The sequence below is a fragment of the Temnothorax nylanderi genome, unplaced genomic scaffold (assembly GCF_030848795.1).
Source record: "Temnothorax nylanderi isolate EJ_2023f unplaced genomic scaffold, tnyl_v1.0 TNYL_tig0007_pilon, whole genome shotgun sequence".
NCBI classification, from domain to species: Eukaryota; Metazoa; Arthropoda; class Insecta; order Hymenoptera; family Formicidae; genus Temnothorax; species Temnothorax nylanderi.
The window spans coordinates 1,451,908-2,526,221 of NW_027249069.1; the positions used below are offsets into that span (position 1 = coordinate 1,451,908).

Sequence of the window (1,074,314 nt, forward strand, 5' to 3'; positions counted from 1 at the left end):
ATACACATAATTTTACGCGCATCTAAATTCGTCTTTCAATTAGATTCACTGATATAATTATCTATTTTCCGGAAAAAATATTTACAAAAATAAATTTTTATAAAATTTTGAATAATTTCTTTTTTTCTAATTAGTTTTAGCTTATCGAAATAAAACTCCGAATAAATGAGGAAAAACTATTAATTTTATGCAGATAAAAGGTGATACTTACCCCAAGGTTGCTCCGCCGGGGCCCGATGTCTCTCTCAGACCTCCTCCTCCTCTCAGGACGTCAGGCCTCCTTCTCTCACCGCACAGGACACTCGCGAGAAACACTCGCGGATAATAAACTACAATCGCGCGCGGACTAATTTTAGTAAAAGTCTTTCTCGCGCGATACTGTACGGCACTCCCGTTTAAAAAAGTCCTTTAGTCCGATTACTTGAACGGCACTCCCGAAGCAAACGCGACGAACCGGCTGCGGTTCGTTCATTCAATTAAATCGGCGGACGAGGGTACGTTAGCTTCCCCGTCTTTAGATTTTTATCCAAGCAGAACGAGAGTTTTGCTTGGGTAAAATCCTCGTACTGGGTACTGAGCCTTCCCACCTCGCCAAGGTTGTACCCATGGGAAGGAAGTACTTTACTCTGTAACATAAAAGCAGGTAATAAACAAATAAAAAGTATAAAATATTTGTATAATTTTATACATATAAAAAATTATACAAATATTTTATACTTTCTATTTGTTGATCACGAGATATAAATACGATTGATAAACTTAAATAAGAACAGTAAATTAAAAAGGTTTAACATTTTAATTGTTGTGAAAAGAAATTTCCTTTTACGCATCTATAGGTTGTGGCACAATACGCATATACGTTCTGCCGGAAGGCAACATCACAGTCTTGATACTGTTATAGGAAGCTTTAGCTTCACTGTCCGACACACTCGGATCGATCATTACGTCGTCCCCCTTCCGCCAGTCTACAGGAGTCGCTACTTTGTACTTTTGCGTGAGCTGAAGAGATTCAATTACCCTTATTATTTCGTCAAAATTGCGGCCAGTCGTAGCTGGGTATAAAATTGATAGTCGCATCTTCTTAGCCGGGTCGATTATGAACGAGGTGAAAAGAATCTTAACGACATATTTTATTTTACAATTGTACGCAAGCAGTGGTATCATTTATAATAATAATAATAATCTATATCTTATTTTGCTCACCGTTAACAAAAAGTCTGGATTATCGTTTTGTGCAGTGAATTATGTTTCTTATGATCATATCGAACTATTGTAACAAAACGTTAGTTATATCTAACTACACCAACTTGAAATCAATCTCAGTTTTGTTTAATAATTATTTATTATTTCCAGAATAATTTTTAAACTTGCATGACTAACCCAAATTAAAGTGTTTAAAGATATTTTATTTTAAATTATTACACACAATCCGTTTAGTCTAATTATGAATGTATTTCAGTACGTTATAAGAATTGTATAATCCTTATATATTATGAGCTTTGTATTTATCAAGGTTTCCGCAGGTAGATTTCGAATGGGCAGTGAAACTAAACCGTTTTACTTTAAATTTAATTGGACTTTGGCCTAATGTCGCACGAAATCCTCGGCAGAAATTAATGTGTAATTTTCGAGTGCTGGTAACTTTGTTGGGATTAATCAGCGTTCTTATTCCCTCTATACATTCCTTGATAAAAGTTTTCGGAAACAGTTTGCTAATGTTAGATAATTTACAATTTACTTTACCGTTCATAAGCTGCTTGATTAGAATCGTGATTTTTTGGTGGAAAAAAGAAGGTAGAGATCATTTGATCTTATTTATAAGCTATAAAAGTATGGTAAATAACTTATATAATTGCATAAATTCAGTGTTTAGAGATTAATATTAATAATTTTAAATACATATCGCATAACTTACATAAATAAAATAAATTCATATTAAAATACATTTTCTTTCTATATAGATAGTAGACCATGTACTTATTAAATAATTCATGAGTTATTTTTATTTTAAGTGTTTTTTATATTTTATTAAATTTTAAACAACCTTTTAATTAAAATATTTTTCACAAAATTTGATTTTGTTAATTATTTTTCATATAAAAATATAATGACAAATTATAATAAATTTACCTTTATATAAATAATAGAGTTTATACGATATTTAGATGCATTAAAATTCGTAGATTACGGAATTAATGTTTTTACTGATGATTTATAATTTTTTTATAATATATACTTTTTTAATTACGAAAATATGGTGATGTTGTTTCGATATCTTGTTAAATTATTTTTCTGTGCTTTTTACTGTTTAGGGTTGAACTTAACATATTTTAATTCAGCAACGCTGTAAATTGTTTACTTTTAAGCTATTGTACCGATTATGAATATGATCGCAAAGGATTGGATAAAGTTAAAGAGTGATCAAGAGAGAAGCTTGATGATTCGAAGAGCGCAAAGTGCACGTATAATTATTATTTGCTCCTACTGTGTAATGGGATTAGCGTGCTTCTTTGTCGCAGTACTGCCTGCTTTTGGAATATTGATGAGACTTACTCCCAACATTACTGACCCAGGAAGGCCACTGCCTTTACAAACTCATTACAATTACGATATAACAAAAAGGCCACAATACGAACTGACATTTATTAATCAAACCATCTATACAGCTATCGCCATGATAGCCTATACTGCAATAGACAATTTTCTGAGTCTTCTGGTTTTTCATATATGCGGTCAGTTAGACATTCTTAAGAATCATTTGCAATATTTGGATAAAAACATAAATTACCACGAAGTTCTAAAGTGCTGCATAGTAAAGCATATCCGTCTGCTTAGGTTTGTTTTCTATAAGATATAACTAAATAGAATCTATATGAAATATGTGATAGAATATATTTAATACATAAAATATCTTTTACAGGGCTATTGGTGTTATTGAAGATACATATAACACAATACTTCTCTGCTTAGTTACATATTTTACGGTACTTTTTGCTTTCTACGGATTTCGGATGATTAATGTAAGTATTTTAAAACTCAAAGTTTAAATAAGACACGGTTTAAAAAAATTGACCTGAATTAATACATATATTAGTATTAAATACATTCTGATACAATATTACTATATTCATATGGCACATTATTATAAAATTCCAAATTAGTGTTAAGGTCGTTCTCCGGCTTCAGTCGTGCTCAACTTGTATTCATGCTTAAAAAGGAAATTTATTTTACTGAAGTTAATTGTTTATATACAAAATATTACATATAATAACATCTAAAAAATAAGAAGTTAACTTTAGGCGTGAGAACTCATGCAGCGTTGCCAAGTAACTGACGCCTCTCCTCTTCTCAAATCGCGTACTTTACGCAAGTATTTCTCGAAAACGAGTACCGCAAGGGTATTGACACTTAATTGCATATTATTTTTATTTTTATGGAGCATCATATAGTAATTTTTCAAAAACATTTAGAGAAAACTTTTTTCACAATTTATTATAATGTCTCTTTTACAATAACTCGGAATAGGAATTACATGTTAAAAGTTGAAACTTTAAAACTCAGTATCTCGATTTTTAATACCGCAAGAGGTATTGAAATTTATACCATCGCATAAAGCACACCTAAATTAACGTATATTCACAGTTTCAAGAAAATCTAGAGAAAATCGATTTTCCGGAGAACGACTTTAATAAAAATAACTATGTCTTTTCATTTATTTCATAAATTAATTAGCTATTCGACGAAGGAAACGATATGTCCTTCGCTCACATAGTATATTTTGTTTCTGTCGTTTTTAACATATTTGCAAATATGTGTTTATATTGCGCTCTCGGTGAAATTTTGATGTCCCAGGTTAGTTGCATACATTTTCTTTATGTGTAAATTAAATGTTGTGTAATTAACTCTATACGGACTATTATATGGTAGTGACAAATTTTTATTTAGATGTGTAATAATGTATACATATATACCATTTGCTTTAATTTCTTATTTACAGAAAAATTAAGAGAATTGCAGGTGACAACTCGTCGAAATCTGACGACTTTAAAGGCAGGAATAGAAAGCCTTTAACAAGATTAAGATATAGTTGGATTATAAAAAATCGTGCTCTTATGAACGCGTGGGACAGATTAGACGATGGCCTCTCTATAGAAGATTTTTTGTCATTGACAAGTTCATTACTATAAAAAATTATTAGATAATAACAAACAATTTAAATAAATAATTCGTATAAACTGTTTACTAAAATGTTTTAGCTTCAATAAATTTTTAAAATAAAATAAAGATATGCGTTCCGTATTTACTTCTGTACATTTTTTAATATTTCTTAAATATTCTATATAGGGGAGACCGGGGCTATCTGTTTACGGGGGCTATGTGCATGTCCACAGCACTGCTATCTCAAGTTTTAAGAGACAGATGTCTCTACCATTGTAACAAAGTAATTGAAAAATGCCCTACGTAAGATATTTAAATGTTGTTTGTTTTCTTGCGATGCCTTTTGCAGACGCTATATACGTTAAATGAAATAGGTCAGTCATATTACACATCGAATTGTCCAATTAATCTTCCCAGGTTGCAACCACCATGAATCGCTTTGATTTGAGGTGCTATAAGTGGGATTTATTTTGCTTCGCAAAATTATCACGGAATAAAAAGTTATTAACAATATTATCAACAAAAAACGCGATTTTTTTTATTTTTTCTCAAATATCTCGAAAACTAAGCAAAATAGGGTAACTATATAACTATTCGTACCTTTTTTGTATAGAGCGTAAAATTATCTACAATAATGATCTGAACAACATTGATCGTCAAGTCAGTCGTTTAGCTTGCACGCGCCGTCAAAGTCCGAGACTCGGATCCCAAAAACCCTCAATTTCATCGTTTTCTTGATGTTGCGCCGGTGATTTTTTTCCGTCATTTAAAATGGAATTAAAAATCACCAAAAAATCACACATCATCTGAGAACTACAAAGAATACTTTTCATGGTGCAACCAATTTTTTAGACCCTTTTTCTTTAGTTTGTAGCTATGTAAGCAAAATGATTTTTTTGAATAGTTTTTCGCTGTTTTCAGGCCTTAGAATTTATTTGAGACGAATTTTATCGTATGCATCTTGTTGTGGACGAAATTTGCAACAAAAAAGGACCCTTGTTTTTTTTCGTACGCGTGAACGCTGATTTTTTTATTGACGCGCAAAGTTATCCAATATTGCGCAGTCAGATAACGCTTAACTTTGCGCGTCAATAAAAAATCAACGTTCGTCGTACGAAAAAAATACAAGGGTCCTTTTTTGTTGCAAATTTTGTCCACACTTCAATGACGAATTGTTCTTTTTTAAATAGATAATGGTGCGTAACACTACAAAAGAAAGACTTTCCTTAAGACGGATAAGGTAGACATATCCAATAAAATTATATTTAGGCTACGGTCAACGTGACGCTACAAATGCTTCGAAGCATTCCTCTTCTCTTTTCTTTCAATCTTCTTCTTCTTCTTCTTTGATTTGCATTGGCACCTGCCTCTAGTACGAGGTCAATATGGCCAGCATTTTCCCCTGTTTGCGTAAAAGTCTGAATGACTGTTAGCGTGGCAAAGTCTAAATGGAAATCACTAAAAAACTGAGTGAGGATCAATGCAGACAGTATCAGTCGCAATACTTAAAAAATTTTCGTTCCGGACAAAACACGTCCGAACAGGTCCGCGCACGTTGAGCGAATCGTCTTTTCTTTCAATGAAGAAGATAGTTCGGACACGAACCACCAAAGACCGACAATATCGAAAAGTGGATGTATACATAGCACGGACATGAACCAAATTCATCGACAGTATCGAAAAGTGGATGTGACTCGTAGTTCCAATTCCTGAAAGTGGATGTGTGGCGCTACTGTACGGCCTGGCAAAAGCGTCCCAAGAAAATCGCCGTCATTGCGCCTCTCATACTCTCATCCTTCTCTCTGGCTACGTTCGTTATCGAGTGTATCGGGATCGGGTTAGGTTAGGTTATGTTAAATTTTATTTTTTGACGTGCGAGCATACAATGAACGAGTGCGGTTGAACCACATATTCGTATATGATGCGATTCGAGAGATATATTGTCCTATTCTAAATCTTTCCAAGTTCGAAACACTTTTGTCTCGAACGGCAAGCACAAGTGGATAAATGGTCTCAAGAGTGAAACAGTTGAATTGATTATTTCGCGAGATTATATAAGTGTTCAAGTAACTGTATGTTTTTACTCGAAGCATACAATCGACAAGGTACTATTAAAAACCGACATCTTATGGAAATTTGCTCGACTGCCACAATTTGGATGGTTAGTTCATGATATAATATTAATTTTGTGATCTATTAATCTCTCCTGATGTTTCCTAGTTTTATAGACACATACATATGTACATATACATGTATTGTATATGCATAAAAAGTAGAAAACAAAATTAATATTATATTATGAACTCACCATCCATATGTATGTATGCATGTATGTATGTATATGACGTACGTATATATGACTAGGCTTGTTCGTTTTCGCTGCGCTCCTGACCTAGTGCAATAAGTTAGAATGAGAATAAATATATTTGTTTCATTCCAACTTATTGTACTAGTTCACAAGTGCAGCGAAAACGAACAGGCCTATGATAATATTTAATTTTTTTATTCAGAGCTGCACCTCTGTGTTAATTATCCATAGGCATGTTTGTTTTAGCTGAACTTCTTTGCACGGTTCATCTTTCCTCTTTTCCTTGTCACGTTGGAGAAAAAAAGAGAAAAGATGAACTGTACAAGAAGTTGAGCTAAAACGAATGTTCATATAATAATCAAACTCATGTTTGATTATTTGTACAAAACTATATATGGAAGAAGATGTAATGTCGCAGCAATGTATATAATATTGCGTCGTAAATATATATGCTTACACATAATGCATCCATATAATAATAAAAAATCATGACTTATTGCATTAGAAGTTAATTAATAGATATTTTTATCAGATACTTTTATCGGTTGAAACAGTCGAGAAAATAAATTCTCCCCCAATTATCCCTGGGTTCATCGAGCCCCCCTTGATAGTCACAAAAATTTACTCAGGATTGGTAATTTTTAACAGCATTTCGTCGATGCTCGAAAGGAAAAGAAGAACGAATGTTGTTAAGCTGCATACGTACATCTCGTCGAATAAAATACTTCAAAGAAGTAACCAGGCAAAATATATTTTGGTAAGGAATTATGAATAATAATGTATTATATTTAAAAAAATGTTTTCTTATGTTTTACTTTGTTATATCGTTAGACAAATTCCCATCGAATTAAATTATTCCAAATATAGTTTTAATTGTACAGAAAATAATATAAATAATTTACATTTATATAATTAATAATTAAATAAATTTACTTCAATGTATATATATATGTACATGCACATATATATTGTCTTCCTATTACAAGAGTATACTTTTCTCTAGCTAAAAAATTGTGTTATTTTCACGTTATTGAAAATATCATAAATGATGTAATTTAATTAAATCATCCTAATGGTAAAAATGTGTAATCTGTATGTAATATTTATAAAATTGTGGCAATATATGATATAACAGAAAAAAGAGTGACTCAAAATAAGTCGAAATAATACAATAAATTGTTTAAAATTAAGCTTTGTTTTCGAAAAAAAAAAGAAATTATATCACTTAGACTATATTATTTTAATTTAAAAAAAAACACTCCTAAATTATTTAACAAATTTGTAAAATTGTGAAAAGTATTTTTCTATTTATAGAAAGTTAATATGATTCGTGTAAACGAGAATAATTTATTTTAGAGTAAGAAGAGAAAAAATTGCTATTGTTTGGAATGCTTTAAGTTTTGAAGATAAAATATTCGCAACTGATCTCACGATTAATATATCGTTAATTCTCGATATAACGTCGATCACCCATGAGACTAGGATATATATGCGATCTAATTTTGCTATCGAGTCGATATTGCGCAATGTATCTGACGAATATAGGCGCTTCCTCGAAACGTTCGCCGATTGGTGAAAATAGAGTGACATAGAAGTGGTTCAGTGATAATATAGGAGCGCGTCAAATTTTCAGACTATATTCCACGAAGTAGACGTCACCGCTGTGCAGTGCCGTCGTTATCGTCTGGCGTACCGATCCTTGCCAAAAATGTTTTTCTACGAATTCCTATTTCGATACACAGAGTCGAAGTCTTCCAACGGTGTAGAACTCTTACATTACATTTAATGACTGAAGATACATTTTCATTGACCATGCAGAATAATAAAAAGAATTGATTTACAGTAAAAAATAAAAGTAAAGTTTCATTTTTTAACAAATTAAATTAACTTTAAAGTACTTCCATGCTTAAAATCTGATATGCAGCATAGTTTTCCTCGAAACAATATAATTCCTGTGCTACTTCTTTTGCCATGCTTTCAAAGATAAATCTATTTATTAATTATAACGGACTACCTTGTATAATCAATACTTGGCTAATTATACTGATTTTACGTTTGCTTTTAGACAGTTATTTTTAAATAGACTTTTATATGGTCCTTTTTATAAACACATTTTTATTAAAGAATATCTTTTTAAACTCTTTTTAAACTCTATCCTATACGTTTTGCGGATATTGTCTATGTATTTGGCGTATCTTTTTTATCCTTATATCCAACCTCGGTGAAACGCATATTTTCTCCGTCTTTTGCCAACCTTCGATTTGCAGCTGTTGGGAGTAAAAATAAGTTTAACATACAGTATGCAAAACTTTATTTTTAATATTTTTTTTTTAACGCCTATGATACGTATGATCAGTTTTTGATAAAAGATTATTGACTTGGATTATATCATTTATAATGTTTTATGATTAAAATATTTTTGCCAAAATGCACCTACATTTATCGTAAATATGTATACAAATAATTAAGTTCATAATTTTGCTATTTATGCTTAGAGTAACTTAATATTCGTTTTATTATTTCAGACCGGAGTGCTATGTTGATTGTGGCGATTCAATTGCGAGTACACATACATGATGCTGAGAATGATGTGTCCAAAATGCCACCATCGCTTTCCAGTGGTAGGATGCTGTTTAAAGTCGAGCGATGAAACTAGCCAAAAGAAAATGAAAGAGGAGGAAGACAAGGAAAAGAAGGATGAAGAGGAAGAGGAAGAAAAGGAGGAGGAGGAAGAAGAAGAAGAGGAGGAAGAAGAAGAGGAAGAGGAGGAAGAAGAGGAGGAGGAGGAAGAGAAAAATGGAGAGTACATGAAAAAAATGATTGCTAATACTATCTGTTCAACGGCACCTCATTACGTTAGTGGTCTCCCAGTGTCACGTGGCTACACCAGTGGCAGCAGTTGTTTCATAAACCCATCCACAAATATTCACGAGCCCACCATTTTCAAGCCACGTGCAGTCAACTACGGCTCCAATGTCGGAATTACCAGCTCCGATACAATGGAACTTTTTTATGACATTGAGGCCTCGTCGATGAAACAAAATCACCATCCGCTATTAAGATCGCCAATATATCAGTCGAATGATCAAGATTCTTTCATTGTGGTAACAGAGAATCTTAACCATGATGATATGGAACCTTCAGAGCAATATGTCGCAACTACGTGCGAGCTGACTGGTGGCAACGTTACAATTGCTACACCCGATATACAATCAGGTGGTTGCCTTGTACAAAATACAGAAACGGATATTCTGGTACAAGCCTCGCAAATCAAAATTCAACCGAAGCTTACTGGCGGCGGTTGCCTTGTGCAAAAAAAATTGTCCGCTGAAGATGAGCGATCGACGACATCCAAACACACGAAAAACTTCGCGCTCGTCAATAATAATGCTCGTCGGACGTTTGTTACGACTCCCAACGGTTGTTCGGAATTGCCGGGAAACATAAAGGTGTTGTCATGTGGAATGATAAGGGATAATGAGAATAACAAAATAACGAACGCTGGATCAAGGCAGCAAAAGATACCGATGATCAAAACGAATGGTTGCGATTGTAAAGGTACGTTTCAGCAAAATCACTGTCAGTATCAAAGACGGCTGCTTGATGCATCTCTCGCGGATGATCGTGACTCCTTGCTGCTGGAGCCTGTCGGTAATAGCGTGCAATTCCGAGTGAACGCCACTGTGCAGCTACCCGCGAACCTGGGTCAGTGTACGGTAAACATTACAGCGACAACGACGACGCCGCCGAAGCAGGTCATGACGACGAAGTTGCCAGATCGTGGTAGAAATAACTTTCATGGAGGTGGTATCGTGCAACCGAACGAATTGGACTGTGCAACGGTGAATCAAATTGTTGCAATCGGAAACAACAAGGATTGTAATAACGTCGAGCAAAGGGACAATGCGACAACCACTCCGGTGTCCTGGATAATGCCGACTTCCTGGGGCCTGGATTCAGACGTAAATAGATTACGCGAGGTAAAGAGATTGCTGCAGATTTGTGGTTGGTACCATGAGGGCATCAGTTGGCAACAGAGCGAAAACCTTTTGAAGGACGCGTCCATCGGTCGATGGCTAATGAGAGACAGTTCGGATAGCAGATACACTTTCGCGGTATCTGTGAAAACATCCAGAGGCCCCGCTTCTATTAGAGTACACTATTTCCTCGAACAGTTTCGGCTCGATGCCGAACCGAAACTAGCATCGGCGATGCCATTTTTCGATTGTCCTATCAAAATGTTGGAGCACTACGTTGAGTATTCAAAGAGAATGGATGAGCATCGTAGGGAAGTCTGGGTCGACTACAGTGGACAACTATACAGCCAGATCTATTTGACCAGCCCTCTTGTTAAGGAAGTTAGATCACTGTCGCATTTGGCCAGACTCGCTGTGAATCGAAGCAAATTGCCTACTGAACGTTTACCACTCTTAATTAAAAATTATATCGAGGAATATCCGTATACGCTTTGACTGTGTAATCACATCACATGATGCGTTTATCTTCCGATATATATATATATATATACGTATATTTGCTTATATATATAATATATATGTGTATGTATGTGTACGTATATACATATATGTGTGTATATATAAGCAAAAATTTATTTTTATATACCGTAGTACGGATTTCTCCGATGGCTTATTTTTCGATAATGAACCGATTATGCCTTGAATTGCACCAATTACAGACATTGCGCAAATGCAAAAAAGAATTGTGGTTTGCGAATGTAATTATACGAAGAAATATATACACAAAATGTGCGCGCGCGTGCGCGTGTGTATAATAATGTGTACATATGCGTGTGTAATAAATAAGTTTTATTGATAAATATAATAGAATTTATTTTATATATATATATATATATGTATGATAAATATCTATAAATTCTATTGTAATAATTACTTATGTTATTATCACGCATATTTAGTTTAAATAATTTAAATATAATAAATTTGAAGTTTCACTAATGTTTTATTTCTTGAGATAAAGTATTTTTTGCATAATGAACGATGAAATATCGTGCTTATTTATATTCTTTGTACATTGCAGTACTGTATGTTTATGGAAATATTTTTTTATATTTGACCTGATCTCGCTATATTATGTAAATCGAGCAATTTTTTTTAAATTTCTATTTTATTATACAAAAAGAAGAAACATTAAACCATAATATTTGTACTATTAAATTTGCACCAAATGTGTAACAAAGATATTAGTTAAAAATATATCATTCAGATGCGAAATTAATTCTTTATGACAGAAATTAATATATTTTTAAAATCTGCCGAATTCATTAAAAATAAATTTTTAATATCAACTTTGAAATACTTCGAGTTAATAATCAAACAGAAAGACAATAATATGGTGATGTAATCTCTTGAAAGTTAAAGAGAACATTTAGAACTTTAAAGAATATAATACTGTTATGTTAGCAAAAACAAATAGATTTAATACATTATATTAAAAGCAACTAACACGACATGATACAATTTTATTTTGATCGCCGATCGATCTATTGCATCAGACTTACTCACTGTCATTTGTTTTATTGCTGTAGTAATTAAATTAATGTGAAATTCAGTGCCCCCCATTTCACATTTTCAAACGATCAATAACAGTTTATTTTTCAACCACCAAAACAATTTATTTTTATTTTTTCTTATGCCTTGTTTTATTTTTTAATTATTCTGCTAGAAATATAAACGCTTTCTAGCGCGTTCGCGCATATATACGTTTTTGCAAGACAGACAATAATACATTATTGCAATATGAGCCACTTGTAAATCTACAAAGACTTCTCGATACTTCCAAATTGAATTTACTTGTTGTTCATATCATCTCCACAAATAATACTGCCTCTCCTTATCTATCCCCTGGGGATAGATAAGGAGAGGCAGTATTATTTGTGGAGATGATATGAACAACAAGTAAATTCAATTTCAAAACTGCAATTTCGGAGTACTAGCCAATCGGTGGAATTGCAATCCATAATATTACAGCAGCTCTAATTAATCTTATAAGAACCTTAACTATCAGTATCACCATACATGCTGCTAAAATCGATAATCTGGGATCAAAAATTAGCTTAACTCCTTGAATGCTAGAATGCAGCAATGCTGAAGGAATAATGGTCCCAGTTTAATGATACAAAGTTCGCAACTGATTATCTGACATCGACGGTTAAGGACCCTGCGACTGATGACTGTGTATCCTAATTGTAAGTATATTATTGTACTTCCTTGAAACGCTGCACTTCTTTGAAGAAATCTAGCTATTTTAGCCAATGTGACTCCATGATCTGCTAAAGTACTAAACAACGTGGGATTCAGAGGATGTTTTCGCTCATTTAAATAGATATGAACGCGAGTAAAAGGACAATGAAATCATTTTTCATTTGCCAAACATCTAGCGAGAAAATAAATTTGATATTTTTTTCTCTTACTGCCTCTTGCCTTGGTTCGTTTCTCTTCACAGCTGATTTGAGCTCGAACTGTCATTGTGATTGACAGTTTGTTGACAGCTGCGAAGCAACGTTGTCAGACTTCAATAGTCATGTAGAAATATTTATATGCGATACGTCTGCCTGAAAAGCCGCAGCTAATTATTTTAAGACGGAAGGTACTAAGTTTAAATTGAATCAGCAATCACAATCGGAGCATTTTCCTCCAATTGTGATTCGTTGATGTCTTTACTGCTTATTATACTTATATTTTCTCAGCTTTTTACGATTAAGTCAAAATTAAAACCAAATCGAAAGAGTAAACTCGAATAAACAAAGAAAATCACATACAATCCATTTTTAAAGCTATAGATTTGAGAATAAATATTAATATCTTACGAGGGATTTAAATGTCGCCCGCGTTGCCTCTACATTAGACATCCGAAACACAGATTAATAGACAGATAGCCAATGGCCCCTCAAAAGTCGAGACCAGCATTTCCGTGCTTTGATTACCGACAGACTTTGCCCCTAGGATTGAGTCCGGACTAAATCACATTACAGACTTTGCCCCTGGTGCGAGTCCGGACCACCTACGCTTATTTCTCCACACTTCCCTACGCTAAAACTCACCGACACCGATGCGCAGCAGCGGAGCTGTATCTGCAACGTCGCTACGATGATTCTGTAACAATCAAACATATAATCCAGATTAGAGCAGGGAAGAAAAGAGACAGTCTGTATTTCAAAAATAATTACCGAACGTAAAACACGGAATTCTATATTTTATTTCGTTAAATCAATTTAATAAAAATATAACGTTTAATTTCTTGAAAGTATACTCTATTTATTGAACACAAGAATTCAAAATAGAATTTAAAAAATTAAACTCTTTTTTAATTTCTACTCTCTGACTATCTTTACTATTCGATTGAAAAACCGATTGGTTAAACTTTCCGCGAAAGACACAATATGTATAAACCAATTATATTTACCGCATGTTGTTCCGCCGGCGCCTGATGCCTCTTCCAGGCCTCCACCTCCTCTCAGGCTGCTCGGGATGTCACTCGTGGTTCCTCGATGCGAAGATGATGCTCCTTCCAGCGCGGATATTTTCTGTAACATAAAAATAATCGAATCGATTAAATACGTGTCACGCGCATCGAACATCTTATTTGTTATTCAGATTAATATTATATTTTAAAGTACATCTTCGAAAAAGGTTTCTACGTTAGAATCAACTTGAATCAAATTTTTCAAAATATTTCTTTTTACTAATTTATATTTTAAAACACGGTTTAATGTAGGAACTGAATAAGCACAAAGAGGGATTCTATAATATCTTTAAAAAAAATAAAAAGTAACACTTACCAGAAGTGTTGGTACGCCGATGCCCGATGCCTATCCTAGGCCTCCTCCTCCTCTCAGGCTGCTCGGGATGTCAGCTTCGCAGGATTCCCTCGCGGCTCCGATGTCACCTTCTGCGTCGTTATTTTCTGAAACATTCAAATGAACGATTCGATTAAGTAAAGACAGAAGAAATAGAAAATTTGTGACATAAATGACATAGTACGTGAAAATCAATTACACTCACCACCTTCTTTTAGGCTGCTCGGGATGTCCCTCGTGTTCCCTCGATGCGAAGCAACGTTGCTCCTTCCCGCGTGGATATTTTCTGTAACATAAAAATAATCGAATCGATTAAATAATTGTCACGCGCATCGAACATCTTATTCGTTATTCAGATTAATATTATATTTTAAATTACTTCTTCGAAAAAGGTTTCTACGTTAGAATCAACTTGAATCAAATTTTTCAAAACATCTTTTTTTACTAATTTAAATTCCGAAACACGGTTTAATGTAGGAACTGAATAAGCACAAAGAGGGATTCTATAATATCTTAAAAAAAAAATGAAAAGTAACACTTACCAGAAGTGTTGGTACGCCGATGCCCGATGCCTATCCTAGGCCTCCTCCTCCTCTCAGGCTGCTCGGGATGTCAGCTTCGCAGGATTCCCTCGCTGCTCCGATGTCATCTTCTGCGTCGTTATTTTCTGAAACATTCAAATGAACGATTCGATTAAAGGTGCGTTCGGGGAGACGCTATTAGCGCTGACAACGTCATTCTATCTCTGTTACTTACTGAAAGTTGAACAAAGACAGAGCACGCTTATAGCGCTAAAAGCGCGCTCCCCGTAAGTAACTTTGTAAGCGTGGTGTCGTTCCGCAGACAACGCGACGCGATAAGTTTGTAGCCTAACTAACTTTCGAAGCCGGGGGTGTCGCTAAGCAGACAATAACGCGACGCGATAAGTTTGTAGCCTAACTAACTTTCGAAGCCCGTGGGTGTCGCTAAGCAGACACGATGCGACGCGACGCGATTACTTAATATTAGCCTAACTAGCCCGTGGGTGTCGCTAAGCAGACACGATGCGACGCGACGCGATTACTTAATATTAGCCTAACTAGCCCGTGGGTGTCGCTAAGCAGACACGATGCGACGCGACGCGATTACTTAATATTAGCCTAACTAGCCCGTGGGTGTCGCTAAGCAGACACGATGCGACGCGACGCGATTACTTAATATTAGCCTAACTAGCCCGTGGGTGTCGCTAAGCAGACACGATGCGACGCGACGCGATTACTTAATATTAGCCTAACTAGCCCGTGGGTGTCGCTAAGCAGACACGATGCGACGCGACGCGATTACTTAATATTAGCCTAACTAGCCCGTGGGTGTCGCTAAGCAGACACGATGCGACGCGACGCGATTACTTAATATTAGCCTAACTAGCCCGTGGGTGTCGCTAAGCAGACACGATGCGACGCGACGCGATTACTTAATATTAGCCTAACTAGCCCGTGGGTGTCGCTAAGCAGACACGATGCGACGCGACGCGATTACTTAATATTAGCCTAACTAGCCCGTGGGTGTCGCTAAGCAGACACGATGCGACGCGACGCGATTACTTAATATTAGCCTAACTAGCCCGTGGGTGTCGCTAAGCAGACACGATGCGACGCGACGCGATTACTTAATATTAGCCTAACTAGCCCGTGGGTGTCGCTAAGCAGACACGATGCGACGCGACGCGATTACTTAATATTAGCCTAACTAGCCCGTGGGTGTCGCTAAGCAGACACGATGCGACGCGACGCGATTACTTAATATTAGCCTAACTAGCCCGTGGGTGTCGCTAAGCAGACACGATGCGACGCGACGCGATTACTTAATATTAGCCTAACTAGCCCGTGGGTGTCGCTAAGCAGACACGATGCGACGCGACGCGATTACTTAATATTAGCCTAACTAGCCCGTGGGTGTCGCTAAGCAGACACGATGCGACGCGACGCGATTACTTAATATTAGCCTAACTAGCCCGTGGGTGTCGCTAAGCAGACACGATGCGACGCGACGCGATTACTTAATATTAGCCTAACTAGCCCGTGGGTGTCGCTAAGCAGACACGATGCGACGCGACGCGATTACTTAATATTAGCCTAACTAGCCCGTGGGTGTCGCTAAGCAGACACGATGCGACGCGACGCGATTACTTAATATTAGCCTAACTAGCCCGTGGGTGTCGCTAAGCAGACACGATGCGACGCGACGCGATTACTTAATATTAGCCTAACTAGCCCGTGGGTGTCGCTAAGCAGACACGATGCGACGCGACGCGATTACTTAATATTAGCCTAACTAGCCCGTGGGTGTCGCTAAGCAGACACGATGCGACGCGACGCGATTACTTAATATTAGCCTAACTAGCCCGTGGGTGTCGCTAAGCAGACACGATGCGACGCGACGCGATTACTTAATATTAGCCTAACTAGCCCGTGGGTGTCGCTAAGCAGACACGATGCGACGCGACGCGATTACTTAATATTAGCCTAACTAGCCCGTGGGTGTCGCTAAGCAGACACGATGCGACGCGACGCGATTACTTAATATTAGCCTAACTAGCCCGTGGGTGTCGCTAAGCAGACACGATGCGACGCGACGCGATTACTTAATATTAGCCTAACTAGCCCGTGGGTGTCGCTAAGCAGACACGATGCGACGCGACGCGATTACTTAATATTAGCCTAACTAGCCCGTGGGTGTCGCTAAGCAGACACGATGCGACGCGACGCGATTACTTAATATTAGCCTAACTAGCCCGTGGGTGTCGCTAAGCAGACACGATGCGACGCGACGCGATTACTTAATATTAGCCTAACTAGCCCGTGGGTGTCGCTAAGCAGACACGATGCGACGCGACGCGATTACTTAATATTAGCCTAACTAGCCCGTGGGTGTCGCTAAGCAGACACGATGCGACGCGACGCGATTACTTAATATTAGCCTAACTAGCCCGTGGGTGTCGCTAAGCAGACACGATGCGACGCGACGCGATTACTTAATATTAGCCTAACTAGCCCGTGGGTGTCGCTAAGCAGACACGATGCGACGCGACGCGATTACTTAATATTAGCCTAACTAGCCCGTGGGTGTCGCTAAGCAGACACGATGCGACGCGACGCGATTACTTAATATTAGCCTAACTAGCCCGTGGGTGTCGCTAAGCAGACACGATGCGACGCGACGCGATTACTTAATATTAGCCTAACTAGCCCGTGGGTGTCGCTAAAGCCCGTATCAGACTATGGATTGGGATTGAGATTGGATTGAAATTTAATCAATCAGAACAGAGAAAACTAATCTCAAGTTTAGTAAACTTTGCTCTGATTGGTCAAATTTCAATCCAATCTCAATCCCAATCCGTAGTCTGATACGGGCATAAGCAGACACGACGCGACGCGATTACTTACACGCCTAACTTTCTAAGCGTGGGGTGTCGCTACGCAGACAACGCGACGGGAGCGCCGGACCCCATTGTACCCTTCACTCCCAGCGAACTGGGAGGAGGGTACGGTGTGCTCTTAGACCCTGTACCTCCCCACCGGGCCCTCCCTTCGGTAAAGCCGAAGGTACTGCCCCAGTGGATCGTTGATACAGGGAGCCCTCTCACCACGGGCAAGGTGGCACACCACGAGAGGGAGATTTTTTGACAAAACTTCTGTGGGTGATTAGGACATGAGTAGGATTATTATAAGCTAGTTCAAATTGTCCCATTCATAGTTTATGAGATACTTTACGTTGTACGTGAAGATATTTTGCAGTAATTTTTCATATTTAAAATTGTTACGATATTGTTTAAAGAATTATAAGTACATTCAGGATAAAAGTATCTTCATTTTACAATTTTATTAAATAACGCACGCAACAGATATTTTTTTAAATAAGAGATGCAAAAATAAATAAATTTTTGAAAAATTATTCGTTGCGGTTAAATACACATAAATGTTCTTATTATAAAACTTTGCACACATGTAGGAGGGCAGGGGGGGGGTAAAAAGATGAATTTATAAATTTTTTGTTGCTGCCAAAAAATGGTTCTAAAGGGTGAAATCACCCTTTATATGTAGAGCGGCTTTTTGTTTTTCTCGATATATTTTGGAAAGTATTCAAGATATCAAAAAATGTTTCAAATAAAAGTTTTATGGTAAAAACATCTTTATTCAACCACATTAATAAAATTTCAAAAAAAAATTTTTTTTTTAATTTTTAATCAAAATTTTGTTTAAAAAATTATTTTTAAAAAATATTATTAATGTTGTCGAATAGAGGAGATTTTACTGTAAAACTTTTATGAGAAACATTTTTTGATATCTCAAATATTTTTCGAGATATATCGAGAAAAGCAAAAAACCGCTCTACATATAAGCAGTGGTTTCACCCCTTAAAACCGTTTTTGGGCAGCTACAAAAAATATCTAAATTCATCTTTTTACTCCCCCTACATGTGTGGAAAGTTTCATTAAAATCAGAATTTTCCAGTTCGCGAGGTTCCCTTGTAAGTAATAGATATCTTTTTTTTTAGGCTTTAAATCTTACTTCTAATTGCACGATATTATTCCTGACAGTTTTTTGTAGAGGGCTGCATCACTATTTTCTATAGAAAAACTGCAGAATTTTTGTATAAAGCAAATATTGTCGTCAGGTGAAGACAATATTTATAAAAATAATTTTTTTAGTTTATCAGATATAATCATGTACAGCCCTCTACATTTTTGTGCGTACTTTAATCGTGTAAAAGGATTTTCCATTCTGTTCAGCCAATTCAAAGATATTGCTTAGACCGATTATGCCTTGTCGCTGTCACTCCAGGATCCCCTTGGTTATAAGACAGACATTCTGCTTAGGCCCTAAGATTGTACTTAAGATGGTCTTAAACACAAGAACCGACTATGAATACCGGCCAAAGACCGACAATAGTTGCTTTCCATTTACATCAAAACTCAGATAATTCTCACTTGTGATGTCATTCTGTCTTTATTATTCATTAATTCCCAAAAAGGATAGAACGACGTCACAAGTGAGAATTATCTGAGTTTTGATGTAAATGGAAAGCACCTAATATCGAAAAGTGGATGTATACATAGCACGGACATGAATCAAATTCATCGACAGTATCGAAAAGTGGATGTGACTCGTAGTTCCAATTCCTGAAAGTGGATGTGTGGCGCTACAAAGCGTCCCAAGAAAATCGCCGTCATTGCGCCTCTCATCCTTCTCTCTGTCCGAAACAGTCCAAATTTGCCTTTATTAATAATTATCAGAATTTGAACAAATACGTCACGTGCGTTTAAATAATTTATTAAATCTGAAAAAAATTATGCTATAGCTCGCGTGTCGAATATACCGTGTGTTTAATTTTTCCCGTATCAAATTTTACAGACATGACGGTCCAAATTGCAGCATGACGTGTCTTGTCAGCATGTGTCGGACGCATGCGCGATGCCGCCTTACGTGGCATCGGCACTCAGTCCAGTTGGAGTGGTCAGTTACATCGAGTCACATCGACGTATATTTCTCGTACGTTTCGCGTAAACATTTTTCGCGATAGATTCAGATTTGTTATGATTCAGACACATTTTACGATATAACGTAAGTGTACTGTGTGTTTAGGATATTGTGTGTAAAGTCCAGCAGTGTCTTCACGTGTAATAATTTTCGGGGTTTGAAACGTCGCATACGCATTCACCGTTTCTAGTCGCTAATATTTAATTTCTCACTGTATTTTACGTTTTATTTCAACGAAGGTTTACATGGAAGGTTTACGCGTACACATGGAACATATTCACGCTTTATACTTACATTGTAAAGCATGACATTTTTTCCATATAGGTTACCTTTCACTTCTTGAGATTTTAAAGCCTTATTTTTTTTGTTATTTATTTAATCTTGTTTGTATCGCGTACATTATATGTATATCACATATGTTATTAATTCTAGATTATAGTAACAAAACTATAGCAATGTTAGTATTTTAATATATTTTCTTTGTTAATTCTCTTTATGCTATTTTTATTTAAATTGGATATCTGTATGATAGTTTTAGTACGCTTTCAATATATTTACAGTTTGTATTCGTAATGAATCTTGTTATAACAGATGCAGCATATTCCAGATATAGGAAGGCAGCATCCATATGCTGCGCCTGTGCCTCCAATAAACAATCAACAAAACTTTATAAAGCCGCCGATTGTGGGAGAACAGAATCTGTCGAATTCACAAATGCATTCTAACTTAATGTCGGCGCCGCCTGTGGAACACCCTCAAGTAATGGGACCTCCGACGACAGGCGTTCCTGGCTCTCAAATACCTTCGCGTTTACCTACAGGTTTTCACAGACATGGGCAAGCTCCTGTAGGTTATCAAACTCAGGGGACTAATCTCCCAAACGCTAACCTACTCCAATCTGGAATGCCGCCGTATAATCCTGTACCACCATTACCGGCGCAAGTGCAAGGAAGGCCAACAGATCAAGATTTGTCACAATTTGCTCCCCCTCTTTCAACAACGGGACAGACTATAGCGAGTCCTCCAGCGACCGGTTATTCTCAAGCTCGGCAAAAGCAATATTTACCACCAATGCCGGGCCAAACTATAACGAGTCCTGTAGGGCCAGGGCCAGGGCCAGGTTTAGGGCCGCAACCTGCTCAAAGACAATATGGCTCTACTATGCCTCCATTACCAGGGCAAGCCTTATCCAGTCCTTTAGGAGTAAACCGTACATCGCCTGGTATCCCTTCAAACTATCAACAACCAACGTACCAACAGCCTGGATATCATAACCAAATGGTACAATTATATATTTACAAAAATTTCTATTTTGTGAGTAATTAAGATTTTTTATTATACAGAAAAGAGTGACCGTTATTTTCTTTTCGCAGGATATGTATAATAATCAAAGGAACATATATCAGACTAATGCACCTAATGCTACAGGATATCAACCAGGATTGCAACCTCAACAAGCTAGACGACTTGACCCAGAACAAATGCCGAGTCCGGTATGAGTTTAATTTTTTCAATCCAATTTATGTACCAATATTGTTTTTTTTTTTTTGTTTCCCATAGGAAGAGGGGAAATGCCTCGCGCAATATTGTTTATTATCTCGAGTCAAGCTAAGCTATGTCTTTGATACACAGATTCAAGTGATGCAAGATGATCAAAATATGAGAGGTGGAGTATTCATAACGAGTCAGAAAGGACTGGTACCACCTTTGGTGACGACAAATTTTGTAACTCAGGATCAAGGAAATGCCTCTCCCAGATATATCAGGTCTACTATGTATACCGTTCCCACTACTACTGATATCATAAAACAGGTATATTGGAATAGACAAAGAATCAATTTGTTATTTAACTGTTTTCTTTCACATGTTTTGATACATTTGTATCTTACATAGACTAATGTTCCCTTTGGACTTGTGATAAGTCCAATGGCTCGTATCGTGCAAGGAGAATGTGAACCACCAATTGTAGATATGGGCGAAATTGGGCCAGTGCGTTGCGTACGTTGTAAAGCTTACATGTGTCCGTTTATGCAATTTATTGACGCCGGTCGAAGATTTCAATGCATGTTCTGTAAAGCGACGACAGAAGGTAACGATCAAAAATTATTTTGTAAGCACTCGCAAGTTTGTTTGGATCAAATATACATATTTCTATGTTTTCGGCGTTTAGTTCCAAATGAATATTTCCAACACTTAGACCATACAGGACAACGTTTAGATCGTTACGAGAGACCTGAATTAACATTGGGTACATTCGAATATATGGCCACAAAAGATTATTGCAGGGTAACATCCAATAAAATTATCCTCAACTTTTTCGGCAATATGAAATAATTACATTCATCAATATTTTAGAAAGAGCTTAAGATAAAAGTCGAAATTATTTATCTAAGCTTTATAAGCGTTAAAATTATAAATTTATATGCTGATTTCCATTTGTTTATTCTTTTCATAGGACAATGTTTTTCCAAAATCACCAGCCATTGTGTTCATAATCGACGTATCGTACAATACAGTTAAATCTGGATTAGTGAACTTATTGTGTACAAATATAAAATCCATAATAAAGAATCTACCTATTGACGCAGGGCAAACCAAAAGTAAAATGAAAGTTGGCTTTATAACATATAATAATACCGTGCATTTTTATAACATCAATTCTTGTCTTGCTCAACCACAAATGATGGTTGTTGGAGATATTCAAGATGTATTTATGCCGCTTTTGGACGGATTTCTGTGCGACGTCGAAGAGAGTGAGGCAGTTATCGATAGTCTTATGATACAAATTCCTCAAATGTTTGCGGATACTCGAGAAACAGAAACAATTCTTGCTCCTGCCATACAAGCTGGATTAGAAGCATTAAAGGTACTCGAATAAAGCGCGAATTATATATATATATATATATATATATATATATATATATAATCTCGAAAAAAAACTAAACCTATAGAATTTATATATATATATATATATATATACACATTTTTTTTCTTGTTAAGTAATAAACACAAGTTTAATTACAGTGAGTAAATCCATTCGGTGGGATTCAATAAAAATACACATAATTTTACTTGTGATTCCAGGCGTCCCAACGTTCTGGCAAATTATTGATATTCCATTCATCTTTACCAATTGCCGAAGCACCTGGGAAATTGAAAAACCGTGATGACCGTAAAGTACTTGGAACTGATAAAGAAAAAACGGTATTAGGTATGTATTTTATAGTATTTAGAGTACCTACTCACGTTAAGTTAGTTACTAAGTTATGTAAAATGATTTTGTTTTTTTATAGTTCCGCAGAATAATGTCTATAATAATTTGGGTCAAGAATGTGTCGGTGCAGGTTGCAGTGTAGATTTGTTTATCTTTAATAATTCATATGTAGATATAGCAACAATTGGTCAAATTTGTCGTCTTACTGGAGGAGAGATTTATAAATACACTTATTTCCAGGTGAGCTATACTATTGTAATAGAAATGTATATAAATACTAATTAGATGCTTATTAGAATAATATTTTATGAAAAGTACTTTTAATATACTTTATCTTCACAAAGCAAAAATATTCAAGAATATAGTCTTGCGATTTCTATTGCAGGCCGATATCGATGGTGAAAGATTAATTGCAGATGTTATTAATAATATTAGTAGGCCAATCGCTTTTGACGCTGTTATGCGAGTACGTACATCTACAGGTGTTAGAGCGACCGACTTCTATGGTCATTACTTTATGTCCAATACAACTGATATGGAATTAGCCAGCATAGACTGCGATAAGGTATACTAAGTTATGTTATTTAGTTAATTGCTATAATTATGTACTTTAATTTTATTTTACTTAATTAACTTTTTTTAACTTACAAGGCTGTTGGAATAGAAATCAAACATGACGACAAACTAACAGAGGATGAAGGTGTATACATTCAAGCGGCTCTGCTATATACTTCTTGCAGTGGTATTAGAAGATTGCGAATCATAAACCTGAGCCTGAAAACCTCATCGCAAATGGTCGAATTATATCGCGCGTGCGATTTGGATGCTATTATAAATTTCTTCTCTAAGCAAAGTAAGATATGCCGTATAAAATTATAAAAATTATGAAAATATATTTGTGTAAATAATAATATGTGCTCATTCTCACTTAGATATTTTTAAATTACTGGAGTCTACTCCAAAAACGGTAAAAGATAATTTGATTGCACGATGTGCAAATATGCTGGCTATATATCGAAAACATTGTGCAACACCATCCAGTGCTGGACAATTAATACTACCAGAATGCATGAAGTTACTTCCACTTTACATAAACTGTTTGTTGAAAAGCGATGCATTAACAGGAGGTATGCTCTATATGGATGTACATTCAACTAATGATTTATATTATTTCACATTGAATATATTTTTTTTCTTTTTATTCTAGGAGCTGATATGACCATTGATGATAGATCTTATGTAATGCAAGCGGTTGCAACAATGCCTATTTCCATATCCGTTGCATATGTTTATCCCAGATTATTTCCTTTGCACGATGTTGATCCTCAAGATTCGGAACTGCCTCCAATGTTGCGTTGCTCTATTGACAAATTTACAGACGATGGCGCTTATTTACTTGGTAATATCAAAATTACATATTATTAACATATATAATCAAAAATATTCACATTTTAAATAATATAAAATTATAAATAACGAATTTTTTACAACTTTAATCTCAAATTTCTTAAAATCATGGCATTGGAGTATTTTTGATGCCAAAATCATATTGAGTATCGAAAAAGCTGCATAGTTTACAATCTTTTTTCTTGGTGTGTGTTTATATACATAACTTGTAATTGTTATATGTTCTTTATTTTTTGAAAAACGATATCAGTATTTTTTATATATTTCATATTTTATTTTGTAGAAAACACCATCCATATGTTCTTATGGTTGGGCATGGCACTTTCTTCCCAATGGGTACAGAGTGCCTTTGGAGTACCTTCGGTGGTCCAAGTCGATACAGATCGTGCAACACTACCGATCTTAGATACTCCTTTAAATAATAGAATCAGGAATATTATTAATCGGTTACGTGCCGAAAGACATCGCTGTGTGAAAGTAAATCGCTTTATATAATGCATGAGTAAATTACACTAGAGCGCAATATAATTTTGTTTTTCTGTTGCAGTTAACGATAGTAAGACAACGTGAAAAATTAGAAATGGTGTTACGTCATTTCTTGGTTGAAGATAGAGGAAATGATGGAAGTCCTAGCTACGTCGATTTCCTATGCCACATGCACAAAGAAATAAGAACACTTCTTAGTCAATAAATAATTTTTTAAGTACTCAGCTAACTTGTATTCGAACTCTGGCTCTTTTGCATCGATGATTTGTTATCTCGTTGCCTAAAGAAATTCAAGCAAGGCATTGTCCTCGATCATTGTATTTTTATGCATCCAAACATGCATTAAACATTACACACACACACACACATATAAGATGGCCCATTTGTGCATTTTAAATATCTTATTTTGAATAATAGAAAAAAAATTAAAGTAGAGGTTTATAGTTTCGAGGAACATATGTAGTGGTAATACTTTCATTATTCATAGAGGCATAAAGAAGATTTCAAAAGCAACTTGATTTTTTAAAATAAAATCAAAATAATTTTTCTTATATAAACATGGTTTCCTTAGTTATTCTGCATATTAAAGTATTAAAGTAAGGATATCACAAAAAAATACTTTATTTTATACTTTATTCTGGTATATTTTGACACAAAATATAAAATATCTGTAAATAAATATTTTTATATTCAGAATATAATGAGATGAATTAATTGGTGTAAAGAAAATAATTTTCTTAAAAAATTAGTGTAATTTGCAATATACGCATATATATTATTTCTTTAAATATAATTATATATTATATATTATATATCTACAATTATATATTAATTTTATTAATTGATTTCTTTTATTATACTGTGCATAAAAATATTAAAGTAGGATAATATTGATGGATATTTATAATCTTACTATTGTCACATACCGAGTAATCAGAGGAATTATATTACAAAAGAGAAATTATATGGTTTTAAAAAATCAAGTCATTGAAATCTCCAAGTCTTCGTGCACATTGAAAGTATTGTCACTACGTTACTCTATATCTTTCGAAATTGTAAAACTTGGTAACTTTAATTTTTTGATCATTTTTTTCTATTATTCAAAACAGCGAAGATGTGCAAGATGCATAAGTTAAATAAATAGATCATCCTGTATATGTATGTATGTATGTGTACGCGCGCGCGCGCGCGCGCGTGCGTGTATATGTATAATGTGTGTTCTTGGATTTGGATAAGGGAGACTCAAAAAAGTACAAATGTATTCTCCAATAAATATATAATCGCTCTTTTTCTTGAAAAGAAAAATTGAATTACCAAGTAATAGAACGTTATAGAATGAACTATTTCAATAAATTATGATCACAAAAGTTAATGTTTATTTATAAAGTTATGTCTTTATATGTACACCTGAGTAGCCGTTTAAGTAGCCGTTAAGCTGCAGATCGACTATCATCATCATTTAAACTTTTGATATAAAAGATTGCTCGGTAATTAAGTCTCCATTTATCAATTTAGAATAAAGAGAACTTGATTTAAAACTGGAACGAATACATTTGTACTTCTCGTCAATCTTTGTTTTAAGCTTGTTTCACTTTATACGGACACAGACAGACAGATGTGAAGAAACACAATTAATCATTCCGACAGATACCGATACGTACGAGAGAATAGCCACGTTTACATTTTTCAGTCATATAGAAAACACAAGAATATCTATAAAATTGTATTACTTTATATTTTAGACCATTAATGTTATCACCGTATTATGTTAATAAAGTATATTAAATCATATAAATTCATATGTCAATTAATATTTGTGTTAGTTTTGTTAATAATACCACAATTTATATAGAAAATTATATATTAATATTATTTAAGATTAAACTGTATTTGCGAAAAGTTGAATCTTTGTTTCTAACTATACTAAATAAACAAAAAATATGAGTGAAATAAATTGTAATCATTATAACGAAATAGATAAAACAATTGAAAATAATTTGTAGTGATTGAATTTATGAATTTTCGAAATAATATTACCCAAAGAGAGAGATTCTCGATATGTAAAAGTAAAATAATTGTATATTTGTATTTTCTCAATGAAGTTTTTGGTTTTATTTATGTATTATAGACAGAAAAATGCACGGGATATATTATCCCAGGTAGCAATTAATGTCTAAAAGACATCATAAAGACATCTTTAAGATTTCTGGCATCTTAAAGACATCTTTATGATGTCTTTTAGACATTAATGCTACCTGGGATAGCATAACAGTATCGTTAGAACGTAAGATTTATATACCAAGGCTGTATTCCAAAATTGCCAGCGCTGAAAATCTATAGTATACGTTACGTGTACTATAGATTTCCAGCGCTGGCAGTGAATTTTGGAACACAGCCCAAGTGATTAAATTTTGAGCTTAAAAATTAAATTCTGTAAAAACGATTATATTGTACGCGCGCGCACACTCACACATGCGAAAGCAAGAGTAGATTTAATTCTCCATGACAATTTGCATAAATATCCGAACTAACATAATTTTAATAAGTCTTTTAATATTAAAAAATTTTGGTAAAAAAGAACATGCAATATATTGTACAAGCTGTCTCTGAAATAAATGAACAAATTAAGGCAACGTGTTCTTTAATTAATTTATATAATTGATTTGTCCTCGATATATCTTCTCACTTTTACCAAAAGGTTACACTCAGACGCAACGGTGTGAGTGATCAATATAGGTCTTCACTTTCACTCTTCAGCCATTCGTGTTTACCACTTGATGTAATCGCATTCCGATATTTTGCGATATTAAGAAAAGTCGTTTTGTTGCTTCAGTCAGACGTCGCTATCATCGTGTAAACCTAAGCTTTATCGACTACTACACAAATGTACGGAACAATACCGATCTCGAAAGATTTTTCAAAAGTGGTATTTATCTGAAATCTGAGATGCATGTTGTGAGGAAATAGACACCGATGCCACGAGGCACTTCGATACACGAATTTTACATATGTTAGTTGCCCAAACGTGTGTTCTATAACTGTCAACCACGAATACATACCTATATGTTATTGGAATCTAAATACAGTTTTATTTTATAATAAGATATTAGCAATGAACGAATTTAATTGCTCTTACGAAAGTTTAAAGTTTGACGAAGCCTGCGTAAGTGTAATATCTGACAATGGAAACTTTGATAAGTGGCTCTATTCGCTCTCTACGGATTGCTTATCAGTAAGTATAATCATGATATGCATAATTTTTAAAATTCAATTTATATAATATAATAAATAATTATATTATTTTGTGATTGACGCTAAATTTTTCGTAGTAATTTATAACGGTAATAAAATTGTGCGGTATAAAACAAAAAGTAAGGTTTAAACGGTCCTTATTAATAAACCACGATACACGTACTGGAGAATGTGACAAGTAGACTTCAGCAAAATATGGACTTTTTAAACAGAATATTATAAATTGCGAGAATGCGATGAAATCGATTTTTAAAGAGAAAAGCACAATATAGACTAATCAATAGATAAATTTTACATTTAATACAAAACCTTTTTGGATAGTTTACGACGTTTTAACATAATGACCAATATATTTCTAACTTTCTGTCTTCATTAGTGTCCATATAAACGAATAGCGCAGATTTCGAGCAATGCCAGCTTGAAATTCAGTACGATTAAAACAATAAAATGGAGAGTATTAAATAATAGCGGAAGCGACGAATATGTATCTGCCAAAATTAAAAGGTATAAACTTATTATTTAACATTATTTCTTTGTATATTGCTTTTCTTTTATAAATTATATTAATAAAAGATACATATACAATATGCATGCATGCATACCTGCATATAAACACACGTGTACCATTTTAACGTATTACTCCGGATGAAAATTTAGTGTCTTTTTTCATTAAAAAAAAGTTTTAAACAGATTGGTGTTAGAATATGATGCATACAAATATGTTGCATGCAACGTCATGATTTTTTATATATTTTGATTCTTCTAATTATTCTACATGTAAAAATATTTGAGATTAAGATTATAAATAAACACATCGATAGCTTATAAAACATTTTATATTTTATTCTAACATATATTGATATAAAAATATGAAATATCTCGTAAAATAATTAATTTTTAATAAATTTATATTAATATTTTTACACAGAATAATAAGATAAATCAATTAATGAAAAAAGATGATTACGTTAAAGAAAAAAATGTTGTAATGATACGTATCATGTCCAATTATCAAGTTAAAGTGTGTTTAATTATAAGTTATTTTACAAATCCATTTATTCTGCCAACGCATGTTCTATCTTATTTTAACGTTTCTCAAATCTTATCTTTTAGCAATATTGTTTGCGACCTGTCGCCAAATCTCGGGCAATATGGTTTATACGAATTGGCGGTACAAAATAATACTTGTAACTTTAGAACTGTGAAGAATCCAACATATCCGTACACAGGTATATTTCTAAATATTCTCATGTTTTTGTATAAATATTTTAATTGTGATATAAATAACTACAGAAATATCACGTCACCTTAGAATTATGCAATTTGAGCGTATAACATATCAATTGATAAGCGTATCGTATATTAGTGGCTTTATCATTTTATTTATCCATTGAACTCGATAAATGGCAAGATTGATATCACGATATCAATAATATCGAAAAGAGAATTATCGTACATAAGATTATAATGATCAATTAAAAAATCGATTTACATATTTTGATAAACTTTTGATAAACAGGAAATTTAATGTACATAATTTTATACATTGCGAAACATTTTTTAAAGTTAAAGCAAATATTGTTTGCAGAACTCTTCATTATTTTGGGAATAATTGTATTTATCTTATGTGGTATATCTGCTGGAAGATCTTTATGGTACATCTTTAAAAGACGATGCGTAAAAAACGTCAGGAATGAATCAAATAATAAACCGACAAAACGTCGCATAAAAGCTATCGACGCATTCAGAGGGTAATATGCATATATTATTAGATGAGTTAAAAAATGTTATAGCGATGTAAGATCATCGAAAACGATGGAGACTATTTGATTGAAAAATATTTATTTATCATAAATATATTAGATTATTTGTGTAAATAAATTCTTTTAAATACACAATTAATTAATGTTTATTTAGTGATTTTTTGAACATAAAGTGGTTGACTTTTTTATGGTAAAAGACCGTCGAACTTTTTTACTCAACTTTTTTACTACGAAGAGATCAAACAAATACAAAACTCTATTCAGAAACCAATATTTCCATGAATTTCTTACAATATTAACACAATTGTTCATATGATGCAGGGCCAGTACTCTTTTCATGATTTTTGTTAATGATGGCTCCGGTAGTTATACCATATTGGGACACACAACTTGGAATGGCATGTTACTGGGAGATCTAGTATTTCCTTGTTTTATATGGATCATGGGTGTTTGCGTTCCCATAGCCTTGTCGGTGCAGTTAAAACGTGGAGTTTCCAAGCTTCAAATCAGTTATTCCATTTTAAAGGTAAGTAATTGGTTAAAGAAAAAACGATCTACATACGCTAGAGCATATTATTGATCTGCCTAAAAAAAAGATATTAATAAAAATGTAAAAAAAAGTATCGGCAAAGTATTAATATTGATATATATATATCTTAATATATCTGCTTTCTTTCGCAGAGAAGTTTTCTTCTATTTCTGATAGGTGTTGCGCTGAATACATTAGGAACAAACGCGCAATTAGAAAACATACGTATATTCGGAGTTCTTCAACGATTCGGAGTTATATATCTGGTCGTTGGCCTAGTGTATCTCTGTTTTCCACCCCGACAGTCAAAAACTCTTCAGGTATGGAAATATTAAACAATATTTTTAAAAATCTTATAATATAGATGTGTTACATTCTGCATTCATGTAGTCATATGTTTCAAATCTTTGAAGGTACTTTTAGTATGATAAAGTTTTGCAAGTGTAATTTAATAATACATGAATTACAGTTAGTGACATAAATTCTCCGTGTACTTTTATAGAATTCATCATCGACTTGGATAATACGTGAAATGCAAGACATATTAAGCCTTTTGCCACATTTTTTCGTAATGTTGTGTCTAATATTTGTACATTGCGCTCTAACGTTTGGTCTTCCAGTTCCCGAATGCCCCACGTATGTACATTGCTCTTAATTTTGAATTCTATTTTCTTAATGCTACGATTTGTTGTTAATAAATAAAAATAAATTTACGTGTGTTACAGGGGGTATCTTGGACCAGGCGGAAGACACGAAGATGGTAAATATTTTAACTGTACCGGAGGTGTGGCTGGATATATTGATAAAACTATACTGACTTTGAATCATATTTACCAAAATCCAACTATCAAATCCGTTTACGGATCCGGTCCTTTCGATCCCGAAGGAATTTTAGGTAATATTTGTTGCTTTATTATTACAGTTAAATACATATACTTATTGGAATATTCAACTTTATATTTTATGCGTTTAAAACATAGAACGTCCCCTAAAGCCACTGGATATTCTTTTAATGATAGCAAATACGAAACCAATTTTTTCGTAGCAAATATGTTAAAGAAAATTATAATTTGTTGCAACTCTTTTTATGTTTTAATTGATAGACTTTTGTTATCAATATCTCAATATTTTCAGTGAAAAAATCCGACTTTAAATTAATCAAGGACTCTGTCATGTATGAAAAGCACCCGATAGGTTTAAGACACTTTATATATTTATAAAGTGTATTCAATGATACATTTTTATAATTTTATGACGTTATCTAAACCTGTAAAAAGTGTGATAACTGAACTTATGTACCTTTATAAAGAAAGAAACATTAATTTCAACTGTTATTTGAAATTATAATTACATAATAAATACTATATATTTTTCTAGGATGTCTCACAGCGATATTTCAAGTATATCTAGGTGTACATGCTGGTGTAATTCTGATGATATATAAAGACTGGAAAGAACGTGTTATCAGATGGCTTTTGTGGGCAATGTTTTATGGTTGTCTGGGTTGCGCCTTTCATTTCACCAACATTATACCCGTTAATAAAAATTTGTGGTAAAGTATTAATAAAGTCTATTTCTATATATTATACTTATTGCTGTATAAACATTAGTTCGCGTAATATTATTTTAATACAGGATTATAAAAATGATTATTATAATGACAATTCCTCTGTAAATCGATATAATTACGCAGGTCTTTGTCATTCGTATTTGTTTCAACTTCTTTTGCTCTGGCTTTCCTTTCTGGCTGTTACTTGCTAATTGACGTTATCAAAGTTTGGCGAGGTGGTCCTTTCAGAATTCCCGGTGAGTGGAAACACATTTTATTTAATCTGCTCTAAAATTTCGTCATTAAATATTGATAGTTAGAAATAACGTCCAAAAGGACATGAAACTATGAAATAAAGATTTAAAGACACATTAGATAAATTAGACAAAAATTCTCTCTATGTTAAACAAAATAAAAATCACAATTTTATTTAGTTATAAAATTATAAAATTAAACTTTAAATCATATTAGTGGCAAATTAAATATAATGTTTAAATATAAATTAAATATAGAGTACAATATAAAGAAAAATGCGAACGTGTTTGAATTTTTAGCACTTTTGTACAGTAAATAATTTGAGCTGCATTTGTATTAATCTTTTAACATTGCTCAAATATGAATTCAGGCATAAATGCACTGGTATTATACGTGGGTCACAGCGTGTGTTATCAAATTTTCCCGTTCCATTGGAGGATCGGCGCCATGGACAGTCGTGCTTTATGTTTAATTGAATCAATTTGGGTGGTAACTCTCTGGGCGATTATAGCGTATATTATGCATCGTAAACGAACATACATCACACTTTGAATTATACCTATTCATAGCGTATTATTATACTACATCGTATTTTCAATTTAGTTAACATATAAACGATATATGCTGTTATATGTTTGAGATCACGATTATATATATTCGCATGTATTAATCGTCGAAATTCGACGATCACATTTTTCACGCCACTTCCGACGTTTTGAGTGATCTATCACATTTTCTGTTATACTGACAAATAAAATGTTATTCGGTAAAAATAGGCTATTCTGTAGAGGCCCTCCACCACCCCCGCCGATTCCAATCAGCGGTCCTCTTTTTTGTTTTTTTTTTGTTTTTTACTTTTTTATTTATATTTCTTATTTTCATATTTTTTAATTTTGTTATTATCCATACATATATTCGCTTCAAAATATAATTTAGAAATATTCTAAATACAATTTTAAAATATTTATAAATGTAATTTAGAAATATTCATTAAATATTCATATCGAATACTTAACTCGTCGCGAAAATCACAGAAATGTTTGACGAAAAACGAGATATAAGTTTAATTTCGCGATCGTGGAAATTTTATTTTTTATTATATGTCATTTAATTTGCAGGATTTAAATTTTAAAAATTTTAAGTTATTACGTTTAGTCCCTACCTACCCGTATGTCTATTCGTATATTTTCCTACCTGTTTTTACTAATTTGTGCCTACTAATTCGTGTACTCCTACCCCACCCGTATTCTTACTTACTGCACAAATATGAAGTGAAACCGCGGATAGGATGGATACCTAACTGTGTCCCTAATTGTGTGTTAGTTTTAAGTCCAGCAGAATCACCTAATCGTGATTATACAGAGTATGAGAAATGGACAATAATATTTTGAAAAATATGGGCGCTCGCAATTTAATGCGAGCAAGTTAATTATAGCTTTTAATCGAAAAAATTTTCTACATTTTAGTAAATATTAGTTTGCATACAACTGTGATGCCATGTACTGAAATAAAGAAAATTTTCCTTTTTATTAGTATTTTTTTCTCAGTACACATATACTAATAAAAAGGAAAATTTTTACTAAAATGCAGACAATTTTTTTCCCAGTGCATAATTTACACAACATAAGTTACACTTTTATTTTGGTCAATGTAGACTTTACGTTATATGAATCGTAATTCTCGTAGTTTTTTCTGGCCAGGTTAGACCTACCTATTGCGTTATTCCTGGCCAAATCCATTCTGGCTGATGTATATTAGCCAGAGAATGAGAAGGAAACAAACTCCTTCGATATACCGGCTGATTTTCAGAGCCAGCAGATTATAGTCGATTACGAATCGTTACGATCGTTAACAAAAGCGCGTTATTAATTATATAAAAAAAAGATAAATAATCACGTTCGTTAATTAAATATTAATTAAATTTAAATTGAATTTAATTTTGCATTTAATTTCTTAGCAATACGCGTAATTAACTTTTTCGACCAAGAAATATATTGAAGCGAGACAATATATAGAAAGCGAGAAAGAATTATATTATCAAAGAATTTTATGTCAACCGCGTTCTAATCAAAATCGTCGCGATTATATCTCGATCGCAAATATTTGAATTTGAATAGCATAATATAAAAACACGAAACAACCGAAATTTAAAAATCAGTCGATGAATTGATCAATAAATCAATGAATAGCCAAGCAAACCGCGTCGCGAACCGAACCGCGAACCATTATTTGATCTCACCTCAGATATCAAGTGAGATATACAGAATGAATGACGTAAGATCCAAAAGGGACGATAATTTCCTAAGCAATATATTTACGAAATAAGTATATATAATATCATATTCTCACGCATGTGACATTTGTCTTTATAAATTTTCACATGTACATATATTTATATTTATATGAACATCTCGTTATTTTATTGAAAAATGTTATTAAAATTATGTTTACTACGACATATAAAATATGTATCATTTCAAATTATATTATGCATTTTTATATAATTGATATAAAAAGTATCAATTTCTATATAAAAAAATTATTCTGTCCCGCGACAAAATATTCACTGGATCTCACGTCATTTTATTTCACTTATTGTTAGAATAAAGTCAAGCTACTAGATGGATAGACTATAAAAGATTAGGATAAAATTGGTATATTTTATATATGTATATATGATAAAAATAAATATGCAGTTAACAATCATTAATATGATTTATATATAATAAGATTCACGAAGAATATATGTGCAACGTGAATTAAAATATCTTTTGATCTTTTGATCTTTTTCTTTTGCATGTTAAATTTGTTTATACATTTTACTTTCTTGAACCAATTTATATAATATTTAATCCTGGAGAAAAGAAAAAGGAAAAGAAAAAGGAAAAAGAAAAAGAAAATATACATTTGTGAAAAAAATACAAATTGCTGCAATAAACTTCTTTTTATAAGTAATGATTTGATTTATTTCATTTTATTGAACCTATCTATTCCTATCTACAAATATTTCTCTTATTATTTTTTATTTCTTTAATTACAAGCAAACTATCTCTATCTATTGCCTATCTATAGAAAATTATTTTTACTTATTATTATTATTATATGTATATATCTAAAACAATATCTAGAAATATTTTTAAAACTTTATTGTCCGAAAAATAAAGCGTTAAGAAAAAACTCAAGTAATGAGACAGCTTATATAAAAAAAATATTCTATTTCTCGTAGATTCAAATTTTATTTTAATTCTTTGTCTCTTTCTATGTCTATTTCTCAATAAATATTTTAAAAACAAATTTAAAAATGTAATTAACTTGTTAATAAATTTAGTTAATCAGTACTAATATTAAGAATAATTATAACTAATATAGACACTTGATAATAAAATATATTTACCAAATTCCAATAAATCGCCTATTTCAGGCTGGTATACTTCGCGATTAGTGTTCCATGCAAAAAACATTAGACGCATCAAATAAATAATAAATAATGCGTCGACATAACGAGCTCTATTGTGAACTCGATGCGTGCTTTCGCGAGAGCATTCTCCCGTAAGCACAATAAATCGATAAATGATACAGGTCCAGGATTAATTATTTAGCCTAATCTAATTTAGTCTATCCATTTTAGGGTAACGGATCTGTGACAAGTCGCATTTATCTGCATTATTAGACAGGAATAATACATAAATATATAATATAATATTCACAGATTCGTTACCCCATTATACAAAATTGATCGTCACTCACCGACCGATGCGCAACGGGCGGAGTTATTCGGCCACGGAGCTACGATGATTCTGTAACACAAGAAAGAAAGATTCAAATTAAAGCAGGCGCTCAAAATGATGACGTTCCAAAAAATAATTTTTACGCGCGTCTAATTCGTCTTTTAATTAGATTTACTACTTAATATAATTATATCTATATTCCGGGGAAAATCTTTACGAGAATAAACTTTTATAAAATTTTAGATGGTTTCTCCTTCTCAAATTATTTTTAATTTATCGAGATAACGGCTCGAATAAATGAGAAATAACTAAATTAATTTTAAGAAATACTCACCCCAAGGTTGCTCCGCCGGTGCCCGATGTCTCTGCCAGACCTCCTCCTCCTCCTCCTCTCAGGATGGGGTTGTCAGGCCGTCTCCTCCTCCTTCCGTTGCACAGGACACTCACAGAACCACTGTCCGATATTCCGCGATCGAGAGCGAATAAGTAACTGTCAACACGTACGATCGCGATACTTAATTTATTAGACGGCACTCCCGAGATGAAACGACCGACGTACTGCGGCGCACTTCCATTATTTAAATCCGACAACTTACCGAGATGCTTTCTGAAGTTGGCTGAACGCAGCCAACTTCGTACCGACGCGCGACGCCGCGTCGCACTGCGCGGATACAACGCGAGTCGAGTCAACAGCCGAAGAGAGAGAGAGAGAGAGAGAGAGAGAGAGAGAGAGAGAGAGAGAGAGAGAGAGAGAGAGAGAGAGAGAGAGAGAGAGAGAGAGACACGCTTGCGACCATACTTGCGACACAGTTCGAGCACGTAAAATTCCGCGAGATGCAAACGCAATTAAACGGTCGACACATCACCGCGCCTCGTCATTTCAAATCGCACGATTCGCGTACTCCGTCACATTAACTCCCACGATGATCCGACGATACGCGTATTATTCCGCCTTCCCGAAACGCGAAAGCGGTGGCCAAATTCTCTAATCCATTCACATGAGTTCCTTTGAGAGGCAATCGCGTCCGGCGTTAAATAAATCGCGACGAAACGTTAGTCGAGCACTCGATCCGATCGTCCTCTCACTCCCGTGGGCGATAATGGTCCATTCACAACACAAGAAATTTATTATATTCGGCGTATATTTAATTCTGTGTTCACTTTGACTCCGATTCCCGTAAATCGCGCGAGACGCGTGCGCAACGACCAGCGGCTTCAGCCATGTTCGTGAATCGGCGCGAACGATGAAAATCAGTCTGTCGCGCAAACGGGACAATCCGACGACCGACGATTAATATAGATAATATGCTGCACCTTATTTCTAGTACCTGCGATGGCTGCGATATCATCGTGATACTTGTCGCGGCACATCTCGCGATGTAATAGCGCTACGCACGGAGCTCGGCTGCCTGTCGGTTCGAGCGTCGGGACGTGAATGATCCTCGACCTACCGCAACCTGCGCCGCTTGCGCCGCTTGCGCCGCCTGCGAATATCGCGGCGACCGTTTTTGTAAACATTAGGCGGCGCGGGGCGCGGATACAACGCAAGTCGAGTCAACAGCCGAAAAGAGAGAGACACACGCTTGCGACACAGTTCAAGCACGTAAAATTCCGCGAGATGCAAACGCAATTAAACGGTCGACACATCACCGCGCCTCGTCATTTCAAATCACGCACGATTCGCGTACTCCGTCAGTCCGTCACATTAACTCCCACGATGATTCGACGATTCGCGTATTATTCCGCGTTCCCGAAACGCGAAAGGGGTGGCCAAATTCTCAAATCCATTCAAATGAATTCTTTCGAGAGGTAATCGAGTCCGGCGTTAAATAAATCGCGACGAAACGTTAGTCGAGCACTCGATCCGATCGTCCTCTCACTCCCGTGGACGATAATGGTCCATTTACAACACAAGAAACTTATATTCACATTTAATTATGTATTTACTTGACTCCGATTGCCGTATAAACCGCGCGAGACGTGTGCCGCGCAACGACGCCAACGACCGCAGCGACTTCAGCCATGTTCGTGAATCGGCGCATACGACGAAAATTAATCGGCCGTGCAAACGGGATAATCCTACGGTTAACAGATAATGCTGCATCTTTCTGTAGTACCTGCGATGGCTGCGATATCATCGTGATACTTGCCGCGGCACATCTCGCGATGTATATGGCGCTAACGCACGGAGCAGCACGGAGACGGAGTCCGGCTGCCTGTAGTGCCTGCCTGTGGCTGCCTGTTCAAGCGTCGGCCGGCGTCGGGATCAGTCGGGACCAGTCGGGACGTGATATCGATTGATATAGCGCGACTGCGCAGTGCGCGACCATCGCGGCGCCGCTCCCCCTCCAACGCCGCCAGCCGCGGCAACCGTTGAACCGTTTTCGTAAACATCGCGAGGTATAACGGGCCGCGACGTGTAATGCCGGCGTTCGCGAAAACAAAAAAGAAAGTCGAGCACCCGCGCGCGTGCCAACGATCTCGCCCGCGCCGCCGGCAATATTTAATTATTTATACTTGACAATATATTAACGTTTCGTCGCGATTTATTTAACGGGGGACGATTACTTCTCGAAGGATTCATTTGAATGGATTTGGGAATATTATTTGGTCACCGCTTTCATGTTTCGAGAACGCGGCGTACGCGTAATAGGTACGCGAATCGTCGAGATCATCGTGTGATTTAAAATAACGAAACGCGATGATGTATCGACCGTTTAATCGTATTCGCGGAATTTTACGTGCTCGAACTGTATCTCAAATTCATTCAAGTGAATCTTTCGAGAGAAGTAATTAATCGTCCCCCGTTAAATAAATAATCTAGCACTCCGATCGTCTTCTCACTCCTGTGCGCGATAATAGTCCATTCATCGAAATATATACAAGAAACGGAATATTGAACCAGAGAGAAGAATCTCTGATTGAACGTACATTAATACTGTATTTACCTCACTCGACTCTTGTAAACCGCTCGAGGCGTGTGCTGCGCAACGACGAATTCCATAATTCGGAATAAAGAAATTAGCGCGGAGTGCCGCGGAGCAAAGAGCCAATCACGCGAAAGTTCGCGAGCTCACGTTACTATTTTTCATTTGTGAATCGTTTCTTCCTCAGATCGAAATACTATTGAGAGGGGAATTATCGTTTCGCGCAACGTGCTAATATCCGTGATAAAACGCGGTAGATATGCGATAATAGCCTCTTCATCGAAATACGATAAATAGAATAATTGGCGTACGCTAATTCTGTTTAATATACCGCTAGGTATATTAAACGTTATTGTCAAGTGAATAATTAAATATTGCCGACGGCGAGACTGTTGACACGCGGGTGCTCGACTTGTTAATTTTTTGTTTTCGCGAACGCCGGCATTGTTACGCCGCGCCCCGCTCCGCCTAATGTTTACAAAAACGGTCGCCGCGATGGTCATGCAGCGCGCAGGTCGCGGTAGGATCATTCACGTCCCGACGCCGACGCCCGAACCGACAGGCAGCCGAGCTCCGTGCGTAGCGCTATTTCGTCTCGAGATGTGCCGCGACAAGTATCACGATGATATCGCAGCCATCGCAGGTACCAGAAAGGTGCAGCATATTATCTATTAACCGTCGGATTGTCCCGTTTGCGCGACCGACTGACTTTCGCCGTTCGCGCCGAATCACGAACATGGCTGAAGTCGCTGGTCGTTGCGCACGCGTCTCGCGCGATTTACGGGAATCGGAGTCAAAGTGAACACAGAATTAAATATACGCCGAATATAATAAATTTCTTGTGTTGTGAATGGACCATTATCGCCCACGGGAGTGAGAGGACGAAGGATCGAGTGCTCGACTAACGTTTCGTCGCGATGTATTTAACGCCGGACTCGATTGCCTCTCGAAGGAATTCATTTGAACGGATTTGAGAATTTGGCCACCGCTTTCGCGTTTCGGGAACGCGGAATAATACGCGAATCGTCGGATCATCGTGGGAGTTAATGTGACGGAGTACGCGAATCGTGCGATTTGAAATGACGAGGCGCGGTGATGTGTCGACCGTTTAATTGCGTTTGCATCTCGCGGAATTTTACGTGCTCGAACTGTGTCGCAAGTATGGTCGCAAGCGTGTGTCTCTCTTTCTCTTTTCGGCTGTTGATTCGACTCGCGTTGTATCCGCGCAGTGCGACGCGGCGTCGCGCGTCGGTACGAAGTTGGCTGCGTTCAGCGGAGAAAGCAGCTCGGTAAGTTGTCGGATTTAAATAATGGAAGTGCGCCGCAGTACGTCGGTCGTTTCATCCCGGGAGTGTTGTCTAATAAATTAAGTATCGCGATCGTACGTGTTATGACAGTTACTTATTCGCTCTCGATCGCGGAATATCGGACAGTGATTCTGTGAGTCTCCTGTGCAACGGAAGGAGCAGGAGACGGCCTGACAACCCCATCCTGAGAGGAGGAGGAGGCCTGGCAGAGACATCGGGCACCGCCGCCGGCGGAGCAACCTGGGGTGAGTATTTCTTAAAATTAATTTAGTTATTTCTCATTTATTCGAGCCGTTATCTCGATAAATTAAAAATAATTTGAGAAGGAGAAACCATCTAAAATTTTATAAAAGTTTATTCTCGTAAAGATTTTCCCCGGAATATAGATATAATTATATTAAGTAGTAAATCTAATTAAAAGACGAATTAGACGCGCGTAAAAATTATTTTTTGAAACGTTCTTCATTTTGAGCGCCTGCTTTCATTTGAATCTTTCTTTCTTGTGTTACAGAATCATCGTAGCTACGCGGCCGTATAACTCCGCCCGTTGCGCATCGATCGGTGAGTGATGATCAATTTTGTATAATGGTAACAAATCTGTGAATATTAGATTGTATATTTATGCATTATTCCCGTCTAATAGTAAAGATAAATACGACTTGTCACAGATTAAAATAATAATGTATAGAAACTTGTTTACAATAAAGCAGAACTGTTAAATTTAAATTAATAACATGTTATATAATATGTAATATGTATTATTTCAATAATACATTATATTATAATATAATGTGTACGTTTGGTATATAAAACTGGTCGTATTGCGATAAATAATTAGATAGTTATTTATTAGCATTATCAATTTTATAAATAATTTATTTTACATCTTGGATAAGTAATACAGTGATAGATTCAGGTAACAAGATTAACAATACATATATGTATACACATGTACGTTTACACATATACTTTTAAATTATGATTAATATTTTTAAAGAGAGTGTTATTACAATTTCTATAACGATCCATTCATCTTTAAACAAACGTGTTTGTGCTTACATAATATTTTATATATATATATATATATATATATATATATATATATATATATATATATAATTGCAACATGTAGACAACAGGCAACCAGTCTCTTAATAAGACTGTTCAAGTACTTTTTTCTTAGGAAATTGATTAAAAAATCTTGAAAATTAATGCTTATTATAGTTAATTGAAATTTTAAAAGCGAATTTAAATTAATTACTTACAGAATATTACACAGAATACAAATATTCAACATCATTATATAATAACGATTAAAAACAAAATTCAATATTTTCATATTGTTGGAAAAATTATATGGGGCGAAGTCCCATTCAACGCGCAAGCATCAGATACTAAATCCAAATAATTTATAAGCGATTTACAGCCCACTTTGAAGACAACCTTTGATTAATTTTTCGTTGATGGATCGGCAAGCGGCGACGTAAGTACTATGGATTATTGTAAACAAAATAGAAAAAAAGCGCACTAAATAATCCGACTCTGTCTAAGCAGAATTTCATCAATCCTCAGTAATCAGTTGTATCGGGACCTGAAAAATAACGAATTATATTTCTCAAGGAGCAATCTTTATATTGTCTACAGTCTACATACAAAAAAAACAAAATTTAAAAAGTATATACATATATTATAGATCATGTATACTTTGTTTAAGTAAAATTTAAGTATTGTGTGTGTTGTATGTGTTTGGAATTGTGTGTGTGAGTGAACGAACGAGTGTGCGAGTGTACATATGCTTATATGTATACATGTAATATATACATATAAATATGTTTTATATGTATATGTTGTGTGTATACACAATATATACATATATACACATATGTATATGTTTCGGTTATATCAATCTTCGTCGCTATTCCTTTCTCTTATAATTTTCTTATTTTGTACATTTATATAAAATTTAATATTAAACAACTACAATAGTTATTGTACTTGATATACGTGAACTTTATCAAATTATCAAATAATTTCTTCCGTGACGTTGTTTATTTTCGTTTTTCGAATTTTTTGGAACTTCAATTTTGTGTTTCTTAATCAGTATTAGTCACAAACATGCATAAAGCAATCAAGCGTTGGTATCTAATAATTAAGGCTTTTTGCGAAATGTAAAAAAAAAGGAGAAAGAGAGAGAAAGAGAGAGAAAGAGAGAGAGAGAGAACTAAAGAAAAAGAGGGAATAGATTTTACATGCGTCTATAATTGAATTATTGATAAGTACAGAAAAAAAAGAAAATAACAGTCAAATCTCCGTATTCTTAACACTTTTTGCGTCCCCTCCTGTCCCCTCTCCGCCTACAACTTTACATTTCTCAGGTAAACATGTGACCATACGCAACTAGTGTGAAATCCGCGAGTGAAAAATAAAAGATATTACGCGTGTCCATCTGTCAATAACTATTTTCATTCTGCGCATGTAAGAATGGATATAAAAAGAAGTATTAAAAATAGGAAGTATTAAAAATAGGACGATTGTTCGATCGCGATATGTTACAAATATAGAGGTTCAACTGTAAATGACAAAAAAAAAACGAAAAAAAGGAAAGTGGGAAATATGGAGAAGAAATCAAGAATGATACACGAATATATGGAAACGATATGTACCGATAGAAAAAAAAATCACGTAGCCCGTAGAGCGCCTTGGGCACACTCAGCCCTGTCTTGTGAAGAGAATCGAGAAAAAAATATGTCCCGTGGATCGGTTGGAGAGCGGTTGTTCGCAGCGGCAAAATGGCCCCCATTCTACCCTAAGGCCGTCAGCAATAGTTGGTTTGGCGTTCGCACAAGGTTGTCGGGAAATAGGAGGAGATCACCGACGGAATCGTTAGTTCTTGTCGATTTGCCGTGCCAGCAAGGCTTGCGGCACGCTTTTCGTACTCTTGATTCTCGGGCACAGTACGTTCACCTTGTAGGTCCATAGGGGCGTCTTACTGTTGAGGATCTTGAAAGCTAAAGAGGGTATAACATCGTGCTCGTGTAGATTAGGCAACTTCGCGTTCTTCCAGGACAGAAAATACGAATTGTCTTTCGAGGGGATCTGTTCCGAATGGTGAAGCTTAACGTCCGGTAAGCTCGTGGCATTTCCGCTCGTCGCCGCGTCGTGAAACTTTCGACAGGACTGCTCGTGAATAGGCGAATATTCGGGGGACGTTAAACCGCTGGAATAGTTGGAGCAATAACTGTCGTCGTAGTTGAACGCGTTCGTCTTAAGCGGCAAGCTGAGATACTCCTTCCTGGAACCAGGATCTGTGCTGGTTTTACAATCGGATAAATTGGAGTCGTCGTTCAGAAGCCGAAAGAGTCGCGAGTGCGTTTGCGTTCGTTGATACTTCTTTTGCTTTTTCGAAGTGGCACATTCCGAATCCGTGTCGATCTCGCGACACTCCGTGTCGATCTCAGATATCATCCGGCTTATATCGGAAGTAACTCCACTATCCTCGTCATCGGTGTCTTCACGAGAGTCTTGGACACTCAGCAAGTATTTCGTGTCTGTCTGATAGAGTTCCGGGTCGACACATCGATCATCATTGTTATCCGCAATTACGCAACAGTTCTTCTGACTTGTTTGATTTGTATCGACGACGGGAATTTGGAGCGTTTCGAAATTTCGCATCCAAGAACGTTCGGACGTGACGAGTTTCGACTCGGCGGTCGTTCCGCTGACATCGATGTCTCCGAAATTGTTACAAGCGGATTCCGCTTGGATACAATTTCCATCGTTTACTAATGTATCTCGCGTAGCTGTTACCGATTCGGAATCAGTGATACAGTCACCGGCATTCTTCGACGCTGATTCCTTAAAGTTTATTCCATGAGATCCCGTGGTTTTTGTAACTGAAAATCCCGTCTCTGTATTCTGTTCTTTGCAGTTAGTTTCGCTAACATTCGTCGGATCTTTCTTGAAAGTGAAGTCTACGTGCGGTACCGCGGTATCAATACTCGCCTTATCTCTTGTGCTCGCAGTTGCGCACGTTTCATCTGACGTGTGTCTCTTCACAGTAAAATCCACGCTAGTGTCGTTGCCAATATGGTAATTGACGCAAACGTCGTCATTATTATTATTTTTCACGGAATATCCGCCGCAGGATCTTTCTGCCTTTATTTCGCTATTGCCAACTGTCACGGTAGTGATATCCTCATTGTCTTCAGACACAGAAAACTTGAATTTCAGGGGTAAACTCACGCTGACCATCGTAGCTTCGGCGTCGTCAGGCGGATCATCGATCACCTCGAGAGAAGTTTCATTTCGTCCATCGATTTTCTTTTTACTTTCGCTATAAAGACTCTCAGAACTCAATCGTTCCACATCCTCGTAAATTATACTCAACTGATGAGGAACGATGTTGTCAGTTACCGGGTTCTCTTGATCGCGCTGTTCCGTATTCGATACGCTGTTGCCTATAGAATTCGTCTTACTGGAACAAGAGTCGAGATTACCTTGATTATCGGTGTGATCCTCCTCGTTGCATCCCTGCGTCGCGAGATCTTGTTTCAACGTTACGCAAGAATTTCGATCGTTCGAATAATCGATATGATTCTTCTTAGGAAGTATCTTGTCGTTACTATTCTCGGAATCGTTTTGCGAATGTCCGCATGAATTATCAACATTATCAACATTAGTCGAGCATTCCGAATGAGCAGTGGGGTCAGTACTATTCTTATCAGAAGAAATAGCACGCGGATTTCTCTTTAGTTTCTCGTAAGTGTTTAAATCCATAGAATAACCCTCGTATGAATCCGAATCACTATTCGATAATGTATTATTGGACATGGTATCGTTACAATATTTCCGGCAAGAATCCGAAAAGTGCTCGTTATCGGAGATAGAATCGCTGGAGTCGCTCGAATCATTGGAATCGCTGCAATCGCTGGAATCACTAGAATCGCTAGTGTCTACATATGTGTAATTAGGCACATTAATATGCAGGCCAAATGTCTTTTTTGATTTTTCGATGTTATTAGAGATTATAGTTTCGTTGGGTTTGTCCGATGAGCCGTCTTCCTCGACTATGTTCATCGCCGTCATAAGATAATTTCTGTCACTGTTGTAGCTCTCGCAAACATTTTTGGGATTGTACCCCTCATTTGACTGTGCATCCAAGTGATTAATCTCGTCGGGCAAGGTGTTTCCTGATTCATTGACCGAGCCGTTTTGCACAAAATATCTATCGTCCTGAGCGGGAGACGAATGGATAGTGTTACAGCGATTGTAGTTGTAGTTATTTGTATCAACGTCCGATTGAGCATGGTGACCCGGTTGAGGGCAAATCACGGCAACATAACCGTATTGGTCTGAGGAATTTTCTCGGTCTACAGCTCTTATCCGTGCCACGTCGGCAAAGTTCTCGTCATAAACCGGATAAAAAAATTCATATCCAACGCACGCGTTTTCGTCTGGATATCGTAGGTAAGGAAAGGAGCGTTCGTCCGCTTCGTTCGCGGGCTTTTTGGATGGAGCATTATACGTCACAGGATAATAGCCCCACCAACCTTCGGAATGCGACCAGAAGGGAACGGGTCGAGGAGAGAAGAATGCATCTTGCTGATTGCCCGGCAAGTTATTCTCTGTTCGACAGGTGTAATCTGCTTGACGATTTTCTTGTGTGGCTACAACAAACAGCACAATCCATTCAGAAGAAAGTTAAATTCTTTACACACACAGAGCGTAAGACAGAGCCGTGCGTGTCGTCATTTTTTTCTGCCTGAATTCCCTTCTCTTAATCGTATTACGTATTGCATTGATTTACGAACGACTTAAATAAAAATTTGCCTAGATCGAAAATACGTCTAATTTTATCCGCGCTTTTAATTATATTTCGCTTTCCCCTTTTCCTTTATATATATATATATATATATATATATGCCTAGTCGATTTTACTTCGGTAAAATTGGTATATTAATACGGAATAAAGCGAAATTATTTAGCTAAGAAAATGAGAAAATTTAATTATCCTGTGTTCAAAGGAAAACATTAAATATCAATGACTTGGTTAATGGTTGTAGCGAATCAACGCGACAAATTTCGCCAATATTTAGTTAATTGTAATCGTACTTGAGAAAGGATAAATGTTTGAAGATAAATAAAGTTTCATTTCAATATTTTCAACAAATTAGTGTATATGTAAAGTAGATTGAAGCTAATAATTGTTATAGAGAAAAGTTTTTCTTTCATATGTCTTTATAATAACAAACGACAGCATCATAAAAAAGTGACATTGTCAAAAGAACAATGCCACCAATAATGCCTTAATGATTTCATAATCTTCGTTAAGTTATTTCGACAGGTATCTTTCATTTTTTACAATCAACAGTTGAATAAAACTGTATCAGATTACCATCACATCTCTACTATTGTAATAAACTAATGATATGATTAAATAAACTTATTTGTTTGACTTGTCAACATACAACTGTAGTTACAATTCGATTGCCAGTGCGAATCTGGGCCGGGGTTGTACGTGCGATAAGTCCATAGTACAAATAATTATATCGTAATTGCAATTTCTAAAACCGATCTTTACTGACAAATACGTTGCATAAAATACAATAATAGATAAAAATAAAAAATATAAGATATTGTAAATAAATATTAATTTTGTATATAAATTTTTATATTCTATTTCTCTCTCTCTCTCTCTCTCTCTCTCTCTCTCTCTCTCTCTCTCTCTCTCTCTCTCTCTCTCTCTCTCTCTCTGTCTCTCTCCTTTTCTCTGACCGTAAAGGACTAGTACCATAAGGATTTATCCAATAATTTTGCTAAAATTATACACGCGTTCATAGATACTCAATTTGATAAATAATGAATTGAACAATACAAGACTTGTTTAGTAGCTTTTACGTTCACCTAAACTTTCGCTCTTAGGATTTTTTTTATGAAGCAAAAAACAATTTAATTTTATATCTATAATCAATTGATCCTACTATCAATAAATTCTTAATTATTAAGGTCGATAACTTTTGATTGGTGTTTTTAGAAAAAAATATTTTAAGTAAAAGTTGCTTAGTTTCTGACGTTTATAATTCTTTTTAAAATAGATACTATTTTTGAAATTATCATTATATTGCTTCCCCTCTTCCCAAGAAAATTTTCAGAAATCAATTGTAGTACATTTAAAAGATCTTCGAGTTGCCATCATATTTATCATATTATTTTTATTTAGCAGTTTCTCAGATATTAATCTGTGTAACACTTTGCTTAGTCTGCTGTGTGTGTGTGTGTGCGTGCGTGTGTGTATGCGTGCGTGCGTGCGTACGTGCGTGCGTGCGTGCGTGCGTAGATGTATGTGTACATATATAAATATATTTATCAGTAGCCAAGAGAATTTTATTATTCCTGTGAACACAGGATTGGGAAATTTGAGCAATGTGACGTATGTTATGTCAATAAAGTAGTAATTAGAATATAAAGCACTTATTATGATATATTAATGTACACAGATAAATAAGCTTCTACAATTAATTTATGAACAAAGAATGTCAATGATAAATTATTAATTCGTATAATATATGTTAAATATCACGTAAAAAGGTTATAAAATAACGTAAATACTTTTCGAAAACTGGAACTTTGGACTTCATCTTGTATGTAAAAAATGAATAAAAGTGCAAAAGAAACTATTTGAGGAATATCCATAATATTTTCAAAAATATTTTATAAACAAGATAACTTTGTAAAAGATAAATGTTTCAATTTAGCATATTTACCATCGTTTTCCGATGCTGTCATCGCTTGTAATATCCTGAAGGATCGAGAAGGAATTGCACTACCCGTGTATTTCTTCGGTTCTGGTACTTGTTGTTCACTAGGTGGCAAGTTTGCCTGTATCTCTTCTGTAGAAGAATTATCGCAAGCCAAATTTATTATATTTCAATTATTTTTATCGAGTTGAGAAAGCAAAACTTGTTTTTACGCGTACTTACCGAACGACTTAGAATTTCTATTTTGCCTCTTATTCGCAATGTTTTGTACATTATGTGGCGCTGTAACATATACATATAATGCTCCTATTGTTTATATTTGCTATATCTAATCTTTATTATTTAGGCATCAGGTTTGATTGATTTAAGAAACAAGAGATTATGACGTGTTTTTGCATTCTTGATGAAATTCAGCATAAAAGTAAAATTTTTTAACAAAAATATCCTGCATATAAAACAATCTTACCAGCGCAAACTGAGTTATCATTCGCTTCTGTCATATTTTGTAAAAAACGGAAAGCTCGTGAAGGTATTGCCGCACCACGATATCTCGGATCTTTCTCTTGATGGAGATAAGTCTCATGATCGACTGTAAAATACAATATAAATATTTTTAAGCGATGATTTAATTTGAAAAGTTAAATAATCTATCCTTTAAAAAATACTTAACGTTACTGATAGTTAGCATTATTATTTAACGAAAATCTTTCCATGTGCGTTACGTATATCGATATATCATTAAATACGGATATAACAAAAAATCAAAATAATAGACGGATAAATAATATTATTTTACCTTGTTCTTTAAATTTGCTCATGAGTAGCTTTTCATCTTCGCTTAATTCCATTTTACGTATTTGTTCTGAACCAACATCATTGAATTCATCCGTGTCCGTAATTTTTTGAAGGACACGAAATGATCGCGATTGAATCGGGCCAGGCTCTTGTTGTTGATTAATATCGGGACTCCGCTGCTGCACCCTGTCCCAAGAATTTCACTTGTAATTAATAATCAAAATAAAATTGCAAACGTTACAAATACATGAGCGACAAATTCGTTAAAAGTTTTTTAAAACGTGACTTATTTGAAATTATTTTTTAGATAAATATAAACTTTAAGGTACTCATCCTCAGTTGTGTGGATATTCTTGTTAACGGATAAAGGAATAAGTTAGATTGAGGCAGATTAATAATTTTAATTTAAAGATATACGTTGGTTAAAACTTGTGCCACGCGATACTTGATAAAATAGGCTCGATTGCATATGTCAAGTTCATCATATAGTATATTGAAGTACATATTTATTCTTCTTTAATAATTATAATCAACTTACACTCTTGCTGCTATATTTGGTGGCATCGTTCTCTTCTCGCTACCTTCCACTACAAGGGGGATAATATAAGTTGTTCCAACCGGTTGTTCTGGCCGAGATGTGGCATAAATCTGAGGCTGTTTTTGATTCTGCGGATAATTCTGCGTCTGATTCTCCACGGTATGTTGCGCGGGCATTTGACCCCATCGTTGCTGATGATGCATAGTTGAAGGTTGTTTAAACTGATGATGACCAGATTCACGCTTCACATCAAATACCGATGGTCTGTCATCGATCTAAAGAATATCGTAGCGTTAAAAAAAATAATGGATATATTTTCGAAAAGTAAATGTATTTTAGAAAGAGAGAGAGAGAGGGAGATGGTAGGCATACGCAAGAAATTAACTTTATCCTCCAACTTACTCGGATGGGTACAACGCGTTCGTGTTGCGATTGAGAATTAGTTTGGGGTGACATTACAGGTTCGGCATTCCGCCTCTGCTGCTGCGGCTGTTGAGGTAACTGTTGCGGTCTCGTTTGTTGATGCTGCGGAATCGAATATTGCTTTTGCTCTTGCTTTTGTTTCGGTTGCGAACATTGCGGAGACAATTGCTGAACTTGGACGTAAACCGGAGAAACTACGTCCTCTGAAAGATCGTTGCCAACCGTTTTATTGCCATTCGTGCGTTTAGCCCATTCGGGCAATTCTTCTTGGGGCTTGTTTTTATTTTGCAGCCAAGGTGTAGGGGCTTTAGCTAAAGTAACTTGGGTCGGGGTGCTCGGACTTTCAGGAGTGCTCGACTGACTCGACGTGACTGCGACTGGCACTACTTTCGTATCCACTTTCATAATGTTTCTTGCTGGTTCCGCTTGCTTGTCTACAGCTATAGGAGAACCATTTAAATACTTCTTACTTTCATTATAATTTCATTAAATATGTATAGAGTGGTTCCATGAAATAGCGATTGGTATAAAAAATCCTAATAGAAGAAACAATATCATAATAGATTTCGAATTATAAACTGATCAAAATTTTCATTATACACTTGCATGATATGTGCAATGTATAATATTGTATAATATTTTGTTTTTTACCTGAATGCGCATATATTACACTGCAACACCGATCATTTATAACTCAAATCAGATTGTGACTTTGATTGATCTTTGTTTTAAAATTTTTGATACATTAATTGACATTCGGAACACGCCGTTATTAAAGTATTGTGAGACACTCCGTATATCGTACAATCATTTTCAGTGAAAGAGATGGGAGAAAAGACATAAATGAATAATTACCGTTCGACAATGTTCTATTGACTGAAGGTGATTGTGACATCCTATTGGGAGGCTGAGGTGGCACATTGGAAGGAAAAACAGGTACCGCGACCTGAGGCACCAAGAGATTCGCTGCGGGAGAAACTGCGGGCGATTGCTTTGGTTGCTCGATAGCAGATTTTGGTGGTCCCTCTATACCTTCGTCATTAGCATTCTTCGCCACTCTTCTCGCCATTCGTGGACTGCGAATCTGCGAGAGATCTAATTTGCCACCCATACCCGGGGTATAAGTGAAGGGTTTCTTATCCTTCGTTAGCATGGCATTCTGGATGGCTGCTGGCGGCTCATAAACATCGTTGCTAACCACTTGCGGCCTCTTTACTGTTGCATTCTGTGTGTTCCGAATCGAACAGTGTCATCGGATAAGTTATTAGCTAATAGTTAGGAAATATAACTAAATTTTTACTGTTACCAAATACATTATGTTAACAACAAATCTAAATTCAAATATCAACATATTTACATAATTTCGATTTTAGACAAACAAGCTTAAAGCCCAGTTTCACAAACGTCAGTTAACTTTTAACCTTAAGTTAGAAGTTAACCGACGTTTGTGAAACTGGGCCTAAGTTTGAGGGAAGATTCTATCGAAATTATTTATTTAATTCGCAATCTTTTTTCACGTATATAGAATTTGGAATTTTTGTGATCATTTCGATGATATATAACGAACTACGTTAGTGTTTAGATTTAATTTCAACTTTTGGCTTGATTTCGTAGTTGATAAAATTATTGCTTTTCATGTTCGCGTTTTAGCAATAAGCTGCCGAGTGCTTCTTATCTCTTCTAAACAACTTAATTTTAACTATAAATATAATAAAAATTAAAAAAAAACTATTTGAATAAATACTTTGGTAATATTCAGGGATTTCAATAGATACAATATTATAATATATTTGTTCTGCAAAAATTATATATTTTATAATTTCATCTTACTTGGGCAGTATTTATCCTCATAGCCGGTAATTGACCAGGCACGGGAGGTGGAGGAGGTGGCGGTGGAGGTGGCCCTGAAATCATGCTACAGATTAGGGATAGTACACAATATGATTAAAGAAGCGATGTAATTAATTGACTTTGCTCTACTAATTGTAAACTTACAATTAGTAAATGTAACTTTACTAATGCTTAACGCGCGTGTCAATAGTTAATTTTATTATTTTCTACCATGGTATTTGCTACGTGAAGACGATTCTCTGTCATTTGTGGATATAGCACTTTTAATTCTGATATAAAGAATTTATATTTATTTCTTTCTATCATAGAAAGAAGACATGTGTACATACCTGCGACCATGACATTCGGATTTCTGTAAATAAAAATTAAACAATTTATTAAATTGAATAAAGTATAAGTTACGTAATATGTTTTTTTAGCTAAAGATATAATGGAGAGTCCACTTTAGCATAAAGTTCACTTCTGAATAGACAGAGATATCAAATGTATCATAAAATAGCCTCTTTAAATCAATATCTTTATTACATAAACCTAGTTTCCGAATTATTTCGTATAATTTTAATACATTTCTTTTACAAAATAAAAATATAATTTTATAGTATTATACAATGCGTGATAATATTTCTTTTTCGTGTAACACAACCTGTAATTTTACTATAATTTAAACATATTAATCGACACATTTAGGCTAAAACCTGCTTCCTATGCAATACATAAAATGGAACACTATAAAATACATTCAGATAAAATAAAAATCGTTTTCTCGTGATATTTTTTTTTCTCGTATTTGGAAGGAATAATTAATCCACTCTTATTCGTTCGCATGAAGTGCTATCTTATCACTGGAATGCAACTACTTGAAAGATGAATCATCTTGTGTGTATTCATGCTTTGCGCACGTACGTACATTCACGTTTCATATATACGTACAAATTTAATATATAATTTAACATGATTTATACAAATTGTAGTAATTAATTGCGATTGAATTTTCAAACAATTGAATTTGAGAGTTTACAAAAAAATCTTTAATTACTTCATAAAATCATTAATTTACATGATAATAGCAAGATTTGCCGGCGCTTTTGTTTTCTATGTGTGAAACCGTCGCGATAATTAATTTGACGAAATTGATGAAAAAATATTTGATTAGTCATTCATGTTTCTTCTGTCGATCGAAAACTACGTGCAATTCGACGAAAGCTGATTAAAATGTCTTTTAGGATAATACGGTCAGACATACCTTTAAAAGGATTAAACAACATTGACTACTGAGAAATCTTAGTGTGATCAGAAAGTATCTTACAGTTGTGTAAATGTAGGTCGTTATATGTACACCATCGACAATATTACTGTTGAAGAATTAAGAGAAAAAGTTACAAAAAATTTTTCAAAATTCCACATACGAAAAATAATGAAAAAAAAGATTGCGAATTAAATATAGGCAATTTCATTGAAAACCTTCTTTAGACCCGAAATTATATGTATATTTTGTCGATTTATTTTTATACTGTAAACTCAGTGTGATTTCTGAGTAAAATCGTGTTAATTCTTAAAATAATAAATCCTTTCAAAGAAATACGATAAAATCGGAGCGATAATGATCAAAAATGTATTTATAATAATTTAACACGTATGTATATTTTATACGTCTGGGAATAGTAAAACATATGTATAGATAGTTTTTTATATGCAAATTTATCAACAAGATATTAGATAAAGAGTCTATAACATAAAATTCAAATTACAAAGTATCGAAAGCGAATAATATGCAGAATACATTAATTTCATTGATAGTTACATATGACTATGCAAATAATTCATTCACGAATCAAGCAAAACTCTTCTCTAGCAATGAATAGAAGAAGCTGAAAATTTTAATAATAGAATTTTGGAGTCGAATCTAATACTGTGTCGGAGCGCGGGCGTTTTTATCTTGGCACGACCATTACGACACGTGACTCGCGATTTCAGCAGATTCAGAGATGCTTCGTTGAAAAAGGTAGTGCTTCTCGTGGAAAATTTGCCAGCTTCTTCTACGTTACTTTGGCATAAATAAACTACTCACGATATGCTGTATACCGGCCTTACTTTTATCAGAAAAGTATCGCTGACTAATATGATTACTAAGAAATAAATGTTTGTTTTTAATTTTCTATTTTAATCACCGTGAGGTTTATGGAATCTCAGTAATTTACTGCTTTAATAAATTTAACATTTTTTTGTGGATTATCGCTTCTTACAATTAGTAAAAATCTTTTTAAAAAGACTGATTTTGCCTGAAATATTTCTTTTATTCTCTTCCGCGGCATGTTGTCACAAACTGTGCAAAGTTTGCTTGGAGCGTAAGTTTCTCGGAAAAGTTTCGGTCATGGCGAATCAAATCGGTTATGCCGATGGCGGCCACACCGTAACGCTCGGAACCCAGCCAATGAGCCGCAGCAAGTAGAAGTGTATTTAGGTAGATACACGAGCGAGAGTAATTTTAGCACGGGCGGACTTGCGCAGTGGAGCCTCGCATATTAAAACGCTTACAATCATTTTATTTTTAGGATTTCTAACACCGCGGTAAATGTGTGATCGTCTCACAATCGACGTATCGAATAAAAAGACTTTTCGAAATTCACTAAAGGGTATAACGAAGACGAAAAACTCGGGCTTTAAAAACGTTAGCTGCACAAGAATTAAAATACTATTGTAAAATACTATGTAATGTAAGAAAGTATTATCGTGAGTACCTATAGCCCGATCTAAGCGATTTTCTTTGCCCGAGAAAAGAAGAGATATCTCTTTGCCTGAAATGTGTGCCGAAGCGCGCGCGAAGCATTTTTCTGACTGGGCGCAAAAATGCGCCGACTCGCGAAAAAGCTGCGCTTCAAATCAAATCTTTTCGTCGAACGAGCATCACTCGTTTCTTCACGGTGAAATATGTGTCCTCCTTGGAACACGACACGGCAAGGCCGATCTGGCCTTGCGACGCTCGATTCAATACAGACGATCGAAAAACGAGTTCCATCTCTCCATGCTTCCACGAGGTCTGCCTCTCTTTCAATTTTGTGTGTATGTGTGTGTGTGTTTTGAGATAAAATATAAACATTATATAAAATAATTTTTAACTTTTAATGTAACTAAGATTTTAATCATAATTCCAATAGTTTATAGTATCAAATTGAGGATAATTCAATTCGGTGCTGGGGGAAATAAGCTTGAACTTAATACTAATTGTAAGACCAGCTAAATTTTAAGTACTCCGCTGTTCCGACAATTTTTTTTCTTTTTTTCGTTTCTCTTACGTAGCGAGCACTCCCATTGTTCCTCCTTCTTTCTTCTCCAACGTATACTCATCCTTGTTGGAATAAGTTTTTATTTCTAGCGATTTGAAGAGTACAAGAAGGATGTCAGGCCGCTCGAGAAGTCGCGCGCGTTTCAACGACGGATTCGCAATTCGGAATAAATGATAAAATCTTACCCGACGAGTGTCGAAGAGTTCATATCCAGGATAATTTCGTAATTCACTGACTGTCGATTCCGTACGCTGGCTTATGCCGCTACTCACTAGTCGAGGGAGAAAAAGGAAGAGAGAGAAAGAGAAAGAGAGAGAGAGAGAGAGAGAAAGAGAAACCGGTTCTCTATACTACTTTTGGGATTCCAAAAGTTGGAGGAGAAGGCGGATATTAAAAGGTATACGACCAGCAACGATGCCGACACTAGCGCGCGCCCGCAGCTACTACAGACCGTCGCTTCGATTCGCTTGGTGCTCAGACCTCGTCGTGACTTTACAGACTGGCACGCAAGAGCTGACGATGTGACTCCACGGTCTTACATCTTTACCGATTTGATCGCCGCATTGCGTTGCTCTCGCGCGCTGGTCCACCGCGCGCCGACCGACCGTCTTTCGCCGCTCGCCGGCCGTCCGCCGCTGCTCGCCAAAATAGCTCGTGTCTATTTTAAGATCGCGATATATACGAGACAACGTATTTCCTATTATTCGCGATACCGTCAGTCAGGTATGCTGAATAATCTCAACCCACTTGTCATTGATCCACAAAGATCATCATATATATTATATGAATATTAAAAATGCATATATATATAGAGTGTATAACTTATCCTTGAGAGAAACATATGTAAGTCCAATTTGAAATTGTCGATTAATTTTCACTGCTCCATAATTTCTTTTCACGGCTTTTAGAGACTGTATTCTTGATGTATTCCGAATATAAAATATCATAACTAGAAAAACAGCTTCTGGACCATATGAAATTATTTTGTATTTCGAATATTTTTATGCAAACAAGAAGTGGGGATAGATAGGTTTGTACGAAAAGTTGAAAACTTTAAACACAGAATTTTTCAATTTTAAATATTTCGCAAGCATCGTCAAGTCTGTTCTTACGACTTATACTAATTACGACAGACTCTATTGGATGTTTAATTAGAAATAATTACGGCAATCGCGATATTAAATTCGTGATGCAATGCTTTAGCAAGCTATAATTATATAAACTAAATAATTACATTGCATCGATAAGTATTTGTTTAATTATAAATATCAAGTCATGTATACTCAAATAAATTCTAAATGCTATAAACTAGATAACGAAGATATAATGCTAATATTCTCAAGTACAATGAAAACGCTGGAGTAGAATGTCTTGTACCGAGAAATTTCCTATTTGAAGATAAAGGGTAACGGTATACGTAATGATAAGAAGAAGCAATAATAGTGCCAACGAATGCCTAATTATCATTATGGCTGGAAGCTACGATCTCGTCAAACGCCGCTTCGTGTTCCGAAGTACTAAACATGTACGCCGGAAGAGTTAATTTAAGGACCTTGTCGTATTTAGCTCTTGTTTCCGACGTGTAATCATACGGTTCGGCCTCCTTCGTCTCCTCCCCCGCGGCCGTATACGACGCTTCGTCAGGATATTCATTGTCCGGCTTCTCCAGTCTAACATAAGTATTTCTACTAGCTGACGCGCTGGGCTCCAAAGACTCTACCGCCTTCGTTTTCCTCGAGCTTGTAGGCTTGAAGTCGCGAATATTTCGCGACGGTGCGGCATCAACTTGAAATTCTTTCGTCTCGTGAAACACGAGCTGATCCTTGTCAGGTTCGCGTCCGGTGACAAATGCGCATTCCTCTTTCTGAAAGCCTTCGTCGTCGACGCACTGGTAGCAAGTCATTTTATCGCGCGTGATCTTTTTACACTTCGATCGATCCTCCTTTCGAAAGTTGTGCATGAACTCCTCGATCTCGGCCTTCTTTTTCACAGTGTCCAAGTATCCGGCGTCCACTCCTTTCTTGCCTTCCGCATCATCCTTGGACCTTGTTTCATCCGCTGTCGAAGCTTCGTAAGCTTGTCCTGGAACGTATTCGCCGTAAGACTTCTTCGTAGTCTCGGAACTGTCTGACGGGTGCTCGTCTTCGTGCGACGTTTGCTCGGATTTATCATTCTTTGGATTGCCAAACGAGCTGGATTTACTATAAGAGTAGAGCTTGTCACTGGGCTGATACGAGTACGAACACTGTTCGAAATCGTTGCCCGTTTCCGGATCCTTGCAAACCTTGCACGTCATCGAATCCTTCTGAATCGTTTTACAATTATCCGCGCCGATATTTTCGGAGTAATGTTCCGAAACAGGTTTTGAGGAAGGTGTCTTTTGGCTTTCGTAAGATTCGTGGTCGTTGTTACGCGATGGAAATTGATAATCACTCGATTTTTCAGGAATAGAATAATCGCTATTGTAGTCAGATGAATCGTGAGATGTACCGTCGGACTCATTCGGGACTTGTTGAGCTTCTCCGGCTCTGTCGGATCTCCGTGGATAAGTAGAGGGTTCCGATTTCTCTGTAAAATCAGTGCATATGTAGATACATACATTCTCTAAAATACCATTGCAGTAGAAAATTTCTATAATTTATAAATCGAATAATTTATCCTATAGCTGTATCCGTTTGCATAAATAATTGATAAGTTATTTTAGTTCGCGAAGTTTTCTTGTCAACATTAAAATAATTACGCGGAATGTTATTCGAGAAAATAAATTACTTAAAAAAAAATTTGTTGAACTGTGTAATTAGGAATTAACATAAAATAAAAACTCTTATACCTGAATAATCATGCGTAGACTCGGAGCTTTGCGGATAATCGTAATTTTTCGATTTGTCCAATGTTTGAGTCTTGTTTAAATCCCGAATGGATTCCGATTTCTTATCCGGATGTCCAAAGCTTTTCGATCTGCTGTATTTATATAACTTATCGCTGGGTTGATAATTATACGTGCATTTTTCATAAGTACCGCCTGTCTTCGAGTCCTTGCACACTGTGCAGGTCTTGGAATCCTTTTCTATCTGTTTACAATCTGCTGAAGGAGCATCCTGTGCTTCTTCTCGTTTATCCACTGTCGAAGCCTTCTCGGAATAATCCTCGCTAGGATAAGAGTATTCACGAGGCTCTACAGTACTCGGACTACGATCTGTTTGCTCATTAGATTCCTCGTCATCTTCGGAATGAGAAGTTGACTCGGGACGTTCGTCGCTATCGTTTTCCCGAGGTTTTCCAAATGAACTGGATTTGGCATAGGAGTATGCTTTCTCATGTGGCTGCCGTACATACGAGCACTGCTCGTATTTGCCATTGGTCTTAGGATCCTTGCACACCATGCACACCATGGAATCTTTCACGACCTTATCGCATTTTTCTCCCTTGTTTTTGTACGCAGCCGGTACGTCATGACTGGCATCAGTGAAATATTCATCAGTGAACCGGTAAGGACTCCCTAATTGTCCATAATTATTTTTATTTCTTTCGAAATTGGACCTACGATAGTAAATAATAGTAATAATAGTGATAGTAGAAATTAACTGGGTGGATTAAGTTTCTTTTAAATGTCAGTTCAAACGTCTTATTGACGCCGTGCACTTGACACCTTTCCTTTATCTTTTTTTTTTAATATACAAATTAAGTTCCGAATGGGATAAGACTTTTCGAACACGTAACTATAGCATCATAAATATTGAATTGATAAAATTGTCCTTTCAAATGCAAATATTAAGTTTTAATAAACTTTTAATAAATTGTTGAGTATGACATTTTTATGTGCGTTCGAAGAATACTTTAATATCATTACCTTCGATATCTGAAGCCAGCAGGCGCGGATAGGTAACGTTCTACCTTCGTATTAGCGGATGTGCTCTCTTCTGGATTACTACTATATAAACAACGTTCGTATGTGGATTTAGTTTTGGGATCCTTGCAATTGTAGCAAGTCGTAATGCCTTTCCTTGATTCGCCATTCTTTCCGGCCGATTTCACCTTAATCTCTTGACAATGCGCAACTCCAAAGTTAGGAGTCAATTCCTTGTACCTTGTGGAATCTTTGTTAGCGAACGCATAAAATGGAATCTTTTTCAAGTTTTTCTCTTCGATGGGTTCTTTCTTAGTAATCGGGAAAGGCTCAGATGGACTTCCGGAATAACCTACAGGTCGATCTTTAAATCCATAAAAATTATAATGAGGCAAAATCTCAGAAGGAGCACTCTCGTAAACCTCATACTGCTTATACCAAGGATGCGATGTACTCTCTGGGCTCAAACTTTTCGCACGCTCGTACTCATAATTTGCACTCACGTGACAAGTAATTAGAGCTGATAACGTTAGATATATCTGCAAATGTGTGTATAAGAAAATATTTACTTGATTTATTAAAATAATAATAGCAATAAAAATATTAATTTTGTTTAGTAGAACAATAATAAATTCCTAGACATTATACATGCAAAATATCCTAAGAAATAATCTTATGTACCTTTTTCCCGCTTGAAGTGTTTATCACTACGAACAATAAACGAATAACTTATTTTATATTTTATATATATTTTAATGGTAATAAGTTTGATGAGTATTTTGAAAAATTTTCTTTGTCTAAAAAGAAATAAGACAAAAGACAACTGCAAATTTTGTATCTTTAATTATGTTATATTATATATAATATACATAGTATAATTTTTTAATAGAATTTGATTCTTCCCTTCTCCTCATCTCTCAATCATTTTATATATAAAAGTTATCAAAGAACTAAGCATTTACGAAAAATATTATATTGTGATATAAAATATAAGATATTTCGTTGCAAATTAACAATTTTATTGAAAATACTTGTAAAATAATGAGATAAATTAATTGATGTAAAAAAACAATTGCATCTAAGAAAATATATACAATTGCACGTACAAGCGAAAGAAATGTTATTATGCGAATACAATTAATTAAATGCAATATTGAATCTATATTCCATACAAACTATTTTCTTTCACTGACCTTGCAACAAGCCATTTTCGAAGACCATCGATCGTTTTCTATGGAACTCGCGAATGGATTTGTATTTTCGATTCCAATAGGATAACCACGATCTACATCACTTTCTCATCAAGTGATCGCGTCTTCGTGTGAAAGCCTTTATATTGACTTGCGGTAAATAACAGTTTATTCCCTACCTAGCATAAACCTGTATTCTTTTGTTAGAAAAATTCACCAACCGTGACGCGCTCCGATCGAAGTGATCGAAACAATTGACCGATTACCTAAACTACTTTTGCTTTTATATTTACGTAACTCGGCGCTCGGCGCTTACGACGAAAACCAGTGAAAATAATGAGATTATAGGATATGTACAATTACATCGATGGAAAAAGAAAGATAGAGCAATGCTTTTACTAATAATGAATTCACAATCACAACCGTTTGCTTTAAGGCATTTACATTGTATTACAAATTTGGGTAATTTATCATGTATCATAATATAAGAAAATTACAATCTCGCTTCTGTATAAATATAAATTCATCAATATGAATTAGTATTTGCGATTATTATTAACTGAATATTTGCTTAAGAAACGACAGATTTATTATTTATCAGCAATGTTAAACTATAAATGATTAGACTCAAATGATATTTTCGAAAATTTGAACAAAATAATAAAAAATAAAAGTGATATTAAATTGTTAATTAAATGAATATTATCGTTTTTGCCTATCCTTATGCTCAAGAAGCAAAGCTATATACAATGTGAAAGTATTCGTGGATCATTGACCGCGCATAACATTGTAAATATTCCTGTGCAACAGTTTGTCAAAATATATAGTATACCACCTAAAAGACATTATACAAGCTTCTTTACTCGCGTCAAATCTGTTATAAAGATAAAATTTTTATTTGTTATTTAGTATTTGCTATAAGGTCTTTTGTGCGATATATGAGATACCGCTGTCGAATTTCTTGATGAAATGACAGGTAGAGTAAGCATTCCATCTTTTTTTAATGTTTTCTTTATTCGAATCTATCGCCTTTATTATTCTATTCTGTGTGAAAGCTAAACTAAGGTCATTACCCGAAAGACCGTGGCGATTTTAGAAGATGTTTCGTACCTTACTCAGGTAGAACAGCAAGTCACAATGGAGTCAAAATAACGTCAAAATGTGATGATTTTTTATCATTTTACCATCATTTTAACGTTATTTTATTTTAGTACTTTAATTAATTGTACGTAAAATGATAAGAATAATCGATTAATGTAAAAAGGACACAGAGCTGTATTTAAAGATAAGGCACCAGAGAACATTAAAATGCTAAAAATTACTTTGTTTCTATTTTTAATAGTCTCAAAGGAAAAAAAAATAAACAGAATAATTTGCATATTTATTTAATATTTTTTAAATGGTATAAACATTTTGAAAAGAAGCATATTGTATATCCGTTTTTAATAAATAGATATTATATTTAATTAAAAACATGGACTAATTCAACATTATATGATCAGTGACAATTAATTAATATTGAATTATTTTAATATAACAAAGCATAATATTTATTTATCAGTGTAACTGGAACACAGTTCAAACATAATTTTGAGAATTTTATGTCATATAATTTTTAACAAATATAATCAATCATTTAAATTCAATTTTCTGCACGATATTTCATTAATTAACAATGATTTTATAATGAAACAATATTGTCTAAATCCAACTAACTTTTGACAAATACACTAATCGTAATGCGATTAATTCGTCTTAAAATCTACTTATTGACTTTTGTGATAGATTCTAAGTGTTAAAAGTGATTATAAAAGGAGAAAACTCTGAAAAACATATAAGGATTAACCAGAAATGATTTGCGAGTCCGTAATACGATGGATCGTCGAGTGAAAATTTGGTTCACTCTTTAGGGAAATGCCGTGGATAAACAGAAATGTGTGAAACACGGGGCGTGTGGCTAAGCTGTTTGCCAAAAAGTGCGTCAGTAGGCGCAGGCTTCATTTGAAGCTTCGATGCGATTTTCTGCATGATCTTGTCGTTCTCAGCATCCTTCATCGTCCTTTTGTCATTCGGCTTTCCTTTCTGAGAAGCGCCGCGTTTGCGATAGTAAAGAACTTCACCGGCCAAAGTGATCATCGCTAATGCCAGTCCAAACAAAGTCGCAATAAATACACCTCCTATATATAAAAATATTAGTTAGATATAAAATTTGAGTCAATTAGAAAAAATAAATATCAAATATATAATATTATAATAATATAATAGCCAACTGGAATATTATTATAATTGTTTCGAATAATAATTTCATTATTCGAAAAATTGTAATTACAATTGTTTCGAATAATAATTTTAATTAAATTTATGTATATATATCTTCTTTTGTGTTAATATATTATATTTATATAATATCTAATTTAGTAATGTATATATAAGAAATGACGACGAACCCAAACTCTCTAACGTAATTCCCTCATTGTCATCGGAATTCGGACATTGGGCTTTCAACGTTTGATTCCAATACTTGGCTGCCAATGTCTCAAAGTATCTATCTTTCTGTAAATCGAGTATCCTGAAAGTAATATTATTTATGTCGGACATTTGTCGCATAAAATGACGATTTCGAGAAAACAATATTACATTTATGCATAATCTGTGCTGCTTAATCCATTCCCTCCAAATATAATCATTAATAACTATACATGAAAAAATTTTTTGCTGTTATAGATTGTTACTATATGTATGTACATATCATGTTTGCTGTTCTAGATCTGTCAACTATAGGTATTTACAGTTGTATAAAAACTTGTGAGTTAGAAATATTCAACGGCAATAAAACATACAAATACAACACGCAACTACAATATGTTCACGATAATCGAAAGTATTTAATTGGAAAGTGAATGAATTAAGCGCAACAGAAAAATAGAAAAAAATCGATCAAAGACTTTCTGCTTATTTCTTCCTGCAAATGACTGCCTTGCTGCACGGCAATAGCATACGGTTGCTCGGCAAATACTTCGCCTACTTCCGTTAAATTGCAGTTCTTCGTTACTTCATATTTTATCTCCGACGAATCATGAATGAACGCAAACTCGGCATTTTCGCTTTCTATCACCTGAAAAATATCGGATGCACTCCAACTAAATATTTACTGTTGCGTCTCACAATTCCTCAAGATTTTTCTTTTTTTTTGTACCTTCTTGAAACCATCCTCGGTAGTCTTGACCGGTCCGACTTGAGTAATGGCTTGCAAAATATGACCGTATTGTTCCTTTATCGGATAATCCCAGACGCGGTATTCTACTTGATCGCTGGTGCTATTTAATGTAATTTCTTTCCATACTCTACAAGCAAGTAATATACATAATATTGTTGATCTTAACTATTATATATTTCATAAGAAAATGACATTCGTTTTACACACGTATAAAGCTTATCCTCGGCATTTTTCATGTTTATGAAATATTGATGAGCACTAGAATTGGCCAGAACGGTATAATTTATGCGTGATTGCCTTGCCAATTGCTCCAATGATTGCACAGGTGACTATGTAATGAAACATACACGAATATTAGAGCGAGGGGAAATAATATGTCTTATTAGAAGATCAATATTTTGAGCAATTTCTGCTGTCTAAATTAAATAAAAGAAAATCTTCGATAAATATAATATGTAATAAGGGAGATATACCTGCATTCTTTCCACAGTAAGGAAAGCAGCTAAGTTTGCAGTAAAAGTCGCAAGCATCAGTACAACGAATAGCCAATAAGCTGCAACCAGTGTTCTGCTTGATAACGCTTTTGGAGCTTCGCCACCGCCCTGCGGCGTAAAAGATGTCAATGCGAACCAAAAGCTCTCCTTTAATGTGAATTCTCTGAAAAGTAGAATCTGCCTGTTAGACACGACAAGACGGGAGAAGAAATATAAAATTTTCAGATATATATTAAAAGTCAAATTACTGCCCCGCTAAATATGGCAAAGTACATTTAATATATGAAATAGCTGCTAGTTTGTAATATACAGTATAACAGAGAAAATAAGGCAGCAGAAATAAAAATATTATGAGATACATACCGACAAGGATAGGGGTAAAGTCGTTTATTGTTTCTCGCACTGTATGGTGAATATTTATCTAATATCCAAATCATGATACCGGTCAAAGTTAAAGCTCCCACGATACTTAGCCAGACTTCCAGTCTTAGTACCGTCATGAACTTAAATAAGGATGTTTTACGGACTGGCTTTCTCATTACTTGAAAATAAAAACTAACATAAATTATCCGTTCCATATTCAATTATCTACGTGCATCTTGAGTTAACCCCTCCCCCTTCCCTACGCCTCAAATAGAGCTTGTATCATAAAGTGAAAAAAAGAAAGAAAAACAAATAAAATAAGAATCGAAATGTACTATTCACTACTGAAAAAAGGAACATAAACGTTTGTTAAAACACTAATATTTTATTTGCAAGTAATATTTATATAAAATACAAAACGTATTGTGTTATTAAAAAAAGATCTAAATTGCTTACCGATTAATATACCGGACTGTTCAAAATAGGGTGCAACAAAATCGATGACTTCTTCTCGCTCCGACGTCATTGTTAATGCCGCCACAGCAATATCAGTTTCCTGTTAATAAATAAATACCCTTGCTATAGTCAGAGAATGTTGTCAAGTTACTTTAACTTTTAAAACCGTTTTCGGATTTGCACAATTTTAGAAGACCGAAACTATTGCTAATACTGTAAATATTGCGTATACGAATACTGACATTTGCACTGGTTTAAATATTTTTTTAGTTTAAATAATTTTTTATTTTTCTTTAATTATTAAACTATATAACTGCATTGTAATAAAAATAATAGAAATTATTAGAAACTACAGTTAAAACTGGCTTATACATTGTACCTGTATAGAACATATATAATAGTGTTCTAAATTGTATATACCTGTATTCCGATATACATTGTCAGCGTTAAAAATCTATAGTATAAGTGCATTCTAGATTTTCAACAGAATATCGGGAAGCAGCTAACAACATAATAAAACAAAATAAGAAAAAATTCCTGCGTTCTATCAATTTGAACAAAACTTAACATTCTTGAAGCAATTAATTGCAAATGATTCAAAGTGATATTGAAAGAAAAGTGATATTCAAAGAAAAACGTGTTAAATGTGAACAGAAAATTTTGAAAAAGTTATAGACATACTCCTTTAGCCAGATCACCTATCAGACCGTTCCATTCGCCATTAGGCAATTTTCTGCCAAACTCGTGATCTTCAGGGATAACAAGATCGTAATCGAACTGCATCTCCTCGGATAATTTTCTCACAAAATCTATACAGTAACCTTCCCAGATTTCCTTTCCGTCGTCGTCACGCATTTCATGGCCTGTCACTGGGTCTTTCTTAACTACAGTCCATGGTACTGCCTATTCCAGATTAATCAGAACAACATTAAATTAACTTTTGCTACACTCGCGTTTACGTGTCTCTTGATTAACTGGTGAAATACCAAAATAATTCTGGAAACTATATGAATTATCCTCTATATATAAATAAAGTTATAAATTAACTTATATACGATTAAAAGAATAATTAATTATTAAATTAATTTTAAATTAAATAAAATCAACGATAAAATTAACAATGCATCTGATTATCGTTTAACGTTACAAAATACTTTGAGTATATAATCATTTTGTAATTATTTCTTGTCTAAATGTATAACGTTATTTCTTCTTAATAGAACGCAACGAAACGAAGCTTTAGCGAAATGTGGTTCTTACTGGTGCCGTTCCAATCCGGAAGAATCGCCTGGCTGGTTCTATTTTCCTCCCGTCTGCTTCTTTAATTTTTGTACGTCTCGTCCAAGTTGCGAGCGCATCTACATAGCCATGACTAACCGATTGTAACTCGATTTCTGCCTTGTAAGTGATCATCGCCTTCTCTGTCAAATATTCGAAAGTGTCGTTACTGTCCAATCTCTAGAACGTAGACAAGTAGACTTATTTAAGCACATGTTTAATTACCTTTGCGTTTAATTCTAAATAAAAAATACTTTAATATAAACGTAATATGATTTAGACAGACTTTATTCTTTTAACAGATTTCACTTTGGCAATACTTACTGTCATTAAAATTTTGTTAAACGTTTCCGCTGTAATGTTCGAAGCTGAAGTGGAATTAACGGGTTTATCACACTGACCTGTCTTTGGAGTTACACTTACACCCGCCCTTTGAACATCGCTCATCAAACTTACGATCAAGCCGATCAAACGTTTGAAATAATGTGGGAATATCTAACGTAACATAACTTTTTAATCATTTTAATTCTTCTCTATAGATTATAAACGCATTTATTGGAAAAGAATATTTTTCTTAGTAAAAGAAAATACAAAAGAATTTACTTCAATATTTGCCAATACATTAATTACATTAATGACAGCTTTCATATTTGCTAGATAATAAATTTTTTCGTATAAGATAGCAAATATTTGCAGAATAATTCCATAAAAATTTTCATCCTATTGAAACTTACCTTGAAATTTTGGGGGCAGTTGCAGGTCACGTCACCCATTAAACGACAACAAATGTCAGTCTTCATACTAAGAACGGTGAATGAAACATTTAACTGAAGATTACCGGTAATATATCGAAACTCGTGATAATTATTGTCTGTAAATACTAAATTCCAAATACCCTCCCTTCTAACGAGTCCTCCACCAATGGCCTGAAAAATTGTTTCCACTTTATACCTGTTTACACTTAGACACAATGTGTTTTAAAGATTTATAAAATATAAACATTCAATTACCTTATCATATATATTAAAATGTTAGGAACAATTAATTAAAAACCAAAACCGATACAAATATATCGCTCACCGTTTTAAACAGTTCTTCCATTTTTTGGGTACTAGCATAAATGACATAATAAGACGGTGACGGTCGCATACTCCGTATTTTCGACACAGTTCTTTCCGTCAATTCGTCGATAACCACCAATCTAATTATCGAATTTCCGATAAGATAATAAAGGCTCTGATTTAGCTCTAAAATCATTATTACATCTGATGTAGTCAATATTAAAAAATTAAATTGTCTAATTTTTATTTTAACAATATACTTTAACAACAAATAACTTCTTCTCAAACTCAAAGAAAAAGGGCAATTGTTTCTGACAGACTTTTGTGCTAAACAAATTTTTGCACATTAGTTTGAACACTAGTAAAATATCATATTATTTAATGGAAAAATAACTTTGAGAAATTCGGGATTAAAGTTGCAAAAAAGCTATATTTTAACGTAATTCGTCATACTGCTCAATTTTGTTCTTATCCCTAAAAAGAATTGTTTTCTACAAATACGTTGGATACTATGAAAGTAGATTCTCTTTTAAGATCAAACCATTAGATTTATTCAAAATGAACTATGTTTAGACCATTTCAGATAGACAGATGTACTAGATTCGATCCATTGATTAGATTAAATCTTGTGATTAGGTAATTCTGTTTTATTTAAAATAATCCAGCTATATATATACATGTTTTGTGTTGAGGACAGTAACATGCAACATTGAATATGTTTGAACATCATATATGATGTATTTTAATATCTGATTTTATTCGTTTGGCTCGGCTGAGTCTCTGCATTATATATTGTCATAGCAAAGAAATTCAAAATTAAATAATCCGTGATTATCTACATTCTATGACACTTCTGATATCCATTTTGAAAGGAAAAGATATATCAATCAAAAAGATTCTACTGACATCGGATAACTCTGACTTCAACAGAATTGTCAGCTAAAGTGACATTGTTTATTATTAATTTTGAAGAAAAGAAATACTTGAGAAGACGTGCTTTGAACCAGATATCATCGAAATGTTGAAGCCATAAGCCATCAGATTTTTTCAAAAGAAACGCGTAGCTAAGATAAAGCACTAACTATATTTTCTTATGCATGGAATTGTTGAAGTTCTACAGAATTGTTCGCGATTTTGTCAGAAAGCAAAGTTTGCCATCAGATTATCCGACTATCTCTCTATTAAACTTCGAAGAACTTCGAAAAACTTCACGTACCTAAAACCTAAATATACATCGGATGTCCTACAGATCGGTTCTGTTTTGAATACGGATTAAATGATCTTTATTTCTACATTCTGCAGAACTCACTGTATAATAAGTTGCATTAGATTCCACGTAAATTCTATATATAATATATTTGAAACGGAGCAGATCAATATAATAGATTCGTTAAGGAATATAATGCAGCGAAATCAGTCAACCAACTTGGATTTCTTTGAAGAGCTCGATGACATTACGATTGAATCATACCGGCATAAACAAAAACCAAGTCAATTACTCAATGCTCTGCTATAAAAGAATGAAAAACAGCACTTGCAATTTATTTATCCAAGTTGAGGATATTAACAACGTTTTTTTATCATAGTACAATCCTTTGCTTATATCCAAAGTAAAGAATGTTCGATTAAAAGATTTTGTATACCGCGACATTTAGAATTTGATAACTTTATCAGAAAACAGAAAATCATACGAACTTGCAAGTTGATACTTTCTAAGCGTATTAGCGATATATTTATCAACTTGGATAGCTCTGATGAAAAGCCGCAAAAAAAAAGAAAGAAAAAGAAAGGTGGGGAAGAGAGTGGAGTTTCATGTCAGAATGAAACGAATTTTGACCACCTATATAAAACTATTGAACTATTCCATTATTAATTTCTCCATCATTCTCTAAGAATTGATGTACGAATAATGGCTGTCGCAAGTAAGATATGGATCAAGTTCTTTTGAAAAATTATAACGTGATAAAGCATTTTTGAAATTATAAAAAAATTGCAAGAAATGACTTTTTTCCCCTGATACTTTTGATTAAGCTACATAATTTGCAAAAGAAGATACTATATATGTGCAATGCAGAGTACAATAAAACAAGTTGTGCAGAATATTCACGTGTAGCATCATAGTAATGTAAATAATCGCTAGTCTGTGCGCACCTCTTTCATCTTCAAAGATCAAACCAACGTCCGTTGCGTTTTTCATAATCAAAAGATCATCAATCGCTTGAACGTATGGGCATATACTGCAGTCGCCACGTTTGTATACTATTCCCCTCTCATCCGCGACATTTCGCAGTTTGTCCCAACCTGTCCACGTCATATCTAGTATGATACTTATTCCTTTATACAGAACGGCGCAGACTGTCGGGAAAATAAAGAAGAATATTTTTGAATTGTGCAACCCACCTCATTACAAAAGATTACTTTTTAATAGTAAAGAATAAAGAAATGGTTTGCACTTTACACATACGTGCATGTAAAAGACAACAATACTTTGAAAGTAAAAATCGGATAACAATATTTTCTAATTTGTACGATACACAAGAATACCTTTCTCGAAACTTGCGTCTACGTTCTCGCGATTCACCATGACAGTAGAAACGTGAACGGTGATCATATCATTAGCAAAAATTCGTTCTGCCTCTGGAACCGCGTCGTTTAATATGCCCAAAATAGACGAATCGGATTCCTCTATCACGACCACTTGGAAATAAGAAAGAAGTATCAGCCTCGTTAATCACATCGAGGAATCATCACTATTATTGCGCTTTATTATATTTTTTTATATTATGGACTATACTGTTTTAAAATTGTTATTTCGCAACGAAACAGACTTATACGGCTAAGGCTAAGGCACCCATTGGTTTAACGTTAGAAGTAAAAATTATAGAATTATAGAAACCTAAGAGAGAACAGATCTTGTCAAACGTAATGTTGACAGACAAATTGGTAAATACAGTTGAAAGAAAAAATGAAAAAAGATATCTCGTTTGTATATTATACTAGCTCCCGCGTGTAAAACTACTTTGTACTTACCCAAATCCATTGGCGTTTGACAAAGCACAAATGGCAGGAAGAAAACGAGAGTCAACATGGACGACGTTCTCGTTGACATAGCGAAATGGAGTAAGGTCGCACGAATGAACGAGGAATATTTTTGTCTCGTTTCGGCCAGCAGGTACCAGAACAATGTGATATGAACGGCATGGCGCAATGAAGCGACTACGGTCACGCCTGCGCCGATGCCAGTGGCACGACGTTTTGCTTATGAATATTATATATCAGTACCCATCGAATCTCTCATGAATCCTTTTTTCCTGCCCAGCACGACCATTGGCCGTCGGACCATCGATTTATCGTGCGGTACGTAAAGTCCGCGTGCACAATTCTGCGTCCAGATCGATGAGTATCAGAAAACGACAGATTCGGTTATATTCATATATGCCCCTTAAGAATCACCGCACTACTTTGAACGGATGTGATTTCACTTCCAGAACATTTCATTAGATTTCTATTGTTATCTAATACATTTTTGTGTCTTTCCAATAGACAAATGATAATGTTATCCAAATTATATTAATCCGAGGCAAATCAAGTACAATTATTGTCTATTTGTTGTCACAATTATTATTCTCGTTTATCACATAATCGATCATTATCAACAGCAACAGTTAAAAGAGCAGCGAAGATGACGACTGAGATATCGACCGGATCCATTAGCATTACAATTATTTTTGATGACGCAATGAGGGTAGTTTTCAAAAGTATTGTATTTTAAACAAGAATAAGATAATATAGTATAAATATGAAGTTATAGAAGAAATTTAACTTTAATGTTAATATTTATTTAATACATGTGACACGCGACTAATGAAAATTAAAGTAAGTTAATAAGTCAGATAAAATTTAATTCCGAATAAGTTATAATGTAATTTTAATAGACGTGCTTTTATCACAATTTCCTATTTTCTATATTTATTAATGCTCACGATTTAAATACTAGACATTCTAGAATCTTTCGCATCGTTTTTGCTGGAAGAATTAAGGCGATCGTTAAATTGCGTCACCAAAGTCGTCGTAATCGTGCAATATGTCACTAACTCAGTTATGTTCTAATTATTGTAACGACTATATGTATCTAATTACAGTGAAAAATTATCTTTTATAGCGTGTTATTAATCAGATATATTGTTAAATGTAGGTATATTATATTGTAGTTATTATTATAACTGTCTATATGTCTTTCAAAGCCTTTAACAACCTTTAATAAATAATGAAACGACGATATTAAGCTTCCATAACACTGTCCACTACGACAAAATGATCGATACGCATATTATTGATTCACTGTATAATACATATGTCATACACCACATCGTTACTGCAGGTAATCGCAAGTCGTTCGCTGAAAATTCCAAGCACCTAATCGATAGTACGCTACGCCACACTGACATTCCAGAACCTAGCATACGAAAGATATACATTTTTTATAACATTTTCCCTTTCTTTGTAACGTGAGATACGTAGTGAAAAAATAAATAGTCATAATTTACTGAAAATTAAGTAGATTTACTAGAAAATGCAGACGTAATAATGCGAGTTTGTCGGGATTCTATTTTCATGGATGATGTATACGTGTGTGTATATCTTTGTCTTTCTAACACGCAAACAGTAATGATAACAGATAATATGTATATTCCTTATGATGTACGGACAGAGAACGGTTGCTAAAGTATATCTAAAATTTAGCTAAATACATATTGCTATAGATCTAAAAATAACGTTAAAGCTGGTTGCTAGAATGTCAAAACTTTTTGCAGCTTATCATCATGCTTGAGCGTCCTACATAATTATTTTGATGGTCCAAAGAAATTTATTTCAGATCTGTATCCAACTAAAACTTTCATTTATTAAAACTTTTAAAAATTTCAAATAACATTCAAAACAATTTGTATCATTATATATGATTAAATTATTTAGGAACTTTCTAAAGAAGTATTTAAAAGAAAAACGGGTTCATTATTAATTATAATATGCTATTATATTATGAAACAACTGTATAAAATTGTACAATCGATATTGCATTTGTTCAAGTCACGGTACTGTCCACAAAATATTCCGAGATCGTGCTCCGAGGCTGATCAGTTTCCACTTGGACAGACAGTGACTCGATGATGCGCGGTCACGAGAAACAATGGTGTCTTAAATCTTAAATCAAGATCGCATGGATGACATCGCAGATGTTTAGACGGACGGCGCGAATCGCGGCAGGTGCAAGAACGAGATGATTCGATAATTCTTGCGTTATTTTTAGATTCCAAAGTCCATGTAGTTTAGAATTTTTTATTCCAAAAATTAAGAAAAAGGGTATTATAATTGAAAACTAATGCTGAAAGAATTTTTTTATCATTGAAGCAATCATGTGCGGGTGGCTGAGTTATCTTTTGAATCGCTCACGCGACGGGGCTCACATCGCTCACACATATAATTATTATACAATCGATTATCTCATCCATTATTCTGATTCAATTAACGATTAATTGCGGAACAGATAAATGTACATGGTCGAGTCATAAATTCTATTCCTAAGTAAACTGGATTTATTTTATAACTAAAATAAAAAGCAAGCATGAAAGAAATATATACACATTTTATTAATTAAAATTATAAACTAATCATATAAAAACGATCATAACTATTGAAGATGTCCACTTTTTTACTTCAATTTAATTTCTTCACACGGTTGGACTTCTAACTGTCGCAGCGTACGGAATCTTGACGCTGCTGCCAAACCAGCCTTCAGAGCCTCGATATTTCGGTGAGGCTTAGAACAAATCTTTTCGTCTAAATCGAATCGATGTTCTAAAAATGGTGACTTGGTGAAGGCAGCGTCGATATTCATATGAGTCATGAGAGTTTGAAGAATATTTTGTAAAAGGTGGACATTTTTAATAATTATAATTACTTTTATATTATCTATAATTGATTAAATCAATATAAAATAAGCATACATTTTATGTTGCTTTTTAGTTTAGTTATGAAATAAATTTTTTTTAGGGACAGAACTTATAAAATGACTATACCTTTAGAAAAATATATATATATTTTTATAAGTATCATTTATAAGTATCATAATTTTAAATCAAAAGAAATGTTTGATCTTTTTTATATCAAAATATTGAATCGCGAGTATTGAAATATAGGAATGAAGAATGTAATTTATATTGAATCCTGAAATTTATATTAAATATTTTGTTTTCTCTAACGGAAAAACCAGGAGGAGTCAAAACTCCCGAGCGTTCGATTATATGACTGTGACAACGAATGTCATCGTGCAAATGGGAAAGAGAAGAAGAAATATTTATTTTCTATTATTTTCTTTTTTTATTTGCCTTTTTACTAAACATTGGGGGGAGGGAGAACAATCATTTTTATTATGTTTATGAATAAAATGTAAAAATGCAAATGTATACACATAAAAGTTTATCATCGATAATTGATAAGATCACAATTTATTTTACCAACTACTGATATGATGTATTTATATACATAAATTTGTATATATTTTATAATATACATATATATATCAGTATAAGTTACCCATAATATATTTTATTTAATAGTTTATTTATATTATAATTTGCAGATAAAATTTAATTTAAGAAATTAATTATTACACAAACAATTATAAATCATAGATATAAATAAGAATTATTGCAACGTGCTATAACTCTTGCGTAAAATTAATTCGTTTACAATTATTTATATCAGTAAAATAATATATATTAAAAGGAAAAGATTTACCTACTTTTCAAGAAACGCCTTTGGCTTAATTTTCTTCTCGTCAGATGTCATCAATGTGCATCAAGTAATCATATTGAGGAAATCCTAAAGCAACGACCTCGCTTCGACGCCATTTTTGCCTCCAAGAATGGGGAACGCCATTAAAAGTTGCGTATAAATCACACAGCAGTCATATGAATCATTTTGTATATATTTTATAATATATATCAGTATAATTTATACATATAATAATTTATTTAATAATTTATTTGCATTACAATTTGCAGATAAATTTTAATTGAAGAAATTAACTTTAATTAATATACAAACAATCCGTAATCACTCACAGACAGTACGCATACATGTGCGGATTAACTTTAATCTCGGTTTAACTCACTTATAATTTTTTTCTAACTTTTACAAAAGAATAAAAGTTTACGATATATAAGAATTTAAACCGAGATTAAAGTTAACGCGCATTGATAGAAATGGATATCACACACAGCCGACCAGTGGTTGAAGTTTTTCTTCCATTGGCTCGACCAATCTGAAATTTTTACGTTAAACTGGCCAATTGGCGACGCGAAGTATGTAATTCGGATGCCGCTCGGGTCGAACGCAGTCGAACGAGCGCTCGCGAGACCGACCAATCGCGCGTGCGCCTCGCGGAGCGAGCGGAAGGTGAGATCACGTGCCTCGCTAGAGAGCGTGGTAACTGTCAATGGACGATCGCTCGGGCCAATCGCAGGCGCGCCGCGGGTGACCCGACAACGTCAACGTCGCCCGTTGGGTCGCGAAACAGTGGCCTCGACACTCTCGACAGTCGTCGCTCGTCGCTCGGCTGTTCTTTCCGTAGTCGGTAGTCGGTAGCGGTTTCGCGTTTGACAGTGTGGCGCGGTCGGACTGTCGTGCGATCGTATATATCCACGAGGGGGCCCGTTCGGGGCCCAGGCGAGAGAGGAACGACGTCGGGATCGCGCGCGCAACATATAACAGCCTACAACCACGATGACACATTCGGTAACGTCGTCGACAACGAGCGTACCTGGGACAAGCGCGGCTACGGCGATCGCGACTGCGACCGAAACGACAACAACGACGGCGTTACAACAGCGTATTCGTTTACCACGATAGTGCGTCGCTGTGGCCCAACGACGGGGGAAAGGCAGGGAAAGGGGAAGAGCGCGCCGAGTTCCCCGTTCTCGGACGCGGATGCGTCGCGTCCTGCACTTTAAACGAGAGATACACATGCCCGTTCGAGTTCCAGGAAACGCTTAGAAAAAGAATATTTCGTCGCCGCGAGAGCGATACACGTGAAGGAAGAACGAGAGAGAGAAAGAGAACGCGACTGTCGAAGGAATACAAGTGAATCCGCGAATTGATCGTACGTATCGGCGCGACGCGGGGAAAGCGAGTGAAAGACAGAGAAAGAGAGAGAGAGAGAGAGAGAGAGAGAGAGAGAGAGAGAGAGAGAGAGAGAGAGAGAGAGAGAGAGAGAGAGAGAGAGAGGGAAAAAAAGAACAGGGTTACGAGGCAGGCGGGCGCCATTCGGAAGTAACAGTGTCAAAGCACACTCGGCGCTCGCGATTTCTTTTCGCGTTCGCGCGAACCCGTCGTGCGCGGGCATATCTGGAACGCGCGATGGGACGAGCGAGCGCGCGTGCCGTCGTCGACGTACGTCAACGTGCGTGAAGTGGCCTGGTGCGGAGTGTGAAAGAGTCCAGCCAGACAGACGGCCCCGTCCCGTCCCGTGTCGCTTGGCGCGCGCGAGCGAGCGAGCGAGCGAGCGCCGTCTCCGTCTCCGTCCAACCAGTCGTCGTCGGGCCCGCGGCGCGCCTCTCTCGCTCCTGCCTTCGCGACGCGAGCGGCGACCGCCCCGCGTTCCGCCTGTTCGCCCAGCGGAGTTTTCACCGCGGCGACACGCGTTACATTCCGCGTACGTGTGCGGCCCGCGGCCCCAGGCCCCAGGAGGAGATTACGCGCTCCGCGACGGGGGGACGCGCGACCGGCCCCGCCGTACGTGCCTTCGGAGGTGGGCCACCGAATCCGGGACCCGAGGAAAGAAGGAAAAGAGGAAATTCCCAGATAATGGAGGGTCCCGCGTGTACCGTCGACTGAGGTGATCGGTCGCGAAAATTTTTCCCGTGTCTCGTATCTCTGCGGGAAAGACAGAAGTGGAGAAGGTGGCGGAACGGAAGGAGGAGGAGGAAGAGACAGCAGCGAGAGAAGGAGAAAGAGAAAGAGAGAGAGAGAGAAAAGACAGATTAGGTTAGGCTGAACTCACGTTCCCCCCTCCCTCTCCATTCCTCTGCTGTGCAGTGTGCGGCAGCAGACCAGGGCGCTCCATCTCGCTTCGATGTGCACGCCCGTTTCCATCTGATTTGTGCACGCTCGAGGGACGAGGACGGCATGACGGAGAGGGAAGAGAAGAGATCGAGGAAAGAGTGGTGCGAGGATCCGCGGAGAAACGCTGGAAAAATACAAATGCCGATCGCCGATGGAATTTCGGTCGCTGAATCGACGGCGGCGGTCCACCACGTACCCCTCACCGTCACCGGCATGTCTCGTCTCGTCGACAGACTTTCAGGTTAGTGCGCTCGAGGTTACACGATTGTTATAATATACGCGAGTCGTACATCTGCATCCGCGCTCGCGCTCGCGAGCGCGCTCGTGAATTTAGTCGGCGCGAAGTCGCATAGTCGCGTGTCGCGACAGTTCGCACGAACGTTTCCACTCTGGGGACCCTCCCCTCCCCCCTCCGACCAGACGAGACGGTCTTTCTGTTCCCAGACGGAGGTGTCGTCGGAGGAATTTGTCTGCGATTTTTATGCGATTTTCTATACGCGCCTCTAAATTGCACGGCTCTTTATTCGTTACGGAAGATATTTAGCTTTAGAAGTTCAAATATAATCAAATATTGCGTATCTCCCGATCGTTATTTGATTATATTTGAACTTCTAAAGCATGTGCGTGCTTCGTTAACGTTAAGAAGGGCCAAATATCTTTCGTAACGATAAAGAGCCGTGCATTTAAAAGGCGCGTATAAAAATTCCTCAGACGACACCTTCGTCTGGAAGTGGGAACAGAAAGACCGTCTCGTCTTGTCGGGGAACATGTAATATTATGTCACGTGTTGCAAAAGTAGAAAGAAAAGCGTTTCAAGATCGCGCCTATGTATTTTTATCGTTTATAAAAACGTCAACGTTTTTAACCGTCGTCAACGATAGCTCGCAGAGGTTGTCTAAAAAAAAACGTTATTATATATAATATAAAATGATGGGTTTAATTCGATCCAACTGGCCACATTTACTGAATCGTAATCCTCACTCCGTGAATTACGATTCAATAAATGTGGCCAGTTGAGTCGAATTAAACAATCGTTTTTGTTAGTTATTACTGACGAAGCAAAGGGTTTTATTTTCTAGTTATTATAATCTTCGAAATTTGAAGGTATCGGTACGCGAGAGCTGTACGATCTACCGCGCGGTGTTAAATGGAAATGTATGTAGCGAGCGGAGTAGACAGAATAAAAAAGGCAGAACCGTAGACGACGACACTGTAGAGTTTGTGCGAGACACCAGTGTTCCCATACGTCTAACGATCTTTTTTTTTCTTCTACCTTCTCTTTACTTCCTCGGATATTCGCGGTACAAGGCGCCAGCCATCGCTTTTTTTTATATATGTAAATGGCCCGATTCGAGTATAAAAAAGTGTGATGATGACCGATGCATCCTGAATATTTGAAGTATAAAAAGAATTTAAAAAAAATTATATCAAGTATCTATATTCTGTGATTTTTGATTAAGTACATTAACGCAGAGAGAGAGAGAAAGAGAGAAACGTAGGCACGCACATATGTACGTATATATCAATGCACGTTCGTATATTACACGTACATGACAGCAGACAGACAAATGCCGACAGACCGATAGGTACCGGATAGACAGAGAAAGAGAGAGTGTGTGAGAATGTTTCAGAATTCATAGTTTAATCCAAAGGGAATGATTCATACGTAAAAAAAGTAAGTTTAAATTTTAAAATACATTTTTTTTTATAGAAAACTGTTTTCAAGAAAAATGACTTTTAAAGTTTGCCGAGTATAAATTCTGAAGACTACATAAAAAGACATTTCGTCAGAAACTTTTGGACGTAAAATATTTCTAATGTAAGGAATAATATATGTATATAGAAAAACATAACTTTGCATCTGAAATCGGATTGTATCTGATGCATTTTGGGACACTTGTGTGCATAGTCGTATTACAAAATTAGAAAAAAAAAAAGGATTTTCTGATGTAATCCTTTGGAAAGTTTGACTTCCTCGAAATATCGGGTTTGACGGATTTTGAAAGGTTTCTTTCATCGACAGAAAAAAATGTGCGATATTTTCTCGTATACATCTCTAAAAAGGTATATGTGCATTAAAAATTAGAAAAATGAATAACAAAATGTTTCCTATGAGCGAATTGACACGGATCAAACTGTTTACATAATATTATATCATATATAGTATTATGTATTACATATATTGAAATAAAAGTTTTATATTGCATGCTATTTGACAAATTTAAACAGAATGTCCGAATATAAAGCCGAGCAGAGTTCAAATTGCTGAAAATCCGCTTACGCACATACGCACGCACGCACACACACTTGCGAGAATTGACTATAATAATAATACAGTAAAGAGTACTAAAACAAAATTGCGTAATATTTATAACGATTTATTGGTAATTCTATGATTTTGCCCATCCATTTTTGTATTTAATTCAAATAGATTCAAGATTAACCAAACTACTTAAAAATTTATAGAACCAGTATTAAGATCGGAGAGAAAAAATTGCGCTAATAATTTGTGACACTTTACATTGTCGCAAAATCGAATAATACGATTTTTCTACAACGGCAAATTCTTTTTCTCCGTGATAGAAAGTTGCAACGTCATACAATTTTTCGTTGTTGGCTACGTTTCGATTTCAAATGGATTGTAAGTACATGTAAAAATTAATTCCTAAACCCTTCTTTATTTTCATCTCCACATTATCGCATGAATTCTCCAGCACGGTCACCCCGGGCTATGGTTCCCCATACTCAACTGCTAAAAAATTCCAACATTTTTCGGGCTTCCGTATCATCACACACCCACCATCTCGATTTTATTGAGAATCGATATTTGGCGCGAGTCCAGTTATTCAAACGTTTCACAGTTTTCATATTTTGCCTCTATGAATTAATCGCTCGTCGTAATATTTTTTTTCAATGACATCTTTAATTCTCATTCTGATCTTATGTTGGCTTATAAATATAGTAGATATGTCTCTCTCTCTTATTTAAAAAATCGGAAACACGTTCTCTTCTGTTCTACTTATTACAGTCTAAAACGCACACAGGATTTGAATAATCGGTTAACAAGTTTCTTTTTATGTAATTCGTCGCGTAATATTTTGATATAAATTAAAGCCAGCATTAAATACGTGTGTAATAATTCATGTGCTACATGCTATCGAGGATTGCTCCAGACATCTCCGCGAAAATTTCAAACTATCGTTCGTGCGTGCTAGCGTGAAATATATTTCTCCTGTCCCTATCGAGCTAATCTTGCCGTTAAAATATATTATAAAGAATACATAGTAATAAAGAATACATATATTTTGTTCAATGTTTTTAAATATTATTTTTATATACTAGATCTTTATATTTTTTAGGATGTGGATTATATTTTTAATTTAGTGTTAAATGATATTATTCACTGACCATTGGAGGAGTTTTGTGCTGGATTGCATATAGTAAAATTTATAGTTTTATTCAGTTAATGATTCAGCTGACGAGGGCCTTGGCAAAAATCGAAACTAGTATCACGCGAATATCATATCTATGAATGTGATCGTTCTCTCCTTCCACTCTTCCGCATACATACAGAAAACTATACAATGTAAATATTTTATTGCACGGACACCTGCGCTTATATCGGTCTTTTTACAAACAAATAATTCTTCAGTTTAATTTATATTTATAAATGTTTTCTTTTAAAACTAAAAACTAATTTTATTTTTACAAATCGGTAATGCATGGAATAGATGAATAAGCCAATGGAGTACGCATAAATTGCACACGTCGTTTCGTTTCGTCAGATCAAGATTCTCGATAAATACTCGCGATATGAGGTTTGCAAAGCGAAAAAAAATTCTTATCAATAATATTTTCTTACATACTATGTACGTAGTGACACAAAAATAAATTCGGTCGCGTATTGTTTGCAATGCATCATCATTTATTTTAACTCACTCTCGATTGATATCTATTATGTGTTTGTGCTGTGCGCGTAAGCGAGTAGAAATGTGATCGATAAATAGGAATTTGGATAGGATGAAATATCGTAAAAGCGCTTAGCGGAATTTATGGATAGACCAGGAAAAGGAGACGCGCGAGTCGTGCCGACCCAAGCCGAACGGTTGGCCCCTTAAGGAGGGAGTAAAGAGGCAGGCATGAGGGGGTGGTCTCGTCCTATGCCACACGAAACACCTGGCTTTTCTATGTCTGTCCATACTCTCGCCCTCTATCGTCTCGTGCCTCCCGATCTTTGTCATATTATCCCAAACTGCACCGGCACCCTCCTGTGTGCCCATCCGCCTTCCCCATTGGCGTCTTTACACATCAAGCGGCTCGTTATGCGCTGCTATGAAGCAAATATCTATATCCGACAGTACTACTCAATTAATCCGGCTGGCTGACGGAAACGGAATGAAGTAGTCGAATTGGATCTATATTTTCTACCCACTGCCATTCATAAGGAAAAAAGTGTAATATTTCGTCAGAATGAGGCAACGATACCGAATGATTCTAATTAACATATCGTTGATCGATGTATTATGTTTTGAAAAACGATCAGATAAGTTTGCAAATATTTTTAATATTTGTTTAACGTTAAGAAATGTAGAAATAATATATATCTACGTATTTATCTTACATACAATCTTATATGTCACGATTTTCATAAACATATTTTCATCGCTGCTTTTATAGGCCACGACACCAATGCAGTTTCGAACAGTCAGAAAAACGTAGCACGATATGTCTCGCTCGCGTCGGATCACGATTTCTCGATTGTCGATTACACTGTTACTTGTAGGTTACGGCTTTTGCATTGGGGAGGGACGGGAGGGGGGAGCTATGCATATAAACGCGTAGGCGCAGCTCTAAAAAACAGGCTTTGAGCGATGAGAACTTGATGAAATCAAGGCTGGTCACGCGATGCTTCGGAAAGATCGATTTAACAGTACGTATGCGGATCTTTTATTGATTTATTTATCTGCATATCGAAGCAACCTGCCGAGTTTTAAAAATCAATGAGGATCCTTACGTTGACTTTACATTATAACTCCAGTAATTAAATATTGAAGATATGTGTCCTCATAATATTATTTACATTGTACTTATTACAAAAGAATGCAATAACTAGCCGAACGAAAAGATAAATAAAATATAAAGTTGACTATTATTTTATCTTTTTGTTCAGATAATTTAATAATCGTAAAAAGACTGGCAATTTGTGTAACTCGATGGCGATACGATGGAATTTTGCATATAGAGAGCCGCGAAACTGGCAGAAATAATAAGAAGGCATGTTGTTTACTTAAAAAAATTTCAAATATATATAATCGATACAGTATATTGAACATTTAACTGTTTAATGTACTATATACTGATATAAAAGCATCACGGTAAAATCTGCAACTTTACATTACAGTGAAATATTTCGAATATTACATTAAAAGATCTTGAAAATTTAGAAAATGTTGAAAGTCTTGATCGTTTAGAAATAAAAAACATTTTTAAATTCTTTAAAATATTTGCCCTTTTTTATATTTTTATATTATTTCAATTTATACTTTATTTTATAAAGATAGATAAAAATCTTAGTTTGTAGAATTTTGAGATATTCAAGATTTTTATCAAGATTGAAGAATTTCCGACTTTGAATTATATTCGAAGGAACTAAGTTGAATACTACTTGAAATTTTTGATACGGAGAATTGCGAAATTTTTGGAGAGATAGCACAGGACACCGTTTACATTCTTGCTTGGTCCGCAGAGAATCGAGTTCTTAGGGAGTTCTCTCTTTAATCTTTCTACCGTCCAATTATTTCAGGTTGATTGTACCGCAGTAATATCTATAGTAGCAGGTATGCGCTTAACTGACCAAAATCTTTCCATCATAATTTTTCGGTTTTTTTTCCGTTCAACGATAAGTCTAATTTGATTTATCGGTAAGCAACTCTTGTTTCTTGTTTTTTATACAATGTTTATACAAATGTGTTTTACAGTTATTAAGTAATTTTAAATAATTTTAAAACATGTTCAGATCGCTGATTTATAACATATTAATATAAAAGCATGAAATCTATATAGCTAAAATATTTTTTGTTATTTTATTCAGGGTATTTAAATTCGAAATAAAGTAACTTTGTTTTCAGTAAAAACAGAATATCGTTAAAAATCTGATGTCTTTGTATAAACTCGTTATCTCACTTTTAATCAAGTTTTCAAAATAGAAGTCTGTAATATGTTGTTTGTATTTATTCAGTAACAATTTTGTAAGTAATTTATTTATGATGAATAAAATTTTTATTCGGAATCGCACCGTTTAAAAATTACGGTATTTTAGACAATTTATGAAGGATGAAATTTGAGCAACTTTTAAGATACCTAGAATTCACTTTACCTAAGGAAAAATTATAACAATCACACATGATTCTGAAACATATCAGATTTTCTGTACTTCATAGTCAGGCGCGATTATTTCTTCAAAATATTACATTCTTTTATGGCTAGAAATACAAACAAGATTATTGCTATTACAAACTACTACAAGCAAAGTTATTAACATTTTCTTCATTAAACTTTTTTGAAAACGAGGTGGCGAGTTTATGACGGTAAAATCTGACGACGAGCGACGAGAGAAATTGACATTTCTAAAAGCACAGGAATTCCGGCAAACAAACTTGAACGCGAAATTGGAAATTTGATTGTTTTATGAGACTATGCGATCGCCGTCATTTGCATCGTTTGTATTGTGAAAAATAGCTGAAATGGAAAGCATGAACAAGTTACCTACATCACACCGGAATATCTTACTTTCGCCCATAGCACAGCTGGCTATCGTTATTGTAGCAAACCGACCGAAGTCTCATTCTCTCTCTGCTGCCGTTTATCAGTTTTGGTCCTCGTGATTCTTTTCTTTCTCTCGACCGAAACGATTACCGTCCGCTTTGTGATGATTGTTGAAATACTTAGAAAAGAATGTTTTTGCCAGTCGAGAGTTATTATTATTAACGCTTTGAAGTCGCCGGTGGTTCGATCAGTTGAATTTTGACGATCAACTGTATTAAAATGCGTGGGAAATTTGATCGTTAAGCAAATATTGTTATCATTGATAATTAAACTGATATTTATAATGTCATAATTTACGTATTGTTTAAAAATAAATATATATATTCAGTTTTGACTGAACTTTTTGAAATAACCGATATTGGTAGTAAATAAAGTTACGATTATACGAATTATGAATCGCGATGTAGCAAGTGGCGCGTGGCGCGTGCCGCGTTATATTTTGTAGCGCGTAAATGATAGGATAGCGACGCTGTCGCATACGCGGACGGACATTTTAGGTAAACCGATCAATTTTGTGATGAAAAAATGATCGAGAAGGTACACGTGTTTTACCGCCTGTACGGGCGCGGCATGCACGACAAAAAAAAACTATAATCGCGCACAGGAGGAACCATCTGCGGCTTCGAAAAGCATGATGCGGACCATGTGCCGGCTGCCAACGATACTCAGCTTGCGTAGCCCACCGCGTTAAGTCGACTGCTCCAAATCCGCCTTCTTGTATATTATACGTTACATTGACGGAAAATAAAAGAAATACGAAGGAAATTTTATGATAAACGCGGTGACGCTCTGAAATCATTCGCCTAATCGCCTCGCACATCGTTGCCATATTGAAAGATCGATTTTACCATTCGGTTTTCTTTTCCGCGAGTTTACGCCGACAAATCGATAGCTCGTCAAATTAAAATTTTGCAGCGGACTATGAACAAACAAGTTAAAGCTGTTTAACTCCAGCGATTGTATTAAACATAGAATATTTTTAATTAATATGTACACGCACGCACGCATAAGCATTCGCGCATTTGACCTGAAATTAACTGAAAAATGTTTCGTCATCCAGTCATTTCTCAAAATTTAATTCGCAAAAAATTCAACTCGGACATTTTTGTTAAGAAAAAGTTTAATTTTAAATTGACCAAAGAGTTTGTCATCCGATAGTTTTGAGGAACTTCCTCTCCTCCTCCCTTTCCCTTTCTCCCCTTGTTCCTCTTCCCTCTTCTCTTTCTCTCTCTTCTCCCTCCTCTCTCTTTAAGTTTAGGGTTGAGAGGGGGGAGGAAGGTCGATGCGTACATAGCAAGATTTGAGATCTCATTGAGATCCACTTCCACATCCGCAGAAAACTTTATTCGGTTTATTGAATGGCATGTTTCCAGCTTTCGGATTTAATACCGTACGCGGCGGGCAGAAACATTTGCGTGAGAATATAGTGAAATCCGGAAGTAATTATCACGCAGTAACCGGCTTCGACGCAATCGCGCCAACGTGAGTGACGTATCGCTCATGCATTTTCAGCGATTCCGTCAATCTTGCTCCCGATTACCATTTTTTCGCCATTCATATCACTTTACTACGATAAACGTGTATGAAAAATGATATCGCAACGTGTAATACGTTAAATCTAAAAAGTACGTTTTACAGTTGCGTGTATCTCCTCTCCTGTTGGCTCGGCTGCTTAATTTTCATTTTTAAATATTCCGAGCATTTGATGATATTTTATTCCGATTTGATACTTTCCAAATATATGGAATTCTAGAAGGAAAACGACTTTCCCAATCAGCTACACAATCACGTTTTCACAGACATACGACACACGTGTGCTCGCCTCGCAAAAGGAAATTGCGCGTTCCACTCGGCCGTTCTACGTCGCAGCTATTACAATTTCGATCGAAGATCGCGAACAATATCGCGGAGAGCTAATTGATCGTGCGACACGATTGCAAAACGATATTACTGGCGGTATACGTAAAAAAAAAAAAGAAAGAGGTGGTAGAAGCGGGCGCGTGCCAGGGCCGCGGTCGGGGCCCATAATCGCCTCCGCGATGCGAGCGTTGCGAAAAAGCAGGTAATGGCGTTGAAGTGCATTCGGCAGCTGCTCGCCATGAATACCGACATGAATACCCGAGGTGGACGAGGTGGACATGTGCGATCCCGTCTTCTTTAGACACATGGCCCCGCCTATGAGTGCCCCCGAGCTCCTATCGAGTGGAAAAGATACGTCCTGCTCTAGTCCGGCATTATATTATCGAGAGCGCGTTGCTTTTTTATCTATATCATCGATCAGCACGACCCTTCCACTCCTCTCGATACGCGTTTCGATTACTATCCCTCATTGAGAAAGGAGAAAAGAGAGAGAAAGAGTTGAAGGATCCTCGAGAGGGAGAGTATGACCTTTCTCGTATCCTTTTTTTTTTTTTCTTTTTAGAATTCCAGCAAACGTGTATTTGCCAAAAAAAAAACACGCGGAAATCACGGAGACTACGAATGATCGTAAACAGTTTTCTTCCGGCTCGCGGGCGGACGATGATCGATCGAGATACGGATTAACGTAGCGTGAAAAGCGATAATAACCGAATGGCAATTACGGATCACTTCCAATCCGACGATTTCTGTCGCGATGGTATCGTTGAACGTAGATCCGTCAGCCACCTGGCAGAAACCGGCTGCGCGTTTGCGCGTTTTCTGCCTCGTACTTTGAAAACTGCGATATTAAGGACTTCGCCATTGTGCCTGAATTTTATCACGGGACACGAGTCTCGAGTATCTGTTCGAATGCTTAGTTCAAAGTTTGGAGCTTGACCAGAGTAGCTAAAGCTCTCACTAGCTAAGCGTTGGGTAAACGGGAGCGTTCTTGTTTCTTCGTCGACACACACACATATCTTTCGGAACTTATAAATTTCCGTGTTTGGACGAGTCGCAGCTGGTGCCGGACCGGTCTCGCTGCTATTCGGGACCCTTCTCTATCCGGAAAATTTCCGCTTCCCCCCTCTGTCCCGTCTTTCTTCCTTCATCCATCGGTAGCTGCAGCTTTCAAAAGACACGTGACTCTAGACACACCCAAGATTTCTCGCGCATATATACTGTCTTTAAGGATCTTGAGGATCGTTGTCCGATGATGTACGATATAACACGCGTGATACAACAGAGCGCGTTTTCAAATGGTTGAACAGTTTCGCCACGACTGATCACGATTAGGGATAAAATCAAGTTCAATATGTACTTAAATATCAGAAATGTCTTTCAAATCCAATAATCAAGTTTTATTTTCTAGGATTCGAATAATATTTACAAGAAATAATATTTTATATACTGTATCTGCGAAGTAATCGATCTCGATTGGTTAGTTTCGAATTTTAGAATGAGCACCTGTATAGAATTTGAGCAAAAGAAACGGATGTCAAGAAGCAAAGGATTATAAATGTTTGATGGTTAATCCTTCGATGGTTGATCCTCACTTGCTTACGTTAAATCTAATCTTGAATCTCCTTGTCGATTACTACTATATTGTCAGAGTCCATAATTTGAAACAATTTTTAGTATATAGGTACTTTCGATTGATTCTTTGCTCGCGTAATTAAGCTTATTATGGAATTTGGTATTTTGAATTCTAAATTTTTTAATTGAGATGAATTTTTTCGAGATGGAAATATTGCACCAAAATAAAATCGCACGTTATCCATTAAAATAATGTTCGCCGCTCGTAGCTGAAGCGCGCGCGAGTCTGCGTGAGCGGACGTTACGCTGAAAAGCATGCAATTAGAAAATAACCTAAATTCAAGGCGGTTCGCGATTCGCGTTAAGAATTATTTCACCAGTCGGTCGAAACGAGGAGAAACTTGAGCTCGAGAGGCGACACGACCGGCAGGGAAATGGCCAATTATTAGAAGGAACGTGGGTCGTACTTAAAGTCACTACTGGTTAGGGCAGAGTACGTTTTTATCTCGGTCTCTCTCCCTCCCTCCCCGTTGACATCGTCTATTTCCTCCGAAGTTGAGCTTCGTGTACGCTTCGCGAGGAAAACGTAACGTTACGTGTAAATACGTCCTTTTCCCTCGTTTCATTCGACATGAGAAATTGCTCCGCATCACGGAGCAAAGGCTCGGAGATAACGAGATATCGCGGTAATGTAAGGTAAGGTAAGGTGCATTCGCGCGCAACTGCATACCGGATATCTCTCGCGCATTAATTCATCTATAATGTACACGATGCCGGGACGATCTCCTGACTGCTTTCGATCTGCTATCGAACCTTGAAAGGTACGTGAAAAGTGTCGGTAACAGAGTGACTAGTCGCGATTGAATATTTGAACGGCGATTGACGTCATATACTCTTTGACGTAGGATTTCGCGCTCGTGCGTGTCGTGAATAGGCACACGTCGCGTGTTGTGTGCGATACTTAGAAAAATTACTTCAATAGTTTTCTCCCGCGATGACAAAGATAGAACGGTACCACCTATTACTTACGCAGTCCGTATCGTCCGTAAATTAAACCGTGATGAATCACGATAGAAACACGTACGTGCGATAAGATTCGAGAAAAGGTGCGTCGCCGACGGTGCTTATAGATCCGATTGCTTGACTTCTTACCTTACTTAATTGTAATTCTCGGATAAGTTAGCGGAATATACTTGCACCTTTTACAACCTTTTTTCAGGACAAAAGAAGTAAATCGGATCTATTTACTTACCGTGTTCACGGCAATGTGTTTATTGGGACAAGGCCATTGTGTAAATATCATTAGCTATAATTGTTTTTCAAGTCTACTAATGTATTTATACATGTTTTTTTGTGTGTGTATATATAATGAAGTTTGGTATGCGCACATTGTTTCTGTGAAAAATATGTTTATTTATATTTATTTTATATTTATTTTTATATTACATCTCTGCATGCGATGTCAGATACAATATGCGTATATCACATCTTATTTAATTGCTAATATATAGCAGTATAAAAATCAAGATACGCATTTGTAAAATATTCGACAGTGTTTATTTAATTAAGTCAGCATTTGTGCACTGATTGGGCATCAGAATCTGAGTAGAGTCGAAATTAATAACTCTCAATCATTGTCAATACTATACTCTGAATAGATACTATTAGATTATTGCACGTATACACCTAATGTGATTTTTTAAGTAAAATTTTAAATTGTAACTTTGTTTACAACAAATTTCATTAATTGAGATAAGCCAATAAAACGCAATATGCTTTTCCTAACATGATACAAACGCGCTTGTATCCTCATTAATCTGAATTTCTGGAAACAATCAATTGTCCCTAAAGACGCTTTTGACTGAAGTAAAGAAGTTTCATATTATAATTGGTTCAATATTATGACTGTTGTTACGACGTGCGATCGAGCGTTGTCACAAAGTAGTGCAACGCCATTGACTGATGTGGGTCGTCTCGCATATAATTTTTCATTGCATTTGCTGATGTTCCGCACGATATATCTCTGTATTCTTTTATTGGTTTCGCCCCATTTGAGGAAAAAATAGTGAATAACACCGGCCGCAGGCCACCAACAGTCACCTTTCAGTAATCTTTCTTGAGGAGTTCGCTTCGGCATGCGTTTCGGTGTTTCGTCAGCAAGCCATTAAGCGTGTCTCGACGATTGTCGTGTAGAATCGACTTTTCATCACGTATTACAATCCACAAAAAAAAAGAATCCCTTTTGTGCGAGAAGAGAGCTGCAAACTTCCAATTGGCATGCTATATTTCTTTCCGTTAATTCATGGGGGATCCATTTATGCAACTTTTTTCACTTTCTCAACGGCTTGCAGGTGACGGGAAAACAGTTGAGTAATGCACGCCTAGTTTTTCTGCGATATCTCGCATAGTTTGACGTGTGTCGGATTCCACTAAAATTCACGACTCATCACTGTCAATGATGAACTTCTCGGAGTCGATTCGTTTTTCGAGGCTCATTTTCTGATCGAAATTTTTCGAACCAACACTATCTTGCTCGTCCGCTAATCGTATCTTCTGTAAATACCGCATTGATATTTATCGCGTATTAACTGGGCTATATCGTATCTAAGTTGAAACTCGTACAAGAAAAATTACGCGTTTTTATTGTTATCCATGCATTATGTTATCTTTTTATTATAATTCGTTTTGCATCAAATTCAGAGGTGAAATAGCCTAGAGGTTTCTTTTTCGCAGTAGAATCGATCGATCACATCTATAAACATTAACTTTGCGTATTCATATTTCAAATATATTTAAAATTTCTTATTTATATCTCTTATTTTTTTTTTGCTTTGATTAAATTGTTTATAAAAATGGAAAATCACAGAATTTACTAAAAAAACAAAGTTATTATATTAATTGATATGACCTGACACGAATAGAAAAAGAGAAAGATTGTCATTTCTCCACTGTATTAAAAATATGTTGAAATGTAAGTATAGGAATATGATATTTAAATTGGGAAATATGCTTTCTATAAACTCTAAAATTTACCGCGAACTTAAAGTATCACTGATTGCTATACAAAATTGATTCAACACACGTCATCAATCATTTCACTATTTATGCATCAGATATTATATTTACATGTATAGGTGTATGTATATGTGTGTATACTACAAGCGTGACACGTGTGATTCAATTTTCAACGTGTGACGATCTCGTACACTCTTATCATATTCTCTGCGAAAACTTACGCATATCAACTACAAGTATGCGAGGCTTGATCGCTAACTCTTACATCAGAATTTGCAGAAGGACCTCGCATGGACGACGTTTCTTACATATATTCTTACAAATTCAGACCTTGCGGTATAATATCTCTAAACGAAGAGCAAAACTAAAGACGCTTTTCTTATGCAATATAGGATCCTAAACAATCGTTAAGCCCCGTTATAAATTTAATTGATCCAGCTATTATTGAGATCCGATAAGCATATATCGGCTCAATTAAGCGGCTCGCGTATAGATACTCGGTCTGTCTTGCTGTTGCCGCGCGTGATACGATCGTGTCTCTTGGTGTATTTTCAATCGTTTAATTTGCAACTTTACCACGATAAACCCAATATTTGATTGCGTCGACATTTTTGTTCTTTCTAAAATCTTTATCTCGACTCAAATTCCTTTTAAACAATTGAAAATATTGAGCTTTAAACGGAATAAAACTTTTTACATTAAGTATATTAAAATAGTTTTCTTCACGATTTTAATTCGAAAAAATTGTGACGTAAGAAACCATGTGGGATTCCAGAGTTATACCCGATTTTAAAAACTTTGAGGAATGATTATTTTATTTCTCGGGTTTGAAAAGGCATTATTTACCATTGAATTGTTTTTTTTTTCTAATGATTATAGGTATATATAATAACGCTTGATAGAAGCATAAGATCGTGGCGCGTTTTCACTCGTACACTTACTCATATTTTCTCTTTTTCTCTCTCTCGCGCGCATAATTTTTTTTTCTCAAAAAAGAATCCGTGCGAAACTGTTAAAGGCGACAGCGAGCGATCGAATCGAAAAGAGCGTACTCCACATTGTAAAGCGAATCCAACAGTCCTCACGCGGCCCAACAGCCGTCCCATCCTGCCTGTCATCGGCCTGGTGGGCCCGGTGAGGCCTGGTGGGGCTCGCTAGATCCCGAAGTCTTCACCCGAGATAAAACACATTATAAACGGCCGCCCGGGACGGGTATCTGGTTTCAGGGAAGCGGCGGCACGTGCGCCGGAGTTCGGGCCCAGGTGGTGTCGCTCGCGCTGCCGAGGAAACGCAAGAAGGAGAGGTCAACCATAGAGGATGCCGCGAGGCGGGCGGGGTATCAATCGAGGAGATTAGCTCGTCGGTGGCGAGGAGCAAAGTCCCCTGCGACGACGACGACGGCGTCGCCGGCCACCGTCATACGCCGCCTTACCTCTGCCATCTCCGTTATCGTAGTCATCGTCATTCGTCGTCGCGTCAACGATACCACCATCGAAGGGACATCGGCGACGGGGGCAGCGACGGCGACGGCAACGATAACGGCGACGACGATGGCGGCGATGACGAGAGAGACGAGAACGATGAGAATGACGAGAATGACGACGACGACGACGACGACGACGACGACGACGACGAAGAAGAAGAGAAGGAGGAAGACGATAAGATGTGTCTCGAACGTCTCCATCCTCGCCTTCATCGGTTCTACGATCGGCGGTCTCCCGGAAGCAGCGGCGACGTCGATGCCGAAGTCGAGGTCCATCGAACCGAGACGACGACCGTCCATCCTCTCGCACGAACCTCCTCGCCTAACGCGACCACCGCCGTCGCTAACCCCTCTGTCGTCACTGCCATGGCGAGAGGATGCAAAATTCCGCCTTACCTCACGACTATACTACTTCTTTCCTACACTCTCTTCGGTATAGCAGGTTGGTATTGGCACGCATTATACTCGGACTCGTACTCGCGCACCTCGTGTTCGTGTATATATAGACAGACGCGACGCGGCTTACAATTAGAGGAACGAGCTACATTTTAACAGAATATCTTTAAAATTGCGTTTATACCCCTTATTTGCATTTATAAGCCACGTTACAATTTGGCGGTCGTCCATATTATCGGGAACAAGAGAAGCAGGAGAAACGCCCACGGAAATAACGTGTACTTAAAGAGGATAAATTATCGTTTCGCATTACACGGTGAATCAGTCGCCCGTGTTACGTTCTTCGCCACTTGTTACGCTCGTTGCGCCACAATCTTACAATCTGTCGTTTTTCTCTTCTTTTTTCTCTCTCTCTCTTTTTTTTTTGTGAACAAGGCAGACAAAAGTGCTGCCGTACAGGAATATTTCCGTGCCGAGCGAAGCCTTCGCCCTCGCGACAAAGCGCTCATTTTATGCGCGACTTATACCAGACGATACGAGCAAATGTGTGTAATGTAATAGTACTCGCGCGTCACGTTGCACCTGGTCCCGACGTAAAACCGTCGAGATAATCGACGTGGAGTATCGTTATCCGTTTCCCTGTTCCTCACGCCTCTCGCGTCGCGCTGCAATTACAAAGGCGCTCCGCCAACTTTAGCGTATGCCTGTCAAACACGCTTATCTTCCCCGCACACATCTGCACTCGCGTATCTATCTCTCGGTATACCGTAAAGACGAAGCGACTGGTACAATGGACAAATCTGAATCGCCAACCGAATAACAATGATGTAACGAGATGTAATTTTTAATCGTAAAACTCAAAGATGATTTTTAACTGTAAAATGTTTACTATGGGTAAAGTCAAAACGGTAAGAGAGGAAGAGGGGCGAGAGAGAGAGAGAGAGAGAGAGGAGAGAGAGATTGCACGCGAGTTTCTCGTAAGGAAAAGATAAAACGCCGCGCCTGCTCGATAAACTGGAGCGTACGGAGCGTGAAGCGTTGTCGGGGTGTGGAAACGGCAGATTGTAAAATTACAACAGGTGACGGACAGCAGCCACGCGCGGGACAGATGCAACCATCACCGCCTTAGCTGTACTTTGCAGCTTTGTGTACAGTCTCGCGCCTGCGAGATGCACGCGCTCTCATCCCCCTCCGTCCTCCCCCGCCTCGCCTCACCTCACCTCGCCTCGCCTCACCTCACCTCGCCTGGACTCGACTCGACTCGACTCGACTCGCCTCATCTCGCCTCGCCTCGCCTCACCTTACCTCAACTCAACTCAGCTTACCTTACCTCACCTCAGCTTACCTTACCTCACCTCACCTCACCTCACCTCACCTCACCTCTCCTCTCTTCATCTAGCCTCTCCTCCTTTCCTCTCCTCATCTCACCTTGCCACACCTCGCTTCACCTCGCATCTCCTCTCCTCACTTCGCCACACCTCGCCTCATCTCGGCTTTTCGCTAGGGTGGCCACCGCCACCGAAGCCGCGTGCGTAGATCTTTGGAAAAAAAGCGAGGGTGTGAGTAAAAGAGCGAGGAAGAGCACGGCCCCTGTCCATTGTGTTCAACGAACCTGGAAAAACCGACAAAATTCCTGAAGCACCTTCAGTAGTTTATCCGGTTATTCGCTCGCTCTCAATAATGGAACGCTCGTCGGTCGTTAATTATCTTCGATACAACTGATTATCTGTATGGAATGCGAAATGATACACTTTATCATATAGTCTCTAGTAATAATAATAGTAATGAAAGAAGTAAACTGTAATATGTAGTATATATAGTATACAAGGTAATACTATTGAAGTGGGCAAATTTGAAATTGTTAAACTTGAAATGTTCTCTGGTAAAACGTTTGCGCGAAAGGAAAAAAGCGTTATACACGATGTAATCGCGATGCAATGTAAATGTAAGAGAGGACCTAATGACTTTTATATGTTTTATCAACAGATGCCTGCTCGTCGCGTTCAACGCCGAAACCTAGGCCGCCGACGCCGACGGATCGGCCGAATATCACATTCCACATGTACGCGTGTCCGCCGGATTACGCAGAGTGGTATTGCTTGAACGGCGCCACGTGTTTCACCGTAAAAATCGTCGACTCCCTCCTGTACAACTGTCTGTGAGTACGGCTCCGTCTCGAAACTATGCGCCCACCCAACAAACGTCGGCCGGCAATAAATTCGCCATGAAAATTCCATTCCGCGGATTTTCCTGCGGCAAAAAAAAAATTCCGCAGACTACGGCGTGACAATCGAAATCTTTGAAAATGTCCTGACATTTGTGCGAGAGCACGTACGGGAGTATTGTGACCCCGGTCTCCATCGGGCGCCTCACTGTGCGACGCGACCACGAACAATCGCGGCGGTTCCGGGCGAAAGAGCCACCGAGGGAGAGACGGCACCACTCGCGTCGTTTAGCCGTTAATCTGTGACTACGCGACCTCGGCACGTACGTTGAAATTCCTGTCGGCTCGTGTTCGACTGACATTTTTCTCGAACTCGCTACCAACGCTTCTTTCGACTCGATCTGTATCGACGATTTCTCTTTTTTTTTCCTCTCCTTTTTGCTTTTTTTTTACGAATACGGTAACTATCGTTCGATCGCGATTCGATGCATTTGCAAAATTAATGCTGGAGGTTGCAGCGAGGTTGAATTTAAATATCGCGATAGGTAAAAAAGTGTATCGAGTAATCGGATTAACATCGGGATAGCATCGCGAGGAGTGCGGAGCACATCGTGCTCACTCAACCGTACTATTTCCCACGGTGTTTGCTTTGTCGACCGCGATCTGCCGCTTGAACCGAAGTCCGTCTCTCATCTCGCGCTTGTCGCGTCCGATTTCAATTAATCTAACAGTTATATTTTCTCGTGAATTTTTAAATACCGCATAACAAATTTTATCAAATGCGGTCTAGTAATAAAAAGAGCCTGTAAACTGCAAACGATACGTAGCACGCGATTACTTAATTGTAAAAACTAAACAGTTGAAGTTGACTGCCTACAAGTATAAATGAAAATTGAATAAAATCGACAAGAAATTTGTTGAATTTGCGAGAGATATTGATTGACGAAATCGATAAATTAAGAGAGAAAGAAAAAAAAAGAAAGATAAGTGTCAGTTTCTCTTTCTTTGGAAATGCTTTGAAGCACTTTGCACGAAGAAAAAAAGGGCAATGTATATATAACTATAACTTATTTTTCTTTTTTTTTCGCACAAAATCATCTTTGATTAAAAAAGATCCTCGAGACGAATTAAAAAATGTATCAAGAGGACATTTTAAGTCCATTTATATATTTGCTTTGGACAAGCAACAAATAAAAATGCAAAAAAATAAGGTATATTTTTGACATATGTTTCATTGAGGATGCTGTTAAACGATCGGTTAATTTTGGTTTGCAAAGTAAGTTTTTCATGCAAGAAATTTGTCTATCGGAGGTGCTCCACACTCTGGCCAATTAGCGTCATGTATTACGATCTTACCAAGTTAACACTTAATTTCGATCGATAAATATTACTCGCAACTGGACAAACTAAAGGCAATAATCGAGAATCATCCTGTCGAATAGACAATAGAAAAAGCATTCTGTTCCGAGATGCCAAATTTTATGTTTCTTTGACTAATCACCAAAAATTGTTGAAACTATTTTAGAATATCGCGCTTTCCCCGTTGTATTCATCGGATCTTGTATTATCAGAGAGATTACCACTTATTTTTTATTCTTGCAAAATTCTCTTAATGAAAAAAAATTCGAAAATCTAGAGACCTATAAAATCCATCTAGACAAAATTTTCCGAGAAAAACTTTTCTGAGAAAAGTAGAAAGTTCTTCAAGGATTGAATATAATGAAGCTACCTGAAAGATGGTGGAAAATGATCGAACAAAATGGTCAATGCATTGTTTAAGTTAATATTAGTTATATTTGCGTGATTTCATAACAAAACTGAGAAACAGAGCTTAAGGGCGGTACTCGTGGTCCGATCTTATTCAAAATCGTCTCAAGTTTGGTCATGGGCGGTCTTAAGATTTCATCCAGCCAATCAAGTGACCCGTCTTGAGATTGTACTAAGGGGGGTGTTCGCTTAAAATTACCTGAAAAATAGGCAATTATTTGAAATTTTTTTCTTATAAACAAAAAAATCTAGAAACTTGTAGTTTTGCATGCGTATTTGTTACTGTTTTATTATTATTTTTATATGAAAATAATTAATATTTATTAAACTATAAGGCGCGATCGTTTCGAAATGTTTGTCCTCGATGGTTGCCATAATATGTCAAAAACTAATAAACCGATTAACTTCAAATTTTATACAAAGATATTCTATATATATATGTATCTTTATATCTCCTACATAAATTATAAAAATATTATTAGTATTTCTATTTTTTATAATAATCAGAGTAAAAAAATTTGGTAAAAAATTAATTTTTTTCTTTAACATGCCATTATTTTTTTTGCTTAGCTTTTTATGAACGATTGAGATACGGGATATAGTGACAAGCCTACTGATTAAAATAAATTTTAATTTTCTTCTTTATTTTTTTATTCAATTAGAACGGGCAATCATCGAGGGTAAACAATTCGAAACGGTCGCACATTGCACCTTACATTTTAATAAATATTAGTTACTTTTTATATAAAACGTGGTAGAGAGAAAAATTATAAAATAGTAACAAATGCGTATGCAAAACTACAAGTTTCTAGGTTTTTTCATTTATGAGAAAAAAATCCTAAAAATTGCTTATTTTTCAGGCTTTGAACGAAAGTTTTTTAACCTTTTTAAAAGACCCTTTTAAAATCTTAAATAAGATCAAGCTATAAATGAGTTTTTTCTTTTCTTTTTACGAGCAGTAACGCGTGAAATTGCGATCGAGTTGAGCGGTAAAGAGATATATCGGAAGGATGTCGATCGTCAATCGATAATCTTAAAGTAAATTTCAAAACGTGAATGGAGGATTAATCGATCAATGCCATCTTTGTGAAAAAAACGAAGGGGATAATACATCGAATAATGTTGCGTACGATCGAGCATCAATACACTGCCGGTCAAAAGTTTCAGGCCATTTATTGGAAATGTTTACTATATAAAATGAAATCAAACTTACAAATTATAATTTAATATACTTTTATTATTTTATTCATTATTTTATAATAAAATAAAAAATAATATAAAATAAAAATTCTACAGAAAATATTTTTTACAAGATGAAGAGTATTAGACACTAAAAAAGGATAGGCTATATTTATTTATTCAAAACTCGTAAACGTAAATGTTCGTGTTTTCTTTTCAATCTTGTTCGATTAATTGTACTGGCGAGGCTCAGATTATCTGAGTATTATTTAAAATTGATTACATCACATAATCACGCACTCGGTAAACCAATCTACTTGATCAACTAACGATTTTTTAACTCTCGCTTATAATTAAGTTCAATTAAATATTCATTAATTGGCTACTTTCGATATAAATACATTTATCTGATATTACCGGTATTTGGAGTTTAAACAGTTGGAGTTTAAAGAGCATGCTTCATATCTTTCCGTTATGCGTATAACCACGCATTTGTGATACTTCGATAATATCAATTAATGAAGTTATGATATTTTGCTTCGCAGATGCGCCAATGGATATATCGGGCAAAGATGCGAGTTTAAAGATTTGGATGGTTCCTATTTACGTAAGTAGACTCTTACTGTTCTTGATTCTTTGGATAACTTTGGCGACGCGATACGGGGATAGTTTCCGAAAATATTCCAGTACTGAAATGTAAATGACAGTAAAAAATATATTTCGTTAATGATAGATATTTCCAGAGGAAATTACACCTTCCTCTTACATCTTTTATAATTTAACAATGTTTATAATTCGAAAACTAAAAACTCATGCTCTAAAATTTTTTTCCAAAAAGTTAACTCTACTCGCATAGGTGCAAGATACATCCCAGCCTTAGAAATTTAATAAAATTACAGTATAAAACTTTTTTATGGATCGAATGCTGCACAAAATGTTTCACAATTAAAGATAATTTTAACCCTTATCTTTATCTAGAAGATATATAGAATATTATCAACCTTTATTTAATTGTAAATTATCCAAGAGAAGAATGAAAGTTGAGATATGACGTTTGAATATAAAGTACACTCCATACGAATAATTACGTTAAAAAACCAAGCAAATAACGTAGTGTTAAGAGCGATTATTGAAGTTATTGGAATATTTTATCCTTCTTCCGAATATTATTTAATAAAATATATTATTTAATAAAATGAGAAATAAAAATGTCATCCTTTTTCTTGACAGCCTCACGGCAACGAGTAATGTTGGAGACAGCCAGCATCGCCGGTGGTGCTACAATAGCAGTATTCCTCGTCGTTATCATTTGTATAACAGCTTACATCCATTGTAAGCGGAAACAGAAGGAATTACGGTCGAGGTAATTAATTGTTCATTATCCATTATCATTATTTCATTTGTAGCAAGGAACTCGGTCGCAGCTTTGACTTCTCAGATGGAATTCGCGACCTTATTGATACGGATTCTTTACGGACTCCCAGCAAATATTACATTCGGCTTTTTTCTTCTCGTTGCAGCAATAACTGCGTCGACACGGTGGATGGTCCTGGCCGAGATCTGGAGCTAAGGCCGTTTAGCAACCGCTCTCTTATCTTCATGGCCAAGAATACTAACAGCTCGGTAAGATAAAGCTCGAGTCTCTATCGAGGCACTATCAATATATTAACGCCGTATAAATACGAAATGCAGATAATTTGCAACGATCACAGTAATAATAATACATCATCCGAAATATATCTCCTCTTAGGCGACGATAGAGCAGACGAGAATGCCCAACAGATATTGTCCAGAAACGGAGTCGATGAGGATGGCATCCATCAGCGAGAGCAAGCACTCGAGCCAATAGCGAATTACGTGACGCGTCGTCTGTATACAACGTTTTGCCGCGATGATTCGTTATCGGCGACGTACTCGAGATGTACGAATGATCGTCGAGTGAACTGCTCGATTAGCTGAAGGTAGTTTGAGACAGCAGCGGCCTTTAGTAGCCTTTATTAGCGAACTTGTTGGGAATATACCAACTGTTTGATTCAGCGAGTGATGAACCATCTTAACGCGGTGCTGAAAAAAAAATCGAGCACGTAAATCAAGCACGTTAATAATTTCTCTGAGCTGATGGCACGCACCGGCACGACGATGCCGGGCTTTCTTCGATTATTATATCGTTATGTCGAGACATTCCCGTATTGTCGCACTCGTGTCCTCCGTTTGATCGAACGTTTGACGCTCGTCGATTATCATGTATTCCTTCTACGAACGAACATCCCGATGAACGATTTGCGAAGAATAAATTTTTCATCCAAGTCTAAAAACGAAAAGGGACTTTGCACGAATAATGTGACGTTCGAAGACAAAACATTTCCGTAGATTCTTCTGTGAAGGTGACAGATTCGCGACCATTCAATGTTGTTTTTATAGCAAACGTTTGTATAGTATCGCGTCTTATTGTCATCACTCACTATCAACGAAGAGAAAGAGAAAGAAAAAAATAATACACGCATCAGTTGCAAAAGTAGTGCCTTTCTGCTCTCGTTTGTAAGAAAACAAATAGTTGTGGTACACCTGATCAAGAGAGATCAAATAGGAAAGGGGGGATAGAGAACGAGAAAATCGCCCGTCTATTTCTCTCACTAAAAATTCGCGACGAGCGTCGTTCAATTTGCTAACCGTGTTATGAGCGCAGGACGCTGATACACGCTAGTGACGAAATCTTCTTGTAAAACACGAAAATTAATAGCTGTAAAGCGCTGATAGTAGACAAGGTAATTGTCCTTTGATACTTGGTACGTATGATATTCACGCTCGATCCTAACTCCGTTTGTTATTCGTGAAAGACATTAATCTGATATATCTCCGGATATATATGACGATGATAAACATAAATGCATTCTGTGAGATATTTCATATGTTCTTGTGTCGCAGAGGTCTAATACATTGCGAGTAGATCAACAGCAACTTGCATTGTACTTTCACCGGGCTCTTCCAAAGAATGTTCGCGAACGCGATTGAACGTACCATTAGTATCAAAGGGTTAATGAACATATGTGTCTTATGTAGAAGTATCTAAGATTTAAATCTAGATTAAATCCGATGTCTTACCAGAAAGCAATAGTTCCCTAAGCACATATGAAGTACATTTTGCCGCTAAAAATAGAGATGCTATTTATTACTAATCAGTTAGAAAGTCTATTGACGTCAGATCGCCATCCGGCGTTGTACTGTTACATATTGACAAATATTTTCTCAAGACGTTTTGCTCCTGTAACGCGAAATATCGTTTACCAAATCTTAGGCACACAAAAATGACGTACTTATAGTGAATCAATTTTCATTTCCACATCTGTAAGCGGTAAAAATAAAAAGCGGAATTTAAAGCGCCGTTAGCTATTATTATAAAGTAGAGCAACAAATAAAGTAGAAGACGGTAAATTCAATGACTTTGTAAGCGCAGGGTTATAATTTGCTAACCTCGTGATAGAAAAACTGCAACTACATAATTTACCTCGTCTGTTTACACGGAAGAAAGTTAAATATGAAATTCAAAGAATTTCTAGCACTTTTTCGTCCTATTTATCTCGATTCCAGAACAATGAAATGAATACCGAATGATATACGCGTATATCATTTTAGATATTAATTCCGATTAATTATCATTTCTCATTAGCATTCGTCTCATACGTAAAATAAAGGAGTAAACATGCCGGCATTGTTAAATTATTTGGCAAACTCAAGGAAACTGCTATATCGTCTAATATTAAATTATATATTGATCATGCGCATCGTTCTCTCTTGTTTCGTTACTTATTTATTTATTTAGATGAAAGGCTTGGTCTCCAATTACATACACAATTGCAACCAGATTTATCATTTTTCTCACATTTCACTTTTCTATTCGAACCTTTCCAACTTTCCCTGATTTATGTAGCCTTAAAAGTGTTTTGTTAACAATGCAATAGAGTGGAATTGATGTGTATATTTGGAGATATCTCATCGCGTAGAAAGCTGAGCCTCCTTGTCACTTTGTCTCAGCTTCTTGTAAATAGTAAGTTATTTTATGTTAAAGAAAATCCCGAATCGTAAACTATATTAATTATTAAAATGAAAGCAACGTTTTCGTCGCGCCACGTCGTATTACGCTGTACTACGTTCCATCAGCCTGATACCTCATCGTACTACGATGCACTGCGCTTCAAAATAAAAACCAAAATGCATATTTTTATAATTATATAATTCGTTAAAAGAACATACCTGATGGGGTGACAGAAAAGGTACTGAAGATATTGAACGATGATTCAATAGTAATTTGTATATTTGTAGATACTCTCGAGTAAAAAAAAAAGAAAAGCTTCCAAACATCTTGTTTCATCTTTTTCACATTAATCACCCACCCGTCGCTCGTCGCTTTGAGACACATTTAATAATGATAATTATGACAACAAACGGCTTTCTCTATACAAACTACTCAATATTTCTGCTTACTACAAAGAGAAAGAGAGAGAAAAAGCTTAAAGTGTAAGAAACGAAAGCGTGGCCTAAACATTTATAAAAGCGAATACAAATGGTATTTTTATTATTTATAAATAGTCCTCATTAACAAAATGTATTCTAATTTAATTTCCCATATTTCATATTGTACGTGGTTCCTAATTTATTATTACTATATATATATATATATATATATATATATATATATATATATATATACATATATATATAATATACTATATAATAATAATGATGTATATTGTTGTTATTATTATTAGTATTATTAACTAATGTAATTATGACTATTTGTTTACTATTAGAAATTATTCTTATTATTTCAATAGAACTATTTAATAAGGACCTGTTTGTGAAAAGGAATGTATGAAATACACAGTATCGAAACGAGTGCTGAGAATAGAATGTGTGATTGTGTGCACTGTGTCAACATCCAAATCCAGAATGCGTATTTAAAGCGGAACCATCGGATGACACGAGAGGAAAAAAAAATAGCATTTGCTTCTAATTTCGTGCGTTTGATGCTATTTCTAAAGAACTTTGTCAGTAAAATATTCGCTGTAATACGTCAATATCTTGGAACTGGTACCTCCATTGTACGCATACATGTATAGCTAAACAGTAAAATTGACTGCCCTATATTTTGCACATGTTATGTTTCCTTCTGTTTCCAAATCGAACACGACAATATTAATTGTTCCATAAACACAAATTAGACATATGCGTAATTTGTTTCATTTGTATATCTGTGTATATGTAAGAAATAATCTTGAGTTTCTTTTAAAAAGAGCTGGATGTATGTTTCATTATATTAAAAAACATTTTGTTACGTATAAAATAGATGTACTATCGATGATCTTAGAGTTAAAAATCTCGGCGATATAAATCTAAGAAACATTTGTATTAGAAATTTTACATCTGTATTCAAGAGTAACGATTTTTTTGCTAATTAAACTATCATAGTTAACGGCAAAAAATTTCTCAAATATTCTAGGAATTTCATTAAAAGGAAACGATGTTTTATAATAAAAAGAAACAAAAGAAATAACGATCAAAGTTAAGTAATTACAATATTTGATATATTTATAGCAAATATGATGTACTTTGAAATACATTTTCCGTTAAAAATTATATAATATATTGTCGATTGCTAAATTCTGATACGTTGCAGGTTTGTCAATGAATATGTCGCATAATTGTTTTGTCATTGAACAATTTATTGTTGGAAGAATATTAGTTTGTGACATTGTAATTAAAAATACTCTATGATATTGACGAATTTGAAATCCTTGTCTCTTTCATGTCACCCGATGGTTAACTAGTATTTTCTACTAATCTAACGCTTTTCCCCGACTCGGCCGAATCCAGGCCGGTCAAAACGAGAGCCTTATTACGATTTGTATTTTGTAAATTGTCGTCGACAGAGATGATAAACGAAGCACTATGCTAACCAGCTTCGAGAGGGTAGCTAATTAATGTACCAGTGATGAAATTTTATTACATCAGGCAGCGTCGCGTATTGTATTCCGCGCGAAGATCACACAGATATTATAAAATAACGACACCAAAATATCATCCAAAAACAATGATACAAATGCCGTTTCCACCGCACCATCGATAATTATCTCTTACGATATAGTTGAGGTAAATAGTATTATTTAAATTATATCATGTTGAGTTAATTGTAATTTTAGACGTGTAAAATAACGCTATTAAACGATGTCACGCGGTTTCTTCTAGCCGAACAAAATATATTCGTCGGTCAAAATTACTTTATCACTCAAAATTGCTAATTAATTATTAGAATTCAACAGTTTCAACAGATTCGAGTACAAACTTCCCGTTTCGAAACTTTACAACTCGACTTTAATATATGACAAAATAAATTATGATATACTTTCCTTATTCTCCTTATTCCAAATTATACTTCTCGTCGACTTTTACATCGTAATTATGGATCTTGGCCCTGCGAAACTGCTAAGAGTCAGAATAAACTACGGTACAATCAATATTTCCGTAACGTTATCACTCTCAGTTTGCAATAGTAATGTGTGATATCGCTCGTTACATTGATGAACACCTATTAGATATAGTGATTAGTCAATATCAAAGCAATAACGTTCGTCATCATCATCATCAGCCAATGGCACCGTTTTAGAGTCTTATTCGAAATTTGCGAATTCTCGAAGGGAGAGATGTATTCTGATCTTTATTCCGCGTCACCATCCGATGGCTGGCTCTTAGAAATGACAATCTTCTTCGTGCAATGCTCGTTCTTTTGAGCATTTTATGACCAAGTGGATAATAGCGGGTACCCTCATCCAACGTACTAAGCCTCCATAGTATACTATATATCTTGACGTTAACATACCAAAGACATCAATTAATTTTGGACAAATTAGTTGTTTAGAAGGGTGAGAACAAGCGCGCGCGCGCGAAAGACAGAGGAAAGGAAAACGGCTGACAAATTGATCTAAAGTTACTAAACAGCATTTTAACGAAAATAAAAAAAAAAGAGATACCGATCGGCAATGTTGCATCAGAACATTGTTATTATTTTTGTAAAGACACCTTGTACATGTACTAACTTAGCGTGCTCTGTGGATGGAAACTTACGATATGTTAAATATTATCTATTATTATTAATATTATTATTGTATTATTATATTATATATTATTATTGCTACTATAATTACTTTTATCTCATCATTATTATATTAAAATAAAAACTATGAAATCTTGTTTGGAAATTTTTAAACAGCGTGAGTATTAATGTTTCACGCGTTTCACTCATTATATCTTTTTTTTTTTTTAATATTTATTCTGACACACACACACACACGTATCCAGTGACGTTATTCTTGTGATATATTCGGATAATACATTACAAAGTAGAAATAATACTCATTGAAACGATTTTATATCAACGTTTCTCCCGCAATGCCATTTTAGGAATGAAATTCAATTCAATATACCGTTTATTGTGTAACTGATCGGAACGTTATAGATATTCATCATTTAGATATCTCGTTTTACTACACTTTTCGCTGGATAGCAACAAAGAGTTTAAGAAATATAAAATGTAATTTTGGTAAAATCAAGTAAAAGAGACTGACAAAATGATCTGTATCTGTTATGTGTAATTCTTTTTGCAAAGAATCGACTCTAATTATGTTTTAATTCACGATCTATTTAAGTTACTATTTAGCTTAGTTATTTAGAAATGTTATTTCAAGCCTCTCTTTAAATGGAAATCGGGATTATCTTTGGGACATATAGCAGAGGAATTTCATACAAAAATAAGCGATATCAGAGACGTAATTTTACAATATTTATAAATAATATATATTATAAAATTATTTATATTTATAATTTTATAATATATAATGTATTGTTACAAAAGGAGATATTTGTTTCGAATCAAGGAAATATTTTAATATTTTATAACAAAACAAAATACGATTCTCTTCTAGCAACACTAAAACTAAAAAACAATTTTTTTACAACGTGCAGAATTATATAGCGTTTAAAAGAAAAAAAATTAATTCACATTTTAAAAATAAATATATATTAATATGTGAATTAATAGAATTAAATAAAATCAATTAGATTTGTATGAATCAAACGTTTAACAACAAATTATTGTAAATCGTAAAATTACACATCATGTAAACTATAATTCTGCTAAAACAATATAATACATGAATTGGACTATATCGAAAATTTGTAAGCATTAAGTGTTACATTCGTAACTGATACTTCATTTCTTATTGTAATTCTGCTTGATTTTCTGTTAGCAGATTACACAATGATCAAAAGATATATGTTACATTTATTCAATTCAATCGACATCTCATGTTTCATTTTGGATGTTTATTTAGCGTTTTGGTTCAGGTTATGAAAGATCTATAAGTAATTATTCCAAAACTTCGAATTACGTGCTTTTATAAACGCTTGTAACTGCGTGTTAACATTTGGCCTTAACGGTTTATTCGGCTCCCATTTTAACACACACGGTGCGACAACGTTGAATTTTTGTCTGGAAAGGCTGAGCAATGCAGATATTATGCCCTCTTGTTGATCGTGTGAACCTGTTTAAAAATGAATCAGATCACATATGTATATTATAAACACACACACACACACACACACACACACACACACACACACACACACACACACACACGTTATGTTGCATAATGAAAACTAGCTTTTCATAGAAAACGAAGGTGTATCACCTTGGCCAGATTTGATGAGGTCACAGAGCTGTTCACTAATCTCACTAATCTTCACGGCATTGTCTTCATTTTCTGATGTAAATGCGCGCAGAAGCCTTCCTGTAAATATATAATATAATATCAGTGAGATACATTAGTATTCTTTCGTCAAAAAGTAGTACAATAAACGAAAAAAATAAGTGTACCGAGTAAAGAAAGTGCACTATATATACAGGGATGCTCATTTCTTATGATCATTGGCAATAGAGAAGGTTCAATAATATTTTTATATGTCCAAGACGAGCCTCCTTTCTTCGCAACAAGTATAATAGCCGTATCTAAGCCATCGACTCGTTCAGCTAAACATAATAAAATATAATTTGCAATTAATTAATATAATTCCGTAGAGAAACGTGACGCGAAAAATGTTCTTACCTTTAAGAGTAGTTATAAGTTCCTTAACAATATCACTTGTTGTTTCTTGGCTAAAATTATATTTATAAAATCTTGATAGGTAGTCTTTTAATACGTTTAATTTCTGTACTGACGGCTTCTGAACTGAATAAGGATTTTCAATTTGCAGCGAGCTGATGAGAAAGGCTATACACTTCGGTAATATTCCTGTAAGAATTCGACATTTATAAGAATAAATTTACATCGTGTATCACAAGAGATGTAATTTTGTGCATAGAGATTTAAATGATCAGAGCCGAAAATATTCATCATTGCTCAGTGATGTGAATCAGAATTTATCATTATTTCTCTCGACAAGATAAATAGTTTGTCTTGCATCCTAGGACGTACGATACCTTTGTTAGCCTCGGCGTTTGGAAGAACTTCAGGCCAGCACGTTAATACTGTATACAAAACCCCTATTGACTTGAGACCCATGCAATAGAGAGCATTGCAGCACATCATGCGTACTTTTTCTCTGTCCTTCTGAAGACGTGACAGGACGACATAAATCCGCGTGAGCAAGCTAACTGGGATCTACATGTGCGAAAGTGTTAACATTAATTTGTGAATCGAAAGTATCGCTTTGCTATTGTAACAACCTAATTTAATTTGTTATATTATATTAGACAAATAAAATATAAACCTTCATCATAGACTTATCAACGATAAGTCTAAACAGATTGTATTCGATGGCGGCTTGTACGAAATAAATCACCGTTGGTTTCGACACCTCCAAATCGATCAATAACGCTATGATCTTCTGCTCAAATTTTGTCATCAATGGTGCCGGAGGAGTAAATGACTTATCCAAAGCTTCATCATAATCGACCTCCTCCAATAAAAACTCTACTATGCATCTAAAATGATCACAAGAGAAATATTATTTTCTTGTCTCTTTTTTTAACAAGCAAACTTCTAACTTAATTAAATTTTTTAAATGACGGATATCTAATACATACATAACACATATTATATTACATTATATTAATTCATATATTATATATTATAATTCATTGTATATACATTTATTATATATTTTTTATAGATATATATGTAATATATACATATATATTATATGTATGTAAAATATGTATTATATTTAGTCCACAAAAAGCTTTTCTTTTTCAATCGTTTATACAAGGTATATCTGAAATAAGCCGCAATATTTTAAATATATTTATTTTTAAAAACAAAAAAAGCTTTGTGTAAACATCCTAAAATCTTTAAATTTTCTACTATTGCTATCTTATTTCAAGCTTCTTATTTCATTAGAACATCAGACATATCGATGCTATATCAGAAATACAGTAGTATTCAATCTAAACAGCCAATTTCTACAAAATGCATTATTTTGGAATATTATTCTTTGTATAACTAGAATTAGAAAATTAAAGTTGCAATAATGGAAAATCAAAAGATTTTAGAGTTTTTTTGTTTATATAAAAATTTTCTTTGTTTTCATTTATTAAACATATATCTAAAATACTGCCACTAATTTTAGGTTCTTTCTGTATATATATTACTAATTTAAACAATATAATATTTCTATCCTATTGAACATAATTAAATATATATACAATTTCGTCTGAACATTTGCATATTTAATAGATCACAAAATGTCATACTAACTTGGCTATGATACGAGGTCCGCATGTACTTCCTAATTTTTTTATTATATCGTCATGTATAGCCTCTTCCCAGGCACTGCTTATAAGTCTTCGTAGTTGCTTTTTAACAAATCGGTCTGAAACATATATAGAATTATATTAGTAATCTTGTTCAGCAATTAAAGGGGCAATGTATTTTAGGAGAAAGCATTTAAATTTAAGCGTTTTTTTTTAACTTTTTTAAGAAAATACATATTGATCTCTCTTTATAAAACTTTATGTACATGTTTATCAATTATTTACATGTATTAAAAGTCTATTATATGAATCTAAAATATAGACCATTAGACAATTTGGACATAAATGTAAATATACATATATAGCAACCGTTGCTTCAAAGAAAATCAAACAAGAAACATTCAAAAATTATTTTTGTCAAGTCAATATGTATTTTTATTTAAAAAAAATACTTGCTCTTTCATGCGTTTTGAGAACTACTACTTCTTTAAGTCATATTTTTGTTACGTACCTGTTATTTTAATGACGCCTTCTATTTGTACATGTGTCATCTTGTATTTTTTGACACGTTTCTGGTTAATATATTTAATTAATTGTAACTTTGGCGTCTGGAGTTTCTCCTCGACTTCATGAGTGGCATCGATAAATTTCGTTTCTTTATCTCCATTTGTTTCATTATTAACGCATGTTTCTTCCTTTATTTCAACGAAAAATTCTTTCGTATCATTTGTATCATTTGTATAATCAACAATGATACCACTATCTCTTGGTGATGGTGAACGTAGAACTTCAGTAGCTCCGTCAGATACATTGCTATTATTATGACTTTTATTTCGCGTTGCTTCCGACACGTTTGATCGGTCGTGTAGAACTGACGACTCGCATTTCGAAATCACATCCTTTGATATTTTGTGATCGTCATGACTCTCATTTCCAAGCGTTTCCAAATCTTCATAAGCGGTCGGCGTTATCTCTTTTTTAATTTTTCGCATTGCTTCCGACACGTTTGATCGGTCGTGTAGAACTGACGACTCGCCATTCGAAATCACATCCTTTGATATTTTGTGATCGTCATGACTCTTATTTCCAAGTGTTTCCAAATCTTCATTAGCGGTCGGCGTTATCTCTTTTTTATTTTTATTTGTTTTCAATGCTTTGGTAAGCCTATCTTTTTTACAGAGGATACTGGAGTTTGACTGAGCTTTGAGTCGCAACGTCAATGGAACTGATTCTGAATCGTCCGAATCGTCTGCATCGTTTGCGATATTATTATGTAATACGTTCGGCTCGTCATTGTTGTTCGATGTCTCTCCTATTACTCTATCCATTGAGATACTTCTGTTGTTTGTATCTTTAATCAAGACGTCATCACATTTTTCAAATTTAGAAAGACGCTTGGTATTGATAGCAGACAGAGCGATATCATTATTTTGAAGACAATTTTCAGTACTCGTCAAATCTTCGTCTTTTACAGGCCTTCCGTCAATACTATTTGTTTCGGTAGACTTGACGTTTTTCTCATCACATTTCTCATTTATTGTACTTTTTTTGCTTTTAGTTAATAAATTACTTTTCCGAATACCTAGTTGTGGAATTCCATTACTTTTTTGAGTCATTAAGCTAGCTATATTTCTTATTGTGCTATGTGTAATATTATTTTCGTTGATGCTGAATTGAGAAACTGACGTTTTTGGAGTATGCGCAATTCGTAATTTTTTCACCGGTTCATAATCGTCAGAGCATAATTTATTGTCTTCTTGTTTATTTATGGACTCTATTCGTGTATTCAATTTCTTCTTTAAATCATTTATACTATTTTCTAATGAGCGACCGCCACTCTCCTCCTCATTTTCAATTCGCGATTTTTTCGCTAAATTATTGTACTCAAAGCCATGGTCGGAATATGATTCAATATTCTCATGCTTATTTATGGGCAAATTTGCTCGCGTTTTTCTTTTTAAGTTTCGAATTTTCTTTAATAGGCGATTTTCCTTAATATCGGTAACTTTACCTTTTTGTATATTTTTTCTCTTTATTTTATTTTCCTCTGCATTAATATCAATAATTTTGCTATCGGCATGGTTAATGGAATTTTCGTCTTTAGATAAGGATGTTCTTTCGGTTATTGTTTGGTTATCCATAGCTTCTATATTATCTTTGCTTAAGAGATTATCACTCGCGTATATTTCGCCAATCTTATCTTTATGTATATTTTGGCCCTTATTTATTTTATTTTTTTCTGCATTAATATCGACGATTTTGCCATCAGCATGATCAGTAGAATTTTCATTCTTAGATAAGAATATCGTTCCAGTTTTCGTTTGATTATCCATATCGCTAGCTTTTATATTAGGTTTGTTTAAAAGATTATTGCTTGCGTGTATTTCGCCAACCTTATCTTTTATATGTATATTTTGGCCCTTATTTTTTATTTTATTTTTTTCTGCATTAATATCGACGATTTTGCCAGCAGTATGATAAGTGGAATGTTTATCGTTAGATAAAAATATCGTTCCAGTTTTCGTTTGATTATCCATGCCGATAGTTTTTAAATCTTCTTTGTTTAAAAGATTGTCCACACTTGCGTATATTTCATCAACCTTATCCTCGTGTATATTTTTTCCCTTATTTCTCATTTCAATTTCTTCTGGATTAATTTCAACGATTTTGCTATAAGTATGATCGGTGTAATTTTCATCGCTAAATAATATCGTTTCAGTTCCTGTTTTATTATCCACATCCATAGCTTCTACATTATCTTTATCTAAGGAATTGTCGTTTACAGATTCATCGGCACTTAAATATGATGTTAAACTATCTTCGACAGATGCAACTTCTGTTGAATGCAATGTACTTTTTTCGTGAGAAACAAACTCTCTTTTGTCAAATTCATCAGTGTCGTTAAGAGACGTATTGGATGTATCCGAAAATAAATTATTTTTATGTACAGACAACGTATGCTCACATTGTGAAATATCAATCGTCTTCGCAGCATTCTCAGTGTTATTACAAAACGTATCTCGTAGTTGATACTTTTCATTGCGATTTTCAATTTTGCACAAACATGTGTTTTTGCACGCATTACTGTTGTGCAGTTGTTGTCTCCTATTCAGCTTTGCCTTTTTCATACTACAGATAAACGGTTCCGAATCGATATTTCGTTTGTTTCTAGAACACGTCTCTCTTTTCTCATCGTAATATTCTGCCATACTTTTACAGATTATAGATATCAGATTCGTGTTTAATGAGATATCATCCTTACAATTTTTACTGCAACGACAACAAGAATTGTTATCTACTTTCTCCTTCAGTCTTCGAAACTTCTTCATTTTACTTTCTAATAACTGAATTTTTTTCTCCATTTCTTTGATAGACGAAGAGTGTTTGACTAGTAAATTGTCAGAGCAGAAATTTTCCCTTGCATAATTACTTTTTTGAGGCAAAGTAAGTGTTGTAGGAATTGAGCCGAGATTATTGGGTGAACTGCCTACAACTGGTATATGTAAAATGTCCATATTGCTTAATTCAACATTTTCACAAATTTGCGCCATCGCGGATGACTGTTCTGATTGAAATTTTGAATTGTCAACTATTGAATTGCTATATGAACTGGGTTGTGGCACAGATGTCCTAGAGAGAGCGTCTTCATTCATTTTATTTGTAGAGTCCGGGTACGTACCTAAAGATTTTAAAAAATATAAAAAAGTATATACATATATATATCTATATATATATATATATATATATATATATATATATATATAATAGTGTAATGCAATATATGTAAATAATGTAACATAGATATAATATAAAAGAATATACATGTAGAAATGTATTTTAATGTATTATGTTTATATATATGTATATATACGAGTAATATGACAATGCATTAAAATCATTGCTACTTACTGGGTAATGAACACAGCGGCGAAAAAATCTTTTTCGATAGAGGAGACAAATCTCTCTCAATTAATTCTGGGAATGTGCTCATGGTTTTGCATATCTTTTCAGGAGTTAAATCCGGGGACAAATGAGCTTCACATTTTGCACAAAACAATGGATGTGGATCGTCTTTTATGTTATAAAATTCGTCAGTCAAAATGCTTTTGTCTTGGACTTTGCGTTTTACGCTCAATTCGTTATCGCCCAATGATACATTAATACCGATATCTGAAGTTGATTTAGTACCTGGGAATATTAATTCACACAGTAAGAATATAACAGAATAGAGAAAACATTTGCTTTTAGTTTTGTACTTACCTATACTTGGTTTAGCTATATCAGAGTCTGTAGAAATTATCTTTTTCTCCTTTTTCTTGGGTGTGGATACTGCTTTTGACTTTTTAAATTCATGTTCTAAATCTTTAATTTTGCCTGTAAAGAAAGAATGGATCTTATCTTTAAACGTGAATGAACAAATTTAATATTCTGTATTTATCAAATAATAAATAATAATAAAAAATGTACGAAAGAAATATTTATTTGGTCGCTACCTTCAAAATCTGACTTTTGCACCTCGTATTCCACAACTTTAGCAGAACATTCGTCCTCCAGCTCTTTTATTTTACATTCTAATTGTTGTATAGTCTGTTTATCTGCAGCTGTTTTTATCTCATATTCATTTATCTTGTTTCCTAACTCTTGTTCTCTTTTTTTGTCTTCTCCAATTTTCTGAATTTTTAAAAATATTATTGCCAACATATAAAACACGACAATAAATAAAATAAAAAACGACTCGCTTATAGAAAAATCTAATCAGAGACATTCACGTCAATATGAGCAGTCAGTATGAGCAAACAAGCGCAGATATATAAAGCGACATAATTATACACTAATATAACATTCATATTTTTAATCTCTACCAGTCTGATATTATAGCTAACATTTATTTACAAAGAATTAAAAAAAGAAACCAAAATTAATACTATAAATAACTATACATATGTTACAAACATATATATCTGTTCATTGTAAATTTTGTATAGTACTAAAATCTGCGCTCGCCGGTACATATTGATGTAAAATGATTTTTCCAGACAAAATTAAAGCGTATCAGTTAACAAAAACAATAGAAACAATTAACCTTTCAAGCCAATAGTCACCGAAACTTGCTTAGTCATACATAAAAAATTTCATTATCCGCAACATCCCAAAAATGATTTTGCAAGCGTTACCTCTTAATAAGTTATCACTGTGATTTTATCTGATAAAATTTACTTAATAGAACCTATGAACCTGTTTCTTTTTCTCTCCTTTTTTACTACTTAGCATGATGTATGCTTGTCAAAAGCACAGTGAACTTCATTAATGTGATCTAACAAGATCACAGGATTTTCCGAGAGCCGAATTTGAATAATCATCAATATTAAACATGATTATCAAAATTGACTACTTTAGAATTCAAATCGTGAATAAACATAACAAAATTTGTAATACGTGCCACAAATGGATACAACGCTTACACGTCGATACTCAGTTTTATAATTTTGCATGTTTCTAAATATCAGCTTGAAAAGTTGCAATTCTTTTGTATTTACAGAAGGCCATTATTAAATTATTTTATGAATAATTTAAAAGTATACTAATAATAAATAAATAATCTAGAATATTATATTATTTACAAGTTCCAACTCCCTTATTTTGTACATAGAAGATGTATAGTTTGTTATCATGTGTTTAGTGTCCTTCTTCGCATTTTCCAAATCTGATTTCAAATCATCAATTTGCTTCGTATTTTTAGTATACTGCTTAATTAAATCACTGAAATAGATAAAAATTCTATTAAACTTCTTCATGATATTTGTATCATATATATTGATAGCATATCAAAATTAATCTAATAAAAAAACACAGGAAACACTTACTGCGTCTTACACATTTTCTGTTTCAATAAAAAAATTGAATCTTTTTCTCTCTTTATCTTATAATCGTCTTCCTGAAAATCATTTCTTGATTAAATCATGTCCCTCAAACGATTGACAAAAAAATGTTGCAAAAATAGCCCGGAAAACACAGAAATCCCATAGTACATAAAATGTTTTTTAATACGCTTGTACTTTAATCGACATAAAAATAAAGCGAAAGATAAGGAGAAGAAAACAGCAATAATAATTATAATCACCATTGATTTTTCTCAGTAAGTAGTATAAAATCAATTCTTTCTGACAGAATTATGTTGCACTTTCTGCACTCCAAAAAAAAAATATAAGTACAATTAGACACTAAAGAAAAAGAAAAGAAAGATGAAAAATACATGATATTCAGTTAAATTTGCAAAAAAGCAAATCTACAGGAAGACAAAAACGACCACGCTACCGGCATGTCAGCGTGATCGCGAAAGCTTTCCGGCCGTTGAAAAAGTTTTGAGGGACAAAATATATGCTTTATCTGTTTATAAGCTTGACAATTCGGATTAGGAGAAATTTTTAAAAAATATTTAAAAAGAGTAGTTGTGCTTTTCATACACATAGAATTAGAATCTAATGTTACAACCTAACCTAACTTAACCTCACATTGTCGAACGTGCGTCCTCGCGCGATTAAAGTCGCTTAAGAAAATGCACCGTTTCTTATACTCACGATGTCCGTGATATTGTGAAAATCCGTGATGTTGTTGTCCATATTGCATTAAAGGGTAGCACGTAATACTTATTTCGGAAAACTGTCGATTCTCGCACATTACTCCACGCGAAATACCGACACTTTTCCCGCTGTTAATTTTCATGTGCTTGCACCTTTTGCACTCAGAATCTGTACTTTCTCTCTCTCTCTCTCTCTCTCTCTCTCTCTCTCTCTCTCTCTCTCTCTCTCTCTCTCTCTCTCTCTCTCTCTCTCTCTCTCTCTCTCTCTCTCTCTCTCTCTCTCTCTCTCTCTCTCTCTCTCTCTCTCTCTCTCTCTCTCTCTCTCTCTCTCTCTCTCTCTCTCTCTCTCTCCCTCTCCCTCTCCCTCTCCCTCTCCCTCTCCCTCTCCCTCTCTCTCTCTCTCTCTCTCTCTCTCTCTCTCTCTCTCTCTCCTTTTTCCCAGCACCCGAATATATATTTATCTCGTTTTACATTAATCCCGTGCAAACAATTTTTGGATTTCAAGCAACAAACAATTGTGCTACCACAAATAGAGCTGTACAATAGCCAATCAACGCTTGATGCTTTTTTTAATGAAATTGATTAGTTTTTCAATGCTTTTAGATTCGATTAATCGAATCTAATTTCAGACTCGATTAATCTCCATATCGATAATTTTTTTGTTCAATATTACAACAAATTTCGATATCTGAGCATATGACAAATGTAAATATATTTATATTAATATAAATATATATTTATAGATTAAAACATAACTTTCTATATGTCGAAATTAATTCCTTGTTCCACGTTCTTATTTCCCAATTACATTTCTTAAATTCTGAATGAAATGGTCTGAATTAAAATGCATGGAGTATACTGACACACAGATTGCTGTAAAAAAAAAATAACGAAATATCAAATTTTGACTCTAAAAGAAATACATACTGTCCTCTCATAGAAACAATGCTAGGAATAGCATTCACATCACTTTGTTAACAATCTTCTTCAACCAATATTCCAAATATTAATTTTATTATATCTTTATTAATGAAAGAATCGTGACAACAATAAATAAAAATTTGAAAAAAACATTTTTCTTTAAACACCCGTTTCTTGAAAAGATTAAAATAATAGAGTCCTTGATAAGAACTTGTGTACAATTCGTACTAATGGCAACGGCATGTTTATTAATCAATTCTATAAGGATTAAGATAAGAGTAAGATATTAAGTGATCTGAAGTTATGTTACCTATTTATCATGATTTAGAGAATATGTAGTATTTATGTAACGTACAATAAAGTGTATGTGAGTGCGAGTGTGATAAAGCTATTTCCTTATACATAGATCGGCGTTTTTTAATGAGCGCACATTGTTAAATTAAAATAGAATTTTTCTCTAATTGGGTTTATTGTCTATATTCAGCCGTCTCACCACCACTCTAGCACCCTCTGTGATGTCCTGAATAAACTTTAACATTTCTATACGCACTTTACCGCCACTTTTAATGTCGTCGAGATTGTTCAAAGACCTTTGTTTTTGCCTGAGGCATCTCTGTCGAATGGCATTGTCTTTGTTATGTACATGCAATAGGTCGTAATAAAATTCCTCTGTGATATCCTGCAATTTTCTTGGCGAACCATGCTTTGATGACGAACTCCTTCGTAAAGTGCGATGAGTCTCGTTTTTTCCCTTTGAATTCTTCACGCGTGCATCTCTACTAGTCTCTGGAACATCCTTATCGATCGTTACACGAGATTTATCGTTGTCGCGCTTTAGTCTTTCAGAATCAATTGCTAATTTGATAGACAATGAGTTATTCGCTATATTGGGATCCATATATTTATCCTCTAACAAGACATCCGCTTCGGAAATTGTGTCCCCTGCCAATGCCATGTGTTGCATTTTCTGTTCGTCCTGCTGCAACATTCCACTGCCGATTGTTGACGAAAACCTACGTGCTCTACATGTGTGTCGCAGGGCCTTCTGCAAGGCGGGTGGCATTTGCTCAGTGGTGATAGCCTTGTCCGAAACTATCCTGGGTAAATTTGCCTCCTGTTGAAATAAGTTAATCAAACTAGATTCTTTAGAGATTACAGAAGTTGTTTTCGTAGACATTCCATTTGGATCTAATGAGGAATATAGCGCAGAATTACGTCCATCCGTTAATTTATCACGTTTGTCTATCTCTTTGATATTTCTGATCAGTGAATTTGTATCTCGCAGTTCTGCATTCATTTTCTTAAATGATGAAATCTCGGGAATAATATCGTCTTCTTGTTTTCTCATTTTGGTGTTATTTTTATAATTTTTGTCCCGTCCATTGTCATCGTCTTGCCACTCCATTAATTGTTCGCGTTTTTCTGTCGATATTCCTGACGAGCAACTATCGCTATTATTCTTAATGTTAGAGGGGACGCATTGATGCTGCCATTGCGGCTGATACAGATTTAAATGATTCATCGCATTATGCCTATCATAATTAGAAACACTTGATTTGTCCATTCCTACATCTATATAATTAGTATTTACATTATGTACAGCGTCACTAGGAAAAGCATTAAATGGCGATAGATTTGCACCGTTGTTGATTGCTTGCTGATTTTTATGCTGTTTGTCTCTATTGCGTGGAGAGTCGATCATGGTTACCAAGTTCTCCAACCTCAGTAAGCTTGAATTTAATAGACATTTTTCTCCAGCTTTCGTTTCAACTTTCTCCGAATTTTCTAAGACTTCATCCACTTCTAATTTGGTCTTCTGTTCAATGACGGCCACGCTATCCTGATCTTGTCGTATAGTAAACATTAGGCCCTCCATCACTAAATCGGTAATATTAGAGGAACGCAAAACCTTGTCGGGTATGGTTTTTCTCTCGGACTCTCTACTTTTTTGTTTACGAATTTTGTACGACTTACTGTGCACATTATCTTCTGATTGTTTATCGTCAATATTCATTGTAGTTTTAGTATGTTGCCTATCATTCTCTTGGACTTCTAAGTTTGCCATCTCATTGCAAATCTCTTTTTGTTTTGTGTGTACAGACTTGTTGTTCCCTTTAATCATTTTTTGAACACAATCTTTATTTATATCCTTTATCTCAGTCTGCAGATTCTTTTGTACCGGTTGATCCATAATCAAGTTAGATTTTGCACCCTCTGTCTCTTTCTCAATGAAAGATTGATACGTTAGTACATTACTAGGATCTACAATATTTTCACCCTTGGTCATCTCTTTGTCATCTAAACTGTCTAACTCATCACTACCTTTTGTTATTTCTGTAAGACAAGGTTTTAACGAAGAAGATATTTTGTATTTCTGAACATCTTGTGTATGTCGATTTTGTTTCTGTATTTCTACCAATTCTATTTCTTTCTCCTCTTCTATTCTATGTGCCTTTTCAATTTCAATTTCATCTGTCTTCTTTGCTCTTAAAGACTGTTCTTGTACACACTCAGTGGAACATTGTTCTATGTTTTTCTCACATCTTTCAGTAATACAATTTATAGACTTACTTTCTTGTATATTATTATGGCACTCTGTATTATGTTTATCAACAAGATGCATTTCAGCTGTAGTTGCGCCACTTCCAATTCTCTCATCCAGATTTTCACGAAAGATTGCAGAGTCCCTCATGTCGTCATCTTGAAAAGAATCGATTGTTGTTTTCAAAGCTTGATCCAATACATCCTCGAAAGCATTATATTTTGAAATTTGATCTATTTTTTTAATTTGACATATTGCAGCATTTCTTGGGGGTACTTTGTCAGTGGTGGATATCGCGGTATTGATCATTTTCTCTTCAGTATCCAAAGAGGCATTCAAATCTTTAAATGTGGTACCGGCGTCAGCTTCTTTAACAATGGGGTATTTTAAATCAAACAACGAGTTTTCCGTTGACGACAAAGTTCTTATAGTTAATACAAACGCGTGTGAAAACGCCGCAGCATTAGTTCGCTGCTGGAATTTCATTATTGCAAACATTTTGTCTTGACGAGTCCAAGATGTACAGTCTGCATTTTTTAATTGTGCTAGAGTAAAGGAATTTATTCTTTTTAAAAGTCTTACTTATCTAGAAAGGAATATCAGTAACAATAAGAAAAGGATACTGTAAGTAACAAGAAGGTGTTGCGTGCCAAATTGTTGACCTTGCGTTGGATGACACTTTATGATTCTTCTAATAATTTTTAATAATTCTCGTCCGTATGAAAATTGCATGGTATTTCTGAAAATACATGTAAGTGAAGTTTTCGAAAATTAACAGTAAGGCGATATCAAATCTTCTTACTTCACCGTACGGTGATATCTAAAGATAAACTTGTATATGTTCTTTTTGTGACACAGCCAATAAGAGCCAGGAACGGTTAACAGAGACTCTTTCTCTTTTTCGAGCCAATCAAGTTGGCTAAGCGTTCGTACATATATTCCAGGCATTTTCTTTCAGGCAATAGATCTTGGAACACTGGAACTAATCTTCTTGAGTCCTGTCTACCGACTGATCCTTTCACGATAAACGCAAGACAATAAAGCACCCTTTGCTAAAAACAATCATTTAGAAGTTTGAATTATTTTCTCTCTACAGTGCATACAAATGCAGATGTATGAACTTACTCCTTTTATGACTTCATTAATAAATATATCTTCCACTATGTCCCATGGTAAAAATTCTGTCGATGTAAAAATGCCAAATCCTCTCTTACTTTCGATATGTACACCTACTGATTCTACAACCAATAGCGTATCTGTAAGACAATATATATGTATTAACAAACATAATTTTATCTCTTTAAAAAATGGTTTCTGTTAAAAAACTTCATTTTTTATTAAAAATTAAAATTTACCCTGCTTGATAGAGGTGACGAATGATTTACACTGTTGTATCAGAATACACGCCGATACGATGAGAGAAACTGAAGCTCCCGATACAACCCATGTAAAGAGAATTGCACAGACTAACGTTAAACACAGACTGACATTAAAATGCCTTCCGCTTCGCAACGCAAAGTTTATGATGTTGGCATTTGACAGATTCGAGCTTGCTTTCTCTTCCAGTGTTAACTGTATCCCATTGGCATTTCTAAAGGATACTTCGGTGGTAAGTGCTGGTATCAGAAAATTCGACGACATCAATGATGATTCTGTGTACAAACACTTCGGTGAACATCAAGTTTGCTTAACAATATACATAAAATAGTAGAACTCTGTTCGAAAATAAGATTTGCTTACTCGTTGTATTTTTGTCACTTTTTGAAGCATATTTAAGCGATCCGATATATTCGTCGCTTATTTTTTCAATTATATCCTAAGTGATAAAATGTCAGTGCCTATTCATAATGTCGAACTTGCATTCTTGTACAATGTACAAAATATAAAAACTTCGACTAGAGAAAGAGAGAGAAAAAGTGGTAATTGAACAAACACAGATGTAACTCTTCATCCACCTCCTCCTCCATACAGGAATGTTCGTGGATCGCCTAATGTCCGCGTGGCGCTAGTGACAGTCACTATCCGGTCCATAGACCTAGTAAACATAGATTGCCTATGAACAGTCAAGATTTGACTCCCCACCCCCCTGAAGCCGGCATTTAATAAGAAAAAACTAGAGTACCTATAATTATATAACTTACGATAATTCCTTCGTGTAAACAGGATTTTATAGTAACTTACGATAATTTAGGCTGCATCCCCATGGAGAGAGAAATAGCGGAACGGAATTAAGGCCCAGTTCAACAGTGGCCAGTTAGCTTAACTAGTAGTTAACTTTCACTCTCTGTCTCTTTCTAACCTCAAAGGTTAGAAAGAGACGGAGAGTGAGAATTAACTACTAGTTAAGCTAACTGGCCACTGTTGAACTGGGCCTAAAACGGAATTACTCTGATTGGCTAATCTCCAGGTTGAGGCTCTCTAGGTAGGATATTAGCTAATCAGAGTGTTTCCGTTTTAATTCCGTTCCGCTATTTCTTCCTCCATGGGGATGCACCCTTATCCTTATACCACATCCCGGCGTCCAATAGTAGAGTTTGTTGTCTAGAGTTTTTAGCTAGTGACATTTTTGTTTCTAACAGCTCCTGCACAGTGCACACTTTCCGCTCCGCTATTCCGCTGGAGAAATCTGTTCTTTCGTTCTTTTATTGTTGTTCTTTGGCGTGAGTCTCTTCTCCGTATAAAGAGCAAAAATGGCTGAGGTAGGTTTTCGTAATTTAATAATCCGAGAAATTCTCACACATCGATTATGCGAATCGTAATTGCACGAATTATACGGTTTACTTGGTTCTTTAAGTATATCGGTAAAATAATATTTAAGTACCACATGGGATTATCACGCATCTAACGAATATTAAATTATTATTTTTTCTATGTATTCTTCATAGACAGATGAAACTCAGAAGAAGAAGAGGACCTTCAGGAAGTTTACCTTCCGGGGGGTCGATCTCGACCAACTCCTGGACATGCCAAAGTAATATTGATTGTCAGAACATAACCTATATAACAATTTTTTAACCTTCCAATAAATAGTATTGCAATTTACACTCTTAGATTTCTTTTAACAAGTTTGAGATAGATCAAGATTTATTTAATTTTACGTAAACGCAGCTTATTTTTATGATACATCCTTTAAATTGTTTGAACATGGAGAAATGATAAAGGAAAAGTTATCATTTTGACAAATATTTTTTCCAGTGAACAGCTGATGGATTTGATGCATGCGAGAGCACGTAGGCGCTTCTCTCACGGTCTGAAAAGAAAATCTATGGCTCTTGTCAAGAAGTTGCGCAAGGCAAAGAAGGAGACTCCGCCTAACGAAAAGCCTGAGATTGTCAAGACGCACTTGCGGAATATGATTATCGTTCCAGAAATGGTTGGCTCGATTGTTGGCGTATATAATGGCAAGACCTTTAACCAGGTTGAAATCAAACCAGAAATGATTGGCCATTATCTTGGAGAATTCTCCGTTACGTACAAACCTGTTAAACACGGTAGACCTGGTATCGGTGCCACTCATTCTTCACGATTTATTCCACTTAAATAAAATGTATTTCTCTATGCATCAATAAATCATCAAAAGTGTAACAAAAGAGTTAATTTCTTTTTTTTTTGCGAGTATTTGCACAAATAAATTTGTAACATTGTGAGAACAAAAACTCATATATTTGCAAGTTTTAAAGAAAATGATTTATGTGTGGTAGATTTCTCAACATTTAATTTATAAGTATGGGAAAAAAGTAATTTTGATGAACACGAAAACTAGAAGGAACATGATGTATAAGGAATCTTTATATCGAAATATCTTGCAGATTATATTCTTGTATATTTAATTATGTTTGAGTATTTATTCATTATATAATGCGTGCTCTAAGATTTTGATTCAAGAAGGTTTTTATTAAATACTTTGCAAATTAATAGGTAACACACTGTAGAAGAATTCAACATTTTACATGCCAAAGTGTAAGAAATGTGCTATTCGAATATGTCTACCCGTCATTACTATTACTTTGTGTCATAGCAAAGTAGGCACTTTGAAGTTCTCGAAGATTGTTCTCTAGCGTTGCGACCTCGTCGTACTTGCAATCGTCGCGGGCTTGTTTAATGTACGCGCGAAGATTGCTCATTTGTTCAATTATTGGATCCATGGAGGAAGACATGATGGGTGTAATATGAGACGGACCCCAGCCTTGAGATTGAGTCACCATCGCTTGTGCCTAAAAATTTGAAAACTTATAACAAAACTTGAATGAGTCAACAAATAGTATCAACAAATGATTAATCGATAATTTGACAACGAAATCTTAGCCTATGCAAATTTATCTTTTTTAGAAAGAAATAGATATCTTGTATTTTGAAAAATATCAGATATTAATTAATAATTATACTACGTAAAAAAAGCTAAGAGTATAAAATAAATACTGGATCGGATATTAAGTTTTTCGTGTGACTTTGACATTAGATCTGACTATAATTTCGAATTTGTGTCCTCAATTATCTACTAATTTGTTAGTATATGTTACCTGACTGGTTTTCAAAGCTGGACTGCTGTCTAAATTCCATGTATCTTTCTTGCGTTGTTCTTTCGGCTTCTCTCGTTGTTCTTCCTCCAATTGCCGCTCGTACGCTATTCGGGCCTCTATCCTTTTCTGACGTTCTTCTTGTAAAGCTGCATATTCTTCTACCGAGGGCAAGGGCTGTAGAGCTAACAACTCCTCTTTCAGAAATATCATTGCCGATGTTCTAACCATCTGATATAGCCTCAATTCTTGTCCCAATGCCTCCTGCGAATCCTCTGTACCTTTCTTCACGCCAAGGACTAGAATTCTTTTACTGGTCGCATCTATGTTTTCCCCCAACTTTGCCAGTTTGACCCGTAACGATTGCGCATCTTCTAAACCGTATATAGTCTCGCCTTCTCTAAAATAGTTTTATAAGCATTCTAATATAAAGTTCCTTCGCGATACTAGGTTTTACAACTGATAAGTTGCACATGAAGGTAATCGCTCGGTGTATTTTTTTAATACAGTATATTATATTGTGCAGATAAAGATAGATTATCTTAAATACAAGTTGACATACTTCAACGATTCCCACATTTTGTTGTACATCGCTAAATACTGCGACGCTTCGTTCATGTATTCCCTCATTTTCTCGTAGAATACGCAAATGATCGGTTTGTCGAATTGCTTCGCTTTCTGCATCTCCCTTGCATCGAGCAAGTTTATGCAGTGAGTACAAACTCTAAAATGCTGTTCACCGCTAGCCGGATCATTGACCAGCGACAGAACGCTGTTCAGGCTACCGTTGGAAGGTGAACGCGCTAATTTTGTGAGACCAATACCCGCACGTGTTACCCTCTCGGTGAATGCTCGTTCCGACGTAGGAGACAGAACGGAATCATCTTGTATCGATACAGGACTAGTCATTTTTCCTGTTAAAAAAAAAAACATTTTGGCCAAGTGTAACGTTAGGAATACATTTAAATCATTTCGTAAATGATAATGCTACACGTGTTACATACGTGCATCGATCAGGGACAAAAATATTGTACAATTATGGCACATAACCGCCCCACATAATCTACAGTGATGTTTTCGTCTTGCCAAATGAAAGCTCTTAGCACAATTGGGACACAATTTCACATCCTTTTCATCGATCCACGGTACGATGGTGCGTTCGTGAGCTGTTGAAAAATTTTATTTACGTCACGCATCAATTGTACAAGCGAGATACAAGTGGAATATATTAGTAGATTCGATAAGTAAGAATTTATATAAATTTTCTCACCTTTTCTATCGACCGGATCAGACGGTAAGTTATTTAATAATTTGTCTAGCCTTATGAGAAGCTTATTTGTTTCATACGCGTATCTCTCTAGCCGAGCGTTTCTCACATCCTTAAAATACTTTGTGTGAGATGTAATTGCACCTGGAATAGTTTTCAAGGAAATCGATTACGATAAATTAAATTCAATCGCGTATCTCGCCACTTGCAAATGCTGCACGCAATTTCCAAATACTGATCTTAGGAAACTGAAGAGCTAAATCTGACTGTTTGGGAACTTTAATAAGAAAACTTTTTCTCATGAAAAATAGCTTCTTGGCCCGTACAAGTACCACAGCGATACCTATTTCTTGTGGTCCCCAATTGATCTCAGGACTCCGTCTCTTGTCCTGCGGTATCGCGCTTGGAAACGCCTCCGGGATATCGTCCTGCTTCAAGATCTTCTTCTTGGCTTTGCCAAACAGATCTAAAATAAAAATCGATACTCCGACATTCGTTCCGTGCATCTCACGGTGACTTAACACGACGAAGGCGGGCCGCTAGAAATCCGCGAGCTCGTTCCACTTGTCCAAGCGCGTTGTCAAGAGGTACTACGTGCACGCGCGTACGTACCTTTCAGCGATCTCAGGATCTCCGGATCGTCGTTGTGAACCTCCTCGAAGTGTTTGGTCAGGTGATGGGGCGCCTTGAAATCGGTCATGCATATAGGGCATATAAATCCCTCCAGCACTACGTCGTTGCCCGCCATCGCGAATATCCTCGCCGGGATATTCCTCGCGATTCACAGTACGGAGGAGTCCCTCGATCGCGTTCGACCACGTTTACGTCCTAATCGTCCTGATGTAGGCGTCTCTCCAGCGCTGCGGAGGAAAGCGCGTCTCGCGGGCAGCCATATTGAGCGCGACAGCTGATATAAGAAATGTCAAATGCGTTAACCTCGCGCGCAACCGGGTCGTATCTTTTATCCTCGATGGGTCAGCCGTCCTCGAAATATTGAACGATAACGCTTTTACGTGACTCGCTTTCTTCCCGAGGCAACGATGCGTCTTGCTGAGGCAGATTTTATCGCGTCATACGTTATCGGTATTCCTTTATGACGAAAAAAACCCTGATTTTTATCGGTGTGTCATTATCTGTTTAGCGCATTTTGCCGGAATCGAAGATAAGTGTGTGAAAAGCATCAATAACTTTGTGAAAGATTAAACTGGCTTGAGAAAAGTAACGCGCTTTACTTATTTGAATCGTAGATTATTGAGAATTGAATTGGCAATTAGGCGTTTTTTTTTTTGTTGTTGCACTGGATTTTAAAACTTCCCTTCTCGCTTTCGTCAAATTTCAGACAAGAAGAATTAGATAAGTTTAATATAAAGAGAAGCCTTTGCTATGTAAAGACTAGTTCAGAGTTTTAAGTTTTTATTAATAATGTAGTAAAAATTCCAATATCTTACTTTAACATTACAAAAAAGTAACGCTAACGTGTTTTAATAAAATAAAAACTATCACGGTAGTAAAATTATACTAGAAAAAGTAACAGAACTGTTACAAATTATAGTAAACATTTTATTTTGTAAAATACTTAATATTTTATAACGTTAGTCAGGCATATGTCAAAAAGCAAATAAATTGAAAGATGTGTATTTTTTCACAGTTTTTACCTGAGACAGAGTATGAATAAAATTATTGTATAAACGTATATTTACTGTGTTGTGTATCATTACAATCAATACGTATACACATGTATACAAATGTAATTGCATTAATCACATACAGACACATAAATAAAAAAGCTACTAACTAACCTGATGACGTATGGTAATGATGGTATCTGTGTTTCTTTTTACAAACTATAGGTTCTTTGATCTATCTGTGACAGCATGGATAGAATTATTAATTTTTCATCATCTAATTATCTAGTACATGGAAAGGAGACCTAGGAATGACAAATTGTAGTTAGAAATCCTGCTGTAAACAATTTTGTATGTACGTTGATTAATTTATCAAGTTAACGTCTGCAATATCTTTTTAACGTGAATAGAATCATTAATTTTTTATTTGACGCACGGAAAGAAAAATCAGATCAGAGAAACAACAAATAATATAGTCGAAAATTTTGCAATTTAAATTAATAGCTGATTAAATTAATTAGAGCTTGGTCAAAGTTGCCATAAGTTAAGAAATAAACAAGAGTGTATTGTTCAAAAATTGTACGAATGTTTATTTAATTTTTAACAGTTTAAATACTTAGATATATGCTCTACATGTTACGAGGGATACGAAAAGTATGAAGTATTGATACATTATAGGTATAGAGTGTATAGAGTGTTGGATCTCAAGATCATTGAATATTCTTTTAATAACAGATTCTTTGGCTAATTTATACACGATATCACGATAATTTATATTTTAACGATCAGAAAGGAGAAAAAAGTCGTGAGTTATGTTTTTTTTAATGTTTATTCGTCTCACACATTCCAGAACATTTACATAAATTAGTATACAAGTCAATAACACAGGTATAATAAGGATCTCACGTAAATGTAAAAAAAAATGAAGCTATTATACGCGTGATTGATCCGTAACAGCATTGAATTCAGACAAACTTACAGGCCGTCCTTTGATGGTTCCTCTAAAATTCTCATCGCACAAGACTGAACGCATCGTTTCAGCGAGAAACGACAGACATATAAAAATTATCTCAAAAATCAGTGTTTTATACAATGTTATGTACCATGCCCGGAAGTAACGTTGTATATTCCGTTAAAAAATATCTTACAGGATGGACTCTACATTTATACTCTACGTCTGCATGAGAGATCAATAAAATTGATTGTATAAAATCATGAAAAGTGTGCAAATAGATATCCCATTAAAGCAAATATATCTATTGTGTAAGATTAACTTATAACAATATCATGTGCGATATAAAATTATGATCGTATATGTCACAAATTAAAAATAAAAACGTAAGATAAACGGAAGTGAAAAAGTTGTGCATTATGGCATGCTTGTGCCTTATTGCAGCTTAAGCACGTCATGAACATTTTCAAATCAAGCGTCTTCTAAAACTGTAGTCGTTTCGTTTCAGGAGCCCTATTCTCGAATCGTTTTCATGAACCTCGCATGCGAAATTCAATGCTTTTCAAATAGAAAGTCGCATACGAAAATCATTAGGGCAGGCTCGAGAATACGGTCCCTGATGTGTTTCATATATACACATTACATTAATATATACATAATCGTTTTGTATTCTAATTACAGTAATAATTACCGACTTATTTGATATACGTACTAATATGCATTTAATTTACAATATATATTGTCAATAATAATTGCTATTGTTACTACTAATTTAGAGATTTGGTACTTAGGTATAGGGTATCCGTACCGATATCATGAGCATATTAATATTAAATCAAGGCAAAATGATTTAGGTTTGCCTAGATGCATGCAAAACTTGCATAAAGCGTATATGCGTGTGAAAATTATACTTATTTAATAATATAAATGTAAATTAAAAGATATTTTTTATAATTTAGTAAATTCAGTTCGATATCGGGATTGTTATCAAACTTACGGAACGCATTGTCATAACGCATACTGCATTTTTTTTCTATCTGGATCCAATGCTTACTTAACATATTAATGACGATAGTGGACGGAATGAAGGAATGCACACAAGCAAAAATGAAAAAAAAAAAAAAAGTACTATAACACCTTAAATGTACTGTAAAACGAGATCTCTCAAGTCGCACTTGTGCCTAAGTCTAAAAATAAAAATTTCTATAAACTATACAAAAAGTGGGAATAGAATTTCTGAATCACAAGATCCGTGTCAATGAATCGGGCATAAATGCCGTGACTTTCCGAATTTTAAATGAAACCCTTGCAAAACCGTAATCAAAACGATAATAAATCTTTTGGAATATGTTAGAAAATTTATAAAACGAAAGCTATGTCCGTGTTACACGCGCGCTTGTACGCGCGTACGGGAGCGATCGATTTACTCAACCTGGGATTTGATTAGCGATGGCGTTAGATCCAACGGACACCGACGGCGGGCTCGCCGAGTCCTGCATTAGCGTGTGCATTTCCTCCTCTTGGTCGGAAAGCGGTATGGCCGGCATGTCATGCGCGTTGGCTTGCTTTATCTTCAGCTGGCTTGGCACCTCTGTGAGTACTGGCCCGTACTGCGAAGTGGAACCCACCAGCAAGTCAGTCGATGGATTCAAACCGCCCAACATCTTTCCTCATAGCAACGCGTACATAAGATAAAGAAATAAATGTACGAAAACGTACCAGAGAGCGGATGGCTTCCGGTAAAATAAAATCAGACGTAAAACATTGTTAACGGCTGGAAACCTGTTTGCTTACCTGACCACTGCTACTCGTCATGCCGTTCCTCGGCGATTTGCTGTGGTGGAAGAAGCTAAGCCATGTCCAAACAAAGCCGAGCAATACACCGACCAGCATTATCCCAGCGCCCAACGCTATAGAACTTTTTCCCGTATTTTCCACGTGTTGCTGTACGTCCGGAGCCGTCGTCGATTGTCCTTCTGGCTTCACCTGTAGTTGTCACATCATTCGGTATCAATTATTAAAGTAAATAAAATAGAGTTAAAGCCCAGTAACAACAGAGCTCTAAGAAAAATAACAACAATGCTTAATAATCCTTTTGTACTAGTTTTGTTTTAATCTTTATAGGCAAATTTATGTATTTCATTAGCACAATCGGGGAAGATTTTTAAACATCTCAGAAGGAAAAGTCTATACAAAAAAGAACGAAATACGCTTCGTTCGAGCCAAATATGAAATACGAGCTTGGAAAATCTCACAAACGGGAGTTCTATGGGAGTTTAGAGGGTTTACGGTGCGAGAATCACAATGTTTGTACCTCCGGTGCAGGATCGTCGCAGGGGACGAGGCTGACTAACATCGTCGTGAGGCCGGCGACGAAGAAGCAGAGCGCGACCGACAGCAGCGTCCACTCGAGCCACTTCCTGGAGCTGAGCTTGTGCCTGGACATGACGCGCCAGAAGCCGTGCCTGAGCCCGGCGGCGCCGCCGCCGCCACCGCCGCCGCCGCCGCCGCTGCCGTCGCCGCCGCTGTCGTACGTGTAGCCGACGGTGGTCGGCTGGTAGACGGCCCCGCTGTCCGGCATACCCTCCCGCGACACGTACGACGGTATCTTTCCCTCCTTAGCCTCCTCTCGGACCGGAAGGAACGCCGCAGCGAGGAGCGCGGACTCCTGGACGATCTCGGGCGCCGCTCCCTCGACTCGACGGGGGAGAAACGAGTCGCGACGTCACGTCGCGTCCGGTGGAGACCCTGGGCCGCACTCGCGACTCACCTCTCCGAGGGGGGAAAAAAAAAAACCACCCGCCTCTGCTTCTCTCGCGTAGCGCAACGACGCGGCTGGCGAACTCTCAACTGCTGCTCACTGCGCCTCCAGCCTCCTCGGCCTCCTCGCTCGGTCTCTCGGTCTCGGTTGGCCTCGGTGTGGCCGCTGGCAGCAGCGTGTTCGTGTGTAATATGCCGTACGCACAATTACAACGCGCGGCTACGTGAGTCCGTCATTCGTGTCGTTCGTGAATACGTGCGAAGGCATGCGAAGATTGCGAAGGATGCCGCGTACGTGACACGCGCAGACGCGCACACTGCACCGTGCCCGTGCATACCCGCACCGACGCGCGTGACCTGCGCAGTGCGCGCGCTCGGACGTTCCTTTTCAATTTTAAAGGATGCAGCATCGGCAGCGCATCACCCCCCTCCCCCTTTTTATTTCTTATTTCTCCGCTTTCGTCCGATAATTCCTTATAAGCTTTGATTTATTCGTCGCATCCCCGTGTCCTTTTCTAAATTCTCTTGAAACATTTTTATAGGATATGTAAAGCGGTCTCGACATTGCAAGCGGGCTTCATAATTCGCTGTATTCGGCGCGAGCCTGTGTATTGTCAAATGATGCAGCGTCACGATCGATCGACATTTATTTTTACGAACCGATAGATACGCGCACGACGCGTGCAAGGTTAGATTTTCACCCGCATCGAATCAAGGATAAATATTAATTACTCAGTAGATGACGGAATAAAAGAATGAATTATGAATATTGATGTTTTCAGTCGCTGTGCGGGAATTTTTGTTCTCAAGCTACATCGCAAGTGCCTGTAAGATCGTCGCAATTAACATCTCGTAAATTCTTGCAAAGAAAGTACAGTCTGAACATTTTTTAATTTTGACACTCGCCGTATGTAAGTATTTGTTTTACAAGTTCAATTACTTTAAATAATTTCAGATATTTAAAAAATTTTTCAAATATCCAGAGCTTTACTTATATAATCAAACTTTATTTTAAAAATTTCATCATTTTTGCTTCATTATGTATACACACACTATATATATGTAATAAAAAGAATATATATGTATTTATATATAAGCTATAACTCTGTCCAGCGAGAGAACCCACGAACTCGTCTGTTTCAGGCAGATCTCCGCTCCATGCCCCATAGCTCCGCCCACAGAACGTCTAGGAAGCCCTCCCTTCCTCCGTACCTCCGTACTCCGTAGTACCCAGACCCCAGAGCATCAGACTACCTGGTAATGACTTGCAGTCATTTATTCCCGAAATAAATATCAAACAGTTTGGTTTAATATAACGAGTGTTTTTCTGCCAGTAAAGTGTTTACAAAGTCTTACACGGTACGATGAAAGAAGAGGCTATTGATGAAATGACATTGGAGGATATTAAAATACCGCCAATATCACCTCCTTTGAGGAAAAACAAGCGAGGCCAGGTAAACAATGATGAATAAAAATTATCAATTTGTTTGTCGTATATCGGAGGCTGTATAGTTTTAAAGTTTAAAGTATCCTTTTTAATATGAGTTTACTGCGAGAAGAAAATGTTGAAATTTAATAAATTGTTTGAATAATAACCGAGTGAATATCTTTTTGATACAAACGTATTTTATTTATATAGTACAAATAAGGGGAGGCTCAAGCTCCCTCCCCCGCGTTTTCGCACCCGTGAAGAACCGTGCGAGAGAGATAGAGCTAAAATTTTGAACAGGTTTTTCTTTTGAGGTTATGTTGACCTGACGCTTCGCCTTTTAACACCAACATTTGCTTCTACGAAGTAAAATTTATATGTATCAAGTGAATATTTACTCGTGACTATATTTAAACAAATTTTTATTAAATTTCAACATATTTTTCTCGCAGTGTTGAAATTTTAAACAAAAAAATGCTACGGCAATTGAATGTAGCTTTCTCTCTCCCATCAGCCATCAAATCACTGACTATGCTTGTACTTTTTAACTGAACTTCTTGGACGGTTCATCTTTCCTCTTTTTCTTTTCACGTTGAAGAGAAAAAGAGAAAAGATGAACTGTGCAAAAAATTCAGCTAAACAGAACAGACTTAATGTATAAAATTTGTTTTGATTGAAATTTGAATTTATGCAAAAGGAAGTAAATTTTGAAGTATTTAAATCCGCACAATTCAATAATAACGTCATGTTTATGAAAAAATGATATGCCCACTAAAACGATAGAAATTAAAAATTACATATTCAAAGTTTGTTTATTGCTTCTTTTCGTAACATATATTTTTCATTTGTACTTTCAGATGGTCCACAAAAGCCAGAAGCTCGTAATTATTAATTTACATAAAAAATTGATAAAAGACAATCCAACAACTTTAATAAAAGATGTTATTAAACAATTGGCAGAACAGACGGGTATTGGTACTCTCACCATAAAAAAAACATTGTTGGAGTATAAGAAGACGGGTACGGTTACTTCCCCGAATACAAAGAAGCGTCGTCTAACTTTTAAAGAAAAAATCGACGACATTGACAAGAGCGCTATTCGTAGAAAAGTTCACGAATTTTATACCAATGAAAAATGTCCAACGTTGAGAACAGTTCTGCAAGCCGTAAACACTGACGAAAATCTCCCAAATTTTAAACGATCGACCTTTCACTCATTGTTGAAGGAACTATATTTTACATACACTACCCGGCTCCGACATAGCATCCTGACAGAGAGAGAAGATCTAATTGTTTGGAGGAGAAAATATCTGAGGACTATTGAGAGATACCGAGAAGAGGGTCGGCAAATTTATTACCTGGACGAGACTTGGATTGACGCCGATGACGCCACGAATATAGTTTGGGTGGACGAAATAGTTAAATCCGACGAGGACGCATCTTCTCCGTTGACTACGAGGCGAACTAATCCAAGCGGAAAAGGCAAACGATTTATTGTTCTGCATATTGGAAGTGCTGCCGGTTTCGTTCCTGGCGGGCTTCTACGCATCGAATCGAAGAAACACACGGGGGATTATCTTGACGAAATAAACGGCGACACATTTCACGAATGGTTCAAAAGTATTTTACCATCGCTAGACGACAATGCTGTTATCGTCATGGACAACGTTCCGTATCATTCCGTGAAAGTGGAAGAACTGCCGAATGCTTCCTGGAGAAAAGACGAAATAATAAAATGGTTAGAGGGTAAAGGAAAAGAAATATCAGAGACTATGGTAAAGGCCGAACTCTTGCAAATTGTTACACTACACAAAGACAGATTTGATAAATATGTCATAGACGAAATGGCAAAACGGGCCAATAAAACGGTTCTCAGGCTACCTCCGTATCATTGCGAACTTAATCCGATTGAAATGGTATGGTCAATGGTTAAGGGATACGTTAAGATTAATAACAACACTTTTAAAACTCAAGATGTGAAACTATTACTTGAACAAGGTATCAAACAGGTAACCGCTGAACATTGGAGTAATTTTATTAAGCAAGTTAGAGATAAAGAGAAAAAGATGTGGGAGATCGACCATATAGCCGATAGACTGATTGACAGGACATCTTTACATGTCACAGGCGAAACAGATTCTGAAACCTCTGATAGCGGTTATTAATCCTGTGTGTCAAGCTCGTGTGTAATATTACCATTTCGTATAACTTCTATGTGATATTATAATTTTATATCATCTTTGTATATTTATTATTAGAATATTTCATATTCTGCTGACTTACCTCAGAAAACGTGCCGTATTTACGTACACGGTACTTAGCAGCATGTCACGCTCTCCTCACTTTGCTCGCCTATGCGCCGACCGTGGATGGTGCTCTCGTTGGAGTAAGGTAAATGTACCAATGCCTGGACACGTATCTATGCTGGACATTTTTATCATTTAGTCCTTAAATAAGTTATATTGCAAATTAAAATCGAAGAATCAAAGATACAAATATTTTTCTTGTTGTATATTTTTATCTTTGATTTTGATTCGCGTTATATTTATTTAAAAATTAAAATGATACAGGTGTTCGGACATAGGTTTTAAGTGTCCCGGCATTTACCTTATAGATAAGTATTATATTATACAACATACACGCACACAGAGAGAGAATCCTATAATTGATATAAACAACATGATCCTACACAAGAATATGCTGAACAAAGCTTTTTTGTATTGTGTTGTATTATTTATTTTTTAAAAAGTTAATTTTAGAGAAATTTATTGAGCGTACTCAACTCGAGTACTCAAGTTCGCATATTGTTAATTACAAAATATGTATAATTTTACACGACGATACAAATTGTGAAATATATTATTTGATTTGCAGTTAAATATGTGACGTAGCATATGACGGAAAAATAAAAATATATTCGCAAGCAATTTATCCTTCACATTACACGAATAAAACTTGTCTCCATTACATTACATTCTTCAATTTTGTAAAAAGATACTTCACACACTTGCTAAGAATGAATAATATAAATATTATATCATTTCATTTAGTATATCTTCACATAGTACACCTCGTTATCATAAATAATAATTGTACAGTCGCGCTACTAATCAACTTGAATTTATATTGAATAATTATTAATCGGCTTTTCATTATTTATATCTCTAACGCTAACTCTCAGCCCCCGAATAGTTTGAGCTATCTTCGATACTTATCGTATATGGAATATATTCCTGTCCAGATTCCTGAAAGAGATAAAGATAGATTATGCGATAAAGATAAGAGTCAATCAATCTGCTATTGAAAGTTTGTAAACCCGTCAGAAATGCAAGAAATTCATACCGAATTTACAATAATTTGCCTGCCTCCCTCCAGATTCAGTTCGTCCATGTCCTCCGTTGTTAAGATTATCACGGAATCCTCAGGTATACTATCCTCATCTATGTAAGTTATAGGTATTTCCGATGCAACCTGCGCAACCCGCGAGTCCGTCAGCAACGAAATTTATGCCGAAGAGATTCGTAAATTGCAATCAATGTATTACCTCACAATAACTGAAATTGGATGTTTCTTGCGTCTTCGCCTGAGCGTCGTGCACCACTGGCGTATCGGGCAATCGTTGTTTCTTCTTCGCATTCGACGACCTTTCCACCTTCTTCCCTTCCTGTTGAAGCCTTCGCCATATCGTAGTTTTTGGAATGCGATACGTCATGGATGCCGCGGCTTGCGACATTCTGCCACCCTTGCAAGCAGCCACAGCTTCTTCCAATCGCGACTTCTTTAATTCCTCATTCTCAGATTTGCGTTTCTTCCAAAACGATAACGGCAATTTACCTTGATCTACCAGCCGTGCCTTTTCTCTAAACAATGTAGTCTTTGGTATCTAGACATTATATTGATATCTTAAGTTACATTCGGTTAACAATTCGGTTAAATCTGTTTGTAATAAAATCCAAAAATTTTTTAATGTGATAATAAAATTGTAATGAAATTTACTTTAAATTGCAGAGCAACTTTCGTCAAATTTTCCCCTCTTTCTAAAGCTTTAACAGCGGCCTGTCTCGTGTCCAAACCATACGACCTCTTCATTTCAGGACGTAGGGTCTGATAGCCTTCCTTTTGTATACGCCTCCATAACACGGTTTTAGGTATTCTAAATATCTCTGATGCATGCTGCAAGCTCGAGCCATCTATGGTGAAATCAGCACAAGTTAAACGATTTAAATATAAATAAATAATTGTAGATACATGTCGCGTATAATCTAAATCTAAAAACATACATAATTAAAATCTAAAAGAAGAATAAACGAAGTATAAGAGAAACCACTAACTGATCACGGAATTTATAGCTGCATTCATGCACTCTGCGGGATATCCGTTTCTTGATGCGTTTAGATGTATGCCTAATGCTTTCGCCCGCATATACAACGTTGAGCGTGGTATATTGTGCTTAGTAGCAGCCTCTATTAAAGTCTGTCCTAATTTCAAGTCATTAATCGCAGACGCCAACATGTCGTCGTTGTAATCTTTCTTCACAGTCTCGCGGCGACGTTTCTTCTTCTTATTTGATATACAATTTTCAACAGTGCTCGCTTCAAGCGAGTCATTCTCCAAGGCTTCAGCATTGTCTCCAATTTTTCCTACCTCCGTCGCAGTCTCTTCTGCAGAATCCTTTCTGCTTTTAACAATTACGTTCTCTCCAATTCCATTTATCTGTTGAAGATACAAGCGACAATTATATAAATTTGTAAATATCAAATGTGTAATGAAGCCTCACAACAAATTAAAACTTGATAAGTCTATAACAGAAAATATAATTAACAGTGAACAATAATTTGATACTAACGTTGATGAGACCGTTTATTTTTAACGATCGTGCAGCTTCAAGTAAACTACTGATATTTTCAACGGGAACACGGATCTCGCCGTGATACATGAATTCGATAATTGATTTTATATCCTGAGGTGATATATCACTTAGAATAATCGTTGGACAATCTTCTGTCACTTGACTGAGCACTTCCTATAAATTACATTATACATTAAGGCTGCGGTCCACTTGACGCTACAAATGCTTCGAAGCATTCCTTTTCTCCTTTCTTTCAATGAAGACAGAAGGAGAAGAAGAACGCTTCGAAGCATTTGTAGCGTCAAATGGACCGCGGCCTAAATCTCATATCAATTACTGTATATATCAAGTGGCAATGTACATGGTTATTATTATTATGCGTTGTGCAAGCTAGAGTTACTTTGTGAATAAACATGCGTTATATTACTCTGGCAATACGGTTTATACAATACCGTAATAAAGTAATTAAAAACAAATTTTCAAGAGAATATTGCTCTAGCAAAGAGCAGTCGTTATCGCCACTACTAAACACAATATGCAACTGTATTTCTAATCGTTTAATCGTGAGATCTCCCCAAGTTGGCGGAACCACTCTGTACGTGTAACAAGTTCCTGGAGGCGAAGCTGCTTACTTGAAACAAAATGCTACACGCGCATAGTACAATGCGATGCGCGTGAATACGTTGACCAGCCGCGGACAGAGTGACATCCACCATGCAGTCCTCCTTCAAGAGCTGCCGCACGACGTCGGACAGATGATTCTGATAGTTGTTCCATTTAAAGCGATAACTCTGATTGACTTTACATTGGCCAGCGTCGGTCATGCTGTCTCGGTTTTATCTCCTTTCCACTCTTTTCGAGACGAACATTCGAGGCGAATGAAATTCAGAAATGCAGGACTGTATTGTCGAGCTTGAGTATTGTTAATTCTCTTCTAAAACAAGCCGTGCACCCGCATCGCTATCAAATCTGAAATCTGACTGGGTTGTAGCAGAACAAATCTGACTGATGATGAGCAGAACAGAGAATACTCGGGAGGACGGAGTGAAGTCCCATGTCCCATGGAGCCAGCATACGACGTACGTACCGATGTATGGCGTAAAGAAACTTGGCCAATCACAGGCTTCGTTTTCATTACGCCAACGAGTGGGACTCAATTGACCACGTCGTCAATTGGCTGATTGAAAATAAAAATATCCGATTGGCTGGTCCAGTGGAAAAACTCCAGGCACCCGGGGCTGTGAGTGGCTGTGGTCAAACGGGACGCTCCCGGCTCCCCCCGCAGGCTTTTCATGGGACTTGAACGAAAACGAAATGAAACTGGAGAACTCCCTAGTGCAGATCGAATATATCGGTTGGCTTCCTGCGAGGCATCAGTTAGGTTAGGTCATCGGTTTGAAAGCGTTTAAATCGGAGGGAACTGTTGAATTGTATCTTTGTTGATATCAAAACCAATCCATTGTACCGTAACGTGGTATCTTACTACTGATTTAACATGTATATCAGATCGATGGTGCTGGAAGGATTCAAATCTTATGGCAAACGAATCGAAATAAATGGTTTCGATAAGGAATTCAATGCGATTACGGGATTCAACGGCAGCGGAAAGTCGAACATCCTGGACGCGATATGCTTCGTTTTGGGAATTACGAATCTCAGCCAGGTGAATTTTGTTTGTCTATCGCACGCGTGCATTTTACACTTCATGAGAGATTTACTTCAAATTAATCTACTGAATTATGTAACTAACAACATTGTTTCTATTTAATATAGGTACGTGCCACTTCCCTGCAAGACTTGGTCTACAAGTCAGGTCAAGCAGGGATAAAGAAGGCCAGCGTTACGATAACTTTTGACAATCGTGACAGAGAATCGTCTCCCATGGGTTATGAACAGCACGAAGAGATTGTGATCACGAGACAGGTGGTGATCGGCGGTAAAAACAAGTACATGATCAACGGGACGAATGTACCAAATAAACGGGTGCAAGATCTGTTCTGTTCCGTCCAATTAAATGTGAACAATCCACACTTTTTAATCATGCAAGGTAGAATAACGAAAGTGTTGAATATGAAACCGGTGGAAATTTTGTCTATGCTCGAAGAAGCAGCAGGGACAAAAATGTACGAGAAGAAGAAGCAATCGGCACTAATCACCATAGAAAAAAAGGATAGTAAATTAAAAGAAATAAATACTGTATGTATTTTTTGTTGATACTATGTTTGGCACTTTTGTATCTCGACATCTTGATTTCCTGATATATTCTATTCGCTGTATTTTAGATCTTGAAAGAAGACATTGGTCCAAAATTGAACAAATTGAAAGAAGAGAGAACAAGATATGTAGAATTTCAAGGAATAGAAAGAGAACTTGAACACAGCAAACGAATTCATCTTGCGTGGAAGTATGTTGCTGCTTTCAATAATAGTCAGAAGATAGAAGAAAATGTCAAGATTGTACAAAGTAAGATAGATTCAAAATTGGAGAGCATAGCTGCTGGCGAAGAAGAAATCAAGAATATAGAAGCAAAGTGTGCCGAATTGCTGATTAAAAAGGAAGCGGTATGGTTTCTTGTTTTTTGTTTTATTTCTTTAGTAACTCTATAACATAGACAACTTATAACTTACATATTATGTATTTCCAACAATGTGCGTACAATATGCCTGATAAGACTAAAAGAATATGTCTTCAACTTGTATCTATTGATATACATCGTGCATCATTAGATGTATTAAATTTTCATTATATTTATCTAGCATATTATTTTGATAACAAACAAAATAATATGACACTACTATACATAATAATATAATCTTCAATAATAGTATTGAACTTACAATTAGTATGGATAATATTAAAAATATTACTATTTAATATCTATTAAATAATCTCTTAACAGGAAAAAGGTAGCGTGTTGGAATCTTTAGAGAAAGAGCTGCAAGAATATGAGAAGAAGCAATATAAATTATCAGCTGAAGTGAACAGTAATAAGGAAAATATTAAAGCTCTGAAAAAAACATTGGAGCAAATACAGATTAATATAACAGAAGAAAACAATGCGCTCATCTTAAAGGAGAAGGAATTGGAGAAAGTTGGAGGGCTTTTTCATAATTTGAAAGAAATGTGTCGGAAAGACGTCGAGGCTCTATTAGATGCACAAGAGAAATACCAAAAGGTCAGTGCGGGTCTGCTGGAGAGTGAAGACGGTGAAAATGCAACATTGGAACAACAACTGATAAATGCCAAGCAAAATGTGACGCAAGCGCAAACCGAGCTTAGGCAATGTGAGATGACGCTAAATCACAATAGGCAACAGTTGAATAAAAATCAGAAAGACATGTATAATACCGAGAATGAATATAAGAAATGTGACACGGATTTGGAAAAGAAAGAAAAAGAATTGAAGTGCTTGGAGAATGAAATGCAAAAGTTGAATTACAAGGATGGTTATTCGGAAGACTTGAAAAAGCAAAGAAGTAACTTGCTCGCAGAAATAAAGCCACTACGTGAGAAACTAGATCAGTTTGAGTCAAGATATCCTCGCACGAGGTTCCAGTATCAGAATCCTGAACCTAATTTTAATGCAAAATCTGTAAAAGGTGTCGTGTGCAAATTGATTGATGTGAAGGACAAAAAAGCTGCGTACGCCTTGGAAGTTGCCGCAGGTGGAAAGGTAACACTTTCTCTAATTTATACTTTATTTTCATGAAAATTTTTAATTCATTAATATTAAATAATCTTTGAATGTAATGATGTTCCAGCTTTATAATGTGATAGTTGACACTGATATCACCAGCAAGAAAATTCTCCAACATGGGCAATTACAGCAACGAGTTACGATTATCCCACTCAATCGAGTGGCCGGTAAATTTATGGATCAACAAACAATCAGTTTGGCAGAAAGATTGGTTGGGAAAGAGAACGTTCAACCCGCTTTGTCTCTTATAGATTTTCCAGATGAGATTAGGTCGGCAATGACCTGGATATTCGGTCAAATATTTGTATGCAAAGATATGGAAACTGCCAAGAAAATAGCTTTCCACGAAAGGATTATGAAGAAGTGCGTTACTTTAGAAGGCGATCTTTTTGATCCGGTTGGTACGTTATCCGGCGGTGCTCCAGCACAATCTGGATCAGTTATATTAAAACTGGAAGAATTGAAAGAAATTCGGAATGAACTGAACCACAAAGAACAGCTCTTGAGAGACATAGAAACTGCTTTATCAAATATTGTACAAACCGCGGAAAAGTATGCATCGTTGAAACAGAAACATGATCTGTTGACTTATGAAATTAGTATGATACGACAAAAATTGCAACAAACGAGTTACCATAAAATCAAGGAAGAGGTACGCATACATATGTAATCTGTAAATATTTTATATGTGCATTTATATTATGTATAAATTGATAATTGTATTTAAATACAAGCAACATGAGAATAAGCAAGAAATTTTTCCTCATAAGTAAACTAGATGTCTAACTTTAAACTCTTCTTTGTATAATATATATATGTATATATATATTTATTTTCAGGTGGATTCTCTGAATGCAGCTATTGAAGAGCTTACACAACGAATGGCCGCAGCAAAGAATTTAGAAAAGGAAAGTGCAAAACGTGCAAAAGACATAGAAATTCAATTAAAGGATGCAGTAAATATTCGTGAAAGACAATTAAAGGACGCTGAGAATCAATTGAATATCTTAAAGAAAAAAGCGGAACAAAGTCGCAAGGAATGGCAAAAGAGAGAACAAGAGTCGGAAACGCTCGAATTGGAAATAAAAGAATTCAAGAAAAGCATTGAAAATGGTAATAAACAATTGCTTCAGGCAAATGAGGAAAGCAATATGTTTGAAGAAAAAGGAGAAACTCTTCGGCGAGAATTGGAAGAAACCAAAACTCGAGTTACAGAATTGCAGAATAATGTTAAAAAGCAAAAAGACATTATTAATCAGCAGAATAAAGATATACAAAGGTTGACAGCGAAAAAGGAAGATATTATTAAACAAAATAGAGATCAGGAATTGGACATTAAAAAATTGAATCATGAAATTAATGATATCAAAAAAAGTGCGGCGGAATGTAAGCAAAAAGTTTTGGAACTCACACGAAGATATGAGTGGATTGAGCAAGAGAAACCTTACTTTGGAAAAAAAGGTATTTACAGAAATAAACATTGCTCGATAATGTGATATATCATATCATTGTATGCTTTTAGGTGGTATATATGATTTTGAAGTTAATAAACCGGAGGAAATGGAACAAAAGGTACATTATCTACAAGGAATGCGTGAAAAATTAAGTCGCAATATAAATACGCGGGCAATCAATCTTCTTGATAAAGAAGAAGAACAATATAATGACACGTTAAAAAAGAAAAGAATAGTCGAGAATGATAAGAATAAAATTCTCGAGACGATTAAGCACTTGGATGAAAAGAAAAAACAAACCTTACTTAAAGCTTGGAAACAGGTAATAATTCTTTGAGAAATTTGTTTCACATATACGTATAATTGTATACGTATAAATCTACAAAGTCCGAAATATATCAATTTTCTATTTTATCAGGTTAATAGGGACTTTGGCTCCATATTTAGTACTTTATTACCTGGAGCCGCGGCCAAGTTACAACCCCCGGAAAACGAAACGATAACAGATGGTTTAGAAGTAAAAGTTGGATTCTCAGGTGTCTGGAAAGAGTCGTTAGGAGAATTATCTGGTGGTCAGAGATCTCTAGTTGCTTTGTCATTAGTCTTGGCTATGCTTCTTTATAAACCTGCACCGCTTTATATTCTGGACGAAGTAGATGCCGCCTTGGATCTTTCACATACAGAAAACATAGGTACAATGTTAAAGAGACATTTTAAACATTCGCAATTTATTGTTGTGTCCTTAAAGAACGGTATGTTCAACAATGCCAATGTTTTATTTACAACTAGATTTATTGATGGTATGTCAACGATAAGTAGAAGTGAAAAAGTAAGATCTAAATAATTATCTAACATAAGTTTTATTATTATGACAAAATTGACATTTTTATATGTATAATTTAAGTCAAACTAGTTTTATAATATTGAAATACATTTTTGTCCGCAAAATAAATTTGTACCTTCATTATTTAATAATAAATATTTATAGAGAGTTGCGTTAATATTTTACGGTAAAGGTAAATAATTATTAATATATCAATATGTGGTTGAAAAACAGGAAAATAGTTGTAATATTGAGGTAGAGGTAGGGATAAAGAAAAAGAGAGAGAATTATGTTTTGTAGTTTTAAGATTAGGCTTTGAGTTGCGCACGTAGAAGTTATGGAAGATATGAGTTTAAAGTATATGATAGGTTCTGGAGTATAAGGTTTATAGAGAGAATGCATTGATTTAGAATTCAAGTTTTTATAAGTTTTAGGATGCAAAGAATATTATTTTAGAGATGAAGCGAGATAAAGGAGATTTGAGAAGAATGGAATATTAATATTAGTTGTTGCGCGTTGTTGTATGAAGGTATGTGTGTGTGTGTATAGGTGAATAATGTCCGTTTCTTGGCCACTGCTGAAGCGGACTAGGTTCAAATATTTGAGTTTAGGTTTAACGTGCAAATAATGGGTTTAGTCGTTTAGGGTTTAAGGGATGGCTGTTCTAAAAAATTTAAGAAAGTACGGAATAATGAATTAACAGTTGCACGCGTTAAGATAAAAAAGTTGGTATGAGTGTGTCTAAGGTATATTATAAACCAAGTCCATTTCTTGGCTTTTTGTAGCTGAAATTAAATAAATCTATCTAATAATAAATATTTATGCTATAACTATTATAACAAATGTAAAATTGATTAATTTCTTAATAATGTTAGCATTAAGTTTGCGAATTGATCATGTTCAACCAATCAGTTCTTGCAAAAAATGAATGACGCTTTATTTCATTTACTGTTAGTCGTTCTTCTGGATGATATTTCAGCATCTGCAACAATAATTTTATAAATAACATTATAATTTATCACTTTTTATAATTATGTACACATGTGCGAGTGCATAGCAAATATTGATGGCAACAAAAAGTTTTATTAAACAAAATAGAGTTCTGAAATTGCACATCATAAAGTTAAATCAAGAGACTAATGTCAAAAAGTACGACAGAATGTAGACTTACGCCGCCTAGTAAAGATCTTGCACTTTCCGATAATCTACTAGGAATGTTAATTGTGGAATGTGAATGAAATGATCCTGGATGGTTCCTGCTAAACATCTGTGAAACAAAATTGAACTTTATTATTGTTAAAGTATTGTTAAACTATATTGTTAAAGTATATAATTTTTTATATCTAATTTTTTTTTACGTACGGTGCCGGTAAGTAGCTCGTACAAAATAACTCCGAAACTCCAAACATCTGTGGCGGACGTAACGGGAATAGTCGGAGAAAACATTACTGACTCGGGTGACGAATACGGATATATTAGTTTAGATAATTCAACATTGTGTCGCGGTATGGTATAAGTAAGCCGGATATGTCCTGCGTCGTCGAGAAGAATATCATCGGGTTTGAAATCGAGAATCAGGATATTCTGTTGATGAAGTGCTTCTAAAGCTAAAAGAATTTCCGCTGCCCATGATCGAATTACACTTTCCGGCACTCGCCAAAACTCCTGCTCTTCATCTACATTATTCTCTTTACACAAATGCGAATATTGTGTTTTATCTGTGCTAAAATTAATGTTTGATGAATTTATGTGATTGGATATGCTTTCAGTATTATTATTCTCACAGATGTGTATTGTATTATTGGTCGAAACGTTCTGCATTGAAATAATCTTCGAAGTAGAGTTGTTACGCAATAAATTATCCATTTTATTATTTTTCAGTGAATCGCGAGCCATACTTCCATTTAATATAGATGCACAAATGTTTCTCGACATATTTGAATCTTGTTTACTGTTCGTTAATGAAGAATTATCGCCTTTCGGATCTTTGTTCTCTACAAAACTGTTTTTCGAAGGCTTTTCTGCAACAATAATGTCATCTATCTTCATATTATTAAGATTTGGTGACTTGTTGCGATGAGTATTAGATAATGTAAGATCTGTTTTCTTATAGATCTGTGTGACAGTTTTTGTATTCAGCGATGGTATACTTTCTGAATGTCTCAATTCTTTATATTCATTTAATCGATTTGCGATAGAGTTGCTTTTCCTCAATGTTGCGTTAACAGATTGTAATAATTCTTGCGACTTTTCTAACAATTGTATAGTAGGCATATTTATATAGTTATCACTTTGAATATCCGTCGCGTATTGATGATCTCCCTGTACTTTGTTTTCTGTAACTTCATCTGCTTTATTTGGTCCACGAATATTTTCATTGCTATTGGCATGTCCACTGATATCTCTATTATACGTGCGATTTGAAATTACATTACACGAACTGTCAGATACTTTGTAATGTAGTCTTACAAAGTCCCACAGTTTTCCACAACTGTAACACAATATAAAAAAAAAAATATATATATATATATATATATAAGTCAATGATATTGTAGCCCGTATCAGACTACCGACTGCAAAGGCCTGTATCAAACTATCGACTGCCGACTCGAAAAATAGATTCCAATTTAAACGCGAGTTGGCCGATCCAGTCAGTCGGCAGTCGGGTCGGCCTTTGCAGTCAGTAGTCCGATACGGGCTCGTGCAAAATATCACAGATAAAATTATCATACTGTACCTTGCATATTGGAGGACTAAAAATACAGAAGTCTCAGTTTCAATACACGCGCATAAATATACCATGTAAGGTACTTGGTTGCGCAACACATAATTGCTTATGTTGTCTTCATAAATACAAGATTTTTCTACAGTCTGAAATTATGAATTATACTTATAAATTAAAATTTTCTCAAGCTACATGTATTACTGCATTTAATCACTATCATAAAATGTTCTTTTATATAAATGTTTTTTGTTCATAATAAAATTATTTAAAAAATAATACTTGTATGAAACATAACTAAAGTAACTTTGTATCTCAAACATGTAGCCAAGATCTTTTACCTTGATTATTCTGTTACAATTTGAACGTATATCCATTACAAGCATCACGGATTTCATTATTTTAAGCACTTTATAATATTGAAGCTCTGATATCGGTTTGTGTATTACTGAAATGTTACAATTTAAATGCTTGTTATATAATTGTTCAGCTCGTGCCAAGTATTTTGATATTTTATCCTTTATGCTTGGTACTCTTGTACTGTCTGTGTCAAACTGTACACCGTTTATCAGACACGATATTCCCAATTTGTACTGTGCGAAAGCTTCCTTGTATTCCGCGATGGATTCATGCCTGAAGGCTGCACTTATATGAGCGGCAGCTATCAAAAGATATTGCGCAGAATCTGTCCGCGCCTGGGAAACATTTACTTCCTTATGTAATATTACAGAGTGTGTATCGTAATTTGAAATAAGTTTACTGATATTGTTGTTCAGACAATCAAATCCTGATGCATCGCCGAGCGTCGCCGCATCACTTTTATCTAAATTTTTGTTTTGATGCGCGTCACAATGTTTAACGATAGCATCTTGCGTTTGCAATTTTGACGTTTTACAGTTTTGCTCCTCTCTACTAACGTTGGCATTCTGTAGATTAATACTGCCATGAGATTCACGGATCTTTCTCCGATACACCGTCAATTCGTTCTTGTTCGTACAATTAACGCTTGACAAAGTGGAACATGGATTTGTCGATACATTGCGAGATGCTTTCAATGGAGCCGGAAGGATGCTTTGCACTGTATTATCATTTACAAGCACAGAATCGCCGAGAGCAGCAATACGATCGTCTTCGGACGTATCGGAACTCAGGGAATGCGCGCAATCATTAATATAATTGTCTACGTGACTAGTTTCGAAGAACGTTATAAAGATATCGCTCGAATATAAGTACGAGTATCGTCCTACAAATTCCAAAAACTTAAGAGCGTATCTCTTCCTCTCCTCCACAACTTCGGCCTCAAATCTGCCAAAGTATTTCGACTTGGGGAAAGTTGGGAAGGTCTCCTTTGTTCCCAAACGCTTGTGCAAGTGACTGAGTTCCGAGTGCAGCTTTTTAAAATCATTGTAACGCTTCCATACAGATACCTTCGACACCTCCTCGTGAGAGGATTTCAGAAATACCTATAAAAAAAAAAAAAAAAAAAAAGATAAGAAACTTAATATCAAACTCCAGAAAGAAAATACAATATTACCAAGTATACATACTATAGAAGTAACTTTGTAAATTGTAAAGCCCTTCTTGTGCCGTCTCGTTTCGGTAATTATAAAACGTCTGATCCATTTGTCCTTTGCAGGTGCCATCACTTAATTCATATTGATCGATGAGGTCTTTCTTACTTTAACAAATACTGAGATTCCTCGTCTGTTGTAATTATGTAAAATATAAACAAACGTAATATAATTTGTCTGCTCCCACGTCTCATTATACACATGTTACACTCGCAGAGCTAATGCTGACAATATTTTCGTTGACACCCGTGAAATCGTGTGCCCTATCATTTTATATTGTTTGCATTTTCATACGAATTTTAACTCAGTATCACCATTACTCAACTGAAACTGTAAACGACAGGATGTGTATTTTTTTTTTATATATGGAAATAAATAATAGCGTTTTCGATTTGCTGCAATTTGTTGACTCGACCGTCTCGACCCGACACTGAATTGAGTTGGGTCGGGTCAGATCGAAAGTTCGATTTGGAACTTGTTTAGCTGCACTGACTGAACTGGTGCACACTGGTGCAGTAAGTTAGAGTGAAACAAAATATACTTGTCTCACTCCAACTTATTGCACCTGTTCAGCCTGGTTCAGCTCTCTAGTGCAGCTAAAAAGAAACAGACCCATAACCTTCATCCTCTATCAAAGATTCTTTTTGATTGTTTTACTGTCTGCTTTTATATTTCAGAGATATCTTCGCAAGTTTTGATATTATTATTTGAAATGAGTCAAATAAGAGAAATCGATGAAGGAGAGACGCGCACAGTTATGGAACCTAACGAGAGACTTCGCAATGAAGTCAGGTAAAATGAACGGAGTGTGTTTGTGCAATATAAATACATGTGAATATTTTTTTATTGTACGTACAATTTATAAATTATCTGCAAGAATAATTGGTGCGTTTAAATTTGAATGTATTTAACGTTATTTGCTCTCTGTTTCTTTTGCTTGGTTTTAACATCGACGAGACTACTGTTAAAGATCGGCGACCCTGGGCAGATGATAAAAAATGAAAAAAATTTAAATTTTTTGCAGTAATTTTCTTCCACGGATTACCGATAGAAGTTCGAAAGAGAAAATTACATTGGCAGATATAATGCCACAGGTAAGTCCTCAATATTTTCACAGGCGTAGCAAAATACACGGGCACGGCAAATTTACGAATGCTATAAATCGCGTAACAGAATCTAGTTGACTAATACAGCGGCTAACATAGATAATAAATAAATTATTATGTATCATCTTTTAGATTATTGCAAGCTGTATGATTCAGTGTATAAACATAAAGGCTGGTATAAACATGGCTTACAGTACCATTTTATTAGATGGATTAGAATCAGATAATTCTGATATAAAAGTAACCGAGAGCGAAGGATCTTGGATCGGTTAGTCTTTGAAATTATTTGCGCTTAAGGAACACAGTAGATGTTTAATAGAAAATTAGTGCTGTTTATAGAGCGCTATGTGGCTTGTGCTGTACAGTAATCGATAGACAATTAGAATTGTAGTTAGTAATATTGTGTATTATTTTGCATTTTTATTTTGTTCTACAGCAAGTCTAGTTACAATAACATTGCCAATAGGATCTATCATTGCTGGGCCTCTGATGGATAAATTTGGACGCAAAACAATTTGTTTGCTATCTTGCGTTCCCGCAGCAGTATCGTGGGTTTCTTTGTTATTTGCCAACTCCTTAATTACTATTTATGCGGCTCGAGTTGTAGCCGGAATCGCAGCAGGGTTAACAACCGTCGCTTTGGTTTACATATCAGAACTTACACATCCGCAAGTCAGACCGATGCTTCTATGCCTTACTTCTGTGTTTGTGTCGTTAGGTATATTGATTACCTGCTGTCTGGCCGTGATGCTAGACTGGCGCAAAATGACTATAATTTTCCTCGCATTAGAGTGTTGTATTTTCTTAATACTTTACTTCATACCTGAAAGTCCCTACTGGCTTATGTGCTTTCAAAATGGCATGTTTAATGAGAAACGAATTTCCAAAATGAAACACAGTTTGAAACGGCTTAACAGAAGGCAAACAGTGAGTACAATACAGTGTTTTGCAATGTCCATTCAGAATTTCAGAGTATCAACGAATAAATTAAATTTTCTAGATATATGAGGAAGAATATTCGCGAATTATGGAGACTTGCGGAAGTCGTGTGGCGAGTGACGAAGCGCCAAAAAGTATAGCAGTAGCCATAAAAAATTATTACCACATGTTTACATCCCCGGCAGCCTATAAGCCTATGCTGATACTTTTCTTCCTTTTTTTACTGCAGCAACTATCCGGCTCATATGTGATCATATTTTATGCCATTTCCGTTTTTCGCGAAATGGGTGGAACATTTGGCAAGAATTTTAACGAACACAGCGCGCTCGTTATGCTAGGTATCATTCGATTCGTTATAAGTATAGTGACAGTTTTTTGTAGTAGAAAATACGGCAGGAGAGTTCTTTGCATCTTGAGCGGGATTGGAATGGCCATTTCTATGTTTCTTTCTGGAATGTATATGCATTTTGCGCTGTCGTACGATGAAAATGGTAATACGGAGGAAACCACGGTGGATCAAAAGTGGCTATTATTATTCTTCGTATTGGCTTACATCTGCACTAGCTCGCTTGGATTTATAGTCATACCGTGGACAATGATCGGGGAACTATTACCCGTGTCCATACGTGGTATTGGTGGGGGTCTCATGGTTTCTCTCGCTTACATAATGATGTTTGCTGTGATAAAGAGCTATCCGTACCTTTTGAAAAGCATGACTATCGAGGGTATTTTTTTCTCTTTTAGCTTCATATCTCTAACTGGTACAGCTTTTGTATATTTTTTTCTGCCTGAAACTCTGGGCAAATCATTTTCCGATATTGAAAAGTTCTTCTCCTCTACTAAAGAGAGAAAAACGCGGAATGCTAATTCTAGAAATCCTTAATTTTGCTGCTTTCACTTTGGTTTTATTTGTGTGTGTGTGTGTGGGTGTGTTGCATGATATATTTACAAAGGGGACTATTAGAAGAGATGGGACTGCTAATATTATGTACAGGAAACATTTTAGTGTTTCAATCTTGACAATAAATTAGAAGAAATTGTAGAATAATTTTGCATTTAGAATGTTGTAATTCTTCCCTTATGTGTGTAAACAAGTATCGTAATTTATTTATGGAGATTTCTCGACGTTATTGGATATTATTTTAATAATAGATTTCTCGGCCGAACTAATATCAATTTGTCTTTAACAAAAATATTGAGGCATCAATAATTTTCGAATTACAAATAATTGAGAAAAAAAGGGTATTTTGCAAATTACATCTGAAAAAGCCAAATGGTTAACAAAGGTGCATTCTTAACTGATTTCGGATGGAATTTGCTTTAATTCGAATTTCAGGCTTACAAAAATATAAAATACAAAGGATTAGAGAAAGTTGCAATAGATAATGATCTTCCTCGACATTCCGGCCAAGGAAAACTCTACCTCAGATTAAAAGCGTTTAGCCAAAGAGCCTGTTATTAAAAAGACATCCAGTGATTTTGGGACACTCTCTATAGTTACGATAATTTTCGCTCTAATAACATTTACTCTGTTGCATGGAATTAAATACAAGTTTAACTTATATAAACGTGCATATATATGTACATGTACATTTAGAAAGTTCTTTTACCCAGCAAAATGTAAATAGTATTGATTTTATGTACGAATTTTACAAAATTTTTACTTTTCCTTCTTTCTAATATAAGGAGCAAGAGAATTTCAATGCTCGAGATTCTCAGTGAGCAAAATATGTTAGCGGGTATATCATCAGTTTGTCAACAGATACGAATAGCAGATTATCGCGGATTGACTGACGTCAATCTACATTGAGCCTGATCGAGCAGAAGCCGTCGTTTCGTAACCGTCATTTACACGGGATATATTATTCGAATGATTACGAAATTGGGGATGGCAGATTTCGCACAATTTCTGCCGTTATCATTTTATTAGCAGATTTCGTCGTACTTGGCGTTGTTTTTGTTGCACTTGCAGCAGTTCACAGTCCATTATATGACAGATCTGGCTATCAGCTGAGTTGATATCACCCACACCCATATGCTCAATTCCGCAAACTTATCTGAAAGAAGGAGAGGAAGAAAACGAGTGATAGACACGCGTATATTAAATGTTACAACCGGTTAGAGCGGTTCCATTACAGGCGCTGATACATGCTTAAATTTAGCCTTATCCTCTCTTTCGTCCTTTTTTCCTTACGTTCGTTAAGCGAGTGAGCATATCCGGCACACGTTGCGTTAATATCGCAGCATATGTGACGTCTCCGCCGCATTAATGCGATATCTTACGAATGTACGTACAAAGTGGCTCGCTTTCACGCTGTACTTTAATTCACCTGTTGCAGATCTGCACGTGATATGAGCGGAGTATATACCTCGCTCATCCGACAAGTGTTGCTCCGCCATAACCTAGCGCAACTGACAGTGTCTTATCAACAATAATTACAACAGCTGGCATGCCGCCGGTTGTTCGGTAGTTGACGTCAGGATGGTGTATTCTGACGGTACATCTGACGATACATCCGATGGTATATTCCTGAAGGAGAGAGAGAATGGCGCTTACCCGCCGCAAGTCTCTGGTGAAATTGTCATTTTGCACATTGTACATAATCGGTATTCTGATCATTGCCAAGCAATTGTTTCGTGCCAGTGACAATCCCAGGGTTTACAAGGAGCAGCCTCCATTCCCGCGGGATGGCAATAACTCTCGGAGGCAGAAAGATGTGGACATTGCATTACAGAGGTTGCAGGTGGAGAGGTAATTTTGTTTGACCTGACCTAGAGACCCTATAATAAGAGACCGGCCAGTTTTAGTCAGAATCCTGCGAGGGAGAAGGATATACATTCATATCTCTTTCTCTTTCTGTTTCTCTTACTTTTGACAGAACTGGCGGGCCAATAAGAACTGGCTGTCTTATGGCCAGGCTCTAATTCAAGGGTCTCTAGTTTGACCCTACTTTTCTCAACTCTATTGCAATTGCAATCTGTTTATCTGTAAATCTTGCATTGATTATTTTATTTTATTTTAAATCAAAATAATATACTAGAGTTAAAATAATATACTAGTTAGTAATATTTTAGATATGAGCAGCAGATATCAAAATTGGAACGCAACGTTGTACCTGGACTCGGGGACGACGGAGAACCCGCTTATCTATACGGAAGAGATAAGGTTCTAGGTGAAGCGGCACTTGCGAAAAAAGCGTTGAATGTCGTCCTCTCAAATAAGATATCGTTGACCAGAAAATTACCAGATGTACGCAACCCCCTGTAAGATTTTAATATGCATAGTACGCATAGCGTTTTTGAAAAGATATTTTTACATAAATATAATATATGTAGATGTACGTAGAATATCCTTTCTCTTTTGTATTTCTAAATGGATGTGATATTTACTGATTCCAGATGTGCAAATCTCACATACGATAGATTATTACCAAGTGCTAGTATAATAATTATTTTTTATAACGAACCATGGAGTGTTCTGTTACGCACGGTGCATAGTGTCTTGAAGGGTTCTCCGCCAAATCTATTAAAAGAGATTATTTTAGTGGACGATCACAGCGAGGAAGGTATCGAAATTAATGTAACTAATATATAAATCAACATATTGGTGATTTCTTAAACTGTATATCTGCTATTTGTGTTACATTATTAGACATTATTTTAGGTCTAGCAATGATATTCGCAAATGCCATAAAATGCTCTTTTTATAAAATATAATCGTTACACAAGATAAATTATTACATAAGAATGATGTAACCATTTGGCAGAATGCAGTGTGTTAAATAATTAATGTTGTATGTAAAATATATTTTCTGATTGTGTTAATTTGTAGAGGAACTTCAGGGACAATTGGATTATTATCTTTCGACGCGTTTACCTGCCAAAGTAAAGCTACTGAGATTACCGTATAGACAAGGATTGATACGTGCTCGTCTACATGGGGCTAAAATTGCTAGAGGCGATGTTCTCGTCTTCCTGGATGCACATTGCGAAGTTATTAAAGACTGGTATTTTGACCTGTGACATCAATTTAATTAGAAGATACTGTTTTTTCGTGTATCTGATTTTTTAAATCAGAAATATTGAAATAACTTTACATAAAAGAGAAAGAGAACTTCATTAATACATGCATTTTAACATAATGCAGGTTACAACCTCTGCTACAGCGAATAAAGGAGAATAAAAGTGCTGTACTAATGCCAATAATTGATAACATTTCCGAGGAGACATTAGAATACTTCCACGATAACGAGGCGTTTTTCTTTCAAGTTGGTGGTTTTACATGGTCGGGACATTTCACGTGGATAAATATTCAGAAACACGAGATCGAGTCGCGTTCCTCTCCTATATCGCCAACTAGGTCTCCTACTATGGCAGGCGGTCTATTTGCTATTGATAAAAGATATTTTTGGGAAATTGGTAGTTATGACGATAAGATGGATGGTTGGGGAGGCGAAAACTTGGAGATATCCTTCAGAGTGAGTAAAATTTCTCCAAGTATATTAAAATTAAGACGTAGGTTTATTACTACAAGTATGTACGCTAAAAATTTTATATTGGTTTAATGAGATTTGATATTCTTTGATAAATTGATATTCTTCAACAGATTTGGCAGTGCGGTGGTACGCTAGAAATCATTCCTTGCTCTCGCGTTGGCCATATATTTCGAAACTTTCATCCATATAAATTCCCAAACGATAAAGATACTCACGGAATAAATACTGCCCGTTTAGCATTTGTATGGATGGATGAATATAAACGATTATTTTTACTTCATCGTAGTGAATTCAAGGTAACATTAAATATTATGTAATCAAGATCTTTGCATCTGTATAGATAAATAATATCCGTAGGACAATCCAAAACTCATTGGCGACATAAGCAAACGTTTGGAATTGCGGAGAAAGCTCAAGTGTAAAAGTTTTAAATGGTATCTCGATAATGTTTATCCGGAAAAATTCATCCCCGATGAAAACGCAATAGCCTACGGCCGTGTCAAATTGCGCAATAGACGACTGTGTTTAGATAATCTGCAACGTGAAGAAGATAAACCGTACAATTTAGGTTTATATAATTGCCACACTAAGTTATATCCAAGTCAGGTATGTAAATACAGATTACATTAACGTTAACGTATCTGTGCTCGAGTTTAAATCTAAAGATTTGTTATATTTGGGCAATTTAGTTTTTCTCGTTGAGCAAGTCCGGTGAATTACGTAGAGAAGAAACATGTGGGAGAATATTGGATATTGATTCAAAACCGTATGCGCAAATTCAAATGTCTGACTGCAACAGTGAAAAAGGTGGAAAGGAATGGGTATTATCGAAGGTACATTGATTTCCGATATTGATAAGCGCAGTACGATTCACGAGTGATTAAAATGTATTATTTTTAACCATAGGACGGCAGGATAATACATGTGGAAACTGGTCTCTGTCTCGACGGTACTAAACTACATAACGATGAGAACGTACGAGCGACTCGTTGTAGTAATGTACCAGATCAATTCTGGAAATTTGATTTCCACTCTAATAAAGTGCTATCTGCATAGCGTATCGTGCACTGTGTATTCGTTACTTACCATATACTTTGTTGCTCGTATGTTAAGAAAGAAACATTTTTTTTACCCTTTTTACAAAATATATTCAAATTGTCTGCAAATGTTTAAGAGATCTTTATTATGTTATATTTATTGTCATTAGGAAAATTAGTTTTACAGACTATATATTTTAGATTTAGAAAAAACCTGCGACATAAATTATAACTGACTGACCATGATCAGAAAGAAATAATATATATTTGAGATATACCGATGTTCGATTTTGATGCCACTGTATATAATAAAAAACTGAGAGAATCTAGCAGGCAAAAATATATCAGACAAAAGTTGTATGGTCTAGAGGGGAACAAATAATAGTAAAATCCACTTTTTTTTAGAGAATGATCTTTAGTTCAAGCGAGGGACTGTACGCGGGGTTTCGGTTACGAGGATAGACACGTGTGGGTATTGCTTTTCCCACTGCTTCGTCAAGTAGGGTCTAATGCCGCAGTACACAAGATGAAATTTTTGCAATTCGAGACATTGCTCGAAAATGCTAGAATATGTTAGAAATGCATTACGCGTTATCTTACATCTATAAAGATATAACTGTTTCAAGTTTTTGCACTGCGCTAGTAATCCCAAACCGTAATCGGTGAACCGAATCCTGCTCAAATGGACTTCTTCCAAGGACTCTCGACAGGAGGAAAATAACCTCCAGTAGTTATTCTCAAGAATGCTGTACGGGATTCTGTAACAAAATCATATAAGTATTACAGTACTCCAATCGCAAATAGAAAATCAATGTAACTTTTTAAAGATGCTTGCTAGAAAAGCAAACATACAAATTTCAATAAAGAATATGGTAATATGTACTTCAAAAGAAAATGTAGCACATACTTACCGAAGGTTCACTTTTCGTAAATTCTTACAGCCACCAAGGATTTTAATACTTTGCGGTGTAATATTAAATACGCCTGCTAAATTAATTTTTTCTAAGTCTCGACACGAATTTCTCAACTCTAATGTGACTCTTTCGAAATATATCTCGGCTTCTTCCGAAATTTCAAATGGAAATATAAGATCACCTTCGAACCGTTCCAAATTTAATTCACGCATTCCTTGATTTTTTTGCAGTATTTTACAAAGAGTTTGATATGTTATACATGTAACGCCAAGACTTAAATGTTCCAGCCGGCCCTCTAGATTCTCGAGATATGAAAAGCCTTCTTCCGTAATGTCTCGACACCCCCTGAGATCTAATTCTAAGAAAAATATGTATTGGTCAGACACAATTGACTTATAATCTTGATAATCGCGCGCGCGCGTACATACCTTTTAATTTTTTGCATATTGTTGAAATTTTGAGTAGGACATGATCATTAACAGATCTGCATTGACCTAATCGTAAGTGTGTTAAATGCTTCCCGCAATTCTCAAGAAATTCTTCGAAAAGCGAAACAGAAAAGTCGCTATGTGTAAGATCTAGCCGTTGCAAATATTTACATCTAGGCATAAAGTAATAAAATATATTATTAATATACGCAATAGGCATATCGCGGGTATTTCGCACGTTCAAACGTATATAAAGTTCAGAGTCCTGTGCTATATTATTTAAGCGCTTATTTACGCAGCTCATGCTGTATAACGTCATTAAATCCAAGTTCTTCAATATTTTTAGTATTATTTCATCCTGCAAAAATAAAATATAAAACTTTAATACATGAGATAGCATTACAATAAATATTATTATGAGAAATAGACTTCTTAGGATAATTTACAGGAAAGATAGATAAACTGTAATGTGACAGCTTTCTGGATTCATCCGAAGAGAGTTTCATATGCTTTGAAGAACTAAGATTATTTAATAATTTTTGATTATGATATTCTGGAGATAATATCCCGAAAACATAATCAGGGATTCTTTTCCAAGATACTTTTGTACGTTTGTAATCATGATAACATTTTCTCCCATACCATTTTCTGGAAACCTCTTCTATATTCCTGCAAATAAAGTCAAAACAAATTTATTTTTATCATTAAGAAAATAAAAAAAACATTGAATATTACTTATAATGTCGACGATTGTAATACCTTTCATAAATAATACAATATTCAGAAACATTCTTTCGAAGAGTGCATATATCCGAGTGTGCATTTTTATAATCTGCTGTCAAATTATAAGCATCCTCCTGATGAAGACCTGTGCAGTTTATTCTTTTTAGCAGACTAGTTAAACTCTCTCCAAAGTTTTTGGAATAGATCTTTTTTGATGTTCCAATAAACATCACAGCATCTATCGCTGTGTCATAATTCACTATGGTGTTCTTAAATTCCAGTCTGAACGTTCTGGTTTTGAAGTTACACGCTTGTAATGGTGGCGAAAATAGTCTTGATGTCTGGGGCACAATCTGAGGCGATCCCTTCCACAATAGATCCCATTGACCATTAGGTTTTTGAGCCCAAATTTTAATTACATTTCCAGGATTATATATTTCGTATATAGAAATTCTGATTGGATATGCACATGTATCAAACGCGATGTCTTTAAAATAGAAAATATAATTATAATTTCTTTTCCACAGAAGCGTATCTTCTTTAACAATATCTGATTTTTATCAATTCAAATATTACCGATATAATTACTGATCTTTTTGTTCCTATTATCCCTTGGTGTATAATCAACTTCTGCTTCCTCTTGCCATGAAGATATTGAGATATCCACGCCATAATTTTTCTGTATTAAAGAATCAGAAAGTGTCAAATGTTACAAAATTTTGTAGCACAAAGATAGATTGCAATTACTTTCTACAGGACAATTAATAACAGAAAATATAAGGAAATTCATATACATACCATAACGAACGTTTGTGGAAAATCTGCTCCATAGTTTGGAAAATTTTTAGGTATCCCAGATATATAGTCGGCATACTTATATATGTTAGGATTATTGTCGGCGCAATTGTCAAGACCACAAGATTTCTTCACAAATTGATACCTGAAAGTAATATCTGCATCCTTTCTTGCGACGAATCTGCCGAGGTAGGGATATTCGGTGCAATGTGAAGGATAACATTTTAGTATATCATTCTTATCATGTATCATCTCTGAAAGAAAATGAAAGATATGGAGAATAATAACTTTTGAATAATAACTTTTGTAGATTCTTGAGATTAATTTGAAATGAAAATATTAAATAAGTTAATATTAAAGAAAATATTAATTAAAAACGCCGAAGCTCTTATAATTTTATACATGAAGGATATTTAGAATTGATCAATCAACTTGTTCAAAATTCGCGCACTTATGGCTCCTGTACGCGGAACGCGGAAAGCGGAAACGCTTGCCGCGCGGCAAGGAGCCATAACATATTCATAATATGAATATAGCGAATAAAGGAAATTATCAAAACTTTGACGGAAGCTGAATTAAAAATTAATCGGAAAAACTAATTGATTTTTATACTCACCCATTATTTATGCGAAGCAGGTTTGATGTTTTTCTGTATAAAATAAAAAAATCAAGAAAGAGAGAACATGCGGGAACACGTGGTGAGCACACACTTCTACAGACTTCTATACAACGTACCAGACTGCGTGCGGGTGCTGCGAGCAATGAGCAATGCGAGCACACACAGGCAACAGGGCACAGTTCATGGGGTTGATGGGGTTGAAAGGCTGTGAACTAGAGTGGAGGGGGCGATTGGGAGAGTGAAGCACTGGTGGGGACTGGGGACCACGTGGGGACTTGGGGAGGGAGATCCAGGGAAATTATGATGGGCGTTATGGGCCACTCGTGGTGCCACCTATCGATACTTAGCTGTATCATCTGCTTAATAATTTGGTAATACAGAAGAGACATTTTAAAATAAAGTATGAGAAATAATATACAGCTTTTCTAAAGAGAGCTATATACAGTTAACTCCGCTGTACAAACAGCTTTAGTTTAGCTCCAAAATTGTTGCTAATACTGATGATGCTTATTACGCACTTTTTCTGCTTACATTCGGACTTGACTACTTACCATGTGTGTACTTGGATCATTGGATTGACTTGAAAATTCCAAATAATGTCCAGTAGACAGCAGCACGAGTGGTCCATAAAAACATGGCCGACGACTCAATCCCCCTCCCCACCAGTGCCTCAACCCCGCGCCGACAAGTTGACCCTGATGGTGTTTACTCCTTTACCTCCATGGATTGTCTCAATGTATACTGTGCTTTTTTATTATTCTAATGCAGTCTAGTGTTAAAACACAAACCTCGTGGTTGAAGCTCAGATGTGGCCGACGTGGGTGATGTTCAGACGGATTTTAATTTGAATCCTTTCGAAAAAGGGTGAGATATTACAATTTTCTGACATTTCAGTAAATGTGAGGCATGGCTATATGAAATATCTATATAAAATACTTATTATTATAAAGAATTACTTAATTCTAATTAATCTAATTTTTGTTTTATCTCTATTTTAGGCAAAACTGTCGACTGTAATTAAACAACATCCCTAACACCATTAATCAGTCCTCATGATTTTCAAAGATTTGATTTAAATCATTCAAATTGCTGGAGTACATGTGCACAAGCTAATATAGATTTGCTAATTAGATATTTTTGAGAAAAGTTGTTTGTATTTACGTGTATCGAGAACAATTGATACTATACTATGTCGAGATGGAATTGGCGAAGGAAATTATCGACGGCGTAGCAAACATTCAAAATAGCAATGTCTTGCCCGAAGAAACGTTTCTACAGTTATTAGATATTATAATGTTGCATATTTCTAAGAACGTTAGCAACGGAAAAAGTAAGTAGGGATCTCACTATATGGTTTATCTCAATATAGAAGTATTTGAAATACAAATGTTTATATAATTAATTATATCTTTTGTAGCAGCTGTCGCTAATGTATATCCATCCAAGTCGGATCTGATAAAAGCTGCCTTTGCCAATATATCTTGCCTCTTCGTAGAGGCTGCTCGACACGACTATGATGAAGAAAGCCTGAAACATTTCCTACACAATGAACATATCAATGGGCAAAGAATTGAAACGCTATGTAGTAGGTACATGAACAATAAGGAAAATATCCAGACTCAATTGGAATTGACAGGAAATAACTTACCGCACGTAGTGGACATAGATTGGCGTTTACATCATTGCGTTAGGGTAAATTCACTATCCTTTAACAATGTTACACGTCGATCCTATTACTTCGTACAATGTAATTTCATCGATATAAACATTTTACGTGAATTACATTATGTAATCTGTATATATGTATAATTAAATATTGTTTGCAGATGAGCACTCGTTTTACCAACGTGCCAATTTATAACATACGAATGAGTACAAAAGAGTGCAATCAAATGAGACATGTAACATTTACGTGTACCGTACAACAGCTGCAAGAGTTGGTGCACAAGCTGAAGGATGTTGTAAGACACATTGAAAAAATATCCAATATATAAATCTGATAGACGATTATAATGTGCAATTTAGAGATTCTTCAACTTTGCTTTGACAGTGATTTGTATATATGAAGGATAAATGTTCTATATTAATAATACAGTTTTATGTAGGTGCAGTCAATTATATTTTTGCATTATTAGCGAAGAGAATATCTTCTAATTCCATATAGAATTATTACTTTTATATGTTTATACATGTATATGCACACACATGTACACATATATAAAAACTGATTAAAAATACAATATATTTTCTATTCTGCAGCCCAGTATTTATCTAAAAATTTGTTTTTGTTTCGACGGAAAGATACATGCTGTGGTTATATCCTTTTAATTAAATATATAATTATATTAATTAGTAATTCTTTCTCTATTACTATGTAATATATATTTTATAATCGTAGTACACTATATACAAATAAAATTAGCATATCTAAGAGAAATTGATCTCCAACCATTAAAATTATTTAAAACTTCACTTTGTTGATGCTTCTCTCAATTCACGTTTGTTTGCTTTTTCATCGATGCACACAATCGTATAAACGGACAACGCAATCCATAAATATACTATTAAAAATGAAGAAACATATGGATTAGATAAATAGAGTTGAAAGAAAATAGAGAGATAGAGGGAGAAATAAAACGCAGAAAGAACAGATAAGAAGGGGGAAAAGGAAGAGGGAAAGGAAAGACAGAAAGAGAGAGAGAGAGAGACACAGAAAAATATTATGCATTTACGACTAATAATTTTGCTTTGTTAAAATATCTTTTTCATCTAGGATGAAAGTAACGTAATGATCACAGTATTTAATTGTCAACTAATTTTTTTTGTCGTAATCATATCGCATACATTTTATCATTTTTATTGTTCCATATTAATTATTCGATATATGACAGGATAAGGCCTCGGACATTTCACTACCATTAGCAGTCTCTTCGAATATTTTCAAAATTACCCTAAAAAATTATATTACTTTCGTTTTGATACTGGATTGGTCTGAAAGTGAGAAACCTAAAATTTAATCAAAATAGAGTGTGCTCTAGTAATTATGAATACTCTAACTGATAACATTTTATATAGCTGTATAACTTCGATAACAGGAGTAATCTTAAATCGTGAATTCCATTTCAATTTTCGTTTTTCCAAAATTATTATCATTTACAGATCACTAATAGATACGGTGGAAAGCAAAAATGCTATCGATTCAAATAGCAAATAGAAGTGCTTTTGAACTTTTTCCTCTACTAGTCTCTTTTTCTTCTCGCTGTGCTTTTTTATTCAGTGATTGATCTACTGAAGAGAAAAAAAGCTCGATGCAAGTGCAATTCAATCTCTCTACGTCGAAAAAAAGATAGCATTTTGGCTCTCGATTGTACAAAATGACATGTAAACTGAATTTTATTTTCACATACTTTAACCGATATTGCATTAAATACACATTAAGGATGTTCTGGAGGCACCGTCCCAACCAAAAGCATACAGGAAATATTAAAAACACCGATATTAATTCTCCAGGGATCTAAAGACAAAAAAATGTATATAAATAGTTACGGCAAATCTAATAGAATGTAAAAGACGTAGATTTAGTGACCGTAACTAACTGTTAGGTTTTTTTCCAAAAAAATCTCGAAAAAAAGAATTTTGTAAATCGTTTCAAATTTTGTTGCTACTTGTGTGTAAAATATCATTATATTGGTAGCATTTTTAATGTTTACACTTTTCTCTGTAAAACTCGGATATTAAACAATTGATAAACTTTTTATCTAAATTGTGAATCGATCTGAAATTTGGCCCCGAATTTTGAAAGAGGATACAGAACTTGATATTAAATTTTCATCAACTTCGTAGGATTTTGACAAACCATCCAGAACATCCTTAATGTTGTACAAAGATGTATTATCTCAAAAAATATTAAAATTGGAAATAAAATTGTTTCTCAGAAACATTATTGCATCATATATATAAATATAGTACAATCCTACATAATCCCTTTTAATATACATAAATAAAGGGTCTTTCAAAAATATTCAACGCTGCCAGACTATATAAATTTTTTTCATCAATCTTATATGATATAAAAATGTATAATTTAAATTTAGGTAACATTATTATTAATTTAATTAGATCAACTATACTTAATACTTTTTTATACACATATCTAATGTGCTCGTGTGTATGGGTACTCTCTTCCTACTATGAATAATTATATGCGTTCACACGTTCCATAAACATGTTTTTTTTTCCGTAATTACATTATTTATCGAAAAAGTGATTGCAACACTTTTAGTTACTTAACGCTAAGGAATAACTTGCATCCGTTTAATATGCACAAGAACGCATATTATATGTTATTAAGACATTATAATGCATTATACATAACGCTATTAACAAATTAACAGCAAGCATATGCACTAAAAGATACAAATCATATAGTTGATTTAAATATATAACTTTACAGATAACCTGTTTTCCAAGTGCTCAGTGCACAACTTGTATTCGTATCTGTGAAAAAAAAAAAATTATATATATGCTTCGTTATGTTGCAATATGTAATATATGTGTAACGAAGTAAGAAAAAGATGACATAGAGACTGTCCCACTTGAAACATATTTCACTGCTTTTTTCATACTATGACACGATATATATGATCGTGGCGTATTAAAATAATTTCACATATTTTGATAAAATACCGTTTAATAATTTAATCATTGTATTCAATATTGAATAATATCATAGAAATGGCTAAAGATCGCGGTGGCAAAGAGTTACGAACGTCCGTTAAACAGAAATCGGTTTGAAATTCATTTGAAATAAAAAACAATATATATGGGAGAGACATAGGGAATAAAAGTGGGATCTTAGATACACATCTATACATGTATGCAAGTACAGTAACAATGGTGGATTAACGTCAATAACGTTAATATCAGTGTTAGATATGCGTATGAAAATTCAGACGACCTCATAATTATATCATTAACGTACACCTATAAAATAATATATTCAACATATTTGTCATAATAACTCATTTATAATATAAAATAATTAGATCTTTTGCGATTGCTATTTACAGAAATATACAGATTTCTAACACGTCGTGAAACATCTTCAACAATGGTCATAAGTGCTCTTTGCTCCTTACATGATGCACATGTTGTAAAAACTTATCAGCATCCAGCTTCATAACCAGCTTATCTTCTGACATTTTTCGTAATGCGCCGGCAGAGATGTCATAAGCACAATTTTTACAAATATCCAAGTGTGTGTATGTGTGTGTGTGTATATATATATATATATATATATATATATATATATACACCTCGAATGACCTTTAATGTCCTCATATAGTAATCATTAAACTTATCTTAAAAAGGGCTATTAGACTATAAAATAAAAAGCATTCCATTAAAAAAATAATAATAATAAAATTAACAGTAATCGTTTCCACTATATCGCATCCCGATAAGAATACTGTCACTACTCAAAAATTCACGATTTTCAGGGGAAAGAAAAAACAAATTTAATTCACTTTTTTTGAATTGTGAGATAACTAACGCAATTTCAGTTATGATATTTTGTTATAATATAGGTCTATTTTCTATTGCTTACTAGTGAACACTCTCTGTACTTGAAGTGAAATAGGTATACGTTTGCAATTTGGCGAAAGCGAGAAGGGAAGTTCTAGTGCAGTCCAGCGCAGCAATAAAAAACAGACCTAATATAACTTATACCGTTTCTTGAAGTGGTCTACCGTGATTCACTTGTCAATTAGCTTACGATACTATTATCCAAGAAATCGCCAATATAACCGGCTCAAAAGAAGAAAACGACACTTCAGCCCCGTGCAACGGATTTCGCATGCAGACTTGTGACACTATTATAACACATAGATAATTTTAGGCACTTTTTATGTGCTTAACTCAAAATCAAAATTTTTTTTAGTTACGACAGTATTCTTTCGGGTTACTTTTTCATACGTCTTCAAATTTTGCTAATAATCAAATCGGTTACTTTATACGAATCACTCTCTGTATATATACATGTATCATGTATACAATATGCATACGCATACACACACTCAATCGTGCGGTTGGAAATGCTAGATTCACCGGCAGTAAACGTCAGAACATGGGCCGTGTATAAGCTTGTTACAGGATTCATTCTACACTTAAGCCGCACTGTGCCGAATTAAATGCAACCGAATACGCGTAGCGAGACCTTTTGCAACTCGCACCTAAAGATGATTAATCCTTCTTATCTCACGATCACGTCTCTGCTTTACTTTTTTGTACTTCAGATTTATTACCCTGTATCTGCTCACCGCTCTTGCCGAGATCTTCATTCTTGGAATCATCCGCCGGCGAGTCGTTGATATTGGCTTCAGTGCTATTCTTCGGAATATTATTCCGTTCTTTGGACGAGGACCGTTCTACCTGGCCGTCTCGTTCGGTCGCCTCCGCCTTCGTCGCCGTCACGTCGCTACTACCGTCCTCCTTAGATTTCTTACTCGCGATTTGTTCCGTTGTAACGTCGCCGTTGATCTTGGCCGCTTGGCTCCTCTCCCTTTTGTCATGCAGGCTCGCAGCGTTCTCAGCGGTCTCGACGCTGCACCTCGTCTCCGTAAGCTTCGCTTTGGAATTGTCCTCTTTACATCGCGCGGTCTCCTGTGCCTTTCGCGCTTCCGTCTCCTTACCCTGCTTTCGTTCATTGGTGCCGTTCGACGAGTTCTCGGGTGTCTCCGCGCTCGTCGGCAAATTGAGCGACATCGACATCGACATCGACATCGAGGAGGAGTTCGGCTTCGGCTGCGCCTCGACGTCAGCGTCGCTCGCGGTTGACGTCTTGACGACGTTGGAAGTCGAACTCGGCGACAAGCCGCCGGTCTTGGATAGATTGAACGCGTTTAGCTCGCGTTGCAGCGACACGGACACCGGCACCGGCATCGATACCGGCACGGCCACGCTCTTGGAGAGCAGCAGCGCGACGCTGTCCACCGTCGACGTGATCGGCGACTGTGACTCCGTTTTCCCGAGATTGAACGACGCGGAGGAGATCGAGCTCGGCGAGGAGGCCTTGGGCGACTTCGGCGAGGACGAGTGCGTGCTAGGTGGTATTCTCTGTACCGTCGGCGGCTGGCCGACAACCGGCGCGTAACCGGTCGTCTGCGGGATGTAGCTCGACCGCTGGTACAGCTTGTTGATCGAGGGCGGTAGACTGCTGTGAAAGGCACTGGGAGGCGGGATGCCGATGGGCGACCGTATCAGGGGATTCGGGAATCGGCTGGCATCTGGGAACGGGGGTGGAAAGTGAGAATATATGATCCGGGGATTCGTGTTGGGCGTGGGAGACGGTATGAATGGATTGGTCGACAGCATATTTACCGGGGAGTTCCTCGGCGATATGGGCGAGCCGGTGTTCCGGCATATGTCCCGCGAGAACGGGGTGTTCTGATAGCTCCGTGCGTTCGGCGAGTAAGGCGGCGGCGAGACGATGGGCGACAGGGTCTTGGGATCGATCTTCATCATGTTGAGGGTGGCGCTCTTCGCGTTGGCCGCCGACTGCTCCTTCTCCTTCGTGTCGTTCGTCACCCCGTACATGGGTTTCACGCCTGACGCGGGATTACCCAGGTACCGCGGCATGTTTCGCATCTTGAAGATCTTGGCCGGCTTAGACGGGATCTGCTTGTTCGCGCCGTCGGATACGGAGGCCTGTGCCTGATTCTGCATCTCCTTCGCCTGATTCTTCGCCGCCACGTAGTTGTTTTTCGACAACGTGGGATTCCAGGACTTGGGCGGGTCGCGCAGGGTCTTGTACCCGATCGAGTGGCTCTGCTTCTTGAGGGGCGCCAGTCTCTGGGTCGCGTGGGACGGCGCCGGTGCCGACGACGTCGGCACCGCCAGCGCGCCGGCGGACGTCGACGTAGGTAAGACGGGTTTGGCGCTCTTATTTTCCATCGTCGCCGCGTTGCTGCTCGGTGTATACACCGGAACATTCGGGATGTTCGGTATATGCTTGATCGCCGTGTCCGAATTGGGCAATAACGGCGTAGGGTTCTTCTTACCGCTTATTCTAAGCAGATCCGGCACGTCCGCTTTACCGTGCGCGTCCGTTCTGCTCTTCTCCTTCGAGTTCTCCCCTATCTTCGCGCAGATATCGTTGATCTTCGAGCCAATCGTGTTGGAGCCGATTTTCGCGCAAATCTCATTCAGATTGGTACCTTTCGCGGTCACGTCCTGCTTGCGCATGGACATCTGCTTCATCAGCGATATAGGGATCGCGTCCGGACACGGAGGTATCGGGCACGATGTTGACATCGGTTTCGACATTGCCGTCGTTGTGATCGTTGCCGTTGACATGGCCGTCACGGTATTTACATCCTGACCGACGTTACCGTAGTTATTCTTCAGCGACGTGGGTATGGAATACACATTTATGGATGACGTTTGCACGTTGAACTGAGGCAACGGGCACATTTGGTTGTTGGACGTTGAACAAGCAATGGAAGGCGTCCCTAACGGTTTCTGAGGTATGCTGCTGGAATTTAGTGCTGATTTCAGAACGGCCGAGTTGGTCACGATGTCGTGAAGCGTGTAAGGGAACGTCGACGTCGTCTGACTGATCGTGGATGTGGAAACGTTCGGTACGGTGGACGCGATATTCTCATTCATCGCCGCTATATTGTTGCTCTGTAATCTCTGATTGGCCACATCGGCGGCGTGACTCGTTCTCGGGACAGATTCCGTCGACGTTTGTACGGGTGAGTTTCTTTGCTCCAGCAAATTCAAAGCTTGCTGCAAATCGATATTTATACTTGGATTATCCCTCTCGTCGGGAGCTTTTTGCTTGTCAGATCCGGACGAAGAGTTCGAAGTATTTTGAGGCGCCACCGCGGACGCGGACGCTGACTTCTGCGAAGGAGTCGCCGTCGAAATTGATACTTTATCCGTTACACTCCCGCAGTTCGTTTGCGCTTTCGCGTCAGTAAGCTTTGCGTCTTCGGTCGATGACTTTACGTCAGACTTTTTCGCACTTTGTTGTTGAAGAGTCGCTCGCTTCTCCTTCGGCGCTCTCTTGGAGTAAGTGTTATTAACTTGACCCATTTTCGGTTGAAATTGCAATTTTACGCTCAACGCGTCAATTTTCGATCCAGCACTTCCCATCTTTGCCTCGTTCGAACTTTTTATGCATTCCTTCTGAGTCTCAGCCTGGAAATCTGCGTTATTGTTGTTGTTATTTATCGACATTTTTCTCGCATGCGCATCTGTCTTTTCCGTGTCTTCAATAACAATTACGTTCTCCTCCGTAAATTGCGTCGCTGAGTGACCAATGCCTTTTTGCCCCTGCGAAACCGTCTCCGATTTATCTTCGACTTTAACGCTTTGATTGGGGATTTTTACTTCTTGTGCGTCCTGTTGCAGTTTTGCAGAAGCGGTGCAATTTCTCGTTTCACTCGTCTGCCTCGTTGCAGTCCCATTCTGCTGATTAGTTAGCGACGTACAATTCGAGTTGGTCGATAAATTGTCGCTTGTAAACTTAATGTCATTTGTAACGAGGAATGCGTTGCTCGTTTCAGAAAATATTGGAGTTTTTGTCATTTGTGCGTCAATAATCAAAGTAGATGGTATTATTTCTACAGAAGACTTAGATACACCACAATTTTCTATTTTCACTGAATCCGCTTTATTAATTTCCGCAACGGAAGTTATAGTCTCCCCTCCAGTTTTTTCACCTTCCAAATTCTCAATTCCTGCCTCCCTCTTGAGTACTGTACTCGATATATCGGTTATGCTCATCACACCTGTTTCCGATATTTTTAATTGCACCTCTTTCCACTCGCGCTTCACCGACTTCTCGTCCTTCAGATCTATGGAATCGATATCAGCGTCCATTAACGATTTATTATAGTTCGCATTGTCTTCCGATAATTTCAGGCGTTTCGAAGATGTTTCAAATATCCTATAGCTTAAATGTAACGGTACTTTCTGCAATATAATAAATATAGTATTAGCGTGGATAAGTATGCCTCTTAATGAAATTAAGTAACGTTAAATGAATTGAATACATACCCGCCTCCAATGATAGATATACATCACATCCATTAATGTATAACTACTGCATAACAGCTCCTCTTCGTACATTATATCGACTCTATTTGCATCACCAAGGCCGTACTTGGCCCTTATTAGTTTTTGTAAATGGAATATAGTAACTGCTGCAGGACACCGAAAGTATCGCCTTAAAAGGGATTTCCCAGCATTCGTCTCATTCAAATCTTTTGTACAAGGATTATAGTATTCCAGGGACAAGCTGAGAGATTCGTCCGGAGAATATATGTGCGAGTCTGCAGGTTCTCCACGAGCTTCCGGAGGCATCGCATCTTGACTACATGCTTCTGGATGTTTCGCATAAAATTCTCTCCGACATCGCATCTCGTCTAAAACAATATTTTTCGTCATCGTTATCATAACCTAATGTGATAAGAAAGTCGAGTCTCTTCCCATTAAAGAAAAAGCATACTTTGATAACATCCAGGTACCAGTTTATAAACAATATCCTGTAACATATAGTCGGGACGTATATTTAATAGCGGCCTACTTTTGTGAACCTGTACCTCGCAGATCGGGCAATACTTGTTATTCGCCAAATATTTAACGATGCAACTTCTGCAAACTGTAAAAAAAAAAACATTAGAAATCTTATAGTAATATTATATATCCAGCTATTAGTTACAGCTCGAATGCACGTAGCGTTATAAAAAAGATACTGTACATGAGTGTAAACATTCTATGATGGTAGTCGCATCGATAAAATATCCACCGCATAATTTGCATGTCAAATGTTCGTTAAGTTTGGCCAAGCACACTCGACGTCCACCGCTCTGCCCTGACATTCTACAACACAATATTCAAAAATATACATCAAATATATCACCCTTAGTACATGAGTAAAATTTAACAAAATGTCAAGCATACCATCAATTATAATATAGATAACAGAATTTAATCACTAAATCAATGTAATAACATAATACATGATCTTAATTATTATCTACGACACATTTCCATATTTATTTATTTATAATTAAAGGAATGTATAACCAAATTACTAATAAGTACTCTCCGAACTCTCGTCAGCATATAATATGTATAAGTACTTTTTGAACAATCTACAAGTAACTTATATTTAATATGAGACTTGGATTTTTATAAAATGTTCCAGTGTTCGAAATCGTGTCGTTCGAGATAGCAAGTAAGTCAATAGCGGAAAGCGGAAAGTCACAGAAAAGAATAAAAAAGTTGAAAAATTAAATCTAACGTAACATGTAGTAAGATTTTTTTCTATTTTCCTTTATGCAAAAGTGCAAAAAGACAGTGTTATGATAAAACAACTATTTCTTCAACCATTAGGTGAATCCACTTAACTGCAGTGTTACATGAGAACTTTTATCTAATATTACCCAATATTACGGTAAAATTGTGTTATAAAAGTATCTTGTTGTACGACAGTGTCATCCACGTATACTCTCTATACACGAATATACAAATTATTACAAATCTATTCATGTACAATAAGCGTACGATTAACATGTTATCATCAAATTAACAGGCGTGAATCGGTGTACCTTAATTTTATTATACAAAATATGCGTAGCTGATACATAAACTTGTACCGTCAACGTAACCAAACTAAAAGGAGTACGGTAAAACAGCTGCTAAGCGCAATCGACATGATTGATCGGAGCAAACGCGAAGGATATACAACCAGATTAATAGGATTAACGGATTCAGTTATGACACCATTTCTTTTCGACGGGAACGGCGATCGGATAACGGTTCACAAAATTGAGGAAAAAAACATACACACACACACACACACACATAAAGTAGTACAACCGTGATACGGGTCGATCCGAGATCACTTTTCCGACGTCTCGCAAGCGTCGAACAAAAATATTTAATTACTCGGCGTCGCTCGGCGCGTACACACGCCGCTAATGCTCCGGACGGACTTACGTGACGAACGAGGCGAAGAATCGTCCGTTTTATTTAGTGATCGTCATTTGGCCTCAAAAGTCAGGAAAGTTGGGTCGGACGTAACTTGTCACGGGTTGCCATCACGGGTACATCCTTTCGAGACCCCCCCTCCACGGGTTTTTCACATTATTCGCGCGACGAACACTTCTCGCGGAGGAACGTAACGGAGGAACGGCAAGGCGGCGAGACGATTCGCAGATCGAATTCGCCCTCAGCGGCTTGTATTCATCTTGAAGTGGACCACCGTGCCGAAAACTGCGCGTACGACGGCAGAACAAAATGGCGGATAAACAATCGTACTACGTGCAGTACGTGCGACACTCGGGAAAAACATTGCGCAGCGCCGCGCAAATACAGACCGGGGATCCGGCATCGAAACTTCCGATGGTCTGGCCGATAGAGAGAGAGAGAACGAGCACACGGCACAAAATGGCCGTGCGTAATTATTCGCATAATTAGCGCGATTAACCAATCGCGAAATCAATTTGGAAGAGCCACATTTGCCGCATCCGCGTTGCATATATATATCGGGATTTTCGCGGTTACCTGCACTATTTTGCGTAATGGCTGTTACACATGAAGTTTATCTGAGAGTCCAATTTTTAATATGGGACATTTGAAAATATTTAATATATATATTTCGATAAGTAGCGCGATTGTATATCAATGTTAAGAATTTTATCAAGATATTTATGTAATTTTACATTTAAATATAATATTTAAATAATTTTATGTGTAGTAGCCTTTAGTGATATGGCACGGTATGTAAAGCGCGAAATTATGAATTCGATTGAATGCGGACTAATGCGCTTTACTATAGTCGCGTCACAGTCTATGTATATAGAAATCTAAACCATAAATATATAAAATATAATAATTTTATAATTATATATAATATAATAATTATATAATATATATAAATATACATGTTAATATTTTATATAATATAATAATTTTTTAATTTATAAAATAATGTATAAAAAATTATTAATAAATATATATTTTTAAAAACGTAAAAAACATTAAAAATGAATATAATTATAAAATGTATCTAGTACATATCATCTATGCTCAAAACCGATGACTTGCAATGTAGAAACGGCGGTAAACTGATATGCCTGCTTCGTGGAAACACAAATTATAATTGTAGATTGGTACGCAATTTAAAACAATTAATAATATCAAAAAAGTTTAATAATCTTTGCTTTGTAATTCTTTAAGTTTCTCGGATGTAAAAGTCAGCTGAAAGGGAATAAGAATTTGGAAAAAGAATTACAGTATGGAGAAAGACCGATAAAATCGATTAACGAGGTGAATATAATATTTAAACGTCGAGAAAGAATAAAAAATCCAGGTGCAAAAGGTGTAAAACAATCGGATCCCAAAAGTAGCATATTCATTGAGAGCCAATCAGATTACTGGACAACTAAAGTTCGGCCAACGTAATATTTGGCTTCGATAGGTTCCTTTCTACGCATCGTTCATAACTCATGCCTATTCGTGAACAAGTTCCCTCTTCCCTCGTTCATTTTTTCAGCGTCTGTCTCGTCGGAAGGTACGTAAGATCTAATTAGGGTTCCAAACGTACATATTGTTGCGCGCATATTAATTATTTGAACGTATAAAGGATTAATAATCGCGAATATTGTTGCAGCCGCGAGAAGAACCGCCGATCGCAAAAATGGTGGCTCAGAAGAAACAGGTAATTTTACCGCTGCACCCACGTGCTCGGCCACGAATATTCTCGTAGCGAAGTTTAACGTTAAATTATTTCAATACATTTATTATAAATATGTATTCTATTATAATATTATTATTACAATTATTGTGATGCGCGCGAATCGTATTTGTGGTTATTCTCCAATTAAATGGATCGATGGAACGAAGCTCCACGTGTAGTCACGGCAGTTTGGAACGAGTTGCCTTACGTACATGAATAGCATTCATATTGTTCCTTCTAAACTTTATTTCCGTCTAATGCTGAAGATTTAAAAAAAAAAATCGATTTTCCAAATGTAGCGAGTACATCAGCGTTCTAATTGACAATTTGTGATCCAACTTCGTGTTATCTCTATGACGCTAAGCGTATTTAATAAAATTTTATCGCTCGATTATACAGAAAAAGGCTCAGGAGAGCATCAACACCAGATTAGCACTTGTCATGAAATCTGGTAAATACGTCCTTGGTTATAAGCAGACTCTGAAGTCTCTTCGTCAAGGCAAAGCGAAATTGGTCATCATTGCCAGTAACACGCCGCCGTTGAGGTGAGACTGAGAAGTAGCACTCCTTTTGTACTCAGCAAATTGACATGTGTAACAAAGACATGGTTTCTCTTAAATCGATGAATTTGGTAAATTTATAAGTATAAAATTTTCTCAGTATATCTAGATATATATTTCTTGAGAATTAATGGAATATCAATTAAATGAATAGTCCATATTGGAATTGCATAAGGTTTAGTGATACGATTGTCAATTTGTGGATCATAAATCGAATAGGAGTACTATGGAGTAGTCTCCTGCCCCTGCTTGTAAGTGCGTGGGGTTTTTAAACCGTAACTCTCTAATGTTCTAAGCACACTTTGTCTGAATTTAACAGGAAATCGGAGATCGAATACTACGCGATGTTGGCGAAAACTGGCGTGCATCATTACACGGGGAATAACATCGAATTAGGTACAGCCTGCGGTAAATATTTCCGTGTCTGTACGCTCTCGATCACAGATCCGGGCAATTCTGACATTATAAAGTCCATGCCGACTGGTGATCAGGCGTAATGTAAATTTTTAATCTAATAAATAATACGAAAACATCTTGAAAAATTATTTTCTATTTATTTTCGTCCTCAAAATGCAATTTATATATACACAAAATAATTCTTAATTTTGTACAAAATAATAACATTTTATATTAGTTTATATTAAGCCAAAATATTTTATATAAAAGATTCATGTACCGTAGGTATATGTTGACCATCGTTCAACTTGCTCGCACATAGTTCTTCCAAGTGATTCGGTTTGTTATAATGACGATGTATTTGACCCTGCGCCGGACACGTCGATGCCGCATGATTCGTACCACATTTTGAGCAACTTGTGGAGGGGCATTTCAACGAGAAATGATTTCTCTCGCCGCACTTTGTACACAGTTCGCCATATGCCGGACAATGTAAATCAAGATGATCCATTCCACATTTAGCACAATTGTATATGTACTTAGCTTTATATCTATCCGTGAAATAATTTAATTGTTTACACTTGTTGCATCGGGCACAAAACAACAGGTGTAAACAATTTCTCCAAGCCGGGCATCGGTTTCGTTTGTGTTCCATACTCAATCGAGTATGTTCTATTCCAGTGGGCTCGGCATAGGGAGAGTCTCTCTTCGGTGTTTCCTCGATTTTTTGTGCCATTAAATCTTCACACTGTTTCCAGAACAGAATAATATCGTTGAGACCCAACGATTGCAAGTACGGTATGAAATTTTCTCCTTTACTTTCTATGAGAAGCGCAGCTTTTCCCGTGAAACGTTGAGCACATATATCTTGTATAATTTTCTCCTTCACAATTTCTGCGGGATCATCGTGATTCCACGTAACAGCGATAAACTGCAAAAGTTAAATGTACAAATAACTACAAGAATTGCATTCGATAGTATACGGTCATTACACAGGTACTTCCATACATACTATCAAATCATTGATGTATCTGTCGATGTCTTCGCCGCCTCTTTTTGCATCTCCATACATGCAGTAGATATCAAATCTTTTAATTAACGCAGTTATATCTTCCTGCTCGTTCTTGTCGTAGAAAGTGAATGTCCTATGAATTTTTTGCCCAACGGGACCCATACGATTTAGAAGCATGATACCCCACAAGTGTCTGTTGTCTCCGGCTTTGTCGATCATCTTCAAGTAAGCAAGGAATTCGTTCTTCCATGAAAACCAGTTTGCAATTAGATGATCCTTCGTAGGAAATATAGGTGGTACTGTTACAGCTGTGACCGTAGATTCATTAGGAAATTCTGCTTGCTCACTGTTAACGGGCTCTTCCACTTGACTAGACGAACTACCTAAAAATTTGTAATGATACTTTTATTACAAAAGGAAAACAGTATTAAACGTTGTCTTACGCATCTTATGTATAATTACCTATTTTTTCCATAATCACTCCAATATTTATACGTATAAAAGAGATTTTATATTCAACTTTTTTGCAGAGAGAGAGAGAAGAGAACTTGCAAACAAATGTTTTTAAAATTTGTCAACAAAAAAAAATAAATTATCTTCACTACGATAGATACAGATAAGCGTGATAAGATAAAAGAAAAAAAATGGTAAATCCCATTACAGATAGGCAAAAGTCTGCATATGTCGGTAAATTTACGGATCGTCGAATCACCTGCGAATAACTGCAAAACACTGATTTTAGTTGCTCTTGATATACATACAAAGAGATAATTAGATTATTACTAATTATGTGTAATGGATATTGCGTTTAAAATATGGACAAAGAAACGCGGCGGCCAATGGCTTTCCGAGTATTCGTTTTACCGGGGAAACTGAAGAACGATTGACCATCAGTGACGACTCATCCTTAGGTCTCGTGGTCTGGATTTAACAGGAAATTGGAGATCGAATACTACGCGATGTTGGCGAAAACTGACGTGCATCATTACACGGGGAATAACATCGAATTAATTAGGTACAGCCTGCGGTAAATATTTCCGTGTCTGTACGCTATCGATCACAGATCCTGGCAATTCTGACATTATAAAAGTCCATGCCGACTGATATATGGTAATCAAGCGTAATGTAAATTTTTAATCTAATAAATAATACAAAAATATCTTGAAAAACGTTTTCTATTTATTTTTATCCTCAAATTGCAATATATATATGTATATATATATATACATAAAATAATTCTTAATTTTATACAAAATAATAACAATAACAATTAATATTAGTTTATATTAAGATAAGATATTTTATACGAAAGATTCATGTATTGTAGGTATACATTGACCATCGTTCAACTTGCTCGCACATTGTTCTTCCAAGTTTCCTCGATTGCTTTTATGTTATTAAATCTTCACACAGTTTCCAGTACAGAATAATTTCGTTGAGACTCAACGATTGTAAGTACGGTATCAAATTTTCTCCTTTACTTTCTATGAGAAGCACAGCGTTTCCCGTGAAACGTTGAGTACTTATATCTTGTATAATTTTCTCCTTTACAATCCCTATGGGATCAACATGATTCCATGTAACAGCGATAAACTGCAAAAGTTAAGTGTACAAATAACTACAAGAATTGCATTCGAAGATATATAGTCATTACATATAGGTGCTTTTATACATACTATCAAATCACTTGTGTATCTGTTGATGTCTTTACAGCCTCTTTTTTCATTTCTATACATGCAGTAGATATCAAATTTCTTAATTAACACATTTATATCTTCCTGCGCATTCTTGTTGTAGAAAGGAAATGTTCTATGGATCTCTTGGCCAACAGGACCCATACGATTTAAAAGCATAATACCCCACAATTGTTTCTTGTCTTCGGCTTTGTCAATCTTCTTCAAATAAGCAAGAAATTTGTTCTTCCATGAAAACCAGTTTGCAATAAAATGATCCTTCGTAACGAATGCAGGCGGTACTGTCACATCTGTGACCATAAATTCATTAGGTAATTCTGTTTGTTCACTGTTAACAGGTTTTTCCAATTCACTAGATGAACTACCTAAAAGTTCGTAACAATTATACTTTTATTATAAAAGAAAAACAATATCAAAACATGTCTACATATCTTATATATAATTACCCATTTTTTAAATAATTACTCTAATATTTATACGCATAAAACGGATTTTATATTAAACTTCTTTACAAAGAGAGGGAAGAGAACTTGCAAACAAATGTTTTTAACATTGGCCGCGTTCAGTCGTCTTATCAACACGCTACGTTGATTTCTTGGGTCTAGAAGTAAGAGTCAATCACGTTCGATTGCTACTGAGCGGTTTGTTCTGCTGAACGCGGTCATTGTCTGCAAAAAAAATTAATTATCTTCACTACGATAATATAACACAGATAAGCGTGATAGCAAAAAGAAAGGTGAATCCCCCAATGTTCACTGCAGACGTGAGACAAAGGTCCGCATATGTCGATAAATTAACGGATCGTCGAAGCACCTGCGAATAACTGCGAAAAACACTGATTTTAGTTGCTCTTGATATACATACAAAGAGATAATTATATTATTACTAATTACTAATTATGTGTAATGGATTGTGTGTATTGCATTCGAAATACGGACAGAGAAACGCGGCGGCCAATCGCTTTCCGAGTATTCGTTTTACTGGGGAAACTGAAGGATGATTGGCCACCAGCGACGACTCATCCTCGTGTCTCGTCTCGTGTATGATGGTTCAGAATCAGCTGGTTGTTCTCTCCCGTGAATCCGCTCGCGCATTTTCGTTGATTTCGTGTTCCTGCGGCGTGATCGAAGGTAGGTTTTGACTTAACTTTCTGTGATTTAGAAAAAAAGAAAATAAGTAATCGAATTTGGATATCTTTGATTTGGACTGGTTAAGCACGTGCAGCACGTGGTTCCGATGCAATTGCGTGCTCACCACACGGCACACGTGTTGTGAATGCTGTGATTAGCGATTGCGTTTAATTGCAATTTATTTTCGCGGTGATTACACTCGACAGAGACAATACTCAGACGAATATATTCGTTAAGGTAAATATTACTTAACGTTTTTTAAATTCGCGAATAGCCTCTATTTTCTTTCGTCGTTCTTAACCTCTTTTCAAAGTTACACGATGTCATTGATCATAAATGCCAATATCTTGTAAATACTTGGAGACTGCCTTTTCGAGAAGGATAAATTCTTAAAAAGAGTACAGAGGTTATTTCACTTATCTAAATGTGCACACGTTTTAAAACACTTATATTAAAATCCTTGTTGTTGTAATTATTTTAAGTAACTTTCTTTATCAAGCTGAATTTGTAGGTAATATATATGTCTTTATAACAACTTGTGGTAGTTACAAAAATTTATTAAAAATTCAACAAAATTATTTTTATATTTAATACTGTAAATCAACTGTAAGAAATTTATATTATGAAATAGAAGAATCTATTATACAAATGAAATTATCTTTCAATTGGATGTCATTTTTTCTACAGCGTTAAATGCAATAAGGATATACAGCTATATCATCATTGTACAGTTATCATTGTAGGAAATTTATGTATTTATTATAAGTATAACATATATTTAAAATGTTATTTATTATATAAGAGGATTAATTATATAAGTTTACAATAGGTCAATATTAAATCATTTAATTTTTTTTTCAGGAAGGTTGAATTCCATGGGAGTACAGAAACCCACGTAGAAAAATGCCGCAGAACGAATATATTGAGAGGCACCGTAAGCTCTACGGTCGCCGTCTGGACTATGAGGAGAGAAAGAGGAAGAGAGAGGCCCGTGCGCCTCACAAACGAGCGGAGCAAGCCCGCAGTTTACGCGGCATAAAGGCTAAGATATTCAATAAGGAGCGACGCAACGAGAAGATCCAAATGAAAAAGAAGATTAAAGCTCACGAAGAGAAGAAAGTCAAGGAGAAGTCCGACAAGCTACCGGAGGGAGCGTTGCCCGTATACCTGCTGGATCGTGACGTCACGAAGCGCGCGAAAGTGCTGTCGAATATGATAAAACAGAAGCGCAAGGAGAAAGCTGGCAAATGGGACGTTCCGATACCGAAGGTTCGCGCGCAATCGGAGTCCGAGGTTTTCAAAGTGGTGAGAAGCGGCAAGACGAAACGGAAATCGTGGAAACGGATGGTGACCAAGGTGACCTTCGTCGGGGAGAACTTCACGAGGAAACCGCCGAAATTCGAGAGATTCATCAGACCGATGGCGTTGAGATTCAGAACCGCGCACGTCACTCATCCCGAACTCAAGGCGACCTTCTCCCTGCCGATCATTGGCGTCAAGAAAAATCCAAGCTCGCCCATGTACACAAATTTAGGTGTTATTACTAAGGGAACCATTATTGAAGTAAATATCTCGGAATTGGGTCTCGTAACGCAGTCGGGCAAAGTAGTGTGGGGAAAGTTCGCTCAAGTTACGAATAATCCTGAGAATGATGGATGTATCAATTCCGTTTTGCTCGTATAGACTTTTTAGTGCTTGTGTTATAATTCCTAAGTTGTGACGCTACTGATCATTTCTAAAATTCTTGATTGTACGTAACGGTACGTACGGTAACGGTAACATATGCAGTATATATTAAATTATAAGGATAAGTTATCTTGTAAGTACATGTATACATATTTTTTGGACATATATATTAGTAAAGATAAAGCATGTTGTTTTAATACTTATTATTATCATCTAATTTGTTCGCGCGTTGCTCAAATGATTTGATTTATTAATCTTGACAATGTACTACTACGTTGTATTACTGTATCAATGATGCAAAAAATTTGAAAACACATGCTGTCGAACGATGTCTTTGTCGTAAGTATGACAATAACATAATTTTGCATTTACGTGAAATAAAAACCCATTTTATATAATTTTTTTTAATGAATAGATTTATGTTTATTTCTATCAATATAAGGTTTGTTTTTAGGTCTGTTCTTTTTAGCTGAACTTCTTGCACGGTTCATCTTTTCTCTTTTTCTCTCCAATGTGAAAAAAAGCAGAATGTAGTATGCTTATGTTCTAAAAACTACTCTTTTTTCCTTAACAGTTAATAAACAACCGTAAAATGAAAATTGGCCGCGTTCAACAGACACAACTGTTGAGTTCGTCTTATCAATACTCTGCGTTAATTGGTTGGTTCTAAAAGTAAGAGCCAATCACGTTCGACTGCTACTCGGCGGCTTATCTGCTGAACGCGCCCATTTTATTGCTACTTTTTAGCAGCTCCGTGAGCGGTCGTGCTCCTGGATGCACCCAATGAGCGTGCGGCGATGAGCGGAAAAGCTGTACGTTCATTGGATGTCGCGCGCGACGTTATCGCGTTGATCTGCCAGAACCATCGTTTCTATATCTATGATACATGCATACTCTCGGGTTTTGTTTCCCATAGATCCGCTCGTTCTTTTTCGTGTTCTCGCAGCGTGGTCGGAGGTACGTTCTGCCTTGATTTTCTATAATTTAGAAAAGAAGATAGGATCAAACGCGAAGCTGCCGTATTCATTTTCGCATTTTGTTACGCTAAACGTCAAATATTTCCGATTTATGACATTTTACGTTGTTTTGTGTCCGTGACGCGGCGAGAAAATATCTGCGGGACACATGGCGTGATGAACGTGATTCCCCGAGACGATTGTTCGCCTATTTATGTAGCGCGTAGTTATTATTGACGGACCATATTGTAGCGATTGCACGGGATCGCTATTTGCCCCAATAATTGCACTCGATCGGAATGATACTTGGACGGGCGTTCGCCAAGGTTAACGATTCTTTTCGCTCTTTTGACTGATACGTTGGTTAAGTAGTCTCCATTTTTATTCGCGTCTAACCTCTAACCTCTCTTCGGTTTACCACCCGGTGGAACCTACCGAGAAAAAAGATATTGATATTACGTGCAAAATCTTGCGGACACTTTCAATACCGACTTTTCAGAAGCGCTAAAACGTCTCTTGAAAAAATGTAAAAATCAACTCTTTCAGCAAAGCATGTGTGTTTTATGACATCGAGGTTTTTTCCCACTGCTCTGTATTTATTTTTACATATCTTTAATTTATTTTAACGTTATGATATATTTTTGAATTGCCATTAAGAAATTCTTGGTCAAAATAATTAGTGAATTGTTTTCTTAATGGAGATCATCCAGCAAATGTGTGTCGCATGCTCCAAATATTTCTCCTAGCCTGCAATCCTAATGTTACATATATTTGCATTGTTTAATTTGGTGATGTTTTTAGATTTGTATGAAATTCGTTAAAAATATTATATCCTATAGTTTTAATATTTAAAATTTAATATCCTAGTTTTATGCTTCTTGTGTATGAATAGGAAGAAGTTTCGGAACATACCACAATATCTATGATCTTTTTAGTTAATTCTCGAAATTAATTTTAGGATTTAAAGTTTAATTTGACCAATTGAAATACAGAAATCAATGTAACGTGTTATAGAATCGCTGATCATGCAGATCTTTGTGAAAACTCTTACGGGGAAGACCATCACCCTCGAGGTCGAGGCGTCCGATACGATCGAAAATGTAAAGGCGAAAATTCAGGATAAGGAAGGTGAGAAAATTCTCGATATGCAGGAAGAATCAATCTTGGAGAATAACTAAAAATTTACGTTAAATTGATCGTTAAATAAGATCTATTTAAAATTAAATTAAAAAATATTCATTTACTCCTTTAAAATTTAATTTAAAAAAAAATCTCGATATTTCGTCTTTTTTATTTCGAGAGAACCAACTGTTGAATATTTGTATTTTTATCCGACAAAAATCGGCTTTTTGATCCAAACGTATTATCTGATGAACGTTTCGTAAATGGAACAGATCGTAAATGTTATACGTTTTTATTAATATTAAGTGAATTAGTATGTAAATTACTTTCAATTGCTAAGTGGGATATTTTATCGTTTCAGGAATTCCACCGGATCAGCAAAGGCTGATCTTTGCCGGTAAGCAATTGGAGGATGGCAGGACCTTGTCAGACTACAACATCCAGAAAGAATCCACTTTGCACTTGGTGCTGCGCTTGCGAGGCGGTGCTAAGAAACGCAAGAAGAAGAACTACTCTACCCCCAAGAAAATCAAGCACAAGAAGAAGAAGGTTAAGCTTGCTGTGCTCAAATATTATAAGGTAAATTGTCTTCTTATTTCTTACCATCCATTCTCGAGTTTTCCCTTTTTTATTTTCGTCATAATTTTTAGCGGTACATATCTTAAATCGAAAAATGATTTTGCAGGTAGATGAAAACGGAAAAATCCACCGTTTGAGACGAGAATGCCCCATGGAGCAGTGTGGCGCCGGTGTATTCATGGCGGCAATGGAAGACCGTCATTATTGCGGCAAATGCGGATACACGCTTGTATTCAATAAACCAGAGGATAAATAAATTCCCGGGATATATTTCTACGTACGGATTTTTGCAAATGTTACGTCCTTGTTATCCAATTTGATTTGATTAAATAATTTAATCAAAATACGTAACGATTATTCTGTCCCCGAACACTCTTTCACGTTACACCGGTCCTGTAAATGTCACGTTAAGAGTCATTTACTCTTGGAAAAATGCAAAGAATCTCGATCTCACAAAGGGTTGTTCTAAAAATTATCTATTATTTTCCATAACATTATTTCACAATGCCTAAATAGAAAGCGCGTTTACACATTTAGTATAACTATACAATTCAAGTTAAATATTCATGTTAACTTTAACATAATGCCCTATAATTAATTCATTTTGTACACATAGTATATGGAGAGCAATAATCGCGAACTCCAAAATAATGGTAGGAAGAATACATATACATAATAATAGTTCCTAAATGCTATCGCGCAAAAAGATTTACCGATAAATTTCGAATTAATATTTTATACACAAAATACGTTCGTACAATTACTTAACGTATATAGATTTTTACATTTCCGACTTGCCTCGTCGTTCTGTATGTGCATTAAGACTCTTTAAGTTCGGCTTTAATACGGAGAACATCTTTTCCGTTGCAGTGGGATGAATGCTCATTTGTAGCTCCGTTAAAGATTCTTCTGTCTTTTAAAGCAAGCATAAAATATGAATGTCAAGAACAGTCTATAGAATATACAGAATGCGGAAAAATTATTCGGATAAATTTCGAACTTATTCAAATCTAAGAGAAAACTAAAGGGCACAAAAAAATTGTCATCTCTGTTAAAAAAATCTGTGTGTATATATTGTATCAATAGATTTAGATTTGAGAAAAAAAAATTTTTTTTTGTCTGAATTGAATATTGTTTTGCACTTTGTGACTCTAATTTTTCCGCACGCGATATTTGTATCGTTAAATTCATTATACTTTTTTTAAGTCATCGTCTGAGCCTTACTTGTCTAAGCAATTGTGCAGCTGTGTGCAAAACCCTTTGCCATTTTCTCATCTCTACGTTGTGCAAGCTCTCCTGCTGTTGCAAAAGGTTAATCCAATCTTCTTCAGTCTTTGGCGTATTTCTGAAAAGCAGGAAGGCACATTATAACACATATAAAAGAATGGTACTCTCCCCTATGTAAAAGAAATCGACAATACATACTTGAGTACGTGTAAGTCCATGATGGTGTACGCAGCAGCTTCTTCCAATCCCCATAGTTTATAATATAGCAAACCATTAATCACCATTAAACATAGTACAGCGACTAGCAGCATTGAGCTGAGAATTATGTTAGTATCGCTCCTAGTATTAGCAGCTGTACGGAAGAGAAAACATGTACATTGAATTCACACTATATAACATTGCGAATATAATAGAAAAATATTGTGTTATTACTGTGTAGTATCGTAGATAACGTATAATAGAAAAATATTGTATTATTACTGTGAACGTGCGGCAAGTTAGAGGGAGAAATTTGATGATTCGCAGATATATGCTCGGACACGTGTGTCTGCAATGTAGCGCCTACACCCGCCGCGCGTCGTCGTTTTCTCGTTTTTCTCTTTAAACCTCCGTTTCCATTACCTTCCTCGGACTCCACCATCAACGCTTTTATCAAACTGTTGGTATATTCTTCAAAGCCCGCCCAACAATTCTTTTCAATCACACCTATTTTTTCAGAAATAAAATACGCCAGTTCATTCTTCAATATCTTATCGTGCCAAATATTTCGCGTCTTGGAGTAGCGAGTATTATAATTCAAGAAACGCAAACTTTTGATAAATATAAGAAATCGAAAAGCTCAACTAAAATAAAACTATAAGAAAATAATGTTTACGTGTCAAGGAATTATCACGTCGGCAAGCTGATTAGACTATCTTTCATAGACAATAATCAATGTCTTTAGTATAACAACAAAAAAACAGATAAGATTCCAGATAAGATGCATAACGCTAAATCATATCCGCGAAAATAATTTAAATACAAGTTCGTACCTTCAATTTTTAAATCCGTATCTAATTTGCAATCTTCTAGAAATTTTATCGAATTATAATACTCTCTTTTTCCTCAAACTGCGATTTATAGTCTTTAATTTTGAAACTTACTTTTCACAAAACCCCATACACTCTTTTTATATTTGATTTGTGAATAAATCACAAGACTTGTCTCGTTATCGGAAATACTGTTCATACAATAGTGCGTGGAAACACTGAAGGAATCGGCATAAGGTATTCCAGCATTAGCGCTGTCTACATCGATGCAATAAAGATGACCTGGTCTACTACATGGTAACATCACCTGTATAAAATGTCATATTAAAAAAAGCATAATATGAAATAACATAAAATTATTAGATAGAATTTTATTTTTACCTGCGTCTCTGTAACTTGGCAAGTTCTCGGACCAATAGCTTGGGTTAAGCACATCGTGTACGAAAGAGTTCTCATCTTTTGTCCAGTTTGATTGTTTTGCGTCCAGGCAGATTGTATTAAATCTACGCAAGTGAAAACATTAGAAACAGGCAATAGAAATGAATTTATATTATTTATACGGTGCATATATACATATATGTACATATATAACGTTATACATATAAATAATATGTTAGCAACTATGAATTAAAGTTTATTTTTACAAACCATTTTAAGTCCACATTTGAAAAAGACGGAGATTGTATTAACAAAGTGGAGAGGGAGAGAAAGAGAAAGAGAGAGAAAGAGTGAGGAAAGATTATATAATATATAGGCTGCTTCCGATATTCACTATCAGTACTGAAAATCTATATTTTTTTATATTTCACGTCACATATACCATACATTTTCAGTACTGACAGTTGCTGGCAGTAAATATCGGAATGCAGCCATAATCTCTATTTTAAAAACGTGGCTTCAAAACGATTTTGGAACAAGCTTTTTAATATACTTTGAAATATCTGAAATGGATGCATTCTTTAACGTGACAGACGTGATAACGGAATTATTATCTTGTTACCAATAGTTTTGCGAGAGGTATGAAAATCTAAGAAGAATTTCGAATTCGTGAAGAGCAGAGTGAACAGCTGGTCGATGTAGATAGGCAATGTTGCTTTGTTAACTTGCCGACCTTCATGCAGAGAGGTACAGACCATGGTGCTCCGTATGTTCATTTTCACTGGAACAAGCATTATCATGACCGCGTTACGTGCTGTCATTCGTAATTCAACAAGATGAATAGCATTTATATATTTTCAGACAGGTCCCGATTTCTTATCAAACGATGTCACACGACACATCTTGTTTCCATTTTCGCATTATATATCTTATTATCAGCGGTTTAAGAGTTAGTTCGCCAGAAAAATAAATTTAATGTTAATATTTACAAAAGAGCCTAAAAGTAATGCAGATGCACACAATATTTATTTACTAAACTACTTAGATTGGGAAGATATTTTTATAATTAAGTTGAAGACTCGTCTGAGACTACTTACAGGCATGTTTCTCAGCCTCGCTTTCCGTTGTGTCACTTAAATCCGTTGGATCGAGAACAGGTTCCGGCTTAGGTATTGACGGAGCTGGTGGCTGAACCTGGGGTTCAGTAATTGAAGAATTCTCAGCGGGAACAGGATCCGCGGTTGGAGATGATGTATTTTCCATAGCGACTGCTTCGGTCTTTATTTTTATTAAATAGAAAAGGAATTCAAAATAATGTTGATGTTTAGAAACTAGATATTTTTAATCGTACACATTTCGGTTTATACACAGATATATAAGTTTATCTTCTTCAATTTACGTTAAGAGTTCATTGATCTACGAGATGCAAAATCAGTTCAAAATATTAAGCTGTAATACAAAAAAAATTTGTTGCATTTATCAAATACAATTTAGATCATTTTAACGATTTTTGTTAATCAAATTTGCCATCGTTGTTTCAATACATTTTCTCCATAGAAATTTTTTCAGTAGATAAACGAAAATGGAGCTATTATCCTCTCAATATACATTAATAACATAACACATGACAATCTCTCAAAAAAACAATATTATTTAACAGTTTATAAATATTGTCAGACTTACCTCGGAAAAAGAGTCTACAGAAAGGCGAGTTGCTAACTTGTCGTCGTCTCCCACAGGTAACGGCGGCACATAATCTTCGTCATCAGACGTCAAGCCTAATTCATCACCGTAGCAGGTATGCACAAGCTGCCACATTTCAGCCATACTCATTGGCTGAAAATATAGCAATAGTAGAATTTTTTGTTTAGAAAAACGTACATTTTAAGAGTACGAAATATGCATGTCTTCATAACGTCCGATTAATGCTCACAGAAATAGGTTCTTAGAAATAGAACAAAATATTGATGGCTTTTTCTAGCGATTGCAGATAAAAAGACAAATGTCGTTTCTCAAATAATACATATACACTCAATAACTGAAATGTACCTCGTATGAAGTACATCGAATTACTAAAGCAGACTCGGTATACTCAGTGTTATCAATGTTATTGTAGCCAAAGTGTACTGAGAATTATTAAAGGTGTTCCAAGAAAATATCAGCTTACCAAGTGTTAGCAAAAACGCGCTATAACGCGAGACAATTCAATGGGATAACACAAACCCAGGTCTTACTACATAGTCCATTCAAAGTATCTCTACTTTAATTTTCTTTAATTAAGAAATAAATTCTCTGAAAATCTAAAGGTTTTTTATCCAATGTCATGCTAAAATTTCCAGATATTATTTATGAATGTATCTCGACATAAGAATATTTTTTTCGAGATAAAGATTTTCTCAAAATAAAATCTTACAGTAAAAAATCTTGAGTTAAGTCCACCTTTATATAGATGATATATAATTCCCTTTTTACGTACATATCTTTCAATTCTTCTAACATTTTTCGTCTTACGCGCGACATGTAAAATTATAAATAAGAATTCTAACGCAAATCATCTAAAGTGGACTTCAGTTTAATACAATATACGCATACCTCGCCAATAAGAGCATTTTGCCAAACACGAAATAACATCACATATGTTTTATCTCTCGCTCCAAACGATGTTAGGAAGAACTTGTCAGTCACGGTGCATATCAGGATGGCATTTGGAATGACAAGCGCAGTTTTCTCTTTGGTAATAGATGTAACGTCTTTCCAACGTAGGGAGACCAGTGTCTCCCACATAAAGATATTTGCATAAAAACACACATAATTCTGAGACACATAAAGTCTACCGTGTACCAATATCTCACGCTGCAGGGCACAAGAATAATCTAAAAGTCACAAAACTAGATTAATTAAATCGTGGAATGTTAAGTATTGTGTTTCACAATCGCGTGGACGTAAACGGACGTAAAGTTAGTTCGAGTACAAGTGTCTCGTAAGGAATACAAATGTCCCATAATACATTCCTCGTAGGAGAGAACATTCTTAAAGCATTACTTACCTACCACCAATCTCTCATCGTCGGGCACATCTTTAAATATTCGCTTAAAGTCCTCGGAGCGAGATTTATAAGTTGGATAAAGTACATTGTACCATGAAGACTTTTTTTTGCTCCGATCGCTGCTACGTGCCTCTTTTTTACTCTCATGAGTCAAACTCTTGTTGAGATCGGCTGAGTCGGACGATCTACTTATTATATCCTGTAACATTTATACGAAATATATTATACGAGTCCTCGTCAGAAATGCATCAGGTGTCGTCGGTATGTGTACCTGCTGATCGTCTGACTTGTTTGCGCGGAACGACTCCTTAATGGCAGAGTCGGAGTTCAATCTGGAATACTCCCGCCTGGAGTGGGCTCTCGGGCTGGGACGCGGGGACAGATTGGGACTGGACACGGGGCTGTTACGATCGACTCCAGTGTTAGCGGACGTCTCCTGTGCATTCTCGTTTCCTAAATTTGTCGAGCCCTGATTGCTCAGACCGGAAGAATTGATGCTGCTGATCACTTCGTGACTGGACATCAACAGATTCTCCACGGATTTGTTCCTGTTTACAACAAACAGAGAAAAAGAAGCAGTGTCAGGGATTAAATGAATAACGCTTTGCGGCCGGGTATTCTCGCGGTGCATCATGCGAAATTTACTGCTCGGGAAGTCGACGATTAGGTACGTACATGCTTGACGCCGAGTGCCTCTGCGCCGTCTCCGTCTCGTAGTGCATAACAAATCACGCGGCGTTAGCGTCCACGCATTCGTGGCCGGAGCTGTCAAACATCGAAAGCTTTTGAGAGAGTGGCTCCTCTGGGACGCGAGGTCTAGGTCGAATAGGCGTTAACACGAAAAGGGGGTGGGCTTCACCGGGTTACTGGGGGGGAAGGGGGCAGACGGAATAGTAGCGGCAATTTGTAGCGTGATACAAGCGTTGTGCGTGTTCGGTTAGTTATGCGTTTAGTTGGCGGCGAGGAGGAGCGTTTTTTATCCGCGCGCTGGACTATTGGTGCTTGCGCCTACCGCGATAAGAGCGACACATTTCAGATAAGGGGCGGCCGCGCGTCGTCGCCGTGTCAGGCATCACCCGCTTCATATCGCGGCGGCGGTCGCACGACCGCGGCCGTCGGACATCGTCGTCACTGGTCGTCACTTGCGTTTCGTCGGACCTTGGTCTTTCTCCTCCCGCGTTATCGGTTATCGCGTGAGGAAAAAAATAGAGTCTCTCCCTCCCTCGTCCGCGTACACACACGCCACAAAGGCACTGTCGTCACGCACGTCGCGCACGAAAGTGCTGCGGTACCGTACTGTCGATCACGGAGCATGGAATTACATGCATGGAATGACGGGGGATGTCGGGGATGACGGCGATGACCAAGCGCACGCTCGCTACAGACGCTACATTCAAAAAAGCGCAACGGTCGAGCGATCGGCGCTCCAATTGGCGCGCGCGCGTGCCGGCGGCCGACCAATCGGATACCTCGTCGGGTACCGAGACGCAACGTGCGACCGACGCCGATTGGCCGATCTCGCGTAGACGCGACGGATTGGCGGGTCAGATCGCCGCCGAATGCGACTTGAATCCACGGCGAAATGCTCCGATTCTATTTTCTAAATTCTGAATTTCCTCCTGCATTCTATACTGGTAATTACACAACGTATTCTTTTTTTATAGAGCTCAGAAATTTTATATATTTTTTTTAAACTGGCACCGCGATCCTGGTGGTTGGAAATTCAAAATGAAGAATTTCCGTTAAAAAGTCAAATATCTTTAATTAGTACGCTATATTATTACACTTTTATATCGCCTAATTTCTCAGTTGCTTCCGCTACCGCATTCCCGTCCTTCTCTTCCTTCTCCTCTTCGGATTCCGTATCGCTTTGCGGAAAATCAGGAAGCGCTAAGAACAAATGTATAATGATATCAAGATAAAAATAAATCGACAGAGGACGGAAAGAGGATTGTCAAATATCCTTACCAAGTCTATCTAATTTCTCTTGCCGGGCATTCTTCAGATACTCCTCCTGTGCAGCGATCACTTCTTTGCTGCTCGCGCAGCGAGCATACTTCTCCAACAGCTCGCCGTTCAACTCGAGAAACGCGTGTCCCCACGAGAACTTTCCGAGATAGAGATTGGCCTCGTCCGGAAATCCCGTTATAATCAAAGTAGCCGCTATAGCTTCGACGCAGCTCAGCTGACAAGGTTTTCCGTAGTTTATCGGGTTGGCGGCGACTAAGAATGGCAGTAGGCGAGGATGGGGTGTCTTCATTTTGTTGAAGGGAGTGTCGTCTAGGCGCGCCCAGCTGCAATCCACGACCGCGCAGCCGTACTCCCGTACAATGTCGCAGTCCGTCGGGCTCACGCACTGTAACGTCACGCAAAACAACATTGTCGTCAAAGGCCTTTACAACAAGGCCAAGTATCAGTAACATTTGTCCGTTCGTTCACTACCTTATCGCTGATCGGAGTGAGACACAAGCCTGGGAAACGAGCGCCCAGTCGCAGGATCTTTATCAATCCGTGTCTGGCGAGCTTCCTTCCGGAACACTTCTTGGGATCGCAGTGCTCCATGTCCCACATAGCCACGGGAAACTGGACCGACTGCTCGTTGACCTCTGCAAATTCAACCGAGGTCGTTAAAGCGCCAAATCCCGGCAAGGGTTGCGAACCCGCCTAACCTGCCTTGTCGTCTTCGTCGAGTTCCTCGGATTCCTCGCCGCTCTCCCGATAGTACTTTTGCTCCTTGCCGAGTACACGACGGGGTCTCCTCTCCAACAATTTGTTCTTGTTCCTCTTCCTACGTCCCGACATCTTTCCGATCGGGAGTGCTCAGGAATACGCTGGATTACGCCGGATATGTTATTTCTCCAACATATGAGCGTAACGTAACCTATAACCAGCGCATGTGCGATAAGATTAAAAAGAGCAAGAGTGAGACCGAGGGCCAAAGTTTGAAACAATTTAACGGGTTTTAAAAGTTTGATTCCAAATTAAGAAGAAGGCTCGATTATGACGTTTGTATTATTTATAACATATGTCTGGTCAACAACGCAGTCAATTTCCTCGTACGCGACACGTGACCACGCCGATTCATACGAACGCGGCTTTAAACTGCGCTTCGCGTGAAGTCAGGCGCAATCGATACGTACAATACATACTCGAAATGTATATGCATACATACATACATACTCACGCGTCGCATACATACTCCTACGTCGACTCGAAAAATCGAGACTTTTTTCGATTTCTCTTTTTTTCTAATTCTTTAGAATTAGAAAGGGATAAAAAGTTGTGCCGAGATCAAGATTAATCTACGTCGAATAAAAATGAACATATTTCTATCGATGTAGATTAACTTAAATCTCGCTTAACTTACCTAATTTTTTTTTTTTATAAGAGTTAGAAAAAGATAAAAAGTAAGTTAATAAACCGCGATGTAAATTAATCCACGTTGGTAGAAGTGGACATAAAAAACAAAAAGGCGTATCGCGCACCTGAGTAAGCAAGGGATCATTAACGCAAATCTAAAAAATAACGACCGCGTTCCTTGACGCTTGGCTAATATATAATTAAGGAAAGACCCACGCCGCGCGCGGGTTTGCAGATATTGCGTCGCCGTGAAAAACGCGGTACACCGCAGAGAACGCGGAAACGCGAGGTGCCCGCGTGTGCGTGACGAAACAGCCGATCGGACGACGATCGGTCCCTTTCACCCGCGCGATTGGCCCCCCCGTCTTACGTAAAAGCACGATCGAGTTTTATCAACTGGTTTCAAGTGTTCACCTCTCTCGCGTATGTACACAAATAAAATACACATACAGACTGCGCGCAACACGCACACGTAATCATTGACAGCAGCCCGCAGGCGCACCGCCGACGCGACGACTTGTCATGTCAGTTCGCTCGAAATCGCAACGGCGCGAGCGTTTGCGTTCACGTCTTCTCTCTCTCTTTTCTTCCTAACAGGTAAATACATATCCCTTTAAACTGCTTTAAACTGCGAAACGGCGCGCCGGAGATGACAGGTCGCGAATGCTCGCGGATTCATCTCGAATTTATCTCGCCGCGGAGAGGAGACTCGCGCGCGTCACACGCGTACGTCTCGTCTCGTCTACGAGACGAGCTCGAGGAGTCGCAGTACTTACCCCCTCGCGAGGGAGAGAGCGAAAAGCTTCGCATCCCTTCTACCCCTTCGAGGGATCCTTCTTGCGAATCGCTTCTCATTCCGGGCGCACTCGACGTCCTTCGTCGTCCCCTCCCGGTGCGCAACAATATGTTGTCACCCGAGTTACACAATCCGCTCACCTGGCAAAGGCCTCGAGCGATAAACGTGCGCTATGTGTGGGACACCAGGATCAGGTGACAGTGGATGCGCGTACGCATCCACTTTCTTTAATGTTTTCGAAACAGGTAGTGGGTTATTTTTTTCCTCCTACGTGCGTTTCCCCGTTTCGACTTCTCGTTACGATCCTTGAGAGAGGAACAGAGCTGGTCGGAGCGATACGATCGGCGATCGCGTTACGCCAAATGAGGCAACGATCGTCGAGTCGTGTGAATCGTATATGAGTTCGGGGCTGATGAAATCCTTGTCGCTCGTTGTGGTTCAAGGGCGAGTGTTATCTTAATGCTCGATGTGTTGTTGCAGATGACGAGGATGGGCCGGAGCGTCTGAGCGTCGGATCCCCCCCCGAAGCGAAATTTCCAAGTGCCACAGTTATGTACATGCGAGTGCTGGCGGTCTATGGGAAAAGATTCGGATTTAAATACTGGAAGATGTCCGATACGTGTATACAGGAGCGATAGATAATCGGACGAGCTGCTACGAGGAAATTATACGGACTGTTAAACTTATCGGTGTGTTCACCCCCGCTGGATACTATGTCGGGCGCTGGGCCTATCATATCGCAAACCATCGCTCGTCTGCCGGAGAAGGAGCACGGGCCTGTCCCGACCGCAGATTACTCCACCATCAGAGGCAAGGTATGTCCGGGACGCTTATCTTATCCTAAATCACCTCTCCTGATAAGTTTTACAGTATCTCTTGAGAATGTAGATTACTGTGAATTCTAGAACGTCTTGGTCAGTCCATCTGAGGATCAGTACGAACTGTTGCTGAGGAGGCTGAAAGAAAGGATTCAGGATGGAGGCAGCGAGACGATCTTTGACATCGGTATCGCTGAAGGTCAGTACCGGAAAAGATATATTAAAAAAAAAAAAAGAGATATGCGTGATCAATGCTGGATACATTGTTGCATTAAACTTTTTTGTCTATGCGATGCTCTCAGATGGATCCGAGGATGGATTGAAGGAAGATGAGTACGAAGCATCAGTTGCCACTTTACAGTCTCTTGCCGCGACATTGGAGGCAGACTGCGTGCTTCTACGTCAGAGTAAAGCAGACCACGGTCTAACGGGACAGTATCTAGTGAGGAGACGTTTAGATCGACAGGATTTCTTAGAGATCAGGTTTGTAGTTAATAATATAGTTTTTGGATCGCTGCTCGTGTACAACTAGCTGTAAGATGAATTATATATGCTGTAAAATAACTGTTCATAGGGTTGCTGTGGTCGGTAATGTGGATGCTGGTAAATCCACTCTATTGGGAGTACTGACTCACGGTGAACTTGACAATGGACGAGGATTGGCGCGTCAGAAATTATTCCGCCACAAGCACGAGGCTGAAACGGGACGGACTAGCTCTGTTGGCAATGATATACTTGGATTCGATAGCGTTGGTGAGTGATCGGCTCTCCGTTACGCACTTTATGTGATTATTCATCTATACTATTAGTGTCATTATATATTTACAGGTAACGTAGTTAATAAGCCTGAGCACGGGTCATTGGATTGGGTGAAGATATGTGAGAAATCCTCCAAAGTAATTACATTTATCGATCTCGCCGGTCACGAGAGATATTTGAAGACAACTGTCTTTGGAATGACGGGACACGCTCCAGATTTCGGTAAAAATACATATTGTATAGTTACTGTAACTACAGTAAAATCCGGAAGCGAGTCAGAATAAGTTAATGAAGATATTTCCTTTATTCCAGGTATGCTAATGATCGGAGCAAACGCCGGTATTGTAGGGATGACTAAAGAACATTTGGGACTTGCCTTAGCGTTGTCCGTACCGGTATTCGTTGTCGTGACGAAAATCGATATGTGCCCGCCGAATGTTCTGCAAGAAAATCTGAAGCTGTTGATAAGGATTCTGAAATCTCCTGGTTGCAGGAAGGTCCCGGTTACAGTGAAGACTCCCGACGACGTGGTAGTTAGCGCTACTAATTTTGTCTCAGAACGGTTAGTTCGATATAGCATCAGAATTCTATGTGAAAAAAGGAAGAAAAGTACTAGAATGATATTCATAAAATAATGCGATATTTGTTTCATACAGGTTGTGCCCAATATTTCAAGTGTCCAACGTGTCTGGCGAAAATCTAAATCTTCTTAAGATGTTTCTCAACTTATTGACTGCGAGAATTACTAGTCATGATGATGAACCTGCTGAGTTTCAAATAGACGATACATATTCCGTGCCGGTACGTACGTCATATTACATAAATCTTTTTCGAGTATACGACAAGAATGTATTATGAAAATTGAAAATTACAGGGAGTCGGTACAGTAGTGTCCGGCACAACTTTAAAGGGTATCATAAAGTTAAATGACACGTTGCTATTGGGACCCGATCCGCTCGGTCGTTTTACACCTATAACCGTCAAAAGTATCCATCGAAAGAGGATGCCTGTCCGCGAAGTGAGAGGTGGGCAGACGGCTAGTTTTGCTCTGAAAAAGATTAAACGATCGCACATTCGCAAGGGAATGGTAATGGTCGCACCTGCACTTAATCCACAGGCCTGTTGGGAATTCGAAGGTGAAATTTTGGTCCTGCATCATCCTACAACAATTAGCTCCCGTTATCAAGCTATGGGTAATTATCGTTTTGGATGATTATTGTTATACCCTCATCTCGTATAAATAAATTATTCCCAAAATTATTGCAGTACATTGCGGCAGTATAAGGCAAACTGCTTCTATATTGTCAATGTCTCAGGATTGTCTAAGAACAGGCGACAAAGCCTTAGTACACTTTAGATTTATCAAACATCCTGAGTACATAAAACCTGGACAGAGAATGGTCTTCAGAGAAGGTCGTACTAAAGCAGTAGGAAATGTAGTGAAACTTATACCGCATTCGAATAGTATAACTACGCAGGCATCCAGAATTAATAAGCCGAATAAAACATCGCAGAGTCGGCAGAATGCGAACTTGCAGGTATCTATGCTGTACTTGATATAAAAATTTATATGATTATTGTCTAACATTTTATTTATCGTTCTTTCAATTCGCATAATTATGTAAAAACTTTTACTATTTTTATTAGTTTTACAGAAATATAACAACGAATAATTTTGCTGTTTTAGGCACTGGAAATAACCGAAACTGATTCAATGATTGAAGCACAGACAGCTAAACAGGAGAACATGCCGCAGAAATCTGGGCTGAATCAGAATAAGAAAGGCAGAGGTCGAAGAGGGGGACGATCTCATAACGCTATTAACAGTATTCAGCCTTTAACAGAGCAGAACCCTCCTGCAAAAGTGTAAGAGCCGTCAGTGTACAAAGAACACATAATTATAGTGTTCTTATAACTTTCTGCTACATATGAGTTTCTCAAAATGTGATCTATAACATAAGATATGAAATTATCGTATTCTTTAACAAATTTTCTTTTTCCTGATAGAAAAAAAACTACACCCTATAGACTGTGTAGGAACCTATTCTCTATAAACTTATTAGAACACATCAGATACTACAAATTTATTGCAGTACAATTTTTGTCATGTCTCGACTACTTTAATCATATTAAAAAGATATTCTTTTAATAACGTGACAAGATATAAATCGGTATTTAAAAATTATAAATTATTTATAAATTATTTTTGTAAAAGGCGTATGCGTATCTTAAGCCAATATCATACACAGATGAAATCAATATCAGGAAATACATGACACACGTGTGTATCGATACATATACATTTGTACAAGAGATTATGCAAACTCCTTTCATTAACGCTTCTAGAATTTAATAAAGATAAAACTTGAAATATGGCCAATGCTGTGTATATCGTAATAATCCATCTTGTATGATAATTGATTAATATCAAGGGAATCTAATCACATTATACTTCGTTCAACCTTGTAATACATTTTGCAATTTTAGGCAGAGCTGTATCATACTATATTTCAAATATATAAAAAAAAGAAAATTTTTCCCATTGTATCAGACATGTCTATATTCCCTAATAAATCACTCACGTGCTGCTGATTACGGAGAGAAAATACATTTCTTTCACAAATTCAAGTCATTTCTATATAATTGAGCATATAATTGAACACTTATTTATTATAAGTTGTACATATTGCTAAAACATTGTGATCGGAAATGTATTAAATAAATGAAAATCTTGTTTTACTACATAGAAAATTTTACAAATTTCATTATCCTTCACAGTGACAAAAATTACTTAACAATTCTCATCGCTGTTCAATCTGAATACAGGAACCATATGCAAGGTTTGTCAAATAAATTTATACGATCTACAAATCGGCTATTTCTTAAACTTATTTCTTTCTTCTTCTAATTGTCGCTTTAATTGGTTTGCGATATCTCTCAGCTGTTTAATAAAGTCTTGTGGACTAGAGATAGGGCGGCGCGTCCCATTAATCATACCTGCTCTAATCAGTACGTACACTACAAATTGTGCGGTTTGTCTTATTGGTTTAGATTCTGCTAACTTATTAATCAAGTTTTCATTATTTAATAGGTACCGGAAGAGAGCTCTTAGAGGCATCCTCGAAAATTATTTTTCTATATATCCTCGCAGACACATTCGCTTTACACTTTCGGTATCTCGAACGTGCACGTGTTACGATATTTCAATAGAAGTTCACGCTTCAGTCTTAATTGCTTGCGCAAAGTCTCGAGCTTTTGCAACTGTTCTTCCTTGCTATATTCTATCCCAGGTAATCTCTTAATCTGCAAAAAGTGCAACAGTGTCATATCGAGCATCTCTCGTGCAGAAGAATACGACTCTTACCTGCGACCTTGCGGAGTCTAGCTTCTTCTGTAATTCTAAGATCTTGTGGCTGGTGTCCTGCGACTCCTTTGCCTTTTGCGTAGTGTCATGCGGATCTTTCTCGACGCTAAAAATCACAACTAACAGCACCATCTTACGTAAATACATCAGAGATATAAACATTCATGTATCCACATTTAATTGACAATCCACGTATCGTTTCTATCCGTTGCGCATTATTGCACAGAGCCCACACAGCACACTTTATCTGAGGGACGTCCTACAGACATTTGGGATATCTCAATAACCGGTGGATATCCAGTGGATGCACAAATGTCCCTCAGGATATCCTGTGCTGTGTGGGAGCGTTCCTAAAATGCTTGGATAAACCTCTCAGGAATTTCAGTTATATAGTTTCTCAAAATCCACTCTCGTACTTGAGTATTGTCAAGTAAGAGAACAAGTGTTTGCAGATTTACGCTCATGTGACATCACTCTAATTAATGGAATATATTGATGGAGTTTGATCAAACATTTCAGAAACAGCCTATGTTTGGTGACTCAACCATCATTCTTATGAATTTTTTTACAATTATTTGATATCTTTGAGTATGTATATAGCTATAGTATTCTCTACATATAACACGAGTGCAGATAATGCGGAATACAAACTGAATCGCTACGAGAATGTTTGCCCTTTTCCTCTTGAAGCTACGTCTCAATTTATAGCCGCTTGCGCAACCACCGTTATGTATTTTGCATTTATTTTTTACGAGTAGGTATAATTGTTTCCACATTGCGGCGAATAACTCGAATATGAAGAAGCGACAGAAATGCAATAAAAAACGCGGTTAATATCTTGGCTAGAAGTCCTCAAAGGGAAAAAAAAGAAACTTTTTTTTTCGAAACTTTATAAAAGCGACGCTGAGAAAATTTGGATCCAGGTCGATTTGAGGTTATGTGATCATCTTGGACGTTGACGACTCGCCCGAGCATCGAAACCAGGAGGGATCGTCGGGAATACGTACCTGCGAATAATCTCGTAAATGAGCGGCAATATTTCTACGTCTAGATCGTCAACGGTGAACTGCGTCCTCAGCGAAACGTCCTCCGACTCCACCGCCTCCATTATGTCGGGAACATGACAGATAAGAGATGTGTTCTTTGTAGCTGCACTACGTCATACTTTCTGCACTTGAGGTACAAACAGACACGTGATTGGACGTCGGAAAAAAATCTGAACAATTTGACGTTAGATTTGTTCTGATTTGTTCCTTGCACTTATATAATGTTGCACTTTCTGCATTAAAAAAGGAATAGTGTAACATATGCATAATTAGACGTCAGAGAGAAGAAGAGGGAGGAACAAAAAAGAACAAGCTGCTTCTTCTTTAGCAGTGACGTCTCTTCGGGGATTCTCGCGCGATAATCATGTGAACGGGGCTTGAGCCTGCTGACGTTCTGCCGCTACGTTCACTCCGTTCGACAACGCAGCGACGCAGCCGCTGTCCGCGCTTATGCTCCGATATTTCCGACGGGTTCTCTCTCCATGGAGATGGAGTAACTGCAAATAAATTGACAGGGAGAGAGTCCGCGAGTTGTACGCGAACGGCGTACGCCCAGAGGAATATTCTACTCGGGAATTTCAGCATCGACATCGAGCGATAAAATGGACGAAGCGAAATTTCTGAAGAGGTAAGGGAAGGCTGTCTGCTTCTGCATCTGTCAAACGATCTGTCAGTCGTCTGTCAAATATGATTCTTTCACGTAGGATGTGCCTTAAAACGTTCGATAAACGATAATCTCGCGTAAATGTTGAAAATATCTCGTGGAATTGAATTGTAACGCGGCAGATTTATGTAATTCTCATATTCGACGTTTAGGAAAGTGAGATCCGGGACTTTGGACGTCCACCCAACGGAGAAGGCTCTGGTGGTGAATTATGACGTCGAGGCATTGATATTGGGGGAACTGGGAGATCCTATGCTTGGCGACCGCAAGGCACGTATTTTCTTATTTCGCTTATGTGAAGAGATAATTGACTCGCAATTGACCTGAGCTCTATTGATACATTTGCCCTTGCGTACAGGAATGCCAGAAGATAATCAGGCTAAAGAGCTTGAACGCGGACACGAATGTTTCTCTCTTGGCGAAGGAGGTGATGGAAAAGTGCTCGTTGATACACGAATCCAAGTTGCACGAGGTTGAGCAGTTGATTTACTATCTACAAAATCGTCGGACCAATGACATCAGCGCAGGTAACGTAACGTGGTTTTTACGTTTGCAGCACCCTAGAAGTTTACTTGAACTTTTAATTGTCGTAGGTAGCGGTAGTAATTCTCAGCCGCCAAGACCGGCGTCGACGAATTCAATGATCATGGAGAATAGCGAGATTGAACGTGCGGTCATTAGTAACGTCGATAGTTATATCGAGTTATTGTACGAGGAAATACCGGGCAAGATTAAAGGTTCATCGTTAATTTTACAATTAGCGAGGGTACCTGATAATCTTTTGGAATTGACCAAAAATGGTAATCCTCGCGTTATGTACCTTCTTCTATAAATAATAATTCTTTCTGGATAATAATTTTAATTTTTGACTCATGTGGCGATGAGAATATTATATACCGTTGAAAATATTTCATTGGTTATAATAATGTTATAATGAAATTATTTTTTGTTCTCATACAGAATCATTGTTAAGTGCATTAGCTCGAGTCCTGAGAGAGGATTGGCGGCGCAGCATAGAATTGTCTACGAACATCATTTATATTTTCTTTTGCTTCTCAACGTATAGCCAGTTTCATAATATCGTGCTCGAATACAGAGTAAGTTGCGAATGCTGATGAAACTTAGATAATCAAGTATTTCTAGAACTACATTCGTATTTCTTTTTTCCTGTACAGATTGGCTCTCTTTGTATGGATATAATCGATTTCGAATTACGTCGCTATGACCAGTGGAAGGAGGACATGGAGAAACGCCGGAAACAATTTGAGAACACCACCGGTCTAACGTTTTTCCCGGCGAGCAATAATGACAACTGTGACAGGAAGATCAGGATCATCGACGATATTTGGAATATGGAGGGTCCGTTGGATTATGAGGTGAAGAGACGATCTGCGGAGGTGTCTGTAACTGTATCCGAGAGTGACGTTAAGAAGCTGAAGGAGGAACTTGAGAAAAGTCGCAAGAAGTTCAAGAGTTTGTCTAAGAAGCAAGAGCAGCTGCTGCGAGTTGCATTTTATCTACTCTTAAATATTGCTGAGAATGCTATGGAAGTCGAAAGGAAAATGCGTAAAAAGAATGTCATCGGTATGCTGATTAAAACGTTAGACAGGACGAATACTGATCTGTTGATCCTGGTTGTCACATTTTTGAAGAAACTATCGATCTTTCGCGAAAACAAAGATCTTATGGTAAATATTAAATAATATTTTATATAAATCTCCAAATATCTGCGTTATATAACATTATAAATTTTTCATATATCACTTACAGGCAGAAGAAAATATTATAGACAAATTACCGAGGCTCTTACAAAACAATAATCCCGATCTTATATTAAGTACCTTAAAATTGTTATTTAATCTCTCTTTCGATGCTAAATTGAGAGCCAGAATGATTAGAGTTGGTATGTTACCAAAATGGATAAAATTACTTAGCCAAGGTAAGATTTATTTAAAAAGTAACTAAGGAGATGTATATAATTTCTTTTTTAATATGAGAATGTGTAAAATAAAATTTCTACATGATATCTGTTCAATATATTTATGTGTCGTCAATATTATGTTCACAGCTGACATAAAAAATAAGAGCACGATTGTGGGACTACTCTATCATGCAAGTATGGACGACAAAGTGAAAGCAATGTTCACAAATACAGATTGCATTCCTATGGTATATAAAAATCTATGAAATTTTGATATAAACTTAATAAGCTTGAAATTTACTTCACGACATTTGTACGTTTTGTTTAGATAACAAACATGATATTAAATTCCGAGGACGAACACGTAAGATCTGAATTAATAGCGCTCGGCATAAATTTAGCCATCAACAATAAGAATGCGCAACTGATGGTGGAAAACAATCGTTTGCAAGGTCTCATAAAAATCGCATTTAGAAATCAAGACGCCCTCGTGATGAAGATGATTAGAAATATTTCCCAGCACGATTCGACGAAAGAAAACTTTGTCGTGAGTTGAAACATTAACGTTAAGGATTAATACAATAAATATCGATCATCATAATTTGCTCGTGTGCATTTAATAGGAATTTGTCGGTGATTTCGCTATGGCCCTGACTCAGTCTGATTCTCAAGACTTTGTACTGGAAGTAATCGGCGTGTTAGGCAATTTAGAATTGCCTGATTTGGATTACTCTCAAATCATTCAACGCTGCAATCTTATACCATGGATACGCAATAATCTGGTTCCAGGTACGATCTTTTTTTTATCTCACATTGCTCTTTTTTTAAATTTAATGTTAATAAGTAGAATTGAGATAATATTAAATCTTACTCTAGTTAGTTTGTTATACACGTTGTCTTTTATATCTACAGGTAAGGCACAAGATGATATAGTTCTTGAGATTGTCATATTTCTGGGTACTGCAGCTTACGATGAAGATTGTGCTCGTTTGTTATGTAAAGCTGATATACTTCTCTCTCTTATCGAACTCCTTAAAGGTATGTATTGAAACGCAAAAATCGTGCAGAAAGCCGTATTTCCAAATACAATAAGTATTCACAATAAATCATATCATTACAGCCAAACAAGAGGATGATGAAATGGTTTTGCAAATTATTTATGTTTTTTATCAAATTGCAAAACATGATTCAACCCGAGATTATTTGATTCGCGAGACTGGTAATGGTAATATATAGTCAATTTTCTCAATCGTTGGATCCGTTAAAGACACACAAAATAACACGGCAAATATACTTTGCGAATATCTTTAAACTACATGAATAAATTGTGATATTATTTGCAGAAGCCCCGGGATATCTAATCGATCTGATGCACGACAAAAATCCTGCAATTCGAAAAGTCTGTGATACGTGCTTAGATGTTATTGCCGTAAGTAACTAAAAACGCGAATGCAAATAATTCATTTTTTCGTTTTCGTATAAATAACATGCCAATTATTCGAACTATCCTAGATGTGCGACAAGAATTGGGCGGCCCGCATAAAGGTGGAAAAGTTCCGATCGCACAATCAGCAATGGCTTGAAATGGTCGAGTCTATCGGAACAGATTCAATCAATCATATGCTACCGGACGATGACGATAGTCTATCTCCGTTCATTAGCGGTGACCTACTAAAACATACTATATTATTTCCCTCTGGTAATATATTTTTTTATATTTTCTTTTTTTTACGAAGTTATTATCTATCACAGCTATATAATAGACTATCATGCTCGCATAGGTAACGCGGTGTCATTTAATGCAGATGACGGATTTTCAACTATGAAAAATTCATCGGAATCATCTGAAAATCCCAGTCGGCCTGTCAGTAGGTACGTACCCGATGACGCATATATACTTGACCCAACGGTGCGGCATTAATTCTAAATAAATGAATTACGATTACGCGAGAAACTACTTATATTTTAGGTATCGAGATCTCGATGAAATAGGCGAACTCGTGGCTCGTTCTAAGTCTCGCATGTCCGTTGCTTCAGGTATAGAGGATTTGTATTATAATTCTAGAATGAAATTCGGTGATTCGGATAGTTCCCACATTTTAATCTGAAGATTAATTCAAACGTTCTGATATAGATATGTGACTTAACTTTTGACAAAAGATGCCTAGGACATTTTTCATTATGTTAACGTCATATATATGTTCAATGTAAAAAAAAAAAAACAAAGAAACGTTTGCTACTATTTACAGAGACATGCCTGCTTAAACTAAAGATTTTATTATATATAGACTGCTTTGATCTCATAGTCAAATATCTTAGTTTAGCCTTTTATTTTTTTACGTATTATCTTTTTACATATTTATTTATTTATAAGCGTCAGCTTTACACTGATGCGCATAATTTTATTACGTTGCAAAATAATAGTATTAAATTTATTCGAATTTATCTTGTGATAGGCTTTGAGGCAGTCAAAATAGTGTGGTAATGTATATGTGGTTAATGTAAAATTAGTATTTATGATAGTTCAGAGGTCTCTCGTAGTATTTATATTGTTAATATCGGTTAATAAAAAGACAAGTGGTGTATGAAAATACCGAACAGTTTAGAGCAACGGTAGAGATGGAATTACCTATATTCTGAGAGTGAAACGTTTTCTTATTCATTGCGTGCAGAATATTGTGCAATAAATATAGGCGTATTTAACTTCTATATATATCTTTTTCACTTTCTTTAGAGACTAATCAAATATGTGTACATTCTTTGTTGTCTTTCATTTTTCATTGCACCTCTTGTCCCTTCGTTATTAACTTATCACATTTATATTAATGTAAGATGGTATTTTACTATATCAACCAAATGCATGACTTATAGCCATCAATTATCCTCTACGTGATAAAATAAAATTATGATTGAATCTCGTAGATTGTCAGTGTATGCTGATTTATTTAAAAACATTTTCCTTATAATCCGATTCCTTATTCAATACGAAACTCTCTTCTGCTTGATATTGACTTTCGATTGTCAGAGTCTCAATACTATGCTTTAGCAAAAAAATAAACTCAGATGGATCTAGTGTAAAATACATATTTATTGACAATTTAACGATTTACCTGACCTTGTTATTAGAGCTTAAATTTCTTCGTATAACGGCTTCACCTTTAGGTCGAAATACGATAGTATAACTATTGTCTCCGTCAGTGAAGAACATGTGCTCTTTCAAATCGAAACTAGCGGGACTGTCTGCAAATCCTTGTACGTCTAAACTAACCCACTGCAAAGTATTTCGCGATAACACATATTGTTTTAACACATTATACACTTCTTGTATCTTTTTTCGTGTAAAGAATCCAGTCCACTGCAAATACTGCACCTGTCCGACATATATAGAAGGAGAAGGACACCGGTATGCGTTCGCATAATCGTCCTCTTTTTCAGTAGACCTAAAAATATTATAACTATCATTGTCATATTCCTTCAGTCTTACCATTCGTGAAAAAATATTTAAAAACGCGAACAAACATACAGATCACCATCAATGCTGAAGACTCCAAGCCATTCGAAGAAATCGGTATCAGTCTTACTGCATCTGTCTGCGTAAGTAGGAATTGTTAATGAATATTTAGTCCTTTGCGAAAGTTTCTGGTGACAAAGACAGACGTTATAATTGCGGGTATGAAACCACGCCGCTACAGATGACGGGCATACGTTGATCTCTGAAATATTTAAATAATTGTGTAAGAAAGGAAATGTATATGTAAATACTGTAATACGTTATTTATTATAGAAAGGCAGAAGTATGTACCTGGTGAATCCCATGATACTATGACGTCAAATGTCTGTTTGAGTCGTTCTTCCAATGCTACTCGAACTCTTTCATAATTCTTCTTACCAGGAATGAAACTATCATTTGTTAAATCGATTCTCACTACTTTTGATTTATATAAAAAAGAAACGTTCAAGTTTATATAAAAAGAAATATACATTCGATTAAAATAGACTATAAATAATACATATGTTATATTGTACAATGTAATTGTAGGATGTAATTCATTGCTCAATTATAACTAAGACTTACTGTAGCGTGTATGAGGTTTGTGGCTGAAGGCAGAGGGTTTCCCTTCTAAACCAAGTGCTTGGTAATCATCTGCCAGCAAAGAGAGTACCAAGCGTCCAGTCGGAGTTAGACAAACGGAATTCTGCAAGTCTATTTTATTTTCTATTGTCAGAAGATTAATTTCTCCTGAAATTTGAAATGCAGATGTTAGTAGAAATATAAGAATATAATTAAGAGAAGAATATATGTGTATCTTGACAACTTGACATATTACGTACTGCATATAATTCCATATCAATCCTTAAACTTAAAATTGACAGACAAGAATTCTCATTAAGTGTAAAAGTAAGATATTCTGTATCATGTTTTTTTTTATTTTGATTAGCTTGAAGAAAAAAATGATTTTTTTTCTGTAGGCAAGTATGTACTACGTGTATTTTATTTCGCAATTAGTAGACACTACGCAAATAATGTAAGATACACACAAATATGTAAAGGAAATCAATAATAAACTTGCCTTTCTTTACAAAAGCCTCGATGAACTCTATGTTTAAGAGATCACTGACACGCAGCTTATTTATTCGATAATAATCTGTATCCTCCGACAGACAATTGTGTAAACTTTGAGGAACGGTAACGGTGTCGGGAAGTGCCACGGATATCTGGTGACACAGAAAACACTTATTGCCATCAAGTTATTGCCTATCGTCTTGCGAGCCGAATCTTGAAAGAAGTTATTAACAAGTTTACCGAATGATTGAAGTAATGATTCTTCACTGCCACAGGCACGTCTGCTTTCCTATAATTTATCGTTTCCACGGAAGTGTGGTGCGGCGGTGGCTCGAGATTCCATATCTCTGGATATAACATGTTTCTTTTTTTCTATCGTAGCTTTTCTTTTCCTAGAATATAACAATCATTACAATTAGATTTAATAAAAAATTCATGATTCAATATTTTTCCTCTTAAAATTCCTAATAATATGTGACAAGATTGAGAATTCGAATCTTTCGTTTGACATGCAACTGTCTTACCATTAAACCATCTACCGTTTCGAATAAAGTACAACAATGTAATGGTCAGAATTATGATGTAAAAAGACATCAATATAATGTAATGAATGAAATGTAATGAATAGAAAGAAGTGCACTTTAATGAAAAATGATATAATGTAGTATTATAATGTGACGTAATGTAATAGGTCATAATGTAAAAAAACTTTTTACATCTAAACACAACACAAAGTATCCGACACAACACGTGGTCGTCTCGCGTGCATATATACCTAACCTAATCTTCAATCGAAGCTATGATGCGTGGTGGGGAGTGGGGGGCCATTTTTTTCTATTTTTCGTGAATATTATACTAGTGTCCACTGAACTCTTTACATGCTGCAATAAGTGATCTATTATTCTGGCTGTCGCCAGTGAGAGGTGTTTTTGAGGGTAGTCTTCTATCCTTCTAGCACTATTGATTAATCAATCGCACTGAGAATGTCATTTTTATGTTTTACCTAATATTGACGGACTTGGACTAAGTAGCACAAGAGCCTCGGTAGCGCAGTAGGCAGCGCGTAAGTCTCATAATCTTAAGGTCGTGAGTTCGATCCTCACCCGGGGCATTTTTTTTGTCAATGTAATTTTTGCAAAAACAAACATGATAATTGCCAAATAAAGTTTTTATTACGTATATAATAAACTGTTATAAAATTTATGTTATAAAAATTATAATTATGTGACATAATTAAGTAGGTAGGTACTCTTAAATGCAGAAATGCAAATATTTACAGGAACATCTAACATAAGGATAAAGGATAATCGTGAATTCTCGAAATGACAACGTTGACTTAACAATTAAATAGTTTTTATTTTCGTCTCTTTTTAGATTCATTAGGGTTTCTCTTCATCCAGTACTTGACGGCACCGTCCGGTCTTATGCCCAGCATAGCCGACTTCGAGTTTACGTCGCGCATAACAAATGGAGAGTATCCAGCTATGTAATCGTCGTCGAGGGGATCATTTTTTACGCGCGCCAAACGTGACGGGCGTTGATCCGGCATCGGTTGATCGTCGCATAAAATGGGATTGTTGGCGTGTTTTCCACCCTTCGGCATCGGTAGCGAGAACTGAAAAATTTCGTCAATTTTACTTTTGCCACCTTTCGCATTCGCATAACTCGGTGGATTACATCGGAAACTGGTGCAGCATACCTTCTTTCCCTTGGCCGAGAGAGGTTTCCGAAAATTGATGTGAATCTGTTGTTTCCCATTCTCATCTAACGTGACCTCGACTTTCTTCAGCGTCCTGTTACCGCAGTGCGGGCAGAAAATCTTTGTCATGACGCTGGTAGTCTTGAAACAGGCGTAACATCTGAATATGAACGTTCGCATCTGTTTAATCACTCTGCCATCCAGTGCGACCACATTCAGTCCCATTTGCATGAGCACATTTTGCATCGCGAAATCCATCGTTAAGCATGCGACGGTTGCAGCTTTTTCTTCGAGAATCTCCGAGTCCATTTGCTTCTTTATATTGGAAACATTTGCTGTCAAAAGAGAAATTATTAAAAATTAACTGTTTGAATATATGTATATATGAGATCGGTTGATTAATAGTCGCGGCAGATCTTGAGTTCGATTTACATTCTTATCTCATGTATGTCTTAGTTTTATACAAGGTTGATTGGAGATTTTAAAGATTGTAAATGACAATACAAGATTAATGGTAATTAATTTCAAAAATCCATATTTTAATTGTATATACTTAAGCATTAATTCTTATTTAAAAAAGTTAATTGATAAAATTAAATTTACCTGGTGTGATCCAACCACTGTCATCGTCGTCATCATCATCGTCATCATCCTCGTCATCCTCATCTTCATCCTCAGACGATTCGTCACTTTTGGACGTATCGACAGGAGCAAGAACGTCATCCACAACACACTTGCCCTCGCTCTCACCCTCTACTTCTAAATCAGTTGGATTGCACTTTAATTTGGAAAACTTATCAGCTAAATCAACCGTTTTATCTTCGTCATCCGACGCAGCCGTTTCATAATCTGACTGTGATTCGTCTGAAGATGCAGATGCATAAGGAGTACATTGTTTTTCCGTGTCATTTATCTCTGCATCATTCGTTGCATTATCTACCGCCGAATTACTTATAATCTGTATGTGCGTGATATCTTTTTCAACATCTATCTTTTCCGTATTATTTGATGCTTCTGCATTGTTATCCACGTCCGATTCTTTTCTCTCCTAGATACAGAATATAAATTTAGATTAATAAAGTATATGTATACAGAATTAAAATATCTTACCCTTTTCTTCGGCATGTAGAAACCAACTGGCAGTTTAGGATCATCTCCGCTTGGTTTATCTTCCGCAGATTTAATGGCCCTTATCGTTGGAACGTCCTTTAAATGTGCTGTCCCGACTTTCTCTTTTTCCAACTGATACGTGAGCGCAATTACTTTGATGTCAGTAGCAGACAAGCTGATGTAGTCGCCGCTTTTCTTTGAAAATTCAGTTACTGTAAATATATTAAAAATATTAGTAACACAAGTACATAGAAATACAATAGAGTATATATATTGTTTGCTGCGTGTATGATACATACAGCGCTTTCGTTCCTCGCGTTAGTGATAAACTGTCTTAAGTGGAAAGAGAATTTGAAACAAAGAAATGACTACTGCGCAACAGTGAATATACGCTGTATTCAATCATATGTCTTCTCGCACATACTTTCGACAACCACAAAGATGCTAATGAGCTTTATTTACCAAATTTAATGTTTTCAGCAAAAGCCTCCTGAATCTTCAAGTCGTACGGCAGTACGACCAATCTTCTCAACTGCCTCTTGCTCGTGATCTCGTCGACGACAGCCTGTTCGGTCAAAATGTTGACTCCAATGTCCTACAAGTAAATTTTTTAAATTAAAATTTCGTTAGAAACGGAGGAGCTAGAATATATTTATACGTTGTATTTTCAATAAAGCGATACTTTTGAACAAAATTATATCTTAGTTGCAAATACATTGATGAAACACACATGTACACAGCTTCTTGGTTAGAATTAAATATCTTCGCCTTCATTTATACGCGATTTATATAAATTTATATCTCACTCAATAATTACCTGCAAGGCAGCATTTCTTATGAAAGCGCTTGTATCGACAATAAGATATTCAACTTTATTCCTATTTTCCATGATTACACGTGGCCCACGTGAGTAATGCCTCGTACAACGTGTGTATACAACCGGGAATACGGGAATGCGGCAAAGCGCCCAAAGCGGTGACCGTATTTTATATCGGGCAAATGCGATTGGTCATTTCCAATGGACTAATCAACGATTAAGTTAATCGGAGTTTGGTCGAAGTGGCCCGAATTCGATCAATTGAATAACCTCAATCTTGATTTGGTTCTGATTGATTGAGTTCTAATTTCCAATTTGCAATTAATTAGGCGGAATCTTTGACTTTGATCACCCGTTGAATGATTTCTCGCTAGACGCTTCTCTAAACCAAAAAGAAAGGCTTTACGAACGCGGTATCAGTTGTGACTTACGGGAAGAACAAGTACGATTGAGGAAAAAACCTGTCAATCTGTCATTAACTGAGGCTAATCTGGGCTTCCCGGAACTTTTACAATAATTTTGATTGTCGAGCGCCGATGTTCGCAGTTTCGAATTTAAGTTGTCACAAGTTCAATGATTACGCTTCACATGCATTATATTATGAGTATTAAATACTTTATTCGAGAATTAATTATTTGGAATTAAAAATATTTTGTGAATAAATCAAGTGCTGCAGATTATATGAACCTGAGAACTTGGCAGGATGCCAAAATTAAACAGCCTGGTGATAGAGCCTTTCAAAGAAGACACATCGTGAAACAAGGTGTAAAATACGTAAGGTATAATGTTTATAAAGTTTTTAATAAAATATTTATTCTGAGTATTTAGATGCATTATTGTGCATTGTACTGAAAGTATCCGTTCGAATATTCTTTCAGACTGTTGTACTCTTATTTGTGCATATATATTATTTGCCGCAGAAATCTGGCTTGAAAAACTGAGTGTCTCTTTGAAAGGACGAGATGCTCGAGAGGTATAAGCTGCTTCGTCACGACTTCCTTAGTGTAGCTGAGCCTTTCATTGACAGTGATGCCTTAGATCAACTGAAACGCAATTACGCATTTGAGATCGATTCAAAACGTAAATTGAGCCAGGTGAAGGATCTGAACATGTTTATAAGATTACTGGAGAAACGGGATATTATAAGTTACAGCGACATAGAGCCATTTCGGTACATGTCAAAGAAATATATTCACAAGCCTGACTTAGAAAGCAAGTTGGAAGATTACGACAATTGGCTGAAGACTGCGCCATTGTTACCTTCATATAAGTATCAAAGTGACGAAAGTGAGTATTTTTTAATTAATTGTGTGCTTTTGCACACTTCTGCAATTTAGAGCTAATACGTTACCTCTCTACAATAGCCTCGGTACTGCCATCAACTTCAGAGTCTACATGCTCAGAGTCCACGTGTAATTCTATGTACGATTTGTCTCAGTCATCGATAGAAAGCTCAGCTAAGTTATTCAGGAATAGTACGCAGACGTTACAGTGTAATTCTGAACACGAAGAACAATATAATCTTTACAAAAGAAAAAAATTGCTACAAGAAACAGGTATTTTTTAAGATCTTAAGTTACAATATTCTTAATTTTTCTTTTCGTATATATAAATATCTTTTTTTTTTTAAGTGTTGCTGCAAGTCAGAGATAGGCTGGGTCGATCTTGGCGAGATGTAGCTAGACATTTAGGTATTAGAGAATATGAAATTGATGCTGTACAAAGTAAATATCCTTATGATTTGAAGGAGCAAAGCTACGAGGTAAGATTATGCGTTTAGAATAAAGATTTTGCATATATATGGATGTATATATATACTATGTAGGCAGATATCTGAAATATAAACTTATATTGAACTTGAGACAATAATTTCTGTTTGTAGATTCTGAAAATGTATATGTCGCAATGCAACACGGAGCAATGGGCCATAAATTTGATACGTGCTTTAGAAAAAGGTAGACGGAGAGATCTTAAGGAACTTGTAGAGGAATTAATATTGAAAGATAAGAATATATGATATCAATACGAAATCTTTCTACGCAAGTCTTCCGCCAGAGCTTGCCGAATTTGTGCCTTAACTTACCCTCTTTGTTAATCAAATGTGATATAATGGGTGATAAAAGAAACTCGATAGTATATCGAGTAGATAATTTAATGTAGAAGTTATAGGTGATATAAATAAAGGTACGAGAGCATATATGCCAGTACACCTTTTTGATATTTATAAGAAAATCTCGAGTATAATTGCATGTGCCTTACTACTGTACAGAAATATTACAAGAGGTTACAAGGATTTATTCTGTTGAAAAATGAGAGGTTGCACAAATTATATCGAAACATATAAATTTGTCCTAGCCATACAGTGTTATCAGCCACAAAAAATACAGCAGCCCGCGCGTATCTCTCATAAATTATATCTGTTAACTATATACGCTATATTCCTTAAACTAAATTTCTATATTAATAATATGCTTATCTATTTCGCTTCAATATATGATTTATTGATTTTCATTTAGTCTCTGTCGTTATTACGGAAACATAACTACAACGACGACGTAACGTGCTTTCGAAAATGAAATTTTATTAATTTCTTTCCTTCAACATAATGCAAAGATATAGTTCCACACAATTATATCAATATCTAATCCGGTGACTTTTGAATCAACATATTTTAATGAACTCAGGGGGTGATATCATAAATTTAGCGAAATTTAAAGTGTATAAGTATTTTTTGTTTGACTGCCAGCTTTGGCCGCGGTATCTTTATGTACCTGGTATCCCATGGTCGTTTTAGACGTAATCCTTAATCTTTCCTTCAGTTTTCGGCTAAAATCATAAGAGTGTCGATAAGCTCAAAAAATTCACAAGAGTCCTGCAAGTAGTTTGCCCAATTCCCTTACCCAATTTCCATAACACTATCCGCACAATCCGCATTCGATGTCCAGACACCGAGTTTGTCTCCCTTTGGCCTGACATTTACAACAGCTCCGCGAACGTCGTCGGAAAACTCGTTGAAGGCTTCCCCGATCATACAAAGCAGAATTTCTAACCAAAAATTATCTAGATCCGTAGCCCTTTGCTTCTTATCTAGATTTATTAGCCATCGTCCGCCGTCCTTGTTCTGATCGTCCTCCCACATAGGCCGAATTCCTTGCTTAAACATGCTATAGTCACAACCTTGCCTTAACTCGGACGCTGTCTTTATGTGGTTGTATAAGCTGTACATAAAAAAAAAAACAGTTCCTTTGTTGTAATTCACGTTCGTAAGTTTTTGACGTTTTTTTTTTATACGCCGAAGAAAGGAGGAAAGAAAGAAAGAGAAGAGAAACATAGAGCTACCTCCAGAAATCCTCAGCTGTATCGAAGCTCGTTATCTCCCGCTGGCTCTCCTCCCATGATTTATTCCTGTCGGGCTCGTAATACCATAAAGTCCATGTGTTTTGCAGCGGATGCTTGATTAAGTATTCGGGTGGGAACTCGCCGGTGCTCGCTACTTCCGTATTCTGCTTACGATCGATTTCCTGAAAAAGATGTTTACGTTTAGATCGCTGTTCATCCCTCGACATCCCCGCAGAATCACGATGGAAGGGTCGACTCCAGCGGTCACGCTGGGGGGAGAGGGGAAGGGGGGGGGACCTTACGCGTGGCCGGGCTAACCTGTACGGCGGATCGCGTATCGCGTGCGCATCGTCTCGCCGGGTCGGTTTCACACCGCCTTTCGCGATCGCCCGGCGGTATTTCGTAACGGCGATTATTCATAGATGACGAGGGGGGGCGACCGGCTGCGGCGGGGCACCTTCGCGAGCGTGAAAAGCGTCGCGGAACTCGCGGCTCTAGGACACTTTCTACACGGCGAACATTCGGAGTAACGTGGAGGCCCGAGGCGGTGGAATGGAAGAGGCAGAGAGGGACGCGGAGGGAGAAGGATACGAGAAGGATCCGCCGGGAAGGTATCGCCGCCCGCACGCGGGCGGGAACGCCGTCCCCGGGCGCGCCGTATCCCGCGGTGCGAGATCGGCGTTCCCACGCGACGCGTTCCGTCGCGCGCCACGCTTTCGAAATACTTGCCTCGATTTCCTCCGTGATGCTCGTAGCCATGTCACTCCAATATGCACGCTCGCTCGGCTCGCTCTGTGAATTGTGAAAGCCGCGAACTGGCAGCGGAGCATCCGTGAGCATATGTCCGTTAGCAGCGCTCCCCGTTGGCGCTGCTCGGCACTGCTCAGTGCTCGACCGAGAGTCGGATGCTTCAAGCGATTTTATTATTTTATAGATAAGAGGGATGGTTCTCTCTTGTCATCTGATGGTACGAGCACGCACAGGATTTACCCTCACAAAGTTACCTGGAACAAGGCTCGCCAGACTTGTATCCAGGACGGAGATAAAGAAAATAATTCATGATATACTATGTATATTAAGCTATCGTCATTGAATGGACGTGTATTTGTATAATCAGCTCAAAGTCGCTTGTATCAGAGAAATTAGAAAAATTAGCAGAGAGGATTTCTCATCGTATTTCACACGTGATTAGGTCATTTGGCTATTATCAATTCGAATTCCGAGGAAAGGATTCTTTCGCGTATGTTACAAGAAATAAACGCGAACGCGACTTGGCTCGGTCTTAACGATTTTTATGAAGAAGGCGACTGGGTTACCGTCAAGGACCAGGCCATACAAGACACTGTAGACCCAGCATAAGAATGCAGTCGCGCTAGTTTCTCAGCAAGTGACGATAATCAATAATGCCAAAAGTCACGCTGCGCTATGTAATCGATCGCTAATAACTCTCCACGAGATATAAAACCCGTAATTGCAGTTGCGTCCGTGTCACTCGGTTAGGCGTGTCGACTGATTCGAACTCTCTCGCCATGTCGCGGTTTCTTCTGCTCTTTTCGCAAGTCGTTATCCTGTTTCTCTCGGTGAGGGCCTCGTCGGAGGTGAAGGAGACGACCTGCCGGGATAACGATGGTTACAACGTTTGCCACTACAAGGGGGTCCTCGTCGAAGTTACGCAAAGCCTTTTCGAGGAGGATCGATTGTTCCTCTGGGACCTGGACCTCTTGGAGATTCGAGAGAACGCCTTCAAGAACGTGTCGACGATGACCTTGTATCTGAATCGAGGCAACCGGATATCCGTGCTGAAGAGGGAATCCTTCCGCGGTTTGCCCAACTTGAAGGTCCTCTACTTGGGCGGCAATGTGGTACCGTTATCGGGGTACTTGTTCGCGGATTTGAGACACCTGACGTCGCTGAATTTGAAAGACAACAAGATCAATTCGATACCGAAGGACTCGTTCGCCGGGCTGTCAAGCTTGGGAATTCTCGAACTGGAACACAACGATATCGAAGCGATCGAGGCGGAATATTTCTCGAGTCTTAATCCCGGACGACTGATATTCCTTTGGCTCAGCAGCAATAAAATCTCTCGCGTCGCGCCGGATTCCTTCGCTGGGTTAACCGAACTGAATTACCTCTACTTGGACTACAATCGGCTAGAGGACTTGCCGAGCGGTGCCTTTCGAGGATTAAACAAGCTGGAGTATCTTTACTTAAATGACAATCGGATAAAAAGCGTCTCCAGGTCGCTCCTTCGCGACTTGGTCGGTCTGGAGAGACTCTATCTTCAGCGGAACGAGATCAGCGCTCTCGAGCCGGATACGTTCAGGGATCTGTCTCAGTTGAAACGACTGGACTTGAGGGGAAACAAACTGTCTCACATTGTAGTCGGCACTTTTGCCGGGCTCTCCAATCTGGAAGACATCGCGCTGGGGTCCTCGTCGGAGTTATGCAAAGCCATTTCGAGGATCGATTGCCCGTTTTCTGGCAAAGCGCCTTGGAACAATTGGGTATCCGAGAGAACGGCTTTAAGAACGTGTCAGCGCACTTGTTTTTGAATAAAGCAACCGAATATCCGTGCTGAAGAGGGAATCCTTCCGTGGTTTGCCCAACTTGGAGCTCCTTCTAAACAATAAAATCTCCCACATCGCGCCGGGATCCTTCGCCGGGTTAACCGAACTGAATTACCTCTACTTGGACTACAATCGGCTAGAGGACTTGCCGAGTGGTGCCTTTCGAGGATTGAACAAGCTGGAGAATTTTTACTTAAATGACAATCGGATAACAAGCGTCTCCAGGTCGGTCCTCCGCGACTTGATCGGTCTGAAGAGACTCTATTTTCAGCAGAACGAGATCAGCGCTCTCGAGCCGGATACGTTCAGGGATCTATCTCAGCTGGAACAACTGGACCTGAGCGGAAACAAACTGTCTCACATTTTGTAGTCGGCACTTTTGCCGGGCTCTTCAATCTGGAATACATCAAGCTGTCCGACAATGGCATCCACACGGTGGACAATGGCACTTTCGCTGATCTCGTCAAACTGCGATATCTCTACTTCCGTGGCAACAACTTCACTGAAATCTACACAGAAGTCAGCGGCCTCCCAAATGTCATAGTTAATTATTCATAAAGTCTTAAATATCTGTTTATATTTCACAAAGGGACAAAACCTTGACCTCTTGAATTTTGCAAAATTTTTAGTATGTTACAGTATACTTTATTCACTAATACAAGGTACAGCAACGGTCCAATGCGCAATAGTTTATTAAATACTAATGTTGAAAATGTTTTTTTTCGATATTAATAATAAATAAACCATGCTTATGCAAAGAAGTCGCGTTCATTAAATGTGCAAATTAGTAATGTGTCTTAATTGTTTCTATATGATAGATATTCTTCAAAAACATGTACAGATTGTGATCTGAATCGATAGTGCACAAATTGAGAGTTCCGACACCGAAGATTAATTGTCATGGAATGTATTTTTGTTGCCGTGTGTGCGAACAATTACAACGAAAGTTTTAAACATTAATATTTTATAAACTGTTGCGCACTGGACAGAGTTACTGTAGGTACTTTATATTAATGATCGAATAAGGTGTACAGTAAAATATTAAAAATTTAAGAGGTCAAGGGTTGGTCCCCTTATTATGAATTCCTTCGCGGCATAAAAAAAATTAATAAATTCTTTAATCACAACTTCATGCGTTATTTTATTCAATCTATTTGACGCATCCGCCCGCGTCGTCACGTGTGCGCGACGCGTCGCGGATCGATGGCTTGAAAAACAAAGAGAGAGAGAGAGAAAGAGAAAGAGAGAGAGAGAGAGAGAGAGGAGAAAGAGTAAAAACTCCGGGAAAACGTGTCTCCGGTGTCTCATGGACGCGAACGCGCTCGTGTTTTCGCGTGTACAATAACGATTTGCATAACATGTAATTTCCCGTTGTGAAGTCGTCAAGGTCGGGTCAGGGTCGTCCCGTTTACTTCGCATTTCGTATCTTATAAAAATTTGTAAGATTTTGCGCGCGCGCGCGCGCGCGGAAGGGTTGGCATTCCTGGCGTCATCCGAGTGATTACGCTTGTCACTTCGGTCACTCGTGTGTACGCGCTACGATGTGTTTACATTGTAACTCACGCGACGCTGCTATGTTGTGAGGAGGGAGAAGCGTCGATTCCTCGGCAGGATGAAGCGCACGGTAATGCCGAAGCTACGTCCCTCGCTTTCAGTGCGACACTCGGCGACGCGTCGCGCTCTTTTCCCTCTCGACTCGTGACAAATTTTTTTAGGTTATTCTAGGTTAATTTGTCCACGCTCAGCAATATTTACACCCGCGATTGCATCGACGCTGCTCGCGCGCCGAAATAATTGCCGCTCCGACGAAGCAGCGTCCGATCGTGCGCGTTATAAAATTCGCGAATCACCGCGCGAGCGCTCCGTTTTAATTCATATTTTCTCGGTGTTCAGGTGTCCGAGGAGAACAGCGAGAGCAAACGGACCTTCGTCAAGCATGAGTCCATCAACTTCGGATACGATGCAGCAGCCTCGTACGCTAATTACTCGCAGTCGTCCACACCTTCCACCATCGCTCAGCCCTTACCCGGGCAGCCACCCTTGCCTCCCATGCCTCCGCCGCCCAGCGGAGTCCCACCTCCGCCACATGTATTCGGACCAGTGCCTTCCCAAGTAACTCCCATTCAAGCGTGGGCGCATCCACCGTGGCAGTGGATAGCGTCGCAGCCGTCTCTGCCACCTCCAACTCCGCGCGAGATTACTAATACAATTCAGAGAGAGATGCCGCTGAGGGGTAACTACGTACGTCACGAGAGGTTCGCTCACAACAGGAGCAACGTGTATGTCCAGAGAAATAATTTTCATCGTAGAAACAAAAGGCCCATGCGTTTCGGGCAGTCGCAGGGTCAGTTCGATCATAATACATACTTCGGCGCGGCCTTGACCGGTAGTCTCGGGTTGGAGTGGCAAAGAAATAATTATACCGCGGCGGCGAACGACGGTATAATAAACCACATGACTGTTCCTCTTTCTTCCCATTCCGTACCTTCCATTCTGCCGGGAATCGTGAGCAATCGGCATGGCGAGGAAACGGAGGATCAGGATGTGAAAATTGTACTATAGTGAACATATTTCAAGCAGTTTTCACGACGTTTGTCATACGGACAGCTAATGCGATTGAATTTTTCCCAGGAAAAGGTAGTAAAGAAGAACAAACAGAGGAAGCCGATGTCTCAGAGCTATCCTAGTAAGCCGTGGAATAGGGAGGATGCGGAGAGAGCTCTGATGACTGAAAACGAATACAATATGAAGAACAAAGTTAATGCGCAGAGCTTAATAATTAAGTTTCCCGATCCGGATCTAAACAAGGACATTGTTAGACTGTTTCACCCCGGTATACGGAATATACACTTTCAAAATCCGAGCGGTCCGAGATACTGCTTCATTCAGATGGCGAAGAGCGTGAATATTGACGAAGCTATAAAAGAACTGGAGAAGGTTAAATTTGGTACGGGACACCTGAAAGTCGAGAAGAAAGCGGTGAGAAACGAGGATGTCCGAAACACGAAGCCCGAGGATATAAATCCTTACAATTTGTACATAGGAAATTTGCCCACATTTGTTAAAGCAAACGAGATAAAAAGCAAATTTCCAAAGGCACGAGTGGATGTATCGAGAGCACGGAAGTTAAAGAACACGCAGTGAGTTGTAGATACCTTATAAATATTTATATATCTTTGACTGTATTGTGCTTATCTTATCTTTACATTTTGTTGTAGATTTGCTTTTATGAGATATAATAGTGTAGATGACGCGATAGCGGATTACAAAAAGGCGTACGGTTTAATGTGGGACACGAGGAGTATCATTGTTAAATTTAGACGAAAGGAAGGTAACGCTTACCTTCCCGAGATACTTAAGCCTGACGTTAAGAAAGTTAAAGACGAACCGAGTAACGCTGCACAACTGGTGAAGGAACAGAATTCGAATCACGTTGAATTTAAGCCTAATGTTAACGAGTCGAAGGAAGAGGATAACACTGGTAAAACGAAGGAGAATAAAGCCAACCACGCGGATAAATCGTCGACGAGTCAAGATGTGGACAGCGTGGAAATGCGGTTACAAGATAATTCCGGTAAAGCGCAAAATAAATTGGCCTCGCAAGTTCAGGAAAATGTGAACTCTCATTCCTCTTTGTTGCCAACCTCAATCACGTCAGACAAGACAATGCAAGAGCAACAACGACAACCCTTGGTAACATATATAAAATCAGTATTGTTAAGCTGCATAATGTTGTGTTGCAATTGTATGCAAATAATCAATTCTTACATTACCTGTTGGAAAAACAATTTATATTCATTGATATTCATTACATTTCAGTATTATAGACCTTTAAAAACGGGCATTACGAAACCGTGTAATGCTTCGCGCGATTTATATATCACGATCGTCTTGAAGAGCTAATAATGCTTCTATTTGTCATATGTATGTAGATGTCACAGTCTTCTCAAGTACCTTCAACATCGGAAAATCCATCATCGCGTCCGCAGGCCGATGTCGAGGAAATGGTGATGCTCACGCAAATCAAAACGGAGCCTATAGATTACGATGACGAGGATGAAGATGATGATGATGATGATGACGACGACGACGATGACGATGACGATGACGACGATGTTGAGGAACCGGACGATACTGACGACGACGAGGATAATAATGAGGAAGATTTCGAAGAGGACGATGAAGATGAAGTTGATAATGGACATATAGCGTTTGCGGCGAGACCGTCGAAAGCAGTACAAGATAAAGAAGAACCAACGGATGTAAGTACAACGCACGATTAATTGTTGATTACATTATATCTACTTAAAGTCCTTTTTAACTTTACTAAGAACACAAAATATCTCGTATCTTATTTCAGCACCTTGACCAGATGTTCAGCGATTTGGAGAATATGACGAGCGACATTGGTTTCTTGAAAAACGCTTGAATTTTAATATTTGGACACGCACCGTCACACTCGAATCCGAGGTTCTTTTCATGAAATGTAATTCCACATATAATGTGTATAAATCAGTAACTGCGTAATATAAACGAATAAGACTGCATGTGTTTAAATACAGTAGCGTAAGCGATTATAAAGCCGTATTTAAGCGTTTTGTAATTATTTTTTTCAAAGAATTTCAAACACCATGCTTAAGTGCATGATTATGTAAGCTCTATTGTATCATTAAAGTTATTATTTTGTGTATCCTTCGTGGTCAATTAATCTGTGTATGTATCGTTTAATCCTTTTTTTTTTACACAAAGAAAGTTAGGGAGAGCCAGTAGTATACACGAGAAACCACCTCGACTCTCACTCATAATTACAAATTGATGTCAATTATAATTAAAAATTGCGAGCTTGCTACATATTGTAAAAATAAAACAGTATATAATAATAATTCTATAAGCTATAATTCTCTTTACGTTGAAGTCTCTCTTTACAGTGTCATCTCTGCGATTTTATTCGCGCGTTTGAACTTTAAACGACGCGATACTTTCGCGTCCGCGTCGTCACGTGCGCGCAACGCGTGCGGATCGATATCGATAGTTTAAAAAAAAAAAAAGAGCGCGAAAAAGAAAGCGGGAATGTTCGGCATCTCGCGGATGCAAACATTGCAAACGACGCGCTCGCAAATTGCGTGACGCTACGATGAATTGCGTAACAACGCAATTTCGCCTCGTCACCTCGTCGGGATCGGGTCAGGGTCGTTTCTGTTTACCTCTCGCGAAAGATCGTCGCACGCGCGCGCGCGGAAGGGGGTTGGCACCCCTGGCGCCTCCTCGTCGCGGCCAGTCGCGGCTACGCTTGTCACACATGCTCGCGCTACGATGTTGTTTACGTTGTAACTCAGGAAATGCTGCTACCCTGTAAGGCGAGTCACGTTCAGCCTGGCAGCATGAAGCGCGCGGTAATGCCCGAGCTTACGTCCTCCTACGTCGTTTCCCCGTCGTGCGATAGTCGGTGGACGCGCAGTGGCCCCTCTCGTTTCGCTCGCGCGCGTTTCCCAATCTTCTAGGTTATTCTAGGTTAATTTGTCTAATGCCAAAACAATGTTTACACACGCGACCGCAATGTTTACACCGACGTCCGTTCGAAATGATCGCTCCCTCCAACGAGCGGCAGCGGCCGATCCGTGCGCGTCGTAAAATTCACCGAGTCACGGCGCGCCCGCTCCGTTTTTAATTCATGCTTTCTTGATCCTCAGGTGCCCGAGGAAAACAGCGAGAGCAAACGGAACTATTTTAAGCACGAGTCCATCAGCTTCGGATACGATGCCTCCCCGTACGCCAATTACTCGTCGTCGTCCACACCCTCCACCATCGCTCAGCCCTTACCCGGGCAGCCACCCTTGCCTCCTATGCCTCCGCCGAGCGGAGTCCCACCTCCGCCGCACGTATTCGGACCAGTGCCTTCCCAAGTGGCTCCCATTCAATGGACCCACGCGCACACCCCCTGGCAGTGGATAGCGCCGCAAACGTCCCCCTTGCCGCATCCGACTCCGCACGATATCGCTAATACGATTCAGAGGGAGATTCCGCTCAGGGGTAACTACGTACGTCGCGAGAGATTTCACAATAGGAACAATATGTATGTTCAGAGAAATAATTTTCGTAAAAATAGAAGGGTGGTGCGGTTCGGACAGCCGCAGGGTCAGTTTGATCAAGCTGCATATTTCGGGGCGACGCTGGCGGGTAATCTCGGATTGGACTGGCGAAGGAATAATTATCCCGCGGCGACCAATGACGCTATAATGAGTCACATGACCGTTCCTCTACCTAATCATCCCATCCCTTCCATCCCACCGGGAATCGTGAGCAACCGACGTACCGAGGAGACGGAGGATCAGGATGTGAAAATTGTACTGTTACGAACATATTTCATACGGTATATGTGTTCGTTGCGAGGATGGCTAATGCGATTGAATTTTTTCAGGAAAAGGTAGTGAAGAAGAATAAACAGAGGAAGCCGATGTCTCAGAGTTATGTCAACAAGCCGTGGAATAGGGAAGATGCGGAAAGGGCTCTGAAAATTGAAAGCGAATATAACATGAAGAACAAAGTTAATGCGCAGAGCTTAATAATCAAGTTTCCCGATACGGATCTGGACAAGGACATTGTTGGCCAGTTTCATCCAGAGATACTGAACATACATTTTCAAAATCCGTGTGGGCCGAGATATTGCTTCATTCAAATGGCGGAAGATGTGAATATTGACGAGGCGATAAAAGAATTGGAGAAAATCAAGTTTGGTGTCGGGCACTTGAAAGTCGAGAAAAAGTCATTAAGAGACGAGGATAATCCCGAGGAGATAGATCCCTATACCTTGTTTATAGGAAATCTGCCGGAATCTGTTAAGACGAGCGAAATAAAAAGTAAATTTCCAAAGGCGCAAGACGAAGAAACGCGAAAGATGAAGAACACACGGTGAGTTATAGATATCTTATTAACTTGCTTTATTTGCTATGCTAAATCTAGCGGAATTATTAAGTTGTTTTTTTTTTTACAATTTTATCATATTATCCCTACATTTTGTTGCAGAAATATTCTTATGAGATACAATAGCGTAGACGACGCGATATCAGATTACAAACAAGCATACGGTTTAATGTGGGACAAGAGAAGTATTAACGTTAGATTTAGACGGAAGAGAGGTAACACTTGTCTTTCCGAAGAACCTAAGCTTGACGCTAAGAAAGTTAAGGAGGAGCCAAGCAACGCTGCACAAGTGGAGAAGGAACGGAATGCGAATCACGTTGAACTTAAGCTCAATGTTAACGAGTTGAAAGAAGAAGAAAGTAACACTGACGAAACGAAGGAAGACAAGATCAATCGCGCGAATAAGTCGTCGGCAAATCAAAATGTGGACAGCGCGGAAGCGCGATTGCAAGATAATTCCAATAAAGCACAAAGAAAACCAGCCTCGCAAGTTCAGGAAAACACAAACTCTCATTTGCCTGGATTATCGACGCAAGAAGAACAACCTTTGGTAATACATATAAAATCAATATCGTTATGTTGTGTATTGTTGTATCGCACAATTGTGCGTACTTATTGTATCGCTTGGAAAAACTACTTAACATATTTCGTTATGCTTGATCTTTAAGATCAGGCAAAATGATACTACATAGTGTTTTGCGTGTTTAATATATATTACAATCATTCCAAAGAGATTAATAATGCTTTTATTTTCCTATGTAGACGTCACAGTTTCTTCAAATACCTTCGGCGTCGAAAGTTAACCCACCATGTCCAACCGAGGCGAACACCGTCGAGGAAATGGTGATGCTTACGGAGATCAAACAGGAACCCATAGATTACGATGAGATGTTCAAGATGAAGCACAATGACAGTGATACCGACGATGATGATGATGATGATGATGACGACGATGACGATGACGATGACGACGACGACGATGACGATGACGATAATGTCGAGGAGCCGGATGATTCTGATGATGATGAGGATATCAATGCGGGAGACTTCGACGATGAAGATGAAGATATCGACGATGATGGAAATATAGCGTTTAGGGCTAAGCCGTCGAGAACAACGCGAAATGACGAGGAACCGTCAGACGTGAGTGTTGCGCATGATTAATTGCATATTGTTAAAATATCTCGATAATATTTTGTATACAACATTGACATTCGACTTCTTGTTCCAGCACCTCGATAAAATGTTCAGCGAATTGGAGAACATGACAGGCGACATCGGTTTCTTAAAACAATGAACGAAACATCGTCTTAATACTCGCCGACCCAGTTCTTTTTATGAGATTTTGATTCCGTATATAACGTGTAAATATCACAGTAGCTGCGTAATCTAAACAAATGAGACTGCATGCATTTAGATATAGTAGCGTAAGCGATTGTAGCCGTATTTAAGCATTTTGTAACTATTATTTCTTCCGATGAATTTCAATGAATATCAGGCTTAAGCGAAGCATTATATAAGCTCTATTATATCATTAAAGTTATTATTTTACGTATATTCTTTCGTGATAAATCTGTTCACCCAGTTCACCGTTCGTGCGTTTTTCTATTCAGTAGTTCTTTTTAACAAAGAAAATTACAGAGAATAAACTGTAACTCGAAAAACCGCGATCAGTACATCTTTTATCAACAAATCCACGTGTCAATTATAATTGAATGACTGCAAATCTGGTACATTGCGGAAATATATAACACAGTTAATGCTTTAACGATTAATAACAATTCTTTTCGTATGCGTAATCGTAAGTTAAATAATTGCCTTTTTTAAATATAAATTATATATGTTTCACGTGTCGCATATCGCGGAATATTTGAATACCGGATACATTAACCGACGGTCAACTTTTCGGTCAGAATAGCGAATATAGAAATTAGCTATTTTGAAAATTAACCGTCGTGGGTTACTATTTCCAAAACGTTTGTTAACCTTTAATTTACGGTTAATTTTCGAAATAGCCAATTTCTATTCGCTATTCTGAAAAGTTTTATAAACTTTCGAGAAAGCGAATTAGAACTTTTCGAGTTTCGAGAAACTCGAGGATGCCATCTACTTCCGGCCTACTTACGAGCGCGCGACAGAAGCGCGGGTAAACCCATCCTCCACTCCACTTTCTAAAAGGGCAGCGAGGACAGCAAACTTGTTGCTCCGGACGAATTTTCACCGCTTGCGGCTTGCGGCACGTTGAGTTTTGCTTATTTGAGCACGTTGAATTTGTCGGCGCGTGAGCAGCAGCGGCACGATGTTCGAGGCACGCCTGACGCAGAGCGCGATCCTGAAGAAGGTGCTGGACGCGGTGAAGGACCTCCTGACCGAGGCGACTTTCGAATGCTCGGACTCGGGGATTCAGGTCCAGGCGATGGACAACGCGCACGTTTCCCTCGTCTCGTTGAATCTCAGGAGCGACGGCTTCGACAAGTACCGTTGCGATCGCAATCTGTCGATGGGAATGAGCATCAATTGGTGAGACACGTTAATTTGAAGGTTATGCGCCGGGCCGGCTGTCCCTTCGAACAAAGGGACGGTGATGTGTTCTTTTTGGCTGCGCTATATTCCTTTTCCTTCACGCTTTTCGCTCCGCGAAATGCAAATAAACACGCGAGCGCTTTGTGAGATTTAAAGTCGAAGAGGGAGGGGGGGGGGGATTTTTGAGACACGTCAAAAAGAGCAGGTCTAGAGCCGGTGGATTGCGATAATTAATGCTTGACACGATGCTAATCGATCATGAAACCCTTTCAGCATGTCGAAGATACTGCGATGCGCCGGTGCGGACGACACGGTGACCCTCAGGGCGTGGGACAATCCTGAATCTATCGTCTTTATATTTGAGTCGCCGAACAAGGACAAGCTAGCCGAGTACGAGATGAAGCTGATCAATATGGATCAGGAACATCTGGGCATACCCGTGAGTTACTTGCGTAAAGAGTAACGAGGCGATATTAAGATTGTTCTCTCATAAAACAATTGCTTTACAGGAAACGTCGTACTCGTGCGTCGTGAAAATGCCGACTACAGAATTTACTCGCATATGTAGGGACTTGAGCCAGTTTGGAGAATCCATAACTTTCGCGTGTACCAAGGAAGGTATAAAATTCAGCGCGTCCGGCGATTACGGTTCAGGTAAATTAACCACATGTATTCTCGAGATAAATTAATAATACACGTAATTTGTTCTCTTTACTTACGTTGAAGTAAAATAAAATGTCATTTGCACCAATGCTATTTTCTTGAATGCTGTTCCGCGTCCGTCCAGTAATAGATTGAGACTAACTTGCAGGGTTACGGTCCTCGAGAGCCTTAACTGAAACTATGTTAAAATTCTTGTTTTTCTAATCTCGTCAGCAAAGGTCATGTTATTTGTACATTCTTCCTTGTTTACGTTTTCACTTCCACGAGATATAAGTACTTACCATCAGGAGATATTTGATCGCTAAATAAAATTGTATAGAACAAGCTTGGTAGATGCATTTACACAGATTTAATCAAAGCAAGAGTTGAAAACGCTATGATGTTCATAAATGTTACACAGAATATATTCAAGATTAAAGAAAGTGATCATTTACATACAGGGACATTCTGTATATACGTTAAATAAGTGGCTTACATGCTGCCTCTGTTTCTTTGCAGCCAACATCAAATTGGCACAGACTGCGGATGCGGATAAAGAAGAGGAAGCGGTAATAGTTAATATGCAGGAACCAGTAAAGTTAACGTTTTCTTGTCGTTATCTGAATTGCTTTGTGAAAGCTGGTCCTCTTTGCAACCAAGTTACACTGTCCATGTCCGACGATGTGCCTTTAGTATGTGAATACAAGATCGGCGATATTGGACACATTAGGTATTACCTGGCACCCAAAATCGACGACGAGGATGGAAACTAAAAACGATGATAGAAATAGAACTCGTACATATTGAACGGTCATTAACGGTATTGCATCACGTTACTGATTGTTTTTGAAAAATTTTGTCCTGTTAGCGTTCGATATGTTTATTTCAATAGAAAACGATTAATTGGTTTGACATAATTTCAAGGAGATGATACCATACATATTTGCTGATCGAGAAAACTAAATACTCCGTTATTCGATATTGAGGTACAAGTAAGGCAAAGCTAAAGGTACTTTTAAGGTAATATATTATTTTAATTTTACATTTAAAAGTTATTTGGCTCGTCACAGTGCTAGCGCAATGCAGAATTGACACTAAAATTTATAGTAGAGTGACACAATGATTAGTAGGTATAGCAAAATGGTGTCATCCTCTTAATCAATATTCACATTATTAACGTTCCAGAGACTGTGACAGTATTTTGATAATATCGCATTTTCTTTTTTATATGTAAGAACTCAATATATTTTCAAAAAATTTGATAAATTTTGAATGTTATACGTTATTCTTATACCCTAGCCTAGATCGAAATTTCAAGTTTTGCTTAATGCAATCTTACTTCGTATATGTTTGTGTGTATACGCTACTTTAATATAAAAATACATAATTAACTTACGAGCTGAGGGAATAAGAGGGCTATCATGGATGGAATAGCCTAGAAGTAGTATACAGTTAAATCTTACATAATTTGGATTTATCCTATAATTACTCTAAATAATTAAGTTAATAATTAATCATTAAATATTGATTTATACTATAGAATTATTTTACACGCAAGCACTCCTCGTCAGATCTCTATAAATAGTAAAATCATTCATCATTTGTCCTCTTCGTCTTTAAACAAAAATCTTTTTAAACAAGTAACTTTTTTTTATATATACGTGCACTACATTAAGAGGAAGAAAAGAAGTTTTAAAACATTCAAATGAGACGTTTTGGCAATATTAATCAGCCTCTTTGGTATTAAGACCCTGATATTGCTTTCTTGTTTCAACTCAATCGAAAGTTATTTAATGAGAGGGAGGAGATCTATTATTTTATACATTATTAAAAAGAAGATTATTATATAAAGAATGCGACAACTACTCTTTAGAAAAAATAGTTTGTATAGATTTCTCTCCAATATGCGTTGTGAATTTTTAAAATGCGCTCAGTTATGCTTTCTCTCGGTGGAGATTCACACAGATCTTGACTCGGTTAGTTCGTCATGTCGTGCTCCGATTTGGCATCCTTTTTATACGTTATAGATACACGTTCAGTCTACGTAGTCAATATTGAATATACATAAGATACTGTATGGTCTCTCCACGACTGAAACGCTATGCAAAACAATATATATATATACATATACATATATATTGTTGCGTCGGAAAGAAATGTGAAAGGTCTTTAAGCGTTCGTGCTACCGTTACTCCCGTATAAGCTAGGGTGTACGTATTTGTCATGCAGTGTCCTTAAATGCCTCAGTAAGTTGCTCTTTACGTTGAAGCCTTTTTTACAGTAGGAGCAAAGAAAAGGCTTTTCGCCCGTATGCGTTCTTTGGTGGATGACCATCGAGGCGTGACTCGGGAATTCCTTTTGACATATGTTGCATAACTTTTGGTGATTGTGAACCCTTTTCGGCTTGGGGGGCGCCGAATTGTTCATCAAGGCCAACTGCTCCTCCGTGTGCTCCGTCTGTATGTGACGCACCCATTCCTGCGGCGTGGAATACATGTTGCCGCATAGATCGCACTTGAGAGGCGGGAAATCCTTGCTGTCGTCGTTTATATCGTCCTGAAACCGCCGCGTTTTTTTTTAATTTTTTGTTTATTTCACGATCTCTCATCGTGTGCATATATATACGCCATAAAGAATTCGCGACACAGTACCTTTCGTTTCTTTCTCCGATTCTCAGTCATGTCAGCATGCGTGAATTCTATATGCCTCACCCAGTCCGACGGTCTGTTAAACGTTTGACTGCACATGTCGCACGTCAGTGGTGTATATTCCTCCTCCTCCATGTCTCCATCCTCGTCCGCGCTATGTACGATCTCCTGCGATGAGAATAAGGAAAACGTTATTGTTTTTTGCTATGTTAAAAGAAACAACTACCGTCCGTAGTAACTTTTTATTTTACGCACTGGTTTGATATCGATCTCATGGTCTATCGTAAGCGATTCCGACGGATCGATCGACTCTTCCCAATCGATCGGCTCGTCCTTCACCAACAGTTCCAGATTTAGTTCGCTCTAAAAGGGAGGAAGAACATTTTAGACTTTACGTCGTTGAACGAGTGCCTTTTTTTTAAATTGCATTATTACTAAACCTAAAAAAAAAACTAGCTCACGTTTTCGCCTTCGCTCTTCGACTTGTTCGACTCGACGTCGCTGCTAACGGCTTTCTTCTTTTTGCCATTTGTCTCAAGATTCTCCTTGTTCTTGCTCTGCTCGTTACTTTTCTCCTCCGAGACCTTTTTGGTCTCGGATTCGTTGGCCTTGTCCTCGATCTTCTCGGTGCTCTTCCTCTCGACCGGCTTCGCCGGCTGTATATTATTTTGGCAGGCCGCGGCCGCCTGTTGCACGTTCTCGATTACCTTCTCGGCGGTCGGTTGTACCAGTTTGATCTTCTGTATCTGCCCGGCCAGCTGCGACGTTTCCCGCTTGTCGCGCTCGATCTTCTGATTGTTCGACTGTATGTTCTCTTTCTTGCTGCTGCCGGTATTCGATCTCCACAGTCCACGCACACGTAGGATGTCGCCGGCCTTCAGGACTCCCTCCAGCTGATCGTTCGTCACAGTGGCCTCGCCGCTGTACATGTACTGTATCAGGATTTTTAGGGTGCGGTATCCGATCTCCGTGGGCAATACCTGAAAGCATAAAATAACATTATCGGATCGTCTCTGTATCACGCTGTTTCGAATTGGCCGTCTATTTGATAGAACAGGCGAAAGGAACGTTTAACGCAATGAGGATCTGGAGGTTTGATTACCGACCACGATTATCGGTGCATTGGTGTTCGCGCCGAAATGGCACGTCTGGAAAATGTGACTGAGATAGGACGAGCAGGCCGCGAGGACGAATCGATGGGCCGCCACGTGCCGTCCGCAGGACGTGGCCAGCAGAACGTCCGCGAAGGATTCCGAGTGGAGCAGAGTCGCGACGGAGCTGTGCAGATGCGCCCCGTAGCTGTGCCACTTGAGCTGGTAATTCTCCGAGGCGGCGATGGCCATCTTTTCTGTATCGGACAAAAGCGATGTCGGATTATTGTTGGGACGTAAAATTCAAAGACATTGTTTGTCATACCGCGCGCTGCGATAAAATAAACAGTTCCGTTCGGTTTAATTTATTTAAGCACATTAGCGATCGCGAACGGAGGATCCCGGATGACGTCTAGAATTTTGCATAGTGTTCGTGGAATTTCAACGCGTCTCTGTTACAAAACGAGCCTGTTGCGCGGGTAAAACGATAGATAACAATTAAATTGTACAGTTCGCGGCGGGATATCGCAGCACCGAATTTCCTTCGGTCGGCTTCAGCGTCTTGCGCATTTTTATCCGTATCGATCTATCATCGCGATTGCGGACAGTCATCCGCAGAGGCGGCCGAGAGAAGCTATAGAAATCGTTCCCCTTCCCTCCCCCACCCTCGCGATGATCTCGCCTCGCGATCTAGCGATTCCTCCTTCTCTCAACTTTATCCTTCACCGCGATCGTATCAATCGTCAGCGTCGCTACTCCAAAGAGAACAAAGCCGTTAATTGCAAATCGTTGCAGATCGATCGGGGGAGAGACACGGCGAGCGCTTATCCCGAAATACGATATTTTTCGAGCTCGCGGGATCGCGTTAGTCCTCCCGCACGCGAGGTCGAGACGTCAAGTGTGTTTCCTTGGTCACGTTTGCGGCCACGATCCAATTTGCTCCGATCGCTGCTTCGCCGTCGCCGTCGCCGCCCGTATACAAGATCAATGCAGGCCGATAAGTCGCGCAACGTGATAACTCGCGCGGCCGCGTATCACTCTCTCTCTCTCTCTCTCTCTCTCTCGCCGTGTTGCGGCCGCAATTTTCCTTCGTATCCCGCCGCGCGAGTTCAATCAAACTCGCAAATTCAATCAGGACGCACGAGGCGAGGCTCCAGGTCGTCCGTCTCCTTTGCCGCGGTAAACGATGTTTACTCGACACCCTCTTTCCGTCGACGTCGGGGATGCGCGTGCCGTTTAGGTCGGATACGCGATCACCCCGGGATCACACTTGGCCGTGTCGATACACCAAAGAACCGCATTTATTACGACCGCTCGTACATGACGTGTAGCTCGTGAATCATCTACGGGGAAGAGAATGCGTCGAGCACCCTCGCGATCGCTCCCTCTCTCTCTCTCTCCCTCTCCCTCTCTCTCTCTCTCCGGCCAGACGTCGTCTTCGCCGCCGCCGCGATTTACCTGAGAACATCGGCGCACCAGATTAATGATTCGAGGATCCACTCCTGAACAGTGCACCCGAATCGCGCGACTTTACGCGACGATAAATCCGAAACTTATATATCGGGGGAACAACGAGGACAACGGCAACGTCGACGGGGACGAGGTGCTGCGTGCACGAGCGCGGCGTAGCTCGCGCGCGTCGTCGGTGTTTTGAAAGGCGCTTGGCGCGGACAGGGACAAGGGGCACGGGGCAGATACGAGCATCGAACGAACCGCCGCGTAGGGGCCTAAAAATCGATATTTCGGTCTTTGCTCCATCCTCTCCGCGCGCCGTGCGGCGCGGCGCGGCACGGCGCGGCTCGCCTCGCCGGCTTTCGCCGGCTAGAGGAGGTAGGGTATGCCCCCCTGCGTTCATCATCGATTTTCCCGGCTACCAATCGCACGCATCCATTTATCGCATCGATCGCCCGAGCTGATTTCAGCGTTTGCGTCCGTCCGTCCATCCGCCCGCCTCGCTCCACGACGATTCATACACCCTCCCAACGAATCCCCTCCGCCTCTCTCCCTCCCTCGCGCGCTCTCTCTCTGCCCGTGCGACCTCCCTTCCTATCGTCCTCACACCTCACACCGTCGGTACCCTTCTTCCCGCGACCCCTATCCCCTCGTCGAGACGAGAGACCCTCGCCGCCATCGCCGCCGCCGCCGTCACCGTCGCCGTTTCGGCTGTACCTTCGATTATGGATACGACTCGACTCGAGGAGATTCTCCTCGAGGGTCGCGTCCCGAGAGGGAGGCTGGAACCTCGATGGACTTCCGTCCGCCGACTTCTTCACGCCTGTTGATATCCTACGCCGCGCCGGGTCCGTCCGTGGCGTTCTCTCACGCGAGAGAGAGAAAGAGAGAGAGAGCGAGAGAGAGAGCTGTGAGCTTTTCTCCCGAGGCGCATGTAGAATATATACCCCGAGCAGCGGCGTACGTCACTCCGATTTGTTGCAGGCTTATCGATTACCTGCCGCTCGATGATCTACCCCGTCCAGACGAGGGATCACGTCCTCCTCCTACTCCTCCCGCTCGCTCGCGCGAGTCGCGGTATATATGTATACCTACAGACGTGTGGGACGTCTAGAAAATTTCGTAAACTTCAGCGAAACTCGTCGCTCGACATAACGATCGCCGATGTCCCTCATCTCTCGTTTCGAGCCGGTCGCGGCCTCGGCTTTTTCAAGTAGCGCCGGCTGACGCTGGGCCTACGATCAACATATAAATGTAATAAATTGTACGAAACGGTAGATATTAAAAGGCGTTATAAATTGCGAGATTAATACGATCGGTACGGCCGACGTGTGTCTAATCGAAGGATATGCGCTCTCGCGTCGCCTGGACGACCTGCAAGCTGAATCCCAGCATCCATTATGGAATTGATAAACAAAATGTTTTGTCAATATATGTAATAGATATGCAATAATAATACCTCTTGACGCGCGCATATCTGCGTACGACGGACGCGCTATACATATTCCCGTGCCATCAATGCACCCGTGTCGCACGAGGAATCGACGCGATGCGTCACCGAGGGGATCTATAGATCGGCCCGGGGCTTCGTCGTCGTCCGCTCCGCGGTCCTGCCTGGCGCAAAAATCCTATACAATCGAGATACCGCGTCGGGGGTCGGGCTCGTGCCCGAAGATGGCGCCGGTGGTGGGATTGTTCGATTTTCAGGATTTCCCTCGGTGTCCCTACACCTCCGCGTGCGTGTGTCATATGTGTGTGTATATGTGCGGTGCGCGGCACGACGTGCCGCATTGCGTCGACGACCCATTTTGCAACGGGGGCGATAAGTCGCGCGCTCGCCGCTCGCCGCCCTCCCCCCGCCGTATTAAATAATCAATCTCGCGCGACGCCCGCTGATCGAGGGGCACCCTCGAAAACGTCTCTCCTTTCCTTCCTTCTCTCTTTTTTGTTTGTTTTTGTTTACCTGCCGGTGCCGCGGGGAAGCGGTTAAGGCACGCCGCGTCCGTCGTCTCGAGTAGCCCCTGCATCCGTCGATCGCCCCCCTCGCTTTTTCTTTCAATCGAGCTGCGGGGGCTTTGCATTTTTGCAATCTCCGGTCTCCGGTCGCCGAGGAACGTGCCAGAACGTGCGAAGGTGTCGCGAAGCCGCGAAGGAAGGAACGACTCGGGGGTCGCGACGGGGGGACGCACGGAAGTTCCGATGATCGATGATCGACCCGCGCGCGAAAGGGACGAACGTTTGAATCGCGATCGCTCGGGTCGGCCCTCGGGTCACGTGGTGCCGAGTCACGTGGCGCTTTCGCGCGAGCCGCTTGGGGGCGCTGCGCGCGAGTTTCGCGAGCGACGGCGACGGCGAGAGAGCGAGCGAGCAGCGAGCACGTCGTACGCGCGGCGTACTTCACGGCGGTGTGCGTGTCTTCGATAAATAATGCGCGTTACCGTCGTCGTCCGTGGGCACATCGCGACCGCTACGGGGACGACGACGACGGGCACGATGACGGTTGCTTGAAGGAGGGGAACGTCGACGGCGCTGGGAAACCCCGAGTGGCGCGTTGTCCGACGGTGCTTCGCGTACGTACCCCCTCGTGAGTGGCCTCGTTGACCCAATTCCGACGAGCGAGGGCCCTTCCTTCGCGTCCGCGACCCTCTCGGCGATCTTTGTTGTTTCTTCGGACACTTCGGAGTCGGTGGCCTCCCCCCTCCCCCTCCCCCCCCCAAGACGGACGACGACGATGACGTCGACGTCGCGCTGGTAGCCGAAGTTTTACACCGAACTCGCCAGGCAGAACTCGTGGAGCAAGGCTGGCTTGTCCGCGAGGATGCCGTGGACTCCTGTGGACTTTGAGAGATAACCGTGCGCAGGAAGGATTAGGTTAAGTCGACGAACGCGAGCTTGATCCTGAACGTGTCCTCGTGGCGCGATCTCGATCGCAGGTAGAACCGCGAGCTCAACAGGCGACGGACAATCGCGGGAGGTTAGTGATTGATAATTGATATATGGATGCTGCCGTTCGCAGCTTCCGCGTTTTCACTCCGGCACCGGGCGACGCGGGCGAGATGAGACATGTCTGTCCGAGTTCACGTGCGGGAACGTCCGAGGGACACGATTGCACGATTGTGATAAATCGCCAGCCTGTCGCCGGGATCCGTACGTTCATATATGGCAGTACGTGAGAGAGGCTTCACCCCGGAGCAAGATGCCGCACGTCACGCGAAAATGGGAACTCTTCCCGGGCAGGAATCGCTTCTGTTGCGACGGCAGAGTGATGATGGCACCGCAGACTGGAGTGTTCTACGTCACCGTGTGCCTCATCGTCGGGACAAGTGGATTGTTTTTCGGTTTTGAGTAAGCGACGCGCTCCGTTACGCTTGTCTTTGAAAGCTAAACCTCGGTATAATTGTTAGTAACACTCAATGTACCGTAATCGAAGGTGCATTGGATCATTCGTGAGATTAGGATGGTATACCTAGTCCAATCTGGTCCAGTCTTATGTTCAAGATTGTCTTAGATTTGATCCCGGACGATCCTAAGATTCTGTCCAACCAATGAGACAATTATACACCATCCCGAGATCACGTTGGACCATATAATTATATACGTGCAACCATATACATATGCTTGAATCTTAAATACAAGATTAGACTGTGAATATCGTCCTTAATCTATTAGTACATTGTGTGCCTTATCATCAGAACAAATAGATGGTTCTTCGGTTTTGAGTAAGCATTCACTTGATTTTAAGGGTAAACCTCAGTAGAGATAGAGTTGCTATAGCAACTTATGTATCCCAATCAAAGGTACATGAGATACTTTGTTAGATTAGGATGGTATTTTTTCGTAGACCAATCTTGTATTTAGGAGTCACAGATGATTTTAAGCTACCGTGCAACCAGTGAAACAATTATACAGCATCGCAGGATCATACTCGAGATTATCTTAAATACAGGATTGGACTACGAATACCATCCTTAACCTTTAGAGGCCGGGGGTGGTCGAAATATCGACCACCCAAAAAACACAAGCTATTTGATGTTTTCAGGCAAAATTTGTGTGTTGAATAAGGGAAAAATGGTAAAAAAAAAAAAAAAACTTCAAATCCTTTTCCCGGCCTCTAAAGGTTAATCTATTAATATATTGTGTACCTTATTATTAGAATAAGTGGATTGTTTTTCGGTACCGAGTAAGCATTGTTACATTTGACGTTAAGGATAACCTCAGAGTTAAGAATAAACCTCGGTATAATTATCATATAACTCTTGTATGGTAACGAAAAGTACACTGGATACTTTATGAGATTAAGATGGTCTTTTTTTTCATAGTCCAATCTTGTATTCAAGAACATCTGACCCTAGGTGGTCTTGAGATTCTATCCAGCCAATGAAACGATTATATAACGTCACAAGATCATCCTCGAGATGACCTTAAATACAAGATTGGACTATGAATACCGTCCTTAATCTATTAGCACACTGTACGCCTCATTGTCGGAACAAGTGGATTATTCTTCGATTCTGAGTAAGCGTTACATACGCTACGTTTGACTTTAAAGATAAGCCTCAGTAGAATTAGAGTTGTGAGAGATTAGGGTACTGTTTACCGTTAGTCTGATCTTATATTTGAAATCGTCTTATGTCTAGTGTTGAAATTCCATCCAGCAAATTGTACAGAATCTCGAGATCATATACGCAGGACGATAGTATATTAAGTACAAGATTAGACTCTGTAAATATCGTTCTCGGTCTATCAGCGGGAAAATTAGCTTTTATATACAACAGGATGAAATTTTGTGGACAATGGTTTTCTTTTTCTTTTTCAGCTGTCCGTATCTGGCACTACATGTAACACCAGCAATACCAGTAATAGGAGCTTTATTATTTATATTCGTAATGTCTGCTTTGTTCCGCACAAGCTTTAGCGATCCTGGAGTAATTCCAAGAGCAACACCTGACGAGGCAGCTTACATCGAAAAACAAATCGGTACAAATATGATCATAGAGTATTTACAGACAATAGCGATTGCGCTGTTTCGTTTAGCTACTTTAAAAGACCAGTAATGTTTTAATTCAGAGATAATAAGTGTTTATTATAAAAATTTCAAATGCTGAATCGAAAAATTTTTTTATATGGATTGTAGAAGTACCGAACAATGATAACTCCAAGACATACAGGCCCCCTCCTAGGACGAAAGAAGTCTTGATCAGAGGGCAACCAGTAAAATTAAAATATTGCTTTACGTGCAAGATATTTAGGCCGCCAAGAGCCTCTCACTGTAGTTTATGCGACAATTGCGTAGGTATGTATGCTTTATCAAAATTAGATATCTGAGGTGTTCGTCCTCCTTTCCACTCTCGCGTTATCAGACACTTGTCAGAATTAATCTTGAATACGATACTAATTTAATCACAGATATTGGGCGAGGGTCTTAAAGATAACTATTGTTGCAGAGAGATTTGATCATCACTGTCCATGGGTGGGTAATTGCGTGGGCAGAAGAAATTATAGATATTTTTATGCTTTTATAGTATCCCTCGCATTCCTTTGCGTTTTTATATTTATATGTGCAGTCACACATATGATTATGCGTGAGTAATCTTGATTTCCGGATCATTATAAATGAATGTACGGCAAATGCAATTATGATAAAATTAGAACGTAACGTTTCAATGTCTGTTTACCCACTTGTGATTTTAGTTACGAAAGATAATAAGCCGTTTTTAGAAGTTGTAAAACTATCTCCAAGCAGCGTTATTGTGGGAGTCGTATGTTTCTTCTCTCTTTGGAGTATCTTGGGCCTCGCTGGTTTTCACACGTATTTAACTAGCAGCAATCAAACGACTAACGAAGATGTAAGTACGTTAGACAAAATCACGTATCAATTATGTCTCGGCATTTTTCCTCAATTGCTGCTGCTGCTGCTCGTAGATTAAAGGGTCGTTCACGAATAGAAGAGGACAGGACAATTTTAATCCTTACAGTCAAGGAAATATCTGTGGGAATTGTTTTTATGTGTTATGTGGACCAGCTCCACCTAGTTTAATCGGTAAGATCTTTCGCGCGCACAAGTTGCATAATAATTCGTCTATGTGAATATGCAAGTCATAGAAGCTCAGGATATAGCTATGACGTCAGCCTTTGATTGTGCATTGAATTCATTCTCGAATCATATCGTTCCAGATCGAAGGGGGATAGTTACGCCTGAATATCGCGCGGAACACGAACGAGTTGGTGATGATAATGTGATTACTAATAATAAGACATATGGTACTGCCAAAATTGTGCAGCCTCAGGTAATTACAAATTTATAACTTTATTATAGTGTTATAGGCCTAATAAGCCTACTTTAATCGTGCATTTGAATGCAGTAGGATATTTTTCAGTAGGCAATATACGATATATAAGTATAATATAAAATATATATTTTTCGTTATTTTTATTTATTTTAACAGTCGAACGGTACGACGGTTCAGACAAGCCCCAGCACGGATCTCACGGGCTCGATGAACAACTTGATCAGCGGTCAACATTCTCCAAGAATAGAGTCAATAAACGGTGAGTTGACCCTCTTGAGACATCCTACACGTTGTCCCGAGGACCTACCAAAATATCCGCGGCAATACATAAACGATACTTACGTGCCGCCGTATCCGGCGCAGCATTGCCCCGAGGATTCTATGAAGCATATTAATTACACCGAGGTAGATCGGTTAAATCCGGACTTTCAGAAATATCCGTGTAGATGCGAGGACGGCTTGCACAAGTATCCTCATAGGTGTAGGGAGGAATATCATAGGTGCTCGGATAATAATCTTATATACGACCAGTGCATAGGGGAGCAGAAATACGGCATTGATCTTCAGAAATATCCTCAAAGATACTCCGAGGATCCCTTGCGTTACAAGATAAGCGAGAGAAACGGTTATACCGATCTGCAAAAGTTCCCCCAGTGCTATTCCGAAGATCCATTACGGCTCTCGCAGTCGCCGCATATGCTTAAATATAACAATTTGAGATGTGCCGAACACAGCTTAAAATATCCGATAACGAAGAACATTCTGCCGGCGCGTATATTAGGCACGGGTGGCATACCGATTATCGGGCAGACCGCGATTGGCCTCGTGGTAAACAGATTCGGTTCCGGACCGCTAACTAATAATTTATCATACGCGGAGAATTCGTTATGCCCGAGCGATAGTACGGAAGAGGATCTCTTGAATCGTCGCTTCATTATGAGTTCACTCAGTGACAATGAGGACATTTAACGTCTATTATCAACCGACAACACATTTTTGAATTATAAAATTCATTTATAGTAGAAAATGAACAATAAAATAATTATTATTGTTACATTCTTACTAAAGAAATCTTGAATTTATTGGAAAGTTTTAACGATTAGACTCGTGATTCGTCCTATTCTAAAAAAAAAAAAAAATCTTTCATGTTGAGAAAATGTACTGATTTGTATATACATATACATATAAATGGTTATTGATTGTTCTTGATTCCTTTAATTGGGAATTTTTAAAAATTATATATACAAATGCCAAGTTGAATTTAATTGTTGAAAAAAGAGATCTATCTATTTATTTTTGAAAGTACCGTTTTGCATTACGCATAGATGTTTATTTTAAAAATATATTATAGTGGTATATAAATGAATTAAGGTATATACGATACCCATTATGTTTAATTGATGTGACCTTAATGATATTCTTTTTAATTAATATTTTACATATTACTTATTATATAAATAAATATTATATGCTAAACTTTTATTGCTCTTACACATATTCAATATTCCCGTTTAAAAAAATTATTTCGTATTTCTTTCATGAATTTTGCCAATGTTGCATAAGTTCCTTTCGCTATTATAAAAACGATGAAAGTGCATAATGCAAAGATATGGGTTTTTTTTTAATTCTGACATTAGAATGTAAATGTATTTGTATATATATTTATCTAAGTTTCTTAGTAATTAGTAAAATTTCGACATAATTCAATAAATTGTATTTCTCTGTTGTTTAAAATTACGTCCTGTTATCGAGGGCTCAGAGCGTACTACTCGGTAAGTTCACTTCAAACATTTTGATCGTCATTGAGTGTATGTTTTAATATACGAATGATCTGATTATTTCTTTTCACTAGCATTAATAAATCACCATACACGTGACATGTTTCTTTTATATTTTTACGAGACTAATTTTGGAGCGATACAATTAATTACAGGGTTTATGGCTTGTGACTAATCGGTTTTAATTCGATTTTATATTATAGGCACAAGATAAGATCTTATATGTAAATACTTACGTTAGTAAACATACGCGTGAAAATACCTCGATTTTTTTGCTTTTTATTCGAAGGGAAAATTTCAATTCAATGTAATATTTTATTTTTCAACGTGCGTATGCTCTCTTTACAAATTTACCAAATTTGATAAGACGCTTTGTAATACCAAAGAATGTGACGAATATGGTTTGATATACTCTTTTTTTTGTCTTTACGCATAAATGAAAGCAGTGTCCAAAAAAATTTTTGCAATGCTATGTTTAATGTAAGATGTTAACTTTACGGAATGTAGGAATGTGTATTGAGGATTAGTGCATTATTAAGTGGGTTAATTGAAATTACGATGAAGCTTGTATCGCTGATATACTGTGTGTAAGAAAAACACAAGGCCAACGCTGCACCTTTCTGATAATTGTACAATATAATTTTTTTTCCTTTTTCTATCGATACTAAGGAGGTTTCATAACAGCTTGTACCCCTTCACGGTTTAATAGCAATTTATTTATATTTTAATGCTGTATGTGCACTCTTTTTTTCTTGTACAAGTTGTCCATGCAACACCACCGAAACGAGATATACTTATCTGGCATTACGAACTTTGCTTTTAGGTAGTACCACAAACAGTATAAGTCAACTTGTTACCAACGAAATACCGCTAGCGTCTCTCAATATAGCACCAATTGATATCGACGAAATCGCACCGCTGCCTTCTCGTCAGAGTGTCGTGGTCTCTTCCGCTCTGGATACATCTTCCATACCAACAGTAACTGTAACGACCCCTTTATCTGCATCTAGACTTAGACTATTGCAGGACACGACGATGATAGAGTCCGCCTTAGACTTGGATTCGTTGGAAGATGCGAGCGTCGGTAGAGGAAGCCAGTCGGGGCTTATAAAAATGGGCGTAGTATAAAGTTTCCGGCTGCAAGCCGTACAGATTAAGAATAATCGATTTCTGTCCGGGGACTAGTGCAGTTTCAACGTTGCGTATTGAAATAAGGAACGCAATTTGCATTTTCATCGAGAAGCGTTCACGCATATGATAATTAAGTGCAAATGTAAATTGTTGTCATTAATTGCAACGGGATAGACATTTACAACGTTTATACTTTTTCTTGGGAGAAAAAGTGATTTCGAGAAATTTTTAAAATTAGAAAATTAAGTCACAAACGAAATGGCCGAATTCACATTGCTATGATTAAAGTACAAATATGATTATTTTGATAATTAAATTTGTATAATTGCATAATTGTGTTGCAATAATGTGTATTTAAATCATAATTTCGTGTATGACTACTATTTATTATATTATATTCACACATTGAACTATAATAATCATATGCCAGAAAGGTGTCGATGATATATTCCATTTTTTCAAATAATTCTGCGTTAAAATTTAAAATGTAGAATCGTCATTGAGAATGTAGAATCTGCCTAGAAGGTTTTAGAAAAATTTTTGGAAAGTATTATTAACGAGTTAATTAATTTATTATATACATTAGATTATTCACACAATTCTATAAAGTACTCAAGATTCTATAAAAAACAAAATAATGTTTGCTCGAAAGAAGATATTATATAGTGATATAAAAAAAATCATATGCTACTTAATTTCGTTTATGCAAATTTATATGTATAAGTTACGTCACACATAAGAAAATTTATTTTTTCAACTTATGGCATCTCTAATTGTTAGAAATACATACATTTTGCATTATTTTATATGTATATATACGATATTATAAAAACTCAATGATTTTGCAATAGATGTAAAAAGTCGATAGCTACGTGTGTACAAACCATATTTCTGGCACTTGTTCGTGCTTATACTCAATGAGAGAAAAAGAATCAAAGTTGCACTATAGAGACTGGAATAAATATGTTTTAACGGGATGAAAGTAAAAATGAAGGAAAAGAGGAACGTTGCTTTCAGTACGAGTAAACGATATTTATTGCAGAAAAATGTTAAGAACTACGATATTTTTTCTGTTACGTTTTCCCAACATTCTTAGAGATATTGTCTTTTCGAAGGAATTTGTCGTGTACAGTGTAAAAAGTTTTGTAAATAAAATTTTCATACACGTTAGCATAAAGAATTTTACAGAATATTTACAAAATTTATTAAAGCAATGCAGTTGATAGCGAGCATTTAAATATTAGGATTATCACTGCCTAATTTATTAACAAATTTTGTATCAAAATTGCATGTTTTTACCTAATTTGACATTTATTATGCGATATATTTTTCATATATGAGTAATATTAAAGACTATATTAATAACAGAGCAGTTGACATACTAAAGATATCAAGGATTGCCATTACGAAGACTAAAAATTCTAAGGTTACTATTATTTTGTATATAAAAGTACGTGTGTATGATATGGTATATGTATATATTATGTAGATGTTATAATAAAATCCGTATATAATATAAAGCAAGTTAAAGACATTTTGCAATATTTTTATTGTAATTCCTCGAAATATATTAATAAAAAGGAACAACGCATGCGTGTGTGAGCTAAACAAATTATACATAAGAAGAACGTAATGTTGGTTGGATTAAAGAAATTTGTATATACGTTAACTTTCAAAACGTGCATATTAAATAATTTTAAAATTTTTACATCAAAATTTACACGACATCAAATATTATTTATTACTACTTTAAAATGGACATTTGTATGTTACATGATATATATAATTATTTAAACAAATTGCTACGTTTTACGCGCACTGTGAGTAAAACGCAAATGCATATATTACATCATGACGAAGTGCACGAGGATACCACACATCATTACCGTAAACGCAACGCCTAATAATAGCGTAGTATGAATGGCCGCTTGATAATTTTCAATTGTATCGGCATTATTGTCCAACTGTTTAGTATTGACATCGCTTTGGCAGTAGAATTCTGTAGGATCTGCATCAACATATTCGGTTGTAAAACAATGTATGTGACTTCGAGTTGCTTACAATGATACTTAACATTTTTTTTTCTTCACTTACCAGCTTGTAGCTCGACCTCTTTTTGAACCTGACTTTCTTGCACTTTGAGATCTAGAAGTTCTTGCAACGACAATAACGCCTCTTGCGGCCCTTCGCCGGGAAACAGATAATCCGATAACGTGACTTTATTTTCCGGTAATGCTATTAATACTCGTCTCGGTGGTTCATGCAACGTGATATTCTCTGAAACCACAAGTTTGCGGAATATAAGTATCAAATTCTACTATTTATATCACACATGTCCTTCAGTCATGAACTTTACCTTCGGGAGAACCGTTTTCCTCCTCTATCAAACTATCCCAATGCATTTCCAATCTACTCGCCAGAGATCTCACTATATCTTCTTTCACAGCCGTATTGGCCTCTGCGATACTGGCTTTCTGATGTACAAATGTTCTGCTGACTAATTGTCCAATTAATCGTATCAACGCGCTGCACGACGTCGTTTTTACATCCATATTACTGTTATCTTGTGACTAATAATAAGATAAATTGTGCTTAATTTTTTATTATCTCTTTTCGTAAACTTTAAAATAAATGTACTCATACTCACGCAAGGAATATATAGGCTAACTTGAAGTGAATTACTGCTATCATTTGTCTTACTTTTACACTCCTTATTGTTCTTCTTTTTCTTGCCAAATATTTCTAATGTGTCATCCGGAGATCTGACCTCTCCCTCGATAACGATGAGCGAAGACTCGATTAAATCTACCACGTTTGTCAAGATATTCTGTAAAATTTATACTATACTTAATACTATATTTAATGGTATTGTAAAAGAAAAATAAATTGTTTACTTGTTAATACCTGTAATTGCTTCTTGAGAGTTTCGGGATCCTTGTCTGCGTCAATGAGGTACAATTTGTCAAAGTCTACTAGAGCTTCAAGTTGATACCACCTGGTTGCTTTTTCTTGGAATTTCCAATCGGCCGGTTTCAACATACTGTCCTTAGCGATGTCTATAGACTTGCAAATATATCTGAAAGTAAAAAAAACCCTAATTACTAAATTAGTTAAGATATAGCGTGGAACTTGCGTCTGCTTGAGGAACCCAGGGCAACGTACTTTTGCTTGACACTGTTGAAACTTAATATAAGCTTCTCATCCTGATTATTTCCACAGAGGTATTTGTTATTCCACGACAAAGTTTTGTGAATTGCACCAAGAACCGACTTGAGCTTTTGCACATTGCTAGTATTGTCTAAGGTATCCTCGGGTCCGACAATAAATATGCCAAGTACCCACATTCCGCCAGGCAGCATTCTTGTGACCTGTGAATAAAACACAAAAAAAAAACAATGTGTGATTAGCTTTATGCAATATGCTAGGTTGCTTCAATGTACATTAATTCCTTATCTTTCAAATTGTTTATATATTTAGGTATATCTGTATAGTCATTTTTGTCAAAATATTCATGTATCATTGTGAAATGTCATTGAACTTGACATTTATAAAAAAGATACCATGAAAATTATTGACATATCACATTGATAATTTTATTAGATTGGAAACAAGTTTTATATTTCTTTTGTCTTTACTCATTCTCATAATAATTGAACAGTCCATAAAAATAAGGAATTAAATATCCTATTTCGTAATTATGCCACAAAGACAGTAACACACATGTTTAGCGTGATCGGCAACCCAGCTCATAGGTATATCTTTAACAGATCTGATATACGTATTCGCTACATCCTGTTCTGCGGGCGCTGAGGAACCAATCAATGTTTCTTCCACGACATTTTTACTAAGAGGAGGCGGTGACTTCGCCAAGTGCACAATGTAGTCCTTTTGCCCGGAACTCTGTAATATCAAATAGAGGACAGTCAAGCAATGTCACGTACGACTTACCGTTAAATTTAATACCACACGATTGCAGGATTAAATTAAATATTTTGCCTTCAGTTCCAACGATCAAAGAGAAAAAAAAAAATAAAGAATGTAACAGTCGTTGCTCGACTTCTGTTAATTTTAAATAACTTGGAACACGCTGAAATACGTTGCGTGTTTTCCATTTCTTATCGCGTATATTAAAAACGAGAGCGTTATTAACATGCGACGCGGAGAAAATACTGAAAAACTGGAATCACCTGTCCTAAAATCAATCCTATCACGTATCCATCGGGCTTAGCTAAGGCTGCTAGATATGTGCGAAGGTGCTCCTCAGCATAAATTGTCCGTCCCATTTCTTCCGCGTGCTATCCTCTTTGATTTTTCTTAACTCCTCTTAACACTCTTGACAGGAATGACAGGACAGGATCGCGACTCGCTTCTTCTTCTTCTTCCTATGTTATGGCCTTCAAGTAGAGAGCTGCTCCGAAAACGGCCAGGACGAACCACTTGTCGAATGATCGATCGCGACCCGCAACAATGCGCGAGCGCAAATCGTGCGCGACAGTCGCGACACTGGCACACCCCACGAAGTAAAGGTGGAAGCACATAAAATTGCAGGAGCCATGAGCAGAATGCAGAAGCCATATGCGCATGCGTTCAGCAGACACAACTGTTGAGTTCGTCTTATCAACACTCTGCGTTGATTGATTGGTTCTAAAAGTAAGAGCCAATCACGTTCGACTGCTACTCAGCTGCTTGGTCTGCTGAACGCGCCCTTTATTGATTTTCAGCTCTTTTGTAAAAATGTTGCCTTCCACAGTTGAACACGTTAAATAACGGTTTGGTTCGATCTCCACTTGGCCTAGTTTACACCGTGCATTTAGGCCGCGACCTATAATACCTTATATTCAACCCAACCAAACACGATAGGTCGCGACGATGTAAACAGTTGCGACCTCGCTTGGGTCAGGTCTCTTTTTCGCGTGCCCTGACCTAAATTAGGCCACATGACGTAACGCGTGTAAACGCAGGTGACCTAAAGATCGCCTAAAGTGCAGAGAGTGTACCAACAGATACTAATAGATAATTTTTACTTATATTTGACCCAAAAGTATCATAGGTCTACATGGTGTAAACGTTTTGTTTAGAAGCCTATTTTAGGTCAGGGTATAGGTCAGGTCGCGATCAGGTCGCACGGTGTAAACTAGGTCATTGTCTGCTCATATGTAAGAGCTCCTCGCAGCGTATCGCCTGCCCCAGGCCAAATTGTAAACGTATTATTATCGATCTGGCACAGAGCCCCATTACGCCGCCAGTTCTGTCAATGCCGGGCATGTGCAGGGTGGGATGCGCCCATTGCCATGACACATTCTTGGTAAGTCATCAGAGATTATAGTTATTTTGTTTTATTGATCTTCAGCTCTTTTGTCTTAAAATGTTGCCTTCCACAGTTCAACACGTTAAATAGCGGTTTGATTCAATTGGTTCGATGTCCACATTGCCGTAAGATATCTTCCGTTGGTCCAAATGGTCCAAACTTTGCTAGAAGAAGAGGGATTGTATTAATTATCTTTGGGATTATAGTCTTAGTAATTACTACTACTATGGCTGTAACGGTAAGTGTACAAACTCAATTTCTTGTTTGTATTGTTGGTGATCTCTATAATATCAATTTTATACCGTACATAATTATAGGTCGGGACCCATATATATGCAGTAAACGGAACAATTTATTTAGTTTATTTTTGTGAGTATAAGCGGTATATCAGATTTCTACTATTCAGTCGCTATTAAAAAAATTCGTCCATCACATTTTTGGATCATTTCCAGGTGGATTTCTCATGGGGCTCGTAAGCTTGGGTCACGGCATTTATTACTGTACGATGAAGAACAGTTTGATAGAGGATCCCGTGTAGTCTCCCAAACAGCAGTGAGCAACCGGTAATATAAATCAAAACCCATTGAGATGAATGTCATGTAACCTATTTAGAACAAATGTTAATAGTAATGTGACATTTCAAGCCCTTCTGAGGCAAGAACGAGTATATAGGTATATACACATGGCTATATGCAGATCTGTATTGTTTATTATAATGCATGTATACATTCTTATATAATACGCATACACATATGAATGTGTTTCACAATCGGGAAGAAAGCATACGTTTGCGACGCTTTCCCCAGGTAAGATAACGATCGTAGGAAATCTCTCTCGGAAGCCTGTATTTTACGAAGAATAAATTGTTCCTACGCACTTTTATATGTGCAAGCATAAAAGCAATAGCTATCGGCTCTCCGAGTTTTATTTTACTTACTGACTAGAGAATACGCTATATATTAAAATATACGTACGTACATACATGCTTTCCATAGCACATTACGCGTATTAAGTGTACACAAATAGAATCAAAGTGCAAATGTGCTCATATTCCAATTGTACGTACGAAGTAAGTTTTAAAACTCATATACGAGTCTGTACGAATCTGTTTTTAAATTTATTCCTACATTCTATATAAAAGCATCTATATTAAAAACAAAATCGCATTGTTTCCAATAAATTTCTGGGTTTATATCGATTTTGTAGCAACACATGAATGAAACTACGTGGAAGATACTAATGTATATATTAATAATATAAATAATGCACTTATATATATATATATATACATAGTGATACAAATCCAAATATAGAATTTCCCTGGTTATTACGTGAAGAATACTGTAAGATGTTTTCAGTTTTCGCTGTAAAGTACACGTGATATCATCGGTCATGAAAATATAGTCTTATTGATTAGGTGTGTTTTCGTCATATACTTTTTATAATCTGCAATACTCTTTCAAATGCAACTCTTCTTTCTAGGCAACTCTTTCTACAGCAACTATTCTCAACTCTATACATATAAGTTTCCTTATCACATAATGGAAGATATGTTATACTTGTTGAAAAAATAAATTCCGTTTGGTAAAAAACTAACAGCTGTATTTATTACATAACATGTAGATAAATTTGTCGACCCGAGAAAAAATGGGCAAATATTTAATCGCCATACGAAACATTATTTATATATATATATATAAATATATCTGTATATATATATATATATATCTTCTGCACACAGGACGCGGAAACGCTTGCCGCGCGGCAAGAAGCGACGCGGTAGTCAATAAACATTTGGTTCTTACGGAAAAGCAACACGTTGATTGGCTACCGCGTCGCTTCTTGCCGCGCGGCAAGCGTTTCCGCGTCCTGTGTGCAGACGCCATATGGCTTTTTTCTTACGTAATTTTATATTCAAAACTGGAACGAATTCAAACTCGAGCTCGATAAAAAGAATTTATTATTGTCACCTTTCTGCGGAGAACCTATAAGTATGAAATTAACATTAAGCTACAAAGCTTACAGTAAAATTTCCTTCTGTATATAAGAAATATTTTTATGCATTTGTATATTGCTTATCATTGCTTCAGAAAAATGAATTTATAAATGACCAAAATATCAATTTAAAACAATTTTTTTGTTTAAAAAAGTAGATTACATTCTGTACATTTTGAGTTGATGTTAGTCGGAATGATTTTTAAATATCTATGTATTGAAAGAGATTGAAAACAGTTTTTCCGCGGTTAATGGTTGAAACAGATGATTAAGAAATAACCAACAAATCTTGCTTTAAATTTTTATTTATTTTCTCACCTAGTGACATCCTCTATTTATAGTTAAAAATATCAAATGTTTAGGCATTTTTGCAGAATTAACTGATAAAAAAATTTTAACATAAGTTTGACGAGTGTCAAGTATCTATCAAAATAAATAAATAGCTAGGTTAATTTTTGATCACGTGGGCAAGCACGTTACTCCCAGCGCCATGGAGTCAACCGAAGCTTCATACATTCACTCCCCTGTTGTTGACGCATTGCATTTTATCTCCCTAAAAATTTTCTCTTTTACTTATTGATTCTTTTAAAGATTATAAATAATGCTTTGCAGTAGCAAAATAATACTTTACTTTTTGTCATTTAATGTACAAATTATTAATTTATAAATAATAAGATATTAATTGAAAGATAAAGGTATACTGATTTTACCTGTTGATTACGTGACAGTGCAGGCGTCATATAAGGTGTTGCTGTATGTCCATCAGGTATACGGAACAATATAATAGGTTGTTCCCGTGATGAATAAGAACCAATGGTGGCATACGGAACGTCACAAATAAAAAATCCCTTCTTCTGCAGTTGAATTATCTCTCCCTTCTTCACGCGTTTGAGTTCCACTTCACCCAGCATTTGAACCTCTTTCTAAAATAAGAATTTTTATATACAATTAACGATACACACAGTAATTGCCAGTTTACTTGTTTGTAAGTAAAATTCTTTACTCTTGTATCCTTGGTAACAAAGTTTTTAAAATCGTCGTCTTCACCCAAAATTGGCACGCTCAAAATGTGATCAAAGTAAATTTAGAAGAAGTAAATAAATATTGGTTAGAAGAAAATTGTAAAAAATGTATTTTGTGCGGTGAGGGCAGTGACTGTATGGAACATTATGTAAAGGAATGTAAGAGGGCAAGTGTGTGGTTTAAGGATTTAGGTAGGAATGAGGCGGAGAAGTGGAAAAGGCTGTGGAGCGATGAACTAGATTTAGATAAGGGTAAGATGCTGAGGAAATTATGGAAAGAGAGGGAGAAGGAACTAAAGAAGCGCAAGGAATTAAATAAGACTAAAGATATGACTGTGATATGACTGTGAGAAATAGTTTAGTTTAAGGTAGTTGTAGGTTATTTTAGGCTATAACGGATAGTATACGCAAGGTATGGATGGATGAGTGTGGTTAAGTTTTATTTTGTAAACCAAGTCCCTTCCTGGCTATTATGTAAAGCTGAAGTAAATAAATATCTATCTATGTGATCAAAGTAAACAGCACAGCATTTTATTGGATTTGACTTTTCCGCATTTGGATCAGATCTGGGTAACGACTCAGCCAGCCATGTGATCTTCAAGGTGTTTTTGTAATTTTTGTCCTCCAAATTTAGTCGTGCTTCCACATCTACTATGTTGCCAGCCTGCTTATTTATCTTTAGTATCATCAAATTACCCCAGTTGATAAAGGTTGCATTCTGTCCTTCGATTAATCTTTCAGCATCCTCCTTTTCTATCAATATTTTAGGGCCCACTCGCACTCGTTTGGTACCTTTAGATGAATCTTTAGGATGATTTTGCACACTCAGCCACTCTTCCTTAGCATCTACTACATTTACTAGTATCATTTCATTACAATCCAATGCGGTATACCTAAAATTATAGATATTTTTAAAAAATATCGACATACTATACTAATCCATCAAACTCTTAATAACATTTTTAATATTTTTATTACCTGACCGCGACATGGTCGGCGATTATCTTGTTAAAAGCCCATATTTTTTCCCATTCAATTGCGCTATCATCTGAGAAGACAAATTGTTCTAGAACCTCAAATTTCATTCCTCGTCTCAGAATGCCTCTCACTGTCGGAAAGCGTGGATCGTCCCAGCCATCGACTAGACCTTCATTTACGAACCAGGTTAACTTTCGTTTAGATAAAACCGTATGAGTCATGTTTAACCGACGAAATACGAGGAAATTGCACGGGTCACGCAATCCCAAATTCAGGCTTATCCAATTAAAAACAGCATCTCTATCGTGATACTCCGTTGTAGGCAGAGTAACGTTATTCAATGAAGAATCTATATCATGATCCCCGATTAGTGTTTTTATAGAGTAAATAAGGTCTTGGGATTGAGCGTCTCCAACATGAACCTCCTCCATTACACTCGGAGCGTGAGTAACGTTCTCAATATCGTCGACAATTGGACAGGCAAAATCATATGTAGGATACACCCTAATATAAACAAGTAAAAGCAATAATTCTATAATTAAATTGTAATTTTTAGGCTGTACCGTAGCTCGTATTAATACTGATATAAAACAGTATTGTCAACCAAATTTATATATTATAATACGAATAGTACATAAAATAACTAGTTTATTAACATCAACAAAGTAATTCAATATTAAAAATTTTTTTTCAATTATAACTAAACCTTTCAAGCTATTGTTAGATTAATAATATATAAATAGGTCTTGCGAAAATATTTAAAAATATTAATACTTGTATTTGTTTCCAGTACGTGGATGAGATTCTGGCTTGCAACGGTAAATTGTTGGATCGCGCCTGCATCTGTTTGCCGACTGATAATCGATCTTTGCTCTGACACAGTACTTTTGACCCTCCTCGGTACCGCGTTTCATTTCTTTCCACAATGCCAGATTATTGTCAACGGCTGTAAAGGCGGAATATTGTTATTACAATAAATCGAGACAGAAAATTAATACGACGTTTCTTCTCAACATAATTATTTACAGTTATCTCGATATGTAGATTTCAATCTTTGATCGCGTTGTTCTTTCATAAGACTCGGCGGGGTGCCATCCACGTATGCCTTTCCCTTCTTAATTAATGTAGTACAATAGTCTTGTAATATCTCAAAGTAATCCGAGGTATGCGTTAAACGATCAGGCTTAATTTGCAGTAATCTTAAATCTTCCAATATAGCGTCCTCAAATTCTACGGTCTCCTTCGCTGGATTTGTGTCGTCAAATCGCATGATGAACTGTCCTCGATATATCTTGGCACAATAATGATTAAAGAAAGCTGCTCTGGCATGACCAATGTGCAGGTAGCCACTTGCTGGTTCCGTTGAGAATCTTACCACTACCTGCAGAAGATAAATAAAAAATTTTTTGAAGTTACAAAAGTTGAAAAATCAAACTAAATCTACTTCTCATTGTACTGCGTGACATTACTTTGCCCATTTCTGCTCCGGGTAGAGTCGCATTGTTCAACAGATCATTATTTTCTATATTTTCCGATAGGTTGGCATAGGAGATCCAGTGGTCAATTTTAATTCTTTTATGAGGACAGATATCACCTAATAATAATAATACAAATTAAGTCATGTAATTCAGTAGAATATAAATCCTTATTCCAAGTTTTGTCGCACGATATGTATTGTTATATCTTTATTTTCAGATTTAATTACGGCCATCACTACCAGCACATCGGTACAAAATTTAACATTCAGATAAGTGACAAACAAAACCAGGATATTTTTACATCTTTATCATCGATATTAATTCACGGACGAAACCTAGTATCTATGCCTACAACTAATTTGTAACTAATTTGTTTAATAAAAAAGATACTCATACAACAGCATGAAACCTATAATTTAAAACGATAATTATTACAATATTACACTGCATTATTCCGTAATTAAATTTTACGTCATTACATTATTTTATATAGAATAAAATACTAGTACATTTTATGCTAAATTAAACTTTATGATAAATTTTCTAGAATATCGATATCTAGATAATTGTTAAAAAATTAGAAATTATGACGCAATTCTCAATTCAACTAGTTTTACAGAAAAGTCTGTTTGATATCTAGTTTCGACATTTCCTAAGTAATATATAACAGTTTAAAAAAAAAAACGGACAATCTCGCATTATGCAGCATGTGATGTAACTAAGCTGAACAAGTATGATGAAGTTATCGAACGAGTTTCACTAACCGTTCCACAGTAAAATCGTGTATTTTCCACGTCGCACTTAATATGTAACATGTGACGCGCTACTTGCATGGTATTATTATCGAAAGCGTCTTTATTCATCGCACTTGAAAAAACATCTGGAATATTTGAATTGCTACACGACTCGACGTGACATGACGCAACAAACGTGAGAAATGTCGATAAACGCATGAATACAGAAGAATACAGAAAGTAGGTAAGTATAAATTATGAAAACTTTTAAAAAACCTGGAAATCTATTAAAAAAAAGAGGGGAACATTTGCCTCAACAATTATTTGTCTCCCCTCTGTTCCAGAAAGAGAACGCTCTTCGTAGAACGTTCCGCGAGGCCTCATTCTCGAAAAATATCGCATACGATATTTTATCAGTGTCACTAGAAAATCACACTTTGCAAGTGTGCTATTGGTTGCAAAGTGTGATATGCATAACACGTATGGGATATTTTTCGAGAAGTAGGCCCCAGGGGAAGCTAAAAAATGATGAAACCGACGTTCAGATTCCGAACCGCGCGTTGATCGCATGAATTTTACCTCGTGAAGGACGCGCTGGGTCAAGGGCAATTTTAAACGCCATTGTCTTCGTACGTTCACTCCAAGCGAAACAGATTCAGTGTCAGCATGCGCCGATAAAAGTTAATATTGTTAATAATCACACTCCACACGGCAGATCCAGCGTTGAAGTTAAGCTCCCGACGCTCCCGAGTCCCGGCAGAATCCGGAGTGGCAATAGTAGCACGTGGCTCGTGGCTCGGGAAAGGCTGGGTCGGCTGGAAAAAGCTCGCGCATGCGCAGCAAGCGCATCCCGGCCACGTCACGTAGATTAAGCCTAGAGCACACGATGCTTTTTTACCTGCTGGATTGCTTGCTCGTACCTGTGCTACGCGTCCTGATTGGTTTTTATTGGTTCTTACAATCATAAGAGCCAATCAGGGGCCTTTTCATGCTGACGCTCAACGCTTGATTTGGGCGTCAAAACTGGTCACGTGACCAACTTCATCGGTAGAAGGCGAAATAGCATCAAATATGCGAGCGTCAAAACAAGCAATTAGGAATGTTCAGTGTAAAACTCGGGGCAGATGGCGCCATGGCGTTCTGTCCTGTCATGGCGGCGTCACTAACACTAACTCAATATACATGTGTGTGTTGGTGTATCTGTGAGCACATCCGTGAGATATAAGGTCTGTTTTCTGTTGCTGCACTGCTGAACTAGTGTACTAGAGTGCACTAGTTCAGCAGTGCAGCAACAGAAAACAGACCTTATATCTCACGGATGTGCTCACAGATACACCAACACACACATGTATATTGAGTTAGTGTTGGTGACGCCGCCATGACAGGACTGGACGCCATGGCGCCATCTGCCCCGAGTTTTACACCAAACATTCCTAATTGGCTGTGTGGCTTCACAGAAGATAGCCAATGGCCCCTCAAAAGTCGAGACCAGCATTTCCGTGCTTTGATTACCGACAGACTTTGCCCCTTACCGACAGACTTTGCCCCTAGGATTGAGTCCGGACTAACCAGAGAGAAGGATGAGAGGCGCAATGACGGCGATTTTCTTGGGACGCTTTTGCTAGGCCGTACAGTAGCGCCACACATCCACTTTCAGGAATTGGAACTACGAGTCACATCCACTTTTCGATAGTGTCGATGAATTTGGTTCAAGTCCGTGCTATGTATACATCCACTTTTCGATATTGTCGGTCTTTGATGGTTCGTGTACGAACTACCCAGCTGGAGGGGATATGCTGCCGCAGCGGCGGCACGCGCCGGCTATGCGACGTTGCCACGATGCCACGCAGGTAATTCTTCAGTTTAGCTACCTCAGCACAGAAATCGATGAAATTAGGCTTATTCGACGCGTTTTTGCACGAAACGAAAGAATCTGGCAGAAAAAAGTGTCGCTCTGCCCCGCGAAGCGAGATATTAATCGTTAAAGTTGACATGAATCAGGTTATGATTCCTGTCATACCGACGAGATGTAGCGACTACGGACATGCCCCGCGGCCACATGCGCATGCAAAAGTGCGCCAATTTTAAATATGATGACTGGTCAATCATGCAGAATAATCAAGCGTCTTCATTCAAGCAGTTAGGTATCACGCTGAGAGTTTTGTTTAGTTTTATTATATGCTGCGGCGGAGCCCCTCCCCCGCCTATTTATGTACTGTTTATACACGTGTACTATTATACACATGTGTATAAAGCGCGTCAACTAACCTATGTAGGTTAGTGACGCGCTTTAAAAGTATTTAAGTGTTTAAAGCGCGTCATCTAACCTACATAGGTTAGTTGACGCGCTTTAAAAGTATTTAAGTGTTTAAAGCGCGTCAACTAACCTATGTAGGTTAGATGACGCGCTTTAAACACTTATGGCGTTTTCGATTTGTGATGAACCTGGCTCGGGTTAGCTCATAGACATAGAATACATACATAATATGTATATGTGTTCTATGTCCATGAGCTAACCCGAGCCAGGTTCGTCATAAATCGAAAACGCCATTAAATACTTTTAAAGCGCGTCACTAACCTACATAGGTTAGTTGACGCGCTTTAAACACTTAAATACTTTTAAAGCGCGTCACTAACCTACATAGGTTAGTTGACGCGCTTTATACACATGTGTATAATAGTACACGTGTATAAACAGTACATAAATAGGCGGGGAAGGGGCTCCGCCGCAGCATAATAAAACTAAACAAAACTCCCAGCGTGATACCTAACTGCTTGAATGAAGACGCTTGATTATTCTGCATGATTGACCAGTCATCATATTTAAAATTGGCGCACTTTTGCATGCGCGTGCGGCCACTGAGCATGCGCATGTGGCCACAGGGCATGTTCAGTGTTGCTACATGTCGTCGGTATGACAGGAATCATAACCTGATTCCTGTCAACTTTAACGATTAATATCTCGCGTCGCGGGGCAGAGCGACACTTCTTTCTGCCAGATTCTTTCGTTTCGTGCAAAAACGCGTCGAATAAGCCTAATTTCATCGATTTCTGTGCTGAGGTAGCTAAACTGAAGAATTACCATTTATTTAATCATATTTACAATTTTTATATTTATAACTTTTAAATATGCATATATATATATGGAGGGGTTAAAGCCATAGTGATGGTGTAAGTCACTTTTTTTAACTTATCGAGTTAAGTTCATAGATGCAGTCTACACATGCAGATATGTTGAAAAAAGAAGAAAAAAAAGTGGTCAAAAAAATTGACTTACACCACTATGGCTTTAACCCCTCCATATATATATATGCATATTAAAAAAAATATATATATATATTTATTTATAAATGTAAAAATTATAAATAAAATGAAATAAATATTTATAAACACTAATTCAGGAAGGCAAAAATTTAGGAGTTAGCTTTAGGAGTAGAGAGAGCTATGTATAAATGAAATATATATTAATTGTTACTTTATTATTTATTGAAGATTATTTTTGGTAATAATATGTTGATGCCCGATATATTTTTTTCTTCACCAGCTCCGCCTCTTCCTATTCTTCTGCCTCTGCCTCTTTCTCGGCCTCTACCTCTCCCTCGCATCGCGATAAAACAAGACAAAAAGAAAAAGAAAAGGAAATATGTGTGTGTGTGTGTGTGTATGTGTGCGCAGCGTTACAGCGTAACATATGTCTTAGATCTTAGATTGTTATCTATACTAATTTATTTTGTAAATATACATATACATAAAAAAAATATGTTTTACGCTGTTATATATTATTTATCATATATATAGAATATTTAAAAAATATTAAAAAATGTACAAAAGTAAATACGAAACGCACATATTTATTTTATTTTAAAAATTTATTGAAGCAAAAACATTTTAGTAAACAGTTTATACGAATTATTTATTCAAATTGTTTGTTATTATCTAATAATTTTTGATAGTATATAATCTTGATAAGACTTTCTTGCCTTGCCCCCTTGCCTTGACATGCCCCTTGCCAAGCCTTGCCATGCCCCCTTGCCGTGCCATGCCCATCCCTCGCTCCCTCGCTCCCACGCTCCTCGCTCACTATCTCTCTCTCTCTCTCTCTCTCTCTCTCTCTCTCTCTCTCTCTCTCTCTCTCTCTCTCTCTCTCTCTCTCTCTCTCTCTCTCTCTCTCTCTCTCTCTCTCTCTCTCTCTCTCTCTCTCTCTCTCTCTCTCTCTCTCTCTTTCTCTCTCTCTCTCGCTCTTTCTCGCTCTGCTCCTCGGGCGGTTTATTCGTGGCCGCTCCTTCGCCGGCCATCCTCCGGCATGCGTTTAATCCATCGGCCATCCACCAGCCATCCTCCGGCGTGCGTTTAATCCACCGGCCATTCTCCGCCGAGCGTTTAATCCATCGGCCATCCACCAGCCATCCTCCGGCGTGCGTTTAATCCATCGGCCTTCCACCAGCCATCGTCCGGCGTGCGTTTAATCCACCGGCCATCCTCCGGCGTGCGTTGAATCCATCGGCCATCCTCCGGCGTGCGTTTAATCCACCGGCCATCCTCCGCCGAGCGTTTAATCCATCGGCCATCCACCAGCCATCCTCCGGCGTGCGTTTATTTCATCGGCCATCCACCAGCCATCCTCCGGCGTGCGTTTAATCCACCGGCCATCCTCCGGCGTGCGTTGAATCCATCGGCCATCCACCAGCCATCCTCCGGCGTGAGTTCAATCCACCGGCCATCCTCCGGCGTGCGTTTAATCCACCGGCCATCCTCCGGCATGCGTTTAATCCATCGGCCATCCACTAGCCATCCTCCGGCGTGCGTTTAATCCACCGGCCATCCTCCGGCGTGCGTTGAATCCATCGGCCATCCACCAGCCATTCTCCGGCGTGCGTTTAATCCACCGGCCATCCTCCGGCGTGCGTTTAATCCATCAGCCATCCACCAGCCTTCCTCCGGCGTGCGTTTAATCCACCGGCCATCCTCCGGCGTGCGTTTAATCACTCAGCCATCCACCAGCCATTCTCCGGCGTGCGTTTAATCCATCGGGCATCCACCAGCCATCCTCCGGCGTGCGTTTAATCCATCGGCCATCCACCACCCATTTTCCGGCGTGCGTTCAATCCACCGGCCATCCTCCGGCGTGCGTTTAATCCACCGGCCATCCTCCGGCGTGCGTTGAATCCATCGGCCATCCACCAGCCATTCTCCGGCGTGCGTTCAATCCACCGGCCATCCTCCGGCGTGCGTTTAATCCACCAGCCATCCTCCGGCGAGCGTTTAATCCATCGGCCATCCACCAGCCATCCTCAGGCGTGCGTTTAATCCACCGGCCATCCTCCGGCGTGCGTTGAATCCATCGGCCATCCACCAGCCATCCTCCGGCGAGCGTTTAATCCACCGGCCATCCTCCGCCGAGCGTTTAATCCATCGGCCATCCACCAGCCATCCTCCGGCGTGCGTTTAATCCATCGGCCATCCACCAGCCATCCTCCGGCGTGCGTTTAATCCACCGGCCATCCTCCGGCGTGCGTTGAATCCATCGGCCATCCACCAGCCATTCTCCGGCGTGCGTTCAATCCACCGGCCATCCTCCGGCGTGCGTTTAATCCACCAGCCATCCTCCGGCGAGCGTTTAATCCATCGGCCATCCACCAGCCATCCTCCGGCGTGCGTTTAATCCATCGGCCATCCTCCGTCGTGCGTTTAATCCATCGGCTATCCACCAGCCATCCTCCGGCGTGCGTTTAATCCACCGGCCATCCTCCGGCGTGCGTTTAATCCATCGGCCATCCACCAGCCATCCTCCGGCGTGCGTTCAATCCACCGGCCATCCTCCGGCGTGCGTTTAATCCATCGGCCATCCTCCGGCGTGCGTTTAATCCATCGGCCGTCCATCAGCCATCCTCCGTCTTTCGTTTAATCCATCGGTCATCCACCAGCCATCCTCCAGCGTGCGTTTAATCCATCGGCCATCCACCAGCTATCCTCCGGCGTGCGTTTAATCCATCGGCCATCCACCAGCCATACTCCGGCTTTCGTTTAATCCATCGGTCATCCACCAGCCATCCTCCGGGGTGCGTTTAATCCATCGGCCATCCATCAGTCCTCCTCCTTACTTACTCGGTTAGGAGGAGCGCGTGCCCCGAGGTCGTGCCCCGGCGGTCACGGTGTTCTACAGCCAAGCGTGTCAGAGTGGCGTGAGGCCTCGCGGCCGATCGCCGTTAATACTCCCGCGTGATCCGATTCGAGGGACGCCAGGGTTTTGTTTTAATGTCTGCACTATAGTGTAGACATTATGTGTAGCCATGGCTCGGTGTTTGGATAACTTTATGGGACCAGTATAACATGCAGCGTCAATGAAATTAGAAGTTGTATCGTTAGATAATGAAGATATGGAAGGTGTTGAAGATGTTGTGGATTGACAATTTGTTGCATTGAAAGAACCACTTTTGTAGCAGTATCTTTAAGAATGCTCTGTAAATTAGGTATGAATAAAATTTAGTTTATTATTAGATAACTGATTAAAATTAGTTAAATATTTCCGCCAATGGCTGCCGAGCCATAGTTACAATAGGCGGCCGATAAGTGGCGGCGGCGTCACTTGTGAAATGATTAATTTGTTAATTTTTCAATAAAAATGCAATAAATCATTAAAATAATGATGGAGCAATAAGGAGCAATCGTTCTATGCCGGATTTAGTTGCATAGAGTTATTAGAAATATGTTTTTGAGTGAAAGTTATAACTTTTACGTTTTTTTTAAATATCTTAAAAAATAATAATTTTAAAAGGAGAGCAATTGTTGATTCTGAGGGAGCAATTAGGGAGCAATCGTTTGAGCTATAGTTTATTAAAAAATATGAACTTCCAGCGCCAACTTATTTCCGGTGATTTCAGCAGTGATGTCAGATGCTCGACGCTCGGTCAGCCGCGAGCCGGCGAGAATCGTGCTAGGCTTCTCGACGCTCACGCTCGCGCGCGCGCACCTAGGTCTTGTCGTACTTATTAATTACTTATAATATTTATTGATTTTATATATATACATATAAAATAAATAAATAAATAAATAAATAAATATAAATATATATAATATATAATATAAAAAAAAAATATATATATATATATGAAGCCGAGACCGAGGATTAATGAACAATACTATTGTTATTATATAATAATAAAGAAAACTTATTTTGTAATTTGAAAATAATTTCTAATTTTTTTATTAGCAAATCGTTAATTTTCCTAAAGTTGTTAGAAAATATGCGAATAATTTTAATGATTGTCAAATAATTTTCCTAGTTTATATGTATTACATAACAACTTATTGCGAAAAAACCCTGACTGAGATAATATTTTTTCGCAATAAATTCTTTACAGTAATATTCGGGGAAAGAGGGGATGTTAGATACGATTTGTATCAGCATCAAAAATTAAATCGATTTGCGATTTATTTAAGTAAATTTACTGTTCTAACGAAAAAACTGTGTTTCAAGACCGACAATTCGTTGGCGCGCAGTTTAGTTCGAAATAGTATTAGAAATTCACACGGAAATTATTTGCTACTTAGATCCTAGCTCGGACTTGATGGCGTTCTTATATTATATTAATTTAATGTCAAATATACAGTCTTAATAACTAATTTTTGAAGAAAATTTATAGTTTTTAGAGAAAGAAAATTCTCGAAATTATCGATGATTATACGTGATATAAAATTTGAATATCCCATTTGTTTTCAAACTTTGTGCGCTCGCCGCAGTGACTATTGTTAAAATGCAATGCATTCTGCGCTCGCCGCAGTGACTACTGTCAAAATGCATTCTGCGCTCGCCGCAGTGACTACTGTCAAAATGCATTCTGCTCTTAGCGCTGTTTATAATGTGCAAATAAAATATACGCTCGCTCATCTATCTGCATTAGTGTCATCTTGTGCACTGTGTTCATACAAGAATTCGTGCAAATGGAGTAAATTGCTACCCATATGTGCACATGGGTGCATTTATATCTTACCGTTTAGAGTACAAAATATCTATTCTCTAATGGGTAGATATGATTGCAACCCGTCTGTAATACACAGCAGCGTGTTTATAATCCAGTAAGTAAATTAATAGCAAATTGTTGCCAATTTGGCATTAAACTCACTTACAAAGAACTTTGCCCATTTTTATAAAGGTTTTAGGCCCCTCGCGTTTAGTAACGAGATTTAAAATGAAAGATTATTGTTAGAAGATCGAAATATTTCTATATAAACATAATCCTTTATTGTAAGTTAATACCGTTCAGAGATACACTCTTTGAAAAATTAGAAAAATGTACGAAATGGCTTTGTTTCATTCGATTTTTCGACGTCCTAGGCACCTCCCTGTGATGACGGATAATAAACTATTTTAATATATCAATTGAAGTACTTTATACAAATAAATTTGTTACTACTGATCCAGCTAATTGCAAGTTTCTGGATGTGAGTCAGGGATATTCAAAATAATTGATTGTAACCATTACCACTATCACCACGGAAAAAAGTCCTGGATGCCGAGAAATCGAATGAAAGAATGCTATATAGTATATTTTTCTAATGTTTCAGAAAGTGTATCTCTAAACAATGTCGACTTAGAGGATTATGTCTGTAGAATATTCTGATCCTCTAACAATAATTTTTTATTTTAGCAAAGTCTCGTTGTTAGACGCGAGGGTTCTAAAATAGACAGGGTTTTTTGTGGCAAATCCAATTATTAATAAAGTGAAACGTGATATAAAATAATGTAAAATCTCATAAAGTGAGAGAATGTAAATGTAATGTTTTATTATAAAATAACAATAAATATTTTAAAATTGAAAAATCTTCCTATACTTATCTTCCCTATAATCATGTAATGGTCATCACCTGCGATGACGTTTAAAATTTCCAAAGAACTTTGTTCCCAATTGCAAATAACACTTATATAATACTAAAAAGCAACGTACATTAAAATATGTTTAACGCATTACATTTGTTTTGCTTTTTCACTTAACTTTTGCATATACCCTACAATAGATTAGGCAGTAAAAATAATCAATAACTCAATAACATAAATGTTTTGTCGTTTATAGATCTTCACAAGTTCGAATTCCATTTCAACGATGACAAAATCTTTTCCTGTTCATATTTTTTATTGTTTCTATCGTATATCGACTGATATCTTTCGGGAGGTCGTATCTTAAAAACTGTCACTTTACAGGATTCGTAAATTTTTGTTTTGTTGATAAGCAACAAACAAGATAGTTTGCTTTACTTTCAAAAGTATAGTGATTTGGAATTAAAATACAGCTTTATTGTTTAATTTGATATTATTCGTGGAAAACAAACGCAAAAACGCAATTTTTATAGATACGACGTACTTTAAAATTGTAATCAAATAAACAAGTTACGACATATTTAGTTTTAAATAACATTTATTATTGTTATTTAAAAATAAATATGTCGTATCTTGTTCATTATTTGATTATAATTTTGAAGTGCAAATTTGTCGTATCTACAAATACGAGAAAATACGAGAAAATTTTGACAACCAATTCATTTTTGGTAATCTATTTTAAGATAGGATGTAGACACTTAGCTTCGGGGTTGCCTGACTAAGCGTTTAAGCAGAAAAACCGGAAATTGTGTAAAATCGACCTCGAATTGTGTAAGATACGACCTCACAGCTTCGCAGGATTCCCTCGCTGCTCCGATGTCACCTTCTGCGTCGTTATTTTCTGAAACATTCAAATGAACGATTCGATTAAGTAAAGACAGAAGAAATAGAAAATTTGTGACATAAATGACATAGTACGTGAAAATCAATTACACTCACCACCTTCTTTTAGGCTGCTCGGGATGTCCCTCGTGTTCCCTCGATGCGAAGCAACGTTGCTCCTTCCCGCGTGGATATTTTCTGTAACATAAAAATAATCGAATCGATTAAATAATTGTCACGCGCATCGAACATCTTATTCGTTATTCAGATTAATATTATATTTTAAATTACTTCTTCGAAAAAAATTTTTACGTTAGAATCAACTTGAATCAAATTTTTCAAAATATTTCTTTTTACTAATTTAAATTTCGAAACACGATTTAATGTAACAACTGAATAAGCACAAACAAAAAAAGAGATTCTATATCTTTAGAAAAAATAAAAAGTAACATTTACCAGAAGTGTTGGTACGCCGATGCCCGATGCCTATCCTAGGCCTCCTCCTCCTCTCAGGCTGCTCGGAATGTCAGCTACGCAGGATTCCCTCGCTGCTCCGATGTCACCTTCTGCGTCGTTATTTTCTGAAACATTCAAATAAACGATTCGATTAAGTAAAGACAGAAGAGATAGAAAATTTTTGGACATAAGTGACATAGTACGTGAAAATCAATTAAACTCACCACTTTCTTTCATGCTGTTCCGGTCTCGAGCCACATTGAGACTCGTGGCAATGCAGTGTGACTTCATCCCTTAAGCAAGAAAAATCAAGAAGCATTTCAGCTATATTGCATTAATTTTACAACGTTTTTGCAATATAGTCGAAATGTTTCTTGACTGTTCTTGCTTAATGGAAATGTAATTGCTGAAAGGAATTAAAAATTATTCCCTACCTACGTTTTAACTAGGTCCCTTTTTTTTTTTTTTTTTTTTACGTGGTGGAAATCTTCCATCACTGGAATCCCCACGACGTCCTGGAGGCAACCCGTCAGCAGTGGCAACCAGTCACGGTGGCTATGCCACCGATCGGGGAGCACCACTGGTCGGGGAGTGCCTCCATTCTTCCGGGGTTTGAGTGACCAGTGACCCCCCTTTCGGGAGGAAGACCCCCCTTCCCCGGGGCGGGGCGGGGGGAGTGCCGGATTCTGCGGAGAGCAGAACATTAAAGTTCCGCCATTTCCCCGCAGCCTACCGGCTAAAACCACCACGAGTGACCCTAACAGAGGATTTATTTATTACACGCTCACTACTGGAGAAAAGCGTGATGTCGCCGAAGGCAGACAGGAGGAGGATTTACTTATTACACGCTCACTACTGGAGAAAAGCGTGATGTCGCCGAAGGCAGACAGGAGGAGGATTTACTTTTTACACGCTCACTACTGGAGAAAAGCGTGATGTCGCCGAAGGCAGACAGGAGGAGGATTTACTTATTACACGCTCACTACTGGAGAAAAGCGTGATGTCGCCGAAGGCAGACAGGAGGAGGATTTACTTTTTACACGCTCACTACTGGAGAAAAGCGTGATGTCGCCGAAGGCAGACAGGAGGAGGATTTACTTATTACACGCTCACTACTGGAGAAAAGCGTGATGTCGCCGAAGGCAGACAGGAGGAGGATTTACTTTTTACACGCTCACTACTGGAGAAAAGCGTGATGTCGCCGAAGGCAGACAGGAGGAGGATTTACTTTTTACACGCTCACTACTGGAGAAAAGCGTGATGTCGCCGAAGGCAGACAGGAGGAGGATTTACTTTTTACACGCTCACTACTGGAGAAAAGCGTGATGTCGCCGAAGGCAGACAGGAGGAGGATTTACTTTTTACACGCTCACTACTGGAGAAAAGCGTGATGTCGCCGAAGGCAGACAGGAGGAGGATTTACTTTTTACACGCTCACTACTGGAGAAAAGCGTGATGTCGCCGAAGGCAGACAGGAGGAGGATTTACTTTTTACACGCTCACTACTGGAGAAAAGCGTGATGTCGCCGAAGGCAGACAGGAGGAGGATTTACTTTTTACACGCTCACTACTGGAGAAAAGCGTGATGTCGCCGAAGGCAGACAGGAGGAGGATTTACTTATTACACGCTCACTACTGGAGAAAAGCGTGATGTCGCCGAAGGCAGACAGGAGGAGGATTTACTTTTTACACGCTCACTACTGGAGAAAAGCGTGATGTCGCCGAAGGCAGACAGGAGGAGGATTTACTTTTTACACGCTCACTACTGGAGAAAAGCGTGATGTCGCCGAAGGCAGACAGGAGGAGGATTTACTTTTTACACGCTCACTACTGGAGAAAAGCGTGATGTCGCCGAAGGCAGACAGGAGGAGGATTTACTTTTACACGCTCACTACTGGAGAAAAGCGTGATGTCGCCGAAGGCAGACAGGAGGAGGATTTACTTTTTACACGCTCACTACTGGAGAAAAGCGTGATGTCGCCGAAGGCAGACAGGAGGAGGATTTACTTATTACACGCTCACTACTGGAGAAAAGCGTGATGTCGCCGAAGGCAGACAGGAGGAGGATTTACTTTTTACACGCTCACTACTGGAGAAAAGCGTGATGTCGCCGAAGGCAGACAGGAGGAGGATTTACTTATTACACGCTCACTACTGGAGAAAAGCGTGATGTCGCCGAAGGCAGACAGGAGGAGGATTTACTTTTTACACGCTCACTACTGGAGAAAAGCGTGATGTCGCCGAAGGCAGACAGGAGGAGGATTTACTTATTACACGCTCACTACTGGAGAAAAGCGTGATGTCGCCGAAGGCAGACAGGAGGAGGATTTACTTATTACACGCTCACTACTGGAGAAAAGCGTGATGTCGCCGAAGGCAGACAGGAGGAGGATTTACTTTTTACACGCTCACTACTGGAGAAAAGCGTGATGTCGCCGAAGGCAGACAGGAGGAGGATTTACTTATTACACGCTCACTACTGGAGAAAAGCGTGATGTCGCCGAAGGCAGACAGGAGGAGGATTTACTTATTACACGCTCACTACTGGAGAAAAGCGTGATGTCGCCGAAGGCAGACAGGAGGAGGATTTACTTATTACACGCTCACTACTGGAGAAAAGCGTGATGTCGCCGAAGGCAGACAGGAGGAGGATTTACTTATTACACGCTCACTACTGGAGAAAAGCGTGATGTCGCCGAAGGCAGACAGGAGGAGGATTTACTTATTACACGCTCACTACTGGAGAAAAGCGTGATGTCGCCGAAGGCAGACAGGAGGAGGATTTACTTTTTACACGCTCACTACTGGAGAAAAGCGTGATGTCGCCGAAGGCAGACAGGAGGAGGATTTACTTTTACACGCTCACTACTGGAGAAAAGCGTGATGTCGCCGAAGGCAGACAGGAGGAGGATTTACTTTTACACGCTCACTACTGGAGAAAAGCGTGATGTCGCCGAAGGCAGACAGGAGGAGGATTTACTTATTACACGCTCACTACTGGAGAAAAGCGTGATGTCGCCGAAGGCAGACAGGAGGAGGATTTACTTTTTACACGCTCACTACTGGAGAAAAGCGTGATGTCGCCGAAGGCAGACAGGAGGAGGATTTACTTATTACACGCTCACTACTGGAGAAAAGCGTGATGTCGCCGAAGGCAGACAGGAGGAGGATTTACTTATTACACGCTCACTACTGGAGAAAAGCGTGATGTCGCCGAAGGCAGACAGGAGGAGGATTTACTTTTACACGCTCACTACTGGAGAAAAGCGTGATGTCGCCGAAGGCAGACAGGAGGAGGATTTACTTATTACACGCTCACTACTGGAGAAAAGCGTGATGTCGCCGAAGGCAGACAGGAGGAGGATTTACTTTTACACGCTCACTACTGGAGAAAAGCGTGATGTCGCCGAAGGCAGACAGGAGGAGGATTTACTTTTTACACGCTCACTACTGGAGAAAAGCGTGATGTCGCCGAAGGCAGACAGGAGGAGGATTTACTTATTACACGCTCACTACTGGAGAAAAGCGTGATGTCGCCGAAGGCAGACAGGAGGAGGATTTACTTTTACACGCTCACTACTGGAGAAAAGCGTGATGTCGCCGAAGGCAGACAGGAGGAGGATTTACTTTTTACACGCTCACTACTGGAGAAAAGCGTGATGTCGCCGAAGGCAGACAGGAGGAGGATTTACTTATTACACGCTCACTACTGGAGAAAAGCGTGATGTCGCCGAAGGCAGACAGGAGGAGGATTTACTTATTACACGCTCACTACTGGAGAAAAGCGTGATGTCGCCGAAGGCAGACAGGAGGAGGATTTACTTTTACACGCTCACTACTGGAGAAAAGCGTGATGTCGCCGAAGGCAGACAGGAGGAGGATTTACTTATTACACGCTCACTACTGGAGAAAAGCGTGATGTCGCCGAAGGCAGACCCTTAGGAGGATTTACTTATTACACGCTCACTACTGAGAAAAGCGTGGTGTCGTTCCGCAGACAACGCGACGCGATTTCTTACACGCTTAACGTTCTAAGCGTGGTGTCGTTCCGCAGACAACGCGACGCGGGAGTCTGGGTGGCCGAAGCCAACGACAGACTCCTAAGCAGGGCAGCCGGACCCCCGGTTTTCTGTCAGGGTTTTCCTTCCCTTAGGTCGGTTAGGAGAGCCTAAGCTCCTCCCTCACGGCTCCGACCAGCCGAGCGGACTTTTTATAGAGGCCGCTTACCTCGCGAGTCCTTAAAAGGACTCCCCGGTCCACGACAGACCCGTAGGGCTGCCGTAGATTGCGGTACTGGTGTGCTCGGGTACTCCGGGTGCGCAAAACCCGTAGTGGAGGGCTCCCCCGTGCCCCTAAAGGGTCCGGGAGGACTCCCCCCACCCCCTGGAGGGAAGATTTATTACACGCTTAACTTTATCAGCGTGATGTCTTTAGCAGACAAAATTTTTTACACGCTTAATTTTTTTCAAGCGTGATGTCTTTTGCAGACAAGATTTTTTACACGCTTAACTTTATAAGCGTGATGTCATTCATAGACAAGATTTTTTACACGCTTAACTTTATAAGCGTGACGTCGTTTATAGACAAGATTTTTTACACGCTTAATTTTTTCGAGCGTAATGTCATGAGTGCCGGATTCTGCAGAGAGCAGAACATTAAAGTTCCGCCATTTCCCCGCAGCCTACCGGCTAAAACCACCACGAGTGACCGTAACACCGCGTCGAGCGAGCAAGGGGGGAAGTCGCGCCGCGTGTCACTGCCGCCGGTAGACAACGCGCCTATTTATACGGTCGAGCGAGCAAGGGGGGAAGTCGCGCCGCGTGTCACTGCCGCCGGTAGACAACGCGCCTATTTATACGGTCGAGCGAGCAAGGGGGGAAGTCGCGCCGCGTGTCACTGCCGCCGGTAGACAACGCGCCTATTTATACGGTCGAGCGAGCAAGGGGGGAAGTCGCGCAGTCGCGCCGCGTGTCACTGCCGCCGGTAGACAACGCGCGTATTTATACGGTCGAGCGAGCAAGGGGGGAAGTCGCGCCGCGTGTCACTGCCGCCGGTAGACAACGCGCCTATTTATACGGTCGAGCGAGCAAGGGGGGAAGTCGCGCCGCGTGTCACTGCCGCCGGTAGACAACGCGCCTATTTATACGGTCGAGCAAGCAAGGGGGGAAGTCGCGCCGCGTGTCACTGCCGCCGGTAGACAACGCGCCTATTTATACGGTCAAGCGAGCAAGGGGGGAAGTCGCGCCGCGTGTCACTGCCGCCGCGAGACTCGTTACCTCAATAAAAAAAAATTTTTGACTCACCAACTCGATGCGCAACGGACGGAGTTATGCAGCCACGTAGCTACGATGATACTGTAACATACAAACATAAGATTCAAATTTTAAAAATGCTCCAAATAATCAACATTTCAAAAGATAATTTTTACGCCTTTCTAATTCGTCTTTTAATGAGATATTTAGCAATAATTAGTTATTTTCTGAAAACGATTTTTATAAGAATAAAATTTTGAATAATTTCTCTTTTTGTAATTATTTCTAATTTATCGAGATAACAATTCGAATAAATAAAAAAGAACTATTAATTTTTATCAGATAAGAGATGATACTCACCCCAAGGTTGCTCCGCCGATGCTCGATGTCTCTCTCAGACCTCCTCCTCCTCTCAGGACGTCAGGCCTCCTCCTCTCACCGCACAGGACACTCGCGAGAAACTCGCGGATAACAAACTACAATCGCGCGCGGACTAATTTCAGTAAAAGTCTTTCTCGCGCGATACTGTACGGCACTCCCGTTTAAAAAAGTCCTTTAGTCCGATTACTTGTACGGCACTCCTGAAGCAAACGCGACGAACCGGTTGCGGTTCGTTCATTCAATAAAATTGGCGGACGAGGGTACGTTAGCTTCCCCGTCTTTGGATTTTTATCCAAGCAGAACAAGAGTTTTGCTCGGGTAAAATCCTCGTACTGGGTACTGGGCCTTCCCACCTCGCCAAGGTCGTACCCATGGGAAGGAAGTACTTTACTCTGCAGTAATATAAAAGCAGGTAACATAGATTTTTCGTGCATATTTGAAGGAGTCGCAACGCCGATTGCCCCAATTCGTCCCGCGTTTCATCACTGCCGACCGTGTGGCTGTCGCGTTAATGGCGATGAAATGTTGGAAGATCTTGACGCGAGATACTACGCGAATAAAGTGGACGGTTAGTAAAGACACGTGCAGTTGATTAAACAAAACCACAATTAAGATTAAATATCGTACGCACATTACGTATCGAGCACGTAAATCTCGCGTATGTAAGTACTATATTAATGCATGCTTTGCACAACGAGGAGCCGCGGATTACGCGGCACGAAATACACGAAAATAAGAAATATTCATGAACGAGCGTTGTATGTTATGTTGTATCACAGCGTGCTATTACTTGAATCACGATACGATTTCACGTTGTCACTCGGCCCTCTTTCCGCTCTTCGAAAAGAATCGGGGATAATCGCACGACAATTCCGGCACAGCACACAGCACGTTCAAAGCACGACACGATTCGAGATATGCCGCGTAAATGAATGCCATGCACATTCGATACTTTCGATAGTCCAGACATATGGCGGCCCGGGGCGGGACGAGCGATTATCGCCCGCGAATATCACGATGAGACTGCAAATCACTCACAACTCACAATTGCCGTCACAGGTACCTTCGCCTCGACATCTCCGCCTCGAGCGAGGGATTCAATTCGCGCGATACATTCATTCACGACACTTGATACACTTGATCTTGATGCAAATTATTGAGCGCGTCGTCGATTATTCCCGCGAAATCGAGGAGCAGGAATGCCAATCGCGCGAACGAGCGCGCATTCCGAATAACAGCACCAACGGCACGGAGCACAAACACTTCACACCTGTCCGAAATTCATCGGGAGAATGATTGAGTAACATATCCGCGGGTAACGGTATTCCGAGCGTCGACGAAAACAAGTTAGCAAGGCCGTCTCGCCGATGGAAACAATCGTCCGCGCGCCGACTTTGAACGTACGCTGCTCCGAAATCGGCGGATTCATTCAACGATCGTGGCATCGTGACAACGCGACGTGACTGACTGCGACAGCCGAACTGCCGAGTACCGCAGTGCCACGTGCCGCGTGCCGCGCCGGGCGCCGGCGCGCGGCGGCGGGCGGCGAGAGCGACTGAACGTGATTCGGCCGGATTCGGGGGCTCCTGGCTCGACTCGCCGCGCGGCGCGCGCGAAAGTAATACGTTACTCGTTGTACGTCGGTACGAGTCGCGGCACTCGCGGCGAGACGTCATTGTTGCTCGTGTAATTTCTTTCTCGTGAAAGAAAAGAAATCCTCCGGTTACAGAGTGTGTGTGTGTGTGTGTGTGTGTGTGTGTGTTGCAAGCTGAATGTACGCCGAATATTCTGTATTCTGTTTCTTCTCGTGTCGACTGCAACGTCTGCAACGAGTGGGATGGCCGAAAGGACGCCCGTACGTCGTATCACCCTCCCGTTCCTCCCGGCTGTGATTTGACGGGTCTCCTGCAATGTGCCGTGATCGGTAAGTGAATTGTGCATGAGAGACAAATGATTCGAAGCGCGACACATCCGAATCTTTAATAGAATCGTTGTCCCGCGTGTCGCAGCGAGACGATAACCTCGGAATTCGTGTCGTGTCTCTTGCCTCCGTTTCGATTTCTACTTCGAATGAGTGAATCGCGTGGAAAGACGCTTCGGTGAATAGCTCGAATCTCTCACTAAGCACGGGAATTAATAATCTATTAAGTAATTAAAGAGAATGATCGCGCGTTTGGCGTTATGTCACTTTGCTCGTCGCGATCGCGAACGATCGTGAACGAAGGAGCGAGCTTGCTCCAAAATGCGTATGAGCGTCGAGAGTGCTAATTAACAAGCTCAAACGTGTGTATGCGAATACAATTGCGTTTTTCGTTCAAGAACAGACACGTAATTTGCTCGTTCACGTAATTCACGTAATTCGTTACGTTTACAAATGTTTCAAATTTATTTGTATGTGCTCCTAATCTAACTTTGTAGAAAATTAACATTAATATGTATCGTTTGTAAAAATTTCGTCGCGATCGTTCTTGCAGCGCGGTGATCGCGCATACCATAAATTCCATAAAAGACGATAAACCGTCGTCAAGATACTTAAAAATTATAAAACATTCCCTGTTGCTTGTTCCCCAAATATTATTCGTTTTGCTTACAAAATTGTCCATAAAGGCCTATATTGTCTCGTATTCGGATCTTTAAATTGATAGGAGATACATATATCTTGAAATAACTCAGACAACATACATGTCCAAAAGCGGGTCTTTCAGATGTCTTACGAAAAGATGGCTAAAAGACGTCTAAAAGACGTCTTATGTCCTGATTTTGGATATTGTGCTGTCTGGGAAGTGTGAAAGTGAAAGAAGAGAAAAAGTGAGAGAGGGAGAGATGAGGGCTATTAGATATTTAACATATAATATAAATATTTAAAATAAGTTAATATTTATCGATACATGTAAGATATTCTCGATTGTAATTGGTCGAGGATCAGTTTAATATTTATATCTTACATGTATCGATAAATGTTAACTTATTTTATATATTTATATTATCTGTATGTTTAATATCTAATAGTGATAGCCCTCTCTCCCTCTCACACTTTTTCTCTTTCCGACACTGCCGATAAAACATCATTCTAGTGCGCGTCCGTGCTACATCGCAAATGTTATGTAATATAGATTATATATATATATATATACAACAAAATGATGTTTTATCGGCAGTATCGGAAAATGAACGTGGCTACGTAGTACCAATTTCGATAATGGATGTACTGGCGGTAGTGTACAGGGGCTTTCGACGGTCCCAGGAAAAAGGCCGGGATGGCCTCTCTCAGGCTTCTCTCTGGTTGAGCTTTTGCCATTTGACGCTGGAATTAAAAAGATTATCATGTGACCTATCACGTGATCAAGTTTGACGCCCAAATCGAGCGTCGAGCGTCAGCATGAAAAGGCACCTTTACAATTATAGGGGCACACCACGGTTCTCTTTCGAAAAGTTTCGGAACGCACTCGTGAGAAACTCCCGTTCCGAAACGCATTATAAAAAAAGCCGTCCTGCGTTTCAAATGCGTTCCAAAACTTATCAGAAAAATTGCATCACTCTAATCCGACTGCATCGCGTTCCGAAACTTATGGAAAAATGGCGTTTCAATTTCCATGCATCTTTCTCTCTCGCTATCTCTTATTGAAATGTATACTCTCCTGATAGCTATAATATGATATCTCAAGTATTCTTCGAAAGACGCGTGTTGCAATCACGGTCTATGCAACTATACCCGAATGCTCCTCTTATCACATATAAGTACATATTGCTTAAATTTCTTTGGAAAAAAGAAACTTGAAATGCTTTAACATTTATCTGGAATTAATTGTCAACAGCTCCGAAAATGTTATCGTATTATTGCAGACTTTTTCTCAAGGACAATCTGCATATCACGAATTTGGACTATGATAATGTATTCAACCCGGAGAAACAGCTATTTGGGCTTATATACGTGTTCCAATATTTAGTTTACATCACGTGTAAAGTTCTCAGTATTGGCAATCGAACATCGGAACGTAGCCTTAATCGCGAAGGCATTCCTGAACTACGCCGAGCGATAGTTCAATAATTGACTGTAATCGTCTGTGGAATGAACTAGCGCGGTATGCTTGATTATTGATCATTTATAACAGTGGATGCTTTCCAGCAAGGAAACATAAATGGAAACATAAAATAGTATATCAAGCTAGAACACAGCTGTGTAAAACTGTTTCGTTAGAACATCATTTTATCATCAAAAATGTTGGCCATTGCGGCAATTCTCGTTTCATAACTAAATGTACGATAAACGATGTTTTATCTATTCTCAAGCTTGTATATATTTTAGAGCGCACATTTTCAATTTGATATCATAAGATCTTAATTGTAATTATTTAATTAGCTTATGGAAGGCCGTGAGAAGAACTATATATAGGTCCCTCTCTGCTGAAAGCTGAAACCGCACCGCAATTAACATTTAACACACACGCTTCGCACACGCTGCCACGCATGCGCGAAGAATGTGATGGCACGTCTAATAACACTGTTCACTAACGTGTTTCTGATAAAGGTCACGATAAAGGTGATAAATGAGAGACACCAAATATCTAATCCGCCGTTGCTATTAGCCGCAGATAAATGTATACGTCCGGTGATGAGTCTATTTTAAATAAGGAACGAATCAAATCTATATATAGGTGAAATAGTGCTTGCTAACCGCAACGCGATACCGCATGTAGCATTTAAAAAAGTGGCATTTTTTTAAATAAAGCAAGGAAGAATAAAATGCATGGTATCATTCTTCTCCTATTTATTCTGAGTGTTCAGGCAGATGGAGAATTTTCGAAAAACTGGATATCTCCGTGTGATGTGAGTTACACAACAAATTATACTCGAAAATAAATACGTTCCGTGTATTTTTGTGTATTACATGTATATAATATATATATATATATATTAGGTACACATATGTATATATCGTCGTGTATTTTATTTTTCAGTATATATTCAAACAGAAATACCCTAAGGATAAAAACGTTTCTAACACAACAGTTGGATTTGTCGATTCTACGCATATTATGTACTGCCCCCTTGAAGAGGTTAATAAGTCTGTACACTATGTTGTAAATTATAGTGACGAAGATGAAAGAATCTGGCCCGGTATGTGCTTCTGGAGAATTGAGTAATCAATTTCTAAAATAATTACATGTAATTGCATTCATTAATTATATTTTTGTCTTATCTAAGATATGGTGGAGGTTCAGTTTACACTTCCTAAAAGAGAATGCTTTTACGGAGTAGCCTTATTATTTAATCCTTCGATCCAAGATGAAGATGAGTGTTTCGATTATGAGTTTGGTGATGCGTACTACGACTGGCAAGTACACACCCCAGACAAGACTATTGATACGTACGACGACTGGCAAGTACACACCCCAGACAGGACTACGTGTGTTTTCAAGCACGATAATCCATTTGTAGAATATAAAAATTACTCGACAGGCGTCCTGTATGAGGTAATATAAACAATGCTAATCTGATATATATATATATATATATATATATATATATGAAATGGTTATACAAAATGTTGCAAAGTCATATATTGAGCACTAGTTGTACACGCAATATCTGTATACACATGCTAATTAAAGGGAAACTTATTTTAAAAATCACAAATAATTCCAGGATAAGATCGGGGTGTGGTTCAACTATATATTTAAAGGATGCTACGTGGTTCGTTTTAACGTAAATCATAATCCAAGATATGTAATGAGCAATCCTGCATTTGCGAACACTACTTATAAACGAAGGGAAGTGCGGGAACCGCAGTTCATCTGCAGATATAAATACCGTCCTAATCCTGAGGAAAGGTATAAAGATAAGATAATCCTTCCATTGTAATACATTTCCTATCGGAATATTTTTGATAATGGTATGTTTCTCGAGAAACTTAGAGATGATCTGACGTAAAATTAAATGAAAATTGCATATCTATATTTACAGAAGAAAGACGAATTTCACGTTAGATGTTACGTTACCGGCAGATACAGGAATTGCCCTTGAAGTAGTTTTGATATCGCAGGAGAATAAAGATCGAAGTAAAGGTTGTTTATGGCAAGGAGAACTGCCATTATTCGTATGGACAATTGACCTGGTAATATTTAATTATTAAAATGCGCTTTTTTCCTGTTTTTAGCAGCTGACATTCTTTAAATTTTTATTGTTACAGAAGGTTGATAGTGGATGGAAAGAACTCTCAGATCAATATTGCGATGTAAAATTCGTAAATATTATTTTTCTTAGTTATCTTGGAATTGTATATTATTTTAAAGTCATCAAAATATTCATTTTTTATCTATATTCAGATATGTAAATTATATTAAAAAGAAAAAACTTTTAAATAGGTGGAGGCGGTAAAGGGGAGGTATGAGAAGCGCGTAAAATGTAATTTTCTAATAGAAGTGCCAGCTGCAAATTCTTGTTTTGTATACGGTTTGAATGACGAGCGATGTGCGAAAAATACCATGTGGAAGCCGCCATCGACAAGTAAATATAACAGGACACGGTGTGTGTGGGTAAAGCGTAAGTATAAATTAAGGATGGACATGTAATATTACATTACAAAGTAGAATTAATAAGATAATAGTAGCAGTTTTTTCTAACTGATGTACCGTATCAATTGGCGTATTAGGAATAGTAGCTTAAACTTTGCATGTAAATATTAATTTTGCAAAATAGATTTTTCGTTCAGACACGAAATAATAGTTTTAACAAATTATATTTGTAGATTGCGGAGTAACTTACGAATATGGGCAATACGTTGGGACACACAGACCACTGATACAATCAGACACGTTACTCAGCGCAGGTTCATACCTGTTGGTGCCAATTATTGCCATTTTATTAATCATATTGGCAGTAATTGGAATATTATGTTTCCGGCGTTATTTGCGTATTCGAAGGGAGGAAATCGATTTATACGTAAACCCGCAACACGATGATTCCAATTGTCTAAAATCCAACGATCTCGGTATTATTGATGACAGTGAAAAGGAAATCGCTCACGATAATCCTTCGTGCGACAATATCGTTCTTCTTTACACCAACAGTTCACCATTTTTCATGGCATTGATGAAAAATTTTCGTAAAACACTTGCCAAGATGTGCTCTTGTCCCGTAAGTTTCGCGTTAATAATATATTGTACACATAACACAAAATTCTGAAATTTCTAAAATTAAAGTATCTTTCTCCGTTACAGTTTTCGAATTTATATTATGTGAAGTAATGCAACTTGAATGTTAAGAACGTTTCTCACGATTGTTGTTCTTAAAGGTGCATGACTGGCATGACGGAGCTATATGGAACGAAGTGGCCAAGGTTGGTGCTGTTTCATGGTTTACCGAGTTGCTTAATAATGGATGCCGCGTCGTTTGGATGGATACACCGGCTACGAGATCCGCCGTTATATCAAACTCGAGGGACGACGAGTCGAGCACGGACAAGCTCAGTAAATATTATGAGATACACGATTTCCGCGATATGGCATTTCGCGTGGTGCTCGAGGTGGCAAAAAGCAAAGTAAACGTAAACGACGTCGAGCGGCAGTACCGCAGGCACTTCATCGTAAGGTGAGCTCCATTATTAGATAATTATTTTCGATATCCAAAGTGCGTAAGTTCAACTATTCGTGACACCGCAGGTTCGAAGGATTAGAGAGCACGGCAAATGTGGACGATCCATTTTTAGATCTCTCCCCTCACGCGCGATATTACATGCCGCAGCATCTCGTGCACTTGTGTTCGGACTTGTAAGTATGTCGCGTAATCCTCCCCAGTGTTCTGTAAGGAAATTGTAATTGGAACGCTTTTAGGTCGGTGACGAAACCAAAAATTTCAAAATCCAAGATGAAGATAGACGAAGATGTTTGCCGTCTTTTCGTACACCAACTTTATAAGTCTCAGACGCAGCAACGCTTAAAATCTATGAAGATGGACTCGACGATATGAAATGACCATTTATTTTTAAGATCTCATTATCCAAATCAACGACTGTCCAATGCAACGAGACCTCATTCGTGTTTTTTCTTTAACGTGAAATGTGATTGCGAAAGCACAAATTTGTTGTAATAACAAAGATACTACCTCAAAATGCGTATAAAAATTATATAGGGCAATATATATATATATATGTCTACAGGATGTCCTCCGTCAGAACAGAATTAATATTCGCAGCAAATGTAAATCTAGCAATTTATATTTGCTACTTATCTGATTAGTTCTTCAGCGATATTGATGATAAGGATGATTGTTGTCCCGTTACTCTTAGGATTAATTGTTTGTAAATCATTGAATTCGATTTCACACAATCGCGCGTAGTTTAAGTTTTAACTGAACTTTACACATTTATTACGTTAACAGAGATGTATATTTGACGTATATATTTATAATATATATTTTTAATAAAAAAAGACTAGAAAAAAAACAAAAATCTGTTATTTAATTGATCCTTATGATAACGTTTCTTATTTCGTGCTACCATACGACCATATTTATAAAGATTATTCGTAATTGTTATTGCGATCTAAGAAAATATAGCGTTATCAAAGATGCGATCTTAGTGAAAAATTTGTGATTTATTACTGTTTCGATTTATATTCCCTCCTCTTAACCGCACGCGTTATTTTATATCTCTGCGCACTAATAGAAATGGTTGCCTAGTCATAGGCACGCGTTTCAAAAATCGCAATTAAATCATGCTATAAAGTGTGATCTTGACCTTTATACTTTATAGCACGTGTATCAAAAGCATTCGCAAATGTCGCTATATATACATACATATAGGGTGTTCCTACCGTATCGGCACCTAATGGCATATTCTTACAATTGGAATAAATTTTTTCCTGCGCGAAAACGTCGAGTCCGACACCGTTATTCGTCGCGATTTGCCCATCTTTGACGTATTTTTCTACAATTAATTGAGAAACATGATCTTGTCATTTATTCGCACCCTTAAAATCTTAAGCTGGCGCTAGATTATGCGCGATTCGTGGTTCGTGATTCGCGATTCGCCATTCGCACCGATTCGCCAGCGGAGCGGTGCGCGGTTTTTTGACGAAATCAATGAGATGAATTTCATCTCGCGAATGGCGAATTACGAACTACGAATCGCGCATAGTCAAGGACTGGTTCATTTCCAGCCGCTAGTTATTTTAAGACTATCAACGCTTGGATGCAGTCGTGTAGGAAAAATCGACGCCAAATTGATTAAAAAATCGATAGCGCCAGGACCTACTTTATATAAAACATACATATATATATATATATATATACATAATATATAATATATTAAATATAATATTTAATAATAATTAATAATATAAAAAAATATATATATTAAACACACACACACACACACACACACACACACACACACACACACACACACACACACACACACACACACACACACACACACACACACACACACACACATATATATATATATATGTACACATACAAACACAATTATTTTCAAAATGTAAAATTGTTCCTGTGTGAAATATTTTATATAATAAAGATGTATGTGTATATGTATTTATATATCGAGAAACAATTAACTTCGAATAAGGTATCAATATTTGATAAAGTATTAATGGACGTGTGACACGCACAAATTATCCGCTCATTCTTCATTTAATGGATTCTAATGAACGCACGTATATTGTTCCACGTGGTCACGCGCATGTCGTCGGACCGGTCGGGCCTCACACACACATACACACACACGCGCACACACACACACACACACACACACACACACACACTCGCACAAAATGACGAGATGTTTTATTTGAAATTGCGCGTAACGAAAGGCCATTTCATGCAATCTGTCACACAAAAGAGTTGTGTCTCGTCCGCGTTGCCCTGAAAGAGAGCTAATTACCGCGGAGGAGTAACGTACACACATTTCCGCGCGAACGGATCGGGACTCTGGAAATATTACGTCCGGCGAATTAATAACTTGTTACATTGCGCGTTTTAACGAGCGGCCGATGAAAACATATATGTTAAAACGGCCCAACAATCTCATCCATTGTTAGCCGAGGATAATTTTGTAACTGGCGCCTTTCGGGCACCTTCGCGGCCGGCGCCGCCCGTAAAATTCGTGGTAACGACCTCGATACCGCTGACGAAATCCAAATTTGACGGCACAGCTGTTTTAGCGCGAACTCGACCACTTTCCGGGGTCTCCGGGGCTTCGTCTTCTTGGCGATTGACCGCATATTTCGGATCGCTCACGGATCGGGTTCGCGGACGTTGAGATAAATTTCAGCGCGAACGGCGAAATATTACCGCGTCGCGGCGGCTAATAAAAACGGAGAATACGGACGTCGCGCGCGCGTAGAATACGAGTTAACATATACTACGTTTACGCGAGCGTTACTTATTCTGTAGTAACTTACGATAATTCACTCGTTTACGCGGGGTAAATTATCGTAAAAGTTACTACAAAATCCCGTTTACGCGAAAGAAAATCGCGTTTATATACGCGGAGGAATTATTGTATGTTACTGCAGAAGTAACGCTCGCGTGAACGTAGTAATATTGTTCGCGCGTTGGCCGCGTTATCCTCTCTCAAAATGTTATTTTCGCGTGAATTAACTCGGAACGAAGAAGCTTCTTCCTTCCGAGAAAGAGCAATGATCGAGACGATCCGCGAGGAATGTCCCGAGCCGGCACGCATGTCCAAAATCGAGACATAACATGTCTTATGTATGATATAATGTTTAAAAGATGATCCAAAAGACCGACGTCTTGTATCTCGATCTTGAATATATAGTCTGGATCCCTTCCAAATCAATTAAAAGCCGCGTCCACGTGGATCGCCGGCCGTCGCTCTTAAAAGAAAAAAAGAAAAAAAAAAGGGAGAAAAGCCGCGACGAGCGAAATGCCGCGGTGAAATAATATAAAAATATTTCCACACGCGAGACGGTGGCGGCGGTCCTGGCCGGATAATTGGAGTCATCTTCCTCTCGATACGATCGTTCTTTCAATAAAAGTAATTATCGTGTCGTCCTTTTGAGATAAAAATCGATTCGGGAGGGTGGGGTGAGAGCGAGAGAGCGAGAGAGCGAGAGAGCGAGAGACAGTGCCTAGATGAGGGTGGAGGAAACAAATTGGGGAGATATCTATTACGCGCCGTACAAACGACCGCGGTGGCGGATAATGAATTCGATTGTTTGCCGGTGGTATTATCGCCCTACTCCCCGATAATAACGGCCAATCGGGTAAAGGGAAGGGCGCCCACTGTTACATTCGAAATATATAAATGGACCAATAACTGTTACACCGCCGTTCAGTCGGGTCCCTCGATTCACCAGTTGATAAACCGCCGGCCGTCTCTCTTTCCCCCGTATACTTTTTTTCCTTCACCCCGTCTCCATCTCTCCGGGGCCCACCGAGCCGTCCGCACCGTCGTCTGGAAAATCGTGACCGCCCAGTTGCCGCAGCGGAAGGTAAGTCACCCTGGCGTGACTCACACCCCACGCCGGGGGCCACCTGACTCCTCTTCCTCCCTTCACCTGCGAACCCGGTCCCGACCTAGACCTGGCCGGAAATTATCTCCCGGAGAGCCGCGGCGCGGCGGCGGCGGCGGCGGCGGCGGCGGCAGCGCGCCGCGGCTCCCGGAGAAGAGAAAAGGAGCACGTGGTCGTACCTCCCGAAATAATTAACGGAAGACTCTCCGTCTTCTCTTCTCCGCGCGGAGGCGATTTATCGGCTCGATACCTCTCCGGCTTTCGGATTCCCTCCGCGTGAATCTTCATATCCGAAATAAACGTGCCTGTTAAAGCGTTTCGGCGCTCTTCGAGACGCGCTTGGTTTCGCAGAAAATTCCTTAAAGGAGCGTAAAAATTCCTTCAATTTGTTTCGAGTAGTTACATACATTATAGATATTTTTCCCGACAGAAAACTATTTCTCTCTCTCTCTCTCTCTCTCTCTCTCTCTCTCTCTCTCTCTCTCTCTTACGAATCCCTCGTGAGGATCCAATTTCGAAACCCAGGTAGAACGTGAAACTCGTAATGACATCATGTTGACGTCATCGCGAGTTTATTCATCAATCATCACTCGAAGACCGCTTGAACGTCACTTGAACGTCACTCCGACCTGATCGTGACTCTTTCCGTTCTGCCTGGGTCCGCGAACGGTTTCGTGGAAAGAAAAAAGAAAATTGAGGATTCCGCATCGTAAAGGAACGTGCCTCCGCGCACGTGTCGTCCCGATCCGCTTTCCCCTCTCCGTCGCAAGAGCGGCGGCTAAAGGCAAACCAATCCGGGCCGAAGCGGCTGATGCAACCGCGGCAAAATCGCGCATCTGTCGCTCTCGCTCTCCACGCGCGCGGGGTACCCTTTTTCTCTTTTAGCCGGGCCGGCTGACACGCGAGACATCGAGACACGGCTCGATGGTTGAATTAATCTACCCGGCCTATTCGCGCGTTAACATACGAGGGTGTTCCCTCGCGGCGAGCGCGCGTCGCGTCTCTGAGTCAGCTCTCTTCCCTCCTTTCGCGAGGAAAGGTATCTGGTAGTTCTCGAGCCGCGAGCGATCGAGGAGGTCTTTTGCCGAGCTATGCGGGGGACGAGCGGACGATAAAAGTTTCCTTCTACAGTTAATTTGACAGGTAGAAACCCCGCCCGAGAACAGATTTTTTTAACGCGAGACGGCGTTCGCGGACGGGCTTTGCGATAACAAATAATCGGGCTCGCGCTTTGGCAAAAGGGTCGTGTCGCGCGATAAAACGACGGCCCGCCTTGACCGCGTTAAGGAAAATCGATTCGGACCGAAGGATTTTGATGTTCGACTCCGGGAGGATCCGTTCAGCGCGTGAGACCACCATATGCTACGCGTGGAAATAATAAGCGACATCCGCGAACGTTTCTTCAGCGCGAGATCTATGCGAGACCTATGCGTTTCATCATCTATTCCCCCCCTCCCCACCCCCGACAAAATTACATCAAATCGGCGTTGATTAATTCGATTAACGCGTTATCCGGTTTGCAAAGTCGCGCGCCTAAAACAAGCCCGTGTCCTCCGTCCTTCGCTATCTCGGAGAAAATCTCGTAATTTCTTGAATGCGTGCCCGATAATTCCGACACGTGCCCGAATCCAGACCATGTCCAGCAATCGTGTCCAAAATCGTGACGTAAGACGTCTTAAAGATGTCTTTAACAACTGATTCTTTGACTCTCTTTCCAGATGCGGCTGTGTCTCTCGAGTCTCGCGCACCTCCTGGTGCTCGTCGCCCTGGCCGACGTGGCCCTCGGAAGCTACTTGACGCTCTTCCTGACGAACGCGTCGTCGCGGGCGAACGCCGATCAATCCGGCACGGCGAACAGAGTGAAATACAACGCCAAGCCAGCTGCCTGGAAAAAGGTATATTCATCGATCGTGCAAACTTAAATTTCGATTTCTCTTTTGTATTTTGACATTCGGCTGTACGGCCTCTCGACTCCGTTTTTTAGCTCTACAAACCGTTAAGAGACTTTTTCTCCGCTTTACATTATAGTCCTTCTCCTTTCGTAATTTTTAGAAAAACTTGAGGACAACGTGGACCAAAATTTTGCAGTACCCGCCGGATTCCATGGAAGTTGCCGTCGGGTAAATATATACATCGATATATAAAGTAACTTTAGTGCGCACACATAGACGCGGAAGTAATGTGATCGCATTCCGCTCGTGTTCATTTAGGAGCCGCGTCGAACTGCATTGCGAAGTAATTGGAAATCCGCCGCCCCAGGTCTATTGGCTAACAGGAAACGAGCCGGAAAGGCAGGTCGGTCTCGTAATTAACGCTTAGAAAGAAATCCATCGGATGATTTATGATAGGCCATTATGTGTGAGCGACGCTCCTTGTTATACCCGTTTATCTTTCCTCTTGCAGAGTCAAGAGCTGCTCGCGGGGTCCGAGGAAGCGAGCGGCGTGTCCACACAATGGGAAGGGCTCAGTCAGGTCTCCTCCACATACGTGATCGATTGCGTCAGAGCTGAGGATCAGGGTCTAAAATATTGTATGTCTTTGTCGAAAAATATAGTCCAAACGGCGGCGACGGCACTCCTGGTCAATAGTAAGCGAGACAATAGACAATATCTCACCGTTGGACCCAACAGACATTGTCCGCGGGATTGTCTGATATCATTGTATTGTCCACAGGTACCAAAGTTGCCGAGTGCAACAAGGAGAGCCAGCCCACCATCACCCTGTACCACTCCTGGCGATTGGCGCTTGAAGGGACCACGGTAATTCTTCCGTGTAGGGTCGTGGGCCAGCCGACGCCCTATCTGTTCTGGATGGACAACTCGGGCAAGACCGTAAGCCCCGCCACGCACGCGAGACACACCGTTCTACCTAGTGGCGACCTGCAGATAACGGATATTAAGTGGGAAGATATGGGTGACTTCACTTGCAAGGTGCAGTCGGGATACACGGAGAAGAGCGTGACCACGTTTCTGTATCCCGTATGTTCCGTACGTACATTAATTAATTTTCGCAACATTACCTGGTATAACTTGTATCTAACGTGTTAAAAACGTACCAATAATTGACGTCGTTAACATGATATTCTCGCGAGATACATCCAATCTAATTAATTCCCTTTTTTTTAACTGCAAAATGGGGGTATGCATAAATCCTTCGTAATTTTTTGTTTCAGGAGGACACGGAAGAGTGACAAGTTCCGTGTAAAAAGGCTTGAAAAGATTCCTGCATTTCCAACGCCTTTTGCTATAAGAATAAGTGACCAAAAAAACTATTACACTTATTATTTGTCTATAAAAATAGAATGTAATTTAATTAGAAATATTATGTATTAGAGAAAAGTACTTATTTCTTTTTGTTACATTTACGATACCAGTGCTACTTGTCCTCGAAAGCTCGATATTTGAGCGACAGAATCGCTTTTCACGTTGGATCGACGCACAAAAAAAGAAAGTCTTCTCTTGTACTCGCATCGAAGAAAGTTTGTAAACGAATTGAAAACAGTTTTAATAAATGCGACCTATACCACATCTATACTTTTGTAAGAAATGTTTACTCCCGCTATTTGCCGCAAAAGTGTTGAAATATAGATTTTCGGCAGGCTAACGTTCTTTGGTTTATCGACATCCACAACGTGTATCTTAAACTATTTTAATTTTATTACATATGCAATTTAATTGTATTTACATTTCGTACAAGGTTTATAATTTATAAACTTGTGATGGAATTTACAATAAGAATTAATTCATTAATTAATGCGAATTATACGTTACTTACCACTCGTGGTTGTCCGTTAACTCCAAATAAGAATTACATTCGATCAGTCCACATCAGAATAAAACGTAAGCTCTTTTTACAGCTTCCACTCCTTCTTCCCGCCTCGCAGTTTCTTATTAGTTATAATGTGAAGTATAAACAGACGGAACGCATACTTATTAAATCGGTTTATTAAGCAGAAACAATATTTCCGATTCGAAGTTGTGTCGCTGTTTGTCAAAATGATAATAATAAAAAATGATTTATTCTAAGCGGAATCACAAGTTGAATATTGCATCTGTTGCAAAGGCCATCAATAAATACTATTGTTCTATATAGAAATGTATTTATGACGATACAGAGTAAAGTCTAAAAATTATATGGGAAAAATAGTATGTGAAACACACGTAGTATCACGCATCCCATTATCGAGTAAAGTCACGTAACGTACGGAACATCTGCTCAAAAGATGTTCGGAGATGCACACGGGGTAGGAGTAAGAGGAGAGGGTAAGACGAGAGTGGTGAGCGTTAACGCTTTACGAGGGGTTTAGAATCACATCTCCATATTACGGGTACGGCTCTCTAATTAGTGTAATAGTCGCAACGAAGAGTAAGTGTAAATTACTCAATTACACGTACACGCACAGGCGTACACACACTCTTTTTACTCATTTACCTTTAGTGGCTCGTATCGCCTTGCATATTTCGATCCACGGGTGTCCGTAGGAACTGCAAACGTCACACACGTTATTAGTCGAGCTCGAGGATGGTTTTTGTTGACTAGCTTGATGCCCGGGTGTACTCGGCGACGAGGAGCCCTCTCTTTTTGATTTGCACGTGGTCGACGAGAAACGACGAGGGAAATCGATCGTGGAGGAAGGCGGCGGGGAGGCCGGCGCGCGGGTCTTGCGCGACGGCAACGTTGCTGAATTGTACGGCAAATTCGACGTGGGTTGACCGGTGGAGGGCGATCGTTCCGACGACGGCGACGACGATTTCGTCGTCGATCGGATCGACCGGCAGGATGGTGAGGACAGGCGCAGACACCGCAGCAGGTTGAGTCAATCGTTGACCAATCCTTGAGATACGCTCATCAGCTGCTCCTTCAGAACGCGGAAGGACGGTCGCACTTCCGGACTGTGTGCCCAGCACTTACGCATCACCTGAAATTCGAATCGATTTATGGATTCTGTACATCGTGAGACGCGCGATCGAGAACGGAAGGAAAAAACGCTAATTTACCTCGTATACTTCCTTGAAACACGCCTTAGGTCGTTCCAGGATGATTCCTCGCTGCACCCGCTCGACGACTTCCGTATTCTTTAGGCGACCGTAAGGCATCTTTCCGCACGTGAATACTTCCCACATAAGTACTCCGTATGCCCACACATCCGACTTCGAGCTGAAGCGCGTGTAGTTTAGCACTTCCGGCGGCGCCCATTTGATGGGAAATTTAGTGCCACCGCTACTGGTATACTGATCATCGAGTACGTACCTGGAAATATTCACAATCACTCATTTACGTATCTTCTAAATATCTTCTGTTTTAATTAATCCTTCTAATTTCGTAAAAAATGTAAGAATATAAAGGTATAAAATAAAGTGGCTTACCTAGCTAAACCAAAATCTGCAACTTTTACTACATTTTCCGATCCCACCAGACAGTTACGTGCTGCAAGATCTCTGTGTATATAGTTATGCCTCTCTAAATATGCCATTCCTTTGCAAACCTGCACGAAGAAATACAATTATCATGAAAAATTCAGAAAACCTCGTTTGTATTATCTTGACAGCCACACGTTCTACCGTCTGCAGGACGGAATTTGCATTACCTGTATACACATATCTAACAAGAGGCCAACGTTTGCACCTAATGAGGTTTCGTGACGGCGGAGGTAGTTGAGGAGAGATCCATGTCGCATGTATTCCGTGACAATGTATATTGGCCTATCTTTACTGCAAACGCCGTATAGCTGGACTAGGTTTTGATGTTGCAGTTTTCTGCACAAACGAATAAAACTCGTTATAATAAACGTATTTTAACTAGATCTACCGATATTACTTAGAGAACAAGTTGTACACTGTACAGTTTCTTATTTAATTAGAGAATAATTCCAGTCGAACGCTTGATTGTTGATCGAAGGGCTCGATACGGAAACTAGATTGAGACTTACGTCATTACTTTAGCTTCTTCTATAAAATCGTCCTCGGACATGGTTCCCTCTTTCATCATCTTCACGGCGACGTCGATGGAGCCGCGCCACTTTCCTCTCCGCACGACTCCAAATTGACCGGACCCGAGCTCCTCCAGCAAATGTAATTCCGCCGGGTCAATCTCCCATTTGTCTGTGAAAAAGTCGTCCGCCGTTAAGTGACGTCGTATACCCGATAGAGTTTCTATATACTCTATGTGCGCGTTTTATATATTTTACACATATTAAGGAATAGGAGAAAGTTGCACATATACAAATTTTACGAACCGTGACTGAGGCCGGCGGTCGGGGGCACGGGACGATCGCAGGGGCTGGTCTTCAATCGACTGGCCAGACCGCCGCTGTTGTGTCTATGGTAATTAACCAGATCGGGAATGGAGCCGCAGCAGTGTTTTTCCGATAAATAAAATTCTCCGCGGGTATTCTGTTTGATGTGGTAATGCTTCACGTGGGGATGTGGCCTGCGGCAGAACGGAAAATCATAAATTATCGAAGCGAGGCGGCCGCTACGCCGAAGGGCGCGAGACAATTTAAGAGTTAAAGCCAGTCGGCGGAAGCCACTTGTAATCGTCTCGATAATATTAACTTACACTTTCGTGTAAAGAGAAAGCGTGTAAAGCCCTTTCGTCGAGGAGTTACGAACGACAAAACAGCCCTCCTTATCTTCTTGCTTCAGCAGCGACTCGGCGCGTTGTCTTGACATATCACCTACGTACCATCTACAACAGCAAGTGGACCCATTTTTTTTTATCTTTATCACGTGCGAGTACCTTGCGATTTATGTGAAGTCTCTGCCAGAACTTTGTTCTAGTGGAAAAACGGTTGGCTGATAATTCGAAAAATGGGGAAAGGCAACAAGGCGTTATCGAATCCGCAAGATACTAAATTCAGTGATTTGTAGGAAAAGAAGATTATACGGCGGACTTACTCGTATTTCTGTAGGCCCAACAGCTCCTTCTCTTTAACGTAGTTGCTGGGAATATAGCCGATCGATCTGCAATTAAATGCGCGCCGTATGACTTTCTGCAAACCCGTTTTTCACCGCGCGTATACGTATTTTGCCGCATAAGTAAACAATCCGGCTATTCACGAATAATCATCGCTGATTATACAAGAGTACTACTGTGATTACTGTTTGCGCACCGTACAACCGATTATTTTTTTACGATTGAACGCCGGTTGATCGCCGCCACCGCGACGTAAGCGTGAGATAAAAAAAAAACTACAGATAAGACGTCGCGGCTCGTTCGTCGTAAAGAAGTTTCGGAAGAGTTAAATATCGTGAAGCAATTTTTAAAGCTTGTTTTGGGAGGAATTATGTACCCATTCTCGTCCTTAACTTTCCACCAGTGCTCCTGGGAATCGTCCAAGACCTCGTACTCTGCACCCTGGACTCGTAAAAATAGAGACAATAAATATTCTGCGTTTAATTCAATATATTATATGCAATATTATATATTATAATAATTTGTCACTTTTTCTCTCTTTATAATATTTATTACTGCGCTTCGTCTTTACCTTCTCGAGAGACAAATCGCCGCCTTCGATGGCTCGGAAAGGATACAGTGCCACCACAACTTTCGCCCGCAGCATTATCTTTTCCTGCGAAACAAAATTAATTTGCGTGGATTACGTAAAAAAAAAAAAAAATACTAAGAGCGAGGAAGTTTCCATTTCAACGGAACGTGGACTTACCTTCGCTTTGGAGGATGGTGTGCCGGGTGTACCACCTGGCATTATCGGGGTCGAGGGCGTTCCTGTAAAAAAGAAAAAAAAAAGAAATTAGAGCGAGCGGAAGATTTATAGTATTATTTTAACATGACATTTTTTGATCTGTCTATTACGCGGGTCATTTCTTTTTCAAATAACGCTTTAAGCACGCCACATTTTTCATGTTTATACGCAAACAATCGTTCTTCACATATTATCGCGTCAGGATAATTGTTGCAACAAATAAGAGTTTCTGACGATTTTGCAGCTAATAATTACTATTTTATCAAAACGCGTCCGTCGTTCGATTTCACAGAAAAGAGGACCGGGACGCGTTCCTCCTCGCATGGCAACGCACGGCGGGAGCTAAGCGGAACATCTCGACCGACGAGACGGCACCACGCCGGACTGACAGCATACCAAACCGGTGGACGCGGAGGAACGATACCACGAGAGCAGTCTCCACCCTGTCTAGACAAAATCAATGCGACCTCAAACCTCCTCCTACATCCCCACCCCGGCTACATCCTCTCTTCAGCACCGTCCTGCGTTTCGCACGTGCACGCTCGTCGCGTGCCCTGCAGCTGCGTGCGCGCCGCGCCGCATCCACCGCTGGTGCGCGCAAATGCCGCAAATATATATTACACACCCACCGTGAAATCTAGAAACTCTGCGCGCGGAATTGGTGGCTTCTAACTGAACTGCCGGCACGAAGTTCGTGCGTGGACGATCTGATATTTTATTACGAAATAAGCGCTCTCTCGAGCAACGAACCCTTACACGCTGTTGCTTAAGCCGCGGTGAATCAGCCTCCCTCGTCGCGTGACATCTTGTATTTCAGAATGCTCGTTTCCTTCGAGCGGCCCTTCTTTTCTCCCTTTCTGTCCCTCCTTCTGGCCGAGATTTATTACCCGGGGCAATCCCGCGGCAACGCGAGTAGAGGCTTCCCCGCTTGAGAGTTTCTCTTTGCGAAAAATATTTGGAGTATCTTCGCCATGCTCGGGCAGTTCTCTGCCCGTTGGAAAAAAAATTTCCCGTGCAGACGGAATGCTGTGTACCTTTTTGACCGGGGGCAGAATTAAGGGAAAAGGAGATTCACTCGTTGGAGATACTCCGTGCGAGTCGGTACACGTAATATTTTAATCCTTCAGCTTTAATTCCGCTCTACGTATTCCCGAAGTCTATTTCTCGGTTTATCACGCCCATAGGATAAAGGAAATGAAATAAAGCGAATATGTGAGAGATGCTCCATCGAGCGACGAGATTAACCGAAGGAAGAGATATTTCTCCTTTAAAAAGCGCCGTTAATTTTTCGCACAATGATACCCCTCGAATTTTGCGCGCAATTTCTCGGTGAATGGGGTAGCACAGATTCGCGCGGAGAAGCTTTTACAGGAGGCGACGGAAGAATCTCAAGGAGGATATCTCGGTAATGAAAGTCTCGCCGGGACACAAGGCCCCGCGACGTGAAAAGAGGGTAACAAAATCCGCCGGAGGCGACGCGCGTCTCTTCTCGGTGCATCTCCGAAAATATTCCGACTTTCGCAGAAATTCAATAAGTGGGAGAGCCTTAAAAAGGAGAGACGGTAAGGTAAACGTCACGTCTGAAATAGCGACGTCGTGATATTGAATCCGACTCTCAACATTGATTCAGATATATATATATATATATATACATATATATATATAAAACGCGAAGTATTGTTAAGTAAAGAAATATCTCGGTGCAATACCACCTGCGTTTTCATCGTCTCTTTTCTCCGTATATGTCTTCAGCGAGACATTGCTGCACGTACCTAGGCGAAAAAATCGTTGTAGGTTTACTTAACGTTTATCCACGAGCTGAGTCAGAGTCTCATTAATTTTGGCACGTGTTTTTCAATATAAGGAATATAAATCATATTATAACATAGAATAATACATCAAATCGCGATCAAAGCATCTATTTACTTCTTTCTAATACCGCGAAAGAATTCAACGCTGATAAGGGGACAACTCTTGACTCTTTAAATTTTATTAAATTTTTTTAATACGATACAGTACACCCCATTCACTAATATAAAGTACAGTAATTCTGTTCGCAATAGTTAAAATATTAACGTTTAAAACTTTTCGCGGGCGTAACTATTTATGCACACGACACAACAAAAATACATTCCATAATAATTAATCTTTCGTGTCGAAACTTTCAATTTGTACACTATCAATATTATGGTTACAATATGTACACGTTCTTGGATGGTATCTATCACAGAAACATTTAAAACACACTATTAATTTGCACCAAGCACATTTTATGAGTGCAACTTCTTTGCATAAACATGGTTCATTTATTATTAATATCGAAAAAAACATTTTAAACATTAATATTTCATAAATCATTGCGCATTGAACAGAGTTACTATACTCTGTATCAGTGAATGGAATGTATTGTAATATACTAATAATTTTGCAAAATTCAAAGGTTGATTGCCCCTTGCGATATATAAATAGATCCCTAAAGTTTCGTAATAACAGTGACACGTGGGAGGCCGCTGATCTCCTTGTCGATTTCGAAGTTGTTGCCGCCGAAGTAGAGATACCGTAATTTGACGGAATCAGCGAAAGTGCCGTTATCTATCGCGTGGATATTATTGCCGGCCAGCACGATATCTTTTAGATTGGAGAGTCCTGTAAAAGTGCCGACTACAATGTGAGACAGTTTGTTTTCGTCCAGTCGCAGTAGTTCCAGCTGAGACAGCTCCAGGAACGTTCCCGGCTCTAGAACGCTGATCTCGTTCTGTTGAAGATAGAGTCTCTTCAGACCGACCAAGTCACGGAGAAGCAACCTGGAGACGCTCGTTATCCGATTGTCATTTAAGTAGAGATACTGCAGCTTGTTCAATCCTCGAAAGGCACCGCTCGGTAATCCCTCTAGCCGATTGTAACCCAAGTCGAGGCTATTCAATTCGGTTAACCCGGCGAAGGAACCCGGCGCGACGCGGGAGATTTTATTGCTGTTGAGCCACATGTACAACAATCTGGGATTGAGATTCGAGAAGGATTTCGTCTCGACTGCCTCGATATCGTTTTGACCCAGGTCGAGAATTATCAAGCTTGACAGCCCGGCGAACGAGTCCCTCGGTATCGAACCGATCTTGTTGAAGACCAACGACAAGTACCGTAGGTGTCCCAATTCCGCGAACAAGTGCTTTGACAACGATACCACATTGCTGTCTAAGAGAAGGATCTTCAAGTTGGGCAAACCGCGAAAGGATCTCCTCTTCAGCACGGATATCCGGTTTCCTTGAGACAGGAGCAAGATCGTCGCCGTCACGTTTTTGAAAGCGTCCTCTCGAATCTCCAGGAGGTCTAAGTCGCTGAAGTCCAAGCGGAACTTCTTGAAACGACGTTGCATGACTTCGACGAGGATCCCCTTATAGTGGCAGACCTTGTAACCATTGACGTTTTGGCAGGTCGGCTCTTTCACCTCCGACGAGGCTCTCGTCAAGAGAAGCAGGATAAAGACTTGCGAAAAGAGCAGAAGAAACATCGCCGAAAGAGACCGAAAGAGGCCGACGCGCCTAATCGAGTGATACGGATGCTACTGCAATTATGTGTTCTGTATCCCGTGGAGAGTTAGCGATTAGATAGCGCAGCGTGACTTTTGGCATTGATTATCGTCACTTGCCGAGATACTATCGTGACACTGCATTCTTGGAAGTAGAGTCAATTACGAAATGTCAAAGTTGAAGAAATAGGAGATGCGTAATTTTGATTCACGGACGACGATGACGACGATGCGAAGATAGATATCTCGTGTTATTAAATGCTGGACTTGACGTTTTCCTCCAGCATCGACATATACCGACCGAGCGGCTTCATCGGAGTAAATCAAAGGATACGAATTATTACGAATTGCGCAATTTTGCGCTACCTTTAATCGTACGAGCAATGGAAGAGACCTCGCTGGAGGAGCAGATCAATTGGCTGACCGAACGCGATATCGCTACGGATGATTCGCCTTATTTTCTACGTTAGCATAATCGATTTAATTGAGTTTCAAATCATAACATCGAATATGATAACGCATGAAGTTGCGATTAAAAAATTTATTTATTTATTTCTTATGTCAGGAAGCATTCAACGCTGAGAAAAAGATAACCAACCCTTGACCTCTTCAATTTTTATGTTACACTACACCCCATTCACTGATACAATGTATACTAACTCTGTCCAATGCGCAATAGTTTATGAAATTGTTTAAATTTCTCCTGTCCGTAATTGTTTACATACACAGCAACAAAAATACATTTCATGACAATTAATCTTCGGTGTCGGAACTTTCAATTTGTACACTATCGATTATGATCACAATCTGTACATGTTTTCAAAGAATATCTATCATAGAAACATTTAAAACACACTATTAATTTGCACCAAGCACATTTTATGAATGCAACTTCTTTGCATAAACATGGTTCATTTATAATTAATATCGAAAAAAACATTTTAAACATTAATATTTCATAAATTATTGCGCATTGAACAGAGTTACTATCATCTGTATCAGTGAATGGAATGTATTGTAATATATAAAAAATTTAGCAAAATTCAAGGGTTGGTTGCCCCTTGCGATATATAAATAGATCCCTAAAGTTTCGTAATAACAGTGACATGTGGGAGGCCGCTGACCTCCTTGTCGATTTCGAAGTTGTTGCCACCGAAGTAAAGATATCGCAGTTTGACGAGATCAGCGAAAGTGCCATTGTCCACCGTGTGGATGCCATTGTCGGACAGCGTGATGTCTTCCAGATTGGAGAGTCCGGCAAAAGTGCCGACTACAATATGAGACAGTTTGTTTCCGCTCAGGTTCAGATGTTTCAGCTGAGACAGATCCCTGAACGTATCCGGCTCGAGAGCGCTGATCTCGTTCTGCTGAAGATAGAGCCTCTCCAGACCGACCAAGTCGCGAAGGAGCGACCTGGAGACGCTTGTTATCCGATTGTCATTTAAGTAAAGTTTCTTCAGCTTGTTCAATCCTCGAAAGGCACCGCTCGGCAAGTCCTCTAGCTGATTGTAGTCCAAGTAGAGGTAATTTAGTTCGGTTAACCCGGCGAAGGAATCCGGCGCGACGCGAGAGATTTTATTCTTGTCGAGATAAAGGCTCTCCACTCCGGGATTAAGATTCGAGAAGGATTCCGCCTCAATCGCTTCGATATCGTTGTAACCTAGGTAGAGCCAAATCAGGCTTGACAAGCCGGCGAACGAGTCCTTCGGTATCGAATCGATCTTGTTGAACATCAACGACAGCAACTGCAGGTGTCTCAAATCCGCGAACAAGTGCCCCGATAACGGTACCACATTGCTGTCCAAGTAGAGGACCTTCAAGTTGGGCAAACCGCGGAAGGATTCCCTCTTCAGCACGGATATCCGGTTGCCTAGATCCAAATGCAAGGTGTCCGTCGACACGTTCTTGAAGGCGTTCTCTCGAATCTCCAAGAGGTCCAGGTCACAGAGGTCCAATAGGGACAATTGGTCCTCGAAACGGCTTTGCGTAACTTCGACGAGGACCCCCTTGTAGTGGCAAACGTTGTAACCAAAACGTTGTAACGTTGTAACGTTGCCGTTGTCCTGGCAGGTCGGCTCCTTCACCTCCGACGAGGCCCTCGCCGAGAGAAACAGGATAACGACTTGCGAAAAGAGCGGAAGAAACCGCGACATGGCGAGAGATTTCGAATCAGTCAACGCGCCTATGAGTGACACGGACGTAACTGCAATTACGGGTTTTGTATCTCGTGGAGAGTTAGCGATTAGATAGCGCAGCGTGACTTTTGGCATTGATTATCACTTGCTGAGAAACTAGCGCGACTGCATTCTTAGAAGAGGAGTCGATTATGAAGTGTCAAAGTTTCAAATATACGAAAAGTGTGGTTCACAGACGACGACGACGACCGGATGTACTGGATTAAAAAAAAAATTATCTCGGTAGCGTCAAAACGCCTGAATTAATCGCGTCAATTAAAACGAACGCGCAGCTGAATATCTTGCATTAAACGCGGCCCTTAATAATCGCAAGTCGGCTTTTAGCGAACCGCGCGCATCACCGATGGCAGGTTATTCGCCACTGATTGTCTGTAACGAGCGGTAGAAAGTACGTAATAGTCCAGTGAGCACCCGGGACGAGTGAGGCGATCACGGAAAGTGGAGTGAAACAGTAGAAAAATAATACTCGTTGTATAAGAACTAAGAACGCGAGCATCCCCGAGATGGATAATCCGTTTTGCTGTACGTTTTACCCGAGGCAATTCGTATTTTTCAATAATTCCACGTTATATTTGTCATTGTACACACGTGCGTTATTAAATGTTTACCAACGTAAATAAATTCTCCCCTCAAAAATTGCAGCGTGTGTTTATCTCACGCTGCGCTGCGCTTTTACCGTCAAAGTTTAAAATCGTGTTAATTCCAAGACCTCTAAAAGATTAGGATTAGGAGATCCGCGGTTGATCTTGAATTTTCCAGCGAGTATATGAATTTTTCCGGACGAGTAATGACTCCGGAATGAACGACGAACGATCCGTGCAACGAAATACGTGCAACCCGGTCGAGAAATGCGACAAATATGTACCGCGGCGAGCGATTTTCAAGGCTAGCGGCGTCTCGCGAGCGGTGCCGAGGAACTTTCTAAGGTATTGGTGAAAACATCAGAAGAGCGATTCGCCTCTCGCTCGCGAGGTCATCGAACGATGTTACATCCCACTCGCTCACTTGCTCGCTCGGTTTCTCGATCCGCGAGCACTCCGCGATCTCGTTCGGTCTGCGGTTAATGACAAACCCGAGTCGTTAATGTGACGAAGGCGCATAAATATCAGCCGAACGAGGGAGAAGAGAATCGAGTATTCGCGTTGCTCGTCGCGGCGGAATCTCGCGCTTTGCGTAGCTCGACATTTTTCTCAAGAGCCAGCTTCGGCTGGCGACTTCATTTAATTGCTTCTCGGAGAGGACGATGACGAGCCACGGTCTATTATCGCGCGAAGAAAAAAAGAAAGAAAGAAAACGCACGCGATAATAAATACGCGAGCATAATTGCAGCTAACTACTCGCCTCGACGTGTTCCGGGTAGTCGGTTAGCAAACTCACGATTATTGTAACAATTTCCACGTCGTGGTCGCTTTGTCAGAGCCTTGTTCTTCTTCGACAACCTCGTCGTCGATCGGGCTTTTATTGAGATTCGTCATGTATCTCCTCCGCTCGGAGGGGAACGCTCGTGCAACCGGTGCGCAAATACAATGACCGCGTTACAGCGGCCCGACCGACGTGTCGACGTCTATGCAGCCGGTGAATGTCACCTGTAATGGCCAGCATTACGCCTCGCCGCCGCGGTAAGTACGCGCGCAAGTAATTGACATTTGCCCAGGTATACTCTTAATCGACTTTTAATACGTGGAAAATCGCCTTAACAGGATGTGGTGGTACGTCGAACTCCGCACGAGAAGTCGCTACGCGGAGCACTCTATTTTACATAAGAGCCGCCTGGGCTTTTTACCGAGTTCGTACGATCAAGTTTGGAACGGAGCGAGAAACATTTGCCTCAACCTCTCTCGACTCTCGGCGAGTCGAGTTCGTTGACAATTTCTTATCGCAATTCCCCTGCTCTCGCGTAACCGCGACTCTGTAATTGGACCTGTACTTCGCGATCGCGGACGCAGATTTTTTTTATTTTACTTTATTTGTTAAAGATTGTATTACTGGCGCGTCCCCGCAGGGGGTGTACGCACGCTTCTCCGCAAAATGCGTGATGCAAAATGATCCACATGTCGATCGACGTTGCGATCTTGACATTAGGCGTGGCAAGAAAGTTACACGCCGTCGTGGTACCGTTTCTTATGAAACCGATGGAGGTCGGTCGTGCTCGCGCGCGCTCGCTCCTCCGTGTAACCTTTTACATTTTGCGCAAGCGATATTTCTCCGCGCGCGGAGATAATAAAGAAATGTATACGCGGATGCTTTCCACGGTGCGAGCTGAACCGAAAAGCTGAAAAATAAGGAGCGAGCGTGGGAGAAGATTTAGGAGCGAGGAAGGGGGGAAAGAGAGAGAGAGAGAGAGAGAGAGAGAGAGAGAGAGAGAGAGAACGCGATAGGCACTGGATCGTTTCACCTGCGTGTATAGCGTTCTTACAAATCCCACGTTACGAATGGAGAACGCGAGTTTCCACGGCGGACTGTTCTACGAATTTTTCACGTTATCCTCTCAAACGCGTTGAGCGTACTTTTTTTAATCGCGACAGAGCGATTTTAACTTCTCATTTCATTAAAACGAAAGTGGCTCGCTGCAAAATATGCTAATAGCTCCGTGTTTTAAAGGCCATCGGTCTCGCGTCGACTGGACTGAACCAGAAGAAAATCGAAACCGATACCAGGCGCAGCCTGGTGGCGTTATCGGCGAGCGGATCGAACTTCGAATTCCAAAAGGCGAAGGAAAGTTTCCGAAAAGGTCCAGCCGACTCACCGGAATTACTGTGTCCAGTAACGTTGCCGGTGGCCGAGTGTACCGCGTTGGTAGCGGCGTTCGCGACCTGCTTTAAGGCGCTTATCACCAGCATAGCTCCCGTTGGCCGGCTAATTGCCCGTCGCAATTAGCATCTGGCAGCGCGCGAGACGAACGACACACACACAGACCGGGGCACACGCGACGGGGATCGCTCTCTCGACCACCGAGGCTTTGCGAGAGACGTGGACGGCCTCGGAGAGGAAAGGCGCGGAAGCGGCCGTGGAAGCGGCTCGACGCGGACTGGGCTCGGCTCGAGAACGTCTAAGCGCGCGCGACTGGTCGCTCGCGCCGAGCAGCAACGCGAAAGGGAACCGAGCCCGTCGTCGTCGTCGTCGTCGTCCCCGTCGTCCCCGTCGTCCCCGTCTCGCTTGGTCCCCTTCCTTTCGGAGTTTCACCTTCACGGAAGTCTTCCCTCGCCGCCGATTAATGCCGCCGACCGTAGACCGAAGACGACTCTTCGACACGCGCTGTGACGCGCGCGATGCGTTACGTGGACGTTGTTCCTGTCCGTACTCTAACCCGGAAACTAATATCGCTGATACATCCGGAGACCAATTACGCCAGGAAGCGTTGAACGAGGTGCGAGATTCTCTGATTTATCGTGGGAAATTAATATAATATATCAGGGAATAAAGTAAAAAAAAGGAGACTTGTACAGTGAGAGATAACGATAAATTCGATTGGGAATCAAATATTTATGGGGCGATATTTTTCGCAATAAATTCTTTATAGTGATATGATATAAAATAGTAATGAAAAATGCTTAAATCAATAATATAAAACAATATTTTATAATTTAATATAAAATAATATAAAAAATGCTTAAATCGATAATCAATTTAACCGGATTTATGTGGATTTACTGTTCCAACAATAAGTTGTGTTTTAAAACTGAAAAATATTCGGCGCACGGGTTTTTTTTTACTGATTGTGAGTGGGAATAAATATACAAAAATTCACATAAAAGTATTATTAACGACATGAACTCCCTATTGCTCTGAGCTCCTTCTTTATCAGTCGATTTATTAATCGTACGAGTACCCTCTCGGTCCTTATCTCTTCCTCGTAACTCGATAAAGAAAGAAATCTAGAAGAAAAAATCAAAAGATTTTGTCGGGACTTGTTTTCGAATAAACTAAAATAATTCACCGTGCGCTTTTTTTGGTCGCAGTCACTCGGGAAGGGGGAAAATTAAAATAAGGATGTTCGCTACGACGGACCATTTCTGCGCGCGACATCGAATTGACGAATATCGATATCGGCTCGCGTCAATTCCTCTCGGGTAACCGGAGTGCGCCGTGTAGAAGTTATAGAACCTGGGAAAATGGCTGGTGACGTTGTAGACCAGCTTACCAGCAAACTCAGCACTTTGCGACAAGCACCTATCTGGTACCGGTCTCTCGGCGATGTCCAATTAAGTGTGCGCTAAGATTGCCACGGGAAGCAGCAACTTAAAACACAGGCGGTAGGCGCGGAGGAGGGGAGGGAAACGTGTAAGCCCGGCGACAAATAAAGCGCGTTTTTTAGCGCAACGCGGATAAATAAACTTCCCGGGTCTAATGAAGATAAAAGGACGTAATAAAGCGTCGGCGAACACGGCGACGGGAGGGAGGGAGGGAGGGGAAAAACGACGAAGAGAAGGAAGCGAGGTGGAGGCCGCGGGACGGTATGCGCGACGACGTCGTTATCGGGCCTCACGCTAAATCGAATTTCGTGCCCGTCTCCTTGGCTTCCGTCACCGTATACTTGAGAGCTCAATGATACATCTTGTCGAGTTTTCCGAGCACGAACGACAGCGGCGGAATACCGCCGTATCGACGACAGGCTCGACGGCACCTCTCGAGACGTTTTTCCGGACGTTCTCGCGCGCATTTAAATCAGCTCGGCACGGCTGACGCTGTTACAGGCGTCGAGGGAACAATGTTATTACGCGGCGGATAGAGCCGGCGAGGATGCTGCACGGAAGTTTTTGGCTCGTTAGGGAATCCACGGACTCTCGGCTCATGGAATTTGCGCGAATCCCTCGCCGCGCCGTACAGACACTCGCTCCGCTCCGGCGCGGCCGCGGCCACGGCGCAGCGAGTGGAATATCGATTCCGCCTCTTCCGAATTTGCTGCAAAATCCTCGGCGGCTCACCATTATGCATTCGGGCTCTTCGGGCCCGGGAGGAGTCTTCCGACCCCACCGTCGGCCGTCGTAACAAAAGCCTGAGCGCGATACGCCGGCGTGTACGACCCGAATCGCGAAAATAGAGAGCCGTGAGTCGAACAAGAGGCGTCTGTCACAGGCAGAGCCGCTACCAGCGCGTCTCGCGACCGTTTTCCCGAAGAATCAGTCCGTCAAAACGCAAAGAAAAGAGGTACCTGTTCCAACTGGGCACTCTCGAGCCAAATGCGTAACTGGGTTTCCGGAGCGAGCGTAATTTCACCGCGCATATAAGTGCAAGGCCGATTTTCGGGTCCTTATTTTTATTGCGAATCTATCGCGAGTTTCTAACGCCAGACTATATTCCTGGTTCGCTATGAAATTCGTGAATAGCGTGAATGAACATACTCGTCGAGTTTGAATTCGTGCCAATTGGTCAATGGATCGGCTTTTTCGGAAAAAACGAAAGAGCGTGAGTCATAACGAATTGCGCAATCTGGCGGTAGCTTTAATCGTACGAAGAGTCGCGAGACCTCGTGGGAGGAACAGATCAACTGGCTGACCGAACGCGATATCGTTACGGACAATTCACTTATTCGCCACATTAGCACGGTCGATCGAGTTTCAAATAATATTATAACATCGAATAGGATAACGCATGAAGTTGTGATTAAAGGATTTATTTATTTTTTTTATGCCGCGAAGGAATTCATGATAAGGGGACCAACCCTTGAGTTTTTAAATTTTTTATATCTTATTGTACACCCCATTCATTAATATAAAGTACAGTAACTCTGTCTAGTGCGCAACAGTTTATCAAACATTAATGTTTAAAACTTTTCGTGTCGGTAATTGTTTACACGCACGACAAGAAAAATACATTCCATGGCAATTAATCTTCGGGGTCGGAACTTTCAATTTGTGCACTATCAATATGGTCACAATATGTACACGTTTTTTGAATGGTATCTATCAAAGAAATATTTAAAACACATTACTAATTTGCATCAAATGCGTTTTATGAATGCAACTTCCTCTCATAAGCATGGTCAATTTATTATTGATATCGAAAAAAACAACATATCAAAAATTTAACAAAATGTAAGGGATCAAGGGTTTGTTGTCCCTTTATGAGATATAAACAGATCCCTAGGGCGTCGTCCTGACAATGACTTCAGGAAGGTCGCTGAACTCCTTGTCGATTTCGGTGAAGTTGTTGCCACCGAAGTAAAGATTTCGCAGTTTGACGAGATCAGCGAAAGCGCCATTATCCACAGCGCTGATGTTATTGTCCGACAGCTTGATGTCTTCCAGATTGGAGAGTCCGGCAAAAGTGCCGACTACAATGTGAGACAATTTGTTTCCGTCCAGTCGCAGTAGTTCCAGCTGAGACAGCTCCCGGAAAGTTCCCGGGTCGAGAGCGCTGATCTCGTTCTGCTGAAGATAGAGTCTCTTCAGACCGACCAAGTCGCGAAGGAGCGACCTGGAAATGCTTGTTATCCGATTGTCATTTAAGTAAAGATCCTCCAGCTTGTTCAATCCTCGAAAGGCACCGCTCGGCAAGTCCTCTAGCCGATTGTAGTCCAAGTGAAGGCGACTCAGTTCGGTTAACCCGGCGAAGGAATCCGGCGCGACGCGAGAGATTTTATTCCAGTTGAGCCAAAGGTACAGCAGTCCGGGATTAAGATTCGAGAAGGATTCCGCCTCGATCGCTTCGATATCGTTGTGACCTAGGTAGAGCCAAATCAGGCTTGACAAGCCGGCGAACGAGTCCTTCGGTATCGAATCGATCTTGTTGAAGATCAACGACAGCGATTGCAGGTGTCCCAAATCCGCGAACAAGTGTCCCGATAACGGTACCACATTGCCGTCCAAGTGGAGGCGCTCCAAGTTGGGCAAACCGCGGAAAGATTCCCTCTTCAACACGGATATCCGGTTGCCTTGATTCAGATACAAGTGCGTCGCCGACACGTTCTTGAAGGCGTTCTCTCGAATCGCCAAAAGGTCCAGGTCGCTGAGGTCCAATCGGTCCTCGAAACGGCTTTGCGTAACTTCGACGAGGACCCCCTTGTAGTGGCAAACGTTGTAACCATCGTTATCCCGGCAGGTCGGCTCCTTCACCTCCGACGAGGCCCTCGCCGAGAGAAACAGGATAACGACTTGCGAAAAGAGCAGAAGAAACCGCGACATGGCGAGAGAGTTCGAGTCAGTCGACGCGCCTAACCGAGTGACACGGACGCAACTGCAATTACGGGTTTTGTATCTCGTGGAGAGTTAGCGATTAGATAGCGCAGCGTGACTTTTGGCATTGATTATCGTCACTTGCTGAGAAACTAGCGCGATTGCATTCTCCCCCATCGACCTATACCGATCGAGCGGCTTTTTCGGACGAAATTGCAGAGCGCGAATCATCACTAATTGCGCAATCTGGCGCTAGCTTTAATCGTACGAGCAATCGAAGAGTCGAGAGACCCTCGCTGGAGGAGCAGATTAGCCGGCTGACCGAACGTGATATCGCCACGAACGATTCGTTTATTCGCCACATTAGCGCGGTCGATTTCATTGAGTTTCATGGAGTCGTCCCGGATTCCTGCAGGCTCCAATCGATTTCTCTCCGTGGCCGCGTCGCGCGGACACAGCGTATTCCCGTAAAGCGGTTTACATCCCTCTGCGTTTTTGTACAGACGAGAAGGAAAACAGGCTTCCGAGCGTGAGGAGGATAAATGCTGGCACGAATCCATGTCGCGAGTCCACCGATCGACTATCGAGTCCCTCTCCCGAGATTCGCGTCGACCGATCTCGCGAATCGGTGCGGGAACGTAAGAAATAGGAAACGGGCGCTGGAAGTTTCTATCCAGTCGTGGCAATATGCGGAAGAATCGTGCTCGCCGATTCACCGCGCCAATCGATACACGAAGAGCAGGTACGGAGAGGTTTGAAATGCTTTTTACGACGGTTTTCCATTTGCGGTTTCCGTGGTCGCGGACGAATCTCCATTGAGACACAATTGCGCGCTATAGAACATCTCTGACAGTCCAATATATTCAAATATGCATTTGGATTTATGCGCAGGCCTCCCCGGAGTGCCTCAAATACTCCATGGTACGTCTTGATGATGCGTGACAGTAATTAACTCGTTATTGATTGTACGATATCTATTATATATTTCAACGCGTACACTTTTCCTAATTATTTTATATTCATACGACGAGTAATGGTAATCTTTTTCGCAAAATGCAGCAGTGTATCACATATTTTGTAAATATATACATATAATTGTAATTATTATATATATATAATATATATATATATAAAATATATATAATTCACTAATTATTATATATACCTAATAATTATAATTAAGTATATTTATTATATATATTCACTATAAAATAAAAAGCGAGCAGGATTCACTCAATGTGTCCGTGAGCATGTCGAGTTCCTTTTATTTCCCCGTCATCCGTATTACCCTTGCAGTTAAATACTTCTTTTGCACCGTCTCTCGTGTGGCAAAACGGTATACACAATTTATTTGTCGGAGGCTATTAGACCAGCAGCTACGAGTACGTCCAATCTCGTCTCGCCACACCAGTCGCTCCTCTCTTATTGAATCTACATTTGCCAATACCGTCACGCGCGCGTACGAGTCGGCCTTATTTGTTGCGGTAGTCGGAAACATTGTGTTCTCTGAAGAGGACTCTGCTCCGCCGCAGAAACTAGACTTTGCGAAACGCGTCCCAGGGATAAGCGGATTATTTTGAGAAACGAAGGTGAGGCGAAAAGAGAAAAGTCACGGCAGGGAACAGAAAATTCAATAATATTAAATTCAATAATATACGATGGATGCCGAATAAGACACCCATGTAAGCTAAAGTTGAAAGTTAATGCAATTAACAGACGACAAGATGTCACACTCGTCGAGTATGACATGTTTTACCGAATAAAAGATAGAAAAAGGATGATCGAGATGTTCGATGGAATGTATTTTATTACACTTGAAAATTACTTGAAGAATATATGGAGGCTTTAGAACTTCTATATATTACCTAACTGTGAGCTGTATAATAATTAATAAAGCCTAATAAGCGTGTAAAAATCGAATACAGAAAAATATTGACCGTCCGGTGATAATATATCGAAATTTGTAGCGAAATTTCAGAACGTCCATCGGCAACCGGAGTTTTGTCGCACTTTCCTTCATCTCCAACAGCTTGTTCAAACACAATCGTCTTCATTCGTCTTCATTCGTAAACCCGATTACCCGCCATTCAAGTAAACTGAATAGTGTCCACGCGGTTGTATAATATCGCGCGTGACACCTTCCATCCGTCCTTCTGTACTCGAATAATTCAAATACGACGATATATACATTTGCCAGTTCAACCGTGCACTATCATCGCGCTTCAGCCGCCGATCGCGTAGACAAACCGATCGTTCAGTTGAATGAAACTCCTAATGTCAGTAGGGGGAATAATGGGGAACTGAGTCTAATTCTCGCAGTGTCACTTCGCGATTAATTCAATCCTTCCTCGCGCCTTCGACGTTTAGCGTAAGGGAAAATCAAGCTTGCGACAACGCAGCAAACATTTTGATATCAGCGCCGTTCGCGAAAGTAAGATGTCCTCTAAAAATGTTAATCAATTCAGAATACAAAAATCACGCGAAAATACAGTCTTATTTATTTGTATCATTATAAATATATATTCACGCGCGATTTATATCTGCGGACACACCGATAAACTCTTAACGTAACGTTTTACGTTACGTAGAGATTTCGCAAACGAAATAATGCACAGTGTTATAGTTTACATTGTCCATTCCCTGAATCTTAATTAGAATTGCGCAATTCTGATCCTTATCCTTGTTATCGGGTATGCATTGTCATCTTTTTACTCATCTGATATACTCTGTGTCTTGTATAGCCTGGTCCGTGATGGTAACCCAGTCGCCTTCTTCGTAAAGATCGTTAAGACCGAGCCAAGTCGCGTTCGCGTTTATCTCTTGTAACATACGCGAAAGAATCCTTTCCTCGGAATTCGAATTGATAATAGCCAAATGACCTAATCACGTGTGAAATACGATGAGAAATCCTCTCTGCTAATTTTTCTAATTTCTCTGATACAAGCGACTTTGAGCTGATTATACAAATACACGTAATGTTATCCATTCAATGACGATCGCTCAATATACACGGTATATCATGAATTATTTTCTCTATCTCCGTCCTGGATACAAGTCTGGCGAGCCTTGTTCCAGGAAACTTTGTGAGGGTAAACCCTGTGCGTGCTCGTACTATCAGATGACAAAAGAGAACCATCCCTCTTATCTAACAATAATCGCTTAAAGAACTGACTGTCGTTTATATAAAATATTTGCTGGCCCACGTTGTGTAGTTAGTCCGCTCGTTCATGATCACGGATTTCTTGCTCGACTCCTCTGACGGATAAATAAATAAAGTCATTCAATACTCCTCGAGTCACATAAAGCAATGGTCCGTCTCTTAGTCTAGAAATACTTATTTATTTATGTAATACATCTTATCTAAAAAAAGCAAGTAAATCTCGGGCAAATAAGTCGCGGGAAATCCCACGAATGTCAACATGTCTGATAAGTCCCACTATCTTTGAGGAAACATGGTCTGGATAGGAAGTTTTTCTGTCTCTAAATCGAGAACACCAAGCGGTTGCAAAATTAGAAGGAAAAAAATAGTAGGATAAAAAGTTTAAATTTTAAAAGACTCCGTACGTTTTGTACCCTCTTTTCCGAATGAAAGACCACTAAATATAAATTTACCTACAAACCGTACTATTTCGCTTATTTAGATTAATTTACCTGTGCTGTTTTGCTTATCTGAATTTAGCAACGAGGCCGGCGGACACGGCAAAAAATATTCCGGCGGCTTTAGACCGATGTCAGTGTCAGTTTGAGCGTATACACATCGTATCCTCGAATTTCGCACCAAAAAACGAGAGCAATTAGGTGATGCTTGAACATTGTTAAACTTTGTTGCTGTCGAGCAGTTTCGTGAAGCAATGTCATGACGGATGGTCGACGTTTATCTTTTATTTATGCTTATTCGATAAGATAACCGAGTCGGGTCATGAACGAAGACTAAATTAAACGCTGATTCGTCTCTGCGTGACAAAGAAGGTACAGATGAACGTATCAGAATTGCATACGAAAAAATATTTAATAAGAGAATTGAGGTCGGCATATATTCGTTTATTTATTTGTATTGTGATATAAATATATATAAAATTATACAAAACTAATAAGCCCGGAACGTTATATGAATAATAAACGTCCGCCTTTTATATTCATACAGTGAGGTAATTTAAAAATATATGACGGAATTAAATGAAAAAATCGATATAACCAAATTGTATTTTTTGTTCATAATATAAGAGTTTTTTTCATAATGTAACACATTTCAAAATTCTATAATAAATAACTTGTCTTAAAAATTTGCTATCTCTCCTCGCAAATTCACCTAAGACAAAAATAGACTTGTATCCAAAAGAGAGAAGGATAATTCGCGAGATACACCATATATATCGAGCGATCATTAGTCATCAATATTCCGATGAGCACAGGTAGGCGTTCGTGTAATTGTATATCCAATTGTTTCTTAACGAATTAATAATATCGCATCCCTGTCTCATTAATATCACATTTCTCATCGAATTTCTGATAATTGTAACAATAACAATGCTTCAGGGATGTATAACAATGCGAGAAGGACGGTAATTGGCCGGCAGCGTGGGCAATCTCTCCCGTCATGTGTTATAGCTCGATCGGCACGATCTAATGAAATTTTGAAGAAGAGCGAGGCACAGAATAAGCGGTCCGGGAGAGTGATGTAGGAGGTGGTGCGTAGGAAAGTAATCTGGCTTGCAGTAATAACGCGGCACGCATCGCTGACTAAACTTGCCTTTTAACAGTGAGAGGGGTCGGCGGCGCGGCGCGGGCGGCTAGAGGCACTTTTACGACGGGAACGAAACCGGTATGCCGAAGTAGCGGTTAGGGACCGGCTATCTTTGTGTTAAAACGTGCTATAATCCTATTTGCGAAACGCGAATCAAATTGGCAAGGACTTCATCGGATCGTTCCGTGTATCTTGGGCACGTTTAGTATAATGAGGGAGAGAAGAGGGAAGGAGAGATGTTGCCGTGACGATAATCTCGTGGGAAGACCGACGATCTGCGTTTGTAATCGGAGTCACCGGAGTTGTGGTCCTTCGAATAACTTAACTTCCGTCTCTGCTGCATTGTATATACGCGGCTTGCGTGCGGACGAACAACTGCGGCAGTCAGACCGAAGTTCGTAGTCATTGTAGTCAAACTTCCAGGCGGGAGGTGATGTCAGGACCGACCTGGATCGCAATCAAGACCGCAGGAGTTATCGAAATCGTTTGGCAACTTTCTCGCTCGCTTCTTCTGTCGAAAGAAGGGAAGCGGGAGGGGGGCAGCTTTTAGCGAGGAATTTTCACGAACCTCTGTCGAATCTGTGGGTCTATTCTGTAACTCTTAACGACAGTTTCGTTATCGTTATATTTGCGTTGCGCAGATTTTATATATGGTAAAAAAGCTGCGCAACGCCAATATAACGATAACGAGACTGTCGTTAAGAGTTACAGAATAGGCCCACTGGGAGACAATTGATACCTCTATATACATATATTCCTCGGATCACAACATCAGGACATTTGAGAGTTATCCTCGTGGCACTCATTCACTGACAAATAACGGCGTATCGCGAGAAACAGAATCTCGGAGTCGTCCGTCTCGACGGGCGCGAGTCCCTCCCGCTTGAAAGAACCCTCCCGACTTAATTGGCACTTACTACTTTCGGATCAGCCATCGTGATCATCCGAGAGCTCCGCTCGACGGCATTCGCCTCGCGTCTCGCGTCTCCGGGAAGGCAAACTGGCCAGAACTGGCGAGCGATTCTTTCCGCGAGCGAGAGCCCTTCTCGCGGATTCATTCAAGGCCGCGGGGATTTGACAGAACCGCGAGGAGGAGAGTGGCAAGAAGGAAACGGTTCTGTGCACGCGGTTGCATCGACTGAACGGTTCGCTCGGGAGGCACCTCTCGGAGACACTCTCTCGGGCAACCTTTAGCTCGCCGTCGCCGCGCTACATTCTCATCTTTTTTTCTCCGTTTTCTTTCCTCCCCGCCCTGTAATACCTCCCTTGATCAAAACTACCTTCGGGGGAGGGAATTTCGAACCGGTTGCGCACTATCGGTTATTTAATCAAATCTCTCGCTATATTTATTGATTATCCGCCGTATTCTCGCGTCGCGCTCCGCTCGTTTGATTTTTATTTTACGCCACGCTTCGGCGTGCAGATTGTTCGACGGCCTCCTCGGATATATATCCCCCTCGATAACCGGCCGTGAGGAGCAATCGCTCGGAAAGACGCGAAACGGAAGCGGCTGAAAAGCCGCGCTTTGAACGTAAAAATAATCGATCGCGAAGAGGCGAGTCGATTCGATCGACATTCGATGAAAGGATTCAATTAGCGGAAGGCATCGACGACTCGGAATGTCGCGGATCCGCGTCCGCGTGATCGCCCTGGCGCAGAGGAAATCTCGTCTCCCGGGCGAAAATGGAAAAAGGCAGGAGAAAAGAAAACGGCGGCGGGGATGAAGCGAAAGGGGGGCTCGTCGCAGTTCGCGCTATGTACTCCCGTCGCTCGACGACGGAGTCAAGGATCCTCGAGGAAAGAAAGGCCGACTGCATTTCACGATGCGCCCCCCGCGCGCTATTGCAACGTCAGAGGTAGTTAAGATTTAGCTCTCGGCTGCATTCATTTGCTAACTGTAGCGCCTCGTCGCGCGCTCCGGTCTCAAGCAAACTTGTTAATTGCGTGCTCGACCTACTCGACGTTCATATAATGGAGTCGTGTCACGTCTGATATCGCGGCGAGGCAAATTAAAGCGGCAGGTTCCGAAGGATAAAAGGCGAAGCCCGCGTCGCGTCGCGAACGAACGGCGAAGGATATTCAAGGGGGGGGCGGGGGGCAGGAGGCGGGAGACGCGAGAGACCCGTTGCCCGTCAAAGGGTAAAGGAGTAACAAGCGGGTAAAGCGCGGAGAGACGTTATCCGGGCCCATTCAAATCCACTTGTTAAATCTCTGTGTCGCTTTGAAATCTCACGTGTGGCACACGCGATCGTTCGCTCCAGATTTGTGAAATTTTCGACGACGACGCGTCGCCGTTGCTCCTGCAAATCCCGGGATCGCCGTGTCATAAATTAAGACGCGGGTCCTGAGTCGCGTCCTACACCGCGTCTGCAGAAGCGCCGAGGATATCGAATATTGCATGCATAAATGCAAGCCTATCAGCCGTGGAAATAATGCGGAGGTCGGCGCTACGTTGCGAATATCAATTTGGATGCACAGGAAAAAAAAGGAGTGTCAAATCAAAACTTATATACACGTGTGTACGCAACAATCTATGTTCTTCTTATCTTGTAAGAATAGAATTTCAATCGTTGAGTTGAGGCTCTGTTAGAAATCCAAAATTGGAAGGAAACCGGCCTAATTAAGAGCCATTCGCTGATCACGATGCGAAAGATATATTTATTCTGTATTTATAAATGTTCGAACGTTACGGTCAGGTAGAATTTCAAGTTCCTTTTTTTGGTTTAACTGTGTAAATAATTCCATTGAAGCAAATTTTTTTCGTTTAATCGCAATATATATCTCATTTCAAGATTACAGATTGTTGCGTATATACGAGTATATAAGTCTTGATTTGACACTTCTTTTTTTTTCTATGTGAACGCGAGGTCTTCTCCGTCGAATCGCCGCGATTTCAAATGAACGGGATGATCGCAATTTAAACGAAGTATTATACAACGCTGGAACTTTATTTCGGGCAATTTATCGAGAAACGCCCTGAGCGATTACTCCGGCCGAAGTTGGGATAATTGTTAACTGGATAGTGGTCGTTACGTAACGCCATTAAGTTCGGCGAAACTATCGGAAGTGATGAAAAAGAAAAAAAAACCTGACAAACGATAACGTGATGAAATCCGGCGAGAGAGGCGTGCGTGCGTGAAAATGCTTCTTTAGCAAATTAATTGGATTAATTTGCCGACGCGCCCGCTGGCTCCGGCGCGTCGAAATAAATTTGACTAATCAGGATTAAATTTATATTTTCGATACACGCGCGGCGCGGCCCGGCCGCGCATTGAGCGCATTTCAATGCTCGAATTTGCAATTAAAATGTCTTGAAATTCAATTTGCCGTTAAGTAGGTCGACCTCGTCTTCGCGTCTTCGAAGATAATCGCAAGTTCCTCTCGCGCGGTTCATCGCCGCCAATATATTCGCTCGAGACTTTAACGCAAATGGATGACGGACCGGCTTGAGGAAGATAAACCTCTGGCGCGTGGAAAGAGACCGCGCCGTCAAAAATATCATCCCAGGAAATGACAGAGTCGTCCAACAATTTAAGCACATTAATATTCGCGGATTATACGAGCGATACGTAAGGCAAAGGGATATGCAGGCATCTATATTTTACGCGATCGTTCAATGGCGTGTATTGATTTTTAATATAAAAGGCTATCTAATAATAAGTTTTCCTTCGTAAAAACTGTCATCTGCGTCACTTGCCCCTGGGTAGAATGTCAGGCATCTGGATATTTGCGAATGAGAGTTACGCAAAGTACGAACTCGTGCTCCAATATATCTTTCGCACCGCGCGGCTCTCTCTCTCTCTCTTTCTCTGTGACCGTCATATATCTCATCGGCGACAACTCTATTTCCTCAAGTTCGCGTTTACCCTTGATCCGAGTAATGAGCTTTATAATCAGATTAATCTCCACGTCGGGGAAGAGTTCGCGATTTCTTTCTCCCGTCCCGAATTCCATTTTCCGTCGGATGGAAATGCGTTCATTACGCGAAGTCACATAGATACGAAATTTCAATTACCGATACGCGACATCGGCGGGGGGGGGGGGGGGGGGAGACATTATTGGCGAAATCGGAAGGCTGTCTTCTTGCCTTCGAGCGATAAAGGAACTGGAGCGCTCGGGTTATTGGGGAAGAATGACACTTGACCGGGACGATTTTTACGGTTGCGCGACTCGAGTTTCGGGTTTGCCGTTCGAGAGAAGTCAGGATGTTTCAACGGTTACAGAAAAATGTCACGCTTCCGCTGTCTAAGAGAAAAGTTTTCGTGACAGACGCCAGAGGCTCCGACATTGCCGCCGGTTCGGATACCGTTCTGTTTACAGCAAAGCTTTCTGTTTCATTGTTTTCCGTCTCATCCTCGAAGAGAGATCGACACAAAAGGCTCTCAAAAACGAAAAAACACGTACATCAGCGTATATCGATGGACACGTTACATGTAACTTATCAATCGTGCTTGTTTGCGAAACGAAATCACTCGGATCAAATAAGAACTAATTTTCTTTGCTCGATGACTTAAAAATGTAGTCCCCAGTTCTTCTTCCATTATGTAAACGTGCAAGTTTCGCGAGATCAATGCGAAAATTCGTTTTGAATGTCTGCTCTTACATAAATACGTCAAGCTTTAAGTACGTTCCGCCTTTGGAAATGCATGAGCTTTTCCAAGTTATATAGAGATTCCGAGCCGTTGGGCAAGATATAAGAAATCCGGATTCAGAAAATCAATCGCTCGGAAACAAATTCTTTTCTACCGTCCTTACACACTAGTCCAACGGGGGAAAATAAGATTTTCCTTCGTAGAGGGATCCGCTGCTTAATCCGCAATATGGATAATCTCGCTCAGTGGCAATATAGAATGAGTTATAACGCTCCAGCGAACGGGGTATCGGTCGATCTTGAAACAAGATAGACTCGTTATTACGCGCGTTACTAAATATTTAACGATAAAGCTGCGACCAGTTAATTACACCTTGCTGCATTCGCATGCACCATTGACCGGCTATTCGTTTTATGCGTTATTTCAATACGCTCGGACAATATCTCTTCTGCGATAACCCAAACATTCATATACATCGCGATTGTTTATAAATCCAATTGAGTCGTAATCAGCTCGTTTGATAGCTGCATAGCTGCAAAGTGCGATGTTTTGGCAGGCATATCGTATATAACAGAAATGACCGATATATCGAGAATGAAAAAAATTCGATGGAAGTAAATAAATAAAATTTTGTCGGATCAATTTTTTTACCCGACAATTGACGAATCCATTATTGAACGACGTTAATCTCGGAACTTCCGTGGAATCGGACATTGAAACGAGAAGCGTATCGATTTCATCAGTAGCCAATTACGGCTTTGCAAAAGACGAGGACGAAAGCGTGTAAATATAGTAGATGTAATGTACGAACCGATTGTTGAGCGGGTCTGCGATTGGACGATCGGATTGTTATTCGCCTCGGCGTTCGTCGATTGTGAGCGATGATCGGACGTGACGGTGGTCGTTGAAATGGTGTTGTTAACTGTGCTGCCGGACGTCGATGTTGTCGAGGCCGACGTTGTTGTCGAGGACGGATTCGTAGCGTTCGTAGCTGGCTTCGAGGACCAGGAGCTGCAAGTGTCGCAGCCTTCGGCGGAGCGTGTCGATAATCGGCAGCAGGACCAACGTTTTCCGCTCCACAGGCCCGCGTGGTAACGTCCGCTCAACCCCGAATTCTCACTGCACACTACACAAAAAAAAAGTATACTCTTAATTTGAAAAAATCTTTAGTTTCAACGTGGAAATCTTGAAATGAGATTATATTGCGTTAAATGAAGAAAACTTGCTTGAATGAAGTCATTTTATTAGTTTAACTAAGAACAGATTATCAAATATATTATCAAATTTTTACAAGAAGATTATAGATTGTTGTGTGTATACGAAACAATGAACACATTAATTCGAGTATACAAGATTTGACACTTCTTTTTTTCTCTCTGTGTAAAAATGAGTGTTGCTCGCGAATCGTCCTTAAGAATGATATATCGCGCTTCAAATGACAGATTGCGGCAGCGTATATGACCGAGTGCGCTAGAACTTAATTCTCGGAATTCGACATTGACTGAATGGGCGCTATCCATTATAATGAATACTAATTTTACAGTAATTTATATTTTAAAAGAGGAAATACTTAAGTATATTGTATGTACAGTATCACATAATGTCAGAAGTTCTTAGGGATTCTTATGAAAATCATGTCGTCTACAAACATTATCCTTGTATTTAAATATACGATATATAAAGGTTCTTTTTATTTGTAAAAGTTGGGCCGAGAGCTGCTCACCGTTAATGCTACTTAATTCCTAGTTGTAAGATATCAAATATAGTGCAATCAAAAGAGACATGAGCGCAAAATCCGGACTCGAGTAGCGACGTGAAAAAAAAGGGGGACGTAAGGAAGACGCAGGGGTGGAAGAAGAGGAATACTTACCAGCGCGTATGGCACGTATCCATTCGGCGCGATCCTGCTCGCGAGCGGCGAGAAGGTAGAGCGTGTACTCCTGACCAGCTTCCCGATATCCCACTTGGAACGGCAGCCCGGATGGTATCCCGCCGCCCCCGCCGGCCGCGTCGCCGCCGCCCGCCGCGTCGCCGACGGCACCGCCTCCAGCACCGGTGCTACCATTATTCCCGAGGCTGGCCGTCTCCACCACGTGGACACTCTCCACGGCGATCCGTCCGCGTTCCTTGCGGCGCTGCAACGAGCAACGATTTCTGATTAACATTTAACAATTTATTAAAAATCAAATCGCGCCGACCTCCGGATCCGGGCGCTACCAACAACTTTCACTGAGCGGAGCTTAGAGAAAGAGAGAAAGAGAGAGGGGGGGGGGGAAGAGGTACGTAGGGTCTCGAGAACAACAGGAATGTTTACATAATAACATTATTTTCAAAATTAGAAATTTTAGATATCAAAATGTGTCAAGCGTCGGACCGACGTCGAGATGCTCGTTGTCGAAGGATGTTCCAATTGTACTTAGAAATGAGACAGCCTTAACACACATGGATGTTGATTTCTGAAGACAAAACCAAAATGCAATAAGACATCAGTACCGTAATAGCAGCGGATCTATCTTTGGAGTACTGGGGGGTACAATATATATCTACATATGATATATCTAGACTTCAGACGTGGAAAAGCAATTTACGAGCGCGAACGGCATCGAGCGACCCTCTCCGGGGACATTCCTAGCGGAATTTATACGAGTTCGCGCAACATGGATTTTCCATCCGACGACGGACGGTCTAATCAAACAAAAGAGAGAAGCGGAGGGAAAATGTGTCCAAACTCAGACTCCCTTTTACCTCCACGTTGTACGTTGTAGATCTCACGACGCGGTGAACGAGACGAGTCCGACGAAGTCGGTGTTACGGAGGATCCGCACGTGGACCACCGTGTCCAGGTCCGAGATCAGTATGACGACGCACGGAACGTCTAGAACGGAAGCGATCCTCTCGAAGCGATGAGAGAAAAGATCAAGAGATCGCAGCTGATCTTCGTCTACTCGCGACGTCGTACGACTCCCAAGACCGAGGAAGGTATTCTCGATCTCGCAACCCAAGATCGGGATCAAACGAGGCTCGAGATTCGTCAGAACAGCTGAGTTACGTTGTGGGACCAGGTCGCGTGTCGTCCTTCCTCCGTCTTCCGGCGCTGCCCCCGGGAGACCAGGGATCAAAGCGTCATAGACTCGTCCGAGGGATCGTCAACTCGCGGAAGGGTGCCGAGTGCTCGGAACGAGGTACCGGAAGATCAGCTTGATCCGTGCTTCGTCGAGACCGAGCTCGAACGACGGCCACTGACTGAGCGAGCGAGCAGCATCGGGAACCCAACGACGACGAAGCGGAAGGAAGGACGAGGAGGGCGCCTGCGCCACCGATTTTACACACGGTATCACGGGGCGCACGTTATCCGCCACCCCCTACCGAAAGCAGCCCGGTCCACCTAACGGTTCGCTTAACAACGGAGATAGCTAGTGGCGGTAGTGGCACTAGTCACGATCGCACGCGGTTACCGAGCCGTTAGTTACCGGTCACCACCCCGTTCGCCGTCGCAAGATTAAAGGGACCCTACGCGACAAAGAGGAGATCTCCTCCCCCCCCCCCCTTCCTCCTCTCCTCCCACCTGTCCCGAATGCTTTTGTTTGATGGAAATAACATCGGGCGTATATTACGATTGCGTCGAATTAATTATAATTACCATGTTTTGTTATTAATAGCTAATTAAATTTACAATTATATTAATAATTAAAATAATTTAATAATTAAAAATATCTTTGGAATTTAAAATTATTCATATTTGCAATTAAAAGAAATTAACTAATATTACTTTTGTGCCTGTATGTGTGTGTGTGTGTGTGTGTTGTGTAAATTTTGTGTAATTGTAAAGAAAGTTTCAAAATAAGTATTTCTGATAACTCATGGAATTATAGTTGCTCGTCCATGTAACTGCATTCAGTTGTTATTTGTTACAATTTTTCTTTACAATAATAGCAAAGTTTTTTTCTTTTTAATAACAGCAATCCCTATTATAAAAACAAATTTTGTTAGAACACAATATCGTTTGTTAATTTTTCTTTAAAATAACAAAATTTTCTTTTCAATAATAGCAATCCCTTTCAGTGAAACAAAAATTTTAGAACACAATAACGCTGACAAAATAAATTGCCTCGACAATGACACGCGTGTCTCATTAGAATTTTGTAAACGAGGGAAAGCCGGCGGGAGGCACGTCGAGTTTGACTTCGTCACAGAAAAGAAAAGATATACATTCACAGAGAGAATCCGGAGCAACTCACCTCACCATCTCCGTCGTAGTAAATGAGATAATGCTTCGTCAGGACGAACCATCGTTGCTTGTAATTGACCGGGGTGAAGCGCTTCTTGTTCTGGGACCGTTTCACCATGAATCCCTGCCGAATAACGTCTCCACCTTTTGACTCTAGCTTCCCATCTTTCCCTGCCATCACCGGTGGGCCTCCCTAGCAACAATGAAACCATCATTTTTCCCGCACGACAAAACTGTGCTCCCCCGTCGTCGTCGTCGGGGAGGAGCCGTCAGCCGTCAATATTTCGCGTCGCGCGTTAACGAGCGGCTAGAATTGATACTTGTTGCACAATATCCTAATTTGACACCTTTCTCTACGGAGCGACACAACAAAACAGAATGCATTCGAGAGCTCTTTATCTCTCTCTCTCGTTCTCTCTCGCTCTCCCTCTTTCTCCCAACGCCAATCCGGCTTATCCGGTCCGCTCGAGATAAGTAAGGACGCGAAGGAGATATCTAAATATAGCACACCGGAGTCTTTTTCCTCGTCCCATAACCCGCCCGCGGACTCACGTGTCCGGTGCAATTAACGACGGGCGACCGTCGGCGGTCGCGGCAGCAACCGATCCTCGCCCGTCCGCTCCGGTCCGAGGCGGAGTCGGGGGAGGCGCGCCGACGGGCCCGAGGACGGCGCGTCGCGCGCCGGGAAGCGACCGCGACGGCGACGGCGACGGCGCGTCGCGCGGTCGTCGCCCACGACCGTTTTCGGTCGCGATTCGAATTCCACGGGGGCGACGCCGATGCGGGGTCTCCCCCGCCCGTCGCCGCGCCGCGCCGCGCGGATATATCGGCGATCGCGCCGCTGGTACCGGACACGCTCGCGCCGGACGGTACCGCGCGACTCTTACCATGCGAAACGAAAACGTGCGGCTACCACCCCGCGGTCGTCCCGGCGCCCGTCGCCGTCGGATGCATGACCGCCCCGGCCCGGCGCCCCAAACAAAGAGTTCACGTGGAACGGGCGCGTACGCGCACACCGACAATCTGTCAAAACGGGCGACGTTGCGGGGAATTCGCGAGATATCAGGAAATGCCTGACTACGCTGGTCGGCGCGGCGGCCGGCGCGGCACGGGCGAGGCGCGCGCGTCGCCGGTCCCGCGGGTCGCGCGAATATCCCGGGGGACGCGAAACGGCGAGCGGGCCACCGGAGGTCCCGGATCTCGCGAGGGGAAAACCGACGCGCCGGAGTCGCTCGCCGACCCGCGTAGGACCGCGATGTAGCAAGATGGCGGACTAAGCACCGCGCGCGCGACCGTCCGTCTCGCCGTCTCATCGTCGTGTCTGTTGTTTTGCCTCGCTCGCGTGTGCGTTTCAACCCGTTTACCTTGCCGGGCCTCGTCGCGGGCGTGACGCGGGAGGAGCGGCCTCGCGGCGACGTCCGCGTTGGCCACGCGACGACGAAAGTGGACCGTCCGCCGAAAGGCGAGCGAGGTTTCCGGAGGAAAGCGCGCGACATAACCTCTCCGCCCGTCGCGCTTCTTCGCTCGACCTCGTCGTCGATGTGAGCTCGCCGAGCCGAGCTGTCGTTCCGCCGTTGCTCGCCGACGACGTCCCCAGGTATGGCGGCCCCCGAGGCGATACAGGTGAGCTCCCTGCCGCTGCCGCCCGTCCAGTACATCAATCTGTACACGGACGAGAACGTGCGGCGCGGACGTGTCCCGCGACCGCCGCCGCCGATCCACGACAGCTACTCTATGTTCGGCAACGTGTTCAACGCCGATGACACGATCATCCGGCCGCTCGAGGCCCAGGGCATCAAGAGGCTGTACCCGCAGCACTTCGACCGCCGGCGCGAGCTGAAGAAGCTCAATCACTCGCTCCTCGTCAACTTCCTGGATCTGATCGACCTGCTCGTCCAGTGCCCCGACAGTCCGAGGCGCGCGGAGAAGGTACGTGTAATTTGAGCAAAGCTTCTTTGTTATTTTTATTTGGACGTCGAGCCCGGAGACGCTGTAGAGAGATCATGATTATACTTTGTAATTGAACGGTCAACGTTCTTGCAGGTCGAGGACCTTAGTCTGTTGTTCATACACATTCATCACCTGCTAAATGAATTTCGACCGCACCAGGCCAGAGAGACGCTGCGAGTCATGATGGAACTGCAGCGAAGGCAACGTCACGAGACAGCGCTGCGTTTTCAGAAACATCTTGAAAAGGTATACTTACATATCGGATTTTGGAATCTTCGTAATGTTATCGCCAATGTTGAACTTGTGGCTGACGTTGAAATCGAATTCTCCAGGTTCAAGAAATACTGCAGCACGCCTTACAGATGCTTCCCGATACGGAACTGGACTCCAAACTCGCGATAAACACAGAAGCCATGGAATCCATGGACAGCTTAGGCTTCGAGCAACAGACCCAGGATCCTTGCAGCCCGAGCGATCGTATTATGTGCAAAGTGATAGACGATATGCTTTCCTCGAATGGACTGTTCTGAGGTATCGCTCTTTATACTCCCGTGTGTAAATTGATCTACCAATGAGTACTTCGAATTAACTGCGTCTGTAAATCATGCTAGATAACGATAAAATGTGATCTTTTTTTAAATGTTATTAGTTATTTAATAAAATGACAATATTTAAAGAAATATATCCTTTGGACAAAGAACTGCTGCTGGTATCTGAAGCGTACCTATATCGCTCGTTCATCTACAAACAGGATTCCAATTGTTTAAAAATTTACGTTTTATTCTTTATACATTAATTATACATAAGTTTGACACAAAAATTATATATATATATATATATATATATATATATAAAAACTCGTAAATTCTAGATTTAAGAAGACTGAGATTACATCCATGTGATTGTGCAAATCTAAGCGCATTTAACACAATTATTCTACCGGTTCTTACATAGACGTGTCTGTTCTAGACATATTAATGCGACATTAAAGCTTAAATGTTGGACAGATTAGATATAGATGTAAACATGTGCGTACAAATAATGTACCTACTTGTTTCAAAATCAGTTGTTACTAAATCGGTCACTCTTCTTTTTTAATCATTTTCTCACTTGCTTTTACTAGGTAAAAAAACACCACATAGTATTAAATAATGTTATTTATTGAAATAATTAGAACATATTTACGAATTTTTTAATAGATAACACGAAATGTTTCTACATAATGATGATGGATAGAGGGAAAGGAAAGATGGAAGAATAGTTTTTAAACTCACCTCACAAACAGCAATCACATGAAGGAGATATATACAATATACATATATGATAATAAACATAATAATATCCATTCTGAGCTCCTGAAAGAAAAATATTAATTAGTTTCTCCAAGCAGCAGCATCCCTCCCTCCTGCTCCTGCATTCATTTCTGTAATGGAAAGAATTCTGTAATGGAAAAGAAATATATATATAAGTATTTATATGGTGCTGGAGCCCAGTTCTACCAATTTCCAAGCCTCTCACTAACACGAGCTTCCTGCAAAAGAAAAATAATGTACACAATGCAAACAATGTAATAATTGCTGCTCCAATTGCTATTCATCTCATTTATCGAAGAAACACAGAAACATGAAACCATTGTTTTCATAATTGAAAGTAAAATATGTAAGAATATTAAAAATATGTACTTTAAGAATATAATTTTGTTAGTGTAATAATTATATAATTTTGTATAATATTTAAAAAAAAAAAAAAACATTTTTAAGGTAGATATATACAACATATGAGAAGCGATATCTGTATTTGTTAAATTTTATATATATTTGAAAATTTTGAAGTAGAAAATGCCCAAATTGTATATATATACATAAAAGTGTGTGTGTACATATATATGCGCATACGCATAGACATGTATACATACATACATAGATATATATACATATTTCTCTTGTCAATAAAAAATTATTTATTATATCTGGTGTTTCTTCGATCAAACTATTCTTGCATGGCTGGTTTCAAACTCCCTGTTATGCACGGCTCAACCCTGTCAACAGATAAATATTAACAAGTATCAATAAATATAGAGGTTCGGAGGAGGGAAAGTTAATTTAGGAATGGATATGGGAGATTATATTTTTGTAATCTTGAAGTTTCTTTTTGATAAGGAAGGGACTGTTTTCATCTCCATAACCATGCTTCTGTAACTGTGATCGGTGTATTGATGTTGGTCTCGTGACTCAATTGCGTGGTTTCAGGTTTCAATTTGGTAACAGCGTGGCATTTTCATTTTCATATCTCTTCGTCAGATCCCTTCTTCAATTTCTTCAAATAATACCATCTTGTTAAGTCTCGTGTCCCGAAATTGTCTTCTTTCTTCATTTTCTCGTATATATAGTTCCAATCCCTTCATGCAATCCGCCAATAACAGTGTTCTTTCTTAATCTTCTTAATACATACGCGTCATATTGTTTGTATACGTTTCATTTTCTCCACAATTTTGCACGTCTGAACTATTTTGGATTTTCACTGCAATTCATATTATAAGAATTAAACAAGTACAATATTCGTGTAATGCTACAGTTGCATTCTATCCAAATCTCCTTCCCGTGTCATTCAGATATTAATGAATGTTTGGAAAAGTATTGATTCTCTGATTCCCCTGTTTTACATATCTGGGAATTTATCAAAGTCAACCTATCAAAATCATTTCTGTTATATGTTAGTCATAAAGGCTAACAAAGATTTTATGATTTCTTTGAGAGCGCTTTGTTGGAACTGGAAAGCAAGTAGGCGCTTAATTTTATATTTCAATTTTAGCTGTTTTCAAGTGTAATGAATTTCAAAATTAATAAAAATTCTTTCGCCACGGACCACGACCTCTAGTCCTGAATCCACCTCTTCCTCGAGGTCTGTTACCTTTGAATCTACCGCGGCCTAAAAACAATAAGTAAAATTAATGATAATTATGGCTGTAAACTAAAATTTGTCTCTTTTCAAGTTTCAACACATTCGCCTAACTCACCATAATTTGATATGTTTGAACTGTATTTGCCACTAGGAGGTGTATATATTTCTCTTTTGTTGTTTTTATCTTCCTTATTACGTTTATTCGGACTGCTGTCATTTCCAAATGTAATCGGTGTATGTCTCTTCTGAGCAGAATTCTTCTCGCTCTAAAACAGACACGAAATTAATAAAATCAAACTATTGCAAGTCAAAGCACTCACGAATGTAAATTGTAGATACATTTATTTATTTGCGCGAAAAACACTGTTAGAATTTATAACGGTTGTATTGAGAATTAATTACCTTTTTGTCATTGCATGGCGTTTTCCATGAGAGATGTATAATGCTTTTAAAGCTAGGAGGCGAATGAAACAGATCCTTGATTAAAGTATTGATGTTGTTAGTTGTTTTTAGTGCCACAACTTTTAACTGATTTTCCTCAGATTTCAATTCCTCTTCTGTCTTTCCACTGATAGCTTCACGTAATTTCTTTATGTAACCTTGAATGCCCCTCGCAAAATATTGCAATCTTAGTCGAAATTCTTTGAGCTGCTCTGGATCTTTTATCAAAAATTCAGGCGTCTGCTTACACAGTTTATGAAAAGCGTACATTAAACATTCCACGTGACTAAATTGTAACTTTGGTACATCAGTAATTTCTGTAGCTGGAGGAAGTGGCATATAGGTCTGAAATAAATGAAGTGAAAAATCAACAATAACGATAAGCAATATGCAATCATTTTGATCAATGAAATATGAATATTAGATATCAGGTGCGAAAATATATGAGATTATCAAAATATCTGAGAATAAAGAGTACTTACAATAAGAGTATTGTAAAGCTGTTGAACTTTATCTTCGGGTTTTTCAATAGTTCCACAAAACACAGTTAATTCAGCAAGCAACTTTAACAGTTCCAGTTGAATATCTCTACCATCGGGAGAAGTCATCAGGGAAAGATGGGGTAGAACTTGCACGCAAATGTATGAAACGAATTTTGACGAGTCTATCTGTGACTGAAAAGGGATAAGAATATCGAAATATAAATAAAATATTAATTATAAACAAATATATGTAAGACATTTATGTTGTATAAAATATTAAATCGCGTTTGAATATTGAGAATATGTATATACATACGCTGAAAAATGGAAGAGCATGCTTAACACATTGAACTAATCTGTTCCACTGTTCGACATTAGTATGTTTAAAAGGTACAGATAATTCAGCTTGTTCTATTGTAATATCAATCAATTCTTGTTGACCAGTGACGGTAGATCCCAATCTAGTCCATGCAAGGATCTCCATAATACTGTGGAATTCGTCAGCAGTCACATCCTATAAATAAAAGATATTAATTAAAGAAAAGAGCGCATGTATGCATTATTATAATATTAGAAATCATAGAACATTACCTGTAATACTTTTTTACATTCTGCAATCAACAAATCTTCTGGTTCCTTCGTGATAATGTCACGTCCTATTGCTTTAAGTTTGGTAGCCAAAAATTTTATACAACGTTCTCTCGTTCCATCGTCGCCATTAATGATCTGGCTAAAAAATCCGCTCAAAGTACCTATAAATCCAAAGTTGTTTTTATCCAACAATTAAACATACAGTCACAAACTGACAAATGCCAAACTGAATCCAAATCGAATGAATTTGTAGGCTTTATTGTAACCCGTCGAATAATACCTTTCGGATCACTCTTCATAAGCGACATAATACTGTTATGTACAACTGCTAGCTCTGAAGTATCCTCGGCTTGCAGTAATTGTGCTAAGATATCTGCAATTCTCGCCGTATGTTCCTTATTATCTTTACAAAGTGCTGGTAAATCCTTAATAGCTTGCTTTCGAATCTGTAAAGAAAATAAGGATCGTATATACGCAATTTATTACTTCGGCTACTAAAGCACGTTCAAAGCTGGAAGTGGCTTGAGCTTCATTTGAAAACTTACAGCCATATCTTCATCTTCGCATAGGTCCAAGTGAGCTTCTATAGCTTGATCCGCTAGTTTCGGGAAATGCTTGAAGAACCTAGCAATGAATTGCGACGCTAGTCGTTTTTCCTTAGGCGATCCTTTAACTGCCGTTAGTATTTCCAGGTATTCTTTTTCATGCTACAATAAACGGTATTCAAGATAACTCGCAAGTACGACGAGATGTTTTCTTGGTAAATTTATACTATAACGCTTTGAAAGATTTAAAGAAATAACAGGACTTGATGGGTGCAAGCTAAACATGCTATTATTGGAACAAATCTATATATATATATATATATATATAAGCTTGAAAACACAGTATATATTTAATATACATATGTATTCTGGATTGGAGCCAATCTTCTTCTATCTAATTTCTATCCTTCACCTCTTCCAGATAAATAATAGAAATGTAAAAGATCAGCTCCAATTTGATTTTATACGTGGGAAGAATTTGCGGAAGAGAATTCTTTATTATCTGACTTTACAGAAGAGAATTCTTTATTCAGATGAATAAAGAATTCTCTTCCGCAAATTCTTTCCACGTATAAAATCAAAGTACGCAACTGGATCGCATGCATAACTACGTTCACGCGAATCATTATAAGTCAACATTAAGAAACAATTTCCGCTTAGTGAACAATCAATCGCTCTATGTCGCAATGTCTATTATACTCCAGACTTTCAGCGAATGACTACAGTGGCTCTTCGTACACGGTAACAGTTTTCGACGAGCCACTATAGTACCAAGACTTTTATAGTGAAAATATAAACAGTATACAACAAAAAAAAAAGAGCTCCGATCTTGATGGTTCGGATTGTGCGACGCTCAGACGCGCGGCAGGACGCCACATGTATCTCCGGCATTTCGGAATGCGTCCGATATCTCCGGGCGGCAGTTTGCACGAAGAACGCTTGTCGCGGTGAAGCGTAGCCTTCGATCGAAGGCAAGGGAACAAAGTCCCGACGTATACATTTTCAACCGAAACGTGGCCGGTGCCGGATGTAACCAACCAACGTTGCCGCGTATGTACCTGTACGAGTTTATCCTTAGCGTCGGCGAGGATGCCGAAGTTCTTGTACAGCTTCTCAATACTGTCGGTACTCATCGTGAAGCTTACACGCGACTTGGACGCGATCGTCGACGCGAGATCGTGCACAGAAAACGCAAATTCAGCCTGAGATCCCAGAGCCAAAACACGCCGAACGGGAGCACGCGAGAGTCGAGACGACAAAGATGGCAGCGTGGTGGGTGGTGGGTCCCTCGTCCCTCTCCGAGAAGAAAAAAAAAGAAGGAGAGCGGACGAGTTTCAGCGCCACCTGTCCGGCGGCGGGGCCAATTAAAATGGATCACGTGACGACCGTCGGACAATCGTCGCCGGATTTGAATCTGTGCGTTGCGATCCGTTTGTTATTTCATTTCGCAATTGTGATATCGAACCCCTGACATTGATACTTAACTTAACATTTGATTCGAAAATTATTTGCCGATTATATTTATCTTTTAGGAACGACGCTTGACGTTCGAATGTTATATTCGATAGAAAATAAATCGGTAAAGTCATTCGCGAATGCGAAGAACGAATTTTGGATTCGGGGGAGGATTAAGGGATAAATTACGATTTTCTGTCTCTTTTTTTTCATACGTCGAATAACAAAAAAAAGTAATACAATTCTATCCATGTTAAAAAAATAATTAACAAATGAACATTTAGTAAAAGAAAATGGGGTATTAATTTGATGATGCTCCAAAAGTGCTCAACCCTCCAGTGAGTGCGTGGGGTGTATTTTACATCTCACAGCAGCTCGTAAAAAATAAACGTTCTGAACTCATTTCAATACAGAATCGATTATTATCGAAAAAAAAACATTACAACTACTTTAAGATATGTGCAACAATGAATAATATTAAACAGAAAATTAAAAAATATTAATTGGTTTGTCACTTACAGCATAAATAATGTGGAGTGTAATTTACACCCACGTACCCCTTCTACGTTTCAAATTTTCACGCGCCCCTTGAAGGGTTAAGGAACTTTATTCTCATATTAAAAAGACAATAAAAATTATAACAAATAAGGCACAATATATACATATATAAAAGTTATTCTTTATTCTACATTTATTCTACATTTCTACTCTTTCCCCTTAAGTGTAATAATCAGTTACCCAGGTAGCAAGCACTCGTCATTTTGACGTCAAATGACGTCAAAAGACGTCAAAATGACAGACTTTTGACGTCAATTGACGTCAAAATGACGAGTCTTGCTACCTGGGTTAGCGATGGTGGCACAGAAAGATATGCGCTGCTTCTAATGGTCGAATTCTAATAGCGAATTCGGGCGCTTGCACTAGTGCACGCTGAGTGCGCACTAAGGCTTGTTTATAATCTATTCTTATTTTAAAGTCGCTTAAATACATATTTAAAAACTTTTTAGCTAATAAAACAATCTGTAATATCTATATGGATGCTGTACAAATAATTTTACAGGCTAAGAAGTATTTAAGATGATCTGTAAATATAACAATTGATTCAGAATAAGCGTTTGTGCGCATTCAGTATGCACTAGTACAAGCGCTCGAATTCGCTATAAATGACTAGAAAGATTCGAAAGTAGACGTGAACGTACGTCAGAGAACTTCGCCTATTTTCATAAGGATTTTGGGCTATCCAGTCATCAACTATACATAATTTTGTAGATATATAATAATGGTAATATTAAGTAAAAAATAGTTTTAAAGTTTGTACTTAATGCGTTTTTAATATCTGTAAGGGAAATAGTTCCCAAAACTGATTATCCATTTACCACATTGTCTCTTTACTCATAATGTTCAATCCCCTTTATGAAATCAAGGTATAATACATGGGATGACAGGCTTTAATATTCGCCTACCAATTTGTAATCGCATGTACGATTCTATCTATAATTTTTTTGTTTTTTTCACCTTTTGTGAAGTCCAACAGAGGATTCGTCATCTTGGCCGTTAACAATCTCGCCAAGTTCTCTCTCATAAATGCCAAATGGTTTCCTACCTACAAGACCATAACAAATATACGATATTTGTACGGTTAAAATGTTACGTCAGAATCATTCATATGAAGATATATATTTGTAACTTTAATCTTACCTCCTCATCCACTGTAAATGTAAACCAGTTATGATTCAGAGAAATAATAAAATTTCCATCGGGTGAGTTTTGGAAATTCGGGAGACCAGAGAATAGTATTACAGCCAAAACTGGGATCATGGACACCTCCAAGATGAAAACTTGGCTGGTCTTGAGCTTCTGCTGGTACGCCAGAAACGGACTTGAGAAGGATTTGGCATGAAAATTCACGGACGACGGATGGATTTTAACAAAATCACCGCCTTGTGTCTCGAACACGGTATTCTGCGGGTCGAAGGCATTAGTTTGATCCCTTTTGAGCTTTGCGATGTTGGGATACAAAGCCGCGCAGATAAGACCCTGCAACAGCTTGTCGTTCGAATTGTTTTTATTCAGTTCCTTTCCGGTAATTATGAAAATATTGTCGACGTTAGGCTGCCTCCTCGGTAAATCGATATGCACGAAACCGTTCGATACCAGCAGCTCCAAAAATTGATACTTTAGGCCCACTAAGGTGTGCAGCGTATGTACGGACAAAAAATTTTCTTTGGCAAACTCTTTACCGGCCTTTTTACCTTCCTTATACGTAATATTTTGCCATTCCTATGGAAATAAAAACTTTATTTAAAAAATCGGACATTGTTGTTAGATTAATTATCAGAAATTACTTTACAAATCTATACCCTATAAGCCTGAAGAATGGTCAGGTGGTCCGAGTTCTCCTTGAAGAATTTCATCTTGGGATCGACTCTTTCCTTCGACTCAAGCGATACGCTAAACGGGCTCCTGTGCGACATACACGCGGCGATGGTAAGCACAGAGTCCAAGCAACAGAAGATCGCGCCGCACAATATCAACTTTCCAATTCCTACGTTTACAGGTAACTTGGCTAAATGATGACCGAGGGGCGTTAACTTGCATTCCGAATCGAACGCGTCGACATCCTGCAAACGTTTTATCGTGCCCGTAACCTGATGGTGCGACGGTGAATCCAGCATTCTCTCTGTTGAGGAGAATTTGAGCAGGGACGTAAATTATTATTATGTTCGAAAGAGACAACGCGGGACGTATGCAAGACGTGTAAAGGTGAAGTTTTCTTACGCGTTATCGCGTACATATCTACTTTCCTCCCTCCGTGCATAAGCGCGATATGTAGGAGTAGCGATTCCAAAGAAACTCTTAGTATTTCTGGTACCGGACGTGCAGCGAAATGTTCGTATCTACAAAAGTAGATGTATCTCTGTCACGTATATTATACATTGTACTTTATTCGACTAGAGTTTTGGTACGTACCTATGCGAGGTGTATAAATGGATGCATACTCCGGGCGTTACTCGACCCGCGCGGCCTTTCCTTTGCACGACATTCGCCTGCGTCACCCAGCAGGTCTCCAAACACTCCACGTTTTTGTCCGAATTAAATCTGGATTCCTTCATCCTTCCCGAATCGATCACGAAAACGCAATCGTCTATAGTGATAGACGTTTCGGCCAGATTTGTACTGATCACAATTTTACAAACGCCTTTGGTTTTCTGAAATACGCGGCTCTGTTCCTCAATCGAAAGGCTCGAATGTAACGGAAGAATCATGATTTCATTCCTTGATAGAATACAGTTTCCCTTCAACTGCTCCATCAATGTAATTATTTCATACAAGCCTGGTAAGAATATCTGAAATATATGGTCATATGTATCATGATCGATGCAACTCGAGGTCGAGCCACGGCCCCCTGAAGTTTGGCCCCTCACCTTGGAGGACCAGTAATCACTTATAGGGGTGATATACATAGCAGTTGCTAATGTGCGGACCAACGGTTTAACGTCTCTTCCGAAAGACGAAGTTTCTCCGCACGAGAGTTCCCACTTTATTTCTCGTACGGAAACACACTTTGCTCACACTTTACCAATATAATAGGCAACTGCTACGCCAGAAAAAAAATATAGACATACGAACATATAGAATATACGAACAAATAGATGCAGAGTCGAAAAATGAATACACTTACTAAAATAGAACCCTTTTTGGGATAGTTATGTTCTCCAGTAATAATCCACTCCAAGATATGTTCTATTAGATCATAATTAATTTTATCGTAATTCATAAGGTACAAATTTTTATACGTTTGTTTGGAACGATCAGGATATCTATTAATAAGTTGCGTCATCGTCAAGTCCTCGTCCTTAGTAGATTTCTCAGCAATACAATCGACGCGGATGGTGCCTTTGATTTCAATATCCAAATCAGTATGCCTCTTAGAAAGCACCTCTTCGTTCTTCTTGTGTCTGCAAATATATTTAGAATGTTCGTCGAGAATGTATCCCGTTTCTTCGAGCGCGTCCTCGAGAAAGATCTGCTTCACTGAGAAGAAAGTTCCTGGAATATTTAAGACTAGCGCATGTTCGAAATACGAGGAAAACACCTCGGCATTGATCGTCGCGCTCATCAGTATTATTTTCAACGACGGCCTTTTCGGTAACAAATCCTTGAGAAGCATTAGTAGAAAATCACTGGTAGAAAAAGAATAAAAATTAACATGTACTGGGAAAGATCTCAAAGGTAGAAATAAAGTTTTATCTTATTTTACCTTTCAGCACTTCTTTCGTGCACTTCATCGATTATAACGTGAGTTATATCCGTTAAATTAAGATCCCCCATTAATTCCTGCAGTAGTATCCCTATGGTGCAAAACGTCACTCGCGTCTTACTCGACAATTTTTTTCCTAGACGTACGTGATATCCAACTGTATCACCAATTTTTTCGGTTCTCTCAGCTGCTACTCTTTCCGCAAGTACTATAGTACTTATCTTACGAGGTTGAGTGCATATTATATTAATATGCGGATTATCTCCATTCTGTATTATACTGTTAACAATCCAATCATCCAAAACAAACTGTGGTATCTGTAATATTTTTATGGAGATTATATATTTCATCCTGTTATATCTACACAATTAATCAAGAAATAGTGCAACATACCTGAGTGCTTTTACCACATCCAGTTTCACCAGAAATGATAACAACTTGATTCTTATGTATAGCTTCCAAAATTTCGTTCCTTTGAGACCATACAGGAAGTTCTTTTCGTACTTCTCGCATCTTTTTATATGTAGGGTCTTTTTGTTTAGCCATAAATCTTTTTTTTATCAAATTGTTTTCTTCATTAATATGTAAGGTATTATAATATTTCTTGATGCTATGCTTGAGTTTGGTCACATCATTGGAAAGGGGTAACCAATCGATCATATTTTCTTCTCGCTCTTCTGCTCCGCCTACATGCAGCGGGTTAATTGCACAAGGATTGATCACATTCTCTTCCCTTTTTTCTAGTCCCCCTGCACACGGTGGGTCAGGGACGTTAGATTTGAACATATTTCCTCCTCTCTTCTCTGGTCCCATTGTGTACGATGGCACAAATCCGGAATAGACCATACTTTCTTCTCGCTTTTCTAGTCCTCCTGGATACAGTGGCTCAACTGCTTGATGATTGAATATATTCTCTCCTCTCTTCTCTGGTTCCTTTGCACGATACGATGGCTCAAGTACGTAATGATTGACCGCACTTCCTCCTGGTTTTTCTGGTCCCCCTGGATATGATGGTATAGATACGTTAGAATTGAACATATTTCCTTCTCTCTTCTCTGGTTCCATTGTGTACGATGGCACAAATCCAGGATAGACCAGACTTTCTTCTCGCTTTTCTGGTCCTCCTGGATACAGTGGCTCAACTGCTTGAGAATTGAATATATTCTCTCCTCTGTTTTCTGGTTCCTCTGCACGATACGATGGCTCAAGTACGTAATGATTGACCGCACTTCCTTCTTGCTTTTCTAGTCCCCCTGGATATGATGGTATAGGTACATTAGAATAGACAATACTGTCTTCTCGGTTTTCTTGCCTCCCTGGCACAAGTACGAAACAATTGATTATATTCACATCTGGTTCCACTACATATAATGGTATAGGTGGGTTAGGATAGACCATACTTTCTTCTCGCTTTTCTGGTCCCCCTGAATATGATGGTATAGGTACATTAGGATAGACAATACTTTCTTCTCGCCTTTCTTGCCTCCCTGCACACACTGGCACAAGTACGAAACAATTGATTATATTCACATCAATCACACCTGGTACCCCTGCATATAATGGCATAGGTACGTTAGGATAGACCATACTTTCTTCTCGCTTTTCTGGTGTTCCAACATACAGTAACTCAACTGCTTGAGGATTGAATATATTCCCTCTATTTTCTGGTTGCCCTATATACGATGACTTATTAAGCATCCAAGGATAGACTATACTTTCTCCTCGCTTTTCTGGTCCTTCTGCGTACAGTGGTCCAACTGCTTGAGAATGGAATATATTATCTCCTGTATTTTCTGGTTGCTCTACATATAATGGCTCAAGTACATCAGAATTGACCATATTTTCTTCTTGCTTTTCTGCTCCTTCTGCGTACAGTGGTCCAACTGCTTGAGAATAGAATATATTATCTCCTGTATTTTCTGGTTGCTCTGCATATAATGGCTCAAGTACATCAGAATTGACCATATTTTCTCCTCGCTTTTCTGGTCCTTCTGCGTACAGTGGTCCAACTGCTTGAGAATAGAATATATTATCTCCTGTATTTTCAGGTTGCTCTGCATACGACGACTTAAGCTCGTAAGGATAGACCATATTTTCTTCTTGCTTTTCTGGTCCTTCTGCGTACAGTGGTCCAACTGCTTGAGAATAGAATATATTATCTCCTCTCTTCTCTGGTTCCCATGCATATAATGGCTCAAGTACATCAGAATTGACCATATTTTCTTCTCGCTTTTCTGGTCCTTCTGCGTACAGTGGTCCAACTGCTTGAAAATAGAATATATTATCTCCTGTATTTTCTGGTTGCTCTGCATATAATGACTCAAGTACATCAGAATTGACCATATTTTCTTCTCGCTTTTCTGGTCCTTCTGCGTACAGTGGTCCAACTGCTTGAGAATAGAATATATTATCTCCTGTATTTTCTGGTTGCTCTGCATATAATGGCTCAAGTACATCAGAATTGACCATATTTTCTTCTCGCTTTTCTGGTCCTTCTGCGTACAGTGGTCTAACTGCTTGAGAATAGAACATATTCCCTCCTCTCTTCTCTGGTTCCCATGCATATAATGGCTCAAGGACATCAGAATTGACCATATTTTCTTCACTTTTTTCTAGTCTCCCCTCATATAATGGCTCAAGTACGTGAAGATTGATCATATTTTTTTCTTGCTTTTCTGATTCTCTTGGCATATTCACGTGATAATAAGTCATCGAATAATTTTTTTCAGTATTATGTTCCGAAGTATCAGTTCTCTTGATGCTATCAAACTCATGAAGATTGTTTGCTTTTTCCTGTTGTCCCCTTGCATACAGTGGTTCGTGTACGTAAGAATTTGCCATACTCTCTTCTCTGTTCTCTCGTGCCTCTGAATACGATGTTGGCTTAACCAAACGCTCTTTCTCTCGTTCCATCGTACCTTTCACGATAATCTCAAATTCTCTCATATCTTTGTCTTTTTTTTCTCCCTCCTCTCTTCTCCTTTTAAACAGTGACTCAGATGGCTTCAAAAGTGGTTCCCTTATATATGCTTCCAAGTAAACTTATATAGCATGTCCATTTTTCAATAGTAAAGTCATTAAATATATTGACGGAGTCAGTCCTTTAAGAGAGTATTCTAACGCATGATTGTATAATTTTTTTACTATTCTTATACATTGTACATGTGAAAAAGAGCTTTTGTTTTTACGAAAGTAAATATATGGTGGTTCATATGGATATTTACATTCTACAATCAAAATAGAAAGATTAATGTTTTTTACTACTTCTTGTTAATCAATATTAAATGTTATTATCAAAATAATTATAATATTATGATTAATATGTATTTTGTTTGTTATACAGGGTGTCCTATTTTTAACGATTATTCCCCAAATTTTCATTCTTTTTAATTTTAGAAGAAAATAAAAATTGTAGGGGTGATTATTTAAAATAGCACACCCTATATACACAACTATTTATTACTTAGCCAAATGATCTTACCCACCCCCCAAAATTTTCATTTTTTTCAATTTTAGAAGAAAATGTTTTCGACAAAAGTTGTATCTGGAAGGGGACAAATAATGATAAAATCAATTTTATAAAAAATCTATTTTTTAAGTAAAAGTCACTTTCAATTTTTAAAATAAAATACCCCATTTTTGATAACAGAATTTTATAGCTAATGTTGAGACGTTTCCAAAGACCTATACATAATAATCAACAAAAATATTAACTATTATAGGTCTTTGGAAACGTCTCAACATCAGCTACAAAATTCTGTTATCAAAAATGGGATGTCCCATTTAAAAAATTAAAGATGATTTTCACGTAACCTTGAAAAATATATTTTTTTTTCGGTAATTAATTTCAGCATTATTTGTCCCCCTCGAGATCATACAACTTTTGTCTAAAACATTTTCTTCTAAAATTTAAGAAAAAATAAAAATTTTGGAGGATAATCGTTTAAAATAGGATACCTTTAGAAAATGTTATTTCTGAAGTAAAATATGAATCTTCTAACATTGATGTACTCAATGTTAAATATTTTAGCTCTAATATCAGTATTCAAATGCGGTTTTCTATTTTTTCAACGAACGCATCGTGAAATATGGATTCAAGTTTCTGCTTTTCTTCGTGTCGTATCTTTAATAATTCCGCGGCACTCGAAATCTCGGAATCTTCAATTTTTACATTATCTTTTATAACTTTATAATATTCATAGAATAAGATTTTGGAAGTAGCTTCAAAATCGTCGTCTGTATATTTAAATGCTTCCTCGCAATGTGACCTATAAAACCTATATAAAAAGTGTTAATAAAAATTATAGAAAGACCACGATTTGTGAAACGTTATATAGAAAAAGATATGTATGATGCAATGTATAATTTTTCGTGCAATACCCGTATCTTTTTAATTTAGATGTTGCGGACTGCCATGTTTCGTGATCTCGGAATTTCCAAGGTGTATCTTCAGAGGGACAAGCTATTACTTGTTTTGCAGTTAAATTACCCTGCTTTTTATTTTAGTTATTACCAGAAAGTTGGAAATCCTGCAAAAAATGTATCGATTTAGAAACTTAACGTTTATTCATGGCAGACATATTAGTGCACTGTTTAATATGTACATGTAGTTTATATATATATATATATATATATATATGTTCATAAATATAAACGAAATTATTGTACCTGTTGCTTCCGTTTTTCCGATATTCGCAGCTCGTTTAACTAATGTTCGAAATTTATAAAACGTTGATAAATGTCATCTCCAGATGTTTCTCTATTATGTATATGCATATTAAAAAGTCATTAATTTAATATTCTTATGATAGAGTTTTAAAAATATACATAGATTTATCTTACGTATTTGTGTAACGTACTCGCATCATTTGTGTAACACCCTCCTCCTCTAAGGAAAAAGGAGTCGCTTGTTGTATATTACCGAAATTTATCGCGTTCGAACAGAACGTTTATATCCTCTCGTTTCTTCAAATATCCTTAAAGTTTCGAAATGATATAACGTATAACGCCTAATGTCCCTTCACTCTATTAATACAGATTACAGTCGGTAATGCGCGAGTTTACACAACTCAGCATCATCTCTTTCGTTTTTTTTTAATACGATGTAGTACGACGCACAGATTCACTGTGGAGATTGTTCCTTTTTTTTATTTAAATGGATAATATTGTTACACCAAGCACATTTATTCACAAGCGGGTACGGAATCGATCATAGATGCGAGCACGTTCACACGAGTCGAAGACGCGGCGGACAATTAATCGTGACCAATCAATAACTAATCGATAAGTTGTCAAGGACGCTTCGCGACTTCTTTGCAAGGGCGTCTCGGCACGGGCACAATAATATTATTATTATTACCGTTTCTGTTCAATGTGGAATAAATTTATTTATATAATCAATGCTTTTCCCAATCCACGTGTAGACAAAGTTATGACCTTTTTCCGTCTGAACTTCCGGCGTTACGAAGCCTTTCTCAACTCAGGTAGCACGTGGTTGCGATTGGGCCGGACGTCCTTTTCGGCAAATCGATGTTATTTCTCGATATATGACGTCATTTAACTCGACTCGGTCAAAAACGTTATAAATATATAAATGAAAGAATTTATCCACTCTCTTCTCCTCTCCATTCTCATCACGCTGTCCCGCTTGTACTTTATAGATGAAATGTTGGGCTTTTTTAGAGCTTACATTTTTAATATATATCTATATATATATTTTTCTTACTAATATTAATGACTTTATTTAATTATAAGATATATTCAAAAATACTCAACTTATAATATATTAAAATATATCAAATATTGTATTGTGTGGACACGTGTATAGATATTATGTTACATTTACGTAATAATAGAATTTTGTAAAAACAAAGAAATCAGTAAATCAATTTTGTATAGCGTATACAATGGATAGAATGTCATTTTCTTTGTATGCGCTTTTTTTAAATTTTTAATGAAATTGGAGTTGTAGTTGCTAAATTTTAGAATTGTAAATGTTTTATATAATTTTATATTTTTGATGGAGTACTGGCGCAATTATTTACAATTTTCTCTACTTTTATAGCAATTGCATTGATTATTCGTGTGATAAGTCGATTATAGAAGCGCAACGTTAATCAAATGCGTAAAAATGTTTTCTGAACTCATCTATGAAGACTTAAAATATCCAAAATTAATCTGGGCTACACTTGAGATATCTAATATCGATAACTCTGGGCAATAAGCGGGCAAAAAATAACTTTTATATTACATATATAGATATATATAACTTTTATATATTGTTATTACAAATATCAATTAATGAGTTAATGGTTACTATTTTTAAGTCAGCCAAAACATTATATCAATTTCTGTGCTATGAACACATTTCCCGCTTATTGCCCAGAGCTATGTATATATGCGCGTATTGAAATCTTCAAACTTGAAATTCGAAGAAGTACAAGTCTCAGAAGTTTAGTGAGGATTGATAAAAATGAGAATAAAAAATAAGGATAAAAAATTTTTATCTTTATTTTTTATCTGTTCTTTTGCCGCTTGGGCGAAACGCTTTGAACACAGTTTTTACGAGACATTGCTCTAGTATGGGACATATATCCTTGTGAGTATCGTTCAAAAGATCCATGGAACGTTCAATGGTGTCCATTTCGATGCTGCCCATCACGAACATTTCGGAAATTTGGCCGTGCTGTGGAAGAGCGGCTTGCACGATGATTCCGTGATCGTCCGCCGTGCCTGGCACAGCCTTTGTGGAACAAAAAGTTTCTTCCGCATCCGTTGGGTCCACTAAATATGTCCGATCGCATATGCCCTGTTGAGAGACACATAAAATTTGTCATCATACATTGTCGTTACTTGATGAAAATTCCCACAGACGTTTACTCACAACGGTGGATGCAGTGACTAAACCAAACATCGGCACTCCAGCGTTTGCCAAAGCTAGACTAGCTGCCATTATCGCCGCGGCCAGCGCGGATCCCCCGTTGTCAAGGACTGTCGCGTAGACGTCGACTTGAAAATTGGGGAACTCTTGCTGAAATGAGAGCGCGACAATTGATAATTATAGACACAGTCTTGATGTTGCACAAGTTATCGGTGTTCGCAATGATTTTGTGCATATTATTCTGAGTTTGAACCCTCGATTGGAAAAAAAAAAAAAAACTGGAAGATACGTACCAGACACACCGCTGGTTCTAAAGCCCTTTGCAGTATTAAGCTGTACTCCTTCTCCTCTGCATCTTGCTGATGTAATTTCCGTTTGCGATGAGAGAAGGGTGCGAATTTGAATTCGCAAAACAGTTCCCCCTGCACGCAGTAGCCAGTTTTGTTCGGCACCTCTCTAGGATCGAATACCGAGCAGATGACCTTGGTGTCGCCCGTCTCGATATACGCGGAACCTTTTGCCTGACTAACTATGCCTGTTTTCACAACTATCAACAAAGTTTCAACAAAGTTTACTTCACGCATTCTTTTTATAAAACTAACTAAGACTAACTAAGAAATTTGACTCTTAACGGTGACCAGACTCCGGTTGATTTTATCGGTGATTAATTTAGCTAGAGAATCACCTGAAATAAACTTCTAACTACGAATTCCTCATTTAACTTAATCTTTGTCTCTATTGAACAAAGAAAGTTAATAATTTTGTCCACTTTGACAAAATACTGTAGATATTTCCTGACAAGTTGAACGTCGATTAAATTAACCAGACTTTAATCAAAGTTGTTCTAAATGGAACTTGTTGTACATGTGACATAACCTCAACCTTACATATATTTCTAAGCTCCTTATTTGAACGGCCGTCGTGCCTTTTCGGGGCACCAGGTTGTATCTCATCTTCTTTCACTTCGGAGTGAATATAAATATCATACGGCGTAGAAGCGTCTGGACCGTTGATACGTTTCTGGTCGATCGGCATTGTGCACTCGTGTTGTACACACAGCTGACACAGCACCTATAAACACATTATGCCGGCTCTCAGCTCCACGTGGTATCGGTGGTATGTACATATGTAACATCCAAAATATACCAAAAATCTATAGTTCACGTAACGTTTACTATAGATTTGCAGCACTCAGTACATTTCGGATCATGCTTCTCTGTACAGGGTGCCTTATTTAATTATAATGAGGTTTATAAACTGGTCGATTTGAAGCAAAATTTTTTTATCTCGTGACGCTCGTGAACATCATTTGTCGATTAGAGACATGATAAGAGACATGGAGAAACTCAGTTGTGTGCACACAATATATTTTTTAAGAAAAGTAGTACAAAAATATATTTAAACATTTCAGATTTTCTAAAGTAGAACGGATGTTACATTATAATAATATTGATAGCAATTACTATCCAGTGTAACATTTAGACTATCTACACGTTGATAATACGATAAGGTCTTTTTCTATATTTGTTTTGATTTAATATCCTATCTATAGATTGCTTGTGCATTATTCGTTCCGTGTCAGCTCTCACTTTGGCGAGACTCTCTTTCACATTGTCCATCTGCAAAATAGTTTTGCGTAACATTGTTATTAAGCGTAAAACAAATTAACTAAATAGATCGACGCAACTGGAGCTTAGAAAAAACACAATTTAAAAGTACATACAATTATACTTACATCAACTTTTATATTGTACTCTTTACACAAAGAACATAGCTCTTTGATCGACCATTTGTTCTCGTCTGGCTTGTTGAATCTAACAAACGGACAGATCAATGGATACTCCTTCATATGCTTGCGCCTGTAAATTTCAAGTCTTTGCTGAAAAATATATGATAATACGTCTACACACACACGCAAGTCACATTGTCGCGACTCGCGACGTACTTATACGTACCATGGATCGTCGTCCGGTTTCCAACCACTGAATTGTCCCCCGCACATGAAACATTCGACCAAGTCCGGCTCGTTGCTGTCTCCAACAACGTAAAATCCAGCGTCAGCCATGCGTTCGGCGTTGCATTTGTCAGAGTCCTTAAAAGGCCAGCTGCTATATGTTGCGCTTCTGTTTCGCTTCCAGAAGTAGGAGGTAGTGTTCCTGAGAAGACGCGGGAGATGAAGTAATCTAGCTTATCGTGTCGAGAAGGACGCTATAAGAACTCGTAGCGTCCGCGATTGCGAATCAAATAGAACACGATTCGAAAATGACGAGTGGAAGATGAGTCGGAGGGTCCTTTCAATAAGTGTATTGCTCCAATCATTTCGAGACTGTTATCGAACTTCCGTTCATTTTCAAGAGTGCCGAAAACACTTACGGTATCTCCGCGATGATCATCTCGAACGCTCGATTGACTCTCTCGACAATTATGAAAGAAAATGACAGCCTTGTCAAATTCAACGAGATTCAACGGCGTCCCGGCGAAGAACGAAAATATTCTTATTTTTCTTTTTTCATAGCTGGCTGCGTTCAATTGCGTTCCGTAATGTTCAGCGTCTCATGCCTGAAAACCAACTGGAGTTAGTGGAGTTTACTGGAAAAATGACGAATCTTCCCGGAAAGACTCCTGCACACGTGTGTCATTACGTCATCAATTCACGTGGCCACGTCTGATAGGCTCGTATTTAGAGACGCAATGCCAGGCACTTTTCTCGGGGTCCGTATACAGTTTTTTAAATTTATTGCTTTTTATTTACTACTACCGTGTTATATTGATATATAAAGTAATTTATTATATGTAAAATATTAATCAGAAAATGATAATAAAGAAACATTTATTAAACAAACAATTTGATAAAATTATTCAGTAACATAATTTATGCAGCAGAAGAATTGGTTAATAGTTTTAAATAATGATACCATTATTGTATGCTTAAAATATTAATGTTCAAATGTTGGTGTTTTTATAAGTTGGCGGACGCAACAAATAAATTTAATAAATTTACTTAATTTTCTATAAGCTGTTATTTATCTATTTATTAAAAATTTTTTATTTTGTTTAATATCGTTTCTATCTTTGCTCGGAGGGATCTGACGATACCTTTAAATATAACATATTATGTACGCGACTAATGAGCATTTTAGCGGCTGCTGGAATATTCTATAACGCGCAAGCGCGAGTTTTTCCCTCCATATCATAGCAACCAAGCACAACAGCACGTGGTGAAAAATCTTAGTTCACGTTACGTATATCCTATAGATTTTCAGTACTATTGTTGTATATAATGACACAGGGTGTCCTATTTGTCTGTTGAATATCTTTGTAACTAACGCTTAAATTAATAATTAATAATCAAAAAGTGAAATTTGATTGCTTATACGCAATATATTTCTTAAGCATTACAAAATATATTTAATTAGTTCTCAAAATAGGGCAGACATATCGTACAAAATCTATAATTAACCGATGCTCTTCTTATTATCGTACAAAATCTATAATAATTAACCGGTGCTCTTCTTATTCTTGTGTGATGATCTATGTACAAACAGCTCGTTCGTTAACTGTGCCGCTTTATCTTTCAGAGTCTCGACCATTTTTTTCACTTCGTCCTTCTGCGAAATAGATTTGCGTGATACTGTTATTAAGTATAATGTAAACTAAATAGGTATCGACAATCAAATATAATTTAGAGTACATACAATTACACTTACTAATTCTTTCGTCTTGTACTTTCTGTATAAATCATATAATTCATCCACTGTCCATTCCTTTTCGTCTTGCTTGTTTAATTTAACAAACGGACAATCCGTCTGATGCTTCTCATGCTCGCTCCTACAAATTCTCGGTTTTATAGTTTTTGTTGACAAAAATAACAATAGTAAATCTGTATACAAATCATGTCGTTGCTTGACCTACCACGGATCATCGTTCGGCTCCCAACCATCCAGCTGCTTGCCGCAAATGAAACATTCGACCAAGTCTGGCTCCTTGTTATCCCCAATAACGTAAAATCCAGCTGCAGCCATGCGCTCCGCGTTGCACTTATCGGAGTCCTTGAAAGGCCAGGTACCGTACGTTGCCCTTCTGTTCTTCGTCCAGAAGTAGGCGGTAGTCTCCCTGAAAATAAGATGGGAGGTGAAATAACCTAACTTCTTGCAATCTTGTCCTGAAACCCCAAGTACGAATTACGAAGTTCGAAATTACATTGTTGAAGACAAATGAGAATCTTTTAAATAAATACGTTGCATGTGCATCGTTCTGGTCTCATTTCGATATTGTTGTTGAGATCTATGTTTATCTTATCAATACTTACGGTAACCCCATGAAGACCATGTTGAACGCTCGATTGACTTTCTCGACAATTACGAAAGAAAAGGACCACTTTATCAAATTCGACGGTGTTCAGCGGCATCCGCTACGAAACCGAATATTCAAACGTTCAAACGTCACTCTTATCTCTCGTTTGCAGCTGTTGGTGTTCGGGAAACAATCCCCACGTGTCCTCGCAGAGCACCTACATGAAGCTAGCCGACAGAAATGATCAAATTTGATTATTTTTAACTTTTCCGAGTGTATTTTGTTTGTAAATCGTTTACGATTATTGCGAGCCTATTTTTTAACGTTGGTGACAAATTAGTTTCACAAAATTGATATCGGAATTAAAGTTTTGAATTATTCAACCAAAATTGACGCGATGTGAATTGAGAGACGCAAGTTGTCCGATTGGTCGAATCAACTTCGGACTCGCAGCCCGCTGATGTTCAACGCGCGAGTCCGTCTGAACGGACTTTAAGCTAATCGCCAATCGCGCACCGATCGAGCCTGCGCGACGACGCTCATGGTCGCGTTCTCGCTGTTTTTGTTATGAAAACGATCAGCTGTGAGAGCTCCCGAGGATTTTCGTCGTACCGGCTGCACGTCCGCGGCGAGGCAGGTTTCGGCTTCGGTTGAAACCGGCGACGAGACGGTAACGCGTTCTCCTCCCGCGCGAATGACGTGCGTCGCGACGCCGAGGGCGCCGACGATCCGCGTCCCGTCCGCGACGTCCGACGTCCGAGCCGCGCGCGTCGGTCCGCCGACGTGATCGTGCGGCGATTTGAACGCGGGGGTCCTCGCGAGCGATTTGGGAGGTTCGCCTCCGAGGAGGTTTCCCACCGTAGGCCGTAGGCTCTCGGGGGAGGGGCTTGGAGTCGCGCGACTCTCCACACGAATTCGCGGGGCAGCCTCCGACGGCACCGATTCCCCCCTCACGGTGCCCCGTCGTGGGAAAGGTAAACGTCAACGTCGACAGACAGATGATAACCGCGTACACGCTCGTCCTGCGTCGAGTCCCACGAAAATGGCCTCCTCGGAGATTGACGATTTCTTGGCGGGGCCGCTGGTCACCTGGGTGAGTCTTCTCGACTGAGAAACTCGGATCTTTCCTTGCCGATGCATGAGGATGTGTGACGAGATCATTGAAGTATGTATCGACTCGATTGGGTGAGATTTTGATCAAGAATGTTCTTTGGTTTGCTTCAGTTTGCTAGCTGTTTGGAAGATCCCAATGTATTGGCGAACTACGAGGACTTAGTGGACGGTGTCTTGTTGCATAGTGTCTTCCTGCAGATGTGAGTCCTTTAGTGTACGAGAGGAGATGTTGAGTTATCAGTTAGCGATTGTGGAACATTGAGATGTTAAAGTGTAATATTAATATTTACTTTCGTTACTTGTAGCAATCCAGAACCACTGCACGATGAAGTGGTGCCGTCCAACAACAATCCCGTTATCCGTACGAAAAACTTGAGGACCGTGATACAGAACATAAAACAATTTTACGAAGAGGAGTTAGATCATGTGATTTTAAAATTGCCCGACGTTACGAATTTAGGAAAGGAGCCAGAATTGTACATAGCGGATATGAAGTTGTTGCTGTTGTTGCTTCTCGGATGTGCTGTCCAGTGTCCGAATAAGGAGAAGTTTATTACCAAGATAAAGACTCTGCACGTCGACATTCAGCTCGCGATAGTGGAGTGCATTAAGCAGGTATTGTTACCACTGAAAGTAATTACTAATAAAGATAGATATTACAGAAATAAATTATATTAACATAGCTGAAAAAATGATATTAGTGAAATTTATGTATAAATATGTATGTATCCAGGTTACGGATCACCAAGACATAGTTATTACGCAAGATGCTATGGAGAATGCAAATATGGGTTACCTGTTTGTCCAAATAAAAAAATGGATCCAAGAATTGGATTTATATCGGGAGGTACGCTTTTAATTAGATAATTGTGTTATTTGTACATTTGAAAGAGTATGCACAGTTTGATATTACAATTATTATAATATTACATTTTGTAAAAGCAGAAGTGGAGGGACACAGTGCTGGACGATAGCGTTGAGCGAAACGATTCGTCTATCAGTGCAGAATCTGAAGATATAAGTAAAGTGCAGCAGTCTCATCCTGTCGCTAAAACGGAAAGAGAAGATAATCATCATTACGCGGTTGAATTGGCTGACTGGAAGTCTAAGGTTCGGAAACAGCGCCAGGAATTGTACGTATTTTTTTGAAAAATCCAACTTTCTCTTATAGATACTACTACTTTCATGTCTAAAATAATTTTGTTTGAGAACAGTTAAAACTGAGAAAATTTATTTTATATTTTTTAATATATATTTTCTCGTGAAGAATTGTTATAAATTTCCATGTGTATAATTTTTACAGGGAAGAAAAAACGGAAGCTCTACTCGAATGTAAGGAAGAACTGGAGCATAATAAAACATTGCTTGTAAAACTAAGGCAAGAGGTAATACATCGAGTAATTTGCATGTTTGTAGTGTGGAGTACATAAAGTTTATAATTTTAGAATCAAGAGTTGATGCACGAAGCTCGTACTGCTAAATCGTACAGAGATGAATTGGATGCTGTGATTGAAAGAGCGGACAGAGCAGACCGTTTAGAAATAGAGGTCACACGTTATAGAGAAAAACTTACGGACATCGAATTTTATAAGACTCGGATAGAAGAGTTACGTGAGGATAATAGGTAATATACTTTTAACGTTATATGTTCTGTAATATTTTAACAGTATAATGAGTAAAGTAATTATTATACATTTAATAATTGTTATATATATACATTTAAGAGTTTTAATGGAGACCAGAGAAATGCTTGAAGAACAATTAAGCTCGTCAAGAAACAGAGCAGACAAAGTATTGGAGCTCGAATCAGAAATTATTAAGTATAAGCAGTTGCTTAACGATATGGCATTGGTAAGAATTTCTAGGAATTTTATAGTATCACGAAACTGATGGTATCCGTAATAAGATGTAAATAGGAAATTAAAAATAATTTACAGGAACGTGCTGCTGACAAAGAAAAATATCAAGAGCTCGTTGAGGAAAATACACAACTGCATCAATTAACGAAAGCTGCTGCTAGTGAGGCTGCATTAGCTGGCTCTAGCGACTCCGAAGAACCAGGTAATCTTGCATTTAAAAAAATATTAGTAAAATTATTTTTTATTTAAATGAAGACAACTAAATGACATTTAATTAATGTTTTTAGTGCACAATGATAACAGACTGTCCGAACAATTAACGAGCAACGCTCAGACACGAGCATTAAAATTAGAACTGGAAAATCGCCGTTTAAATACTTTAATCGATTCACTGAAAGAGAGTTCTTTCCATGAAAATTCCTCTCGCGTTTTGGAACTGGAGAAGGAGAAAAAGAAACTCTCCTTGAAGATTGAATCATTGAACGATAATAAAGAAAGACTCACGCAACAAAATACCGACTTGGAATTAGTCTGCAAGCAGGCATTGGAAGAAAACAAGAAACTTCAGAATACTATTAAAAATCAACGAACCTCTTTCGAGAAGCAGCAACAAGAAGTCCAAGTATGTTAGATCAAATTATGCTTTTCTGAATACTTTGTTTCAATATTGATGTGTTTATCTAATTATTATGTCTTTTTTTCGTGCCATATTTAGACTCACCATGTAAAAATGATGGAACTGGAAAAAAATTATGATACCGCGGTGAAAGAGAAACAACGTGTTCAGCTATTATTAGAGAGCGTGCAACGACGTGCCGATGATTTAGAACGCACTCTGGAAACGACAAATCAAAAGGTTGAGGAATTGAAGCTCATCGAAAACAATATCAACGATATTAACTCCAAGTGCCTCGATCTCGAAGCAAGACTAACGGCGACAGAGAAAGAGAAAGATGCCGCACAACGCGATATTCACAAATATAGAGAAACAATTGAGGTGAATATTAATCGCATATTATGAATACTTAATATAGACGTAAACAATCTTGCGTGATATTTTAGGAGAAAGATGTAGCCTTAGATAAAGCAACAAATACAATTGAAGTCTTGGAGAGGAAAGTAGTACAACTTGAGCAGGAGTTGCAGGAGTGTGTTACACAGATATCGAGGTGTGTTTGAAGAAATCCATTGTTTGTATAATAAGTTAATTATTTTTAATAACTTTGAATATGGCCTTTATCAAAATATCAAAAATGGCTTTTTTTCTAGATTGCAAGAAATTGAGCGGTCCAGCAAAGAGCTCGACTCACGAGCTGCGATTGATAGAGAAACTTTAGAGATACTTCAATCTAATCTCGTCGCAGAAAAGCTAAGTAATCAACAGTTGTACACGGTTTTGGAGAAACTCGGCCTTAGCGATAATATATTGCTGTCCCAACCTGTGGAAACTATATTGGAAAGGTATGGATAACCATTATGTATGGATAACAGAGAAATCAATGCGGAAATAAATTTGCTCTTGCTAGTTTGTAATTATGTATATAAATTTAATTGTTGTAGAATTGCTCAAATACCAGAAGTGATCAATCTTATTAAAAAATCCTTCGTATCGGAGAGTAGTGAAGAAACGACATCCGAGTCCACAGCTTGCACCGACAAAGAAAGCGATGTTAATAAGACCTTAGAGATCGTGATAGAACCTCTAAAGGTATTTGCATTTAACAGATGTCACCATTGTTATTTGCACTTTATATTATATTTTATTCTCCAATTTTAGAGAGAATTGAAACATTTGCAAATAAAGGCATCTATGTCTGAAACGGCAGTGGAGCATCTATTGTCCGAGAATGCGAAACTCCAGGTTCACATAACAACGTTACAATCGCAAAGCAATTCGTTAACCGCGCAGCATACCGCATTGCAATTGGCCAATTCGCAACTTGTTGCGGAAAAAGAAGAGGTATTTATGTTTTCGTGCAATTTTTATTTTGTTTCTTTTATTATGCTCTATATATCTTGAAATTTCTATATACTTAACCATTATGTATGCACATATAGCTTTTGAAAGAACGTAGCACACAGCAGAACGTATATTCCGCGCTACTTCACGATCAAAACACCTTGCAATCCTTGCACGAACAACTGAACAACGAGTATGAGAATCTGCGTCGCGAACGGGACTCTCTTAAATCGAATTTAAGAGACGTGAAGAATGAAAATAGAACGTTGCGCGAGACCTGTGAGAGATTAGAGGCGAGAAGTGAAACACTGCAATCTGAACGGGAAGCCCTGATTAATAACACGAAAAGCTTAAATAATTTGCGAGGAGAACATTCCAAGTTGAAGGTATCTATTTGTAAGAAATATGACTGAAACATCTGATATATTGTATATAAATCTCGTTTTATCGATAATTTAAAATATAGATTTTAATTACCCTGCAAATATTCTAGGATGACTTTAGAAACCTATATACTGCGAGTGAAAGATTGAAAGCAGAGTATAGAAATTTGCAGGATGATTATAGGAAGAATAAAATCGAGATGAACCGCCTCAGCTTAAAGCAGACTGAAATGCAGGGCGAACTCAGTGTCAAAGACGAACAATGCTCGGATCTGAAGTTAGAGGTCAATAGCCTTCATGAACGATGCGATGTATGTATATGATTTTATAACAATATATTACAGTTTATTGATTATGAGAAAAACTAGAATGCATGTTATTTCCTTTTTTTTTTAAGAGGCTACTAGAAATGAACTCTGGGTTGGACAATGATAGACGTTCTTTAATGGAACATATAAGTTTATTATTTACACAATACCACGAACTTTTAACACATTCGCTTCAAGACAAGGAGCATTATCACATGGAAGAGAAATTATTCGCGTTAGTATGACAGCTCATTATTTTTTTATAACATTATATTTCGAGTCTTTTAATGCATTAATTATATTAATTCAGTTTTTATTCAGCAACTTATTTTATTAACGTATGTGTTACAGGGATAAAGTTAATCATTTGTACAGACAAAAAGAAAAGTTGGAAGACAAGATTATGGAGCACTACAGAAAATTGAACAGCTGCACTACCAAGAAGTACGTTTACCAGAAAATCATAATTTTATGATTCATATTTTCTTTAAATTTTATATATAATACAACTTGCTTCTTATCGAAACTTACACATGTATGTTTTTAATACAGGAAAGGTTTTGGGGCCAGTTTAGTTCGCAGAGTCAGAAAAGCCGGGTCGGAACTTCTCAATAAGGTAAATAATTATACCTAATAAAATATACTATGTTTACTTCATAGATAAAACTTGCTTATCTATTGTAGAATCGACGTTCATGGGCCGAAGATTCCAAGCAGTCAGACAGTAAAACATACGAGTCGGACACAGGCGGGAACGATTCAGATGCGAGCACCGACGACTATCGTTTACCCGGTAAATGATTTCTTAGAATAAGAGATGTTTAATTAATTGATTATGACAATATCAGCAATGTAGCTACTATTTTTTTTTTCCAGGACCGAGCAGAGTTTTCGGATCGGACGCGCTTGGACACGCTGGAACCAGAAGAACGGTGTACTATACTGATGATTCCCCACCATCGTCCGCTTCTTTACCTGTAAGGAATAATTATATAATAACAAAAATAATAACAATCTGTCACAAGAATGCAATGTTTATCAAGGAAATCTTTGAAACACAGGCAGACAGGTTGCTGAGCGAATCCTTCCAGGAACAAGGAGACAACGTGCACGCCGCGCCGATGGAAACGAAACCGGAAGCGCAAGTCGAGTCACGCCCCTTTTTGATCTACAATAAAGTATCGGCAGTCATAAACGAGTCGAAGAACATTGGCAGTCCGATAAAGGATGCAGCGCAAGATGAAGCGCTCGCAGAACCTCCCGCTGAGAAAGAGCCAAAGACTGGCAGTCCGATATGGTACGAGTATGGTTGTGTATAAACTTCCACATCCCTGATGCTTCCATTAATATGTCTGAAAACAAGAAGAGAGAGAGAAAAAGAACGTGTTTTTATATGTATATTCTCAATAGTTTACATATGCTTTCTAGAAAGCATACGTATAAGCATCCCTCCGCCGATTTCGATGCATTTTTCCCTTGTTAGTACATTAATCCGCACTATTTTGTAATTTTATAACGTACGAAAGCTAACGCAATACAAGTATATACTTGTTCAAAAAGAATCGCAAAACCGTCACAGAAAGTATTATATATACTAAAGATTTATATTTTGTAGCTTTAGTAAACGAACTACCATAATTGTCGACGCATCGCTCCCGAAATTACAAAGTAGCCTTAAGAATAGAGCGCCTACGAGTTCCTAAAAAGCTGTTTGTGTTAAGATCAGTCGAAAAATATTTTTATCGTCGACTCGATTTGAAAATCTATCGTGTGATGTGTTCTTTTTATCTCATGTACTTTTAATCCAAATCTTTTCGCAGATAAGATTTTGATAATAAATTTCATTCTATTCGCGAGTAGAAGAGACTGGATGGATATGATTTGTAACTAATTTATTAACGATCCTCCGTGAATAATTACGAAAACATGAGATAATCAGATTGAAGCAATTAATTATAGTGTGCTTGATTTTATTTAATGTTTAACCGGTTTTCTTTTTACATATTTACGTGTATAATACATACTCGTCGAAGTTCTCTGTTACGTTATTGTTCACAGCTGTTCAATGCCACGTACCTACTGTTGACGCGTAGGTAGAATTCTTATGTTTATATTCTTCAGAATGTAAGATATAACTGTTCAGTTTTCTCTTAGACGCCAAGACTAATATAGAGACAAGATACACTATGGTGACAAGAGCTTATGCTGATAATAATGGCATAAGCATGCATTTGCTTTTGCAGTTACACCGATTACCTCTTTATCGCTCGACTTATCGCATCGATGTAAGCTAATAGGCTATTTTCTACATTTTGATAACTTATACTTTTATAACGATTGTGTATGTGTTAAGTATATATAGATATAGTGTCTATATGTCTTCTGTGTCTTAAAAGTTTTGTCAAGCAGAGATTTTTGCACAGGAACATAATCGAGTACTTAAGAATTCAGTATTAAATAATGTCTTATCATGTTCTTGCTATTCCCAAGCACTGCCTTCTAAATGGTTGTCTTCCCGCAAAACGAAATACGATCATCGCGATCGGTGCGTGATACAATTTGTAATTCCAATTCCGTTACATCATTGCATATTAAATAAAAAGAAGTACAATACTTAAGTGATACCAATATTCCCGCTTGGGCTCGTAATTTATTTTTAATAAATAACGGTAAGTTAAAACATTAAAAACGTAAAAAAGAACATTTTTGTTTTAAAAAATGTTATTGCACAAAAGATGACAACGCTTAATAATTATTTAATTAAAAAGATGAAAAACAAAAAAGAGCATAAAATAATGTGTTTTGCAAAATTAAAATTATTATTTCAAGTAATTTGTAGAAATAATTATTTCTCATAATTACAGTATATTTTATGCAACTCTTTTGAATTATGTTTTGACAGCCGTCAAAAATATGGGCGCCGCCATATTATATGTATATCGTTTATCCATGCTTTACCGTTTTGTTAAAGAACTTATTATTAATTATGTACACTTGTTTATCAAATTTCCGAAACCAATCGTCACACAAATGGCATATCTGATACGATAATGTGATACTACTTTGTTACTATTATTAATATTATTGCTGCTATTATTAATTGCTAATTATTAACGAGATATAAATTTTCGACACTATGTAACGCGGACATCGATTTATTTTGTGACGTTGAAATCTGAGTTCCAATTGTTTGTAAATTACATTCTAGAAACAACTTCGCAGCATTTGTATCTTGTAACTGATGCAATTAGGAATATTAATGGAACGGAAAGGTTCTCAAAATGGGTACACAACAAAATAATTTGCTTTTTTGAGTTGTGAAATATTTGAAGAACTATTTCAAAGCTAATAAAATTATGCTAATTTACAATCTCATTTTTTAAAATCTTACTTCATTATTGTAACATAGTGTAAACACATATCGGCTAAAGGTACAAACACCTATGTATATATTTGAGCAGTTTTTCATTTTCTACGCAATAGTCATATTTCTAAAATTATTTATAAGTTTATTATCTTCCAAAATTCCGTTTTTTTTCCTAAGAAAACTAAAAAAAAATATATGACTAGTTTTTCTCAGATATTTTCGATTCTATATTACATTTCTTAGTCAGTCGCGGGTACTACATGATTCGACAGTAAAAATTGTAGTTGTGAATCTCGTATATTTCATTATAATAATGATTTCTCAAATTCCAAAAAGCAAATTATAAACGGTAATTGATGCATCACGATTCATTGAGAGAGTTTTGTATTTTTTCCTTTTTTCTTAATATTACATTCGAGAAAGTTTCCGAATCTTGAAATGAAGTTCTGGAGGTGGATTTTGTGTCTCTTGAAACGAGGCGAAAATTATAAAAGTGAATAGATTTACTAGATTTCGACAAATGAAATTGTAGCTACTCTAGTGAATTTCCTCAATTTTGTAATTTTTACCTCGTTCCAAGACACACAATCGACCCCCTGATCCTCGCGTAATTTCCACGAGAAATAAAGCAGCTGCGATATACTACGGCATCTCGAACGAAAATCTCACGCATAGTAATGTTCGCCGGTTGCCTATCCCTTCGTTTTTCTGTCGGTTTTTCTACGGTTGACATTAGTATGCTCTGGTCAAAAAATTGTCCATCGCGCGACCCCTTTCCCAAGTGTTTCTCAGGCCCCTCTCTCCCTCTCCCTCTCCCTCTCCCTCTCGTTCTTGTAAATTTGCATATTTCCAGCCAAGGAACCGTGCTACTTCGTTAAGCACGTTCCGTTAAACCCTTTTTTCTCGCGAACGGAGATATTAAGATCCTAAAATCCACGCGTAGCTCCAAAGACCTAGCTATTCCTTTTCCAAATAAAATATCATCGCAAAAATGGACATTTTTGAAAGAGAGATGATGAAACTCGAAGGCAATGAGATATCGCGTGTTATATTGAAACAATAATTTTTATATTGAGATTATCCTGAATTTTATTGCATTTATTGAAACCGGAAGTCGCGGAACCAATCTCGTGTCCTGACCTCTTCGAGACAAGTCAACGTCTTTCGACGTTTGTAGCAAATAATTAAGATCGTAGAGATCAATATCCAGAAAATCCGGTCCAAGAATATAGCGCGCTATATACTGACAAAACGATATCTTCGTACACGAGATTTTGTGTAAATGTTTTCTCGCGTGGGAATGACCGATCCGCACAGTTATTTGGATTTAGCAAACCCAGCAAATTGACAGTGTGGGCACTCACATACGAGGGACAGTGCAATGTAAACATTCGAGAAAAAGAGGAAAACAAGATACAACCTAACATAAGCGTAATAAGATGAATAAGAATTTTTATTAACTAGTTTTTTAACTGAGCTCGTATAATTTTTTTATGCAGACGCAGCAGGCGACGGTTGAATTCTTTTATAAATTTACATCCCTTGATTAAAAAAGAAAGGTAATTCGATCCCCTCGAACGCACTCCTCCCTTACGTGAAATCGTAAATGGGATTGACGATTTTAACGTAAAATCATCCCTCTTCCCAGTACCAATAATATGGACTGTATCCCGTATAGCGATGAAATCGAATTATCTAACAATTAACCGGCGCATCCGCCTTATAACTCGCTCGTGCAATCGCGCGACGTAAAGCGATCGCCGGTCTCGCCGGTCTCACCGGAGCCAGAGCGTCCGGATCGTTCTATGCAAATCGCGAATGAGCGAGCGAGCGAGCGGACGGACGGATGAAGCGAGCGAGCGAGCGAGCGTCGCGCGGCGCGGCGCGGCGCGGCGCCTTTGGCTTCTCCCGGCGCTCTCTCACCCTTTCACGGATTACGGAGCTGTCGCAAAAAACGTCCGCCTCGCAGTAACGGTCTGCCGGCAAAACCTCCCTTTCCGCCTTGCTTTTTCTACGTGCGAAAATAAAAGTCTCTCGCGCTTTTCCTACCGGTCCGGAGAAAGGCCGCAGGAGTGGGGGGATGGAACGGGGGCAGGGGGAGAAAGGGGGCAAAAATAAGAGCGGTGGGAGGGTACACGAGGGTTGGCGGCGGTCTGGCGATCGGTGGAGGGGGGCGGCAAAAAGAATCGTAGCGATGTCGGCGAAGGAGGAAAAAGAGCAGTCCGCGCGAGAGGCGACGAAGGGGTGGCGAAAGGAAAGGGTTGAGCGAAGAGAGAGAGAGAGAGAGAGAGAGAGAGAGAGAGAGAGAGAGAGAGAGAGAGAGAGAGAGAGAGAGAGAGAGAGAGAGAGAGAGAGAGAGAGAGAAGAGCGAGCGGTCCGGAGGAAAAACCGAGATTCCGGGATGTGAGATTTCGAGAAATATATGTTCCCGGTCGTTGCGCGATCAAATGTCATCACGCTGCGTATTACGTCATATGATATTACGCGCCCGGAAACTATTGGTATAAATTCGGTAAAGGGGGTATCGTTTTACATTGTCACCGTCACATGTTTTTTGAGACATATATGAAAAATTAATTCTATATTTTTTCGAAATACATTAATAATGAGATCCCTTTATCTATATTTTAATTCCGAGATCGTAAATCTGGCCGCGTTACCCCCCCCCCCCCACCCCGAAGACACGATCACCCCTAGGTGAGCATGTGCCATCGCGGTTTCCCTTCTGGGCCCACCCTTTAACGTCCAAATGCCAAAACGTGCGCGCCAAGGAAGAAGCGGAGGGGTGGGGAGGAAGACTGTGGGGGTAGGACGTGTACTTCGCCAGGGTACCGCATGCCGGGAGGGTTTCGGGTACCACCCTGCAAAAATGTCGGTTCCTCGGGGCCGCAGACAGCGGGGTAAGGAGGTCGCGCATCCACAGGGGTTGCGCGGTGCAGCGGTTGAGAGGGGAAGGGAGAGAGGGGGACACGAGGGAAGATGGGTTTTTACGGCGCGCCCTCCCCGTCGTTCCGTGCCCTCCTCTCCGCCCCTCCGCCCCTCTTCAGCCACGGCGGCAGGGGCGGCGTGAGGCAGGGGCGCGTTTTTACGACGACCACGGCGAGGCGAGGGCCAGGGAGGAGCTTATGTACACCACGACGACACCGGTAAGACGAGCGGTTGGGGACGAATGGCGGGAAGGAGGGAGGGAGGGAGGGGGGGACATCACGGGTTTTCGCATCATTCTCTTCTGGACCCCCGCGTGCCGGAGCCCGCACGGAATGCGACCTCCGGCCGATCCGCGAGGCCACGCCTCTCACGTGGCTGACGATGGCTCGGGTCCGTGGGTTCGGCGTGCCCTAGCATCAGCAGCGGATTTTAACCCCCCCGCCGGATGCGCCGGGGTACGAGCCGCGCTCCGGGGCAACGATGCTGATTATCCGTCGCGCGGGAGAGATCGCCTCCTGCTCCTCGATTCCGTAACGTATGTCGTACGTTAATTTTTAAATCTATCCGCCGTACCCTCGCATGGCGAGCCATATTTATACTGACGAACGGAACGAATGTGTGTGTGTGTGTGTGTGTGTGTGTGTGTTCGTATGTACGTTGAGAGAGAGAGAGAGAGAGAGAGAGAGAGAGAGAGAGAGAGAAGCTAAACGATCCTTCCTCTAAAAATTTAATTAGATGCGCTATGGTTCTTACAGCTTGTATTGCCCGTTAACGAGTTGTAACTTTTAGTTTTTTCGCGCTAGAAGATTTATTATCGATAAAATAATTTTAGTAAGACGATGAAACGTGATTTCGACTTTTTAGTATCTTATTTCCAAGCATATTACGATCTTCGAAAAAGGTCGTGAAATATATCTAAAACGTTTTATGTTCTTCGAGGAATTAGAATCGATAATTTTCTTGACGTTGAAAGAAATTCAAGAACACGATGTAATAATTAATATAAGATTCTAAATTAATATGCGACATTGAAAGGGGCGGGATGTTCTTTGTCGTTATTCTATTAACGCTTTAAAGCCACGACAACATAAAAGTCGAACAAAAGCAACACGTCCGTCGCCCATATCTAAGGTCTCGATCATTGACGCAATTAGTCTTGTTTACTACGCTTCGTCCATGACATACAGGGTGTCCCAGTTTTACAACCTTTTCTTCTGACCGCGCATATCCCTCTTAGATCTGCATTTTTTAAATATAATCATTAAAAAGATAATAAATTCTTTATTTATACATATATTCTAGTGATAGTATATTTGCACACTTTTTATCGAAAGATCAGGAGTAATTTTCACGTTATAAATTCTTTCAAAACCGAAGGATTAATACCCAGATAGCACAGCTGATCTTTATGAATTGAAAAAGATCTGAATCTGATCCTTATGAATTCATAAAGATCAGCTGTGCTATCTGGGTATACTTTAGTTATCTTTAAAGCTAACATGTATTAATATAAATAATTCGACGCTACCAAATTACGAATAAAAGATTTCAATGTTAAATTGTAAAAAATAATAGAAAGCATTAAAATTTCAAATAATCGTCATTTACAGAGAGTATCAAGATATATCTCCGTTCTCTGTCTTATTTTTTAAAACAAATTATATCTTTATCAATATTTTATAAATGCTGTTAAAAAAAATTTGTCGATTTCTTTAAACAAATTCTATTTTTATTAATATTTTATAAATTCTGTTCAAATGAATTTATCGATTTGTGGAACAATACAATCAAGAGAGATGGGACAAACTTCCTTTAGCTTCCGATTTTATTCTCTCAAAAGAACGGAACATTGCATGAGGAAATTTTACATTTACGATTCGTTTCTCGTGTAGATTTCATTTAAGCATCTCAATTAAGCAATAACGAAGCTAAGCTAGGAATTAACAAGTTAAGCGATCCCCCGATCTTCGGTGTCGATGTTTCCGCGGCGGCGGCGGCTGCGGCGGTAGTGGCGGGGCAGAGGGAGGGAAGCGTCGGTGTCGCGCCGCGCGCGGCGTGCCGCGGTGGTGGGGGAAAGCGCGAAAGGAACGGCCGCGTATTCGCCGCGCGACGCGCAATGTGCGCCGCGCCATCGTTCGAAACGCGTCGGTGTCGCTCTCTCGCGCGCGAGTCGCACAGGGTGGACGATCGCGCTGCACGATTCCGCGGGAGGAGAAACAGGTGCGAGAGACTCAACGTTCGCGCTTATATCCTCTCCCCTGTTCCGCGGGGGGAGTAAGTCGCAAAGTTTGTTTACGTTCTTTCATACGGACCGGGACCGGCGGGACCGTCTCTCGTCGCGAGACGATGACTCGCGCGATCCGCGTCGCGACGCGATAGCGCGCGCGATCGAGGGAGGGATAGAGGAAGAGGTGAGAGCGCGAGAACGAGATCTTTAAGGACGTCCGTCTCGCGGACTCGCGGCGTTCGTCCGTAAAACGTTCCACTTTCTTTCGGGGGGCGAGAAACGCAAGCGCGGCGATCGAATGCGCCTCGTTGGATGCTGCCGGCAGCGCGCGTCGTCGACCTGGAAGCCGCTGCCGTGAACGGGTGCCGCTGCTACTGCTGCTGCTGCTGTTGCCGTTGCCGTTGCCGCTGTCCTAGGTAGCACTGGTGGCCGCGATGGACGCGCGCGTGGTCGTCGGTGCGCCGGCTGGTGCCGCGGAAGAGACGCCGGTGGCGGTGGCGACGCGGGGCGTCGCGACGCCCTCGCCGGTGCCTTCGGCGCCGAGCACCACCGGTACCGGCGGCAACGGCGGCGGCGGCGGCGGCGGTGGCAGTTCTACCGCTGTCGCGACCCTCGCGTCCGGCCCCTGCACCCCGCAGACTCCGGTCGTCGTCGTCGCGAATCCCTCCAGCAACCATCAGCAGCCGACCGGGGTGCCGGTCGCCGCCGTCCCCAGGATATTCAGCAGGAACGTCAACGGCACGCGTAAGTTTTCCAGAAAACTGTCCAATTGTCTAATTGTCTGTCCAAGTGTCGCGATCGCAACAGTTTTGATGTCTTACGTTCATTTCTGTCGATGTAGATTAACCTTAATCTCGGTTCAACTTACTTTTTATCTCTTTTCTTAGGCCTGTTCGTTTTCGCTGCACTAGTTCAGAAGTGCAGCGAAAACGAACAGGCCTCTTGTTCTAAGAATTAGAAAAAAATAAAAAGTAAGTCAAACCGAGATTGAAGTTAATCTACATTGGTAAAAATGGACATTAATCATTAAACTGCTCAAAACTCATATAACGCAATGCACAGAGAAAAGAAAAGTGACGAATCAAAACTTATGTACTAACACGTTATAAATTATTAACACATTTATTTTTTCGCATATATGCAACAATCTATAATCTTCTTATAACTGCAACTTTTTATTTCAACTTTTTATTTTAACTTTTTTTCTTGGTTGAATTATATAAAATAGCTTTATTCAGGCAAGTTTTTTTTCCGTTTAACGCAATATTATTTCTCATTTCAAGATTTCCACGAAGCTAAAGATATTTTTAATTTTTAAATCAAGAATATTCTTTTCTTTTCTGTGTATTAACCGCTCGATAATTAAAACAGAGAGAATTTGCATTTGAATCTATAATATGCATTGTTCCAAATTTTTGCGTGCAATCTACCGCGAAAAATCAAGATTCATTGTCCTCGGAGTACATTTCGCTGTACGAATAAAAACTCGACACAATTCAGTAGTTTTACGTTAGAAGATATAGCGTGTTTCTATTTGTAAGCGAATGGAGTAATCGAGAAAAGAATTGTAATGTGGGATACCTTGAAATTTTCAATTTATAAAATAAGTTCTTAATTATCTCTTTTAATTATAATCCTTAGTTATAATAAAAAAATATTCAATTTTATTTAAATTACGTTTATCATATTTCTCATTTTACGTAAAAGCAAATTGTGCAAAGTTATTCGCTCAAAAATTTATCTCTTTCCGCACGCTCCTAAGCATCTTACATCTCTACTCCATCTTCCATTCATATTTTTTTTTCTCTGGGAATTAATGAGTGACTATATCCCGTTATTGCATTAGTTCCAGCTCGGATAACACCGTTAATCTTTCGGCTAATGTCTCTAACCGTCGAGAATCGATTTAAGAGTAAAATCCGCCCGTTAAGGCCCCTCGTAAACTCAAACGGCCAACAAGCGGCGTGGTTTACATGTGTAGGGTAAAATGCGATAAGAAGCGCGCTATACCGTTAATTTTTTGCATGCTCGGGGTATAAAGAATGGTGTGCTACCTCGAGGTTATCTATCGGCGAACGCGCGCTCACGGTGTATTTTGCCACAGGCTGATGAAGGAGAGCCGGTTAATCCTGCCCGCGCTCGCACAATCAGCTGATCCATTGACGAAATATAGAGCTCGTTTAACAGCCATCCTTCTTACAAAGAGTGACAATCACGCGTAACGTATACCTTTGCATGCGGACTTGTGCTCGATTTATGAATTGAATCACGCGGTGTCCGATCGATTTCACGCGTACCGATGGGTATGAAATCGCTCGTTAATTACATCCAGCCCCCGTGCACACCGCGATCGCGTGCGTGTCGCAAATATAAACGTTATATCTTGACAACCGCATTCTTCGAAGCTCGCTTTAGACGATCCCAGAACGGAAATCGACGCATCTCTATAATTTACAATTGTACCGTGCATGTTGTATTTTAATGTATATTTTTATGTGTGTGTATATTTTCCAATTCTTGAATTGTCTTTCAAATTGTACGATACATAAAATTATAAATAGAATATTAGTCTGAATTCTCGATTATAGAGCATCTTTACTAATTTACTAATATTTGCATATGATGAAATAATATATCCATACTTTTAATCTACTTATTTTAAAAAAATTCTTTATATGTATATACACGCGTGCTTTAATATAAAGTTATTAAGATACTTTAAAGATGTATATATTAATTTACTGAATCGATATAATCGATTTTTGATTACTGATTATTCAATCACGATTCATGCAATTAGACTTGATTGAACTTAATTCTATTATTTGTTCGTGATTACTGAATGCTCCGTAATCATAATTATTAATTTTATTATCATTGACAATAATTGGCCATCAAGTTGATTACGTTCTATTTAAAATCGTTTGGAGATATTCGGACGTTCCGTTCTTTAAGTAGGTACTCTTTTACTTTATCCCTTTGCTTTTCGTGAAGGTAGAGTTATATGCCAGTTCCATTCTCCAAGGTTTTGAGAAAAATGAGAGGAAAGTTTAAAATTTCAACAATTCTCGGTGGTGTAATCTTTACATTTGATATATAAACTTTTGAAAACCCTTATTTAAAAAAAAGTACAAAATAAAAATAATCCGATAACATTGCGATCCAGAAAGTATGGACTCGGAAGCATTTACCGGTTCATTTATCGAGGAAAGCGAGGAGGCCATTGGATTTTGACGTGAGGGATTCTCGCCAGAGGCCAGTTTATTTTCTTGTTTCTTGCAGATCGATCCGCTATCGCACTCGTATATCCGCGAGCTCGTTTCTAAACCGCGCGCGCGACTCGCATCTCGATAGCGAGGCGCTGGCTCTCTCTCGCCGGGCGGCGAGTTTACGCAAGAAACGTAATCGCCAGCAGTTACCTCCCGGCGAAGCGAAGAAGTTTCGACCGAGGAGCTACCATGGGCCATCTCGCTTTTGTGTGTGTGTGTGTGTGTTTGTATACGTATGTGTACATGTGCGCGCGCGTGCGTCTCTTTCTCTCCCTCTTACGCCCGCGCCGAGAAACTGGATGAGTCACGCCAGCGATAAAAAGCTCCGCAGCTCCCGTCAGAAAAAGCGGGCTTTTTCTTCCTCTATCTCGACGAAACCGCGGCCGAGCTCTCTCGTCTTCGTCTACTTCCAGGCGTTTCACTTGTGCCCGAACTCGGTGCATCGCGCGGCAAAAAGCGCGCGACCGAGTTCGATATGTCGCTTGTGTTTCGAAAAATTCTCTTCGGCCACGCGAAGCTTCTTATCCGTCGCTATTTGTCCCCCTTTTCCGTAATTTTCTCGATTTTCGTCCTCGACGGGCGTCCTGGAGCGGGCGAGAGGCGTTATCTCGTCCTCGGGGTGGCCACCGCACCGGTACGATTCGGCGGAGACGGATTCCCCTCAATAGGACGCAATTACATCGCTTCGCGTGACACCATTAAAACCAATGCAATGTAATTTCATGGAAGCTATGATTAGAAGTAGTATATTACAACACGATACTGTGTAACGCCCCTCGGACGCTTTTTGCGGGAAATGTTTACCGTTTCTACTAGCAACATTAACGTGACAAAGCGAGCAGCAAGCGAAGCAAATAATTAGTAAACAGCAAAAACATACTCATTAAAAACACAATATTTTTATCCCGCGAGGTATATTTCAACGAGAGAGAGAGGCACGACATTTTATTTACGGGACGTAATTTTTATCGTTATTGATAATTGTCGTATTTTTATCGATTGATCATTATAATTGATATCGGAGTATCGGGTATTCGATACCGCGTATCTCTGGATACTTCGTCACGCCGTGGATACTTCGCGCCGAGGTACTTTTGGCACGGACGCCGAGAGCCTCGCCGAATTTCACTTCTTACACTTCGACAGGGTTCCCGTATTTCCGAAGATCTCCGCTCCCGCTTCTCTCCGCGAATTATCCGCGATGCCCCCGGCATATCGCCAGGCATTTCTCGGTGCGTCCCGCCGCGCTTTGTCCGCTTCGTTCGCGATGCGGCATGACTCACGGGGCCGCCCGCAAGAAACGGCGCGGCGGGCGTCGCGCAAAACCGTGCCGTTTCTTCCGTGCCGGCTTGGCCGGCGTGCAACTATTGCACGCTGCGTTTTTGCCGGCTTCTTACGAGCGGCCGGCGCGGTCGTGTAAGCGCGTTGACCACCACGAGACGGCCGACGGCGACGATGTACGCGGCAAAAAGCACCGCGCTTTTGCCCCCGCGATATTTCTGCGAAAGGCGAAATTGCGAAACCGAAAGAGTCGCTCGCCGCGAGAGCGGTCCTCTCGTTCCTTATGGCCTTACGTTCTTTTATTAATTACTTTAATTTGGTTAAATAGTCATTTTTTGCAGTGGTAAAAATGTAACGTTCAATTATATCGCCCGGAAATGTCGGAATATTATCGGATCATTGTTATTTTATTGTTGCAATTTTTTTTTTTAGATAAACAGACTTCGAACACAACTGAAGGCACTAAGCAGACCGAAGTTACCGTAACACGCCGCGTTATTACGCGGCTGTTTGATAGGCGACATTATACATTTTACACTGGATAAAAAGAGGCTCTCTCTCCATCTTCCTCTCTTCCCTTTCTCGTCTTCCCTTTCTTTCTCTCTCTATCGATGACGGCGCTGGCGCTGATGCACGGCGAAAAAGCTCTCGCTTTTTTGCGATAAGTTTGCCGTGTGCTCGTGCCCTCGCTTAAGAAAACTTGGCGAGCGTAGCTTTTTTGCGTCGGACGCGAGAGAGCTCGGCCGGTCTCGCATGTTCGCCTCGCATTCTCTCCTCCATCTCTCTCTCTCTCTCTCTCTCTCTCTCTCTCTCTCTCTCTCTCTCTCTGGCGCGCGCGCGCGCGCGCGCGTTACGTATTACACGTCGGAAAATTTGCGCCGCTGATGCACGCGGATTCCTATAAAAAGGGGGAAAGAAGAACAAAGTCAAACGCGGCGCGGTTAATCGCATCAAGAACTCGTCTGCATATACTTAATTACGTTGTACCTTTTGCATCGGGATATTTTACTTTCGATGCTGATTGCACGGTACATTAATTATTCTTTATCAGTAATCTTAAGGAAGCTGCTAATTATATCCCATTGCAGAAATCGCAACAAAAGGTTCTCTCCGAGGTTCTCTCATTATTTTTGCGCGGCTCTGAAAACGTGCTTAAGAATCATCTATATTATCTATGTATCATAACTGTAGATATTCATAAAGTTCACATCAAATCGGAAAGGAGCATATTCGTATCATGTCGTAAATCTACGTATAATATGGAAATTATACGACTGTTGCACACGCTGTTCGGATAAATTTTAAGTCCCACATACTACGTTTACGCGAGCGTTACTTCTGTAATAACTTACGATAATTCACTCATTTACGCGGAGTAAATTATCGTAAGTTACTATAAAATCCCGTTTACGCGAACGAATTATCGTAAGTTACTACAGAAGTAACGCTCGCGTAAACGTAGTAACAGTTGGAAATTTATTATCGAATTTAAAGATATTACGAAACCTCTTGACGAGGTATAAAATCGTGATTCTCCCTGAAAACGTTAACGACAGGTCGGTACATCGTATTTTATTTATGCGGACGGAGCTCGAAACTCTCCTGGTTAGCACGAGCAAACGTCGGGGATTATTGCGCTCATTACGGACGTTCGCTCGGCGGTCATTAATATTTTCACCTTATCGTTTGCTGCTTTACAGCCCAGTTTTGTCCACGGGGCAATAACTGTCTCGCCCTAATAGCGCGGCCCGCGCACTGGCGATTTTGTAATCGTTTCTCGATGTCTCTCTTCTTACTCGACTCTCCTTGCGCTCGCGTACTTAATGGGTACGGCGATATCTATAAAAAGGAAGTACCAATTCACATTTATACAAACTGCCAAGTATAGACGCAATTTTCTGAATAAGTTTGAAATAACGCGCTACCTTTTACGTCCAGAAATAAGATAGAATTAATAAGAAGAAAATAAGAAGAGTTAATGTTAAACTTATTTTTTGCCATGAGATTATCGTTTCTTTTTTTAAATTAGAGTAAAAGAGTTCAAAAAGTCGAGCTATATGCAATTACAATAGAGATATTTCACTACGTTAAGCATGCAACAAATTTTCTCATTTTTACTCATTAGTATAGTGATAACGGCATTTCGAGACCGCGTTACCTGGTCTTAATAGCGCGACACGACACGAAGCTGGCGTGACGTGATAATACACGTGCTCTTAGCTTTACGCAATCGAGGAGAGCGGGAAGGGAGGGACCACCGCAGCTGCTTATCCTGGGCTTTCCTCCTGATCGAATCGCCCCGAGTTTTGTGTACGTTCACGCCCGGTGGACGACCGCCGCTCGCGACCCGAAATCAAAAAGGGAGTCCTCGTAGTAGAGCCTAATCTGAATACGATCACCGTGCCCGGGTACGGACCGGTGGGTGGCTGCACTCGAATAAGCGCCTAATTCGAGCAACGAATATGAATGGGTTCGCGTTCTGGGCGCTCGCCGGTACAAAGACGAGACGGTACGCTTCCGTTTGTACATCTTGCCGCTGACCGACCGTTGCGGGCGAGAGAGAGACCGCTGCGAGGTTTCCTCACCCTTTCGTGAAGGCTTCATCTGCCTGGGCGAGCGAGTCTGGAACCCACACGAACGATTCCCGCCGCGACTGCGAACGCGTTAGGAATCCCTCGTCTTGCTTCCCGTCTTTTTTTCTATCTATTGTCTGTTACCTGGAGTTCGTATTTTTTACTCGATGGAATTTTATTTAATTTCCCACCCCCGCTGGACTTTGCACCGAAATTGTGTCATTTAAGTTCAATAACGAAAGCGGAAAACACAGATCGACGAAGTTAACGACAATAAACTCTAAGTTTTAGTAAATATTCTTGGGTTTTAAAAAAAAAGAACTTTATCTGCGTATCCCGTACATCGTGGTATTATTTTTTATTTAGTATAATCGACAAGAATAATGAAATAACGCAGACGGATCGTTAAATTAATTCCGGCATTCGTCGAAATTCGAATTGACGCGATAACCCTTACAGTCTCAGGTACGCTAACGATATAGGTAACGATCATCCCTTATTCTCATCGCCACCTTGCCGCGTCGGTCTCGTTTCTTTTTTCGTTTCTTGGATCCGCCACGCCGTTCCCACAGGAGCGCGTCGAGGCGCGCGAATAAATTAAAAGGCTTGCGGGCCTCAGTTCCACACACACACACACCCCATCGGCGGACAAAGGGCGACGAGCCTCCCCGTTTGTCTGCATTTTTTTTGTTCTAAGCGATAATCCGGCAGGGCGATGCTCGGATGCGCCCGCGCCTGTCCGTATCTGTTTTCGGGGTCCACCCGAAAGCCCCCGATGACCCCGCGGGCTTTCTCTCTCTTTCCCTCTCGTCTTTCCCTCCTCGCTCGACGCATATGCATATCATCGTCCCTTGGTGCGAGATAGCGAGCGAAAAGAAAAAAAGGAGAACCGGCTGTGGAAGAAAGAGAAAAAGAGAGAAAGAGAGAGGGAGGGAAAGAAAAAAAAGGTGGAGACCTCGGGAGGAATTCCGGCGCGCTGGCTGCCTCCTCTCCGCTCCATTCCCAGCGAGTTTTTGCCCCCGTGGAGGACGTTCTTTCGACTTTTTTGCCACCGTGGGGGCCCCTCGCGACGACGACGGCGACGACTGCGACGGGGGCAACTTTTTCTCCGTTCTATCTTCGGGGCCGTTCGATCTGCATGAGTCACACACGAAGACATTACGCTCGTCGGGATGAAGGACGATATCTTTCTAGAGTATCCCACGATCAGTCACTTCCTCCAGGTGACGCGGCTACTATCTCGGCAAGGAATTCGCTCGCGCCATTTCGTATAAAAATGGATACTTGTAAATGTTTTATTGTAGAGATTATATTTTCATTACTGAATTATGTGTCTCACTCGATTATTATCGGAAAAAAATAACGTCTTGTTCAACTTGATATTAATTTATACTCGTTTCTTAACCGAACTGTTTCTCGTATCTTATTACGATTCCCGTTTATAATAGTTTTCCGTTTAAATATTCGATACACGTGTTTCTAATTGAATTGGCGATCGATTCGTAATTGCCGACGTATTCCTGCCATTTCTGGCTTAGTTTTCGGAGGAAGCATGCGTGAGCGACGATGAGGCCTGCGCCGCATAGTCGACTACAGGTGTAGATACAGATTAACGATGACAATGGACACGTCGATTAGTTCCCGCAGGTGATGAGCTCGTCCACTGAAAAAAGAACCCCTCAGTTCCGCGGCTAACCCTTTCGCTTCTACGGTCAAAAAAGGGTCTTCCGTAAAAGAAAAAAAAAACCATTTATTCAAAAGAGGTCTGTGGGAAACCAGTTTTTTACAGTCTCTCAATAACATTTTTATCTAAACAAACGCTCGTCTATACCTACAAGACTGCAGAGCAAAACGTGATAACTTGAAAAGGATAAGACAATGTATGGTTTTTTTCCCAGTAGAGCATTACTTAAATAAAAAATTTTATTTTTCTAATACAATGTTAGTTATGGTAACGATATTGCTTTGAATTTAAAATCAATTTTTTTCTAAATGCACGAAAGATATATAAATGGAAATATAATTAGACTAATATTGTGGAGAAAATACTATTAGACAAATTAGACATTGTTAATCTTGAAAATGATGAAGTACCTATTAGTGCATAATTATAAATAAATATTTACATGTAAAATATTTATGAAAATTGGTATTAATAAAGTTACATCAATAATTGTTAGCTAATTATAAAATCACATTAAAGATTACATTAAAAATCATTAAGACAATACATTTTGAAACGCACGGTTGATTTCGTGATATTTCGTAATTGTATAAATGATTCATTCTCTCAAGCTCCGAGAAACACTTTATGAGAAACAAAAAGCTTTGACGCTGACAACTATTGCTGAGATATCTCGAAATTTGTTCGCATTATAATGAACTTGTCTCATTAATTTTTTACAGGGTTTTTATGGTATTCTTAAGCTCCCAAATGCCTTTATTCTTTTATCTCGTGTATTATCATCCATCGATCGTTTTGCATGCGTCAAAATCGATAAAAACTAAACGTAGTTAAATATTATAAATATTAAATATTATAAATTTATAATATTTAATTTAATTTAAGTAAAAAGGAGCTTAGAATATTTTTGTATCTATTTGAAAAATTGTAAATATTTTAAATTCTTAGCATATTAATAGTGCCTCTGTATATTAATTAGATGTTACTAGCAATCTTAATTATTTAAGATATATTAAACGCGTTTTGACTCTTTAATAATTATTACGTTAAAAAATGTTGTATTTTGCAAATCGAATATTGAATTAATATTCGATAATTAATTGCATTGATATTCGCAAAATTGTCATATTTCTTCTGCATAATTTATTATAAGATTTTCTTGATTTTATTAAAATATTTGAATTAACGCAGAAATTGACTAGATGTAGTAAATTTAAGCTACCTTAATTTTGAGATTAAGAAAATTATCGTCGCACGATGGCATCCTTAAAATGGCGCGAATTGTACCCTCGTAACAATTCGACCGGCCGGCTCAACGGCAATCGGAGAACCGCGACATGAGGTAGGGCTTAACCCCTCATCGAGGGGTTGGGATATGGGCTGCACCCTTGGGACCTAAGATCACTCATCCAACCAATACCAATGACGTTTTTAAACGACCTCCATTCGAAGACCATTTAATACTCCCAACTAGGGCAGTGATCTTCCTGCAAAACAGGGCACGACAAATCACGTTCATATACAACGCAATCGTTCATATTTATTTATTTTATTCTTTTAATCTGTTTTTATTTCTCGATCTATTAAACTATCGCTGATTTTAAATCTCTGCGGATTTTCTTGAGAAAATTTAAATTCTTTGATTTACATCGTCTTGCCTCTCTGAATATACGCGTGCAAAATATATGTATATCAGTGTATTCCTTACAATATGATATATTTTTTTGGTGTATATCGCAACAATTAATATTAAAAATTGAGAATTTTTCGCTGAAAAACATTTTTTATTTCATTGATCGGTAATTTACGGTAATCCCGCGTCTCTTCTCGTACCTATGCTTCCTTTATCATTTTGGCGTTTTCTCGTCTCTCGCTGATCGAGCGAAAATCCGCTTTTTCTCTAACGCTCTTTCGAGGGGTGAATCGCTCGTTGACCGTCCTGCGGGAATTTTTGGCGCGGCTTGAACGAAGCGATGAGAGAGAGTCAAGAAAGAAAGGAAGAAAGAGAGAAGATTAGGAGAAACCGAACAAAGACACATACTATAAGAAATACAAGGTATAGAGAAATCATGAGAGGAAAAGGGAGACAGAGACATGGGGGGGCAAGGAACGACAAGCGCGCACGAGCGGTGGTGCAAAGTGGCACAAAGTATAAAAAGGAGAATCGGGCGTGTTAGGGGGCTGCGCTGCTGTGGCGAAGCGGGGGTAAAAGGACACGAAGGATAAGGAGAACAAGGCCGAGGAACGGAGCCGCGTAGAGAAGCGCGAAGGATACGAGAAGGGGAGGAGGGAAAGATTCGAACGGCGAGTCAGTCCATCTGCCCGGTGTTTTGTCCGAGGAGGAGAGCAGGAGGGACGAAGGGGTGGCGCGCGGCGGGGCGACAAAAACTCACCTAACCCTTCCTTGATTACAATGCCGGCAAAAAGCGAAATACTAACCGCCGTCGCGCCGCGCCGCGCCACATCGCGCTGAGGAGAGGAGAGCAGAGCAAGGCAAGAGAGAAAGAGAGAGAGAGAGAGAGGGAGGGAGTGCGCGCTCCTAAGAAACTAGACTCGTTTTTGCGCGACCAGAGGCAGCGGAGGAGAGCGTCCGTTCTCCGTGAAGTATCGGACAAAGAACGTGCACCACACTAACTTCCCCTCCCTCTCCCTCGCTCCCCGTCTCTCGCCACTCCGATGAACCTTCTTGGTTCCATCGCCCGTGATCCGGGCGCCCGTAACCCGCCCCCGTTTACCCTACGTCTCTTCTCCGGCCTGACCTTTCGCCCCCTCCCGCCCTTCCACCTACCCACCCACCGCCCTCTCCCTTCACATCTTTCCTTCTTTTCCTCTTTCCGCCCCATTATCTTCGTTTTCCTTGTCCGTGAACCCGGGTCCACTTTGGTATTTCGCGGTGCCCTCGGAACGAGGGCAAGTTTGCTTTTCGAGGCCCGCGGTGAGCTAGTCTGGACGTTTTGCAATTAAAATGAATTTTTTTAGTTTGGTATTTGAATATAATTTGATTTGTTAGTTTCACATTATTCCTTACAATTTACATACTCTCCCTGCTCGCTCTATTGGCATTATTATTCGCGTTGATCGTCATTTTATCTGACAGAGATCACAGTGATTCTGTTCCAGCAATCTAGTTAAAACAAGAATGTAGGTATAATTATTGTAAAAACCTGGCACAAAAAGAAATTTTTTGTGCATCAGTACGTGTGTGGGTATATTTTCTACAAACTCAACACGAAGATTACTCGTATTGATAAAATCCGAATAAAACCGTTTCGAATGCAATATATAAAACACATTTAGATACCATATTCATTTAGCGCACGAATAAGTTTTTATTCGAACAGCGGATTACTTTACTTACAATACCTCACAGAGCTTTCTTCGTACATTTACCCAACTTTGATGCGAGTCGGATCGATGGTCGATTTCGTCGTGAAACGGCGCCATTCTACCCGGGACGAAGTAATTTCGCGCGGTCATCGACGGCGCCGCGAGATTTCCTGACCTTTGGCGCGACGAGATCGTTGAGGCAGTTTCCGCGAGTCCCTCGAGATCCGGAACCGTAATGCGAAATGTTACGGACTGGAATTTTTGCGTCGACGTTCGCCGACGTTTGCCGATACTGCCACGAATAAAATCTTTCCATTTTATAAAAGATTCCTTGACGATTTCCCACGCGTTTCAATAGCGATAATTCTTTTGCATAATCGTGAACTTTAATACGCGTCTCTGCGAAGATTACAAGTCTAAATGCAAAGAGCTTAAAAAGTAATAAAAACTACGAATTTTGTTTTATTCGGATAGAAACTCTTATAATTTAAACGATTAAAGGACTTGAATCATTATACATATTGTGGAACAACATCATCGTCGAATGTTGCCCGATGTGTTATCTCACTGCATCTTTCAGGCGTCGCCATTAATTGGAGTTGATCCCGGGTGGGTCATTAGCCCTTGATAACCTTTCGCATTGGACGCGATGCAAAAAGGACACGATTATCTCGCACCTCTGGTGCCACTGTCTGCCACGAACATTGCGTCTTCTTGTCGACGGAAGATATAATAAAAATGGTAGTCGCGCGCGCGCTTGTGACGAAATCGACACGGTCCAGCGACGTTCTACTTTTCTATCTATATATCTCTTTCTCGCAATCGCTGTCATCTATCGTGACCTTGATACAGCGATATCCATTATCCGCGGCACGAGGAAAACCCGATAGAAACCGACGGATTTCGGCGAAAAGTCCCAAGACAACTCAATATACTGCGAAATTATATGTCTCGATTGATTTTCCGATACTCGAACAAGCTTTCTGTTTGAATTCTAGAATTATTCGAGTTGATTTGACTGTCGAATACTCGTAGTTGACTCGTATAGGTAGTAATGTTATAGATATCAGCTGTTTGCCGATTCGATTTTTTGGACGGAGAAATAAAAGTTTTACTTAATAAAAAATGAATATAATTAAGTATGTTAAGATAAATACAGCATATTAAATAGACATATAGTAAGCATATTAAAATAATATGCTATGTTAAATAATTATCTATTATAGCGTATTAAAATAGCATATTTTATAAGTACATTAAAATAATATGCTATATGCTAAATAATAATCTAGTGTAGCATATTAAAATAATGTGCTGCTATAAAAATGGAGGCAAAATTACCTATAAATTGCACAGTAGTAGTCAATATATTAATATCTAAAGCTTTTTTTTTTTATTTCTCTTCATTTCGTTTCCATCTCGAACGCACCGATCGCACAGTTTGATTTCATTTGGACCTTTTGTCCGCGACCTAGTCTCCGTCTCGATCCGTGGCAATCGTCCGTCGCACCGTTGTCATTTGACTCCCGTAGCGACAATTCGGTCCCCTCTCGCCGCGGGATACCGTCACGGCGATTTCCTTAGGAATCATCATCTTCCATCGCGCGCGTAATCACGAATCGAATTCGCGCGAAAAGAGGATAATCTATCTGACGACCTTCTCCCCTGCGGGATTCTCGAAGCGTTTTTCTTTCGCCGATTAGCTGAACGGACGATCTTCTCTGAATCTAATTCGTTCGGACAATCGCGTCGACGACACGTTTGCGAAATTAGCGTTCCAATTTTATTTGTTATTCCGACTTGATTGTAATTTTATTAATAATCAATATCGATCTTATCTCTAGTCTTTTTCTCGCAATCCACCGATTAATCTATCATCTATCAAACCATCCAGAAGCTTAGAGCGATAAAAGGGTGCTCACTCGCATGGGCAAATCCGCGAAAGAAACTCCGCGTTTGTTTCTTGCGGAATTTCTCTTGTTTCGCGAAATCGGGCGACGGAGAGGTGTCTTCCTCTTGCATTTTGTCGCGGTTCCATCTCGGTCTCTTCTCTCTAATTGTAGGACAGCGTCACACGTGTGGGGTGTCGTGAATCGGTGGGTGACTCTTCCATACTCGTTTCTCAATATTACAATTATATTATTATATAGGAAAAATACAATTAACGCCCCCCGGCTTTTTGCGCGCATTCGTTCGCATCACGCGAACTATGACGGTTACGCGCATCGGCGCGGCGCGTCCATCGGGGTTCGGATTCGCTTCTGATTTAGCGCGCCGCCGCGTTTCTTTTTCGGCGGCCGCGTCTAATCTGGTTTCTCCTTCGCGAATCGTGGGCCGCGCGCCACGCCGTTTTTCTCCGCTCCCCAGTGGCATCGGAGAACCCGAGTTAATTCTCGGCACAATGATCGTAAAACATATCCAAGGATAGAAAACAATGGTAATCCCGGGGCTGTCGGCACCGGCCGCGGCGATCCCGCCGTTTGGGCCCCTTGCGGGAATTTTTCCGCTTTCGGAAATCCGCATGCGAGATTCGTGTTTCTCTTTTTCCATTGTCGCTACATTTTTTACTATTTATTTAACGTATGTGAGTAAAATTGTCGCGACACTCCATTTTAACGTTGTATCAAAGGTAATTAATCACGGTTCATCTTAATTCTTTCGAGATTATATAACGTAAAGAAATTATCGCGTTATACTTGTTAGACGTTACCGGATATTAATATTACTACATTATTTATCAAACGTATCCTTTCGAAATATATCAGATATTTGAATAAGGATACCTGATATTTTCCGGCATAGAACCAAAGCACCTAATATAACGCTCGATTTGCGCGCAGTACCCCGTCAGTTGGAGAACGGCAGAGTTTAGGCGCGAATCAAAAATAGCACGACGATTAATGCAAACAACGGATAGATCTTACCAACAGGTAATGTACGAACAAAATTTTTATTGAATGATGAACGAATGACAAAAATTCATCCGAATAACGCCCGTCTCTGAACTTGCCCACGTGCCCTCTCCCCTTTATGGCCGCTCTTTTTTTTCCTCCCCTCGAAAAGCGCCGGACCGGTCGAGCACCGTCCCGTCCATAAAGAACGCGCGGATCCGCGATGACGACGACGACGACGACGACGGCGACGAGGACCCGGGTAGCCGCGCGAGCCTTCGGGGGTTCCGCCGCCGCGCCGCCGGTGGGATCAGGTTTTTCTCGCCGTCGCGACGCGCCTCTCCGCCTCCGGGCCGCGTTCGCGTTCCCGGCCGACAAAAACGAGCCACCCCGTGCCAAAAAAGTCGTTATGTAAATGCGCCGCGAGAGCCTGGCCTAGAGCCGCACCGCTGTTCTGTCGGTCACAGGTATACAGGGTGAGTCGCGCGACTCGAATGACAACTCGATGACGATTTCCAGTTCGAAGGACCGCGAGGACGAACAATGGGAAAATAATCGGCTGAATAATCCTGAGAAACCTAGCGACCAATTTTGCGGCACGTAGGCTCTCGGATGAACGAAAGATCGGTTGCTTGAATCGAGGGTGAGATTTCGGTAACTGTAAGCAGAATCCGATCGATATGAGTGGTATTATGGATATTTTTATAATTATGGACCATTCAAATTTTTTAATATTATATTTCCCTCGAGAGATAGGATCGGCTGCACGAAATTGTATACAATTGCTCTAATGAGTATTTTGAAGATTATCCCACGTCCGATTCTCAAATTAGGTCGAGTAAATATACGGAATAAAAATGCAGGATGAAAAATTATTAATAAATTCAGTTAATGCGGCGTGAAGTTGATGATGAGCGGACGATTGCGCGTGGTTTTATTTTTTAACAAAAGCTCGATCGAAGTGTTATCGCGCGGATGACAGGCTCGGCTAGATGATCAACAACGTGTATATCACATACACGGCGGTATTAATAAAGTCGTGAAAACGTGAATAAGATGTCAGCCACGGCGATATAAATAAATGGCGGGCGGCAATAATAATGGGAGCGAAGCGTAAAGCGCGGGAATCGATGCAAAAACCGTGGGGTGGAGTCCGCGTACTGCGGTTTCACGCCTATATAGGAATTTTTCGAGATTTCGCGAAAATGCAAGATTTGCGAAAACGGGAACTGAATATTTGACTCTGTGCGAATGACCCGCACATTTTTGCTCGATAATTATATCAAAAAATTTAAAAACAGACGAAAAATACAATAGGATACGAAAAACGTTATATTTTCACCCGGCGAATACTTTTTACAAGATTCGCTGATACTCTCTGGAATCTGTTTTCTTCTTGCGAAAATACCGGTATTTTACCAATGGTTTTCGAGTATTTAGCGATTAAAAATAAAGTGTCTTTTTTTTGCAGATTATGCTTCAGAGAAATAAATAAATAACAAGAGATTTTTTTACTTAGGTAATTCCAAGTGGATTCCAATAGAATTTTAATTTCAAAATGAAAGAATATCCACGGATCAGAAAAAGCTCGATTAATATAAAATACTCCAAATATTTAAAAAAGTAAAGATTTGATAAGGAATAGATCGTAATATAACTCAGTGACAAATGAATCATAATTCAATCAACGTATCAATTTCTGAAACCAAACTAATCCACTGGTATTCTTTATTTGAGTGAATGCACGATTACTTCGTCAATTTTCTCTTTTAATTTCATGAAGTTGATATCAATTTGGTCTTTTAAAGGCTTAACTATCTTGCATAAGTGCTCTCTTCGCATGCTTCGGTCGACGATGAGCGCGCTTTCCCTCTTCATTCGCCCTCCTATCGCTCCGCCGATCCTGCTGACCCAAGGCACGGACTCTTCCACGTAGATCCTTTTTTCGCAGGTCGCGGTTCGCGCTAGAAAAATCTCGCGGAACGAGTCGCCGTCGCCGTCGCTGTCGCCGTCGACGGCGGGGACTTATTCGCGGGCCCGAGAGGCCGCGATGCACGAGCGTGAGACCGGGACCCGGGCTCGTAATAAGACCCGCCGGCCAGTTTTTTTTCCGGCTCCTCTCGCTCTCTCTCTTTCTCTCCGTCTCTTCCTCTCCTCTACCAGTCTTTCTCTACCTCTACGGCCTCTTTCTTCGGCTTTACCCCGCGCCTCTCCCTCTCCCTTACCGCCTCCTTTCTCTCCAACGGCGGCACCGGTATTAATTTATACGCGGTACGTGTGTGCACGCCGCTTTTTCTCGCAGTTCCTCGAAATTTGCAAGAAACTAGTCGGACACTCTGGCGTCCGAGGAGGCGAACTCGCGCGATCGTTCCAGCACACGGCGCGGAAGATCGAGGGTGATCGACGCGAGGGTAGTGATTGCGATTACTGACAGACTGAATTAACCCTTTCTCTAATTTACCCAAACCTATATGGTGTCAATAACGATAATTTTATAATTTACAAATATGTAATAAAAGGTAGATATTAGAGATATTTTAATGACACAATTCCGCAAGGGTACGTTTTATCTTGAAAAAATTAAGTAACGGAGAGATCTGATATTTTCAGCTGTTTCCTGAAAAAGTATCCGATTCTCCGGAGTAGTGATTAATAAATGTCGTCGATAAAACGGTGAACATTGAGCGGTTCTTGATTCCCTTCATGTCGCTTCGTGTATTGTTCCACGCCCTGGTTTTATTTTGTATTACTTGAGTCAAAGAGAATGGTAAGCGTCATGTTAGAATTCGAGAAGCCCGTGAGAATAACGCGTGATATATTCGTCGTTCTTCAGTTTAATCCAATCGGTCCTTGCGTCCGTCGGACTGTCTAATTACAACGTAATTGATTGTCGAGATCGCGAACGAGGTGGGTGAGAGAGAGAGAGAGAGAGAGCGGGGCAGACGACTTACCAATTATTACTGTTGTCGATGATAAATTCTGAAAAGACGAAAAACCGCCGATCGGTCGGAACCGATCCTTTGCCGCTAATTGCACCGCGGCTCTCTCTCTTAATGAATCTCCTTAACGAATGCGGTGTGCGATTTCCAGTGGTGCAGACGTCCGTGCCGCAAAACGAGGCCGAGCTGCAGCTGTACAGGGTGATGCAGCGCGCCTCGCTGCTGGGATACTACGACACGCTCCTCGAAATGGGTAAGCACGCAACCGGAGACACGTATCTATGGGCGCGCACGTGGGCCGTAAAACATTTTAATGCGTAGTTGCCAGATCCCGGGATCATATAAGTATTTCATATAAGTATTTCAGAAGAACACGATTTTATATGTAATGAATTTGTTCGTCTGAAATTAAGTTTTCAAAAAGTTTCTCCCTTTGAATCGTTTATAACTTAAAAACTGTGGCGAACTCCGATGTTTCCACGAGGAGAAAAGAGCGATTCGAAATTAGAATCTGCAGTTTAAAGGGAATGCACTTAATGAATGTCACCTTCTCTGCAAAGAGTGACTCGCTGATATCGCTGATGACGCGTTACAGGAGGCGACGACGTGCAACAGCTGTGCGACGCGGGCGAAGAGGAGTTCCTGGAGATCATGGCTCTGGTCGGCATGGCGAGCAAGCCGCTTCACGTCAGGAGGCTTCAGAAAGCTTTGCAGGAGTGGCTCACTAATCCCTGTAAAGTATCACGCTTTACGCGCTCTGCGCGATTTCGACTCTCGAGTCCAAGCCTCTTGGTCACTGGCGGATCCTAGGGGAGTGTTTTGGTGTTAAAACATCCCCCTTCTAAATAAAAAAAATCAGTTTTGTGGGATCTGTTTAAAAAATCTAGGGAAAAAACGAAAAAAAAAAAAATACAAAAAGATTTTGTTAAAGTAAAAATGGGATCAGAAGTATCACCACGTCCTCGTCGTTGATCCTGGAATGAAAGCTAAGCGTGATACTAAGAAGAATATCAAATCAAATAATTTTTGCCGGAACACTCATTATCAACGTCAGGATCCGCTAGTGCTCATGTAGCTTCATGTGACATTTAAACGTATAAGCGTCCACATCGCGCGAAACGTGATGAGATCTCGGCGCGTGACGAAATCTGAAATTCTGCATCTCGCAGCGTTGTTTCAAACACCGGTCGTGCCGACGAACGCCGCTGCAGCCGCTGCCGCCGTCGTCGCCGCCGCGGCGGCCGCCAAGAGCCCGGTCGCCGCCGCCGCCGCTGTGGGTTTCGCCTGTGCGAGTCCGAGGCCGCAGATGCAAAGCCTGCCGACCGGCTTCGCCGCGACCTCCCAGGCCACCCTGACGCCGACGTCCTACGTGTCGACGACGCCCCACATGCCGCTGACGCCGTTGCCCTGCCGAAGCGCCAGCCCGGTCGTGCCGGTCACCAGCGTCTCCTCGGCGTCGGCATCCTCCACGACCTTCCGCCAGAGTCCGAGCCCGAACACGTCCTTACCTTACGTGACCACTCATAGCCCTAATGTGTTACAGGTAAACTGTTAAATATTTAAAGATGAAATTTAAACCAACATTTTGAGTAAAATAACATATTGTTATTTTTAACTACCACGTGTGTCGAAATTTATTATTCTAACACAAAATAGTATTATTTAAATCCATTAGTTTAGTACTTTAGTTAAATTAACATGTTTTGAATAGAAGCAGTGGCGACTTATAGAAATGATTAAAAATGATTCAAATTAGGTATAATTTGACACTAAAAATTTAACAGGAAAGGAACTAAATTGTGAGTGACGTTTGAACATTTATTGGCTATATTTATCGAGTTATATACGAACAATTGTGTAATCATCCGAATCTTTGCTCGCGTCGCTTTCTCGCTATTTTTATGCGCTTCATCGCGCACTTTTGTTGTGCGTACAGGTAGGAACGTGCGAGTCTTCGTGCGGTAGCGGAACCACGCCGAGCCCGAGCGGCGGCGGCGGCGGCGGCGGTGGTGCACCTGCAAGCCCGACGCAACCGACGCCGACCCTCCTGCAGTCACAGGTGCAGCGGCTCGCCGAGGCCGCGGAGAGGCTCGTCGCCACCATAAGGCCCCTCGATCCCAAGCCCCACAACGTGAAGAAAAAACTCTGCAAGAACCTGGAGGTGATTCGTTAATTTCGACCGGCAGCCGCGTGCTCGAAATACGAAGGCCTCGTATGCTCCCTACGCGGGACCGGCAACCGCGCTCGCTTTCAACCGCTAGATACCATATCCGTGAAAAATTTGACGTCTGCTTTAAAACGCGATCGCTTAATAAGACGTCACGCGGCGGTGGCCCTCGCTTTCGATTTAATTCTAACGCGAACAATGAAATATTGCAAAAACGGATTTTATAAAGCGGATTGCATTTCGTTGCAGATGGTAATGACGATGTCCGACAGTGATCCGCGCAAAATGGACGAGATCCGGAAGTACGCGGCGATCTACGGCAGATTCGATTGCAAGAGAAAGCCGGAGAAGCCTCTCACGTTGCACGAGGTGTCGGTGAACGAAGCGGCGGCGCAAATCTGCAGATTCGTGCCTGCCCTCCTCACCAGGAGGGATGAGTTATTTCCTTTAGCGCGTCGAGTCGTCCGTGATTCCGGCTACCACTACTCGAAAAGTCAATAGTAAGTAACGCAGGCTCGCGTCTACCTCGTGGAATCTGCGAATTCTTAGGCTCAAAATTCAAATTTGTTCTAATCCTAATTCTGCAAGATATCAGGGGGTCAGAATCTAACTAGAGAATGATATTGATAGATGCGAGTATAATGTCGTAATTGAAGTTGCAATCAAGCGTATCCTCTTGAATAAAGTTCCAGCTAAATCAGTAAATAAACTGTTAGCAATATGCAGATTGAAGCAAAATACCGCGGTGAACTGATATCATTTGTGTCTGCATCAAGCTCGTGTTCCCCGGCGGAGCCTATCGTTTAATAACGTATTATTTAAATAGTTACGAAACGTGTGTGGTAAATTCTGCTCGGTTCTGTAATCAATCCGTCATCATATATCTCTATCAAATTGTGTCATATTTCTATTTATATTCCACCGATAAAATTCTCAGCACTTTGGAAAATATATTTTCGATTTGACTGAGGATGCGGTCCAACTTACAAATTCTTATTTAGCCCTGGCATCTGATGTTCTTGCAGCTTGTCGATGTCGAGGCCGCGCGAGAACGGGGAGGAGACCGACGGCGAGCGCACGAAACGCCGGAAGCTCGAGCTGGAGGGTGAGGGTGAGGACGCGACGCAGGTTAGATCACCCCGGCCACAGAAATAGATCGTTCACTGTGCACTGTGACCTGCTGCACTCGCATGGCCGCTAATCATTAACCGTACGCCCATCGCGTAGAGATCGCCTCGCACTAACCGTCTGCACTAATTTAGATGCGCGAAACAGAACGGATGCAAAAAAAGGTCAAGTATAGTTGCAAAAGCACGTGCATGGCTTGCGCTTCTTCTGATTGAATCGAATTCGCGTGATCTGTCCTTTGATCGCAGTAGAGATCTGCCTAGATCTTTCTTTCGCAATTTGCAACTGTGTGGTGTGCACTAAAACGCGCGTTTACTTATTAAAACTTGTAAAATATAATTCTCGCTTTTTAAAAACATTTCAAATTTTTTGATATTTTGGTAACTAAATCTGAAATTTAAATTTTAATATAAATTAGCCCAAAAAGTTCATTTTAGATTAAACCATAAATAATGTTTCATTTATTTATACCTAAATTTAATTTGCGCTTGTCTTTTAATGACTCAACAGCATGCAAACTATTAATGTCTTAACATTTTTGCTAATAAAAATTTGTACAAGAAAGTTTTGTTTCTTTCCTCGTCAAATTCTGAGGGCCACTCTATAAATGCAATCATTTTTAGCAAAACTGAATTAGTTATGGTTTATTTTTGCTTATATTGCATGTCTTGCTTATATCTTACTAAATCGTCAATGTGCATGTTGAATGAATATTTGAAATTACGATACGCATGGAATTCTTCGTGGAAAGATAAAACTGGAAGGTCTTACTTCGTACTACGTGTTTATTAGATTTGCTGGCTCGGTCGTTTCGAAGGTTGATTCATTCGACACGACTTGCTTGGACTCTATGCTTTGCGCCTGGTATCCCAAGTCGTGTTTATATGTTCGCTTATCTGGCCTATCCGTATATATCATATTCCCGCGCCTCTCCTCCGTTATTTTCCTCATTTCTTTCACGCATCCAATTTGCTACTCCTACTGTCTGTAGCAGTTCACTGTTTCAGGAGGAATTGGATCTACGCTGTTCTGGAACGGATATTAATAATTCTATCACGAGAAGACCCAGGTCGTCGAGGTGATTATCCTTAACTTTAATTGCGATACTTTTATCTCAATGTATTAGAAAGATTCAAGCGGAAATCATGACCAAGAAAAAATGTATGAATATGGACAAGTCATATTTACGTCATTCCTTTCTTAGTAAATTAAAATTAATTGATGATTCTATATTATTAATATAAGAATATGTAACGAATTAAAATATGTAATTAATTAATTAAAATGTACGAAAGAAGTATCCGACTTCCGTTGTAACGCCACATACTCTTTAATCTATGTACTTTAATTCGAAAAATATCCTAATTGCTCTATCAACGTCCACACGACATTTTTTGCTTACTTTGGATTCACTTTTTATACTAATAATAAAAAATTATTCTTTAGATTGCCGCTTATATTTTATACATAAATTATGTCTAATAATATAAGGATGTAGAAGCAACATTCTTGATTTTCGAAAGTTCATGTCTCCTTCCTCATTTCAATTTCGATTTACAAATATATTCGCGTTGTTGCATTTATCATTACATATGCAGTAAGAGTGCACATTGACGTTCGCATTGTTTCAGTCCAGTCTGGAGGAAGAAGAGTAATAACGGCATATTCAGCGCCAGCGTGGAGGAAATCAGCGACTCGGATAGCCAATTCTCCTTCTCTAACGAGGAATCATCGTCTATGCACGTACGTGTGATACTCAGAAAAACGATCTACCTGTGCCGTAGAAGCTCTTAACGATAGAAAGCTAAGAACGGAGTGAACGGCAATATAATGTCCGTGTATGTTTCAGGACACAAACGAGGCGGAGGCTGAGAACACTGACAAAGAAGGCGACTTCAATCTAAAGGTGAGCGACAAACAGGCGATTCAACGTCCTCGTCTCTTATCTCTCGTCATTCTTGCTCGTTCTTGCTCAGACATTAGAAAAACCGTTTACAAAAACCGCTGAATGCGCCGCGCAAGTCTTTTTTTCCCTATACGTTATGCCCGTTCTCTTTTTTTATAGCTCTTGAATAATATATGCTTCTTTAGAACGGTAGGAAAAACAGATGTCGCCTATTTTACTACAGGCCGTTAATGGCTCGCACATAAATTATGTGTAGGTGATAGCCTCGCGCGGAGACAACATAATCGCCGTGGCGAATCCTGCGCTAATGGAATGCAGTCATCCCATAAAAGAGGAGCCCGCGGACGAAAAACCCACACTGTGATATTATTACTTAGCGTTTACTGCCGCTACCGACGTCACGGCGACGTGAACGACGCTCGTCCCCGCCGGTCGTCGCCGTTGTCACCGATCATCATCCGCGCAAACATCGTCCACGTGTGCTATTGATCACGATAGCACTCACGGCAGCGCTCGTCGGAATAATACAACACTTACTCGCTAGGATTTTACATCGGCTGGAGCGACCTGTCTCGCTCATCCTTGTCCGAACGAGAGACACTTGACGACGTTATCTAGTTTTAATAACAAAGTACGAGAAAACACGATACTGTATAGCGATTACGATGAACGTTTCTAGAAGGCGATAGATGAATAAAAGTAAGCCGTTTAAATCAAAAGACCGTCGACTGAAGTATGTAGCATTATAAAATGTACATTATAAGCAAATGTAAATATAGGTAAATATATAGGGTCCGTTTTTTTACATGCGCCGTTGCGTCGCAGCTTCATTTGAAAGATACGAAATCACCTTTCGCAGAGCGATCGATCGATTTGTCCCGTGTCCTCTGTATATTTTTTAATAGAATACGTTAATTTACGTTTAATATTCACGTTAATTATTTTATTAAATAACAACTCCCTGTTGCTCTCACGAAAAGATTATAAAGAAGATAAACGATTCTTTTACGTTTATGATACGTTTATTCGTCAAAAATAGTCGTCCCTACACAGCATTAAATATTTAAAAGAAACGTTTCAGAAATCATCTTTCCTATAATGTTCTTTGTTCGAGGCAACAGTTAGCAGAAATAGATGGACTAATAGATTTCGCGGAATTATGATATAGTTTCAGCTGCATCGCTATAGCAATCGTCTCTCGTCTAAATATTGATCGCCGAAAAGGCTGTGCCGACGAAGTTCCGAGAACGACTCGAGTTCGCAATGATATATAAACACAGAGAAGAGAATTGATAAGATTGTCGCGATATTTTTGTTGAGTCTAGCGCTAATTTTTAAGTTATAAATATATAAATAATGAAACTCGTAATCTCGAACATTTTCAAAAGATTTTTTTTTACAATTCGACGTATTTAATGCTGTGTTATCACAGGATGCACGAATACAAAAAGTTAAACACCTTTAAATTATACTCCGTTTTAAAATAAAGTTTTCTAAATTTAATTTTTTTTATTGCTACTTTTTATTTAAAATATAGGGGTGTAGGTCGAAGAAGAAGTCAAGAGTGCATCACGGGTTTCATCAATTCGTTTTCCAACGGTTTTATCAATTGTTTAATGTTAGTTTCTTTATCAGTATATATTAGAATATTATGGCAAATTACGACGCAGGCGACAATACAAGAGCGAGGGAAATCTCGCGTATGCGCAGTAACTCCTTTAACACGCAGTAGCGTACGTATCTCAACAAAATAAATGATATCGACGGCATCATGAAAAAGAAATGGTATCCGGAGTATACCGGATGCATAAGCTCACTTTTGTTCGTTATTCATGAATCTTCGTTTTGGATCCGCAAAAAGAAATTTGCATCTTCCGAGGCTTTCTGATATTTATATATCTGCAAGTTTTTTATTTTGTTCTATCCAAAAATCTGTTTCAGATGAAATATGAAATATGTGGAGAGAAAAATAGGATTTTATCAATTTCAGTACACTTGTTCGTTTGAATTTTTACAAAATTAATAAATATTCTGTTACTATTTATATATGGCGATTTTAATATGTGTATGTATTCAACATGGCACTTAATGTATTTCGTATATTATTAAGAGGATGCGAAAACTTGAAACGCGACAAATATAAACGAGTTTATTTTTCAACAATAATTATTGCTCTGTCTACAAAAAACATATGACGTCGAATATTACAGAAACGTTTTTTTTTAAATATAGATTTATAAATTTAATAATAACAATTTAATCATAAATAATAAATAAAAAAAAACATACATGGGTCCTAAAAAGCGGCCTGCGTTGCGCTACTGTAAAAATAATCACGTGACCGATGACGTGCTACGCATGCACAAAGAAAGTCCCGCCGGGAAGATTTGCCCATTGTCCCTCTTGTGCCTTGTGCCTTCCTGTTACGTATTCCGACCTCGACCCTCGACTTCCCGTGTGCCAGGGAAGAACGGTGTAAGAAGCTAAAGAACTCTCCGGCGACGTGCGTCAACTTGACAATCACGAATCACGATCGGTCGTCGGCGGGTCGGCGAGACGAGACTGACGAGAGCGACGAACACGTGGGAGTCACGCGACAAGCGACAAGAACGAACACGAACGAACGAACGGATTCGCGTCATTCGCGACGAGGTAAGGCTTCGAATTGAAGTCGCGAGCGAGCGGTGGATTCGAGGCGATCGAAATCCAAGGAGGTCAACGGTCAACGTATCGAGAAAACTCACTTCGGCTCGCTTTGCCACTTACGACGCACCACGTGTCGTCATCGCGGTATAACCTAACATAACCTAACCTAACCTGAGCTGCGCGCGAGGAGAGGTCTAAATATCGTCGTTGACGCCTGCTGGGAAAGCTTCGCGCCGCGCTCGAGCCTCGAGATCTCGACCAGACGACGCGGAGGCGCGAAGTGGGGAGTAGCTTATTCCGCATTGCCGATTGCCGCATTGTGTCTTGGAGCGCGCGAGAAAAAGCCGCTACTACGGTCGGCTGGACTAACCTGTGTATGATCTGTACGTCGAGCAGCTCGAACAAGTGAGTAAAGACAACGGCCTGTTTTTCTTAAGCCTTTACTCTCCGTTTTCTCCTTCAACTTATGCTTTTCTTGTGCCTCTTGCGTTCGCGCTATGTTCTGTTCCAGTTTGAGTGAATAGAAAGATTGGGTGATTTATTGAGAAGAGTCAATATGTCAATATATAAGTTAACGCAGGAATAAATGCATGACTCATCGGCGGCGAATGGATCCCTCGGCGAGTTTCGAGTCAGTTTTCTTCAGTATGTCGAGATATCGATGACGTTTTAGGTTATGAGGAAGCTGCAAGTAAATAACAATACGATTTTCTAACCCTTGGAAGTAGTGAGCTGAATTTTTCTTCGTTCCTTACACGGAGCAAAAAAGTTTTGAATGTATCCCTTTTAATGTAACAAAATTTGCCGACATTTTTTTGTGGTTTTTGCGTAGTTAGAGTTGTGACGAAAGATTTGTCGAAAGGTAGCAATATTAAGTGGTGATTGGCTTTTACAAAATAGAGCATAAGGTGTTGATTGTTTTTATGTCAATTGCTCAGTTGTATTTCTAGCTACTCATTCCAATCCTGCTTATAAGTATTTTCTTTAACATCTTAATAGATTGATTAACCTAGGTTGTACATTCAGACCGAGAAGGTCATTAACACTAAGAAAATATTTTAACCAAGTTTGTAAGTAGACTTTGAATAGGTTAACTAATGCAATAATACAGGCAGCGTTCCGATATATGTTACACTATATATTTGTATTACTAGCAGTGAATATCGTAACGCAGCTACAGTTTAATTGTTTGTGTGTAAAAGTAAATGTGTTCCATGTACAAAAGATACAAAAAAGTTCAAGTAAATGTTATTATGATTTATTCCATTTAAACTTTATTTACATTTAAGCTGAGAAAGGTCTTCTTTTGTCTCTTTCAAAGTGTCCGAAGACAATGTTCCGTCTGTTATGTCCATAAAGAGCAAAATTCCATGTTTGATAAAAATTGCCATGTTTAGTGATTTTAGAGAAAACAATTTGATTACTATTACACTTTTTATGCAAGATATAATGCGTATTTTAAGAAGACTTATAATCTACACTAAATATATTACAGATGGACTCCGACGAGGAACTGTTTGATGCGACACCGAGTTGTAGTATTTCAACGAACACGAGTTTGAACTTGACGCAGCAAGCAAAGGATTTAACGCTGGATTCAACCCAAGAGAGAGATTCCAATAATGTAACAACTAAAAATATTTCGGTAAAGCTTACACGTTTACCAGATGCAAAGACAGAGGAAGAGCAGACAAATTTGCATTTAGCTAAAAAGAAAAGGCGTTATTTATGGAAATTTGGACAGGTTTCGACAAAAGGGAGGTTTGAGAAAAACGAAAAACGAAAAAAAGTCTCTTTTATACCTTCGAGATCTCTACAATTCCAAAAGATGGAACCTACTACCGAAGATATATCGATACTGTCGAAAGATAGAGAAAATGAAGAAAATACGCAGGTGACCGAATCGTATGATGTAGAAGTATTATCCGAAGGAGATCAGGAGGGTGAGCAAGATGCACAGAGCGAGACTAAAAGTTTTATTTCATCAACGAGTCAAGCGCAGAAAGAAGTAGAGGAAGAAGAAGACTCGTATGCCGCTAAAACTTTTGTATGCGCACGTACTTTACCTTACGAATTTCACCGGAAAAGTGGCAAAATATTTGACGATGGAACCATTGTAAAAAGTACCACTCCTTCATTTTTGTTGGATGGAAATACCACTCCTTCATCAAATAGCAAGAACACAGAGCCGAGTTTGCACAGCAACAGATCCTATCTGTCTGAGTGTTCGTCTTCAAATAGTGCAAACGCGACGAAAAGACTGATTCATTCAAAATTGAAATTTATGGCCAAAAGAGTGAAGGGAAAACAGTTGGATGAATGGAAATTTAAAAGAAAATATACTTCATCTGACAGTGAAATTGAAGAGATACCTTTACAAAAAAAATGTCGAAGAATATTATCGAATGAATCTGATAGTGAAGATTCATCTGTAAGTAATGCGGAAGCGATTGATAATAATAATAAAGATAACAAAGATAATAATCGGAGTAAATCTCATTTGTCTCTTGAAAAGATTGATAAAAAGGAAACGGATATACAGATTAAATCGGCTCGGGTTATTTTAACAAGATTGGAAGAAATGGAAGATGAGGATGTTATCAAGTGGCGAGAGAGGAAAACGAAGCCTTTAGATATTACCGCATTTGAACCAGTAGAAGAACAACAATTGGACCGACTGGAGCTAGTACGAAATTTGGTAACTTTAGAATCTCGAGATAAATTAATTTTGCCGAAAGAAGACGGGTTGTTGGAAACAAAAGAGCCTCCTATTTCTAAGGATTCTCCATTATCTAGGAACGTTGAAAGACGCCTTGCGCTAAAGTTAAGGTGGAATAAGCTAAGGAAGAAATATAAGTTGTTCAGGAAGCCTAGAGTTCTAATGATAGATCTGGATACTTTATGTTCTTCCAAGGATGGCAGATATTCGGCGACCGAGGTCGATCGTTTAACGAAGAAATATGTGACCTTTGTGATAAATTCTAATAACCAACATAAAACTCGTAGGTCAAAGACGTATAGACCCGCGCACTTACAAAAGAGAAGTACGCAGAGAATACCAATAGACGCAGAAAATACCGCAGAAGATCATAATACAAGTCCTACTTTGTCCAGAAGACAAAGTACGAACGAAATTTTTAAATCACGGTTTACAGAAAAAAGTTCAATAAAAGGTACAATTCTCTTCAAAGTAATCTTACTTAATTTTATTTTTTTTATAATAATTTATGTTTAATACGATTTTGTTAATTTCAATTTTTTGTTCCAGACGTTCAAACCATACAAAACAGCGATGAGAATGTGCCGTTCAAGACCCACCGAAAGTTCATCCAAAATCAGAGTAAATCTTCATCATCAGGGACGTCCGAGAAGAGTGGTCCTTCGTCACAGAAACGTTTAGAAATATGGCGAAATGCATTTCGCGTATTGATGACCTCGGAAAAACCGCAAAAGAAAACCACTTCTACGCAGTCAACGTCAACATCACAAACGCCCCCCATTTCGCGAAACTCGCCGGAGAAATCGGTGGTTGCGAGATGTGAGAGTGTTTTCACTTTGCCTTCCACATCTACGTCTTCCCCAAAACACAGTACACTGGTCGGATCTCCTAGAAAACTCGCTTCGCCGAAGAAACAAACAAAACCCTCAGCAAAGCCGACGAAGTGTAACACATCCAAGTCCGAGTCATCAGTCAGCAGTAAGAATCTTCCAAATGTTGAAAAGAACATCTCCAATAGCGATTTTACTCAATCTAAGGCAAAGACTGTTTCTAAAAGCCCATGTAAAAACGCAAAAGAGATAGACGTTGCTATATCAGACGCTTTCTTAAACTCGAGCAAGAAGATATCAAACACGACACGGAAATCTCATCAGAAAGCGATCAAACTTGAATCAAGATTGCTTAAGGATATGTCTATAAAATCGAAGATCTCAAAAATGCGCGGCGTTGAACGGTCTCTACGCAGAAGGGGGCAGACATACAAATGTACCGTGTGCAACGAGTTGTTCGAGAATCAGGAAGAGTTGGTAAAACACATGTTGATTACCAATTTCCATAATACATGTAGACCTGGGTGGGCATTTAGCAATGCATCGAAATCTGAGGAAGCCTCGATGTTAGACAAAACAGTCGTGAATAAGAACAGTCAAAATTTGGAAAAGTCGAAACCGTCGACATCGCAAGAGCAATGTTCTTCTGTTAATGGAGAAGGTAGTTCGCATCAATCGGCTAAATCTATCGTTGATTCTGACATGGAAATCTCGTCCTCTTCCTCCACGTTATCATCGAGAGTCGTCAAAACGCACCACGAACGTTCCAAGATGCCACATAAGAAAACCAAGGCTAAATCAACTACGAAGTCAAAGTCCAATCTGAAACTGGATTCGTCAAATAGGGCGAAAAGTTTAGAATCCAAGAATGTGAAATTGAATCGTACGAGGAACTCTAGAATAAGACGGAAATGCACGATTTGTTTACAGGTCTTTGATACTTCTTATCAATTGTTTCGGCATACGTTTAAGCATATGGCCCACGATCTCAAGAGTATGTACACGACGATTAAAAAGATTAAGATTGCTACTTCGCAAGAGTCTAACGAGAATAACGATCAGGTCGATGATGTAGGAGCAAATGCTACTTCGCAAGAGTCTATCGAGAATAACGATCAGGTCGATGATATAGGAGAAAATTCGGTAGAAGCAGTTATGGAAGAGGTCGAAGTAGCCAAAAACGGTGTCAATGGTCAAGAGAAGAAATCAGAAAATACAAACAAATCAAGTGCGGAGAATCCTGTTGCTTCAAGAGTAACACAGCCCGATGCAACTAAGGGAAGAAGCGATGCTTCGAATGTGTCGGCGGCAAACACTGTAGAACGAGACTCACAAAGACAGTCGACACCTATAGCGAACAACGTCGAGCAGAATGTACAAATTGCGGAGAAAGAAAGAACGTGTGTCGCTGAATCGTCTTCGGAACAATCGACGAAGTCCTTCACCATCTGCGGATGCCACAGGCCCAAGACGAGCAACGAATCACCGGTTCAGATCGAGATAGTTTTGTTGTGCACCATTTGCCAGACCCTGTTTCGACGCTTCGAATGCTTCGAGGCGCACTGTGCGCAGCGTTCTGCGGAAGGCACGCTCTGTAACAAAAACCGACGGAACGGTAGGAAGTCCACGTTGCTCTGTGTCAACTGTCAGCAGACACTGAACTCTGTCCAGGAGCTGGGCATTCACTTGGTGATGCATTCTCGGCTCTATCGCGCAAGCACGGCGACTTTTTGGTGCAACATATGCAGGGTGATTTTTCATGGTCTCGGACAGCTCTTCACCAACCATTTCCAGAATCACGCGAAGAACCCGTTCTTCCTGGCTAGTCGTCTTTCGTTCCCGAGGCCTTCCTTTATCGGCTCGAAACTTATTAAGTTTCGGTCGACGGACAACGACAATGACCAGTTGACAGAGTTTTATATGCAGATAGCCGACCATGTGTGTCAAGATTGTAGAACACCCTTCATGACATTGCAGGCTCTGAAATCGCACAAGATGATCTGTCCAAACGCCACTACCACGTCTGCCGATCCTCGTAGTGGATCATCGAACTCGATCACATCCGCTAAAATGCCAGTTCTGCTGATATGCGGATTCTGCAACAAGACGTTTTACAGTAGGATGTCTTTTGAAGTGCACTCATTGGAGCATACGCAGAAACGGGATGTGCATCTGCACTATACTTGCGTGGCTGTCACCGCCGTAACTAAAGTATATATCTGCAAAGTGTGCACAACCATGTGGCAATCTTTGCAGAGCTTCGAGGAACATTGGCAGACTCATGCTGCGCTGCAGGAGGACTATATATGCTCCCGCTGCCGTAATCATTACAATAGTATCGATCTGTTTCAGAGGCATGCGATCGTGCACAGGAGCACCAACGAGATGCAACAGATGCCGATCACGTGCGAGGTAATCTATCGCGATACCAGTAACCTGAACTCTACGAATCCGCAAAAAGACGCTGCTGGAGACGATTTACCTTATATGGATTTGAGTTGTTTCAACAACGATCTCAACGTTGAAAAGACTGTGAACGGCAAATCACGCGAAATAGAAGAGCTGACTCAATCAGTGCTGGAGAAAATCTTGTTTGGGAATCGACCCGCACAAGAGGCGGTAATATCGCCAGAATTATCAGTAGGCTCCAATAAAGAATTACAAGCAACCAAGAATGCTTCGCAGGTTCCGGTACAAGTTCCCTCGCCCAATGTCGCAGTCACGCAGTCGAGACGAAGTAACAACAGCAATTTGAGGAATTTTGATGATGATTCTGATGAGGAAGAGGACCTAACGATAGTGTTGTCGGAAAGTGAAGAGAGTTCGGTTTCGAGAAATATCGACAGCACGCCTTCCACTAAGCATCAGAATATGCAAGAGAACGCGAAATCAACATCTAATTCTGCTGTTACTGATGAGCAAATACAATGTTCCAACGACGCGGATTCAGCCGTCGCATCAACCTCGAACGACGTGAGTATAAGTGCGAATTCAAATGCCCGACATAGCGTAATAACTCCGGGGGAATCCGCGAACACGCAGCTGAACACAAATGTGAGTAATTCAAAGGATGACAAGATATCTGATGCAAATAAGACTCTCGAGAATTGTGTAAATCACTCAGACGCGAACTCTTCGAAAGAATTGTTGCCGAAGAACGCCATGAGCTCCGTGCCAAAGTCCTTCTTGCGCGTCAAGTCCTTGGCGGAACTCACAAATAATCAGTTCTGCCGGTTGTGCGGTATGTCGTTCGAATCCCGGCACAAATTGAGAGGACATGTGACGGCATGTACACATATACACAACATGCAGTTGGCTCGCCAAGGCAAACAAGATGGTCAAACATCTTCATCCGATAACGCGCAAGCCCGGCCGGCGAAACCGATTAATCCCGTGGTATCCGTTCCTACGACATCGACCCAGGATTGTCCCGTTCCTTCTGTAGCGTCGACCGCCAACGTGCCTCCATCCATTAGCGTGCGTCTGAGTACACCCACCCGAGTAATTGATACCGCCAACTCTCGACAATACCAAGTGATCGGTGTGAAGCCACTGCATTCGGTCAAGTTTAACACGATTGCAGATGTATCAAAACCGAAAGAGACGCTACCTCGTGAAGTGACGCGTCCATTGAACAATGTCAGTGCTACGCCGCATAGCTCGCAGAAGACAGCTTATCATCAAAACTTGCCGGCTCATGTCAGCCATCCATTAAAGAAATCAACTCAACTTACTCAACAGCAACAGAATACTGGCACTGTAGCAATTAAACCGTTCTTACAAACTACTTATCAAACACCCAGGCCGCCGCCGCCGCCACCATATTCACAACAGCAACAGCCGCAGCAACTGCAACAGCAGTCGCAACACTTTCAACAGTTACTACAAGTGCAACAACAGCCACAATTGCAACAACAGCCTCAGCAGCAGCAATTTCAAAAACAGCTGCAGCAATCACAACTGCAACAGCTACAACAGTTACAACAGCAGCAACAACAACCGCAGCAACTACAACAACAGCAACAATTGCGACAACAGCTGCAGCAGCATCTGCAACAACAATCACAGCAACTGCAACAAATGCAACAGCAGCAACAATTGCAAATGCAGTTGCAAATGCAACAGCAGCAACAGCAACAGATGAATATTGGTAATAACGTTATGCAATACGTAATATCTAAGGCAGGCCAGTCTTACCAATTGTCACCGAGCAACATGATACCAACGAGCTCGGATAATGTTATGCTTGTTCCCGTGAACACAATGCAGCAGACCTCGGAGAATCCGGATCGCTACGTCTGTTTATACTGTCCAGGCTTCGAGTGCGGCTCGGTGCAAGAATTCGCGTTACATGAGCATTCGCCGAAGCACGAAGCCCGCAGCCATTACAACGGCATTGCTTATGTACCTCGAACGTAAACCGTCAGTGACATTCATATTTCTTTACATCCTCGGCACAAAAAAGACGCTGAAGTTCAGGAACACTTACAGTCACTAACCGATAAAGAGAAATTCTATACCATTTTAATTAACATTTTGATTGCGTGATTCTGATTGAATGCAATCGAAGTATAGTTTTTATGAGCTCTTGTTCCGCTAATGATGTATATATATTTGCATTTTTGTCTGAATAGGAGATATTTCTGAATTTATTTGTCTGAATTAGAACGAAAACTTAACAATTGCTCTTATATGATCTTCTGACCAATCTTTTCAGCGCATCTAAAGATATGTTGTTTATAAATTCTTTTATTTAAATAATTTCTTTTTAACAAAAGTTTTACTTTTTTAAATATTTAGCTTTATAAAAATCAAGTTGCAGTATAGTACGGTGTTTATTTTATCGATTCTTTCTTTGCTTGCAAAAGTTTAGATATTAACATGGACAGAATTTTTTCAGTGATATTGTTTGCAGCTCACTATTTCTCACAGCGTTCTCGTTAGCGTATTTGTACGCTAGCGTTTGATCGTATGTTTCAGAGAAGACGAGACATTGGTAGTAAGAGTATTAAAGATGAATTTATTGAATATAGTTTTAAGTGCGCAGCTCGATCAGAATCATGCGATCTAGAAACGATATATAATCGTTTTTATTTGTCCAAGTTGATTAAACGATACAATTTATTGTTATAATTAGTTGCTATTTAATTATAAATTGCGAGGATTTTGTATGTCATTAAAGAAGATAAAATACCAACAATTTAAATTCATAGAAGATATAGATATTAATTTATATTGTAAACGATTATTTAACAAGTGCCACATTCATGATTTAAATTTTCAACAAAAATTAAAATATCTCTTATTGTATCGGTGCTGTATACAAGTGTTCATTCACCAGCAGAGTATACTTTGCAAAATATTTTTATGTTACCAGATTGTTAACTTGCTAAAAGAATGACCAAACTATTCTTAGTACCTATATGTCAGGAATACCGTTCGCATCAAGTGCAACAATTGAAGAGTATTCTCGGAAATACAAAGACTAGAATTAGCATCTAAATCAATTTTAAATGGTTGATATTCTTTTCTTGTACAGCAGCCTGTTAACAATAACGTTTGTATATGAGTACGAGAGCACAAAATAATACCGGATATGTATTTCGAGAAGTGGTTCGAGCGAATAACAGAACATACGTCTCTAGCGATTGTACGTACTTCTACTGAAGAATAAGTGAATGAATTTTTATAATGAAATAGCATTTCGCAGTTGATTCTATTTAAAACAAAGAATCAATCGCTTCGCCTTTTCTTTGATTCCTTAACGAGAGATTTTATTACTCCAAAATAAGACTTTGTATGTATCTACTATATATACTTAGAAGATACGTCATTAGAAAATACATTTATAATTAATATCAATACATTATCGCGATTTGTTAATGCTGTTGTTATTATGTAAACAATTTCAGTACTATTAAGATTTTTATGTGTAAGCATTCAAGTAATAAATTCTATTCTTTTAAGATTTTTATTTGAGAGATTTATAGATTTGATACATTATTTAAAATGTCTGTAATATAAAATTTGAAGACAACAAAATTTCAGGAAGGTATTTACAATACGAAATTCAGCAGTGTAATAAATATAAATAAATATATTTATATTAAGTAAATTTTTCTTTGCCGACACTCTATCACTTCTTTACATTTATATCTTTTTTTTTATTGCGAACTATTTTTATATTTTGCAATCGTCAAGGCTTTTTAATCCATTATCGATTGAAACGTTGCACCAAATGTTGATCTTGCATTAAGTTTTTCACTAAAGAAAAGTCAATTTCAATACTTGTCCATTTGTCCATTAAGGTTTCAGTTAATAATGAGTACACTTTCATTCTTTTTAATACATTTACGTTTGTATACTCTCCAAGATAGAGTATGGAAGGAGTGAAGTAATTATATATCAAGGATATTTTTAAAGTAATTATCTTTTTGAAATTTGTACTTTACATTGTAACAGCAGTATTGTACATGATATTATTCGTACATTGCGTATATGTCTATAAAGGATGAGCTCTTAATTTTAATGACATATTCTTCGCAGACGATTTTCTTGTCAATCGCGATTTTGTAAAGCGAACAAAATAACGAAAATAAAATATATGATTGATATAAAACAATTGACGAGTTCTGATAGAGCCTAATTATTCATTCTAGTTACTCTAGATTACCAGCTTTATTCCAGGTCATTATCATTTGTATAGCATTGACGAAAATAATATACCTTTACAATAAACAACTTACGTTATTTGTATCGTTGAATTTTTCAACTCGAGATTTTGGTATTATTGAGATGTTGAAAATTTTGTGATTGTAAGAAGTATTGCGCACTCCTGCGAACGCATACTATTGCAAATTCCTATATTTACGAAGCGAAAGAGAGATGATTGCGAGTGACCGAATGTATCTATAGTGTCTATCTTGGAGCAATGCAGTGATTCACAAAAGTATTCGTATTCCTTTAATCGTCCTGAACATGTTTTAAGAGAGATATAGGATTCTTGTCAAGAGGAATGTATACCGCGTTGAATCGTGAGCTGTCGATTGGTTTTACCCTTATTGAAAGATAATAATTCACTAAAACATAACTAAGACACTATGGAACTTTGTGTGATTAAATTTCCGTTTATATTATAACTATTATCTTTACATCAAGCTTATTTTAATCGAAAGTGTTTAATCAATGCAATATACATGTATTCCTATCGATAAGGATTCTTTCACATCTCTGGCAAAAAATATAAAGTAAAAATTTAAGAGAACCCGAATACTTTTTTGTCACATGTGTACATACACATTTACATACGTAACATAATATTGTAAAATTTTGTGCTGCATACTTGTAAATAGACATTTATCGAATATTAGAACTCGAGATTTCCGGAGATCCATTGTTGTGTAGCGGCAACTCGCGTTGCCGTCTTATTGCAAGATTAAAGTTGAACAAATAACTGAATATTTTCTGATACTGAAATTATAACGCTGTTAGACTCATTGAACTTGGTAATATTCGAGATTTATTCATCGAATGAAATAATCTTTATTTATTTTTTATAAAACGCGTTAATCACATTTCTATATCTGTCCCAGAAAGTATTATGATATCTTGTCTTAAAATTTTGAAGATATCTTATTAAATTGTTAGAAAGATATCTGGTACGACATCTTATGTTCCTATTTATGATGTCTTTTAAGGTATTGTTTTAAGATAAATTTAAGACATTTTATGTGAATAAATTCTAATTCCATGACACAAAAAGCATGTTGTTGCGCCGCGCCCCGGATTCTCTCACACGCCACTCTCTCGCACTCGCGCACCCGCGGAAATAACGACACGTTTATTAAAAGAGTAACGAATCTCTTTATTAAAGGGAACACCCGAGAGCACGTCAGAACAGTTTAAAAGCCGAGGTTCGAATCTAAGGCTCCGTTGTTTTTAAACAGCGGCCCGATGTCAAGGGAACGCTTCGCGACTTCTGCGGAATGACCGCTCGTTTCAACTCGGAGTTTTAAGGCCGTCTCAGCGCGGGCGTAACAATTATAATTGATGAGTGTCAGAATAATTCGTGTAATGTTTCTCACTCTGAATGCCTATCTTTATTTATTTGAGATTATTTGTAGACATTTCATGGGCGAAACAAAATTAATTGTATGGAAACTCAGTAATAAGAAGAAAAGGAAAGAAGATCTGATGTTACTTGATAAACTGTTATATAAATAATATAATTACATAACTCTGTTAAATCTGATCTGTCTCTTGTATGTATATATATGAGCGAAAATGAATTTACACTGATTCACACTTGTGATGAATTATCACATTAAACTCAACATCGGCTTCGATTTTAATATTTACAAATTCTTAAGAGGGAACGTGTCCAATCTCATGAAAGTTAAATATAATATCTCGTTCATTCGACGCTGTATTCATTCAGTTGAGCTTTATATAGAAATTAATGAAATATTTGCCGAAAATAAAACAGAAATTTTATTTGAGAGAAAATAAAAATAAAATAATTGCAAATATACTTTTCTAAAAGCAAGATTCTAACAGAATTATGATAGGACACGTAGAATTTGACATGTAAAATTTTGACAGCTTTCTCACTGCATCCGAGAGGGCATTATACCAATTTATATCAAAAGACGAAAATATGGATGAGATAGCGTAAGTTAAAAAATAAGTATAATATTGTACGATAAAGAATATTATTGTAAGATACATATGCTTTTGAATAAATATGTTATCGCGACTTGCGTTCGTCTCCTTTATTCGGCACTTTGAGCGACATCATTCATTACAGCGATTATTATCCTAGTCATTGCGATCATGACAAATATACTGTGATAACATTAGAGACTATCATTAATGCGAATGATTTACTACGACGAAAAATATCTAAAACAAATATCAGGTGAAATTCCGAAAAGGTCTCCGATTATCATGAGATTTAGTAAAAATGTCTTTTAAATGAGTATATTGTGCGTGGAAAGATTTTTAATGTTGATTAAAGCAAATGTTTAAATCCAGGAGCGCTTCACGAATTTTGTATTTTTTTACGCAAAACATTTATATTTAGATGTTATCTTGACAAAACTTTATTTGAATTAATTAGATTCCTTTCGAATATATCCCGAATGTAAGTCTCGACGTTTGAGATATGTTCATCAAATTTCGTGAAAATCGGAAGGAAAGTCTTTCCGGAATTTCGTTGCAAATATCGGACGTCAATGCTTATTTTTTTCTGTCGATCTTAATGATGAACAATTCTTATATCAAGGCGAGCTTATGTGACTAAACTTGTACATTAGCTGACCGTGTCCGCTAAAAAGATTCAAGGAGCTGATCGTAAACTTTTTTTTGCTTTTCCAAATTTCATTTAGGTTCACTAAATTATATTTTCGAAAGATTTTGTGGATTTTCAACGGATCTGTTTTAAAATCTTGATCTTCCAGCTTCAGAAAAAAATTGTGATTATTGAATCAAAGAAGGATTGGATTCAATATCATAGCTGATTTTGTTATCGGGAATAACTTTAGATATAAATATTTTCAAGAGCATCGGAATCCAGGAGTCCACTAAAATTAAAGCGATTTAGAAATTTTTTCGCGTTGAATCCTTCTTGACATATATTCTCGGCGCGGTCAGGCCAATGGCATTCTCTTTATCTTACGCTTTGGCACATAATTCACATTGCACAATATATCGATTGCGTAATTTATCCGAAGATGAATACATTTGTCGTATACACTACTAGTATAAAAAGCGCTTTTAAGCGCTTTTTTCTCGAAACCGGTTTCAGCGGTTCGAATTTTCAATTAATTCATAAGTTAGTGCTGTCGACTGTTGCTGTTTTCGCTGTTGCGAATAATTTTAGATATAAATTTCTTCGAGAGCATCGGAATTCAGGCCGACTCTAAAATTAAAGTGATTTAGACATTTTTTCGCGTTGAATCCTCCTCGACGTATCATTCTCTTTATATCTTTACGCTTTGGCACATAATTCACGTTGCTCAATATATCGATTGCGTAAATTATTCGAAGATGAGTACACTTGTCGTATATATTAACTTATTATTAACTACTTATTAACAGTATATCGTGTAATACATGACATAGGTATAAACGTGTACATTACAAAGGGTATTTCTTACAAAAGCTCCGATGGTCGCATACGCACGCGATCGAGGAAATGCTTAAGTCTCCGGAGAAAAAAGATATATACAGGTGGCATATATATAAATATCGTGGGTTACCTCATACGCAAACATGAAAAATATCACAGAAATGATAAAACGTTACGGAATCCAAGTAGCAGAGTGACGTTTATTAGACGTCATTTTATCCTTTGGCATCACTTTGCTTGAGAAGTTTAAATATTATACGAATTTTAGTAAAGAAAACGAATTCACAGTGAAGCGTCAAGTATTTCATAAGAGTTACTTGATATTACTATTAATTAATTAATTAATTTTAATACCTTATTAATGTTTGCAATAGACTAGAGTTAATGGTTAATCCTGCAAGAGGTGGAGAAATGTTTAGAAGAAAAGAACGCGCGTCGTGCGATCATCGAATCATGAATTAATTATTCTACCTTAAGGAATTAAGTACCACTATGAAGGACTTTCATTGAGTTCTTCACGAGTCGATTTTAAGTCTCGAATGCTCGTCTTCTTAAATTTAATAATACTGATGCAGGTATTCGATGTTCATCTCGCTCCGCTATATTTTACATCGCGCACGTCTTACAAAAGTGCGCGTCTTACAAAAGTCTACAGTCTAAAGATGCGCGATTCGAGTATGAATTAAGTCTCACTCATTTTAAGTAACTACGATCATCTTTGTGCTAGTTCCTAAGATTTAATGCTTATTTTACAATAGAAAGGTATAAATCAGCGAGAGAATGGCATTTAGAAACTATATCATCTCCCGCAAGTTTCTTGGCTTTATCTTTACGTTATTTTTGCTCGACAAATATTAACAAAACTGTAGCCAACTGCAAATTTCGCTAATTATTCGGCTGCTTTGTCTACGGTATAATAAATGTCTACAATACTGATAAATCTCTACCTGTGAAATTAATAGGAATAACATAACGAGAGATAAGCAAATATTTACATCACGCATAAATTTCTCGCATGTGTTCTCCAACAGGTCGGATGATGGAAAAGGTATTTTTGCTATCTAGTTCTTTTGCGATATAAAAGTGTCCCGCTATTTATATGTATCAGGTGATTACTTCTAACTCTATCGTTCGTATTCATTTCTTCATAGATACATTATTGAGCTTGAGGAGAACGTTCCTCACTAATGTAACGCAGATTAACCGCAAATAATTCGCGTTTGTAACTACACTTGTACAATATATAGTTGTGTGTTGTGCTGTACAATACTACGGAGCTAGGATATATCGCGTCGGTGGAAAAATATCGTACTTTCTTGTTGGCATATCGTAAATTTTCACGTGACACTCTCTGGACGTTCCGTTTATTATCAACGATGTGAGCTCTGCAGAGATCTGCTTTGGCGGAGCTTGCAGCGTCGCTTTCTCTCACGACCACGCTTATCGGATCGTATATCCCTTCTTTCTTCTTCTCGAACTAAGGAGAAATAGTAAATGCGTTCATTTCAATTTCTGGTAATACATATTATACTCGGCGCCATGTATAGACGTTATAAAAATTCATTTTAACATAACGCCGAATTGTGTAACGTCAGAAACGAGAGAAATCGAAAAAAAAAAGATATGTATAAATTCACTGAAATATGCTGATTTTCATAAGCATAGAATATAAGTATTTCGATTAACGTCGGAAATATAATTGATGAAAACAGTATGAGGCACTTATATTAAACATCCACGGTCATTGCAGTCATTTAGAATTATTTCGCTAATTATTCGGCTTTTGGTCAAGCTTGTCGTTTATCGTTTATGCTGTAATTGTTTGAAATTATTTCACGTGATGTACCGCTCTAAATTTTATGCCCTTCTCTTTATCGAAGAGATTTTATTGATTAAATTTTTATCGATTAAGTTTTATACGCGGAATTGTATGCTGTGAAAGGATCGTTCGAGTGCTTTTCATCCAGTTCTCTCGTCTTTGACACCGTAATTTAAGATGTTCGAATATATAAGTGTTGCATGTCTATGCTTAAGGTAATATTATGTACTAGTAATTAACTAACTCATATTGAAATTGTTACAAATGCATCGAAACCCTTTTCGATTACGCGTACGTGTATGTACATCGGGTATATACGTATCGGGTGTGCGTATGTACAAAAATTTTTAATATCTAGTATTCATTACCAATCAGCCAAGCCTCTTGGTATCTTAACAAAATCAGAGATTGGCCGCATTGGATTTTGTCTTACTTTAAGTTTAAGTGGAATGTTGCGAAGTTGGAGATGTGTGATTTACAAAATTGGTTACATCAGCTACGAGCTATTTGGTTCATTTGGTACATGGTTGTCAGTCTGAAAATTGGTAAGTGGGTCCTATGAACTATAAAACGCTGTTTCTACTCTCGCATTATATATATATATATATAGTGTAATATACAAATTCCTAATTAATTAAGAAAGTGTCATTAAGAAAGAAAGATATAGTCAAAGTAGCGTAACAAGAAATTACTTAATTGCGAAAAAGGAACGAGTTACTTCCACGTACATAAAAAATACAACAAATATCAAAAGACACGCACAACAAATAACAAAGCACACATACGCACGCATGGTAAAACGAATTGAAACGAATTCAAGCAGATTTACTTCCAAGATTACAAAATTATAATTATACCAATTGAATTCCTAACAATTCGTTGTGTAATTTCACTTAACTACGGCAAGAAACTTTAACATCTCTTTATCCAGAAATTATTCAGAAGCAAGTGAATAAAGGATATATAAATATATATGATAGAATTAAATGTGTACTGATCGACTTCAATGTACTTCTATTTTTAAGATCAATTAGCTTCACACATGTCGTATGTCCAATTCTGATAGTAATAATAACTTGCTCTTAACTTTCATAAGACTATAAAATATTTTCATTAACTTGGTTCTTCATGAATGAATATTACTCAAACTAGGAAGTGAGATGCGATAACATAATAGTAACAGAAATTGCGGCACGCAAATTATCACAAATGTATGAGTGTGTAATGCATTTTGTATCGAATCGAGTAATACAAAACTCACAGTATAAATTCTATTGACTAACATAGTGGCATATGCTGACCATCTCATCGATTGAGAGACTCAATCTCTCAATATATACATATATCTTTTTTCTGCATATATAAGTAAATTTGTGATAGTTCTAGATATAATCCATCGTACAATGAACAGAATTACAGGATTGAGCACGCCGAGTGAGTGACGGGGGCGGGTTTTATGATTGTCCTTGTTGTTTCGCGTTCTCCAAGTGTGCCTTAGAAGAGGGACGTAACAGTGGAATAGCTGATGCGAGAGATTTGTTCTATATGACAAATATAATATTCGAAAATGAAATTATACGTAATGTTCTCAATCCAAATAATCATCGTTGCTCTTATTCCTTCCATTTAGAGAAATGTTTCTCAATGCCCTTTTTTTTTTACAAAATCTCATACTCTTAATTTTACTCTCTATCTCCTATCTGAAAAAAATGATATAACTTGATGATTGAAAAAACGACGGAATCTTTTGCATCAGCTGAACGTACCGATGTCGACATTTGCATTTTAAGTGTTTGCAAGTATCGTTTTCGGTTCTGGAGATCCTAGAAAATCCGTTTTAGAACCTGCTGATCGCTTCGTCATCGGTGACGAAATAATTAGAGCTCTTTGCGGCCGTATTGTACATGCTGAAGGTGGGACTGACAATCATGCTACTCGTGTGACTGCTGAGCTCCGTTTCGTTCATCGATGAGTGCCTGCCGATGGTGGCCAGGCGCTTGTCCTTCCTTGCTAATGTCATACGGCAGTCCTCCGGCCTCAGCGGCATCGACGGGTAATTCGGCTGTCTGGCGAGCGTCGTCAACGATCGGTCGCCTGTGTCATTGAAGCTGCGCAAACGTTTGAGAGAATAACCGGAGAGAGTGTTCGATAATTCGGACCTTTTACAGTGAATATTCAATTCTTACGAGTTCACTATAAAATATTTTCAACAGCACCCCGTCGCGTTATAGAGAATTATAATATTTTCATTGTACTTCCTTTTTATATCATATAATTAATCATTTTCAATTATATACTGATTATATACGTAATTCTTCTTTATGATACTATATATATGTGCTATATATTTTTTTTAATTTATAGATTTAGAAATTTTATAATTAAGTGAAGAAGAAAGGAGACTTTGGAATTTTTGTAGTTTACAATATCATAGGAATATCTCTTTCTTTGATCCTGCAATCTTTGTATTTAATTCCCAACGCGATGGACGTAATTTTTCTTTGCAATACGAAGAGGTATAGATTTAAAAAAGTAAAGATTCTGGAATCTTTTTTTCTAATTTGCATTATTCGCTCGTTCCCTCATAGATACCTGTGATGTCGCACGATGCCTCTCTTTATCTTGCAATGCTCGTTCCCGGTCTGTCCCTCAGACGCGGTTCCGTGGGTTTTGCACGCCTCTACTCCCGCCGCTGGCACGGGGGACAGGGATCCCGGTCCGAACGAGCCGTTACTCTGTCTCCTCTCCAGAATGTTGACCAGCTCCACTGATGGTGTCGGCGAGAATGTGCTCTGAGGACTCGCGACACTAAACGCCGTCTCATGGGAGCTATGTACCGGAAGCTATGGGAAATCTATTTGAATACATACTCCAAAAGCCAAGATTGCGAGATCGCGCAGGATCTCTCTGAGGACTCCCCCCGATTTTCTCAGGGGCCTCATTCTCTGAGAATCCTCCGAATCCTCACTATTCTTATTGACGAACAATTGTGCCAAGCAATCAAACATAGGCGTAAAAATAAATGTGTAAAATTCAATTAAGTAATCTAGAAGACAAGAAAAACAGTATAAATCAACAAAGATAGAATTCATCAGCGTATTAAGATTAAATACCATGGGGAGAAGTTACGTATGGAAGATGCTGCGGGGGAATACCCGAGATTTCTCCGCGGGGGACTCTCTAAGGAACCCCCTGAGACCTCGTCATCTTTGATGGACAATCGTACCGCTGATAAATAAACAAACATACACATACGTAAAACCAATACATAGAATTTAATAAAATAACTCATACAGATAACTGAAGATACAAAACAAAATGCGCGCAAAAATGAAACGGCGGCCCGACTTGTCGCGGGGCTTCACAAAAGCGACGATTCGTGAAGGTCGTCGCTCACCTGCAGCGACGGTCTCCGCAGCGTACCGCCCTCCATGCCGACGAGCTTCACCCCCTTCACGCACTTTCTGGGACCGACGCTGGCGGGCGGATTCTCTTGAGCGTTTGCATTATACTCCATGTTGCTCCTGTCGACGATGCTGATCCGGTCGTTGTTCCGCGTCTTATCGCTGCTCGGCCCGAGCTCGCAGCCCACTTTGGCGTAGGAGGGAGCGCACGGAGCGATCGGGGTCGCCGGGATCCCGATCGACCGGGTGGGCGAGAGGATCTGGGGACCGATCGTGGGACTGCGCAGATTTCTCACCGCGAGGATTTGATCTCTGCACGCGTCGTTCTGTATCGGCAGTATCGGCGTGTACAACGGACTCGCCATGGAGACGTGCCGCGCCGGCGTCGGCACCGCGCTACGCAGATTCTGCTGACTCGGCATATTGTGGTTCGCACGTGGCATGATCGTCCCGATGTTCTTCACCTTCGGCGAGGCGAGATTGCTGACGATCATCGCGTCGCCGTCGCCGCGATCGGTCGCGTCCTCGTGGCCGCAGGTTCTTTCATCGTCATAAACGTATGTGCCGACGCCGTCGCAGGAATCTATGCCCGACGTCGATTTCTGAAAAGATGGGTGTGTCATCGATTGACTGAAAGTTTGAAGCGAAGGACAGTTAACTTGCAATTCGCAATTACCGAAGATGAATCCATGAGAGCGGCGCCGGAGCTGCTTTGCACAACGCCCGACGATTCTTTGGACTTCCCGGGCGAGTAGATATTCAGCACGTCGCAGCATTGCGGAAAGTATCCTTTTCCGAGCAGGGTTCTGGCGAGGAAACTGGTGAAGAGCTGAGTGAAGAGGGCGATTATCATGACGGCGGTGCGAAAGGGGAACTTCTGAGTGCGCGTCCTCTTATCGTAGAAAGGATATTCGATCAGCGGGAGTATGCCGAGGCCTCTTTCACCGCCTGAAAGCATTCACGCGTTTACTTATGAAATCCTAGTAGATTTCTAGAGGATATTTCAATTATCTGAGAAGACGTTTTTACGCTTAAAATTAAAAGGATTTGAAAGAAATATTAAAAAGATTGCAAGAAGTTAAGAATGTTTTTCGATCCTTTAAGTAATTAAGCAATAAAAATTCAAAATGTATCTAAAAGATATAAACGATAGAACAAAGAGAGAGAGAGAGAGAGAGAGAGAGAGAGAGAGAGAGAGAGAGAGAGAGAGAGAGAGAGAAGGGTCTTTAAGCATTGTGTGACATTTCTTATTTGTTGTTGTGTTATCTTATTTGAGTGATAATGTTTGATAATTAAGAATTGTAACTAACCACCGAGACGCAGGACGATAGCGATGAAATAGCCCGCCAGACAGCCATAAGTATCCACCATAGTAGGCCAATGAATAACGGCTAATAATTGCGGAAACAGAACGACGTAGACGAGATCGGAGCACAAGTACCTTCGAACAAAAGTGCGATGTATTTTAGTACATCGATCGTTACAATTATTAGATCTAAAATTCGTAATTGACAAGCGGACTAATTTTTCGAATAGGCACTTAAAGTAATGTAAAAAAATAAAAACAGAAAATTAAGAAAAGAACGAAGTTGTTGAGTGAAAAAGATGCAGCTGAAAAATTTTCTACCGATTATTATCTTAAAAATAATTTAATCTTTTTTCAAATGCGCTCGGACGCCAAGTCATTGCGAAAATTATTGAGACATAGTAGATACATAGCGTAAGTAGATCATCCCATAAAAAAAATGAAGAGAAACGTGTTTACTTACGAAAGGTAGTAAACGCTGCTGACCGTGAGGGCGACGAGAGTGGACAGGATAGAAACCGCGATTACGGAAATTCTCAGGACCCAGTTTAGCTCACGCTCGGACGCCTGTAACGAAAACGAGGCTTCAATGACGTTTGTTGGCGCCAATCGTTTGTCGGTTAATCAGCGTAAGTTACGCTTACTTTTGGCCGTATCGTGAGTTTGTAGACATTCCTGGTAAACATGGAGCTGCTGGCGAGTATACTGGAGTCCGCCGAGGACATCACTGCCGCCGAGATCGCCCCGAGACCTTCGGAGATTAACGCATTTGCAAAAAGTGAATTTGAATGTTCCTCTTACGATCGGAGAGAGAGAGAGAGAGCGGAAGTAATTTGAGGATGTACCAGGACCTACCAACGAAAGACATCCATTGGGGCGTGAGATACCGCAGGACCATCGGCAACGCGGCGTTTCCGTCGTCCGTGGTGAACGTTCCGTTGTAGCCCGGGACCATGGACCAGTCGGTGGCACGTGCGACCACCCCGATTAAAGCCGATGGTACCGCGAGTATCAGGCAACCGAACATCGAGACGATTGATAGAGTCGTTGCAACGGAAGTGCTCTTGATACTCAGGATTCGTTGAAAGTAACCCTGAAGAAGAGGAAGAATGTATAAACAGCGTGTCAAATTTTTTCTACAACACTAAATTACCTTCTAATAAATAAGTAAAATAAACAAAGATTATCTATAATTATTTATATAGTAATTTTCTTAAATTGTGACACGATATGTTTTTTGCAATAGTAGCGTAAGGCTCTAAGCTGCAGTTTGTTCCGTTTCAAGTCTCTCAAACGAATAATCTTTCGGATATATGTATATACAATTTGAGCTTCAACGTCGTTTACAAGTCACAGAAGAATCAAGTTATACCTGCCAAGGTATACCGCCGAACACCAGCAGCAGCATACCGTCCACCCACTCGCCCAGGTCCTCATTCTTCACGTGTCCCAGCCAGTCCTTCGTGGTCAGATTGTTTTCGAACGACACCGCGGGGTGCACCATGGAAAACGGCGCCGCTATCGCCAAGCCCACCAGGATGCACAGCAGTTGCAGCGCGTCGGTGCACGCCACGGAATACAGCCCGCCGAAGACCGTGTATCTGAAAAGCACATTTCGATGATTTCGATGATTTCGATTTTCGCGTTTCTCGTCTCGCTTGTAATTCGGTCTCGCCAAGTTACGTGTATCGAGCGTCATCCTGGGCTGGTATTCCTTTAGGATCTTTCTTATTTAAGGTCTTAACCTTTAAGTACACGCGTTATTTTTAGTTACGTATAATAGTCACAGGTAGGATCTGCAGCGCAGTATAAGTCAATAAGTAGGTCCACTCCGTGTCGGCACTTTTGATCTGAAGTGAAATGGTTCACCATGATGTTGAGTGTGAAAATCGTATGTCTGTCTCCTTCTCCATCGTTCCGGGAGAAGGACAGACATACGATCTTTCTCCTTCTCCATTTTATTGACCGCCATATTGTTTAGTGTGCAAAAACCATTTCACGGATTTTCGCCTGAGTGAATAATTTGGCCGTATTGTCCTCTGAAAAGAGGCAGGAGCCAATAAACGTAAGAAGAAGAAGAAGAAGAAGAACGTAAGAAGAAGAAGGCCTGAGTGAATATACCATATCTGCTTATACCGTGTCTGCAGGGATCCCCACAAGTTTTTTTGTTTTATCTAAAAGTAATGTAAGAAATGTAAGTTTTTTTAGAGTACATAATAATAAATAAAACACAACTGATATCTCGCATAACTGAGAAAATACGTAAAAAAAATAGTGCTTGAGGTCCAACCAGACCTCGCCCGTGCAGTTAAAGGTTAAATACAATCTCAAGATATATTATGAATCAATTACGAAGCTGTATTAGCATTTTAAGATTATACTCAAGACTTGAAATAAGAACGGACGGATACGGGATCCTCTGTCTCTGTTAAAAGCGTTATCCTCTTACATGGCTGCCAAGAGCGCGGACGCGCAAACACTGATGTTCGGATCGACGCCGGCGACGACCGCCAGCGAGCTTCCCAGCGCTCTCAGGACGGCGCCGCACCAGAATAGATCGCCGCAGAGCGCCGGAAGGAAGAGCAAGCCTCCGACGCCCGCGCCGTATCGTTCTTGAAAGGGATCCAGCATCGTCACGTACTCGGCCTTCCTCATCGGGCGCACGAAGAGCAGGGCACCTGCGATAATTCGTCGTTTGGTAAGGTGACGTTTATCAAAATGATTGAGCGCGGAAAGAGCGAGGTCGGACTCGATAGATGATGTAAAGGAAGATGTGAAAAATTAAGAGGAAGGGCTCACTTGCGATTTAATTATTCAAGAACCAGTTCCATTTTTGCGATCGTTATAGTCGCGATATATTTTCTGTTTTAAAGTATCTTTTTTTGACATTTCCAGCGAATTGGGTTTACGGAGGCCAAATCGGGAGATCGTGCGACGTACCGAAAATCAGGCTGAGGCTGTACCCGATGGGCACTTGACACCAGGCTAGACCCCTCGTGAACATGGCCTCGGCGGTCCCGTTGACGAAGGCTCCTCCGACCCATGTCGCTGCACATATACAGCGGTGAGTCGCAAAAATATTCATATCCCTTCAATTGTTGACTTCACAAATTGATATTCTTTTAGAAGAAATTACGGAATTTTTATCGATAAGAATATATACGTTGGTTGTATTAATTAAACCTTTTCATTCTCATGTATTGCGACAACTGTCGGGATTTGCTACGTCAACAATAAAGTACGTCGGCAGAATTTTTTCCGCGTAAGCTGCACACGTTTAAATAGCGAAGCGAATGCATGGTAAATTATTCCTATCTCGTTGTCCGTTTATACGAAGAACGGGAGGGAAATGGGAAAGATAAACGAATTGGGTGGGACAGAGGAGGAGGGATGGGGGTGTGCTTGACATCGCGTTTTTCTACGGATGCATATCGCGGAGTGGTCATTACGGTAATGGAGAATGCAAAGATATATTCATTGCAGGGGAGACCAATGAGAAAATTTGAAACGGTCGAGTGAAAACGAGATTATCAGGTGCGCGAGTAGGTAGTCCGTAAAAAGCAAAGTGGATCAGAAGAAAACGAGACAAAATCCACTTCAAAGTTATAAAACGTCTTTCTTCTCGAAAATTGGGACTAGATTAAAAATAGTGAAGCCCGGAAACATATCGGAGAGCGCGGAGCGAGAATTAATTTTGAATAAGACAAGCAAAGGTGCAACCAATGTTCCCTTTTACGGCGTTACACTTTACAATGCAAGGCGGTTGACACATGTCGATATCGGGGTCGTGCTTTTTGCGAGATAATTTCGTAGAGTCTGACGGATATAACGAACTTGGAAAAGAGGCGGCTTCGGGCGCGGCAACTCGCGACAGATTATCAGCTCCGCGGAGTGAGTTCAATGCCTGCAGAAACTAACGTCTGCGCCGCAGCAATTTTTTAAAGTTATAGGATTTTCCATCCATGAAATCGGGAATTAATTTTCAGTAATATCTTTATGCGTTTTTTTTAAGCGGTACAAAAAGATGGCAACGACATATCAAACGTCGAGAATGAAGAAAATGTACAAAATAATAGCACGTAATCTCAAATTCCCGTTGAGCAAAAATTGACTTCGAATCAGTCGTAGAGGAACCCGTAGATAGAGCTTGTAGGCATAATTTTTCATCGTTCTCTAATAATATCCATAATTTCAACGTCATGTAGATTGATCCTTGACCTTTCGAAACGTTCCGAAGCAGGAAATCCACATAATAGGTCTATGTTCATTATAATCGAGGTCACGCGCGTGGTGCGATAAATAGACGCAGAACTCTTGTCGTAACAAATTTCGTTCATTTTTACATGAGCGAGAGCATTAAGCTTTCGGGAAAAAAATCAGGCAGGAAAATTCTTCTATTTTAATTAACGCAAAGCCGGTTTTGCCTCAATATCCGAACGCGGAATTGTCATCGGACGCGCAACGCGTAACGAAACGATCTTACAAAATTTATTTGCTAGTTTTATTACTTCAGCTTTACATGCCAGGAAGGGACTTGGTTTACAATTCATCTTATCCACACTCATCCATCCTTACCTTGCGCACCTATTAATTCTTACAAAATTTATTTATTTTTTCCTTCTATTTGTGAAGATCCTTGGGGTGACAATTACCGATAAGGGTGAGGACGCCGAGCAGGGGGCCGAGGCGTCGGTTCGCCAGCATCATGTCATCCTGCAGGTGGCCCTGCGTGGCCTGCCTTCTCTTGAACGCCGCAGCCCATATGCCGACGGCCAGCACCGCGATGTAAAACACAATCACGCCGATTACGCCCGTCACGTACACCCCCATCCTCCTCGCCGCACCGTACGTGTTCTCGTCCGCTTCCGGATGTGAGCTCTGCAACTGAATGATTGATAGTAAGAGCAGCGTAATAACTAGCGTCGCTAAACGTCTACAGAGAGTCGCAAAAGTCGTATTCCCCCCCCCCCCCCGAACGTATTGACTTAATTTGATCAATCTGATTCAATTATCGGTGGTCCCATTTCTGGAAGAGGGTATTACGGGATCTCTATCGACAAGAACGTATTTCAAATTAAGCTCTCAACGGATACCGGCTATATCGAGAAATAATTTAATAGTTCTTTGCGTATTCGACACTTTTGATACGCTTTGCTAATTAGAGGCTCCCCTCTCGAGCTTCCCGATTATTGTACTCCTACTTTTTGAAACTCCTTGTTAGAATTATTTACTTATCGAAATTTACAGTAGCTCCTAATAAGGGTCGTTTGATGCTAGATTCTTTTATTTCTTTCAATAGCTCTTTACGAGCAATTTTAAAGAAGCATTCAAGATGTTCCTCGTCATTGGTCACAACATAGAACTATGTAACACAATAACAGCGCTGTAATGGTTAACAACCGGATGTACGTTGTTAATAGTATTTGTCATACGAGATTATATGTGTATCGTGACAAGTTTGACGCGCGTTTCGTGTAATATCCAATACGACTGAATATTTTATTATTATCGTACATCTCCGAGTGCTTCCCTTAACGGTATAATGTTTAACAAGTCTAATAATGGGACTATTACATTTGTCCGGCAATAGAGCAGCACGAAGGTACACACGGATTAATCGGATGTAAAGCCGCGCTCTCGCGATCGATACCGCGTTAATTATTCCGTCTCCTTGATTAACATTTGCCGTACACAGATAAGCCCGCGTAGGTACCGTCTCCGCTCGTTAGTCGATACAAGGAGCGTCTGGCCTTTGATATTTAAAAGTTGATATCCACCGTGGACCTTCGACAGAAAGTCAACGCGTCCCGAGAGAAGAGAACATTAATATTATCGGAAATATTAATTTACATGACGTATCACGTTACGTTAGCACACTGTTACTGTTCTGACCGCGTAAAACCGTCAAAAGAGATTCGATTTCATGTAGAAGCGTGTAGATGAACATATATACTTCAATATACTTTTCTTCTGTAAAAAAAATATAGTGTTATACATATCTGTACCCTAAAGAATCGTATTTCCAGATCTTGTCAAAATTAGAGTTAATATATATCAGGAGTTTAAATTATATAATGATAAAGGATCTTATGTCTATTATTACTAGTTCCCAAGACACAATGTTCAGAAAAAGTCGTATTAGAAATTTTCATAGAGACAATGAGCTTTAAATCCTGTTTTCTCTAAATTTCTAATAATGGAGATACGATTTTTCACCTCTAAGGTACAGATATATATAATATATGACCCAAGTTGCATGACGTAAATATGACGTAAAAAAATGACGTAATGACGTCTACCAGACGTCACTATGTCTCTTAACGTCACCTCGCTACTTTGGAACGCAGGAAACTTAATCGATCTTTTAAGGTCAAATTTTACGGGACGATCAATATGATCTCTCTCCAAAGAAAGATCGCATGAAAAGTTACGCGACGCCGAGTTACACGTATCCTCCGATGTCGAGAGAGCTCTTTTAGCCGCGCGCGGCAGCTCCTGTGACCGATGACATACAGGTTGACATTTATACTATTGAACACATTTCGCGGGAGTCTGCGCCGAGAGAGGCGCGCGGCCCGTCGCGCGGAGAGAAGCTAATCGAGCGCGACACGGCAATCGTATAACGCGGTTTAAAATTCAAGTGTGCCCCAGATATCGGACTAGGATGGGTCGTGTAGGGTCGTGACCCGGGCTGAAGCGCGGCGCACCGCGGAGTCACGTATAAAGTTCAGTCGAATTCCGTGACGGTCCTGCATTATTAACTTGCGCTTAGAGACGGCGCTCGCTCCCCGGAGCGAGAGAAGCTGACGTTGACGGACAGCTGGAGTGCGCGCACACGTGTACGGAAGAACTTATTCGCACGCGTGCACGAACGCGCGCGGAACATGAGCGGGCTGCTCAATGAGAGAGGAAAGAAAGAGAGAGAGAGAGAGAGAGAGAGAGAGAGAGAGAGAGAGAGAGAGAGAGAGAGAGAGAGAGAGAGAGAGAGAGAGAGAGCGAAAGATATATATTTCTGTTCGCGATATTCGCTGAAGCTATCTCCGGCGGGGTAAGCGAATTTTTAAGTACGAGATGTCGAGGGATCGATGTCAACCCCTAAGTACGTGCCGGATGTTCGTGACGTTTCTATCTCTCGCAAAATTTTCACGCAAAATTTAGACGGTATTATCGCGAACGTTTGAACCGAATTAAATTGAAACGCGCGTGTCGGATGCTCCTTACAATTCCGGCGTAAATAAAAACCGTTTGGAGATTAAATTATTAAAGTTGCCGCGTATACGTTCACGCATACGAGACGAGCGTTTGTTCCTCGTTTCTCGCAGTTCGAAAACTATCGGCACGTTCTCTTTTAAAACGCGCCTTTAAAGTGAGCTTTTACGTATACGCTCGCGCACGTGGACAGTTTTAGAATACAACCGCGTCAATTGATGATCCATTTAACATCCGCGCTATATAGAGACATATAGCACGGTTATATACTTAAACTTCAATAATCGATAAACACGCCTGATTGCAGCGACATTTTTTACTCCAAAATTGTATCTGACGGTAGGAATAAAATAAAAAGAAAAAAAATTAGCGAGGAAAAGGGTCTCGAATTCAAGAGTGTAATATTCTTCACTTTAATTTAGAATTCATATTTCATGCAATAAAAATATATTGGACCGTTAATCATTCTTGTGCGTTACAAATGACAATAAAATGAAGGAGTGAGGAAAGTCTGCGAATTAAGCTTCGAAGATAAAAGTGAGTTGTGAAGAAGTCACCTATTTTCGACTTGTTTTTACGTGACTTTAATAAAGCCTCCAGTTGAGTTTCAAATTTAATCGTTTGAGTTTGGAGGGTGAACGTAAAAATTTATACGAGAAAATGCCAAGCGGCGCGTCTGCCTTTCTCTCCATATCAAATAATGCCATGATAAGTAAAAATAAAATTTACTATATGTGAACTTTTTTATCCATTTTTTTTTAATTAAAAGAAAACACTTTAATTGTATAACTTAATTAAGTTCTGGAAATTGTGGTAGAGCGTATTATCAGCACGTTTGTGCCGCGACGCGATTTGGTACATTAAAAATGAACAGCGCGATTGCGCTGCGTGACACACTAAAAAACAAAACGGTTAAATTATAAAAGTAATTTAATTTAATTTAATTAAGCATTCACCCAATAAATGGCCTTCGATTAAATTTTTCGGTAAGAACAACCAACGCCAGATTGAATTTTAACTCCTTTATTTAGCAACAAATGGGCAGCTATCTCGCTTTAAAAACGCGATGCTGGTAGCGAGTAAATTTACTTCTTCGAGGTAGGAAGTAATCTTTTGTCGATAATGTGCTCACGCCTGTGGTCTCATTATCTCACCGACGCAAAAATAGAAGAACAAGCTAATACATGCTTGGTCGTGATGAAGGGTAAGCAGCCCTCAAAGGGTGTGGGAAAGCGAAGAAAAAGATGCGAGAGGCGACCGACGTTAATTTTAAAGCATCTTTCAAGGCTGAACAATTATGGAAGAATTTTTCAACAGGATATTCCCAATTGAGAATATCACGGCCGGTTATAAAGGGAAAGAATAGAGGAAGGGGGAGAGGAAAAGAGGGGGAGGGGGGAGAGAGAAAGAGAGAGATTATATTTGCTGTACCGTTGGAGAAGAAGCTCTTGAAAGGGATATAAAACTCGTCGATGTAACCGGATGAAAATATAAACGAGATAAAAATGAAGCACGAACCATCATATATCGATTTTGACTCGAGAGATGCTTAAAAATAGCGAACGAAAAATTATTATTGTGTTTATATTAAGTAACTGCAAAAATTCGATTTACTGTTACGTTAGAGATCAAGAATCTTGAAATAATTTACTCAGATAATCAGACACTCTTTCTGTCTCTTTTCCCTTTTTGTTAATCTTCTTCTAATTTTTGATAGAACTTTTATGGCTACAGAAGGATGAAACGACATTGCTTCTCAAAGCATTGAATTGCTTCTTCTGCTCTGTTATGATTGGAACGAATGATAATATGCTCAACAAATATTACAAATAATACAGCTGAAACCTTACATACATAATATATCATGTCATAAATATAGCTTGCCCGTCATTATTCTCAAGTATAATCTCAGCTTTAATATGTTTGTCAAAACACAAAGTATTTCCATTTGAATTGCAGCTGTATGGCTGCCATCTCTCCAACGATACAAGAGACATAAATACGTGTTTCTAACCGCGTCAGCTCGATTTCACAAAGGTAGAGACGGCGATAGAAAATTCAGTCAAATTTTGTCAATCGTCTAATTTTATCACACTTGTCAACAATTGTCGAGGCATCGCGTATTCTTCAATGTACGTCGATAGCCTCAAGTCTCGAAATTTACGTTAAACAGATCGATTTAGCTTTTAGGAGGTACGAAAATTACCTAAGTCCATTCACGGAATGCTAATGACACTAATTATGTTATTCGGCGAATAACATAATTAAATGTAAGAGCGTGCAGCGCGACTGCGGTCGCACAATACGATCGTCGAGCTGCGCAAAAATTCCACGTAATATCGCCGTTAGCAACACCCGCGTTATGAAATTAGAAGCGAGGTTTCTGGCGAGGCTGAAAAAGAAGCTGCGTTAGGAGCAAGCACGTTGTATACCAGGCTTCGAGAAATTGGTCGCTCGTAAATCGCTGGTAAGATTGGTCGCTGTGAAGCTTCCGCGAAAAGCGAGGACCAGCAATGATTCGTCCGGAGAGATGACCAGATGACTCTCTCTCTCTCACTTGGCTCGCCCTTGCCTCGCGGCGTACGAGTAAAATCAGCGCGCGCGCGCGCGCGGTTTATCTTTAAACACGAAAACCGGGTCGTTCGCTGCCAACTTTTCGTGCCAGTCAACAACGTCTTAACGTCGCGAACGCCAAGTAGCTGCGAATCGATCCGCACTTCACTTCGATCCTATCCTCTGATTGTGAGATAAGCGAGGAAGAGGGAAGATACTTGCTCGCGCTATCTTGTGCTTCTTTAGAACGATCTCTCTGAATAATGTCCGTTCCTACCTTCTTTTCAATGCAGATTAGCTTTAATCTCGGTTTAACTTACTTTTTATCTTTCTCTAATTCTAAGAAGTGGAAGAAGATGAAAAGTAAGTTAAACTGAGATTAAAGTTAATCAACATTGGTAGAAATGGACGTTAAGACAGTGTACAATAGCATCAGTGCGTCGGAAGTTCACCTGACAGTAAGTAGTGATAGTTCAGGAAGTATTCCCATAATAGACAATGTAATAGACGAGGTATGAGATTAAAGAATTCATTTTTATTTTTTTTAATGTAATAGCCATGTAAACGAGCCTCATCGGTTTGCATTATTTAAAGCCGTCTACGCCCAATTTCGACAATTTTCGTAAAATTGCTGTAACGTAAAAGAAAAGGTAAAAAGACGATATTGTTTATATTAATAATTCGTCATTGAAAAATACATAAAGCACCAGTTTAATTAACTTTCAATTTGGGACATTATTATCATTATTCGTAACGTTTGCAGGAAGAGATATAATATTGCAATACTATCGATATGCCATATGAATACATCTCCACGTTGTTTCGTAATAATAAAAATATTTATAAAGTGCAAGTATTGACAGAAGCTGAATTGTTCCAAATGTGTAGCGTCCAAAATCGAATTTTGTGGAATTATACGGGTGTGCATGCCTGATTGAAGTTTACAATGAGGCGTAGCACCGGGCAGGACGCTCAAAAACTGTTGAGCAAACGAGAAAAGTAGAGAGAGATAGAGAGGGAGGGAGGGTCGAAAAATTCCGAGTCGTACTACTTACCGCCGGCTACCCCAGTGAAATCGTGCAGCGCATCCCTCTCACGCGGACGTATCCATCCCGCCGCGCGTCACGATTTCCTTTCCGTCGCGACGAAAAAGTGCCCTCGCCCAAGGGAGGAAATCGGCTCCTCTCGCGGCACGCGGATACCCAGCCTCGCACGATCTCGCCGATCCGGGTGTTAGCCGTGCGACAGAGAGGGCCCAGGCAATACGACTGAGCCTCTTCTACGGATTCAGCATCCCGCACGGCTAACACGCTGGACCGCCACCACCTCGCTGGGGGTAGCGCGCGCGTCACGGACAAGGACGGAGCGCCGGTCGCGCGCGCGCGCGCGCGCGCATAATGCAGATGTACAGGGTGGTACCGACCGGAAAGTGGATGATCCCGCGATGTGGGGACACGTCGGAGATATGGGCAACTTCTTTCACTTGATAGCACCCGAAAAAAGCAATCGGCAAATAAACTGACAATCCCAGAATTTTCACCGATCAATTTCGGCAAAGTTACGGAGACCAAATTATTTGGATTGACGAAATTTTGATAGATTTGATTGAAAAGTAAATTTATCGAATGTAAAAGAAAAACGAGCACGATGGACGACGCAATTTTCGCCGACTTGAGGCTAGTCGAAATGATTGAAAGTAATAATGATAATTTCCGGACACCTTATATATGAATAAAGAGCGAGCGAGTGAAAGAGAGGTAGGACTGATCCAACTAGGGGCCATGATAAAGGGGGAGAGACGAACAAGAGAGAAGTATAAGCTCGCGACGTAGTAGGAGATAGATCTGTGTAAAGAGAGGTGGTGAGAGGCGATGTAAGGAGACGAGAGGCGATGAAGGGAAAATTGGTAAAAGTAGAGAAGGACAGTTACGCGCAGCGCAGCGGGTCAATGTTTCAGCGTGATAAACGATACAGTGTCAATGCTACGGGGCCGTAGATATCATAGAGCAGAGTGGCGATTTAAATAGATTTTAGAGCCGCCCGAACAAAACTTTATATCGTGAGGCGAGGACAGGAAAAGATATATTCGAGCGCGCGAGGGATGAATCCAAGAATATACCAAGAACGAATTGGATATCTTGAGCTTAAGACAGAGTCTTCGAGACATTCAATCGAGCGTGAATATTAATAGAAGACACGGGGAATATGGGTTAGAGTAAAAGGGAGGATTGTGAGGATCGCAAATTAGGGGAGGGGAAAATACATGGATGGATCGATGGGCTTAAATATAGACAGATAAAGAATTTTAAATATGAAGAAATTTATTTAAAAAATCCTAGAGCACATAAGATCCCTCCTGTACTATTGTTACGTCAGATAGAGAGAAAGAGAGAAAGGGTTTATTAGAAAGCAAGCGTAAAAGAATAGAAAAAGAATGACGGGTGCGGCGTCATAATAATGGAGAATTAAAATACAATCTTACATCGACCAACTCATGTGAGAGGAGAACAGAGATAAAAGACAAAAATGTGCAAAAAGGGTAGAAAGAGAGAAAGAAAGAGCGGCGCGAGGAGATGAATACAAGAGAGAGAGAGAGAGAGAGAGAGAGAGAGAGAGAGAGAGAGAGAGAGAGAGAGAGAGAGAGAGAGAGAGAGAAAGAGTGGGAAGGAGACATGTTCATGTGCGGGGGCAGCCCCCGTATTGATCTGTTCGCGCAAACTCCTGGTCCTTAGGCTCCCTCCGCGACCGACTCTCGCCCCCGCTTGTCTCCACCCTCGTCCTGTTTCATTCGTAGCTTCCAAATGCACGGTCCAGAGTCCTCTGGAGGTGCAACTATGATCCCGTTGTCTCCGTCGCTTATTTGAAATCCCAATTGACACACAATGACATTGTCAATCTTTCTCGTTGTCTCGTTCACTGTTAAATGTCAAAGGATGAAATTTAAACCAATACCTTGAGTTAAATACATCTTATTATTTTTAACCTCCCGTGTGTGTTGAATTTATTATTTTAACTTTATTGGTTTAGTTAAATTAACATTGTTTTAGATAGATTATCGACACATTGAGTAGGAGCAGTGGTGACCTATATGAAATGGTTAAGACTCAAATTGAGGATAATTTGACATTACGAATTTAACAGTGTTCGACTCCGCATACACATCGTCGTGGAAAATCTTCTGAAAATCGTCGTATCTCCGGCATCTATGATTGCGATTATCAAAATGTTAATACAACGCTATAAATTATTATCTTCTCCCTATGTAATCATTTACAGCTTCCGGATTGCGTGCCAGCCTTTCCAAGGTTTTTATCACAACCTTGCGACATTTTTCGATGTCTCTCGTCTTTCAGAACGGTAACGTGTAATTACGCGTCTCGCCGACGTTGAAGGAAGTGTTGAAAGTCACGGTAAAATCAGACGCTTCTGCTTCTGCCAGACGCGCTAATTCTCAATCGCTCTGCACGGTAGAATTAACGCGCGTTTCACGCGAAGCTCCACGATAAAATGCTCGATCGTGCTCAAATGCCTTCTCGCACAGCTAATTGATGCGATTACCAGGCCACCTTGAAGACGCACCGTGACCCTGCTCCTCGGGTCACAGCTTGACGGAGGGGCTGTCACTGCTGCAGAGGGTGCGACCGATGCGTTTGTCGCTGCCTGCGTCAACGTCGATATCAACTTCTACGTGCTTCCATCAATAATATGTAGCTAGAACTTTTGCGACTTTAGCTGAAACTTAAATTGCAAAAGAACAGGTAGATGAAAAAAAAAATCGACGGAAATCATTCCGAAGTTGTATAAACGTGCGAGATGTCACGGTTCTACCCGGTATAATTTGTGGACAATTAAATTAATCTCTCTGAGAATCAAACTTTTCGAGGATTAAAAATTTACAAATTACGAATTCGTAAAACTATGTTCAATTTTGTTTTATTTACCGAGTTTTTACAAGAGGCGGGAATAAATTACGCGGGCACAACGGTAGCGGTTTGCGTCAACGACGTAGAGCGCGTTAACGATGTTGCGGTGGCGTGTGATCGACGGATGGGGAACAATGTCGTTTTCGTGCGTTGAACAAGCTGTATCGTTTTCGACCGTAGGCGGCCGGCGTTTAATTAAATGTTGGAGGGCGTCGAGCGGCCCAACGGGATGGGTATTTGGTCGGACGGAGGAAGGGGAAAGACACGGGAAAAGGAAGAAAACGGCGACGGGGAGAGTCGGATGAATCAGTGCGATGGATCAATGCAAACGCGAACAATTTCAAGGAAGAATGAGAAGTGACAAATTGAACAAGGTTGAAAATAGAAAGGTTTCGGAAAGGATGAACTCGAGGTGCTCTTTCAAACTCGCAATCCTCGCAACATTCTTCACAGTTATTGCGCTTTTTCCACTTGAACTCTCTGCCGGCGACAATCTTATTGTCGCTGCATTATCTCTAACGCTTTCTTCTTCCTCTTCATTGATTACAATATTGTTCGCTCTTTGTACCTCGATGTAAGACCTCATCTAGAATGCTGCAAGATAATTAGTGAGACAGTGTCAATGAATCGAATGTGAGTGAAAGCGAAAGAGAGTTAATACGATATTTGCTCCTGCCTCCTTCAAAATTCGACGATTCTCTTGGGAATCTCTTCTACAGGATTTTTACATATTCCATCAATAATACGTCATAGGTCTTTAGCGTACGGTATCCCTCGATAACTGTTAAATATGTTAATAAAGAGAAAAAGAATGATCGCTCAAAGAGATCAGCAACGCAATCGTGGAAATGCTCTCTCCCGAACTGGAATCTTGCAGGCGGGTCTTACAATCTTTGTGACGCATGATCAAAAAACGTCACGTTACAACAAGCAAGCGATGTTGTATGAAGATTACATCGTTTATAAATAAATAAGCATTGATAAATTGCGATAAAAATCGATTTAACTGTTGCCTTTATTGAAACATAAAAATCTTCGCAAGGTCGTCGTAAGAAATGTTATCAAATTACAAATTAATTATCTACTAATTTGTATATCTAGAATATGATCTACGATATGCGCACAACTTATTCTATTTATTTTAGTTATTATGCATATATGTCGCAGGAATTTCGTGTATTTTTTTTATTATTTAAATTCTTAGAGAATTCACAAAAAACCGGGATATCGTGGAATAAGAGTTACACAATCTTACTAGTAATTTTGCAAAATCCTTGGTTTTGTCAGTGAAATTGTGAGTTGAAATTTTTATTAATTCATATTTTATATTTATAAATATAAAAATAATTATATAAATGTATAATATATTTACATTTATAAATTATATTTACATTTATATTTATATTTATATTTATAATTTTTACTCATTCCACACTATTCCGGTTTTTTGTGGATTCCTAGGAATTTTGCAAAAAAACGTATTACACAAAATCGCTGCGACATACATAATACGTGTCTTCATATATGTATAATATGTGTATATATACAATTTTTTTGTATAAAACATAAAAATAATGCTTTCGTATATATATAAAATGAGAACTAATACTATGAAATAAGGTAGAACTTAAAATTAGATACTATAATATAAAATGTTACATTAATAATTTTATGTTATTAAATTTTCTTTTAGTAATAAGTACACGAGATACTTATGTATTGAAATTTTTTGTAAAATAAAAATCGTACATTTAGCGTGTAAAATAAAAACAATATCATGAAATAATCCGTAAAATAGGTAGAGGTAAATAGATCTATTCTAGAAAACACGATAGTTATTAATTTCCTACAACGTCGTGACATTATCAGAATAATTTTTCGGATCGAATACAAAAAGAATAAATAAAGATATTAACGTCTGCAAAGCCAGGAAAGAAATTTTCTTTTTCTTAATTCGATCTTTCAAAAGATATTTCACTTATTTCTATAACTTTTTAGCGCGTAGTATCTGGCTCTTCTTTATTCCGTCGTTACTTACCAGAACAATTATAATTACTTAATTATTCAGTAATTATAAGTAATTCAAAAAATTCTACATTATTATCAGGTTTCTAGCCTTCCAGAAATTTTGTCGCAACTTGCCTTACGAGATCACTCATTTCTCAATTTTGGTGGAAAGTAAACGGTTCTGATCAGCATCGTCGTCACCGACGGCACTTGTCTCTTATTGTGCAAAGCTAAATTATCGGTATTAACGGATGAGAATTCGGTGGCGACTTTTCGCGCTGTCAGTGTCAATATGTTCATCAAATCCATCGTTGTTCCGTGTTCAGCCAAGATGTCGCACAAGCATTGTATGTACCACGTGCCTTCTGAGGGATTCCTCCAGGTAAAGAAGCCTTGAGAATTGAAGAATTAGAAATTAGAATTACGAAATAAGAATTACATTGAATTACATATTATTCATTTGTATCAATTCATGAATTTATCAATACCCCGCGTCTGCTGTACGTTACGTTACAGTGAATACTTTTTGGCTATATTAAAAGTTTATTTTTTTTTTAGCAAAAATGATTGGACCTCGCAAATCCAAGATTCTCTAACAGATTGAATTATTATAAAAACTGATAATAAACTTTGCATCTTTAGTAACAGAAACTCAATAATCAATATATATTAAAAATCATTCTCTTAAATACAGTGAAGCTATAACACTATGTTGGGTTCCAACAAATTTAATCGCTCAAGTTATATAATATTTGAGCTAATATGAGAATTAAGCTTTCTTCAAGAAACATTTATAGATATTTATTTTTATACTTTATGTTTCGATATTCATAATTTAAAAAATGTGTCATTTAATTATCTAATATTACTTAATAATATTAATACAATGATAAATATTTAGATAGTTTGTTTGATTAAGAATGTTCGGTTTTTTGTACTTATTCGAATTTACGTATTGTACGACTCCAAAAAATGCGTTTTTACATATCATGTAAAGCAATATTTTATTGAAGAAACAATTAGCTACGTACTGGTCCTTAGCGTTTTGGAATATGCCTTTACAAAATGGTACAATTTCTATACGTCATATAGAAGGTATTAGGTACTTACCTTGAACCGAGCTGTGAGCTATCAGAAAATCTGCGTGAGTCGGAATAGCATAAGAAACTACCGAATCAGTTTCCGTTTTTACTAAAGTGCGAGGGGACAGCATAATACCGCTATCGGATTCGTCGCCTCTGCAAGCCTAAACAAAAAGCCAGAGGCACAGGGTGAGCTAGCCGGGTAGAATAAAACCAAGCGGAAATATATCACGATATGTCGAATGTAATTTCAAAATAGAACAGGAACTCACGAAAATGTCAGTATAGTTTTACCTGGATGAAGAACAGCTTAGGCTTGCCCGCGAGCGTTATACATTTATCAGCGGCGAAAGGCTTCCAAAGCCTGTCGGACTTGTAAATGACGTCCTTCGCGCATATCAGGTCGTTCTGGACCCCGTGGGTTAGCGTAATGACGCAGAGGCAGTCATTATTCGTGTGGTCGAGCTGACTCACTGTAACACGCACAATTGAACATCGAAATTTAATTAAATAAACATATAATTTAAATCTCTGCATCAGAGCGCAAGAAAGGTACACAAGTCGAGACTTCAAGGGAGATGGATATAAATGAGTCAGTGCAAAACGTGATAGATATCGTTTCTTACCTTTCTCTATCTTATCTATAATCTCGCTGTGCATGAAGTCGTGGCAAAGTTCAACATCGAATCCAAGATCCCCGAAAGTTTTCTTCAATCTTTCCGCGTCCAATGCCGAACCTTCTCGCGTATCGTAGCTCAAGTCAAATTTTTCGTGATTGAAGATTATGCACATGCCGCGATTCTTGTGATTCATGTTATAGGATTCTGCGTCTTTCGCTACTGACGCGTATGCAGTGGGTTCTTTGAAGGTGCTGAATAAGAAAGCACGGAAATAAACAGAGTATACAAACGCTACCGATGCAAATATAAAATCCTAATCCCTAAAAAAATCTACCTTTGAATGTTAATGAATAAAATAATTGTGCATGTGCATAATCTTCAATCACGAATAATTGCAAATATTTATAGTGGCGATTGTAAAACTGTAACTAGCATGTAAGCAACATCAGTGAAATTAAACAATTTATTTATCAATATTTAACGTTTTTTTAATAATAACTTTAAAGAAGTATTTACGTATATGTTTAGAGAGAGACTAACGCATTTATTAAGAGTTGATTTTTTATTCAACTCCAAATTAATATTATTTTCGTAGTAATATTTTCATTTGGTGTTTGAATAATTATTTCTCGATTTAATATCATTAAAATTATTGGATCGCGCCGCTTAGTTTCAGAACTAATACTCCTGTAAGTTAATAATCCGTTTCCTTACCAAACGGAGTCACTGATTTTGTTAACTGGGACGTTATTGGCTTTAGCGTCGGTTGTGTCTGATTTCTTCGTCTCGTTGGATTGGGACGGTCCCGCAATACACAAATCGTCCGTACATTCTTGCTGCTCCGTTGACATCTGAGAAAATAAATGGCTTGCATCAGAAAAGAATTATGTTCTGCAATTTATTATTTTACCATATTAATTGCAAAAAAGATACGCGAGATAAATTCGAGATGTCTTTCATCGAGAAAAATTAGTTCGAATTTTGTCGAAAAATCTGTAAAATTAAAGCTGCCAATTCTGATGTTATTTCGAGAGGAGAAGAGAAGAAAAAAATTTCACTTGATTTGGACAAAAAGTAAAAATGTGTATAACAATACAATTCTTGTACCATCTACACTTTGTCAGAAATAGGCATTTAATTAAATAATTTTTTTCTAATTTGTTACTCGGATAAAATTATATCTTTAACAAATAGTTTATATGGTATTCTGATTGTAAAATACTTTTTTGGAAAAGTGGTTATCGTGTAACGAGAATATTATTCAAATTATTATCTAACCGAGAAAGATAAGATTTAACTGAGAAATTATTTGAACTTAATCAAATACATTCTACATCAGTCCTAATACATATAAAAATACCATTATTACATCTAATTGTAAGACAATCCTTGGCCGGTATTCATAGTCGGATCTTATTTCAAGACCGTCTTAAGTATAATGTCTTAAGTTGCTAATACGGTCATTTGATTGGCTGGACGGAGTCTTAAGACTGCCTTTGACCAGACGATCTTAGATATAAGATTCGACTATGAATACCGCCCCTTATATATATAATTTTTATCTATTCGATTACAATTAGTACATTACAAAAGCCTCGCAACGTAAGTTTACATACAAAGTAATCCGTAGTAGATACAGATTTGCTCCGGTTTCGGATATTCCTAGCTTCAAAAACTGTAGAATATTTTCTAAAGCATGAGCTAGAATCCACCACCGAATTGGATCTACTCCTACTCCTTGGCTTATCATTGTTCGTCTCCGTCTGGAAATATAAAGATTGACGTTATTTATTTATTTATCTAATTATCTGTTGAAAATTCCTTTATTTAGTACATGTACTAAAATAAAGAACCAGCAAATAATTTAAAAAGTAAAAGCTGAACGCACGCGTTCAGATAACGAGAAGAAAGAAAAAAAACGAATGAAGAGAAAGAAGTATATGCAAATTATATCAAATACATATGCGAGTAAATTATCAAAGATGACCGAAAAGCGATTAATGTAGCTTTAAGTTTTCCACACAAAGTATGATACAATTCTTCAACCTTTCTATAAAGGTGCATCCCGAGGCTCTCTAGGTGGGAGAGTAGCCAATCAGAATAACTTCGTTCCGCTATTTCTTTGCTTCCTTGAGACCAGGCCTAAGCATCTTAACAAGAATGAGAAATTCATAAAACGTTCAAAAATAGAGAGTAAATGCGCTTATTTAGAAATTTATATAAATCTAAAAGAAATTTGCTACTTTAATTATTATTTTAGCCCTCTCATTATTCATATGTTAATAAACCTAAATTCTACCAATAGGGTAAACTCGGGTAAGATGGCCAACCTATGTTCATTCGATGTTTCATGGCGAGCTAGATTTACTCTATTAGAAAATTGTCGCGTTATTTGTATTATTAAAAAATAACAATATGCGAAGAATATGACTTTCATCTCTCGGTTCATATACTGGTCCGTTATTCTGTTTTTATTTGTGCGGCTGCTCCTTTTTCGTCACTGAGGTTGCTTGTCCTTTGTCGTTACATTTTCTTACCTGTGAAGGGTCTAAATCCTCGAATCCTCATTTTCAGGTTTCTATTTTAGAGAATAAAGAAAGAAGAAATCGCAGGCATATTCTAATACGTTTTGTTGACTTAAGAACTATTTAACGGAAAAACTTGAAAAAGCCTGGCAGGTTGTCTCGACGCAGAATACGACGTTTATCTCGACGAACAAATATTCCGTTGCCCAAGTAGTAAATTGACATTATTTATCATCAAAATGACGACAAATAACGTCAGCTATCTGTAAGGAATAAAAAGAAAGTCACAGAATGAGAATACCGTCCGTTGTTGGTCTATTACTTTGTTATTACTTTGTTTGTTATTATCGGGATGCTGGATAGCTTAGATGACAAAATAGTTCGTTTATCGAGCGACAGATACGGGTTCGAATCTGGATGTTCCGTTAAGGTTTCGAGAGTAGAAAAAATATTACTCCACTCTTTCCCAGAAACAAGAACCATAGACAAGAACAAATTCGAGACAATTTGGTAATACCCTTGCATCCTTCGGAATATGAAAATCTCTAGATGAAAAGAAGAAAAAGGGAAAACTGTTCTCACTTTCGTAACTTTCGTAACTTCTTAGTTTCTTCCACTTTGCGCTACGCTTTCAAGCTTACCCTGAATTCCTCATAATACGCGTGCACTTGAGAACGGGACATACAACGTTCCCCATACGCGTGTCTTAGCATCTGATAGGCGTCGTGTTCGCTTTTTCTTAAATTGACTAAAAACTTGAGATTGATGCGTTGCTCAAATTTATCCATGATTTCTCCGGGATCGCTTCCGAACACGCTTTAAAATAGTCGAACGGCCAATAAATTTGTAACTTAAAATAAACACGTGTCACAACAATTATAATAACGCTGTTTAATAACTTTTGGCTTAAATTATATGCGAATCGGTAACATTCACTCCTAAACGTTCAACAACAAGTACCGACTTCTTTCCGGGACGTTCTACCGCTTAAATGCGTCGTATTTATATCGGGAGATGATGAAACGTGTTAAAGCAGGTAGTTTCCATCTAGGAGAGAGGGGGGGAAAAGCTTTTCCCCAAAATCCTTCGTCATTCTTCAGAACTTCTTGCACGGTCCATCTTTCCTCTCTCTCTCTCTCTCTCTTTCACGTTTGCGTTGGTGAGAAAAAGAGAAAAGATGAAGCGTGCAAGAAGTTCAGCTAAATAGGTTCAACCTATAGCTTGTACGATTTTAGATTTAGCCAATTGGTAGCAAGGAGATTTTAGCGGGCCACCCTTCGTGAGATTTTAGCGGGAAAACCGTTCGTTGCCAGTTGACAATGAGTTGCTCTGAAGGTCAGTGTAATGTATATACATATATACTGCGTAATGGACAGCCTGTAAAATTACACGCACCGCTCATTCAATCTCTCCGCGTTAAGATATACGTATAAATATCTTACATTGATTATGATATATAATTATTTTTATTTTCATTATTATTATTTTTACTTATGCACAAGATAATTATTTGTCAAGTTTAAAGCTATATAAAAAACTATTAAGATTAAAAAATGATTGAAACTGCAATTTCTTTCCGTAAACGAAAAACATTAAAGACATTTCGAGAAATCGTCTTCATTTTTTTATATATAAAACTGTAATGTTTTTACATAAATTGATTTCTCGTGTTATTTGACTTATAAGAATATTCAATTAAAACCGTCTAAAGTCGAATAAATTCCCTTTAAAATGAACCTACTACATTTTTCAATTCTGCCCATAGACTTCCGATAATCACACAAAATAGATGTGGTATCTCATAATAGGGGACTTCCCTCTAATAACAATATATCTGGGAAATACTAAGGCACCGGCATGTCTCTCTTTTATCAGAAGCAAATTTTACGTCGACAGCTAGTAATATTAATGCAGATTCAATCAATTAATCTCCCTTATCCATCTATCAAGTGCAATCTCGAAAGAAAGTAGCGATCGATGATGAAATCGGAGTCAACGGAAGCTCTCGATGCAACAAAAGCCCACAAGTGTGTTTTGCAACGAAAATATCGCGGTGTGTTTGAGCTACTAAGTTAGTCATCCTTTTACAGATTAGAGAAAAAAAAAGTTTCGCCAAAGCGATAGTGAAACGGACGTTCTTTATCAATGATTCAGATCATCATTGGCAGGGTTGCCGATAATTGTACATATTTAAATTTATGCGGCGTGACTCAACGCTTTTTATTGTCTTTTAATGATAGAATTTCTTTTAATCGGTGTGAATTTTTCTTCGCCTGAGAACGTCATGGGAGCTTACTGACGAATTTGATTTAGCACATTTTGTCGCTTTGTTGTTGAGGCTTGACGTATAAGAGGCTAACAAAGAGAACGTGAACAAAGGGATGAGTAGGCCTTTATGGCCTTCATAGAAGAAACGAAAGAAAGTTCTCCTATGCTAGAAATTATATAAATACATAGACGCGCAAGAAAAAGCATTTTTTTACGCAGTACCGCATTGCCATTATATTGATTTTTAGTTGAGATAATGCAAACGCGCCAAGTTTAGCGTTTTGTAATAGACTAATGAATCATAAAACTTTTTTTTTATTGCCGATCTCAAATAATTAATATATTATAATATATATTCAAAAGTAACATTATAAAATTTTTATTAACAGGAGAGTTTTACAAGAATAAAGCACAAAAAGAAATTTGAATAGTAGGGTGTACTATTGACCTATTATTTCAGAATCGATCGTTCTTAGCGATGCAATGTTGTGTATTATATTAACGTATATTTATTATTATACTTCGAGCAAAATTGGAACGAGATCAGATTCGAACGACTCGATTATACATACGCCTGCAGTTCACAACACGAATACCCGTTGTTTACTTGAGTTTTCATTAGCAAAGCTGTTATCTTCTAATTAAACTTATATCGCGTTCATACAATAAAACACAATTATAATTATCGATAAGGATCCTACATATAATACGTAATTATATATATATATATATATACATACATATATAAAATTGTCAATAAGGATCCTACAGCAATTTTTCCTTTAAAAAAAAAACCGTTTGAAATCAATTGAGGGGGCGCAAAGTATTCTCTAATACTATAATCCCTCTCTAAGTTTAGATTTCGATACGAAAGCGATCGTTATGTTTATCCACACAAAGGGACTGACTGCAAGACCACTAGCGGCTGATGCAAGACTTATTATTAGACTTTTTTTTTGCGCACACTTAAATCGAATTCGGCATTACAGTTACGTCTCGTTCCTTCGCGTTTGCGACACGTATCGAAAGTTGAGATTCGATCGATTTCGCTTTTCTCTCCACGCGCTCGATTTACCTGTTGCGCCGCGGCATCGCCGCCGATCGCCGACACCTCCATCAGCTCCATGTCGCATGGAAGAGAAATTACCACCCCGAGATCACACGCCGCGTAAGTACGCGCTGCTCCTCGCGTCGTCGAAGGTTTCCACGATTTTACGAACGGGTACCGCGCTGCGTCCGGATCGCGTTCGCGAGGAAAAACGACTGTGCGGGTCAATCTCGACTGATAAGTGTCAGATACGTCGTCCGTGTGTGTGATTATCGAAGTCCTACCGAGGTGGTCGACTTATCGCCCGTCTTATCACGTTCGATCGCTATCGCGTCCGCTATCCGTCGCGAGCGGCCAGCAAAAACGCGTGTTTATTCATAAAACCGCAGGAACCCCGTGACGTCGCAGGATGCTCGCGGTTGCGAGGCGTAATAATAGAATACCTTGGAAAGGTCACCACACCGTAAACAGTAGGACTGTCACCTACAATTTATTACGGGAAAGTATCTCTGGGTCGGGATTTCATTTATAATAATTTTACACGCCGCACGTATGTATGGATCTCTCTTATCATTCGTATTGACATATTTTGTCATCTTTATTGCCATTTTATGATGTATAATTTCGTTTGCACTTCTAAAACGTACAGTTTTAGTATGTTTTTTTTTCATTTTTTTCATTTTTGAAACAAGCTAGTAGACGTCAGAAAAAAATAATAGCATAAATAATAGAATTTAATAATAACTGTATAATTGAGAAATAAAGTAAAAAAAATAGAGATATAAAATACTTTTTATGACAATTATTATTGATGAACAGAAAGTGTGTCAATAGGCCTGTTCTTTTTAGCTAAACTTCTCGCACATTTGATCTTTTCTCTTTTTCTCTACATCGTAAAAAGAAAAAAGTAGTTTCAGGAAAATGTTTGTCTAAATACAATTATCATTAAATGAAGTCTATATTATTCTCCTTTAATTCGACGAACAGAATCGTTTACGATGAAATGTCTAACTCTCTGGGAAAAAAATTTTCATATATAATAATTATATATAAAATATGTATATATGTTTCCTTTCTTCTTGTATAATCTCCGTTCCTATTCACAAGAAAAAATAATAATAAGAAGAAGAATCAAAAGATAATTAAGTGGTTAATTTTCGCATTCTTTTTTCTTACAAAAAATGAAGTTTGAGAAAATGAGAAAAACTGTTCATATATAATCATATATAAATGTAGTAATTGTATGTGAAATATAATTATACGAGATTATATAGAATATTGTATAATTTAATCGCAACTTTTCTCAAACGTCGATCAGAATTTCGTTAATTCTGGCCAAGCCATTTTTACGCATTTTCGAAAAGAGTCCCGCGACTGCGTCTTTAAAACTTTGACGCGATTGGCTTGATCGTGGCCTATCGCGATACGTTTTGCCTGTAGCGCGGTTCCGCTGGATGCACGCTGCACGCTTCCCATCCATCACGTCATCACGTTTCCCACCCGCGCCGCGGAATTGCAACAAGGAAGAAAACGTTGTGCGCTGTGCGAATAATTTATTCCGGAATAGGCTGCCTGCCCTCTCGCTATTGGCCTGCTCGGCCTCTCCAGGCCTCTCCCCTGCCCACGCCGCAGGAGGCTGATCGGTAGAGGTGACTAATTTGTAAACGTCGAAGGTAGACTGTCGAATGCCGAGCTCGACCGTGTCGATCGTGAAAAGCTGAGAAGGCGGACTCCGGTCCCAAAATAAAGATCCTCGGCCTCCTGTCTCGCTACCCGATCCGCCCGACATCGTTTCGCAGTTCCATTGTGTTGTCGATCATGTGCGTGAAGCAGGTAGGCGAAGGAAGTCGCGGTGAAACGCATTTTAAAGGCTGTCTGTAAACTGCGCACAAGCCCGATGCTTTGTGCAGGAAACATTAGGAAATGTAGGAGGGAGAGGTTTCTGGCGAACTTTCCCTCGTCCGAACTTTTCCTAGCCGACCAGAAAAACTCGCCTCGCGTGACGGACGAAACGTCAATCTGAGAAATCAGCTGATAGAATTGTTTTGTGTCTCTTAATCGATAACTCTCGTTGCTCCCTTGATCGTGCGATGACAGTTGGCGTCGACTCCTGCTAGGCTATGCTTCTCTTCGCGTTTTTTTGTCGTGTCCGTGTTGAAATAGTGTCTTTCTCCTCTTTTCTTCCTTTTTTTCCGGAGTTTTATACATATATTTATTTTTCAGTGACATTTATACTGGAGGAGGATCTTCATTTTGATGAGGCAACTGCGATTGTAACAAAATGCCTGTTACGAACCAACGCGTTGAGGCCAATCCTTGTCTCGACGCTAACGCGTCGCTCGGAATAGATGAAGCGTGTTTCAGCATTCTAAATGAGTATTACAGATCTGTCACATTGTATACTCAGGTGTCAGACTGCTATCGGGTATGTATTTGACACACGGAATTCTTTATTGCGTTTGGCCGTTTAAATAATGTCCTTTGCTATTGCAGTGCGAAGATGTACCACAAGCTACCTTGCCAGCGGGAAAAAACACCACGTTGGTTGTACCTACGAAATATCCTTTGTACATATCTTACAAGGACGAGTCAAAAAGGTGTCAGTAAGTAACTCAAGAATGTACGAGTTCTGTGATTGTCTTACTTGTTACATCTTATGCCGAGATACCAAAATATGTGATTGTCTTACAGGACATGGTTCGATTTTAAAGAGCATGGAAGTTACGGTTGGAATATTTCCCAGGAGCAAGGGTGCTCAGAAATTTATACGATTCATGAACCGATAAACAGTTATCTTCGTAAGTAGAAAGAATTTATAGCAATTTTTTTTTTTAAATCTTGATTTGACGAGGCTGGTGTGTTAATCGATGATTGTTCCTGTTGCAGCGATATTTGCAGCTTTTATGGTGTACGTTCTGTTAACGATTTTATTTGCCACCGTCAAAGTTATCGTGCGTGTGGTGAAGGGAAGATTATCTCCGGATTATATACGCGACGTAAGTGTCTCTGCACAAATATATTAATCGTGCGATCACACGCGCCATTCTGGATACGATACTATGCGTACTTTCAGGATTTGGATGAGCTTCAAGAAGCGGAGCCGCCGAACCCGATGGTCAGGACAAACAGATCTAGTACTAGGATCCGTTCGGTTGATACATTCCGAGGGTACCTCTCGTCTTTACACGTAAAACGATACAATCATCGATCGACTTAATGCTAAATATGGTGAAAATATAATTTCAGGATTGCTATATTATTGATGATATTTGTCAATAATGGCGGTGGCAGATACGTGTTTTTCAATCATAGCGCATGGAACGGTTTGACAGTGGCCGACTTGGTTTTGCCTTGGTAAATTATCTGTACTCCTTCGCACTTTACATACGTTTCCGTTCTACTGCTCATATTCTCACGCTGCGATTTCAGGTTTGCATGGATCATGGGATTCTCGATCGCTATATCGAAACGATCGGAGCTTCGTGTGTCGAGCTCGCGCGGGAAGATTATTTTGCGTTGTCTGCAACGCGCGGTTATCCTCGTGCTTCTTGGATTGATGGTGAACTCGATTCACGCGAAGTCGCTGAAGGATCTCCGGTTTCCGGGGGTTCTTCAGTTGCTGGCCGTTTCGTACTTCGTATGCGCCACCATCGAGACGATATTTATGTGGACGCATTCTCAGGTTTGAATTACATTTTCCCTTCTTTATGACAGCGTGTTACGCGTATCTGTGATGAACCAATCTGTGATAATTGATCATCTTTTAGGATGCGTTGCTATTCGGCCAATTTTCAATCCTGCGAGACAACTTGAGAAATTCGGCGCAGTGGTTGGTCATTTTAGCGATTATGGCGACGCATACCCTAATCACGTTTCTCCTGCCTGTCCCAAATTGTCCAACGGGATACTTGGGACCTGGTGGTTATCATCAATTCGGAAACTTCTCCAATTGTACGGGAGGCGCAGCCGGTTACATAGATAGACTTGTGTTTGGCAGTCATATGTATTCCAAAACAGAAAATCCCGTGTACGGTACCATCTTGCCTCATGATCCTGAAGGTATATATATGCACGACAAATTTTATTTTTTCCAATAAAAGCTCGATAAATTTTGTACAATACTATTTTATAAATTAACGTTTACAGGGCTAATGAACACGGTATCTATAATATTTGTTGTGTACATGGGTATCGTTGCCGGAAGGATTTTATTGTTTTACTACCAATGCAATGCTAGAGTGATACGCTGGCTGAGGTACTCAGCCATCACCGTAAGTTCCAATCTTTTTTCATATAACATTAAGGCAAGAGAAAGAAGATATACAATTTGTACGATTAATAATAATTGATATTAATATTCAGGGTATTATTGCTGGATCATTATGTCACTTTGACAAAGAGTCCGGAGTGATACCAGTCAGTAAGAAAATGATGTCGCTCTCGTTTATTTTGACGGTATGCTGCTTTGCATTTTTATTATACGCAATCTTACATTTCCTTGTCGATTATAAACAATATTGGAGCGGTGCACCATTTATCTACGCAGGTTTGTAACATTTTCTGCAACAATACATTTACAAATTTGTTCTAACTTTATTCCTAACTTTTCTTTTAACTTTAATCTTTGTTCTAATTATTAAACTTTGTCCTTTGTCTCTTTTTTCCCTACAATGTCAAAATATTCATCGTTTCGTTCCTTTTATGCGTTAAGTATGCGTCAACTGAGATAAACTTCATGTATTCATTATTTTATATTTGTTTTAGGTTTGAATCCAATTACTCTCTATGTTGGGCATACTCTTACCATGGGCTTATTTCCATGGGCTTGGAAACTTGTGCATGCTACGCACTGGTCAGTTCTCGCTATGAATTTGTGGACCACAACTTTATGGGGTGTTATCGCATATTGGTTGTATTTAAAAGACATTATTATATCTATTTAAAATTGTCAAAGGTATTGTTTCGTGATAAAGCGTTATAATCCTGTATGCAAGGGATTAGATAAATTATTACAGATTGCTATGCTTACAATGCTTACGCGCGCGCTTATGAGATTGTATGCGATTAGGAAGTCGAATATCTCGAGAATAATGTGATAAGAGAAACGACGAAACAGAAAGAGAAGGTTTGATTGCTCTTCTAACAATAAGTAATCATCGTTCATTGACAATTGTAAAATTATATAAACAATGCAATTTTCACCTCAATCATTATTATGTATATTAAGTTTTTTAAATAAAATTTTTATAAGATTTATCGAACTATTTTATATTTTTCACATTAATTTTGACAGAAGTAAATTTTCTTTTCGATAACAAATATATTACAGTATGAATAATAATATATCAAATATTTGTGTGCGGCAATAAATTATTATAAATAAATAAAAAAAAAAGGAATACATCATCGTTTACACATTTCTGTCTTTTGGCTCTTTGTAGGGTAAATCTAAGAATTTGAAGACATCCTCTTCAGATGTAATTTTCTCCGCTTCTCCCGGACAACCTGAAAATAAATTTTCTTATGAAATCCTTCGCGAATTGCTACATTTTCACGTATTATTTACATATTGTTTCTCGTTCACTACCTTCAGCTGTGAGACGCTTCAGTGCATATTCATTCAGAGTGTATTTCTTTTCCAATGCGTGTGCTCTCATATTCTTGTTAAACAGATCACTTCCCGTGAAATAGAGTATGGCGCAATAATATTGATCGTAAAACGTGAGACGTATGTCCAATCGTCTGAAAGGCTTGCTTTTATCCTCTGGTAACCGACACACTCCCTATACAAAAACAATATACAATTTTAAAAAATGTTTTCCTCGCTTCTTGGGGATTATCTTATTTCAGTACCATAAATTTAGTAGATCCAAGCGATATCGTATCTGTAATCAGTCGTTTCTTTTCAAGACATTCAACAATTGCTTTTAACGATATCGTCTTCTTCTTCTCATCCCTCGCTTTCGACGTATAATCAGGATGCGTCACGAGAACGTCGATATCGCCGCTTTCCTCTTTGCAGCGTCTGTAACTTCCACAGATGGTCACGAAGTAAGCCCTGTCAAGCTCCTTGATGGCATTCTTCAGTATCTTCTCTATCTGCGCAATTTCTGCTCTAGGTATTCTCTTCTCAAAGTCATCGAAGTACCTAAAAGAATTCGTCGTATCAGTCAAAGTGTCTCCGGTGTCGACGAATCAATTTCATACTTCAATCCCAGTTTCTGATGATGCGTAAGCTTGTCCTGATGCTTCTTGAGATCCTCCAGAGTCTTGATACCAGCGTCCACCAATTCCTTCGCTTTGGCAGGACCTATGCCAGTCACCCGGGCTAACAGACTAATGGCGACATTAGTATCATCCTTCTTAATCTGAAAAGAGAGAACAGTGTACAGCGATTTGTATACGTTTCAAGTTCTCATTCCTGTTAGCGAGACCGTACATCCTCCAGCTTCTGCAGTTTCCCAGTTTGTAAAAATTCGTCTATCTTCTTCGCGATTTTCACTCCTATTCCAGGTAGCTTCTTCGCCTCCTCGCCGCTCTTGACTCTCTCCGTCAGGACGCCCAATGTCCCAGCCGCCTTGCGATACGCATTGTACTTGAAAACGTTCTTACTGACATTACGTTCATAATCTGCCAGTTCTGCAAATGGATATCTCATTGTGTACTTATATCGCGCATACTAAATCTAAACGGAATTATGCTCCCTTTTCCATGCAAAATCGTCTTACAATGTGCAAGAAGGACGTCGCTTACCCGACAAAAAATCGCACAGGTCCTGATTTGGATTGTTCGCGTTTCCCGTGGCCTTCCTCTTGCCCATTACGTACAAGAAAACACGATTCAAATTTCGAGGAAATCGATACAGCTTGTCACTTCTTAATTTCGTTCCACGAGTGATTATTTTATTTATATATTTACGACGAAATGACCGGTGGAACGTTCAAGGAGCGCACGTTGTTTTGCAAATAGAAACCATCAAAGAGAAGGACGAGAGGAGGAGAGTAAGATGAGAGAGTGGTCATGCCCCTTTGACTGTAGGTAATGTGCCGTGTGCTATGTCCACGATTTTTTTATTCTCTTTGGAAAAAAAAACCAAAAAAATCGCGAATCTAACGGAAGAGGACCAAAAAATCGTGAACATATAACACGAAAGAGAACCACAAAATCGTTGACATTATCACAAAATCGTGGGGATAGCCCGGAAGAGAACCACAAAAACGTGTACATTACCTACAGGATTCGGGTATGCAGCCAAAACGCGGGCATGGACCACGTGTGGTAACACAGCCACCGGGTCCATATATTTTACAGAACATTATTTTAATAAAGCCCTTCGAGTATCCTCGAAAAATCGTCAAGAAGATTGTCATTTCGTTAATATTAATTAACGAAATAATAAGATATAAGATATAAACATAAAAATAATATATTTTATGAAGGCGATATACAACAGATTCACTAGACTCACGTCTGCTCACGTCTCAACACTTGACACTTTATTTCAGATAAATACTGTATGTATACGGGTCCACAGAGAAATATAAACTCATCTCACATCTGCCTAAAACGCGCTCTCTTGCTCAACAATTCTTCCTTATATATATATATATATATATATATATATATTTCTGTACTTTGTGTAACGTGATACAATAAAATCTCTTATCTCGTCAACTGAGAGAGAGTATAATCTCTTCTATTACCTTATTGACATTGCACAGTGTGATATAGATTTCAAGATATGGATTTTCTCTTCGTGCTACCCAATGTGGGAGAGATCGTTTAAGTAACAGTGATATGTGAAACGTTTGGCATGTCACGTTTACATGTATACACAAAGATTTCACAACAAAACATCGAGATTTATATATAATAAATATCGCTATATATAATAATAATACTTTTACGCCGCGCTGACTTTAAGGCTGAAAAAACAGTCGGTTTAGAATACCGAAGGAAATCAGGAATACAGACTACATTTCAGTCGTAATAACTTAAACGCTCTTACGAGAATTCACTGTCGTTTATCTGTTCCTTTACGTTCAATCTAAGCTTACGATGAATCTTGCTTAAATTACAATAAGTCACTCGAAATTATAATTCAGATATCAGTCAAAGTATACAGAGCCTAAAGCCAGCGCTATTGTTCGATAGAATATTTGGCATTGCATTAAGTCTTGTCTGACGATGATTAAGGCAAATGAATATATTCGTCGTAAGTAACTTCGCAGAAAGGTAAGGAGGTTCCTTGAAAGCGTCCTACCTCGGAGATCTAAAATTTTTCAGAGCTAAATAAGTCTCATTGTAACCCAGTTGTCTCAACGTGGCCAGTTAGTAAACAGCTATTACTCTTGTATCCCTCGGGATTTTAAGACAGACGGTTGGAGAACCACGTAATCTGGACGGATCTTTGTACCTAATTCACAACGCCAAGTTAATTCACCGTTTAAACGCGTAAGTACTTTTGATTGGAACGCTAATCCTATACGGAAGGTATACGATTGTAAGTCGCGTAGCTTTTTACGCAGCAGCCTGAGAGGAAACAGCAAATGGCAAGTACAATGACCAGTATACCGATAAACACGTAAGCACGTAGCTGCGGGAATCTGCCTGGTAACCACAGAATCGTGAATTCGACGGTCTTCTCTTGAGTATCTGCAACACAACGTGCGCATCATGTAATGACAGATCTCAAGAGATCTGACAATAACGACATATTGAAGGATTCGTACCTATGTAGGCGAGCCCGTAACCCATGTGCGGCGTACCCATTCTGTAGGAACAGGTCGGTATTTGTACTTCGTGAATGTCCCCTACGTCCATTCTTAATTGGTACAGAGGCGTTTCGTACGGCGGCAGGATCCAAACGTCGCTCAGCTGATCCGTCGCCGTGTCTAGACTTATGTGCATCGCTTTGTGTTCGTGCGCGGTAAAAATGACCTGCGGCGACAATTCTTTGAGTACCTGTAACAGACAGCGGCGCAGAGTGAGTCGTCAAGCGCGTGTAAGTTTTCTTCTTCCGTGATGACAATTCCACTTCTTTTTCAGGATCTGGCACTCGATTCCTCAATCGGCTTCGATACGGCCATTGATAACCAACGTCAAAGTCTTATATATTACGAAAGCACAAATGTTAGACAATACTAAGATGCAAAGTCGGAAATGCGTGTCTCTGAGTGTATGTAGCGTGTCACTGTGTGTCTGTGTGTGTCCGCAGTGTTGAACTTGAGTCCGTAGGTTCGTTAAAATCCGAAGGATTGTGCGGATCAATCCTCCCTGCGGGATTCGTAAGGCCTGACCGTACATTTTGCACGAAACTCCCGGGCGTAAACAGCAAAGGCATATGGCTAAGAATAACATTGGTCGTATTCCTTTCTGCGTAATCGTTAAGAAATGCATCCTTCGGTGCTTCCGGAATCGTGCGCGTCAATCTGTTTACCTAAAACGAATAATATATTCGTGTATCTATCTCTTAAATATCGCGAAGATCGTACAGCTCGAGGATTTCTGCTTACTTTGAAGAAGGTGACGGTCTTGTACACCAACGTGTCTGGCTGAGTATATGCAAAATTGAATCTCTTGTGGATGTTGGCGGAAACCCGATCGTCCTCGCCTCCGATGTCGTTGTCGCCCGGCAAGTAAATTTTCTAAAAGGAAACAAGATCGGCGATGAAACGCGCTCTCTTCGAGAGGGAAGAAAAAAAAATAAAGATATTACACGACCAAAGTAAATACCATTATGTCATCTGGCATCGAAAATATTGAATCCAGTCTCCTCTTGTACCTTTCGAAATCTTCTGCATTAGCTACGTGACCCTCGTCCATGAGATCACCTAGGAAGGCAATGACGTGTGGCTGAGAAAACTTCATCGCCCTCGAAAAAGTTTTCTCTAAGTACCTGTGAAAGAGCACAACGCTATGAGAGATCAAACTCAGGATTTATCTCGACAAGATACAAACGATCCGTGTGTAGCACTTGATCACAGTAAAATTAACAGATGTTCGCTGGCCCTACCTATCGCTGTCCCATCTCGCTATCCACGAGCCAAAGTAATTCTCATATTTTTCCCCGAGTATTTGCGGGTCCGCGACAAGAAGGATCTTAACGCACTCGGAGCATTCGCGCATGGCCCACTTGAGCTTTTGTACTTCGTATACGAGAAATTCATTGTAGAATATTGTCGCGAGAATAATGACACTAATGGATATTACTCGGTGCTTCAACCTGTAAATTGTTAATCATCTACAATTCTACTTTTCCACAATATGTCGCATTGAAAAGTAACTCTTAACAAGCGACACGAGTCGACACAAGTGTCGTTCTGTTTTTATTATTTATTAGCAAAAAAAAAGAGAGAGACAGAACGACGTTTGTGTGTCGACTCGCGTCGCTTGTTGGAAAACGAAGCGTTACGTTGCGTGAATTACCTATTTCGTCGTAACATCTCTGTGATTTATAGCATTATACAACGCTGGGTAAAAAAGCTCAATGACGCAGACCTGAGTTCGTTCATCGATATCATAAGTTTCAACAGCAATCGGATCGGTTGGCACAACGTGACTCTTTTCCTTTTAATACGTTCGGGACAGGATTACCTCCATCTCGCCGTGTCTCCAACTGGCTGCTCCAATTTGGCACGTGATAATATTACGAGAGGTTATATGGTCGTGCATAACACGAGGCGAGCATAACTTTCTACTCGACTATCTTATCGCTATTGATCCCTGAAACCCTCGGACACACGGACCCGCGTTCTTATGCTATTAAGGGTAATTATCGAAACGTGCGACGATCGGTTTGCGCGATCATGATCGGAATAAAAAAAGGATTGTTTACTAAATCTAAAGAAATATGAGAAATTCTTAGAAAATTTCAGAGAAAAAAATATGAGAAATTTTTTCACCAGGAATGACTCTATGGTCATATTTATTATTTACATATTTATTAGACATATAATTAGACATATAAAATATTTATTAAACACTGTGGACGATTGGCCATGTCAATTTCGTGAATCCTTGACGCTTGCCAGGAGCCCCCCCCTGGCGAGCCCTCGCCAGTGGTCGGCCCTGGCCGCACATATGTCGAGTGTTTACATGCGCCGTCCGCAGCTGCGGCTCGCTTCTCGCTTCCGCCCATCCGCTAGTACACCTACGCGCTTGTACAGGTTCGGTTTTTCGGTTCCTGGGGGGGCGAGGACGACGAACGACGACGACGGCAACGGGAGTCGAGTCATCGAGTGAGGACACGCGATCGTCGTGGGAGAACGCGCGGCGTCGTGGAAACGTGAGAGGGAGAGAAAAAGAAAGCGGAGGAAAACAAACGTCAGCCCGCAGCGCGTCGCGCGATCGCGGTCGCCGTGAACGATGGGCGGCTACGCGAGCAGGATCGCGTCGATGTCGAACCTGGCAGTGCACAATGTGTACCGGGGCTGCAAGCGCAAGTACATCGAGGAGTACGACTGCGACTCGGAGTCCGATTACATCGAGCGGACGCTGCACACGCCGAAAAAGTAAGCTGAAAGCTCTCGGTCGATCTCTCCGCGGTCCCGCGGGCGATTTTTAATTTTCCTACGTTCTTCTCTCTCGCTCTTCGGCCGCGGATTTGACGACAACACAACCGTCGCGTTGTGCGTCGCACGCGCGAGAGTTTTCGCGTTTACACCTTCCACGTGTGCTTTTTCACAGGAGAAAATTGCTGACAACGGCGCAGTACATATACAAGACCCTGTTCCAAGAGGAGAAAGGCAGTGACATAACTGTCCTCATACTCGGACGTGCATGGAGATTGCATAAAGTTTATATTAGTCAGGTATGACTCATCCCTACGTGAGCCCCCTCTCTGTTGTCTTCTTTAAGAGAAGACAAAATATCAACGACACAAAATATCAACGACAGATCCTATCGATGAATTATTATTTGATTAAAATTCGACGGTGTCTCATCACCTGCTACAGCTTTTTATTTTTTTATATTAAATTTTGGAGACAAATCTTGGATGCAAACTTTGTTGAAATAATATTTATTTGAAATTAAAGGAGAAATGAAACTTTCTTAGTTTATATTTTGCAATTATTGGTTACAAAAAGTTATACATTTTAACAGCTTGTAATATTAAAAACTGATGCTGCCATTTTTATATTTTTATTAAGATATTTACAATGTAATATTTTCATTAAAATGTTTATAATGTCAATTTCAAATTAGTCATTCATGGTTTTAGTCAACAATATATAAGTTTAGGATATGTGAAGAAAAATGTGTTCTTTTTTCAGAGTCCATATTTTGCTAGTATGTTTTCCGGTTCTTGGAGAGAGGCTAACGAAAAAGTCATCAGTGTCGAAATCACGGATCCTAATATTACGATAAATTGTAAGGACACGTGGAATTAAACATACAAATTACTCTGCAGAAAAATAACTAAGAATAATATGTGAAAGGATTTATATTGTGTCATCTAGAAATAATATCTCAAATTGTTCCAGCATTGTCTGTGGTATTGGGTTCGTTGTATCAAGACGAGGTCAGTTTGGAGCCGAAAGACGTGGTTTCTATTCTGGCAACGTCTACACTGTTTCAACTGCAAGGCTTAATAGACGAGTGCGTAGACATAATGGTGGAGACTACAAACAGTGAGACTGTTGTGTCGTATTATAACGCAGCTGTGTCGTATGGTGTGCCTACTGTGAAAGCAGCTGCGAAACGATGGCTGGAAGTCAATCTATTGGGTTACGGATGGCGACATCCGTCCTTTCTGAAGGAAATTTCGCCAGACTTGATGACAGAATTGGTCGCCAGTCCTGATTTGGTTGTTTTGCAAACAGAGTTTTGCATATACATGATGCTACGCTTGTGGTACGTTTACAAATGCGATACGGATATCCATATTTGACTTCTGAGAGTAACAAGTAATGGATTCTCTGTGTTTGTTGTGTAATTATATGTGATTGCTCTATTTCCAGGTTATTTGCACACCTATGCACACTGTATAATTACGAGGAGACGCTAAAAATTGATGAATACTTTAAAAATCACAAGTGGACCGAGCCGTTTTTAACGACTGAAGAGGGCAAGGAATATGCAGCGCCTTTCAAAGCACTGAGGATGAAATATCTGCTGTTACATGAACAAGATGACAAGATCTTATACAGTGATAATTTAATACCACCAGACTGGCTGCACGGTGCTTACAGAGAACAGTGGCTTCACTTGTTAAGAGTGGATGGAAATAAAGACAGAGGGTAGGCTACAAGTGCTACAATTAAATTTTTCTTTTTTAATAGAATCAATATAGACGGAACTACGTATTTTCTGCTCCACGTGCAGTCCGGCGCAAATGACGGAAGAGGAATTTTCCAAGGAGTGCTTTCGGTGCGGCAGATGTGTCGAGAAGCCAGGCGAACACATTTGGAGATGGAAGGCATTCCATTATGGACTAGATTTACTAATGACTTTAGACACAACTAGCCTGCGGATTGAAAGAAACCACAGACTAGACTGTGAGCATATCAAGGCAAATCACAAAGAGCATAAAATTCTGATAAAGTAAGCTTTAGATTATCAGTTGATTGATTCAATACTTTTAGATCGAAGTTAATAACAGAAATATGAAATTTTTTTTAGAGTCTGTCTATTTTCACTGAATGAACAACGTCAAGTAAAACATGTCCAAGACTCGCGTATATTAAGATTACGTTTGAGGAGGAACACAGAAGTAAGTTAGCATTGAAAACGACGACATGTGTTTTTATATAATTTATATGGTGCGCATTACGTCACGTATTAATATTTTCAGCACGAGATAATGACTCTGGACAAACAGTTATGTTATCCTCTGTACGTATCGGTTAACATGCAACTAGTCACTCCACTCACATTGGGAGAAGAAGACGCAACGACCGACATACTTTCGGATACTTAGCATTTCGAGAATGTAATGCTCTATGAACATGTAAAGATAAAGGCCATGGGATCCAATTGACGCTTTGTAACATATTCTATTTAATTACGAATGTTAGACGAAGTTCGTAGGCACACGTTACTATTTGGCACAACACTTAAATAGAAAGAGACATGGATCTCCAGTAGAAACTTTTTTCTTTATGGAGATACACAGAATCTATTCTTACCGTGTTCATTTTTAACAAGTTCTTTAGTCAATTTGGAGTTGACCTTTCAATGAAAATGTTTTATAATTTTTAAATTAACAACAAATAATAGACAGTTAAATTTATATCATCTAAATAGATAAAATCATACTTTTACAATAATTTCAAGTAGATTTTATTAAAATTTTAATTTCATGTATTGCGACATATAATATTGGAAAATTGTGGAAAATACAAATATGCAAATTCAATATTTTTAATAAGAAACAAAAACCATCTCTAAATTGGCTAAAGAATCGGCCATTAAAAATAACACGGTAGGAATGGAACTTTCGACATATATTTGTATATCAGTATACATCAGTGTACATTAATTAATGCATTTGATACGGTTGATGCATTTGATGTGGTTCACATTAATTATAGCGGTCATTCCAACAAGCTTTAGTCACTAGGTAGATTTTAATCTTCCTTCGTATATTGAGAGACGTCGCGGTGTATATTAACGCTATTAAATGTTTTAATGTGGTTGTTCCTAAACACGTTTTGACTGATTAAAATTGCATCAGTTATAGCCTGATAAGTTGGATACAATGCAATCAATCAAAATTCCGCTTATCTGTTTAGTATCTTGATTCGTTTTTTGTAATTGATTTGTATGCAACTTTGCAATACCAAATAATTCTATTAGAATGTTATTAGACGAGGACTGATTTTTTTTTTCGATGTCCATTGACTTTGACTACAATTGCACAATCTCCCTATCTTTTTCCGTAGTCGAGTAGCGAGAAACGGAGAACCCATAATTAAAGTTAATCGATATCGAAGGAAAAAAGACTTGGAGCGTTTATCGAGATCGAAGGTACAAGCAAATGAAGTTACCTGTTTTGCACACGCTTTTAGTTCGCAATAGTTTACACTTCGATAATGATCGTATCATTTTATTTGCAAGACTGTTCGCATCTCGTATATCATTATTGCAGTATTAAATTTTTGTTTACGTTTTTCAAAGTTTTATAAAAACAACTGAAGAACTTGAAAATAATTCCACGTTTTTTTTTTTTACGTTGTATCCTCTATTCGTAAGAAAACAATTGAGAGAAAGAAACTTCAGTATCTAATTTAAACGTGTTATTTAGGGAAAATGGTCGAACGCTCTTCCGTCTTCCTGTCAGCAAAGAGTTTTTCTTCGATTCTGGTGCCTTTTTAATATCTACTAAAAAGGGCGAAACTAATGTGTATAAGCAAACTAACTTTCATAATACTAAGATAAATTTTGTAGCATTTTCTTTTGTAAAAGGTTTTCTTACTACGACAGCTGTTCGGTGAAATTATAATAAAAATGTAAACACGCAGTTTATGCGATTTCCCATGTCACCTACCTTTATAAAACGATCTTTCCGACGCTTGTGTAGAAGTTATACTGTAATCTTATCGATTAGTAATATTTTTCGCGTAAATTTTCGAAACGAATGTCGCACAGCTTCAATCTTTTTTGTTTGACAGAATCTTTGCGACATATTAAACGTATGGAGGAAGGTGAAAATTCATGCGAGGAACACATGCCGCTTTTATTAATCGTTCAACACTTTTATTATTGGCAGAATACTTTTTCTCTTTCTCTCTGTACATGATATATGATGTTGTAATGTCACTCAACGATGATCATTACGAACATGTTCAATGAGGCTTGAGATACATCGCATTCTCTCGATACGTGTCGCAGGCAGCAACGGCAGTCGTACGAAAGATCGGAGAATTTCGTAAATTTCACATTTTTCAGAAGATAACCAGGCCGATTTCAATCGATGCGACGTGTCATTAATTTTCGTAATTTAAAGCATGACGTTTCGATGGAGAGATATATTGCTCCAACTTGAAAACAGCGACCTATAACTAAAGAAACTGTTACATAACAATTTATTATACGCGATACTTTACAATATTATATTAATGTAATAACTGTGTCGCTACTTTCAAGATACGGCAGCTATTTTTTTTTGTATTAACTGTAGATTGACATTTCCTATTCTATAACTTTTACTTTCTTGTTTTTTTGCAATAGAATTTTATCCGATCATTCGGCAACTACGGTATTTTTTTTTCGCTCGGAGAAGATCGCGAAATTAATGTTCGAGCGATTCCCGCTAATTGATCGCGATGACTGTTCTATATACAGTTTTTAATGCAATAAATAATTGCGGAACATTTATATTTTTATTGCGATACACACGATCGTCGTAGTTACCCCGAAAACATAACAAACCGCAGTTGTCGCGCAACGACGACGTTTCCAATCGCTTACAACCGATTGTTATTTGCGACATATATCAAAGAAGTACGAGGCGAATCGTCTCAACAACAAGAACTCCACGTTTCTTCCGATTGTCTGGGCTGTCCCGGACGAGAGATTGAATAAAAGTCAATCTCGAAACGACGAAGGAGACGAAAGAGAGCTCTTCTTGGAAGTAAATCTCTCACTATCGGATTCACATATGAAATCAGTTGCGAAAGCGCGTAAATAAACATATCCGTCGTTGTAGAATGATTAGGAAACATAAAAAACAGCATCGATGCACCTATAAGGATATTTCAATCGCGATCTTATTCTATTACTGTCTTTCCTATACGCAAGGATCTGTCTAAGATAAAATCTGAATAAAATTCTTTCCACGATAAAATATGAACTGTAAGCGGATACGGTTACAGCTTTTTCCCCGATTAACGCAACCGACTTTTCATGCAAATCTGATAACAAAAAGTTTATCTTGTTCTAATTATTCTATAACAGGGAAGAAGGGAGTCGCGGACAATCGCAGGACGATCCGTTTGATGTCAGGTGGAAAGATTGTAAATTAACGAAGATCACACGCGTGATTTCAGTGTTAATTATGTCGCAGAAGAATTAACACACTGGCGAACCGTGATTTATATTAATTTATAATCTGTGACAATTGCCAGAATTAAAATCGTTTCTTCTATATCCACGTTATGATTTTTCTCCCTTTCTTCCCTATCTTTATTCCCCCTCGTTTCCAATCTTATCGGTACCATCACGTCCGTCACGGTTGTTGCCACATTTGCGCTCTAATAATAATTATTAGCGGTATTATTTGTAACAACGGGTCGGTAATGTACGTACTAACAATAACTATAATAATAATAGTAATAGTAAGTGATGATAAAATGGTATCCCAGTAAGCGCAAACTGTCCGCAGTGTGTGGGAGCAGATTGATAACAAATTCGATCAGAAATCGCTGGCAAATTGGCATCACCCGCGTCTGCTCGTTAAGCTCGTATTTTGCCGACTAATGTCCATTTCAATCAATGCAGATTAACTTTGATCTCGGTTTAACTTACTTTTTATTTTCTTTCTAATGCTTAGAACTAGAAGAAGATAAAAGATAAATTAAACCAAGAAAAAGTTAATCTATGTACATTGGTAGAAAATAGAAATGGACATAAACCTGCTGACATAATTCGACAGCAAGAAACCAAGCGGAAACCTGTCGAACGCAGATTTTCTGCTTCAATTCCGTCTGCGTCAAGTTGTGCAGAAAACGTGTCAACATCCACTTGATTTCGACCATCAATCTCCCGTCGTATTTTATTGACAAATATCGCTATAATTCCGCCAACGAGCATTGTATACGCCAGATGCTGTATCGAATTTATATAATCTTTTTGCCGACAAAATTTGTAACAGAGAACTTCGCAAAATCTGTTCTTAACAGACTTGGCTGACTAGGGTAGTTAATAGTGACCATATCGATGGCGATAACAGGTGGTAACAGCAGCGTTAGGGATGATCACTTTGCAGGGCTGGTAGAGTGACATAATTTATATTGATCAAGCGCACCTACTTCGTCTAATTTCTCTCCCTCTCTTTCTTTTGTAAATTCCATTATATGTTATTGCTCGTTCGTTACATTTGCCGGCACGTTGCTGCATGTTGCCATCATTATTACTATTATTATTAGCATCAGTATTATAGAGGATGTTCGATTATTGCAGTTTAGGCGCATACACATGGCAGTTGCTACATAACGCCTTCTTAAAAATATCATGAGTAGGTTCTGAGTTGTGAAAAGAAATGGCTTTCGACGAATTTTCCTGGTGAAAAAAAATCTCAATATTTTTAACAATTTTTTTTATATTTTATTTTATAAAGATTTCTAAAAAAATATCTAAAACTTTTTCAGATTTTATAAACTTTTTTTGGAAATTATACAACGAGAAGTCTTAGAATATTTCAGAATTCACGTAATTCATGTTACAGAAGATTGCACACTTTCCAAATAATATTCCAATTCGTATAAAAGAACCTGATAAATTTTTTAAAAAGTTATAAATTTTATATAGAAGTCCTGAAAAATATTGTATGAGAAATTCTAAGAAGAATTTTCACCAAGATTATCTCGACTTAATGATACTTAACATAAGTTTCCAAAAATCGTGAGAAAAACGTAACACCTCATTGAAAGAGAGCTTCAGTTTCCGACCTGGACCGCCGTTCACCACGACGCGCTTATCACCGAACATCCTGTATTTACCGAACACTTATCACCGAACGCCTCTCCCTTCAACAACGAATTATTGAGGGCCGGTTTTTTTTTCCAACGTCGGTTTCAACTGATCCCTGGGTCTATATTAGCGGCGAAACATGCACGCGTTCTAAAACGAGACAGAGAAGACTTTGGTTGGTAAATTATCGGACACTCCAAGGTGCAACTACCGACCCTAATTGAGCTATCGAGTTTAGCGTTACGCTCAATTAATTATTGCACAGACAGACGCGCAAACATGCCAAGCATTCGAAGAAACGCATACCGAACGGCGATTATTGTACGCTCAGGTGACTCAGGCTTAAACTACATTTATTGCAAGGTTCCGCGAAACACGGAATAATCGTGGACGCGACGGCGGACCTTCGATTCTTACAGCATCTAAATTGCGAGGTCTCTCCCGGCATATCGATATATTATACCTATCCCCGTTCTTTACACAGCTCGTCTTATACGTAGAATCGTTTAAAGAAGCGGTACGTCGTATCCGTTCAGATTACGTTCAGTTTAGTTCGGAAAACTCGATATGATGTGATGATCAATTGAATAGAGATATCAAGTGAATCGAGAGAGCTTCAGATGAACGTAACAATTTTCCAATAAATTAGCGATCATAATCTCTCGATAAAACAATTGTTTGTCGACGATGTTAAACTTTTACATCATCGTGATTTCTTGCTTCCTACTAAATTTAAAATAATCATTAATTTTGTCATTTGAATAAATTATAATATCTAGTTATGCAATTTGTATGTACATTATTATTATACATTATACATTAAATTATAATTCTAAGTATAAATTGATAATAATTTAATCGGACGTTTCACAAACGTTTTACGTAACAGAAAAAACTATGTTATATAATTATATCACGATTGAATTACGATGCGCGATAAATAATACCGAAGTAGACCGAATGGATGCGACGTGGATACGTCTCGTGTTATATCTTATATCCCGTTCCGTTTCGCGAACGCTATGTGTGTCGTTGCACCTCTAGAAATAAGCATATGCCCGTCGATCTCGCGTGCAATTCCATTTAGGCTTCCGACAACAAAATATATTATTTATGTTACTTTTTACTTCGCGTGCGTATACGTCGTAATTAATGCGTACACACATACCGGGCAGGCACAGACTCATGCACAGACACGCAAATCAGTGTTCAGCGGGTAGCAGGCGCGGGGTGCGAAAACGTGTTATCGCGATGCCGCTACTTTGCATTTTACTTGTTACCGTGTGAGACTCTCTTTTTTTTTTACTAATCATAAATTCTCTCGTGAGATATCTGCCTCCCCTGCTGCGCCCTTCTCACCCTCGATATTCACGCTCGTCGCGCGATAAGATATTCGGCTCGTTCCCGTTTACGAAAGTAGGCGAATCGATAGGAATCGATGGGAATGCGTTCTGCAGAGATTCACGATTTCCTCAATCTTCTTCTCGCGAGAGAACTGCGAGACCTCGCAGTTCGCATTTAAGAGATCGCATTAACGTTGCTGGAGAATTAATTTTTTAATGTACATTGAGAGGATAATTCGAACACGTTTAGAACAATTAGAGAGGGATCAGTAAATTGGTTGCAGAAAGAATTCTTAATCGATTCCTCTTAATCTACCTGTGCAAAAAATATCCTCTGTCCGACAGCCGATTTGAACCCGAATTGCGCGACGAGCGCGATACCGGCGTAACACGAGAGGTGATCGATTTTGAAATCTTTATTTCTTTCTTTTTCGCAGAGGCCGTCGTATCGTTTTTGCGTTTTCTCTCATTTTTTTTTCTTTTTTTTCCGCAGAGATATGTATACTACTGAAGTGTCGCCCTCGCGCATCTGGCAGTTATCACCGTTACGCTACGTTAATTAATCTGGCTATGTTACGGACCGTTCGCAGTCAAAGACACCGTCGGGGAAGGAGTCAATCTAAAATCTCTTCGTTAATAATGAAAATTCGTAACTATCTACGAGAAAATCACGAAGCGTGCGTCGTCTTTCATCCCTCGTCGCGTCATCAAGGCTTTCGTGCAGGATACAAACGCGCGAGAAATCCGGAGGGAGTCTTCGAAACTCACGTCGCGAAACCAATACAATCTTGAGTCGGATTCGTTGTACAATATCGGATATCCGGCTACTTCGGGACAAGAGGAGGGAAAAAATTCGATCGCTCGGGGTGCGAGGTTTTTTTTTCGTTAGCGACGTGGAGATGATTGACGCGTCTCTATCATTGTCCGGCGCGGTTTAATTAGGCCGAAAGCCGGTAATTACGATACTGAAAGTCGGAACATCCTTTTCCTTCGGCCTTTCGCGATCTTCTCTTTGTGATCGGGGAAATCCATAGAGGGAAATTGACGATAACGATCGACAGAGAAGGTCGATTGCGAGTCCTGGGATACGAACGGTCCGTGGCGGCGCGACGACGGGCCGGAGGGGGAAAGGGATAGATTCTGAGGGATCCTCGGGGTGCGACTCGAACGAGACTAGGCAGAATTAGGTCGTCGAGAGGGAGATACGGAGCGGCGCGGTCGGGCACGATAGGAGCAGGCTCGGTGTCGCCAGCACGGCAGTCAGGAGGGACGCCAGTGGCAGTAGGGACGGCGTGCGGAGACTCTCGACGGAGTTACACAGATCACCGGTGCACGAGCAGTATAGCGCGCGCACATCGTGGGTGCCGCTCCTCTTAAGGCACTCGCCGTTGTCCTTCTCGTCCGTGATGTAGCCGCAGCTGCGGACGACCCTCACCTTGCCGTACACTGCAACAGTAACGGGGATCAGTATCGACCTGAACCCTCTACTTGAACCCCCTCGCCGCTTATGTTTATTTCTACCAATGCAAATTAATTTTAATCTTGATTCAACTTACTTTTCATCTTCTTATAGTTCTAAAAGTCAGAAAGAGATAAAAAGGAAATTGAACCAAGATTAAAATTAATCTGCATTGATAGAAATGGACATTAGGGATTTAGAATTGTTTAGAGATGTAAGATAAACTTAGATTAAACTTTAAATCTAAGATAGACTTTAAACGTGCGATCGCTTATGTTTTGAACTTGTTCTTTGCCGCTCAATGATAGAGGAATTCTTTAGATTTAGAGTCGACTAATTCCGAATGAAAAAGCTCATGTATAAATAATTGATGATTTCCGTTCAATTGCATTAACGAATTGTTAGAGTTATATTAGTTATAACATTAAAGTGATATTATTGCAACGCTATTACGTATATTATCTACAAAACGTAATGTGACCGTAGGATGTCACAAGTTTGTGAGATGAAAGCGCGTCAAACTTGTTGATATTATTGCAACCGATATAAATGGCATTTAATTAAATAACGACGAATCGAATTTTTTAAAACATACGGCGAATCGTTACGGTTGCGAGCTGCTATTTGGAAAATTAATAATTCTAAATTAATTAAATGTGGAATTAAATTAAATGGAGGACTGATAAGCGCGGACTACTTTGACAAATATGAAACTTTCGAAATTTCTGTTGAAGCTTAATTTATCAAATGTACGTGCTATAGAAACAAGCGAGGTTTCACCTTTTTGACTGATTTTTCGGCAAAGAGTAGGCTCTAAGTAACTGAGATGCTCCAGACGAGGCTGAAAGCTGCAGTTCACAGTCCCCAAACTGTACGAATCGAACGGGTCGCCACATCTGGGGTCGTACTCGCTGTTGCATTGATAACATATTATCGCTTCACCTGAAATCAAAAGAAAAAAGAAATCGATCACCACTTGCATTCGCCTCGGATTCGAATTAAGATCGAGCAAAATCGTCTCCCCTAAATCCCTAAAGGTATCTGTGATACTTTAACTGTGATACTGCAACGCGACTTAAACGGAGGCGACACGTTTATATGAAAGATCGCGGTGTGAGGATTACGGTCCAGCTAAAATCTTCTCCCTCCCTTTGTGTTTTATGAATACTTTAAGGCTCGTATTTCAGAGAGCAGAGATCTCGCCGACGAAATCAACGGACGTCAGCCGCGATGAGGATCAAATCCGGCGGGGGAGGAAAAGGTCTGGTTCACGTCTCGCCCTTCTGTGACGTAACATTGGCACGCGCGTCCCGGTGCGCATCCCACGGCTATACCGGAACCAGGCTGATACGGCGCCAGCTGATATCGAACAGCGGGGCAAGACGCACGCGAAGACCTCTACCACTCAGCTGTCCCTCGCGGATCGATACGAAGAATCCGAATTCTTGCAACCGGATACGGAATCAGGCGATTGGGAACAAATATATAAGTAACGAATTCATACCACTTCACCACCGCCGCTATATTAACATTGAACGACGTGAACTTCACTATCAATTCGCTTCGCACACGACCTTCGCTCGAGCTATCCTCTCTTCTTCTTTATGCATCTCTTTTCTATTTTACTATATTACTGTGCTATTTCCGTGTTGTACCTTTTTTTAGATCAACGCATTCTAAAACAAAGTAGGATATTATTATGTGTTGCTACTTAACTTCCTGTTATTTCAACAAATCTTTGTACTCTGGATAATACATAAAAATTTATGTAAAAGAAATTTTCTTATGTTCTAAATATTCTTATAAATAAAATCGAACGCGTGCATGTCGAAAAGTTTCATTACGGTGAATAAAACTCTGATACTTAAATATATGAAAGCAGTATCTCGTCAAACTTTAGAAGAGAACCAAATTTCATTGAAACCAAATTCACAGTTGGATTATTCTACGGATTTCATCGACAACAGATAATTTGAGTGAATCTATATGGTTTATTTCGTTTGCATTATGCAATTGCATTTGCCCGCGAAATAAGGACAAATTCGGATAAATGGTCGTTATTTGACAAAAGTTTATTCGTCGTTAACGAAACTGGACATACATCACTTATGCATGCATTTTCTTACAAAATATAGAAACGCGCGCGCGAAATAATAAGATAAATATGAATATCAATGAAGATATTGGATAGATAAATAAGTAAAAGTCTGCTGATTAAAACTTCGCCATTATTTTCTCGAGATAAACAAATTAGCTTTTCATCAGAAATAGTAAAACAAACGTTTCAACTTTCTGGATCTAAAGTTCTCTTTAGATCCCACGACATAGAGATAGATAATGCTGTATAATTAGAGAAATGAAATGTATTTTTAAAAGAAAAGAGAAAGGATATAAAGGAAAATAGAGTAAAAATAGGGAAAAAAGGAATAATGCCATCGTGATAAGAAAAGCGAGATAAACAAAAACTGTATCGAGAGTACACAGGGCAAAGCAGAGGGGCGTGAAGGGGGCGGTAAGTGAGAGGAAAGGGGGGTCGGAGAAGGAGAAAGTGGGTCGCTCGATAGCCCTCGCGACGGTCTGCCTGTCGTAGGCGCGCTACCCTAAATTTCAACAAATTGTCGGATATAGCACATTCATCGGATTCATCCGCGATATCTCGTGTAAATACCGGGATTGCCGATGCCATCGTTAATTTCGTATCGGCAATTACTTCGATCGGGTGGAGGGAGACCGCGTAACTCTCGCGCTGAGCGCGTTAACGATCGACTCTCTGACTCGGTGTGCGAAAACGTGGTCTATCATCTAGGCCTCTAGGGTCCGTCACAGCGCGATCGCTGCAGAAATCCGGAAGCGACGAAATCCCGCGTCGAGACCGTTATCGTCGTCCTGATCGAGTTACGTCATTTTCGTCCGAATACTTTCATGTTTCACCTTTGCGCCGCTGAAAGTTACGTCATACCGCAAGCAGACAATCATCCCGACGCAGGAAGATAACGACATCGCGTCTCCGATCGTGCTCAGACGCGGAGGGAAACGAATATCTATATTGTGGTCGTTTCCCCGATTCGACTTTTCCGCCGTCGAAGCGTCGCCGGATGTGTATCGACAAACGTCGACGGAGGGAAAAGCTCGTTCGAAGTTCGCCCGATTCACACCATCATCGGCAACGCGATTTTAACGCGAAACCAGGTCGCGTCTGGCGAGAACTTAATTCTGGAAAAAAAAAGAAGACCGTTTGATTCTTAATTAAACGAACAATCGAGCGCTATAAATAATGCAATAAATTAGAACAAATATATGCAAAATTTCCGGAGATGCTTAGCGCAAGATATGCGACGTGTCGTCTTGTCGTAATAATTTTTTATAATTCTGCACAAATGCAATTTTATCAAGTTCCATATCGTCCTAAAATAATCTATTTTCAACAAAATTGTGGATATACGATCAAATAAGATTTAACGAGATTATTTTGTAATCTCGCTAAAGCCGCGACAAACAGACAATTTCTTTTCTTAATTCGTCTTTGAGCGATATCGATTGAGATGATCATTCCATGAATACCCATGGGTAAATTCGACATTCCCGACAAGCGGAGTTATCGCGATATTTTTCTAGCACGGTATAATAGGATTCGATTTGACAATCGCGCGTACGCTCATCTTCGCGGCCCGAAGAACCACAAGTGCTACCGTTGTAGGAATTCGCCGACCAGTATTCTTGCTAACGATAATACCCGCGTATGACCGCCAACAATGCTAAATATCGCTGTCTTCTTGCGAAATCCGTGGAAGGATGCGAAAAAGGGCTGACTGAAGGAGGAAACGAGTTGTTTCCTTCCAATCCACCCTGAAAAATAGATGAATTAAAAGGGCTTGGGAGACATTTCTCTAAAATTGAACGAGAGAAAGTGTCTCGAAGTATCTAAATTTTAAGGGGTTTATCAATGATGTAGGAGATTCTTTTCTTGATTCCCGATTGCTTCTTGTAAACGTTAAAATAAACGGATGTAAAAAGATATAAAAAGAAATTGAAACCAATCTCAAATTTCGAACATTAAGAATTTAGAACGTCGCGATAAGTTCATTTTAAATGACCTAATTTTTTATCCGTGTGCACTAGCAGGGTATCTCAATGTACCCGAGAAGAGTACTGTCACAGCTCGAAAAATTTTAATTTCGAGTTAAGTCCATAAAAAGTATGCATAAAATGTTATCTACGTGCTATAATAGCGTCACAAATCTAAATCCGTTGCAAGGAACGGAAGTGTTGTTATTTTTTTAATCTAATCTAAACCGGTTATGTTGCAATTTCCTGAACGAATAATATATCAAGTTTATTGATAAGTAAACCACAGATCTGTTCAAGAAACAGTATAAGTTCATTATAATAAAATATCGTAAATAATTTTGCGTTAATTATATCACAATTAAAAAAAATTGAATTAAATTTGTTTTTCTCTCTTCAAAAAATTGCGAAATTTTGAATTGTAACAGTATTGTTCTCGGGGTTCGCATATAAAGATAATATATTTTGTATATTCATTCATGAGAAATTGTCTGCAAGTTGCAACAACTAGATCTGTCTGCACAGTCATAAATAAATAATATAAAATATAACTCTTGCTTGCTCGAGACACACGTAACAAAATTTAAATAAAATATCGCAAATACATATCGTTACGTCGATTACGCGCGTCGCAAAGAGAATTTCTCTAAAATATTAGTAAAAAGACAGAGAAATCCTGCGAGAGTCTTACAAGATTTGAATTATTCAAGATTAGAAGATTAGAATTTCGAAGATTGCGGAACTTCTTAAACCGTATGTAACACGTTTTTACTTTCACGCGCATACATTCCTAGAATATTGAACAAATCTACAAAATCTCGAGATACTGTTTCACGGACGACATGAAACTTAAGGGGGGAAAAAAAGATGATTTAATGTCGCATCGAGATTAACTCGGATCACGAAGGATTAAACATCTTCTAAACTTTCGTGTGCTTGTCTGGGCTTTTACAACCACCCCCGACGAGACGTCTCCGTCTGGGCGGCTCATTTACGGCGGTAACTTTCCCTGCCATCGCCTCTGCATTGCGCCCGTGATGTATACGACTCCTTTCCTCACTCCTTTCCTGAATAAAGTGCACGAGGTCGTATTATCGATCGTTCCTATACGCTTTCGGACGAGGCAATGTTCAAAAGTGGCAATTGAGTCCGATTTATATCAAGTATGTTGAATTAAGTTCGTGCGAGAAGGACGAACTTAACGGGGGGCTTCTACTTGAGCCTCTCGCTCAATTTTCCCACTGAAAGTTCCAAGTGCCCGTCGAAATCCTGTACATTCCCCTGGGAAACATTAAACTTCTCTCTGTATACGTTTATCGAACAATCTCCTGTATTTTCCCGGAAAGTACCGCATTGATGGAAACTAACGCGAGTTAGACGATGTAGAACCGTCGTAAGGACGTCAGTTTATCATATATGTATAAGCGGTTTTAAACTGCCTTTCAAACTTCTTTCAGCGCTATTCCGGAAAGTGAAATCCAATTTCTGTGAAAATTCAATAATTTCTGTAAACGAGATAACTACAAGAGAGACCTATCTTTAAAAGAACGTGCTTAAAGCACTTATTTATTTTACTCAGTATTAAAGCTGTATCGATTGCTAATGCAATTATAATAGCTTTCAGATATAAAATATTTCTTATAATAGTTATCAATATTTTGTAAAACGAAGTAAAAGCATGTAAAAATATCAAATGCATTTCTCAAAGTGGGAGTTTCTGTCTCTCGATAAGTTAGCTCTTTTCCCAGTCCCAAATGAGAATCGTCACTCGTGTCATTTTATCATCAATACCTACATCAATACCTCATATTTATCGTAAAGAATCGGGCGTGCAAAATAATAAAAATAGGAAGGATCGCTCTCTCGCAACCGCGTGCGAAATTTCGGTCTTTCGATTGTCGCGGGATCGAGGCCCTCGCCGCTCCAATCGAGCGTGTTCCGCGAACGGGTGATCGATCGCTGTTCCCGGGAGAGCCTCTGTTTCCGCGAACGGAACCGCCGGACGATTGCCGAGCTTCGATCGGCACTCACCGCGATCGAAAGTGGCCGCCAGGACGACGAAGACGAGGCCGATGATCGGCGCGGCTCGGTACGCGATCATGATCGTCGCGATCGCCGGACCATGTGCTCGTGGCTCGTGCCCGGGGGGTGTCTAATCGCGTCGCACGATAGGTGCTCCCGTCGCCGTCGCCGTCGTCGCCGTCGCCGGGGAAAGGATTGGACAGCGTGCGAGTGTACGCGTTCGCCTCTCGCCGTCGTCGTCGTCGTCGTCCTCGTCGTCGCCGTCGTCCTCGTCGTCGTCGTTGCCGCCGTCGCCGCCTCCCGCGTCAAGCGGCCGGGATGAGAGCGCCGACACTCGTTCCCTTCAGGGACGGTGATCCGGTTCGCGCGCCGCGTTCGCCACCTCACCCGGACGCATAGCAACCGACTGACGCGCGTTACGCGACCGAGTCACCGAGTTTCCCTCGGCACTCTATATCCTCACGCTATGCGGCAGATCCACCCCCTCCTCGAACTCCCCCGCGATGCGCTCGCCGCCGTACTGTGCCGCGCCGATGCATTCGTCGATGGTGCACGCGCCGTTTTCCTTTCCTCGTCGCCTTCCAAACGACCTCACGTTGCCACTCGGGGGTGCTCGGGGGTGCGCACCCCCGAGCGTGCGATCACTCGGGCGATCCTCCTCTCCGCATCGACATTATTAAAAATGCTACGGATTCGCCGCGATACACTTTCGTTCGACCCCTTGAAGTCTCGTGTTGAGAAGATAGATTCGTGATACAGTTAAAGACACAATAAGAATCAATTCGGAACATCTAAAAAATATTGTATTGGTATAATTATAAATTCCATAATTTTTGTAATTAATTAAGCAGTGTAAAGGATTAGTAGAAATATTTTTAAAGAGAACACGGCGCCTCCGGTTTAAATAAAGTTAAAAAAATATATCCTATTTAAAAAATATTATCCCGTGCGTGTTCTTTCACGGCTCGTTACCGAATATTTTAATTTTAGTTAGTTTTCTATACATACATACATATACATACATACACATCACCTGCATCCTTTTACAACGTGCTACGATATCTCGCGGCAGTTTCCGCTTAGAACTATCGGCTTCTCGGTACTTTGCTGTTCGCACACGTACTGTCCTAATTTCCTCGATTTATATTCCTGTCAACAATATATATCATAATATAATTTTATATCACAATATAATTTAAACATCATAATAATTTAAAAAATAATATAATTTTTTTAAATAAAAATTATATTATTTTTTATAAAAAAAATTATAGACTTTGTAGAAGATAGAAGAAAAAAACAACTTGCTGTATTATGTTTCTGGCTCATACACTCATTTTGTTAGAGAAAATAAAATATAACGTCCTGCCAACTAATTCTGATAATTTTAAAATTGTAGATCATACGTGCAGATTTTGTAGATATATATATATATATATATATATATATATACTACGTTTACGCGAGCGTTACTTCTGTAGCAACTTACGATAATTTACTCCGCGTAAACAAAGGGTCTCTGCTAAAGACCTCCGTTTACGCGGAGTAAATTATTGTAAGCTTACTACAATACTCCGTTTACGCAGAATAAATTATCGTAAGTTACTTACAGAAATAACGCTCGCGTAAACGTAGTATTAGTCACATGAGGTAATTCCTCTATTACCTTTTATTACATATTGTATAAAAAATACGAGCATCACGTTATAATTGGGAAAATCATCGCGCGAGAAGAAAGATATGTAGTAATCAGCGAACGTGAGAAAATGTTTTATTTGGGAACTCGAACCAAGAGGGTTGGACGCTAGGCTAACAATAATATAACCTGTCTCGTTAAAAATTGTTAAAAAAACCATAAAAAACCTAAAAGCCGAACTTCAGACCATGGTTTGACCTCGAGTTGCAGCATTCATCTCGACTATCTTCCTTCTTCTTCTTGTATCAGATAATTAGACTATCTTCGTATCTTCCATCTAAAATCTAAGTAGTTCGGACATGAACGGCATGAACCGTAGCACGGACACGAACCATTACCGAGCGTAAAGCCTGTATCACACTACGGGTTGGGAATCCCAACTTGGGATTGGTCGTGTTCAGCAGACCAAGCCGCTCAGTAGCAGTCGAACGTGATTGGCTATTACTTTTAGAACCAACCAATCAACGCAGAGTGTTGATAAGACGAACTCAACAGTTGTGTCTGCTGAACGCGGCCAATGAGATGTCCGTGATCCGCGCGCTCTCCTTGATTTCGCGCGACGCGCGCGTCGGCACTGTTGGCAGCAGTGTCGACGATTGACAGAAGGGGCGGAGGAGGAAGGAGGAGGAATTTGGCCAACAAACGGAGAACCTGTTGTTCGCGAACGAGTGTAGTCAGGGAATGTAGGCACGCCGTGAACGTGAATGCCATCATGAACGCCAAAAGAAATCCGCAGCATGTGTCAGATTCGTACAACGGAGGTAATCCCGCCGCGATCCACGCTTCGCTTTCGCGTATATTGTCGAGTCGCGCGAGCAGACGCGCGCGCGTATACTGATCGGGGAAAAACGCGCGTACGCGACACGATCGTAGATAGTAAACTGAAAAACCGTCTGCTGGGCGTCCTTATGGCGTCTGCTATTACACGAAAACAACTTTTGCTCGGCGTATATGGAAGCGTTCCAGCGATGTTGCTTCACTTAAGACGGATCAACGTCATCCGACGCGAATTGCACGGATTTTAGTTTTTTTTTTTTCTTTTTTTTTCTTAAATAATTGAAATGTATATTTTTCAGGCGTGATCTTTACGACTAGTTTAACTTTAATTACTGAGGTCATGGAGAAACTTCATGTTGACAATAGCGCGTTTTATCGAATAGAACATTTATGCACTTCTTGTTACGTATCTCTCCCTTTTACGTCTCCATCTCTACCAATGTGATTAACTTTAATCTCGGTTTTACGTACTTTTTATCATTTTCTTGTTCTAAAAACGAAAAGAAGATAAGAAGTTAAACCGCGAGATTGAAATTAATCTGTATTGATAGAAATGGACATGCAATGATACGAAATATACGCATATGTGAAACAAAATCTGTTGTCGACACAGAAAATATTGTAATTTCAGTATTTGTCTTTCGTTAAAGCTCCATAACATGATTTATAAAAGTTTTCTAACACTACGTATTGAAAGAATTGATTTTTTCTTCAGAGAATTTAACTTTTTTTCAGTTGAAAATACATATTTAGTATTGCAGGATCAATATATAGATATAATTGAGGATAATTGTAAAAACTTTTACAGATACTATAGGAAGAGACAGTCCGTCAGCATTGTTGGAGGTACTCGCAGAGGTTGCTTCGCAAACATTGCACTCCGAAAAGAAACATATTAACTCAATGCTGACGCTGCAATACAAACCGAAAACAGCGAGTGTGAAACGGAAAGAGTCATGCTTTACTGTACCTCAGCTTGCGTCCATGTCTGTTTCACATCTCGTTAAGCAATTTGCCGTTTTTACAAGCGACGAGCTCAAAAGACAATATTCCTATACCTGTGCGTTAGTGCCTGGTTGCCATCGGACATATACCAGTTTTGCTAGCGAGGAAAAGGCTAGAGTGCGCATTAAAAATCACCTGGAGGAGCATTTAGAACACCTGAAAGCAGATAAAGAGACTTGTACGTACTAGTAAGCTTATTATTGTCCTGTGTTATTACAAATCCATAGAATTATATTAAGAGAAATCTTCGATGATACTTTTTACGATTATTTAATTTTATTAAATTCTAAATTTATTAAAATGACATGTAAATGCTAATCCTGGAAAAGTTTAGTACTGTTAAAAGAATTTTTTTATATTATAGATGATACATTTACAGCGAAAAGTATAAACCATAAGAATTTGAAGACTAATCTGCAAAGTAAGAAAAGTCGGATACAACAGATAAAGAAACCTCAAGAAACGTTAAATAAGGAGAACAAAGATGTGATATTGGAAAAACCCAATTATTTACGTAAAATACACTTAAACGGTATTAACATTAAAGAGAACGAGAAGCAGAAATGTTTTCAGAGATCGGAAAAGGAGGGAGAGCACGATTCTGAATTAAAGAATTCTGAGCAAATAGATATTAAGGTTCTCGGCGATCATAGTTATTCTGAACGATTGGATGACAAGATGCCTAATAGGAGAGAAACGTCTCTTAATAATGTCCCTGATAATACAACGGGAGAAGAAAATGTTAGTGAACAATCTACTAATTACCTAAATTCTTAACATATTATACAATCTAAAACAGTATATAATTGTGAAAAATATACATTACATTTGATATACGTACTATATTTTACAAATATATATTTCTTTCCAGATTGTGTTTATGGTCGTTGGTACTGATAGTGTACACATGAAAGAGTACTCTCACGTTCATCAGAAATTAGCTGAAAATTCTCAAAATTCTAATATTGTTTATTCACCAGGTATGTTCCTAACTTAGTTTATAATTTATAGAATAAAATACATAAAATACAACACTGTCTTATGATTGATGTTATAGAGACGAATACTATTATGCTAAAATATAATTGTATAACACATGTAAATTTCTATTATATTTATGCATATATATTATGAGCAGATAAAACTCAAGTCAGCACGGAATCAAATGTAGAGGTATCTACGACTACCAAGCCTAAAGGAAAAGCAAAGTTTATTGGCACGAGCAAGGAAGAAAGGGAAATGGCACTAGCATATATAGAACGTATTAAAAAGAAGGGTAATCCTACAGGAAACAATCTTCAATGTCGCATCTGTGACCCACCTCGTAGTTTCACAGCGCCTACAACTTTAGTCTCCCATTATCGGAGTCACGCTGGAATAAAGCCGTATGAGTGTTCGATGTGCAAAGCGGTTTTTACAAGAAGGCACAGCTTGAAGTACCATATGTTGATTCATCAAAATGAAACGCGCTTTACGTGCAAAGATTGTGGAAAGAAGTTCAGGCATCCGTCTCACTTTAGAGAGCATCAACGTAGGCACACTGGAGAAGCGCCGTTCGGATGTGATGACTGTGGGCAACGGTTAGTAAAATTATTGTTTAGAAGTATATTTAGACAGTATATTTATGAATTATGTGGATAGTAATATATTTTATACAGACGTTTACATTCTATTTTTATAAATAAGTTAAAGCCAAATGAGATTTTTAATTTAATTTTAACTAAAAAAATTCTCTGTCTTTCTAATTCTATCTCCAGAGAAAGAGACACAAAATCGATTGACATTGATAGTTTCGATTATATAACATAAATATTTTGTCTTTTGTGTTAGGTTCAAAACCAGGAACACTTATAAACGTCATTTAAAAACACGACACAATAAAATTCTCACCACACTTGGCGAAGTCTTGCATCCACCGGAAGAAGACGTTCAAAAAGTTCGGACTAATCGAAAAAGAAAGGATTGCACTGTAGAAGTTGCGATGAGTGTCGATGACATCACGTCCGATGCAATTGTAAAGTTCACAAACCATGACGAAACTCAAGTTATTACAAATACAGTAAAAGAGTATGTTCTGAAAGAGGATATCGATAGTAACAGAAATTGGGAGACGAACAATATAATACAGATTGATAAATTTGGGAGTTTTGAGATTTGCTCGGAATCTCAATTGAATAAGACTGATGGTATAGAGACTGAAATAGCTGTAGATTGTAAATATCCCGATAGGGAGAACAGTAACGTCAATGTGGAATGTATTAACGGTATAGAGGACGGCCTGCTGCAATTAAAAGATCCTTTTTACGATAACTTAAGAGTAACTAATAATGAGGAAAATCATGTTGTCTATCAGCATAATATCGAAGATCAGGATAAGATTTACGAGTGTAGTAATGAAATGAGATGCGAAGTGAATGGTAGAAACGAGACACAGAATGAAGAAAAAGAAGAAATACTGGAGATAAACGCAGATTTTCCAGAAGAACAAGACGAAAGCAATTTACAAGTACGGCATAAATCTACGCATGATTATCATAAGGAAATATGCAACAATAATACACAAGAAAGAAACACAACATACAAACATTTAAGAACAGAGCAAACAGAAGCTGCAAGTTCCAATAAAAATGATCAAAAATATGACGTACACGTTATTACGCAGAACGATGTCACGAATGAAAAATCTACAAAATCTGATAATTTCGATATTGAAAGTAAAGAGTATCCAGGAAATAACATCTGTGCGCAGATTATATACGCAAATATTAATATCTCGCAGACATTGAATGAAGATAGCGAAGAGAGTATTCCAGAAAATCAAAATATATTGCAAGAAAATGAATGTATAACTCAGTCTGTTGCGACAGATGTGGTAGAAATCTTAAATGTTTCTCCGAAAGATTCTGTCGAGGCGAATCAGGAAACCGATCAACGACAAAATCATCAGTATTTATACGTCCGTTCCGAAGAGTTGAGTAAACTAATCGCTCAGAATAAATACGTAACCATACCGCTACATCAGATCAAGTTGTGTCGCGAACATGGATTGCAAGCGAAGGTGGACAACCAGAAATCGATATATATCATAAATGAGGATATACGAACAATTATAAAGCAATCTGACAAACAAAATACGATTTTAGTTTTATCTAGCGATAGCTTCAAGAGTAGCATTTTTCAAATTGACAAGAATAGTATTATTGTCAAAGCTCTGAAGAGATAGATCGATGTGCAAAGTAATAATATTTGTATAATAAGATATGTAAAGTTTAACGTTGATTACATTCAAAATATATTTTGTAACATAGCAATGCGCTAATAGACACAATCGATTGATTGAAGTACATATGCAATAATCGTTGTAACATATAATAATCTTAAAAGGAAAGAAATAACACAGCATAATGCTACACCTTTTTTGCTTGTATAAATATTTAGAAAGCAAAACCAAATAGATGTAATCGTGTTTCTCATTTTTATTACGAGATATAATTAACTTAAGAAAAAGAAGTGACGGACTAATGAAAATATTCTTGTCGATTTGACGATGCGTGGTATTTTTATTGTAAGCAATGCGAGTTAATAGTGCTGGCATTTATTTGTTTTACAGTTTAAGAGATTATTTTTATAAGTTTTTAAAATATTCTTATAATAATATAGTAATATTATAATAATCTCATAATAATGTTATTATGAACTGTGGTTATGAGCTTGTATTGATTGCAATAATTACCTGCATTATTAAATTTCCAAGTTTAATATCAAATTGATATTCAAAATTAAATTTTGCAATCTTCAATTTCGTTCTTGACATGTACGGAAAATAAATGTATGCAGTTTATTTGTAGTTTCACATCTATTACTTTTATTAGATGTGGTCCTACTAACTTATATTTATTTAGCAATCATAAAAAAATATGAAAATATGGTGAAGTGCCAAATGTAAGAAAGTATGTTACAGCTATATAGTCTTGATTTAGTTTCATATAAAATTTCCCATTTTTTTAAGATTGTGGAGGGTCTCGTAAATGTACTGCTATATAATTTATTTTTAGAACAATTCTATTGAAGCTTTTTATCTCTGCTGTCTTTAAAATTATTATTTTAGAAGATATTTCTTTTATAGAGTGCATTAAGTAATAACACATTTAACATTTTGTGAAGCAATTATATTTTATACTATCTAAATAAGCAAATTATAGGCGTTTATAAGTTTACGTGCAATTTAAAAACAAAGTTCAGTTGTCTATGTTAAATAGATTTTTCTATTTGCAAACTGTGTAATGTGCACTGTAACGCACTTTGAATATCGCAGCTTCTCGCATTTTTTTTTACAACGGTCTTGGCCAGTACATCTTTTTTCAAAAAAAAAAATGTATCTTTCAAGATATTTATCGCAGTAAGTTATTAAGCTACAAATATTCGAGAATCCACACATTAAATATCAATAACTATGTGTCTACACATTAAGTGCAAATAACTCGCAAACCACATTTTCCATCTGATTTACAAATTTCCAAATTTTTAAATAACGTAAAAATAAATTATTTTATCTGTATAAAGTTTATGTCCAGGAAGTTCCGAGATTTATTTGATTGCAGTCTAATTAGGAACATTATTGATCGATTTTTGTTTAATTGTTATGGCTTGAACTCTCTTCTTTAGTGGCATCTTTAACTAATCAATCTAAGAGTCTGTTACAGTCTTCCTTGGTGATATAAAATATCTTCTAAAATCGCCAAATCGAACTTTAGTTCACCTTCAGTTATGCCACAGCTAAATATTCTTACCCTAATAAGTTTTTCTAAAAAAAGAACTAACGTTTTAATCTGCAGATTTTATTCGATAAGATACAAGATGTGCACTGCTCACCTGAAATAGACCTGCAAGTCTGAGAGTCTTCGACTCTCATGCCAAAGTCTGTTGAACAAACCTGTGAAAAATCTGATACTTTTAAAAAGTTTCTGCAGATTTAGGGACAGCTATTACAACTAAACTCTAAGTAGTCGTCCAGAAAATTTGGGCGATAGTTTTCTCTCTCAGGCCTACTCCTCACACTCGGTTCTGTAATCACAAAATGACATTTGGAATTGTTGTACAGCATAATGTTCACGTATACTAGCTTGTCTATCGTTAACTAGACGAAGTTCCCAAAAACAAAACTAACCGAATATCCTTTACTTATCTGGAGTAAATTTAAACTCGGAACTTTCTCGAAATGTAAATAGTAAAATTGATCGATTCGAATAATTTCACATTTCTTATGCAGGTATAATAAAGATCACAAATGTACCAATATGTGATTAATGTATATATAGAATGCGGTAGTAGAACTGAAATAATTGCTCGTGTAAAGAAAGAAAATCGAAACTATAGAACAAGTCTCTACGAAGCTACGCTTTACGAGAAAATCGATTATTAAGCCTGTGTGTTGCAGTCTATATAGTCTCTTACAATTACATTATATTACACGCCATCCTGTACTATCGTTTTCACAATTTCTCACAGTCTCAATAATTCGCAGATCCAATTCTTTGACAAACATATCAGTAATAATAACAAATAATGCATTTATATACAATAATAACCAGATAACTTTTAATACCATGTATAAGGTAATGAATATGACGAATAAAATAACAATAGTCAAGATACTAATTAACAAGATAGATCATATTATACTATACAACTTATGTCTAAAAACAATATTATTATAAAGGGTGCCTTTTTGATAAAATAGAAATAAGATTTATCAGATTACAAAAGTACGGTAGCTAATAACATAGCTAATAAACATTAAATATTTACGAATTACGATATTCGTAATGATAGAGGATAAAAAAAAACAAATAATCTTTATATAATCTTCTATAAAATTATTTGCATTAATAATAACCAGTCTGATGATTGCATATAACGTTGTAGAAATTTAGACAGGCGAAAGGCTTATGTGATGCAAATTTACTCAAGAACGTTCTCGCAGAAGTTTTACGTTGTACAATTTCGCGGCTCGCTCATGATTATACATATACACAATAACAGCGTGCTTTGAAACCGTGAGCCTAATTCGCGCCGCAACTTATCGGCTATGTAAAGAACAATAATTTTGCTTACTAGAATAATGTATTTTTCTACGTATATTTTGTACTTACGAATAAATTTCTAAAAATATTCTGCGTGGATCATTTCCGATTACCTACCCGCTAAGTAGTTTTTAAGTCAAGTCAAGGGAGTTGGCGTGCAAGTGGCGTTAAAGTTTTCTACGAATGCGAATATCCTTCATGAATACGAGAGGGTCAACGTGAGAGTTAATTTGTTTAATTATTAATTGTTTTGTAGAGATTTTAAATCGATGACAAGTTACATGTCTCAGGTAGTAAACTGACGTTATTTTGACATTAAAATGACGAATAATGTCAGTTTGCAGCTTGGAGTGTTATAATTTTTCATTATTTTACACAAAAGTATAACAATATTACATTCCCTTTGTAATTATCACTCATGCGCTACTAGTAGGATGTTTTACAATTAGCACACGATAACTTGTAACACGATACTCGTGAAACACCTGTCCTTTCGATTGAGATGTCGGCTCAGATTATTGATATTATTTTGGAATTCGTTGGCTTTCTCTTGTGAAATCTTTCAGAACTTTTCGCCCGGAACTGAAAAATCGGGACACGCAAGAGAGCTCGAAAACAGTTGTAACGAGTGGAAGAATAAGAGCGAATCAGACCAAGTCCTCTTTGTTAGCTCATCTCCTAATTAGGTCCTTGTCTACTCCGTCTAAATAAAATTACCGATTTAAATTATATTCGGGAACCCTGAAAAAATGTCCCAGAAATTTTCATATTATTAATCAGATGTTCTATGAAAAATTTCAAGACTTTCTCAGAACTTGTTATACGCGTTGGGACGTCTTTCATAAAGAGTCAAACAAAATAATAATGAAATATTTCAGATTTCTCTCGGCAATACATGTTTGTCGAAATCTGAATAAATATGAGAAAATCCACGCAATTTATCAGAATTTTTCATATACAGATACAGAAATATTCCAAAAATTCTCATCCAATTTCTGAAAGTGTATCTCAAAAGTTTTACATAAGTATTTTTCATAAATATAAAATATGAGAAATTCTTAGAAAATTTCTGAGAAAATATGAGAAATTGTTTCACTCTAAAGAAGATCACTCAGAAATTCTTTTCTACGTGGAAAAGACGTATCTCAATTGACCAAAATTATTTCCAAGCCACGATACGCCTCGTTTGCGATTTCACTCGACATCTCCGTTGAACCGAGCCCGCGACCTGGGGGGAAGCATCCAAAATATTTACGCCAATTTACGGGCATCTCGGATTCGTCGTCGCAAATGCCAAAACATTCACGACGACGGTCCGTGCCCGGCGATGACAACAAACGCGCGCGCGACCGGCAAACAATTAAACCGGTCGCGACGTGCGACGGGCGTTGCGTTGCGTTGCGTGCCGCGCCGTCGGCCGTCGGCCGTCCTGTTGCTCTCGTTGGAGAACGCGCGGTCGGCGCGGTCTCGTTGGGGAACAAGGTCGCGGGTAAAATGGCGAGCGGCGGACCCCGCTCGGGTCAGGATAAAATGGGACGTACGTGTCGCGCACCGGACGATCGCCGCGGCAACGGGCGGCGGGCGGCAACGGGCGCGATTCCGGCTCTCGGCGTGTTTACTGTTACAGGACGACGTCAGTATACCTGTACCACACAATACTGTGCCTGTACTATACCTGTATCGCTATCTGCCAGTATCGCGAGCGGCGAGGACTCGATTGCAACAGGTGTGCCGACACTGGCCGGTGGCAGTCTCGCCGTCGCTCTCCCGAGACGAAAGCGGGGAACGGAGGTCGCGGCGACGCTCTCTCGAGTACGGATCTCGCGCGAGAAGAATACACGCGGCGATCGTCCGCGCGCCGGGCCGGGGGGTGTCGCGCTCTCGGTCTCCAAACAAAAAACGGAGCGCAACAGGCGAGACCAACTGTTCGCGGTATACCTCTCGGACGGCGAGTCCGCTGTGCATCCCATTATCCGCGAATTGTCGAGGTCGACGCGAGTGGTCCTCGCGCTTTCAGCGACGCGATACCGAGTGCGCGATACAGCGGCTCTCGCCCGGAGAAGGTGTTTGAGGCTCCACGAACGCGACGGCATCTGTTACTCGGGAGTTAAAGAGTCAAAGCTAACAATAGGAGGAGTTTTATCGCACCTGGAGGTAGCGGCGCTCGTTGGTGCGCGACACCGGAACTCGCAGCGGTAGCAGAGCGGACCCGCTCCTGCCGGGTGGGACGAGGAGGGAACGAGCGGCGGCGTCGTCGGCCGCGTGTACCATGCGCGCGAGAAGATCCCCGTCATTCCGGAGTACCGAAAACGACTCGACGACGACGCGTCGTACCCGCGCGCGGCGACACGCGCCGTCGGCGTAAATATTGAGACAACCGGTGACGCAACATTAGTTTGCGCGCGAGGCATGATAATAAGCGGGGACGTCGTCGTTGCTCGTCGGCGCGCCTCGCGATCAGATAAAGCGCACGAAATTGTTCCCCGCCCCGAGGTCGACGCACCGCCGCCGCTCGCGTATCCGTCGCGGAGGAGAAGCCTGATAAAAGATTCAGTCCGGTTCCGTCGCCGCTGCCGGCCTGCCGTCGCATTCCCGAATTCCCGCTGGCGGAAACGCGCGACATGGAGGTGAGTCCCCTCACACGCGTAACAACTCTCTGTCTCTCTTTCCGTCCTGCCTCGACGAGGAGTGCGAAGGGTCGTCCAAGTGAGACGTGGAGACTCGGGTTGCTGCCTGAATAGTGACGTCACTGGAGATGAGATACCTGTCCGCACCTGCCTAATGTTAGGGCTGGCTATATATAGCGCTATCAGCAACAGTGACATACGTGACATGTATATTTACCTGCTTGTATATTCCTACGCTGTCTTGAATTACACTTCGTTCAAGCGGCTAGTCTAGGTTTCATTCAGACGACCCTTGTATAGAAGCCGTGAAGCCTTCAGACGTGTATCTTCGTGATGTTCCAGAGTAACTGATCCTGTCCCAGGTGTCCCTTACGCTTCCTGCGATTTAAAATGAAATCCACGTACGCTTACGTCCTGTCGATGTAGATTGACTTTAAACCTCGGTTTAACTTACTTTTTATCTTTCTTTAATTTTTAGAACTAGATGAAAAGTAAGTTAAACGAGATTGAAATTAATCCGCGTTGAAATGAGCATTATAGGAGGAAAGTTGGGCGGAGAAGCAGTTTGGTGAAGAAAGCAAGTATCGGCAAATCGGGAAAGTGTAACTAAACGGAATAAATCTGCTGTCATGTAAGCGTGAGACACGATCTTATTTACCTCTAACTTCTTCGAGCGAAAGGACGTTACGCAAAACGTGGACCTACGATCCGTGAGACATCTCTTCGTATTTGCTTCAAAGTAAAAAAAGAAACTTGCTTTATTATAGTTTGATTTTATATATTGCATATTTCCTTCTGGACCTCTTTCTCTCGGAGAATCAATAAAATGAAACTAAATGCGAACATATAGAGACAATAAAAATGAACGTATACAATTATTGAATGAGGAAATAAAGAGCTTGAAAAAAGTTTTAGATTTAAGATGTAATTATTTCGTTACTTTACACAATTTGCGCGATGGATATTTACAGCGATCTGGACGAGAGATTTGGATTCTGATGAGCGAGAGTTAAATCTCTATTGACATTGCTACCGTGTTTACAGTGACATTTTTCAATGAGTCGCCTATGTAACGTTGATATCGTATCTCTCGCTTTACTGCCTCTCCGTAAAGTTTATTAATTTGGCGTTTTAATTGCAAGGCAACGACAGCAGAAACGATAAAAATTCCTGGTTGGAAACTGAAAGGATTAAAATAAACGCGTGCTTATAATTGTTCCATCGTTATCTAAAACAATTAGACCGATGACGCGACATAGTTTGCGTAATATTACCGTTTGGTAGTTGAAACATCAGTCAATAAATGATATTTGCAAAGTCATCGCGATTTTCCTATTTATACGATCGCGGAAAATTTTTGTTCGTCCTTTTTAAATTCTAAACAAATTTGTGGCATGGAATTCTTAGGTAATTACATTCGTAAAGTACAGAATTTTGAGATACAATATAGTTATATTATAATAATATAGTATAAAATGTGCCTTTTTCAGTCAATACTTTTGCCAGTGATTTCAACTGCTGGTTCTTTGCTTATTTGCATTAGAAAATATATAATAATAATTAATGCGGCTATTGACGAGAAACTTGGGATATTAATTAGATACTTCTACTTACTTTCTTTCGAACGAAATGTTTTACAAAAGTTACAGACATCAATTTCATTTAAAAATTGAAAGAAATGAATGAATCATCTCTTCTATTTGCAAAAAAAGAAAAAATACAGTAGCTTGTCGTCCATGCGTAGTCGACATGACATTTTCGATTTCATTAATTAGCATTTTTAGACGATCATGTATGTCACAAGTTGAAATCGGCATCGATGAGAGACCTTGGAAGACCGATCCTTCTGAAGTCGATTGACTTCGAACTATTACTCACAGTTGACGTAATATCGTACGCGATCTTCATACGGAATCATACTAATTGTAAGCTCATGATCGGAATGGAGAGAGCGCATTTATATTTAACGCTAAATACAATGTAAAAACATGGATCTCTGTTTCTAAAAGAAAGCAAAATGATTATACGAATTACAATTAAAGTCGAGGCAGCAATCTAGCTTAGATAGGCTGTCCTTTTTTACATGGCAACCTTATTTACGACAAGGATAAAGAAAATCGACAGAAAGTTGATTTGATTGAAGTTTCATATGACTGTTGACGCTTTTTAATTCTCAATTATTACTCCACATATATATGACGAGGCTAATGAGCCCTAATATTCTTCAATATTCTATCCTTTTAAGTGCTGTCTGCATTTTATAATTTATAATGCTCGGAGGAGAATGGAATTTTTGACAGTACAAATGTTGCTCGGTCCTTAAGTCGGTCGTCCGGGCACTCTCGAAGGTATAGCGAAGATGGTGCACGCGTCGAGAGAAGAGAGACGAAAAGAGCGGTAGGAAGAGTCGTGGCCCATTTCTTTTAGAAGGGAAACGAGATGATTACAGTTAAAGCCGTTACCTCTTCGTCAGTGCTCGCTCAGTTTTCTGTGTGGATGGCATTCCTGACCGGCGTCGCGTCACAGCTGGAAATCCTCGTGAGAAATCCTCGGCTATATCGGCTGCTGCAGCTCGGTAGCGGCTCTCTGTCCTCGCCTCGCCTTTCGTACACGTTCCACGTCAACCCTTTTACGGCACCTCTCTTGCCGTAGAGAGACACACCGACGAGGTATTATTGAAACTGGCCTTGGCGTCTTTTCAGGTCTGAAAAATTAATCATCGCGAAACACTTATCCGAGCGAGATCTTTAATGACACCCGAGTGAATGTAAAGGTTTATGAATCAATGAATAACCGCCGGAGATATAAATAGAGATAGGGCACAGGCTTAATTCTGAAACTTCGGTGTAAACATTCGAAACAGAAGTGAGTCAAAAAGTGATGGGGAAGAGAAGAGAGATTTTTATCGTGACAAAAGCGCCGATCGATGTGTTCGCTGATAAGTACGAAAAAAAGAAAAAAATGTTTCGACGAGAGCCTTGATGTTTTTGACCGAAGGTCATCGCTCGATCGCAATTTCGCCCGTATACCCTTTTCGGGAAATGTGTCATTTTATTTGTCCGCTTCGGGGCTTCACGAATGACGTGTCGGGCGGCGTTGCAGAGAGTCAGAGAGGTTGCGATATACTTTCTTCTAGAGATAAAACTGATAACGCTCGATACGTGATCGATAGAGGCGAGCGCGAGGATGACGGTCATTGTTGCAACGAGCGATTTGTTGCACCGCTTGAAAAACCCTTTCACCTTCCTACCGCACGTATATATGTACGTAATTCTTTGAAAGCGGTCTCGTTCTCCACAGTGGTTGGTATCACTCGAATGGAACGGCGTATCTGTTTATCAATAGTTTGCAATCGATCCATTAATCGGCGTTAAATAACGAGATATATAAATACGATGAGAAAGATATCGAGAGAGATACATGCATTGCACACACATACGCAAAACGATGAACATACAAGTTTAAAAGACCGCACGCCCGTGTCCTTCGGTATCTGCGGATCGGTTATCGGAAACTCTAATACTCGTCAAAAAGAATCAGATAAATTCTTCAAAACTATTCGATCTACTCTTCGATCGGATATCGACTGGATGACGGAGTTAATGCTTCGTTTTTTAAATGCAACTTTAATGTCTTGAAATTTCTGAATTCCTCGCGAAGAGATCAGAACTCTGATTAGAAGCATATATAAATTTTTATGTCAAGCAATCAATCTCGTGTATCTTCTCCTAAAGAAAAGTTAAGAGTTAAACGTGTGGTGAAAATACAAACACCGCCGTGTGTTTGTATTTTCACCCACATAGTGTTTTATATATTCTTACATTCATGAGAAATGTTCGGTATGCGCGCACAGGCGGAGCGTAGACTGGAGCAGTTGAAGAGGGCGACGGACAGAATACAAAGGGAAATCGAAGAAGTCACCGAGAGGGAATACGAACTGCGGAACGTGGGTAGCATTAAAACCACATCCCACGAGACAGTGGACTGCAAGGTATCTTCGAAACGCATGCTCCAAATAACACGGTTTGGCGTCTGTGCTTTTCTCCGTCTACAAGTCCCACGCGTATTTTTAACGCTCCTTTTTATCTGTAAAAATAAAAATAGTAGAGTTTCTCTGAGTTTCAAGTGATACGAAGAAAGAGATACGCTTGAAGACGCGCGTGAAATCAATTCTTAAGCGCGAAAAAGATCCGTTTGTATGTTGAAATAATATTTAACTAGCGATTTTACTGCGTAGGTGCGTCGTATGCCGCAGGCTCTGGTCTCGGGCAAGCTGAAAAGGACAACGTCCACGCCGCAGATACTGGAGACAGTCAGCCCGACGCCGCTGTCGCCAAACCTGACGCCAAAGATGACGAACGGCGTGATATCCACGCGCACCACGCCGACACCGCTGCGTTTCGCGACTACGCCGAGCCAGAAGGGTCTGATGCACAGGTTCCTGGCTACCCGAGGAAAGCTCTACAGGAACAAATCGCCGAACAATGACAGTTTGAGTCCTCCCATAACGCCCACCATCACGCTTAATCCTCTGAGCATCAAGGCCTTCAATAGAACGTTGGAGATACCACTGGAGCCGGACGACGAGCCAAAGAAGCCATTAACGAGGAAGGGATACGTTCCTGTCGAGAAAAAGATTCAAAAGGAGCTACATGACATGAGAGAACGAGAGAACGAATTGAGGTGTTGAAATTTTTAGATTAAACAATTCAATGCGAGGGTGTGGTCCAAACCGTTTTTAAAATAATAAATTAAAGAAGAAGATTAAAAGTCTATCTGAGATTAACTTTTCAATTTTTTTAGAATTTTTAAAAAGTAATTTGAAAAGTAATTTTTATTATATTTCCAATCCTGCGACAATAATTACTAATACAAATTAAATAATGATTTACTTAGATGATTCATTTAACATCTGATTTTGTTTGTAATAAATGAAGCGTTAAAGAAGATATAACGCTACATTGTCAAGGCAAATTGTTGCACGCTGTAATAAAAATTTTGAGGAGTTATTTCACTTGATTATTACATTTGCAAACTCAAACTAACGTTTATCTTTGTAGATTAATGAGATCGCAGATGTTGGCGAAGTCTCAGCCGAATCTACTTGACATAGGAAACGATAACGATTCCGATATTTACGACGGCTCCGGTTCTCTCAGAAGCGGCGCTTCCACTAATACTTTAAACGAGGATGAAACAGAGAGAGACCATAAGGGAAAACATAAGGTTAGCAATATTTTCACACAATTATAATTGATACGATTATAATTAATTACTAATATTACTGATTAGAATCAATCGTCGAAACAAACGCGTAATTTGTAACGATCAAGGCAATTCATTGAAACGCGTTCGTCGACAATTTGACTAACAATAAGCGATAAAAGATCTCTTTTCATTTACAGCCTAATCCACGACGCCGCAACACGCTCATCGCGCAATGGGAAAATTTGATAGCCGCCAAGAAAGAGTCTATCGAAAATAACAACGAAAAAGATAGCTACTTTTGAAAGTTCTGTAGCCTTACGTATCTGTTTGCAACTTCATCTTTATCTTTATCCTATCGTTTTTCCGTTCTATCTAAATGATCGATCGTAAATCAGTAATACTTATTAATATTACACCGAACAACCGTTTGTATTGTAACAAGACCGTTGCTCCGCTTTTTTTTTAAGCGTATCTTAAATGCATGGATATCTTCTTGTTTTTTTTAAATCTTGTTTTATATGTATAGTTTGTTCACGAATGAACAATTTTCTTTTTGTGTTTATATATTTATGCGCTCCAGCGTTAATTAGAATATACCACGTCGCCGCTGCGTGTGTTATCAGTATTAAAAGTTGTGCTGGCTTAAATGTTATTAAAACGCAACTGCTTATGAAATTGAAGGATCTTTTTAAATAGGGTACACACTTTGTTTCCGATTCGTTTTCGATGGATTGGATAACACGAACACGATATGTAAAATATCCTCACTCGCGAGCGAGTGAAGAAGTTCTCGTACGTTTGTCGTTTAACGTAACTTTGCGGGTGTAAAGTGCTTATTAATTATAACGATCGTTAGTTTACTCGATCAGCGTATGTATAGTATTATATATATCTATATTAAATATTAATTAGAGTAATTATTGTAAAGATAGTAAGATATTCGATGGATACCTGCATGCACCTGAAAAATTCCATAATAATAACAATATCAAATAATAATTACTACCTATTACGGAGTATTATGCGCGAGATTATTAGACAAAGACATAGCTCTGGACTAAACTGAAAATTACGCATATTGGTTTTCGCGGTCGTGCAATATTAAATTAGACATTTAATCTCTACAACGCAGTTTTAATTTTATAATTTGCAGTTGTTGATGGGTATTTTGATTACAGGCCGGAATACCTCGAAATATTGATTGCAATTTATTAATAAATAAAAATGTTAAATGTGAATAAATTGATACATACTGATCGAGACTGAATAGAAAAATATATGATTAAAAGTGTATAAAGAAAATATCGAATGTAAAAATAAAAATTGTGCTGTAATAATATATCTTTTAAAGCGAAAGGTGTATTTGAAAATTGATAAAAATATTAATTTTTAATTTTAAAATGTAGGTTGTTTTTTGCACGTTTTGAGCTATGCATTATTTTTCCTCGACTGATTAGTACTCTCGTTAGTATTGTCATATTTACGCAATCGATGTTGTTGAGAAAATTCTTTGGTGTTTGTAACATTTACTACTGGTTGGTCTGTCATTTTAGTTTTAGATACATTTATATCATTATCATGTTGACCAGATGAATATCTATCTTGAGTACCATTATTCACAGAATTATGTGTAACATCTGTATTATTCTTATCCATATCTGTATTCATATTACTCGAGTTTTCCACTTGCGCTGCATTAATCGTATTTATTAATTATATTTGGTATTGATGTCTTCTTCGTTTGATTTACATCTTGATTAATTTTCAATGATGACATACCACCAATCGGTTCTTCCACTAATGCCCTGTGAAAAAAAAATTTATAACTAAAAGTTTAGTTGTGATTGGTAACACCGGAACAATGGACTGAAGTAAATGAAGTAAATATGGTTTTTAATATAGAATTTGTCTACTTTATTATGTTACTTAATCGTAATAAAGAACAATCACATTAATGTGCAAACAATATTTTTCTAAAAGAAAACTAGCATTAAAAAATATGTATAGATATCAATTTGCATATCTAAAAATTTTATTTACTAATCTGCATAAATTTAAATATGATAATAATAAAATAAATTTAATAAAAAAAATAATACTTAAATTAAAATTTAAATTTTAAATAATAAACCTCTCTCTTTGTTTTGGTGAGTAGTTCGATATATTATTTATATATAAATAATAAACGTCTTTCTTTGTTTTGGTGAGTAGTTTGTTATATTATTTATATATAAGCGCGGGCTCAAAAGCTAGTAAATAATAAACGTCTCTCTTTGTTTTGGTGAGCAAGTGCTTCGATAAATTTGAATAACTGCTCACCAAATCAAAGAGAGAGGTTTATTATAAAGATTTATAATAAAGATTGATATCGAAGTAGCAGAACGATATGGCAGAAATATTAAATAATTTTGAAGATCTCGAAAACAATATTGTGATGTGCAAAAAGTGTAAAAATATATTTAAAATATCACGAAAGAATAAAATACGTGACATTAGAAACCATATACGAAATAAGAGACAAAGATTTATACAAACTTGACAAAGTACCTATTCCCCCTGATGTCAAACGTTCATATATAAGATTGCGTTTTTATGAAGTGCAATGTATTCGTAAACTTCTTCGTAAACTATTATTATTTACTGTATATCCCCGTAGGGTTCACAGTCTAGTATCTTACGGCGTTTTTGAAGGGACGTACCCAATCCTATATATCCCTCTCATCCCTTTCCTTTGGACCAACGGTTTAACGTCTCTTCCGAAAGACGGAGCCCAGTTTGCCCCGCACAAGAGACCTATCTTGCACGGAGGGCGCAGCTTTCGGAAAAAACTTTCCATGGCTCTAGTGGACTCGAACCTGGTTTCTCAGATTACGAGTCTGGCGCTCTACCACTAGACCACACTGCCGCCCTTAAGTGCAATGTATTCATTGCACACAAAAAATCTGCTATCTTTGGAAAATGTCTCGATTAAGGGACCATTTAAATAGTTGTTCAAGACAAAATGATATGTAAGTATACAGTAAAGTAAAAATTTCATATCTTGTTTAATTTGTTTTAATCACGCATTTTATTACAGAAAAATATGTGCAACGGAGGAAACGGATGATGTAGATGTAGAAACTGTATCGGAACCGGAAACCACCAACCAAAACCAACAACTAACGAGAGATATTATGATATCTCAGTTATATGAACATACCCAAGGAGCACAAAAAGTCAAGATGATGTCGTTGTGACGTCAAAATGACGGGAAAAAGTCAGAGTTTGATCACTGCACTATCATGAGTCCAAAATGACTGTACAGTGACTCGTCATAAAATCATTACATGACGATATTTTGACTTTCAGGGTTTTTATATTTATTTTCAAAAATATAATTTGTTCAACCATTAGTTTCACAAATTGTTCTGAAAAAGAATATGTTTCAGTGAATTCCTTTAGAAGCATCGCTACAAACGGTTTTTGATATAATATCCGAGTATGAATACTACGAATACCGGCCCCACTCTACTCTGCTCATTCCATGGGGTCATTCATGGTGGAAGTATACAAGATCAAACACAATCTGATGGATGCGCAGTTGTTCAAAAGTAGAGGGGCAGTCAACCAATCAGAAGTGCCCCAAACATAAAAACCACAAATCCAGTATGGTCACATTTGCATTCAATATGTGGGGGGCAGTTCTGATTGGTTCAAGAAAAAGAACATTAATCAAGATTAAGACTGTACCTTTTTTCTTAAATAAGAATAGAAAATTCATTTTTTTTACATTTTGACTTGTTCCTTGTAAACATTGAATTGTATAAGTAAGAAATAGTGAACAAGACAAGAAATAATGAACAGTTCATCTTTTTTGGCTTCATTTTCAACATTCTTATTTTCTGTAAGTAGAACAGTGGTTCTCAAAACAGATGCAGATACTCTTTGCGATGCTCGATGCTCGCCGCTCTCGGTCCAAAATCCAAACCTAACCTCACGTTATACGGTCAATCTAACCTCAACAGTCGCGTGCGGTCGCAGGTGTTATCTACTCACGTGCGAAATTCAAGTTCCAGCCCAGCATAAAATAAATGCAATATTTTGTCACGTGTTTATAATTATATTATGACACTATGGCTCTATGTACAAGCCAAATAGACGACAGCATAGAAATTCAACTTTTACTTAATTTCTCCATAAATAAAGGTATGTGCTGATTATATATATATATATGTTTCAGTCAAATCGTAAAATTCAATGACTGTATATATTTAAACTTAAATTTTCTCAATATTTATTTCTAATTTTAGTTTCAGATTTGCCACACAATGTACGTAGCATATTAAACGGCCAATACGAAGATACACTAAATAATGAACTTTCTACGTTTATCGAGGCAGTAAGGAACGGCGATAGCTTAGAAGAAATTATACATAATGGTTTATCCAGCACCCATGCGCATTTGTCTTGGCTGTGTACAGGAATAGCTTCGTTATTATACTTTGTCCAATGCAATTGGACAGGTCCTCCCATTGACAATGATATCGATTGGTTGAAAGCCAGAAGAGATGAGGCACTGAAACACTTATCTCTGCATGACGGATGTAATATAAATATACGGAAACCAGAGCTTCTTTACCTGGCCAACAAGATATTCTCCAACGTCGATCTGCAGCTTAAATGTAGAAGCTGCGTTTGGTGGCTGCTTAGAGCTACTCTCTTACATCAGCATGCGTTAGACGAAAACTCAGGAGTGCTGTTCGAGGAAACTGAGAATCTAATAACGAAAATTAATAGTCTAAATATATTAGAGGATTCCCTTTGCGAGCTTTTATTCAATCTGGAAGCTGCTAGATTTTACTTGCACTATAGAAGAACACAGAACTCTGAGAAGCATCTTGAACGTGCGCAGAGAATAGCGGGCTTAAGATTAAATTTGGAGGGTGCAATGGGAAAGCGTACCAAGTATCAGCGAGAAGAAAAGGCGCAGTTGTACCTCAAAATAGAGATGGACAGAGATACCTTTCCTTCGATAGACTGCGAAGATATACCGAAATCTTTGAACTTAAATGACGAATTGAGATTGGAGCGCATTGAATTTTCGGAACACAAAGAAGAGATTGAACTGGGTATGATGGAAGAAGCGATAATTTTGGCAAAATAGTAAGTATAATAGCTCGTATATTTATATAAATTATAGCATTGTAACGTAGAGAGATTTTAATAGTTAACAGTGTTCAGTTGCAGCTGTGTCAACCTAAGCACAAACTCACTGACGAGGAAATTAGACCCTATCTGACTGTAAGCTACAATGTTATTGCATTTTGTTTTGTTATTGACAAATAATATTAAAAAATATTTCTTATAGAAAGTTGTGGATAGTACAAAAAATTGGTCGTTAAAGATGACTTCTTTGTGCTACCGTTGCTCACTGGAGTCCGATGATAAGAGAACTGTCGAGCGATCCATGATGCAAGCGGAGTCTCTGCTGAAAGATTACAATGACGCAAAAGCACCTGTAGCCAGAAGAATGGATCTATTTTTCGCGAGCGGTATGAGACCCATTTGGACGTTAGAGGAGAAATGGGCTAACGTAATGTTTAGTCTTGGCTTGGTGAAGGGAGCTCTGGAAGTTTTTACAAAACTAGGATTATGGGAAGAAGTAATTGCCTGTTACAATATGTTAAATTTGAAGCACAAGGTAATGTATATTTCATATTAAGTGTAATATGATAGAAGAAATTGCATAATTAACTTGCAAACGTTTTCAGGCAGCTGAGATTATTGAGCAAGAAATATCTAAAAACCCAACGGCGAAATTGTGGTGTCTATTAGGAGATGCAACTGGAGATGTGAGTCATTACGAAACGGCATGGAGATTGTCTGAAGAAAAAAGCAGTAGAGTACAAAAACATTGGGGATTCTATTATTTCGCAAAGAAAGATGTTGGTATTTAAGCCACTGATCGCCAATGCAAAACTTTTATTCGAATCTTAAATGTAATATCCACTTTTCAGTATGTTGAGGCTGTACCACATTTAAAACTGTCGGTCGAATTGAATAATATTCAAGAGCATGTATGGTTTAGACTGGGCTATGCAGCGTTACAGATAGAAGATTGGAAGATAGCCGCTATGGCATATAGACGTTACTGTGCTTTAGAACAATCTGTACGTATACATATAGTTCTGATATTGCTATTTTCACAGTTGACACGAATTAAATAAAATTCTTATTCTCATATAAAAATTTCAGACTTTTGAAGCATGGAACAATTTAGCAAAAGCGTACATAAAATTGGGAGATAAACCAAGAGCCTGGAAGTCTCTGCAGGATGCCATAAAGTGTAATTACGATCGTTGGGAAGTGTGGGACAATTTGATGGTCGTAAGCATCGATCTGGGACATTTTTCAGAAGTAAGTATCCACATATGTCAATTTTTTACAAAAGTTCTTTGTTAAACTGATTTTAAGAGTGTTAACACATTCTTAATCAATTCTAGAATGAGTTATATTATTTATATTAGATACATCTCTCTCTAAATTTTTATATTAAATATCTTTATATTAAATATCTTATATCTTTAAACAATTTTGATATATTCACAGGTTATTCGATGTTATCATCGTATCTTGGACTTGAAAAACAACCACTCGGATATCCAAGTTCTTCAAATATTAACAAATGCTATAATAAATAATGTTAATGACGCGGACGGAAATCCAGCGTCTCGTTTGCTTCAAAACACTTTGGAATTGTTTGGAAGAATCACTTCCAATACAGTTAATAATCCAGATATCTGGAGAATGTACGCTGAACTTGTTGCATTGAGAAAAACGGACGTTGACGACGAGAGAGCGGCACAGTATCTCCAACAAGCGTATCGTTTCATTACTTCAAATCCAAAATGGTGTCGCAACGAAGATACGACTCTAAACGTGCTGGAATTATGTTGTAACCTGGCGCAAGCATATTTACGTTGTGCCACTGACATCGCGATCGTCAAGAAAAGGAAGATGTTGGGAAGCGCTAAATTATCGCTGCAAGGAGTCGTGAAAAAGATCAAGAAACAAGCGTGGGATAATGCGGATATCATGAACCAATTAATGAAAGTTGAAAGGTACTTAGCGACTATAACAAACGAATTGGAACAAATAAAACCTACGCAATAAGGATATTGCTTACTTGTATCGATATTTTTTGCATTTGAAGAATTCTTCCTGTACAAAACTTTATGAAATCAATTATATGATTGATTCCATTAAAACAGTTTTACAACGAACAGAACAGATGCATTTTTAAATCCTATTCATACACGTTATATACAATTAGTTATTGTAATTAGTTATTGTCGATATAATAATGCTACATACATCAGAAACGATATGATATAAAAAGACTTTCTTTTACATTTTCTATGTATATTTTAAATTCAGTTCCTTAAGTCGTCTAAAAATTTTGAGAAACACCTAGCTGCTGTATTGATTTCATAAAATTTAATAAATACATTTCTAAAGATTTAAATTGTTTGTCTTTCGAACATATGCCTATAAGATAATATATTAGATCTTATATCTCAAAAGAATGAGAATATATCGCGTATATTCTAATTTTCAATAACATTCAAAGTGTGACAAGACTTTTGGCGACATTTATGTCCATTTCTAACAATGCAGATTAACTTTAATCTCTTGGTTCGACTTACTTTTTATCCTTATCCAATTCTTAAAACTAGAAAAAAGTAAGTCTTTAAAATTAATTGTCGTTGGTAAAAATGGGTAGGAAGCTAGGAATCACATATCGTTCCGAAGCGTGAATATTTACACACGCGGTCATTAATGCACTGATAAAGAAATTGCCTTCTCACCTGAGAGAGTGCATAGGGTAGATTCTATAAGTACGTGAATCACGTGAATGCCAGGTCGTGTCTGTTTGGTCTGTTTACCGCTGCGCTACGGCTCAAAACCGGCTATCACGAACGCGATTTCGCATTCTTATCGAGTTTATAAATTTTACGGATATCATCGTACTATCACAGTAAGTATTCATATATTTGTTAAAACATAAATATGGCATCGTTTTACATAATTCAAAACGATATTCATGTTTTAGTTTTCTATACATATATATATATATCTCTCTCTCTCTCTCTCTTGTTTTTCTTCCAAAAATCTAACACATTTTCAAAAAGGAATATATATTTCTGCTGAATATAAGCTAAATTAAGCTTGCAAATGCAAGGCCCAAATGTAATATCATTAGCTGTAATAACATCAGATTTGGATTTGCAACATTATTATTGGGTCTGTTTTTTATTGTTGAACTAGCTGCACTAGCTCAAAGTTGATCTTTTTCCTTCCAATATGTGGAGTAAAAAAAATAAACTCTGAACTAGTACAGCCAGTTCAGCAATAGAAAACAGATCCATTGTCTTAAGCCAGGTGACAATGGATGATACATGCGGAAGAACATTGTTTATTTCGTCAGATGTCCTTCGCGGGGAAAATTGTCCTGATAACAGGGGCCAGTTCAGGAATTGGAGCCGCTACTGCTATCCACCTGGCTCAGCTTGGTGCATCGCTATCGATAAGTGGACGCAATAAGCAGAATTTAGACAAGGTAGCCGAGCAGTGCGGCAAGTCCAAGACATTTATCGTAACGGGAGAGCTAACTAACGAGGACGACGTGAAAAATATCATCGACTCAACGATCAAGCACTACGGCAAATTAGATGTTTTAGTTAACAATGCTGGAGTTCTGGAATTTGGTAGTATAGAGACCACAAGCTTGGAACAGTACGACAAGTATGTATATATATAATAATGATATGCCGAGAGAGCGAATATGTATGCACTGATAAAGAAATTGCCTATTTTGAGAAAACATTCTTATCATGTAAATGTATACCGATAGACCGAATATGTATGCACTGATAAAGAAATTGCCTATTTTGAGAAAACATTCTTATCATGTAAATGTATGTTTTCAGCGTTTTCAACGTAAACGTTCGCTCGGTCTATCAATTGACAGCGCTGGCAGTACCGCATTTAATCAAGGCGAAAGGCAACATCGTTAACGTTTCCAGTGTATCGGGACTACGATCTTTCCCGGGTTTCCTGGCATACAGCATGAGTAAGGCGGCCGTCAATCAACTTACGCGTTGCGTTGCTTTGGAATTGGGACCAAAACAGGTGCGTGTAAATAAGTGTCCTTTTTTGTTCAAGCTTAATATTTTTAAATGTTATTTTGCTTCATGTTATCTTTTTAAATTGCACAAGGTACGTGTGAATGCTGTGAATCCTGGTGTTGTAATAACAAATCTCTATAAGAGTAGCGAGATGAGCGAGGAGCAGATTAAGGGCGTTATCGACCACGGTAAAAAGACGCATGCTCTCGGAAGAATTGGCGATGTTTCGGAAGTCGCAAAAACCATTGCGTTTTTAGCAAGCGACGATGCTAGTTTCATAACAGGGGCGACATTACCTGTGGACGGTGGTGTATAAACATGCCATGTGTCCTCTTTAAAAATCTTATATTATCTCGTCTTTATAAATAATATGGTATATTTTTTATACATATAGATTATATATCATATATATCATATATGTGCTTTGAAAAGCTACCTATAATATTTGTGTTCTACTCTGCTAAAATAGTTCCCAGAAAACTTTGTGAAAAAATATTCCAGATTTATATATGTATATATCGTATAATCGTTATATTTGCTACGTTATTTTTATTAAAACATACTTATACGTTTGTTCCTAGTAAAAAGAGAAAATAAAATAAAAATATAGCACAGCTACAGCACAAGTAATAGTTTGTCGTTGTAAAGAAAATGCAACAAGTTAACTTAGATATCTCCAATTTTATAATGCACATTTTGTAGAAAAAGATGAGAGAATTTTATATTAAAGTAGGTAAATTTAAGTCTCAAAAGTAAATAGACCAACATATGTATATGGCACAAGATAAATGAGTAGGACATTTATTTAATTAAGCCGAGAAATGTTCTACTTGAAAATTTAATTGATAAAAGTTCCTAATTATATATCATATGTTTATAAATATTATATTTTTACTATGAAAATATTGACAAATTTAACTTAACTAGACATCCAGTTGAACCTGTAAACTAATCATTTAGTTTTCATCTTGCCAAAGAAAATGGCAGTGTTAATAACGATTCACGTTATAACAGAGACATAATATATCGTGTGTAACATGATATATACAGTAACGCAATATAGATTGACGTAGGAAATATTTCTATGGTACAATTTACAGCTATATTGCAACTTGTTATCCGTAGGATGACAATTTACACATTGAAGGATGATAACACTGACAACAAGTATAGATTTATACATGATATACGGATATCACGAACCAATTAATGAAAGTTGAAAAGTACTTATATTAGCGACTATAACACACGAATTGTAACAAATAAAACCATAATAAAGATATTGCTTACTTGTATCGATATTTTTTGTATTTGAGGAATTCTTCCTGTACAAAACTTTATGAAATCAATTATATGATTGATTCCATTAAAACAGTTTTACAACGAACAGAACAGATGCATTTTTAAATTCTATTTATACACGTTATGTACAATTAGTTATTGTAATTAGTTATTGTCGATATAATAATGCTACATACATCAGAAACGATAATATAAAAAGACTTTCTTACATTTTCTATACGTATATTTTAAATTCAGTTCCTTAAGTCGTCTAAAAATTTTGAGAAACACCTAGCTGCTGTATTGATTTCATAAAATTTAATAAATACATTTCTAAAGATTTAAATTGTTCGTCTTTCGAACATATGCCTAAGATAATATATTATTGTACTATCTTATATCTCGAAAGAATGAGAATATATCGCGTATATTCCAATTTTCAATACAATAACATTCAAAATTGAAAGTGTGACAAGACTTTTGGCGACATTTATGTCCATTTCTAACAATGTAGATTAACTTTAATCTCTCGGTTCAACTTACTTTTTATCCTTTTCCAATTCTTAAAACTAGAAAATCTTCTTTGTCTTATTTATGGCTCACATATTTCCTTCTCGGATAGCATCGGCCATTATTCTTAAAACTAGGAAAAAGTAAGTCTTTAAAAAATTAATTGTCGTTGGTAAAAATGGGTAGGAAGCTAGGCATCATATATCGTTCCGAAGTGTGAATATGTACAAGAAGAGTGGGGTAGATTCTATTATCACGTGAATCACGTGAATGCCAGGTCATTTATCGTGTCTGTTTACCACTGCGCTACGGCAATACGGCTACGGCTTGAAACCGGCTATCACGATTGCGATATCGCATTCTTATCGAGTTTATAAATTTTGCGGATATCATCGTACTATCACAGTAAGTATTCATATATATATTTGTTAAAACATAAATGTGGCATCGTTTTACATAACTCAAAACGATATTCATGTTTTAGTTTTCTATACATATCTCTTCTTGTTTTTCTCCCAAAAACCTAACCCATTTTCAAAAAGGAATATATATTTCTGCCAAATATAAGCTAAATTAAGCTTGCAAATGCAAGGCCCAAATGTAATATCATTAGCTGTAATAACATTAGATTTGGATTTGCAACATTATTATTGGATCTGTTTTCTATTGTTGAACTAACTGCACCAGCTCAGAGTTTATCTTTTTCCTTCCAATATGTGGAGTAAAAAAAATAAACTCTGAACTAGTACAGCCAGTTCAGCAATAGAAAACAGATCCATTGTCTTAAACCAGGTGACAATGGATGATACATGCGGAAGAACATTGTTTATTTTGCCAGATGTCCTTCGTAGGGAAAGTTGTCCTGATAACAGGGGCCAGTTCAGGAATTGGAGCCGCTACTGCTATCCACCTGGCTAAGCTTGGTGCATCGCTATCGATAAGTGGACGTAATAAGCAGAATTTAGACAAGGTAGCCGAGCAGTGCGGCAAGTCCAAGCCATTTATCGTAACGGGAGAGCTAACTAACGAGAACGACGTGAAAAATATCATCGACTCGACGATCAAGCACTACGGCAAATTAGATGTTTTAGTTAACAATGCTGGAGTTCTGGAAACTGGTAGTATAGAGACCACAAGCTTGGAACAGTACGACAAGTATGTATATATAATAATGATATGCCGATAGAGCGAATATGTATGCACTGATGAAGAAATTGCCTATTTTGAGAAAACATTCTTATCACGTAAATATGTATGTTTTCAGCCTTTTCAACGTAAACGTTCGCTCGGTCTACCAATTGACAGCGCTGGCAGTGCCGCATTTAATCAAGACGAAAGGCAACATCGTTAACGTTTCCAGTGTAACGGGACTACGATCTTTCCCGGGTGCTCTGGCATACTGCATGAGTAAGGCGGCCGTCGATCAACTTACGCGTTGCGTTGCTTTGGAATTGGCACCAAAACAGGTGCGTGCTATAACTGTCCTTTTTTGTTCAAGCTTAATATTTTTAAATGTTATTTTGCTTCATGTTATCTTTTTAAATTGCACTAGGTACGTGTGAATGCTGTGAATCCTGGTGTTGTAATAACAAATCTCCATAAGAGTAGTGGAATGAGCGAGGAGCAGCTTGAGAGCTTTTTCGACCGCAGTAAAGAGACGCATGCTCTCGGAAGAACCGGCGATGTTTCGGAAGTCGCAAAGACCATTGCGTTTTTAGCAAGCGACGATGCTAGTTTCATAACAGGGGCGACATTACCTGTGGACGGTGGTAGACATGCCATGTGTCCTCGTTAAAAATCTTATCTCGTCTTTATAAATAATGTGGTATATTTTTTATACATATAGATTATACATCATATAATATGTGCTTTGAAAAGCTTTATGTTCTACTCTGTCAAAACAGTTATAAGAAAATACACTTTGTGAAAAAATATTCCAGATTTATATATGTATATATCGTAATTGTTATATTTGCTACGTTATTTTTATTAAAACATACTTATACGTTTGTTCCTAGTAAAAAGAGAAAATAAAATAAAAATATAGCACAGCTACAGCACAAGTAATAGTTTGTCGTTGTAAAGAAAATGCAACAAGTTAACTTAGATATCTCCAATTTTAGAATGCACATTTTGTAGAAAAAGATGAGAGAATTTTATATTAAAATAGGGAAATTTAAGTCTCAAAAGTAAATAGACCAACATATGTATATGGCACAAGATAAATGAGTAGGACATTTATTTAATTAAGCCGAGAAATGTTCTACTTGAAAATTTAATTGATAAAAATTCCTAATTATATATCATATGTTTATAAATATTATATTTTCACTATGAAAATATTGACAAATTTAACTTAACTAGACATCCAGTTGAACCTGTAAACTAATCATTTAGTTTTCATCTTGCCAAAGAAAATGGCAGTGTTAATAACGATTCACGTTATAACAGAGACATAACATATCGTATGTAACATGATATATACAGTAACGCAATGTAGATTGACGTAGGAAATATTTCTATGGTACAATTTACAGCTATATTGCAACTTGTCATCCGTAGGATGATAATTTACATTGAAGGATGATAACACTGACAACAAGTATAGATCATACATGATATACATATAACGTATATATACAACGATAACTTTTCTTACAAGAGTAATATGTAATATGTATATTCATCATATGCGATATATCGCAGGTAAACTATTGCATTTTGGCTCAACTGTATATTAAAAATAATCAATTATATGTAATTTGTTAAATGTGATTTTTTTTTAAGAAACGCTTAATGCTAACAATGTAACGTATCTTTTTTTTACGTTGGAAAAATCTCGATCTAGAGATTCTATTACAACACTACAACATAATTGTCTTTCTTTAATAAAAACAAAGTTTCCGCTAAGAAATTATTTCTCTAAGAGTAACTAACATTCTCTTTCATTATATCTATCCCCTTAATAGTATAATTTTCTCATACATATACAAAAAATAGGAAGCCACAAACGTGGCTAGAATGAAATCTCTATAGGACACTTCTTTGCATTGCATTAATAATACAAAAAGAAATATAAGTCTATTTCTACAGTCGAAGGTACAACATCCTATCACCGACTCTCCTCGAATCTCATTCAATAATATATGGCTTTGAAATATTCAACGTGTCAGAGACGATTATCACAACGATTTGTCCTACTGGAATTATGCACACAGTTTAAAGCAGACGTGTAAAAAGATCTCTTTTATATTCGCTTTTGCATCTGCAGATAAGTTTGTCCGAATAACGATTAAGAATAAATATTTCAGCCTTTACTAGCAGGTACTCTGTTATTACTGTTGTTTTTCGAATCTACCACACTCAGTGCTATGCCTAATTGTGCTGCATAGTATGTCAACATAATGGATACCTACAAAGTAAAAATCGATTATTATTATACCCTTTATAAAGTTATCGTAGTCATCAAGGCTATTTTTCAGGAATATACATAATGTACGTACCTGAGAATAAGGTAATGGACTGTGGAAATAATGAAATCCGAGCAAAGTATCAGATATGACGAAGCAAATGCTTCCAATACAACTGCACAGTTTAGTCCATGTCCATAACTCCTGACGGATAAAATTATGATTAATTCTCCGTACAAATGAATAACAATTTATTGTCAGAGAAGTAAATGTCACATATTTAAAGGGGATGAAACGCAGACGAATAGCAGATATAAAGTCAAATTGCTACTTCCATAGTTTTTTCTTTAATTATTACATAAATTTACCTCAAAGAATTGTACTCTCGATATGGCCCTCCATGCCATAGTGACAAGTAATACTGTATAAATTGGCACTCCTATTGCTAAAACCCCGTTCAATCCAGGCATCAATGCATATATAACTGGAAACGTTAATCATCCACTGTCAATTAAGTCACGGATAGCGATCGATAAAAATTAATGTCTGACCAGGAAAAATTTACGACCCGATTATCTGTGTTTACGAATCTTACCAATTGCACAAGCCACGTATAGTATCGCCCCGAGCGTTAAATTGAGAGGTTTGAATCCAAATGCAAATATATACATAATTTGCGCAACGGCGAACATACACATCCCGGCGGTGAAGCAATTAGGCCACACCAATAGTGCGTCACCTATGCAACTAAACACTAATCCCGTTAATATGCGTCTGGAGAAGGTGTATCTGCAAGAAGAGGATAGTAGCTTACGTTAGCAACGCTGAAGTATAGCAAGAAAGATAACCGCGAAATAAAGCTATCCGTAATGAGCATCTTTACTTACTCTTTGGACAAACTGATCCCGTGTAACAAAACAAAAATAATGAGACTTATTATCGGCAGGCATTTGAAACACGCCGTCAGCAGAGATGGTTGCTCAGCGAGTAATACAAAATACACGGATACGCTTTTAAAGAACGGCACCAGCTTCGGTCCAACGCTTTTAATCTGAAACATGAAAATATGAAAATATCCTCTCGTTATGCGTTGAAAAACTTGTTACTGACGCGCAGAAATGTGATGGTAAAAAAGGCACTGCGCGATAATTGTAATAGACCACTTATTTTTTTTTTAAACTACTTATCTACGCAAATATCACAGAACAGTTGCATGATATAGGAAAAATTTTCCACAATGCATTTATTCATAGATCAATTTTAACATTAAATTAACAAAGTTAATGCTTGCTTTTAGTAGCAAACGGATATTTTAAGATAACTTATATATGTGTAAGTTATCTTATCGAAAAACCCCGTTTAATAATAACAAATGATAAAAATGATATGTATTGGAGAACATTGTGGATTACGTTACAAACGTTCTTTAATTTATCTTTGATATTTCGCAATGGAATGATCGAACGCTCTAATCGATAGATCGAGTAAACATGTTTTGTGAGGCGGATGAAATAAAAGAATTTATGTGCTCCGGCAGGGGCTAAGATTAAGGAGGTTGGTTGCCCTCACGTTTTTAGGGGCAGGCGGCGGGGCAGGGGAAAGCCTAGAGGTGTGTTTTCGTCGCTATGAAATAAACGAGTTTTAGCAAATGAATATATGGAACGCATTTAATAAAGCCGTTTCTTTTAAGGTTTTAAATCGTTGTTCGTACAATTAAAACCCAAATACGTTATTATCGACGTTGAGTCATTCCTAAATGTTGTAAAAAATTATTTGCACCTATTTTCAATAAATTCTTATTATTTTCAATATGCTTTCGAGAGTTACATTACAGGTGCTGTAACATTTTTGCTATGTCGCCCGTGTATAAGAGAGAGAGATGAGTGTAACTTCAATAATTAATTACTCGACAACTATGCGGACAATTAATTGTCTTCAACTTTGGCATGGACGACAGATTCCCATGGACGAATATCCCCCATAAATTTGAACTCATTCTTATCATACTGATTTGAGCAACCAACCTCCTTAATTCTATTCGATCTTGCAAATTTGTTTAAACAAAGTGTAATTATATAAATTAATTTTTAATTTGTGATCGCATTTATTAACGGCACGATACGATTATTATGAAATTCCTCAGATTTATATATTTCTTATCGTTTTTTTATACATTTCCTAATTTCTTTAAGGAAAAAAAAAAGAAATGATATACATTATTATCAAAATATATTCAAACGTTCAGCAAAATGATTCCCAGCAAGCTGCTCACCATCCGTGAAATCTGAGTAATAATAGTGCATGTCTGAATGAGATTTAGCCACAGTCACTGAAGCCTAATCCAGCTAGTTACATGATAGTACATTATCTAATACTGGGTACCGTCAGGATGCACAATGGCCTCTGATATGCAGAGCAGTCACTTTATGCCAATACGGTAGTTTCTCTAATGACACTCTATTGCAATAACTGCATTATGGGTTGATCTTTAAGGAACATTTCAAACAGGATACGCGTAACGGGGAAATTCTAGCTTCTTTGCCGTTTTTACTTTGTAATTTCCGTTTCCATTTTTCGTGATTCGTTAATGTTGCAACTTTTAATGATTAACAATTTAGTTATCCGGTTATTTGGAACATTGGAAGCGAATTCAGTGGAAGAATTTAACAAGATGACGCATATAAAATCATAAAGAGATACAAATATAAATATATTAATTTTCAATGCATTACATTAAATAATATTGTATATATAGTATTTAAAAAATATTCATATATAAAATAAATAATTTGTATTAAAAATAAATCTATTTATTTTTAACATATACCTTTAATATTATACGTATAACATTAGTATCAATATGTATCAATATGTAATTATTATGCATACATTTCGCATTTAAATTAAAATGTAAATGCGAAATGTATGCAAATTATAAGTAATTATGCATATCCTCATAAAATACTTTGCGCAGACGCGAAGGAACAGCGTCTTGTTTCCTCTTCCTTATCTCCCAGGAAGAATGTAATTTTTTTTAATTAACATAATTGAACCGCATACCCGCGCGGACGACGCGAATCGCGAGTATATCCGCCGCGCGCCGAAGAGAAAAATTCTTTCTGTAAAATACAAATTGTCCGATGATAAATCGTCCTGATAATATAAATATAAATATATAAGTCGAGTATTTTTAAGATCGAAGGATCTCTCCATGTCTCCATCCGGAGATGCGCTCGAAACAAAAGAAATCGATTTATCATCCCTCAGTTTCAACCACCGCGCGCGCGAGCCACCGCGATCTCGATTAATTCAATAAGTTCTATTTTTACGCGAACGCCTCTCGAACAAAGGGGCAGAGAGCGAATAACGTGATTCATACGAAAGGGGGGAAACAAAACAAAACAGCAGTCAGCAACTTCTCACGATTTAAATCGAGCAGCGAAACGGTGCGGCACGAATTATAAGCGGCCGATCGAGACGGTTCGGTTTAATTTAAAAAAAATAATAAAAGAAAAGAAAATAAGCTATATAAGCTAAAACTGAGGAGCGCACGGAGGGTGAGATACTGAGTCGCCTTTATCGGCGTAAAACTGCCTATATCGCAGCCTCGTCCTCTTACCACTTGCGTTGGCGACGACATCCTCGGAGGGTTGAAGGACACCGAGACGGGGTCGCGAGAGCGGGCGGGAGAGAGGGTTGAGAGAGGGAGCAAAAGCAACGCCGCAGCAGCCGATCCGTGTCACTCCGATGTTTCTCCGACCGACCGCGACCGCGACCGTGACGTGCCGTGACGGGGACCTCGCGAATGCTGAGCGTTCGCAGGCCAGTCGACCGTTTATTTATGCGACCGCTCTCTCCGCTCCGACGGCACCGCGTCGCACACGCACACACAGGCGCGTCGCGCGCGCCGCGGCCCTGTCAAGCGGAGGCACCGTACGCGTTCGGCGTTGTACATACGTGCCTGCGTGCGTCGCCGTCGCACCGCACCGCCGCGATCACATCACATCGCCAATCGCCAGTGCGGCCAACCACTGATACTGATGACGACCCGGGCGCCGCGCCGGGCCGACGACGGCGACGACCAACGCCGCCGTGAGCGCCATCGGGATGTTTCAGCGCGTTCAAAAACAGACTCGGTTTTAGCGGCTGCGCACAATAAATAGAATAGGGAACAGGGAACAGTTTAATATTATTAATATTAACATATATATGCGTTGTGTACACGGCATACAGAACATAGAATAAAATTTTATCACTGTTCCTTGGCGTTATTCCTCCGTTTCTCTATTCTGTGTAATAATTAATAAATTACATATATGTTAATGAATTTCATATGATAATTTTGAACTGTTCCCTATTCCCTGTTCCCTATTCCGTTTATTGTGCGCCCCTTATTATCGCCGATAAGGTGTTGTTTATATATATTATGATTATTTCGTGTGTAATAAAAAAAGATAAAAGTAACCGAGCCGCCACTAAAGTGAACTGCATTCGGCTTTGGACGCTTATACCTGCTTACACCAGCTTACACGCTCACACACGTTTTATAAACGCTTTTACAAGTATCATGGCTCTGCACATACGGGCACGGAACATTTCGGAATGGATTTTCGAAGAGATCGATTTTCCCTCGAGAGAGAGACTTGTCGATTCGCGTCGATCGCACGAGAAAGATCGAACATAAAAGATCGAAACTCCGGAGTTCGACAAACATGGCGGCCTCATCAATATGTTCAACGCGATGATTTACGTTTTCATAATGAGATAAGCAGAATTGAACGTTTACGGGATATTTATCTTGTAAAAAAATAATCTGAAATAATACAACGAGATGGCGAGCTGTGTCAATTCCGTAAACAGTCTGCTGAAGTCTTACAAGAACTGGATCGTATCGAATCCGCAGTTACTGACGGACATCGAGGCCACCGTCAGATGTTTGTCTTACTTCAGCTTTGGTTAGAAAACAAACCGCACTGTCAAACGCTTTATTCGCGTTTCCACTGTGCACGGCTGAAATGTATGCTTCTTCTCGCAGGACACTTCCGTAATTCGACCTTGGCCGTGGAACTAATTTATTCCATGCCGAATCTGATTGTTCTCTGCAACGACCTGCTCATGTACAGCGGTAGACGCCAGCACTTGAAGATACCTCAGTTCGACTCGAAGATTAAGATTTGGTTGACCGTGGTGGAGTACACCGAGACGCTGCTCGAGGTGACCGCTAAGAAGTTGTGGGGCCCAAAGGGAAGGTGGCTGATAATCGTAGTCATACAATTGTTCAAGTAAGCACTCCGGCGCTCCTTCATTTCGGCGACATATCGAGCCTCCTTTCACCGTCGTTGACCAACGTTTGTTCGTTCCAGGTCCGTATTGCGGCTGTTGTTAATTCATGTGTGTAAGGAACGCGTGACGAAGAGCCCGGCGACGCCGCCGCTCAACAGAGAGAAATTCAATAAAGTTGTCGACGATGCGCAGTCGAAGGAGGGCTTTATGCTGAAGAGATCGGGCACCGTTGTTCGAAGCATAAAGTATTCGGCTCCTATAGAGATACGAACGTGGAAGGCTTTGCCTCCTGTCACAGACGAGAATGAGAATCTGGCCAAAAACCAGGAATCCGAGAGGAATCTTAAACTAGCTGAGGTCAGTTGGAATATAACGCTACAATTCCATGTGATTAATGATAAGTGTTTATTATTATTTTTAAAAAATCAAAATGTCTTAATTTATACTGGAATTTATTAAAATCAAAGTATTGTTATTATTATGAATCTCATCAAAATGGATACATCTAGATTATTAAATTTTAGGATAGATAAAAATGATAGTCGTAGCTAAATTTTATTGTAATTTGTTATCTTTATTTAGTCTTGTTTCATTTTATTCTCTTATTCTGTACTGTGTAATTTAAAAAATAATTACACACTAATGTGAAAAGAGACGTAACAAAATATACAACTTCCAGAGTCTTTACGTGACAAAGCCACTGCTTCATCTTGGGTGTATGTACCTCACCAATCAGGAACAGTGGCCACCGTGGATATTGTCGCTCGTTATCGATGTAGCCAGGTAGACAGCATGAACTTATACTATAATTGATAAATTATAATATCATATTTTCTATACATATAATTGGAATGTTGTCGTTTGTGCAGTTTAAACGTCTTCACGCGTTACGCCCGAAAAGCATCGTTCAGCAAAGAGGAGGAAGAAGAACTCGTGCGTCGAAGATTGAGCTTGCTGTTGTATATCTTGAGATCGCCGTTTTACGACAAGTACAGCCGTAATAAGATAAACTCACTGCTCGACACGATATCTACCTCTGTGCCTCTCGCCAAGTACTTGGCCAGTGCCGTTCAAAAAAATTTACCGTACATGCAGAGTACGTATTTTTATATGTGGTCGCGCTAACTTACTAACGTGAAGCTCAGTACAAAAAGAAAGCATGAGCTGAACTGTACAAACACGAAAGCCGCATAATCTAAGCATTCCATAATCCATAATCTATAAATGGAATATCATGGAGTTATGTTATTTTTATATATCTTTCGCTGTTATACTGTTTCAGGATGAATTTTAAGCAATGGTGTTTATAATTGGTATATTTTATTGTTCATTAATTTATAGAAATAAATGATATGAAGGACACAGAAAAGTTATTTTCTCCTTCAGTAATCTCATCAATTCGCTCTGATTAACTTTATTAGCGTCCCGATTATCTCGTTAGCACATAAGCGTGAAGCGTAAAGGAGGACGGATACATTTCGACATAAATTCCTGAATATATATTTCGACGGATTTTCCTGATTCCTGTTACAGCTTCTTCACACAATTCGAACAATTATATTATGATTCATAAATGACGTAACTTTGATGTACGTATGTATTTTTGTTTTCATCGAACTGACAAAATTCTTTAATGACAACTTTCAGTTTCCTTGATAAATTTGAAGCTCCGCTAATTGTAATACGGCGTATAGAAGATATCGCTTTTTTTTTGTAAACATGATTCTATGTTGCAGACTTTTGTCACGAGTGTCAAGATACAGGGTGAGATGATTTATCGCCATTTGTAAAACAATGCTTCCTACAACAATGTATATTTTAATATACTAGTGACGATGATAATGTTGAATGAAATCAGTGATGCGTGATTCACGATCTGCAGGATCTGCTCGCACCAGTGATTCCTGTTTATTGACCTTCGTTGCTTATTTATCAATGAGACAGGGATGGCCTTGCTCTTTCTCTCCGCGTTTAAATGGTCGCGCGGCTATTTTGATCCGCCGGGAATACCACCGGGCGCCTATTACCGGTTCGAGCGTGCTACGGATTATTACACACATAATCGTAATTATAATCGGAAGCAATTTATTCTATTTTTTTCCATGTTTGTGCCAGATATTTTACGCAGCTCGGAGAGCCCACCGAGAGTGTCATTACCAAGAACTATCGTTTCTAGCGCGCCGTGAAAGGTCATGCATTATATCTCGTCCGGTAGCGCGAACTAATAACGGAAATGGGTATACCGCTCCGCAACGCGCTGATGCATTTTATGTATATACATTCTCTATATATAAATCCCGGTAAGTCGCACTTCGCGTTTTATTTGCTGTGGGTCAGTTTCATTCAGATAGGCGTGTAAATCAACTCTTTCTCTCTCTCTCTCTCTCTCTGATCTGGAAATTCTCTGGGCTCTTCAAGATGAATAACATCTTCCTGATTTTGCTGTCATTGTGCCAGCTGTTGCAGCAAACGTTTGTCTCTGCGCAGATGACTTTTGGTACCACAGGAACGGCAACAAGTATGTATTACACTGGCAATGAGTATATATGTATTATTGTTGTAAGACTTGAAAAATGTGAAATACTAATACAAGATATGAAATACAACAAGTAATAAGAAAAAATAATATAGATGGATAAAAAAATTATTAACTGCGGGCATAAGTGAAAAATATTAATGATAGAAGATTACTCTCATGATTACTCATTATTTGAGCGTGTTATGTAGTATCAACAAATTTCCTATTTTAACACATTTAATTTATGAACTATTTTGTATTAACATTTTCTGACGTATTTCACTGTCTTTTATCAGCTGCTATCGTGAATCAATGTCAGTGCTATCAGGGAGCTACCTGTCCCACAGGCACTGGCGGCATGGACATCAGAATAGTGAATGCGGTAATTACATTTTAGTTCACAAGACGAGTACGACAAGAAATTATTTCGATATAATGCTTCATTTTGAAACAAATAATTACTATATCTGTAGAAAAATTGGAATTCTCAATTCTACGTGTAAATTAATTTTATACAAAAAGAAGTAAATTTCTTTAAATATATTATTTTATGATTATTGTAGTACATACTAATATGTTATTATATTAACAACAGTTTTACTCATTCAGGGAATAATTTGCCCTGCTGGATACGTGTACTGTTGTCCATCCGGCGTTCCAGGTAATCCTTCTTGTGGTATTCGAAAAATCACATCCTCCGCGCATCCAGTGGGACAAGCTGCTTATGGTGCATATCCCTGGATGGTGGCTATTTTGACCACCGGTAACGTTTATGTCGGGGGAGGAGTGCTTATCAGTACAACGCACGTCCTTACCGTCGCTCACAAAGTCGCAAGTTACGTGTAAGCATCACATGCGCAAGTTTTAGAAGAATATGACTTTTATCTTTTTATAGGATCTTCGAAGGGATTAATTTCTGAAACTGTCTTTAATATGACATTTAGATTTTAATATCCCATTCTTTGTAATATATATTTTCTCTCTCTTATTAAAAATGCGTTACAGAAATGGTGGGATTAAAGTGAGATTAGGTGAATGGAACACTCCAGTTAACAATGAACCTAATCCGTACGTAGAGATCTCCGTTTCAAAAGTCACCCTGCACCCTCAATATAATTCGCAAAACCTTCAGAATGATATAGCGGTGCTTAAACTAAGCTCGGCTGCTCCCATCGCAACTAGTCCTAACATCAACACGGCGTGTCTACCATCTGCACCAGCTGCCGTAGGAACAAGGCATGTATAATTAATATATTCGATATTCAAAGTCACTTATAATTCTCTTCAATCTATCAACGAAATGTATAATGATCTGTGTACTTTCTATTTTGTACTGCAGTCATATTAATTTTTATATCATTGTTTTGTTAAACGTCGAAATGTCCCAAAATTATAATTTTGTAATAGATAACGTCTTGTGTGATTATATATAAATATAATATTAATATCTTGAAGATGTTGGGTGTCGGGCTGGGGAAAAAATGCCTTTGGAAGTAGCGGTATGTATCCAAATATCCTGAAAGAGGTAGACGTACTTGTGGTGAGTCAAGCAGATTGCCAAACAGCCCTTCGGACGACAAGACTCGGTGGCATGTTTGTTTTGGACAGCAGTTTCATGTGCGCGGGAGGGGATGCTGGCAAAGACGCATGCACTGTAAGAGAATATAATATATATTGTCTCTTGCTAAGAGTATGAATTATATAACAATCCGGGTTATAAAGTTAATAATTTAACATGTGTTCATTAATTAATTCTAACAATAGCATTATGAATTTTCTTTAAAGGGCGACGGAGGCTCACCGATGGTGTGTTCAACAAATAACGGGCCCTATCAAGTTGTTGGGCTGGTGACATGGGGTATAGGTTGCGCAAGTCCGGGAGTACCTGGTGTATACACTAATGTGTACAATTTCCTTCCCTGGATCACGCAACAAATGACATAGCTCTTGAAAATATACAGCGTAAGAATTAATTAAGCAAGAAAATAATGTTCACATCAAGCTAAATTTTGTAAAATATTTGCAATAAATTATTAAAATGATTAAAATATATCAATGTAAAACATTTTGAAAGAATTAACCCATACACACACACACACACACACACACATATACATATTAATATATCATTTTGTAATAGAACTCTCTACAAATTGGACCTAAATATCGTCAGAAAAATTTTTGATTTCCTTCAGAAAAATGTAAAAAGCAAAGTTTTTGAAGAAATTCGTTTTTTTGCCGTCATTTTATATTAATAAACTTTTCCATTTCAAAAGTTCAATCGATAAAGAGTAATATACTGTTTACAAAATCTAAAAATTTTACAATAGGCTCGCCTAATCATTGCAAATTCATCAAGAAAACTCATCAATCCATATTTCTTAACAGATAAACATTTTTGCAACGTTGACATTTTTTTATATATAAAAAGAAAGACCATCTTGTACTTTATTTTTAGCAGTATTACTGCTCTAAGCTGACACAAGTTTTCCAAGATTATAAGAGAAAGAGAAACTACAAAAAAAAATTGACATTTTTTCTTGTTTCTAAAATTGCAGGTATTGTATAAGTATTATATATGGAACACGGAAATAATTAATACACATCTTGCAGTTTTCTTTTGTAATTGCTTAAATCTATAAGAAATACATAAAAAATATACAGACTTAACATTTAAGAATTATATGGAGGAAAGAATATAGATATAACGAAGAGATTTGGTACTCTTGCTTACAGATTTGCGTCCTATCTTACAAAATTACGTATTAAAATCAACATAATAAAAATTACATATAAATAAAGAACTTCGCAAAGTGAGTTTTTATAAAACCCCAGCGTCAATGTACAAGTGAGATTTAAAAAATACCTAACTTAGACTATATATATCATATATGATACATTATGCATCAAACAGTCGCAAAGTCCTCTAATTTTGAAATCTTTTCTAAGAAATTTATAGTAAAAATTTAGCATTTTATTATTTATATCAGAGCATATAGAGCGTATACGAGCATTATGTAACGTAATATATTTGGTATTAATATGCCTTTGGGTTTTAATTATCAAGTATCTTAATTATTTACTATAAGTAAATTGATGGCAAAGATAAGAAACTGATAGATTATTCGTCAAATTATGTCAGGAAGAAGAGAAATTTATTAATAATAATTTTAATTCACATGATCTCGTGAATGTATTAATTTATTAATTACTATATGCAATTGCCTAATATCATCCCACCACTGCCATCAACTGTGATATTAATGAATTCTATGTAGGTACACATTTATTGTACTTGTACAATAAATCGTGACGCATCTCGCGTATTTTACTATGGAGGTAGATATTCGATAATGCAATGAGAGCTCAGACAGTTGGTGCATTAACGTGAGTGTGGGGAACTTGGACGGAGTGGAACGCTGTTGGATGCAAAGCGGGCAGTGATAACAAGTGTCCGCGTTCCATTTCATTCACTTCTTGTTGCTCTGTTCCTCCTAAAGAGCCGGTCGAACGCGCCAGGCTATTACGCTGTCTGCACATGTATGGCGTCTCTCCAGGTGAAGGAGTCTCACGACCCTGTATTACATAAGTTATTGTCTTATAAATCTTATTTACAGATCTTATCAGTAAGGCTAGATGGATAAAACAAAATGTGAAAGAAATGAAGTTTTATGATATAGGCGATATTTGTCATGACATGTGTTAAATGCGTGTAACAATTCTCTTAAAACAAATATAAAAAACAAATACAAACATAAAAATAAAATTTACGTACAATTTTGATTTTGTATCCTTGACTATATCAATCTTACTGTAACCTGATATTGAATTTGGATAAATAATATGAACTTGATTGTAAAATAGTTGGTTAACTCTTCAAATAATTTAAGTCGATTGAAGCTTCGTCATGTAAAATTTTTTTTTCTTCGCAAACAGATATAACTGTACTTTCAAATAGATGAAATACAGAATTTAGGTTCCCAGACGTAGTAGGCAAACTATCACGATCTACAGTCGTATTTAATTCTGATTTTATTCCTTCTAAGCATCGTCCGAGGTATTTTGACTCAGGGCACTCCGATGGAAGACTTATATCTCTTTCCAAGTCATACTAAGGAACCGAAGAATATACGAATGATGAATGATACAAGAATACAAAAATTTATAACGAGGCACTTACTTGTTTGGAAGGACCACAGCACGTTGCATGATTGCACGGCTTATCAGTCTTTGGACAATCCAACACGCAATCTTCCGTAGGAGTCTCTTTAATTTCGCTATTCGAATGATACTAGAATGATAGAAAAATGTCTTTAATATACTAAAAGTATCTAGTAATATATTTTGCAACGTATTAAAAATATCTAGCAACAAAAGTATCTATATTAGAAGCAATCGTAAGTTATAACTGGAAGCACCGTTTATCCGTGAGTCACGGATAGTTCAGTGAATGTTCACTTTACGCATCATTAACGCTGGACAAAAGATCGTGTATTAACTTCACGTGTGACTCACAGACAGATTTTTTAATCACAACTTACGATTATTCAAAGCTTTGAATGTATTTAAAAAGACTGTTACTCAGAAATTGCATGCATTTTTACTTAGTTTCTTTGCACAAAATTTTCTATTGTGATGTTTTTATATCTAAATTCTGTTTTAACCAACGTTTTGCGTTCACGCGTGCATGCACACAAATTTTTATAATGTTACTATATCTGCTTACATCAATAAATTCTGGTTGAATAGTCGTCGAGTGTATACCCTCGTTATGGAAAAATTCTTTAACTTGTTCGGCAATTTTCATATATTCTGAAAGATTTCTACATCTTATATGCGCACTAGCTATAATACGATCACCCGCCAATTGCCATACATGAAACTCATGTACAGCTAATACACCGTCCACATTCTCTAATAAACGTTGCTGTATAGCATCGACCTGTACGAATAAATTTGTAAATTAGACAATGCAAATATTTATCGTACAACTTAAAGATCTTATATACCAAATTATAGAAGCCAGAAAAATGTTACCTGAATGTGTGTTGGCACAGTCTGCAATAGAATTAAAGCTGATTCTTGAAGTAACGGCCACACGGAACGCAGGATGAGAATGACTAATAAAAGCGATAATGCAGGATCAATGTAGAATCTGTGCAGAAAAAATAAACAAATTTTAAATTACATGTTCAATTCTTCAGTATCTGTATAAAATACGTAAAAATGTAGAGTATTCAATCACCTGTACTTCCACTCTGTCTTCCACACGATTAGGGCAGACGCAATTACGATGACAGAGCCCAACGCGTCAGAAAGTACGTGAAGAAATACCCCTCGCATGTTCATCTGACTTGCATCGTGCGAATGGCCATGCGCTCGTTTTACTTGGGGTGTCGAAGGTCTATAAGCTTCGTCGTTCTCATTGTCGTCTGTGCCCACCAAGGTGCTTAGTCTATTATGACTTCGAGATATACCATGCGAGTGACCATGAGCATTTCCATGTTCTACAATAATTGCACTTATAAATATCTGCAGTTTATATATCGATAAAATAGATTAATTTTATCTGTTATATAAGATAGATGATGTAGAAATCGATTAATTAAAAGGAAGAAATATTAGCTGTTTCTTATTAAGTGTTGCAATTATGAAACACATTGGACATGATAACCATAAGATTACTCAATGCTTCATGAAGTGCTTAATAAATGCTTAATAAATTTTCCCCCTTAATATTAACAATATTCGTTTATTCGAGTAATCGAATATTCCCCAAATATTCAGTTACAGATAATTTAATATCAATAAAATAATGAAATAGATATATTAAGTATTATTGACACTTCTCCTCATCGGGGGGGGGGGGGGGGGAGAATTTTTAACATTTACATTGTAGCTCCGATATTTTTTCTCTTTGCAATCTTAAGATATAAATCTATTGCAGCAACTCTACAATAAGAATTTTATTTCTCTTATATTTACAGAAGTCTTTTATTTCAAATCTTGCTGTGTTAATACGTTTGCTAAGTAGATATGCATTTAATAATCAATTTCTCTTTATCTTGACCCAAGACAAAATCTCTTGAGCACCAATAATAAGATAACATCGCGACAATGAACAAAGAACCTTATATGCAAACAGCAATTTGAATATACAATACAGTTATTCATTATCATAATTAAGATATTAAGATTAGACACGAGAAGGATAATTATGAAGATATAAAATAGGAGTAAAGTACTTTACAAATATTATCTAACAGAAAGAAAGTAATAGTGCAAATTTCTGTATATATATATAAGTATTCTGTATATATATTCTTCCACAAATATGTGTATTAATATACAAATATTTATTATACGCAATTCTCTTTTTATACTTCTAATAACTGGGACAATTTCAGAGAACCTTTAAATTCTTTAAAACAAAGATAAAATGTCTACATCAAAATAAATATCACTCTTGTATACCTCGAACAGTTTAAAGTTAATCGAAAACAAATAAAATTCGATTTGCACGATACTCACCATGGAATAAACATAAACCTATCACGTTCACCAGCAAACCAAGTGCTCCAACTCCGACGAGTAGTTTGGGTTCGTGTATTTCCTCTATCTCGATAAATCTCTTACACGCCTCCACGGTAATACTAAAACATAAAGCGACCAGGAACACGGCGTTCACCAAGGCTCCCAACACTTCGGCTCTGGCCCAGCCAAAGGTATTTTTGGACCATTTCTTCGGTGACATCTGTAACGTAAAAACGCTTGTAAACAATCAACTATGTTACAAAAATAAAATGTCTGAAATTTTCCAAAACAAAATTCAAAATAAGCACGAAACTTACCTTCACCGAGAGAAATGCTACCACCAAAGCGGCCACATCTGATAACATGTGAAAACTATCTGCTATTAAAGCCATCGAGTTGGTGACGTAACCGACTACGATTTCGACTAAGAAAAATAAAGCTGTCAGCCATAACATTGTCAAGAGACGACATTTTTTCCCCGTGTAACGACCCATGGTATCTGTGCAGACCTGAAAAGATTAAAAGAAATATGTAAGCGTTTGTGACGAAGCCGAGTACACTAAAGTACCTCAGGAATAATCATCTCTCTGCAAAGAAAGTTTCTAATAATGCACAGATATTTTTATAACCCTTTGAGCCTGTAGACGGAAGAAGGGACTGTACGACATTGGAGTAACTTGGTCACATTGCAAACGATAAGAATGGAAAATATATATTTCTCCCGTCACACACAAATATCGATGTTTCAAATACCAAAAGTCAGCTGATGCGGACGAGGCGGTAACGTCGGACGCGGAAACTGTCAATCCGGGAAGGAAAACGGGATGCCGAAAATTGACGGGAACAGCGCTCGAGATCCAGTGAATTCCAATGCACCTCCTTCCCCCTCTCGTGTTCTTTGTTTGTTTACCAGGATCACACGCGAATTTCGGACGATCATTCGGCGCGAGAGACCACGTCCCGACACAGGCCGCAGGAGGAACAGGAGGCGCCTCTCTTATTCGGAGGACGATCAAGGACGACGGGATCGCGCGCTACACACACGTGCGCCCCGAATCGTTATCGTTACACGTTAAAGCAATTTCCTTATATCCATTTGCCATAAATCCGGGAGAAGGGAGAGAGAGAGAGAGAGAGGAAGAAAGGGAAATGAACGTGAATCACGGCGGAACGGCGAGGAAGGTACGGACTACGGACGTGATTCATCGCGCGGGGAGAGAGAAAGAGAGAATTCATGCGCCATGAATCTAGAAGGCTTCGGTTCGGGGCGCACCGACGTGACGAGGAGGATCGTAGCAAAAGGCAGCCGGCTCCGGGTAAAAAACTTTTGCGGCTGCGAAGTGTATCGAGTGTTGGCTCGAGAGGGTAACGGGAGAGCGCCGACGTTACCGATCGTCCTGAAACGAACGTTCGGATGAGTATTTATGTCAAGGCTGATTAACTTTAATCTCGATTTGACTTACTTTGTTTTATCTTCTTTTTTTCTAGCTCTAAGAATTACATGTCCATTTCCATCAACGTAGATTATTAACTTTAATCTCGACTCAACATCCTTCTTATCTCTTTCTAATTCTTGGAACTAGAAGAAGATAAAAGTACGTTAAATCGAGATTAAAATTAACGCACATTGGTAAAAATGTACATTAGAAAAATATAAGAAGCAAACATTATTAACTTTAATCTCGATTCAACAGCCTTCTTATCTTTTTCTAATTCTTTTAGAACTAGAAAAAGATAAAAAGTACGTTAAATCGAGATTAAAATTAACGCACATTGGTAAAAATGGACATTAGAAAAAGATATAAGAAGCAAATCAAATCGAGCTATTGAAATTGATCTACATTGGTAGGAATGGACATTATTCCGTAATACGAAATTGATTTTATAATTTACAAACCTTCGGTTTCATAAATATACATACAGCGAAATATATATATATATACATATAATATATGCATATATATACATATTATAATTATATACACACCCTGCACACACTATAAATTTTTATATAGTGGGTGCGCGCGCGCACGTACCACACAAATTTTTTTTCGAACAGAGAATAGTCGATATAATATCAGTGATCTTTGATCATCGCCGAGTTCACCAATTGAGTAACGAAAAGTATATAATCCAGAATCAGCGGCGATCGTCACAATGGTATCACAAGTATCACAACACAACGGGTGCGGAGAGCGCAGAGGAGGGGCGGAGGGGGGGGGGGAGGAGGAGGAGGAAAGGTACTTACCTGCGAGAGGGAATTCGTCGCGCCCGTTCACCGTATCGCCCTCGCGTTCTCGCCCCACCGTTCGTATCAAGTGACGCTGATTGAACACGGCGCGTGAAGAACGTTCCTGGACATGTTCCGTCGCGCGCGATCACGCGTACGCGCAGAACGCGTCGCTGGCAGGTACGGACAAGGCACACCTGGCACACGACGAGAAGAACTCACAGCGCACCGTGGCGCCCATGGCTAAACTGATTCGCCTTCGCGCACACCGCGGATGAAAAAGGGTTGGTGGGTTGGACGTTGGACGCGAGCGAGGCGGCGAGGACGAGGACGAGGACGCTGACCACCCGCGTTCGTAAAACCCCGCGGCCCCGTCCTCGCGGCCGGCCAATCGCGCGGCGTTAAGCCCGTATCGGACCTACGGATTGGTCCGAGAGATTTGAATTGAAATTCAATTGGAATAAAGAAGATGTGTATATTGTTCTATAGATTTTATCGGAACGCTGTGGCACGTGATAAAGCATTTATTAGATTTAAAAATGAAGTATAATTAAGACAATTGAGAAATTGTTGAAACTATATTTGTCGGACGGATTTTAGATATAAGAAATCGGTCATTTTTATTAGCATACGAAACGAAAACTAACTTAAGACGTTTTAATAAATTTGAGGAAAAATATTGAAATGTTGAATGTTTTCAAGGTGATCACCTGAAATTGAAAGAGGCTCAAGGCGCTTTTTAAAACTGGAAGTTAATGTCCCGAATAATTTTTTGAATTGTCCGTATAAGATTTTGTTTTTGTCCGATCAAAATGGCACGAAAGGAAATAATTTTGAAGATTTTTGTGAAGATCGTCGACAAAAAATTAGAATTATCTGTTTCCCGAAAAAACGATAATTTTGTTTATACATTTATTCAACTAAAAATAATTTTATTTTCATCGTTCAATTTTTTTAACTCCGAATAACTCCACGATTGTTGAACGAAATGCTACTCGTCTCGCTTTAGCCGCAATTCCGTTAATAACTGATAAGGAAAACTTTTTTCGCTCATAATGAGAGCACTCGTGAGCAATCGCACAGAATGATTCGTATACAAAAGTTAGAATAAAACTGATACATGTTTCTAATTCGCGAAAATAACAGAAGCAGATAATCCTTGAAATGATAAACGGAATGTATGATAGTTCAGTTTCAGCAATTTCTCAGTCGTCATCTTGCATAACATTTTTTGCAATGAAAAGAAATCTTTGTAATGCTAGTACTTGAAAATATTTTGTACCTCAAGCTGCAGAAAAGAAAAAAAAAATATACAAAAGTTTTCCAATAAACAAAAAGTTAGCAATTTGCCAGCAGATTTGAACAGAATATTGCGATTGACGTTAATTTTATTAAGCTCGTGTTTTATCAGCAGATACCGAGAAGAATCTGTCTATAACTGTTCAAATGAAATATTCCACAGATTCTACTCGGTGTTTGCTGGCAATCTGCCATATTCTGTCAGATTCTGTTGATACTCGTCGATAAAATTTACAGCAAATATTTTGCAAAATCTGCCTTCGACAGATGACTACTTGGAGTTTCAAGAAATTTCATTTCGCAAATATAAATTATTTTCAAATTCGCTTACACGGAAACTTGAGCCATAAAACAGCAGTTTGTCGAGAACATTATGCCATGCATTTCGAAAATAGAGATGTAAGATTCATAAGCAGTATAATATATCTATATATAGCGAGAGTTGTATCTTTATTATTTCAAATATTTGTAGCACAGGCACAATACGTTCAACTTCCGAATAAATTCGGGAATCGATCATCAATCGGTCTAATCGTCAGACATATGTAACACATGTTCTTAACGACGCGAGGTGTTCAAGAAAATGTCCATTTTCGAGCGCAAAATCTATGCGCGAAAACATAATTCCTCTTCCTCCACTTTCACTTTTTTAAAATTCTTGTTCAATACGCAATTCCGCAGCGGTTTCGATATATATTCGCGATTTCTTATATAAAAAAAAAATTTACAAATAAAATGTACAGTTGAAGACCGGGAGATTTTGTACGCGTACAAAATATCGGATACTTAAACAACGTATTAAGTACATATTAAAGCTACGAAGGTTTTTGTGTATTTTTAGAAAATTAAATGAAACATGTATGGTAAACGTTTAACTCGGCAGTGGTAGAATTTTTGTTATCGATACGACGAAATTTTTTTAGAGACCTATATATAAACTTTATATTTTTCTTACGGAAAATTGAGATGCGTCATTTTTAAGGAATTATTTATTATTCATAAATATTAATTAAAAACTAAGGAAAAGTAAGTTTAAGGAGAGACCGATAAATGCATCCAAATATGGAGTTAAGCAAACTTCACTTCGAAATATTATGTCATTATATCAGGATTAGATATAATATAAAACATATACACGCGCGTGTGAAAGACACAAATATTATTATATACACAAAATGTAAATTACAAAATTTATAATACAAAGTCGATCTTTATATTTATATTTACGTTTTTCGCATTACTCTTCTTAAGTTTTAAAAGTCAATCTATAGAAATTCTGCACCTATATTTATATTTGAAACTTAATTGTTCTTGACGTATCACGTATCATTTTTCATATTTAATAAATAAATTAATAAATATACTTTGATAGGATTAGAAACAAAAAAATCTAATTAAAAAGATATTTAAGTGTATTTTTTTAAATTTATATAATATGAATAAGAAACACAAATTTCTTCACATATAAAAAAAGTTGACACTTAAATTTTTTTTCTTTCTCTATTTTTACATTTATTGAGATCGATGTAAACGGATTCTTGTTTACACGTTAATATTTACATTAAACGTAATTTCCTTCTAGAAACAAAATTCGAAGCTACCATCCATAGGATGGGATAAGTTACAAATTTCACACTAGAGTAAAAAAGTATTAGCACCGCTTCCTAAAAACCAATTCTACCGGAATATCTCTCGAAATTCCGTAAACATAGGAAATTATACTTATGATTACGATATCAACCTACTTAATTCATTCTATAAATGCCCGTTCTTCACGAAAATGGCAGGATAAGAAACGAAGAATCTTAAACGTCTACAAAGTGTCTAAACAAGCTTAATTTTACATTATGTATATTTAACTTCGACAAAAGGTGATACGAATGATAACAAGTAGTAACGTCAAGATAATGAGAAATATGTATATTGGAACTGCAACCTATTTACAATAAAAAGCAAACGTTTTTGACTATAGAAATTAAATAAAGAGATGAAAATTCTCATCATTTAATATCAATGAGAGAAAATATTTCTCGTACGCGTTCTGCATCACGCGAGTACAAAAATGAAATGTAACATTCTCGAAATCCTAATCTTCGTTGCAGGATTTATCGTGGCTTATTGATATTTCCTTTTTATAAGATGTAAAAATAAATCTTTATAACTGTATTTTATATAGACGAAATATAATTTTTTTTTTTTTTACAACATTTGGCGTTTCAGTTTAGAGAGTAGTTTAAACGTGTGTACTCCCATAAAACGATCACAAGCTTGTAAGTGTAATTTTGGATTGCATTTAAAATGCAATTTTTTTTTTGCAGGATATTTCGCCTAGCCCTGGTGGTACCACTGCCGGGTTAAGGATGAACTGGGTCCAGAGTACCATACATCTGAATTTATTACAAAGTCACATTTATTATCACGATTCAGCTATCTCAGCATCATCGATAATACGAATCTGGTAATACTATTTACAATCTACCGAAATAAACGCAATAATCGGTAGTAATAGCAATAGCGTCTTTCAAATCTCTTCGGAAACTCCCCCTCCTATCATTTACTTTCACCTCGTTGATATATTTTTCTTTTTTTAATAAGTGTGCTGAAAAATCGGTATAAATGTAACCTACGAAAAGGAGTAATATTACCGCAATAATCGTTCAATTGTAGCTTAGACAAAATTTGGAAGAACTGTAACGCCGTTTTTCATCTTTCTTCTTTACGTTTCCCTACTTCTACTATTGCCAACGCTAGTTTATCCGGTAGTTTTTTTTTTTCATTTTTTTTTTTTTAGAAAAATCGAACGGATACTCGTTGAATAATTATATCACGAGTACGAGGTCGATTGAACATGTCACAGTTTACAGCTCGAGCACCATATTTGGCTAATGTCAATAATAATTAAAAGCAAATTGAAATGAAATTTCGACAAGTCTAAAATCGCTACCTCACTTCTCCCACTTTCTTTCTCTCCCTCTGTCTGTCTCGATTTGCTATCATTTACGCTACGTTGCGACATTGTCGATAAACTGCGATTGATATTAAATACGATCTAATGCTAATTCACTTACGTATAGATCACTACAATCGGGTATTATTAACGATGAGCGTTCAATTAGTTTTCTCTCGCTGCGTCCCGCGATGTTGGCTACTATGGCACTTGACTAATACTGACGCGCTGTGTTTGTTTTTTTCCCCCCTAAACTTCTAATACCTTACACGCTATCATCACGTCTAACAATAAATTTAACTCGAACAACGGTTCCCTATTTTTATCTATCAATATTCTCAACTGTCCTAGCGACCAACATCGTGTACGAAACAGCAGTTTAAAATTCGTTTATATAAAGTGCTACAGGTCTTCCACAATTTTTCTAAGATAAGTAATAATTACTTCGTAATAGTTTTGCTAACCAGCGACCGTCCGCCCTACTTGGCTTGGGCTGGGGATCGGGGAGACGCAGGGCGGCGGTATGGTATCTTTCTTTTTTTTTCTTTTTGATTGGTATCGATCTAAATCTAGTATTTGGACGAAGTGCGAGGATGGGTCGTGCGTGCTTTTGCTTCCTAAATCGAGCGTGCGCAAGTTCTTATAATCTTTTTTTTTTTACTCGTAGCCGTAAGCTTTACTTTCTTGTTTCCTTGATCAGAATTACGATTTATCTTCGTTAATAATTAATAATTTACTCGATACGTATATTCTCGAAAAAAAAAAGGAGAAAAAGAATGTTCTCATTGCATGTGTAAAAAGAACAGTGTCGGAAATCATGGAGCAGCCCTGAGAGAGAGCGAACAACGCATCTGGGAGTAGTGCATGTGCGCCTATGTATCCGCACGCGCGCGCATGGTTGTGTTGTACGTGTGTATGTCTGTTTTACGTATGTGTAAATCTGTTGAGTATAATGTGTCGTGTATGTGTGTGTGTTGTGTGCGCGCGCGTACGTCCACACGTATGAATCTCATGAGGATGAATGTTTCACTCAACGTGTAAATTGCGAATTTACTTATAATTTACTCTTTTTAACGTTTGCTTTAACCTCAAGTCTTAAGAGTCGTGTGACGCGTATCCGCGCACCCGTGCCTCGAGTTTGTATACAAGTGACAACCTTCTACGCTGAATATCGACACTTCTGCAACAGAATTAACAGATTGTCACGTGAGAGACATATATTTCACGACAATATTTGCAACGGTGTGCTAGACGTAATTTTTATATAGAAAATTCTTACCATCAGGTAATTCATATAGTTTCCTAGGAAGAGAGGCGAAATAGGGATGTCGTAACGCTTCCTCCGCTCCTATCCGTTGATCGGGATTCAGTTGCAGGAGCGACGACGCCATACTATCGCCTTCGGCGATATCGTAAAGCCGGGGAAACGATAGTCCCAGTTTCCGCGGGGGATAAAATATCAGTCTATGCGCCTTATACCCGGGCAGATGCGTGACACCTGGCCAAGTCTCCTCGGTAGGTGTGCCCAGCACTTTAAATATCTTATCGAGTTGGTCGTACGTACAGCGTACACCTGGGAATGTCGGTTCGCCAGTTAACATTTCCACAAATATGCAACCTACTCCCCACATGTCGAGCGAGGTGGAGTATTCTGTGGAACCTAAAAGAACGTCGGGCGGTCTATACCATAAGGTCACGACTTCGTGTGAGTATGTATGCGATGGCACGGATTTGGCCCTTGCTAGCCCAAAGTCTGCCAATTTAAGTTCTCCTATTTCGCTGATTAATAAATTCTGTGGCTTTACATCTCTGTGCAGAACCCTCCTAAAGTATGCAGTAACACAAATTAATCAACGCGCATCAGGATGAAGACATCGACGTTACGTACTACATGTATCTGTCTAATTACCTGCGATGACAGTATGCCAGCCCTCTCAACAGTTGAAAAAGAAACAATTTAACGTTGCGCGGATCCAATCCTCCGTTCCCGCTTCCATACCTCTCCATATATTGCGATAGATCGGTATGAACGTATTCAAACACGAAGGTGAGCGTCTCACGGGTATGAATGATATCGTGTAAAGTCACGATATTGCTATGCTTTAACTCTTTGAGGAGACTTGCCTCGCGAATGGCAGTAAACGGAGCTCCTTCCTCCTCTTGCAGTCTAATTTCTTTAAGAGCCACCACTTGATTAGTGAGATGGCTGTAGCCTTTGAACACTGTGGCATATGATCCCTCTCCCAACTGCTCCAGTTTTATATAAGCTTCAGATTTACCGAACGGCGAATCTCCCTGTTGAGACAAATTGAGATTAATGTATAGTATCGTACTGGAAAGTGAATACGAATGAGTACGTATGTAGTATAATATTACCCCAAAAGCGGAGAATCTTTTAGTTCTTCTAGGTGGGTCCGGACCAAGAAAAACTTCAGATTTGGGTCGCGGTGGACGTCGGGGCCGCAAAATTACCCTAGCTTCTTCCCGTATATCTTCATCGAGAAGCTTTGAATCGCTAGAAACCGAAAGCTGCCGATGCACTCTCTCATGGTCGCCCACACCCGTCCATTCTATGACAGTCCAATTTCCGAAAACATTCTTAAAATAACAGCAATAAAAGTGGATAAAGTCACAGACTTTTATAAAATTCTGGGATATACAGTAATTCTGTGTTGTGTAAATTATATGTAACATATCTATATGTTTTGGTTATTTTGTACATTTAAAATTTTAAATAATCGCGAGATAACTACTCTTATATATGCATAATTTCAACCATGCATAATTAATATGCACAAAAATGAAAACGTGATATTTGATACATATTGATAAAAAATTTTTTAGTGATATCTTTTTAGTGTTTTTAATAAATGTATCATGAATAAGTGCGTTCTTATATATGAGAATTAGTTAATAAATAACTTAATAAATGTGTGTACAACATCAATTAGATTATACTGTCTCAATTTCACAAAATATATAAACATATGTCAAACTCTGTCTAAAAGACGTTATCAAACCCACGAACATATATTTATAATATATTTATAATGTTTTCATGATAAAGCTCACCATAACGACGATCTTTATCCGCAGGTATGTTGCCATTTGGCTCCAATCGGTCTAGGAACTCCTCAGAATAACCATTATATGGCAATTGACCTCTGGTTGCTACATCATCAGCCTCTTCTTTTGATATAGCTGTAATAAAATAAATAACATTTAAATGTATGATATTTATCATAATTATATCTAGTTGACAAATAATTCGTGATTTAATTATGTCAAACTACTTTATTCTATTTGTAATACAAATATATTTAATATTTATAACGTTAATAATCAAATATAACACACATAGACGTTGTTTAATTACAGTCTACAAAAACAATTATTTGCCTGATATAAATTATATATTCAATAATATTTAAAAAATCATTTAAAGATAATAAAGTTTAATCTTTGCAAATACAACTTTTATCGGTGTGAAAAAAATTAATTATTTGTACAAAAAATTCATACAATATTATTTGTACTTACAAAGCCGTCCAAAGCTGTGACTGAGGCGTTTCTTTAATTTTTGCACTCTGCTGAGAGCACCGCCTTTCTTCTCCCGCATTGTCACAGGCCCTGCGTGTAACAAGGGTAATATTTAAACAACCATTTGATACACCAAACGTAAGTTGAGATAGCATGACATCATAACAGAAGGCCAAGAACATCCGAGTAATTTAGATATAACAGATCATTATGATGACATCATCCACTGTGTTACGCTGGTGTTCCTTAATAATGACTATAGAGGCATATACGCGTGACATTCCTCTTAAATGACAACGCGAGGAACTTGATACGACGAGAAACATGCACGCTAAAAAATATGCGTATGATCACATCACGTAATACACAAATGAGAAGAGAGGGGAAAAGAAAGGAGTCTACCAATTTCTCTTCTGGCGGGTAACACGCATTCGATACAACGGACGATAGGTACGGATGAAGAAAGATTCTTTTCGCGTTATACAAAGGTCAAAACTTGTGCCTTACTTTTCTTACTCGACCGCTTAGACGTTATAATGACACTCAATGAAGGTAACTTGAGCAGCGTTTTGTCTCAAAGCGGAATGATGTAATTCGTTCCGAACGTAGATGATTCATCTAATCGCGATACGAAAGTTGGCAGATTTTTACGAGAATGAAGATACGCGTTCTCAAGTATACCCTTCCAAGTGCAGGTTCAATTCTAGCTCAACTATCGTGGCTTCTTGGCGCGAGAGCTGCATAACGAAGCAAACTCTCACGGGACACTCACCATCGCGATAAAAACTTTGAAACCGCCGTATGTATGCGGCACATGACACGCCATTCAGTCACACGTACGTGCACGCACACGAGTACGGTACAGTTCTGCACACGCACCCTCGCACATATACATACACAAACAGTTGTTCTGCGGTACAGGTAGCAGTTACAGCGAAGTGGGGGTCAACGAACTAATATGCATTAGTTTCACGCGTCGGATAACGAATGTCTGTTCGAGTGTGAAAATGATAACGCATCGGGCTTCCTTCGCGCTGCACAGAAGATCGCGTTGTACTCGACTCGTCGCGCGGGGCTCTCGACGCTCGACGGCGAGCCACGTTGATCCACGGAGACGCGAATCCCGCGATTGAAGCTGATAAGCGCGCCAGCGCGAATCAAGCGCGCGTATCAAGCGACGTCGCGGGCCGAGGAAGAAAAACGTTCGGTTTCTCTCTGTCCGAGCGTTGTGTTGCATACTGGAGCTCCGTCCCTCTTCTGCCATCGGGAAACGATACCGTACACGTACACGTACGAGACGGGCGGCGCGCGCGCACCCGCACACACACATACACGTGCGCGCGCGAAGAGAGAGAGAGAGAGAGAATTGTCATTTTCTTTCTCTCCTCCTCCTTCCCACACCCTTCTTTTTTTATCACTCTGCTCCTCTCCGTCGCGTTGCCCCGACTGTTGTCCTTCTTCCATCTCTACGGATCCTGGAACGGAATTCCCTTTACCTCTTTCTCTCTCTCTCACTCTCTCTTTCTCTGTCGCACACGCACGCACATACACATACATTCTTTCTTTCTCTTTCCAGCTTTATCTCTCTCTCTCTCTCTCTCTCTCTCACACCTCGTTCGCACGCACACACAAAAGCGGCCGAGAGCCGATAAGAAACGACGAGCCGGAACGAGTCGAATGGGAAAAGGATGCGCGCCAGGGGCGTCCGCGCGCTCCGACGATCCGACTTACCTTCTTTACTCTTGGAGGCGGTCGAACCCTTGTCCTGATAATACATGATTACTCATTCGCTCGCACGCGCGGGACACATCACATATGGGCGGTGACGCACTCGGCTGCGGGTGTGTGCGTGTACGCGCCGCCGCTACCGCTACCGCTACCGCTACCGCTACCGTCGCCGCCGCCGCCGCTGCTGTGTTTTTCCCTCGGCCGATGCTCCTGCGGCGATCCCGGGTGCCGTGCTCCCTAGCGCGCGTTCCTCTCACGTCGCTCGTGCCGTCGTCTCGTATCTCGGCGATGCGCGCACGGTCCCGGACGTCGCGTCGCCTCGCGCCATGAAAACGCCTCCGCGCTGTCCCCGTGGACGACGACGACGGCGGCGATGGGGTCTTTCCGCGCGGTGTGCGCCACCGCGAGAATATTACCACCGCGAAATTCGGCACCACCGAGAGATCGGCTCTCCGGTCCACGAGAGGGGCAAGGTTCACGTCGTCGGTGGCACTCTCACGCACGCACACACGCGACACACACACTCTTGGCTTTTTCTCTCTCTCCTTCTGGTATTTCCTCTCCTCTTCTCGCCCACGGGATCACGACGTCGGAGTCGGAGCAACTCCTCCCCGTTCGCGCTTAACCCTGCTGACGGCGGGTGCTCGCGCACGCCACACACTACCTCCGGTAAATCATCTGCGAACGGGACCCGACCGGTCCCGGAAGCCTGTCTCTCGCACGTCGCGGATACTGCGCCCTGCGGCCCGCACCACACCACCCTCGCACCGCACCGCACGACACGACAAGTCGCGAGCGAGCCAGCCGAGCTCAGCCGAGGCCCGAGACGCGCGCGCACGCGAACCTAGAACGGCGACACCGCGTGAAAGAAATTAGATTGGACGAGCGCGCGACGCGCGGGAAAGATCCAAACGCTGTTTCTCTCGAATATTAGGATATATAAATAGGAAACATATATTCCTGTAATAAATATTAAATATTAGGATATGTAGATGTGGGGATATTCCTATATTTATTGTATATCTTATATTTTATTCCTTTTCATTGTGCGTTACGTTTAATTATTATTTCTCATTCCCGATTCCTAATATGTGCTCTATTGTGCGCAGAGCCTAACTCATTTTTTATCCCTTTCTGATTCGTAGAACTGGATTAAAAAGATTAAAGTTAATCTACGTTAGTAGAAATAGACGTTAGTCTTTTTCTCGGCAAGAATCTTTCCAAGTTTTGCGCAGATTTATAACACCGAGTTTCAAAACTCTCTCTCTCTCTCTCTTTCTTTCTGTATGTAAAAAAACAACTATACATATAATATACAGTTTTGTGTAGAGGGTCGAATGTGTATCTTGAAACGAGGTAAAAATTACAAAAGTGAGGAAATTAACTGTAATATCTACGATTTTATTTACGAAATTTAGTAAATCGGTTCACTTTTGTAATTTTCACCTCGTTTGAAAAATACACAATCGAGGGGTCTTCATTATCGATACTCGACGTCGAGACCTCGATACCGCGAGTAACCGCGAATATCGGAGTAGCGCGATATCGATACCCGCCCGGGCGCGCAACCTGGCCAACCTGGGCCATGTTCTCGCGCGTCGTCGCACGTGTCGGTGTAAGTGTGCGCTGTCGCCTTGTGAGTCAGCAAAACGGGAACGGGAAGGGAGTTGGCGATAATCTGTTGTCGCGGCTGTTACGAGGATCGAGCACCGTCGGGAACGGCGGTGAGACCCTGCACGCGAATTACCGCGGTGAGCGCGCGAGTGAAGTTGTCAACGTGCCGAACGGAGCGACGATGTCGGGCGACGAGAAGCCGTTTCGCCGTCTGCCGTTGTGCGTGCGTCCCTATCACTACGATATATCGCTGACGCCAAATCTCGCTGCCTTCACCTTCGACGGAACTGAGAACGTGCACCTCAACGTAAGTCCCGTCGTGATCTAGACTTCGATCTTTCTATCTCTGTCTCTGTCTCTCTCTCTTTCTCTTTCTCTTTCTCTCGCCGCCTCCCCTCGAATGAAAGAAAAAGAGTCGAATAAAGAGATAGAGAACAAAGCGGCCGCTAGCCATATGGGAAACATAACCAAGTAACGCCCCTCCCCTCTCCTTCCCTTCCGCCGCCGCCGGCTCTACATGGCTGTTTGAATAGTGTTTAGATTCGAGTTTGATAGGCAAACACCGACCGCCTTATCTTCTCTAATTGCCGGCAATCGCGGTTTTAAATCCTTTCGACAATTTGCCTCGTTTATTCCGCAATGACGCGCGCGTTTGATTTCTAGTTGTATTATTTGCCGACGTTATCTTATTATTTTTCCTCAGACTGTGTCTGTTTAATGGTATCTCACGCTTATCTTTGCAACGTACGATGACTACTGCAAATTCCCTCTCTCTCTCTCTCTTTCTCTCTCTCTACTGACTACTGATTTTTTTTCTTTTTTCTGGATTGCAGGTGGAAAACTCGACTGATACCATTGTGTTGAATTCTTTGGAAATTAATATAAAAAACGCGACTTTTAACGGGAACGATGGTAAGACCATTGCTGCCGAGAAAATTGAACTGTCAGCCTCCGAAGAAACGGCCATGTTGGTATTTCCTGAAGCTCTGCCATCCGGTAAGAGCGGATACCTGAATATAGAATTCGTGGGCGAGATCAATGACAAGATGAAGGGCTTGTATAGGAGCAAATATACCGGGTGAGACTGCAGCTCGTAATTTTGCGATATATGAAAGAATTACAAAATCGTTTGCCTCTGTCTGTCCATTTGATTAGGAAAAGGACCCTTTTGACAATGCGTTTCAATCATTGTTTATTAATTTTAGCATCTGACAAAATTATATAACGCGTGGGTAAACGAAGGCAATGTTTAAACTGTGTATGTTGTATGTATCTTTCAAAGGCAAGATGGTTACTGCGCCGTAACTTTTTTGTGTCCCACGTCGGCGCGGAAATTTTTCCCATGTTGGGACGAACCGTCCTTCAAAGCGACCTTTGATATACATCTCGCAATCCCAACTCAGACACCCCTGGTCGGAATATCGAATATGGTGAGCATCCTTGCAATGTAGAATTTTTATGATTTCAGAGAGGACGGTACCGTTGAACACGCGGCGGTTACCCAGTTTGAGCCGACAGATGCTAGACGTTGCTTCCCATGCTGGGACGAACCAGCGCTCAAAGCCACATTTGACATTACGCTAAAAGTACCAATCGGTCTTACGGCACTTTCCAATATGGTAAGCAGCGCCCGGCATCTGCAATATTATTTGCTTCTCTGTTTTTTTTTCTTTCGTTCCCTATCTTCTGATTTATATTTAAGGTAGATATACATATTTTTCTTTCATTTCTTACGCTCTTCTTACATTTGATTATTTCTTTATGTATGACATTTAATGTAAATATGTATGTGTACATCTTATTTGTTTTAATTTTCAGCCGGTGAAAAGCAAAATTACAAATGGCAACTACGAGACATTGACTTTTGAAAGAACGCCTATTATGTCGACGTACTTAGTGGCCGTAGTAGTAGGCGATTTCGATTACATCGAGGACATGTCTAGTGACGGTGTGTTAGTTCGAGTTTATGTGCCCAAATCCAAGAAGGAGCAGGGCCAGTTTGCTCTGGAAGTGGCCACCAAAGTGCTGCCTTATTACAAGACTTACTTTGGTATCGCATATCCCCTGCCGAAGATCGATCTCATAGCGATCGCCGATTTTTCGTCCGGCGCTATGGAAAACTGGGGACTCGTCACGTACCGCGAGACCTGTTTGCTCGTAGATCCGAAGAATACATCGGCGGTGCGCAAACAGTGGATTGCATTGATAGTAGCGCACGAGTTGGCGCATCAATGGTTCGGCAATCTTGTGACGATGGAATGGTGGACGCATCTATGGCTGAATGAGGGCTACGCGTCATTCGTAGAGTTTCTCTGCGTCGCCCATTTGTTCCCACAGTACGATATCTGGACGCAATTCGTGACGGACACGTACATCCGAGCGCTGGAACTGGATGCACTGAAGAACAGTCATCCGATCGAGGTGCCGGTCGGCCATCCGTCGGAGATCGACGAGATCTTCGACGACATATCGTATCACAAGGGCGCCTCTGTGATACGCATGCTGCATGCGTACATAGGTGACGACGATTTTAGGAAGGGTATGAATCTATACTTGAAAAGGCACAGCTACGCCAATGCGGAGACCGAGGATCTCTGGGCCGCGTTGGAGGAGGCCAGTAACAAGGCTGTGCGTAAAGTGATGTCGTCGTGGACCAAGAGACAGGGTTTCCCCGTTGTCAAGGTCGACTTTCGCCAAAAGGGCGACAATAGGATCTTATCATTGTCTCAGGAGAGATTCTTGGCTGACGGATCGGTGGACAACAATGCAGATAATACGTGGCTCATACCGATAAGCGTAACCTCTTCGCAAAATCCGTGCAAGACGATATTCGACGGCATTTTAGACGCGAAATCCAAGGAATTTGTAATCCAAAACGTTCCCGAGGGCACATGGCTGAAGATCAATCCTGGTACAATTGGCTTCTATCGAACCCGTTACAGTAAATCCGCTCTATCGCTTCTGTTGCCCGCGATTAAGAAGCACACGTTACCTCCTCTCGACAGATTAGGTTTACTGGATGATCTCTTCGCGATGGTACAGGCGGGTTACGCATCCACGGTGGAGGTGCTCGAATTAATGCAGGCGTTCATGCACGAGGACAACTACACCGTGTGGTCTACCATAGTAAATATCCTAAGTAAAATCGGCATTCTCATCTCGCACTTAGACTTTGAAGATTCTTTCAAAGCGTTCGGACGTAATCTGTTCCGCGACGTTAATGGCATATTAGGTTGGGATCCTAGGCCAAACGAGAGTCACTTAACCACGTTACTCCGATCTCTCGTGTTAGGCCGCATGGCGGCTTTTAATGATCAAGCTACTATCGAGGAAGCGAAGAGAAGATTCGAGCTACACGTAAACGGCACGACGTCGCTCGCTGCTGATTTGCGAAGCCCGGTTTATCGAGCTATACTCTCCGTGGGCGATGCCAATACTTACGACACTATGATAAAATTATACAAAGAGGCCGATCTTCAAGAGGAGAAAGAGCGGATTCTGCGTGCGCTCGGCGCGATCAAGGACGAAGCGTTGCTGAGAAAGGTCCTGGACTTTGCGATGAGCGAGGAGGTCCGTGCTCAAGACACAGTATTTGCCATCATGTCCGTGGGCTTGTCGTACAAAGGACGTCTCATGGCGTGGAACTTCTTCAAGGAGAAATGGAAGACCCTGATGGATCGTTACGAGGGCGGCTTTTTACTGGCGCGGCTGGTCAAGTTCACCACGGAGAACTTCGTCACCGAGGAACAGGCCAAAGATGTGGAGAACTTCTTCGAGGGTCACCCGACTCCGGGCACCGAAAGAACGGTGCAGCAGTGCGTGGAGTCCATTAGATTGAACGCGGCATGGCTCAGCCGAGAAAAAGACTCCATCAGAAAATATCTGACCACTCAAGTCTAGTAAAGACAGTTTTTATTTTTTTCTTTCTCCGTTACCTTAATAGGACATTTTGGCATAATTCGAGACCGCATACAAGCCAAACGGTTTTATTACGCGAACATTTATGGTACTGCTTGATATTGTGAGAGAACGTTAATTAGGTACGGACTTGTGTATGAGATAATGCATAAATAATCCGACAAACCACGTGTATGCACGCTTGACGAAAAGCTAATTTGCTTAATATTGGCTAGAAATTTAACCGAGTGAAAAAAAAACATGGGAGAAAATACAGTTTTGTATACACCTATTATACCTCATTGACGAGTCATGGCGTAATCCAACACCTTACAGAGTTCTCTTATCTGTTTATTTCTTGCCTGGTATTAGATTCCATCATCATCATTTATGGGGGAAAATTGAAATATTTAGAATAATCACTTTAATATATTTCAAATATCTCTTTCATTTATTATATGAGGAAAGTTAAAACTGAATATTATATATCAATACTTTTAATTCTCAGTAACATACTGAAGCAATATTTGCATACAATACTGCAGCAGTATTTAAAGCGGAATCTATTTCAAACATGATTTATATATAAATGTAATTTAGAATGTTCATTTATATATAAATGTAATTTAGAAAAGCCAGTCGTGAAAGTTTAATGCGTTTGTATTGTTGTTTATTCATATATTACGTGAGCTATTTGCAAGATTTGCTCTCGATTTTTAGATAAACTATACCAACATGTAAAAGAACTACGTTTGAACATGGATCTTTTTATGAAAAAACCCTATTATTCTGTTTATTAAAATAAAAGGTCAAACTTAAATCCGATGAATAATTCGAAAGATTGTTTACGCATTTTTATTTATTTAACCGATATGACTTAACTATTTCACAGGATGATAATCCGATCTAAAAAAATTTATATCTCGAAATCTATATTAAGCAATTATATTAATTAAATTCTGAATTTAGTATCATATTTAAATGGAATATTAAGTTTTAAACTTTGATGTAAAGATGTCTACAGGAGTTTTCAAGTTTTTGAAATTTGTCGTGAATTAAAACTTGGATATTCCTTAGACACTTGAAATATTTCTTGGATTTTCGTATTTGGATTATTATGTTATATCACCTATAACAGAGTTAGCGTACTCCTGCTCAACTATCAATAACATTTCATAACGATAGCACTAGCTTTTTATTAGTTATATACAAAACTTATTAGTATGTAACCCCATAATATGTACAAATTATAATCTATAATATAGACGGTTGTTTACTTCAGGTATTAATGCTAAATGCAGTATGCGTGCCATAATTATCTCAAACATTAATAAATATATATCGTCTCCCTTTAGTCGTAGTGGAAAAAAAAGTAGCTGGCGTCGACTTTTCTTCTCGATACGATTAGTCTGTAATTAATTCTTCGTACCTGTAATTTCCTGTTTTTCTATATTATCTGTATTTCATACATTGATTATTTGCGCATATTGGTCCCGCAATTTGAGCTTAAAACTTAAAGTTCTAAAATTTTATCGAGAACGTGTAACTATCGATGAAGGAAATGATACTAAACATGTTTCGTATAGGTGTAAACTTGATTAAGATTTGATAAGAGTTCAACAAATATTTACTATCAAGATAGAGTTGCTTTCAAGGAATAAAAGTGAAACGTCGACGCTTCTCGATGCTTGATGTCGCGACACTTTTCATATCGACCGTCATAGAACGCAGTCCCCCGCGCGTTTGATGGTTGCACGTGCCGAGACAAGGAAGGAAGATGATCCCGGTAGTGAGTCAGCCTTCATTTCCATTATCAGCGTGTTGTTCGCAATCATCAGCCGACGGCTGCTACGGAGTGTAGCCGCTACTACCCTCACGTTGAAAGAGAGATTTTACCCTCCGTCTATTCGTATCTGTTACAAACAGACGAAATGGCTCAAAATCGGAGCGAGAAATACCTATTTTGATACTTCTCCTTTGATGTACGCGGTACAGCTATTTAAAATGACTAATTTTTAAACGTGAAATGGATATTTCTGAGAACGTCTGATCCCAAGACGCGATATCGAACGTTATCGTTAAATCCTTTATGACGATGGAGTAAAAATACAATCGCGAGAAAACTTGGAGACGAAATCTCTGTCATTTTTATTCCTTTCGACTTTATTAGGCTCTATATTATTGGCACAGTGTTTCGGCGGGTAGGGTAATTAACTCCAAGTATCGCGATTTATAGCGATCCGCTTTTTTTCTCGAATTTTGCAGATCGACTTCGAACTTTTGATGATTTCTTAAACGTTCCACAGAAAGTCGAGAGGAATCGCACGAAGGGTTAATACGCTTAGACGTCGAATGCTCTTAGAGGATTGCCCGAATCCTCCGTGGGGTAATAAATGCACCCCCTCGTTCGCTCGCTCGAGCAGGGGAAACGTGTGGCGCGAGGACGAAGGACGGGAGGAAGGAGGAGGGCGGAGGGAGATAAGGGAGAAAGAGAGAGAAACGTCGAGGCACACACATGGGGTCGGGGGTTCCCGTGGGTATAACCCGGATCGAGCGTTCCCAGGAACACGCGCGCACGTGACCCGCGTCGGAAGACGATCAATACGGGACTTTGCGAAAACTCCTACACCCCACCGGAGGGACGACGGTGTCGCGCGTCGCCCTTGTACAATCCGTGCACACATCCTTCGCCTTCCGACGAAGCTTGATGGCGACGGCGAACGGGGCCGTCACGTCACCCCTCCTCGCCTCGCACGTGTGCGTAGATTGTTGCGCGCACGTGCGCCTATTTAACCCTCCCGTCCGCCTCGCCACCCCTCGTCCGGCCATCCGGCTTCCGCTCCCGATATCGTCGAATCTTCAGCAGATTTACACGTAGAGTAGACGATGCGGAAAGCACACATCGCCAAGACTCCTCCGAGTTCAATCTTACTTTCAGGAATATATATAAGCGTACAAATATGTTTCATTTTTAATTCGGAAGAAGATAATAAAATGGATATATATATATATATATATTTATTTCAATATTAACGATTATGTAGGATCGCGTTATTTAATCTTTAAATTGAGCGAGTTAACGAAATCTCCCGTGTTTAAGATGAAAGCAACGAGCGTGCGTAACAAACGTCTTTATTTTTTCGACATCGACGTTTCCAGGTGTTTGATTTCGTAGAGAAATACAGATTTCAAGGGATTACGGGATTATTCGCTAATTTTAATCAATTTATGTGCGCGCACCCGTGCGATCGATAGGAATGGGCGGTCGGGGGACAGGGATTGCGTCATTCGCAAGATAAAAACAAACGCACGAGACTAACTTATATAGACACAGCTTGCATTTATTTCGTGTTGATGTGTATGTGTGTTTGTGTGTACGAGTGCAGGGACGCCCGCGCAATGATGTACTTATACAGCCTTTCAGTCTTTGCAAATATACAATATTTACGCGGGTCGATGAGAGGCGGGGGCGGGGCGGGGGGGGGGGGGGGGTCAGCACTGTCTAAATTATAATATAAGAGGCTAATAACAACGACGTAGTGATAACTATACAGTAATCAGGGACACCAGCGACGGAGCGCGGAAACTCGACTGGAAAACAAACCGGGGCCTCGTCGAATCGCCTTTCAAACGAATCTCGAGTCCGCGGCCGGTCCCATCCGATCGATCGTCACCACGCGGTCTCGTCCTCGATATATTCTATGTCGATCGAAATCCGAGACTCGCCGATCGTCACGCGGCTTTCTCCCCGCTGTTCGAGGAACGCGGACGAACGGAGGCTCTTCTCCGGGGAGGACCTTCGCGAGAAAAGGCGATCGATCGGCGGAGACTAGCTGGGCGGGGCGCTATAGATAATGACTCGAGTGTAACGAACGTTTCGAGAGCGCTCGGTGCACGCGAACGCGCTCGAAGTCGCGTCGCGACGCGATCGACGAGGAGAAGTCGAGGAACCGGATGGGCTCGCCCTCGGGAGGCTCGAATCGATCCGGTTTTCCCGATTTCACGCAGGTAGAGTTCGTTGAGGCACAAGCGCTGACTCGCGCGTTGCCTTCCAGTCCGTCGATCGCGAAACGGAGCCGCTCCGTAATAAAGCGGAGATCGGCGATCGGTTCGATCGGCGTCGCGCGGTCGGTCCAAAAAATTGGAATGATAAGATCTTACGGCTAAAATCGGGACGTAAGACGCCTTCGAGACGTCTTACGTCCCGATTTTGGACACGGTGCTGTCTGGGGGAGTAAAAAAGAAGGGGGAGGAGGAGGGGGGGGGAGGGTTCGTGCCGAATCCTTATAACCGTGAGAGATCTCGTGTGGAATGCGATGAGCGTATATACAAATGTATTTACAATTTCCCCCTCGCAGGGGGGAAGGACAGAGCTTGAGGAAAACCGACGGCGCGGGTGTTCCGCTGCTCTCTCTCTCTCTCTCTCCGTCACCGTCGCGCATCTTCGTCTTCGGACGTAGGCGCGCCCCTCGGATGGTCCCCGAACGCGTTCTCTCTTCCGGGCGACGATCGGCACCTCCAGCGTGACCCAGATCGTGACGTAGATCAGCGCGGGGCGGACGTCATCCCTCTTCGAAGAGCGGAGCGCGGATCTACCTGATCCACGCGCACACACACGAGGGGGGTGGCCTCGACGCGACCTCAACGACGCCCTAACGGGTCCGGCCGGCAGGTCACCGATCGGCGACCGTCGCGACGGTGGTGGTGGTGGTCGTCGTCGTGGCGATCGACGCGGCGGCGTTCAGCAGGGGTTGCAGGGGCTGTCTCGACGACTGCGTCGTCGTCGCCGTCGCCTCCGACGCCGTCGCCGCCGTTGTCGACATCGTCGTCGCCGTCGTCGTCGTCGTGGTCATCGTCGTCTTCGCGTCCTGATGCGCGGCGTTGGTCTCCTCCAGGGCGGTCTGCAGGTCGCAGATGTACTCGATCACCCTCTGGATCACCTCGAGCTTGGACAGCTTCCGCTTGCGCGGCATGTCCGGGACGAGGGAGCGCAGCTTGGTCAGGTAAGCGGCGACCTCCTCGGCCTCGAGGTCGCGCCTGGCGCCGCCGATCCCCAGCCCGTTGTGCAGAACGCCACGATGATTCGGCGGCACGCGGCCGCTCACCGGGCTCACCACCATCGCCTTCATCCAGGTATCGGACGGCGACGGTCGGAAGTCGACGCTCCGGAGATCGATCGAGAAGATCCTGGCGGATCTTCGAGATTTTCGTTGCGCTCTCCTGCTGCCCTCGTCGACGCCGTCCGCGAGAGCACACTGCCTCTACCGCCGGTAGCGACTCAGGGAGATTCGCTTCGCGTTCTCCGACGACGGCGCGCCACCGCCGCGCACACACACATACACAACCACCCGCCCCTTATCGATCGCCGGGCCCGTCCGACACCGAGGCGCAAATATGCACGTGAAGAGCGCGGAGCGGAGACGCGCGGGATGGCCCTCCTCTCGGGTTTATCTTCTCTTTCCTCGCGTCTCTCTCTGCGGACGGAGCTCCGACGCGTTTTCTTTTTCTTTCCTTCCGTTTACTCTGGTCTACGAGCGCGTGAAATCACGCGTGCGGAGATCACACGGTGCCGGTACTCCTCGTATCGCCGACCAGCCGCGTCATCCTCGAGCGACAGCTGCGCGCCGTGACGATGATGAATTTCCGATGCGATCGTCGCACGTACGAAATGTACTGACTTGTACAGCGAGGCGGCCGAAACGTGACCGTCGACCAGAATTAGACGCACGATCGTTCTGACGGATCGAAGCCGACTGGCCTCCGCCCCTCACCTGCGTCTTTTTATAGCCTTGCCCCACGCCCCACCCCGGCGCCCCGCGCATACCCGCCAGACGCTTCCAGCATTTGTACGGCGCAATCGCTGCCCGAGTGGAGTAGCGGCACTAGCGGCGGCTTCGAGCGTCGCGCGATCGCTCGGATTTCTCCAATTTTTCATAATTCTAACGTAACTTCCGCAGAGTTTATTTGTACCCTGCATTTTACGAGAATCTTGCAGATATCCTCGAGAAAAGTTGTTCAATTTTGACGTATATTAAAAAAACCATTGGAGAATAAAAACCGGGACAGTTTACATGTAAACTATAAGTAAGAAAAATAACTGAAAGAATTCCAATGAGTCTGTCGATTGTTGGATAAATTCACGTGGAACGATTTTTTGATAAATCAAAGAGCCGCTTTTGTAATCATAAAAATCTCACGTGGGAAAGAATCTAGGGGATCATTTCACGTAAAAAATAGTTGACCAAAAACTGATTCAATTTAATTGATCCAATTTAATAGATATTAACTAATCATGAGGGAATAGCTGCCGAGAGATCGACGCGTCGCGAACGTGAGGGACCGTCGGGTCTCGCGCGTGAAAATCGCACGTGGGGTCCGATTCGAAGCTGTCAGTAGTCGGGGGTGTTTGACGGCTACGCGACCGGCGGCGTCGGTGGGACACGAGGGGAGGAGGAGACGGAGGGAGGGTGTAAAAGGGAGACGGGAAAGGGGAGCGCGACCATTGTTGAACGTCCGGCGGCGCCAGCCACTAGCCATCACGGCTACCACTACCAACGAGGACAACAACGTCGCCCACCAACGCTCCGTAACAGGCGGTCGACCACCACCATTCCGGGCTCTATGCGCTCGGACGTGTACGGGCGATGGTCATTCGCTAACCTGCGCACCATGATTCCGGCCGTCGGCGATTTTCTTCGACGGCGGCGGCGACGCGGCGAGTGTCGCGCGAAGAAATTTGCCGCGCGCGCGCGCGCGCGCTCCGCGGACGCCTCGCGAATTCCGATCATTTGCGCCGAGATCATTACGCGTTATATAAATCACGCCGCGAGTACGTAACTTTGCGAATAAAGTATATACGAGATTTAAGCTTCTGGGGATTTAAGATTCTGATAATTCTGAAATTGAAGTATATTCACAACTATTTTTTATAAAATCGTGAGAATATATATAAATCGAGAAATATCAAAATGTAATCGCGGCAAAATGGATATGACGTAACTTAACGTTTTGCAACACTTGGTCGAATTATATTCATGCATGAAAATAGCGGGACGACTGTAATATTCATGTAATGTTATATGATCTCTCATTGTCAATTCAGACAAACATTTACAGCCAAAATGACACTTTTAGGATTAATAATATATTTTTCTTTAATAAAACTTTTTTTATTGCTGTTTTCTTATATCATATTTACTACAAATGATTGACATTATTACGTTCTATTTTAGTTAATTCGTACAATTTATTCATTGTTCTTATCACAATTTCACAATATAATTAAAATACTATTTTTTCTCAATTTTCTAGTCACTCATACTATTTTTTTTTTTCTTTAAATGCATCGAGCAGTAAACGATCTCGTATGTCGAAAGAAAGAAATCATTATTGAATCAAAAAGTAATTGTTCCATATGTCTTCTTTTAATTGCCAACAATAAAATAAGTTACTCGTTTCTGAAACATCTCTGTTGGAACATAAAAAAATTATATACATTATTGGTAATTTAAAATGCTGCAATTTGTGTCAGAGCTGTACATGAATGTTCAGCCTCTCTGAATGTTCGACTCAAATTATTCTTCGCCTGTGACCTCGAAGAAACGCTATATACATTCAGCCGCTTTTATTCGGATTGCATTTTGACGAGAGTCATTTCGAGCGGCAAGCTCGATCCCTCCGCAGATCAGGTATTTCGCTCGAGGCGGCCACGGCGCGCCGCGCCGTGATCATACTTACCGCGCTCGAGTCTCGTCGTTTCGAGAAGACGAGGGGTTTTATTCGTATAAACGACCCTTTTTCTGCAAATGCCCGGCTCCGGGGCCCGCTTTGCCTCGCGACAACTTCCACCGGAGTTACTCGGACTCCGCGCGCTCTCGCCCGCCTTTATTTGGGCCGGCAAACGCAAATATCGTCCCTCGTCCCTCGGACGGCTCAATCTTCCCAACGAATATATCCCTCGCCTCGAGGCGAGGCGATCGCGTCGTCGTCGTCGTCGTCGTCGTTGCGATTACATCGTACTTTGTGTGTCTTCCATCTCGCTCTCCCCCGGTCTCACGTGCTCGCGTCGAGTCGCACGTACGCGCTTCGTGACTTCATGCGGAGTCTCGTTACCGGTTGTGTGAAGACAAGAACCCGCCCGATGTCCGGCGCTACGGACGAGTTAAATAAAAACGGAGAGGTGGCTGCGCCGGCCGCTCGATAGACGAAGAGAGAGAGAGAGAGAGAGAGAGAGAGAGAGAGAGAGAGTCGACTAGCGGCGACACGCTTCGTAGAATTTCCAGGCGACGTCGACATGCGCGCCCCGGGACTCGTCCGAGGAAGCGAAGCGGCCTGCGGAGACAATTGAGGACGGCGGGGTGGACGCGCGGAATCATTGACAACCGCTCGCGAGATACTCGCGCGATCCACGCCGCAGCTGCATGAAAAGCTCTCTCTCTCTCTTTTTCTTTCTTTCTCGCCCTCCCCTTGCCTCTCTTCCTTTGTCCGTCTCTCTCGAGCGAGATCCCCAAACCGCGCCGAGTCTTATCGATATGTACTTAACGTTAGTGGCTATAAATCATCAAATCTTTAGATTAAACCGCGACCTCCGCGCGGCCCGAAATAACGTCGTCGATTAGAGTCTTCCAAGGAAAGCACATCCGGAAGCCTGATATTATATCAGAACTTATCGTTTTAATTGCGCCGAAATTTTACGCAGCAATTTACGGCTAAGAGGACAGACTTGTTCCACTAACTCCGGTTGATATCTCTTTATGTTCGTGATATTTCAATCTGGTGCGAATCTCCTCCAGACGATAGGCGGTATCGTAGTAATTGGAAAATGTGTATTTTTATCGCTATATCGTTACACGTAATCCAATTGATATAAACTAGTTCGAGGAAAGTCTGACGGAAGAAGCGAACTATCGTTGAGAGTAAAAATTTCCCGTCTTATTTGTCAACCATATATAAAATAAATAACACTCGCGGCATTTTCTAACGGCTAACGCGTTCCTCTCCGCGTCGATAAGCACAGATAAGGAAAAAAAAGGCGAGCGAGCTTATTACTAATATCGCGGGCGAGCGAAAAACATGCGTCGACTTATTTGTCCAATACCGCGCGCGCGACTCCATAAAATAGTGGCAAAAAATATGACGTTCTTTCGCAATATCGTCCGACGGCTCGCTAATACCGCGGTTTCTTCCTTCGCGTCGACGTGGCTGATAAGGATAAAAAGAGTCGAGTCACACCTATATTGCCGGTGCGCAAAAAGATGGCCGTTCACGGATATTATCGCGACGATCGTTATTCAGAACGGCGACGACAATTTCGCGGCCGTCGTTGTTGACGAGGTCTCTCTCTCTCTTTCTCTCTCCCTCTCTCGGAGGAAGTGGAGGAGAAGGAGGAGGAGGAGAAGCTCGCGAGGAACAATCCCGTGGAAAATTACAGGGAATAAAACCGAACGCGAAACGCCCGTGAGACTCGGCGGGCAAACACTTGTGCGGTTACATACCTGAGCAACCGGATCTCATTGACTCCTTGACCCCGGTGTTTAAGAAACGAAGTTCCCTTGACCCCCGGGAATAAATAAACCGAGGAAACGCGCCACGCGGCACGCTATCGCCTGTATACTATCGAGAGAATTTACTGATACTTTTCATTGAGATCCCCACGGGGCTGTCCGAGACTCGTTCGTTCGTCCGACGCCTTTGGCGCCGCGCCGCGCCGTATCGCCCGCGAGACCGCTTAATTAATATCGGAAATGTTAATCCGCCGCTAACGCCGTAACGTCACGAGGTAAGATTAGCCCGTCGGCGTTGTACGTTGAAATTCTCGTATTTGTATTCTCACGTACATATTGTTTCGGAAGAAACAAAATTATTCCGACAAGTCTGAAATTTAAATATCCGCAACATTTGATCCAATTTCGGAACATTCTTGGAACAAAAATTAAAAATTTCCCCATGTACAATAGGTATAAAAATGTATATAAGTATATTTTTTTCTAAGTATTTTCCAAGTATAATTTTCTATTTTCTAAATATGTTTAAAAATTTTAAAACGATAAAATTATGACAACCAACGAACTTGAGATAAACAGACAATAAAAACACCCGATACATCGGAATAAAAATTCCAGACGGTTGTTCTAGCGTTGTGTCAAAAAATGTAGACGACGACAATTCCTCAGACCTGCAATCGTAGAAAAAAAAAATAGATTGTTAAGAGCAAAGCTCGGAAATTCAACTTTTAAACAGAGCCGCGGAGCACTTGTGCGTATTCTCGCGCACATATGGCAAATAATTCCTAGCAGCTGTGTTCCTGCCGAAAGAAGCCTCGGAGTTACATAGAAACTTGGAGTCGAGAATTCAGGTTCTATGAATCACCGAAGGAAGCGAATCGTTGAGATCGATCGGCCAGGTGTCGATCCGTTCGCCTGTACTCATCTCGCACTTTACGCCTGCACGTAGTTAAGACAAATCTTATCGTCCGGCGCGATAACGCCCGATTTTAACGTTATCACCCTGTGTTTCTCGGTTCAAGCGTACCCAAAAGCTCTATCGATGTACAACTGGATCGGGCCCGAGCTCGATAATCGACGTTCGGCATCGTCTTCTTGAGTCACTTCCACGTATTCGATAAGAAAGATTATCATCGGCGAGAGATCCAATCGTGAGAAATTGTTGAGCGTTGTATTTGCTCCACCAATCTACGATAAATTCTATACGTCGAACGAATAAATATGTTAGTTACGTAATTCAATGCGTAAGGAGAATCTGTGCGTGCAGGTGTACGTTTTACTTCAGAATTCTTGATTTTTATTTAATTAAGGTAACGTTATTCTTCGTTAAGTTTTTATTTTATTATAACTGTTTTAGAAAGACTAAATATCTTACGTATTAGATTTAATGATTCATAAATCACGATATCTTGTATCAATGTCCGAGGTCTCTCTCTCGATATCCGAATCTTTAACCCTTCAGAACACATGTAATTCTACTACTTTCGTCGATCACCTGGGTCTTTTATGCCCAGTTAAGATTTTCAGGCTGTAATGGTGCCATAAAAAATCTGAAAAAATTCAAGTATACTTTCAAAGGCTTTAAGAATCTATTTATACCGTTATATATGCTTGATTCTTGTTTGGGTTTTTTCTTTATGAGTCCATAAAATCACCGTAAAATTCGAAATTGAAATATCGAGTGGGTCTTGAAAGCCCCATGCGTTCTACGAAGGGTTAACATCGAATCTTGGACTTTAGGCACTAATTCCTAGATCTTTCAAATCTTGAAGCTCTGCTACCTGTATCCCATATCCTGCAATTAATACAAATATGTTCTAATTCGAAATGATAAAGTTTGCATTAAACGTAGAATTTTGTCGAGCTACTCTCATTAACGATAAAGCAGCGAAGAGTTTCCTTTTTAATCGAGATTTAATTATCGGAAGTAATTGCTTCGATATTTTTGCCGAGTTCGCTAGCCCGGTTCAAACCAACAATATCGCGCTCCTTCAAAGATCGCACGTCGCTACGTCGAATGGAAACTTATCAGCGGTGACTCGGCGGAGTCGAGCGCGACGTCGCGACCGCCGCCGCCGCCGCCGTCGCCGCGGGACGCGGAGAAAAAGCGTCGGTGCCTATAATTATCGTCGTCTCGCCCTGTGTCCCTTTCTCGAAATCGGGACGGCGACGTGCGATCGCGGCGTGATGGAAACCGGTGGCGCGTCTCTCCCGGCACAGCTGCCGCGCACACGCAACGCCGTGGAACGCGAAGTCCGAGGTGAGCCGAGCCGAGGAGCGTAATCGCGCGCTTCCTGTTCTTGCCGCGCGGCCGCATCCGTTTGCATCCGATCATCCGATGGCCTGCATAGGTACTTAGGTGGTAGGTAAGCAGGCATGCTCGTCCACGTCTCGTGCGCGCATGTCGTACATTCTCACGAATAAATTTGCGGAGCGCCGCCGTGCGTGCGCCGCATAGAAAATTGCAGGGGGGAAGCCGACGGGGGGGGTTCCGAGAGTTAACCCTTTAAGATGCGAGTCGCGGCCCCGATTTGACCCGCGCCGCGCTTCTGCATATTAATCCCACGTATATAGTGTCGTTCCCCTCCTTCCTTCTTTCGCTTCACCTTTGCCATGTTCGAATAAACGCGGATATTCATTTGCAACCGCGTAAATCGCGAAAGGAAAAAAGAGCGCGTTTATGAAGAATGACGAGATGAGAATGACAAATAATATCCCAAGGAGAACAGAAAGTTAAAATGATGTCAGTTTGTCATACCTATTGACAAATTTATGTCATACTTTTGTCCGAAGTAACGTCAACTCGACATTATTTTGACTTTTCTGTTCTCCTTAGGACAGAAACATTTTTTTAAATAGAAAATAGACTATTGGACACACAGATAGATGTCTTACACAGAGAAAAAAGAAGCGTCAAATAAAAACTTATAATACTTAAATTAACGCGTTCATTGTTTCGTACATACGTAACATTCTATAATCTTCTTATAAGAATTTCAACTTTTCATTTCAACTTGTTTTCTTGGTTGAACTATGTAACGTGACTTTATGCAAGCAAGTTTTCCTCGTTTAACGCAATATATAATCTCATTTCAAGATTTCCACGTTGAAGCTAAAGGTATTTTTAAATCTAGAATATTCTTTTTTTTTTGTATAGATAAGTACTTGGTTTACGAATGTCTGGTTTCTTATTCCTTGCGATTTGTCAGCTTTACGCGTACGCGTGTAATTTTTAGTGCAACCGTACGTAGAATCGAGCGTAAACACACCGCTTACTCCGATCAAAACACGATTATCTTGATTGCGGATCAATCGAGGCGACTTAAATAAGATTAGATAGACAGCTCGCCGGTTATGATGCAAGCGCGATTCGTCGAGACGGACACGACGCCGACGCCGCGACGGGCAGGAAGTTGAACAGCACAATGCGAGAACTGATAAACCCGATCTCACGAGGTTTCTTCTTTTCCGTGTAACAGACGCGTTACGAAATAACGTTTCCCGTCGTCAATTCGATATCTTATTCGATCTCTCAACGAATATACGATTTCGTAGTCCAATTGCGCGAATTTCCGCGCAAATATTCTCGCACGAAACAACCATTCTTTTCTTTTGTTTTTTGCAAAAAACTCTCTTACATCATGGGGTGCGTTCCGGTTCCCCACCTGGGTGCTGAAAATCTATAGTGCACTTAACATATACTATAGGATTTTTAGCACTCGGGTGGGGAATCCGAACGCAGTCCTACGTGTCTGGAAAGGTGAAATCGCGCGTATTTTTTGGAGCGCGTCATCGTTCGATGAACGGCGAAGGACACGGGCGATTATTTATCGCGTTATTCGCCGGCGAATCGATGACGAGGTGATGTTAAGTACAACGCTCGTTCGCCTTCGCGGCGGATCTTTTTTTTTTTCGATTTTGCCCGACCGCAAGAAGAAGAAGCAGAAGAAGAAGAAGGAGAAGAGAGAGAAGGAGGAAGACACACACATACACACACCCACACATACGCACACACATGGGAGTGCCCCATCGAAAATTATTCCGTGGAGTGTATCTTGGCATCCGATGATTGTGCGCCAGCGGCTAGAGTGGTCGGTCTCTCTTTCGGAGTGCACGTGCGCCTTGCACGTGTTAGCTGTGGGGCGACTCTCCCGATCCCCGGCTGCCTACAAGACTGTAACATCGTATCAGGAAGAGGCATGGTGGACGAGAGAGGGTGATGAGGGGGAGAAAGAGAGGGAAAGAGAGAGGGAGAGAGAGGAGAGAGAGGCGGCTATAACCATACGCTCACGCTTGCCTCGTCTGGCGCACTCTTTCTCTCGTTAAACCCTCATCTCGCTCCTTCCTTCTCATTATCTATTCGCCTTCCTATGTACAATCTCTGTTCGTCGAACGGAGTATTATGGCGCTAATTGCGAGTACCGTCGGATCTTGATAAAGCGCGCCTCGAAAGGGAAATACAATCCTTCATCAGAGGATTCGGCATAGCGAAAGAAATAGTAGAGGTTTGAAAATCGAAGCGAGATCGTCATCGGTATTTCGGTTCTTTCAACTGGTAAAACAACGAGCATTGGAAATGTGCCGTACGTATTATTTGTTTCATTCGTGTACCGTGTGCGTGTATTACGCGTGTGTGCAATGCATATTTACTATTTATTCACTTTTAAAAGCCTCAAGAGTGCAAAGTAGAGTAAATAAATCATGAATTATATAAAAGAACACACAAGGGTAAGAACATATAATGTGTACATTATTAAGAACTAACAAGTTAAAAAGCACTGAAAGATTGTGAGTAACGTCATTGGTCCGCCGCTCTTTGCCTTCGAATAATTATACACGCGAATACTATCGTTCCACTTGCCCAGCATGACCAATCTGAAATGCATATCGATTCGGCAAGCGATGGAATTGCCATGACAGCGTTTGGAGGTTTGCTCTTTCTCTCGCTCTCTCGGTGGGACCGGCGATAAAATGGCAAAGCGGAACGTGAGCCGGGGACAGAAATCACGGGCCGAGGAAGCGCGTGGATCCACTATTTGCGCAGCTGTTCAAACCGTTCGCACTGCGAAAATACTACCTCGTCATCCGTTTTTAAAATACCCGGAATCCTCTGGTATTTTAATGCCGCGGCACGGCGCGGCACGGCGGCGTGCATACGCGCATGCACATGCGGCGCGGCGCGGCGCGGCGCGGCGCGAGTCATTAACGGGGCGAGAAACATCTTGACCCGTTTCTCGAGGTGTGTCTCGTCCTCGTCCTCGTCGTCGTCGTTGTCGTCATGCGATCTGGAGCACTCGCTCGTCACCAGAGATCGGTGTTATTCATCCATTTTGCAACTTTCACAGGAAACGGCCGTCTAGAATTCCACGCCGCGTCTACACGTCGCGATCGTAACGAATGCTGCGCGCGAGCTGAAAAATTTCAAGTCACACGTTACACAGCGTGTAAGCGCAATTTAATTATTCTTCAAGTCCTACGTTCTCAATTGTGCTACTTAACCGGAAACAATTTTAAATATAATTACGTTCGTCACATCTCTTATGGTTCTTTCGTACTTTAATCCTTTTGAAAGTTAAAAGGATTATTCTCGAATTCTTTAACAACTACGAAAAATGTGTTTGTACTTTTACACGTATCTTACATGACAAATAAAGTGAATCGTAAAAACATTTCGACATTTTAAAAACATCATTATTATAAAGAAAAATATTAAGGCGCAACAGGAACTATATATTGCTGTATCTTAAGCTTTATAAAAGCGTGATAGTGACTCTTGTGTATTATCTGTTACGTATCTCATCTCGAATTGATTCCTACGCGCGAAAAAAGATCGAGAAGAAAATCGTAAAATAAATCGTTGCAAAATCGAGCGAAATTCCATGCATTTCCGATGGGGGGATAAAGCTATACCGAGGGTATTAATCCGTATTTCGGGGGAATTTCAGGCTCTCTCCTCCGGGACTTCTAGGACCTGCCATCTTCGGCACAAATACGAGATCCATCTGGTATTTTTCAGGTGCCCTCGAACATGGGTGAGAGACGAGGGAGAGCGGTACATTGTCATGTGTGTGTGTGTGTGTGTGTGTGTGTGTGTGTGTGTGGGGTGTGTGGAAACTCGGCTACTTCGTGCCGGCGCGGCACGGCGGCGGTGCCCTGTGTGTGGTATTAACCGAAATACCGAAAACCCGGGGGTTTTCAACGGGCACCGTTATAACCACCGATTGCAGATAATAGAGAGGCATGTTCTCCACAATGTGTATAGGCAGAGTCGTTCTGGAATACCACGGAGACTCGGAATATCGTAGAAATAAGACACCTGCTTCGAACACGGTGCCTGGATCTTCTCTCTCTCACCTGGAAAATATCTTCTTTCCCGTTTTCAACCAAACATTGGAAAAGAGTTATACAGTAGACGAGGGGAAAAATAGTGGAATGTTTTAGGGAAAACTCTTTGAAAGCCACCATTGTTTCAGCCGAAAAATCGTGACTCGGTCGTAAAGATCGGATTATGATTACGGTACCCTCATTGATTACAGCGGCCCCCGTAACCCCTGTCGCCATAATTCTCAGCAACGAGCCTCGTTGTGTGGCTCTCGTGTTTCTAAAACTAGGCGAGTCGCGTGAAAAAGTCCAGAAATGCCACCCAGCCACCCGTAAGAGTTATTCGACACCGCTTTCCGTCCGACGCGGAACACACAGCGTCGAGTACATAAAAGTTCTTCTGTGCCCACGAGAAATTTTTCTCCCTTTTCTCCCCGCGAGGTCCATTACCAAATTTATTTTAGACACGAAACAGATTTGATCGCGCGACGGCGGCAACCTCGGTTTTCAACGGTTGGTTTTATTTTAATGAGTTTATACATTTTAAGAGACCCCCTCCCCCGCCTCGCTCCTTCGTTGTCTCGAGGTATGCCGTATCGATTTCCGAAGGTATTGAAACATCGCTCGCGGGCACAGGGAGCATAATCTTCGCGAAGCGACGCGGGAAGGTACAAAGGGGCGGGCGGGAAGAAAGGACGAGCCATGGAAAAAAGAAGAGAAAGAGGAAACCGAGTGGCTCGCAGGAAGAGAAACGGACGCGCGCGCGCGCGCTCGCGCGGAGGAGCAACGGGAGAAAGATCAAGAAAAAGAGAAAGAGTGAGGGACAGGTAAGAGGCGAGCTCTCGCGCGCAAAGGTGACCGAGGCTAGCCGGCCTGGTCGGTTTGGCCCCGTGGGAACGCGTTGGTGGCCAGCTGCACTGATTGCCATGAGAGGACGTGACGTAGCGTCGTCGGGGCGCATACGCGCGCACACAGCCACACAGCTTCGCGCGCGCGCGCATTTCCCCACACACAAGAACGTCATAAGCCCCGCTCTCGCCCGTGCGCTCGCACTTGCGCTTGCGTGCCGTAATTGGCGATGGTAGTGGTGTGGAGAGATGGTTGAAGTCGCGCGGGTACCACGGCGCGCGGTGGGGCCCGTAGGGAGCTCGGAGTACGCGGAGAGGAACGATTGGGGGTAGGGAAGGGGGACGCGAGAGAGGGCAGCGCGGAGGGACCCGGCCCGACCGACGGCGACGGGGGAGGCGAGAAGAGGAAGAGAGAGGGAGGGGGACCGGGGGGGGGCCTGCATTCCAGAGAGGCGCCGGCCAGTCTGCGGCACACCTGCGCGTTCGGTTGAATCACGGCGCCTCCGACATAACCCAATCTCGTCGTCCTTCTCCGATTCGTTGCGTTTCAAGCCGCTTCGTTCGTCCTCGTCGCGCTCGCGCGACCACTCGCGCGTCTGTCTCTCTCGCTCGCTCCTTCTTTTTCTCCGTCGCGCTCCCTCGACCTCGTCTCTCGAAGGCATTGGTCTCTCTCTCTCTCTCACCCTTTCCCTCTCCCTCTCTCATCCTCTCCCCATTTTGTCGAACTGTTTCTTTCCGACGCCGGTTTTCTTCTTTTTCTCTCGGCAATGCGGAGTGACCGCGTGTTTCGTGGCGCGAAATGCGTGCGTCTCCGCTCCGTGCGTGGCGACCTATGGCGATGTGTCCCTGTCGCTCCTTTTCTCTCTCTCTTTCTTTCTTTCTGTCCCGAACGTTCGCCATTATTGCGCATTCCATTTTAAGCAGCGGTTTTCTCTCCCCGCCGCTCTCTTTCGGCTCTTTTCTTCGCGACTTCTGAATAATTCTGATTCTCTCCTTATCTCGCAACGCGAGTGCGTACCGCGTAACATACGTACGTGGGTAACATCCTTGGGGTTCCGCTCCTCCGCGTTCCGTGGGAGGATCGATCGCGAGAGTATCGCGAGATGTTGAGTCGCACACACGGCCCACGGGGGAGAGCGCCGCCGCGCCGGGGGGTAGGCGAGATATACGGCTCGAAAGACCCCGGGTAGGTAGGGTACCGTCGATCTTACGTGCAATCAGCGGCGCGCAGGTGTCCGTCGTCCGTCCGTCCGTCCGTCCGGTGCGTCTCTGTCAGTGCCGCAATCTAAGCCGGCCGCCGTAGCAACGGCTTCTACGAGCCGACACCTGTTTCCCGTCGAGGCCGATGTATGCGTGTTTGATGACGCGACCGCGATTGCGTCGCGTTTCGCTTAGCTCGAGACACGCAGGGGGGGTCCGCGATCGAGAGAATTAAAAATCAAGTCGGCTCGCAAACTCGATTAGAATTCTCCGAGGATAGAAATAGAAATAAACACGCGGGTAAAAAGGATACTCTTGATTTGAAAATGTTGTTAGTTTCAACGTGGATATCTTGAAACAAGATTGTATTGCGTTAAACGAAAATTTTGTTTAAATAAGTTTAAATAAAATCATTTATAATTCAACCAAGAAAAAAGTTGAAGATTATAGATTGCGTATATCTATACGGTATGTAAACTTTGATTTGACAATTCTTTTTCTTCTGCGTAGAAGGTTGAATTAGTTTAAGCGAGGAAATGTACATAAATTTACGCGAAAAATATTACACAAGATCCAAGCCGACCGCATATTGGCACATTTCCTGTTTACTTGATTGTTATCATGTCGGTCGTGACTTACTTAATATCATTAAATTAGTTTATTAGTTTATTGGTACATAAGAATGACAATTACGACTTGTTGGAAATTTGTACGCAATTGTCGCCGAAGTTGTAAGCTGATTTACTATAAACAACGTTAGACGCCTTTAAATACAAGCGCGCGTTTGCCTCTTCCCGATTATTATCTCTCGGATACTTTCTAGTCACGGAGATCCACTATCACGCGGGCATCTACGCCTCAATGGTCACACTATCCGAACGAAAGCTGAGAGCCGAAGGAAGAGGGGGAACGAGATGAGAATTGGACGATTTACGCGTGGAATAGAGGCGGTTACGATATGCCGCCGGACGGACGTGAGGGATCTGAGGCTCATTCAGTGACGTGGGAACGTGTGCAGATACCATTCATAAGTCGGCCATGTGATGCGTAGAGCGGTAAACGCCCGTATGTGAACCTATGTGAACCCGTAAGTGCGCACATGGTCGAATCTTGCACGGCGTGGCCCTCGCCGTGCTTCCTATTGTATATTGTTATCGAAGCGGCGCACGCGGGGCTATCGAGAGCATTAATTATTTCACAGCTGTCTCTTTTTTGCGATATACATATGTCCTTTTGTTCGAAATGCATTTTCTACTTGCGACAGTCTTTGATCGGGAAAAATTTAATAAATAACATGTAATATCGATTCTACGAGCATAAAGAAATGCAACGGAGAGAAATATACAAATTAATTACACATCAATAAATCATAAAAGTGTATTTTTAATACGACTGTCGTTAATTCTAAAATTCACTCTAGCATCGTATAAATATTTTAATATGTGTATTCAATTAATTGTGATTAGTAAAGTTGATAGATTTCCGATCATGGAATAATATATAATTTATATAAACATATTGTGCTCTTGAATTTTTTTAAATGAGCTGTTTTTGCTTTCATTAATTTCTTCCTTAAAAATGAACAATATGAATCGTAAGTATTTTTCTTATATGATTTCAAAATTCAAACTGTGATAGTGCAGCTGATGAAATACATAATTTAATTAGAGAAAAACTATTAATGCCGATGGTGCATATTTTAATTAAGATCTATTTTTTGAAAATACAACGTTTTATTTTGACGAAAATAGCAATTTCATATGACGCAACTAATATTTGACCCCTTTATTTTGTTCGGCCGATTCTATTTGGGAAACTTGCACTTCTTTCCCCAATATTTTCCAGCCTTTTCGTGAGAAAAATCTAAATCACACGCGTGTAACACGCTCGAACTGATCTTGTAGCTGTCACGATCGAGAAACCGTCTTCCTCCCTCGTCCCTTCTACCGCAATCTTTCCTACACAGTTTTACAATGAGCGTCGGCGGGGGAGAGCGGGGGGGGGGGGATTCGTGGGAGCCTGTTTTCCGTTCTTACCTCGTTTCACCGCGTACGCGATTCCAACTCGTCATCGTTTTGTTGTCGGACAGAAGAGAGAGGGAGAGCTCGAATTTCTGCCAAGATCGGAGAACGCGCCTTGGGCGATACGTCCTTGGACCCTTTAAAAAAAAAAAAGTCTCTCGAAGGAGGGATTTCCAGAGGAATAAATACACGTTATTAAATAATCTTACATCTTACCGACGATACATGGTCCTCTTCCAGAAGATCCTATCGATCTTCGGAAAATATTGTCCTATATATTAAATCTCTAACGAAGAATCCGCTCGATGTAGTATCTTAACAGTTAATTAATTTTTTTAAAGAGCAATAAAATTATAATATGATAATGATCATATGTATATATACAATATTCTCTCTGTCTCTCTGTTGAATGGAAAAATATTGGAATCAACGAAGGAAACAATTTTTGAAGTACGGATCTAAAATGTGCGAAATGTGGGAATCATTAAGGTGCTTTCTAGGCATTAACGGGCGACGGCGACAAGTGCTGATAGCGCGAAATCATTAGACAGCGTCCGTCCTCGTGACTGGGATTTTGTCGTGCCGGTGCGGCCGAGTTGCCGATTCATAGAGTGCCGGCGCGGCGTACCTGCCGGCGCGCACCTGTACACCTGAGCGAGACCAGGTTTATCGCCGTAACAGTCTAGGTAGCCACCTGTGCGGCACAGGCAGAGATGGTCGCACAGGTGTCTTTTAAAGCGTTTCATTAATTACGAATGGGGGTAACCCGACGTGGGTTCTCCGCAGCGGCTTCGCCCGTCGTTTCGCGCACTCCGCGATAAACCCGCAGCAGTTTTTCCCTGCTTGACCTCGAACCCCTCCCCTCCCCCCCCCCCCCCCCATCGAAAGCGGGCCGGTACCTTTCCGAGAGAAACAAAATTCCGTGTAGCACACGGAAGTGGGATCGTATAACGCGAACGTGGACGAAAACGTGAACGGGGGCGAACGTTTTTATTCCTGGTCACGCGGAGAGACGGAAAAAGAATGCTCGGCCGTCTCTCGGTGATGCAATCGTTGCGAACGCGCGCTGGCGCAATAAATTCCAAGCCGAGCTCGGTCGGAGATCAAGGTGACCAAATGTACGAGAGAATCTTGTAAAAAGAGGGGGAAAAAACGAACAAAATTATGGATCTATATTGTAGCGAAGAAACGGCTCCCTGAAAATTTTCTATAGCGCACGGATGGTCAAGTCGCTCCTTCACGCCCTTAAAACGCCGTGAAAAAGCGAATCGTCATTTTTGCTGGATTTCTTTTGGGCGATTTTTTGTTGCGTCTACGTCGACAAAGGAGCTTCGTACGGAGGAGAAGTTTTCGAGAGAAGTGCCGTTGTTTCAGGGTTTCGGTCAATACTTTCGCAATCGCGCGCGACGAATGCTGACATTGCTCGGCGACGCCAGGTGTCTTTCTTTCTTTAAGGAACGACCTCGTTAAAGGACACACGTCGTTTCACCGACCGAAATGATCAGTCACTAAGGCGGTATTGAGTCACGTTTTTTGCTGAAACTTATTCGTCAGATTTCGCTGAGCTCTACCAGACGAGAGAGCAGTGTGACTTGTGAAAATTTTCTAAAGAAACAAACTTGTATTCAATCAATGACTTCTATCCTTCGCTTTCGAAAACATCTGTGATCGATATCTGCCTTTCATTCTTAAAAACTTACTTTAAAAAAATTACCAAGAGAATAAATTATATGACGATCTGTGCTCCAGTGTCGTTTGAGAATTTTACAACAATTGACACGTTAGCTAGCTCTATCTTATTAATGTGAATCGAAAATTCTGACTTCCATGACAACAGATTCCGCTTTTACAATGGAAATCATTAATAATAATAAATTGTGCAATTAATATAAAATTTTATTTAATAATCTCTATCAGCAATATTTCGGATTACTAAAAAATTGTTCAAGTCGCAAATCGGAGCCGGCTGTTTTCTTCCCGAAAAGAGGAGACAATTCCGACTCTCGAATAATTACCAATATTTATACGAATATTTATACGAAGTATCGAAGCGAGAGGAAAAAGTGTTTCACACGACACGGACGCGGACGCGGACGCGGTACCCACGCACCGATGCGCACCCGGCTGGCATTCGCGGGATTAACCAGGCGCATTCCAAGCTCGAGGCGGGTGTTTCCGAGCGTCGTGATGCCCGGCCATTTCTTTGCGTTCCTTTTCTTCGTCTCACCGGGTCGCAACGAGCCCGTGCGAGGCCGGATGAGAGTTTCGTCGTCTCTCCCACAACCGACGACCACCCGGTCTCGACGGTCTCTCTCTTTCTCTCTCTTTCTCTCCTGCCAGAAATTCCTCTCCGATTTATCGTGCATCACGGTGCGGCGGCGCGTCTGTTTATCTACCGAGATTACACGATCCTGTCGAGAGGCCGAGCCTAGTATTACTCCTATCTGCTGGTGCTTCGCTACCAACTCGCAGCGAATTACCGCTTGCGAACGCTCTTGAATCTACGAGCGATCAGATGGAAATTGAAAGAGCGTTACGATTAGTCTTCGGGCGTATTGCAATTATTAGTTACTAGCGGAGCAGCGATTTTACGTATTCCATTATCTCGGAATTTATTTGTCGGGCTCTAAAAATAGAATCGCCATCGAGAAAGCGATCAGCTCGGAACGAGGATGTAACTGGCTCGGGGTACGAAACGCGAAGTTAGAATACCGTAGCGAGTAGCGAGAGGATTAAGCTGAAAATTCGCGAGAAGTCACAGCGGGAGCACGTATGTACGCACGTTCGACCAACAAAAAACGTGAATACATACCGCGCCTGACAGCGGGGCAAGAGGAACAGAGGTAATCGGAAGAACGAGACGGGCCGGAGGGGGGGGGAGGCCTTAGATAGCAGCGCGTAATAAAAGAGCGAGGAGAGGCAGGGAAAAAAGGAAAGAGAGAGAGAAAGACAGAGAAAGGGAAATTTCTCTCTTTTTGAGATCGAAGATGAAGAGGAGGTGGAAACGGAGAACAAGAAGCCGGCCGAGATGTAGGTAGATACATACGTACGCAGGGATTCAGGTGAGCCGCGGAGAACGAAGGAAGAGAGCGAGGAAGAGAAAGAGAGCGAGGAAGAGAAAGAGAGCGAGGAAGAGAGAGAGAGAGAGAGAGAGAGAGAGAGAGAGAGAGAGAGAGAGAGAGAGAGAGAGAGAGAGAGAGAGAGAGAGAGAGAGAGAGAGAGAGAGAGAGAGAGAGAGAGAGAGAGAGAGAGAGAGAGAGAGAGAGAGAGAGAGAGAGAGAGAGAGAGAGAGAGAAGACCGAAAAACGAGAAGGTAGGTGCCGGCGATATCGTGCCTTTCTTCCCTTTGCCACCTTGTTCGCCATGGCCGAACGGCGGGGGGCAGCGGAGGGGTCCACACACAGTGCGCGCGATCTCGTCGGCGGCGGCTAGTGTTGGTAGCGGGGATTGCGGAGCGGCGCGGCGCGGGGGGGAGAGGGGGGGGAATACTCGAGGCATCGAGAGGGGACTTGGCGACAGACTGGCGGGCGCGCACCTGCACTCGCTCGGCCGCGAGAGAGCCGACAGTCAGGGGCGCACCTACCGGGGCGCGGACTCCGCTCCTCCGCGGGGGGAAGACGACGCGGAGCGGAGCGGAGTGGAGCGGAGAGAAAGATACAAATCACGCAGTGCCGCAGCCGGTGCATTTCTCGTCCGCGCTTATCTCCCGCACTGGCGCACGGCCCGTTCCACTTTCAGAGCCCGGTCTTATTTTCCACCTTCTTTTTATCCCGCGTTCCTCCGTTCTTCCCCCTTTATCGTTTCCTCCGTGCGAAAACGCGCTCGTTCCCTCGGTCGTCGTCGATATTCTCGCGCGGCGTACCATCCCGCGTTAGCGTTTGAAAACGTTGCATCTTACGCGGATACGATTTGATCAAAACAATGCATGGCTCGTAGAATGCCTTGCTCGAATTCGATCTCTTATTTATTTCTTAATAATGCGAGTTGATTTTATTTTATCTTTTATTTTTAATATTGTCGACTAAAAAAACGTTAGGGCTTGGAAATACGCGTGTATATGATGAAGAATTACGTAGAATTAGTTAATTATTTACGAAGGATCGGGAGGTTTCAATAAGACTGGTCCGCATCGAGAGTGTGACATCGCTATTTTAAAATACAAAAATATAAAAAGGGAAAAAAGGATTAGCTACTATGTATAGCAAATCTAGTTGTAAAATATGGATAACTAACATTTTTTGCAGCGAGAGCTGCATCCATATTTTACGACTAGATTTGCTATAGTAGCTAACCCTTTTTTCCGTGTGTATATTCGCGCGTAGAAAGTTTCAAGTCAACGTTCGTCCCTGCGCGAGAGAGCTCAGGCTTATTCGTAATTAGCCACGATGTTTATTAATTATCCGACACATGTGATGGCGGATCCGCGTAATTAGAGACGGCTGGTTTCTAGTCGCGTGTCTTTCTCCTTATTCCACGTAATTTCGACGTAGGAGAAATAGTCCTCCCTGTCCTTTACAAAATCCGCTTTAGGCACCGGCGAGAACTCAGGTAATATCTACCGAGAGAGATGAATGAAAGACTTGAGTACGCGCGTGTGTGCGTGTGTGTCGATATAATAAAATTTCATTGAGCTTTTCGACAAAGTAATTTCTTACGCGTTATTTTACCCATATATAAATTGTAAAATTCAGATAAGGTTGGACACTCTTGTCCATAATCCATCGCAGGGTTGTCACGTTGCAACGAGATATGTTTCAGATCTCTTTTCTGGAGGCCTTCCTTTCCAGACTCCGTCAAGGAGCCAGGAAAATCGCCAGGTAATTGGAGAAGGCCCGAGCGCGCGCGATGGAGCGATAAAGCGAGCGCCAAGCTTCGGTATGCTCGCGGACGGTTCATGAATATGGATCGGCAGAGTAATCGGCGAAATAAGGCACGAGACACGAACATCGCGATTAGCCGCCTGTGTGTGTGTGTGTGTGTGCGCGCGCGCGCGCGATTACGATGTACGCTCGGATTTATCCCGGGCGCATAATGATTCCGGGGACAGTAATGGATCCCGAGAGTGGAAACGACCGCGGGAGCGATACACCTCATCCCGACCTCCGCTTTCCACTTTTGTCCGTTTATTGTCCGTTTTATTTTGTTCGCGGCACTGCGTTTCTCTCGTGTACGGTGCGCCTCCCGTTTTGCACATTTGACCTTTTCGCACACGGCGGTTATTTATAAGATCCGCGCGCTACGACCGTGATTTTAACGCGAGGTCGTTATGCAAATCGCGATGAGGCCCTTTCCCCCCCTCTTCGGTTTATCACGTTCGTTAAATATCGGATTTTACACGCTCCCGCGGTAGCGCCGCGCGATTTTATCCTTCGTGTGTTTATCGCGCCGGACAAGGAGATGAAATTAAGACGTCAAAGCTTAGGTTCTGTATCGGAGAGTCCTGTCCTGAAATAATTACGTCGTAACTGACGATTTTATAATTCCAGATTCCAGCTCATATATTCCACGTGTTTATCGCGCTGGACAAGGAGATGAAGCAAATTAAGACATCAAAAGCTTGGATTGACGATAAGACGTCAAAATTAAGATATCAAAAGGATCTATTTCGAAATCTTAAATAATTACGCCGTAACTGACGATTTTATAACTCTATTCCATATTGAGAAATGCCCGTCGTAAAACTAATTTTAATTTGCAGATGATATAATGCTCAATTTGAATACATTTTAATTAAAGATTAAAATTTTAAATCGAAATGGGGACTGTGTCAACTATAATTCTGTATTGATACGCTGATTCAAGTTTGCGAAATGGTCAGTTATCCAACGCGAAATTAATTTTAAATTCAGCGGAAAGTAGGTATCTCGAGAGTGTCGAGATCGTCCTTTCGCAGCTCGAAGCGTGAAAATTGCAACCGTAGAATGTAAAAGTGGCGAAAATCAATCGTCCATAACGCGAGTCAGGATTTACAAGGCGAAACGGAAAAAACGGCATGCGATAAATATGCGGTTTTACTCATGCGGTTTAATTTATTGCCACCGTTGGAATTGTCACGTGTGCTTAACAGATAAGGGCACCCTCGCGTCACAAGAGATTCGTACGAGATTAATTTTGCCGTCTCTGAGACACATATTTGTGCGGGCCGATATCATAATAAAAAAAATCACGTTGGGATCATCATCCATAAACAAAAAAAAAGACGTTCAGATTATCGTGTTTTTTAAAGTTTATCATTTTAAATATAAAATTTGTAAGGATAACGTTAATCATGTTACGATATAAGACAGCGAATATTTTATAATAAAACTTTATGGTACAATTCTGATGAAAATTTAAAATTAAGAAATAGGAACAGAGACAAAAGACAAAAAAAGCTGTTTTAGGAAGCCATCCATCAGGACACGATCGTTCGCGGATTAGTCGACGAGTTGGTAAACACACATGGTGTAGCGTACGTGTATATCGGTGCCAAAGTAAATTTTGTGATATCGAAAACACTTTTCGCTTGATAATCGCTTAATCACTCTCTGACGAGTTGTACGTCGTGTCGCAGAAAAAGTGAGAGAGCGTAAACGGCACGTAGATATTGGACCATGACGCGGCATTTGTTCGAACGACACTTTGCGTTATAAAGTAAATAATGTATCCGCTCTTAATAAAGTAAATAATGTAAGTAATTTTCAAGCGGCGGTGGAGTTTATAGGTGCGGAAAACACCTTTTGCGATTTGTTAGTCTGATTCTCTGATTTTGTAAGAGGATATTCAATTTTATAACAACGAGAATAAGAATTTTATTAAGTCTCTTGAGTATGTATATAATATATATTACGTGTTGTAAAACGTATTCTATTGAATTTATTGTTGGGATAATAAAATAACTACATATTTATTAGGTATAAAAAATATATTATACGATTTAAGAAAACCGTTAATGTTACTTTTCATTGCTAAGATTTTCCTAAATTTCGTAAATTTCTTCCGATCCGTAAATTTTAGATAAAAATTACGTAATCCTTTTCTCAATTGTGCGACGACAATATATTGAGATAATAAAATAAAATTAGAAGATTTGTTGATGACAATCGATTATGGGTCTTATCGATAACACTATACGTAACTGAGATACTTATTTTACTATGATAAATTCGTGTCAGTATTATACGACTAAAAATTGTTATGTATAAAAGATACAGGCCACTAATCATGAAATGAATAAAAAATGATTTTGGAATGATATTTTTCGCAATAAATTCTTTACATGATTTAAAAAGGATGCTTATTAGTATCAAAACTTATTAGTATCAAAAGTTAAATCGATTATCGTGAATTTACTGTTGTTCCAACAAAAAGCTGTGTTTTAAGACTGACAAATAATCAGCGCGCTGTTTACTGAGTTGGAAAAAAAATTCATACAGAAATATTAGTATTATTATTTTTATTAGGCCACCAAGATCGAGCCCGAACAAAAATGGCATCTTCTCGGATTAATTGAAAAATAAATTCGTAATTTTTATAAACTGCGACATGTAAACTCATGTGTATTTTCTCTGTTAGGATATGTTATTGATTAAATATACATATGTATGCATGATTGCGACGTGTAATCGTGAAGTAGGTGAAAAACAGATCTTTTGTTAGTGCTAAAAACTGAATTTGTCAAATCCGCGTCAAATGCTTGTTAAATGCCACTATACATATATCGATATAGACTTGAGCATGTATATGTAATGGAAGTGTGTTGATTACTGGTCTGGGAGAGAACGATCGTTTCGTCTTTGGAACACGTGTGTTCTTATCGACGATCATTTCTTTCGCGACTTACGATAACAGTTTTGCGAAGCGTAATTTCTGTCCGATGGCAATTCTGTCTCACGGATCTCGACAGCCTGCCTTCGATATTTTTGTAGCTCTCCTTGCATGCAAGACTTGTAATATACGCCATACAAGTGAAATAAATGTCCAAAGAATGAAATTAGTTAATTATTTCCCTACAGATTATCGTTTTCTAACTACCGACCGACTTTAAAAGCCAAGATGTTATACAAGAGATCTTATCTCGTATTATCTATATATATGTTTTTTCGTCGGGGTTCCTTATTACATTATCACCAAGAGCGCGTGTATAAATTCATAAATTGTATGATGTGTAGGTATTAAGTATTTGTGATTACCTGCAAGCTGGATTTATAAGTTCATCAAGTCTAAATAATCGAGCAGATCAAGTCATTTCTGCGGCATCGACGCCACTCGCGCAACATACAGATCGCGACATCTTGCGTGAGTATCAATTACAAACTTAACTTTATATTTAAAAACGCTACAACGCAGGTATTTTAAATTGCGCGATAAATTATCACGATTTCATATATGCAATTTGTTACACTGATTTGCGTAGGAAGAAAACATTTATTTAAAAAATATATATATTTCTTCTTCTGCGATGAGACAGAGAGAAAGAGAGAGAAAGTGTATACAATGTGTGTGTGTATGCATTTAAATATAATTTTATTTATATTACATTTAAAACTGTAATATATCACTTTAAATTACGTTTGGAATTTTGCATCATCTAAATGGCAGTACCAGAGAGAAGCCTGAGAGGCCATCCCAGCCAATCCCGGCTTTTTTCGTAGGACCGTCGAAAGCCCCTGTACACTACCGCCACTCGCCAGTACATCCATTTTCGAAATTGGTACTACGTAGCCACGTTCATTTTCCGACACTGCCGATAAAACATCATTTTAGTGCGTGTCTATGCTACATCTGCAAATGTATAGTGATACGTATAACGCGTACACCAATACATTTGCAGAAGTAACGCGGATGCGCACCCAGGGACCGTATTCTCGAGCCTGCCCTAATGATTATCGTATGCGACTTTCTATTTGAAAAGCATTGAATTTCGCATGCGAGTTTCATGAAAACGATTCGAGAATAGGGCTCCAGAATGATGTTTTATCGGCAGTGTCGGAAAATGGCCTCTCTCCAGGCTTCTCTCTGATACAGGCTAAAGACGATGCACGCACATCAGAGAAGCGTAATCAACCAATCATCATCGAGAGTTTTACAATGGCGGTCTATTCGCTCTCGAGGATTCTCGATTGTAAATGGTTGAGGATCAGTTTAATATTTATATCTAAATAAATATCTAATAGCCTTTTCTCTCTTTTTCTCTTCTTTCCAACAAGCAAAGTGCGACTTGAAATGCGCGATCGTTCTGCTCAATCACTTAATTAATCATTAATTCCCGCAGATTCTAACTATTCATTGAAGCGTCTTTCCGCGCGATTTACTCATTCGAAGAAATCGAAACGGAGACAGCGAGACGTAAATTCGAGAGGTTATCGTTTCACTGCGACACGCGGAGCAACGATTCCGTTAAGATTCGGATATATCGCGCTTCGAAACACTTATTTCGCAAGTAAAATTCACTCACCGATCGCCGGAACATTGCCGGGAGATCCGCCAAATCACAGCCGGGAGGGTGACACGTACGGCGTCCAGCGCTACGGCATTCGGCATTTATTTCGCCCAGCGACGGCATCCCACTTCGTTTCACTCGACACAAGAAGGAACGGAATATTCGGCGTACGTTCAGCTTGCAACACCCCGTAACCGGATTTCTTTTCGTTCACGAGAACAGAAATACGCGATCGACAACGTCTCGCGATCCGACGTTGAACGTGTCACGGTCACGTATTACTTGCGCGCGCCCGGCGCCGTTGCCGCCGCACAGTCGGGCGAGACGCGAGACGTCGAACGCGATTGGCTCGTGAGTCGAGCCCCCGGATCTGGCCAATCACGTCCCGCCGCTCCGCGCCGCCGCATATACCGAATGTTGCATATACAATTTTATGTCAAAAAGAAATATTGTATGTAATTTTATTGTATAAGTATTATTGTATATTATATTTTCAATTTTGTAATATATAACTCTTTTACAATGTTGTACTTGTAAAATAAATTGTAAATAAAATAAAATAAATGATAAAAAATGTAAAAAACGGATTCTAAAGAAAAGAGGACCGCCGATCGGAATCGACGGTGGTGGTGGAGGGCCTCTTTAGGTTGACCTGTTTCTATCGGATAAAATTTTAGTTAAAATTTTTAAGATAAGAGAGCTAATATTTAATTTATAACTAGGAAAATGCGAAGTCCAAATCCATGCATTTAATCGCAATGACATTCGGTACAAGCAGGACGGCGGCCTTTAAAAATATTGCTTATACCTTTTCCTCGATACTAGTACCAGATTAAATAAAATTAAATTATGCATTATCAGATAAAACCGCGCAATTAATAACTAATCTATATCGACGACAAATCCACTTATTGATACGCTCCGCGAAAATAACAAATGCGTGATGCAATTTTAATTAATCTTTGACAATTCGAATTCGCGCCATGTGTCAAAATTTCCTCTTACCTCGTCTCGCATGACTGAGAATATTTGTCAAAATTCTTTCTGCAACGTTGAGCTTCATCAAGCTTCATGGTTGCAATATGATTCCGATTGCGAAGCCAGAGCTTAAGATACTAGATAAAAATAAATTACACGTGTCGCGAAGGCCAGGATGCACCGCATGGCTGTTGCTCGGCCGTAAGAGTTGACTTATCGAATTTATCAATTATCGTGTCTTCAAGTTTAGCTTGTAAAATATTTGTCATCTTCAGTCAATAGATCGATTAAATACATAGCGCAATTTCTTCAAGTTTTCTTTTCTTTCCTTTCTAAATCGTAATTTCATTTAATACCTTTTGCGTTTTAAACGGTGTTTAATCTTAAAGCTATCGAAACAGAAATATATATATATATATATATATATGTAAAAATCTCTATCTTCTAACTACTTTTATTCTCAATATATGTCATACACAAAGCGGACACTATACGTTTTCCAGTGTCGGCGATAATCTTCATCGGAATATTCAGCCGCCTGACGAGCAACGTGTACTTACTGATTATCTTGCTTCTGGGTGAGATCATGTTCGGATTGGACAGCTTTGGAGAATGGGAAGACCTGATTTTGTACAGAAACGAGAACAAAGCTGTCGTCGAAAGATCCGTTTGGAGCGACAAACTGTGCTCGGGTAGCTCGGGCGAATTCTCCTACATGAGACTCACTGACATCCGGCACATTGGGGTCTCCACCAAGATGGGTCTCTTTATTCTCCACAGGAACGGGAATATAATCGCTCTCAGTATGAGAGGCTTAACGAGAAAGGAGATACAAAGCTTAAGGAAAGAAATCAGTCATTTTCTAAACATGAGCCGGCTCAAATACCTCGATCATTCTCTGATTGATTCTTCGGATCGATTATTACTCCCTTCCGATTCCGAGGAATACTTGCAAAACTTGCCAAGAGCGGGTCTACCTACGTTCAACGACTTCACCGTCTCGGACAATGTTTTGGGCGGTACTTCGGGCAGGACGTGCTGTCAGGTGCAGCAGAATTTGAGTTACCCAAGCTTAATGCACGGAACGCAACTTAAGAGTTATCAATTGGCAAACTTGAGAAGGGGCCCTTATACGGAAAATTCAACGCGTTTCAATTACGTCAAGTATACCAGGAACACTTGCGCCATTCCCACACCTTGCAACTTATGCAAGCTTCATAAAGAATGTAATTAATCGAATGTCACTCGTTAATGTTGTACGTGTCCTCGAGATTACTAACATTGTAGCTAATTCGAGATTAGAAACAAATTTGCAAACAAGATCTTATTCATTTATTCTATGTTGCGATAAATAATTTATTACTAAATAACAATAATTTCTGTTTGAAAGTATCAGAGGATACATTAAAACTTGATTCATCACCAGTTATCAACAATTTGTTATCAACAATCAGGATAACATACGTTACTATATATCAACGTTACTATATATATAATAATAATAATGCATCTCTATCGATTTTTATAACAATTAAATAAATCTTTCTAAAAAGCATCTAGTTCATTGAACGAGCTGCTTACAAGCGGTCTCGATATCTGGAAATCGATATTGAAAGCCTAGCTCCGTAACGCGCTTTGGTGTAACTTTTTGTCCTTCCAACATGATCTGAAACGCGAAAACAAGTATCAAGTTATTAAACTATATATCAAGCTTGCTAAATATATGATAAACGCACCTTCGCTCGTTCTTCACTGAATAATATTTGCAAAACGAAACTTGGAAGAGGTATAAACGCGGGTCTGTTCATTGCTGCTGCAAACGCTTTCGTAAACTCCTTGTTCGTCATAAGCTATTCATAGAGCGATACATACACAATTAACAATTATGTATTTCAATTGGAGAACCATATAAAACCGTTTGTATTACCTGAGGTGCTACTCCATTCAATATACCATGTACATTGCTGTGTTTAAGCGCAAATATAAACATGCAAGCCAAGTCAGTGATATGTATCCAGGGCATGTATTGATCTCCACTTCCTATTGGCCCACCGAGACCAAAAAAAAACGGTAAATAGATTTGCTTGATCATGCCGCCGGTTCTTCCTAATACAACTCCAGATCTTATCGTCACTTGTCTAATGTTACTATCTTCCGGTAATTTTGCCGCTTCCTCCCAATCGTGACAAAGCCCTGACAAAATTGACAATTGATTTACAGATATAAGTATCACGTTACGTATGTGTGTGTGTGTGTGTGTGTGTAAGAAATAAGATTCTACTTGATAGAAAATCGTATGATTCGCATTTGCTCTCTTCCGTGTATACGGTGTCGTTGGGTTTGTAGTACGCGACTCCTGATATAGTTGCAAAAACTGTGGCTTTGGTATTCTGTATGGAGTCCGCTAGAGCCTTCGTTGTCTTCACCCTGCTGTTCCTAACATTCTGCTTGAAGCCAGGTGACCATCTCTGGGTAGGATCCAGCACGTTCTGTCCAGCGACATTGATGACGGCTGATGTGTCCTCTGGTAGGCCGTAGCGCTCTAAATCATTCTACAGATTTTACAACAGTTATAATTGAATTGATTCTTACTGATTGGCATGCAAGTTTCGTTTCTTATTTGATCTATACCCATGATATTCTATTCGGTCCTGGCATTCGAGAGATACACGTACAGGAGATACCCTCGAGGCTCAATGATTTTATTAACTGCGATCCTATGAAGCCAGTACCACCGCCTGAAAAATATTATGTAATCTTACTATGTGAAGTGAGAGACTTTATTACATAAATTTCTCGCGACGTTATGAAATTGTAATAGATCAATTTGCGAGCATACTCACCTACCACTACGTGTTTTAAAGCCATGTTCGTGAATGGCCATGAATGGCACACGTGACGTGAGCGGTGATACGGGATGCGCTTGCTGCGCATGCGCGAGCTTTTCCCAGCCGATCTACCCCCCGTTCCGTTTCACGCATGATGCGCGCATTGTCTATAGTAAACGTAACGTTTACTATAGACAATGCGCGCATCATGCGTGAAACGGAACGGGGGGTATAGAAATCGGTCCAAGTTTCGGCTTAAGCCAATGAAACTGCTGCTTTTCTGTAAGAGCTGCAAGTTGATTGGCTTAAACCGAAACTCGGACCGATTTCTAGTATCGTGTACACAAGGCTTAAGAAAGTTTAGTAATTTCCTAGGCATTTTTTAAGAAATTACTAAACTGCTGCTCGCTGCTGCAGCATTTCACTGCCCATGAAAACCCACCTTTATACGTTTCTTGTGCGTTGATCTACGCACAACCATTCCTCCCGTTCGCGGGCGAGTCTCTAGAAAGATCCATATTCCGTGACTGAGTAGTCACCGCAGAAAATCCAATATGGTGTCCGTCGTTCAGCGGTTTACTTCGGATGTCCGTATTTCGGGATAAAATCATTGTCCGGCGACCGCGTGGCTAGCAATAATTATGAAAATTCGATTGAAAGCGCTAGGCCGCACGTGAAAATTCCCATGCCACTGTGTCTCGCGCACGATCGGCAGCCGTGAAGGGGTGATCGAGTGCGTCGAGAGGACGGAGAGCGCGCGGTCGAGGTCCCTCCGTTGCCTTCTTCAGCGTGCGGAAGGAGAATTTTCGAAGCTCGAGGAAGTAGGGAAATTTGAAAAATGGATACGGACAAGATGGTGGAGAATAATAGCGCGGGAGTGAGCGGCCCGGAGGCGGCTGGCAAAATCAAGGCGATGAAACGTGACTCGATAGCGGACGTCACAACCTTAGACATTAAGTCACGTCTCAGTTTGGAGACCACGGAGGCTTGCAGCGAGCCGCACATCAACGGGGTGGTTCAGGTGAACGGTATCTGCGACTCCCCTCAAAAAACTGCCGCCGTCACCGATCATCCCCCGCAATCTAAAACAATGGAAACTAGTCATTTAAACCAACATGGTATACAACTTACTCGCCAGCTTACTCACGGTGCAATAGATATGATAGATAGACTCGGTACATAACGATAAAATAGAAACGCTCGTATGTACAAGTATGCCAAAAATATTTCATTGTTTGTTATCCATTTGTTATCCATTTCTTGTAAAATGTTCTTGGAACTTGCCGATCTTACGTGATGGACTTGTGCATTTTCTTTTATCGATAGGAGATATTCAATCAAAAACTCTGGTTTAAAACGTTTCTTTTACATCTTGAATTCTGTTTGTCGAGTTTTTAAATTACTATGTTAAATTTGAGAAACTATTGTGTTTAGAAAAAAAAAATATCTTGTTTGACTAGAATAATTCTTACGTACTGTACAACTGCTCATGCTGGGAATGGATGAAAATCCCTTCTTGTTATGTTACAGATCAAGCAGGATTATCCATGGAAAGTAAAGACAACGATATCCAATATGTTAGCTATACAAGTGAATTACAAATGCCTGATATTATGAAATTAATACAGAAGGACCTAAGTGAACCATATTCTATTTACACATATAGATATTTTATTCATAATTGGCCGAAATTGTGCTTCCTGGTACGTGCTCTTCAGAAAATCTCTAGCTTACATTAGTGCATTCAAACTAATACACGTGTTCTCACAAGTGTGCCATTCGTATAACGCCAATAAAGACATTGCAGTTCTGTATAATTCGCTACGAAGCATTTCAATGACGTTGATGTCGTTTTAAAAATTTTATAACAAACTTGTGAAAGAATTGTAGAGAATCTAGCTCAAAATCTCTCTTGACTCTCCCAGGCATATAATTTATAGAAAGCTCTTGTTCTTTTGTTCGTCAAGGCGATGCATGGTGAAGAGTGCGTTGGTGCCATTGTCTGCAAACTAGACATCCACAGGAAGGTGATAAAGCGTGGCTATATCGCAATGCTGGCGGTCGATGTGAAATATCGGAAACGGAAGATCGGATCAAACCTGGTGAGACAGGCTATCCAGGCGATGGTGGAGGACGACGCTGACGAGGTAGTTCTGGAAACGGAAATCACTAACAGGCCCGCGCTGCGCCTGTACGAAAATCTTGGATTTGTGCGGGATAAACGATTATTTCGATATTACTTAAATGGCGTGGATGCGTTGCGACTGAAATTATGGCTCAGGTGAAATTCATCCGCGTGCTTATGTCAATAGGTATTTAAATAATTACAATGTTGAAGAGATATAACATCTATGCTCTACATCGGGGTAAACGGACGACATTAATGTCAAAGAGATTATATGTTTCTACGTGCACAAATGGTGTTTTTCGGTTGCAACATCATGCTACTACTCTCTGTATTTTCTTGAAAGAGCTGATTTATTCAGTTAGGTTATTTATGAGTAAAATGTATCGCGATGGATAAACTTTGTGTTGCAACAAGATTATTTTTGCTTGAAAACCATTTATTTTTTAACAAATTTATTTTCCATATCGTGAGAAAACTACAATGAGATCTCCAACAGCCTATTGACAGTATGTCCGTTAAGGGCGTAATATATGTACAGAGTAATTTGTTAATAGTGCCTAACTGTTGCCTGACTAGTTAGTTATTTTGTTATGAATTTGCTGCGATTCCTTTGATATTAATGTCAGTGATCGAGATAGGTTTCAATTGCAGCTTGAAGATATAAAATTAATGAGTGATAGCAAGAGATAAAGTCGAGACTGTGAAAAATACTGAAAATAATCAATGTATTTTGCTGGGGCTCACATTGATAAAGTGCGCATTTGGAAGCATATACAAGTTTGACTGATTCGAAAAAAATTTATGAGTTTTATATCATCACAATTATAATTTATTTGCATGACAATTTTTTGTACAACTAAATATACGCAAAGGGCATATATTTGGTTATAAATGGGCATAATTAGCTATATACATACTTTATATGTATATAGCATATATAATAAATATATATACTATTGTGTGTATATATGTAGCCATAGACAAAATCACCCTTGTTTCTTCTGAATATCTTGGAACGAATAAATTTTCTGTTTACGTGTTGTTTTCATTCTTATTGATCTTGTGGATGGTTCAAACGGTTGAGGTATAAGTCCATTATCTTTCTTAGAGGGACAGCAATATTACTTCGTATTTCAACTTTGATTAATACAGACGCGATTATTCAAAACCGTATTAATCAAAATCGAAATACGAAATGAACAGTTATCTAAGTAATATTGCTGTTTCCCTAAAAAAGATAATGGTCTTTGTACCTCAATTGTTTGAACTATTCACGGCCAATAGGATGAAAACAACAAAAAGCTTACGCTTATTCAATTCCAAGATATTCAGAAGAAAAAGGGTACCTAATAACTTTGTCAGTGGTTACATATATTTTAATTACACCTTAAATTACAATTTTTTAAGATTTTCTTGTGAAAAATGATCAAAAAGGTTCATAAACATATGCCCTACTTGGCCTTGTTATAACTAATTTCGCATGATTTTTATGAAAAACCGAATTTGTATAACTGATTTTATTATTTCTTGATTTACTATAAATTATGATGGAATCAATTTCCAAATATTAAGATGCATAATCTCCAATCAAGAAAAGGAACTGAAATATAATTCGTATTGTAATAGAATTGTAAAGTAATGTTTAAGATATAATCAACAAGAGGCCGTGAGATATTTATATAAATTTTTTTATTATTATTATTTTTCAATATTTATAATGGACCCAGTTTATTTGCTTTAATTTCAGTGTTTCGACACGGAATGATTATAAGATTGCGTTAGTCAATGACGTTATGTGAAAATTGCTATATCGCACATTGTACAACGGATTGCTGTTGCGTAAAGTTGCGTCGAATGTACAATTTTGTCAGTGTGAACGGCAGTTTGATGGAAATAAAAAAAAAACATGAGGAAAAAGAAAAGAGAAATGGAAGCAAAGACCGACGGAGAACGGCGGAACTTTAGAAAAAGTATTTCCGTTTGAAATTGTAAAGTGATACACGGAAATATCGATATTTATATATATAAATATATATAAATACAAAACGGATATGGACAAAAAAAAAGGAAAAAAGAAATTATCGTTTACGAAATTGAAACGTTTCGCGAGGAAGTGCGCCTCACGCGGTTAACGCAGTGGGGGGTGATACGCGCATTACTGTCTACCTATTATATCTATCTTTGTATAAAATAAATGCGAAGCACAGATCATAATGTAACTATTAAAAAAAAAACAATGTAAAAAATGTTAATAAAAATACATAAATGTTTTTACACGCGTCTCGTTCACGTTATAGGATCAGAGGAAGGACCAGATATCATATTACGATGTAACGACATCGGCGCATATTGCTGTTCAATTAAAAAATATATAAATAATTAAATTTAAATATAATTTATACATTTATAGTTGTATTTTTTTAACAGGCATCTCGAATAATCGATAAAAAATATAGCAACGATACTCCGCATGAGTATGTGCAATTGAAACATGTAATTAGATTATGGATTGCCCCGAACACGGTTGCTCGGCAGGCGGACGAGCAACCGTGTTCGGGCAATCCATAATCTAATTACATGTTTCAATTGCACATACTCATGCGGAGTATCGTTGCTATATTTTTTATCGATTATTCGAGATGCCTGTTAAAAAAATACAACTATAAATGTATAAATTATATTTAAATTTAATTCTATTTATATATTTTTTAATTGAACAGCAATATGCGCCGATGTCGTTACATCGTAATATGATATCTGGTCCTTCGCGATAGTTTTTCATCCCGAAGATAGAAAATAAAGAAAATGAGCAAACATTTTTTTCTATCTTTCGAGATCTCTTTATTGCTCACGTCGTCAATTAGCCAATGATTTACCGAGAACCTTCCGATTGATCGGTCCAGTGGAAAAATTCCAACAACCGGTCATTGTGAGTGGTCAATCTCAACACAAGACTCTTTCCGACCTCCAGTAACCAACGAGTGCGTCCGGTATTACACCAATCAGAAGGCTGCCCGATATTGTATCGGCCAATCGGCGACGTGGACAATCAATTGGCGTCATTCTCGGATATAAGACGCGAGCTACGCTGTGGATCGGCCATTACTCGTACCGCTCGGTGCCGCTCTATGTTGAATTCCTCGTCATAGGCGCGAGTGCGACCCAGTGCGACTTGTGCCATCTGCTGCGAGGCATTTCGTTTCGTGGCGTCGATTCATTTACAGCGATTTGCAGCCCGCCGGGATCACGTGAAGGTGAGTGATCGGGAACGCGCCGTTGTAATCCGCGTCGTCGTCGTCAATGAAAAAGCGATCCGTTCGCGAAATGCACGAAATAATATTCCGCGTATCTCCGATCGTCGGCGGGATTCCGTATTTTCGCCGCGCTCGCGTCCGTAAGTGCAGCCGCTGCGTCGCCGGATCATCCTTGGGACGCGCGCGAACGACTGGCATCTCGGCGTCGCGTGGCGCCGCCGATTCCCGATAACTTGTAAATATATCGCGCGGACGAGCGTGTCGCGCCCCGCCGCACCGCCGCGGTCTCGTCGCCGACCCCCTACGTTTCGCGATTGTCCCGAAATTCCGCGCGGCTTCCGCGGACCGCGACCGGTCCCCGTTCGCGCGAGGCGTTGGAGGCGACCGCCATTACGCGAACGCTTCTCCGCGAAATCGTTATTTTCGGAGCGATATATTTGCGGCGGTAATACACGTGTATTTATGTTCCCGTAGGTAACTCGCCGTGACGTTATTTGCGGACAACGGGTCCTATATGATCGAAATATAATGTTGATTTAGCAAATTTATATCTTTGTTGCTAATTTTCAGTGATGATTCACGTTGCGACCCTTGAACAAGTAGATTCGTTTTTTGTGCGAATAATTTTTATATAATTTGAATTAATTTATATGCTTATTTTACTTTTGATATCCTTATATACTCGATATTGGATGTTTATATTTTTTATAGATTTTTGCTTAATTATGCGTGATATGTATATACTTAATATATAATTTATTACGTATGTACATATGTTATATTTGTGCTAAGAATATACATGGAAAATGAAGAAAAGAGGGAGTTAATTCGTAAAACTCAATCCCTCTTCTTCTATTCTTCCTTTTTTATTTGTAGTAAATTTGATTTCCTATTATAAGTCGAGTATTTTCTATGATTTGCATTATTGCATCGCGAATTTTGTCTTAATTTTAGTGATTCTATTGAAGTGATTAGCCAGGATACAATGGCGGATAACGATGATCTTCTGGATTATGAAGATGAGGAACAGACTGAGCAGGTAGTCGACGGAAGCGGAGATGTTCCTGCTAAGAAGGAGGTGAAGGGCACGTATGTCTCTATTCACAGCAGTGGGTTTAGAGACTTCCTTCTCAAGCCAGAGATTCTTCGTGCCATTGTCGACTGTGGCTTTGAACATCCATCCGAAGGTGAATGACCGTCTCATTATAACAATTTCTATTTTTTACCTTTGCTTATTCAGACGTACAGTGATGAATATCCTTAATGCTAGATAGGGACAACTGAAATTTTCTTGATCGAAATAAGCATTTCTGATGTATTCTGTCTCATTCTATTTTTAACTATGTGATACTTTTTGTATGATAAATTAACGATATATAAATATTTGCTGCTTACAGTACAACATGAATGTATACCTCAAGCAGTTCTTGGCATGGATATACTGTGTCAAGCGAAATCGGGTATGGGAAAAACAGCCGTATTTGTATTAGCTACTCTTCAACAGCTGGAATTAACGGAGAATCAAGTCTACGTCTTAGTAATGTGTCATACTCGAGAATTGGCTTTCCAAATCAGTAAAGAATACGAGAGGTTTAGCAAGTACATGCCACATGTGAAGGTAAGTTTCGCAAAGTCTTTATTCTGTGCACGCTACGTACAAATAAGTAGAATAATAAATATTGCGATTTTTCGCCCAAGTTTCCTTTTTATACATATATTAATATACACATAAATTCTTTAATTATAAAATTATTTTACATGTACTTTCTACGTTAAACAACTTTCAATGAACTTGTCACAACAGTATATTTTTATCTTTTTTAATGGATTCGATGTTTTCTATACTATCATAAAAATATAAAGGTTTATATCTTTTTAGTCTAAGACAAAATTTCTTTTATTACAGGTTGGCGTATTTTTCGGTGGTTTACCTATCCAGAAAGACGAAGAGGTCTTGAAAACTGTATGTCCTCATATCGTTGTCGGCACTCCCGGTCGTATCCTCGCCCTTGTACGGAACAAGAAACTGAATCTGAAACACCTGAAACACTTTATACTGGACGAATGCGACAAAATGCTTGAATTATTAGGTTCGTCAAAAACAACTCGCCAATTTCAAAAAAGAATATTTTATCGAGAAGAATCTACATGATGTATGAAACAATCTTCTTTCTTCTTCTTAATTCATCATGATGACTACATTTTCCACTACCCACTATTAACTGAACGATTCTTCAAAATTTACTCTATATTTAACTTATCATTTTGATTGATAAATAATTGGTTATGTCATATTGCTGTTACAGATATGCGCCGGGACGTACAGGAAATATTCAGAAGCACACCGCACAGCAAGCAAGTCATGATGTTCAGTGCCACCCTGTCCAAGGAGATACGTCCTGTCTGCAAAAAGTTCATGCAAGATGTAATTACACAATCTTCCTCTCCACTTCGATCTACTGCAATTGCTCCTACCTCATTGGCATATTCGTGCCCAGGACAAAGCTCAGGCCACGCTATAAATATCAATGTCGGCGCATCCGCGGGTTAGGCAACTTAGACGGCGCTTTGAAGAAACGAGTACCGAGTTTAAAAAAAAAATTAATCTCGTTCGATAAACGGCGCAGTCATATGCTTGACACTCATGTCCAACATAATATCTCGCTGCTCCTTCCGATTCCAATTCCGAGTCTAAACATTCTGGATGTGTCACATCATCTGCATATGCATATGAAGGGGAAGAATCTTTGTCTAAAATCGAGTCTTCAGTCGTTCAACACGGTCCGAAATAGAGTACCAGTCGATAATAGAGTCCTTTAATTTGCTAGTTACTACGCATATTCAATGGACAACACAGTATAAAGATATTGATGTCAGGAAATATAAGGGGGGAGGGGAGAGAGAGAGAGATAGGGATATGAAATACTTCTACGTTCTTATGGGTAATCAGAGCATTAGAATTAGAATCTATATGATTTACCTGCTATTGAGAGGGTGGGGGGCCAAGAAGACTTGAAGACAACCTGAAGACAGAAGAGCGCAAGAAAGAAGATGCAAGAGGATACTCAGGGGAATGATTAGGATTAGTTAGGGAAAAGAAATATAAAATGCAAGCGTAGCATAGCTCTATCGTGTTCGCGTTCATTCAATCGCAAATTAAAAGTATATTGCATTAGTCTTCTTATCTCATGCAAAGATTTCGATTACGGTCTTTTAGTACGAGTGAAGTTAAGGCTGCAAGTGCCGTGCACAAATCGAGCGATTTCGTGTCGTAGAAAGCCGTTAAAATCACGCGAAAGCTAAAACGCGAATCTTCGTGTATCCATGAATCGCGCTCTTTATTTCGCACGAGTGAACGGAAGTCGGGGTCGCGGCTTAGCGGATTACCGGAGGTGAAAAAGCCGAGCGTCTATACCAACCAGAGTAATACGAGTCGATTCTGGGCATCTTCTTAATGTGCCAGAAATTTTGGAGAAGAGATTTTGGCATCGAGTGGCCAGCGGATGTGACCGAACGTTCTCTGTCATGAGTGCCGCCTTCTTAAGTTCAGTTGGGGCGAACTGCTGAGTTTTCGTTGTTGTCACTACCCAGAGATGGAGGTCGCCGGACCGTATGTAATCTGTATGACTAATCACGCTCGACGATTATACTCCGCAACTGAAATGCGGGAGTCTTTCTTGCTGGGACTTTCGATATTTATGGACGTATACGGTAACTTTTCGAATCTAACGAATCCATCTCCGAAGGAAGAAAAAAAAATACTTGGAAGTTTATATTTAAAAGAAAAGAGATGGTTTAATTTTGTCTTTATTTTTTTGTGTTGCTTAAAATATTTATAAAACGCCAACTTTTTATTCTTGCAAATGAGTTGCATCAAGGAATAGTATCATTTTGGTTTTTTTTTTACTGGTTTTTGAACAAACGTCCCTTCATACATTCGATTACATTCGACTTTTAGACGGCGAAAAACGACATCATGACTACGGATACCCGCAAAAGCCTGCAGCCTGAGAATTACATGTTAGGCACTATAACTTGTTTCATGGATTTGTTTGTTTTATGAGATAACATTCTTTGTGCAGCCCATGGAGGTCTATGTCGATGACGAGGCAAAGCTCACTTTGAACGGTCTCCAGCAACATTACGTTAAATTGAAGGAGAACGAGAAGAACAAGAAGTTGTTTGAACTACTTGACGTTCTTGAGTTTAATCAGGTTTGTTTGCAAATTGGGGACAATCTACAGTGGATTTGCACATTTTCCTTATGGCGGAGAATCTTTACATGATGATACAAATTTTCTTACCACCCTGTGATGACTATCTTATCACTACTCACCAATTCTGATGAAGATTCTTCCAAGTATTTACTTAACAAAATTTATTAATGGTTTACACATTTAATTCATTTAATAAAATTTTTAGTATTTGACGAAATAATTAAGAAAGAAAAGTTGAATCGGAAATGTTTCTTCTCGAGATACACCAATGGTATTAGGTGCATCCAGGAGCACTGCTGACCCAGTCGTGCTCCTGGATGCATTCATTGTCAATACGATTTATCTTATAATTGCTCTGCATAGGTTGTCATATTTGTGAAGTCTGTACAAAGATGTATGGCTTTAGCGCAACTTTTGACGGAACAGAATTTCCCTGCGATTGGGATTCATCGGGGCATGACGCAGGAGGAGCGACTGTCCAGATATCAACAGTTCAAAGATTTCCAGAAAGTAAGTAGTTTATGCCTCGAGTTCCATGAGGTTTAATTTATATTATATATGTAGATATATATAATATAAATTGGATTAAATAGATCATGTGAGATGTGATTGAAAAATGAATGACCTTTTCAGCGTATCTTAGTGGCGACAAACTTGTTCGGACGAGGTATGGATATAGAACGTGTCAACATTGTATTCAACTATGATATGCCAGAAGATTCCGACACATACCTGCATAGAGTGGCACGCGCTGGTCGTTTTGGTACAAAGGTAATAAATAATTTATTAAGTATTCGAGCACGATGTATGTGTAAACAAAAACATTTTGGAATCTCTATAAGATTCCTTAATGTAAATTGTTATATATTATGCTGATAAAATTGAAATAAAAGCGAAGCATTTAATATTGACTTTGTCGGCAATTAATTCGAGCTGCAGAGTTGTTTTGAATCTTAGAACTTTTAACATAATCGCTAATTACTCATCTGGGATTGTTCTACAGGGTCTTGCTATTACATTGGTGAGCGATGAAAGTGACGCCAAAATATTAAATGATGTTCAAGAAAGGTTTGACGTAAATATTACAGAATTACCGGACGAAATCGATCTCGCTTCATACAGTAAGTTCAAGTTTTCGGAAACTCAATTTATATACTTGTTATCCGACGATGCTGTATTAAAAGTATATTTTAATCCGATATTTTTACTTTCAGTTGAGGGACGATGAATTAAAATGCACTAAGTCACAATATTTTTTAAGGCACATAATTTAAGTGAGTAACGTTTGATCAGTTAGATTAAATATAAAGTAATCTTTAGAACTCTGTTTAAATAATTCATTCTTTTTGTTTGCAGTAACGTCTTATTCCACCTATTCATAACACAAGGATGGGCACCAAATAATAATTACGATATATAAAATAAATGTAATTGCATTCACTGCAAAAAGTCGTGTTTTGTATAAGTTTATCCGCTCTTAATGATATCGAACACTATATGATCGATTGACGTAATCGTACCATAATAATAATACTAATCTAATCATAGCTATTCTGACAGCCATACAATAAAAGCTATTAATAAAAATGTATATTACATGTCTTATTCCATTTCTTAGAAACTAAGTGCTCTGTATAGTAGATATATTTCGAAGAGAGGGAGTGAGAGTGAGAGTCGTTATATAATCCTGTAAGAACGTGAACGACCAAAATAAAAATTTCCTTTTATAAACGCAAATTTATTTCTTATAACAGATGATAACTTTCCTGATAGTTTAAAGGTAACAATTGAAGATAAGTTAATTTTTCCAACTTCAGTATGAAGTGACTAACCAAAGCAAAATTATACATATTTCGTCGTTTACAAAAATATTCACATATACTAGAATGTTGTTTTTTTCGAAATTAATCATGTAGAGAGTTGCATATCATGCATCGTTAGTTTTGTTTTAACAGCTCTGTAATTCTTACAACAACAAAAAAGACAATCTTTCATATAAACTAATGCAATTTGCAAAAAGGGGTTCAACGAGAAAGATTTTTTGTAGACTTTTAAGTGCATCCTTAATAGAAAACAAATATAGATCCTTAATAAAAAAATATATAGTATAGAACATATAGTTTACGGTAATGTAAGAAATGTACGTAGAATTAAGTCATTCATGACATAAACACAATGTGCTTTTTTAGTATCATATAAATCGAGATATTAATTTTATATGTACATATAAAATTATATGAAACAATAAGGAATTCGATAGTGACGAATCTTCACTAAGGAAGATTAATATTTTTGAGGTATTTGCTAGGTGGATGCAACCGAAATTGAATAAAAATACTATTTAGATTCATTTAGGTCTCGGTTTATTTTGTGATTTATTGCCGACTTGTGTGCCACCAGTTCCACGACCCAACGGTGCTGGACCTCTTCCTCCTCTGCCGAAGGTACCTGCAAGGTATAACGATCAACAAACTACTTTAAAAAGATCAGATTCTCATTGATCATTATCTTCTAAAAGATATGAATATAGAATATTTTTCATAATATTCCTTCATAATCCCTTCATTTTCAGCTACTTCTAGTTCACAAACTATGAAGTATTTTGACATTTTTGTCGAGGAAAAAAAATTACTCAAAAATCAACAATTTGGAGAAAGCACGCTTAGAGACGGTCCCTGGGTAGAGTTCATAATTTCATAAAGCAAAAGATCGTTACCTCTACCACCACCGCGGCCCCTCTGATTCTGACCTCGACCCTTCATCTCGCCGCGACCCCTCGATTTCATCTGTATATCTTCCTTCACCATGTCTATCACTTCGTCAGGAATTCTCAAATACTTTATTGTGCTGCCTCTTATATAGCATTCCGGCATCCTCCAGAACTTGTCTCCATCCTAATACAATTGACAGATTCTAACGAGTCGAGCATTTATAACTTAACGCTTTTCTAGGACTACTGGACTTGAAATAAAAATACTTCTGATAAAAAAGTAAGATATATGAAGTAAATGTCTATATACCAGCATATACTAGACCCCAATATTAAACACTTTATGTATCTAATATATACCAATAATAAGTTTTATTCAGTTTCAGCTTTTATCATGAAAGAAACAATTTCAACCATCTCGAACGAGAGGGACGCATCCCTCCTAACATGCACATAAATATATGATAATTTCGAGTAAATTAATGTCTACATGCATAGTCTGAAAATCTACCCTAACAAATTATACTTTAAACTGTATTTCTTTTATTTCTTATCTATATATTTGTCTTTTTTTTTCCAGTTTCCAAAGTGCCGAAAATTTATAGCTAACGACGCCAGTGGTGAGAAAAACAAGGGGGTCTTTCTAGAATCAACGTGCACACGGTAAAGCGCTTACTCTCGAAGTACATATAACCTCTCTGAGGTTTATGTTCATCCAGTTGTCGCAGCTGACTAAGTGGCCGTTGTACGTCTCCCCGTTTTTCAGCTCCACCAACTGCGATAAAAGACTTGGTTGAATTACAATATAGCAATGTGCGAAGACTCTTTAAACGTTTGTCTTCGAAAGATATTACAGAAAAATTCGGAACTTACCATGGGGTGGTTTTGCGCTGTTTTCAGCAAAGTCAGAGGTAACTAAAAAAAAAAGTTAAATAACACGTATTAAACGTCCGAAGCCGGCTCTTGAATTGTAATAAAAATAACAAGCTTACCATTATTATAATTGATTAAAACTGACTTCTCCACGAAGGTTATGTGAGGTTATGTGCCAACAGTGATTATATTTGAAAATAATCGTTCGCGAGCGCCAGCTGGCCACCGGAAACTTCATCTATAGTCTATAGTGCATTCGGTTGGAGCAATGGAGCCACTGGTCTAATGGCTGCAACACGGCGCGCAATCATGGCCGTATTATTAATCGCATAAAAATATTTCGGTTGCACCGCTCGTATTTTACTCATGCGTGCGAATTATACAATTCAAAATATCAATTATACTCGTACTTTTAATATAATGTATAGAATAATACACATGAAATAATGCAAAAAGCGCTTTTAAATGACGATTGCATTTTTCAGCACAGGTTTGTTTCCACGAAAGAGATTTTATCTTACATTTTTATTGTATGTATATCAGCAGCGCGATACTACAATGATAAACTCGAAAGCCTTAACTTTGAATGTAAGGATGCGTTTATCAGCACTTATAGTCATCAACACAATACAAATTTTTAACATATATATTTAATCTTTGATAATAGTACAATTATCAAATATATATATTTAGCATTACTACTATATTTCAATCTTGTTTCATAGGGCTCTTTTTTTAAAACTTGTTACCTCTTAAAAGACAATAACAAATTTTTATTTTCAGACAAATATGTTTCCCATCTTATCTACATTTTTCGAATTCTGAATACGAATGGAGAGATTAAAAAATGACAGATTACATATTAATATATATATATATATATATATATTAACGCAATATCTAAAAAACGCACTCATTCACATTTATGGATATCATATCGAAATTTCATCATCTGCGTGATCGCCGATAATAAACTACGGACAAGCTTCGATTTTAGGCTGCCAAATCGTCCGATCGATATACAATATATACGCGGCTGCAACCACCGCGTTCATTCAAGTTTCCTCGTTGCATAATGTAGGAATAACATAAATAGAGCAGTTTCGTGAATGAAAACGTCTCGCGACGTCACGATATCGACGAACTATAAGCTCGCCACGTTATTATACTTTAAGATCCCCGGCGAGATCGTTACGACATTGAATAACACAATTTCGCTTTGATTTATCGCTCGTTATAGTGTTGTATTCGAGACCGGCTGTGTGATCAAACACATTTCATCAGCACGGAGAATGTTTTCGAGAAAAAAAAAAACAGTTAAAACTCATGAATTCTCTTAGTTTTAACTTAACTGTTTTTTAATGTATAAAATATTGTATATAAATATATATAAATATATATATATAGCTTTTTAATGTTTATCTCCAAATATAAATAAAATAGACGAGTTTTAGTTTCGCATTTTGATGAAAGGAAGCCTCCTCGTCGCAGACTTTGGATTACATGACAATCGCGCGGATTACGTCGTTAAGTTATTATACACATATGCGATCGTCGCAGAATATAATGAGTACATAAACGAGCGCGAGATGATCCAGCGGCTGACTTTGCGTTTCGTAAAAGCAACGGATCGGTGTTTTTTAATCGGTGCCCCTCTCCGTGCCATTGTCTCCCCTATGTTTACGTCCGCGAACAATGCCGTGTGTTGCACCTCAAGCGGGCGTACGCGCGGCCGTCGCGGCTGATTCCTCGTCAGCACGCAAGCTCGCAGGTAAATTACATACCCGCGGCTACGCGGACTCATCCGGCGAAAAACAATTCGCGCGCGCGCGACACTCGGCATTGTCGCGCACGGCAGTGCTTCGCGCCGTTCGTCGCGGCGGGCTATCGTGCGGTCGACCACAACGGACACGATCAGTCGCTGCGAAACTGGAAGCCAGGGATCCCAAATACGTGTCTACGCTCATCCGATGACTGGATTGTAATTGTGAGTACGAGAAAATCGTCTCTCGTCGTTCCAAGGACTCGTCCTCGTGCCCGCCTGCGAGAGGAAACAGTCTCTTCTTAACTCTTCGCGGTCCTATGTTGCTCCTATGTTGACTCGTAATGCGTCACGATAATATATCTTATATAGTTCCTTGAGCATTCGAATTTGATTATGGGAGATTATAATCGGTAATATATTTTTGGACTCTTCATAAATTCCTGCAAGTAAACATAAAAATTCTTTGATTCACGTTAGACCAATCAATTAGATAAGATCGAGAACAAGATACTCGATCTTGGTTCATTCGCGAGAAATAATTTGGACCGCCGAAGGATTAATAATTAATTTTCAATAAACGGTCGAAACATCGATGCATTCGATAGCGATTCGCGACATCGTCCCAACAATCCCAAATATAAATAGCTTTTGCACAAGTTAAAATTAAAAAAATTAAATTGAAATTTATATACAATTGTGTGTATTCTAAGTTGTCTTTGCGATATGAAATGTAAAAATCCTCCGATGGCTTTTAAAATAGCTTTCAAAAGCTCTACTGGCGTTATCGCTAAATGTCTAAGATGTTCAAAGTCTCGCGATGCATTTTATAAAACTCACTTGCCGTCACTTGCTTGACTGATAATGCGATAAAAATAAACTATGATATGCAGAATTCGTGAGATCTCGCAATTTCCTCTCCGCGAAGCATGATTATTTCTCAGTGAAAGTTGCGAATCGGTAACGGAACTTCATCGAAGGCAATCGTATATGTCGGTGCGTCGCAAATTAAATTTCCGCCGAGAGATCGACATGCGCGAATCGGTGATATCATCTGCGTTATCGGTGCTAGAAAAAACTGAATAGATCAAATACGGATTAAATTAGGTAGGCATGTAGAGCCTGCAACTTTAAAATCATAGATCCACGCTCGTGTGACACTCGCGAGATGCGGATGTAGCTGTCAGTCTTAAGAAAAAAAATTATAGAGAAAACTCGGTAACGTGCTCGTCCGCTAGTGTTAGATCGCGTTATCTCCGATTAAATAGTACTATCAGCATGATATACGTCATATGAAAAAGATAAGTGCAAATCACTTCTTGCAGATAAGATCGCAAGAGTTATGCATATCACGTGTGAATATATTATATTAGATAAAATAAATAACGATAATGTTATCTTACATATTGACGTACAATGCGAAGATAATTGTCTATATATAATCTATATATTTCGAACTGGACAAAGTTTTACTGTCCTCTCTTTTAACGGATAATAAAACAGCGAATGTCGTTAGCTATTTAATAACGCTCTACTTTCCCCCAGAGCTATTATTGTCATAAATTATTCTCACAAGACTCCTCACGAACTTTAGGGAAGGTTCGTCCGTCGAAATTATATTTCCGGGGAAGCCTAATCGACAGAACGAAAATAATTGAAATGGTATTTGTAATTCGCAAATGTAGATTAAAGTGGGAAAGCACGTATCGCGTGATACCGATAAAAGATGACGATCATCGATTCGACGAGTAGCACGAACACGTGGCATGTATATAAACGATACATCGATGAAAGCAGAAATGAGCTGCGTAAGTCCAATAGAGGCCCATCTTGGGCCAGCCACGACTTGGCTGGAATAGCTGCTGCAACCGCGTGGCCATTTGCCGCCTACGTGATTACAAGAGGCGGCCACAAAGTTGCGTACGCGCCGCTTCATTTACGTTTCACCGTAAAACGAGGCTCGGTCGAGGCTACCGAGGTATCGACTTTTCCCGCCTGAAACAGACCGCATTTATTAATGTCTTAAAGTCGCGTAGTACGAGTCTATAGGCTTTTTCTCGCCCTCTCGAAGTGTACATTCAAGGTATTACAAGATATATGTTGAAGGGGTATCGACATTATGATAGATGCGATAGCGCGCGAATATTATTGATGTCGACATCACGTTGTTGTCAGCAAACTTTCGTACCTTCTCCAATAGGGTGAAAGACCATACATTATTGACAGTGTCCACGTTACAATCCAAATTTAAATGATTTTTAGGAAAAGCTTTTACGTTATTTTATTAAATTTTAATAGAATTCTTAACGAGTCCAATTAATGTTATAACAATTAATTGAGAATAAAAGACAATTAATTAATTAAAAGAAAACTCAAAGTCTACGAAATTAATTTTTCTTCCAGGCTATAATTATTACATTAATTAAAAAATAAAAAATCAATTTTATCTGAATTTCTTTATTTCAATTTTGAAGTTTGTACTAGAAGAAAGTAAGAAAAAATATTTTAAGAAGCCAAAGTATCATCGACTGTACGTATATGTATTAAATGTAATCGAATGATTGATATGTCAATATGGCCTTTCATCCTATTGGTATCATTATAGTGTATGGACAATGCATTTGAATTTAATTTACAGCAAATATTGGCTTTATATAGACAAATATATTCCTAATGCAATATATCCAATGTTTAACCGATCGCCAATGAATTTATGCTACTATAAGGTTTCGCCTATGGATGCATGTGAATTTCGTCCAATCAAAATATCTTCGTAATTGCGATTCTAACAAATTCATGCGACAATTTTCCCTGGTTGCTTTTCCACTTTTAGGGAAGAATCACTTGATCGATATCCACGATGTGTTCCAATTAAATCCCTCGCGCGAAATTTCATCGTTTCGAGCTGATTCGTAATAAAAAAGTCGTCCACGCAATTCCGGCTCTCGCAATCTCTATAGTAGGGGATGTGGATATCTCATCTGAAAAAGAATTTACACGTTCTTATCGTGACATTGGAACATTCTTCCGGGGAAACATAATTTGTAAGCACGCTTAGAAATGTTTAATGATAGTAGTGGCAGCGATAGAATTACACTTTCGAAAAGTGCGACGTGGTGTCTCGTAAATAATTAACGGTCTACTATAGAGTCCGTGTTAAGTACGCGAAATCAATCTCCGTTACAATGTTCCGATCGGCCCCGGTACGACCGGAGTCGCGTCGGCACTCGCAAATATTGACAAATCACCACGGCCAAGTTCCTCCGCGAGCGAACTGCTATAATATAGATTAGAAATCGATCGGCTTTGATAGAAATTGCGGAATTCCTATGTGAATACTGACCGCCGGAGTCGAGGGGGACACGCGCGCTCGACTTCGTTATCGTGAGCGCATTCGTGTCGTGGTATAATCCGCGATGTCTCTAATGTAAGTCGAGGTTCGCCCTCGATGAAGGCCGAATCGAATCCTAAATAAAGTATGAACGTTCTGTGAAACATCCACATGTTATAGTCACCGGACAATCGAGGGTATATGTACGCTACGCACAATCATGAGTCACGTCGCGAGATCGAGGGTCCTTTACCTCTTACCACCTGCGTTTCGGTTCAAGGTCGAGTCTACGCATTGTACCTTTTGCCTTTGTATTAAATTATATACTATGTATATTATATACTGTATACGTTAAACGCTTCTTGCGTTTAAAACATTCGGAGCGTTATACATAAATTGTACCAAAACACGAGTTTCTTATTTAATGTTCATTTCTACCAATGTAGATTAACTTTAATCTCGGTTTAACTTACTCTTTATCTTTTTTTAATTTTCAGAACAGAAGAAAAGATAAAAAGTAAGTTAAACCGAGATTAAAGTTAATTTACGTTGGTAGAAATAAGCATGTAAGAGGCATAATGTAGTCGCGATCTTTTAAGGCCGGCCAATTTTGATAAATTTTACGAAAGGGGAATGTATAGATATAAATATTAGCGAATTTAATGTTTACACGTGTTTAAGAGAAAAATGTAAATTATAAGCAACTTATATTATAAGCAAGAGATAAGATTGATAATTGAGATTTTATGTAAGACGTAAGTGACTAATTCTTACTGGAAATAATTGACTGTCTTATAAAAAATTGAAAGTCCAAGTTTTGGATGTACATACGTATAGTTTTTGAGGATAAATGACGCAGCAGGATTAACAGGTAGACGGAGAAATCGTCCAAATGATAAAATCGATAGATAGATATATGTCACGTACGTCATTAACGATTTCCGATACCTACGAGACATATTGTCCTTGCAACTACAAAAGGCTTCATTAAATGACCTTACAGTAAGTACCAGCTTTAATCTCATAATTCTCTTGAGCACGTAAATACAATAAATGCGAGGTCTCAGGTTTCGGTGCCTGCAATGTTTGTGTAAACTTTATAACGAGTTAGATGGAAATGAGAGATAACTTCTAACGAAATATTATCGAGAAAAAAAATTATTCGACATCCCTCTCTCTTTTCTCGCGGTTTACCGAATAGATTGTAGAATACGTGACGTCGAGGCGAATTATAGTTTTCTACGCAAATAATATTCTGCTCGTTTAGAAATCGAAATAAAAAGGGACGCGGGGAAGGGCGCGGGTAGAGAACGAAGCGAATTCACTTTCCGCGAAAGGGTTAATCCGACGAATGACTGGGAAATTATGGGGCTGGCGGAGACCTCGACGCGACGTTCGCACGCGAGGAGCGGAGCGCGGCCGGCACGCGCGGCCCGCGTCGCGCCTCACGCAGGCAGACACGCAGGAGGAAGGAGCGCGGCGCACACGTACGTGACGCGACGCGACGTCGACGGGCACGTGCACCCAGCACCAGTCGCGCACGGCGACGCGCATCGACGAGGCGCGAGGCGCGCCGACCGCATGACGGCGCCACGAGAAACGGCGTCGCGACGCTGTCGTCAGGCGGCGCCGGTCGTGGTGGCGGAGTGTACGGTGTACGGCGTGCGCGGAACGGGCGGCGAGTGACAGAACGGGAAGAGTAGAAAGGGCTTCGTCGGGTCGCCGGAGATCACCGGTATCGCACCGGGTCGACCCCTTCAGTTCGCCGTGGGCGTCTCGCTCTCGCGGCTCCTAGAGACTGCGAAAGGAGTCCGTCTCGGTCCTTCCGCGGCTCTCGCTGCTAGCTCCTACCCTGTTCTACCATCGCCTCCTCTCCTTCTCCCCGTGTCTCTCTTTCTGTCATTCATATTTTTTCGTCCACTCCGTCGCTTTCCTCGCACGTCAGCACGCTCTCCCGGAGACTGTCTCTCGTATGCGGTGCTTATACACTCAGCCTTCGTCGCTCGAGTCGATCCCGGTGCCAGAACCCTAGCCTGAAGAAGAGCCGGTCTACTATATCAGCCGGCGAGTGAGCGAGACGTTTTCGCCGCGGATACACGGGTGTTCGCACGATGCGTCGGCGCGCGTACGTGTGCGTGTGTCACCGTGCCGGTGCAAGACGGCCTATCTTCTTCCCCTTGTGTCACTGTTATCGCCGGCGTCTCGTTCTAACCACCCTGCCGGTGACTAATTGAGCTCGGCGACGGACTCGACGGAGACCGATCTTCGCATGGCTGCCGCATCGCGCATCGGCGTCGTCAAGGAGGCACTTCGAAGCAGCGGCAACGGTATAGCAAGGAGGCACGACGTCGCGAAGCTATCTCGTTGCGCGCGACGACGCGAGTTTCTAATCAGTAAAAAGAGCGTGCGATCGAATATCTGCGCGAGTGTACCGTGTGTCCAACCAGATTCACCCTTGTCTGGATTAGCCGCCGGCTCGCCATCGGGTAATCCAAACTTCTTTAGCAGTAAAGTACCTCCTCGTTAGAGCTATATCCTTTCAGCAGTTCGCGTTATCTTCGCTCACGTGCGAAATGACGTACGTGTCAGTTCGTGGCACAAGTGGTAGTTGATTGCGTGCGCCAATCTCCTTTTGAATCCTGTAAGAGAAGAGTGTTGTACGTGTTAAAATAAATTAACTCTTTATTTTTAGCCTTCTCGTTATGGTCGCTCTGTGATGCTCTGTGATCAAAATTTGTTTCACTGACGCCGCTATTTTTATGTAATTGAACAAGCTTTTGAGAGTTCAGCGTGCTTTGTGTCTCATAATTGAGGAATGAATTATATGGGTAGTTTTTATATAAAGGAAAATATGTTACTTAAATATCATTGTATAGTCCAATAGCAATTTACATGTTAATTTATTTAAAAAGATTCAGTTATTAGATTCAATATCAAACTCTAAACAACAGAGTTTATTACGAATTCTATTTACGAAAATATTTGCTGATAGCTATGCAGAATTTATGTTTCAATTATATAACGTAAATTGACGTTGTTAGTATAATTAAATCAATAATTAATGTCATTCGTGCGGACAGCATTTAAGTGATATTATCGCGCAAATCCATCGATATCAATAATTTTAATTATACCTTCAATTTTTTTCTATTAAAATTCTGATCCTGTTATTGAATGCACGAGCAGAATATTTAAGTGCGCGTTATATCTATGTATGGCGATGCTCTCACAATCAGACCATAAGCGGATCATATATACAATGAATCACAAGAATATTCATACGCTGCAAATTAACTTCAAATGATCGATATTATTTTCGAAGAGAATTTTTATATCAATTTTAAAGCTTTCGATTTATACATAAATTTTATTAAAGAATAATAATTTGTAACAGAAATAAAAAATTAAGTAAAATACTGAAAAATTGATATCAAAAATATTCATAACTGGATACTTGTGTCAAGTAGAATTATTATTAATTTAAATAACCAATATTGCGTTGAATCGCCTTCAGATTTAATAATTAATAATTAACTTTTTAAATAATTTCAACGCACTATATGTACAGTTCTGCTGTAAAGCTTTTATTTCTATTTTTATTATTAAGATTTATATCAATCGAAATCTTAATATTGTATAACCATGATATTTTGTCTTCTACGAAGATATCAATCGCTCGAAGTCACAAGTCAGGCAGCTAGATGGAATGGGACAAGCTGGATGACAGTACAAACACTAATGTGACTCATTGCTTATGCGTATATGAATGCATGCACTTACCCATCGCGGGAGAATGCTCGCAAAGGCGTGTACGCTGGTGTACGCACGTGTATATGCGCGCGCGTACACTCGTGTTTCATTTGAATCCTAACGAGATGGACGAGATGCCATTCCTCCTGCACAAGTCCTGTATGTATAACCATCAACCATCGCGCGGCGGTGCTCCAAACGCGAGATACGTCTGTCCGCAAGTGGTGTGTGCGTAAATATGTACGAACCTCTGAACCATAGAAAGATATACGATGCACACATAACGTACAATGCGACGGAGATTACGACTTGCGCGATCAAACGAGAACACTTCAGTCCATCTCTCCTTCGTTCTCTTTGATCTCGTTTTCGCAGCCGCACATTATCCGGTAGCGCAAGATCTGTTGCGTCAGCAGCGTTTACGGCCCTATCCAGTGTTTATTCGATAAAGAAAAAACTTAGATTAGCTACTTTATTCTAAGTTATTTGTCGTTAAATATGAGACTGCGTATTAGTTGCATCGTTATAATTGCACAGAAAGACTACATGAATGGACTTAATAATTTTTTCGAAAATATATTCCATTCTCTTTGACATGTATCATTATTATGAATGCAGATTGCAAGATAATTTTTTTGCAATGTAAAGACACGTCGAAGGACAATCGTTGGTATTCATTATCGAATAGCAAGTTACGTATTGACGAGAATGTATAACAAATGTGGTAGTAAGAGAAAAAGAGTGTAAAGATTTTCTAATTTAATAACACGCGCGTATCGCGCGGACCGACGCGCTCCGTCCAGGCCAACCGCGATAAGCTAAGCATCAAAAGCAAGCCGCAAGCCGAGCGTCTGCACAACACGAGAATGTGAATTTCGCGTGAGGATGATGACGTACACGATACGCCTGTAGTAGCGTAGAAATTGATCGGTTACGTTGTTGTGCGAGAGAGCCTTTAACCCTTCGCCTTCGGTTTAATTACCGGCACGCGATCCCTTGACGATGACGCATTAAAAAACCAGCCTATTTCGAAAATCAATTCGAGCGGCGATTTCCACTTGCGAGTGACGATGGTCTTCTAAGGGCCCGAATCCTTCGAGCGTCACACAGGGACTTGCAGCAAGAAATCTTTCCTTTTTCTTGCGCTGCGACATCGTTCTCCCTTTCATCGTTAGTCGTTTCACCGAACGTTTTTGCTCTGATCCGCCGCTGCAAAAATATATAAAAATAAGTATAGAGAGTTCTTCACTAAATACACTTCCTATGAACTATATATTTTCGAACCGATTCTAAATCAATTTTCCTTTAACGAAAATATCGGAGAAGATGATTATTTATTGCAGTTTTTAAGTTTCTAATATCACATATCTTTGCGACAAAATTTCAGATTGAAACTCTATCAAAATAAATTCTCTAAATATAATTTATAATAAATATAATTTTATTTTCAGTATATTTTCAGTAGTTCACTTAAAAGTTATCGAGTAGCTCAACATTTTGATTTAAAAAACCGATTCAAAATTAGTTAAAGCATCCGTGCTTTAAAGAAAAAAAGTTTGTAATTATATACAAGTAATTATAGTTAAAGTTAGTAGTTATATACATATAATTATAGTAAAAAAGTTAGTAATTATGTACAAATAATTATAGTTAAAGTTAGTAATTATAATACAAAAGATATGTATCTATGTGTATATCTACAACCACAATGATCAATCGGCATTTCCGAATGTTTTACGTTAAAATTAGAAATTTTATAGGCGTGTAGATATATTCTGCGTCGTTATCAATACGTGGGTACTTTACGACGCTCTGCGTCATTATCAATACGTTCTTGTATTCTTATGTATTGCGCGCTCACGTAAACGCGTTAACACCTACAAATATGTACTTCTTAGTTTCACGCTCGAGAATCGCTAATGTACAAGAAATACGCGCAGGCATTTTAACGTAGCGTAGGAGGCTCGCGAATGTCGTTGTGAATGTCGCGTGAATCCGAGAGCACTCACGCGATACTCGCGGAGATATGAAGACATAACGTTCCACGGTTTCGTGTAAGTGCGGAATTAACCCACTTTACGGTCGCGCAGTGACTAATTTGAAATTGAGTAGAGTTTCGTGTATTTCGGCGCACGGGTTTCATTCATTATACGATATTACCTTGCCCAATTATGATATGTAAATAACTGGTACCGCGTACATAATGGATGTACGCGACTGTGTAATATTTGACGATAATTGCGTACCCAATCATGTATGAACGGGTAATATCAATTTAGATAATATCAGTTGTCGACGTTGCGTGAACATATATAATATACAAAGTGTTTCTCGCTAAACGCGATTTCTCCACGCTGCTTCTCTTGAACCGCGGATTCTTCGAGTTTCGAGTCAATTGCTGCTTTGAGGGAACGTCGAGGCATGGCACCAATGAGTTTCGACACTCCCTCTAAGAGGCAATGGAGCTATCACATCTTTATACGAATGCTTCATTTAATTGCAGGTGTTTGCAGCAACGTTCGATATTTGAAGAACATGGGAGATCTGAACTAAATTACGGGTGAACGATTCTAAACGACTCTCAGGATAATGCGCGAACTGACAATTCATGATTTTATCGCACGGGCCGGAGCGCATAATTTCTCATGCGACGGGGAGAGGACACCGAAGGAGGCGCATAATGTGACGATCGTCTTGAAATAATTCACCGTATAAGAAAAAAACTCCATTGCATTATTTATCCTTCTACAAGCGAAACGATAGTGTCCCCTGATGCCGGAAAAGGGGCGATTTTTGCCAAACGCGCCTGAATCCTAAAAGGGCAGGCTAGAATATTATCGTTCATTCGCGTAGAGGCGTAGACTCGCGTAAGAATTTCTTGGCTGGAGAATATGGAGGATATAAAAGTGCCGAACCTAGAGCAGGCCGCGTCGGCCGCGTGTTCTTTGGCGACCAATTTCCTGGCGCCGGTGAAGACCGAGCGCCAGATCTACGAAAATTCGATGCTCGAGGACGATCCCAATGCCAACTCGGTGGTGCCGACCTCGCAGGAGGACAGGACTGTGCCCAGATGGGGCCCGAATCACAAAGGCGCCCAGGAACTCGCGAATCTGTATAGCACTGGTACGTAGACTTCCTTATCGCGAGTACTTGTAGTCGAAAACGGCTGTCCTCGTTTCGTATCTCTGGAAGCATTTGTAAAGCGATGATAAAACTGCCGCTGTACTTAAAATTTACGAGTTGCTAAGAATCTATTATATATCGTATACATCTTGAAATTTTTGCTTTGTCACGAGAAAAAAAGAACAGCAATATTTAGCAACGTATGCAATTATTTATGTAAGTGTGTATTTCATTGAATTTAAAAATAGCGAACGCAGGATAATAAACGCATTTTTTACTATTTCTATTTTAGCATAGCGCTTATAACTTTTAAAAACTTTTCGAAAATCTGTTTTTACATTTTACATATACTATCAAAAATATTTATATGTTAAATACTTATATATTAAAGATATATTTATGATAACTATTAACAACAAATTTTACTATCAACTTCCAGGGAAGAGAACACAAGAAGGGATCTGCGTGGGGATCTGTATCACTCTTATAGCCGTGAACTCTCTGTTCGTGCTCATCAGGTTACGACTGGAAAACTCGAGTTCCATAGCAATAGCTGCACTGTGCGGTATCATCACGGCCGACTTTGGCTCTGGTCTGGTTCATTGGGCCGCGGATACCTGGGGATCCGTTGAACTCCCGATTCTGGGGAAGGTAAAGGCATCTAAAATGTAGGAACGATCGTTTCAGAATAAAACGTGAATTCTAATTTACGAAAAGCTTTTCCTCTTTTTCTAGAATTTTCTACGACCATTTCGCGAGCATCACATAGATCCTACCAGTATAACGAGACACGATTTTATAGAGACTAACGGTGATAATTTTATGGTCGCGATACCAGTCCTGTCCAAGCTCACATGGGACTTTCTAACGTTGCCCGAAGTGGAAATGCAACAGAAGTTCGTGTGGACGTGCTATTGGTTCCTGCTTGCCATTTTTGTAGCAATGACTAATCAAGTAAGTATCTAATTAGAGAAATATTAGAAAAATATATCTCTAATATATCTAAATATTTTAATTCTAGTAAAATCACCTTTTATAGAATTAATGATATGCTCTATATATAATTTTAATTATAAACAATATTCACGAGAAATTACGCTGCTTCATGTACTGTTGTGTAATTAAAGGACATACAATGTACTTTACAGATACATAAGTGGTCGCATACGTATTTCGGTCTACCTGACTGGGTTGTATGGCTTCAAGAGCACAGGATTATTCTGCCAAGGAAGCATCATCGCGTGCACCACGTCGCGCCCCACGAGACTTACTTTTGCATCACCACGGGATGGCTGAACTGGCCTTTAGAAAAACTTCACTTTTGGTACATCTTAGAAGTGATAATCGAGTGGTCCACCGGTTGTAAACCCAGAGCCGACGATCTGAAATGGGCGCAAAAACGTTCTTGAGAATTAATAATCGTCCTCCTTTCGCTACTGTACATTTTACTATACGATCGAGATATTTAACGTACGGCCAAACGTCGGAAACACAACAAACCACAAACATCGAACTACGAAATAGAGATTAAGTGGGAGTGGGAGATTTGTATGGGCAATAGTAAAAAAAAAGCTTGTATACATGAAATCTTCAATTGTTCGAAGAGATATCGAACTATCGAGTTCTTTTTTTCATACTACGAGGCCTTTTGTGAAGACAGATAAAGTATGTAAGGATAAAATAGCATTACTCGATATGCTTTTAAAGTTTACACGTTTTTAATACGTACGCGCAATAATACGTGTATATAAATATATGTATGACAAATAAGGAATAAGCATAAATTTCAGAATCACGCTTACGAAATTGCAATCTGACAACTCTGTCAACACCACTATGTCGATAACTTCTTTATGTATCGCACAATCATCAGCGTATCGTATTGCACAAACCTATAAACCTTTATTTTAACACGATATACAGAGTAATTCAAGAGGCAACCGTGATATTAGAGATACGAGGCGTAGATAATAATAAACTAAAATACCTCATATTTTTTTAAAACATATGATTGCATTTTTCTAATATGTGGTTAAACAAATAAAAGTAAACATTATAAAAATTATATAATAACGCATGATAGATATGCACATATATATTTGTATATATGTGATTTCTGCGTATATACACGTATATACATGTATGTGTGTATTTTATATATCTATATATAATGCGATTAGTAGTTATATAAACATATTTGGCAATTATTGATTTATTTATCGATATATTTCGTATCCAAAACTGTCTACGAAGTACATATGTTGTTTATTATTTAATGTTTAAACGCTATTAACAAAATCTATTTTCTTTTTGTTTGTTAGAATGCAACTGTAACGTTTATTGATATAAGCGCTTCAATATTATTTGTTACGTAAACAAACTGAACTCCCTGAACCTTCTAAAATATTCACGTGAGATTAATCAAAATTTGTATTGTTTCCACGTACAAATACACTGATTGAAACTATCCAAATTGCCAATTTTTAATTTTCGCAATGTATATTCAACAGCACAATTTTTCAACTAGTATACATTTTTTTGATATGTGATATCTCATCAAAAGATAATTTTATCAGAGCGGAATGTAAAAAATATCATGTTATCAAATAACGTGTTTTTATTTTGTGATAATTTGAAAATTTCTTTACGTATTTATTAATTCTTACAAAATTGGCAATCAGGTTTTCAATCTTATAAGGATATTGATTTTATTATTAAAACTTGGGGCTAAGAACTGTACGGTGCTACGTTAGACGCTTGCCTGCTATCATTGTGTCCTGCTTAGTAATCCTGTCGTAATTAATACGCAAGTTGAACGCAAAACGTATATAAGAATAGGTGGACGAATCTTTTATAGAGAACAAATATTTTAAAATAGTTATGATATATAAACGATTGAGACAAAGCAGAGCAGAAATATAACAAAATGCACATGAATTAATAAGAAATGAAGATTTCTAAATGAGTACGTTATTAAAACTTTGTTACACGATGCGCATATTCCTTAATTTACACACTGATTACACTTCTTAGCTCGCAATACGTTATCAGAGGAGAAAAATCTCGAGGCGCTAAGCATAAGTACAAGTCGTAGGTTCAGGGACCAAAGACAAGACTTTTTTTTATCGCTCTATCTTTTAACGATTTTCTGAATGCTTGATCTAATTTAAGTGAAGTATACCGATGCGTCCAAATTGTTTAACAAAATATTTTTGCTTATCTACAAACGCTTCTTCGCTCGACATCGAAGAATTCAACTGCATCGCCGCGGATAAGTTCAGCATATTTTATGTAGAACTTTACCGTGATCTATGTTCCTCACAAATCCTGCAAATCAGTAATAATGTCCTCTGAACGAAATAATATTTATAAGAAATCGCAGTTACCGTAATTACTGTACTCATTGTTATTGTTGTTGTTATTGTTATAAGAGACAGAGTGTAAAGTTTAAATGAACTTCATCAGGTAAGAAACCAGTCAGGTTTGAAACTTCCTCATTCTCATTTACGATGCGTGGATTATTTTAATATCGTCGTGAATGATTTACTCTTGCTGTGAAACATTAGATCCAAAGAGATAAATATATTTATTTATTTAATACTTACACATAAATCACAAGTACGAGGTGTAACACAGATTTTTTTCGTTTCTTTCTTTTCTTGAATCCTCTCACGCGATGTTTTCACAATGAGTTGATGTAAAATAATTTTATAAATATCTCAAAAGTCGTGAATGGTTGAGTTAAATTCTGATTTTAATGGGAGAGATGTGAACATGCTTTATATAACAATAAATAACGAGAAAACAACGCTACAAAAAAAAAGTAAATTCCGTTAAACAAATGCGAACGAAAGACATTTATTAAGCCATACAGAATGCTGCTAATCAAATGTTAGAAATTTCTAAAACAGATAGAAATGTAGAACTATTTACAAAACAGTAATAGAAAATTTGATAAGAATCTATCGGGCTAGCACACTTACATTCCAGAAGTCGGTTTGAAAGAGAGCATTCGAAGAGTCGTATAATTATCGTATAATTAATTAACATTACTGATAAATAGCCGACATGTACGTTATCTATTGAATTTGAAATAATGGCCGAAACTATGGCCATAAGTTTCTACAAACGATCTTTGCTCGCTTTATTCCGACTGTGACGTTAACAATATTAAGGAACAATTCAGATCTAACGTAGAGATCTCATCGTGCAAGATAAAACAACGAGAAAGAATTGTGCAACGTTTTAATTCCGTTCATATATTTTACTCACTTGTGTAAGCAATTCTATATGAGAGATACAAATTTCGTTTCGCTTAAGCATGGCTCTCGTAACAATAATAAAAGAGTGAAAAGTAGTTAAAATGCGCTGAATGAGAACTAGGTATAATGCAAGGAATTTGTACAGTTGTAAGCGACACGATAACGCAGTAATATTCGAAAATTGAGATCAGACTCTTATCTACGTCCGACCTTAAAATTCGCAGTGGCGAAGCGTAAATTTTACGAGAAAGAAAAGGAGATGCAAATTCACGTGTATTCTAAATATTTTATATATGTCCGCGAAATATTTATATATGCTACCGCCGCGCATACGTAAAAAATAATCGAAAAAAATGCCAAGAAAAAATGCAGCTGTACCGCTATTTTCATACGATCGTAATGCTCCTTGATCATACATTGCGCTAATTGTCTTAATCGTTCTTAACGATACCTTATTCTAAGATCTGTTTTTACTGTAAAAATATTTCTCGTCGAATGCGAATTAATCAAATATTTTTGACGTAATGTCAGAGAAGATTTCGTTTATGCTGACCTTTTTCTTCAATCACATAACTCGAGCCATTTCGCCTAAGTCTCAGCACAATTCCATAAGTACTAAGAGACATTATACGGAGCAAATCGATGCATCCGCTGCTGCTGAAAGTACAAAGAGAATAAAAGACAAGCCGTTGCTTCTAAGCCTGCATATTAGAACATATTTTATATTCGCGTAAAAAAAATTTTGCATATATTACCTATGCGCCTATCTTTTTACAATATGTATACGTATTGGATCACCGACAACGACTAATGACGCTTTTATAATATAATCTTAGCGGTTCTTTGTTCGAATTACTAATGTATTATATGTTTTGTACTCTTTTTCTTAATCAACTCACGTGAAACACCAACTAGGAGAGCAATCCGACGAAATTGATACAAAAATCAAAACGAGCCACGATTCTATTGCTCCAAGTACTTTTTTATAAAACCTAACATTGATAACTGATACCTGGAGTTCATAATTGCAATGAAGTAGAGAATAGAAGCGTTTGAGTAGCTTGTCGCATAGAAAACAGGTGTGTGTGTGTGTGTGTGTGAAGAATGAACTGAGGACTATACATAAATAGATATAACTATTTTAATCTTTCCACGCAATTGTCTCTGACACCGGTGGCTGTTCAGGAAAATTAGATCAAAGTTCCGATACTCCGTTCCGAAGGGGACCTTTTATTATTTATGTATATTCATACAGCCGAAATTTTTGCGAGATTCAATAAAAATAATAAAAGTTATTAACAAATCTTCAAATATAATTAATGATCTTCAAATAAGACATCCTCCTCAGAAGGAGACTTCTTAACTTACATTTGATCTAATATACGTTTTTTTAATTGCCAGGAAGAATCGAATTAGAGACGCTCCGTCAGCTCTGTGTATATTTCTTCCTGTAAAACGACAGGATGAATTTTGTAAAGTAAATTAGATTCAATAACACACACACACACACACACATGATAATCATCTAAACGATCCATCGTAATGCCTTTAATATTGTCAAGATAATAAAGGGGAAAAAACTACCTGAGACTACCAGCGGAAATCGTGTATGCTGTTAGTGTAATAAAATACTTTATTCTAGCTAGTTATCCATTATTCCCTCCGAGTGCGTTCGATTTATTCACAATTGAGCGACAGACGACAAAGATTCATATAAGCTCGATATTGTCCTTCGCAATCATCGCAGATCCTTGCATACGCCTGCAATTCATACAAGGTGGAATTAAATACAGTATACAGTATAATCTGTGATAATCATTAACGTGTGCTGCCGCATAGAATTGTTCGAAAACACAACATATAGTTCGTCGTCCCTAATAATCTTTCTTTTCATATATGTTAAATATAAATGATAAAATAATTATTCTATCCGCGTTAACAAAACAGTAATAGCTGTATCGCTACAAGTTAATCGCCGTTAACCGTCAAATTAAAATGAGTTTGGCCGAAGTCGCCCTGCGTCGTCCAGCAAAGAAACGAATGTTTGAATAAAAAATATACATCTTTCCTATACCTTCCGAGATGCGTTTCGCTGTCTCGCGGGAAATCTTGCTCTCTTTCTCTCGCGAATGTATTTCTTATTTGATAATAATCGCATTAATCGCCGGTTCACATCCATGGGTGAAGGAGCGAACGCCGCGCTTCAGGTGATTCGAAAATTCCACACAGTGTCGCCAATATCTAAAACTTGCCCTTTCCGCACTCTTGAGTCTCTCTCTTTTTCCGACGCCCGGACACGTATCTGTCTCGTTTCATGTGCAGAAAACGTTGCGGAGAGTACGCAAAAAATGAACAGACCTGCAAAACAATGGCGTGAAGTTAGCCGCGCGCGTGTGCTAACCAAAATGCAGATATGGAATTCGTTCCTCGCAGGTGGACACACCTCGATTGTTCGCCCTTCCTCCTTTTCCCTCTCCGACGTTTAATATTTTATCTCGCGATGTTTATCTCGTTCTAAGTGCTGATATCGAATGAAGAAAAAATATAAGTGAATATAACTGCAGCTCTCTGCAGCATGCTACAGGAATTCCAAGATGGCGGTGACCAGCTGGCACCAGGGCACACTGGGGGCACTGGGGCACATCAGCTAATGACAATTGATAACTAATGAGGCATAAATAATACTGTCTCTCCGCCGGCCCCGCCCTCCCCGGAGAAACAGATGTGACGAAGTAACGGGAAGGCTTCTTTCAGTTTCGATTCGTAACTCGTCAACTCGCAAATGTGGGTTTTTTTATATGTATAGAAAGAATTATTTATTTACACAACTGTCCCGTCGAAACTGACGGGACGGTTTATCTTTTATTGTTTGTGTACAAGAGACATCTTCGAGGTTTCTTATCATGTGAGAGATTAGAATGAAGTCTCGCGTCACGTGAGATTTGAAATGAATCTGGCGGTCGGACGCTTTAAATCGTGTTCTCAAAAACGACGGAATCAAGCCGATTTGCCTTGCAAATTTTGGCCTTTGCAATAATTGCAATTCGGAGTACAGTGAGTGACAAAAGTCGGCGAGTGTCATATAGGCGGGCGAGATGGAGCAGAGCACCGGGTTTGTCGACTTGCTGGAGGACAGACGGAGGGATTGTGATTTTTTGTGGGTGACACGTTCCATGGATCCGTCCTTACCGCACATGTTGCCACCGGAGTCGGTCTACGACAGGCAGAAGATCATACAAGCTGTTCTGCATGACGAGCAAGTCAGACTTGCAATCGACACGCTAGCGAGGACGACTGGTGTCAGAGTTAAGGATGTTGAGAATAATGCTAGTGCCATGATAAACGAGATGGCTAGTAAAGCGGATTTGACGACGGTTCGCTGGCTAGGTATACTTAGAATATTGTATTATCTTGAATTCCATGTACGCGTTCATTGTTTCATCTTCTAACATTATTTTTCAAAAATTAGAAAGACTCTCGCGTGATTTGTCGTCAGTTAAACGATGCTTCGCACTCATTATCTCAGCGAAATGAAGTTGCAGCTTCAATTCAATAATTACAACTATTGTACAAGTTTATTCCCTTGCTAAATATCTTAAATTTGTGTTTGAAAATTTCAGGTATCTTTATCACGAAAGCCATGAAGAGGATGTTCTCGAAAATTTATATAAACGAGACCATGCTCTCTGACTTGAAGAGGAAAACGCGAATATCTCAAGTACAGTATGTCTACGTGCCGTCACACAGAAGTTACTTGGACTTTATTCTCCTGTCGTACATTCTCTTTTCCTACGACATGGCGCTGCCGAATATCGCGGCCGGCATGGATTTTTATAACATGAGGATAGTGGGAGAACTGCTGCGAAAAACCGGAGCGTTTTACATACGGCGTAGTTTCTCCAATGACATACTGTACAAGCAAATTTTCCGCTCGTACATCAACACTATCGTCAGCCACAGCGATAGGGCAATTGAATTTTTTGTCGAGGGTACGCGGAGCCGTAGTCAGAAGAGCACAATGCCGAAATACGGTGGGCAAGAAAAAGACACTTTTAAATAATTTCCAATTACGAATGGATATTGAATCTCATGTCGTTCTTCTTTCACAGGTCTTCTGTCCATCATCGTAGAAAGTTTACTTCAAGGCGACGTACCTGACATACATTTTGTACCCATGAGTATTAATTACGAACGACCGCCGGAGGAATTGTTATTCGTTTACGAAATGCTCGGAGTACCGAAGCCGAAAGAAAGTACGGCCGGATTGTTTCGGTCGCTCTCCATTCTACAAAAACCCTTCTCTCACGGACGTATTTTCTTTAATATCGGGGAACCGATATCCACCAGTCGATTCGTGGACAAGGCATACCGCCAAAGGAAAGTTCTACAGCCTTCCTTCAAAATTCCGTCGTCTGTTGTGGAGAATATAGCTTATCTTATAATAGAATCGCACAAGAAGAATACTGTACTTATGCCGATCAATATCATCGCCTTGCTTCTCAATGAGAGAATCCAGACGAAACCAAAGGAGCCGTATACGCTTGACTCATTGGTCAAAGATTATCAGTGGTTCAAAAGCTTTGTTACTAGATCACTAAAAGCTTTAATGTATGAAACTGAAACGTAAGTATTAGATTTATTTTCTGCAACATGTAGCTTGAAATTACGACAATTAATATGCATGTACAATATTAATCATTTTAGCTTTCAATCTCATTAATTGTCTTAGCTGTAAGATACGTTTGTAGATACGTTTAAATGACTGTTGTAATCTCCTTCAGAATACATTATGTGATTTGTTTGTTGCAGTATTGATAACTATAGGACCAAACAGGAAATATTGGAATCCTTAAAACCGCATGACGAGTTCATAGTGCTTGATTCATCGAACACGTTAAAGATCAAACAAAGACATAAAGGAGCGAAACAAATAAATCATTCAAATATCAAAGGACATTCTTTGTCTGAACGGACTCTGCAAATAGCGGTATCTGCTATTAATATTGCAATTTATATCAATCCGACCTTGGCTTTTCTGGCGGAAACGGCTTTCATTACTGCAACCGTAGGAGAGAATGGCACCCAAACCGGTAATGCAAACACAAATAACAATGAATATTTCTATTTATTTAGTGATTGATATAATAATAATAATAATAATAAAATACAAAAGGTAAAAAGTAATTACTATTTTTTCCATCCAAATATAATAAATTTATCAAAAGACTTAGTTTATTAATTTTCTTATAGTTTTTACACTGATAAAGACAAGCAACAGTTTTATCAGTCTCATATTTCATTTGCAGAAGTAGCTTTGGAACGATATGAACTATTAAGAAGACTACTCAGCACAGAGTTTGTGATGCGTCCGATTGAAGACAGAGCTTTAATCAAAATAGAGTGGAAAAAGTCGTTGAATATATTGCTATCACAGAACTGCTTGTATACAGCGAATGACTTAATTTTTATAGGAAATAACACTAAATTATTTTCTATCTTGCATAATGTTATATTACCTTTCATAGACGTTATATATGTGATGTGTATCTTATTGTCTGAGGTAAGAGGAATTTATCTCTGAAAGAAACTCTAAATCTAATGAGAGACAGTTCGTTAAACGTTATGTTTTCTCTCCTTTTTAGTGGACTGAAAGAACGTCGGCCGAACTCACGGATCGGACGATTCTCGTCGAAACGCAGAAAGAAGTAGAAAGATTAATATTCGAGACTAAAGATTGGTGCCAACATCCCTACTGTTTATCTCTTGATTTGTATAACACAACGTGGTCTAGTTTATTATCGCAAGATATCATCGCATATCATAAACATACCAGTACGTACCGAACGGATAAAGCAAAATTGGCGCATCTCATCGGTGCATTGCGCGAATTACCGTTACAACGTCCCGCGGAAAGCTACGTCGGCGCGTTGCCTTTAATTATTTCAACATCATCGATAGATGTACCGGCTAAGTTGTAACAGCCGTTTACCGTGAAATAATGAATTCTGTACGTAAAGACTAACAGTATAAAAAATGGCGCTAATTAATAACAATTAATCGATTTTAATTGTGAGATATATACGTTGGTATGTTGCTGGTACGTTCCGCTTTAATTTCAGCTACAGATATATAGAATACGCTATTAATAGAAAGTATAATCGAGAAAGGATTAATCTTACGTGAAGAAAGATAGAGATAAAAAGAAATACTCGAGTAAGATTTTTTCATACAAGGCTTTGTTCTTAAAGAAGTAGATGAAAATCGGGAAATTATCATTATTATAGTCGGATAATTTTTAACTTTTTTCTATACGCAAAATTTTCAAATTTTTTAATTCTTTTAATTTCAAAGTTGTATTTCTCGGAAATAAAGCATCGTATGAAAAAATTTTGCCGTATATTTTTGACATACTTTTTCATATAGAATCACCCATTTTTCAATTGTTCCCACCACCAGTAACACACTATTTTATATTACAATTTAAAAATCGGGAACGAAACTATTAATGTTGCTAAGTATTCTAGCGGTGTCGTCATCGAGATCGGTGGATCTTTTTCTTTTGCCGAGAAACACTGTAGCGGCGGTCGTAGTGGTCGTAGGCATGTTCATATTCCGGAGAAGCAGCTGCAATGATTTTATTTTATCAGTAATATATACGCCAAAAAGGTAGAGTGCAATTTTACAGTTAGGACTAATTGTTGAACGATCAGTCTCGAGGAGAATATTCGTTACCATGACTAATCGGACGAGGTAAACTGCGAACGTGAGAAACGATATGGCCATCAGCGTGCCTTCTGTCGAAGGGAATCCTAAAGAATGGTCGTCGTGGTCGTCGTGATAATCGGCACCTCTTATTTTGCGACTCGGTGCCATAGAAGTGGTAAGGCGAGATTCTGTGAATAAGATAACGTGAGAATGCTTTTCGCGTCTCGAAATTAAGGAGAGTGTACGAACAAATTTTACCTATCTCTGACATCAATGTCTTCTCGAACGTTTTAAGAAAGTAAAGTTTTCCCTCGATCGACCCTGGCTGCGATCGTAAAGTACGGTGAACACTTTTAAGTAGGTCTATGGGCAAATATTGGAATATACCGTCGTCCTGCTGCGACGTGTCGTTGTCGTATTTATCTCGCGACGTTTCTTGCTTATTATTCGGTGATGGTTGAGTCGTAAGTGTGTTAATCATTGTATCCTCCATTGGTGAGATTGTCGCATCGTTTTTGTTATTTAATTTATTCTGAAACATATCTATAGTGACTAATCGAACAAATACACTGTTTTATATGTATAACGTTGTCTTTCATTAATTCCAGCTGTTTATCCAACGTCCTTTCGTTATACCTCGGTCACAGTATCGGTGACGGTTGTGGTGCGACTTGTACCGGTGTCAGCGAAACTGTCGGCGATTTGATCGGGAAATAAGTTTGCCGGCGTTGTCGACATCGCGATGGAATTTATCCTTTTAATCTCCGTCCTTTTGTTATGCGTCACACGCGTGGCTTCAGCTGGATAACGATAAGTTTGGCTGCCGTTTCGCTGACCGCTGGGAAAATTAATGCTGTCCGCGTCGCCCCGTCTGAACTTGTAAAACTGATCGTGCTGTACAGAAGGTATCCTTAAAGAGCACACAAGCGATATTAATCTAGGATGATCCAGAGAATGCGATGTGTAACCGACTTTACCTGTAAATCTTGGCCTCGTCCGAGAATTGCGGCATGTCCACCCATTCTGCCACGTTAACGTTCAGGCAAAGTAGAACGGTGGACAGAGCGCAAAACGCGTCGCGCACCAACATATTACTTATTATCGTACGCTATCCCGCGAGTGTAACGCATCTCATTCTCGCGAGCGGTGTCTCTGATCGAGTAACACGCGAATTTTCTCGGTCCCTACTGTACATCTGTAATTCGGAAACTGTCCGGCGTTGGGCATGGACATGCCGCAGGTGACACGCGCGAGGGGACATCATTATTTCCAGCAGAGATGTTCTGTTAGGATTAAAGAGAACGAAACGGCCGATGATGCTCACGCGCCGGGAACGGTTGTTCGACGGAAAAGGCCGCTTCCTTATGTCTTTTTCTTTTCAATCATTATTATCTCGCATGATGCTAATTCAATTTGTCTTTCTTTCGCGATACCGGTGGTAACGAGACGTGATTTTCCAAGAAAGAGGATTTTCAGGGAGAAATTTGCGGGGAATAAATAACTGAGAGCATTAGTTTCTGGATGAGATAAGGCAAATTCCGAGTTTATTGGTACCATTTTCAGATAGAAGGCTTAGAGCGATATTATGCAAATCAATTTAATATCAAAATTCACACGTGGCACTGAAAAGCCATCTTCTCTTTCGCTCGATCTAAAACGACATTACGAAGAGAAACGCGCGTACATAAATCGGGCTTGTTACGATTACCCCTCGTTACTGCTACGACAAAAACGAATTAGCATATATAAATTCGGACTTTCACCTGGCACTAAGTACATAAGCCGGCAATCCATTATCAAGACGTTTGCGCTTTGCGATAACGCGATGGTTTTTTTCCTTTCTTCTCACGGAGTATCAAATTGCGTAATAAGTATATGCATCTTCTAACTGCGCGATACATCACTGTCTTGGTTTAGAGAGTACTAACTCTCTCCGCTTAAAATATGGAATAAAATGTAAGTCAAATTTGTGTGCAATTACATGAGAGTCAATAAAACTCTTTTTTTTTTTTTAAGTATGAACGTTGCTTATAATATACGGTATATCCTGCCTTCCAACCACGAACGCGTAAAAGCATATATAAGATTAGCGCGATAGTAAATATAAGAGATTACGATAACAGCGTTTGTTTCTACATTAGAGTATCTTCCTTCCTCTTTATGCGGGAAGAACGTTTAAATGCCTGGTATTAAATGCGTCGAGTATTGTAAATGCGTTTCCCGTGAGCGCGAAGTTGGCTTCGCGCGCTCACGACTTAGAGATTACATTTGCATAGCGTAAATAGATTCTTAAGTATAGACGCATGTAATATGCGCACAAGACATTGATCTACGATATCCTCTACAGATAAAATTACGATACATTTTTAAAAGTTGTTATAAAATATAACAATTAACGCCTGCTGGCGCGCGCGCGCGCCTTTATATCTCTTATATTACAAATTACAAGTATATCGATTATGGTTTATCGTCATTTTGCATTGTAGTATCCTCACTGGATATATTTACTCTGTTCTTAATGAACGTAAAAATTGCACTATTGTGTTTACACAATACAAAACGAGAAATGATTTTCTACCCTACCACTTATAAAGGTTGTTAAAGATATAGGCCGTTTTTTAAGGGTATAATGCCAATTTACGATCGATTGCGTACCAAACTATTCGAAGTCGAATATATTCTCCTTATAATAGTTATTAAATATAGAAATATTTTCTCCGGAAAAATTGCGCCTTATTGGTCTCAGCTATCTAACTGTGAAATATTTCGAATGTTTATTTGAATAATAAATCAATTACTAGGGTGGTGCAAAAACTTCGTCATTTTTTTAAAATTAAATTTTGTTTTAAATAGAGTTATTGATCTGAAAAATCTTCTTTAAAAAAGATGTTCTTTAGAGGAGTTTTTCTCCATGGAAAAAACGTGTTGAAATTAATGTAACTATTCTATTTAATGAAAATAGTTTCAAGATTATGCGATTTCGTTTTCGAGTTTCTATTTAACAAACATGACAAATCTGTTTTGCACCATCTTAATAATTTTAATAAGTTCTCGCATAATACTAATTTCTAGCTTGCTAGTCTAAGTCAACTTCATTTATCATATTGACTACTGACACAATCATTGTTCCATGCTATCGCTAAGAAAATTTTAGAAAGAGAATATGTAGCCGCCGCATTTAAGTATCCATTCAAGTATCCCATACATTTCATTCAACGCATGACATTTTAATATCATATAATAATCGCAAAGAGAAATTAATATATCTTCTTTTAAAGCTACGAAGTTTGGATCATTAATATGGAGATTCGCCAATTGCTGCTAACGAAAATTGAGATACCATATCACCTTACTATACATTAAATTAACATATATTAACATATATACTATATTTTAAATTAATATATATTATGATTATATTTTCTTTATATAAAACATCTATCACTTGGAAGCAATGTTTATAAATTTTAAAATGTATATAATAGAGGAAAGTCTCCCACTATGAGATAGGCTCCTAGTATGTGATAGCGAGGTTTCTGTTAAACTAATAGGTTCTATCTGTTGGTTTCATCGTGAACTTATTGCCCTTAAAGTAAAACCTGTTTAGTAGAAAATTCATTATTCGATCGTGCGTGCACTCGCCTATTACATTTTTCAATTCTGCACATAAATATAAACATAAGAGGGGACTTTCCTCTATATAAAACAAATCTTAACTTTTAAAAGATCTTTAAAAATTTCGATAACATTTTATTCTTTTCTAATAATCTCTTTTCCAAATATTTTAAACAGATCAAATTATAACACAATATATAGAGATTGAAGATGTAAAAATACATAAAAATATTTAAATTATATCGCAACATAAATTATTTGATCGATATAAACTTCTATATACGATGTGCGCTAGTACACCTTAACATCAGTGATTATATCTATACCCATACATAGAATATTTAAAAATTAATTGAGATTTAGAAGTATAGCTTGTGTGGGTTTTCTTCATAAATATTGAAATAAATGATAAATTAATCATTGCAATTATTAATCCATAATAATCCATAATAAATTCTATTCAATAACTTAGTAGCATATTTTAATTTGGAATAAATAATAAAATATATTTATGTATTAACGCAAAATAAAAATATACTGGTTTAATACAATTAATTTATGTAAAAAGTATTCTATGCATGGGTTAAATAGATTCACTATTAATCTGATATAACAACAAATGAAGTTTTTAATTGAATTCCCTGTATATCTTAAATTGCAAGTTACAAGTTAGTACACAGGAATAAATTCGAAATTATCATTATGCATTAAAAAGCAAATTATATCAATAAAATAAAGTCACCTCAAAAAGAGCATGATAAAAATTAAAAATAAATTTATAAAACACTAAAATGCTTTATAAAATAACGTTATTCTAAATATATAATCTAGAATTAAAGCAATAAAAATGTCTACATAGTTATAATGTAGTTTAAATAGCTTATATAGAGACACATCTCTACAAATAAAATCTGAAATAGATATTTAAAATGGAATTTGGTAAGATATCTGTTAAACCGCGGCATTTCGGTTCTAAATGTCTCACGAACAAGTCTACTGTTCGTATAGAGCGTTTTTCACTTATCATTTTTATATTTATCACTACGTGTATAATATACCGCGAGTCAAAATCCTTTTGTGCTAGGATCACTTTGTGGGAATGTTAACGTTATGGAAGCTTTCTGAATGTTATGTTTAATAATGCTATTAAGCATTTTGGAGGAAGTAGCAATATCCCGAAATGCAAATTCAGAATACCGCTGTCGATTCCATTCTAGAACGGAGAACGACTTATTCGGAATATCGTCCGAAAGACAGAGTTGTACTAATTTTTACGTACTTTTACTGAGTCAGGCACGAATAAATCGCCGTAGAGTAGCTCGAGCATATCGGGCCCAGCCTTTGTGCAGTGACAAGGAAGTCGGTAATGCCTCGATGTTCAAAACGGGCGAACAGTTCTGTCATGTTTCTTGATTACTGTACGCCATCCAACGTGCGTCGTCGCTTTCGTGGGTCAGGTAGCGATAGCCAACCTTCTGCTCCAATTTCCTCAAGTCACACCACGTTTGATAATCCTTAAAAAAAAAAGGAATTTTTAATAATTAATAATAATTAGATAAAGATAGTCGAATAAAATATGAAAATAATGCTTACTTGCAACCACACGTGTTGCAAGCTTCTATCCACGGTGTACCTCTTTCTCTGTTTTACTTGTAGAAGGTTATTGATTAAATCAATGGCTGAAAGATACAGAAATAACGTGAAAAAAATTTTATATTAATTTATACTATTTAGAAAGAAATGATATATTTTGTATGCCGATATTACATTGCTCGTCAAAAGCAATCCACGAAGAAATAACAGGAGTGTTAAATTACCATCGCTTGAAATTTCCTTCCACGGGGTTGGCGGATACATGAAGGCGGCGTTCTGGATCTGCTCATTAATGTCCTCTTCCTCGTTAAAGGGGAAGGTGCCACTTAATGACACATATATGATGACGCCGACGCTCCACATGTCCAACGATCGATTGTAACCCTTATTCCGCAAAACCTCCGGCGCCAAGTACGCCGGCGTGCCGACGACGCTTCTCCGAAAGCTCTTCTCGCCGATTATCCGTGCGAATCCGAAGTCGCATAATTTCACCTGGGTGAAATCCGTGTCGCTGCTCAGTAATACGTTCTCCGGCTTCAGATCACAGTGCACGATGTTCTTGCTGTGGAGGTGTTTCAACGCGACCAGAATTTGCGTTACGAGAAACTTGGTTATTCGTTCGCTGAGCCGTCCCCTTTCGGAGCTCAAGATCATTTCCAGCATGTCGCCCTTCAATTTCTCCATCACTACGAATATCCGTTCTGTTGTCTCGAACATACGCTCTAGATTCACCACTCCGCTATGCGATAGATTTTGCAGGATGGCTACTTCGTTTTTCAATTGGGCTTCCTGCTTAGTGGGAAAACGTAGCTTGTCGATGACTTTTATGGCGACCGCGCGGCCGCTCTTGCGATGCACACCTCCGTAAACTATGCCGAATTGTCCGGATCCCAAAACTTCATCCGGGAAGATCTGATACAATTGTGACATATCAGTTACGTTTTCCTCGGGTTCAGTAGTTTCGGCAGGTTCTTCTTGATCTATAACACAAACGTAATACCTTCTGTACCATTTATCTCCAAGAAACAAAATAATACTTCAATATAGATATACTATTGTAATTAAATAATAAGAGAACTGTAAAATATAAACTAATAAAAGGCTCGGAAAAGATTTTGTGTTATAATTTGCAAAAGGTGTCACGATAGCGAACCAAATATACATACTAGTCGACACAGTTACGGGCATAAGTGCTTGTCTAATTGTAGTTTCCCACGATCTAGCTATATGAGCTCCGATACCACTTTCGGGAGGAGAGACTTGTCCGCAATTTTCTCCGTATGATGGATCCTCCCCGACATAGTAATCGGCATTGGCAGTTTTTAGCTCAAAGCAATGCATTATATCTACAATACAAAGTAGGCAGAATGTGTGAGAAGTTCAACTGAAGAAAGCTTGTTGACACGTAAATTCTTAAAAAAAAAAACTAAGAAAAAAGAGGAAAAAGCACTTAAAAACAACTTCTAAAATAACTTCTAACTCGTTTGCAAGAACATACATGAACGAGGCGTCTTAGCGGTTTCAATTGCTGAAATTTCAGCCAACGGTATTTCCTTATAATATTTAGAACCATTCTCGCTTTGGAATAACGTTATAGACTTTGTGTCAAGCCGCCAATAATGTTTCTTTCTCTGAAAAGATTCGTAAATAATTTCATTCGAGTCTATATATTTATATTCAGTAATTAATAATTTAAATAACATCAGAAAATATTAGAATAATCATAAAATTTCCAGCGTTACTACGAATACTCACGATTGGATCGCGATTTGTGAAATGCACCATCCAACCTTCTTTTAATACTTTAGACCCACGTTTTTTAGTATGTTTCACACTTTGTACTATCCGCATTAATGGAATGTTGTTACTTGGTGTTGAATTACAGCTGTTTTTTTATAAAGAGAAAGAGACAATGTAATATTAGAAAAATGATGTATCTAGATGAAATATTTCGTATAAAATAAAAATAAGATTTGAAAACGCGAATAGTACAACAGAAACTTACCTTGACGGTCGTGATTTCTGATATTCATCACAAGCAACGTTATCATTATATCGTGCATGATCCTGTAAGAACACAATTTAATATTAAGAAGCTTCTTTTCGAAAATCATCTCCATTTTGAGACTTTACAAACATTCGTAGAAAAGAGACTGAACGTACGGGATAATCACTGGATATCTTATTCTCGTTATTCGTGAACGACGCATCTTGTATTAAAGGCGATGATTCCGTGTCGCTGTCAGCATCGGCTTCTTCATTCCTAGTATCACATTTGGTTTCTAGCTCACTGCCAACACCGCTATCCGTGTACTCGCCTAGGGAAGCATTTTTAAATTTATTACATCCAAAATACGAAACTACGAATTGTTAAAAATTTATATGTACAAAGCACTCTACCTATATTATCTCGTGGATTTTCTCCGGTACAGTCTTTTGGTATTTTATCCATACATTTTTTGTGCGTATTGTATTGACAATCTTTACACTGAAGGCCTTGCTTAAATATACCCTTTAGCAACTTTTTACAGTGTCCACATACAGTCGGACGTGTGTACGTGTGTACTACGAATGTGTGCGGGATTTTTATTCGCGTTGCGAGCTCTCGCTCGACCCAAACGGGTCGCCCTCCCAATATCGGCGAGGAGGACTGTTTTGGTGCCAGTATACTCGGTATTGCCTACAAGATAGCATAACATTTTATTCAGACGATTCAGACACACGAAGAATTTCGCAAATAAAAAGGAATAAGAAAAATATCAGCCGTATTTATTTGTTTTTTTTTCTTTCAAAAGTGTATACATTCATTTAAAGTCGAACGATATACTTTCGCTCATACCAATGTACTATTATTTTGGCTTGTGTTAAGTGTACTATTCGAACTGTAATTATCGTCGGTATTGCTCGTCAGGCTGCTAGTGGAACCCTGACTCGGCGATCTTGGTACATTCAGCATGGCCGAGCTCCGCCGTCTTTGACTCGCATCTTGCGAACAGTTATTCGGTACTTTGATGACGCATCTTTTGTGATAGTTCATACCGCAACCTAAGAAGTTATGCAAACGTTTCTTTATTATTATTCGATAGCAAAGATTACCTAAGGAAACGTATATACTTGACTTACAAATGGCAAAAGTTTTATATAAAATTTTTTTCATAAATTTACCTTCGCACTTGAGACCTTGTCGGACAAGACCGAATAACATTTCGCCGCAAAAATCGCAGAACGTCGGAACTTTGTAGGAATGTACTGCTAAGGCATGAGGTCGAATGGGAATGTATTCGTTTGGCACTTGCGCTAAAATATCACAATTTTCCTTTTATAATTATCACGTATCATGCGACGCGCGGGCAATCGATATGTGAAAATCGCTGTGATACAGGAGCTTCTCTTACCAGTCAACACGATTTCTACCAGGGTCTCGTCAACCACTTCCGTAGCGTTTGTAACTAGTTGTAATACATTCGTGGAATTGTAATCGTGTTTGAACAAAATTAATCTCTCAAACAGATGATTCAGTCCGTGCTCCGGGCACTTGGTGTTTATAAAATCACAGGCGAGATCTTTCAGGGCCTTAAGAGTAAGCGTGCTGCTATCGACCGTGACTGTATCACGTATCAGACCAAATTGGAATAAAAACGTAACCTCCGTCCCCTCCATGGCGCTTTGCGACTTTTTTCCTGTAACGTATATACGGGCTTAGAGATGCACAGATCAAAATTGTAACATTCGAAAATTAGCAATATATTTCACTCTGTCCGAGTTCTCATCTTATCAAACAGTCAGAAAAACTTGATGATTTTTTTCTCTCCGATAGAAGAAAATTTATAATTTGTAACATATATTTGAGATTAATGAGAGAAGTATGAATATGGAGTATTTAGATCAAGAAAGTCTTAGATCAAGGTCTTAGATAAAAAAAAAGTAAGCCGGATGTATGGCAGATGTGTAAACAGACATCCGGAATAATCAATGAGAAATATAATTGTGAGAGAAGATTAGAGAAAAATAACTAAATAAATGCGTTCAGTGTATCATTATCAATTAATTACGTTTAAAAGTAATTAAATCTCACTCATTATTTCCACCTTCTCTCTCTCTCTCTCTCTTGCCGTAAAGTCAAAGAATCATCCGCGAAGGAGCTCCTTATTCACGATTTTCACGCTGGCTTTTTTCCATGCCAATGAATCATTCATCGCTCCGAGGGTTCCCAGTTGTAACAGCCGAATGACATGAACGTGAGGCGTCCCGGACTCCCGACGCAATATAATCTCCTTACGGGCCAAAAGTATCCTCGATAACGCGGTTTATCCGCAGGAGTTTCGTAATCGACCTATGCAACACGCCCGGTGCGTCCCGTGAGAATTCTTGCGAAGCGAAAAAAAAAACGAAGAGGGAAAGAGGAAAAGAAAGAGAGAGAGAGAGAGAGAGAGAGAGAGAGAGAGAGAGAGAGAGAGAGAGAGAGAGAGAGAGAGAGAGAGAGAGAGAGAGAGAGAGAGAGAGAGAGAGAGAGAGAGAGAGAGAGAGAGAGAGAGAGAGAGAGAGAGAGAGAGATGGAGCGGGAAGAGAGCGTACAAAGCGACAAAGAGTTGCGCGCACAGTGACGGATTCCCCGACGGATTTTCTTCGGGGATCCCGACCTCTTACTTACTTCCTCGTGCGGCCTCGTCGGGTCAGCTCCGATTTCGGATGTACGGAGTGCGGACTCGCGGCTGCTCTACCCTCACCTCAGAAACGCGGCGGCATAATTGACAGAACGATTGTCACGAGCCAGCCAGCGTGCGGTGTCACCGTCGTGCGCGCGACGTCAAGTCCATGCCTGACACACATTCGCGCCGATGACATTTTACAGTTATCTCCAGGTGACCGACCCACCTTGACGCGAACGCGAAGCCCTCTCCGGCGCGGCCAGTTATTCGCCGCGGCATTCGGCAATGAGCAGCAATGAGGCGCCACGCTCACGCTCGCCGTTCTTCGGAGCACTTCGGAGTTCGAGCCACGGTCTCATGTAACTAATGTAACCCCTACGACCATCAGCAGCATTCCCATGAGCGTTCCCGAGAAACTACTTCGCCGACTGCCGAGGCGGCATCTCTCAAACGATAAACGAACGAAATGAGTTCGGATGGTAACAGCGACAGGAGGGAATTCTGCAATTTTAAACTTAAATTTTTATCTACTTTAAATCGTGAAGAAAACTCTTCGAGTTAGCGTTTCGTTTGGATGTTTATTGTTATTGATGTTATATCTCTTGGGATTAAAATCCATTCGACGAACGCCAAGATCCTTTTCAAACGAAAATCAAAACGATATTTCTTTATCTTAATTGGCTCAAAGGAAAGAGGGTGGACGGAGCAAGAACACTACATAGCAAACACTCGAAAAGCTCATTTATAAAATAATTCTTTAGTCTGATCAGCCTGTTTACTGAATAAAGCACATTATTTTATTAAAAAATATAAAAATTTATTTTATAGTATTTTATTACTATAAAATCCTGTTAAACTAAAGTCCTTGATCTATATTGATAATAAAATAAATTCCTGAAATAGAACTTTCACTGAGTATATCATGATGGAAAGCACTTTCTTCTCCAGATGGGTGCTGCACCGCCAGTGTGATGCACCGGAAAATTTAAATCACCGCCAACATTCAACAGTCTGTAATACCTGTGGGTGACTTTCCTTCCATTTGTAAATCAAGTTGGGTCTAACATTGGACCCCACGAGACAGAATTTTTGTAATTTAGGACATTGCTCGATAATAATGGAGAAATTCTCAGGTGTTTCGAAACCCACGCACTTGAGATGTAAATGTTTCAAGTTTTTGCACTCCGCTAGTAATTTTAAATTGCGATCGGTGAGGTAAGGATAAGAGTCTGACAAATATAATTCTTCCAGGAGTTGACAGGAGGAAAGTAATATGTTAAAGCTATCATCAACGATTTGAATTCTGTAACAGAAACCATATATAAATTACAGCATTTTAATCGCAAAGAGAAAATCAATGTAACGATTTCAAGATGCTTGCAAAAGAAACACATTTTTTAATAAAGAATACGGTAACATGTATTTAGAAGGAAAATGTGGCACACACTTACTCAAGTTTCTTTCGTAAATTCTTACGGTTAGGAAAGCCAATATGCGATACAACATAATTGCCCTCTAAATTTGTTATTTTCGAGTAGAAACATGAACGTCTTAACTCTGTTGCAACATAGTCTAAATTCATGCCAGGACCGAACCTAACGTGCACATCTAAATCCCCTGTCATCCATTTCACGTTTCGCAGTGTGTTGATAAAAGCTTGAACTCCCATACATATTGTAGAATCAAGTTTCAAATATTTCAGATTTGTTAGATTTTTGAGATAGCTGTCTTGAGGTTCTCGATACCGCGGTAGATCCAATACTAAAAAAAATTGTATTGGTCATATGCAATTTATCTATAATCTTGATATTTATATAAATCTTCATATATACATATGCATATATACATACCTTTCAAATTTTTGCATACCTCTGAAATTTTTAACGCGATATTACCATCGACACCGACGCATTTCCTTAACCGTAAATGTGTTAAATACCTGCCGCAATTTTCAAGAAATTGCAGGAAAGTAGCAGGGAAAGAAAGATCGCATAATGTAACATCTAACTGTTGCAGATATTTACATCTAGGTGTAAAGTAACAAAATATATTCTGAATATCGGTAGGACAGAGGATATTTCGCATGTTCAAACGCGTATAGAGTAGAGGGTCCAGTGTTAAATTATAGAAGCGCCTATTTACTTGGTTCATGCGGCATAACGTCTCCAAGTCTAAATGCTTTAATATTTCTAGAATTACTTCATCCTGCAAAAGATAAAACATGAAACTTTAGTACACGAGATAACATTGAAATAAATATTATTATGAGAAATAGGACTTCTTAGAATACTTTACAGGAAGCGTAGAAATAGGTGATAGCTCTTTGGATTCATCCAATATATTCTGAATATAGGTAGGACAGGGGATATTTCGCATGTTCAAACGCGTATAGAATCGAGGGTCCAGTGTTAAATTATAGAAGCGCCTATTTACTTGTTTCATGCGGCATAACGTCTCCAAGTCTAAATGCTTTAATATTTCTAGAATTACTTCATCCTGCAAAAGATAAAACATGAAACTTTAGTACACGAAATAACATTGAAATAAATATTATTATGAGAAATAGGACTTCTTAGAATACTTTACAGGAAGCGTAGAAAAAGGTGATAGCTCTTTGGATTCATCCAATATATTCTGAATATAGGTAGGACAGGGGATATTTCGCATGTTCAAACACGTATAGAGTCGAGGGTCCAGTGTTAAATCATAGAAGCGCCTATTTACTTGGTTCATGCGGCATAACGTCACCAAGTCTAAATGCTTTAATATTTCTAGAATTACTTTATCCTGCAAAAGATAAAACATGAAACATGAACTTTAGTACACGAGATAACATTGAAATAAATATTATTATGAAAAATAGAACTTCTTAGAATACTTTACAGGAAGCGTAGAAAAAGGTGATAGCTCTTTGGATTCATCCTTCGCTCCTTCCCTTTGGATAAACTTCGCATCCTTCGCATAATAATAATTTAAAAGACGATGCAAGTATCTCTGCGCAATAGATAATATCTCTCGCACATCAGGGATGTAATATACCTTCCAAAAAGGTATAGATACTTTTTTGTACCACGAATCAACCTTATGAAAAATTTTTTCTACATCGCTGCAAATAATGTCGGGACTAATTAATTTTTATTATTAACAGAATAAAGAAAGATTGAATATTCCCAGATAGCAAAACGCTTATTATATATTTAAATATGTGCGTAAACTCGTGACGAGTGCAAACAACAGTAAAGCTGCGTCCGTAAATGCTCAGCAACAGTATTGAATTATAGTTTCAAGCAATGTTTATTCAATATTTCTTACATTTCGACAGCAACAGTTTACGCCCGAAAATTCCATTAATATATATTATTATATTTTAAATATCATGATGGAAAAAAATTCACACATCTATGCTGCGAAGCACCATAAATATGAATCCCAGAGCTACGATTCATGTTCATGCAATGTTTGTAGCAACAATAATACATAAACTGTTTTCAGCAATAATTTGCATAATTTTGCACACTTACGTTTTGCTATCTATGTACTTAATGTTGACAATTGCAATACCTTTTATAAATAATACAATGTTTGGGAAAATTATTTTGAAGACGGATTATATCCAAGTGTGCGATTTCGTAATCCTCTGTTAGATTAAGAACACTGCGAGAATACATGAGGTAAATACTTTTTATTAGAACAGTTAAATCCTCTGCAGAATTTCTGCAAAGATTATGAACACAGCGAGAATAGTTAATTCTGTTTAACAGATCAGTTAAACTCTCTGCAGGATTTCTGGAAAGAATCAATTCTGACGTTCCAATAAGCATTACAGCATCTAGCTTTGTGTAGTTGACATAGCTGTGCTTAAAAAATTCAAATCTGAGCCTGTTGGTCTTGAAGTTACACGATTGTAAGGGAGGAGAAAATAGTCTAGATCGCGAGGACCGAATCTCAACCGATCCTTCCCACAGTGGAAACCACTTACTTTGAGAATCTTGAGCCGAAATTTTAATTATGTTTCCAGGACGATATACTTCGTATATAGAGACTCTGATTGGATATACATGTTCATGAAACTCCAATTCTTTAAAATAAAAAATACAAATTATACTTTCTTCCCAATAGACGCATATTTTCTTTAATAATATTTTATTTAGCAATTAAAATATTATACATACCAATATAATTGATACCTCTGCCATTTCTTTTAGCCAATTGCTCTGTATAAGGATCCCATGGTACGTTTGCACGCCATGAAGATATTGAGATATCGTAAGTATAATTTCTCTGTATTAAAATGTGAAAATATGTCAAATGTTATAAAATCTTGTAGCATAACGTTAAACTGCAATTACTTCTACAAAACAATAAACATACCGCCATGAATGTTTTTGGGAAATCTCCATATTTCGGAAAATTGGTAGGTGGCCCAGATATGTAATCGACAGTATGAAATGTGTCGAGATTATTGATACTATAATGATTAGCATTCTTCACAAACTGATAGACAAAGCAGAGATTCTTCTCTCCTGTTGGAACCCTGCTGATATAGGGATATCGACTAGCACTCTCAAGTGGAGAGAATCATAATATGGCATATCATATTTTCTATCTGAAAAAAGATATGAGATATAAAGACTATAATAAGTTGACTTGCCGTCAACTACAATATGCTCTTTTTAGGGTTTGTCTGGATAGACTTTGAAGCGCCTTGAAGCTTCGTTGCAGCACCTGCATATATGGTGCTTTCATCGAGTTTCTCTGAATAAACTGTTTTATTCCTAAATGCATTACGTTAGAGTATCGTTTCATTTGCCGTACGACAAACTTTTCAAATACGTTTGTTGACTGACAGAATATAGAAGTTCCGAAGACTCCAGAACTTCTCCATCCTGCGATCAACCACGCGCTTTGAGAGATGAAATAAAATATCTTTTACCTAGCATTCGAAAATGAGATAGACAATATATTCTGAGAAATAATACTGTAAACTATAGTTCGCATTGCGTCTGTTCTAGATTTTCAATACTGTTGGTACATATACTTACATTTTGGGAGCCTTGATGTACAGATGAAGGGGTTCGTGAAGTTGAAATGCAAAGAGCCGAGCGCGCACGTGGAATGAACCACGTAGTTCACGTGACGTGACTCCAGTGACTCGTGAGCCGGGACGCGCTTGCTGCGCATGTGCGAGCCTTTCCCAGCCGACCCAGCCTTTCCCGAGCCACGAACCACGAGCTACTCTGGATTCTGGCGAGAGCTTAACCTCAACGCTGAATCTGCCGTGTGGAGTGTGATTATTAACAATATTAACTTTCATCGGCGCATGCTGACACTGAATCTGTTTCGCTTGGAGTGAACGTGCGAAGACAATGGCGCTTAAAATTGCCCTTGACCCAGCGCGTCCTTCGCTAGGTAAAATCCATGAGATCAATGGCTTGGAATCTGAACGTCCGTTTCATCATTTTTTAGCTTTCCCTGGGGCCTAATTCTCGAAAAATATCCAATACGATATGTTATGAATATCACACTTTGCAACCAATAGCACACTTGCAAAGTGTGATTCATAAGTAGTGACATTCATAACTAGTGACATTGATAAAATATCGTATGTCATATTTTTCGAGAATGAGGCCTCGCGGAACGTTCTGCGAAGAGCGTTCTCTTTCTGGAACAGAGAGGAGACAAATAATTGTTGAGGCGAATATTCCCCCTTTTTTTAAAATAGATTTTCAGGTTTTTTAACAGTTTTCATAATTTATACTTAACCTACTTTCTGTATTCTTGCCGCGTTTATCGACATTTCTCACGTTTGTTGCGTCATGTCACGTCGAGTCGTGTAGCAATTATTCCAGATGTTTTTTCACGTGCGATGAATCAAGACGCTTTCGATAATGATACCATGCAAGTAGCGCGTCACGTGTCGTTACATATTAGCGCGACGTGGAAAATACACGAGTTTACTGAGGAACAATTAGTGAAACTCGTTCGATAATTTCATCATACTTGGTCAGCTTGTAACCCACATGCTGCATAATGCAAGACTGTCCGTTTTTTAAAAACTTTTATACATTACTTACGAAATATCGAAACTAGATGTCAAACGGACTTTGCTGTAAAACTAGTTGAATTGAGAATTGCGTCATAATTTCTAATTTTTTAACAATTATCTTGATATCGATATTCTAGAAAATTTATCATAAAGTTAAATTTAGCATAAAATGTAATAGTATTTTATTCTATGTGAAATAATGTAATGACGTAAAATTCAATTTGGAATAAAGCAATGTAATAGTGTAATAATTATCGTTTTAAATTATAGGTTTCATGCTGTTGTTTGAGTATCTTTTCTATTAAAGTAGCAAATTAGTTACCGTTGTAGACACATAGATACTAGGTATCGTCTGTGAATTAATATCGATGATAAAGATATAAAAATATGCTGGTTTTGTTTGTCACTTATCTGAATGTTAAATTTTGTACAGATGTGCTGGTGGTGGCCGAAGTAATCAAATCTGAAAATAAGGAAGATATAACAATATCGTGGGACAAAACTTGGAATAAGGATTCGAATGTTTGCTTGTACGACAAAAATGAGGAAGTATTGGGCGAACATAATAACGAGATCAGCCGGTACTTGGCAAGGACCATAAATCCTGCACTTTATGGTATATAATCTGCAAATGTGTTTGTGTAATTGCTCAACTAGAGAAAAATTTGCGCGTCTAAATTGTTAATATTAAATATAGTTTGTTTTTTTTCCAATAAAAAGTCAAATATGTCAAATCCAATCAAGATATATTCTACTGAATTACATGACTTATTTTGTATTATTATTATTAGGTGATACCTGTCCTCATAAAAGAACTGAAGTCGACCATTGGATCTCCTGTGCCATGGTATCGCAAAATAAAGAAAAGAATGATCTGTTGAACTATCTGAATGATGTGTTACTAGTACGGACATGGCTGGTCGGCAATAGATTAACATTGGCCGATATTCATGTGTTTTCCGTTTTACATAATCAAGAATATATAAAATTGCATGAAAGTGATTATTGTAACGTCACTAGATGGTACAAGCATATGCAATCGCTTCCTGTTGTCAGCAACGCGATATCTATGATTGCAAAGAACTGCCCTTCATCTTCGAAACCGAAGGAAAAATCTGCCCCCAAGCAGACAAAAACGAGGAAACAGGAGGGCAAGTTTATCGATCTACCCGGAGCAGAAATGGGCAAAGTAAAGTCACGCAGTACAATGAGAAGTAGATTTAGTTTGATTTTTCAACTCTTGTAACTTCTAAAAAATTTTTCACTTCTGCAGGTAGTGGTAAGATTCCCACCGGAAGCAAGTGGCTACCTGCACATTGGTCATGCCAAAGCAGCTCTCTTAAATCAGTATTATGCCGAGGCTTTTCAAGGACAGCTCATCATGCGATTTGACGACACAAATCCAGCGAAGGAGACCGTAGAATTTGAGGACGCTATATTGGAAGATTTAAGATTACTGCAAATTAAGCCTGATCGTTTTACGCATACCTCGGATTACTTTGAGATATTACAAGACTATTGTACTACATTAATTAAGAATGGAAAGGCATACGTGGATGGCACCCCGGCGAATCTTATGAAAGAACAACGCGATCAAAGATTGAAATCTACATATCGAGATAACTGTAAATAATTATTTTGAGAAGAAACGTCATATTAATTTTCTATCTCGATTTATTGTAATAATAATATTCCGCCTTTACAGCCGTTGACGATAATCTGGCATTGTGGGAAGAAATGAAACGCGGTACCGGGGAGGGTCAAAAGTACTGTGTCAGGGCAAAGATCGATTATCAGTCAACAAACGGATGCATGCGCGATCCAACAATTTACCGTTGCAAGCCAGAATCTCATCCACGTACTGGAAACAAATACAAGTATTAATATTTTTTAATATTTTAGCAAGACCTATTTATATATTATTAATCTACAATAGCTTGAAAGGTTTAGTTATAATTTTAAAAAATTTTTAATATTGGATTACTTTGTTGATGTTAATAAACTAGTTATTTTATGTACTATTTGTAATATAATATATAAATTTGGTTAACAATCCTGTTTAATATCAGTATTAATACGAGCTACGGTACAGCCTAAAAATTACAATTTTATTATAGAATTATTGCTTTTACTTGGTTACATTAGGGTGTATCCTACATATGATTTTGCCTGTCCAATTGTCGACGCTATTGAGAACGTTACTCACACTCTACGTACAACGGAGTATCATGATAGAGATGCTCAATTTTATTGGATAATCGAGACTTTGGGATTGCGTCGCCCTTACATTTGGGAATATTCACGGTTAAACATGACGCATACGGTTTTGTCTAAACGAAAGTTAACCTGGTTCGTAAATGAAGGCCTAGTCGATGGCTGGGACGATCCACGCTTTCCGACAGTGAGAGGCATTCTGAGACGAGGAATGACAGTCGAGGGTCTGAAACAATTTATCATCGCACTAGGTAGTTCCAGATCGGTGGTCTTCATGGAGTGGGATAAAATATGGGCTTTTAACAAGAAAGTCATCGACCCAGTCGCGGTCAGGTAATAAAAATGTAATTAAAAGTTTGATGGATTAGTAGTATGTCGATATTTTTTAAAAATGTCTATAATTTTAGGTATACCTCATTGGATTACAATGAAATGATACCGGTGAATGTAGTAGATGCTAAAGAAGAGTGGTTGAGTGTGCAAAATCATCCTAAAGATTCATCTAAAGGTACCAAACGAGTGCGAGTGGGCCCTAAAATATTGATAGAAAAGGAGGATGCTGAAAGATTAATCGAAGGACAGAATGCAACCTTTATCAATTGGGGTAATTTAATGATACTAAAAATAAATAAACAGGCTGGCAATATAGTAGATGTGGAAGCACGACTAAATCTGGAGGACAAAAATTACAAAAACACCTTGAAGATCACATGGCTGGCTGAGTCGTTACCCAGATCTGATCCAAATGCGGAAAAGTCAAATCCAATAAAATGCTATGCTGTTTACTTTGATCACATATTGAGCGTGCCGATTTTGGGTAAAGACGACGATTTTAAAAACTTTGTTACCAAGGATACAAGAGTAAAGAATTTTACTTACAAACAAGTAAACTGGCAATTACTATGTGTATCGTTAATTGTATATAAAAATTCTTATTTTAGAAAGAGGTTCAAATGCTGGGTGAAGTGGAACTTAAACGCGTGAAGAAGGGAGAGATAATTCAACTGCAGAGGAAGGGATTTTTTATTTGTGACGTTCCGTATGCCACCATTAGTTCTTATTCGTCACGGGAACAACCTATTATATTGTTCCATATACCTGATGGACATACAACAACACCTTATATGACGCCAGCAGTGTCACGTAATCAACAGGTAAAATCAGTATACCTTTATCTTTCAATTAATATCTTATTATTTATAAATTAATAATTTGTACATTAAATGACAAAAAGTAAAGTATTATTTTGCTACAGCAAAGTATTATTTATAATTTTTAAAAGAATCAATAAGTAAAAGAGAAAATTTTTAGGAAGATAAAATGCAATGCGTCAACAATCAAGATGAAATGATCGTATACAGAAATCCTTTAGAAAAAATAGAAGAAAGTAATACAAAGCCAGAGAACAAAGAAATTTCAAAAGCAGACAAGATATCTGAAGAAATAAAGAAGCAAGGCGACAAAGTGCGAAATCTAAAAAGCTCGAAAGCTGACAAGAGCGTTATTGATCAAGAAGTGAAGGTTCTCTTAAATTTGAAAAGTGATTATAAAAATGCGACTGGTCAGGATTGGAAACCAGCTGACACTAAAGTTGCTAGTATTGAAAGTAAGACAAAGCCAGAGAACAGAGAAATTTCAAAAGCAGACAAGATATCCGAAGAAATAAAGAAGCAAGGCGATAAAGTGCGAAATCTAAAAAGCTCGAAAGCTGACAAGAGCGTTATTGATCAAGAAGTGAAGGTTCTCTTAAATTTGAAAAGTGATTATAAAAATGCGACTGGTCAGGATTGGAAACCAGCTGACACTAAAGTTGCTAGTATTGAAAGTAATACAAAGCCAGAGAACAGAGAAATTTCAAAAGCAGACAAGATATCCGAAGAAATAAAGAAGCAAGGCGACAAAGTGCGAAATCTAAAAAGCTCGAAAGCTGACAAGAGCGTTATTGATCAAGAAGTGAAGGTTCTCTTAAATTTGAAAAGTGATTATAAAAATGCGACTGGTCAGGATTGGAAACCAGCTGACACTAAAGTTGCTAGTATTGAAAGTAAGACAAAGCCAGAGAACAAAGAAATTTCAAAAGCAGACAAGATATCCGAAGAGATAAAGAAGCAAGACGACAAAGTACGAAAGCTACAAAGCTCGATTGATCAAGAACTGAAGGTTCTCTTAAATTTGAAAAGTGATTATAAATATGAGACTGGTCAGGATTGGAAACCAGCTGACACCAAAGTTGCTAGTATTGAAAGTCAGATAAAGCCAGAGAACAAAGAAATTTCAAAAGCGAAGAAGATATCCGAAGAAATAAAGAAGCAGGGCGACAAAGTGCGAAATCTAAAAAACTCGAAAGCCGACAAGAGCGTTATTGATCGAGAAGTGAAGGTTCTCTTAAGCCTGAAAAGTGACTATAAAAATACGACTGGTCAGGATTGGAAGCCTGCGAATTCCGAGGCAGCGTTGAAAAAGGAAAAGCAAAATTCTCCCAAGCCTGGAAAGATGTCGGAGAAAGAAGTTGCGAAAAACGTGGATAGTCAGGATGCAGATACAAGCAAAACTGGGACGAGATTAGGACTGGAGGCGAAGAAGGAAGAGAATTTTTTTGATTGGTATTCGCAAGTTATTACGAAGAGCGGAATGATTGAATATTACGACGTGTCGGGATGCTACATTCTTCGTCCGTGGAGTTTCTTGATCTGGAACATGATAAAGGAGTACATCGACAAAGAGATAACGGCGCTCGATGTTGAACCATGCTATTTTCCGCTGTTCGTTACTCGTGGCGCATTAGAAAAAGAGAAGGCGCATATAACGGACTTTGCGCCGGAAGTCGCGTGGGTAACAAAATCCGGCGAAGACGATATGGCGGAGCCCGTAGCTATACGGCCCACCTCGGAGACTGTTATGTACCCGGCTTATGCCAAATGGCTGAGGACTGACACCGAGTTACCTCTTAAGCTCAATCAATGGAACAACGTTGTGGTAAGTATTATCAGTCTTTTTTCTTTACTCTACTTTAATACCGCTCCGTTTCAGTTATCTTATTTTTGTTTGCAGAGATGGGAATTTAAAGATCCCAAACCGTTTCTCCGCACCAGAGAATTTTTGTGGCAGGAGGGTCATACCGCGTTTGCTACAAAGGAGGAAGCGGAGAAGGAAGTATCAATCATTTTAGATATATACGCTAGAGTCTATGAGGAGTTGTTAGCGGTGCCCGTCATCAAGGGTCGTAAGACTGAAAAGGAGAAGTTCGCGGGTGGCGATTATACCACTACTGTCGAGGCGTTTATTTCAACTAACGGTCGCGCGATACAGGGAGCGACGAGCCATCATCTAGGACAAAACTTTTCGAAAATGTTTGATATCAAAGTAGAAGGTATCGCGAAAGGAGAAAAAACGTTCGTCTATCAAAATTCATGGGGTTTAACTACACGAACGATTGGAGTCATGATAATGGTTACTACAATTATTATCATTATATATAGATGACACATGGCATGCTGCATAAGCTATGTATTTTATAATGAATACTTATTTATTTAGGTACACGGAGATGATCGAGGTTTGGTATTACCCCCAAATGTAGCACCAATACAAGTCATTGTGATTCCCTGCGGTATAGTCGCAAGCATGTCTGCGTCAAAGAAAAAGGAACTTCGAAATGAATGCGCCTGTCTGGTCAATCAACTAAAAATGAATAAATTTAGAGTGCGGTATGATTTTGGACTTAATCGAACACCTGGATGGAAGTTCAACCACTGGGAGCTGAAAGGCGTACCGATAAGAATCGAATTCGGTCCAAGAGATATGGAAAGGAATGAAGTAACACTAGTACGAAGAGATAACTTTGAGCGAGAAGTTGTCAAAAAAGATGAGTTAATTTTATCGGTAACTTGTATGCTGAAAAAAGTGCAAGACAGCTTGTTACGAAGGTAAACATTACTCCAAAATTTTTTAATCGATAACATTCATGATAACATATGGTTGATGTCACGTAATTTCATTTATTTGTTTATAGAGCGAGGCACAATTTAGACGAGCATATTAAACAGGTAGAAAACTGGAACGAATTCAAACTCGAGCTCGATAAAAAGAATTTATTATTATCACCTTTCTGCGGAGAACCGGAGTGTGAAGATAACATTAAGCAACAAAGCGCACGGTAAAATTTCCTTCTGTATATGAAAAATATTTTTATGCACTTATATATTGCTTATCATTACTTCAGAAAAATGCATTTATAAATGACCAAAATATCAATTTAAAACAAATTTTTTTCTTTAAAAAAGTAGATTACATTCTATACATTTTGAGTTGATGTTAGTAGGAATGCTTTTTAAATATCTATGTATTGAAAGAGATTGAACACAGTTTTTTCGCGGTTTTAATGGTTGAAACAGATGATTAAGAAATAACTAACAAATCTTGCTTTAAATTTTTATTTAATTTGTCACCTAGTGACATCCTCTATTTATAGTTTTTATTCGAAATAAATAGAAAAAGGATTAATTATTACAAAAGATATTATAGGGTTGTGACGATATATAATATTAAAATCTTTGAAGCACTTTTCTTTAAAATTATATTTTTCGACTTCTATGTACATACCTTTTTTTAAGAAAGTATGAATCGATTTTTTCAAATTATATAATTAAATTTTGGAATAAACTTGTTAAAAAAAAAGAACAAAAGAGCACTGATTAAAATGTTCTCTAACTCAGCAATGAAAGAAAGAAACGTGAAAATAAGTAATTTGTTTAATAATTTTTCATCTTGTACCTTTTAATTATTTTTTATTGAATCACTATGTTACATATTATTTATTAATAGTATTTACATATTACAAATTGTTTTTTTTTACATTAATAATTTGAAAATCTAAATGTAAATTAAATTTGTTAAAAATATATCTAAACTTTCTTTAATTTAGTCTTGAGAAATGAAAAGGTATGAATACACAAGAACGGTACTGAATAGCAGCTTTCTTTTTTACTCAATGTGACTAATTACAGCTTGAACAAGGACGGAACAGTAACTATGGGCGCCAAGAGTCTGTGTATACCATTTAAGCAGCCAAAATTGAACGAGTTAAAATGTATTCACCATCAATGCAAGAAGAAGGCGCAGTTTTATACACTTTTTGGACGTAGTTACTAACGCATCCGTAAAAGGTTCATATATATGTAATGTTTAATAAATTTGGATATAGTTCCGAATGACCCCTGCTCCCGATCGACTTAAAACTTTACAGATAAGTTGTTTTCGATGTGAAAAATGAATTCCGCGTGGTCCCAACTTCGGGAAATAAAAAAAATTTTTTTTTTAATAATAACATTTATCGACTAAAATCGATTCTATAAACCAATCCTGACCCAAGGCCCGCTTGGGACGTTGGCTTTAACGAGTTGAACACTTTGTAAAGCGCGTCATCTAACCCAACCCGACCTAGGCCCGCCTCGAGGCGGTATCCTGCCTAGGCCTGCTTGGGACCTTGGCTTTAACAAGTTGAACACTTTGTAAAGCGCGTCATCTAACCCAACCCGACCTAGGCCCGCTTGGGACGTTGGCTTTAACAAGTTGAACACTTTGTAAAGCGCGTCATCTAACCCAACCCGACCTAGGCCCGCTTCGAGGCGGTATCCTGACCTAGGCCCGCCTCGAGGCGGTATCCTGACTTAGGCCCGCTTGGGACGTTGGCTTTAACGAGTTGAACACTTTGTAAAGCGCGTCATCTAACCCAACCTGACCTAGGCCCGCCTCGAGGCGGTAATTTGGTATGTTACTGTAAAAGTGATAGATTCGATAATTATACATAATTACCGGTTATTATGCATAATTTTCAACATACGGTGATAAATGTGATAAATTATAGCAAATTTATCACTTTTACAGTAACATATATATCATATAGAATCGATTTTAGTCGATAAATGTTATTATTTAAAAAAAATTTTTTTTTTTATTTCCCGAAGTTGGGACCACGCGGAATTCATTTTTCACATCGAAAACAACTTATCTGTAAAGTTTTAAGTCGATCGGGAGCAGGGGTCATTCGGAACTACACCCATAAATTTTACTGAGATTTTTGTATGTAATATGGAGTTTGTCATTTAAAGTTATAATTATAGACTTGCTGTTTTTTTAAATCTCTAATAAGGTTATAATTTTTTTAAATGCATGTGTAAACTCTTGTTCATAAATATATGCACATATTTAATAATGTAAATAAGGGCGGCAGTGTGGTCTAGTGGTAGAGCGCCAGACTCGTAATCTGAGGAACCAGGTTCGAGTCCACTAGAGCCATGTAACATAGAAAGTTTTTTTTCCGAAAAACTGCGCCTCTCCGTGCAAGATAGGCTCTTGTGCGGAGTAAACTGGGCTCCGTCTGAGTGAAAATAAATAAGTCTGTTTGTTATATTTATTTTCACTCAATATTCGTTATCCACTCCAATATTGTCCATTTTTACTTAATTTTTATTTATTTCTTTTGATCTCTCTCTCTCGCTTTCTTTTTATGAATATAAAATTACGTAAAAAAAAAATTGGAATAATTTCCCTCGCCGGAAGACTCGTCCACTCAGCGCCGCCGAGTCATACTCCGGTTACGACAAACAGCATTAATTATAGAATTACATTCGGGGTCCCTGATCTCTTAGTCATAGTGGATTATGATAACAGAAACGAGGAATTTTTTTCCATGCATCATAAAAAGCATTTTTTTGTTAGCTATTAATTAAAATAGCATAATTGTAAGATTATCATAATAAGAGTTACGATGTGTGTGCAAAAAATTGATTTTAATGTGTCTTGAAGTGTAAAGATAAAATTTACATTATTCTGTTATAATTCACCTGCAGTGAGAAACCAGGAATCTTGATCGATATGATAAAAGGACCAGCCAATCAGATATTTCTATTTTAAATCAGCCAATTGACGAAATGAACCAAAATTCTTCACCTTCATCGTGGAAAGAGAAATGAATTCAAACTCGAGCTCAATAAAAAGAATTCATTATTGTCACCTTTCTGCGGAGAACCCAAGTATGAAATTAACATTAAGCTACAAAGCTTACGGTAAAATTTCCTTCTGTATATAAGAAATATTTTTATGCACTTATATATTGCTTATCATTGCTTCAGAAAAATGCATTTATAAATGATCAAAATATCAATTTAAAACAAATTTTTTTGTTTAAAAAAGTAGATTACATTCTGTACATTTTGAGTTGATGTTAGTCGGAATGATTTTTAAATATCTATGTATTGAAAGAGATTGAAAACAGTTTTTCCGCGGTTAATGGTTGAAACAGATGATTAAGAAATAACTAACAAATTTTGCTTTAAATTTTTATTTAATTTGTCACCTAGTGACATCCTCTATTTATAGTTAAAAATATCATATGTTTAGGCATTTTTGCAGAATTATACTGATAAAAAAATGTTAACATAAGTTTGACGAGTGTCAAGTATCTATCAAAATAAACTAGGTTAGTTTTTGATCACGTGGGCAAGCACGTTACTCCCAGCGCCATGGAGTCAAGCGAAGCTTCATACATTCACTCCCCTGTTTTTGGCGCATTGCCGGCATTGCATTTTATCTCTCTAAAAATTTTCTCTTTTACTTATTGATTCTTTATAAATAATAAGATATTAATTGAAAGATAAAGGTATACTGATTTTACCTGTTGCTTACGCGACAGTGCAGGCGTCATATAAGGTGTTATTGTATGTCCATCAGGTATACGGAACAATATAATAGGCTGTTCCCGTGATGAATAAGAACTAATGGTGGCATACGGAACGTCACAAATAAAAAATCCCTTCCTCTGCAGTTGAATTATCTCTCCCTTCTTCACGCGTTTGAGTTCCACTTCACCCAGCATTTGAACCTCTTTCTAAAATAAGAATTTTTATATACAATTAACGATACACACACTAATTGCCAGTTTACTTGGTTGTAAGTAAAATTCTTTACTCTTGTATCCTTGGTAACGAAGTTTTTAAAATCGTCGTCTTCACCCAAAATCGGCACGCTCAAAATGTGATCAAAGTAAACAGCACAGCATTTTATCGGATTTGACTTTTCCGCATTTGGATCAGATGTGGGTAACGACTCAGCCAGCCATGTGATCTTCAAGGTGTTTTTGTAATTTTTGTCCTCCAAATTTAGTCGTGCTTCCACATCTACTATGTTGCCAGCCTGCTTATTTATCTTTAGTATCATCAAATTACCCCAGTTGATAAAGGTTGCATTCTGTCCTTCGATTAATCTCTCAGCATCCTCCTTTTCTATCAATATTTTAGGGCCCACTCGCACTCGTTTGGTACCTTTAGATGCATCTTTAGGATGATTTTGCACACTCAGCCACTCTTCCATAGCATCTACTACATTCACCGATATCATTTTATTGTAATCCAATGCGGTATACCTAAAATTATAGATATTTTGAAAAAATATCAACATACTACTAATCCATCATACTCTTAATTACATTTTTAATATTTTTATTACCTGACCGCGACTGGGTCGATGATTTCCTTGTTAAAAGCCCATATTTCATCCCATTCTATGAAGAACACCGTTCTGGAACTATGATGTGCGAAGATAAATTGTTTTAGAACCTCGACTTCCATTCCTCGTCTCAGAATGCCTCTCACTGTCGGAAAGCGTGGATCGTCCCAGCCATCGACTAGACCTTCATTTACGAACCAGGTTAACTTTCGTTTAGATAAAACCGTATGAGTCATGTTTAACTGTGAAAATACGTGTTCGGGAATGTACGGGTAACGCAATTTCAAAGTCACGCTTATCCAAAAAAATAGTTCATCTCTATCATGATGCTCCGCTGTAATCAATGATCGGAAGAAATTCAATGCATCCAGAGTGTGAATAGTCTCATAAGATTGATCCGTATCCTCCACTATACATAGAGTGTGAGTAACATTCTCAATAGCGTCGACAATTGGACAGGCAAAATCATATGTAGGATACACCCTAATATAAACAAGTAAAAGCAATAATTCTATAATTAAATTGTAATTTTTAGGCTGTACCGTAGCTCGTATTAATACTGATATAAAACAGTATTGTTAACCAAATTTATATATTATAATACGAATAGTACATAAAATAACTAGTTTATTAACATCAACAAAGTAATCCAATATTAAAAATTTTTTTTCAATTATAACTAAACCTTTCAAGCTATTGTTAGATTAATAATATATAAATAGGTCTTGCGAAAATATTTAAAAATATATTAACATCAACAAAGTAATCCAATATTAAAAATTTTTTTTCAATTATAACTAAACCTTTCAAGCTATTGTTAGATTAATAATATATAAATAGGTCTTGCGAAAATATTTAAAAATATTAATACTTGTATTTGTTTCCAGTACGTGGATGAGATTCTGGCTTGCAACGGTAAATTGTTGGATCGCGCATGCATCTGTTTCCCAACTGATAATCGATCTTCGCTCTGACACAGTACTTTTGACCCTCCTCGGTACCGCGTTTCATTTCTTCCCACAATGCCAGATTATCGTCAACGGCTGTAAAGGTGGAATATTATTATTACAATAAATCGAGATAGAAAATTAATATGACGTTTCTTCTCAACATAATTATTTACATTTATCTCGATATGTAGATTTCAATCTTTGATCGCGTTGTTCTTTTATAAGATTCGGCGGGGTGCCATCCACGTATGCCTTTACCTTCTTAATTAATGTAGTACAATAGTCTTGTAATATCTCAAAGTAATCCGAGGTATGCGTAAAACGATCAGGCTTAATTTGCAGTAATCTTAAATCTTCCAATATAGCGTCCTCAAATTCTACGGTCTCCTTCGCTGGATTTGTGTCGTCAAATCGCATGATGAGCTGTCCTTGCCATGCCTTGGCATAATACTGATGTAAGAAAACTGCTCTGGCATGACCAATGTGCAGGTAGCCACTTGATTCCGTTGAGAATCTTAACACTACCTGCAAAAGATAAGTGAAAAATTTTTTAGAAGTTACAAGTTGAAAAATCAAACTAAATCTACTTCTCATTGTACTGCGTGACTTTACTTTGCCCATTTCTGCTCCGTATAGTTTCGTATAGTTCAACAGATCATCCTTTTTATTTTCCGATATGATGGTATCGCGACAGGAGATCCAATGGGTGAGCATAGTTCTTACACTTCTTACATGAGGACAGATATCACCTAATAATAATAATACTAATTAAGTCATGTAATTTAGTAGAATATAAATCCTTATTCCAAGTTTTGTCCCACGATATTGTTATATCTTTCTTATTTTCAGATTCAATTACGGCCACTACCAGCACATCGGTACAAAATTTAACATTCAGATAAGTGACCAACAAAACCAAGATATTTTTACATCTTTATCATCGATATTAATTCACAGACGAAACCTAGTATCTATGTCTACAACTAATTTGTTTAATAGAAAAGATACTCAAACAACAGCATGAAACCTATAATTTAAAACGATATAATTATTACACTATTACATTGCATTATTCCGTAATTAAATTTGACGTTATTACATTATTTTATATAAAATAAAATACTAGTACATTTTATGCTAAATTAAACTTTATGATAAATTTTCTAGAATATCGATATCTAGATAATTGTTAAAAAATTAGAAATTATGACGCAATTCTCAATTCAACTAGTTTTACAAGCAAAGTCTGTTTGACATCTAGTTTCGACATTTCCTAAGTAATATATAAAAGTTTTAAAAAACGGACAGTCTTGCATTATGCAGCATGTGGGTTACAAGCTGACCAAGTATGATGAAATTATCGAACGAGTTTCACTAATTGTTCCTCAGTAAACTCGTGTATTTTTCACGTTTTTTTTTTTTTGTGAGTTTCCCTCGGATGAGGGATAATAGGTGCCTTCAACTCCTCCCTGGGGTTATATAGCACATCGGTACTTGTCCTAATTGTATTTTTCACGTCACACTTAATAGGTTACGACACGTGACGCGCTACTTGCATGGTATTATTTATTATCGAAAGCGTCATTATTCATCGCACGTGAAAAAACATCTGGAATAATTGCTACACGACTCGACGTGACATGACGCAACAAACGTGAGAAATGTCGATAAACGCGGCAAGAATACAGAAAGCAGGTAAGTATAAATTATGAAAACTTTTAAAAAACCTGGAAATCTATTTAAAAAAAGAGGGGAACATTTGCCTCAACAATTATTTGTCTCCCCTCTGTTCCAGAAAGAGAACGCTCTTCGTAGAACGTTCCGCGAGGCCTCATTCTCGAAAAATATCGCATACGATATTTTATCAATGTCACTAGAAAATCACACTTCGCAAGTGTGCTACTGGTTGCAAAGTGTGATATTCATAACATGTCGTATGGGATATTTTTCGAGAAGTAGGCCCCAGGGGAAGCTAAAAAAATGATGAAACCGACGTTCAGATTCCGAACCGCGCGTTGATCGCATGAATTTTACCTCGCGAAGGAAGCGCTGGGTCAAAGGCAATTTTAAACGCCATTGTCTTCGTACGTTCACTCCAAGCGAAACAGATTCAGTGTCAGCATGCGCCGATGAAAGTTAATATTGTTAATAATCACACTCCACACGGCAGATCCAGCGTTGAAGTTAAGCTCCCGACCGACGCTCCCGTCAGAATCCGGAGTGGCAGTAGTAGCACGTGGCTCGTGGCTCGGGAAAGGCTGGGTCGGCTGGGAAAAGCTCGCGCATGCGCAGCAAGCGCATCCCGGCTCACATCACGTGGATTACATGGTTCGTTCCACGTGCTCGGAGTCGGTTGGCGAGCTCGATTGTGTTCGGACGTGTTTTTTCCGGAAGCAAATTTTTAAGTATTGCGACTGTTACTGTCTGCATAGAAGTTCCACGTGCTCGGCTCTTTGCATTGGGCCCCATAGACTTAGGAAGAGAAAGTCTATGGGCATCCTTGCCACAATCTAATGTGCCATGGAATCAATGGAATCGAAAAATAAAGAAGATCTACTGTCCACGAATGTGGGGCAACTCAACCGAACTTCGGACAAAGTAAAGTCACGCAGTACAACGAGAAGTAGATTTAGTTTAATTTTTCAACTCTTGTAAATTCTAAAACATTTTTCACTTATCTTTTGCAGAAATTAGTAAGATTCTCAATGGAACCAAATGGCTAGGTGCACATTGGTCTTGCCAGAGCAGCTTTCTTACATCAGCATTATGCCGAGTCATGTCAAGGGCAGCTCATCATGCGATTTGACGACACAAGTCCAGCGAAAGAGACCGTAAAATTTGAGGACGCTATATTGGAAGATTTAAGATTACTGCAAATTAGGCCTGATCGTTTTACGCATACCTCGGATTACTTTGAGATATTACCAGACTATTGTACTACATTAATTAAGAAGGGGAAGGCATACGTGGATGGCACCCCGCCGAATCATATGAAAGAACAACGCGATCAAAGATTGAAATCTACATATCGAGATAACTGTAAATAATTATGTTGAGAAGAAACGTCATATTAATTTTCTATCTCGATTTATTGTAATAATAATATTCCGCCTTTACAGCCGTTGACGATAATCTGGCATTGTGGGAAGAAATGAAACGCGGTACCGAGGAGGGTCAAAAGTACTGTGTCAGAGCAAAGATCGATTATCAGTCGGCAAACAGATGCATGCGCGATCCAACACTTTACCGTTGCAACCCAGAATCTCATCCACGTACTGGAAACAAATACAAGTATTAATATTTTTAAATATTTTCGCAAGACCTATTTATATATTATTAATCTAACAATAGCTTGAAAGGTTTAGTTATAATTGAAAAAAATTTTTAATATTGGATTACTTCATTGATGTTAATAAACTAGTTATTTTATGTACTATTTGTATTTATAATATATGAATTTGGTTAACAATACTGTTTTATATCAGTATTAATACGAGCTACGGTACAACCTAAAAATTACAATTTAATTATAAAATTATTGCTTTTACTTGTTTATATTAGGGTGTATCCTACATATGATTTTGCCTGTTCAATTGTCGACGTTTTTGAGAACGTTACTCACACTCTACGTATAATGGAGGTTCATGATGAAGATGCTGAATTTCATGACGCTATTCAAACTCTGGATATACTGGACAAGGAGGATCATGATAGAGATGCTCAATTAAATAACGTTACTCACACTCTACGTACAACGGAGTATTCTGATAGAGAAAGTGTATTTTTTTGGATAAGCCTGACTTTGGGATTGCGTTACCCAGAACGCAAGTCATGTTCACGGTTAAACATGACTTATACGGTTTTATCTAAACGAAAGTTAACCTGGTTCGTAAATGAAGGTTTAGTCGATGGCTGGGACGATCCACGCTTTCCGACAGTGAAAGGCATTCTGAGACGAGGAATGGAAGTCGATGTTCTAAAATATGTTGTCTTCCAAGAAAAATCAAGAATATCCTTGATAGAATGGGATAAAATATGGGCTTTTAACAAGATGATCATCGACCATGTCGCGGTCAGGTAATAAAAATATCAAAAATGTAATTAAAAGTTTGATGGATTAGTATAGTATGTCGATATTTTTTAAAAATATCTATAATTTTAGGTATACCGCATTGGATTATCGCAGTGAAATGATATTGGTAACTGTAGTAGATGCTAAGGAAGAGTGGCTGAGTGTGCAAAATCATCCTAAAGATTCATCTAAAGGTACCAAACGAGTGCGAGTGGGCCCTAGAATATTGATAGAAAAGGAGGATGCTGAAAGATTAAACAATAACCAGAATGCAACCTTTATCAATTGGGGCAATTTATTGATACTAAAAGTATTTAAACGAAGGGGAGGTGGACTTGATGTGCTAGCACGACTAAATTTGGAGAACAATGAAACCAACTTGAAGATCAAATGGGTGGCTGAGTCGTTACCCAGATCTGATCCAAATGCGGAAGAGTCAAACCCAATAAAATGCTGTGCTGTTTACTTTGATCACATTTTGAGCGTGCCGATTTTGGGTAAAGACGACGATTTTAAAAACTTCGTTACCAAGGATACAAGAGTAAAGAATTTTACTTACAAACAAGTAAACTGGCAATTATTGTGTGTATCGTTAATTGTATATAAAAACTCTTATTTTAGAAAGAGGTTCAAATGCTGGGTGAAGTGGAACTCAAACGCGTGGAGAAGGGAGAGATAATTCAACTGCAGGGGAAGGGATTTTTTATTTGTGACGTTCCGTATGCCACCATTAGTTCTTATTCGTCACGGGAACAACCTATTATATTGTTCCATATACCTGATGGACAACAACACCTTATATGACGCCTGAAGTGTCACGTAATCAGCAGGTAAAATCAGTATACCTTTATCTTTCAATTAATATCTTATTATTTATAAATTAATAATTTGTACATTAAATGACAAAAAGTAAAGTATTATTTTGCTACTGCAAAGCATTATTTATAATCTTTAAAAGAATCAATAAGTAAAAGAGAAAATTTTTAGGAAGATAAAATGCAATGCGTCAACAATCAAGTTAAAATTTAAATGTAAATTAAATTTGTTAAAAATATATCTAAACTTTCTTTAATTTAGTTTTGAAACTAAAATTTGGTACTGAACAGCAGCTTTCTTTTTTACTCAATATGACTAATTACAAATTGAACATGATGGGCGTCAAGAGTCTGAATACCATTTAAGCACCCAAAATTGAACAGCGAGTTAAAATGTATTCACCACCAATGCAAGAAGAAGGCGCAGTTTTATACACTTTTTGGGCGTAGTTACTAACGCATCCTACTAACGTAAAAGGTTCATATACACATGTAATGTTTAATAAATTTACTGAGATTTTTGTATGCAATATGGAGTTTGTCATTTAAAGTTATAATTATAGACTTTGCTTATTTCGCGTCCAAAAATTGGCTCGTGGCCTCACGACCACGTCACCACGGTCGTGAATACGACCGTTAGTGCTCACGACTCCGTGGCGAGAAGCGGTCCGAGATCCGCACGCACGATCAATCTCGCTCGTTCATTGTTTCTCACTTTTCCAAGTATAATGGCTGCGCTCGAATGAGACGCGGATCCTTACCTTCCTCCCGTCGCACACCAGGCACAAACTGGGCTTGTCCAAAATTCTAGTGCTCGCAGCCGCTTCAAATGACCGAACGGATCCGCATTATCACCGGAAGCGTCGACGTAGCAGCGAAACACCATTCCGTCGTGGAACTCTGTGATGCTTCGCGTACCGCTAAGATCGCGTTAACGAAACCTGCCACTGCCGGCCGAGGAATAGCGCGCGTGAACGCGAAGGGAGCAAGATAGAGAAATTTTCCGGGTGAATCCTGCAAACGTCTCTCACGCACGTGTCGGGGCGAGAAGACGATCGAGGTCCTTAGGAGGGGAAGGGTCAGTGATGAGGAATCGATGAAGGATTATTGGCATGGCCACGCGACTCAGCCCCCGAAATTCGGAGGTGAACGCTCTTGAGCAGCGGGGCTATCTCATAGGCAAGAAGATCGGACAGGTTGTTCATTGTTCCCTCTGGTCTTTCGTTTCTCTTACGCGTTTTAATATTTTCCCGCCTCTTCATCCGTTCTCGCGATAGCACTTTCTTCAATTTGTACAATGGCTTTTGGCTACTATTTAATCAGCCTCTTGACTGTTTCTTAAATTATATTTATTACATAAAGCTGATCTTTATCTCTTTTCATTCTCATCCTCTTCACTTTTTTAAGAATCATCTTGTTGTTTGATGGTGTTGGTCGACCGCGCCAGATACCATGACTACAAATTTTGCGTTTTATAATACGCGGAATGATCGTTTTCAGGGCTCTTACGCGACCGTCCATCTAGCAGAGTATATCGATGGAGCGAGTTCTAAGAAGATGCGTCTGGCCTGTAAGATTTTCGATAAGGAGAAAGCGCCAAACGACTTCTTGGACAAGTTCTTTCCCCGCGAGCTTGAAATTCTAACGAAGATAGAAAATCCGCATATCATTCAAGTAAGAGAAACCAAGAAAATGCTCATCTCTTCGTCTTTGATAAGGGATGAATGATTGGAGACTCATACGCTAACTCATCTTTTTCTCTTTTCTTTCAAAACTGGCCGAGACCATGGCTATTAGAAAGTAACTTCGAGTTCTCTACTCGAAGAGGGATATATATATATTGGAACTTTATTATCATAATAAAGTTATGTGGGTGATAAGGGATCATTGCGATTAATGTAATGACGATTAGTAATTGTAATCTAATGTAATTTGATCGCATTTCGCCCAATTCTGACGTTAACGCGTCAGCAATCCTAATTTCGTCGAGCGCAGGTGCACAGCATCCTGCAGCGCGGCCCGCGCGTCTTCATCTTCATGCGCTACGCCGACAATGGCGATCTCCTGGACTTCGTGCAGACCAACGGCATGGTGCCGGAACAACAGTCGCGATTGTGGTTTCGTCAGATGGCGTCCGGCTTGCACTACCTGCACAGCAAGAATATCGCCCACCGGGATCTCAAGTGCGAGAACATACTACTCTCGCGGAAGTTCAATGTGAAACTGGCGGACTTCGGTTTTGCCAGGTTCTGCATAGACCACGAGGGCAGGCGGGTCCTAAGCCAGACGTACTGCGGCTCGGCGGCTTACGCCGCGCCGGAGGTCGTCGCCGGCACTCCGTACAATCCGAAATTGGCAGACGTGTGGTCGCTCGGCATCATCCTCTTCATCATGCTGAACGCGACGATGCCGTTCGACGACGAGAATCTGCGAAAGCTCCTCAAGGACCAGATGTCGCGCAACTGGGTATTCAGGTCCCGTGTCCGCGACACCGTGTCCGCGCTGGCGAAGAGCATCGTCCGGCAGATCCTCGAGCCGGACATCACTCTTAGGCTTACGCTCGAGAGGGTGCTCGGCCACGAGTGGGTGAGAGCGAGGAAGGATAGAACGGGCTCCCTCGCCGGAAGACTCGTCCACTCAGCGCCGCCGAGTCATACTCCGGTTACGACAAACAGCATTAATTATAGAATTACATTAAAGGTTCCTGGTCTCTTAGTCATAGTGGATCATGATAACAGAAGCGAGGAATGTTTTTTTATGCATTATAAAAAGTATTTTTTTTTGTTAGCTATTAATTGAAATAGCATTGTAAGATTATTATAATAAGAGTTACAAATTGATTTTAATGTGTCTTGAAGTGTAAAGACAAAATTTACATTATTCTGTTATAATTCACCTGCAGTGAGAAACCAGGAGTCTTGATCGACATGATACAAGAGTTTTTAAACACGTAACATAGGGTTTTATAGAGATTGCTACATAAAAATTAATTTACTTTTGAGCGCGCAATTGCTCACATAATAAGTCCGAGAAGTAATTGCAACGTTCCGCACAAAAATTATTTCGAAGAAGCGTAACGATTTGTCGCCTGTGCAATTAGATGTGCGGAGGCGGTAATCTGGGCGGGTCGGGAATCGGAAACGTACCTGTCGTAACGAGGGCACTACCTTCATTGAAAAATTCGGACAATAAGAATCAACCGTCCTCGAAGACGGTAAATACCTCGGGGAAAGATCAGCAACTGCCTATCACCGTGGGATAAGAAGACACGCGAAGAGAATTAATCGACACATCGACAAGCTATACAATTGAAAATACAAGAGATTGCAGGCTAAAAATGTCAAACAATTATTTTCGAAAACATTTACACTTGTCTTTACGAATATTTTTTCTTAATTTCCTATTGGATTGCACGACCAATGCAAACTTACATGGATGTTGATAACGTATTGTTGCTTAATAAAGTCCATAATATTGCAATTTTTGATGTGAATTACTTGTCAAAAGTAACATGAGGGAAATTTAATCAATTAACGTTAAATTTTATTTAATAAAATCAATTTTCACTTTTTTTCTATAAATTGTCGAATTATAGTATGTAGTATGTTATTGATTTCACGGCACAATGGACAGAATAGGAATTAAAAAATCTGTCGAATACATTAATAAGTTTATTGTACAGAACAGTTACTGCCTATTAATATACAAAACTATAATCTTTTTTTTTTGTTACATACAGATATAACGGGGTATCTCCTGTGAATGTAATATATAACGATATAAGTGATATATTTCTTCTTCTACATCTAATTTACATGATAATAACAAATAATTTACACGATTCGATCTTTTGCGTTGTGAAGTCGAGCTCGGTTAGTATAGCACCTTGTGACACTGAAGAGGATACTGACACGCAATATGAGAGGGAGGATTATAAGAATTAAGTTTTTCATGCGACGTAAAAGAAATCGCCGACTGAAAATAATTTTCAGATTAACTCTTTTTTGGGACAGCCGTAGAATATAAAACACTCGAAACCACAGACGGTTCCACGCTATCCTTCCTTAAAGAATTAAAGAAATTTTCTTTTTTTTGTGTAGAGCGTTATCTAACATTCCGCGATATGTTCCATAGATTTTTGCTTGTACCGGCTTTACATATTTGTTCCTAAATTCGGCATTATTTATTAAATGATTTTTCTAAATAGAAAAAGTTTCGTATAAAAGTATAATCTTCATCTTTGTAAAATAGTTTCGCAGATGTTTATTTATAAAACCGTTGTAAAAATATAGAAAACTTTTTTTCGTGCAAAACAAACCATAATTGTGACGATTGTCAATATTATTAGTACCTTAATAATAAGGTAAACATATCGGTAAACATTTTTCTGAATTAGCCTCCTGTCGAATAAAAATAACTCTAGTTTACTAAAACTCTTCCGCTTGCGCGTAGAAGGGACACAATTATATTCTATTTACAGTATACAATGTTAAAACATGATAAATACGACCAGATTTAAATATTTTTACAAGTGTCAACCAGCATGCAAAAACGGTCGGTCCTTGAACAAGCACGTAACGAGCGCGAATAGGTAATGCGTGGAACGCATCTCATCATCGCTTTTCAGAATATGTTAGTTTCGGTTTTATACACTCGTTGCAGTACTGGATTAAACCCATCCACCGGTCAACTTGTGGAACATCTCCTCGTTCAACGTTTGATTCGCTTCTTTCGAGCGCATTGATAGGAAGATGTAGCCTCCTATGAATTCGTGGACAACCTTGCAGTCCGCTGATTGACATTCAAAAATGATATTTTCTTCCTCGAATTGTACCATCATGTGCTTTACTTCCCAGTTAACGTTCCACGCCTGTAAAAGGGACAAGATCATGCATTTTTTTATCTTGAAATATATATTTTTCATTAAAAGCGTCTTGGAACTATGGAACTCCAGTCAATTCTAAACGATTTTTCTGTATCCAAAATTTATTGTTACTTTTCGATTTTCAAAACATTATAACTTTACCAAAGTCTGTATGAATTAAAAGGATATTAAAAGAATAGATCTATTTTCTTGTTCTAGAATTTAATTTACGGAAGATCCATTATTTTTAATCCATAATCAAGAAATACGGAGAGGATACAAATAACACATAAAATATGCAAATGAATACGTACCTTCATGGTGTTATATCTCCAAGTCTTTAGATGATCGCCACTGTGAAGATCCATCCGCATTAGCCTGTTATTGGCGATACCTAGTAGCTCGTCCTTGCTCTTACCGGTAAATCGCACAACAAAAAGAGAGATACCGTATTCCGGCAGGGACTGCCATGCCTTGATATAATTCAACTTCGCCTCGATGAGGTGCAGGTCTTTAACGTTTGCGTGTGCTTCCAAGATTCTCTGCACCAACTATGTGGAAAACAAGAAGTGTCAATGCGACTAGTTGGTTCGATCATTCATCACTTATTCGAATGCGAATGATTTGTTACCTTTCCTTTGAACTTCTTCGCAAATCTAGGCGCGACATAGTCTTCCGGTACGATGTCCAAAGCGCTCGGATTGATGGCCGGCGCGGGCGCGGGCCTCTGCAGTTGCAGGAAAGCTGTGATACTGTTGACCTCGCTCTCGTAGGACGCATCGGCGAGGGTGCGGCCCTTGGCCGCTAATCTGCACGCGGCCATCCACTTTGCGTATTGTTGTTCCTAGAATAATAAAGAATCGTGATGGGATCGAATTCAAGCGAGTATCTGGGAATTGAATCAGTTCTAACATTTAGTTTTTATTTCGTAAAACTTGAGAGAAACTCCACTCGTGAGAACTCCGTTCGTTTTCGATGCAACATGTATGTTATTATATGTTGGCGTGTGGCCAAACACCAACGTGTGACAAGCGTTAATATACATTTGAGAACGGTTAATTCAATAATGCTGCTGCTTGGCGACGACACGCCACATTAATGCGAGTTTAATCCGCTTACGTTGTCGCATCTTATCCACATCTCGGTCATGCCTTCGGCGCTGGGCACCTCCAGTCTGATCCCGTAGCGACCTTGCGACAGATGTACGTCCGGCGTGACCTCGCAGCCGCGCAAATTGATCACGTAGACCGGCGATTCCGAGCCACCCGCCTCCTCCCTGCTTTTGTAGAGCCTGAGCTGGAGATCGCGGCACGTAAACCAATAGCGTTTGAAGGCTTTCAATGTGAAACGCTTCGGCTTGAAGAAACGCAGCTCGTCGCAGAGCTCGGGCACCTGCGTAATGTCGCTGGGTCCGTTGCTGATGTTGCTGCCCTCCAGGGTCACCTGCAGATCCGTCAAGGCCGCGTCGATATCGTCCTCGACGGGCGAAGTCCCTCCGTTGCTGTCGTAGGTGGGCTGCGGCACGCTCGCCTGAAGATTCACTTGTACCTGCAATGGAGAAGCGTAGGTAACATTTCTTGTTTTTTTTTTCTATTTTTTTTCCCTTTCTGTTCAACGTCGCGAGGACGGGGAAAGTGGGTGTGCAAGAGGTACAAAACACATTTTGTGGGTCGAGGCGAGATGATCACATATCTTTTCTTGGTTGTGTTGTCGCGTGACGGCATCGCGGCTATGGTGGAACACCGGCTGGCGAAGCAATCGGTTCAAGGACGTGGCTATTTGCATGTATTATGCGTCGCGTGGGGTTCCTCCCTCGCGACGGAGCGGCATAAATATATCGAGACCAAACCGGCACGGTGAGTCGTATATATGGTCGGAAAGAATGGAAGGATCGAATATCGAAAACCGAGATACGAACGCATTCCAATGTCTCTATCCGCCTGCGTGATACATTTGCATCTGTCGTAATATTTATAAGCAAATCTCCATATCGGTTCTTGTCACGTCGGTCTATTTATACCATTTAACATTTTACATTAGACCGCGTTTATTTTCTACAAGCGTTTTAAAAAATTTCGACAGCATATCACGAGTGACCATCGTGCCAGTCAACGTATCAATGATCATTTCTGCCGACACAATGATCGTTCAGATACCTGAAGCGCCGCGAACATCAGCATCTCCTCCTCAGTGCAGTCGATCTCCTCCGCGAGCAACTGCCACTTGGCTTGCTCGTAAATCATGTTGATGCGCACCGCGTCGGTCTTCGGATTCAGGTCGTAGAAGGAGTAGAATTTGAACTTCAGCCTGAGCGTGTCGAATTCGCGGATACCCTGCTCCATGATCGACAGGGAGGAATCCAGCCAGGCGACGTTCATTCTCGCCCTCTCGATCAGGCTCTTCGGCCTGACCACCTTCACCCGCACCTCCGGCGAGATCGACGTTGGGCTCTGCGCCAAGGACTCCGTCAGTCCGCCGTTCAACGCCTCGAGGCTCATAGTGCTGTTATTCGCGTTGAAGGAGCCGGTGCTACCGAAGCCGGAGGAGTTGTTGTTCCTCTTCCACGTGCCGGTATGCTGGAAATTTGCAAGCGTAAATTTGTTATATCGTCATAAAATAATTACGACATGATCAATAATTATATATATATATGTATACGTTATTCAGATCTGTCCAACATATCATGACCGTACATTCCACAAAATTCATTCTATTTTAATCCTTTTTCAAAGGAATTACTATACATATTGAAACAAATATGTGAAAATATAGACAGCAGTAATATTTTATTTCATAATTCTTAATATTTAGTAGTATGACCACAGTAGGAACGAAAGGATGAAGAAAGATTTCGCTTGTACGGTAGGCCTACCGAGACGGGAGAGCTGATCGGCGTGCTGTGATTTCTGTTGTTAGGCGTAACCGGCGCGCACATGAATGGGCTCGATTGATCTAAACTTCCTGTGGATCCCCTGGGACTCTGGCTGGCTGGGATGAAGGTATTCGTGTCGGCCGATACGTTCCAATGCCCGTTCTTCTGATTCTCAATTTTCTTCTTGGCCGGCAGATCCTTCAGATTGTATTTCAGGTGATTCGGCTCGAGCGGCTTGCAGAACGAGAGCTCCTCCGGGTGTCTAATGCCTGCGGCAACGATCGTAAGGATTTGATTGATCTCGCGTTAGAGTCAAGTCTATTCGACAGAAGAGAGAGATAGAGAGATAATGTGTCTCCCTCGCTTCAGCGCGAGGAGCCAAAGGCGAGGTAAAAACAATCATGACATTCATTCCCTATATTCTTACAAGGGAATGGAGTAATTGACGGACAAAGATCGCGTTGGTGTCTATTTATGAATATGACACACTGATCTTGTATCGTCGATGCTTATTTATTAAATAGAATCACTGATAGAACTGGGCGAATAGTACTGGGAGGATAATCCGAATTATTTTATTTTTTGAATATCCAGATATTCAAAAGAGAAAAATAATAAAGGAATAATCTGAATATTCAAAATTATTGGATTGAATTTTTATTCGTTATGGAGAGTTTGAATTTACTCTTTTGAGTCAGTATGTTCACTCTATTTAGGGTGAAATTTCACTCCAAGGAGAATTATGCGAGAATATATAATAAAAAAATAATGTATATAATAATAATCTGTTAGCATTATATAGATTAATGTTAACACATTTGAATTTTGATTTATTTTTGTAATAAGCCGAAAAGTAAACAAATGTTAAAAAAAATTAGTTATTTTTCATAAATTTATTCCTATTCATGTATTTAATACGATTTTATAGTTTTCCCGAATATCCGGATTTTATAGGATTTTATTTTTGTATATTCGAATATATTCGGCTATCCGGATAGTCTCAGCACTAGACAGAAGTGCAAAAACGGTAGCGAGTTTGGAACGAGCTGAGTCGCGTAAAGATCAACGGTCACCTCGCTTCAAGGCAACGTTATAACGCAATATTTCCCGAACGCGGAATTACTTTTTAGGCCATTAGCAGAATGATAAGCGCGTATCTGCAACGGTACTTCCTCCTACTCGGGAGTAGGCTCAGCTTTATTCTCGCGACGGGAATTATCGCGTTAACCCACTTCCTTGATTAAAAAGCGAGCTCGGTGAGCATGCCGCGGTGGCGAAATCGACAGCCGCGACGGTTTATGCGACCTTCGCGTGACAAAAGTGAGCTTATCGCTTCTATTTCGTTGCCACGTGCAATATTAATTATAGCGTTGACACGCTTATCCACCTCGTGCTGCGACGCGCTTGCATCGCGACCCTTGCCACATTTATCTATTGATAATAAATACATAAAACTTTGTAACGAAGTGAAATAACTTCTCGACGTGCTCTGAAAACGCGACGTAACAAACGATTTCGTAATTTGGGGAGATTTCTTGCTCAATCGGTTTGTCATGAAAAAGACGAGGCGACGTAAAGTCATTCGGATAATCATAGAAGCAGCCAGGCTGCTGTTGCAAAACGGATTACGTAATACCATGTCGAAATATATACACGGAGTATCCCGTTTTTCTCGAAGCGTATTCTATTTTCAACGAAAGTTGAAAACACGACGCTGCAGCATGCGTGTGTAAAAGAGACGCGAAATTTTTCTAGTTAAATACATCTACTAACTATACATTATATCTACAATGTTAATCGATTGACGTCCGCGACATTCTTTCTCTCGTTCCTCGTAATCGTCGTTAACGAAGGCACGCGCGCCGCCGCGCTCGATTGATTCGCTCGTTTCCATCGCGACTCCTTAAATGGTGTCAATGGGCTCGCGGACTCACCGAGTTCCTTGCACAAATTGATGACCGCGTTGAACGTCTTGACGGAGAAGTCAACGCGGCAGTCGAGGCATCGCATGTCCGGCAATTGCACCCTCAGGGTCTTGTGCATCGGCGTGAAATGCAGCAACGCGTCCGCCGCCACGCCATACTGGTCCAGGGTGCTGCGTGTTCGGGTCAGCCAGTGATTCCGTACTGGCCACCAAAGCGCGTGGTCCGACCAGTCCATAGCGATGTCTGTAACGGTAGATGTGAACAATTTAATTCAAGTACGAAGAGTAAATCGTTTTTTTCTTTTAAGTAAAATTTTAATTAAGTTATATGAGAATAGTGGGCCAACGATTGTTAATGTAACATCTTGTGTTTAGCTATCGTTGGCTCACTATTCTCTCATATCTAAAATTAATTAATAAAGCAACTTACTAAAATTATCTTAAGTTAAAACGAATTTGTCGATATTATACTATTAATGAGTGGCATGGCAGGTCTGAAACACCTTATATATTATAGTTACTCTGCTATTTCAATACTATTTAATAGCTGCAAGTAACTAATGAAATAATGTTAATATCCAACGTTACATTCGCGCGTCGCTGTGTATTTAAATAATTCTCAAAACTATTTTTTCACGATTTCATAATAATTAGTTACGGATACATAAATTTCAGAATTATCACATTACAGTTGGCCGAATTATCTTGTTTTCTCGAAATGCGGAGAACCTGATTTTATATCTGTCGGTTTGAGAGCATTCGAACGGGAGAACACGATGTTTATGTACACGTCGATCCCGAGTAAATATACTCAAGGGCTCGGTAGCGGGCGAGATCGGATGCGAAGACGAGAAGAGTGCAATGCCGAGAGTAAATTCAAGGGTTTCGTCCGTCGAAAACCGCAGGGGCTGCTCGCGCGGGTCGGGAACAAGATATCCGTCGACGGAATTACGGAGCGCAAACGGGCGTTTACGGTTCGTCGAAAAGTCAATTTTCACAGCTGTTCGCGCCGCGTAGCACATTTCCTATACGTGCTTCGTTTAACGATTTCGGGGTACCGAAGGTCGATGCGGGTCCCTAGGGGGGAGAGGGGCGCCGGCGGGAAGTATCGCTTAAAATCACCATTAAGCCGTAGACATGTGGGACTGCAATCGCGAGGGGCTGGCGTGCAGAGACGCGCAAGGGAGACCCCGAAATCGGATACGAATGAGAGGAAATGTACACATATGAGAACACAATTATAATCTAATTACAAATATAAAGTTGCGGAATGGTATTTCCGTAACGAGAAGCGAAAAGAGCCGATTGGAACCTGGATTACGCGATGGCGAGGGAGGCCGCGGATCTGCGAGGACTAAATAACACTTTTTAAAAACTCGCGTGTAGCCGGAACAAAATACGTTTTTCCTGCCTGTCTAGATCGGTTCCACCGCGATCGCAGCTGCGATCTATAAATATTTCGCGGATTTCAGATTGGCCGCTCGATCGTTAACTGCTTGTTTTCGTTCGGATAGCCGGCCACTCCGCGTCTTCCCGGACTCGCCCACGCGCGGAGAAGACAGAGAACAGATTTATCTCTTGTCTCTTGCTCTTCTGTTTCCACATCTGCGTCTTCTCTCGTTCCCATTTAACTGGTGACGACGGCGCGTGCCGTGATAACGTATCGTCCACGCGACGATCGAGATCATCGCGAATGGTTAAATGGTTAAATGTTAAAATGTGATTTATCCCCGAGTAACGTTCATTTCCAGTTATTTATTTGGATTGACGCACGAGTCAGAGACATTTCGTCTTGAGGTGAAAGAAAGCAAGTAAAACAATGTGCATAATGAATAATGACATACAGAGTATAATGAGTCAAAAGTGCTTGAGGTAAATTAAAAAAAAATCAAAACTTAAAAATTCAGGACCATTTTTAAAAAAAAGTTAAAGGTAACTTTTTAAGCAAAATACAATTTTGTCCAAATAAATGACCACAATTTAGACAACACAAACGATGTTCGCCTGTGTTGGTAGCAGTATTGCTACGTGTGGACCAAGTGTGGACTAACCTGGCACGAAAGCCAATTTAATTTAATTTCGAGACCGCTCAGGGCGGCTCAGGTGGATTCAAACCCGCTTCCTCGCGGTTATAAGTCTGGCGCTTTACCGCTAGACCACATTGCCACCCAGTTTGGAAACAGATTGAACATACTTTTATGAAGTACGTTCAAAGAAATAGCTAATTCAGATACAACAATTAAGCAGAATGATCTAAAAATTATCCAGATTTATGTCTCATAACTCTTTATCATATACTATGATCTTATTTATTGACTTTTCAAACTTTTATAAAGTATGGGTGTTTGATTTTTATAGTAAAATATTTGTATGCATTGCAATATTATAATGTGTATATATTAGAGCTATTTACACAAAGAGACTTAAGATTAAATCTGAATTATAAGATAAATTTTACAACTTTAATGAAGTTCAAGCAAAAATGGATATAAATATAGAGGGTCATCAAATCTTCTTTTTTCCATAAGAATGCAATATTTTGAGGAGACATGAATATTTTTATGACTCGCTATACCGCCCCCCGCCTTCGTTTTAATCGTCGAGAAACAACAAAACTGAGAGAGTACGTGATTGATAGACTTGACATCGAGCAACAAGTCGTAAACGGGGTGTCCCGCCACTCTCGTCGTTCCTTTCACCCAGTGATTCCTCGACCGATTTGGAATCGATTTTTTTCTTTGGCGAGTAACAGCTCGAGTACAGTCTTTTTTAAATTTCGAATGTTAGATTCTTAGTAACTAACACAAGTTGCAACGCTGTAAGACTGAAAGTTGCCTCAATGCCTCAGCATTAAAACAAAAGTATTTTTTAAAATTTCTATTCAACAATTTTTCAAAATATTCTATTTTTTCACGAAATTTGCCATTATAATAAATGTAATATAATCCCACTATAAAGAAGACTAATTAAATTTAATTTGATTTAAATAACAAGAAACCAAATATTTCTAAATGAATGAACGAAAATAGATCTCTATAATTTTCTTTAAGAAAAAAAAGAATATAATAGATTTTCGAGCCATAGAAATAATTTGTAACGATAAAACAAGCCACATAATTCAAGGTAAGCTTTTCAATCTTATAAAAAGTCTGACTAATAATGATAAACTAATAATATAAATTTAGAAACAGTTTACATATTTCATTTAAGCTCGTATCTTCTTCTCTTCATGGTATGCGTACTCGTCGCGCGGGCGAATTTTACGAAGCGGTCTGACGAATACGTGCATGCAATTACGGAAAGTAAAAATCAAGAACGTCGCTGAATGCGGATTAGACCATTCGACTTGCGTTCACGAATTGCTTTCGTGGCACGTCTCGGTAGCAACGACCGCGATATTTGCGCACGGCACCTATTTATACTCCCTTAAGAGTATGACGGACTCATACGCGACATCCGCGGCTCGACACGTGAAATTCAGTCTCTGGTGCGAGGCAGGAGGCAGAGTCCATCTGTTCTCGTTACGTCGTCGAAGAGTTGCGGGGGAGAGCCCTCACCCGCACGCGGTTCTCGAGCAAGGTATCCAGGAGCGGAAGAGTTGGTCGGCTTGATACAAGAATCCTATTTTAGCATCCTCGTGTCTGGATTTGGAGGGTCCGACGCGAGAGTTTCATCAAGAGAATTCAACAGCATACGATTCAACAGCTCCGTTGATCTTTTGTCGTGGAAACGTGGGCGATTACTGGACTAGAACAGAGCACATTCGATCTCTTGCGGCAAACGAAATAATTCTGACGAAAGGGAAAACAAGTTTAGAAGCTGAAACGGGCTGTACGAAAATACGACGTAACGTTCACGGCTTTCTGGTTAACACATGGCTACGGAAATCTGGAAAGAGGCCTCGATCCATGGTGGCGGTATATTGCGAAGTTGTGTGGACGGAACATCCGCTAGTTGTAAACGACGAAAGGCTTACGGGGCACGTGCGGCCTGTGTAAACTCCGAAGGAGCGTTTACAAACGCTGCTCGGCGCAAGGAGGGTGAGCTTTAATAAGGGAACAAAGCGGGGCGCGCACGTGGCGGCGCGCACCAACATCCCCCTTACCCCCTTACGACGACGGACATTGCGCGGAAGTCGGGATATATAAAATTATGAGACGCGATAACGAGGCACTCGTAATCCGTGTATTATGCATTATATGCAGCAAGAGAACCGGAACTCTCTTTCTCCCTCTTCTCTACGTGAATTCCAGCGCGGAAAGCAAGGAGCTCCTTCACGTTCTCCCCCTTGACTCTCTCCATATTTCGCGTGAAGAAACGCGAGCTATTCAGCGCTGGGAAAGAGGATTGCAGGGACACACGTGCTACTGAGCTTGTCGAGATCGAAAGAGGAGGGGGCAAGACTACCTCAGGGATAAATCGAGGGGTGAAACATTGCAGAGATTTAAAACAGCGTAATTTCGACGCTGCGCTACGGAAAGCAACGTCCTGTATCGATTGTTCCCGCAAATAAATATTTTGCACACCAAGTTTCAACTTTATTACATAAAATTCTTCAAAATTTGGTAGAACAAATTTGAGAATCAAGATGAATATCGTATAAGCTCACGGATTTCACCAGATAGACGTGAAATCAAAAACTAATTGGAAAACATATATTTTTGTGTGTGTAATATATCTCGATTAATGTAAATAAGAAACGCTAAAAACAGAATTGAAAGTAATTTGTATTTGTTATCTGAATTATTTTGACGAAGATTTAAATCATATGCTTCATCGACGCACAAGATATCGATGATTGGCATGTGTGATATTACATGATATCTCGTATCTTATCTTTTTTCACATATTGCAAAAATGTCACGCGCTAGATGCGCAGAGGAGTTACGTGTATAGATAACAATTTGAATAATACCTGATAATATGTATACGTGTATAAATCGAGACAGATGTTAACAAATAAAATAGGAATCTGTTAATTATTAATTGGAGAATAAATTGGAGATGTACGAATTAATAGTAATGCAATTAATTGTGATATCGTAACTCATAATATCGTAAAACAGATAGATTTCGCGTGATGTAACGATGTAACGATCCCTAACATTTACGACAATATACGATATTCAGTCGTCTCGCCTTGGTAGAACAGCGTCTTTAACTTCGCTTGCTCGAAAGAAAAAAAAAACGAAGGCCGCGCGTAAATCCGAGTCTGAGTCGCACCCAAACGAAGGCGTTGTCCAAGTATACCCCTCGCTACTCGTGTTTCTCGTCCCTCTTCACTTCAAAGTCCAAAGCGTGCTTCAACATTGTCGAGCCACCCTCTTACGATGTACAAAGGCGTGCGTGTACAGTAGTAGCCGGGAGTATCACATGGAGACCAGAACACGTCTCAGTCCCTTTGGCTGTTCGCCCAATTAACCGCGTCGCTTTCTCTTTGCAATTTTATAAACGCCGGAGTCCCAAGTCCCAAGTAGCTACGAAATCAAAGCCACAAAATGGTGGAATCTTGAGATCGTGGCACTAAGCATTACGGTCTCGGTGCAATTTCAATAAATAAATAAAAATTCTTCCCACGGCTTCTTTATTTATGTTGTTCATGACTTATGCACGTAGATAAATAAATCAGATATCGTCTGACATATATTATCGAAAGCTCATAATTTTTTAATTCGCCTATAATTAATTCATTCACGTATTACGTGAACGGGAAACACGTAAGTATCAACAATTAAGACCCAGGGGGTCATTCAGCCGACGGCGAAGGCGGGAGATATGCAAATTGGTGAACCTGTTGCATTGGGTTCTATTTAAACCAAATCCCTCTTGTATCGCGTTGTAGCATAATCGGATTTTCATGGTATGAGTGATTGAATCGCAGGGGGAATGGAAGGAGAGCAATCGCTTTGATTGATGTCGCGTGATTACGTTGCTAGTGGCGTAACGGTAGGAGAATGCGTAACTTTAGTAATACTTCGATACTTATCGTCTATCATATATAACTGCACCATATATTACTCTATCAGGGATATTAATAAAACTATGTAAAAAAAATGGACGTATATATTTCATACATAAAAAAATTTTTGATTACTATATAAAATATACCAGATATATAATGCTGAACTATGAACGAATTATTTCTTTTGATATAAAAAAGTGAAAAGATATAATGACTACAAGTTCGTTGAAAAAATTAGTTGGTCAAACAAAAAATTCGTTATGGAATTCATAGACAAAGTTCTGTTGTGTGAAACACCGTAAAGAACAGAGAATGCCAGCGAAGAAGGGAAATTTAGGGTAGCACAAGAAAAAAAAAGACATTTGCTTTCGTATGCTCTGGCTTAATTGCTCTAAAATAAGCGCTTACTCAGACACGACGCCTTTAACTCGGCTTAATCTGTTTGTAACGTCGCGATACGAAGCTCCATATGTATCACTCGTAATTTAATATGAGTGTAAGATGGGAGATCAGCCGCGAAACGATCAGTTCGTTTTGTAAAGAGGCGTTAGGAAAGCATGTTATCATTACGACTTGGCATTATATAGCTGAATTCCCAGAGACGAAAATCTTCATTTAGTTCGTTACCCTGGCAGATAAAAGTTCATATTATTCATTACACATTCACGTTATTCGTTAATTGCGTGATTCGCATTATCCGTTATCTTCATTGCCTATTATTTTAGTGTTTATTATTCATTATTCTTTATTTAGAATGCGAGAGCAACCTTCGGTAAATAAACGACCGTAAAGTTAGAGCAATTAGCAATAGGGTAGTTCCCAGCGACATAAACTAGCGTGTTCGCGCTCGAGGATTGAAAACGGAATTTCTGCCCGTGAGAAATATTATTATGCGTGTCTGGGAGCCGCGTAATCGCGCGGCGTAACACGCCACGCGGTTTGCAACTTTTCGAGAAAGAGCGACATGCTGTGGACGGTTAGTTAGATGTAATTACCGTGTAACTGAAGCAAAACGATCGCACGGAGTAAATTTTTTTAGAGTTATCTCAATGACCTAAAACAAAATAAAATTCATGCAACTAAATATTAGTAATAGTCACGTGCTATCAAGCACTTTAAATCATTTCAAAATTATATGAAAAAAATGTTCCAAATACATAATGTATAAAGAAATCTTAAAAAATTTCGAAAAATTTAATAATCTTAATTAATCACATAGCATATCGAAAATAATTAATTTGTAGTCAAATTAATTTATATTTAAATGTAACAATTCGGCAAATAAATAGTTAATAATTTTCCTTATTTATAAAAGATTGGAAATTCGTTCAAAATTCTAGATATTTTAAACAAAATTTATAACAAAATATGACTTCATTTCTTTTATATTTGTAACTAATTTGTAAAAAATTAGAGTTAACGTCCTTTCTAGTTCATTATGATATTAAACTTTGCTATTCGTATTTTTAACCAGTTGAAGGGCTTACAGACTTTAGTATTACAGACATTTATTGACAGAACCATGTAAGACTGCATGTAGTGAATTATCACGTGGGATTGATCGCTCGAACGCGCGTGCAACAGGTGTCCGTTCAATGCAGCTTGCATCATCGTGCATTGAAATTACTATTCCATAAAAGTATTTGTTAGAATAAAATACACAGGGACAATCCGTTATCGATAGCACAATCGAGAAGAAAATGGCTCTATCTAAAAAAAAGTACATAAAAAATAGAATAAAATTTTTTCGTATAAAATCTTCTAGTTCTGAATGTTATTCGTACTTTGACATTGTTATATAATTTATTTTACGTGATACCAATTATATAAATCGCAGAGATATTATCAATTCTTTGATTTTCGAAATAGATTTTTGAGAAAAAAACGTGTGAAAAAAATTGTTCTACTTTCTCGATTTATCTCTTGATCTTAAAACACTACCTTCTCGATTGGACATAAAGGAATACTATTAAGGCGTTCGAAAGTAAGGTTTTAAACGCACGTAGGAGTGCAAAGCGAATCCTTTCCTTTCTTGGTATGCTCGGGAGGTAGATATCACCGTCATCGAGAGATCTTATGCACGCAACAGGTATCTGATTAAAAATGTTTCCCACGTTTCACGTTCCCCCACCGTCAAGTTCGAGATAACTAAGAAATAACGGGCACGTTTGAATTTACCGGAAGGCACGAAAGTCTGATAAAAATAAGTACGCCACAAGTCTTTTCTTCCGTTTGTTTACTCGCTACAGCGAACTTTTCAAACCTAATGCAGCATCGTGATGTTTCCCAAAATAGATTCGTTATTCCTTTCATTAAGAAACTTTCGAACTTTACGAAGAAATCGGTATTGTAACGTGTAGGTAATGTGTAAACGTGATCATGCAATGCCCATTTTAGGATAAAAATAATGAAAAGAAGAGAAAAGACGATTGACGCGCGGCACGACGATGACGCTATCCGTATGGACTTCCTCCGTGTGAATGAATATGTATGTTGAATTTAATTAGCGAGTCAAGGCCGCGGCAACTGTTTCCATTGCAAACGCGCCGTCGCCGCTATTGTCATTCTAAGATCTCTTTCCGATGCCGTTCATCCTTCCCAGAAACTACACGTTGACGTTTGATTAGCGATCAGTCCTCTTTTTAAAGGACGACGGCATTAGAAGTTGTATATTAGCGCAATAAAAAGAAAAACAGGAGAAACCAGTAAGCTATCGTTGACGAGCATTATGATAGGTTTATTATATCCTTTTGTAAGGAATTTACTTTCAACATCCAGCGTTTACTTAACAGCATTAGACTTTTGCTCTTTTTCTCACTCTCTCTCAGCAAAGGAGAGGAGAGTGGAAAGCGAGCGTGAGTTCGCAGAACGCGGAAGAGTATTTTCCAGTTGTTGCAATCTAATCGGCATCTGCGCAGCGAGATTAAGATATGTATATAGAGTGCTCAAATCCAAAAAACTAATACACCAGAATTTGTTGCTTTTTTGTTGCTCCAAGATAGCGTGAAAACATTTTTGAAATATAACGTTTTTTTAGAAAATACGTATATCTGAATACTTAACAGACATCACCATATTGACTACATCTTAAACAACGTTATATTTCCAAAATGTTTTCACGCTATCTTAAAGCAACAAAATAGCAACAAATTCTGGTATAAACGTTTTTTCGATTTGAGAGCACTCTATATATTTTTTTTCGCTTGGGGGGGGGCCAGCTTGACACAAGTTCTAGCCCCACCACATACTAAAAAACACATATAGAGTGCTCAAATCCAAAAAACTAATACACCAGAATTTGTTGCTTTTTTGTTGCTTTAAGATAGCGTAAACAAATTTTCGAAATATAAGGTTCTGTAAACAATGCCATTAATAAATACTGCATCTTCGACCGTTATCTACGACTTGGATGGCTAAAAACTAAGTAAAAGAATTTGTTACTCGGGTCTTTTTGTTATTTAAATATTCTGTGGACCGTGCCCTACCAGAATATGCAACGTATGATTTTGTTGCTCGCCCCTAACTGCAATAAACAAATTATTTATCTCCGCGTCGACCGTTATCTACGACTTCCGTGGCTAAAAATTAAGTAAAAGAATTTGTTGCTCGGGTTTTTTTGTTATTTAAATATTCTGTGGACCGTGCCCTACCAGAATATGCAATATATGATTTTGTTGCTCGCCCCTAACTGCAATAAACAAATTATTTATCTCCGCGTCGACCGTTATCTACGACTTCCGTGGCTAAAAATTAAGTAAAAGAATTTGTTGCTCGGCTCTTTTTGTTATTTAAATATTCTGTGGACCGTGCCCTACCAGAATATGCAACATATGATTTTGTTGCTCGCCCCTAACTGCACATAAACAAATTATTTATCTCCGCGTCGACCGTTATCTACGACTTCCGTGGCTAAAAATTAAGTAAAAGAATTTGTTGCTCGGGATTTTTTGTTATTTAAATATTCTGTGGACCGTGCCCTACCAGAATATGCAACATATGATTTTGTTGCTCGCCCCTAACTGCACATAAACAAATTATTTATCTCCGCGTCGACCGTTATCTACGACTTCCGTGGCTAAAAATTAAGTAAAAGAATTTGTTGCTCGGGTCTTTTTGTTATTTAAATATTCTATGGACCGTGCCCTACCAGAATATGCAACGTATGATTTTGTTGCTCGCCCCTAACTGCACATAAACAAATTTTTATCTCCGCGTCGACCGTTATCTACGACTTCCGTGGCTAAAAATTAAGTAAAAGAATTTGTTGCTCGGCTCTTTTTGTTATTTAAATATTCTGTGGACCGTGCCCTACCAGAATATGCAACATATGATTTTGTTGCTCGCCCCTAACTGCACATAAACAAATTATTTATCTCCGCGTCGACCGTTATCTACGACTTCCGTGGCTAAAAATTAAGTAAAAGAATTTGTTGCTCGGCTCTTTTTGTTATTTAAATATTCTGTGGACCGTGCCCTGTCAGAATATGCAACTTGCGATTTGTTGCTCGCCCCTAACTGCACATAAACAAATTATTTATCTCCGCGTCGACCGTTATCTACGACTTCCGTGGCTAAAAATTAAGTAAAAGAATTTGTTGCTCGGGTCTTTTTGTTATTTAAATATTCTATGGACCGTGCCCTACCAGAATATGCAACGTATGATTTTGTTGCTCGCCCCTAACTGCACATAAACAAATTATTTATCTCCGCGTCGACCGTTATCTACGACTTCCGTGGCTAAAAATTAAGTAAAAGAATTTGTTGCTCGGGTCTTTTTGTTATTTAAATATTCTGTGGACCGTGCCTTACCAGAATATGCAACATATGATTTTGTTGCTCGCCCCTAACTGGTCAACGCGGTCGACGCGGACTAACGGTCGACGCGGAGATAAATAATTTGTTTATGTGCAGTTAGGGGCGAGCAACAAAATCATACGTTGCATATTCTGGTAGGGCACGGTCCATAGAATATTTAAATAACAAAAAGACCCGAGCAACAAATTCTTTTACTTAATTTTTAGCCACGGAAGTCGTAGATAACGGTCGACGCGGAGATAAATAATTTGTTTATTGCAGTTAGGGGCGAGCAACAAAATCATATATTGCATATTCTGGTAGGGCACGGTCCACAGAATATTTAAATAACAAAAAAACCCGAGCAACAAATTCTTTTACTTAATTTTTAGCCATCGAAGTCGTAGGTAACGGTCGACGCGGAGATAAATAATTTGTTTATGTGCAGTTAGGGGCGAGCAACAAAATCATACGTTGCATATTCTGGTAGGGCACGGTCCACAGAATATTTAAATAACAAAAAAACCCGAGCAACAAATTCTTTTACTTAATTTTTAGCCATCGAAGTCGTAGGTAACGGTCGACGCGGAGATAAATAATTTGTTTATGTGCAGTTAGGGGCGAGCAACAAAATCATATGTTGCATATTCTGGTAGGGCACGGTCCACAGAATATTTAAATAACAAAAAGAGCCCGAGCAACAAATTCTTTTACTTAATTTTTAGCCACGGAAGTCGTAGATAACGGTCGACGCGGAGATAAATAATTTGTTTATGTGCAGTTAGGGGCGAGCAACAAAATCATATGTTGCATATTCTGACAGGGCACGGTCCACAGAATATTTAAATAACAAAAAGACCCGAGCAACAAATTCTTTTACTTAATTTTTAGCCACGGAAGTCGTAGATAACGGTCGACGCGGAGATAAATAATTTGTTTATGTGCAGTTAGGGGCGAGCAACAAAATCGCAAGTTGCATATTCTGACAGGGCACGGTCCACAGAATATTTAAATAACAAAAAGAGCCGAGCAACAAATTCTTTTACTTAATTTTTAGCCACGGAAGTCGTAGATAACGGTCGACGCGGAGATAAATAATTTGTTTATGTGCAGTTAGGGGCAAGCAACAAAATCATATGTTGCATATTCTGACAGGGCACGGTCCACAGAATATTTAAATAACAAAAAACCCGAGCAACAAATTCTTTTACTTAATTTTTAGCCATCGGAAGTCGTAGGTAACGGTCGACGCGGAGATAAATAATTTGTTTATGTGCAGTTAGGGGCGAGCAACAAAATCATATGTTGCATATTCTAGTAGGGCACGGTCCACAGAATATTTAAATAACAAAAAAACCCGAGCAACAAATTCTTTTACTTAATTTTTAGCCACGGAAGTCGTAGATAACGGTCGACGCGGAGATAAATAATTTGTTTATTGCAGTTAGGGGCGAGCAACAAAATCATATATTGCATATTCTGGTAGGGCACGGTCCACAGAATATTTAAATAACAAAAAGACCCGAGCAACAAATTCTTTTACTTAATTTTTAGCCACGGAAGTCGTAGATAACGGTCGACGCGGAGATAAATAATTTGTTTATTGCAGTTAGGGGCGAGCAACAAAATCATACGTTGCATATTCTGGTAGGGCACGGTCCACAGAATATTTAAATAACAAAAAGACCCGAGTAACAAATTCTTTTACTTAGTTTTTAGCCATCCAAGTCGTAGATAACGGTCGAAGATGCAGTATTTATTAATGGCATTGTTTACAGAACCTTATATTTCGAAAATTTGTTTACGCTATCTTAAAGCAACAAAAAAGCCACAAATTCTGGTGTATTAGTTTTTTGGATTTGAGCACTCTATATGTGTTTTTTAGTATGTGGTGGGGCTAGAACTTGTGTCAAGCTGACCCCCCCCAAGCGAAAAAAAATATATAGAGTGCTCTCAAATCGAAAAAACGTTTATACCAGAATTTGTTGCTATTTTGTTGCTTTAAGATAGCGTGAAAACATTTTGGAAATATAACGTTGTTTAAGATGTAGTCAATATGGTGATGTCTGTTAAGTATTCAGATATACGTATTTTCTAAAAAAACGTTATATTTCAAAAATGTTTTCACGCTATCTTGGAGCAACATATGTACGGTAACGCCTGTCTTGCATTAGATATCTAATCGGAGCTCACGCGAGTTTGTTATTTAAAGTAGGCACGATCGCCGTTAGCGATCGCGCAAGCAGCTGCTTGAAGGTACGTTTCGTAATCCTTAATGTTTCAATACGAGACGATAATTGAACTTACTGTAAACGCCTTGCGTAAAAACATGAGCGGTTCTAACGAAGAAATTTCAGTCAATTAGCTTGCGTATATATTTATAACATTATTTTAATACATTTTCAGATAAAAACAACCAGTGAAAATAATAATGCTTTGATAGTCAGTTAGATCGAATAACAAATTTTTGTTGTTAATTATTTATTGGTAAAGTAAAAGTTTCTGATTTGGTTTGATTTGAAGTTAAGAAAAAAATGCATTATTATTTCCATCTCTTATTAGCTTCCTGAAGCAAAAATATGCGACCTAAAATAAACAGATAAATATGAACGAATGAGCGTTGTATTTTTTCGCGATATTTCTGCCAGATGTGGCAAACGGAATTAAATTAAAAACAATAACGAAAGAGCAGGAAGGCGGAAATCTTCGCTCGTATTAGAAAAGACTTTGCGCTGGAGAATTTCTGAAACGTGGGAGGCTACCGGTAGTATGTCGACGATGTGAAATCAGGTCAGGACGGAACACTCCTTACGTTCGATATTTGGTATCCGTAAAATGATCGATACGACGGTTTCGCGTGAGACTGTTAGGAGGAAAGATGATTAGATTTAAAAAAATGTGTAGGCATGTATCAAACGAAAGTTTGGCGAAAGATTGCCGCTAAAACCTCGTATCGAATAACGAGAATGATGTAAAACTTATTATAGATGTGGCAGACACCGTGGATATCGCAGGCGTCGTACAAAACACACAGCGAATAGGTGGGAAGATACCGAGAGAGTGAGTATAGTGGTGACTGTAGATAACGATGCAAGAACATATCGATCTTGTCGACGAAAACGTGGGCCGATATACGCGGGTGTGTCTAACGAATTAGACCAATTGGACGTAGTTATTGCAGAAAGAAACCAAGTTTAAAACGCAATCTTTCGCGGATATAACCGTTTTAAAGGAACGTTAAAGATAAATTTCCTACAACGATATCGAATTAAAAATAAAATAAGAACTTTGTTCTTTTAATAATTATAAAATTTAATAAACAATTAGAATTCATTTAATCGACTACAATTGGCGGATAATCATCGTGACGATTCGACCATTGGTTTTGGTCTGATTAATCGTCAAGAAATTATCCGCCAATTGTAGTCGATTAAATAAATTCTAATTGTTTATTATATTGTTTGCGAATTACGAATGTACTTTCGATAAAATTTAATATTTATAAAATCACTATTTTGTATAATTCTGACAATTTATTTCTCATAGTTTGAGTCTACTATGAGTAATATAATACGTATTTTCCGCAATAGAAAGATAAAAAAATTTAAAAATTAGTAAAAGATGTTTTAAATTGTTGTTCAAAATTCCATTCAATTAATTACTCGATTTTCCGCACAATTCGCGCCGGAGTCTCAACACAGGACTTATCGAATGATTCGGATTAATACGTCACTTACTGAATTAATCGTTTCTAATTAAACCCTAATTCGAGAACTCGCTCGTTTCTCAATTACCGACTCGATTACGTTTCTTTTCTATCTCAAATGATTTTTTAATTTCTCTCTAAAATGTATGAGTAATTCTAGAATTGTTCGAAGAAGAGACTCTCTATCAATTCTAAATTCTAAATAGAAGTGCTAGCTAACGTCACAACAGTTTGTTTTTGCAGAACACCTATCCAAAAGGAAACAAAAGAAAACGAAATGGAAATTGAACAAGAAACAATATTTACATTTAAATGTGTGGGTAATAATTACACGCACTTCCAATCTCGAATTCAGGTACGAAATGACGTTCATGTGTGCATCGCCCACGCGCGCTATCACAGGAGATGAAAGATTGCAGGAAGTGCTTTTGCATAATCCTACGTGTATTACAGTGACGTGCCTATATTCGTGTCGGCCGTAGCGGTCCTTAGAAGTCCGCCTCCATAGTGAACGGAAAACCGCTATACGCAAAAAATGCATTCCGTGTTGTGTTTTTTATACGGCGCATAACACAAGAAAATAAAGTTGAAGAACTTTGTCGAGATCAGCAGTAGGGCGAATGTTACGAATGCCTCTAAAAATTTCCAGAATGTTTTTACAAAGTGATTATAACAGAAACAAGTCACAAATAATCAAATATATACCAATAAAGCTACAATATTAAAACTTCCTTAAAATTTGTCTAAACATTTCTTAATATTCCGTTAATGTTTTGTTTTTATTATAAGATTTTTCTCTCATTATCAGTATAAACAAGAGCTTGATATTCCCTAAAAATAATGATACTTTTCTGAAATGTGATTTCTTGATTTTGTTTTCATTATCATACAATTGACAAAGCATGTAAAAATTTGACTTCTTCCATAAATAAAACTTTTCCAAAATCATCGAAAGAGGCAAAAGAATGGAAACGAGAGAATTCTACGACGAAGAACTCGTACAAGCGAATAGCTATACACATGTACAATTACACGGATGACGAGGGACGGCGGTTGAGAGTTGCCGGTCGGAGGGAGAAAGGGACGGGAGGGAATACGTGGAAAAAAAACGAGAGTCCCACAAAGGGAGGGAGGAAGATGAACGAGCGGCAAAAGCGAGCGGAGGGCGACATGCGGAGGGGGCGGAACGGAGGACAATAAATGTCAGAACAACGACCTCCCGGTGGCTGGCCGGACGGACTGTCGGCCGTCATGGCCGACAAAATCCTCATAGCGATGCCCGAATTCGAGATTGATGAATCTTGTTTTCACAAAGACGTCGACACGTTGTATTTCTTACGGGCAAAATTAGTGTAACTAAAAAAAAAACCTCGCTGAGAGAAAATATTTATCCCGAATTTATTACAGAAACCGACGTAAAAATTAAACTGAGAATTTTGTCATTTCAGAGTTCATAAATTTAATATTAAAAATTAAAAAGCATTGTGAAAAAAGTTCTATCTCCGCTAAGGAAAAGTCAAAAACATTCATGCCGTCTGCGGAGAATTCATTCCTCAAGTGAGTGCACTTGTTGAGAAACCCCCCCTTGTACAATACCGCCCCGAGATACGAGAGAGAAGAATTTCGTGGTGCGTTAATGAGAATTCGCAGAACGGTTGCGTAGCTCCGCTTCTGGTTTCGCGCACGATATATTTTTCTCAGATTTTCCCGAAGGCGTTAGGCAACGGGCGGAGGAATATGGCGTCGTATGATAAATTTGGTTTATGGCGTCTGCCGTTCTCCTTCTCTTCAGCCCTTCCGAGGGGAACTGGGTCACAGTAAACATATTTATAGAAAGGGAGTTTCTCTCCTGAAGGTGGGGATGACTGGCAAGTCACGGAGGTATATTATTGGAGCCTCGCGATAGTATAGTCGCGGATCTCCGTGTCTTCTTCAAACAAATCGTCGAGTTGTGTGCGCCTTAAAAAGGCGCACTTGGCAGATTGTATAAAAGACTGCTTTAAGAATGTCTCTTTTGGTGTCTCTTATGCGAGACGGTCAAAATACACTTTTACGATTGTTTATTCTTAGCCGATTGTGGCGATTGTGGCGCAGAGAGATGCACGCGCTGTTCCATTGAGCCGAATATCCGAGCTCAAATTCGACCAAGAATCGTCGGTTTTTATTCGATAATTTTGATGTTAAAATTTTGTTTAATTCTAATATCAAAATTATTGTATGTGAAAAAGTGTATTTTTTATAACAGCAAATTACTCCGAATTTATTGCAGTCTACATGTCTTCGTGAAAGTTAATAATCACGAGGATTGTTAATTTTTTTTATTAAATTCATGACAATTTATGTCAATTATGAGTATAGCGCGTTTACGATTAAAATATACCGTTGAATTTACATCTCTTGTTACTCGCGCTCATAATTCCGACTAGCCTGATCCCCCAACGCATGCGAGAATGGTCGCCGCGGGGGTGCGAGGGAATTCGAGGCAGGATCGCGAGACAAATCGATTTCACCCTCGGCTGCGGTCACAAAAGGTATTCCGGAGAGCGGATCGCCGGTGTGTCAGGACTGTCGGGAGCGACCGTTTTCCGCGCGACGCCGCGCCGTGTGAAAGCGAGCGGAAAAGGCGGGAGAGAACGAGGGGGAAAATAGATGGATAGGGGGGCAAGTGCAATTAGTCGCTCCACGGGAAATGCACGCGGTAATGAGACACGGCTGAGCCGTGTCGGATTCGCGTCCGCGCTTCCGGGATGTAATTCCGGCGTGTCGTTCCTCTTCTCGTTCCTTTTGTCCAAAATTTTTTATGAAAATGCCGAAATATCACTTATTTTTCTTAAGAAACTTGGCTTTACGTTACGAAAACCATATCTTATTAAATATAATATTTGTAATGTCAAAGTATGAAAGAATTATATAATGTTACATGTAGAAATTTTATTTCAGTTGACACTTTGTGATATCGTCACTTTTTTGGGAAAAATAGATTTAAATAATAAGATTGCAATATATTATATTCGATTGTCTCAAATATACCTGATCGCTCTCGATTGATTTTAATCGTAATTAGATTACAATTGATTTGATTTCCAATGGATAATTTAAATCCATCATAATTGATAAAATAATCCGTTAATTCATCCGATTGTGATATACTCGCATATTGTTAATATTGCAGTAACAGGGTTGCTCTTCTTTGCCAGTGAAAGGGAATTCTGAGCCATTTTCCATCGTTTTCGTTGCACGAGGAAATCGCAACCGGGATGCTCGCAACGCGTCATAAAACGCGCGGCTCGTAAACGGACTCGCGTAAAACCTCGCGTAGATAATAATAACCTTTTCTGGTCACGAGAATCAGTGAGAGAAAGGGGTTTTAACGTTGCAGAATATATTCATGCCGCGAAAGTTAGCTCGGGGCTAGAGAACGAAGAGAACACGACGATTGCCATTCGCTTTGTCTCTCGATCGATCTATCGCTACTCCTCTGATTCGGTCTTTCTTTCTGGTATATTTTATGTACAGGACTCCTTGCCCTCCCGGAAATCCATCCCTCTGTGTCAAGCGGGATAAGAAAGCATAAAAAGTCGCCTTCGTAAATCAAGGAGAATAAAGAGAGAGATTGCTCAAGCTGTTTCGAAACTAAACTTTGTTGATAAGTCCTTCTATAAAAGAGAGAATTTCTTTCGTCGTTAAACGAAAAGCATTAAGGCTAGACTACGTATACTGAAAACAAATAGCTCAGCGGGATTGCGGCAAATAGGCGACAAAAAATTGCGTCACGACGCGGATAAGTCAATACGTTAACTTAAAGATCTCGCGAAACGTAGTGTCGATTAAAAAAAATTTTTTTTTAATACCATTTTATGGATTATTTTATTCCAAGAATATTCTAAGGCAATCTGTTCATTATCTATAATTGATTAAATTCGCGTTTACTTCCCCATGTTAAGATATACAATATTTAAGATAAGTCTCGCGTGTATCGCATATCCGACTGTGATAGATGCTCGAAATTTCCATCCTGAAAAGCGCGAAATGAAAAGTAGGGTTACGCGGAAGGAAATAATGCGTCCGTGTGCGTACGAAGGATATCGGTCGCTTTATCAGCTCGCATATCCTTTAACTCTACGCTGAGTATCGTCGACTTCCGCTGATGTCAGATCTCCTCTTTCCCCGTAAATGGTATTTCCGCTGCAGAAAGTGAGCTTCGCGAAGCTTTCCACTGTTCGACGACGCTCACATCTTGATGGTAAATGTTTGGCGAAACGCAAAGTCGAACTCAACACCAAAAGTTGCCGAATAAAATTCACGACTATCTTGTTTTCCTTCCTGTTTCCATATCGCAAACCTTGACAATAAATTTATGTATTTGCGATATTCATTGATTTATCGAATGTAATGCAGAAAATATAAATTCTCCCTTCAACGATTTTGTAATGTTACGCAGAATTGTGAAAATTAAAAAAGTAGCCAGCGATTTATTGTGTCTGCTTTGAGATCTTATAAACTTCAAGAAGCATATGCTTTCGCACACGCGTTAAAAATAGAAATATTTATATCTCATTCCGTGTACAAGGTATCAATCATCGTATAATACTTTAATAGCGTATTCTTTCGCGAAATTAGGATCGAAAATGTCGACAATAGGTTTTTGAATTATAAATTCTTAAATTCTTCTTAATCAAAATTTTTGTATAAACAATTAATTGCTCTTCTTAAAAAGAATTATTAAGCCAGATGGTCATTAAAAAATAAAGTTTATCTTTATTTTGATCGGAAAAATATTTATAGAAAGCAATCTTTTATTACTTTCTTCAATTTGTTACATCCTGAAAGAAATAAAAATGTGTGATTTCAATGAAGAAGATGAGATAAAATCGTCACTTACGCAACAATTTAATTTTTTTTCAATTTTAATACAGTAATTCTCGATTTATGATAAAATTCAACTAAATTTAACATATTTAAATTTAACACAGCACACAGCACAGAACAGATAACGTAAACTTATCTCGCGCGGAATGTGAAAATTTGGAGGAAGAACAGATCGAGCTTTCTGCGAATACTCTTTCGACCGAGAAAGGTAAATATTTTTTTAACAAAATCTGCACGATATCTTTGCGGACGTTATTTCGAAACGGGAAAGGAGCGAACAGGGTGTACGTGTTCGAATTTACTTAGCAGAGTGGAAATATTTCGGCGCGGACACAACGGATCGATCGGCATGCGACCTTGGTCGTACCCGCGTACGGTGCGTTCTCGCGTACTTACACAAGGTCGCTGCGCTGTCGCCGCTGTCATTCGCACGGCGACGCACGACGCACGACTCGCACGAGCGGGCAGGTAGCGGTGCATGCCCGCGTATCACCGTCTTGATATCGACGCGATCATTCCCTACGAACATTTAGCGATTGTCGCACCGCGGCACCGCGCGGTTAACCAACTCGCGCGATTAACAATCTGTAACAGCCTCTTCGAGGCGACTCCCGCTTATCAAAGATGTGTCCCGCCGACTCCCTTTTTATTGTATACAGACACGTGGCTCGTAAAGTAAAGCTCTCTACGTTATTATTTGTTTTGCATACATCTTGTTAAATGCTAGTTACGCCATACGATTGCCTGAAATATGTAGAACTAGCTTAGCAAATAAAAGCGAGAGAATAAAAATGATAACTTAGAAACGTAACGTCTATTCTCTGAATACAATTCCGAGAGATAGGCTCGATTAATATTTAGCATTTAACGGCGAAAAATGCGCGGAACGCTTGATAACTACGCGGCCGATTACTTCCGGAAACAATGATAACGTGTGTGACTGCATACATGGTCTCTTTGTTCCTCTCCGCATTAATCGATTCAAGATTCTACGAGTGCGCGCCGCGAGTATGTATTAATACGTAGGTCGATCGGAGTAATTACGCGATACCACTCGCATTTTTCCATGTGCGCGGCACTCCGATTAATATGAATGGATCCCTTTCATACGAGAGCCACGCGTTCCTTAGCCGATAAACACTCCGATTCGTGTACGTTAAGAGCCTTCTCTCTCTTTCTCTCTCCCCCGAGATACACTTTGGTACACGCATAGTGTTCCTGCATCGTATTCGATAAATGGCACGCGTGAAATAGAAGTATAGATGTAATGGAAACGTGTAACTTAGCCATAAATTGACACACCATACATAAATACCGAAATATTTTTGTCTTCCGCAAACGTCTACGTAAAGAATCAAGACTTCACCGTTAAAATTGTAACAGAATTTCAATCAGAGTTCTAGATTCCAAAGAATTTAGTAGTGTATAATTATAATATATTTAACAAGAGTTTTTCAATGATTAAATGTAAAAGATAGGGACTCCAGGATACTAGGAGCTTCCAATTTTTGTTATGTAAAAATTGTTTAATAATTCCAGTTCAACCATAGAGAGAATCAAGTCGTGACACTTTTTGAATTCTTGGGAGTTCCACGACGAAACTCCACGATATCGAACAGATCGTCCGCTCGATCGTGCACGTGAGTACGCGGGTTCACGTGGGTCGAGAAAATTGCGATTTACGGACATAAACGACAGACGCGACGACGACGTAGGCTTTGATCGGCCGCACGACTCTCGACTGACTTTTATCAGCTATTATTCCTCGTTGCATATATCGTGCATCACTGTCGAGCATCGGCCTTTCACATGCGCCATTCAAACTTTTCAAGTGCGTTTAATTATCGTATCTATAAATAAAGCGGCGCGTAACGTTTCTTTGATAATTCGACATAAAGCGCATCGTACAGACGCGTCGCTCAATCGGCGCTTTAAAGAGGCGCACAACGAGAGGAACAATATATTGCACGCGAAGAGGCGATATCGAGAACGAGCGGAAATCCCGAGCAATCTAAAACAGAAAGAGAGAGAGAGAGAGAGAGAGAGAGAGAGAGAGAGGGGGGAGGGGGGAGGGAGAATTCATGTGTCCTTTGTTACAATAACAGAATATATGTACGTATGTACGTATGTATTATATCCATTTTTACCCTCCAGATGGAGTTAGACATAAATAATTTCTCGTATACAAAAATACACACAATTGGTTATAATAGACAGATTATAATGTACCAGTCTCATTCACTGCGCTAAATTCACTTATGACAGGCGAAATAATTTGATAACGATCTCTTATATATACTGATTAATTTTTGGAATGTGGGGTTTTAGCAACCAGCCCCACCAATAAATTAAAAGAATCATAATTTATCATCAGATGAAAACGACTGGTCCGGTGAAGTCTCCATTTTTCTTTTCTTGACCACGCAGTTTCGTAGTGTCTATGGATGGATATTTTATTCAGCTATGTTTACATGCTTACAGTTCTGATCATGCAGTCAAATAAGAGTCAACTTTCTCGCGATAAAGACGCGAGACCTCCTCGTGATCGCGGCGATTCGAAAGCTCGTGTTCGATGAAAATCGCGCGAATTCGCGCAGATACGCGTGACGAACGGCGACATTGTACGGCACCAAAGCGCCATGAATGGGCACGAAGGCGTCCATCCGAGTGAATGGAAAGCGCGAGAGACAAGTTCCGCCCACGCGTCGGGACCCCATACAGGTAGACGGATAACGTACATGTCGGTACACCTAGTTACGCGCTAATAGACGTTGCAGATGATGGAAGGGGCCTACGTGTGGCGAATGTAGGCGAGGGTTCATCGCGTCTATAACGATCGATTCATACGAAAGTCGCGAATCGCGGAGAGATGGTCAAAAAAGTCTTGTTAGAATAACAAATATGTAAAAAAAAAAGATAATGAATCTTTATTTTATTCGCGATTGCCAAGCATATTTTTATTCGATCGATTATTTAAATAATCTTTGATTAAGATAATTTAGACGAGACAATTTAGACTTGATTTAATTCTTTATGTGAGAGTTCTAGTACCGATTCTATAATTAATAAGCGGTTAATTCACCTCGAATAAACTTTCGCGAATCTTTAAAGGAAATAGAATAACCGTTTGCGTAACGAGGAAAGCCGTCGCTATCGCGGATGGCTGTCTCGACGATGGATCATTACGAGAGAATGATTTAGATTGCACGCTAATTAGTTTCTGTGAACGCGCTTGAAGGTGAAACCAACAGGTAGCCACGTTAACGTGAAAAAAAAATATGCGATAAGATAAAGACCAGCAATGGGGCGATAATTGCGGGACATAATATTAGCACAGGCTGATAATTCGCGTACACGAGACTACACTTTCTCCCTCTCGAATAATGCGCTGTTTTCCTTTTCGCGACGTCAGGTTGATCGTCTGCCCAAAAATGCCCGGAGCGCGTTGATGTAACGCGTGTATTTAGTGAGATACATAATATGTTTTATATGTCGAGTTATTCATTTAAATTCAATTTTTTCGTAATAAAGGAAGTTGACGCATATCTGTCTCATATATTCAATGTCATATAATTTTCAAAGCTTCCCGAAATGCCTATATATTTTGTGCAGAAGACTGTCGTAAGAAGACAATTTTAAATCTCAGCACACACGCAGCAGGAATCCGCGAGCACTCGCGGATTAAGTGTCACGAGAGATTTTTTTTTCGCCGTGATGCAATTCGCCAGATCGCGTCGTTCCTCGCGCGTTTCAGCGCGCTCGAGCGGCGGCTATTTTCGCAAGACAGATCCATTACGCCGGCGAGTTACTCGGGGGACGTTACTCTTCAACGTCGCCCGTAATGGCACTTCGCGTCGCGGAGTGCATCCGTCGCGCGAGTGCACTTTCAGCGCGAACTGCGACTGCCCGCTTCACGCGCGATACGCGATCCCGTATACGTTTCCTTTCCGAGAGAGAACACTTCGATCGGACGATCGAACAGTTTGTATCGTTCGAAGTCGCGCGCTTCGTTTGACGATTATACGTTTGTCTGAAACTTCGCATCTACCGCACATCTACCGCAAATATATAATATTAAAAAAAATCCTCAGATTTCTTCGGAATCGGGGTAATAAAATTTGCGGGTTTGACAAACTTGGGGTCGACATTACGGTCGACAGAGTTACGAAATTCGCGAGAACGAGCGAAATCGGACGGCGCGAGTTCCAGGCTTATTCGTGTATATATCTGGTACCAGCAGCGGCGGCAGCGGCAGTTCGGGAGCAAAGGCACCGCTGACGTCACGAGCTATCTTTAAACCCGGTATCGAGTCCAACGCTCCGCACGCACGCATGTACGCACGCACGCACGCACGCACGCATGCAATCGTGTCCCACGTAAGCGAGCGCGTGAGAGATCAGAAACGGATGCGATGCGCTGCACCGTGCCGTATTCCCGCCATTACCCGTACAATGTACCATTGTCTCAATTTCCTTTCTCCTTTCTCTACGTTGCTGCGCAAATCCGCACGCTAGTCTACGTTCCCGGATAGCCGCATCCCTTCGAAATTTGAAATTTTAGAAGTGCGTTAATTCTTCACTTTTCAAAATATTTTATCTCGAAAATGAAACCTCGTGGCTCGTATGGGGAAATTACAGTCATTTTCGATTAGTTTTCTTGTACGGGACGTAGAATCGCGTCTTCTTTTCGAATACGAATAGCCATCAGTTATTTGCATGTCAAAATTAGGAGAGAGAAAATATAATTTTGAAAATATAGACTATAGTTACTCTGGTCTAGTCACCTTGCACGCGAAACGATTGGCATAGATGCTGCGGAAGATCGCGAACGTTGAGTCATCGGCCGTTCCCGAGTCGAAATTTTTATCCTAGATTAGACCTACAAGTTCCGCGGAATTTAGAGGACCAATGTAAGCTTATCCATTACTTGGTTATTGTCCTCCCTTGATGCTAAAAATTGTCACTTATTGCCGTTTTCTCCATGTGAAGGCTCAAAAGAGTACCTTTTAATAACCTCTAAAAAGGCTCCATGTTCTGTATTATATATATTTTAGAAATGCATATATATTCGGAATTATTTAATATTCCATCATCTCATATACTGTACTTGCATTTAATGTGCATCTGGATTTTAATAAATAAGTATCTATATTAATTATATAATTTGCTTAACTGTAGATAGACTATAATGTGCGAAAAGCAAATATTAAATAATATAATATTTCGCTTATCGTACATATTCTATCTGTAGTAAAGTAAATTACATAATTAACACATTATTTATTAAAATTAAGATGCACATTAAATGAAAGTACAGTATACAAGATGATGGAATATTAAATAATTCCGAATTTTAGTGAACAGAGTCGTGCCATCGCGAGTCCCAAGTGTCCACCTGGGGGATGGCACGCTGGCGAAGGATCTGTTCGGTCTATATAGACAAATACAGCACAACCGGACAATATACTGCTTAATACCGCAATTGCGACACTAGCGCGACATATATGTGATGCGTTTGGTGTCAGTTCTCGCGTTGTGAAGAATACGTAACGAAACGTCAGCATGCACGTCTCAACATTTTACAACAAGACAGAATACGCATTTGTCGATCTAAAATTATAAACAGAGATGTTAAATCCATGTATAGGAAAAATGAATACTTTATTTACGCCGAAAAATTATTACATATGGATAAAAAAAATTATATGTATATATACACACATTGAAGGCTCTCACGTATCTAATCAATAAAAATAAAGAAATCTTACGAGAGCCTGGATCACAGCTGTTCTCACTTATTATTCAATAGAAATATTAAAATTATACAATGCAAGCAGATCGATTTTTTCAGTAATAGAAGGAAACGCAAAGAAGGTATCGCAAATGTACAAAGTAGATTTACAGACTGAATCTTCTGTTGTGCAGTATGTAAATAATGAAGGTCAAACACACCTTGCAAAAATTCAGTGTTTTATCAAAACCGTTCATCAGAATTGCAATGAACAACTCTGTCAATGCGAACATAGAGAAAATGAACATTACGCGATTATACAAAAATTTGAGACTGATAATGCATTCGTTATTCGTGGTGATTATAATACAGCTGACACTAATTTTTTTTACAAAAATGTCACAAAATTGTAAGGTGTAATTTCAAGGAACACACACGTACGGTTTAGTTTTATAAGTTTTTATTATAAATGGCGAACGGTCTCGGGAACGACTGTCCCGATCGGCGAACAAGCTCAGACTGGTTTCGGGAGAGTCTCCTCCCGAAAAGCATGACGACAAAACAAAAGCTCGTGTTGACAAAACTCGAAACGTCCGCTGGCAACGGCCGCGATCGTCCTCGCCGAACGCTTGTTTTCGAAGAACAGCGTTCCTGTTACTATGCTAGATATATCACAAAATAGACAATTTTATAGCGATTCCGATTAAAACTTTAAAATGTGTTTGCGTATATATGAAGATCGATAATCAAATGTATATAGGAATGCCTATCAACCAAAAAGAACTAGAATAAAATATTTTTTAGTATATTTGTTACTGTTCATTTTATACCCTAACATATTAATTGCATTAGGCTGAAATAATAGAAAAATCATTCTCGATCTGCGGATCGAGTATTAATATTTTTATTGACGCTGAAAATTTTTAAGATTTAAAGATTCAAAAGAGATAAAGAGGTAGGACTTGTAAGAACGAAAGTAGGCATGCTTAAATTGGTTCTCTAAATTCGGCGAAACTTGTAGGTCTAATGTAGGATAAATACGGATTCTGTAGGACAACATGATTCAACAGAGGCGAAAAGAAGGCGTTAGCAAGTTCAAAATAGAACTTGCAGGCCAAGGAACATTATCGGAGGCCAAAGAACCATGAATAAGGTTCATAGTAGGTTTTAAATTTCGACTCGGGTTGTACGAGCGCAACGAATGGAATCTCGAGGGGCGATTATTCAACACGGAAAACAGTCATGTCGAGTAATAATCATGACGATTCATGACGAGAACGTAACAGCATGATTCTATGATGCCCGAAAATAAAATGGCCAATTTACAAAGAAGGGAACTAATGTTGTGGAAAGGAAGGCGTTCAGTACAATGATGTTTTCAACTATATACAGAACAATAAGAGAGATAAAATAACATTGTAAAAAATTTACAAAAAATAATACATTAATAATTGAAACAATTATAAGATATTTAAAAAAATTACTAAAAGAACCAGAATTACATGGGAAAAATGATGGGAAATGATTCAATAATATTTTAATAGAAGAGCTAATTAGAAAAAAAGTTAAAAAAAAATTTAATCGTATATATACGTAAAAGGAATGTGAGGTTGATTGTGGAAAAGAGTCTGGCAAAGGCGAGGATAATTAAATCTTTGTCTCTTCACTTTCTATTTATTCTGTCTCTACAATAGTTAAGCGCAGGCACGTCTGTACGCGAACGAGTCCGATAGTCGAATCCTCTTGTCTTTATCGCTCTCTAAGGATCCCGTACCCTTCGAGAAGCCTCTCGGCAAGTCTAGATCGGTTTAACAATAAACTGATAGTTTCGCGAATGTTTATTGTTTGTATATCAAATTTGTTACTTTCGCTTGTCGTTACTTTCTTATAAACGTTTTTACATGTTTTTCTCATTTTCTGTTTCTCGTTTATTTGAGCCCTCTCGAATTACTTCGGCGGTTGGATAGGTGACGATGTAATCGCCACAGATAAATTATTGAGGAAAGCGTTAAGTCAGCGAGTCAGCTGGCTTTTCGGTTAAAAACCCATGATATGCAGAAACGCCCCGTGCATCGAACGGGGGAGGAGGACGGCTCGCAGAATGCAGAGTCGCGTCCGCGTGAGTCATCGTTCTTCCTGCCTTTAATGCGATTTCGGTGGTCGCGACACGTAACGACGTCTCATCGACGTCTAATCGTTTCCACGTTAATCCGCAAGCGGATACGTTTTGCGAATTAGCGCTCATTCCACCGTAACATTAGTATCCTGGCGTCAGCATAATTAGCGAGTCATATCGAGTTTGCCTTCAGATATACTTGCAATCGAAATGCGAGCAGCTATAGCACGTTGTTTGCTATATCACTGCAGTCGAGACCTTTACTCGAGAGAGCCTTAATGGGCGGCTGCCGGATAAAACGGGATAATACGATACAGACAAACAGGATACCATATGACGCGGTGACTCGACCCATTCCGTTCTAGCGAGCATCCAGTTTCGATCGCGAAATACCGGCAATTATTTCACCCCTATTAAATTAAACCTCCTCTTATACGTTAAATTTTTATGTATGTAAGATTAAGTGCTAATTAAGCGTTTAAGTCGAAAATGTTTGGCAGAATTAAAATTAGATACATAATGGGGGAGCTGACTTAAGAATGAAAAAATAAATATCCGATAAATTAAAGAAACAAATACGCCAGAATTAGTTGCTAATTCCACTTAATTAGTATTTCATTTTGCAATATTAGAATTAATTTAGCGAAGGAGGCTAATAACTTAATGGAGGTTATTATATTTCGATTTGCACGGTGTGTACCCTTGACAGTGCTTCTAGAAAAAAAACGTGCGCTTCCCCGGTCAAGATTAATCGTATCTGCCGAGTGTAATCGATTTATGCCGATTCCCGCGGGCACAACGAAGCGAATTCGCGCGCGTAGCTCGTGGCCTCGTTCGAACGAAACTCGAGCGTATCGCTTTATAGCCGTGCCGTCGATCGCAAAAAGGAACGAAGTAACGTTCTGCACGAGCGAGTGCCATCGGCCGGAACGACCACGGTCTGCTGTCGCAAGAACGATCGACCCCGATCGAGATTCGATCGACGGTCTCAAACCAATAATAATAATAATAATAATAATAATAGTAAACTGGATACACTATGAATCCGCCGGCCTGGGACAGAGGTTCGATTATGCCGATTGCGAGCGCACGAGCATCGAGCATCGAGTGCAAAGCAGACATATACACGCCGCGATTCCGCCTATTTTTATTTATCAATTTATTGCGGCACAAATGACACGTCAATGTAATTGCTCATTTTCCTTTTTTTTTCGATTTGTTCGCGATTTTTTTCGAATCTTACTTGCTCGAGCTATCCATCACGCGATTATTCCGGCGCATATTACTCCTCCGTTTTGATTAAAAGAGGAGATTGCTCGCGGAAGGGTCAGTCGTGCAGTCAGGCCAGCTTCCGGACGTGAAAGCTTCAGAAAATGTGCAACAGTGGACCCATTCAAACGACCCGTCGTGATCGTGTAACGGCAGTCAATTACCTGTATCATCTTACGATATATGCTCGACGATACGTCGTAAAATCTCGTTTACTCACGAAACTACGCGTTTAAAATTAATCTCAAGGTAATAACGCAGCGACAAATAATCCCAAGTTTAGAAGAATCGATTAATATATTAATTATATTAACGAGAATAAAATCCCTTCGCTATCATTACTGATGAGTATGTATTTACTAATTAAAATAAAATTAGCAATTGAGATAGGTAAAGTGATTCAATATTTAATTTGTTTCCTCAAATAAATTATTGTATTAAATAGTTATTAATCAACCGTGTTGCAATTTATTGCATTGTGCCGTAATCGATATAATTGTTACACACGCATTGTCGTAGGTACGTTAGAATCTTTGTTCACTAGGAGATTGTGGTATGCCATTGTTTTTTAAATTATGTTATTCTATTGCAGACAGGCCTCGGTTCGATGTATTCTGTTGGGTGTCGGTGTGCCGATCCCGAAGCACGTGACAGAAAACACATTCGTCACGTTATTGAACGGCCAATGAACGCTGGCAGCACACTATATGTGCGTGTAGAGGCAAGAATCGATCTACATTACGCGCGACTTGAGGCAGAGAAGGATGGAGCAAGTCGGTCGGGACCCCTATTAAATCATCATCCGACGCGACAGCATTGTTTTGCTGCTCGAGCAGCGTTTCGTTTTAGAAAATAGATTCACAGAGCGCGACGTTGTAATGCCTACCTCGAATCAAGCGTGAAAGAATGAGTATCTAAAAATAAATGCGACACTTAATGCCTATAATGCTTTTAATTTTCTTATCTGATTTTAATACCGTAACGTCTCATAAATGATACCGTCTGATGAATACCGTTTCTCTGTATGTTGCATCGACTTTTATAGATCGTGTTGGACGAAAAGCTTACGACGTATAGTCATGAAAAAATACTGTAAATTTATTTAAAAACAATATGATAAAATTGAATCAAAACATTGCAGTTAAAATTACTATAAAAATGTAAATAACACATGATCACAAAAAGATTATTTTTTTAGATTGTAGGTACATACATCCAGATATCAGATGAACTGAGGTTACTCATCTTGGTTATTGACCGAAGAAGCGATCTGGTAGGCGTATCCGTAAATAATCCTATTATTCCATCTCTCGGTGTTGAATAAGAACCGTACGGACGCTCTAATTGAACGGAATGAATTACGGGGATGTCGGTAGTTATTCCATCGAACCAACTAGCCGCACGGTCGACTTTTCGCACATTGTTCCCCCCTCTCGCGATCAACGAAACTGTATACGCGTACGCACGCTCTCGTTCGCGAGATAAACGACGAAGGCCGAATTTATCGTCTTTAGAGCGTTAGGCGCAACATTTTTTACATAAAAACGAACATATTTAATAACAATTTTTTCAGTTAGTAATTAACTTAATTTAGATTAATCTAATTAGAATTTAATGTATATAATATTCATAAAATCGTAATGTAAGTTAATAATTTTTTTACTTGTACGATTACTTTCGGCTTATTTTCTGTCACGAAACTGGCGAGAGAAACGCATTGCAGGCATTATGAACCGAGCTGATTACGAATGCTTGTGAGCCGATTCAATTTTACCGTGTATCACCGCGATAGACCGACCGTTAACGTTCACGCCCCCTCGATAGACAGTTATAACGTTTAATCAGTCGTGACATAATGGGACCTCCATGAAGAATTCCGATGACGCTCGATCGGCATATCGTACCACCTGCGTTCCATTACCTATGCGCGGGTAACGTGTACGTGTCTTGCTATTATTTCATAAAAACGTTTGCCGACGTCGACCTCGACCGTTATTTTTTCCGATGAGCCTCCGCTGACGCAACTGATATAAGAACTCAAATCGTCTATTTTACAGCACTAACCAAGTCCTGAACTGATATATTATTTGGATATATTTTTTAAATAAAGATTCTTAAAAATCTACAATCAAAAATACAAATCAATCAGAAATTACTAATCGCGTGTGTTTACGCAGGAAATTTAATAAGTTTAAACGCATTACGTAAGGGATACAAGCGAGGAAGTGGACTTTTTATGTAGGTGGACTCCGCTGTTTTCGCGAACGAAACGTTATCGTCTTCCAGGCAGTTCCTTACCGAACAAAGAACACGCGGGTTTTAAGAGGAACATCAAATCGAGCAATAAAACCGAAGAAATATGAGGAAAGGAATACGTGGGTGTAAGCGAATATAAAAAGTACAAAAAGACAGAAAAGAACTTAAAAAAAAATGGAAGATACGAAGAGAATATTTTGATCTTACTACAATAATATCTCTATATGCAAAAATATTGTTTATCGCTGTTTTAGCTTAGAGTAAGAATAAATATGCTTTAATGAGAAATTTTTGACATCTTTTTATTTAAAAAATAATTCCGACTTGATTACAGATATTAATATATTAATGTTCTAATTGTGGGGTGTACTCGTCTAAATTCCCAAATTAAATTCATCAGAGCAAAATTACCGATTAAACCTATACTACCAGTAGTATAAGAAACTGCGTGGTGTCAAGAAAAGAAAAATAGAGACCGACTCAGTCGTTTTCGTCTGATGATAAATTATGTTTCTTTCAATTTATTGGTGGGGCTGCTAAAACCCCACGTTCCAAAAATTAATAAGTTACCAAACAACGTAACCTGACAACGCTTAATCTGTCTATATAACCAACTGTCTATTATCACCAATTGTGTGTATTTTTGTATACGAGAAATTATTTATGTCTAACTCCATCTGGAGGGTAAAAGTGGATATAATACATATGTACATACATATGTAACATATGTACATATATTCTGTTATTGTAGCAAAGGAGCTACAATAGTTGCTAGTAGTAGTAGGGCAAATTGCTAAAACTTCACGCGTTCCAAAAATTAGTAGTTATTCGATAGTAATTTCTTTCCGAGTTCTCATAATTTCCCTTCAAGAAAAATTCATAATCGTAGGATGTGGATCAACTGTTCCAAGTGTTTCTTGAGACATTATATAGGTGCAAGAAGAAACACATTAACGAGGGTGCGGTCTGTTTGATCTCATCGTCGTCTAACTCACTCATCCTAAGTTGTCCACAGAGAAAAGTTCCGTACGATTCGAGGGTAACGATATCGCGTCCCCGATCGTTTCATTTTTCGCACCGAAAGGCACGACGTATTCTGCGAGTGTCATATTTTCAGAACATTACTTGTCCGTTAAAAAAAAACAACGCTATATGTGCCAAGGGTAATATTAACATCCTGCTGAGCTATTTTTAAGAGCATTCGTAAGATTTAGACCGTACGTCCAAGGCGTCTCTTAAAAACATTTCTAGTTTATTATGTAAATTAAATTTATGCTTGCGAAATCATGCATTTTAACATATCGCAAGAATAAACGAAATAAAGTATCGATATATTATAACAAATTAAGTATTATGTCTCTTATTCGTTAGCTAATATTTGTGAATAAGATTTTGTCCATCCCTGATTAATACTTAATTAGCGTTTCGTATATAATATTCTTAAATTCGACGATGATCGCGAGGATTCGTACCGCCGCGCCGTGAATTCGTGTTAATCGTCACAAATTCGTCGTCCGCGACTCGTCGACTTATAAGGCTCATCCTTCGTGCCATTAAACCGCAATAATGAAGTCACTCGGTCAAGGTTTCGGAGCGGGGTTTCGTCGACGCATGCTGAAGCAGCCGTCGTCAACGCCGTTTCCTCGTCCACGCGGCGCGTGTCGGACCATTCAAGGCTCTCGTCATCGCATCTCGAATATTTTCAGTTCGGCGGAACGTGTTGCTCGGCTCTCGGCACGCACAGACGGATCCCTCCGTACACGAATTATTCGGAAGAACAACTATCGCGTCTCTATCGCGCATGATTCACTCGTTCGGTTACGAAACCGGCACGTTCGTCGGACTGTGAAGTCACGCGCTATCGGTGGAACTATTATTCATATATCCGAGCGAAAAATTCTCGGTTACATACGCGATATGTAATTTAAGCTTGATCTTGAAACGCATATTGATCTAAAAAAATCAGAGAATTTCTTAAACAAATATTGATATGGCTTTCAGAATAAACATTCCAATTCACCATATGGAGCTTTATTGTTTAGCTGAATTATATAACAAGATTTTTCTATGTTAAAAAAATGAAAAAAAGATACTCGATGTTTAGTGCGTTTGATACGTCGAATGCGGTTATTTGAGTCGAAAAGTTTCGACAGTTTAAACACATATAATTATTTATCCAGAACATTCCTTTGCTCGGTAATCGGTTTACTCGGTAAGCATTTACTTACTTCGTCAAGAGAGAAGAATTTCATATAGAATTCTTCTTATGACTCACAATATTAATATGTAAGCATCGTCATCGCAATTTAAATACAATTATGCGGTATTAGTATTTAACATACAAAATATGATTCTTATTTTTTAAGAAAAGTTTGTATTTTTCACAGCTCTTCTTCTATCAATTATTATTAAAGTTCGTAAAATTCTTCATTTCCCTCTTTTTCTCTCTGTCGTGCTTTCGTATTAATTTCTTCAAAAATGCATTTTTTAAGTTAGAAAGTGAAAAGTATTTTATTACCACGCGATTTTAAATAATATAAATATTACATCTGCCATTATATGACAGGATTTCTTTTTTTTATTTTATTTGGTATATACTTATTTGCCACATTGTCTTTCCTTTGTCAGCAATATTAGAATAAAAAAAAGAACTAAACGTACGTAAATGTCAATGTCTCTGATGAGATTAATAAAAATTGATAAAATTTATATAAAGTCTAAAATAAAACAGGCTGCGAAGTTATCTTATTGGGAGTTATACCGGAGACAAACGGTAATTCGCGATGTAATAGTTTAGACTATTTTCTTTCAATTGACAAGTAACGTATATTGAAAGAGACGCGTTTATTCGTAGTCTACTCGTAATAAAAGCGACACAGTTGATTCTTAACGTCATCTTCAATTAACATGATCGACGCTAACCAATCGAGCCGAGACCTATCGCAAGCTTTAACAGCAAGTAACAACTACGAGCGAGCTATTAGCATATCTTCATAATGGCAGCGAGATTATCAGCGGAATTCAATGCCAATTATCGTCTCGTAGGAACGTCCGAATGAATTGGACTTTGGAAAAGATCAAGGATTAAGTCGAAGGTTATCGCGCCAAAAAAGTCTTATAGTAGAATACAAATAGAGTCTCATTCTAGCTAGCTATCAAGACATTTTACGAGAAAGTATTGCCACGGAAATGTAAGCTATACAAGTACATATTAATATCTTTCGAAATACGATTTTACTATTTTATAAAAATTGTAAAACACTTTCGACAGAAACACAACCTTTATTACGATCGAAAAAACTCACGTCGTATATGAAGCTCAATTGTACAACCGATAGAGATAATTATATATACGAACAAAAAATATAAGTCGTAAAATGTAGAATAAAATCTTTTTATATAATTATTTTATATAAATCTAAAAAATCGATAAATAAATGAAAAACTAGATACGTGTCACTCGAATGGATGATATTTTCGAAGAGCGTCCAAAGGACGACAGCCTAATCCTCTTAAGTTCCTTCCGAGAAGGAACAGGATCCTTCGATCCAATATCACACACACGTGCAAACAGAATTAAATCACTCCCTAATCTACGGCACATCCGTCACCCTCCTCCCTCTATTCTCATTTATAATCGACACGGTACGTCGTACGTGCGCGAACAATACATACGTGGTTTCATCTGTAAAAGTCATATGTCTCAGCAGAAGTAACAAATGTTTCCTCTTCCCATGTTGTTTCTCGAAGAAACCGTATTTTGTATTAAATAAAGAAAATTTACTGCGGTATAAAATATACGTCAGCAGATTTCTTTTCTCCATGTTCATTCGATCGTAAAAATCGATCGAATGTAAATTAGAAAATCTAAGAAGCCCGGTTACAGGAAGGTCGTGATGCCCCATACGCGTTTTGCACGACTCGTGCAAAGTACCGTAAGAGACAACGTCGTCTCCAAATGGTGAAACGGCCCAGGTGCCACTACAAAAGGTAATATATTAAGCTATCTGAGGCAAATTATCAGAATATAAAATATTTTATATGCAATTAATTTGCTAATTATTTGCTATTTTTGATAAATGGCATGACCATGACATGGCAATTTTACAAAAACAGATAAGATAACTGAAATAAAGTAAGTAAGTTTGGAAATTTATGACAAATTCCAAATGTATTGTTATGTATATCTTAGCTCTCCTATGTCCTATCGATTTTATGAAACGTGGGTTAAAAAGTCTACATGTTTGCTTGATTTAACGGGCATTCTCGTTCGCGGTGCCCGGTTGTTATCGAAATCAGCCTCGTGTAATTGACGCTCGCTGGTCAGACACGTGGTTTCGTGCCGTCGCGAAGGGAGAAAAAGTCGACGAGATATCCGAGCCAATGTACCGTACGTCAGTAACTCGACGGCAAGGCTGCATTCTTCTTACGACTCTTCCGCGAAACCGAATCCGAAGCTCCGGCAATGCCGTCGCGCGCAAAGCTCTCCTTTTCGTCACTGCGAATTCCGCGATCGTCTAATTAAAAACGAAAAATCACGGATATGTCAAAATCACAATTGGGGAACGTTTTAACGTTAAAAGAAGCGGATTAAGTCGCTACGAGCTTTTCAATTTTAATGACAGATTCTTCAACGATTCTGCGGATTTATGATGGTGGATTTTCCCTCAATCATTCTGTTTCACGGGTGGCGAGTTCTTTTGTCTCTGCTACGCCATCCGTAAATTTTTCACGATGTGTCTCATTGTCAGACGAAAGAAATGCGAAGGGAAAAGAAAGAAAGAAAAGAATATGGGCTACCGCGCGTGGATTTTCATCGTGGATTTCCTTCGTCATCGAAGCGACAGCAGGCGAAGGCTAAATCCGAAGGTCGACTCACCGCGAAGCTGTTAAGTTGAATTATCTGCTCGGATTACGTGTACAGGGTCGGATTACCGTAATTTCATATGATGTTGGCTACCTTACGCGATTTGCAACGGGGTCGAAACGTTTTCACGGAAACAACCATGCGCGGGACACTGCCACCGGTCGACGTAGCCACGGCCTGGCCAGCCTGGCAGTCGAACACCGGCCCAGAAGTCGCGGCTTGGACAGCCGGACTCGCAGCAGCTTTTCAAACCAACCGCCTGCGCCGGCGAGCGAGGAAGCCGCGAGGGACACCGACAGGAGCGGAAGGCACTCAGATCGGACGCAGCGCTCGCGAAGAACCATTAAAGCATGCAAATAATTACATAGCATTACTTTCCAAAAGTAATTAGACTTACTTTTGCATATCGTGCATATCGATGCATATCGTTATCTGAAATTCTCTTCATTTTTAAAAGGGAAATGATGTATAAAAAACTTCCATGACAAATTTGTCGCGTTTTTATATTTGATCGACTGTTCACCCGAAATTTCGTCTTGCGATACTTCGAGTGGAATGATAATTCTAGTCTAGATGATAATCTAGATCAGAGATTTTAGAAAGCGATATCAATTAAATGATAGGTGTTCGAGGTCCCGGTTTAGATGATAATTATATTATTTGAATATTATTAATTATTTAGATAATTTTACTCGAAAGGACAATTTCAGCACAGCTATATCTGAATTTTTATAAAACGTGGTATAAACCTTTAATTATATCGGTAGTAAACGTGAAGTAGTTGTATATAAAAGAAATCTTTCAAATCTGATATACACGATGCAAGATTTTTCACATAAATATTATTACTGATATATTGTCGAACAATAACATTATAAAATTAATCGGATTTGCAGATTTACGTGCACGTTTTAAGAAATTGCAAATAAATGATATATTATAGATAAACTAAGGTATATAATAAGACGACTGAATTATCGAATTTATATATCTTATTTTGCTCATCTGTCTCCTATTTGCAAAATTATGGTAAACGTGTATTCTTTAATAAATCATAAATGTGTCACAAAATTGAATTGATTTTATAACATCGATAATATATCATATATAGAATCGATGTATATATAGAATCGATATATATATATATGATATATTTCTATATCATTCAAGAAAGTATATATATTAATTTTTAATATACAAGTTAAACGTTTCGTCAATTTCAATCAATTACTTAGAACAAATATACATTGATATATGCACTGAAAAAAAAAATGTTCTCTAAATCCGAAAAAATATTTAGTCCGATACGTTCAACTAAACATTACTTGTTTCAACAATTTATTTAGTTTTTTAAATCAAGAAATAATTAATTCAACTAATATTTAGTTAAACTAACTAAAATGTTTAGTTGAACGTATTGGACTAAGTATTTTTTGGGATTAACAATTTTTTTTCAGTGTGAAAAACTTTTACATTCCGAAAACGGAAATGAAAATCTTGACGTCTTATTACTAAGAATAAAACAATATAATTTTATATTGCTTATACACCGATATAATAAGAAAAAGGTACCACTGTTTATGACAATCAATTTTCATTTTGGTTATTTATAAGAATCCGGAAACTGTACAATCTGAACATATCTGTTTTCTTATTAAAATGCAATAATAGAGACCGGTAATTATATCTTTAACGAGCTTCGAATACCGATGTATAAACAAAATTTTCAAAATCTAATAAACATGTTATTAATGATACTTTAATGTTACATAGATATCGCTACTATTACGTTATTGAATGGAAATATTATTAAACGTGATCGGTCCTACTCGGAATTTCAATTATCTTGTATTCTAATCTTCAACGAAATCATATGATTATTATATAATAATTGAATAGAATACAGGCACAACTATAATGAAATATGATTCTAAATATATCTAAAGTTTCGAGAGACAAGATAAAATTTCGTAAAATAGGAAATCACCGCTTCGCAAAGTGCCAATGAATGTTGCATAACGAAATATGATCAGGCTACTTCGAAGACGCTTACGCAATGTGTTTACGCATTGTAACGCAGAATTTATGGAATGAACAAATTAGAATGATGAAGCGGCTAAAAAAGGATAGAGAGCTCGAGATCTCGATCTGTAGGCGCGAGACTCTCTGCGTAACGTAAGTTATTGTTACTGTATTAGCTTGAAGTACTTAAGTCTAAGCACTTTTTTTATGGGAAATAGAACACATGTTTATAATTTAATTTTACGATCGATAAACTATCTCTCTGAAAGGGCAATGCATCAAGACACTTTAGATACATACAATGTCATATTTAACGTAATAATTAGCTTTAATTTCTAACGTCAAATTTTGCAACTTGCATTATCATTATTTAAATAGATTATATTTCTATCGTTATGTAAAAGTATTTCGATATCGAACGGCCATATGACATTTTCTTGCTTTCGCTTCTTTTGCTACAGGCAAAGGGCATCAGGCGTCCTTTACCTGAACGTTCTATATTTCTTAAGTTCCACTTTAAGGACACCGTCCTTTCCGCCTCAAAATTATCTCGACCACTTCATCTATCGTATCCATGATCTGAGTAACAAAAGAATGCAGGATGTACACAAAAACGTACTTTTCCGCCGGAAACCCGAAATCAGTTCAAAATCGTAGGCGCTCTGATTCAAATTTAATTAATGAGATTAAATAAATATAATAATGAGCATAAATTCATACAGATTGAAATTTATACATTTAAAAATAAGAAAAATATATAGTGTCTTTTTGGATTATGTTAGGAACATGCAAATTTTATTCAAGTTTATGGCGATTTCATTCTTTACAAGTTCAACACGGACTTAATGCATTATATGCCGTTATGTTTTCAAGTAATTACTTGAAAATTTGAGAAACTTATGCAGTTCAATATTAATTTGGTGATATAAATCGAAATCGAAATCGATTGCTTCGAGCTTATTTATTTTTCGTCTCTCACAATCAGATAGAGATAGAGAGTGCTAAAAAAGGATTATCCGTTTTGCGAAAATCGAATAGCTCCTCCAATTTTGAGGCACAGGTCGATCTCTCGACCTGTGTCGATTAAACGTTTCTTTTTTTTACCGAATTTTCTCATTGTCAGCATCGAGTGCGCTATAAATTCCGAGCCTTTTTTTTACAATGCCCCGCACACTCGACAGAAAACCGCTCGAGTACGCGTGACCCATTGCGACACGTCGGTTTGTGGCTACGTGCACTCCGGGACACCCGGTGTATTTACATAAGGCTCAGCCACACGTAGGCCGGTAATACACGTCGCGTCGGTCCGGTTCGAAATCGTCGAGTGGCGAGATGCGGCGAGAACCTGCACGGCCACGCTAACCTGTTGGGTCCGGCGCGGTGGAGCAAAAAAAGGTAAGAGGACCAGTCAACAAAAGATATGGCTGCTGGATTTTTCTACCTGGCTCCCCGCTCCGTGCCGTATCCGCGACGTTCGCGCGATGCACTTTTCCTTTAAAAATCCATTATTTCCCCGATGTTCTCAAACATGAATAATGATACTGTTATTTACAAACTGAACAGAGTCAAGATTGATCGATCTTGCTAGAGAACAAGGTCTAATTAATTACGACAAAATTAATCGTTGAATATCGAAAATAAATTATTCAACTCGCTTTCAAAGGGAGTTTCTGAAAAATAATCGATCGCGACTAATAAGTTAAATTGTTTGTCGGTTTTCTCTTCAACAACGCCCTTGTTGAAAACGATTTTATCCCTCGAGGGTCGCGGCGAATTCGCGGAAACACCGCGAATGAATAATGCACCTGCACTCGTTACTTCACGTCATAACGTATTCATGAGTCACGGCGATCTGCGAATCATGCGAAGGAGAGCTGGGCATTACTGGGATAAATATTTTACTCGGGCCGGAGGGAGCCGGGTAAGGATAAGGGGTAATAATCCTCTTAGCTTGAAAGACAATTGACTTGCGCGAACGAAGATTGGAAAGTCATTAAAAAATCACTTTCTTAGGTCTCTCTACTCTGTCACTCAAAATGAGATTTGTTCGGAAGTAGAAAATGCCATTTGTCCGCGCGAAAAAAACCACAAGAATATGAAATAATCAAATTAAATAAAAATTCTCTCACAGACTAAAAATAAAAATACGGTTATTTGATATATACCTTTCAAAGACTTTAAACTTTTTTTGCATCGATATATATAATTACAATCTTCATCGAATCGCTCGATAAAGTTGGGGGTTGATTTTGTATCATAACCGCGTTTCGACGGATCGATTTAACTGAAATATAGTGCGCCCATTGAATACTCGGTGAACGAAAACATGGATATCGGCACTCGCGTGAGATTATCATTATCGCCACCCGGGAGAGGGGTGGGCGTCACACTCGAGATACGACGAGTTATTCCTTATCGCGCGACCGTCAGGTAAACAGTGCGTTGAAATTCTTCTCTTCACCGGAAGCGTTTCCTCCTCGCTATAGGTACGTTTGTTCGGCAATTCTATATCGCCGCGGTCTTCATATCGCGCGAAAATTTATTTCGCGGAAGCGAACAAACTTCCGCGAACGAGAGCGGGTTCGACGAAGAAATCGCATCTCTTCCCCCCTTTTTTCTCCCCCATTCCTTTTGTTGGATTTATTTCTCAAGTTTGCATGTGCAATGTATGTACAAAATGATCTATATAAATGGAAAAGGGCTGAATATTATCGAAAAAAATTATAGAATATATCGAATATTGCTAAAGAATTGAAAAAATGTGCAGAGATATACGATAAAATTTTACATATGAGTTGTATGGCAGAAAATCTTAATCTGTGCTCATCTTTCCCATCGTCTTTTCCGGACAGCAATAACGGACCACCCAGTATACGGGTGGATATGGGAACCGGCTCGTTCAATCGATCGAAATTGGTTAATTCGTCGAAGATAAAACCGTCCTGCATCGGCTTGGCTAATTATCCACGCTGTGCCGATGCAAGGGCGATCGATGTTTTCAGTCTCGTAAAATTAACCGGTTATCTACCAGAAAAATCGTTAATCGGCGGCCAAAGTTATCGGAGTTGAGAATTTTTAGTCAACTATTATTTTTGCGGAGAATCGCAAACCAAGGTCTCTTTTTATCGATTAATTTTCTTCCGTTTTGAAATCAATAAATAAAATTAATTCGCTCTTTCTCAATACATTTAATTATTTTTATCATATAAATTATATTTCGGTGTATAACATGATATTATAACATCGTGATAATATTATAATGCAACATCAAACCAACACATTACTATTATTTATTAATATTACAATATTATATTCTAATTAGAGACATATTACATCATATCGATAATATTGGCGTGTATATCTCCTCCAAATATATTTGGACAAATAAGAGACACTTCTCAAATCAGTATTTAAAATCAGTTAAGAATTTAATCTAAACTTTGGTCGCTTTATACAATGATTACACGTTCGATCTCGATCGTGTCGCGATAACGGCGTGTCCAATTGATTTCGTGATCGCGCGGCACGTTCTATTTTTCTTTTGCTTCTTCCATACATACAAGTATGGACACTATCTAGAAGCGTAAGGTACCTAAGATATGATCTCTAATCGTTTTCGACAGATTACTCTTTCGGAGTGTTGCCTCCCTCGCGACGAACGAGCCTGCTCGCTCCGTTTCGAATTGCAACGTTCCGATCGCAGGATGCATGCCATGCGCGCCATTTCGCCGGTAACTTCAAAATCGGAGCCGTCGCGGAGTCACCTCGCGCCACCGACAAGCTCAAATTCCACCTGTCGCGCATCGCGACGTACGTACGTACGTACGTACGTATACGTACAATATACGTCCAATGCGAACGCGAGGAGGAACCCGGAGTCGAGCGGCCACATTTTACGTCGCGAGAGGAAGTCGTCGGGGAGGAGATAGCGACGAAAGAGAGAGTGGGGAAGAAAAAACCGACGAAGAGCGAGAAAGAGATAGAGAGTATTATGCGCGTGTTAAGAGGACTCACCGAGGTCTTCCACGAGGCGCAGCATGACACCGCCGATGTGCAGCTCGCCCTTGACGCGTAAGCTCCTCTCGACCTGCAGATCCGTCACGTAGACGCGCAGCACCCAGCTGCCGTCCACCTCGTGGCCGTCGGAGTACATTGCCGGAGTACTGGACAATTTCTCTCTTCTATCCTTGTTCGCCGAACGGCGATGTCAACGGCGACGGCGGGAGGATACGGGGAACAGGGAAAATCGGTGTCGGAGGTCCGGTTTCACACACGCGCGCAGTGCGCGCACACACACCGCGCGGCGCGGTTCGCTCGTTATTCGAGAGTGTCTCCGGCACTCTCGGCGCGGTTCAACGCCTGGCGAACATATCACCCGCGAGCGTAATACCGTCCTCGGTTTCGTTCCACCGGTGCTCGGCGACGACGACCGACGACCGCCGCAGTACGCAACGCACCACTGCACTGCCGCGCGACGACTGCCTTTCCCCCCCCGGATTCGCCGCTGCTGGGCGCACGCACACACTACACACGGTGTACACACGGTGTACGCATACGCGTACGCGCGTAATTGAGTGGAGCGAACGGCGAAAACCGAACACCGGAGCTTGAACGGAGCTGCGCGCGCGCACGAATCCACCGTCTTCGTTCGCTCGGAGCCGAGTGAAGTCGGCCGTCGGCTGCGAGGAACGCGCGGCGCCGCGGCGCGCCGAGCGTTCGCGTTCGGTCACCTTCGGCCGCGCTCGGCGGCGCTCGGCTTCGCGCGTCGCCGCGGCCGTTCTCTCGGCGTACGAAACGGGTATGCATGTACGTTTGTGCTCGCGATTTCAGCGAGAACGCGGCGGATTTGGCCCGATTTGGGAAGACGACGCGACGAGAGCGGATATTAACGAACGAAACGATCGAACTGCGGAGAACGCCCCCGGCCCCACGTTCCAGAAACGAGCGACTTCGTGACGCACCTGGAACACTCTTCCGGTATTTTCGTCTCTTCATTTCCACGAATATTCTATTGTATTCGTAAATTCATTCACTTAAATTTATTCGAATATATCTCAATACTTGAATGACACCTCGGAATGACTGTATTCCCTCTCTTTTCAAGTCGATCAGATGAAAAGGATCAGTTTCGATGAAAGATAACGCGAACAAATTTTAATTAAGCAAACTAAAGTTGCTTTCTCTATTGGACAAATGTTTTAACGCCGAGAAGTTAGCTTACGAAATTTGAATTCGCAACCTACCTCAGTTTATCTTTTAATTTTAATTAATCATATCCAGAAACCGCGAAATTTCAATTGGATTTAATTTCTTATCGAAATGTACTCTCCTAATAATTTTGATGATTTTTTAGATCTCTACGTATTTTAATTTTACCTTTTACCTCTTATCGATATATATTTTTTTATACATACACATCTTTGTTTTAAATAGAATATGATTCTTTTTACAAAAATTGATTCTTTGCGTTAATCTGCACGTAAAATATTAAAACAAAATTATCGAAAAGTGAATAGTTTATGAAACATCAATTTTTTACATTTAAATAATACAATATCTCTAACTATTTCTACTTTTCGGTAATTTTATTGCAATATTTTTATATAGATTAATAAGTTCTCTGAAAATAAAATGGATCGGATTTAAAAGCAGGTTTATATATTATATAATAAATTTAATATTTTTGACATGAAAATTTTAAGTAAAATTCGTAAAAGTAATTTTAAGATGTATGCAGGAGTAATATCGACGATAATGTTAAACTAAAATTAATCTTGGTTTGAATAAAGCGGATACCGCGAAACGAACTCTTTCTAAAAAAAAACACCAACGCCTTTTGTAAAATACCTCAACTGACTTTATTTTCATAATCTACATTCATAGTACTGTGATGAATGAACGTACGTTCATCCACGTTTGTCCAGGGTGAAAAGTGCACGGCACCGAAAGGCCGCGTTCGTGAGTCGCCTTAGCGACGACTAATCTCTCTCTTCATCCCATTTCGACAATGAATAAATCGTGGGCAGCGACTCTATGTTCCGCTAATCTATTTACGAATGCTTCGAATTGTCTAAAATTCATAAAAATATTCACTCTCATGCTAAGCATTTACGTTTGAGGATAACTAGTCGAGTTCAACGCGTTCACACCCTGATGTGAAGAACACTTTTCACCTGGGACGCAGAGAAACGATACTTACGCTGTGTTTTGTCGTGCAATAAACGATCGTTTCTATCTAAGAGTACAAGGAAAGAATACTGCGTTTCGTCATGTCACACGCTATACTTCACGTCGCGCTTTCTCTTTCTCTCCTTCTCTCTCTCTCTCTCTCTCTCTCTCTCTCTCTCTCTCTCTCTCTCTCTCTCTCTCTCTCTCCTTTGCTCTTTCTCGCGGTAAAAAAAATAGTCGGTATTAGGCGCTGTTTCGTTTAACATCGCCTTTTTTCTTCTTTTTTTTCTTTACATCGTGGATATTACGTGTCGGACTGAAACGTATTTAAGGTCACAGCACACCTGGAGGGAATTGAACTTGCAGTCGCTTTACAGTCCGTAAATTCTTTGGTACTTAACACTTTTCAATGTTGTACTCTTAGATACCGCTAATGCGCTGCACAAGTTACTGAATCACAAAACAGAGGCATGCGCGACCCGATTTATATTAATTAAAAAAACAAAGGAAAGAGTCAATAACTGTTAAAAACAATTACATTATAAACATAAGAAGATCAGAGATGTACGATTAGTTAAAAATATTATCGTTCAACTTCTATTGCACTGACTGATCTCGCGATCGGTAGCATCGATAGCTCCGACTGGTTAATGATTTCCCCATTCCTTCACGTCACACAGCTTCTGTCGCCGTGATAAAGAAAGAAACTTCAGTCAATCAATTAACTAATCAGCGCTAAAACGATATCGATGCAACCGATCCGATGGCTACTCCCGTCAGTTTTCGCGTGCGTGCGTGATCGAAGTTCGAGAACTATGTGCCCGAATCCGACGATCCGTCTATGTTTTCTTGCGCAAGCAAAGACAAGTATCACGGGTGTCAGCGAGTAAAGCGGAGTCTTATGAAGAAACGAGGATGAGGTAACGTTAGTTCGCACATCGACGCTATGGCGCCGATCGCATTTCGAGAAACGATACTTTAGATCGGACTCGAGCGTAATTCGCCGTCGATAACATTAATAGTCCTCCGTGTTAGATAATAATAAACATTCAACATGTAGCAGCCGTCGTCGCCGTCGTCACAACGTTAGACGGTTTTCGGGATGCGATAAAACCTGTTTTAACATCGTTCCTCGCGCGCATATTCGTCTCGTGCGCAATTATTGCGCAAGTACAGTCAGAATGCTCGTACTCGCAAGAGTTATTCACGCAATATTACACCTTTTCCTCCATGTCTCAATGGAGGAACAATTTTTTTTGTCAAGCATCTTCGGGATTACGGCTGCTCGCGCGGTCCTTACACGTTTAGTTGCTTGAAGTAATACCTGCAATACACCGACATCATTGTCGGCGGCGCATCAATTTTATGCAATAATTTCTCCTCGTTCTCGGAGAATTTCTCCAGCGATAAACTGTATTCCCTGTCGAAGACACCTGTAAGAACAAGAATCGTTATTAGACGAACTGACGCTAACGCAAACTCGACAAGTATTTCGATAGTGGATCAGTAATTTTGGGAAGCATAAATCTTGTATAAATTTGTTAGAATTGTTTAGACGAGTTGTTATATAATCTTTTAATCATGTACACATAGCTCACCTTGGTCAATATTCGTTCTTCCCAATACAGTAAATGCCAGGAACAAGATATCCCTATATATAGACAACGGATGATCGCCTGTTTGATGTTTACTTCTTTCTAAGGCCACTCTTATTATAGGTTCCGCTAAGTCGTTGCAACGGACATACGTTATCACTGCCTGCATCAATCTAGAGCAAGCAAAAGATTAACAAGATAACAGTTGTAATCGTTCCGCATATCTGTTCAAAAATGGATCTAATCGTTATTTAATTATCGTTTCTTAATCCGGATAACCGTTAATCTTCCTTCATTATTTACAATACTCGGTTACATTTAACATTTAAATATCGTATCATTAATCATTTGAAGGATGATTTATTGAAACTTACGTCCTGTCTTCTGAATTTGACTTCCACTGGAGATACATAGGCAAACGATCCATGTGCAGTCGTTCGTTGTCCCACACGGTTCTGACACCCACCGATCCTACAGTTCTTTGAAGTTCTGAGTTCTTATCGTTGTTCAACCAGAGATCAGGTAGATGACTCGTTAAATTAATCCTTTCGAAGTACCATATCAGATTCCAATATACTATTGGATGCTCCTGAATAAACCTGTGCTTGGTGAGACATGCGTCCCCCTCTTGACTCAGCACGCTCTCCAATTCTTTTCTCAGAACCAACGGATTTAGATATGGTACGGTTATCGGTTCCAACGATTCTTTCGGTTGATCTAGTAATTCTACCAATGCTCCCATTAGAGGATCATTATTCTTCTCGCTTGCTTCGCATCTACGTAACAGATATATTATTGATGGTAATTTTATCAAGGACAATATCGCTTGTGGTCACTATATAATCGCTTAGTCACCTGTAATCTAATATCGTAGCTGTGAGAAGGGGTACAGTAGCTTTGTCGCAATATTGACAGACTGTATTCAAGTTGGAATCTTCAGGCTGCCAACCAGCCATTATCTCCTCATCGTACAGGATGGCGGCGCAGTGATGGCATCTACTAGCACTGGAAAGCACAAGCTCAATGGCAAGACGTTCCTCTAACTCTCTAGTGCCCTTTGGATAAAGACACTCCGCGAGCTCGTATAATGAACACAAATCTAAATTTCCATCACCTGATTGAAGAAAAAAAAAACATGAATATACCGCTGCATAGCGTAATTATATGATATTCGTTATTATCGTAGTGTATATTCTCTACCTGATGCCCTTGTCTCGTTTCGATCTTGTATGGATCCATCAGTGAGGGAGTCTAGAGACTCATGCGATATCCCGTAAGCTATTTTTTGTTCGCGTTCCTTATTTTTTACCGGCGTACTCGTCGCTGAAATGGCTTCTTTTATTTCGTCAAATTTTTTAACCACAGTTGTCGCAGCGGACTTCAAGCTATTTAGACCACCAAGTATTATTTCGTTCGACTTTTTTCCTGTTAAACTCGACGGGCTAAAATAAAATAAAGAATGAATAAAAACATAGAATCTGAAGGAGCAAAAGAGGTTTCACATATTAAAAATGTGTATTTACTATTTTGTAATAATGTAGAGGCACACAAAGACAAGACGCACATGTCTAATGAGCATCTATGCAACTAACATATACATATATTATACGTACCTGATATAGCTGGAGAGACTAAGAGATTCAATAAGTTGATTTGATGATATTAAATCCTTATTTTTAGCAAATGCCAATCCGCCCGTAGAGTATCGTCTACATTTAATGGATAAAATAACAAAAACCAACTCAAATGCGCATGCAAAAAATAAACAAAAATAAAGTTATATTATTCCTCTAACAGTGTGATTACAAACGTATTTACTTGTCACTTTTGTTATGTATATACAAATTTATAACAATTAATACATAAGTAAATACATAACAATTTACTTTTTCCATCGATACCGTTTATTTTTATTTTGTTAAAAAACTGAAATATAAATAATCAGTATAATCCTATATTTTTTTTTACAAATAAAAACAAAACATAAAGTAACCGAGTCTTGCAAATGTGTTATCATCACGTCACACTTTGGAGGAATTAAAACATAATGCGTTATGCGAGGTGTTAGGTGACTACGTGCGCGTTATTAAATTAAACATACGCAGATGTCTTACCCGAAACTAAGTTTAAGACTAGATCCTAAGCTAGAGAGGCTGGACGTTACACTATCCTTATTCTGAGACCAAAGACTGCTTATTTCCAGTCTCTCTTTTTCTCTCTCCTGTTCCCCTTGTTGCGCCACGGAGTGAGGCATCGTCTCACTCCTCTGCAAATGCCCACCCACTGTCATGCCACTTTCATCTACTGCTTGATGAAACGTCGCACTACGTGGGAGGATGTTGCTGTAAACATATATTTTATACAGTAATTTTCGTATTTAAAATCATATACTGGAATGCATATCTTTGGAGATCACAAAGCATGTTTAATACAATGGTCTCTCCACGAAGGAAATATTTTTGTTGTGCAAGTACTCGCGATAACTTTGATTACCAGTAACAGTCTCCCATTAAGTGGTTGCAAGTTGATTTTTATGTATTCCTTTTTTTCTCCCTGTTTGTCTTTATTTTGAGGAAATAGTTACCCTTTTAAACTATAATAACTATAACTTTTTCGGAAATAATTCTGCGGTATGCTACTTCTAAATCTCATTTTCCTCGTCTAAATATTTAAAAATGTTTCACTCATGCGAATACAATATATAGAGTACCATACCTTCTAAATAAGAGCGGCCCTCCTGGTCTTTCTTCAGTCATATTATTTAAAACGGTTAAAGTACTTGTTGAGCAATTTGAATCGTTTTCCTCGGAAGGCGACACAATCGGTGTTTCGTCATTAATGAGAGCACCCAATGGGTCATTTTCCGTAACTGGTGTGCGTATGGGACTTTTTAAAGGCGATTCGACACTGCGCGTTAGCCTACATGGAAAATATTACATCTACATAAGCCTATACATGCAAATTAGCATTATAAAATTTAATATGAAAAGATTAATTACGTAAGATTTGACAATGAGAAAATAGTCTACACAATGAATACTCGTTTGCATCCGCTACTATAATACTAATGAAACAATAGTCTAAACAAGCGGTTCCAGCAAATGGGGCAAACCTGAGAGCGACACTAACGACTTCAAGTGAATTTATAATAAAATACCTTGGGTTACTTGGTGTTTGTTCCAATTCGTCCGATTGTAAAATACTTAATGTCGTTTGATCTTTCACTATACTATTCTGCCGAAGAAGCTTGGCTTTTAATTCGAATGATCCGAATCCAGGTAGATCTGACACAGAACTGCCCTTAGTGGCTGCCGGAAAAAGAAAGAAATATTATTATTTGAAAACTGATGTGATTTAACTGCCATACGTAAAAAAATCAACTTACAATCACTGTGCGCAGCTTCAGTATCCTGAGAATGGGAACTGTCGAGACTAGACCGAGAGAGCGCGTGTTCCATGCATTCAGTCTTATCGGCGGTTAAGAAATCCACATTAGAGCTCAATCGTCTTCTAGCGCTCTTTTTCCCAGCTTTTTTAAATAAAGCTGCACCGACGATGACATTTCGTAATTTGTTCCACATTAACTGACTTGAGTTTGTCATATCAGAAGGCCAAGTTGCCTCGAGAACAGCCTGTAAACACAATAGAGGATCAACTAAAATTCTCAAGATGATTGAAAAGCTTTATATATAATATGTATGTTTCTTTTTACTATATTGATTAGCTTAAAAAAAATCGATCAATTACCTTGTTGTAAAATCCGTACGTTAAAGCGTTAGGTTGAACACCACTGCGTTTCATATGGAACAGTAACTTTACAGCTAAAACTGGTTGCCCGTATACTCCACAAAGTTGCATCATAGCTCTGTAGCATACCTAACAAAAATAACAAGTACTCGTTTAAAAATGATGGGTCGACTTTTTTAAATTTAGAACTTAGTATTTGTACCTCTTCCATAGGATCGAGATGTAACTTCTGCATTTTGACTAATATCTCGTAAGCCTGATGCAAAATTGCAGCAGGTTGGCTAGAGACTTGCAACATGGCTGGTAAATGCAGAAACCAAAGACTGTGACATGTAACGAGCAGGCATCTGCCCCATCTGTCGGGCATCGCAGCCTGAAAAAAATACAACAAATCACACATGCATATTTGCTTGCGAGAATATTTTCATATTTAGTCAATCGTTTCGCTTACTTGTTTTCGAGCCATCCTTTGAGCAACTTTGATTTCATGCTTCGTTCTACGAGCCATAGGACTCCCAGGTACCATACCAAAGGCACTTAGAGATGGATTTTTCAAACAGAAATTCTTCTGAGGCCTCATTAGATCCGGGTTCAACTTGAACGACTTGTATATTATTGGTGTTTGATTTGTCCCAGCTTCAGGTGGAGGTATAAATACTGTACGTTCACTATGTTGAGATTCATCCAGTTCCAAAAGAGTTACTGAAAATTAAACGAGCAATAAAAAAATTATTACGCAAATATTTATAGTATGTGCACTAATAACATAGAAAAATGTATTTTAATGTTATACCATTTTCCTCCTCGACTCGTTCTGTGCATTCATCGAAAAATGCTAACCCCGCCATATCCATGTCAGACACGAAACTTCTTTCTTCTATGAACCTATAAAATTTGCATTTTTGTTAAAATAAAATTATGATTATACGTCATGAATAATATTATAATAAAATTAATGAGAAAAAATAATTCACCTGATAAACATTTGCGTTCTGGCGAGCATGGTGTAAAATTTAGCGTGGGCTTTATCGCGACTTCTCAAAAACGCTTGGATGTTAAATAAACTTGTCGGGTCTGTCGTTCCTACAGTAGGTGCTTTTGTAATCGGTAACAAATAGCTTCGATACCCCTTGAGAATTGTCGCCATGAACCTTAAGAAAGCGTCCTGTATTTCAAGTTCTAAAGCTTGCTCCTTTCGTTTTTGTTGAAACTCCCTGTCCACACTAAAGTCTTCGTCTCCTCTATCTAGTATGAAAGTGATAAATTAATGTTAGTAATAAGAGATAGTAGTAATAGAGAAGATAGTAGAAAGAAATAAATAATAGCATACCTTTTTGGGAACAGCTAGTTTTTCCCCACGAAATTATCTTGGAGGACAAGAGCTCCAACCAATTTCTGAGCTGTCTAGCTGCCTTTTTAGGCAGTAACTTAACATTTAAATATTTTTTGTCGTCGCATATTGCAATGTTATTCGTATCCAGATTCACACAATTGACATCAGCAGGAGGATCATATAAATCAAAGAACCTTGAATCCACACCGATCAGGAATGGCAATGGCGCATGCAATACCTGCAATTTAAATAGATGCCTTTCTATTTTTTGCAATCGTATAATAAGGAAACGGTATGCAAGCTTATTATATATTACCTCTGCTAATCCTAAAGGACACAACGGTATGTAAGGACATTGCCACTTGAAAGGAAACAGAATCATGGCAATGGCCTCGCTCACGGAAGTCAATACATCCGGACGTAAGGAGTGAACCAGTATTTTCTGCTCGGTCAATATCAATAGCAGTATCAATAAACAATTGTCAGGTCCCAAGTTTATCAGTAGTTGCCTGAAACTTGCGCCTGATCTAGGCAGAGCTAAATCCTCCGGTTGAGTCAAGATCAGTCTATCCTGACTACTGAGCTGTACCAAGATTCGTGGGCGTTGCGGACTCGGAAACGGTATGTCGCATAAAAAATACGAGATATACTTCTCGATCGGGACACTCTGCGGCTGGTCGTTCACCATCCGGTGTAGGAAAACCAAAAACTTCTCGAATGTGTCGAAAAACGGCCAATGAGACAGTATACATATAGATTTACTAATATTCAGTGACTGGCTCGCGGGATCTGTGTACTGCAGCCTTTCCAACTCCAATATACTAAGCTTCTTGAGTATACCAGATCTCTTAAACTTCATTTTCACTTGCGGCTTATCTTTAGTTATCTCCATATTATCTGCTGAAATAAAAAAAGAAAATACTATGTAACAAAATAGGATGTTAAAAATATCTCTTATTCTGTATTACAAATTCAAGATTATCTGACAGAAAAGTCAAGACTATCAAATTAGGATTATGAAATACATCTTTACCACTGTTTTTATTATTTTCAACCGTGTCCATAATCTCCTGATTATTTTTGCAGTTCGAAGTATCGGGCTCCATTTGCAGCTCCTCGTAAAACGTTATTGCTGAACCGTATATTTTTTGAGCAGCATCGGCAACCGTTAGGACGAACGTCGAGAATACCGGCTTAGGTTTACACGCTACTTTAGGCCAACATTCTATAGTCGCGCCCATCGGTAGACAAAACATGGCGACAGAATTAGGAAAGCTGAAACCGTTGTAATCCGCCATGGGATATTTGTAGAGTATCGCTGGTTTAAACGATACCAAATTAGCGCGATTCATAGACTTCTTATAGCACAAAAATACGTCGCTGCCCAGCATCCCCTTGTTCAAGTTCTTATTGATAACGCAGAAAGCGTGCGGCGGGCTCTCTCCCTTATTTGTCAAGATAACACATATGTCCGTAACCACAAGGGAATTGCAAGGCATCTTCCGACTCGCCCGTCTGTACGTTACAAAAATTTTCGAAGTAGAATTATTCACATTTGCCACGTGGCCTTTAGGGGTCTCCAATACCATTTCAGCATCCTGCATTATACGTTCCTTTCCATCATATATTACACCTGTAAAAAGTAAAACATTCAGATACCGTAACGCAAAAGGCAATTAGCAATAATTTCGACAATCTAGAATCGATCACATGCTCCTTTTTCTTACCAATGTCAACCAAGGGAGGCTTATCCCGTCCTCTCCTATAGCACAAGTAACACTCGTTCGTTCGTAAGCTCCCGTGATTCAAGTCCGCCGGAAAACCAGACACGGTATATTCCAACAGCGTGTACCCCTCCGGACAGTGTTCCCCCAGCGCTGGGAATATTACGGCAAGATCCGTGATGGGAGGTGGCATATGCATGTCCTTGAGATGAGTGCCCTCCTGACACCAATCCTCCAGCTTATTGTTACTCTCATTGTCGTCGCTAAGCTCGTCGTCCTGGCCAGGTAGTCCGGCGATAACAAAATAATCCGCTACCCTTCGGTCGTCCATATTTTCTGAACGGGGCAGACTACCAAAATGTCCAAGATCCTCCCTGGTCAAATCTTATTCACGGTATACCTCATATCGCAGGTATAGCGACAGATATATTGATATACAGATATCAATCTCGGTGGCTACTCGGGTCGTTTCTGTTTCTGTACATGGCACTAAGCTGATTGTTCCAAGACCTTCCTCGCATGTGTGGCACTCGAAATAGCGCGGTCTCCTGTCGCGCTGCGAGTTGCGAGAGATACTCTCCCTCAGTTAACTCCTTAATACCTTAGATGCGGTATCGCTATAACGAAACATCGTAGCCCGCTGGTCCTGCGCTCCCTCAATAGGCTTACAATCTTACAAAAATATTTTGACTATTCATCGATACGTGTCCGCCGCAACGGTGGAGCATTCCTCGACGCCTGGCCTGCGTTATTGCTTGGGTGAAGCTCGGTCGTCCGAACGCGTTGCACAATCGCGATCGTCTGGGATCTCCTGGCTTCGACGGCCTCGACTCGACTCGATCGTCGACCGTCGCTCGGTCCCCGCTTCACGGAGTAGACGTAGACGTCCGCGTGGTTCCTCTCGCGCGGACGCGCCGGCGTGTAATCCCGCGTTCTCACACGCGGACGTCGACGCCCGGCGGACCGGTCGGCCGTCGTCGCGATCGCATCCCGTCCGCGCGGCGAGCGCGCGCGCGAGAGAGAGAAAGAGAGAAGACGATCCCCGACGGCGACGCGACGGCGGTGGTTCCCGACAATCCCGACTCCTTTCAGAACGGAGTCATAGGTTAGACGTCACGCACACGCGACGACGACGAGGCGGTTACACAAGCGCGCTCGCGGGACGACGACGACGACGACGACGACGCGTGTTGCGCGGTCCCGCGACTTTCGGCCGTGCTCCGCGGGGCGCCTCGCGGATGCGGGGGTGGTGGTCGCTGTCGCGGTCGCGGTCTCCGCGAGCGCTGACGCACACCTGACGAAACTGCGTTGTTGCGTCGCCGTGGTTTTTTTTGCGACGAGCGGAACGCACCTCCTCAACACGCTCACGCTCAGGGCGATCGGCGGGCGGCGTGCGGTTGTCAGATGGCCACCACGGCACCACGGTTGACCACGGTCCCCGCTGGCCTGCGCTCTGCGGCTCGCTGGCAAAATGGCCGATCGCCGTGGCGCGGCTCCTTCGAAAAGGTGGTCCTGGTGGTCCCGCGCGAGCGAAACCTGACCGAGCCGACCGAGGACGGTAGGACGAGCGGCGGTGTGCTCCTTTTCTGGTGCGTCTACGATCGCGGTAGCGCGCCCAAGGTGTCCGGGGACGATGTGCGCGTCGGCCGCCGCGTCTCCTCGCCTCGCATCCTCAGCTGATCCTTCCGATCAAGCCAACGCCGCACGCCGCCGCGGCCGTGCGCGCGTCAAGCCTCCTTTTTTCGTACCTGTTTCTCTGTTTTTTTTTCTTACTCCCTTTTTTTGCCTCTTTTATCGGAAGCGTCTGAAGCGTCAGACTCCCGGGGTCACTCGAACCGCCGGGGATAAATAACAGATGTAAACGAGAGTCGCAAACGGATGCGTGACGCTCGAGGAATTAATTGCGCATCGTGCGAGTCCGTTGCACGGCCGCGTGGAGATTGCGAATTGTGAATTGCGACAGTCGCGCGCGTAGCCTCGGGGCGCCGACGAGACGAAAGAAATCCGTATTATGATCGACGGATCTATTATTCTAATTGCGAGAGATATATTAGAGACAGATTCGGCACAGTCCCGTCTGCTCCGTTTTTCTATATCCCATCTGTTTCGCTCTGTTTATTAAATGTTAAATAATACTATATAATTATTTGACGAAAATACTGTTTAGTATTTTTTATATGTTTGATATTTCTAAAACAAAAACATTGAACAATTTAATTGTTGAGTATAAATATGCTATCAAGTCCGTAATTTTTGTTTTCATGATATTTTTACAAAACCGAAATAACTAAAAATATTGCCTCGTGGCCCGTGGGGAAGATATATATGTTTTGTCTTTATTTACTGATATGTAATTTATTTTGAGAACAATTTATACATTCAAGATTAGCACGATTAGTAATCGCACAGGTCTCCGAGTGCATCTTCTGATTTTCTCTTATCGCGGGCTGCAAATGGAGGCTTATAATAGCAATGTCCGTTTCATTACCGTGCTTTTAGTATTTCATCTTTAATCCTTCTCTAAGATGACAGTAATGTATAATTATCTCATTTTGAGTGCAAAAAGTAGCGCAGAAAAACGCATAAAAATAAGCCTCCATTACAGCTAATAATAATATTATAGGTTTTTTCTTTTCTTTTTTAGGCTAATCTTTCCACGCTTGCCTTTCCTTGGCAGATCTATTCATTTTAACTGCATTATTTGCATTTTTTGAAATAAGTGTGCATATACGTAAATGTATACATACATATAATTGTACATGTATTGGAAGAAATAATTGTTTTGATATATTTACATCGACGGTCGAGAATTCTATATCGACAGCCGATGATTTAATGATTTGGTATCTTGCAAAAAATCTTATCCGAGGAGTTCTTTGATGTAGGATTTACTTAATCTTGGCGCTTCTGTCGAAAATGTAAATAATGGCGTGGAGAGTGTAAAGTGAACGCGTCTGCTTGATTGTTTAAATTAACCTGTATATTAACCTGCAACACGAATTACAGAGTGTTAGTCCCTTTATTTTATAACGTGAATTTTAAATAAGATTCAGTAAATACCACGTCAATCAGCATCGTCGATACAAATCGTGATTTAGCAGTTGCGATCGTAGATTAGGTTATGTTTAATGCCATCCTCGCAAGTGTTAATAGCTTTCTGTTATAACTCGAATCAATATTTGAATGCAATGTACTTATTTGTAATTTTATCGATCTGCTTTTTTTAACCAGGAACACGATAATGGCGTCACCCTGCATGATATTGCGACGCGGAATCGCGACTTCCTGCGTTTGCAACGGGAAGCGAAATTTTCGGAAATTCTTGCTATACGGCAAACGTGGCAGTCGCGACTTCAAACAGCAACAAATGAAGAATCCGGATCCTGAAATACCAATAGATAGTAAGTTGTTGCCTTCAATACATGACGTTTTGGAGTAATGAAATTATCCTCATGAGTAAACATGGTCTAATTTCATTGCATAGAGGATAACGAGTAACGTAGAAAAAGACTGGTCGCTAGTTCTCTGCAATCAGATAGATTAACGATATATGTATGGTGTAAATCAAGGACGTATTGTAATGTTGTAATATGTTAATGAATCACTATAATAAATTACAGAAAGAGGTACGAGGGATACTGGCTACCGACTTGGCAACAAATGGATTAATGTGCCAGAAATGATTCCTGAATTAATCGTTCCTTCATTGGAAGGTTTCACCCTGAAACCATACGTGTCGTATAAAGCGGAAGGGATCACAGAGCCCGAGTTCACTGCTCAAGATTTGTTTGACGTAGTGTATTCCGAAAAGATAAAAGAGGACCTTGCAAACGGCCAGTTGGACGAGAACGGGGAGCCGTTGAACCCTAGTGAACACGAGAAGCTCACGCCGCAGCAAGCCAAGGATCAAGCTGGGAGAACGGGCTGTGATCTTTTCGATGAGAAAAAGCCGTTGTAAGTTCCGCTAGACATTTTTAATCTATAACGCTATTGTAAATACAAGCTCTTACGTGGATATGTACCGTGCCGAAATAAAGGAAACTTCTACGAATGCTCGAAACACATCAGTTTGGATCTCAATCTGCATATGTTTTATTTAGAACTCGCATGTATACATATGTCGACAATTTTGCAATTTACAAAAAGTAACTACTTACTATCGTATATGACTGTTGAAGTGATAGTATGTGCGCACTTTGCTAAGAGCATGAAAAACGAAATTTGTTACATTGTATATACGTATAAGCGACCCTCTGTCTCAGGTCTCTTTCTTAATTTTTTTCTTCTTCACGACAAATTGTCTGTATGGCAGTCAGTGCTTGATAGCAAATAATTACTTCCGCAAACGGATTGTAGTCTTTATCTTTAAACAGATTACATATTCTAAAACGATAGCTTACATATAAAACAAGTAGTATCACATGTAATTGTCGCAGAATCTTCCGTCGGAGTCGTATAGTTGTGTTTTGCATTTTTTGATGGACAGGGGTGAAATCAATTTATTGCTACCAAAACCCGATACTGGCTTTCTACTTTTACGCAATCCAAAGAGTTATAATATGAGTTCGGAAAAGACAGGCGTATAAGAATTCGCAACAATGCCGAAATTGATTTTCAATTCCTGAGATTCATCGATACCTCGCGTCGATGTCCGTTCGCAGATAGTGGATTTGCGATTAGGCTAACTTAACAGTTATGTCTCACTTATCAAAAGATTTTTGAGCGAAGTTTGATTGTTTCCTGTCGGGTAAAAAATGGCGAAAAATTTGAATAGTAAAGTCGTTGTCAGTTGTGCGCGGCCGGTATTGCTTGCTACTGACTAGATTACTAGATTCTAATAATATATGTATGTATATATTGTTTTTTTAAAGTGCTGTATTCATATCAAACGTACAAACGGTTTCGCAATTATTGTTTCTCGTCAATGTTCTCCTAATTAATTATAATTACGCAAGAAGCTCGTAAAGCAGAGCTGTCGAAATAGAAAATATCCCGTTTAGAAAAGAGAAATCATATTCAGAGGATATCGGTGAACGATTCATGAAAGATACTTGTATAAAAGTAGTGCGACTGTCAATACAGTGGCGTTAAATATTTCTAGAAAGAGATAACATATATAAAATGCAGTTAACTTATGTTTATGTTAGGAAATGATCACGTAAATGATTTGTTTAAACATCTTTACAGAATGCAGCACTTCTGACACATTAGCTACTATTTACCGCTAATATTATTGTTTTTTCGTTATTATTTTCTCTATTCTCTATAGTCACCATCGGTGAAGAGTGGAAGAAGAAAACATCTCTAATTTTGTACAATGGAACGTTCATTAAGAAAACGTAATGAAAGGTTCTTTTCAACCCGCGTCGTATTTCCACTCTTCGATTAAATTAATGGAAAAGCGAAAATGGCATAGTACTTGCGCTCCGCTATCGACAGAACTTTAATCCTATTTCAGTCGCTGTTATACCTTATCGTCGATATTTCGTTTTTTTTTTCTCTTACGCCTTATTCTATAACATATTTATAATATCTCGTCAACAACTTGAGCATTCGCATTTCTCTCACTCATTGGCAGTACAGAATATCCCTCTAAGGATTTATATTCGCGTAAATTCGTAATATTCCGTTATTCGTTTTTATACATATATGAGCAGTTACGAAAATGAACGAACTCTAAGCTTTCTAAGTCTACTTGAATTCGTCAATTAAAAACCCCGTTAACAATACTTAAAAATCCTGCAGTTCTCTCTCTCTCTCTCTCTCTCTCTCTCTCTCTCTCTCTCTCTCTCTCTCTCTCTCTCTCTCTCTCTCTCTCTCTCTCTCTCTCCTTCCGTCTTGTCATACTCTTAATAGCGGAGTGTGTGAAGCAAGTCCTATGTCATTTGCTCTTCAATTAAACTTGGTTGGTGTTTCAGCTTGTTAATTATCAGTCTATGATATAATTGGATATTTGACTGGTAGAATCAGTCATTTTAATAAGGCAGGTACACGTGTTACTGTATGATAAAGATTCCTTTGCATGAGAACTTTTTTTTTTAGTCATGTATACGTAGTCTGTGTATACTCATGCAGACGTACAATAGCGTCAAGTATAACTTTGTGAAGTAGTACATTAGCGAACGATTTGTGTGGAATTATTGTACGCAGCTTTTAGCGCTTCATCAAATCCTCGAGTACCAACGTTTCGGGCCAATAGAAGTACAAAATTGTAAATCTTTGGCATTCAGTAACATGTACCATACAACTAATCGGAGATCTTGAGTATGTAAAGATATATAATTATTATAGATGAGTGAACATCATTAAATCCTTCGTATATCCTTCGTATATCTTAGCGTTTCTCTATCAGATGCAAAATGATATGCAACTATGTTAATAAAAGTCAACGTGGAAAGACTAGGGAGGGAACACTGCTGACAGAGTTGATATAATAATTCAGCTGACTTTTCATACGCAAGATCTCGAGGCAATTACTAATATAACGATAGGGCAGAAATTTATTCCATTGGATCCCCTACATTCTCGAAGATGGTTGAATGTGGATTGCTGGTGGCGGGCCACAAGAAACCACCTACACTGCCAGGTGGCAAGTAAGACGCACCTCCACTAAGACCCACCTAATGTTTCATATTGTATGAGTTATTTAACATCTGGCATGTGAATAATTCATTTCTTTTTTATATTTTTGTATCTATATGCATAAACTTGGAGAAAATATATGCCAAGCAAAATGATATGGAAGCATTGTGGGATATAGACACTTCAATTTTATGATCAAACATTTTATATGCATATTATGTACATATAAGAATATATGTATATTTATATATAAAAAATACGCATGATTGCTTCATTACAATTGACGCAAAAATGTAAAGATATAAAAATTGAATCAATTATATACAATAATATATAATTTCTCCGTATTAGGAGGGAGTTTTCCTGTTTGAAGTGCGTATAAGATTGAATTACTAACAAGATGATAATTTTATATCAAGGATGGTTCATGCAGTAAGGCAAATTAGAATAAAAGATAACTGCCAAATTAAAGAAAAATAATCATTTATTTGCATTTAACATAAATAATTGTGCTAATAAATCGCAGGTACTAAATAACATTATAGGTACTAAATAACATTATGTACATTAGCTCACTATTGCAAATGTGGAAAGCATTTACAATAATGCCCAGACACTCAATTAAAAAAAAAAAATATCTTATCTTCTACATTGAGTGAACTATGTACAAGGATTTTCCAGTTTCATTTTCTACAGTGTTATTTTCTACAGTGTCGATTAATTTACTTCCTCCAAATAGAGAGTGTCAAAATCACAGTCCAATTGTAAAAAGCGCTCCAACGGCTGTACACGTCGCTTCAATCGTTCATATGTTTGCCCGATATATCTATTTTTACTTCAGTAACTTTTTTATGAATTTACCTGCTGACTCCATATTAGCGACCTCTCCGCCAACTGGCAATCCGCTGCCAAGCGGGACGGTAGACTCTTCCACCTTTCCTCGTCTCGCTTTCTATCTCTGTCGAAGTCTCGGTCTACGTGTCCCTGAGAGAGAGGCGGCAAAATCTGTGTACGTTGTGCCAGCTTGTAGCTGTCTTGCCTCGGTACGTGATCGGCACGTCTACTAGTGCTGCCACTGGTGGAAACTGGGATCGGAGTCGGGCTACCGCCGCCCCTGTGTCGATGATACAAGTTACGCTTTTGCTGCAGCATACGTTGCTGCACTAAAAGCTGCAGTTGCGTGCCCGAGTCGCAGCGTATCTTAAATTGCTGTTGATTATCGGGCGGTGTGGACGGTGGTCTAAGATGGACTAGATCCAGGTGGCCTCGAGCTTTTCCCGAATCTAAAAAAGCGATTAAATTATTGCGTTATCCGTGGAGTTGCCGAACGCACAAACAAATAGACGTGACGCACCTTGAATACTTCTCTGCTTGGATGGCCTATCGCCGACACCTTGCTGACAGAATAGTAATCTAGGTCCACCATCGGACGCTCTTCGTCCCTGAGAGACTCGAGATATTCGACCAGTGATAGGGGATGGACTCTTGGGTGGCGGTGGCGTGCAAGATGGTAAACTGCTCGTGAAACAATTCGCCCCTGTATAATCTGGCGGGCAGCCAGAATCGAAGCTGGACTCGAAGAGTTCCGACGACGAGCTACCGGTACCGCCCGCCATAAACAAAGTCGTTCGACTGGGTGGATCAATAGGATCCATAAGCGGGTTATCAAAATGATGTTGATAATCACTTAATCTTCGATTGACTATCTGACTGTCAATTCGTTGACTGATATCGTGATCTAGGCCTAATCTATGCTCTTCCAGTTTGATCTGCGCCTCGCGCAACTCGTCTCCGCTTGGGCCTTCTTCTAAATCACCTTCCGCGCTGCAACAACCTTCATCGGTCGAAGAACTCGTCGAGCTAAATCTCTTTCCCCCTCTGCTGCCATCTTCTCTTGCTCTGGAACAAGGAAGAGATTTTTGTCTCGTTAATATTTGAAATAAATGTTTATTCTGCCATTGCAGTTTTCGCGATGACTGCGAATAGGCGCTCTATGCAGCAATGAATTCAGAGAGTATTAATCAAGTATTCTCATCATTTCATCTTTTAGTCTTAGTCTGTCGTTAAATTGTAGAAAATGCCATTACAGGAGAGTTACACCATAAATTAATCTTGTGTCCTACTCACATACGGGTTTCATATTGATATTGTTATTCATTCAGGTATTTATTATTAGTAGCATAAAATGAATGTCGAGTATAAAATATATTTGCAGGGTATTAGATTTTGTCAGTCAAATATGATTAATGTGAAAAATATGAAATCAGCAATGATAGAAACATTTAAAAAATAATAATGTGCTGCTTACTTATAATTAAAAAAACCAAACTAAAATTATGATGAAAAATCAGGATTCAGGGTAAAGAAAGAAATAAGAAAACGAAATGAGGAGTTACCAAAAATAAAGCGACAGCAATGTGCTTCCAATCCAACCTGACAAAATCTTCAATATGTGCGTCACCCATCAATAAAGTTCAACGTCCCACTAAGCTATCGCTGTAAATAAAAATTGATTATATTAAGGCATTGTTCTTGCGATATCGCTCCGACTGGTAGGATTGGAAGTAACTAAAGTGAAATCGGTATTTGAAATCAAGTCCTTCAAAAGAAGGTATACGTGATGGTACTTGATAATATGTGTCTACCTTGATTTAAATTTATCTTCTTTTGTTCTTGCAACTGAGGACCAGCAGGCATTATTAATGGTGCTACTGACGCGATGTTGCTTCAACCTTTCCAGCAGTAAGAAATAAATAGCAGCGTGATGGTCGTAGCTGCTATTTCGTAAAGACTGTTAAAAGATAACACACATGTTTACATAGCGCAATGGAAAATATATCGAAATAATATGTGTGTAGCTTGTAAAAATCTTCTGTATTTCTAATTCGCTAGACAATGCCATATTTATTTCTCGAAACCGAACGAGGTGTATAATTCAAGAATATAATACGATTACTTTCTTAATGAATAAATATATCTCGTATATATAGATAAATACTATATATATTCTCCGTTTTACGTAAGATAGCAATGAAACAAATGTTTTCTTACCTCTCTAGTGCGACTAATGTCTATTCCTAAGCTGTGCATGAGTCGAAGTATTTGCTCATTTGGTTCCTGAATGGATGACGATGGCCGCGTTACGATCACTGAACAAATGCTATCTGCTGTCCCCGCCATCCAACGGTGCCTCTTGATTTGTGGAATGGTGTATCGTTTGGAAGGCTCCAGCACTAACATCTTGCGTATTAGGCTTTCGCAATCTGTAACACGAATTTCGATATATGCAATGCAAATACTTGGATACTGAATGCACGTATAAAATGTATATTTATCATAATCACCTGTGCTCATAAAGTAAGGAATTCTAAATCTGCCGCTTAGCACACGATCTCTTAATGACTGAAGAGTTGATCCATCGAAGGGCAGTGCTCCGCACACTAACACGTACAACACGACGCCCAGGCTCTACAAAAACGAGAATATTTATTTTGAACGTGCAATCGATGTAACTCGATTTTTACGAAGCATCGTCACGCGGGACTCACCCATACGTCGATTTCCGGTCCGGCGTAATGCTTCCCACGAAAGACTTCGGGAGCAGCGTAGGGAGGGCTACCGCACCACGTGCTCAATCGTTCCCCCGGGGCGAATCTGTTACTGAAGCCGAAATCGGCAATTTTCACGTTCATCTGGGCGTCGAGGAGCAGGTTTTCCGCTTTCAGATCACGATGTGCCACACCCGTCACATGACAGTACTCGACCGCGGAGAGTATCTGAGCGAATGTCGCACGTGCCCTGGGCTCTCCCATTCTTCCGTATCGCGCAATGTAGTCGAATATCTCACCTTTGCTCGCGTATTCGCACACCTGCAACAAGCGAACAAGTCTCGCGTTTCATTCGCGGCAAGAAAAGAAACAGGGAGAAGGGGAAACGGCTGAAACATCTTCGTTATTCTTACCATGTAAATCATGTTCTTCGTTTCCATAACTTGATATAATTTGACGATATGCGGGTGCTCCAGCTGCTTCATAATTTCGACCTCTCTATAAACTTTCTCTAGATTAGTAGGATCTAATTGGGTTTTGTCGATTATCTTGATAGCCACCTGGAGGAAAATGCGAATCAGCAATAATGGCAATTTCTTTTTCTTTTCACAGATATAACGTCGTCGCTTAACAAATATCGGGAAACGTGCGCGCGCGTGCGTACCTCCGTTTTCGTGATTCGATGTCTGGCCAGCTTTACAACGGCAAAGTTACCCTTGCCGATCGTTCCCTCGATGTCGTAAAATCCGACGCGGATTTGCTTTTTACCCTGTGTAGATCCAGTGTCCATGTTTACCGTCAATTTCTCTTTCAACTCGCACGCTCTTACAAGTTAACTTTTCCCTCCGATCTCCTCGTTAATCTGCAACAATCGCGGAGCGCGCGGCGCGGCTTTAAAAGGGGAGCCGATTTCTAGTTTCTCTTTCTAGTTTCTAACACAGTTTCACAAAATGGCTTTGCGTAAAATTAACAAGTGTATTATTTAACAATTGTCTTGATTACGAATGAAAATTATAAGGAATTGTAATAAAATAACATTAATAGCACATGTTATTAAAGGAAAAAAAAATTGAACGACAATATTTAAATCAATACCTTGAGTTAAATAATATTTTGTTATTTTTAACTACCATGTGTATCAAATTTATTATTATAAACAGTAGCATCTTAATTTCATTGGCTAGTTAAATTAACGACACATTGAGTAGGAGCAGTGGCGACTTATAGGAATAGTTAAAAATTACTCAAATTGAGTATAATTTGACCCTACGAATTTAACGGTGTAAAGTTGTGCAAAGATACTATACGGTATCCATATCGTATCAGCATCGTTGGAGCGAAGAGTCGCAAACGGCCTGAACGTGATCTCTCGTACATAAAAAAAGAACTTTCTTGAGAAGCTCGTTACTCACGTCATCATTTGTGCTACTTTTAATAACCGGCTTTGACCACGCTCTTTCTTCTCGCTCTATCGTCCGAAACGTCAATTTTTGTCGCACGACCCTTTGTGACTTTCCGCTCTCGTGCACCGTAGAGCCCCTCTTTTTCTTTTTTTTTTACGTGTTGATGTTTGCGCGAGCAATTATACGCAGGCGCGAGCTCCGATGGAAATTCATAAAGACCTACTTCGAAAAGTCGGATCCCCGACGGATCGGACTTTTATACGGGCTCGTAATTGCGGCTCGTTGTCTCGCGCGCGCGAGTCTTCTTCAACTGGCGAATATCAATATCTTCGCTGCCTCGCTCCCCGAGGTATCTCGGAGCGATATCGGCGACCGTCTAACTCACGATAATTATTTATCACGCGTTCGCCGCGTTCTGACGCGGGCTCGCAAGGCCGGCCGATCCGACGGACGTCGCGAGACGGCCGCGGCGCGACGTGGTATCCCGGAAGAAAGGACGTCGCGCGGACGCGGACGGGGAGAAAGAAAATAAAAGGGGGAGAGAAACGGCGCGAAAGAAGGTAAACGGGGCCGACGGACGGTCTCAAGGAGAGACAGAGTGAGAGAGAGAAAGAGATTCGCGCGTCAAGGATTCGCCTCGCGGCCCTCGCGGGTCCCGACGGACGGGGTACAAAGTCCCGCCCGCAACAAGTACAACAGAGATCCTCGGCTGACGTCACGGATCGACAACGACCTCCTACCCATCGAGAGAGAGAGAGAGACCCCGGCGATCGATCGCCGTCGATACTCCTCGATGACGGAGAACCTCGCGCGCGCGGTCGGACGAGGTCGCCGACGTCAGGACGCGGACGCGAAATCCCGCTCGCGATTCGGACGAGTTTCCGCGCGGATCTTCTCTCAGGCCGGGGGGGGGGGAGAGGAAGGGGGGGGGGCGGTACCGAGGGGGTCGACTCCCTTTTCTCTCTCGAGTCGCTCACCTACCTTGGCTCGGCGATTACCGGTTAGCCACCTGGAGGATCCCCCGGTGAACGCGCGGGGCGAGACAGGCGGAATTGACAGCGACGACGATGACGATGGCGACGGTGACGGGGAGACGGTACTCCAGGGGACCCATCGGAGGTGAGAGAAGAGAGGCGCCGACGCGCGCGCGCCCGCCAGATGTATCCGGAGGGTGCCCTGGGGTCCACCACCGCCGGAGCGGACGGAGCGTAGCGGGAGCGGAGCGGAGCGGAATCGAACCGTCGCCGTGCCTACGCGCGCCGCGAGTCAGCGTAGGAGCTCCGCTCGGCGCGACGGTTCGATACCGACTGACCGGCGGCCATGTTACCACCCCCCTGCCGTGCTGCTGCTCCGGCAGTCTCGGCACTCGGCGCTCGCCGACGATGACGACGACGACGACGACGACGACGACGGTGTCGGCGCCCTCGGCCCTCGCCGCCCCCTCGTACGCCGTCGCCCCGGCCATTCTTAGCGGACCATCCCTCTCTTTCGCTTCCTTTCTCGGCCTCCCTCCCTCTCTCTCTCTCTCTCTCTCTCTCTCTCTCTCTCTCTCTCTCTCTCTCTTCCACCCCCCCGCGACTCGTCGCCCTCTCCCCCTCCTCGCACCCCCCACCCCCTGCCCACCCACCGCTGCTCCCACGTAGCCTACGTCGGTGCACCCGACGCCCACCACTACCGATTACTACCGCGAGCGCTCGCGCCCGTTATCTTCGACGATTGACGTCACACACGTATACGTGCCCGGTGTCTGTCTCATCGTTAATTGTTTCTCGATGCGATTGTACGGCGAGGTAGCGGACGCCGCGCGTCGGCACGTGACCGGCCTGGCGCGGTCCGCTCCGGTCCGACGTCCGACCGTGCGGCTCGCGCTCGGAGTCGGGAGCAGATGCACGCGCGAGTAGGTAATATTAAATATATGGAATAGCGAAAATACGGCGAGGGGCGTGTGTCGCGCTCTCGCCGATGACCTTAGGTCCATTCGGGGCACCCTGCGTAAAGCGGATTGCATATTAAGTACGCGCGACGAGCGGTCGTCTCGGTCGACGATCGAAGAAATTGGACGGCGCGGGCGTCGCGCGTTTATTTACCTTGCATTTACCTGCAGGACGGAATGGACGGAAAACCATGTTCGCGCGATTATGATCTTTTAGCACGACCGCGACGTTGGGGGTGGGGGGGGGTGGGGGGTTCCGCGGTCGTTCGCGACGGCGAGAAACCGCTTCTCGCCCCCTCGTCGCGGGGCGAAAAGACGGACTTTCTCGAACGGGACGCGATATATTCCCGAAGCGATGTTCCCGCGCGCACACTGCTAATCTCCGCTCTTGGCCTCGCGGTCGTTTTGCTCTCGAGCGAGAGCGATTCCTCTCCTCTTTATTTATCTTGCCTCTTAAGGCCTCGCATGATCGACGATTACTGTTGCTACTCAGCGGTATCGATAGTAAAATCGCGAGCGGCTGTTAAAAACGCGAAAGTCAGAGAAATTGATCGTGGAACGCTTTCTGCACAATCTCTAAATTATCCTAATTGATGAATTACAGGTACAATTTGTATTTGTAATTTTTAACGGTTTTTCTGTAATTGATGGCTAATTTACTTGGCGAAAACGGACTGATAAAAGATTAATCGCAAGTCGGTTATACATTATGAATTTGTAACCGTACACTGTGAAATATTAAAGGTCAAAATTTAAACCAATGTCTTGAGTTAAATAACATTTTGTTATTTTTAACTATCATATGTGTCGAAATTTATTATTCTAACTCCATTAGTTTAGTTACAGTAACATTGGTTTAGTTAAATTAACGATATATTGAGTAGGAGTAGTGGCGACCTATAGAAACGATTAAAAGTGACTCAAGCATGAGTATAATTTAACCCTGCGAATTTAACAGCGATTTTCTGAAGCCCTACTGCAAACAGTCATATTTACTTGGTGCAAAACGGGCTAATAAAAGATCGATCGCAAGTCAGTCAAAGAGATGGTATAAGTTAAAATATAAATTGAAGCTTCGACCTTCTCTTATTTCTATATTATTCTAATAATCTAATTGAAGAATTATAGGTATATTGAATTTGTACCTATAATTTTTAACGATTTTCTGAAGTTCTATTGCAATTCACGGTCGTATTTGCTTGACGCAAAACAGATTAATAAAAAATCGATCGCAAGTCATTAATTTTTTATTAATCTGTTTTGCGTCAAGCAAATATATATATATATATTTGCTTGACGCAAAACGAATTAAAAGATCGATCGCAAGTCGGTTAAAGACACGGTGGTTAAAATACAAGTGAAGCTTACGGCCTTCTTCTATTTAACATATCGACTGCCACGTCATTCGCGTTCGGATGACGTTCAATTTGATGAAAAACTTCCAGGAACATGTTTCCTTTCATAATTAAAAAATTTCTTTCATTCTTCTCCCTGCCGTAAAACATTACGATCTCTTTTAACATTTTAATCTACATTAATTTTTTATAGCAAGGAAGAATAAGTTATATGAAGGAAAACGTGTCCAGCTGCCTGGGAGAGTTTTTCATGTGGAATCGAATGTCATTCACATATGAATGACGTTGCAGTCGACGTGATAATCATTCTCGACGGACAGCGGGTACAACAGCTCGCGAATGTAAAACGCGATGCTATCCGTCTCTCGAGCGAAATCATTTTAGGTCCCCCGCGATTAAATCACGGTCACATCTATCTGGCATAAAACTTTAGATGGCATGAAACGAACGACTCTAGATTGACCGAGGAGCGCGCCAACGGAAATAAAATCGAAGGTACTGGGTCGCTCTTTGCACGTTATAGTCGTATGGTCATATACGCTCGCGGATTGACAGTATAATAAATTCATATTGACGACGCGCAGAGAATAACGGCGATTTACGTGCTGACGGGAGGGGGGGGGGGGGAAAGGCGCGGGGGGCGGGGGCGGAATGGAGGAATCGTTATTTCTTCCGTATCTATCGAATAGGGCGAGGGTATTTCGGGCTGAGGGAAACGCGCGGGCTCTCGATTCGATCGGCGTTATGATCCTCGTGCCGGCAATCGAGTCCGTCCGACCGAAATGGAAGTTGCAATAATGCGAATATGAATGTCGCTCGGCGGAGCGAGACGGCCGCGGCCCCCTGTTGCAGATGCACGCGTTGCCGCATCGTACGCGGCCCGAATTTTCCCTTTCATAACTCGCCGATTTCACCGGCGAGGTAATGTAATGTACATGCGAGTTTCGCATGTAAAGGCAAAAAAAAGGCATAAGCGGGCCGGGAGCAGCGTGCGTATCCGCGCAAGTAGAGTTTCTCCCGTTGACCTTCGAACCAGGAACGGATTAATCAGATTCATTCGGGTCGTATTTCACGGGAGGAATCAATATTTATAAGCGCGACTATATTAGAGGCGTGAATACGCGGCTATGGCAGTTCAGCGTTTTTACTTGCGTTCATGAATATTTATCGAGAGGCGCAAGTGCGATTATTACGATTATTTACATTTCTCGCGTGCATACTTTAATTCGTCGTCGGACGAAAAAAAATTATAGGCGAAATGTGAAGGTCGGGCAAATCTCGGCGGGCACTCAACCAGCGGAGTACAACTTATACGTATACGTGTGATGTGGGTTTAAAAAATAACTCTCCTTTTTTTTCGTCGATCTCTGAGTCGCTTCGCGGAAGATCGGTAATTCACGACGGTCGCGCGCCGGCGAACGATTCTCTCTGTTCGGGCTAATTGACGTCAACGGACTTTTACTGATGAGCGTGTGTGTGCGTGTGTGCGCACGCCGCGCGGTTTCACGACTCGCGACCGTAGACCGTACACCGTAGAACGAATCGTCCGCTTTGAATAAGCACAATATAACTTCGACACGGTGTACTATTTCCTAGGAAACGCGAGGACCAGGTCTATCCGCGTTACGCTTCTTCAACGACGATAATTACCGCACTCGGAACAAAGGCTCGTCCCTCGCACGTCACTAACACGACACGTTTCTCGCGCTAAGTAGATGCGACCGTGAATTAGTCAGACTCATGTCCGACTCAGAAAATCGATGCCTTTTGTGTGCAATCTGTCCATTATAGCGTTGCTTCTCACCTCTCGAGAGTGTAAAATGTAATCTGTTAAAAATGTAGTAATTAAATTATTATTATTAAAATAACACACATATATTAAAGTTACTAAATTATTAGTAACTTTATCTTCCTCTGTATTGTGTCTAGTAATAAAAAAAAAACAAGTTCTTTTTCAAGAAGGACATCCATGTAAGTTTTCAAACGACTAAACGTATTTCCTACAAGACTATTCTAAATAATTCTAAATCTGTGCAGGTCTCGAAAATACTTGCGCCGACGAACGTTACCTGGATACGTTCGGGTTAACAAGCTGTATTAGCTCGGGATTCGCAGGTGTTCTCCTCTGTTACAAATCGAATGTAACGCGATCGTGCGGAAGAGCCGTTTCGCCGTTTTAACGATCGACCGAAATTATAGCGAGCGCGGAAGCGGAACGTTTGCGATCATCGATCTACGAAATCGGATTGCGCACGTGTACACTGTGCTCGGTTCAGGTATCACACAACGTGCAATTATTTTTCGGTTGTTATAAAAACGCGAGACGACGCGTCAGACACGAAATTATATTGTTTAAAATAATCGCTCATCTATTAATTAAAACTTTTTATCCTATAATGATCTGAAAGTAGTTCGTTTCTCGTATACCTATAGACGTTCCAGATTACAAGGTAAGATAATCGCGAAAAAGTACTGTGAATAAATAATTTTTGCAACTCACTCAGGTCATCAGCAGGAGCTATTTTAAATCGAGCGAGTTCTGTCCGAGCCATTATTCAATCCCCTTAACAGTCAATGAAATAATTGCGCTAAATAATTGCTTAAAACAGATGCTGTGAGAGTTGCCCTGGGATCCTCTCTCTACCGATCGGCCAGTTCAGTGGAACGGTTCAAAGAAGATTGAGGATAATTGATGACGACCACGTCTGGTTTTAATCGGTGTCCCCACACAATTTACTTCTTCTTTTTTTTAGAAAATTGACGTCAATCGCGGGCGTTTTCGTCAGAGGATACCATCTACCGATGCGTCGCCGCGCCGGTGCTGGAGATCGCTTCGTAAGTCTCTCCCATATTTTTACCTTCTCATAAACGAGAAGCGTAGATGTTTTTACAGACACGCAATAAAGCGCTATTTCGAGACGACACATCCCTCAGGTGAGTCCCGCAGAGATCGGTTATTTCAGAAGTTCTCCCCAGTTGAATCTCGTTGCGCCCTATAGTTTGCTCTGCTCGTCGTTTTGCGGGACAAACCCGTATTTCGAAATATACATATATTTTTTTAGAATTTCGAAAATTCTATTTACTTGCAAATGCGTCGCATAATTTTCAGGGATCGACATAGAACGTCGACCCGCCTCTCTTGGCAGGCAGCTACGAGCTACGTTTTCCATGTACCTTCCCAAAGCTTCCATTATCGCGCGGAGAGAATTTCTATCGATTACAATATAACATATTACTTTAAGTTTCTCTTATGTAATATTCGTGCCAACGTTGCAATTTTTCCTAAAGCTAATAATATCCGCAGCGGCAAACTATAATCGAGTTTTTGAAATGCATCGAATGTGTTATACGGCGCGTTCCCTCATTCTCCAATATTTTATCCTACGAGGAAAAATAACGTTATTATGAATGTTATTATTAACGTTTTGACGTAATATAATTTATTCGTGAAAATTTGCTTCTTTATTTAAAACCAAGTATGTTTATATGTCTTCGTATAGCTTCAAATAATGGCATTGGCAAATATTTGGTAAATCTGACGTAGCGAGATATTCAAATTAATCATACAAAAAAAACGCGTCGTGAAAGAAACGCAAAAAAACATATAAAAAAGTTAATAACCTTTCTCATATAAACGTGTTATACTAAAACCGAGAATAGAGCAAATTAATATACTTGCTCCAATTTATAACATGAAAGTTCTTTCTCGGAAGAATTTTTCTCGGAAAATAATTTTCTTTTTTTGCGACACGTGTCCTCGATGTGATGGGTTCTCGGAATCCGACGAATATATGTAAAGGACACCCCGTGAATATTAATCGCGCGTTTATTACGTGGGAACTCATCCTTCGCGCACCCACGCCGCGGCGTGTACGCACTCACTCTCTTGTCGTAGGTCGCACTCGAGACGGTCTTTCCACTCTTTCCATATCCCGGGCGGATATCCTTCGGAATCTTCATGGTCGGTTGGAATCGATAGCACCGTCAAGGCAAGGTCGGCAAGGAGAGAGCGGCTTCCTCGTCGTCGCTGTCGTCACGAGCGAAAGACGTTTGCGACGAGCAAGTCCGGCGAACGTAATGCTCGTCGACACACGCGAGAACTTGAATCTCGCTTCGACAGATCTCTCTTTTCCTCTCTCTTCTTCCTCTCCGACGGGTCCTGTACCGCCTACGCATCTCCGCTTGTCGTAGGTCGGATTCGGCTTGATTTCGCGCCCGCCACGCGAGCGACCTCGGCAAATCAATAGGATGACGATGTTGCGGCAGAATCCGTCGATTTTTGACGCTCCACGAAGTTTCACGCGGAAGCAGCGTGAAGCCAGACAGACCGAGAAAGAGAAAGAAAGAGAGAGAAAGATTTGTCCTACTTTTATGTCTATTTCCTCCGAGACTCCTGCTATGGATACCGCTGGACGTTCTGAGAGGATCGACATGGAAAGTTGACACGTGAAATGTACGTATAGATCGGTCAATTTCTTATTCATATTTTCAATTACAGTAATACCTCTCACGTCAATATCCGGTCAAAAAGTTGCCACAAGTTCTAAAAATGTCTAGCCGCAAAGAAGGAAAAATTGATGAAAACGAAATATTCATATTTCTAATTACAACACCTTTCTCATCAATATCGTGCCGATAGAGGCAAGAATTTAAGTTTTAAAAATGTTTAGCCAAGAGAAAGGGGAAATTGATGAAAAGCCCGCTGCAGAATGGAAGAACAGCGAGGAATTTCAATAGGATTTCTCAGACTAAGTTCGTTGGCTGCCTGTTCGGTTCAATTACACTCCGAGTAAAATCCAGGAAAAGAAGGCACCACGCATATGTTCAAGAGCGCGTGCTCAACGTCCATACAACAGTTCCGCCTTTCATCATTGATTATGCAATTGAGAAACCGCAGTGGTTATCCGTTTCTTTTTCATCGCGTTATCCAATAATGAGCTTGTCTGACAAACCGCTTTTGTTCGCCATGGAACTCAACTTTTATTCTCGTATATAGAGACCGCGACAGCTACCAAGCTTCTAGCCCGAACGGGAACGTAACGCTTTTGACCGACGAGAAAAATTTCCCGCGACCGTGTGTCAAAGACAGTTAGTGACAAATAACAGTAATTATACAAGAAGGAACCGGTAGTGAAGTAACAGTAAAAAGAGAAAGAGAATTAGGAACGCGATTTTTTTCTTCGCGCTCCTATTTGACGTCACGACGAAATAGCACACACAAACGCAGGAAGTAGTTATGCCAATCGTAAAACTGTGATGCAACGATAGTGTAAACCGTCGTTGCAGTCAATATTTACACGATAAGATATTAATTATTGTACCAGCGAGAGCACGGTGTCCTCGCGTGATTTCTAATTTCGCTGACGCGGAAATTTCGTAGATGTATATTTCTTTCTTCGAGCAGCGTCGCAAATTTTCATCATTCAATATTGACAATCCTCTTCGCTGCAAAGTCGCTCGCAGCATCGTGTATCGCGTGCACTTTCTTGCACTGTGTGACCCGTTGTTATGTCAGCAATGACGCACACACATAAAATACGATCTTATCTCCGGTATTAGCGGTTGATATTGAACTTAAGATTACGGTCGCTATTTTCGTTTCGGCGCGTGCAATTTACGTCGTCTTACGCAAATGAGGACTCGCGCACGCACGCATGCATTTATACCGTACTAGGAATAGTATTACCCATTCCTTATTACGGTCATCTCAAAGTTATTTCAAAATAGACCTTTCTGCAACCGAATTTTTATAAAAGGATAAATTATGCACGCAGAAAAAAAAGAAAAGAAATGTCAAATCAAAACTTATATACTCGTATATACGCAACAATCTATATAATTTTTTTAATGAGAATTTCAACTTTTTATTTCAACTTTTTTTTGGTTAAACTATATAAAATAACTTTATTCAAGCTAGTTTTCTTCGTTTAACGCAATATAATCTCATTTCAAGATTTTCACGTTAAGATTAAAGATATTTTCAAATCAAGAATATTCTTTTTTTTCCCGTGCATGGCGTTACAGTATAATTACTGTAACACGCTCGAATTATCGTCGAGTAACGTTCTGCTCTAAAGCAAAGAGTCCTTTGTGGGAAAGAACGGTCAAAAGTTAGGTACCCTGTATACGTGTCCCGTTTTAAATGCGAGAGATATAAAAAGATGCAGGCCGAGATGAACGGACGTGTAAATGTGACTTTTATGCGCGATTTCGTATATATGTCGAGACGAGTCGTACGAGTGAGATTCCGTGTAAAATACGTTAATTTAACGGTGTATTTTGTAATTTAACTCGGTATGCGTACCCTCGATTTCACCGTTCGTGACGAACGTCATCGGACATCTCGTATCGACGTATCGTCTGCGTAAATGCGTTCGGAGTGCGTCACGATGAAAACTACCGAAGTACGCGGAGCACAGATAGTATACGCCGAAAACCCATTGACGGGAAAGCAGATAGAAATCGCGGAAACGCCGCATGACGTCCGCATAAAATTTCCAGGATAATTAAATCGTCGAATTGAAGAAAGAACTGATTGTGAGTCAGTTTTTTGAGATAGTATATAAGTAATGTATAAGCATAGAAGTGACTAATATAAATTTGTATATGTGCATTGATAAGAATTCTTAATAAGAAACTGCTAATAAGCAAGCGGGTTTTTACAAATTTTTTAGAAGCGAAGACATATCATTTCTTAATGATAATTCTGTTATTAGAAGATAAATGTAAATGTATAAGGAAACAAATATATCTTCTTATACATTGCAAACAACTAGAAATATCTATGACCAGCTGCTTTCACAAAATTATGCAGAATGAAGGCAATATCTCTTAGTTGTAATATTTGCATATACTCACAAGCAATTCCGTATCTCTTCGAAACTACTTTCAAGAATTTTTTAATCATTCGCGGTTTCTTGCGATAAGCAGAAATGTATATACGGGCCATGGGCTTCAGGTTGCGGGCAACTGTAAGGAACTTACCGCAAGTTAATTAATGCGTAACTGTACTTGTCAGAAACGATCGAGTTCTCTTAATCTCTAATCCGATTTAATAAGCACGCCCGTCATAAGTAAACGACTTATTATTATGTAATAATCGCGACCGTGAACGCGCTCGCTTTCTATTCGCCGCACGTTTTTATGAGGGTAATTTGACTGAATATATCGCACGCCGAGGTCGCGAGCCATTATATTTTTAATTTAACAGGCTCGCACTCTTCAACCTTTAGCTGCACTCGCGCACCGGCGCATGTCAGACTCTGTATTTTGATATATATTTCTCACATTCTCCCCTCATTTCTGCCTTCCTATATTTTCATGTTAACATGTACATTTACTTTGATTTATTTTTGATATACAATTACTTATTTTTGCACTCGATTTTTTTCTCCAGAAACTATATTGAACTATCAAGAACATCGTCTGATAGAAACTGGAGCTCTGAGTAACTTACTTAAGTAACTTACCAAGAACATCGTCTCGATAAGAAATCATAATTATTAGGAAACTTCGAATTTTTCTTAATCAAAAGATTCTTTTATAATCGCTCGGAACGTAAAGCAGAAATAGAAACAAAAAGGTATACGGTTGATAAAATTATACTTTTATTTTTAAAATGCCGATATATTAAAGTATATAAACATAAAAACGTGAAATAGTTGTCATACCGATGGTTACAGGAATCAGAATGAGAGGAAAGGGAAGTTTGATTTATAATTATTCTTTGTGTTGAAAGCATTTATCGTCATTATCACACATATCAACCTGTATTTATTTTCTGTTTGCATTTTTTTAAGCTAAATCTTTCGATTTTAATTTATGTTTTAATCTGCAGAAAAAAAACATTTAATAGTAAATGACATGATGTCATACAATGTCTGCTTTATTGCCGAAATAGCTGCCTCCCTCCCTCCCTCTCTCTCTCTTCAGCTTTTGAATCCGCGCGTTAGATCACACCTTTAATCATACGATTTTAGAACTGTCCCATTTGCAAAATAACAAACGAAATTCACTCGCGCACATCGCGGGGCTATTTCCGCCGTGGGGAAACGTGCGACCGCCGTAAAGTTCGCGGCAGTAATTTCGTGAATCATCGCCTCGGACGACAGAGCCGAGGAGACACCGACGTCGTGCCGTGCCGACGGCATTATCGCATTACAAACACTCGGCGCGGCGGGGCGATTACGATTTTCGCCGCACGTTGCCACCGCGTGGCCCGACGCCCGTGCCCGCGATTCGTTCGCGCGGCGAGTCGAGCACATCGCCACGGCACGTAAACACCCCGTTCGTTGAATAAATAACCAGCCTCGAGTAGCGCGATCATGATGTTCAATTAGAGCGGCTTGTCGCGAAAAAAGCCTGAACGTGGCGAAACGGGGCTTTTTTAAAGAGCGAACTGCCCGGGACGTGCCGGGAACGAAGCGCGAAACGAGCGGGGCGGTTCTCCAAAATTTCTGTTCCTCGCTTCTGTCGCGTATCGAGATTAACGGCGGATCGACAGGACGCAAATAGCAATTTTCATTAAACGATACAATGTTGGATTAATTGACGCGGCATTGACCTCAGAGTCCCCGTTTTTTTTCACCGTGGAAGACTTGATTTCCTGTTTGCGGTAGTTAACGCATCCTTAAATTTCCAAGGTCCGTACCAAGAGAACGCATACGTTTAATATTCGCATAAGCGCATCTGTATCGCTCTTGACATGTCGGAATTATCCTTCGAACAGTATATCAAAAAATAATTATATCGAAAAGAGAAATAAAAATTTTGAATTTCCCTTGTAGCTATATAAAGATTTCGTTTCTTTCAAAGTGTAACACAATTTTACGCTCGTTTGGATTTTCGCACGATTCTCCATATAGATGCGTGGATTTTTTGCCTCGACTTAGGATCGTACGTTGCGTGAGGATATTTCACGTATTGCAATGGAATGCTGATTCTTGAAGAGAAATAGAGAAAAATGCTATCACACTCGTAGCTGCAGCTCGATATGCGTGGCCCCCACTTCCTTTCTATACGGTCCTGCTTGACGTCATCGAATGACGTCAATCCCGGACCCCACCAGACTCTTCGGCCTCCTCTTTTGAAGCGCGCTTTATCGCGCCGACGTAAGAAGCATCGCCGCCGTCGCTGCCGCCGTCACCTCAGCCCTCGAAAATTCCTACGACACCCAATACGGTCGAACGAGTGATAAAGCGAGAGCGGGAGAGAGAGAGAGCGAACGAGAGAGAGAGAGAGAGAGAGAGAGAATGAGAGTGCCTCTCCTCGCGAAATCGCGAAAACGCTTTCGTACGCGCCCGCACGCGTCTCACTCCGCCGAGATTCGACGATTTGTGGCCGTTTTATCTAAATTTATCATAGCTTCGAAATTAAATCGGCTGACGCGGTCGGTTACACGCTAGATAAAAGCGATCGCGCGGATCGGCGAGACACATCGTCAATTCAGAAGAGATACAGAACGCGCCGGTTAATCTCTCGCGCGTCAATACTCTTCACGCTTTTATCTGCCTGGAATATCGAAATGTATATAAAAAAGAACGTAATGTGTTGGTGATAAAAATAATATGCGGTGCCGGAGAGGCTGCAGAGTAAAGCACCGCGTGCTTTAATTGATGAGGTACATCAAGCGCACCGTTGTCGCGCTAAGTAATTAACATCTCGCTCTAATGGCGAAATCCGCGGTCGAAGCCACCAACCTCTCTGGGCGAGTCGACGTTTGCGATCTCGCATGGAAGAGGACGTAAAAATGTAACGCATCCAAAATTAACACGAAAAAAAAATTCACGTTTTTTTTTCTTTGACGATACAGGTAGACGCGCGCTCAACGCTCATCGATTATTTCTGAGATCCGCTGAAATTGCGAGACCGTGGATTAATCAGAGCTTCGTTAATAATGCAGAATCCATCACGAGACACGGAATGTTCGTACTCGACACGTCGCTACAACGACACTCGCCGGATGTGATTTTAATTCGCCGGCCGCGTCAAGCTTAATCGCGTTACGTCGCGATGATTCTGGGTGGTGATTATGCAAATCCGCGGCGAATCGTTGTTTTAACCGGCCCAGCGACTTGTCACTAACGTGCCGTTAATCAACCACTCACGTTCGTAATTGTAATGAATTGTCAATAATATTATAACGTTGCATCGCGAAGCAACATTGTTACCTGTTGATTTCGAATATACGGCAACGGAACTTTCTTATCGTTATTGTCGATTAAAATGTTTCGAGTTAGACTTTTTTTTTTTTAGTCAATTCTCAATTTTACATCGAATCGAATATTATCGAACACAGTGACGGTTTTTAATCTTCAACAATCGCGTTTTGCTGATTTTCAGGAAAGAAAGGTCACCTCGCTGTCCACGAAGTCCATCTTTTTCATCCGATTTCATCTTAGGTAAACGTAATTACATGTCTGACGCACGAAAACCTCGGGTACCACGCGAAAAGTGCGTGCTTATCATAGAAATGTTTGCGAGGGAAAAAAGGGTCCGCGGAGTTGTTTTTTAAAATCGCTTTTTACGCTTCTCGGAATTGCTACCACACGCGCGCCTTCTCTTGACGAATTATTACACATTAGTTAACTGATAAAGGGAATATATTCGAGGCTTTTTATTTCTTCACGCTGTATCGATCTGTTAAGCACGCACGTGATACTAATCGTTATGTCAGCGAAAGAGGAAAGCCGCGCCACGTGATACGCGCAGCAACAAGGAATATTTTAACAAATATTCGAAATGTTAGAAACAAATCGTGCTCAATTTATACAACGGTCATGCGAGCGTGCGATACGTTTTTTAATCTCGAATCTGTACGTATCCGTCGTGGCGTAATGAATTTAACCTCATACATTTTTCACGAAATTAGAGGTAATTGCTGCCACTGTTACGTAATTTAAAAAAATCACGCAACAATGCACACAAGCGTGTAGACTTATTAATCGATATTTTTTTCGATAACGCTTTAATATACTATATCGCTTATAATAATCACTGGGTAACGCGACTTAAATTATGCAACTTTTTTCATTTTTATTTCTGGACTGTAGACTGTATTGCATATTTATGTAGGCCGTCAAATGCAAAACCGAGAGAAACGACGTAAGATGTTAAATAGTTATTCTCCTTTTTTGAAAAAGCAGATTAATTCTTCTGATTATCCGGAATACATATTTAGATATATAGTCGAATATAATTAATAGTCTAGAAACTAGAATATAAATAACTGTTTACGCAAGTGCAAGATATGCGTAGCAGGGCCGTAGCCAGGAATTGATCTTATAGGAAATGAGATTTTCCGTTGCTAATATATATAATAAGGAAAACTATATATAAAATCATGCATTTACTTTTAAATTCCTCGCTCAATTTCCAAGAACCGATCGCTGTACAATTTCATAACTGCGCGTTTCAAATATCTTCCTAAGCAGGCGAATGGAATTCAAATACTTACAAGATTGACTACAATACTGGATCGAGAATATAAAGTTTCGTTATCTCTGCTCCGGCATTTCTCTCGAGCTCTTAAAATTTTCCATCGTCCATAATTTAATAGCTATCGGTGGCCTATTTTTTAAGTTAAGTTAAGAAACAAATCAACTTCAATTTTCCCCAAGAATCCGTATATAGAAGGAAGTTCAACTGGAAACTGGGGTATCCCGTACACGCGCATACACGTATAACTTTACCCATTTGTTTCACCTCTTATTTACGCGCACCAACAATACAGCGCAAAATTACAGATCCCCCGGGAAACGAATGCATCTTCGTAACTTTCGCTTTCTTCCCCTTTATTCCCGCGAGAGAAGACGTGCAGAACGCGTCTATGTACTAAAAAAGATCTACGAGAAACGTCAATTACTGTACCGCCAAAGATATAACTCTCTCTACCTTCCTCCCTTTTTCTCTAGATCCATTTAGCGTTTAATTTAATGTTTCTCACGTTACGTTCACGTGGAACACGTTCTTCGTGGTTGTGTCAAAATGATATCGTATGGGCGTCTCTGACGTGCGTCGCGAAAATTTTGGCTCGGGTACCTATATATCGGGGCACAGAAAACTGCAGAAGACGAAGATTCGCAAATGCGCAGAGTTCACGTCTCGCGAATCATGTCGGAGGCGTGAATATTAGATGCGTTCGATACGGTATAACGGGTCGTATCACGCTGCGATGTATGACATTACAGCGATATCACGTGAGGGCGCCTTCGTGAACAGATGCGATCTCGAGAACCTCCGACATGCACGACGTTCGATCCGCTCGCGAGCCTCTATTAAGGGGATTGTATGTACGTACGAGAGCCGGGGTGACTGAGGCGAAACCTTTTTGTTCCTCTCCGGCACATTGTGCGAAAAGGTTTCTCAACCGTGCCTTTGCTCGACGTTCACATGTAACACTGTAATGTAATCAGAAATTTGCGCACCAAAATGCATTTATTTTCGTCGTAGCTTCTTTGATTAATTATTATTGAAGCTGCAATTTGTGGTTGATATTGGTCGTAACATTATTTTTATTTGTTTCCTTATTTCTCAATAACAGGATGGGAAAACCGTTGGTAATAAAATTACGTCGTTAAAAATAATAATATCTCCTGCGTGTAATTATCAATGTAATTACACTGTTCCAATTAAATGAAATTATTACACTTGTTAAAAATTCTTGTAAATGACTATTACCAAGTATTACAAATAACTGATGATTCAAGTCCGATATGGATTATTCAAAGTATTAATGATACGTTATTTCAGGGGAACGCTCTTCAATTATATATACTCTTATTTAACGTTCTCAAGGCTGCGTTTATGCAGGTGATCGCAAAAAAAAGTCGGAAGAATCCGACACGCGTTCTCTTATCCGAACAGCAGATCGTGAACAGCAGATCGTGACGTGACGATTTATTTTTAATCCGTTCGCATGTAAGACATGCGTGCAATACGCCACAGTTGCACAAGCAGATCGTCATGTGCATGCTAGAGTGACGCTTTTGCATCACTAACATTCCCGTGGAGTAGTGCCAGTTGAAATGAGACAAAGCGAAGAGTAATGACGACTCGAGAAACGATTGTTTTCATCTAGGAATAGACTGAAATGTGGAAAGAGAAATCGACTCGCTAACGCGGAAGACAGTTTCGCGAAAGATAGTGAAAATAAAAATAATTATATCCAATTATGATTAATTATCTCTTGTAAATGAGTCAAAATATTTTAATCAAAAACCGTACTAAATTATAATCGTTTGAAATGACGTAATAAATGTTCTTATTTATCGCAATGATATGACTCACAAGTTTTTAGTGTACGTATTGCACTTACTTAAGTTTGCTTACATGAGTCTTAAGTTCTAGCGATTGAGATTCGAGTTATCTATGCAAATACTTTGAAAGCGCTGACAGTCGATTTCTCATGTATTATAATTATATGATTCATCATATCGTTCGGTTTCATGATTTCCCTTTGTGTCCATGCATCAAATGAAGTATCGGGAACAAGCACAATTATGACACATAAAGACAATTTAAAAAAAATCGCAGAATTAACGTGCGTAATTTTGTTAGACGGTGGTATTTCTATAAATATTTCCGACTCTTTGTTTCTTTTTTCAGCCGTCACGTTGTGTTAAATGACATCGCGCGCGTCAGTAAGTCACGTGGTCAGTAGAAAGTTAAATTATGATTCAGTTTTACAATATTTTGATCACGCCGATTTTTTTATACGGAATACGTCAGAATAAATAAGATTACAAATTTTTCATTTAATATTATTCAACTTAAAATTAATATTTAACTGCTTTTTTTTTTTTTCAAGAAAAAAGTTTATTCAAAATTAACTTATCTGTTAGTAGATATATAATTTGATATAATAAATATTTAATTAAATATTTAAATACTTTATAAAATTCATTAAATCGTAAAATTTTTTAATTAAGACTCGAGGGAGATAAAGATGACAATAATTTCATAATAATGTTTCGTTACAATCAAATGTCGGTGAAAAGTTTTGATCAACAATGTTATCTCGCCCTCAGAAAAATCCATTAAAATCAGCGTTTAATATATCGTCACGGAGAGCAAAACTAACAAGGAAATATCGCGCTAATTCGCCGTGTTTTCTTAAAGTTGTTTACCGAGTCTTCAGAGTGAAATGCAGATTGCAGCGATGTTTGGTATACGCTCTTAGTTTCTCGCAAAATTCCCCGCGTTGAAAGCGTTACAGCAAATACGAGCGTTTTTGCCCGCGCTTTTTATCTCGAATCCACCGTTTTCTAAATTAAAGTAAATTCTCCTCACGCACCTCTGGAAAATCTCGCGAGCCGCCGCGCCGGCTCGCATCTTAATTTCGCGTACGAGCTCGTCGTTAATGCATCGTGCATGTCACGATGCCCCGTCCGTCGCGTCGGTCGGTGAGCTGTAACGATTTTCTCACACGGTGAGAAGCGAGCGTTACGTCGCGTTAGGCTGACCAGAGGGTGGCATTTCCAATTACGAACAACGCTTTCAATTACTTAAGCTCGTACAAAAGACCTTTCGCTCGAATCGCCGTGCTCGCTCTATCGACCGAGAGCCTTGCGGAGTGAAATTTACGGCGACAAGATCACCGTAAACGTACACCCTCGCATCCAGAACGTGCGTAGAATTTATTGCTAGCAGAGCATGTGAAACTCGGAACGAATGCGAGTTCAACAATCGTTTTTGTTTAACAAGTGGACGAAATGCGCGATGATTCGAACACTGCTAGTGACATCTCGCAGCGTTAAATCCTACGCTTTATACAGCAAGTGTTTGCTGTAACAAATGTAATAGAAATAAATGTTTGCTAAATTTAAATTAATGTCAATGATGCTTATATTATTAATATTATTATAATGCCACAGAGAGTATTTTGACATACCTAATTTTAATTCGTGATAAAATTTTAACCGGACTTATCTGTTATAATAAAATGTCATTTTACACAACAAATTGTATTTCATTATTTTTTATACAAATCATGCAGAAGTTTACTCTTGCTCCTTTTTTTTGTCACATTATTAAATCAAGTTGTAGGAAAAAAGAGATTATAAAATAATTGCAAATTATCATCAGAGAAGTATACTAATTCCCCGCTATCGGTAAATAATAACAGCAGACGGTATAAGCAACTGCCATAGTCTGTTACATTTTATAAGCTCCATTACATCTTTTTTCGATCTAAAATCCACTATAAAAAAATTCATATTCCAGACAAATCAAAAGTGTAAATTGTATTATACTATTTTTTCTAAATCATAAGCTACCTTTTTTCCATTAGGAAATATTGTAATCAAAATTTAAAAAAAAATTTAAATCAGCATGAATAGTAAATCTTGCAAAAATGTAGTTAAAAAAAGCTTTATAATATATCAAGCCGTAGATGTATAGGTACGCATATGTATTTGTGATTATGTTAAAATATAACGTTTCAAGTTACAAGTTTCTCTTTGTATGTCGCTCTTGTATCTTATATAGTATATAATCCACAATTTATCTTTTAACTTAACGAACAATGCGTTTGAACTTTCGTCAGCATCTATCGAGGAGTCAGCTGTAATCACGATCGAGCGAAACCTCAGTCGCTGCTGCGAGGAGTTGTTATCAACCGAAAGCGGTTTATCCCACTGTGGATATCTACTTCCTCTCCTCTCGACAGGTATTATACCTTCGCGAGTACCGTGCGTCGCCAGAGCGTGTTCGAAGATCGATATTATCCAGGATTACCTCGATACCCGCGAGCCCTCGCTGAAACGTTATATTTAGATGGACCCTTCCCTCGTCATCGAGTGGCAATGTGCAGCTCGGTGAGGCTCGCTCAATTGCCGCTGTGGAAACCGATATTAACGTAGTTAGCGATGCTCCTTCACATGGAGCATCTTCAGGGCAGAAAGCGGCTTTATATACAATGCGAAATTGAATCCTGCCCGAGAACGATGCATCTCTCGCGACCTTATGCATCCATACCGCATATTCCATCACACGGCGAAATCGATCTGATCCACGCATTTTATTTCAAGTGTCAAAAATGATTCTGTGAATCGAAAAATATCAGAATTTCCTTTTCATTTCACAAAGAATGCATTTCAAACAAAATATAACTTGGATATTAATTTTTCTGGACTAATCTGTTCCCTGCCGCATATTAACCTCTTGGCTGAAATGACGTGCGTAACACGTCGATTGATATATTTGATCAAGGCTTGCATGTATCTATAATACACGTTACATGTATTATATATTTTATTTTTCCAATAGCTTCCAATGGGAATAAACGAACGCAGGCCTTGAATGGCATGTTTAGCATGTCGTTTATTTTGCTGCGTGAAATATGCAATTTAGTCAGTAGGCGATACATATTTCATGTACAAACAAGTGCGTTTATTGCAAGCTCTTATCAGTTTTATATACATTGTACATACATATATGCACTAAACGCGGTATGTCTAAAATGTTTATAGAAATAATTTCAAGTGTAAATGTTTACTGCGAATTCGTTCGGATGATTTGGGTACGCGCGTCTGTGAATCAAATGCCAGCGCAAGAGATTAAATATTTGTTATTATTATTTGTAGTAGTTATATTATCGCGAAAATACTTTCTATATGTAATACTACAAAATCTATTTGCCAACAGATACATTTCGATAGTTCAATTTTATTTGACGATAGGGATGTGTAACGACCGTTTTTTCCCAGTAAAATTTGATTATTTTACATCAATTGATCGGTAATATAGGTGGACAAGAGGTCGGATATTATATGTATCACAAATGTGAAATTTTTATCTTTCACTATCCTACAGTATTATTACACCCTCCGCCTACAGCGTTTCGTTTGTTTTTCACCGGCGTTTCCGCGCTTCGCCGCAAATCCCCGCGCAAATTATAATCGTTGACGAGTCGACAGCACTTCAATATCGTTTGCGTTGCTACCGAATGATAAATTAATTCCACGACTCTAAGCGCGCAAACTGATGCTCCCAATTACGAGATAGAAGTGTGTAACCACGCGCTTATTAATTGCGACGTGCGTGTGCAATATCGTTTGCGAATCGTCGAAAGCTATAACTCGCGCCCGATATTAAATATCGGAGGTACGTTTGCGTGATTTTGATGACGATATGAGGCGTGGAAACGCAAACGCGCGATATCGGCGTCCGGAAACGGCTCAATCGACTCCGACATACGGGATTTACGGATATTTTTTTGTGTTACTGTAGGCAATTCGTTCGTGTTCGCCACTTGTGTACGGTTCTAGTGTTCTTAGCACAATTACCCGCGTATCGCGATATATTGCAGGTTTCAGCTCTCATGGACGGCTATCATGTGTGAATTCTGGGAAAAGAGTAAACTGAATATCGGGACTACCGGGAGCGTTTTCGATTTGGTATCCTGTTGTTTAACGTTACCATGGCTATCGAGTATCGCAATAACAAGAGTTATTTTCCGCCCGCTCGAGCCAGCCAGAAAAATGTGTCTGTAAAAGGTGTATTCGGGGGGGGGGGGGGGGGAGGAATTCATATTGAAGCTATGTATCATTGAATCGTCCGACATACAATACTGTATATTAATTTAGAAGAGTGCAACAATAAAATTACAATACACGCGAGATCTCTTGGATCTCTCTATCGTTTTTTTTTGCGCTTTTCTTTCGCATGTGCGAAATACTTTTGTCGTGAAAAAAGTTTGTGTATCGGGTATTGTCGACTAAAAATAGTTTTTCCGAAGATTTTTGTTTCCGCCTTGATGTACCATCCGACCATACATTCTGTCACTTCGCTTCGCTAAATCTTTCAGGTGCTTCTATTATTGCATACACAGCCAAAAATAAATGTCAAAAAGAAAAGAACGCGCGTTAATTGAATTATGTATTAGTAATTTCTTGTGCGTTAAATAAAAAAAAAAGCTCTTCCATGTACAAGCATCATATAATTTCTTTAGCTTTTTTTATTCAAAAGTTTTTTTTCTATCTATCTATATTTCTCCCTACTCTTTGTGACGCATTGGTCACTTTTTGTTTTGTAATAATGGCTCAAGCACGTTTACTCTTAAAAAAATATAACAAGAGTTTGCAGCGCGAATAAAGCAAAAAGGGTGGTTCAATAATTAAATGGAAACCAAGAGCGTAAAACTTCTCTAGGGATCCTCGAGCACTCTGACATATGGCCAGTACTTTGGGTTGATTCTTTCTCTGCTCGATGAGAGTCCACTACGTCGATCACTCATTCTGTCAGTCTCGCGGCAGGTCGTTCGATATTTCTATTATAGGTCCGAGCACAAGAGAAGTCGCAAACGCCGCAATTGAGTGAAAAAAAAAGATAGAGATACAGAGGGAGAAATTGCGAGTCGAGAGACAAGTTTCACCCTCGTGGTAATAATTTTCGCACCTTATGTCAAAAGTGTTATTGGTGTTTACTGTTACTGCCTGGGTAACTGCATGTTGCTCAGAAGATTATATTAAAATTTCGGAAATTTTATACAGAAATTTCCAATTATTTTAAAAATAGTTATATCTTATTATATTTAACGAATTATATTCTTTAGGCTTAAAAACATCTTAGAAATTTATAAATTTATTCATATTTTACTTCTTGTATAAAATATGTAATACGAAATGCGTCTAGTATAGAATTTTACTAACTTCCTTATTATTTATTATAATAAAAGAAAAGAATAACATGTAAAATAAAAGAATTACAATTAAGTCGTTCTTCAGAATACTTTTTCTTTCACGACAGTTAGATATTTACATTATTTTTCTGATAAAATTTTGTTCCTGTACTGCAGAAAAGTTAGTCTTTCAGATTCTATGCTATTACAGGCGCTTCTTTTACAAGTTTTTGCATCTTTGTCTCTTGTCTGTAAATTTTAGTTGACGATCCGAAAGAGATGTAGAAAGAAATTTTTTCTCGTCTTACTTTTTTTAAATCTTAATATTCTTTTGTGCTAATCGTTAATTCCTAAAAGTGCGCTTTGTTCGTATATAATATAATATAATAATAAAAAATAAAATCATATAAAAGATAAGAGAGGTTTCAAAATGTTTCAATTTTATTTAAACAAAATATGTTTTTAATTTTATTTAAATAATTTCCATATAACCTTTTGAATATTTGTGATCAATAGAACTCATGTTTTGTACAAATAATATTTTTACTTTTATTCTCTCTCTCTCTCTCTTTCTTTCTTTCATGACAGTTTCGGTATTGTACATCGGGATTTCAGAAATACTAACATAATATGCCGTTATGTTTGTCTCATGATAAAGGATTCGCTAAATTTGGTTGCCCGATATTTTACGTTCTCGAAAATCTCAAAAATCTTATTATTTCCCACCTTATTTTGTCTTTGTACTTCTTGCAATATTTGATACGGTTGCAGTTGTAAAGGGATTGTTCGATCATTTTCATACATCTCCTCGAAATCGCCTCTCTAAAGTGCCTATATAATCTTTATGTACGCAGAATTATTTATAATTAATCCCGACGAGTATTTGTGTTTGCAAATATTCGCGTTCAATTATTTATCTGCCGCTGGCTGGCTACAGATTCATAATAAATGTAAAAACACGTGAATAAATTTTTCATAAACCTTTATGGTACCACGAAAATTACGATCGCAGGACGCAGAACACGGGCTGTCAGGAGCAACGGTGACTGGTGGGAATGGGCGTAATTTGAATGACAAAGTTTTGCGATCGAGATGATCGACGCGGGTCCCAAAGTTAAATAATAAATCCGGTTCGTATTTGCGGCCGTGAAGATGTCAAAGTTAAGTCGGCCGCCGTATAAGAAGAGCGATTTTATGTAGTTTCTTTAGGGAACATCGTGGCGGAATGAGGGTCGAAGATCCTCTTACCGCGTAACAAGTGGCCTCAACGAAGTGCCTGCAATCATGCTCGCGGCGCTTGGGTGTAAGAAAGAGGGCACGGTCGGCGCTTTAGCGGCCTACAAAGAAGTTGCGGCGCAAAGAAGCTGCTTGCAACACACGGTGAAATAAAGTCAATTTTCGAGCAAAAAACTCGCCAGCCTGTACGATATTGTAATATTAAGAGTAAAATACTGCACATATAATAGTACGTAACTAATATATAAAATACACATATGATATATTAAATAATAATATATAAAATACACACATATGATGTATTATTACACTGTAATCTTTGTGGTCATTGAGGTTTATACAAAATTTAAAATTTATTATGAATCTCACATTTGAATTGAGACGTGATAATTTAACTACTTTTTAAAGCCGATAAAGCATCAACGCAGTTTTGCTAATAACAAACAAATCGTCCAGAACAATCTGGGATTAATCTGGCGGCGCGCCACTCCGTGTGTACTCTCCATGACGAAATACGACGACGCGACGGGATGTGAAAAACGTTGCGCTGCGCTTTGCCCGCGTCCTCGACGGGCAAAATTGCGTATTTAACCCAGCGAACTCTCGCATAGCGAAAGTGATATCGATCGTGGCTGCGCGGATACTCGTTGCTCGAAGCGAGCAATCGTCTAAAATCAGAACGCAGCGGTCGGCAGTATAACGGAGTTGCATATAACATCGGCGGCGGCAGCAACAGGCGACTTCTGGCCGACGCAGGCAGAGTAGAGGTCTCGACTTCTTTCCTCTATTTCTCTCTCTCTCTCTCTTCCTCTCTCCCTCTTTCGCTCTTTTCTTTTCTCCTTTCTCCCTCTCTTTCTCGTTCTCTCTGTCTTTCATGTCTATTCCAATTTCCATTTTGCAGGCAGGGAGATAGGCAGACAAGTAGGCAGGCAGGCAAGCAGGCAGGCAGATCTCCACGATATTGCCTCTCTTTCCGTGTGTATGTAATGTATTGATTGGAGGCTGGGGCTACAGGTGGCTTTTCGGCGCTTGCGCCGTGCAGGGGATATGAATAAGCTCCCTTATTAAAATACCCCATGAACTTACGAAGCGAACCAATCGTTACCTGAGAGACCGTAGCCGTCTCTTCTTCTTCTTCTTCTTCTTCTTCTTCTTCTTCTTCTTCTTCTTCTCTCTCTCTCTCTCTCTCTCTCTCTCTCTCTCTCTCTCTCTCTCTCTCTCTCTCTATCTATCTATCTATCTCTGTTTATTCTTTTTTTTTTGCGTTTTTCTTCGCCGTCAAATCCTTCGTCATCCCTCGAAGCCTGCCAACGGACTGGCAACGCGCTCCCCCGGAGAAACACGTGTGATTTCTCGTATTTGCAGGGATGGCAAGACGAATAGACGTGAGCTACGCTGAGTGAAAAAGGAACCAAGGCAACCAAGTTCGAAGCTTCGCGCCCCTCGCGAACGATCGATCTCGCTTGCTCCCGTTGCGCTTTCCGCTCGTTTATCCCGCTCGCTGCCGGACGAACGCGAACGGATGCAGGGCCGGCTGCAAGCGCGTTTACAGTATTACACGTCTCCGGGGGTCGTATCAATCGGGCATGCTGCTTCGCCAAAACTTTGTCATATACGAAACACCGTTCTGTATCTTCGATATCAGTTTTTGGGACATATAGGGCAATTCCGTCGCGCATATGGCTCTTTTTCGAAAAAATATACGGCTCTCAAAGTGTCCCCAGTCTTCAGAGATAAATGGAGCAGATCAAATGGGGGGGGGGGGGGAAAGGCAGTCTTTTATTCGCTATAGTTTTACGCTACGTAGATGTGGCCGTGAATGAATTAAATCTACATTTATCTCGGGATATTATTGATGAATCACACTTACGCACTCTCGTAATCTGTTTATTATAGTAACACATTGCGTGTCGATTACAATAATGTTAAAAGCAATCGCGATAACTAATTCGAGAATATCAATATTAATTTTAATATGATAATACTTTCTGATTACTAATTTACATGCAGATCTTTTCTGCTTCTTTTTCGGTCTTGATGCAGTGGTTCAGGGTGCACGAATGTCTATAGTCGGATCTGAGAAGACCGTATTTCAATCGGTTGCGCTTTTGTCCTCTCACCTTGCCTGCCAGTTTGCTTTAGCTCCCTCTTTTTCGTTCTTACGCCTTTCGGGAGCAGGTGGAACGTCGGCGGCGTCCTAATGGACGAGCGAGTCTCTCGCGCGGACATGAAAGATTCACGAGCGGACGCACCTCGCCGTCGCAACTTTTTAATTAGACGATTTTTCCAGGGTTATAGCCGCGTGTAAGGGACACGATGCATAATTGATGCGTCGCAGCTTAATGAGCGCCGGCAAACGTCGCAAAACACGTCGTGGATTTCCCATGACGAAACGAAACGTAATCCGGTCAGATTTAGCGAGAGTATTTCGAAAGAGAGAGATAGAAAGAGATGTGCACGCATCTTTATGAGCACAGATCGAAATCTGGCGGATTGGCGGATATTAAGATTGATTTTTCCTCGCTCCTGCGGTGAATCCATGTAAATATTTTTCGACAAACTTGAAGGCGGAATGATAAAACCTTTTTTTGCGTCGAACTTTTTTGCAACTTTAGTTCTTTCATATTTATAACTTTAATTATGCCTGTAATTGTATAATTGATTAAGAGAATCTCGAATCTTGAATCAGGCTAAAAAAGAAAGGTGGCTTTACTTCTTCCATCATTCAACGTGGATGATCAATTTTACGGTACACGCAAGTCGCTTTTCTTTTGCTTCGGTTGACCAGGAGTTCACCGTATAAATTCGTCTTTAACCTTGTCGCGTTTTTCTCCCCTTTTTTTCCGGCGTCTAGATGCGCTGCTAGTATACTACAGACTTATCTCATCCATTACGGAACGCGCAGCCTGTCGGCCTGTAACGTTTTAGTACCTTTTAGCACGATGCTAAAAGTTTGATTCATCGCGCAGTCTATACAAACGAAATCGCGCCAGAGAGCTACCATTCGTACCGCTGTATATTTGGCAAATGAGCAAATGTTTACGCCCGCGTCTTGGATGAAACAAAGATTAAACGCTCTAGAGTTACGTCGAAGTTAACCCGACCAAATACGCTACTCAGCAATTTAATTTCTTCACATTTATCCCGAAGATACTTAATTATGCATAAGTTATAAAACTAGACCACTTTATCATATTTCACAAGACGCATTCTGTCCTTGAGAGAGAGAATTTCTGGATTTATTCTATGAAGAGCAATTTGTATTAGAGTTATAGAAAGTACGTCTGCAAGGATAATTTATGTTTATCATATTTTAAGTAAACAAAAAAATTGCAATTACAGGATACGTCCCTGCGGAGAGCATATTATTATTATGAATATCTCGAAGAAGATTGTAGAAATATCTGCATAGTTTGCAGGCAGTATTAATTAATTAAAGTGTTAGAGATTTACCATGACAGTATCTCGTAAATGGAAACGCGGATATTCTCCCGGGAATATCATCGATAAACGACGACGATTCCCTTGGCAGGATGTCATCAGGAACTTAATCAAGACAATGGTCCTTCCTCGACGTTGCGCTTTATAGAGATGAATATCTCAGGACGAGAATACGTGCTCTTAAAATATACGATAACTGTCTGCATTTTCATTTTCTGCCTAATTCCTTGTCGTACTACGAATGATCAAGATTGTTCAAACGCCAAAATATCTTCGCAGAAATGTCTTACTTGTTTATATTTTTGTCTACAGAAACAAAGAAAATTAGGCTTATATATTTGACAAATTGTCTAATTATCAAATTGCAGAGAATTCTACTTTTCTCGACGATTGTAGCAACGAAAAAATAGAATTGAAGCGTATGCGTTTCTGGCTGTAATCAATTGCAGCTATAAGGTTTCATTTTTCTTATATTATTGGTATTATGTTTCGATTATTAATTTTGTAATATTTTATGTAATATTTTAAGGAAGTAGTAGTTGCGCGTTATTGCGAAGATTTAAGTGTTCTCGAGCAATTTACGAGCAATTAGAAGCGGAGGAATGTAATATAAGTAATCATCTATAACGCAAAGCTTCTTATTATTTTCCTGACGTTGAAGATCGAGAGCATCATTTGTGGATATCGAAAAGTCAATTTTGAGGCAGCTCTTTGGAGCGCGGGCATCTCTCTGAATAATGCCCGTCATTATTTTCTTTCCTTGTATACGATCTTTCGAGGTTGTATTCTCTTACAGGGAAGCGGTTGAGAAAACGGTCGATTTTGTCTCCTGTAAATTATCGCGTTAGGTCCACCGTAAACGAGCTCGTGTGTAGCAAAATGAATCCGTTACAACTTCATGACGCTTTCTTGTTTTATCAGATACTGCCACTTTGTCGAGGGAACGCGTCGCATTTCGAAGACGCAACAACGCGATAGCCGAGCCTGCACAAATGCGAAATTTATCAGATTAATTAAATTTAATAGGAAAATGTTGGAAACGGCGACACGTAACTAATGTAATTAAAAACTTTCCTGACGCACCACCGACGTACGTTATTGAATAACAGCTATTCGTAACAGCTATTCTACAAAATATTTCACCAATGGATAACAAAGTTCATTAATACCGTAACGATTGAAAAACGAAGCTTCTAACATTTCTTGGCATCTCAATTATATTAGAGGGTTGCCGTTCCCGGCGCCCGTAGCGCAATTAAGTTTTTGGCATGCCATGAACGGCGGGAATTAGCCGCAATTTTCAAAGAGGTATCTCGGGCTGCTGTTACAGGATCCGTTTCCTCGACGGAAGACAGTTACCTGATGAGCTCGCTTCATGTGACTACCACATATTGTCCCGATCGAGTGATTAAGAATTTCATCTCGCGATAAAGCTCGCGCGACCCCTTCGAATTCGAAACACCCTCGACGTATTGGACCGAAACTCGATTTCAAGGGTTTTCTTCAGTCAACCGAAACTTTGACATCTATATCATTGCTAATTTTCGAATAAGCGTCTCGGAAGATATAAAACGCTTCGGAACTTTCGATTCTCATTTTAGATGGCTTCTTTGATCAACATGGACCTAATTTTTTTTTTCGATAACAAGAATATAAGAAGTGAAACTTTGTGATCAAAGATCGGATAGACTTTTTATGTCTTCGATGTATTCGTCCAATTACTAAGATACATAATCTTAATAAAGAAGTTATGATAAATCTCGCCTTTATGGCTTCGCCTAATAGGCTCCTAGTTCATCAAAGAATATATAATGTCATTAAAATTGAAGCTTCCTCTTCAATATATATAAAAATATATATAATTTTCACTAATGTAATATAATTTATATTATATTATCATACGCTCATATTATTTTTGTAAATGAGAAGAAGATATAACCGTATATTCTATATATATATCTTTTTTTATTCACAAAAATATTATATGAATAATATGATAATATAAATTACATTTTCTACGTGATTATGTTAAGGAAACTACCATCGGACTGCGATAATTCCGTGTCCTTTTGAACTGTGCGCGTCGAAATAAATGGAAAAAAAGCAAATGTAAATACGGGTACCAGGTCATACAATTAATTGTCGACGTAACACTTGGTATATTTCAGATGAAATATCGTGCGCAATATAGACATAGACAGCGGATGCAATATCGTTCGGCAAATGCGATATCGTTGTACAATTAATGATCAAATATTTGCTTACTTTGCGCGATATTAACCCGGCGGAATTCTCTTTTTGATATGCGGGAAGTTAAAGTGAATTTCTTTTTCGTTTATTATGGCTAAATACGAGAGAAAGAGATTAATGAAATATGACGCACAACCCACACGAGACGATCGGGCGTGAAATATTTTCTATAGCGTTATCATTATATTAAAATAGGGTAGACCTCTTTGAGGGTTCGTTGCAGCGACATAATTTCTAACTCTATGTGCACAATGCACATAAATCCGTATGGCAAAATACGATCAAAACATATCTGTGTATCACAACATGTTTATGTTTCAATCACTGAAAATCATGATAAGCGCACACAGAGCCGACCAATTCTTTCCAATCAACAAGATGCACGTAATAGTTTTTTTTTCACTAGTTTGTGCTATGATAAAGAATTTACTTTATGTTTAAGATATATTTTCAAACAAAACAAATTTCTAAACCTTCAAGAGTTATAAGGAAATGGAAATATCCATAAATAATTATAAGATATGTATCCATAATTTAAGATGTAATCCTAATTAATACTCGCATTGCAATTCAATTAAAAATCTTCTTGAAATGGACCCTTTCGTTCGAAATTTTCCCTAAATGAAAATAAATTGACTGCTTTTACCCTCGGTTGAAAGAAACAGTTTTTTGTCTATACGCAAAACATTTAATTGTACATATCACTGTAATGCCGTTGCAAGAGCGATCTCTTCACTTCGTTTTCCCAGCCGCCACGTCCACCTATCAGTCCTGAGGAGAGCCTCATCCCTTCGTCGGCCTCCGAGCACCCTCCCTCCATTCGCTCCCGTCGTGCAGCCCACGTTCAACCCCCGCGCCCGCTCTCCAGCCGTGTATACACGTACACGCAGAGGGGATGGAAAAGCACGTCTGCGCGATGAGGACCGGGATAGGAGTGAGCCTCTTTCGCGGGGGATCCGACGTGCTTTTCCACCCTCGGCGACGACAGTCCTGCCGCACCGCCAAAACGTACCACACAATCGTGAGTAAATTTGCACACTCGCTGATCTCTCGCTCATTCTTCCGCTATCTCTCTTTCTCCGTTCCTCTTTTATCTCTCGCCGTCTCTTACGGTGGCTTTCCGGCGGCTTATATATCTCTTTATCCTCTCTCGTTTCACCTCACCGCTCACCCTTTTTCTCGTTCTCTCTTCGTCTTCCCCTCTACCTCGCGTCTTTTACTCTTATATTCATCGTCGCGAGATTTTATCTCCCGTATACCCAGTGTCCGCGAAGGGGATCTCGTGGTACGCGCCGGCCAAGTTTTCCGCCGTTCCGTTTGGTACGCGCCGGACCGGAAAACATCCGGATGAAATGCGCTTCGTGTCGTTTACGGTTGTCGGAATAACGGAGACGATTGTAGAAAGCGACCTTAGAGCGAGGGTAATGTGCGCGTTATAAAGCCTTTCATTTCCTTGGTCCAGATTTACCGCTGTAAATCTAACCGGAATAATCTGCGAGTTTACACTGAGTCGCGTGATATTGTGTGAAACAGTTTCACGTTATTTGCCATTATAGAGCAGAAATGACTTTAAAGGAGAGATAACTTTAGAGAATGAGATTAGAGTAGCGAATAACGTGCGAGTCGTAAAGCTTCATTTTCTTCATTCAGGACTTGCTGCTGCTGCAGGTTTTTATCGGCGGCAAATAGTTTTCTTGATCGCTGAAGCGGTCTTACAGTTGAGTGCTGTGTAGAAACACCCTCGTATCATTTATATAGCATCGTATATAAGAGATGATTCTTAAGTTTCGCGTAAGTTACATTTACTCATCTCTTCTACTTAATATCATTATTATATCTCTATAAAGAATGTGTTTCAAATCAATCAAATCAATTATGAAGAATAAAGAATAATAAGAATAAAGAATAAAGAAAAAACTAAAAATTTTTTTCGCACCTTTTTTCTTTTACCTTGTTCATTATAATACGTTAAATAAACTTATTCTTCTTATAAGGCTTATTAATCTTCTTACACTTATTCGCTAAATTTCGCGAAATTTTGCATAATTTATTGCTTAAGAAAACAGAAACGATTTTGAAGATTTAAAGAAAGTAAATCTTCTTTCGAGTAAATCTCATTCGAAAAATATCAGTCGGGAAGTATCTTTCTAAATCACGACGATGGCTTGTACGTGGAGTTTGTAGATCTTAAGATGTTATTGATCGTGCCGTTATCCGGTAAGCTAAACTCACAGGCAAAGTTAGTAATAAAGTCTTCGTGGAAATATTTTCAAACTCGGATAACGTTCGTAAACTAGCTTTATATTAAAAACACAGTTATCTACATTCGACAGGTTTGCCACACGGCTCGTCTGTTCGTCGTTCCCTCAAAAATTATTTAAAAACGCAATAGAAATATTTAATTTATATTCTTGCAACACACTCTACATATTTTAATTTCTAAAAGTGTGCTAAAAGAAGGGAAGAAAAAAATTGTATCACGAAAAATATACGCCATCAAGTCCAAAAAATATAAGTAAAGATTTAAATTTTTTTTAGCTTTCTAATTAGCTTAGTTTTGAAATTTTTATTAGATAGATGAAGATAAATAGAATATGTGAATATAAATTAAGCTGATCTCAAGTATTGGAAGACTTACACAAGAAATTGCAATTTAGATAATAAAAAAAAATAATAAAATGTGTTTGAAAAAATGCATTTGTCAAATTTAGCGTAAAAAATCACGAATAAAACGAGATTGAAATAATTTTCATTTCGGTATGCACATATTACGTTCCACAGGATTGTGTCACGCGAATGATTTGGTCAACTATGAGGTGGTGCAGGATCATCGTGGATATATTGTTGCGCTGTAGTGATAGTATCGCGTCGTTTATCGATAGTGAAGAGAAATAAGGATTTCCGATTCGGCAGGTGCGGTCACAGTTGTCGGAAGTTCCGGACTATCAAGGAAACGAAGTTAAGACGAGCGTGCGATTATGTTACGCGACGATATATTGGATATCCCTTTCTTTTTCGCTGCAGAAGAAACAGCGGCCTGACCCGCCTACCACGAGTCCTACTTCCGTTAGAAAATTCATAAGATCTATCTATGTACACAATCTGTTAAAATTCATAAGAACATCTTCATGCATTATGTGCAAAATATTATACAGAGTGTCCCAAAGCCGTCGGATGTCTGAAGCATCAACTCCTTGGTTTTGCAAAAAGGGGATTCGATTCTTTTGAAGCAAGAATATCGAGAAAGTTATCGCTCACCACAATATTTACCGTTATTTTTCGAAATCTGAAATTAAAATTCTGTTAAAATAAAACATACCTAAAATGATCACTAAAAATATATAGTTTTGTAATATAATTTTTATTTTAAAACTTAATCAAAGAGTTATATATTTTCAAGCTCAAAATTAAGAGTTCGATACTTTCAATAATTAATAATTAATTCAAAACCTATTAAAAAACATCTGGTTTTTGGGACACCCTAAATATAAAAATCGAAAGCTTGAACCCCCTTCATGATACGTTGTTCCCCTGAGTATGTACATCTAGATGTGAATCACACGGTAAATATCTAAGCACCAAATCTTACTTATGTATACGGTCGTTATAGTTATCTTAAAAAAAAGAAATATATCCTATTTAAATATATCAAATATATAAACTGCACATAGCCCACACGTAAAACATCTATTATTACACATATGTAAAATATCTAAAATTTCGCAGATAATACATCTGTAACTGTAATTATGTAATTAACTCTCAACTATTATAGTTGGAGCGGAGTAATTACGTTTTGCGAATCAAACTGACCGTAACAAAGAAATGACGTTGTATTTTGTGTTAATTGCTTTTAATAATTCGCCTTCATGGCGAATAGATAAAAGTAGGTCCCATATGAAATGGGGGGGGGGGGGGAAGAAATTGGAAAAAAACAATAAGCTAAAAAGCTTTTAATACCGATATAAAATATCTACGTTGGGATCGGTTTCGGCATTATCATAATAATTGGAGGTTAAAACATACACGATTGACCATAGGGCGATTGCTAATTCTGAATCCACCTTCTGTAACGAACAATTGATTACACGCGTATCAGCCCGGATAGAATATCACGGAATATTGCGGCAGGTATATAGCTATAATATGCGTCTGTACACAAAATACACGATATGGATTACCGATAATAATTGTTCGGCGAAAATTCATTGACGCAGGGGAGCTTTATGCGAGGGTTAAGCTAATAATACGACGTACTAACGCACTCTCACTAGGATTTTATAAAAGATCATTCAAGTGTCCTTGTCCATTATTTCGATGAACTTTAGCGCCTCATTGCAAAATCATGAACTGCTGCGTTTCAAACTGCTATTTGGAGATTTAATAATTAATCGCTTGATCAATATTTGTTTTAATTTCATATTAAAATTGCGTATTATTGCCTTTAATGCTAATGATTAATTTTTAACTACTATATCGTAACGATTGATCAATTTGCTCAATAAATACATGATATAAGTGCCTCAATAAATACATGATATAATTTATCTTAACAGAAGTTGAGGAATCAACGATCATCAATTTTATTTTTCTTTATTTTTTTTAAATTTACTGCAACAATGGATAAAAAATATTTCGCGCAAAAATATTAGAAAAATAAAAAAAACAAGTTTTTATTCTATATTTCGTTTATCACATATATATTTCTCTTGCTTCATCGCAACAGTTGAAAATTAATAGAAATATTTTTATATCAAAAAGTTTTAATGATGTTATCTTTGAAAATAACGATGTGATTTTAAAATTAGGTGTTTCGTTACTGACAATTAGCGGAATTAGAACCAACATAATCGTGATTCGACGACGAAATCAAACCGTGAATTTTTACGTATCGTTGTATCGCAGAGAAAGAGAGAGAGAGAGAGAGAGAGAGAGAGTGTGTGTGTGTGTGTGTGTGTGTGTGTGTGTGTGTGTGTGTGTGTGTGTTGTGTCGGGTAAAACCGTAAACAAGATCAAAATGTTGCGCCGGATGGACTTTATATCCTCAAAATGGATGAAACAGTGACTCTGTCCATTCGCTCGCGATCCGTTCAGCTTATCGTTATTTTGATCCGCGTCTATCTGCCTCCAATGCAAGTCGTGCATTTCCGCCGATGGCGCAATCACTATAACTCGTACACGGGCTATTTTTAAAGGTCGGTCATTTATATTGTTCGAGACAATACGGATAATAAAAGACGCTGCTGTTGTTGCTACTGACGACGATGACCACGACGAGGACGACGACAATAATGACGACGTACGCGGCAATATGGTGTATATAGCGGATCAGTATCGCAATAACCTGCCAATATTGACTTGATATTTCCGTGATGCATCGCTGGCTCTCCATATCAATACGCAAAATCGCGGACAAATATTGGCTGGAAAATATTATGTCGTCACAGTCGGTTGGATGACTTTATTGATAGATGAGCAGTTGGGTAAATATAAGGATAACGTAATGTCTCTCGGAGAAGCATCTCTCTTCGAATTCCTCCCCTCCAAACAAGCGATCATGAGAGCACCGAGAACGATGTAGCTTATTTTGACGATATAAAACAGTCATCTATTGAAAATATTTTTACGATAGAATTTCTTCATGGAATCTTACATATCGCTTTCAAGATAAATAATTCATATTAAGAGAAACGAAAACTTGGAACATAAGATTGGAGAACTCTGTAAAAGATGTTACTGCGCTCAAAATTTATCATCTTCCCAGCGCGTTGTTTGAGGTTTCGAGGAGCTACTTGATCGCTCTTGTCAGTCATTCTACATTGCGGAAAAGAGTAGATGAGGTTTGTTCTCTGAACAGCGAAAAGGAGGGAAAAGTGCAATTTATGACGCCCCTTTATCGCTCTCCTCCATTACCCTTCATCATTTCTCGTTGGAGTGCTTACGCGAGTGCTTAGATAGTATCGTGTAGATGGCATCGAAGTGTGCCGAATCAGCGGCGATAAAAGCGTGCCACGTGGTCGCTGATTCAACGTTGTTTCGGCGGATAAGCAGAAATCTGCGATAGGAGCAGCAGATGGAGGGAGAAAATATCCCAGTCGCGAAGTACAGGGCGGGTGGGATATCGATCAACTTATTCCTTGTTCGAATCCTATTCCGATGCATCCGTTTTGCAACGCCGATCCTCGCGGACTCCCTCGGGCATCGGACGGGCCGTCGTTGAATATAAATTTAAGGATTAGTCTGGCGAAACGACAAAAAAGACAATGTTTTGGAGTTGGAACGAGTTAAGCCGGGGACACACAGACATTTCTGAATATGGAAATATCGATCAGGCAACTGCGAAGAGTAATCCCTCTGTAAATGGGAGACGCCGGGAAATCTGTCTGAGGGAGGTCACGTTACATTTGCGCAGAGATTTTTCATGGACGAGGTAGACGAGGTAAACGAGATGCTATTCTTACTGTGCCGGGAAATGATGTATGATTCTTGCGTGTAGTGTCGATCGCATTATAGATTCTGTCACGTTTGCTCATAAATTATTGCCCTCGCGCATAGATTTTTTTTCAGAAGAGAATTAATATCTGTTCGTTAATCAACATCTATATTCGAACGATGTTTTCGTTGCAGTATTTATTTTGCAGCGAAATATATACGTATTTATTTTTTTTGAATAAAATAAAAGCAGTCTGATTCATTTTAGAGAGGAAATGTTGGTAGAAGCAACACAAAATAATTTAAATAATGTAATACGAAAATTGGAAAAATCATTTTGGAATAATTTATTTCGAGTCATTGCAAATTGTAGTGCCCGAGGTGTATTTCCTGCGGCGGGAAAGTTCGTTTCTCAAAAATTCTCATACATGCATACTAAAGGATATTGTGCATCGACCTGTTTCGTTTTTCATGGAGAATATTGACCGTTAACGCCAAACATGATTCAATTTTTTTTTCTTTGTGTGAAAAATGCGCAATTCAACCGCAAAATGTCGTGGATTTACAAGGAAAGAACATTAAATGCAAAAACATACCTTTGTGACAAACGGGAATATTGAAGAGTTTTAAAAAATCTGCAATACAGACGTAAAATTATAAAATATTAAGACAACTAAATTTTAATTTTGTTATAAGATGATTAGATTTTAATTATAGTAATCTTTTAACACAAATTAAAAAAAAAATTGAAAATATATATATCACGTAAAATAAAATTTTTAGAGAATTTAAGAACAAGTTCCTCCAAGTTTTTAATGTTGCGCTTCCGAGATGTGATATCAGAGATATCCTGATCGATAAAGACGGGTCTATTATTTCGAGCTAATCTGTGACATATCGTGAAGTTTATCGTGAAGTTTATCGAGAAAGGACAGTTGCGTGTTTTCGCCTGTTATAGGGGCTATTTTTCCCTGACGTATAAACCCCTTGTGATATCCAACGGCACTTTATACCTGGCGAGACGAACTCGATTTACTGAGAGCGAAGTTGCGTTATACGCAGGTGTCGCATCCGGCGGTGGTCCGGCCGAAGTATTGTTCTCTGTGAAAAGCAAAAGCGAATTGCGCCCCGGTTTCACTTCGGTATCGACCGTTTAGGCTCGTCACTATATATCCCGCTATTGCAGATTCCGGTTATGCATGGTGTTTGCGATGCGACAGCTTCGGTACTCGCAAGCGTGAGCCCGCGTCTATACCTACATCGCGGATCGGCGATAGGATGCATAAAGGATGGCAGCCATGGCAGGCACAATGAAACATGCGTTTCTACGCGGGATTACATTGTACGCGACTTGTGTGACAGGAATCAAGCATTGTAAACGTAATGCATTAACAATAAACTCAAAGCGCGATTCGTTGATTAAAATGAATCACATCGTTGCATAAATCGACCGAGGCTTTGTACCGCTAACCACGACAATCCTAGATTATCCTTTTTTTAATTATAAATGCTGATTTTGTGATTTAACGACATTATTGCGAATTTTGTGCGCTCTCTTGCGAATTACAGTTTATTAATTTTTCTCTAATATTTGACGTTCGGCTTCATCGCGTTATACCGTAGCGCCTCAAAAGTAATCTTTCGGAAAGTAACGAGTTACAGGCATTTATGTAACGCGAGAGCACGAAGTGCGAGTCGTCGCTTTTCTTTGATCGACGATGCGAGATCAAAGCTCCGTTCCTCCGAAGCGTGGCCCTCGTTATCACGGCGACGTAAACACACACCTCGGCATTCTCTCGAGGTCGTTCTAGCTGTGCATTATGCTGAGTAGCAGCATGCAACCATGATAATGTACATCTACGACGTTTCCAAGAGAGAAATAGAGAATGTCGAAGTAAATGCAAGGACTTATAATTAGATTTTGCGGAGCTACAATGAGCCACAAAAAAGTACGGTAAAAAAAATACAATAAGATAATCGGATCTAATTAAATTCGTAATTAAAATAATTACCCTCTCTTTTTACCTTCGACAAAGTTTTTTCATGTTATTTTTGAAAATATATGAAACGCCCTATGTTATCGCATCAATTATAACGCTTCTCCATTGTCGGAAATAAAAATATAAAGACTAAAGATACATTTCGACATATTTCCTGCCAGTCGAAATCCAAATTCAAACTTATTGCTTGAAATTTCATTGTTTCGACAAGAAGAGAGGCAGACTATACATTCGGATGGGATTTCAGATTAACGTGAATTCGATCGATAAAGGGACTCTGGGTGCTTAACTGGCGCAAAGTTTTTCAATCAACCGTGTAATCCACGTGTTCGATTGTTACACGGTTTTCGAAGCGGGCGCAAAGAGGCATTCGCCGGTAAATATTTATCTTCTCTCATCGAGAGAGTAAAATTTTACCACTTAAATATTCCAAAAAATGTGTCAGATCGCGCTAAAAATTTCTATTATCGAGGAGCGACACTTCGTTTCGTGAGTCTGCGACATTTTACCCTGTAATCGTACTCGCGTGAAAAATGTGCCGCACCGTCATTCCTGAATTTTTCGGATCTCTCACGTGCTTTTCATGGCAAATATTCCTACATCTCGTAATAAATAAATTGCTCGATTGAGCTAAGAATGTCGCGCAGCTGTATACAACGAATTGCTGGAGGTCCCACGCACGAAATCGTTTCTCGACACCGGCGAACGTATAAGATATAAAGAGAAGCGGAACTATTTCTTTTTACAATTCTTTTTACAACTCTGCGATTAATCGAAAAATAATTGCTTTTGCTAATAGGTCGCTTAAATAACGGGGTAAATGGGCGAAATGGAGTTGGCGGAGGAGATGCCGTGTGCCACTTGTTGTTCCGACCAGCCGCAGAGAACTAGAACGTTTTAATTAGTGTGTGCACGTGTCTAGTAACGAAGTTGTCCCGTCGTTTAACAGGTGCGCGTACATGCGTGCGTATGTATGTGTGTGCCCGTGATAGACATTGACATTTCTCTGCGTTCCCCGCTACGCTACACAGTGAAAAAGTTCGCAAATGCACCGCCGAGACGTAGGCGATGCCGGTGGAATTTATGCGTTTATAGTTAGATAGAGTAATTATCGTAAGATATAAGGACACACAGCGTTTTATGTGCAGTTATTTTATGCATCGTTTACGAGATGCTACACTTTACAGAGTAAAGACGATATAGTCGCATTAAATAGGCTTTAAAATAGTGGTGTAACTTGAGTATGAAATCTTGGTACACATAAATTCTTATATACAATTTTCTTATCTTGATGCAATAAACTTGAAATTTTTATTTATCAAACTATAATAGAAATAGCTGGAAGAAATTTTCCTTTTAATATTTAGTATTTAATATTTCTTAGAGTATGATATACGATTATTAGAACCAATGGCTGAATATTTTCCTCTCTGTAAAAATTTATTTCTCATATTTTTTCCATTCACTCAATCAACTTTCTTTTTGATTGATCAAAGGATCCGCAAGATGAATATTTTTGATACAAATACCTTTAATTATTATTATCCAATATATTCGACCAGCGAGGAGTTTTCGCAGGACACAGGACACATGACGTGCGAGACGCGTTAATGAACTGTCACAGCGCAATTTCGGGCGATGGCGAAACGGCACATTATTTCCGCTATTGCAAATGGAAGCGGCAGTCAGCAGGGGGTGCGGCAATGCTTTGCGAGTCGCGGAATTTTTGCAACTCGTTAATATCAATGTTCCACGACAAACGAAACACGCACGTGTGTTCGCGCGCGTTCGTTTTAATATGTTAATGCGCGAGTGAAATGAATTTTATTGCGATCGCGGCCGCACAGATTTACATCGTACAAAACGACGTCCGTTTATATTAGCTCCGGGCAAATTGACGGCGGTAATCGCATGACATTGTGATTGGAGATTGTCAACGTGTCAGTAATGGGTGTTCTCGAAACGTTTATTTGTCGCATTTGCGCGCGATCATCGCGCTGTCAGTAGCAATTAATCACTTCGCTCGGCCAGATTCGGGCGGGCCATTTTGTTGCATAATTGTAAGAGAATTTGCTCGCATTCCCTCGCAATAATCGTCACGTCGCCACATAAATGCATTTCGCCTTAAAAATTTTTTCCTGTAATCCTGATGCAAATGTATTTGAAAGAAGAAATGCAGGACATATGTAAAGGAGATATTAGCTCTTTAAAAAAATATAGAATTTCCACAAAATTATTAAATGTCACAGATCTATGCATACAGAGTTTCTGGATTATTTATATATCTTTATTTATATCCATGGGTTTCCCAGCTAATTTGAAATCGCCCTTTTCTGGACGAAAATTTAATTGGATCGTCATCTTTTCTATATATTTTAATATTTAACGAATGTTCCTCCGATAAATTCTATAATTAAGTTGATGAAAATCGATAGCTGCAAAGAAAAAAAGAGAAGAATCGTTATAAAATTCTCTCTTTTATTCACTTCGTTATTGATTAAATTTACAAATTTAAACATATACTTATTAACTTGTAAAGTGTAATTAGTTTATTTATAGATGCTTGATTCGTTTCCATGTTAATTAGATTACAAAAATAGCTAGAATAATACTAGGGATTCCGCTAATTTACGGTACAATGAATGCGCGTTAATCGATAAGATACTATCTCTTTTTACGCGGTGTATGCGATATCGAACGATGTCGATGACAATTATCGCGCCACGCCATTAGTATGAAAAGGAGATGGATATATATAATCGCTCGCTGCAATTTCCCTAAACCAAGGACGTGTACTTTTCATTCGGCTTATTGTTCCGCTCTTTTCGCGTGTCGGGAGAACGAGGATTTATAATTATCGCCACCGCGGTGTTTTATCAAAGCGCGTTCTCGCCGATATTGACTGCCCGTTAGTCTATCACCGTTAAATCCATTAATTGACGCTAAGTAGGTTGGACGAGCAGCACTGCAACAAGATGAAATAAAGTTGTCCCGCGCAAACTGTGATCCTCGTAGTTGTTTTTTCCCCTCTTCGGCTTGCTTTCTCTCGTCGTCGTCGTTCTCGTGCCATTACGAATCATTCATGCTGATCGTTAACTGTCACCGTCGGCTTATTAATTCCAACGTGTCAACCAATATCGTCGATAAATCATATTTCCTCTCGTTATTCGATTAGTGAGCTCTGCGCGGTTAATTAACGACCATCGAGTTATCGAAGAAAAAGAATTGGACAGATCCGAGAAAATCATATAAAGCCGAAACGTGCCAGTGATTACGATATGTAATTCGCGAGAGGTGCAATTCAAATTGTTTCATCTCACTACGTTTCGTGATAATTAAAACAGATGGTGTGAAAATTTAGGTCAAATAGTCGCTCCTCATTATGACTAGCTTTATTAGTGATAAAATGTCAAATATTTATAACATTCTTAATTTTAAAAATTCATAGATGAGCGAATTAAAAATTTTATCAATAAAGCCTACTATGTCTATAATGAATAAATTTTTGATAGATTAAATAGATTATATTTTTTAGATTAAAGTTAAATCCGCTTATTTTTATCTATCTACATAATATAAAAAAAATTTTAAATAAATTTTTTATATTCGATCGATGTAAAATAGATATAAATTAGTTTTATGCAGAGATTACCATTACAAAGTTTTGTAATGTGCGATAATGTAATAACTTTCGTATTTTTTAATACCAATTTATCGTGCACAACTTTGCAAGTTTTGAACATTATTTTATGATTAATTAAAATATGCACATTAAAGCTGTATGAAAGTAATTATATCGTGCGCATAAGAGAATAACTTCTTCTTCTTCTTTAAGAGAAAATTTATCTTTGTTATTATTTTTGTAAGAGATGTAGAACAATACGTAATTTAAATAATGAAAATATAATAAAATATGGAAATATTACAAAAGAAATTTTCATATTGTTTCTTTATTATTATAGACTTTATTATTATATTTTGCACAAAATATTTAAACTATATAAAAATGACACAAAGTTGTAATATTAAAATTTAAAATGAGTATAAAAATAGTTATTTCATTATTATATCTCGTATATACTTTCGCGAAAAAAAGTGTGTGGATTTTGTGTTCTCTCGCTCACTTCGCAGTTATTGCAGTCATTTTCTTAATTACATTATTTTTATTTTTTGCTTTTCTTCAGACAGAAGAACCAACGGCACGAAATAACTCTGCTTGTACTTTGAAACTTGTTTCCTCATGGCGTAACAAAATTCAAGAAGACAAGAAGCCCGGTTGGCTTTCAATAGAACGCTGAAAGCGGAGAAAAGGAGAAAACACCGATAAGGAGGAAAGGGATCGGAATCTTTGTCGTGTCTATCTCGATAGTTGAGGGTTATTCCTTGAACTCCTGTACCTATTCCGATACTGATGCACTTTCAATCCGCCATTAATTGGGAGCCATATCGAACGAGACAAACAAAATAGCTCGATCGTATTTTTGTGATTTTAAGGCCACCCTTTTTTCATTAAAAGAAAAGAAATTCTGCAGTAAAAATTTTTTGCCGATTTTACGATAATATAATTGCAACAAGTAAAAAATGAGACACGGCAGGTAAATTAAAAGGCTGTAATCATCTTGATATATCATTTTCGAGATTATCATCCAATTTAATGATATTCGACTTTAACCATCCGCAGGATAGTTCTATTCTATTCTTTTGCTCCGCTCTTATAAACAGAACGAAATTCCAGACGGTCGGAAATTCCATCAGTTCTGGAATGCAGAAGACGAGGTGGAGATACGTGCAGCTTGCTATGTAAGACAGTTGTACTCGGTTTTTATATCTTAAGACATGAACTGTATCATTCATTCTGCAGCTTGGAAGTAATGCTTTTCCATGAAAATAATTTTTTTATTATATCTTGACCTGCTGCGTAAAATATTAATAAAAAAATGTTTGATACACGTTTCTCTCCTCAAATTGTCGGTAGCGCAAAATTAATTAAAAGTATTTTCAATTTCTTGTTTAAAATGTCTTTCGCTATATATCTCGGATGATGTATGAGGGTTATTAGAAAAAGTTAAAAAAATACATTCTACATTCAAGGAGTTATTGCAAGCATTGCAACCTCTACATTTTTATAAAGAAAAAATTGATTAAACATTAATCAAAAAACTTAATTATCCGTTCCAATACATATGCATATTCTTGCAGATTCTACGCAACGAGTTATGCATGCATCTGGTGCAGGTCGATTGCGCTCGCGACTCGCTTTCCAACGTTCGGAACGCAATTAAGTCCGCCAAACTCGCGGCAAGAACCTCGCAAAATCGCGCGAGTAAAAACGTTGTTTTCTGCTCTCGACAAATATCGCGGCGATCTGTCAAGTACAGAAGGTGAACAATTAAACGGAACGCGCGTACAATCGGATTTTCGCGAAATTGTAACGGAAAGCGCCACAGCGAAATCGCGCAGCTCTCTTTTTGCGGCCACGTATGCGTTGCATTATGTACATGCGTATAAATTATAGCTCAGCGCGATTAATAATTGCCGCTCAACTGTCAAACACGTGGCCATAAAATATTCAATTTCGCTTAAAAGTCAATTTCAATTGAAAAAAAAATCATTACGCATTTTTTATAATTATCGGGCAAATCATGTAACTTAACGAGTTTTATAATGCTGTTATAAATGCTTTTCATTATCGAGAAATTAATAAATGGGTATAATCGTCTATTTTCTTGAAAATGCGATATTGACAATCTTACGATTATTCGTTAAAATTTGATAATGCCAGAAAAAAATTTTAACATTCTATGGACAAATAATCAACTCACAAAAGTAATTCGATTTTTTATAATTAATTCTAATTTCTTTTTATATAGAATCAATTTCAAATATTCAGTATTTTTTTGCAAAGTGTGATAAGAATATATGCAATAAGGAAACTTGTTTAATAATACATATGATTAGAGAAACATTCTATAAAATTATTAGCGATTGTATATAAAGCTAGAAATTTATTTTTTGTCGATAAAACCTGGATACCTAACCATTTGTTTCTGACATTTGATGTCTCGATATATTTCAGATTTTTTCTGATAAACCACTCTATTTAGCGTAATAAATCAGTAAAAGACTTTATAGAATTTTCTCCCCTTCCCCTTGCAGAGTAAGTGCTTATCTCGTTCCAACAATACAGAAGTCTAAAAATGGCCTAGCTAATAAATGACTGATTTCATTGTATAGTTTTGAATAGTTGGTTTTGACGTGAATCGACCGCAATCAATTATGCTTGCGTGAATGGTAGTCGGCAACATCATTATCTAGTTGTAACAGGGCGCAGCTACTATGTGAAGAGCTCCGTTTATGAGCGTACGTCGCCGATATGCGTTCCGGTACGTAAGTAATTACTGACGGGCGATCGCCAGTGTTAAAGCAAGTGGACGGGTATCGTGCGTATGCACAAAGTGTTACATTGGATATCTCTACGAGAGTAACGCTTGCGATTACGTTTGCTGTCAGACGACACGATCACATCGACGATGTTCTGGCTAAATGCCGAATTATTATTTTATTGTCTCCCTTTCTAAATGATTACTCCTAAATTATAACGAAGGTAGAGATAAAAGGTTTTGTTAACGGATGCAGCTAGACAATATAAGTATGAAAAATTGCTTTAAACTTTTTTCCTTTTTAGAATTTAGCTTGAGTAACCTCATAATAAATCTTAAACAGATCAGATAGCTTGTAATTATTGAAACTTCGTATTAAATTATAAAATTTTTTCAACATTGCGCAATATATATTTTTAACTTGTTTTTATATTGTATATATGAATTGATAAGCATGCCTCGATGGATTGTAAAGTAGTACGGTTAAAGTGTTAACGTGTCCACAAATTTTTTATCGGCAAACGATTTACTATGTATAATATCGAAATCAGATAATAATAACTTTCATAGTTAAGTAACAATTTTCGAGCACGTTATAGTTTTACTGCAAACTAATACGAGCTTAACGAGAAAATGCTATTTTACGCGGTTTCATGCAAGTTTCTATTTCGAGTTGATGTAATATTTCACTGAAGTATCCGTAGAGTTCACTGCGTATCGCGCAACAATGATATAACGGTGACGGATAACCGCATAGAATACAACATGAAATTGCGATAACAGCTTCTCATTAAATCGTTATTGCGCAAATGTGACGTTTAAACAACGGTTGGATAACGCGGTGGCAAAAATACAGTTGTGCCATTGTGGATTCAATTAGTCCTACATCGATTACTAAGGCGAAACATATTGAACGACCGTATAAATCAGCTCCACGTCGAGATCGACGCGTGATTGATGAATACGTTAGATAAGCCGTGTCATAAATCTTGTGATACAATTATATCTTTCAGTTAATCAATGCGGCAGGATCGCCCTGATCATTCTTTATAAATACGACAAAATTGACACACATTTGACATTGATAAAGTTACATAGCCACGAAATATTTATAAAATCTATTTACACAATTCCATCAAATGTGAAATATCGTCACGTAATAGCGGCTGAAAATCCGCGTCTCTCTCTTTCTCAGCTGTTCGCGATGTCAACCTTGTCAAGACTTTAAGTTTGTGCAAAGCGAAAACTTTCGCCGTGGGAATCCCTATTCCACGATTCCGTTATGCGGAATCTATTTCTGCCTGAATGAAGGCACACCGCGAATTTCCAGCTCTTGGTATCCATTATGCTAAAACAGAAATCCCGGTGTAACGTCTGAAATATCGTTGCGGTTTAAGCATGCATTGTACATCACAAGGCAACTCCTTTACAATTCAATTGCGTTATTCACCGGGCTAGCCGCTAAATTGAATAATTACCGTCAGTTTTTAGACGTAACATGCAAACGTAATTAACGTCGCCGCGAAATCGTTCTCACGGGTTTTGCGGTAGCCCCGTTATTTCGCGAGTGTTCACGAATCGCGAAACGTTTTTCATCGCAACGACCGCTCTGTGTTACTTCGTTAATGCGCGCGTAAACATTACAAACGGAAATTAGATTTTCAATCTCACGATATGGCAAATATCAATCGCACTACACGTCATAGATCGCTATTTTTGTTTGTTTGCTTTTTATTGCAGAATATACATATATTTATATGAATAAAAAATTAAAAGGAAAAATTAAATAATAGAATTCTAATTACTCCTTCATTGAATTTTGTGGGTTCCCGTGTCGTCAATGTTAACATTTAACATATATTAAGTTAGTAACATTAACTGGCTGACTTATCGTGATGTCATATCTCATACTCTAACTACTCTAATGGAGTCAAAAGTCGAATTTCCCATAGATAACTCCACTCGGTTCTGCCAATTTACAGCCCTCTCGCCTCCTCCTGTTTCGACATTATTTAAATTGGATTGCTATCTCGTTAAATGACATTGCCTTCAAACGCGCATTCGCTTCGATCTTGTCTTTCGCGCTTTTGTCTTCGCGGCGCGCTAATGCAAATTCGTCCTGCGGGCGTTTACATTCATCTTACATAAATTTTCCACCTGGTTTCCCTTAGAATTTGAAACGAGCACCATCTGCGAATTGCTACTCAGACTGGATTTGTCTCTTTTTACTGTCAGCATTCAGAATCGTGAACATTCCATCATTTGCCACAGGCAGGATCTGTTAGAATCTTCCGAAAGGGTTTGATAATATAATTCTAGGAAATTATTCTTCCGCATTTTCACATACGTAATGCTTTTTAAATTACATTTCACTTGACTTAAAAGAGAGTGTGTATTACTGAATTCTTCCAGATTATAATCTTTTATAATTAAGAGGAAAATTCATTACAAATTTTACAGGAGCAAAAACATATACATATATCACAATAAACATTTAAAATAAGAAAGAATTATCTTAACTTGGTAGGAAATACAAGTTTTATAATTAAAAGTTCAAACTTTTTTATTTAATTTCTTGATTTTTTTCACGAAATAAGGATAAAATCTGATGAAAAAAAAACATTAATTATACGCTGCTTATTTGAGCAAGAAATATGAACAGTCTCTCTGTGTAATTTCGTATCAATTATGGTTCTCTCTCCTTATTTAACGAAAGACTCGTTTTCTTTGCGTAGGCACGACACTTAAAAGTTCACCGAAGGGACATGACTTAGGAAAATTTCAAGTACATTATGCCGGCCGAAAGGGTTGGGGTCTCTCGATCACCCGATTTATACACTATCCGGCTTATATCGCAACGACACGTTACGGTTCATAGATAATCTCGTAGGCCCTCGCTTCCCACCTTCTCAAACGTTTGCCACCGCAAATTGCTGCCTTTGTTTTCTCTTGCCCCTCTGTGTACCTAGCCGACAGCCCTTCTAACGCCCACCAAAATTACGCTATCGAATTAGACGCGTGGCTTCGGACCCGCGGGGCGTTTGGAACCGACAAAGTTCCGCGGCTCCCTCCCCCTTCTGTATATCCCGTCGGAGTGCACGTTATCGATTCTCTGAAAATAACTTGGGTCGACTGGAGCCTCGAGAAAATCGAGTCCCTTTCCCGTTGCCTCGGCAAACATGATGAAATATAAGAATAGGATATAAGGAGTAAATATAAGAATCCGACGCAGAGCAAACAGTGTATCGATACGCGATCCACATGTTAGGGGGACTCTACTTCATGTTCTTTATCTTCCAATCGGTCACTAACGGAGGGCTTTTTCATGTCCTGTTAAACATAATTACAGGATAACATATATTGAAGATTCCCCTCGAGATTGTCAGTTTAGCTTTAAGAATAAATATTATAAACAATACGACAATTCTTGTTCTTTAGATAATTAAACTTTCTTCCTTGAGAAACATTTGTTTTTTTGTATTTTCTAATCAATCTGTCAATTATCTTATTAATGTGTTCGCAATTTAACGTGCACCATAAGCTTAAAAAATCAACTATCTATATCTATATAATTATAATTTAATATAAAAATATATTTCTACTTATTAATTTGCAAATGTTCATTAGTTTCATATACCATATTTTTTATTCTTACTTTTTATAACTTTCTGCTATTTTCACTCAACTATTTTTATCTTATTGCCTCTTTCATTTATTTTACGGAAAATTTCTCGTAATCGTTTCAATGCAACGTGATTTTCGGTCGATTTGTAAATCTATATCCTAAACGTTAAGCCAAAATTATATTCCGCAATTGTACTTATTATTTTTATTAGCTAGAAAATTGGGTTGTGTCACAGAAAATTTCACTGTGAATCGTCACGGATCGTCACGGATGTTCGATCGGGTATTCATGCGAGTCAGAGCGACTAGCTGTACGTTGCCAATCTCTAAGTGATTGTTGGCTTCGCTTCAATCTTGAGAAAGCCAAGGTACATTTACCACCTCTCTTTCCAATCCCCCCAGCACCACCTGTTGAGAGAGAAAAGTCTCGAGGCTCGTCGGTGCTTGAGTGTCAGTTACTCGAGATTGTGTCGGGATATGACGTACAGGGTACTTCAAAGTTTCTCGACTCTATTATAAGAATCTTCTTTAGAGACAGATATATAGAATGGAAATTATATTAATAAATTGACAATGCTGAAAAATCAAGATCTTGTTAAACTACTTGTAATGAATTAACAAACATTTCGTTATCATGTGAGAGAAGAATAGTAGCGTTCTTTATAATATTAATTTTTAAGGTTTATTTCAACACCCATTAAATATTATGCAGTGATACTTTAATTATATCGCGGTATATATTCTAACAAGGAAATATTCAACGAGAAAATTTTTAAAGGATTTTACACTTGCAGTCGTGCACTTGAACGCGAGAGGCGAGGGGAGCGGTCTTGTGAAAGCTCTTGTAAAATAATCCATAAGTCATGGGAGAGATCTGCGTCCGACAATAGAATAGCATATTAGAGCTTAACGCTGGATCGAGTTCTTACGCGAAAAGAAAATGTTTCCGCAAGAGTTTGAATTTTAAGATGTCGTTTTCGTGCAGCGGATATAAAGAAAGAAATGTGTCAGTAGGTGGAAAAAGATCAGAATATGAATACAATATACATCTAAACGCACATACCATATTTGACTTCAACGTTAATTAAGTTGGAAATGTTAATTTAGTGAGACATAATTTCATGAATTTACGAGTTCTCTCTTAGAAAATTGCGTAATCCCCATAATTCCGAAGATTATTTCTATAAAGCTTCATTGAAGTACGTTCGTCATTGAAGTACGAACGTCACGACTTCATTCCGATATCGAATATTACGCTTTCACGTCGAGAAGTTCATTTAGAGATTTGTCGATAGAGCGTTTCAAGAGAGTGATTAGAAAAAGATTACGGCGAAATGAGTCTTTTTCTGTCTCTACCCTCGCGTGCGGTTTTCTCTTTCATGTTGATAGCTTCATTTCCGCTATGCTGTTTGCGGTTTGAATAACCTTCAAAGGTAAACGAGCGGGATTTATTGGTTGTCGAAATAAAAAAAATCTCCCAGTTTTTTTCGCTGATTCTTACTGTTTTGAACGATACCTTGATTATTTAAAGCATTAAAATCAAATGTATTCTTATAATTTTAGGCAGATCTTTTCTATTTAAAAATACTTTAGATTTTTAAAGGTGTTGAAAATACTTATTTAGCGAGTTTATCGCAATTAAAAAGATTATTCAGTTATTTTAATAATTTATTTTAATAATCTTAAAAATATTAAATGGAATAATAATTAAAAATATATATTGACTATCAATAACAGAAAAAAGAAATCTTCATATTCGCAATAAAAATGTTCCTCAAAGCTGTGTAAATGTAAGAAAAATTATTATATTTCAATATAATAATTTATATTATACGTAACATCTCAAGTGTAAGTATATTTACGTATCTATTTCCTAGAATAAAAATTTTTCAAATCAAGCAAATTTCCTAGATCAACAATCCAACTAAATCTTATATTCGCACAACGAATTTGAGTAAGGATTCGCCATCCACAGCGGTAAGCTTGATATGTCAAAGGGAGTTAATCGTTCCGAAAATTTGCGTCGACGTTTCATTCAATTTGCGCAGCCATCTAGATTACGCCAGCAAAATCGTGATCCAAGGATATTCCCCGAAGAGAGAGGATCTTTTTCGACCCTTTGCCTTACTTTCTTCCATTATCCACCAAATCTCAGATGTGACGCGCGTAGTACTATTTAAATACTAGATTCCAATCATGCATACGACTTTATTTACGTACATTTAATTTACGTACTTCTTAATAAGTGACAAATCCAATTATAATTGTAATTATAATTATTAAGTCTATGGCAGTAACTTTTGGATTACTGATTTTTAAACAAATAAAAAAGCTCGATGAATGATTCAAAGTAATGATTTTTTTGGTAAAAAATATAAAATTTGCAAATATAAATTTGCAATGGCAAAATATTTTTTTCATATTTTAAATATGGATTTATCACGTAAAATCAAACATGGTGCAAGTTAAAAGAAATATCCTTCGAGCCATGCAATATTTCGACATATCTGAGCGTATATTGAACAGGCCGAACATAAATCCGCGAATAAAATTTATTTACTAGATAGCGATGCAATGTTTATTTTATACGCATACTTTATATTTACAGGCTTCGAGCGTACAGGCTTTTTTTTGCGACATGTGCACATTCTATTATATGAATTATTCATCGATAAATTGCTCCTTTTAATGAAGTTGTCGTGTTTTTGAATGTAAAGGATTTGCGTCGCATTCCCGCAAGAGAATTATGAAACTGATAATTTAATAAAATTTCGTACTTGGATAGCATTTATATAGAGTATCACAAAATTCATCAAATGTTCTTGCAGCAGCATATATTAGGATAAATTTGAAATTAATTTTGTATTAATAAAAATTTTATTTAAAAAAGTCTATCAGTTAAGTATACATATATAAATAAATTTGTAAGTAGATTATTATTCCTCAAATTAAATTTTCATTAAAGTATTAAATTTTATTAAGGTATTTTTATTGAAGATGAGAAAAAAAAAGAAAATAAAAAGCAACTAAAATTCAATTCTTTTTTGTATCTATTGCTATGAAATTAAATTTAATGTACCTCGAATATCGCATTGATCTGTACTACCATTTTTGTCCGTAGATTTCCTAACGTGATGGAATTTTCGATACATTCATTGATCCAATTTGATCGAAATGCGACAGCAGAGGGATGAAATTTCGGTAGTCGTACGCGTGATTTCCGCAGATTTGATGAGAATTTCCGGAGAGGTAGTCGATACCACCAATCGGGAAGAAAAAGAATTTTCCTCTGAAAAGATTTTCCCTCACGCGGATCTTTCGAAGGGTCTTAGGCCGAAGGGTTAACTGAATATCGACTATATACCTGCACGTCCCTAAGGGAGAAACAATCACAGAGGAATTATTCTTCCGGCCCACTTTCATTGCCGTAAATATTTCACCCAGGGGAACGATCAGCAATGTCGTGAATAATCTGGGCCAAGGTTCGTCGGCCGTTAATCTTGAATTCTGAACCGATTTCCTGTACAGAGTTTCCTGCTCAGAATAATCGATTTTGGGTTTTAACGAATTTTTTTGGTTAATTCCGAGTTGATTCTTTCAGCGAGAATATGAGAGAGATTGATACTATTTTTTTGAAATCTTTAAGATATAATTTTAAATATATCACTTAACTTTATCTTATGTTAAAATTCTATTAAAGTATGTTTGTTTTAAATATTTTTTAGAGGAAAGTTCTTCAAGGAATGCGGCACAAAAATCGAAATTATTCTGATGTGAGAGCGTGTAGTGCATATAAATTCTGTATATTTGTTTTTCAGAATTGTTTTTAAATAACATATGGGGGAGGGGGTTCACTGGCAGCTTATTCAGACCTCCTATTAAAAACAATTTTTTTTTAGTTAAACGAAATAAGCGCAATATTTTTTTCTTATGGATTTGGAGAGCGCATAAATAGCGCATGCGCTATTTATGCAATATTATATAATTTATTCGTTAAATTTTGACAAAATAGGGGCGGCGGGATTAGCTAGACAGATATTATATAGTGTCCAAGTGATTAAAGCGCTCATTCTACCTGGTATTGTTCATTCGCAATAGGCGAGCGGAATTCCCCTTTTTCCAAACGTGTAAATCCAGGCCATTGATGAATACAACGCGCTTCCGATTGAAGTTCGACCAAAACGAATGAAGTTCGATCATCGAAACAGAAAACACGAATTATCGCGCTGATTCGCGGCCGGCGATGAAGAGACCGGTTGACGGACCACTTCCGCTTTTACGTCGCGAAAAAATCGAGCCTATTTTTTTCTCTTCCCCGGGTTAATCAAATCGACCTCGGGATGTGAAACGGGCAATTCTCCGTACCTACGTAATGAATCGTCGAGTGGTACTCGGTATGCGGCTGCGCGAAATCTCGATAAAAGACGTCGGGGGCTCTTTGTTTTTCCCCGGGCTCGATCTCTCGCTCTCGCCCGCGTTCGCTCTCCCTCTCGCTGTCTCCCAAGCACGGCAGAATCGTCTGGTGCCTCTAATGGAGTTCCTAGCACAATAGCGGCATTGTATAGTCTCCCTGCAAGCCTGTCAGGCCTCTCTCCGTCCGTTCTCGGCTGGTTCACTCGCCGGAGAACGCTTCGACCGTGCCGGAGGAGAGAGAGAACGCGTCGCCGTGCCTACCGCCTACTCCTGGTAACCGCCATCGGCGTAAATACAATATCGGACGATAGCTTCGCCGGGTATTCAATCGCGCGACAGAGAGCAACCGCCGTTGGCGTATAATATCGACCGCCGGCGGTTCACTGGCGGCGAGGAAATTACGGATTTTCCGCGGCGATCACCTTAGAACCTCGTCGATCGCGGGTTTCTTCCTCAGCCGGATCAGCGACGTTCTTTCACTACTGACGAGTAAAAACCGCAGGAGCGCGAGCACCCTCTTCGTCCGACAGTCCGACTAAACAGCATTCCTCTACTGCCCAACGTGAACGAACATGTTGTAATAATCAATTATTTTGTTCAACAACCGTGGAACCGCATCTACTCTGTCTAATGACGTTCTTTCATTACTAACAAATGCGAATCAATAGTGCGGATCAGTTATTCATTCGACGGCCGCAATTGCGTCGCAAACTGGATCCTGATTACATATACTCTTTCATTCTGCTAGCCAACGTATGTACTATGTACACTGCATATAATGTCGCATATAATACGTCTACTCGCTGAATTTAATCGTTGCGTAGCGGGGGATTTTGCCACGTTAAATGCCCTCTCCTGCATTCATTCGTACGCACAGCGTGGACTCGGCTCCGGACGAATCTCTCTTCGCTCTCGACACGTTCGCGCTCGGTTTAATCCCCATTTGTTCCCGCTACGCTGATACTTATATCGGTTTATATATTTTTTTTCTGTCATTGTAAAACTGACGTAATACGGATTAATCGGGAATGTTTGTATGTCACGTCGAACGTGCGTTTGTCGAGTGGACGTGCAACGGCTCAACGAACGAATGTCCCCGAGATGGATTAGCGACGGTATTACCGAAATGTCGTTACTCGCAGCTTTATGGTGCGTTTGACACGAATATTTAATGATACTACTAGCGCGATATATATACGTCAGTATTATAATTTAAACAATTTCTTTCTTTAAAAAATTTTAAAATTAAAAATAATTTCATGTTCTATTTTCCTGACTTCTGTGACATACACACAGTTGGGGAAAAAAAAACTAATTAAAAGCATAATAACCGATGTAAAAAAATTTACCTTCATGCGATTTTGCTGCGTATTTTTACATTTCAAACAAAACGGCAGCAATGTACCGTGGATATTCAAATCACGTTATTTTACGATTTCAATGAAAATATGCGTAATATTGGAATGGAAGAAACAGAAAGAGCCACATTCAAGTTGAAAGCAATTTCGATCACATATTCCTAAAGATATTATTCGACCTTTGCGTGCTTATACACAATTGTTTAGAAACCATATTCAGTTAAGGTACATATGCTTTCGTCCCGCGTGCATAACATTGCAGTGGAATTCACGAAAACCAGAACATTCCCGGAAAGTTAGTCGCGAATTTGCGGGAAGGAGTTCCAGCAGCGAACGTATAACACACACGGAAACACGCGCGCGTACACACACACGCACACACGTGTATATACGTAAACGTGTTCCGACTATGTGACTCTGTACGTTGCGATTATTAAGCACCTTACCCGCCAAACTCTTTGATTCATATGTTCGTTTATTAGTGGGTACGCGGAGTTTCTCGACAAGCTTCGAAACTTCGTGCATTCGCCAAGTACTTGCGCGTAAGTTTATTCGCTAAAGATTTTATCTGACCCAAATTAGGAATCCTTAGGAAGTTTACGGTATTTCGCGATGCGAAAAGTTCGTCTTAGTTGGCGCGAGCTTTGATAAACTCGTCGTAATAATATTCTCTTTCTCTCTTTTTCTCCGTATTTCTCGCTTTCCTTCCTTCTCTCTCTCTCTGTCTCTCTCTCTTTCTCTGTTTGACTACGACGTTCATGCTTGTTTTCTACCGCGAGAGTGGACATTTTAATTAGCGGAGCGTGACACGAAGCGCAATGCGAGGGAATAATACAGAATTGCGCGGAAGAGTTCATGCGCGCCTCATTACGGCTCCAAGCGCGATCCTCTCGCGCGTTATTTCGCGAAGCGTTTAATAAAACACACCGACCGGTCTATGGACGCGTATACGTGAAATCGAACACGCGTGTAGTGTTCACCGTATATAATGTTACGTATATTGTCGCGTGCGCGAGACATTACTCGATCGCGCGAACGCGACCCGGTGTTTAAATATGAGCCTGGTGTTTAAATTCATTCGCATCCCTCCTCTCTTTTATAGCGATACTCCTGCGTTTGTGCGGCTGGTAACTGATTCCGGTGACTTGCGCGCGGAATGCGATCGAGCGGATGCAAAGGTAATTTAATCATTTTGAAAAAAAATTCACTTAATCCGACTTCGGTCAGTAATTTGAATAACCGATATTATTCGAATTTCGTCCATGTCGATATGTGTATAGAATACAGATATGTGTACAGATTACAGAACTTACGCGAATGGAGATCCTAGGGATTCTCCTGCAGAAAATTACTGTATATGATTACTGTAAATAATACACTGCAGTTATTAACTACAGGCTAACTATATGTATAATTTGACTAGTAGAAGTTGGTAAATTTAATTCTTGCGGAATGCAAAGCAATAACGCATTCTTTTCTCTAGGAAGAACTTCGGAAACTTCTAAAGTTTCTTTTCTAAACTTCTCTTCTCAGACTTTATATTGAAGCGCACGTTTTCCCCCGAGAAAGCTGTCCGATTAAAATCAGGTATAATCTTCTAAATTGCAAACAATTTCAGGTACAGCATTTGAATTGACAAAACTCCCAGAAGGGGACAAGCAAATTCGAACCGACGTAAAAAAAAGCGCACGGAATACGCACATTTCGGGTTGCAAGGTAAAGCGGCAAAGGTCAGTCCACGTCCTTCGTAGTTATTTTCACCGATAAGATACCCGATATTAAAATAGAAATAGAATAATAACGTACGCCACGGCCGATCGTATAATATAATCATGGGTTTCTAATATCGGATGCTTCGGGACTTACGGAGTTACGGCGTTCACAGGGAACCGTGCAGGAATGTAATTAAATGATTGCAATGAACGATATAATAGCGCTTCTAAATAGCTTGCTGCGTCTGACCTGCTTAACATTCCTATAAGCCCCGCTCGTGCGAAAGTTGTTTACGAAGTGGAGCGAGTCCTCGTCACATTGATTGTTCAATATCGAGTCAGGTCGGGAATCCAGACAATCCAGACGATCGTCAATCGGATAGGCCCAAAAAGGATTTAATTTTTTTTAATGATTTAAATTTATACAGTGCATTTTGTAAGATTTTCCATTTTGTTGCAATATGTAAATGATTAAATCGATCAATTTACTTTCTCCCTTTAACTCTTTTTAAAAAATATAATATGTACAGTACTTAAATAGTAGAAATTAATCATCGGTTAATTCTAGAATTAAAGAACAAAATGGTAGAAAGATATAAAGGCCTAAATTAAATGAATACAAATGCAGGTGACAGAATAATGAGAAAATAGTTTCGTGAGGATAATCGGTCAGAGGGGTAAAAAACACTCCATCATGTTATAAAATAATGCCAAAGGTACAAGGGATTTACGAAAACGCAACAAGGATGATAGGATTAGCTAGCCCCAGCAATGGATATTTCCCCTTATTTAGGCGACCTAAATGTTAATTTTATCATTAAAAATTATTAATCGCTTGTCTGAACCGGATTTAGGGACATCCTGACATTTCGCAATATTATTATGTCAAAATTAATCTGTTTTGTATCCTGCAATCTGTAAAATTTAAAAACAAGCGCAATCTGAAGTTTCTTTTCGCTGACAGTGACCATGCAATAGCACGTACAATATAAGTTATAATGTGATTTATTCCGAACTGCTATGATTGCTAATGTTTACTTTTAAAATGAATTTATTCTACATTTTCACAAAAACTTAGTTTTCTTTTTTTATGGAGTGAACTGTACATTTCACACAATTAGTAGAATATTGAGTTCTCATTTTATAAATAATATAGCCGTAGATTGAATGTATTCGTTATAAAATCAACACACTGGCTTTTAAAATCGAAACTTGTTGACATATGCTCACACTGACTTCATTTCAAACTATTATTGACTATTACATTTCGGACAACCTGTACAGATTGTTTTATGAAGCTTGTATTCAACGTCAGAGTCATAAATAACAAATAAGTATGAACAAAAGCAATGTAATGTTGATTTTTGTATATTTCTCGACTACCTATCGTATATTAATTTCTAGAGTCCAGCAAATGCGCGAATTCTCGGAAACGGTTCATTAGAAATTCTTATCGGCGAGCGTGTTCCGCGTTATTTATTATCAATAGTCTGACTGCACGAAGCACCGGATTCTGTGTCGGTTCCTCGCCACGAGGAACTTGTCTGGGCGAGAGTCTGATATCACTAAGGATGCAACAGTACGACGCGTCGGCGAGTGTCGACCCAGTTACACGCTGGTGGCTGACCCACTTTCGTTTAGCGCCGCGTATGCGCCCGGTCGGCCGTGCGTGTGTGTACAGCGGTGCGCCCGTGCGCGCAGCTCGCATGAGAAACGAAGAGAGAAGTAGCCGGCTAGCCAGCCAGCCAACCAGCTTGTACACGGTATCGAGAACGCCGTGTAGAACGATGACGCGCGCCCCGCTGTACAGCACACAGTCCGAGCACGGCCAACAGGTTGTGCGCTCCCCTGGCTCTCATATAAATAGACATAGCCGGGATCATCCCTGGACCGACCGCGGGTCGCCCCGACTCTGTTCTCCCACCCGTCGTCGTCGTCACTACCGCCGCCACCCCTAGCGCGTCCCTGAAACTACCCCCTCAGTTATGCGATCTATCTCTCTCTCGGTCTCTCCTTATTCTCTCGTTCTCACGGAATTGCCGAAACGCCTCACGCAGCTGCCTCCTTTCGCTCTCATTTGCTGCCTCCACGCGTGTTCGACCACGTGGCACGAGGCTTCCCTGGGGGAAGAAACTTCTTTATTTTGATAGATCTCTCTTTCGTCCCTTCCGGGAGCGTCTATTGGAACTTTTTCGATTCCAAAATACTTAAATTTATTCGTGTCAAACCTTGTAACAGTGTTACGCTAACTTCGTAGTAATGTAGAGGCGAGGACTAGAATTAGAGGGTGAATTTCATTAATACGAAAAAAGCTTCCGTGTTAGAAGAAGCATAGAAATAATTATTATTCCATTAACTTGTGTTTTCTGACCAATAATGAATGGTCTAATAATGACCGTTTATTATTGGTCAGAAAACACAAGTTAATGGAATAATAAATTAGAGTGGGTTAAATTAAATTAGTCTGCTAGTTTTTAATCTAATGATTTACTTTATAATAATTCTCTCTACTTTCTTCGCTACTTTGTCAAATATATACATAGTTTTATATATTAAATTAAAGAATAATAGAGAACTAAAATGTTCACACTTTAATATATGTATAAACTGTATAATAAAATCAATGTTAACTGAGCAGCAATATTATCAAGCAACAGAATAAAATTCACAGTGCAACTTCTTCAATTTCAATCAGTTGTACAAAGATTCTACAATAGCGACATACTAGCCGGTAATATTCGATTTGCCCTGTATTCTATTTTCTGTTTCGTGGCATTCAAGAAAACAAACGCGTCTTATGGAAGTCCACTAGACGATATTTCTGCTCTTTTGCCTCGCCCTTCACGTAACGACCATCTATTTTCTATCCGTTTTCCTCCGGAATCGATTGCGACCTACTCAGCCTATAAACAGTTCCATATAATAAAGTCTGTCAAGTCGCGAGATGCTCGAAGAATTTTCTTTTTTCTTCGAATAACGGGATAAACACATTTTTCCAATTAAGTTTCCTCTTTCACTTCACTGTTGCGCTTAAAAGCAAAAATTGGACGGACACGAGAACCATCTTAACGTCGACTTATAATGTCCACCAACGGAACATCTTTAGAGAAGCCATTAAAATCGCAGAAATCACTTTTGCAACTTTATATTCTGGAAAATTTATCTTACTTAGCTTACCTAATGAATTATTCAAATTAAGAGACTCATTTTCTTTTTTATGGACAGATTGACTAGACTATCATTTTTGAGGATGCATTTCTTTTCTCAAGCTGCTTGCAGCTATCCATGAGGATAACTTAAAATTTGTCTTAACTGTTAACCTTAATTATAAGGCAATAATATCAAGAGATTAATTCTGTAATAAAAATCCAGTTATTTGTAGAATTAGATAAGTCAACCGATACGATACTTTTGGGGGAAATAAAAGTAGATTGTTAGAAATTTTATTAATTTCGCTTTTTCAGTAATTATCTTCTATCTCAGGTAATTTATTCAAGTTGAAAACCACGTATAGTATCCCCTGAATTATATTTTCTTACACGTAATAATTAGCCAATCTCGTCTGTATCAGTGATTATGATACGACGAGTTTCGCTACAGCTCGTCAACAGTAGTATGAACTAGCACAAGCGTTCCATATCGGCTTCTCGTCAAACTCAAGCACGTATCAAGACGGACATTGTTCGCGAATAGTGGCCGAGTAGATGCACGCAGCTTTAGAATACGCAGTCTATTTGTGTTCTCACGAAGTGTTCATTGGTTTTCTTTATGCCGTCGGGAAAATGGCCGTTTCAGGAAGCATTGTTCGTTCACCGTCGCGCGTTTAGCTTCACGTCCCTCATCGCGAGTGGTGCGGTAATAGGACTATCTACATTGGATGAACAATTTCTATGTTGATTTTAGTAGCCGGATTCAATTTCAGCGCAAAATCACCGAGCCTCAATTCAATAGTTTAATTCTCATACAAGTAAACAATATGACTATAAATCTTGTTAAAAATATATTACGTTAGAAAGAGTGCTATAAAACAAGATTAGAGATATTTCTTACGCAAGAGATACTTCACAATGATACAAACGATGCACAAAGAGCACAATACGATCATCGCGGGGATAAATGCGATTCAGTATATAAAAAATAATCAACTTACCCCATGATGGTCCCGTTGCCTGATGCCTCCTTTTCTCTTATTCTTCCGTTTCCTTTTGTTTCTCCGTAACACTCGCATAACATTTAAATTGCGAAAACACAATTAATTACGATCGCACGCGCATTAATCATAAGAATACGACGACCGGCACTTTGTACGGCACTTCCGACATTAATAACAAACGACGTGCGCTTATTACATTACCGCGCGACATAATAATAAGAGGAAAGATCAAACAAAGCTACAATCCCAACTGCGACTCGCAAATTAAAATACTGACAAATACATTGATTACGATTATATTTACTTATTAAACGCGTCGTGCCACCGTTCGATACAGAATTGATCTCTTCCGCGACGTTTAATTAACCAAAGGAAAATTCGAGAATGACATCGGCAATTATCTTGATAACGTGAAAGACATTTACTAAAATAAAGTTAGTGAATTAAGACTTAAGACGTACAATTAATTAAAATAAATAGTTAAAAATATACGAATTCAAATATTGCATGAGAAATACATCTTGAATAAATAAATAAATCTTGTTAAATATTCGTATTATTAACGAACGATCGATTTACCGTGCCTTCTCATCATTTTTTAAATATTATTCTATCCGGAGATTTCTATCGTGCATTATTTCGCGTTTCCGATTAAAAGAAATGCGGGCAAATTATATTTAAATCAGCAAAAGAATCGAAGATGTCAGACGTATTAAAAATTCGGCATTGTTAAAACAACCATCATTTCTAATTGCGATCGAAAAATAATTTGTAATTCCCATTCACTGTTTCATTAGCTAGCTACACATTTTAAGTAAGTCGTGTACTATATCGCTTATTTGTCGTCGCCTTGATACGCCTACGGATCGCGGAAATTGAAGGATCTGTTAATCATATATCGTATGTAGAGAGTAGTAACGTCTTCTCTCTTTTAGTACTCGTGACCGTGTCTCGCGTCTCGCGTTCCGTAATAAAATAAGATACAGAGCGCCCACGCGCTTTGCCCTCTCCACTACGCAGGCCGACGCGTGACGTAGCACCGTGCTGTAGGTTGTTTATCATTCAGCATTCTTGAGACGGCAAAAAGTGGGGGGTGAGCGGTGAGCCGCCCCGCCTATTGTGTTATCTATTGATACTCGAGACGCGATTTCGTGAGGTACTATCGTTATTATCTTCCGAAACGTGGTACCGTGCGTATCGTATCGTAGAAAGTAAAAATCTTTAAAGAAGAATCTTTTTACACATAAACGCGATAATACCGAATAGCGACAAATACCGAAAAAAAGACACCAAACAATATCTCTTCTTACAATTATTAAAATTAATTAATCCGCGCGATTTATTAAGTCCTATGATTTGTGAACTTTTGTATCGAAACGGTGGCTATCATTTGAAATAGAATCTTATGCCATTTTTATATTTAAAATGATAATCAAAGAGATCGAAGATAAGAATTATAAAAATTATTTCATCATATTTACATGCAATCTAATTTCTTCGACTTAAATTTAAATATATTTTTATAAATGTCTTTTAAAAACATTTTTTGAATAATTTTGCTGATTAAAATATTTGCCTATATTATTGTCGGATAAAGATAGAACGCGGAATAATCCACGAGATGTCAAATCGTGTGATCCAAATAATAGAAAATCGTGAAATATCGATATGCTTATTAGTGAATAATTTAAGATGTCGAAATAGGGAGAATGTTCAGTTAGATAAGATATTTAATAAATGAAATATTTCGTAGTGAGAAATTGCTTGGCATAAAGACGCGCGGTTTATCTTCTTACGTATATATGACGAACGTATGTGTATTTGCTTTGTTATTCGCCGAGACAAACCGTTCGCACTCAAGCCTCTCTACGCAACAAACAAGGTCGATTGTTATCATTCACGCGACGAGACTCGAGCCGGCAGGTACTTATTGTTAGTGGCGCGTCAGACGCTCCGCGCGTTATTATCTCTCGAGATTGCGATCGCAATCATCCCCCACGATTATTACGATTATTACAATTAGCGATTATTGGCACGCCGTAATTAATGACTAACAAACGTTACCCTTCTGTTGCACGGAATAAAGCATAATAAAGCGCACGTCACACGCAATTCAGGCCGGGAGTGTTGCGCGAAATGCCGCGCGTTCCTTGTATTTCAGTGATTAATGCGCGCGCAATCGAAATTAACCGTGTTCTCGTGAGTGTTGTGTGAGTGCGACGAAGGAGCCTGACAGGAAGAGGAAGCGGAAGAGAGGATCAAATCTGGAAGCCAGGCGACAGCGGAGCAACCATGAAGTGAGTAACTTATTATTGTTGTTACACGCAAAATTAATTGTTTCTAATTATTCGATCCGCGTAATAATTATTTTTCAAAATATCAATTATATATATTTCGAGCGATTTTATAAATCGGATACATTCATATTTTATAGTTCAACGTAGTCGATATATTCTAACACTCTACTGCTGCGCGTCGTATCGGTGAGTGTTAAATTTATCTCTTATTTTAATTCGAAGGATTGGTTCTGTTAAAGTTGTGTTAAACATATGTAAAGTATATGTAAATTGTAATTTGCTTACGTATCATTACGCAAGATTAATGCAGATAAACATGACATTTCATAAACAGATAATTTACTCCCGCATTAAATTTATACCGCGAGTTTATTAATGCGCTTCAAACGAGAAGCACTAAAAAAATAGTTATGTGTGAACAACGGTTTCCGATTATTTGCATTTTTGTCTATGAAAATTGATCACTAAAGTTCAATTACTGTTCGATTTACTCTTAAAATTCAGGTCTCGAAACTTGGATATCTACCGTGAAACGAAAACAAAAAATGGGATTATACGCGGACCCTTCGGATTTGAGGCGACTGATCTCGGATATAAAAGTTAGCATCGCGGCTTTCCTCTTTTAAAGGCGATTAAGCGTTTTACGCGTAAATAACGAGCGAGAGGAAAACCAGTGATTGCCCGCTGTCGACGGAAATTTAATCAAGGCGAGGAAATAAATAAAAGTAAAAACGAACCGCGCTTGGGTACTCACGTCGCAACAGATTATACGTTATATTCGTGAACGCGTGTATATAGACGATGGTTTTCCCATTGCTCCCGTATGATCGTAATGAAAACTTGTGTTTCACATAAAAGTATAACTAGAGAACGATATAATTTCTCAGCGGGGTATACGTACAATAACTACGTGGATTAATTTTTAATTTACGTTGCTTGACTTATTGTACGTAATTATAAACCGTTAATAGCCTTTTCCGCGATCCGACCGGAGAACCGGCAGTTAATTTTTTATGCTTGCAAGTGGCCGCTTTATGACCGGTTATAACGGTCAAGAGTATGGTTTCATTAAATCATGTTTCCACGGTGGAAGTAAGTGATCTATAGAGAGAAGCCGGACGGAGAAAAAAAACGAGAGAAATTTATTCAAGAAATATTTTTTATAACTTATTTTTTATCCGCAACTTTTTAAAGCACTTGGGTATAATGACGTTGAATTTACTTCTATATTTGATATGAAATTTATACAAGATTCATTACGGGAAAGTGCGTTTATGACATACGATTGATACGATATACGTGTGGGCGAAATAATTTGTTCTACTTATGCAAATTCCACCGTGGTTTTTCATTACATTTTCTTTAATATCCTGCTGCTGCATGAATTTTAATATAAAAGGAAACAAGATTCGGAGAAGATAACAATTAGAGCAAATAGTATGATATCATAGATCAATTTTTATGAAAAATGTCGCTCTCTTCTGCATTTCATGAAGAGACTATACGGCCGACTACATAACCGACCGCGACTACTTGCTAAGATACGATGTGCTCCTCGATTGTGGCTTTCCTTGATTAAGCGCCGACTCTACATCGATCAGGCTTGAGAAATAAATTCTCTATTGATCAAGTATAATAAAGCTTAAAGCAAACATAAACGTGTCAATTTGTTGAACTCGCGAAATTTTCATTTTATTTTATTTGCGATTAATACAGACGACTTGTATTATATACAACGCCGTGCCTGTTCCATTTATTTCGTCTATAAGCTATCTAAAATCCTGTCAGAGAAGAGATCGATACTTTCATTTAGCTATGTGTTCGCAGCAGTGCCTGAAGGCTGAATCAGGCGGCAGATTGTCGTCACGGAGTGTAGCGCGAACCAGGTCTGAAGGCTACGAATCTTCCCGTGTGTTATGATTAGGGTTTGCGATCCTGGGCTCCTCCTGCTTTGCTCTCGCGACGTAATTCGCCGCCGCAATCCGTCCTGTAATTCGTTCACGTGCGCGTCGCACTCGAATTGACATTCGGGACTCGTCGTCGCTGTAATACCGTAAAACGTTCTCCTCGTTCGCGCGACAAATTTCATGCAAATTTTGCATGCGCGCATTCTCGGTGCCAGCAGACGCGCGGTCCTGTTTTTCTCGCATAAAGGCGGTGCAGCGACGCGCGTTCACGGCGTGTTTTTCAATGAGGAAACGCGAGCCATTTAAGCGCCACTTAAAGAAAAGCAACAAGTAAAGAGGGCGAGACTCGTCCGTCACCTTACGGCCGCCACCTTCCCAAACCACCCCACGTGTGCGTCAACGCCTATTTGCACATACGAGGTAACACTTCCGGCCATACTCAACTTCCTGGTGTTAAAGTTGGCTCGGGTAATCGTAAAATGCGCACGATAAAATTCCTGAGTAAAACGAGACGCGACAAAAAAAAAAGACAGATATAATTATAAAGTAAAATATAAAAAAGCGTAACTGAAAATAGATTGGCATCACGTCTTTGTGCTATGCATTTTTGAGACCAGAATAATCCGTGTACGTTGTTAAAATTATGCATTGCAAGTGTTTCATCTTTGCTCAGACTTTTATTCTGAGTATATTCGTATATACCGGATAATTTCCTGATAAATTGCATATCTCTTAAGGTAGCTGCTGCATGACTTAAAATTAACTCGTTGACGTTTGATCGCAACGTTGTCACGTCTGATTACAATTCAGTTGGCATCCTAAATCAAATCGCGCATGACCTGTGAATGAGATGAAAATTGAGTCGTGCATCAAACATTCGACATGCACCCGAAGGTGCATAAATCGAAATTTATACCTCGCAATTGTGCGTCCCACCTAGATTTGTGAGTGGTGTTGCGGGATATGCTTACCCGATCTATAAATTTATCGAAGGCACGAGTCGCATGTGCCTTCAAGAATTAATGTAACTCAGGAGTTTATGGAACACGTTTCTCATTTATTGGCAGTCGACGCGGCCACCTGTGTATCGGTCGTTCGGATCTCGGCATGAAATAAATACGTACAGCTGGGATTGAAACCGGGCAAAAAATACAGGGAACCGTGGAAAGTATTATCTGATTTATACGGATGATGTAAATGCAAGCTGCATGTTTAAATAATACGATGCACCACAAACGAAACGCGCGTCCATTGTTTCAGGCTGCATTGAATTTAATTATATAGGTGATGAATCGCCGCGATGACGTACGTTTTTATTAAATCTCGTAATAATGGAAAAATTATAAATGATTATTATCAAGAAATATTACGTATAAATTCGAGTAGCACGCAGAGCACACGATGAAAAGATTCTTTCTCATCTTGTCTATATATATATATAGCTATTCTTACTTTTTAGAACAAAACCCAAAAAAATCCATGTTCTCCTCTTAATGAATAAGCAATCGGTGAAAAGAGAAACGGTGAAATTGTCACCGCGGAATTGCGCCGTATCGACCCGTGCTTGCTCGTAACAATTCTCTGGGCTGGTCCGTAAATTGTAATTTTTGGAGAACGACCGCCATCGTTGCCATCGCCGTGCCAAACCGCGCGAAACTTCGGTCCCGGGTGTATTTCCAGTCGTGCGCTTTAGCCTGATGAAACTTTTCTCTCCCGTTCCACATCCCGCGTGACGGTACCATTTTCCCGAATCGTCAGCGAACCGTGAACGCGCGGATCCCTTTTTCCCCTCATTTCCGCGAGAGTTATACACTCTCTCGTGGAACTTTGATGGTATCGAGTTATGACACGTGGAAATGAAATTGATCATAAAAATACGCGCGATTAAATATTTTTCGGCCGGCAGACAATGCCGGGATCGCGTTTGTCAACGTAACAGCGTTAAACGCACCTAGCTGTAAATCTAACGCGTTTCAGAACGGGTTTCGGGCGACTGGCCCTTTGATGTCTAACGGCGGATCGTGCCGTTTGTTTCCTCTTCATCGCAGTTTTTTGTTTTTTATGGATGATACTCGGCTGTCGTTTGCAACACTGCACTTGCTCGAACATGTTCGCACGTGGACACACGTACGGTCGCAGTTGGAAACGCAGGCGAGTCTCTGTATGGTGTATTGTTGTATTTTTCGTGAACGAACGACGTCCACAGTGAATTTGAATATCAAATATCAAACTTGATTGAACATAGATATAAAATTTTATTGACATAAAAATCTGCTCGATATAAAATGAAGAATAAGATTTCATTATCTATCTAATCTTTATCTATCGTCTTTATTGTAACGAATCTTAAAAATAAACTGAGCAAATTTATTTTTAGTTCGCGCATATCTTTCAGAAATTCGAAAATTGTGAAGAATGATGATGAAGAATGTTGAGCATGAAAAAACACGGCAAGACAAACACGTGAATAAAATTATTATCCGTTACACCGATATTCTTTCGCAACAAAATTGAGTTGCTGCTGAGGCATATACATCTCGAATACGATAAACATTTTCTGGCATAATCAAAGGAAAAAATGTATAAAGATATTTAAGAACTATGTCTAATTTTTGAACGATTATATCGTCTTTATTCCTGATTCTTTTCAAAATTCAAAAGAACGTAACGATAAACCTGTTATAATTTAATTACGATTCTTCTTCGTTATAATTGAGAATGATAAAATAAATATGAAAAATTAATGAATAAGTTAAAAAGATAACAGAAATAGAGAAAATAGAACTTAATTATATATTCTGCGAAGATCTTAAATGATGTAATCGTTTTATGATAGCGCTTGCACACAGCGAAATACTCTATTCCTGACGACATTTAATTTTCTGAATTTATATTACATTTAAAAATAATTAAGTATTACTGTAGACACTCTTGGGAGTAATTATACGGTTATTATTTTACGTTTACCTGAGAGCTGCTTCTCATAACAATCACTTGTTAAAGTATGATAAAAAAATGTATAAACATTTTTATATAATGTTCAATATTAATTTTAATAATAGTAAGTTAATGTTAATGCGATTGCGTCTGCTTCTTTACAAAGTGTAATGAAATGTCCGTTTAAAAAGACGTAATGAACGCGTCACGCTCTTTTATTCATCGTCCAAGAGACAGCGGTTCTTAGTATTTCCCAGTACGCTGCACATTGTCCCGTAAATTTAACTGACAACTCAGGGACGATCTTAATATGGTATAATTTCCTCCTTTTTTTTAAGCGAGTACCGTGAAATCAATATATTCACTTACGTCAGAGGTGTTCTTGGTAATTGAAATACTATCGGGCTGGGTTAAAACTCGAACAAGGTCTGAATAAGGAATTTACCATTTCCTTCATGATAGATTAATAAGCAATGGAGCAGGACATAATACCGTGAATAGCGCGGCAACCGAGTATCCTTCATAATTCAAATATTTGACACCGAAATTACGGGAGATACGGGAGTTCACGAGTCTATGGGCAGCAATTAGACGGCGTAATAACGCATAATGCGCTCGCTGAAGTAAACGCGCAGAAATTATTTTCGGAAGAAAGATATTATGGAATCTGTAATGCGATAGCGATCTAACTGACCTAGTTTATTATCCCTAGCCCGAATATGTGCATATTTAATTCCGCCTTGCCGTTTTAATACCGATAAAAAGGTAACTGCGATTTTTAAATGAACTCGCGAATGATATTTAGTGCACAAGTATATTTTTCAACAAAAACGTTTTTTTTTTCTTTCGTTGTGCGCCTTTTTCGCGAGTTTTATTAAAGCAATGGGCTTTTGGCTGCGATGGTGGTATTAAAGTGGAGAACTTTGCTGGCAGTGTAAGTCGGCTTTTACGGTCGGGTCTCTCGTGAACTCCAATTACGATAGTAATCCTTAATATACGTTCGTCTGCCGTATGGAGCTTCTCTCGTTCTATCGCGCGCCTACCAAGTTCTCTCGCTACCTACCGTTCTAATTCTAAATTGATGCGTATGCAATTCTTAATTCTAAGTCTTAACTCTAAAGCAAGGGGATAATTTTGGAATTATCTAACAATGCCTGTGGGCGAAATATTTGTGAAATATAATCAACTCACAGATATATTAAAAAATATCCAAATATCCTTTTCCTCTTAAAGTAACTTTACTGCGATATGCTCTTTATGTAAGAGAAAGATAATTATGGATATAAATCAGAGAAAGATATTAATACAGTTTAAGAGTTTCTTAACGATTAATATCATGTGTTTTTATTTCTTATGCCCTTTTCGGAAACATTGAAATGATAAGAGCTTCATTGCTAGATTCATATCGATTGATAGAACGTAACGTTGATATATATGTATATATATACACATATTTATCATGTTTCGTGCAATGCTTCATATCTTCACGCGCCGCAATCACGGAATAGAGGCACCAGCGAACTTTTAATGATCCCAACGTAAGAAAAGGAATTTCATTTGTGAACTCAAATCGAGCTTACCGGACCTGTTTAGAGATGTTTGAAGTTCCGGGCGTAGTAATATTTCGTGATGAAGCACTCGCGGAGCACAGTCTCGCGCTTTAAATTATCACTGACTTGCTGAGTCCCTCTGGCTTTCCATCCTGTAACAAAAAAGAAATGAAAAATATAACATTTCGAGTACGTCTGACACAAGAGGGAGAACGTGAAAGAACCACTAATTATTTTGATTCAGTCGACAATAAAGCGCTTCATACGTGCGTTATAACGCGTTGTTGGACGAGCTTATCGTCGGATTCGTTAGTTTCAATGGCGGTAAAATGGCGCGCCAAACGGGTATCAAAGTAACATCGCTGGCTCGCAAAGCTCGCTTGAAATTTCAGCAAAGCGGCAAAGTGAAATGCTTTAACGTCCGGTTCCCAATTAGTAACGTCGTATGACGAGAAATATGATATCGATTCAACGCTTTGGCCCCCGGCGAATCTTTCATTTTGCATAAATATTGACATACGGTCTAACGGATAATGTGTAACAAGATGCGATCGTAATCAAATCAGCGTGAATCTCGATAATTAAAATTACTTCATTTAGCACTGACACATTGCTGCACAATATTGCACGAGATCAAAATTCTCGATTAATTTTGATTGACGAGATTTTTTTGAATAATAATTTTAGTTAGATACACACATTCTATCTATATTAGTGTGGAGTCTCAATTGTAATATAATTATTTATTCTGTGATATATAATGTAGAATACGATATAATATGGAATACCTATATAAAATATGTAGGAATATATTCATAATATAAATTTTAAACAATATCTTTCTCATGGTGCCATAACGGTCTTCTTCATTAGTTCTGTAACATCATAGCATAGTGCATTATTGCGCTTGTCGAACAGCCGCTGGTTCATTGCGGAGTTTATACAAGATCGTTCATATAATGTCAACATCCAAGATTTATTACATACTTAATACACAAAATCGATTTTCCATAAATCAAAGAATATTAATAAAAGTCACGTCAATGAATATTACTTCTCGATAGTATGTGTCGCTCAATCTGGTAAAGTAGTTTCGGCTCCGTAGCTGAGAAGTATCGTTGAACATGTAAAATCACGCGAGGAAAATATTTTTCGTTTTAATAACTTCGTTTTAATGATGTGGATGCAGACGGAAAAGTACGGAGTCATAATCATCAGACTAAAACTTCATATTGCGGTGTATAATTGCGGTACGAACCGTTAATGAAACATGAGGCAGATAAAGACTCGTTTGATCATAATTACGAAATAATCTTGCGCTAAATATTTGAAAACCGCGTCGGTAGCAGCTGAAGTTTCGATAAATGTACAGTATGCATATTATGAGATAATTATAAATATTATAATCTTTTCATTTAATTACATGGTATAGAAGTATAGATAAACAGAAGTTTGCAAATTGCATTTCGAGGTTATTTGAGATATACATGGAATAATTCACTTTAGCGAGTCTGGTTTTTTAGTCCAATAACCAATTTTCACTTTCTGGAGGATTCACGTTAAGCACGTATTCTAACTTGACCCTTCTTCCGGAGCTTTTTAAAATTTCCATAAATCGATAAAATCGGATAGAGAGCATTAGCATTTTTTGTTTCTCCGAAGGGTGCAAACTTCCATCGAGAGTGATTTACAAACTCTTCCAGTTATTGACTTTCTGAAACTTGACTGAAATTTTGCAAAACAAACTTTTTAAAAGATCCTTAAAATTGTTAATCCATGATACTTACTACTTAAACACTTATTTTGAATCATGTAATCTTATAAAGAGAATATTAGTTATGACATTTCAAAAGCAATGTCACACGTTTTCCTTAATAAATAAAAGATATCTTTGAGATACCTTAGTAGAAAGTGCAGAGAATCTAAAAATTCGTGTTCAAATTCTTAAAAATAAAAACTTTATGAAAAATTTTATGAAACTATAATCCTTACTCGCATTAGATTATATAGACATAAATATCGTTAATAAGATAATTAGCTTCAGACGCAATTAATTTCACTCGAGGGAATTGTGTCAGCCGATTCGATGTCGATATCCCAGCTCCGCTTCAACCCTCCGTATTTTTTGACCGTCGGGCAAAACTTATCCGGAAATTACCGCCTTCCTATTTCGGGAAGAGGCAAGCCGAACCCGGATTGCCGGATTTCCGCGTTCGGCGAGACACGCCGTCGAAATCGCTTTTTATCATCCCATAATGCTCGCTTTCTAACCGGGAGGAAGATTTGATAGGGACATCAAGAGGGTGAAAAGAAATTGGAGGATGATTGTATCATTAGACTAAATCGCGATGGAAGAAATCCTAAGAAATCGATACTCGCAACAGTCTTAATATTAGAACAAGAGATATTCTTGGATTTTGTGATAATTATATAGCAATGCGATTCAGCTGTTCTGTTTATAAATTATTTACTTGTTGACGAAAATTCGTATTCAATTTAATTTTTTATAGTAATATAGGTGCAGTTTTGAGCAAATTACAAAATATAAAATTTAATAAACGTAACATGAAATTAAATTACGCTAGTAGAATTAATTTTGCGTGATAAATATTAAGCAAAAAAATTACATTTGAAAGGATTTTTCCTGATCTTTTATTGTGCTTGATAAATGGGTGAGTTCGATGTAACATTTGTCAGTGACACGTTTGCTGATGCCTCTTTCAATAGGCATATTCAGCAATCAATAGAGCAAACTGTTGATTCTGGCCCGAATGATGGCTACGACTACGGATTTTATTGGCGATGCGAGAGACGAACTGAATACACCGAAGGAATCAATCGATCTCGAGTGCTATCGATCTGTTTACAGGAAACAGGGAATGTTAAATAGAAGAGGGAACGCAGAAGTTTCAACGACGATGATTAAAGTATTTTATCTAATGCATTCCTAATTTTATTCTCTTAAATATGCACACGTATTCAAAACTAAAAAGAACGATAAGATCTCTGAGACACATAAAAGTCTCTTCTTTTTATTTTATAAGTAATATATTAAATAATCGGTTAATTAAAACAGTTTGATTTTCGATGTTAGAAAGCGTCTAAACATATGCGAGAGCACATTAATTAATGCACTTTAACGTGCAAATACGCACGTTTAAGTATCATGAAGTTACGCGTAACGTATAATTGTGCACGCAACTCCTGACCTTTCGACAAGATGTGTGAACTTACTCGAAACCTGTAAATTTGATTAGCACATGGAGAGAGGATAATATCATCACCAACACGATAATCGTTTTACGAGAAACTTCGTGTTTGACATAGCGATACGATGCTTTCACATCTAAGTACCAAGAAGTATCTCGATAGTATCCAAATACCAATTCATGAGTAAGCGGTTAATCGCATATATAATATTGCTATTTTAACCCCGTTTTCCTGTGCAAAAAATTACTGATTAATATTCCTTTAAAAATATTAAATTTATCTTACAATTAGTTTGTTATGTGTTTGGATATAAATACTTAAATATCTTAATATGTTATTTTTTGACAAATGTTTTGTACACGCACATATATTGGGCTACCCTCGAATAAATCGCGCGCGCGATTCGCCCTGCTTATTGTTAACAAGAAATGTCATATAATTCGTTTGTGTGCCCAGCTTAAAAGTTCCATCATTATACTTTTTCCGGTCATGACCGTCTTTCTATGGGCCCGCGGATAATCCTCTTGCAAGAAAGAAAAGCAGCCCCCGATATACCCTCACAAATCCGCTTTCTTCGGCCGTTCCTTCGAACACGAATTCCGGTCGCAATAGCAACATTTTAGTTCCCTCCTCTCTTCTTCTTTTCACTATAAATACGAATCGCAAGCTCCATTCCTCGTTAAGTCGTAATTGTACCGAGCATTCCACGAGAAAGAAAGATCCCAAGACAGTCATGCGCTACGTAAGGAAGAGGCAGAGTAACAATGAAGGGTCGAGAAATATCAGTATATAGATAATTTAATTCTATTGCTAAATATAAATGTTATTTTTATTTCATCATCATTTATTTCATATGCATTTTTTTATTCAATTGCTAATTAAATTCAATTAAATATTTTTTAAAACTCTATTTACTATTAAAAATCCAGATTTATTCAATTTTATTAATTAAAAAAATCATGTTATACTTTATGTGAACATGGATATGAAATTATTGGTGATACACTACTGATTGATACCCTTCTTTCCTTTCTTTTCCGTTCTACTCATTTTTCGTTCAAAGACGCCGAGAAATTGCGTGTTTTCGTGACGAAAAATCACAATTTTATTTTTACAGGGTTTTTCGTGAAATTAGATATCGGCCACCTAGTTTTCATTCCACAATTGGGGCAGATTCGACAAGCAATATTCTAAAGCCTCGACGTGCCTTGGTCGTGCGCATTCGGCTTCTTTGTTATCACCTTTCCTCTTAGTTCGCAACTCTCGATCTCTCGCGCTTCGCTCTCGATGTCGCTCCCTCGAGCCGCTTTCACGCCCTCAAGATTCTCACGACTTAAAACCCCTGTGAGAATCTGTAGTAGCGAGAGATATACATCGATGCAAGGGGACTAATATCGCGGCCGGAGGAAGAGAGAGAAAGAGAGAGAGAGAGAATGAAACAGGGAAAAGAGAGGGAGAGAAGAACGCGAGTGAGAGAGTCAGCAACTCTCATCCGAAATCGATAGAGCTTAAGACCCTGGACAACGAGGGTTATCAGGGTGCTCCGACATCACGGCTTCGGCCGAGGCTATTCTGCGGTTCTTTTTCGGCTGATGAAGCTCGGATGCTGAATGTTGAAGTGTGTGACCCGCGTTCGAGGGACAAGGGAAACATTTCGCCGTGTGTATGTTCGTAACATGATTCTGGCCATATACCGATAAGAAGTAATGTTAGTCACCCATGTTATAGTCGCTACGTAAAGTATTTAAATATGTTTATTACCACAGAATATCGCGTATAAGTTGTGAAGTTTAATATATCACGAAAATAGAATATATATACTACAGTCTCCCTTTTTAATAATTAAATAAAATCTTCAATTATTTAAACTGCTTGTATATATTTATCTAATTTCTTTAATTAAGTAATAAAAGACTCTTAGATTTATAATAGGTATTGTTTTCTGTATAGCGCTAAATTAATCATTGAACTATTTTATTTAAATTTTGTCGAATGTTCTGTAAATTACTATTACAGAATGACATATTATAAAATAGTTATGGCATGCCATTACTATTTTCTACGCCAACGTTAGCACAGGTCGTGAATGGTGCACTCACGACCACCCAAGTTATCACTTATCTCAAATGGTTTCCATGAATGCTAAGAGAGCTGAGATGCTATTCGGCTTCCGAGTCGTGTTTCGGTTCGTAAATCACAAACAGAATTGATAGAATAAGTCGGTAGACGCGCGCGGGACAACAGATTCGATGCACGCACATATCGGCTCCGTCTCAATATAGACGATTTTCATCTGTCGCATCTATTTCGGTATATCGAGGGTGATCTTTCGTGATGACGCAGCGGGGTAAGAGACGAGCGAAAGATGCGCGGTAGAATCTGATCGATCGCGGTCATGAGCAAAACGGTGGATGCAAAGCACGTGTCAAGGTAAAGTGGCCGCTGCGTCGCCGGGAAATCCTCGCTGAAAACGTATTCCAATAGCCCGTAACGTTTTCTACCGATGTGACTTTCCGCGATTGCCGTTTTCTCGCAAACGAAAGCTTCCTATCCACGTTTCTAAACTATTATAACGCGCGCGGAATGATTTTCCAATTCGATGCGGCTACGATCGATTTACATAAAGATGTTTATTATGCAGAATCTGCAACGTGATAGATCGCGATGATGGTGGATTAAGTACAATCCAACCGGTACAAACATATTTTTTAAATTTAATCGATAAATAAACTGGAAAAAAATAGAAATAACAATTTATTTTTATTTTAAATGGTTTCTCTATAAATGCAACTTTATTTGTTACATTTGTGTATAAAATCGTTTACTTATGACATAAACAAATTTATTTGTTCAAATTAAGTCAAATTAATTCAAAGCTGATTTTGAAATTTTATAGGTAAGAGAAATGGAATTACACGTTTTACATGTGTAACATTTGAAATTATTATATTCGCTAATTATCGGCGTGATAATCGTATTTATCGCTTTTAATTTCGAACGGCGTTGTCGCAGGAAGACAGGTTTAATAAATTATGCTTTGTTAAATCCAATCCAGCGCGCAACTAATAATCGATGGCCCATCGCTTCGAACTAAACTTGTGGTTCTGCTGATGGATCCGACGCGCCACGATGGGAGTTTTGAATTAATCGAAAACGCGATAATGTCGGCAGCTGTTACGCGCTTTGCATAGATCTGGAAGAGTCAATGTAGAGAGGACGCGACAAACGAGATCGCGGCAGTTATCTCGCAATCTCGTTAACGAGTCAAAGCGTGGATGTAATCGCTAGCGATAATCCCAGTAGCGCTGATCTAGTCTGTGAATCACGAGTTGCCTGCCGCTTAATCGGCTGAAATTATTAATTAGGACCGGTACGCAAGTACCTCCGGCGCGGCGCTCGCCCGCGAACTTTGAGGATAATCGCGAGCGAGGTATGTAAATAAATAAAGCGCATTTACCGAAGAAGGAAAGATAGATAGAGAGATAGATTATAAGTGGATAGATATAGAAAGAGAGGGAGAGAAAGCGGCAGTGCTGTATGGTGAGCGCGCAAAATATTTCATGGCGGGAATTCGCCGGTGAATTTAGCGATGCGCGAAAACCAAGGACGTCGATAGCTTTTGCGTCATTATGTGTTATGCCCACCCCGCGTTGATATTTAAATAGTCGTAAATGCATGGTAAATATTGTCAAAATAATTTCTGCGTAACCATTAAACTGATGAGGTCGTTGCGCGGTACTAATGTGTGTAAGTTAATTAAATTATGGCCTGCGGTAAAGCGGAATACTGGCAAATTAAATTTTGAATGCTCTCGTGTTCCTCCGGTTACACTTAGCGAGAAGTTTGATCACGTTAATGCATAGTGATTTTCGCTCGATGTACTGTTTTATTTCTCCCGTGACGACCGTTTCGTATATTTGTACTTTCGTGTTTCGAGTTAATGGATTAATTAATATAATAATTTATTGTTACTATAGTGATATAGACGCTTTCGCGGTTTACAAATGGGAATACTCGTGCTGATTTCATTTCTAAAGAGAAAATTTCATCCCATTCTACCGCACACGTGTTCGCGTTGCATCGGCATTATGTGACTCAATATCACAAATTAAAAAAATATATATAAATGTATAAGGATATATTGAAAAAATTTATTTCATAAAAAGCTAAACATTATATTCTAAAATATGTATATTGCGAATGAACAATAGATAATTTAAAATCTACTTCCGCTTTTAGAATTTCATAATTTCATCATTCTACAGATAATCACTATTTATTTTTAAAATATAAGAAAGAATTTTTCAAAAAGGTAAAAAATGAATCTATTCGTACTGCTGCATATTTTATCCCGTTTAAAATCTGCAAGTAATGTCGCATTATAAATCTACTGCAAGAATATCCAAAAAAGTGTCGCGTGAACGTATATACGTCTCTTTCTCCTGAAGAATTTTCCACTCCAGATGCAGCGCATTACAATACAGATATACAGCGTACCGACGACGAAAAACAATAGTGTCCGCGTAGTTCCTACCGAATCGTTCATGCGTAAATTTGCATTAATTGCAATTAGGAAGCCGACGTTGCTGCGGATTTTCGTTAATTTAAATGATTGTCAACGAGCGGTATATACGAATCCTCATGTATTCTATTCGTTATTCACGCCTGTTCGCATATCTCGCACCTCTATATCCGTTGTGTCGAGTATCGACAGCTAGGTATCACGGGCGCGATAAGTGGAAGGCGGAAAAGCTGTCGTTTGCTTGTCAGATTCCTTTTCTTGGCGCCGATGCAATGCCGGCGACAAACATCGACACGAGCTGTTGCCCTAAAGATCCATTTAACCCGCGCGATACGAGACAATTTCGATCCTTCGATACTATCGATATATTACGCAACGAACAAGCGACATATGGATCAAACAGTTTCTATCATTTGGAGAAATCTTCGAAAGTGCAACAAGTACAGTTTACAGATCGTAATAAAGTACTTATTATTTTAAATTCTTGAGAAATACGGATTTTTAGAAACTATTATTTATCTATAGAAACTAGATATCCTAAGAATTTGCATTAACCGATGTATCATGTAAAAGCGAATTTTCACGTTTAGGACAATTATAAAAATCAATTTTATATCTGTAAAAATGATAATTGGTTTCGGAAACTCTTTTGCGTAATATATTGTATTTCTGGGTGCATGCTTTGTAACTTTACTTTGCTTAATTAAATAGGTTTCTTCCACATCCACTTGTGTGAATAGCTCTTGGCGTGATTGAAAAATTACTCATTCACGTGTATTTCCTCGCTTCTGACGTCATAATCCAAAAGATTGTTCCGCCCACATATATAGATCTTCATCGTCACAATTGATCGGCTGCAACCGTGCGTGAAATTCAAGGAGCGCGTTTAGCCGGGCTAATTGCCGAACGAAATCGCTTGTTCAGAATGTTCCAGTGATAGTTGATTGCGCAATTATTTCGATAATGCTTTTCGGTCAATCGGAGGATTTCAGCGAGCCGCACAAATTCCGAACAAAGCTAGTTCCGTATATAGAGAAAATAAAGCTTGACATGCTTGGCATTTAATTGGAACTCCTTTGCAGCTTGCTTGTTTATCTCGACACGTAATTTATTTGAATTTGGGAGCAAACTCTTCTTTGTTTTTATGTCAGTATATTAATATCCGTCCGACATTTTCTCTCTGATTAAAAAAACAGATTTTTACTGAAATATTTTTTCAGAAAAATGTTTAATGATTGAAATTGAAATAAACATTCTTAGACGTTTCGACTTTTAAATAAATTCGCGTTCTCTCGAGTTCAAATCAATTCTATACTTAAAACTACTCGACTATAACTTATTTCATAACAAATGTAAATATTTAAAAGTTGAAAAGTGTGGACGATAACTCTCGTCTTGTCCATACGTTCCGAACCACATAGCAAGTAAAACTTAAAAACCGAACCGTCATTTACGTGGAACCCGTATCTGATTACGATACCGTTGCAACATCGTACTTCGGCGACGAGAAGACAAAGAATTTCATCATTATCCTCCGTGTTGGATCGTACCGTGTTTTCCTTCATCATGACACGAACGGCCGTGAGTATAACAATAGCGATCGCGACTGAAGAGAGAAAAACAAATATTGCGCCGTTGCTTACGAGAATGGCGCAAAATGCATCTTCGCTCGCTGCCGTCTGTAATCAGAAACTCGGGTATAAACTTATGTCCCGAGATGACGACGTCCATTCACTACTGCGAACGAGAGTAACGCAAATATTTGTCGCCTCCATAGCCTTTCCCTCGCCTCGAAATGCCACGATCTCTAATTGGATCTTGGTATCATAAATATTAATCAAATTGCCGCACCGAGACGAATACATTTTTTGCGCGTCACGTGTTTACCCTATTTATCTCCGTTTTACATGAATATATTATACACACGCGTCCGCGTACGTCCACCCGCCGTCGCCTTTCTCTCGGGTATCCCTCGGGAAGCCGCACTGCTTTTCAGACATAAAGAATTTATTTTCCTCCGTTGGTTATCCGCCTGCGGGATCCATCCCGCTAAAAGAGGGCTTTCGCCATCTCGAGTCCTTTAATTTCTCCTCAATTATTTAACATCAGGGATAATTTTTTATTTATATCAAAGCCCGTTGGGGCAGATTCAAGGGGCCCTATTGGCCATTCTTAAATATTTAAGCTAGACATATAGAGTGGATAAACATATTCTAACCGAAAGAGATTATTATTATTCAAGTAAATGTAGTTTTTCACGTGTGTGCCGCAGGGGAAAATGTTAGGCTTTTTGCCAAAGAATTGAATATAAAATTGTGTAATATATGCATAAAACAGTATCTGTTATTATATTTATATTATTATTAGTACATATTCGCACTTTTATATTTTCCATCGTGGCCCATATTGTTCTTCTAATCTATTATTTATCGTTGCTCTTTGGGAAAGAAATTATTATATTATATATGGTCGTGTGGTACTGTTATGTATACGCACAAAGACACGTATACAGCATGTGCTTTAATCTTACGAATACGTGTTCCATTAGCGGGTATCATCGTCTCACGAGAGTGTGCACTTTCGGCAAAACGTGCTACCATTTCAACACAGCATTTACGGACGCATTATCCGAACACATGTTTCTCCCCTTTTTCTTCTTTTCACGCTTACATGCACACAAACAATTTTTGAAGATAATCAAGGGACAGATGGTCCTGTCGTTAATGTAAGTGGCTCGCACCTTCTCCACACGAAAAGATATAGCGTTGTTTTTATCTTCCATTAAATATTTTTGTTTTATCCATCTCTCGTTTTATCCATCTATAATTCAGTATTTCCTTTCCTCGTTCTTTTTCAGTCTTTCAGTCTGCATTTAATAATATATTTTAATTATAATTTAAAATATAAAACATCTCATTTGCACATATATACTATGTTCAAACATAAAATTACCGCTAGCAATCAAAAGAGATTTTGCTTTATCATTGTAATGTTTATTTCATGTGATGAAATTTTACATAGTTGTGTTATTAACATATTATTAATACCCAGCGATATCCAACAAGTGTTCGTTATTCCAGATTAAAATGCAGAATATAACACTTGCTATAGATGTTTTCGTTAATGTCGATAAAAATGTTGATCGATCAGCTTTGCGCTAACTACCATTTGACGTTTTTTTTCGCTTTTATGAGATTCATAGATATTGCGCTGCTCATATGGACAGAGCAAACGCATGAACAAAAAACTTTCTTGTCTGTCCGATTCGATTAAAGAACAAAAGAGTATCTCTTTGTTCTATAGACAGTCGAGAGGTTCACCGAATGTCGTTTTACTTTAGTTATACGCGCTCTGATATGCGGTTTATTTGAGAGAAAGAGAGAGCCAGCTGAAATAATTAACCGATTACGCAATCAGTTTTGTAATATCTAATGGCCTTTATATCGCAATATTAAAGATTCGTAAAAGCTCTGCGGCTGGCATTATAGACGGAAATTATGAAAAAGAAATATAGTATATGTAATATGACAATATATATTGTAGTTCATTTAAATGTAATTCGGACTTGACAAATTATCCTTTAGTCTGGAAGAGGAAGAGATTTATCGGCGAACAAAATCTCTTTCGCTTCCTCTTTATTTAATTACGAGACCGTAATCTCTTCTTTCAACGAATTAAAGGTCCGTCGACGTATCAGTAAAACCGTTCGTTCTCTAAAATTGATTAGGCAAAATACGTGATTAGTTGCGAGTGCCGATCGTTCACGCGAGTACAGCAAAACAGCTAATTACAGTAGGTAGGTACTAATTGGCACTCTGCGATGTTACTTGACGCTATTCGTTTCTTCCCGGCGCTCATTGTCGTGTGGTGCATCGTATTAGGTACTCGTAAACGAGGAAAGGACGTGTTATGTACACGAACGATTAACCAAGTGACAAATTAACTGATAACGCGGTGACAGGCTGTCACGAGAACGCTTGATGTATCTCGAGCGTCTAAATAACGAGCGGTCAGAATAATTTATGCCCGAATGTAATTGGATCCCATTGTGCCATTCGGACGCTGTGTGAGTAATTCTTAATGAATACTCAATGGCCGGTGTGGGAGGATGAGCAAAATATATGAGGCAAAAAAGGCTGAAAAGGACTTCCCGAACGTATAGAGTATCGCAATTCATACTAATCTTAATTGACTTTATTCTTTTAACCAGGTAATCAGGCATTAGCCGCTTTAATAATTACTTTGATAATTAATTTGCAGACGAGTGAAGTAAAAAAAATTCTCATGGATAATTTTGGATAATTATAGTGGAATGATGTCTTACAGGAATACGGAGAGATAGTATCTCCGTTCTTTTATATTTTTAATGAATTCGCTTGAGATTAATTTAAAACATTGTTGAAATAATGATGCCATCGATTACCACAGTCCTCAATTTCCATATATATCTACCTCAAATTTCGAGCACAATGCCCGTGAATGTGCAAATGACGCTAGCCTCTCTTCGGAATTCTCTTCGTTCTCTCGTTACCTCCGATCGCGATTTCTGCGAAAACGTGCAAATGGCCCTTGATTCATTTCGACTGGTATCACTTACTGGAGCCGAACCCTCGTACCCGAAGCTACGTACCTATACGGATTTGAGGGGCGGTTGAATTGAATCGTTCGAACCCTCGGCCTCGGTCGTACTATATCCCCGTGACAGAAATGTGCCTTTTTCGCGGTAATTCCATTGTAACGATCGTGCCACCCGTTTCGGGTTAATTGCCAGCACTGATCACGGTCGACGTCCCTGATCGCCGTCGACCCGAGCGCGATTAAATGCAAATCACCTTAAAGACGATTTTATGGGCATCACGTTAACGGATACCGACGTATAAAAGCCGTGGTGTCGAATACGATATTAGCATGATCGATATATTCGATGAACTCTGTGCTTCTACCCTTCTCTATCTCTTCTCCCTCTCTCTCGCGTCTCTTTGGGGCGCAGAATATGGAAATTGATATAATCTCTCCCATGGTACTCTACAGCAGGTGGATGTAAGTTAAGATACCATTAATGCAAATTGAATAAAGCGTGATTAACTGGAGCGTTACAAATTTATCTCGCGTAACACGCATAATATTATACGTTACGGAACATATATTGTATTCTTCCTGCGCTTTTAACACTCATCTTTAAACATCTTTATTACTAGATGTTGAGTTAAAACTGCTTACGTAAAATTCAATGTATATATAATATCTACGCGTAACACATAATGATTTAAAAAAGACAATAATGATCAAAAGATTATAACGGCGCAGAATGCGGACACATAAAAATAATCGTCATTTAAGGCTGCTTTATTCCATATTTATACATTTCTATCAAAAGAAGCAAAAGAATCGTTTCCGCTATGTTACGCATCTTTAGCTCCGTGTGAAATGAAAGGAGAAATGCCGCGTAAAATCATCGGAAAGTGAAGTGTTCTTCTGCATTTTGCTTCCATTCAATATCACCGTGCATAGTTCTTATAAAGGAACGAATATTTTCCTACTTGCTCCATTCCGCGCGTTGTACATTGCGCTTAATATCCATCAAATTTGCTCGAGAGATATATTTATCATCCTCGCGGTACATTACAGTATTAAGCATTTGAATATTTCCGAGTCGACCGAGTAAATCAACCAATTTAAAAGTGACGTAGAAAAATTTATTTTATTTTATAAGCATGATAATTAAAACGAATGCATTCAACAATTTTAAATACAAACAGAAAAGGATGATTTATATGGCTTATAAATTTGCCAAGATAAATTTTTCAGAATATATCGTGCAATAACTTTATATTTTAAATATTGTTAGTCACAAAACTTTTCGCTTTGTATTAAAGAGTACATTTAAATTTAAATTTATTCTGTCACATTTTTCTCCATGTCGCAATTTTCTTTGACGACAGCTTTTCAGGATATTTATTATTTACGTTGCATTTCTTTCACCTCTTTCACGAATTTTTATTTCTTACGTTTCTCACAGATTTGCATTTTGTTGTTCTGAAAAAGAGAAAAGAGAGATTATAATTGAAGATGTTTCTGCATAATGGAAATCAGGAATTTCGATGAAAGTCGTTAAAACTTTCTATAGATTTTTGTTACGCTGCAGTCATCCTACTTTGTCTTTTTTAATATAAATTTTTCCTAAATACCTTCACCGTAACGAAATTTCATATAGTACTATTTATCGCATCAATGCATTCTTTTATTCATCCAGTGAAATTTACACTGTTTATATGCATGTATACGCGCATCAGTCGTACCTATATACATATATTGCGTAACGCGATCGTTGTTTCACATAAAATTGCTAGCCGTGCGATTCTTTCCCTTTCCCCGATACATATTTCACGCGAGAACCGAATGCGCATGCATTCCGACAGTCGCGTTGCATATCCGCGATTCTCTACATTTATACACCGCGATCGCATGCATGCATGTATAAGACGCGCATGAGAAAAGGCGAATAGACTTATAAGAAATTCCGCTCTACGTTGCGCCCGTGCGCGCGCGCGGGCGCGATATGTTTGTCGATCGCGAGTTAGCGGAAAATGGTATTGGATGATACGTGCGTATATGCGTGCGTGTGTGCGTGTACGATGCTCGATGCGAGAAACGGTTACAAAAGGATCGTGGAATCGACCTCCCACATGTATGGGAACTCGTGGAATTTCGATGAACGCGTCCAGATGCGGCATCGCGCCGCGCCGCTGGCGTGGGCGTGGACGAAACATCGTTCCTGCAAACGCACACGTAGCTCGCAACGTGGGAGGGAATGCGGAAAGATTGCTTTTACGGATTATGAGCATACATTCGACAAAGGATGAGAAATTATGAAAGTAATTTCGTAGAAATTTTATTTTTATAACATCGTACCTTCCGCTTTAAGTGTCCTTTTGTGCGAAACTTTGTCGCGAAAGATTTCTTCAAAAGCATGTCTTCAAAAGCGATGGAAAAATATTTGACGTGCTCTTAACGGGTAGGCATACTTTGCAGATACTTTGCATATAGGCTCGGCCGATGTGGCTGGCAAGTGGCACGCTCTTATCACTGGCTGACTAGCGCGCCAGCACTACTTTTCTGATGACCCGCGGAGCGCTCGTACTACTGTCTGTCCGACTACTTAGTAGTGCATCCGCAATCCCTTCGGGCTGACTGGTGGTACGCTTGCGTTACTATGAGGTCGAGTTACTGTCAGTGTCTGTTACGCGATGGCTTTGAGTTAGCCGAAGCGTTTGAGACGATGATAGTTTAAGTCGACTCATACCGTTGTTACGCTAAAACCATTCTATACCATTGTTCCATGATAGCTTTGAATCCTTATTTCGGTATTGTTATATAAGCTAATTGTAAATTATAAGCTTGTACAATACTCTGTAGAGACTGTAAAGTACAAAATACGAATTCACGGCAATATTTGCATATTTCTGACTATGTAATATTTACATTTGTTTTTGGAACTCATATCAAATTGGAAACAAATGAAACAATTGTGTAAATGACAAAAATTCTATTTTTCCCATAGTTGTTATAAAATATAAAAATATATAGAATACAAATTAATACAAATAAATTTTCACAAAATCAATAATTATTCATTCATCATCTTCAGATGTTTACATCCACGCAGATATTTTAACATCTACAGGTTGATTTCCGTTTTGCAAACATGTAAACGCGTTGAAGTGGATAGAGGGCCGATTTAATCAACAAAAAGATAGACAGGATTGGAGCACTATACATACATAGGAACTTTCGAGAGAGATGGGAACTATCCGAAACACTACGAAATTTATTAACATATAATGGAAAGAGCGTGTAGTCGATATCGGATATTGAGGGATCGCTCGACCCCGTGTGCCCAGTAATTGAAATATTTGCCGATATTTGAGTAAGGGATGGGCATGCATGGCGGCGAGTTTAGAAGTTCTGCGGTCATTGGCCGACCATTATTTTCCGGTTATTATTTCCCCACTCCACCACCGTGGTTTAGACGTCGTGTCACACCCACCGTCCCCCTACTGTACATTCCCCGGCATGTATCTCAAATTGGATGAACCAGCTTATTACGTGCTATCGTTTCCTCAGCGGTACCTAAATTGGAGATGAATTCTCTCTCAGCGTTACATTTTTAATTAAATATTGCGGATATTATGATTTATAGATGCGACCGAATTTAATTAATGGCGATGCAGTTCCGCACAAAATGCCTCTTTTGTAGCATCTAAAATATCGAGCCGTAATTTAAATAATACTTTAAAATGTGAAATAATATTCGTTTATTATACAAGATATTGCGTTATTTTGTAACAAATTATATTTCCTTCGTTCGTAATAATATCTTGTTAGCGAAAAATATATCCCACTTGAATATACTCCACTTTAATAATATTTAAAGTATTACTTGGATAATTATATTGGATTCCTAAACTACTACAATTAATATGACTAACGTTGAATTTTTTTAGACTTTTTAATATTCAATTTTAAATATTTTTATAATAAACAATTTTATTAAAAATCGAAATTCTGTTTAAGTCTACATAGAGTAGAAGAAAGAAAATAACAAGAAAGTAAATACAATTCAAGAGTTTCTTAATCGCTCGGTGATTCTCCTCAGCTGGAGAATAAAGTTCTCCCGAGCGTACCAGTGGAACGGCGACCAGTGAAACAGTTCTCGCATCGACAGAGCTGTCAAACTCGGCAAGACCAAGTGAGGGTTTACCGGGTCTCCTATTTCCTCGCTTCCCTTCTTCTAGCTTACAACTCTGATATCGACTATTATACGGACTGGGACTGTATAAACCTTCACACGCACTCATCAGTGCGAGAGACTGATGACGCCATTCGTTGGATAATTTCGCATAGCTCATTAGCTTGCAAAAGGGCATAGATCTCCGTTACAAATATCGTTATAATCCCGTCGCAATTAAGGACTCTACGAATAGCTTCTCATTTCACAATCGCAAGCTCGTTTATGATGAATATTTCATGCGATTATCGCAATATGCGAAGAATTTTGTATATATTGATTGTTATATATCCTTTCTTTCCTTTTATTCGCGAAATATGCAATATGTTCGTTCGTGTCTTATTCCGTAGCATAGAGCTTAGAAAGCATTGCAATGAAATTCCGTGAAAGTTGTTAAAATCGTTTCCCTCTCGAAAACTGCTTTATCGTATTCTACAATTTTGACCTACTTTTTGCGCTGGGTTTACTGCCTCTTCAGATATATATTATACTTAGTAGGATTTCAGTGCCGTACATGACAATAACGTTTACAAATTTAAGTAAATACCTATATTACAGAAATATAATGAGGTACATACAAATAAGGTACGTACAAATGATGTACAAGTCGAACGGAAGAAATTTCAATTAAGTTGCGAGTTCAATTATTGATATAAATTGCGTAGTTCGAATGCGCGGAATGGAATCTCTTTACGGGGAACGAGTTTATTAATGGAGCGCGAGACTATTACGGGAAATTATCGCGAGGAAAACGACGGGTGAGCGCAAATGCGTCGGTGGACGCAAAGCTCCCGGGAGATCGCGTCGTCGCGTCGTTGATTTGTGTCTGATTTGCTTGCAAGCTGAGCGGCGCGGCGGCACGGTTCAGAAGATCGATATTCAAGGCGTATGTCCCGGGATGTCCGGGCTGATATCTGTCAACGCGGGTTTCTATGATCGAATGTCAACGGTGATATGAAAAGGTATATAGATGCACAGGGAATGTAATGCGCCATTTTCTATTTATAGCCTACGTGGAGAATTGTGCACGCGCGAATGACAATTTGTTAAAGCGAGAGAATATTTCTCATGTATTAATTTATTCAAAAAACCATTACGTTAGATATTCGTTAAAATCTACGCACAAACCAAAAAGTTTCTAAGAGTTCTTGGTTCTTATATTTTAAATTCTATCTTTTTCAGATATTTTTCAGACTATATTAATCGCGAGAAATTAGAAAGAACAATTAAATAATTTTATTTAAGAAAATGTAAAAAAAAAACGAATAAATATAGTAGAGTATTTACGCTTGAGTCTTATATTGGAAGCATCTGAGTAAAAATATAAATTATTACAAGATGTTCTACTCTCGCTTTGAAATGCTTATATATAAGTATCTTTTGACAAGAACATTTGTGTTTTGGTTTTATTCGTGCTACTTATTGATACCTTTGATATTTTTACATCAAAGGTACACGAGAATATACTTGGTTTCCGTGGAAGACTGTGCTACACAAAGTGTTTGCTGAAACACGTGGACTGTGACGATTGTCGTTTCATTTATCTGAAAATAGAAAAGGACGTATTTCTGCGTTAAACGGAATTTATTGATATATATATATATATATATAAACCTGTCGCCATCGATACCCGCGCACGTGCGATCGCATAAAGAAGAAATTGGTCATTCAAGGCACGCGCGATTGATGGCTTCCATTCGAAGATCCGTATAATCGCCTGCTTACGCATATATCCGCGCTTAGAATGGTCCGCGTGATCTTGACGCAAACTTCCTAATGATCATTTGCAAATACATCAAGTTCGGGAACTTTAATCGTTTAAGGGTTTGCGTCAAACTTCCGAACGTAAGAAGCATAAACGCGCTGTCCTTTTATTGATTTTGGCTTTCCGGAATATGTTTTTAGAATTTCTATGCATGAGCTGCTCTTATTCCGTTCTCCCCTGCCGGCGAATGGTTTAGCTTAGCGGTACATTTTGCATATAATGTTTTGCGGCGTGACGCGCAACTTGCCCTTGCGCTACCGTTGCATTTCATGTTTCACTGGATGTTCCAAATAATTTCTTTTCCTCCAATATTATATGTATAGGTATATGAACGACACAGGACAAATACAAATATAAGGAGTAAAAATCAGAAGGCTTCTTGCCATTAAAGTAAAACCTATAAGAAAAATTCAGATCTGTAATATGACTGACAATGTGATAAATCAATATGTCAATTTATTGAAGAGCTTGTTAAAAGAGGCCCACGAAAATTGTCTTGATAATTTCGTAATTTTGTTATAATCTTATAAATATTTTCTCCATCAATTTCAATAAAATAATAATTATTAAGAATATAAGAAACAGAGTGTATATCGTGTAATTTTATAATGTTGCGTAGAAACTTTTGTCAGTGATAAGTTTAATAAGTTTCTTATTGATTTAAAAGTGTGCACGCGATAAGTATAGGTTTTTCAAATGACAGTACTTTATTTTCAATAATAAATTTAATAATTTATCAATAATTTGTCAATAATTAACTTGATCTACTATATATCATTTAACAAGCATTGAGAACTGGATATTCTTTTATTTATATATATTTCTGGCCATTATATATTTCATTAAAGGACAATGTAAGAATTCTAAATTATCTCCAGTTAGGTTATATAATGTATAGCAGCATTCAATTACATGTAAAAGTTCAATTCAATTGAATCATCTAAATTACTCCATTTGCTTATATTGTTAATAGCTAGACATTATCTATTTCCGCACGAAGGTAAATTATACAGTTGATTTCATAAACCCGGTGTCGACCGCGACTGTGTCCGCGCTCGTTAATTTAAACGAAGTGTGGACAGTGTAGAAACTAGCATAGAGAGGAGTTAGGTTGGAGGCACACTGAACACAGGCAAAACACGATTAAAGGGTGACCTCACGTAGGTCCGTCTGGCTATTCGTCAGGATGCACGTGTCGGAAGTCAATTAGATACGAGCGGAAGTTGGTTCGCGGCGGGGACGACAAGGGTGAAAGACAGCAGGAAAGCCTCATTTTGCGAAACGTGAACGAGCCTCGAGGAAATACCGGCCGCTAAGTACACCGTCGTTCGCCATAACGCCGCAAATACGACGAGTATTTACACAATGCCCGGGAACGTGGAGCAGTGATTATGGTCGCGCAGAAAAGTATTTGCGTGCACTCCTGGGGGATATAAGAACGCGTATAACATGGGATGCGGATGTAAAAAAAAAGTTACATCTCCAATCGTTTTACGACCGCCGGCGACGACGACGACGACGAGTGAACGCAGCCAGCGTGCTGTCATTAAAACTTATTTATTCTGGTACAAGGAAATGAATATTCATATAGAAAAAGAGTTACCACGCATATTAGTATGTCCCCGTAACTCTATCTCTTTCTCCCTTTTCCTCTCCCTTCTCCTCCTCCTCCTCCTCTCTCTCTCTCTCTTTCTCATATTAATATTCGTGTAAATCGCTTTTCCATGCCTCCGGCATACTCCGTAAAATTTAAAGAAAAAAGAAAGTTACAATTGCGTTGAAAATATTTACGCCCGAAGTGAGTTACACGTGTACAGTTATAAGTTTATTCATTAACATATATATTAAACACATTGCATTAAAAGTTATTTTAGTAAAAATTTGTTAGAAAGATAAACTGAGTGAAATATTCGTTAAAGATAAATTGTAGATAATTAATTAACGATTGTATAGGAATAAAGTAATATTACATTATTAATGTAGGCATTATAATTGGAGTAAGTATTATTTCGAAATTATTTCGCTGTTATTTTGAAAATTTTATTTGAGATATAACAAATTTAAATGAATATATGAATAAAATTGAATACAAAATTAATAATTAGAACGCGATCCTGGGATACATTTTTTAAACGTTTTTTTAGACTAATAATATAATTATCTATTTCGTCACCACAAATACGTTTAATGCACGATACGGAAGTAATTTATCGATGAGGGCGAGAATCTAATTATCCTCCTCGTAAATACCTTACGAACCGCAAAATAGGAGCTTCGTTAGCCTCCTACAACACATCCGACCCGTCTATGCACACGTACATTTGCAAACATGACACCGATATGTTTGCATGTGACAAATAGTCACACCACGCAGACGAGATCAATGATAATGCGGAAGTGCCTGAGAGACGACAATTATAACTAAAGGCGGGAAATCACTATGAAATAATGACGCAAACAAGATTCTTCTACATCATAAAAAGAGAGAATTGCTCCGCTGGTTCTCAAAAATAGATAATTTGATCAGCGCGCTTACGTTATCTGTATAAACAAATTTATTTAATAAACTTAGCGAGTAGTAGAGTCATAAAAGGTCTATATTCGTCATCGAGATCGACAATAAAAAATGACATTTCCTTGTTGCTTTTGATATATATATTACACGATTTTTACTAAAGTCAAATTCAATATTATAACAATATCGCGTTACTCGACGCATGACGTTGGAAGTTAATACGTAATATTCTGTTAAAGTAATTGCAGCGCGAATGTTATGAAACGTTACCGCTAACGTATTGGTGCGTAATATATCGCAACAACGGCGGTCTAATAAAGCTGGTGTATGTGGCCGGTTTTATTGCGGGACGTGTCGTTGCCTGCTCGAGGTAGACCTATTAGAGAATGCCTTTCTATCGGTGCACGCAATTTAGTTGCTTTTCCACACCTGGCAGTGAAAGAGAGCGAGAGAGAGAGAGAGAGAGAGAGAGAGAGAGAGAGAGAGAGAGAGAGAGAGAGAGAGAGAGAGAGGAGGGGGGGAAGAGAGAAAGAGATGAAAAGAGCGAGAGAGGCAAAGAGAAAGCCACGCGCGGTCGTTGCGGCTTGGTTGCGTTTACCGAATGCCATTTAGTACGAAGGGAAACTCAATAAACCCTTAATGGCAGTTCTGTAATAGTATCACAAATACTTAAATACGACGCTGGTAGTCTTGCTATCATGATGCCACCGGTAAATCGTTTTCTCTGCTGGCCGTGACCATAAACGATACTGCTAATTAGACGGTAATCAAATCAACGGTGGTGGACGCCGAGCAGCGAATCTGCCCCGTTATAAGCGTGCTAAACCTCGTCAACCCGTAAAATCCTCTTGTCCTTCCAAGAGTGAAAACTGGCTCACTCTTTCGCTTGAATGTTAAATCGAGTAGCCTTAATCAGAGTTATCCTTCAACGAGCTAATGAAAATCGGATTAACTGGTGTATGAATACAAGATCTATATCAGCAATTTGACTAAATGTTTCGCCATGTTGAAGTAAACATTTCAACCCCGATGCGCATGAATTATTCCATATCGGGGTAAAATTTATAATGGTTCTATTAATAGTGATTGTTCATTAATATATATTTGATTGCGGCTTCGATAACAAAATGTTCACTTGTTGCTGGCTTATTCCAATAGCGCTTAATCAATCCACGAATTGTCATTATGCCGGCAAAACGAGATTGCTAATTACCGCCCGATTAAATGCAAATAAATAGAATCGATAAGCGCCGTAGAAAAACGAAAGAAATGTAAAAAATAGCATAATTGGTGATATAATCGTTATTAAAATAAATTGTTAAGAATCTTTAATAAGCCACACTTTGTGAAAATTGCAAGTTTCGGCTGCTTTTGTGGTAACGACTATAGTTGTTCGTTTCACGAATTTACGAAGTCTCCATTAATGAGCTCAATAAGTCAGTTTCCGTGGCACTTTCGTGATACTGTCGCGAACAGTTCAAAGAACCTTGTGGCGTAGGATCTGGCGACAGCAGCTGATCGTTTCCTCTACGGACTCGTGCCCGTAAATGTCCTTAGTTCACTCGGTGATTAAATTAACGGCGACGCGGAGTATGGAATCCGTTCAATTATGATAATGCACTTAGCGGGGACAGATTAGCACGTCGGTGAGACGGGAAAGTTCCAGCGCGGTTAATTCCGCGGTCACGGCACAGTTTCATGCCATCAAACGGTGCGAAAAGCGCCATTTATCGGACCTGCCGTTACACGGAAGTCCGTGCTCGGAAATACAGAGAGCGATTCCTCGTACCGTACGATTTGTGAGAATCCCACAGGGATGACTGATCCGCAGTCATTTGCGTTTAGCGAATCCATCCGAGCTCAATATACTACTACGGACATTCGCGACTTTTAAAATTTTGTACAAATTTAACATATTGTATATAATAATCATATATATATGGTGTTATGGTTATATGTATTTAGAATGTTTTTTTTTTTACGAAACATAGAAATATATGCAAACATATTGCATTCACCGTAAACGCATAACTGTAATTATATTAAAATTGATTTTATGGTTTCTTGGTAGATGCATGGGATCAAAATCAAATATTTTAGTTTATTATTCAAACATAAGCGCGCGTAAAAACGGAGTAAATATTAAATTATCAAACTAAAGAATTAAAAATTTATTTCTTAGTATAAGATACTTACTTCAATATATATGTGTATTTAATAAAGGCTTTAGCAAGCACGTATCATTTTCCTTAACTAAGTAAACGTAATTAAAAATTATTTCAAAAAATTTTCCGTAAAAGAATTAGGAATGTGTGTTGATTATAGCATTTTAATTACATTTAAATTTGCATACATATAAATAGCTATATTGTAAAGTATTTGTATGAACACATCGCGATAATAACGGGCATGTTTAGAAAATAATGAAACCGGAGTAGCGCGAACGTTTGCGCAAGCAAACGTCAATTGACAAATGGAAATAGGACGTTGTGATTGCGCGTACAGCGTATACGGAGATCTGGTTATAGACACGTCGCCGCGAACACGTGCGTAAATTGGCATAAACTCTGCAATTAACGTTTAATCGGCCCTAATCGCGATGCAATTTAATTTCACGCGTAGGTCTAGGCGGATGCCGTGCACTGTTTTGTTGTACCGCTGCTCCTCGATTACCGTTTTAATCGATCATTCATCGGACATAAAACGAGTTCCCGTTTTATTACATTCTAAATTTGCCTAGCGCGGATTTCACAGCGCGAGAACGCTTTTTAAAACATCCCCAGGAGGTCGTTAGGCGATTGTTCTCCAATTAAGCAACTGCGATTTAATTGATGTATTTTAATAACGACTTTCATTTGATATTTTATTAATCCGTCGTTCACGGCTGCAAATATTCCTCGAATATTTGCAGAGAGCTATTCTCATCGCAGAGAAAGGATTGCGAATGTTGTTTTAATGGATATTATGTAACACTCGTCATTTGTGAAGTAGGATTTTATCTGACAAAGCTCGTTTTTCCGTGCTTTAAACATTTTTCAAGGATGTTACGTGAAATTTCCTGAATATTTCCGAGAATTTTCTAAATCTACACAAGCATGGATATGTCGTAACTTTTATATTTTGCCTAAAGAAACATAGCTTTAGCACTAATGTACTTGTTAACTTGTTTAAATAAATTTGTTTAAAAGGATAATACCGTCGAAAATATAATACAATCATTCGGAATTATGTGGATTTTTTTTTATTTTCATGCAGTTGCCTTTGGCTATTTTTTGTAAAAAATTGAATTCGTGCGCATGTGGTATTTAAGCAATATGTTACGTATACGCACGTACATGTACCATTGTGTTCCTAAATGAAAAAAAATATCTACATGAAACAATGTTTATTTTAGTGTGTAATAAATAATGTGATAAATTATTTGAATCAATTTTTACATTAAATATTTTTTTAATGCATTGTTATTACGAATAAACGTGAAGATAATTTTTATCTGTCCATAACATCGAAATTTGGAAAATTTACATCTATTACAACCGGTTTGAATTCTCGCGTTATGCATGAGAAAATCACGATTGTTAGGACGGGCCCAGCTGTGATATTGATCTGAGTGTTACAAAGTTACAGACGTAGTTTCGACGCGTGTGACGGATACACAAGTGTATGATGCTATACCTCAAAACATTACGTAAAGTTACTTCGGCGATATTCCCCAAATTTCATCCCAATGAATGGGTTTCGAGCGGCGACATATGGCGCGCTCGATGCGAGCATGATTTCTCCGCGGTACTATAACATTCACAATATTCACTGATATGAAAACAGCACCCGTTGTGACCATGATGAACAATCAAAGTCCATGCAATGTCATCGGAAATGCAAAAAGAAATATTTCTCTATTTCGAAAACTCGTTTTGTAGAACTAGATTTATCAAGAAATAATTTAGTATATATATATATAACTTCCAACCGTACTTTTACCTCGACTTTTACACGATTCGCTGATGTGCAAATTCGTGCATTCATGGAAATAGCTTGGTTGGAATCTTTTTATTTTAGGGTAGATTTATTTTTTCAGGAATGTTAGGCACGAGACGATTCTAGCAAGGAATGAAATGGATTGACATTCTTTTCGAAGGGGAAACAGATAAAAATAACAGAAGCCAATGTATGCAGTGCAATTGCACTGTTAAAGCATTCAGTTATATGTTCTTTTTTTACCCTGGTAATATATATTTTCTCAACTAATTTACATAAAAAGATACTTAAAACTCACAAAAAAAATTAATACTTTACGACATATATTTTTTGTTAAAAGGTGAAAAATAAAAAATTAAATCGTTTAATATTTTCCTTAACCATTCTTCATTTTCCAAGCGAAAAATAACGACAATTCGTCCTAGTTATTGGAAATACTCGGCATATCACTTACGATTAAAACTATAAAAGATAAAGCAAGTTTCTTTTTTTTTTTCAAGTCTCTCAAGCTTTACATTGAGTCACAATCAATCTTGATTTGAGGCTATGAAACTTGAAGAACAGACACTCTCGCTTAAGTCTATATCAATGACAACTAATCATTGTCGTCCCCACTTCATCTTTTATCGCTTTCGTTGCTAAGCTTAACCTGCCCTCCGTTCGTTTCTTGCAAAAATGAGAAAAAGGAAACCTCGAGTAGACCGTTTGAAATCGACATTTCTCTTTTTGGCATTCGCAGGGGAGATATCACGAGGGGTGGGACTTTCCCTCAAAGCCATTAGGGAATGCTGGGTCAGCCGCGAGACGTCAACAAAGTGTGCGATATTGGTCGCGCGCGCGGCGCCGGCGGGTCGATGATACAACGGACGGCTTTTAAAAAAGGATCCCGGACTTCTCGGTGATACTCTTAGCGCGTTTTATTGATCCATTAAGCTCCCGTTGAAACGTCAGGAGGCGATTCGGATCGCTTCGGGTCCTCTCTCGTTTGAGACGGAATTATTAACCACGCGTGACAGGTGCGTCTCGGCCAACCTTGAACTTTCGGCCCTGTTCGCACTTTTGGCTTTGTACGTAATTGGGATTCTCGTGAATATTTCGTCAAGTTATCCTTTATCATTTCTTAGGTCGAGGGGAAACGTTTAAGAGGGGCTTCAAAAAGAGCAAAAGAACGTTGAGGTATTATGGTTACAAAAGGCTGCGCCTTGTGTGAAAAAGGGAAAGAAAAATATATATACCGTTAACCGTGGACAACACTTGCGCTTTGAACGGCACGTAACAGCACTTTTGCAAATATCTAAGGGAAGACCTCCCTCCGTGACGTTTACGACAAAAAGTGGTTATACCCCACGTTTTACTCGGGTTTTCATCTCGCCTAGGCACGAACACCGCCTTATTTACTGTTGCCTCGTGCCACTCGCGCGCGTATCTGCTTAATGAACTCGTGTACATTTATTCATGACTGTAACAGTCCGGTTGTTTATTAACTTCAGGCAAACCGAAAAATGTGCTAACAGTTGGAAGATACAAAATCCACTAAATTCAGGACACATTTGAATATCTCTCTTACAGTTCGAAAACATATATACTTTACTTAATTAGAAAGTTTCTTACTCAATGTGATTAAACAGCTAAAATTAATTCGATCTGCGATACTCTGATTTTTCCACTTGCATTGCACATGTAACGTTAAACATGTCTCATTCTGTTTTATTCGACTAATAATCGCGACGATCGCAATTAATGTCAACGTCTCGCGATAATTAAACATTCATCGCTGAACTTCGTGGATCTGTCTCTTGGCTTGCGTCATTCGTTTTGTCTCGCACTTTTTTTTTTTTATTAAAGATACATGATGCAAGAATGAGGTAATCGAAGTGAAATGCCGCGTTTGTGTTCGTCAAACGAGGCCTAAAAGGGTTTTCAAAAGGTAGCGGAATTAGCGGGGAATTCAATCTTCCTTCGCGAATGCATTGTCTCCGAAACCTTTGTTAACGCTCGGTATTGTGCCAAGAGGGCGACTTTGTTTAGAAACAATGTACCTAGTGCGGCGTACGTTGCTCGCGCATTTCACAGACTCTCCATGCCGTCATATCAGAATCACGATACAATCACCACACGAAAGTTTCGTGCTTATCGAGTCCCTTTGACGATTCGCGACGTAAAAACGGGTCAGTAGTCTCACATTACAACGAATTATTTTTCTGCAGTTGTATTATGGCAGAGGGACATTTTAGCGACAAAATAATGTATAGGACTACGACTGTAGGACAATCGCTTTTGTGTAAATACTGATTTTTGCGAACCGATCAACAGTGATAGAAATATTTATCGTACAGTATCACTTTTATTTTTGCATTACACGAATATGAGTAAATACAATTAATTATTAATCTAAATTAATCGTTAATTAATTTTTAATTGATAGCTGCATAAATCGGTAAGGCAAATATTGAGAGGCATAATATATCACTCACATATATGAAAATTTATTATTCAAGATTTTAAAAGATAGAGATATACGTGAATTAAAATTCAATTAAAAACGTATAAATTCATTCAGTGCATTCCAGTATGATATTATATGATTAAATAATATGTGATAATTATTATTTTTACGCATTAATCTTTACGCGTATTTGTTAAAAAATCGCCATGGTTATTATATAATAAAAAAATATTTAACAATTTTTAAGCGTGATAAATATTGTGGCAGATGTTGTTGAGTTAATTTAACTTACGTAAGTGTTTGTTTATATTTCGATCGATGGATAATATGCAGGGAATAACTACTGGCCGGTTTTCGCAAGCTTGTGCTTGTCTTTCTAAAATTTCCACAAAATTAAACTAGTATAGCGGTATGTGCTTAAACAATAGTGTCAGCACTATCACAGGACGAGAGCTGCAGAACAGATTATATAATCCGAGTTAAGGCAAATGCCGACACACATGCTAAATTACGGATCACAGCATGGCAATTAGACGAAGCCGGAAACGAATACGAGATTTTCGAAAGTCAAAGATTAATTGTTTCTATTTACTTAAGATATATGAATATATAAATTTACAATTATTACAAAATAAATTTTATTATCGCTCACGGCCCATTCTCCGAGTACGGTGTATAAAATTCTATTAGAGGCATATTGCAGTTATGCACATACTGCGCTACATTATAATATATTATTACTACTAAATTAATTACTAAAAGGTTATACAACAACATGCCGTGCATTGCTTTTGCTTCGTTAAACTTCGTTAACGCGATTAAATTAGATTAATTAGGATTCTATTTCCGGTGTCTTTTTTCTAATAATTAATTATATTCTGTGTGTCTGTGTATGTAATGTATATAAATGAGAGTGAACGTTTCCAGGACATAAATTTTCATCCAAATTTATTAACTGTTGCTAACAAACGATCTAGCAAAGACGCATATTTATGTTTCTGGAGACGTAGACGTTCGTTCTTTCGTTTTCTCACGCGATCGCGTTTACTGTCGAGCGAGAAGATCCCGTTCTGGCATCGCGCAACTCGAGCAACTCGAAGCCGCAAGTCGAAGCCATGGGGCATAGCAATTGCATCTTGATTGCAATTCCACGCGAGTAAACGTCGTCCATAAATTATACCGTAGTTTTGGTAGTTGCATAAACGATGCAAGCGAATATTCGGCACGCGCGTGGACGTGCTCGCCCATGTTACCTCCATTATCTCGATTGGAGCTCGATCGGCTGGTCAACGTGTCGTGCCTAATAATATGCCTGGCGTTATTGGATACACATGCACAATACGTACATTGCACGCGAAACACACCTGCGATTCAAGCGATGCGTAAAGGTGCATTTACACCTATAGTAATAAGCGGGAACTTTTACTATCGATTCCATGCGTTACTATACGAACAAATTTTTTCATCAGTAATTTAAATCGCGATACTAATCTTTTACTAAATAAACCAATAAGCAACAAAAAGTGAAACTTTATAACTGTGTAAATCGGTTCATGTATATAACTGTACATTTATTTTTATAAATTTTTTTTTGCGTGAACAAAGCTCATAATTGAAATTTGAGATAGAGATCATTGATAAGCATTTCTTACTAATTCTTAAAATGTTTATTTTTTTAGTATTTAAAACAAATTTATTGGTTGATGATATAGTATTCTTTGGATTATATAAGTACCTTTCGCTTGACTTGTGTGAGTAAACCTTTAGGTATTGCCATGCTTCATAAATCGATCGTTTGCTCAGGCGAAACTCATGCTCACTGTCCAAACTCTCGCGCGAACCCCCTTTAACTGTCAACTGCATGGTGTTGCTTTCAAATAGCATCCAAATAGACGACAATCATACTATAGCATCAAACTTTAGTATCAAAATCAATAGTATCAATAGTATCAAAATCTCACTATCTTTACGCATTTTCCTTCATTAAAAGCAATAATGTCGCTGCACGAAACACGCATATCTCTCATTTTAAGAGATATACTGCCGCTGTCTTTTACACCCACATTCTCTCAAAAGAAAATAAAATAAATGATAGAGGCTTAATGACGTCATGCGATCGATGTGTTGAAGGATCGGTTTCCAAGTGCAAATATATTGGCAATTACGATACCACAACAATTCCCCATGGGAAAGTGTGATCAAATTTCAGAGGAAATTTAGTAAGCAAAACTAGAGCAAAAGACGGTAATCGTCTTAGGGCACTGCCCTGTGCTAGGATTCTGTAATAATTATATAATTTTTTCGACACTGAGTAATAACTCACGAAGAATATAAAATACGAGAGCTGTAATAATATCTTTTATACTTTTTTTTAGTTTCGGTATAAATAGATCCTTATTACTATCAGCTAAAAATTTACTTTGTTACATAGAATGAAAATTCCGAATTGACCTTTTTCAGAAATCTTAAATAAAGAAAAAGATTGCGTACAAATGTTAAGTCTGTTAATATTATATAAGTTATAGAGTTATATGTGTGTGCTGTAATTTAATTCAAAACTATTCAAAAACATTTTTAATTTTCATATGCATTAATTAATTACAGATTACAAGTAAATAAGAAGCAGTAATAACTTCATTAATATTGATTAAATTTATTCTTATTGTTAGCATAGATAGAAATAACTGTTTTGGCCTTTAAAGGTCAATGTACATGGTACTGCATGCTTGCAGTGCCATAAAAGTCACAAGAACTCTATCCAACCTTTAAAACGATTATTCCATTTCAATAGATATTATTCTTACCTCGCCTACACATACACATTAAGCATAACAAAGTCGAAAACTATAATAGAAAGTAGAAAAAATGTCAGTATATTCAAAATGTCAGTACATTTAAAAAAACTTGTCACATTTTTTAATAGTTTTTTATTTTCTTATGTAATAAAAACTATTATTCATGTATTAAATTAAGAGAAATCAAAAGAACGGTTTAGAAAGAGAAATTCCATTTAAAATAAAATTTTTTTGCTTATGTATACAATATATATTTTATAAAATCATCTTCTGCGCGCGCGTGTGTGTGTGTGTGTGTGTGTGTGTGTGAGAGAGAGAGAGAGAAAACGGAGCAAATTCTTTCGAGGCATTTATGTAATTCATATCTCGCCATTATTGATCTATTGCAATATAATAAGTATCTTCTTGGATTTTAAATGAAATTAATGAAAGCTCTGTAATAGGAGCGACACTAATATTAATTAATTCAAAACGGCATTGGAAACGATTTCACAGTGATTGTGCTGTCGCCCTTAACGACTGGGACGTTTAGCTGTTTCATAGTCAGCGTTCCCTCGTGAACCGAATTAATGCCATACGCAGAAAGCGGGAATTTACAATGCTGGCTTATACATGCGTTTATATATACAGTGCGATTTAGATTCCGACGAAGGACTGACGCTGACAATCCCTTTGAATGAACGCAAAGCGTTATGCGCGCCGGCTGCTTATACTCCGCCGCGCCTGGGCCATGTTGCTAACTCATGCTAAGCCATGCTGAATTAATATCAAATAACAGCGCGCATGCACTAATCGCGAGGGTCGCGGCAACGAGAACGACATATCTACGTGATTTACTCTAGCCCCTCGCGACCCTCCGAATTTATATTTCGCTTTATATCGGAAATGACCGACGCCAAACTAACTAACGTGCGCGCCCCGAAACTTTGCGGACCTTCACAAAGCGCGCTGTTCGTAGTTTATTATTACTTTGCGCGCCCACGCTTTGTGTGCCGTCCCGCATTGTTGCAGGTTGCAGGTAAACGCGACATGCATGCAAGAGTGAGTGCGTGCATACCGTGGCAATCACTAGGTCAGTACGCATCTCCCTCATCGGAGATAACGGTCGCCCACAATCCTACGCGTTTACCGCTAGATGACATAGATCCAAGTCTGCATGAGACAATGGTATTACGTAGAATAGATATATAAACAGAGACCTAGCAGTCATACGAAGTGCAACTGCCGCATATTTTAATTTTTACTTTTTACTAATTTTATTCTACTAATAGGATAATGTCTCGTTAATAGAACGAAATTAAGAAAATGGAGCCAAAAGATGGAAGGAAGGTAATTTATCTGACGGTTTAACGTTTTAATAAAAACGAATTGGATTTGTCGCATTTATTTCTCCAGTCGTTTTGTTTTTAGTCATCTGAATCAAATTTCTTCGACAGAAATAACGAGCGCTCGAGACAAAAGCTGAGTGAATATTTCCGTGGCATTATTTTTGTTTCATATTGTCAGAAATCGTTATTACTTTTGAATGTGATGCTTATAACGAATGTAGTAATCAATGTTATATATAAAGACTGTCATAAAATCTAAATTAAGACATTAAAATAGATATATCCTTTTACTGACGCGCGTTCAATAGATTTCGGTACCTCGTCCCATAAAATTTTTTGCAGGCATCAACACTCTGCTTTCAGTTGCGTTAATTGCAGTGTACACATATCTATTCTGAATCATAGCATGCATTTCTAATTCAACCGCAACGAAACTTAGATGTTACAGGTTGCTGGCACGCGTTCATGCCGCAACAATCAATTATTTCAATCCAAGCTGCTCTCGGATGTTCGTAGATGAGACAGAAACTAATGCTCAGCGTCGCTCGGCATCGGTAACAAGTCGCTAACGAGTTGCTCGATGTAGTCTTAATCAGACTTAATAGTCGGATCGCGCGATCGCGAGCAGCAGTTCTCGCTGTTGCTCGCTGTGCACGCTATCCTGTTACGCGGGAGTATCCCGCTGAACAAGGATTCCGTTATACACGGATGCGCGATGCAGTCGTGTCGATTGAGTTATCGGTATTACGTATTACCACTGCCTGCTGCAAGCGGCTATCGCCATTACACTCCGCTTACTTCGACGTTCCTTCCGCTATGTTGTACGTGTCTGATCGGTGCCAGTAGTTGCCCCGTAACTGCGGTCAGACAGCGCCGGTAGTTTCTGACACGTGCACGTGAATTGCATACGTAGTCATCAAGCCCAGAAGCCAATAGATTTGATTGTGTGTGTGTGTGTGTATGCCTGTATATAATCTTTTATATATCATAAGTTACAAAATGATACACGTTTGATAATAATAGATACGTATCTTTTAGACTCGCGTGTATAACTTCTGCTGCTAAGACTTCGGATTTCTGTATGCAAAATATCCAACGTGAATTAAATTAGATCTATCTCTTATAAATTTTTATTAAATAATATAATAAAATAATGAATGGAAAATAATAAATCGATTATTAATATCTTAACATAATTTGTTATGTCAGGATTAAATATAACCGCAGAGGGGAACATTTTCTAGCATAGCGCAAGATTTTCCTCGCACGTTTCGCAAAGGCATTTTGCATAAGAATTTATGTAGAAAAATTAGATCTATGTATATTAAATGTCTTAGAGATTCAATCGATACTTTACGTAACTCTATAATCGATAATTACGGAAAAATCTCGTCGGGCGGACATCTCGTTCAAAGTAAAGTACGGTATAATTCTGTCTCGATAACGGATCGAAATAAATACTTTATCGAAAGCTGGAGTATGCGAGAAATCAGTGCATGCGAAACCGGTAGCCGATAATGCCAAAGTTTCCCAGGATGCAGCGCACGAAATTGAGCCGAAATTCGATTAGGCTACGGATGGCCGCGCAATTTGCGAGTACGAGTGCGACGCCTTGTACAGTGTCGCCGGATAATGCACGAGCTCTCGTCCCCTCGTCGGTTAAAAATTTCCGAGGTTCCTACGAACAGGAAGAGTCACGAGATGTTCGCGCCGTTCTTGGTCGACCGATAAAACCCGAAATTGGGCCGCGTATCTCGGAGAAATGTTCTATCAGGACATCTCGAGACATCTTTACAGATAATTTCGTTACAATGAAAGCCTCGGAATCATCGCCGTTGCAATTTCCCACCAGACGGTGGAGGGATATTGCAAGGGTCCGGGAAATATGTGCCCGGACAAATTACGTTGTCAGCGGATGAACGGAGAAAATTTCGACGATAACGTGAACAAGATATTGATAAATTATTGGGATCAAAAGTGAAAAATTTTTCTTTTTACTCCAATCTATCGTATTTTACGTCTGCCGAATTTTAAATAAATAACATAACGTTAAAGATTTCCTTAAGAAAAAACTAAAAATTGTTCATAAAATTTAATAAAGAATTAATTACTAGAATATCTTTTCTCATATTCATCTATAAAATATATTTTTTGATTGATCCGGAATTCCCTGTATATATTCAGCAAACACAATTAAACTTGAAATTAAAATCTTTATTCGCGATTTTCTCGATATATTTTTTTATATAAACAGAATATACTTTTGTCGATATTAATAGCGGCAATTTTCTCCTAAAACGAATAAAATCGAAATCTATGTTGTGTGAATTTATATCCGTCGGTTTCGATAGAAACTTCATAATACCTCGCTATTCTCGGAGTACGTATGATAAAGTGCATCGCTGCATCTCTTCGGACTTTCGTCCGGAAGTCCGAAAAGATAAATCGCCGCGTGCTCACCGCCATAGTTTCAAAGTCGCGACTAGACATTACGATGGTATTAATATTCAGCTCGCAGCCTCACGACATCGTTTCCGAAGATCTCGCGGCGTTTTTCTTTTCCAAGACACCTTATTCCTCTTCTTCGTGAAAGAATAAAATAAAACGACAGAAGATAAGAAGGGAACCACTCTCATCTCGCAGCTTGATTAAGAACGTGCGACTTCTGCGGAGTGTCAAAAGCGCATCTCGGCCGCACCTTCCTCGTCCTTTCCTCCTCTGGGCTTTACTTATCCATTTCGCGCTACATCGGCAAATCGGGTCGCGAGAAATCTGACGTGTGCAAGATGCTGTCCTACTCAAGTAAGACCTACGTCTTCTGTTCGTCTTCTCTTTGTATTTGCGCGTATCGCGTTAGGACAATGAACATCGCTATTTCAAAGGTGAGAAAGTACCGACAAGGCGTCGGAAAAATGCGAATTCATATCCCTGCGAACGTGAAGGTCTCATTGCCGTCACGTAGAGAGCGATAAAAGGCTGGATTTGAAAGCTTGCTCGCTTGCTCGTAACGGCAATTCGCCATTGAGCTTTACGCTGCCTGAGGAACGCGCATATTATTGCGGTCTATACGTGTGAAAGTATACCCTTTTACCGCACGGTGTTTCGTCGCGACAATCTTTTTCGAGAGTCGGCGATTTTTCGTTCCCACTCGATCGGGCCGAGACCATTCATGGTCTCGTGATCGCCGGATCATACATCATCGTATTGTGCCGAACGGGTCGATCGTTAAGGAAAATTGGGTATAGGTGACAGCGTTTGAAAATCGCCTATCTCGCCCAAGTATCGCGATACAGAAATGTCAGATTCCTTAACAATATATATTGCGATAGTATCATGATAAATCGATCCAAAGACTATATTGCATACTTATCACGATTTATCGAAAATAACGTAATGCTATAATAATCCATTTGGCAACTCAATAATTGAATTGTTTATATTTATCTAAAGTAGTTTCGTCGGTGAGATATTTCATTCCATGAACACGGAATTTTTTACGAGTATGGGAGACTTTTTAATCCGACGATGCATTCGCGATGTTAAGCGCGTCATATGCGTTGTAGAATTATAGTTGAAACATGTGAGATAGAAGCAAAAGTACTTTCAGTATTAAGCTTTAATATATATCATTTTAATTTAAATTTCATGTATTACGGCTACTTTTCGTTAGAAAGAGAAATTATTCAACATTTAAGAATACTTCAGAAATAAAAATAAAAATTATGCTAAAAGCTGTTCTGACATTAAATGGATTTATAATATATAAAATATTTTAATTGTCGTCGTTCTTTCTCTTTTTCTTCCTCTTCAATAGTTAAAACACACGTGGATAGAGTAGCGAGAACATCGATAGAAAAAGAAAACCAACGATATTTTTATTGAGATTTTATATAATTACGATTCTCTTCTAACGTGATAAGTTACGAGGAATATTCCTGGCAGTGATTGCACATTTAAGCTTTATTTTGTTCCACGCGCGACTTGTGAACGGTTTGCTTTATCGTAATGGTGCAATAAAGCAGAAAAAATACACTCTGATATAGGTGGCAATCTTATATGTTGTTTTACGATCGCACGATCGAAGTTTCGCTTCTTCGGTATCACGGGATGGCACCCGATACAGAAGCAGGAGAGAAGACCCTTGAAATGACGAAATGTTATAAGGACCCTCCGTCGCGTATCGATTTTCGATAGATGATTATGAGAGCTATTGACGTACTGCGGCCAACCGCGGTATTTTGCCGAGTATACATATTGTCTGGTCGAGCAAAGTATATCTCCTTTCAATATTGAAATCTCGCGTATACGACAATAGGTAAAAAAAAAATTCAATTGTAAAACGATAAAAAAACTCGAGATATTGATATACCTATGAATTATATTTTCTATATAAATCCCTCGGTTCAATTTAAGATACATTTCGAAGCTTCAATTTTAAGGATTCGGAAGAAAGTCGTCTTCAAGCTTTTTTAGAAACCCATCATTCATTATTTCGTCGTCGGAGATTCAGCAGTCGACTTCTTGCGAGAAAGGAGCAAATAAAATTTGTCCCAGCTAAATCTGTGTCAAAGAGGAGAATTTGCAAAATGTCTGCTGTGAAATTAGGACTGCCAGATGTTGTAACGCCAATAAATTTTATATTACGACTGTCGCTCAGCTGCGCGTGCGAGCCCACGCGCTTCGCTGACACGTGCGATTTAAATCGCTTAATCGCATCGCGCTGAGAGAAGATCGAGAAGCTTTCTAGCAGATTCAATATGAACGTTATATGGACTCGGTAAGAGGTAGTTTTCAATAAACGCTTGTAGCTGAATCGAATACCTTGGTTATACAATGCAATCCACCTTCCTCCCGTATCTTTATGCTCCTAACAATGAATTATCGGTTGCGAGATCGAACGCTTTCTCGAGTAATTCAGCGCTACAAAAAAAAAAGGGAAAAAAAAGAAAACAGTTTAGGTGTTCCGAGTCGAGGAGTTAACAGATTTTTACGATATCGAACCGATATCTATTTTTTTGAATAGCTAATTCCTTTTTTACTAACGAAATTTTTTTAGATATAGAAAGTGCTAATAAATAGACAAAAAAAAGTTTTTATTTGAAATATACATTTATCGCTAAATATACTTGTTTAGTCGTCATTTCATTTCAATATTATACAAATAAAATTCGGTATTAGGTAACTATATATTTTACGTATGTGATAAAAATATTGAACAAAGATTCAGATTAAAAAACCAAGTGCTTAGTGCATTAAACTCTTATTCCCAGAATGCATTTTACTAACAAATCGGAGATTATAAGCGTGACACATAATATGTTGACTTCTTAAATTAATTCTTTCCACCATTCTTCGAAAGTATATATTTATCGCGGACTTTTGTAACTTTTATAACTCCGTGGCAAAATTACAAATCATGTACACAGTTCCAAATCAATACTAGTAATATTTTAAAAGATTAATTAAATTAATAGCTCATATCTCAACGCGAAAAGAGAGGTGAATCAAGCTCACTCTTTTTCTCTTCGTTAATTTCCTGCGAGAAATTAATTCGCGCATTTCCTCGAATAAAAAAAGAAGTCTTAAGACCTCTCGTAACATGCTTTGTCCTCTCTATCGTTGTTGAAGAGATGCGTGTGCTTTTTTCGCCTCTAGCAACGCGAGGTGCTTTCAATGTACGAGAATCGGTACGTCCGCTTTTGCGCCAGAACGGATATAGGTATACGAGCAGCACAGAATCCTCTCCAAGGATAATGGCTGGACGAGAGGGCTCGAGAATGACCTAGGCGCAGTGCGCACTGTGGTACCTATAACTTATATATATCACGAAAAGCATCATTGGGCTGCCGCGTCGTTTCCTTTTACGCGTCTGGTGAGTGCTATAGAAAACGGAGAATTATACTAATTTTGCACGTGTCGTTTCGTTTATTTCCGAAATAATCGAAAACGCATCCGAATGTGTGGAAAGTATATGCAAAGCTGCCTAGGGCGAGAATCGCGCGAACACACGTTCGGAATATGAATTGCTTCGTACCTATACGAATAGAGGTAACTTGCTTTGTTATCACACAGACGTTATTTATATCCTTCTTATAAGATAAAATATAGCGCAAGGGTCTCGAGCGAAAGCTTCCGCGTTGCTTACATCTTGCGCGTATTACCGTGTATGCTTTTAAAAGTGTCGCTATCGATTTTTCTACGTATCTTGCTGCGCGGGATAAAGGCGAGGATTAAACGACATCTTTATAAACATTTCGCTAAAAGGGAATTCGAGAGCAGACTATTAAAAAATGAAAAATCTTGTCTGCCTGTGTTAAGAGCGGAAAATAGTTGATGCGCAGGGGCTTAAAAAATTACGCGCCCGCGTGGCGCAAGTAGAATCGCTGATGTTTTGCAGTTTTGCGTAGAAGAATCGATAGCGATGGATCTTCCTTTGAGAATGAGTGATGGGTAAAAATGACGCCGTATCCGAAACGTTTCCCTGTTATATTTGACGATCCGTCAACTGGGTCGCGTTAGTTGTCGAAATGTGTCAAATCTTTTCGACAGGTCTCGTCGATAAACAAATCTCTCTTGTTATTTGCAGAACCGTAACACATATAAAGAATATCATAGAATCTGTATTCATCATTTTAACGAACTATTCTTTGACAAGCTTGCGGTAGATATCTCCTTGAGAAAAATAGCGAGGAAGGTTTTCATTTTTGCAATTTTCTATTTATGGACTAAACTGAGTAAATGAATCTCGAATTAAAATTTTAAAAAAGTTAATATTTCCTTGTTCAAATTTAAATTACGCGAACGACTGGGCAGTATTAACCGTTTCGTTGTAATTGAGAAAAATTCGATAAAATCTGATGTTAAAATTAAAACCGACGGCCGCGGTAGTTATTTTTCTCGAGATGGACACGAAAGAAATTGGGATGTCTGTCAGTTTCTTTTGCTTTCCTTTAGATAAAAGAGGATTCTGCTAGTGGCTTGTGATATTTGCTCGAAGCAGGACTATAAATAACGCCGCCACATTATTTTTCTCCTGCTATATCGCTTCCAATGCGATATCGCTCCCCAACGGCAAAGGGTACACACGTCTGCATTACGTATTACAATTTTTATCCCTCGCGACATCGTGAAATTGATATGTAGCATGTTCCATCAACGCCCATACCTTCGTCTTCAACGTACCTCCGTCTTATAATACGGACGAGACAGAGCGAGATGCTGAGTAAACAATCCCGAGTAAGTAACTAAAGTTTGCCTAAAAGTTACGAGATATCTTGATCCCCGAGCATTAAAGATAATAATTACAAGGAGATTTCTTGTTGAAATATTCGAACGATTAAGCCGATTAAGGGATCAAGATCCTTAATCTTTTGAAAAACGGCTCCGAAACCGCGTGGCTTCGCGCGCGATACATGCAGCCATCTCGAAGAGCCATCTTTGAAATTTAGCAAGTTTAAACGTCATTCTAATCCTGTTTCTTAAATCTCCACACGAATAATTAACCCGAATACTTCGTCGCACTTGATAAATCTCCGAGTGTTGCGTCGCGTCTCTTAATACGCATGCATTATCAATAACTCTTTCGGAGTTTCCCGCGGAAATGGAAATACTTGGAATTGATTTCACCGAAGGCGCGTCCTAGCTCGTACAATTTTCACGCTCGGATGCACCACGAAGTTGCTCGTTTCATCGAACACGTCGAGCCCCGATTCGCGGCCGTCCCGTTTATCGGAGTATTCCTCCATTCTGTTTCGACGATTCATTCCGTTCTATTTTTGAAGCGTGATAACGTGTATTAACCTCGGAAAAAACGCTTCATTAAGCCCGAAGTCGAGGGAGACGGTTCCTTCCGAGGTGATATTTTCGGCTAGATATTTTGCCGCGACGCGACGTCCCCCTAGCTCCCCCTCTCCGAACGACAGGCAGCGTCTGCCTAATTAATCGCGCGGAGTTCTTACTGTGAATTATTAGCGAGGCGCGTCATCCTCGCTCCTCCTCCGTTTATCACTTACCGCCTCGCTTTATCGTCCGTTCACGGTCGCTGAATTTGACTTTTAAATCGCATTCGTGCCCGCTGGCGGGAAAACGGGGGCGTGCACGCGTCATTCCTATTCCCTCCCCGCTCCTCCTATAGTTTTTCCCCTCGCAAAAATTTGCTTCGCAGTTTTGACGAGTAGTTGACCGGTGGGCAACAACGATTTAATTTATAGATATATAGCGAAATACAAGAGATCGGCTTGCATTTTTGACGTTTAATTTCGCAGTTGCGCCCCGACGACTTTCGACTTTTTTAAATTCATTCCCGGCTTTTTAATTAAATACATACAAAATTTGTTGTTCGATAAAAATTGAAAAATAACAATTAAATCTGTTTGTTTTTAATTCATTTACCTTACTTACTTGGTTCGCGAGAAGATTCGCCAGACTCGCCTCTAGCGAGACGAATGTATCAGACAGATACATTTATCGCCGATTATGTTGTTTGATACACACACGTTTTATAAGGATTATAAACGCGACAGGTAAAAAAACTGATCAAAAACCTCTTGGTGCGCGTTTTTCAACAAGCGACACAAACGTCGTTCTATCTCTCTTTTTTTGGCAACGAGTAAAGCCCCTTGCACAATAGGCGATAGCGATAGTGATAGCGACAACGACAAAGTTGCCGACAAAGGTATAGCTTTGTCGGCAACCTTGTCGCTGTCGCTATCGCTATCGCTATCGCCTATTGTGCAAGGGGCTTAACTGTAAGATAGAACGACACTTGTGCGTCGACTTGTGTCGCTTGATATTTTCTTTTTTATCACATCAGGTATAGCTGAAGCAACTTCCGTTATTTACGTCAGCCACAGAGATGCCGTAAAAAGAAAGGACCTCTATATCAAGCAAACTTTTTTACCTTGCATGACGGAAATATTCCGGCAATAATTTAGTAGGCAAAAAAAAAAGTCAAGTATACTCACTGTCATCCGGTGTTGCGAGCGGCGCGGCGTGTTGTAGACCCGAAATGTTTCGCCTCTGTACTCCGTATAATCCACCGCCACGATTTTCTTTGATGTTCTCCGATGCACCTGGGATATACAGGATATACTCCGACACACTCGCGGACGCGTTCGTGAAATGCGCAAACCAGTAAATGAATTTCTCTGTCGAACGATGCCAATCGTGGATGCAGAAAGACTGTACGTCAGATCGCGATCGCGCGGACCAATTATATAGTACAGTTTGCTCGGCAGATTCATTCGGCATTCATCGACTCCGATTTAGGACGATTTCGCCGAAACTCCGATCAACTTAATCGGCGATTAATTCAACAGAATTGCAAAAATGCAGCTTGAAGCAAAATATCTAAATGTATAACTCGTTGCTCCTAATATTTCTCTCGTGTGTATTATTAAACGAGAAATTAATAAATTGACCAGAAATAAATTAATCACCAATTATACATTGCTTGTAATCTAATATGTTTTTCTATGTGTTAGACAAAAAATTAATAATTTCCTATGTTAATAAAATAGTACAGGTATTAATCGGCAGGATTGCTTAATTAAGATAAAATTTTCAACTATGTAATTCGTTGTCTCTCTCTCTCTCTCTCTCTCTCTCTCTCATAACTCTTTCCATATATTATTAAACAAGAAATTAACGAGAAATAAATTAATTACCGATTAAGTTAACCGGAGTCATCGTCAGACGCGACGCGTCACGCGCGTTTCTGGCGCCACTCGGCGACGAGAAAATCACGAAAAGTATCACGTCTCGGGCGATTATGGCGGACACGAGCGAATATCGCGGGCAAGCGTAATCCTCGGCGGAATCACCCTGTCCCGACGAATCTCCCTCGCGGCGATCCCTCGACGCTCCCTTTCGACGCTCCTTCAGCGTCCCGGACGCTGAACGGCAGTAGCAGTAACACACGGCACTTGGGACGCCCGTCCGCGTCCGGCCGACGTCGCCCGATACTCGCGACACGTGAAATACCCAACTAACAACGCCTGTAAGTGTACCAGGAAACTGCGACGTGCCGACGTGCCGACATGCCGACCGACGCCGAAACGCGACAGACAGCGGATCGCGAATGCCGGAACGACGGACGAGTTAATCGCGTTCGATCACGATCGATACCAACTGTTCCACACCCCGGGACAATCATCCGCAGCCGAACTGCCCGAACGCGACACTCCCGACACACTCGACACTTGTCCGTGCGCAAAATTCGCCCGGATCGGTCAAAGAGACGCGGAAACGCGGAGCGACGCGGCCGAGCAATCATCCGTGGAACGCGACGCGATGATGTACGTGTACGACGTGAACTAATCGGCAAGTGCTAGGCTGAGTCACGTGACGCGTCCTACTCGCTCCATATTCGCTCATTCGCGCGGGAATACTTCTTAGCGGCGCGATATTTGGAATATTATTAATGAGAATATTGAGAAATGATTAGATTTTAGAATAAACAGATGAAATCTCGCTCGTGTTTGATTAAGTATCGTGTAGTTCGGTGTTTAATAGGTTCTCACGATGCCGGGTATTCGAAGCATCGCCGAATATTTTCGTCGTCGCACTTGAACGCGCGCGCGCGCGCAGGTATGAAAAGTTTACGTAGAAAACATTTCTTGCATTTCCCACGTATTTCCAGGCGATAAAATGGCGCCTGTTTTCTGCCGGTTTTATTTACGATCGCGAACGCGATAGGTATCGCAGATTTCAAAATTCGCCTGGACGTTGTTCATAATAGACGTAGTTTGATACTTTTATATCAATTACACTTTTCGTGAAAATTTTTTAGACTTTCTCTCTCAGTTAATTGCGATAACGAACAAGAATATTTCCTGATATTTTTAATACAACATCGAAAATATATAAAGTAGTTTCATTTTACGTATACGAATCTGTTTATACGTTATACGAATCTATAAAAAAGGGCAGATTTTCTTTTTCGGGAGAGAAAACTATCGTATCTGCATTTATATTACTTGCGTTGCATCTCGTTTAGTCGGCTTGCAAGAAATATTTTATAATTATTATTAAATTTATAAATGATACAATTTTCTATTATTATAATTTTTTACATTTATGTCACTTATTCTGAAATATGCGATAATCGCAGTAAGTAGATCGTAGATCGAGCAATTTTGGTTTATACAATTTACAATTTCGCTGTGTCGAAGGAAGAATTGCCGTTGAACTTACAAATCACAAATAGATTCCTCGATTTATTCATACAGTGAGATATAAATGTGAAGCAGCGTGCACAGTAAGATCGCAGGTTGAGTAGCACCGATTTATTAGTATTTATAGCACTAAATGTAATACTGAGGAGAGAGAGAAAGGACAGAAATATCTCTCTGATATTTATATTTATATATGCTGCGGCGAGAGAGAAAGTTTCATTTGATTAGGGCTCGATCCGTAATCCGGTCTTCGCGCGGACAATAAATTCCGCTTGCCGGTACAAGAGAAAGGATATTAGTTCTCCTTCGCCCTCGGGAATCCCGCGGATCCTTCAGTTCCTTCCTCCCCGTTCCGTTCGTCATCGCGACGTCTCCGTTGTACGTCGCTCGTCTCGCTCTTTCTCCTCTCCTACTCCTAGCGAACAACGTTGTCGCGATGGTTGCTATGGGAATACCCTTCGCAACTTTTGTTCGGCGTCGAGCAACAGTGTGCCCGATTTTCACTCCTTGTATTTGATCCACGTGGCTCGATGCGCGTCCCTCGTTTCCTTCTTCCTTTACCATCGATCGTCTCCACGAGCCTTCTGGGACTTTCGCGCGACGTTGAAACGTTGTTCATTCGTCAGCGAGATCGCTTCTTGTCCAACCTCGAAGAAAACGTTGTTACGCGTCTTATCCTTGTGTTTTATCTCTCCGGATAAATCCTCCGGAAGTGTGGGTAGCCACGGATTTTTCTTCGGACGTCATCACCGTATTCCAAATATCATCTTTTGATTCTTTGGCTATTCAGGATGACCGAATGGATTTTCCTCGGAACGATTCCGAGGGGAAATATTGTGATAAACATAGTATCGTTTAAAGAGGAAATATTTGTGTAGGAAATTGGAATTCTTCCCGCTGGTTTTTTTAACTTTCTGTCACAAACTGTGTATTAGCATCATAAAATAGTGATAGATAATCGATATGTTTAGCGTGTAACCATTTTTGAGATAATATTGTACTTTGTTGTCACTTTGCCTGTAATTTTGCGAAGCTCGAGAGGATATCATTGAACAATTGTACACGATATTTTTCGCAGTAACTGACTTGTGACAGTAGATCCCCCAGACAAAAAATTGCATTGTTCGTGATAGAATTTCCTGATGGTGGAGATGTTCGAGGAAGATATTTACTGACCGACGGCGCCGTCATGTCTTTCATCTTTTAACGCCCACCTGTAGATCAGTATTTCTCCCAAGTATCGAGCCTTAGATACGACCACTTGGGGCGACTATCTAACAGCGCTCGTATTGTTACGTCCATCACGAACGATCGTATCACGAAATGTGATCCCTCGATAGGAAATAATCGCGAGTCGCATGTCGTCGACTGGAAATGAATATGGACCGTTCGTTCCGCTACCCTCGTATAAGTTACTTTCGATTTGTCTCGAATGGCTTGATTTGGTGGAAACCACTATCCTACGATATATGTAGAAAACATCAGTCAGGGTTAGCAGAAAATTGAAGAACCGTGTCCGATAGAGAAAATAAACACTTAAATTAGATCCTCGCACGAAAGGGTCTTTTGCGAGTCAAGAGAGTTCTCTTGGAAGCAATTATCGTCGGCTGTAATGCCAATTTCAATATTAAAAGGCTAGCGATGCTCTTGGTATTTTGCTCTGTTCTCGTACATATAATTCTCTCTTTCTTTTCCTTTCGATCTATTTTATCCTCCATTTATTTTACACTTCTCATTGGTGACACATTAATTTTATTTTAATTTAAATCATTTAGCGAGCGATTCAATATACGTTATACGTTTTTGGACGATATCAACAGTCTTTAATTCTTTCAACACTACAATCTTTCTGTAACATTGTTTGAAATCGTTTGAGTTTAAAAATATGTATGAGTGGACGGAAATTTCGTTCTAGAAACGAAGGAAATTCCATGAAACATACATATTCCAAGAGTAGTGAAAAAGTTAATCAAATACTCGACCTAAAATTTTCATTTCTTTCCCAGGTGATTAATTTGTGCAATATTTTTAAAACTTCGGTTTTATTAAACATTCTTGTTCCGCAGTAATAATCATACTTTGTTGCAATTAATAGATATAGATTATAAACTGATTGACATTTATATAGATTCAGTATACTACATACATTATAATTATTCAGTATAATTAAAACACTTAAAACTTTCTACCCATATACATCTATGTATATATGTGTATGCATATACATATATACGTGCATATAATATATATATTATATTATATATGTTAAAAAATCGCATTTCTTCGAACAATATTCTTTAAATATTTGCTACTTCACACAAACTTCTCCGTGTAAAGCATATATTGATACTTCCATTATCGATTCCCTGTCATCCTCAAATATTTAACTCGATAGAAAGCTTTAACGCGTGGCAGACATGATCGAGTTTACTAAACGTGCACACCGCACCGTCTCGATAAAGGGACATTTTATCATCATTTACGTGGAGAATGCCGTTTCCATCTCGTAATACGTTTCTGACGTTTCCGAATAAAGCACGAAAAAAACTCGTTTTCGCATTGCACCGCCACATTTTTATGAATATTATTCTGTTGTTTTACTTACATTATGTATTTTTCATAGACTTCCACCGAAGAATGTTTTTAATTATGTTTTTAATTTATATAAATATATTTAAGTTTATTTCAAAAAATTATTTTAGGTTACGTTCTCTCTAATAAATGAATGCTACCATGTAACGTCATTTACTACAAAGCAATGCGTAAACAGAGAATAATCAAGACAATAATAATATTTTTAAGTAAAACCAAAACTTACAGCTTTAATTGTAAAAGAGCGTAGTAACAGTATCTGTGTCAATTAAAAAATATCGAGAAAGGCTAGATGAATGTTGCTCGCAGGACGTTCTTTGTTCTACTTTTTTCACCTGGAAAACCTTTCGCGATTTTCATCCAGGATGAAAGCAGAGAGGATTTATTTTATCTCAAGGATGACTCTTTTTCGTATTTTTTTTTTCTTTGCATCTCGTTCTCCCTCATCTAACCGTTACTGGTCGTCAGCTTGTTCGTAGATGAGCTTTCGAAACGATGCCGGATGAGTTTTTCCTTCCGACGAGTTTTGGGGTCGGATTTTATTAAGGTACTTCGCGTGGACTGCGTCGAGATCCGCGATGCAAGGAAAACGGAGTCCCTCAATTTGCGCAGGTACTACCTTGCCGAGTCCTCCGCGAGTTCTTCTGCGGATAAACTTTGCTCGTTTTTACGAAGCCGCAATCACGGTGATCTCTCGCGATATTCTAGGAGTTATTATTACCTTCGAGCAAACACGTCTTAAGACATTTCTCACCATTACGAGAGACTTTACCACGTGCCGTTGTACATATCTCGAGTACTCGCAACCCGTCGCGTCGCGTAAAAGAGTCACGGTCGGTCTCGCTCCGCGTATACTTGGCGCGAGACACTACCGTGTCTCTTGATATGTATAACTAAACGTAATGTCTGAGAAATTATAATCGTCGAAATACAAAACACTTTGTGCTGTAAAACATGTATGTACGAAACCACTCTACGTTTAATATCGAAAATATTTTATTCTGGAAAATAAGCTCCCCAAATTTTCGTTTTATTACAATGGTTTAAACTTTGAAAAGAACTAGTATTAGGAGAATAAGTAACTAAAATGTGATCGCTACATTTTATTCCTGGTTATATAACTGCAAGTTTTAAAAAGTTAATTCCCATTACTGTTGGAACATTGGAAGAAAGTTGATGATATATGTATATTTGTGCTATATTACTAATGAGATTACTATTGTACCGAAAATGTATTTGTATTCCCTTTTTGAGAGAAATTATTAATATTTAATTCACCCCAAGTGCAATAACAATCATGGTTGATGAAAGCATGTTTATGCTTTACAATGACTGAATTGAGAACGCAACGACTGACGAATGCATATTCACATAAATTTTTGAAATATGTAATCCCGTTTCTTGTACCCTACCTATGTGGTAGTTTCTAGTTACGACGCTTCGAATTACACACGCGTGTCGTGTTGCGCAAAATTACATTTAGGAGCGAATATGATATCACGGAATATCTATTGCGCGTTCATAATTTTAATGTTAACGTGAGGCGAGTAATTCATTTTATGCACGTTACGTAAATAAGTTACACTACACAATTGCGGAACTGGAGGATATAATAAAGGATATTATATAATAATTCACAATAGAATGAGAATAAGAAATTTTTCTTCATTTTAATTCTGCTCGTATAATTTAAAATCATCCCACCTAGCATTTTTCTCCTGAAAATATACGACGCTGCAATAACAAGAAAATATAAACAATTTTTTTTACAGAAATTAATTTTATTTTCCGTTTTGATTTTCAAATAATTCTGTCTCGCTCTATCGTCGCGTAACGCAAGCCATTTTCCACTCAGCTCTCGCAATCGGCGTTATTAACGTACAATGGATGTTGAAACAGGAAATGTCAAAGCTGTCGTATTAATGACGTTTCGCTGGCCGATAATACAAGCCACAATGTGACGTTAAACCACGTATTATGGCGACGCGAGGTGGTGATCCGGATGGTCTACTTGGCATGCGTCGTTAGGTTGTTACTATAATGTATCTTAAAATCGAGCATTAGGAAAAGTCATAACGCAAAGAAGTATATACGCATAATTCACTCAATATTCATTAATAAAAAAGAATCAGAAATATATCTCCGTAATGACCGTAATTGCATTCTTAAAATTACGTAATATTCTCTTAACAATGCAAAATAAATTTCGATCTTTCACGATTAATTAACATAAAAAGAATTCCAAGTACCATTATTTCTAATTATTTTAAACAAGTCTTTTACTAAAAATTTCATTAAATCCCTGAAACTTTCTCACACAATTATTAGTTTACCAGACAGTTTTATATTCCATATATGCTTTGTAATTTTAAAAAGAGATGTGTTTGATACATCTCAATATCAATGTAAAATCAGTGCAATGAGAAAAAAATCTTAACTTTTAAAATTTGCTTTTCTAAATATCAATAAGTTAATTTCATTACTTTTAAGATTGACTTTCACGATTTGAAAAGCGTTCTGTGAAATTGATTAAAACACACTTTCCGCGACAATCGCCTTTAATAATCGCGATGGCCAACAAAAAAATTGTTACGCATTTCTTCGTTTATCACGCTGCATTATAAAAACCGTAATTAATTCGATTAAATATACTTAATATGATTATATGTGTCTAATAGTAGGAAAATTGAAACTTTTATGCTGTCAATCTTTTTATATTCTTTATCATAATGCACTTTTTCGCGTAGTTCTCGCGTTTTACAAACCTCAGCATGGCTTGGGATGCGGCTTTAACGCAGGCAAATAAAAGTTCGCAATCTGCGTTGCATCTGTACGTTCCCGCTTCAAATAACATTACTAAAAAAAAAAAACAGGGAAAAAATTATGTTTCTTGTTGAGATTTGTACTAGGGAATTTTTTGTATTCCAGAATAGATTATTCACAACAATAATATTGTTAACGCTTTCTTATGTATTTCCTTTAAATTTCTCCATTTTATTTAAATTTTTATTTGTCTTGCACACGCTACACATTTAATACTCAGTTACCACCTACAGCTACATAGACGGTAGACGGAAATTGTTTCACAACACTCGCGTCCAGGAATTTTTCAAGAGAAAGGATTTTAAAGAATCCAGGGCACGTTCCGCCCATTTTTACTCAGTATTAATTGAACATTAATTAAAACTAATATCAAATCAAAGAAATGAAATAAAATACTTAAATTGAGAACAAAGAGTATGAGAATCACGAAATTGCAAGTTTTAATTGAGTAATTTGCAAGTAATATTACCTTAAACTTTCTAATATGCAAAATTTTCGTATTTTCAAAGAAGTTTTGTGTCCAAACGGTCCAAACTTATTGACAATCGATATTAAACGTGAGTTCGTTACTGATGCTCGTTTGTTTGGCGGAGCGAAGTAATTGGGGCAAGTGAATCGCTAATTAGGTCACTTTGTGCATAAGTAAGCCCTGTGGCTTTGACAGGGAGATTAATTAATTGTTGTCCGCTCACGTTTCGAGTCCGGCTTTCAAACAAGCTGCAGTTTTTTTCGGTCTACGGTTTTTCTAGCGAAATTGCGCTTTACCGAAACGCTCTCTCTCTCTTTTGTCACCCATTGAATTACTTCTCTTAATTCGTCTTATACTTACAGGCCGTTAAACTTCGCCGTTAACGACCGGCTGTATTAGCATACGAATGGATTGGAGTTGGTCGACTTGCGATTTCTCTTAACATAAGGCTACGCGACAGTTAAGTTTTAACGAGGTAATACCATTATGACACAGTGGGGGTTTCACAGTGGGAATGTTATTAATATGGCAAAGGTTGTAGCGAATCGATCTCTCGCGGGAATTGTGTGAAGATTATAGACGAAAGTGCGTATTTAAGTGAAATTTGTAGCGTTAAAGTTTGCACGTATATTTGACGGGAATGCAGTTCTATCAAATTTCACTTAATGTACGAGTATTGGATGTGGATGAAACCGGAGGTGAGATCCAAAGTGATGCGAAAATTCTCACGCAACATTTATGATAATATTCCGTACTTAAAAATAGATTTAATAATTAAACACGCATTTCTTCTCATACACGATGAAACATTATATTTAATTTGATATCATAGTGATCCGGCTGACTGTTAAACAACTGTTAAAACATTTTGATGATATGTGCAGGATTATTTTACGAAACACATAATACATGTATAAATAAAATATTATATCATGTTACATTTTGTCTAGTCACAACATGCGTTATTTATTTACAATGTTCTCGCATTGCATTATCATAACTCCCATTGTCCAGTCTCTTTACAACGTCATCGATTATCGATAACGCTTATAAAGAAACCGATGGTGGCGTCGGTTTACGTATAAAAACAACGTGACTCTTGTAATTAAAAGTGATCATCGCTATCTCGAGTATCATGCGCCTTTTCAGGATACAGCATCATCGAGAGCGCGATGCCTCTCTACATCAACTACTTTACTACCGAAGCGGTCGATCGAAAAAAAAAAGTTTGTGTGTGTGTATCTTTTGCAGGTCGGCCAGGCCCTTGCCATGCGATGTCGTTGCAGAGCCCCAGACTTCGACATTACAGGTCGAAACATCAAATCAGATATATGCCTTCTAAAAAAGTTTTCAGTATGTGCTGTATACAATGAGAAAAAAAAATATATATATGCGGCTCTCTCGCTCTATATAGTAATTGTATATACATATATATACATATATATATTATATTGTATAATATATATATATCTCGAGTTTCTTTATGCATCCACGCTTTTTGGAATGACGTTCATCGGCGCTCGCGAAACACGCTGCGGTAACATTTCTAAACTGGAGGCTGATATCGACTTGTGTGATCTCGACGATCTCGAGCTTTGCATATGTTAGAATGCGCATTCGCGTTTACTCGACGCTCCCGAAGTCTACATTATTCATATTTAAATCTATGCTAATTCCGGACGACGTAAAGAATTCAATTTTACATATATTAAACATTAAACGGCATGTATCACGGCCGCAGTAATTTTATATAGCGCGAATGTGTGTGTGTGTGTGTTTTTTAAAACTGAAGATAAAACGTGAAAAAATTGGTTTTTTTTTTCAATATTTTATATCTATAAGTGTCGTGTTCGTGATCACAAATTGATGTTAAATATTTCTTTGATTTTCTAAACATCTAAATGTTAATGTGAGAATGTTTACGATATTTGTTGCAAGATCTAATTTCTGCTCGTTGCGTATCAATTTTTCAAAAGTATTTCGCGCTGTTTTAAAATTGTCACATTCGCGCTAACGTAAACCTGAGATCCATCATGATTATTCTCATGCGTTTCTATCAGAAGTCGACATAGTCGAGCTTACACAACTGCCGCTCCCGTTTTTAACTACTACACTTGCGTTCTTGTGTTCTATCGTACATTGTTAGAGTGTTGTTCTACTTAGCTACGTTTGTATTATCTTGGATATCTCGTTGAGTTCTTTCGATCGTATCTACGAAGTGGGCGAAGTAGACGAAGCGTGGTTTCGCGACGATAAGAGGAGGCAGGAAGAGGCTCGCATCTGTATATATCAATACTTGGCGCGCCTCCGCCCGCTGTATCTTGCAATACCGGAAAATAGCTTGAAGCAAAATCGAGCATGACAATTTTGTCTCTCGTTCACTTTTTTTTTTCCGAGGGTTTTATCAGAGAAACCACGACTTCGACAAATTATATCACTTTTAAGCGCTCTGTTGGCATGGCCTGGTTTCACATAACTTTATATCGTTGAGAGATGCACCTTCTTCTTCCGTTGAAAGTTCTGCCGTACCGTACCGCTTGCGCGCGGGCGGACGTCGCGCTTACCTTGCCGGCTTAAACCGAGACCGCGCGCTTCCTCTTTTTCAGGACCATGACAGCGATCTGCTTCGTGTGCAACCTGCCGATCCTGAGTCATCAGGTCGGGCTGATATGGCAGGGCGGCAATGGCTGGGACGACCTCATGCGAGAGCAGGTGGAGGAGTCCACTCTGAGGCAACGCCTGGGTATGCATAGACACGCTCGACACGCTCACACACGCTTTTAGCCCGTAACCAGGAATTTTTCGCACGAAAGCACATTATGGAAATTCGTTGGTCTTCCTCGTGCAAAAGTGCTTTGAATTTATTTTCATGCGGATTGTAATGGGCGGCGTGTGCGTTCTGCGGGAATATTAAAGTCAGAAGTTAATGGTATTTATATATTCTTTTCCGCCTCTTTCGAGTAAAACGCATTTTTTTTTAAAACATTACGAGAATTATAGTACAAACGAATGTTTTAAGTATGAAGAAATTTAATTAATATATTTCATATTTTTTTCCATTTTTTGTATAATTTTCTCAGTTACATATACGCAAGATATAATATCTCACTATTGATAAATTACTCTTTATTAAGGATACAAAAACTGCCATTAAACTCCCATTACCGTTGCATCAGACTTCTCCTATAATAACGACTCGATAACAAGTCGACATAATCTTACAATTGCACCCAGACTTCTCCTGTTACCCTGTAGCAACTCGATACCAAGACATCATCTTACAATTTATTGAACGACGATTCTCTTTAGCCGAACGCGTTTGTTCGTAGGAACAGGCAGGCGCGATTCCGCGGCGCAGATCACGTCGATCTCGCCACCGAACGAGACTCAGGATTGCTCGCCGACGAACCAGCGTCGTCGGCGATCGAGCCTCGCTCAGCTGACCGACATTCTGCGTGAATGGGGCGGCGGGGGTATCTCGACGAAAAGCAGCCGCAGCACCAAGCTCTGCCGAAGGGAGACCTTGGCGGACATCGCCAAGTCACTGCCGTGGTCGCGCCAAACCACCACCGATGCCAGCCACCTGGTCAGTCTGCGAAAGAGGCGGGAGAGCTCGGTCGACAGCGGGATTCGGAGTCAAGTGTCGAGCAAGTCCAGACGGGACTCCGCCATCAGTGACCTTAAGAACGACATAGCCAGACTCTGGAGCAAGAAGGATGTGCTGTTGCAGCCGCAGCCGCCACCCACGGTCATCTCGCCCACGCCACGTCGAGGTGAAATTTTCAGAAGCGAGAAGAAAGCACCTCGCTTCTCGCTTCAATACCAGTACCAGTCTAAAAATAGCGCGCGCGCTTGCAGCTACTGAGCTACATAGAAACCCTCGACTGCCTCGTCCGGTCGTCCCTCGTTTCGTGGATTCAGCGAAAACGGATTCGCGAATTTCGCGAATCATGATATCGGTGAAAGTAGACCTTGGGGGATCGATGTGTCCTGAATATGGAATCGCGGATTTTATATTGGAAAAATAAAGTTTCATTGCTCGCTATAGTTCGGTTTAGACTAGTCGAGTGTGGAAAAAACGACTTGGAAAAGACGACCGGCGTACTTCGTCCAAACGGTTATGGCGATACCTAACTTAACCCGTGTAGACTCGTATGGAATCTTTTAAATTATATTATACGCATTTCGTTACTTTAAGTGAACTTTCAACGATATAAAGACAATCACATTTACGAAAGAAATATATATAAATTATTTAACGAATTGTACATGTGCATCTTGTTAATTACTATATTATTGCAGGCTCGGGTGAATCGAAAAACTCTCGTCGCGGTTCGGGCGAGAGCGCGAGATCCAGGAGGGATTCGGTGGTTACCGGACAATCTCAGAGTCCCGGCGACCGTAAGCACAATTGTCGTCATCACAGACGTAGGCAATCTCAACAGTCTGTCGATGGAGGTGGCGTCACGCCTACCAATTATTACAGAAATGATCAAAGACCGAGCGCTTCCAGCACAGACAGCGCGGGCAGTAATACGGTTCGGTTAGTTAAATTACAATAGTCTTCAAAATTGCTGCAAAATAATTGATACGTAAGGAATTGTATACGTACGTTATGTATAATATAACGTACTAGATTTTTCGGTATCTAGAATAACATATTATTCATGTTTTGGGCTTTGCGTATTAATAGAATAATAAAACGCGTCTTGCGCATTAATTTTCTTCCATCGTAGAGAACATCTCGAGGCTCAGAGAAACTCCACGGAAAAAAGCGAGAGATCGAGTAGCTTCGAAGCCAAGACTCAACCGACAGGTCCCACAATGATCGATACAAAAACGGTGATGACGGTGTCGTCCTTGATAGTCAACGGCAAGGCGTCCGTGGTCACTACAACGGCGACCGAATCGAGGACAACAACGACAGTGTCGATCAACACCTCGCCAGTGATATCCAGCCTGGACGTGAGCCCACCGACCATCGTTATGTCCTCGGTAACGCCACCGGCGATCTCACCGACGGCCGGAAGTAGCCTTCCGCTTCCCGGCACTTCGACTTCCGGTAGCTCCAGCCCGGTCGGCTCCCCGAACGTCAACAACACACCTACGCATCTGTTACCTCGAAGAGACTCGACCACGCAGGTAGCGGTTATCGATAAAGTCTTTTTCTAGCGGCAAAGGGTAGCAGCTAGTAATTTAGTTTGCGATGAGATACAAGCCGAGCCTTGATCAATATTTAACGAAAAATTGAAAGCCTTTCAACTGCTTTTTTAATAATTATTTAATAATTATAATAAGAGAGAAGTGAGCTCATTGCTTCCTTTTGCAAGCATCTTTTGGATTAAAGATCTTTAATTTCACTTGAGGGTAGTTTTTATAACATAGATTTTATAACGTTTATCGATTTTTTCGACAGTGTAATATCGGAAAGGGTAAAGAAGTCTCGCCGAGTAAATTGTCGAGGTTGATACGCCAGCAAGCAGCAATTGATGAATCGATGCCACCAACAGGACGTCGTGGCAGCCAGCCAACTTTATCACCGGATCCTGATGATGGGGGTAGGTACCAACGGCTGTTACAGCTGATTTGTTTCTCTATACGATATATAAAAGCAAAGTTTTCTGTACATTATCTGTAATTCATCTTATTATCTATTTTACAATTACCTTAAAACATATTGTCAACATTTTTTAAATTTCGCTAATTGCAATATGTCAAAATTTAAACCTTTTGTAAATTAAACGTTTTGCAAAAATTTCTCTTACATATAAATAATGATTGGCGAAAGTATTGAAGAAGATATTTCTATAATTGAATAAGTGACAGCTTACATTTATCTTGTTGAAGGTCGGAAAGCACGGAGAGACTCCTTGAGCCCGGATTCTGCTTCCTACCCGCGACGTCGCGATTCAAAAACTCATCTGAGTCCTGATAGAACCGATAAGAGAGATATCAGTCCTATCAGACAGAGAAAAGGTCGAAAACAGTTAAGAAAACAGTCCACTTCCATGGCTGGTCGGCCACCACGGTACCTACATTCTATTGATTTTTTTAACGTATAGTAAGAACACCAATGCTTCGATAGACTCTTGATCTGAGAAATTATTATCGACACTTTAAATTGTTTATTTTTAAATATTTCATTTTAACGTTGTGTACGCTTAAGCTTTTGTGTATTTAAATATTGTTACATAATTACTTAATATTTTTTACAAATTATTTTTATAAATTTATAATACAAACACGTAATATTTTTAGATACCTATATTATTTCGAATTATTTTTACTAAACAAGAAAAATAGTAATGGAATTAATTTATAATTAAGATGTTTTCTATTTATTTTGTAATTGCAAGGTGAAGTTCACTTAAATTAATTAAAACGTTATAATTCTGAATTCACTATTAGGCGATCCGTGTCTCATATTGAACTTTGTATTGCAGATCGCCGGATAGTTCCTCGTGTTCGTCCAGAGAGCCCAGTCCTTGCGCCCGCGCACCTGGTAATATTCACCGTGCGCCGATAATACGACGACAATCCACCACGGAAGAGATTCTGATAGCGCGCGGTTTTCGACGGCAGAGTACCACCGAAGAGATGATACGATGCCGCAACTTTAGACGACAGAGCTCTCAAAGTGACGACGTGGTTTGTTTCTTTTGACAATTCGCAGTAATGAACCCCGTCTTGCGATAAACGCATTAAGAAAAGTAACCATTCGAATTTCTATTAACAAAAGAAGCTTTATCAAGTCGGCAAAGAATTTTTATAAAAATTTCCAAGATGGAAGACATCGAATAGATACCTCCTTAATTTCTAGCTTTTTCTTTATTTCAAAAGGGAATTTTATAAAGCAAAATTATTCTTGAGAAGAAAAATAAGTTTAAACAATATTTACAAAATTTTTTCTTTAAATATTCCCTTCAAAATCAAGTATTAAAAGGAAAAGAAACCTTAAATTATCTTTCTTACATAAAAAAAAAAAACAAAAGAAATTCTTTGTTCTTTTAATAAAAAGTTGTTAAATTCTTTTAATACGTAATTAATGACTTAAATTTTATTTAATTTAATTTGATGAGTTAAATTAATCTGGTTATTAGAAATTTATGTATTGTGTGTTTCGCAGGCTCAGAGATTCCGCGGACGAAGAGACAGTTCGGCTCAAATCACGGATGGCACTTTCGCGTCGATGACAGTTGAAACGTCCAGCACCTTATTTGACAGCAGCACCCAGACTGGTAAGTGATTAAAAGGAATTTTGTTGATCGATAACAATTGCTGCGCGCGGAGGGGTCGCGTATTATTATTGTAAATCGCGGCGTTACAGCGAATTTCAGCGTATGCCAATTAAAATTCCATCCATGCTTACTTTTGACTTCTGATAACAGCGACTCTTTACGAGAACAATTTTATAATTTTGTGAATTCTCAATATACTTCAGACATTCCGTGTTGCATTGTAGGATCTATTTCTTGAAACGACAATCATTTTTATTTGATGATTAAATTACACAGGAATAATATCACCGTGAAATCATAGGACACATTGCACATTTTTATTTTTATTTGTTCTAATATGTATTAATTTTGTTTCCCGTTTATTAGTCTCAAATATTCACTATTCTGTTTGATTTAATTGAAAAAATCCTATATCTTTCTTTTTAATCTCATGTGATACGTTTCACATGTTAAATTTTGTACCGTAATGAACGACGTAATGAACAAAGCTACCTTGACGCAGCATTATTGATCCGTCTCATTTAATGGGAATTTCAATCGAAACTTATTTTTTATAAATTTAAAAACGATTGTCGTCGTTACATCGTTTAAGCATGAATATTATTTATAGATATTCGTTAATATTTATTCTCGCAAAAATTTGAGCGACAAAAGAATAATAAAAAATTTTAAATTCTTACACTATTTGACGAAGAAGAGAGATATAAATAAACTCATCTCTTTTTGGTGAGATTTTTATAATCGGATTACGACATGCTGCAGTAGTATGAATCAATGATATTACTCAATGGTATCGTATCTCACAGTGTTCCCATCATACAAAAAATTATTTTTAGTATAACTGTTTTTTTTTAAGATTTAAACACGAAAATTGTCAGTAATCTCTGTTTCCTAAAACTTATTTTTTATAATTTTTATAATTAATTTTTCATATCCTTTCTATAACTATTTTCTATTTCATACGTCGCATATTATTATATCATATTTCGCACACATATACTTATAATCTTGCGTTTTATCTCTCTTTTATTTTTAACGAGCTTTTTTTCCAATTTGGGGATTTTATTAATTTCATTTCCATGTATAATTAGAACAAACGTAGACGAGGTTTCTTCACCTTCATACTGAACCTGGAATCCATTCGAATCAAAGATTCACCTCTACTACGTAATCGTAGTAGATATTCTCCTTACTTCAGACAGCCAGCAAGTCGGCGTATTCGCTATCAGGTGTTCCCTATCTCGAATGTTGCGCTAAATTCGCGCCCTTATTGCTACGTCATGCGCGATCGGACGCGGGGGGTCGCGGATAACCGTCGTCGCGACGCACGAGGACGCAGGCGTCATCGTGGCCGGTTTAGTACCTGCGGAATAACGCGGGGGTGCACGGCAGTCGTTGGGCTGAAAAACAGAAAACTAGCCCTTGCGAGACACCCCCTCGGCTAAGGACGAGCGTGTAGCGTGTGTACACTCGTCGCGGCTCCGCTTCGTGCGCGCGAGGTGCTCCCGTCATTTTAGAGAAAGACGCAAGGATAGCCGCGCTAGGACGCGTTTTACATTGAGACGAAGACATCGAAAATAATTGTTGAACTCAGGGACAAGTGTTTGTCTCGCCGTCCCGAGGATCGACGATCGAATTCGAGCGAATTCGAGCGAATACGAGCGAAAGAAAAGGATCGCTCCCGAAGGGGAAAGGACCCTGCTCCGCGATCGAACGGCACGCTTAATCCCTCGTGCTTTAATCGAAGGTGCGCGGCAGCAAATCCTCTTGCCCATCCCATTTTCTTCTCTTCATCTGTGTTTACTTGCGTCGAAGGATCGATCCTCCGGGCGATCAAATGAACAACGGGCTCGTTGGCGAGCCACGCTGTCAGGAGGGTGCGCGGCTCTTCCTGCGGAAGGATGACACCGTCGAGTTTGCCCATTAAAGCGATGAAAACACGTTGATCGGTGGGGGTGGTGGCTCTTCTTCCGATCCGGCAAATCCGGATTTAAGACCGACCGTCGAGATCTTCGCGTGAACAAAAGGTGTTTTCTCGCGTAGCGTATCCCACGAACTCGTCCCCGTCTTTTTCACTTTACGGAGCGCAGGATCAGGTGTTTTCCCAGTGGCAGCAGGACACAACCACTTGTGGCGGTGCCCGGCGAACAGTATATTCGATATCGGCCCCCCGATATCAAAGCGAGAGCAATTTGGAAATCGGCCAATGCGCGGCACGCGTCGTCAGGGAGACAGGATTTAACGCGTCCTATCATCGGACGTTCCGAAAGGTCCTTCCGTGACCTTCGAGGCGACGCCGGACGTCTCCGGACGTCCTTGACACGTTATGTCGATCCGGTCGATCGTTCGATAGCCGCGCGCGCGATTGGTTAGCGTGCCGATTGTGTTTTCTCTGTGCAACGCGAAAGTCGCGTAAGTGATGGCGAGGAGGACTCGTCCTGGCGATCGAGGACTCTGTTGCTTTCCCTTCATGACACCGGAGACTTTCACGAAAGTGACGATCCACAGGTATGACCCGATCTCGTATCAGCTATATTTCTAGTATAAAACTTCCTATTTCTCCTTCCGTGTGTAACGTAATACACAATCATTATTATTATAAGAATGTATCTCGAATATATTTTATTTTATATCTGATATTCTAAGTGGAATCCGATGCTCTACGTGGAATATCGGATTGACAATATTTTTCCGAATAAGCATCATAGTGAGTGATTTATTATATGTATACATTCGTTTTCTTAAGATTCAGTTTATGTTAAACGATTCATGTCCACGAATATCATTGATCCGTACTACTGCAGCACTACAGTACGATACATTTTTTTCAAGCCATATCTGACTTATATAACGTGATACGTTGTTTTCGTGTGATCATTGATGCGTAATAGGACATTTTTTACGTACAATATAAAGTTTCAAAATTCGCATATATTATTAATTTAAAGTTGATTTTCTTTTAGACTGATAAATACCTTTCTCATTATCTTTTGATACACTTTATTTAATATAATTTAATATAAAGAAAGATTAGATATATCGGAATATGAATCTCAAGTTAAAATTATGTTTAAGAAAGAGGAAGAGAGTGAATAGTTGCTTTCCATTTACATCAAAACTCAGATAATTCTCACTTGTGATGTCATTCTGTCTTTATTATTCATTAATTGCCAAAAAGGATAGAACGACGTCACAAGTGAGAATTATCTGAGTTTTGATGTAAATGGAAAGCACCTATTATCTCTTATAAATGTAATATTTACGATAGTATGAGACAAAGTTTAATATGATACTTTTTTGAAATTTGATGGCCAACATTACGGTATTGTACAGCTCCTAATATAAAATTTTCTCTTTATTTTACGGACAATGAAATAGCATAAAGTAAAGTAAAGTAAAATGATATGTGTCATGTTAAACGTTCATGAGAAGTTAGAGCGAAGCTTATCGCGTGTCATATCGCAATTTGTAACGTGTCGTGTTTCACGATGCTTGAGATTAATAAGTCAATACGAATTATACATGTTAACTCATGGTTAGTCGCCAATTTAGATTACGAATACCGACGCATTATGTTCAAATGTCAAAGTTAAATCTTTGCGGACGTATATATGCCGAGGAGACGTAATTTGCTCCGATCTACTTAAAACTTAATACATTGATGCGTATATACGTGTCCATTTCAGTGAATCCGTAATTAAACTCGCGAATTTCTCAAGGTACGATATTCAGCCTTATTTCGCCGTATCCGTGTGTAGAGGACGATTAATCATACTCATTCGCGATGCTGTCGTCTTTTTATGGATCGGTGATATAAACACTACAGAATTTTAGTGCACCACGTTTACATTTCGAGCGGGTAATTTAGCCGAGCTTATATAGTGCGTTCGAGAAGTTATGACGCGCGATGTACTCGTAATTGTGTTTCCCGAAACACACTTTCGATGATATCGAAAACGATAAATATTTTCATTGCGAATTTTACGACAGAGGTAATCAGTCGCGCGGAGAACCGTCCCTTGTAAAGGCCATTGCACGTAACAAAGTTTTAGTCATAATCGTAAGGCCGTAAGAAAATAGACCAATCACAGTCGATTATTCTCCTTGAGCTCGAAGAATAATCGAGTGTGATTGGTCTATTTTCTTACGGCCTTACGATTATGACTAAAACTTTGTTACGTGCAATGGCCTTTCAAGCGCTTTCATGCGTGAGGCATGTTTAATACGCGCCATCGAGAGAGAAGTTTTATTTTATACGTGTTTTGCGCATGTCGGAATCAATTATAAAAATCATTCTTTCGGTGTTAACGTTCTGCCACGTTCTGCTGCGCGTTCTTATTTTTAATATTCGAGCATCGCGCGAGATTGAAACGTTGATTCGGTCTCGTAAATCAACCGGGTTCCCATTCGCTGATTGATCCGTGGGCGGTTTTTTATTTTCGCTCATTAACACGGGATTTTCATTAATTTGATTATCACAATCACGGCCTATTAATTATTTAAACGTGTAATTTTTCATCGTACGAACAGATTTGCGTAGGAGCTATGCGGAATAAATCATTTTTGCAAATTTTGCTCCTCGGTCGTCGACGTAGAAACGGTCGTTAGGAGAAACTTAAGTTAACTCGGAGGTCGTCACGACATTTTTTACATCTCTCCGGCATATTAGAGATTCGAAACGTCGACAACTTCTACGTTAACTCGCGTCTCGCGGGTGAGTTTGAGGAGGTATCGCGCGTCATTAAATCGGGAAAAAAAAATCTATGCAATTCGAGCAGACACTTTTAAAGAAAATTGCAGTGATGTATCGATATACTTTGTTATACTTTGTTACAGAGAAATTAATTTCTCCTCGGTGAAAATCTGTAAGCGGAATGCCGAGAAACTACGGCTGCATTTATCTGATTTATCACTCTGACAAGCACTTTTGAAACAAGCAATTCGATCGTATCCATTTGTAACAATTTAATTTACGAAATGTTGAATATTTCATGAATGATGAACGCGTGACTACATCGAACGCAATCGTTTCCTTTCTCGTGCAGGTAACATTAAGTATGTATGTTAATGCGTTTATACGCCTATGTATATGCGTAGTAAGTGTACTTTTAAATGAGCCAATCGAACCCATCGACGATGTAATTAGAGACAATTATCGAATACGCAGAAATACGCGAAATGTAATAGAGTTACCATCGGCCCATGTTCCTGAATTAACTTCGTGTGTCCACCTGGAACATTTCCAATAATTCTGAATTAAGCGACCCGTGTGCAGGTATAACATCAAAATATTTCAACTGCAAAAAAATATTCATCGGCTGCTATATGAAACAATTCACAAAAAATAAATTATATTTGATTTGCTCGTTGTGCCGTAATTTTTTCTACAAAAAATACAACTCTTCAGTATTTTACTTTGACGTACTTCTACCGACCAGAGCAACAATTAGAACTCATTACGTGCGCCGCGCTGCGCGATATTCATCGCGAGAGAGATCTGCGGCTTATTACATTTTTCGATATCTTCCTTCTGCGCAACACCTCGGTAACTTTCAGCTTTGTGGTAAGCTTTTTATTTTACCGCAATGCTCTTAATTATGTTTTCCTTATCTTCGAGACTCGTCCAGCGCTCGCGTAATTTAGTGGATGCACATTTCAAGCCAACACGGCCAGGGAAAGGTGGCAGAGGGACTATGAACAAATTGTTCGTAATTTGTGCGCCACTGGCAAATGTAATTTTCCAGATCGGCCTGGTCTCTTCGTCGCGCGACTCTGCGTCCATTTCGAAATTGCTCTCGTGTGTTTTCGCGTTCCCGTTAAAGGAGGGCTTCCGTTAAACAAGGTGAGAGCCCTGACTTTTACGTTGAGTACTTTCGCTTCGTCCTTCAGTTTATCCCATTCTAAACCTTTTTCTTGTCGGGAAATGCATGCAGGACATTTACTCTCAGCAATGGGGTTAAATTTGTATTCCCGGCAGATATTTCTTAAGATGGGATAAGGGTTGCAAGAATATCCGTTACTAATTGTAAGTAGCTTCCTTTATTAAAATATAAATAAGGTTATTTGTGCAATATGACAATGAAAAATCCACGCTAATTAGGCGCCTCGGTTTTAAGAATAGTAATTGAAAATTAATTCTTAAACGTTCGTCCGCTCGTTATCTCATTTCTAAGATTTTTTTCTTTATTCAAGATTATGCTAAGACAATATACAGTACTAGAATTTTAATAAGATATTCTTAAGCCGCATTCTGTTTTCAATAATACACTTGGCCGTATTAATTACTTAATTTATTCGAGATTGTTTCTGACCGCGAATATTCCCGTGATTTTATTCGTTAAACCTTTTCAATTGTACATTTGTACATTTAATTTCAGACGATGTTTTATGTTTTTATCATTGAAATACCGTAGCTGTTGCTTTTTCGTATTCTTATATCGCTCCCCTGGGATTATCCCTGCGGAACGGATAGGTATTAAAACCTTACCGTTTCGCCGTGGAGCTAAATAAAAAAAAAGCCTTTCGGATAGCGGGTCGCGTCGTTTCCTTCGATCGCTTGTAAACGTGAAATGGAACACAATTGTTTCACGTCTCACGAGATTGAAGCGACGAAAGCGAAGGTGACAACGGACGAAGTGCGGAAAATTAGCATGCGCCTCGAATGTTGAAATTCAATGGAACGGCCTGATCGTATTATATTCCTCGCTCGTTCGCCGTGTAACGCGATTTAATGGGTCCTTAATCGAGAAATACATATTAATCGGTCGTAGCCGACGCGACGCCGTGGAAAAATTTCCGAGCTTATTGTACGCCAATCTCGAAAATTCTCCCAATCGTCCTTTACCCATTTTTCAGCTATGAAGAATGCTTTCATCGGCGAACGCGCGTTAACAATGAAGCTAATAAATTTCTGTCGATACGCGATGTGTCGATAAAATGATAATAATGAGGATAAGAAGCAATCTCTTTTGTGATGTCGCAGTTATTGATATCCGAGTAATCTGTGTCTCAGTGAAAATTCCCTATCATAAATCTGTAGAAAACGAAGTTTGTAATGCGGAGGACATTTATCACTTGAAAGAGTATTTTATACATATATCGGCTTCGGCTATGTGTGGGCGATATTCTAATATCTAATCTAATATTCCGGTCACTCAACGTTGAAAATTATTATAGCTATCGCAAACAAGGTTCGTATCCATTGTTAATAATTCATATTGTGCTTTACTTGTTTCCGCATAATGGTTACATTATCTCCCGAATATTATACGTACAAATAATTAATTGATGGTTATAGCTGATAATTTTGTGTTGCCATATTCTCTTATTAATAACAAATAAAGGACCGACGGGAAATGTGTTGACTGTATGAGGGTGCGTCATCGAGTCTAGGATCGAGATTAAAGGATAATAACGAATCGAGCAACAAATCGATACGCTCGAGAAGACGCGTGGGGTGTTGATGATTGGTGGCCGTAAATTTCATCTCGGTATCAATCACGTGTCGATCAATCTCGGCCGTTGCTCGGGCTCTCTCCCGCATGTGCGTTTATTAAGGATTCATTTGCGCTCTAATCCGCCTTGAACTGCTCGCGGTAATTGCAAATCAATTATTCGTTTACTCGTATTGACGGAAAGGGCGCGGCGTGCTCGCGGATTAAAAAGGAATTCCGATTGGCATACACGGCTGTAAATAATCGGCATTTTGTTCGCAACCGCGTGTATTGTGATTAAGGCTTGCCCACACACTCTCTCTCCGCAATTTATTCAACCGTGCAAATCCGCACAGATTAATTGGGAAACTGACACATGATGTACGACACTGAGAATAAAATTTCTTCATTGTGATTTCATGAAGCACATAAAAATTCTCTCCCTGGAGAAAAGTTGCCCTTTTTAAAATTCCAATTTTGGAATCTAAAATTTTATACGGTCATAAACCTGCACGAAGCTTTCTCCTGGTGTACACGGACTATTCTCGAAGTACGGATAGATCTGTGCAGATTTATTAGTTTGGAAGAATATAGTGCGAAAGAGAGAGAAAGGCAAAAAAAAGAACGTGGATTCATGAGCGGTCTAATTCTTTCATCCGCGACGCGCGAACCGCGGAAGAATCCCAAGTGTAATAATTGTGCGAGATGTAATTATTATTTCCATCGATGGCGACCGTTGGTAATCGTCGCCGGGAGAACTCTCGGGAATTTCATTGGTTTCGATAAATTCTGCCGAGCGACCAGCCGAGGTCGCGCTCTCCGGTCATCAATTCCCAACGACAAGACCGCGTTCACTGCTAAAGCCGAATTTACGCGGTTCGCTCTTGGCGAACCTCCCGGGTAAATCGTCCCAAGTGAATGAATCGGAAGTGAACTATCGGCAAGCTCAAGTTCACCCTGAGCCCTTCGTTTTCGATGATTTGTAATTCAAAAGTTATTGGCGTCCTTTTAGAGAAAATCAATTCTATATACCTGTGGAAAATTATCTGTTAAAATTAATTTCGAAAATTTTATAACATATGTGCGCATATTTAAGTCATCTGATTATAAGGATTTCCCGAATTTTTGCTTCGCTATAAGCTAATAATAATTATTTTCCACGAGGATTTTATCCCTTAGTACGGAAAATTATTTTTGCAGAAACGTTAAGTCTAAAGGTTTATTTTCCGTTTATTTCTAATGATTTATATCAAATGGTCATTGAGAATGTACCGTATAAACTCAGCTTAATCGCACTCAATGCGCCTAATACCATACGTAACGAGTTTCCATCCTCGTTTCCATATTGGAAAACTCTATAAATGATCCGATGTCAATATTGTGCCGCCATGTGGTTCGGACTTATATAATCGGGGAAATTTGGTTTATATTGTCTGAAAGTTTGCGCTGTACTGCCCCTAAATTAATATCATATCTCACCAATCTCCATCTCTTTGATTCCAATTTTATTACAGTTTGCACGTGCTATTTTATATCTGTCCTGAAAAATAATCTGAAAACATCTTAAGTTAAAAATATTGAAAAAAATATTTTTATAGCGTACACATATATTCACTTACGTATAAAACAAAATAAAATACGCAAAATATGTGTTAGCTTCCTCACATATAGTTCCTCGAAATTTCAATCGCTTATAGAACATAAGGCATATTAATGCCTTGACGTTTTCATCAGGTAAAAATTGACTCCTAATTGAATACACAATCTGCAAGTAAAAAGAAACGCGCAAGAAATCTGATACATTCTGTATATCCGATTTTAATTGAATTTCCTGGGTTGGTAAAGGTTAAAGTATGTTAACTGCGGTTACACATATAGCTCTCATTAATTATGCGTCTAAATGCTATTATTAAAATGTCGAATATATACGTGCATGATAACATAGGAACGACGAGCACAAATTGTCTGGAATAATTATCTAATAATTAATTCTACCTTCAGTTTTACCGCGAGGTTTTTCTCTCGTTTTAATGTTATGGATATAATAATATTTAATAATAAAATTAATGTTAGGTAACGCTGAAAAAGCATTTCGCTTTGACATCTTTTTCCGGTTTTTACTGCGAACATCGTTGCCTAAAGGCGTCATCCTCCGGAACTATCAGATACAATTGCATTACGCACTCGGCACGTGCGTGTAATTGCGTTTTACATGCGAATTAAGCGTGTCGCTTCCGACGAGGCGACGTAACTCGCTCTCGGAGTTTACTTCGGATCCGGCTTTCTTGTCGCATTGGATATGACAAGTTTTATTTTATCATTAACCGCGACTGAACTCACAGACGCTGTAAACTAACGACGACGGATAAACCACCTGATCTGAGCGCGTGGCAAAGACGAGGGTCAAAGCGTCAATAAAAGTTGTCGAGACAACGCGAACGACAGCGTGCGCCCGTGATATTACACGCTCATGCTCTTCATTTTTTTCTTGGGAATAAAGCTCGCAAATTTTATTTGCGGTGGATGCTTTACGAAGGGCATTGTATGCGCGCGAAATTGCATTTGTCGGTAGAAACGGGAGTAACAGGACGACAACGTGGAATTAATTAATTAGGAGTGGCGAGAGAGATACAATCTAACGCTAGTTCCATTGGTAGTCGTGAGATAACACGGAAGATTGTCACGACGATGTCCATCATAAAGGAATTAAGATGAGGAATTATGATAAAAATTCTATCTAACGTACAGTAAATGTTTCCTAAAAAAATCGTAAAGTTTCTTTTTTAATTGCAGAAGCATGTGCTCGTAAATCTTCGCTAATTTCTTTGAAATCGGGCTACCTTCTTTATATTGCAAAATGTATTTACGTTAATTGTATAAATCAGATTAGATTCCCAAGGTATCCTTTGCTTTCCCGTGTCTTCATTTTTATGCAGAGAAAAATGTATTGCAATTACCTATTATCATGAGTAACAAGAGCTACGGAATTAAATGAGATTAAAATGTTTAATGCAGGAGTAAAAGTCACTGAAATTCTTTTTTTTATCCTGCTTATTTTTAAGCAAAAAAAACTAAATAGAAATGAAACACGCCCTATCTAAAAGCTGGGGCCTTTTATTGAATGGAACGAGTCCGAAAATTCGAAGCTCCGACCCCTGGTAAATCGAGTCCGCCGTTAACGTGTTAAAGTACTGATAAAGGCTGCGTCAATATCACCGCGTTCGTGCGTGCACGCTATTACTTTCCTTCGTTACTAAAACCTGCCTGGAATAACAAACACGCAACTCCAAAGTAATACTATCAAACACTTCCGGTGCAATACACTGAAGTCCTCTATTTCATTCGCGCCTCTAACATCATCATTGTTATTTACTTTGTCCAACTTTCGAACGTACCTTGTCAGTATCGCGATTGGAAGTACCTAGAGGCGCGGAGATATTACAAGTTTTTTTTTTCTGTAAAATGTTGATTACACGTCCCATATTACTTGACATTTTCCTGATACTCTATTTTGTCGCGTAATGAATGTACAAATAAGAACACGGTTTTATCTTTTTGGATGTAGCATAATCGTCGTAGGTGAAGAGTTAAAAAGGCCGTCGCGGCACGTGTGGAATAGTAGGAGACTCCTTCGTCACCTCCTACTTTTTTCCGAATCTTTGCTTGAGATCGAGGTAAAGCGCATGTTTTATCTCGGTGGTTGACGCTCGTTAGAATTTGACCTGGCTCCTGCATATTTCAGACGAGATTTGCATCGCGCCGCGTTTCGAGATATAAAAAAACGAAACCTGAAGAAATATGTACACATCACGTTACCGCGACGGGGGTGTGTTGACATATACATATATCATCTGCACATATAAACCGCGGGTTAATCGACATTTCCCGCAGTTTCGTTTGCGGCCTTATGCAATTTCATTTCGTCGATTCGCGTTACAATGCGAGCGTTTTTGCTTCATGTTTTTTTTCCTGCGAATTTATTCTATCCGTTTTATCCCACCAAACTTTCAATTTTTGCTTCCGCCAAAAATCATGCGTGATACGAAGTACTTTTCAGTGATACTAGGACGCCAAAAAAGGTGTTAAAAATTTTATGCTTTACGTTTAAAATACGCGATACGCGATGATTGATAGCGTCGCGTTAAATTTTATTTACAATAAAAAAAATATTTTTACGAAGCACAGAATTTATTTTGATTCCTAAAATACATTAGAGTAGAGAAAGGGAGAAGCTTAAAGTACATGAAGCTCGCATGTAAAGTATATTGGATGGCGTAAATCGAGGGTAGAAAGAATATAATGCGTTGGGTGAAGCAATATACCATTCAGCGTAATCTTATATCATATCACGTGTTACAGTTGCGCCACGAATAATTTCTCTCGTCATCTGGATATTTTGCACGGAATATATTGCGGTCCGTGAAAACTTGTAACGAGATTGTCGCGATGTATAGCTACTTTATATTTCAAATTCATCGGCGCCTCCTAAACTTTTCTTGATACAGCACGTAAATATTAATAACCTATTCGATACGATTCTGTTTCCTTCGGAATATGTTCGCAATAATGTCGTTTGGTAAAGTCGATTTTGTAAACTTATTTTGCTGAAAACATTCTATAAAACTTGTACATACTTAGTGTTTACATATACCTTTCCTTGTATTATTTTAATTGAATAATTATTTTAAAAAATAATAAAATGTTAAACTATAAAATTGTCAGATCGTCGTAAAGTTAAAATATACTTGCAAATGAAAATAACATTACAATACCGTAATTATATTTACTTGCAAAATAGCAATATTTTACAAATTTGACACGAATTTGTAAAAATTTTTACGAATAAGTAATTATTTCTATTCTATAACATGTTATTTGTATAGAATATTATTATATCATATTAATATTACAGTTTGAATTATGCAAAATGCTGCACCAATTAAAATTACATTAAATATGATTTTTAATACATATGAATTTCTCGTTTAATTTAAAACAAACATCTTCTGTGTGTGTGTGTGTGTGTGTGTGTGTGTGTGTGTGTGTGTGTGCGTGTGTATGTGAGGAAGCCATTTCAATTTTAACTCATCAAATTTCAATTATCGAGTACGAGTTCGCCATTTCTATTCAAGATATACGCCGTCGTTGTTAAAACATAATAATAATTACATCATACCTAACTTTCTAACAACAACCTAAGTTAAACAACGAGACAAGTCGGCATATCTATAATATGCTTCGTATGCGGGAAGGAGTGTTGTTACACTTGTCACGTCTAGAGCGTTCCCTGACTTTCTGCTATAGCCTTTGACTTGATCTAAGCGATTCTAAAGCATACGAATAATCTTTTCGAACAACTTTTAATATTACAAATATATAACAAACATTACACGAATATTGTTATTCATATCGCGACTTTCTTTCGAAAAATGCATCATTCTGCATCTGGTTTTATAAATTAACATTCATAAATTATCTTCTAATTATATATTATAAATATTTTTTGTTTTGCAAAAAATTTATTTTAAGTTAATGAATTAAAGGAAAAAAGGAATTTTTTAGATTTTTTATTACGTTTCCTCTATATTTCAACATATTTCCTTTTTATTACGTCGTCTTAAGATCCTTAGCTTTGCTAAGTACACACTGAGAAAAAAAAATCGTTGATTCAAAGAAATATTATTTGATTCAACTAAATGCAGCGGTCACGGGCTGTCAAGCTAACATTTGTTAATTCAACAAATATTATATAAAATAAAATAAAATATTTCTTGATATTACTCACGTATATTTGATTTAAATATATTAATATTTACATTAAACAAATCACACCAACTAAACGAGTTTAGTCAAATTAACAACATTTTTTTCTCAGTGCAGAACTAAGAATGGGAATCACGTTCATTAAATATTTCTAACTTGGAACAACTCCATTAATTCTGCAGTAGTCACGAAATGGAGTACGCATATGTGTGAGAGGAGAGCCTCCCATTGACGGATGTGCATGCGTGCATGCGTGCAATTAGTACATATCGCGGCGGTCACGAACGCCACGTCGCGTCGTCCTGCTTCCTGGCGAGACCGGCGTGGCGCCGTGACGCCCGTTTTCCTCTCGATATCAAAATTCCATGCCTGGCATGCGCTGGAATTCTTTACGGCCTCCGGTGTGCCGTGCCGTGCCGTGCCGTGCCATGGTGTGGTGTCACGAGAGAGCGCCGACCACACCCCAGCTTAGCTCGACACGACCTCGCGGAACGGGTAGTTAAGTAAGGACACGAGAACGAGAGGGGGAGGGCAGGGTGTCGGGAAACACGGAGGTAGAAAAATAGTGTAAATGGAACGGGATGATGCGCAAGTTCTCCCGAACAGCCGGGTGGTTTTAATGGCGCGATAATGAGAAAGAGGGTATTACGCGCGCGACGCGCGCGTGGAAGATGCTTATTGAATGAAGGATGCGAAAACGAGCAAAAAATCCGCGCGAACATAAAGAGAAACGTTTATTCTCTTTAATTACTGCACAAATGATTTATTTACGTTGGATGTTTGCAGTTCCCTCGCACGAAAGCTAGCATAAATGTGACCACCAGAATTTTTTACCGAATACAGGGCGGACATTCGGAGTATCTATTATTATAAGAGATACTTTATTAATTGGATGCAGTTTTGCAATAAAGAATCAAGCGCCATTTTCGTAATTTTTAGTTCTGTATTGATTTTTATTCTGTTTTGTGGATAGCAGAGATTTTCTAAAAACCCATGTAACACGTGGAATTGTATTTGAGGAGGATAGTTCGGTCACATATTATATTTGAAATAACATTGGCACATAATTTTATTTCTTCTTGTTTCGCGAAATTGGCTCCAGCGAGAAAGATAAGATTTTGGAATTGCTTCCGCATTGCAGAATCTGCGTTCAATTATGATAAAATTTTTCTGAAAACTTTATGGATTTCCTTTCTTGTTTTGACATCTATTCGCTGCAAGCATTTCCCACATATTACGCGACATCTTTTGAAGACTGAACTCTATCTCTTGGCTTATTGTTTCAAGAACCGTCGCCGTTGTACGACAACAACCACTACCACGAGGAGTGCCTAAAATGTAACAGCTGCGGCCTGAATCTCACGGGACCCAATCAAAAGCGGGCGAGACGGTGAGTAAGATAGAATCGCGTTTCTCGGTGCGGTTTACGCTTCCGGCAAACTCGTAAAACGATATTATCCTTAATCAGTATTGTCGTAAGCCGCGGCTCATTAGCGTGGGAGCACGCCTCTTATCCTTTTATTATCATATTCGTTTTATTGCACTCCCATTCGAAACTGCTCACGTGATTGTAATGATTTCGCCTGTTAACCCAATCGTTTTCAAGAATACCTTGGAAGAAATGCTAATCTCGTAAAAATCTTCAGATGCACTTTTTCTTGGACACTCCGGTTATTGAAAGGTTTCGATTTTGCATTGCTTATAGTATTTGCATGAAATTCCATGATTTTATATCGCTTCGCGGTGCAGAAAGATAATGCATGCCCCCGGAAATTGCCAGAAAAATGCTTAGTCACAAATTGCGATTTCATCATCCGGGTTATCATTTATTATTTCGCTTGTTGATTTATTATTTTTTATTATCCCCGACCTGATTTCACGCAATCTGCATTCAGCCGCGTGCAAAATGGAGCCGCGCCCGCGTCCGACGAGTGAATACGCTTTACATTTTGTATCTGAGAGCGCTATTATTTAGGATAACGGTAAATCATACAGTCAAGCGCGTCAAGTTTTATTGTTGATAACTACAATATTGGCAACGCGAAATGTTGCGCGCGAGAATAATTTTTATTTACAATTTAACACTGTTTGCCGGAAGGGGAACGTAAATAACTATATGGCATTCAACAGGATTATATTCGTGCTATTTGCTCTCGATGCTATTACTCTCGACTCCTTTTTCATATTTTAAAAACCAAGCTGACGCTTATGAAACGAGATCCCTGGCATGGATCCCATGATGCTGAATTCTCAAGATATTTCAGTCTTGGAGATTGAGTAGCGAATACTCAAGACATGATGAGATGGATGTCGTATTTCACGGACGCCTAAAATAATATAATCGATAAATAAATGTAACTTGATCTATTTTTTGGAGTAAGAAGTATGACTTAATTTTATTGTTATAACGATTTATTCATCATCTCACGTACAATACATAATAATTTCTTTCATCTTTTGAATATGTGTTGCATAATTCTGTATACCAATCTGCGCAGTAATCCGCAGATGAAATAAGGTACGAGAACTGTAACACGTGCGTGTCCTTTGATGTACAGCGCGAGAAACTCAGTCAGTCGCGCAGCTGCGCTTTTGTGTAACGCATCGCCATACAAACAGAGATTCCATTCGCGATTTAACACTTTGTTCGCCAGGGTGAGAAAGACGTCAATAGATCGCGACAGAGAAAGGCGCTTTTTTCGCCGCCAATACATCACGTCGCCGTTCGACTTTTACCACTTTCTCGACGAACGTAGAAATCCCGCGTCCGATAAACATGACGGGACACGGGGACAATCGAAAGACAAAGCGTGAAATCAAGCGTTCGGCCGCCGGCAAATTCGATCCCCGATTAATCTGATTGGACGCGGCTGAAATTCCACGAAATTGCGACAAGCTCCTCACGGAAAATCATCCCGGTTTTGTTAGGAGTCACGCGAGCGCTCTGTTCCGGCCGGTCGCAAATGCCGCCTCCGCGCGCGAGAATATCGCACTTTCGCACGCTCGTGCATCCGATCGAATTTACATGGCCGATGAGATTCGGTGTCTCGAAATGAATGCCCGGCTATCGATATCGCGTTTCCCATTCGAGAACGTTTACGTCAGATACGGGGGAATCATCGGCGAGGCTCAGTCGATCGGAAAGCCATCCCATCGCGAGTCACGTGCGACGTGGAGTTGAATCGGCGATTTTAACGTGGCCTTCCCGCGGATAAAAGGACGAACGATATCCTTCCATATCGGGCCGGCCGATTCAGAAGCCCATTTGCGATTCAACGTACGTTACGACGGGCGTTATCGCCGGGCTGCCGCGCGTTGAAAACGCCGCGTCACAGTGCGTCATAATGTCATCCCTCGACAAGCTTTCTCCGCCGAGAGCGCGAGGGATTATCGAAAAATATTTTTATTATTCCGTCGCGCGGATCGGCAGGCAGGCCGTGGAAATAACGCGCGGAATCCTGTCAGATGCAGGCCGGAATTGGAACGGACATTTTAATGTAACGTTATGCGATTACCGGTCGTTCTACAACCTTTACGCAAGTCGCTAATGCGTCACTATTATGAGGCCGCCGCCTGACACCGCACGGGAAATATAAATAGAAACGTCATGTGAAGCCTAGGAAATAATATTTTCTATGATTTGTGTCCGTGGCAGTCGTTATTATCGAACACAATAACTCGCAAAATATCGACGAGTATTAACGAGACTGTTAACGAGTATAAGAGTACATTGAGAAATTTAGTTGCAAGTGATACTATATGATATATAAATTGGAATTTCTCAGAAGTAAATCAATATTTTGGCCTGTTCGTAAATTTTATGCAAAGTGTAAAGGAAGAAATATTTATTACTATAATATTAATTTAAATTTATAAATATTATAATTTTGAGACAAATAATTATATTTGATAATAAAGAGTAATATTCTTCGAAATTTAATGATATATCGCGGAAAATAAATAAATTGCAAAGAGATCAAACGTGTTCTTTTAGGGATCATCACGATTTCTATTATAGCGAATCTCGGCGTGATCCATGATTTTAATTGATATCGCGTAAACCCACGCGATAAAAGTGAACGATAAAGGAGATAAGGGAGCGACGTGTTCCAATAACAGCCGCCGTCGGGACGCCACAATGGATTCACGTTTTATCGAGCGATCTCAACTCTCACGAAACTTCATTACTTTTGATTGTTTTCATCCGTGATAAGACTCGTTTGAGTTCGCGAGTTTTATCACGTTGAAATGAAATGCATCAATCGAAGAGATTTTTTTGTCGTCTAACATAATCAGATCCGTCCACTCAATTATTTCTTTCTTTATAAGTACGTTTAGCTTTTACTGCGAATATTGATTCGATCGTTTGTAGTTTCCACGATTGACGAGATCAAATTCAATCAACTAAGGTTACACGATAAAAGAAGATATTATCGCACCACCGAATGAAAATATCGCAATTATTATTATATTTGCTCGCTATAAGATCCCGTTTGTTCATATTTTTACGATTAATTTCAAGAAAACAATTCTATTGTCATTCATTGCCATTAGCTGATGTACACTTTGATGCTGTAAACGCGGCTTTAGAGATGCCTTTCTACAATTCTTGGGTGAGAAGCAGCCGCGTGAAAGCACCGCTCGTTTTCAACGAATGACTCTAAGGATTGTTCTGCATTTCAGATTCAAGAACCAGATACTTTGCGATCTGCACTTTGCCGACGTGGCGCTGATGGAGTGCTCGGACTTCATGCAGCAGTTGCGCAGCTTCAAACCACAAAGTTTAGGCTGTGCAGTTGCGAGAAGAAAGTCCTCGACCACCCTGATCTTCCCGCTGCCACCTCAGGCGTGTCAGTGCTCCGGTAAGTACTGTCACCGTTGCCGGTGGCCGTCATTCGCTCCTCCTCTCTCTCTCTTTCTCTCTATTATCGTCGCGCCGTGTTTTCGCAAACGAGCTCGGTGCCACCGACTTTTGGAAGAGTGCATATGTATGAGATGAAGCTACAGGTGGTTCCGCCTGTCTTGAGATTACGCACGATTATATGTACGAAGTTACTTTGTCATGCCGGATTCGAATAGTCGAGTGTAAGTCTGACAGTCTAAAAATGTGGTAGAGTTACGATCGTGAAAAAAGAAATAATGGACGTCGCGTTTCTCCAGTTTATATTCGATGCATTGGGTCATCGCGTGTATGAGATAATTTAAGAGCAAATTAAATTGCGAGCGTTGATGTAATCTTCGAGCATTAATTTGCGATCATTGAAATAATGTTCGCATAAATTTCTATCGTCGTTATAACAATTTATCCTAAAATAAATAAATATTGATATGTTCGGTCATCGGGTGAGATTCTTATGTCTAATAATAATTTTGGTGAATTTTATACACTTTGTCTTTATGCTTTTGAACGTGCCGTTATTCAGTTTTCAAAGGCACGAAGGCCAAGTAAAATTTACAAAAATTATTATTAGACGTCGGATTCCGATCGATAAAAATATCAATATTTATTTACCCCGTATCATACACATATCAGTCGGTATTAAAATGTTGATCCGTTAAGAAATCTTATCTATTCCTTTGACGTACAATCCCTTTTGGGAACTGAAGAAATCTCACGGTTTCCTCAAGGAGGTCGAGGGAACCATAGCCACCGGCGGCGTGTCGAAATTCGGGTTGCCAGTGAGATATGGATGGCCATTATGTGCGAACAAAGCGCTCGGCAATTAGGTCGATTCGCAGCAACGGAGCCATAGAGCCGTAGAAGAGGAGGGCACCGCGGGCGGCTCACTCTAAGTTCGAATACCAAGCCCTGTTTGCAAACAGCTTGGTGTTCTACCTTACAGTGAATCGACTGCGGTATCGTCGACAGCCGGGAGAAGGAGCAGCGGGCAGAGAGGAAGACGAAGATTGATAAAACGAGGCGACAGAGCGCGCGGGGGCGGACAAGAAGAAACATATTACCGGAGATACGTACTTAAGTGGATGTGAGTCCGGCGCTGTGCGAAGGAAAATCTCCGCATCTGGGTTCTACAATAATAAGAGAGAGATGGACATCGAGAGGAGGGGACAGAGCAAATAATATCCAAAGATAAGCGCTCTGTCTGAAAAATAATAACTACCTCACGGTCGATTCGTTCTCGAGGCGCTATTTCGCTGGATCAGATTCCTTTCTAATTATTTTCAGGCAGAGTGCTTGTCTTTGGATATTATTTACTCCATCTTCTCCTCTCGATGCCCATCTCTCTTTCTTTCTTTACCTCTTACTCTCATCTCGTTCTCTTCGTTTCACTAATTTCTAAACAAACCCTCGTCTCGCCTCGAGGATGATCCGACCAATCCTTTTCGTATCCGCGGAGAACAAAGACACCATCGGCGCCATTGCCCACCAATTTGCTTCGCTGAGAAGAGCGCTAGTCGAACGGGTTTAATTAACGTTAATCTCGCTTTGAGCGAAATTGCCCAATCGACGTCCGCTTCATGATGAAAACGTTGAGGATTATTGCATTTACGTACAACGATGTGCCACGACTATGTAATAACTTTTGCGCTATGATATTACACAGTGATTATGTTCTTTAATGATTTCTCGCTTGATCTACAAAACTTCTACTGTTCGAAGGCAGAATCGAAATAGCTCACAGAATTCCGGCAAGTACGGCTTATCACATAGAAATCCTGTACTCGTTCTAACGATTTACTCTAATTGTATTTTTTCTAGAGATTTAATTTGCTCGTCACTGCTTATTCTAGAAAATAAAGTCTATAATGAGTGGAATTAGGAATAGACGTAAGTTGAAAATAAATTTCCCCGTAGACGAGTTCTGTCAAGAGTTTGCGCACAACCTGATAGCGACACCCGGCTACTGGATCGAATGTTCGCGGCAACAGATCACGTCAGACACGATCTTCGACGAGAGTGAGAACGAACACGAGGGTACCGATCCCGAACAGGTAGATGGACGAAGCGTGGAGGAGCGTCCGTCGATGCTGAGGGGGCAGGATAAGAGCTCCTGCCTATACGAAGTGGAGAATGAGACAGGCGACACGGATGATCCACCTCGAAAGAAGACCACCATCGAGGAGCAATGGGAAAAAAATCAGGGTTTCGAGCTCACCTCCGTCGAACAGGAGACCTACGAGAAATATTTCTACGGCTCGGAGCATTGGAATTATTTTACAAACGACGAGGATTTGGGGCCGGTGATACTCAGCATCAAACAAGAGACGCTCAACAATCGTGACCAGTTCAGGATTTTGGTCAGAGCCATCAGTTACACGGTCCACGGCCTTATCCCCGCCAGCTGCGTCTTTGCCGACCGGTAATTCCCCAAATTATGTTTTATTCTAGCGTATATGTAGTATTTCGTATTTAGGAATATTTTTTGTTAAAAGAATTAATTTACACACGTTAATAAGACTAAATAAATTATTACACCAAATATAAATATTTTAGATGTTCCTAGAATAATGAAAGTTGTGGTAAAACACGTTGTTAATCATGTATGTACTAGAATTGTATTGGAAATTTATTCTGGCAGTCAAATACATTCAACAAGTTAAAATTGTCAGTTGAACGAATGTTATAATCAATATCTCTTCGAGGATACATGAGACATATATTTTTTGCAGGTATAATCGAGAAGAAGTGGTACGTAGTCTCGGCAAGGAAGTGAACATCAATCCGCCGTTAACCCTGGGCCAATTGCCAGATACGCCCGAAGAACTTCTGAAGCTCGATCAAGTTTTTATCAAGTCTGAGCTGAAGGTGGGGATGATTTATGTCCAGGAAGATCAGTACACCGAGGAGGAGATACTCGATAACAACGACAACTCGCTGCTCTTCGAGGAGTTCCTGCAGATTCTCGGGGACAAGATCAGGCTGAAGGGATTTGACAAGTACAAAGGTGGTCTCGACACCGTACACGATTTGACGGGCCTATATTCTGTCTACACCAATTGGAGGGGCATCGAGATAATGTTCCACGTGTCCACCTTATTGCCTTACGAGAAACACGATCCACAAAAAGTGAGCTATCTATTTGCACTGTTGTCTCAATTTTAGTTTTATCGAACTATTTCGTTTAACGCAATAGAAAAATTTTAAATGATAAAACGCGCCAAGAGGATTTAATTGAAAAATTCTTTCTTCTCTCTCTCTCTTCGCTCGCGCAGCTTCAGAGAAAAAGGCACATTGGCAACGATATAGTGTGCGTCGTATTTTTGGAAGCCGACAACACGAACTTCAGTCCAGCTTGCATCAAGTCGCACTTTTTGCACACATTTATCTTGGTGCGAGTGAGTCCACGGATAAAGCGGAAAATCACGAGATACGAGGTGTCCGTAGTTACAAGGGATGAAGTTGGGGCCTACAAACCGTATCTATGGGAGCAAAGTGTCTTCGAAAAAGGTATCATTACATTTTCATATAAAAAAAATTAGCGTCACTGAGGGAAATTAATTTTATTCGATTTAAAACTGTTTTTATAAAAAATTATCACATCACACAGAGAGAGTTATACATTTTTCTTTCTCTCTACCACAGCAAATATTTTATTTAACATTTAATCATTGGCATTATGGATGCATTAAATGACAATATAATTACATAATTTGCATAATAATCTTCATTATAATCTATATATGGTTTGCGACAAAGTTCAATAAATTTGATATTACTTTGTTAATTTCCACTTTGACGTTACGCTACAATTATCGAGCTTTTAATTAGAAAAATAATAATGGCAATGTAAATGATAAGATTAAATTGGCTGGCTATCTCAAGATTATATCAATTTAAAATCTCCCTTACGTTGAACTTATCTATTGAATTGGATTTTCGGGCGCAACAGGTCCGATGTTCCGAGAATGGATATTAACGAAAATCGTGAATGGCGAAAGGGCGAGTTACTCAGCGCCGAAATTCGCGAGAATGCAGGAACGGACGAGAAGTCAAATGTTGGAGGATATCGTGGCGAATCTCGCTAATCACGCGGAAACGGGCCAGATTCCGAAACCATACAGGTGAGACGTAATCATAACAAAATAATATTTCAAAATTTCGACTAAAATGATACTGTATACGTAAAACCGGGTATTGTATGTGTAAAAAAGCAATCTGAAAATACTTTGCATTAAATTAATATGCATTAATTCCATTGAAGTTTTTGTTATTTGACTTGGTATTGCTTATATATTTTATAACGTATACAAAATATTTTTCATATTAAAATGTATTTAATAAATAACTTATTTAATTAACTCCGCGTGTAATTCGTTAATTGCGTAGTCGATCATAAAATATTCGATTAATATTGCTCGATCAGTAGGATTAAATTTATGATTGATTCTCAGACGAGGTTCTTGGCGACCGATTGGACACATGAGACCGTCTTCACCATTGTTGGACTCGGTGCGAGATCAGTTCGAAGACTATGATCAACTTGCAAAGGACTTTACTAGAGTCTTCCTCAATAATTCAGCGAACGTGACGCTAAACACTAGTCTTTTCGACGTGTCTTTCCTCGTGCCGGGACAGCAAAAACAAAAAGTCCGATTCATCGGCGTTAGGGCGATTCTAGCAGTAAGAAGCAGGTAACAAATATGAGCATGACATTTGCTTGTTTCGCAAACAAAATAAAGTTTAGGATATAATAATTTTTGCGAAGATGTAAATTAATGTCTAACAAACTTAAATTATTATCTTTGATTATATCTGTCTAATTTAGAAAAATGTTTTTCGATAATTTATTGGCCAGAAACAACGGTTCCTCTCTTCCGGTTTATTAATTTCAAATAAAATAAGTATTTTCTAATTAGCTCAACGTTTTTCACAGATGCGCATGAAATAGCCAAGAGAATAATTGAATAAGTAAATTCCGCTAATTAGACCGGTTGATTAACAATGTAAAAGACATATCTGTTAAGCGGAAGCATGAAAAATTAATTGAGCGTAAAACACTCGTTTATGTTCTAATGTTCAACATTATTGTGAAAATTGATCGATATGCATTTGTCTTTATACAGAGTGTTTCAAGAAATGTTATATGGAATTCAAGCGGGCTTCGGAAGCCCGCAAGTACCGGTTGCTGAGTTGCTCGCAAGACCGGCGCCGACATTGCTTAGCCCGCAGAAGCCGAAGAGCTCGAATTTCCTACAAGTTCCCGACATGGAGAGTCCTAGGTGCGTTTCAATAATCATGAATGTTGTCGTTAGCCCGTTATTTATCTGTTAGTCTCATGAATCTAGTTCGGAATCGTTGATATCGAAGTTCGCTTTGTTAAAGCGTTGGAATGCGTCATTATGAAAAGTGGTAAGCTTTAAAAATTAAAATCATTAAACGAATTGAGAATAATGTTAAACAAATCCGCAAAATATTGGTTGCGAAATTGATTAGCGATTTGTGAGCGTTCGCTTAGAACGTCGGCTACGGCCTCGTCTCAATCAAAGATCGAGCAAGAATGTGGATTATGCGATACTTTACGTGAGATAGAAATTGGATTTCTCTAATGAGAATAAATTGAAAAATCTTGAACGGTGAGACTAATGCCTGCGATTTTCAATGTCGAATGTTTCTTCTATATAGTTACTTGATCGTAATATATGTATCTTTTCACGGCACATCCATGTCTCCCATCCTCATGGCACCGCATGATTATCTCGTAACTTTTTTTTATTTATTACCGTGTAATGTAAAAATTGCAAAAATCAAATCATGTATCATCAATATATTGGACTTTATGTAAGCATGCTCTTCTCTGAGAGGCACTTGCAATATTCTGTCGAATGATACGATTCACGTGGCGAATTCGCCTCGCTTGGATCACTGAAGAAAAAAAACGACAATTCTTGTTCAAAATTCTACGAATGAAATCTGTCATTTGCTCGTCAATATTTTTCTGAGACGTTCTTTTTCTCTCATAATCTGTATCTTAGAAAAACAAGAATCTGTATATTATAATTTGTTATATATATTCCTTTTTCACTCGTTTCCGTCAATAATGTTGATATCACGTATGCTTCCTTTCGTCTACCTTGTGGCATTATTGCCAATAATTTTATATTAGTGCAATTCACCGTTGTTCTTTTTATATTCTAAATTTCATGTAATAATCACCAACTGTATTGACTAAATTGACAAGAATCGCTGCTATGGATTCGATGAATTATGCACACAAATTGTTTCGATCCTTCGCACGTTGTGCAGTACAAATTTCGAGAGTGAGCTTTCGTCGTTGTCTCGTTTTCGTTTCTTTCGTGACTTTATATTCGATATTCGTCCCTTCCAATTGTACTCAGTCCTCCCTCCCCTCCCTTGGATCCGGAGTCGTCCTTGTCTCTGCGTGAAATGCCCGTAAATCCCATCTCCATACCTTGAGGTGCCGCTCCGCGGTTTCTGTGAGATACTGGTTCTGATGTGTTTAGGCCCAAAAGTGTCCCTTCGTCGCCGATGGTGAAACGGGCCTTCTCTCGACTGGGTACGATCACGGCAGGCTGGGGAAGGAGTATCAGAAAACATGGCAGCACTCTGCAGAGCGAGGATCGAAAGCGATGGGCCAGCTCGCAGGATTGCAGTAGTACGTGTCTCAATTCTTACGAAGAAAAGGACCAATTTATCTCGTATCGATACTTATTGGTTTTACTCTTACTAAATTAATTTTACTAAAATGCATAATTTTAAACTCATAGATAAATATGTCGTATAAAGGGATAATAAAATAGTAATAATAAAATAGTAATGATGTTTAATAACGACATATGAAGATGTATTCGTACCATAATGTTGCGTTCTTTTGCGACTGAGTGAAAGGATAGAATTTAAATATTATCTTTTACAGATAAGGAAGCAAAGGATAAGGATAAAGCAGCCCAATCATTGGCAGTGCCGCGACTCAGCGTTTGCGCGGACGCGCAGAAAGTAGATAGAACCAAACTTGCACAGACCGAGGTGAGTGAGACGTTAACGATTAATGCGTATCTCGGTACTGAGGAAAATGATTGTAGAGGATTTTTAGAAAGTTCACGTTATCGTGTGAAATTAAAATTTGCTGAGAAATACATAATCGATTTATCACCTGTATCAAAATTATGTTAAAGTTATGTTAAACAGCTAATAATATTTTGCAATATATTTTCTGTAAGATAAAATGTTTTTATTTTCTATTATTTTGCCCTAAAATAAATTTTAATGTTTAATATGTTTATTCCAGCTATATAACCAGTGATTATTGGTTAATATTAAATCATCATTAAATTAATATTCTAAGAAATATTATAGACTAATTAAAAAAAATCTTGAAGCCACAATTTGCCATGTGGTTGTAGTTTTGATCCTCTATTAATAAACATCAATATTTTTAGTTTGACATCATCGAGTTCGATCCAGAGACTTTCCGAATTCTGCTGGACTACCTGCACACCGGGTCCTGTCCACTGACATGCAGCAACATACCTGGTCTGATATGCGCCGCGGAGCACTACGACCTGCCGGAACTTCTTCAGGCTTGCTTCCATCACGCCAAGCAATTCCTCAGGGTCGAGATCGTTTGCGTGATGTTGTGTGCCCTCGAGAATTATTACTGGCGTTACACGTCCGCCTCGGAATTGGTCAACATGATCCTCGCGTTCATCGAGACGCGGGCCGAGTTGCTGTTTAACCATCCAGACTTCGTCACTCTGAGCGAATCGATGGTGCAGATGATCATGTGCCGTAGCCTCGAACTAGCGGAGGTCAAGAAGTTCGAGGCGATGCTGAACTGGGCGAAGCACAGAATCAAAACTAAGTCGACCAAGATCGATGCCAAGGTGGAGTTCAAGTGCATCATGGACAGGCTCAGCAGGGACCTCAAGTTACATAAGATAACGCCTCAAGAACTAATCAGGGTAGATATTAAAAGAAAAATGTGGATGATATTAAAGAATAAAAAGTAGCAATTAAGTATAACTTACGTAAATGATTAAAAATCATATGGCGCGATTAACTCCTACTATAAAATAGATTTATAAATTATTTCCTTCGTTATTCTAAATACAAAAAGAATTGTTTTTCGTCTTTTCAGATTGTATTACCATCGAAAGTTATAAAGAACGAGAGAATCCTTGACACTCTGATGTACCAAGCGAATTCAGGCATATACAGAAACATCGACAGCTGTTTGGAGGCGTATCAGAGAAATCTGCATCTGCAGGATCAAGAAAGTTTCGATTGTGGACTATGAAAGTTAACCAACACGCGAAAGGTGCCGCAAGGACGAAGTGTACCTGAAAAACGCGTGACGATAAAGGACCCATGAATTTTCTGATGATGAGAAAATTATTCTCTTGTAACGTTGCGGCATCCTTTTCGCGTTAGTTAATATTACATGCGAATAATCGAAGTCTTTTCGCGGCAATGACCTGCAAACTAGATCACTCCGACTACGACCGTGATATGTCGATAATTACACTGCGAGGCCTGACACGAATTATGATAGATTTCTCCGATATTACAAAAGGTCGTTGTGCTGAGCCACTCGACGAATAATAAGTTTAAACATAATCTCGGCTCCATTCGCGTAAACTTGATTTGATACTCGTCTATAGTAATTCAATTATATCTGGTGGCATATCAGACTGCCATCCTTGTTTTGTTATCAAAGTGAATCGTCTGTGAGGGGAATAATGTTATAAGCTGATATTAATGGAGGTATACTTGATAAAGAATTTTTAAAAGTTTCTTTAAAAAGTTTTGACGGATTTGAAAAAGTTTCCTGTTCGAGAAACTTTTGGCTTATCCGACAAATGTCAGTTGAATTTGTGAAATACCAGCTTACGTTGGTAAATAAGAGTTCAACATGTAATAATTTCCGTAAATAATTATTTCCAAATAACACAAAATTTTCTATTATTAATTAAAAATTTTTATGTACTTTGTTTTCGATTTTTAATATACAGAAACTGTCTTATAACAGTGCTTCCATGACATACATTTCGTAATCTCCCATTTAGTTTTGGAGTAAATTAAATTTTGGAGTAAACATAAAATTATAAAATATTATAGCTATGATAATATCTAGCATTATTAAAGATGATTCTTATTGCTTATTTTTTCTATATCTTTTTCTGAATATACACATTATATTATTTTAATTCAATATTCGTATGAGTTTTTGTGATTCGATATTATAAGGAGCGTTATTTTTTATAATGTAAGCTCTTCCAAGCTGTCATAAGACAGCAAGTACACATTATATCAATAAATCAAGCAGGGAATAAAACAAGAAATACGTTACGTCACTTTCATGTTAAAGTTTCGTAAATAGGCGTTATCAATCTCCGCAGACTTTGTTATATTAATATATTCTTAACATGTGATTGATAAAATTAAATGTAAAGTATTGATTGAGAGCGCGAGTAACGCGAGTGTGGGAAAAGCATAATTTTTCATACCTTTAATGAGAAGAATCACGCAACTAAAATCTCTGATCAGTTAAAAGACAAGGTAATTAATTAAGGAATACTTCTTATATTTCAATACCACAGGTGAACGATGACGAAGACAAATCTGGCCAGTAATATTTATCGTGTGACAATGTCATATGTCCTCTGTCTTTGGTGAAATGACAAAGACAAAAATAGCGAACGAATCACTTGACGATAGCGTTGTCGACGTAAAGAGTTAAGAAATATTCACTTTAATGATCATCGATCAAAAAGGCTTTTGATTGAGAGCGCGCATCGTATCGGCGGCACTTAATAAATTGCCGACACATGACAATCTGTATCATAAAAGAAAACGCTACTTATAACACGTAAGAATGGTTTACTATTACGTAAGCTTAAAAAGAAGATATATAAATATACATATAATATATATACGTATCGTTATATATACATAAAAATAAAACGATAAACGAGATGAATAACAACAATAATAATAAAAATAATAACGCTAATAATGAAAATGAGCTGTAAAATATAATATAATAACGATAATAGCGCAAGCGAATTGATGTTGAATGTTGGGAGAAAAAAAATATACGTATACATATACATATGTATATACATATACATATGTATATGTATATACATATATATATTCGAGGTCTGTTCTGTTTTCTATCGTAGATTTTATATTTTCAAATACTCTAAGACAGAGATTCTAAAATCCACGGAGAGGGCAGGCTGGAGAAAGAATTTTTCGCGCAACAACGCGCGGGCCTCTTTTTCGTTTAGCAAAATGACTCCCTTTTCCCACAGGGGAAACACTTGTTCGTGGCCGCAAAATTTTTTATCACACGATCGTGAATCACTCGACCTTCCTGTTCTACAAAGAGAAGAGACATATCGACGATCTCTCTCCGATGGGAGAATGGATTTTCCGAAAGGAAGAGGATTTTCATTGGAGTCACTTCCTGATTTCGACGAAATCTTTGCGAATATCAAACGAGACCTCGACTAGCCTGGTTCCGGCAGCGCTCCAGTAACGATTATATCAAAAAGCGAGAGAGGCGAAAAGAGAATAAATGGGATAGAAATCGCGCGATTTCACACGCAGAACACGTATTCCGCGATCTCCTTTTCCAAAGATATTTTTCGGGGGTCGATTTCTTCTTTGATGTTCCAAAGGAGGAAATATTTTTACACGATCTCGGTTGGTCGTCCGCGATGCGACGTAATATTTTCAAGCGCCGATTTCCCGCTGTATATTATGTTATTATATATGTAACAAGTAATATATGGTACTTGTATAATGCGCGTAAAGGTTTATAAGGCCGTTAATCCTCAACCACTACGGTGAGTTCAAATCTGTTCCCAATGCAGATCTCTCAGTTTTCAATTTTGCGCCAGAAATAGTGTCTGATTGTATATCTGACTATTGTTTGTGCTTCACAATCTATATATTTTTCAAACCCTTGGGCTTGAAATGAAATAATTTGACTACTTTCCATATAACTGCGTGAAAGTTCATTTTATGTACCATTAGTTATAGTAATATATAATATTATGGGTTTCTCTCTGTCTCTCTCTTTCTCTTTTTTACTCTCTACTAAAAATTACTATTACTAGAAAGATGTAATGATTTTTTCTTTGTCGGACATAATAATAGAACCAGACGGGCACATCAATAATAATCAAAAATGATTGTACTCTGTCATTGGGTCCAAAATTGATCTCATTGTAGTTGTTATTTCATTCAAATACATATAATTATAGTAGTTGAGGATTAAAATCGGTCTCCTCCCGCTACGGAGGGCGCCAAACTGTTAAGTGTCTTATTGTTCAGGCAAGCGGCTGGACGAAAGTAGAGTTTCGAAATATCGCCATTCGACGAAATCCGATTATCCAGATTAATTCATGTATTTGTTTATTGTTATTATTATGCAGATTTGTTTTTTTTTACAAAAAAAGCATTTTTTGTAAATATATTTACCGCGTGACAAAGAAAAAAGATACAAGTGTATAAATCACGGATATAATAATTAATTTTAGTTAGTAACTTTCTTGGAGATTGAATGATAAGTATTAAAGTCTTCACGTAAGTGAATCATAATTTCCAGAAAACAAATTCAAATATAGGACACGATAATAGAAAACGGATCGCGAAGCGGGTGAAATTCGAAATTCTACTTCGTCAGTGTGTAAGCGTAGTTTTAGTGTGTGATCGAAGTGTATTCGATTGTTCATTGTATCTACGACGTCTCCCAATCTATGTAGAGACGCGCCATAAGCTCATTATTCATTCGTTATATTTATCGGAGTAAAACTCGGCGCAGGTTCACTTAGGATTGCTGATGGAATTTTTCGTTATCGTGATATAATTACGATTATGTAATTGCGCAGTGGTTTATAAGATTCGAGATTTGTTCAAATATGATTATCTATAAAATTGACATAAGCATTGCACTACGATATTCGATCGATCGCGACTCGATGGCAACTGTGTTCTGCGAACATCTAGCTGGCAAATGTAAATGCATCGAGTCGTTTATTCGCGTTTATCCGAAACACAGCGTATCTGGAAAACCGACATAATTTTGACAAGCTTGTATTTCGATTTCGTAGACACGCAAAAAAACATTCTCGACATTCTCGTAGTGAAGTTTATTTTATTCTATCTGTAGCATCAAAAATCAAACTAGCTGAAATTATACCGATATCAAATATCTTTGCTTGAAAAGATCTGAACCTGCGCTCGAGTTTGCTAAAAAAAAAAAAATATCACGAATCAGTACAAACTTACGCCTGTCGTGTGTATAACTCTTCCTCCTCTCGCGCCGTGGCACGAGTATATACTAATGTACAAAACGAAACTTTTTTTACTGTACTCGACGACAGTCCAGGCGTTGCTCGTTGTCAAGAAAGATAGAGCGAAAAGGGGGGGAGTGTAGGGCGCCAAGCCGAGGTACCCCCTCGAGAACACCCAAAAAAAAAAAGAAAATTTGAAAAAAGTCATCGAACGCCATTCTGTCCAGCCATTGCCGCCTATTGTTCAACTGTACATTCACGCAAATGTGTAAAGAAATTGTTTCGCAGAGGGATAGAGGAGGCAAATGAAAAAAAAAAACAGAAAGAGAGAGAGATATATATATATATACGTAACATATATATTAAGATGTAAACACACACGCACACATGACATACATGTGCACACGTATAACGATAAAGAGAGGGGTGAGAAAGAGTATAATGCGACGAGTCAAAACTGCGTAACGAAATATTGTGAGCCACGTGAGCGGACTCCGGCGAGTAAATAGCGTAAGTAAGTGTAATATCAGACGCACATTGAGGCGGATTTCCGAAAGGGAAAAAATCGCGTCGTTAAAATCATCTTTTTGCCCTAAAGGGTGTAAGATCATTTTATCAATTTTGCCAAAATAATTTGCTATCAAATGGAATATCATGAAGGATTAAAACTGAAGGTTTATCATCTTTCTTGGCTGCTTGTGTTGTGTATATAAAATTTGCTGGTAACATTCTGGTTGTACATTTTATAGTGGACAAGTTTTTAACGATTAATCCACTCTAATAAATCAAAATACTGTTATAAATTTTATCAAGCAGTTGTAAGCCGTTGTTTGCATATAAGTTACAATAGGCTGTTAAATATGTTGATCGATTATATAAATTCTGACGTTCCGCGGAATTAAGAATGACGATGCATGTGCACGGACGTGCTACTGTATCACGCAGGACTCAATGTGTGCCTGGCTAAGGATAATCTCTGCGTTTTGTGCGATGTACGAGGGTTGTGCATAATCTTAAGCGCTTCTCGCGAATTCTCCGGTATGCGTCTGGTTATTTGTGCGATAGTCTATGTAAATGCCGTTGTCGTGATGCCGTGTACGTGTTGTCATTCTTATCTTGTTAAATACTCGCTGTTCTTCTCGACATTATACCGCTGCCATTGGATTTTCATCGTCTCGTTGTTGTTGTTGTTGTCGTTATTGTTAAGGGGGAAACGTATTGTCCGTTCATTCAATTGCACGCACAAACGGCAGCGACGAGATACCACGACTATTTCTTTTTTTTTTTTTACTTCGCGGCACTGTACTCTTCCCGTGAACCACGATACATTTTTAATTTTACTCCTGTGTAATTTTATAAAAAAAATTCTATAGAATGTGTGTTCGGATTTTTGCAAGGCATTTAATTTAATTTGAATGATAGAATACAAAATATCATTCCTAAATACGCTTAAACTGAAAACGATCTATTTTGTTATGAATAACACACCGATATTCAAATTATTTCCACAGTGTGGCCGATATAAATGTGAAAGTCGTGGTTCTCGATTCCTGCAACTATACATTTCTCTCATTGTCAGTATGAAAATATTGAGTGATCGATATCAGTTTGTAATTAGCCCAAATGTTATTTCGTTCATTCGGATGTTTAATTCCACTATATTAATAATATGATTGATCGTTTACATATTAATTGATTGATAATTTTTCATCCTGATATATCGCATTCACATTGTTGTATACGTGGATTCAAGTTACTAAATAGTGCGTGTAACGGACAGGGTTACCGGATATCAATTTTCGTAAAATATCAAAGAGCGTTTCGAGTTTCATGCGATCATATCGGTGTGAGATCATTGTGACCTGACAATTGTGAAAAGTGCGTGCACACGAGTTTCTTCCTTCCGCTTGTCGTCGTGATGAATCTTAGGAACTCGCCGTGTCGCGCTTACGTGGTAACGAATACAAAAAGAATACAGATAAAATTATGAACAAAGATTTATTGTATATGAAGCTACTGTGATGTTACTGTTGAATATAAAAAAATATATATACATACATATATATATATACATAAAAGATGCTGTATTTAAAGTCGTGTCTAAAGATTGTTTTCTTTTATCTCCTCGCTCACCGAAACAAAGTCTGTCGTGAATCTGTGAAAGTGAAATTGTAATTTATATTCGTACAAGCAAACTATTTTTTAAAGATGACAACGTGACTGATCTATTATGTAATATAGGCAATAAAAATGTATTGTGCTAGATCTTTTCTATATGTATGTTCGTGTAAACCTCGTCAAAGTGCATAATGGAATGTAAGTGCTTGTAGAACTAGTAGAACTTTTCCTCCCTCCGTTTCATTTGGTATACATTATTGCATTTTGCGTAAATCATAAAAATTAATTTTTTAAAAGTAGAATTTCAATATACCATGGACGTTTTCTGATCATGAGGAAATCGAGAATAAGCTATGTGAGATTTGATAATCTTTTTTTTTATTCTTTAAAGCATGATTAAGGAATCAAATCTTGTTTTAAAAGTTTGTACCAATATCAAATTTATAAATGCATATTTTTTAATTTTAGAAATTTATAAAACAAACTCAGAATTTTGTACCAAAAGTTTTCCTATTCAAAACTTTCATATAAAATAATATACTAAAATTAAGAAATATTGCATTCGATATGAAATAACAACATTAAAAGAACGGATTGGCAAATTGAGTTGAAATTTATTTTATATTGGTAACTTTATATGGTTTCTTTGTTACAGAACGAAAATCAATATCAATCTACATGGAGAGCATTCATTATCTACAAACTTATAATACTTATAATACTACACTACTTGTAAAACATAAAAATTCAATTTTTAGCTTCTAATAAAGTTACTGAAAAGTAAATACCGGACGGCGTTCAATAACATTAAATTAGAAATTTAGAAAATTATTTACATTAAATTTTTTTCACGATTTTGGATTATACTTTTAATACTAATTTTACTTGTGATATTAATTTCTATATTGGACAGGCTATTTAGCCTGTCCCTGTCCAAAAAATAGTTTTTAAAATAAAGTTGCTTTACGCGATCTCTACATCTTGCATGAATATTCATAAATACGTTAATGCGTTATGTACTTATATAATTTATAATACTCGTAACGGTCTAAAAAGCATTTCTATTACGTCAAGATAATATACATATATAGTGTGAATGAAAAAGATATGTAATATTTACATACACGCAATACATATATGTATGATGCACGTCTTCATTTGTCTCTGTGCGTGCTAAAAATCGGATTGCAAATAGCAATCTGTGTTCTGATCACATCTACATATACAAAGTTCTGTATAAAATTTTTGTATACAATTGAGCTGTGGGGAAATTGTATGTTATAAAATCACATTTATTTACAATTCTACAGGAGCGGTAGATTATTTGTACAAATTCGACCACTGTACAGCGGTTTGTGAATCTTTAAAAAAATTCTAATCATCATATTAAAACATCGCATTTTTAAGGTATAAGTTTACAGCAAATATTTTGTCAGGTAAAATTCGCGAGCGCTCGCGCAGTACGATCTTAGTCCTCTATAATCGAGATCTGCGTGTGTCGACAAGTTCTAAAGCATTGCAATAAGCGTAAATAACGCCAGATACAGTCTTATTAAAACGCTAGACCATCAAGGTCGCAAATTAACATATATATGTACAACTTTGTACACCCGTTAACCATACTCGCTTTCAGAATGCCTGAAATCAGCATCGTTTTATTGTCAACTCGAGCTATAAGTTCACCATTTGGCTCTAACACTCCAGTCTTTCGGTGTCCAATGCAAACACTTAGGATCTATTCTGATCTGTCTCTTTTCCATTGCAGTTGAGTGTTGTTCGATAATATCCCTGCGAATAAAGATATGCATCATTATGAAGATCTCACCGAATTCAGATAAATCATAATCTTCTTTCATTTTGACCGTAAATTACCTATTTAATGTTACAATATATTGTCCCTTGTAGTAGTTAATGAGATTCAGATTTTGCAGAGTCGATATTACGTCCTCTTTCTTGATCGACGTCAATTCGGAGATTTCGCTTATCGTTATCTGCGGCTTCTCGTTTTCTACCACGGGCTTTACGTTCAGCAGGATATCAAGTATCGTGTGAGCCCAGTAACTTCGGTACGAAAGTAAACCCAAATCGGACAGCGGCTTTTCGGGAGAACCAGTCTTTCCTTCAAATTTTGACAGCTCATATGAAAATTCTATTAGAAGCTTGCCGTAACCTCTTCTCTGGTACGGTGGCAGTGTAAGAATGCATGCTACATTGTGATCTTCCGTCGATTCCTTTTCCTTCGAAAAATAGCCAACTATGTGAAACCCTCTGCTATCAAAGTCTGTCATTACATAGAACAAAAATGGATCTGTGTCATAGTAAAGAGTTTTGTGATCTAAGAATAGCTTTGCCAGTAGGCAAAGATTTTGCGCGTAATTCTTATTCTTGCGGCCGTCAATCTCGAAAAACGATATAGATCCCTTCCTATATATTTCGTTTCCGGGTGGATGACGTAAATTGCACTTGACTAAATGCCTTTCTAAGCACTTTCGACTTTTCCTGTACTTTAGGCAGAACTCACAGATATATATACAAGTTAAGTTTACCATCTCTTGCGGATATGGGCTAAAATACCAAGGCTTTATTCTATGGCGGCCTAATTCAATTAGTTCTACGTTTTTCATTCTCGTGACTACATCATCGTGGTGATGCGCCACTAAGGAGCCAGTGGGCCTGGGACCCGGCGTTTGCGGCGGCGGCGGGGCATCTTGAGAGTCCTCATTTTCTAGAAACGTCGCTTTCCTTTTTCTAGACATTTTCTTTTGCAGCGCCGCTTGTAGGACGGCGTTACCGTTGACTGGCTCATTGCTAACGCTACTGGGACTAGGAGGTCTACTAACGGCTTGCTTTTTTGGGGTCGCCGCACCAGTTCCGGGCGTTGTTCCTTCGCGACGAGGATACTGGACCTTTCTAGTGTCCAGGGAATCTTCCATAACCCATTCATCTAATCGTTTGTTGACTGAAATAGCGCAGTTTTGATAACACTTGTCGACACTTATGATTCTCATACTTAAACGCTAAAGCGATTTACTTACAGTCCACATAGTGAACGTAATAGCACTTGACGCCTTGTACTTCCTTAACGCTGATGATTTCAGCTAGTGCTACAGATAGGACAAGAAGATTTTGTTTAAATTGTGTTGCTGTGACTTTTAATCTACAATATTATTTATTATATATTTAAAAATAATACATTTGCATATATATAGATATATTAATTGTAACAAAATTGTAAACAAAATTACGTTACATCCAAATGTAATGTATTTTTAAATGTTATATATGGAGCAAGTATCTCAGAAATGTCATATATACATATGCAATAAAATCAGCCTTATCAAATATGTTGTTTATCACTATGATTCAATAAAGATCAATGCATATAATTGCAATCAGATTATCTTCATCATAGAGTAGCGTAAAATACAAATACTTAGCGATGAAATGATATCGGTTTTGTATGCTCCAAAACAATGTAGCTCAATCTCGCCACATGATGATCGCAACTATGCTGTGGTGGATTTCAGAGAAAAAGCCACGCCTTTTATAACGACATATTCTTTGGGATGAACAGAACAACACGCGCGTACAATTTACTTACGCCAATCGTCCGTGCTGTGCATCCTGACCGGCAAACGACAGCCTTCTACCAGTGAATTCTGAAAATTAGGTTAGATCATCATCGTGTACGTGCATTTGCGAGTCGCGTGAGTCCCCGGGCGACCCGCCGGTGTTCCCGCGCACGGCGTATCGCGTACACTTACCACCGAGTCGCATATTGTCTCGCGTTCGTCGTGCTCCTCAATCATTTCAGTCTAAAATTTGGTTCAACCCCGTCAACAAGCACAATTTTATTTTAAAGCTTTCACAGTACCACACAGTACTGACGCGAGCGCCGCTCGTGCCGAACTACCTGAGGCGAGGAAGCGTCTCGGTCTGTTCGGTCGGCTCGGTCGGTGACTGAAGCAGAGATAAGCCTGAACGCACCCAAAATGTGAAAAGTCCGCGAAAGTGCAGTTGGGAGCAAACAGGTGTAGCATCGTTGCGGCAGTAAAACTGCTTCTGAGCGCGCGAAGTTGACCGCGCAATTCACGCGAGTTCTCATTCGCGATTTCTCAATACATCTGTCGCGGAACGTCGACGAGTGTCGGGCGGATCCGTAATCTCGCGAGATTGTAAGTACGCATTTTCCGTTCGAGCGTAAATTTCGCATCATCAAATAGAAGGCAAGGGAATATAAGTTAATTATAAGTAATATTTGCGTTGCACAATTAAAGTAATTTGTAAAGAGAAGAATACTTGTTAATGCTTGACGATCGTAATAAAAGGCGAGCATACAGTGTTTGCTACTTGAAGTACGGAAAATGCATAATCGCGTTGAAGTTAAGAACAAGACCCGTAGCGACGCCGCGTCGATCTTGTCGCGTGAAGTTGACCGCGAGGCGCGCGGGAAACGAAGCGCCTCCGCCATGTTGATTACGCCGCGGTCTCTCTTCGTTTCCGGACACTGGACAGTCCAGACACAGGACGGATCGGCTCCGGGGCGAGTGGCGTCGCGACTCGTTCAACTGGTAAAAATAAGATATATTAACCTTGCGTTCGTTATTTACTTTACAACTATACTATCTAGCGCGTAGTACACATTTGGCGCGCTCCGCTATTGATAGATTCTTGAAAATACATATTCGTGGTACTTGTTCGGCCGAAGACGCGTCGTGCGGTCAGTCGCGAAATCGCGGATGTCTGCCAATATTAATACGCCTATTCATTAGGAGGCAAATAAAATAATAATTGTAGTAAAAGGCAAGCATATAGTATTTCCTACTCGAAGTGCGAGAAATGCATAACCGCGAAGTTAAGAGCGGGACGCGTAGTGACGCCGCCGCGCCGCGTCGCTTTTGGTGCGAGACCGCGAGACGTTAATCGCGCGCGGAAGATGAAGCGCCTCCGCCATGTTGATTTATACATTCCCCTTTCATTTACAGAACGCGGCGGACAGACATGAGAAGGATCGGATCCGGAATGAGTGATGGCCGTCGCGACTTATTTAATTGGTGAGTATAACATGTAAATTAACTTTGCATTTAATATCTATTGCAGTACCTATCACGAAAGGTATAGATTCGGCGCTCGGATATTGATAATCCGTTCGAACGCGTATTTTCGAAAGTCTTGTTCGGCCGAAGATCTATCGCGCGAATCAATTTAACGACGCCGCGTTTTGTTGATACATTTCGTTGTGTTGATTTTTATTTGTGAAATATCGCTGATATCGAACGTGCTATAATTTTTTCTCTTATTTCTCCGCTGTCGCAATATGATTAAGTACGCGTGTGATTAATTTCGAGAGTATCGTAGAAAGTATATGGCAGAGCCGCACGATTATTGTATTCTAGTGATTGCTTGTAATCGATTAATTGTAATCAATATTTTGTTTGTTTTAGGAAACAGATGTGAATGGCAAGAAGAAATAGCAACGGAGAAAGAAGAGAAGAGGAGGAGCCGAGGAGGCGGCCAGGTGTAACAGATAAGGTGAGCATTTCATAATCTATTTATTAATTGTTAACAAAAGAAATAATTATTCATTTGCGCAGTAGTATATCGTTTTCAGATCACTGTATGTAATAGTGTATTAAATGTCTAATACATTGTGTAATTAGTAAAATATTTTAACGGCCTGTCCGTAATTTGATTGTATATCTCATATGGTCGTATTCCACTCCGTTTGTTATTTTTCGAAGAACTTCCTGAACTGGTACACTAGTGCAGTAAATTAGAGTGAAACAAAATATACTTGTCTCACTCTAACATATTGCACCATTTCAGGAAGTTTTTCGAAAAAGAACAAACGGACTCTCTCTCTTACTTATTCTACTTATTTGTTGTTTAAAATATTTTAGCTTATATTTGAAGATTTTTTAAATATTTAATAAATTATTTATGACTTGATTATAATTAACAAATATATATAAAATATTACTTGTTAATATATAAAATGTTTCTAAATATTTCTAGATAATTTCTAAATAATTAAAATTTGTAGTAGTTCAAATTATATTAGGATTAGGATATCAGGATATTTATCTTAGACATTATTTTTATTTGAATATTTTCGTATGTTACAGATCAATCTTGTATACATATAACTGTTGTGTACTTCACGTTTTCGGGAGTGATGTATTCGCGCGATTATTGTTGTCCGCGTTTACGCGTGGTGCCGGTGTGGAGTTGTGTCGGTCATCGAGGGAGCTGATAACCCGAGAGGACTGAGCTTGAGAGGAGGAGGAGGCTTGGGAGAGGCATCGGGCGCCAGCGGAACAACTTTGCGGTAAATATTATTTTTTTGTTTTGTATAAAAATAATTTTTTTCCTGTTTATTTTCGAATTGTTTTATTTCCCCGTGATTTAGAAATAATAATTGGAAGAAGAGAAGTAATTTAATATATTATAGAAATTCATCCTTGTAAAGATCTTTTTCGTAAAATGTTTAATTATTTAAATTAATATCTAATTGAATAATAAAAAGTTCGATTCACATAGGAATTATGTTTTAAAACATTGGGTTTTTTTATAACACTATTTTAATATAAATTTTATGTTTGTATGTTACAGATTCAACGTAGCTACGTGGCAGATATAATTCCGCTGTTGCGAATCAGGGTCGGTGAGTGATGAATTAACATATTTATTGAGGTAACTGATGTGTGGCAACTTATTAAATATACACACCATATATCTAGATAATATATTGTATACAATTTGATAACAATACGAAAGTCTACATGTGTATAAGAATAAAGCATTCTATACATCCGTTGCCTTAAAAAGAATCAGTTAGTTTCTCTGAAATCTCTAGATTCTCTAGAATTCTCTAGAATCAGTAGAAAAAGTTAAGAATATTCTCAATATTCCTGAAACTCTTCGAAGTTTGATATAGTGAATGGGGTGAATAGTATTGATATCTTCGAATGACAACTATAAACAGCAACGCAGAGGACCGATACTGGGGTCACTTTTGACTCATATTGAAATTTTCGTTATGTGACCGTGATTATGCGTACTTTAGAACTATTTTTCATCACTATTTGACATCACAACTTATTAGATCTTTTCTTCTCGCTGGTGTATCGAATATTGTCTGGTAGAGACATTTTCGCAATTATTTGTTTTGTTACAGTGATGAATATTCAATGTCTTCTTATGGCCAAAAATGATTTCGCAGTCCTAAAGACTTTGTTATTAAGAATTACAGAATATGCCTACAGGTATCGGTCAGATTTATGAGAGAAAATATACTTGTTTGTCTTTGCTTTTATATCTTATTTTGTAACTCCGGTGGTCAATTCTAAAAAGAAAATTTACCTGAAATTTTTCGACACAGTCAAACCGTTTAATCGTCCAAACGCGCTACATATCACTAGCGCTGTTAACTATAAATTTTTGGACTTTGGAAAGTAAAAAAAAACGTAAATAAATAAATACGTAAATAAAAAATAAAAGAAATACAGTTTAACTTGCTAGTGTTTTCAGGTTACACATGTAAACATTAATTTTCTCAAAATTATCATATATACTTGTGTATATGTATTGAGAGAAACGCGTCTCTCTCGTTCCCACCGCGGACGTTACATACTATATTTAGGGTCTATGTTTAAAAAAAGAAGTCGAATATTTAATATTAAAAAATAGTATTGTTAGAAAAATTATATGATTGATTAATAATAAGTAATTCGATATTGCTATTTAAGAGGCATCTGCGGGAAGAAAAGATAGATTTCACAACTCGCAAACATTGAAAGTCACTTCAAGAATAAAATCTTAGGGTATAAAGAAAGTGTCCAATATCAAAATTTCTTAATCTTAAAGTTTGCGCCAGATTACGCGATTCATAATCATATTCGTATAAGATTTGTGAATAGTATGAACTCACCGAGTTATTCATCGAGTCTGCATTTATTTCCAAAGAACACATTGCAGTCAAAATGATGTCATTATCGGTATAGCAAGTTGTTCTCTACAAGGTTCTGAATGATGATCGTAGGTCTAGATGGCACTTTACGTGACTGCTAGGAATCTGCGGTTCCGCAGGGATGACTGATCCGCACAGTCATTTGGGCTTATTGTTAGCGAACCCATGGACCCGAGCTCAATATATATATACTGCGGATACTTACATACATTTATACACCCCTATATACATCCGCATACAAACATTTTTACGAGCAATAGTATAAATATTTGAGAAAGAATAAAAGCATATAATCTAATGAGAAGAATGAAGAAATAGAGAAAGAATAAGAAAAAAGCTATATATGTATAAGAACAGGATAGCGAAAGCTGAAGTTTATTTTTTATTAATATTCCTTAATTAAAAAGAGAAATTTCTTTTCTTTAACACATAGAAAATATTATATAATAATTAATAATCTTTATAAGTCTCAATAATTTGACAGTCGTTTTCATATATATATTTGATTTAATAGTTATTTTATTATAACGGCTATCTTATCACATATTAAAAGTTATTGTACACAAATTTATACAAGATAAAGAAAGAATTATTTAAATAATATTTTAACTTTTATATCTGCGTAATCGTTTATTTAATATTGAATATTTATGACATCATTATTTACATAATGCATGTTATTTTCATATTTTTATAAGATATATATTATATGTATATACATATTTTATAAAACGTACTTAAGTATACTAAAAGAGGCACGCCTGTGCTTCATTTGTAATTTATTATTCATTAATTATCCATATAATAATAATTTAATTATATATGTAGATTACATATATATAATTATGTAATTACATCTAACAATAAGTATTAATCTACATGTGTAATTGAATTATAATAGCTAGATTAATTAAATTATAATAGATAATTATGACAGCTACATATGGGGATGAGAACATATAATAAATATATAATACATATTAGTCTGTGTTAAAACTAAAGCCATAAAATTTTAATAATTGGAATCTTTTGAAGTAATAAAATACAATATATGATATTTATAGTTTACTAATACTATTATTTAAATCAATTCTAAAAGAATTATCAATGTAAATAATTACAGTGAGGGAAATGTGTGAAGTTTCGATGTATCTAATTTTGGCAAATGTCACAATGTAGATAGATCTGTAACAAATCAATACATGGAATCGCATAAATATTAAATATATCGTACGATTGCTACGGAATAGCAACGCTGAATGAGATAGCATACGCTGTGTAATTAAATATAGGGAAGCTAAACTTGGCGTGGTGAACGTTAGGTGGGTGTACCCGAAAATTAAATCACGCGATCCAGATATATATATATATACACTGAGATTTCCCCATTTTTATACGTGGAATTCATTCTCGAAATATATGAACACAACGCGACGTGCATCCGGGCAATATATTATCGTTGCTTATACGTTAACGTTGCTAATTATTGTTACTCGTGGTGTGTTACATATACGAGCTGTCCCACTTCAGTGGTCGAAAGTAAAAATAATAGAATTTGTCTGGGTACTTTGAATGCGTTACTACACTTACAACCTAACGAACATATGACTTATACGGATCTTTCGCATTATTTGTAACAATAATATATGGACATTGTAGAATTATTGTATACATCTTTTTTTAAATTTGAATGGAGATAATTAATTTTTAGAAGAATATGTTATCGAGATTTTGATTTATTCATTTATTTGTACATGTTAGAAAATATAACGTTAAGGATATAGTACACTAATTGTATACTAAATTTATTTATAATAGAAGATAAATTCGGCTTTATTTTAACCAAATTAGAAATCAATTTCTTATATCATATTAATATAGTTTGTCAAATTGTCTCTCTCTCTCTCTCTCTCTCTCTCTCTCTCTCTCTCTCTCTCTCTCTCTCTCTCTCTCTCTCTCTCTCTTTCTCTCATGATTATTGCATCATGATGTAACTGTAATTATTATAAAGTAGATAATTTGTTGGGCTAAACTTTCGTATAAAATTTTTAAAAATATTAATCCAATATCTGAATACCAAAGTAGGTATAGGCATAACTGTTTCGCATCAAATTTTTTCTCTGTCCTATCGACAATCTCTGCAATGCTATCTCAGACACACTCCTCGTATGTTATACCCGTGCATACGTGCATACGTGCATAAGTGCATGCAGACACCGGTAAACGGTGTCGAAATATTTTTCAGGCATCCTGTGGTGCACGCTTATCTTCCCAGGAGATAACGCCTCGATACCGAAAATACGAGAGCCGTTCGATCGACCGTGTCGTATCGAAAGCCCACTGCCGTCTCTCGAACGGAACCCCACCCGGTATATACATCCCTATGCTTATGTATCGGCCGTATGTATTCACGTATGTACCCGTGAAGTCTGCGGCCCCACACGTATACGCACACATACATGTACACACATAGACGCATACATCCGCAAATAAACGCGTATACACATGTGTACGCGTGCCGGCACACATAAGTGTGCTCGCATCGGGCATATCTACATAAGGGTTGATAGTGCTCGGGCGAGCGAGTCACCCTTACGTGGCAGGGCGTGGCCAGGGTCCACCAATCAGAGGACGGGGAGAATCTCACCGAAAGACCAAATCGAACGAAGTAAAAATTTCAGCGGTCGCGTCAAACGCCGACGCCAAAGGGGATGAGCGCGGTTGATCCAGGCTTACATTTTCCTTACTTACCCCCCGTAGCAACCTACGCCGCGCCGCGCCTGCACGCCACTCCCGAATCCCGTTCCTCTCGAACGATCTTTCACGCGTGACTGTAATTTTACTTGCAGGCTCGTTTCGCTGCCCAACGTTTTTTTTTTTACCGCTTTCTTGCGAACTCAAGTTCTCTAGCTACATTTCAATTGTCTTGTCCTTTATTTGCACACTTTATTAATTAGAAATTAGTTAAAATCTAATTTTATAAGATCGACTTACTATCTTCATTCAACGAGAAAATTATTGGCTATAGAGCTGTATATAGTGCAAAACTTGCACTTATTTAATAGCTGTGCAACCGTGTTGCTCAACAGCCAAAACTTGTGAAAATAATTCTGCATAATTTTTTCTTCATGGCAATTCTGAATTCTCATAAGATAAGACCGATCAAAGTTAATCGATTCTCGCAAGAATGTTACGGAAACTAAACTCTTTCTGGACACTTTCCACGAGTTTTCTATCGAAATTTTGGGTCGCACAGTCTGAAACTATATATCGGGGATTGCACGGAAGGGGATGAGGAGAGATACGTATATGGGGAGAGTGTGTGTCGGAAGAGAAGACGAAGTGGTAGGGTCTGCGTTTAATAGCCGTAGTGTTACCTTGGAGGCCCTTCGCCATTAAGAATCCCGCAAGACCGTCCCGGGGAGTGCCTCCCTCCCACCCTCCTTTGGCACCCACCCTTTCGGGCTTCTCCGGGACATATTACACCGCGCCCCGGTAACGTGGATACGATACGTGGCTATACGTGCCCGCCTATATATTGCCAGTGAGGGTATACCACGGTACACTAAAATCATTAGAAGCACGTGCGCCTCGCAGCGCGCAGAATCCCGATCCCTTGCCATTAGAATGCTTAGACGACGACGCTGTCCTATCCGGAGATCAATATCAAAACAACGGCGTGACCGCCCACAATCGTGAGACGACGCAAATCCCGAGGCTTTGTCGTCGTCTCGCGAACGAATTCTGTCAGTACGAGAATACTTTTCTCCATCGTGCGCAGAATTGCTTCGTCGAGCAGCAGGTTCTGATGTAGGTGCGAATAATTGCGGAAATCACGGTCTGCTAAAGCGCCGGGGAATTGAAAGGAGGAGAGGGAGATACAAAATAAAATATAATTTATATATCTGTACCTTAGAGGTAAAAAGTCATCGCCAGTTTTTGTCAATGTTCATTATTACTAGTTCCTAAGATACAATGTTTAGGATAAGTCGTATTGGAAATTTTCATGGAAATAATAAACTTTAAACCCTGTTTTCCCTACATTTATAATAATGAAAAGATACGATTCTTTACTTCTCAGGTACAGCTATATATCATCTTCCTATATTAAATTATATTAAACAACTTTTGAAAAATAATTAACGTGATTATTAGTAATAATATTTTATCTTGTGTTGTAATTATTGACAAAGATATTCTTTACGTGTAAAAGAGAGAATTTCGCGACGGATCGCTCTTCAAGTAACACGGAGTAACGACCTCGTTGCCTATGTCATCATCTTCATGTTTTGACCGCCAAGCCGAAGGAAAAGAACGCCGCTTACACAATCTTGGCGCATCTACTTTTCTAAATTACGTTGCCCTTCTTCACCGTCTCGGTTCGTGCATATAAGAGGTCGCCTCAAAGGAGAAAAAGCGAGTGAAAACGAGCGACGGAGGGTGCTGGGAGGTATGGAGGAAAGAGAGAGAAGTGAAAAAAGGAGAGAGAGAAAAAGAGCGTGTGAAGAGAAGATAAAGAGAGATGACGAAAATAAGCGAGCTGCAGAGAGAGACTCTGGTACTCTCTCCGTCGTGCTGCTTAAAATTCATAAGGCGCTCTGTTTACTTACTAAAGATACGCGGCTTGCCCCCGTCGCACCCCAATCCCGTATCCCCCATGGTGGCCCACGCGCCACCCCCGCGCTTTGGCGACGCCACGCGAGCGCCGTGCTTTATCGCGGAAAATAAAATTATTGGTTGCACTTTTCTCTACGCGAACGGCTATGGAGCGGGCAAGTTCGCGCCGTTCCTTTTTGTCGTCAGGAGAGAATCTCGAGGCGCGAATTTTTCTGCGACGTTTAAACCAAAGAAGGCTCTCTGAACGCCGCGTTCGTCCTCACCGGATATATTCGTCAAGCTGAAAGGAATCTCGCATGTGTTTGCATTAATATGAATGATAGCGGAACGATTCTAATTCGCTTTTCTTTGTTAATAAAAATAATCTGCAAACCTTTCTTGAAATTTTTCCAAAAAAAACAAACAACTTCGGAATTGATCAAGATTACGGTCGGGGAATAGCTTGTTATTTATTAATATAATCACAAATATAACTATTATGTTGTTTGGCGCAAATTCTTACAAAATTTTAAAGTTAACCTTAGCTCGCCACATTCCGGTCCAGTGGACCGCTAAACGTTTTTCGGTTTTCTAGTTTTCACATGATAACATAATTTTCTAGTTTCCTTATAATAAATTCAATTTAAACTCAAATCATTTTCTTGACCTGATATTACCATAAACCTCTTATTCAGACTCTGTATTTCCAATTCCTACATAAGGGATATTAATTAGAAAATAACAGTGCGACAAAGTCGAGCGGTCTCACGGATCGGAGTGTGGTGAATTAAGGATTCGAAAAGAAGTGTTGCTAGCTGGGGTTGAAAGTCTTCGATATGTTTATTTATATATTAATTATAACGTTTTATAGCCTCGGGTCGCGCGCGTGAGTCAATGAGAAGAAACAATCAAAATGTCAACCCCAGTTTTTTCCATTAGCCGGCATTACCCATTAGTTACTTTTTACCCTCGTTTCGGCCGCGAGAGTTGCGAAGGATCCGAAGGCCTGTTAATTAGCACGAGGCGAGGGCGCGATTATGAACGCCGCTTCGATCGGCTTCAGCGGCGCGCGCCGACAGTAAATCAGCTGCCGCCGCGGGCGACCTTGCGGGCAAAGAAGAGGAAAAGTCGTTCAAGGCTGAGGAGAGAGAGATCGGCGCGACTTGAAGGACTCGGAAGGTGGGCGACGGAAACGAGATAGTCGTCTGATTATGTCGGACGAATTTTCTCAACGGTCTTGCTCGACATTGTCGATGTCGACAACGCCGTTACGCATATACTTCTTCCGGATATCAGCGAGCGTGTGGCTGTGTGTATACACGCGATGTACGCGCGCGCGTAATACGTATGTGTATGTGTGTGTGTGAGTGTGGCTTCACTCACACCCACTCCGCCGCGTTATAATCTCGTTGCTCCCGGCGACGTCGAATAAAGTACTTCCCGGTACTGCCGGTAACGCGAGGCACCAACTATTAACTCATTAGTCGAAGTTCTTCGTATTATCGCATTCTCTTTGAGAGACCGCGCCGGTGTTCCCGTACTTACGGCACCGTACGGTCTTACCCGTCGGGTGGATTGGATCGGGCGTTTGAGGAAGACGGAAGTGGAAACAGAAAGGGAAAGAGAAAGGTACGTAAAGGGGAGAGAAGGACGGCGTACGTGAAAGGAGGGTGGGTGGTGGTGTGCGTTGCGGATGGTAGAAGCAGTGACGCCGTGCTCACAGAGTTGAGATGGAGAGCTGTGGGTGACGGGGGGAGGGGGAGGGTGGGGTGGCCGCGGAGGAAGAGACGGGCGATGTGGGTGGTCGGCGGTAGAGCGTATAGGTAGCGGTAAGGGTTGGTGTGGCACGTAAGGATGGTGGCAGCCTCGTGGAAGAGGGCAGGGGGCGCGACGCGGAGGGTGGTGGGCCGGAGAAAGGGTAGTGGGCGAGCGCGCGAGGGTGGTTGCACGCCCGGCATTGTTTCGAACAGGCGTGTACACGTACATACATCTATTTGGCACATAGGTAAAGCATCTTAGAGACCGCGTAGAAGGGAACTACGGCAGCGCGGCCGTAGAGCCGGAGGAAGGGTTGAGGCGGGAAGGGGGGTAATGGTGGGCGCGAGGACTAGAAAGGGAGGACGACGTGAGTATAGAGTAGCAGAAGCAGAAGCAGAAGCAGAAGCAGAAGCAGTAGCTGCGGCAACGGCGGTGGCAACAGCCAGCCAGCCAGCCATCTTGCCACAAACTTGACTCGACCAATCAGCGTCGAGGCTGTGGTCACCGTTGTACCTTCGCCCCCCCCTTTCCCTCCCACGTCCTGCTGCTTTTCCCTCTTGGCTTGGGATTCCCTCCGTTCCTCTCGCGACGTGGCTCTTCCTCGCCGCTACTCGCTTTCCTCTCGAGGTCTCTTCTTCCTCGGGTAGGTCTGCAACAGCCTCCGTAGCAGCACCTGCCAGCCAACCCTTTAATTCTAATCAATTTACTCTTGCGCGAGATCCCAACCCCTCGTGCAAGCGTATCCTCGTAAGCGCGACCGAACCTCAAGACCTCACCCCCCTAAACCCCCCTACTCGCTACTGATGCCTCTGCCCCGCACCCCCCGCTGCCGCCACTCCACTCGAACGATCCTGCTACATCCGATAACGGAACGCCGTTATTCGACCGTTCGGGACTCTCCCGGTAACCGGTTAAATAATTAGCGTGGGGAGATTAATCGTCGGGAGTTAAGTTAAGGCTGCGCGTTAACGACCCTCTCGTGACCCACACCTGTGCACTAGCGGGACATTCTCGGGGTCGAGTCCAACTTTGGGGGCTTTTAGTTTCTCGTAATTCAAAAACTCGGACGGGGTATCCTGTAAATAAATCCAGAATCAATTCGTGTTCGAACTACCCCTGATAAATTGCCTCTCTTGAAAGACATACGCCGCAAAAGACTCTAAGCAAAGTAATGGTCACATGGACAAGTTTCTTAATTGCGTTTATTCGTAATAGTACTGCTAATTTATTCACCAAAGCAGTAATACGTTCAAGATACTTTTTATCAGATCTATAATAATATAAAACGCACGAGAAACCGAACAACGACGTACGTTGATATTCATTTTAACGTAATTCATTATAATGTACATGCGGTATCTATTACGCGGAGCTTACGGACAAAAATAACTGCGAAACTTCGTACTAGGTCGCGAAGGGCTAATGATGAACGTAAGTTAGAGCAGCATATGTGGATGGTATGAATAATTCGATCGATCCGGATCCCAACGCGATGGCTGAAGTTTACGCGTGCTACGTTTGCAGGAGTTCGGCGGTGCTTGCATAATTTAGTTAATGGCTCGTAGACTAATGGTTAAAGTCCATGCTTAAGCGTCGTACCAAGAACCCTTCCCCCCTAAGAATTCGCCTCGGGATTTCATATAGTTGCCTTCTCATGTTCCAATTTACGGCGTTTCGTTAAGTTATTTTCACTATTCGACGTCAATAGCGCGCGCTAAAATGTGGCATAAATGAATGCTTTTAAAAATATCACTAAAATGATAATTTCTAAAAGTAATCCTACAATCAGGTAAAGAAATCTGCATCTGGGAAGAAATGTATATTAAAGCAAGGACGATTAAAAAAAAAGACATAACTGAGAAAGTAATTTATAAATAAAGATATATGTGCACCATCCACATTCGCTAATATAATACGTTAATAGTATGCACATCACGGAAACGGCGATAAATCTGTTTCGCGAGCGAGGCGACAGCGTCGCGTACGATGTGTCACCCGGGAGAAAGTGCAAAAATATATCTCCTTTATCGTCGTCGATATATCGGCCGTATTGTACGGTCGCGGCGGCGGTGATAAAGCTGTCTCAAATAAATCGGGAACGTCGGCCTGATTACACATCGTTCCGCGGGACTGGCAGAGAGTAAGCGCGGCTTAACGACAGATCTCCGATCCGATCGCGGGAAGCGGCACAATCGTCCCATCCGATCACTTTCCTTTTTCTTCTTATGCACGCTGACGGCGTATTCGCGATGTGCCTGATCGAGTGGCGGGGATTCCGAGCCGACGGCGAAGGAATAGACGGGAAGCACGATTTATTTATGCCGGTGATTGGGAGAATCGGGGAACCGAGGGCTTCTCCTTCGCATTAATACCGGAGGGCCCTCCGTAGGATGGCTTCCGTTCCTATGATTCTGACACGATCGCGCGCATCGGGTCTCATTTTGTCGCGCGAAGGGAAGCCCGTGCCTCTCGAAAACCGCGAGGATCGTTTAACTTCACACGTTTCTGAGATTGAGCTACAAACGGAAAAATAAAAATTTTTTTATACGATATTTTGCGTGGAGTAAAGAATATATGTACAGCGATTGTTATATGTCGTTTACATAAATAACACGAGAAATACAAGAGTCCGCGTTAACGTTTGAGTTCACGTTTTGCAATCCTGTTTGGTAACCTGAATATCTTGAACAGAAGAACGTGAACCTGTCGGCATTTCTCAAACTCGTTATAATAAGCGACGCGTGCACGTGAAACAAGTTTATTACCCTTTAAGAGTTTCTAAGCAGTCTCGACACCACGAGGAGGGGTTGCTCGCGAGGTCTTAAGTTCTTGACACTTTAACCTGTCGAGAAAAAGTACCTTAATTTTCCTCCGGAATTTGCCGAAGCTGAAATTTGCCATTCGCGCCAGATTACATACTTAAGGATGGTGTGGCGAACAATTCTTTTGCAAGTCGTATATCATTCATCGAAAATATTTAATTGAAGAAATTTAGGTACTTAATATTTAGTAGTAATAATTTGCTAAAGATTACCATAAATAGATAATTGTGAATATTTAATAGGGCGTTTTTTTTTTTTTGAAAGACTATTAATAAGGAATTAATTATCCTCGTAATAGTATAATGGTCTTCAGGATCATGCCTAACGAAAACTGTCGGTGAAAATTGCATTAAACGTGCGCGATTAATAACGAATGAGCAATCGACCGCAAACGAGAATACTTAATTGGCGCTCGTGATAATTATATCGCAGACACGCTGAGTGCCTAACATTAACGGTCTTCGAAATCGGCCGTCTGCCATCCGAAATAACTCCAAGTTCAACAATGTGTTCCACACTCATGTTCGTACTTGTGCGCCGATCGTCGTGTCGCATAATTGGTCTCGTCTCTCGTTGGATAGCAAACTGAAACAAAAACGAAAAAGGGCGTAAGAGAAGATGAGAACGCGCGAGTTAATAAAGCCGCGAGCGAGTGTGCTCTTAATTCGCGCAAAACTACTTAATAAAGCAAATGAATGTGTGGTTCTTTTGACTGTTTGACGGGCGAAATATGGACGGGGAGAAGTCGCGATTAATCCGCGAAGAGCAAACTGGGGTGGCAACGGTGTGTGGCGTGGAGGACAGCGGGAGGAAAAAGAGTAAAAACATAGACACAGGAGCGCGCGAGGAGTAGTCGATCTTTTTCTCGGTGGTGGGGGGGGGGGGAGGGTAGATCTCACCGACATGCTGCGCGACACAACGATGACGACGTCGACGATGACGACGACGACGACGACGACGACGACGACGACGACGACGACGACGACGACGACGACGACGACGACGACGACGACGCCGACGGGTCGAGTGGTTTTCAAGCTAATAAAAAAATTACCCCGCCGCATGAAACCCGACGACGTATAAAACGTCGCTGAGTACGACTCACCCTCCCGTCGCAGCCGTTGTCGCTGTTGCTGCTGCTGCTGCTGCTGTTGCTGCTCCGGCTCGCCCACCCCCGTGCAAAAAAGGGGAGAAATGCATGGAGTCGACACCCTTTCGGTCTGCTTTTATTTATTTAGGCGAAGAGTTAGACTGCATTCATTTATTTATTAGACTGCTATCTCGTCTCTTAAGACGTTGAAATATTTTCTCAGGAGGCATGAACAACCAAATTGTGAATAAATAAATTTTTACTTATTGATAGTAATAAATTGCTTAAAAAATATTTAAAATTATGCGCAAAATAAATGAAATATCATGGATACAGTATTTTTAATAACATGTGTAAAGAATAATAATTATTAAAAGCAATTGTAGAGAATTAAAAGTGCAAATAAACATGAGAATTATATCGATTTTCCAATTTCTTATAACACTAATGAATGTTATTTGTATGTGTATTTCTAATAATACTTGAAAATTGGAGAATGATATTACTCCGAAAATGTGTTCGTCTGATATAACTTGTCAACGAAAATTGAATAATGATATTACTCCAAAAATGTGTTCATGATTTATTACAACAGAAAGAAATGTGCCAAAAATCGAATGTATTCTTGAAATGTTAATCAGCGAATTTTTCGAAGTAAACGCGAACAACTGACATTTGTAAGTAAGAAAGGTCAATATTATATCTTTTTCCTCTTCTGGCCGTTAAATTGGCAATAGTGCCAAGTGTAGTAAAGCGACTAACATTTTACGTTGTATAGACAATGTTTAAATTTTTATAAGTCTGCAGTAAAAAGTTGCAGTCTGTTACACAATATCATTGTGAGTCTTTCTTGTCTTAATTGGCCTAGCTTCGTTCATGTGCTTAATTTAATTCTCTTTATATCAATCAAACATTGTCAAATTTATATTCTTGATATAAAAGACTTAATGCACTATATTTAATGAATAAAATAAGATGCACATATCAATAATTAATTCCCACATTAAATTCGCAAATCTAACTAGAAGAGAAAGCGCTAATTAAGAAATCCTGACGTTGTGAACGAGCTAGAAAACGAAGAGAAGAGAAATCACTCAGATGGATAAGTAAGTTCTAATTTGAACTTTTCTTCCAAGTACAACCTGGTCGCTAATTAAAAGCAGTTCACGTATCGTTGCAGGCCATGCTCACGAAAAAAAGCCAGACAAGATTTTTTTTAAGTTGCGCCTACCCTCCTTGCAACAGTCTCTGCATCCCTTTCCTCATTTTCCTTCATCATTTCTCTCTCTCTCTCTCTCTTTTATTTTTCTTCGTTTTTTCTTTCTGTGCATTCATCTCTCTCTATTTTTCCTCCCCGATATTTCCGCACTCTACTTTTCTCCCTCACTCCATCATACCGTTCAAGTATTCCTGCTCGCTTTTTCCAGCTTCCTGGCACGGCGCTGGCAGGTCGGCTTAATTATCGTTCGAGTGTTCTTTAAAGAGTAAATTACACGCTCGATATTTACCGCGAGCTTTTCACTTTCGTCGTGTCTTTCGTCGCGTCGTTTTCTTTTTCCCGTTTCGCTTCGCGGCTGCGCTTCTTGATGTATTCAAGGAATAAAAGAGACAGTGAATGGAAGAAGCGAGTTGTTCACTAACGTCATTCCTTTTATACCTTCCAGAGCTTTTTTTGTATGTCTATAACTTTTTATCATGTTTGCGTTGCGTAACGATTTTAGCATTCTTCCCTCGGTTCTTGGCCCTGTTTTCATGCGTGTATTCTCCTTACATTGAAAGAAGAAACATGATCAATTTCAAAAAATATAATCGAGTTTCTTATTTCTCGTAATTGCTCTAAATTGCAATAATAAATTCTGAAACTTATCTTTTCAGGTCACTAACAATTTTCGAGTTAAATATTTAGCAAATTAAGTTTTTGAACTGTTAATAAATGACACAATTTTTTACTTAAAATTAAATAAATTTATCTCTTTAAAAGTATTTTAATACAATCTTCTATATCTGATCTAGCTAATCTGTCACGTTTTTCAGTTATTATAAAAAGTAAATGTTTTTTTACATATTTACATATTACATGTAGATATTCTCCATATATTTATATTTTACATGCAACTTGCATTTCTGCAATTCTTATGCATTTCGTGTGAGTTGAAGACAGGAAAAGTCGGGAATAAAAGAGAGATCTATTCGAACTATGCCTAGACGACTAAGAATAGCGATTTGTATCGGAAAAAGAATTTTCCTAGTGAGACTAGCAAGTTAAGAAAGCCAGTTCTCCAAGGAAGATCCTTTTATCATTTTTCCTGTAACAGTTATACTGTTAAGTAAGACAACAAGGAAGAAGAGAAGAAAGTATTTTATTTTTGCAAAAATCCAATATTTTTACACTCACGATAAATTGTTATGCTTATAATTTGTACATTTTTATGCAAGCACCGAAAATTTTATTACTACCTCACGAAGCACAAACAATTAATTATTTTAATTTGCTGAAATTAATTGTAATTTAATTTGAATAGAAGACCAGTCAAAACAAAGAAATTTCCAAAAATTAATTAATGGAAAAAAAATAATTTTTAGCATTTTTTTACTTAATTATAGGTATCCGTTTTATCCCTTCCGCGAACACTACAGAAAAAGGCGCGCAAGGAGGCGCGAGCGCAAAACGTGGCTAAGCAAAAAAAAAATCGACGTTCATTACCGCTCGTTTTGAGCCACGAGGCGGGAAAATGCGGGCGTCTCAGGGTACTTAAACATCGCGTTTTCTATGCTCGAAACGCGAGGCAAGTTGCACTTTCATCTTGAGCTCAATTCAAAGTAGAAATGAACCGACTCGTGATGTTCATTCTTTACGCAGAATTACGGAAAAATTTATATCACGTGTTTACTCAGCAAAGTACGTTTTATCTCCTTCTATATTTCATTATAAGATAGAATAAATATCTATTATATATCTATAATATGTACTTATTAAGCACTGAAACATATCTCTCCGCCGCTATTAATAATAAACAATAGATACATAACGATAAGAGCTAGTGCATAAAAGTTTAATGTTAGCTTTATAAAAAATAATTTTATTATTTATGACAATACTGAAGTCGTTTCAACAACTAAGACACATTTTTAATACATTTTATTGTTAAAAATAATCCTTTATATTAAAATAGTGACAAAATAGTGAAATTAAAAGACATTTATATCTTCGATACTCGCAATCAATAGTCGAAATCCTAGCCTCGTCGACATTTGGTAGTATGTTTCTAATGTGCTTTATTTCGAATATCTCTTCACCTAAAAAATAAAGCAGTTACTGTGTAAGGATCAGGCGAATTTCCAATTCCCTCCCCCCTTAACAGCGACGGGATCCCTTGGTTCTTCGTATTTTCTTCCTCCCCCATTCGATTTTCTACCATTTCCCGATCGTCCGTTTCCCCCTCATCTCGTCCATTTCCATCAGTCTCCAGTGACGTTTATACTTTAGAGAACGGACCCGGGGGCTGTACGGGGCCGAGTTAAGGGGGTGGTCGTGATCGAGTGGGTGCCAGAGACGGGAGTGAGAAAAGATGCGGGAGAAATAGGGAGGAAGAGGAGAAGGAGGAGGAGAAGGTGGCAAGGAAAACGGAGTAGAGGAAGGAGAAGTAAAAAGGGGGAGTACGAGAAAAGGGGGTGGTAACGGCCACCACGGTCGGGAGCGAAGCAACCCTCGAGAAGGGTCTTCCTCTGATATATTGCCTCACCCGCAACCCTCACGCGCCCTAAACCATCCCTTATAGCCGCCATCTTGAAGGACTCCCCTTACCTGCTCTATTTCTCTCTCTGTCCCTTTCTCACCCTTTCTATCGCACTCACCCCCTCGGTTCTACTCCTTCTCATCCCCGGACTGCGGCCTGCACTCACCCGCCCACCTACGATCGAAAATCCCGTTAGACTTATACGGGCTTAGCCCGTCCATTTTGACGACGGGCTGCGTGCCACCCTTCACCAGCCACCCTCCAGTTCTTACGGAATTCCGTAGGGCTTTTTTTCTCTCGCTGCGCTGTCGAAGCATCCGCTGCTGTTTTCCAAATACGCCAAATATTTCTTGGAGTTACATTTCACGTTCGTGGTTGTGTAGAATTTTCTTTCAATAAGGATGCAACTTTCAATAAGGTTGCTTTGTCAATTAAAAATTGTAATTAGTAGTTATCGTATTAACCGATGATACTTCTACCTTTAAGTGCATTTAACTGTGCAAGCGAATAGAAAAAGAATTGACTTTACAAGAATTAATTAATTTTTGATATATATTATAAATTTCGTAATTATTAATTTGTAGGAATGCTAATTTTTTACAAAGACCTGTAATAGACATAAAAATTTATAATAAGTATATTATTATAATAGTGTTGATAACATACGAAAATATGCTAGAACCATATGCCAGAAATTGAAAAGCAATTTCTGTGCTACGTATTCTATATTACTATCGCATTCTCATTATCCAAGATTACCGACTCTAATCTTACATTGCTATAATTTTAGTAAACAGATGATTTAAAAAATTTAAAAGTTAAGAAGTTAAATAGAATTTCTCGCGCTATTTTACTTTACCCCGTTTAATGTTACACGAAACAGTCGTTCTATTTTGCAACGCCGCTCGACTTTTAGTGCCGATTTTTAGTCCCACGCCAAAGATACGACCATTATTCACGAGTACTTCTACGAGTAGTCTGAATATGTTGCACAGTCAATGTACAAGAGCTCCATTTTGATTGCGCCAGGGGCCACCCCGAGTCACCCCTACACTCATCGCCGCGGCCGCGAGGATTCATGAGATCTCGCGCGCGCAGAATGGGTGGGTGTTTCCGGTTTATTCCCGGAATTCCGCTGCGAAGGGTGATCGCGCCAACGGCGCACCCCGTGAAGAATCCCTCTTATGACCGCGCGGGGCCCATCGGTCCATGTAACAATTGTAGAAGGGCGAACTGCATTTTTCGGAGGCCTCGCGTGTTCGCGGCGAGGTTTCACCCTCCCGGCGCGGCGCGCGGCGGGCGCTACAAGGGGTGCACTTCGCATTCTAGTACATTGTCGTGGGATTTGATTATGCAAAGCGGCAGTCTCCTTCTTAGTCTGTTTCCACTTTTTCTCTCGATACGTTTTACCGTATCTCGTTTCGCGCTGCCATTTATGCTAGATGATGGTAACTTCTTAGCTCTACCACTTTCGTTCATTAATATCGATCATTTAATTTTTAATATTAAAAATAAATTTGAAAATTTTATTAACGTGATCTCTGATAGCTTAGCACTGAAGATATATTTAAAAAGAACGTCCTTTTCAATCATTTTAACAGTGAAGGTTTTGCGAGCATGTCATATGCATGAACGAGTATTGGTTTTTATCATTCAACAATTTTTCGTATACTTATTTAACTACCAAGTAATATGTATAGCTGTAAATAATAAAAATAATAATAAATTTAAAATTAATGTAGAATAATGTGCTTGGCTCTCTTTTTAGGCTTTTTATTTTGTAACGGCAGACGAGACACACTTCTTTCTGTAATTTTCACAGTTTGAAACGACGCGGCAAACACCCGCTGTCATTTTAAAAGCGCGGCTCTACACTTTATATCAAGGCAAGTTCTTGTCGCAATCATAAATCTTTCTGGGCTCGCGACGAGGTACTAAACAAAGCGTTCTTCCGACATCATATTATTCAGAAGTAACGACCAACTTGCGTTTCGAAGTATCGCCGATGAAATACTTCATCTTTCGACATTTCTTCTTCGCGGCTGTCTGTCCGAAGATCGCTGCTCCGGTCCGGCCGGAAATGGACTTTCTTCTACAGCATTCGGTCATTACTTCCGGCAGGATGAAAGTCAATTTCCATAACGGCGCCGGTGTCTCCGCAAGAATATATTGCGGTAAGAATTTCTGCTTGCGGAGACTCATTATATTTAAAGTAAACTATATTTAATATTCTCAATTAGACGCTCTATTTGCTTCTATATCACCAATATAGTTCGCAAAATTTATAAAAGTATTATGAGAATATTCAGTATGAAATACAAATTGGCGCCACAGATAAATTTATTCTAAATTCACGAGCTTTTTTTGATTATTTTTTTCATTATTTATCAAACACAGAAATAGGCAGAAAAAGGCTTGGTACATAATATAACATATATAGATCAATATTTTTTCCGTTAGCACTGTAATCGTGGCACCATCGAAGGTATTATTTCACATTTTTGCCATTTTCCTTTTTCATTCTTTGTTACAACGCAAAATCGATCGAAGTCCTCTGAGGTAACCGGTAAACCTCTAACCTAGGTACCTAGGTGGTACGTCACTAGATTTGCATACTGTCGTATCTCGATTGTCGCGGATAACGCACCATCGGAAACTGCATTCGAAAAAATGAGAAATAAAAAAGAAAAAGGCGGATAAAGCTCAAGAGACAGGAGAATTGATAAAACAAAAAACAAAGTAGAATATCTGTAAGTGAAAAAGACGCTTTTAAGTAAGAAGTAAAATTATTTTTATATCGTAAAATAATTTATATGATGCCTTAAATTAATACGTGTTGCAAAAAGTTGCATGTACATTGTACATTCATGAAAATATTCATAACGTGCAAAGTAAATGTAGGAAATATTGTTTTCATACGCTTTTCTCTCTCTCTCTCTCTCTCTCTCTCTCTCTCTCTCTCTCTCTCTCTCTCGCTCTCTCTCTCTCCAAACACATTTTTTTAAAATGTCGAGAAAATTATTTTAAGATTTTTATCTTTGGTATTCACAACCATTTTATGTCAAGCATTTAGTTTCAGAATAACAATTTGCTTTCTATTTTATTCTTAATTGGAATTTTAAATAAAATTGTATTGTCATCGTCATTAGAATTCCACTTGTTGCCTGCATTTATATATTTTTACGTAAAATTTCATTAAGATTAGCTGAATTCGTATAAAACATGCTTAACTTCTCATCTACTGCAACGCAGTAAAATAAAGTTTTGATCTCACTTTATTGAAGCTCTCAGAAATAAAGATCGTTATACCGTGCGTAACATTAAGTAACGGTATAATTCGTGGATTCACGGCATCCGGGGTTTAATCCGGGTCCAAGTAACCCTTGGTTACATCGACGAATTTGAATTCTATTATCGAATCTCGATTGTTGTAGATCGTACGCAAATGCAAGTGTCGAAAAACGTGCGCTTGGCAAATGAGGAAAACAGAGAGGGAAACAAAGCTACAGCGCGAGCGGAGAGAGAAAGAGAGAGAGAGAGAGAGAGAGAGAGAGAGAGAGAGAGAGAGAGAGAGAGAGAGAGAGAGAGAGAGAGAGAGAGAGAGAGAGAGAGAAAAAGAGAGAGGGAAACCGAGAAAGGCGGCAACGAGAGAATGGAAAAGGCGATGTATATAATTTGGGTCCCCGATGGCAGCTGCGTGGGTCCCGATATGCAAAAAAGGGGTTGCCGCACGGAATTAGAATATCCTCGCGGTCTCATTTGAATTTCAATCTCGACGGCGTGGCGCGCGGACACTTTTCGGCGCGGTGCTTTCACCCCTTGGGGGCCCCCGGACCGCGGGTTATCTGCCTGCCTACCTAGGACGTCCTCAGGTAAGAGACGGAAAAGGGTTGCGAGATCGTGAGCGGCAGCGGAGTGAGGAGAGATCGAAAAAAAAGGAGAGCACGCGAGCCGTGTGCCCTATTAAAAATCGGGCACGTCTACCTGGCGCAGAAATACCGGGTTACGACGAGAGTGCGCGAACGCACCTCATTAGAGTCGCGCTAAACGTTAAATCCGGCGCACCAAGGGTTTTTCCTCCCCTCTTGCTCTGTTGGATTTCCCGCTTCGTTCCTGACGCGGAATAGCGTCATGTATCGTTCTATTATGATCAAAATGCAGAGATGACCTTCTCGATTCGTTTATCCTCCATTTCATAATTTTGAGATTTAAAAAGATATTTAAAACAGAAGTGTTTTTGTTTTAATTTCTTTTATTCTGTAGTGCATAATTAGTTTTAGTGCCAGACAGCAGAATTTCTCGATACAATCGACTTTTTCTAAATATTTTGAGAACTGTTCATTCTGTGCGAAAGACTCAAGGAATTTTTCTTGTTCCTTCGGTCGAGATTTTTCAAGACGTCTATATGTGTCTCATTCAGAATCATTACCTATCAAATTATATGATCCATTTGTCGGTTATGGCATTTTTTTAATACTTATCTTCCCTTATCATTTATTGACAAACATAATCGTGAGATAAACGGAATGGTGGATTTCACCGAACTCTACAAAAAAGTGTTTCCAAATTTATGCAAATCGATCATACAGAAATCATTATTGCGAATATCGCGACTCCGCGTATCTGAAATAACCTTCGACCTCACGTAATGCGTCCGAATCTTGATACCTCTTACCAATACTTCGCCGCCAACCCTCCCTGCACGATGCTCAAAGAGCCCTACGTCACATCAGAGGGCGTTAAAGAAACGAGGTCACGTGGGGGATCTCCGTCGTCGAGTGCCTCACATCAAAAGTTTACGGCACCCTGTAACGGACGAGCGTGCACCATCACCGGTGCATTTTGTTATCCATATCTCGTAGAATGCACGCGCAACCAGACGGAAGGAGAGGACGACGAGAGGAGAGAAGGGGGGAGCGGTGGTAGTCGCCGGAGGGCGAAACGGGGAGAAAAAGAGAGGACAAGACCCGGAGTAAGATGGGAAGCCATAGCCCCGGGCCTTTCCTTCTGTACGGAGGGAAGGCTCTATACGTACTTCCGAGGCAGTACAGTCGGTGGTAAAGTGTACACCACTCCCTTGCAAAATCATTCCGCTTTTGTTGTTTACATTTTCGATACGATCGGCGAGCTCGATTGGGTACCCGGACTTGAAGCGAATTGAGCGAAATAACTGTCAGAAGAAATAAAAAAATGTTAGAAGAATATATATTAATATAAGTATATAGAAGAAGAAGCGTAAAATTATATGTGTCTCATTCAGAATCATTACCTATCAAATTATATGATCCATTTGTCGGTTATGGCATTTTTTTAAATACTTATCTTCCCTTATCATTTATTGACAAACATAATCGTGAGATAAACGGAATGGTGGATTTCTTATATGTTTCTGTTATTATTTTCATCTTTTTGCAGCTATATTGTTACAAAAAATAACGTACTGCTACAAAAGCAAACCGAAAAGTATAATTTTATTCAGACATAAAAAAATTATTTAAAAAAGAATTATGCAGATTAAACAGAATTTTATTTTAATTTTAATCGTATTGAAATATCCAATAATAAAAAATATTTATAGACGTGTAATTAGTGACGTAATTGACGAAATATTATCCGCGTATGTTTGGCGATAGCATCGTTTTGCTTACAGGCTGCGAATTTCGAAAATTTGCGGAATGATAAATGTAGGAGACATTCTCTGTATTTGAAGCCATTGCATCGCGTGACACTCTTATTTTCGCCGATAGAACCAATGACTTCGATTGGCTTGCTCGTGAATTCAAGAAGTATATCGATATGTGTGCTACGCATATATCGTAAGGGAAATATGTAAAAAGGAAAAGGAAACTCAGAAAGGAAGAGCTTTCGTCGTACTTTAGCTTTCGGGTTTTTCTTGACGCGAGAAATATTGCGCGTACGTGTGAAAAATCGTCGAATACACGCGCGAATGTGTATGCGCGTTCATCGCCTGGTTAATTCAACGCGCAAGCTCCATTAGTATTAAATGAGATTTTGCACTTTGCAGATGTATTTGTGATTGTTGTAGCGAGAATTTCGCAAAACTCATCCTGAGATTCAGATTTTGTCGCGTACATTAAAGAGCGGCGTGAACGTTAAACGAGCGAAACATGTGTACGCACTCGCAACACAGTCGACAACGATTTCAATAAGTTTTTTAAAAGCCTTTTAAATCCCGTCAGGTATTGAACTACGTCGACGACTTTACATTGAAATAATTGCCAATTTTCTTAGCTCGAAACGCTCGCTCAATCAGAAAGAACGTTCGATGATGGGACATCCTATCAATGGAACTCCCCCTAAAACAAATACTATAACGTGGTTCCTAAAAATATATAACAATTATTTTCAAGAGCTAACAATAAGATTAAAATCAGAACTAAAGTGCGAAGAATGGCTGTATTTTAAATAAAGAATGCTTAGTCAAATCGTCATTGAAATGACTCCAGAATATGTCTCCGATTCGTGATGTCCGAATGCCGCGTCTGTCGTTATCCCAAATTCCTCGAGGGCGCGGCAGGAAGGGGTGAAAATTTCTCTTCTCCCTCGGCCCGGATTCCTGGCGGTAGCTGTACGAGGCAGCGACGTCGAGTCCGTCAAGTAACTCGCTCGTAAAGCCACCCTCGCTCATGCCGCCTCCTCCCCCCCCCGTCCCTCGGAGCTCTCGTGTGTGGACCGCGCGAGTTTACCGTCAACGAGGACAGGGCGACGTTGCTCCTACTAGGAAAACTTTAGTCCCGGATGCGCCTCCCGTTCACGTTCGCGGCTGCATGTCGAGCGAGCGTTCCCGTGGCTGCACGCCTGGAAAGTTTTGCCCTGTACACCCCCTCTGCGAACCACCACCGCTTCACCCCCTCGCCCGTTCCTCATAGAGACCGCCCTTATCCCCGGCCCCCTCCTTCCGTTGCCCCGGGGATTTTGGTTAGAATATTGAATCTCGCAGAGTGGAGGCGCTGTAACGAGAGCACGAACGCCACAACCCGGGCAACGTCGTCGTCAACATCGTACCCCGGTCGGCCGGGGCACCTCTGCTGAATAAAATCATCCGCCACCGTGTAGATGCATGGCGGAGAAAAAAAACAGTGCATGAATTTATTCGGTCTTTTCAGTATTAAACGTGTCACATGGAGTGCGAAAAGTTGATGAGGACCTTGATATTTTTTTTAAATAAGAAATTTAGGAATTTTTATTTTATATTTGGAAAGATAAAACATATATTTAGATAACGTTGTACGATTGCCAATTTTTTATTAAGTATTCGTTTGGTTTATTATAATAATTCTAGCATCTTCATCTCATGATACTGTAATGACTTGCATCATGTTTACAGGCAACCGTGTTTTAGCGGTTTATAGCGGTTGCGAAAAGTTAATACGCTTTCGTGTAAGTTAAAAGGAACAGTCTGATATTTATGATGCAATGAAGCTCCGTTTTGTATAAATATAACATTGTATTTGCAAAGGTATGTAAATTTTATTTCGTATATGCTCCCGATAAAACACCACCGACCATTACGTCGAGAATATAAAGAAAATGAGGTAAAATATAGCGTCTCGAGAAATTTGTTGAAATAATCGAATATATGTCCACGAATACATTAACTAAATAATGTGAAAATTAAATTGGAAGAATATCAACCAATCAACGTGATCGCCGAGGAAACGAATTTCCTTTTAATTGGTGAACGCCCAGCGGAGGTAAAATCCGCTGGCGACTCATATGATGTACGAGGGTCAGGCCATGTTTCCGCCTGTTTTGACCACCGAAGGGGCCCGAGGCTGGGCCGCACGCCCAGGGTCAAGGGATGATCCGACGCGGGGCAACCCGGTCGCGCCCCGAAATTTCGCGCGAAAAGGGTTGCTAGCACGCGCCCGGCCCATTTCGGCGGCCTGGTCCGATCCGAGATTCGTAGGCCCAGGGTCGCGTCGCGATACCGGTCAGAGAAGTCCAAATTATCGGAGTGTCCGGCGGGTACGGAGCGTCCAGGTAGACAACCAGGACAATTGGAGGACGACACGGACGGTCGAAATGTAGGTCATCGTGAAACGTACTAACGTTTTCAACGATCATGTAGGGATCAGATAGCGGCGTCGAGTATGTGGACGGACGGGCACCTGCGTCATTTTCGGCGAAACTGGATTCTTTTCAAAGCGGCACGTGGACGTGGAGAACCGTTGGTCGCGGTCGGCAAAGGTTGCCTTTTTCTAACTTACAATCGGTCTCATTGCCGGGACTGCCCATCTACTTTTAAGCTAATACACATTTTTCTTGTAGCCACTTTCACTGTGCACACAATCTGTTTTATATTTCACGAATAAAGAAGGATTTTCTTATCAAAGATAAGTGAGCTTTATCATCGAAATCTTTAAAAGGGCATTATTTTTCAAACTACATAAATGCTGCAAAATCACTTACTTTATAACAGCTTTTCAAATCCTTTTTATTTCTTCAGTTATCTGCATTTTTTGTCAAAAATAAATTTTGTCAAAAATTAAACTTAATAAAAATTTAAAATTTTTTTTATGAATTATATTCGTTCAACTGTAATTTTTACAATTCAAGATTAAGTTCAAGGATACTTTCGTTAAAATAATATTTCGTTATTTCTGCCACTTCAGACCCTCGTTGGCAGTATTCAAGAGACAACCGATGATAATGCAATAAAACGTGCAAGTGGCGACGTTTTCGCACGCTCAAGTGAGCATACACATACATATAGACACATTCGCGCTCGTATATAAAAATATATCGGTAGCCAGCTATATCGACAGCAAAATAAGGGATCGCCGTGGGAGGGTGGTTACACGAGGGATGCCTCGCGAAGCCATAGACGTTTGGCTCCGTCCGTCCGCCCCCTCATCCTCCTCTTTCCCGGTCGCCAGCCCTCGATATTAAAAATTTCAATATCCTAGCCCCAGGGGTGGAAAACACATAATGTATTCAGGTGACGTCCCGGCCATTCTATCGGCGAGAAAAACGTACAGTTTTCGCGGAATCGAACTCACCCTCTCCTGCCGCCCTCTGGCTGTTCGGCAGACTTCGGCATCCCACCACCGTCACCCCCATGTCCGCTCTCGTTCCCTTATACGTCTACGTGATAACCCCCCGACGACGACGCGGGCTTCTCTCTTTGTTTCTTTCTGTCCCCGCATAGCACATGGAATATTTCCACTCATCCGAGGATCTCGCACGTTTCACGGAGCGTCTCTTTCGGGGAAAATCTGCCTAGCCTATATAAAAAGCGACGATAGCATGAGATTTTTATGCGCTCCGATAAGTGCAACATTTGAGATTACTGAATAAAATTGAAATGGTCCTTGGAAAAATATCACGAAGTCCAAGATTTAAGATTTTTATTTCTAACAAATATAACTTTGAAGTACTTCCTAATGTAATAGCTGTTATAATATTTGAACACCTTTAAATAAACTCACATATAGTATCGAAATAAGTAACATTTATTTTGATTATAATTGCAGAATTTGTGATCGAAATAAAAATATCTTTTTACTAACACGTCAAGGTACAATACTAATATTAGTTAAAGATAAAATATTAATATATTTATCTTTGCTATAATATAAAAATTCTGCATCGAGCTCGATCAGATGAGAGGCTATCGCTACTTCTCTACAGAGCGAGAGCAGTTTCTTTCCAAGGGACCGACTTCGCGCGCAAAAGGAATTCGATCATCGCGATCGTCGAGCAGCTTCCTGCCGATAGAATGGCGCTTCCAGGAAAGATACGATTTCGCTCAGTCGTTTCAGTCGCGCGCGTTCCGTCGAGCGTATATATGGCTGAAGTATCGGTGGACCCCGCGGGATCGTGGGTTGAGAGCAGAGAAATTGGTAGAAAGTGAGTCTTCGGAATCAACCCCTAAGCGCAAGAAGGTAGGAAGACGAAGGGGGGACAAGGGGTTGGCGGCCGAGGAGACCCAAAGGGGGATAACGTAGAACGGCTCGAGCAGTTTGCGGACCGCGGGGTCTAAACAACTTAACGATAAAATTTATAGTTCCGTAGCACGCCTACCCTTAGCCCTCCCTGGGGCCTGGAGGCCGGAGAGGAGGGTCGTCTCCGGCAAAGGACGACCGTGGGCTGAGTGTCGGATGCCAAGGGTGGAAATAAGAGCCAAGACGAGGGTGAGGCACGGGGCGGGAGGGGGGAAAGAAAGAGGAAGGTGGGTGGAAGGGACCTCAGCCGTATATAGGAGGTCTCTCCGTACAGGACTTTTACCCTGCAGAGTTGCGTCGTAATTTATGGATGCCGTTCCCTTATCCGCAGGATACGAACTCCACTCTCCCCACACGTTTGCTGTCCTTCTATCGATCCTATATACCGCGACGAAACGGGTGTCCGCAAAGTGTCGCTCGGCCAGACTCTCACGGAAATTCGTGTCGCTCAAGACTTATCGGTTTTCTATTTTTGCTGGAACGGGTAGGGACAGATAGCATCGTCGAATCATCTCCATTCCGTACTGATCATCATTCGATTGTTACGTTACCAATTTTATAAGAAGTACCGGTAGAGATATATTGTGCAGATAAGCATTTCATTAAGATACGTATAAAAATAAATTTTTGCGTAAACATTCATGAAAATAACATAATTCGACTGAAATTAATAGACGTTTTGATCGGATAAAAATTGATTCAGCATCAGAGTGAATTGATAATGCTGGATTTATGATAAAAGTTTATCATAATATACTAAATAATGGGATGAGAACTTTTGAGAATGTTAAATTTCCAAACGGAATATAAAATAATGCTAAGATATATATATATATTGCTATTTTATATAAATTTATCGTTATCAGTTTTACCTAATAAACAACTTTATCCCATGCTACTAGCACCAGCAGCACTCATGGGTCACCCGTTGCATAGCGAAACACACCCTGTACAGAAATGCTTGGTTTGCCGGCGCGTTGGTGCTCACCGTACACGTACAGCCGTATGTTTATGCATGTGTGCGTGTATATGTGCACGTGTATGTGTGCTAGTCCACCCTCGAGGGAACATGGTGCGGTAGAGAGGATGAGGAATGTTGGGGTTGAAGAGGTAAGAGAGGGTGGAAGGGGGGGCAGCCGGGGGGTTAGAGCTAGAGAACGAGAGAGGATGAAAGGGTGAGAGAGGGCAGAGAGGGCGAGAGCGAGGGCTACATAGGAGAGGGATGGAGTACGTAGAGGCCCGTCTTATATTGATTTCTGTCCACGCCACCCCCGCCGGGCCCCCCCGTAACCTCCGCGCGAGCCGTCCTACGCTCGAACGGGAGGTGGCAGCGTCAGGTGTGGGGGATGAGGGAGGTGGAGAGCCGAAGGAGAGAATAAGAGAGGGCGAATGAAAGAGAAGAGAGAGGAAGACGGGAAGAGAGAAAGAGAGAGAGAAGGAGCACAAGAGAACAAGACTGACAGGAGATAGAAGGAAGATAGCGGGGGAGGGGGGGGAGGGAGATAGGACTCGCTCGCCGCACTTTCCACGGGCGGCGGGAGAGGCCCTCGGGGGTGGCACTCTGTCACATTCAACCCCCGACCACCGTCGGCAGCCCCTCATTCAAATAACAGGCACCGCCGCTTCGAAGGATAGATGAGGGGCGAGGAGGATGTAGGTGGAAGTTGGGTGGATGGTAGCGGTAGATCGGGGGAGGCGGACCGACAGGGGGTGAGTTTCGTCCGGCCGAAGCACACCTCGATCGATTGGGCTTGTCCAAGGGTGGAAGAGGTACCCCCCCTCCCCCGTATCCCTCCCGTGGCCGTCCTCATCCTCCCCCATGGTACTCTCTTCCTTCGTCGTCCTCCCCCTATCCCTCGACTCACTCACGAAAGCGCCCAACGCGAGTGGCGCACGTATACATGTATACGTGACTCTACGCGCGCGTATATGTGGCATGGCGAGGGGTTGCTATGGCGACCCACCCTCGGCACGGGGGTGAAACGCCATTGGCCGGCGCGGGGACCTCGACCGATCCCCCTCGCACGTGTGCGTGAATGCGTGCATGCATGCGCGTGTGTATGTGTATATGTGCACGCGCGCGTTCGCTTTCTCTCGCCACTGTCCACGTTGATTTGCACATACCCCCAACAACCCTCTCCGGGGGAGAAAATTCGCTCGGGAAAAAGCTCTCTCGATGGCCGTTTGCGACAATCTCCGATATCACACATCCTCAAATCCGTAATTAAACCGTAGATGAAGGCTTAAAAAAGGATTTAAAATGTGGTAATATAATGTTTTAATAATAATCTACTTACAACCTCATTTAGGAAAAATTTATTTTTATCCTAGCGTTAATATTCAGATAAATAACAATTAATAGAAGATATAACGAACGGCGTAAGTAGATAAAGTATTTTATAGATAAAGTCAGACAAGTAGCAATCTAAATGTTTGAAAGTTCGAAGTAAATTCTTTGTGATGTTATCGTGGCCTATACACAATAATTACTATTTTTACAGAGATTTGTAATTATTTTAATGACAAAAGGGTCGACAAATGGGTTGGATAAAGCATCACTTTGTCCATAATAGTTTCACTCGTATATTCTGGGCGCAAATAAAGAGTCCGGAATACCGGCGGGAAATGATCGCATCGTTTACGCGCGGGAAAGATGTTGAAGGTCGAAGACTACGTTTTGAAGCATGATTCTGTTTGCCAGCGCCACTTTGTTCCTTTTTGTACGAGTAAATGGAGAAACTTTATAAAGTTCTCAGCGGTGGCTAAGTTTTCTCTCGTCGGAAATATCAGGCCGGCTATGGCGGTGAATTTATTTAAAACGGAAGTCGGCGGAAGTGGCGTGCACTTTCCCGAGAAAATCTCTACGGCTTCACTATCAACTCTCGTCACCTAATTTCGCTCGTTTAAGCGTTTAGAGTTTAAAGATTCCCGCTTAAGATCCCGGTTAGCCAACTGGGAAATCTTTTTTATTACTTAAGCGTGGGAGTTGTGAGGGAGTTTATTTATTGATGCAACATTTTTATGACGTCACGTTAAATGAAGATCTTCCAAACAAGATAAATTGCTCGTTAAAAAAGTATCTATGGAATTATTATTAATATTATAACATTAATCTTATTTTTTAATTATATAATTTACATAAAACTGACGTTCCATCAATAACATAATTTTTAAAGAAATATTACGTACTCTTCGTGTGACTTTTAAATATTGATAATTTACGACTATCATAAATTATCAATATTTAAAAGTCACACGAAGAATACGTAATATTTCTCCCAGAATAACTCACAAGTTAAATTTTATTTAGTGAAAGTTTAATACGAATAAGGCACCAGCAGCAAACAGAAAAAAGTTAAACTATTTACAATTCATATTTTTTAAACTGTTCTGGATCTAGTTAATAGACGTATGATAACAAAAAATCATTTTGAGACACAACTATCGAAAGACTTTGAATAGCGTTTCACCCTAATCTTAAAATAAGTGGATAACCAACAAGTTGAAACAAGTTTAATGAAAAAGTTTCCACACGTTTCGCGCGCAATTCGTGTGCATTCGCGGGAAAGAAAGGAGGAACGTGAATTCGCGGTGAGAGAAAATGATAGGTCCAACGAGAAAATAAGCCTCGCTAAATGCCGCCGTCGCACGTTGCACCGATGAAAGAATGGGAAGGGGGGAGGGAATGGGAAGAGTGAAAGAGAATGAGAGCCGCCCGTGGCGAGAAACTGGCGTTGGAAGTCGTAAAATAATTTAACCCACTTTGAGAAGAAAATTAACAGAACGGCGAAAGTCTTTAAGATTCGCCGCGTCTCAGCTCACCCTCTACCTCGCCTGCCACTCCTGCCACCATTTAGTACCGCCATCCTTATCCGCCGGCATCCTCGCGCTCTTACTCTCTTATTCATTGAGCAACCGACCCCCGCCCTCCCCCCCCCCAACCCCAACCCCCGCCCTACTACGCCACTTTCTTCATTGACTCTTTCTTTCCACTACGCGCGAGCCGTACCGCGCTTCTCTCGCTCGCGCTTCTCTCGTCTCGCTCAGTCTCGCTCTCGCGCGTCTCGTTTCCCTCTTCTTTCCACGCTTCCTTCCGAGACGGCGCGCTCTTTCTCGCTACTCCTCTGTTTTTTCTCTAATTATGAATGAAAGCGTCGTGAGGCGTGCACGTGAGTACGCAGAGGGGAGGAGCAGGAGAAGCATAGTACATAGTAGTAGTAGTAGTTCGCCATCCCCGCGGCATCGCGACGAGAAGAGAGTTTGGCGCAGTTAAGCGCCGCAACTGTGACTACGTAACCCTGCTTTGCATACGTCTTCCTCTTTTTTCTTCCGCGTTTTCTCCGCCGCCTTCGGTAAGGCCAAGGATTCCGCCGCCGATGACGACTTAATTGCGGCGCGCTCCATGCTTGCGAGAGTTTATTGGTTCAATGTTAAATTCTATATGACACATGTATCACATGTATTATTGTTGAATTGAGGATTATATTTAGGAGGTAATATGTCTTTTTCTCTGTAGAGATAAAAATATTTAAAAAAATGTTATTATAAAAATTATATTTTTGAAACTGTGGAATTAAACTATAGTGTTTATCAACCTAAAACTTTTACGGTATTAAAAAAAATTTATATTTAATTATAATAAAAATATGTAATTTGTTGTTAAATGCATTTTCTTATTATTTGAAAAATACTTTTCTACTTGAACCTAATAGTTTTTCATGAGACCGTTAATTGTTATTAATATGTATTTTGTTACCAGCATATCTTTTTAATTGCATTTTCTTGCAATTATGAATGAGAGAGTTACCCATTCAAACAGTTACGAAGAATGAACTTTTCCGCCATTTCGGTAAAAACAAGTATAGGCTAGTAGTATTTTAACTTTCACAATCTATTCTACCCCGTAAAGTCAGTCGTTGCCCCTTAAACTCTTCTTCCGCAGGAAAACTGCGTTATCATAAAGTTTCATGCTACCACACCCGCCGCAGAAGGCCCGAGTTTTGTTGCGGACAGGTCGCTTTTATATTCTTAAAATTTAAAGCAAGATAAATATATAACAAAGCTGCGTAGAACGATCGTCATAATAATTGTTATACATTATACTGATTACAAAATATATTCATCATATAGCAATATATATAGGAACCGGTTATAAAATAAAATGTAAAGGGTATTGCTCAACAAAATCAACTTTTTAGTAATTATTAGTGATAATATTGACAAAATAACCCGCGTAAAAAATTCAATTTTTGCTTGTAACGATTTATATGTAACAATTAATTCCATCTGTCGTCCTTCTACGTCGCTTCTACGTCATCCGTGCGCGAATCCTCAAGACTTACGGGAGTCGCCGGAGTGTCGTTTTCCATTATGCAGCTTAAGCCGAAGTGTACCTATGGGGGTCTGTTTCCATCTACTCCTTAACGAATCCTGGGAGCGTGCAGGCAGACGGCTGTGCACCATCGCGCGAGCATATATGTTTGCACGAGCCGCTACGCTACGCGCACAAATTGCCTCGTCAGTATCAGCCAGCCGCTTTCGCTTTGATAAGACGGCGGCCCCGTTTCGTTTGTCTTAAGCCCGTCTTGCCCGCGGGCGAAAATTCAAATTACACCGTGCCCGCTGAGCACGGGATAAACCGTGACATATCGCGTTTTCTGTGTATTTGTTGCGAAGTCATAAAGTCTTATCACATGCCACGCTTCACGATATATTAGAAACATATAATCGCATATGTGACATGTTAAAAGTATTAAAGCATAAATACATAACAAATTCGTGAAATCTTAAGAAACGTGCGTCAATGATCAAAATTATTTAATTTTTTTAAGTTTCATAATTCCGAATCAATCTTGATCACAAACGTATCACGCAGCGAATTATTTACTCAGCGATGCACAAGTTTTACGGAATGTGATTGCAAGGTGGAGCTGTCTGGACGAGGGATGAACGATTTATCCGGTGCATCCAAGCGCGTCGGCACAGCACACGGGGGCATAATTAATTCCGTGCGTTTAAGTGGCATCTCATCGACTCATCGACTAATTAGCAAATTTATCGGGCAACCGCAATTGCGACGGCCGTTCTCGAGAACGAATGCGTTTCCAATGATCTTAGCTACCGGCGACGCGTATATCGGTGCGCGCGAGCGAACGCGGTACGAGGCACCCGGTTAATCCTACGGGAGACATACGCGAGCTAATTGTCATTAAACGAAGAATGCCTTTGCGAGGAGACGATGTCGACGGCGATATTGCATTCATAACGGGGAATGCGGCGTTGCGCGCAGTGCCTGCAATAAGCCCAGGGATCGACGATCCCATCATGATCGTATTCTTTGATTTGCTGCTTAAATATGGAATAATTGCGCCCGGCGCAATTAGATTCCGAATGCCGTCGAGTGAGGAAGTATTGACGGCGCTGAATCTAGAGTGGGAGAGAAACATGGATCGCGCGCTTCGCGGATTTGCGTAAACGACGTATAATCGTTCCGTTTGGAATGCGAGAAAATAGGTATACATGCTGGAAAATATAATTTCTTCGAGGACACGAAGAGACTGTGTTGGAAATAATTGCAGATATAAACTGCGAGGAGTGAAATTTAAATGAGCATATTAATTTGATAACTGCGATGAATATTGTACCATATTGAGGACAATCGTTATTTTAACGATGACTACCGAAATAGCTAGAGAACGCCAATATTGGTGTCATCATCGTCGTGCAATACTGGCAGCGCATTAGCGTTTCATCAATAGTCTGCTAAAATAATTCTATTAAATCTCGTTACAAGTGTGGCTTAAATTATTCTTTTATAATTTTCAATGTACAATATCTAGAAAAGACTAGTTGATATTTTTGTTAATATTGAATTTATATACAAGATAATATTTTATACGCGCGCGTGAAATTTAATTGTATCTTCCACGATTCGATCTCCCAAAAAATGCCTCCACTTTCGACGACAAATTTTCAAATGTGTAAAATGCCTATTTTATATCGAGCTCTTTATTCCCTCTCGAATATCGACACTTATCGAGCGAACGACCGCGTTGTTTTCCTGCCTATCTAGCGTACAATTTCCGGTTTCTTCCTTTCGTTCCAGCAGGCGAGCAAATGAGCATTAGACGAAGGTGATGCTCTCGTTTATCGACGATCGTCACGAGGGTCGGATAACGTCGTTACTCGTCCTCATCGCCCCACATCCGCACTCGGATCTATATAGCTAATTAAATCCATTGCATCGCTCGGCATCTCTCTAACTTGCCAATAACAAGCTGGCAATTGCAGTTGCGTCGTCAGCGACAATGTCGGCGACGAATGAAAACGCCGCCGATTAATTTCTCATTCGAAGTTGCCTTGTCGATTAACTAAATACTTCGCTATTCAATTCGCTATTCATTGTTTTCGCGGGTTTCTATGAAACGTGATGCATTTATCAATGACAGTCTCGTCTGTGATTCTCCATTATTCTCGCAAGAAATTTTAAAATTCCAACAAATTTTCGTTTAATTTAAAATTAAAATAACTACAGTAATATGCAACAAATATATCGTTCATAATTACGATTACATTCAATATTAGAGTCAATTAAAGTCAACTAAGCAAATAGCGTTATATTGCGTTATTCGTCTTGAAAAAAAAAAGAGAGAGAGAAAGCTCTATGAATTATTTTCTACTACTTTCCTTATGAATATCTAATATCTAGAAAAAATTAGATGCACAGAATCACAGTAAGATAAATTCAAAGTTTCTTCAGACTTTTGCGCTTTTTAATTTCCCGAATTCTAATTGTGTCAAGAATTATTTTAACGCGTACATAATTAGGGCAGTTTCAATGATATTATCATAAATGTATCACTCATGTTTTGTGACAGATAAAGCCAAAGGTTCAGGTATCCCAGGTTGAACCCTACTACGGTTGCTTTATTGACGAAATAACTTCAGTTTGGAGGAAGCGCGCATGGTAAATTTATCGTGTGGCTTCTCCGAAATCGCTTCTGGACGATTACACCCGGGACGTGTGTGTCGTCCGGTAAACCCAGTTCCGCCCTTCCGGGTCCGCGCCAAGCTCCGCCGTGCTCCAGCAATTTCCTCCAGCGCGCGAGGGTCGTACCGGGCGTAACATATTTAATCGGATTATAGGGAACAGCACGAGATGGTAGTTTCGTAGTACACCGGCGAAACTTAGCGAGACCGCGGCGCGCGGCGCGCGGCGCGGGCTAAGGCAGTTTTCAATTCTCGACTATTCCACCGAATTCGGTAACAGTGTTAGGGGGTAGTAGGTAGAGTCTCTTTGCCCGGAGTTGTGCGGCCCGCACCCCCGCATCCCCCTCCCCCCTTGTCCCGCCAACTGCGGTGGTACCACTACGGTGGATGTACAGGGTGGCTGTATGGCACGAAGGGAGCTTAAGACAGCGTGTGTGGGAGTGGGCGTGGCGTTAGGGTGGCCGCTGGCCAATCAGCAGCCGGGGGCTGCTGGCCACCCCCGACCCACGTGGTCCACATCCCCCAACATACATATTGATCTCGTGGTCCTCGCCGACCGTCGCACGCCACCCCTCCGCACTCCGTCACCGTCGTCTTCTCCCCTTCGCCTTCCGCACCTCACCCCTCTCGCCCTCGTCCTCGCTCTGCTCTTTCGTCCTCGTCGTCAACCTCCGAAAAAGGTCGAGCCTGACCAGCGTGTAACGTAATTCCGTTCGTGCTGTCTCAACTTTTTTTTTACTTGCTCTCAACACAGCGATAAATTATATATATAATCTTCCTTGAAATATCTCCGCAAAAATATCATTGTTTAATTCATTTTTTAAATACTGATTTAGTGTAGATATATGTATATATAATTATTCTACTAACAATTTTTTTAACTTTTAAAAATTTACGAAGCTATTCTTTATTATTATAATAATATTATTAAAATAATATTTTCATTATCGCTGGCATTAAAAATATATCCTTTTGACCATTTCTACGGCAGAGAATCTTTGGATTTCGAAAACAAATAGTTGAATCGAAGCAGGTCATCCGGCCAATTTATCGTACCACAATTCCTTCGTCGAGGCCTGAAGAATCCACACTGAATAATTTATGCAATTCTTCATTATTCAATCGCGTTTGAAAACGCGATTATCATGAGTTGGTCGCCGGATAATTATTGCACTTGTCATTTGTGCCGGTATTATTCTATTTGCGTCTGTATTAATTAAAACATCTGGAAATTGGATCAGACAAAACGAGGATTTTAAAGCCCGGAAATTCGATATAAATCGGCTAGTTTCAGCTGTGTATAATGCAATTTGCGAATTCGGCCCAATTAGATGCATCTGTACGCACGTAAGATATAGTGACTATTAATATTTAACGAAGCTTTTAAACTGCATCGCCATTGTCATATCAACGTCGCGTTATCAAACGAAAATATCGGAAAGCAATAACTTTGTGCATTTATCGCAAGAATTTTTGCGAAGACCGAAATAGAAATTAAAAACAATGATTATGTAAACCGTTGGATACGTCAGAACAGTATTGTAACAGTGTTTCCCTTATTTTAAGCAGTAGAAGAGCTTGTGGAAATATTTAATATAAAATACAATTACTATAATATATTTTTGTATATCCATAAGGAAATCTAAAGCTCTTTATATCAAAATATAAAATTATACACGATATTATATAAACGGAAACTAATAGAATTAAATGCCGTACGTTCGGCTTCTTCTAACCAGGTTTCTTTAATAAACATAAATATAATTTTATCATGGGATTTAATTAATAGTACTGTTCCATTCAATTTCAAACGATGTCACATAGTTATTTCATCCCATCTCGTACGGCATTAATTTTTCTTTATTTGCAAGACCATCTCGTCTATATTCATTTAGCGTTCTGACAGGTTCGATCCGGATTAACATTCTCATCTTCGACGCGAGGTCTTCGTCCTCGCCTCCGTCTCGGAACGACTTTTCGGCATCTCTCGCCGTCGCCAGAATTTTACGTCGTTGAGTTATTCGTTATCGTTCGTCCCAGCGGCAACCGCGCAAGAAAAGCGAGGTTCCGAGGCTGCTGGAGAGCGAGCCTCGTGAATCTTTGAACGACGTCACGTTCGTTGTCAGTTTACCGCGAAGGCGCGCGTTTGCACGTTTAAATTGCAAGCTCCGTCTCCACTTGCCTTCCTTCCATCTGCCCTCCATCTCTCCCCGGCTTCTTCTCACGGCTTTCGTTCCCAAAAGCCGTTTTATCGCTCTCCTCTTCCCCCCTTCCCCTCTCCTGCCCCCGTCGTTCTTGAAAGATTTATATTCTTCGAGTCGGCGGTCTGACAAATAGTCTCGTTAATTAATCGGCTCGAAATAACCGTCCGATCTAGTCGATTCGTCGGTATTAAGATTAACCCGTCTGCATCCTGTAAGTCGCAGTAACTGAGTAACTCTCTTTCGTGAGATCTGGTTGAATCATTGGCTCTACGAAATTTCGCGACGTGAATATTGCAGGAAGGAAGTAAAAGAACGATCTGCTTCCGTACTATTAGGTCAGACGTTCAATGACGGATAAACAATATCAAGAGAGCAATCGGATTATTGTTATTCGCGTATTAAAAGAAGTATAACAATGATATCAGACGTAGTTATATATCTGTTAGTAGATAGCTGACATATCCAGACAGTTTTTATCCTAAAAATAATACCTATTCAGAATTTATTCGATTCGGTCTCGATTGGTTTTAGGATCAAAACTATAATGATGAAGGATATTAAGTTATTCCATTACTATTCCGCGAGCGATACAATATTATTTAGCGACGTGCAAGCGCGAAATTTGTGATATATGGAGAACGGTTGATGACTATCGACGGCAAATTGTCGTTTGATCTCCCGGGGTCCAATCGTGCCACAATTTTTGCCGGTCGGTGCAGCTCATACGCGAACAGAAAGAGCGGAGGAAAGAGCGAGCGGGTCAGCTCGAGCGAGGGAGAAAGTCGCGAATGTGCGACGAGGAGCCGGGGTAAGGCACACAACAAAGCCGTCGGAGGTCCCACAAAGCCCGTTGCCCGGGCTTTACCGTTCTCGCTCTCTCCCCTCTCGCGCCGTCTAACCTAAAACAATGCAGCCCGCGCAAAAACAAAGAAATAAACACCGAAAGACAAAGGCCGGCCGTTTGAATCCGTAATTTGTCCCCGTGGTCCTTTGTTTTACGCTTTTACCGTACGGTAGCCTGCCTCCCCCAGAGCCGCACCCGTTCCACCTGCCTGTGTTTTAGACCCCCTCGGCATATACATCTTTCTTTCAACGGACACCCCAGAAACTTTTCCTTGAACGCGAATTTTATGATGCTGCAACCCTTTCTATTTTTTTGACTATGTTGACGATTTTACGGTTGATTCTGGTGAGTGTTTAACACGAGATTTACAATTAGTCAGTAAGATGTTGAATGCTGAAAATCAAGATATTGTGGAGGAAATATGGTGGTGAGTTAAAATTCTGCTACGGAGAAGTATTATCATTTTCTGAGAAATTTCATCACGTACGTTTCGGAGACATTCTGTACAAATAAACGGGCGGTTTGTTCGCAGGATTAATTGGCTCAAACGAAGTGGCAAAGGATTAATCGTAACTTTCTCCTCGAGTTTCAAGGATACGGCGATCAAAGAAGCGCGGGGCGTGTAAAATTCTTCGCGGAAACTTCTCAACGAACTCTTTCCTCATTTCCCGCGTAGTTGAATTATTCACAAGCTTCTTCTCGCTTTTGTTTCTGGGCCAGGGTCGCTTGCAACGATCCTCGCCCCGTTACCGCGTCCCGCAACCCTTGTCGGTCGACGAACTTTCTCTTAAGTAAGATATTTTCCTAACTACTTTGTGCCACGGATTCTGTGCGATGACGAGAGATGTTATTCTAGCTAGCTGCTTGTTCTTCGCAACGAAACCCGCTGGCATTCATTATTCCCAGCGGCTTCTGAATTTGAATGTTTGGATGAACGTGTCGGTATTTGCAAATTGTTGCAAATAAAACTAAATGATTCGACATATCTAATCCATACGAAGATCACTGTGAACACTCTAAGAATTTTGAAATATTACAATCTGTAGCTGCGCTATTTCGCAAATAATAATCAGGTAATTTGCTGTTTGAAATATTACTTGTAAATCTATTATCTATTATCTAAGATATACATTAAATATATTAAAAATTAATATATTTAATATATAAACACACAAAATAATTAAATAAAAAATTACATGGCTTTAAAATTATAAATGTGTTAATAAAAGGCTAATGTGACTTTGAGTTAACAGGATTTTAAATTTAACATCGCAAAGCAAATAAATGTAAACTAAATATCTCGTATTTTTCTTTCACGCGTTTCGTTGCTTCAGGCTTTTGGTTACAAAGAAACCGGAGAGTATTCCCATTTAAATTTATCTCAATTCCCGTCATTCATTTACATGGGAATATTTTTCGATGTCGCGCGATCCATTCGTCCCGTAACCCTTTGAAGCGTGATCTATAGGAGGGCAATTCTCAAGGAACATCCGCCGGATGTAGCGTCACGTACGAAATTTTCGGGCCAACGAGAGAGGCACACGAGGGAGCCCGGAGATCGCGTACGGTTTCCACGCGCATCCTCCGCGAGAGGGTTGCGAGGCAAAGGGTTGCGTGAAAAGTCTCCGAAAGGGTGTGTCTCGAATTTCTACTACGGTCCCACCGCGCCGTCTTTTTCACTGTTTCTTTTCGACAGAGAAGATCGAAAGTCTCTTTCGTTCCCGCTAACCTTCTATCGGACGGATTCGTTGCTCGGAGAGAACTTTCCGCTCCCATTAGCGACGCTGGTAATGTCTGTCTGCTCGTAGAGGTGAGATGTGCGCGCGCGTGTCTACGTATGCGTATGTAAACGTATATGCTTATGTGTGTCACGAGGGTCTCGGGACCTCGGGGTCTTTAAGCGGAAGACGAATATCAGTTATTGATGGCACAGCCGCGTCTTTAGGCGGTGGCAGGGACCGACGACATCAAGGGGAGATCACGGATGGAATTATGCTCCCCGTGATGCTTACGGGGCCAAAACGGGCTGGGTTAGGTCGGATCGACGCGACACGCGGAATTATGTACGTGGTTAATTCCGAATCGCGATTCCGCGTGTCGCGTGTCCCGATAACGCCGCGGATCAGGGGAGTACTCCCCGGTTTCTCGAGTGACGTCTGCGGTGGAAGTGCGGATGTTCGCGGGCGCGGGATGAAATGTGACGGAGGAGCACGCGTCATCGTCGTAATTCATGCCGTAGATGGAGAAACGTGCAATGATTTTCTCATCAATGGAAAAGTGGGCATAGCGCGATACACAGCGGTGGTGGAAATAAGTTAAAAAAAAAATACATAATGTGAAATAGCGACCGACACAATTAGAGATAAAACACGTATCTTAGAAAAAAAAAAAAACAGTAATTGGGCATCGATTAAAATGGATCTCTACTGGATTTATCTCTTTTTTTTTTTTAGAAATAGTTACAGTTGAAATGCTTGAAACTCCTCTAACCGTTCATCCATCCGTCGAAATATTTATGTGGCTTCAATCGACGGAGGATGCTCTTACGAACAATACCTCGGGCGTTTCCGCGCGATGCGCGTCATCGAAATCGTTTTCATATTCGCCGGACCAAAAAGGGTGACATAAAAGGCGACGGAAACAGGGAAAGGGATGGGATTGCGCAAGGGGGGTCTCTGAAACATGGAGACGAGCCGCGCGGTCTTCAGATTCCCATATACGTGTATACATTATACACACACGGGAAGCATGAATTTATAATTTCCACGCATCCCGCGATACCTTCTCCCCCCTTTCCCTCGTTGGTGATTCGGTGATTTGAGCTGTCGGTCGCGTCATATAAATCAAAATCAGGCGTATTGTGAGGGGCGGCGCGCGGTAGAGTGGGGTAGGACGGGAAAAAAAGAATGGAAGAAAGGAGGAAAAACTCGGTCAAGCTACAACAAAACCCCCCGTAGGGTTAGCCAGGTAGAAACTGCGATATGTGTGCGAAAGCGAGTCGCGGAGAACGAGAGAGGGAGAGAGAAGGGAGATACAGAGGAATCAGGAAGGAGCGCTTCGACATGAGAGAGAAAGAGAAAGAACGGACGGGGGGGGGAGGGGGGAAGAGTATCGGTCGGATATACATATGTATGTCGGCCGAGGGTACAATGTATTCAAATTGCGAGAAAAAGGGTTGTACCTTTCGCGGGAAGGTTATATAGGTGATAGGTAAAAAATGCGACAGACTGGTTAACGAAGCGCGATGGTCCATTGAATGGATCTCAATGGGATGCTGGGACGACCGTCTCCGATCGTATGGCGTTGCACGCCAAGTATAGAACATTGATGCATAAGCTAACGCTAACTAGGTAGATACTGGCACAGCGGCCATATGCCAAGATACCCTTCCTGAGAATACAACCTGCCCCATTTTTAATCCCCTTTATCTTTCTCACAGTCATTTTTTTCTAATACGAATATTACGATCGGTTAAATATTCCTTCGATAGTCTATGTTGCAACGCAAATTTTTACGTAACTTTAATCAATTACGCGACAAACGGAAATACAAGATCGTAAGTAATTTTTGTACAATTTAGTTAGGTCGAATAATAAATTATGCAACCGCTGAAATCGATCGAGGGATAACGAGCTGGTAAAGAGAATAAAAAGGCAGAGAACGTAAGCTGTAAACTGTATCTGTTGGCATAAAGCTAACGGAACAGACGCTACCGCATTTTCCGCCCGCCAACCACCCCTGAACTTTGCTCGCGGTGGGGATAACGGTCTTGCCTCCTTAAAGCGGAACTTTGCTGGTGCTTTGGCTTTTTAAAACGAACAAAAGAACGCCGACACGTCTTAAATGAACGCGCTACTTGTTGCACGGAGAAAAGGGGTGGGCCGTGCAGACGGGCCGCGATAGCTCCGAGAAGGATGAGGGGGCGGCGGGGGACAGCTCGGCGAGGTAGGGGGCAAAAGTTGGCCCCCGTGCGAGGGAAGGAATACGCGGGGAGACTTAATGTGGGAGAGGGAGCTCGGTAGGCGGACACCGTGGCAGAGGGGGTGACGAGGTAGGCGTCTGCGGCGGCGTCGACAGAAAACTGTTTCCCTTTTGTTCTTATCGTCCAGAGGAGCTCGCTGGCATGCTGATGGGAGCGAGGAGAGCTGCGCGAGGAAGTTGCAATTAAAAATGTAGTTCAAGGCCGACGCCTCGAGGGAGGTTCACCTTGGCTCCTCTTTTTCGTTCTTTCAACGCTTGCACCTTCACTTGCACTTCCCACCTTGCCTACCAGGTCTCTAGCTCCCCCTTCCCTCTCTTTCTCTCTCATTCATTTTCTTCCTTTCGCTCGCTCTTTGTAATAGCGTCGTTCGGATTTTACGCGGCTCTTTCTTTTCCTCGTTCTTTTCGCTGCTTTCTCGGAGAACTTTCAACGATTTTTTTTTCTGCTAAATTCAGAAGCTCAATGTTTCACGACTGCGATATGAAATTATCTTAATATCACGTTTATCCATTTTATTTAATTTTATGCAATCCTTTCTAAAAAAAGGCATGTTAAGTCGATAGTCGAATTTATTGTTGCCGCTTTTCCGCGATGCTGATTGGTTTTCTCGCTGCGCTTACTTCATTTGCAGCTGTCATCGTATATTTTGACAGTTGTGTGTATCAAGAAATTAATAGTGTAATAGTAATAGCATAATGTTAAAGCTAAATAGCGCGCGCGAAGCGCGCGTCTGTGGTGCTAGTTTATTAAATTTAATAAATTTTCAGATATCTAAGCGATTATGGGGTTTTTCAAATAGTTTTGTAGAGGGATTTATTTAGTTTCAAAAAATATATAGATAATTTTTAGTAAGTAAATGACGATTTTGAAGAAAGAGGGAATGTATTGAATAACTATATTGCACATTTACTTAATATTAAATATTTAATCTTAGCAAAGAGAAAACTATGATTTCTATCGTGAATGGCGTTTACTTTTTATGAATCACTGGAAACGGTTTATCCTGTCACTGAAATGTATACATTATAATTTTCATATTCGCGATGAAAAAGCAACGTATGTTAATCCACTAAGTACACATGAGAGTATGCGCCAAGTTCATGCATACTCCCTGTCATCATTATACGCGCCGAAGTTTATTACGCTGCCGTTATTATGAAACTTTCCGCGATACGTCGACTTGTAACTTGACGTTGAAGCCTCAGCAAATGAAGTTTTAACATTTAAATGAGTGATCGAATATGCCGCTCTTCGAAAAAGTGGTAAAATTGGTCCCCGAGCTCTAACTAATACGTCGCTCAATTTACAATTGAAATATTTAGCAGTAATATAGAAGCGCTTAATGTAATGCATTTCCATCTACAACTAATTGATTTGTCGTTGACTTTCCTCACACTTTTGTGCTTCATATTTTTGTTTAGATCATTTGTTTCTACTCCGCTTCTTCTAATACCTTCAGTCTCGAAAGCGATAGTTTACGCGAGACATCGCAGGTATTTGTAAAGTGTGACTTCCTGATTCGTTCGACAGCAGGAGCTATGCCCCTTTTTTCTAACTCATGTGCGTGTAGGACCCTCGGCGGCACCACTCGAAAATTGGCCTTCGCACATTCTATCTACCCCTGTCTCTATCTTCCTCTTCAGATTTCCCGATACGCGCAATAAACTGCAGGTATATGCTCGGATATCTTCTCCTCCTCCTCTTTCTCTCTCCTTTTCTCTTTCTATCTCTCTCTTTTCCCTTCAGTCCTTCGAAAGTGACAGGGGTTAACCCGTTATCTGAATTGGGGTTCCCCTCGCGACGCATTTTCCGCAGTAAGTTCCGGACCCACTTTTTTTCCCACTGGAAGCTGCATCACCTGTGCCGTTTTCGGGATTACTTTTGTCGGTTTGTGTTGTCGGGGCACCCCGTAGAGAAAAGGACGAGCGAACGTGGCGATCGCGAAAATCACGCGCGAGCAGGAGCGAGAAGGAAAAACATGTCACCAAAGGAACGAAGCCAGTACAATGGGGAACAGCATTATTGGCTTTTCAAAATGGTATTTACGGAAAATAACCAATCTGAAGGGATAATGGTTCGACTCGTAACACCCGGGATAAACGATCGGTGCCCTTTATTTCTCTTGAATCTCACTCTCGCGAGTCCCCGTCGATCGTTTATATTTTGGCTTTAAAATCAATTATTTTTTGATTAATTGGTATTTATTGATAGGTTCAAAGGTCAATTAAATGTTGTGATACAACATTATTAACAAAATTAAATGTTGATTTCAATAGCCTATTATTTACAGTCGTGAATCTAATAAATTTCAAGAATATCATAAAGCACGACCGTAGGCTAATTTTAATTTATAATAATTAACGCGATTCATACTAATATGAGTATATCTTATTGCAAATGATTAATATGCAGGCAAAAGACTCAAAGGAAAAGAGATGGAAAAAGAGAATAATGTCTTTATTTCGTGAGATAGTATTATTTCAAATAAACGGTTTTTACGTAAAAAGAATCAAGTGTCAAATTTAACTTTGTTATGAAATAAAGATATATTTTGAAAATTCTTACTAAAGTTATATTTATATACTTTGCTCTCTATGATATTATGATCTAGACGATAATTGTTCTCTTATTATATTACATAAATATTAAATGACAAATTAAATCTAATGCTAATATCATTGAGAAGAGATTACATTTTACTCCATTATTAATACTTCATTAATATTCCATTAATATTGAAACAATTATATTACTGTCAATAACTATTATTAAAAATACATTTCTCATTCGAATTACAGCATAAATAATTCTCTTTTTCCTAAAATCGACGAGAAGAATTGGCTGAAATAAAAGCCTCCCGAATGAACTTTTTCCTCGATAGACAATTATGAAGTCACGGATCGTTTTTTATTATCAAGGATTAGTTCTCTTGTTGCTTTTACATCAGACGCGAACGGAATTCCAAGCTCGTGGGATCGTGTGATTCTTGATGTAGCTCGCGAGGGAAATTGACCCCCGAAGGAAAGGAAATCGCGCGTATTCGAGCGTGTCACGTGCACGCGGCGCCAAGACGTTCCTCCGACGCGTCATATTGCTTCAAGAAGAAAGAAGAATAAAAGGCCGCGCACGCATATGAGCGTGCACGCGAGGCGGGGAGAGCGATGGGCTGGAAGAAATCGAAGGGCGAATTTCATCAAAGACGGCTGCTAATACGGAAATTCTGCTCCCTTTTTCTCGGCCTAGAGTTATCCCTGTTTGTACGCTTCTGCAGGCTGAACCCTGCCAGAATTTTTCCCGAGGTATTACCTCATGCATGTCGATAGAATATATAATTTATATTTCGTTTAAAATATATTAGGAGATTATAATTTTTATATATATATATATATATATATATATATATATATATATATTTCAATGTTGCTGTAATTCATACTGTAATTAATAATAATTATTTAAAACAGAAAGATCTTTTAATTAGTATAAAGACAGGATTTACATGATATTGTAATGTGAAATATTTATGGTAGATAGTGCTATGCCAATGTACTACAAAATTAACCAAAAAAAAAAAATGAAATGTACCATGTAACCACAAGTTCTATCACTATCATCATATTTTTGATATATATAAAAGCATATATCATTTTATCTGTGCTTTCTAAATATTTTCAGAGAATTAGTATATAATACAGCAAGAAAACAAAAATTTTAAGACAATATTAACAACAAATCTTACATAAAATCGTATTTGATAACGGCGATATTTCTATTTTCTGTCTAAAATTCAAGAGGCACGCACACTCTTTTATCTCCTTTCGTGACAGTCATGTTGCAAGAATTTGCGACAAATTTCTTTTAAGGAATCGCGCCTGTCGATGATAAAAAGATGGACAGAGAGGAAATCATTTGAAACCAGTGGATGCTAGTAGATTCGACGGAAGATTCCGGAATATTTTTCCGCCCTTTTGCCCTTCGGCCCGAAGACTTCCGTCCCTTCAGGCACCCTGATTCGAAGTTTGTCTTTTCGCGCGTCCTCTCGTTATGTATTCCCGCCGAAGGATAACGTCCTGGATCCGACGGATTGCAGAAAGAGGCTGGTAAGTGGGAAGAGGGTAGGAGGATAAAGACAGAGGGAATGGTAAAATCGGTAAAAAGACTTCGTAAAAATCGGGGCGTGTTGGGAGTACGGAATCGAATCCTCCCCGTCGCGTCGGGAAAATGGCGATGGTGTACCCGGGTGAAATCAGAAAAGGCAGAACAAAATCAAAGAGGAATGGGACAGTGTGTCTCACGGATATATCGAAAGAAATGATAGACACGATTTTACATTATATCTAAGGTTCTACTTTTCGACACTTTTCACTCGCCGAATATTATAGAACGTTTGAGAAAAAAAATGCAAATATAAAGAAAAATTATTGCTCATAGATTTCGTGGGTCATGTCTGTTAATGCAGTTAATGCTGTTAATGCTTTCTTCACATAATAGCAATTACGTTTTTCACATATAATGTGAGCAATGTATCTTTTCTAATTTATTATATAAAATCTTCAGATAAATCATTAATGCAGTGGAAAATGTATCTCCTATGCTATTTTGTCATAAAAATCTGGAACATCGTACACATATTCATTACATAGTTTCAAAAACCTATATCGATCGGGACATAGACTAATTCTTTCCATTTACGATATCCGCGGATCAGATCAGATATCTTTCAGGTCGCGATCCTTTCAATTTTGCCTAACAGCGTTTGTTCTCTACGTTCCTCTCCGCACTCTCTTCGCCACCACATGTCGTCCTACACCACACATTCTCTTGCGGAAGGTGGAAGCACAGGAATAGAGAAAGAGAGAGAGGGAGGGAGGGAGGAGGGAGAAAAAGAGAGGAAGAAGGAGCGCGGGTATGGTGGCAGAAGGTGTAAGAGGAGAAAGACCAGGCGGTGGCGGCGGCAATAGCCAGGGGCTGCGGGGGTGGTAGAAGGACGTGCCTTCATTTGTTTCAGCGGGCACAGCGGTGGGTGGTTACGTCACGTGTTGGTCGTCATGGTAACCTTCTGGGCTTGCCAAAGAGGGGATCCATCGTGTTGCCGGTTAAGACGGCCAGAGACCCTGATCCTACGGGATCTCCTATGCACATGGATTCCCAGTCGCGGAGGGTAGTGAGCCGGGGGCATAAGGGGTGGAGAGAGAACGGGGGAGAGGAGATTCGACGTCCCTCGAGCGGAAATCGTCGGTTCCTCCGCCTTTGAAGTCGTTCGTCATCATCGAACGTCAGGACGGTTCGACCGACCGACCGCGTGATAATGTTTCGTATCGCGATGCCCTCGAAACGCGCGCGGAATCCGTTATCGGGCTCGCATGCGTCGCGCGAGCGTAACAAATTGTTAATAAATGACGACGCCGGGTGCCGCGCGTGAATAACGCATTACGCGTCGAGTTTCCTCGATGTTCTCGCGACATCGCATCACTGCGCGAAATCCCGACGTCGACTGGTAGTATGATCAGTAGAAATAGCAGTAATGGAAGCGGCATTAGAAATTATGACGAGCGAGAAAGCTGAAAATATAATTATGATAATCACAAATTTAAAATCGCTGCATATACCTATTATAGATTCTGTTGAGATTAAATTTTGATATCGGGGCAACATCGATTTAAGAGTTAATTGAGTTGAGATGACTTTTGGAGGTTTATGTGAATGAATTATTTCTATCAGCAGTTTATAGATAGCCAGATCTCAATCTCATTTTCAGGATGTAGATTTTTATTGCGAAATTATGATCTAATAATTATGACACACATATAAATTTACCTCTATGATGATATAATTTAATAACATTTGTGATAAGGGGAGCATTTTGGATAAAATACAATCCCATCTTTCTATCTTAATGGAATTAATTTTATAAATACTCAGGCACAAAAAATGTTTCAAATTTTTTAAAACAAATTAGTAATCATGCAATTATCTGTTTACATGATTATCTTAATTACCTTCACCGTGTTTGGTTTAATCACGACAATTCTTTGCCTCTCTTAATCTAGCTAACTGTGAAACGTGAATAAAATCTCGCGTTTCACTACACGTGAATATTAGTACCGCTGCTGCTACATGTCCTTCTTATTAAACGTTTCTTCGAGAGACATGGCAGAGACGCATCAGTACGAGAAGACTTCGGGCTAGTTTAATTCTCCAAGAACTAACACGAACTTTTACATCAGTACACCGGATTTTGCGCGCGCATCCACGAGTATCGGCGAACAAGATGCGACACGATTAAGTGTGCAAGAGTATTTCGTGGAATAGAGGAGATCCTATACTCAACGAGACCCGGAGGCACCTTCAGAAAGGATGTTTCGTGTCCTCAGGCTGCACGAGTGCCTGCACTTGCCGGCACGGGAGCGTCCTTACCAAAGTACGAAACTGCAGCAGCCTCACTGAGTCTTCACGTCGTAATTACATGAGCTCTCTCTCTCTCTCTCTCTCTCTCTCTCTCTCTCTCTCTCTCTCTCTCTCTCTCTCTCTCTCTCTCTCTTGCGCGGCGGTTCGAACTTCCTTGCCTTTCTCCCTGTTCTAGTAGATAGAATCTCGAAACCACCTCGTCCGGGTCGAATTCCATTAACATCGCGCTCTCGTATTTCGCCAAACGGTGCTCACTATGGATGCAATTAATACCTTCGCACGCACGTTAATCCTTTGCACGATGCAGAATTTTCATTAAGGAAATTTCAACTCTTCAGTAGATACATGAAATATTTGTTATCAAGGAATTAGGACAATAACTCCATTCGTTTTCTTGAACACGGAAGATTTTGTAATGATCAATTATACTTTACGTTTCTAAAGTTAGATATCGTAGAAATTAACGGAATCCAACAAAATCACAAACGCATTTCGCGTTTTTGACAGACAAATTCCAAAATGTTGATTTTGTGGCATTGTGACGATAAGACGGATTCGCTTTTCCGGTACTTGAACTTCCTAATAAAAACTGTTTATCGTAGAACGCGACGCGCGACTTACATCGGTACTAGGTATTGTTTCAAACTGCGTTTGAAATTAATTTGAAGTTACCTAAGCAATACCCCTCCTGGCGTGCCACAAGATGTCCTGTTCCCACTGCCTGCCAGTCAATAAGGAATACCCAACGAAGCAGTTTCGAACTTGCACGCCGGGGAAGTACCTAGGGAAGTGCTCGAACCACTCGATCTCTCGGAAGTTTCTCTAATTTCCGCTCCTTACGCGATTCTCGGAAAAAGCCACAGCCGATAGCAACTCCGAGACAATCTGAGACAGAATAATCACGCGTGCCTTTATAATCAATATTATAGTCAATGGGAATTATCCTTCATGCTTAATTATTTGGAAATACTTTGAATTTTGCGAATATATTATATTACCGCGTAATTCTCTTGAATCTACAAACAATAAGTTCACCTATAAAAGATATCTAAGCACAAAATTTCTTTTCGTAGATTTCAATGTCAATTGACATTTTCACAAGTCGCTATTTGATATGTATGTGTAACGTTAGGCAATTCTTGATACACAAATAAATAACACGAGACATGGATCAGCGCCATGTTGTCGGGGCGGAGGACGCCTTGAACCGATGCAACGCCGGCTTGTGACCCTCGCTACTCGCGAGGGGGTGGTTTTCGGGGTCGAGACGCGGGAGGGTGGCCCTGCCAAAACCACCCTACTGTACGTTCTCGCGCGTACATGTACCGGAGGAGCAGAAGGGGCATGCTGTACGTGCAACGGTGCACGATAAAGCCTCCGTCGTCCTGGCAGGATGCAAGACGTAAGACGCCTAACGATCTCTTCTCTGCCTCTCTCTCTCTCTCTCTCTCCTGTCTCTCCTCTTCTCGTCCTTCGCCCTCCTCTTCCTCCTGTCTGTCCTGTTTCGCCGAAGCTGCCTTCTACGGCTCTACCTTCTGTCTATTCTACTTCTCTCCCCATCCTCTTTCGGCCTTCACATCTAAACTCCGGTACGGCTCGATGTAGCGAGACTTTGCAATTGCTTGCCGGTGGCTTAGCGTCTTATGCAGTTGCGTTGTGCGTCCTGCGCGGAAACCGCCGCCAATTTGCGCCAATTTGTGTTTGGCATCACTTCTTAGAAATCTTCGTCGTTGCTCTAAACCGCTCGCTAGTTTTCGCTCGTCTTCCCGCCCCTCAGCTCGCCAGGGGGATTCGCGTCGGGGCTTCTTCCGAAGCCGACAACGAATTCTAGTAATCTCTTTTAGAACGGCTCTTACATGTCTCTCTTACATCTCGCTCTCTCGTAAGATTTCATCGGTGTATGCCAGTGTTCATCGCTAATTGCCTGCTTCTTGCATACTGGCGCATCATGTGTTGACTTAATTAGCTTTTGATGATACTAATATATAATTAATCACGGTAGAGCTTTGGTTTTCGCAAAATGTTAAGGTTCTTGATTAATGTTCTTTACATGTTCTGGATATATTTATGTTTCTTACTGTCTAAATATCTAATTTAAAATGAAAATGAAATCCATCCTTCAGATTTTAATTTATGTAATTTTTCTAATATATTATCCTTTGTTTCATAAAGAGTATTCCGAATAGAAATTATTATATGCATCATGCCCATTACAGAATATTCATCGTTATGACGATCGAGCGAGGTACAATCGAGATTAATTGAACGCTGTCGGACCGCGTCACTTCAATCTGGTCACTTTCTGGTCATCGACTCTCGGCGGTCCGCGTAGATCGAGCGTGGAAACGTAGGCCGTAAATCAGAATCGTAATGCGCGGTGGGCTGACCCCGAGGAAAGGTTGTTTGGGCTGACCCTCGACCTGGGTCAGGGGGCCCGAATGACCCCCGGAGTGGCCGAGGGACGCGAAACCGGAAATTCAACCGCCAACCAGATTCCCTCTCTCTTCGTACTCGCGCTTGTCTCTCTCCCTTCGTCCAGGTTGACCTGGACTCAAGCCAATACGATAATGCTCGGTCACTCCTTTTCACGGCACACGCCCGACACCATATTCCGCGAGTGATTTATCGGCGGGCCGATGTTTAATCGTTTATTAGCACCTACCTCCCCGTCTCGAGCCCGCGAAAATTAATATTCGCCCGGAGCATTCGGCAAGTTTACTTGGGAAAGGGGGACTCTTTATGCGTTTTATGCGAGCCACGTGATTCGTAGCCGAGCAAACCGTAGCTTGTCAAACAACAGTCGCTGCGGCGTCGGAATCTTCAATTGGGTGACAGTCTGTTGCGTAATTTAAATATTAGGTGCGTCACCGTGGCTAATTCACCGACATTCATAATGAATAATGGAAAAGATAAGCGTGACGCAAAAGAACCGGTGACAACATGAAGTTTACGTAAGACAAATGAACATTATAGCAGCTGAAGAGTATTGCAATATTAATATATTCGTGTATATGATTATTGTAAGTTGAATTTTTTAAAAGCAATCTCCTTTAGAATATCATCAATCTTCATCAATATTCCACTTAAGTATTATCGATGGTGTACTAAATGCACCATCAATAATACCTATTTTCTTTGCATTAGTTTTTAAGATGGTTATTAACAAATATTAAAAGAAAATCGTGACAAATCGAACGCTGTAGGTGGTGAAAGGCTTACTGAACAGCTTGTTTAACGTCTAATTGAATTTCGCGCATGCCCGGTTTAAAGGTTTTTCACTATCGTCGAGAATCGAATTATTCACGGTCAAGCGAGAACTGACCAGCGGTCAACTGCCTGCCAGCAGGGAGTCTGGGGGAGAAGTCGACAAACCACGCCAGTTCGAGGCAATTGGACGGAATATGACCTCGGGGATGGCGCCCGCGGGGGTGCAGAGATGGCCGTCGAAGCTTAGATGAAGGGTAATCTTTACAAAATGGCTCCATGTTGCGTTTTCGGATCAGAGAATCGAGCTAAAGTGCCTCAAGTAAAATTGATTTTTTGAAAACTGAGATATTCAAATGTGAAAAATATTAATATTTTAAATGTTTTAGAGCAAATTGAAACAGAATTTAGTGTTATTAAGATGTAGGAAATATATTTAAAAAGTGTTAAAGAAATATAAGACACATCTTTTCAATATATATATACTATACTTAATTATTCGCTAAATCATTCAATATACTTAATCATTCATTAAACTAGTTTATGCATCGAGGCAAATGCAAACGAGGAATATCTTAAGGATCTCATTTAAAATTGCATTTTATTAGCGACATCGTAATTGTATTAATGTCGAACGATTCAGCCGGAAACTTCAGAATGTTTGATATCATTGCAATTGCATCCTTTTTACGAGGCAAAGCTCACGATAATTTTATTTGCATCGTCCTCGAGTCCAAATAAAGCGGTTTATCGCAGCGCAAGAATTCGAGTATTGCTTAACGACCGGTAATTCAATGAGAGACTTTACCGCGCCATTTCGCGTCGATGGACGTATATTTTTAAGGCGGCTATTATACGTGCGCGATGCTCTCCGAGCGTGATATTACTTTTGCATTACTTCCATCTTTCGTGACGCGTATCGCGCGCATACTCGCCATTGCTGAAAGCTATTGCTGAAAGCACTTCCTGTCGTGTCAATATATAAACATTTGCAGAGATACAACAAACGAATCAAATTGATTTCTTCTTATGGAAGAGAATAAACACATTTCCTCGCTAGAATTTATCTAATAGATTATTCTAATATTACTAGTTGATGAAAAACTTTTGTTTATAATACAAATGTAATCTCTAATTGAATGTAAAGCTATTATATATTTTTTTAAACGTATCATGTTTAATTTTTACCGCACAAGAAGATAAATTTGAAAAATATGACACAACTTATATAATATTCCGTTACTGTATTAAGATTTACGACCACGACATTGTATTCACGTAATTATTGTTTTATATATTTTCGTAGTTTATTGTAATTCAATATTAAAAATATTTCAATTACTATCCTAAATAATATCTTTAATATCTGTAAAATTTGTTAAACGAATGAAAAGTTCAATGTCAACCCGTGTAACACAATTCGTCGGTGTTATCTCAGACACGCGAATATTCCGTCATCGCGAACGATCTCGTAATGTCGCGCGAGACAGTAACGCGCGGGAGTAACGCAAAATGTAACGTTTGTCGCGGACCGAAAGTATAGAACGTAAAATCTCACCTGAAGAGACACGACAGTCTCAGTCTGGAACACCGTCGCTCCATCGTCGAGGTGTTGCCTCCGCGACGCCAATCGAAAGACTAAGCGAAAGGGTTAACATATTCCTGAATACAAAACGCATGCATATTCCATAGGGTCCCATGTGCGTCTCCTACCCTGATACCAGCGCGTACGCACGCTCACATTAACGCCGCGCGTGTACGCGTGCGAGTGTAGACGCACGGGGCCCAGATGGGGCCCCCCCGTGTACGTATATACGGGAAACGAGCTACCTGAAAGTTTTTTTTAGCCATACGGAAAAAGAAAGAGAGAGAGAGAGAAAGAAAGAGGAAGGGAAGAAGAGAGGCCCTATGAACCCCGAGGCAGTCATTCTGACAACTATTGCTTATCGTAATGCGATTTTCATACGGACATATCCGCACATCTCCGAATACCTGTGTCGATAATTAATGATTCGTCCAAAGCATCGATCTCTCGAATCGCCGCAGCTATTTATCCGCCGTAAAAAATACGATTCGATACTCCTCTTTTGCGATCATCGACCGAATAGCGGTAGTGGATTCCCCCGATTTCCTAACAAGATAATTGAAGGAATGCAAAGTACATAAAGTGTACAAATAATTTCAAAGTTTCCGGATATTTTGAAATATTATCTGATACGATAGAAAAAAATATACCATGCTGAATAACCAAAAATAAAGTAATTATATGTTCTACCTGTTATCCGCTCAATTTTTATAAAAGATTTCACCATATTAATTAAATTATATAAATCTTTTTCCAAACTGTTTTTACTCGATACGTTATTATCAAGAGAGATTAATGTTATTATTACGCATTAAGATTTCAATTTTCTCTTAAAATATCAAAAATCGATTTCTGTTAACAATTGTACATTTATCATGTACGGTAAAATTTTTAGAAATTTGCATCAATATAATTCCTTCATCAAATAACTTGCCTAAATAATTACATAATGAGTGATAGAAAAAGATTAGGAATGCTACATTTAAATAAAATGTTACAGTTACGTGTATGTGATTAATATATCAATTATGTAGTTTCATCGGGCGTTCGCCAATGTTACATTTCATTCGTACGTTCTGACGTGACGTTTGAATTGTATTAAAGCCGTTCGCTGACAAGGATCTGTTCTAATTCCGTCCGTGGACGTCCATTCTCGCGGCAGATGTGAGGAATCGCAATCTCTGACCGATAGAGTATCTGAACCTTGGCCTAGGTGACGGGCGACCCTTTCCCATGTACGTACGTACGTACGTGGGACTTAGTTAAGACGTCACCGGGACCGACAATGCGGTCACCCATGCATGCACGGGCTTCGCACCTCTGCCGCTACGCATAGAATTTGATTTTTATCTTCGAGGGCACTCGATGGGCCTCGCGATTTGGAGATAGTCTGCATCGCGTCGAGGGTACTTTAGGACACTCGGCTTTCTCGCCGCTTTTAATTCCGGCCCCGACGGCCCGGCCGCCGCTCCGCGCCGGCCATGCTCACAAATGCGCAGCCCGTCGTAATTTTTAATATCCCCTTCGTCCTCTTCGTTGTGCGCTCTCTGTTATTTTTGCGTAACGGCAAATGAAAAGTTAAGCCGGTTTGCCGTCCGAAGTCGTCAGCTTATTCAATGACTGGTATCAAGGTTTGCATTTGATTTCACATTTAAGGCTATAATACACAAAATGCATAGCGTAGCATAAGCATAGCACAAGACCGCTGGACCAATGAGCATCCAGCATAATGTCGCCATATTAATTTACGTAAGATGCTCATTGGTCCAGCGGTCTTATGCTATGCTTATGCGACGTTATGCATTTTGTGTGTGACGGCCTTTAGTCGTGTAATTTGCATGCTTCAAGTTTATTAAACATATTTAATTGTGACTACAACAATGTTCGTCTACTTGAGACCACTGAATATTGCCACTTTGCAAAAACATATTTATTAATTATGAAAATTACAAGTTACAAAACTTTTTCACGAAAAATTTTAATTCCAAAATGCATATTCTCCACATCTCGACTAATTTTATTATACGGAATATAGTTAGATCTATATATTTATTATATTACTGAAGATACAACCGTCGGAGAGGTGCGATAACGTACGAGAAAAGACTTCGATCTTCAATCTCCCGTTGCGATAGCAAAGCGTACGGAGTCGTGGAAACTGTTTCTCTCGCGAGAAGTTGATTTAACCTCGGAACGGGGTTACCTGCCGATCGGGACTCGATCCCTCCGCCGATATTCTATATTAGTCAAAACCGAACGCCCGTCACAATGACGCTGATTACTTTAATAATGGAACAGAATGGCCTCGGGGCTGGTGGCTGGGTGTTGGGTTTTCCTCGCGGGTACAATGCCTTACGCGAAGTATACAAATAGAGAAAAAAGCAAGGGGGAGGTCGCTACGTGCCCGTCCCGGGTGCCTCCCCCCTCGCTCCGGTACCCCGTACGATACGTCCTAGTTACCCCGGCGAGAATATTCAAATTGCAACCCTTTCGCAATGTGAAAGGAGACTTCTGCCGAACCCCTTCGATCGGATTCAATGGGCATCGATATTCAAATTTATTTGACGGAGGTTCCTCTTCCTTCAACCCTTCCTTGCCCGCCCTTCTCCTGTACTCTTATCTTCTCTCTCTTTCTCTCGTTCTCTTCTCCTCGCGTTTTTTTTCCGCAACGAAAACCGTTACACGTAACCGGTGCGAGTTACTGGGGGTTGGCAAGGGCACGGGGAAAAAAAGAATTTGCATCTCGCTCGTTTTTTTTCCTCCTTCGGCCGTCGATACTCGCGGTCTAGATCTGGAACGGAAACCGCGCCGACAGATGCGCGCATCCGCACGTGGTAACTGTTCGTCGTCGATATTTCGGGCGGCGTTTTCCTTCGCCGGAAGATCTAGATCTCGAGAAAAGAGACGGTGTCAAGTTACAAGGTCCTTCGACGCGAACAAGAGTCTTGAAGCAAAAGATACAATGGGCGCGCCGATTTTTATTGAAATGCGTTATGGGGAAACTATAGCGACCTAATTGGTAAGATTCGACGATTGGCTAGATGGTTTTATATTTCTTGCTTTTCACTCTATAGTATAATAATACTACATTTTACATTGAGAATGTTTATACATTTTTCTTCTGAAATATAGAACGTTTAAACCCCTGACGCATTAAAAGTTGCATGTAATATCTGCTTAAAGCAGTTGCCACATCTCTGAAAGTAATAGTATTAACCCTTCTTCTTTCCCTTAAAAGATATTAATTAATTACAAAGTTAGATCTATTATGTCTTTCATGTCAAATTATATCTGTGCTATCATCATTTACGGCATTCTATATTCCAGAGCTCGCGAACAAGAAAATACTCGAGTGAAATGTATCGAAACAATGTAAACAGATCACTTCAATAAATCAAATAGACTATCATTCAAGGAGGGATCCGAGGATATCAATTTTTAGAAAACTCAAACGGGTATATCGGGTGGGAAGAATAAGAAGGATCGCGACAGGGTTTAACTTCGGGGTGAGCATCAACAGAATTCGTCAACCAATCGCTCCAGAATCGAAGTAACCGTTCGCGGTTACGAGAATTCTCGGGGCACCCGGTACGTGAATATTACCGTGTTCGTTACCACGCTCGAGTACTCGCTCAGTCGCGGTGACGTTCTTTTAAAGCGACTACGTTCAGCAAGAGGTGCGACCTGCTAAATATTCTATGGAGCATTGTAGTACCCGAGGGTAAGAAGTAAATGCGGAAAAAGAGAAGATGGCGTATAGTAGGGGAAGGAGAAGAAGAGGGTAAGAAGAACAAGGGAAGATTGACGACGACGAAGAAAGGTGAGAAGGAGCGCGAACGAGAAGAAGAATAAGAAGAAAATAATGACTGTTACGAGTCTGGGGCGTCGGGGCGAGCCAGGGGGTTGCCGGGGGGTGGCGAGCGTCGCGGAGATGGGACGGGGGCAGGGTAGGGGCGTCGTCGTCGTCGTCGGCGTGTCTACGGCCGTGACCTGGTTTTTTCCGAAGCAACAGGTCCCTTCTAATTAAGAACACTTAAGAAAACTTCCCTCTTAAAGTTGACGCCTTCCCCTTCACTCTCTCGCGGCCGTCCTGATAACGCTATTATATTTTAATAAACTCACTAGTTTCCTCCTTCCTTTTCCCGTCTCGCTTTTTCGTCGCCGCTATCGTCTCCTTCCATTTTCTTCGGAACTTGAAGTACGTCAGATGAGACCTCCGCCTCGAGGAGTACACATATACTCCAGCGCTAAAAAACAAATCCAAAAGTTTCTTTAGCGTGCGTTATCACTTATCATTTTTAATCACTCGACCATTCGCTATTATCGCAATTAATATCCAAATTAAACTTACAAAAGGAACGTTTCGTTATACAATTAGAGATAGTCACTGGTTCCAATTTCGTTAAAATATATAACAAAGAAATTTTATGTAACGTACAGGGGCATATTTCTAGTCTCAAGGCACATCGGTAAGACGAAGAATCTAAACTCGCTCTCGTATATCCAAATTGGATTACGGGCCCAGGCTGCTTCTTGGCCCCTCGTTTTTCATCACGACTCATGCACGGCTTGCGCGATAGTCGCAACACTTCGCGCGCGGCAATAAATTTTACAGGCTTTATCTATCTACGAGGGCGTCATTTTTGAGGGTAGAAACCAAGCTCGTTCATTGGAGACGAACAGAACAGATATCCGAGAAAAAAAGAAGAGGATCGAGAGAAATGAAAATGCGAGAAAGATAAAAGAAAGGAGTCGAAAGACGGATAAAGAGGATAAATTGAAGAGAGGAAAGAGAAGGGAAAGAGAGAAAGAGAGAACGAAACACCCTCGCGGGACGATGAGGGTAGTATTGGCTGGTTGGCAGTCAGTGGCTGGGTTTCGAAGTTAAAGAGCTTCGGGGGCATACGTGAGAGGGATGTAGAGAGCTCGACGGGGGTGAGGACTGCGGCTGAAAGGGGGGAGGAGGTGGCAAGGGGTATACGTGGGACGGGGCGAAGGGAGATTTGAAGTAGGGTGGGTGGCGTTCCTGGCGGCCATTTTGAACGCATATATCGATTGTTTGGCGGCCGGGCTCCGCTCGGCCATTCGCAGGGGTGGCTCGTGTGTCACATAACCAACCCCCGATCCGCCGTTTCCCTCCTCGCCACCCGCGAGGAAAAACGTAGTGGTGTGTTTTCGCGCGCGTGATTCGTCCATCGTGCGGACACGACACTGGACTTGTGCGTTCGAGTACTTCGCGTCCCGAGTGGTTTGCAAATGTTTGAGCAAAGCAAAATGAAATTAACGGACGAATTTCGGGATCAAGGGTAAGTGAATTCGTAAAGGATTAATCAAGATACATACAGTCGAAGACTGATGTATAGGAATGATGTATAGGAATGATGTATTGTATATAATCCATTGACAAATGAATTAGTTATTTATAATATGTCTTTTATTTAGCAGAACTTTTTTACAATGACAAATGTATATAATATGTTACGCGTCTCTCTCTCTCTTTCTCTCTCTCTCTCGTGCAGATATCAATAAAAATAAACGGTACAATATATATCATAGACATTACGAAATTGTTAAAGATGAGTTCTCGTTGAAGAACTTATAATTCAGAGAAAAAGCGGAATAGCTCATTCTCGTGCATCGAGCAATGAGAGAATTTCCTTCGACCTTAATAATTACGAAAATTGACCAATGTCTCTCGTACACCGTCGTCATAAATCTTCACTGTCACCTGACAGCACGCGTCCAGCACGTGCCGAGTATGACGAGGGAGCTATCGCGTCTTGTCCAGCACGTGACCGTAGGTCGGTACCACCGCGGCAGGGCCGCTATCCCCTATGGCCAGAGTGGTATGGGAGGGTGGCTCCACGCACAAACTGCCCCTAAACCGGCTTAGAACCCGCCCCGGCGAAACCCGGTGGCCCAATCGGATCCCGGGTCTTCACCGTATGATCTTGCCACGCGAAACGCGCAGGTCCGGCACTAGACAAACTGGACATCGGGATGATCTCCCCCCGTGCCACCCCGTGACCGCACGTGCGGAATTCGTTCGATATTTTTGGTATTTGCTATATGTGTGCCCAAGAAAGAGAGAGAGAGAAGGGGGGGGAGAGCACTTTAAATGGATCATCGACTGATCATTCATGCGCAACTGTAATTGTATAATTTTCAATTTGTTTTAATATATGTTGCAAAATATATATTATTTTTCTATATTAAAAATATTAATATATATACATGTATTGTTTATAATATTTACAATCTTTTCAGCAATACAATTTTATATTATATCTCATTATACAGGACATTAAAAATGTAGGTAAATGATCGTCTCTTTAAGACGATTATTTTTCGCATTTGAGATAAGATCGTGATAAAGAGAGTTCTACATGCCTGAAGGATTAATTTTGATACACGTTGTCTTATAATCTTTCACGCCACAATTGTTCACGTTACAAACCTTGGATTTATTCCGCAAAACGTGGCAATTTGTTCGCGAAGTTGGTTAAAAACAGAGTCGGTGGAGACGAGCGAAGTAATACCGGGGATAAGCATGAAGTAATGTAGTAAAATGTCGCTGGCGCCGACGGCGGCGGTTTGTGGGCCGTTGCGTCTTAAAGGGGAAGTTTCGCACCCCCGTAAGGTAAAGTTCCACGGCTCGGCATTCTCCCTCCTCGCGATCTCCACCCCCCCTCGCAGCTTTTTTTCAGGCGTCTCACCCCTTTACCGTCGTTCTGGCGGCGCGCCAACTAGGTGAAAAGTGCGGAAAGTGAACTCGCGATTTACGGCACCGCCGCCGCGCCGCGGAGAGAGTTGGAAGGGAGGTGGTTGAATGAGGCTCGAGGGCGATGGGTGGGAAAGGGGCTAGACCGAGGTGGAAAGTCGCGAGCACCTTTCTTCGGAAATTTATTCAAATTAAGGTATATCGGACGCGCGACCACACGGCAAAAATCGAAAGCGCCGCAAGACGCCGCACCCGTATAATTGGCGACGGTGAAAGTCAACGGCGACTTTGAAAACCAGCCCCCCCACACCGTTGCACTATTTCATCGTCGGAGTTTCGTTCGACGGTTAAACTTTCGTTCGCGGCGAAATGCCGCGAAAAGTTTTCTCCCGCGATCGCATCGGGCGCGACGCGGGAGGGATAAGCCTCGAATGAACGATCGAATCTTCCTCGTAATAGCGTAAGTAGGTTCCGTTCAGTAAATCGGAAATGACGTTCCTAATTGGATTTCAGAAATGCCGTATCAACTGGCGTGGCGTGATTGATTGGCAATTGATAAATGTTATTGCAGGTTGACGTCCCGCCTGTTGTCATGATCTTTTAGACAATTTTTGTCATGATACATTGAAAACAATTAGTAATTTTGAAATGTAAAATTTTATTATTGATAAACATATAAAGATGAAAATTGCAATTAGTTTTAGAATAAAAAAAACAAATAATTTATAATAAAGAATGGTTTTCAATATGGCACACAATATTATTCATAATCCTATTGTCATGTAAATCGCAATCTCAGATTATACAATATCTTTCTTCCGATTAACACATTCCGTATTGATTTCTGACGGCAACTTTAAATTCTATAATTTTTTTAAAGCGCGCTCCTGTTCTTTTGATTCTTGAAATTCACGTGGATCCACGAACAGATCGGTGCAACATGTCAAATCGCGAATGCGTCCTTTAAATCCGCGTAATGCTCCTTGTCAAAAACATACCGGGTCGCGAGTGCGCTCGACGTATCTCGCGAAACGTATCTTCTCACCCCCCCCCCCCCCACTTTATCCGTCCGTTTATTCACCTATGTGTGTGGCCCCTCGCTCTTTTCTTTGATCGCGTCTTCGAGAATCCGTTCTTTCGCGGAGACTTCCTGCGCGGTGTTCGATGAGCCTCGCACACCCTTACGTACGCGTTTACGTTTGTGCACACGCCCACACACGGACACGCAAACGCACGTCCGTATATTCGCGCGTATATTCGACGTGGATACGTGTCTGCCGAGGCGCGCGTGTGCGGCCGCATATTCTGGAATACGAGGAGCTCTAATCCCCTTTTAGAGACTCGGCTCATACCACACATTGAGATATGCCTTTGACGGGCGCTCCTGCCGTGCTATTGGCTCGGCGTAATCTCATGTAAGTTGGGTTGCCTAGCCGCAGGAGCCCCACATACACGCGACACGCACACACGCGCGCGTTAGGGCCCGTTCACACGAGGCCACGGGACTCGGGGAGTCGTGCAGCCCGGGCTCTTCCCCGATCCGATCTTCTAGAGTCTCTCCTGTTACCCCTGTCGCACACACGATCGATAGGGCAGATGCCTGACGTACAGTCGGCGCATGCCCCGCCTGGAAACCGAATCGAGCAGCAGAGATTTCTCCCTTTCTACGTCAGAGGGCACCTACCTCCGTTTCCTAGGGTGGTTCGAGGGTTAATCTTGGTCGATCGGAGGGATGCTAATCAGTTTTTGATGAAAATGCGCTACAGAAATACAGATGGAAAATGTACTTGCAAGAATTTAATTACGCTTGTGTTTGCATGCATTCATCCATTCACGAATTTAATTTGCTTAATTTGTATCAAACAGCTCTGTCCACAGAAATAATAACAACATCGGACGATTATAAATAATATTAAATCCAGATACATTGACATGTTTTCCCGTCTTGTTAACTTGTTATTCAAATGTAAAAAGATTAGGTATAAAATAAGTCTAATTAGACATAAAATTAGATATTTACTAGACAAACAAATATCAAAAAGATGATAGCAAGTTTTTGTTTAATATACACTGTATATTACAATGCTACGTGCATTGTACATTTTTTTTAGCGCGTAACGTCGAAAAAATTAAGAAAACCTAACGTATTAACTGTTACGACTCGATTAGTTCGCGATTTTACGAGCCAATGATTCACGCGTCGCTCTCTTTACCTAAGATATGATAATGATTAATCAACCTTCCGTCCAAACACAATTCCGCCGAGACGGTTGCAGGAATGTTAATTTAGGCTCGCAGGATTGCACCTGCGGGAAAGCAACCCTGCACACATGTTCACAAAGGGCCTACCGTAGGGCGTTTCAACAAGAGCCCAGTGACAATCACAGAGGCAAGCACGTTTGCGCTTACGCGCAATTTCTATTTGCGTTACACATGCGCTCGTAACGTGCGATGTGAATTTAATTAAATTTTTGATGGATAGGCCTTAATTGGCGCCGAAATAACTTGTTTGGTGGATCGTGGATTATGTCGCGTTTAATCGTAAGCCGTTTTCTATTTTACGTTACGGCAAATTACGGTAATTCGCTGTTTCGCTTTTTGCACAAATCGCATAAATCGCGGAATAATAAAGATTCAAACGTGACAGAAATAAAGTTTTCTTTAATGTTTGCTAGAACTTTGTTAAAGTTTGTCATCTCCGCCAGCACAGATTTTTTATATATAAAAAGAAGTCCGCACCTGTAATAAGGGTGAATCTTAACAAAAGAATACACCATATGTACTACTGTTTTAGCTATTATTTAATTTCTTTTCTTTTTGCCAATTTAAGAGGCGCAAAGTTGACGTTCTCGTAAAATAAAGCATTTTTATTAGCATACAGCGACATGGATTTTCTAAAAGTTTCTCGTCATTTATACTGAATTTTATCGGGCGTTCCACAGTCATAATCAGTTGCTACGCAAAGTTGCTTGCGATGACCCAAGAGCCACGTGTCTTCTCGCCACCTCCCTCTCCCTCGTTGTGTACACGAAAAGTGCGCGGCGCGCATGTTTTTTCTCGCCCGTCCAGTTTTATCGTAATTGCCAGCTTTACGTAAGGCTGTTTGTACATGTGTTATCATGAAATACGGCGCTATTTGTACAATTGTTTGCTCCCTCACCCGAGGTGTGGCGACGCGGCGCAATGCCACCACCTTCTGCGTGACCACGAAAAATTCCGGGCAGAAGGTTTTTCGGTGATTTAAGTCATCTGGAATTAATTTATTGTCAGTATTAACCGCGGGTTCTCCACGATTGCAGTTGCGGCAATGGCGTTTGATAAGGGATCTTGCCCAAGAGATGACGTTTGTCACGAGCGAATGCATGCAGATCGCTTAATCAGGTATCTCTTTCTCAGTTTTCCTTTTATTAATTTTTATAATATTTACCTTCCATAGTCCATGCGTTTGTGCAATCTGCGGTTTTTTCAATTATTCTACCGACTTGCACGAATTGCATCGTAACGCTCCGCCCAACATTGAGTCACGCTCGCCTTCATTCGAGTTATCAATCGCAGCCGCCGCGCTCGGATCGGTCGAAGTGCGAGCACGTGATTATTCATCGGATTAAGCGGCGGAGAGCGAAAATATTCCCGAGCCAATGACGTCGCGCGCTAATATTCCAATAACGACGATAGCAGACTCGAGACAGATAAGAATTCGGATTCCTCCTTCCTCCGCCATTAAGGCGTGCAACTCGAGCTCGTGATAATCGCAATGGCGACTACCATTTCGACGAAAAAAATACGTAAACGCTAATTTAATTTTGCTATGTGTACTTAATTTAAAAAAATAACAATTTTCTATTCAATAAGAGAAGATTCTTTCAATTGCATTCGACATTAGTCGATCGATGACTGTTTAAAGCTAAAACTTTTATTAAGATTTTAAGTTATCAATCAGTCACAATTTTTTAGGCTTGTTTTTATAAAATTGCTTTTAGCGCCCGTTATTTAGAAACACCTTTCCTCCAGCGTGTAAGTCGAGCGAATCCATTTCGTTTCACGCGACGTAATCCCATTCGACGTCTCTAGGAGCGGGCATTTAGTAAGGAAGATCGATCCCCCATAGAAAATTGTCCGAGCAATTTGTGATCTTTCACGATTCTCGCTGGACCACGAAAACGAATCTCGTTTGAGGACGCCCGGCGTGCTAGACCATGTGACATAATCCTGTCGGACGCTTTTCTACGTCGCGTTTCTGCCGAAGAATCCCGGGAAAGAAGCGGACGCAGCCAAGTTTCGTAAATACAAAAACATACCGTGTACAAAGGGACTTTCCAAGAGTGACAAAAAAAATTGCTGCAGAAAGATACGCGATGATCCGCCGGTATCTTTGTTTAGAAGCTTATCTGCGTTTGTGATTAAAATTTCCTGGTACGATATGGTCGCCACCGACTAAAATTTACAATTTATTTGTTTTACTTGGTAATATGGACTTAGTCCGTTGAAATCGTTATATCAACAAAAGATAATGCACAATGCGTATGATATTCACAAAAACTAGTAACTTTTGTAATAGCATCTTATGCGTACAATATAAAACGGTTTCTAAGGATAACATAATATTATGTCGTGAATTACTGCATATAACTTTGCGCGATAATTCTTCCATTTATATAGATTTTCGATCAAAATATTGATAGAATAATTTTTTTAAAGAAAAAACACCCCCATTTATTAAGATAAATATTTTACCAATTTATGTATATTTATGTAAACATTATGAATAAATGTCGAGAGTTTTGACAGTCCTCTTGATTATACCCTTTCGTCACAATAGAATACAAAGCTATGATAATATGATCGCATATGAAATACATATCATAGGTGGAGGTGGGTGAGAACCAACTCAATAAAAAAAAAAGAAGACACGTATATAGAAGTCTCTGAGTCGAGGGGACATAATGGTAGAAAGACCGATAAGTGGAGGGCTTCGAGGCCCGACGTGAATCGAGGGCAGCGGTAGAGGATGAGGTGCAGGTCAGAGGCATCTCGCATGGACGCAGGTCCTTTGGAGCTTATTCGTCCAGGGAAGAAGAATGGACCCCCGAATCCTTTTCGTCCGTAATTCGGGACGGGGCCAGCTGCAAAAACCCCCTCGATCCTCGGGGCCCGTCCGTGATCGCCGTGCGTTCTTAGCCCTCGGGGAAAGGATATCGTAAGGGCGCACCGGCGCGAGGGGGACAAATCTTTTTTTATATCTTAGATCCTGGCCGATCATTTTTTTACGAACCCTTTTTTCCCGCGCCGTTCTCGCGTCCCAAGGAGCCGAGGGTCCCATTCGCGACCCGTAGGGGCCCATTCGCGCAACTGTCGCCTTTCGCCTAGTCCTGCCTTCTCTTTCTCAGTGGTCGCGCAAAAGGATCGCCCTGAATCTCCTCCGGTTGCGATCGTGAGCGTGTGAGCACGCGTATGTATTACATGCGCTTCCCATTCACGGAAGAACGGATGCACCTTCGTGAGAGAGTTCGACCGTCGCGTCGCCTCGTTGTCCTGCCGAGTGTTTCTTCCAATTTCATGGGGACAAAGGATCACGCGCATTCGAGATGTGTCCTCTCTCTCTCTCTCCTGGTCCTCATAACTACAGATAAACACAACGAATGGAAGCGAAGGGACTCGGAACGAAAGACGCATTAGATATTTCAAGCAAAATGAGTCACGAACTTTTCATCCAAATAATTTTAATGCGTTCAAAAGTTTATATTTTCCGAACTAATATAGTACAATGCTGAATGATCATATTGTTTGTGTGAACAATAAATTAAGGTACAATTGTCATTTAGATAAACTAAGAAATGTGTCGTTGATATTTGAAACAAGAAAGTCACAGTCTACAATATAGCATTATTTGCAAAGAATAAATAATAAGTAAAAACATCAGTCTTTTTGGTACAATATCTGACACGTCGAACTAAATCTTATAATCTTTTCACGTGAAAATAGTTATTTTTGACTGGCCTGTATGAATCGATACCGCGTCTCACACGAGGAGTTTGTAAGATCCGAGCACGTCATAAATTTCATACAAAACTGTTCCGATAGAGTTCCAGAATCTGCTAAAACATTTAGCGTGACGTGCACATGTAAAAGTTTAATCCATTCAATTTTTAAGTATAATAATCCGTTTAAATTTCGCATTTGGCAAGCGTGTAATTTTTAAGAATAATAATGCTACTTTAATGATAATGATATATCAACTTGTGTTTTTAAAAAATGCAATAACCGATATCTAAATAGAAAAGAATCTTCACATCTCATGTGAACCGTAATATAAACTATTACGTTTATATTTTTGTTCATGTTATATATTCTTAATACTTCATTATTATATCTCCCTTCGTGCATGGCGGCTATCAAGCTACAAATTCAAAGTCCGGCGTCTGCTAAGTCTATCGGGTGAAGTGCTTCGCGAGGGTTGGTTTCGGTCGGATATCGTGACTACTGGTCAGTTTGTTCGATAGTCGGTGCCAGCCAGCACGGACGGCCATATAGCCGCTGCGCCTTACCGGGGGCCTTGGTACCGCGCTGTGCCAAGAGGGCCACCGGTCAATACCTTCAGACCTTCGGAACACGTCGCGGGAACAAGCCGCGAAAAACGTAACCAGCCAGGTCGATTTGGGCGATCGTGTGTGGCGCTCAACACCGACTGCATCGAAAATATACCGAGAACGTGACGGGCGAAAATATATTTCTATTTTATTTATCTTACGATACGTCGCAATGTTATAAACTATAACAGAGCCCTACTTTAATTTTAAAAACTTTATCTACAAATTCTCTATACTATAGTATAAAAAAAATTAAATCTTGTATAAAAATATCGTTTTATTTGTTATAATATTAATAATTTAATAATATAAAAGAGCCTTTTCGTCTCTTTTATATGTTTTTAATTATACTACACAATATTTTATAAAATTCCAGAATAATATAAGTTTAGATAAATCTTTAAGGTTTTTCTAAATAGTAATACTCGGTGCGATCATTATAGAGATATGTGTCAAGACGGCTAATCAGAAACCGTCATTTCGATTACGGTCTTTTTTCTCTCATTACTCTCCGTGTATGTGTGAGCGTACGTAAAAAGGCCTCTCGTCGTTAGACTCACTAATTATTCTAATTACTTCCGGCCGGGTTAATTATAATTAACCGGTCGCGAAACATCAATTAGGCATCAATCAGCCTGGCCGCCTCGCGCAATGCCACAAATGGGGTGTTCCCAGATTCGCGGCTGACTCGCTCGGCGCTATCGTCAGTGAGAAAGAAAAAGTCGCTCACGAGTGCGTTATGCCTCATCGCGAAGTCTCGAGATCGCGGCGTACGAGACCGTCGAGCGGACGTGACTTCTCTCTAGGCGTATCTCCGTGACCAGGCTAATTATTCCCATCGGAGGATAATTAATTGTGCTCGACCGGAGGCGATAAATATCGCTGCGAGTACGCGCGCGCGCGCACGCTCACGTATATGTACATGCGTGTATACGTGTCGTCGTCGCGAGGAAGTCACGTAATGCTGTAGCTCTCTATCGTTTGTCAATGGCTTGTTTATTATCGCCGATCGGATTCACGTGCGATATACCTACATACGTATGCGCACGTGAAGATGATAACGGGTGTCTTCGGATACCGTATCGCCTGCCGCGGCCGCCTGTAAATTCTGCGACTCGGTACACCGAATTAGCATCAGATAAGAAACGCGTGTTTAATCACAGATATTAAAACTGAAAAACTTGTTATCGCGAATACATAAATACAATATTGTCGTATTCACGCTGCTTATTGTCTCGCAGTTGAAAACATATCAAACAATTTACACGCCGATTAGAGCGATAAATCAGAGGAAGTAAAAGGCGATGAGGCTCTGTAAAATTGGAAAAAGATTCAATTTTCTCGTGCCAAGCTGCAGTCAATTATGAATTCTGTGTACTAAATATAAAAATTTTTTAATATCATGTTTTAAGCAGTTAGAAAAGAAAGTTGCAGCACATTATGGTATATCTCGAATATTCAATTTATCTTTTTTAGTATATTAATATACTTAATTAATTAATTAATTATTTAGTTTTATTTATTTAAAATACTTTTATGTATTAGTATTTGAATATACTTTTATTAGTGAATTAACACACTTTTTAGATATCAAGCAAATTATTCTTTTGTAAAAGATTTGATATTTTATAAATAAGTATGCTAAATCTGTTGGTTACTCGGAGTAAAGATTGAGTGAGCGTAGAAGCAAACTCACGAAATGACGATGCGAACGGTTTGATGCAATGTTTTCCCCGTTGTCGTAGGGTGCGTCGGTTATTTTCGTCGTTCTTATCCGCGGCTACGTTAAGTGAGTCAGAACGAATGGGCTGACGTCCTCGTAGACGAGAGAGGACGAGGCTAGGGGTAGGTAACCGATAAGGAAAGCAAAAGGGGAAGGAGGCGGAGGCAGGAACCGTGTGAGGGATGTTAGGATTTTCACGCGAGACAAGACATAACACACGAATCTGTGAGCCGGCACAGAAATAGTCACCGGGTAGAACTCGGGGTTCCGTTGCGTGCACGCAGCAGCGCAGCCCCTGCAACGGATGTATGTATGTCCCGGGGCTATTTTCAAGTTCCCGTCTTGAGACACGGTCGACAAAATTCGGGTCTTTCGCGTAGATATGGAGAAGACGATCTCGCTGCCCTGTGAGTGTAATTATCTCTCGAGCGTTAATCCGTGCGGAAAACGAGAATTCAGTCAAAATAAAATGATGGTATAAGAGGACGATGCACTGTAAGGTGTGTTATTTCTACACGCATAAACGTCTAAAAATGACACATTTGACTAAAGCTCGTTTTACATGTTTTGTTGCGTGTTAAATTAACACGTTTAATCCGCATATTAAATTGAAAGTTAATACGCTCAACCGTGTTAAACGACGTAATTTAAAACGACAAGAATGTGTGAGAAGAGCTTCAGTTAAAATAACACACTTGGATTTGCAGTGTGAGTCCAAGTTTTTAACAGTGCGCCATTTTCGTCTATGAAAAAGAGCAGTACATTTTTTTTCAAGAATGTTTTTCCGGTCAGGAGCAGCCGAAAAAGCAGCAGATGTCTAAAGAAATGCGCTTAATTTACGTGACAGATTTCTCTAGCTGCTATACGAGTTGTTGAAGACAGCTGACGTCCAGCGTTAAAAATACTATGATGCAAGTTAAAAAACTTTTCTAATAAAAAATTACATGCGTACGAGAGAGAGAGAGAGAGAGAGAGAGAGAGAGAATTCGTGAGAAAATTTCGTCCAGCGGGGGTAAAGCACTCTTCGAAAATTTTCCCTAATCTCGTGATTCGAGACTTCGTAGTAATATTCGCGCTGCTTTTTTGCACCGAGCAGCTGAGGTACTCGTGAGAAATTTTGATCGTCTTTCGCTCGTCGCTCATTTTTTCTTGCGCAACTTTTTTCCGAGTTTAACGAGACCAGACATATCGATAAGAAAAAACGCGCACGAACGAGGGAAAACACCATAAGTGACCGGAGTCGCGTTTGTTTCGTATTCATGAGCGATCGAAGGTGACGAGGTATCGATCGATTCGGCCCGGCTATTGTGCATCAGTCGGCACACTGTCCTGATTCCCCCATTCCCCCCCGCGTTGCATCTTCGCCCCATACGTATGCCCCACGTGCACACGTCATTTGAATACGCGCGCGTATCCCCGGCGCAGTCTCGTCCTCCTCCCCTATTATGTGTAAATTGTATTATTTTTACCCCAAATACATTTCGCCCCCATGCGTCGCGCCACGGGCCTCCGGGGTCAACAGGTCAAATTGCACATGTCCATCGTAAGTCACCCCCGGGCACGGTCAGCCAGCGTACCCCTCTGTTCTACCCCAGCACACCCCGCAGCGCCCTATCTTCTACGTGAGTCTTCCCTTTTTTCCGAAAGTCACGTATATTCGCACTTGGCCCAGCTCTATGTCGTTCTTCACAATTCAAGAATCACGCAAAAAGCTAGAGTTGGTAATTATAATTGTTACGGTGTAATTTTCGAGATAAGCAATAAGTAAAAATAAAATGTGAGAATTTTTTTAATAGAAGATGGTTCGATGAAAAACGTACACAAAAAAATCGATACAAAAGCGAATCATCTTTAGACAGTTAAAATTCATGATACATTATACTAACTGTTCACAGAATCAGAGAATCTTCAATCATAATTTTAATAATGATGATTTCTATAAAGTTGATTTCTAAAACAGATAAAACAGATTAAATGTAAGGTTGCAAAATGAAAATATATAAGGAACATTTAAAAACTATTGCAAAATTATTATTTAATAATGTGTTCCATCTTCAGACTTAAATAACATTACACATTAATTCACGATTGATTCGATTTTGTTAAAGTTATTTCCATTATAATGAAATACGCATGAAATACCAATGTTGATATTATGTAAATATTATCAACGAAAAAATATAAATATGGTTATAGTTTATGCGAGACAAATAGTCGCAATCCTCGGTGCGAAAAAATCAAAGTCGTTCATCAGTATTCAAAGATGTTGGCGATCAAGCCGAATGAATTATACGAATAGAGTCGGGAACGGCGATACCGCGATAAACAAAGTGTGTGCGCAAAATGCAAAAAGTCGCGTCGGAAATCTCACGCAGATTCAACCCTTCGGCGGCCGGCTCCGTCGGGCATAATAATTTCTCGCGTGATTTTAAACCCGTAAATTTTTTACCTCGTAACCACCGGCCCCGTTTCTGCTCTTACACCCCTTACAACCCGCTACCCGCTCGTACGGATTGCGCGCGGGGTTACGGTTTTGTTTTGTTTTTGCGCCAACAAAAACATAGTGGCGTCGTGCCGTATCGTCTGGTCGCGCGAGAACCAGATCCCGCGATCGGTTATCATTTCACACCGATTATAATAAAGCCGCGAGCGAGCGAAAAGAAGAGAATCCTCGAGAGAAAGAGAGAGAGCAGCATTTATCGTTGCTTCAGGACAGGCCCTCCACGAGACGACGGGAGAGAGGGGAAACGTAGAAGCGGGAATAGAGCGACAGAAAAAAATCATGCGGGTTCTCGAAAAAAGACAGGAAAGCAGAGTCCCGTTGGAGGGACCCTCGCATCGCATATCTTAAATAAGTATATAATAATGCCGGCGGTGCCGTCGGCTTGTTTTCAACCCCTTCCTCGTTGTCTCCCGTGTACCGACCGCTTTTTTTTCCCCTCCGCGGAAGAATCGTCGCAGGACGAAAAAAGCTCCTTCTCAGGGCAACGGATAAAATCTAAATTAACTAAATTAAGGGCCCGACCGCGCTTTCACCTCGTCTTTGCATACGATTTATACACGCAGGTTTTTGCAGCTTTTCCGTCGGGATGAAAGGAAGACGGGAAGAAGCGTCGCGCGTTGCTTCTTCTTTATGCCGTTGTTTTTCAATCGTCTTGTCTCTCTCTTCTTCCCTCCCTCTCTCTACATCTCTCCGTCATTCTTTCTCCGCGGGTTGTAAGATCGTTGAAAGGTCGATTTACGGTTGTAAAATTACTCACGTGAAATTCGAGACCGGGCGCGTTTACTTTAAAGATTTATGCGCCTCTTCGGACACAGAGGGAGCAAACCGAATTCTTCAAGAAAGTTTGTTACGTATTTGAATGCTTTTATATTCCGATCGCTTTATTAGATACGAAAATAGCATTGGCAAGCGATTATTCAATCTATATTTATGTCGTACAATTATATAACATGATCATTTATATCTTATTCGAAAATAACGATATTAACTTCCTCGATTATATTATAGTTACAGAACGAAACAATGTTTCCGCGGAATTAGTGATCAGTATTTCATAAACATTGTATCTTTCGATCAGTTTTTCAAGATAATATATTATTCGAATCCGGTAAGTATATGTGATGAGAACAACATCGACAAGTTCGCTGAATTCTCCAATAACATCGTTCAACGGTTCAAGAATGCACCCATTCTATTAACACGTAGAAAAAAGTCTCGTTGTGGATGCAACAAAATGCGTGTGCGTCCAAACATCGTTCTTCGCATGGTCGCCTCCTCGACGTACTTCCGCTGTTTGGTCATTCCGCGCCACCCTCTTTTTTTTGCGGCCGTTTGACCATATGTGACGGCGTTGTTGCACCAATTTCGGGCCCTAGCACTGGCGGCGATCGATTGATTTCGCGCAATAAAAGATACGAAAAACCCTCGTGAAAACGCGAACAACCATGAATAACCGACCATTCTCTTTCTCCATCTCTCTCCCTCTTTCCGTTTAGCTTTAGTCAAATTACGCCACCATTCGCGGTGGTGGCGGCAGTGACCTTCGATGGTAATGACACGTTAAGCTTGCCCGCTGGGAGAGATTTCGATGGCAAGGCAAATCTGACGTGTCTGGATTATTCTGACTTTCATGGCAAAGCAGCCGGCTGTTTCTATTTGACAATGGCAACATTTCGCTCCGAGTTCTAGTTCAATAAATGTTTAAGCAACCGTTTTAATTTCAGCTGAATCGTATCGAGAATATTAATGTTGGTTCACTCCTTAATCTCTCTTCTTTTATACTCTCTTATAAATAAATCAGTATTTTTTTTATTGTATTCACGGAAATTTTTTATTATGCTCACAAGAAAAGATTGCAAAATATCTTAACTTATTCCAGAGGTATTTAAAAATACGCGATTCATTATTTTGAGCATTTCGATATAAACTTTATCGTAAATTATTGGATCAGAGAAATTGCGATTTTTATTAATAACATTGAATGTTCAGATATCCGTAACAATGTGATTGCTTGAAGTAAACGCGTCATAAGTCATAAATTTATTACTATACAATACACATGGGTGCAGATATACCACGAGCTAAATCTATTTCATGTCCATTGTATGGCAACGTGATCAGTTTTCGATTAATGGATGGATTAGGGTGGGTTTCGCGCGATTCAGCAAAAAGAATACATTTGTCAGGTGGTTGCGAAGCGGAGAGCTTCTATCTCAGCGGAGATTAATTACTCTGACGATGGACAAGAATAATTAATTAATGTCGGGATAATGAAATGGCCTGTTCGTTCTTATTGACCGAGCAATGTGTACCGGTTGATCAAAGGATCAACATCCAGTGACCTCTCGACAGTGGAAGTGACCACAAAGCGAAGGATTACACACAAATCAATACATAAATTAGAGTAAAGTAGAATATAGATTATGAGAGAGAGAGAGAGAGAGAGAGAGAAAAAGAGAGAGAGAATCCTTTATTTCACAAGATTCCTTTTATGTTGACTAATGAAGTAATTAAAAAAATATGTAAATTAGTTTGTGTTAAGAATGTGACTCATAGAAGAAAATAAGGAATTTTTAATTAATGATATATATATATATTTTTTTTAAATATTATCTTATTTTTACGTTATGAGTAATTTCATTATTTAATCTGTGACCCCACGAAATAATCTCTCATTAAATCACGCCATTAACGACGATGTCCCTCCATATACATGTAACTAATCATGGATACTTTATTATAATTTTTTAGACATATACACGCGATTGCACGGTGCATCGTGCTTTTTTGCTACGTTTTTTTTTTACCACGAGATAGTGGACAGAAAGAGCGTACCGTGAGACGCGCTTTTTCGTTCCGGAAGATTCCCGACTGTCGGTTGATATAGCCTGTCTCTTTTTTTCTCTCAGGCTGTTTGCAAAGGGTTAGATTACGCGCGGTGGGGTGATGAGACACCAGAGGAGCGGAGTCCGCTTTCGTGCCTATGCTAAATAGGGGTGGCCGAAGAAAAAAAAATATATTAATAGCCATCCAGCCTCCCGATTTTTTCATGGCCCTGTCGCTCACCCCTGTCTCTCTCTCTCTTTCTCTTTCTCCCCGTTGCGAGTTTTACCCCCGTAAGCAGCCCTTATGTGGTAAGATATACCCATGATAGCACGGTGCCTGTCGGTTCCATTGGAACCAACGACTTTTTCCTGCCGGCACTCATCGACTTTCAAAAAGGACAATCGTTGAAAATCTGCATCATGTTTTGCTACCTGAAACCCAAATCGCGCAATTAACTGTAATCCGTTAGTCGATTCTTATAATTAAATTACATGGATCGAATATCATTGAATTGAACATAAATCAAGCATAGTTATAAATAAAAATTGTATAAATGCTTGTATAGCGATAAAACGTGTTTCATGTATATTTCGCAAGTTTATGTGCTTAATGCTTAAAATGCATTGCACCTCGCGATAAATATGCGCGGTTATACATATCAGTCTGATACATAACGTAGTGTACACACACACATTCTTACGCAATTAAAATTTACTGATTAAAGTTTACAATTGTGTCATATTAATTTTTTTCAAAAAAGAAATACTAATCGAAAGTCGATGAAATATTTTTTTAAATAAAAGTAAAAATATAATTATTATCAATATAAACGAGAGACATGAAAATTATATAAGAAGTATATAAATTGAAAATATATTTTGTGTAATTGCATACTTTAAATTATGCAAATTTTATTTATAAAAGTTCTAATTTCGTTATTAACGGTATCCTCTTATTATTAATATCATTTTTTACTTTATTATTCAATATTTTCTGCTACACACAAACTTTTATATGTATCTTATGTATAGTATACTGTCAAACTTAGGGTTAAAGCTAACACCGGAAGCGAAGCAGTTCACACTGCGGCCGTTAATGGAGTTCCCCACCCTTTTCACGAAAATGATCGTTTGCCGAGAATGAGAGGAAAACACAGGGAGAGAGGGGAGGGGGGCGAGGTGCCGCTGTGCTGGTCCTCGCGATCATTACGCAAGCTGCAAGATGACGCGCCTTCCCTTTGCCCTCTCTCGTAGGCCATATGTATTCGAGGGGGTGGACGAAGGTGGTAGGTGATATAATGGAAGCAGGCGGACGGACGGACGTCGGGGGCTTTCAGTTCCACATGTGTGAACTTCGCAGCACAACGGGAACCCTTTCTTCGGGCTTAGGACGGACGGACAGATTCGACGACGTCCGACGTCCCCATGAAAATCCCCCGTGCGGGTCCGTTTGCGCAACAACAAAACAACAGCTGCGCCAGCGAGACGACGACAGCGAGAGCGTCAAAACAGCGCAACCCTTCGCCTGACCATCACTGGTCCACTGGGGCCTCGGAGCCGCGGAGAGGTTACGCAGGACACACCGATTTTCGGATGGCAATGCCGTGCGCAATGACGTTCCGGATGAATTCCACGGTTCGCCGACCGCGAAAATCGATCTAATATCTGAGGCACGACACGCTTAATAATCCAACGCGTCAATGTCGCGGTTGGTCGAGGAGTTTCATATTGTAAACTTTGGCAGTAGAAAGCAACGTATTGCCGTAAGGCAAATGCAAAGTAACAATCATGGACTTATGGTAGTATGGTCTACATATGTCTCTCGTGTTTCTTACTTTCCTTTATTTAAAGTTAAAAAGGGAAAACTAATGAATCTCTAAACGAGAGAAAGATTTAAACAATATATAGAAAATATATAAAGTTAGCCAGACAAGAACCTTTTGAAAAGTTTTATATATTTATATTACCAATTATTCAGAAAAACATTACATTTTGATTAGATAAATAACTCATGATGTTTTCTCAAGCTTATTGATCCGAAATTAATTTTTAATTTGTAGTTTCCGATAAAAACATTAAATTATGAATAAGGATATCGATTTACACTGTCGATAAATAGATACTATTTTCAGAAACCGATTACTGATGTAGATCTATTCTCTTCCGATACTGGAGATCAGAAACACTCGTGAATATTCCGTCAAAGACCTACTTCCGCGACCTAGCACGATATCGCGATAGACCGGCCATAAATTCACTTCGAGCACCCGGTATATCGGTCATCGGATATTCGCAGCGTACTGGTGCGGCGCACGCGATATTACCGGGTCACTCACTCGAATCTGTACCTCGCGCGTCCTCATCGCGCTTCCACCGTCCTTTTTTTCTCCCCGTATCCTTCTTCCCATCAGTCCGGTGTTGCGGTGTTACCCGTAAACTCCCCCCCCCCCCGCCTCCCCCCTCCGTTCGTCCCCTCCTCGTCTCTCGCATACCATTCGCGCGGGCGCGTTAATTATGAGGGGCTTCCGGCGATCTAGATTTCATTCTTTCCTACGACTTAGACACCGGGAAATGATAATAGGTACGTGACCCATGTGGTCAGTTCACACGAGAAATGAGACTACTTCGCGGAGGTACCCTCCGGAGGTGCACGCCGACCTGCCGCCTCGCACGAGCGAGGCCCGCGGGGCGAAATGGGGGCTCCCCGCTTCACGGTGGAGAGGAGGCGGAGGAGCCGACGCGGGGGGAAAAGCAGCGGAAAAGGGGGCCGCAGGGGGGGGGGGGCCGCGCCGCCGCTCGCGTCGACTCGCGTTATACGGCAGCCGCATCGGTGTCGGCGATGTCGGCGCGCTCCGACTTCTACAATGCGCCTTGTACTCTCCCACACTCAAAGAGTCTCACGCCCTCACATCCTCCTCCTCGACGCGGCGCGGAGGACCCCAGAGAGAGGAGAGCGTCCGCGAGCGTTTCACGAGGCGACCTCCGAGCGAACGTTCGCGAGACCGAACGAACCTCCGGGGAACGAGCGACCGGGCCTCGCGAGAGCGGGTCCTTCTGGTAAAATGAGACCCATTTGAAGATTTCAGCGAGACATTTATTATATAATCGCGCCGCTGCTACCGCGGATAAGATGACGAACCATAAGCGAAAAGCGATGAAAGCGATCGATTTGTGGAGGAATAAACCAAACGATTTTCATAATTATTAATTAATACATCCGGCATAAGCGCGTATTTTAAGAGAGGTATGCATCTCGCCTTTAGCGGCAAATACATTAAATTTTATATCTTGATGTCTCGATGCTAAAATTATATTTCTTCAATGTGCATGAATCACATTTGATTTATAAGATTGTGATATAGATATATTTAATATGCGAAATCCAGTAACACGAGAATATGTTCTTCTGAGCGGATTTAAAGGATAGCGCGAGACCTTTCTGATGAGGAATGGATTTCAGAATGTTTAGTAATCGATGGTATATGTGCGACTTGAATCACAGATTAGAAATATAAAGTGCCGCAATGTAGAACATATGAACGCGATCGTAGTAATCTGAAGATATAAATTCTACGGAAATAAATTTTAACATGAAATGAGAAAATATCTAATCCTTATTGCTATTACGATTGAGAATAAGTATATCTCGATGAGTATATATTCTCTCAAATAGATAAACAATTTTTATTATTTTACGTAATTATTTTAATTAAAATAATCGTATATTTTAATTGTTTATTTAAGTCCTGCTACTTAGTTTCTTTTTCAATTAATGCAACAACGGGATACATCTTTTTTTATGGACTTCATAAATTTTTAATTAAATTAATGAGCGACACACGAGTGCTATCAATGGCGCGAAAGTACTATGCCTCACGCTACATTACGAGCGCCTGGGAAACTCGGTAGTTTCAAGAAGGACGCGAATGACCGGAACACGGTTCTCCGTGTGCTATACAGGTAGTTACGACGTATGCTCCTTTAGCACGTAACTTATCTACGATCTCCGCTCGCTTCGTCTTGAGACACCAGGTAGGTACGCTCCGTTTCATTAATGTTAACTGTCCGCCTACGACGCGAGATCTTCCCGGCTTCTTCCCTCGGCGCTTATCAGGATTTTCGGAGCAACGGTAGAAATTGCGCCCCGCGAAAATAATCGCGTAATACCGTAACAACCCGGAAGTGATTATCTTTGCATCTTTCTCGGCTTTCTTCAATCTCGGCGGCAATTTGATATTGAATATTACATAATACAGACATTCTATTTTTATTTTAATCTGTCACTAGATCATCTCACTTCGAAATATTAAATATTACAAAATATTAAATATTTAATTTTATTAATATATAGGAGAGATGTTTATTTAAAAAATGTAAAAATATCTCCAAACATTTAATTTTATTTTCTAAATTACATCATGAATAATGATTAAATTAAGGGAGATCATATTTAATAATCTTTTTTTTAAATTTTAGAATCAATCTCTAACTTTAAACGATTGACTTTTAATACGTATCTTGCGAATGTCGACGATATGGCTATTTTCGTCGCGGTCGCGTGCGTAACCGACCGACGGAATTGCTAAACGGTATTAAAATATTCTCAACGACGGAAAAAAAGATATTCGCATAAATTAACGGGCATGTCCAGGCGTTCGCTCGCTAGGAAAGTGGCATTATTCCGCGTAACGAGCGCCTCATGGCACGGATACTTACAACCGCGCGGTTACTTTATTAAGGGCATTCCTGACCCCGTGCCATGACCTATACGAATACACTCGGAAAAATCCGCGACGTATACAGAGAAAGTCCCGATGCCTCTGTGAGAAACTGGCCCTGCCTGCGCCTTTAACGTTGCCTCTCGTTACCGATGCACGCGAAAACGTTCCGCGAGTGGCTTAGATGCGGCTCTCGTCGATCATATCTGACCTACCTACGCCTTGTTGATGATGATTAAGTCTTAAGTCGTTGTAGATACATTACTGCGATAAGGATAAGACAATTTACATTCAAAAATTGTTGATTTAAATGGTACGACTTAAAGATTCCTTATGGAGAAACAGGAACAGGTGATTTTATGGATTGACGAAGCCATGCTGAATTACCTAAGTGTCTCGATACAAAGAGAGGAAAGGATTAGCTTTAGAAAATATTAATATCAGGTAAAGTACACAATAAATCAAGCCGTTAATTTATTGAAATCTGATTACGTTGAAAGAATTGATTTTTCTCATCAAAGAAGTTCAGTTTTATATTTTAATTTAGAATTGTATGGGCAATTGCCGCGTAGCGAGGTATCGACAAATTGGTAAATTTTTAGAAAACTGCTTCTTTAGTAGTCATCATGGAGGCTCTAATCCCTTGTTAGCATCGGGAGAGTACGCGGTATAACCTTCTTTGTTGCATGTGGTTCGCACATTGAATTCAAGTCGAGCAAACCAGCTCTCTCGACGTCCCGAAGTTTCAGACATCTCGCAAGCTATTAACATTTATGATTACTATAGTAACGCGCTTTTCGCTGTGTTCTTTTTCTATGGCGTTCACACGACCCGTTTCCGAGATACTCCAAACGAACTGGCGGTTCGTTATTTGCACCAACCATTGATTTTTTCCCTATAAATATACTTGAGAATAATCTTCTCTGACACGCGCTCTTAAAAAATATTTTTCTTTCGACTTATTAGAAGCAATACAGAAAGCGTCTGCTAAAAATATGTTAATGAAATAATGAAAATAACAAAATTAATGAAGAATGTCAAAGTTTTGAAACTTAAATTTATTTCGTAACAATTTTATGTGTGTTACTATTCTTCGCAGTAAATAATTTTCAGATTGCAGATCGAGATAAATTTCGACCCGACTTATCCCCCGCATTATCAAAAGAAAGGAAGCGTAAATAAATCCTTTTTTTTTTTCAGAATAATACGCGTAGGCTGGACAACGGTCGGACAGTTACGTTTGAAGCTAATCGCGCCGTAGCATCAGTCTGCAGTGGACAGCCCTCATGCGTCCTCTTCTCGTATCGAAAAAGCGTTTATCTGATAGGGTCCTTTGTTTTTAAAGTGGACGCGTTTATCGCCCGAGAAACGGAGGAGCGGTTTTTAGTTACGGCGAGAATGAGTCTACGACACGAGTTTTCGTCCGGCGATCTGCACCTTCTACGACGGGCGACAACAAATCAAGGACGTGGCTGGACTAACTTATTTACAGTCAGACTATCCCGTTATTCGTGCCGACAGTAGAATCATCTCTTATCTTCGTGACTTCATGAATTTGATAATATATCATTCACGCGCAGATTGTGTTGGGTATCGCAGCCAAGTTTTTTTCAAGTAAAGATGGAAGTTTATAGTGCAGTAATTGCGATATGTAACAAAATAATAATTACGCTTTCCGATCGATTATATTATATAATTTGCTATAAAATAATGATTATGAAAATAATGTATTATTTTTCGAAACATTTGATAATACTTTCCAAGTGTGTATACATTTCCTCGCTGTAATTATTTTACATAAATTAAATTGTTTAACAATTCTATTTTTGGAATGTATTTTTCCACTTTTTATGTATTAACTCTTTTGATGGTAAAAGAATCTTCCTTTATTTCCTTTTGTTGGAGTTTTATCTACATTTTATCGCCCAGTTTTGTTCGTAAAGCTAATATTTAATTGAACGAGCATCGTCGATCTCGATTAGCTACTAAAAGCCGTATTTTCTTCGCGCTTGAGAACCGCCAACTCTGTAAAATTCAAGGACGAGACTTTTCTTCTCGGCTTCGCCGAGTTACTCCTACACGCACACATACATAACTTATAACTATGTATTCCGGTAGCGATATATTTCACGATCAACCACCTGTGGATGACTATGCTAATTACCGGCGTAACGTCATAATGGGGAGGTATCGTACCGGGGGTTAACGGAGAAGGTACCGACGACTATTTTTCAGCATAACGCCCTCCGGAAAGAAAGGGGGGATCCCGGGGAGAGAGAGAGAGAGGAGAGAAGCCAGGGAAATTATTCTTCCCCGAACGCGGTAGATCGTGGAAAGAGCTCGTCTCTGGTGGCTGGATTAATTCCTCGCTCGTAGATAAAGAAGGCACTCTCGCTCTCCTCTTCCCTTTTCTCTCCACGAAGCGGCGTGGCTCGTCTCTCGAAGAAATCCCGGTGCCTTGTACTTCTTGCGCGAGATAATGCACGCAAATATCGTAAAGATAAGACTCCAGGTCAGGAGTAGACCAAAGATTGTGCCGAGGCGCGAGCGAGCCAGAAAACGTGAAAGAGAGGGGGAAGGCTGGGGAGGCTGGGGAGAGGGAAGTAAGCGGGCTGAAGGTTTTACGAGCCGCGAAGGTGCATTGGCCAAAGGAAAAACGGAACACCGTGTAGTTTTCTTTCCTCGTCTTCGTTTTCTCTCTCCCCTCGCAGCGCAGCTCGCCCTTTTTACCTTCGCCAGAACCCCTCGCTCCACCCCAGAATCCGTTAGGGCAGACAGTTTTTTCCGCCCCTCTTCTCTGCCTAAAAATCTTTGTCTCGGACTCCGGTCGCCGATTTTTCTCCGTCGATCGTCTATTCGTTCTCTCTCTCTCTCTTTTCCTTCTCGGACCAGGCTACTTTCCTCCTTCTCCGTTGTTGATTTTCAATTGAAACCAGAGATCCGTTCAAATATTAGACCGAACAGTTAGGCGCATGGGAACTTTCGGTGAGATTCGGCTGGTTTCGACGATTTTTTTATTCCACTCCTATATGAGGGGTGAGATCGATGTGTGTCGATAAACGGGCAGGAGAAACGGTAATTTTAAAAGATACGGCCCGCTGTAGGAACATTCACATGTGATACTTCACATAGGTTTTGTTCCTTTACAATTTATTGCTTGATAAGATTTTAAATGTCATTGAAAGTATTTGGAAATATCCGTACGTAAAATAATATCGAAGAAGATATTTTAGAATTGTCGGAATGTTAGCTGGGGCAGGTTTCAATTTCAATTCTTAAAGCTTCCGTACTGGACTTTGAATGGACATGAAATAGTCCACGCTATTTTACGCGCGATTTCTCAGCTTTCTTTTTTGGGTGGTCCACGCTCTGCTATAATCCTAATCCGGGGGGGCATTCTTCCAGCCACGACTGTCCCGGGGACTTAAGGCCTCGCTTTGTCGCCGACCCGGATAAAAATCCACCCTCGGACGCCTCTTCTTACTATACCGCGCCGACCCGCCGCGACGAGTTGGTTGCTCGACGTGCGAGGAGGCACGTCATAGGCGTGAAACGATCCGTAATTTGTCACGCGGAGCTGCGTCCGACTGTCCACGAACGTGTCGGAATAAGGTCATGACTCGATCTCGTGCCAACGGCAGGATGTTGTCCTAGCATCAATGGATCCTCTTTTCTCGCATCTGCAGACGTCGCCGTCGCTGCTTCTCGCGGGCCTCAGGAAATTTCACCTCTCAGAATTATCACGGAGATATTCGCTCGAGTAAACTCGTCGTAACCGATCTTTTCGATTGTCCAAAAATGGAAACGTACATACAGACTCAATTTATTCAACAAGTTAAACAGATAAAAATAGCTGATATCACGTATTCGTTATATAAACCGATATAGAAATGGCTATTTCCCGATTTGTATGTGTGTTTGTTCTCTTAAATTAATCTCCTAAGGTTTCCCTCGAGATAAAGAACACATAATCGTTGTGCAGAAAGGAACAGTGGCATTTACATTAAAGATTTGACATTACCGCACTATTCGATTCGAGAATACGAGAATGGCCTCGAGGAGTAAGAGCGCGCCTTATTTGATAGAGCAATTTCTTAGGCATCATTTATGATAGTCCATGGATTTTTTCCCAACGACGTCCCTGCAAATAGGTTTTGTTGCATATCATTTCCGACAGTCACGTGCCTGCGAATCGCCTCGCAGCAGCGCGGCTCTCAACGGATAAGTGAAGCAAATGGAGGGTCGGAGAGCATCGTGGTCAGGGATTTTACCTGACTTTCACTTAACACTCTCCACCAGCGGGCCCTTGTAACTCTGAGATACGATGCATTGTAGATACGTCGTTCTATTACGCGTATGTTTATGACCGCGCGCGCCGCGGTTTCAAAGAGCGATCGCGTCGGAAAAAGAGAGGTATACTTATATACATAGGATTGAGCGCATAGGCAATATACATTAAGTTGTACATTATTAACTGTTTTCCGGCCGGTAATATCCGATTTATTGTCTTCATATTTCAAGATCTTTCACTTATTCGCTTCAATATCGAATCAATATGTCACAATAATACAATATAATGAGACATATTTAAATTAAGATAGTAATATACTGCAAGATTCTCATATAATAAAGACAACCAAAACATTGAAATATAAAATATAAATTATAATTCAATTAATTACATTATAAAATGTTTAAATTAATAATAAATAAAATTTATTAATTATATAAAAATATCTTGATATATCTTTCATATTAAATTAATTTTGAAATAGGCTTATATTAAATGTAAGAGTAAGTCTGCAATCAATAATAATCTCTACAGTAGATGCTACGATGATTAATTCCGCGTTAATCGCTGAAATATGCATTATTATCTTAATGATTGTTATAACACGCCATATCTTATCTCTGCCTGTTCGCTTATGTGCATTATAACGCCTCGGAGCTCTGCGAGTCAAGGAAAGAGGAAATATTCGTGCATTAGACTGACCCACGTTTCTTTGTAACCGAGACGGGATACGCGTGTTTGTTCAGATAAGGGTACAGGTGGGGCACAGTGGACAGTGCTGGTATTTCATCTCGGCGACGTCCGTTCGTCCGTCCGTTTTTTAGTTTCGGTTTATTCAACGATAAGAACGGACTCTACGCGCTCGCGGAAACTATAAAAGACGCAACGTTGTCTCTATACGTTGCGGCCACAAATATTTTTCCTATGAACACATCCGCGTTTATCCTTTGACTTTAAACTTGGCAAGACTAAAAAAGCCGCAGGAAGAACATTTGAAATTGTATTGCAATGAAAGAAATAAAAAAAAGTATATATAAAACTTGTAAATATAACGACAATTCCAAAGCTACATTTTTTAACTTTTTAATTTGCCTGGGTTACGTATTTTGTAAAAAATAATTGTAATTAGTTAAGAAATATATAACGTTACTTTTAATTTTAACTCTATTTTTGTAGGAAATTAAATTTAAGATAAAAAAATTACGTAAAAATGGAAAAAAAATCACATTTCAGTAATCAACTTTCTAAGACTTGTCATAAAAATTAAGAGACTCTGATAAAACATTATCAACATTTCTAGAAAAAGATATGTGTCATAGTACGGACGGTATCTAAAATTTTGCTGTAAAATTTAAAGAAACTTTCCAGAAACGTGAACGTTATCGGTAATTTTATTATTTTATGCCATAATTTTATCAGCGATTCTTGCAACTTCTACAATTTTTGCAAGATATGAAGATGCACACGGTAATAATAACTTCTCTGTCACCTTTCGCATTAATAGAGAACATCGGCGAACGTTGTTAGCGGCGAGGCGCAGCGTAATGGGAAATTTATAGCGCATAAAGACTCCCCGGATCGAGACGGCGCGCGGCGCGGGCGCGCGCGATGGTCGCTCTTTCCGTGGATTTACAATATTCCCAGAATAGGTTGCCATTGGCCGGCATTTTCACAATACTTTGACGGGATCTCATTACTTTATCGCTTTACTGCGTGCGCACGTGTGTGCGTGCACGCCGAGTAACGCGCCGCTATTCGGTTGACGTGCAGGCAGATTCGAGGAGAGCTCCCGCGTCTGTCGATGGAACGGTACGACGGTGCATTATATTGGAGCACCACGTGTATCGTGCTCGCGAAGATCGGCTTATGGCTATCGATCTCCATTACGCGAACTGATTGGCTTCGGAGTCGAGCTGCTTATTCGCCCGGCGTGCACACACACACATATACAGGCGGCACCGAGTCACGTATACTCGCGGACAAGGGGATTCGCCGGATCCTACCTGGAAAGTCCTCTTGTTCTATGATAACGTATTACACTGCTCGGCTCCGCCGAGGCAAAATGGAGACAGAAAAACGTCTCTAAGTCTCTTTTGTAGCGACGACGTCGTAACAGCTACGGGTAATGCATGGGATGGGTAATATCGAGGATGATGGAGTCTGTATTCGATAATGCAACGGCCATTGAATATTGATATAAAATTAGAAAAGTTAATACTGGTGATTTGAAATTGCTGGTGATTGTAAACAGAAGAAATAAAAATAAAATAAACAATATAGTAATATATGTATTTTTCCACATTTTTCACAAAAAGAAAATTTAAGACGATATATATATATATATATCGAAAATGAAGAAATATGAAACTAATTATCACTTACCGTTATACGTTTCATAAAAGTATTATTGCGACCATTGTGGCGTAATATAAATATTAAAGATGTTAAAATTTATATACGATATGACTCGTACAGTTAAGATACAGTAAAGAAGTCTCGCAATTTCTTGCAATAAGGACAGCACGTATCTAATGCGGGTAGTAAAGACATATTGTCCTTTGCGCATTGTGCGAAAAAGAACGATTTCCACGATCGCGGGAAAGCTGACCGTGACGTTGCGCCACCGTATAGCCGATAAGAAGGCGATCATTTGTTACGTCGTAGTCGGAGCCATTGTTTCGCGGTGTCGATCGATAGTTCCCTCATACACTTGTACATTATTGTTTTCGTCAACCCCCGTAGTGAAAGACGACCGGCGCGTATCCTGATTGCTACGCCTACATATCCCTGTCTCCCTTCGTACCACCCTCCTTTTTTCCCTACGATATTGTTTATTTTTATACGGCAGCATGATACTCGGGATATACTTTTTCGCACGATAAAGAGCTTTGAGAATGATGTGTGTGTTGCAATTTATCTGAAAAGTCTTTTACGATTAAAAATCTAAGCGAATAAAAAAGAAGTGTTTTATACATTTTGAAATTTGTATATATTTGATGATTACGTGATTTTCATTATAGATGATCTGATCACAGAATAATATAAATCTAAAACTCAGAAAAATTTCAAACATCTCGTAAATAATTTTCATTAATTTGCTAATTATAATGCACATACATCATATGATAATAAATCATTATATCATTAGAATGGCTATAAGAATAGTTGAATCGTGGTAATCCTTTCCCTATAATCCTTTTTCTTTATCCGAACGGCTGGTATAGTAGCGTATTCAGCCTTTTCTCATAAATATAGCTTAAGCTTGTGTCGTGAGCGCTTATAATGTGTCATTTATCCTATATTCTCCTTCTCTGACACCTTGCAACTTAATAACCCGGCCTAGTGTGTACCAGCTTTTGCAAGTACAAGCAGGCATATGCCGATTCTTCAAATTAAATGACATCGGACCGGCGATAGAAAGCAACGTGCCTCCCGAAGATAATTAGCGGCCGATGCGGGACCAGCTGCTTTCTACGGGTTGTAGCCCGAGAGTTCCGACGACGGGTATCCCCTCGCGTGGCGATCGTGCTCGTCGATTCTCAACGTCATCCGGGATCGATCTACCGGTTGTATCTCGGGTGCAGTTAACAACTGATAAATCGCAGTCCGCGCGGATGTGCCGCCGGTCGCGAAGATAATCCCGCGAAACAATGGGATCGCCGCACCGTTGCCGGTGAGACTGATGGAAACCGGAAAAATGCGGCGCGATCGCGACTAATCGGAAAGGTCGCACATTTGCCTCGTGTTTATGGCGACGCGGCGAGTTGCGCTCTCGCTCTCTTTCTCTTTCTCTCTTTCTCTCTTGACGCGCAACGGCCCAATATATCTCGATCGCGAAGATCTAACGGCGAGGGAGTACGATCCCACGACGCTGTTAGCGCGCTCATCGAGCCCGCCATGCGCGTCATGCGGAATCGGTTCAGGCTTGGAACACGTCTCTTACGTGCACCGATCTGATAAGTCACGGTTAGAACCAGAGCGCGGCTATACCGTTCGTATTGGTAAAGAGTAATGGCAATTTCTAATCTGGGAGATGTGTGAAAAGCCGGCTACAAAGAGCGAGTCTCGTACGCGAGCAACTTTGTTCCTTTGCGCAACGTTTGTGCACAACATCCTGAATCTGTCGAAAAATGTTGCAGACACAGATACTTTTAAAAAAATCTGTCAATTATCTCATAAATAAAACGTCAGACTAATACGGATAATGAAGCAATCATGTTATTTCCTTTCTCAACATCTCGATCGCGTCGTGTAAGTTACGGTTCGGTTTCTTGCATTTTAAATATCCTATAACATAAGAAGTTTATCACGTTCTTACAATCTTAATGGAACATCTATGAATCTGCCGAGTAAACTTTATCGATACACGCGGATATGGATGAATGAATGAGTTAATCACATAATAGAACATTCTGTCGAGGTAGCATATTACAGGTTCTTATAGAATGGATACTGTTATTCCATTATTATATTGCAAACGCATTAGCCGTCAAAAGTGACAGGTTTTTCAGTTTGATTACGCTATTGTGTCATGAGCGCCCGCGCGCGCGCGGACAACCAACTCGTCGCTCGCTCATAAACTTTAACTCATTAACTGAGATAGCGTTACTTTCTAACGCCTTCGTCCTACATTAAAAATTACTTAATTATTTTTATCATTTAATAATTTTTTACATGTTAACTTTTTTTATTATATATTTGCATATTTAAAATTCAAATTAAACAGCAATGCATATTTTTCGTTATATTAACGAATGTCTTTGTTTTGCATTTTGAGAGAACTTATGTCCTAAAATACGAGATAAAATTTCTTTCTAAAACAGTTGACTCTCAGGTAATATTAATAAATGTTAAATGCGAGTCGAAAGAAAATTGGTTTCGGCGGTCAAACGATTCGCGAAAACCGCGAGATCTCCATCCCAGTCAGTGCGGCGCGGTAGCATTCATCGATTCTGCGTCATCCGGAATCGATACTTCGCGCGGGCGTGCGGCACAAGGATACATCGTAAGATGCGCTCGGAGCCGATAAGTCACGGGCTAGAGCCGGGCTAGAGTACCATCTGTACCACACACGTGCGCGTACGTATGTGTGCGCGGGGATGGGAGACGCACGTGTGTTCGCGTACACACGGCCAGCGAGTGCGATGCACACGGGAGGATGAGAGCGGGAAAAAGAGAAGGAGCGAGGGAGAGAGTGAGAAGCGGCGAGAAACGTGCGATGCACACGAGCGCGAGTGCCATGTGCATGCGCCGCGCGAGGATATCGCGCGAGTCGGCCGCGTAGGCTAGGTCGGCGGTGCTTACATGGGAACTGATGCCGCGCGCCTCGCCGCGCCGCGCCGGCCGGGAAGAAGAGGAGAAAAAACGTCCAGCGCGAGGCCGAAAAAATGAATTCGTGCGCATCCCGTGCCCACACGTCTAACTTTCACTTCGCTCGGGGATCGGGCAGCGGTGCGGCAGCCGCCGTGCCGTCGCCGCGCCGCGGCCGGGCCTCGCGCGATTCCGCGAGATATCTACGTCCGAAGACGCCGGGCCCAACCGAGAGCGAGCGCGCCGCTCGGCACGTTTGAAATCGCGAGCACAATCCTCGCAAGGGGGGCAGGAACCGAGGGAAGAGGGAAAAGAAAAACAAGAGCGAGATTTCGAGCGTATTTCGCTCGGCGGATTGTCATCGCGGTGTCACGTGAATTCTAGAGGAGAAGGGGGAACACGCTCGATCGATCTCCATTGATTTGAGAAAGACGTCATTAATCAAGAATTTGAAAAATTTATTTTTGCATGTTATTTCACAGATTGTACTTTGACGCGTTCAATATCAAATTCTAAAGTTATAATAAGTAATAAAATCGAGAGACCAGATTTCATCATCGAACGAAAGTCGGTACGTGAGAAAAGTCGATCGGCGTCTTTGAAGATTTGTGACAACGGTTTGGAGAACGGCGGCGATATTCGGCGCGGCAGATTTGCGTCTTGAGGGAAATCCTTGAACATGGCTCGCGAGTCTTGAGCGCCGGTGATATATCGCGCGTCTGTATCGCGATAATAATCTCGTTTCGGTAACGATCGAAATGCACCGTGCTCTCTTCAATCGGAGATATAGCGGCCGTACGTTAAATATCGATTTCCTATATATGTAAGAGTTGTAACGATGAATAGAATTTTTGTCGCTAATCTGGTGGAAACGATCGATCCGAGGGATCGATTTCGCGGATGCTGTTTTCGTGCGAGGCTCTCATGTGGGACGAAAATCAACTTGGCAAAATTCTCCTTTCTAAAAGAAATGTTGCACAATCAAATATTTCTCGAGAATGTGAACTTTCAATAACCTGATAAGGAAAATCCTGAGAAAATTTTCAAGATTTTCACGATGAATAATTATATCTGTTAATTTTTAAAAAAATTTCTCCAAAGTCGGGAGTTGATATTAGATTATGAATATCTAATCATAATAACTTCTGCCATTTAAAGACCTGTCTTATGTATTAGAGACGTCTCGCAGGCGAGGAAAATGGTTGAACGCGGCGAAAAAAGTCGGTCGATTGCTTCTATAATCTTTCGGCAATATTAACTAACGGATAATAGATGACTAATATCGCTTACGTGGTCAAGAAACTAATGTTCCTATTAGATACGCAATTTGCCGACTCGGAGCTTGATAGAGTCGGCAGGTAATCATGGAAACGCGAGCGTGTTTCCTCGCTGTCTACGATCAATGTAACAATTGCGTGACTCAGTCAGGACTCTTTCACGTATGACTTTAAACTTATGTTTCCTACTTAACCACGTGGTATTATAAATATTTGTTTTTCTGAATTTTAATATCCTGTTATAGAGAAAGAAAATTATCAGCATTATACATTTAATTCGTGACATCACAATTGACAGATCGGCTAAATGACTTTTAATTCCAATTTATTTACGAGAATTCAATCATACTGAAACTTTAAGAAAAACATTAACTTTGTGGGAAGAGATTTTTGAAGTTTGTATTCATTTTCTACTTTTGTAAATATATTCAATTAAAATACGTACAATTTTTTAAATCGTTAGTTTTAAAATTAAAAACTAATGATTTATAAAATGTAAAAAGTAATACAGAAAAAATTTAAATAATTTTTTAAAATTTAAAACTAACAATTTATAAAAAAAATGCATATATTGCACTAATATTATTTATATTCTTTTCGTAAATGCGACAAGAAATCTATGGTTAAACTTGACTGAAAAATGAGGATTCCTTACATTTTCGATTTTCTCACTACCACATTTTCGGACTCAAGTTCTTCCACAGAAGAACCCCACAATTCCATCCTATTTGGATAATAGCGTCTGCCGCAACTGAAATTTCTCTTGCGACACGGAACGCGGCGAAAACCGAGAAACGCGCGCGCGCGCGCGCGCGCGATATGTCCATCGCACGTTTTTGCCGTTGCTTGTCAGGCGGCCGCGGCGCGCAGCTTTTGACCAGCGGTTACACAGAGATCCTCCTTTTGTCGCGGCGGAAAAAAGTCGGCGAAACCGCTAAGAGCGCAATCTGAATACCGCTTCGCGGCGTCACGATTCCGCGCGGGACGATGTCACACGAGGCGACGCGGCGCAACGCGGCGCACGCGAACGCCGCAAGCGGCCGCCGCGGTCGCCTCGTGTGCCGCGCCATTCGCAATTTTCATTAAACATTGTGATTTCGCGTAATGTGCTTTGCCAATTCTTTTTCCGCCGCTGCCGCCGCCTCGACGTTTTGCTTCCTACTTCTCCTTATTCTCCCGGTTAGAATGCGGACTTCTCATACAGAGTGTCTCGGAGTAAACACCTAGTTTTTAATAGCGGATTCGTGAGACTTCTATGTAAATATGTCTCGAATTTTTAACATTTATATTCATTAACGTACATTATAATATTCAATGATACATATTAGTATAAATTTATAAATTACGTTTTTTTAAATAACAAAACTTCTAAATGAAAAAATTTATGTTTAAGAAACTAAGTTAACAATATGTAAAATTTATATATTGATGTATGAGAAATTTTTAATACATTTTGTGTTCTGTATATGTGGATTTTAATTAGCCTGCTTAAATGTTATCATTTCCTATTTAAAGTTGTCACAACCTGATTAAGATTTTAGCTCTTAAATTGTTTCGAATACATATCATAAAAAAATTAAGCGTTTAGTCTGGGACACTCTATACATTACCGTGAGGAACTATTGTGACGACGACGACGAATTTACTCCCGCGGTTCTCTCCTTCGCAGGACAAAGGCGATTGCGAAGCCAAGAATAATCTTTTCGCAAAGTCTAGCCGCACTGGTCGTGTTTCGATTCTTACGGAATGTTGTGAACACTTCTCAGACGTAACTTATCTTCAGGTTAGTTTTGAAAAAATTTTTTTTTATAGTAACAAGTGTTTTGAAATAACGTTTATTTGCCGTTCGCACGCGTTATCGTTGTCTATAGATAGAGAGACGTGGCGCACCTGTTTTTTTCTCGATTATGGCATCGATGTTTCCGTATAACATCATTAATCGGTCTCGTTGTCAGTATATCTTCCGATCATTCGGTCACGAGTCCAAGTACTCGCACAGCTGTTACTCTACATCGTAGAAAGTTCTACGTACGTTACACGCGCGTACATATCCTAAAACCGTTTGTTCAGTTAGTCTCAATCTACAAGTGCAACGATGAAGTCGACAAAGTTTATTTCTTGATTGTTTTAATGGATTGATATTTATAGTCTATTACATATTTCGCAAATATCTTCTTAATTTGTGACAATTTTTTTTCTATCCGCTATATAAAAATAAAGTCGATGATCATATTTATTAGATCGATGTATCCATTTACGTGAAGAATATCGTCGATGATATGTTGGAGAACTGTTTCATTTCAAATTTAAATATCCGTCGCGTTAAAGATTCGCATTTGTCTCTCCCTCCGAGTATTGTCTTCCTCTTTTCAATACGAGTCCGCCTCTGTAACGAGTCTCGATAATTACCTGGCCGCCCACGCGGACGCGCGCGGCGAGTCTCTCGAAAAAAAATCGACGATATAACGCCGCGCGAGACGACAATGATTATCACGATAAATTCGCGCGGGCTTCAACGGCTTCGGCGTCGGTGTGCACGTGCGGATTGGAGAACGCCGTTAAAGAGAAAAATAAAGAAGTATCTCCATTCTCGCAAGAAACGTAGAACGGAACATTTAGGCGCGAAAACAAGAATGTATTCTTTTGTGATCCGGAGAATGCGGAATTAAGATAAATGATTCTGATCGTGTGGAATTAGAAGATATGATAAAATTATTATGAGGATGATAAGATCACAAGGCTTTATCGTTTAACAATTTATAAAAATAAAATAAACCAAACATGTATTACTTTTATTGAAAGACTAATTGCATGTGTAATATATTGAGACTTTAATACCGTCTACTTCAATTTTAATGACAAATTAATGCGTTCGTAGATAAATCTTAATTAACATTCGTGAGACACTCAATGTAACATTGATTAAAGAAATCTGTCATTAAAATGAAGACTTTGAGCTCTAGGAGAAGAGGCATGAAATTTAATATAGGCAGAAATAAATAGCAAAATGTTAGACGAACGCCTTGAGAACGTAGCCAAGACGCGACGATAAAAATATCAGTGAGACAAGTACATACATCAAGTAAAGCGATGTTACAGCGAGAAACACCGCGGGGGTCGCGACATTTGGCCAGGTCCGGCCGCGATAATGGAAACGCTTCTTGAAGAGTGTGGCCGAGCGGAGGCAAAGGAGCGGCGGAGGAGGAGGGCTAGAGAGGCCGGGTGAAGATAGGTAGGTGCAGGCGGAGGAGCGTATGCAGATGAATAGCTCGAAGAAACCGTGAGAGTCTACGCGGTTGCCCTATATATCGGGAGCAGTAGAATCACCGGGAGAGGAATGACGCTCGCTCACGTTTCTCATGTGTGCGCCGTGTGTCGCTTCGTCTTCTAAACCTCGAACTCGGTTGGTCGGTCGGTCGGTCACTCGGTTGGTTGGTCGGTCGACAGGATGGACGGATGGTTTCTGCTCGACTTTTCGCCAGCGGCGAAGAATCATCAGATTGCTGCTCGCTACTGCGGCCAAAAGCGTGCATAAGAAGAGCGGGAGGTAGGGACGAGACAAGCGGAAGCCTGGCCGTGCTTAGGGATGCTGAAGATACCAAATCGAGATATCAAAATACAAAAGTTGGTATCGGTACTTTCGCCTCGATAAATTCTGCCCAATGCGGCGCATTAGCGTCTATCACACATCGCGCTTTTGATAGAGGGAAAATTCGAGTATTTAAAAAAATAGTAATTAAAAGAAATAAATTGGAAAATTAAATAAAAATCAAAATTATATTATCACGTGCACGTCAGTCTTCCAACAGAATAATTCATGAAGACCTCATGTCATTCCCTGTTCAAAAATATTAATTTTAGTAGCAATCTTCTTTCGTCAATAGATTATTAGCGCGATGTACTATAACTATATTAACACAAATATCATCATTCAATATCGATACCTGCAGCAAGCGTGAGTACAATTTGACCCAATATAGCGGATCTACTGGTTGAGCCGGTAATGGACGGTAGTCGCCAATGAACTTTTGGCTTCTGAACGCGCGCTGGATTCTACCGGCTGGCCGACGTCCATCGTTGGTCCCGGTGCTCACCTTTGACTCGGTGACACGATCGCGGAGGAATTAAGGACAACTTCCAGGGGAGCCTGATTTATGCCGCTTCTATAGAAGTTGTCTGTCCGCTACGACGGTTTATGACGTTGTAGGAAGAGTCCGACGCGACCAGTTATCACGTTACCGATTATGCTTCGTAATTCAACGTCCGCAGACAGTCGGAGTTATACATCGTAATTTATAGCCCGCGTTGATTGCTCGCACGCGCGCTACCATGCAGTTCGCCGATCGCGAAGGATGGAGGTGCAAGATGTCATCTTAGATTCGCCGAGGAGACCGTTGAACATGCTTATCTTCAGCTTCTATTACAATGGATCACAATAAGAAACAATTCGCTAATATTTACGAATCTCTTAATTATCGATTTTGAAGATACGTAGGACAGTGCTGTAATAAATAGATATATCGTGCATAATTTGCGCTTACATACATTGATCTCATAAGTCATTCGTATTCCCGTTTCATTATTAATTTTTGCAAATGCTTAAATTATCATTATTTCAGGAAAATAAAACCGAAGTTGACAAATAGGATAAAAAACTACTTAAATTGTTTGCTTTTACATAAATAATGGCTTGATCATTTATTTAGACCAAATCTGTTTAATTTTTTTTATATCAATTCAGAAACAAATTTAATTGATTGTATTGAAAATTTGACTCCACAACAGTTTATGATTAAAAAATATGACCAATAATAGACATCAATGACGACTTTCTGCGCAATCGTGCGGTTATCGATCTAAAACACGTGCACAACGGGACGATAGAAAACGACGATCGCTAATTTCTCTTTGCGCATTAATTGGTCGTCGCAATTTCCCAACTGAACGTATCTGAACGCGCGACAATCGCTTATATTATTCGTGAATTGCATAGGCCTCGAAAGTGTGCGCGATGACGGTCGGATCAATCACAGGGCAGGTAGCTAAGCGCAACGAGGCACCCGATGTCCTTTGAAACTAGAACTCGGCCGACCTATCGAGCACGCCGAGTCAAAGTGCTCACCGAGGATCGCCGCTCTCCAGGGCACGTAGAAACTGGAGACGCGGGGAAAGAAACGAGGGTGTAAGACGGAAGATGCAGAAGAGCGAGAGGAGAGGAAAACGGAGGAGGAACAAAAACAACCAGATGCCTGGTCGTGCCGGCTAACCGTACCGATGAACTTTCGGCTCCCGGTGGAGTGCGATGAGTAAGTGACCGCCGTCCATCTACCACGCTGTGTACATGAACGTGCATAGGCGCGCGCGCGTGCAGTTAGATGCAGCTACGACCATCGCAGACACCAGGCACTATCACGCGCGCGAGTGGCCACCTACGACACGGGCTAGCTAAACCTTCACCGTAGGTGCACCGCGGAGAGGTCGTGCCGAAGGTGGCCCGGCGTTGAGGATCGTGCGAATGCGGCCTAGGCGGCGTGGAGGCCTGCGGAACGGTGAAAAGAGAAGTAGGAGAGAAGGGAAGGGGGACCTTTTATAGTCGTTTGTAGGACTCGATATATCGGACGCGATGCCGATCGCGCGCATCGCCGATCGAGGTTCCCCGTTCGTTTTCTGAGATTGAGATCGTTTTGCAAACCTACACTTATGCATGTTGAGAATATCGCGGGGATATTAAGGTATCGTAAGGGAAAATATCATACGCAATAATCCTTTCTCTCTCTAAAAAAAAAACCAGAATAATTTAAAAATTAATTCTTTACAATTTGAAATAGATCTTTTCTTAACAGATAGCTAGAGGCGCCAGTCTTTTATTTATTTAGAAATCTGTGGAGTCTCGCAAATTAAATTTCAAAAACTCAAACAGAAGAAAAATAATATTTTTACGTAACTTCAAGTGAACTTTACTTATTAGACATTCGATAATACAATTTAATTCGTACATATTTGCCCCGATGCAGTTAGGATGCCATTTTATTGCGGAATTGTCGAACGATAGTTCGCTCTTTTCGCAATAAATAACTTTAAGGAGAAAAGCCCACAATAAGAAAATAATTGTCTCGCCGTAGGTCATTTAATCTATTAAAAGTTTCGTCATAATTTGAAATCCTTACTACTTCATTACGAGTGTTGTGGTCGGTCGAGAGCGGAGAGAAGTCAGCGAAGAGAAAGAGAAAAAAAAAGCAAAATTCGCTGCAGCGCGAGCAGTTTCATCTCGTCTGTTTGCTTTGGTCGGCGCTATTCCGGTAGCAGCCCCGAGAAAGGTAGCGACTAGCACATAAAGCCGGAACGTGAGAGAAAAAGAGTGTATCGGAGGGGGCTTGGTTAGCGTGGCCGATCGATCAGCATTGGCGGTTTTTGCGCTACCCATATGTCATAGTCGGCCCGGCCGAGAGCATGCCGTGGCATAGAGAGCCCAGCTTGGGCTCTCTCTCTCTGTCCATTCACGATATGTAGCAGAAAATTCGGTGGGTGGCCGACACGAGAGGATCAGCGGTGCCATAATCGCGCGCATCTTGCCGCATCGCGCGTCACTTCTCTCCCTTCTCACTTTACCGTTCGACGTTCGACTCTTCGACGATAGCACTTTCGCCGATCCTTTCTCCGAAATTATTCGTTCGACGCGCGGATGCATCTACTCGATTGCAACGGTTTATTAGCGGGAAGTCGGTTTGACGGGTAGTAAGCGCATCCTACCCGTAAAAGAATTCCTTTAATGTGATTGAGCTTTCAATTTTTTGTGATATTAAGTACCGCGAGTACTTCGCAAATATTTTTCGCTCTTGAAATAATAAAATTTCTTATCATTTAGGAATCGAGCAAGTATATCAATAAATCGTGTTGGTTACGAGTGAATTAATTAATCCTAACTCGTAAAACTCAAATATATCATTAAGTTGATTTATACACGTTGGCGTGGAGTATATATTACAACGATTGACACGCATCTTCTTCGACCTTTTTGTCGTCCCGATCTCGCAATTGTATCCGGTAATAATCAGCGACGCGCGTGATTCGCGAATCGCTCTACCCGCGACGAAGCTAATACATAAAGGCAACGAGGTCATCGGGCGCGATCTCGAATTCGGCATCGGGACAATGGCTAGAGAGTACGATGAGGATGCGAGGAGGAAGCGGGAGACGATGACGATGAAGGAAGACGTCGGGATAGAGGAGGATAGAAAGAAGAAAAAAAAGAGAGAAGAGGACGGAGCAACAGAAGAGGAGAGAGAAGGGGCGAGGTGGTACGTGGGTGCAGCGGTGCTAGAAAGTGTCCCAGACTGAGAGGAGAAAAAAGAGTCCGGGTCAGTTTGAATAATTTTGACCACACCTCTCGTCAAAGCGATACACGAGCGTATGAATACATACATTTAAATGCGCCCCGCTGCCCGGGTAAGTATTGTCCGAATTTTTAAGCGGCTTCGCGCGCGAGGAGCCGCGAAGCGGGAGAGCCCGTCGGCGTCGTCACGGAGCTCCGTGTCCCCGGGTGACCGATATTTCTTGAGCTCTCGTCGCGAAACCACCTGACTGCCTCCACAATTTTTTCCCGCACCTCGCGCACCCCGTCCTCGGTGTCCTACCTGTTTCCCGGAACATGTAAATTTATGCGCCGCGGGGAGGGAAAAAGCCGGGAGGAAGACGCCGCGGCGTCTCATCGTCGAAACCGGAAAACTCGTCGCTCGATCTTCGGAGCATGAGCGGACAGGTTTTCATTAAGCCCGAGTAAGACATTGAGGAAAACGTTAGCCGGGTGAGAAATCGCGATATCGCGTTCTTGACGTAACAGGTGCATTCATTTTAATCGTATTTTTCTATATCGTTTGAAACGAAGCGATTATGTATATATATTCGCACAGAAAAAGAGAGAAAATGGAAAACGTACATAGGAAAAATAGATCTATTATATCAACGATAAAAAAAATAATGGATAACATAGACATGGAGCATCAACAACGGCGTGCAGGATAAAGGATCCATTGTGCAATATCACGAGCAGTTTAAAATGAAGATGTCCCATAAACAATTTTTTATTTTAATATGCGACATTTACGAGCGACAAAATACTTTGACGGCTGCCTGCGTAAATTGGAATACTTTGGGTACTCCGTGACTAGATAAAAGGCGACACCGACAAATTTGTATCCCCTCCTGATATGATCACGGAGAATTACGATGCTGTTTGCTCTTGTACCGTTAAGAACAGATTTGCGATTAGCCTTCTTCCGCAATTTGAATATAGATTCGCAGGAAGAAAGCGAGAGAATGAGAAAGGGATAAACTAGATAGAAAGACAGAGAGAGAGGAAGAGAGAAATCGAGAGGAGCTACATGATGCTTCGATATATGGCTTATACTATTACGTATCTCAGAAGATCGATCGTGAAAGATCATGTACAGAATAGATCGTGTATAGAATAGAATGTCCTGTCGAGGAATGCTAATCGACCTACACAGGTTAATAATAATACTAATTAAATTAGTGAGATATTATTGTAGTAGCTCGACAAAAAGCAAAATCCGCTGATATCGTAAACATCGCGTCAGAATTAGAGATCTAAAGATATCAGTAATTCAAATAAAATTGTTATTCGGGCGAGTCAACTAAATTATGGAATCGTGTAATGTGAAAAATTTAAATACACGTTACATTCGGATCATTCGATTGTTTGCCTGTTTAATCTAAAACTGAATTATCGCAAGCTAGACGAATACTTATTTTATTCGAATTTTGGTTTATTATAATTCAAATTTTTGTTTTACCTAGAGTTGAATTATATTAATTATCAGAGGATCATTATATATCGTAAGACTAATTCGGCAATAATTCTGAATATTCGAATATAATAAACTGCGCTTTACAGCCGGAATGTAGTTGAGCCAAGTGATATTAGCGCGATTTTCCTATCGCGATAAGCGATACGAGGACGGTGCGAGCATAGCGTTTCTGGCACCTTTTGCCTGCCCATGCATTCCGATTGGTGGGTGTGAATCGGTGGCACGTACCTAGGCGAGCCCAACATCACGCGATAGATTGATTCGCGGTCTTTAATGGAGGAGAAACTACGATTACATGGAAAAATATACGAGAATTCTCGAGCAGATGCGAAACGTGCAAAACTAAAGAGGTGGCGATAACACGACTGCTGACGTGACAACAAATCGATCGGCCTGTTTCATCGCATTTAATAAACAATAAAAGAGTACATCTTTTGAATTTTGGAGCATCATTTTGTGGACTTTGGAACATCAATTTTTGAGTTATTAATTACTAAGGTGTTACTCTTATTTTATGTTAATCTTATACGGACATTCATAATTTAAGATTCCGTTACAAGTACATGTAACATTGAAAATTGCAGACTTCTTAAGTGATGGAAATAATAAAATCAAATTTTTTTAAAGAAAGAGCAACTCCTTAGGAAAATAACGAATTAAATAACATGATAACTGAGTGCATACAGTTAGTAGCTACAGCGAATGTCTGAAGACGAGCATTTGAAGACGACCGATGTTGAAGATCATTTTGGTCTTCGTGATCATAAACCTCGCGTATAGAGTGTGGCGCGCGCTTAGCGTTTCTGACGGCTTATGACCGTCTGTACATTCCGATTGGTGGGTGTGAATCTATGGCACGTAGGTATGGCCACTGGTGCGTTAAAGTTCGCCCGTTGCATCTGCTCCTGATGTACAATAAGAAGAAAGAGGGAAATTTGTTGCGTTCTGAGAAAATTTTCGCCAAGCAAAAAGCAAAAGGCGATTTAACAAACAGATACAAAATAAGAACTAGCGCGTGAACAAGTTGCATGCATCTGCTGAAAATAAAATAAGTTGAAAACGAAAGATGAATGAAATTACATACAACTAAGAGGTAAGACATGTGTAAATAAAAATAAATTTATATGTTTGGCATTGACATACAAAAATAAAAAAAATTGAAGCACCACCAAAATATTAAAATAATTAAATTTAAAGCAAAGAACATATCGAAATAAGAAAAATGAGCTCTACGAGACCAGTTTATATGGAATTCAATGAAAGGTTACGAACACACCGGATGGAAACGAAAAACGAACGGTGTGCCCGTGTCTTTTTCACGATGACAAGGGGATTCTCGTAACGGGCATGGCCCCGCTAAGACGAATTTGTCGGGCGTGTGGTTCGAGCGAGACGAGACCAATTCTATTTGCATGTGCGCAAGATCGTCCGATTCATCGTGTCAGTCGCGGAAAAAACGCTTATTAGCATAAACAAATTCCTACTTCGACGTATCGTCGTACTCAAGACGTGTGTATAGTTCCGATAGTTTCGCAATTGCCGTTCCGAATCCACGTAATTCATCTTTGTTTTCAGCGATGTGGCATCATAGTGTTAAAGTATGACGTGTTAAAGTACGCTCGTGAAAAAACTCAGCCAAATAAACCCCGTTGTGCAAACAGAAATACATATTTTTGTAGGATTTTTGCTGATTATTTTCGCTTGATTGCAAATTTCCTCATTTAATCAGATAAAAGGCTACTTGGGCGAATAATAGCCTGGAAATACAGTATAAAATATCTAGTTTAGTTCACATAATTAAATTTTTTTCGACATCAAAACGTCTTCATCTTGTTATTCAAAAATTCTCAATTTTGGAAAGTATTGTATCAGATATCTTCAGATGTTTCGCTTCCTCGCGATTACTCGCCATATGACGCAATATTGAATCCAAATTTTTATCCGTATGTGTGAGAGATGTATCTACTTTCAACTCCGAAAAATACGAAGAAAATGAGAAGAATTGAACTTTCACGATTAACTTATTTCAAACCCGAATTTCTGTAGACGTGCCGAGAGACAACTATCGAACGTGCCGGTGGCGCGGCGTTTGCGCGATTCCTCCGCATACATACCATGATATTTTCGGTGCGACTGTCATATCGACTTTACTGTCACAGAATGAGAAAAGAACGAGTCGCTCAGACGATTGTAAAATATCTAAACATTGCGCAACGCGAATCTGGAATGTGCGGCCAAATGGACTATCAAGAAATGTGCTTAAAACTTAGCTCGATTTTTACGTTCCAAGTTAAACGAGATTTGGCAGGCTATATTATAACAGTAATTTGATGTAGAGTATTATTCAACGTAATTTTGGTCATTCATTATGTCAATCGTGCCATTATCATTGAGAGTAGATTGATGAAAAAAAATGAAAGATTAAAGCACATACCCAATATAGCTTAATCGCTGTCGTCCAAATCATATATCGAAAGGCATTTATCTGAAACAAAAATTTATATTGTTAATTAAAGCCAGGTATGAAATATAGCAAACTGAACTTGATAAAATATGATATAATATTTTATGTAAAACTCAAGATATTTTTTCCTAATAAAAAAATAAAAAATAAAAAGGAATGAGGACAGATGTTTGTGAGAATGAATTATTTTCTTTGATTGAGTCGTCTAAAACTCGAAATTCTGCGAATGTCTAGAAGAGCAGAGAAGCTAGCAACAGCGTGCACCGTACGCAATTCTTGGCGGCGCTCGACTTGACGACGGTATTTTCGGTCCGACTGTTATTTTGACTTTTACGGCCGCAGGCACTGGAGAACATTATCGGTGACATTTGTCCGCGCCGGACAAAACATGTTCCGGTCCGGTAGGATGACCCTAACGCCGCGCCTTTTGTCGAGCGAAAGGCACCCAGCCGACCCGGCGTGTCTTTGTCATTATATAACGCCATTGTGGCCGCACTTGCCCGGCGTGGAAGTCGACTATGCCTTTGCATATTATTAAAATGACGATGATTGTCATTTTTGTCCCCTCGCCCCCTCATCTCCTCCTCTTCTCGAGAGTGCCACTAGCCCTCCCTCTCACCGCCGTCTTCTCCTCGCCTAACCCGGCCGCGGCGCGGTGTGCCCGGCCACCGACACTTATACACACAATCTCCGTCCGTGGGCCCTGTGCGAGAGAGAAAGAGAGATGTTTCTTTCTCTCTCCTCCCTTCGTCCGGCGACGGAGAGACACGCAGAGACAGGGGGAGGACTCAGAAATTCCTTCTCGTCCCGTTTACTCTCTTCTTTCTCTTGGTCCCGCTCATCGTCGCGCGCGCGCGAGAGAGTCTCGGCTTACTCCTACGTCCCTCGCAGCGTGTCATTCTCCCTCATACCGCCTCTTACTCGCTCGTTCCTTCCCCGTCAGTCCAACGATTCCCCTCTATCCGTCCAAAGGTTTTCGCGCCGGTCTCTATCTTCGTCGTGCCGCGTCTTTCAGCGCGTGCAGAGGAAGGCTCATCGCCGCGCCGCGCGCGCGCGCGCGCGCCTCTGTCGGTCGACCGCGGACCGCGTACCTGCGTACGTCGTATACAAACGGCGACAATAATCGTAACTTTCGTTGGCGATGATGCGCAAAACGATCGGCCGTTACGAACGAGCGAGACGAATCGACCGCGGGCGTTCGCCGACTTAGCGAGTCGTGCTCATTCAATTTCTCGGAGTTTATGTACCTGCATGACTCAGCCATGGTTTTTCCGAAAAGTTCAATAGACATATAGATAATTTTAATTCAAAATGAAATATATTGAATTTAATTTAAAATCAATTTTGTAAAGGCGACATAAATAAAAAAAAATATGAAAGAAAAAAGGAATTTATCAGATACGAGACTTTTAATAAAGAAATATTAAAAATTATTAAACATAATTAATGCCTGAACAATGTGACCAATGTGACACAGTTACTCTCAAATAAATATAATTTCGAGTTAATTTTGTCGTGCCAACAAAAAATAATGATATTGATTCATACATGCGTATAAGAAGGCAAGAATTATTTTCGAGTAGCTGTCTTCGTCTGAAATAAGGTAGGCGAGTAACATACTCTTGATAAAAAGAACATTTGTCGAATGTAAATACGCGTCCTTAATAGCCGCTGGCTCGATGATTCGTCGCCCGAATGGCCGACGGAAATTCATTGATAGCGGCCGGGACGCCGTGACGCAACTCCACGATTCTTTTGACGTGGACGTCCTCCATCGGTTCCTCGGTAAATTCGATACACCTGTGTGCCAATTGTTTTGACATGTGTCCCCATTGTGCGGCCTCTCCAGACGCGCAGACACATATTCACGTACGAGGACCTATTCGACCTCTTCGCGCGTCACAACGCGGACTATGCGGGTCGTACAGTCCGAGATCGAAAAAAAAAAAGGAAAAGCGGCAACGAATGTAAAAGAGAGAGAAAGACAGAGACGAGGACACGAACTCTTTTTCGGTCATCATTGTGAGAAAAAGCAAGAGAGAAGAAAGAGTCGGAACGAGGTTCGAAAACCGGGTGAGCCGAAAGTGCCGGCGACGAGCGATTCAATTTTCTGATTAAACGGCGTGCATAAGAACGGTGCCGAATTTCACGACCTTGCTCGGGCGGCGATTTAGCAATTCTCTGTCCGACGCATCATCGGCCGGCGTGCGTCATAAACGCCGTGCGCAAGCCGCAGGTCGTTTCCTTCGCATCCCCGTGCGCGTCCACGAGAGAAGGCGCGCGCGATCTTTTTGGGCGCGTCCGCGACGACGACGTTGCAGGGACAGGATATAGGTTGTACGAGCACAGCGGAGAAAGTTATGGCTTTTCTATTGTCTCGCGCGGGTGCTTCGACCTGGCCGACGCGACGGCCGCTGTTGAATTAAGCGCCGCGACGAGGATATGCCCCGTCTTATTCGAGCGAGGCGCGTAATAATACCCCGGTGTTAAAAGATCGTTAAAAAAACCGCTCAGCCTTTATTCCGGCGTAATTAGGTTTACGATGAAAAAATTGGAGAGCTAGAAACTAATTTTCAGTAATTAGTTTCTATCAATTTTAGCGTCTATTTGAAATTTTCGATTTATTTTTGGTAATAAAACGATTAATCGCAGTTTTTTATTTAATTTGAGGATCGAGAATTGACTTACAATCCTTTTAATAAAATAAAATTAAAAAACGCTCATAATCATGTACGCACCTGAGATTTCACCGATTGCTAGTTTTTTTTCTAAAAGTGGCTACTATTACAGTGCAGGTCGTTCTCTCGACCGGTGTCCTCCTTTTTTTGCTGCCGCGACTGTACAGGTGGTCAGTTGCCCCGACGAGGCCCGCATCGTATGGGACAGGTGAGGGCCAATGAGATAAATTCGATCTGACCCTCATGACCGGAGGGTACATTAAAACGCGTAATTATGTAAATCTGCGATGCGAAGTCTCCGGCGGAAAGAAGGTCGCACGACGAATGTATCTTCGCCGTTACGCGAGAATTGCTCCTCCATAAATGTAGATCGTTTTAAGTCAAAGAAATTTTGTGAGATAATGTTATATTTAAATTTTGTATATTATTAAGTGGTTAAGTTCCTTTTTATTAATATATTTAAAACTAAGGAGATACAAACAAAACAATTAAGCGCATCGAGTCTTGTTAAGACAAAATAAATCTTAACTCACGTTTGTGTAACATTTTTGTATACGAAGCCGCGTGTGAATTTTTAAGACAGAGACGACGAAACGAAAGCGAACATTTCGAGAGGAACATTACGACGCGTTCGTGAGCGCCCGAAACAAAACCGTACGGCAGCTAGAATAACACGCGCGTAAAGATGCACACGGGCGAGATAAAGGTGTGGATAAGGAACAGAGCCAAGACGATCAGGGCGCGGGCACAATACATCCGTTAGATGTAAGAAGGCGGTGGTGAACCTGAGCGGCGGAAGGGGAGAGAAAGAGAGAGAGAGAGAGAGAGAGAGAGAGAGAGAGAGAGAACGCGGACCGGCGGACGATCCTAATCTCTCTCGGGCTGGGGCCACGGCCGAAAATTCAATTAAACTTTTGATATACGGGCAAAGCGCGCCGGTTCGCCGAGCGCGGCTGTGTAAACGAAAATTTCGCAAGCTTCACGTACTTTCCTTGGCCGATTCGACCGCCCGATGGGATCATCCGCAGACGCGTTGCCGTTGTCGACTCCTAAAACGATTAAGTCGCGGCGAGTTCGGTGCGAGGGCATCGGCATGACCTAACATTCACTCCGGCACAGTTCGGTCCAGGTTTTCTGAATTTCTGTCCCTCGGGCAGTATCCCTCGAGCAATATCCAAATCTATAGAGAATAGCCGGAAGAGAGCCAACAGAGATTTCTTTAGAAACGAGGAAAAACAGAAGAATGTAAAAGCATTCTTAAAATAAATGACAATACAGAAAGGATGTACTAACAAAAATGTGAAAATTGGAAATATAATAATAATAATAATAAAAGTAAGGATTAAGTTACATGATATATCTACAGTTTCCAGATTTTCTATTTTTATCACATACTTCGTAACGCCTATTTCTTATAGTTCTATTCTTATTCTTGTTGCATTATTCTTCTCAATAGGATACTGTGTGATATGTGAGTCTCGGACAAGGCAAGAGAAATGTGGAATTAGGGAAGACGCGACGTCATCGGGAAATTTATCTCGTGCGATTTGCCGGATCTGGAGTTGCAGCAATGTTCTCTGGACGCCCGGGGCGCCGAGAGCCGCTTCCGCCGCGAGGATATCGCCGATTGTCTCCTCGTTCCTTTCGATCCTTTTCCTCTCCTTTGTCGGAGAACGCGCGGGGAGAGCGTGATTTGTGTAGGGAGCATGGGGGATTTTTTTTCCACCATCGCTTATTCGGATCCGGGATTCAATTCTAAATTGAGATCGCGTGTTTAGGATGCGGAGGATTACGGGGAGGAAGAGGATTAAGAGCAAGAGACTCCGAAAGGACATCGAACGCTGGATCGTTGATGATAATTGATTCCTTCTGTCGCCGATCCATCTCTAATTACGAAACTACTATTGGGTCGGAACCGTTATGCGATTATGTTAATTTCGATTTGTATCAATGAATAAGTACAATGTCAACTTGACTTTTTTCAACTCAATGCCAATTACGATTAGAGGATAGACGATTCTATAGATGAACAACTGTCAATCATGCACGAAATACTACTAATAAAACTTATTATTCTTCTCCGTAATCTTTTGATCTACTCATTATGTAAATATATATATATTGTATTTAATAAAAATGCATCATTCGAGTAATAATCAAATGGTGCTCCACTAAATAATTTTGCGTTGTGTGTGTGTTTTCTGAAATTTTTAAATCAATTTCCAAATTTGTTGCTCTTCTTTTTCACAAGTAAAATCAGACATATCGAGCGCACTTTTCTGAAGGTTTCTTCGTGTATTGCAGTCGACCCAACGATTGCAGTCTCGGGAACCAAAAGAAGCGGGTGCTAGGACACTCTGGTGTCTATTTTTACTCAACCTACGACGTAACTGTCCAGCTGCGGGTCTTCTCGCGGTCAAATCGTGCGAGAAATGCCACGAATCGGAGGCGACGACGATTCGCTTTTCAGCCGAGAAAAGGCAGGGTGTTCGCGATGCTTGGTTCCGGGCCCTAAGGAAAAAAAAAAAAATCCGACTGGCCGATCCGAGGAAGCGGCGATAATCAGGATCGGCGGAATTGCCGAAATGTGGTGCGCGCGTTGAATGAGAAGTGCGTTCGTCATTCCTGTTGGGGACTCCGTCACGTCGCGGTGCTCTTTCTCGGACGAATCGTCCATCATAGGCAAATATGACAAGCGGGCAGCGCCCCCCACAAAAGGGCATCGGCACCGTGAAAAATCTGGCAGAACTGACGTTGCAGATTCGGACCTATCTCGCAATCGGCGGGCCCAGTGAGGTAAGAGAGGCGAGTATCCGCCGGAGGGAAAGGAGCCTGAGGAGAAAGAAGGCCCTTTTCCAATGTGTGACTTTCTTTAGGAACATGCGATGCAACTGGACACCTTCCGAATCGTTGAACGCCGTTAAATCGTTTACGATCCTCGCTTGAAATAGATTTTAACGTACTTCTATTAAGGCGTAGAGATGTGGCGCAAGAATATTATGAAAGAAAATATTTATTATGAAAGTATATATGTTATAACACTATTACGCCAGTATCTCTTGTTATAATAGCTGTGATAACTACACGGAACATTCTATATGGATTTTATATGGATTACTAGAAATTTTGCGCTAATTAGCATGAAATATTTTAGCCATAATAAGATATTTTAAATTAATATGCGACCTGACGTATAAAATCCAATATAAACAAGATTAAAAATCATTAAATGTGAATCAACGACGGATTCAATTGGAGACGACGCTGCATATCTGAAATTGTCGACGAGAGAGCTCTCGGGGAGAAGAACATTATTTTTTTCCGTTTTGCCGGCTATTTTTGCGCAGTCTTGCGCCCAAGGAGTTACTGACCTCTGGCCAGTCTGCGGTACAGCGAATCGCCTATTTTTAAACGCACGAAAAATGCATAGCCTCCCTTCCGAAAGAAATCGAGGAAACGGAGAAAGAGAGAAAAGAAAAACGGGCGAACGAATTTTATTGTACAGTAATGGCGTGAGAAAAAGAAAGAGAACGAGTGAAAGGAGGCCGAAGAGAAGGAAAAAGAAAGGTTGTTTTATCCGTCGTCGATATTCTTGACAATGTTTATTTCAGAGAGACGGCCACGTATCCCGGTCAAGAAAACTTTCTGCTCTTCTCAAGTGTTTTACAAATACCAAAATCCCTTCTTCAAGAGGTGTCCGATATCCATCCTGATGACGCGCTCGATTGCGGTAAAACAAAATTGAAAAAAAATACGAGTAGTAGTCAGCGTACGAAAAACGAATAATCGTAAAATTATAATATAATACTATTCTCAAAAACTTTTCATATTTTCTGGTTAAATTAAGAACATTTTTTATTGTAAACATATTCGCGATTTCTTAATATAACGATATATTAATCTTGCACGAAATTCTGTGAAAATAATGAGCGTTTATAAATGAGAAAAAGAGAAAAAATAAACAGTTATATTTAACATTCATTACGTGTATAAGAGCGATTTAATCGTTTAGTCGCTGGCAAAGTCAAAAGTCGTCGGCGAACCGTTTTGAAAGGATCTACGGGGAAACGTTCGACGGGACTGACCGATCTACCTGTTCAGGTGCATCTAAGGATTCCGGTGGCTCGCCAATTTAAAAGTAATTTTCTCGAATCCTTTTAAAAAAGAGGCCGTCCAAATCACGTCTTCCCACGGTTGGTGGTCAGCTGGCCTGCGTCCAGAAGCGACGATCTTTCGCTCTATCCGCCCATCTCGCCTGATTCTCCTCTACTTTCCTCTGTTCACTCTTTTTTTACAAATTTCGATTTTTCTACCTGGAATCTATCTCGAGTCATCCGAAATCTGGGATAGCGTACGAGATCTCTTTTACAGTTACGCGAAAAGATTCCCACATGAGATACCGGATGAGAACTTATCACCTCATTGTAGCCCCGGCATAGAATTTTCCTAAACTCTGTTTCTGACGCGTGCGTTTTTATAAATTAAACCGCAAGAGATTGTTGAATATATTTTCGATCAATGGAGTAATCATTTTGTCTTGCACGTATAAAGTACTAAAAAAAAAATTTTTTTTTCACAAATTTAAATTAGACGTATTCTAATTGTATATTAATTACTAATATAGCATGTTACATTTTAAATACTGAGATGTACTTCTTTGCGATGTGCTGCGGCAGTACGATTACGATTAAATCTGACATGATCAAATGCATCACGAAGCCTCACAATATCATGCAAATCATGCGCTACAGAATCCTACAGGAACAATTCAAGCGAGATACGAAGGAAAGAAGAAAATGAGAGGCGCAGAGATTACTCCCAGCTGTGTGGAGTCAATTTTTCGGAAATTGACGCGGCCCGTCACCGGAGACGCTAATGTGAGATCTGGATATCGAGAGCGATCGAGCCGCCGAGGTAACGAAGAATGGAAGCTCGATCGTATAATCGATCCCGATGAATGGCCGAAATTCGATCAAAGGGGGCGATCGGCCATATTGGACGACGAAGAAGGACAGGGTCCTCGCTCGGGAAAATTTTCAAGAACACACGTGGTTCGTGTCGCCCCCGGCGCCCCACCCCTCCCACTTTTTTCTCGGATCGCTTTTTATATACCTCCTCCTTTTACGGGGCCCTAGGATTTTTTTCTTACCCCTTGGCCGGCCATCTGCCGCTACGGAAGGGGCGGCCAAGATGCAGGATCTATGAGGAGGGGTTAGACCAGAAAAGAGGAAGAAGGATGCGCACACGGTGGAACGGCAGGCGAGAGATGATCCACGATGGAGCAAAGGATGCATTCAGGAGAAAGAAAGACGGATGGAGAACAGAGAGGCGATCGAGGAAGCCCATCATCCGGGGGTAATGGCTTAAGGCCCAGTTTAAGATCTCAGCCAGTAGCTTCTCTATGTCTGTAGGACGAGATTCACATCTATGAGAATCGGTTCGATGACGCCGATGTGCAGCCTGCGACTAGAAGAGATTTACAAGAAGAGTGGCCAAATAGCCAATATTTGAATAACACTTTATAAAAAATATTCTGTATAATACGGCTTAATTGCAATTAGTACAGATAATAAGATTATTTATAATAAGAAGTTAATTGATTTAATAACGCTTAATAAAAAGTTATTTCTATTTCATTTACTTCAGTTACCTCTTTATAAAAAAAAATTGTTCTTGAAGTAAATTTAAAAAATTTTTATTTTAATAAATCGTAGTTCTCTCATTTATATTTAATTGTCCAAATAATTAACCGAGTATTTTTTCTAATATCGCCTTTGCGGTATCGATTTATCTATTTATTAAAAGTAATTTGGATGTAACGTGAAACACCTTTTCTCATAACGGCGCTGTTATCCCGAAACAGACTTTTTTTTAAGAGTCAGTGCTACGCCAACTGCGGTCCGTTCTCACGAACGGAAGGCGCGACCGTGCGTTTTCCCGAAATTTTTCAGCGGCGAGCTTGCCATCAGTTTTTCGTCGATCCACGGTGCGGGCATGTAGACTCGGGCTAACAACCTAGCAGTATTTTAGTTTTTTTACTCCCCTCCCGAAAATCTTTTTTTGCACCTTCCGCCGCTGAGAAGAATCTGTGCCATTCGGGGTACCGTAAGGGTCGTTTCCTTTCTCCCTCCCTCTTTCTCTCTCTAGTACGTTCCCCCCTTGTTCCCGCTGTTTTTTTTTCACCATCCACAAGGTGTTTCCGCCCTGATGCAGTTCCGGCGCCTTGACCCCCCCTTTTCCTCTCTCTGTCTTTATTGGCCTCTAGCAGAAGGGAAAGAAAAAAAATGCCTAGGCACCCTCGATGGTGGCTGCCACCACCCTACGGTGCCCGTTCGCGCCGCGTACACACTATGTATCGTGATAGACGAGGAATGCACCTAGAGCAGCATCGGCACGACGGTGCGTTACCCCCGGGAGGAGCGCAGGATGTTTTTTTCCGGTGCGCCGCGGTGGGCCGTGCGAAAGCCGGCGCGGTGAGAATTTTTTTATGCAAAAATGGACATGGGAAAAAACGGGAGTCCATGGACCAACATCGGTCGAACGTCGACGTCACATGCCAGATGCGTCGATAAGATGCGTCGGGAGAGTAACCGGAAGTATTTTAATTATTATTGGACGTGATTTTTTTCCAATCCATTGAGAGAATCGTATTCGTTATGATAATTAAAGATATAGTTTACAATTGTAAGTTGTGCTAAACTTGCTAAAATGCATGTATAAATTATGAAATTTCGACAGAAATTTTTTTAAACATGCAAAATGGATTGTTTTATCATGACATACCTATTATAAATATCAGTGTTATTCGAAATTTTCCTCTATACATAGTTGCATACAATATGCAAGACGGATCTCAGTAACAAGTCGAAAATAAAACGCAAAATAATATATATTAGATTTCTGACTCGTTATATTGAGACACATTGATAGACAGCAATTGTATGGATCTCATTAATTCCGAACAAAATGGACTAGGTTTACTACCAGAATCTAATGACCCACTTCACCATCTGTGGTGACGGAAATCAGATTACGCTGGAAGTTAAATTAAAATTTTGAGATCAGAGTTCAGCGATCTTGTAGATAATTATAATTCGTCTTGCTAATGATTATAATGCAAAAATTCCACGAATCATACATATAATACTAGCTGGCGATATGAATCACAATTTATGTAATGAAATCTGTATATTGGAGATGAAGATAGATTTATCGACAAGCATCTCAAATAGTACGAAATCGAATCTTACAGTCCATAAAAAAATTAGAGGAAATTTATCGTCCTATATTTAATAATTTATTATTTTTTCATTATATATATTTATATAATATTTCGCATATGTATCTTTATTATTATTTTTTATGTATATTCTGTTTATAGCAACTTATGTTCTGATACTGTTTGATCTAAAACTAAAATAATAAATAGATTCTTTTTCTCGCGTGAACTCTCTGTCTTTTTCTCTCGCTCTCTTCCTTTGGTTCCGTTGTTTCCTGCTGTCCTGATTTAGTACACCGTTAAATCATCGATGGCGACCTGTCCTCGGAAAGGTATCCTATAGAAATGCGAATTCTACGTGACGTTAATCATCCGCGATGATCGGACAGACATCGTCGATGCACATACCAATACATATCGATCCAATTTTTACCAGACGAACTCTCGTAAAAGAAAATAAAAAAAAAACTTAAGAAAATATACGCGCGCACATGCACGATAGAGTTTCTCACACTTTTCGATTTGTCAATATTTCAAACTCGTCATCTTTAAAAAAATATAATTAGGTATATTTTCATGATTAGTAAGCTTTCTCGATGCTGTTGAATAATTAGGCAAAACTTCTTGATGAATCAACTGATTTTAATACATATCATTTTAAAGAAAACGTTACTAATGCATATTGTACGTATATTATTAAAAATATTTACATCACCATTTAAATAATTCATGTTTTATTAAAAAAACAGCGACATTAAAAAATCGCGATTATGTATACGCATATGTACGTATGCTGCACGAAGTATATAAAATGTATTGAGATTAATAATTAGTTCGATGACCCTCGAGGTTCGCGCGGGTTTCGGCGGCGGCGCAGCTCGGCGCAGTTGACGATTGTCAAAAATTTGCTTGGCGGCTAGTCAGGGCATATCCGGTTACGAGGGCTCGTCCAGAAATATCCCGCGGCCGGGAGAAAAACGATAAGGCGGTGCAGGGTATAGCCGATTTCCCGTGCGTGCGTGCCGATGGGGACTTTCCGGGAAAAATCATGGGCCGCGCCGTTCCCGCGCGCGCGCGTGCACGAGGACCGGGGGCCAACCCTTGCGACAAGGAAGGTCCAAAACTTCTCTAAACACCCTTGGCAAGGGGTCCGTTCTCCGGTTATATTTGGTAACTGTCTCTTCTCAAGCACAACACATGCCGCAGTGGCGTAGCCACGAATAGATCGCGAGTCCGCGTGGTCAATTGCTTCTTTCAACAATTGAATCATGCTTCGCATATAATCGAAACGACGATGTACGAGTTGCCTAATCAATAAAATTACTACCGTGATAGTTATCTTCTTGTTCTAAGTTACACAACAATAAAATAAAAAATAAATATCATACAAATTCAACTGAAGAATGTGTTGAGGAAAGACGGTGTTAAATATTTCGTAATAAAACATGAAGTACTTACTTCGATAAAACGCGAAAACGATTTACGCAGTTCTTAAAAGTTATGTTTTACGATTTATTTAGATCTCCAAATCTAAAAATGTTCGAAGGCAGTTCGGGAGACCAAAGTACGGTTTCGGGTGACCCCTTGACCATCTCAGGTCACCGATACGATTACCAACGCCGGCGCGCAGTTACTTTAGGGATCGCTTCGCTTTTATCTCCGAACCTCCTTGTCCCTCTTTCACGCTAGCGTCAAGAGAGACCGAGGAGCGACTCGCGGGGAACGGAGAGGGAACGATAAACTCCCACGAAGAGCTGGACGCGGGCAACGGGAGCGCGGCCGAAACCATTGGACCTCCTCCTCGCCGCCGTCTTGGTCGTCGTCGTCGTCGTCGTGGTCGTCGTCGTCGTCGTCGGTGCGAGGCACATGTGCACGTCGCCGAGTCGCCAGACAGATCTTTTTTGTCCCGAAGTAAAAATAATCTTTAAAACCCCGAACAGGATGCGTTGTTAGGGCAGGGATCATGGGTAGGGGAGCTGAGGGGGGAAGGAGAGGAGGATAACGCGCGGGCATCGTCACCAAGACGGTCCACGCAGCCACGGTTTTTTCACCCTTTGGACGGCTCGTCTTCTTGTAACGGGTGTCCGAAATTAACGTCCTGCGACACGGAGGGTCCCTCGCTCGCCCGGCTCGCGCCCAACTTGTTTCTCCGTTTCGAACGATGCGTTCGGCCGCATCTGTCGGAAATGCGGCTTGGGCGATGATCATTGCGGCCGGGAGAGGTTGAGAATACTGGAGGATGATCTTCCGATAAAAAAAGGGCTCGACAAGAGGTTGTCAAATATAAAAATATTTCCATACTTTTTTCGATCGGCAAATATTTATCGTATAAACGATTAAGATCAAGGAAACTAAAATAATATTTTTTTATTGTACGCTACGGCAAAGAACTGAGCCGAGAAGACGCGACATCTCGCAATCGTGTGCCATTATGCTATCACAGATCACCCGGTGGTCGTCGTATCGGCGACACACTTCGGCGGGCGCGTGACGAGAACATTATCGCGGTCTGTTGGTATTGTTTGACTTAACTAGATGAACGCGCCAATGTACGGGGGCATGTGTCGTCACACGACAAAACCGATTCAGAATGCTCCGGAAAATATAATAACTCAAGTGCGAATAATTCTTTTGTAAAGAATAAAGGAATTAAAAAGAATTGTATATTGTATGGATAGAAAATTTGTTCTATAAAATTAAACTTTTAATCTTTGAAATTAGAGACTAATTTTTATACGTTATTGATTGGCATAGTTAGTTGAAGAAACCTTTTAATTCTTTCCACGATAACTGAATATACTCTAAATTATTTAGATATTATTTAGTAGATAAATTGTCCACTCAATGCCTAGTCAATATATACGTAACTTTTTAATAACGTAATCGTTGCGTTATCAAATTTTGTAGAATACTTCTGGTTATATAACGTTCACGTCCTACTTCTTGTTAAAAATTTAAACGTCATAATAAAAAAATGGGATAAATATAGAAGGAAGTTGAACATTTCAGAATTATTTCCGACTTCGAAGTCGGAGAGACTTGAGGCATTCATAATCTGCCGGAACTGGGCTTTCTGTCAATCCCTTTTCTATTCGCCTATTTCGTTGCAGGCCAAGGAAGGAGCGTCTTGTTGGGGAACCGTGCTGTCTGCGCGGTCTGAAGGAGAATCGCAGAAACATACGCGTGAGCCGAGAGCCATAGAGCGCGGAAAAATTCTATGAACTTGCGGTCGTCCGGAATACAGTGGCCTCACGGTAATGAATGTGGGAATTTCACACGGGTCAACGGATCGCTGCCTTTTCTAGAGATACGTGCAAGGTGCACTTGGAGTGCACACACACACACACACACACACACACACACACACTCTCTCTCTCTCTCTCTCTCCTTCTCCTTCCCACCCTCCTTTTCTCATTTTCTTTCTCTTTCTCTTTCCTTCTGCCGGTGCAAGACGAGTCAAAGTGTATCCTAATGTGTGTGCTAGTAATAAACCGCTTGATAACTTATGCATTCCGAACGAGCGATACTATCTATCTAGCGCTGCCGTAAATAAGATATACAAACTGGATGCGGCGCATATAAATTCGCGAGCGCATCGTATAAATGTGCGCGGTCCTCTCGACGCGATGTTTCGCGAAAGGCACTCGCTAAATTGCGCGTCGGCAACTTTCCTCGCGCGATCTGGATTCGTTAATTCATCCAGTGCGGGCAATCTAACCGAGAGAGACATTCTCTAGCGCTCATACTCACACAGCTCCGTGTTCATTTAATAATAAATTATTGTATATGATCGCGTATATGACACTATATGATCACGCATATCTTATCGTATATCAGTCTCAAAATACACCTGCCGTGACTTTAACTGCGAATGAATTCCCTGGATCGAGTGTCACAAATTGTTTCTGAAAACTATTCGTTGCAAAGTCATCTCAATGAAAACGAGAAAAGGTATAATGGATTCAAATAAGCGCTAATAAGCGACGTTTATGCAAGCGCGTCGTAAAGAACGCGGAATTAATCTTCGAAACACTTCACCGGGTTTAAACTTACACTGGTGATTCGCGTGCCGTGCATTCATTACTCTTTATTGTGAAATCTCTATTTTTTGCGCTACATACGTTCGGCAATCGCAATAGTAGTAACGAGTTCTCTTCTGAACCTCGAGATCAGTCGATTAGGCGCGATCACGATACCACCGCATTGACCATGTTGCTTAATGAACAGAAAAATTTGCACTGCGATTCTTAGTTCGGAGTAATCTCTGACCCCTTTTCGTTTAAAAAAGATTATAATAAATAATTTGGTCAAATCATTTATATAAAACAAAGCGTGAATTTCTTTTACCTGCAATCAGACTTTTTAAGATTGAAGCTATCCCATCTCCCTCTTTCTTTCTGCTCAGGAAAATTCTAACATACTTTTTTGTTATATTTATCAGTAAACAGTTAAGATAGTTTGTGAAATGGAAAAGAGGAGAAGAATTCATGAGGTTAATCGAAAAATAAATTAAATTCTCGAAAACCTTTCTCGCCCTTTTCCAGATTGGCTGGTCGAGATACGCTGGACGGGCCCACGAAACACTGTCCAGGAGGCCCGAAACGCTTAAGGCCAGCACTAGATAATTTTTTGGGGATTGTTAAAAGTCACTTCAGAGACGCCTCCACCGAGAAACAGACCGAGGACAGGCTGCGTCTGAGGCCTGGGAAGCGTTTTCGGCACCCTTCTCTCCCCTCCTGCCCCCTCTTCGCCACTCGACTCGAGGAAAGTAGAAAAGAGATCGCCCTCCTTACCTCGGCGGAAAATTAAAGGGCGCATCCTATCGCGCGGTCCGTCACCACGGACCGGAGATGAGAGAGAGAGAGAGAGAGAGAGAGAGAGAGAGAGAGAGAGACACGACGTATACGTAATACGTAAGATACACGAATGCGCATACGTATGACGTAAGCTGTACACGCTTCCTTTGAAACTTCGAACTTCCTATCGCGACCGCCGTGTCTCTTTGTAGGCGGATGAACGTCTCGTATCCAGGATAATGCGAGGTTCTTCGCCACGTTTGCGTCTCTTTCCATTCTCCTCTCCTTCTCTCGCTCTCTCTTTTCTCTGCTCTCTTCCTACCTCAGTTCCGCATCTTATCCCGCTCGCCTGGTCGCAGGATCGAGATCCTCCAGCGAGTAATCCCGACGTGGAAAGATCCGCGTCGCGGATATCGATCCCACAAGTAGAATGAGGGGTTTTAGTCGCGGAATAATTAATGTGAGAGAGCAGGTACTTCTGTGTGCTCCTCTCCGCTTTCTCTGTGATTCGACGCCGTGTGTTTACGGCGAGTTCGAGAGACGACGAGCGTGCATCGCGCTACGATCGGTTCGTAAATCTGGCTGCGACCCGTGCACTTAGCACCATTTCGCGTCGCTTGATGCTCGGGGCGCCGTTTTTTCTTCATTCTACGGTACACGGTTTCGTAATGAAGCGGTAATAGTGCAAGAATCGAAACAATTTCGAATACTAGAAAATCTAAATTTATTATTATATTATATATTTATATCCGGATCTTTTCATTCAAATTTTTGTTCAAATTTTTTAGTTTCTTTATTTCGTGTCGTGATCAGAGAAAGCACGACCTATTTTGCCAAAAGATTAATTAACATCTTCTATTAACATCAAATGTGTTATATATTATATTTATAATTAAGTTTTTAAATCAATGATATTGAAGTAAATTTTACATAGAACTTCTGTCTTTCGTGCTTTGATAAAATATAATTGGACTTGCAACTTCCAAAAAGTCTTCTGTAGTTAGTAAAAGTAACTTGAAGCAATTTGTCACGCGCGCCGGAATTCTGCTACAGAAACTCATCGTCGGTGTAACGAGTGCGGCAACGATCAGCAACGAAAACTTGGCACCGCTCCAAACAACATTAATACGTTTGGATATTACTGCGGTAACTTAAACGCCTGGTCAGCATTAATCGCATGAAGGCTGCGGTCTTATTACATTTTGAAATAATTTTTTTCGTTTGCATTCGTGAATACATGTACAGAGTGCTCGACAAGAAAATTGTAACAGAAGCACAAATAATGTATTTGTCAAATTTGTAAGCAGTCTTGTATAGATATTTAAATCGCAACTTAATTAAGGATTTATTCAACATCGAAGATAGTTGCAAGAGTATGAGTAAATTGTAAAATTATCACTGTCTTATTAAAAGCAGATTAAATAAATACGAAATTCGACAAAAATATCGGCTTAACATAGTATTTCACATTTGTTTTCCGAGCATCCCGTACAACGTGAATTTTCTCGCGCCGGATGCAGAACCGTTGGCTCCTCGCGACCGTTGGAACGCGCCGGAAAAATCGTATCCGCCGCGTTCGCGACGCGACGCGAAGGAAGGGTTGCGTTTTGGAAAAAGCGCGCCTTTCCCCTACTATCCGTCGCGTTAGAGATACCCGCGCGCGAGAGAAGACGCGATCTCCCTCCTCGCGGTTATCTCCCGCGCGACAAGGACGACGAACACCGGCGCCGGTATCAGTGAGCGAGAGGAGACGGCAAGAGAGAGAGGAGCGGATCTGGATGGCCAACGATAAACGGAGAGAAACGAGCGCGCGGGCGTGTGTATGTGGACCCCGTAGGTGTACTCGCGGCTACACAAACGCTCGCGAGTGGAAGGGAGAGAGAGCGAAAGCGAGGGAGAAGAACTGAGGAGGAGGTGTAGAAAGGGAGCGCGCGCGACGTAGGGAGGGGGAGAGAGAGCGAGAGATGGGGAGAGAAAGAGAGAGGAAGCGTTACCCCCACCACGGGGGGTGAAAACTACCCCGAGAGCGCGTGGGGTGTCCGGCCTCGGCGCCGAGGCGAACCGAACGCGTCCGAAGCGAGCGCAGTGCCCGACACACACCAGGTCTCGTACGGCACACGACTAGAGGCGCGCACAGTCCGGCACAGTCCACTCGGCGATACGACCCATGCTGGACCGTCGTCGCTCTGGTCCACGCCGGCATCAGGCATCCAGCACCCGCGCCGTCGGCACCAGGCCGCCGCACCAGACAGCCGCACCAGCCCGTCGAGGTCGTACGTCAACGAGGACGCGGTGTCGTTGCACGTCGTCGTCGACGTCGCGTCATCGTGATCGCGCGTGGTCCAGGGACCGCGGGTGCGCCACGCCGATTGCCGGCAATTAAAAATAGAAAAAAAAAAGTAACACTGAAACGAAGCTACGGAGAGGAGAGAGAGACGTCGAAGGATTCGAGGATACCGCCGGACGACGACCGTCTGGGGAACTGCGGTTCATCGAACCCGCGTGAAACATCGCGCCGCGACACTCTGCGCGACACTCGCGGCGCGACGCTTTTGGACTTGTTTATATTTTCCTTTTTTTTTTCCTATTCACTTCGCCATTTCGCGAAGGTGACAGCAGTGAGCGAACGGTCAACGAGAGAGGAGCAATTCCGGGATATCGTGAATTCGCCGTGGGAGTCCCACCGTGACTGTGAACTCTGACCGCGGCGACGAACCACCGCGTTCGGTTGCGATCAAAAGTTCCTGCGGTTGTTGTCGCGTGTCGGCGCAACATCGGTGCTCTGCAGGTGCCGCAGGGAAATCGGCTGGCGGCGAGTCGACGCGCAGAACTACTGTCAATCGCGAAAGCGCCAGCATTCCCGCCGGACGGGCGCGTAAACGTTATCCCGCACCTGTGCGCGGCCGATCGTGTTCCGGTCAGTTAGTCACTCGGTCAACCTGATATTGACACTATCGTTCGCGGAGTCGCGGTGTCATATATGTCGCGCGTATTTCTCGCGGTGGTGAACGCAGTGCAGCCGCGAAAGAATGCGGCCAATGAGGACCATGAGGACCGATATTAGTTGACGAAGAAGTGTTCAGGTTGCGGTGCCCAGGTGCGCGAGACGTATCGGATAAGATATCCAGAAGAGAGCGCGAATCGTGATAGAGAGAACCGGACGCGGCGTGTCCCTAGAAATAAGAAGGACGGGAAGACAGTGTTTCGATATCTCGGGAAAAATCGGATGGACCCTCTCGCGGAGGGCGAAAACACGCGGCGGAGGTGAGAGGGAGGAGGGCGGAAGCGTGACGACGGCCGAGATCGGGATCGGGTTCTTTGTCCTGTTGTTCTGTCACCGACGTGCGCTTGTCGCTTCCTCCTTCCTCATCTCGTTCCCGCGGATGTGATCCAGGTGACCGGAAGGTAACAACTGGCCCTTGGTCCCAGCAACAACAACTGCAACGGCAACTGCAACTCCTTTTCCGTCCTGGACGACCGGAGCTGAAGCTCGTTCTTCAAGAGACAAGTGTTTCGTGACGAGAGTCGAAGATCGCGAACGCCACCATGAGGATCAAAATGCCCGCGGTCAGGATCGCGCAAGGTGAGTGACGACAACAACACAAAAAAAAACACATTATATTGTCCGTCGATCTGCCCGTCGACCGTCGACCGATACGAGCTCTTTCTTTCGTGTTTACATGCCGATGTAATTTTTGGGCAAAAACGCTAAAGCCGATGACAATACAATCCGAAATCATTGGCCACTTCGCGGATCACTATGGATTTAACTGACACGGAAACGAAACACTTATGGCGGCTGATGCCGCGATGGTGCGAAAACACGCGATTAGACACACGCTAAATGCGTGATATTTATCACGTTTGTGAAGACGATGCGCTTGAAATCGTGTACCGCGTTTATGAGCGTGTTTATTGTGCCACGCGGTTGGATGAAACGACGAGACAACGAAATTATAAAAATCATAAAGCCACCATACTTTAGAATGTCTCGAACTTTTACATCTTAGTCTAATGGTGTGTCAACCAATGGTGTGATTAGATTAGATTTGACCGTGCACGTTTTCTCTATTTGTCCGATTGGACGTCGGAACCGAGATAACTAAGTGTTTTCGATAATTAGAACATAATTGTATTTTCGATAAATGTCTACAAGAAGATAACTAGATCGATTTCATCACTTCATATATAACTTTATGAATAATTTAAAAATATGTTTGTTTCTCCATAGAATCGAAACTAGAAAGAAATTGGAATTCAAAGGAAAAAAATGGAAGAAGGTATAGCTATATCTATCGGAAAAAAAAAACAATAGGCTCTGGACGAAAAACTTGAGTGTATTTTCAAATTTCAATTACTCGCCCTAGTATCCAAAACATAAATATTTGTAACACAATCGTTGTTTCAAAAAGATTCCTTTCAACAAACATATACTTTTCATAAGTTGGTATTTTTCATTCTATTAGATTTTACACTTATTGTGTATGTCAAATTTTTATGTTACTATATTAGAAAAAACAGTAAAATAAAGTTTTTTGGTTTAAATCGTAAGAAATTTCATATTTTTCGTGTATTGAGATGTTCTGCATTCTTTTCGGAGAATTTTAATATTAATTTTTTGTATCAATGTGTGTAGACAATATCGTTAATCAGAAGCATAATTACTTGCGGATCCAATCGATTATGTCGACGTAACTCGATTTTAAGTTTTCTCCGAGAGCAGATCAAAAGCAATCTCTCTCCTGGTTGTTAACCGCCGCCGACAAATCCGTGCCATTTGTAACGAGAAACTCTCGGCGCTCATCGGCGGCCCGCAAATCCTTCCACGGTGATCCGTGATCGGATCGTCGTAAATCGTTTTAAAATCGAGTCACGCAAGTCCGGCACGCTCTACTTCGATCCTAATCATTTTATGATCCGTCTCGGTTCATTGGCGTTGTAACGTCATCGGTGCGCTCTGGTAAAAATAAAGCGAAACTTCAAAATCAGATCCCCCTCGCGATTAATTTCTTGGCAAGCGATGCTTTCTGGGGGAAAAGAATTGAATGCGGTAGTCATAATACAAGTCTTCCGCATCGGGTCGGTGTCCCGGTCGCGATCCGGTAATTAACTCCGTTTCCTTGGAAAAGGCATCCGCGTCTCGATGAAGAGGGCAACCTGTCGATGAGGTAAACGCGCGGCCGTTCCTCGTGGCGTGGTGCAACAAAAAAAAGTGAGAAGGATCGGCGGTCGCGTGGCCGAAGACGGAGAGAAGGTAAAAAAGCTACGAAAAGCGCGAGAAAGTTAAGTGCGAGAGAGACAGAAGGAGGGAAGGGAAGGGAACGAGAGAGAGAGAGAGAGAGAAAAAGAGAGAAGTATGGGGTACAAGGAGAAAGAGAAAGTGTGTGTGTGAGTGAATGAACTAGGGGGAGAAGAAGAGGTCGAACGAGAGCGAAAGAGGGAAAAGAGGGATGGAAGGCCAACGTCTTCGGGTAACTCGTCGGCTGAATTTTTAATTAGTCCGCGACAGTCCCCACCAGGCGAGGAGAGTGGAGGCGGCGAAGGTGGTGGAGAAGGAGTCGGAGAAAAGCAGGAGGTAGAGGTGCAGGAGGAGGAGAAGGAGGAAGAGGAGGAGGAGGAGAAGGTGACGGCGCGGGGTGGGCTAGAAAGGGCGGCATTGTCATGCGCGCGTTTTTCACAGACTTTTCCACCCCCGCGACTGCTACCCCTCGTCGGCAACACCCGCCCCCGCGACGTCCGCGAGGCACCCCCTCGCCTCTACGGAACGGCGGCGACGCCGGCGACGGCGGCGGCGGCGGCGGCGGCTCCGTTTTCTTAATTACAACTGCGATATTCTTTAGTTCGCGCGATGACGCCGCCGCGAAAAGATACCGGAATATTTCTCCGGCACCGATTATCCCCTCATATCGTCCCGATTACTCCTTACTGGTTGACCTTCGTCACAGGGTAGCGTAGCGATCGATAGATCAATGGGCCACGTCGATTCCGTGAGTGACGACGAGCAACGTAACGCCATGGTTTCTAAGACGGAGAGGACCGATAACAGCGCGCGACGATCGATCGTCGCGATTAGGAGAAGAAAGATGACAGCATCGCGATGGACAAGATCGCGAATTCGCGAGTTTGCGTATCTGCCACCTTGAGGCGAAATTAATGAGGGACAGTGACAGTGTCGATCCCCTTGAACCCAATTAATGGCCATATTTATGACGTATGTCGGGCAAAATCGAGATCAATTTCTCTTTAATTTGAATCGACCTCTAGAATACGATGCCGAGAAAGGACTGCTGTTCTTCCCGCGATAACTAAGAAAGTCCTGTTTACTTCTCGGCCAACTACTTGACGGCTGACGACGAAGTGACGGCCTCGTGAACGTAGATACGATGATGATGATGGATGTGCTTCACCTCGTTCTGCCGCAGCTTACTTGATACCCGGTGAATCGATGATGACGCGAATGGTATCGTCCATCGTTCGCGTTAAGGTGAGTTCCCGTTGGCGTTAAATGAGACCTCGTTTCCTTTTTTACAATCAAATCGCGGACAGATCTGTCGACTAGCAGTAAAAGTTATCGGAATGCATGAAAATTCGATCACGGTAATTAAAGAAAATGTGGCAGACTTTGCGGCCATTGGGCGTACCATATATCGCGTTCACGTCTCAAGCTTAATCGTCTCAAGAATCCGTCGCTTCTAGTTTAAATCCGTGTTTGCGAACGCAGAATTATCCTCTTCCTCGAAACGATGTATCCCGTGTTCCCTCCTACGTACATACGTAGACAGGCGGCGGCAAATAGATCGCGCATTTACTTACATTCGTCGAACGGCAAGTATCATATCCTATCATACGATCACCTTCCCATAACGACGCGCCAGGCAAAAGGGACGTGTGTGTACGAGTTATCTGGTCAGCCGACACTCGCGGAGTTAACGGTGACCGTCGCGAGAAATGTTGAACGTTTCAAAGCGAAAATCTAGCGGAAATTACTGGGAAGATAAACACGATGAAACTAATAAGATATCTGAAAATAAAAATCATTAATATATGGTGAAAAATTAATTTGACTGTGATTTAAATATAGAATCGTTGATACGTAGATTCCCTCGATCCCTCGATCCCTCGATATGCTAATTTGTTAGAGTTTAGCTGTGAGCGTGATTTTAAATGCGATATGAAAAATATACTCGCTTACGTATCGCTGATACTAGAAACTTTCATTAATGCTCCGTATGCTACGTGTTCTACGTGGAGATAATGTACGAGCTCGTCATTATATATATGCATATTCGCTTCTTAAACAGCGGCAATGAGAAATCAGCCCGATGTATTCTTCCGAATGCGAAATTATATATCACTGCCAACGTCGAGGTGACGTTAAGGTCGTCATTTTACCGTACGTCTTTCGTAAATTCTGAATAACAAGATTTCACTGCAATCTAATGCTATAAATCATCCACCACTTGCGTTTTGTCTTCGACCACGATAACCACATAATGTCATAGTCAATAGAGTTGCCGTAGGTATTGCAACAACGCAATAAGCCTTCAAGTGTTAGAAGCCGAATGATCAATTAACTGACCAGCCCGCATAGTCACTCGTCATCGAAAAGTTCTTCAACTGGCCACGCGCTTTGTCCATTCGCGTTTGCGGTTTGTCATGAACGATGATCATCGCGCAATCAGACCGGTACTTATGCCGGCGTTTATTTTTCTATTTTATAATTCCAACGCAAATTCTATTCTTCTATATATATTGCTTACTTTAAGTCAGGTAAAAATTATATTTTATTTTTTTGCAATTATTATACAAATGATAATTATTCAGAAAATGGATAACTATGCCTAGAATATTTTGTCTATGAAGTATTTTGCAGAAATAGTTCGAAAACGCACGAAAGTTAATTATGTTAATTTAAAGCGAAGCTCTTCTGTTGATAGGCAGACGCGGCAAAGGTTAATAAGCGCGCAATTACACTCGCTGACCCGCGAGAAGGGTTTCTTGCTCGCCCCGTATCTAGTCTCGAGGTACTCCCGAGGATGTTATTTAGCAAACAGAGCGCTAAAGCTTTGCCCCCCGCCGGCACGTGCGCGGCATATGCGCCTTTTGCGTACGGCGCGGCGTACGTGTTGAATATTGTCTTTGATGCGCGGCCCGTCGGAAGCCCTTCGTCTCCTCCTCGCGTCTCCTTTCTCTCACGTCACCCTCCCGTCCTCTTACGGCTCCGTCCTCTCCTCTTACTCCTCTAGCGCGTCTTCAGCAAGTCCCTCGACCAAAAAACCGCTTTGATTTGATTTTCTAGATTAACCTTTAGGGCGCCGGGCGCGTGGCGAACCCTTTCCTTTCGTCTCCCTCTCACGAGCCCTCTTCTTCATCCTTTCCCCTCCTTCGCCTTTGCATCAGGATCCAGCACGCGACCAGGTAAGGCGAAGGCACTTTCGATTTTTTATGCACGATGACGCCGATTGAAGGAACAGCTTGCGAGCTTGCTTTGCGGAGAAGACGCATGTAGTAGATAGATGTGATATTCGTAACGATAAAAGGTGCCAATTTTGAGTTAGTTATACTTAGTCAAGCAAAACGTCTTGGTAGCATTAGCGATATTCGCATGTGAGAATTTTAGCATCAATCGAATCGAAGTTTCTAAGCGAAAATTATATTATTTAATACTGAGAGAGAAACTTATTATATTTGATAAATAAATAATTCAATGGCATATCATGTATATCAGTTTAATAAGAGAAATTAAATAGAGGTATTATATATTATTGATTTATCGCAGTATAACTAATATGAGAATGTCACTTGGAATTAATGATATGATATTCTCATTAATACATTTTAATTAATAATGCATTCGAGAAATCAATCGGTTCGGGGCTCGACATCGAGATGGCACCACTTATCATCACTGTCTGATGTCGCATTGACGTTCGCTACTGAATGTTATCACTTGCTCCGATAAGCCTTTTCTCACTTAAGCAAAACAAGAAAAACAATTTTTCCACATATAATTGTTATGAGAAAAAAGCTTTCGCAAATTTAAATTACAATATAGATTATAAGATGGAGTACGAGATAGTGAATAAAATAGTGAATAAGAAAGAAACGGCTTTCCTTAAACACAAAAATATGGAACTACCCGCGTAAGAATAGCGAGATGAACAAAATTAAATAAGAATAAACGCTGATGATGAAATATTTTAAATATTTTCTCATTTCACGAATTTTAGTTACGTCGGACTATTAAAATTAGCAGATATGATGGTACGCGAAAATTAATAAAGCTCCTTGTTCGATCTTTTGCAAAGCAAGCTCGCCTAGCTTGCGCCACATTAATTATCGCGATTAGATACGCCAAAAAGAAACTGGCGGTGAGGTGAAACAGTGCAGGACGGAAAACTACGTTTCCGATACGGAGCATCGAACCAGTTACCAGGGGAAAATGGGGCAGACTACATGGGACAGGCATTAATTACTCATCGGACTCTCCTTCAATCCTCCTGGTCCTACTGCTAGGACAGACGACGTCGATACAGTTTCTCCACGTCTTCGCCGAACTCGGTAACAACGGGGCTGTATATCGTCCATCCAATCTGCTGGTGGGCAATTTCGGCTGAAATACGATGTCGTCTGGTTCGTTCGCGAGACTCTTCGTCCGGGCTTATTGGCCTTCGTCGTACTTCCACCCTTAAAAAGGGGGTTAAGATCGCGAAACCGCGCGCGAACAGTCATCTTTTCATGACGAATGCGAATATAAATGATAAACAGAGAATACGATCGATATTTTGGAAACTAGTAAATCTGTGATGTGCAATGAATCGACTAAGCTACGTTATTCGAGAAATCGCTTTTCTTACATTGATTTTATATTCATATACTTTGTGCGAGGTAAAAAGAAATAGATGGAGCTTGAAAACTCGCCTGGTAGTTAAGAAATGTTGACGATGTGCAAAGTGTTCAAAAAAATCTTTAACGCTGATTTGAACTTTTATTGAGATATTCATTGAGAAACGGAAAGTATCTCATTAAAGAGATTAAATACTTAGGGGATTAAGAGAAAAGGGAGAAATGGTTTGCAAATGATCTGTGTATGCATCGCAGATAAATCCCCGTTCATCGTCTTAATGTCGTCCACAAGCGAAAATATTTTGTACCCTCAAATAGCGATTCTATGGGGGACAGAATAGACTTTGAAGAGGATCGTGTCGTTTTTCGACTTTTATTCAAAATAATGGATTTACAAGCGCGTCGACGGTGGCCGGCCGGTCTTGACGCGGAGAAAGACGGTCGCCCCGAAGAAAAGCACCGGGGAGCATCGAGTTGCACGCGTAAAAAAAAGAAGAAGGGCACGGAGGTGTCCGTCCTCGGTAAGTCGAGACTGTCCGCGCGACGAGAAGGCGCTGCGAGGAAAATTTATGTTGTTTGCGGTGTCGGTTTCCTGGTCCATTGTCCACCATTGTCCGAGACCCTCCTCCCGAGGTGCGAACACCTTTCGAAACGATAATCTGCTCGTATTATTATACGCTTTGTCGGCCGTTCACTTGTCGGTAAGCAGGAAGAGGGGATGGATCGACTCTCCACCGGCTACCTGACCAAGGGTCACTACGAAGCGCCTCCTTCCACTTAGGAAGTACAAGGTGGTCGGTCCCCTTTCCGGCGATCATCGACGACACCTCGTAGGTCACCTGACAAGGGTCACTACGGCGTGTCTCCCTCCCAAGCCGAGAAATTGAAGCAATCTGATCTGACCGGTTCACAAGTAAATTCGTCACTGAGTCCAATCTAATTAAGATTTTTTATCTATTCCCCATCGTCATTGTCACCGCATGAACGTATATAGGTAATAGCTATCTCGCAGTAGTTTAATTGTTTGTCTTTCGGAAAAGCGTGTCATACATTACTCATTGCGAGAAGTACTTTGAGAACTCATAAGTATAATATTTTTTTATAGCGATTTATTATTTGCTATGCTTTATTTTAGTTAACAGATAAAGAAAATTAACTATAAAAAATAAAATTCAAATTCAAAATTATAACAAGAAATTTGGGAAAGATTTACGTTTCTCACAGGCCCAACTACGATTTGCCTGTTTTTATAATAAGCATAATCATTAAGCAGAAAGGTAATTTATATTGTGTGTCAAAGCACGTGCACGCTCTCTTAGGCTACTGATCCGGGGATTTCCTTTCTCGTGTGGCCACCCGTTATAATCTAATCCTCCACGACCGGCGCGCGTATGTAAACCACGTGGTGCATATACACGGCGTCTCGCGGCATTCTATAAATACGACATGTTGGAGACCAAGTTCAGGGGAATAGGGAGGATCGTGGTGCTTTTATAGATATTCCCTTGGACTCGTCGTGTCGGGTTCGAGGTTGGATCTAGTTATGCGCTCTCTCTCTTTCTCTATACTCTCTCGCCTTCGGCCCCACGGCGAGCGTTGGCCCCGCAGAAACTTCGGCCAGAGAGCTACTTTCCCGCTTCTTAATGGGAACACTCGCGGAGCTGTTCCGGAGTGCCGGAAGCGCGTAATTAAAAGGGAGGAAAAAGGATCTCCCGCATAATGACGCGTCCTTGAACATTACTTTTCACGCGAGGCGTACGCGTTCGATACCTGGCGGGTTCGTTGCCTCCTAGGCGCGTCGGTTGGACCTTGAGGAAGTCGTATTTACCGAGGAAGTGTCTGAAGCACAGCCGAGTTTCTCCGAAATTGTCCCCACGCTCTTAATGTTTCCGCGCAGTAAGATCGCTATAAGGAAACAACAATGCGATGGGGTTGCTCGACGTTACTACTAATTCTTAATCTCACGTGCAGTCCGTAGCCGATAAACATTAAGCATCTTTTCGACATTACGTTCTCTTATTTATGTTACAATGCGCTAGAATTAGTGCAAATTATAATATTACTAATAAATATTATCTATTAATAAATTCGTATTATGGTCTTTCCTTGAAAATCCTTGCTACTCAGCTAATCAGCATTAATATAACACAACATCGAATATAAGTTTCGGATTATCCCACTTTTCGTAATAAAATAAAGTTTCGGGATTATATACTTAAATAGAATTAAGATCAAGCTCATTAAATATTTCGTTCCCCAAAGTCTTGACTATGCATTATCTTATTAACAAGTTTAAAACAAGACGCGGCCATTAACATTTTTTGTTAATATTCTGTATTCTTATTGTAAGCACATAGACGCATTTATCCGCGTTAAATTTAAAGAAATCACATTCGAGTATCAGGATTTCTTTGATCTATAGCGTAAGGAATATGTCATCGAATACCGGAAGGGGAAATGACGCTGTCGAACGTGATTTTCGGGTCGTCGAGCCAGATCGGATATTTGCTTTGACGAGGCGATAATGGGCGACATAAAGGAGCGACGTAATGGTCAAAAAGACGAGACCGAGGCAAAGCGGCGAAACAAAAGGTGGCGCGAGAAATCACGTCCGGCCATTGCTCGACGGCTCGAAGGCGGAATAAAACGTGGAAAAAGCGTCAGCTTTGAAACGCGAAGGCTTTCGATTGGTCGCGAGACGCAGAATTGCACGGCGGGGTTCTCGATTTTTAGTAAGCACGATCGAGACAAGGAGAGAGGAAAACGCGTAAAGGACTGGCCGAGGAGAGTCCATTGTTACGGGACCGGACCAATTGCGGGACGGGTCAGCAGGAGGCCCCGGACGTGGGACTATTATAAAAAAAGAAACAAAATTGGGGTCACGGTTTCTTACGCATTTAATGTCCGACGCACGAAAATTGCAATGGTTGCGAATGGTTACTGTTCGTCAGTAGCGCAAGATGCGAATAATATCCGTTAGCGCCAATCAGTTATCGGCAAAATTATTGTGATAATCATTGAGAAAATTATTGAGATGTATTGTGCACTGTATAATCATCGTAACATGATAAATTTTATTTTTACACGAATAAAATTTGCTACAAATCTTAACTTATTGTCAATAATAAGTATTTTGATATAATTTTAAAAGAGTATCTTTTTTAATTAATTTCAATAATCAGATAATACATAAGAAGTTCCAGAATTGCGAATTCTTGTAGAAAAACAGACAAAATAACACGAAAGAGATGCAGCCCAGATATTTAACACATGTAATCTTTCTGAAGAAGTAATATCGCTTCACAGCGTTAAAATAAATAATATATATTAATTTTGATCTAGTAATCGCGGGTACGGAAAGTTACAAACAAAATTCGTTCGTCATTCGCGAAGTGTCGTGCCGCGAATAAATTTGCACTTCGCGTATCGAGGCGGTCGTTGTATGGCGTTCGCAACTATAGCATCTCCGCGCGACGACGCGTCGGAGACGCACAATTCGAAAATTACGGTGAGTTTCGCGAGCCACGCGCGCATTAATTCTCGCCCGAGAAAACTCGCGCGATCGTTAATTATTTCGCGTGACACGCTTCGGCACTTCGCGCGTTGTCAAAAGTTCGCATTCGGATGTTTTGCGGTAGCGCAGTGCGGAGTTTCGTTGCGGGGGGGGAACGTTTTGAATAATGTAACAACGAAACCCCAGCCTCCGCCGTTCCCTACGCCCGCCGCCCCCTCCCTGCTTCCCTCTTTCGTCTCTTTACCGCGGAACTTTCTAATTAACCAGCAAGAGCAAGAGAGAAAGCAGATGAGAGAGGATGTGGGAGAGGAAAAGGGAGAAACCACAGTGCCGGACAATACAAAGCCACGGCGCGCGGCTTTGCGCGCTTTGCGTTCCGTCGCGTTTCCCATTGGCGATCCTCGTTGCCGCTCTCGTTGCCCGCCGTTTGTTTTTCCGTCATTGTCGGGCACGGTGGGACAACATGGAAGCGAACCATCGGTGCGTGGTTTCATCATCATTGGACGAAAAACGTGTCCGCGGTCCTAGTTGAATGGGGTGTCACGCGGTGTCACGTCAGCACCGGCCTATCGGATTTTAACGATTATTCCCGACGCAAATTCTACTTGACATTATAATTTATCAGATTAATTTAAAATAATCCCAGACCTCCTGTGTATGATTAAAAAATAAAAATGCGTAATAATATCATATAATATCCTTAATGATTTCTTCTTAATCAATCATCATCGCCCGTTTGTATAAGCGCTGAAATGAAACCGTGCGGAATTTTGAAACCGAAATCGCGGAATTTTTTCGTTCCGTATCGCCGGTCGTCTTCCCACGTCTGCTATAAAGCCGCGGCACAGTTGTGAAAACGATTGCGGCGGCGATTGGAGACGCGACGGCGACGAAGTTCCCAGGAGTCCACGGAGATGCGAGAAACGTCGAAGCTGAGTCTCACGAAAGGTGAAACGCATCGCGCGCCGCATTAAAGGCCACGCATGGCCATGCGCGCCTGAGAAATACCCTGGAAAACACGGCGGGGGCACGACGGGACGAGGGCAGACGCGCATACGAAATCCGCGATGTCCAAGCTGCCGCATGTCAAGAAGCGACGCAGCTGTATGTTCGCGGATACACATAACTGTACGCCTATATGATTTATTTTGATCGAGAAATCGGGGAAAGGGGTTTTTCTTGAAAGGAGCGCGAAATGAAAGGGACGGGAGGGACAGGTCAACTCTCTCTCTAGGACCTGTTTGCCCGTTCTCTCAATGGACAATGTCCTGCTAGCGGGCTCACAAAGGGCGACCCGCGGGTCTCGAGATCCTCCCACGATACGCATGTGGAGCGATGGATCGCGAGAGCGAGCGAGATGACGAGCGTCTACGCGGGAGAGAGACGGCCTGTACCCCATTCAGAATCCGTGAGAACCAGATTTCATATTTCTCATAACCGTCTGGCCGCCGAGCGCGGAACAGTGGAACGTAGTTTTCTAGCGGCTCCGACGATCTCCCCGAGGCCTTTCTGATATCCAATGTGGTCACTGATTTCACCCGTTTGTTCGGGACACATTCTCGTAGCTCGGCGCTCGACTTGAGATCGAGCTGATATTTTGGTACGGCTTGGCGATACGTTCCACTTTCCGAGGACGACACTGTTGAGTTCGTGCGGTGTATGGAACATAAAAGAGGTTTACCCAATGGGGTGAATCATGGCAGGAAGAATTTCGAATGGCAATATGTGGCGAGGTTATTATCAAACCCCTTCTATATATTTTGCTTTATTAAGTATTAAATTGATCTTATGCTAGTTTTAAATAATTCATATTTTATGATACGTGAGAGGTGTAAAAGGAAATTAGTCTGAATGTGCAATTTTAAATCCAAGAGAGTATTTAACAGTCATAACAGATTTGTACGTACTCTATTGTTTTTAAGAGAACGAGATCAACATATTTGTTATGTACCCTAAATTAGACATCCCTAAATTAGATATTCACGTAATGCAATTGCAGCATTTATCTCGATATCGTTCGGAATCCAAGAACATAATTTGCAGTCATGCAGTTTTAATATCACCATTCTTAAGAACGGGATTAGTAAGGATAAAATAGCAAATACTAACTTAGTGCTTCTTAGTCCTTCTTTCTTAATATTCTGCAATATTTACAAGACATAATTATAGACTCTATTCGGACTGTTATTCTGGGTACAAAAAGATTATTTTCATTTGCTTCATCTCAATATTACCATTCTTAAAATGAAGTTTAAATGAAATCAACATTCTATAAAAAATTTATGAGACATAATTCGAAATCTCGGAAAATTACCTGTGTGGTCATCCAGTTTAACGCACCCTCACTCTTCAGAACGAGGTCAATGACGGTTTAAAAAAACGTTCAGCCTCTATTTCGCTTGAAAAGAGAAAACCCGTTAGAGGTACCGTTTGTGATATCGAAGATACGGGGGGAGGCCCTTAGAGATCGAAAAAGGTAGCTAAAGAAATTTGAGGAAACCTACGGCGAAATAAAAAAATCGATCCAATTGTGAGAGCGAGGTCGATGGACCTTCAGATCTTACCATTGGTCTTTCTCGAATCTAGCTCGCTCACAAACGGATTCTAGTCGGTCTTGTTTTTTCACGACGTGCACACACACGCGACAGGGTGGAAAGGCCCTGTACGAGAGAAAAAACGACCTACGCACTAAGCGCCATTTTGGATCCTTTGTACGGAGCCGAACGAAACGCACGGTAGTGGAACATGTCGGGGTTAACTCGAAAAACTCTTCAACCCCGCGAGAAAAACCCGACGACGAAGGGTGTTCTCGGAGAGAAAGAAAGAGGGAAAGGGCGGAGAGAAAATGGAAGAGAAGGAAAGAGAAAAAGAGGACGACAGAATATAAAGTGGGGGTTCGTATAAAAATTGCCCCCTCCATCGGTGCGCATGCCGGTAGGTCCTTTCTATTCTTCTGATATCCTGTTGGGGCCCTTGGCCGGCCTTGTACGCGTCCCGATGCTCCAGTCAGCATCCGAGCATGGGCGAAATGAGACCTCGTGCACGGCAATGAGAATCGATTCGCGTCCCCCGAAAATCAAACGAAAGCGTCGCTCGCGAGGACGAAGGGCCCCGCTAGGACGGCGATTTCGCGTCGCGTTCAATCGAATTCGCGATCGCGCTATCGATCCTCACGATCGACTCTGACAGTGAATTTGGCCCAGACAAGTAATATTCGGATACGTAACGCAATAACTGACGCAGGACGACGGGTAATGGCGCACAAAGGTAATTATGGCCGATACGAGCAAAGTCGGCAGTTTCTAAGCAAGCGATGTTATCTCTTATCAGGCGCGATTTGCGCAAGACATAAATACAGCGGCGATAACCAGATAACCTGCGATGAAGAGTCGCAAAGAGTTACGTGAATGTGATTTTGCTACCGAGGTACTGGAGGTACATAATTTGGGACGGTATTTTTATAGAGAGTGGTTTCCACATGAATGTTATCACGACTGATTGAGCATGATGAAGAATGAAGAGATGTTTAAGATTTCAATTTCACGCTTGGATTTAGCGCGGATCTTCAATTTGCCCTACCGTTATAAAACATTGTTACACTTTATGCTTTTTACGAATTGATTCGAAGGATTTCAAAGATTATAAGTGCAAAAAAACGAATGCACCACTGTATTATATCGAATTACAGAAAATTGTGATAGAAGGAATCATTTTTAGATAACAGCGAAAGTATGACGTGCCAGGCACCGATAAATGACGCGACGACGTTCTATTATGGATAAAATGATATTTGCGATCGCGTCACGGATCTGTCCATCTCGCGCGCGTCGATACGAACGTGTGCCGGGAATCTATCCGTTTTCCGATCAGTCTCTGTATTTCGCCGGAAGATCGGTTGCCACGTACGTCGCGGCGGCGACGGCGCGCGGTGGCGTCCGATGCCTTCCTCGGTCGGCGAAGGAAATTGCCGCGACCCAATACTAATGGATAATGGAATTATTGGTTACGGTCGGAACTCGCCCTGGGGATGATCGTAATTCAATTGCTCGGATGTGTCCTCTGGACGTTTTGACAGGACGGATGTCCTAACAAGGATACCGCCTCGGGATATCTTCGCCCGTCTCTCTGTGTGCAGGCGATGTGCACAGCGTGGAGCTAAACGAAAATGTCGTGGAAAAACGGCGAATTGTGTAACGAATGTCGTTTCCCATCGACGGTCAAACATATTGCAAAGAATTATCATTAACGCTTTAATTATCCGTATCGCGAAATTGGAGACAATTAAATGTTGGGCTATACGATTCGACATTACGACATATTATGGCCTACACTGAATGTGGTCTTCACAATTATAGCAAGAAATTTTAATTTTTAGGAACAAATTTAAATTCAACTTTTAACTCTAAATTAAAGAGATAATTTTTTTACTGCATTTAACGAATTAATATGTAATAATATTACATACGGCATAGATATGTAAATTATAAGATCACGATTTAAATCCATCTAGAAAAAAATTATATCAACCTACTGGTTGCTATGATTAGCGATACTTCGCAAATCATAAAATTTGAATTAGATTGATTTTGAAGAATCAGATTTATTCGCGTTGGACATTACACAATTGATAGCGTCGTACGCGAACTATCGCTGAGAATCGATTCTCCGATTGGTCTGGCGTATCTCTTACTAAGGACATAAGAAGGAAAATTAATGTGGAAAACTAATAACCTCGGAACATTTCCCGCAGAGATTCCGGTACGCGTCCTTCCCACTCGTAGATGGAAATTACAAGGACGCCCGCAATAGAGGGGCCACCGGGCTTGGTGATCGCAACATTACGGATGTATAGGCCAATTTGTAAGCAATCCAACTTAGATTCGCCGGGCAATATTATATTTTTACGTTATCTTCTTTCCCGGCAATTCACATCCTCCCTCTATTCTCGTATATACGTGATTCGTCCAGATGCAACCGCATTCATTTTTATGCGGCAAGTAATTGTCGTCATCAAAATCGGAAATGTGCTTCGCGTCGTAAATGTACGCAAGCTGATATTTCCGCATACTGATAATGATAACTGATAATAAAATTTGCTTCCTATTTTTTGACGTGAAATATTTTATTCTATTAATGAGCATTTTGTTGTGTAGTAAGATAACTATTTAAAAATATATATTTTTCAAAGTATTTGTTGAATATTTCTAAATTAATGCACTATAAATTATCTAGAATTCTTAATATTAATATCAAGTTCTGTTCCATAATTGTTTCCTGTGTATATCTAAGCATAAATTTTAACGCGAAGAAGTTATAATATTTTATAAGTTCCCCATACGATTTTTCCCGAATTTTATGTTTGTATCTTTAATAATATGTGCACTTATATCGCAGTTTTTAATATTATCGGTATGTTATCGTTCTAGAACAATTTCTAAAGAGAGAAAGAGAGAGAGAGAAGAGAAAAAGAGTGGCAACATTTACAGATTCCAAAGAAATGCAATATAACTAAAACACCCTGTGGGCCACACATCGCGTAAAAAAGAACACTAAACGGGGCCAGAAGACGCACGCGGATAAATAGGCGGGTGATTTATGAAGTGGCGAAGAGACACGTGTCTACCCCGTTCTTCCTCCTTCGCTCACCTTAAGCTCGCGAGGCTGATGCCGGTCCTCGCGCAGGGGTTGCGGAGGGTTCTCTACGCTGCCGACAGTTTTGGTCCAACATCTGCCCCCGAAAAAACAAAAGCCCATTGTCGCTAACGACCGGTCGCGCGTCTCTTGTTTCTAACCGAGCGCTTTTGAATCGTAGGCGAATAACGGATCCCGAGAGAGGCCCGTCCATTCAGGCGACTCACCGTTTCTTCCTTTCGCTCTCGCTCAACCTCTTCTCGCTCGTCGTACATCCAGCTCGACCGATTTCCTTTTTTCACCGGCAACAGAACCACAAACCGAGACGTGGCCAGACGTCGCCTCGCCTCGCCTTACCTTCGGAGTTTTTATCGAAAATTTTATCGGATTTTTACCATCGTTATTTCGCTCCCTTCTTTCTCTCGCATTCGAATGTCAACGACGATCTCGGACAAACGCGATTAAAATCTCGCGTTCCTACGAAGAATGCGGGATGTCGTCGAGGCGCAATTGTCTCGTCCGAACACGAGTCTCGACACACCGAGACTTTGCGAAACTTATCTCGCTTCCTGCTACCGTCATTCTTCCGGTGAAAAACGAGAAGTTGCAGATAGGAGGCGTGAAAAAAAGCTTCACGGCTCGACTGGACCGATTTTGAATAGTAAAGGGCCAAGAAATAGATTCTTATCGGAATCTCTCGATATACTTGGACCCACGAAAATATTTTCATGGCTTGGAAATAGAAAAATATTTTCTTGGCTTGTTGTCGAGAAGATACATCGAAACGCGATATCAGCGATTTGTTATGGAATATTGCCGAGTTACATTCGTCATTTGAGCTATTACGATGCCATTAGGAAGTTATCTGTTTTTGAGACAATGTTGAGAGAATTTACAAGTATGATAGATCAGAGGGTAATCTTTATGTTCAATAAATTCTCATGTTCGGCAATAATGCATGCACGCAAAATAAGGTGCCAAGAAGCTTTATATTCAAGAGAATTTATATTCACGCTACCATTGCAATTATAACTAAAAATTCTTACAATATAAATTCAACAAATAGTCGAGATATTTTATGTACAGAAAAACAAATAACTATAAAATAAATAAAGAATAACTGAGAGTATGTGAAATAGCTATATAATCGGCTGAGAGAGAAAGCTGACTATAACTCAAGTTCAACCCACTGATCGGGGTGTAACTCGCAACTCCTAAAGGGTTGAAACGTGCTCGAGTTTGCGCCCTGGCCAATGGTCAAGCGAGCTCCGCCCAGAAAGAATCGAACGCCGTCGGCGCACCGACGAAAGGCGAGAAACGAACGAAAAAGGAGATAGCAGCAGCCAGGGGTAAACAAACAGGGGTTGGTGTAAAGGAAGCAAAAAAAGAAGCGCACGAAAGAGAAGAGTGGAGATCCCTCGAGAAGCGCGACGACGAAAGTGAGACAAAGATACGTAACAAGAACGGAGACAAAAGGGAGAAACTCGAAGGGCGAGATAGGAATGAAGGCGGAGGAAGGGGGTAGGAAAAACGACTGCCAAGACGGTGGAGGATTTTTCTTGTTTCGTCGCGAGCCTGGCGTCCCCATTCGGATAGATACGGATACTCAACTCGACGAGGGAAAAGATCGATGTATGAAACTCTCTGCCAATCTCTATGTTAATGCGCGAAACGTACGAGAGAAAGGACATCGCGAGGAGTTCTGTAGTTTCTCTTGAAGGACACTCAAAAGTGAATTGTTACGTCTGCGGCTGACCTCGGGGCCCTCTGCCCCTCGGACGACGGTGAATTATAACGGTTGCGTAAGAGGAAATTAGTCCTGTTTGTTACGAGGAAAGTTTGCTCGCTCAGATTAGGCGAATACCGCGCGTCTGCGGTCTATTTGTCGTCGAAAGGAAGTGATAGAGATTGAATCATGAAAATGTGAAAAAAGAAACAACCGAAATTTTTCAGGAGAGATAGATAAAAGAATCCCGTCACTTATGCGTACATATACATATGTGTGATATTGATATATTTTTTATCATCTCTTAAATGAAAAGAAAAAATAGTAGAACGTGGCACAAAGAATGTTTTCAAACTTGTTGCTCAAAATATAGATCTAATTTTATATTTTTATAATTCAATTAATCACTATCATACACATATATCCATACACATATACGCACATAAATTTTACGGCTACCGGGTCATAGAATCGTTCGTTTTGATATCTCATCACGGGATTATGGCTGCAGTCAGTTAATAGGTATCGTAAATCGCGATGATTAATGCCCCGCTGTGAATAATGCGCGAGACATATGTCTACACTTGATTATATAATAGTATCTGTAACATGTACATATCGATAGTAATAAACCGACACTGATGTTGCTTTCACAAAAAATAGTCGGAGTCGGGAAACAACAATTAAGTTTTTTTGCGATACAATTGCATTAATGAGTTATTTATTATACAACAGAATTGAATATTGTGTACCACCACAGAGATTCCGCATCGCTCGAATAACGTAACTTTATAATTGCTGCTGTAGAGAAAATTATTTCCCAACTAAATAACAATGATAAAAACATTATATTATTACATTCTTTTGCAAATAAAAAGCACAAAAGAATATCTAGAGCGTTATTTTCGAAAATCAATAGGTGCATCAATAAATTTCGATTGCTCAATATTTTTATTAAATCAATATCAATTAATAATTCAGGAACAGTTAACATTACTATGACAATATTATAATCAACTATATCAGAATTAAATAACAGAAAGTATATGCCAAACTCAATGCTGCGCGTGTATCTTTATAATCAGACTAACTCGCCATCCGCTTAATAAAAATTCCAATGCATCTAAACAAGACATATCTCTCTCTGTTACAGCGGAAACCTCGCAAAGTACCACCTCCCCAGACACCGTCCAATGCGGGGGCTGCAGGGCGTCCTATCCCCTCGGAGAAATTGTCCGGTTCATCGAACACAAGGTCAACCACTGTCGGAGCACCCTCCAGGGCTGCCACAGTCCACCGGCGACGGCCGCGCCGGAGGACTCCGATCCGGAGGATGCCCTCACCCTGAAGACCGTCGACCCGGATTCGAAGCTGAACTCGGTGCCCAGCATCTCCGCGCCCATCAACAAGAGAAGCGGCCGACTGGAGAGTCCGCCGGCGCCTCAGGGCCCGGGGCCGGATACCGGAAGTCCGATCGACCTCAAGGCAAGCGCCAGCTCGACGCCAAAAAGACGGACGGAAGCACCGGATGAGAACAAGGAAGATCTTCCGAAGAAGCAGAAGACTGAGTCCGTGGACGCCGACACAAACACAGTCAATTCCGGTAAATTTATGTCTCTCTTTCTCTGGATTATTATTACATATTTCATTATTAAAGTAAAATCTTGGAGCGTTTTATTAGAATCAATTGATTGATTTGTATCGTGTCGTGAAAAGAGATACGTAACGTGATCCGGCCACAAAATAATTTCAAGTTCCAATTTTGCATTCGGTTTTTGTATCATAGATTCCGAATTTGGCAACGCGATCAGAACGAGAAAATATATGTCAGGGTTTCTGATCGTAGTAGAGGTGCATCGAGGAAACTATCGTGCCGTTTCGAAATCTCTCTGGTTTGGCGAATTGTTGATTTGTTCAAAAGAGGGGTGGAAGAGGATATTTTAAAGTACAGTTATAGGGGGCTGCCATGTGATGTCGAACCTGGTCGAACGGACACGAACAATAGATCGGTGGATTTCGATTTTTGAATTTAAACCGCCCGCTCGGGGATTGGGGTGAACCTGCCCCTCGTGTCTCCCTTCCCGCCGTTCTTCTGACCCCCTTTTGTCGGGGAGTACATTGTCGTACGTCGAAGGGTTTAACGTGCGAGCGTTCTCATTCGGCGACGCGACACCCTGGATATGAAAGTGCTACGATATCTTCGCGTTTTTTTATGTGACATCGAAACGAAGTTGAAAAATCACGCTGTTCGTTTTTAACTGTTTGTTGTTGTTCGCAGTTTGTATATTTAATATATACACGTTGGCGCGATTATTATATCATTATAGAAAGATAAAAAGAGAGAAGTTTAGAGAGTATTGTATTGTTTGAAATAGATCTAGAAATGTATTGCTGTAATTTTCTCTTCGTTTTTATAAATATAACAGATATAAGTATTTTTTTACAAATAAAAGGCATTATTGACATCAATTAATTTTTCAACAATAATTTATATAATAATTGATAAATTGTCTTTAGTTTATGAATTACGATAATTTATTATACTATTTATTAAATTTAAATAAAGAAATATAGATTTATTATTATAAGTTTTGAATAATTAAAAGTAGTTTTAATTTTGCAACCGATAAAATAATCCCGGAATTGAAGTTTATTTCAATTTAAAGAATCTATTGGCCTCAAGTTTGCCTACAACATTCTCGATGAATCATTCTCTGTCACTCCTTTTTTGAAATTCTTATGCAATACTTAAGTGTACAAATCGTCGCAAGGAGTTTTGCAATGTAGAACGAAATTGGCCTTCCTCCGATGACAACCAGCGCTAGTTCTTTTATTTTCTTTCACAATTTAATTATATTTTACGATCATATGTGAGATAAAATTTTTGCTGCAAATATTATTTCAAAAATTTCAACAGTTAGAAAATATTAACAACTGATGAATTGTTAATACATGCGCATGCAAATCCATTCCTCTATTTAAAAGTTAATCTTATAGATATTATGTAAATTTTTAAGCTCTTATATTTGTAATACAGAATCCAAAAATCTAAAAAAAAACAAATTAAAGAATGAATGTAAACTTGTATCGTTTCGAGAAACGAGGGCGGCTATCGCGGACGAACATAATTGTGTCTCTCGAGGAGCAAGCACGTCGCCGCGTCGGCGGTCGCTCTCGCGCACCGGTGTCTCTTTAAAGTTTCATCACGCTCCGGGGCACTCGCCCCAAACCCCCTTTTGCCAGCTACACGTTCCGGCAACGAGATAGAGAGTTAACCCTTTCCGAACTGGTCCACGACCATAAGAATACTCCTCGCTCGTGCTCATCCCGCCGCTCGTCCGCCGGTTAAGCCCCTTTTGTCGCCGTTTTTGTCGGATTTTTTGCTACCGGACAACCACGTCGAAAAGCCCAATTAGAATCGTCCTATTGTTCGGCCACGTGGTCCGCACGAGCCGTCCACGCGAGAGCGTGCCCATATGGGCGGACGCGCCGGTGTTAGATGATCGCGAGTCTCGAGCGTTACGTGCGAACAGGTAAAGCAACGCGTATCAGAAACGCGCACGTGGGGTGACATTGACAGGATGTGCCAGGACCCTCGGTACTCGGTTCGGAGTATTGTAATTCCCTTCCAGTGATTCTGATATTTTTTTTCTCTCGACTATGAAACACATCGAGAAATAACAATGGTAACACAATATGATATTTTTTTGAAAAGTAGGAATATGCTTTCTAGAAAACTTTTTTCATCTTCGTCTAACTGGGCTCAGGAAAGATGCACGTTTGATTAAAGAAATCTGTGATTTCGGAGAAATTCGGTTATACGCGAAAATAGAGAACAAGCAGAGCGCGCGTCGCGTAAGAGAACGGCGTTGGAGAACCGTGACGGACGATATACGTCCGGAGGAAGGCTGTAGCGTAGTGAAGGAAGACGGAGGAGGGGCGACGAAAAAGGAGCGATAATCCGTCGAAATTGACACCAACCAGCGCTCCCGGTGAGATGCAGATTTGATCTATCTGTCACGTTTGTCTGGGAATATTAATTCTCGTCCGTGGGTGAGGTTTTTCTCTGGCAGCTTTATGGCTCCTTTCCGACCCTCCCGCGTTTCTCTCGCCGTTCTTTCCTGCCTAGCAAAGTCGACGACTCCCCGGACCGCCCGAGGTGAGCGGAGAATTGCTTGCGAATTGGCTGTCGCTCGGGGTTTCGGGATCCTGCAACTTTCGCGTCCTTCATCCTTCCGTTTCCTCCGTTCTCGCGGAAGGAAGTCGACAAGAACGGTGCGCGAGCGATACGCCTAAAAACCGGCGTCAGAAACTTTTTCAGCTATATATCACGCGTATCGCCGGATACTAGCCTGCTTGTATTTTATTTCGTACTTTATCGCTATTTCATGTATTTTGGTTAGTTTTATTTTTATAATTTAAATATTTTATATACATAATATAAAATTTAATCGCGCGCGTTTTACGAATAATATTTTTTCCGTCGATAGAATCACGAGAAGAACGACACGTGAATGCGTGCCATTATAACAATCAACGTGTATCATCAGTATCGTGAATCATCAGGCGGATTCTTTGACAAGTTTACTTCCGTTTCGACTACTTCAGTTCATGTTTTACCTTCTTTCTACTTTGACAATGACGAGGTGACTGCGTTCTTCGCTTCCTTTGCACTTATCTCGCGCGCTCCCGTGTAAAAGAAAGCCCGCACGAGAGTGAGAGAGAGAGAACGTCATCAAAGCTTACAAAGCTCAGAAGTTCAATATACACGACTTCAGCACGCTGCGATGCGTTTAAATTACCAGGTCGAGTGGCTTTTTGATTAATTTTTTTTCCTTACGTCCTTGTGACGTAAAACGAGTCCGTCATCCGCGTTTTCCTCTTTCTCTCGGAGGTGCACTGCACTACAAGAAAATCGAAGTATAGCTGCAAAGGCAGATCTCGATGAAGGATAGACAGCACTAGATTTTTTCAAACTTCCAACGTTCTCATAGCAAGATGCGTTTTATCACTCTCAATTATTTCAGATTAAGTATGCCCATAATTATACATTTAATTTTATTTATAATATGTAAAAATTTAATTTCATATTCTCGATGTTGTAGTCTCGCTTTAGGAACATGTTTTCTTCGTGAAAAACTCGAATAATAAATTCTTTTAATAAATTAAGACTCGGCCCTCTCTGGAAGGGTTAATAGCGAGCAGTGGTCCATTCGCAAGGTTTGCGGTTTGGACGGACAAACTGAGTAACGGTGGACATAAAAGCTCGTGAAGCGCAGCCTGACCAATCCTATCGCGGAATTGTAGTGACCACAAGGAGTATGTTACGCGACCATTCGAATATTCGTTTAGAGAAGATGGAATCGCGCCGGTCGACATATTCGCGATTGTAACGGCTTTGGCTCTTTGTCGCGCGACACTCTGCGGTAGGTTGAACGGGTCGTAAATAAAAATTTACTGGAAAAAATCTGCATACGGTTACACGATATTGAACGTATATTAGTAGTAATCATACGATTTTTTTATATTTTAACAATGCAATATATATTGATTGATATTTAATTAAATTTTATTTGAATCGTTTCACATGCCCAATATATATTTAAATAATTATTATAAGAAAATTAGATCGTTTTAATCCATTCGCATTTCTAAAATAACTTGCCTTATCTGAACAATTTCTTTGATACATTTTAATTTAATAAAAGTCGCTTTATATTGTCTACTATTTTTTATATTATGCAATTTGTTTACTATTCTTTTTGATACGTGTTGGATACTTCTCGTTACTGCGTGATATTTATCTCAGCTGGTTATTTAATTAATGGGTCCAGTAAAATGATTAAAATCACCCGCAAACTACCCACGTGGACATGATCCGCTGTGCGTTGTCCCTTTTAAGTGCAGCCCTTGTATCGACGACAAAGTGCATACGTCGCATACGTTAGCTAATCGATATTTTAATATTGTCACACGCCATTCCGGATTAAAGGCCTTTATGTGTGTTTGTTGTGTGTGCATGTATGTGTATATCATGACGTCATTGAGCGGCAGATGTGTCCCGTCCAAAAAGATTTCCGAGAGCGCGACGCAACGTCCTTTACACGATTAAAATTTGCTCGTATACGCATAACTCTTACGGTTATATGTGTAATCGCAAATAATTCCTTTCAACCTGTGTAAATTTTTCGAGCAATAATCATGCAAAACAGTTATACTCTTATTACTACAGAGTTGTTCAAAATATATAACATTGATTTAATTTAAACTTTTGTTAAAATTGAAACTTATATTTCAATTATTTTAACGTATTTAATCATAATTAATTGGTAATCGCATGAAAATTACTCGATGGCCTTCATTTGCAAATTTTGCGAGAAATAATTTACTTGTTGAAACATTTGTATTTCAGTATCAGAGAGACAAACTTAAAAAGCCTGTGGAAACGTATTTTGAGAAAAATTGAATAGAGGCAGTTGGGTTCGTGTTAAGTCTTCCGTAAAAGGGTTGAGAGGAAGTATTCGTAGGATGACCGGGACTCGAATCGTTGTTAAACAATGGCGTTCCGAACGATTTGCCCGTAAACGTCGCATAGGCCAATTTGTCGGGCAATTTCTGGAGAAAATCGGTCGGTCACTACCGACGGAGGGCCGAGTCTCATGTGCAGACATATTGTTCATTTGATTCTGCTGTCCCTTCTGGGTATAAATCTTTATAAACTTCTCTACGCGGGTACATGTCATGCGTTTTGAAAAATATTGGAGTTGTATGTAAATTGTAATTTTAATGTGCACGTGTTCATCGATCAATAATTTTATTATGTTGTTTACTTTCACGCGTCTTTCAAGGATATAGTCAGCCTCTTTAAATCTATAATGTAATATCGAATTGAGGATCAGTAACTATTTTAATTTTTATTTACATTACATCTACTGCAACTGTTTTCAACATAAATAAAGTTCTTTTGGAAAGAACTTACAATATTGCGTTAATTTACTGCGCGATATTACGTCGAGACGATACAATTGTGCAACATATATTGAATTCTTCACCTCTCCGATAAAAAAGTCATCGCAGATAACGCGTCCCCGAATTGCAACCAGCTAAGCCAACCATTTCTCGTAGACACGGTCATGAAAATCTGAAGAAATAATCCTAACAGATGGCCACCCGTGAGGTTTGCATATGAAAAGCGCGAGGCCGTGAATCGATACACTTTTATTATGCTCAAGCACTTGCTTATCTCTCTCGTCTTCCCGCCGGCATCTTTCCTCCCCGGGGAAGTCGGCAATATTTTCGACTTCCAGGGAAAAAAGGAGCCGGCTAGCCGCTCGGAGAAAGGACGAGGGCAAAGGAAAGCAACGTGGTGAACGCTCGAAGCGTGAAACAATACGTCGAATTTTGCGCTTCGCCACTTGGCTATGACGCCTGTTTCAGGAATGACTCGGCCCGTCTTATCCTCGCTCTCTTTTATGATTTTCTTTCTCTCTCCCTCGCATGATTTTTTCTTTCTCTCACACTTTAATTTTTGTCCGGAGCCGAAACCGTGAGCCAATTTGTATTTCACGTTCCTTCTGTCGAAGGATCAAGATGAAGATGACTCGGAAAATTTCGAAGTCTGAAAAGTTTTGCTCAATTCGAACCGCTGGTCTTTTCGTTAACATTTTTACGTAAATTTCATTGTTTTTTTAGGTTCTGATTTAAAATGCTGAGAATTATACAGTCACGAACAAAAAAACAAAAAATAAAAAAAGAAAGACTGTTTCAAAAAATTCCATGTTTTTCAATAAAATTTTGTATAAATTCTTGTAAACTTTAACTTTTACAAAATATATTTTTGATTAAATTACTAAAACAGTTAGTACTCAATATTAACAACCTGCAACAAATATTGTTTGTCTAAGAAAAGTATATAAATTAATAACATCGTATAAATAATAAGTATAAAAAACGTTTCAAGAAAAATTGAATTGAGACAAGTTGGAACTTCAATTAAAAAGAATTATGAAACTCTTATAAAAGTATAATTTAAATGAATTTGAAAGTAAAGTTGGAGTAAAGTTGTCAGAAATACGATTGTACAATTATAATAGTTCATATTTTCATACACGCTTTTTCCCCTCGAGCAAACGTCTTAGCAATTCAGGAAATCACCGACAATATCTTGCCTATTCGCTCGCAATTTTTGCGCCTTGTTTCTCCGTGACTTTCTCCACGTTCTTTCTATCAATCGAAAAATCGCGCGCGTCAATGAGATGAGATTGCGACGAGCGTCTCTCATTCCACGCTCGATGCGTAAAACGCTGTAAGCGTAATCCTGGTGAAAGGTCAGCAAGATGAGGAAGAAAAGTCCCTCGCCCACTGTCGGGCTCGTTATTCTACTTAGCACCTTGTTACATGCAACGAAATGTGTTCTATTGTGTATTGTCGCGAGATAAACTATCATTTACCCGTTGACGGCGTTGAGTTGTTCCTAATTTTATTTAAGATTCATTGTTTTCGCATCCTGCTCGTCGTCATCGGGCTGATCTCTCACAGCAACATTTCTACGAATTGCTCTGAGTAATTTCACGTCAATGTAAAATTTTAATTGTGTACGAAAAAATGAGGAAGTAAAATTCTGAGATTGCTGAAGATATTTATATGTAGCTATATATTTAGGTTAAATCAATGAATATTATTATATCTACTACGTTAAAAAAATAATTATTTTTTATGATAATAATGTTCTTAATAAGTGTAATATACAAAAAATATGCCTCAGTTCGGCGATCGTTCGGCTTTAAGACGATCTTGAAGCTTTATTTCTAACAAAGATCTTTCCGTATCCCGAACGGCCATTTAATTAGGACCACTTTATTTTGCTGCAGCCTTTTGTCTCCGGCTGACTTTCCCTCCCGTCGTCCAAGTACCGCGAGACAGTGAGGTACAATGGGGAGGAGAGGGCGAGTCCTGAACTTTTTAATCTCTTACAAGAGGAAGTATACCCCTGCCCGTTACAACGCGCTCGTATTTATCTCGTCTAAGAAGTTTCTTCCTGAATAATGCGGCGTGCGTATTTATTCGTCTGTGCGAGATGCTCGCGTTCTCGAATTCGACAAGTCTGAATTAAAAGAAAAAGAAATTCGTGGTCGTTCGAGAAAAGTTTTATAGCCAAAATGTTTCTTTTATATTAAGACAGTTTAAGAATTGTTTTTTATTCTGTAAAAAGATTATGCCCGCGTTAAAAATTGTTTTCTAAAAATTGTTTTCTGAAATATACAAAAAATATATTTTACCTAAGTATTTTGGAAAAATGAGATGATTGAATTAAGAAAGTGACACATATTGTAAAAGAATACTTCTATAAAAACAATTAATTCATATCTTAAGCGAATTCTTAGTGTTTCTTAAGACGTGAATTTAAATCTTCCTCCTCAGTCCCTAACGTCCGGCATTATGGTCCAAGAGAATATGCTGCCCGGGTAATGTTCCACGGTGCTTTTACTCGCAAAGTGAGGGTCGCTCTTAAGCACATGGTGCGTGCATCCTCGGCCTTTCTCTCCCTTTTCTCAACAGTCTCTCATTCCCGCCACCGAGGCGACGTCGAATTAATAAAATCCCACAGACTCGCGCGACGGGCGTCTACTGTGCCACGCGGGGCGTGAAAAATGGCCGAAAATCTGATATTCCGGATTAAAAACATTGAAATTCAAAACCCGTCCCTCCCGCATCATAAGCTTTCGCGCGCGCCATAGGGAAGGAGGGTCGAGAAGTCGTTAAGGGTCAGTTTCAGCCGCATGCCATAGTAACCGACCCCCGTTGGCCCGCAACGATTCCCTCCCGCGCTCCCTGTCGGCCGCCGTTCGACGAGGATATTATTTTTAAGCCCCCGCAACTCGCCGCGCCGGCCCGAACCGCAATTTGACACAGACGCGCCGTTTGAATTCCGAATTCAATCGGCCGGGTCCGATCTCTGTCCCGATTCCGCGAAATTAAGGGTGGTTCGAAAATTGATAGCGTGGCTCGGGGGCATGTACGCGCACATGTTATGTGTGTACGTGCGGGTTTTACGAGCTGCCGTCACATGCTCGCGAAATCACCGTGAAGCTTCAAATTCTGTCGTCAGATTATTACGATATATATCTAAAGATATACAGATATATAATCTAAAGCCTTATAATCATCTTATTCGTGGCTATATAACCCGTCGAATTATATTAGCTTCAACACAACCCTCTTTCACTTCCTCATTCAAAAATAAACTTTAATCTCTGAAATATCCGTGGACTACATGTTGAAAACGTTTAAGCCGAAAGAATGATGAGAATTCCAATGTTTTATCTTAATAACTTAAAATTGATAATTAATTTTTCTGTGTAAAAGTTAAATTCATGATTATACGTGAATGATAAATTCATCAATCTTCTTCTTCAATGTTTCGTAAACTTTGCAGAATTCGCTACATTTAAATTTTCTCCAAAACACTAAAACAAAATTCATCCTGCGCATAGACAATGTGACCCTTAACATCGCGACGTCGATGAATCTGTTTCAGAGCCAAGGTGGCTGCAGTGTTCGCAGTGTTCTCGGCGGCTGTGTTCGGCGTGGGAGCTCCTTCAGCATGTACAGAGCATGCACGGCGCCCGCCTCTACTGCTCCCCCTCCTCGTCGACGAACTCATCGTCGAACACTCCGGCGCCTAGTCCACCGACGCCTACGCCGACGCACGCGCACCATCTAAGTCCGCCGAATCATCTGAACTTGAGCGGAAAATCCACCGGAAGTTCCTCGGCGGCGAACTCTTCCGGCGGTACGAATACGAGTGGCAGTAGCGGTGGCCGACAGCAGCTTCAGACCTCGTCCCTGGTGGGCGATCCCCTTCACAGTTTCCTGAGGCTACCCCAGCACTTGGAGCGAAGTTTCCCGCCTATGTTCAGGCCCGACTTCCTCACCCTGAATCCTTTGGCGGGATACAGAGGTCTTCAGGAGCTGCAGACGGCCACACGAAATCTGCAAAACCTGGGCGACCCGCTTCGCGGTATGGACGGTTTAAATCTGGGGGATCCACTGGTACGTAGCTCGTTGGATTCCCTGAACAACGCCCGGAACCTGGCGAATCTGGCCGAGCTGTCGCACGGCCGCGGCCTCGCGGGCCAAGCACACCCACCACCACTCGAAGCGAACCTGGATTTTTACTCAGCGCGCCTAAGGAGCCTCGCTAATCCGTCCTTAGGCGCGGCTCCACCTACACCTAGCGGTAATCCCACGACGAATCCCCCTCCTCCGCCAGTACCGCCGGTACCGTCAGTCCCTATCGCCAGCGGTGTTCAGCAGCAGCAGCAGCAACAACAGCAACAGCAGCAACAGCAGTCGCAGCAACAACAATCACAGCCCCATTCACAATCTGTGGAACCGCCTAGTCCGGCCTCGGCCAACCCCGCGAATTTAACCCACGGCAGTCATCAAAAAGAGAACTCGCCGCCCTGTTATAGTCAAAGCCCGGTGGGTCATCACAACAACAATAATTCGACCGACAGCGAGAAGACCAGCCCGCCAGTGGCCTCCACGCCGATCATTACTGATTCTTCATCTGAGACGGTGTACACGTGCGAGATTTGTGATAAAAAGTTTCGCTTCCAATCGAACTTGATCGTCCATCGTCGTAGTCATCGGGACAAGGAAAGGCAGTACCAGCAACGAGAAAGCACGCAGGACGGGCAAGGTACGCCGACGAGATGCGAGGTGTGCGATATTGAGGTAGCGAACTTCGCCGAGCTAAGGAAGCACATGAGGAAGGAACACCAAGAGCACTTGAATTCAGCTGCCAGTCCGCAGGGCAGCGTCGAAACGGTGCCGGACGACGGATCCAGCTGCGATGAAAACATGGACCTAGACGAGATGGAGGAGAACGAGCAGAAGGCCGAGCGGGAGGACGCGGAGGAAAACACGCCGGAGGACCTAAGCACCACTCAGGGGCAAAGCGGCGAGGAGAGCGGAGGTCGAGTGGAGAAGCCGGCCAGCCTGGTGGGCGATCTCATGGAGAAGTTTGGCTTGAGCAACATCGCTCAATACTCAGAAGCTTATCGGCAAGCGTTGCAGGAAAATCATCGCAGCGGCTTCCTCAAAACCGATTCGCCGTGCAACCTCACTAACTCGCTCAACAATAACAAGGAGAAAGAAAGTGCTCTCTCGCCGACAAATTTTAATTCCTCAACGACGCCGAATATTTTTTCCGGCCAGGGATTTCCTAGATCTTCAGGGCCGGATTTCGGAGGTCTTTGGTTACCTAGTCCGCACTACCTGGAGAACAATGAATTCCGTAAGGCGTCCAAGGCCACGACGTCCACCTTGGCGCTTCAGGGCTTGCCAAGTCCGATGCTGAAGAAGGAGCGGAGCGGCCGAAACGACACTTGTGAGTATTGCGGTAAAGTTTTCAAGAACTGCTCGAATCTGACGGTGCATAGGCGGTCGCACACCGGCGAGAAGCCGTACAAGTGCGAGCTGTGTTCGTACGCGTGCGCCCAGAGCTCGAAACTGACCAGGCACATGAAGACCCACGGCCGACACGGCAAGGACACGTATAAATGCCGTTTTTGCGAGATGCCATTCTCGGTGCCGAGCACATTGGAAAAGCACATGAGGAAATGCGTGGTGGTGGTGCAGCAGGGCCCCAAGCTGGACATGCCGTACCCAGTAATCAAGGACGAGGATTCTTCACTTAGCAGTAAGGATACTTGATCCTGGAACGGAAGCCTACCGCCGATTCCGCCGTTGTGGCCGCACAGGCCGCCTTATCCGGTGTACTGAAGACGAGAGATCTTCCTCTTCAGGGACCTCGAGAGAAGAAGAGATACCTGATGAACCCTGAGTCCCGCAAGGCCGGTTCGATTTTATCGAGACGGCGCGACCTCAGAAGGATCTCTTGACGCGGAATGTCCGAGGTCACCTCTCGGGATTAGGAGAGGTGGTAGGTCGATGCGTGATCTCGAGAATCTCCGACCGAACGGCCTGGAAATGGCTGATCGAGTCGACAAGTTGTAAAAAAAATTATTAAGAGCTGGAAGATCTAGCGAAGCCGGAGTTTCGACTAATTTGAGCAAGGAAGGATCCTCACACGGTTGCGAGGATTGTACGCGATGCGAAGATGATGTCCAGATGACGCGAGAACAAAGCGATCGAATAAAGAAAGAAGGTACTCGACAAGAGAAACCCTGCTCCGCATTTTAACTTACTAAAAAAACGAACGAATGGTTACCAGTTTGCAAGTCTCAGCACACACTCAGCTATTTAAATTATATATATCGCTATAAATATAGTTTATAAATAACGGGAAAAGACATAAACTATAAATATAAAGCTGCATATATATATACATACAGATAAAGAATAAATGAATATATATAAATATATATATAGATATAAAAAGAAATGCAAATACAAAGAATATAAATATTATAAATAAGATAACGAACAATAGTTCGTGACTTTATTATCGCATTTGAAGATTATTTATTTAATAATAGATTATATATATATATACATATTGTATAACGTAATATATATATATATATAAATATTATGAAAATCTGCAACTCGCCGTGTATTATATAGGGACAATTTGGAATGGAGTCTTTTTGTACATTACACGACGTCGCTTCGTAAGAACGCGTCAATGGAACCGACGCGTCTTCTTTTTAAAATGCATCGATTTCCTTAGAACATAAGGAGAACTGGCACCTTCAATGATCCTGTATGTACATATTTAAAAACATCGATACTCGAAATACTGTTATATATATATATGTATCAATATATAGGATAATTGAGAATATTTGATTTAAGTAATATATGAGAAGAAGCTAGTATCTATAAGCTCTAGCTCGATCCTATGTACAATGTATTATATCTATTATCGACGACTCTATTACCTTTATTAATATTATTGCACTTATTATATTGTCTTTATTATTATTGTTTTGTAACATGATTATTATTGTCATTATTATTACTATTGCTATTATTATTATTATTACCATTCTATTATTATTATTACGTTTGTCACTATTATCATTACGGTTGCAGTAAGTTTAAGCGCCGCTTTCATTATTTTATTCTAATATTAAATTATTATCGCAGATGTTTTTTAAAGATTAAGATAATGCCAAAGTTGTTTAGGTTTATAGCCGCTGATTTTGCATCGCACGACGCGCCCGTCGAGGTGGAGGAATCGTCTGAAAAAAATTGCCGCAGCATTTCAATGAAGACCATCGTGATAATAATCTAAGCTGATAAATTAATCGATCCTGTGGACAATCCTGTGGAGAAAATATCCCAATCGGAAAAATTCCTCCTTCGACGGTCACCTCGTAGCCACGTCGAGAATATTATCAGCGCGCTTTGTTCGTTGATTATATTTATTGCCGTCACGGTGTCGAACCGTGCTCGGCTTTCGCAGAATCGATACTGAGCATCGATCCTGCGAAAATCGTCCCACGGTCAGACCGAGGCGCAATCAGAATCGAATTTCCGTTTTCTCTCGTCCTCGTCCAAGACTGAGGCTTTCGGGCGACGCGACGATTGTTCTTCAAGTTTTTGCGTTCCATTTTAAGTAGCGAAATAATTTTTCTTTCTACCCTTCCTTTTGTTTTCCTCAACGACGCCTCGTCGACGTAAACGTTTTCGAAGAGAACTGTTCCTAAAGAGAGAGAGAGAGATATATATATATATATATATATACGTAGGCAATAAGATAAAAACGAAAATAACTTCGCGATGCGTGAGAGACGACGAAGGAGTGCGAGAATGTCGATTGCGTGTCTTTATGTGATTTTATTGTGCGTGTTATCCTTCTCGTTCCGGGGATGAATGTTGCGCGCGTGTGCGTGAGTTCGATGGCGAGAACGCGAAAATAAAAGCGATTAAAAAACTCATATCAGATAGTTCTCTCGGTGTTAGTCGTGTACGGCCCTAGATAAAAAAAAACCTCTCGTTATCTAGTTAAAAGTTTGTTAGATCGATTCCTGAAATACGTACATGCCAGGCTCCGCGTTTATACGACATACTGTAAATAATGGCACTGCCCGTAGCGATGATTCGGAAGCAGAAAGAGCCGCGTCGTCGAAAAGTTATTCAACGATCATAGCAAGGAAAAAAAGATAAGTTTAAACGGTGATTTTTTTCCTTTTCTCGTGCAACGGCGTATTTTGTCGCTCACAACGATTGTGAACGGAGATTGGATCTAAAATAACGTTGGAGATATGGGGACGACAATCCCCTTCGAGAATTCGCGGAATGAATGGAGAGAGAAAGGGAAAGAGAGAGAAAAAGTGTGTGTGTGTGTGTGAGAGAGAAAATTTTGACGGAGCACCGTGTGTGTAATCGACGAAATAAAAATCCTGCGGCACGTCACGTACCATACACGAATACGCGTACTTTGATTTCGGAAAGTTCTTCCTCCTTCTCTTCTTACTTTTCTTATTCAAGTTTATCCCACCTCCCACCATAGGACCAAATTCCCTGCCTCACCGAAACAAAGGAGTGACACGTGTCAAATGCAAATCTCGCGGCGGGCGATCGGACCGGTGGGATGCGACGAGGACAATAACGAATTTATGCGACACGGAAGAATGTCCTCACGTTAGAGAGATACACGGTAAGCGCTGCAGTCATGATAAATCGTAATGCGAATCCGATATGGAGATTGCCACTGGCAACTTCCTGCTCGGTTCGCACCAGTCGCGGAACATCAGCGTTTAATGTGTAATCTAAAATATATGATATTGCACCGACTCCTCATTATCTCGATTAATTGACGTATTAATAATTAAATAATAAATTAATCCGACTGTCCCGTCGTGTCCTCCGGTTGGTTTCTAACGTTTCTACAGGGTAAATCACGTAAAATGCTAAAAGATAATCCCAGAACGAACGTCAGGAGTATAGTCGAGCGAAGTATCTAGGCAGTCGATATAATTTAAAGCTACGAAGTATTTCCTATAATTATAATAAGGGAGAGAGAGAGAGAGAGAGAGAGAGAGAGAGAGAGAGAGAGAGCGAACGGAAGAATTTTTTTCCATAGAGTCGATTACGGGAGAAAGAGATGCAAGAGGGAACGATAATATCTTAGCAGGGAAATTGGACTTTTAGGAAATCTTCTGATCCAGGGTAAATATTCCGAAGCTCGGTTTCTAAGGACAGTACGTGACCGGGTTAAACCTGGCATTGAACACTTTTAACCGAGGATCGACATTAAGGCAATACGAAAAAAAAAAGAAACCCGAGGCATCTCCGAGTAAACTTCGGCCGAGGCTTGCGACAAACGTTGGCCGAGCTTTACTTCGCAGGAGTCCCTAATTGTAAACATAGCAGATACGGTGTATGTCTTGTGCGATTCAAATAAACGACATTGTTTTTAAATAACCTACACTATTCGAGTTCCTTTTATTCTTATTCTCTTGCACCTATCCTTCCGATTCTCGATATCAATTAACGAATTTTATATATCGCTTTCAGACTTTTTGTAATTATATATATTCTTATGTTCAAATTCTCTACGTTTTAGATTTTAAAATAAAAGATAAATTAGAGACATATTTGACTTTAATTATTAACTTTTTACTTTTCGATATTATAATTCTTCGGCAGTAATAATAAATAGTAACTGTTCATATTTTTGTCAATTTAAATAACAATTTTATCAATTACAATATATTTATAATTATAAATTTTTAATTTCCTAGAAAAGTAGAAATTTTCCACGTGCACAATGACATTATGTGAATTTGTATTTATATTCGTGAAATTATTTGTAATTTACTATATATTTTATATTATAAATAGCCATGAAGATTGATTTTTCGGAAAACGAAACACTCGCAGCTGTCCGCGCGACATTGGTTTCTGATACGTCTCTGTTCAACATGCGCGTAGAAAGCTCGTTACATAAATTGTTTAACTCGTCCCGAATCACTATCATTTGCCTCCAATTGCATTGCATAATGTGTTTCGCAACAGTTTAAAGCTCGATTAAAATAAATTCGTCTCATCGTGCTTGAAATTAGAAGAAGTATTCGGGCATTTTTTTATTTGTCACTACCACATAAATGTAATTTAAATGTCCTAACATAGTAAATCTACGCAGTGTGATCTGCAGTTTTTTTGGTTGGTGTCTTGATTTAAAATTTATAAAAAATTTGCGATAAAAATAAAATGGACAGAAAATATAAATGTGACCACCCACATATTCATTAACTGCAGTTTATTTATACCGTCGCTATTTCAGCCGTCGCTGAAAATCGTGTAACTGTTTAATAAGGAATCAATTGTGCCATCTAGCGTGAAACTGTAACGATGCAAACGAAATCTCAGGTGAGGACAATCATGTTGCATCTAAACGGGATGCTCTTGTATACCGGGTTGCTCGCACAAAGGCTCGCAAGGGTAGTTCGCTTATACTTTACTCGTTTATTTGACTTTAAAAAAGTATAATAATACTTTGAAAATATTCTTTCTCTTCTCTTTTACTTTAATTTTATTATCAATAAAATTATTGTATAAATTAATTTATGGATTAATAATATTTCTTATGTATCTCTGCAATAGATAATTGCGATGTATATAATATCAAACAGAAAATTTTAATAAATGTCACACAAGAGAAAATTAATTAATTTCATAAAGTATACACAACATACTTAAAGACATTAGCATGTATTAAGTTTGTATGTACAAATTTGATTTGTAGCTTCCGGAATTAAGTTTTGTTTTTCAAGTTTTTTTACTGAGAAAAGGAAAAAATTTAATTTTCTACGCTATAATTAAAATAATTAAATAATTTGTTAAATCATGTATTACACATTACTTTTTGAGTAAAAATAGGAAAACAAATTATTTAATAAGACTTTTGTCCGTCAAATATAATAGTTTGTATCAACGTATAATTTGAGGAAATCTTGAACAAAAGCAAATCTGAAAAAGCTTTTCTTATATTAACTTCTCATTTAAAAATAAGATAAAGTATCACTATCGCTTTGTCTTCCATCCCCATTTCGCAGATAACATAAACTATGAAATGTGCACATCGACTCAACATTATCGCTGTTTCCTATATTCCGTCCTACTTTCGCCTGCTTCGCTTTCGCATTGAGATCGTTCCGCGAATTCCTCGAAAACCTCAAGCGAAATATAGATCACGAAGTCCGGGATCCACCGTCAACATCAGATTAATCTGCGCTCGGTAATCGAGAGAAAGAGAGGGAGGTGGAGGTGGAGGAGGAAGAGGAGGAGGAACAGCTTTCAAAGCTTTCTCGGTACACGTCTGCCGGTCTCAGTCCTTGTTTCGTGGCAATCGACTCGGCGGGAGCAAACAGCGGCATCAGAATGCAAAGTTAGGACAATGCCGTTAATTTTTGGTCGGCCCCCATTGTTCCCCGGGCATATTCATCTGTCAACTGGCGAACCGACTTCTGACACGTTCTGCAGTCGACGCATTCGCGCGATCGAGCCGGGAGGATGTTCCGCTCTAGCCGATCCCCGATTCCTGCTGCGAAACGTCCTCACGTCCTTATCTCGGTAATATCGGAAATTCCGCGTGCGCGAGTGCGCATAAAAAGAAAAAAAAATCACGTTAATCTCAGGCGAGCCGAGAAACTCGACGGATTTCCACAGATGATCGCGGTCAATAGTTTCGCCGGCCTCTCCTCCGGCGCGTCTGAATGCGTGTTAACTATGGTGACGTCACTACAATGGCGGACACTAATCTGCACGTCAGAAACAGAGGTGCCCCTGCATTCACTCCCTTTGCCAACCCTTTCCCCCGCCGCTTTCGTCCCTGATCTGTCGGTTTCCCGGACAAAATATGTCAAACACTTACGCCACCCTCCCGAATTCCGTCGCGACCATTTCCGCGTCGTAAATAGCAGGAAGTTATTCTTATCGTACCTTGCGACTATCTTCTGCCTCGATAATAAACAAGTAGCGAAGGGTTGCCATCGTCTATCTCCACAAACAAATATTTTCACGAAAAAAAAATGTAAGAAATATTACTTATCAATATATTTTTGTACTCTCGTCTAAGTGCAATTGTAAATCAGAATATTTATAAACAAAAAAACAATTGCAATTGCACAGAATTTATCAAACCACTAGCAAGATAAGACCGTTATGTTATTTAATATTATTGGTATCAAATTATTTGATATCACAATTATTAAAAGAATTCTTCACAAGTATAAAAGAATTCTCAAATATACTGCACTTTTCTATCTCTTTGTCAAAATATTTATTATCACATTTTATCACCATGATGAAAAATTTAAATATAAATATTTGAGGAAGATTATTTAGAAGATATGTTCTTATATCGTTCTTATATCTTCTTAGCTACTCGGAATTTAGCAGACAATTAAAACAGTTTTAAAGCAACGTAAAATGTTATTAATCATAAAAGATATCAATTATAAAAATTGTTCTGTCACATCAGTGATTGTGAATACGTTTACGTTTACGAGACAGTTCCATCAATACGAATAATTTCTGATTCACGCGACAATATACGCTGTTGCTTGTGGTACCTCGCCATTCCTGTTTCTCGCACCCGAAGTACCCGAACTCGAAAAGCACCGGTGCAATACACGGTTGCCTGCTAATAGGAGGTACAGTCCAGTCAGTAAAACTATTTGCTGCAGCGAGCTTAGGGCAGGGTTGCTATACACCCTGCAGCGGAAGAGACCTTCAAGTGTCAGCGCTGAGGGTTACAACCCTGGCCTGCAACCACTGCACGCTAGATAATAACCGCTCGTCACGCACACTACTTTCTACTACTACTATTGCTTACGACACGGAGTTACAATTTTTCTTTGGTTCGCATCCACGTACTAAAATTGTGCTAGCGAGGCACAATGCATATTAAAATATTATTTCTAAAATTTTCAAAAACCTTTTATATAAATTATATATGCAAATATAATTAAGATAATGAGAAAAATTGTGTAATTTCTGAAAAGAAAGAGAATTTAATGAAATTTATGAATTTACCAATTACTCTTAGACCAATCTTTTTTATAGTAATGCAAATTTGTTCTTATAGATACGGTTTAATTTCAGCTTGCTGAAAAATTTAATTACACATTTTTTATAAAAAATTTAATTTGATGTTAAATAACTGCTGTTTTATTTATTGCAACATTTTTTGTTGAGGAAATCTACACCGAAAGATATCTTAAATAAACAAATGAGTAATTAGACAGTTTATAGAATACTATAAGATAATTTCATTAAACATAATGGCCCTTTATCGCGTGTTGCCGTGGTTGCGTTGTTGCCTCGGTGTCCCCGTGTTGTTATCTCGTGGAATTTACAATTTTAATTCAGCAAGTCGCTCGCAGCTCGACAAAAAACTCACGGTAACGGAGGTTAAGTGCCTAGGGAGACCATGAAGCTCGAAGTTTGTTAGATCGCGGAATTAGTCGGCTGTTAAGCCAGATAAGCAGTCAACATGGACGAAAACAATTGCGCCGGATTAGCCAGGATACTCCAACGACGACAGCACCTCGTCCTCGGTCAAAAGATTAAGTAATGATCATTCATCTTCCGGTTAAAGAGGTCGTGTGCTTCGTGTATATCGCCTGGGTGGGGGAGTAGGAGAAAAAGAAGCAGAAGAGAGCGAGACGAGAAGCCGTTTTATCTCGCGAGACCCCGGCGAGATCTTGCGGAGTTACTCGAGCAAATTTGCCGAATTATCTTATCGTTGAACATCTCGTCGTGTCTCGGCACCGCGATGTCGAATTAATTTCAATCTCATTACGGCCGATACTCCGCTCGCGATTCCGTCCCACTCGGTTTCCCGATAAAGAACCGGCGCGGGCGGGGAAGTATTGTCGAGCGGGATTCCCGATCTCGCGGCTTCTCCTGAATTGAACGGATTAAATTCCTAGATCAATTACACTCGGATATTCCTGGACGCGCGTTGCTTGCGATTGGGAAAATTTGGTCGTCGCGAACGTGGGATAATGCTGTAATAATTGCCGTTATTACCGCTCAAATCGAATCGATAGTATTGAATTTATTTTACAACTACACGTACATTCCACTGTTACAATTATTTGGACCTTTTCGATCGATTTTACACATTTCTCCAACGTAACATTGAACACTGCACCTTCCGGTGAAACGCAAAAACTGCGCTACAATTCTTCCGACGCACTATTTGCGTGGTTTATGAGTGTCACGTGCGATTCGCAGTCACGCGGGTAAATATTTTCAAACGACGCAACGCGCCATGTGTTGCGTTGTTTTCCTTATTTTACTGCACAAGGAGAGAGAGAGAAGGAGAGAGAGAGAGAGAGAGCTACATAATTCAATTCCCGCGAGCGTGCATCCTGTTAAGGTACAGATCAGCGATATTTCCTGGCGACAGAACCCACCCCCGAAAGGTCAGCATTCGTCTGAGAGAAGGGTGGATTTGACCAATCGGACGCGTGGGTTGGCCACCCCTCTACACTGACCAATCGAGATTCTGTACGACGTGCCTATTCGCACGGTTCATTCGCGCGTGCATGCTCTAACGAACTAACACCGCGTCGAGTTAAAAAAAGAAACCTGTACTTTAGGCTACGGGTGATTAGAAAAAGAAATATTTATCGTAGAAAAGCGAGACGAAATTGCGCTACAACGTCGAACGAACGTTATCCAACGTTTGATATTTATGCAGATTCACGTAATGGATCTCTTCAAATATATATACCGTAAATGCGAATTTAATATTTAACATTCGATAATTACTTGTTTTAAGATCAAACTCGATTCTTTCGGAATTAATAAGATCTTATTAAAATCATCGTTTTAAGAGTTCTGAATTTCGACGTGCTAGAAATACATATATTCTCACCCCTCTACGGAATTATATAAATACCTTTAATGTACATATGTCTATACTTAGGGTGAGTTACTAGATATTATTAACAGTAATTAAATGGCATCTTATGCTGTGTGTGTGTAATTGATAGCAATCTCAATTAACCCTTACTTGCTTTTGGAAATTTAATTAACAGTTACAATTAAATTTGGAAATCATAATTATCGCGATGGAGTCAGCGTAATCACAATAACAAAATGACATTAACTTTGACTGATTTAAATATTTAAGTCATAAATGATTCTTAAATTTTATATTGTTTAAATAATTGAAAAAGGCCAGATAAACAAACTCGGTTTCATAAAGTGCTGCTAATGTGCCAAACTTAAAAATGCAATGCTATAACAATCAAATGAATAAAGCGAGCCATAGCAAAGTATAAGCGTGTCACGGACTTTTTCGCAGATTACACATAACATCATGTAAGGATGAAAACTTAACATCGCCCATAACAAAGATGGAACTAAATCGCGCTTCAAAAGTGGATGAGTAATTAACTGCAGTGCATGCACTATTAACCAAAATTCTCTCGAATTTCCGTTTCAGTATTATCGTTAAAGGTGCGAGTGCCGTGCGGCTTTTGCAAAATTCAGACTCGACGGTAGGAAGGTAGGTACACCAGGCCGGCGAGATAATAATGATGAAGTTCGGTGTCCGTGTAGCCGAGTGGCTGGCGAGACCGAGGAGGGTTGATGCTGGCGGAAGGAGAAAGGCAACTCCGTCCGGAGGGGGGCGGCGGTGGGTTATACATTTGAGTACATAAATGTATGTAACTCGGAGTTTGTGTTGGAGTGGGCGTCGGCCATCTTGTCCGGTGGGTATTGACCGAGGCGACCGCCAGGCAGAGAGAGACATGCCATGGCGGACAAACCACCCTCTAGCTACTACCTCCGGCATTAATTGCTCTTATTAGTTAAATCCGCGCGCGTAGTCGTCATCATTGTCGTCGTCGTCGTCGGTGCGGCGCGGCGCGGCGACATGCGACGGAAAAAATATCAGTCCCGTCAGAGGATTGTTCCTTGTCTGCTACTCCTCGCATGTGTTAATATTGGCGCGCGCGCGTGGCGAAGCCGGAGGGGTAGTTGAGGGCGATGTAAACACGCGTTATTTACGATGCAAAATTCATACGAGCGAAAGAGTTGCTTTCGCTTACGAGAAAGGCGCGTGTACGTACGCGGCCGCGGAAGTACAGTTTGCCACGTTCATTTTCTGAAGTCCTCAAGCAAAGTAAAGAACCATTACCTATTATTGAAAGACTGGAAGCTATTAAACTGCAATTGTACGTCTTGGTTCAAGTGCCGTTGAAAGTATTAAAGCGACTATATTGGAAGTTTTATTACTGCTGTTCTTGTGGAAAATTTAACGGTATTACTTGAACTATCAATATAGTATTTTCAATAGTAATCTCGTTATGGCGATAACTTGGTAATAAATTTATTATTTGCTGCATAAAATTGTGTTAGAGAAAATCTTTAAATTAATATTATAAAGGAAAAATATACGGTTATATCTCATTATATTACGTAACTATATACGACTTTTATTCCTATTGATTATCAAGAGCGATAATCCGTCGCGTCATGTTCAAATTTAGATTCCACTGTGATACCAAAAGTGGAGTTGTCCATCTCTCGAGGAGCGGCGATAAATACGAGATGAACACCGAGGATATTAGGTTCAAAACCTCCTTTATAAGGTGCAATTATTATACGAAATTAGCCGGGGTTAAACTCGCCGGTAACAAAACGCCTGACATGCCCCCGCAGCTGCATCCTTAAATAAAAGTTTCGCCCGTCGGAACTTTACCGATATAACGCTCAACCTTTCGCTCAACGTAATTTATCCTACTGTTGCGATTTTAAGGATGTGCTTATTAAAATGCTTGGTAAATTGCGAACTATAATTTAAAAATTACCTGTGTTCAGATATCTAATTGTTGATAATAAAACTGAGCAAGATTCGTGAAGTTAATTCGTAATTAGAAGAAATCAATATCTTATAATCAGTATATGTAAATTGATAGTAGTACATCTCTTTCTAAGATATACATATATAATAATTATGTAATGATATTATTTTTGCAGTAGATTAGCTGCAACGAGACACTTAATAGATTCTCTTAAATATTCATATGCTAATTGCTATCAGTATTTCATCTATGTTATTTCTATTGGAGAAACCATTCGCCGACGATTATTGTATTTTCGATTTAACCTATATATTCCGGCCAAATCTCAATGCTTATCGGTCTTATGTTCTTGTAGACGTGTTAAAATTCACGGTACATCCTCGATTTCCACCGTGATCTATTCGTTTCGCCGCCTCTGATGGTTTTTCTTTTTTTACGCCCCCGCGGATCGAGCGACGACTAGATGCCTCTATACTTCTCGTTGAGAAAAATATTTTACAGCGCGAAAATGCAATAAAATTAGAATGCAATGAATTTAGAAACTCGATGTACTAAACAAGATGTTTAGTACATAGGAGAAATTTTGCTTTCCGTTCGAATTTAAATTTAACTCCTATTTGCATCTATGCTATTCGCGGCATCCTGATTGTATCTCCACTTGCAAGTCCTTTGCCTGGGTAAAAGATCTTAACATCGTGAAACTTCTCACGTCCGACTGACTTACGTCTTTTGGGTGTCCTGCTTCTCTCTCGTTTATTTTCAAGCAGGATTTCTAGACGGCTATTTATTCGTGGTGAGCAGTGAAATTCGAAATCGCGAAATTTCATAATTATTTTCACGATCAACTGACAATGTATTACCGTATGATGCAATAATGACCCTATTTTACACAATTTCTTATCGATTCATTAGTAGTTTTATATACATTTCAATTTTATATCAATAGATCGCACACGAATAGTGTAAAGATTTTCTATTACTTTAGATCATGTTACTCCCGGTTAAAAAATTTTGAAAGCGTGAAAGTAAAAACACCACCCAAAAAAAAAACACCGCGTGATTTAAGAAACGAATTTATACGCAACTTTTATGTAAAGCGAAAACAGAATTGCGTGATGTAAGCGAATTAAAAGTTGAGCCCGACGACAGCATCGAAAGTCTCATTTAATCATCCCTTCCGTAATGACCGTCATGTCGCTCATCATCACAACGCGATCGTCGAAATTCGGACCGGTACGTAACTGAGAGAAACAACGGGCCTTGCTTTGCGGCTTGCGAAAACTCCTAAGGTAAGTACGTCCGTTCGTTCGTCGTTCACCTCGTCTCGCCTCGCCTCGCCTGGCCGCGTCTCGCATCGCTTCGCTTCGCCACGCCGGCGAAGAGAAAGCGTGTATACGCAGGAGCTCTAATTCACGCCCGGCATTTCGCGCGGCGTGTATTTTAAGGCTGGTCCCGGCTCTAAAATTCCACCCTTGCCCCTAGCGCTCGTTCGCTCAACCCTCTCGCTCTCTCTTGTCCCTTTCAACCTCTATCCTTCCTCTTCTCCTCGCTCCTCGTCGCTGTCGCGATCTCCGTTTCTCTCAAATGATCGCTCTCTTTGTCTCGCCCATCCTTTCTCACGGCATCACGTTCGTCTTTCTCTGTTCGTTCTGCTCGCTCACCCCTATGTGTTCCGTACCTCCGTTTCTCTCCTTATCTTTCTCTTTCTCTCTCTCGCTCGATCGTTTCCCTCCCTCGTACGCGAGAATAACGCAAGCTAGGTAGTATGTACGTACTCGGTACTCGTAGTGGTAGGTATAGCGGCTGTGGATATAAAGGTTGTTCAGCGCCAAGGCACAGGCAGAGCGACTAGAGGGTGAGGTGACGGGACAGAGGAGGAGGAGAGCGAGACAAATCGAGAGTCAGAGCGAGCGTGGAAAGCGCGACAGAGAGACAGTGTGTAGTGGCGAATGCGAACGGAAGGAGAGAGAATAACTGGGAGAAAGAGAGAGAGAGGTAGAGAGTAAGTGAGAGAGAGAGAGAGAGAGAGAGAGAGAGAGAGAGAGAGAGAGAGAGAGAGAGAGAGAGAGAGAGAGAGAGAGAGAGAGAGAGAGAGAGAGAGAGAGAGAGAGAGAGAGAGAGAGAGAGAGCCGGGGTTCTTGGACTCTGTGTAGTGGTGCAAGGGTTCGTTCGACCCTTAAGGGGTTGTGGCTAGCGTCAGTCCCCCGCTCAGCCACCACCGCGTCCCCTTTACCTACCGCTACCTCCACCTCTTCCTCCTCCTCCTCCTCCTCCTCCGTCTCCTGCACCACCACTATCCCCTGCCCCCTTCCCATCTCCTCTTCTACCGCTACTCGTCGACCACCCAGTTAGCCACCCTCGTAGCCACCCTACGGCGAGCAAAACTACCCTACCGCCGGCGGCCATTTTACTCTCCCCTCGCCCTGGACTCGCCAAATTGTAATCCGAGTCCCTGGAATTCCGGGCAGAGCAGCCGTGGTCCGGCCTCAAAGGAGGCTTCCTTCGCCCTCTCGACATACCCCAGGATAATGATTAACGGAGTACTCCTCTTTCTAGCCCTCGCGACTCCACACTTCGTAGAACAAACAGAGACGTAGCCGCGTTGCCAAATAATGGCAGCGAGACGCGCGAAAATCCTTCATTTACCTCCGACACCGAGTCAAGGCGAATTCACGAGCCACGTTTTTACGAATACTAGCTTTGACATCAGATAATTATGCGGTGCGAATTGTTATGTAAATTTCAAACTGCGTGTTTTTCTGTATCTTTGCATAAATATTAATAAAAGAGGAAGCTCGTGTTAATGGAACGGAAATTCTTTCAACGCTAAATTTTTTTATACAAATTGCAAGTATTATTGTCCTGATATTCTGGTCATTTTTTTCTATGGTTAATTTATTTAGATAGTTGTGTGATCCTTTTCGGATATGTTATTTTTGTACCTCATTAATATGATTTGTTTAATTATGACTTTGTACTTCATTAATATGATTTGTTTTAATTATAATTTTGTACTTCATTAATATGTGCTTTGCTTCTGTTAATGTTATTCCAAAGTTACAGCATAATAAAGTCCACTTGAATTGATTGAATAATGAATTTAGCTTCTCGAAAACAGTTAATTCCCCAAAAATCAATTATTTTTCAGTGTAAGCGCCAGCTATAACACCCAACTTTCTGTCTAGACGGCTCGCCAATCTGATCGCGCCAATCTGCCCTTAATTAACACTTATATTATAACATCCCGGCGTTATACGAGCCGAGAAATGCGAGGACAATAATTTCGTATCTCCACGTTCCGTCTTATCTGATTGGGCGAACGGTATCGGCGGGAAATTCACGATTATCTGTTTATGGGACGGTTAATGAGGATCGTGCCAAGTCGCAACAGCTCGGGCTTCGCGTCTGCCCAACGTCGGCCAATAATATCGCACGTACTTACCTGACGGCGCACCTGCAGCTCGCTGCATGAAATTAATGTCCAAGGAAGCAGAAGGTAGGACGGAGCAACATGGGAGCGCAGGATGGGGCCGGAACGATTCCTGGGTGGAGCGTTCTCTCTCTCTCTCTCGTACGTTTATTTATCTCGCAACTCTCTGGGATTTGAGATTTGTGCATTCAAAATTTACAATCGTTATTCGCCATTGTGATTGTGCAAAAATTTCGCGCCGAGATCGAATCGATCGACTATCTCACAGATTGTATAATTAATTAAATCTCGCATGACTTCGGATATCTTAATCGACGGAGAATTCTTTCTTCTTGACGAATCTTCTCGACGAATCGCCCAAACATTCATCGCTCGATTCTGCAACATAAAAGAGAAAAAAAATGTGAGATACAGTGAATTCGCTTATGTTTGGTTCGTATCCGGAGCTTTGTACGACGGCGTGTACGAAAAATTCTGGATGGAGGATAAACGAAACGGTTCTGTCACGGACTTATAAACGACGTGTCGCCTTCGAGCACTATTTATCTAAGTCCGAGGATAGATTTTATCGCCCTGGATATAATTTGTTGTGCAGCAACATTGGTGGTCGGCACAGCATTTGTCATTCCGTGCGCGCGCCTCTGTGTTGACAGCGCTCGCCTCGTTCCCGGGGTGAAGTTCACCGAAGAAACCGGAATGAAACTGGATCAACCGGTAGTCTGGAACACCCTGTGCAGATTGACCACAATCGCCCGTGTAGACAAATTTACGGCAGTGGTGATCAATTTGTTGAAGTCTTCACATGTATCATTCGCGTTCTATATTATATGATAATAATTACATTTACGTATACGCGTTTTATACATATTGTTTCACACGGCAATGGAAACATATATTAGATAAAAATATTGTCTTTTTCATATCAGCTTCATTCTGTTTGAATCAATAGATATATTGATTTTAAGATTTCTGTCGAAACAAGAGAAGCTTAAAACAAATAATTACGTTTCGTCGTGACAACTACAATTGGCGAATTTCGCAAATAAAATTAATCCTTTTAATCATAAATACGCACACATGTTCTGTAACTTTAACTTAAACCTCTTCATAATTTGATTCATATTCTATGATCTGACAATGACGAATATTCTATATACGTTCTATATTTAAAGAGAATAAGGCAATTCTATTCTCTCGCGTCTCAGTATATATACATTTGCCAAAATTGCTTTAATAATGGAAGTGGAAAGACATTTTGTTAATAAAAGCATCGTACACTTCGTCGTCGCGAGCCACTCGAAATGTTTTACATCGCTTCTGCAACTATCGACCCGAGACCTCCGATTTATGGGATTCCAGCTGATCGTTCATTTGAAGAACGTTCGTCGGCAACAGTAGACGCGATCGCTCCGTCCAATTTTCCGGATTTCTCGTGCACGAACTTCCGCTCTAAAAACGAATGCGAGGAGACGAGGAGACGAGAAAGAGGAACAGGCTCTCACGAAGGGAGGAAGGAAGCCGCTTCTCCGTCGACGGCTTGCTCTCGAATACACGCGTGCACATATCAATATCGGCCATGCATGACAAGACGCCCGACTGGACACGCCGATAAAAACGAAGAGAAACTCCTCTCGCATTCTAACCGTGCCATTTTCAGATCCAAGCTCGAAACCTAGACAAAATCGCGCAATACTGTTTCAACTTTGTACACAAATTAAAAAGAAAGATTTACTTGAAAGAAATTGCGACAAATAATATGTTCTATTAAGACCGATATAAATTAGTAATTTTTGTATTGATCAACGTAGATAATTGCAGTAATAATTCTCTCTGTTAAGAGTAACAAAATCAATTACAATTAATATTTTTCTCATTAGTTTTAAATTGTTTTTTGATAAAAATTTAAAAGTAAATAATCCAACATTGATATTGTTTCCATTAATGTTATTATGTCGAACAGTTTGGCTACATTTTCGACACTGTAATGGCAATATAATCGCAAAGATATATAAGTAAGCCGCGAATATATGTAAACCGATTTTCGTATCGATACAAGGAGGGAGGGATGCAGGGGTTGCGATTTTCATCTCGATTCGGTCTCCGTCGGCCTTTCGCGTCCGCCCGGCACCTCGGTAAGAAGGAAAAACGAGCCACCTTCTCTGGATACTGCGCCTCGTAAAGGAGGATAGTAATCGAAGCGCAGAAAAATGCAGACTCTGTATATGGACTCGTATGCGTTACGAGGGTTCGTGCGTTTCTTCTTTCAAGAACTCGGATCGATGCATCTTTATCAACGACGATACAGAGATCCAGCCATCCTTCCTCTTTCGGCATTCCATTACCTTTGCATTTTACTTCGTACTCGTTTGCTGCATTGGCGATTCTCGTAGAAATTTACAGTCAATGAGTAATTGCATGATCGCTGAATACTGATCAAGATGTGAAAAACGTTTCATATATGTCAAGGGGGTAAGTAAACAATAACAATCATTATACACTAGGTGCGTATTGCACGCTGCAATTTTTAACAGCGTTTTGAACGACACTTTGGTTTTCCGTTTGGTGTTCGTCTATTTGCAGATAGCAGCATCGCTAGCTATCGATTCGCGTATAGTATCGCGCTAGCAAAGCCGCAATTCTCGGGCGCGAAAATTCCCGCGGCGCGGCGACGGCGCGACGTGACTGTGCCGTGTCGCGTTGACCCTCCTTGTGGAACGTCAAAGACGAAGGCGCTCACTGCGAAATTCGAAAACGAGCGCGAAAATCCGGCGAATTTCCAGAACAGTGCGTCGTATCGATTCGAGTTTCCGTGGGCGTTGCTATGAGATGGACCCTTGTACAACTCCGAGAGCAAGGTGGAGAGAAAGCAAGAGAGAGAGAGAGAGAGAGAGAGAGAGAGAAAGAGAGAGAAGAGAGAAGACTTGAGTGTCGCCAAGCTACCCTCCACCTCCTTCACCTCTTCACCTTCGCGACGACTCACCACCCCCGGGGAGAGCCGCCCACCTTCGGTATCCCTCCGCGGAGAGGCCATCTCGCCCTCTACGCCCGTTATTACTTCTACAAATATACAAGATATCGTATTTCGTGATCGAACTCTCGAGGTCGTGGAAAACGCAAATTCGATGGAATCGCCCAGCTAATACCGTTTCAAAGAAGCAGCGCCGTCGTTCACCTTTGAGACCCGCGATCTCTCGCGAGGATCAGAGCCTCCCCCCCCCCCCCGCGAGTCCCTCTTTAACCGTCTTCGTCGGACCCTTATCTTCCCTTGGGCCTCCCACCTCTTGATCCTGGTTCCGCCTGCTTTGTTTCCTTTCATGTTACGTGCTTGCGTGTCTCAAGTAGGAAATATAATGTGAAAGATCGGGGGAGGTACGCGAGGATCGCCCATGGAAAACTGCCGTTCTCGCAACCTTTCGCAACTTGCTCCTGAAGGAGCCTCGAATCTGCCAAGACAAGGATATACGCCGTGCGAGATTTGGAGACGATCCAAAGGAATAATGATCCGCACGGGGCTTTTCTTCGGGACTGTTGCGAATCGCGAGTCTACGGGCTCTATCGATCGCGGTTGGCAGACGCGATCGAGATAGCGATGTACGCGGAAAACGTGAAACTTTGTTAAACGCGGATCTTGTATCGGAAGCGTCTTTATTAATGATCACCCGCGGCGTCAAGCGTTATTCGTAAGATTAACGACGCGAGTTCCTCGGGCCCGTCGTGGTGAAGTGCATAGCTTAATTAATGATGGAATTAAAATTTCCTTTAGTTTCACGAAGTAATATTTGTTGATAAAATTTGTGCAAATTTTATGTGTACCTATAATATTTTATGTAAGTAAACTAATGTATTTGTATCTAATTTTGATTAATTTTTATAGTGATGTTTCAAAACTGTCATTTCGGAGTTATTGTTGCGTTTGTATGAATAAAGGCTGAAGAATTTTTTTTTTAATTTTATAAATCAACAATAAAACTTCATCTGTCTGATTGCATGAATCTGAATATGATCTTCGACAAAATATTAATTAAAATTTTAATTACAGAAGTCATCATAATAAATATTATTAAAATATAATGACGTAAATGCCATGTTTTTGTTAAAATTTAAAGAAAGCCTTAAATATAATTTTTATTTAACAGCAATGTATTTTATAATAAATTTACTAAGGCGTATAATTTTATAACGGATTGCTGCAAAATAAAAATATATCTTGATTGAGATACAAGTAGGACACCTGTTCTGTACATGGAATAAGAGGAGGTCCAGCATCCAGTCAGGTGAGATCAAAGATCATGGGTTAATCTGTGAGCATCTCGCCCATCCAGTTATGGACCAGACGTGTTCCATTCAGAGAAATATGGTCGTGACCCTACAGTAGCCGGTATCGCCGAGTAATAAATTAATTATCTAATTAAACTCGTATAACTACTGCATATAATATTATAATTTATCTATACTTTAGAAAATTAAATATAAAATATAAATAAATTTTAAGCAAATTTTTAATTTTCTCGACTCTATAAATGCTTATACGATAATACAAAATAATTTTACTACATGGCGAATGTATTAGATTACTATGCTACATGTATATAGTGTCTTTTTCGAGACCTAATTTTTTACCAGATATAAAATATCAACACAGTTAATTTTAACTATTTATAATTCTCTCAATGGTCCGCCAATTTTGTTTTCGAGTAGAATGAAAAAGATTAACGAGATCTGAACGCGGGGGCTCCTGTTAGAGAAGAAAGGGTGCGTACTGTGTACGGACTCCTACGGCCCTCTGAAAGGACTCAGGCGCGGTCCTTGGTCTTCTTCTTTCCGCCTCTTACGGTTTCCATGACGCGCGTACATCACGCTAGCCCAGACTCACTTAATTGGGTCCGCCATTTTCAGTGGCTCGACCCTTCGAAAAGCCTCGCCGCTTCTTCCCTCCAACCATCCCACCCCCTAGTCTTCCTCGTAAGGGAGAATTCAGAAGGGTTGCCCACCTACCCGGACCCAGCAAAGCCTTCGAACACGAGCCGAGTGGCTTTTGTTTTCACCCCCGGAGGAACCGCCATTTTGAATTTATGATACCGGGAGTCTACGGTGCTCGGACACTGAAAAACTTCGGTCGTTAGTGAAAGTTAAGGGCGGCCCTTGCCCGTCGGTGGCGGAGCATGCGGAGTCATTTTCTCTAATAAGCGATGGATATGCTCTTCGCGAATAGTCGCTTGACAAATGGTTATCAGGTATGATAAAACACGTGTGTCACGTAGCTATTTATTAGTATCGCGATGTGTAAATATATATTTAAACTTTAATTTCGCGAGTAAAAATTATTTACAAGATATAAATAAATAAATAAATTGTTTTCTAAATCAGCATGGAAAAGATTAAAAGCTAGTGTGAAACAGAATCGGATAAAATGCAATATAAATGAACATTTCGATCAATTACAACTCAATAAATAAAATAGAAAAATTTCAATTCTTATTTTAAATAACACACACAACCTAAAGAAAAATTTCTTTCTACCAAGATAAATAGGACAAAATTTTCACATAAAAATACAAAAAAGGTTTTTATTTTACACATATTTGTATATTTAATTATGTGTATATAATATTATATACCTATAATAGAAAATTCTTAACACAGAACTATTTTAAAATAAAATCATCTGTGGAGGAAATAGCTGTAAGATATGAATTAATCAATGTCTTAATGTTTAATATGAAAATTCTGTTTTTTTTATGTTATATAGATCTTCTAAATGTGCTGCATTTGTCAAAGGTTGCTCACATACAAACACCAAACGTTCAATTATGATAAATCTGATTTCCGACCGAAGATCGAGAGGAGGAGCCCGTCCTGTAGGCGGGAGCTTTTTCGATAGGCCGATAATCTGATATTCCGGTCGGCAGATAGTTTAGTTCAAATTCGATGTCCGGATGAGAGAGAATGAGAGAGATAGAGACTGGGAGAGCGGTACACGGAAACAGTTCGGCGGAGATGTCGACTTAAAACAATTGAGGGTGCCGTAGCGGCATGCAATATCCTGACTCCTCTAATTCGATTAGGGAACTAGCTATGCAGCCCAGGAACCTGGAATTCCTTTAACCAGCCCGGAGACTTCCAGGTACGGATACAGCCGACTCGCGAGGAACGCGGACGAATTGCAGGGTGGATACAACCTTACAGATATACCGTGGGTAGAGGTAGTCACCGAATTATCGGACTCGATGGAAGAACCGGCTCAATTTACCAAATTAATCCGGCGTGCCTTTGGCAGCCAGTCTGCCAACCGAAGTTGCGATATCGAACTTTTCAGCATAATGTTTACCAAGTAAACATAATTCAAACGCGAAACGAAAAAGTGCAATTTTCAGGAGAAAATAATTTCTATAGACGCACCTTCCGGTCTCTTGCAATTGTAATTATCAATCAAAAATATTTCAGAAATAAATAACCATAAATAACAAATATATAGGATATAAAGTAATTAATTGAAAAGTTCCTCTACTCAAGTAAAAATATAGTAAAGATATGGTCATCGATACGTAAGAAATATATTTGTATATTTAAAATTCCAGTTGTAAAAATAATTATATATATATTTTGAAATAGTCGCTAATAAAAGAATATAAGAGTGTTAGAAAATTAGTTAACGATGTCTTTTAAAACAACAGTTTCCCAATTAGTCAATCGAATATTTATAAAATCTTATTTTCGAGAAGAGTAAATTCTAGCTAAATAAAAAATAAACCGAGAAACGTTGATGTCTTCTCAAATAAAAATCTGCGACTCCAAGAATATTTTTACAAGAAATGTCATTCTCGTTAAATAATAGATCACTAACGGAATGTTTTAGAAGTGGATATCGTTAGTTTAAAAATTTACTCAACTTAAGATCAAATTATTTTACGGCTGTATATTTTATTAGCGTGACTTTTCCAGAAATAAGTGTCTTTACAGTTTTGCTCTGATTAATACACCTTTCGATATGAAAATGCATATACGTATTTGACAAGATTAAATGCTTAAGCTAATTCATTATTTGCGTTCATTATTCTTTAATAAAAAAAACTTTATAAATTCAATATCTATGTATTTCTTCGATAAAAACAATTTTAAAATTTTATTAGAGTTGGAGTACGTATCAATAAGAGATCCATGTTATTACTACACTCCCTACACTCTTTTATGGCCCTAAGTTGCCCCCTTAGCACCCCTAGATCAAACGTCCCTTTTCAAGAAGAGGGAGGCCCAAACTTTAGGCAACCCTCTACCCAAGGGTCCCCCCTCAAATAGAAACTAGATCTAGGAACTAGATTGGTCTATGTTACCGACTATTCAGGAAGTCCTCAGACGTGTCTAGTTTGGCCAGGAACCATCGGCAGATGTCGGTACTGCCAGTTTAGCTACCCCTACAGCACCGTATACCGTCCAACACGGCCGTTTTACACTTGATAAACTCGGAAAATTCTGCCGAGGAAAGACCGCGCACGCATACATTACACCAGTCGAGATTTAAAAAAGAAATTTATAAACTTTCCCACATCATTCGGACATTTATTTACATTCAACATTTAATTCTTGTCGCGACCACGACTCTATTTACCTACTACCCGACTTGCGCAATTAGTGACCTGTACGGGATAATTCAGAAACGCGGGCTGGTGTGACCCGATTATAAATCCTTGATGATGCTTTCAGCGCGAGCAGCACATCACATCGATTGATTCGGGCCGACGGAAATACGTGCGCGCCGAATTCGTTTGCCTGACAGGGTGGATGGGCAAGTTGGTCGGTCGGTCGGTCGATCGGCTGGCTGGTTACTTTAAGGGGTCGATTCAATTCTTACACGCTGTTCCGTCAGTAGAAATTTACACGGCGCATCGCGCGGGACGTGCGGATCGACGGTGTGTACACAATGCGAGGAATATTTCGGCTCCGCTTGCTCGGCGGATCTGCCACGCCGGGAAAACGTGCCGGATTCTCGAAAACCACGTATAACGACATACGCGTGGCATACGCGCGGCAGCGATTGTTCGCCAGTAGACGAATGTTACTTCCGGCGTACATCTCACGCCCGGCCTGGCTCTTCTCGCCTCGCCTCGCCCCGCCTCGCCGCGAAAAGGAAAGCGCGAAAGCTTGAGCCGTGAATGGTCTGACGTATCGCCGGCGCGTCTGTGTCTGACACCTCGGATTTTTCCATTAAATTTTCCCGACGCGAGAATCTATCACCGGTTACACCTCCCGGAAAAACTCGCTCCTCGCACTGCTCCACGAAGCGATTCCCATTACGATCGCCCCGAGATTCTGCGAAACGCGTATCGAACGGCGTGATAATGTTCGGTTGATATCTTTCTGGGTCAACAAATAAAACGACTGGTCTGTTTTGATATACTTATTATATGAAAATTCTCCTCCGGCGAAAAAAACAGATTAATATTCAAGAGAAAGACTTACGTAACGATAATGTGTAAAAAATAAATGGCAATAAAAAGTTTTAACGAGTATCTAATGTTTTAGAAATGATGAAATATAAAATATGCGCAGTATACATGCTAACTGGTAGTTACACACTGTCTAAAAATATCTATTCGGGAAACTATTATTATGCTCGACGTCCAAATTAATATTCTAACGCTTACAGTTCACATCGATCCGATTTTACGATGACCGGATCAGCAGCGAATAAACAACAAGTAGCAAACAAGGGTAATAAAACAGATCGACTTCATATTTCTCGTGTGTGTCCAAGTTCTTAGTCCTTTGTATCGCGAGCCGCGTATAAGTCTTGGACCAATAGAGTGGCGTCGGCTTTGCGTAAATACGGATTTCGCGCGCCTCGTTCAAACAACGGACCTCTCAAATACAGATGGAGATCCCAGTATATTTGCCTTGGTAACGAGATTGATTAACTTATCAAGAAAAGAGATGCCCGCTTCTTTATCTCCAAAGATCATCTCAAAAGTTTGCTGATGGAAACCGCGTTTCAAACATTCGCCAAATGAATTCAATCAAGTCAGTCATGAAGAGATCAATATCATTGATAACTTTGATCAATTTTAATTTTAATAATAAGTTGCTTCATAAATATAAAATCAATTTTTTTCGAAGAACTTTCTTTGCTTTGACGAAAACAATATCTTCGACAAAATAGAGATTCCAAACTCAAGATCTATACGAGTAACAGATAATTTCGCTACAATTTCTCGGAAAATGGGACAAGACGATCTTTCGTGAAACGTGCTCCGGAAGAGGGGATGGGAAAAAAGTTCAGGAGCTTGTCCTAATACCACGTAGGATATCTCACGGAAGGGACGCTCCAAGACGGGCAGCTTCATTTTTCACGGAATCTGCGGGAAAATGCAAATGCGCGGGGCATCTGGCAACAATGGCCGTGGTCTGCGGCCCCTATTTTAAGGGTTGGTTTTTCGGTCGAGGGAGAGAGGGCGGCTCGGCGAGGGTCGCGGCCAGGGGAGGTAGGGGGGCGAGGGTTGGCGAGCTTTGCCGGCCATGCAAAGCAGCCAGAAGTACAGCAGTAGCAGCAGCGGCAACCCCCACGACCGACCTCGGCTATATACCGGCTCTCCCAACCCCCTGATAAGGGTGGACAGCCACGATCGATTAGAGGGCTACCCACCCACCAACCCACCTCTGCTCATCCACATTCCCCTCCCTTCGGGGCCACCCACAACTCACCCATTCTCAACGGCGTCCTCGACGAGGAGCTCCTAGCCCGCACTCTGATTCGCAACATGCCTGACTAACGATCTCCGGCTTAAAAATGACGGTTTTTCTCCTAGCTTTTTTGTCCTCGATTCTCTCCGTTGTGCTCTTATTCTCGCTTAATTATAATCTCGGCGCGACGATCTACTTTCGCTCATTAGCTTTCTTCCACGGTCGGACGAGCGCTGGAGGATCTTGGAATCTTTCGACGACGGGACTGAGGTCGCCGCTTTTACCCCGTTTCGACGCTTTTTATCCACGGCCGCGAAGCCTCGAGAGATACACCGCGACTCGCGACTCGACTGATTAACGATCCTTCGCGCAAAAAGCCCCGAGTTTTTACCGCGCTCTTTCTACCCTCGTCCCGCCAATTTCCAATTTCGATCTCTTGTCGTTGGGTCGTTGCTATTTCTCTTTGCGTTTCGGTCTTGCTTTTTATTCATGAGCTGATCTCTGCTCTGTTACATTGTACCATCACAGACATCTATTTAAAGCACTTTGCAGAAATTTATCCTATGATAATTAAAACCTTTCATACATTTAGCGAAGTATCTGAGGTATATTACTGCTTACAATATATTATTCTTTGGATAGTAGTTTAGTGATATTTCGACGGCGTTTTCTCAAACGGTCTCCTCAGAGCGGGACATTTCATCACAAATCTCGAATTTAATCCGCGGCGGCGTTGCATCGCGAAGTTAACACGTTTACCGTCGCGGTTGCCGTTGTCCAACGAAAGGCTAACAATAAGGAACGATCTTCAACTAGTTAAGTTAAGTTCCAGCTCGCTCGTTCTGCCGAAACTTCGTCGGCTGGTCGTTGTACTTCCGCAGGTACGTCGCACTCGCGCATATCGCACCGCTGAGTTCTAAAGTGCCCTAAACTGCTAATACCCTGCTTTCCGGTAAATAGCATGCGAGACGCTGTTTTTCGCACGCCACTTCCGAACGTTTTCGAAGCACTTCAACGACAGATTTGTAGATGAAGAAACGCAATGTGCCTTGATCGCAAGGCATTCCATTGCAGTATGAATAAATATCAAGAGAAAAGATATAGACCTTCCTTAAATGTCATAAATTGATTAATGCATTTATCTTATAATTTTTATCATGCTTTTTTATAACTGTATTTTCATAATATTTTGGTATCCTTTATACCGTATTATAATTCCTACAAAAATCATTTCGTTAAAAATAATACTTTTTATCAACACTAATTTTCGTTCTAAAAGCATAGCGTAAAAACAAAAATCGAAAAGGCAATTTCGAAGTTGGCCATTCAATTGGAAGCCTGCGATTCCTATTAACCGAGTTTCAGTTATAGCTCGGTTTAAAATACGCCAAGGTCAATGGTGTCGAAAGTTATTACTTTCTTCATGGACCAGCCTGACTTGAGAACTTTCCCAAACTTCTTCGTCCTTCTGTATCCAATTATCCTTCATCGTGCGAAATGTTTGCACTCGACGTACTTTTTGCACGCTCTACGCTGTCAAACGAATGTTCCGCCGCCGAATTGAAAATAAATCTAAAGCCTTTTTAGAGAAATTGCCAATAAATTCTCGCGTTAGTTCGGTCCGGTGGGCATTGCGAGCACCCCTCAATTTTAAAATTTCCTAATTCCCGGCAAAAAGGGGTGATGCTAGGAGCACGCCGTCCCTACGATGTGTCACAAGTTTCCTGGCAGACTCGAATGTTCACGTTAGAATCGATACCGCGCGCGCAATGATATCATCCATTAAACATTTATTCATTTCTGACAATTTTATTTTCTGATTTTATACCACTGAAAAAAATAACTAAATTATTTTTACGAACTATAAATATTTTCTGTGAATTGAATATTTGCAATTTGGTCGTTTTACAAAAATTAGAAATATTTTAGAATAAATTTTGCAATAATTTTCGAATCACCGATTTTTCAACGTGGTAAAATCAACAGTAAATATATTCACATCAGAGAATCTGTTCTTAAAATATTTCTCTGTAGGTCTCGGACACTATATTTTTAGTGGCAACGTATATTTATCGCAATCGATTTGTGCCCGTAGCATCTCCCTTTAATTATTGCATGATCCACGCTACAACGTGAGACAATAAATATCGCTGGTCGGAGCACGTCGGAGGCGGACGAGCACGTTCCAAGCTCTTGTCGCGAGATCAATATCTTTTAACCTTATTTGTCTGTTGGCGGCGGGTCTTGCCAAACAATAAGAGCACCCGGTAGAGAGTCTGCCGCCGTAAAGATGAAGATGCGCAGAGATGGAGGTGGAGAAAGCGAAGAGAACCGCGATATACGCGAAGCAAATGCAGAGGAAGGAGTGAAGAAAACATCAGACGTCGGAGGAAGCTGATATCCTTGGAATTTTCATATCGACACACAGAATGACAGTTTTTTAATATTAAATTCTTTCCGACCTTTTGATTTCCTTTTTTGCCCGCCGACAACGACGGCGCCCTCGACGAACTAACTTCGCGACCGTTCAACGAGCGAAAGGGAAACGGGAAAAGAGCAGGGAAAGCGGGCCGGCGAGACACGGAGTAAACGCTAATTTTCATTTCTTATTCATAGAATTCTGCGAGTTTCCGGTCACCACTATTATACTGACTACTATTCCGGCCATTAGCCAAATTTGCGGAGTCGTTTCGGGTGTACAAACCATCGATTAACGTTTGACATCGACAACATTTAATCGTATAAAGCAGTTTTTAAATACGTCGTTAATTTAATCGAGATACTTTGAAAATTAGCCATTAGCCAAAAACTGGCCATTAGAAGAAAGAACAGAAGTATGAGATAACAATCCGATTAAACACTTAATAAATGATATCCTTACCAAGTTTATGCTTTTAATTTTACTCTAGCAACGTAAATATGAATTGTACAAATTCTCATATATTTGAAATATAATTTTCTGAAAGAATTATTTCAATGTTTATGATCTCCATTCTATCTCATATATCTATCCTTTCTTACAATTGTTTAATTTCAATTTTTGAAGGCAAGATGTTACATAAAGGCACTATGAATTAACCCGATAAATCCGCTGTGCTGTAATAAATAAAGAAGAAATGCGGGATGAAACAAGTATCGTGCGACAGCAATTACGCGGCCGGAACGGAACGGGACGAGACAATCTTCCCTTCCGGCTGTGCAAAACCGAAGCGCAGTAAATATCTAATAAATTTCTAGCCGGGTGGTCGCCGGAGTCACGTTTTCCCCCGGCCGAGCCAGAAAGAAGAACGAGAAACGGGAACGCGAGTGAAAAAAAATGTGCCCCGAGATAAAAGGATGGTCGCGCTACAAAACCCAAAACAGTTTTCGGGACGATTGTCATTTATTTTGTTATTTATTTCCCAGTGAGAGGTGATGGATACAGAAACACGGTAGGGGAAAGGGATGCAAAAAGCAGAAACGAGACAGACGTATTACGGTGTTATTGGGACACCATCCTTCTCGCTCGTTTTCATTCTTCTCATCTTCTTTTTTTTTTTTGGTAACGTATTGTCGATTCGAGTGCAATTTTTAACCCTTAAAATTTCGGGTTGGGGCGCACCGACCTTTCGGAGACAGACGGGGTGCAGAAGTCGACGCGAGCGCTCTGAGGGTTGGATGATGCGTAAAATGAAAGAGAGCGAGAGTGAGAGAGAAAGAGGGAGAAGCAGAAAGAGAAAAAGAGTGTACGCTCGTGTATGTGTGGGGCAAGCGAACGAGAGCGAAAAAAAAAATCGCGGGCTGAAAGGAAGGATTACATCAGGGATTTTGGTTTTCGCGTTTCATCTGGACGAAAAGCCGATTTCCCGATTTTCCATCTTTCCCGCGACGAGGACCGGCACTCGAATTAGATGTCTATTGTGCGAGTACAGAGACGAGAGCAAGAGAGATCGGTCCTACCTCCTCCCCCCTGCCCCCGGACTTCGTGACGTCGCATATTAAGTCGCGTTCGACCCTTTAATAGAGTCTACTGCCGATCCCCGAAATACGGGCGCGTTCCAATATTCCCGATGATATTCTTTCGCGTGACATCTTGTAATTTTGCTGAATTTTAAATACGACGGATAAAATTTGTTCTGGTCAGCTAAGTAGGGTACGATGCCATACACACACACACACACACACACACACATACACACAAATATATAAAGTATTCCAAAATATCTCTCATAATTAAAATTAAAATTGAGAGATTCTATATAAATCGAACGTATCAACAAGCAAAGCGTATTAAAAGAAACTATACCATCTATAAATTGAATTTAAATGCATCTCTGCATCTCGGCGTTTCATTTTGCGCGAGATTTGGAAATAATTAAAAATATTTTTATTCGACTTTTTCCCTTCCCCTAGTTCAGTTTTTTTATCCTTTTGTCTCATGAAAATACAAAACTCATCTATATAACGATAGTCACGCGTTACGAGAGACTCGCATCGCAGTCCTCTGTCGTCACGTTGCACAACCCATTTTCACCGTGAGTGCGCGAAACTGTCGCGCGATTCCTAAGTCACGCGCGATGGATATGTCCACGGGTGTGTTTGTTTGGACAACGACTTTTCTCGTGTCACCCGTTCGTTTCCGCCTCGTGGGAAAGCCGGGAGCCACGATTCTCTTTCTCTCCGAGCTACGGTAGGTATCGATCAAAAATATATTAGTCCCCGATATGACAGTGCGGAGTGTTTTCTTTTCCGGGGTCGGGCGCAAGGAGGGGCGACGTAACGGGGTAGAAAGTAGCGGCGTTCTTTTTTTCTCTTACACACTCTGAGAGGACGTACAAAAGGGGTGGTATACCTGCTCGGGAGAAAGGGGTTTCGTCTACCTGCGAAAAAAAAACCGGCCGGCCAAATTAATGATTTAGTGTCAGTTCCGATATTCGGGGTGACGGTTCTCCTCCTTTTTTTTTTTACCGTCATCTCGATCGACGATCCCCTTTCCCTCCCCAACGCTACTCGATGTCTCTCGCAAACGGGGATCGCATAGCTGCGTTTTTTTCGCAACGGTTTTTTCTCCCCAGGCGAGGGAAGATATCCTGAGAGAGGAAGGACGACTTCTTCCTTGGGAAAACCCTTCCGCCAGGCGGATCGGAACGAGAGTAAAAGAAGGATCGCAGGGTCGCAGGACTTGCCGCCAGGCATCGGGATTTACGAGGTATCCACTTGGATAGTGGTAGGAGAAGATGAAGAGACACGAGCGATATTATTCGAACTGAATGGAGAACGCCATTTTCGATAATTTGTTCATCGAGAGCAATGACGAAGGCGGTTGAAAGATCAGGATGCTCGTAGAGTCGTGTGAAGTTTTACGTCCGTTGTATCCGGATACATTTAGCAAGATAGCAATTTCCGACTACTATAGATAAAAGATTTTTACTACCGTCGCGGGAAAGCATGATTTTACAGCCTCAAGTCCTTGATTATATGCACTATTTAAATCTAAGAGAATATCATAAAAAAGTTATCGCGTGTAACATATTTAGACAAACTGTCGCTAAACTGTCCTCTTGGGGACGATTCTTGTAAAATTAGAATATTGTTAATAAATAGATACTATTTTCATATAATTTATATCTTAAATATTTCTGTTTTTTGAATTAGAAAAATTATTCACTTTTAAAATGCATATCCCCAATATATCTCATCCGCGAAAAAGTAATAAGTTTTATTTAGTGTAACAACGTTGACAAATCATAAGAGAGAGAAAGAGACATAATAATTTTCCTAAAAACATCTGCACCGAAGATGTTTGTATCACTTAAACTTGAGATGCCCGGCTTAACTCCATCATGATTATTTCACACCGATCGTCGTCGATAGATAGAATATACGCGCGGCTCGCCCGTAAATAACTCGAAAATGGCGACCTGGCGATGTACCTTTACGGGGGTTATTTGGAGTTTACAGTTCTGGGATAGAGTCGCCGTTACTCCGGATACATATATACATGTATATACATACATATATACGCGCCACGGGGAAAGTCTTCGCGTCGACGTCCCGCGGGATCTGTCTCCGGCCGATCCTGTTCAAAAATTGAAGGACGGCGAGACCGAAAACTGCATCCGACGGCTGACCAGGGCCGTCCCCCGGGGGTTTCCCGGGAGGCGGGGACGTCACGTCGAAATTCGAAATTTAAATTCAAACACACACGCGACGTTCTCTCTTTCTTTTTGTCTGATCTCGCGCCCCTCATGAAATTGGTACATCGTTTTGATCTACGACGAGGTTGGCGCGCGGACAAACTCGCCGACGCCATGCCGATCTATACGTGTGCGCGTGTATGTAGATGACCATGTGGAGAGAGTAGTTATATACACAGTAAAAAATTTTGTGTCAATGGAAGTCCACTCTCAATTTTGTGTTAAAATAACTCATTCATCGTGTTATTTTTGACATTTAGAAATGTTATATCGACATTTATAACATTTCTAAATGTCAAAAATAACACGATGAATGAGTTATTTTAACACAAAATTGAGAGTGGACTTCCATTGACACAAAATTTTTTACTGTGTATTCGCCCCCGCCCTCGTATGATACGAAATTTCTATCAAATATAGAGAAAACGAGAAAGAAAATAAAAGAGAGAATGAAAGAGAAAAAAGTATATAATTTGGTTATCTTTTAAATAATTGCAAGTATCTATCTATTTTATGTGTAACTGAATCATTGTTTTTATTGAATTACTCGTCTCTTAATTTGAGACTAATCGTTATGGATAAAAAGTACTATTTTTAAAAGACATCACGTTTCTTTGCTTAGTATATATTCCAACAAAAATTCAATACCTATGATTAGAATGTAAACACGTGTTTATAAATGAAGTTAAATAATTTAAAATTGCTTTAGAAGTTATCTCTTTTTATAATAAATATAGTTATCCTACTCGTTGGCCTGCATTGTCACTTCTCTATTTTACTTCAATCCCTTTTTCAAAGTTTCTTTATGCTCGTACCAATTTCCGTGCTTTATTACCGGATCTTTTTTATGTAGCCGAGATCTGACCGAGTTACCAAAGTACTCTGCAATGTTTGCTGCCAATAAAATCCAGTGTGTCAATCTTATCTTCATGCGGAACGAATTTATATTATGTGATCATTCTACACAAGTCGTGTTTAAGAACTTTGCATGTATTTTTCATCTAATCAATTACTTACAAGAGATTTAGGGCAAATTGTACAGTATCTTGTTTTATGATTCGAAGGGCAAGAAACTGATAAATTTAAAATGCATCGAACTTGATGTTATTATCTTCGAGAGAGAGGGAGAAAAGTGTCCTTTCCAGAAGCGTCTTGTCAAGATGTGGACCAAATATACATTTTCAAAAGGGCTCCTACGCGGTTACCCGCAGCGGTAAAAGGTGGATGAGAAAGAGAAGACGCTCGCGTATCGATGTATCTGCGAGCCCTGATGTAGGTGCGAAAAGAAGGTCGTGTGTATATGTATAGATCTGCCGCCGCGCGTCAGTGGAGGCTCCATTAGCGTGTTTGCGCTACGGGAGACGGGTTCCTCTAAGTGATGTTTTGTGCCGCACTATTTGAATCGTCCTTTATACCGGGATCGTCCCTCGGACGGCGGGGGTGTGGGGACAAGAGAAAAAAAATTGAGAGGAGATTCACGCGAAGGTGCTACTATAACGACTCGCCTGTTCCTTTCGCTTTGGACCTCTCGTTATTCCTTTAGCGCGAAACTGTGTTATTCTTACTGGGAAACGTAGATCTCTATTTAGCTCTTTCATATCAAAATGCTAGGTCGTCGACATGCATATAAAAGAAAATCAAATTTTAATTGAGATGTTGCGTAGATGGTTCTCACAGAATCTATCATGCAATAATTGTATAATTTTACTAGCACATTTTTCTTAATACATTCATTATATGCGTTATACTAAAAGATATAAAAAAAACAATTATTTATTCACTACTAATAGTAATCATCTATATATTAAGCATGATTTACTATCTAAATAATTTTCTTCACATTCGCCACTTAGTCATGGATTCTATTAAACATATCTTTATAATTTAGATGCTTGAGATTTTCTGAAAAACCGCACATATTTTAATAATCTTCTGCGTTAACGCTAAACAACCAATACATAGAAATGCAGAAGATATAGGAAGGAACGTTGGATTACTTTTCTAGCCACACAGTATGTTTCCAATGTATGCTCAAAGCAGGATAAGTCGGCACGTCGGAAGAAGGCGTTGGCACGTGGTCAAGAGACGTCAAAACTCGTTTCTCTGCCGCTTTTAAGGCACGTCTAAGGGGCTCTTAGAGGTCTACGGAGGTCAGCGCTGCCTTCGTGTTCCGCTTCCGGGTCAGAAACCGGACGGCACACGCCATTGCTCCGGATGGAACTCGCGTGACTGAAGGCACGTGTTACTATATAAACGTCACAATGGAATTCCACTCTAATCGTGAAAATAAAATAGTAGAAATATTGAATAAAAATGACTAAATTAATTAAACTCTTACAAGTTGAGAAGCTGTATTGTAAAATAGATAACAAATCTATTTAAAAAATTTTCTTTTCAAAGCTTTATATATATATATTAAAATATAGATAATAAACAATTGTAAAGACGCGGTTTATAAAATTACTTATAAATAATTATATCTGTACAAATAGCAAATATAGAAGCGACAAGTATTTATTCTTGCATATGTCAGAAAGCTTAAAAAAGTAACTTGTCGTCAGATTTTGGCGCGCGCCCGCGCGCGTATTTGACAAATACACTTTCTCTTATAATAAGTCTTTGATTAATGGTAGATTAGAATCCCTTTGAGACCAGTTCACTTGAATCTATCCCTTGATCTCTTCAAATCCGCCGTTACTTCGCTAACGAACGAATTTTCTCGGAATGGCCATCCACGCCTAAGAGCGGCTTGATTCTTTTTTTAGAACAAAGTTCCATTCGAATGCCAGCCACGAGCTCGGGGGAGAAGCGATAATCCGCGCGCGACTTTCGGAGGTTACTTTCGTTATTGGACTCTCATTTCACTAGAGAGTCGGTCGATCCATGCGCTCTCGGGCGTGAATCGAAGACTCCGACCGGAAATAACGATGGCAGATAATACGGAGTGTCCCGCTATCTACAGAATCAAATCACCTTAAGGTTACCTCAACACCGGAACCTCTTACCCTAACAATTTCTATCTTTATCTATCTCCACCGTTCCTCGGGAATGCCCCGATGCTCGGCAACCGATCGCGGATAGGTCGATCAAAGAATCTCGCCGTCTCATCGTCCTGTGGATGAATCTCCTAGTTCCAGTACTTTATTTTTGCCCGAGCTACGACCCCTCGGCTGGCGGGAGTAGTCATGTGAAATTCACTCAGGCCGGGAAAAATTCCGATCGCGACCGCATGTTTTGTCATTCAACGATGTCGACGATGTTGTTATTTAAGAATTTTATGAAACTTTTTAATACATTTTTCAACCGATCGGAGAGCTTGAAGAACTTTACGGGAAACATGTAAGGTCAACGTAGTTGGTTCACAAACATAGAATTAAGAATCTCTGTTGCGATATATTATATAAAAAAAGCAAGAACTGCACGTAAAAGATATACATAAAAAAATATTCTTCAAAAAAAGCTTCAGCTTATTGTTACATCGTACCGTTTTATTACCATTGCTTCGGAAATAGCACTTTTTATAGTCGAAAACAGCCGACGCGCTCGCTTTATCCACCATTTTATTTCATCCCTCTTTGGTCCGAACTCCCCCAACCACCGTCGTACCGATGAAAAAGATTCTGCCTCGCCATTGGCTCGCTGGACCATAGGGTGACCTCACCCCTTGAGTGCTGACCAAGCACAAGCACCCACTAGAATCGCCCTTTCATGCGTATATGTTTGCGAACGTATATGTAAGATCGCGCGCACGTATCTGAACTGAGGCAAACGAGCACATACCCTCGACATTTTTTTCTCTCGTCGTGTTCTCTCTCTCTCTCTCTCCCTCTCTCTTGGTTTCTCGTGTCGCTTACTCGGCGCTCGTTGAATATTGATCAGCGTGGACGACATTTTGAATTGGGAGCAAACGGTCAATTAGTCGAACCGAGAGCTACGCCGGGAAGAGGTGGGCCGTTAATTAGACTCTCGTCAATCGTTGCATCAATATGTTTGATCACGTGTTCGCGCGGGTCACGGGGCTGTGTTGATTTCCGTTCGATCAAACGTCCCGCCGCAATTTCATTTCCGGCGAGAAGGCGACGGTTCCATTCGCGACGAAAATTCGCGCAGCCACCGGAAAATATACCCATTTAATTTATTTCGTCATTTTAACGTTTACTCGGATGCCGTGCGGCAACTAAATGAATAAACCTAATTATCTAAATGCGTACTACTATTATACCGCAATAATGGCTACGAGATTCGATTGCGTGAATAATACGATTGTTTTCCTATTATAACTAACTTATTATACCATTTTATCCACTGCAGTTTGGCTGTTATTAATTTCTATACACCACTTTACTGCACAAGTTTCTACGTCGCACAACACTATTACGAGAATTATAAGAGACGATAATATAATCGTTGCCGTTATATTGCACTTAGAAGTTATGCTTCGTAAGTTGCCACGAAATAGCTATCGATGACATAGCACTTACCGCGTTCTCTCAACTGAAGCACCAGGCGATGATTCCACGATTAAGTGATGATCACATTTAAAAGAAAATGAATAATAAGTATCTGAAGATACGCCGTGAATGGTTCACTGCACATCTTCAGATTGCATTATATAATATCGCTATGTGATCCGATGATCCGAGCTTCAACGTCAGATGTAATGATTTAAAATTAGAACTTCAAGAATATCGCTTCGTCTTTATGAACAAAGTATTATGAAATTTATATACCATCGAAATTATAGGTGACAAAAGTTGCCATTAGAATGGAAATTGATTTTCCATTATCCGTTATATATGATGTACAAGAAATATCTGTAAAAATATTCAAAAAATAATATTTATACATGTATTGCTTACAATGTAAATTCACTATTAGGAAGAAAATTAGAATAATCAATGAAGCCAATTAATACTGAATAACATAAATCCAAATACGACTTCCGATAAAATGTGGATACAAGTTGATATGATTTTAATACACTATCAAAATAAACAACTCATATTTCCACAAAATGTTACGACAAAAAAATCACGCGATAAAGTCATATCAAAAGACTTCCGATCGCAGAAGATCGCTTCTTCGCGGATCACAGGCGATCCCGTCGTGCGTGAGCTCGAAACGTGACTGGGCCCATCGAGAAGACCCGCGTATCTCGCAAGAGGTGTGATAGGACCCGAAAAATCTTACCTGAGGCAAGCTATACGTTTGGAGAGGGGATCAGGTAGTAAAAGGGTTTCGTGGTAGGACGCACCATTATGCAACAGCATTTTTTTCTCTCTTTTCTTTGCGCACGTGATCCATTCATGGATCCTGGATACACACGCGCGTGTGTGCGTGAGGCTACCTGGGATGCAAATGTTAGCGAGACGCGCACGTGGGTTCGGATTATTACGTGCATATGTGCGACTACCTGGAAATGCAAATATGTCGAAGGTATGCTCGCTATTGCGTGTGTAACAAGGGACTCACATGCGCGAGAGTCTGTCCGAGTCTAAAATTTGTCGCGCGCACTTTTATTTCATAATATAACATATATAATGTCCTTATTTTTTGCTACTACATTATATTTAGAAAACCTCAACATGCATTTATGTATTTTTTTATGCATTACAACATATTACGTAGAAAATTTTCTGAATTTCCCTCCTCTCCTATATTTAAATAATTACATATATTATTATAGACTCTAAGCATAACGATATTACAAACAAAAGAAGATATTACAAACTAATATAACAAAAATAATATAACAAAACAAATACAAGTTAGACGTATATATGAAAGCAGGCGGCCGATTCTACATTAAGAAAAATTAATTTAATTCCACCCTGCTGCGAGGGTTTATATTATAGAGGTACCGTTGACGCCATTTACGGACGGGCAGAGTAAAGGGTTGCGAGTAGCTTTCTCTCTCTCTCTCTCTCTCTTTCTCCTTCACGGGTACCAGATGACGCTTTTTCCAATTTCCTGAGTGAAAAGCAAAATTGAACCACGTCGTTTCGTCACCTGGTACATTTTCTTTTTTCTTTTCTTTTTTTGAGACAATCTGTAGCGTTGAAAAATGAACGATCGCTAGGATCAGAACAGACAGAATTTGGAAGCGCCTCCCTTCTTTAATTTTTCATCCTTCATTCTTTGATCATTCATTCTCGCTATTACGCGGCTTCATGGGCATAATAGATAAGTAGATAGGACGAAAGATAAGCCTACCCCTAATCTGCCAATAAACATTAAGATTCGCAAGATACAAGTTATACTTGCAATTATGCAAAGCATAACGATCTCATAACGACAAGAAACGTGATTAAATTTTTTAGTTGAAACTTATCATTAAAAATAAATGCAGGCACGAATTATTACAATTGAATCTATCTGTATTTCGGCTATTATTCTCCCTATTTATAGAAAAATTCAGCAAGCGCACTTGATTTTCAAGTGCACCGCATTACAAGAGATTTATATTTTATTTGTGGAAGCGCTCACACATGTACCTGCAGTAACCAACCTGCCCTACGACAACAACGCTAAAGTCGAAATGCTCGAATCGTCCCCTCGTGCCGGATTACGCGCTTTTGAAAAAAAAAAGAAAGCGCGAGAGAGTGTCGAACGTACAATAGCTCAAGGGTGGTTTTGGGCGAAAAAACGTGAAAACCGACACCCAAAACAGGGCGGGAAGCGAGAAATTGACGACAAAGAGCTCAAATAATACCGCTAATGTAGAGATATCTGATGCGGAATCCATCCCGGGACACGTAGAATTTTTTTCCGACACGTCAGGTTCAATCCGATTTTAATCGAGCGATCCTTCAAACGTATGCGGATACAGGTTGTGCATTTATCAAGTGCTAATCTAACCCGTGGAATCGGAAAAAGAAGAACATTGTAATAGACATTTCCCTGATGCGTATCATTAGTATGATAATTAATCTGAATTATATGTCCGCCTTTTGTAATATATTTTACCAGTATTATTCCAATATTTATAAATAAAAGAATAATATAAATCGTTTTTATTTCGAAATATTGTGGTAGATGCATTCAGAAAGAATACTTCTAAAACAAATATAACAATGAATCCTGAAACAATTTCCCGTAACGCTTTAATAAACCTCCGTGTGAGATTTCATACCCAGCGTGCACATATTCATACGTTCGCACATGCACGCGGCGAAGGATAACACGCACCCTTAAATACCCGAAACGCTTTGAATATCTTATCTCGGGCATCTCTAGAACCCTCGAGTCCGGTCGGACGCGTTCAACAACTATCCGAAATCTCCAGCGCGATGCGTAATCGAGTCCGCGAAAGAGTGTTCTTGTAACCGATCGCAATCTTCATTAGAAGCGAAGAATCGGTGGGTTTCTTTCGGGTTGACACACTTCGAGAGGGATAGCGAAATTGTTTCGAGTAGCATCATGTGGCATTTTATGGATGTCTCGAGAGGCGACCCTTATCAAACACTTAAAAAATTGTGACCGTTGGCCATTTCATCTATTTTTTATCTTAACTAGACACTACAGACGCGCGCTTCGCGCGCGCTATTTAGCTTTAACATTATGCTATTACTATTACACTATTAACTCCTTGATACACACAACTGTCAAAATATACAATGACAGCTGCAAATGAAGTAAGCGCAGCAAGAGAACCAATCGGCATCGCGGAAAAGCGACAACAATAAACTTCACATCTCCTTTTTAGAAGAGGATAATAATTTGTCATTCCAGCTAATAATGGCAACAAAAATTTATTGTACAATTATCTGTCCGTGATTTTCTTAATTTTTTCTTCGTCGTTTTTATTAAATTGTCTTTAGATCGAAATTAAATAACTTTCAAATATTATTTTTTGGATGGTGCATCAAAGACTGATTGGATTAAACACTAATCAATCGAAAACAGAATACAACAGAATTTCGATTAAAATGGCTTATAATGATCCTTGTCCAAAACCTTCAGTTTATCGATTAGTCTGCGGTTTCTCCAAAGCGAACGTGGAAGAAAGGAAAGAAAGGGAGAGAGGGAGAAATAGAAAATGGTCTAGAGAAGAGAACAAGGGTGGCGCGGGGTCGTCGGCTTTAACCGAAATGAAAATGCAGAACCTATCGGCGCTCGCTCGCGTGTTCGACGCAAAATCGATAATGTAGTTCGGCGCATCCCTAATCCTCTTCACCGATTTTTTAACCCCATCTGTCGTTCTTTCGCTGCGCGCATCCCTACGGAGAGCACTGCGTGCGAACCGTTCGCGGCAATTCGACCTACTTCTACGAGGCAAAGGATTGAAAAGCTGCATAGAGGGAGAAAGAGAGAAAGAAAGAGAAAGAAAAAAAAGGATCCCGGCATAGGGTGTCCCTCCGGCGCGCGATCTACCTGGAAAACCGTGCCACCCCTTAAGGATAATCCATTAACATAATTTTACATGGAGCGCGACAGAATGAGAGAGGTAGAGAGAGAAAGGGAGAGAGAACGATGCGATGAGTTTTATATCTTGGCGCGAGGGAAACATTATATCGATGGATACGCCAGATGCAAAGAAGGACGACCGAATAAAATAATGGCAGCCCGGGGTCCAGGTATACGGTCTCGGGTAGACCTCGAACCCTGAAAGGGGTTAATTCAAATATTTAAAATTTCTCTCCCACTGATTTTTCGCGTATAACGGCTTCTGTTCCGCTGCTCCCTTCATACATTCCAAGCACGGCCCTCCCGGTCGTCTACCTGGAACTGGTAACTCTAGCGGGTGCCGATGAAATAGTAGCGCGACCCCCGACGACCTCGGAGTTCCGCTCGTCCTGCACTCGACGACGACAACCTCAAAGGGTTGGCATTATCGTCATGTAACCGAGACCGAAGTACTCGACGGATCGTGAATGCAATGCAGCGACTAACGAGCAGATTCTTTCTCTTTCATATCATAAACAAACTATCCGGGCTTCCGGGCTTGCAAGTATATCGGCGTACATATGCGTTGCGAAAATCAGATAAGTTAGTGAAGGTTTAAAATTGATCTTGCGCAGAAATTGATCTTGAAAGGAATATACGCTGTCGCGATTTGTAATCGCAGGACGATAATTAGCGCAGTTAGACTGCGAGCTTTGCAAAGAGATCAGGCCAGCGTGTAAAATTCGATAGCTTTGATATTTCCGATATTTCCTCAATGTACAGAAATAAATAGCTAAATAAATTTAGTCTATTCAGATAATGATCATCAATCCATTCGAAGAATGACTAGATATTATAAATTATGACAATCTAATTATAAAATAAAATTGCTAAAATTTAACAATAATATCTTCTAAATATGTAATAAAGATAGTATTTAAATGGGAGAAAATGTTCTTCGCGCATCGCAATTTGTACAAATAAAATAAAATAATATATATACAACCAAAATGTAATAGCATGAAATATTTCACTGTAGTCAGCAAGATAGTATTGCAACGCAACGTATAACGGAATTCGCCACCAGATATTACACTTTCTGCTGCTATACGCTTCAGTGGGCTGTAGCAGCCACATTTTCAATTGCACTGACACTTTTTCAGAATTCTTGGCGTGGTATTTAGATTTTCTGATGCGTACACCTTCTGATTCTTTCGAAATCATGCTACTGATGTTCATTGCAAAAAAATTGTTAATGTAGTTAAATAGAGAAATATTATGTATCAGATATATATATTCTTCTGGAGCTCAAAACTTATATTTTTCTGAATTTCTACATAGTCAATTACTTGTAACTGAAAAACTAACAACGTCATTTTTTAGAAGTAACATTATAATTGTAAATTAATCGAAAAAGGAAAAATAAAAAGGTTCCTCCCTCTCCATATAAGTATAAGCTACGTTTATAGATATTTTAATTATTAATCTTAAGTCGTCATTTCAATTTAAAAGATTTTTCGATTTAATTTAATTGAATTAAAAAATCTAGGCAAAGTATTCTGACTTAACTACTCGGTTTTCCCGAGAAATGCGCGACGGTTAAGCGGATTATTCGTTTCGCGGAAAAACGAGAAGTCAAAACCGTAGCACGACGCCCTTGGTCCTTCTTGATCCTGAGCCTTGATTTACGAGAATCGTGACGGGCCATTTGTCGAGGAGCCCCTCGGACAACGCGATGCGTCCTCCTTATCAGCTCGCGGCAGCGGCCATTTTCAAAAGCGGCTGACTTTCCCACCTCCCCGCACAATGTGGTGTCGCACAATCAACCAACCTAATATGGAACGAGGGGGATCACAAGTTAAGGAAATGGAAAAAGCTACAGTCTTTATAGGTCTTTATATCCCTCCCGTTTCCGCCTCGACCACGATGAGACTCGTTTGTTACGCACAATTTTTATTTCTTCTTCTCAACGTCAAAATTTCCGTTCTTCGGAAGTACCTTGGAGTTTAACGTGTTGAACGATCGCATAACAAAATTTAAAAACACATATCAGTTCCCTTCTCTCGTTCTCTATTTCTAAAATTCTTATGAACTTAACTAGATAACTTAATAGTGAAATAAACGAAAGAATAATGATTCTCAAATGATAGAAAAGTAGTATTTGTTAGAATATTATTAAAAATAATATGGATTGATATAATAATCACACGCAACAAAAGGTAATTAAAAAATGACATTCATTAATTTTATGTTTGCACTGATCTTAAAATAAATTTAGGAGTCACCTGGTTTGCGTGAACTACGCAATTACATCAAGTAAATTTTCAGCAATGCGCGTTATCAAATTTTCGACCAAATAAACCTAATGTACATCAACATCTTCACCTGTTCTCGACCGGTTGAAAAATTCAGGATTGCCCTTTGACGTGCCACTTTCGGTTCCTCGGACGGATGCCAAAAGAGGAGCGTCGAAAAAAAGGAACCCTGAAGTCAAAGGTCGCCAAGATACTCGGCTCTCTCTGGAAAGGACTGAATTCGACGCGAAATTAAGCCAACCCGAGCGACCAACTTCCTTTCGTCCACGAGGGAGAACGGAAAAAAGGGCGAGCGAGGAGAAAAGAAGGCAGAACGCGGCATACGAGAGGGCGACGAAGGGATCGATATCGGCAACGGCGGCGGCTACATTTTTCAGAACATTGGGTACCTTCGTGGTAAGCCGGTCGTATGTATTCTTATGGACCGCCCTGTTTATGGCGCGCAATTTATTTCGAAATCGAAGGTAATGGCCGCCGGTTTACACCCGGTGGTGTTTCCTCCACCCTCCTGGTCCTCGACCACCCTCGACCGCCCTCAGCCGTACAGCCAAGTCCCGCGACCACATTAAAATTTCAAACGAATACAAAAATGGCCGGGTCCGACCCGGACATGTATTGCCCCCATTTTCCAGTATTCTCCGAACAATAAAAGAAGCGAAAGACATAACATCGTATATCATCTACGTACGCTTCGATCAGTAACGCGATGATCTATTCTTCAAGAATGCCTGATTTCCAAATATAATAATTTTGACAATATAATAAAAAAATTCAATGCCTTTTATCGCGACAATTGTCTTTCGTTTTGCAGATAAAGATTTTAATTCTGATGAAATAAACGAAAAATAATCTTTAAATAGTATATATTACCAATAAATTATATTTTACATCATGTCGATACTCGTGAAATGTTTTATCACAGATTATACTATTTCTTTATGTTGGCGCACCGACGATAGGCGGGATAGGCGACAAAACTTTCTCACCGCTCGTAGTGATATCATACACGGCATGGATTTGGAGAGGCTTTGCGGGTCTTTGGAAAATATTTCCCGTACGTTGCAAAGGAAATTTCCGCGTCCAGGTAAGTTTCCGCGCCGTCTCCGCCATAGTTGTTAGGATAAGAGAACCGGAGAAAGAGAGGATGCCTCGAATTTTTTTCCGCGTCGAGAGCGCCCGACGCAACGACGACGACGACGGCTCCTCGCGGAATAGAACGTACGGACATATTCGTTCGCGATGAATCATAATACCGGAACATCGTTGAAAATGGATTCCTCTGATATTAAATTCCCGTCGCGATGGATATTCACCGGTACACTCGTGTCGTCTCGCGAATCATAAGACCGTATGATAATAATTATTTCGCAAAATCGCGAAATATTTTTATTAGCGATATAAAGCGATACAGAATGTCTCATCTCAAAGCTCTAATATCTTCGACTATTTAACAGCGGCAACTAAAAAAATGCAAAAAGATTTGCTGGCCAGAAAAATACATTTAAGTATTAAAGAATATCAAGTCGACTAAACTCTACCTCAGCACGAGAAACGAAGTAACGTTTATGTCAATTAAACCTGTGAGCATTTAAAAAATTGGTTGAGAACAATGGACATTATATGGTTTAGGAACATTAAGAGCGACCATTAAAATCTGGTCATGACTCACCCGAGAGCTCCATACAGAAACGAACACGCGTGCGAGGCTCGATCCGCGAGAAAATCGTCTGGCCGACCCTATCTCGCGCTTTTTAGCCGCCGGATCATTTTTTGATCGGTCGCCGATGACTTGCCAGCTCACCCTCTCTTTCTCGCCTTCTTATTCCTCGTCGCCTCGCCTCGCTCTAAGCCCGTCGTGCGCGTGTTATCGTCGGGATGACGAAGGGGATGGACGAGGGACGAGCTTCCTCGCACGGTGTTATCCGAGGGATTTAAGGGACGAACGAAAATTCGGGCTCTTCCACGACTACGTGGCACGGGCATGGGCAGAAGGGGGACGCCTCCAGTCAATTTTTATCATATATCTGAGAGTTTCGTAGGATTGGCTTCTGCCTGACCTATGCCCAATGGGCCGCGCGAATTCTCGCGCTATCGCGCATGGCTATCGTCTCTCTTCGACCGAATCTTTTCCTATCCGAATCCCGGATTTCACCGCGGGTTTTCTATCCAACTAACCCTCCCACCTCCGAGACTTTTTTTCATCCCGATCACGTCGAACTGCCATATCGCCGGAAACGGGGAATCGTACCTTGCGATCGCAACGCGAAATTTCGCGTTCGAGGTATACACGGATTTCCGGTGTTACCGAGAGAGCACAAAAACATAAAGTCGGTGCTACGGCACTACCGAAAAGAGACGAGCTATAAATGAGAAAACTATATCGCAGAAAATATGTAAGAGATATAAACTGAGAATAAGCTATAAGAGAATACCTAAAAGTAAATTATAGAGAATCGCAGATCTGAACTTAAATTCAACTTATCGTTAATGAATTAAAGCAATTAAAACTCTAAGTATATCAAATGTGATCGGAAAATTTCATTCACTATTAAATAGTACAAGCCGCTTATTAGATAGCACAAATATGAACGTAGAAATTATTATATTCAGCGAAATAACGTTGCTCGGTCCCGCGCGCAACGTAATCGATCGGAAAGCGATATCAAGATTTATCCTAAACTTACGGCTGCATTACAACGTTGTCGCTGGTATGCGAAGCTACAACTATTGTAACACTAACAGGCAAGCGGGAAGGGTACGGGGAGCGAGGAGGGGAAGTTGCATATACCTGGTGTTGTGCTTCCCGTGCGCACACAGACGCCACACGCGCACGACGCGAGCCCTAACTTGCAACCGCGGAAAAGGCTTACCCCTTTCCTCCCCGGCGATGGGGTGCCAGTTTTGGGCCAGACTTCGCACGCGGCGCATCAGGTAAGAGGCCTTTGTGTAATCTGATTTCGTTGCCCTCTCAGCACTTCACGCCGATCGATACAGATTCGGCGGCACTTTCCCTCGTTACTGCCTTTCAAGCACGTCATTCGCCTTCTCCTATCCGCCTCTCTAAGGACGCGTTTCTTCCACAAATATTGAGCACCGTTTAGATTCCACTATATTTTCGACATCGTGTATGGAGTGTCAAAGCTATTGTTTTTCCAAACGCGTTTCTCTCTACATGTATTAAATGATAAATTTAGAAAAATGACGATTGTTGGAACGCTGAGATATAGAATTACAAAGATTTATTCGACACTGTTTTAATCTTGATGGTTTTTTCCGACGTCTTTATGGTTCTGGCAACTTGTTTGTTAGAAAAATATAGCTTCGTATAAACTCATCTTTCGATATACATTACTATAAAGCTCATCTTTTATGCTACTGCGTAACGGCTCTGTGGTGTGTATCGTTGATCAAATCGTTGTGGCAAGTGTGGCGCGAGGATTCGTCGAATTTCCAACATCTATGACTGGCTTATCCACGTCTTGCCGGTGTTTCCAACTTCGGGGATATTTGAGAGTGTAGTCGCCGAAGAGAGAGAGAGAGAGATATATATATATATAGAGAGAGAGAGAGGGGGGGGAGAGGAAGAGAGAACAGGAGAAGGAGGTGGACGGGCGTCCTGGAAGGTTTCCGAACAACCGAAGTCTGTGGAATAGTATCGATCTGGCTTGATATATTACTACGAAGGTCCACCCTGCCGCAGCCCCGGCAGGACCTCGAAATATGTTTTTTATGCGCCGCCTTCCTGCGGTGGATGTGCCCGCGTCTCGACACAAATACCACCCTCGAGTCGATGCTGAATTTCTTAGTTCAGGATGACGCCGGCTGGCGAGAAGCATTCGTTTCCACATAATGGTTCTGCTAGCGCCGCAACAAAAGATCCGTGTGCGAGCTGTCGTTTTCCCCCTTTATGAATTCTTTAACTCTGCACGGACCACAAGACGGAACGTGGCTCGCATGAAATCACGTTAATTAAATTCCCTCTCGCACCGTAAAATGTAGATTCCTTTTCTTCAAAGGAAAACACGTTACTTAAAGGGTATAATAAATGAATTCTTGTCGCCACGTCGCATCTTTGTATTTTCGTAATTATAAATCTAGTCTCTCTCCCTTGTAAACTCATCCTACAAAATGTGTTGAAAAAAAGATCACGTATTATAACAAGTTAAATAACCTGCACAGTTCTCATGAATATCTCTCAAAGACCAGTCTGCCGTAGAACCAATAACTTGCGTAGAAAGTACCGTGCGTACCCGAGACTCTCCTGGAGAAAGAGAGACTCACGCGAGTCCGATTTCTGCATAACGTCCTAATTTTCCAAGTGGATGAAAACATATGAAAATCTGCGAGGCAAACGAGCAGACGTTAGGGGGCGCCAAGTCAGAGCCAATAAAATTCTCTTCTCTCCCCCTTGACTCGCTCTTATTCCCTTCACCGCCCTTTTACTTCCTGCCAGCCAGCCGCTTTATCCGTTTCTGCCGCGCGAGATCTCGCGGGTGTACGTCTCCATATTTATATGTTCCCTTATCGCAACGCGAAAGGAAAAAAAAATCAGAGACGCGAGAAAAATTCTCAAGCTGCCAGTAGAAGTTTCGATCGTCGGAACGAACTCGGGTGGAGAGATTATTAGAAGTCGGCGGACGTATAGATTTCGCGGCTTGTTTGCATTTCAATTGGCAGACAGTTGCTCGGAAGAGACATTAATCGGTAACCAAGAAGCTGGGAAAAATAATGAAATTATCGTGAATCAATATGCGGCACGGGGACCCACCTCGTCTTCGTGAAGCAAAGTGGCCGTTCAACGCTAGGTACAGTTGCCCTCAAGACTTCGATCGCCTATAAATTTCGTAGGAATATTATTCCGTCGAGTCCTGAACAGCCGACATATATAGACATATCGTCTTGATAAGTGTCATTCAAAATTCATAATCGGTTAATGCTACGTGATGGAGCAATACTTGTTAAAGTAAATATTTCTAAATAAATTGATCTAATAACAGCTGAGACAACTTTAAAAAATGTATAGTATTTAATATTTAACAATTACTTTATCGCAAAAAAATACAAAACAATATCATTAACAGATGGTGTTGAAAAAGTTATACTGACCTACTATAAACGTTAAGAAACCAAAATATATGTGTAAGAATTTTCTGAGGCAAATATTAAATCGAGGTGTACATAGAGAAAGTGACATATTGCGGGGAAAAAAGATGATGCGCGAAGGGAGGAACGGCAACCTGCTTCCGTGTAAGGAAACACGTAAAATGACCCTATATTGTTCAGCGGTTGGTGCCTGGCCCCTTGGACAAACAGAAATATATGTCGGGAAAAGATGTCTTTCCACCCTAGAACTCGAGGCGTTCCTTTTTTAAACGACGGAACAGTTGCGACCACGAATCGATGGTAACTACGCCGACCGGACTACAGTACAGTCCGGCAAGAACGCAAATGTCGTTTCGCGAGTTTACATTAGCATACGGAAACCGGGACGACTCCTCTGCCGAAAGCGTTTCATTGATATCGATTTTTCGAGGATGTCCGATGACGTCCCGGTTGACGATCCCTTGTGACAGCCGGTGACGTCAATCTCGGAAGAAATACTCGAGAGATCGTCGGAACGAAGGGGCAACTTTTCTCCGCGGGGTGTACCGTGTTAGGATGCGCGGGGTGCTCCGGTCTTTTGCATACATTTTGAAACGTAGAACCTCCACCGCGCCGAATATGCTGGCCCAGCGAGAAAAAAAAGAGAAAGAGAGAGAGAGAGAGGGAGAAAAGACGAAGGGAAACAAAAATACCTGTCTTTCTCTTTTACTCCAACGGAGGGAGAGAGAGAGGGAGAGAAGGGAAAAATGGATGGGTAAACGAGAAACACGGAAAATCAAGAGACGCCCGGAGAATGTCGAAATGTACTGTGTATTAAAATCCCTTTGCCCTTTGAGTTCTCGAAATGTAATTTTGTTCCGCCGAGAGCTCACCTGTGCTGATTATTTTATTTAAAGTATGCTAAATTTTAGTAGAGTTGTGATATCACTTACAATATCGATAATGTTAAATATATTAATTGTAAATAACAGATAAGTGGTTTGTTATAAGATATGATTCATACGTGATTAAATAACTTTGTAATATAGCAATATTTGAAAGTTGTCAAAAGTTACACGCAAAAATATGGAATCAGAAATAAAGAATACGCTTATCATTGTTCCGTTGTATTATATGTTGCGCATACAATCTTTCTTTCGTTTTTTACATATTATATATGTTATATAATTATATAAATATTATATAGATCATATATTTTTTTATATTATAATCAATATAAAATTTCTACAATAAATAGACATTTTTTAACTGCACTTCTCACAGTCTAGCAATATAACAAAATAGATATACAATTTGTTCGTGATACGATATTTGACGGTTTAAAATGCGGCGAAGATTCAAAATTGTGCAGTCGGGAAAAGAGCGTAACAAAGGAGCCCGACGATGTGCCAAGGATTCGTACTTCGACTGGCGCGGTGGGTTATTTCAGCGCTATCGGAAAAATGTTATTTACGCAGGACAGCACCAAGCTACAGAAGCTCTGTCCTTATTTACATGTGGTAAGTCTCCTACGGGACCAAATCCCGGGCCGCGCTTGGAACCCTGATAATTCTTCCTTTGATCCCGTTCCCGTGGGCTCAACCACTCGCCCCTCCCGACCCTCCTACCCCCTGACCCTGTCTGCGTCAGAGAACGAGTGAGGACCGCCGGGAGGAGAAAAAAAAATAACCGGCGGAATACCTGTCGTGCTAAAAAAAAAAAAAAATCGTGGCTCCCCTGCCGGGTGAATTGTGATTCCCGTTTCGGCAAAAAAAGAAGTCGTCATAAAAAATGTCTTTATCGCGGGAGAATGTATTTCGCTATATTCGCTTGAGATAGGGTTTATCGATCACTATACCATGTAAATACTTATACAGGGTGTTTGTCAATTGACGGTACAAATAAGCGCTTTATCATTTCGCAGTTGTAATTTTTTCTATAAACTTTAAATTTACAATCTGTACAGCTGCAATCTAGATCTAATCAAGATTGATAAAAGCGCGAGGACGGTTACGGTGTTGCAAATATTTGAAAGAGAAGGCTATTAGCTATGCAACGATTTCCCACCCTACACTGGCGTAGGAAGACGCGACTGAGCAGCGTAATAGCGAAGTTAGAAATCGAACCGAATTAACTCGCGATTTCATTTCCATCGGCCGTCAATGGCGGTCCGAAATTTCCGGCGGAGGTGTCTCGCCGCGTCCGTTGATGGCCGGGGACGTTGCGGTCGCGAACTTTAAGGTGTCTTTAAGTTACCGGTCTTGATCGGTGTCTCGGTGACGTAGTATCAAGTCACATCTGCTTTAGCAACGACGAAATCTAACGAAAAGCACGGGAGAACGACCGATATCATCTCAAGCAAACTAACGGTAGGACGACCGGCGCGCTGCTGGACGGATACGGGGTGTCCCATTATTACGCTGATAACATTGGTAAACACGCCGACGTACGTTTGCATCGACGACGGTATCCCGGCGTGACGGTTTCTATCCCGTGACGCGTCTAGCGGGTGACGCGGGAGGAAATGCCGAACTCTTCGAAAACGGACGTATCGCGATCTTCGCTCTCCCGCCGACGAGAAAATGGAAGCCTTTTCCGTTGCCCGATAAAATGTATCGAGAGTCGGGTAAAGATATTACTCCGGACGTTTATGCCGCGCGTATGCGCCCACCACTTCGGAATGGATACTTTTAATATACTTTTTCGTGCTAATGTAATATAGCGATAAATATTTCTCGCTACTTAAACATTGGCAAAGCAGGTCGTATATTCGTTTGCCGATTTAAATGCTAAATGTTGTTATAAAATTATGGAGAGAGTCAACAACGTATATGAAAATTTCATTCGTAATTTTTACAAATCGACAAATTAAGATCAAAACGGGTCAACTACTATTTTCCCGTAAATACGGGAATACTGTGCGAGAATCAATTGCCACGAGGTTTCAATTTTCCACGCTATTCCGGCAAGCGCGAGAATAAACGGTACAGTATCCGAGACAGTAAATTCATTCTAATCCCTCATCAGAAATTCCTTTGCCGGATGAGACTGGGCGGTGAATTCCGAGGGCAGGAAATATCTCCGCGGAATCTCCGATATCGAGGGCACACCCGGTACGTAATCTCTCTCTCCTCTCCGGTTAGTTAGCGGATCTCGAGAAGATCCGGGGCCGAGAGCGAGAGAGTATCCTCGCCGGATAGAGTATCCCTCGGGAGGTTTTCGTCCAATCGGCTGGCTGGTCAGCCAGGGCGAATAGTGGGGGCCGGAGGCCGACCATTGGTCAGTCGAGGGGCGGCCTGGTATTGAGCGAGTCGCTCCGGGGGTTGAAAAAACCGCCCCGAACTGACCTCAAACGTCCTACCCTCGTCTCGTCGGGAAACCCAGCCTAATGTCGTCCCCTACCCCCCTTTACTCCGTTCGGTTTTGCAGCCCCCCCCCCCTCTCTTCTGCTGCCCTCTGCTCGCCCCATCGGCTACGTTTACCACTCAAGTACGTTTTCCCCTTATTACCGCGACCCCTTATTTTACTCACACGCCGGTACGACTTTCCTTCGGCTGCCTTCCGCGACGAGTGCGACGAGTCGTGTAACGTATGGAAATGTAAGCGTTAAGTAATAGCCAAGTAATAAGTACTGATTATTGATTGCTAAGAAATGGCTTAGTTATCAGGCGATTTTTATACGTAGTCTAATTACATGCTTCATACTTTTTCATACTTCTTTCCCGTTGATTTTAATCCTTTGTATTTTCTTTTCTTTATATATATATATATATATATATGTGTGTGTGTGTGTGTATTAAATTGAATAATTTCTTTCTATGCTAATGCTAATTATAAATTTATATATATATATATATATATATATATATATATATATATATATATATATATATATATGAAAAAGATGTTCTTGATAATATAGTAATAATTATAGAAACGTCTCATGTCAAGTAATATTTAATTATTATTACGGGGAGCAAAACATTTCCATTAACTAAGAAACGCGACACCGATCCATATTGCATAAAAATTATAAATAACATTTTATTCACCCTATTATTCAGATATATATATATATAATTACTACAATAAATTTAATATTTTATAGCTACACAAAAAAATTATGTAACTTAGTTTTGTCTGAATACAATAATTCTGGGACTAATTTTACTATTAAAATACAAAATCGTTTTCTAATTTATATAAAATTTAATTCTGTTACAAAGATAAAGATTCACCAGGATTTAATGATCACTTAGCAGTCAACTAAATTTAATCAAAACAGCTGTGTGTGACATTTGAAAATGTGTTCGTAATTAGCCAAATGCGTTACGTTTCGCAACATCTCGGGAAGGGATATCTCATTGCGGCGCGCGGCGTAAGGACTTTGTCTCACGAACGGCGACGTAACGAGCTGCGGTGCCCGATGATGGAATTTTTTAAGAGCGCGTGCACACGGAAGCGCTTGCTCACTCCCTCGGAAAATACGACGGCAGTCTAAACTCGTGCCGCGCCAGCTCTAAAGTATATTCAGTCAGTCTAAGTCCAAAGGCTATTTGCATAGGCGATATTATACCTTCGACCCACCCTCACTTCGTACACTCTCTTTCTCCCTTGCCACCACCCTATGCCACCACCACTCTCTCCTTCGTCTATCCGCAGAGCGTCCCGACGGCTCTTTCTCTCGACCACCCCTCGGCCACCTCTCGCACACCCTGCACACCCTCGATTCACCTCGGAACGTCTCGAGATCTCTGGAATTGGATTAGTAGTGGTTCACCCGAGTAAGACTTGGACTATACTCAATTTGAACTAAGATCGCGCCGCCCGGGAATGGGCGAATTGCTAAATCAGTTTTACGTGATCACCTATTCAGAAAGTTGTCCGCGATCGAACGCGGATAACCCGCAACCTCGAAGGTGGACCGGCTAGTAGCGAATTTAACAACGGTGGGAGGGAACGAAGTGCCCGCATTTTGCTCGCCGTAGATTAATAGAGAATCCGATTAAAAATAACGATCTGGTCGATAATTTCTCGGAATAGAATTCGATCAATGCAGAAAACTGTTCTTTTATTGTGAACGCATTTTGTTACTATCTAAATAACATAAATGATAAATTAAGTAAAATCCTAATGCGAACGTTTCTGTTGCGAAAAGTACGCTACTTTTGTATCATAAAAAATCAGATATATTTATATTAATAGACAAAATAAATTATGTCACGTAACGTGTAATTAATATTTGCAGTTTTAAGGTTTGCCGTTGTGGCTTCTCGTAGTCGGTAAGAGTAAACCCATTTTTTCAGTCTGGTACTTCGTCAACTCATAGTAAACGCTTTTACTCTCGGTCGCGCGCGGTGCTTCATCTCCTTCTCTTTAAGGAGTCTCGAACAAAGATTTTACAAGCATTAGTGATTCGATTAAGAAGCCGTCTCAGATGCTCGGCTTTAAAGTCTCGCCGCGTGAAACTTTCTTAGAGAAATCGTTACTTAAGTTTCCCGCGTTATGCACTTTCGCCTCTTTTCGAATAGTTCGCAAAGAAATTACTCCCATCCTAAAACACTCGTGTGCCATTAATAATTACCATAAACACCGCACGCGCGTTCAACTCTTCAAAATATAAAAAAATAAGTTATTTATAATTATATTAGCAGTAATTATTAAAATTGTTAGTTATAATAAATTTAACATATGTGTACATTTTTAATTTTCATCATTCCTCTTTTATTCTCATTTATCTTCCTTATTAATTCCATTAACCTAATTCTTAATCATAATCAATTGTGATGACAATGATTTAGGATAAATCATCAAAGCGCAAAAACACGGAATTCGCCGAATGTAATACCGCCGTAAATCTGCCCGACGCACGTCTCCTATGGGGGGAATTACACGTGGTAAGTGGAGGAAAATGCGATGAAAAAAAAATCGAGGGTGAAGAACGACGATCGTTTCCGTCGCGAGATCCAGCGTAAAATGGCCGGTCGTAGGTCGAGGAAAGCGTAAAGAATTCCGGGGCCCCGGTCTAACGCAGTTAATTTAGCGAATGGGGCTGTCCCTCCACCCTGAACATGGCCACTGCCTTCGCATATACGAGCTCGTCCTACGTGTAACACGCGCGTACATTTATACACATACACAGAGACACAAGCCTGCATACGCGCACAAGCGCGCGCGCGCGCGATCGGGTATACCGGGTGATCCTGGCGGAGTCTAATAAAAAGCATCCCCGTGCGCTATGGGATGGTGGGGTCAGAAGTCCATTCGGAAAATGGAGGGACCCGCTCGTCCAACTAAATCTACCCGATAACGGACACCAATTGTCCGCGCTAGAAACGCTTCGAAAATGCATTCTGTCCATATCGCATCGATTTAAGACACGAAATTCAGAACGTTGATCTGAGACGTTGTAATAGAAAACACGGCGTGCAGAAGCGCTCGCTAAGTCGACGGGTAAATTTTACAGGATTTTTTTGGTCTCAGTTTCGACGACCAAACCTCTTCGGTCTGTTAGCAAGACGTATGGTAGACGGCTAGTCCTGGCCAGGGTTCGGCTCGACTTCCGACTTTCCCTGCAGAAAACATTGAGTCTGAGGGGCGGCTCTGCCTCATCCTACCCACCCCCTTTCTATCCCGGTCCCATCGCAAAGACGCTATAAATTCTGGCCATCTCGACCCCCTCCTACCCTAGCGAGCACCCCCTTGTCGACGTCGCAGAATAGCGGCCGAAAGTAAGAAGTGTGGGTCTACCGATAGCCTAATTTACAATTCGCGTTCCTTCGATAAGGAACGAGTCTTGTCAGCGCTCGCGCGCGTCGAGTCTCGTCGAAGATCAAATTAATCGTTCCGAATTAATCATTCATTCGGCCAATTCGTTTTGACCTAGTTGTAGGAAACGGAGTGCCCGTTACATTATAGATGATTGTTATATAGGTTATTTGAATATATTAAGAACTGAATTTTTAATCAAATATACAAAAATACAGTACTTTGCTTTGTACGTTACAAACATTTATATAATGTTCTAAGCTTCTCATATTTTCCTTCTATCTATTATTTCAGCCACAATTCATATTTAATTTTTATATAATAAAAATGTTTAAGCATTTGTTGTATCTTAACAGTAATTAAAAATATCATATTTTTAGACAAAACATATCGTTTTATTTAACTCTGAGTTTGATAGAATTTAATAATTTAATAAAATTTTATTTTTAGAGTGATTTCGAAATATATTTAAATGTTAAAAAAATGTAACAATGAATTATAACAGATATAATAATCGGTATACGAAAGTATAAAATGTAATGTATATAGATATGCTAATGTCATTTCGATTATTTTAAAGATAAATATAGTAAAATGTAAGAATAGGTGCGAAACTTTATAAATCAATTATTGTATCTTTTCCAAATCAATCAGTTATATACTTAGACATACTCTGCAACGCAAAATGATTTTACACGTCACGAGACAGTTATTTTTGTATTTCGCTGTGACTCTACTCGACGACGAGTTCTATCCATGAATATTTCGGTTTCGATTCTCTGATTCAATCCCTAACTCGCGAGGCCACCTAGCAATAATTAACGAGCTTTACACGATTATCCGGTCAAAGACCACATCTTATATCAAAAATTCGAAATTCGAATTAGACCCGCGAATAGGGGATACTGTCTCATCTGACTTAACGTTAAATGAGTTATTGAATCATATTCAGCAATTAAAACTTTTAAAATCAAATTTATCTTTATTATTTTTTTGCATAAGATGATATTGATATTAAATTATTTTATAAGTCGAAAGCTAGATTTTTTTTTACTTTTGATATACAATAATGCGATGCTTTCTTATATTGCATTAATAACTGCACAAATAAATATAATTTTCATTGTCGGTAAATATTAATTACATCTAATATGACTCAAATATTATTAACCTATAGTAATTAATCAATAATGTGATATTATAAAGTTAGTATTATTATATTAAATTGCTGAAGCAGATTTTATATATTGGAGAATGTATAATATTTAAAACATTTGATCTGCTTTATAATATCACAGTATTAATTAATTACTATAGGTTAATAATATTTGAGTCATATTAGATGTAATTAATATTTATCGACAATAAAAATTATATTCATTTGTGCAGTTATTATTGGTTTACGAAGAAAATATACATCTGACTTGATCTGAGGATTGGCAGAGCGTGAAAAATCACTGAAGAAGACGTCAGTCCGGTAGAAAATCGTGAACAAACCCATCTTATAGATTCTTCCGGACAGGAAATCTGTGCCCGTCGCAAAACGCCGACCAATCGAATCTCACAGGGAATTTAACACCCTCCCGTGGACGGAAAAAAGGCAAAATTTCCAATTTAAGCGAATCTCCGGTCGCTTGTCCTTTAAACAAATATTATTGCGGATTCGATCTGATCGGTTAGAAGTCCAAAACAATTCGCTTCGCGTCTCCTTACACGCAGCTCTATCCGTTTAAAATTAGCACTACAAACAGTCACACGTCGTAGATATTACTTTTTAATAAATAAATATGACAGGACGATATTGGCTCTCAATAAATGATAAAAGAGATTTTTATTTGGGCACCTCTCGAGACATCACGGATCGCGCTTTATTATGCAAGAAGCGGTTAAATCTACGCGATTCTTCCACGATTTTTTGCCAGAAATGTTATTGATCGTGGAGCGCCGATCAATATCATTTCTGGCAGAAAATCGTGAAAGAATGGCTGGCAATTTCTCGAGTCCAACGCGATCGCGCCTCGTTGACGAATCGACACCTCGCTCCTACCCGTTCTCGTTAACGACGAACGACGTAAGACGAACTCCGCTCTGACATTTCGTCGCGTCCTATCGACACGCGAGAATCGACGAGAACGGAGTAAGAAGAAGTGGGGAGAGCGCAGGATGAAGAAGATCCATCGGTGCAGGCTTGGCATCTGCGTGAACGACCTTATCGGAAAGACATAAACGCCTGAAATCCCGGCCGTAAATTAGGATCGGCAGAAATCGCCGGACTCTTCCTTTGCTCCGTTTCTCTCGTCTTGCCGAGATAGTCTAAAGTCCGCAGTGTGACGACTGTGTGTCTGCACGACAATGTGCCGTTATCGAGAAATCAGACGCCCGCGCCGACCGAGATGACTCGAGGAGAGCCGATCGACCATTAAAGGAGATAACAATTTTACGAGATAGAATAGTGAAAAGTAATGTTGCTTGTGGCTGTCAAGGGATTTAAAAGTACGCAGAATTGTCTAAAAAAAAGAGTAAACATTACTTTTAAACAATCATACTAATAAAAAAGATATTGTAATAATGACGATAATTGAACTATATGCTAATTGTATCTGAATCAAGTATAGTAACAAACTATAATAAATAAATATATTTTCCAGTGATTTATTTTAGTACCGCAATTAGATTAAAAGGACTATTTTATAAGAATAGCGAGTGCAGTGAGTTTTTCTTCACGAATCAGAAGAAGAATATCCCACTGTCTTTGCAGAAGCATTCTTCGTGTCCATTGCAGGGGTTAAGAATTTTTATAGTCTCATCGAAGAAAGGGATGAAGACAATCTTCCCGTTTTAATGCTGATCCTGACAGCGGCAAAGACTGTAAGATTAATGACGCGATCTCAACGACTTTTTCTTATTAACGATTACAACGCCAAGTGCGAAAATGTATCTCTTAGATCTCCAGGTTCTTCGAAATAGATCTATTATCGTCATTATGTTATTATAAAGTAGGAAGTGATATAAAAGTTTACAGCTAGTTTTTGAAAATAATAGAAGATCTGTACCTTAGTCTTAATATTTATTATTATAACCAAGTATCTTGTTGCAACGTATTCAGCAAACTTCGGCGAACACAGATGGATGTTTCTCGATTTCAGAAACATCTTGTAGAGTATGTTTTGTATATAGCGTACTTATATGCATATTGTAGAGACTACTACAGGAGTTAAGAATTTTTTACGATCGCGCGGGGGAGGACGTGGGGGTGGCGGATCGACGACGATCCTTCTTATGATGGTTGCGGCGACGAGGAAAAGAGCCGGGTTTGATGGCGAGGTGAAGGAGCGAAGGGAACGACGGTGGAGAGTCTATGCCGTAACAAGGGTGGCACGATTTCAAGAATGCGGAGCACGTTCTCAACCAATGCCGGCAGCCAGGCAGTAAAACAAATACGCCCTCCCTATATACGGGGTGTCCCGGTAATACCACGCGCGCATCTATGACCCCCTCACCCTCCCCCCCCTGTCCCGGAGGAAGAGTGCTACGGAGTAAAGTCGACCTCGTTACCGATACGAATGGAGGTAATGTGCTGTGTAGGTAGCGAGACCCTTTCATGGCCCCCCGCGGGAAACATCAGGTTCTCGTAGCCAAAGCTGAAATTAACTCGACAGAGGAAGTTTCCTTCGCTATTCTTTCTACCGCTCATATTTACCAGCCTCTCCTCCAACATCCCTCATTAAACCATGTCGCCATGTCAAACTTACGCATTCTTCAAGTTCGTTCACCAACAAATATAATCCTTCACAAAAAGCCAGCTCTTATTTAATACGAATTAGCAGCATAAATTTAACATAACATTCATAGCTAAGCAAAAATGTGCAATGTTATTAAAATTAAAGTTTTAAATCAATATAGTAAGTTATAAAGTACGTACTCTCTCTCGTTTAAATTGTAACAAATTGACTTTAATAAAGAGACTAGTGACCAGATATTTTTTGTCTCCACTGTAATTTTTAATGCCCATCTTTTAATATTTCCACAAAAATTAAAATATCAATTGCTGCGGGTTGATAGCGCGAAGACCGATTACAACCGAAGGTACAGCGGTGCAATTATTTCGTCTCCCACGTCAGATATGCATTCCCTGGGACCGAACGCACGGTCGCCAGTGAAGCGAACTGCCAACGGAGAAGAGCATGAAACGGCCGATAAAGGCGTACAATGGCTGGTACGAGCGCGGAAACGCAAATGTCCTCTTTCAGAAGCGTCCTCTTTAGAGGACAGGGAGTGATGGACAGATGAAAGAAGTGGCCAATGTGGGCTGGTTTCGACGTCTCATGTGACACACACGTCATCGGCCTTTGTTTTCGCGTCCTTTTGATTGAGTGCTGCGTGTTCTTTGTCCCCAGACTCAGAGTACAATCCCTTTTATCGTATTCTTCATTTGACGCAGTGCTCTCTCTTCAAAAAATATAATACAAGATTCCGCGATGGCGGCTGCTATTAATACGCAGGCCATAAAAATTAGCGGTTCTGTCAGTAATTACATTTCAAAATTACGAGTTTATAAATTACTATTTAATTATTTATTAAAATTTATAGAAGCGTTTTATATATTATTATTATCATTATTATTCCATTGTTGTAAACACGCGATTTTACTTTTATTCAATATAGTTAAATATATTTATACGTTTATACGTTAAAATAGAGCGTTTAAGTAATTTAAATAATACGGCCATGGCACAATACAACGCTTTGCGAAAAAACATATTTTAATTAAATTTTCTAATTTAATTTACTCCTCTTTCAAAGTAAATAATGTATTCAATAAGTAATTGTACGTATTTTGCACTTCATATTTTTATATGCCATTTAAATCAATAAACGCAAGTTTGTGCACGGCAAATCGATTACTTTCTAGCAAGTCTATTACATTAAGGTATAAACAAGAAATTTTCCCGTACCACGTTCGCAGATCTAAACATTCCACCTGCTCTACATTTCCGATGCGCGGTTGAAGATCGTGATCCCGTTTATTCAGTGGAACCTGTTCCCATTCTCGTATTTGAAGCTCGTGGCTTTTCTTGAGAGTCTGATCTCTGATCTCGGCCAGATCGCACGTGGACGACACCGAGCTGATGAACTGGGGACCCGAACTATGGACCAGTTTCCACTTGATACAGATCACGAGCTGTCTTTCCCCGACAGGCTGCGCTTCGTGGCCGCCCCGTTCGACGAAACCTGTTCTCGTTCGCGTAACGAGAGGTCCTGTTTCGGGTTATTCTGGCTCATCATCGCGGGCTCGTGCCCGTTCAGAAAACTGGTCCATCATCCGACGAGGGATGCTGCCCCCGGAACAATGACCACTGTCCACTCGAACGTATACAAACACCGTGCCACAAAACGCACCCAGTTAGCCTTTGACTCTCATTTTCGGATTTTTTACGGTCAGTTGCGGAGGATAAAAAACTGGTCCATCCGGAGGGAGATGCTGCCGCTCTTCCCTCTTTCTGTCACTGTTCACAATGGAGCTAATAAACGCGCAACCACAAAATATGCATCCAGTTGATCTTTGACTTTCGCGCGGTGAAGTTTGACTACGATCCCCTTTACTTTATAATATTTTAAAAGTGCAAACTGGCATTTTAAATAAAAGTATTATAACTAACTTGTTCTGAAGAGATATTGATTTCCATTCTGACAAAGATTCGCTAGATATAACTGTTGCTTTAAAGTTAATAAAAAAAATCTTGATTGTTTTTGTACAATGCATCCTAAATATCCTAACTCACATTTTTATTATGAGCAATTAAATTAAATTAATTATCAATTTGAATATCTGTAATTAAATATTATTTTTGCGACATTTATATTATGTCATTGCACCGGTGGCAGAATCATTTTTTAAATTAAGGAACACAAATAGAACTATCTTTCTTAACTCTTGTTATTTTGCTAATTATATTAAATATGTATATGAATCTTGTTCTTATTTTTATTATTCTTATTCTTTTTATTTTTCTTAGCTTAGATTATATCTTGCTTCCATTGTTTTCTCGAATGTCTATAGCATTATTACTCAAAAGTGTATATACATATAAGTGTAAACGTATGTAAGTATTCGCAATATATCGAGCTCGGGTCCGTGGGTTCGCTAAGCCCAAATGACTGCGCGGATCAGTCATCCCTGCGGGAAAGTGGCAGAATCGATTTTATGTAAGTTCTGGCTGCCCTCTAACAAAGAACAGGGAGACAAGTAGTAAGATAACGCAGGAATCTATCATTGCGATATTCGATATTAGGCAAACTTTATAAATAAAATATTTTATTCATACAAATTTTTTATTTATTCATATTTCAAACGTATATTCCTCCTCTATTATCTTATTAAAAATCATAAAAATATAGCATATATTCGGATAAAATAATAAACGGATAAAATAAAATACGGAAGAGAGATAACTTATCCACCGGGTAGAGTCAAGGGAATCTCAATACTCCCTGTAGATACAGATAATAACTGTGTAGATGGAAACTCTTAAATCGGTTGATGATATTTAATCTAATTATAAGTCGACAAATAAATTAAAAAATTACAATTGTCGGACGCACGTAATAAAATTATTATTCGTCAGAGTAGAATTAGAAATTAAAAGGCTAAACGTTCAATATTTTAATTAAAAACCGATAAGATATTTGTTGCTGTCTCGTTTCTAAGCAACCCTCTGCGTAGCTTGCGCACGAGGACACGTCCGTCGTACTGCAGCAAACGAGTGACATGCACTTCTAAAACCATTAGCACCGTCAGACTACCTGTCTCGCATCTTGAAATGTACGAACCTCACCGAATGTGCAACGTTCCACGGACCATCAACCAAGAGCAAGTCAAATTACAAAAGATTAAAGAATTGACGAACATATTAAAGGTCTATAGCACAACAAATGACTTGAAATTTTACTTTTCTTTGTTGCTTGTGAAACAAATGACCTTTTGACGATTTTAAGAAAGACTTCGTTTTTTATTTATTACAGGACACAGACAAGAATCTCACCATATGCGAAGAAATACTGGCGACTTATATAGAAAAACGACTAAAGGTAGGCGCAAATTAATTTTGGCCTTCTCTCTACGTGAATTCTTTATTTAGTTTCAATGTTTCCATCTTTTATGTGTGAGTGATCGAGTGTCTTATAATTAACACAAGATTATAACTAATTGGCACCACGAATATATAAAATTTTCATAACCACCTACTAACAATTATTATAAAATATAAATTTAAAATAAATGTAGATACGTGTCCTGTCACGTTGCTTTCTCCGACGTATTCACAAATAACTCAACAAATATTATACGAATCATGCGATAACTGTGACATTCATAAATTATCGAATGTTAAAAAAAGGTGCCAAGAAATCGATGCGTACTTTCCTAGCGACAGTCGCATACTTCAATCTCGAAATTTACCACCCTTTATACCAACCACCGCGCAAGCCACCGTACGACAACGGCCAGCCGCCCGGATTCCCACCGTAGCCGTACAATCCGTAGCTACTCAATCCGCCCAATCGATACCTGAGAAATCGAACGTATAAATCAACTGTCAGCGCCAAATTGCTGTCTCGAGATTTTTACATTCGCGCCGTTGACAAGATATTTATCTGTGCTATTTACCACGGCAACACGGGACTGTAAGTGCGTATGTAAGGCACGGAAAGCAAACTGTAGCTTCTCTTCCCCAGTTTCTTTTCCCCTATGACTTCCTGAGCGCTCGGTTGAGCTTGAAGAACAGTGGTCACTTGCGGCGATACGTCATTGCCGTCGGCTGTACTTTCGGCGAAGAGACTCTCGTCTCCGGAGGCCAGAATCAATCCGATCAACGACAACAAAAGCTAAAAACAATTATCGATAATCGTCGACAATCCGAATGTGAATCACCATAATTAGCGAACGACTGCGCGAGATATTCCAAACTGGACGATCGTTTCGTTAATTAAAACGTATCGCAATCAGTAATACAATAAATATAATAACATGACATGAACAATTCAAGCAAAGATATATAGTATTTATTTTCAACGTGATCGAAATTTCGTTAAAACTTGTTAATAAGCAGATTTTCGAAATTAATTATAACGCACTATCTTTTGATAACACAAAATGCAATTTCGCTCTTCGTAAATTTATATCTATATATCTAAGTACATGTAGTCTCTCCGAAATATGTACATTTTAGTCATGTTTTATTTTAAAAAATGATCTTCCGAGTATATAAAAAAAAGACCGACGACGGGATTGATAATATGATTAATTGAAAATGTTATTTCGCGCACAATCGAATTAACAAAAATTCACTAACTTTCAACCGTATTGTACACGAATTAAATGGCTTACCAGCAGCTTCATGTTAAGAATGTTCCGCACTAACTGATAGCGTCTAAGGGGTTGACACTTCTTTTATAGGTACTAGATTTCTCACACAAGTCGTTTGCTAAATTTATGGTGAATTCTAGATCCACCGGTATGCGCGCACGTACAACTAGCATCCCGACTAACAACTCGGCAAGACCACTCCCATCTAAAGAATCGTTAAACGACGTAACGATTGCACGAAACAGTATCACGAGTTATCTCTTCAAACTAACGATGTATGCAGGATAAAGGAGAAATTAGAGTATTATTTTGCCGCTTGTTTCTTACGATATAGAGAATATATTACAAAAAATATCCAAATATAATGCAAATAAAATTATGAGATAAAATTGCACGAATTATACTATTCTAAATACGATGTTGAAAGGAAGAGAATGTCCTCTTAATTATTGAAGTAAGGAATAAAAATGTTATACTTTCACACAATAACAAAGAATCGAGCAAAAAATATTGACGAGCTGTCACCGTTATATTGTGATCGTTCACTTTCGCGAGACGATCTCTGTGAAAAAAAGAAAGAATACTGCAGAAAATTATGGTAAGATGAGATTTCAACGAAAATTTTAGAGAATTTTGCTTCTAAATCTTTTACAATATTACTCTTTAAGTAAAGAACAATTTCCCTTCTTAAGTAATTAATAATGCTTTGTGAAAAAACTAACATGTTCATTATAGTAAAAGTTCCACATTTTTTAATTTACTTTTTATGTAAATTCAGAATAAAATTAATTAAATTCTATCACGAGAGATTTTAGAAAAATTCAATATGCAATTTTTTCAATTTATTATTAAAAATCAATATGCAACCGATAATGAATTGAATGAAAGCGTGCCGCCACGTAGTAAGATTACGATATAATGCCGTGAAATTTTTGCTTCGTATGCAATATTCGCCTTCGCGATTGTTCGTGACCGTACTAATCGATTTCATTCAGCAACAGCTGAGTTTTCGCCACATTGCCATATTAATTCTTAACGTAATAGGTAACAGTTACGAAAATAAGTGCATTCTCAATTTCACGCTTGAATATTTAAGAATTAAATGTCATTAAACGAGATAAATTAGCCGCGTCGCTCGCATTGCTGTTCAATTAAAGTAGCACTGCCCCGTTCGCATTGCATATTGCATCGTTCATGAAGTATTCCGAGTCCATCCGAAGTCACGTAATATCGAGCGCGTTAAGAACGTTATGCAATCGCGCGAGCCCTTCCTTAAACGCGCGGCGCGAGTTTTTTATTTCTATCCCTCCCTCGCGGATCGTCGTCCTAACGCGGTTTTGTCGTCACCACGTTAGGAAACGGCGACTTTCTCTGGTCAAGAAAACAGGTTGTATACTCCTGCCTACTTGCGAAAGCCTAAGATAGGAAACGTCCGACAAACGCAACGTGTTGTCATCCTCGTGAGTCGTGGTCGGTCATGTCGACGTTGACTGGACGCGACAAACGATACCTCGAATTGATATTTACTGTCATCAACCTTTCGCAAGACCGTCGTAAATTCCCGTCTTTTTACTGTCACAGTCGACTGTAGTCGCATGTAACGTCATTATTTTTGTGGAAATGCTCGCGTGAGTGAACACGCATATTTTATGTAATGTTCTGCTACAGATATTCACATTTAAATAAATTCTTTATTATAAAGATCAAATATCAAAAATTTTTGTTCAGATAAATACATCGCGTTCATCGATACAAATTCATTTCTATAATATTATAAAACAGTTGCGCCTAATACAAGAACTTGCACGAATTTCATGCCTTTTTTCAAAGATAGATTATGTTGTGTTTAGAAAATATAGTGTATACAATATAAAAAAGTAGTATATGCATTGTAATATATAATATTTTATGTTCTTTATTGCTTCCTCATGAGGAAGCTTTGTAATGGTAAAAAAAATTTTTTTCGAGATTTTGATGAAAATAGGTTTAGAATGTTCCAAAATGTCGAGAAATCATATTAGTAAAAAATGTCCGGAAGTATGTATATATGTGTGTGTGTGTGCGTGCGTGCGTGCGTGCGTGTGCGCGCGCGCGTGTGTGTGTGTGTGTGTGTGTGTGTGTGTGTGTGTGTGTGTGTGTGTGTGTGTGTGTGTGTGCGCGCGCGCGGGTGTGTGTGCGTGTGCGTGTGCGCGCGCGTGTGTGTGAGTGTGTGCGTGTGCGTGTGTGTGTGCGTGTGCGCGCGCGCGCGCGGATTTTTTGTACACGCATCTACTTCTACAATTTTTTAGATACCGGGTTGAATTTTAATACACAAATAGAGTATCATAGAAAGTATGTTCTCCTCTAATTTTATTAAAATCTATCGACCGGTATGGATTTTAAGAAGATTTTCATTTTTTAGAAAAGTGTTTTACGCTGTAGCTTTCTCAATATTTGAGATATCGATCTATTTCTAATTCTATTATATTTTTCAGTTTTTTCTACCCCTATTTCATACATAATTCTTTAAAATTTGGTTAATCAGTTCTTGAGTTATAAAAATTTCAGTAAACTTGACTGTTTTTTTTTAACAGAAATTTTAAAGAATTATTGATTGATTAACCAAATTTTAAAGAATTATATATGAAATAGGGGTAGAAAAGACTGAAGAATATAATAGAATTAATAAAAATTGTTTATAATAAAGAGGTTACCGATTTCTGTTTAAAAAAAACAGTCAAGTTTACTGAAATTTCTATAACTCAAGAACTGATTAACCAAATTTTAAAGAATTATATATGAAATAGGGGTAGAAAAGACTGAAGAATATAATAGAATTAATAAAAATTGTTTATAATAAAGAGGTTACCGATTTCTGTTTAAAAAAATCAACGTGATTGCTCTAATTTCCGCAAATTTTGAGATATCAAGCTTAATTTTTTTTTATAGATAGAGTATCATTAAAGGTAGGTTGGTATTGAATTTAGCAAGGATCGGTGAAGGGATTACCGATTTCTGGCTATTTTTAGAAATGTCCGTGGTTGCTCTAATTTTCGTAAATTTTGAGATATCGACTAATATAACAGATATTAGTCGCAATAAAGCTTATCACAATAAAAAAAGTGTGCAAGTAGAAACTTGCACTTGCTTCCTCATAGTTTTTAAGTGTGCAAATAAAAACTTGCACATTGCTTTCTCATATTACTTGCACACTTAAAAACTATGAGGAAGTAATGTGCAAAGTTTTACTTGCACACTTAAAAACTATGAGGAAGCAATATGCAAGTTTCTACTTGCACACTTTTTTTATTGTGATAAGCTTTATTGCGACTAATATCTTCTAACATTTGTAAAGGGATATCAACAAATTTCCAATCTGTATCGCACTTTCTATTTTCATACCTAATTCCTCAGTATTTTTTATAGCATTATACATATGTATATATCATATGTATATTCATAAGAATAATATTCAAACTACAATATATGAACTGATTCTTACCTTAACAATAGATTTGTACAGAAACACACTAATTCAGACATTAAAATATATGTTATAGAAGTATACGTCCGAACTACACGTCCGATGTAAGATGCGATTGTAAAGAAATGACGATCGCTGACTGATCGCAATGCCTCATGCGTGGGGCATTATAACCTCTATATAATTTACTCAACATTAACGCTCTTTTACGTGTTGTAAATATAACATTTGACAAACAATTATTAATAGGCACTGTTATGCTATATTTTTAAAAAATAAAGCGTAACTGTGCCCAGTAATTTAATAATGTTTGGCATAATGCACATTAATGCCCCAGCAAGGCCTAATAATGCCGATTAATGCCCACCAATGCCTGCTAATACACCAGAAATTCTTAGCAATACCTACACAATGCCCTCCGGGGAGCACAGACTTTTGCATAACGCATAATGCGTAAGCATAAGAAAATTTGTCCATATACATATGCATAAGGAAATAGACTAATCAATTTTCTTATGCTTATGCATTATGCGTTATGCAAAAGTCTGTGTTCTCCGTTTTACACTTCATTATTATTATTACACAAGTTTAAAATGCGGAGAGCGCACTTCTTTCGAAATGTAGTACTTTTAAAACAGAAAGCTCATATAAATTTTATATATATATGCATTGGCAAGTAAATTTTTAATTCACCGAAATCAATATCGGTTCTCTACCGATTAATTCGAATAACGGTGGTGTTGCTCTTAATAATATTCGCTTTTTGTTTTAGATTCTAAAATTATAAGGTCGTCGACCTGGATGTAAGAAAGTTTGTTACGAGAACAATTATTTTTCTTCACATTGGCGATTCCCGACGGAACAAATAGGGATATTTTTGCATTTATTAGACAAGCTATAGTAAGTTAAGAATCCAAGATGCCGGTAGCAAATACAAATTAATTTTACGCTTGTACCACGCACCGGTGAATCTCCTTTCACTTAGGAAGCTAATAAAAAAAATGCACAGATGAAAGCACGCACGACAAGTCTGTCATAATTTTAATAGTTGGTTTAGTCAGTTCAAACTTTCTTCTGGGGCATTATAAATAAAAAAATATTTTTTATTTTTATGAACCAAATGTAACATTCATCTGTAGAATTAAAAATACTAGAATAGAGAGTAAACAATTGGCTCCTTAATAAGAAACTAAGAATAATAATTCGTTGCATCTCGCTACGGCTATTCCCAGAATAACAATTACATTATTAAGTAATTCGCCCCCCCTTTCATTTCTTTTTTCAAACCAAACATAATTACCGATGGAAAGTTACGGGTCCAGTTTAGCCGTACTGTTCTTTTGAAAATTGTGGAATGTTGCAACAGGCGTATCACTTTTCAGCGTGCAATTAAACCACGAGAGAATTTATCTGGAATCGCATGAGCGCGTCTACTTTGTTTTGCGTTTATTTCTTTTCGCGGCGGCGACACCAACTTATTCGCGCGCCTATCCCGTACCTCGCTCGTTCCCGCGCGCTCATTGCGTTGTACCGCTTCAGTTGTCGCAAATCAACGAGTGGGCCCGTGCAATTCAAGAGAAACTCGGCATTTCTTTCCGATATTATGCAAAAATTTATCCCCGCCCGTCAAATCATTGTTTAATGACAGCTACGCAGCCGCAATCGGCCGGCAGTCCTCGTGGAGTTCTGGGACACGAAGGTTTAGTGCGATCTCTCCGGCTGCGCTATCGCGCAATAATCTTTTTCACGACCGAACTTTAAGTCATTTGTCTATGTAACTAATTATCGCTCATTTCCAAGTAAAAACAATATGATAGTGATTCGTAACTTAAGACACTGTAAAATATAAATAGCGTATGTGAATTTTTCAAGTAAAGACTGATTTTAAAAGAAGCTCATTTAATAAGTAAAGTGCCTCCGTTTTCATCGTTGAAAGTGACTTAACACATAGCTTGATCTAATGTGCGATATGCGATTGTTTTCGAACGTCAACTAGGTGCCTTCCACAATGGAATATGCAAGAATATTTATCTTATGTCTACTGTGCATCGCGCGCGCGTCCGAGATGCCACCGGAGGAAATCGCCGAATTAACAGCGGAACCCTTGACATACGAAGATCTATCGAGAATCTCTATACGGGAAACCGATGGAATCGACGAACAATCCACGGAGAATCCTCGCGACAAGAGGGCTCTCGGTCTTCTGCTATCAGGACTGGCTCAGATTTTTGGATACACGGTGACTCCAATTCAATTCGCCTCACTGCCAAACCCGAACGTGACGAGTCCCGCCGCAATGTCCAATTCGTCCAAGACGAATGTCAATGTAAAACAGCAAACTGCATCTTCTCGGCCCGCGAAGAACACCACAATGCCGAAGCAGCAAGAAACCATCAGGTTCACCGGCGTGCTGAATTTCGGCAATAATTCGAATATCATAGGACATCTTCAGCGATACGAGCAGATCTTTCACGGTCGTCAAAATAGTACAGCGCCGACTATGATGACGACGCCGCGATCCCCGACGGCTCCTACAAAGATTCCGGTGGACCCGAGGACGAACACGCAGACGAGGCCGCCTCTGCTAGCGCCGTTCTTCGTCAAGATCCCGTTGCCGATCGCGCCCGAACTTCTGCCAGTCGGAACGCCTCACGAGGATCTCGGGTTATCATATCCCTCCCCGACTGTCTCCATCACGAGCGGCACAAACGAGAATACAGAAACGCCGGTTCGAAAAGAGCAAGAGACGGTATACAGGAATAATGAGGACACAGAACGATACACGGTGGAGGATAAGGATATTTACGATGAGAAGGACGTGAAGAAACCGGTGGACAAACATAGTCATCAACTGTTCGTCGATGAGCCGCGGCGGAATAAGCAGCAGAACGACAGGCGCAACGAGCTGCAACGCAAACAAGAAGAGCGCGTCAAAAAGCTAGAGCAGCAGGAGGAAGAAAGAAATCGCGATAAAGCTGCTCACTACAATGAGGAAGAAATGAACGAGAGATACAGGAACCGCGAGCAGGCAATCGCTGGTCGAAATCGAGAGTACGCTTCTAAGCACGAGTCAACGGAAGGGAGAAAACTAGCGCGTGACGAAGAGGAGGATGAAGATTCCGCGGGGTATACCAGTCGGGAGAATCTCTCAAACGAGTCTCCGAAGCAACCGTCAAAGAACGAGAAAGAGGAGAGCGAGGACTATCCGAATTACGACGATCATTCCAACAGACACGCATACAAGCAACCTGAAGATATCGACAAATACCCGGAAGTGAGGTACAATCAGCAGTTGCCTATCGGCGACTACTTCCACGAAAATAATCCCGAAGTGATCCGCGACAGCTACGGTGAGGTGCTGGACAACAAGAAGCTGGAAGACGACAGAATCGCCGGTTACTTAAGTATGTTCAAGCATCCGTACGTTCAAGCTGACGCGTACGATTCGCAAAGAGCTCACCCCGAGGACGCGTCGAGGGAAGAAAATGAGAGGGAGACATCTGCCGAGGATGGTTATGACGAGCACCTGACCAGGCTGCAAAAGCTCAGGGAGGAATACGCCCTGCCGGAGAATAAATACGAAGAATACGACTTGAATGACGAGGGTGAGGCGGACAGAAACGACAGAGAGAGCGAGAGAACCCAAAATCGTACGTCGGCAAGATCGAGAGGACCTAAAACGGGACGGCTCCGTGATAAGGAAGATAATCGCGCGAGAAGACCGACCGGACCGAATCGCGATGTCGCGAGATTAGAAAATGCGAAGTCGCAGGTAGAGGTCGATTTCGCGAGATACGTGCCTCTAGTCGTGCCCGTGCGCTACATCGACGCGAACGACAAGGTACAGCAAGCAACCACGCGACAGCTGAACTACAAAGAGGCGGATAAATCGACGGACAGCCGGTTTAGCGAGGATAACGTGGGTCCCACGCGAACGGTTCTCAAAGAGGACCTGACTCCGCAGATCGGTTTGCCTGAGAGACCACGGCAGTTGCACGAGGGCGAGCACAAGGAGCTGCACGTGTGGCCGCCGCCTTTCGACTACGCCTTCGACAACACGGAACCCGCGAACGCTATCATCCCGCCAAATCCGCGAAACTATTATCCACAGAACTACGCCCCGAATTATTACCAACATGTCGTGAACCAGGTCGCGACGCAAGACGCGAACGACAAGTCTTCGGAGCAACCTTCCGGTTACATCGTAGTCGTTGGTAATCCGGCATATCCGTATCGATATCCCTACAATATTTATTATTTCTCCAACGAAGCTGTAAACTCGCGAAATCAAATTCTTCAATCGAACGCCGAAGTTACGCATCCGCGAAATCAAATTCCTCAACCGAACGCCGAGGTTACGCATCCGCGAAATCAAATCTACGTTGCTCAGCAAAGCGCCAGTCAACAGATTATCCAAACGAAGCCTAATATCACTGAATACAATCTGAACGAGACCACGAATAGAGAGAGCCCTCGCGACTATTACTATCAGCCTCAGGAAGTTCCGGCGAGCGTTCTCGATCGTTACAGATACATTTCGGGAGAGCGCGCTCCTCAAGTCAAAGAACCGTTTAATATTGAGATAAGAAGTCAAATTCCTAACGTGGAAAACTGGTCGAACAGAGTATATCGGCCGCAGGTGCCGAGTAATACGGCCGAGGAAGCTCCTCGACCGGTCTACGTACATTCGCAGAATATTGCGTCTGCAAATCAAAACGCGCAGAGCGGACCGTCGGAAAGGCCGCGTCATTCACGGCTGCTGAGGAAACGAAAGAGTGTACGACCACAGAACCGTCGCAAGGAAGATGAGAAGGCAACGACTCCGCAACCGAAGAATGAGCCTGAAGAATTCCTGAAAAATGAGCCTAAAGAATTCCCGAAGAGCAAACCGTTCGACGATCCCCAGAGCGCGCACGATTTCTTCGGCTTCAGCAAGGACGATTACAACTTCGGAAGCGAAAGCAGCGATGCGACGAAAGTTGTCGAGGAGAATGACAAAATTGCGGAGGAATCGGACGTGCTCGTTGCACCGGAACCGCCGATCGCTTATCATCACGATGATGAGAGTATCGCGAAAGACGCCGATGATCCGGAAAATAATCCGGAGAAAGCCAAAGTCACGGAATACCGGAACAAAGTGACGACCTTGAGGGTGTCGGAACGGAGGCAATTAATGCCAAACGGGCCGATCCACTACGTGGACTTTATACGCAAGCTCTGATTCTAATGTTAGTTAATGTAGAAATAATTTCAAGTAAATTATTGGTGTGCGACGAAACGTTGTTAATTTGTTGATTCGCGCAACTAATAAAACCTGTTTCACGGCACGGAAAATTCGTCACATGTTTCATATAGCATCTCTGTTGCTGGCACGAAGTTCTCGAGTTGTAGCTGATTTTAATTTTAACAGTTCTCTTCTATTCTGTCATTCTCTTTCATAAGAATCACGTAAAATATGTAATACAGAAAAGGAAGAAATGTATAATTTATTATAATTAAGATATTATAAATAAGCTTATCATAATATAATATTAATAGTCTGTGCAGACTATTAATAGACTAAAATCACACACAAATACACGCACACACACACAAGCGAAAGTCTTTTTTATTTAAAAAAAAAGTGAAAAGATTTTTCAATTCGATACTTCGAACATTCTACATTTTAAATCATATAAATAAAAAAAGATTTTTTAAACTCGATATTTCAAATATTCTATAATTATCTTAAATTATTTATATCATAGAATAAATTATAGAATTTTAGATATTTTAATACAACCAGAAATAATTGAATTTTATTTTAGAAACGCTCTTCAAAATATTTCTCATGATAGAAATCGAATCTGCAGTCTAATTATTTAATATCAATTTTTTTTTTAATCAAGATAAAAGTATGGTACGTGTATGTGTCTAAAATGAAATATTTATTAAAAAATAATTCATAATTCCCCTAGAAAGGTTTCGTGTAAGATTAAAAAATATTTTACGTCGCTCAACTCTTGTTTATACGTCAAAATATTCTTTCTCTGTACGTGTGTTACAGGAGAAAAGAGAAGAGAGACAAAAAAGGAACGACCTAGAGAACAGGATGGCCGAAATATTGGAAAACCTGAAGACGCGATTATTGGTTGAATAAGGAATTAATTTCGGGAGTCGCGAATATGCATTTATCATTACGTTTATCATTACGTTCTGTGGGGTTTCGTAACGAAATAAAATTATAATGATGCCAGCGTAGCGCTTATTCGTCAATCTCTATCGAAGGATCGATAATGTTCGTATTCGAGTGTCTATTACGCGCAATAATGAACCTTAAGCTCATTCGCGAATAAAACGTTTTTTTCTTCGTACAAATGGCATCGGGAATTAAAATTTTCGAAATTGCGTTGGTCTCAGGGGTGAAGAGGAGCTACTTGAGTCAGAAAATAAAGCAAAAGGTCAAAAAGCCTCCCCCTGAAAATTGAAAAACACCCCCCTTTCTATCTCGAAAATTTTTATCAATTTTTTTTTTAACTGACTCAAATAGCCTTCATTACTCCCTACTGTATCTACGTCCAGTGTCGCTCGCAATTTACGCCTATCGCTGTATCCATGCTAATAAAGTTACATTATATCATACATTGAATAATTCGTTTCACCTACCTTGCCAGTCAATCTGCACGTCGAGACTCCGGCCCCGCTCCAGTCCCTCCGAATATCCAGAAGACACCTCTCAGGATCGCACCTCGAATGATCATCCAAGCATCCAAACACACACACACACACACACACACGCACGCACGCACGCACGAAAATACTTTAGACGATACGCGGACGCGCGTACGCGAGGTACATAAGTACATCTTCGATCGCGATCGAAGCACGGCCATGATGGACCACCCCCTTGGATTGCGAAGGTTCAAGCACAATTCGGAGCAGTCTTTGCCACATCCACAATTCCACAGCAGTCTTTGCCACCATGTCCGCGCGAGCGGCGAGCCACAACCAGCTGATGGAGTTCGTTGTCGCCGCCCGACACGCGTTACCGATTCTCACTCGCGGATGCGAACACCTTCCCGCGAAATTCCCTCGCGAAACGTCGCGGACGTCGCGGAACGTAACACCGGGGTCTCGTCATTTTTACGACGATTGCTCCGCGTTCAAATTTCGATTATCGAAGTGGTGCCACCGAACGGGTAGCCAATCAAAGTCGAGGGATCGCGCCTCGGCCCGCGAACGTCGTGAATGCAGCTGCACTTCGCTACGCGGCGCTCGGTGTGCATCGTTATAGGCGGCATATACGATATATAGGCAATAATAAACATAAATAAACATCGATTCGATATCGTGAACGTAAAACGTAATATAATAATTAATAGATATAATTGCATCGGGTCCTCAAGGAAAACACGCGCTGCATTTATCGTCTATACGGTGTCTAATTTGTACGCGCTATGGAAGAGGTTCTCCAGCAGCTGGGGGTCGGAATTCGTCCTGTGAACGATCCCTTCTTCGAGGATTCCTACAAGGTCTGCAAGGTCTTCCAGAAAAAGGGCGTCACGATCGACGACGACGAGGAGCTCTGCCACGAAGCGTAAGTACGGACTTCTCTTTAAAAAGGTAATGCCGACATAACCTAAAAGCTTATTTTTGTCCTGTAAACACCACATCTTCCACGCTTGCACGACGACTTCTCTTCTAAAGAATTCTACAAAGCCTACAAAGTATTGGAGACTTCGAGGAGACATTAAGAAGCTTTTAGTTTTTTTTCTCTCGACTAAAAATTAATCTGAAAACTGTTTGATTTCTATTGCAATAGAAGAGGAGTGGTCGTGTGCGTATCCACTTGATTTAGAGCAGTGAAAAATAAAGGTGATATCTCATTTCCAGGATCAAGGAATTCCCGTGTTACGTCCCAGGATGCAGGAACACTTTTCAAACGCTGCTCGATTACGAAATGCATTACAATAGCTCGCATCGATACGCTTGTACAGAGTGCAAGGTGTCCAGGCCGAATTCACGGCTGTTGGAGATTCATATTCAGGAGACGCACGATGCCTTCTTCAAAGTCTTGTCGGAGAAGCAAGCCATGGTACTTATAAGATCTATCCTTCTGCACGAATCAGTGTTATAACTGTATTTAATATAATATTCTTTTAGTATCAATGTTATGACTCCGAATGTGACGTAAAATTCAACAATCCTATGGAAAGGAAGGAACATTGTATTAGAGTACATAAATTTCCAAAGAAATATCGATTTGACGATACACCGTGTTACAGCAAGGAAGATGAATCAAATAAAATGGATCTTGATATTGTTGGTAATAAAGGAAAGAAAAAATCTACTAAGGTAATCTTGAATAAAAATCAGAAAAGCAGAATGTTTACGAAAAATACCACCGGTGCAGTCTGTAAAAATAATGATAGCGTAGAAACAATTTCATCATCTACTGTCAAAACTAAAACAACACCATTAGCTTTTATCCCTAGGCAAGTACAAAAATCCTTTTCGAAGGTACTTACAAATAATCAAAGTAAAGAAAAGAATGTTCTCGAATCAGACACTATGATGGAACTTGCAGATACATTGCCTAATTGACGCTATACGAGATCTAATTTTTAATTTTATTGACGAAATGGTCCGAAAAATTTGTATGTAACTATCCTAAGAATTTTTCTTTTATAGATAAATTAGGGAAATACTGCCTTATGACATATTTAAAATTATATTTGTAGGATATATATAAGAAAAGATTTTTGTACAAAGAAAATTATACAAATTATATGTAATACAAATATATATTTTTAATATGTTAGTGTTACAAAACAGTAATTATACATATAAGACGAAAATTGTTTTTTTTTTATGTAATATGTATAATACGTGTATAATAATGTTTACAAATTTCTTAACTCTTATTAAAGTACTAAACTTTGGTTAAAACTTATTTTAAGTCGATACACAGTATTTAGCACATTTCAAATACTTTTGTTTGCACAAATAAATTGTTCTGGTAATTTTATATATTGTGAAAAAATTTTAATTTTTAAATTATACTGCAAAAGTAGGACAATATTATATTTATATTGCTTATTAATATTGCTCAGGGTCGATTATATAAATAAAGCATATATAAATTATCGCATAACTCCACACACATTCTCAGTTTTAATTTCTTATATGACGCAACTTATATTTTTTTATATCAGGACATCACATGTGGTTGTATATATAGAGTTTACATGTAATAATTTATAAATACTTTAAGTTAGTTTTTAAAGAAAAATATTGAAAGATATATTTACGCAAGAAATGAATAATCTGTCAAAAATTTCTTTTGTGAATATTTTCACGATACGGCAAAGAATTATGTTGGATAATAGCAATATACATACTCATATGCATAACATTATACCACATATGCAGCACATATAAAATATAGTATGCGTACATACATACTATATGTATAAAAAAACATATATATGTATGTACAAACTATATTTTATATAGTTTATAGTTATATTATATGCTAAATGTTAGATAAATATACAAAATATATATATACATGATATTTATACTAAGCATTTAAATATATTCTTTGCAATCGAAAACCGTATCGTGATAAATTATGATATCATTGTTATATATCATTATTACATGCCGTAGTAATAATTCAAAGCTAAATTAAAATTAAATTATCGACAAACTATTATACAAATGTTTATACATGAGCTGGAGATTCTCCAGCTCGCGCCTCAGCTGCTGGTTCTCGTGTTCGAGGAAAGCCGCTCGGATTGCGAGGTCGTCCTCCTTGGCTCTCCGAGCCTCCCTGGAACGCTTCGCTGCTTCATTATTTTTCCTTCGCCTTTCCCAATATGCAGCGTCTTTCTCATCGACGGTACTAGTAGGCAATCCAGGGCTCTTGGACACTTTGCGCGCTTTAGAATTCGACGGATTCGTTTGCATGCTCTCGAGCATTTTCTTACGGAACATCGCGTACCTCTCATCCGAGTTATGATCGTAGGGAAGGCGCGCGATGTGTGTTAAGTTCTTCTGATAGGCCTTGAAAGGTCTCGGCGCTTTCTTCCCCTGCGATGATGTTATCAATGCCACATCCGTAGACGTCGAGCACTCTGTGTGTGTTGGTGTGTGCGCTGGCAACGAAATTATTCTTTCGGCTTCATTGTGCATCAGAAGTGGCACATGCATTGGCATCGCTACTGGAATTTTCGCGGCTTCGTTCGGAAGTACAGGTCGCGATAGCTGCTGAAGTGTCGTCATCGTTACGCCCGGGGTATCGCACATATTTGTTAATGTCGCGTTATGTTTCAATTGGCTACTATTTTCGTAGTAGTCCACAGATTCAGTCTTCGGCGAATTTGATTCGGAATATGGCGACAACATGCTACTACTACCACCCTCGACGGACAGTCCATCTCCTTCATCTCTCTCACCCCCCTGTTCATCCCTCTCTTTGACATTTATTTCGTCACATCGCAGTTTTTCATTTCTAGCCTGCGATAAGTCAATAGTTTGGTTCATTATTTTGTGTATGTCAGACGACACGCGATTCACGTCGTTCTTCTTGCGTAGGTCCAGAGCAAACACGGTTAAGTCTAAGCCGTCCTTTTGCTCAGACGAGTATGGATGCTTTCCGCAGTCTTGTTTATAATTGGTCATAATACCGTGCATCATTGTTTGTAATTGGCTACAAAAAGATTAGAAATTATTAATTATTAGGTCAGGTATTGCGTATATGTGCGTCGAATGAGAAAATTGTAAAAAATTGAAGGATGTACACTAAAAAATATTTGAAACTTTAAATGATCTGTTATATTAACGTAAAGCTTGTCAAGCCATTTTCAATAAAATCCTAATCATTTCCGTAGTCATTCAAGTTCCAAATACAAATGCAACTGTTAATGCAAATAAAAGAGTAATAATATATTTTATTCCACTGATGTATCCTTCATATTAATTCGCCAGCATAATGAAGTACAAATTATGTAACAATAAATATAAAAACAGTTCAAACTATTAATTTTGTTCATACTTAAAGTTCGAAAATTCATACTGTTCAAATAATTCGAATTCTTTCAAATTTATATTTAAGATATAATAAAAATTAATGAATCGTCTGAGTAACTATTACCAATATAATTCCATGATTACAAATTTTCCGTGCAATATCTATTTATTAATTTTATTTAATTTACACAGGTAAATTTATTGCTCGGAAATCGTGCCACTGCCACGTATTGATGCGGCATTTACACTCGACTTTTGTCGTCCTTCCTTAACGCCTCCTCGTCAAGTTGACCAATAATTCGAGGCCGTTTAAGAAGAAGGCGTGGCGGAGACTTATGGAAGGGAATTCTTATCAAAATGCGTGCGACTGCGTCCCAGACATTGATAAATGACTGAACTTCTTCTCTTTTAGGGCTGGTTGTTCCAGCCTGTTGGTAAACTACCTAATAGTTGAATCATATGTACGTCTTTGTTTATCCTTTACATTGTACAAAGATAGACATATGTTTTAACTATCAGGTAGCTTACCAATAAGTAGGTTGGAACAACCGGCCCTTAATAAAGCTTTCGATCTATTCGTTACACGGGAAAAAGAAAACCCTCGGAAATGTCTAAACAATTTACTAAATTCACGTTTCCTATACTTATTTATAAAATGAAATTAACGTGAGAGAATGCAACGTTCAGATATGTATGACTTAAAAATGTACGAGCGATAACGAGGTAGCACATGTTATAGATCACACACATAATCGTAAAGCATAATTAGGTCCGTTAGACAAGTTATTCCGTGTCAAATATATAAGACTTTTAATTTTTTTTCTTACATTATTAGGGACAGATTCGACTTATGACCGAAATGATTAGAATTCTATTAACTGCGGTTTAACACGTGAAGAAAGTACATCTCCTTCGATAGAACAATTTAAAATAATATAAACGATTGAGAGAGTTATGTATAAAATATCAAAACTGTTTTTATTTATATATACATTACATATCGTCGAATTTACCCATCAAACTGTGTTGAAAAATACGATCTGTTGAAAAGGTAGAAATAATTTTAATATTTCATGCATAACTCTCTCAATTGTTTAAATTATTTGTTATATATAACACAAGATCTTTGAAAATTTTATTTTTAAAGTTTAAAAAAGTGCAAAAATAATATCATTCGATGGAATTCCATTGCAATTTGTAAATACGCTTACCTAATAATCCAAGTTTAATCCAAGGTTACCACTGGTAGCACAACACTACCATAATGACAATACGTTCGTTTCCTTATTGTTATACTCGATTATCGCGATCGCGATTACTTCAATGTTAAACTTAGGAAAAGCGACTGGATTTTGAACCTCGACGTAAGATGTTTGCTAGGCAAATCTCTAACTCCGTCTAGTGTCGGTCGGGGTTGGAGAAGCTTTATATAGCTCACCCCTTGAGGCCCTAAGCGTGCTTCTTAGGAAAAGTAGTGGGGAAACTATACAACCTGTTGGTCAAATCAGAAATGTCACGTGCCCATTCTATCATAGGCAATTTCCAAAACGTTTGAAATAACACACGATGACGCCTACGAAGGGGCATTTCCACAGTCTTATTGCAATATGATTTATTTTATTTCCTAATATTTTCTTATATCTATAACACATATATTTATTTTGCAAAACCTAAAAATTTATATACTGAAAGAAAAGATTCCCTTCTGTCTTTGCTAGAGACAAATAAAGTGTGTGCCGTTTTCTTCTTTTCTTTTTTATAAATTATAAATATATAATATAATATAATAGATTATAATTAAAAAATCCAGTACCGCACACTTATGTTGTCCGTATGATTTGCTGCGTATACTATACCATGAAATATTAATGCGCGCAGAGGATTATCGATATTATATTTGGAAATCGATTAGATGATGTAACAATTTTATCAGAAACAATTGATTCAAGATGATAGCGACGAATAATTGAAAGAAAATACTTCGAGAGAGAAACGCATGAAAGTTTATAATTAACTTCAAATTCAAATTAAATATCCTGTCTAAGAAAAGAAAAATATATATTATCTAAAAATATTAAATCTTTATAACTTGCTAAATAAAAATAAATTAATGTCACCTCCAGCGTGGAATTCACCGCAAAGTTGTTGAACACGGGCAACAGGACCCGGGGCACGTTCAGTCGTGGTCTTCACGACGCACCGTCGTGGAGTCGGAGATTGACGCGGCGACCGCGGCGTAGATCGTGCACGCGACGAGGACGACGAGCAGCATGGCTCTCCAAAGTGTCGTAGACCCGACATATTGTCGCACGTGTTGGTGGTGTGTATTCGCGCGATTTCGAACCCCCCAATTCCTTCCGAACCGTTTCAAACGTATATTAAAGAATATTATGTATATTATGTATATTAAAAAATAGGTTAAATATTTTTATTTTGCTTAATCTAATCGCACGACTTAGCTATGGCTAATGGAAACTAACGCATAAATTAAGCTTTTCAAGATATTAGCGTTTCTGAACATCGTATATCTGAACATCTAGATCTGAAGATAAGTATTCTTATCTAAATTATTTCCGTTCTTCTTCCCGAATTTCACATAAGAGTAGCGAGAGTTCACTATTATTTATATATCGTATATAACATCAGCTCTCTCCGATAAAATTAGTAAGAGTTTTTCTAAATCTATCTATATCCATGTTAACCTTGATGTTTTGTTACAAAGTATTTCCGCAAAATATCGATACATTCAAATGTATTGGAATCGACACACATTTAAAAATATAAACATCCAGTTAAGAAGAAAGCTACCAGAGCTAAGGGAGCTTACGCAATATTTATTAAATTGAATTAGAAATACGTGGTTTGCCAAGGCGAAGAATTGTACGTAACAAAATTCACACACAATAATGTTATTAGTCAACTAAGTTCCAGTCCTGACCGTTTAACGGCGTTTTCCTTAATTTCATTGTATTTCATATACGTCGTATCTCACTTATTTATTGTAGACATATTTTTTTTTAATGTAAGTAAAAGTATATATTTTTTACCAGAGCTTGAAACAATATTCAGTTTTAATAAAATACGTAATTCGAGATATTTAATACATGCAATTTTCTCATGTTTCTGTCTGTCACGTGCATATGTTGTTTAAAATAACATTATAAAAATTTACATAGAATTAGCACATGTAGTACGCAAAAATAATGTTGCAAAATGATATAAAGTACAAGATGAAGATTCTGATTATTCTGAAACCAACATGATTTATGACCGAAAGGATTTCTTCTTGTCAACGTGATTGATGACCTGAAGGATTAACTTTGTGTATTTTACGTAAAAATGATCAAACTTGACAAATAAGGTCGGCAGTGCTCAAAAGAAACTTTCAAATTTTGAAACTTCTTCCCAAGGGAGCTATGAAAACGTAATTTCGTTATAGGTATTTTTCGTGAAAAAATTCTTTTGTTTCAATATCAAGTCCATTTTTCATAGGATCTATTTTTCATACTTCTTTTACATTTTATGGATAATAAATCATCACATCAGAAATTGATCCCTTTTACGTCCATAAACGACACGTCAATGTCAGAATATTTCAGAATATATTAAGAGAGAAGTGAATCTCACAGATCACAATTAAGAAAAAATAAATTAGATAAAAAATAAAAAATTCTCGCATTTTGAAACATATTCTATCTAATACTGATTAGATCAACAAGAATAACTACTTAAGAGACAGTTCTCAACATTAATAATAAGCAGTAAATTGAACCGAACAAAAATCAATAAAAGTTTTAAATTGATAGCGCATATTCACATATCTCTCTCGTTACGAGAAACAATCGCAGTTTCATATTATAAAGCTAATGGTTTTAACACATCTATATATCGTTGATCTTTTATCCGCGATTCTCATTAATGTTAAAAAAAAAGAGGATTGATAGACAAATAAGAAAATGAAAAATAAAAATCCTCAGCGAAGGAATACAGTTATTCTCAATACGACGACGGCGACGTCTCATTATGTCGATGTCTTGCGATCACGCCAAATTTAGTCGTCCATTCTATGCTCCAGTCGAAGCTTGTCATTCTTATAAAGGCACCCCCGCGTTCAATTCACCGCACCGCCTCCTTTCTTATGTATACAAATTTTTGCTCTTTTGGCTGCATAACCCACATTTCTATGGTGCCCGTGAAACGGCCGCAACCCGTTATTTGCGATTTTTCCCGTGATCGCCGGTCCCGGCGACGGATGAATGCGTTCACCATTTGCATCTGTCGCACGCTCACAGGCGTACAGGCAAACGTAACGGTATCGGATGGACGCCGCATATCCACCCCATCGCTTTCCTCGAAACGTCTGGGTCATGAATAGCCAGATGCACCGTTGACGCCGTTGATAGTTTTCTCAGGATATCTTGCTGAAATGGACATCATACTTTCTTAGATCTTTTAATGCTAACGATGCTATCGCTAGCAAATAAATTGGCGTCTATAAAAATACTTCAGCAATCTATGATGCATTAGATTTAGGCATTTTTATTCTTAATACTTTCAAGAGGATCCGATAATTCTCGAATATTATAATGTACGTTGTATTGTATACTATATACTATACGTCGTACGTTACATCGTTACCAAATACAAATTCCATAAGATAACTGCGTGCCTCAGTCACGTAATGTTTACGTGATCCGTCGTTATCACTCGTTCATGGGCTGATCGACGCAATCGTGGCTCGCGGATGTTAACTCATTTGTGATCCATTGTTGACTTTCTAATTAATCTGTAATATTAATTGACAGAAATGAATGACAGATCAAAATTTCAACCCAATATTCACATTTTTTAATTTGCATTCTATTTATCTTTTTAATCGAAGTTTTAAAATATAAATATTAATAAAAATTTACGTTGACATAAAAGACTTGTCAAATTTCCAATTTGTATCCAAAAGAACGATAGATAAAAAATCGCGAAATATTTTTTTAGAATCTAAAAGAACCATTTTGAGTTATTTTATCCACTAATCCTTTCACAAAATAAACTTTTTCCAACTCAGTAAATTGCGCGCCGATTGTTGGTCTTAAAATTCAGTTTTTGTTGGAATACTAAATCCTAAGCTTAAATAAATAATCGATTTAATGAGGCATGTGAGACACATGCCTCAGTGGTCGAATTGGTAAAGATGCCTATCACGAATTGTGGCGAGGTACAGATTCGAACCCTCGCTGGAATATTTTTCGCGATAAATTCTTTACAGTAAAGTAATTTAATTTGAGAGGGATACTTACCTATACTAACATAAAAAATTAAATCGATTATCGATTTAAATATGAGAATTTACGAAAACAGTGTTTAGAGACTGACAAAATAATCGGCACGCAGTTTACTGAGATGAAAAAAGTATACGAAATTTTAATATTTGGCTACCAAGATCCAGCCCGATCAAAAATGGTAACTTCTCTAATTCAAAATTCATATCGGTCCAGTTTCACTTATTAAAAAATTTATAATTTATAAATTCAATTTCTCAAATACAAATTAAGTCAAATTTAAAATAAATTATAGATTTACCACATTTTTTCCCTATATATCTTTCATTTATACGAATCTTGTTTATAATGATCACATAATTGTCGTCATTAATAAGTAATGTTACCAAAGCGCGAATATATAATTTTTGTTGTACTACTTCCTGTTTATTTATACGCAATATTTGCATTATTTTACTTGAAAGTATAAAAAGATTCCCAATTAACGAGAATATTATATAGAAGTAACAATTTGTAATAATGATGCATACAATGCAAAAATACATTAATCGTTGGAGGCGTGGTCTCTCAGGTTGGTCATTATCCTCGCAGACTACTATCCTTTAGTGACCTTATTTTTTTCTTTCATATTTAAATTAGTTTATTTTTCGACTTTTCGGAACTTTTGATCTATATTTAAAAGAAGAAATTTGACTGGCCTCATTATCACAAAGAGTCACAGAAGGGGAAGGTGAATAGGTAATTTATTTTCGATTTATCTTTCTGGTCACCAAAACTTACAATTAGTTATTCAAGATTTACCTTACTTTCAACGGTGCCTTCATGCGTTCATTTTCCGAACATTCTTTCGTTACTCGTTTTCTTATTACGTCTGGCGACACGCCCTCGCACTTCGAAGATGGACTTTACTTCTGAAAATGCTCTTTGTTCGGTCGATGAAGATGGATCTCCGCGGCATGTGAATATTGGGCGTACCTGAAACGTTATACTCTCTTTAAGATGTACTTCGCGATATATTAGCACATATTGAGAATATTATTTACGTTGAGAGACCTGCCCAGAAATTTAAAGACTTATAAAAATTATTATAGAATAACAGCGAATTTCATTTAATGATTAATAATTGATTTTATGAAAGATTTTCATATTGTCATCCATATTTTCATAAGCATGCCCGCAAAATTAAACTCGCCAATATTGATAGAAGTATTAATTTATGAATTAAATAATTTGACTAAAAATTATATGTATATAAAATAGCGGGGCACAGCTGGGCATATGTGACATAAAAAGAAATACTTGTGATGTGAGGAAAAGGAAATAGTCGAATTGCAGAATTTTCGGAGGGCAAAGATTACCCGGTGTCAGGTTACTAAGCCGCGCGGCAAAGAGTTAAGGCACAATCGTACGACAGCATGGAAAATGTTTACTCCATTTGTTTGAGAGGCTTTTGAAAGCATCGTTGGTTATTTGAGGACTCGTGCATTGTAAATTTTCTTTCGATTTTGTTGGATCAACACGACGATTTATCTCAAAGATTCTTTGTGCGCGCCCTTATTTGAAACATTTTCGTATTTCACACACAAGCAGAATTTTATCTCGAATACACACTCTCGCATTTATTTAGGATGCCTGTCTAATTATGCAGAATTTCGGATCTATTGTCACTAAATTCTAAATGAATCGCATTTTGCGATTCACGTCAGTGATAAATGTTGATCGATAGTGCTCGGGACAATAACGCAATTTTACTTTGTTGTGTGTTAATAGTTAAAAGTATTGCTAAGAAGTTAACTATTGTTAAGAATCATTAATCACAGGTGACCATGTAATTTAATCTTTTAAATATGTTCGTAAAATATCCAGGTATCTTGTGTAATACTTAAACCTCAAGGGCAGTTATATATATATAACTGCTATCATATATATATATATATATGAACTATTCTATTCTTAATAATGTATCTTTCCGACCTTCATCGAAAGCCATTAAGAATGTATTAAAAATGTTTTAATTATACATGTATAATACTAATGCTCAGATTTTATATTCTTTATATTCTTTTTCTTACTTTTACTATCATTATCTACTGTTGAAATTGACCAAGCGGCGCGGGCGTTTATAGCCCTCAAATGTCAAAAGAAAAAAGGAGTTCGCACATTTACTATTTGCGAATATGCACCGTCAGCAAATATTTAATTTGGCAGATTTTTACCTGGCGATTCGATACACGTAAAGAGAGAATTATTATTATTATATTTTTTTTTCAAAGGAAAGAAGTCGTTAGAATTCAGGCCAAAGTTAACGTTAGTTAGTGTAACTTGTAGTGCAACTAAAATAT

The 1,074,314-nt window shown here is 39.4% G+C and overlaps 103 protein-coding genes, 14 long non-coding RNA genes, 1 other non-coding gene and 1 pseudogene across 220 annotated transcripts; 59 read left to right on the plus strand and 60 right to left on the minus strand.

Moving 5' to 3' along the window:
• Nucleotides 1–2,170: 2,170 nt before the first annotated feature.
• LOC139780144 (uncharacterized) lies at nt 2,171–3,132 on the plus strand. Its single transcript, XM_071718662.1, has 2 exons — nt 2,171–2,835; nt 2,921–3,132. Exons 1-2 carry the CDS (start codon nt 2,381–2,383, stop codon nt 3,045–3,047), a joined length of 582 nt encoding a protein of 193 aa, XP_071574763.1. The 5' UTR covers nt 2,171–2,380; the 3' UTR covers nt 3,048–3,132.
• Nucleotides 3,133–5,951: 2,819 nt separating this feature from the next.
• Nucleotides 5,952–11,438, plus strand: LOC139780616 (uncharacterized). Its single transcript, XM_071719345.1, has 3 exons — nt 5,952–6,263; nt 7,115–7,223; nt 8,992–11,438. The coding sequence occupies exon 3, from the start codon at nt 9,040–9,042 to the stop codon at nt 10,936–10,938; it is 1,899 nt and encodes a 632-aa protein (XP_071575446.1). The 5' UTR covers nt 5,952–6,263; nt 7,115–7,223; nt 8,992–9,039; the 3' UTR covers nt 10,939–11,438.
• Nucleotides 11,439–13,281: 1,843 nt separating this feature from the next.
• On the minus strand, nt 13,282–15,266 carry LOC139780624 (uncharacterized). 2 transcript variants are annotated; one of them, XR_011720301.1, is made up of 6 exons: nt 15,060–15,266; nt 14,846–14,970; nt 14,509–14,589; nt 14,286–14,410; nt 13,910–14,030; nt 13,286–13,599 (listed from the first exon to the last, which is right to left on the minus strand). It is a non-coding gene; the product is annotated as an uncharacterized lncRNA (long non-coding RNA). The 2 variants fall into 2 exon arrangements; XR_011720298.1 differs by having other exon boundaries at nt 13,282–13,599; nt 14,846–15,266.
• A 4,485-nt stretch (nt 15,267–19,751) lies between these two features.
• Nucleotides 19,752–27,562, plus strand: Sec24cd (Secretory 24CD). The gene is made up of 15 exons (XM_071719357.1): nt 19,752–19,906; nt 20,414–21,103; nt 21,196–21,315; nt 21,455–21,634; nt 21,716–21,911; nt 21,993–22,108; nt 22,278–22,688; nt 22,907–23,033; nt 23,116–23,276; nt 23,422–23,601; nt 23,688–23,889; nt 23,969–24,163; nt 24,244–24,435; nt 24,727–24,920; nt 24,991–27,562. Exons 2-15 carry the CDS (start codon nt 20,414–20,416, stop codon nt 25,132–25,134), a joined length of 3,108 nt encoding a protein of 1,035 aa, XP_071575458.1. The 5' UTR covers nt 19,752–19,906; the 3' UTR covers nt 25,135–27,562.
• A 97-nt stretch (nt 27,563–27,659) lies between these two features.
• LOC139780641 (heparan-alpha-glucosaminide N-acetyltransferase) lies at nt 27,660–34,151 on the plus strand. Its single transcript, XM_071719366.1, has 11 exons — nt 27,660–28,161; nt 28,558–28,685; nt 29,295–29,410; nt 29,770–29,932; nt 30,266–30,470; nt 30,626–30,793; nt 30,976–31,109; nt 31,199–31,368; nt 31,851–32,025; nt 32,167–32,279; nt 32,648–34,151. Exons 1-11 carry the CDS (start codon nt 28,042–28,044, stop codon nt 32,827–32,829), a joined length of 1,674 nt encoding a protein of 557 aa, XP_071575467.1. The 5' UTR covers nt 27,660–28,041; the 3' UTR covers nt 32,830–34,151.
• Nucleotides 34,152–41,070: 6,919 nt separating this feature from the next.
• Nucleotides 41,071–55,474, minus strand: LOC139780650 (uncharacterized). 2 transcript variants are annotated; one of them, XM_071719376.1, is made up of 12 exons: nt 55,073–55,474; nt 51,933–51,955; nt 51,583–51,656; nt 50,608–50,977; nt 49,732–49,955; nt 49,330–49,604; nt 48,793–48,977; nt 48,463–48,585; nt 48,219–48,278; nt 48,003–48,128; nt 42,903–45,905; nt 41,071–41,830 (listed from the first exon to the last, which is right to left on the minus strand). In XM_071719376.1, the coding sequence occupies exons 1-11, from the start codon at nt 55,093–55,095 to the stop codon at nt 43,123–43,125; spliced, it is 4,266 nt and encodes a 1,421-aa protein (XP_071575477.1). In that variant the 5' UTR covers nt 55,096–55,474; the 3' UTR covers nt 41,071–41,830; nt 42,903–43,122. The 2 variants fall into 2 exon arrangements, with proteins under 2 accessions (XP_071575477.1, XP_071575475.1); XM_071719374.1 differs by having other exon boundaries at nt 49,732–50,192; nt 55,073–55,473.
• Nucleotides 55,475–56,284: 810 nt separating this feature from the next.
• LOC139780149 (uncharacterized) lies at nt 56,285–59,942 on the minus strand. The gene is made up of 4 exons (XM_071718668.1): nt 59,928–59,942; nt 58,738–59,273; nt 57,718–58,427; nt 56,285–57,455 (listed from the first exon to the last, which is right to left on the minus strand). Exons 1-4 carry the CDS (start codon nt 59,940–59,942, stop codon nt 56,344–56,346), a joined length of 2,373 nt encoding a protein of 790 aa, XP_071574769.1. The 3' UTR covers nt 56,285–56,343.
• A 1,514-nt stretch (nt 59,943–61,456) lies between these two features.
• Ir8a (Ionotropic receptor 8a) lies at nt 61,457–69,950 on the minus strand. Its single transcript, XM_071718680.1, has 16 exons — nt 69,824–69,950; nt 69,338–69,490; nt 68,945–69,148; nt 66,813–66,979; nt 66,467–66,658; nt 66,057–66,227; nt 65,715–65,912; nt 65,136–65,357; nt 64,455–64,554; nt 63,999–64,176; nt 63,615–63,798; nt 63,349–63,470; nt 63,121–63,268; nt 62,870–63,039; nt 62,372–62,493; nt 61,457–62,101 (listed from the first exon to the last, which is right to left on the minus strand). The coding sequence occupies exons 1-16, from the start codon at nt 69,900–69,902 to the stop codon at nt 61,824–61,826; spliced, it is 2,688 nt and encodes an 895-aa protein (XP_071574781.1). The 5' UTR covers nt 69,903–69,950; the 3' UTR covers nt 61,457–61,823.
• Nucleotides 69,951–74,327: 4,377 nt separating this feature from the next.
• LOC139780683 (uncharacterized) lies at nt 74,328–103,438 on the plus strand. Its single transcript, XM_071719416.1, has 7 exons — nt 74,328–76,157; nt 90,415–91,113; nt 93,054–93,225; nt 96,723–96,784; nt 97,408–97,540; nt 97,698–97,800; nt 97,928–103,438. Exons 1-7 carry the CDS (start codon nt 75,980–75,982, stop codon nt 98,024–98,026), a joined length of 1,446 nt encoding a protein of 481 aa, XP_071575517.1. The 5' UTR covers nt 74,328–75,979; the 3' UTR covers nt 98,027–103,438.
• Nucleotides 103,439–104,533: 1,095 nt separating this feature from the next.
• On the minus strand, nt 104,534–113,778 carry LOC139780660 (uncharacterized). Of its 2 annotated transcripts, XM_071719392.1 has the most exons (15): nt 113,557–113,778; nt 113,100–113,162; nt 112,843–112,913; nt 112,600–112,738; nt 111,472–111,649; nt 111,239–111,352; nt 110,888–111,166; nt 107,490–110,657; nt 106,983–107,097; nt 105,997–106,210; nt 105,707–105,887; nt 105,333–105,518; nt 105,104–105,256; nt 104,919–105,017; nt 104,534–104,771 (listed from the first exon to the last, which is right to left on the minus strand). In XM_071719392.1, the coding sequence occupies exons 2-15, from the start codon at nt 113,100–113,102 to the stop codon at nt 104,587–104,589; spliced, it is 5,085 nt and encodes a 1,694-aa protein (XP_071575493.1). In that variant the 5' UTR covers nt 113,103–113,162; nt 113,557–113,778; the 3' UTR covers nt 104,534–104,586. The 2 variants fall into 2 exon arrangements, with proteins under 2 accessions (XP_071575493.1, XP_071575485.1); XM_071719384.1 differs by lacking the exon at nt 113,100–113,162.
• Nucleotides 113,779–114,564: 786 nt separating this feature from the next.
• On the minus strand, nt 114,565–119,023 carry LOC139780674 (uncharacterized). The gene is made up of 6 exons (XM_071719403.1): nt 118,762–119,023; nt 118,377–118,673; nt 118,147–118,277; nt 117,824–118,073; nt 117,645–117,760; nt 114,565–117,548 (listed from the first exon to the last, which is right to left on the minus strand). The coding sequence occupies exons 4-6, from the start codon at nt 117,967–117,969 to the stop codon at nt 114,937–114,939; spliced, it is 2,874 nt and encodes a 957-aa protein (XP_071575504.1). The 5' UTR covers nt 117,970–118,073; nt 118,147–118,277; nt 118,377–118,673; nt 118,762–119,023; the 3' UTR covers nt 114,565–114,936.
• A 564-nt stretch (nt 119,024–119,587) lies between these two features.
• Nucleotides 119,588–120,611, plus strand: Rps15 (ribosomal protein S15). The gene is made up of 3 exons (XM_071719465.1): nt 119,588–119,720; nt 119,907–119,992; nt 120,217–120,611. Exons 1-3 carry the CDS (start codon nt 119,712–119,714, stop codon nt 120,563–120,565), a joined length of 444 nt encoding a protein of 147 aa, XP_071575566.1. The 5' UTR covers nt 119,588–119,711; the 3' UTR covers nt 120,566–120,611.
• Nucleotides 120,612–120,824: 213 nt separating this feature from the next.
• Nucleotides 120,825–123,923, minus strand: Rbsn-5 (Rabenosyn-5). The gene is made up of 7 exons (XM_071719425.1): nt 123,418–123,923; nt 123,149–123,271; nt 122,809–122,949; nt 122,543–122,704; nt 122,101–122,452; nt 121,542–121,938; nt 120,825–121,235 (listed from the first exon to the last, which is right to left on the minus strand). Exons 1-7 carry the CDS (start codon nt 123,551–123,553, stop codon nt 121,008–121,010), a joined length of 1,539 nt encoding a protein of 512 aa, XP_071575526.1. The 5' UTR covers nt 123,554–123,923; the 3' UTR covers nt 120,825–121,007.
• A 1,317-nt stretch (nt 123,924–125,240) lies between these two features.
• On the minus strand, nt 125,241–128,433 carry LOC139780723 (uncharacterized). 2 transcript variants are annotated; one of them, XM_071719457.1, is made up of 3 exons: nt 127,697–128,433; nt 127,177–127,368; nt 125,241–126,992 (listed from the first exon to the last, which is right to left on the minus strand). In XM_071719457.1, the coding sequence occupies exons 1-3, from the start codon at nt 127,961–127,963 to the stop codon at nt 126,810–126,812; spliced, it is 642 nt and encodes a 213-aa protein (XP_071575558.1). In that variant the 5' UTR covers nt 127,964–128,433; the 3' UTR covers nt 125,241–126,809. The 2 variants fall into 2 exon arrangements, with proteins under 2 accessions (XP_071575558.1, XP_071575554.1); XM_071719453.1 differs by having other exon boundaries at nt 125,241–127,046; nt 127,697–128,432.
• Nucleotides 128,434–128,640: 207 nt separating this feature from the next.
• On the plus strand, nt 128,641–132,498 carry LOC139780698 (uncharacterized). Of its 2 annotated transcripts, XM_071719433.1 has the most exons (5): nt 128,641–128,830; nt 128,925–129,053; nt 129,286–129,399; nt 129,482–129,596; nt 130,429–132,498. In XM_071719433.1, coding segments are annotated over exons 2-5 (1,539 nt in total). In that variant the 5' UTR covers nt 128,641–128,830; nt 128,925–129,051; the 3' UTR covers nt 131,737–132,498. The 2 variants fall into 2 exon arrangements, with proteins under 2 accessions (XP_071575534.1, XP_071575539.1); XM_071719438.1 differs by lacking the exons at nt 128,641–128,830; nt 128,925–129,053 and having other exon boundaries at nt 129,290–129,399; nt 129,477–129,596.
• Nucleotides 129,129–131,036, minus strand: LOC139780749 (uncharacterized). Its single transcript, XR_011720331.1, has 2 exons — nt 130,930–131,036; nt 129,129–129,396 (listed from the first exon to the last, which is right to left on the minus strand). It is a non-coding gene; the product is annotated as an uncharacterized lncRNA (long non-coding RNA).
• Nucleotides 132,321–135,480, minus strand: LOC139780713 (uncharacterized). The gene is made up of 7 exons (XM_071719442.1): nt 135,053–135,480; nt 134,418–134,594; nt 133,903–134,284; nt 133,568–133,761; nt 133,116–133,454; nt 132,914–133,042; nt 132,321–132,816 (listed from the first exon to the last, which is right to left on the minus strand). The coding sequence occupies exons 1-7, from the start codon at nt 135,242–135,244 to the stop codon at nt 132,742–132,744; spliced, it is 1,488 nt and encodes a 495-aa protein (XP_071575543.1). The 5' UTR covers nt 135,245–135,480; the 3' UTR covers nt 132,321–132,741.
• Nucleotides 135,481–135,796: 316 nt separating this feature from the next.
• On the plus strand, nt 135,797–141,237 carry Smc2 (structural maintenance of chromosomes 2). The gene is made up of 8 exons (XM_071719476.1): nt 135,797–136,083; nt 136,194–136,616; nt 136,703–136,981; nt 137,320–138,093; nt 138,182–138,769; nt 138,957–139,578; nt 139,640–139,893; nt 139,990–141,237. The coding sequence occupies exons 1-8, from the start codon at nt 135,916–135,918 to the stop codon at nt 140,413–140,415; spliced, it is 3,534 nt and encodes a 1,177-aa protein (XP_071575577.1). The 5' UTR covers nt 135,797–135,915; the 3' UTR covers nt 140,416–141,237.
• On the minus strand, nt 140,413–145,143 carry LOC139780762 (ribosomal protein S6 kinase delta-1). 2 transcript variants are annotated; one of them, XM_071719488.1, is made up of 7 exons: nt 145,013–145,143; nt 144,664–144,820; nt 143,458–144,579; nt 143,132–143,265; nt 141,757–142,885; nt 141,566–141,661; nt 140,413–141,376 (listed from the first exon to the last, which is right to left on the minus strand). In XM_071719488.1, the coding sequence occupies exons 2-7, from the start codon at nt 144,757–144,759 to the stop codon at nt 141,272–141,274; spliced, it is 2,682 nt and encodes an 893-aa protein (XP_071575589.1). In that variant the 5' UTR covers nt 144,760–144,820; nt 145,013–145,143; the 3' UTR covers nt 140,413–141,271. The 2 variants fall into 2 exon arrangements, with proteins under 2 accessions (XP_071575589.1, XP_071575582.1); XM_071719481.1 differs by having other exon boundaries at nt 144,664–145,134.
• Nucleotides 145,144–145,269: 126 nt separating this feature from the next.
• LOC139780794 (facilitated trehalose transporter Tret1-like) lies at nt 145,270–147,780 on the plus strand. Of its 4 annotated transcripts, none has more exons than XM_071719513.1 (5): nt 145,270–145,479; nt 145,712–145,781; nt 145,926–146,061; nt 146,230–146,720; nt 146,794–147,780. In XM_071719513.1, exons 1-5 carry the CDS (start codon nt 145,400–145,402, stop codon nt 147,613–147,615), a joined length of 1,599 nt encoding a protein of 532 aa, XP_071575614.1. In that variant the 5' UTR covers nt 145,270–145,399; the 3' UTR covers nt 147,616–147,780. The 4 variants fall into 4 exon arrangements, with proteins under 4 accessions (XP_071575614.1, XP_071575623.1, XP_071575628.1 ...); XM_071719522.1 differs by having other exon boundaries at nt 145,415–145,518; XM_071719527.1 differs by having other exon boundaries at nt 145,420–145,535.
• On the minus strand, nt 146,179–149,067 carry LOC139780820 (uncharacterized). Its single transcript, XR_011720343.1, has 2 exons — nt 148,927–149,067; nt 146,179–148,789 (listed from the first exon to the last, which is right to left on the minus strand). It is a non-coding gene; the product is annotated as an uncharacterized lncRNA (long non-coding RNA).
• A 211-nt stretch (nt 149,068–149,278) lies between these two features.
• Nucleotides 149,279–152,293, plus strand: LOC139780785 (polypeptide N-acetylgalactosaminyltransferase 1-like). Its single transcript, XM_071719504.1, has 9 exons — nt 149,279–149,484; nt 149,808–149,996; nt 150,132–150,298; nt 150,565–150,739; nt 150,880–151,210; nt 151,339–151,524; nt 151,586–151,834; nt 151,918–152,061; nt 152,135–152,293. The coding sequence occupies exons 1-9, from the start codon at nt 149,279–149,281 to the stop codon at nt 152,282–152,284; spliced, it is 1,797 nt and encodes a 598-aa protein (XP_071575605.1). The 3' UTR covers nt 152,285–152,293.
• A 99-nt stretch (nt 152,294–152,392) lies between these two features.
• LOC139780778 (F-box/LRR-repeat protein 4-like) lies at nt 152,393–155,908 on the minus strand. The gene is made up of 8 exons (XM_071719495.1): nt 155,742–155,908; nt 155,129–155,379; nt 154,907–155,009; nt 154,367–154,817; nt 154,054–154,276; nt 153,608–153,965; nt 153,177–153,537; nt 152,393–153,023 (listed from the first exon to the last, which is right to left on the minus strand). Exons 1-8 carry the CDS (start codon nt 155,743–155,745, stop codon nt 152,681–152,683), a joined length of 2,094 nt encoding a protein of 697 aa, XP_071575596.1. The 5' UTR covers nt 155,746–155,908; the 3' UTR covers nt 152,393–152,680.
• Nucleotides 155,909–156,400: 492 nt separating this feature from the next.
• Nucleotides 156,401–157,995, plus strand: LOC139780854 (COMM domain-containing protein 3). 2 transcript variants are annotated; one of them, XM_071719572.1, is made up of 4 exons: nt 156,401–156,608; nt 156,743–157,074; nt 157,165–157,436; nt 157,571–157,995. In XM_071719572.1, exons 2-4 carry the CDS (start codon nt 156,942–156,944, stop codon nt 157,736–157,738), a joined length of 573 nt encoding a protein of 190 aa, XP_071575673.1. In that variant the 5' UTR covers nt 156,401–156,608; nt 156,743–156,941; the 3' UTR covers nt 157,739–157,995. The 2 variants fall into 2 exon arrangements, with proteins under 2 accessions (XP_071575673.1, XP_071575664.1); XM_071719563.1 differs by having other exon boundaries at nt 156,403–156,608; nt 157,162–157,436.
• A 590-nt stretch (nt 157,996–158,585) lies between these two features.
• On the minus strand, nt 158,586–168,215 carry LOC139780828 (uncharacterized). Of its 2 annotated transcripts, XM_071719544.1 has the most exons (6): nt 167,754–168,215; nt 166,510–166,631; nt 166,258–166,410; nt 165,807–166,174; nt 162,062–165,722; nt 158,586–160,241 (listed from the first exon to the last, which is right to left on the minus strand). In XM_071719544.1, exons 2-6 carry the CDS (start codon nt 166,628–166,630, stop codon nt 160,192–160,194), a joined length of 4,353 nt encoding a protein of 1,450 aa, XP_071575645.1. In that variant the 5' UTR covers nt 166,631; nt 167,754–168,215; the 3' UTR covers nt 158,586–160,191. The 2 variants fall into 2 exon arrangements, with proteins under 2 accessions (XP_071575645.1, XP_071575640.1); XM_071719539.1 differs by having other exon boundaries at nt 158,586–165,722.
• A 1,030-nt stretch (nt 168,216–169,245) lies between these two features.
• Rpl30 (ribosomal protein L30) lies at nt 169,246–170,596 on the plus strand. Its single transcript, XM_071719579.1, has 4 exons — nt 169,246–169,329; nt 169,429–169,476; nt 169,894–170,039; nt 170,374–170,596. The coding sequence occupies exons 2-4, from the start codon at nt 169,456–169,458 to the stop codon at nt 170,549–170,551; spliced, it is 345 nt and encodes a 114-aa protein (XP_071575680.1). The 5' UTR covers nt 169,246–169,329; nt 169,429–169,455; the 3' UTR covers nt 170,552–170,596.
• On the minus strand, nt 170,589–173,947 carry LOC139782478 (uncharacterized). The gene is made up of 5 exons (XM_071721512.1): nt 173,603–173,947; nt 173,139–173,521; nt 172,861–173,055; nt 171,463–171,864; nt 170,589–171,381 (listed from the first exon to the last, which is right to left on the minus strand). Exons 1-5 carry the CDS (start codon nt 173,604–173,606, stop codon nt 170,710–170,712), a joined length of 1,656 nt encoding a protein of 551 aa, XP_071577613.1. The 5' UTR covers nt 173,607–173,947; the 3' UTR covers nt 170,589–170,709.
• Nucleotides 173,948–174,165: 218 nt separating this feature from the next.
• Nucleotides 174,166–176,155, plus strand: Ip259 (NSA2 ribosome biogenesis factor-like IP259). 2 transcript variants are annotated; one of them, XM_071719557.1, is made up of 3 exons: nt 174,210–174,286; nt 174,372–174,523; nt 175,148–176,155. In XM_071719557.1, the coding sequence occupies exon 3, from the start codon at nt 175,190–175,192 to the stop codon at nt 175,967–175,969; it is 780 nt and encodes a 259-aa protein (XP_071575658.1). In that variant the 5' UTR covers nt 174,210–174,286; nt 174,372–174,523; nt 175,148–175,189; the 3' UTR covers nt 175,970–176,155. The 2 variants fall into 2 exon arrangements, with proteins under 2 accessions (XP_071575649.1, XP_071575658.1); XM_071719548.1 differs by lacking the exon at nt 174,372–174,523 and having other exon boundaries at nt 174,166–174,286.
• Nucleotides 176,156–176,884: 729 nt separating this feature from the next.
• Rps27a (ribosomal protein S27A) lies at nt 176,885–178,905 on the plus strand. The gene is made up of 4 exons (XM_071719932.1): nt 176,885–176,929; nt 177,943–178,056; nt 178,412–178,629; nt 178,736–178,905. Exons 2-4 carry the CDS (start codon nt 177,954–177,956, stop codon nt 178,883–178,885), a joined length of 471 nt encoding a protein of 156 aa, XP_071576033.1. The 5' UTR covers nt 176,885–176,929; nt 177,943–177,953; the 3' UTR covers nt 178,886–178,905.
• Nucleotides 178,906–179,089: 184 nt separating this feature from the next.
• Nucleotides 179,090–186,161, minus strand: LOC139780893 (protein Aster-B). Of its 4 annotated transcripts, none has more exons than XM_071719647.1 (14): nt 186,093–186,161; nt 184,984–185,073; nt 184,580–184,856; nt 184,309–184,507; nt 183,855–184,135; nt 182,946–183,098; nt 182,360–182,540; nt 181,885–182,043; nt 181,266–181,387; nt 180,999–181,191; nt 180,337–180,561; nt 180,055–180,208; nt 179,854–179,974; nt 179,090–179,542 (listed from the first exon to the last, which is right to left on the minus strand). In XM_071719647.1, exons 2-14 carry the CDS (start codon nt 185,028–185,030, stop codon nt 179,411–179,413), a joined length of 2,244 nt encoding a protein of 747 aa, XP_071575748.1. In that variant the 5' UTR covers nt 185,031–185,073; nt 186,093–186,161; the 3' UTR covers nt 179,090–179,410. The 4 variants fall into 4 exon arrangements, with proteins under 4 accessions (XP_071575748.1, XP_071575729.1, XP_071575739.1 ...); XM_071719628.1 differs by lacking the exon at nt 186,093–186,161 and adding an exon at nt 185,321–185,634; XM_071719652.1 differs by lacking the exon at nt 186,093–186,161 and adding an exon at nt 185,321–185,636 and having other exon boundaries at nt 179,346–179,542; nt 179,826–179,974.
• On the minus strand, nt 186,051–187,412 carry LOC139781069 (18S rRNA aminocarboxypropyltransferase-like). Its single transcript, XM_071719898.1, has 4 exons — nt 186,978–187,412; nt 186,751–186,914; nt 186,277–186,664; nt 186,051–186,198 (listed from the first exon to the last, which is right to left on the minus strand). The coding sequence occupies exons 1-4, from the start codon at nt 187,108–187,110 to the stop codon at nt 186,089–186,091; spliced, it is 795 nt and encodes a 264-aa protein (XP_071575999.1). The 5' UTR covers nt 187,111–187,412; the 3' UTR covers nt 186,051–186,088.
• Nucleotides 187,413–187,860: 448 nt separating this feature from the next.
• On the plus strand, nt 187,861–192,578 carry Gtpbp1 (GTP-binding protein 1). 3 transcript variants are annotated; one of them, XM_071719702.1, is made up of 11 exons: nt 187,861–188,091; nt 188,945–189,279; nt 189,370–189,481; nt 189,585–189,765; nt 189,857–190,035; nt 190,111–190,263; nt 190,354–190,603; nt 190,698–190,842; nt 190,916–191,234; nt 191,308–191,579; nt 191,729–192,578. In XM_071719702.1, the coding sequence occupies exons 2-11, from the start codon at nt 189,178–189,180 to the stop codon at nt 191,909–191,911; spliced, it is 1,896 nt and encodes a 631-aa protein (XP_071575803.1). In that variant the 5' UTR covers nt 187,861–188,091; nt 188,945–189,177; the 3' UTR covers nt 191,912–192,578. The 3 variants fall into 3 exon arrangements, with proteins under 3 accessions (XP_071575803.1, XP_071575796.1, XP_071575807.1); XM_071719695.1 differs by lacking the exon at nt 187,861–188,091 and adding an exon at nt 188,109–188,265; XM_071719706.1 differs by lacking the exon at nt 187,861–188,091 and adding an exon at nt 188,691–188,709.
• Nucleotides 192,579–193,062: 484 nt separating this feature from the next.
• Med9 (mediator complex subunit 9) lies at nt 193,063–194,569 on the minus strand. The gene is made up of 3 exons (XM_071719943.1): nt 194,413–194,569; nt 193,406–193,511; nt 193,063–193,344 (listed from the first exon to the last, which is right to left on the minus strand). The coding sequence occupies exons 1-3, from the start codon at nt 194,511–194,513 to the stop codon at nt 193,204–193,206; spliced, it is 348 nt and encodes a 115-aa protein (XP_071576044.1). The 5' UTR covers nt 194,514–194,569; the 3' UTR covers nt 193,063–193,203.
• Nucleotides 194,570–194,853: 284 nt separating this feature from the next.
• Kap3 (kinesin associated protein 3) lies at nt 194,854–199,957 on the plus strand. 5 transcript variants are annotated; one of them, XM_071719618.1, is made up of 16 exons: nt 194,855–195,079; nt 195,268–195,385; nt 195,474–195,642; nt 195,709–195,915; nt 196,076–196,212; nt 196,291–196,803; nt 196,886–197,054; nt 197,184–197,284; nt 197,365–197,583; nt 197,660–197,825; nt 197,949–198,074; nt 198,157–198,261; nt 198,380–198,465; nt 198,549–198,735; nt 198,818–198,908; nt 199,006–199,957. In XM_071719618.1, the coding sequence occupies exons 1-16, from the start codon at nt 195,054–195,056 to the stop codon at nt 199,142–199,144; spliced, it is 2,559 nt and encodes an 852-aa protein (XP_071575719.1). In that variant the 5' UTR covers nt 194,855–195,053; the 3' UTR covers nt 199,145–199,957. The 5 variants fall into 5 exon arrangements, with proteins under 5 accessions (XP_071575699.1, XP_071575709.1, XP_071575689.1 ...); XM_071719598.1 differs by having other exon boundaries at nt 194,854–195,079; nt 195,474–195,915; nt 198,842–198,908; XM_071719608.1 differs by having other exon boundaries at nt 194,854–195,079; nt 195,474–195,915; nt 198,549–198,699; nt 198,842–198,908.
• A 147-nt stretch (nt 199,958–200,104) lies between these two features.
• Nucleotides 200,105–202,717, minus strand: LOC139781048 (ribonuclease P protein subunit p40). 4 transcript variants are annotated; one of them, XM_071719874.1, is made up of 7 exons: nt 202,381–202,717; nt 201,841–201,992; nt 201,608–201,752; nt 201,112–201,276; nt 200,839–200,964; nt 200,560–200,749; nt 200,105–200,476 (listed from the first exon to the last, which is right to left on the minus strand). In XM_071719874.1, exons 2-7 carry the CDS (start codon nt 201,958–201,960, stop codon nt 200,143–200,145), a joined length of 1,080 nt encoding a protein of 359 aa, XP_071575975.1. In that variant the 5' UTR covers nt 201,961–201,992; nt 202,381–202,717; the 3' UTR covers nt 200,105–200,142. The 4 variants fall into 4 exon arrangements, with proteins under 4 accessions (XP_071575975.1, XP_071575970.1, XP_071575961.1 ...); XM_071719869.1 differs by having other exon boundaries at nt 202,376–202,717; XM_071719860.1 differs by having other exon boundaries at nt 202,317–202,383.
• Trnam-cau (transfer RNA methionine (anticodon CAU)) lies at nt 202,639–202,711 on the plus strand. Its single transcript has one exon. It is a non-coding gene; the product is annotated as a tRNA-Met (tRNA).
• Nucleotides 202,718–202,936: 219 nt separating the features above from the next.
• On the minus strand, nt 202,937–205,360 carry LOC139781027 (RNA-binding protein NOB1). Its single transcript, XM_071719830.1, has 6 exons — nt 205,227–205,360; nt 204,872–205,004; nt 204,410–204,621; nt 203,903–204,347; nt 203,300–203,634; nt 202,937–203,215 (listed from the first exon to the last, which is right to left on the minus strand). The coding sequence occupies exons 1-6, from the start codon at nt 205,296–205,298 to the stop codon at nt 202,955–202,957; spliced, it is 1,458 nt and encodes a 485-aa protein (XP_071575931.1). The 5' UTR covers nt 205,299–205,360; the 3' UTR covers nt 202,937–202,954.
• Nucleotides 205,361–205,529: 169 nt separating this feature from the next.
• Fadd (fas-associated death domain protein) lies at nt 205,530–207,423 on the plus strand. The gene is made up of 6 exons (XM_071719911.1): nt 205,530–205,668; nt 205,895–206,005; nt 206,147–206,513; nt 206,591–206,782; nt 206,858–206,988; nt 207,109–207,423. The coding sequence occupies exons 3-6, from the start codon at nt 206,189–206,191 to the stop codon at nt 207,241–207,243; spliced, it is 783 nt and encodes a 260-aa protein (XP_071576012.1). The 5' UTR covers nt 205,530–205,668; nt 205,895–206,005; nt 206,147–206,188; the 3' UTR covers nt 207,244–207,423.
• Nucleotides 207,424–209,453, minus strand: Eif4e4 (eukaryotic translation initiation factor 4E4). 2 transcript variants are annotated; one of them, XM_071719917.1, is made up of 4 exons: nt 209,295–209,453; nt 208,566–208,747; nt 208,127–208,444; nt 207,424–208,052 (listed from the first exon to the last, which is right to left on the minus strand). In XM_071719917.1, the coding sequence occupies exons 1-4, from the start codon at nt 209,403–209,405 to the stop codon at nt 207,938–207,940; spliced, it is 726 nt and encodes a 241-aa protein (XP_071576018.1). In that variant the 5' UTR covers nt 209,406–209,453; the 3' UTR covers nt 207,424–207,937. The 2 variants fall into 2 exon arrangements, with proteins under 2 accessions (XP_071576018.1, XP_071576023.1); XM_071719922.1 differs by lacking the exon at nt 209,295–209,453 and adding an exon at nt 208,884–209,258.
• A 181-nt stretch (nt 209,454–209,634) lies between these two features.
• LOC139781131 (uncharacterized) lies at nt 209,635–212,262 on the plus strand (annotated as a pseudogene).
• Nucleotides 212,263–212,549: 287 nt separating this feature from the next.
• Nucleotides 212,550–215,825, plus strand: LOC139780915 (uncharacterized). 2 transcript variants are annotated; one of them, XM_071719661.1, is made up of 6 exons: nt 212,550–212,759; nt 213,029–213,688; nt 213,767–214,275; nt 214,354–214,828; nt 215,068–215,397; nt 215,496–215,825. In XM_071719661.1, exons 1-6 carry the CDS (start codon nt 212,748–212,750, stop codon nt 215,562–215,564), a joined length of 2,055 nt encoding a protein of 684 aa, XP_071575762.1. In that variant the 5' UTR covers nt 212,550–212,747; the 3' UTR covers nt 215,565–215,825. The 2 variants fall into 2 exon arrangements, with proteins under 2 accessions (XP_071575762.1, XP_071575770.1); XM_071719669.1 differs by having other exon boundaries at nt 212,756–212,850.
• Nucleotides 215,826–216,459: 634 nt separating this feature from the next.
• LOC139780966 (uncharacterized) lies at nt 216,460–219,611 on the plus strand. Its single transcript, XM_071719711.1, has 6 exons — nt 216,460–216,528; nt 216,826–217,479; nt 217,554–218,044; nt 218,159–218,606; nt 218,819–219,199; nt 219,288–219,611. Exons 1-6 carry the CDS (start codon nt 216,475–216,477, stop codon nt 219,351–219,353), a joined length of 2,094 nt encoding a protein of 697 aa, XP_071575812.1. The 5' UTR covers nt 216,460–216,474; the 3' UTR covers nt 219,354–219,611.
• A 584-nt stretch (nt 219,612–220,195) lies between these two features.
• Nucleotides 220,196–222,487, plus strand: Pcna (Proliferating cell nuclear antigen). The gene is made up of 4 exons (XM_071719905.1): nt 220,196–220,576; nt 220,853–221,018; nt 221,089–221,233; nt 221,741–222,487. Exons 1-4 carry the CDS (start codon nt 220,356–220,358, stop codon nt 221,992–221,994), a joined length of 786 nt encoding a protein of 261 aa, XP_071576006.1. The 5' UTR covers nt 220,196–220,355; the 3' UTR covers nt 221,995–222,487.
• Nucleotides 222,232–228,552, minus strand: LOC139780998 (uncharacterized). Of its 7 annotated transcripts, none has more exons than XM_071719767.1 (6): nt 228,376–228,552; nt 224,976–225,217; nt 224,331–224,849; nt 224,125–224,232; nt 223,873–224,037; nt 222,232–223,777 (listed from the first exon to the last, which is right to left on the minus strand). In XM_071719767.1, the coding sequence occupies exons 1-6, from the start codon at nt 228,491–228,493 to the stop codon at nt 223,391–223,393; spliced, it is 1,539 nt and encodes a 512-aa protein (XP_071575868.1). In that variant the 5' UTR covers nt 228,494–228,552; the 3' UTR covers nt 222,232–223,390. The 7 variants fall into 7 exon arrangements, with proteins under 7 accessions (XP_071575868.1, XP_071575920.1, XP_071575886.1 ...); XM_071719819.1 differs by lacking the exon at nt 228,376–228,552 and adding an exon at nt 227,872–227,998; XM_071719785.1 differs by lacking the exon at nt 228,376–228,552 and adding an exon at nt 227,410–227,764.
• Nucleotides 228,553–228,725: 173 nt separating this feature from the next.
• On the plus strand, nt 228,726–237,145 carry App (Palmitoyltransferase app). 5 transcript variants are annotated; one of them, XM_071719733.1, is made up of 9 exons: nt 228,728–229,345; nt 229,429–229,757; nt 231,229–231,389; nt 231,547–231,705; nt 231,857–231,994; nt 232,104–232,258; nt 232,335–232,452; nt 232,587–232,699; nt 232,859–234,182. In XM_071719733.1, the coding sequence occupies exons 2-9, from the start codon at nt 229,609–229,611 to the stop codon at nt 233,669–233,671; spliced, it is 1,806 nt and encodes a 601-aa protein (XP_071575834.1). In that variant the 5' UTR covers nt 228,728–229,345; nt 229,429–229,608; the 3' UTR covers nt 233,672–234,182. The 5 variants fall into 5 exon arrangements, with proteins under 5 accessions (XP_071575838.1, XP_071575834.1, XP_071575824.1 ...); XM_071719753.1 differs by adding an exon at nt 235,304–237,145 and having other exon boundaries at nt 228,732–229,757; nt 232,859–232,961; XM_071719723.1 differs by having other exon boundaries at nt 228,728–229,757.
• A 182-nt stretch (nt 237,146–237,327) lies between these two features.
• LOC139781037 (protein odr-4 homolog) lies at nt 237,328–240,057 on the minus strand. Of its 2 annotated transcripts, none has more exons than XM_071719840.1 (8): nt 239,799–240,057; nt 239,332–239,511; nt 238,774–238,979; nt 238,516–238,705; nt 238,259–238,438; nt 237,968–238,181; nt 237,706–237,888; nt 237,328–237,619 (listed from the first exon to the last, which is right to left on the minus strand). In XM_071719840.1, exons 1-8 carry the CDS (start codon nt 239,892–239,894, stop codon nt 237,456–237,458), a joined length of 1,413 nt encoding a protein of 470 aa, XP_071575941.1. In that variant the 5' UTR covers nt 239,895–240,057; the 3' UTR covers nt 237,328–237,455. The 2 variants fall into 2 exon arrangements, with proteins under 2 accessions (XP_071575941.1, XP_071575950.1); XM_071719849.1 differs by having other exon boundaries at nt 238,516–238,687; nt 239,799–240,054.
• Nucleotides 240,058–240,676: 619 nt separating this feature from the next.
• LOC139781124 (type 1 phosphatidylinositol 4,5-bisphosphate 4-phosphatase-like) lies at nt 240,677–242,515 on the plus strand (the record flags this gene model as incomplete). Its single annotated transcript, XM_071719949.1, has 4 exons — nt 240,677–240,916; nt 240,993–241,157; nt 241,237–241,288; nt 241,372–242,515. Coding segments are annotated over 4 exons (543 nt in total), but the record flags the coding sequence as incomplete, so codon positions are not given.
• A 686-nt stretch (nt 242,516–243,201) lies between these two features.
• LOC139780930 (bifunctional glutamate/proline--tRNA ligase-like) lies at nt 243,202–248,377 on the minus strand. 3 transcript variants are annotated; one of them, XM_071719679.1, is made up of 10 exons: nt 248,086–248,377; nt 247,706–248,000; nt 246,384–246,508; nt 245,941–246,295; nt 245,689–245,860; nt 244,915–245,418; nt 244,440–244,829; nt 243,918–243,981; nt 243,625–243,837; nt 243,202–243,467 (listed from the first exon to the last, which is right to left on the minus strand). In XM_071719679.1, the coding sequence occupies exons 2-10, from the start codon at nt 247,746–247,748 to the stop codon at nt 243,423–243,425; spliced, it is 1,911 nt and encodes a 636-aa protein (XP_071575780.1). In that variant the 5' UTR covers nt 247,749–248,000; nt 248,086–248,377; the 3' UTR covers nt 243,202–243,422. The 3 variants fall into 3 exon arrangements, with proteins under 3 accessions (XP_071575780.1, XP_071575784.1, XP_071575790.1); XM_071719683.1 differs by lacking the exon at nt 248,086–248,377 and having other exon boundaries at nt 247,706–248,039; XM_071719689.1 differs by lacking the exons at nt 243,202–243,467; nt 243,918–243,981 and having other exon boundaries at nt 243,706–243,837; nt 244,633–244,829; nt 248,086–248,375.
• LOC139781140 (uncharacterized) lies at nt 243,809–246,792 on the plus strand. The gene is made up of 2 exons (XR_011720434.1): nt 243,809–243,899; nt 246,610–246,792. It is a non-coding gene; the product is annotated as an uncharacterized lncRNA (long non-coding RNA).
• A 7,508-nt stretch (nt 248,378–255,885) lies between the features above and the next one.
• Nucleotides 255,886–258,056, minus strand: LOC139781144 (uncharacterized). The gene is made up of 4 exons (XR_011720437.1): nt 257,504–258,056; nt 257,280–257,404; nt 256,941–257,021; nt 255,886–256,842 (listed from the first exon to the last, which is right to left on the minus strand). It is a non-coding gene; the product is annotated as an uncharacterized lncRNA (long non-coding RNA).
• A 6,134-nt stretch (nt 258,057–264,190) lies between these two features.
• Impl2 (Ecdysone-inducible gene L2) lies at nt 264,191–277,937 on the plus strand. 3 transcript variants are annotated; one of them, XM_071720103.1, is made up of 7 exons: nt 264,191–264,836; nt 276,129–276,305; nt 276,463–276,530; nt 276,621–276,705; nt 276,814–276,997; nt 277,084–277,397; nt 277,583–277,937. In XM_071720103.1, the coding sequence occupies exons 2-7, from the start codon at nt 276,129–276,131 to the stop codon at nt 277,598–277,600; spliced, it is 846 nt and encodes a 281-aa protein (XP_071576204.1). In that variant the 5' UTR covers nt 264,191–264,836; the 3' UTR covers nt 277,601–277,937. The 3 variants fall into 3 exon arrangements, with proteins under 3 accessions (XP_071576204.1, XP_071576186.1, XP_071576194.1); XM_071720085.1 differs by lacking the exon at nt 264,191–264,836 and adding an exon at nt 274,189–274,389; XM_071720093.1 differs by lacking the exon at nt 264,191–264,836 and adding an exon at nt 275,067–275,553.
• On the plus strand, nt 267,365–271,361 carry LOC139781202 (uncharacterized). Its single transcript, XM_071720031.1, has 11 exons — nt 267,365–267,739; nt 267,871–268,030; nt 268,118–268,386; nt 268,559–268,743; nt 268,877–269,027; nt 269,103–269,156; nt 269,278–269,455; nt 269,661–270,049; nt 270,207–270,502; nt 270,574–270,681; nt 270,745–271,361. The coding sequence occupies exons 1-11, from the start codon at nt 267,656–267,658 to the stop codon at nt 270,878–270,880; spliced, it is 2,010 nt and encodes a 669-aa protein (XP_071576132.1). The 5' UTR covers nt 267,365–267,655; the 3' UTR covers nt 270,881–271,361.
• A 107-nt stretch (nt 277,938–278,044) lies between the features above and the next one.
• Nucleotides 278,045–309,566, minus strand: Btk29a (tyrosine-protein kinase Btk). 7 transcript variants are annotated; one of them, XM_071720002.1, is made up of 15 exons: nt 309,400–309,566; nt 308,523–308,705; nt 306,155–306,419; nt 305,096–305,410; nt 282,074–282,135; nt 281,897–281,980; nt 281,702–281,766; nt 281,307–281,372; nt 280,969–281,097; nt 280,646–280,839; nt 280,340–280,511; nt 279,998–280,166; nt 279,777–279,895; nt 279,408–279,660; nt 278,045–279,328 (listed from the first exon to the last, which is right to left on the minus strand). In XM_071720002.1, the coding sequence occupies exons 1-15, from the start codon at nt 309,400–309,402 to the stop codon at nt 279,227–279,229; spliced, it is 2,181 nt and encodes a 726-aa protein (XP_071576103.1). In that variant the 5' UTR covers nt 309,403–309,566; the 3' UTR covers nt 278,045–279,226. The 7 variants fall into 7 exon arrangements, with proteins under 7 accessions (XP_071576103.1, XP_071576115.1, XP_071576105.1 ...); XM_071720014.1 differs by lacking the exon at nt 309,400–309,566 and adding an exon at nt 309,065–309,081; XM_071720004.1 differs by lacking the exon at nt 309,400–309,566 and adding an exon at nt 309,023–309,041.
• LOC139781237 (uncharacterized) lies at nt 284,087–286,028 on the minus strand. Its single transcript, XM_071720070.1, has one exon. It carries the CDS (start codon nt 285,618–285,620, stop codon nt 284,586–284,588), a length of 1,035 nt encoding a protein of 344 aa, XP_071576171.1. The 5' UTR covers nt 285,621–286,028; the 3' UTR covers nt 284,087–284,585.
• Nucleotides 286,165–289,092, minus strand: LOC139781211 (uncharacterized). Its single transcript, XM_071720043.1, has one exon. The coding sequence runs from the start codon at nt 287,906–287,908 to the stop codon at nt 286,721–286,723; it is 1,188 nt and encodes a 395-aa protein (XP_071576144.1). The 5' UTR covers nt 287,909–289,092; the 3' UTR covers nt 286,165–286,720.
• On the minus strand, nt 293,432–295,066 carry LOC139781227 (uncharacterized). Its single transcript, XM_071720059.1, has one exon. It carries the CDS (start codon nt 294,955–294,957, stop codon nt 293,917–293,919), a length of 1,041 nt encoding a protein of 346 aa, XP_071576160.1. The 5' UTR covers nt 294,958–295,066; the 3' UTR covers nt 293,432–293,916.
• Nucleotides 309,567–309,713: 147 nt separating the features above from the next.
• Med7 (mediator complex subunit 7) lies at nt 309,714–311,162 on the plus strand. Its single transcript, XM_071720117.1, has 3 exons — nt 309,714–310,441; nt 310,556–310,708; nt 310,795–311,162. The coding sequence occupies exons 1-3, from the start codon at nt 310,112–310,114 to the stop codon at nt 310,990–310,992; spliced, it is 681 nt and encodes a 226-aa protein (XP_071576218.1). The 5' UTR covers nt 309,714–310,111; the 3' UTR covers nt 310,993–311,162.
• Nucleotides 311,163–311,601: 439 nt separating this feature from the next.
• On the minus strand, nt 311,602–316,702 carry Cass (apoptosis inhibitor cassowary). Its single transcript, XM_071720052.1, has 9 exons — nt 316,481–316,702; nt 315,423–315,584; nt 315,158–315,323; nt 314,878–315,038; nt 314,603–314,800; nt 314,287–314,478; nt 313,766–314,149; nt 313,479–313,629; nt 311,602–313,390 (listed from the first exon to the last, which is right to left on the minus strand). The coding sequence occupies exons 1-9, from the start codon at nt 316,553–316,555 to the stop codon at nt 313,302–313,304; spliced, it is 1,578 nt and encodes a 525-aa protein (XP_071576153.1). The 5' UTR covers nt 316,556–316,702; the 3' UTR covers nt 311,602–313,301.
• Nucleotides 316,703–317,536: 834 nt separating this feature from the next.
• On the minus strand, nt 317,537–325,271 carry LOC139781150 (uncharacterized). Its single transcript, XM_071719983.1, is given in 9 exon segments — nt 317,537–318,480; nt 318,576–319,157; nt 319,238–319,557; nt 319,656–319,774; nt 319,848–320,224; nt 320,560–321,061; nt 321,139–321,455; nt 321,532–324,365; nt 325,096–325,271. Coding segments are annotated over 9 exon segments (5,241 nt in total). The 5' UTR covers nt 325,142–325,271; the 3' UTR covers nt 317,537–318,336.
• Nucleotides 325,272–327,132: 1,861 nt separating this feature from the next.
• LOC139781241 (exosome complex component MTR3) lies at nt 327,133–329,182 on the minus strand. Its single transcript, XM_071720079.1, has 5 exons — nt 329,165–329,182; nt 328,906–329,089; nt 328,312–328,565; nt 328,022–328,168; nt 327,133–327,946 (listed from the first exon to the last, which is right to left on the minus strand). The coding sequence occupies exons 2-5, from the start codon at nt 329,051–329,053 to the stop codon at nt 327,647–327,649; spliced, it is 849 nt and encodes a 282-aa protein (XP_071576180.1). The 5' UTR covers nt 329,054–329,089; nt 329,165–329,182; the 3' UTR covers nt 327,133–327,646.
• Nucleotides 329,183–329,368: 186 nt separating this feature from the next.
• On the minus strand, nt 329,369–330,655 carry LOC139781272 (baculoviral IAP repeat-containing protein 5-like). Its single transcript, XM_071720125.1, has 4 exons — nt 330,392–330,655; nt 329,974–330,174; nt 329,754–329,877; nt 329,369–329,637 (listed from the first exon to the last, which is right to left on the minus strand). Exons 1-4 carry the CDS (start codon nt 330,409–330,411, stop codon nt 329,506–329,508), a joined length of 477 nt encoding a protein of 158 aa, XP_071576226.1. The 5' UTR covers nt 330,412–330,655; the 3' UTR covers nt 329,369–329,505.
• A 719-nt stretch (nt 330,656–331,374) lies between these two features.
• Nucleotides 331,375–333,045, minus strand: LOC139781283 (baculoviral IAP repeat-containing protein 5-like). 3 transcript variants are annotated; one of them, XM_071720140.1, is made up of 5 exons: nt 332,924–333,045; nt 332,328–332,538; nt 331,931–332,131; nt 331,726–331,846; nt 331,375–331,626 (listed from the first exon to the last, which is right to left on the minus strand). In XM_071720140.1, exons 2-5 carry the CDS (start codon nt 332,345–332,347, stop codon nt 331,516–331,518), a joined length of 453 nt encoding a protein of 150 aa, XP_071576241.1. In that variant the 5' UTR covers nt 332,348–332,538; nt 332,924–333,045; the 3' UTR covers nt 331,375–331,515. The 3 variants fall into 3 exon arrangements, with proteins under 3 accessions (XP_071576241.1, XP_071576249.1, XP_071576235.1); XM_071720148.1 differs by having other exon boundaries at nt 331,375–331,649; XM_071720134.1 differs by having other exon boundaries at nt 331,714–331,846.
• A 58-nt stretch (nt 333,046–333,103) lies between these two features.
• Girdin (protein girdin) lies at nt 333,104–340,562 on the plus strand. Its single transcript, XM_071719989.1, has 23 exons — nt 333,104–333,404; nt 333,536–333,624; nt 333,730–334,039; nt 334,158–334,271; nt 334,370–334,557; nt 334,728–334,809; nt 334,870–335,048; nt 335,149–335,275; nt 335,362–335,485; nt 335,571–335,905; nt 335,999–336,280; nt 336,346–336,452; nt 336,553–336,744; nt 336,844–336,991; nt 337,061–337,243; nt 337,342–337,629; nt 337,737–337,937; nt 338,024–338,169; nt 338,286–338,378; nt 338,487–338,550; nt 338,619–338,727; nt 338,811–338,911; nt 338,996–340,562. The coding sequence occupies exons 1-23, from the start codon at nt 333,354–333,356 to the stop codon at nt 339,251–339,253; spliced, it is 3,771 nt and encodes a 1,256-aa protein (XP_071576090.1). The 5' UTR covers nt 333,104–333,353; the 3' UTR covers nt 339,254–340,562.
• A 5,776-nt stretch (nt 340,563–346,338) lies between these two features.
• Nab (NGFI-A-binding protein homolog) lies at nt 346,339–370,426 on the plus strand. Of its 4 annotated transcripts, none has more exons than XM_071720240.1 (11): nt 346,341–347,200; nt 364,572–364,673; nt 365,016–365,153; nt 365,590–365,963; nt 366,357–366,581; nt 366,837–367,087; nt 367,613–367,715; nt 368,723–368,793; nt 369,347–369,458; nt 369,565–369,621; nt 369,878–370,426. In XM_071720240.1, exons 1-11 carry the CDS (start codon nt 346,891–346,893, stop codon nt 369,983–369,985), a joined length of 1,851 nt encoding a protein of 616 aa, XP_071576341.1. In that variant the 5' UTR covers nt 346,341–346,890; the 3' UTR covers nt 369,986–370,426. The 4 variants fall into 4 exon arrangements, 2 of the variants coding, with proteins under 2 accessions (XP_071576341.1, XP_071576346.1); XM_071720245.1 differs by having other exon boundaries at nt 368,726–368,793; XR_011720520.1 differs by lacking the exon at nt 369,878–370,426 and having other exon boundaries at nt 346,339–347,200; nt 369,352–369,458.
• LOC139781593 (uncharacterized) lies at nt 366,225–372,412 on the minus strand. The gene is made up of 2 exons (XR_011720588.1): nt 372,366–372,412; nt 366,225–366,575 (listed from the first exon to the last, which is right to left on the minus strand). It is a non-coding gene; the product is annotated as an uncharacterized lncRNA (long non-coding RNA).
• On the plus strand, nt 371,992–384,571 carry LOC139781300 (uncharacterized). Of its 5 annotated transcripts, none has more exons than XM_071720175.1 (5): nt 371,992–372,672; nt 372,779–373,044; nt 373,267–373,337; nt 373,763–375,440; nt 375,536–384,571. In XM_071720175.1, the coding sequence occupies exons 4-5, from the start codon at nt 373,763–373,765 to the stop codon at nt 380,233–380,235; spliced, it is 6,378 nt and encodes a 2,125-aa protein (XP_071576276.1). In that variant the 5' UTR covers nt 371,992–372,672; nt 372,779–373,044; nt 373,267–373,337; the 3' UTR covers nt 380,236–384,571. The 5 variants fall into 5 exon arrangements, with proteins under 5 accessions (XP_071576276.1, XP_071576281.1, XP_071576260.1 ...); XM_071720180.1 differs by having other exon boundaries at nt 373,281–373,337; XM_071720159.1 differs by lacking the exon at nt 373,267–373,337 and having other exon boundaries at nt 372,779–372,958.
• A 1-nt stretch (nt 384,572) lies between these two features.
• Nucleotides 384,573–403,560, minus strand: LOC139781337 (high-affinity choline transporter 1). Of its 6 annotated transcripts, none has more exons than XR_011720510.1 (14): nt 403,292–403,560; nt 397,127–397,358; nt 395,415–395,522; nt 394,924–395,152; nt 393,847–394,075; nt 393,330–393,567; nt 393,119–393,225; nt 392,938–393,041; nt 392,479–392,609; nt 391,845–392,116; nt 391,162–391,770; nt 390,357–390,607; nt 389,531–389,872; nt 384,573–387,422 (listed from the first exon to the last, which is right to left on the minus strand). XR_011720510.1 is itself a non-coding variant. In XM_071720216.1 (13 exons), exons 2-13 carry the CDS (start codon nt 397,302–397,304, stop codon nt 389,602–389,604), a joined length of 2,727 nt encoding a protein of 908 aa, XP_071576317.1. In that variant the 5' UTR covers nt 397,305–397,352; nt 403,292–403,560; the 3' UTR covers nt 384,573–389,601. The 6 variants fall into 6 exon arrangements, 4 of the variants coding, with proteins under 4 accessions (XP_071576317.1, XP_071576310.1, XP_071576324.1 ...); XR_011720505.1 differs by having other exon boundaries at nt 384,573–389,464; XM_071720216.1 differs by having other exon boundaries at nt 384,573–389,872; nt 397,127–397,352.
• Nucleotides 403,561–407,156: 3,596 nt separating this feature from the next.
• LOC139781449 (caspase-1) lies at nt 407,157–415,989 on the minus strand. 5 transcript variants are annotated; one of them, XM_071720326.1, is made up of 10 exons: nt 413,035–413,176; nt 412,727–412,938; nt 412,406–412,656; nt 411,915–412,018; nt 411,485–411,631; nt 410,583–410,719; nt 409,875–410,119; nt 409,543–409,721; nt 409,277–409,412; nt 407,157–408,558 (listed from the first exon to the last, which is right to left on the minus strand). In XM_071720326.1, the coding sequence occupies exons 4-10, from the start codon at nt 411,930–411,932 to the stop codon at nt 408,311–408,313; spliced, it is 1,110 nt and encodes a 369-aa protein (XP_071576427.1). In that variant the 5' UTR covers nt 411,933–412,018; nt 412,406–412,656; nt 412,727–412,938; nt 413,035–413,176; the 3' UTR covers nt 407,157–408,310. The 5 variants fall into 5 exon arrangements, with proteins under 5 accessions (XP_071576427.1, XP_071576420.1, XP_071576432.1 ...); XM_071720319.1 differs by having other exon boundaries at nt 411,915–412,656; XM_071720331.1 differs by lacking the exons at nt 412,406–412,656; nt 412,727–412,938; nt 413,035–413,176 and adding an exon at nt 415,737–415,988.
• Nucleotides 415,990–417,180: 1,191 nt separating this feature from the next.
• On the plus strand, nt 417,181–420,965 carry LOC139781394 (heparan-alpha-glucosaminide N-acetyltransferase). Of its 2 annotated transcripts, none has more exons than XM_071720253.1 (12): nt 417,181–417,542; nt 417,933–418,134; nt 418,203–418,312; nt 418,401–418,507; nt 418,596–418,705; nt 418,783–418,877; nt 418,956–419,063; nt 419,139–419,391; nt 419,477–419,768; nt 419,856–419,980; nt 420,072–420,255; nt 420,474–420,965. In XM_071720253.1, exons 2-12 carry the CDS (start codon nt 417,991–417,993, stop codon nt 420,650–420,652), a joined length of 1,707 nt encoding a protein of 568 aa, XP_071576354.1. In that variant the 5' UTR covers nt 417,181–417,542; nt 417,933–417,990; the 3' UTR covers nt 420,653–420,965. The 2 variants fall into 2 exon arrangements, with proteins under 2 accessions (XP_071576354.1, XP_071576358.1); XM_071720257.1 differs by having other exon boundaries at nt 417,181–417,529.
• Nucleotides 420,962–422,897, minus strand: LOC139781494 (DNA polymerase beta). The gene is made up of 6 exons (XM_071720347.1): nt 422,463–422,897; nt 422,149–422,348; nt 421,917–422,077; nt 421,563–421,857; nt 421,297–421,492; nt 420,962–421,214 (listed from the first exon to the last, which is right to left on the minus strand). The coding sequence occupies exons 1-6, from the start codon at nt 422,527–422,529 to the stop codon at nt 421,120–421,122; spliced, it is 1,014 nt and encodes a 337-aa protein (XP_071576448.1). The 5' UTR covers nt 422,530–422,897; the 3' UTR covers nt 420,962–421,119.
• A 222-nt stretch (nt 422,898–423,119) lies between these two features.
• On the minus strand, nt 423,120–426,542 carry Mppe (Metallophosphoesterase). The gene is made up of 7 exons (XM_071720339.1): nt 426,138–426,542; nt 425,725–425,934; nt 425,445–425,607; nt 425,225–425,356; nt 425,014–425,148; nt 424,442–424,673; nt 423,120–424,364 (listed from the first exon to the last, which is right to left on the minus strand). The coding sequence occupies exons 1-7, from the start codon at nt 426,152–426,154 to the stop codon at nt 424,192–424,194; spliced, it is 1,062 nt and encodes a 353-aa protein (XP_071576440.1). The 5' UTR covers nt 426,155–426,542; the 3' UTR covers nt 423,120–424,191.
• A 237-nt stretch (nt 426,543–426,779) lies between these two features.
• Nucleotides 426,780–431,172, plus strand: Gcl (germ cell-less). The gene is made up of 8 exons (XM_071720286.1): nt 426,780–427,222; nt 427,398–427,521; nt 427,985–428,081; nt 428,195–428,564; nt 428,672–428,950; nt 429,036–429,254; nt 429,333–429,423; nt 429,505–431,172. The coding sequence occupies exons 1-8, from the start codon at nt 427,077–427,079 to the stop codon at nt 429,628–429,630; spliced, it is 1,452 nt and encodes a 483-aa protein (XP_071576387.1). The 5' UTR covers nt 426,780–427,076; the 3' UTR covers nt 429,631–431,172.
• A 214-nt stretch (nt 431,173–431,386) lies between these two features.
• LOC139781567 (UPAR/Ly6 domain-containing protein crok) lies at nt 431,387–443,750 on the minus strand. The gene is made up of 3 exons (XM_071720410.1): nt 443,241–443,750; nt 437,925–438,086; nt 431,387–437,131 (listed from the first exon to the last, which is right to left on the minus strand). The coding sequence occupies exons 1-3, from the start codon at nt 443,308–443,310 to the stop codon at nt 436,869–436,871; spliced, it is 495 nt and encodes a 164-aa protein (XP_071576511.1). The 5' UTR covers nt 443,311–443,750; the 3' UTR covers nt 431,387–436,868.
• Nucleotides 443,751–445,557: 1,807 nt separating this feature from the next.
• Nucleotides 445,558–452,880, plus strand: LOC139781334 (uncharacterized). The gene is made up of 6 exons (XM_071720207.1): nt 445,558–445,688; nt 446,513–446,887; nt 447,074–447,450; nt 447,581–447,689; nt 447,848–448,289; nt 448,540–452,880. The coding sequence occupies exons 1-6, from the start codon at nt 445,640–445,642 to the stop codon at nt 449,930–449,932; spliced, it is 2,745 nt and encodes a 914-aa protein (XP_071576308.1). The 5' UTR covers nt 445,558–445,639; the 3' UTR covers nt 449,933–452,880.
• Nucleotides 452,874–457,916, minus strand: LOC139781600 (uncharacterized). Its single transcript, XR_011720589.1, has 5 exons — nt 457,882–457,916; nt 456,078–456,151; nt 455,637–455,797; nt 453,972–455,570; nt 452,874–453,495 (listed from the first exon to the last, which is right to left on the minus strand). It is a non-coding gene; the product is annotated as an uncharacterized lncRNA (long non-coding RNA).
• On the plus strand, nt 455,287–462,376 carry Mdu (mitotic spindle positioning protein meduse). 2 transcript variants are annotated; one of them, XM_071720392.1, is made up of 5 exons: nt 455,287–455,419; nt 459,273–459,410; nt 459,657–460,102; nt 460,480–460,645; nt 460,825–462,376. In XM_071720392.1, exons 1-5 carry the CDS (start codon nt 455,414–455,416, stop codon nt 460,927–460,929), a joined length of 861 nt encoding a protein of 286 aa, XP_071576493.1. In that variant the 5' UTR covers nt 455,287–455,413; the 3' UTR covers nt 460,930–462,376. The 2 variants fall into 2 exon arrangements, with proteins under 2 accessions (XP_071576493.1, XP_071576496.1); XM_071720395.1 differs by lacking the exon at nt 455,287–455,419 and adding an exon at nt 457,759–458,088.
• Nucleotides 462,377–464,443: 2,067 nt separating this feature from the next.
• Nucleotides 464,444–468,125, plus strand: LOC139781367 (tetratricopeptide repeat protein 27-like). Its single transcript, XM_071720234.1, has 8 exons — nt 464,444–464,812; nt 464,917–465,769; nt 465,841–465,907; nt 465,975–466,307; nt 466,378–466,551; nt 466,624–466,776; nt 466,862–467,023; nt 467,216–468,125. The coding sequence occupies exons 1-8, from the start codon at nt 464,740–464,742 to the stop codon at nt 467,777–467,779; spliced, it is 2,379 nt and encodes a 792-aa protein (XP_071576335.1). The 5' UTR covers nt 464,444–464,739; the 3' UTR covers nt 467,780–468,125.
• Nucleotides 468,126–468,395: 270 nt separating this feature from the next.
• On the plus strand, nt 468,396–471,089 carry LOC139781535 (3-oxoacyl-[acyl-carrier-protein] reductase FabG-like). Its single transcript, XM_071720384.1, has 4 exons — nt 468,396–468,644; nt 469,095–469,411; nt 469,597–469,798; nt 469,886–471,089. The coding sequence occupies exons 1-4, from the start codon at nt 468,522–468,524 to the stop codon at nt 470,108–470,110; spliced, it is 867 nt and encodes a 288-aa protein (XP_071576485.1). The 5' UTR covers nt 468,396–468,521; the 3' UTR covers nt 470,111–471,089.
• A 665-nt stretch (nt 471,090–471,754) lies between these two features.
• On the plus strand, nt 471,755–473,519 carry LOC139781528 (3-oxoacyl-[acyl-carrier-protein] reductase FabG-like). The gene is made up of 4 exons (XM_071720376.1): nt 471,755–471,990; nt 472,424–472,740; nt 472,850–473,051; nt 473,138–473,519. The coding sequence occupies exons 1-4, from the start codon at nt 471,856–471,858 to the stop codon at nt 473,378–473,380; spliced, it is 897 nt and encodes a 298-aa protein (XP_071576477.1). The 5' UTR covers nt 471,755–471,855; the 3' UTR covers nt 473,381–473,519.
• Nucleotides 473,520–473,793: 274 nt separating this feature from the next.
• LOC139781559 (lysoplasmalogenase TMEM86A) lies at nt 473,794–479,018 on the minus strand. Its single transcript, XM_071720403.1, has 6 exons — nt 478,615–479,018; nt 475,883–476,046; nt 475,591–475,784; nt 475,364–475,479; nt 475,089–475,199; nt 473,794–474,997 (listed from the first exon to the last, which is right to left on the minus strand). The coding sequence occupies exons 1-6, from the start codon at nt 478,633–478,635 to the stop codon at nt 474,893–474,895; spliced, it is 711 nt and encodes a 236-aa protein (XP_071576504.1). The 5' UTR covers nt 478,636–479,018; the 3' UTR covers nt 473,794–474,892.
• A 652-nt stretch (nt 479,019–479,670) lies between these two features.
• Pex16 (peroxin 16) lies at nt 479,671–481,676 on the plus strand. Its single transcript, XM_071720355.1, has 5 exons — nt 479,671–479,950; nt 480,031–480,277; nt 480,359–480,635; nt 480,958–481,061; nt 481,148–481,676. The coding sequence occupies exons 1-5, from the start codon at nt 479,827–479,829 to the stop codon at nt 481,401–481,403; spliced, it is 1,008 nt and encodes a 335-aa protein (XP_071576456.1). The 5' UTR covers nt 479,671–479,826; the 3' UTR covers nt 481,404–481,676.
• Nucleotides 481,677–481,823: 147 nt separating this feature from the next.
• Nucleotides 481,824–484,846, plus strand: LOC139781515 (inactive CLIP domain-containing serine protease A3). Of its 2 annotated transcripts, XM_071720369.1 has the most exons (7): nt 481,824–482,578; nt 482,697–482,796; nt 483,093–483,178; nt 483,406–483,638; nt 483,802–484,032; nt 484,252–484,450; nt 484,582–484,846. In XM_071720369.1, the coding sequence occupies exons 2-7, from the start codon at nt 482,697–482,699 to the stop codon at nt 484,738–484,740; spliced, it is 1,008 nt and encodes a 335-aa protein (XP_071576470.1). In that variant the 5' UTR covers nt 481,824–482,578; the 3' UTR covers nt 484,741–484,846. The 2 variants fall into 2 exon arrangements, with proteins under 2 accessions (XP_071576470.1, XP_071576463.1); XM_071720362.1 differs by lacking the exon at nt 481,824–482,578 and having other exon boundaries at nt 482,593–482,796.
• A 557-nt stretch (nt 484,847–485,403) lies between these two features.
• Nucleotides 485,404–491,911, minus strand: Znt63c (zinc transporter 63C). Of its 2 annotated transcripts, XM_071720304.1 has the most exons (9): nt 491,579–491,911; nt 490,084–490,727; nt 489,648–489,839; nt 489,328–489,550; nt 488,042–488,303; nt 487,834–487,951; nt 487,523–487,738; nt 486,977–487,087; nt 485,404–486,372 (listed from the first exon to the last, which is right to left on the minus strand). In XM_071720304.1, exons 3-9 carry the CDS (start codon nt 489,822–489,824, stop codon nt 486,163–486,165), a joined length of 1,317 nt encoding a protein of 438 aa, XP_071576405.1. In that variant the 5' UTR covers nt 489,825–489,839; nt 490,084–490,727; nt 491,579–491,911; the 3' UTR covers nt 485,404–486,162. The 2 variants fall into 2 exon arrangements, with proteins under 2 accessions (XP_071576405.1, XP_071576399.1); XM_071720298.1 differs by lacking the exon at nt 490,084–490,727.
• Nucleotides 491,912–493,290: 1,379 nt separating this feature from the next.
• Eip63e (cyclin dependent kinase Eip63E) lies at nt 493,291–501,867 on the minus strand. Of its 4 annotated transcripts, none has more exons than XM_071720263.1 (7): nt 501,078–501,867; nt 499,347–499,436; nt 498,879–499,007; nt 498,183–498,376; nt 497,716–498,101; nt 497,086–497,630; nt 493,291–496,986 (listed from the first exon to the last, which is right to left on the minus strand). In XM_071720263.1, the coding sequence occupies exons 1-7, from the start codon at nt 501,121–501,123 to the stop codon at nt 496,895–496,897; spliced, it is 1,482 nt and encodes a 493-aa protein (XP_071576364.1). In that variant the 5' UTR covers nt 501,124–501,867; the 3' UTR covers nt 493,291–496,894. The 4 variants fall into 4 exon arrangements, with proteins under 4 accessions (XP_071576364.1, XP_071576369.1, XP_071576376.1 ...); XM_071720268.1 differs by lacking the exon at nt 501,078–501,867 and adding an exon at nt 500,244–500,718; XM_071720275.1 differs by lacking the exon at nt 501,078–501,867 and adding an exon at nt 500,119–500,242.
• Nucleotides 501,868–502,641: 774 nt separating this feature from the next.
• Psa (puromycin-sensitive aminopeptidase) lies at nt 502,642–507,417 on the plus strand. 2 transcript variants are annotated; one of them, XM_071720198.1, is made up of 4 exons: nt 502,642–502,995; nt 503,522–503,766; nt 503,971–504,118; nt 504,507–507,417. In XM_071720198.1, the coding sequence occupies exons 1-4, from the start codon at nt 502,660–502,662 to the stop codon at nt 506,586–506,588; spliced, it is 2,811 nt and encodes a 936-aa protein (XP_071576299.1). In that variant the 5' UTR covers nt 502,642–502,659; the 3' UTR covers nt 506,589–507,417. The 2 variants fall into 2 exon arrangements, with proteins under 2 accessions (XP_071576299.1, XP_071576289.1); XM_071720188.1 differs by lacking the exon at nt 503,971–504,118 and adding an exon at nt 504,157–504,307 and having other exon boundaries at nt 502,645–502,995.
• Nucleotides 507,418–507,756: 339 nt separating this feature from the next.
• On the minus strand, nt 507,757–516,362 carry LOC139781603 (uncharacterized). The gene is made up of 2 exons (XR_011720591.1): nt 516,080–516,362; nt 507,757–508,498 (listed from the first exon to the last, which is right to left on the minus strand). It is a non-coding gene; the product is annotated as an uncharacterized lncRNA (long non-coding RNA).
• On the minus strand, nt 509,906–512,348 carry Emc (Basic helix-loop-helix domain-containing extra-macrochaetae). The gene has a single exon (XM_071720413.1). The coding sequence runs from the start codon at nt 511,712–511,714 to the stop codon at nt 511,259–511,261; it is 456 nt and encodes a 151-aa protein (XP_071576514.1). The 5' UTR covers nt 511,715–512,348; the 3' UTR covers nt 509,906–511,258.
• A 4,360-nt stretch (nt 516,363–520,722) lies between the features above and the next one.
• On the minus strand, nt 520,723–536,160 carry LOC139781608 (uncharacterized). The gene is made up of 3 exons (XR_011720595.1): nt 535,915–536,160; nt 526,494–526,615; nt 520,723–521,499 (listed from the first exon to the last, which is right to left on the minus strand). It is a non-coding gene; the product is annotated as an uncharacterized lncRNA (long non-coding RNA).
• Nucleotides 523,243–525,973, plus strand: LOC139781589 (uncharacterized). Its single transcript, XR_011720587.1, has 2 exons — nt 523,243–524,925; nt 525,281–525,973. It is a non-coding gene; the product is annotated as an uncharacterized lncRNA (long non-coding RNA).
• A 1,174-nt stretch (nt 536,161–537,334) lies between the features above and the next one.
• LOC139781627 (uncharacterized) lies at nt 537,335–538,111 on the plus strand (the record flags this gene model as incomplete). The annotated part of the gene is made up of 1 exon (XM_071720490.1): nt 537,335–538,111. A coding segment is annotated over one exon (777 nt), but the record flags the coding sequence as incomplete, so codon positions are not given.
• Nucleotides 538,112–538,186: 75 nt separating this feature from the next.
• LOC139781613 (epimerase family protein SDR39U1) lies at nt 538,187–539,872 on the minus strand. Of its 3 annotated transcripts, none has more exons than XM_071720479.1 (6): nt 539,721–539,872; nt 539,509–539,615; nt 539,159–539,419; nt 538,805–539,070; nt 538,614–538,727; nt 538,187–538,543 (listed from the first exon to the last, which is right to left on the minus strand). In XM_071720479.1, exons 2-6 carry the CDS (start codon nt 539,510–539,512, stop codon nt 538,439–538,441), a joined length of 750 nt encoding a protein of 249 aa, XP_071576580.1. In that variant the 5' UTR covers nt 539,513–539,615; nt 539,721–539,872; the 3' UTR covers nt 538,187–538,438. The 3 variants fall into 3 exon arrangements, with proteins under 3 accessions (XP_071576580.1, XP_071576562.1, XP_071576570.1); XM_071720461.1 differs by having other exon boundaries at nt 539,159–539,429; XM_071720469.1 differs by having other exon boundaries at nt 539,159–539,429; nt 539,725–539,776.
• Nucleotides 539,873–540,232: 360 nt separating this feature from the next.
• On the plus strand, nt 540,233–544,107 carry LOC139781633 (N-alpha-acetyltransferase 30). Of its 2 annotated transcripts, XM_071720503.1 has the most exons (4): nt 540,233–540,823; nt 541,236–541,408; nt 541,673–542,017; nt 543,581–544,107. In XM_071720503.1, the coding sequence occupies exons 1-3, from the start codon at nt 540,544–540,546 to the stop codon at nt 541,988–541,990; spliced, it is 771 nt and encodes a 256-aa protein (XP_071576604.1). In that variant the 5' UTR covers nt 540,233–540,543; the 3' UTR covers nt 541,991–542,017; nt 543,581–544,107. The 2 variants fall into 2 exon arrangements, with proteins under 2 accessions (XP_071576604.1, XP_071576600.1); XM_071720499.1 differs by having other exon boundaries at nt 541,673–544,107.
• An 862-nt stretch (nt 544,108–544,969) lies between these two features.
• Hel25e (ATP-dependent RNA helicase 25E) lies at nt 544,970–550,895 on the plus strand. Of its 2 annotated transcripts, none has more exons than XM_071720688.1 (11): nt 544,970–545,087; nt 546,042–546,274; nt 546,485–546,705; nt 546,994–547,177; nt 547,394–547,512; nt 549,170–549,301; nt 549,668–549,814; nt 549,938–550,075; nt 550,308–550,425; nt 550,519–550,578; nt 550,661–550,895. In XM_071720688.1, exons 2-10 carry the CDS (start codon nt 546,073–546,075, stop codon nt 550,530–550,532), a joined length of 1,275 nt encoding a protein of 424 aa, XP_071576789.1. In that variant the 5' UTR covers nt 544,970–545,087; nt 546,042–546,072; the 3' UTR covers nt 550,533–550,578; nt 550,661–550,895. The 2 variants fall into 2 exon arrangements, with proteins under 2 accessions (XP_071576789.1, XP_071576794.1); XM_071720693.1 differs by having other exon boundaries at nt 545,005–545,087; nt 546,056–546,274.
• A 126-nt stretch (nt 550,896–551,021) lies between these two features.
• LOC139781897 (U6 snRNA-associated Sm-like protein LSm4) lies at nt 551,022–553,163 on the minus strand. The gene is made up of 5 exons (XM_071720787.1): nt 553,007–553,163; nt 552,888–552,929; nt 552,691–552,789; nt 552,021–552,198; nt 551,022–551,752 (listed from the first exon to the last, which is right to left on the minus strand). The coding sequence occupies exons 1-5, from the start codon at nt 553,007–553,009 to the stop codon at nt 551,652–551,654; spliced, it is 423 nt and encodes a 140-aa protein (XP_071576888.1). The 5' UTR covers nt 553,010–553,163; the 3' UTR covers nt 551,022–551,651.
• A 1,317-nt stretch (nt 553,164–554,480) lies between these two features.
• Kua (Plasmanylethanolamine desaturase Kua) lies at nt 554,481–570,756 on the plus strand. 7 transcript variants are annotated; one of them, XM_071720727.1, is made up of 5 exons: nt 554,481–554,874; nt 564,234–564,853; nt 565,293–565,504; nt 565,589–565,807; nt 566,002–570,756. In XM_071720727.1, the coding sequence occupies exons 2-5, from the start codon at nt 564,622–564,624 to the stop codon at nt 566,260–566,262; spliced, it is 924 nt and encodes a 307-aa protein (XP_071576828.1). In that variant the 5' UTR covers nt 554,481–554,874; nt 564,234–564,621; the 3' UTR covers nt 566,263–570,756. The 7 variants fall into 7 exon arrangements, with proteins under 7 accessions (XP_071576828.1, XP_071576832.1, XP_071576843.1 ...); XM_071720731.1 differs by lacking the exon at nt 554,481–554,874 and adding an exon at nt 555,459–556,457; XM_071720742.1 differs by lacking the exon at nt 554,481–554,874 and adding an exon at nt 555,459–555,645.
• Nucleotides 570,325–571,689, minus strand: LOC139781906 (uncharacterized). The gene is made up of 3 exons (XR_011720729.1): nt 571,559–571,689; nt 571,190–571,473; nt 570,325–570,876 (listed from the first exon to the last, which is right to left on the minus strand). It is a non-coding gene; the product is annotated as an uncharacterized lncRNA (long non-coding RNA).
• Nucleotides 571,472–576,406, plus strand: Dhap-at (dihydroxyacetone phosphate acyltransferase). The gene is made up of 6 exons (XM_071720635.1): nt 571,472–572,502; nt 572,736–573,146; nt 573,225–573,738; nt 573,925–574,205; nt 574,422–574,675; nt 574,758–576,406. The coding sequence occupies exons 1-6, from the start codon at nt 572,211–572,213 to the stop codon at nt 575,091–575,093; spliced, it is 2,088 nt and encodes a 695-aa protein (XP_071576736.1). The 5' UTR covers nt 571,472–572,210; the 3' UTR covers nt 575,094–576,406.
• On the minus strand, nt 575,322–577,195 carry LOC139781811 (uncharacterized). Of its 3 annotated transcripts, XM_071720719.1 has the most exons (5): nt 576,798–577,195; nt 576,457–576,730; nt 576,079–576,352; nt 575,848–576,008; nt 575,322–575,739 (listed from the first exon to the last, which is right to left on the minus strand). In XM_071720719.1, the coding sequence occupies exons 1-5, from the start codon at nt 576,908–576,910 to the stop codon at nt 575,596–575,598; spliced, it is 966 nt and encodes a 321-aa protein (XP_071576820.1). In that variant the 5' UTR covers nt 576,911–577,195; the 3' UTR covers nt 575,322–575,595. The 3 variants fall into 3 exon arrangements, with proteins under 3 accessions (XP_071576820.1, XP_071576809.1, XP_071576816.1); XM_071720708.1 differs by having other exon boundaries at nt 575,322–576,008; XM_071720715.1 differs by having other exon boundaries at nt 575,848–576,352.
• A 139-nt stretch (nt 577,196–577,334) lies between these two features.
• Pkd (serine/threonine-protein kinase D3) lies at nt 577,335–585,988 on the minus strand. Of its 2 annotated transcripts, XM_071720577.1 has the most exons (14): nt 585,680–585,988; nt 585,104–585,361; nt 584,424–584,708; nt 584,194–584,325; nt 583,868–584,073; nt 583,429–583,708; nt 583,192–583,346; nt 583,034–583,095; nt 582,784–582,913; nt 582,527–582,659; nt 582,195–582,374; nt 581,253–582,008; nt 581,029–581,114; nt 577,335–580,949 (listed from the first exon to the last, which is right to left on the minus strand). In XM_071720577.1, the coding sequence occupies exons 2-14, from the start codon at nt 585,105–585,107 to the stop codon at nt 580,836–580,838; spliced, it is 2,523 nt and encodes an 840-aa protein (XP_071576678.1). In that variant the 5' UTR covers nt 585,108–585,361; nt 585,680–585,988; the 3' UTR covers nt 577,335–580,835. The 2 variants fall into 2 exon arrangements, with proteins under 2 accessions (XP_071576678.1, XP_071576685.1); XM_071720584.1 differs by lacking the exon at nt 585,104–585,361 and having other exon boundaries at nt 585,680–585,987.
• Nucleotides 585,679–590,815, minus strand: LOC139781706 (uncharacterized). The gene is made up of 10 exons (XM_071720593.1): nt 590,720–590,815; nt 590,049–590,283; nt 589,850–589,958; nt 589,239–589,755; nt 588,561–588,783; nt 588,264–588,464; nt 587,973–588,173; nt 587,528–587,882; nt 587,129–587,438; nt 585,679–586,980 (listed from the first exon to the last, which is right to left on the minus strand). Exons 2-10 carry the CDS (start codon nt 590,052–590,054, stop codon nt 586,668–586,670), a joined length of 2,235 nt encoding a protein of 744 aa, XP_071576694.1. The 5' UTR covers nt 590,055–590,283; nt 590,720–590,815; the 3' UTR covers nt 585,679–586,667.
• Nucleotides 590,816–590,943: 128 nt separating this feature from the next.
• On the plus strand, nt 590,944–603,534 carry Gluprors (Glutamyl-prolyl-tRNA synthetase). Of its 5 annotated transcripts, XR_011720613.1 has the most exons (15): nt 590,944–591,086; nt 592,157–592,339; nt 592,515–592,912; nt 592,997–593,348; nt 593,429–593,600; nt 593,869–594,270; nt 594,345–594,798; nt 594,879–595,091; nt 595,249–596,913; nt 596,989–597,387; nt 597,475–597,863; nt 597,950–598,093; nt 598,944–599,102; nt 600,789–600,971; nt 603,330–603,534. XR_011720613.1 is itself a non-coding variant. In XM_071720525.1 (14 exons), the coding sequence occupies exons 1-13, from the start codon at nt 591,044–591,046 to the stop codon at nt 599,086–599,088; spliced, it is 4,959 nt and encodes a 1,652-aa protein (XP_071576626.1). In that variant the 5' UTR covers nt 590,944–591,043; the 3' UTR covers nt 599,089–599,102; nt 603,330–603,534. The 5 variants fall into 5 exon arrangements, 4 of the variants coding, with proteins under 4 accessions (XP_071576626.1, XP_071576621.1, XP_071576612.1 ...); XM_071720525.1 differs by lacking the exon at nt 600,789–600,971; XM_071720520.1 differs by lacking the exon at nt 603,330–603,534 and having other exon boundaries at nt 600,789–601,761.
• On the minus strand, nt 601,393–605,569 carry LOC139781764 (bifunctional glutamate/proline--tRNA ligase-like). The gene is made up of 8 exons (XM_071720645.1): nt 605,427–605,569; nt 604,005–604,141; nt 603,566–603,917; nt 603,314–603,485; nt 602,443–602,925; nt 601,906–602,359; nt 601,613–601,825; nt 601,393–601,532 (listed from the first exon to the last, which is right to left on the minus strand). The coding sequence occupies exons 1-8, from the start codon at nt 605,467–605,469 to the stop codon at nt 601,479–601,481; spliced, it is 1,908 nt and encodes a 635-aa protein (XP_071576746.1). The 5' UTR covers nt 605,470–605,569; the 3' UTR covers nt 601,393–601,478.
• Nucleotides 605,570–605,850: 281 nt separating this feature from the next.
• Nucleotides 605,851–609,360, plus strand: LOC139781768 (bifunctional glutamate/proline--tRNA ligase-like). Of its 3 annotated transcripts, none has more exons than XM_071720669.1 (7): nt 605,851–605,990; nt 606,080–606,431; nt 606,512–606,683; nt 606,954–607,469; nt 607,555–608,005; nt 608,086–608,294; nt 609,091–609,360. In XM_071720669.1, exons 2-6 carry the CDS (start codon nt 606,188–606,190, stop codon nt 608,266–608,268), a joined length of 1,566 nt encoding a protein of 521 aa, XP_071576770.1. In that variant the 5' UTR covers nt 605,851–605,990; nt 606,080–606,187; the 3' UTR covers nt 608,269–608,294; nt 609,091–609,360. The 3 variants fall into 3 exon arrangements, with proteins under 3 accessions (XP_071576770.1, XP_071576761.1, XP_071576773.1); XM_071720660.1 differs by lacking the exon at nt 609,091–609,360 and adding an exon at nt 608,452–608,809; XM_071720672.1 differs by lacking the exon at nt 609,091–609,360 and adding an exon at nt 608,542–608,809.
• Tssk (Testis-specific serine/threonine kinase) lies at nt 609,337–611,642 on the plus strand. Its single transcript, XM_071720700.1, has 4 exons — nt 609,337–609,475; nt 609,780–609,953; nt 610,275–610,940; nt 611,380–611,642. The coding sequence occupies exons 1-4, from the start codon at nt 609,392–609,394 to the stop codon at nt 611,539–611,541; spliced, it is 1,086 nt and encodes a 361-aa protein (XP_071576801.1). The 5' UTR covers nt 609,337–609,391; the 3' UTR covers nt 611,542–611,642.
• A 295-nt stretch (nt 611,643–611,937) lies between these two features.
• On the minus strand, nt 611,938–660,184 carry LOC139781745 (unc-112-related protein). Its single transcript, XM_071720625.1, has 8 exons — nt 659,545–660,184; nt 617,950–618,183; nt 616,016–616,284; nt 615,300–615,719; nt 614,263–614,691; nt 613,775–613,987; nt 613,458–613,694; nt 611,938–613,149 (listed from the first exon to the last, which is right to left on the minus strand). The coding sequence occupies exons 1-8, from the start codon at nt 659,681–659,683 to the stop codon at nt 612,949–612,951; spliced, it is 2,142 nt and encodes a 713-aa protein (XP_071576726.1). The 5' UTR covers nt 659,684–660,184; the 3' UTR covers nt 611,938–612,948.
• A 3-nt stretch (nt 660,185–660,187) lies between these two features.
• Nucleotides 660,188–674,161, plus strand: Mrpl41 (mitochondrial ribosomal protein L41). Of its 3 annotated transcripts, none has more exons than XM_071720774.1 (3): nt 660,188–660,507; nt 673,329–673,498; nt 673,718–674,161. In XM_071720774.1, exons 1-3 carry the CDS (start codon nt 660,335–660,337, stop codon nt 674,053–674,055), a joined length of 681 nt encoding a protein of 226 aa, XP_071576875.1. In that variant the 5' UTR covers nt 660,188–660,334; the 3' UTR covers nt 674,056–674,161. The 3 variants fall into 3 exon arrangements, with proteins under 3 accessions (XP_071576875.1, XP_071576870.1, XP_071576879.1); XM_071720769.1 differs by lacking the exon at nt 660,188–660,507 and adding an exon at nt 671,502–671,686; XM_071720778.1 differs by lacking the exon at nt 660,188–660,507 and adding an exon at nt 673,123–673,236.
• On the minus strand, nt 661,365–671,223 carry Crag (DENN domain-containing protein Crag). 4 transcript variants are annotated; one of them, XM_071720552.1, is made up of 19 exons: nt 670,101–671,223; nt 669,407–670,006; nt 668,690–669,270; nt 668,371–668,611; nt 668,015–668,285; nt 667,834–667,925; nt 667,492–667,742; nt 667,243–667,413; nt 667,041–667,169; nt 666,679–666,925; nt 666,451–666,601; nt 666,009–666,212; nt 665,408–665,635; nt 664,907–665,002; nt 664,494–664,735; nt 664,149–664,407; nt 663,668–664,069; nt 663,297–663,466; nt 661,365–663,131 (listed from the first exon to the last, which is right to left on the minus strand). In XM_071720552.1, the coding sequence occupies exons 1-19, from the start codon at nt 670,426–670,428 to the stop codon at nt 662,995–662,997; spliced, it is 4,800 nt and encodes a 1,599-aa protein (XP_071576653.1). In that variant the 5' UTR covers nt 670,429–671,223; the 3' UTR covers nt 661,365–662,994. The 4 variants fall into 4 exon arrangements, with proteins under 4 accessions (XP_071576653.1, XP_071576646.1, XP_071576661.1 ...); XM_071720545.1 differs by having other exon boundaries at nt 668,690–669,273; XM_071720560.1 differs by lacking the exon at nt 664,907–665,002 and having other exon boundaries at nt 668,690–669,273.
• A 4-nt stretch (nt 674,162–674,165) lies between the features above and the next one.
• On the minus strand, nt 674,166–789,843 carry LOC139781716 (uncharacterized). 5 transcript variants are annotated; one of them, XM_071720610.1, is made up of 11 exons: nt 789,538–789,843; nt 749,263–749,379; nt 680,892–681,089; nt 680,641–680,787; nt 680,228–680,548; nt 680,024–680,147; nt 679,731–679,942; nt 679,325–679,470; nt 678,034–678,578; nt 677,541–677,962; nt 674,166–676,717 (listed from the first exon to the last, which is right to left on the minus strand). In XM_071720610.1, exons 3-11 carry the CDS (start codon nt 681,015–681,017, stop codon nt 676,598–676,600), a joined length of 2,163 nt encoding a protein of 720 aa, XP_071576711.1. In that variant the 5' UTR covers nt 681,018–681,089; nt 749,263–749,379; nt 789,538–789,843; the 3' UTR covers nt 674,166–676,597. The 5 variants fall into 5 exon arrangements, with proteins under 5 accessions (XP_071576711.1, XP_071576706.1, XP_071576700.1 ...); XM_071720605.1 differs by having other exon boundaries at nt 749,258–749,379; XM_071720599.1 differs by lacking the exons at nt 749,263–749,379; nt 789,538–789,843 and adding an exon at nt 682,612–683,114.
• On the plus strand, nt 687,369–690,579 carry LOC139781912 (uncharacterized). Its single transcript, XR_011720730.1, has 3 exons — nt 687,369–687,753; nt 688,814–689,371; nt 689,589–690,579. It is a non-coding gene; the product is annotated as an uncharacterized lncRNA (long non-coding RNA).
• Rsh (Rap GTPase activating protein radish) lies at nt 711,381–837,554 on the plus strand. Its single transcript, XM_071720534.1, is given in 22 exon segments — nt 711,381–711,413; nt 711,415–711,485; nt 800,239–800,375; nt 800,962–801,405; nt 801,935–802,175; nt 802,369–802,774; nt 803,049–803,190; nt 803,480–803,660; nt 804,076–804,280; nt 804,759–804,870; nt 819,354–819,456; nt 822,750–822,928; nt 824,881–825,385; nt 825,696–826,092; nt 826,239–826,473; nt 826,916–827,087; nt 827,418–827,657; nt 828,090–828,245; nt 829,488–829,639; nt 829,901–830,010; nt 830,424–830,945; nt 831,122–837,554. Coding segments are annotated over 22 exon segments (4,902 nt in total). The 3' UTR covers nt 831,281–837,554.
• LOC139781919 (uncharacterized) lies at nt 711,492–721,902 on the plus strand. Its single transcript, XR_011720732.1, has 2 exons — nt 711,492–712,255; nt 713,378–721,902. It is a non-coding gene; the product is annotated as an uncharacterized lncRNA (long non-coding RNA).
• A 447-nt stretch (nt 837,555–838,001) lies between the features above and the next one.
• Tip60 (Histone acetyltransferase Tip60) lies at nt 838,002–841,308 on the minus strand. Its single transcript, XM_071720681.1, has 5 exons — nt 841,172–841,308; nt 841,009–841,066; nt 840,443–840,511; nt 839,280–840,366; nt 838,002–839,195 (listed from the first exon to the last, which is right to left on the minus strand). Exons 1-5 carry the CDS (start codon nt 841,214–841,216, stop codon nt 839,087–839,089), a joined length of 1,368 nt encoding a protein of 455 aa, XP_071576782.1. The 5' UTR covers nt 841,217–841,308; the 3' UTR covers nt 838,002–839,086.
• A 585-nt stretch (nt 841,309–841,893) lies between these two features.
• Nucleotides 841,894–922,463, plus strand: LOC139780168 (uncharacterized). Its single transcript, XR_011720150.1, has 6 exons — nt 841,894–841,978; nt 842,393–842,461; nt 842,852–842,939; nt 843,533–843,735; nt 844,020–844,071; nt 921,841–922,463. It is a non-coding gene; the product is annotated as an uncharacterized lncRNA (long non-coding RNA).
• A 36,664-nt stretch (nt 922,464–959,127) lies between these two features.
• Nucleotides 959,128–994,625, plus strand: Cph (BCL11 transcription factor chronophage). Of its 2 annotated transcripts, none has more exons than XM_071720815.1 (3): nt 959,128–961,086; nt 979,374–979,823; nt 988,758–994,625. In XM_071720815.1, the coding sequence occupies exons 1-3, from the start codon at nt 961,050–961,052 to the stop codon at nt 990,938–990,940; spliced, it is 2,670 nt and encodes an 889-aa protein (XP_071576916.1). In that variant the 5' UTR covers nt 959,128–961,049; the 3' UTR covers nt 990,941–994,625. The 2 variants fall into 2 exon arrangements, with proteins under 2 accessions (XP_071576916.1, XP_071576909.1); XM_071720808.1 differs by lacking the exon at nt 959,128–961,086 and adding an exon at nt 977,413–978,126.
• A 55,972-nt stretch (nt 994,626–1,050,597) lies between these two features.
• On the plus strand, nt 1,050,598–1,062,304 carry LOC139781948 (uncharacterized). Its single transcript, XM_071720830.1, has 3 exons — nt 1,050,598–1,050,772; nt 1,050,879–1,050,944; nt 1,061,730–1,062,304. Exons 1-3 carry the CDS (start codon nt 1,050,677–1,050,679, stop codon nt 1,061,820–1,061,822), a joined length of 255 nt encoding a protein of 84 aa, XP_071576931.1. The 5' UTR covers nt 1,050,598–1,050,676; the 3' UTR covers nt 1,061,823–1,062,304.
• LOC139780173 (uncharacterized) lies at nt 1,051,041–1,052,390 on the minus strand. The gene is made up of 2 exons (XM_071718700.1): nt 1,052,242–1,052,390; nt 1,051,041–1,051,739 (listed from the first exon to the last, which is right to left on the minus strand). Exons 1-2 carry the CDS (start codon nt 1,052,251–1,052,253, stop codon nt 1,051,518–1,051,520), a joined length of 234 nt encoding a protein of 77 aa, XP_071574801.1. The 5' UTR covers nt 1,052,254–1,052,390; the 3' UTR covers nt 1,051,041–1,051,517.
• Nucleotides 1,056,812–1,061,386, plus strand: LOC139781938 (uncharacterized). The gene has a single exon (XM_071720823.1). It carries the CDS (start codon nt 1,057,692–1,057,694, stop codon nt 1,060,902–1,060,904), a length of 3,213 nt encoding a protein of 1,070 aa, XP_071576924.1. The 5' UTR covers nt 1,056,812–1,057,691; the 3' UTR covers nt 1,060,905–1,061,386.
• A 608-nt stretch (nt 1,062,305–1,062,912) lies between the features above and the next one.
• On the plus strand, nt 1,062,913–1,066,620 carry L(2)k10201 (lethal (2) k10201). Its single transcript, XM_071720888.1, has 3 exons — nt 1,062,913–1,063,259; nt 1,063,556–1,063,757; nt 1,063,826–1,066,620. The coding sequence occupies exons 1-3, from the start codon at nt 1,063,120–1,063,122 to the stop codon at nt 1,064,264–1,064,266; spliced, it is 783 nt and encodes a 260-aa protein (XP_071576989.1). The 5' UTR covers nt 1,062,913–1,063,119; the 3' UTR covers nt 1,064,267–1,066,620.
• Nucleotides 1,064,669–1,066,363, minus strand: Gt (transcription factor giant). The gene has a single exon (XM_071720879.1). It carries the CDS (start codon nt 1,066,361–1,066,363, stop codon nt 1,065,359–1,065,361), a length of 1,005 nt encoding a protein of 334 aa, XP_071576980.1. The 3' UTR covers nt 1,064,669–1,065,358.
• Nucleotides 1,066,621–1,074,314: the final 7,694 nt, after the last annotated feature.

Excerpts from the sequence above, each read along its gene's own strand:
- LOC139781535 (XM_071720384.1), top strand. The coding sequence starts at position 468,522 with ATGCCAGGTCGTGTCTGTTTGGTCTGTTTACCGCTGCGCTACGGCTCA. Across the intron at positions 468,645-469,094 it reads GATATCATCGTACTATCACA|ATGTCCTTCGCGGGGAAAAT; the intron begins GTAAGTATTCAT and ends TTATTTCGTCAG. Across the intron at positions 469,799-469,885 it reads TGGAATTGGGACCAAAACAG|GTACGTGTGAATGCTGTGAA; the intron begins GTGCGTGTAAAT and ends AAATTGCACAAG.
- Gcl (XM_071720286.1), top strand. The coding sequence starts at position 427,077 with ATGGGCGGCTACGCGAGCAGGATCGCGTCGATGTCGAACCTGGCAGTG. Across the intron at positions 428,951-429,035 it reads GATGGAAATAAAGACAGAGG|TCCGGCGCAAATGACGGAAG; the intron begins GTAGGCTACAAG and ends CTCCACGTGCAG. Across the intron at positions 429,255-429,332 it reads GAGCATAAAATTCTGATAAA|AGTCTGTCTATTTTCACTGA; the intron begins GTAAGCTTTAGA and ends AATTTTTTTTAG.
- Pkd (XM_071720577.1), bottom strand. Across the intron at positions 584,074-584,193 it reads ACAAGGTCTCAAGTGCGAAG|GTTGCGGTATGAACTATCAC; the intron begins GTAAATTTATGA and ends ATAACTTCTTAG. Across the intron at positions 580,950-581,028 it reads TGCAACACGTGTGGTTGCAA|GATTATCAAACGTGGTGTGA; the intron begins GTAAGCATTATT and ends TTTTTTTTTAAG.
- LOC139780149 (XM_071718668.1), bottom strand. Across the intron at positions 58,428-58,737 it reads GCTGGCTTCAGATATCGAAG|GTCCAATTTCGAAAGAAATA; the intron begins GTAATGATATTA and ends TTACTATCGTAG. Across the intron at positions 57,456-57,717 it reads GTCTACGCATGATTATTCAG|AGAAATCGGAACCCTCTACT; the intron begins GTATAAGAGTTT and ends CTGATTTTACAG.
- LOC139781237 (XM_071720070.1), bottom strand. The coding sequence starts at position 285,620 with ATGTTTCTTCTGCTCTTTTCGCAAGTCTTTATCCTGCTTCTCTTGACG.
- LOC139782478 (XM_071721512.1), bottom strand. Across the intron at positions 173,056-173,138 it reads GATACACAAGTGATTTGATA|TTTATCGCTGTTACATGGAA; the intron begins GTATGTATAAAA and ends TAACTTTTGCAG. Across the intron at positions 171,382-171,462 it reads GATACATCAATGATTTGATA|TTTATCGCTGTTACGTGGAA; the intron begins GTATGTATGGAA and ends TAACTTTTGCAG.
- LOC139780713 (XM_071719442.1), bottom strand. The coding sequence starts at position 135,244 with ATGACCGACGCTGGCCAATGTAAAGTCAATCAGAGTTATCGCTTTAAA. Across the intron at positions 134,285-134,417 it reads AAATAAACGGTCTCATCAAC|ATAAATGGAATTGGAGAGAA; the intron begins GTTAGTATCAAA and ends TATCTTCAACAG. Across the intron at positions 133,455-133,567 it reads AAGTTGCTCTGCAATTTAAA|ATACCAAAGACTACATTGTT; the intron begins GTAAATTTCATT and ends TATAATGTCTAG.
- LOC139781706 (XM_071720593.1), bottom strand. Across the intron at positions 589,756-589,849 it reads CAGAGGTATCAATTATATTG|AATTGGAGTTTCATGAACAT; the intron begins GTATGTATAATA and ends TTTATTTTAAAG. Across the intron at positions 588,784-589,238 it reads CATTGTATTATTTATAAAAG|CGATGTAGAAAAAATTTTTC; the intron begins GTATTGCAATTG and ends CATTATTTGCAG.
- LOC139781027 (XM_071719830.1), bottom strand. The coding sequence starts at position 205,298 with ATGGAAAATAGGAATAAAGTTGAATATCTTATTGTCGATACAAGCGCT. Across the intron at positions 204,622-204,871 it reads TGCTGAAAACATTAAATTTG|TAACTGAATTTTCAAAGAAA; the intron begins GTAAATAAAGCT and ends ATATATTTACAG. Across the intron at positions 204,348-204,409 it reads TCTACATGCCGAAGAAAAGG|GAGAGAAAAGAATCGGACGT; the intron begins GTAAGATATTTT and ends TTCTGTATCTAG.
- Mrpl41 (XM_071720769.1), top strand. The coding sequence starts at position 671,502 with ATGGCCACCACGGCACCACGGTTGACCACGGTCCCCGCTGGCCTGCGC. Across the intron at positions 671,687-673,328 it reads GGCGGTGTGCTCCTTTTCTG|GAACACGATAATGGCGTCAC; the intron begins GTGCGTCTACGA and ends TTTTTTAACCAG. Across the intron at positions 673,499-673,717 it reads TCCTGAAATACCAATAGATA|AAAGAGGTACGAGGGATACT; the intron begins GTAAGTTGTTGC and ends AATAAATTACAG.
- Gtpbp1 (XM_071719702.1), top strand. The coding sequence starts at position 189,178 with ATGTCGGGCGCTGGGCCTATCATATCGCAAACCATCGCTCGTCTGCCG. Across the intron at positions 189,766-189,856 it reads CAGGATTTCTTAGAGATCAG|GGTTGCTGTGGTCGGTAATG; the intron begins GTTTGTAGTTAA and ends AACTGTTCATAG. Across the intron at positions 191,580-191,728 it reads GGCAGAATGCGAACTTGCAG|GCACTGGAAATAACCGAAAC; the intron begins GTATCTATGCTG and ends TTGCTGTTTTAG.
- Pcna (XM_071719905.1), top strand. The coding sequence starts at position 220,356 with ATGTTCGAGGCACGCCTGACGCAGAGCGCGATCCTGAAGAAGGTGCTG. Across the intron at positions 221,019-221,088 it reads AGGAACATCTGGGCATACCC|GAAACGTCGTACTCGTGCGT; the intron begins GTGAGTTACTTG and ends ATTGCTTTACAG. Across the intron at positions 221,234-221,740 it reads GTCCGGCGATTACGGTTCAG|CCAACATCAAATTGGCACAG; the intron begins GTAAATTAACCA and ends GTTTCTTTGCAG.
- Kap3 (XM_071719583.1), top strand. The coding sequence starts at position 195,054 with ATGGACGAAGCGAAATTTCTGAAGAG. Across the intron at positions 196,804-196,885 it reads GCGAAAACAAAGATCTTATG|GCAGAAGAAAATATTATAGA; the intron begins GTAAATATTAAA and ends TATCACTTACAG. Across the intron at positions 197,584-197,659 it reads CGACGAAAGAAAACTTTGTC|GAATTTGTCGGTGATTTCGC; the intron begins GTGAGTTGAAAC and ends TGCATTTAATAG.
- Gluprors (XM_071720525.1), top strand. The coding sequence starts at position 591,044 with ATGGCGCTTAAAATTGCCCTTGACCCAGCGCGTCCTTCGCTAG. Across the intron at positions 592,913-592,996 it reads CCGGAGCAGAAATGGGCAAA|GTAGTGGTAAGATTCCCACC; the intron begins GTAAAGTCACGC and ends TCACTTCTGCAG. Across the intron at positions 593,349-593,428 it reads ATCTACATATCGAGATAACT|CCGTTGACGATAATCTGGCA; the intron begins GTAAATAATTAT and ends CCGCCTTTACAG.
- LOC139781037 (XM_071719840.1), bottom strand. The coding sequence starts at position 239,894 with ATGGGACGGACAATTTATGCTGAGGAGCACCTTCGCACATATCTAGCA. Across the intron at positions 238,706-238,773 it reads TTCAACAGTGTCAAGCAAAA|GGTTTTTTTTACTTTCAGAT; the intron begins GTACGTTGCCCT and ends TTTAGTAATTAG. Across the intron at positions 238,439-238,515 it reads CTCTCAAGAAGCAATTACAG|AATATCTTGACAAACGTGGT; the intron begins GTATTAACAAGT and ends TAAATTTTACAG.
- Rps27a (XM_071719932.1), top strand. The coding sequence starts at position 177,954 with ATGCAGATCTTTGTGAAAACTCTTACGGGGAAGACCATCACCCTCGAG. Across the intron at positions 178,057-178,411 it reads GAAAATTCAGGATAAGGAAG|GAATTCCACCGGATCAGCAA; the intron begins GTGAGAAAATTC and ends TTATCGTTTCAG. Across the intron at positions 178,630-178,735 it reads CTGTGCTCAAATATTATAAG|GTAGATGAAAACGGAAAAAT; the intron begins GTAAATTGTCTT and ends ATGATTTTGCAG.
- LOC139781494 (XM_071720347.1), bottom strand. The coding sequence starts at position 422,529 with ATGGGCAAGAGGAAGGCCACGGGAAACGCGAACAATCCAAATCAGGAC. Across the intron at positions 422,349-422,462 it reads CCTGTGCGATTTTTTGTCGG|AACTGGCAGATTATGAACGT; the intron begins GTAAGCGACGTC and ends ATCCATTTGCAG. Across the intron at positions 421,493-421,562 it reads TTGGATCTACTAAATTTATG|GGAGTGTGTCGGTTACCAGA; the intron begins GTACTGAAATAA and ends GTTTTTGTATAG.
- LOC139781716 (XM_071720610.1), bottom strand. The coding sequence starts at position 681,017 with ATGGACACTGGATCTACACAGGGTAAAAAGCAAATCCGCGTCGGATTT. Across the intron at positions 678,579-679,324 it reads GAAGATAAATTTAAATCAAG|AGCAAGAGAAGATGGCAGCA; the intron begins GTAGACACATAT and ends TCCTTGTTCCAG. Across the intron at positions 677,963-678,033 it reads CAAGCAGAGAAGTATTCAAG|ATTCGGGAAAAGCTCGAGGC; the intron begins GTGCGTCACGTC and ends TCGCTTTTTTAG.
- Emc (XM_071720413.1), bottom strand. The coding sequence starts at position 511,714 with ATGAAGGCGATGGTGGTGAGCCCGGTGAGCGGCCGCGTGCCGCCGAAT.
- Znt63c (XM_071720298.1), bottom strand. The coding sequence starts at position 489,824 with ATGGGTCGTTACACGGGGAAAAAATGTCGTCTCTTGACAATGTTATGG. Across the intron at positions 488,304-489,327 it reads AGGTTTATGTTTATTCCATG|AACATGGAAATGCTCATGGT; the intron begins GTGAGTATCGTG and ends CAATTATTGTAG. Across the intron at positions 487,739-487,833 it reads CTGTGCCAACACACATTCAG|GTCGATGCTATACAGCAACG; the intron begins GTAACATTTTTC and ends TTATTCGTACAG.
- LOC139781897 (XM_071720787.1), bottom strand. Across the intron at positions 552,790-552,887 it reads CAGCGCAAAACCACCCCATG|TTGGTGGAGCTGAAAAACGG; the intron begins GTAAGTTCCGAA and ends CTTTTATCGCAG. Across the intron at positions 552,199-552,690 it reads AGGTTATATGTACTTCGAGA|GATGGAGACAAGTTCTGGAG; the intron begins GTAAGCGCTTTA and ends CAATTGTATTAG.
- Nab (XM_071720240.1), top strand. The coding sequence starts at position 346,891 with ATGGACGCGCGCGTGGTCGTCGGTGCGCCGGCTGGTGCCGCGGAAGAG. Across the intron at positions 364,674-365,015 it reads CGACACGCTCCTCGAAATGG|GAGGCGACGACGTGCAACAG; the intron begins GTAAGCACGCAA and ends GACGCGTTACAG. Across the intron at positions 369,459-369,564 it reads AGGAATCATCGTCTATGCAC|GACACAAACGAGGCGGAGGC; the intron begins GTACGTGTGATA and ends TGTATGTTTCAG.
- Btk29a (XM_071720002.1), bottom strand. Across the intron at positions 281,981-282,073 it reads CACCATCCTCCAAAGCGAAG|GAAAAGATAATGCTGCGGGC; the intron begins GTAAGTCCACGT and ends TTTGTTTCGCAG. Across the intron at positions 279,896-279,997 it reads TGTTAGATATGTGTATACAG|GTTTGCAAAGGAATGGCATA; the intron begins GTAATGCAAATT and ends TTCTTCGTGCAG.
- Tssk (XM_071720700.1), top strand. The coding sequence starts at position 609,392 with ATGGCCACGCGACTCAGCCCCCGAAATTCGGAGGTGAACGCTCTTGAG. Across the intron at positions 609,954-610,274 it reads AAAATCCGCATATCATTCAA|GTGCACAGCATCCTGCAGCG; the intron begins GTAAGAGAAACC and ends CGTCGAGCGCAG. Across the intron at positions 610,941-611,379 it reads CGCCGCCGAGTCATACTCCG|ATGTGCGGAGGCGGTAATCT; the intron begins GTTACGACAAAC and ends CTGTGCAATTAG.
- Ip259 (XM_071719548.1), top strand. The coding sequence starts at position 175,190 with ATGCCGCAGAACGAATATATTGAGAGGCACCGTAAGCTCTACGGTCGC.
- LOC139781449 (XM_071720308.1), bottom strand. The coding sequence starts at position 413,181 with ATGGATAAATTTGAGCAACGCATCAATCTCAAGTTTTTAGTCAATTTA. Across the intron at positions 410,120-410,582 it reads AAAATCAGTGACTCCGTTTG|CACCTTCAAAGAACCCACTG; the intron begins GTAAGGAAACGG and ends TTTCTTATTCAG. Across the intron at positions 408,559-409,276 it reads AGCTCACAGCTCGGTTCAAG|GCTTCTTTACCTGGAGGAAT; the intron begins GTAAGTACCTAA and ends TCAATTCTCAAG.
- LOC139781394 (XM_071720253.1), top strand. The coding sequence starts at position 417,991 with ATGCCTGTTACGAACCAACGCGTTGAGGCCAATCCTTGTCTCGACGCT. Across the intron at positions 418,135-418,202 it reads AGGTGTCAGACTGCTATCGG|TGCGAAGATGTACCACAAGC; the intron begins GTATGTATTTGA and ends TTGCTATTGCAG. Across the intron at positions 418,508-418,595 it reads ACCGATAAACAGTTATCTTC|CGATATTTGCAGCTTTTATG; the intron begins GTAAGTAGAAAG and ends TTCCTGTTGCAG.
- LOC139781938 (XM_071720823.1), top strand. The coding sequence starts at position 1,057,692 with ATGGAATATGCAAGAATATTTATCTTATGTCTACTGTGCATCGCGCGC.
- LOC139781283 (XM_071720134.1), bottom strand. The coding sequence starts at position 332,347 with ATGGTCTTCATGGGGTTACC. Across the intron at positions 332,132-332,327 it reads ATGGTCTTCATGGGGTTACC|GGAGACTACCGCCTACTTCT; the intron begins GTAAGTATTGAT and ends TCTTATTTTCAG. Across the intron at positions 331,627-331,713 it reads AAGAATTAGTAAGTGTAATT|AAGGACGAAGTGAAAAAAAT; the intron begins GTATGTACTCTA and ends TCTATTTCGCAG.
- LOC139781528 (XM_071720376.1), top strand. The coding sequence starts at position 471,856 with ATGCCAGGTCATTTATCGTGTCTGTTTACCACTGCGCTACGGCAATAC. Across the intron at positions 471,991-472,423 it reads GATATCATCGTACTATCACA|ATGTCCTTCGTAGGGAAAGT; the intron begins GTAAGTATTCAT and ends TTATTTTGCCAG. Across the intron at positions 473,052-473,137 it reads TGGAATTGGCACCAAAACAG|GTACGTGTGAATGCTGTGAA; the intron begins GTGCGTGCTATA and ends AAATTGCACTAG.
- LOC139780854 (XM_071719563.1), top strand. The coding sequence starts at position 156,942 with ATGGAATTGGCGAAGGAAATTATCGACGGCGTAGCAAACATTCAAAAT. Across the intron at positions 157,075-157,161 it reads GAACGTTAGCAACGGAAAAA|CAGCTGTCGCTAATGTATAT; the intron begins GTAAGTAGGGAT and ends TATCTTTTGTAG. Across the intron at positions 157,437-157,570 it reads GTTTACATCATTGCGTTAGG|ATGAGCACTCGTTTTACCAA; the intron begins GTAAATTCACTA and ends TATTGTTTGCAG.
- Eip63e (XM_071720263.1), bottom strand. The coding sequence starts at position 501,123 with ATGTATTATCAGGACAAGGGTTCGACCGCCTCCAAGAGTAAAGAAG. Across the intron at positions 499,008-499,346 it reads TCACAGCTTTGGACGGCTTT|CTATATCAAAAGAAGAGGCT; the intron begins GTAAGTACAAAT and ends ATTTTATTACAG. Across the intron at positions 498,377-498,878 it reads GGATAAAGATCGTCGTTATG|AATGGACGGGTGTGGGCGAC; the intron begins GTGAGCTTTATC and ends GGACTGTCATAG.
- LOC139781559 (XM_071720403.1), bottom strand. The coding sequence starts at position 478,635 with ATGTCGTCGCCAACGCAAGTG. Across the intron at positions 476,047-478,614 it reads TGTCGTCGCCAACGCAAGTG|ATTAAAAGCGTTGGACCGAA; the intron begins GTAAGAGGACGA and ends TTCATGTTTCAG. Across the intron at positions 475,785-475,882 it reads GGGATCAGTTTGTCCAAAGA|ATACACCTTCTCCAGACGCA; the intron begins GTAAGTAAAGAT and ends CTCTTCTTGCAG.
- LOC139781241 (XM_071720079.1), bottom strand. The coding sequence starts at position 329,053 with ATGCCGATCGACCAGAAACGTATCAACGGTCCAGACGCTTCTACGCCG. Across the intron at positions 328,566-328,905 it reads TAAGGAGCTTAGAAATATAT|TTGTGAAAACAGGCATAGTT; the intron begins GTAAGGTTGAGG and ends CTTTGTTGATAG. Across the intron at positions 327,947-328,021 it reads TAGTCACTGCATCCACCGTT|GGCATATGCGATCGGACATA; the intron begins GTGAGTAAACGT and ends GTCTCTCAACAG.
- Cph (XM_071720808.1), top strand. The coding sequence starts at position 977,997 with ATGAAGGCGGAGGAAGGGGGTAGGAAAAACGACTGCCAAGACGGTGGA. Across the intron at positions 978,127-979,373 it reads CGACGAGGGAAAAGATCGAT|CGGAAACCTCGCAAAGTACC; the intron begins GTATGAAACTCT and ends TCTCTGTTACAG. Across the intron at positions 979,824-988,757 it reads CACAAACACAGTCAATTCCG|AGCCAAGGTGGCTGCAGTGT; the intron begins GTAAATTTATGT and ends AATCTGTTTCAG.
- Mdu (XM_071720392.1), top strand. Across the intron at positions 460,103-460,479 it reads GAACGAGAGAACGAATTGAG|ATTAATGAGATCGCAGATGT; the intron begins GTGTTGAAATTT and ends TTATCTTTGTAG. Across the intron at positions 460,646-460,824 it reads ACCATAAGGGAAAACATAAG|CCTAATCCACGACGCCGCAA; the intron begins GTTAGCAATATT and ends TTTCATTTACAG.
- Girdin (XM_071719989.1), top strand. The coding sequence starts at position 333,354 with ATGGCCTCCTCGGAGATTGACGATTTCTTGGCGGGGCCGCTGGTCACC. Across the intron at positions 336,745-336,843 it reads GTGGAAACTATATTGGAAAG|AATTGCTCAAATACCAGAAG; the intron begins GTATGGATAACC and ends TAATTGTTGTAG. Across the intron at positions 337,630-337,736 it reads GAGAACATTCCAAGTTGAAG|GATGACTTTAGAAACCTATA; the intron begins GTATCTATTTGT and ends CAAATATTCTAG.
- Med9 (XM_071719943.1), bottom strand. The coding sequence starts at position 194,513 with ATGGAGGCGGTGGAGTCGGAGGACGTTTCGCTGAGGACGCAGTTCACC. Across the intron at positions 193,512-194,412 it reads ATTTACGAGATTATTCGCAG|CGTCGAGAAAGATCCGCATG; the intron begins GTACGTATTCCC and ends TGTGATTTTTAG. Across the intron at positions 193,345-193,405 it reads TAGACTCCGCAAGGTCGCAG|ATTAAGAGATTACCTGGGAT; the intron begins GTAAGAGTCGTA and ends CACTTTTTGCAG.
- Cass (XM_071720052.1), bottom strand. The coding sequence starts at position 316,555 with ATGAGTACCGACAGTATTGAGAAGCTGTACAAGAACTTCGGCATCCTC. Across the intron at positions 315,324-315,422 it reads GCGAAGATGAAGATATGGCT|ATTCGAAAGCAAGCTATTAA; the intron begins GTAAGTTTTCAA and ends TTTTCTTTACAG. Across the intron at positions 314,150-314,286 it reads AGCTTTACAATACTCTTATT|ACCTATATGCCACTTCCTCC; the intron begins GTAAGTACTCTT and ends CATTTATTTCAG.
- Med7 (XM_071720117.1), top strand. The coding sequence starts at position 310,112 with ATGGCGGCCCCCGAGGCGATACAGGTGAGCTCCCTGCCGCTGCCGCCC. Across the intron at positions 310,442-310,555 it reads GTCCGAGGCGCGCGGAGAAG|GTCGAGGACCTTAGTCTGTT; the intron begins GTACGTGTAATT and ends ACGTTCTTGCAG. Across the intron at positions 310,709-310,794 it reads TTCAGAAACATCTTGAAAAG|GTTCAAGAAATACTGCAGCA; the intron begins GTATACTTACAT and ends CGAATTCTCCAG.
- LOC139780930 (XM_071719679.1), bottom strand. The coding sequence starts at position 247,748 with ATGGCGTTTAAAATTGCCCTTGACCCAGCGCGTCCTTCACGAG. Across the intron at positions 246,296-246,383 it reads CCGGAGCAGAAATGGGCAAA|GTAGTGGTAAGATTCTCAAC; the intron begins GTAATGTCACGC and ends TATCTTCTGCAG. Across the intron at positions 243,838-243,917 it reads TTGTTACCAAGGATACAAGA|AAAGAGGTTCAAATGCTGGG; the intron begins GTAAAGAATTTT and ends TTCTTATTTTAG.
- LOC139781367 (XM_071720234.1), top strand. The coding sequence starts at position 464,740 with ATGGCTCTATGTACAAGCCAAATAGACGACAGCATAGAAATTCAACTT. Across the intron at positions 464,813-464,916 it reads TAATTTCTCCATAAATAAAG|TTTCAGATTTGCCACACAAT; the intron begins GTATGTGCTGAT and ends TTCTAATTTTAG. Across the intron at positions 467,024-467,215 it reads ATCTGGGACATTTTTCAGAA|GTTATTCGATGTTATCATCG; the intron begins GTAAGTATCCAC and ends ATATATTCACAG.
- LOC139781069 (XM_071719898.1), bottom strand. The coding sequence starts at position 187,110 with ATGTCGGGACGTAGGAAGAGGAACAAGAACAAATTGTTGGAGAGGAGA. Across the intron at positions 186,915-186,977 it reads CGACGAAGACGACAAGGCAG|AGGTCAACGAGCAGTCGGTC; the intron begins GTTAGGCGGGTT and ends TTGAATTTGCAG. Across the intron at positions 186,199-186,276 it reads AGAGAAATTAGATAGACTTG|CGCTTCCTGATTTTCCGCAA; the intron begins GTAAGGATATTT and ends ATTTGTTCTTAG.
- App (XM_071719723.1), top strand. The coding sequence starts at position 229,609 with ATGCCGCACGTCACGCGAAAATGGGAACTCTTCCCGGGCAGGAATCGC. Across the intron at positions 231,390-231,546 it reads TTACATCGAAAAACAAATCG|AAGTACCGAACAATGATAAC; the intron begins GTACAAATATGA and ends TATGGATTGTAG. Across the intron at positions 232,700-232,858 it reads CCAAAATTGTGCAGCCTCAG|TCGAACGGTACGACGGTTCA; the intron begins GTAATTACAAAT and ends TTATTTTAACAG.
- LOC139780698 (XM_071719433.1), top strand. Across the intron at positions 129,400-129,481 it reads CCAGAGCATCAGACTACCTG|TGTTTACAAAGTCTTACACG; the intron begins GTAATGACTTGC and ends CTGCCAGTAAAG. Across the intron at positions 129,597-130,428 it reads GGAAAAACAAGCGAGGCCAG|ATGGTCCACAAAAGCCAGAA; the intron begins GTAAACAATGAT and ends TTGTACTTTCAG.
- Kua (XM_071720727.1), top strand. The coding sequence starts at position 564,622 with ATGGAGGATATAAAAGTGCCGAACCTAGAGCAGGCCGCGTCGGCCGCG. Across the intron at positions 564,854-565,292 it reads CGCGAATCTGTATAGCACTG|GGAAGAGAACACAAGAAGGG; the intron begins GTACGTAGACTT and ends ATCAACTTCCAG. Across the intron at positions 565,808-566,001 it reads TTGTAGCAATGACTAATCAA|ATACATAAGTGGTCGCATAC; the intron begins GTAAGTATCTAA and ends TGTACTTTACAG.
- LOC139781948 (XM_071720830.1), top strand. The coding sequence starts at position 1,050,677 with ATGTACGAACCTCACCGAATGTGCAACGTTCCACGGACCATCAACCAA. Across the intron at positions 1,050,773-1,050,878 it reads AATTGACGAACATATTAAAG|GACACAGACAAGAATCTCAC; the intron begins GTCTATAGCACA and ends TATTTATTACAG. Across the intron at positions 1,050,945-1,061,729 it reads ATATAGAAAAACGACTAAAG|GAGAAAAGAGAAGAGAGACA; the intron begins GTAGGCGCAAAT and ends CGTGTGTTACAG.
- LOC139780966 (XM_071719711.1), top strand. The coding sequence starts at position 216,475 with ATGCTGCTACCCTGTAAGGCGAGTCACGTTCAGCCTGGCAGCATGAAG. Across the intron at positions 216,529-216,825 it reads CTGGCAGCATGAAGCGCGCG|GTGCCCGAGGAAAACAGCGA; the intron begins GTAATGCCCGAG and ends CTTGATCCTCAG. Across the intron at positions 218,607-218,818 it reads CGCAAGAAGAACAACCTTTG|ACGTCACAGTTTCTTCAAAT; the intron begins GTAATACATATA and ends TTTCCTATGTAG.
- LOC139780660 (XM_071719384.1), bottom strand. The coding sequence starts at position 113,598 with ATGGACAACAACATCACGGATTTTCACAATATCACGGACATC. Across the intron at positions 111,650-112,599 it reads AAATAAGGGAGTTGGAACTT|AAAATTGGAGAAGACAAAAA; the intron begins GTAAATAATATA and ends TTAAAAATTCAG. Across the intron at positions 105,018-105,103 it reads TAGTGCACTTTCTTTACTCG|GAAGGCTTCTGCGCGCATTT; the intron begins GTACACTTATTT and ends ATATATTTACAG.
- LOC139780144 (XM_071718662.1), top strand. The coding sequence starts at position 2,381 with ATGAATATGATCGCAAAGGATTGGATAAAGTTAAAGAGTGATCAAGAG. Across the intron at positions 2,836-2,920 it reads AAGCATATCCGTCTGCTTAG|GGCTATTGGTGTTATTGAAG; the intron begins GTTTGTTTTCTA and ends TATCTTTTACAG.
- Ir8a (XM_071718680.1), bottom strand. The coding sequence starts at position 69,902 with ATGTCAACGAGAACGTCGTCCATGTTGACTCTCGTTTTCTTCCTGCCA. Across the intron at positions 69,491-69,823 it reads TCAAACGCCAATGGATTTGG|TGGTCGTGATAGAGGAATCC; the intron begins GTAAGTACAAAG and ends CTTATTTCCAAG. Across the intron at positions 62,494-62,869 it reads CAGGAAGAAATAAGCAGAAA|GATACTCGATTTACAGAAAG; the intron begins GTCTTTGATCGA and ends TATTACTTTCAG.
- Dhap-at (XM_071720635.1), top strand. The coding sequence starts at position 572,211 with ATGGAGCAGAGCACCGGGTTTGTCGACTTGCTGGAGGACAGACGGAGG. Across the intron at positions 574,206-574,421 it reads AGAGAATGGCACCCAAACCG|AAGTAGCTTTGGAACGATAT; the intron begins GTAATGCAAACA and ends TTTCATTTGCAG. Across the intron at positions 574,676-574,757 it reads TGTGTATCTTATTGTCTGAG|TGGACTGAAAGAACGTCGGC; the intron begins GTAAGAGGAATT and ends TCTCCTTTTTAG.
- LOC139780828 (XM_071719539.1), bottom strand. The coding sequence starts at position 166,630 with ATGTCAGGGCAGAGCGGTGGACGTCGAGTGTGCTTGGCCAAACTTAAC. Across the intron at positions 166,411-166,509 it reads CATAGAATGTTTACACTCAT|TTTGCAGAAGTTGCATCGTT; the intron begins GTACAGTATCTT and ends TTTTTTTTACAG. Across the intron at positions 165,723-165,806 it reads ATATCTATCATTGGAGGCGG|AAAGTACCGTTACATTTAAG; the intron begins GTATGTATTCAA and ends ATTATATTGCAG.
- LOC139781768 (XM_071720669.1), top strand. The coding sequence starts at position 606,188 with ATGCGATTTGACGACACAAGTCCAGCGAAAGAGACCGTAAAATTTGAG. Across the intron at positions 606,432-606,511 it reads ATCTACATATCGAGATAACT|CCGTTGACGATAATCTGGCA; the intron begins GTAAATAATTAT and ends CCGCCTTTACAG. Across the intron at positions 608,006-608,085 it reads TCGTTACCAAGGATACAAGA|AAAGAGGTTCAAATGCTGGG; the intron begins GTAAAGAATTTT and ends CTCTTATTTTAG.
- Pex16 (XM_071720355.1), top strand. The coding sequence starts at position 479,827 with ATGGCGAGCTGTGTCAATTCCGTAAACAGTCTGCTGAAGTCTTACAAG. Across the intron at positions 479,951-480,030 it reads TTTGTCTTACTTCAGCTTTG|GACACTTCCGTAATTCGACC; the intron begins GTTAGAAAACAA and ends TTCTTCTCGCAG. Across the intron at positions 481,062-481,147 it reads CTCGTTATCGATGTAGCCAG|TTTAAACGTCTTCACGCGTT; the intron begins GTAGACAGCATG and ends TCGTTTGTGCAG.
- LOC139780641 (XM_071719366.1), top strand. The coding sequence starts at position 28,042 with ATGAACGAATTTAATTGCTCTTACGAAAGTTTAAAGTTTGACGAAGCC. Across the intron at positions 28,686-29,294 it reads GTATCTGCCAAAATTAAAAG|CAATATTGTTTGCGACCTGT; the intron begins GTATAAACTTAT and ends CTTATCTTTTAG. Across the intron at positions 30,471-30,625 it reads TCAGTTATTCCATTTTAAAG|AGAAGTTTTCTTCTATTTCT; the intron begins GTAAGTAATTGG and ends TTTCTTTCGCAG.
- Eif4e4 (XM_071719917.1), bottom strand. The coding sequence starts at position 209,405 with ATGCTCACGGATGCTCCGCTGCCAGTTCGCGGCTTTCACAATTCACAG. Across the intron at positions 208,748-209,294 it reads GCATCACGGAGGAAATCGAG|GAAATCGATCGTAAGCAGAA; the intron begins GCAAGTATTTCG and ends CATCTTTTTCAG. Across the intron at positions 208,445-208,565 it reads ACAGCTGAGGATTTCTGGAG|CTTATACAACCACATAAAGA; the intron begins GTAGCTCTATGT and ends TTTTATGTACAG.
- Fadd (XM_071719911.1), top strand. The coding sequence starts at position 206,189 with ATGCTCGAGAGGTATAAGCTGCTTCGTCACGACTTCCTTAGTGTAGCT. Across the intron at positions 206,514-206,590 it reads TAAGTATCAAAGTGACGAAA|CCTCGGTACTGCCATCAACT; the intron begins GTGAGTATTTTT and ends TCTCTACAATAG. Across the intron at positions 206,783-206,857 it reads AAAATTGCTACAAGAAACAG|TGTTGCTGCAAGTCAGAGAT; the intron begins GTATTTTTTAAG and ends TTTTTTTTTAAG.
- Psa (XM_071720188.1), top strand. The coding sequence starts at position 502,660 with ATGTTCTCGCGCGTCGTCGCACGTGTCGGTGTAAGTGTGCGCTGTCGC. Across the intron at positions 502,996-503,521 it reads CTGAGAACGTGCACCTCAAC|GTGGAAAACTCGACTGATAC; the intron begins GTAAGTCCCGTC and ends TCTGGATTGCAG. Across the intron at positions 503,767-504,156 it reads TATAGGAGCAAATATACCGG|AGAGGACGGTACCGTTGAAC; the intron begins GTGAGACTGCAG and ends TTATGATTTCAG.
- LOC139780762 (XM_071719488.1), bottom strand. The coding sequence starts at position 144,759 with ATGGCACCTGCAAAGGACAAATGGATCAGACGTTTTATAATTACCGAA. Across the intron at positions 144,580-144,663 it reads TTTACAAAGTTACTTCTATA|GTATTTCTGAAATCCTCTCA; the intron begins GTATGTATACTT and ends TTTTTTTTATAG. Across the intron at positions 143,266-143,457 it reads ATTGTAACAGAATAATCAAG|ACTGTAGAAAAATCTTGTAT; the intron begins GTAAAAGATCTT and ends TCATAATTTCAG.
- LOC139780794 (XM_071719513.1), top strand. The coding sequence starts at position 145,400 with ATGAGTCAAATAAGAGAAATCGATGAAGGAGAGACGCGCACAGTTATG. Across the intron at positions 146,062-146,229 it reads GAGCGAAGGATCTTGGATCG|CAAGTCTAGTTACAATAACA; the intron begins GTTAGTCTTTGA and ends TTTGTTCTACAG. Across the intron at positions 146,721-146,793 it reads GGCTTAACAGAAGGCAAACA|ATATATGAGGAAGAATATTC; the intron begins GTGAGTACAATA and ends TAAATTTTCTAG.
- Rpl30 (XM_071719579.1), top strand. The coding sequence starts at position 169,456 with ATGGTGGCTCAGAAGAAACAG. Across the intron at positions 169,477-169,893 it reads TGGTGGCTCAGAAGAAACAG|AAAAAGGCTCAGGAGAGCAT; the intron begins GTAATTTTACCG and ends TCGATTATACAG. Across the intron at positions 170,040-170,373 it reads AGTAACACGCCGCCGTTGAG|GAAATCGGAGATCGAATACT; the intron begins GTGAGACTGAGA and ends TGAATTTAACAG.
- LOC139781048 (XM_071719874.1), bottom strand. The coding sequence starts at position 201,960 with ATGTTATATCCAGAGATATGGAATCTCGAGCCACCGCCGCACCACACT. Across the intron at positions 201,753-201,840 it reads ATCATTACTTCAATCATTCG|ATATCCGTGGCACTTCCCGA; the intron begins GTAAACTTGTTA and ends CTGTGTCACCAG. Across the intron at positions 200,965-201,111 it reads CAAACCTCATACACGCTACA|TAGTGAGAATCGATTTAACA; the intron begins GTAAGTCTTAGT and ends ATAAATCAAAAG.
- LOC139781334 (XM_071720207.1), top strand. The coding sequence starts at position 445,640 with ATGAACGCCAAAAGAAATCCGCAGCATGTGTCAGATTCGTACAACGGA. Across the intron at positions 445,689-446,512 it reads GTCAGATTCGTACAACGGAG|ATACTATAGGAAGAGACAGT; the intron begins GTAATCCCGCCG and ends AAACTTTTACAG. Across the intron at positions 446,888-447,073 it reads GAAAGCAGATAAAGAGACTT|ATGATACATTTACAGCGAAA; the intron begins GTACGTACTAGT and ends TTTATATTATAG.
- LOC139780778 (XM_071719495.1), bottom strand. Across the intron at positions 153,966-154,053 it reads ACAGTTTATCTATCTTTCCT|GATGAAATAATACTAAAAAT; the intron begins GTAAATTATCCT and ends TTATTTTTGCAG. Across the intron at positions 153,538-153,607 it reads AATATGCAAAAAATTAAAAG|AATTAGATCTCAGGGGGTGT; the intron begins GTATGTACGCGC and ends TATTTTTCTTAG.
- Hel25e (XM_071720688.1), top strand. The coding sequence starts at position 546,073 with ATGGCGGATAACGATGATCTTCTGGATTATGAAGATGAGGAACAGACT. Across the intron at positions 546,275-546,484 it reads CTTTGAACATCCATCCGAAG|TACAACATGAATGTATACCT; the intron begins GTGAATGACCGT and ends TGCTGCTTACAG. Across the intron at positions 547,178-547,393 it reads CAAAATGCTTGAATTATTAG|ATATGCGCCGGGACGTACAG; the intron begins GTTCGTCAAAAA and ends TTGCTGTTACAG.
- LOC139781211 (XM_071720043.1), bottom strand. The coding sequence starts at position 287,908 with ATGCCAAAAGTCACGCTGCGCTATCTAATCGCTAACTCTCCACGAGAT.
- LOC139781764 (XM_071720645.1), bottom strand. The coding sequence starts at position 605,469 with ATGGCGTTTAAAATTGCCTTTGACCCAGCGCTTCCTTCGCGAG. Across the intron at positions 603,918-604,004 it reads ACGGAGCAGAAATGGGCAAA|GTAGTGTTAAGATTCTCAAC; the intron begins GTAAAGTCACGC and ends TATCTTTTGCAG. Across the intron at positions 602,926-603,313 it reads CGTACTGGAAACAAATACAA|GGTGTATCCTACATATGATT; the intron begins GTATTAATATTT and ends TGTTTATATTAG.
- LOC139780683 (XM_071719416.1), top strand. The coding sequence starts at position 75,980 with ATGACGGAGAGGGAAGAGAAGAGATCGAGGAAAGAGTGGTGCGAGGAT. Across the intron at positions 93,226-96,722 it reads TCCCTCCTGTACAACTGTCT|ATGCGCCAATGGATATATCG; the intron begins GTGAGTACGGCT and ends TTTGCTTCGCAG. Across the intron at positions 97,801-97,927 it reads CCAAGAATACTAACAGCTCG|GCGACGATAGAGCAGACGAG; the intron begins GTAAGATAAAGC and ends ATCTCCTCTTAG.
- LOC139780723 (XM_071719453.1), bottom strand. The coding sequence starts at position 127,963 with ATGCCGGACAGCGGGGCCGTCTACCAGCCGACCACCGTCGGCTACACG. Across the intron at positions 127,369-127,696 it reads GCGACGATCCTGCACCGGAG|GTGAAGCCAGAAGGACAATC; the intron begins GTACAAACATTG and ends TGACAACTACAG. Across the intron at positions 127,047-127,176 it reads TGACGAGTAGCAGTGGTCAG|ATGTTGGGCGGTTTGAATCC; the intron begins GTAAGCAAACAG and ends CTATGAGGAAAG.
- Gt (XM_071720879.1), bottom strand. The coding sequence starts at position 1,066,363 with ATGATGCACGGTATTATGACCAATTATAAACAAGACTGCGGAAAGCAT.
- LOC139781227 (XM_071720059.1), bottom strand. The coding sequence starts at position 294,957 with ATGTCGCGGTTTCTTCTGCTCTTTTCGCAAGTCGTTATCCTGTTTCTC.
- LOC139780998 (XM_071719767.1), bottom strand. The coding sequence starts at position 228,493 with ATGCAAAGCCCCCGCAGCTCGATTGAAAGAAAAAGCGAGGGGGGCGAT. Across the intron at positions 225,218-228,375 it reads CTTCCCCGCGGCACCGGCAG|AAAAGATGGCCATCGCCGCC; the intron begins GTAAACAAAAAC and ends TGTCCGATACAG. Across the intron at positions 223,778-223,872 it reads ATCGGAGAAAGAAACGAAAG|GACGATATAAACGACGACAG; the intron begins GTACTGTGTCGC and ends CGGCGGTTTCAG.
- LOC139781613 (XM_071720461.1), bottom strand. The coding sequence starts at position 539,811 with ATGCGCAGCAAGCGCATCCCGTATCACCGCTCACGTCACGTGTGCCAT. Across the intron at positions 539,616-539,720 it reads TTTAAAACACGTAGTGGTAG|GCGGTGGTACTGGCTTCATA; the intron begins GTGAGTATGCTC and ends AATATTTTTCAG. Across the intron at positions 539,071-539,158 it reads ATCATACGATTTTCTATCAA|GGCTTTGTCACGATTGGGAG; the intron begins GTAGAATCTTAT and ends CAATTTTGTCAG.
- Mppe (XM_071720339.1), bottom strand. Across the intron at positions 425,608-425,724 it reads GCGAGATGGGACAGCGATAG|GTACTTAGAGAAAACTTTTT; the intron begins GTAGGGCCAGCG and ends GCTCTTTCACAG. Across the intron at positions 425,357-425,444 it reads CGATGCCAGATGACATAATG|AAAATTTACTTGCCGGGCGA; the intron begins GTATTTACTTTG and ends GTTTCCTTTTAG.
- LOC139780893 (XM_071719647.1), bottom strand. The coding sequence starts at position 185,030 with ATGCACTACGAGACGGAGACGGCGCAGAGGCACTCGGCGTCAAGCAT. Across the intron at positions 179,975-180,054 it reads ATGGACTTACACGTACTCAA|AAATACGCCAAAGACTGAAG; the intron begins GTATGTATTGTC and ends CCTGCTTTTCAG. Across the intron at positions 179,543-179,853 it reads CTGCACAATTGCTTAGACAA|ACAGAAGAATCTTTAACGGA; the intron begins GTAAGGCTCAGA and ends TTGCTTTAAAAG.
- LOC139781633 (XM_071720499.1), top strand. The coding sequence starts at position 540,544 with ATGGATACGGACAAGATGGTGGAGAATAATAGCGCGGGAGTGAGCGGC. Across the intron at positions 540,824-541,235 it reads TAGTCATTTAAACCAACATG|ATCAAGCAGGATTATCCATG; the intron begins GTATACAACTTA and ends GTTATGTTACAG. Across the intron at positions 541,409-541,672 it reads GGCCGAAATTGTGCTTCCTG|GCGATGCATGGTGAAGAGTG; the intron begins GTACGTGCTCTT and ends TTGTTCGTCAAG.
- LOC139780785 (XM_071719504.1), top strand. The coding sequence starts at position 149,279 with ATGGCGCTTACCCGCCGCAAGTCTCTGGTGAAATTGTCATTTTGCACA. Across the intron at positions 150,740-150,879 it reads TGCGAAGTTATTAAAGACTG|GTTACAACCTCTGCTACAGC; the intron begins GTATTTTGACCT and ends AACATAATGCAG. Across the intron at positions 151,525-151,585 it reads TTCATCGTAGTGAATTCAAG|GACAATCCAAAACTCATTGG; the intron begins GTAACATTAAAT and ends TAATATCCGTAG.
- LOC139781567 (XM_071720410.1), bottom strand. The coding sequence starts at position 443,310 with ATGATCGCGTACCGAGCCGCGCCGATCATCGGCCTCGTCTTCGTCGTC. Across the intron at positions 438,087-443,240 it reads GGCGGCCACTTTCGATCGCG|GTGAAGCGATAATATGTTAT; the intron begins GTGAGTGCCGAT and ends TTTTGATTTCAG. Across the intron at positions 437,132-437,924 it reads CCGAAAAATCAGTCAAAAAG|TGTACGGCAAGGTGAGGGTC; the intron begins GTGAAACCTCGC and ends TTACTGTTGCAG.
- LOC139781300 (XM_071720153.1), top strand. The coding sequence starts at position 372,854 with ATGCATGACTCATCGGCGGCGAATGGATCCCTCGGCGAGTTTCGA. Across the intron at positions 372,899-373,762 it reads GATCCCTCGGCGAGTTTCGA|ATGGACTCCGACGAGGAACT; the intron begins GTCAGTTTTCTT and ends AATATATTACAG. Across the intron at positions 375,441-375,535 it reads AGAAAAAAGTTCAATAAAAG|ACGTTCAAACCATACAAAAC; the intron begins GTACAATTCTCT and ends TTTTTGTTCCAG.
- LOC139780674 (XM_071719403.1), bottom strand. The coding sequence starts at position 117,969 with ATGCCTGGAATATATGTACGAACGCTTAGCCAACTTGATTGGCTCGAA. Across the intron at positions 117,761-117,823 it reads AGATATCACCGTACGGTGAA|AAATACCATGCAATTTTCAT; the intron begins GTAAGAAGATTT and ends ATGTATTTTCAG. Across the intron at positions 117,549-117,644 it reads ACACCTTCTTGTTACTTACA|ACTGTACATCTTGGACTCGT; the intron begins GTATCCTTTTCT and ends TAAAAAATGCAG.
- Tip60 (XM_071720681.1), bottom strand. The coding sequence starts at position 841,216 with ATGATTGAGGAGCACGACGAACGCGAGACAATATGCGACTCGGTG. Across the intron at positions 841,067-841,171 it reads AGACAATATGCGACTCGGTG|AATTCACTGGTAGAAGGCTG; the intron begins GTAAGTGTACGC and ends CCTAATTTTCAG. Across the intron at positions 839,196-839,279 it reads TATATTGTAACATTAAATAG|GGATATTATCGAACAACACT; the intron begins GTAATTTACGGT and ends CTTTATTCGCAG.
- LOC139780915 (XM_071719661.1), top strand. Across the intron at positions 213,689-213,766 it reads AGGATCAGGATGTGAAAATT|GAAAAGGTAGTAAAGAAGAA; the intron begins GTACTATAGTGA and ends AATTTTTCCCAG. Across the intron at positions 214,829-215,067 it reads AGCAACAACGACAACCCTTG|ATGTCACAGTCTTCTCAAGT; the intron begins GTAACATATATA and ends ATATGTATGTAG.
- LOC139781337 (XM_071720216.1), bottom strand. The coding sequence starts at position 397,304 with ATGGGGGTGTACGTGACGGGCGTAATCGGCGTGATTGTGTTTTACATC. Across the intron at positions 393,568-393,846 it reads TCGGCGGTATACCTTGGCAG|GGTTACTTTCAACGAATCCT; the intron begins GTATAACTTGAT and ends CCTCTTCTTCAG. Across the intron at positions 393,226-393,329 it reads CCAATGGATGTCTTTCGTTG|GTCTCGGGGCGATCTCGGCG; the intron begins GTAGGTCCTGGT and ends TAATCTCCGAAG.
- Rps15 (XM_071719465.1), top strand. Across the intron at positions 119,993-120,216 it reads CAACTCCTGGACATGCCAAA|TGAACAGCTGATGGATTTGA; the intron begins GTAATATTGATT and ends TATTTTTTCCAG.
- LOC139780616 (XM_071719345.1), top strand. The coding sequence starts at position 9,040 with ATGATGCTGAGAATGATGTGTCCAAAATGCCACCATCGCTTTCCAGTG.
- Rbsn-5 (XM_071719425.1), bottom strand. The coding sequence starts at position 123,553 with ATGGCGGGCAACGACGTAGTGCTGGAGGGATTTATATGCCCTATATGC. Across the intron at positions 122,950-123,148 it reads TTGGGGACCACAAGAAATAG|GTGCAATTACATCTCACACA; the intron begins GTATCGCTGTGG and ends AAACTATTCCAG. Across the intron at positions 122,705-122,808 it reads TGATCCGGTCGATAGAAAAG|CTCACGAACGCACCATCGTA; the intron begins GTGAGAAAATTT and ends ATTTTTCAACAG.
- LOC139780650 (XM_071719374.1), bottom strand. The coding sequence starts at position 55,095 with ATGAACTCTTCGACACTCGTCGG. Across the intron at positions 48,978-49,329 it reads CCAAATATAGCAGCAAGAGT|GGTGCAGCAGCGGAGTCCCG; the intron begins GTAAGTTGATTA and ends TTCTTGGGACAG. Across the intron at positions 48,279-48,462 it reads TGATAACTCAGTTTGCGCTG|CGCCACATAATGTACAAAAC; the intron begins GTAAGATTGTTT and ends TATATGTTACAG.
- LOC139781515 (XM_071720369.1), top strand. The coding sequence starts at position 482,697 with ATGAATAACATCTTCCTGATTTTGCTGTCATTGTGCCAGCTGTTGCAG. Across the intron at positions 483,639-483,801 it reads CACAAAGTCGCAAGTTACGT|AAATGGTGGGATTAAAGTGA; the intron begins GTAAGCATCACA and ends AATGCGTTACAG. Across the intron at positions 484,033-484,251 it reads CCAGCTGCCGTAGGAACAAG|ATGTTGGGTGTCGGGCTGGG; the intron begins GCATGTATAATT and ends AATATCTTGAAG.
- LOC139781272 (XM_071720125.1), bottom strand. The coding sequence starts at position 330,411 with ATGATCATCGCGGAGATACC. Across the intron at positions 330,175-330,391 it reads ATGATCATCGCGGAGATACC|GAACACTACCTCCTACTTCT; the intron begins GTAAGTGTTTTC and ends GCGTCTTCTCAG. Across the intron at positions 329,638-329,753 it reads AGTACAATATAAAAGTTGAT|ATGGACAATGTGAAAGAGAG; the intron begins GTAAGTATAATT and ends ACTATTTTGCAG.
- Sec24cd (XM_071719357.1), top strand. The coding sequence starts at position 20,414 with ATGCAGCATATTCCAGATATAGGAAGGCAGCATCCATATGCTGCGCCT. Across the intron at positions 22,689-22,906 it reads CTGGATTAGAAGCATTAAAG|GCGTCCCAACGTTCTGGCAA; the intron begins GTACTCGAATAA and ends TTGTGATTCCAG. Across the intron at positions 23,277-23,421 it reads ATAAATACACTTATTTCCAG|GCCGATATCGATGGTGAAAG; the intron begins GTGAGCTATACT and ends TTTCTATTGCAG.
- LOC139781202 (XM_071720031.1), top strand. The coding sequence starts at position 267,656 with ATGCATGGTATCATTCTTCTCCTATTTATTCTGAGTGTTCAGGCAGAT. Across the intron at positions 268,387-268,558 it reads CGACAGGCGTCCTGTATGAG|GATAAGATCGGGGTGTGGTT; the intron begins GTAATATAAACA and ends AAATAATTCCAG. Across the intron at positions 268,744-268,876 it reads CGTCCTAATCCTGAGGAAAG|AAGAAAGACGAATTTCACGT; the intron begins GTATAAAGATAA and ends CTATATTTACAG.
- LOC139781745 (XM_071720625.1), bottom strand. The coding sequence starts at position 659,683 with ATGTACTCCGACGGCCACGAGGTGGACGGCAGCTGGGTGCTGCGCGTC. Across the intron at positions 615,720-616,015 it reads CGATCAGCTCTCCCGTCTCG|CATACCGGCACGTGGAAGAG; the intron begins GTAGGCCTACCG and ends GCAAATTTCCAG. Across the intron at positions 613,150-613,457 it reads GGAGATATAACACCATGAAG|GCGTGGAACGTTAACTGGGA; the intron begins GTACGTATTCAT and ends TCCCTTTTACAG.
- LOC139781811 (XM_071720708.1), bottom strand. The coding sequence starts at position 576,910 with ATGTTGGTGCGCGACGCGTTTTGCGCTCTGTCCACCGTTCTACTTTGC. Across the intron at positions 576,731-576,797 it reads GACGAGGCCAAGATTTACAG|GATACCTTCTGTACAGCACG; the intron begins GTAAAGTCGGTT and ends GTGCTCTTTAAG. Across the intron at positions 576,009-576,078 it reads GACATTGATGTCAGAGATAG|AATCTCGCCTTACCACTTCT; the intron begins GTAAAATTTGTT and ends TCTTATTCACAG.
- Crag (XM_071720545.1), bottom strand. The coding sequence starts at position 670,428 with ATGGACGACCGAAGGGTAGCGGATTATTTTGTTATCGCCGGACTACCT. Across the intron at positions 668,286-668,370 it reads AACTAGCTGTTCCCAAAAAG|ATAGAGGAGACGAAGACTTT; the intron begins GTATGCTATTAT and ends CTTTCATACTAG. Across the intron at positions 666,602-666,678 it reads TGAAGCTGCGCACAGTGATT|CCACTAAGGGCAGTTCTGTG; the intron begins GTAAGTTGATTT and ends TTTTTCCGGCAG.
- Smc2 (XM_071719476.1), top strand. The coding sequence starts at position 135,916 with ATGTATATCAGATCGATGGTGCTGGAAGGATTCAAATCTTATGGCAAA. Across the intron at positions 136,617-136,702 it reads AATTAAAAGAAATAAATACT|ATCTTGAAAGAAGACATTGG; the intron begins GTATGTATTTTT and ends GCTGTATTTTAG. Across the intron at positions 139,579-139,639 it reads ACCTTACTTTGGAAAAAAAG|GTGGTATATATGATTTTGAA; the intron begins GTATTTACAGAA and ends GTATGCTTTTAG.
- Impl2 (XM_071720103.1), top strand. The coding sequence starts at position 276,129 with ATGCGGCTGTGTCTCTCGAGTCTCGCGCACCTCCTGGTGCTCGTCGCC. Across the intron at positions 276,531-276,620 it reads TCCATGGAAGTTGCCGTCGG|GAGCCGCGTCGAACTGCATT; the intron begins GTAAATATATAC and ends GTGTTCATTTAG. Across the intron at positions 276,706-276,813 it reads GAAACGAGCCGGAAAGGCAG|AGTCAAGAGCTGCTCGCGGG; the intron begins GTCGGTCTCGTA and ends TTCCTCTTGCAG.